The 1,153,433-nt window shown below is 36.2% G+C and overlaps 3 protein-coding genes, 4 long non-coding RNA genes and 1 other non-coding gene across 16 annotated transcripts; 3 read left to right on the top strand and 5 right to left on the bottom strand.

The window, feature by feature from the left end:
• Positions 1-216,222: 216,222 nt before the first annotated feature.
• LOC140843557 (uncharacterized) lies at positions 216,223-244,649 on the bottom strand. The gene is made up of 3 exons (XR_012121409.1): positions 244,233-244,649; positions 216,847-216,968; positions 216,223-216,680 (listed from the first exon to the last, which is right to left on the bottom strand). It is a non-coding gene; the product is annotated as an uncharacterized lncRNA (long non-coding RNA).
• A 27,459-nt stretch (positions 244,650-272,108) lies between these two features.
• On the bottom strand, positions 272,109-278,973 carry LOC118972863 (uncharacterized). The gene is made up of 4 exons (XR_012121408.1): positions 278,895-278,973; positions 278,642-278,811; positions 278,027-278,122; positions 272,109-272,523 (listed from the first exon to the last, which is right to left on the bottom strand). It is a non-coding gene; the product is annotated as an uncharacterized lncRNA (long non-coding RNA).
• Positions 278,974-295,223: 16,250 nt separating this feature from the next.
• LOC108390148 (uncharacterized) lies at positions 295,224-301,659 on the bottom strand. The gene is made up of 4 exons (XR_001851440.2): positions 301,364-301,659; positions 297,541-297,665; positions 295,866-295,917; positions 295,224-295,238 (listed from the first exon to the last, which is right to left on the bottom strand). It is a non-coding gene; the product is annotated as an uncharacterized lncRNA (long non-coding RNA).
• Positions 301,660-332,901: 31,242 nt separating this feature from the next.
• On the bottom strand, positions 332,902-952,933 carry LOC140843479 (uncharacterized). The gene is made up of 7 exons (XM_073213295.1): positions 952,153-952,933; positions 813,250-813,346; positions 726,997-727,067; positions 642,471-642,534; positions 539,628-539,696; positions 424,847-424,895; positions 332,902-333,043 (listed from the first exon to the last, which is right to left on the bottom strand). The coding sequence occupies exons 1-2, from the start codon at positions 952,931-952,933 to the stop codon at positions 813,333-813,335; spliced, it is 795 nt and encodes a 264-aa protein (XP_073069396.1). The 3' UTR covers positions 332,902-333,043; positions 424,847-424,895; positions 539,628-539,696; positions 642,471-642,534; positions 726,997-727,067; positions 813,250-813,332.
• DSEL (dermatan sulfate epimerase like) lies at positions 354,171-365,858 on the top strand. 2 transcript variants are annotated; one of them, XM_073213200.1, is made up of 3 exons: positions 354,171-354,596; positions 355,357-359,864; positions 365,096-365,858. In XM_073213200.1, exon 2 carries the CDS (start codon positions 356,217-356,219, stop codon positions 359,853-359,855), a length of 3,639 nt encoding a protein of 1,212 aa, XP_073069301.1. In that variant the 5' UTR covers positions 354,171-354,596; positions 355,357-356,216; the 3' UTR covers positions 359,856-359,864; positions 365,096-365,858. The 2 variants fall into 2 exon arrangements, with proteins under 2 accessions (XP_073069301.1, XP_036876717.2); XM_037020822.2 differs by lacking the exon at positions 365,096-365,858 and having other exon boundaries at positions 354,172-354,596; positions 355,357-359,937.
• Positions 522,788-527,217, bottom strand: LOC140843460 (uncharacterized). The gene is made up of 2 exons (XR_012121270.1): positions 523,805-527,217; positions 522,788-523,407 (listed from the first exon to the last, which is right to left on the bottom strand). It is a non-coding gene; the product is annotated as an uncharacterized lncRNA (long non-coding RNA).
• A 107,850-nt stretch (positions 952,934-1,060,783) lies between the features above and the next one.
• On the top strand, positions 1,060,784-1,060,891 carry LOC118969104 (U6 spliceosomal RNA). The gene has a single exon (XR_005057002.2). It is a non-coding gene; the product is annotated as a U6 spliceosomal RNA (small nuclear RNA).
• A 10,031-nt stretch (positions 1,060,892-1,070,922) lies between these two features.
• Positions 1,070,923-1,143,777, top strand: CDH19 (cadherin 19). Of its 8 annotated transcripts, none has more exons than XM_073213196.1 (13): positions 1,070,923-1,071,077; positions 1,089,805-1,090,103; positions 1,093,252-1,093,546; positions 1,103,258-1,103,377; positions 1,106,223-1,106,387; positions 1,109,911-1,110,095; positions 1,110,638-1,110,891; positions 1,115,352-1,115,473; positions 1,120,936-1,121,057; positions 1,132,992-1,133,109; positions 1,135,033-1,135,284; positions 1,137,584-1,137,816; positions 1,142,113-1,143,777. In XM_073213196.1, exons 2-13 carry the CDS (start codon positions 1,089,912-1,089,914, stop codon positions 1,142,146-1,142,148), a joined length of 2,094 nt encoding a protein of 697 aa, XP_073069297.1. In that variant the 5' UTR covers positions 1,070,923-1,071,077; positions 1,089,805-1,089,911; the 3' UTR covers positions 1,142,149-1,143,777. The 8 variants fall into 8 exon arrangements, with proteins under 8 accessions (XP_073069297.1, XP_073069294.1, XP_073069296.1 ...); XM_073213193.1 differs by adding an exon at positions 1,086,482-1,086,541 and having other exon boundaries at positions 1,137,584-1,143,777; XM_073213195.1 differs by having other exon boundaries at positions 1,109,962-1,110,095; positions 1,137,584-1,143,777.
• The last annotated feature ends 9,656 nt before the right edge of the window (positions 1,143,778-1,153,433 follow it).

The following is a 1,153,433-nucleotide window of genomic DNA, read 5'->3' as shown; positions in this document are numbered from 1 at the left end:
ATTGAGGCTCATATGGGAACCCAAACAAGACACAAGCATTGGAGGCAATCGTATGATATGCATTCCCATGGACGCACACTGTGCCAGAGGGCAAGATGGAGAGAAGCATGGCAACCCTTCCATGTAGGAGACTGATATTCTCTTCTTTGCTAAGTGCATATGAACTTTTCATATTTCAGAACTGTATTGTAGCAAGAACTGACTGTACCTACCAAGCAATTGGAGTTCCCTGGAACGAGTGACTGGAAAAGTCAGGTCAGAGACTAATCCTTTTCATAATGAAGCTGACTAGCCTTCATTAGGTCTCTGCTTTCAGCCAGGCATTATATTACGCACTTTACACATGTGATGCCATTTAATTCCTACAGCATCTATAATGTAACTTTTACAAGATACAACACTTGCTCAGGGAAGTGGCCACCTGACTAATTTTCAAAGCAAGGAAGTAGTAGAGCCCAGAGTTGAATGCGTGCTTTATTAATATACAGTTTTTACTACAAAACCCTGATGCCATATTATGCAGAAAAGAAAGAAAACTGAACAAAACAAAAGAAGAACCTGTTTCCTTCCAGGACTAGGACGGGAGGCTTGATAAGGAGGGCTCTCTGCCCTTAGGTGATCAGCCGTGACGAGCCCATTGCACACACGTTTGTAACAGAAGCATAAGCAATGCAAAGCCACTAAAAACTCCTCGAGATAAATCAGCAAAGATTACCCAGAGGACATCTCTCACTGGGTGTGCCAGTTCTCCATCCCCGTTCTCTGCTCCACAGGCATAGCTGGTAAGCCACTTGGGAAGAGATGGTGGATGAAGTGACAGACAAGATGTTCCCTTTCCTGTCTGAGAAGACGGAGTAGAAATATTGATTGAAGCTTCTTTAAGAAGAGTATGAATGATTTTGTTTTTACATTTAGGATCTCACTGGCAGCAGGTAGTACAAATATAATTATTGTGGATTACAGGGAAGAAACAAAGCCGGATGTAATAAGCAAATAATCATTGTGCACCAAACATAGGCAAAATGGCACTGCATCACAGAAATGGAGGTTTCACAATGGGTTAACCTGGAAAAGGTGGTAGGAAACTGGAGATAGGAGGGAGCCCTTAGTCAGGCCTTGACAAGCAGCCATGTCACTCTTAAACATCCATCAAACGCAAACAGTAAGTTAGCACAACTAAAATGAACTGCATTGTTTATGATTTTAAATTTAATTTGTAAACATGTTTTGACCCCATAATTGTACAAGCTTGAAAGTACATCACTTATGAATTTAGGCATATGTTTTTAATTATTTAAGTAGCAGTAAAAAATCATCATAACCAGAAGCCCTCAAGAAATTCCTAACTTTAAAATGAGTATATGTTATTCAAGTTTGAGAAAACCCTGGCCATAGCAAATGTATAGGGAAGTCCATGGTTCAGTAAATATTTAGGGGGTAATGATCAGCATAGGGGTCATCAAGGTGAATTGTGGGAGACCTGGATATTCATATTTTATTAAGTGATGGGTGATCTTCTACGTAGGCAAAAAAGGTCATATATATGTGTGTGTGTTTGTGTATGTATATATATGTATATACAAATATACACACATACAGGTTCATAATACTATTGTAATAATACCAGTGTGGGTTTTCTTATACAGAAAACACAAAATGGGAGCACATGTCAGTTGGACCGGGCAGCACCAAAACACAGATGGTTAGGAGGCTCCAGTGCTACGAGCCAGGGTAGAGGTGTTTACAGAGAAGATGCTGGATCAAAGCAAGGACATTATGTGTTATGTGACTGGCTAGAGCTCTAGCAGTTCTTTCTATGTGAAGCCCAGTTACTCTTTGTGTCTGGTTGTTCTTTAGTTTCACTTTCTGGGATTCGAGTGCACGGAGTCTGGCTTAGATTTGGGTTTGCTTTCGTACCTCTCCCAGTCTGATGGCCTCCTTGTTTAGTCACCAAAACACACATCATTTAGCCTTTACAATGTCATTGTCATTTATAAATTTTCATTTATAAATGTACATTTTCATTTATAAAATGAGGTGTTCTTTTTAATCTGTCTTAACATATTCAAGTCATTTTTTAAAAATTTTGATATCATTAATATACAGTTACTTGAACAACGTTATGGTTACTAGACTCCCCTATTATCAAGACCCCCCCACATATCCCATCACAGTCACTGTCCATCAGCATAGTAAGATGCTATAGAATCATTACTTATCTTCTCTGTATATACTGCCTTTCCCATGTCCCCCCCCACACACATTATATGTGTTAATCATAATGCCCCACTTTCCCCCTTATCCCTCCTTTCCACCACCCTCCCCAGTCCCTTTCCCTTTGGTAACTGTTAGTCCATTCTTGGGTTCTGTGATTCTGCTGCTGTTTTGTTCCTTCAGTTTTTTCTTTGTCCTTATACTCCACAGATGAGTGAAATCATTTGGTACTTGTCTTTCTCCGCCTGGCTTATTTCACTGAGCATAATACCCTCTAGTTTCATCCATGTTGTTGCAAATGGTAGGATTTGCCCTCTTCTTATGGCTGAATAATATTCCATTGTGTATATTATTCAGGTCATTTTTAAAGATAAGTTTTATATATCAGTGAATGTTGGAAAACTGAGAAAAGGGTAGAAATTGCCATGGCAGAATCAGTCAAATTGAACATCAGAGTTGGAGAAGAAATTTCTCTGTATTCAAAAGGGGGCTTTCTGATAAACTTTTTAGATTTGGGGTTTGAAGGAAAGACTTAAAGGATATGCTTAAATTAAAATAAACCACCCTTAATCTTTCTGATTGATGGTTCATGTTAGGCTTAGGAATTGAAATTAGAAGCAGCAGCATGATGTTCTAGAAAGAAAATAGGTTTTGAAATTAGTCAAACATAGGTTTTGAACCTTAGTGTGTTACTTAGTGTGTCTCTACAGTGTGGATTTGGAGTAATGTTTAAATGTGTATAGAAATATAATATAAAGGTGAAGTCCTGGCACAAAGCCTGGTCCATGATGAATGAAAGGACACTACTGAACGGATGAAGGCCTGGGCAGAATGCTGACCACCTTGTTGCTGGTCACTCAGTTTTAACGATTTTTCTTCTCTCAAGGAGTTCCGAACAACATCCTGGCGCGGGCATGCAGCCCTCTGTCTTTTTTATTAATTGGTAAACAAGAAAAAGATTGCTACTTGTGGTCGCTAATTTGCTCATTTTTTAATCCAATTCTAAATATAAGCTATTTTAAATATACCTTTTGTTTAAATAATTGATTTAACATGTAATTACATTTTTAGAGAAGAAACCGTCCTTACTATATTTTGATGATTAAATTACTTGCCTTTATTTGCTAATATAATACTAATGGACAATATCTGGAATTTCTCAATGAGTATACAAGGAATATGCAAAAAAAAGTTGTATCAATAAAATACGTCTGATAGGTGAGAACATCCTGAAGTGTGTATTTTGTTGAAGAAAGAATGTGTCTTCTTCACTTATGATCACCCATGACCCTCCCACACTTACCTCAAAACAAGGAAGGGGTGAAGGTCCCTGATTCTTTCTGCTTGTCCTGCAGAGAGAGGTGGCCATTTTTTTAGGATATAAAGATGGAGAAACTGCTGTGACTGAAATAAGTTCTAAGCTATAATAGTCAACAGGTCTCCTTAAACAGCGATTTTTCCTTCTTGTCTACAAAACTGTGGGAGATTGCAGTTAACCGCCACTCTCAGTCATCGTAAGAGATGTCAGAGTGTCTTCGTTATATATCATTCTAGTAAATTCACTGCAGTTGTATCTGCCACTACAAAGCTCATCCTTGGAGAAGAAAATGGTAGGTCACCCCTGCTTGCATTATATGTACACAATTGGTTTCTTTAAATACATGCTGCATGTCTAGAAGTAATGTGACACCCATCCTGTGGAATATGCAGTGACATGTGCCTCCGTTCCTCAGTGTTTCTCTTTGATATGAGAAATCACTTTTAGAATGAGGATGAGCACAGATTAGACCATTTGAGAGCAAAATGGTAGTGCTGTTAATCTCTTCAACACAACCCCAAAGATAATATAAAATATCAAATTGAATCTCTTATGCATGTGGTTCTTGACAGATATATTTATTTCCCTTTTATAAATTAACAAAAACAGATGGCTCCTTAATAGTCCAATGAGATAAGTATGTGTTTTCCCTCGGATGTTATGACTGTATTCCTACTATACAATAATACTTCTTCAAGAGAGTAGGCACCAAACACAATCAAACATAAAGTAAGCCTTAAGATATGCAGACCTATAATAAAGAATATGTATGATTGGTCTCAGTAAGAAATTTGCTTCCTCTTTCAGCCTGTTTCCAGCACTATGGGAATAAAAGCGGTAAATGTACTTTCTGCGCTCCTAGAGCACAGCAATGACTATAAACACTTAATTATTTTTAAACTGCATCTGCCTACTCCAGATGTTTGCTGCTTTCAAGTTTAAATTTTCACATAACTTGAATATGCCATTTTGTTTATATACATATATACCTTGACAGAATTTTTATAGATAATGAATGCATAGCTCTTCATCTATATAAAGTAAGCTTGCATGTAAGCATTGAGAAATCCTTGCAAAGGATGAAAATGTTTAAGGGTCAAATGGTCTAGCAACTTCAGCTGCACATCAGAAGAGGCAGAAATATCACAAAACTTGACATATGAATGTGAGTAAAATGTTAGAAAATCTGTGTACTTTTAAAACTTGGAGCTCTAATGTATGTTGGGAATTTCTGAATATCATTATGGGTTCCCTGTAGATAAGGAAAAGCTTAACTTTTTACAAAAATATCTATTTGAATCATAAATTGCTGATTATCAATTAAATAACCTATAGAAGCTGAACTGTAGGAGTGAATAGAGAGCCGAGATATTCTTAGGGTTCTGTGCCTTTAAGGCCTCTATGGGAGTGACAACACTGATTAAAAATGAGACTATTTGAGTTACAATTTTTCTTTTTTTCATATGGGAAGAATATATAAATAAACTGTGATAGATTACTTAGTCAAGTATTAATGTAAATGATGGACCACGAGATCACAGGACCACATAAGCTTTAATACTGTTTTTTTTTAAGGGTTATGGTGGAAAAACAAAGCAACAGATATTATAAATTTTTATTCTTTGAGATTTTTTAGGTCAGACCATTAATCCCTCAATTTATTTGTTTTAATTTAAAATGCACATGTTTGCAAGTTTGAAGATACTTTTTTGTATCAAAGAATATAAAGACAAAACAATCAACTTTAACATCCAGAAAGCTAACCAGTCTTTAGGAACCTGGACCTATTGATCTTAGATTTTTCATTTTTTTATCATAGATTTATAAACGGTTGACTGTCTTGATTCTCCAAATATACCTGTGATTCTAGAAATCTATGTTTTAAACTATTTCTGTTTGAAACCCTTAAAGTATCTAGAATGTCCAGCATTATGAATCTGATTACTTTTAGTCATAAAGTATAATATCAGGTTCATCACACTTATTTTATTACCTTCTTCCATGATGGAATGTATTTTCCTGGGTTTTATCTAGTGCTGGGCTAGCTCTAAATAAATACATATATTAATAAAAAAACCTGTTACTCTTAAAAAAAAGGAACATTCCTAAGAAAATAGGAAGCCACCACTATGTTTCAAATGGCTTACAACATCCATAATAGCATGCTGGAGAAATACAAGGAAACCATAGATTTCCTTTTTTCTTTAATTTTCCTTGCTGTGGACTCTCAGAAGGCTGATAGTAAATTTTACCCTACCATCTGTCTACATTCTAACTCAAAAATATTGTACTTGATCACCATCTTAAGTGGACTGAGGAAAAATGTATCTCATACTTACTTGAATAGACACAGAGAAAATCTTGCCCAGTTCTCCAACTAATGCACCAGAAAACATGAATACCTAATCAGTGGAGAGATGCACCATGTGTATAAATAGGAAAACTCAGTATAATTAGGTTGTGAGTTCCTTCCAAATTGATGTATCAGTTCAATGGTATCTAGCTGTAGGGACCAAGGGCAGGCTGACCAAGAGTTTCCATTGTGATGTGCAGATTATTTTGAGCTCAAAACCATCAAGGCTCAAAGACTCAGGAAGATACTTTGACCTCCTCACCTCCCCAAATGCATAATAAGAATTTAGATGGAGAAACTATCCTGGAAGCAGAGCTATCACCATACATAGCTACGTTATAAAGTAGGAGTGGTAGATGGGGCGGGATTTGAGGGGGCGGAGGTGACTGTTAAAATTTCTCTCTGTGCCCCACTGTTTCTGCGTGGGCCATCAAGAATTGTGTTCACCAGACATTTAATCTTTTCATATTCCTGTGAATTGCTTCCCTTTTCCTTTGAAGCCTCAGACCCCTACCCACCCTCTCCATGGCTCAGAATGGCATGCAGACCTCATTGTCCCCGACTGCCTTTGGGGCCCATGAGTATGGCTTCCCTGTACCTATCTAATTTAACTTTCTTTTTTTCCTCCTGTTAATTTATCACATGTCAATTTGATTCCTAGACCAGCTAGAAGAACTGTGAGGGATAGAGGAAATTTTCATCAACATAGTAAAAATTCCTTACAGAATTTAATCCTGATATTGACAAGCCTATTGTAAAACTCATGTGAGAGACCAAATGGTCGAGAACATCAGAAGCAGTTTTGTATAAAAACAAAGCAGAATGACAGCCTGGCGACTACCAAGATTACTTATAAAACTAGTTATTGAGACAGTATGTTGAAAAGTTTAAGAAGAAAGGAAGTGAATTTTTTATCAGTATTTCCATTGTGAAAGATGAAGAGCAACATCTGTGACTCTCAAAACAACAATACATTTTCTCCAAACCATCTGTCACTATTTAATGATTTGTTGTTTTAACTTTTTTTTTTTTGGCATGGATTCAAAATTGTAATTCCCTCCTCTGGTCATTACATATGTCACAGTAACATCTGGCTAAGTTGGTAAAGTCATAGAGTTGCCTTCATTTTCAATGACATGAAGTCAGACTTTATGTCTATTTTAACCCCTGCTCTGTACCTGTCACCTAACACATTATCTTTCAGATGCTTAAGCAAAATGCCTATTTCTGAATGTGTGTTTTTAATACTTTCCTAAGGAAAAAAGCATGTTCACTTTACTCAGTTCAGAGGTTGAAAAGTACAGATTACAAAAGGTAAAGTATTCTGCATGTTCTCATTAAGGAAGATATATCTGCACACACATAATAATTTTTCTGTGCATCCACTAATATTTCTGATTGTGGTAGAAAATATGAAAACAAAAAAGCTCCTTCCTATTACAGAGAATGTACTTATCTATGCATATATATTCTCCCTCTCTCCCATATATATTTTACATATATGTGTGTTTATGTGTGTGTGTATGTATAAAATACCTCATTGCAAACATGTTGCTTGCTTTATTTGCCTTAAAAGATAGTGGTTTATTTCCCTTAATGCATATTCATTTCAACACATTTTGAGTAACAAGATAAATAAAATAGTACTTGTAATTCCTTTATAGAAGGTATAATTTACCATAAAAAATTATTGTTTGCTCTTTCAACACCAAATTTATGAGTTACTATTTAGCCAGCATTTATGAGATATGTTTACTTTTCACTAAAGGGTGATTCTGAAGTTGCTTTGACTTGTTTCTGTGAAGAACTACCCCTTAAGAGCAGATTTGGGCTAAGATTGTTCAGTCTGATGCTGAAAGACTGCTTTTGGCCCCAGAACAGATTACTCTTGTGTTGCAGCCATACAGGCCCAAGAAACTAAGCAAAGGATTGTCGTTTGTGCACCACAGCCTAGATGAGCGCACCCCATGGTGGGAACGAGACATCTTGGTGTAGGTTTATGATGTGCAGGCCTTTGTATTTGTAACACATTTGTTACACCTGAGGGGCTTCATTTTCATGTCAATGGCCAATGTTTGTAGGAAAAAATTCTGTTGTGTAGAGTTTCAGAAAAATGAAAGAGAAAAGAAAAAGAAGACAGAAGAAAGGAGGAGTGGTAGGGAAAGAAGAAATAAAGACAGGAAAGGGAGAGAGAAAAAGAACAAGAAAACAACATGTGGTCAGATAAGGAGAAAGAAATAATTTGTTTCTTTAAATAGGGTATTTGCTAACCAATGAGTTATTAGAGAACATATATTGAGGTACGCACATGTACAACCCAAAGATCATTAATCAGACATAGAGTGCTGATTAACTTTGGTGCAGTCTGAAAAATCATATGTGATAGCCTGAAATATAAGTTTTACTGAAATGATAGAGGAAAATAACAGCCCTGCAAGTATGATTGGCAAGTGAATTCTCTCTTCGGATACGTAAAGAGTTGGCCATCTATATGAAACCTCTGCACCTTAGCACAATGCTTACATTCTTCCAAAAGACTAGTTTTCCATCATTTTGTACCTTTTACTACTGTCCATATTTTACTACAGGATATTTGTGGGCTTTTTAAGGAATGAAATTTAAATGAAAGTATATACTAGAGAAGAAATTGCATCATTCCTTTTGCTAATAAAATGCTATAAGATCCTTTTCTCTCTCTCTCTCTAAGCCACAAGCCAGCTTGAGAGGACCTGGTCTTATCATCAGGAACCTAGTATAATATCAAGAGTAAGAGGGTAATCATAAAAAATGCTTCTATTTCTTTTTCCAAGCTTACTTTTAGTAAGTGCAGAGAAAGAAAAGAAAATGCAGCATTTTGATTCACTAGTTCTATTCCTTCAGAAACAATTTAATACATTTGCTGTATTTTGCACCCACTTTTTTTCCAGGAGACAGCTCTTTTGAAATAGGTTATTTCCAAAGAAAAAAAGGTTTATTATTATTATTTTTAACTAGAATGCCTCTTTTATTATATGAGATCATCAGTAGTAAAAGGCACTCTGAAAGTGTGGTCTTGTGATAAAGAACAACATTTTTTGGTAGGAAATTAAATTGTCTTCTGGAACCACAATTGCTTCTCTTGCAGTTTTATATATTATAAATTCATTTTGATGTTTTTGTCAACTTGGAATTGAGGCAATGAATTTATTTTGAGGCTGCCTAATGCACTAGTCCAGAAATACATAAAGCATTTATGTAAGTTGCCAAGAAGGACAGAATGATGGTGAAAATCCCCTAAATTAGCTTTTCTCCCTATTAAGTATCAGGAAAACATTTATTCTTTGAATGTAGGAAAACATAGATGAGCAAGCAATTTACAATAATTTGTGATAAATAAATATACAAAATCCATTTTATTAGATTTGTATGCTGTGTTGCTAATTGTAAACCCAGAATTGTTTGTCTCATTATCTAGAAAAAGGAAAGTTTAATGAGCCAAGAGTTTCATTAAATTAATTGGCTTGTGCGTGTGAGTGCATGTGTGTGCGTGTGCGTGTGCATACATGTGTGCATGTGTGTGTGTGCGCACATGTGTCTGCATGTGAAATAGTATTGGAAGTGCACTAAGCTTCTCTTTCTCTCCAAGGATTTATATTTTATCATGTCTATATGATTTATATGATTGGATATAAAGGATGCCTTGAATATTCAATTAGACTCGATCCTTGAACGTGACTTGTAAAAGGTAAAATTCTCTTTTGAAAAATCTTTGAAAATTATTAGATTGAGAATAACTCATCATAATAGTATATAATTCCTTGGCTCAAATAATGCCTTAACAGTTGATAGAAGTTCCATGGCCAAGATCCTCGCCTGATCCTCATCTACCCACTATGTATGTACAATGATGTAATACATACCCTGCTGCACAGGCACATACTTGTATACCATCAGCGATAAGACATTATTGCCTGTGTTGCTAAATAAATTAAAAAAAATATATATATATATATATATATGGAATTCTATGACAGCAAGGAAAATCAATTGAAACAACATGCCAACATTTGGATGATTCTTTAAAAAATATTAAGAGAAACAATGCAGAAACAAAAGAGAATATACTAAATTCCATATATGCAATGTTCAAAACAGAAGTCAAGAGAGGGGTTTCACTTGGGAAACAGCTGGAGATGGGCATCTGAAATGATGCTAATATTCCATTTTTTGGAAGTAGTTACTTATATGTATTCAGATAGCAAAAAAAAAGAAAAAATTGAAAATGTGCCTACTGTACACTTATGTTTTATTCATTTTTCTGTATGTTTTAAAGAACTAACAGTAGAGAGCTCTTCTATTTGATTATTTAAATTTTATTATTAGTTAATTAATCCATTATTTAGCTTTTTAAATCATGCTAAATTCATTGAAAGCCATTAGTTGCCATCTTCTGAGGCAAATAAAGATATAGCAGTTTTAGGGGAAAACAATACATTTATTTGTAAGACAGATGACTACACCATTATAATAATGTCAGAAGATAGCTTTGGGAGGCAGAAATGGTGCTAAGAAATACTAATTGGAGCTGGAGAAATTAGTGGGAAAGCATTGAACAATTCCAAATTTTTCATGAAAATGTTCAGTATTCACACTACTGGTTCTCTAATCTACCACAGTTGTTTCTCTTTGGGTTTTGAGGAGTGTATATTTTCAAGGAGTGGTTACTTTCCATTATCTTTCATACCTATAAATTCTAAGAACTTGGGGAAAGATTTTGTATACTTACAGTATGTATTTCATTATAGCTATTAAATATTCATTTCCAATAGCATTTTCCATATCATTTGAACATATGTTAACAGATGTTTGTTTTCAGAAGAAATTGGGGGATTTATATATAAATACATCTGAGGTTTAAAGCAATACCACCCAAACTTGAATATTTTCAGTGCCATGAAAATCAGACATCTACGAGACAGGCTTTACCCAGTTGAGTGAAATTTGACCATTAACAAATTTCCCTTTGTACCTATTATTCAGTCCTGAACTTTGCTACTCCCAACATTTAAAAAAGGCTTTAAAATATTTGGAGACATTGTTCTTCTTTATCCTTATTAAATTTTTCTAGTGTATCACCATTTTTGTTTGGAGTTTTACAAGAGGTAAGCTCCATTACTTATCTCTGAATTCATTTTTACATGTAATGTAAGAAATGGTCCTGTAGTAGTCTTACATCGGCTGCATTTATGTGAGCTCTTTTCTCTACACTGAATATATTTCTCACTGAAAAACTCCTCTATCTTTGAGCGTCCAAGTCAAATATTACCTGAACTGTAAGTCCCTTCTGTATTTCCCCAGAGATCTGGTTGCTAGCTCTTTTCCCATTATTGTATTTACATAAGTTTAATGACTTTCATCAAATTACATGTAATTAATTTTGACATATTTTCCTCCTGTTTATAATGAAGTTGCCAGTGCTTTGCAAATATTAGATTCTCAATAAATATTTGTTTATGATTGCAATAATGACAGATGTTTATAAAGAAGACTCGTTCTTTTCTGAATGCAGATATAGAATAGTATCCATGGACTCAAACAATAAGAATTTAAAACTTAAGGATACATTTCAGGCCGTGCTGATTCTACCCGCACATAGAACTGAGGCATTTACTTTATTCACTGATTAATTGCTACCATAATCACTGAATAATAAGTCAAATTCTATATGAAAATGAATACAATGATAGCTTCAGTTTTTAATACCTTATTATACCAAACTAGATACTTTGGTATAAATTCAGTTTTGCTTTGCAGACAAAAAGCTAAAACTTTGATAATCTTGTAACACCTTCATGACATAAATAATTGAGTGGTAAGCTGTACCCTGGCCAGCACAAATTACTCCAAACCTCACCACATGCATTGTTATGTATAAATCTCTTGTTCACTTTCTTCTACTTCAGCCTGGCCACCAAAGCAGTAAAGCCCAGCTCTTGAACAGTTATATTTAGAGTTATAGTATTTGGTAACTTCTTTATCTTCTTTTTTTTTTTTTTACCAGGAAATATAAATAAAACAGTCATTAAATGATTAATTATGCCTAAATACAAAAAAAGTTATTAATAAAGTTTCCAAGTCCAGAGAGAATTGTTTTATAGAGGGACATATTTCTACCCAAAGCTGGCTTCCCAACTTATATACATTTGAGGAAAATATTCATTACATGGTCCTTTTCAGAAATCACATTTACTTAATGTCTTTACCTATATAATTTCCCTAAAAATTCTTAATTTTAAGCTACTGTATTTGAGTTATACTCTCTTAGCCATCAAATCATCAGTTAGGGTTTTTGTATCAATACCCTGTCTGAAAGCTATTTCAAGTAATTTCTTCTTTAGGCAAATAATCACCTTAACTTAGAAAAATTTTAAAAATTATAGGTATTTATCAAAATGATGGTGGTAATTTGTGGTCATAGCTAACAATTAAAAAAAAGAACACAACATAGAATGGAGTTGGACAATTTGCTGATTTATTCTTCTGAAAATAAATGCACTCTTTTGAAATAAAGCCGACCTACATCTTGAAATATTTAAACCTGAATTAAGCCCCCAAAATACAGAATAATGTGTAAAAAGAGACTAGATTTCTTAGGAGAAATAAATTGTTTATATTCATCATAAGAAATGTTATCTATTGACATAACCTTTTTAAACCTATATTAGCTAACTGTAAGATTATGTAATTTATTAGAATTTTAAATAACATACAAAAAGCTTATTTATTTATCATCAATATTGCACTATCTATGGCAGAACAGTATGATGTAAATAGAAAGTACACAAACACACAAGCAAACAAATGAGAGATCGTCTGTGGAGAGAACCCTAATCAGAATGTCATATTTTTGGTGCTTAAGTAAAAAATAAAGGACATCAACAAACTATTTAGGTGATATAAATATTCAGGTGGCTATCCACATTCAGTCATTTATTTTAGCAGATTCAGAAGAAAGGACCAAACATTTAAATGATTAATATATAATCAATAGAACCTGTCATAGAACAAGATTAGGTGATATATTAAAAATTGGACCCATCTAGAAAAATATCTGAAATGGCCAAGGATTAGGATGTCAGGAAAAATATATTTGCCCCATGTCTAAATGTGAGATGGCAGCATACTAAAAAATGGGCATTATTAAAATGGATTGGATTTTTAAAAAGAGTAGCTTAGTGAATTTTAACAGTTCAAAGTGAATAAAGGACATTAATCTTTCTTTTTTCAATAAATCCCAGCAACATGGCAGAGAAGGAATAAAATAAGTAGGGAGTAAGTCAAAAATTAAAGAAAAAGAAATAGAAGAGAAGACAAAAGTCAAGCAAAGTAAACAAAATTTTGAACATAGAAAGAGGATGGTTGTGTGTATCTGATTTAACAGAAAGAAGATAAAAATCTAAGCTAATAGAAAAGAAATTTTAGGAAGGAAGTCTCTTCCTATTTCAGATCCCTAAAGCATTTTAGGAGTTTGCAACAGACTTCTGTAATTTTTGGCTATGACAAGCTGAACTGACTAAATAAAGAAAAGAATGGTTTGAAAAGTGGCAAAAACACTCAGTTTTACATCACTCCAGGATTCTGCAGTCAATAAAATACACTTCCTTTCCTACCAGAAAACAAAGTTAGGTTGTTCTTTGGGGTGGACATCTTGGGATTTAAGAAACCAGCTGCGGGTTTGATGATGTACCTATTAAAAACAAGAATATTAGATTAAATGTGTAAACTCCAGGGCGAGATGCTTTGACCCTCTGCCCCTTCCTGCTCTCAGAGTGTCACCAGCTAGGTTTAAAATATCCACACTGGCACTCCATACAGAGGTACTCCGTTCCTGTCTTGGGAAACGCACAGCCCCACAAAGAAAATACTTCAGAGATGGATGACTGAAATTTACACAGTGAAAATACATGATGTCAATTAAAACCTTTGTTGAGACATGAAATGAAAACCTCAATGCATAAATGCATTTTTTGAATAAGTTATTTTTTAATGAATATACATAGAAAATAAACACACATGAACAGTTCAATTGATAATTCTAAAATTATCTCCTGGGCAATCTCCATTCTAGTTTGTATCCCAACTCCCATTGCTACCACTCAAAACAATGAGCTTCCCTCTCTTTAGTATTATTCATTTTCTTGTTTCTTTACACATTTTACCCTTAATAATATAGTCTAAGTTTCTGTTTTTGAACTTCAAAAAAAAAATGGAGTTATGTTTTCCACTCTCAACACTTTGTGCGCCTATGTGTGTGTACACATGTGTTCGTGTGTCCTATTCATTTGTTATTGCATGTAACTACTGTTTCATTTTCATTGCTGTACTATTTCATTGCATGAAAATATATTGTTTGATCTATTTTATTATTTGATTTCTTTGTTCTCAGTCATTCTATTTTAAAAGCTGCTACTACAAACAATTGTGTGTTTCCTAGTTCATTTGTGCAAAAATTTCCCTTCGATATATTTGTGTAAGAGGAAAAAATACTGTGCGATGGAGAAACACTTCTTCAAATTTACTAAATATTTAAAAAAATGTTTGTAAAGTCTTTGTACAAATACGAATTTTACCACAAGTGTGTATGAATGACATAAAAATTATTTTCCCTCTAAATATTGGCCAGTGCTTAGTTGACAGGCTTTTTCAGTTTTTACCCATCTGACATGTGCACAGTATTATCTCATGTCACTCTAACTTGCATTTAGCTAACTACTAATTAGGTTGAGTATATTTTTATACCTTTTAGTGGTTATTTGGATATTTTATTTTATGAAGCTCCTATTCAACTATTTTGAATATTTTTCTCTAGAGTTTTCTGATTTTTCTCACTGGTTAATGGAGTCCTTCATATATTTTGAATAAGAACTTATAACAGAGGTCAGCAAACTTTTACGTAAAGGTACAAGAAGTAAATATTTGAGGCTTTCTGGCCAAGAGGCACAGTCAAGGATAATATGTGGGTGCCTATGTTAAAGATTGAAAACAAATTCCCCCCCAAGTTTTTGTCGATGAAATTTAAATATAAATAACAATAATTGAGCACCATTACTTTTTATACTACGATTTACTAGTTAGAAGAATGACATTCTTTTCCTTGGGACATTTCACTTTGTATGTCAAAGTCTGAACTTGAGGATGTAGCATGTTAAAAAATCCCCAAAGCTTCTGTGACAAGATTTCTTAAAAATGAACAATGCATAGAAATTTTTACAGTTTGAAAGTGGACACCCATATGCTCATCTCAAATAATGAAATCTATTTTCCATTAATTAATTTCCCTCTCAGTAGTTGGAACCATCATTCTTCAATTAATCTTAGTTTGAAACTTGGCTGCCAACTTTGAAACCTACCTGTCACCTATCTCCCTCAGCCAGTCAATCTCTTAAGTTCTGCCAACTGTTCTCCCCAGGAATTTCTGAAAGCAGTTCTTCCTTCTTTATCCTTACTCCAAGTTGCCATCCTGGCCACTCAGCCAGTATACTACAATAATGACTTTGTGGGCTCCCCATCCTCTTCTCTTAGACCCTCTAATTTCACTCTCTGCATAGGATGCATAGTTACTTGGAATCAATTGTAAGTTTGACCATGCTGCGCTCTTGCTACTGTATTTATATGTGAAAAGCCATACTCCATGGCCCAGCATGCAGAGCAGACAGGGCCTGGCTCCTGACCACTTGTCCAAACGCAGCTCAGAAATATGTTCTAGCGTTACCAAGCTTCCTGAATACAACTCGCTTAGCTTAATCCTCTTTCTCAATTCTATGACTTTGCCCGTGTTACCTAGGATGCCAGGAATGGCTATTAACACCTATTCGTATAATTTGCCCATCTTCTAGTCGTGCTTTAGAATTCAGATCACATACTAAGACATCCAGGAAAGTTAACATAACTCCTTTTTCTCCAGTAGAAGTCCCACTGATGCCAGGGTTCTTGTTTGCAGAGTCGAAGAATGAACTTCGGAAACAGATAAGGCAGGAGATTTACAGAGAGTTTTTATTGAGACACAGAGAGAGAGCTTTCTTAAGAATAAGAGAAAATATGGAACTCCCCGCAGGGCAAGGCTGCCGCTTGGGGTCTGGGTGTCTAGGGTTTTATGCCTGCTGCACCGGGAGTTTTCTATAGATTCAGCCAGAATACTAGGTATATTTTAACCTATGTCTGTGAAGGTTTCCCAGATACCCTACTGTAAGCTAATGGGCCTACATGACTATGAGCAATGAGCTGTTTTATACCATTGGGTCCTGATGGGGAATGAATTGTTACACTGTTTCAATCTCAAGCACCCTGTTCTGGAAGGCTTTGTCATTTTCAGGGCTCCCACCTACTCTAACTGGGCAGGAGTTAAGCCCTGCTATCTCCCTGTCTCAACAATATGCCGCGTCTGTATGTATCTGATTTATGGTCTTCCTCCCACACGCACTGTGATTGATGTATGGACAGGATGATCTAATGCACGGCTGCATTTACAGAGCCCTTTATATCCTCTTAGAATAGTAAAGCTTAACAAATATTTACTGAACTAAGTGAACTGGTTCAAGCCTAAGAATAAGTGTTAAAATGATCCATAGATACAGTTTCAACCTGAACATTGTAAAACAGAGCTACTTTTTAATTTTTCACTATAAAAGAGATCTCAGCCATAACTCACATTATATGAAGTTTTTATTTCTTCAGTTTCCTAGATCTCCCAATACATTTTTTTTCCCTTATGAAATAAAAAAGAATTATTTCCTTTGTTAGGGCAGATAGGTTAAAGAACTGAAGACCTCAATTCAATAACTAGCTTTTTCTAAGGAAATCAGGTTTTTCAATGCATCAGCCTTCCCACCTTTCCTATCAAAGTGCTCCCAGACACTATGCAAAATTGTGTAATACTTTCCAAGCAATAAGCTTTGCCTGTAAAGGAGTACTGACTGAAGTCCTGTCCAAGTCAACATTGTTTCTACTAAAAAAACAGTGGGCAAAAAATCAAACTGAAGAACTTTCCGTCTGACATAGGTTGCTTGATCAATTCATTTGGTCAATTAAATTCAAACCATTTGATATTGATTCTTATTTACCTACATAAGCAGAAGAGCCAGACAATGGGACCAAATTTCCCCTAGGTGACTTGTTATGTTAAGAGGCTGGAAGACGTCTAACTCAATACTTTAAATGGAAACCTGTCTTATAAATAAATGTGCTGACATGAAATTCCCCCCAAAATGTTGTTTATTATAAAGTGAGTGCCTTTGTTTTCTCTTTCAGTTATTTATTTACTATTCATTATCAGCAACATCAATATTACACAAACAATAGTTGCAATAGCTAAATTCATTGAGCATTTGTTTAATTAATGCATTTAACACATGTTAATCCATTGCATCATCATTGAAATAAAAGAAAATAAGGGTTATTATGACCTAGCTTTAAAAAAGAAAACATATGCAAATATAGTAAATATCCAAAGCTTTCATGGTTAGCAGCAAATGTTTACTATTTTCTTTTGCCCATCAAGGTGGTTGGTGTCTTCTGGAAAAATAGATACTGCAGAGACCTCTCTAACCTGTTTTTATTTTATTCCTAAATCCTAGCAGAATACTAAGCACACAGTCATTCCTAAATAAATAGTTGTTCAATGGAGCTAACATTTGAAATTCTTTTTGAATGGGTCTTAGGCTTTAGGAGCTAGTTTAATGTGATAAATATGCTTGGAGTTAGGGCCAGGACAAAAATAATGCAAAAGAACTCTGGAAAACATAGGAAATGAATCAAGTATTTTAGTAGTGGCAGACATATGCTGAAAAGTTCCATTCAGTTCAACAAACATTTAATGAATGCTTGTTATGTGTCTGGCATTGTATTTAGTGCTTCGGATTAGGAGGAAGAAAGGCCCATAAAAGCTGACTTTCTACTAAGGAAGGCAAATATGAAAATGCATGAGTGTGATACAATATCGTTGCTGCTTTAATGGTGACTTAAAAATGCTATAGAGTTACAAGTGAAGTGCCCATTCATTTGGTTAGAATAGGTAAAATGATGTGCAAAGCTACAGAATTGAGGGACCACTGAGCAGGTTGTCATCAAATAGACAGGATGACTTGAAATAGTACTCCACTTAAAAGGGATAGCATGAGTTAGCTCCAAAAGATTTTGAAGTGCATGACTTAGCTGAACAGCATTGTGTGACAGGAGCAGATCGAATACCTTCTTTACATTGCAAATGGTACACCCTGGAGACAGTTTAAGACTTAAACGCGATGATTTGCGTATTAAAAGTCAACAGTGGCAGTGCTATGAAAGATGTATGGAAAAAGGGAAGAGATAAAAGGCCACTCATAATTGGTATCAGCAGTGCAGTGACACAGGAGAGGGGGTTGTAAAGATTGGCAAACCTGACAAACGTTTAGCTCGATTAACTAAGGAAGAAAGAGAGAAGATGCAAATAAAACTGGAAATGAAAGAGGAATCATTACAACTAGTGCCACAGAAATACAAAAGACCATAAGAGAATCACACTATACACAAAAAAACAGATGACCCAGAAGACATGTTCATTCATTTAGATTCATTTATAGATTGTTTATGGCTGCTTACATACTACAGTGTCATAGTTCAGTAATTGTACCATATGGCCCATAACGCTTAAAATATTTAATATCTGCCTCCTACTGAAAAGGAAGGCTGTCAATCCTTGTTAAAGAATTATTGTAACTCGAGAAAAGCGTGGATTTAATAAAGGCTTACTTTGGTTTTTATTTCTTCTTCAGTAGGTATTTTCTAAGACATACTAATGTACATGAGAATTGTTGCTCCAAATCTAAAATGTCAGTTGCAAAGAACTATGGCTGGTGTCAGACTTGCGCCTTACTTGCAAAGTGTAAAATTCGCCTACCACGGTTTCATGGAAGCTGGCAGAAAATGTGATGTTCTTGAGTCAGAGACAAAGGGCTTCATCTCACAGTACAGCGTGGTTGTTTGTGCTGGCCCCTCTTCTTCCCCCAAACTCCAAGGGACAATGTGGATTGCCTAGGTGGTCACTGTACGCACAGTGGGTTTGTATACAGCGGAAGAATACCCAGCTGAGGAAACCAAATCATTTAAAATAGGCTGCAACTTATCCAGACCCTCATCAAAATGACAGACATCTTTATTATCCTGAAAAGCAAAAATGACTCACTCTGTGACCTGGATAGATACACTATTTTCATCTTTCCAGGCTCTTTACTATACAAACACCCTCAAAAGATAGTCTGGAACAAAAGCTGATGGTGCCTCTGTTTTTAAGACATGCAAAAATGTGACAGACCATGGAAAACTGTCTTCTGACAGTAGTCAGGTAAAAATATTTTTAATCCCATCTCTGAACCATTTTAAGTATGCAAGTAATCACATTTTAAACTTTTCTCACAAATCTCTTTATTTCTTCTGTGCTGATGAGTGAGCTCTGGTGTATATACAACTTTACACACACATTGACACATTTCACTGAAGTCTTTCCTTTAATAGTTCTCGGTGGAAAGAACTTCCTGGAAGGTTGTTGAAGACAAAAATAGGTAAGTGGACATATCATAGAAGAAAAACCCATTGAAATAAAAGATACATTCTTATTTTATGAAAATAGTTTAAGAAAATTTCAGCCATAAAGAAGATCTAAGAGTCTCAATGGCTGAAAGATCTTGCCATCAATTGAATGACGAATGTCTCCAGACTAAACCACCTACACTGGCATCATCGATGCCCTGCTTGAGGCAGCTTGGCTAAGGCTAACTACCAACACAGCCTGCAGATTATTGCATCTACTTACTTTTATTTGTGCTTTTTTTCATCTGTAGATCCTGGAGAAAAAAATAAACTGTGACATCATGCCATTCTTCCTGATAAAAACATTACTTTTGAAACATAGATTTTGACATGACTAATAATCTTTTATGTTGCTTACAAGGCCTTAGTAACAAGTTCTGACAGCCAGACACTTAACGCCCATTCAGGGGAGATTTCCACTTTAGTTGCCATAGCAAATAGAGGTTTTGATATTCATGGCTATGCTGTGAATTTGTCATGCTTTTGATTCTTTTTTATTTTAGGCAATGCTTGTTATGTCTCAGGCATTCTACAGATGATACACAATTATCTTTAGCTGTGTGTAGGAGACAATAAAAACAAAAATAAAATAAAATGTCAAATAAATTCATCTGACTCTTTGGTTGAAAGAAACACATTTATCAGGTTATGGGAAAAGTTTATATCTGAGAGTCATGTCAGAATGAAGATTTCCCTGAATCCATTTCATCACTGAACCCAGTGACTAGAAAAATCCCTGCCATTTAGTAGACAATCAATAAGCATTTTTTAAAAAATTAAATGAATACAAAGAAGAATGTTTTCTAAGGTCTAGTACCCAGGCTTGATTAGCAATGGTTATTTATACTTTTTTTCTCTCTGAATTCTTTCCCAGTAAGATAGATTCTTTTTTAAAGGGGGTGAAGAAAATATATACAAATAGACTTACTCACAATGGTGTATATACAACACACATATGTTTATATTTAATATATAACAAAATTAATTTTCTTTAAACACACACACACATGCATAAATTCACAACAAAAAGCATCACCTATCCTCTTCAATTTGTGCTAAGAGGTCAGACTTGGTCTTCTTTTTCTTAAATTTATTTTGGTCTTTGAATAATCTTGTTATACTCTCACCCTCATTGATTGTTTAATAATGAGCTATTTAAATCAGTTTCCTAATTTATTAATTTGAATTAAATGTAATTTAACTTAATGTAAAGGTGTTGAATTTCATTTCCTTTGTTAATTTTTATACATTTCCACTAAAAATAAAGTTATTTTAAACTATAATTTAATTTCTGCTAAAAATTTACCCTGGATAAACAAAATGAATGATATAACAAGTGCACTTAATTGATAAGTGTTAGTGCAAAACTTATGTCTTAAAGTTTCATGATGTGTTATTTAAATATATATGTGTGTGTATATAAATAGATAGATAGATAGATAGATAGATAGATAGATAGATAGATAGAGAAAGAGTTAAAGGGGCCTGTGTTTCCTCCCTCAGATTTCTGTATTTCATTCTTAATATATAAAATTTAAAATATTTTAAAATTTAGCATGTATTTAAATCAAAATGCTATCTTTTTACACTTAAGGCTATTTTCATAATTTTAAAAAATTTTCTGTTATAAATAAAAAGCAGATGACTTGGAGAAACACATTTCATATCTCCATGTATTTTTTTCATGCTATCTCATGTAATGAACATCCTTATTTTCCTGCCTTTTTTATCTTGTCATTCAGTATTATTTATTTATTTATTTTTAATCTTAATCTTCTTGCCTAGAAAATTTTCTTGTATTGTTTTTGTGATGATTTTCTTTTCTCTATACCTCCTGAAAATTCTACCAAGATACTGAATATTCTAGTTATCCTTAACTTTCTTCTTATTTCACATTCTGACTTTTTTTCTAGTTCATAACATTTTGCCTTAAACAACCGCATCTCCCAATGAATTTTAGTATTTTTTTTGCTAGCAGCTTTCTATTTATAACACTTCTTTTTCTTTGAGTATTTTATCTTACAAAGAATCTAAAGTGTAATGTGTAGCTTGTTTATTTTTCTTTTAGAAGTTGTGCTTTAATCCTTTTTATTGCCTCAGTCTCTTGCAAATCCTCTTTTTTGGTTGCTTGTTTGTTTATTTGGGCCTTTGACTTTCATTAGTAATCTTCTCCAATGATCTTTGGCTTTCTGTTACTATGTAAGAGAGAACACTAGAATGTAGACTAGATCTTCTTTATGCATTTTTCATCTATTCATCTCCACTTAATGGCTTGTGTATTATATGGATCTAGATGCTTATTTAGAGAATTTTACATTGTCATTATCAATTAGTTATTCTTCTGAGTCATTTGTTTCCCAAGAGGAAAACCTCCAATATCCTACATTAGTGTTTATAAGCTAGCTACTATGATTCTGATAACTATGCTGAAGATGGGAGGTCCCACCAGCCAAGAAACACAGTTTGGGTTAATTCCTCTCAATCTACTGTGTTGAGTATTGAGAGTTTACATCCTAATAGCTTAAGTATTGATTTCATTCCAAACTTATTTTGTGATGAGGGAGAGGGAGTATGAGTTTTATGTCTGAGAAAAATCTAGATATCTATGTATTCATGCCATTTTGTTTATTGGGTTTCTATATATTCTGTCTTTTATTATTGTTTTCATAGGGCTTCAAAAAGATATCCAGATGTGTACATGTGTTCACTTCACTAAGTTTAACCAGAATATGCTTACTTTGCTGCATGAATACATTTAAATTGGTCCGACATAGTAAGAATCAAGAGAGAGTTATATGCATTGAATGATAAAAAATACCAACATTACAATAAATCTTGACAGTTATTGGTTTTAGGGCTACACACAATTTTCCTAGTCTTTCCTCCAGGCTTCCTTATCAATCCATAAGTAATCTAGAGGAAAGCCTTTTAAAGAATGCCTGAAACCTCTGCATAGAATAGTAGAAGTACCTGTTTCTATGCCAGTATCAAATGATGAAGTTTTAGGAGAAATTATTAATATAAAGTTAGTAGATTGTTTTCTTTAATATGTGTTCGGAATGTAGAAAGTAACTGTGCATTAGATAATCCACATAGAGTGATGAGATGTTTCTCAAAATTATTTGTTTCTCAAAAAACTAATAAAGAGAAGAACCAGAATAGATAGAATTAGAAAGAAACTGTGCCCAAGGTTTGCAAAAAATGAATATAAAGACAAAGAGACTATATAGTCTACAGAGTATTATATTGAGCTAGCAAAACTATTCCTTAGCAATTAAAAAAAAATCACTGCTCCAACAGGAGCTGGTAGATGGTTTGGAAAATGAAAAGTGTGCCTCCAGTTCAACATTTTAAAATTATTTCTGGTGTTAAATATGTATCTTCAAATTATTTTGCCAGCTGGTATGCTAGCGTAGATTGTGAATCCAGACCAAATAAAACTGAAGTTACTTGTCTGTGAGCAAAAATTTGATGGAAGTCAAAGTTTCCCTGGATTTTTATAAAATAGCAGATTTACATTTTTGGGACATGAAGTTTGACTTCCCTACTTACATGGTAGAGAAGTCACGTAATTATCAGGTTAGAGAGTAATGAAATGAGAATTTTATTTGATGAGAAGCAGACCACTTATGCCTAAATCCATGATATAAAATATGAAGTGATGATGTGTCTCAAGAGCAAAAAATAAAGCATTAAATGTATATAAGGCACTTCAGGGCCTCAACTCTACTATTTATGACATAGCTATTGGTAATAATAGATGACTTTGAAGTTGCTCTTGGTTATGGTTTATGAATTAAAAAACCAACTGTAATTGCACACTGCTCTACTGGCAGTGTGCCACAGCAGAACACACTGGGTGTGTGTGTTGTCCTTTGGCCTCTTTCCCGGGGAGAGAATTTAGCAATAGCTTCAAGGTATAGGTAGGATGGAAAAATGCTCAGGGTTGACTGGATAAACTTGTTCTAAGCACAAAAATAGATGTATTTTAACAACTCCCTAAAGTTCATGAACAGTTTTCAGCAACATAATCTCAAAAATGTTGTAATGGAATTCCTGTGCATAACAAATGTGGTTATTGGAGAGATTATTTAGAAAAATAAAGGTTATATGATCATATTTACACCTTGTGTTTGTAGATTATTTTATACTACTTATATTCAATAAAGCGAGATTCTGGATTCCCAAGACACATAAATGAATAGAAAATGGTTTCTAGCACAAGGAGATTACTTTCAGGGCTCTGCTGAAGTACATAATGAAGATATTAAAGAAATATATAAATATATATAAAATTTTTATAAATATATATGTGTATATATATTCTTATAGAAGCAGATTCTGATGCTCTAGGTATTTATAATAATCTCCAAGTAAATAAGATTGAAATTATCTAGAACATATTAGTGAACAATAATAATAATAAGTATTCTGCTATTATCAGGCACTATGCCATGCCCTCAAAATCTTCTTGATTCATTCTCCTAACATCCGTTGGAAAAGATACTATAATTATGCCTCATTTCCACTTTAGGGAAATGAGGCTTAAAGAGTCTCATGATTTGTTTGAGGTTATAAAACTATTGAGCGACAGACCTTTGATCTAAACTTGAGTTGATTAATTCCAAAACAAATGTAGGTGATGGTAAACTTTTACTAAAAAGGGCCAAATAGTAAATCTCAGGATCAACTGGCCATGGGGCATATGTTACAAGTACTCTGAAACTGTAACGAGAAAGTAGCCATAGACAGACAATATGCAAAGACTGATTGTATTCCTTTATGCAAAACGGTTATGGTTGGGGGTAGGGACAGACTTGACCCGATGGCCATAGTTTGCCAAACTTTGCTACATGTTATCATTATTTGCCTTCTGGTTCTAATTCATATCTGTACACAATGAAATATTCTTATACTACCTCTACCTAGAAAAGGGAAAGTAGAAAGTATTATCTGGTGACATTAAGATATGTAAAAAAGCAAGCTTGGCAATCTGAGACAAAAGAACATGGACTTTGGTATTTAAAACAACTAAACACAGACACACAAAGTTCCTTCATTTTACCTAAATTCTTTAAGCCTCAAATCCCCAATATATTGGAGACTATTTAACCTACCTTGGAGGATGGTTGTAAATAATGAATAATTCTGTAAAATTCATTTTCCATGTTAGTCATTCAAGAAATGTGACACATAGACCTATCTAATGGGTTATAGAATATATTATCACCATATTTGTCACAAATACCAATATATAGTAATTTATCATAGTAGGTTTGCCTTGTTTCAGTAAATATGCAAATTTATTTTCCCACCTAGAATAAAATGGTGGAAAAAAATCTATTTCAGATGTTACACATCAGTTACCATGTAAAAAATATCTGTGGTTAGTGATGGACTTGAAAATGTGCATATAGGATGCAAATTTTTAATTCATATTTAAATATCAGGATTCAGAAATCAAATCATAGGAATCTAGTGTTAGATGTTTTCATCACATATGGATAATAACACTCTTTACACAGGTGTCATTTCTACTATAGATGCAATATTAATACACTGTAGATGATTTGAAGAATTTGAAAAATTATAAAGAAAAACACTTCTGTAAGGCTACATCTAGAAATAATACTTAAATTTTTATAAGTTTGTTTCCAAAATTCCCATATAGGTATGTGTATATGTACACATGTGTGCAATGTATGAATATGTGTATTTGTATATAGTCAAACATATACATATAGATTTACTTAAAATAAGTTTATAGATACTGTTAAATTAATATTTTTTTCTGTGGCATCAATAGAGTTAGTAAAATATTTGGACATCTAAGTAACATCATCATAAACTAGAGTAACACGTTTAGTTTAACCAAAGAAAAAGTGAAGAACGATAGTTAAAATTCTCACTTTAAGATCAAGGCTGCAGAATAATTAAACCCGGACGTAAGTGACAAGGCGTTTTAAAACTAAGTGACGAAAACACCAGCTGCCTCTGTTAAAGGCTCTCACTCTGGGTGCTCCGAAGAAAACATATACATCTCTGAGTACAAAATGGCAAGGCACCGACTTCCACTGACTGTGGAAGTGTTTTGACTCCGTTGGGAACGAGATTAATGAGTCTGGGAAATCAAAGCATGCAGGAGAATGCGCTGGGCACCGACTCGGCTGATGAATGGCAGCTCTTAAGAAATGATGCCCAGTTGAGTTATGATTGCTTGCCTTCACGGCCATCAAAAACAACAAGAATAAATGCTCAACCCATACACCAATGAGGGGATTAGAGGTTAGAAAAAAAGGAGACCATGTATGAATCAAGCTTAGAAAATATTAAATGTTCATTGGCAAGACTACAGGTACTATGTGTGTGAGAGAGAGAGCACAGAGAATTTTGAGTGTCTGCATGTGGTGTTGGGTACACATGGACCAAATTTCTGTGAAAAAGGTTTCCTTCAATAGACATTCATTTTGCTCTAATCTATGACTGAATGTTAAGACACATAAAGAGACAAAATTTCAGAAAAATGTGTCACCCAGGGGGCATACATTGGTTAGATGTACCAGCCTTTCAAAATCATATTACTTCTAATGTGACCGAATTGGAATTACAGAAATAAAAAGATTCAGGGAATTCTTTATCCACAAAATAGAGTACATATTACTTGGCATTATATGATTTTCCATAGCTATTTCGGTTCCTTTTGGCAAAGGAGAGCATTGGTAGTGTACCTATAATTTGTTCATTTTTTCACTAGGATATTTGAAAAGAAGTGACCTAGTCAGATTTTCTTACATTCTTGTAACCAAACACCTAAATGCTATTCCCTGCCTACACTGTGCTATACATAAATGCTATAAACATCTATATACTCTACCAGAATGGTAATGGAGAGTTTTTATCAGTGAAGTGCCTTCAACAGTGTACATGGATTTTTGCAGGCATTGCTAGTTGAACAATGTTCAGTAAACTCCATAATTAATGACATATGAAATAGAAATCTTCTATAAATTGACTGATTCTGTGTCATATATCTTTATGCATTGCTTAAAATGAACCCTGCGTATTCAATCCTAACATGAGAGAAGAAAGACTTGATGGTCTCAAATAATGCCACAGGAAAAATACTTAGTGTGTACCACATGGTGGCTTTACCCTGTAAATCACTAGTAAAATCTGTTGCTGAATACAATTTCTAGTTTGTGTGACACAATTTGATAATTGAAACTTTATTGTTCCTACAAATTGGCACAATAAATGCAATGATTGTCTTTTCAACCCATGAATCCCAATTGCTAAGGTGATTTTTTGACAAGGAAATAGAGAAGATGGAGAAATGATGAAGAATCTGCGTCCTACCCATCCTTATCTGAAGTGGTAAAAGGAGACAAGTCTTATCAAAGGAATTTTAGGGAAAACTGAGTTTGACCCTGAAAACTGGCTATGTGGAGAGACACAGAGTGTGACACAGAAGAAAAGGAACAACAAAGCTGACCCTGTCTGTTGCTGGCAGCCCAGGTAAAAGCTTGAAGCTTGATCTCTAAATAGATGAAGTTGGGGTAATGAATGAGAAAAGAAGTAAGACATGTTTTTTCCAGTTAATGGACAAAATTCTCATGCTTCCTCAGCCACCTCGGAAGACAATATGTACAATATGTTCAATCACAAAGTTGGTCAATTAAAATCATTGATGACCTGAAAGAGTACACACAAGAGGGTTTTGGCCAGTCAACTAGAATAACGTAAAATGAAGTAAAAACAAACAAAAAAAGTATTCAGCTAAAATCTAGGACACTTTACAGAGAAATGCCCGTAGAAGCTCAGTGATGAGTTGCTGCACAGCATTGATCACAATACGGTTCTTGAATCAAATCTGAACCAGGAGCTTCACATGGAATATCTGGGAAAACAGCATGTTCTTATCCTATAGATTTCTTCAGCTGAAGGGAAAAATATGATTCCATGTTCCTCATGATTAACAAATTAGTGGGAAATGTTGCAAGCAAATATCTTGGAAATGATGGCTGAACATCAGGTGGAACTTGAGTTTGTTTGCAGGGCCTCAGAACCTTCTCAGAAAAGAGGAGCAAAGGATGTTCTCCAGCAAGATCAAGTGCAGAGGTAAATACCTGGGATAAAACCCTAGGGGATAAGGCTGGAAGTGTCCTGTGAGCTGAAGTAAAAAAACAGCCATATAACTTAGTCATTTCTGCTACATTTTGGAAAATGATTTCATGGAAATGGAAAGGTAGTCTGTGAGTTTGGCTTTTGTGTGTAAATTACTATAAACAGAGGGGTTTTTTGTTTTGTTTTAGGAATTGATGGCTGTTACATTTTTTTCTCATCTCTTCACTCTTGGGCCTAGACAGAGGATAGGTGGTCTTGTTCCCGTTGCTCCTTCCAAATCATTGACACTCCCCCTATACCCCTAAAGTATCTTTTCAGTTCATTCTCTCCAGAACCCTGAATCCCAAATTTTTCAAACCCACTGAGAAATACACTGTCATGTGTTCACTGCCCATGCTCTCCTTGGTAGACTTTCCTCTCATTATTCAACTTTTCTCTTTTTTCAACATATTGGCTTTGGGGCGGGGGGCGGGGGGCGGGAATAACACAAAACAAACAAACAAGAACATACCCATTTAAACTCTCTGCCTACTTTGCACCAGCAATTCTGCACTCACATGTGATGGAAGTAAAACTCACGTTTCCATTAATTGATGCTACTTAAAATTCTGGAAAACAAACCTCAGGGGATTCATTAATGCTGCCAGCCAACCGTAATGTAGTTGACTAGTCTGTTCACCCCTTGATATTCCTAGATGTTGTCATAGAAAAATATGCAGACAAGAAAGACTTTATTTAGGCCTATTTCAGTAGGGGAGAGAAATTGAACTCAACTCTACTGAAACAAAAATGAAAGAAACTTTCAGTGAAGGGGTGAGCTAGTGGGAGAGTACTGGAGGACCCTGAGGGTAGATGGTGGGTGTGATCAGGACGTCTGTTTGCTGATTGACTCTTGCTGAAGTTAGTCTCCTACTTTCCCCAGCAAGCAGGAGTACAGGAACTGACTTTTTTAGTGATTGCATTTCAAAAGAATGGCTCTCAGTCCTTGAAGATGACATTCTCATGTTCTCCTTAAGTTTTAAATGCTCTCTATCCCTTCCACAGTCTCAGCAATTGACTTGACTATGTCACTAAGAAGTTAAGACAAGCAGAAAAAGATAATCACCTTGGATTCCTACCACCCCATGTGTCTGTTAACATCACGGGCACCCATCCTTATAAACAAATCTTCATAAACAAATAGTGTCCATCTTTATAAACCATCTATCCAACTGCCCACGAAAGAGCTCTACTACACTGATTCCCATCCCCTCTCACTTATTCAAGTATATTGTGACATCAGTTTTGCTCTTATCCTTCATCATTATGTCTCCCTTCTCTGCTTGATTATTTCCATCAACTTACACATATGCTACTATTTCTTCTATCTTAAAAAAACATGTTAAAAATCCTTGTCAAGACTTCCAGTGCTTGCAATTTCCCCATTGTGCTTCTTTCCTTGGCAGAAAAACCCTTCAAAGTGAAATTTATGTTTGTTGCCTATCATTTCTCTTGTTCCATTCTGTCTGAAAGTTCCTCCCATAAGGCTTTGTCCTCACCACTCCACTAAAAATGTGCTTGTTAAGGTAATCAATAACTTCTCGATTGCTGATCCCAATGTTCCTGCTCAGTCCTAGTCACACTAACTAGGTGTATTCTAAGCAGTTAATCACTCTTTCCTCTGACACACTCTCTTCATTGGGATTCCAGGACATCGTTTTTTCTCGTGTTTCCTCCTGCCTTGCTAGTCGCTTCTGTCTCATCAGCCAATGGCTCTGATTTTCCCGGATCTGTAAGCACTGGAACAGCACAGTCTTTGGCCCTTCCCACTGCTCAGTCAGCTCGAACTGACCGACTCAGCCCGCATAATGGTTTTAACTGCCCTCCAAGTGAGGTTGGCTCCTAGAAATATATGTAGTCCAGATCTGAACATCAGGATTCCTTATACAGGTGGCCCTTCTGATATCGTTTTAATGGAAGATATTGAAATACAAATGTTGATCTTCCTCCAAAAATCTGTTCCCACTGGAGCATTCGTCATCAGAGTTCTTGGCAACCTCTTCTTTACAGACCACAGAGCCAAAGCTCTGAGATATCAATGGCTCCTCTCTTTCTTTTAAATTAGATATACTATATGCCAAAATATTGTTCTATACATAAAAATTTAGTGCAATTTCTTTCTTTTAAAGATGTCCTATATCTGACCACTGGTCACTGTCTCAATTGTTAACATTCTGATCTGAGCTGTTATCATCTCTCACTCGTGTCACCACAGTGATGTAATGTTCATGCCGTTCTTACCTTTGTTCCTGTCTTATCTATTCTCAACGCAGGAGGCAGAGAGTCAAGTTAAAACACAGTCTAGTGCTCAAAACCCTTGAGTGGCTCCCCATTCTTGTAACCCACTATATTACTTATTATTACATTTCTCTATCTCCACCTTACTGAAATATAAAGCATCAAAATAGGGTATTTTGGTCTGTTTAGTTTGCAGTTGTGTTTCAAATCATACTTGGAACATAGCACTTATGCAATATTTGCTGAATAAGTTTATATGTAAGTGAATGATGATTCAAGTTAGGATGTTTAGAATGAATTAGGTTAATGAAAGTACTACCAATAGTGAGGTGACTATAGTACCCTTATATAATGTAAATTCTTACAGATACATTGTTTGGTCTTATAATAAATTATTATATATTTAATAAGGCTTTGCAAAAATATTCCATTATCTGGGTATATGCTTAACCATTAGTATTATTTTTTAATATTTCAAAATAAATATTGCATTTATAAATAACATTAAAATATGTATATATGTAGCATTTAATCATACTAAATTATTAATTAAATGTTTAATATTTAATAACTTTTAAATAATAAAAGTATAACAATATTCTATGTACTTTAAATTACATCAATTGACTGACATATACAAGTATAATTTGCAAATTTTTTTACCTGTAATTAAAACAATCTGGGAATGATTTTACAATAGGTTTAATACCAAAGGGTTATTGGTTTTCTCAGCAGCATATTATTAAGTCTGAAGTTAATCATGATATGTTATACTAATTTATTTTAAGAAAAAGAGTCATAGCCCTGATTGTCTTGAAATTCAATCTGTTTACCATACAGTGAATATCTTCAGCATATTTTTCTCTGACTGTAATTCTCATATGGTCCATAGGGATGTATTAGTGGCAAAAAATTGAGTCAATTTGATTTTAGTCACAACTCTTCCGAAGACAGGTCCAGTATTAAATCAGTGTCCCTCTTGTCGCCGTCCCCTCCGTGACCCCCTGTTGGATGGGATGGAAGATCTCCACCACCCCACACCACATACACCACATGTAGGGTTTCAGAAAAGAGAAAAGACATGGTCTGAACACATCAGTCACACTCATTTCTAGGTTATATACTTTATGATGGACAGTTAAAGTTTTATTCTATTTAAACATACATGTCAGGACCACACTTCACATGAGGAGAGAAAGTGATGGAATAGGAATTCTTATGATTTAAAGTCTCCGTTTGCCTTCTGCCGTTTTGTACATTTATCCAGCAGGAACTATCGCCATTAATCCATTGCGGTCACTGGTCACTGATGAGTCCTCCACTTGCAGCTGCCTTAGCAAAACAGGGACAAAGAATCAGTTTCTGTTGCTCAGGCCTCCTCGTCTAGGGCACCGCGCCGCGGCCGTCGGAACAAAGACGCCAGCTCTCACTTGAGCCTTCTTTTTCCATTGTTTTTAATTTCTTTGTTCTGCTAGACTTGGCATCCATACTCAGAGCTACTCCCTCGCAAGTGCCTTTACCCTGGAAGGAATACTCTGTTTGTCATTTAGGAGAGTTCATGAGGCTGAGGTGGTACTAATCCTTTCTATTTATTCATGAATGGGAATGTGCAAAATTTTTTTTAAAACTTTAATGAAGAACACTGTCCACGTTTCAGCTGCTCTTCTTACATTGGTTGTGCGTGCTCGCTATGGAAGCAAGGGTGACTGAGGATTCTAGTCTTTGTGCCAGTTTTTCTATTAGCCTTTGGTCATAAACCAACAAGTTTCCTTAGAAATTTACCATGTCTAAGAAATGCATCACATATATGTAGAGGTTAGCATTGAAAAAGTCAGATTTAAAGCCTTGTTTGTTTGTTTTTTTTGTCAGGGAATCTTTGACTTACAAAATGAAGTCAGCTGTTGATGAGTTTACAGCAATAGTTCTGTACATAAATATATACTCCCAGGAGTAGAATTTTATGGGCTTCACAAATAGAGACGTTCTCCCAAGTGGAGCTACTTTAACGTGCCTAGACTATTGAACTTGCCTAATTATTTATAATATCCATTATAAGGAATTCCATGTGTTGATTCTCAGGTAGGAAAGTGAACTTTGATGCCATCCAGGAAATGCAAAAGATAGTATGAGTCCAAAGAGCATTTTGAATGATTTATTTTTTAGAACTTAGGTCCTAATTTTAAAGATTTTGAACCAATAAGAGAATTTTAAAAAAGAACTCTGGCTTTGGTATACATGAATTAGCCACAGACTTGACTATATCATTAAACAAACTATATTTTATAGTAATTGTAATAGAAGACTTAATAAATATTAGAAAATTTAGTTTATTTGGAAGTGAGGAGTTTCTTATTGTTCTGGTTTTCATTTTTCTTCATCATTGATTCAAGTGTTAGTAAAAAAGCACAGGCTATTAATGGGCTGTCTTGGGAAGGAACCTCTGCTATATGATACATACAATACATATATATATATATTATTAGAAATAAAGACATATTTTACTGCTTCTTATTAAGAGCAGACTGGGTAGTCTTAGAGCCATTTTCATCCAAAGTATTAATTCTTTCCTCTTTGCCATTTTTGAGATTGATTCAATACATTTAATATGCCCTTATGTATGTTTAAGAACACACTCAAACATATAGCTAGGTGACTATATCATTTAGTTTTCAACTTCAGCATTAAAATATAAATAAATGTATTAGCATATTATAAGTACTTCATATAACACAGTGAATACACCATCTTAATTAACTCACCCAATATTTAATTAGTCCATAAAAGGTCTTAGAAATGCTTTTTAGTTGACATTACAGAGCATCGCAGTTTTTGTTGATATTAGAATTGCATAATAGAAATGATATTCAAAAACATACTTAGAATGTTTGTTTAGTAATAAGTGAAAATTATTTGCAGCATTGTTGTCCAAAATAACCTATCCTTTATTATAATACAATGTTGTTGAGCACGCTTTTATATTATTGTAATTTTGAATATTTTGGAAAGACCCAGCATGTGGTCTTTCTTCTTTATTTTCAAAGAAAAGGACAGAGTTCATAAGTGTTAAGTGACTTGCCAGAGGCAGTCCCAGTAATAGGTGCCTCGTTTGGGATTCAAACCCCAAATAATGGCCACAGACCTGGAATTTCTTGTATTAGAAAGTGGCACTCCGGACATGTCTATCCTCTGGTCCTCTCTGTGTGACAGGCAAAAAAGCTGTGACAAGAATGTCTGTTTGCAGAGCACATTGGGTCAGAGGTCACTCAAGTAATGGTAGCTGTGGTAACAGTAACCAGGTCTGACTATTCATCACCTCCCAGGACTTCCAGGTAATTTACATGCATTCAGTAACTGAACACAGCAACCCCTAAACAGAGCCCTTACTTTCTTCGTTTTGTAGACAAAGACACCACGATAGAAAGCTACACATATTTCTTCATGTTGTATGATTAGTGAAGGACAGGAGTGGGTACAAACGCAATCAGGCTCTGAAGCATGTCTTTAACTGTTGTGTGCTGATACCCGACAAGCAATGAAGCCTATTCTAATTCTGCCAGTAATAAGCACTATAGTGGCGACCTGACTAGCCTTGTGACCTTGGTTAAGTATTTTCTCACCCTGGTAAATGTAAAATATTATAACATGTGAAATATTGCAACAGATAGGGTCTGAATGAGCTTCAGGGTCCCTTGTAGCTATATTATTCTGTATATGTTAAGCCCCTGTTCCTTTGTCTGTGGTCATGAATTCTTTAATTTGGACCTAACGGAAATAATATACCTTGAATATTTGGAATCATACCAATAAAGAAATGCTGAATAATTGAATGCCAAAGATATCGGGAACTGTTATCACTACTCATAATTCCTAACAGACCCACAAAGTTGCCAAGTAGCTCTAATTGCAAAAACAATGTAAAATCGTAACCAGACGAAAGGAGTTTCAGATGAAAACTGAAACTCTGTTGCCTGTTCTTTAGTGACGGAGGAGGAGGGTTCTGCCGCTTTTTCGTCTTTCTTGGCTCCTCCTCTTCCTGTCGTCTTCCCCTTTCGGCATCTAACGGAAGTTGTAGGGATATTTCTAGAACTGAGAGGCCAGGGCAGTATATCTGCCATTTGAGATGAGGAAACTCACCGGTAGATGGGCAGAAGACGAAAGGCAACCTAGGAGACTCACATTTAACCCATAGGCAGTAGTTGTCCCTTTAGCATCCCTGATGGTTGCTTGTAAGAAAGTTAACTTTCTAACACCTTCAAATTTTTGGTCAGTTACATCAGAGATTTGTTTATCTGTTCAATTATGCATTTATAATTTCCTATCATTTTTGCAAATTTGTAAATAATACATAAACTAAACTTTTTAAGTGCCTAGAAATAAAGTACAGTACATTTTTAAGAAAGATTGAAAAAAATATGTTCTAGAAATAAATATTTGGACCTAAGTTTTGTTCTCTTAATTGTGTACATAAGATTATAACAACTATGTGTAGGGAGTCTGCTGATTCACCTGACATTTGCACATAAACTATTTTGACCCACCTTTTGTTTTATGGAACTCACATCTATGGGGCATTTTCAAAGAAATACATAAATACAACTTTAGAATGTAGAAAATGTTTTCTTCTTCACAGCTGCATGAAATTAAAAGTTAATACATGTAAATGCTTAGTGCTGATAAATCCTAAATTAATATTATTTGACCATTAAAAATTTTGAGTATTTTGCACGTTATCCCAATGTTTTAATTCTGTTGTTTATTTACATTCTTTGAAATCCATTGCATAACAGATGTGCAATGAATAAGAAAATTGTGGATTGTTATCTAAACGACCATGGCATTATTTGGGATTTCCTAACAAGTATAAGCATTTTAATTGCAAAATAAATAATATGGCTTATCAATTCTATTTTCCATTTAGTTTCTGGAACCAAAATATGAGAAGAAATACTTTCATTAAATGAAAGTCATATAATGACTAAGAAGTACTTGCAGGATTTTAAAGCCATTTGTCAACCACTAAAATGTCCCTGAGCTGTTAATTATTGAAGACAGTTATTTCACAAGCAAAATATGCCTCGTTAGAATGACAAGAGATGAATGTTCTCATTAGGCACTTCCTTGGTGTTGTGAGCTACCTGCCAGCTTTGTCTCCTTTGCCAGAAATGTTAATGGCAAGGAGAAATGTTGTTCAGTGGGTTCTCTTTATGTTATGTTATTTAGAATTTAGGAAATCACCATTTAGAAATTAAAACTTATATCATCTTAAGAATTTTTCTTGGAAAATTCACACTGACTACAGAAGAAAAGGACAAATTGTTATATTATCTAAGGCTTTCAAAAAATCGCCTACATGTGATATTTTGTTGTTGTTAACAAAATTCTGAGTTTTCTTTGTCCTAGCCTCTTGCCTTCTTAAAACTCCTAGCTGAAGGTTCTAGGGGCAAATTTTATTATTGCCAGTGTCTTGCTGTTCAGTCGTCTAGTTTCTCAGGGAAAATAGGATTCCTTCTGGGAATCTGATAATATAGATGCTGGGTCTCTTGTTGTTTCTCACAGGTCTCTAAGGCTTTGTCCTTTTTTATTTCATGCAATTTTCTCCCTGTTCAGACTGGGGAGAATCTATTGATCTATCTTCAAAATATACTACTTCTATCCTGTCATCTCTTCTCTATTATTGAGTTTTTTTATTCCTGTTGTATTTTTGAGTTTCACAATTTTCATTGTTTTTCTTAGAACTCCTATTTCTTTGCTGAAAATTTGATATTTTTGTTTTTAGTAGAAATTATTGTTACAATAGTTGCTTTAAAGTCCTTTCCAGATAATTCCAACATCTCAGTGGTGTTACGAGTTGATTGTCTTTCCTCATACAAGTTGCAATGTTATTGGTTCCTCGCGTTGTGGTTTATTCAACAGGCTGTGGCACTGTTTAGGTTTGGCGTGCAGATCCCGACCCAGGGTTTGGAGCGTGGCTCCAATGTGTAACGATATTTTGGTCTGAATTTTCCTAATGCCACCTAAGCTCCCTGTTTCCTCCTGGTGATGCTGGAGGTAGAGAACCTTCCCCAGGCTGGACACCCGGTTCCTCCATGTGTTTGAAGGAGCTCTTGTGGGTGGAGATGAACCGCTTTCCAGGCTGGGTTCTTGTTCTGGAAGGATGCACCTTTTAAATAAAGATTTTGCCTGTTTTATACAAAATTACTCTTTTATTTTTTTTTAAGAGGGCATCCCTCATATTTATTGATCAAATGGTTGTTAACAACAATAAAATTCTGTATAGGGGAGTCAATGCTCAATGCACAATCATTAATCCACCCCCAGCCTAATTCTCATCAGTCTCCAATGTTCTGAAGCATAACGAACAAGTTCTTACATAGTGAATAAGTTCTTACATGGTGAACAGTGCAAGGGCAGTCATCACAGAAACTTTCGGTTTTGATCATGCATTATGAACTATAAACAATCAGGTCAAATATGAATATTCATTTGATTTTTATGCTTGATTTATATGTGAATCCCACATTTCTCTCTTTATTATTATTATTATTATTTTTTTTAAATAAAATGCTGAAGTGGTAGGTAGATGCAAGATAAAGGTAGAAAACATAGTTTAGTGTTGTAAGAGAGCAAATGTAGATGATCAGGTGTGTGCCTGTAGACTATGTGTTAATCCAAGCTAGACAAGGGCAATAAAACATCCACGGATGCAGAAGATTTCTCTCAAAACAGGGGGGGTGAGGTTCTAAGCTCACCTCTGTTAATCCCCAATTTCTCACCTGATGGCCCCCCTGCGACTGTGCCTGTCTTAGGTTGTTCCTCCCTTGAGGAATCTTACCCGTCTCTGGCTAACCAGTCACCTTCCGGGGCCATACAGGGAGATGTAAAGTTGGTAAGTGAGAGAGAAGCCTTATTGTTCGAAAAGCTTAGCTTTTTACTTCTTTGCAGATATATGCCCTGTGGCTTCTATGCCCAGCATTTGTCTTGAGGTATCTTTACCACTTGGAGGAGTTATGATACTCAGTGAATTCGATATGAGGCACTAATTCTATTTAAGGGTTGTAATTAGGAAGGAAGAAGAAAAGCTATAGAGGTAGCAGACGGAAGAAAACATGGGAAGATTGATTATTTCTTTGACATATCTTCTTGTAGAGTAACTTAACCATTTATAGGTTTTAAACTCCTAATTAAATTGCATGCACACATTAACATAATAGGAATACAGTTACATAACCAAAGCAGATCTATAATTACCAGCTATCTCCAGTGAAGCCAAGAAAACCAGTTAGGCACCCTAGGCATTTGTGAAAATTTGTCTATGATATAATGGATATTGTCCAACTGAACTTGAACAGTCTGGGAGAAATCAGACAAATTAAAACAACCCATTCCTGGGAACTGTTCACATCCTGTATGTTCTTTTAACAGTAGATAGTCTGTAGTTGTAAGATTTTGGAGCGCTACAACTTGCACTTCTCCTAATTCTTGGTTAGGTTCCGACAGTATAGATCCAGTCAAATTTGTTGTTTTACTGTATGCACAGGCCAGCTTAGATATCTCCTTCTTCATTCCAATGGCAAGTCCAGGAACCGATGGGATGAATGCAGCTACAACTGCAGCATCGCCTGGATCCTTGTTGAGTTTTTTTGATGATCATCTTCTGGTATGACTCTTCCAGAGAGTGCTGATGTTGGAAGTTCTTCTTCATATCGGATCTTAGTTCATTTTCTGGGTAGCCAAATTAGGCTTTGATCCTCTGTATAAACACAAACAGACCCTTTGCCCACACTTTGATATGCCCTTTATACCATTGTGTAGAACTCATTGGAGGTCACCACACAGGAACTCCTTTTTTTTTTTTTTTTAAGAGAAAGGAATATTATCAGAAAAGTGTACCTCCATAGCCGATCATCTGATACCCTTTAAGTGATCAAAATTAAGGATATTTAAAGCATGCATTAATCATTGATTTACAGTTAGTTTTATCCTATCAGGGAGTAATCCCCCTTCTCTTTCTTTTTTTTTTTTGTTATCTTTTATCTACACTTACATGAAGAATTTTATGTTTACTAGGCTCTCCCCTATACCAGGTCACCCCTATAAACCCCTTTACAGCCACTGTCCATCAGCATAGCAAAATGTTATAGAATCACTACTTGTCTTCTCTGTCTTGTACAGCCCTCCCCTTTCTCCCTCCCCCCCATGCATGCTAATCTTAATACCCCTCTTCTTCTTCCCCCACCTTATCCCTCCCTACCCACCCATCCTCCCCACCCACCCATCCTCCCCAGTCCCTTTCCCTTTGGTACCTGTTAGTCCATTCTTGGGTTCTGTAATTCTGCTGCTGTTTTGTTCCTTCAGTTTTTCCTTTGTTCTTATACTCCACAAATGAGTGAAATCATTTGGTATTTCTCTTTCTCCGCTTGGCTTATTTCACTGAGCATAATACCCTCCAGGTCCATCCATGTTGCTGCAAATGGTAGGATTTGCCCTCTTCTTATGGCTGAGTAGTATTCCATTGTGTATATGTACCACATCTGCTTTATCCATTCATCTACTGATGGACATTTAGGTTGCTTCCAATTCTTGGCTATTGTAAATACTGCTGTGATAAACATAGGGGTGCATCTGTCTTTCTTAAACTTGATTGCTGTGTTCTTAGGGTAAATTCCTAGGAGTGGAATTCCTGGATCAAATGGTAAATCTGTTTGGAGCATTTTGATGAACCTCCATACTGCTTTCCACAATGGTTGAACTAATTTACATTCCCACCAGCAGTGTAGGAGGGTTCCCCTTTCTCCACAGCCTCGCTAACATTTGTTGTTGTTTGTCTTTTGGATGGCAGCCATCCTTACTGGTGTGAGGTGATACCTCATTGTAGTTTTAATTTGCATTTCTCTGATAATTAGCGATGTGGAGCATCTTTTCATGTGTCTGTTGGCCATCTGTATTTCTTTTTTAGAGAACTGTCTGTTCAGTTCCTCTGCCCATTTTTTAATTGGATTACTTGATTTTTGTTTGTTGAGGCATGTGAGCTCTTTATATATTTTGGACGTCAAGCCTTTATCGGATGTGTCATTTACAAATATATTCTCCCATACTGTAGGGTTCCTTTTTGTTCTATTGATGGTGTCTTTCACTGTACAGAAGCTTTTCAGCTTAATATAGTCCCATTTGTTCATTTTTGCTGTTGTTTTCCTTGCCCGGGGAGATATGTTCAAGAAGAGGTCACTCATGTTTATGTCTAAGAGGTTTTTGCCTATGTTTTTTTCCAGGAGTTTAATGGTTTCATGACTTACATTCAGGTCTTTGATCCATTTTGAGTTTACTTTTGTATATGGGGTTAGACAATGGTCCAGTTTCATTCTCCTACATGTAGCTGTCCAGTTTTGCCAGCCCATCTGTTGAAGAGACTGTCATTTCGCCATTGTATGTCCATGGCTCCTTTATCAAATATTAATTGACCACATATGTTTGGGTTAATGTCTGGAGTCTCTAATCTGTTCCACTGATCTGTGGCTCTGTTCTTGTGCCAGTACCAAATTGTCTTGATTACTATGGTTTTATAGTAGAGCTTGAAGTTGGGGAGTGAGATTCCCCCTTGCTTTATTCTTCTTTCTCAGGATTGCTTTGGCTATTCGGGGTCTTTGGTGTTTCCATATGAATTTTTGAATTATTTGTTCCATTTCAACAAAATTACTCTTTTAAGCAAATGCTACACTTCACTGTACAGAGCAAAAATTTAATATCATGACATTTTTATAATTGGCATAGCATTTTAGGATGCCTAGATAAAAGTGGCTTGAAACCTACTGGTCCTTTGTAGCATTAATAGTTACTTGACAATTTTTAAGTTTTTGCTATGACACACTAGTATCATGAGCAGTGACTTTCCTATTTGTTCATTAACTAGGCAGTCAGGCTATAAGATGTGGAAAGGAGGAATAGGTCATAGCGCTGAGAACTTTACATTTATGACAATAGCTTGAAGGCCCCAAATAACAATGAGTTTTTTAAATGAAGCTGTAAGAAAAATATCCCTGAAACAATAAAAAACATCTTTTTTATAACCTAATCTTTAACACTTTTCACACAAGGGGGGCACAAAAGAGGTGTTTCTATGAGATGAGAAGCTTGTTGGCTTCCATATACGCTTGAAACTAAGATGACTTATTGAACAATATTAACACCTACAAACTGCATTATAATGAAAGAGTTATATATGTCAAATATGGGATACTATATTCAATAAAAGCTAAAAGAAATGAAAAATAGAGAAATCTCTGTAACCCAGAAATCTTTTTGGAAGATTTGTATTAAGCCTGCAGGTGGACATGAGAGCCATAGATGACCTCAGCTGTGAACTAAATGTACAAGATTTGAAATCATCTTGGTGGGTTTTCATGATATTGATGTGTCATTACTAAGGACATATGTTTATCTTTACTCCACACTCACGTTTTTCTTGTTTCTCTCTCTTTCAGAAAATAAACTAATTAAATAAATGCCCCATTCCTGTGAAAGCTAATCTATACACAAGTGATTAGGATTGCTCTTCCTTCCCCCCTTTGTAAAAAATGTATTTCCCATCATCTTATCCCTTATGATATTGTAGTGCATGTGTCCAGCCATTGTTACTTATTCCTTTTATAGACATGGAAACTGAAGGATAATATATCCGAAATGTATCACATTACACCAATGATTAATGCTTTCTGAATGTATTCCTGTCACCTGTGATCGTGGTTTCCAACTTTTTGACAATAGTCCACTCAATGCCAGATGTCCAGGGGTTCAATTTCACACATTTTCACTTTCTAATGGTGGGAAATAAGTAAAAATTAAGTATCACAGAATCATATATCAGACCTCTCAGACAATGTTATCTGAAAAATAGTAAATATTAATCAATAGAAAAACTAACCACATTTAAATAATTACCATAATTTAATGAAATTATCATTACTTTATTATTATACAGAAAAAATCACAAAAATTCAAAACCATGGCAAACCTGAGACAAAACTTACGCTGTACTAATAGCAAATCTTTCTGAAATTTGTGAGAATTACTGACATTCTTCCTGTTCGTGTTTGTGTCCGTACATAGTTTCGGAAATGGCTTCTCGATATTGCTGCACATTGCATGGCAACCAGCTATCTCTGTGTGAAAGAGTCCTCAATAAATCTAGGCGGTTTAGTAATTTTAATCTTGAGTGTCTAATGCTAATATTGTGTCCTATCAACTCACTGATAATACTGAGTGCTCTTTAGTTGTATTTGAGTTTAGAGAGAGCAGTTACATACATAGTCATTCATAATGACTGAAATAATCAAGCCTTATGCCATGACTCGATCGGCCATGCTATGCCCTTGGGTCTGTTTCATATGATACATTAAAGGTGAAGTTCATTACGGCATGGGCAGCTTTCCACGATTTGACCATTTGACTCCTACCTATTTTAACCTTCTTACTCTCTGCTCTATACCCTCATTTTACTCATGGGTTGGTTTCTTGTATGGATTATTTTATTTACACTTTTCAAGTTGCTTGTGCTATTTCCTGATCCCTGAATCTCTCTCCCAAGTTTCTTGTTATATAAATAACACAATCTTCAATACTTATATACCCAGTCTGTCTTGTCTAGGAGCCTTTTATGTCCTGTCCCTTTGAACTATACTTCTTCGCAATCCACCTAGCATTCCCATGGATGCCTTTGGGCTCTTACATATTCAAATAGCCTGATCACTCTGAAAATGAGGACACATTCCCCTTCATTTTAACTCTCCCTCGCCTCGTTCCACTTCTGTCCCTTCCAGTGCTTCTTAAAAATATTTTTTTGAACATCAAGGGTACATAGAATAATGAAAAGGAAATTCAAGGAAGTAGAGGCTGCATTCTTTTCCCCATTAGATAATTTTCTTGAATTGTAGTTCTGTAGTAAATTACAAATTATTTCATCTGCTCCAAGAAATAAGAAGCATTGTTGAAACCCTTTCCATTTTTGTTCTTACACTTGATGTTCAGTTTTTGAATCAATGCAAAGATTTTATTTATTTGTATTCATTTTCTACAATTTCATTATGTTTTATTACAGAAAAAGCTAAGGACTTAGCTTTAGCTTGTCTACACTGAATAACTTGAGATTTTATTCTTCAATAGAGAAGCAGTAGAGGGAAGATATTTGAGGAACTGAAAAGCAATCATTACAGTTTCAAAGATAGTCAAATTTCATTTCATTTAATGGTGTCCAAATGATTATTTTCTTACATAAATTATTTTAAAATGGTATTCCTTTTGATATATGAGACTACAATTTATATAAACCTTATTTTGCTGGGAAATCAAACACTGTACTCATTACTCTTTTATTAAGTTGCAGGTTTTTTTAACAGAAAACTAGAATGTAATCTTATATTAGGAAAAAGAGAATTATTTGTCTTCTCCCCTTATGAAACAATGCTTAAAGTGTTTTGGTAGCTCACTTGTTTTTGTGTAAGAGATTGAACGGATCCATTAACACGGTGTGTGAGGAGTTCAAGTTTGTGAACTGCTACCGAGACGGCAGACCAGAACACGGAGCACTGGGTCCCCAGGTAGGGTGGGGGGGTGGGGGGGGGCTGTAGGATTATAGTAGGTCTGTGGGCATGTTTGCTACAGTCTAGGAAAATATAATTTAAAGGAAATCATTTTTAGGTGGGCATAAAACTAGAAGGATTTTCATTGTTAACAGTAACTTGACTTTAACAGAATCAAGTAAATATACTTTCCCATCCAATCTGGGTGACATTTTCATTTAGGACACTTGTGACTCTTCAGTTCATGCAATAGAGAGGCAATTTAGTGACTGCAAAGAGCATTGCCATTATGGCCCAGATTGGTTTATTTCTGTTTTACATTTGAAATTAAAATAAAACTTCTAAATCTGAGTGTGGTCTATTACTGGAACAGCTTGAGAAGAAAAATCATCCTTCCATTGCGCTCTGCCCTCTGCCAGGGATCTTGATGGATCACCTTACGCAGAGATGGGTCAGCCTTCCGTCCAGGCATGGCAGTTTTACTCTACCACCTGCTTGACTTCTTGCTTTTAAAAATAAATACATAAATTCTTACTTCTAGAAAATGTTCAGCATTAACTGCTCCATGTGATCTTCCTTTCAGGATCATTATTTAGGATATGCTAACCAACAGAATCTCTTTAATTAGGAGGTAAGATCTGAACCATTATTAGTGTCGGAGGCAAGAGTATATTTTCCAATTACCGCTGTAAAATCAATAAAAATAGGGAATTTCTCTCAAAAATATACAAAGCTGGTTGGTTAAGTGTTAATGGTTTTATTATTTTTTTCCTCATTATATCTGTTTACTCTCTCATCTGCTTCCATGAACGTGGACTTTTCCTATTTAATTTCTGTAATTGTGCGTTTTAGCACCATTTGCTTTTGAGGCTGATTGAAAAGTTAAATGGAGACTATAGAGTTCTTGGCAGTGAAGGCCATGAAGATGTGTAGAACTGAAGCGAATTTCTGCTCAGTGTCACATGTTGGCCAGCTAGAGATAATTTTTCCTGCACAAGTTTCGCAAAGAAATGGGAAAAAAGAGAAAAATTTCATCATCATTAAGGAAAAACTGTACAGTTTCCTATCTTCTCTCTGACTCATTAAGAATGCCCTCCTCCCATTCATTTTTAAATTTTCCTAATTTAAATCCCTTAAAGGCTCTTCTGGGTTCACTATTAAAAACTAATAAATCCAGGTTACTTATTTAGTCAAGCTCGAGGGGATAATAGTAATTGCCTTCCTCAAGTCTATGCTACAGACCATTGAGAATTCTTTGTTCTCATGAGACACTCTATGGGTAGATCCAGGACATAGTATCAAGTGCCTACACACTGGACAGTCATATTTAAACCAGAAGAATAAGAATTTTTGTTTCAGAGATGATCTAGGTTATTTTCAAGATATATGAGTTTTAATCTATGGTAAAATAGCTACAAATCAACAATTTGATTAATTTATAATATTCTATTTATTTTAAATTATTTAAATTGCATTGTTTGCATGGCTTTATTACATAGAATTCAAAGTTTTTTTTTAAGTTGAACATTTCACACACTGGCATAACATTTCTAAATATTTTAAATGATTACATTTATTTTCATCATCATTAAGGAAAAACAGTATAGTTTCCTCTGAATCATTAAGAATGCCCTCCTCCCATTTATTTTTAGATTTTCCTAATTTAAATCCTTTAGAGGCTCTACTGAGTTCACTATTAAAAACTAATAAATCCAGGTTACTTATACTTATTATAAAAGAATTTATAGTATGTAGAAACTTCCTAAAATAGTGTTTATATTAATTCTATCTATTAAGGTAAATTGATTGATCAAGTGAGTATTAATTCCTATTAATCCCCATATTTCATATTCAATGTTAATCTTTATCAAGCTTTTATAGTTGAAAATCACTCATATTTCAAGGCAGCATTTATAGAAATAATGAATGCAAGAGTTCTCTGCATAATGAATGTTTTTGCCTCAGTCATATACAGATAGCAAAACTACAGTCAACTAAGGAACAGCAGAATTGGATACTTAACAAAACACAATATATTTTTACTGCAAAGCATAGAACCAATTAATTGTCAGGGAGTGTTTCTTAGGCTTTTTAGATTCTTATTTTTAAACAATGTTAGAAATGAGACCCCACTCATACAGCAACACATAAAATGTACTATTGAGCAGTGGTAATTGAATACATCTAGGATGAATATTAAGAAAGAATTTTAAATTATATTCAGATGTTTGTTAATGTATTTGAAGGTGAAACTTTTCCATGAGAGTCAATATTATCTGTAGGCAAAATATAAAGCAAACTGATTGAATTTGTGCATGTAGTTAATGAATTTGGGTAGGGTTTTCAATGGAGCAGCTTGCAATTTAAATACAGAGATGTTTTCCCTGACAGTGAAGTCATTTAGCATGGGTTAATTAAATAATCATAAAGGACTTGCTATTTTCAAGTCATGTTCGTGCCTGCGGATCCTGATACTTAATATGTGACTATTGTCTGTAAAATATAAGTCAACTAAGAGAGAGAGTTGGTGAAGATTATATTACATTGATTATACAACAACACTTAAACAGCACTTACTTATTATGTCACAGTTCTGAATCACAGATGTCTGGGCAGATTCTGATGGATGGTCCATATAAGATCACACAAGACACCTGTCAGGTGTCAGCCAGACTAGCCTCTTCTCTGACACTTTGGAGAAGAATCTGCTTCCAAGCTCCTCCAGTTGTTGGCAGTACCTGGCTCCTTGCAATTCTAAGGCTGAGGTTTCTATTCCCTTTCTGGCTGTTCGCCAGGCATCGCTCACAACTCCTGGAGGCTGGACTCCGGTTCTTGCACATGATCCCTCCATCTCCAGGTCAGCAGTGCTGTGCTGATTTTCCTTGTCTTTTTGAACATCTCTGACTTCCCTTATGAGGGCCAGTAGGAGAAAACTCTGTTTCTAAACAGTGCGTGTAATTGGATTAAGCCCACCTAGATAATCCCCCTTTGATTAGCTCAGTGTTAACTGAGTAGTAACTTTAATCACATCTGCAAAATCCCTTGGCCATGTTAAATCATCACAGGCGTCACATGTAGGATGAAGGTCGTGGGGGCTGCCTTCAGATTCTGCTTAACACACATGAGAAGCACAGAAAGTACAAAGAAAAAAAAGACTAACATCGCAATCTGCTTGGATAGCTATGAGTATTCGTTGCGCATCCCTCAGGATTTCTTTAGGAAGAGTCAATTAAGGTAGGGAGAGGCAGGAAAAACGTCTAAGCTTGGAAAGAAAGAAAGAGACAACTCGAAGGTTCCCCATACTTCAAGCAGAGCTTCCTGTCCGTCTGCAAATGGACCCCAACTACAAGACGACTGAGAGTATGGCTGACCAAGGCCCTACGCCAGCTGTGCTTTTGAAGGTAAATGATGCCAAGCTTAAGGATATCAAAGAGAAGCACTCAATTCCTCTTATTATTTATCTCTTCTAATCAAGTTTTAAAACACTGAATTAAGATTTAAAATAACCAAAATATTGGTTTAACTGAAGCAGCCAGTGATTTTGAAGAAATTAAACATTGGCAAAGCAATAGTATTGTCAGATGAATTCAGTAATAAATAAAAGCAAATAAATAAGTGAATTAAGCTAGGAAGAGCACAAATAACTAAGAAATGCTGAAATCATTAATAGTTCTGTACCCAAATTCATCCTATGGGTTTTTTTCCCTACCACCAAGGCATTCTGCAATACCAGCTGGCGGTCCTGCAGTTCGGCTTAGTTCTGACCCTGTCTACCTAGAGATGACATCAGGTACCTGATGACATCTGACCCTGTCTACCTAGAGATGACATCAGATCCCCCAGGCTAAGGACTGAGTGGTACAAGACCACCCTTCCTCCCACTTCAAACACCATTTACAAGGCCAGGCTGTCACAGGCGCTTGTGACCAACAGCTGTAGATAGAAGGTTCCAGTGATCTCCTCTTGGGCTCAATTAATTTGCTAGAGAGGCTCACAGAACTCAGAGGAATGTTTTACCTAATAGGTCACCAGGTTATTATAAAAGGGTGTAACTCAGGAACAGCCAGATAGAAGAGACCATGGGGCAAGGAGTGGGGGAAGGGCACTGAGTTTCCCTGACCTCTGAGTGTGCTGTTCTCCCAGAGCTCCATGTGTTTCGCAACCTGGAAACTTCCTAACTGAACCCTTTGGTTTTTACAGAAGCTTTGTTACATAGGCATTGTTGATTAAATTGTTAGCCAATAGCAGTTTATTCAAACTCCAGCTCCTCTGTCCTCCCCAGAGGTCATGGGTTCGGACTTAAAGTTCCAACCCTATAATCACCTGGTTGGCTTCTCTGCAACCAGCCCCCATCCTTGTATGTTTTCTAAAAACTTGCCTCATTAACATAACAAAAGACACCTTTGTAGCTCATATTATCATTCAGCAAATTCAAAGAAATTACAAACTCTATGCCAGAAACCATGGACAAAGATAAAATCTATATGTATTTTTTTCTTTAAATCATGATATAACAAGCAAGAAGAATGAAATGGTGACAGAGAGTAGAAAGAGAAAATTGATCAACTGTTTTGGAAGCAGGAGAGCTTATACACCTCCATTTATGTATTTGAACTTGGTATCAATGTGCAAACAAACTTCACTGAGAAAGACATTTATAGTTTTAGATACGTATGTGTCTGACCACTGAAAATCAGTAAAATTTAATAGATTATGACACCTGACTTTTTTCCTTTCTATTTTCTGAATGTAGTCTCTAGGCCGCTATATAGGAGTAAATGTTAAAATTGCAATTGATCCAAGCATTTGTTAAACTCACTCATTATATTCTTGTGAGAAATTAAAGACACATTTACTGAATAAAAACATAATTGGTATATGGAATTGGTTGGAGAGTTGAAACAAAGGATACTAATCATAGATTTCTTTAAACATAGACACAAAGTTGCAAACAAAGCTCTCATTGCATTACCAGGTGTTATAGTTTACATCAAATGTACAGCATCGATAGTTTTGATTTCATTAGAATAAGTATAATTTCTTTTAATACAGTGAACATTTTTGCTGACAGTCTTGATTAAAATTAATATATACAAATTAAAATTGTGGTCTCAATTGACTAAAAAATATTAATGGTAATAAATGTAAATTCCTCTTAAGAAATACTAATTTCACAATGAGTATAAAAAGAATATATGCAAGTTGAATCATTTGTTGAAAATTATGAAGAATTTGCTAGGTTTCCATGTCCCACTCCTTTAGCACCTTCAAGTTTTTTTAAATGACTCTCAAGGTATTATCTGCTCACCCTTTGCAAAATTGCAAAACTTTCCTTGCCCATTCTAACTCACTTCCCAACCATCTTCCCAACACTTAACCACATTCTAAAAAATTACAGTTATATATTAATTTTTTCACCCATCCCAACCCATACCAACACACCAGACATATTTTATGAGTGAAAATCTTTGTATTTTTGTTTATACTGACAGCATAGAATGGCAAATATTATTTGAGTGATAAACAATGGATTAATGAAAAAAAATCAAGTAGTTGGTTGCATTTGCCATTAAGTAAGACACTCATAAACTTGATATAACTAGGAAAAACAATCTGGAACTATTACCTAATGAACAACTAGAAGTAGTAATTCTGGTTATGTGTTAGATTGATTTGGTAGAAGACATATACTATACCTCTTTTAAGCACTTACTGAATTGAAATTTGGAAAAGCCATTAAATCACTGTAGTTTTAATTATGGAAGTTAGGTAGAAGTTGTTCACAAGGCATGATATCCCTTAAGACATAGATGACTTTGCCAGAAATTAGAAATTTTTGAAAATGGGAAGGATTGCTTTAGAAGCCTTCATATCCCTTTTACTGGAATTGTTTGGAAAACCATTTATTTGAGATTTTTCAATTGTTTCATGCACAGGTCGACCTGAGTTTTCAAACATTGAGATCCTTTAGGATGAAAAGACCTATAGCTAAGAATAACGTATAAAAATTGTGACTGGGCCTCAGAATACATAGTAAAAATGCCTGGTTAAACATTGCAGTGGAAGTGTTGTAATAACACTAAATTTGATTGTAATTTTCAAGTGCAAGAAATAACATTTAACAGTATAATAAAAATGAATAGCTACTCACCATAGATATTTTCTAAGGCAGCTTTGAGGCACTCTCATATCCAAGTTACTAAAAAAATATGAGCAGTGTACACACTGCTACACAATGATCCAAATGCAGAAAAGCAACAGTGTGCAACAGGTATTTTTTTTTTATAAAATGGCTTCCATCTTAGTGTGTGAAATACATGTATTTTACTTGAATTTGCTAAAATTTTGTAAAATTATGCTATATTCAATGAAAATGAGATATAGTAGAAACGGACATAAAGATGGGAATTAAGATAGTAAAGATTCTGTCTCCTACTGTAAGACCTTGGAAAATTAATAAAACTTCCTTGGAATTCATGTTGTTCCATTGTAAAGTAAAAAGTCTAACATTCCTCCCTCTCTAAGATTCTATTTCTTGTGGAATCTTTACACAATAAATATACTAAATTGAATATACAGCTATGCTATTGTGACTTATAAGAATATACATTGGTCATTCAGATAACCAAAATAAGTTTCTCATATAAATATGGTTTTCCTCCATGGTTTCTGGTTCACAGCTCTCAAAACCCCTAGAATTTCCTGAGCATTAGAGTAATGGGAACATTTTTTGTCATAATATATGTTCTCTTGTCCACAGTTTCTGAAATTACTTCGGAGCCATAATCATGGAACGGGCATCTCGTTATTCATAACCTTCCCACCACAAGTGGGTTTGTTAATGAGGTGATATGGATCACACCTAGGTATGGGAGCTGGCTGCCCAAGGAGACAGCCATGCGACCAGAGGGTTGGAACCTTCAGTCTCACCCAGACTTCCAGGGACCAACGAGGGGCCAGAGGTTGAATCAGTCACCAATGGGTAATGAATTAGTCAATCGTGCCTATGTAATTATGCTTCCATAAATACCCAAAATAAGAGTTTGGGGACTTCCCTTATTTATCTCTTCATCTGGTTATTGGTCTGTGTCCTTTAACATCCTCTGTAATAAACTGGTCTTCTAGTCAGTAAATGAGATTCCTAAACTCATTAAACTAATCAAACCTAACAAGGGAGATCATAGGAACCTCTGATCTTTGGCTAGTCAGTCCACCATACAAGTAACAACCAATGTTTCCAAGGCTTGCAATTGGCCTTGGAAGTGGAGATCAGTCTTGTTGGTCTGAACCCTTTACCTGTAGAGCCAGATGCCATCTCCAGTAGACAGTGTGAGAACTGAATTCTAGGACACCCAGCCATCGTTCCCAGCATTGCTTGGTAGTATGTGTGTGTGGGACCCCTGTGTACACTGGAATTGGGTGCAGAATCTGAAATAAGAGCTGACTTTTCTGAATCTCATTTTATACATTTGTAAATTGATGAGATTGGACAAAGATAACCCCTGAAGTATGTACCAATTCTGACATTGGGAAATCTCTTCCAATATTTAAATACTTTGTGTTTTGATGATAGATTATTAATCATTTTGAAGACTTTGATTTATAATTTAATTCTTACAAAATTACACAATTTTTTTACTGCTTATGGCAAATACAAAACTTCAGTATCATTTAATGCATATAATTTATATGGAAATAGTCTTAATAGAAGATGGAATCATTCAATAACAAATCATGCAAACCTGGGGAAACAATTTTTAGTTAATGTCTCCTACGGATAAAATTCTGCACTGAGCACCTTATATATCTGGTATTGTCTTCAGGACAGTGCAGTGAAATGGGTGTTCAAATGGCATGCTTATCAGATGAGGAAACCTAGAGATTTAATCACTTGTCTTACACAAATTGTGAGTATGTTGTTGATGAGAAATAAACCTAGATTTTAGATTCCAAAATCTCCTGAATATGATAGATTTAATCTGTCTTTAGAGAAGAGACAAAAGCTGATTTTAAATAAATGTCTAGTTATTTTCATTAGAAAACATATTTAAAAAATAATTTGTCTATTATTTTAAAAATAAGTCAATAATGTGCACATATGGTTGTATTTGAAGGATGGAGGGATAGAGGCACAAGTAATTCCTAGGCACTGTGTACAATAGCTCAAGAGGATGGTAAATTTGGAGTTAATTGGCCCAAATTCCATTTATGAAAAAATATTGACAACATATTTTTGAAATATGTTTGAAAAAATATATTGGACATATTATAAACCTGTCTATAAGGTACATATTTTTATAAGAGAAAGTGTTCTGTAATGTTATACATAGTTAATGCAGAAGTAAGCAAAATAAAGCAAAACTAATTTTCCTCTCATTTCATTCAAAACCAATAACAAATACATCCATTCAAGAAATATTTATGTGTACCCCTGTGTTGTTCATCAACAGCCAGCCAGAAATCTCAGTGCACTAACATGCTTTAAATCTCCTCTGGTGTCACATTTACTATGCTCTGTTGACTAACGCAATGCCCGTGTACAGCCTAGTAATCAGAGTACATGGTGGCTGCGGAGGGTGTGGATGCAGGGAGATAAAGATGGCGAGCAGTTTGCAAACAATCCCACTTGCCTATAAAACGTGTAGAGGACTACAGAACTCTGCCTCTTTATAAATCATAGAGGGTCTAAGGTGTTTTATGTGTACTTGAAGAAACCTCATTGATGTTGCAGCGTCTAAGAAACCAGGAGTTTAAATTCTTGCTTCACTAAGTCAGGATTCACACCATTTTCTGCTCTCCAGGTCAGATTAGTATGTCAACAACATGACGGATCAACATGATGTTTCATAAAATGGATCTATATTATAATAGAGAGCAGAGAAGGAGTAATTGTTGCCTTGAGGGAAGGCAGTGAGCTTTTGCTACCCTTACCCTGAAGTGGCAAAATTTCATTAATCCTCCAAACTGATGAAAGAAAACATTCACCAAATCATTGCCACACACGAAGGCTATTTTTCTGCACTGATTGTGAGGCCAAATTTCGTTCAGAATCTGCCACGATCCACTTGTTTGCTGCAGAGATAGGTGAGTAGAGCAGGTGTCCCTGGGATGTTTGGCCTCTTCCACACTTAGGTGAAACATAGGGGAGGCTCAACAATGCACCCTGAAGTTTAGGGGAATAACTCTCCTTGGAGTGGTCTTTGACCAATGACAAATAAAAGATTGCAGGTTGCTCACTGGGTAAATTCTGTCTCCCTTCTCCCACCTACAGCCTCCTCGGGGAGGTGATGTAGTCATAGAGCCCAGCTGAAGACACATGTCGAGGGAGGCAAGTAGGCACATCTGAACCATGTGTTTGCATCCTGCATGGCCATGGACACCAAGGCAACCAATCCCCTTGCGCTTCTTGTTCCATTCCTTTGTCCTCACTTGCAATGACCTGAATTTTCACCTCCCACATAAACCCTCAGCAATTTATCTTGGCCTCTGGCTGTGTTTTCCAGGATCCTTGGGATATTGTCAGTTTAAAAAATGTGAGCACTGAGAAGAGAGCAAAGGTTACCCGATAATTATGTCTGTACATCACAGGCATGGCATGTATTTGGTTCAGAATGGATTTGTTCTGTCTTTCGGAGTTCAGGAATTGACCATCTGTTTGGTGAGACACACTTTCCTTTGTACTCCAGATAGATTATTGGTATTCAATTCCTTAAGCCCATTTCTCCTATTCCTGCTCTGTGTCTAATCCTATATTATCATTCCCAAATTTCCTCTTCCTTATCCACAAAAATCTTATCCAAAAAATCTGCTTTCAAAAAACGTTCTGAGTGGAAGCAACAATTAACATGAATTAGCCAATATATTCATTTTCAAAATGAGTTTTGAACCAAAATGTGTTCAAAGCCCTTACAAGCAGTTGGAAACTGTTTGTAATACTAATATTTATTAATCAACAATGTCTATATATTATTAGGTGAATCAATATTTATTTAAATTATTTTAAATTGTGGTCCAAAATTGAATTTTTAATTTTCTGACTTATATGGTGTTTAACAGGATAGAGAATTTCTGTCATTAGCCACATGACTGGCAATAGAAAAAAAAGATTATTCAACCATAGAATATATTACTAGATCTGATTTTCATCCTAATTAATTAGTGGAACAATAGCTGTATACATTACCAGATTATCTCTTAGTCATAAATTATCAAACTATCTTTTTCTGTATACTTTAAAATCTTCCCTCCATCAATCTCACTGTTTGGAGTATAAATATTTCCTTCAATTAAAACCCAGAAATTACTCAGTATGGATGATAGATCTATATGTAAAACCTAAGCCTAAACACCGAAGATGGACCACATGTATCTCTGAACCAATTTGCTGGCAGAAGAAACACCTCAGACGGGCGGAAGGAGCTATTGCTGGAGATCGTACATGGCAATGTGTCGTTCAAGTTAACCAACAGCCAAAGTAGACTTGAGTCTTATGATTTAAGTATATAAGGTACACTGTTAAAAATGTATTACCTCAGTAGTGGGGCATACACAGGCTTAGCATATGGCCTGTACTGCTTATACATAGCATCATACACAGAAATTACTCAGTATGGATAATATACCTATATGTAATTTAAAATGTTACACTTTAAATACATGTAGTTTGTTGTATGTTAATTATTCATCAATGAGCTGCTTAAAATAAGTGAAGTAACCTGATATTAAATGAATTAAATCAACTTACTGAAATAAAACTTTTATAAGCTTTCGACAAAATGGTAGCATGTGTAACAGGGAGCACCGATATAATTTGGTTCACCAGCTTTTATCCACAGTTCACAGATACCTCTGTTACATTTGCAACACTCTATGTGGGGGATTGTTTTTTTTTTCTTTTTAAGTAGGGAGGACTTGAGGCCTCATTAGTACGCAGTATAAACCATCATTGTATCCCAGTGGAACAAAGGTTTTCCTGTTGTGAGTGGCGGCTGTGTTGATTCTCTCTTCTAATTCTATCTCCTCCCTCTGGGCAAACCTGTAACTCTGGTAAAAGTAAGAAGGAAGAACGGTTTAAGCAGGAGTGTGATGGCACTGCTCAGTCAGTGAGGAGAGTCACAGACAGTGATTAGGACCACCCGCTGCAGCCCGCTCCCTGTTTCCCTCTTGGACGGCAACGCCGGAGAATATATGAGAGAAAACAAATGAGGAGGCACCATTTTTATTACCTGCTCTGCTGTCAATGCACCTTGGGAACAGGGTGTGCTCCGTAAGCCCTCTGAAGCATGTGACCGTGGATTCATCCTTTCTTTACATTTGTCATTGTTTCCCTTTTGGATATTTGGGGGACAAATGACTCTAATTTCCTTCCATAATCTGCACCCAGTTGCGCTAGTTAGATATGAATAGCTCTGCTTTTAATAATAGTTTGATTTAACATTATTTTCCTTAAATTATGGGGTGCATTGTAGAGAGATCAAGAGGATTTTGTGTGCAATTTGAGCTTTCTTTAAAATTATAAAATCCTCTTAGACTACATTTTTCTTATACAATCTTTGTAAAAGAAAAAGAGTTCAATACTTTTCGTTTCTCCCTATATTAGACACATTATGAAAATTAAGAGCAAATGAGTACCATTGGTTCTTTCCTGCTCTTCAGGTTGCAGTTATCTGCCACATGATAATTGGAAAAAGTCACAGGGATTATGCCTGAAAAGCACTCAGTTGTTAAATCTAAGCAAAGGAAATGCCGTGGCCCCAGTAAAGGACAGATTCAGAGGAATTTATACATGAGCAGTTTTGGCAAAAACAAGGGGGACAGTTCTTTCCTTTCTAAAATGGCCATTTTAGGGCCTTCCACTGGCAGATTATTAGTTCTGACAAGGTTTTTCCTTCTCTCATTAGAGCCAGAATCTGACCTGCTGAAAGGCGTGCACACACACACACACGCACACACACATACACACACACACGTTTTTTTCTTCTCTGTGGGCAGAATATATATATAGAAGAAAAAGTATTTTCTATCCAGTTTCAGTTTCATGAAACTGCATGCCTACTGTTCGTAGACATTATAATAGCAGGACTCTGTACTACATTTGCTTTCCTTTAAATGAAAGTAGTCTGGCGAGGCAGAGATCTGAGTGTGCGTGAAATGTGTGTATGTGAGATGTGCGTACGGCCTGTGAAGGGACCTTACAGATGCATGGCCTTGGCCAACCTGGGGCCCTGAGGACCCATCTGCCTCCCCTGAGCTGCCTGCCACCGTGCATGGTGTTGGGGACCCTCATTCCCCTCAGCCCATGTACCAGTCTGCACTAAAATCTCTTGAGCATGCGCACACTTGGCACACATTTTTGCTCTTTGTTCCTACTGGATGCTTCCCTTCAAAGGGCCACTGATGCTTTGGTCGTGGAACATCAACTGTACTTTATGAAACGTCAAAGGTCAACGTTTGGATCCTTGAATGTCAGTGTTCCACGGTGAAGCAAACACCTTCTTGGTACTTTATTCTGATGGCTTATCTTGAGCTGAAGGTGGGTGGTTGTGGGAGGGAAAATGGAGGGGAGACAGGAGGGCATCAGTAAGGAAAGTAAATAATTTGGAGAAAATTGTACTTATTGAATAATTGTGAAGTAATTTAAGTAGTTCATCCTCTCGGTGCTTTTCCTTTAACCCACCCGCCCCTCGATGCGCCAGGCCTATGGCTGACGGGAGCCCTCACCGCTCACCTGCTCCCCAGAGCAGAGCAGCTACGTTCTCCACGGTCTACATTAAGCGCCTGCCATTATCCAAGCTAACTGGCCCCTCCCCTGCCTCCCAACCTCCAGAACTGAGGAAACGGTTGAGAACAGAATATACATTGTCGCCCCTCTGTTGCCGGGGGCCTCAGTCCCACTCTTTCTGCCTACCGCCGCAGTTCCGAGAGACCTGCTCTTGACACAGTGATTCCTGAGCTCCTCCACCTGTGCGGCATGAAGTACTGCGTAGCAGCAGCAGATCAGGCGAGTCTTAACCCGCTTAAGGAAACAAAAGTGGATTTGCTCAAATAAGATGCTGCAGATAGGTTTGGGGACCAGCTCTTGGTAATAGAAAAGTACTCACAGATGTGGTTTCTGTAGTACCCTAAATAGTCCGAAAGCTGGGAAGACTGACTCAATAAATCTTTGGCTGATGGCTAAATTATTTTGGACTTTTCCCCCCTCTGTCTTCACATGACCCTGTACTAGGGCCCAGACTCAGCGCACACTGGGGGCTTAGTGAGAATCGCACCCGCCGTGTTGCACAGAGTGGATCTCTAGCACAACACGGTATCTGGGTGCTACAAAGTAATAAAGTATAACTTCGGTTATGGAAAAATATTAAATACCATGATTTTTTTTTATGAGTTAAGAAGCAATTTCAAAGAACAATAGGAAAACTAGGAATACTTTTCAGTAAAATGTGTGACACACTATAGTTTATTTCTATGGAAGATATATGAAGGCGTCATATAAAATGAGAAAATGCCCAGCAACCTAATAGCAAAAGTGGTTAAAAAACATGAATGTAAAGTTTATAGAAAAATAAGTGCATATTTCAAAGCATACTCAGGACTGATAATAGGGAAAGTGCAAATTAAAATTTCAGGAAGATGAAAATTTTTCATGAACTAAATCAGCACACATATGACAAATGTGAGAGACAGACTTCCCAGCAGTCCTCACCATGCAGGGGCCACAATTCCTAAAAGTGAGAATTACAACGATAGAGAAATCTGACGTTCATAGCATTAAATCCCTACATATATTTTAAGCAATTAATTAATAAGCATGACTTTTCTTCAACAGTGCTTCGAACTCCCATTAAGTGTCAGGTGATAAAAGCGTAACGTTCAATGTGGCATAGTCTCTACTATAACGTAATTTAAATTCATCCCTTCAGAAGATGATGTATCACAAAAGACGCTGTGATATGGAGGGAGACTGACATTTCATTAAAAGCAGTGGGAATTTTTTTTAAAGCTTCCTCAGAAGGAAAAATCTTTTATAACAAAAATGACATTTTCATCTGAAATGCACAAAACTGTTAGCACTGAAACTGAATTAGGTAATAAGTCACTGTTTAAAATAAAGCCTCCCAACCTGTTTAATATAATTTTAACATTTATTCAGGCAGGTGGTGTTCATTTCACCCTGCTGACCCCCACCATTACAGGGTGATATCAAGTATTTCTTATTCCTGAAAACGTAAAGTTTACATTTTTTTCTCATGATTCTTTTCTCATGATTCATTAGCCTTTCAAATGATCATTTATATAATTATTTTACAACCAATAAATAGAAAATTGTTTCCTTTTACATCAGAACTAATTGTTTGCAAGTAAAGAAATTTCTGCAAAAATTTACCAAAAACCTCGTGCAGCTTGATAATAGTGACTTCTCATAGTACTTAAGACAGGAAGAAGTTAAAAAGAAGAAGAAGAAGAAGAAGAAGAAAACCTGGTTAATTAACAAAATTTTTAGTGAAGTCAAGTCAGAACAAAATTTTTCATGGTCCAGAAATTAGATGATTTGTAGGGGCAGGAAAGATGAGCCGAGATTATGTGTAAACAAAGATTCCAGCAGATGGTCATACCATGTCACCTTTGCAGAGGAGGAGAATAGAATAGTATAGAATGACATACCATGGTAGAGCTCAAATTGGTAGAGATTGGCTTTTAAGTATGGAAGTTTAGGGAAAAGGCTTGGGTACCTAGAATTCTCTGAAAGAGGAAAATGAGAATCAGGTTACAGGTGAGCCAGAGTCTAGACAGATAGCTAACCTAGGACCAGCAACTTCTCAAGAGTTTTTGAAAAGGTCTTGCTTAGTTCATGGGAAGAATCTAGTTTCTGGATGAAAAGACAAGGGCAACATTTACCTGGTAATGAAATGAATTTTCTGTGCTGAATAGACATTGGCCAAGAGTTTCCTGAGTTCCTCACTCTCTAGGGATAGTTTGGTCCTGAATCTCGCTGTATTTCTTCTTCGGAGCCAAAATTGCAATCGGATCCATATATTGGCCTTGTTTGCATCCCAGCTGACTGTGGAATTTGGAGAATTATGCTCAGATTTAAAGGAAATTTAAATTTAAGAACTTCATAGTGATTCACTATAAATTATTTCATACTAAATGTTATAACTTAGAAAACCTCTGATCTCAGACACACTTCCAATGTTTTATAGTCAAGTGGCCAGAATTTTAAAAGAGAGACAAGACCTTATTTCCTGTTTTTAGCATGAAAATTCAATCACAACAGTTTTTTTCAGTGGTGTCTTATGGATGCTATCTGATATTCTTGCCAATCAGCAGAGAATGGGAAATAAAGTTCTACTTTTATAAAGTACTTGGCAATCTTTGCATGACAGTTTGGAGGAGAATTATAAATATCATTAAAACTATCAAATTAAATGCTTCAATTTGCAGTTGTATTTAATTACTTTACATATTGACAAAATCATCACAGCTAGGTATTTTAAACATCACCCTTGATACACAGTACATATAATTTAATGTAGCAGATTAGCCTTTCAAAACAGTTTCTCCCTTATTAAGATTACTAATATTAGTTACAAATACTTAAAGCATATTTTAATTTTTACAGCATTAAGTTGTTAAAGAAAAAAACAGTTACAGTGTTTGGAGAGATCCAGTAAACTTTGGTTGATGTTGCTTTAGTCGCTCAAAAACACACAAATAAAACTTTCTGAGACTAAAAGTGACGATCCTAGGAATATTTTGTCTTGAAAAATCTTCAAATATATCAAATATAAATATTATATTTATTTATTTATGTGTGTGTATGCATGCTTTTCTCCTCTGTGTGGTGATCATTCATTATTTGCCATAATTATGATTATGATTGAGTCATAATAATCTAAAATAACCAGACTATTGCAAGATCATTCTGATGTTCTCATAGGTAGTGTCTTGTACGTACATTTGTAGAATTGTCATTATTTAACTACATACCCATGAATTGAGAACTGGAGATAGTTGTTACAGTGTGAATAATGTTTTATAACAAAGTAGGCTTACGGAACAAGATGGTGATATAAAGATATTTGTTCATGGGACCCAAAAGAAACAAACAAAAATTATGGAAAATTCTAAAGATGAATGTTTTTATATAAGATGTGCTGCTCTATATAACAGGTAATTGTTAAGACATGTAAAGGTTTAGGGACAAATCTAAAATATAGTTAACTTGTATTTCATACCTTGTTTTTTAACTGGGTCTGTTGAGTTTAGGTGTCTGAAAAATGGAGTCCAAAAGGTGTTGAGCTCACGGCAAAACCACTTTAAGTGTTTCTTTGATATGAGTAAATCTAAGAAGAAATTAACCATTTGTGTATAAAGTTACTGAAAATGCAATTTAAAATAGGGAACTGAAGGAGGTTTCAAGTTGGCTACCAAATGTTCAACCACTTGCAATTAAATGAAATTGTATGTTAACCATTAAAGGGAATCCTATACCCCCCAGCAGGGGAACAGGGACCTCCACAGCATGCGGCTGGGCTAGGAGGTGTAAAATTCAGTGTGTGAGGCTGGTAGCTGCAATTAGTTTTGAAAATGAAAATTCTGTCTAGCTGAGTGCCAAATATGATAAGAACCCAAGCATTTTTCACAAAGAAGCATTATTGCTCCGTATTTTACATATTTTGTAGGTCATAAGCCCATGAAATGAGTGCCTCTCATAGTTGGCAAAAATCTCTGCATAATTTGAAATTCTGCCTAGTAACCTGTTTACTTGAACTTGGTGACAAGGTTTTAGTCCATTTCTCTTTAACTTTACTGAAATCTCCATAGTACTTTTTCAGGGCCTTCTATTTCAACTTTATTTTTTGTTCAGTCTCTTCATTATTTTCAAAGCAATTGTTCTGTATTTAAGTTTCATCTATTTAACTAATTAACTGTCATCTATTTAACTAGTTAACTGTCATCTATGTAATTATTCTGATATTGGGTACCGTGTCCCCTACCTTGTGACTGGAAGCCTGGCAGGTTTTCTCTTCAGCCATGTAAGCAGGAAGTTTAATTCTGACATTCAAAGTTTTCAGTTTAGCTTTTAAGTTGTGCAGTCTTGAGGTTTCCGCACTGGCCAAAATGACTCGTGGGCATAAGGCAGGCCACTCTTACAGAGTTTGTTCCTAAGTTCCAAAAAAAGACTGCAACAGACTTTACTCCACCTTTTATAAACATGGGTATGGCATCAGAACTCAATCAATTAATGTCTCCTAAAAAAGAATGTCCCTGCATTTGGGGCCCTTTAATTCCAATTTGGAACTCCACACACTTCACAAGGTATCAGCCGGCTTCGCTCATGTCTCTTTACTCCAGCTGAGGGCTTCGCCACAGCTCAGAGTCGCTCCTCTTTAGGGGAAAATGGCAGGGAAATGCCTTAAAATAGTTTTGTCTTCTCAAATTTAAGTATACATTGTCCTCATTGTTGCCACAACTCTCTTGCTTTTAACACCAATGATTTTTGTAGTTTGTCCTGGTTACTTAAGACGATACGGTTGAACACAGGCCTTCGTCAACTCTGATATCCTTTTCTCTTCTGCTTTTCATTACAGCAGTACTATTTCAAATTTTAAAACATATATATATATATATATATATATATATATATATATATATATATATATTGGATATATGTATATCCAAAAGTTGCCTTTCTGTATGCCCTCAGGTAACATCAGACAGAAATTAAATCCATTCACAGACTAACATTGAAAGCACCACCCAAAAAATAGATAAATATGAAAACACTCAATGACTCCGGGTTGCCCTTACTTTAGAAGGACAGTGTCTTTAGATCAAAGAAAAGAGCCGACCATTTTTGCAAGGACTAGTCAAAGATCTGCCAATGGGCTGTCAGTTGTTCTGGAAACACCTGTGTGAACGTGCTTATCTCTACCACAAATGTGAAAAATATTATTTTAAAGACTAAGGAAATGAAAAAGCAAGTGTTTACTTTCACAGGTCATCTAAACACTAAGCATGACTGGGTAAACTAATTAGGAAATGAGAAGGCCTTAGGGAAGAGCATTTTGACAATTTCATATTAACTAATATCATGAAAATACATTCAATGAATATATGACAACTGTAAGGGAAGAGCATTGATTTTCCTACAAGCGTAAACCCACAGACTATGCCGGATAGTGCTGGTAAAAATACGTTGCCAATGCTTCATCAATGAACTAACAAGTATTTTCACTTTGGTTAAATAATCAGACTATTTTTAACATTCAGAAGTGTTACTCGTTTACTAGGTTACTGAAATAAAGATGTAAGAGAAAACCATGAATACAAGTACCTAGAGAAAAGATGCTACTCAGAAGGTACAGTTAAAAAGTAGCTACATTGAGTTTTCAGGTTGTGTCTGGTTTTAAGAGAAATAATTTTAAATAATATAAGCAAATTTATTTAGGTGATGTGTTTTCAAAGTGATGTTTGAATTACTTGAAATTCCAGATGCTTATTGATATTGAATATCTAGACAATTCAGCAAGACGAATTCCTTTAAAAAGCTGACCAACAAAGTAGCTAATTTACAGCTTCTCTGGAACATAAGGGACATGGTTGAAATAACCATTATTGACCTTGCATGATTTCTGGAATTCTCACACAAAAAAAACAAAAAAAACCCACAAAAAAACCCTGCTATTTTATGCTAGTTAATTTATTGGCTAACTCAAGGTCCTTAGCAAAAAGAAATAAATTATTGCCTAGGAGAATTAACACAATAATTTAATTTAATATAAATTCAAAGCAAATTCAACAACCTTTCATTTATGAAAAGATTTGTGCATCTATTATGCTTATGGCATTGAATTGATGCTGAGGTGACAATGAGAATAAAACACAGCTCCTGTCTAAATTCACAGCCCATCAAAATGATTCTGAGACAAATAGACAATTATAGAAAACTTCTGGTTTAAAATTGCATCTTGTACCTCTGACCTAAGTCCTCCCATTGTGCAAGTACAAGACTCATAAAAACATAGAAATGATGAAAACAGACAGAAAATTGGCTGTCCACTTAAATAGCTAGATTTTTGCCAATATCTAAGAAAACTTTTAACCAAGCGAAATAAAATCGAGTTGGACAGAAAAGGCATAATTTTGGTGTGAAACTTTTTCCTCAACTAGAAACAGGACAAATTTATGGGTATGAATGGAGACAGAAAGAGTCTCTGTCCTTTGTTAATGGCCTGTTCTTTGGGCCAGGTGCACAAGATTTCTAAAAAGGGAAACAGGACATTTATTCATGCTCTGTGCGGTGCATGCTGAATTTTCAGAGCAAATAGAGTACAGTCATAGAGTAGACAAAGGGAAATAGTTGTAGATTAGATGATGTCAACAGGTACCTCCTACAGGAGCATATTTTAATTACAATGGTAGGAAAACCTGATTTCCAAATTTTAATCAAAAGTGTAAGAGTCAAATGATAAATACTCAGAGTATACCTAGATTGCTAAGACAAATTTCCAAAATCATAATGGGAAAAATAAGTCACTTTTCCTTGAAGTTTGCAATGGCTGGCTTGACTATATCTGTCCACATACATAGATACATTTAGAAATGAATACGGTACATACAGGCAAAGAATTTGAAGAACCTTAAAAGAAAGAAAAAAAAATGACTCGAAAGACATTTCAAAGAATGAAGGAAATGAAACTGTAAACAAGCTGGAGAGGAACAGAATAGAATGGAGTGAAATATTGCCATTGTCGTAGCTGAATGCAAAATCAGTCATAGGAACTAGTGAGGATAAGGCTCGGAAGCCGGGGGAGCTGCTGAAGCGGTTACTCTCAAATGCAAGAACATTGACTTCATCAGTTGATAAAATCTGTGAATTACTGAGTAGAACCATTCAACAGACTGTTACAGATGATTTGCTAAAGCTTGAAGGAGATACGAGAGCCAGACATGTGTAGAGAAGGTTGATTCTAGTAAAATGGACCCATTCCAAGGAATAAAAGGAGAAACAAGAATGGCAGCAGAATGAGGAAATGGCCTTTTATGATGCTCACTGTCAGGGATGAGGAACCAGTGAAGGAGATTCAAAGAGAATAATCAGACAGTTAGACAAAAAGCCAGAGAAGTGGATCACGTCTTATGAGGTACTAAGATACAAAGCATTAGTTCAACTTTACTTTTCCCAAAGTACCCTTAGAAGCCCTTTGAAGACCACCATGTGAGGTCTTCGTATTTCTCTTCCTTCAGCACCGCAACAGACTTCCAGCAGCAGATGAGCACCTTCAGAGGTATTGATCTATGGCAATATTAACTTTTAACCCTTAGTTGATGAGATGCTCACCCTCTAAAAACCCAGAGGAACTGAAGGGACAGAACATTCCCATCTCTGCTGGTAATGTTGAATGTTGCCTAGTAAGGAAGGAAGAAGTGTGGTTGCCAGTAGGTTAGGGAGGAAAGAATGGGAATAGGCGAAGCAGATGTGTGTGTAGGATGGTGAGACTATTCTGTTCCACTCCAATGGAAGATGTATAATACTATACAATTGTCAAAATGTATTTAACTTTACGGCAAAAAGAGTGTGTCTTTTCGTGGGAAAATTTAAAAAAGTAATCATTCAGGGTTCTTGGGATCCCAAAATAGAATGTAAAATATGGCAAAAGTCTAACTATATTATGTATGGATGAACCCCAAGGAGGAGATGGGGGAGAATGTGCTGACCCAAATAATTCTGGAAATGAGTGAAGCCTTAAGTCTAAGGCAAAATGAATTGTAGATACACAGAGGACTCTAGTTGATAAAGTTGCCTCCAAAAGAGGTACTGGGTTAACTTAAATATCCATGTGTGCTCTGAAACTGATAATTTAAGTCAAGAATGGTGGGTTGTGGATGCAGGTTTCTCACTGTCATAGTGAGAGATTACAGATAAATAATGACTTGACTGATCCACAAGGTATTTGAGACATCAGCATGAACTCATGTTTAACTTAGTAGTAATGCAGATGGTCACATTTAGAAATGTTTATAAACACATACTTATACAATGGTTAGCAGACATACATTTATTTTCCTGCTGTGTTTGCTGAAAGGACCTAGAAGCAATGATACATCGGGAGCAATTACTATATTCTTTTGTAAACACTTTTTTGACTCTGTGCTTTTAGCCTTTTCTAACACTAGTGTTACTCTAAATACTACAGAAAGGATGAAAGTCCTTAGCATTTTAATCAAATCACCAGTAGCAATATTTATGGGTGTACCACTTTGGCAATAGTTATTAAAAGTCCTGAAGTTGGTCGCAACCAGAATTCTAAGACGGACTGTAAAATTCTCACTCCCTGGTGCACACATCCTGTTTCACCCCTCTCCCACTTGATGTGGGTGGGACCTGACTAATAGGCTGTCCCTTCTGAGATTTGGCTGCCTTATATGGCAAAGCTGGGGGAATTCATCAGGTGTAAGGAAAGCCCCAGATCAGTTCCTTTGAGTTATTCCTAAGGGAGGTTTTCCTGGGTGGGCCTCATGTAATCAGGTAAAGCCACAAGAGGGACTCAGCTCTGCCTAAGGAGAGCAGGATGGAAGGCAGCTCAGACTCTCTGGTCTGGCCCTGACGAGGCACCGAATTCTACAGTCACAAGGAAGTGATTCCTGCCATCCGTCCGCAGAAACCCGGAAGCAGATCATTCTCTAGTCAGGCTTTTGTGTAGTAAAGCAGTCCGGTTTTCACAACCCGAAGCGGGGTACCCTCAGTCACACCCCGTAGTAACTGTGAAACAATAGGGCGTTGTTTTAAGCCACTAAATTGGTGGTAATTTGTTAGGCACCACAAGAAAACTAATTCAAAGATAAAGTAATAGAAACTATAAATAGCATTTTCCTGTTAAGTTACATTGTCCAGATGTGCTATATCCAGAGGGTATTTATTTCTGCATTAAAATCACAGGAGAATGTTGTGATATTAAGTAACATTCCTATATGTTAAATGCCCTTCCCACAAACAAGACAGATTAGAACCATTTTAGCTGCTGTAATGAGGAAAAAATGGGAGTGGAGAGGTTGGTATGCGCTATAAATACATTACATGGCTCTTGAATTCTCTGGTTAACTGAAACACAAAATACTTCTAATTAATAATACGTACTCCATGACAGTGTTATTAGTTGAATAAGCAAAGATAGCTTTCTCACTTACGATTTCTATTTTTTGTTTGGTTTATGGGGCAAATAACTAATTTTTAAATTTTCATTCATTACAAAAATTACATATTTGAAAGGAGTAGTGTCCTTTTTTCCTAAAATTGTGACCACAATTTTTAGTTTTGAGCGTTTATGATTTTAAGCATTCTAGGAAAATATCTCCAATAAAGAAGAATATGTATATACTCAGAAAAAATATTCTAATATTACAGAGACTTTTGTATTTATATTCTGGTATTATCCTGGTTGGTGAATTTATAAAGCAATTGATCTTTAGACTTCTTATTGTCCTTCTCTGTGGGTCATTATCGTCCCTAATTCCTGATGCAGGATAATGACTCCAAACATACTCTTCTACTCAAACACAACTCAGCTTTTCAGGGGATATTTCCCTCTTGGCCTAGAAAGTAATTGCCTTCTTAATCTCTGCCAATCTCATGAAGATAAAATATTACTGGTTGAATAATTCATTTTCTTAAGATTATTTACAATTTTAAAAAGTGTTGTAGAAAATGTCTCTTTCCTCAAAGGAAAGAATCCTTACCAGTGGCAATGTTAGTACTGCAGGCGGGCTTTTAGGATTGACACTTCAAACCGCGTCTCTCAGGCTGATGTCTATCACGTTCTAGTCCTCAGAACACTAGTCCTTCCTCTCCTCAAGGAGGTATCCATTCAGCAGGGGGTTGCTTTTTTAAATTTCTAAATGTTCCTCCTTATAATTTTCATCATTGAATTCCACTGTCTTTCTTTGGAGTTCTTTCATTGCATTTTTAGTCCCTTTAACTCATTCATTCATTCACTCATTCATTCATTCATTCTCTAAGCTAAAAACCCCATTCCTTTAAATGTATTTCCTGAGTTCGATTTCCAATCCCTGAAGTTCTGATACTTTCCTGAAATTGGCCCTAAATGGTACATATGTTCTGATAGCAATGACTCATAAACTTTGACATGCAGATGTGAAATGAGATGATATTGCATTTAAGGAATTTTGCATATTAAATTGCAGTTTATATGTTAATTACTAACAAATGCCTGCCTCTAGTGAGGACCTTATCCTTCAACTCAATATCCTTATATCCCACTGTCTATTCAGCATCTGTTTAGACATTTACCACGCATGCCCCAACTTAAATCTTCCCTGCCGCACTCTTTCCTGCTTCTCCAGAGCCAGCAAACCCTCTTGCCACAGACAGGTCCTTACCAGGAAATGGAAATTCGGGCCTTACCGTCTCTCAGGCCATATGTCAGCATCTTTTCTATTTCCCTGACATCTCACAGTGAGCCAGCGAATCTTCATTTTTACGTTCAACATATATCCACATTCTGTTTGCTTCTTACGACATCTCCTACCTCCCCAGTCCAAATCAGCATCTTCTGCTCAGATGACTGAAATTACTTCCTAATTGCTCTCCGACATCTACTCTCACCGCATTTCCATCTCTTGGCGTGCAGCAACCAGATGGCCTTTTTAAACATTCCCCTGCTCAAAACCTTCCAATGGCTTCTCTTTAAAATAGCTGATGTAAAATGGCTTTGCCTATTAATTCTAGGATCTGCGTCATTTTAGGGTTTTTTTTCTATTGACTGATTTTTCTCTTTCTGTTGTGTGGCATTAACTTTTTAGTTTTTGCCCTATGCGAGTTTTAGTTTTTGCATCTGTTAGGTTTGTATTGCCTTACAGGCATTCTGACTTTTACTTTGTTGGTTGTTAGATTTTATTTTTTAATTCCTCTACCTAAACTGGGTTTTGCTCTAGGATATGATTAAGTTATTTGGAAACCGTTTGCTCATTTTGAGGTTTGCTTTTAGGCTTTGTTAAGTGGATTCAGAACAGCCTTTAATCTAGGGATAATTTTCACCGGCATCTGAGACTGCCTTTTCTCGTCCCCCTTCAGGCACTTTAGTTAATTCCCCTGCACTAAGATCTTTTTACCTTGGTGAAGGTACACAAACTATTCTGAGCACTGTATGACCTGCCAGAATTTTTCCTCCTGCGTCTTTCTGTCGGCTGGGTTTCTGGCCTCGGTCACTGAATTGCACAAAAGTGCTGTTACAGCCCCTGCTGGTCTCTGAGCCTACTCCACATTCCGTGTGGTGACTTCCAGACTGCTTGGACTCCCGGAACTCAGAACTCCAACCCCTGAACTTAGGAAGGTTCTGGGCTGTCTTTGGGGTTGTCTGCTCTAGTCCTGAAACTTTCCAAAAAGTAAGGAGGACAATTATGGGGGTCCACCTCATTTGGTTCCTTTGTTTTGGGGGTCACTGTCCTCTGTTGTTTATTGTTCAATCTAAAAATTGTTGCTACCATATATTCTGTCCAGTGTTTTAAAGATTATTTAAGGCAGGGGGGTAAATCTATTCCTTGTTGCTCAGTTCTGGTTGAAAGTGGACGTCTAGAGATGCTTCTGTGAAGTGAGTGTTTTGCAATCCTCTTCTTTTTCTCTTTTTTTCCAGGTAGATTTTGTGTCAGTAAGGTCAGAGTATAAACAAGACTTTCTAGAATTGATCTTGCTGCCCCAAGTCAATACTATATTACCTGATTTTAGAGAGTTTTAATATAATGACAATTAGCAAACTTTACCTTTATTTTGCTCACTTCCAAAAGATCCTGCATGTGTGTGTGATGTTTGTCTTTTTCCTGTGGTTGCTTTTAGGGAAATTGCCTGAACTGAATGGGGTTATATGTCAACCTGTACTGCTGCCACTCTTTGATCATGTTGTGTGTCACCTATTGTAATACTGCCCCTTCACATGACTTTTCTGCATGTTTTCAGCTACTTGGTTCAAGTCAGTTTCATTGGTCCACTTTAACTGTTGTGTATTAAATTACTGGTGACTCCAAGTGGTGCCAGTCTCATTGATATGTGACTTTTCTTTGTCCTGGTATTTGTCCTAGCACCAATCCACACACATTATGGTCATAGTACACAGCAACCCACGTCCATCTAAATTAGCATAAATATTAAACCAAAGCTAAGGCAGTCAAGTCTATAAAGAATGAGGCAAAATTAATACAAAATTTTATTTGGAAAATGAAGTTTTTGAAGTTTTTCCTATTTAATTATTTTCTAGGCATTTGTGGGACACTAAAGAGAAAATATTTGAGAAATATTAGTCTTTTAGCTTAAAGGAACTATTTTATAGTCAAGTAGAATTTTTCTACACAAGGCACATTAAAAAGAAATGCAATTTTGTTCATTTTGTTTTGTTTTGTTTTTAGATTCCACAAAGAAGTGAAATCATATGGTATTTGTTTTTCTCTGCTTGGCTTATTTCACTTAGCGTAATACCCTCTAGGACCATCCATGTGGGTGAGGACGGTGAAGGGGATAAAGGGCCAAACATTTCTCAATCATAATAAAAATTGGTCATGGGATGGTAGTACAGCATGGAGAATATAGCCAGCAATTCTGTAACATCTTCCAATGCTGACAGATAATAACTGCACTAGTGGGGGTGAGGATCTTAGAATATGGGTAACTACTAAACCACTGGGTTGTATGCTTGAAACCAATTTAAAATGGCACATCAACTACACTTCAGTTAAAAAAAGAAAAGCAATAATAATTGTTGTTAATGCTTAAAGTAGTAATCTATTAAAAAAACTCAGTGTTTATAATAATGTTTTCTCTATTCTTTTGGGAAAAACTAATTAATTAGCTTGTCAATGCACCAAAGCATTTTAAAATGATTTTAGGAAATAAAATATAAAATTGTTCATTTTTCAAAAAATCAGTATTTTTCATATAATTCTTTCATTTTTCTAACTGTACCCTTCTCAATGTGTACTCTTTGTTCTCTCTTCTGGTAATGTTCATGTTAGTCTTCACAAAGCTATTTCTGCAATCTAATATGATTTTTCTTCAGCCTTAAACATGTATGTGCCATAGAACATAGCTCTTTACCTACAGTTGAAGACATTTCTTCATTTCCCCATAAATTTTCAACTTTTGTATTTTTTAACATTTCACAAAGACATTCACATTTTAACTACATATTCCTCTTAAAATAGCAACAAAGAAGCAGAAATAATATTTCCAATATCTGTTCTTTATTGATGTGAAAAAATGTATTTTATTTCACCATAGCAACCTCATCTCTGTAGAATACAACAGGAACACACACACACACACAGAAACCTCCAAAATTTGTAAGGGAACTAAAATTACCTTCTGCCCTGAGACATTCCAGACAGTGACCTCGCTGGGCTCATTGTCTAAGTAAAGCAGGGTTTTTAGAAATTCTAGCATTTGTAGTTCTTTCTCATTAATAATAGGAAGGAAAAACATTAATACATGAATAGACCTCGGTGCTTTTCAGTTGTCAGCACAGAGTTGGGCGGAGTAATAACAGATTAAAGTTTTTTGCTATATTGAATATTGACTGAGAAGAGGATGTATTTTGCTCCTCTCCTCCTTGATAAAGTCTTGTTTGCTTGTTTGTTTTCTTCGACCAGGCAGCAGGGGAATTCCCTAGGCTGTGAGACCATATTGAATAAGAAGAAAGGTTCTGCAACAGTTATTTCCAAGTGATTCATCTGAAGAGAACCATGGTTCAGGAAGCAGAGCTTCTTCCCATAAGACAAGGTTGTAGCAGCCTGTCTCCCAGGTCAAAGTGCAAGACTCTGTGATTTCTCATTCACCCCAAATTCTTTGATTTCTCCTTGAAACCGTTCTCAGGAACAGGTTGGCTCCAGCTAGACACCTCAAGTCTGTGTTTGCTTTAAGGGAAACCACTAACATTTTTCACTAAAATTTCTCACCCACTAGGGATGAGGGTGTATCTGCGACCTGGATGCTAGCCCTGAGCATTTTGCTGTATTTTAAAGTGATTTTAGGAAATAAAACACCAAATTCCTGTATTTGATTCAGGGTTGCTGTTCAGGTCTCCAATTTTAACTGTGGTTGAGAATTTGTGTATACATGTTTAGTTCTACTTCAGGGAGATTTAACAGAAAGAAAAGGAGAAATGATCAGTTTCTTCACCTCAGTGTTTCTTCAACTATCCAAGCTGGTGCTCGCCCTTGGCTTCATCTCCCACTGCCCGTTAGGCTGCTCTCGTTGCCTCTCCCAGGAGAAATGTCACTGCTTCCTTCCTGAAATGTGTAGAGCTGGTTCCTGGTGACTCCTTTGTTCAAGCAGGATCGAAAATTGGCCAACAAAGATACCCTGAGATCAGCCTCTGGAATGCGGTTCTTTGGGACAGACATGCACATATCATTGTTCAAAAATACTTAGAGGAATGAGTCACTAGTTTAAAGGTCAAAGATGGCATTTCAGCAGGGTTTGGTCATATCTATACCAAGACATTTCTTTTTCTTTCTGCTTTACCTTTAATACAGTTAGTAAAATTAAAAGCCTGTTAGGCCCACATCATATCATCTTGGCATGTCTCTGTTATTTCTTTTTCATATTGAGCAGGAATGGAATGAACACAAAATACTCTATCCTTGAGGTTATTTGAGCTGAGCTTTTGACTTTTTCCCTTCATGAATTTGTGCATCTTGTTAGACAAAAAGGTTCAACTCTTGAAGCGATAAAACCTCAAAGTGAGCCCCACACAGCGAACGGCCGCCCTGCGGCCTCTCAGCTGCTGCCAACTTCTCCGAGATCCCATCTAATTATTCGGGGCCATTGGCTGACCTGCATGAGGACCGCCGCTCCTCTTCTCTCATCTAAGATCGTTTCTGATGCAGTCACAGAGGTGCCTGAGTTCACAGGCTGTGGACACCTGTCGGGGTTCCTTAGGAATCCAGTTTCTCTAACTGTGTCAGCTCACAATAACTCAAACGAGCACATTGCAACGAGGAGACATAGAATATAAATCTATTTCATATTTCTTCACAAGGCTGGCTGAGAGCCACCATAGTGTCATATATTTCTTTAGCTACCACTGTCCTGAAATACAATTTACCTTCTCACATATGCCATCTTTTCTTTGCTTCTAATATATTTTCTACTTAGTAATCATATCTCACTGCCTATTACAAAATCGTTCCATTAATTCCAGGTATAAGATGATTAAGTTCTGGGGATTTATGTACAGCATGCTGATTATAACTGATAATACTCTATTGAAGATTTAAAATTCGCTATGAGAGTAAATCTTAAGACTCTGAATGTCTCCCTGCCCCCCAGTGGTAACCATGTGAGGTGATTAACTTGTCTGTGGTGATCATTTCACAATGTATATACACACTAAATCATCATGCTGTATATCCTTAAAAAATTCATGTTGCATAAGCCAAATATACACAATTTTTATTTGTCAACCTACTTAATAAAGCTGGGGAAAATATATCTTCTAAATATTTAACAAATAAAAAACAATTTTGAAACAGCATATTACAGTTTGATAATTTCATCTGCATTATTTATATGTGGGCTTCCATTACAATTTGTCCCAAGAACACTGTCGAATGATGCATTAGATTGCAAGAGTGTACATCATTCTTTTTTGCTTTTAAAAGTCTTTAATAAATGTGACTGTTGCACAGAAAATGAAGACAGTATTGTTAATTTAAGATTCAATGTATCTTCACCAAATATTTAGGCAAAAGAGGAATTTAGAGGCTTTTCAAATTTATTATTGTTATTATTATTATTATTATTACTTTTACTACTATATTCCTAACTTTGAAGCAGTCATGCTGTTTCATTCGCTTAAGTGGTCTAGTTTCCCACCTGTTTCCCCCCTGCCTTCTACAGTAGGCTTTGTTCATTATTCCTGATTGCACCAGAATGTGTACACTTAATTTTCTGGATCAATACCACCTCTTTCTCCTCTTCTCTCTTTGTTTCTAGCCACTGACACAAGTACACGGAGCCAAGAGGCCAGCCAAATAGCTCTTTATCTTCTACCTTCTCCTGCTGGAGTCACAAAAGCAGGTCGGATAAGCGTAGAGCAACATAGACGATCATGACCGGTCATCTGGGTATAAAAGAAAACAGTATGTTTCCTAACTACAGATAATAGAGGAATAGGATTTGCCCAGGATGTAATGAAAACTCTTACAGGATTATTTAGAAGGAGGCTATTTTCTCACATGTCTTAAATAGTTTTGCTGAATCCTTAGTTGGAGGATGAGCTAGATGGTTCTTAACTACTCCCCTGAGCAGCATGACTGCATTAACTTTTACTCAATTGATACAAGAGAACTAATGGTATGGAGCAACTAGATTGTGATCATCTTGGTATTTCCCCAGTTTTTAATTTCTCTTGTAAGAAAAAAAAAATATATATATATATATATGTATGTATACATGTATGTGTGTGTGTAGATATATACACATATATACATATCTTAGTTTCTTCAGAGATGTTTTTTAACGATTACATGCTTTAATAAAATAAAGTACTTAGTATTTAAACTGTTTCTTCTCTGCACTAAATGATTTTTCCAGAGAAACTAGGAGTCATTTATAAAAAGAGGGCCACATACACCATGCATCTTAGAGTCCTAATACTTGAATTCCTGAGAATATCTAATAAATATACTGAACTGTCACAAAATAAAAAAGCTGTTTCAAGAGCTAGCTATATGTATAAAACTTTGAACAGTGCTATGTGAACTGTCAATTCAAAGAACATAAAGATAACAAAGTTTCAATCCTTACAAAAAGAAAATGATTGAAAAAGCTTCTGTTTACACTCAAAAGTTATTTTTTCCTTAGAATTTGAATATCTAAAATTTATTTAAAAATTATGGTGATTATTCCATAACAACCTGAATAGTTCAAAGTGGCATATCATAATTCTTTCACATATTTTAGTGAGAAATGTCTTAATAATAAAATAAAGAATGTAATTTTTATAAATGAGATCGAGATAGGTTGAGAACTTACAACAAATATTTTTTTCTGTAAGGCACTTTGCGATGTAGATTTGATTAAACTATCCATTTCCTTATTAGGACTTAACAGAGAAATACAGAATGAGTTAATTTTCTTAAACTACAGAATTGAAATGCTTATTATAACTATATGAGCATGATTATAATTTTATCCCAGGTGAACTGTTCAGTTCTTTTAGCTAGTAGCTATGTGCTTGAAATATGTTACAAAAATTCTTAACAGCTCCAGCATTTCTGCTACTTTTACTTATTTGTGGCCACAAAGGGCATGCCAGCCAATATTTAGACTGTTCTAATTTAATGACCAAGTCAAAAGCTCTGCTATCTGCTGCAGACAGACGGGACTATGGTTTTCAGTCAGAGTTCCCTGCTTATTAGTTCCCTTCATTTGGCAGCCGGGCATTTAAATGTCCAGAGATTTCACATCAGTTAGACCTGAAGCTCACCCACGCTGTGAACAGCACCTTTGCCCTTTCGCCTGATGGGTGAATACAGGCTGCAGTGAATCGGTCTGACTCATTAGCTTCGAGGAATAGGTTAGCCTTTTCACAGTTTTTCTGTCTGAAAATGGGATTTGAAACTTGACAAAATATGTATTATCGTCCAAATTTGTGTTGATAAGGATATCAACTGAGGATGCCCTGGCTTGACAATTACATATAAGAACTTTGTCCCAGGCCTCCTTGTTGACATCCTAGTTAATAGTGGGTTCACTTTCTAAAATTATAATATAAAAACCCCCAAATACACAAACTCTTTGCCCGTGTGCTTATGTTAATACCCAATTTAAAATTAGCATAAAGTGATATTAATTTTATTTCAATTTACTTTTATTTAAAATGCTGTTAGATTTGCGTGAGGTACCCAAACGTTACATAATACATACTATACCAATTACTCAAGTTTATGTTTACTACAGTCAGAAATATACAAATTTGAGTGTTGTGAATTTTTAAGTTAGCTTCTTACATGTTCTATAGTCATAGATATATAAGAAATGTTCTGTGAGCCTGCAGAAGCTCCTTCTTACTGTAAAATAAATCTACTCTGATATTTCTGTGATACATGATAGCACTCAAACTACAAAGCATTCATATATTGGAGGGGAAACCTTTTCTTTTTGTCAGCATATTATAATTGGGAAAAGAGTGATTTGTAGTATATTTTAAGTGGAACAAAACTAAGGCCAAATGCTAGTGTCCACATTGACTATCTTCTTGGGCTATGGTGGAGTGATGATTTAGGTTGTTAGGACCTCGCATCTAAAATATTACATATTTGCAGTTAGGGGACCAGGTAAGAGCTAACAGACTTGGTTGGTTCTCTTCTAGTGATTTTTCTGGAGCAGGTCACCAAACACCTCCCCTTCACTCTTAAGAATTCCTTGCTTAGAACATGTGTTCAAGACTAGAGGCTCTCAAACATGAGCATGCCTTTGCATCACCTGGGTGGGTACTTAAAAATGCAGATTACTGGGTCCACACCCAGTTTCCAGTGCAGCTAGTCTAGAATAGAGCCCTAGAATGTGCATTGTTATAGATCCCCAGGCCTTGTTGATGTTGCTGATCCAGGGACCACGCTTTGTAAAACACTGTCTAGAGAAGAAAGGGGACTCCACTGACCACAAGCATGGCTGCAGAAGCTGCGATGACCTGCAGTACAGTAGATGCTTGTGATGTACTGTTATTAAGTCAGTTAGTGACTCTGTTAGATATTTACTTCTAACAACTTGTCTGTGATGATATTTAGGCTTCCTGCTTCCTTTGTGATAACGGTGTTGGCAACATATTTTACTGTAACTACTTCTAATAATGCTTTTCTAATAAACATGTGAGACCCCTACTGTCAAATATACTAGTAAAATATTAATGTAAATGTTACATAAGCATCACACACAATTTAGGAAACAAAAACAAAGGAAAGGAAGTGAGAGAAATTAAGAGAGCAAAAAAAAGACTCCTAAAGTCTCACAATGAAACCCAGCCATTATAACCATGACTGATTTCCTATGACTTTTCTTACATTCTCTGTTCAGAACTCTCAAAATGCAGTATTTGGTGATGTGATGGTATCTCAAAATCTGTGGTGGTGGCAGTGTTCACAGCAGGGAAATTGGCAGGTGCTCCAAATGAGGTCCTCCTGCAGGGGGACTCGCTTTCCCAGCACACCACGGATTGTTACTGTGGCTTTTTTTGCTTTGTTTCTGTAAGTTTGATTTTATCACAGCCCCTCTATTCCCTTGGAAAACAGGAGGCAGGGGGAGAAAACTGGAGCTCCCAACCCTTTACTATACCTAAACTGTTCCCTTCCTCCAACAGCTGAGATGTGGTTATTGACCCACCGGGATGTTCAAACCTCCCCAGCCACACATGTGTCAGCACACAGGAAACCTCATCCTCTGTCAGCAATGTATGACGTTCAAAAATAACCGTGCCATGCCATAGTCTAAATAATGCTTCTGAGCCAAATAGGGAAGGCTCCAATCCCCATTTTGCCAGTGAGAACAGCAAACCCAACTTTGGGGCTATGCCTGGTGCACCCCTGGAACGGTGCTGCTTTCGGATCTTTCAAGCTGTCCAGTCTTCTTAGGAAACAGATGATCCTACTCTATAGTTTTAATCAGTGTGTTTACTTGCTTGATTCTCATCAATCTGTGAGCCTTAACATCGCAGAAATTTACCCACACGTGAAGCTGTTTACACTCAAATTAGATCCGGATTTTGATGTTTCTACGAAGCCAGTGTTGCAATACTACTTTGAGACTCAGGAATCTTGTTGTACTACCGCTGCTCTCAGTCTCAAGTGATAAAAAGACAAAAAAAAAAAAAATCCAACAAAAAACAAAGGCATAACAGAAAAAAATCTTGGTGTGGCAACTAGATGTACAAGCAGCTGTCCTGCCATAGCAAATAGTAAATAATTAATAGTCTTTCTTTTGCTAAAAATTCCCATCTTACATGAATCAGGATCTGCTGCATGGAGATTTTTCCATGTGCTGAGAGAAATAATATTGCAGAAATTCTTGAAATGGCAGAAAGTCAGCACTCCAACATCCATCCAGCAGGTCACGTGTCCTCTTCTGTAGGGGATATCTTTTCAAGATACTTCATCATGGTTTAGGGTCAGGAAATATTTGCTGCCAAAGTCCAGGTGTTCATGGAAGCAAATCTAAGTCCATGATGGTTCCTGTGGACAGTATAACACGTGGCTGCTGCAAAACTGATACTTGAAGAATACATAAAACTTATTTTTTAGACTTTCCCTGCCTCCAAATTTACATGTTGTATCCTCATGCAGGACTCATTCATTAATTACATAGAATAATAGACTCCTAAATTTCCTGTCTGAGACTTTACCTTTGAAAGGGCTTCTAATAATTTCTTTGAATCCATTTGAAAAAAAGATAGGCAAGAGCATTAAAAAGGCAGCTGAAAACCAATCTATTTATTTCATAGGTATTTTTAATTAGATCTTTTTTATGACTAGATCTGTAAGAAGTTACACACTTGGCCTTCAGTAATTCATTTTCTTTCTTTCCTTCTCCCACTTGAATAAATGATTCTTTCGAGTTTTAATTAATTTTCTACCTTGCAATTTTATTGAGCATTCAGTCATAAAGTTCCATGAATATATTAATAATGTTTTCTTTATTTGCTTCGTTGATAAGATAGTCTGTAATATTCTTATGTATCTTTGCTAAAAGTGGGTGTTAAACTACATTTAGAATTAGTAAAAGGAGAAGACATTTTCCTTTATGAACTTCCATAACTCTTTTCTATTTTACCTTTGTTTCCAGAAGTTTAATGATAAATTTAGTATCAATAGTAGTATTTATGTTAGTCAGATTTATTAAATTATTTAAATATTTGCCTCTTCCCTTCTCTCTTTTTTTGTCTCCTGAGATTACCTTTGGATATACATACATATATACTCTATTTGCATATACGTATTTATCATGAGTTTTATATAAATTTTTACCATAGGAGTTTTGTTGTATATGCATCTTAGTATTGTCCTGTTGCTTTATAAACAGTACTGATAAGTTAATTATGAATATAAAAGACTTTCGTTATATTTTTATCCTATACAATGGAAAGCCTAAAGGTATAACATATGTGCTTACATGTATTACTTGGAAGAAACTTTATTTAATTTTTGTTTGTTCTTTTCACCAAGCATCATGTCCTTTCCTTATAGAACAAATGTTATAACTTGCATTCTAATAAGGTAATAATAGTCCAGAAAGTTGGGTTAAGTCATTAGGCTACTTGATGGTGGATAAATCTTATGAACTTCAATTTTACTTAAGAGATACTACTGAGAAGAAAAGCTCTGAAAGATGAGAGCTAGCACGTATCTAAGAGCTAGGTGTTGGCTTTGCTAGCAGCTGGCTTCAATAGTTTCCTAATGAAATTAATGATTTCACTGAACACCAACCCAAGACAAGACCCCTATGTGACCATGAAGAGTAATATAAGCAAGACATCCCCTTCATTTGACTGATATGAGCGACTCTTGCTTCTTTGGTGCACCCGGCTTTAACTTTGCTTCATTCTTCCCCCATTCCAGATAAAGTTAGTGAAATAATCTGTCATGGAATTGCCTTAGTTTACTGAAAACATCCAATCCTCAGCAAAGCCCGACTTCCAATATATCTTCCCCCAAAGCGTCTGTCTAAATCCATTATCCAAAATGTGTCTTTCCTAAGATAACTTTTCAGAGATGCTCTCTGTGCTAATGTGTTTTGCTTGACACGAGGAGGTAAAAACCACCCTATTCAATGAGGACAGAAGGGAAGTTTCTGCAAGGGTAAGTCAGACCTCACTGACAGAGGCTGGGGTCCCCCGTTCAGTAACTGGCCAACATCGGCGATTTCCTTTGTCTCTGGCAATCGAACGTGCTCCGGTTGCCTGCGACTGGGTGGTGAGCTCTTCATTAATTGAGTTTGGGTATTTATTTGAGCCTCTTAATGTTTTGGTTTATTTTGTTTTGCTTGATATCCCAGGAATAGGGTCCCTTGGATTGGCCGTTATGATTACTGTCATCTAAACATATTTGTATTATTTTTTAGTGACACTGTCTTCTAACACTCCAACACCTCCTCCTACAGGCTGCTCACATGTTTAGTGTCTTGAGCGCTGCTTGTGAAGAGGATGCAAAGTCTCTCATGAAAGGATGGGAGCAGGCCAAACAGGTCTTTATTCAAGGCTGATCCCAGGGCTGAGGAATTCAGAAGATCTGTCTATGTCTTGCAAAAACATGCCTTACATCGCCATTTTAAAACTACATAAAAGCATTTGTTAATATAAATGGATTTTGGTTTTTTAATACTTTTCAAGATAAATGAGGCATAATGAAATGTAAGGGAAACAATTAGATATGTCTGTGCAAGTCTATTTGTTTCCATGGTTCTAGATTTCCAAAATATTTTCTATTTTTTTTTTCATGAAAGATGTGAATGAGCTCTTGTACTGATTCAAGTACACATAAGAGGACTCTTGTTGATTTTATTACACCCAGTCGCCAAGACATTTCCACGTTATTTAAGATATAGGGCAGTGATACCAAGATATCTGAATGTTTTAGCTAATTTGGTTCTGTGGTATTCACCAAGCTTAATGATTCCCCGAGCTGCACAGACTCTTCTATCCACAGCAAACCTTCGGCACCTCTCGGATAATTGCCTTACCTGCTCTGAAACACTGTAACCTTCTTTCCGTGAATCATTACTATGACGTCAACACTAAACCCGGCCACCCTCATTCCCTCCTCTGAGCAAGCCCACGCTTGCTCCCCTGTGACAGGGAATGTGCCATATCCCCCTCCCTCCCTCACATAATGGGCACAAGACGTTCAGCTGGGCACTCATTGAGTAAATATGCAAATACTTGAATTTGACCAGCACTGGAATATAGCTCAACGTGTACATCATGGGGGAGGTGACACAAAGAGTGAGGAGCATTTGACAGTGAATGCCTTCCATTAGCATGAACACTAGGTCAGGGCGGTACGGAAGGAAGGGACAAACCAGAGGGAGTGATGGTGTGAGAAATCCGGTGTGTGTCCAGGAGTTGGGATTCTTGACGCCGAACGGTAGCAGAGTAGACCTAACAAAATAAGCTGGAGGGAGAGCAGGCGGACTTTAGAGAAAGGAGTACGTGAAGTTGAGATTTTAGATATGATAGTGATTAGAGACGGCAAGACCAAATGTAAGTCTTTGGAAAAATGTGGGTAAAGTGTGGTAAATAAAACAAATGGTGATGAGTAGTTCAAGGGTCAAGAGGGCTCGATGTATCTTCTACAGAGAGTGGAAAATGAAGTTCTAGGAGAGGCATGCCCTCCTCGTGGGTCCAGACAGCTTCCATCTGAGCACGAGGGTGAACTCATGAGGCTGGGGCTGTAATCTCTCCATGACTAGAAGGTGGCACAGGGCATGAGATGGGAGGCAAGGGGAAGGAGAGGGAGTGCCAGGGTAGGGGGCAGAGAATATTGGGAATGATGGTTCTGATGGCTATGTGTATTGCAGATGATCATCGATAATCTGAGTAAGTGACCTGGTTATGTTTGAGGTAAAAAGGGATAATGGCATTTGTCCTGAGCCCTCTCAGGCTGGTATGTAATCAGTATGGTAAATCGCCATATTTAATTATAATTATGCGTTCACCAGATGACTGTGTTCCCTTGGGAAAGGCCAGTTTCCCTGGAACTTGAGGCTCTGTGGAGGTTTACAGGGGTCACTGATCATCACCCTCCAGCGGATTTGAAGGCTTTGGTGAACCATCCACTACGCAGAGGGACGGCTTCCTTAGGACTCAGGGCCTCCCAGGAAACCGTGTGGTACTCATACAATGGACCTGGCTTCTCTCTAGACCCCCAGTCATTATTAATCCTTGGCTTAGTTACTAAACTTCCCAGATCTCTTTTACTTATCTATATAATGACACTGTGATATACCAGGGTAATTCATATATGTTCTCAATTCTTCAGAATGTGGCCAAAATGAAAAATATATTTTTTAAAAGTGAAGAGACAAAGTTGATTATATCATGACTTTCTATTTTAGATAGAGATTCTTATATAATTTGATACACGGTGAAAGCCTAAATAATTTAGAACCATGGTTGCCAGGGAAATGAAGACATGTAGGTCAATGGTACAAAGCTTCAATCATATGGGATGTATAACTTCTGGAGATCTAATGCACAATATGGCAACTATAGGTAATAACACTGTATTACATTTGAAATTGACTAAGAGAGCTGATCTCAAGTTTTCTCACCACAAAGAAAATGTTGTAATTATGTGAGGTGATGGATATGTTAATTAGTTAGGTTGTAGTAATCATTTCACAATTTATAGGTATATCAAATCATCACATTGTACACCTTAAATATATACAACTTTTATTTGTGAGGTATACCTTAATAAAGCTGGAAAAAATAAAATACAAAAATGAAAGCCTATTTAATCTACTTGACATGCAGGTCTATCAAGCCTAGTATCATGCTTCCCATGCATAGTGTAATAAATAGAGCAGTGTGTTTTAAAAGAGGGCTCCTGGAGATATAAATGCTAACAGCACCACAAACTGAAATCTAAGTACAGTGAAGGAAAAGCTTGCAATGTGAACTCTTATATGTTAAATGACATTCAGAAGACATCTGGGGACTTGAAGAGACATGACAACATTTCATTTAAAAAGTTCCTATCACAGGGCTAAAACAAAGAGCTTAAATGCTGACTTAGGTTGATTTGATTTAAAAATTTATTTGAAAATACAGGCTTTCAATGTGTATCTGATTGTATAAGAATCTTTACCTAAAATAGAAAGTTATCATGTAACCTACTTTGTCTCCCCACTTTTAAAAAAAAAAATTTCTACTTTTTTGGCCACATTCTGAAGAATTGCGAACATACATGTAATGATCCACTCCTATAGATTTTAGGAAAGAAATGTTATAATATTTATTCTAAACCTTATTTTTTAAGAAAATAAAATACATAAATATACTAGTATTTAAAATCAGCTTACATGGACACAACTCATCTGAACCTACCAATAAAATTACTTATTGTGATAACTTTGTTATATTTTGTATATTTAAATATAAATCTGGTTTCTACCATCTGCTATGATATTTCATGTATAATTATCAAGCAAGTTGAGGGAAATATGCATTGAGACAGACCTACTTATTTTTCCAAAACTACATAGAGCAGATCACTTCTGTCGGTACATAGATTTTTCTAGATCATTTTCTCTCACTCTAAATAGTGTAAGAACATTTTTAGGGTTTCTAGAATGGAGTGTTAAAAATATCACCCAGTGTACCCTATACCCTAAAATTCTTTTCTGCAATTAATAAAATGAGAAATGCAATATAAGAGGATTAATATGAAGAAATAAGATAATTCATGCAAAGTACACTTACCGTGTATTCAATACATTCTAATTCCTGTAATTATGATATATATTCACTGTTATTACATAGCATCTGAAGGAAGAGAGATTAATTTACTAGTCAAATAAGTGGGATTTTATGAGATTGACAGAGTTAACAGCTAAAGTAGCTTAGAGAATTTGTGGACTCTCTTTAGATAAATTGTAAATATTGAAAAAAATCATCTTTTGATTGACCATTACTTGAAATTTCAATGTTGATGTAGGTAAGCTCCATAATAAAGTCATTTTTCAAACTTCTCTTAAAAGTTTTATGATTCCTAGAAGAGAAAAAGAACAGCAGAACGTCAGGTTGCCTTTAAATAAATTGAAACAGATTTTACGGGTCTGGTGAAAAAAATCAAGAAATGTCGTTTCCGGTCTATGTCCTTTCTCTCTGCTTTTGCAGAGACAGGATGGTAACTGGAATTGAAAGCAAAGACCTTCATTTTACATTGTTTCTACTTTGCATTTCACTCAGTTGTGAAATTGGACAAATCTTCCTCATATTTAGTTTCCCTTTTGTAAAAATAAGCCAGTAACTTAAGACTATCTCACAGTTGGTGTGCACGTTAAACAAGGCCTGTAGGAAAAGGGTCTGGAGCCATGTGAGTGTCCCAGACGTGCCTCCTTTGTTGCAGCAGAAAAGCCCGAATGTGATTTTTACATCATCAAGCACGTTGTAGAACCTATGTGTTTTTCATTAATTCTTATTGTTGTGTTCTAATATCTGGAAATGCACTCATATGCTATTATATCACAGTGTTGGCCATTTTTAATAGGTCTCTTTTAAATGGCAGCAACATCTAGTTTAAGTGCACATCTTTATGCAAATGTAATTCCATCACTGTACGTGGTTTGCACAAATTATTCAGGTTTTTAGATACACAGTTCTACCTAAGTTCTTCAGGATTTGGTATATCAATGTTATGGAATCCAGGTGTTTTAATGGCGACATGTGATAATGTTCTCACTTTTCAGAATAATACCAGATTACTTTATAACTAGGAAAATACAATCCTGTACTACTATTTCATTTACCATTTATGTAATCCAATATTCTTTAAATATAAAAACCTTTTCTTTATTTATCTCTACCTTCAAAAATACTTGAAAATAATGTTAAATCAAATCAGAACATTAACTTGTATAATTTGAATTAGAAAATTAGAAATGTAGAAAAAAATATTTCCCCAGTGTAATTTCCCAACAAATTTTAGAAATTCCTCAGTTAAATTTGTCAATAGAAAAAATTCCCATAGCAAATTCAAATTTTTCTCTATAATCAGGGCCCTCTATGAGTTTAGTTTCTTCTTACTATAGGTAAATGTATTTTGTTTCAATATATACTTTTATTTTCTGTTTGTTATTTAGTGTAAATGTTTGTCTAAAACCTGCTTACATCCAAGTTACTAAAACTAATAATGTTGTCTTCCTGAGTCTGCAGTGGCTTGTTCTTTTGAATTATGTGTCTGACAACAGATGTGTGAGTAGTCAATGCATAAAGAATGATTTAAATGCATTTCTACTATAAGAATTAAACTCCAGAATTACTTAATCACCATTTCACTTTGATTTAGCACGGATGATACAAATCATTCAGTGCCTCCTGACACTGGCCATAAATACTTTATGTTAATGATCATATTCTGGATTATTCCCACTGGTTTGGAGATAGGCAAGTTGGCTGAAAGTCACAAACTTATACCAAATAAGCTCATAAATTGATAATTTATGGAATAGAACATTATAAAACTGTGCCCCTTAATACATTTCCTCTGCCTTCTACTTTTATGGGAAGCTTCACATGAATGGCAAGATCTAAATAAATATTTGACAGATATTGTAAATAAACAAATAAATGATAATTGTGGAAGTCAGCAAATATTCACCCTCACTGTACTCTAAATTCTATACTTTAAAAGTGAACGCTGTTTTCCTTAATGTGTGTCCTTGAACCAAATGTCCCTCCAGTGTTAGGCTGTATTCCACTCTGAATGTCATCTTTCCTCAACATTCTACTGAAGCAAATTTTGCTACAGACCCTAAATCTTAGTGTTGGTAAGGCTTCCAAACATCCTGAGCCTTTGAGCTTGCAGCATTTGGGGGTGGGCACCATGTCATAGAGTCCTAGGTATCATAATAACATAAATATAAAACACCTGGTTTAAAGAACATGGAAATGCATCTTTCATTAAAAAACCAACACATTGGCTTAAGAAAAACTATAATCCAAAATATTCATTTTTATCATTACACTTGCCACCCTATCTTCTCTAAAGGAAAGACAAGAAAATGCTGCAAAGATTTATGTTGTGCATTGTTGCCAAAATCATAAGCATTCTCTTGTGCAAAGTAGAAGCATTATGTGAGAAAAATGATGAATTATTTGATTTGCCAAATCTTCACTCTCAGCATAAATCTCAAAGTTTATCCAAAAAAGACATTGTGATTTGTATTGCTGAGCAAATTTTACCTTTATTAAATTTCCAATTCATCCTTTGGGAGTTCCTACAAATTAATATGTTTTCACAACATTTGCAAGTAGTAGCTGAACAGTATTTGTTATGTTGAATAATTCATACTGCTCTGAAATCTGTGCTATATATACATTTAACTTAAGCATGAATTTAGATATTGCTCTAAGAGAGATGAAATAAAAATTTTATCATGTATTTACATGATTAATTGAAATTGTTTTATATTATATTTTCTTAATAAAGAATTTCATACATAATCCAATACAATATTTTAATATAATACATAAAATGATGATTCATTTTCACATCAAGTTGTCTTAAGAATTTCACTCTTTTAGTGGTTGCTAAAGACAAGTTTCTCCAAAATTAAAATTAATTTTGAAACCAACATAAGATCAGAAGATTGTATGTCACCAATACATTAATGAAAAAAAAAATTAACTCCAAAACTGAAGACTGATGACTCAAAAAACATTGCCTAAAAGGCATTACTCTCAACAGAATATGAATCATATGAAAATCTTCAATACAACATAATTATTGCTTTTGCTAAAATGAAAGAAGTTAAATATTTTTTGCATAAATATATAGAATTTATTTTTAAAAGTATATCTTAATTTCTTATCTAAACTTGCACATCAGCAAAATCCCCAATATGGACAGTAATAATTAATCACAACCATTATTTGCTCTTCTGCTAGTTTTCAGTCATATAAAAATCATATTTTTAGAGATGTTTATGAATGTTTTCATTCCAAAGGTATATTTACCATGTTAGAAGATAAAATATATTTTATGTAATAGTTCATTAGCTTGCTTTACAATACTTAATTGTTTAGACATATGGTTTGTGGGCATGTATTCATACCTTAATCTGGGGCCTTGCTCCTATAGGGACTGTCTGCCAACTTGCTTATCTTTATAGTAGCTAGCATACAACAGGATTGACCATCTTTTTTTCATGAAAAAATTGAGAAGTTACAGTGATTTCCCATACACACACACACAGCTTCCCCCCTTTATCAATATACCCCACTAGAGTGGGACATTGGCTAAAATCGATGAACCCACATTGATATATCATACTCACCCACAATTTGATTCATAGTTTATGTTATGGGTCAGTCTTGATGAAGTACATTCTACAGGTTTAAGAAAAATGTGTAATGACATGTATCCACCATTATAGTATCATACAGAGTATGACATTGCCTTACAAATTGGCCTCTTCACCCTTCTTCCAGCCTCTAACCCCTGGCAATCACTAATCTTTTTAAATGTCTCCTAGTTTTGTTTTTCCAGAATGTCCTATAGTTGGAATCTTATAGTATGTAGTCTTTTCAGATTGGCTTCTTTCACTTAGTTGTATGCATTTAAGATTCCTCTGCATCATTTCATGGTTTGATAGTTCGTTTTTTTGAAGTGCTGAATAATATTCCCCTGTCTGGATGTACTATGGTTTATTTATCCATTCACTTCCTAAAGGACATCTTGGCGGCTTCCAAGAGTTGGTGATTATAAATAGGACTGCTATAAACCTTGTGCAGATTTTTGTGTGGACATAAGTTTTCAGCTCATTTAGGTAAATCCCAAGGATCCGAATATTGAATCAAACATATTCTGTCCTCTACATAATATTCTCCCCATGTTTGCATTCTTTCAGTTCTTTGAAATGGAAAGCCCCCACCACAGGTTGCTCTTACCACTCCAATACCTCTTCTCCCTCCTGGAGGAGGAAGCACCCACTTTTCTTTAGATCTCAAATATGAATTCCCCAGAGAGCCTCCTTTGAACTCCTAAACTACAGATGTATAGATGTATGGTACATTTTTTGCTCTTAATTTGATACATAAGATATCTAACTCATAATTGCCTTGTAAACAAGACTTTTACCTCTATAGGTACTCTATTATGAGGCAAAATATTTCAAAAAAATCTGCAGTTAATTTAGTTAAATTTAATAACCTAGAAAACTCCAAGATTCAAACCTTCTGGTCATTCTAGGCTTTGTTATTTTGAAAGCAAATTTCACTAACACATCTCTTTCCTGTGATTTTATAATTAGAGTTTTCAGGTAACGATGTTAATAGTCTTGATTATGTGTTGTGCCATTGATTTAAGGAGTTGTTACAATAAAGACACTGCATCTAGAAATGAAAGTCTTCTCAGGTGCTATTTGCAGAGCATAGAGTTAGCATAGAACTGTTAAGTTTGATACTCTTATCAACATTCTTAGTCTTTATCTTTTTGATCATCCCTTTGTAAACACAACTGAGGATGCATAAAATATTAGCAAATGCATTCGTAGTGAAGTCAATGTTCACTAGTTTCCCATTATTTATTTCCTGTCCTCCAAGCTGTAAGCTCTATTGATCCTTACTCTTAGCCAGCATCTAATCTCATAACCTTTAGACACCAAAACTGGAGACACTCAAAATCTATATTGAATTTCAATTCCTTCCAAAAGCTTTTCTAAGGAGAACAGCATGATGTAGTACTTCTATCTCCAGGACTGATAATTGGTTTCTAGCCCCAGTTCCTAGCAACTGTGTGATCCTAAGTCATTCAATAACTCTGTTCTCTAATTTCCTCATGCACAAAATATAGAACTTAATTAATTGATCCTTTGTATGTCTTCTATTTTGAAAGTTCATAACTAGAGTCAGGGTAAAGGTCATTGCATTACTATTTTATTGCAAAAATTAAAATTATTATCTTATTAAAAATTAATCTAGGATTATAATATAAACATTCAACATATATATTCATAATTAATGCATATATGTATACAATGAATGATATATGTAACCAGAAGATAATTATTCCCATTCTCATCAAGTGTTAAAAGAAGAGAGAATTAGATATATCAGAAGACTGTTTCATCTGTAAATAATGCTAATGGTAAAACCATGCTTGACTGAATCATTTTGCTTGAATTATTTCACTGATACAACTCATTATTTGGATTTGAATTTTACTATGTTATATTTTCTTAGCATCATTTGAAGAATTAATTTCAATGTATCATTGGATCTAGAGAATCAACAATTTCTTATTGGATATGGCAGACAAGAGGAATTTTACAATATTCAAACAGTGAAATGAACTCAGCAGAGAAAAACCACATAGCCAATATTCTGCTTTGTTTTTAACTTCAGGATAATACTCTCTACTGTTATAGTTCCATATGCATATTTTCAACAAACTTGGGAATTAGAGTTAGTTTTCCCTGTTCTTAAAGATCTGAAATGGTCTCCCAGACAGGAAAAGAATCCTAAGGGCAAAACCAGCTACATAATTTGTGCGGCCCAGAGCAAGATCAAAATGCGGGACCTGGCAAGAATGAAATACATATGCAAGAAAAAGCTACAAAATACAGATTATGCAATTTTGGTGAGTCTGTATCCTAGTTAAATGTTTATATTTTCACTTGAAACTGGTCTTGGTCAATATAAAGGTGAACATAAAAAATGTATATTAATCATGAAAATTTTTTCTTTAGTAAATGGATTAAGTAACAATTTTTTAAAAACTGCTGGGATGATTCAGTTTTAAAATTTAAGAGTTGATTAAAAGACCATAAGACTAGTAAAGTATGACATAGAAACCTTGATAATGATACAAACCAAATGAAATCCTACGAACTGTTAAGAAAATCTTTACTCTTCTCACTTCCTCTCTGAATGAATTACTACAGCCTGCAAATTTACTGAGAATAATTGGATGGAAACATTTCTGTGCCTTTTCTGCGAAGAGCCATTCACCTTCACTGATTTTCTGGATAACAGAGCATCTCTTTGTCTGCAGAGTACAATGAAGCAGGACAATGTTTCTAAGATGATTTGTCAAGCCTGCAATACATACTGTCTCAATTTGTGGAACTAAATCTTTTGCTGTAGCAGAAAAGCAGTAGAGAGAGTCAAGTAGGCCAGATTTAAGGAGTACATGGAATTGAACTGTAGAGATTTAGTAGTTTCTAAATGTCAGGAGGCACTTTAGTATTTTGTGTTTCAGAAGGGAAATTGGATTAAATAGTGGTTGTGCTGGAGGCTTCGGATCTGTTCCCCATAAACTGTGGTCCTTGAACTACTTTAATCAAACCCTTTGGAGAAGTGTGAGATAAGGTTAAATGCCCAAGACCCTCAAGGGTCACTGGAAATCTCACTTCTGTGGGTAGGGAAGTTCTGCTAAATTATTCAAAAAATGTTATTCCAAAGGAGGCTGTGATACCAGGTCTCATGGGTGTTGGGTATTTTTTTCAACGTTAGACAGATTCTATTTCTTAAATATAAACTGATTTTTTTCTACTTGGATAAAGGAAACAAAATATTAGAATCATATATGCTTAGGGCTGAACATCAGTTTCAACAAATAGCGAGATTTTTGCTTTCTGATCTTAGTTAATAGGCAAAAATGGACTTTCTTTTCCAAATCTTTTACTCACTATTAAACCACCACCATCGTCACTATCACTATTGCTCCATATTATAGTTGGGAAAATTTAGAGAAGTCAAATACAAATAGCCTGGCACTAAGGGGTTTAACTTGAGTCCTACCCCTCTGAGAAGCATTTTTATTAATGCCTAACCTCCAGCTTTTTCTCCCCATTTCAAAAAGTCCTGGCATTTACCAAGCTTATTCTATTTGTTTTGCTGAATAGCTTGTAGAAATGCATTTCCCCAGAGAAAAGACATGCTTCAAGTGTAGTACAGGAACAAGGGAATGAACCTGAATATTAAAGAATCCAGAATATTATAGATGACCATGCAGTACTTATCTGTGTGTCCCACTCCTTCCATGAATAATGGCTGTGCTGACGTCATCTCTCTCATTCGTCTGTACGCTTCATGCTCAGTCAGTCCATCCTTGGATGGAAAACTAGACTGTTCCATGTGACAGAGGGAAAAATTCATTTTGCTTGAGCTATTACATATTGGGTATATTTTTACAGTAGCTTGGTCCATTCTTAATAGTATGTATTATTTTTCCAGGTAAAGAGGTTAATGTAGTTAATACAAGTTTACATAATTATTTGGTGACCATTTAATGACTTGAAGGTCAAGTCATTTAATTCCAGAAGAGTCTGATAAGGCCATTCAATTCCAGAAGTCTGACTTTCAAAATAATTTTAGAGTTATTTTTAACTTTTTGAGATAACCACTGACAGTTTTTTGTGACTTCCTTCTAGATTGACAGTTGGCACATTACAGTACAAAATTATAACTGAATTTAATGAAAGAAAAGAAATTTGCAATTGTAATATAGTTCTAAACATTTGCTATTTTTGATATTAAAATCTCCAGAAAGAAACTTTATATTTTTTAAGTTACTTATGCAACTGTAACTTTGCTGAATTTCTAATAATTGCTATTCTTTTGAATGTTTATTTCCATATGTTCACCTTTTCATATATAAAAGGGAGTATCTAATTGTTCATGTTAGTTTTTTTGTCATTTATGTGTACTAAAATCCTTAACCAATGGAAAAAGATTATTTATTTTCATTTTTTACATACTCAAATTGCTAAAACAAACTAAAATTCTAAAAACAAGAAGTGTTTATTGATTTTGTCCAATGATTTAAAAAGATTAGATAAAAAATGAGTTCCATCTTTGCTAATTTGAAATCTTTACTATCACTGATATTAAGAACATTATTTATAATTTTCTTGAGTTTTTGTTTTGTAACTGTTTTCAAAAATAAGCATACTTTTTCAAAAATTATTATTATTTTTATTAAGGTATCACTGATATACACTCTTGAAGAACATGTGGTTGTTACATTCACCCCTATTCTCAAGTCCCCCCATATACCATCACAGTCACTGTCCATCAGTGTAGTAAGATAAGCATACTTTTTTTTTTTTTCAGTTTCAATCAGCTTTAATTTCTTCTCACCGGCGGTGTTACAGAAAGAAGCATACTTTTTTAAAAGGTTGTTATGTTTGCCTTCTCCATATGTATATGTGGATCTGTGTATCTATCATCTACCTATCCATTTATCTCTCTGTTATACCATTTGAGAATATGTCTACACTTCACCCTTAGCACTTAAGCTGGCAACTGTGAAGAGCACAGTTTTAGAAAATAATAATGAAATAATGACACTCAGAAATTTAAAATTGGTAGACTTCTGATATTCTAAACAGGTCTCTCAGTTTGTTTTTCTTTCATGACATTGGCATGTTTGATCATCTTGCCAATGTTTTGCAAAATTTGATTTGCCTCGTTTTTGTTTCTCATGAATATAATCAGACTAAATAATTTTTTTCTTGGCTGTAATACTAGATAGGGGATGTGATATCCTCAGTTTATCTTTTCCACAGGAATAGAACGCCAACCCGATGATGTTAGGTTTGATCACCAAGCTATATATTAAGCTCTTGTCTACCACATTTCTCCCTCTTGAAGACGTTTCCTTTTCAGGTAGATAACTAAAGATTTTCATCAATTGATGTCTCTTGCTAAAATCGATGATTAAAATGATTTTGTGAACTGGATGATTTCTAGATCTTTCCAGCAGCATTCTGCAGTAATTAATTCTTCTATAAAATGAGTTTTCCTTTCGCTCCAACTCCTAGTCATTGGATTAAAGTGGCTCTCTCTCAAATAAATGTTTTACTTCTCAAAATTAAACTTGAAGCTTCTAAATCTGAAGATTTCACCTTGAACTATTTGCTATCCCTTCAAAAGCGATGGTCACAGTCGACAACAAAAAGGAATTTCTCACATCTCCCAATCATTTTTAGATTGGGGAATTGGTACCAGTATAATGCGATTTAGATTTTTGTGATTAATCTGAGATGCAAGGGCTTTCTGAGACAAACGATGTTTATTTGCATTTATATGGGACTAGATTGCCATCCCAGAAAACTCCACAGGGATTCTCTCAGGCTGAGAGCATCACAAACTGCATTTGAAAAATGAAATGCATAGAATATATTATTTTGCTATTATACATAGGAATTATTTGTGAAGACATAAATAAGGATGATAGGAAAATTCATATGATAATAATTGTGCCATGAGTTTCATATGTGTGCATACACAGTTTCTTTTTCTCAGGGAACTATGTACATTCACTGTCCTCACCTTTCTTAATGTATAGAAAATATCTCCCAAATTAAAAAACTGAACACCCTACAAAGATAAATGCAGTTTTAAGATGCTTAAATGCCTAAGAAATAAAGGGACAATGGTAGATAGTAAACATGGATCTTTATGAACATCAGTGTTTGTATATTTGAGCATGCAGAAAAATTATCAAAAGAATCTTCTGAGAGAATAACAAGAGCTTTCATACTGCAAATGACTATTGTATCAATGCCATAACTTCTGTGCTCATTATTCTTAATGGCCCCAGCCAAGCAAATTACCCACAGAACTGAGGTTGGAAATATGAGTGTGTCTGAAAGTGTCCATTTGGTGTAACTATGGATTAAAAAATAGTAACACTAATAATAATCATGGAATTTTTGTTATCATCTCTGTTGTTGATTGATGATTTCCATGATGGCTGGATGAAGGCTTTGAATAAAAATGTAATGCAACCATTCACCTCTTCCTGTGCCCAAGTAGTTTCTTTATATATGACTCAGTTTTAGCTTTGCTATTATAATTAAGAAATAAATATGATTATAGGTGTGTTCATTTCTATATCAGCCAACACAATTACTTTCTTTGATACACTGAGTTATAGTTTTCATTCAGTAAAACTCATACTTTTTAGGTGCACGGTTCAGGGAGTTTTAAGAAAGGTATATAGTTATGTAGCCATAACCATAATCGGATATAGAATAATTCCATCACCCCAAATAGTTTCCTTGTGCTCTTTGTAATCAGTCCTCGACCTCTAACCCTACTGTTTGGCAATCTCTGATACGATTTAGGTCTGTAGAAATGGAATCAGTATATAGGCTATTGTGTCTATCTTTCCTTATTCAGCAAAAAACTTTTGAGATTTATCTATGTTGTTACAAGAATCCGTAGACCAGTGGTTCATTTCTTTTTGTTTGCTGAGAACAATTCCTTTTTATGGATATACCAAAATTTATTTTTCTGTTCACTAGTTGCTGGTGTTTACCTGGCTTCCATTGTTCGAGTATTGTGCTGACATGCACAGTTATGGGCAAGAGTTGATTTCTCATGGGTAAACTCATAAGAGTAAGATTGCCGGGTCAGACTTTCAGCGCGTGTGTAACTTCACAAGAAACTGCCATTCCCCACACCCCCAGCCTCTAGTGGATTTTGCCTTCCTAAAAGCAATGTGTGAGCTCCAGTTCTTCCATAACCACTACATTGTAATGTCTGTTTGTATATATTTTACTTTTTTTTAGCCATTCTAATAGGAGTGCAGAGGGGTATAATTGTGGTTTTAATTTGCATTTATCTTACAAATAATGATGTTGAACATCTTTTTGTGCGCTTGTTTACCATCTGGATCTCTCCTTTCTCAATATCTTTATTTAACTTGTAATTTAAGAATTGGAATCCCTTTAGTACTCTTAAGCCAATTAATTTCCTCATCTTTAAAATGATACCACAGGATCTATCTTTAATTTCTGCTGGCTTTTTTTTTAAAGTGAACTTACAAACAGTCCAAGTCTTTCAAACCTGAAAAACATGACACACACAGACACAAAAGCCAGCAGAGAGCCTTTCACTGTCTCACACCTGCCTCCAGTCTTACCGTCACCGAATCCCCCACCCCCACCCCCCCGTGAACGTCCTAGAGGGTCTGCACTTCTGTCCTCCCACACGGGCCCCGCCACCCAGTGAAGATGGCACAGATAAACTCTCTCTCTCTTTTGCCACAACTTTACAAATTCCTTTCGTTTTCTCATCCATCAATCAAACGTTGGTTTTTCCTTGTTTCCATTGTCAAATGTGTCCCTGGGTGAGGACATCTACTCTCACACTTCACTTGTCACAGGAGCGTAACTCCGTGGGTTAGTGGGGCTGACAACGGCTGGTTCTGCTGAGCCCTGGGTCATTGCACCCTATTCCTTATCCTATAACCCTGCTCGTCCATTTTCAAAATCACTTTAATTCAGCATGTTTAAAATCGCTTTGTCGCTTATCTCTGCAAAGCCTCTCCCCGTCTGTGGGGACGGCACCGCTTCGTGGTATCAGCACCACAGAGATATGGAAGCACAGATGATTGCATTTGCTCTTCAGACTCCACATTTACACAGTCACAAAACTGTATCCGTTCTGCCCCCTATGCTCTTCTGTCCAACAGGTTTCCCTCTCCGGGCCACCCACCTGAGACCCACAGTCATCTGTGGCGTCTGAGCATTTTTTCTTTGCTACTGTCCACATTACGTTCTCAGGATGCTTCCAAAACACATACCTCATCAGTCCACCGCTCAAAGCCTACCCCTGGCTACTCACTGCCCTTGCAGGAAAGGGAAACCTCCTCTCGGTGTCCCATGGGTGCGCTGTGGCCTCACTCCTGGCCTCTCCCGTGTGGCTTCCCTGCCCTGGTCCTGCCGCACCATGTTTCACACACACACCAGAGTCCCCCTTTCTCCGGCGGCTTCCCGGGCTGCCTGCCTGGAATCCCCACTCCGCACGTGCCGCCTGCATGGCTGTCTGCAAAATATTCTATTTGCCCCACTCCCTAAATCTCTTGTCATTTCTCCTTATAACGTCTCCTAATATAATTCAACCCTTCTGTGTCAGCCTTATTTTTATTTATTCTAAGAGGATTCCTATCTAATACTCTAGATTATTGTTTTTTTAATTATGATCTTGTAGAGCATTCTGTACTTCACAATCAAATATTGAATTTATTTTTACAAACATTTTATTGTTTCTTTCAAATCAAATATAAACCGCATGAGAGCAGTGACCATTTCAGCCTGTTCTTAAATTCTTTGTGTAGCATTTGACATGAATGAGCTCTGTATATTATTACACAATAAATTAGTCAAACTATTGCTTGATAAACAGTGTATGAATTTAGTAGGTCATGGATCTAAAGTGAATAATACAGTGTGTGGGATTTAGCAGGTTACCTGGGAAATGGTTGCTCTTTTAACTGTGATTGTAACTTTCACATGATATAATTTAATGTAGTTAAAAGTATCTTTGAAACTCAGTGTTCAATAATACACCTGCAAAACTCAGTTACTTTCTTTCTTCTCATGAGGCATATATATCCTAAACGATTATCCTTTTACATTAAATATCATCTAATCAGAAAGTCTTTTGCTATTACACAGCACCCCCAGCTGGGCCACCCTCACAGGAATATACCAGCCGATGCCCTGTCAGAACCCATCAGTCCATCAGCCCTTCAGTGAGAAGCCTTCCTCTGCACCCTCCCTGGTGTCCTCACCGCTCAGGATGATGCCTGGTGTATATTCTACTCTTAAAAAAGAAGGAAAACCATTCCCTTGATAATAGTGACATTAACATGTACTGCAATGAATTTGCTCCTTTCTCAAGATTGTGGAGACAAAATATAAAGTGCCGCTAGCACAGTCCAGTAATGTTTTAGATATGCACGTGTGTGTAACCTGCAGACACTATAGAAAAACTAGCTAGAAATCATGTATCCCTCACTACCAATGAATATCCTCCTGTTACTTTAGAAAATTAGAAATAATGAGAAATACCATTTTTATTTATTTTTTATAGAACTATGTGAGTAAAGTCAATTGCAAATAATTTTCTAAGCAAAGCGCTAAACAATCTGGGACTAAAAAAATTGACTCACTAAAAATGACTCACTGTGTAAATTAGAATCATACTTAAGTTACAAGTAACTCAGGTGATTTTGCTATATACGGTAAGGAAAAAAAGACAGCATTAAAATGGTATATATAAAATATTAAACTTTACTGCATGTCAAATATATAGAACAAAATTTACTGCAGTACAAATGACCCATAAATGCTCATCTCTGCATTTAGAAAATCCAGTTGATTGCAAAGCCTCAAATCCCAGTCAGCCAATTTAAGTGAATTGACTTGAGATATTGCCACCAAGAATACCTGGGAACATAAAGTCATAAAAAAAAGAGATTATGCCAGCTTAAATCACCAAGCAATTGCACAGTAAATCAGGCCAAAGCTTAAAATTAATTTTTGCTTTATTTATGCATTTCCTTACATTTAGAAAATAAGAAAAATAGACTTGGATTTTCTTTTTTTTTTCTCATTTCATGAGTATAGTGATCCCTATCTTCTCTTTTCTGTTTAAACAGCAGATTTATTGAACATAAACCTTATATAATGGCCCTGTGGAATTAGGTATTACATGAAGATTTGTTCTGACATGCACATTAAGTTGACTGAGTATACCCGTCATACACACAAACGTTCATCACTGCCCAGTTAACCAAGGACTTTGAAGATCCATCTATGTTATTTGAGATCTGTATCATATTCTGTATCATTTAATTGTGCAGGAAATCCAGTTTTATTTCAATGAGCTACATTGGTCATATAAGCATGGGTCAGAAAGACAAAGATTTATTGGAAAATATAAGCAGTTTTCACTTGGATTCATTGGCTTTCTTTACACTAAAATGGAATTGTGCCACAACGGATTCCTTCCAGAACTTGCCTCATGTGGATGGATTTAGATCACATTATGCTCTCTGAGACATAACCATAAGCATTTTTTAAATTATTTGGTTTGTTTGTTGCTTGTTTGTTTCGAATGGTACCTGACAGGGTTGGTGCTGTGAAATCAGGCAAAAAAACAAAACAAAACTGGTCCTCAAGTCAGAAGAGTCTCTAAAAGCCTAAATCCCCAGGAATTGTTAAAAATTACAGGTAGGGCTTTGGACATGTATAGCCTATTGAATGGGAATTTGAACCAATGTTTCTAAATTTTCAACTAAATTCTTGCTGGCTCCTGGATTACATATAAAAGGATCACAGTTATACTCTCTCTTGAAAGTTAATTAAAATGCATATGCCTCTGCTAGGCTTTCTTAGTTACCATCTGCAGTATTTTTCCACACTCATCTCTTCTGAACAACACTGTAATTACTTCTCTAGTAATGATTTGTTTCATATTGCATCAATTCATGACTGTGTGTTCTCCTCTCTGTCTTCTGAATTCTGAAAAGCCCTAAAAAACATGCTCATATTCTCCTTCTAGGATAAGAATTGAATTGTTTATCTGTATTTCCAGACTTGTGATATTGATATGTTATGATATATCATAATGTACTAAGGATATTTATCTGCCGTATCATAGATAATCAATAAATGGTGTACTCAATGACTACAATGATGGATTGATGGGTGGGTAGATATTATATTTTTAATTATGGTAGCTTTGATGCTTAAATACTTGTATTTGAGCTATAAATGCTCACACTTGCTGAAATATGTTGAAGAGCATCTCAAAAACCACAACACAAATAACTAAGAGCAAAACAAAAGTAATTAACACATTTAGGTCTTATTTTATTGCTTTGGCAACAAGTCCTTTGCAAAATGCACGAAGACTGTCAGCTATGGTGTTATTTTTAAAGTTAAAATGAGTTTCTTCTCATGACATATATAATTTTCTGGAGGGAATTAAAAGAAACAATTATCTGAGTCATTTCAGAGCATTTTATTAACTCTTAAATTAGCCTATGTTGACTTTTAAGAAGCTAATGCAGAAATAAAAATGATGCAGTTTATATATATGTCAATGTCTGCCATATATAAATGGTATTCTGGGGGACCTGATATTGAGAGAATAGTAATTCCAACATTATTATTTAATATATTGAGTTCCGGCTATACTCTTCCAAATTATTTAAATAGTACATTTAAATAACATATCAATTCTTTGTGCTAAGCAGTACTATTAATGTCAGAGTCAAATTATTTTCAGGAAAATTAAATCAGTTTCTCAAGGTCTCTAACCTGGTGAGTTCCAGAGGAACAAGTGGTCACAGGCCTGTTGTCCACTCAGCCAGAAAATAGTGAACTTCACCTGCTACCTAGAGCAAAACACAGATAAGCAAAGACCAGTGCAGGGGCTTGTTCGTTTAGATTTGATGGATTAAATCAAACTAAATCATTTGTTTAGTCATTGCACTGAATATACTCTTGAAAAGCATTGCCAATAAAATTGATCTCATATGATATTGGGAAAAAGGAAAAAACATGCTAATAAAAATTATAGTTAGGAAAAAATTTTGAACTTTGAAAGATAAGGTTATCTCTTCTATGGAGAAGCTGTCCAAGCCCATCTCCTATCCTCCCATGACTATACTAGTAGACAGTCCACGAAAACACCCTTGAGCTCTCTCACCTCCAATAGAGGACTTGCTGTGCCCCTTGTGACTTAATACCTTTGCTAATCTATTATTACAGAGGTCTTACTGTTCTATTTTTCAGTAGTCTGTGGGTTTGCCGAGATTATGCATTATTACCACTGTGTCCCCAGTATAAGTACACATTTGGACACCTAGAAAGCTATTCTTAAATGTTTACTAGGTAGAAAGGGAAGAATAGACAGTTTGTATATGCAGCCAAATGGGTACCAGCTGCTGTTATTCATAAGTAGAAGAGTGGAAGGAGTCTCAGGTAATAACTATAAAGCTATCCTTTAAAGATCTGTAGCAGAATGTAACAAAGTAATTGAGGAAATCTATAGGAAATGTTTTATTAAGTAAGTGTTGGCCTATGACCATATGAATATGACCTTTGCAGCCAATCTTTTTGTTTGCTAAAATACCTATAATGGTGACAGTCATTGTGACATAATTTTAAGGAACTTTTAAAGTTTCGGAATCTGTATTGCAATGTCACCTTCTACTAATATGGCTGATATATGGAAATGTGTCGGTACCCTTATTTTAAGAAAAGGCATTACAAAAGTTTTTACTGTATGACTGTAGCCTGTAAAATATAATATTCATACATATGTAGATGTATTTCACATCTATAAACTTATGACCTTGCTCAAACTACTTTAGGTATTTGTGCACATTTTAATATGTAAAAATATAGATAAGGATAACATTTTAATTTCAAAGATTGAATCAGTTAAACAATAAAAAGGAATTAGAAGGTAACTAAACATGGTAAAACTTAAATAAATTTTAAATATTATGCATCTTAGTCATGTAAAGGAAACCTATCATTGGAGAATATTTATAGAAGAAAACTTAATCAAACATTATATTGGAATGTAAAAATCTGTGCTTGACTTTTAATTTGAGATTGTAATTAAAGACATACCAAACTATCATATGATTGATGAACTTTTGTGATTGGAAATTAGTTAAATAATAATAAGTATCTGATTAGTAATGTAACCATTCCCTAAGGCTCATTTCTCAGACTCAACCCGGCATTGAATTTGAACGCTGAATTAATTTATGAAAAATAAATACAAATGTAACACTGCCATCTGTGTATTCAGTTTTTGCATCGAAAGGGAAGCGTCCATTTGCGCAAACTACAAGTCTGAGAATTCTTGCCCGTGGCCATGGACGGATTCTTCAATCCTTAGTACATCAAAACGAATTCAAATCTGAAAGATGAATGTTAAATGCAGAGTGAAGAATTCCACTCTGTCTTTAGTACAAAGCCACAGGTAAAGGCATTGCAGTCATACGCACTGAACATTTCTACACGTCAAACCAACCAGAAGAAAATAACATATCCCTAGAATTCCAGCAACTTCTCACTTTAAGAATCCTGCATGAAGAATATCTCTCCCTACTTTCTATTCACAGATCACTGCAAGTGTAACGTGTCTGTCGGCAAAGTTGCTGAAGTCATGAAAGAATGGTCTGAAACAGAAAAAGAAAGATGTTCCTAAATGCTGCCTTTTGAAAGGATTAATCTTCCATGAGTGATTTATTCTATTAGAGTAGTTTAGTCAAGATAAGATAGCAGTTATTAAAAAGTGTTATACTGACTGAGGACACTTTCCCTCACAGACTTCCTCAGATAATTAAACGCTATCTTGCAAACACTACTTTCTCTTTTGCCTGTAAGCATGTATGAGTAAATTGCATTTTCAAGAAATTCTTGCGCCATCCATCTTCTTTTCAAAGTGCTGTTTTGTCACCCTGATCCCTGTCACATCGAACGCCTGGAAATACATCGTTTTCTCAAATAAAATCACTTGTGTGTTTTTCTGCACCTATGCAATACCTGTTAACCAACAACAAATAAGGCTCTTGAGGGTTGAAATGTAGTGCCCTTATTTTTCTTGGTCATCTATTCAGATGATTTCAAATTTCAAGGGTACCAGGATGACTTTGATTTATATGTCTAGACCTGACCGCTTGCCCTGTCTATCCTCATGTGTTACACAGCCTGCTGAACCTTTATTGATCATAAACAAGACCACATTTTGCCTTCCTTTCCCATTTCTCCCTTCTTTCCAATAATTTTTAAAAGAATTCTGACAACTCCAAAATCTCAGAAGCTGTGAATCATCTTTCACAATTCCCAGTCTCATGTTTACTGTGTGGAATCATGTACTAAAATGTATTTTATTATTTCTGAATCTAGGTTTTTCTTCTCTATTTTACCACCCAGCTCTTCATCCAGACACATGGGACTTGTGCAAACAGCATTAAAAGGTGCCAATGATGTCTTTGTTTGGAAATAATATTAGTAATAAAGATTAATATCTTACTGGGGCCATATTATCTCCTTTCCTCAAATTATTCCACTGGCTCCTTTTGACCTTTTTAAATAAAACTCATGAGATTTAAGAACATTCCACAAAGATTCTCCATTCCTGCTATATGCTCATTACCTGTTGAGTCATTTTATTCTGTTCAGACTTAAGAACCTTTCTTTTTTCCTTCTATCATAGGTTTCTTTTTTAGCTTAAGATAAATTGTTCACTCCATACTGTGTTTAGGGTCTAAGGTCTTCCAACTACCTAGCAAGGCACCAGGAATTAGAAATAAACAAGCTAAATTTAATACTTCCAAGGAATGTTGTTTTCCAAGGGGGAATACAGACAATTGGACGTTTAAGTTCTGCTCACTATGATAACTGTGGAAATAAGTGTATCTTCAAGGAAGTGTAGTGGAGAGGCAGAAAATAGATTAAGGTGTTTTGAAACCTATGATGATGTCAGTAATGCCAGAATCAAAGCCCTGAGGGGCAATCTTTAGACAATAAAGCTTTAGAATAATGCTTCAAATTTTTATTGGAGTGGGTCTTCATATAATCAAGATTTAATAATGATTATTTTCTCCAGTGAATCTGTAGGTTGCCACCTCTTCAATTATATTTATACTATTAAATGAGATTATTCACTGTTAAGCATACCTTTGTACAAGCCCGCATTTATGGGTAGATGCTTGTATTACCTTTATGATTAAAATGTTTTAAAGGGTCAAACTTTGTATTTCGAGTAAGCAAAGGGTTCAACAGTACAGACATTGGTTGTTTGGATTTCTAAGGGTTGGACAGAAAGGTTAGGTTGCTCATTGCTAAGAAAAGAGAAAGACAAGATGCGCGTCTGTGTTCGGTGTGGCACAGGCTCCATTGCTCTTCCTCTTAACTGACCGAACTCTTACTGCCCTATAAGTTTCGAGGTCACCGATAATCTCCTGAATGTATTTGTGAAGTTGTCTTTTGTTCTTTCTCTGTGACCTAAGATACATATTTTCATACCTGCATCATATTCTTTACTCAATAATCTGAAAACAATTTCTATCAAAATGTGCCTCCCATGGCTACGTTATATGATTCCTGCAGCGTTAGTTTACAAACATCTTTATGCTCAGAGTCCAAGCACATGGTCTGCTTTACAACTGGGTCACTTTACCTGTGAGTTGGTTGTATGTTCCCCAAAACCAGCGTTTCTGTAGTCATGCATTTCATAAATAACGCTAAACCGTCTGTAGAAGAGCTTCATGGAAATGAAAAGAAAGCATAATTAGTGGAAACAGCTGTCAGAGACCAAAAAAATTAAAAAAAAAAAACAAGTAAGGAGATTAAGGAGATTGATTTTCTGTAGGCCATTGAAATAGCCTACCCCAGGTCTACAGATGAGAGGGTCTCGGCAGGGTAGTTTTGCCTGGTTTACATGTGGGCTGTTTTTTCAACCAGGAAGAGTCTCAGTCAGTCATCTGAACAGCAAGTGTTTTTCTGTGCGGTTACCTAGTTTCAGGGGAATAAATGTTTCTAATCGCAGCTAATCACTCGTGAGACAGATTGGTGAATTGCAGAGTCTGTGTCTGGCCTTGACAAAAGGTTCAGGCAAGAGGAAGCTCTGAGACTTCCCGCAGGTAAATGTGGGGGCCACTAGCCGGTCTTAGGGGGGCCACAAGAGAGAGTGGACGAGGGTCTTACCAGAGCCATACGGGGAAAGGTTGCTCTTTGCAGGAAGCCATTCCCAGAAGACAAAAGGGTGGGATTTCGGGAAACAATACCGTGGGTGTTTTCCAAGCTGTCACTGCTCTCTGAAGGACAGAAATCAGGGATAGTTCCACACTGTGTTAAATTAATTAAATGAGGAGGCCATTAGTTTGAAGCGTCTCTGATGCTGTGGTGATCTATGTGAGCGACTCTAAGCCTGTTGTTCTAAAAGGGATTCCTCTTCCCGTCCTCTCCTGCCTACAAAAGTCTTTCGTTTTGCACATCATTCTGGAGCTACTTTCCATTTGTTAAATGGGATGCTGCCAGATTCATGAATTGTTGATGAGTAAAGTCAATTAGATCTTCACATTTTTTTCACTTGAATTTTATTTTTAAAATGCCTCCAGGTTGTGAAATCACGACACTAATGACATCCCATCACAAAAAGCCACTAGGCTTTAAGCTGTAGCCAATCAAGTAACTTCCTTTCTTAGTCTTGCCCCTAGTTCTCCTCCGAGGAGCCCTCCTACCCACTTCCGGTTGGTCACTGTCCTATTGAAGTTAGTATTTGGTCAGTGAACTCTTACAAATTTTAATATGCCTCAGTTCATCTTTGAACAATTGCCGTAGCTTACCAAATATTTGCAGTGAGATAGTTTCTGGTGTTTGTATTTCATACTCTTAATGATCAGTTGCTCCAGCTCACTTTAATTTTTTTTCAAACTTACTAACTTCTCTAAATATATTAGGGATATTTTTTTGCTGAAAGTGTTTTTTTTCCACAGAAACTGCTTCATGGGTTCTACTTCCACTCCCACCTTGATTTTTTTTGCCTCAGCATGCTTCCAAATTACACTGATACATCACTGCTTCCAACAGATGTGAGCTCACTTTGAGGGCCAGAAACGGGATTCCAAAAATGCTAATACAATAGAAAAAAGGGTTGATGCTTTTGTTTAACTTCATTAGTAAGCAAAATTTTTTTTCTTGTTCTACATCGAAACTAGGTTAACTTTAAAGTTTTAAAAGCCTTATAAAATGAAGGACCATGTGTTTGATTTCTATAGGGAATATAGAAACCATGTCCTTCAAAACAGAAGAAAAAAGGGATTGGGTTTTAGAGTAGGATGTATGCTTTATATTTGTTAGATGTGGGTCAAATTAATGGAATATTTCATTGATATTGTCCTGCCAGAATTCATAAGGATGCTATAATTTTTCACTGCTGTGACACATGGTGCTATAATATTGAGTGTTTATAGACTTTTTCTTTATCATGTGACCCTAGGGAGTTCTTCTTCTCTTCAAATGCATGATTCTTACCGGTTGGGCTATAGGAATTGAAAGGAAAGGAGCGACACATAGCAGCTCCGCTTTACTAGGGAAAGGTGCTGGGTTATATAGGAGGGGGCATGAATTGATTGAGGTGTCACTTCTACGGGGCTGGTGGCTGTTGGCTAGGTGCTGGGATTGGGAGGGGGGCGAGAGGTGATTGGGCTTCAGGTGGCGCCGGTGGGAACTGAGGACCCCAAAGAGAAGCCGGAAGTTTGCCATCTTACTGGTGGGGACCCTTCATTCCCCCCTTTCTCCTCTATGGGTTTGTGGACGTTGCTTTCTCTCTGGCTGCTTCCTGCTGAACAGGGGCGGAGAAGGGAGTGAGGGCTTGAGGATTGGGAGGAAAGGGTTGATAGGACTTCCCGCAGTAAGGATGAGTAGATGTGGACTTCTTCAGGTTTGGAAATCAATGAAGGTTCCCTGTAACCATAGGTTGGCCAAGAGGATATGGGTGTCAGGAGCCAGGCGTCTGCGGCTATTGTTTCCAGGAACAGTTTCCAGTGGAGAGAGGGGTCCATCTCAGCGTGTGGTGAGGAGGTCACGTGAGGGTGAGGGATCTTCTGTGGCCAGAAGCTGGTAGTTCCTGAGTAAAAGCTGGTTGAAAGCTTGATTAGAGATTTTTCTGACTTGGGATTTGATTAACTTTATTATACAGGGTAAGAATAGACAGGCGAGAAGAATGACTATAATGGGGCCTGCAATGGGCCAGAGCCAGGTGAGGAGGGGGTTTGTTAGTATTAACGAGAATGGGTTGGAATTGGAAGCAGAGTGGAGACTGGAGGCAAGGTCGGTGAGTTTGGTAATGTCAGTTTCTACAATGCCAGATTCGTTGATGTAATAGCAGCACTCTTCCCAGAGGAAGACGCAGGTGCCGCCCTTCTCGGCTGTAAGCAGATCTAGGGCCCGCCGGTTTTGAAGGGTGACTTTAGCTAGCGAAGTGACCTGTCTTTGGAGAGAGGCTAGAGAATCGGCAGTGGATGTCAGAGCTCCCTCAAGTTTGGCGTTGAGATCTCTAACTGCCTATAGAGAGTGACCCAAGGCTTCTCCCGAAAACCCTGCCCCAATGGCTGAGGTGATCAAAGAGCTACTGACCATGATGGGAAGGAAAGCAGCCCTTTTTGTGCGCGAGGGCAAGGGAGGTTGGAGCTCAAGGAATTCTGCCATGCTGTAAAGCGTTAACTGTGGGATTAGGGTGACGAGAATGCAGGGTGTATCGGAGTTGAGAGGCAGTGAGTTGAAAAGACTGCTATTACACTAAAAGAAGTGTCCCGGTTGCGTAAAAGTCTTAGAGCTGGAGGTAGGGGTGTAGATAGAGAGGCAGTGAAGTGCGCTGGAGGGGGGGGTGGAGTTGGGCTTACACAGTGGTGGATGGTGAGATTACCTGCGTATTCTGGTTCCCATAGGGGTATGTCTGCCAGGGGGCAGAGGGGTTGTCCTTCTGCATGGAAGGAGTAGTTGGAAATATTAAGGGGCACGGCGGCCAGCAGTGGGCGCTGTAGTGATGCGCACAAGAAACAATTGGCTGTGTTAAGGGTGTGGTTGAGAAAGATGGTGGTGTCCTGAATGAGCTGTAATGAAGAGTAGGAGAAATGGGAAGAGGGGTGGGGATAAGAAGATGAAGAGGCGCCGTCAAGAGTTTGGATAATGACTTTTTCGGAATGTCTGCTATCCGATGCAACTTGAGAGATCTGGGAATGAGAGGGAACATACTTTCGAGAGATATGAAGGGTACTGTGGGGGGTCGAGGACTCCCCGTAGTAAACTGAGGCTGTGACTCTGGCAGCCCATTGAGAGTCCCAGGGATCTGGGATTGATAAGGAGAATGAGCCGTTGGGATATTTCATGAAACGGTTGGAGGAGTAATACTGTGGGTACTGGAAGTTACTTATGTAGTGAATGGTGCAAGACTAGTAGGGACATCCCCTGTAGGTGTCTGGCCATCGCCTGCAATAGGCTTGTTTTTGGTCATAGAGGAAGCAGAGGTAGGGAGAATAAGGGTAGCTGCTAGTGAACACTTCAGTGGAGGGAGGAAAGTGGAGGTATAAAGGCTCAGAGCAGCTTTTCAGAGGGCAGTCTGGTGTGGCAATGAGGGCAGTAACTTTTGTTTGATGCTGTGTGTAAGTCTCTCTGACTTTGAATCGCCATACAAAGGAGGCTGGGGTGGTGGGGAAGACAATAGGAATGAGGAAAAAAAGGCAAGACAGCAGTAAAGGAGGAAAAAGTCATGATTCAGGTATGGATGGCAAAGGGGGTGAACGGGATTTTGGAGGAAAGAGGACAGTAAGATCAGGAGTCTGGAGGGAGGGAGATCCTGTAAACTTTTGTAGGTTAAGAGATCTTTTAGGTGATGTGGGGACAGAATGGTAAGGGGCGCCCTGAATGTCAGTCTATGAGCTGCCTTCTGCAAGAGCTGTCTAGCGGCTAATGCTCGTAGGCAGGGGGCCCATCTCTGAACTGTGGGGTCTAATTGCTTGGAGAGATAAGCTACTGGGGACAAAGGATGGGCCATAATATTGGCCTAGGACTCCTAGAGCTTGACTGGACCTTTCATGAATGTATAATGAGAAGGGCTTCGACAAATCAGGAAGATGGAGAGCTGGGGCTTCCACAAGGGCTTGATGGAGCTTAATGTAGGAGTGTCGGGGTGAGGAGGATAATGGTTTTTTAGGGGGGCTCTTGCTGAGGTTGTATAGGGGTCTTGCCAACAGGGTGCAGGGAGAAGTTAGGGATCTACGTTCTAAAATATCTAGCTAGGCTTAGAAAGGGCCTAGAAAGGAAAGGATTTTTGTCTTGGTTTTGGGAATGGGCAGGTCAGAGAGGAGCCATTTTCTGTCTAAGATAATGGACTTTCTTTGTTGAGATAGAAGGAATCTGAGGAAAGTGACTGGAGGGGAAGAGATTTGAGCTTTGATGGGGGATACTCGGTAACTTCTGGAAGCTAGAAGGTTAAGTAGGGAGGCAGTGTCAACTTGAGACTGTTCCCATGAGAGACTGCAGAGTAGAAGATTGTCTATGTATTATAAGGTGGACTTGGAGTGATCATGATGAAACTGTTTGAGGTCCTGAGCTAGGACCTGTCTAAAAATATGGGGACTATCTCGGAAGCTTTGTGTCAAAACTGACCAAGTGAGTTGTTTAGAATGTCCTGTGTATGGGTCCGTCCAGGTGAAGATGAAAAAATCTTGGGAGCAGGGGTCTAGAGGGATAGAAAAATGGGTCTTTGAGATCTAGGACTGAGAAGTGGGATGCTGAGGCTGTATGGATTTGGAACTAAGGGATGGATAGGGACAATGGCTATGTTGATGAGGCGAAGGTCTTGGACAAGGCGGAAAGATCCGTTGGTTTTTTTAACAGCTAATATGGGGGTATTAAATGGGGAGTGAGTGGGTCTGAGGTAATTTTTGTTTAAGAGATCTTGAATGATGGGTTGGAGGCCTATGAGGGCTGAAGTGGTTAGGGGGTATTGGGCCTGACAGATATACTGAGAGGGGTCACATAATTTGATAGAGGCAGGGGGACATAGGGCTACGGAGGGGCTTGTAATGTCCCAAACTTTGGGATTTACAGGGTGTATGAGGGCAGAACCTGAGCTTTCATTGGGTAGAGGGGGGTCGTCGGCTATGAGGGCCATCAGAAAGGGAGTACTGGGGGCTGTGGGAGTGGATATAGTTATGGAAACGTGGAGGAGGGAAAGGATGTCTCGTCCTAGTAAAGGGATGGGACACTGGGGCATAACCAGGAAGGAGTGGGAGAAAGGTATGGGATTGTCTTGGATTGTGCATAAAAGGGTGGGTGGGGGGTTTAATGGGAAAATCTGTTTACCTCCTACTCTGACTACAGGAGTAATGGCTGGCGTGGTAGGGCCCCGGTATTCTCGCAAGACTGAGAAGGTGGCTCCTGTATCTAGGAGGAAGGAGATGGGGCGACCGTCTACTGTTAAAGTAACCCTGGGCTCCTGTTTGGTGATGGAAATGGTCGGGCGAGAAGCCCCTGGGCCCCATCAATCTTCTGCCAGCCCTACTATGGCGGGCTTAGGATGGGGGTTGTTCGTCCAGCCTCCCTTTCGGGTGGTTGGGCAATCAGACCCCCAGTGGCCCTTTTTGTGGCATCTGGGGCATGGGGTGGTAGGAGATCTGGGGGAGGGGCACGCCCTTGACCAATGTCCCTCTTTTCTGCACTTGAAACAAGCTCCTGGGGGGGTTTGTTTGTAGAGGGGTGCCCAGGTTGTGGTTTTATCAGCTGGGCCAACATCTGGAAATTGGCCTGATCAGCCTTTTGTTTATGGCATTCTTTCTCCTCCTCCCGCTTATGGGAGACTTTAAAGGCTACTGTTAGGATCTCAGTCTGTGGGGTAGCGGGGCCCTGTTCTAACTTTTTGAGTTTAGCTTTAATGTCGGGGTAGCTTTGAGCTAGGAAGTATGTCATAAGGACATGTCTTCCTTCAGGTGTTTCTGGGTCTAGGCTGGTATACTGTAATAGGGCTTGAGTGAGTCTGTCTAAGAACTCGGAGGGGGTTTCGTCTCTCTTTTGAATTATGTCTTGGAGTTTTTGAAAATTGACTACTTTACAAGCTGCCTTTTTTAGACCTGCTATCAAGCAGGAGGCAAAAATATCTCAAGAGCTGAGACTCATGGCGGTGTTATAATTTCAGTGTGGGTCTTGTTCGGGAACAGCAGTGGGGCCAGGGGGATAGGTGGGGTCAGTCCTGTGGGTTTCAGTAGCCTGCATTTGGGTGAAGTCCTAAACTCATCTACACTCTTCAGGGAGGAGAGTATTGGCCAGGAGCATGAAAATGTCATGGTGTGTGAGGCTGTAAGACTGGAGGGTCTATTGAAACTCCCTGATGTATGTCATGGGATCAGTGGAAAAGGAACTTAGGCGTTTCTCTAGTTGGGCTAAATCTCTTAAGGAGAAAGGGACGTGAACGTGCACGCTGCCTTCGGATTGTGCTACCTCCCGGAGGGGGGCAATAATTTTGGGAGGCTCTCGGACTGAGTCTGAGGGGGACTGAAGGGTTCTGGCTCAGTCTGTGGGGGAGTGACGCGGTCTAGCCGTGCCTAGTCGAGCAGGTCCTGAAGTGCAGAAGAGGGGCAAAGAAAATAAAGAAAGATAGAATCGGACCCACATGTCGCCAGCTAGCAGCCCAGCTGCTTACTTCTGCCGCTCTAGTTGGGCTTGAACTCATGACTCTGAATTAAGAGTCCCATGCTCTACTGAGCTGCAGCAGGGCTCTAGTTAATTGCTTATGGAATACGTAAACAGAATGTTCTTTGTTCTCCATTCCTGCCACATCTGCAAGTGGGGGAAGGGCATATTTAGAAGCAGGGGTGGTGTTTCTACACATCTTCAAGGTCTCCCTATTTTCAGAGTGAGGAGTCTTGGCAAGATATGTTTTTGTGGACAGATAACTTCTAAGGACTGCACCGGTTGTTCTCTAGCTTGTGCTTTCCCATGCTGCGTTCAGACATGGGGGAAGGTGCTTTCCCATTCTCCCTACAAACATGTGAGAAGACAAAGGCGGTCCCTAACAGGGGAGAAACAGGTGATGAGGGCAAAGACGGAGGAGGCCCCTGGGACCTAGTTAAAGGGGGCTGAAAGGCTCAGGCTTAATCTGCAGGGAATGAAGGTGGAGGAGGTGAGATGGGGGAGGAGATGGTTGGGGAGGAAGGGAGAAGGGCTGTTGTAAGAGAAGAAGGGGAAGGGAGTGAACGGGAGGCTTCTGCGGGGGCGGCGGCTTGCAGGCTAGGAGAACTTGGGAGGGGGCGGGGAGAGGAGGAGGCGGAAAGCTTCGATATGGGGAATCTCCTTCCATTTTTTCAGGCGCTGGCAGTAGTTAAAAAGATCGCGAGTGATGTTAGGATCAAGAGTTCCCCCTGCAGGTCATTGGTTTTTATTGTCTAGGGGGTATGTCGGCCAATCTTGGGAGCAATATTTACGGAGAAGTTTTGGTTTTATATCAGGCATCAGGGAGAGGGTAGCCAGATGCTTAAGCAGGCATTCAAGAGGTGAACTTTCAGGGAGGGATGAGGAGGCTCCCATGGCTAAAGGAAAGAGAAGGAGACAAACAGGGGAAGACGAACGGAGATCCTCGGACTGGAAGCAGACCACAAGGAGACAAAGGGCGTCCCTGATGATCCTTGGTGGTCTGCGGAAACTCGTATACGAGTCAGAATTTCTTGGGAAGTGTGGATCGTCACCCAGACTTCCCTAAGAAGGCAGAGTGCCGGAGTCACGAGGTACCTAGCGATAGGTGTTTTCGGCGGACGGAGCAGAAGGAGGAGGGGGGGAAAGGGAGCGTTCTCATCCACAAAGGAGTCACCTCGTTTATGGCTGTTGGAGGGGGGTGCCTGAGAGTCGGCTGCAGCCGTGAAGGCCTGAGGCGGGGATTTATGACTGTCGGAGGAGGGGCCTGAGCGTCCGCCGCAGCCGTAAAGGCTTGAGGCGGGGATTTATGGCTGTTTGGGGAGGGGCCTGAGGGTCCGCCGCAGCCGTGAAGGCCTGAGGCGGGGAGCGTTCCCTCCTCATCCCCGAGCGTCAGGGCCTTGCCGGACGATCACGATCAATGGCACTGCAATAGCTCGGGGAAGAGCGGCCCACTCCGGGGGGAAAACTTACCTAAAGGCCAGAGAGGAGTGGTGAGTGTGATGAGTCAGCGCCGGAAAAAGAGGACGAGGGCAAGCTGCTGCTGGTGTCGGGGGAAGACGGGGCCCAGTTGGGGTGTCCCGTCTCCTGGGTTTCGGCACCAATGAAAGGAAAGGAGCGACACATAGCAGCAATTCACCAGAGAGTTCCGCTTTATTAGGGAAAGGTGCTGGGTTATATAGGAGGGGGCATGAATTGATTGAGGTGTCACTTCTACGGGGCTGGTGGCTGTTGGCTAGGTGCTGGGATTGGGAGGGGGCGAGAGGTGATTGGGCTTCAGGTGGCGCCGGCGGGAACTGAGGACCCCGAAGAGAAGCCGGAAGTTTGCCATCTTACTGGTGGGGACCCTTCAGGAATCAACACGAAACAATAGCAGGTTTCTTCTAAACCTTTCCATGCAATAAAGTGTAGCATTTGTAAGGAGACTCAGTTGAAATATAGAAAAAATAGCCATTTTTTTCTTTATAATTAAAAAATATGTATTGCTATCAATGTTAGATAGCTTGATACCTTTGAGATGCAGCCCTATTAAGAAAGAATGGGCACATGTAGATTTAAAAACTTGACATTTTGTGGGTAGGGTATTGCTTTCATTAGACATCTATTCAGCATCATAGAAAATGAGCTGTAGCACAGAAAGGTCTATGCTAAAGGAGGGAGGGAGGTAGGAAGGGAGGGAGGAAGGAAGGAAGGAATCCTATTTTCTTCTTGCTGCAGAAATACACTATAAGAGCTCCAGAATAAACACAAAACGAAAGGGTGCCTTTCAGGCCTTTTAACCCAGGTCATTCAAAGGCAGGCCTAGGTGAAGGAGATTTCACTCCGATCGTTGTGATGCATGGCAATTTTTCTAATCGACTACCCAAAAGAAATAGTCAATAAATACAACTCCTCAAAATGTAACCGGCTCCCTTTTCCCCCCGCAGCTCCAAAATGTAGAAGATTACTCATTAAAGAATTGTAGATCGCCAACAGAAATTTTAGAATTAAACTTCCATTACTATTGCCTGTCTTTGTTGAAACTCTTGTGTAAAATGAGGGGTGATGTTAATAATTATGAAATTGTTTAAAAAATGCCTGCCTCCCGGCCAGAGGAAGGTAAAAAGGGAAAAGTCACCTTTTAAAAATATGCCCTGAGCATTTTCCATGACAAAGGCCTACTCCCCAGGGGACGCCAAACCAGTTTTATCCCCTACAAGGGGGGCATTTACCCAGTTTCTTACCCTCTACCCTCCTGCCCCACCTAAGGGGAAAAGCAGAGCTAAGAAATATTTGCTCAAGTGTTGAAAGAAGGCAGAGGAGAAAAAAACAAACACAAAACTCACCTCTACAGGGGACCACGGGCAAGAATTAAGTTAAGGCTGCTCTTCACAAACCAGGCAAGCTAAAAGAGAGAGGAGTGGAAATATTTATAAAGTTTTGTAATAATAAAAACCACCAGCCTCGTTCCTTCACTGAAAGTTGCTACCAGGAAATGAAGACTTCACTGTTAAAAGGTATTTTCTTACAGTTGCCCTCAGATTCTTCTGAGATTATTTCTGGAAGCTGCAGAAACATTTTCAGCTTTTTCTCTGTGTCGCTGGCAAATTTTTCCCCATTGTAGTTAGTCATGTTCTTGAAAGTCCCTGGTCACAGGGGGCTCCTGGACTGACAGTAATTCTGATTCCTGACACCCAGACCTTCCCGTCCTCTCTATGCTTTGTGACTCTCCGTTAGCCCTTTTCATTTGATTTAGCAAATTAAAAGGTGCAAATTTGAAGTGTTTTCTCTTTTGTAGTTCAGCTGAAGATAAAGGTTGGGGATTTTTCTTTTGTTGCTAGTTTCTTCTTGAACTTAGAATGCTATTGTGGAAATTGGGGGATATCAATGAGACAGAGACCATGGCTTAGACAGAACAGGGTGAGGACCTCGGGAGAAAGCAAGGCAGGATATTTACACTCAGAGCAATGCAACTACATGCAAAGAAATCTGCCTACCAAAACTCTGTGTTAAACATTAAGGGTTAGAGTCATTCTTCAGTGAGATCAGTTCATATTCCCCAGATAAAGAAGAGGAGCACGTTTTTATTATGCTAATCATTTGTAATCATGTGTAAGATTCACCTTTGCATGCTAAAGGCCCAGGCCTATGTGCTGTCTTTCCTCCTTCAGATCTGATGAGGTCATTTTGCAAACTGGGCAACTAATTTAGCTGCAGACCCAGCTGTAAACAACATAGTAAAAGGCAGGAAGGATTCCACCTTAAAGATAAGATTGCATTTTAATACCCAGGAAGTAAAGAAGTAAGATTCTTAAACTTACTCTTTAGCAAACAGACAACACCTCAGCCCACCTTGGGCGCTGGGCAGGCAGTCTTTTGATATGCTCCTAGACCAAGACGCCAGTATCCCAGGGAGAAAGAGGAGCAGTAAATTTCCTGTGTTAAGTTAATTTTAATATTCTGGGACCACTTAACAAGTCCACAGCCCTAAACCTTTCATCACTTTCCCCAAAATCCTCAACTGCCGAAACTCCTAGACAATGCACCACCACGGGCTCTCTTGTCCCCACCTGGCTCACGCCAGGAGCTCCGTCTGTCTTCTAACTGTCCCTTTCAACAGAAGTCTCCGTGGCTCTCCTACCTTGACTGTTTGCTAAGTTCATTCTTTGATTCCACAAACAAGAACCCCGGCATCATCGAGACGTTTCTAGTGGGCCTTTAAGTTCTGTGTGGAAACCAGGAGGAACACCTCACAGTGGGTGCTGGGGGGCTCTCTGAGCCAGAGGACAGGCTAATTGGGATCACTACTTCCATCTTCCCCAAGAGTGGAGACCTGCACCTTCTCAGGTTCTTGACATTCTCTTCCCTCCAGGAATAGGGAATATGCTTGAATTCAGTTCCCATGGTAACAGTCTCCTGTTTTCCTGGTACTGGGCTGTAGTCATGTTCAAGGTGCAGCCTATTTTTGTCTGTGCTACAACATCACTCTTATGCATAAAGTGTTACTGGCATTGAGGACGGAGTTACCCTGTAAAAACCCAGCCCCGTAATTCATCCATCTAAGCACTAACCCACGCACACCTCTACAGAACCCTGAGAGAGCAGGCAATCATAGCGACACACACACTTCTGATTTCCAGAGTTTGCCAAGAGATACTGATGAAGTTTGCTACCATCTTCATGTGAAATTCCTCAAAAGTAATATTTTCATATTATATTAAGAAATTTTTAAAAGGTGTAGCAATCTAAACATAAACATTAAAGCAGCACTAATAAGGCAATAAATCCCAATAGAAATACATTTTGGGGCATCTTCAGCATAATTCCCAGATATTATAAAGGCACAAAACAAGGGTCCAAAAATCACCCTGAATGTCTCCTATTAATATAAACAGTCTTCTCTCAGGAAAGTTATGCACTTAATATTTCTTAGTCTTAAAGTTTGTTTCAGAGCTTAATCTTTTTCTGTGCTAGAAATCTCTAGATTCTAGGCAATAGAAAATCATATGCTTTAAAAAAAGTATTTATTTTCTCAAATGATAATCTTTCAGTCTTTATCTTATGTATGTCAATGTAACTTTTAATAAGACAATATCATTCAAATAAATCAGACAAGTCTAGCTGTGTACCTCAAGACTTAGGAATAGGTGGAGGTAGAGGAAGTCTAAGAGTAACAAAATCAGCAAGGGTGCCATGGCTTTGACAAAATGTATAATGTACTAAGGAGACTGACAGATGCTTTGAAAGCAAAGTGATAGCGTTTGATCAAGTTCCTTATCAAAGTCTTTTTAAACTTCACAGGGTATGAATTGCCTGAGAATTAGCCAAATACTTTAAACAGCTCTGTGTCGGAACAAGTAACAGATTCATTGGATTACTTGCAAAAAAAATTAACTTTGATGAGGGATTGTACTTCTCTGGGAGGTAAATTCTATCTAAACTTTATTTATTTTAATGACTATTTCTGGCAATAATAAAATTTGCAACTTTTGAAAAGGAGAGTGTTCTTGTTTTGTTTTGCTAGAAATATTCAGAGTCTAGAGAACTGCAGATTTTATATGAGAGCATTCCTCCTGTTTCGGCTTGGGACTATTTCTATATTCCATGGGTATTTGTCATGGAAGATCTTTAAAGAGACTTTTAATAATAGAGATGAAGAGTGTTTTCCTAAAAATCAACGATACCAGGTATTCCTAAAGTCAAACATACTGACCTCTCATTGTTACATATGTGATATTTGCAATACTGTAATAAATCTTTACTTTTGGGGGAACACATCGGGGGCAAAAGAGAATATAATTAACTTTCTTGCAAATTTGCAGGCTGCAGAGTTACAGGCATATATTTTAAGATCTGTGCAAGGCTTATCCATGGCACAAGCTCCAAAGAGCCCAGTTCTCACAGTGCACTGCCTGGCTGTGGGGTCCTTCCACGGTGTTTGCTCCTCCCAGATGCCTGGAGGAGGGATTTTAGCCCTTTGCTCTTTTTCTTCCTCTCTCACTCCAATAAGGCAATTGGAACAAACCACCTTCAGTCAGACCCCCATGCCGACCTCCTGATGCTGGTCCCATATAGCTCGCTGCATTTAGATTTGGTATCCTGAGCCATTGGAATGGGCTCTTACTACCAATCACTGCATGATGCTATTAGCAGCTTTGAGATCACATATGTTCCATTCTGAAGGTAGAACGTGTATCAGTGTTCAGAGCTGGGAAACCAGGTGCCAGTCTCTGAGATCACTGTGTGACTCACTAGGAGTGTGCCCTGGAGAGCCAGAGAGACGTCCTGTTCTCAGTAGCCTGTTCCCCCATTTTCTCTGCTATGATTGCTGGTCCGTTTGCTGAGCCTTTATGTAAGTTTCTTTGTTCCAGACCTCCACGATTGCCTTATTTTTCAATTTCTCCTTCTAGGAGAAACATTATAGCATCTGAATAATTCCCTAAGTCTTTCTCATACAAACACAAAGGTTACCTTATTAAAAAAAAACAAGGAACAAATTCATTTGACTTTTTCTCATATATATAAAATATGTACTACATAAACATTATAACTTGTATATGAAAATGGTAAATACATATGTGTATATATATGAAAAAGGTAAGTATATATACATGTATATATATATATTTCATAGTGTTTCACCTTTCAAGATTACAAAGATTTCATTATATATGTATTTGTTTCAATACTCATTACCATGTCACCATGGCAACATCTTATCTGTTTACTATCTAATTAGGCTACCTTTTTTTTTTATGGTACAGTGATACGAGCCTTTTAACAAAAGTAGTTTGACATTCTATCTTCCTATGTACAAATTACTCTCCTGTTACATCCATTCCCCAATAACTTACCCAATGACATGGATAAACCACATTTTACAACAGTAACGACTAAACGCACAACTCAGTATTCACCTGGAAACTAGAATCTTTCATCTCGAGATTATTTTTGGAATATCTCATGTACAAACCAGAACCTATTTAGCTTTCCAGTATGAACCTGGAAAGTGGCTTAACTGTGTCAAGATTTTTTTTTGCCATTTCTCCCTATACCATTGTTCTATTTCAACTGTGATTCCGACAGTAGAGGAAACCAAAAGATCTCAGTCCATCTTGTGTGTTGTCCATGTCATTTTGGTCTCTGTAAGACTTTATGTGACAAGTATCACAGAGCTCATTCTTAACTTCTATGCCAAATACTCTGGATAGTTTCTGTCATTGTTTTCTCTTCAAATGTATGGCAGCTTTGCTGATTTTCCAGCCCCATCTGTCTGTTTGCAGCTGCTCAGTTGCATTTTTATTCGCATTTTTGGCTCCCAAAATCAATAATTAAAAGGTTTTCTGTTGCTGTTAGAGAAAACTTCTTCAAGCCCAAAACTCTAATGATCCATCTCTTTCCATCTGCCCTGAGCCCAGATGTCTACCCTCAAAATAATCTCAGATACATAAAATTGTGATAACGTTTTTATACTCAGAATGTTAAAAGTTCATTACATTCATGCATTTATACATATTAAGGTAAATTTTTGGGTCTGTATATTTTAAAAATAAAATTAGTCTGTATGTACACCTTTACAATTCATTCAAGAATAACATACCTAATAAGTAAAAATATGTCACTATTATTTTTGTACATAATTATGACTCAATGAGGTTACAAAGGGAGTGTGGCATTTATTAAATTGATTTCCAATTATTCCAATCTCATAAATAATATGGGCAAATACACAACTTTTCAGTTCATTATCCACAGGGAAAATATTCCACTTGAAAGCGCAACAGAAAGTGATACATGACCTAATGTCCTAAATTCCTCAAAAGGGAAGTGGAATTTCAGGAGAAGCACAAATGTCTGTATACACCAATGAATATGAGTATCTCTGGAAATCCAAATTGCCTTTCAGACACCAGTGTATGTGCAAAGAGAATACCTTAAATGTGTCTGCTTGTGGGCACGTATCTGAGCAATGAGCACATCACTGGTTTGGAATTTTAACTGCCTTTTTTTTCTTGGTTGTAATTTTAACTGCAAATTCCAAATGCCTTGAGATATAACACCAGAGGTACCGGGCATGTGAAGTGATTTAGAGACTCTGTATGTGAGGAGAAGCTTCAGCCAAAAGCAAAAAGGAAAAATTAATTCAGAGCAAAAAAACCCAGTAAGAACTGTGACTACATGGGTCCAGTGGAAGGTCAGAGTAAGGGATCATCTTATGTCAGCTACTCAGCACACCTCCCACAGGCCGGCGAGGAGTGTTACCGGGGCTGCCAACCTGCACTACTGCTGGTGAATTCCCACTTCCTGTGATGTGCCAAGGTGACCCAAAGGAGCTCATGGCTGCAGGAAGGTGGGAAAAGCTTCATGAAACCCCCAGAGTTAGCACCACCTGAAATTGTGCCCAGATACAACACCCCACATGCAGTTGCTTTCATATATACAAGTAAGGTAAGATGGATTTAGCAGGTGGACAGAGATTTTCTTGCAATCAGGTGTATCTGTAGTTTATACAATTGGCAACATTTTCTGAAATTATTCAAATTGCTGCATTTTGTTTCTGTGAACTTTGGCTTTATTTTTACGAAGTATTATGAAGAATATTATTTTGGCTTTATTTTCTGTTATTGCTTAATTCATTTCAAGTGCCCTTGAAGGTTAAAGTCAACTTACATGTGTCATACAACACACTTGGATTACTGAGCTGGTGTTCCCTTTATATTGTTGCTCATATATATGTTGCTCATATAGAGTCAAAAACCTCAACTTTGATGCTATTTGGTATAAGTAACTATTGCACATTATACTTGAAAAGGTAGCATACTGAAAATTCATACAAAAAGATTCCTTTTCAGTATAAACATATCCACAGACACCTGGAAATTAGACCTCATGCAGGGATAATAGCATCTCAAACAATATCTGGCTGTCAGTATAGATATACCCATATGAGAACAGTTGGCCAATCTTTGCTGTTTGTATTACGGCATCTCGTGAGCACAAGAATAAAGAATTTTGTTTTAATAGATATTTACATTAATAGTGGCTTTCAGCCAACTAAGCTTTGTCAATGGTTTTCTAATTACTTCATTTTTTGGTGTTGGTTGTTTTCTTAGCGATTCTGAAATGCTAATAATCCCTCTTAAAGCTGCCAAATGGTGAAGGTCTTTTGTGTAATCATAAACAAATCCGTTTTAATATCATCAGTAAAATCATGCAAATAATTTTATCTTTTAGAAGATATACTCAGTGATGTTATCAAGATGGCAGTAAAAATCATTTTCTTAATTTAGGGTTCTTAAAATTTTCTTTTAAAGGAATAACTTTCTAAAAAGTCAGCTGAAGAATAAAATGTGAAATCATTAAATTTCAGCCTCAGAAAGTGTGCTCATAATGGCGATCATAGCATAGGTCTCGGAGGCTTTTCTGGAAACCAAGATTGTAAACTTACTGTCCTTTTGAAGCTCATGATCACAAGTAAGTAATTATCGTTCTATTGAATATTAATAAATGGAGTGACAGACTGAATCCAAGTCCTGGTTCTGGCCTGCTCACACGTGCCAGGGCAGATGAAGGGGATCTGCTCGCTTTTTTTTAAATCTGCCCTTTGCCTTTCTTAAACTTGGTTCCATCCTTAACACAAGTTCCACCTTGTCCTGTTTGCCCTTTTACCCATTTCTCTCCTCATCTGTTATCTTTTTTTCTCTGGGTGTAAGTGCAGAACTGATTTGGAAAAGAGCTTTAGTATGCAAGGTCAAGGCCAGTTTCGTTGGGCCAGCCCAGAGGAAGACACTTGCTCTGGGTGAGACACATAGACCCACCTGCCAATCAGTCCCCATTCGGGCTGCGGGGTCACTGTGCCAGCTGAATACTGCCACGCCAGCTGTCAGAAAGCGTTAGAGGAAATGCATTTGCAGCAATAAACGTGACATAAAATAAGACCCTGGAACAAAAGTTGAAAAGGGGAAAAACATTAATGTTGTTATTTGAAAACCTAGTGTTTTCACAGAGGGTAAAAAGGACAAAAATAACAAATTTCCACCACTAAGTGGCTGACTCTTTAGGCAATATGTTTAAGTACCTGAGAATGACTTAAAATCGAGATTTTTCTAAGTCCTTTCTGTATTATCTTTCAAAAAATATTAAATGTATTTTTTGGTTTGTTTCTCTAACAACTTAATTCACTGCTTCTAAGAGCCATTGATGTAACTTACATGACAACTCAATGATTTAATCCAGTGGAATATAAAAGAGATTAGAGATCAGAAAATGGGCAGGCCCATATTACCTAGAAGACACTAGGTTATCCCTGGTGGGAGATGGGGCAAAGCTCTTCATTACTTTAGCTGACTAGCATGTCTCCTGAATTCTAATTTGAAGTAAACATTCACTAATAATAAAAGAAATATTCATGTTCTGTCTTGATGACCCATTTTATATTTTATGGGGTTTGTTGTCTATGTTTAAATATACAAATGTTGCTATGACCTTTATATATTCCCAAGAGATCAGTCAGAAAAAATTTACCTGTCACAAGAACACTTGTATTAAAACAAATATACTCAAAGGACTAATATTAGGTTCAACTTCCTGTAAACCAAGCAGTGTTATTAAGTTTCATCTTTAAATTCAGTTTTGCTGCCTTACAAAGGCAATAAATCAGTCTTTAAATTTTATTCAGTGGAAGTAATCTAAGCTAGATCACACTATCCTGATAAAGAAGCTAAAATTCTTAAATACCCTGATTTCTGTTAAAAATACACACAAGCTTATCTTTCATAGGTCTTTTGTCAGTGTGAAATAGCATCAGCAAATTATGAAAAATATGATACAAGCAACAGTTAAGCATCAGATTTTCTCTCAATATTGAAATTGAATATGAATTTTTTTCTAGAGAATGAAAAGTATATTTAAAGTGGTTTTAAAATTCGGTTTATAAAAATTCATGGCTGATTTATTTCTTACTGTTTTGAGGCATACAATAAATATTGGAAAATCTTCAAGTTTCTTAGAGAAAGCATGCAATTTTTTAATGAAGCACTAAAACAAGTCAAGAAATACCCAGATTATACTCTATTTCTTAAACTATGAAATAACACTAAACATGTACTTACAATGTTAGATGTGTGAGCATCACCAGAAGATTTAACAACGAGTTTTAGTATATTCCATGGGCATAGTTTATGTAATGATTTCTCTCTATTTCAATGAGCATCGGTATTCAAGTCATCATAGTTCGCTGAAGTAATGATAATTTTTAAAATTATCCGGTGTATGTAAAATTGTTCAAAGGATTCACTTACACATATTCTTACATGTCATATCTTCCGATAATTTTATGTTCCTCTTCCCTTAATCATTCCTAATTTCCAACAATCTATTTTCTAACTCCTTCAATGGTATTTAAAACACATAGATAAGTGCAACAAATACACAAAAGACTCCCACCTCTCAGCTAACAGCATCATTCTTTTGCCAGGTGGGTGGTGATTTAAGTTCTTTGTGGATAGAAAAATGTGGAAGGGAGAGTCCCCTGGGGAGGAATCAGGGACTGTTAACAGTGTTGACACAGTTTTCACACAGTTCTAAACATTCTTACACTAAGTTACAAAAACTTATTTACAAATATTTTTGAAGACAGATGTTGACCTCTGGGCAGAAAGAGGAGCACAATGTATTGAGCATGAGTGAAGATGGAGTTTATTCATTCATTCTCCTATTCAGCAAAGTCAATACAGCTCTGACCCTGGGCCACACAGAGCTATAGGTGGTGCAGAGGATGCCATTGTGCCAAAAAAAAAAAAGGTGAGATTTTCCTTCAAGGAATTTATATTCCAGTGGGGGATGACAGAATAAAAATAAAAAATATCCATAAAGTTAGGTAAAGGAAATAAATGCCTGAACACATTGACTTGATGCTATAAATGGCATATGATCAGTCTTAACAATTTAAATCTATATATTGATTGAGAGCTGACTTTCAGTTGTGAAGTGCCATAGGTAAAGCAAAAGAATTTAGAATCTTGGGAAAATATGGCTCAAACACAGTTACCCCAAGTAATAGACCTGCTGTGAGGATCCGGAGGACGCATCAGGTTCCCATATAATATGAAAGAACTCAGATCCGTAGATAAACCACCGGGAGTGTGGGCTTAGAAAGAGGCATGTGTGCAACCAGTTAGTCTCTTACAAAGATGTATATTTCCAGACCTCAACTATGAGCTGTTTCATGTTGACTTTTATACACACAGTGCATCAAATTGAGAATGACTGATTGTAGTTCACTCAGTAAAAGTATTACTCACTGTCTTCAATGCTTAAGGTTTATGAATGTTTAGGAATTCAAATCCAACCTTTACTTTTGTATCCTTCACTTTAATTGAACAGTAAATAGGATATTAGCAAGAAGGTCACTGTCTTTGGAATAATTGCTGTATTTTTCTTTATGACAATGATACCAGTACTGTGAGGACATGGGCGAATTAGTTTCTATTAACTGTCATAAATGAAATAGGGTGTTAGAGCATTCATGACGAGCTTGAATAGTGAAGCACTAAATCAACCATATCCTAATTTCCATCAAAGACGGTAAAATAAAATAAACAACAACAAATCACAGCCAAAGGACAACCTAAGAGAGCTGTCAATATCCCACTGGATGTCCAAAAGACAGATTGCATACAAATTTCCTCTGAAGGGAAGCTGAGCTCTCCTTATACCAAGAGCACTGCAAGATTTAGATTTGACTAAATCATTTCCTTTTAGATATATTGTTTTAGAAGGTCCAAAATAGGCATGTGAGAATTAAGAATTCAGTAGAAACCAATGAGATCGGCTAGCTCCATGGATGCCATTTGTCATGTCTCCTTGGCCTTTTAGATGGGCCTCCAATATAAATACATCAGTTTTATGTAAAACTATTTTTTTATACTCTTGAAAAAGACATTTTCCCTAGTTATTGTCATCGGTCAGAGATGAAAACAGTGCATGGTATGTAGTAAATTCTGCTTGATACTGGCACATAAAATGCTTTAAAAATGTGATTGGACTTAGCAGTGCTAACAGTGATGGACTGTGTGAACTGAACCAAATAAACAGTGTCTTGCCTTGCACGGTTGGCCAAGATGCCTCATCCAGACTCTGTCTCTTTGTATTTCAGCTCTTGAATTCTTCAGCAAAGCACAGTAAAACTATCCAGTGTTAAACAGCAATAGGATTCCTCTGAAATATACACAAGCAGTCAGCTATAGAAACACAGTCATTTGGATACATTACTTGAGCATTGAGGAGTAGTAGATGCTGCTATCCCACTGATACTTCCTTACATTTTTACTGGAAGAAGAAAGAGAATTAGATTTCTTGTATTCTACTACTGAATTTTACATATACTCACAGTGTAATAAAACAATGCAAAATACAAATGACAGTAACAGCTCACATTTCTATAGAGGTTTTTATTTTCCAAAATGCTTGAATATGGCTATTTCACTTTAGATTTTAGTATCTTCTGCATAGCCTTTTTAAAACTAGTGATTGGAGAGTGCCTCTAACAATTCAGTTATAAAGAGAATATTTTCTTCAATCACTTCCAAAATGTATTTGTGTGCTTAGGGATGCCCACTTGTTATTGCTGTCTGATATTGGGGATGCTTGTTGTTTGTAGTTGAAGGGCCCCCACCAGTAAGATGGCAAACTTCCGGCTTCTCTTCGGGGTCCTCAGTTCCCGCTGGCGCCACCTGAAGCCCAATCACCTCTCGCCCCCCTCCCAATCCCAGCACCTAGCCAACAGCCACCAGCCCCGTAGAAGTGACACCTCAATCATTTCATGCCCCTTCCTATATAACCCAGCACCTTTCCTAATAAAGCGGAATTCTCTGATGAATTGCTGCTGTGTGTCGCTCCTTTCCTTTCAGTAGTACTGCTCATAACTCACCCACCATGGACAGAGTAGATGGGATTGTCATTTTTGGTACTGAAGCCATGTGAGGTTTAAGAAGGGTAGAAGACTTGTCTAACATAACTAGCTAAGTTGAGATAAGAACAGTATCTATGGTATTTCTTCTACACAATACCATCTGACCAAATCCAGTATCTGAACAGTGTTTTCCTGGCTCTTGATCTACTTAATTTGATAAATTCATGAAAAATGATAGAGACCTGGCTAGTCATGACAATCACTGAAATTGTATTATTACGATTAAATACTGGTATCCATATAGACAGAACTATATAGAGTGTGTGGTGGTAATAAACTGGGGAATCCACTGTTTTGCAATTAAGAAAACTGTTACTAACATTTTCTGGAGAAATGGCCCCAAATTATTGTGCATTTTACAGAGAAGGTCTTCTGCTTGATTTTATAATAGTACAGTTGCACATTTACAGTTTGATTCCCTTTTTAAGTTTTAATGAAACAAACCGGATAAAAAATTCTAAGAACAAGTAAAAGGTAATGCCATTATACAGTGTTAGAAAAACTTTCATTTGGTATTTAATAAACAAGGGAGAAAGCATAAGTGACAAACACTTATAATAATTATAACTAATAAGTAGAAGTATGTTAGGTGATGATCTATTTCAGTAGGTGTGGATCCATTTCTAATGGAATCTAAAATCTTTAGTTGTCAACTTGTATTTATGGTACTTTACAAGTGGTTACAAAGCCCTTTTTGAAGGATATTTAATATATTTGTAAATAAAGTTGTGCAAAGTAGCTTGAGTAAGGGAGAGAGAGAAAAATGGATAAAATATTACCTGATGACATGGTTGGAAAAGACATTAAAGTGTGCATTATTATCAGAAGAAAGGCTAATGTATGTGGGAAAAAAATTTTGTATATTCAGTTCAATTTCAGTGATTAGAGGACAAATTCGAGGCTATTTTTTGCTGTCCACTAACTCATTATAAGATGTCAAGTTTATAATTGTTAAGAAAAGGACAGTTACACAAACATATTGTGATTGCATTGGGAGGCTGAAAGGTCAGACTAAAATAGATGAGAAAATTCTAGGTTATCACTTTAGTCTTCTTAATGTATTCAAATCAATAGATTCAGGTGAATAGTTTGTAGAGACAGTTCAAATTAGCAAATGCTATTAGTGAGCTATCAGCATTATGTTAATAATTTAAAGAATGGAGACAATTATACCCTGAAATCTGAAATATATGTATCACCTGAAAGATTAATAAAAGGTGAAGCTGAGATGAAGGTGTTTGCTGTTGGTAATAATAAAAACATTAGCTATTGTGACAAGAAACCCTTCCTTTCTGTCTACTTTGCTCATGAAGTGGAAAGATACTCTACTCAAAATAATCTTATCACCTTTTCATATGCTTTTTGAACATTTGAGTTTTGGTTATAGCCAACCATTCTTTCAGAGAAGTAAATTATTTCTCGCCTATTTTAAAAACTTCTTTACAGAATTTACAGGCAAAAGAAATATAGTAGTGCAACATAACATATTTGATGTCTGAAAAAGAAGCATGTTTGTCTTCAAATTTTAACAATCAATTAGAAACGTATTGTTTAAATTCAGTGGCAGCCTACGTATGAGTGTTGTTGAGAGAAATATCCAATGTTGGAGCTTGGTACAGCCTGCAATGTCCCAGACGTGCAATGGTCTGGCATTAATGTCACCGACAGCAATGCTCAGTCAAAAGGTTTTAGGATGAATTATCAAAGATATGTTGCTCATCTTCTGCTCTTTGAAAATCCAACTTTAGGCATTATCAAAAAATGGCTGTTATACCATGGGAGGAGAACGTAAATCTCATCATTGCAACAACGCCAAGTTCATAGGTTATTTTAAAAAATGTGTAGAACTCAGCCCCTAAGTGAGAGTATCAAGCAATCATACTTTCTCCTTAATAGAAATATAGGAAGAGTATATATACATATATATATTTTTAGGCACAAAATAGCAGACATCAGCCTTTTACAAATAAACACTTCTGTGAAAAGTAAGTTGATAAACACTAGGTATTAAGTGAACTTTGATTAAATACATTAGAAGATGCTGATTATGAAACACTAACAAGAATAAAGAAAATGGCCAGAGTTCCATGTAGTATATACAACTGAGTGATTGGGTAAGATGTTCAAGAAGAAAAATTAGACTAATTCAGAAGAAAGACATTCTCTTGTCTGTAGTGCTGAAGTGTTTGGTTATCAGTCTTTAATAATGTCAAGAGAATTGAAAGTTTGAATCGAGACTAAGGCTACCTACTCTTTCAGGGAAAATGTATAAAATTAAGATTCATTATATATTAAAGATATTATTTTAAGTCTATAGTATGAGTTCCACTATGTGGCCCAGCATTTGAATAATAAAAAGCTATGGTTAATGTTTGCTAATGCCTTGCTAATGGCAATCATGCTACATGGTACTGTATATCCATTATTTTATTTCATAGTATTGTGAAACCTAACCTAAAGTATGTATGATTTCATGTGCCCATTGTACAAGTAACTTCTATCATTGATCATACCTGGCTGCATTTACACAGCTAGATAGTAGAATATTCAACATTTGAATCGATAACTCTTTGCACATCAATAAAAATGGAGCTATATATAATCTAGTTACCTATTATGGGTACCTCAAACGAAACCTGTTTTCTAGTTTGATTCTGTATCTCAAACATTTTAGGTCCACTTTAAATCCCACTTTTAGTAGTAATGCTGCATAACTTAGTGATGTATGTCTTCAATTTATTATCTAAAATTATAAACATACAGGTTCGAAAAACATCAAGTACTCTATATGCCTTTTCAGTCAAGGAACATACCTCTACTATCTTCCTGCCAAATAGCTGCCCAGTTTATCCTGAACGGGGACGGCAAATTATCTTCTGAGACAGCTCTTCCTGTCTTACAAAATTGTTACAATGACTGTGGTTATATTAAATTGAAATATTTCCCTGTGAACATCTCATACTGGTGCCCTTGTTCTATACTTGGAACATCATTTAAAAAATCTTATTTCTTTCACCGTAAGAGTATTTTAAATGCCTATAAAAATATTTTTCCAAAACAACATACTTATTTTAACTTCCTTTGTCTCAATGCTGTTTGATATTCTCTTACTTTGATCACTTGCTTCTTCTGTACTTTTTTCACAGCACGTCAGCACGGCGCAAAGAAGGGAACAAAGCGTTTGGACCCAGACAGGTGCCTTGATCTTAAAATACATTGCGCTCTCAAAAAAAGACATGAGTTTTATCTCCCATGTTGCCTGGCAGCATGGATTGTGAAATAAGTAGAGCTGCAGTCAGAAAATCTGATTCAAATTTCTCTCCACGACTTGCTAGATGTGTGACTGCACCAGTGATGGCTTCTCTGAGTGGTGTGATTTTTCTTAATGGATTGTTTTGAAATAATTTTATACATGAAATATTTCACATTGTTAATGTTATTTTTTTCAAACATTCATAAATAATATTTGAGCATAATATTTTGCATTCAATTTCTCTTTTGGCAAAAGGTTTGGGTGAGAGAGCATATCAAACTACACTTGGCAGGATGACCGTGTGATCTCTCCTTTATTTTTTTCTGCTATTATTTTAAAGTTCGACAGACTAACCCTCATGGACTTTCAAGAGCAATCTCACCATGAGTGTTCAAATCTTAACCGCTGTCAATGTCCTGCAGCCAGAGACTACAATGACCAGATGTGCTGTCCAACACATGTGAGTTTATTGATTTGGAACTGGGGGTGTCTTGGTCAGAGCCTTAGAAAATCTAACTACAGGATATGGGTGGGTCATGGGGATCCTAGGAAGTTTAAGGATACAGGGTCTTGTGTTGTCAGGAACTGCAGTTAATTCTGTGATTGGATGTCTTCATAATTTTACCTTAATGGCTGTAGAAGAAAAAGACATGAAACCCTCGATTGTTAAAAGAAACCACTTGTTACTCATATCAACAAGGAACTGGGGATATTTAGTCATTCTTACTACCTGGGAATATTCTTGTACTGCCGTGCACCAACATCGTTGTAGAAGTGGACTCATTTTGCCCCACCATGCTCTTAATTTGCCCCATCATGTTTACATAGTTGCCTTGACCGATGCTGATAGTCTGTGAAATTTTGTTCTACAGAAGAATACCAAGGTCTGGTTCTAAGTGTAAGGCCGGCTCTTGGCTGAAAGGCCTTTTCTCTGTTACCTTTTCAGGCCAAGCACAGACAGGTTAGGCTGGAGGGCCTTGGTCCATTATAAAATTTTGAAAGATGTTGCTCATCAGGAGAGTGTCCAGAGAATGCTTCTTAGAGTTGGATGAGATTCCTTCCCCATTTTTCCCCAAAATGTTGCAGAATCGTCGAATATGACAATGTCTGCACAAAACCATTTAAGATTTTGGAGACGGTAAACCAGCCAACTCAAATACAGTAATTACTGGAAACAAAATGATTATTCATCCATGAAATACACCCCAAAGCTAGGAGCTTAGATTCTCTAATTCAGGCAATGAAAATGTCCCATTTTCCAGCTGGGTCTTTTTAAGAGAATCAAGGTTTCTTGGTTGATTGGCTAGTTCGTTTTTGTTTTGTTTTGTTTACCTTGTTCGTGAGCTGTGCCATTTGACTTCCCGTTTTATATAGTTAAAACAAGAAATACTGCTAAAGGTCAAAGTCCCCTTTGGCTACTAAAATAAATCCAAGGCTTTTAAGAATGTTCAAGATCAACCGATAAGTTGAGCTTTGGAAGAAGTTGATTTTCTTATGAAATAGACACTTAAAGGGGCACAGAATCCCGTGGAAATGGAAGCATAACTTACCTCAATTGAAAGAAAAAGTAAGTCCCTTAAGGTGAGAAAAAGGTGTTTGAGTGGAGATAAGCAATTCCTGCAAAGCAGTGTCTTTGAATAGAACAGACCGTTTACTGTAGCAAGGAAAGCCCTTTCTGATTCCTGATGGACTAAATCTTGCTGATGGTGTTTCAAGGGCATCTGAAGCTGGAGCTTCTGGAATATTGCTAAGAATTCTCAGCTTTAGATCTCTTGATGGAGTGGATGTCCAGTAGTCAGGAGAAAGTTATGTATTTCTTTTTATTTGGAAAATAGGAATCTATGAATCAACTCTTTGAAGTTTCATTCTACCTGATAAGTAAGATTCAGTGCTGTTCTGTGAGAAAGTTGCTCTCAAATACCATTTCAGGAAGACCAATTACTCCAGCATCAGTTCATGTAAGTCTTACAAAAATGCAACTTGTACCTGTTAGTGATATTGTGGCATTTATCTCTTGTGGTATTTAGTTATATTAGCTCAGATAAAGTAGAACACAAGGTTCAGGTAATAAAATTTCCAAATGCCCAGGGAATCCTCTTACTACCTTGGAAGAAGATAACTTGTGGATCCTAAATGGGATTGATGTTAACATAATTTAATGCAATGATCATGGTTTAGGCCAGGGAGGCTAAGGGCTTCTGAAAGTTTTACATTTAATTGTAGTTCTACTATTTTCTTTTCTTTACTTTTTGCAATGTTCTTGGATAATAAGGCTGGTAGACTTTCTAGATACAGAATGCAACTTAGAGGACCTACTTGAAAATAGTTCCAGTTAGATCTGGGTCCCTGTTAACTGTGATTCTCTAATTTGGAAATTCAAACTCAAGCATGCATTTTCTCACCATTATGTCGTGGCTCTTCAAAATGGCAGTCGGAACCCATCCTGAAAATAAACTAACAAAAACTATAATATACTCCTGGATCATTTTGAGGGGTCCAATATGGCATCAAGTTTTAGATTTCTGTCCATGTCCGCCCTTTATAGCAGAAAGAGTATGAGTAGGGATATAAAATGAACATTAGTTGGATGAGTAAATAACTCATACTATGTAACTCAAAAGGGAGATTAAATATGGGCTACTGAATATGCCTGTATGTTCATGATCTCAAATTATATTTATTCATAAACTCTTCAGCAAAATTGAATACTTTTCCTATGAGAGATGTTTGGATGCCTAGTTCAGCTTTAGCATTTTCTGATCTTAGGAAAAGATTGATTGTGCTAGGAATCAAGGAGAGAGATGGGTCATTTGATGTTATATTTGATAGGAATGCTTCCAATGTTTCTATGGAGTTATTGTACTCCAGACAACATTTTTCCACTGAAAATCAGAAATATTAAATGGGAGCTTTCAAAGGTCATACAGTTCATTCTATTTTGTGTACTGCTGCCCACTCACACCCCCAAGGTTTATGTGAATACACTAAGCCTGTCATCTAGTGCTGTTATAAATCAATATTCTATGACTTTAGGATCTATGACTTTAAGGAAGAAATAAACTTGAAGAAAGTAAAATATCCATTTATACATATAAAATGTAAGTGTATTACTGAGAGACCACAGAAAAAGTAATTATTGTTTTTTTTACTTCAAATAAAAAAAGTCTTTTACTTAGAGAACAATGAAATAGCTTTTCAAACTAGACTTGGGATTTCTTAATTAGGTATTAAAAATACAGTAGGTATCTTTTTGCTGAATAGAGTAAATCCAAATAAAGTTGTTTTTTTGCTACTACAATCTTGAAGAATCCCAGTTAGTTTTAGGAGATAGCTGTATGGACTGAATTATGTCCTCTCATAATTTATATGTTGAAAATCCTAACTCCCAGTGTGACAGCCTTCACGGAAGACAGTGCGGTTAAATGAAGTTATTAGGAGGGAGGGCTGATCCAGTAGGATTGTTGTCCTTGTAAGAACAGGAATGAATACAAGGGATGTGTAGAGAGGAAAGGCCAGGTGAGCATTCAGTGATCAGATGACCGTCGACAAGCAGAGGACAGAATCCTCAGGAGACACCGGTCCTGCAACCACCTCGGTCTCGGTCTCCCACCCTCTACAACTGTGAGAAGTAAATGTTGTTGTCGTTGTAGCCACCCATTTCACTGTATTCTTTCATGGCATCCCTAGCAATTAATACTGTAATTTATATGTTACATTCCATAGAAATGATCTGTGTTATATGTCATAATATTGACTTTTATTTTCTTGCAATTATTAATTTTTTCTCATTTTGATTTTCTCATTTGTCAATATCATGAAGTTAAAAATAATGCAATATGCCCATTATTAGACTTTTGTAAATATGAATGAATACATATAGCCTTTCTAGTAATATAAATACTTTTGTCAAAATATTAATTATCTAGGTATTAGACATTTTTTGGAAGTGGAAAAAACATTGTAAAATGCACAAAATCACCAAAAGGTATTATTTAGACTCTACTTTTTCTGCCTTTGCTCCCCAAGAAGTATGCTAAAATTCTGTTTTAAAGAAGGCAACAACCTGCAGGATTCCCATAAATACAATCTGTGCTATTGCCGAATGGTTCAGCAATTACTCTCAGCCAGTTTAGCCAACTAGAACCTCTAGAAACCTCCTAACTATATGGTTTAACAGAATGAGCGGACTAAGTGTTATTAGAGGCTCCTTATCATTATGTAGTAGTTTGTACAACAGAGAGGTTCTGGGCACATTTAGATTTAATGTACTTTGTGCTCTAAGTTTTATGTGTTGGTGTGTTTTTACAGTGGCAGGATATGTGCTCCAGGGAGCAAAGTATGACAGTGCATTTGCTGCAAATACAGGCTTTAGTCCGAAATAGTTGAAGAAAGGCTTAAGGGCCTAGGACATTCCCAATTATCTGCTCAATGATCTTACGAACTTTTTTCCTTCAAATTCTAACAATTCTATAAAAATAAAATGTTGGGAGTTCAGCACTCAGCACCAAAATAGGATGGACACACACACACACACACACACACACACACACACACACACACACACACACACACACACAGACACTCTCACACACTCACCCACACATATTGGTATCTAGTGGGTATTACATTATATGAAGATTAGTTCCAGAAATTAAAGACATTTTCACCTTTAAAGAGAGGGGTGTTAGAAATGTGAATACAGTAGAATAGAAATTATTTCAATCACCATATAAGAATGAGAATAAAGAATGCCATACATAACTATGAGTCTATGGCCATGTTATATAGTAAGACTCTACAAAAAAGAGCTGTTAGTATGCTAGTGCATGGAGAAAATACCATTCATTTCCATGGACTTTTATACTAAAAAAGATGGAAAATATAAATATGTAACTTATTCATATTTGCACAAAGCTGGATAACTGACAGGTAAAATGTGATGTTAGAAAGAGCAAAGTGTAGAAAATGAAAAGATGCTAATACTTTCTAAAAATAATGATGCAATATTTAAACCACTTCCAGGAGAATGTGTTTTATTCCTAACATGTAGTCTTTACATAAAGATCCCACATGTTATTTTTAAGGCTTTCAAAGGCAGAAAAAAAATTGCAAATGAAGGTCCTATTTACAAACTGATAGGACCTAGCAAAGAATTTTAACGTTTATCAGCATCTTTCAGTGACTTACAGAAAACAAAGTGAAAGGCCAGACTGTGTAATATGACATTGAAGTTCTCTGGCCTGATTCAAGTTTAGTTATTTGTGCTTTTTGGGAAAAAAGAAGCACTCCTTCCTATTTATCTTAACAAGAAAGAACATTCCATGGCACATTTTTCACACCCTGAAGTGAAAATAGATCCAGATGGTTGTTTCACACACTTGCCAGGACCCAGCCTTGACTGGTTTGAATCGTGTTGGTGGGGTTTCACCAAGGTACACCTGGGTATGTTGGATCATAAACAAATACAGTTTCCTTTTCTCAACAGGCTATTTCGGTGCTTGGTAATTAACTGACTGAATCCAGCAGAGCTAATAGGCTAAATTATTGTTCATTGCTTTCTGCTGCTTTATTAATCACTGCTCATCAAATCTGATGAAGACACAGCTCTCTGATTTGTTAGGATAGATCTTGTTTGTATGAAAGGCCCAGTCCAAGCTAAATATCCTCAGTGATGGGGAGGGAAGACCTATTTCCTCTTGGCAGGGTCCTGTTCTGGAACATTCTCTGTGCCAAATTAAAAGGCCAAAGTTTTGGCCCCAAGATATAAACAGAGTGGCGAAGAACAAATTCATAAAAATAGAGCTATAAAAATAGGGCATTTTTGCCGTGAGAGCTGTCAGGGTGCACCTAAAGTAATAACCACACATTGTGCTTTCCCCGCCTCTGCAACATCATGGTAATAAACAGTAAGTTTGCATAAACCAAAAACGAGCAGAATTCACTGGCATTTTGACTGCAGGCAACGATTCTTCAATCTGACCCTATTCTTGGGCCTTTCACATATTTCTGCTCCTCGACTTAGCTTGATAAAACGTGTTCGGTCATTCATTAAAAATGTTTTTTGAGTTCTTGGTTTGAAATGATTCCTGCGGTCAAGTAGGTTACAATCTTCTGGGAAGAAAGACATCTCTACACATATTCATTACGAAACTAATAAAGGTTATGGAATAGTAAAGCTTAGGCATGCGATGAGGAGCCAAGCCAGGTGCAGAGCCCTCAGTCCTCTGGGTCTCGGGGTCTCCTGAGGTTGCTGGTTGCAACTACCTTGTACGAGATGAAGTACAAGGAGCGGCAGGACCGGGGGCAATGTGTGCAGTGATGCCTAGACTTTAACACGAAAAGCTACAGAATCAGGTAAGACCGTTCCTTCATTCAGTGGTTCAAACATACTTAGCCGCACATCAGCGTCATGCTAGAAACTGTAGTTTTTTCCAATGTGGTGGATATTACAATGAGGATTAGAAAAGGAAAACGGTTTGAGGCTACGGCATTTATAATTTGCACAGATTAATTGCTGCTGCTAGATTTTTTGTTGCATTGTCAAATGCCTTTCTTTTATTGCAGACACATACTATACCTTCCCAATTTGAGGTTCTCTCCTGCCTTCTTCCCATGCCTATACACTGCTTCACTGAAAATTATAAAATGTTAGAATTCTTACAAAGAGCCTTGGAGATAAGCTAATTCTTTTCATTTTTAAAAATTCTGTTTTTTTATTTTTATTTTATGATAAACTTCATTAAACGTTTCAAATATATTGGTGTCAGTTATCACATTATTCTTTTTTTATCTTTTAGTGTCTCTGGGATCACTATTATTTTGGCTATTATTTTGTTCATGATGCTTGTGGTCTCTACATCCCTCCACTTATTTATCTCAGCTTTAATATTGTCATACTAATTTTATTAATCTTGCAGGAGTGCCATTTGGTTTGTTGATCCTGTGTTGGATACTGCTTTCTATTTCATTAATTCTTAACATAGGACTTAAACTGATTTTCCCTTTCTGTCAGCTCAAGATTATTCTTTGCACTTTCCTAGCCTTTTTCTTCTCTACCACATATATTCAAGGCCATATATTTCCTTCTTAGCATGATTAAAATCGCACCCACACATTTTAATAGGTTATCAAATAATACAACACATACAAATTCGAGTCACTGGCAATTTGTTGAGAATGACATATTTCTAGTATCTGTAATGATATATTTTGACTTCTATTAATTTATATGACACATGTGTGAAAGTTTCCAGTGGTAATTAAGGCTTGGCTGCCTCTCCTCCTATTAGTTCTGCTGAATTCTAGTTTAATATCGTATAAGGCCATGTCGTTAGCTGCACACACATGCAGAATAGACTTTTCTTTTGAGCTTACTTCTTTGTTGGGGCGGCTCTATTTTTGGTTCATCTTTATGAGAATCCAGCTTTGATTCTAACATATTTACAGATTTATTTCTTCTTTAGTGGGTCCTGAATTCCAACTTGTCACCAGCTTTTTCAGCATTCCCTCCACAGATTTAGGATAAACATGATCCTTTAGTGGGAAAAGTGGTATCAAATGTGGCTCGCATTTCCCATCCTTCCTTTATCTCCATATCTTGACCCCTCACATCATCACTGCTTGCCAAGTTCACTGTTGCTTCACTCATTATTTTTCCATAATATTTGTTTGACTTGTATAGTTTCTTTTCCCCCAATCAGGAGGGTTTCCCAATCTGAATGACAATATAGTATAGTCATAAATATATTTTTGACAGAGTTTGATTTTAAGATTGCTTCACAGATTAAAGTGATCTTTTCTAAGGTCTGGAAAATAATTTAATACAAAACTATTATTTTTTTAAAGCCCAGATTTTCTTCTGTACTATTTAAAAATAATTTTGATATTTGCTATGTAGGACTTCTGGTTATTTGCATGCTTTATTAAAATAGTTAGGGGAAAGTGAAAATTTACCACTACAGTCTGCTGCAGTACATTTAAAGCAGTCTGTTTCAAATTTTTCTTTACCATAAAGTCTAAGAGTCTTTGCAAGTATTTGTAAGAATTGCTTTAACAGAGGCATTCAATCAAGATTGAGATCATTTTAAAAACGAGCTCATCTCATTCTGATACATAGGTTTGGAATACCTTATCCGAACAGGATTTTCATGTTAATGCTTTTATTGTAGCTGGACATAAACTATTTTCCCTCTTGCCTCATATTCTTGCAGCAACTGGCACAGCATATGTCACAGCGGTGAGAGACGGGCACCCTCCGGGCTTTCATATGTCAGGGTAAAGAAAATGAATGTGGATGCCAAAAATAAACATTAACAATGCACATGTTTTGAAATAGCGCTCTTCAGTACTTCATGGTTTAAAGTTGCCATTTTATGTTATTTATGGAACTCAGACCTGAATAATGTATGTTAATTTTTCCAGATTTTTGCAGGAAAAATGCAGGCCCCACTTTGTTAGAAATATTTGTTTTATTTACACATTCACTTATTCTACATATGATTTCAGTACCAAGAATGTATTAGCAGTTATGGAAATAGTGCAACATTTAGATAAAAATGCTAAGGCATTTATAGATTCAAAATCTAAAATCATTTAACAATTAAGCTAAAATTACTTTTAAAGGAATATTAGTCATTTGTACTTTCATTGTTAATCACACTACTGGTCATATAAACATTATGTGCTTTTGGTAAATGCTAATTGGAATAGAGAGATCTAGAGCAAAAATTTGCGAACAAGTTTAACGTATGTATCTGTACATATAAATTCTGCTACACTAGGTAGATTTCTGGAAAGTGGATACTTTCCTTAGTGATAAATCAATGGTATAAATGAAATATAGATAAATTATTGAAGCTATAGTTTAATGTGATATTTCAATAATGTCTCTGATAATTGAAAAACTACTATAGATAATACTTCATTTTAGTCATGAGAGAATTAGCACATTTATTTGTTCCAGCTGGGTAAAAAAAAAGCAACTCCACAAATGTAGATTGATTTGCATTCATAAAGTTGAGATATTGAAAAAATAAAGGAAGCACTATAGTTCTCAGAGAATTTTTTTAAAAAGGTAGTAAAAACTTTTTATAAAACATGCTTGGAGTAGAAGTAGCTTTGACAAGGTGTTACCAATTTTTAACAAAATAGTCTCATTTTATCTTCCATAAACAAATTCCTTGAGTCTACTCCTTGAGCATGTGGCCCAATCATTTAATTTCATATGAGTAAGGCAGACTAATTCAATAATTTGGACCGTGTATATGGCCATCAGCAATATAGAGATTTAAGGATAAAATATTTTTTTAATCCAAATACTTTAGTCATTTGCATTGAGATAGAGATAAGATTTAGATTTTTGTCCAGAAATTAAATGAATATATCATGAAACACATTTTAAACAGTGATCAGACAAGACCAGATTCCTAAGAGTTGGAAGAGTATTTAGAAATCTCTCTGCAGTTATGTCAGAAATGGTTCTCAATGTGTGTATGTTCTTGGGTATTAATATTCAATGCTGCCTATTCAGCTTCCTAATTTCATGTACACTCTCTTCCCTGGTTATTTTCTCCTCATTTGAATATTCAGTTCTGTAATTTTTTCTTGATTATTTATAGAATAATTCATTTGCCATGTACACAATTACATATTTAGAAATCACATTAAAATAAAAGCATGATTTTTTTCTATATTAATTAAATGAAAGTAATTGTCTTTCCTTTTTTGTAACCAACCATATGATATGGTGATTTGTTTAAATTTAGAGTTTCCTTTAGATAATTTCAGTTGGAATATATGTATTCGTACAGCTAAATAGAGGATGTATATTATTCTACACACTAAAATGTTTATGGATTTTTCTAGTTATAATTTTTATTATTTTACACTATATGAACATGACAAGCTGTACTAATTCGCTTTTATATTTAAGGGCCTAAGCAATACTAGAAGATTGCTGCTCAGGAAGCATTTTGTTTGCTTTTGATTTTGGAAGAATATATTATTGTTCACTGGAAATAACAAGTTTATCTTCTTATGCTGGAGGAAATCTGTGTTAGCAAAGCTTAATGCTTTTTCCTATTTTCTCCATCCAATTAAACATCATTAACATATTTAATAAGACTGCATTTGATCTTCTTAGATAACCCATAAATCTGGCAGTAATTTAGAAGTTAATACCTGTATAATACACTTACAATCTTTTAACTTCAGATATGAGTCATTAATATTATTATTGTCTTAGTAGTGAATCATACATGGTATTTATTTGGGTAATTTATTTGTGTTAAAGCTTAATGACAAAGTCAGTTTTCAGATGTTGTCCTACATTTTCATCCCATCCATGTCTTCTTAAGAAAAAGCAGACTTTAAAAACAATTGCAATGTAAGTGCAACCATTGAAACAAATTAAAAAGGTACAGGTTACTTTGCTGAATATTAATTGCATAGCTTATAATAATATGGGACAAATATGGAATTTGTTATTGTTAGGTATATAGTTTTTATGTATAGACTTACTTCCCAATATCTGTTATTGAAAATTTGTATTTTATTACCTTTTACTGTAATTAACCATTTATTCTTAAAATTCATATTTTCCTAAGATTTACACTCTGAGGCCACCCTACAGAACTTGTGTGGTTTCACAGTCTGATACCCCCTGGCCTCCCAGCCTCCTCGGATCTACTTTCCGTGACACATTCTTTTGCTCTTGGCACCCCAAACGGCCTTTGATTACTGAAGTGAGCTATATATATATATATATTTTAATAATTATTTTATTTTATTTTGTTATAATCTACAATTACATGAAGAACATTATGTTTACTAGACTCTCCCCTACCCCAAGTCCCCCCCGACAAACCCCATTACAGTCACTGTCCATCAGCAGAGTAAGAGGTTGTAGAATCAGTACTTGTCTTCTCTGTGTTACAAAGCCCTCCCCTTTCCCCCTCCCACATTATACATGCTAATCATAACACCCCCTTTCTTCTTCCCCACCCTTATCCCTCCCTACCCTCCCATTCTCCCCAGTCTCTTTCCCTTTGGTAACTGTTAGTCCATTTTTGGGTTCTGTGATTCTGCTGCTGTTTTGTTCCTTCAGTTTTTCTTTTGTTCTTATACTCCACAGATGAGTGAAATCATTTGGTATTTGTCTTTCTCTACTTGGCTTATTTCACTGAGCATAATACCCTCCAGCTCCATCCACGCTGTTGCAAATGGTAGGGTTTGTTTTCTTCTTATGGCTGAATAATATTCCATTGTGTATATGTACCACATCTTCTTTATCCATTCATCTACTGATGGTCACTTAGGTTGGTTCCATTTCTTGGCTATTGTAAATAGTGCTGCGATAAACATAGGGGTGCATCTGTCTTTTTCAAACTGGATTGCTGCATCCTTAGGGTAAATTCCTAGAAGTGGGATTCCTGGGTCAAATGGTAAGTCTATTTTGAGCATTTTGAGGAACCTGCATACTGCTTTCCACAATGGTTGAACTAATTTACGTTCCCACCAGCAGTGTAGGAGGGTTCCCCTTTCTCCACAACCTCGCCAACATTTGTTGTTGTTTGTCTTTTCGATGGTGGCCATCCTTACTGCTGTGGGGTGATATCTCATTGTGGATTTAATTTGCATTTCTCTGATAACTAGCAGTGTGGGGCATCTTTTCATGTGTCTGTTGGCCATCTGAATTTCTTCTTTGGAGAACTGTCTGTTCAGCTCCTCTGCCCATTTTTTAATTGGATTATTTGCTTTTTGTTTGTTGAGGTGCGTGAACTCTTTATATATTTTGGATGTCAACCCTTTATTGGATCTGTCATTTATGAATATATTCTCCCATACTGTAGGGTACCTTCTTGTTCTATTGATGGTGTCCTTTGCTGTACAGAAGCTTTTTAGCTTGATATAGTCCCACTTGTTCATTTTTGCTTTTGTTTCCTTGCCCGGGGAGATATATTCATGAAGAAGTCACTCATGTTTATGTCCAAGAGACTTTTGCCTATTTTTTTCTAAGAGTTTTATGGTTTCATGACTTACATTCAGGTCTTTGATCCATTTTGAGTTTACCTTTGTATATGGGGTTAGATGATCCAGCTTCATTCTCTTACATGTAGCTGTCCAGTTTTGCCAGCACCATCTGTTGAAGAGACTGTCATTTCCTCATTGTATGTCCATGGCTCCTTTATTGAATATTAATTGACCATATATGTTTGGGTTAATGTCTGGAGTCTCTAATCTGTTCCACTCGTCTGTGGCTCTGTTCTTGTGCCAGTACCAAATTGTCTTGATTACTATGGCTTTGTAGTAGACCTTGAAGTTGGGGAGTGAGATACCCCCCACTTTATTCTTCTTTCTCAGGATTGCTTTGGCTATTCGGGGTCTTTGGTGTTTCCATATGAATTTTTGAACTGTTTGGTCTAGTTCGTTGAGGAACGTCGTTGGTAATTTGATAGGGATTGCATCAAATCTGTATATTGCTTTGGGCAGGATGGCCATATTGACAATATTAATTCTTCCTAGCCAAGAGCTTGGGATAAGTTTCCATTTGTTAGTGTCCTATTTAAGTTCTCTTAAGAGTGTCCTATAGTTTTCAGGGTATAGGTCTTTCACTTCCTTGGTTAGGTTTATTCCTAGGTATTTTATTCTTTTTGATGCTATGTGAATGGAATTGTCTTCCTGATTTCTCTTTCTATTAGTTTATTGTTAGTGTATAGGAAAGCCACAGATTTCTGTGTGTTAATTTTGTATCCTGCAACTTTGCTGAATTCCGATATTAGCTCTAGTAGTTTCAGAGTGGAGTCTTTAGGGTTTTTTATGTACAATATCATGTCATCTACAAATAGCGACAGTTTAACTTCTTCTTTACCAATCTGGATTCCTTGTATTTCTTTGTTTTCTCTGATTGCCGTGGCGAGGACCTCCAGTACTATGTTGAATAACAGTGTGGAGAGTGGGCATCCCTGTCTAGTTCCCGATCTCAGAGGAAAAGCTTTCAGCTTCTCGCTGTTCAGTATGATATTGGCTGTGGGTTTATCATATATGGCCTTTATTATGTTGAAGTACTTGCCCTCTATTCCCGTTTCGTTGAGATTTTTTATCATGAATGGATGTTGAATTTTATTGAATGCTTTTTCAGCATCTATGGAGATGATCATGTGGTTTTTGTCTTTCTTTTTGTTGATGTGGTGGATGATGTTGATGCATTTTCGAATGTTGTACCATCCTTGCATCCCTGGGGTGAATCCTACTTGGTCGTGCTGTATGATCCTTTTGATATATTTTTTAATTTGGTTTGCTAATATTTTGTTGAGTATTTTTGCATCTATGTTCATCAGGGATATTGGTCTGTAACTTTCTTTTTTGGTAGGGTCTTTTCCTGGTTTTGGTATTAGGGTGATGTTGGCTTCATAGAATGAGTTTGGGAGTATTCCCTCCTCTTCTATTTTTTGGAAAATTTTAAGGAGAATGGATATTATATCTTCTCTGTATGTCTGATAAAATTTCGAGGTAAATCCATCTGGCCCAGGGGATTTGTTCTTTGGTAGTGTTTTGATTACCGCTTCAATTTCTTTGCTGGTAATTGGTTTGTTTAGATTTTGTGTTTCTTCCTTGGTGAGTTTTGGAAGGTTGTATTTTTCTAGGAAGTTGTCCATTTCTTCTAGGTTTCCCAGCTTGTTAGCATATAGGTTTTCATAGTATTCTCTAATAATTCTTTGTATTTCTGTGGGGTCCATCGTGATTTTTCCTTTCTCGTTTCTGATACTGTTGATTTGTGTTGACTCTCTTTTCCTCTTAATAAGTCTGGCTAGAGGCTTATCTATTTTGTTTATTTTCTCAAAGAACCAGCTCTTGGTTTCATTGATTTTTACTATTGTTTTATTCTTCTCAATTTTATTTATTTCTTCTCTGATCTTTATTACGTCCCTCCTTCTGCTGACCTTAGGCCTCATTTGTTCTTCTTTTTCCAATTTTGATAATTGTGACATTAGACCTCTTAAGATTGCTTTTGCTGTATCCCACAGTAGTTGGGGCTTTGTGTTGTTGTTGTCACTTGTTTCCATATATTGCTGGATCTCCATTTTGATTTGGTCATTGATCCATTGATTATTAGGAGCATGTTGTTAAGCCTCCATGTGTTTGTGAGCCTTTTTGCTTTCTTGGTACAATTTATTTCTAGTTTTATACCTTTGTGCTCTGAAAAGTTGGTTGGTAGGATTTCAATCTTTTTGAATTTACTGAGGCTCTTTTTGTGATCTAGTATGTGGTCTATTCTGGAGAATGTTCCATGTGCACTTGAGAAGAATGTGTATCCTGTTGCTTTTCGGTGTGGAGTTCTTCTATAGATGTCTATTAGGTCCATCTGTTCTAGTGTGTTGTTCAGTGCCTCTGTGTCCTTACTTATTTTCTGTCTGGTGGACCTGTCCTTTGGAGTGAATGGTGTGTTGAAGTCTCCTAAAATGAATGCATTGATGTCTATTTCCTCCTTTAGTTCTGTTAGTATTTGTTTCACATATGCTAGTGCTCCTGTGTTGGGTGCATATATATTTATAATGGTTATATCCTCTTGTTGGACTGAGCCCTTTATCATTATATAACGTTGTTCTTTATCTCTTGTTACTTTCTTTGATTTGAAGTCTATTTTGTCTGATACTAGTACTGCAACACCTCCTTTTTTCTCCCTATTGTTTGCATGAAATATCTTTTTCTATCCCTTGACTTTTAGTCTGTGCATGACTTTGGGTTTGAGGTGAATCTCTTTTAAGCATCATATAGATGGGTTTTGCTTTTTTATCCATTCAGTGACTCCATGTCTTTTGATTGGTTCATTCAGTCCATTTACATTTAGGGTGATTATCGATAGGTATGTACTTATTGCCATTTCAGGCTTTAGATTCGTGGTTACCAAAGGTTCCAGATTACTTTCCTTACTATCTAAGAGTCTAACTTAACTCACTTAGTATGCTGTTGCAAACACAATCTAAAGGTTCTTTTCTATTTCTCCTCCTTTTTCTTCCTTCTTCCTTCTTTATATATTAGGTATCAAATTCTGTACTTTTTGTCTATGCCTTGATTGACTTTGGGGATAGTCAATTTGATTTTGCATTTGCCTCTCAATCAGCTGTTCCACCCTCCCTACCATGATTTTACTACCTCTGGTGACAGCTATCCAACGTTAGGAACACTTCCATCTATAGCAGTCCCTCCAAAATAGATGGTTTGTGGGAGGTTAACTCTCACAGCTTTTGCTTATCTGGAAATTGTTTAATCCCTCCTTCAAATTTAAATGATAATCTTGCTGGATAAAGTAATCTTGGTTCCAGGCCCTTCTGCTTCATGGCATTTAATTCATCATGCCACTCCCTTCTGGCCTGTAAGATTTCTACTGAGAAGTCTGATGTTAGTCTGATGGGCTTTCCTTTGTATGTGATCTTATTTCTGCTTCTGGCTGCTTTTAACAGTCTGTCCTTATCCTTGATCTTTTCCATTTTAATTACTATGTGTCTTGCTGTTGTCTTCCTTGGGTCCCTTGTGTTGGGGGATCTGTGGATCTCCATGACCTGACAGACTATGTCCTTCCCCAGATTGGGGGAGTTTTCAGCAACTACCTCCTCAAAGACACTTTCTATCCCTTTCTCTCTCTCTTCTCCTTCTGGTATCCCTATAATGCGAATATTGTTCCGCTTGGATTGGTCACACAGTTCTCTCAATATTCTTTCATTTTTAGAGATCCTTTGTTCTCTCTGTGCCTCAGCTTCTTTGTATTCCTCTTCTCTAGTTTCTATTTCATTTATTGTCTCCTCCACTGTATCCAACCTGCTTTTAATACCCTCCATCGTGTTCTTTAATGATTGAATCTCTGACCTGAATTCATTCCTGAGTTCTTGGATGTCTTTCCGTACCTCCATTAGGATGTTGATGATTTTTATTTTGAACTCCCCTTTCAGGAAGAGTCATGAGGTCCATGTCATTTAAATCTTTCTTGGGAGTTGTATTAACAATTTTACTCTGGACAACGTTCCTTTGGCATTTCATGTTTGTATATGGTGCCCTCTAGTGTCAAGAAGCTCTATTCTGGAGCTGCTGAGCCCCTGAAGCAATGTTGGGGGTGGCAGGTGAGCGGTACTGGTGCCTTGGGGTAGGAAAGAGCTGTTCCCTGCCTCCTGTGCCTGTCTCCACTGTGTCAGCCAATGAGCCAGGCACACAGGTATAAGTTTTCATCCCAGAGCAGCCAGATATGGATCCCTGCTTTCCACAAGCAGCCGGGATCCCAGTCTCCCCAGGAACCCTGCCTGTATTAACTTTCCAACCCGGTAGTTATGCGAGTCTCATGAAAGCACCATAAAGTGTAGGTTTGTGCTCCCAGCGCAGATCTCCAGAGCTGGATATTCAGCAGTCCCAAGCCTTCCACTCCCTCCCTGCTCCGTTTGTCTTCCTCCCACCGTGAGCTGGGGTGGGGGAGGGGCTCGGGTCCCGTGGAGCCACAGCTCTGGTACGTTACCCCGTTCGCTGAGGTCTGCTCTTTTCTCCAGGTGTGTGCAGTCTGACGTGTCCTCTTTCCTGTTGCTTTCTCAGGATTAGTTGCGCCAATTAAATTTTCTAATTGTATCCAGTTTTAGGAGGAGGCCTCTGTCTCTCCTCTCATGCTACCATCTTTAATTGCGAGCTATATTTTTTATGATACATTGTCTCTGCTTGTACGCAAATTCCCTTCCTAATAGTGAAAGATTTCCTTCATCTTCTTAAATTGCAGTTCAAATACCATGTCCTTTCTGATCCTTTCCAGATCAACATATCCCTTCCCTACCCTTCCTAGGAAAATTAATGAAGCTTCCATGGTCTAGAAATGCTCTGTAATCATACCAATAATAGAACACCTATCACACTACATATATTCTTTTATTGATATGTCTGTCTGAGTAGCTTTCCCAAAGAGAAGAGACAATGTTATATATAACAGTGTAATAAAGGTATGGAACATAATAAAAATGGAGAAAATATCTTACCTGGATGCATGTGCACGCATGTGTACATGTATTTATCCTCTCAGTGTAGGATTCCAACAGTAAAATGTTAAATTAAACAATTAATTTAAATGGTAGGAAGTCAATAAACATAACATCTTTTATAAACCAAAGCTGTTCCTATTTCATTGCAATATTTTCAGGTGTAATATGCAGACCATGGAACTTAAAAAATGTTAATTTACTCAGTATGTGATGGTAAGTTTTTTCACTACCAGAAATATACAAGAGAGCAAAAACTACACAGAAGTCCCTGTTGTTTTTGAGTACCCCATGTAAATTTCCAAATATACTATTTTCTCTTTTTTTCCTGTTTTATTGAGATATAGTTAATATGTAGCATAATGTAAGTTTAAGGTATACAACATGATGATTTAGTACACGTACATTGTTAAATGATTTAGTGCAAAGAATGGTGACTATAGTTAACAATACCGTGTTATATATTAGATAGTTGCTAAAGAGTAGATCTTATATATTATCACCACACATAAAAAATAATTACATGAGGTGATAGAGATGTTAACTAACCTTATCATGGTAACCAACTGTCTATTTTCTTTATTCTGTATATTGGGAATGCACCCAGCCCTGCCCATTGAAATAAGATGCTAGTTGAAATATTCTACTTTGTCTTTATTATGAATATTTTTGTTTAGTCAAATGTGCATCTTTTCATTTCAAAATAGTAGTTCATTGGTTTCTTCTGTACACAACAGAAACACATCCAATTCTTCTTACATATAAAAGTATTCCATATATTCTTACAGAACTATTTATCATTTCTAGTGTCATTTTCTCTGTAACCAAAATATCCTCGGTTTCTTCTTCTATAAGAACTTTGATTCACCCAAATCATGACTATTCTCTGGATGTGTTCTAGAGTGTCTAAGTATCTCTTAAAATGCAATTCTCTGAATAAACATAAAGAATACTCTCAGTCTCATCTGAAGTGATCTAGAAGTCTGCTCCCCACTGATAGATCCTCGGCCCTCTCCCTGCGCTTCACTGGAAGTCATGTCCTTAGCATCCCCATCTAGTACGAAATCCAATGGGTTTTTCTCTGGAGCATCAATGGTCTTGGAGTTTTGCTTCCCCACCGTCGTGTTAGTGCCCCTCTCCTGGTCTGCCTGTAACTGTGTCGCGTCTCTCCTCGCAGGCTCTTGCTCCTTCCCTTGCCTTCTATCTTAATGACTACCTTCAGGGTTTCAGCTTATGTCCCGATGTTGATCATGTATCTACACACTCTCTTACAGTATTTCCCACAGGGAATTCAACCATTTCAGTGATTTCAGTTAAGATAATAACTCCCATGGACCTTTCTAGACTGGTCCTTTCCAACCATATTTTCAACCACTTATCAACTATCTCCTACTGATTCTTCAAAGACTGTACAATCATAAGTGCTCTGCCCCTGAATAATCATAACTTATTCCACAACAGAAAATGTGCATAGCCCTGAAGTAGAAAGAAGACTTGCCGAAATGGGAAGGTCAAAAGAAGGAAGATTTTTCTAGATACAGCATGTGAACAAATGTGAATCCCTTTAAATATGACCCAACATAAAGAAAGATTTTCTAAGCAATAAATAGATCATCTGTTTTCCTAATATCATTTTCAAAAATTATATCCTTAACAGACTATTAATATAAGCTTCATAATGCAATAAATTTATATATATGTTATAGTACTGTATATAAATAGATGTGTGTACACATATGGATGTGTGTATTGTACTATAAATATACAGTACCCTCAGTTTTATGATCTGTTTAATTGTACAGATTTCCATATGATCATGCAATCAAGGATCTTTCATTACCTTCTCTAGCATTCTTGACTGAAATACTAAAATGGGAATTTCATTCAGAATGGATACATTCATTATGCTTTACAATTCTCATAGGCATTAGCACCTGGAAGTCTGAACTATCGGACCTGAGATTTGATCTTCGGTTGGTTCTGCCTTTCACTACTGTTGTTCTGGACAGTCTAAATCTTTCTAAAAGAAGTAGTGATGGTTGAAACATGGGATTCCAAATTTAAATCTCCTCTTTTTTTAATTTTTGGATTTTCAGCATTGGTAGCCCAAGTTTAATCACTTCTCCATCATCTTGCTGAGCAAACATCAGCCAAAGGGAGTATTTGATCCATGTTATCGTGGTGAGAAGAAATGGCAAAATTTGTATGCCTCTAACTAGAATCCTTTCAAAGAAGGTAGTTTTTAGAAAATATTCCATAAAATATTGGGAATAATTTAATTTTTTTTTTCATTTTGAAACTCATCTGGTTTATCTATGGCTACAATAGCACTATTAGATTGGATTCAGGATGCATCTCCCTTCCTACTCACATCAATAAACTTTGAGCAAAGGAAGTCAGGGTATTGAGATGAGCACACAGACGCACTGTTAGTGGTAAAGGTAACTTCCAATTTTGATTGCAAACAGAAGACAGGAAAGAGAATAAAAATTAATTCTAAATATACAGTTCTGATACATGATCAATTGAATATATTTGAATTTAATTTTTCTTTTCTCTGAAGATCTCAATGAAATGAGAATGTGATAAAAAATTAATTCATAAAATCAAATTGGTTAAACTCTGTGTCTGTGTCAGGTTTAAGTTCTGATATCAGTTGAGTGACTCGAGTCAGATATCTGTTCATGAAACCTCTTTTTTTTTTCCACTTGAAAGTTTACAGTGAAAAGAAAAATGTTGGAGGTTTTTTGATTTTGTCAATGATAATTTACATCATTGCCGTAAGGATATGCTCTTATATACAGAAACAGCTTCTCTAGAGCAAGGAAAGAAAATTTTTATCCTTGAACTGGATATGATTCTGGTAACTGTCTCATAGGATTAGAAGCTACCCTTGTGGAAAGCAGTGGCATTTGCTGAGATGAAGGGGAGAATGTTAATCACAATTCAATGTTGGTCTCAGTGTACATAAAAGCTTTCCTTCTTCAAGACTCAAAATCAATGAGATTAAGAACAGAACAAATAGCCCATTTCTTTTCAACAGAAGTGCTAAATATTATTTTTATTAAAAATAAAATTTAATGGTCCCTTCTAATACATTTTATATCCTTTATTCTTTTCCTAATATTCAAGATGAAAAATATATCCTGGAGAATATAAACCAAAAATGTACTTGATATTAAATTATAATGGTCATCAAATTTTTATTTCCTCTTGTTACCAGATTTAAAAGTGTCTTACACTTATCTGTTAATGAAATAGTTGATTAATTTTATGCTTGATATTACTTGGATATATTACACTATTTTAGCAGAAAATTATGCAGAATATTGTCATGTAACATATTGTAATATTGTAATTTATTTTATACTACATTTCAGATTATAATTAAATTGCAGTCACTTTGATGTTGGCATTTGACACATTTAATACTATGTAAGTTAATATTCAAATTAAAGATAGGCATGTAAATATTTATAGAATGGAAGAAAATGAAAAAAAGGTCATAGAGTCTAATTGATACACTCCAGAGGAAAGAAAATCTACAAATTTGGATTCTCCAGCTCAATATTTTGTCAATGAGATTCATCCATGTTACTGTACATATCACTACTTTATTTTTTTATTTCAGTAATATTAAATTATATGAGCATATATTATCTATACTCTATTTTTATTTATTGTCCTTGACCTCTTGTTTGGCTATGGCCTCCAGTACCATGCTAAATAGAAAAGGTGATCTGATCATCACAGTTTTTCCAAACAAAAGGACAATATTCAATATGTTACACTGATTATAACTGTGAGCTATTTATGTGGAGATATCTTACTATCAGTTTAATAAAGTTTAGTTCCATTCTGTATTATTTGAAAAATTTTACTATAAACAGGTGTTGAGCATCAGTACATTGTTTTCCTGCTTTTGTTGAGATGATCATATACCTGTTCCTATATTCTATTAATTGGTGAGTTATGTTGAATAATTTTCTCTGTAAAAGCAACATTTCCGTCCTTGAAACAAACCTCATTGACCATAACAGAACTGTTTTATATACAGTGGATGTGACTTTTATTTCCTTAAAATTTCTGGAAAATTCTTAGAAATACTGTTTTAGAAATACTGACCCACAGGTTTTTTTTTCTTTATTTTCTGGTTATTGTGCTCAGGGCTTTTCCAGTATTGGTTTATTGAATCTGCTCAACTGTACTCAGAGGATAATACTCTTCTTAATAGTTATTTTTTTACTGTAATTTCTCTGGCAGATTTTGCTATCAACGTGGTGATACCTCTCTTATAAAATAAATGAGCAAGTCTTCTCTCTTTAACTACTCTCTGAAAATTTCTGGAATTATTATTTTTTTTTAAAGGTTAAGAAAAGTTCCTCAGTGAGATCATCTTGACACAGAATTCCTTCAAGAGCAAGAAAGAATTAAATCAATTTATGTAATATACATATATGCTATTAATATTTCACACATTTTCCCTTTCATTGTGTTCAGATATTCTCCCTTCAATTTGTTTTCTATTCGTCCCATCTGTCTTTTCTTTCTTTTATTTCTCCTTCAAAATACTTTTTTGAGATTGATCATATATATTTATTATTTCATAATTCTCTTGTATTATCACTTTAATTACACAGGCTCTGGTAAGCAGAATAATGACCCCTTTCAAGGTGCTCCCACCCTCAGCCCAGGAGCTGGTGATAATATTATCTTACATGGCAAAAGAGACTTTGATGATGTGATTGAGGTTCCAGACCTGGAGACAGGGAGAGCATCCTGAATTTTCCAGGTGGGCTCAATTGAATCACATGAATTCTTAAACACAGTAGAGGGAAGCAGTTAAGTTGTCCAGAGGGAAAACGAGAGAAGGACTCAGCCTATAGCTGCAAGCTTTGAAGAGAGAGGAAGGGGTGGGCATAAGCCAAGGTTTAGATTTATACCTATTTCTTTTTTGGGGTGTGGGTTAACATAAAAGATATTGTGTTTTTTATTTCAAATTCCATTTATACATTGTCAGTATACAAGAAAGCAGCTGACTTTTGCATATTCACCTTGTATGCAAACTTGCTATAATCCTGTTATATTAACTGATTAGAACAAACTTGCTATAATCTTTTATTAGTTCCAGGAGTTTTTTTGTTGAAATTCTATATATTCTATGCAAACAATTATGTTATCTGCAAACAAAGACAATTTTATATCTTCCTTCCCAACCTGTATGCCTTGATATATTTCTCTTGTCTTATTGCACTAGCAAGGACTTCCAGTACAGTGTTTGTAAGGAGAAGTGAGTGGGGGACACTTGCCTTGTATCTGACCTTAGCAAAAAGCTTTGAGTTTATCATTACAGCTATACATTCAAAGCTAAATATGGTTCAGTTACTTCATTCAAAATTAGGGAGGAGAGAATGGTAAACCAAACACTTGCATTGAATGATTATTGAAGTATAAATGAGGCTTAACCAATATTTTGGAGACCCTGAACCTATGAAGAAAAATTAATAAAAGAATAACTGAATATTGGGGTGCAGATTTAGGGCTGAAATCCTTAAAAAATAGTACTGCCATGATTATAAAGCTTCAAAATTAATAAAAGATAATTAAAAAGAGACTATTTTGCTTACCTAAAAGTATTACTACTTCTATTAATTTGAAAGACTCTGTATCTATTTTACGCTATCATCAGTTGACCAGAGTCAGCTTCATACTACAGTGATAGTCCCTATACTCTTGAGTTGACAGCACAGATTTGATTGCATGGTAAGGTCTGATAAATATCTCACTATAAAAATATTTTAAATTAAACCATAAATGAATGATACTGAGAGCATACATGTCTGTATATATACTTAGGAAATCTATAATGTTTTTGAGATAATGTTGAAAGAACCAGAAATTATTCCTTGTTAATAAATCATATTGAACATAATAAATCTGTTGTCCATTTGTAGAGTTCAACTTTTGGAAATTTCAAAAAAGTAAAAGTGGCTTTGATCATCTTAATATTGTGAAATGTTATGAAACCCATGCAATATGATAATTAAAAACAAGAATAAAGAAGGCTGAAATTTTTATGAAACCTGTGACATTTGAAATTTGTAGCACAAGTTTTAAGAAGATACAGTAAAAACTAAAGGCCAAACAAAATACGCACATATATTTGGAGGCAGGTAAACTGAGAAAAAGTTACTTATTCTGAATATCAATGTAACCGAGATAGACATATGAGAGAACTTTAAAATATGAGAACAAGTGTGAAGTAACCAGACCTGCAGGAGGCATTTAATGTGATGTAGAAAGTGTCATGATATGCATAACTTTACTGAGTGAGGGATGTCCTGGAGAAGGGCAGGCTCAATGTGAAAGATTCTCTTCTTAGGAAAAGGAGTGGATAGGAAGCTCCCCACCCTCCTGCAAAGAGAGCGCAGGCACAGCTGGGCTTCCTACAGGGAAGGCTTGACGTCAGGACACTGCAGGCAAGGCAGCCCCAGAGTAGGCATTTCCTGATTTTCTCTGGTAGACAGCGAGTGTTTAGCTGAGAACCTTGGAAAAATAATTACCCTACTGAAAAAAACTGAGAATGTCCTGGGATGAATGATCATGCCTGATTCTATCCGTAAGAAATAACGGAAAGGAGCAAATACTCTTCAAAATTTCACAAATAATGGATAATAAGAGAAAAAGATCCAGAACAAAGGCAGACCAGTGGCAAGTCCTTAATTACAGCTAAATGGAGCCTTTTTCCTTTTTAATTCTTATGAAATAAAAATTGGAAATAATCCAAACACCATAGATGGTTAATGATGCATGATCACAAGCAAAATGACCTAAATGAAAAAAACATGTATTTTACATTTCATTGTTTGAGTTAAATCATCCTCAACTAATCCTTCTGTTGATTTCATGAAGTCTAATTGTGGAAATAAGATCTCCTATTGAGATTGTTCTAGAAAAGTGGCCCTCAAACTGTGAACCAGAGTCCAAAGAGCCAACTCCTTGGGGGATGGAGGAAAGAAAACACCAGGTGTTTAGGCTTCCACTGCAGTTCAGCTGGAGTCGCATGCATTTAACCATCTTGGCAGTTGAAATTTGAGCAAGAATTTGTTTCTTCAGAAACCTCCAAATAAAAAGAATAAGTTGAAATCCACCATTATAATTCATATTTATGTTAGGTGAATCATATATGATTCTCATAGTGAAAGTTTGGGTTTCAGACTTGTCATAACAGAAATGTTAGCCTATTTGCTGTAGTTTTTATTTTTCCAAGGTCTCAACTACTTATTTTGAGATGCTACATAATAGACAAACAGAACGAACCAACTTAACTTATATGTAATGTATGTATTTAACCCTAAATTGGTACATATTAACATATATTCCATAATTTGTGCTAATATCTAAGTTGTATATGACTCCAACCCTCATAAGGCCAATTTTACCCTACTCTTTTGGCATGTACATGCATCATTTGTTGTGATAGTTATAGGGTTCCATAAGAATCCTACCAAGCTTTGTAATTACTGAAATTGACAAAAATGCTTTTTTTATGAATATCTACATTTTATTTCAGAATGATATAATAGGTAAGTTTTTAAAGGTGTGATCTTTGTATAAAAATGTTGCAAATCTACTTTTTAAAACTCATAGTTTTTATTTACATACAATCTACATATAATGATTTAACATTTAAGTTTACAATTTGTCAAGTTTGGGCAATATATAGGTATATGTAATAACAACAACAGAATTAGCATAAAAACATTCCCATCACTTTGAAAAGTTTTCTACACCCTTTTGTAGTTTTGTAGTCCACCCCTTTCCTCACCCACAGCTCAGGGTAATTACTGATCTGATTTCTACCACTCTAGCATTGGCTTTTCCAAAAGTATATAAACAGAATACATAGTACATTATCTTTTATGCCTGGCTTTTTATCCTTGGCATAATGCTCTGTGATTCATCCCTGTTGTATGTATCAGTGATTTGTCCTATTTTATTGCTGAGTAGCATTCCATCATATGGAGACGCCATAGTTTGTTTATCTACTGATACAGTAGACATCTGGACTATTTCCAGTTCTTAGCAGTGATGAATACAAGTACTGTGAACATTTGCATGCAAGTTTTGGGTCATATGCTTTCATTTATCTTGGTAAATACCTAGAAATACAATTACTGGGGCAGATGGTAAGTGAGTTTTAACTTCATAGAAACTGCCAAAATGTGTTCTAATGGGGGCTGTACTATTTTGCAATCCCATGAGCAGTCTTTGTTGGTCTTGCCATTTTATTCACATTCTTGTCTACCCTTGGTATTATCAGGGTTTTAAATTTAGTCATCCTGTTGGGCATATACTGGTATCTTGGTGTGGATTTTATTTGCATCGTTGTGATCACTCCCAATGTTAAGCATGATTTCCTATGCTTAATTGCAATTGATTCTTTTTTGATGAAGAATCTATGAAACTTTTCATCCAAGTTTTTCATTGGCTGGTTGTCTTATTATTGAATTGTATGAATTCTTTACATTCTGAATGAAAGCCATTCATCACATATCTATTTTGCAAAACAATTTCTCTCAGGCTGTGGTTTACCTTTATGTTTTCTAAATACTGTCATTCAAAATATTTTGTTGGGTTGGTAATTTTGATCTTTAATTTTTAATTTGGTCCTTAATTTTTAAAGAAATCTTTGCCTCATTCAAGGTCACAAATACTTGTTCTGGTGCTTAATTCTAGAGTGTTTAAAGTTTTAACTTTAAACTTTGGTGAAATTATATGCAAAGGTAAATGTAGTGACTAGAGTACAAACTCGAGATTGCTACTTGGGATAAGTCTTCTTTCGCCATACACATTGGTTTACGTTGTTGGACAAATGGCTCCACTTTCTAAATCTCAGTGTTTTCATTTGTAAAACAGGGATGATGCTATGTAGAATCGAAGATGTGTGATTATTTTCATAATTATTTAAAGTTGTCCAAAAAACTCCTAGGTGTGATGACTGAGTCATACCTTAGTACATTTCCAACATCATGTTATTATTTTTCATTATTAATATTATTTCCTTAATACTAAAATTTTCTTTAAAAATGTATCTTTGCAGGACATCAGAAAGGAAGGAATTAAGACTTCACCAAACATGTTATAGTAATTCCATCAATATCATCACATCCATACATCCCCTCCAAAAAGAAAAAAAGAAAAACAGAAGCAAATAAACAAAAGTGCTAATTCTATAATAATTGAAGTAGAGAAGGTGTTTTTCAAAGAAGTGTGAATCAACATTTATTCTATTCAGTCCACTTCACAGATTAAACATTTTTAAAGCCTAAACTGAAAGGCGACTTCGTAAGGGTGGGTATCTCTAATTTTCACTGTCAGTGTGATGCTGATTTGTAGAAAAAAATCTTGGCAGAGGGTCCATCTAGAATTATGCTGATCTGTGGTGCTGTACCCCTAACTACATGCATCATAGCCAGAGGGAGTATGTCCTCACTTCCCCTTGGAGAAATTTTCTAAACATAATCATCAAATAAAGTTGGAAGAGGAGTGCTGAAGCATAAGTTATAATGTACAGGGTCAAAAAATTCAGCATTACTTGCATTAGTGGAGCTGCTTTATACTCATGAATATGTCCTTGCCCATGACCCCAGTCTTTAAAATCAATCGACAAAGGGATAAAATATTATTGCTTTCCCAATGAACATCAAACAGAAACAGAATTGGTGTTCAAAAATAGTAAGCATACATTTATCACAACTGTGAAGTAAAGTGTTAAACTTTTACATCTAGTAAAAATTCCTAGGATGGGAAAGATACATCTGCAAATACCTGGTGTTTTGTATTTAAATCCTTTAACAAGATGAGTTGTATGCCATGGCTCTGAATTATGTTCCTTAACTGTAATACTAATCCTAACTTTAATAATACACAAAAGCCTGCTAAGTTTTATTCTCAATGAATGAAGACACTATCTTTTCACTGTAAAAACGTTCATTAATTCTGCTTTTGTTTTTAAATACACACTCTCCTTTCCTCAGGGTATTACTAATAATTTAAATGTGAGAAGGTGGCTATAAGAAAGGGCATTTTCTTTTTCAGCTTAAATTAGTGCATAGTTTGTTCACTGTTTTCCATTTCCCTTTTATCTCTCTATATAGATTGCAAATACCAGGGCTGGAAATGAATTGTAAAAATCATCTCACTTTATTTTTATACTATAAACTTTTCATTTGAAATGTATTGGCCCAATGAATTTAATAGTTATGTGCCAGCAGGTAGAATGTTTGTTTGAAAATGATTTCTAGTTTCTAATTCTCTGCTCGGCCAGGAGTAGCATATGAGGTGATGTTCTAAGCCTAAGTAGAAAGAGCACCAGCTTTCCTTTCATGAGTCGTTTGAAAGCACATTCATAGTATTCTCCATTTACACTAAAAAATGTCTCCCACCTGGGGTTTTTCAAGGGGCCTCAGGTGGGCACTTCTCACCTGCTCTCCTCTAATTGGTGTCTGGGGGCTATGATTGATAGGTTGGTAACGGGGTGTAGAAACCTGCTAGAGCTATCGCTTTATCCTGTCTGCGGTACACAGGGAAGCCGACTATAAATTATCCTGTGGTCTTTGTAAGAATCTATTAGATTTCTTCCCCTCTTGTTTTCCCTCACTTCTTTATCACTTTCTAATTCATGTTCTGCTTTTGCATTTATTTTACAAGTTAACTGAGAATATTCTCACTCCTTGAATACATCAGAACACTTTTTCATTCTCCTGAGGCATTGATTCTCACTGAACAAGGTTTCCTGTCCAGGGTCAAGAATTAGCCTGGAGAGATTAACTTTGAGCTGTGACCACATAGGATGACTCAGTCTTTATAAATTAAATTTAATCCGAATGACAGCACAATGCCCAATGAGGTCAGGGGACATGTTTGTAAGGGTACCAGGACTGACACTAATTTCTCGGGTTATATTCTTAGCTTTAAGTATACTCTGAATTATTTTTAAAAAGCAGGAAAGCAGTGGACTTACATTAAGTGTTCTTTTAATTCAAGACATTTTTAGAGTCCACACTTCAATTTGAATGCTCTCCTAAACGCAGAATCATGTTGCAATTCCCAGAGGAATGTATTTGGGTGGTCATTCTGAGGTTTAGGATGGTGATGGAGTTGGGGGTACATCTCACTGACCAGATAGGAGGCAAGGTGTCTCGAAACACTGGAATCCAGCAGTGGAGTTGATTTCCAGACATTTAGTTCTAACTGGCAAAGCCGCACTGATTTTTAAACTTCGACTATCTCACAATTTATGGTAAATGTGTTTCTGAAAAAATATTTAATGTGTATCAGATTTGGAGAACTTATATAGCATTTCAAATGCACTCATTTAATGGAAATGTGCAATGATTAGTTTTGAAAGTGAACATTCATTGCCTAGTTTACATTTTCAGTAAGTTCAGATTTAAATTTGTCATGATTTGAATAACTTTTTATCTTATTTAATATTCACAGTCGTTCATTCACTCACCTGTCCATTAGTGACTTATAAGCATTTTTTATTTGGTAGGCACTGAATTAGGCATAGGATAGATAACTGGCTATAAATTACAGCCCCTCTATTTCATGATACTTAATTCATTTCAGTAACTCATGTAATTTTAAACAAACAATAGTTTTGTAAAAACTATCTAAAAGTGAATTATAGAAGAATCTTTATTTACTCTTTGAACATTTATTAATGGTTGAAAATAAAATAGTTCATATATTCTTTAAAACTGCTCACCCAGACTTAGTGATCACTTTAAAAACCATTTATGTTACTGCTGGAAAAAAGTTTCCACTGCGATTTTCTGGATAAAACTGTATTTTCTAACAGAGTCACAGGTGAAATGAGAATTATCCCAGCTTGCTGAAGGCTGTACTTTTCAGACAATGGCCCCAAAGAATCACGGTAGGAAAAGTTTTTCATAACTTCCTTTCCGGTAGATTTGCAGAAGAAAGGAAAACATACAAGGTATCATTCAAGAACTCTTTTTATGTACTTGATATTTTGGCAGCTGGTAAAATATATGCTACATTGTCTGTCATATGTCAACACTTTTTCATTTCTTAAAATGGAGAAAATGTCCCTGATTTGTATAAAAATGTCAAAACTCCTTCCATATCTTTGGGTTGAAGCCTTAATAATGTTTTTCTCTCTTCAATAAGCTGGTAAGTACCTGTCATGGTGGGCACATTTTTGTTTTTTTGATAACATTAATTTACCAGTAAGGAAAAAAAACTGCTTTGACATACCAAAGGATGGATAAATAGATATGTAGGTAGGTAGAGAAACAGAGAGAGAAAGAGAGAGAGGAGGGGAGAGGGAGAGAAGAGAGAGGAGCTGTCTATAGGTATAGACATATTATAGTTGTATGTATTCTATCTTCCAAATATCAGAATATTTTGTAGCAGACAATATGTTGTAATCCTAGGCAATATCCAACATTATCAATATTGGAATAGTAATTTACTTATTTTTCAAATAGAGATGTCAGATATTTATCATTACACATAAATTAAATTTTTGTTATAGCAACAATTATCTTCAAAATATGCAGTAGCATTGTCTGGCGGATCATATGTTGCTCCTTTTTTAGGAAAATAGAGAACGTGAGCAGAATTGTTTTTCAACTATCAATTACTGAACTTGAATTTTACTGCACCCATTCTAAAATGATTGTTTATATTCTTGCATGCATAAACATGAATATTTGAAAACAGTAATACATTTGCACACATAATTTAAACTAGTCATTTCCATAAGAATATAGAAAGCGTGTTAGCAACTTGCTCTGATAATATATATGCAGCTCTAGTAAATATGAAAGCAAACACAGTAATTTTTTTTTCTTTATCCACTCCCAAAGTCCAGGCACTTGTTTTAGTGTGGTTAATTGAAGATACGAGATTAACTACTGTGTTAAATTTGGAAATTCTGCTAGAAACTAGAAGACATGCAAAAAATAGCTTAACACTTCAATATTATACATTAAAACTTAAAAGAACATTATAGTTGTTTTATAGCAATATTTATTTCTCTACCTACCCTCCAACTTCTGATTTTTTCTCCTTTATATTCCAGATATGATAATTATCTTTAAAAATCAATAATAAAACAATACTTCCAGATCATTTTTGCATTCAAAGGATAAACAGAAATACACATTCCATTATTTTTTAAACCTTTGCTTTATCTGTTGCAGATTAGTTGCTTATAGTCATTGGGAAAAAAAGACTTTTGGGGAAAAAATGTGTTTAAGACCTGTAGTTCAACTGTGTCTTTATATACAATATCCAAGCCACATACAGAAGAGAATATATTTTCTCTGATTTAAATCCAGTGATTTAAATTATTCTAGTGTTAATTATTCTAGGATAATTAAAATCAGCTTTCTTTACTAATAGTTCAACTTAATATAAATTGAAAGTTTAGATCCACTGATTATAGAAAGAGCCTAACAGAGACATTCATGTCATGTGCCAAGACTTTAATTTTACAACCATATCAGCAGATTTGCCCTGAAAGATGAAATACAGTGTTATCAGTTGTAATCATTGATTCAAAGTGATCTAGAACTGCAGGTAAGCTATTTTGTCTCCCAAGGGACAATATGATTTAAAATTCCATGCAAATGGAAAGATAAATATAAAACATTGCCCTATAGCAAGATTAATTATTATTCCTCCAGGATCTCGCAGCGCCCATGTTTCCACACTCCATTAACTTAGCTATAAAGATAAATATTTCAAGCTACTGAAAATTAGAATTAAAATTATGAAATGTCTTAAGACCAAAACATAAGGCAAGAACACAATGAGATAGGTAGATGTATTGTTTTGAAATGTAGCCACGGAGTTCCTGCATGGCCTTTCCCCTTCCCTGCCCACCTCTCCCTCCCCTCCTCTGATCTCTCTGCCCAAGTAAATGGAGCAGAAAATACTGCACTCACATGCAATTCTGGAAAAAACACACAAAAAGTAAACTTTTCTTTGGGTAGGTTCGTGTACTTATTTTTAATACGTATATTAATATAAAAGTCAAAATAGGCACTTGGCATCCAAATGTAATAATTTTGAATACTTCTTTAAATATGTACAATGAAATGTAATTGAAAATGTCTTAGAAATCAGTGAAAAGGGGCTTAATGATTTTCTCTAGTGTTATAAACATATATTGCATACATATTGAAGCTTCAGGGTTACAGCTAATAAAATTATATTATTATATTTAATCAGTGGATTGCACACGAAAGAGAGTATATTCTCTTCTTTACATGGCTTAGATATCACCTATAAAGATACATTTGAATTGCAGGCTTTAAAATACACATTATTCTTTAAAAGGTCTCTCTTCGTAACAGCTATAGACAGCTATGTAATGATCTGAAACCCTTCTCATGATTTTTTTCTGAAAAAATATTTAATGTACTCTTTTGTACAGGGGAAAATATCATATTAGGCTAAATATCATTTGCTTTACCTCATTAAATCTTTTGTAATTTAAGAAGGATTTATTGATCACCTATCTCATACCAAACATTAATCAAGGTTCTGGGGTTACCACAGGAAACAGAACAAAAATCTGCCTCTCACGTAATTTACATTCTAATGAAAAAAGAGACAATATACATAGTAAGGTAATCTTATAGTCCCAAGAGTGATAAGAGCTAAGGAGGAAATGAAGGTGATAAAAGAGTAATAGGAACATCTGGGGTGGCAGTGTTGTCGATACTTTAAAGAGCCCCCCCCGGAGTTGATCTCACTGGACAGGGGGCTGTCTGAGCACCTGGAGTGAGAAGCCACTTGGAGTTCTGGGGATATTTTCCTCCCCAGAGTCTGGGGACACAGGCTGGCACGTGCAAAGCTTTGAGGAGACAGCATGCCTGCCGCGCTCTCGGCAGAACGGACTGGGGGAGTGGCAGCTGTACAAGCTGGGGCAGGGATTTAGCTTTTACCCTGAAAGGGGGAGGAAGCCATTGACGGGGTAGAGGAAAGGCACGTCATCGTCATCTTTCTTGCCTTTTAATATGATCACACTGGCCGCTAGTTTAAGGCCATACCAAGGTGGTCAGTGGCTACAAAGTGGTCAGATTCTAAATACGTTGAAGGCTGAGCCAAGATCATTTATTGATCAAATAGATTTGGATGCAAAGAAGAAAAGCTAAGAATGACTTCATTTTGCTTTTTCTAAAGAGGAATGGGATGTCTGAAATATGCCAGGTGAGAGCAAGACCAGGAATTCAGCTTTGGATAGTGTTATGCTGCGATGCCAGTTAGATGAACCGTGGAGACATTGTATACGCAGGGGGCTTAGGAGACGGAGTTAACGGGACTGGTCCAGGTTGATATACAAACTTGGGACATATTTGAGGGCATCTTTCTGGATGAGATCTTCCAGGGGGTACATGTTGATAGAGAGCTAAGCCCAAGTTAGTTATTTAGGAAGAAGCTGCAAAGGAGAATGAGAATGGCCAGAGGAGAAATTACGGGGAACAAGGAAAGCTTGGTGTAGGAACATGTTATATGGAGAAGGAAATGACCAACTGTTCAGTAACACTGAGAAGTCATCTGATAATGAGTTATTCTCAGAGCCCTGTGTTGATCATCAGAGGACTTTACAAAAATAGTTTCAGTGCAGGAATGACAGCAGAAGCCTGAGTATGTAGTGTCACAGAGAAGTGGCTGACGCAGACAGCATAAAGGGAGGTCTAGAAAAGACCTGGCCCTGAAGTGAACGTGGAGTTCAAAAGAAGGTTCCTTTAGGCATGGAAGAGAGAACAGCATGTTTAAATGCTGATGAGAATAATGATCCAGAAGAGAGAGAAGGAAGGAGACAAGTGACAGGGGAAAATAGGTAGGGTGATGTCCTTAGGAGGAGAAAATAGGCAACATGTAGTGTATATGTGGGCCACGTGTTATATGTTCCTTGGAGGAAGATTCTGGATCCATAAATGCATTGAAAAGAATTTCCAAGCTGTTGAAGGAAAAAGTGCTTTGTGGATTTATACATGCATGTTAACTTGCTCAATAGCTGAAGTCTTTTACATGAAACAGTATTGATCACTTGTTATGTTGCATAGCTAAATAAGCTATTTTTTTTCCTGAAGGTACTTCTTTACAATAACAAGAGGGAAGATGTTTTAGGGGCTCGGGTAAGGGTAAGTGGGGTGTGGTGGGCTTGGGAGGTAGTGGAAGTTTTCATATGATAACTGGACTTTTCTTAGTAAAATAAGAAGCAAGGTTATCCCCTGAGTGAGAGGAAAAGAGAAGAGATGTGGGGAAACAGAGGAGCAAGGAGAAGCAACCCCTTGAAAAAATAGGAATGCAAATGCAACTGGGAATTGTAATATCAAAGCCGGTTCAGCAAGGAAGACTAACTTGATATTCATATTTCTGGGTTTTATTTTACTCCAGCCAACTAGAGGTACAGGTGCAGAATATGCACAGAATTGGAATATAATGAGGGCTTTTTTTCCCAACAAAGTAGGACACAGTTATGGAAGGACAAACCAATTAACTAGTGCTATGCAAATAAGTATCACATTTGTGTATTATGTTCATTTATTTTGAAAATATGCTTATTTGTGGGCTCAACATTTTAATAATATTACCTACAGGTTTATCTAAAAATGTTTTTATGTTTATGATCCTTCTCATAATGTAGAAGAAGGAATTTTTTGGAATATGGAAATAAAATTTTAAAGCATTTTGTTATTTAGGAAAAAATATATAGTCTTGATAAGCTGGTGTTTTATTTTAATCAAGATGAAGTTATTTACATTGAGTCAATCATAGTTTGGTATTTGGCCTTTTCATGTTTGTACATGCTAGTTTACTCAATTAGGTTTTGTCTTCTTTTTTTCTCAGCTGTTGAGAGAATACCAATTTGTGTAAGAGTAAATATAGTAAATCCCCCCCTTATAGTCATACCAACATTATAAGAAGCAGACTAAATAAATTATAATAAATGACTCCACATAGAAATATTTCTGGAGTAAGTTTCAGAAAGGCAGAGGTATTTAGATATAAAAACTAATGATATTTACTGAAAATAACCAGTTGGTTTTTGGGTACACAAGCAAGGAGAGGAACGGGTTCAAGGAGAGTACTGCTAGATTCATTTCCTGGAATTACTTGAGGACACAACTGGATTTGTGTCCTGTCCACATTTTAGTAGTATTCAAACATACATTGCATCCTTCTTGACCATTACTCTTTTCCTTTCAAATGCCCCAGGGCACACAGTTCCAATGTTTTCCAGCATGTAAGGTGATTTATTTATAAAAACTAAATATATCCTTCATTGGATTGCATTCACTTCATTTGTAGTAAGCAGGGAAAATGAGGTTACTTTGCTAAGCATCCTGGTGTCTGATGTTTCTTAAATTTTAAAAAGTGCTAATTTTAGTAATACTGAAAAAAAACATGTAAGACTGGAAAAAACCATAACTTCATCATCTTAAAGAAAAAATATGAAACATGTTAAATAGGAGTTGTTTAAAAACAAAAGGAAAATTGCCTCTAACACATTTTCCTTGTGAATTACCCAGCCCCGATTTATTTCTTAGATAACGCCTGTATGAAGAAATATTAGGACTTTATTTAAGGGAAAATGAACATATCAAATTTCAATGAATATTACTATAACAAAAATATTAACAGAACAGGGATGGTTTACTGTAGGTGAACCACTGGCATGATGTTCCACCTAATAATTAAAAGCAGCAACATGAAGTTATCCAACAATAATATTAATCTCAAAAATGTAATGATGGAATCATTCATATTCATTTCTTTACACAGAATTTACTGATATATACATTGTCTACATGCTAGTGACTCAAGCGTATTTCATAATTTAGCTTGCTTTTTATTTACTGCTGGACCAAATGTAGTATGTCTACATATACTTTGAGTTCTGCAGCTACTGCATGGATGCTATGGAACTTGACTCTCAAGTTTTTAGCTTGGTGGTATATTTTCTTGTTGTAATACATGCACCAATGTTGACTGATAAAAATATATTTGAACTATGCAATTTAAACTTATTTTCATAGTTAATAGACTTGCTCATTTATTATTCATGATTCTCTTTTGAGTTTCAGGATAAAATATGTCTGTTTAAAGTGTACAATTAATGTTTTCTCCCACAAAGAAAATTTAAATCACTTTTAATGCTAGTAGGATGAAAATCTTTTTAAAAAATGTTCTTTTAAAATATGGGTATCTTATGAACTTACATCTTGTAAACATTTCTGTGTTTCACATACCAGCATAGGCAACTCTTAGAAGATTTATACGTGAATCAATTTGTAGCAAATATTCTCTCTTTAGGCTATTTTTAAGACATCAGTGGTATGATACAGAATATTGACAAGTGAGAACAAGCTGAACGAACATTTGCTTTTCTTAAGGAGAAAGACACATTATCACTGTCGTAGGGATGTTTTAAACATGAAGTATTTCAGGAGCTGCCAAACTATTTTTATAAAAGAGAGAGAACATTTCACGGGGATAAGTATGGGTTGGGGTGAGGTTCATCATTATGTAATTGGCCAAGTGCTTAATGATCTGAAGGCTAATTATCAAAGTTTACATAAGCCATAGGTTTAATTTCACTGCAAAACACAAAATCACTGATTTCAAAGTCAATTGCCCTTTCCCCTGAGCTCCAATGAATTACGGTCAGGAAGTGATGATTTTAAAGGTGTTATTTTGATTAAAAATACAGGTACCATCTGCTATAATTTGAATGTTTGTGTGCCCCAAATTCATATGTTGAAACCTAATACCCAAGGGGATGTTTTCAGGAGGTGGGACCTTTCAGAAGTGATAAGGTCATAAGAATGGGGCCCTCGCGATGGGATTACTGCCCTTACGTAAGACACCCCTGGGAGATCCCTGGCTCCTTTCACCTTTTGAGAATGTATCAAGAATTTGAGGTCTGCAGTCTGCAACCAGGATGAGGGACTTCACCACAGCCCAGCCATTTCTGCATCCTGACCTTGGACCCCTCAGCCTCCTGAACTGTGAGCAATAAATTCTGTTGTCTTGCCATGCAGTCTGCAGTCCAAATGCAGTAACATACTGCCTTTGGGTTTGCTTGTCCGATCTCGTTTAGAGATTGATATTATCTACTAAGAATTTTTAATAATCTTTTCTAACACCCATGTAAAATCATCATTTCTATACTGTATACTTAAAAATCTACACTTCAAGATGTTTTGCTAATGTTATTACTGAGTAGTCTTATCTATATAAAAGATTTATATAATTGAGATGTTATAAATTAAAACACTACATTCATATATTTTCATTACTAATAATATTACCAAATATTAGTAAAAATGCAAACAAAAATTATGTTCAGATATGAATACGATTTAATTTTATGTAAGTTTACATGAAAATCTAAAATGACATGTATGTTTTTTTTCTATTTATATTCTTTGAAGAGAACAGTCAACTTTATAGCTTGTATATGTGCATGACAAAATCGTATATGACAATTTGTACCTCTCTTTCTCATAAAGATTGGGAAGGGAGCCTTTTTTAATTCACAGACATCAAACTTCTTTGTAACCTCTTACAGCTGTAGACTGGAGTCCATGTAATTGCTATAAGACAAGAGGAGAGACTCTTGAAATTCTGCAGCTCATGAATTTCTTTGTATTGTCATCAACATGGGTAGGAAAGGTTATTAAAGGGGGCACTGGCTGCTGACCCCTGATTGATACAGTGTGTCAGATTTTAAATTCTTTCCTATCCAGCCTTGTAATAAGTGCATTTCCCAGTCACTGGCTTGTGGGATTTTAGGTAAGTTATATTTCTCTAGTGCTATTTAGCATCTTTTAGAAGCACCATTTTTTACTTCTACTTTATCTTTGTATTTTTTTTGGAATCTCACATGTAAAACTAAACATTTCTAGTTATCATGAGGTATTAGTCACAGGTGTTTCCAATATGCCTTTATCAAAAGTGACTTTCAAGTAAGTACAGTTGAAAATATGTTTCTTAAATTATGTAAGGTCTTGATGTTGTTATAATTATTTAATTTAAAAAGGCTCCATTTTCTTAAAAATTTTAAAAATTTCTACTGTCTTTCTATAGGAATCAAAAAGTCACATTTTCAAGGTAGCTTCTAATATTATGGCTGTGTAGATACACATATATCTCATATATGTAAGTAGAGAAAGAAGATATTTCACATTCTAGAAGAAGTGAATGGCAGAGTTTCACAATACATATTTAGGGGGGTTTATTCCTAGAACATTCACTGTTAAATGGAATGTGCAATGTGAATTGACTGGAATACGCTTTCATTCAAAGGGCAAGTGCTCTCAAGATTGAAATAAACTGAATCAGTGTTGGTGTCCCTTCCCTAGTCTCTATTCTCTATCATGTTAACATATGCAAATAATTGGCCTCCAAAGTACCCACCCTCACACACACACCTGAGACACAGGTAGGATTCCCTGCCAGGTGATTGTAGAGGGCCATTTTCAAGACTTTAGAAAACATTTTGTGGTGAGGTGTGATTCATAGCAGGTTCCATACTACAAAAGCAGTTTTTCTCACTTTCAAACCTGACAACAGTTCCATTATGAATGCTTTTGAGAGAACACAGCAGGTAAACTGAAACAATTCATGAAAGACAACAGATTGCATATAAATAGAAAGGGAAAATCTTTATAGAATAGCTTTCGAAATATCTAAATACTTGGAAGTAACTGGGGTCAACCGGCAAGCAAGACAGCATTACCCAAACTAGATCAGATAAGCCATTTCAGAACTTGTCTTTCCACCTCACTGCTGGGGAAGGATTTAAACCCACTGTTTCTCCTTTGCTGCTAGAACTCCTCTGTGCTATTCCGTATTTCCTCTCTTGTCCCTCATCTCTCTGTTCTTTGCTATCTACTCATTGGAGAATTTGTTTGCACCAGGGATACACCTTGATTTCACAGCTTGATCTAAGTCAGCTCAGTTATTAATATACTGTAAGTTTAATTAAAGATGAGGTTATTTTTAAAAGTTAGATGTGCATTTACTGACATCACTATCTCTTTACCTTTGTTCTCCACTCTTCTTTCTCTCTCTCATATATATATATATGTACCACCAAATGTGTACATACATGTATGAATGTATTTGTACAAAACATATGAAAGAATGTCTTTCAGATGGTTGACAGTATATCTTGGGTCAATAGGTGTATTTGTTTTCTAGGCCTGCTGCAATAAATTACAGACGGTCCCCACTTCCAATGGTTTGACTCACAATTTTTCCTTTTAACTTTACAATGGTGGGAAAGCAATAATACATTCTGTAGAAACAGTACTTCAGATTTTGAATTTGGACATTTTTGTGTTAGTGCTGTGGGGTGCAGCACTATTGCGATGCTGGGCAGGTGGCTGCAGTTTCCAGTCACCCACACGGTCATGCGGGTCAGCAGCTGATACACCGACAGCCGTTCTGCACCAATAGGACTGTTCCGATTTTCACTGTCGTACAGTATTCAATAAGTCACATGAGATATTCAGCACTTTATTACAAAATAGGCTGTGAATTAGATGGTTTGGCCCAATTGTAGGCTAATGTAAGTGTTCTGATCACAGTCAAGGTAGGCTAAGCTATGAGGTTCAGTAGGTTAGGTGTATTAAGTGCATTTTTTGCTTATGATATTTCCAATTTACAACATGTCTACTGGAAATTGTAATTTCCTTTTATAAATTGAAGAAGATCTGACCAAAACTGGGTGGCTTAAAAACAATAGAACTGTATTTTCTCACAGTTCTGGGGGACAGATCTTCAAAATCAAGGCGTCAGCAGGGCCACACCTTGGAAGGTTCTAGGGAAGAACTCCTTCCTGTGCTTCCAGCTTGGGGTGACCCCTGGCATCCTAGGTGTACAGCAGTGGAAGCCCACCCTCTGCCTCATCTTCTCTCCCTATCTCTGTGTCCCCTCTAGTAATAAGGGCGCCCAGGATCAGATTTGGAGCCCACCTTATTCCAGGATGATTTCATCTAACAATCCATATCTTAATTATATCGCACAGACCCTATTTCGTAATAAGGTCACCTTCTGAAGGTCCTAATGGATGTAAATTTGGAGGAGACATTCATCAACTCACCAGAGTGGGATTACAGCTGACTTCTGCTTTCTTCTTGGTGTGGTAAAGTTTCTCTTTATTTCTATGCATATGTATTGTTTTTATAATCAGACATCTAAAGACCCATAATTTTGGAAATAAATATGTAATCAGTTATGGATATTAAAGGGGTATAAGGATGCCCGTGGACATGGGGACCAGAAGGTCCTATTGATATGAGTGCCTCCGAAGGGTTGAGCCTCTTCTCAGATACCCTTTTCCTTTTCCCTGAGCGCTGCTTTTTAGGACACTGAGTTCCGCTTGTCATCGGTCGTGAAGAGTGTTAGCTGTTCAGCTTACCTGCTCCTAGAAATCCCCTCAGTGATAACGTCTGCGAAGTCAGGGGTGTGATAGTGACTTGTTCACCATTTTGTTTGCAGGACCCAAGGCAATACTCAGGAGGCATACTGCACACATATTTAGCAAATAACATAATGAGTAAATGCCTTTCAGAGGCCATTCTGCCTAAACTTCTCTGAAGTTTCTTATCTCAGTCAGACAACTTCAGACGTTCCCGTCTTTGTGTTATCTTTTAGTTTCAGCTGCTCAGCTACTTCTTGCACACACTCTGTCATTTGGGATTTCTGATTTCTCCACGAGTAGTTCACACTCCTTTGAGGATTCTTAGTGTGGGAGCTTAGTAATTCCATAGAGCAATCTATTCTAGTTTCCTGTTGACATATCTTCAAAAATAATCTGTGTCAAATGCAATTAACAAATTCTATTTCTGTCCCACATCTGTGCTAGGGTGCACTGAAAAGTTTTGAAAACTTTACTGGTAAACCAAGGATGATATTAGAAAGAAGAATAGAAAAGGCTGGGAAAACAAGTAAGGCCATCTTAAAAGGCCACGTGTGGCCATCTCAGGCTTCTACGTTATTTCCTCAAAGGAAACTTAACGAGACAGAATTTTGATGTCAAAATTTCTGCTGGTCAACTGTGGTCTGATTACTAAATTTGAATTATTTCATCCTAGTCAAATTCCCAGTGTGACCACCTCTGTGGGTACTTTAAAAATTACTCTTATGCTTAGACACAAAGTAACCTTTCATCTTCTCAAAGAAACCAAAGGACTTGGAAGCTAGGAGCCAATAGAACATGTATGGAAATTAAGCAGAAATTTTCCTTGTCTGAAAATATGTTTTTAACCTGTAATTACTATCTGAAGCATCACTGTTCTTTTTCTAGTCACATAGGTTCAAATCTTAAATTAATCTTTGACTTCTTCCTCTGTCAACTTTCTATAGTTTTAAATGCTGAGACTTATTAAACTTTGAAATGTTTTTGTATCCAGGAAAACATAAGAAATGGGACCAAGTAGGTTCCTTGGAAGCTAATTTCAAAAGGTATTAAAATATTTCAGGAAAAGTGTGCATTAGGTTGAATTTGTTCAAATTCCTTAGAATTCTCTTCAGTTTTTTTGTTTGCTTTGTTTTGTTATTTGTAATAACTTTGCAAATTTTTGGCATAAGGGTTACTAAAGTCTCATAAAATACTTTGTTTTTCCTCCTCCATCTCCTGAAGGAGTTTATATAATACTGCTACCGTATTTAATGTCTGAACCTGGAATTTTCTTTGTGAGGAGAATTATATCATGGTGGTTAATCTACAGATTAAGACATACATCCTTAACTTTGCATAATCCACTTAAAGTTAATGTTGTGTCACTTCATGGGAAATGTAGAGACCTTACAACCATGCAAGGTTATCTGCTCCCCATTATTTCTATGATTATTTTCATATGTATGACATCTACATACTTTATCATCAAAAGACAATGCTACAATTTTTGTTTTAAACAATTTTAAGAATGTTGAGGTTCTTAAATGGTTTCCTTGGTAGCACCAGATAACCTTAAGTGGGTGATAATCATCTGCTCCATGGGAAGACTACACTCGGGAAAAGTTAGCTGCAATGCTGAGCTGACTGTGTTGGGGAAACTTTCCTCAGCTAGCAGTGCATTTTGTGGTCTTATGCCTCCCTTTTAAACAAAGTAATCCCAGGAACTCTGTAAAGATGAGCCACAGGGAATATGGGTGTTTAACAATTGCTTCCCACTACGGATTTTAATTATATACTAGTAACCGTATGTTTATTTTTGTTTGGTTTGAAGAATTCATCAGAATGTCATGGCCTTCTCAGAGTCTGAAAGCTGTAATTTTTTATTTTTCCTAACTGGGGCATTCCAATTTATCTTTCTGGTGATGGGAAAACCCAATCTATCAGGACAATTTTTCATGAATTATGCACAGACGAGGCTCCTTACTCAGAGACTCTGCTCTCCTTTAGCCACCTTGCTCAAACCCTGACGTAGGTCAGTGTGTTTGCATGGTTTGTTCTCAGCTGCCCAAGTCCAGAGAGAGTGCAAAGCAGACAAAGAGTTGGATTTAATGATGAGATTTCTTTTTCACAGCAAGAGAAAGACAGAGAGAGATGAAGAATCAAGAACAGAACACTTTACAGAAAATTTAGAAATGATATATTACACTAAGTAAATCATCTTGTGATAAATGGCATATATGGAGCTTGAGACATTAACCCTCCCACAATCTGAAAGTCAAATTAGATTTTCTTCCAAATTATTTGAGATGTCATTTTGAGTGTCTGCATATTTTAAGGCAATAAGATGTAAAATTACTTTACAAGCTCACATAGTTACCACACAGGAAGCTTAAACCAAACCTAATCTGTGGCTTACTGAAAGCTTAGCTTGCCTTCCCCACTTTAGCAGAGTTGCATTTTGTTTTGTTTTTCCATGAGAGATCCCACAAAATCTTGCGGGGCATTACAGGAAAACATTACGTGTTTTCTTGGAAAGGCCACCTCCCAAAATTGACCTCCTTATGATTCTGACAGGCGCCAATAGCTTGGCTAAGGTAATAAAGCCAACCCAGCATATTCCCTCTCCATTTTCTATGCAACCTGCTGAACTCCACCAGCCTTATGAAAATAAACTGTTTGGAACACCACATGCGTTCATGATTGCTCTAATAGAAGAGAAATTGTTAGATTAGTCCTATTACAGGGAGAATGTTGCTAAATGGATTCATTTTACAGCAGGTGGTTCAAATTGTAGCCATTCCATTAGCATATACAGAAACCATTCCTTCAGAAAATGAGCAAACATAAAAGACATAAATTTGATTGCCTTTAAGTTGTTAGATAATTGTAATTTTATTTTAAATAATCTACCAAAAGATAGGCCATCATATTTGGAGGATCTACTAAGAGGAAAATAATCTTGATAAAAAAAATGACTCATTGTTGCATTTCAACATTTACCAAGTGTTTATGCATCTCTTGAAAGTTTTATTCAATATTTATTAATTTAAATTCCAAAAAGAAGATTTTAAGGCAGTTTAATTATTCAATAATGAATTCCCTCACTCAATGAATATTTACTGTGTAACTTGGATAGGCAGGCACTGTGTTTGTGCTAAGGATACAATGGTCAACAACACATGTGCCCTTTGATATCAGTGAGTTATGTAAGCAATAAAGCAAAACAAAATAATCAATTAAAAGATTTCTACGGAGAAAAATATAATAGCATTTTTATGTAAAGCATGGCTAACTTTCATGAGGAGGCAAAACTGATACTAAAACTTATATTCAAATGAAACAGTGAGACCTGTCTACTTCTCATACTTACAAATAGCGATGTGTTCTTATGATAGGCAACAATGAAAAGGAAATAAAAATATTATAAGAAAAAAGTTATATGAAAAAATAAAAGTTCTTCTTGTGTTGCCCAATATGGTAGCAAAAACAAAATATATGTAGTATATAGTAACTACATATATTTAAATGTAACTTTAATTAATTAAAATTAAAATGAGTTAGAAATGTTCCTCAATTGCATTAGACACATTTCAAGAATTCAGATAAACATTTCCTATAACTCAGAATGCTCTGTGGCACTGTTCTGATCTAGGCCATCTATTCAAACATGTACCTAAAGGTTCAAAACATAAACAAATTAAAAATTTCCTAAGTGCAACATTTTGGAATTTTTCATGAATACCATTGTATCTATTTCTATTCCAGTCTGATTGTTTATTTTTGTGATTCTTTAATTTTTGCTGTTGCCTATATATTCATTTACTATTTTCCTTCATTTACATTTATGTAATTTTCCTCTCTTGAATCAAATTTAGTTATTTATTGCAACGAGAGTCTACATTTCTATATTGGACACTATTCTGTGGAGTTAAGATACACACACACACACACACAATCAATTTAATTAGATGTTGTACTTGTTTGACAATAATGTATCAATATCTGCTCATTAATTGTAACAAATGACTGTATAATGTAAAATGTTAGTAAGGAAAATGTGTGTGGGATATATGGGAAATCTCTGCCATCATTTTGTAAATTAAAAGTGTTTAAATTAGAAAGTTTATTAAAAAAATAACAGAGATATAGAAATTATGGTATTTTAGTGGGGTTGAGGGGTATAAGCTCTCTTCTCTACATGAATGATTCCAAGAATGTACTTGTATTTCCAGATTTGGCAAACCCCAAATTGGTCAAAGCTATGAAGATATATGAAGAAATACCACTAAGATAAATATTAAAATCACATTAGTTCTCAAGACAAATAGGGAGATCTTAGTTCTTCATAAACTGTACTTTAATCTAAAAAAAATCCTGTTAAAAAAGGTTCTAAGAAAAAACAAAAAGGAATTTAGTCCTTTGACCTTGCAATCCTATTCTTGTAAATACTCAAAAGAATGAACACGCTCACCTAAAGACTTATGCAAGAATATTTATAGCAGCATTAATTCATAAGCATCAAAATTAATACGACCCAGATTTTTCCAGTACTGACATGCATACTTAAAGTGTAATCCATTCATACAATGGGGCTCTGTCCTAGAAAAACTTACCAACGACATGCAAAGACATGGCTAAACTTCCTAGTCATTGAGTTAATTGAAAGAAGCCATCCTCTAAAAATGCCTGCCGAAGCATTCACACAGATAAGATTCAGAGCAGGCAGAGCTGACCCATGTATTAGAAGTCAGGATAATTGCCACATTTAGAAGGATGAAGTAGGAAAGTGAAAGGGACCCACACAAGACAGACGGGGTGTTAGTAACGTCTCAGTCCTTGACCTTGTGAATGGTCACTAAGATATATTCATAGTGAGATGATTCAGTGACACATCTTGTATCTCTGCATAATTCTTCAACTAAAGCCAATTTAAAAGGGATGGGAAAAAAATCTATGTCATTAGGTGGAAGGAACTAGAGACACGGAAATGAAAGACTTCAGGTAAATTTTTATCCATCATAGAAACATTCTCTACAAAGTGAAAAAGTCATAATTAAAAAGATTAACCATATGGAATTCATTGGAACTTTGGATATCTATCATCAGTGAATTGAATAAATGAAGTCACATTGAAACCTGTGGTCCTCTTTTCTGCAGAGATACAGGAGAATATTCAAAACTGTATGTGGACTGATGGCAGGCTCCTCCGTAAGGCGCACCAACCCTGAACTGCATTTCAACTCATTTGGGGAACTCCACTTTTGTAAATCCTTATTAGCATTTTAAAGAAGCAGATTATGTTGTCTTAAAGGTTAATAGAAAATAATGAAAGGAAAGTGATGATTTTCAGTCTAGCAGTTGAAGCATAGAGGCAAAAAACATCTGCTGGGCAGTAAAGAAAGGTGAGCAAGTATAGAGGCAGGGAAGTTGAAGTTCTTTGCTCTCAAGCAGTGGGCTCGATGGTTAGAAGAGAAATGTCCAGGTAGACTGATGCTGAAAGAGGTCTGGGGCTTCTGCTGAGTGTAGAAAGTAAACTTAGTTCAAGTTGTAAAATGCCATTCATTCGGTGCTATAAAATGTGTATGTTCTGTTCAGTTTTCTCCTGTCTGTGTTTAGCTGGTTAATTCTGATAAGAGAAATTAATTGCATCTGAGATAGTGAGATATATAAGCTGCTTCTGATTGGTTCCTATTTAAAAAGCAAAATGGATTGATTTGTAAAACTCTTCCAAACCACTGGTTTTAGAGAAACAAAGTATTCCTCCAAGTTAAATCTGATAATTATCACTTAACTAATAGAAGGAAATGGCACACGAGTCACCCACCTTCCCATCTGCTGCTGAAAAAAATGGATGAGTTATTTGTTGCTCCATGAGCCCAGTGGCATTTCTGCAGCGATGTCACATTTCAAAGAACCCAAGACACTTACATCAAATTTGCAGTTAGCGAAAATATGAGTCTTCCCCAGACAGTCCATTCCCAGAGAATACCAGGAAAATCATAAATGCTTTAACAAAGAGTTAGCATTTAAATCAAGGATGCATTTTATAGTGAAAGAAATGCTCAATTATTTGACTATCTTCATTAAAAAATATTAAATAACTAGGTTCAATGCAGTGATCTAGGAACACTGATTATTTACCATCAGTAACATTTAAGATCATAGGAAATGTCAAATGAAAAAACTAAAACAATTTAATAACAAGTGGGATGTTCTTTATCCAAAGTTGGACAGCCCATGGATGGGGAGCACAGTGCCTAGTGAGCAGTGATATGCTCTTCCTGAGGGATTTTTGGGAAACAGCATGTGTTACAGAGGAACAGAGAAACAGGGCATGATTGCCTAGGGTATCAGGGATGTCCTTGTGAGGGTGCAGGTCCTGGGTTCTGGGGTGAGGGGAGCCAGCGAGAGCTGAGTTGAAGACGGTGGTTAGTGTCAGGGTCCCTCACAGGTGGTACTGCTCTGCAGGCTGACTGTGACCTGGGCCACGCCTCTGGATCATTCTGGGGGGGGTGGGGTCCCAGCATCTACACATTATGTTTGGAGACAGAGCGCAATCACAGATGCCCTGGCCGGCACTGGTAACGTGGCCCTAGATTCTGAAGGCTTAAAAGGCAGAATATGTTTTCTGAAACACTTTTGCTCTTACTCTGACAGATATTTCCTATTTTAAGCATATGATTATTTTTGCAGAGCTCCCTCAGATATTGTAAGGAATAAATGTCTAGCATTGCATAGTTAAAATATGTAATGTTTGATGCTAACACTATTTCTATGCTTTAGCAGTACAACCTTATTTCCATTGAAAGGGAATAGGTTCTTCTTAATTCTACTGTAAATTAAATACATTAATCTAAACAATGCAGATTGCACGACAGTTTATGCCCTCACATGAGAAATTCTAGCACATCATTTCCTGAAATTTTTATATTTATCATGCTTCCTTTTGGTTTTCTCTGCTTCCTGCTCATAGAAATGAAAGGCTATTTATCCACTGATTTTTGTACACGAATCCTATATCATATTGTCCCAGGGTATAATGCTTGTGTTTGCTTCCATTACTTTGAACCTTCATTACAAGGGAGATTAAGTTTAATTTTATGAAACTTGTTTGTTTAATTTGTTCTCTGAATCAGATTCTGTGGGAACTTTTAACAAAACAAAATACTCATATTTCAGTAATCATCCCTAATTCCATGATGCATTGTTTTCAAATGAATAAAATTTACATTTTGATTCATAGTAATTATTAAAAACATGTTTGGTTTTTTCCACTTAGGGATGAAATTGTACTTCAACAGCTTTTTCTGGATGCCTGTTTGGATAGCCTACCTAAAATGGCTCTGTGGGAATAAATAATGACTATTTGGTTCTGAACAAAGAATAAACAAAAAGGCAAGATGAGGAAGACGAATTAATACTATGCCTTCATGGGACTTAATTCCAAATACATATTGTATTTTCTCCACAGTTTGCATACAAAACTAAGGAAACCGGTGTCAACTAAGTTTCTGTCAATCTGTGGTTGATTTGGTATATGAGGCAGAAATTTATTTTGAAGTTTTAAACAGATTAATTAAACAAATACAAAACAATTTTAATCAAGAGGTTTTTCTCAGTTATTCACTGATACAACATTTTAATTCAAATTAATTTTAGGAAAAAATAATTTTGGTTCATGTAACTGTTCGGTATCAGGCCAGGGACTTAACGGTCAGCATGAAGAGAGTTCCTTTCAGCACTGGCTCTGTTTTTCCTGGATTGGCTTTATTCTTGGTCATTTATCCCCTCAGTGATTACCAGCACACTAGTCTTACATAATTTTATAGTTAAGTATCTTAGAATATCGATGTATTCTTCAAGTATTATGTATGATGACATTAAAAAACAATTATTGTGTATATGTATTTAAAATCAGAGGACAAAGATGTCTATAATATTACCATTTTTGTTCCTTAGGTAAAGAGAGGGCGTTTTACCTCCCAAACCACCCAGAGCACTTTACAACATCCACCAGTGGTTAAGGAAATTCTGCATCAGCACTTGAAGAACTGCTGTAGTAATGTTAACAGCGATGCTCCCTTTTGAGCATTATAATTAAAATTCATACATGCTGCTGTCTCTGCTCATTAACATAACTTGAGCAATGGTCATAGACTGATCCCCAACCTCTGTCAACAGCAATCAAGCCATGACTGCCTCTAAGTCAAAGGTCCTAAGCTAAAGTGTTGGCGAGCAGCTCATGGCCATAATAGTCAGATATAGGTAAATAACAAAGTTAAATGGATCTCTTATTAGCATTTTAAAAAATAATGTAGTAGAAATGTATGTATGTAAAATATAATACACTGGAGATTCAAAACCAGTTCACTAAACTAACATTTATTGATAAACTGTGTGCTAAATATGTTACATATAATTCTGTGTATCCTTTGTCATTTTCAAAAGAATATGGGCTTTCATTTTGGTAAGAAATATTCGTGCAATTAAATTAATATTTATTTTAAACTCACAATTGAAAAAACTACCTTTAATAGGACCCCAATTCGTTTACACTTTTTCTTTCTCCAGTATAAAGAACCTACTTTATATGAATTCAGGGAAACTCTTAATTCAGTAGTAGACAATAGTTTTTGTTATTTATGCAATTTAGATCATGTAAAATCAATAATAAACCATATAAAGGTATAAAAATCATACTTGAGTGCTAATCAATTTTCAAGAAAATAGAGTATTTCAGTGAAAGTTATGCTTATCCAAATCATTTGCCCTCACGGAAGCAAATTCTATATGTAATAATATTGCAAATAGGGTATGTAACACAAAACACTGCAATAAAGCAGGAGAGCTGAAAGAAAATTACAGAAATATTAATAGTGTTTATTTTCAAGATACGTTGTTTTCTCCCTCAAGGCAAAGAACCTGGGCGCACATACATGCAGGCAGATGCTGAATGCGGTGAACTAGTTATGTGGGAAACTAGCAAACCATGGAGCGAGATCATCAGCTGAAAACAAGAATATCTAAAGTCACTGGAAGGGAGTCTGAGGAAAAGGAAGACAGGACAGAAATCAAGGGCAGTGACAGACGAAGGGCGAAGCAGAGGCACGCTTGTCCCCAGTTACCATGAGCTTGAAATGGGGGCATAAGCATAAGGATGTGTTTTTCTCCAGCCATTTTCAGCTGCAACGGTACAGGCATAAAATAATGTTCCTTCAGGGGTGGGGCTTCCCTAGCAGATAGTGAAAATGAAGAACAAGAGATTGAGTAAGTATACATTTTTACATGTATATAAAGTGGATATACATATATATATATTCCTCAATGAATTGGAGGAATCGAAAATGTGCAGACGAGGTATGAGGAATAAGCTAAAATGATAGGAAGTGATGGTGACAGCATAGAATGATTAAAAATGAAGCTATTGAGGTATTGAAATTATTATTAGTGAATCCCTCATTATCTTTCAAATGAGTAGTTATATCAGGGTCAATAACAAGGGCAATTGAATAAAGACACATGTATTGTATGGGGCCATTTGTGCCATCAGAAATTAAGATTAGAGGGATATTTAAGCAAACAAGGACTTGAACTTTCCCAGAAATGAGAAAGCCTGGAGATTGGGAAATGGATGGTATAGATTAAAAGGTGGCATAGTGCTATGACACAATATTCAAAATTACTATAACTTAATTGATTAATTAGAAAGGAGAATAGTCTGGAAGTAGCAATGAAGACGAGAAAGATTTATTGAACTTTAGGTCAAATAATATGGTACAGTATACACCACCTAAGATGGATACAGGTGAAGCATCTCTTCATGAGAGAGGCAGTTTCAGTTACGGCAGGAAGTGGAAGAGAACATTTAGTGATAAAAATTCAAACTGCAGAGAATTTGTGAATTTCAAAGGACATTATGAAAGGGTTTCAGAATTTGGAAATGCGTTGAAAAGAGGAATGTGCATACTTAAGGTACTCTACAAGAAGATATGTCAAAGAAATAATCAATCCTCCCAAGTTTTCTTCCATATGCTATTTCTATAGCTTTTCTTCTTCCTTCCTAATTACAACCCTTAAATAGAATTCGTGCCTCATATCGAATTTACCGAGTATCATAATTCCTCCAGGTGGTAAAGATACCTCGAGACAAGTGCTGGGCATAGAAGCCACAGGGCATAAATCTGCAAAGAAGTAAAAAGCTAACCTTTTCAAACAATATGGCTTCTCTCTCACTTACCAACTTTGCATTTCCCTGTATGGCCCCGGAAGATGACTGGTTAGCCAGAGACGGGTAAGATGCCTCAAGGGAGGAACAACCTAAGACAGGCACAGTCGCAGGGGGGCCATCAGGTGAGAAATTGGGGAACAACAGTGGTGAAGCTTAGAACCTCATCCCCCCCCGTTTTGAGAGAAAGCTTCTGCATCCGTGGATGTTTTATTGCCCTTGTCTAGCTCGGATTAGCACATAGTCTACAGGCACACACCTGATCATCTACAATTGCTCTCTTACAGCACTAAATTATGTTTTCTACCTTTATCTTGCATCTACCTACCACTTCAGCAGTTTATCAAAAATAAAAATAATAATAATAATAAAGGGAGAAATGTGGGATCCACATATAAATCAAGTATAAAAATCAAACGAATATTCATATTTGACCTGATTGTTTATAGTTCATAATGCGTGATCAGAACCGAAAGTTCCTGTGATGACTGCCCTTGCACTGTTCACCATGTAAGAACTTATTCACTATGTGAGAACTTGTTCACCGTGTAAGAACTTGTTCGTTATGCTTCAGAAGATCGGAGACTGACGAGAACTAGGCTTGAGATGGATTAATGATTGTGCATTGAGCATTGACTCCCCTATACAGAATTTTATTGTTGTTAACAACCATTTGATCAATAAATATGAGAGATGCCCTCTCAAAAAAAAAAAAAAAGAGGAATGTGCAAAGTCATACACTATTTGAGACTGAGACACAAAAACTGACTTGAGAGCTCAGGGCTTCATGTAGTAACTGTTGAAACAGGACTCAAAGACCTAATGAAATTTGTCCTAATGGTCTTCAGGAAAAGGGGCTGACTATGCTGTCAGTGTTTGTTGAGCACCTGCAGAGGACAGTTGGTGGGCAAGGTGGGAGAGAGTCAGGAGCATACAGAAGCTGGGGACGGCTGGTCTTTTCTGAAGGACCAGGTTCCCCAAGGCTTTGCTTCAATTTTCAGAGCTCTCAGAGTTCTGGAATTTTCTGTTAGCCCTGCAGTAGAGGAATGCATTGGCATGAATCTGTACCATCACCATGAGGAAGTGTGTGACTCTCTCTTCCCTGTAGCTGAAGGACAGTGGTCTTATCTGGCGTTTGCAGAGCTCCTTCCTCCCTCCAAAATTCCAAAGCACTTGGTTTCTGGGCTCTTTCTTAAGAGGAGAGACCTGAAATAGGAGACTTGGAGACCTCTTGTGGTTGATGCTAGAGGAAAGAGCAACACTGTCTTAACAAGTGCCTTTGTGTGGCTGTAACAAAGAACCACCAATTGGGTGACTTATAAACTGCAATTTGTTGTTCACAGTTCTGGAGGCTGGAAGTCCAAGATCTGGTGTCAGCATGGTCCGGCTCTGGTGAAATGCCCCTTCTGGGTTGCAGACTGTCTACTTTTCCTTACATGATGGAAGGGACTAGGGAGTTTTGTGGGGTCAATCTTGTAAGAGCATGAATCCCATTCAGGAAGGTGCCACTAATGATCTAAGCACTTCCTAAAGACCCCCACCTTCTAATGCCATCACATTGCACATTAGGATTTCACCATATGAATTTGGCGGGCACACAAACATGCAGACCATAGCAAATATCCTTTAATTTGTCTGTATCCAGTATTGTTTCTTGTAATTGTAGCACATAATTGTGCCTATTTTTGTCTAGTATGGATCACCGTATATTGATTTGGTCTGAAAATGGTAAACCCTTTGGTCAGTGTAATGTAGGTCTTCAAAGCTTAGAAATTGTGAAATATTTTATATATTAGAAATGACATATTTTCACTTCAGATTCTATTCCAGTACATCATTTTTCTCCAGGAACGTTAATTTTCCTTATTTTGGATATGCAGTGTCTTCTGTATCTCTTGTCTCCTTTGCATTGTTCCCTTCTCCTCGTGCATATAATCAGGGAGAGCTTCTCAAGTGGGGAACCCACTTAATTCAGTATTATCATTTCTGCTACCACTATTCCCAATGCAGATTTTTAATCCATGAATGCTATTTGTTGTTTTATTCAAAACTATTTCATTCCTCAATTTAGAGCTCATTTCACTGTCTTTTCAGATTATCGTGTTGTCCTTTCAACTCCACATTTTTGTTCTTCTGTGAGAGAGCATATTTTGTAATTTTTATGGAACCACTGAAGTTTATGTATGGACACTGCACTGGATACTCTTCAGACAATTTGCTTCCTTTGGATGTCATTCCCCTTGTCTTTGCAGAATTTTTTCCCATAAAGCCTTTGCTTCCTGTTAATGAAGCAACATTTGTACAGAGGTGTTGTCTTTCTTTCCTATTTCTGTCTAGTGGTAGGTGTCCCTCCTGAAATATGCCCCTGGAGATTGGGAAATGGATGGTATAGATTAAAAGGTGGCATAGTGCTATGACACAATATTCAAAATTACTATAACTTAATTAATTAATTAATTAGAAGGGAGAATAGTCTGGAAGTAGCAATGAAGACGAGAAAGATTTATTGAACTTTAGGTCAAATAATATGGTACAGTATACACCACCTAAGATGGATACAGGTGAGCTTCCAGCCGCAAAGCCATTTACTCTTAGGAGAATGTCTGTCTGTCTACACTACCAGCAGAACGACTGTCTTTGAATTGGTTTAACAAAAGTATCACATAGTTCAATATAAACACATTGCTATTAAATATACACTAATTATGTTATTAATGTTGGAGACCCCAACCTACTCAGAGTCCTGAGAATTAAGGAGATGAAGATGCCCTAGTCTTCCTCCTCCCCCTTTTCCCTTCTCCTTCTTTCTTTTATTTGTGGATTTCAAATTAAAAGCATACTGTGGGATGGCTGTGACCTCACTGAAACAACTACATCAGTACCTATAGAAGAAATCTCACATTCAATGACAAGATTGCAGGAAAAGAAACACAGGGCTCCCCACTATCCCCAAGTAGAATGTTTCCATGAGACCTGTCCTAAACTAAAATGGCATAAAGCGAAGAAGCAATTACCATTAATTTATATGGAAAATGTTTTGAGTGTTCCCACACCAAAAAGATCACCTTTCTTAGGCTCTTCTGATACCTTAGGACACATCTTGCCAACAGATGCACAAATAAATCAAGAAGATAAAGGGCAGGTGTTCCAGACGCGGTTCAAACTGATGTGGAGATGCTGAGTGTAGTTCCGGGGGAAGGAGCTTGGGGGCGCCACCCTTGCTCCTTGGGGGTGGGGGTGCACTAGCTCGCTGCAAGCAAATGCCGAATGCTGTTTTCACCTTTCTTCATGGAAGAGAATATCCTTTTTGGATTGCTTTTGGTTAACAAAAACACCTTCCGTAAAAGCAAAGGACAGAAGGTGAACATTTGAAAATCAGGAAATACCTGTATCAAAAAAAGTACTGTAGAAGGCAGATGGTGTTCTCTTCAGATTTACTGAAAATTCAGAGGGAAAAAAATATAGTCTCTAATGTCTGCGTTGCCTCTCTCCATTTGCTCTTTCTTGTGGGGGCTGATATCAGATCATATTCATATTTAGAAATCATTTTCTGTTGGTATGGGAAGTAAAAGTTAAACTAAGGTTTTCTCTAACTATAGCAATGAGATGCAAAACATGCTTAAATGAAGCAATTCTTACCTTTTATTCCTAAATTATCCAATCAGTGACTTACTCTAACCCAGTGTTGACTACCTATTAAAATATTTTCTACCTTTAAAGAGAAAATTTGTTACAAAAATATAAACACATTGCTATTAACTTATAAATGTAAGTGTAGAATGCACTTTTTAATAGCATCTTCAGTAGTGTGTATTTCAGTAATTATTTTTATTAAAATACAATCTGAGATGTAATATTTGACTGTTCAAACTGTAATTGAATGAAAGATGTCCGTATAGCCTTTTGGGATTGTGCAACTCATGCTATAGGCTTGCCTTATTCACATACATGAAGTCTATGAAGTGCAGAATTAATCTCAAAGGCATGTTAATGTGTTTCTTTGACAACTCTTATTAACTATAACAGGGTATTTAAATTGCAGATACCCTGCTGAGTGAATATTCAAAAGGTATTTGACAGTTCTACACCAGCACACCAGATGCTCCTTAACAGCACGGGACTTGTTTTAATTTGTAATTTATAGTAGATTGATTGAGTTTCGTGTTTTCCTGGCAGTAGAGAGAGGATAAGGAGGATAGGCCACTCTTCCATTTCCAGAGCCAATCACATGACAGGCACGTTTACAATCTTTTCCTCACCTACTGTTATTTAACACAGATCTGCAGGCCTCTTTCTCTCACCTCCTTTCTGCTGCCTTCACACATCTCTCTTCCTGGCCCCTCTCTACTCATCAATATGGAAATTTCTGACTTTTCAGACTTTGCATGGCACTATCTATTGAAATCATTTTAACTTGCCAGAATTTAAGTATATTTACCTGCTTTTATTTTACTTAATTTTAATATTAATTGATGGAGTTACTTGCCTTCTGTCTTTAAAAAAAAAACAACTGGTGTTTTTCTTTTCTCTTCTCAAAAAGGAATGATGTATACCCTTTGGCTTTTACGATACTCTTGAGGGTTAACTCTTATAAGGTGATCATTAATGTTTCTCATAAAGCAACAATAGAAATTTTAGAAATTGATTCTCCAGGGAGCTGGCAGGACTCAAAATTCTTCTATATATATCACCACAAACTCTAAACACAGGTCTATCCCTCCTTCCCATTACTGTACATTTCCTTGAACATGAAGCCACAGCAGAATACAAGGAAATAATCTTAAATGTCAGAGTCTGACAGATTTAGTTTTAGTCCCATTTCTAGCTTTTCTTGGTCTGCATCCTTTACATATGTTAAGCCTCAAATTTCTCTCTACAGAGCAATGTCTATTCTCAAGATTGATGTAGAAATTAAATTGCTAATATGACCCTTAAATGAGTTGGTATTACATAAAAAAATAAGCACAAAGAGGGCTTGGCATTTATCATTTAGTTAACATTTTATCATGATTACTTCAATTCTTCACAACTACAAGGAGGCTTGGAATAAAGTCTTACCATCATTACTTGGGGTCTATGTGTGGGGCAGTTTCTATAGAGATTTAGTAAGAACTAAGGTCAAACAGCGTGGGGAGAATTTGGAACCAGCCCTGCCTGACTCCAGAATGTAAACTCTTCACCTGTATGCCATCCTAGGTAAAGCAAATCCTTCCCGGTAAGGATGGCCTGGCAGATTGACTTGTGGATAGCACTACCAGCTGCTCTGGATATTGACACAATTTCCTTATGTGATACTAATAATTGTGTACACAGCGAGACATAAATAGTAGTTCCAGTTGTAACTGTATTGAGCTGCAAATCTACAGATCAGTATATTCTTGAAATATTTAGAATAAGGAAAATTAGAAAATGAAATAAAAATCACTTACAATAATGAAAATTCTTTAAAAATTGAGAGTAATTTTGTCTAATACATATCCCTTATTAATAGCATCGGCCATCCAAAAGTAGGGAAGGGATTAGAGAAAATGAAGTTTCTATATGTGACAATTATGTATTCAAATACTCTCAAATGGAGTGTAAAAATATGCAGTGAAAACATATTGGAATAAGAAACCCACTTTCTGAGTCAACAATGGATTCCTAAGGTGCAGCTTCTATGTGCTGAAATGAATGTGGGATATGGATGAGGCCCGTATTGCATCTCCTGACTAGAAATGAGATAAAGATCATTCTATATTTGATCTTTCTCTTTACAGAAAATTCGAGTCACAAAGAATCAAACATTAGGCTATTTTACATTTTTAGCTCATGTTTATCTCATGTTTACAGGTACATTTTCGGTGTCATGTTTTTGGCAGCTGTAATTAGTATAGATACTGTGTGTTTAATCATTTAAAAATACCATGTATCACAGATATACATCTAAATTCCAGCAGTCCAATTATTTACAGATATTTCAAAGACAGCTCACTCTAGAACTGTAAACTGTATCCCCAATAAACTTCCAAAGCATTATCCTCATTGGGAACATGGTGAATATTGATATAAAGTAGAGATGCTGCTTTGAAAATTCATGGAGTGAAAAAAAAAAGAAAATAGAGAAATCCTGGTCGCAGAAAAGCTGTGGGTCACTGTGTCCAGAAAGTAGGAGTTTTACAAAGGAAATAGCTCTAATTTTTTCATCAAGGTATCGTGAAACATCAAAACCAAAAATTTGAATTGCTCAAAACAAAAAAATCACAATAACCATTCCCATTTCTATTTTTACTGTTTGTGGAAGAGAAAAACCCAAATGTAGGAGAGCTTGAAGTTGCCTAAAATGTCTGGGTTAGTTTATTCCTTAATTTCACGTGGCTCTACTAAGGGCTTATTCCATGCATGGGTGTAAAACAGTGGGAAAAAAATGTAAAAACGAGCTCCATTATTAAGCCCAAATCCAGTTAGTGAACATTGAGAATAATGTTTAACATGTAATGCATAATAATAAATAGCTTGAAGCACATACAATGTATTGGCTGAGGATGGAGTTCTGTCATTTAGAAGATGCTGGATTTTATGTAAGTTATTATAGTTTCATTGCTGTTTTGCTCATTTTTTCCATAATTGATCCACACTTCCTCATGATCTCTCCCATTCATCTTCCTGGTAACTGTGGAAGGAAGCGGTACAACCTTAGAATCACCTCCTGATCGGATCTCAGTCCCTCTCCCTTCGACGTTCCTTCCTTTAGATGATCAGTTACTCCTGGGAAACATCCTTGTCTCCGATTCCCTCCCCACCGCCTGCCCCTCCCTAAGTTGGCACATCTCTATATCAAGGCATTCCCATGATTTAAGGAAAGAACGGCTGCATGTAGTGGAATCTGTATTTAGTGCAAACCCCACAGGATCGCTCATACGCTTCCTTGAATGAAACGTCGCAAAGAGAGCTTATTCCGTCATGGACAAGGCTGGCAGCCACACTGAGGTCCTCACACGCTGCAGAATCTTCATACCAAGTTCTTTCTCAGACCCCTGTATCTCTTGCACACGTGCTTTTCTTCACAAGCACATGGAAGAACTCCTGGGGACATAGCTGTGGGGACAAAATTAGGGTCTTGTATTCATGCCTGCCCCTGCCAAGTCATCTTACACCCCATCCTCAGTATTGGAACAGGCTTCTTCAGGTCAGAGTTCATTTTCTAGGATTCCAAATTCTAAAGGGGCAAAACCCCTCTGAATTAAAGATTTCCTTCCAACTCTCCAATACGACCTCCACAGAGTCAGTGTAGAGATGATCCACATGGCCGACATATTCTTTACCTACTTCTCCCACCTTGGACCTTCCCACAGCCCCCTGGGGAAAGACTGCATCTTGTAAGAGGGCAAGTCAGGAAGGAAAATGGTAAAAAGAAAATTTAAATATCCCACATATGTAATCAATTAATCTATGCTTAATCTCTTTACCTGAAAGATGTGTAATTGTAACAATGTAATTGAATGGGTTTTATGAGGATTAAATGACAATGCATGTTTAAAGCAAGTTAATGCTTTTTACTTTCATGTTCTGCTCAATACTAGTATTATTTTGATATCTTTAAAGGAGGAAGAGATACTGGCTTATGTGTAATACTTCGCTAGATTCATCTAACATTATTATTGCCTAATATGTATAAGATATTATCTCACATCATTTTATTGATTACCTTTAGGTCACTTTTATTCAACAGGACATTCTAAATGTCCCTCATGTAACGAAAATAATGGAAAGACAAATAATGTGGGCAAAAGTATATTAAATGTGATTGAAATTGAGAAATCAGCAGAAAACAAAATCTAGAAGTCATGGTAAATTGATTCCTTAAGTCCAATACCTCGGATATTCTGTTCAGAGACAAGTGTCATTATGGGAAGTATTACACACAGGACAGACTCAAAATACCAAATAGATGCCCACCTTTGTTCAATTCTGTCGTATTTTGCACATAGAATCAAGCCCAACACGTAAAGGTTGTAATAGTGCTTCAGAAGGTTCAAAAAAGGAAAAGGAAAATGATCAGTGGGTTCCAGGCTGGGTGCCAATGCAAACAAATGATCAGTACTGGAAAATCACAAATAGACAAGAAAGTGTGCTCACAGTACTGTATACTCTTTTTTTTAAATTTCAGTATGTGTGAAAGATCAACAAGCACATATTTTCAAGGATCGCGGAGACTGTGGGTTCTATCAGGAGCACATAACAGCCCTTGAGGGAAATTTTTGCAGCAATATAATTCATATTCGATAAAGAAACATGATTTGGGATGATTTAAATCATTGTTTTGATGGCAACGATGTTCAAGGAAACCTCAGCAAGATTTTTGAATCAGTCTAATTTTTGCCCAGAGTGGTAGGAATTTACTGACTAAAGTAACAGTGTAAACAGTATAACATTATTTAGCCTCTTCACATTTTCACGGGATTTTCTGAAGCAGCAGGTAGCTTTGGTCCTGTTTCTCTGCTCCACCTACTGTTGTATCACGACACACATGCCCTCCTATCCATCCCTTCTCACTTTAAACACATTTAGTTAAAGACTACAAACCTTAATAGGAAACTTGACCATGGGTTTAGAGATTGGGTGCTATCTCATTGAAACCTGAGATCTGCAGATACTTCAGTGAAACTGGTTGGTGGTAGAAAAGGCAAAATGGCCATCCTGCTGTCTGCACAGACGTGTTGCTGAAGGGCATGCAGGTGACACTTGGGGAATCGAGGATGTGGCAGGGAAGAAAAGGGGTGCGTGCAGATTTATCCAGCTGTCTGAGCCAAGGCGGGGAGAGGCCGGGATCCCAGGAGGGTAACTTCGCAGGAGCAGCAGCTGGACTTGAGTACTGGGGATGGAGACGGTACGTGTCTTTCCCCCCAAAAGGCACGGTTTGTAAGGAAGGCTATTTTAGCTGCCATGAGTGAGAAAACCATTCCTCGTTCCGTGGTTCTTCTGAAGTTAGATTCTAGAAGTTTCGATCTTCTTAATCAACGACTAAACGGGATGGATCATTTGGAGAAAACACTCTCAAAATAGAGATAAATGGATTAAGAGACAAAATGGATGGGAAAGAAGACAATAGAAATGAAGAAGTAGGGGGAGAGGTCAAATCTCCAGAATCGTGCCTCCCCTCAAAGTACAGAACATGGAAGAGAAGTGGGTAAGGGAAGCTGTCCGAGCTAAAAAGTAAAATGATCTAGAGATAAAGCAAGCTCCATGTTTTTAAATATATATATATATATACACATATTTATATACATATTTATATATATAAAAAGCCCTGATAACATACGGCGTATTTGCAATTCCAGGAAACCTATACACGTTTAAGTGAAAATGTCAGCTTACTTTTCAAAAGGTGCTGAAAGCAGGCTTGCCTCTGACTTTTTGCAGTGCGGAGCTAGGAGATATGGGAGGAATGTCCTCAGAGCTTTTAGAGAGATTCGGCTTGGCATCTGAAAATTCTGTGTCCAGTCAATTTGCTGAAATGCATCCCCAGGTATGTAGATACTCAGAAATTATACATTCACGGCTCTTAAAAAATATTACTGAAGATGTGCTCAGTTGGTAGAAAGAGAGGATAGTTTTTGGATTAATATCTGAATATTTCTTTGATTTCGCTCCAGATTTTTATGTTCTTTTAAAAATATATTATTATTAACAATTGTCTGTAATTTATTCATACTTTCTTAGTGTTTATTTATGTCCTTTTCCTTTCCCAGGATCCCATTCAGGATACCACACTGCATTTAGTTGTTATGTCTTCTTAACCTGCTGTTGTGTGTGACGTTTTCTTAGGCTTTCCTGGTTTTTGATCATCTTGATAGTTTTGAGGAGGAGCAGTCAGGTGTTTTGTAAGGTGCCCCTGTGGTGGAATTCATCTGTTTTTCTCACGATATTGTACTGAGGTGATAGGTTGCATTATACACTGAACCCTGTAAGTTTTGAAATGGAGTATTCCTATCCCTACTGATGTATTTTTAAAATAACATGACATTTCTTCCCCTTAGCCCTTGAACGGTATAGTGACCTGTTCAATCAAGATGCCTAGTCTATTTTGCAGTAACCAACAACATTAAATCTTATTATGTCAACAACAATGAACTTGTCAATGTATGAGAGATGTTTCATTGTTTGGCTGGGCTTTCCCCCTGCATATTTATCTCCACTCCAGGATGAGGCTGGTGCAGGTGTATTTCTCGTATCCAGAGCAGAGGAAAAAGAGCGATCAGGCTCTTAAATCTACACCCAGAAGGACCATATCACATCTCACATTTCACTGGCCAATGAAAACCACATAGTCAAGCCACACTTCAAGTAGCAGAATAATATAGTCATCAGAGAGGAAAAACAGATATTGGAGACAGTAATAAAAACTACCACATGGGTATTTTGTTTTGTTGAAGTGGAGGAAAGATGCATGACGCTATGAAAGTAATAAAAGAGACTTCATGAAGAGCAAGATGGAAATAATTGATGACTCAGATATACTTTCAAAAAGAGAAAAAAGAAATATAAATTAGAAAAATTCAAAGGGGTGAGATTGAAGGGAAAATAATTAGAAGATCTACAATATATCTAAGAACAAAAATGCACCAATTTTTAAACGAAGAAAAAGTAAATATGCCAATAAATGCAGAGACTTAAGAAATGATAGCTTGAAATTTTCTAAAGTAATAAATAAGAAAATCTTAGTAAAATTAAAATTTGTTAAAAAGCATAATTGATAAATTTATGGATGAAGGATTCAAAATGTGAAGAATTCAAAATGTGAATTCAATAATAGCCAAGAAATGGAAGTAGTCTAAGTGTTCATCAGCAGATGAATAGATAAAGAAGATGTGGTACATATACATAATGGAATATTATTCAGCCATAAGAAGAAAACAAATCCTACCATTTGCAACCACATAGATGGAGCTAGAGGGCATTATGCTCATTGAAATAAGGCGGAGAAAGACAAGTATCAAATGAATTTCACTCATCTGTGGAGTATAACAACAAAGCAAAAACTGAAGGAACAAAACAGCAGCAGACTCATAGAACCCAAGAATGGACTAACAGTTACCAAAGGGAAAGGGACTGGGGAGGGTGGGTGGGAAGGGAGGGATAAGGGTGGGAAAGGGGCATTATGATTAGCACACATAATGTAGGGGTGGGGCACGGGGAAGGCAGTATAAAACAGAGAAGACAAGAAGTGATTCTATAGCATCATACTATGCTGATGGACAGTGACTGTAACGGGGTATGTGGTGGGGACTTGTTAATGGGGGGAATCTAGTAACCATAATGTTGCTCATGTAATTATACATTAATGATACCAAAAAAACCCCCAAAATGTGAATTCAATGATCATAGAAGAAATTGAAAATCATCAGAGAATGATTATGCTTTCCTTTTCACACTTCTTGTGCAGTTGAGCCTATGATCTTTCCAGAATAAAACTAATTTAATTTTCAATGAAATTCTTTTTGCATAGTAAACTAAAGTTAAACAAAAGTCTGCTATAAAGGAGCAATTTTATCCTTTCTAATGAAATAAAAGACTGTACACTACCTCAAGCAATATTTATTACAAAGCTATGCAGTGCTAAATAGGTACTTTTTCAAAACAATCAAATGGCAAAGCCAATTTGTGTTGATGTATCTCGATAAGCAAAGCATTTCAGTGTTCTCAAAATAAAATATATTTCATACTTATTTAATGAGATCCACATATTCAAGGGCACAAACAGTGTTTATGCCTCTGCCGGCTAGTGATTTGCCAGTTCCTGAAAGCATTTTTTAAACCTGCTCAAAATAAAGCTGCGTACTATGACAAAGAAAAGAGGAATGTGTATAATACGCAGTAAAAAATACTAAGCACAAATCGATTCCAAGTGTAAGTCTTTGTGTCTCCAACTTCAAACAAGGTTGAATCTGTGTAGGACTGTATATAAAATTTTTTTCCCTTTTTCTCAAAGTGATGCATCTATAATGAATGCTAATCTTATCAAGGAGTCATTACAGGTTTTATATCACCCTTTCACCAGCATTTTTAAATAAATTAAATCAGATTTGGGACATCACTCTTCAACATGAAATCTTTAGATCTCAATCAAAATGAGAAGAAAAAGGCATTAAAAATTTAGATTAGAATTTATTCCCAAATAACGGTCTCTCGTTTGGCAAGGGCTGCAGGTAATTGCATCAGTCTTTTGTAGATCACACCTATGCACACACACACACACGCACACACACACACACCAATGTAGTTAAAGTCTGTGGTAGAGATACCATAAATACTCACCACAAGGTAAGTCATCTTATAAGTGGGTGCTAGAAGTTGATGGAGTATCTGATGACAGTATCACATACAGACTTTAAATGCTCACAATTTTAAACAGTTTAAATGGAAGGGACATAGTTGGACTCTGAGAAACTGAGTCAAATAACATAAAAAGTGCCTCTGGCAAAGACAGCTACACTGATCTTGAAGATACATTTGGAATGTTTAAATACATTTTTATGCAAAACACAAGAGGAAAAAACCTCCATACTTTCAAAATATATATAATCGTTATATACTTGACTGATGCATGTGCAATTAAGTACTTTATGTAAATATTTTTCACATCAGTACATATCTCAACTGCATCAAGTTACAAGAAACCACACGGTTTGTAGGTCTCAGTGGAAAATGGGACATTGCCTTCTATTTGGAGCCTGCCTCATATCAGAGCAAATGTACAGGTATGTTGTATTTAGCGTGATGATCATTGTCCATATTAATCTCAAATATCCATGCTTTATATGTATACAATGGACAAAACATGCATCACATTTCCAAGAGTGTTTTTTTTAGTTGAGGTAAAGTTCACAAAGCATAAAGTAAACCTTTGAAAGTGTAAAACTCGGTGGCATTTAACACATTCATGTTGCTGTGCAATCATCACCTTTACCACCAGAACATTTTTATCACCCAACCTATTAACCTGTTTCCTCCTAACCCTCCTTCCCCACCAGCCCCTGTCAACCACTAATTTGCCCTTTGTCTTTAGAGATTTACCTATTCTGGATATTTCATATAAATAGAATCATATTGTCTGAAACTTTTCATTTGTGGCTTATTTTACATAGCCTAATGTTCTCAAGATTCATCTATGTATCAGTACTTCACTCTTTTTAAGGATGAATAATATTAAATTGTCCATATGTACTGCATTTTGTTTATCTATTCATCTGTTGGTGGATATTTGGGTTGTTTCCACCTTTTGACTACTGTCAACAGTGCTGCTATTAAGCATCCATGTGCGAGTATTTGTTAGAACATGTTTCCAATTCTTACATGTATACACCCAGGAGTGGAATTGCTGAGTCATCTGGTAAATTCTATGCTTAGCTGGCTCGTTCTTCCCCAGTAAAATTGGAGCCTGTTACTAGAAATGAAGGAGAGCGGATATTGTCAGCAGTGCCTGCCCCAGCAGGTGGGCCCATCTTTTTCCTCTTGGGGCACCTGTTCACGAGTTCTTAATCTCTCGGTAGAGGTGGGATGTGGGGTTTCTTTTCCATTAATGGACAAAATGCTATCCATACATCCCTGACTTTTGTATTCAGAACTCTATGGCATATTGCCTTCCTGCCCTCTTGTTTATAACACAGTGTTTTGGTCCCAGACAACCATATCATTTTAAAACATTGCTGAATCATGAACTACTAAACGGTTGTAACTGCTTAGTTACAAAAAATAATGGCAAGGATCAGACACATTTCCCAATATCCTGCAATCAATATTGGCTAAAAGTTGCATTTTCGTTGACTCATAATCTAAATAGGTAAACCTTTCACAAATTGCAGAACATAACAGGAAACATTTAAAAACTTTATGGATGAATAATTTTTCTTAAAGATTGGGTTTTTAAAAATAAAGTGTCATCCATAAAATGTCTTAAGCCGTGTATACAATATAAGCTGTCTATAGTCACATATAAAAGAGGTCACATTATTCTTAATGGTTACAAGTAGATGCAAATAGGCAACCATTTTTACTTATGAGAAAATGAAAATGAGACAATGAGAAAATTCATCTTAATTCAACATGAAATATCAGAGAATAGCAATTAAACATGTTCACAGAAACTGTTCTCCACTCCCCTGCAGTGTGTTTTAAAAGCTTAAGCTCTGGAGTCACATTTATCTTTTGGTCCTTTTGCACAAAACATAAATTTCTAATCTGAGTAGTAGTACTGATTTTTAAGCAGTTCATGAATCCTCTGAAACTGTACACAGTGTGTGTGTGTGTGTGTGTGTGTGTGTGTGTGTGTGTGTGTGTAAACATTTGCATTTTTCCATTCAGGATACCCAAGTGGTCATTATCTACACCCTTCCCCATCTTGAGACATTGCTGTAAAATTTGTAAAATTTGTGCAATATTAGGGAACTTATTTAACTTCATAGCATTCCAGGAAATTGTGCTAAAATAGGAAAAATCCCTGGTGTTCAGAACGAAACAGATAAGACTACTCTCCTGAAATGAGTGCTTCGCAAAGGATTGAAAATAAGAAAGCATTCTTTCTTTCCTTTTCCTCCTTACACTTTACTTTCAAGTTTGAGGTCGAGATACACCTCCTTCCTGGAAGGTTTTAACACCACTCCAGTTATCATTGATGGAAGGCTTGAGGGAGGAAGTTCAGCCCTCTTCTCTGGATTCTTATAATCCTCAGAGTCAGAACCATACAAAAATGCCACTCAACTTTATTGCCTGGTATTTTTTCTTGCTCAGTAGACTGTAAGGTTGATAATAACCAGATAATTCATCTGTTCGTGTAGGTGTTTGTACTCCAAGAATCTAAGTTATTTGCTATCTTTTGTTAGATGCATGATAAATATTTTCTTGAAATTTGAAGACTAGTCTTATCTTCTGAGCCACCTTACCACATTTTTGGGGACAGAATTTCTGTTCATTCCCTATCTTGGTTCACTTGGTTGGTATCAATGTTTGCCTATAAATGTTTTAAATAATTAGATGTTTTTAAGAAAGATAGTGAAGCTAATTCCAAACCATAGCAGATGTTTCTATGGTGTTTGGAAATTAAGAAGATTTTGAAGAAATAGTAAAACTATGGCCATTAGGGAAGAAAAAATAAGAGAATCAACTTTAGATGTTTAATGTTTTGCTAAAAGGTGGCTATTCAGCTTGCCCAGAGGTCAAGAAACTACTAATCCAGACAAATACATGTTAAAAATGAGTGAAGATAATAAATGTGATCAATAAATCAAGGGAAAATATTGCTTTTTATTCCAGAGTTATGGTATCTAATCTACTTAAAAATTTGAATAACACCATGCAAACACACACATGCATGCACACACACACACACACACACACACACACACACACACACATTTCATTTAGGTAAAGCCAGATTTTGATTGTTTCCTCCACTGGCTAGTTATGTGAATCTATAGACATGTCAGTTCTCTTCCTCCAAGAATGGGATTAAATATCCTTATTTTCTCAGATTGTTGGGAAGATTGAACACTTCAAGTAATGTTGCTGTTCATTCAGTAAACGTTTGCAAGGCAACGTTTTTGTCTGGTCTACGTTCTTTGTCATGATTCGTTGATTCAATAACTCAAGTCAATACACTAGAGCGGAAGCCACTCTCCGTCCTCCTCCTGACATCCCTTATATTAGCCTTGATAATAACTGACGATTAGTCGTTATCAGTTAGACTAATGAGGACTCACACGTTTGACTGTGGTTCTGTGGTTGTATAAAGTGCTTTCATTCATTCTGGAGGCAGCAGTGTCTGCATGTTGCCTCTGCAAAGGAATTCTCTGAAATAAATGCAACCTCTAAAAAGAGAAGCAGTTGTGACAGGATTCCAATTACTGATACTTTCATCCACAAGGTGTCATTAACATCATCGATGTACATCCCACAGATAAATCCAGACTGAACAAATTTTAGTTTCACTGGAACCCATCTTGGACCTTCTGCTCCAAATACAGGAAATTTCAGTAGGCAGATAGTTTCACTCCTGAGGGGCCTGTAGGTATAACTCTCAGCCATTCAGGAAATACCAAACCAATGTTCATTTCTCCTATTCACATCATCTATGTTTTCTTCTCTTCCTCCCATTTTTCATTTATAGTTAATTTTTACATGAAACCTCTGGTTCAGCCAATGGGCCTTAACCCATATAACTGGCATCAATATGATTCTTGCCAGTGCTTCTCTGATTGTCCTTTTCTAGTCATACAGAGTGGCTTCAGATTATCACAAGTTTATAGCATGATCTTCTCTACTGTAGGAAAGAAACTGTAACGATTACATCAATATAGATTTGAGGAGCATAAACAACCACTTCTATTAAGAATTGGGACGGTTATTTTTAAAGGTATTTTTAAAGCCATTGCATCATATTAGATATCAATTCCTTCTCTAGAATTAATAAATGCAACCAGGTCCCAGAACTACTATAGGATGAGTCAGATAAAATGAAATATCATACACATCGGGAAGTGCATCAAAACCCCGCCCTCTCTTCCCTGTTTTCCCACAGTATCTCAACAGGTGATACTTTCTTTCTGTGCTTATTAAGCTTCAGCTTGCATCCATGCAGCCATTAAGTCACCCCTTTTGATACTTATGATTCCTCAATTTTGTAAGCACTTGTTTTAGCAATTCTTTCCATCTTTCAAACAATCCACTAGTTGATATATGATAAGGCATGCAATAACTTGTCCATGATGCTTTTCAGCCTGCTATTTTTCTGCACCTAAAATGAAATGGGTTCCTTAACCCTTAATTTGATGATATTTAAGCAGGCATTCTTAATTGCTATAAGTCAATAATGTAGCTTTACCATTATTATAATTTGCTTTTCTTGAAACTATAAGAACACCACTATTCATTCTGCCCATCAAGGGAATTTATCTTCTCTTTTTAAAATTTTGTCAGAATGTGACCATTAGTTGGACGCAACACACAGCCTTCCAGACAAGTGTCATCCGGCAACAACTGATAAAAGGGAAGGCTGATTTAGCTTTGGAATTAGCTCCTCAAGAGAGTCCAAATAGTGCCCAAGGGTATGTAAGGCAACTGCTTATTTATGTGATGATATCTACTATTGTTTCCACATCTCATAAAGTTAAATATACCATCTACATTAGATGAAGCAAGTTCTTTGTATATTTTCCTCTCTGAATGTTGCTTATACATTACTTGTATCATAATATTTTAAGACTCAAAAGCTCATACCCTTCAGTAGCAGAGACAGTTTGAATCAGTGTCCAATAATACAACTGCTGTCTTTCAAAGCTTCTATACTTAGTAACAGTCTCAGGTAACCTCCCCAAACCCCAGTGGCTATGCCTTGGAGCAGTCAAGGACTTCTGCCAAGTACTCAGTCAATGTGGGACAATTGCTAACAGTTCTAATAACACCTACACATTGTAATTGTGAGGGCCCAAAACGGTAGGCAACGGAGTTGCTACATAGCCTATTGTTCAGAACCTGAACTAGTTTCATAGGGCTTCTGTAGCATCATACCACAAACTGGATGACTTTAAACAATGTACATGTATTGTCTAGCAGTTTATAAATCTGAAACCAACCTTGCTATCCTCTTCCTACCTCTGATGGTTTGTCAGCTATTGCTGGCATTCCTGCGTGGATGCATAACTCCAGTCCTGCCTCTGTTGTCACATGGTGTTCTTGATGTGGGATCTCTGACATCACATGACCACCTTCTTGTAAAGACACGAGTCACAGCGGATGAGGGGCCTACCCTACTTCAGTATGGACACATCTTAACTAATTACATCTGCAGTGATTATTTCCAAATAAGGTCACACTCTGAGGTATTGGGGGTCAGCACTTCAACATATCTTTCTGTGGAGAATGGGAGGTACCATTCAACTAGCAACAGAGCCCCTTTCAAATTAAACATTCTTTCATGTAACTTTATGACTGGAGATAGTAGAAACTACCTAATGCAGCATATCATTCTTAAAAAATTACCACATAGCTCTTTTTAATATTTGGTGCTGGTAGAAATAACCATTCATTTTTCTTTGAGGAATGTCCCCATAGTGGCTCATGTCCAGGTGCTTCTAAGGATTTTACCATCTGCACCACCCCTGGTATTTAGCAAGGTTAAGCAGCCATCCTCAGTAGTCATATGACCACTCCATGTTTGTAATTCAGTCTTTCTCACTTTTAAGACTGAGATATCATCATTACATCATTGAAATAAATGCTAATGCTTCCCTTTCACCAAGTTATGACAATAAGCAGGAGAACACAAATATCTTTGTAGGAGCGCAGTGAGAATGTATTCTTGGCTGTCACATGAATGCAAAATTTCTGTGATTTTCTTCTGAACTAGGAGTCTAAAGACAGCATTAGCCAAGTGGATCTCAACTGAACACCAGCATTCTTCAGTTTGTGACATAACCCTATTTGTTAACATCATTTCTAGTGTAGCTGATGCTTTCGGAAGCATCACTTTGTTTAGTCATCTACAGTCCACTGTTACTCTCCAAGATCTGTCGACATTTTTTACAGGCTGTCCTGGACTAGTAAGTGAAATACTCAAGCACTCCACATCCTGAGTGAGAGCAGAACTTGCCTGCCTCATTCCACCCCAGGTAACCTGTATTGTTCCAAATTACCAAACCTTGGTAATTCTAAAGGTTCACATCAGAAATATCCAAGTAAAAGCATATAAATAGCATATCTGTGGGACATTTCCCAATGACTTGTATAGGTGAAGAGACACCCCCAGTCAGATATCATATGCTTTCAATGAGTTCAGGGAGAGGTCAAAACAATCCTATGCAGCTTTCTTTCACAAATTCTACCTTGAGCCATGCTTTCCCATTTAAGCCTTCCACAGTCAGACCACCGTGACTCTCAGACTTTGCCACATCACCCTTTAGACCCATGACACATTTAGGGAATTTTCATTATGCTCTGATGTAACGCCAGCAGGGTTTCTTTATTCACCCATGAAATGTTTCTGCATGAATGTGACTGGCCTTGGGTCCATAACTGCGTGTTGTACTGAGAAATGCTGACCACCCCATCACTCTAAATGGTCACCCTCTCCATCACCCCATATCATCTTCGCTGGTTTGGCTTCAAAGAAACCAGATTTTTGGTTTGCATTTTTCTCAGATTTCTTAACCATATCAAAGCTGGGTTCCGTAGGACGGATCAGCGGAAGCCCCTGCAGCTTCTGAAGACTTGATAAGGAGCTGTGCTGCGTGGGCACCTATCTCCGGGAGCGGAAATCGGCGCCTCGTTAGGCACACCGTCCGTGTCCTCTTTTTCATTCCATGTTCAATCAAACTTCCAAACATTCCCACTGGGTTTAGTCTTTCTGATTCTTTTCCTCCTCTTTTAATTCGAAATATTTTTAGTATCAACTCAAAAAATGTTTACCTCCGTCTCTAGATGTTGCTATATGTCCCTGGGGAGCACGGTCAGCCCCGTTTGAGAATTACTGACATAACCGATTCAAAGTAGCTGATAGTCTCAGCATATTTACATATTTAGGGAGCGTAAGGCAGTTTTCCTTTTCCTTCTCCTTTATTATAACTCCTTCTTTAATATAGATTAATAAATTAGAGGTAAGATTAAGGGAGTTTCCCATCACAGATGTGTAGTGGTGAATGTAGTTGCCTACTGAGAATCTTGTGTTAACTATAATTTCCCCCCCCACCTTTCAGTTGTGAGCAGAGCCAGTGAAATTCCCCCCAATTAATAACATGTAAAAGTCATTGTAATGAATCCTCTGTGAGCTGTTTATATCTGTCCATAAAACAAGCAAATTGCTGGATAGAATAACCACTGGTCTTTCAGGAATTGCCTGCTAGGAATGTCTTATCTTTACAGTATTTTGAATGAGGGATAGAATCAGTGACAGCTATTATGACCTGATATTTTTTACAATCTCCTATTTGAATAATATTTTTATTCCTAACTAGGGAGGGTCCATAACTTAGCCTCAGGGGGGAGGAGTCTAGCACTCTGGATAACTGGCACTTTTTTGACTTCCGCTAACAAAGCTAAAAACAGACAAGGAACCAAATTCTTTGACAATTTGCCCTTTCTTCGTATCATTCTTTATCCATTTTGCTGTTTTCCGCAACACTGGATTTGATCACTTGTACATTCCATTTTCCTTAATTGTTCAGGGGCCCCCCTGGCATCACAGAAGATTTACTCTCTCTTTCTTTTCTTTCTTCCTCCCAAACAAAGCCCTCACTGTATTTAAATTAAATCCTGCATTGTTTCGCTAATCCTACCACCTGTACTGGTTGCAACAATTATTCCTGCCTATACAGGCTTTAATGAAGGCAAAGGATTCAACACAGGTGAGTACATGCACTGACAAATGTCAGGGCAGTCAGAGACCCCAGCAACGCTCCCCGGATCCGCTCAGAGTCAGAAAGGGCATGACTCACCTCTGTTTGCCGCCTCAGGGAAACTATCCCCTCATCTGAGAGGTGGTCTTTTCTATCTCCTGAAGCAAAAGATTTACGTTTGAGGTGACTGTATTCCATGAGTCCCCAGTCGTGTCCAGAAATGTTTTAAAAATCTAGTTTTTAGAGGAACAGATAGTGTCTAGGAAAGCCTGAAGAAATAGTGGTGATGTATATGCGTCTAAGCTTGAGACATTGGACTGGGGATTCCCTTACAGATTATTTAAGAGAAATTACAGCGAGCTGACAATTCTGTTGCTTGTGTTCCTGAAGCATAGAATCTCTTGGACACAGTCTCACAACTAAATTTTCCTAAGCAACTACTCTGGCCTACGTATTGTGCTAGATGTGAGCGCCTCATTCAGGAATAGAACGTATTTCTTCTGTCGTACATGGAAATACAGGATATGTATAGATATGCAAAAATCTACATATCTATAAATAATAAGTATAAATATAAAAAAAATTACTTCATCTGTGGCTTTTCTCATCCTGACAAAGGAGGATGTTTTTATTCAAAAGATTGTTATCTAAGAAGAAGAAAGCCTTACAATTCAGAACACAAGGATACTCCTTGAGAAGGGCACCCCTAGGTGATAGAGGAGAGAAAATCCAGGGTGACAAAGGAGCAACAAGCCTCGGGCGAAGCCTGAGAAAGAGTAATTTAGAAAATGGACGTGAGAGAGAACCTGATTTTCTCAAACAAATTAGATTCTTGTGGCTCTGTCAGGTACGTGGGGGAAATGGCATATTGAAAGGAACACAGGAAAGGACAAGAAGAAAAATGAGATACTAATTAATTCTAGGGGCAATCGGAAAATTGTTCAAGATGGTTAATGCCAACATAGGATACACCACTTGGCTCAGCAACCAACCACATTTTCCTAACACATCCATATAAATACTAAAATAGGATGACCACTTATGATTACCTAGAAAACTGAAGTGTAGCAATTGCAGTTGTGAACAAAATCAATGACCACATACAAGGGGTCTGAGGTCAAGCTCAGAAATGCACAGCGCCTGGCACTTACTGGTTGTTGATGGATCAACTTGACACAATATCATCTGGATTTCAATGATTTAGAACTCACAAAGTTCAAACTTTAGAACTCACAAACTTCAAACACAATATCTACAATTTTATGTGGCCAAAAATATAAAAAGAGTAAAATGATTTTGTGTATATAACACTAGGCACCTATGTCCATAAAAGGACAAACAGAAACAGTTTAGGAACCCGCTATAAAACAGGCGATTCAGACTTAGGTCTCTTCTTGCTCCATTTATTCCTCAAAGGCAAAATCTCCTCACCTTCAGGCACCAGTGATTTATTGCTTCCGAATGCCTTTCCATTTGCAGGAAGGCATCTGATTTTGTCAAATGCATAGTAAATTAAGCTCCTATTTTATAGCATATTACCTTTTTCACAAATTTGCATATTGTGGGTTTTATCTCTAATTAGGGAATGACTTAGTCTATCATTTGACATTTCAAGCCAAGTGCAATTAGCGCAGGCAATTTTGAGAAAGGGTCCTGTGATTATCTTGTGCCTAAGGCGGGTATCCTGTAAGAGGGAAAATGACTAGGCTATTGGAGCTTGGAAATGAAGGAAGGGTGAGATGGGGGAGCAGGGCAGGAGAACTGATCTCTTAGCCATTCATTGCCTCTTTCTAAATCTGCACCCTTTCTCCATGGTAACGTGGCTCTTTACCTTAATAAAAGGGAGGGACATGCAATGATCTCTTAGAGATGTGACAGGTACAACAGGAGAGAACCATAATATGAAATGAACTCAGAGTAAAATGGGGTAGTATATCTACCCCAAAAGATGATAAAATTTCTGCTGTTGGTGTCAGCATCTGCCCTGCCTCACAAGGAGGTTGAGGAGAGGGAACTGTCTTAGTGAAAATGTCCATTAGAGATATCAAAGAATTAAATATGTGAGTTGGTTTCCAGTTAAATGAGTATAATCAGTATTATCTGGGAATGGCATTTCACTTATATCTACATTATTAGCATATAGCAAAAGACAATTGTGCATGCCATTAGAAATACATCCAATTAAATTTGCCCTGAGTTTTATTTGATTGAAGCAATAAGCTGAATATATGCATTTAGTACACACATTTTATTAGCCATGCAGCAAAGCTGACTGTTCAAATCAAGCCACTTAGGAGAATTATTGTGCATAATATAGGATAGGGAGTGCAAATTCACTAAAGGATTATGTGGATGCTTATTTACAAATACTGTTAATCATTATTCTCTTCAGGCATAAATGTGTTCAAACAAGATTCTTTCTGTCTTAGTTCCTTCATACCCAACCCTCTGCCAGGAGCACCCTTGATAGTTTCCATCAGCATTAGTTCTCCCTTCTTCCTTTAATAGTAATACTCCAAGAATTATTTGGGCCTTCATTGTGGCAGATGACTTTGTACTGGACAATGAGATGTAACAGATGCCTCTTGCACATCAAGCTCAAAAGCAATGTGCTTGCTCGCCATTTCCTCATTCCCACTGCCTAGGATAAAGACTGATGGCGGGATCTGGAGCAGCCACTTTGGACCCAGAGGTGGAAACTTTGTGATTAGAAGGGCAGAAAGGCCCTACCCGTGCTGACCCATTGATGCTTGGAGACTTATTAAGGAGAGAAACAAAGTTTCACCTTGCTTGAGTCAATGTATACCAGGGCCTCTGTGTTACTACTGCAAGTATACTGATAGCAAACTAAAATGCAAGTGTCCTGGATATCCCCCTGTGCCAGAAGATCGTCTCTAGTTTGCTTCATTCCCTGGGCAGTTGGCAATAATGGACAGCACTCTCTGTTTTAGTTGGAGTTCAGCCTATGAGAAACACCAGTTGGAGACTGGAGATGAAATGAGAGGGAGAATGTATCTTTGCACCCTTGGTCTCCTGATTGCTGAGCTAGGGGTAAAGTGGAAGCGCGCACTCCAGATTTTAAAAACTATTCCTCTCCTTTGCTCTCAGGCTGGCCACAGGGTATCTTTCATCACCCTTTGCTAATTTCACTTTCAATTTGTCCTTTCATTACACTTTCCTCAATTATTCTGTTGAGTATGTACATTTTCTCATTAAAACCTTAATCAATACAACCATTGGGCCTGCTGATTTCTACTCTTTATTCAGACCCTCACTTGAATGTCATAGCTGGTAAAGTGGAACTTTTAAGAGCTAAAATAAAAATTATCATGAAGCAGCATTTATCCCAAGTAGTTCTGCAGGTATTGAAAGATACACAAAAGTGGAATGCAAAGAATATCAACCACACGTTCACAGTTCTGGCAAGGAAACTATTAAAGAAGCACAGACGGATAACTATTTCGTTGTATGAAATGCCACAGAAACTGGTAGGAAGCAAATGTATTTGAGACATCTTGTGAGATATTATGAGGCATCAAAACTCGGTGTGAATTTTAAAGAATGAGCAGAATATAGAATGGATAAAAGGATAAGGAAGGATATTTCTGACAAAAAGATTCATACAATTAAATTTGTAGAAAACTGAATGATCAAATATACATGAAGGGACCATAAAACGTGGCTTTCTCAAGCTTCTTCATTTTTATTGAGTACCTGGTATGTGCTGGACACTGATAACACAAGTAGAAAGAAGTCCTTTTCTTACGGTGCTCACTTATACTCTTGTTAGGGGGAATATACTATAAATTTACAAGTACACAAGTAAATGCATTATTATAAATTATAATAATGATTCCTACCCAAGACAACTCACAGTATAATAAAGGGGCACTATTTGGACTGGGCAACGGGAAACAGTGTGCCAAATGTTTAAAAAGTGAAACCTGAAGGGTGAACATGCCTTTCCTAAGGAAAGAAGAGGAACGTGGTGGGGATATAGTTCTTCCATAGAATTAAAAGCCTGGGTCAGCTCCTGGGGATGGGAATAAGATTAGTGCATGTTAGAGAGTGAAAAATAGTGTGATCACAACCTCATGACCCGGGGGAGAAGGCGGACCTAAGGTCCCAAGGACATAATTCACGCAGGAGCAACTGGTCAAGGACATTGAAATCAAACATCTCTTCCTCTAAGAAAATTATAGGTTCTGTGGGTCAAACCTATCCAATTGTACGGATAGGGATGCAGAAGTGGCAGAGGAGGAAAAATTTAAATTAAAGATGAGTTTGTTATGTCAGTTTAGTCATTTAGACAAGAGACGATACATGAGATTTAGACCCTGGATAAGAATTTCAACAGTAGGAATATATGTGAAAAACATCATTTCCAGAAAGACAGAATTCTTGTTGCTTGATATCACAATTTCACTCTAAAGCCTTATCCTATTCAGTGCTCCATGAAAGGCATCACCATCCATGAAGTTAACTGTACAAGGAAAATACCAAGAGATCATTCTTCAGAACTCTCTCCATCTTATCCAACTAAACACATGCACACCCACACACACACGCGCACACACACACACACACACACACACACACACACTGTCTCCCACTGAATTCATTGAATTTTAGCCAGAGGTATTGTATGATACCTCCCATACTAAACCCTCTTTAAGATTTTTTGCCTTATTGCACAATTTTTATTTGAAGATCCCTTTATTGTGCTATTTAATATAAATGTAAATTTTGATTCCTAGCAATTGTTCTAAGTTTTAATTATGCAGCTATAAGTGAATTTACATGTTTAAAATCCATTTCTCCAATTACAGTATAGTAGGCTCCATGAAAGCAGGAATTTTGTCTGTCACATGCTATGAACCTAATCATTGCAAGAGTCATGCAACAGACTCAGTATTCATTTTTCATATTTCTTGCCACCTTAACCCATCCTGAAGTAATACAGAGATTTTTTGAAACAGTGTAGCTTTGACAAAGATTTAAAAAATGAATAGAAAAAAAATAGTACTGAGAAGGAAGAAAATGTGTTGGATCTGAAACATGCTGACTCAGAGACAACGGCCGGTTATCCAAGTGATGGGATGATTTGGAGACATGAATCTAAGAGTAGACCTGAAGCAAGACACCCAGATTAGAATGAAAGATAAGGGTGTCAAAGGCTCTAGGTGGAAATTGAAAACAATGGCATGGACAGAGTCTTTCAGAAGTAAGAGTATAAAGAGAGGGACAAGAGATAATTGTCTAGTTGTGGGAAATACTGTTCTGGGATATGGGAATTAATGAAGCAGCCATAGAAGTGGTGTGAAGCAATATTCAAGATCATAGTGTTTAGACATAGACTTGAGTTCTAACTCATACTGCATGAAGAGCTGTGCGCTTTGCCATATATTACAATCGCCTAATCTGCTAAAAAAAAAAAAAAACTGGGGTAGGGGAGGCAGTGTATTTATAATGTGTTAAACTGTGGAGCAAATATGGGCTGATAAGAAACACTCTATAAACATCCACCATTATTATTAGATAGTGAAGGACCTGCCCAAAGTAAAAAATCAGCCCTTTTCTCTAAATTACAGAATTACTCAACACTTGGTCTGAAATATACAGTGAATTATAGATGAGAAGGTTATATTACCAAAGAAGTCATTTGGAAAGGTACACAAAGATTGTAAAATAAAGCAGGTTGAACACTTCTAAAACCTAAATTATATCTGGGAGCTTATCTAAGTCTTGCTAAAAAATATTTGATAAATGATGGCAGTTTGTGGAATTAAACTTCCCTTTGTCCTGCCTTCTTTAGGTCATTTTCTGTTTTTCTCCAGGTTCTGGAAAACTAGCTAACATTAACTCAGTTAAAATTCTCGGCTCATCACACCCTTCACCATTACTCCATTATCTCTACCGAAAGAGCCTATGGCAAACTCAATATTGATCGAAATGACCCTCTAGAGGAAGCTATTTATATTTATATGTTTGAGAACAAATCAGTATTCGGTTAGGATAACATTTTAGCTCTTAAGCTAATAAAGTGACCCTATTAAAAATGATCTGCTTTTCCATGCGTATTGATTTCAGAAGCCACTAGAAGGCAAGCACGACAAAGAAACACATTCCACACTGCTGGAAAAAAGGAAATCGCTGGCTATAGCTTTATGGTTCCAAGATCCATTGACGTCTCAGGGTGTTTAGGCATGCAGATGTCATTAATGCACGTGGCGCATTATCAGTGCTTTCCAGACACAACGCGTCTGGTAGTGTCATTAGTCTGGCTCTCTTCTGAATCGGGAAGTCTTGCAGATTAGAGGGAAGAACTGCATGCAAACACAAGGGGCCAGGACTGCTAGGGTTGAAATGATAAAAGTAGGAAAATAATATTTCTATACCTGCAGTGTTTTGATAGAAATGATCTGCCAACTATATGTATATTTTTACAGAATTAAATTTAAAATACATTCTGTTTAAAATTTTGATAATTATATTTCTAATGTATAGAAATGACTAGGAAACAAAATACATGTTTATTTTAAAAGCACCCAAAATGGAAATAACATGTATTTTAAATGATTACCTTGTATTTAAAAAGTGAAACTGTATGTGTTAAGGAAGAATTTGTTATACAGTTATAACTATTGCAAACATTCCATGTTATACTGAGCATTTTTGAAGATGCCGACAAGTGGAAAGAGTAGCTAAAGCAAATCGAATTCTCAGAATTTATACTAGTCGAGGTATTGTCATATTTACTTTTGTGTTCTTTTAAATAAAAACAATGTACATTACAGAAGAGATTGGGTAACATTTTCCCAAAACTCCTCTGGAAGCCATTATTTTATAAGCAGAATAGCTACTAAATTCATTTAGTATTAGATTAATGGGTAATTATTGTAAGTGCTTCATCTGAAGCTGAGTTTCATTGTGGATGGTTAGAGAAGTGGTCACATGTGTTTTAGTGATATTTATTGAGACCGAAGTGTTTATTATTCCCTTTTAATTTCTCTCATTCAAAACAATGGGATATGGCTTGTATGATCTAAATCATGGAAAAGATGGAGCAGAAAGGATATGAGAAGAATTGAGGAAATGTGGGGAAATGTGATTTTTAGTCTCAACTCATTATAAAAAACCGTAAATCAGTGATCTAGTTCACATATACACATGCAGTTTTATATGCCAATGTATCAAAAAAATCCATATAATGCTAGTATTTCTGTAATCAGCTTAGTTTCTATATTCAAACCTTTTTCTTTCCAATGGCCTATTTTACCATTTTTGCACCTATCCTATTCTGGGATTTTATTAAGTAAATATTGTTTTTCATACATTATATAAAATATTTTTTCTCCTATTTCACTTGAGGAACTATATTTTAGTATTATGCATTGTTATTGTTATTTTTCAAACTATGTAGCCCTAGTTGCATTCAAATGATGTGTTTCAACGTTAAATCTTTAATTTTCAATATGGTATTTTCTAGATAGAAAATGATGAACTTAAGCTAAATAAAAATGTTTGTTATTAATAGTTTAGTATATTTGCAATACTTTCATAAAGAATGAACTGCTGCTTTGGCAAATTATAAAGTGTTTTATAAAAATGCACAAAATATATTCATTTATATTCTTTTGTTTTACACGTCCTCTCAGAAAATATCTTTTATGTAAAATGAATACATAATGAAAGAAAAAATTCAAATTGGCAGAACTGCAAGCGCCTTTTAGACTTTCTGCTGTTTCCACCTGGTAATGGTAACAGTTAAAATTAACACTTGTCCTTTGCTAGAATGCATATCCTCATTTCCTCCAATTTCCCTGCATTTTCCATTAATGCTACATTTCCAAGACTGAAGGTTGTCGTAACCCATTTGTTTCCGGAACTGAATAAATACTCTATCAATTTGACATTTTATACCAATATTTCTGCTTGTAGTATGTGTTTCTCTTTTTCAGTCTGGAGAGATGGGTAGCATACTTATGTGTTCTGGAGATAAAATATACTACCAACATGCTGGTTATTGAAACAAAGTAGAATTTTTACTTCCTTAATATGATTACATTTCAACCAGAGCAGAAAGTCCCAATATTTATTTAGAGAAAAAGAAAATTATTATCCTTATGTATTTCTTGTTGTTGTTTTTTCCTTTAGAGAAATAAATTCAATACCAATCTGAACTGAAGAGAACATACTCATAGTAATAACAGCTCAGAAGTCAGAAATGTTAAAACCAGAAAGCTGTAATTTTTTCAGAAATCAAAGGCACTTAGAAAGATCTAGAACTGGAATGTAAGAACAGTGGTGTCTAGTGACAATAGGAATATCTGTGATCTATTGAGATTTAGGTGCCTTATATTAATAGTGATATGTAAGCCTACAGGAACCTATGAAGTAAGTTGCTGCTTTACAAAAATAAAAATTAGGAATTGATTCCAAGTTTCAAGACCTGGAGCAGGAAGAAACAAATTCTTTAAAGTAATGACTAACGTATACATTGCTTATCCCTGGCCGAACACTGTTCTATGCATGTTGCATGAATTGTTTCGCTGAATCCTCAAGATGGTTCTAGAGTTTCCATGCTCTGCTCTTCCCCATCTTACCAGTGAGGAATCCTGAGCCAGGAAGCTGAATTCTACTAAAACTGTCTCCACAAGGGAGCTTCTGGCATCCTGGGCAAGCCAGTTTTTTTATCTAAGTATGTCAGTCTTTTCCTTTGTTTCAAGTCATGGGTCACTTCGGCCCCTGGCCTGGGACATCACCCCCAGGCACTGTAGGAACCCAGAACACTCCACACATTTTGAAATGCCTCTTGGTAATGAGCAAACAAAAATAAACAACAAGGGCTGCCTTGCAGTGATGGACAGGCCACGAAGTGTTTCCATCAAACATCTTTCTTTCAAAAGTTTAGGGGTCATTATGTTATATCTGGATATACATGTCATAGAAAAAAATTCAAGTTACACACCTAATTTTCATCAACTCTTCCAAGAAACTGGAGGGAATGGGCTAGGTGGGATGTGTGGAAAACCAAGATAATCAAGGCACTTCAACATTTTTTGAGGACACTGAGATGTTTTTGAGCAGACAGGTTAATCTTAAGCTTATTTGGGTGAAAGAAACTATCATTGTTCATTGGAAGGAAATGAAATTCAGACACAATGTCACATATGCTCTTTAGTAGTCATTACCACAGAGCTTTTTAATTTCCTTTAGAAAATATGTACATATCTGTTTGTGTCTATTTCAAATCCATGCAGTTGCTATTCTTATTTTCCTCTCAAATCTCCACTCATTTCTGTTTTGAGCTCTACAAAGCTTTCAAACTTTTGAAGTCCATGAATACTCAGAGCTCCAACAGTCGGTTTTGCGAATGTGCCATAAGAATTAAAAAACAGTACTACAAGAATTAGATCCAAAATATGAGGTCACCGATCCTTGTCTTAAAAATTCCAGATACATAAGATATGTAAACAACTAATATCACTTAATATGATTTTAGTAAATAAACTAGAAATATATTGATATATGCTTGCTGCAAAACATACTTGTATATTTGTGTATTTTACACTAGTATGGTCTAATACTATTAATTATTTTGAAAAAATAGAGATCATAAAAAGTTGTACAATACAAAGACTAGAATAATGTAGGTTTGAAAATCAAACATATTTAAGAACGTAGAATAGTGGATGAGTAATTCAACACTGTTATGGAGGAGACATCAGGGAAGGTCTGTGTATTCTGATCCTTTTGGCTCAGCAACTACCAGCCCATTTGCTCTGTCCATCTCTTGTTGGCCGTCATAAAGATTTACCTAAGGACAGGTGGGACCCTTCTGTCAGTTGCTGGCTGTCAGAGGTTAGCAAACTTTTTCTGAAAAAGATCAGATAGGCTTTGTGGGCTGTGAAAGTAGTCTCAGTACTGAACTCTGCTGAATTGATGTACAAGGACCTACAGACAATGAGCAAACAGATGAGCCTGGCCATGTTCCAATAAAACTTTATATCAAAAACAGATGGCAGGAGAGAAACTGAGCCCAGAGTCTGAGTTTGACAGCCCCTCAGTTAGACTGATGAATCAGGGACAGGTAATGAATGCAGGTATTTCATTTCATTATTCCTTAATAAGATGTTTGCACAAAATCACAGAAAAGTGTGAACAGTTAATCGGAAGATTCTTACTATTAACTTTGCTGCCTTGATTGACAATCCTATAGATGTTCTTTATATAATCTTAAATAACTCCCTCAAATATGGTTGTGCCTACTGAGTTTCACATTTTCATTTTTCTATACTGCAAAGTTGGAGCCATAATATATGTTCTAAATTTGTACTTAGGTTAATCAGTACAATAACGGAAGAGCATTTGGTTAAGAATATAATACATTTATTCTCTGGATATTGGAGGGGTGGGAAGAGGCAGAAGGCATCATTGTAATTAGAATTACTAGATAACTAGATTAAAAATTGAGAAGATAGAATATATAATGAATTGATCCTGCAGGAAAATTCACTTCAAAATAAAAGGAAATAAGTTGAATAACAGATTCTTAGGAGTAAGTAGCTCATATCTCACAGATAAGTTGCTTTGCCTTCAGCAATTTTTGTGATTTTTCTAAGATTCACTGCTTGTCACCCTCTTACCTCTCCCGCGTTTCTTCGTGCATCCATTTTCTTCCACTCCCTTACAGTGTCCAACCTTGTTTATTTTCTACCTGCCCTGCCGTCACCTCAGACTTTCCATCCTCCACCCTGTCTGCAAGCAAAACAGGCTAGCCTGTTCTCCCTTCCTTGTTTTGTCTTTAAAGTTTAGACAAAATCGGAAACTGCAAAGAATTTGGCTTTGTTTGATTGTAATAAAATGCAAATAACTACATGAAAGTTTCATCTTGAATTCAGAGACTTATTGTAAAGTTACATATTTTTGGGCCAGGTCTAAATCTTTCTTGTTTTCCTAAGTCTTTGAACTGAATTAATCATACTGAATTTATAAAGGAAATACAATATGCTCTGTACATATTCATTGATTGTTCCAATGTTTTTATATCTTCTAATATTTGTGTGTGCCTCTGAATGTGACACTGTGGCCGGTTTTTGCATCAGACTCTGATCCGGGCAGCTGCTTATGGAGCCAATAAGAGAGATCAAGAAACTGATTTCTAACAGTAGGTGATTAGAAACCCTGAGATGGTATTTGTACCTTCTCTTATTGCCATGCAACAACATCTAAGCAAAGCAGGAAGCCATTGTGTCCCTCTGACGTGAATCCTTCATGGTTTTCTTTATCCAATTCAGTTCAACACAAAGTCTTGAAGAGGAGAAAGTGTGGAAGAGTTGGAAAAAGGAATTTCTGATATTCAACCTTTCCAGTTAAAAGTCTCAAAATGTTTCCGAACTAGAAGTGACTTGAGACACCATTTTCAGCTTGTTCTACCAATGAAAACCTCAGCATGCGGAGGCTGTTTTGCTCCCAGCCATACAATTAGCTGATGAGCTGTGATGAGAACCAGACTTGCCAACCCTCACCCAGAAGACAGCTTTGCCCCGCTATCCAACAGTTCGCTTTACATCACTTTGCTTTTACAAAAGACCTCCATTATACGCGTTTTCACCAGCCAAGAGAAATTCGAAGAGGATTTTTGCTTTTTTGACATGGTATTTGCTTCTTTATTTTATGCCATTTAGGCTTACGATAGGTTTCGTCAGAACATTCTAGTTTTGGATAGCAGAGGAAACCTGTAGAGCAGAGAGGTGTTGAAAGCTGTCTGCATAGTGATGTGTCTATTTCTGCAGTAGACACACTGAAGGGAGGCATCCATTCAAACCTGGTTGCATGCTGTTAAAAAATCCCCATCTCACTTTTCAAGGGCTTAGGGCTGTCCAAACCATGTAATCGGTTTTCTTCATGAATACTAAGTCAACCGATCAGAAAGCCATGTTCATGTCACTCTTGGTATTAGTCTAGTTGGAAAATGGGAACCTTAAAAAACAAAGGTGGGCATTTCCATAATAATTTTAAGTTTGATCTGTTAGAGTCCAGGCATATTCTCAACAAACAAGCTCAAAGCTTTTCAGAATAGTGTTCAGGGGCATCTAGGAATAAAATTCCCTTGTTATGGGAAAATCCATGGTTAAATAATGAGGAATTATATTACCTAGATATTCTCAACATGGAAAACTACTTTTAAAATCTGTGTATATAAAAAGAGGAAGACAAAAATATAATGATAATATCGGTGAAAAAGAAACTGTATGTGAATACTGACTTATTGGGGGTTTGTTGTTAGAGTTAAAATTGCCATTTATTTCTTCCCAAGCTTTACTATTTTAGTGTTCTTACCGACCCCTGTTTTTTAAAACTATATTTAAAAATGAGCAAAATTAAACATACAACTGCTTTGTTAACAGCTGACATTTTCAGTAAAAGAGACAAATATCTAATTGTAACTATAATGTGTTGTTTTTTTTAAAAACATTTGCTTTATGGCAATTGCCTTTGTCAAAATGAAAAAAAATCATTGAATTAAAAACAGGCCCATTCAAATGGATAAATATTTTTCTAAGCAGCATTCACAAAATTTCTCCATCTTTCCTAAACACGGCACAAAAATGATTTGTACATTTCAGAAAGGTTTCTGTTTTCTCTCTTTGTTTGCATGCTTATTTTACCTTGGAATGGTGCAGAATGGCTCATTTCTTTACATTTTATTACAAAACAGAGAAGTATTTTGGAGTGAAAGGTAGATGCTTGGTAAATAAAAATTTCTAGTTCTATTTACTTACCATGGTCCTGGAGCTAGGTGGTGTAATCTTATTCTCTCAGATTACTTTTTCTCACACTTGCTTGGTTATGGCTCTAAGGCTCTGGCAATGAACTTGGTATTACTGACTGTGAGAGGGATGATAATTCCATTTGTTGGGCAAACAAACCATTATAGCAGTTGGGATAGAAGGGGATACATTTGAAATTGCTTCAATCACAGTTAAAATGGGCTATCTTCAGTTTTGCATAAAAACTTTATGCCTCTAAAGACTTTACTTGTTTTGTTTCATTTTGTTTTCCCTGACCTCATGTGCATTTAGGAAGAGAACATAAGCAATACAATTGCTCTCAAGGCATCCACTGAGCCTTAATGGGGAAGAGGTAGGTTATCCTCAGTTCTTAGAGGCTCCCTAACATTACAGTAAGAAAACCTGTAAGTGGTCTGTTCAGATGCAGGAGCCACGTTTCTTACTCCTCAGTGACCTTTACATCAGGTAGCTACATCAATGATGATTCTCATCTGATCATAGTATGCACCTAAAATATGTCAGGCACCACTTTATACACTGAATGCATTATATAATTTAATTCTTTAGTGCTGAGCAACAAGTTCGGTTTTATTAACTGGGGAGTTTGAATAGCCACCTTCCTTGTCGGGACCTGATCAAACAACGAAAAATTCTCTTACTCCAAAATGCCAATCCCATTACACTCCAGTGTTCTTTGCCGTGTTGATCACTCTCCTCCAAAGAATATAATAGCACTCTTTATTGGTTTGCTATTAAAGCCGTTTTCACAGGGCTGCGCACGAAGCAGGCTCTCGGGAGATTCTCGTTGGCTGAGTGATGCTGGGGGTCGTAGTAGCGATGATATCAGTGATTTTGTAGCCACCCAGACTCCTAAGTGTAGGAAGTGGAGGCACACGTACCCTGGGAATACTGAGGTCTCCTGAAAAACTGTATTCGGCATCCAGAGAGCCGACAAGATGCTGGAAGAGTAACAGATGATCCATCCCTTTATCACTCAGAGTTAGATGCAGAAAAGGAATCGCTGGCTTTAACGGCAATGAATCTTGGGAAGATCCAAATGGACCTTCAGGGTTTTTAACGCTGGGGTGTACCCACAGAACCGGATTGCACAGAGAGTGCTCCCTGAATGCTTTTTGTCATCAGTCTCACTATTATTAGGCTCATTCGTTCATTTTTTTTCTTAAGAACAGTGTTTAATATATATTTACTTTATTAATTACTTATAAAGGAATAATTAAAATGTAATTATTGAAGTTGGGCAATAGATAAAAAAGAGGGATTTTTAAAAGAGACCTGGAGACTAATGTCCTAAATACTTATACAAAGAATAAGTCTCCTAGGTGTTGCATGAGCTAAATAACCGGAAAGACCCTATTTCAATAAAACATTTCTAATTAATTACTTTTGAGAGAGATTTGAATTGCTATGTTTAGATTTAGTCCTTCACTTTCTTCAAATTCTACTTCATATTAGGCCAAGCACTTGGCCTCAAACGAGACTTTAATTGTTAAAATAGCTTGTTTCTTACATTCCTGGTTTTGAGCTTCCTTGGCAATTACATGAATCTTCAAAATGGTCTGCCTGCCAATTTCATTTTGAGGAACTTTGTTGTGATTTACTGATGCAAGAAATTGTATCCAGCTTTGCTCTTCAGTCGGAATTGCACCACTTTTTCATTCCATGACCTCATGAAAAATAATTGATAAAACCAGCTAAGAGTCATTGCTTTTCAATCGTTGATATAATACAGCCTTTTCATCACAATAAATATATCTCTAGGGTCTCTAGAGTCCCTGGAGTTCCTTTGGAGGCTGGCTTAGGATTTTGAATTTCTCTTGAACACCTGGTATTTATTTTTAATTTTGATTCTCATATCCAGGATCCTTGGTTTTCCTAATCAGTGTACTGCCTTTAGGATGTGATTTAGCTTTTGCAGTTCAGCAGAACATGTAACTATCTGATCCACACTTTTTCCAGTTTCTTGGGTACAGAAAGAAAGGGCTTCCCCTGGCAAAATTATTTTTTGTCTTACTCATCTTATAGTGTCATGATAAACATTTAATAATTGAGTCTCAAAAATTTTTTCCTATGTACAGATGTGATCTGTTTCCATGGTATAAACTGCATGGCAAATGATTTCAAACCACTAAACGGGGATTTGGAAAGAGATGTGCATAACGAGCACCATCCTACTGCCTTAACATCATTATTTAGTATAAATACAGTGTGGTTGGTGAATAGTGACATTATCACTCAAAGTCTACCTATATTCATATAAGAAACTTTTGCTTGGCGAATATGACAAATATCCTTGTTCCACATTTTACTGTATCTCTGAGCCATGGATTTAAAGGTGTCTTAGTCCCATACAAGTTCTGTTGAATTGTTCAGTCTCTGTCAGCTGTTGAAAACAACAAAGAACCTGGATAGAAAATATATTTTATAAAAATTCTAGGATGAGTGGTGTTCGCCATGACAGTATCAAAGGCTCAGATCCATGCCATCAATTATCGTTATGCTATTAGTCATGAACTTTCCCTTTGCAACGATTGTCTGCCATTTGTTATTTCATTAAGTATTAAATCTTTGTAACTGAGCAGCAAGCCAATTTGCCTTACTGACTTTATCAAAAAAATATTTTTAAGTTCCTTTTTTAAGAAAAGCATTTTTACATTCTTGAGGAATGTAACTGCTTAAACTCAGGGTTCTTTTAAATTCCAGAAAGAAAGTGTGAAGTACTCTGCAATCAAGATATTGAAGTCATTAGCTGTGTGGTCATGCAACCCCTTAAAAGGCTATACACACCTTAGACCCTACATTACCACAGTATGGGTCTGTTGCTAACTTTTCCCATTAAACCTGAGGATGTGCACATGACAACTAAGCAAGAGATATATTAAAAATTTCAGAAGGCAATAAGTTGCTATTTACATCTGTCTCTAAATGCCTTCAGATTATACTTTTCTTTCTTCTCATATATGCTTTGTCTGTAACTGATTCATCTGTATTACCATGGATCGGATCACTGAATTTGCATTCCCTCCTCGATTTCATAATCCAGATGAAGAACTACATAACCTGAAGTACACAGGGACATAATCTTGATAAGGCCATGACCACATGCAAGGCAAATAATATATATTGCATTAAATTCTTCTTAATGTGTTCATAGTTTCAATGAGGCATCATTGTTTACTCTGAGGAAAAGTTAATGAATAGCATCAACCTCACTTTCTGGTTAAGGACAGGATATTCTGAGCAAAGGTAATTCACAACGGAAGTTACCCCCCATAGGGTAGAGTGCCCAGGGGTTTACCTGAACTAATGGCCGTTCAGGCAGTGCGCCCTGCAGGGGTCCGAATCGGAACCCTCCATTTCAAATGAGCATGAAAAATGGTCATGGGAACTCAGGAATGTAAGGGTTTTAATTTCTAAGCCATTTATGGATAAAAATGTAATAACTGGTACTGCAGTCTGGCCATTATTACAAGTAAAGACAAAAAATGGAAAATGGCATGAGAAAGACAAAGAGTCATCCATGAAGAGGTATTGGTAGTTGAGATACACGTGACCTGAGGAACTTTGGCTGTGGGTCCAGAGTTAAAGAGAATATTTCTAAGAGGAACACATGGATTTGAAATCAGGCTTTGCAAATCAAATTCAGATAGTGGGGTGTTCATGATCAGCATGTAAGTTTTCAGGAGAATGAACAGAAAATTGGGAAACCAGCACAAAATCTCCATGTCAGCACTGAATACTGTCTAGCAGCAATCCAACAGAGAGGTCACCAAGTACCGGAGCAGCCCTCCAAGTCCGGGACAGAGCTTGGCTGAAAAAGTTCCCAGGAATGTTGTAACTATCTCCAGCGGCAACCTAGTGAGCGGTCTTGCACCTCGGGGCGGAGCTGAGGGTGTAAGGGTGCAAGTTGTGCACCTAGATAGTTGTTGCGGAAGCAAAGGCTGGGGGAATGGGGAAGGGTACTCTTCTAAATATACTAGCTTTCACTAGTGATTGTTGACTGTAGCATCTCATCTATCACATGTTCATTTCCATAAAAAATAATCCACTGGAAACCAACTTTCTTCTCTAGCTTTAGTTCCTAAATTCAAGTTCCTGGAACTAACATATTTTTTTCCCTTGCCTCTTGCAGAACTTGCTAAGATTACAGATTGTGAGGTCTCAAGCCAATCGGGGGGTATTATCTGGGAGTTCATATGTTTAAGATTCCTAGGTGTTTCTGATATACATCCAGGTTTGAAAACTAAAGAATCACAATGTTACTTAACAAGTAGTTAATAGGGAACATTTCAGGTAGATGAAAAGGGTAAAAAATGTGTCAACATCTGAGAAGTAAAGGCTCCATTTCCAAATAATGAAACATTTGATTTCAGCAGGTGACCCCTAGCAAGGGAAAGAAAAGGCAAGCAGTATAAAAGGGAGAAAGAAGAAAGTTAAGAGAGCTGTAAAACCAGAGCCCCGTTTGATTTATATTCACCTAAGGAGATGGAAAATGATTTCACTTTTCCCAGTCAGGGTAATCAGTCTGCAGTCTGGAGCTCTGGTGTCAGGGGATTTTAAGCCACATAATTATAAAAATGAGAACGAAAAGTTTTTAAAATATAAAGAGGTAAAGGAGACAGCTTCTCTGTAGGGTATATGCTACAATATATCTAATTAGAGCCAGACAATAAAAAGCAAAAAGCAGCCATAAACAAATGAAAGCCCTGTTTTATATGTACTCAGCACATCCAAGTCTGACATGTTGGGGGGAAATTCTTGAGTTTAATAGGAGTTAAGTTAAATGCCCAAGGTAGTGGGGAGACTTCATTCATTAATAAATGGTAGGGTAGGTAGGCAATGACATGAGACAATCATGGAAATAAATGTATGAATCATTTAGAAGGGTCATTGGGTCATTTTCTTGATTAGCAACAGAAATCATATTCTGAAGGGGTATAGGATGTGGGGTTTTTAGAGATAAGGAGAAATTATTATGGACTACTTCATTTTGAGGACTGTTCTCAATAGTTAAACAACACTGTTAGCAGGTGGTGTATGTGTGAATTTAATGGGATTCATTGTAAGGATCCCTTAACTCCCTCTGTTCTTCTAATAAAGCCTTTGGTACTTTGAGTATTTGAGATACCCTGAGGAGATAGGTTCATGCTGAGTGTCACAAAAATGCCTGCAACTCGCTTTTATGAGTTTCAGATTTGATTTCAAAAGTCCCCCAGGTGATTATCACATTTTGTTTTCCACCATATTCCTCATCAAGTGACGACCTCAATTGAAAAAGAACAACAAAACACTGCTCTCGATGGAGACACCATTTGGATGGGGCTAAAAATCCTAACAGAATTAAGCAATAGAGAAGTATTTTGGATACTCATTTATAAAGATCTGAAGCCCTTAAAAAATCATACTTTGGATGGTCTTTGGGAGAGGAAATAACAATTGAGGAAAAATGTATAACTGAGTACAAAGTTTTAAAGTAATTTTATAATTAAGCATTGGTGAGGGTTATTCAACTCAGAGAATCTCATCAGAGTCTGTAGGAAAGACTCTGGAACCAAATAATTGTGGACTAGGTGGGGAAAGCAAGCTTTTTGGGGAGGGTGGGTGCGCTACAGTTACCTGCTGCCTTTACAAAGAAAAAAATTGAAAAGGAAATTCAAGAAAAGCTTCTAGTGGTTTGGTGGCCAGAAGCGTCCAAGGGGTTACAGAGGCATTGAGTGTAGGGGCACAATATTGGGGAATGACTCATTGGGTCACTGAGTGGGAGCTGGAGAATGAACACAGAAGAATCAGGAGAAAGGTAGTTGTCGTGTAATGCTGAGAAAACAGTTTTCTTCATTGTCACCTATGCCTGTCGGGGACGCCATGTCAGGGAATATGATAAATGCCTTTCTAGCACCTACTCGTTATAATCAAGTGTGGAGCATCACCTTGAGCTGTAGATTAAGTTTAATACTCATTTCTTAATCTCCATGTCATGACTATGATCTCCCCACCCCCACACACACATACACACAGGTAGGTTTTGTTGCTCAGGATACTGAAAGCTTTGTGAGCTGTCTGTGAAGGAGGAATTGGGATGAAATCTTAGGAGCAGAGGGCTCTCTGGGGCACCTCGGAGCGACTGAGGGCAGCCATGAAGCTCCCATCTGCCCTGGCCTGATCTGTGATGGGACAGGGCCAGCTACACATGCGGGACAGGTGTACTGCAGAGTGGGGACCAACACCCTCTTCCTAGTGCTTGAAAACCCAGTAAGCTTTCAGAGCTTAGCACTGCACCCTACATTTATTCAGAATATGCATCTGAAAGGAAGGGCAGATGCTGATCACTTGCCTGTGTCCTCCATTGAAAGGAAGTGAGAATACAGTTCTTAACACTTCCCACTATAAGCATGTCTTCCTGAAGGACAAAGGACATCTGGGGTTTTTTCCCCCAATAAATGTCTCTTTGCCACATCCTCTGCCCATTTCTCCCCAGGGCTCAGCCTGCAGTTTCTGCAGCTCTGATTTCAAGGGGGAGTAAAGGCGATATGACAGGAAATAAACCACTTTCAAGTAATGTAATAATGCGACTCTTGCTGTAAGCCACAAAATTGACGCAAATGACCTTCAAAAAAGGGAGAGATGGTGTGTATGCAGCAGTCCTCGGCATGAAGGGCAGAGGCACTCAAGGAGACAAAAGAAAATGCTGCAAACATTTTTTTCATCATTTTTAAGACAGTGCCTTAACTTCTAATGCAAGAATGCATATGAATCTAAACGTGACTTTGGTAAAATGTCCTATTTTGCCATTCTTTGAGGGAACCTGGTGTGACCTAGAGATACAGTGATTTTTTAAAGTAATTTTTGGTTTAATTGGTTTAATTTTAGTACTTATATAAATTATCCCAATTTATCATATAATCATTAACCTTAACATTTTGCTTTGCCTCTACTAACATTTTCACTCTAAAATCAATACACATTTTCTTCAAGTCCAATAGGACTTGGGATAAATGAAACACAGGTTTTTATTTTATGAGTTGCATATTCTGAATAAATGGAGACTGTAGTATTATGCTCTGAAAGTTTACTTCTCACTTTCTTTTTAGAGGTCTGACCAAAAATCCCAACAAAACACAAAACCCTAAAACCAAATAATCAGGAAAATTCTTATGAAAAGTGAAAATCTCCCTTTTTCTTATATCCTTTCAGTAAATAAAAAGTCCTTTCATTAAGTAAAAAGTCAATACATCAAAATTTATTTAAATTAGGAAATAACAAGGTGTTTATTGTGTGTGTTTTTGATATAACAGAAGACTTTGAACCTTACTTGAAAACTTCAGATGTGTTTCCAAACTCCAGCTGGTATTTCATATTTAAAGGATGGCTTATAATTATTTTTATTGAAGCAACCCTATTTCCATTACTTCTGTATATCCTTTACTATACTATTGTGGGTTCTTCTGCCAGGCAGAGAGATGTGAGGAAGGACAATAGTATTTGCAATAACTTCATTCAAGACAAATTAGCTTAGGACAACTCAGAGTGGATACAGCCATACTCAATAAGAAAAAAGTACTTTCAAGTCTGTGGAGCAGCAGATTGCATGAAATCTCATGGAGACTATGAAAAATTGACCTTTTAAAATATTTAGAATTAGCAAGGAGAAACCAGCAGGTTATTATAGCCTATATTCTTTAGGAAACCTTGCTGTGTTATGTTTTCTTCAAGATTTCATTTTTTAAAATAATCTTAAGTGTGCTTAAGTGTTAATAATTTTACTCTGTGGTAAAGCATATACTTTATGTTATCATTTAGAGCACTATATCCTCTATATTAATATAAATTATTCATTTAAATTGGATACATTATTTAAACACTGTAAAAGTGTATTTTTAAAGTTTTATTTAAAATATAGCTTGATTTTATTTATGAGTTATAATCTGCTAATTACACTTAATAAATTTAGATATAATTACTATTAAAAAAGGATTGGATTTGGCTATATATACTCCTTAAAAACAAAATAAACCAAAATGCATTGATAAATGCAGAATGTTTATCAAGAATTTGTTTTTGAAAGTAAATTACATCAGGATTTCTTACTCTTTACCAAATCTACATATAGATAATTCATATTTCGTAACCATTGATATCAATCATGCATGTCTTCTACATATTTATCAAGATATATTGTTATTGGTATTCAAAGGCACTATAAATTCATGTCTTCTCTCCATGAAAGAAACATTTTATGGCAAATCCTCTCAACCACATTTATAATCAGCAAATATGACTGATTCAAATGTCTATTTCCCAATATTAGGACATTTCACTCTTATTTCCTCTTATATATGCCAGGTGCACACAAAGATGCACAAGACACATACATACCTTCTACATTTGTGTCTGGTTATGGGTATGTGTGCATAAATATGTATAAATAAAATTCCATGTGACCATGGAATGAGAGAATTCAAGGTTAGCTATTCTTGACAAACTTTTACAGGAAGTCAATTAAAAATAATATGTTAAATGCAATCTTCAAAACAAAAATAAACTAACAACATGAACAAAGAATTCCACATGGAAGAAAAATACATTTAAAAATTTAAAAACAAAAGAACATACTACTCCTAAAACTTACAAGAAGGTAACAGGAAAACCCTAGCATAATGATAGTCACAATAAATGTGGTTGAAGACTATGTCTTTATTAAAAGGTGAATATTGTAAGATTTAGGTTGAATAATAACAACACAATAATAATAAATCTCCTCCACCTCCTCTACCACTTCCTCCATCACCTCTGCCACCTCCTGCGCACCTGCACTTCCTCCCCCTCCCGGCTCTAAGCTGAGCTAATTCTGAGCCCCTAGTCAGCCTTCCCTGACCCACTTGGCGTGGGTTTTCCCCACAGCCTGGTACTGTCTGGAGAGAGCAGAGGTGTGGGGGGCTCTTGGCCTTTGTTTCAAGTTGGTGAGGTAGAGCCACCGTTTTATCTTTGGAGAATTCACTATCACGGTCATTTGACAAAAGTTTACTGTCTTGCAAGGCTGTGTCTTTCCTGGTTCTCCAGCTACAGAAAGAAATTTTTTGGGGGGCATTTGAAGTCTGAACCTTCTCACATTTCGGGTTGCTGCCTTTGTTAGTTCCATGTTCAGATTACACGGGACTAAAAGCAAATCCAGAGAAACCATCCCCCCAGTATTTTGAGGTCCCAGCATCCACAGCCACTTTGCTCTGCTACCTTTCAGAGTCTTATGTTTTATGTATGTCCAGCTTTCAATATAACATCCAGGGTTTTTCATTGTACTTAGAAGGAAGAAAAACAAATATTGTATCTACTCCATTTTCCACAAAGCAGAGGTCTTGATATATAATTGTGAAGACTTGTAAAGCAAAAAGACCACCAACCTGGACCAAAGGAACCAAGATTCATCAAATTTCAAAAAGATTTCCAAACCCTCCCATTTTTAGAGGCTGAAAGCAAGCAGAAAGAGCCATTCTAACTGCAACATGTGCCTGCTTATATTTTCTGTTGAAATTATCTTATTTCATTGACTTTTGCTCTTATACTTACACTGTATCCGGGTCCTACTTCCAAGGCTGAGAAACAGGGGTCTAATCAAGGGTTATTTCTTGTCCCCAGAGATGGCGAAGTCCTGTGGAGCCATAGAATGCTCTGTGCTTCCTGCTTTTTTCCTTTGGGAACAGAAGTATCTATTTTAGTCATCTTGATGCTTTATCACTATATGCATGGTGTGTATGACACAGGCAGATAACTCTTTAATAGTTGATATTTCTTAGATCAAGAGCAGTCATATCTGAGGAGCTATAGTCAAATTTAATACAGATTGAGAAATTCTGGACATTGAAACTTATGCCATAATGATGAGAATTTTGGGATCATGGATAAGGATGAGCATATTTTACGTGAGGTTAGAATGTAAATATCTAGGATCAGATGCAGACAGTGGTAGCTTGTAAAAATGGGATATATTTTTTCTCTCCCTGCATCTTTACCCGCTCAATGTGATATTGCATTCTGTCATCAATATGTGGAATCTGTTTTCCCTCCCCTTGAATCCAGGTTGGCCACATGACTTCATTTGGGCCAAACAGGGCTCTAGAAAATGTGAACCAAGAGAAAACTGAAGAACCACCCTTGAACATGGGGATTTGCCCTTTGTTCCCGCATTTGGAACCCTGCGACTGCCAAGTGAGTGGGTGAAGCCAGTCTGCTGGAGAACCAGAGGCCATGGGAAGATGAACCGGGGTAACAAACCACAGGGAGTCCCAAGCGTGCCGCCGACACATGTGTGAGCACAAGACCGCGTGAGCCTGCTGCAGTCCGGACCACCCAGCTGAGTCAGCCACAGATTGATGATAGGCTAAATTGATTATTGTTTTTTAAACTCCAAGATTTGGTGTCATTTGCATTAAGAGGCCACGAACTCACATGCCATTAACCCAAGAGGCAATATCACCGACAGAGAAGGTATTTGCATACACGTATCCACCAAGTTATCCCAGGTCCGGGTTATATATAGAATTGCTTAAAAAGTAGAAATAAGAAAGACAGCTCGAAAAGAAATAGTCCTAGACTAGAATATGCATTTTCCAAAGATCATCCAAATGTCTAATAACTATATTTTTATAGTCCTCAGCTTCATTGGTCATCAGATCAATACAGATTAAAGCCACCAAGCAACATCAGTATACATTTGCCCAATTTATGAAAATAAAAGAGTTGGAAAATATCAAACATTGGGGAGGATGTTGCTGGGCAACCACACTCCCATAAAGTGCTGGTAGGAGTGCAAACTGGTATTTTTAAAGACTACTTGTCAGCATCAACTAAAGCTGAAAATACACTTATCCTGTTACAAAGCAATGTCACTCCTAGGTATGGATCCAAAAAAATGTGTCCGCATGCTTACCATAAAACACGTCCTACCTGGTTCACAGCAACAGTATTCAAATGGCCCAGTTATTCCCAGTGGCCCCCAACTAGACACTGCACAAATGTCCATCAAGAGAGCAACAGATAAACTGTAATGCCCTGACCCAAATAGCATTGTACAGCAATGATGTAACTCATCTACAATTAATTGATAATGCAAAATATAACTGTGAACAAGGTAAGCCAAAAAGGCATACAATATAATTCCATTCAAATACAGGACAAAATTAGGAAAGTCAAACTGCAGCTGTTAGAAATCTAAAAAGTATTTTCCTTGGGGAAGGAATGACTATAAGAAATCATGAAGGAGACCTTTGTGGTCCCAGGAATATTCTATTTCTCGACCTGGGGTTAGTTACACAGGTAAGATCAATTTGGGAAAATACATATATATATTTATTAGAGGGTTTGTATCACTTTATTAAATGTTAATGAAATGATCAAAATTAACATTCATAGTTGACTTAATAAATTTAAATATTAATATATCCCTAAACAACAAAACCCCAAAATTATCTGAAAACATTTTATATCTAATTCCCATCCATCTTGCCTTACATCTTTCAAGCTATTTTGGCCTAGTACTTTAGTTTCATTTTACTTTAATATCCTTCCAAATTGACACTGTAATTAATTTCCTAGAATTGCACAGTCAATGCATTTTAGATTTATTCAGATGTTCAATAATTTCTTTGCTACTGTTTCCCTTGCATTTCACAATCTGTGTGGCTTTTGATTTCTCTCATTTTGAATATATAATTTAGTAGTTCTTCCCACAATAGTATTTTAGCAGTGGTTTCTATCTGAAGATAACTTTTTTTTAACTATCAGATATTGTAACAGCTTATTTCAGTAGAGGATTCAAAGTTCACAGTTGTTTTCTCACATCACATTGAGGATGTCTTTTATCTTCCCTACCTTCTATCTACTTTGTCCAGGTCAAAATGTCTGATTTTTTAATTTGTATATGATCTGGTTGTTTTTATGAGCTACTCTTTGTCTTCAGTATTCTGAAATTTCTCTATTCTAGGGATTTAAAAAAATTTCTCATGTTCAAGATTATATGCTTTCCAAATCTAAAAATGCATGTTAATCTTGGAAAATTCTCAGATGTTAGCTTTTTTAATAGTACCTTCCCCATTCTCTATTTTCTCTTCTCTGGGATTGCCAGTGCAGGTAAATTGGAATTTCTCACCTTTTTATACATATTTTAATTTGTCTTTTAAATTGTACTGTCATCTTTTAATCTCCCTTCATTGCATAGGGGTGAATTCCAGTATATCTGCTTTAATTCTTTCTTTCCTCAAATTCACATAATCTGCAGCAACATACATAATTCAATGCTTTCTTTTTATTATTTTAATTTCCAGTTTCTTTTACTTTCAAAAATGAATTTTCAGAATTTGTATATTTTTTGTCTTTATTCCCTGCTTTTATTTCTCTAATAATTTTACATTTATTTTTCTATGACTGCAATAATTATTTGGGGATTTAATTCTTCTGCTTGTGGTTTCTTCTGTCTCTTGCTTATGGTAGATTTTTTTCCTCCAGGGATTTTAAATTTTGGATTATGAGTTTATGTTCATTAAGACTTCATCTGTGGAACATCAGAAAATCTACTGAGTGTTATAATCCTCTACCTCATTTAGGGAGCATCACAATATTGTATCCATATTTTATGTTATTATTTAAGATAAGGGATTCCAAGACCACAAAGACAGTATAAACTTGAATGGCAAACTCGATTATGATTAAAGATCTTCAAAGGAGTTGGTTTTCTTTTTTTTTTCTCTTTTACAGGATGTATTAGATAACAAGGGCTACGAAGTACCCTTTATAACGAGATACCACAGACCGAGTGGCTCACAGGAGAGAGAGTACTGTCTCCCAGTCTGGTGGTGAAAGTCCAAACTGAAGGTCAGCCTGGTTGGTCCCCTCCGAGGCTGTAGGGAGGGATCTGTGCTGAGCCATTCTCTTGGTCTACAGAAGGCCATCTTCACGTTCCTATGGCATTGTGCCTGTGTATCTGCCTGGGTCCAAACATCTTCTTTTTATACTCGACTGACCAGATTAGGGCCCCACTCATGGTATGACTTTACTTTTATTGCTTTTGTACAGTTCATGTCTCCACATAAGGTCCCATTCTAAGTCACTGGATATTTGGATTCCAACACACTGGATTTAGGGGATACTATTCAACCCATTGCAACTACATATTTCTCACCCACTTTTTTAGTTTGCCATTTGAATGGTATAATTCTTCAAGCATCTGACTTTAATGAATGGGTGTCATTTCCTCCTGGTGCTCCCCGCAAACCTCAGATCCTCTCTCTCTGTGTGCATTAAACCCGAGCCTCCTATAGCACCAAGATCATAAATGATGTTCGTATGTGACAAAGGTTTTCATACCTGAGGTTTAGTCCCCTCTTTATTTTTAGATCATTGGAACTTCTCTGTTTGTTATGAGCTCAGTTATAAAATTCTGAGTTTTACATTGTATCCCTTCCTTTTAGTAAAAGGGAAAGAGGAAAGAAAGTTCCAGGGAAGCTTTTAACTGTCTGTTTGGCTATATAGTCCTACAACCAGAAAACTCAGAGATTTTAGTTATCATTTAGCATCTGTAAAGGAAGGCCACTTATTTAGAGTATACTTCATAACCTTTTGTGGGGTTTTGATTACTTCCAATGAAATTCAATGAGAAGAAAAAGATTGAAATGCTTTCTCCATCCTAAATTTTGATAGACTGGGTAATACTGGGCTAAGGTAACAAAAAAGTGAATTTTTCTGTTCTAAGATTATGATAGTTATAAATCTAATATGGGGAATTTACTGTAATTATATGTTAAGATTTATAATAATCTGACCAGACACCAATTACAGTATAAAAAATCAGGGCAGACAAAATAAAAAATTGTGTGTGTTTTAAAAAAAATTTCATGTTAAAATATTTCCTTCCCTTTTCAGATGATGCATAGCTAGCTAAAAATATGCATCTGCCTCTCATGTGTGCTATGTTGTCATATCAGGTATTTCCTTGGGCATTTATCAGGCCGCTCTGCTCTCCCAGGTGGTCTGTTCACATTTTCTCCTTTTATAGGAGTTGTGTTTATTCTCCTAAAGTCATTCACGCTACTCTGCTCTGAACCCCAGCAACCTTGTTTGCTCTAAATTCCCAGGTTTCAATTATGTTGCTTTCTATTATTTTTCTATATATTAACTTATCTTTAAAATCATATCACAAAGCATATAATGTGTGATTTATTTACTTAGTGCAATTAGTCCTTGTTATATATTAGGTACTCAATGTTTTAAGCAGAATTTGATTATTTTGATTATGCACATTCATCCGGAGTAATAGTACCATTGAATGGCTTGACGGCGCTCTAGGCAAATAGAATAAAAGCCTTGACTATCCAGAATATCATCTCAAAAAATCACCTAGAACATTGTACTTAACGAATTATACTGTATTCTAAAATGAACATAATTTTTAACAATCTTCACAACTGAAATCAAAGTTCCTCCAGAGAGATTATTTTGTATGGTTAAATTTTTGCACCTAATTAATGCTTAGTAATGCTCATGACTTTGCAGATATAGAAAAGTATTTTTCTTGTGTTTATCAATAAGTTAACTTCTCACCTAGAGGATGCTACGTGCACTTCCAACACTTTTGTATTATCAAAGCATATAGAATAATGCCTCATATTATGTGTTAGTATGAGTAAAGTCAAAACAGTGTATCATACATTGAATATGCTCTATATGTGTCTGCCATCATTGTTTAATTTCTATTTTTGTAACACCCAACTATATCTACTCCAACCCTCCTGTCAGTCAAATTAAAAATACCTACAGTTAACTATTTAAGAATTCACTGGACCTACAACTGAATTCTGGGGTAATCACATTGGGCCAAGGTTGCTAAGTAAACTTTGATTTCCTTTTGGGTTTAGCCCTGAGATCAGAGGAAATATGTGACAAATTATTTAATGTTGGCAGTATTAATTGTTTTTGACGTGTTTCCAACTTACCGCTTTTCTGAAGTAAACTGATCAGCAATATGTCACTTATTTTCCCAAATAATGTCCATATGCAGTGTTTCTTGCCATTAGTTATACGCTTCCTCTAAGATACAGGTAAGTGACTTGATTAAGGTGAGTAATACTGTAAATTGTGAATATTATATCCTTATATTGGTAACAAATTATTTTTCAAAGTTTCTTCAACATTTCTGATTACACTATTTTTAGAACCTGAAAAATGTTGTTGTATCTTAACTTAACTGGAAATACATAATCATTCATTTCCTAAGTAAAATCTATAGTTTGAAATAAATACAGTTGATATTCAACTACGGACAATTAAAAAAAAACATTCAGAAAACTAATTCAAGTTTATCTGGTGTTCACACATTCTCATCTTCTCCCTGAAGAATGAACTTCCATTTGCTAACAAATAATTTGGATGAAATCTATAAAATTTATAAGGTAAAAGATCTATCTAAATTTCAAATGATTATAAGAAGTATTGTGAAAATATTATCTTAAGTACATTATAATGAGGTTTTTTTCCTGCTTGGCAGATTTCCAAAGAATCATAAATTTCTTTGATTTTCTTAAACAAATTGAAATTTTTGTTCTAATTACCTTTAAATTTGAAGTTACATATAAATATAACATATAAAGTATATGTAGAGGGGCTTAAAAAAGAAGGTAAACTTTTGTGGTTGTGTTTTCATCAGCTAATATTTCAAAATCACTGGAAAAGTCTATTCTATGAGTCATAATTAGAATTAAAGTAATGTATTATGTCTCACCTTGAACTTTACCTTAAGAAGTTAATAAAATCCATTGAAAAATGGATTCAAATTTGGGGTATGGAAATATTTTAATATTAACACTTTGAAATCAAGTTTCATTCTATATATAACTACAACTGTTATACTCAAATTGTCAACCAGTATTATTTAGAAACACAAAGGAAATGGAACTCAGGTATGGAATTCTTATTAGGTCATGTAATTTCATCATTGTGGCAACATTTTAAACACCAAGATGAAATCTGGTTATATGATGGACATTTTCAAAATTCTGATGTCCTCATACATTTTATAATACTTCTTTCTATTCTAAATCAATTACAAATTCAATACTACTATAATCATCTTAGAATTACTATTTCAGACTACCATTAATGATTTAACCTATTTTAATAGAATTAAGATTCTTTGCACTGGTATGTATTTAATATATGTTTTATAGTCAGATCTTCTGTGTGTGGTCAAAATAACAATGCATCAGGCTTCACAATAATCTATTGAAATTAATTCTAGAAACAGGGCCTAGTAAAATAGAGCCCAGATAAAGCATGTGAAGGAAGGAGACATTTCATTTGCAGTAAGGATGATCTGCAATAAATATCAGTCCTATCACTGAGTAAAGTAAAATAAAATGTCTTTATCAGCAAGAAAGAGAGAAGAGGATTTCCAGTACAAAACCTGAGAGAAAGGCAAGGACCCCAAAAGTGTACACCCAGAAATCAAACCTCTGTATTCTGTCCCATTGATCTATTTGTGAATTTGTCACTGTCAATACCACACTATTTTGATATACCTGGTGTGTTCCTTTGTCTGTTTCCTGACAAACATCAGCTGGGATTTCGGGACAGCTGAGTAAAAATTTGAATTTGGAATTGGGGTCTGTTGATTTCCTGTGCAAGGTACCTGAGCGTATCTCACCTCTGCTCCATGAGATGAAAGAGTATCTTGAAGTTATTTTCATAAAGATCTGAGAAAAATAAAGTGCTATGTCCTGGGAATGGTGTGACCCAAGGTGTGTGTGTGTGTGTGTGTGTGTGTGTGTGTGTGTGTATGTACATGTGTCTTCAAAAATGGACCTATGCCCCAATGAAAGACAGAGACAACACATATAAATGGTCAGTATCCAAAGAAAGGGAAATCGTCAATCAGTCAAAATAAAAGAGATTGATGAATAGAAATGTTAAACAACTAAGGAGATTCCAGGTCAGCACAAAATTATTTTCTGAACCTAAATGAAACATGATATTCTAAATAAATAATTTAGTAAGTAAATGAAGCATAAGTTCAAAGATGAGACTGGAATCAGTGGCTTGGAAGAAAATTGTCAGAAGGAAACCGTAAGGGAAAAGATGAGGAATTTGAAGGGTACATCTAGAAGACCTAACATGCAAATAATAGGAATTCCAGAAGGAGAAAAGGGAACAGGCAGAGGTCCATTACAGATTAAATAAATCAAATAAATCGTAGGAGAATATTTCTCTTACCTGAAGAAACCTTAGTCTGCAGATTTGTGTTCAGGGAAAGATTTATGAGCAATGTCACATGCTTGTGCCTATTCTTATAAAATCTACAAAATCCAAGTAGTGTGTCCCAGGAATGGTGACAATTAGAAGGTAAAATAGAACATTTTATAAAATTAGAAAGAGAAAATACACTAGTTTTTTTTTCAGTTTTACTGAGAAATAATTGACATACACCACTCTGTAAGTTTAAAACATACAGCATGATGGTTTGATATACATATATTGTGAAATGATTACCACAATAATTTCATTCTACATCCATCTTTTCATATAGATACAATAAAAAGAAAATTGTGTGTGCAGTCACTGCTCTCCAACAACCTCCAACAACCTCAATACGTTCACCATCATGTCGTACATGACGCCAGGCTTGTGTATAGCGCCGAGACAGCAAAGACAGATCAATAACTTCCATAATCCACTATGAGTAAAGTACTGCAATCACACAGTACCACACAGAAACTAGTTAATGTTGTTTTGTTGAGAAGAAAAAAATACATCCATGGTGAAAAGTCACCTTGTTGATTCAATTTAAATGAAAGCAAGGAGATTGGCTTGGAATGGGGAATGTATGTTCAGCTATAAACTCTTAGAGCCAAAAGGGTATTTGCTGCTCATGCTGAGATACTAATTGATTTGAACCAAACTACCTGATGAGAACAACTAAGATGCTGAAAGAAAAAATTAGTGTGAGGGCAGCCAAATGGTACATGACCTAAACAAGAAGGAAACTCAAGGAGAAGCTACCTTTTGGATCCACTTTTCAAATAAAGGGAAAAAAAGCTGAGCAGATGAGGGATGAAGGAGATTATTTCCCACTTGGGATATGGAATGAACCAGGGAACAGGACCACCAAGGGCATAGTCACTGCTCTCCAACAACCTCAATTTTATTTAGAAGTCAAATGGTTAAACCTCGGGGTTAAGAGGTTACTTGAATGAGATCAGCTAGGACAGAAGTAAGTCAATATAATACCTGATGAATGAATGGTTGAGAATTTTTCAAAAGTTATGAAAATCAAAATCAAAAACAAAACCTAAAAACTAAGAAGAAAAAAAATACAAACAAAACCCCAGGTAAGTAGATGTCAGGAAAACTGCTTACAAGAAACAGTAACAAAAAGAAAATTGTAAATGCAGACAGAGGAGAAAGCAAAATTAGCTTTAGCAGACCAACGGTATGTTTCAGCATTTATCTCAAGAGAAACAACGGATTTCAAAAAGTAACGGAATGAAACCTTTACATTACAGAAGGAAAATGACTGTGGCCTCAAACTCCATAGCCAGAAAAAACAGCCCTTAGCACTGAAAATGAATGTCACCAAGACAAGGGTAACTCCTAGGCAGCGCATCCAGAGGACGTTCACCAGGAACGACTACAGATCAGAGCCAGCGGCAGGGCTGTGTCCCTCGTTGCCTCACCACCCTGGGGAAACAGACTCTCACAGAGCAGATGATAAAAGGCCATTCCAACCCTTGGTCTCGGGGCTTTGTGTTGCATGGTAAACGGAGCAGTGGCCCCGACCCTCGTCAGGATTCGACAGGAACATGTTACAGCAGAACCTTGCTTCCAGCTTCTCCCAGCAGCCTGGTGTTCTCCTGCGGGGCTGACCACAAGCCCCTCCCTGGCTAGCCTCAGGTGTTCGGGTTTCCCAGGCACGTGGATGCAGTTATGTCACATAACAGCATCAGGATTCCCATCAGCACCCACGGTTGATAAAGCACCCCTGGCAGGTTAGGGAAGCTTGGGTCTAAGACTGAGTTGGACAAAGATTGATGCCCTCACACTGGGCTTTATCCAGTTTCCACAGAGCTTTACTAAAGTTAACTCCTTCTCAGGGACTCTGGCCGCTCTGGAATCTGTGTTGGACAAAAAAACCCACATACCTCTCAGTGAAATAAGTGCATTTTCAGAAGCAAATACCCGAGAGAATATGTCACCAGCAGAATTGCAACAAAGAAGAAAAAAATAAATTACTAAAGGGTACTATTAGTAAAGAAGGGGGACTACTCAATATGGAAACTCAGAAATGCAGAGAGAAATAAAAGGTAATAAAGAAGCATTTAAAAAATTTGTGACTATTTTAACTTAATAAAATAGTCATAATTAATATTTTGTGAGGTCTTAAATGTACGTAAAATAGATGACAAAAAATCAAGACCGGGGCAGAGTGCAGTGGTAATACTTTCCTGAGAAGCACAGATCCATAAATTTGCTTGGAGATACAACGTATTAAAGAGTTTTAAATTAATAGATGATGTACATTATAGTATCTATGTTTATATCACTAAAGAAAATAATGTATGACTAATGAAGAAACAGATGCAAAAGTAGATAAAGTAATCAATGGTTAAAGTGGTAAGAAAGGTAAGGAAAAGAATATAAAAGAATGGGAGTGAATGGATAAGAGATAATAAGCAAATACTATCACTGGACGTGTAAACAATCCATTCTTTTAGTTAAAATACAAAAGTTGACAGACTCTTGTAGGAGCCAAAACCCAACTATACACTCAGAAGGAAAGTGGGGCTGTCTTAAAAAATGTTGAAAGTAAAAAGAGAAAATACCAGTTGAAAGGAAGGTAATGTAGCTTTAAAAATATCAGCCACATTACAGTATGAGAAGCATTATTAGTCATACACAGAAATATTTTTATGATACAATATTCAATTCAACAGGAAGATATAATATTCTTAATGTGTATGCACCTAATAATATAACCTCAAAATTTATAAGGCAAAAATTAAGGAACTAATTACAGAAATAGAATATCCACAATTATAACGGAGAGATTTAACATATCTATCTTATTAGTGAATAAAACAAAATCAATAATAAATTGTAAATTTGTAAAAGATTTAAAGCGTGAATGGCTTGGTCTTTACAGCATACTGAACTCAAGAGCCAGAGAACACAATGTTTTACATGTGCACATGGGAAGTTCATGAAAGCTGATCCTACATTAGACCACTGAAGCAGTCAGTGCCTTTTCATGTAGTGAAATCATGGAGTAATTTATCTATCTGCAGCGGAATTAGGCTATAACTCAATTTGAAACAAAAAAAGGGATAGTAAAAACCCCACTGGGGAATTAAGCAACCCATGGATCAAGAACAGGATGCATTCAGAATTCAAGCCTATATTAAAAGTGATTTACAAGGAAAACATGTAGAATGCAGCTATAACAGTGCTTAGGGGAATATATATGTATATATGTATGCTTAAGTATGTATATGTATATAAATACATATGTATATATATGTGTATACATAAGTATATATACATATATATGTATTAGTTCAGTATTATATTTATTAAGGAAAGTACCAAAATTTTTCAGAACAAGGTACTTCAGTCTGTGCAACACATAACCCTTCTTCAGAGACCAGATTGCAACCGTTTTAACAATTAGGTGGGTCCATGTTTCTTTTTCCGTTGTTGTTTTGTTTGGTTTTGTTTTCCCTAGAAGAATATTTTCATAACTGTTCAGAAACAGGTTGCCTATTGGCAATAAAAGTAAGCTAAATAAACATGAAGATTTTATGCATTTGCAGAAAGACAGGGACCAGGGAGATTCATAGAGGAACACATTAAAATGAGTTAATATTGGCAGGGCTTCCTCCCGGAGACAGTTGGACATTGCATATGACATATGGAGCACAGTGGCTGTCACCAAGAGAAACACTAAATACAGCACGAAAAATCCCCTCCCCTAGGGCGACCCTCTGAAATGATGGGGTTATTCTGAGAAGATGAATCTCTCACACCGAAGAGTTAGTCATTGGGTAGAAACTGCTGCACTTCACCTGAATTACAGAGAGCACCTGGCTTTTCCTACAAAATGACAGTGAACCAAGGCTTAGGGTCTGTGTTGGGAGTGGGGACAGCTGAGAGAGAAGGAGAGAGCATGGCATCCCTAATTTTGCTGGTTAAGAAAGTAGAAGAGTGTTGGAGCATTATTAAACAATAACCAAATCATCACACCTGTTTCCAGGAAAAAGAAGTATTTGAAAATGCAGAGATAAAAAAAGATAAATCCAGTTCAATGAGTGCCTAAGAAAGGAAAAATATCTAATAGTCAATTGTGAATGTCTAGAAATTTCTGTGAAATCAGTATTTACAGACCAATGTCATCCTACCTTGAGAAACTCGTACAGGAATGTTCATAGTGCCATTATTTAAAATAGCCAAAAAATGGGGAGAAATACAATGGCCATCCCCTGATGAATAGATAAATACAACATGTTACAGCCACACAGTGGAGTATCGCTCAGCAAGAAAAAGTAATAGAGTCCCGACACATGCGGCCACCTGGGTAAATCTCGAAATCATTTTCCAAGAATGACGCCAGTCACAAAGACCCCATATTGTATGATTCCATTTATATTTAAATATCCAGCACACGCAAGTAGGTAGAGACAGCAAATAACTTAATGGCTGCCAAGGACTGGGGGCAGAGGAGAATGAGTGTTGACTGCAAATGGGCGCAAAGTTTTAAGATTTGGGGTGGGAGGGGTTTGCCAGAAATGCTCAAATGAAATAGTGGTGATGGTTACATAATTCTATGAATATACTCAACCATTGAATTTTACATGTTAAAAGGATGAATTTTATGGTGCCTGAGTTCTATCCCACCAAAGCTGTTATCAAAAATAATGTAGGAGGGACTTAAAAGACATGTCACACAATAAACAGAAGAGTCAAGAAAAGTGTACGGTTCACTTATATGTTTAGTGTTATAGACAAAGTGAAGCAAATTTATAAAGGAAAATCAAGCAAACATGTATTTAAGCAGTTTAGGGTAGGATTGCTTCTGTCAAAAGAAAATTTGGAAAGCTTTAGTTGTCTTGGATAAACTAAACTATTCATAATTAGGAAAACTCATAACTAAAAGTGGTTAAAAATAAAGAGCTGGCTCTCCACAGCTCTAGCTCAGTCTGAAAGTGTGAATGAGGAAGTGCATTGCTTAGAGACTGGTCGCTAGAAACTTGTGTTGTTTTCAAGGGAGTAGCCCAGCCAGAGCTTATCTGTTTGTAGCTGACTGGCTAGGAAGCTGTGAGGTCTTGTTGACAGGAACAAAGCTTGTTTTGTTTTAAGGTCGAAATGACCATTTTGAGGAAATCAGAATGGTTTAAGTTTTAGTTACGTGGTTATGGGTGTTTAGCGGTCTGTTCTAACTGTTGCGCTTAGTTTGATTTCTCTTCAATCCGCCTTTAACAGAAGTCTAGACACATTCAGTGTTTTTACCTGCTTGGTGGATCATTAGTACTTGCTTTAATACTAATTAATAATGTGTGTGAAATTATGTACACAGTACTTATATTTACACACTTTTCTCTATATAGTATAATTTATGTTAAGAAAACAATTAATCAGTCAAATGATGCATCCCAGGTGGGACCTGGAGCAGTTGATTCAGCTCCGGGTTATTGTCTCAAGCAGATCCACTTGGAGATGGGAGTTTGGAGATGGGTCTTGTTAGCACCAGGTAAGTATGTAGTGGGGGAGGTGCATGAACTCTGATAAAAAAAATGAGGGTGTTACCTTGCACTTCACCTTTGCCTGAACAGGCTTTTCAGCTCTTACTTGTATTCTGGGAACCATCTTAGTCTCCACCAATCAGCTGCATACTTTTTTCATATACAAAAATGTTAAACGGAAGAACAGTCCACCAACCCTTCCCCCCAAAATCTTAATGGACCTGTATTTAGTGATTTTTTTAGACTTAAATGGTTTTACTGATTTACATGTCCTGCTATAGTGTGTGATTGTATTAGCCTTAGATGCTCCTCTTTTAGAATAAGTAACCAGTTAAGCAATTCCAATCATGCACTGACATGAAAAAAAATCCAAGTGTGATGTAGGCATTGCTTATTACATATTTATTATGATAATTTACTATGATAAACTTATGATAGTAAAAATTAATAAGCATGTATGTATAAAACACAAGTGTGCCAGACTTCTCTCCTTTATCTAAATAATGTCTATGTTACACAGGAGATTTAACATATTCATCATATTACTCTAGGATACTCAGCTTTCATATTCATGCTTCCATAAATTATCAGTAAATTTACGTAGTGTAATTTGGGAATTTGTTCAAACTAAATTTTATGCATCATTTTTAATCTAAATAGAAAATACTGAACTCATAATACAGAAGTCACTGTCAGAGCTGAACTATACCGGCCCAGAGTGTGTTGCTCATGGACCAAAAAGAGTCAAGGGCAAATAGTATGCTGACCCATAGTATTTAGTTGAATCATGTAGTTTAGTTTTCAAAGTGTTGCATTATTCAAGAGAATAGATTATACTACAGAAAATTATGAGTGACATGTTAGATTAAATTGTGATCACATAAATATTCCATGATGGTCAAGATGATGTGCAGTGCTTATAAGCAAAATATATGTTTTTAAATCTTATTAGTCAGAACTGATGACTTAACGAGTTGGAGTTGAGAGCAATTACAGTCAGTTCTGTTTCTGATGAATGTTCCAATGATCAAAAGTTATCTTAAATTTGCATTGTAAGAAATTCCATAGTATTTCCAGTATATTAAAGTGGCAGGTAAAACTGTTTGACTCACAGATTATTTGTCTTAGGACATAAAGCTCTATCCTTAATGCACATGCACATTATAATACATTTAATAAAATGTAGGGTTATCCACCAGTGTTGAAGACAAATAGACTACTAATTGGTAATACAGTCGTGAAGACTTCAACACTTTATTTTATTCAAAAATTACATCAGCAGATGCAAATTCTTCTTTTCTTTCCATGGGTTAATGCTAAATAGTGTCTCTCTAATCTCAATTAATACACTATGATCAAATTCTAAGACATTCCTTTAAATTGTTATGCAATTCATTTTTAGAAGAATGTTCTTTATATTTAATTAAAACATATATTCTCACAATTTCAAGTTTATACATATTTTGTTCTACTCCATTGAACTACATGGGAAAAATGCATTCTTTCATGCATGTGAGTTCTTCAATAGCTCTTTGAATTATTTTCTCACCTATTACATAGCCTCAGCCAATTTGTAAGTTTCTTCTATGCCTTTCTTTTTGATTCTCATTTTATCTTTAGCATCTTCACTGAATAGTCTTCAGTTTGCTAACATTGTTTATTTTCAATTTTTATTCCTTTACATTAATTTTTTTCCCACCTCCCTTTGTTATAGGAAAGTACAGAGAGCTTGATGTTACTGTGCGACCTATCCATAAGGAAAGGCCAGTTTTCCTAGGCTGTAGAAAATCCATCTAAACCTAATTCTTCCCCTTTAACTTCACTTTTCCTATACCACCTTGACAGGGTTATTCAATACCTCAAGCATTACGTATATAAAAGCCATGTGAGAAATGATAACATTCTGTTGATGCAGCATTCCCAATTCTGTAACACCCTCTTGACCTTCTGATTTGGGTTGTCACTCTCTGCATTGTTACTATCGCACTTACTCCATGGTTATGCTTTCAAATTTTTGGTGCCTTACCATCATGCTCTCCACCGGGTTTTGTGATATTTAGGAGATGCCACTATTTAGGTTGGCCACCCATCTTCTATTTCACCCTACAAATACCTGGACTCCTTAATTCTTAAGACATCTCCCTGAACTTGACCCTCATTATTCCCAAAACAGCACTACAGTTAGTAAAATAACACACAACCCATTTATCTAAAATATCTCAACTGGCACTCTTTCCTCTGTATCCACGATTTCTTCCCATTGAATTTTCTTGGACCTTCTCTACAGGTCCATTTGCTTTTTAACCTTATCTTTGGCCTAATCTCTTAATATGTCTTAGCTGCTCCCCAGTATCTATACAGCTTCTCCTTTCTCTTGCCTTCTTTTATCCTGGATGCTACATTATATTAATCTTAATTCTCTCTCATCACAGTCTTCGTACTACTATTATTGCAAAACCATAGCATTGATTTAATACTGGGGAATACTATCATCCAATTCTTTTTTGTTTTTACATTCAGATTCCTGAAAGCTACTGAGAACAGTTGGCAATGCAATTTTGGAGACTCCAAATTCAGCTCCATCATCTGCACTGCTGAACATCCTTTATTTTGTCTTTTGTTAGTGCTCCCAGAGAGCTGAGCTAACAGGGCAACCAAATAGGCTGATAGTAAAGACAGATGCATCTAATAAGAGATGGAGACATCAGTGTTGATTCACATGAGAACAAGTGTGGGAGGAAGAAGGACTGCCATTTAAACAACTAGGAAGAATTCATCTACTTAAAAAAAAATTGCCCAAAGTTGAGTGTGAGTGAGCACAAGAGCGCAACACCTCAGAAAATGGTGTTTGCACCTATTCATACACTTCTCCGTGGACCCGCACAGCATGCTCACAAGAGGCTGGAGAGAGCTTCCCTCAATGGGAAAAATCAAGAAGAGAAGTGTAGACACCATAGTGAGAAAAATTATATATCTCACTTGTTGTCTAGTTGCATGTGGATCAAAAGTGTTAATTTTCAGGGGCAAGAGAGACACACTTTATCACTCCCAGAACTAAAGAAAAGAATAGGAAAAAAATCCTCTACCTTTGCACGAGGGAAAGGACACCAACGCTGTATTACGCATACACCATCAGAGGTACCCAACCACTAACGGAGGATCAAGATCACTAAAGAAAATCCCGCCTCCTAAGCCTGAGGCTGGACCATGATGACAGAGCACCTCTCTGTCCCACTCCGCCACAGTGGGAGCACAGAGAAACCAGGAAAAATGTTTCACTGCAAGGAGAGGAGCAAGAGCGTGGGGACAAACTGGCTCTGAGCTGCAGACACAAAGGCATAGGTTAACACTGAGAGCAAAGGAGACAGTAGGAAAAATCCTGTGATAAATAGACCCCACCCTAAGAACAATGTAATGCTAGAAGAATTCAAAGCTGGTGGTCACAGGAAACTGTCATAACAACAAAACTCAAACCCAGTTCAACTCCTGATTAGACAGACTCAAATCTCCACTCTCATTCCCTTAAAAGCAGAGCAGAAAAAGAGACATGTTCATTTCCAGGAATAAATGCACACACTATCTGCGTTTCAATCAAACATTTTCAGAAGGACACAAAAGCAAGGAGGAAAACAAAAGAAAAAGAAAATCTACTGTCAAAAGACAAACTAATCAATAGGACCTGACCCTGATATGACTCAGATGTTGGAATTATCAGCCAGGGAATTTAAAATAACTATGCATGACTAACATGTTAAAGACACTATTAGAAAAGGTGGAAAATAGATGAACATACAGAAAACTTCACCAGAGAAATGGAAAGAGATAAGTAGAAGTGCTAGTTTAAATCCAAATTGCTAATAAAAATGAAGCATACTTTTGACAGGGTCATCAATAGACTCATAGTGGACTGAAAGCTTTTTTAGGTCAATAAAATCTTTTATTCATATTCAAGTCTAAACCTAGTAGCACAGTGCTTGATATGAAGCACATATTCAATAACATCAGTTTAATCAGTAATTTACTAATTTAAAAAAGTTTATATTTATTGCAAGATTTCAAGTGATTTTTTTCAAAACAGATTTATGGAGGAATAATTTGCATACCATAAAAGTCACCCATTTTAAGCATACACTAAGCCTTTTTGTAAATGTCCAGAGCTGTGAGAATATTACCAAAATCAGTTTTAGAGAATTTCTATCACCCTACAAAGATCCTTCCTACCTATTTGCAGTCAACCCCCATCTATCTACCTATCATTTCTGCCTATTTATCAATACAGCTATCCATTTTTCTGTGTACTTATATATCTATGCTTTACAAACTATTCATTTTTCTTTATTGTGCACAGACTATGTGAAAAATACTCAATATCTCATTCTTGACATACTGCCCTTTATTTTAATACAATTTCCCCATTTCTACTCTTGCTTTATATGTGAATACACACACACATTCATATACATTCCTAAATACATTACAAATAGAATCATATTGAAAGAGTTAATCAAGAAACAGTGTGTCTATACCCAAGGGTGATGTGGAAATAAGTAAAGAGACTAATGCAGATAAACTCAAATGACTACTATTTGAAGATTTAGGGGTAGAGGAGAAGGTGAATCTTAAAGAATAAAAGCTGAATTCATTTGAAGACTTTTATGTAGATCAGAAATCTTCAGAAACTATATCAAGGATGAAAAACTAAGCATAAACACAGTAAATATTAGACCAGTGAATAGCACCTAAATAATATAGTCATGTCACATGAGTCAATTCCAATCAAGGACATTACTTTCCTTGATTGGTGAGCATTCCAACTTATTTTTAGGCGTGACAGGTGGAGACAAGGATTCAGGATAAACAAACACATTTGTGATCACATTAACACTGTAAACCAGCAACAGATGTGCTCTGCTGGGGTTTGCTAACTCCACCAAAGACAAAACTTGTTGGCAGAAAAATTCTCATCTGCACAGCTTCCAACTGCTGTCCCACACTCGCCATTCCACAGAAGTACATTTGCTGTGAGGGGCAAATCTAAAAAGCATTAGTCATTTTCCCGAGTCTGCAATAACAGAAGCAGAAATGGGATCACAAAATCTCAGCCTACGCCTTGAATAGAGAAGAGACGTTGAATAAGCAAATGTGAAAATATTTGTCTCTGCTTAAGAAGTTTCAATGTAAAGAAAATTGCTTTCCGGGATATCCCATGGATGCCGGTTAGTCTTCCTCTCACTACTAATTGTCTAAACTAGCAATAAAGTTCACTTAATGCAGTCCTCAAATCTCATCTCTAAGGAATAAGATTCTTATACCATCTGTTAATAGTCTAAATAAAGCCATCATAATATAAATATGAGAAGTGTAGGCTGAAATATATTTGCAGCGGTTCAAAACAAAAAAATATGAAGCAAAGAAGTATCTGTGAAGTGCAAAATGGACAAAAATAACATTAAAGATAAAGCGCTTCTTTCTAAAATTACACTTACTTGTGAAAAATAAAACAAATTGCATGCAGTCTTTATAGGAGTGTCAAAGTAAATGGAAAGTGATTTTTAAATAGTGTGTGATTCAAAATTGAGATGGATAGAAAACAGTTGAAAGTACAATGAAGCTACCTATAAAAAAATAATACAGGAAATTTATAAATCTGTATCCAAATAGACATTTTTAGTAGCAGAAGAGACAGCTGATTTCAAGCAAGTCAATCACACACACCTCATTGGGCAGAATATCACAATATTCACACGGAGGGAAACAAAAAGATGAACAAAAACTCGATCCACAAAAACTTGGAGAAAAAACAAAGTTTATAAAATGAGGTGCACCTATCAACAACCGAAAGAACAGATCGCTAAGGAAAGAGTGCTTAGAGCCCACAGTCCCCTCTGAAACACTGCAGTTCCCTCCCAAACCCTGGCTGATGCCGCAGTAATGATACACAAACGGCCACCTCATGGCAGCGAACCACTGGGAACAAATGGGGAGATTCTCGAAGTCTCTGCATGTAGAGCACAGTCAATTCTCTCCAAATAAATTAACCAAAATAAACAAACCAAGAAGGTTTTGCAAGACAACCAGCCAATTACTTGCTCTCTATCTTCAGCAACCAGAAATACCATTTTAAGGGGACTCACATATCTAAATATGGAAGTTTAAATGGATGAAAATTAAAATTATAATATTTTCATAATTCTCAGGTTGAACTCTTCCTATTAAAGAGAAAAATCATTACATCTACAGAAAAAGATTTTCAGAATATGTATAAATACACAGAAAACTGATAAATATCAATAGACAAAAACACAATAGAATAGATTCAATAGTATTTCATGAAATATGAAATACAGTTAATCAACAGGGATGAAAAGGTGCTTAACTTCACTAATAATTAGGAAAGCACAAATTAAACATCAATTAAAATCACTTTCTGCCTACTGAATTGCAAATATTAAAATATATTAACCATGTTCATTATTAGTAAAATGAGAACTGATGTGATTTTGTGGGATTGTGAACTATGAATAACTTTTTAAAGAGAAATACAGGTGTATATGCTAAAATTGAAATATAAATACCATTGGAACCAGCAATTCTACTTCTACAAGTCTATCCTATAGAATGCACACTCTTGTGCACAAACATGAGTGTTAAAGATGTTAACTGGCAGCATCCAAAAAATGGAAGCAAACCTAATGTCCACCTTTGTGGGAGTGTTTAAATTAATTATGTTACACAGCATTGTATATAAACACACACACACACACACACACACACACACACACACATGCATTTTAAAAATAAAAATGTATTAACATGAAAGTGTCCCAATATATGTAAGGGAGAAAGTTGAATCACCAAGTTCAGCATATTTGTTTACAAAATGTATTATAAAAGCATTTGTTTACATAATTACATGTTTATAAAAATGTAACAAAATCAAAGATAGAGTTTCCCAAGCTTCCAGAGATGGGAAGTCCCCTGTGGACTTAACAGTTTTATCGGTCAGGGGCATGAAATAGAAGATGCATGTATCTCTGCAAAAAAGAATGAACTGCATTTACTGTGTGTAGGTGACTAAACATTGCTTGAAACAATTTAATGAAAAATGGTTCATATATATAATTTTGTAAATTAAAAAAGATGACCTATTAAATACAGTCTTCTATTTTACTATTAGTATAGAATAATAATTCAATAGTACAGAAGTCCATTTTATTTTCTATAGTATGCAGAGTTACATGAAGTACTTAAGAAATGTAATCATAAACATTAGACCAAAAGTGTACTTGTTTGACTTTTATGCCCTGAGACCAACAAGGCATGGACAGTACATTATTAAGGTCCACTGAGTTGCTGTGTTCCAGGAGGGGATGGTGAGCATTACTGAAGAATAAATGGATGAATAACTTCAGTTTTCAATATCTACCTTCTTTTCAAACATTTTTGTTTTATTTTATGCAGCTCTGTACTCTTGCTGCCTACCAATTTCACTTTCTACCCAGTAATCAAGAGCAATGTTTTAGTGTTCTACATGGACATATCTAGTTTCATTCTCTAAGGATTGTTTTAAACTCAACAATTTATCTTTCAGCCCTAATGGGTCACAGCTCTCTAACATGAGTCCCAACTCAGTTAAATAACTAATTTCTTGACAATCACCCAGAAAATACCTACTCTGATTAAATGTATTTTAAAGATTATATAAGTGTAAGAGGAAATTGTGAACTAGAAATAATGTGTGTAGTTAACATAATTCTCACAACGAACTAATAGTTGTGGCTATCTTATAGATGAGGGAACACATACCCAGAGATGTTAACCAACAGGGATGTGGTACTTAGTGATACAAATGTCATACATTTAAATCTAAGGTCTAATAATTTGGATGTAATGTATTAGCATAAATACATTACATGTTGGATGGTAAATAAGATTTTTGGAGTTAAGCAAAATTTCTTGCCTCACAAATTACATCTCACAGGCAGTGAAAAATTCACCTATCCTGAGAAGAAGAAAAACAGAAGAGTTAAAGAATTCAAGGGAAGGAAAAATCATTATTATTTCTTTAATATTAGGAATAATGCTATGTGTAATTGTGACTTGCCTCTCACTTTCCCAGATGAACTTACTCCTTTGAGTTGCTATGTGTTAATTATAAAATTAAAAACTTTCAAGCAATATATCCTATAAGTACTTGACAATGATTAAAATTTTATGGCATCAAGTTCATTAAGCAAATGCTATTGGACTGTGAGTTTATTGTCAATTTTAACTTGTTCAAGTGCTTCAATTACAATTCCATTTTGAACTGTAATAACGTGGCTGATAAATGACAATGGTTAACAACTACTATTAAAACTATGCAGGGCAGAACTCCATAAATGTAGAACAATTAGAGTAACAAATGAGAGTAGCAATATGCTATTATCTTTACATTATTCAGTTGATTTAGTGCAGTATGTTAATCGTTTGTCCAAAAAAATTGTTCCATTGTTTTCACTGGTTTTGACCATTGCTTTTTTTTAACTTTCTATATCCATTTTACTTACCAAGCAGAATACACAAAGGTAATATTTTGAGGAACAAAGGCCAAATAATGTGGAAATACAGTTGTGAGTCAGTGACTTTGCCATGCCTACTAGCACACAGAGGCAGAGATTTAAGGTAAATGGTTGTCTTTTTCAGGTAACTGTAAACAATTTGAATAACAATGATTTTGCTTTTTCCTTCCAACTTCCAAAATGTAAATTAAGAAAAGATTACTTATGTGCTTAGTTTCTCTTAAAATTACCTATTTTAATGTATATTTCACACTTAATGGAGAATAAAGATGTCTTGGTGTTTTCAATATCTCAGAACTACTATTTGTCACACGTTTTGCTCATCAGGGAATTAGGTAAAACATGAACAAACTTAAAATTTCTTGAATATTCATGATTTATAAAGAAAATGGCATTTAGCTAATGGAAATACGTTCATTTTGTTCCTAAAGTTCTCACCAACAATTCATTTATAAATATTTATAACTTGTTCAAAAACTCTTCAACATCCTAGCACAGTCGTATTTTCTGAGTACCAATCCAGTTGAATGACTAACACGGTTTGAATGAGTCCCAAGTTTTCATCAGAGAAATTGCTCACATTTTAATATATGTCTGCTGTGTTGAAGTACAACTTAAAATGTAGCCACTGCTAGAAGCCTCATTTTTAAAAGATGATAAAAATTCAAGAACGGCTTTCAAGAAACAATACTTGAAAAAGGAGAGAATACTGGGTATCAAATAATTGGTCTTTTAATGCAGAAAATCTCCTACATATCAACTCTGTTAAGAAAATTCTTCCGTGGTACTTAAGTTTCAAATGAAAACTTTAGAAGTTTTAAAAATATGTTGGTTTTATAGTTAATTTTCTAAAAAAGGTATATGTATTTTGAAGAATACTTTGTCACAAAGAATGCAATATTGAATTCTTTTTAAGATTTGACACAAAAAATACCTCTTACAATAATAGATGCATATTGAAGACGATTTTTAAGAATCTAAAAAAAAATTTTCCAATATATTTTCATATCATGGAGAATCTTCTGATAGTTGCTGAAGCTGGAGTAACACTTAAAATTACTCAAAACCTAACAGTTATTTTGTGGGATGAGGTTATAAAACTTTATTTACTTTAAATCATATTGTGGCTTTTAATGTTTTAAATAACTCCTGAGCTCAATACTTTTGTACCTCCACTCATAAACCAACTGAGAAGGCTGAAAGGTTTATGGAACTTAAATTGTTCAAGATTTATCGTCCTGAGATAAAATCCGAACAGCTTTGGTTTAAATTGTATACAAAGTCTTGCTTATCTGTGCGCTTTCTTTTGATTAATATTCTACACATGCATCTCTCCATGAAACTTCTAAGCGTCTCATGTAACGGCACTATCTGTACGCATTATATTAATGCTTACTCTGTATATTTACATCAAGAGAAGTGAAAAAAATACACATTAATTCTAACTTAAAGATGAGTAGCATCAGAATACAGACAAAATAAATGGAACATTATGAAGGCTATTTGCTAAAACTGTACAAAAGATGGCCTACCAAGTGATAAATTGTTAATTCCAATTTCATTAAAATTAAAAATAAAAACTCACTAGAGATTTTCAATATTATCTCTCAGTTCTATCTAATGCAGTACGGTAAGAAAATCAATGGTTAGCAAAATAATTTGAGTTGCATTTTGTGATTATAAATTTAGAAAAGACTGCTACAAACATATTATGATAAAGTAGATATTTTTAATGTGGTTGAAAACTAGATGCATATACAGAAATCAATAGTTTAATACTTTAGCAAGAACTGCATTGAATTTCAAGTGACAAGTACATTTTAATGAAAATGGAAAAATACAGGTATAATAGCCCTACATAAGTTAAATAAAAGATGTACTGACCCTATTATGAAGACTAAAACAACTATCAAATCTTATTTCAATGAGTAGACTAAGAAGACCTTAACAGAGAAATCAGTTATGATTTCGATGATTTAAGTGTCCATATAAATTTATTACAAATTCTAGTCAAAATGCTCTAAGAGTATTTAAATTTAAAAAAATCAGAGGGTACTTACCTTAAAGGACACAAAAGTATATTATGAGTGACTTTATTAAAAATGATATGATGCTAAGTAAAAAGTGGACAGATTAGTTGGAACAGGATAGAGAGTCTGGGAGCTGATCCAAATATACTATGCAGACGTTCTGTAGAATAAGGCATTGTTTCAATTCAGTGGCACATAAGAAGTCACTGAATATGGGATGTGGTTAAAAGTAGCTATTCAAGGAGAAGGAAGAGAAGGAGCCCTTCATCTTAAAAATATATAGAAAAACACTTTTCATGTAGATTATAGATGAAATATTAATTTATAAAAATTAAGCCACAAAAAAATACCTAGGAGAATATTTGTATAACATTGTAGGACTGGGAGTTTCTAAGTTAGTCAGTGAATAGAGTGGTTATAAAGGGGAAAAATATAACTTTAAATACAAATTACACTATAGTATATTTGCCTGGAGAAAAATAAAGTGAAAGAGAAAATACATATATAATGCATTAAATGTAAAAATGGTATGTATTCCTCTTCAGAGAGAGTATGTACAAATTTATACCTAAAAGAGACTAAAATGTAATTTCTAAAAACTAAGCCCATGGCCACGTAAATCTCAGAGGAGTTGATGTAAGTAGATAAGGCATATACAAATACGGGGTTAGCTCCACTAGATAATACAGAGATTCCAATTAAACTAACAATGATGTTACATTTTTACCCACCAGCTTGGCAAAAATTAAAAACAGTAATAACTGAGAGCTATTCTTAGAATATTCTACTTGGGGACTGTCCAAAAAGAAAAAGTATGCTAGCATGTAAAAATATGAGTAAAAGAATGTATATTGCAAACCAGTTATATTGAAGGAGATAAAAACAAGTAAAAAACATTTTTAGAGTAAAAAAAAAATATCTTTTCAATAGAGAAAAGACTACACAACTATGCAATGGGATATCATGCAGGGCTTACAAAAGGTAACATGTCTGTACCTTTTGATTCACAGGAATAGGCAGGTTACATTTTGATTTACAAAAATCATAGTCATTATCTATGTGAATAGAATAATCTTATTTAACTTATATATATATATACATCGAGGGATAATATTCAAAATATTCATCACCTAGCATGCTGAAATAAATATGTAATTAGATAAGCTCTTTTTTATTCTCCATATCTAAAATACATATTACAAAGTACTTACCAAATGTTAGGAGTACATTTTAACGCAAAGAATTCATAATCCATCCTAACGTATTTATAAAACTTAGTGAATTTTAGGAATTGTTGGTATCATTTTCCTTTGATGTGACTGTCAGTAGCTAAATGATTTGACATAGTGACCATCCCAAGCCTTTCAATAGTTTTCTTTTTAACCGTCGTAAGGTTTGTGGGGGTTCTGTGTTTCGTGGTCTCAGAACAGCTGGGCCTGCTGTCCCTGCATCCTGAGGGTCAACACACACCCACACACACACACACACACACACACACACACGCACACGAAATCTACTGTTCTCGTGTGTTAGCCCTGAGAGCCTGAGCTATTAACCCCCTGAGGGTGGCTGGGCCAGGGTCCACTCACAAGCCACCAGGGATGCCCACATCCAAGCAGGCATTTCTGCCAGTCCATCAGCTGCCCACTGAACCAACAATAGATGCCACCACAAGGTGATTCATGTTCTCAGAAAGGAAAAAAATGGGACTTAACATCAGCAGTACGATTTTTAGGTTTGTAGTGTCATATCATGTCTCCATTTCTGCTAAGCTAACTAATAGCAACCGTATTTGAAACATTTCTAATTGTTATAATCATGCCTGGGTCTCTATTGAGGTAGGAAGAAAATTAAGCAATGTTTACCATGTCATTTTATGACAATTAGTCTGAACTAACAAGTACATATTAGAATTTTAATTTATGATTTCATTGTATTGCTTACCAATTTTATAGTACCAACGGACAGAGAATTTTGAGTACAATTTTGAGTAAGATGCTCTCAGGACTAATTATGACCATACATATACATTCAACAAAGACAAATTGATCTATGTCAGTATAAAGGGTCTTTTTTTAAATCATGAAATAGCATCCAGGCTTCCTTGTGATGGAATCTATTTAGCATCACAATGATAAATATTTGGAGTCATTCTTTATAGCACAGAGATTCCCATCTAGGTTTCTCAAATGTTGGCTATGCAAACCACAGGGCAGCTAGGCCAGACTTACAGTGGACTTGAAAAGCCTTGCTATTTACACCAGGACATCATGAAAAGTATTATCTCTGTGTGCCACGTTGCAAGGTGAAAAGGAATTTCTTCCCTAGTCCCAATCACAGGACCTATTATAAAAATGAGGGAGTCAACTGCTCAGCAGACTTGCCTAGTCTTCTTTTCATGTCATTGCAGTTATTTCCGTTTCTTTTAATGACTAAATTGGTTCTGCTACATTGTGATTTAATCCTTTGTTAGCAATATAGCAGCAGAAATTAATATTTTAATCATGCAAACCCACCTTATGATATTAGAGGTAACTTCTAATACCACCAGAATCCACTTAAGTTCAGAACCACATCAAAGTATTATAAAGAGCTCTTAAATCACTGATTCTCTCTTTGAAATATAAAAATAAGAAGTTCTGGGTAATTCAGTTACATTTAGAGATTATTACTACATGCCTCAATCTTTGCCACTATGCATATAAAGAGGAAGAAATCCTCTTGCTTTCAAAAGCCTGGTAATTGAATTACGAAGAAAAGACATAAACTCAAGAAACATAATTATGTTGCTTTGTCTCTGGGTAAAATAAAAAAAGTAGTTATTAAAAATGCAATATTCACTAATTTTGTAAATCTCTAAAGAGACTCATCTCAAAAGTATAGAGTGAAGATGAAATGTACTGATTTTAATTTGGCATCCTTTTTTTGTCCTTTAAACTGGTTTATTCTTTCAGTTATGTAAAAAAAATATATTAAAGAAGCTAGTAAGATCTCAGAAATATTTGGAGACTGCCGTTTACCAAAAGTATTTTCTCCTCTTCCTTGAATGTATGCTTAGATCACACCACCCAGCCTTCCTAGCAGGTAGACATCAAAATCCACACAACTATGTTTTCAACAATAGCGATATCATTACTTCTGGACAAACTGCAAAAAAAAAGACACCCTCCACCATGCTCTTTCCTTGCTTTGTGTGGACTGGAACTGTGATGACGCTCAAAGCCTTAGAAGTAAACAGTTGGAAATGACAGAGATACCAGGGGCCTGGGTTCCGGAAAGACCAGGTGATGAGGACCCTCCGTCAATGAGCAGCGCCCAGCTGGGACTGGTACATGAACAAGAAATAACCTTCTGTTGTGTTTGAGCTTTTGGATTTTGAGTCTATTTTCTATAGCTATTTAGACTATCCTAACCAATATAGAAACCTACACAATCACCTGATAATTTTATCCAATACTTCAAATTATTGAGTTTAAACTCTGATGAGTGTAGTAAAACAGCTGCTGTTCAAATGGCCACCACGAGGGGCAGACTCGAGCTTAGAATTGATGGCTGGCGGTCTTAACACTCAGCCAGATGCTACTCACCCGGGATGGATACAGCTCTGGAGTGTGACTGTCAGCAGGGTAAAGGGGAGCTCCAAAACTTCCACTTCTGGTGGTCCACAAAATCACAGTCTCTCCAGTCTATCTTCTGTGGGAATGTTGGAGATATATGTTTAAATGCTCCTATCCACATTCACTTTAATTACCAAAAGGTTACCAGTACTCTAATCTTCCTGTGACCCTACACCACTTCTACTTGGAGCCCTTTGGCCCCACGCCCCTCTGGAAACCTTTCACTGTGTTCACTAGTGTAGGCGATGCTATGGCCCTAGCAAGACTCCCTCTGTGATTTTCCTGGTGTTTGAGGGATGTGAGGATCTCAGGGCAATTGATAAGCAGGAGAAGCCTGGTGGATTGTTAGTGGGAGTAGGAGACTGGAGAGCAGACTTGAGGGTCATCAGTCAGCAGCTGCAGAAAGAATATTTAAAAAGATCATTGGTATACGTGACATTTGTCTAGAAAAAAATTAATACCCGTATAGGAATTATAATACCTGCCCAGGGGGAAAATCAAGTCACCTAAAACGGAAGTATAGAATCACTGAGCAAGTCCAGCATGAAAAATGAGTACAGTGTAGCATCACTGAAAAAGTTTTTAGGATACATCATTGAACAAACAGACAATGAAATGTATCATTGGGGAACTTACTAAGTTTGTGAGGTTAAGAAACACATAAAAACTTATAATAATAATTATAATAAATTGATAATACATAAGTATTTAATAGAAGAAGAGGGGGCTGCATGACATTAGAGCAGTGGAGATGTTAACTTATGATTTATGACCAGAAGTGTGTGGGTGGTACTGGAGAAACAATGTTTGAAATACAGGACCCAGAGCTATTTTGTGGAAATTTATTACAATCAACAACCATATGAAATTTCAAGCAGAGTACCTGGTTTTTGTAGACACCTAGTCAAAACAGAAGGAATGTACTCCTGCTGGGAATGTACACAGTAATGCAGCATCTGCGGATATAAAAACACCTCAAGTGTTTGTTTCATTTTTGGATGCAACAATGCAAAATAGTTTATGAAAATTTTCACATTTGTAGGAAATAAGCATTTAGTATTCTTACAGACATCAAGTACTTCTGCTATTACATATTTTATGAATTTCAAGTAACATTAATAAACACATTTGATTCTATTATGCTAAAAATACTGTATTTTTTATCCTCCTTACATGAAATTACACTTTAAAAGTGATTCATGTAAAGAGACAATTGAAGAAAATGCAGTAAAAAGGAAAGAAAAACATGTTACAGAGATATATCCAATTAAATATGTATATATTCAGAATTCTGTAATGTTTGGGTTAGTAGTGTATTTTTATACACTTTTACTTTTTCTTAATTTCCTTTCTCTTTTAAGCATATGCTCACTTCTTAATCTAATTGTATCTCCATATGTTGCATTGTTTTTCTTAAAGAAAGCCTCTGATTCGTATGAGCTTCAGACCCAGCAAAATCTGAATCTATCCCTGGATTTATGCCTAAGTTTAGTGATGTTATAGTTTAACAATAATAATACGTTAACTTTTTTTTCTTTTCTCGTATCCAAATATAAATATTACTTCATGTCCATATTGCAAAAGTTGGAAAGTTCTGGTGAAACAAGAACAATCTGGAATCGCCATTTGGGAAATGAATCATTTCTCTTTATACTTCTTGAGTTTCAAAAGTAATGAGAAGCATGTTAGCACTCAACACATTTCTAACATTGGCTACACAGATATCTTGAGGTGAGGGCATATTGTTTTTCTTCAGGTAAAAGTGCATGGCCCAAAATGATTATTCTATTCACATTATATACAGTACATTTTATGGACACTGAGCTCTCCCCATAATAAGAAAACCATGAGCTTTTGCATTGGCTTTTTTTCTCTTATTCTTTTATTCACAAATTCTCACTAAACCACAGTTTCCATTCACTTGCTCTCTGTGGACCTGGCGACACACAGTTGTATTTTCCAGATGAACTTTTTCCTTTCTCATTGAAGATAAAAAGCTGGGTTTTTTTCATAGTAGGTTCAAATCATCATGCCTATTATTAAAAAAAAAATCTGCTTGAAAGTGTTAGTAATTCAATATTTATAACAGAAATGGGCCAACGTGGAAGCAGTGAATGTAGGAAGAAACGTTAAGGATCAAATGATCTGCATGCAGAGCAGAGAGGGGCTGCGGCGACGAACCGGATCGAGAGCAGGGCCCGCAGCGCGTTAAATACCGGGATCACAGAGGGTTTAAGATAAGGGAGAAAAATAGCCGCGCCTCTCATGAATGCACTTTCTATATAAAGTAAAGTAGGATAAGATTTCCTTTGTGCTTAGTTTTCCTAAAATATTTAAATGTGTGAAAAGAAAGTGAAAGGGAGGCAAGAAAAAAAAAAGGCTAGAAACACCTTTCTGTGTTACTTGGGTTTAGAATTTCAGTACGTATTTTTCCACTGAGTGAACTAGAAAAAAATTTTCATAGTCGAGTAAGAATGTATCTAAGACAAGTTATTCTTTCCATTTGCCATAAAAATCACAGGATCCTGCTCACACCACCACCACCACCACACACACACACACACACACACACACACACACACACACACACACACTTTTATAAAAGTAAGTTATTAAAACATATTAAGCTCAATTCCAAAACCACTGTGAAATGTTCAACGTGCTCAGCTACTGATTAAGGAATGAGGCTGCAAATATTTCACGAACATTTTCCTTTTTAAGTGTAATTTAGAGTCAGTCCTACCCACGGCTCACGCTGCTACCCTAGACAACACTGAAAGCGTTTTCTTTTGGAAACTGCCCAAGAACAACGGAAGAGGTGTCTAAGTTGTGATAGTGAAGACGGCATTTTTATATACTGAGAGGAGTTGACATTTAATTTAGTTTGCTGATAACCAATAGTAGAGCATCTCCCCAAACCTGGAAAACACGTCTTCCTTCTCTTTTTAATATTTTGCAATAATGAACTAGCTCCCCTCTACGACATAGGTACATTTTAGTGGTTTGGAAGATGTATATAATTTCTGACAGCTCTCAGACCTCTAAAACTGAAATGCATTTGCAAGGTGTATATATGTATTTAACTCTCGCTCATGGATGTTAATGGCATTAAAGTATTTTATTGATGAGATCCATAGTGAAACAACCAAAGCTCATTTAATCATTAGTTTCAACCACCTCCTCCTATACCTGAACTTCACAAGAACCAATAAAAACATGTATCATTTTATTGAGCAGTGGAGCACCCCACCTCTCTTCCCGACCTATTAGTGAGCAGTGGCAAACACCCCAGGTGAGCAACAGAATGTAGCAGCACAGAAACGACTGTTGATGAATCATTCAGACAGTAAACGGAGTAGTAATTTTTTCTACGGAGCATATCCAGTATAGAGACTATTTAAATGACTAGGAAGAGGCTTGATCTTTCAAGACAGACAGGATAAATTAGCAATGCCTTTAAAAATTAAATATTTTTGGATACTATCCATTTATTTCAAGGGTCCTTAATCAGGACCGGGTACCTCCTGATGCAATGTGTGAGAATGTGTGCGTATGGACTCCTGGCTGCCGTCACTGCTTGGTTTAGAATTAGTTTAGAATTAGTGGTGGTGCTGGTCAAAAATGTGTTAAGAGGTCTTGCCTTTGGTCATTATTCCAAAGCAAATTTCAGAGCCATGAAACAAAGTGTTGTAGTGTCTCATATTCAAACATTCTTGGACAAGAATATAATTTTCACTTGCCCAACTTCAGATTTTTTTTTCATGAGACATTACAGTGTAACAGAAAGAGAACTTTAGAGTCAGACTGGGTTTGAACCCCTCTTCGGCTTGTGAATTAGAGCATGCTATTTGAAAGCTCAGATCCTTGGTTTTATCATCTGAGAAAAAGTAAATAATATGTATATTAAAGGCCTGTCATGAGGAACATATTCGACTTAATATAATAGGAATGTACTTGGCACATAATAATCATCTCACAAAAATTAGTTTCCCTTATTCCTTTCCAACAATGAAATCCACATTTAAATAGAAAAGCCCTTGGTCACTAAATGTATTAAGTGAACATGAGGAAATAATCAAGAAAAATATTTGATGAAATGTCCTGAGGAATGGCAACATTTTTGGACAAAGTTTATATAGCAACACCCTTAAACCCCATAAATGATCAAGTTTAAAGAAGACACCCATTTTCTTGTATAAATTTAGGTAGGTTAGAGACTGTCTGGTTTCAAGGAACATTACAGTAACGCCATGCCAGGTAATCCCGTAGGCATTCACGTGCTGGTTCACGGGGATGACAAGGGGTTTGGCTTCTCTGTCTGTCATGGAAGGACGCAGGACTCACCACATCTTCCCTCACCTATGCTTTAGAGCCCCGTGGAAACAGAAAAGTGAGAGCTCCCAGTGGATTCGAGTGTTGGCTGAGAATATTACATATATTCACTAAAAGGAATTATAATACCATATTTTACAATATAATTTGTAGAACTTGCTTATCCAATCCTATGTACACGTACTGAATAATAAGCTAATGAGCTATCCATATGGGGGGAAAACAAGACGCAGATTTATCAAACTTTGAGAAAGTTCCTGAATTTAAATGTGACAACAATATGGTAAAGGAAAAAGAAAGCTTACACTGAGATCCATTCTCAGACATGGTTCAGAGGTACTGGGGGAATCTGAGTTTGAACCGCACAGAAAAGAAAGAAAGAAAGAAGGTAAGGCAGCAGCCAAAACGTAATGAGGGCCAGCTGGGAAAATCTTTCCCATACAACTCTTATACTGTTCTTTCTGTCTAAGCTTTGGGTTGTAGTTCTTATGATTTTTCATTCCACTTTTTTTTCTCTTTTCTTAAATCATCTTACTTTGGTAAAAAAGAATGTTTTAAAAGAAAGAACAAGTGAAATGAAAAATGAGGACCCTCCCTCTGTGCCCTCTGCACTGTAATTTGTTCTGGGATTTCACCATCCAAAAAATGCCCCTTTAGTCAATGATTCATTCCTTCTTCTTAGCTAACTTTAATTTTCTGAACTTCATGGCGACAGAACTGAAAATCTAAGTATTTCTTAGATACGTTGTAGAAGGACTTATTTGGGAAGATGCCACTTCTAGCACCTATGTCTTGTCAGATTCATGATTCGTGGCATTTCTCTGTGGCATTTCTCTCCACCCTTTAAATCTCCTGCTAAAAGTGAGACACTCAAGACCAGCCATTAGCAGCCCAGGTTTACTCTGCAGTACTGTACTCCATTATTGCCAGCTAATCAGATTAGGGGGACTAGAAAAAGAATGAATATTTTCAAAAGCTATCTTTTGATAATAAACTTTAAAGCCATTTTCTCATGATGTGGCCTACGATTTTTAAATTTCGGAGGTAATTTAGAGCTAAAAGTGTACAAACAAGGAATAAAATGTATTTTATGATGTACACCGTCTCTGTATATTCTTTGTCTGGTAGATGATCTACTCTATATGAGGTTCAGCTTTTATCTGAAAACTGAACTCCAGTAAGTGTTAAGAAAGATGAAAAAGTATTTGACCTCCTTCTTTGATCCCTTAAGATTTGAAACAAGTGTGTAGCCATCACAGAGAAATGCCACAAATCATAAATCAGACAAGAGAGTAGTGGTAGAAGTGGCATCTTCCGATATAAATCCTTCTACAGACGCAGACAGAGCAAATGTGTGGGTGTCTCGAGGGGGAGGGGCGGGTGGTGTCAAACTGCTACCAGCTGCGAAACCACAGCATTTTGGCAACTGTGTGACAAGAAGTGGAAAGCGGGCAAACAGGTTCCTGAATTGGGGGACTAAGAAATCAGAGTCAAGGCAAGGACCCCAAATTGAGGAGACCCCCCAATGCAGCCTGCAAGCACAGCAGGTAAAAGTGAGAGAGGATTTCACTGAGCTCCTGGCTGGGCATAGAGAGAACCCTGGCACATTCAAATGGTCTGGGTACAAGGTGCCCTCTAGGAATTCAAAATACTCAGAAGTCAAGCTTCCTTCCAAGGCAAACCCTGAAATGAAAGCACAAAGAAAAACAGAAAACATAAAATAGAGAGATTCCTTGCCCAGCGAAGTGAGTGTCCATCTAAAAATGGAGTGGAAAGCAAGCAGAGGCGTGCCTCAGAAAGCCTAAGTGCATTTCTTTGACACCTGATTGATGGCTGTGGTGGATCCCACATTTCTGCTCAGCATTCTAGGATGTTAGAGGACAACATGAGCAACCCTCCTGAGCAGCATTCGCCTGGGTGTCCCAATTGGAAAAAGTTGACAGTCTTACTTCTCGCTTTTTTTTTTTAATAACATTTTTATTTTGAGATAATTCACATACAGCTGGAGGAAATAACAAAGAGAGATTCTTTGTGCCCTTTTCCGGTTTTTCCCAATGGTAGTATCTTACAAATCTATAACAGCATCACAGACAAGACACTGGCATCTTTGCAATACTTTCGACTGCTGGAAGAAAGTGCTCCGTCTCCCACTATCAAGTATGTTAGCTGGAGGGTCTTTTTTATTTATTAACTTTATAAAGTTGAAGAGTTTCCCTTCCATTCCCATTTTTCTGAGAGTTTTCATAATAAATGGGTGTTAAATTTTGTCAGATGCTATTCATGCCTCAATTGATATGATTTTATGAAATTTTTTCTTGTTTAACCCAGTAATACGGTAGAGCACATTGATTGATTTTCAAATATTGAAGCAGCTGTGTATCCCTGGAATAAAATTAACTTGGTCACAGTGGAAACTTCTTTCATAATTACTGAATTCTGTTTACTGTTATTTTGTTGAGAACCTCTGTTTCATGAGAGCTATTGGTGAACAGTATCATTTGCTGTACTGTCTTTGTCTCATTTTTATGCCAGGTAATATAACCTTGATAAAATAAACTGGAAAAAGAATTGTTTCCTTTTATTTTTTCTGGAATAGAATGTGTGCAATTGGTGTTCAACCATGAACAATCAAAGGTAACACAGTACTGTAGACGCCAGCGAGTATATACCAGCCCACCCTCCTCTCTAACACTATAGGAAACCCAATTCAAGTAAAGTACAACAAGAGAAAAGATGGAGGTGGAGTCCTACAGACACCTGTTACATGAGAACAAACCCTGATAATAAACAGATTAATATTCCTCCTCTTATTATTAATATTCCTGTTATTAATAAACATAAAAATAAAGGTTGTTTATAATGCATATCAGAAAAACAAATTAAAATGCTATCTTAATATCCAAAAACAAGCAAAAATAATTTAAGAGGAAGAAACTTATAATTTGGAGTTAGAAAAAAATCATAAATAAGATTTTTGGACTTCATAAGTTTTGAATGGCAAAAGGTAGAAAGAATTTTCGATAAAATACTTAGTTTAGATATAAAAATTAAATGACTGAATGAATACCATACATAATGTTATAAAAGAAATTGAAGATAAAATGGGTTAAAAAAAAAGCAATGAAAAATAGATAGAAACTGAAAGTGACAGGCCAGAAAAAGGCAATAGGAGTCCCTGAAGAGAAAAACATTACAAAAATAAAGCAATGGAGCAGAGCAAAATCTAGAAATTATCATTCAAAAAATGTTTTGAAATTAAAGAATATTTGAACCTACACATTGCAAGGCTAGTAAATAATGGCTAACACTGTGACGTAGTCAAGTTAACTGTTTGACTTTAAAGGGGCTGAGGGGCCCTTCAGGCATCCACAGAAATGAACAGTCATTTATGAGGAGAGAAAATCAGACTCTCATCAACGTTTGACAGCGATGCTTTTTGCCAGAAAAATAATAGAAATGCATATTTAAAATATGCAAGGAAAGAAAGAGTAAGCCAAGGATTGTATATCCAAACTTACTTTTAATTGTGAAGGTCAGACAAGATGTGTTAGGAATATTAAAGAATATAGAACATATTTTCCTGCGTTTCCTGGGGAATGTGCCAGAAATGAGTCTGAGCCTTCCAAAATAGCTACAGAGACATCTGCAGAAGGATGCTGGTGATCGCTGAGTACATATTTACCTGTAAAATTAAAGTATGATTATGTCTGTAAGGGAGAGAGTGGAGTGCAAAAATGTCACATGTCTGACATTGTAGATGCAGTAGAACTATCAGAATAAGGAAAGGAGACTGAATGGAGTAAGGAGAGATTAATGTGCTCACTGCTCTGATGGCAATAACTGGGAGTAAAAGGCAATTACTTCACATCAGAGACTAGGTGATGGGGAGGGCAATGTGGGTGAAATTTATAAGTTAATTTTAATATTGCTCATAGAAGGGAACTGACAGATACTTAGATACTTCCCCCCATACACACACACAAAAAAAAAAAAAGGAAAAGAGAGGATAAACGGAGCTGTATAATGGTCTATTTACCTTAGATGAAAGAATGATTAATATCAAACACAGAAAGAGCATCAGAGACTTTTAGGAAACTGTCAGATGGTCGACAACTCATGTAACTGGAGTTCCACAAGGAGAGCGGACAGATTCATTATTTCATCTGCTGATGGCTGATATTTTTCCAAAGTTTGTGGCCTGCCAGAACTTGTCGGTGTTTTGTTCTCCACGGATGATATGAGCTGCCCATTGACCTGTGTGCTTGAGATCATCCCTCCTTTAGATTTTTACTGTACAAATGTTATTCCTTGATTAAAAAATTATAAATTGACAAAGAGAAACAGAAGGAGCTCTGAGAAAGCAACTGTCTTAGTTGGGTGTCCCAGAAGCAGGCCTTGAGGTGAGGACACTAGTGCCAGTGGCCTCTTTGGGAATTTCAGGTAGGAAAAGTTGAAGTGAGATAAAAAAGGAGAAGTCAATCAATTAACATTTTTAAGGTCCTCAACTACCATAAGCAAAAGGAGCTAAATGCCACTGGGGAAAGTCTGAAAGTTGGTAAAAAAAAAAAAAAAGTGTCTGTTAGTCTACTAAATCTCTGACTCTAATGGAGAGACAGTCTTCAGACGACTTCAATTCCCTGGCATCTCTGCCTTGCCGATAGCCATCATAAAGGACTCCAGCAGCAAGAAGAGGCCCCCAGGAAATGCAGGGCTGGGAGTTAGCTTTTAGGCTATTGTCCGCTGCATTGATGGGCATCGGTGGGGTCATTAACAGCATCTGATGCATCAAGTAGAATGTATGTGTACTATTTACACTTTGATTCAAACAATTAAGGAAATGTCAACTATGACTGGATATTTGATGACATTAATGAATTAATGTTAATTTCACGTGATGTAAGGTCTTGGGTCATGTAAAAACAATTATATTTAAGACATACCTGGTGAAATATTTGAAAATATAATTTGTAAGTGTGGTTCCACCTCAAAATACAGCAAAGTGATGGGGTAAGTTTGTAGAAGTATGGATGAAATAAATGCCATGAGTTGATCATTGCTTAAGCTGCATGATGTGTATATATATAGGTTTCTGATACAATTTTTTCTGCTTCTTACTTTTTCCACAATAAAATTTGCTATTTTGAATAAGGGAAATAAAGAGAGATAGTGGTGGCACACTAATATCTAGTTAGGGCAGCAAACTGTTAACTAGTTTTACTTTTGAAAACTTTCTAGCGCTTAACTCTAAGTGACTAAATCTGATTAATGTCCATATGAAAACATTTATAATGAAGGCAACAAATTTAAAGGAAATCTAGCTTTGAATATTAATAGTAATTAGCCAAAATTAATTCAAATTTCAGTAGAAATTAATGACTTCATAGCCTTTTTACGTTGTTTATAGAGGAACATTGGGAAGACATACATAAATCATATATAGGAATTATAAATTTCTGTGAACAGTAGGGGGTTCCCTTAAAAATACTAACATTTACCACATGACATATAACTGAATATTTGTCTCCTTACAGATTCTTGTTTCTAAGAACTTATTTTGAAGTTTTTTATGTATGATTCATGCAATAACTTGAAACTAGCATAGAATATAGTAACCTGATCATTTCAACTGTGATGCAAAGGGCAAGTTTTATTTCTCACTTGTCTAATAACTGGACATATTTTAATCCAGTCATTCAGAAACTGTCCCAAATATTTTTCATATTTCTTTTCATAAACATACAGCTAACTGAACACCCTATTAGTTCTGGCTAATTTACATGGTTCTGTAATTATCTTCACAAAGACGTGTGTTTTAAAGTGGAGACATATCTGACATGACTAAGTTTCCGAAGTCAGTGTATAATTCGAAATTGAATCAAAATCACACATAAAAATCTCTTAATCACCATAAGTTAAGAAACATATCTTAATAAGCTGAGTAGAATCAGATTTGCATTTATCAAGGTATGGGTATTTGCCATTGTTCAATTTTCTTAGATTATACATTTTTCAAAATTGAAATTTGGGGGAAAGGAGGGTTGGAGACAGTGATTCTAGGTAAGGAGATATCTCTTTCCATTGCTGTAGTCGCTCATATAGCATGCATACTTCAGAACGTCAGTTATCTTACAAAAGTGAAAACAAAGTATTCTCTGCTGGAAGAAAATAATTTTAAGAAAGGAATACATTTTATCTACATATGTTTGTAAAATAAAGGCCGTTCCTCTCCCAGAACAGTTCACTGTCTGGCGGTAACCTAGTAGCTGGCATTTTATAAGAAAAACAAAAAACAAAAAACTGGTTGGTGTACCTGTGTAGAAATAAAAGCAATACTCCTTATTTCTAACCTTACAGTTTTAAAAATCAGGTATCTCAGGATTTTCATTTCACTAAATAAACTAGTAAAGTTAATTAATGCCTCCTTTTAATAACATTAGCATATGAATGGAAACCGTGGATAACAAAAATGTTTGTTACAAGGTATTGGTTCCATCAAGATATTTAAAATATTTTACATCAGACTGTAAGATTCTTAGGATTAATATGTAAAAATTGGACATACATGTATTTGAAATAACCTGAATTGTATACATAGATTATGATGCAAATGCAAAAGACTTTTGAGATCAAATGCACACAATAAAAGACTCATGTTTTCAAAATGTTTAAAAGTAATTAAAAGCAGAAAAGTAAGCAGCTGCTTTGTTTACAGTGTGATGGAGAAGATTTTTGACTGAATGCTAAAATGTGAGATAAATATGGCACAACTCATTTAGTATCAGTTTAAAACACAACACAATTACCCAGAATTATGGCTACTATGGCACTGAGGAATTATTAAACATTAATTTGAAATTCTAAATAAGGTAAATGTTGGCACGCCTTGCCATCTTCCTATATCACTTATATGACTAGTAATCAGCAAGGGAATAAAGTCTGCAGAGGTACAGATGACCACTGAGGCGACGGGGGCTGAGAGGATTCAGGGTAGTCCGAATCGACCTTGAGGCAGCAGGCAGACACCATCAGACCAAATGAGCAAAACATGGAGCATTTCACCAGCCAACAAGGAGTTCTGCACAGTTAGTGACCTTAGACCTTACGGTCTAGAGTTGAGGCCATATACTTTCATTCCGTGCTCTTTGGGTTCAAATCCATCTGTGAGAATGATCAGGATTTAATTCATGCCCAGGATCCAACGCTTGGAAGCTGCAGATCACAGCACAGGCGGGTCCCCAAAGCTGGCTGTCCATCAGAATCTTCTCAGATTTACAGATACTGATTTCTCAGCTCCTTCTTAAACATCCTGAGTATCTGGAGGTGGATCCTGGAATCCATATTAAAATAAACAGCAAACCAAACTCTAGATGCTTTCCGTGCATAGCCAGTTTCAGAAACACTGGGCTGAAGTTGGCTTTCTTTTACAACGTGTGTGTAGCCACACTTGCATGTAGACTTCTGTGAGTGACTGCGTACAAATGAGGGGTGTCTCAGATTTAGGAATTAGGAGTTTCTAAAGTCTAATGGGAAATAATGATGATGAGAAGGAGGAAGATTCCATGACCATATTTTGCTCCTTTTTTTTGGCTTAAACAGTCGACTTTTGGAACATACTTCCTAGTAACATTGCCCAGCTGAAATAAATAGGAATGGTGCATAACTGTCAAATGGGCTACAACTGTTATTCTTTGATGTTTAATGTTTTATTCATTATTTACTACCTCACAGTATTTATAATTCCATTAGCATTGCTGAATTGAGAAATATAACATGATGGCTGGAAAAACCATTAATTCTTTTGAAAATACTGAAAGGGTAGGGACGGTTCAACATCATTTAAGACTATGGATGTTGAAAACTGCTCCCATCTGAAAAAAAACTCACGTTATTTTTAATTTGTTTCTGTCACTCAAGGTTTGCAACTTATTCATTGCATTTTGATCAGAACATTCATTTAAAAGGTTTTTGTTGACTGATAGCTTCTCTTTGCACTTGGAATGTTATAACATTAAAAGGCAAAGGTTGTCCCTGTAAGGCAAAGGTGTTAAATTCTCAGACCATATTACCTATGGGTAATACCTTTATTACTAAAAAGGAAGGCTAATAGCCAAATTAATTCCAAATGCAACAGAAAATGCTCATAAATGAATGACATTCATAATTCAAACATGGTTAATTGCTCTGAATTATGTCAAAGCTAAAATCCTGCCTTTGAGATGGTTCCTAGTTGATCAGATTCATCTGGCATGAATTCATAAGCTGCCCACCTTTTCAGAAAACGGACAGTCAGAATGTATATTCAGGCCAGGTCAGTAGTAAGAGTTAATCAAATTCTATTATCTCTGAGGAGACTAGGAACCCGGTGGGTACCCATGACTCAAGAAAATTCTGTAACACAGTGTTGACCTGCCAGAAAATCCATTTAGTACCCACATTTTACAGAATGTACCATGGTTCATACATCCCTCAGCAGTCAGATGCCGTCCGCACAGGCAGTGGGGATGCATATGCCACATTAACTGGAGCGTGGAGATGATGCAAGCTTCCCTCCTTCTCACCTCATAATGAGCTTTCTCTGTTTTTAGGATTGTTTTTAGGGGCTGTGTTTGTTATTCGTTCGTTAAATAGCCTAGGGTAATTGGGGCTATCTTTGTTCAGTTTGTAATTCACGCTCTTTTGAATTTATTAAATTTTAATTTTTTGAAACTGCAGAATATTTTCCCTTAGGATAAGAATTAGCTGCTAATAGAAAAAAGTATGAAGTTTTGGGCTACTAAACTGTTTTAGCTTTGAGGCACTATTTCAGCTGTTTTCCTTTTCTTTTAAAAATCATGTATCTATTCTGCTTACTTATCTCTATTCATCTTGGATGCTGTGGTAGCAGATTAAAAAACCAAAATCCCTGCCTTTGCAAAGCTTCTATTTTTGTAGAAACAGGCAGACAAACAAATAAATTGAGAGACTGAGGGAGAAGGTTAATTTTAAATAGGATGTTCAGGGAAGGTGGCACCTTAATCACGAACTTCCCAGCCTCCAGAACTGTTTGCTGTTTAAGCCACCCATCTATGGCATTTTTGTCATAGCAACCCAAATGGTCTAAGTATATATATTCCATATTCTTTTCATTTTTATTATTATGTACTCAAAATTAAATGTTGAAAGATGTGAGAACAATTTATTTTAATTTCCCAAAGATGGTTAACACAAATGAAATACAAAATGTGATAACTATATTGTATAATCAGAAAACTTTAAATAAGTCATAGAAATGTGTCCCCATTTAAGCAGAAAATCTTATGAAATTTCTTAAATAACACTAAAAATGTCCAGGAAGACAAATCCTATAATATATTTGCTGAACTTTTTGAAAAGATATTTTAAAGTGGCTTTAAGACATAGTCCTTTAGAACAGTTTGCAATCATTTAAAAATAAAACAGTTAAATATAGATCCTAAAATATTTTTCTAAAATCTTAGCATTAGAAGGAAGAATGCAGAAAGTCTAGCCCTCACTTTTTCATATTTTTTTTTCCTGGAGTTATAGTAATTTGCTTTCAACAAAAGTATTAACCTAAATCAATTTTGCCTTAATCTGGCCATTGCCCATTTGCCAAATGATCCCACACTCACTGGGTTTCACTGTAACCCTCACTAAAATGCCACTGGTCACCTGTGAGTATCTAAAATCTCCCTGGCACAGTTTGGAAGCTATGGAATCCAGGGCTCTTGTAAATGCTTGAATCCATGTTTAAGTCACAAATATGAAATAATCCATAATACAATACTATCAAGCTGGAAGAACGTGACAGGGCACCCCAAAAGTACAGTGTTAGACTCAAAACCAAAGCTCTCCAGAGGTGAGTTTATGGGCTTCCATCAGACTTCTGATTGAAGAGTATAGTGCAGCCTCTAGGAGACTAGGAGATGCAAAGCAGAGAGTGTGCAGTTTTATTGTGAATCTTATTCAATCTCATGGCTTTAATTTATATACCAACAACTGTCAAATGTTCGTGTAGTCCTTGGGTTTCTCCCCTGAACTTCAGGTGCAAATCTGCAAGAGAGAACTCAACCTCTCCACTGTGCAAGCCTAACAGTCATCTCAAAATATTTGAAATTGAATCCATCACCCTAGTCCTCTATCTCTCCAGTTAACAACATCTCTATAGCAGATGCTTCATCCAAAAGCAAAAGTAATCGCATTCTCATCTATACCATCAAACTATAACAACCGTGCCAATTCTCTCACCCTCTCCACTGTTACTACCCTGGACCAAGCTATAAATATTTCTTATCTATTTTATTTTAGTAGCTTTCTGGCTAATATCCAGGTTTCTTTCTTTACTTTCCTACAGTCTATTCTTAATACAGAAGCTAGAGTGATCTTTTTAAAATGTCAGACTAGGCAGCTCCTCTGCTCAAAACCCTCCTATGGTTTTCATCTCATTAAGAGTAAAAGTCAAGTATTTGTGATGTGCCCACACAGTCATATGTATCTGAACCTTCATATTCTCTGCGATTCCCCTGCTTGCCCCACTCCGGATCCACAGGGTTCTTTGCTCTTTCATGCCTGGGTACTTGTCCCCCAGGTGACCTGCATACCTGCTGCCTCATCTGCTTTAGGTCTTGGCCCACAGCTACCATTTCAGTGACACCTACTTTACCAACCTGTTTACAATGAAAAGACATGGCTCCTGCACTTCCTATATCCCCTCCTGCTTTGTTTCTCCATCAAATTTTTCATCCCCTGAAATATGTCATAATTACTTACTTACTTCATTAGCAACTCCCCCCGCCTCAACAGAACATAAGCTCCAAGAGCTCATAGAACATTTATTGGATGAACCCTAAGCAGTTGGCAAAATGACGGTACATTTTACAGTTGAGAGCCGTTCAGAGTGGAGGAAATACGGCAAATCTTACATTTTGAGTGTAGGATTTCAAGATTGTTTTGAACAGTGTAGGAACATAATGGCAAATATTCGCATTACAGTAAAAATGGGTCTTATTATAAATAACTGCCTCTAATCTCAGCTCAGCCCTCAAATATTTCTTATGATCTTGGTCATACTTTGATTATTTCTCTCAGAGAAACAATTCTTCATGCCAGTCCTGTTAATTCACTTCTATGCCTTTAATCACCTCACTCACTCTCAGTAGATGCTCTTGACTTTTACTTCAAAAAGGAAACAGTCATTAAAGGTGGAAATGCCCTGGCAGCCTGAAGCTCTGTCTCGTAAGGAAGCTGGTTTGATGCTAAAGTCAACAGCATGGGAGAGGAACAGGGTCAAGAGGCAGAGAGGGAGTTCTGGTTATGTTTTTGTTTTCTTTCTAGTTATACTCGAGGGAAGCACACCACCTGTCATCCTCACACAAGTTCTACCAATAAGGTCTTCCTTCATAGTATCAGTATTGATTCGTGGATATTTATTTTATACTTTGGGTTACAATCCAATTACACTTTTTTGTGTGTGTTCGAATTGCTCAGGCTTTGGCCATTGGCAACTTTTTATTTGTCTCCTGTGCCCAATGATATTATTGTGGACTTTTTTCTTTTTGAGCACTTCCTTATGTTTTGACGTTACAATGTGCTCTGGTTTATTTTCTTGTTTTTGTATATTCCTTTCCTGAGTCCTACGATCTGTTATATCCCTAGAGTCCTGATTCCTGTTCTGGGAAAGAAGTTTGACAACCACGATCTGGTTGATCTCAGCTGCCAGAACAAGGAAATGTATGTTTGTATACCCACCTGTATATGTACCATTACCTATAAAAGTGTCTATACCATCTGCATGTATATTAAACTAAACATAAGCTCATACTGATGTATCCAACTCTAATCCATAACCCTAGGGGCCGTTCCAGCCTCCTTCATGGCTTATCTGCTCCCTCACATTCCAACACTGAGAAATCTGGCTCCCACCATCCCCCAGTCACTAAACATAATAGTTCAGTCCCAGAGTCCATGGTAACAGTGGTTTAAGAACTGCTATCCAGGTCCCAGTGAGAAACAGCCTTGTCAATTAGAGTTACTGTGTGACCTACAGAAATATACTCTACGCCTCAAGTTTGTCCTCTATAAAATGGAACAGCGACCATATGTACCTCATACAATAATTGCAAGTGTTTCAGGATAAATACATGTAAATTGCTCAGTAGAGCACCCATCACATGTCAAGTGTCCTGTGGTTATTAGCCTTTGTTGCTTTGTTACTATTAAATATGAGCAGAACATGTGTTGTCCAGCTCTGGTCTGCTTAATATTAGCTGGGTGACCTTGACTAAGTCATTAACACTTTTTTAAGATACCAATACCTTCATTGTTAAAAATATGGACCGTATAAAAAAGGTCTCTTAAAGTTGATGTAAAAGGAAGCAAGAGCTTATTTATAAAACACTGTATGTCTATATATTCATTATGAAATTGTAGACATTAATCCCTATTTGTATCTACCCATCAATATGTCTATAGCTACACAACATTTTCCAGGTATTTTAGTAATTGGTAGAATTGCTGTATTTTGAGGGTTAATGAATTTAAAACCTATTTTATAGGATACTTTTGTTCATATTTAGTTAATGTCCAGTCAACTAAACATGCCATGTGTAGTTATGGGCCAATATGCCATCCTTCTGACTTAGTTTTCCTCTAGCTTTCCTATGTATTTTATCCATGTTATAGATGCCTCCGAACATTAAAGATGGGATATTTGGACTTCTGTGGGAAGGCACATTTTCGCCCCTCTCCTGATCTTCCTTGAGGAGGGCTGTTGCTGAAGCACTTCTAAACTCGTGTCTCAGCCTTTCTTCCTCGCACGGAGGAGGCGTGTGTTCACACCCAGAGGCCCTCCTCCTGGAGTGAGTGGAGCGCATTCTCCATATTTAACTTCCCAGGGGGATTGTCTGATCTGTTCCTCCATGTCCTTCCATGAGCACCACAACGTAAGTGGGCGAGACGTGCCGGCGCTGTCAACTTCCTCGGGCGGCTTGTCTGGTCTTGTGCCTTCGGGGGAGTGGGAGGGAGCCAGGTCGTCCTGACCGACCTGCTCGGGCTGATGTTGGGCAGGTGCGTCCTGGGCGGCCTTCGCCCTAATGCTTGGACGCTGCCACTCTGCACGAGCTAAGCCGTCGCCCTGGAGCCGCCAAGTATGTGGAGTATCAGCTCTGCCCTCCGTTGCATTCTCTGTCTCAGCCTTTAGAAGTTACGCGCGGTAATTTCCATTTTCTCTCTACGGACTAGTTTGTTTCTTATTAACAATTAGTTCATAACTCAGAAAAAAGAAGTCCAACATTTTGACTCCATTGTAAACCTCAAGGTTACCACGTTACACTAATCCAAGGATACCAATTCATTCTGTCTTCGGGAATACCTGTGTCCCCCGAGCACAAGTATGCAACATCCCAGCAAACATGTCCAATGAAAACGACCTGTCTTCCAGTACAAATGAATACACCGAATTCCTTTTTAGTGATTTAATAATTATTTCATGAATTAGTTCTGAACTAATTCATGTCATTCTCTTTGTCCATATTTTTGTCTCATGTTAAATAGAAATGAACGAAAAGTGCTCACATAAATCACACACGGACACACACAGACACACACACACACACACACACACACACATACTCTCTTTCTCTCTCTCTCTTCAAACCACAAGTATTCATTTTAAGGCAGCAGGTATTAAAGACACTGGAACATGATAAATTAGTCTATTGTTCTGTTTGCGGAGTTGTGTAGGTTTGAGTGGCTGGCATTTGAGAAAGGAAAGGACATAGATCTGGATCTTGCTTCTACTAAGCTTGCATCTGCTCTACCGCACAGACACTGCCCTTCTGGCTGAAAAAGGCAAGTGGCCCATGACCTTCACAGATGGCCTTTCCATCATGCCCCCTCTCCCAAACGTTTTAACTGGTTTTATTTGTCTTCAAAACTGTCACTGATGCCTGTTTTAGGGCAGTATAGTCTTTACAAAAATATCAGGAGTAATGAAGTCAGAGAGCATACAGTATGAATTTCCCCAGGTGTACACACCATAGGGAAGTCTCCTGCTATGGAAAGCACACACACACACACACACACACACACACACACACACACACACACACAGGGCCATCTTCATCCTCAAGAAATCCATTGTGCAGTTGGAATTACAGAACACACAAGCACCACGTGCTCAATAAGCCACATTGGATGGAGGAAGTAGAGAACTGAGAATCAATTACCTCTGAGAGATTTTCTCTTCTACTTTGCTAATTGTTTGTGTCCACTTTGTAGATCCACATGACCAGAGTGGGGATGACAAGCCTGTATGCCCAGAGGAAGGTTTACAACGTGATTGAGTCGTAAGAGTGCTTTAATAACCACGGTGTGAAATTTAGATTAAATACACACACACACACATGCACACAGACGCACAGATATTCGTGTCTGTGTATCCAATCAGTCAGTTTTTATCAGTTTATTCTTCATACAATTATTTCATTGATAACAATAAATTGATAGACACATAGGTAAATGAAACAAAATAAGTTAAAAACCTGGAAGTTTTTATAAAAGGGGGAAAAGAAACCTCCACAATTTCTTTTGTTTATGATATGAATGGATTGTAATTATACTCCAGCCAAGAGGATATAAAAGAAAACTGATCACTAACTTATGTGGTGAATCACATGTTCTAAAGATAAGTAAAGCCTCTGACGGTCCTGTGGCCAGCGGTGCAGGGCCTCACACAGGGAACCCGAGGATCAGACTATGGTTCACCTTCCCTTTGAGAATAAAGTGACATCTTCCATGCCCTGAGAGTAGTTCCAGGTTCTTCTGCAGGCAGTACCCAGTTTTCCTTGAGCTGTGCTTCTATTACCTGGATGGGAATCTCCTGACGATCTTGTTAGAGGGCAGATTCCGATTCAGCTCTGTCTAGGGAAGAGTCAGATAACTTCATTCCAGTAAAATCCCAGTAGATGCCAATGCCAGTTGTCCACAGCAAAGTCTGAGTAGCGTAGCGAGACTCTGGGAACTTTCTGCCTTGGGTAGGAGGATGGGTGTGTAACAAACAGATTGGCCCAATTCCCCTGCAGCTGGAGCCTTGGTAAGGGGACCAGTGAGGGGCTCTGCTGTCTCCATTCCAAGGGTATCCAAATCCAGATGAAAATCTTTACTGAAGGGGCAACCACACCCCAAAAGTGAAATATAGTTTAGAGGAAAAGAAGTTAAAAATTCCATTAATTTAGCAGTGTTCTGATTGGAGAGGAAATACGGACCTCATGCTTTTAGAAATGCCTCTCATGATCTGATCGTTCTCCTTGGATTCCCTTCCCCCCACTTCCTCTGCGCTTCCTCACTTTGAGGCCCCTATCTACTTACTCCCTCTGAGTCATCTCCAAGTACTTCAGCTTTTCTTATTTACATAATTTTTCTGTAAATTTGAAATTATCTCCAAACAAAAAGTTTAAAAAGGGTCTCATGCAAAACTGATAGAAAAAAACAAATTTATACAACCACAGCCCAAAACTATTTTTGTTGACAGAAATTACTCATTATCTGATTTTGCATGTCTTAAATGTATATGTGTATATATATATATATACATATATGTGTGTGTATATGCATATGTATGTGTACACATATATATATACACATCTAAGTCTACACATGCTTACACATTTTATATGTGTATATATACCTTTTATATATGTAGATATGCTTAGATTCACTTTTGGGGAGTGAAAACAGTTTTATATATGAAATTCACTCCTTTATTTGTGGTTGGCAAAAATTGCATGCAGTGAGCAACTCATTTAGGTATGATTTTAAGCATTATTGCTTTCATAGAAGAGTTTTGCCTATCTCCTTATTCTCAGAGACATGTTGACAACTATTAGTGCTGTATGTTTTTGGAAATACAAACAACTATATGTTTTTGGAAATGCATTAAATGTTAAAGTCATGCTTTACACATATCTGGAAGATGTAGTTTTTATAATATAGTATTTTCCTATCTTTGATCTTTTCAATGACTGCTCAATATTTTATGATGTAAAGAGGAAAGCAATTACTTCATTTATTCCACCTTTTCTTCCTTATTCTTTTTTCAATGTAAAGATAAGCCAACTAAAATTTTGAAAGGTCAGGTCATCCATTGACAGTATCTTTATCTTAAATGCCACCCTAGATTTAATCATATTCTTTTGGGTTTAGAACTAAACAGTTTCTGGTTTAATAATTGGGTTTTTCTAAAATTCTTCAACCTAGAAACGTATAAAGCAATCTTGGTTCTAATTATTTTAAAAGACTAGTCTTGGTGCCTTGCTGGCAATAAAGTTGCATGTAAAATATTTTTTTCCAAAGGAAGCATAAAAGTGAATCACTTTAGAGGGAGAAATTTGAAAGAATTGTTAATGGCTTTATAAACACCTCCAAAATGTTAGAAGAACTATGAGGAGTGTTTTTTAATAGTTGGGCTGGGAAAGAGAAAAACAGAAGGGATGTTACAATGCAAAAGGGAATTGTCAAATTTGTTTCCAAAGACAGTGCAAGTACTTCTTGAAAACAAGCAAATCAATCTATAGATGTCCCTGTGCTATGCCACAAAAATGGAGCTGGATTAGAAACTGGAATCAATTGTCTACAGAAGAAGCTTGTAGTTTTGTTAATTTATATTGGCTTTTTAAAAATAGGCACTTAAAAATTTCAAATTAATTCAGGTACATAATTTAGTTCCAGTGGCAATTGCCTATTTGTGTGTGTTTGTTGGCTTAAATGGCATTGATTGACAGTTCTAATCACTTCTTTTTCATATAAATAAAAATTATAATGACACTTAATTTCATGAAAACAATTAAATTATTTTATTCACATATTAGTAAAATGAGGGATTTGAATTCTTTAGCTTTACATAGGCTTTTAATTCATCTCTCTGTTTTTTGGAAGAATGTGAATCTAAGTTGGAAATGAGTTTACATCATTATTTTAATTAATTATATAGGAAGGATATGAAGTAGACTTATGTTGATTTATAGTTATGGTACTAAACAAACTGGGTTTGAATGATCATTGGTTATATAGATTTTTCCAATATTTTATTAGAAATTCTAGTTTACATACTGGCTTAGTGGCAATAGATTGTAATAATTACTGTATTACTTATTTTATCATGAGTTCTTTTATATGATAGATATTTTATATACATTATCTCTAGTCCTAAGAAGAACTGTAGAAGGCATTTCTCTTCATCCCAATATATTCTCATCTTTCTAAAAAATTCTGTACACCAACTGAACTGAGTATTTTCAGCCCTTTTTATATACCTCCAAGCTCTGACGTGTATTCCTCAGATTGAGACATCTTCTACTCACATTTCCAATCTCTTGATTATCTCTTTTTATCTATCAAAGTCTCAAATTTAACAACTATTTTTACAGAAATATTCCTTTTCTTCAATAAACTAGGTCACTTGTCCCTGCTCTCAGCTCCCACATTACTTTCTAAATTTCCCTTATAATGCTTATTTGGTTACCTGAATCTTGCTCTAATCCCGATTCTATGCAGACAAAGGCCTTAACTTTTCTGTTCATTAATGCATCCCAGGATTTAGTATGGTGTTTGGTGCATAGGTGTGGCTCACTAAGATTTTTTTTGTGTTCATGGTAGATTTCCCATTTACATTGAAGGAAATAGAAGTTCAAGATAAAAAAGTGAAGTTCTGAGTCAGTAAATGGCAGAAACAGGATTCTAAGAAAGGTTGTTTTCATTTCAATCCCATGTTATCTTCTACAAAGCACATTCCTTCAACATGGCTGTATGATGAGGTCATGACCAGTATCCTCTGGTCTAATTTCTGGGAGATAATTCAGAAGAATATTAACATCTGATTCCTTTAGATTCTCCTACCTAGGGCTAGGCACATGCTTTTTATCTGTAATAAGGGAAAGTGAAGGAGATTACAAGACTTCATTCGATGTTGGGTTGATGTGAACCACCTAACAGGGACATTTGAGAGTACATAGGATTGTTTCCACTTGATAAGTAAAATATAATAATAGCCAATACACAATAAAGAAAGAATGAAATAAAGTGTGCTAAGCATACTTAAAATGCACATGCCATGTATTGTCTTATTGACCTGTACTCCCTAGGTACTATATTCACTATCTTACTGCTTTTCCAAGGTGATTTTTGATTTTTACATCTAGAAAAAGATCCTGCAAAAATTTCAGGTTTTTGCCTATTGTCATGATAATTTCTTGGCCAAACCACTGTAAGAAGATACATATGGAATGATTTTAATGTCTCAGCTAATTTATCTGTTTTCCTGTTTCTTTAAAGCAGACTGCAATCAATTATAATAGAGTCTGCATTTATAGTCTCAAAATAATCAGAATAAGAGCTGTTTAAAAGAAAATTTTTAATCTTCCTCTATCTAGTTGCTTACTAAGATGAATTCATTTTTTTGCCTGGCAAACTTTGATTTCCCATATAGAATTTTAAAAAATGGACGAATAATATGGAAAGAACTCTAGAGCTCTTTCAATTGTCTTTTGTTGGAAACCAGTGGAAATGCTGACCACACTTCCATGTGCTTTGTGTTTTGTTATCTATTAAAGTTCAGAACCTCAATGTCTGTGAGTTCTATAGCCTATGAACGGTTATTTCCAGTTGTTATTTTTGATGAAGATGATGTTAAAGGCAAATTAAACACATGCATCCTCTAGTGACTGCATAAAAATCATAAATGTTGCAAACCTCTCTGACTACGAATATTTTTGGTACACGTGACCAGGCCATTCTCCTCGTGCTGGACTCTACCGCAGAGTCGTTTCTTGCAGGGAAACAAAATAAACTTGTTTTTTGAAAATTCACCAGAAATGCACTACTCAAACACTTATTGCCCAACTAGGATTTAACGTTGATTGCATATTACAGACTCTGGGAAAGAGCGTTTCAGAAATTCAATTAAATTCATTATTTCCTGCCCATTCCAGTCTCTTACATAACGCCTACTACCCCAAACCTCTCCCTTGATGTAATGACATTACAAGGATAGAGGGAACGAGCAGAAGGGATGCAGGTATTTGAGGTGAGAACAATATGGTTTGAAAAATGTTCCCAAAGTGAGCTTCTAATTCACTTGGAGGGTGATGTGGGGGTAGTCAGGGGAAACTGGCCAGTCCCATCCTGTGCTGAAATAAGAATCTTTGTTATTTCTGTGAATAGAGTTTAATAACAGTTGAAATGTACAGATGATCTCAGCAGCACCCATTTCTTCCTTGAATTCTTACAGGTTTTGTAATGAGTAGCAGTTCTTGGCTAAAGCATCAGTTGATAAACTATTTTTGGAAAAAAACCCCAAAATATTCAAATCTTTTGTTTCTCTTTTGTGTACCTAAGTTTGAGTTCTAAAATATAGTGGATCAAAAGTAGGAACATTTTTTTTATAAACTCATTATAGATTCATAACTACTGCTTCAAGAAAACACTCAAGACAAGGGGACTATAAATTTGAGCTCATTTATTTCTCTCCTCTCCCTCTGGGGCATATCTAGTAATGTTGACACTGAATTCCCAAGGGAAAATATCCCAACTCTTCAGAGAGCAGCCTTGTAGGCATGCTGAAGAAAGAGGTTTCTTTTTCCTATGCTTTGTTTCAATAATCCAATTCAATTGCATAAAAGCAATGTAGAAATTTTTAGTTAGCCATATTTAATAATTATTCTGCCTACTGATACATATGTGTGTGTGTATATATATATATTTCCAAATACTGTTTCTTCTTAAGTCACACACTGACTCATTTTACTCTTTCATGTTGCAGAAATTCTGTCATAAAAATATACATACTCTGATCTATTGTATTTGAGATCTTTCTAAGTAAACTGTATTGTATATCTCATAATTAACATAAAAGGTCAATTACTCATTGGCAAAAATACTGGCTTTAAGGTAGAAAAGATTATGCAGTCCAATCCTGCAATCTTTTTGTGATAAAATTGGGGTAAACCAGAAAAACTTACTGAGCTAGTCTTTGTAAACCCGGAGCTATAGTCCAGTCCTTTGTTACCAGATAGAATCTCTTTAGCAGTAATTTAGACCAAACAGTTAAGTCTAGCTGAAATTCTGATTTATTCCTCTACCTGGTTAGATAACTATGGTTTTGTTTGTCTTCCTGTATCAGAAGTTGTGTTCCTCCTGTTTCCTTGTGGGAACGTCTAATCCAAGTAACTCGGCTGCACCCTAAAATATTTTAATATATTATCATTCATCCAGCAGATGATATACAGTGAAGTAAGATGTAAACATAAAATTTTCTACTCCTCCCTCCCCAAATACTTCAGCCAGCGATTACTTCTAATCTTAAATATCCTGAGCTTTGTTCATTTACCAGCATCTGTCTCCCAAGCACCTTGGTGTGCTAGCTGAGTGCGAACTGCAAGGGGGCTGACAATCACACCCTATTCTCTTCGGCTGACTGGGGATGATTTGATATGCACTGTTATTAGACTATCTCTTCAACAGTGTGTCTGAATGATGAAAACCATCAATCTTCCTAGCAGAACTGGCTGGAGAGTATGATGTGCTGACCTCAAAGAAACAAAAGGCTTTGTTCTGATCACTAAAAGAAGTGGATCTGCAACTGCCTTTATAGTCATCTTAGCCCTGCACCTGGCAAATGCAAATAGTACAGAGAATTATTATTATTATTCAGCAAAGCAGAGTAAGAAAAAGCAATGTGATTTTTTCTTTTCATATTTTTCCTGAAAGACCCAGTAAAACTGAAGGCTGTGATTCAGAACTTGTTAATTTGCCCCATGCAATTCTCAAGTAGGACTATTCTCTTTCAGAACTGTAAGCTTTGTTGACTATGGAGGACTCCCTTTGAGTTTCAACAACTGTGCTTACTCGCAGGCACCATATGAATGAAAGCAGGAGTGGGTTTCACAGATCTTATTTTTTAAGCCAATCAAAAGTAGCAGTAAAAGCAGTAAAAGTCTTAGCAGTAGAACTGGATAGAGGGCCTGGAGAACTGGGTTTTTATGACTCGGCCATGCACTGCTAGGTACCCTTGAACAAGTCATTTCTGCTCTCTGGGTCTCTGGGTCTCCGTTTTTCCATTTGTGATATGACAACAAGCAGGGAAACTCATTTTGTTTGACTACGGATTTGACTATGATCAGAATCACTTGGGGATCATGTTAACAGTCCAGGCTCTGAGGCAAACCCACGGGGATTCTCACCAGTGACTCTGATGTGAGGCGAGAGTACGTGCTTGTTGAGTGTGCTTTCCAAAGTGATTCTGAGGCAAAAGTCCAGCATTTAAGCACCATTAGGGCTTTGACCTCTGAGATCCCTGTAAGCGCTGGATGAAATTCTTCTCCAGGATAGACCCTGGCTGTAGGTTAGAAATACCCAGTGCACTTCTGAAAGGGGACTGATGCTGGGAAGTGTCAATGGTCTGGGGTGGAGCCTGGGCAAAGACAGGCTTCCCATCCTCCCCCAGGTGACTTTAATGCCCAGCCAAGGAGAAGACCCACTGCTTCAATGGGGTTTCTTTGATTTTAGCTCCAAATTACTGAAGGCCTACTACATGCCCTGAGTGTGCCACGCGGTGCACACTCCCAGACAAGTGGTGTCACCTCCATTGTGCATAGCAGGGAACAGAGGCTTACAGAGGCTGAATAACTTGCTAAAGGTCAAACAGCTAATGGGAGGAAGAGAGAAGATTTGCAGTCATGCCCATCAGTCCCCTGTGTACCTTCCAGCACACACCACACTTCATTTCATTGGTTTCCTGAATGGCTTCAATGTACTGACATCAGAATTGAGCTAACTAATCACATCTGGCCAGATTTCCAGTTTTGTTGACACCTAGAATGATCAAAAGTGTTTCCTTATGGGAACTGAATCTACTACAGTCCATCAGGGGACTCAATTTCATAAACTATCTAGGGTCAAATTCAGCTGACATAATTAGGAAATAAGTTTCAGCACGTTTATTTAAACTACTTCCTATGACCCATGGCCAAATTTAGTACTAGTACAACATCCTTGGGTTTGAACTCAATCTTTGAGTCCCAAAGCAATTAAGAAATTACCAGAATTTTTGGGAATAAGTCATGCTGATTCTGTTTTAGGAAGTACCCTAGTTAGACATTTTAATTAACTCCAACTGTAGGTCAATGAGGCATTTGTAGAAAAGCCAACAATGGAGTTCTCAAAAATGCTAATTTTCTTTTTCTGGAATAAACATTTCTAGCCCAAAGGAATATAATATGAGCAGGTGGTAAAATCATAATGTTCGTGAGCAGTGTCTTCCATATGCAGAGTAAACATTTCACGTGTAGAGGTAGAATTATTGCCTAAGACTTATTACATAGCCACTGACAATATTCCAAGAAATTTGTTAAATACACCTCTTTGGATGCTTGTTCCATAGGTCTTCAGCTTACATGTTCAGCTGTGTGATCCGTGTCTGACACTGGATTTAGAGTATTGCACGTTTAAGATACAGATGGCCAGTGGTTCTGGTGCAATAGGCCTCTCATAGAGCTCACATGTCAGCAAGATGTCATTCATAATCTTTCACTGAATTTAAGAGTATGTTTACTACCTTTTTTTTTTTTTTACTTGTTTATTAGAATTTGTAACTGTTTGCTTCCAACTTTATATCCTGGCTTCTTGCTCATATCTGATTTGTTTTAGTGTGCCTCCGCCTTCCCGCCAGGCTCTGTCAATCCACCGACAGCTGCCTCAGGGTCTGTCCTCAGCTTGCTTTCAGATAGACTCTAAAAGAACTAAGTGGAAGTCACTATTCCACAGTATTTGTAAGACCCATGAAGACAGCACATGTGTGAGTGACCCAGAGCAGACGGGTTTAATTGTTGAACTGGTTCACAATCATTGATTCCTATGAAAGGTCCCCTAAGCCATCTCCCCATCAGGCTTTCACAAGCCTCGGTAGTCATAAGATGGGCTATGTCATGACTATGTGATTATGCTGATTCTTTTCATGGTTTCTTGATTCCTATTTTATTGACATTTCCCTTCTGCATCTATTTCATTGTGTTTTCATCAGGCATAGCCCATCATCTTTATTGCATTCTGGCTGACTGTCCTCTTGCTGCGTAGAGGTGGTCTGCTGTTCAGAGAATTAATGCAGAATGCTGAGTGTCAGCCTACTGTGTATCTTAAATTGTCCTCAAGGAATTTGGGTTTTATCTGGAATGTAAGTTCTGCAGAATGATCCTGTTTATTGACTGGAAAGAATATAAATGGAGTGAAATAAACGGGGTAATTTCATTTGTCAAAACAGACTGTCCTTTAAAACACAGATAATACTATCAGTGTCTTTGAAGTCAATTAACATTTTTCATATTTTTTTCTAATTTAATGGGACACAGGAAGGGAAAAGTTCTCTTAAGGATGAAGTTGTATTCAGAGTAGCTGCATCCCACAGATAAATAATTCTTAAATGTTTATTCTCAAATCCAAGGAAAAAAACAAAAGTGGTTAATAGGGTATTTTGCTTGATGGTAAGTTATCTTTACATTACATTATACATTATACTATATAGACTAGTGAAAGCTGAATAAAACATCTCTAGTTGACTAGTCTCAGGAATGTATGATGTAGCTCTTAAGACTGTTTCGTCAGAATGACACCCTCTATCAATGAAAAAACAAAAACAGAAACACCCACATAATTGGTTTGGTTTGACTTCAGTGGCTACTGATTGAGCTGATGCTTTTGATTCTGCTGTTCAACTGGGTACAACGGTGGTCCTTGGAGTTTGTTTAATAATGCAACATACATGGTAAAGTGTAAAATGAAGAAAAAGCATGTTGTTCATGAAGTCATCTTCCCACTCCAGGAATGGAAATGTGTGCCAGTTGTCAGTTGCTGTCCACTTTATTCACAGCAGAATATCCAGAAGATTCTTTAATATGGGGTTTAATAGAGGAAACAAAGAATACCTGGAATGATACTTTATACGAATGCATATCAATTTATGTAAACTATGTATATATATGTAAAACTATATACATATTTATGTAAAAATATATATATATATTTTAGCAGTCAATTAATTTATAAAATTATATATAAGCTAAGAAAATTATAGTCAAACTATTTTTTATTAGACTATATATTATATAATATAGATACATACACATAAAACACACAGTATGATTTAGATGTAAACATTTGTTATAAAGATGCTTGTATAACAGATAACCAGCAAGCAGGCTCTCACCAGACACCAAATATACCAGCACCTTTTATCTTGGACGTCCAGCCTCCAAAAGTACAAGGAATACATTTATGCTGTTTAGAAGCCACCTGGTCTATGGCGTTTTGCTACAGCGGCCAGAACAGACTGAGATGCTGCACAATTAAGGCAAACGGCACACACTCCAGATCAGATCGGCTAGGGCAGTGTCCTTGGCAGAAGCCCACGGAGAGTCCGGGCAGGCAATGGGCTAAGAGACTAGTGCCTTAAGCACTGGATCGCAGCAGCTTTCTGCCGAGATCCGTAGGAGGCCAGCTGTGTGCTGGGAAGTCAGCCTGTAGGAGTTCATCCTCAATCAAACTAACCCTTATCTTTCAGTGTTTAAAATTCATTTTTCTCTTTAAATCTTGCAATAACCTAGTGAGATAAATACTGCTCTTACAGTTATTGCTACAACTATACTAATAGATGTTTAAGGAGTTAAGATATTTTCAGGAGGTAATTCAGACATTCAAATATAAACTTGGATCTTGAGCCAAGTTCTCTGACACTACGACCCAAGAACCAAGCATCTTAAGACAATTATAATTTTGGTGGAAACCACATTTCTTAGCAAATATTCAGGAAACACAGTGTGAATTATTTGTAATTGGTTTCATTTGGCTTGAGATTTTGTTTACATGAATGGAACTCATCCTTTCTCCCACCTTTTCTTTTATAATGTAGCTGGACAATTATAGGTATAATTACACATATATAGATAGACATAGCCTATATATACCTGCAGCACATATAAGATACATTTGTTTCTGGGAGATGCTTAAATAGCAATTTGGTAATGTAAACCAATTTTTAGAGTAACAATAACTCCAGGCATAAGATATTATGAAAGAGTTTGCTGCTGGTCTCTCATCCCCTCCATCAGACTGGCATGCTCTGGCCTAGTGTCACACTGAGATATTTCTTCACAATGCATACAAAGTATGCCATTGTTTCTATGACAAATATTTTCTTTCAGGTGAGTTTCTCATGGAAGATATCTCTCTCAGTATTTCTGTGTGTGTGGCTTTTCCCTTCTTCTTTCTCCCTTTCTCTCTCTCCTCTCTCTTGATGAAATAGTGAAAAGCAGGGAGAAGATTTCAGCAGAATGAGGTTGAAATGCCTTGAAAAGCAACTCCTATTTTCTACATGAAAGTCTTCAGTGAGAAAAACTCATGGCTGAGGCCAAGAAATGGTTCCAGAGAAAGAATCTCCATCTCTGTTGTTAAATTCATAATTTTGGTGTAATCTTCTTATTGCTGCATCCATCCAAGGCTGTGGTACAGATTTCAAATACCCAAAGTAGATTTGAATCATACAGAATTAGGTGTGCCTTGTTCTAGTATGCTTTCAGCATTTTTCATTTATTTGTTTGCTTGTCTCATCAACATCAGGTTGCACCACAAATACCAACTTGGTTGACATTAAATGAACAAGGCGACTACCAAACCACATTCCAGGGCCACACTGGCTGCCGTGCCAGGACTGGCAGGAAAGGGCTGTTACCAATTTTCCTTCTGCATATTGGGTTTTGCTGATACTTTCCCGGGAACATAGTTAGCATAGATAAGATGAACCAACCAAGGAAAACTAGTAGAAAGTTCTCGCTCTCCCCTGTCCTCTGCTTATGAGATGGAAAAGTACAATGTCCACTTTCATGTTTCTGATATAAGGACACCTACACAGAGACTCCAAAGCAACCAAGCTTTCATGGTGAGGAAATAACTAAATTCCCCCTCATTGCCTGAAATTTCCAGAGATATCTGAAAATCATTTTGAGTTCACTTGGTCACAAACATCCCTCCTCACCTCAAGGCCCTCTTTCCAGGGCACACTCGTCCCCAGGCTGAGAACATGCAAGGTCCACTCCCCTGGGCCCCCTAGCCTGGGCCAGAGCCCCAGGATTGATAAGTGAGTCCTGGTCATGCCTTCCAGTGTAGTGGGCTCTTACTTCCTTCACGGAGTAACCTGTGGGTGCTTACAAGGTCATACAGGCCACGTGGGTCAGTTCTTCCATTTTACAGAAGAGGACACTGCCTGATGGTGACACAGCCCTCTGATGCCAAAGGACTGCAGAAGGAACCAGGCCATTTGCACTTTCAATGCACTATATTAAATATTAATTAATCTCCTTGAAATTGACTTCTTAGAAACCTGTATTTTAAGCCCAAAAGTATTCAGTGTCACTAAGAAGCCGTCAATTACAAAGGTACTTTGTGTTCTGGGTATTTGGATTTATTTTAAATGACTTGCATTACCTTTTCAGACTGATACCATTCTCTTCAAAAATCACTCTGAATATTGCATTTGCTCCTATTAATGCTAAATCTCTGCAACATCCATCATCGTTCAACTGAAACCGGCCTTTTCACAATGCCCTTCCCATTTTGACTGTCACTATGTCTTAGCTGGGTAATTCCAAACCACAGTCCTTATCTATTTGTTCAAGTTTTCTTTCTTTCTTTTTGGTCTTGTCAGATGAATGAGCTTCTTTGGCATAAATCTGTTCTCTATTTTACCTAATTGCAATGTATACTTTCTATCAGAGGCCATCAGCTTTCCAGCCAGTGTATCCTTTGCTGTCAACAGTGGGATTAAATACCATCCAGAACAATGTATTTATATCTTGTCAGGTTTTCTATTTTGTTCAGTGAGATTACCCAATGTTTCTGTATTAAAAAAAAACATCTTTATGAATGACACTGCTGGTTTTTCACATAAAATGTTTGATAGTACAAGTACTGTTCATGTTCTTAAATGTCGTAGTCTGTCACCATATAGTCAGCTTTTCAGTATTTTGATGTTTCAAATTTACAAGCCCTCTTGCTAAATACCTTAAATTATATATTGGTATCTTTTTCCAGAGGACACCCACATGTATTACTTTATTTGTTCATCACAACACCCCATGAGACAAGCAGACAGAGCAGGTGGAATTACAATAATCCTTTGTAGATACAAAATCTCTCACTAGGAGAGGTTATAAGGAATGAAGTCACACAGTTAGCTAACGAAAAGGTTAAAGGAGAGGGAACAATTTTTTTTATTAGTAACAAAATGATTTTTCTAATGTATCAAAGGCCATGCATATCAGGCCCATGAAATGCCTTGAATTTAAAGACTCCACTCCAAAACTACTAGATCTAATATCTGAATTCAGCAAAGTTATAGGATACAAAATTAATACACAGAAATCTGTGGCATTCCTATACACTAACAATGAACTAGCAGAGAGAGAAATCAGGAAAACAATTCCATTTATAATTGCATCAAAAAGAATAAAATACCTAGGAATAAATCTAACCAAGGAAGTGAAAGACCTATACTCTGAAAACTACAAGACACTCATGAGAGAAATTAATGAAGATACCAATATATGGAAACACATCCCGTGCTCATGGATAGGAAGAATTAATATTGTCAAAATGGCCATCCTGCCTAAAGCAATCTATAGATTCAATGCAATTGCTATCAAAATACCAACAGCATTCTTCAACGAACTACAGAAAATCATCCTCAAATTCATATGGAACCACAAAAGACCTTGAATAGCCAAAGCAATCCTGAGAAGGAAGAATAAAACAGGGGGAATTATACTCCCCAACTTCAAGCTCTACTACAAAGCCACAGTAATCAAGACAATTTGGTACTGGCACAAGAACAGACCCATAGACCAATGGAACAGACTAGAAAGCCCTGATATAAACCCAACCATATATGGTCAATTAATATATGATAAAGGAGCCATGGACATACAATGGGGAAATGACAGCCTCTTCAACAGCTGGTGGTGGCAAAACTGGACAGCTACATGCAAGAGAATGAAACTGGATTATTGTTTAACCCCATGCACAAAAGTAAACTCGAAATGGATTAAAGACTTGAATGTAAGTCATGAAACCATATAACTCTGAGAAGACAACATAGGCAAACATCTCCTGAATATAAGCATGAGCAACTTCTTCCAGAACGCATCTCCTCGAGAAAGGGAAACAAAAGCAAAAATGAACTCATGGGACTACATCAAACTAAAAAGTTTTTGCACGGCGAAGGACATCATCAACAAAACAAAAAGGCATCCTACAGTATGGGAGAATATATTTGTAAATGACATATCTGACAGGGGGTTAACATCCAAGACATATAAAGAACTTACATGCCTCAACACCCAAAAAGCAAATAACACAATTAAAAAATGGGCAGAGGATATGCAGAGACAGTTCTCCAAAGAAGAAATTCAGATGGCCAACAGACACATGAAAAAATGCTCCACATCACCAATCATCAGGGAAATGCAAATTATAACCACAATGAGATATCACCTCACACCAGTAAGGATGGCCAGAATTGAAAAGACTAAGAACAACAAATGTTGGTGAGGATGCAGAGAAAGGGGAACCTTCTTACACTGCTGGTGGGAATGTAAGCTAGTTCAACCATTGTGGAAAGCAGTATGGCGGTTCCTCAAAAAACTAAAAATACAAATACCACTTGACCCGGGAATCCCACTCCTTAGAATATACCCAAAGAATACAACTTTTCAGATTCAAAAAGACATATGCACCCCTTTGTTCATTGCAGCACTTTTACAATAGCCAAGATATGGAAGCAACCTAAGTGTCCACAAGTAGATGAATGGATAAAGAAGATGTGGTACATACACACAATAGAATACTATTCAGCCATAAGAAAGAAACAAATCCTACCATTTGCAACAACCTGGATGGAGCTAGAGGACATTATGCTCAGTGAAATAAGCCAGGCGGAGAAAGACAAATGCCAAATGATTTTCCTCATTTGTGGAGTATAACAATGAGGCAAAACTGAAGGAACAAAATGGCAGCAGACTCAGAGACTCCAAGAGTGAACTAGTGGTTACCAAAGGGGAGGGGTGTGGGAGGGCAGGTGGGGAGGGAGGGAGAAGGGGGCTGAGGGGTATTATGTTTAGTACACATGGTGTTGGGGATCACGGGGGGAACAGTGTAGCAAACAGAAGGGACATAGTGGATCTGCGGCAACTTGCTGCACTGATGGACAGTGACTGCATTGGGGTGTGGGTGGGGACTTGATAATATGAGTAAATGTAGTAACCACATTTTTTTTCATGGGAAACCTTCATAAGAGTATATATCAATCATACCTTAATAAAAATTTAAACAAAAAGAAATACCTTGAATTTCATTTTTAAGAATCGACTTTCATTATTCTATCTTCATTTATGCCTTCTTTTTCAAGAAATAGTGATCAACTTCTAAGTGCCCAGACTCTGGTAACATGTAGGTGAACAAAACACACAAGAACCTACGGTCATGGCACTGAACATTCTAGAAGGATAACAAAAATAAAATACATACTCCGTCAACAAATGCTAAGTGCTGAGAAAGAGGAAATGAGGCAGAGATGGGAAATGAAGTCTCTCTGAAAAGGTGGCATGTGAATAGAACCCTCAACACAGGAGGAGGAAGCCATGTGGCCGCCTGATGGGGGACCTTTAAGGGTTTCACTTCAACAACTCAACCACCTTCTCCCTGTTTGGAACACTGACAAAGGGTCACCCTTTCCCAAATCTGTCAATATGTTAAGAAGAGGTAGGGATTATGGCTTAAAGACCCCAGCGAGAATTCTTCATCGAGTTAGTAGCCTCTTCCTTGGCCACAGCTTGCATTCAGTGAGCATTTGTGGTTAAAAATCGAGTTATCCATACCCCTTTCAAGCCCCTAATGTGTGCCAAGAACATGATACATTTTCCCCAGTTAACCCTCAGCAAGCCACTTGAAAATATTACCTTATGGATGATGCAGGGCTGGCCCAGAGAGGGGCGGCAAGGTGCTCACGATCCCATGACTTGGACACTGACCTCCTGGATTATTGCACAGCTACATCCAGGTGTTGTCTGCTGTTAAAAATGCTGATATTTGAAGACTCAGTTTGCTTCAAGTTGTTTGTGCATAAACTCTAGAACAGAAGATTGCATGAATTTTCAGTTCTCCAAACCACAATCAATAAAACTGTGCTATTTAAAGGAATTTTTGAGGTACCTTTTCCAAGTTCCAGTCAGTGTGGGGAGTTCTGGAATCTGAGAACTTCAGTTCTGAGGTAATGGCTGCATTTAAGGAGCTGGTTTTATTGGTGGGTAATTTATGAATTTGTTAATGACCATAATGCCTAAAATGCTTGTTGTAAGAATTTCATATCTTTTTTTTACATTAATATTTAATGACCTTTGCAAAAATACTAATAAGCATGTAAGAAAGAAATTATAAATACTAAAATTATAATTTTACCAGCTAAAGTTAATTTCAGCAAAAAATTAAAGAATAAAATAACTAATATCCCTATGGGAAACTTTTTCTTGTGAAAACATATAAAATAGATAAATTTTTACAAAACTGAGTTGACTTTAATACATCACACTACTTGTATTGAGGCAGAGTTATTAATAAATATAGGCCTCTATTATTATTATTACTGATTACATTGGTTATAGTGTATTAACCTTATCTATCAAATAAGCAATTTCATATCATAGACATAAATTGCCTCCAATTTTTGTTAATAAAGAATATTGCTGTCCATTTTCATATGCAACATCTTTTACATATCAAATTAATTCTTTCAATTATATGTTTCCTTAAATATCATTGCAATCCATTCTTTTCTAGGGTTACATTCCATAACTCATAGAAAAAAACTTGCCAACTTCAGCAATACAAGGTACATATTTTACCTGGGGTGGGGTGGGGGTGGACACAGGTTTAGTAACAGTAGCTGTAGGAGTCGTCTTTTCTCTGCAAAGATAGTTACATTCACGTGTATAACACCTTTCTCACCATTTAAACAAAAATTCAGACTTCAAATTTCTAGCAAATATAATTGGAAAGTAAATGTGGATTTGTTCTTAAAACAGAAAATACTCATTTTTCTTTCTTTCATGTCTTTGTCTTGTGTATGGTGCCTTTCCTCCTGTTCTCTAAATGCCCCGCAAACCTTACTTGCACTGACTCCTGACTTCACTTCCCACCCATATCACCTTCAGTGTCTATTCACTTCATCACCATCGGTAAGTTTCACTCTCTTCCAATGTGATTCAATGCGAAGGTTGGGGACATGTCTCGTTTCTCTCCGTACACAGCCCAGACCCAGGAAACCAGGTGGTAAAGACAAGGTTCTTCTTAACTGATAAGGAGCCTAAGAGGTTGGCTGGCAATTTACATGTTAAAATGTTTCTCTTCCATGTAACATTTCAAATATCTTCATAATGCTAAGATGCTATGAAGGTTGGAATGTGTGAGATCATCTCAGGAAATACAGGAAAATCTAATGTAGAGGCCTGAGGTGTCTAACGGGAGGAAAAACTGTATACACATTGCAGACTTCCTTAAATGCACTCAAATAAAACCTAACAACTCACCAGGGCAATTTTGCAGTTGGAGAAACACCTTACATTAGATAAAGAACTAGAAAGTACTAGAGATAAAAAATTATGCATTTCATCCATATCATAGGTCCTTATTAGTAAAAAAAAAAGAAAGAAAAGAAAAGAAAAAGAATTCAATACAAAAGAAAACATGGAGAAAGTCACTGAGAAACAGATTTATCTCCCATATTCTCCTCTCTCCTCCGACTGCAATCTTTCTAAGAAATATTTTGCATAGGCAATCTGTTAAAGAGTCAATAATTAGGCAATTAAGTATCATTATGCAAGTCTGAGATTACTTAATTCAATTCATATTTGCATATCACTTAAAAGTACAAAATTGAACTAAATTCTTCAAAGAGTTAAAAATCATAGAACTGTACATTTCTAATAATGGTAGATTTGGAAAGATAAGACAAAAGTCAAAACAGGTTATAAAAAAATAATTTGAACCTATTTGAAATTTGGCTGTCCCGCAACCATATCTATCTTGGATTCAGCAAAATATCAGGAGGTAATTATCTATAGAGATCTTTCACAGAAAAGAAAATAATATGTTCTAACTATTAAGCATTAACTCTCAAGGACTTTGTATACTATATTCAATCTGAGCCTACTTCTATATATTATAGGCCAACATTTAATATATATGGTTATTACCAAGTTCCAGACAAATTAGTGGCCATGAGAGAGCTGCTATAAAGGGGAAAACTACAAACAGATATCTATAACGGAAACAACAAATAAAATTACAAAACAAATATTTCTCAGTGAGTATTGTACTTTTAAGAACCTATTAGTAATCTTAGAGCAGCCCTGTAATATAATGCTAGAAAAACATATCAATAGTGATTATGCTAAGCCACCAAGAAAATTAATAAATCGGCATTTTTTATTCCCAAAGTCACAGAACTATATTGTCTATTTCAGAAGTATTTCCATCCGCAATGATTAAAATAAATTTTTACAGCAAAAAGGAATATATCTCTAGTTAGCTTAGAAAGCTTAGCTTATGAGATAAATTATTTCCCAAAGGTTTTGAAAAGCAGATCTTTTATTCAATGGAAAGGAATCTGAATGACAATAACATAATCATATGCCACAAGGTAAAGCATGATTAGACCTTTGAATGAAATATATTGGAAACTGCTCTAGGAGCTCAAGAAGGCATCAGCGTGCCTGGAAGCTGATACTTCCCTGGAGAGCTGTCAGCGGGGAACTGAAGGAAAGAGATTTGAATAGGCAAATAAAAAAGGGAAAACTTGATAGGAGGTTAAGACTGCAGGTGCCTTATCGAGAGTGTCCATAAATGCATTGTATATTCAAGAGGAAAGGAGTGAAAGGAAAAGCTAACCCTGGGCATTCATATGCAGGACTGATGAAATCTAAGAACATTGCGCAAGACCTTTCGAAATGTAAGGGTGATAATACCCTTTGTGTTTCAACACTTGGGATTGAGAAGTTACTAAATGTTTTGTTTAGTTGGGAAATTATACAATGAAAATAGTACTGGAAGAAGGGAATGTGGCAACTCTTTCGGGATGAAATTTAATCAGGATGGAGTAAAGAGGGAAAAGAATTGCAAAGAAAAAGTGATTAATGAAGAGATTAAATGCAATCCAGGGATGAAGTTCAGAGTTTCAGAGGGAATGGAAGGCAAAGAACCCTTTCCAACGTGTCGGTGTTCAGAAGTGACCCCCCTTGTGTTACACAGGGGGTATCTCAGATGAGGGAAGATGGATAACTTGCCCACTGTCACACCTTTAAATTAAAGCTGTAACCAGAGCTAGAGTCCCAGTTCTCAGCCCAAGGATATTTCCTACTAAAATACCTATTTAAATTGTGTTTCTTTAATTTTTCTCTACAGACCATTAGCCTTCAGAAAGTGGACTAGAAGACAAGAATTTGGTATTTCATTTCCCAATCTACTCAGAATTGTTTTCTTATTGTCACTTAACCTGACCCTGCCTTTTTCCCACACCTCCTAAATCAAGATACAAAGAACAACATATCTACCAGATAATATCTGTTGAGGAGATATGCCATTCTTCTAAGAATGAGGCCACGGAATTGTGACTTGCAAATGCAGCCTGTTGTGAAATACAGCAGAAGTCAGTCTCGTGCTGTGATGGATTTGGGCACGAGTTTCATGAGGAGAGATGTGCAGTATTGACACGACTGCGTTCTTCCTATGTATCATCAACTTAATCTCGAGGGAAATTAAGGTTTCCATTGAGCAAGCAATAAGTTTTCACTAAAAAAAAAACTTTAGAAGAGGAAGATATATGCATAATTAGAACAAACAGGGCCTTTCTATGGACCATTTCCACCTGTTAACTGACCTGTGACTCCCACATCACGGCTCCTTCTTCTTGTGCTTGTTCCTTTCCATGGAAGCACAAGTGATCCTTTTCTTCTCTGAGTTAACATTTCTTTAACCTGCTATGGGACAGCACCAACATGTTTTATTCTTTTTAGCAATTTATTCGGTTTTGTATCTTCAGCCGGTTTCCCGTGTGCCGACCCAGCACATTCTTCTTGAGGCACAATCGTTTGTTGCCTTTCGGTTTAGCCTCGATTATTTCCAAGATCCTTTCCTGGGGTTCCCTGGTGGATTATACCCCATTCTATGTTTTGGCTCTCATTCGGTAATACGGTTAGGTTTTGTGATGATCATGTACCCCCAAATTCCCAAAGTCACTGGGCAAAGGGAATGTTTCATTTGTAGCCCTTGTATCAAGTGCGATGCTGACAACTGGAGAGGGGTCAGCAAGATGGGCCTCCATGGCCTTTTCTCTGTTCCTTTAAAGCCATGTTTTCCCTCAGGGGCTGTGTTTCTTTAATGGAGTTTTCCATTTATTTTATGCTTCTGTCTTTGCCATCTGGACACAGGGAGTATGAAGTAAGCAGAAGCAGAGATTCCCATTAGAGCCATGCTACAGGGCACTGCCGTCTGCACGCAACCCGCTACCATTCTGTGCTCTGACCTTTATGATTTTTGCCACATTTGTGGGGTTGGTACTTAATTATCTTGAAAAGTTCAATACAAGCAAAGGGATGACTTGACAGTCAGACAGAGCAGAGTGATGGAGCATCGCAGAGCAGGCTGAACCAGAGAGACAAGCCAGCAAGCACCTGCAGCCAGGTGATCCCCCAGCGGGTAGCAGGGCCCTGGGCATTTGTCTGGGGGCCTGAACAAGACCCAGAGTCCTGCAGAATAGCCACTAATGCAGACGCTTAGGCCCACGCACGACTGACCCAAGGAGAAGACAAACAACATGAGCCAAGGACCCAGTCACCGGAAGCAGAATGTAAGTTAGAACAGGTCTTATGAATATGAAGGTCTCCTAAGTATGGAATTTGGGTCTGATATTTTCGATGATTTGCAGCCATAGGAACCCAAAAATGAAGTCCTTTGTGTGAAACTGATCATCATTGCCTCTTCTGAGGTCAGGATTGGCCTAGGGTCTGGGGTCAGTTGAAGTCTTTTGACAAACTGAACGGTCCCAAATGTAGTTATAAAAGGATGGAGAAGTGACTACCTGGGCCTGGCTTGAGAGAAGCATTAAAAAATACCAAGTTAGAGAGAGGATGGAGGGGAATAAACTATAAAAGGAAATTAGAGCATAAACAGAGACCCATAGTCAAATTAAAGCATGGAAATGATTCTGGAGTTTCTCTGATGAAAAATTACAATCATTTTAATTTAAATCATTTTAGTCCCTATGTTGTAGAATCTATGTGTGGTTGGATAACCATTATGCCTTTCATTCCAACAGCACCTCAAGAACAGCTGGTCACAGCAGAGCTCCGTGGGCAGGGCACGAGGTGAGCAGTTGACTTGGAAATGGTTCGCTTCCCCTACTTCAAACCCGACTTTGGCATGTGACGCACATGGGGCCTTTGGGTCTTCCCAAATCCATGTCTGGGGAATGTGGCCCTCCGGTCCAAGCAGATTACCTCAGGAAAACCCCTGAGACTGAGGCAAATGGGTTTGGGCTCTGGGCATTCCCATAAAGCATGGGTTTAGTACCAAGATACTCCTTCTACTGGCCCTATGACCTTGACACTTGGAGCCTCAAGTTCCTAATCAATAAACTGAGAAGTGTGCCATCTGCCTTCTGAGGACTGAAAGAGAGGATGAAAGAAAAGGGCCTGCAGCATACTAGGCACAAAATCAAGTGTGGGTCTCCTGGCTCTAAGCTGCCTGGGAAATCCCACACAGTAACACCAGCCAAACCGAGACTGAAAGATGCTGCCACTAAAAATTCATCAACAGCCCCTTTTTTGGACATCTGATTGCAAACAAGCATTCCTTTGTGTTCTCTCAATGGCAGCATCTCCCAAAGGCGACAGGAGGTAAGCTTGGCAACAGATCTTAACACCTGCAAAAGCTGCCAGTGATGGCCCTTCCTTCTCTGTCAGTGGTGGTCCCCGTGACCACAGTGTCAGTGAGAGTGGGTTTTTGTGGCAGTCTGCATTCATGCTCACGCATTCATTTGCTGTTGAGCAGTTACTGTTAGCCTGGCACTGTGCTGGACTCTGAGCAAAGTGATAACAAAAACAAGCAGAGTTCTAACTACTCAGTCAAGCAAGGAAGACGGGTACCTGTCTATAGGGATATCCCTAAATTGTTACTTATTTATGAAATGGATAGTCAAGGAGAGAGTAGACTGGCCTCCCCTTCAGCTCCATCCTGTCATTAACTTCGCAGGTCACTCTGTCCTCCATCTGTGTCATCCTTACCCATGGGGTCTCATTTTCTTAAGTTGGCTCTTCCATCTTCAGTTTTCCTTCCACATTTCAAGTAGGAAGAAAAGAAGAAAAACAACGCAAAGAAGTTCAATGAGGAAAGCAGAACTTTCTGGAAAATGCCTATCATATAAATTTAATTCCTGTTGGCCAAAATGAGTCACATGGCACCCATGCTGCCAAGGAAGCTGGGAATAGAGAGCTTCTGCTGGGCACAGCGCTGCCCCAGAGAAAACTCGATGTGCTTTCTAAGATAGAAGGGACAGTGGCTGAGCAGCTAGCTGGTTCTGCCACACCATACGCTGCTTTGTGGAGATAAGCACCTTTCAAGAGCAGTTGGTCTAACCTGATAAAACAATTTTCAACATCAACTAACTCAATAAGTGGTGGTTAAAAGTGCAGATTCTAAAATCTGACTCAGGGGTTCAAATCCTAGATCTGCCACTTGCTCGCTGTGTGACTTACTGAGGTATGTAACCAGGCTACTGCATAACTTTCTCAGTTTTACGGTTATTAATAGTCCCTGCCTTATAGCATTGATGTGGGGATTGGGTAAATGGATATAGATTGAGCATGAAACACCTGAATGACACAAGTAAGCATTTACTATATTAGCTGAATTTTATGTTAATCAAGTAATCTTTCATCTTGCTTTGATTTCCCCCATATATTTCCCTGCTGGACAAAAATGAATGGCGCCTCGATTTGATTAATTCTGGTTGGCTTGGCAGCTGTGTCTCCATTGTACTTTAATCCACTTACTCTTCCGGCGAGTATCTGCTTTGTGTGAATGGGATAATGGTGCATTTGAGAAAACCAAATCAATCCTTGCTACATCAAGTCTCTGAACCTGGAGAGCTTGAAAACCACGCCTCCCCTCAGTGGGGCAGAAGCAGCCTGTGAGGTGCAGCCCCTTAAACGGCAGTGCATGATAATGTGCATATTGCTCCTCTCTTTTTCAACTCTGAGAATCTCGTATTCTTTTTATTACACATTTAAAAACTGATGAGGTCTTAGTTAACACTATTTTTGAAAGGCTCTCTAAGACCAAAGATTCACAATAAGCAAGATGGAGGGCCAGTTCTGGATTCTGAATTCGGTTCTACCACTGACCCGCTGTTGGGCCATCTACACTCTATTCTCCAGATCATTAACTTTCCTGACAGCTGCAGATACCTCATAGGAACACTTAGCTGCCAGGCACTTTGCTCATAGCTATTTCCTTATTGCATTACAGCTACGCAAGACTTAACCTATGTGTCCTCATAAGCCCAAATTACTACTGGCAACTGAGTTAGTGACTGAGAACAACATAGAAATGTGTGTGATTTTTTTTTCTCTTTGGGAACTGGCCTGAGATTTGGGATAATTGAGTCAATTAAGTGTCCTTTGGTTTGAAAAATCTCTGTTACTAATTCCTAAGCAAAGATCACTACGTGCAAACTATAAATTACCTAACTTACAGATTCAGGTGTGAGCTACTAACTGTCAAGGAAGCCCAATATGCCTCTTACCCTTCTTTCATAGATGGGAGTCTTTCAATATTTCTCATGGGTGTTAATTATAATAGATGGATAATTCTTCATCATTTGGAATACCTGGTCCCACCCACTAAGTGCTAGTTGCCCTTAGTATCAGGTAGCTATTACTGCAAAATAAAATGTCTCAAAATTCAATAGAGTAAAATTCCTACTTGTGAGGCATCCGAAGGTCGGTGCTGGTAGCTCAGCTGACCCCTTAGGTGGGCTCGCTCATCTGCCTCATAGTCGGACCGAGTCCCCCTCCAGGCAGTCTTGCTCGGGGCAGCTCTGCTACATGCGTACTTTATCCTCTTCCTGTAACCAGAGGACTGGACTTGGCCTGTCTTTCTCTTGAAAATGCAGAAGTAACTAAAGTAATCAAAAACAGGCAAGTTCTTGAAGTCCAAACTGTGAGGAGCTGGCACATCAAAATATCTGCCTCACTCTATGGACCGAAGTTACATTGTTGAGCTCAAATTCCAGGGCTGGGGAAACAGGCCCTATTTTTTCAGGAAGAGAATATGCTACCTGTCAGAAGCCTTTGGGTCAGTTTCCTTGCCTTCTGTAACAAACTGACACAAAGTTAGGCCTGAAACAATACACATTTATTCTTCCACAGTTTCTGGGGATCAGAAGTTCAAAATCAGTTTCCCTCTAGAGGTTATGGAATCTTTTTTTTGCCTTTTCCAGGTTCTAGAGATGCATTCATCGCCTCCCGTGGCCCCGGCCCTTCTGTCGCAGCGGCTTGCTCTGGCGGTCACATGCCCTCTTCTGCCTCAGGTCTCCCTTCGCCTCGCTCTTACCAGGACACCTGCGATTTCATCAGATGCCCACTCCGACGATCCTGGTTAATTCCCCAAAGTGACATTTGTAGGGTCCAGGAACGAACACCTGGCTCTCTCGGGGGCCATCATTCAGCTTGCAACAGACTTGGAGATCGACAGGGAGGGCGGAAGCACCCGGGCCACTCCTGCGGTCCATCCCACGGCTACTCACGTGCGTAGCCAAAACACCCTCCGGTATTTCTAAGTATTTTGAGGAAGGCAGTACCACCCCCAGAAGAAAGTAGTCTTGTTAAGTATTTAGTATGTTAAATGCGGGAGGGGGAAAAAGAAGGGAAAAAGAAATTAAAAATGCTACTAGTGTGGTAATGAAGGCACTAAAGATGCAGCATGCAAAATTCAAATTGTCAAGGAAGAAATAGCCTAGCAAAATACATTCATTTGCTGAGTTTTAAAAGTACAAATAAAATTTAAATGTAGCTGATAAAAATATATCTAGAGCACCTCCTAGGTAAAATTTCTAGAGTGTCATATTCAGAAGAAGCAGGAAAAAATGGTCTGCAAAAACATAGCATTAACTAATAAAATATCCTACAATTTATTATTTCAAAAGATCACAGTAATGCTAACGAAATAAATCATGCAATATCTATGTGCACAGTATTCTGGGTGGGCCGTGTAATCCTAACTCGCCAACACACATTCAGGACTCAGTTTACAAAACAAACACACATATTCACTACATACACAGCTTTTTGGGGGAAATAGTGTGTGTGGCAAAACCTCAGAGAACAAAGTCTTTCAGAGGAGAACAGAACAGAATTTCTCAGACTAGAATGAAGACACAGGAAGTGAATGACAAGTTCAGTGACCATCATATAATGAATTCTGTTACCTGAAGAAAAGATGCCGATGTGAAATGATCTTTGTGGGATCATAGGTAGGCATGGTAAGTACTAAATTAAGAGGGAAAAAAACCCCAGAAAATATAATTTCATTGCCTGAAAAAAATATATACTTTTCCCACATTGTCTGAAATTGCATCTACCCTTAATTGAATTGTATTGTTTTCCTCAAAATTATCAAGTTGCCAAATTACTATTTACTAACCCAGGGGAAGAGTTATGTTTCTTGGAGTGGAAAGAGTGAGAGGAAGAATGAGCAACTGTTTAAAAATGAAGCAAGAGTGTGGGGACCCCGAGGATTGTGGCCGCGGAGTTGGGCCAGTCCCGGAGGTAACACCAAGAGTCCCTGGGCATCCGTCCACGAGAGCAAGAGGTGGGAAGAAATGCAAAAGGTAAGTGAGCACATGTGATAAGTTCATGAAGTAAAATCTGATGCAGGTCTAGACATTTCTTCCCCTAACATGAGATTATAATTTTACCCCCTCCTGTGCCTTTTTGTGTATTGCTATTTCATGGTGCTCAGGTGTCATATACGTATTTAGGTGTATCCACATATACCCATTTATGTACATACACACACACCTTTACTCTGTTCTCTCTGAGTCTCCTTAATTACCTTTTTGATTCTGGAGTTCTCAGTTAAGGAGGGCCAACATCCATAATCTTGAAATATTTAATAATAAGTCAGAAAGACAACACAATAAGAGTGGCAGAAGTTTTCCATTTACATCAGTGAAAACATGATAATGATTTAGTCCTCACCTGAGTTGCCCTGAGCTCTTTAAATGGATAAAGTAGTGGAGAATAAAAATTTTGACTATCTGTTTGGCTCACAGATTCATTGCAGCACCAAAGAGACTCACAAAACATTTTCCAGCACAGAAATCCAACAAGCATGTATGAAAATAATGTGAGAAATTTCACAAGGGGCACAAGCTGGCCTGGGCCCGGGGATCCCTCCAGACTGGCCACCCCGCCAACCGCTTTCTTCCTCCATCCAAAACCATGACAGAAAAGTGGTCTTTTTTTTTCTTAAATGAAAAGATAGGACTTTAAATAACCCAGGATGGCTTGGTGCACATGTGTCAACACGAGTGTGGCAAAGCTCACCTCCAACAGAGGACCTGCTGCTGCGGATCAGCCTTCTGTCTTCAATGTGAGGCCATTTTTATTAGAGGAAAGAAAGTACTTGGTAAACCTGAGGTTTTTTTTCACCCTAGTCCAATAGACACTGTTAATGGTGATCTACTGTTGCTGAAAATATGATAAAACACAACTGAGAGAAAGGGAGAAAGATGAATCAAATTTCAATAAAGGATCCCTAAACTGGAGCAACGTCGAGATCAAAGGTGTGTGTGTGTGTGTGTGTGTGTGTGTGACTGAAATGCAAATCAGACCTTTCACCCTCCTGCCGCACATCAGGCAGTGGCCTCTCACTGCTCCTACGACTGCTCTTTTTTTTCTTTACTGCTATGGCCACAGAGCTCAATGCACCGACCTCCGCCATCTTCATCAGCCTTCTGAGCACAAGTCACGATTGCCTCCTTGTAATGCTCAGGGCCACTGGGCTCCTTATGACCTTCGTGCCTCTGGCTGGAATTCCCGCTGCTGGAATGCATTTTCTCCCATCCCCACCTGGTTAATTCCTAATTATCCTTCACAATGTATCCCACACGTCACTTTCTCAAGATCTTGAAGAACTTCCTAAATTTCCTGTCAGAGGTCCTTACCATCATGCTCCATTCTGCTGTGGCAGTAATATTTGAATTGCATTTGAACATTTGAATAATACATTGTGTAATTTCTGTTAAATGTCACACTTATCCTCTAAGAGTGTATTGCCGCAAGCACAAGGACTGGGCTTTTCTTGCTCATGGCTGCAACCTGGCTCCTACCACAATGCCTCATTCAGCGAGGGCAATCAGCAAGTGCATGTTAAGTTAATAAAAAAGACAACGGAACAAAGAGAAGAAGGCAACAAAATTCTGGCTATTAAGGGTGCATCTCATTCACAATCAACTGTCCAACCCAGAATAGAGAACACTATTTTCACAGTAGTAACTGTTAAGCTGACCTAGGGTTTTAGGAAACTAGAACGTGTTGTGTGTCTGGAGAAGAGTTCAATACCAGCAATCCAGCCCACAGTCCGTTGCCAAGTGTGCTGTGAATAGATACTGTACCTGGAATAGCATTTGTAGGAGAGGAATCATTTTCCTCCCCTTCTCTTTAGGTTCTTCGGCTGGACTAATAATTAAATTGACATAAGACAGAGTAACAGGAGAAAAATAATTAATTTCATACATAAAGGAACTCCATAAAATATGAAGCTCAAAGGCAGCCAGGCAATTTGGGCTTTCATACCATCCTGAGCTAAGGAGAAGTGGGTAGAGGGCTGGGCTTCAAAGGGACAAAGACAATTCACAGGAGAATGGGAGGAACAAATTTTTGGTAAAGAAATGTTTGCCATGCTGTGCACATAAATCTTTCAGACATAAAAAGTCCCCCTGGTAACAGCTCTGTTCTTGGTACAGGCAATCCTGCGTGAATTCCTACAGGCAATCAAGGGAAAGGTTAAACCTCTTCCTGAGCCACCTGTGTCTTGATTGCCTTCAGCTCCAAACAATCCACATGCCGAAGGGGCAAGTTCTGGGGTGTTGTATTCTCCTCCTCCTCGGCATTCAATTCTTAATCTCAGAATTTAAGAAACCATGAAAATACTGAAGCAGCACAGAGGGTGATGATTTATGTCACAGAAAAATAACAGGATAGTTTGGGGATATCAGAATAGCTACCCAAATATCTGAAAATCATGATAAGGGATTTAGATTTATTCTATATAGCTACAGAGAAAAAAATGGGCAAAATTTTGGTTCAGAGGAATAAAAATACAATAAAAATAAATGATCAAAAACATATGTAACCTTCTTGGGTATAGAATTCCTGTTGCAGGAAGCCTAAAAGCACAGGCTAGATGGCCAGCATGGGTGAAGAAACAAAGGTGGAAAGAATCCTGGAGGAGATGAGCTCTGAGGGCTTATTTTTTTTTGCCTGATGTCATTTTAATTTGACATGAGAAGTGCCAGTAATTCTTACAATTCTGAAGATCAGATAAAGGACTTAGTAGCAAACTAAATCACTGCGTATGTGGACTGTTTGCGCTCCCTGCTCCCTGCCATGGGCCATGAGGAAGAGCAAATTCAAACAAACACTGATATTAAAATTAGGTTTCAGAGAAAAGGTATTTGAATATCATCACAGGATTTGTACTATATTTGAAATAACATCATTTCAAAGTTGTATTTAAAAAAGAAAGGTTTCTATACCAGTTCCTCTTGAGCAGACATCTGGAAATGTTACTTTTATAGGAACATTATTTTGAACTCAGCGATTGGTTCCATAAACTCCTAGAGAATCACATGTAATTAGCATATGTTAATGTCTGGAAATTATTGTTGCAGCACCTAGATTTCTTGACAAATTTTCCAAAATGCTTCTGGGTCTGGATACCTGATTGGCTGATTTACTAATGTTCCACCGAAGTATTAATAGCCATATCTGAATTTGCACTTGTACTAAGGTGGGGCAGTGACATGGGACAAGCATCATGATTAATTTTCCCTGCCTAAGATGAAATATGCCAAGATATAAATAGTATAGAAAGAACAAGAGGGACTTCATCTTAAGGCTAAGATTCCACTTGAAAAACCAGGGCATTAGGAGATAAGATGCCTGACATATTCTTTGGTAATCAGCCAATAACTGATCCTATCTTAAGGCAGGGCAAGCAGAACTAACTGATGGGTTCCCAATACTTGAGGGTAACCACTAACTTGGAGAGGAACAGGATCAATAAATTCCTTGTGATAAGTCTATCTTACAGAATTATCTAGAGGACTGACTGTGGATAGTGATGTAAAGTCTCTCATCAAAGAGACATCATGAGACCACATGTCAAGCCTACACCGCCCTCCTGCCCCACTCTACGCCCTATTCTTGAAAGCCCTCGAAGAATCCTAAGCCTTTAAATGCACCTCTTCTCTGAGGCTGCCCACACTCCCCTTCCTTCGAGTGTGTACTTTTTGCCTTAAATAGAGTCTTCTCAATCCTCAAGTTACTGCATTTCATCTGTGTGCTCTCCCAGCGGTAAGCGTCTTTACTTCTTTTCTATTTCATTCAACTTTCTACATTTAGGCACAAGTCTTCAATCTCTGTCCTACTTAAGACAAGTAGAAAAAGGCTCATGAGGTCTCTGATCTGGGCCTGCAGGTTTGTCTGGGTGACCCGGACAGGACTGCAGCAGTATGAACATGCTCTTCCCTAGCCTGACCTAAAAATCTCCTTTCTACGCTTTGGGAAGTTCTCAGAACATAATCTCACTTCATCCAGTGATGGGGTTCCCCCAAATCCTAGGGTGGTAGGGACTTAGTTCCCACACCTGCAGATTCAAGTCGACACTGGTCGCCAGGTGACCCCAGGCTTCAGGAGTTGGCAAGGGATCTGTGCTATGCCAAGCAGGAGTTCAGTGTGCTTTCCTTTCCTCCCTCTGTTCTTCCTTGCTCTCTGCTGCCTGCAAGGCTGCTGCCATTCCCTGCTACTCTTGCTGTAATGAATTCCTTCCTTACCTACACTGGTCCGACATATTTGAGAATTCTTTCTGGTTCAGAGTCAAGAACCCTCCCCCGTCCAGGTTGACATTCCACCTGGTGCGCAGAGAGAGACCTTCCCAGATGCTGCTGTCTGACAAAACTGGCAAATTAAGTCATGCATATGTGTTTCTACAAATGTGTATATATGTACGATTTAACATGATAGAGGGTCAAATTTAAGACAAATCTGGGGTGGACATGAAATTTCCAATTTAGAAGAAACTTTAAATCATAACATGTCTTTTCTTTCTCATACATACAATTCTCCTGAGATCTCTGTCCATAATTTCCCAAAGTGGGCTGCTCTAACTAAAAGGGACATGAGTGCTGTAGTTCATTTTAAATGTTTATCTATGGGTATAAAGTCTGCAACCTCCACATGTTTTTATGTGGAATATGATCAGATTGTAAAGGACCTCCCAAACTGACATATCACAGGTTAGTGGATGTTCCTGTTATCTATTCTGCTGGTGTGTTTTGTGTAGATACTAATTCTGGTCTTTTTGTCTTCAGGAATCTATACAAATCTTTTAAAATTAAATCCACCTGCCAAATTGCTTTTTCCAAAATGAAGCATGGCTAAATTTAAATTTCATTTGGATTCTTTTTCATGTATTGTGGTAATTACTCCTCATATTAAAGTTCCATTCTTTTCATCCTGAAATCAATTGCTATATATTCATTCTTTGGAATGCTATTGGTATAAGGACAATTGCCATCATCATTAGCCATAAACCATATTATTATCTAATTATCTCAGATTTTTACTTGACATGTTTATGATTATCTGCCTGACAGCCCATATTCTTTTTTATTTTCTCAATCCAATGCCTCGATTAGTTGTATCAAGATAAACTTCTATGTGTGTGCGTGTGTGTGTGTGTGTGTGTGCGCGCGCGTGTGTGTGTGTGTGTGTGTGTGCGCGCGCGTGTGTGTGTGTGTGTGTGTGTGTGTGCATACTTCCCCTAGGATTTTTGAACAGCTGTACATCGTTTTCTCTTGGACTTCTTCCCTCTATGCTATTGTAGAGGAGGAAAAATAATTTGCCCTCGATCCTTCTAGCTTCTTGGCTGAGCACCCCCAGTAATAAAAGACAGATTAACAGGAGAAAAACAAACAAGTTCAGTGACATGTGTCCCTCTTGCATACATGAGAGAAACCCAGGACAGCTGAGTGCCTCCCTGAGATGGCAGAGCCACCACCTTAAATATTATCCCCGGCTAAAGACCAAAGAAGATTTGGGGGCAGAAAGCCAGGAATGCTTATTATGCAAATTTAAGTCTTTGTCTTTTCCATTGATGAGTTTCTAGATATTTAGACATCCTTCTCTTCCAGGTACAGAGGAGACACCCTCACAGATGGAGATTTGCCTTCTACATTTAAATGACTCTTACCAAAGAGTAACTTCTATTTAGGTGTCAGAGCTTCTCCCTTGTCTGCTGTTTTTTTTTTTTTTTTTAAAAAAAACAGCTTAAAATACTCCTTATGCCAAAAAAGCATATTTTTTGGATGGCATATTCTGCTCCCCTTCACCCTGGATTTATGGTCTGGGATAGCAAATCATGATAAGCATAACCCTTGAAGGATGTATTCATTTAGCAACTGTTTGATGGAACATCTGTATTATCAGGCATGGTTCCAAATGCTGGGGACACTGCAGAGAACAAAACTGACAATAGTTCTTTTCAAGAAGGAATTTATATTCCAGTGGGAATATAGGGAAACAGACAATGAACAAAATAAATACATAAAATACATTGTACATCAGATCATTTAAGGGGAGTAGAATTTATGACCAAAATATGCCTCTTCAGCATAAGAATTACCTTGAGCTGGTAGTTTTTAAGAAACAGCAGATGCAGGAGATACCCTATTGATTCTGATTTTGGGGACAAAAAGAAAATGCATTAACCCAAAGTGTAAATTTTTCTATTTGTACATCTGTGAGTGTTTAGAATTCTATGATTCTGATTTTGGGGACAAAAAGAAAATGCATTAACCCAAAGTGTAAATTTTTCTATTTGTACATCTATGAGTGTTTAGAATTCTATGTATATATGATTCAAAACAGCAAATCCATTGGGCACATATGATGTTCAAAGCACAGTACTTATGACTATAAATAAAGTGGACACAATCTCCTTATTAAAATCACAATCCAGTGAAAATGAAAGACATTGAAAATACAGACACATAAACAGATTTTAAACATTTTAAGTATCTGAATATGTTAAAACAAAATATATTGAAAATCTATAATGATTGTTCTCCCTTATAATTGGGGAAAATACAATGTTGACTTTCCTGTTTTTCTTCTTTTATTGCAAGGTTGGGTTGAATATGGGATCGTTTTTTGCATACTGAAAGGAAAATATTACTGAGTAAAAGAACTGTGTTTACAACCATTTGGACAGTATTTCACTGTGATATTTGGCAACGCTCCTACGGTTAACTGAATAGTCTTTGAGATAATATTCAATCTCAGTAATTTTATAATTCTAGGTGGTCTTTAAAAAATGAAATATTAACATTGTCATGTCATATTTAATGAAATATAAGAAAGGGATGTGAGTATACTTAATTTTTCAAAATAAATTTTTAAAACATGTGAACACAATGTAAGTATTAGAGTTAGTCAAAGTTTCTAATACTAGAAGATTCCAGGAGTATTTATTTAGAAATTTTATAATTATTCTAAAACAGGTGAAGGCAGAAATATGCAACTCCCATGACAAAGTAGAATTTTCCCTTGTCTGATCACTTTCATCATCATATAGCCTTAATCTGATAGACATTTTTGTCCTGAATATTCTAATATGGTTTCCAGAAATTAGAATCATAGAATTTTTAAAGCATGTAATTCATTTAAATCATATAATTTAAAGCAGCTATTGATATATAATATTGCAATATTTTTGCTTATACCTATGCAGTTTTTAAACTTTAAAAGAAATAATACTGCTGATCTTATCCAATCATAGAGGTACCTGTTGTTGTAAGTGAGATGTATGGCCCTCCAGCGTGCTTCCATGTAGATAACTACAAAAGAAAAAACATAAAATCACTTTATAAGCACAGCTCTTCGAATTTGTGCTAATTTTCTATTGCCTAATAAGGCTTCCTTTTTAGCCCTTTTATCTAAAAATGTGTCCCACTGATCATCCTTCATTAATACTCTTTTGCAATGAATTCCTTATATTCCTATTAATAACAGAGACTTACATTCCTCTCTAGGAATACATGTGAGCTTTGAGTTGCTTGACAATGCTTATTCCAATGCTGAAGCTCTATTATAGGCATTTCTGAATCTATCAGAGGTCAATGGGGAAAATATTTAACATTTGATAAAACCATCAACCCTTCTAATTTCACAGAATCAAAACAACACACTTAATAAGGCTATGCAAAGATAAGATCTCCAATTCTGTAAGGTCCAAAGTTATTTGAGCCCCACTTCTCTCTACTCCTGGAAAATGTGGGCATGCATATTCACACCCACTACAAGAAAAATGAAATCTGATCCTTTAGAGTAGAAAACTAGGAAGTTTTTATTCCATTTCCCCAAAAGTTGGTGTTCTCAATTATAGTTTAATCTATTACATTGATGTTTATTATGTTAAATTTAATTGACTTAAATTGAACTGGAAGTGGGACAGTGCCACATATAACACAGGGAGCATCCAAGCCTTTCTGAGCTCTGTTTGTCTGGCCTTGCAGAGAACCATCCTTAGGGTGTGGTTACGTGTGTCTTTCCCTGCCCGACGTAGGAGCCTGTTGAAGGTAAGAATTGCATAGTTTTCATCTTTAAATTCCCTCATTTTCAGCATAGATCCTGATACACAGGGGCTCAAAAAATGTTTGTTGAATGAAGTCCAATGGAAAACAAAACCACAATGTATTTTGGTTGGTCCCAGACTTTATAAATCTGAGTCTATAATTGCTACTATTCAGAAAGTCGAGGTATTTCCCATTATAGGAAATTCTTAAGCATAATTCTAAAGCATCTCATGTTCCATTTACTTTACTGCTCACCTAGAAAAAACAAATCAACCCATGCTACACTTTAAAGACAAATGCTTGAAATTGTAGTTTAAAACTTCTATATTTTAGGAATATTATAAGACAAATGGATGAAAATAAATACTTAATTGGCTTTACCAGAAGCTTGAGACTCCAAAAATATTTTTCAGTAGAGTCAAATGGTCTGTGGAATATTTTTGGTAACTACAGTTGTAATTAGCACTTTGTTACAAGGGAGCAATCTTTGATTTATATACAGTTAAAAAGGGAAGATTGGCTGTAGCTGAATTCACGAAGAAGATACTGTATGAGGTGGTTATCCTAGGTCTGGAGCGGATTTATGTGATATGGTAGTAATTAAATGTAGTGGAAATACCAGGTCAATTAAGGGAAAAGCTGGGGAAACAAAGAATAAAAGTTTAAGCGTAATATTTTTTCCAAAACTTATGCTAGTTTTAACAACTCTCTTCCACATTACAGAAAAATAACTTCGTAAGCCAAAGTTCATATATAGAGATTGAAGAATTATTTCCAAAAGAGACAGAAACAGAATAAGAAATTTAAGACTTTCCATAAAAACATTCTGACAAAGAGATTTAAAGGACAATGTAATAATTTAAAGGACAAAAATAATCATCTTACAAGTGTAACTCTTCCAAGATTGACATTGTTTAGATTCCTTCCTTCAAAGTCTGATGTCACACTTCTGTGTATTTATACCCACACTTATGTAGTTTTTGGTGTGTATAAATATGAATCTGAAGAACCTAGGAGGGAGGAACAGAAAAAGAAAGATGGGAGATCGGGACAGAATGACAGAGCAAGACACTCAGAGATTTTTGGTGTCTCAGCGGCCCAAATGCATGAGTCACTGGGATTGCCCGCGAACTGTGCCGCACCCAACAGGAGCACAGACTCAAGGGGCATTTTCCCTTCTTCACTGTCTGGAATTCTTAAAATGCAGGGTTATGTATCTATCCAAAATATTGCATTCTGATATAAACTTATGAAAGTGGAAGACAAGGCAGGATAATGTGATTAAAAGCTAAAGTAAAATTAGATGCAGAAGTCATAATACCAGTACATTTTCAGTTCTTCAATGATTTTCAAAGAAAGAAAAAAAATAGCGAAATTATCTCATTGTGCATTACTCTGAAATTTGCTGCCAGTCTGCAAAAGTAGTCATTTCTAAGGCTTACCAGACTTTTTCTTAACTACTTTTCCAAGTTTCTGGTGATAGTTAGCAGATAGACATGTAGAAGCTCTGTTTTCTACTAGAAACATAACTACTAAGGCACTTTAAGATTCCAGGCAGAAATTTTTCTCCAATAAATCACTAGGTCATATGCTCCCCAATTAAAGAGAAACAGACATAACCTCAGAATGGCAAGTGACAATAATGACAGGGGAATCTATGGTGTGATCCCCATATTAAATACAGAAGAATAAGTAGTAAATATAATAATGCTGTACATTGTAGGTTCTCCTCTCTGTTTATTTTATGAAAGCTTTAGCACAGTAATGTAAATAAAAATTTCAACTTCAACTTCTCCTAGAAATCCAAACATTTTCAACAAAGGAAGGACAGCTGTCCCACACCCTAATGCCTCATGAGGTTCACTGAAGGTCAGTGCAACCTGAAACCTCCCTGAAGGAAAACAATTTGGGGGATGCTCCCTGGAGATACTGTCCACAATGCATTAATATGTACTGTTTCATCGAACCTGTGGCTGTCTCTTCTGGGGTGGTTCCTTTAGTAATCCACCATTACACTCCACCTGGGCCCCAGCCACTGATTTATCTAAAATTCTTTCTAGTGTCTAAAGATTGGATAATACACACACACACACACACACACACACACACACACACACACACACACACACACAAAGCTAACCTGTAATTTTATTAGTAATACTATAAGTAGCAATAACAAGACATTGGGTGAAATGAGATACCAAAGCTTATATATTGAGGATGAGATGAGATTTGCACATGTGATACAAAACATCCATGGATCCTCTTGATAAAGTTTCCATCATTCTTAGGGATTGAGGTTAAATCAAATGGTGGAGGCTCTAATAATGAGACCACTGACAGGTTTTAAAAAGAAGTCCATTCTAGATGCTTTAACTGGCAGTTCAATCTCTTCTTCCTTGCCTTTTTGCAGAAGATGGCAGACCATTTATAGTGCTCCCAGTGTAGGCAGCTGGGAGAAAAATAGATTCTCTTGACTCACTGTAATGTAAGTCTATGGCCCATAAGGGCATTCCGGGCTGTCCAGGGAACTACTGATTTTTGGGTGTGCACCAAATCTCATTCACTGTTCATGTCACGGGAGCAGTCACACCTTGGTTGGTGGGGAGGATATAAAAACTCTGGAATTTAGGGGATAAAGGTTATATCTAACTATCTTTAACTCCACAAGAGTGTGTCAGGGCCCCCAAGAATTGCAAGGATGGAGGCCTGACCAGGGAGGGCCACGGAAGGCATGTGCTGCGACCAGTCCTCTCAGGCTCACCAAGCCCTGTAATATCTTATTGTGAAACTTTTAGCTATTGTTGGAATTATTTAGCAATTGTGTTTTTTTCCCTTCTTATGAATATAATCAATTGATCAATCAATTAGTCTATTTCTCAGTCTCCAAAGCCCTCCAAGTGACGTTATTTTAGAGTAAAGAAATACCAAGGAACAGATTCACTTTTCTTGGGAATTATTACTCATCAGGAATTATTTATAGAGCAGAGGTGAAGGTTATGTGAACATAGTGTAATACTGGAAATTCACCAAAGGCTACTTTATCCTGAATTTGTTTTAAACCTCAGAGGTATATGACTTAGCCACCTTTATCAAAATATTTTACAGAAGAAAAGAGTGATTTTTAAATTCACCAAGAATGAAAGGACTTTTTGTCCCTGAATGCTTTAGGAAATTTTGGCTGCCCCTTCTTTCTTTACTAGAAAAAAAAAGGAAAAATGATTTTTATGACTTTTCTAGAACTTTAGAGTAGTTCCTTCCATAACTGAGATCATTCCCTAGTGGTCTTTCCATTCAGAAAAACCACAAACATTTTTATGTCTTTTTCCTCATATGAATTTTAATGGAAAACAGTGTCAAAATAAAAAGAAGCTCATACGTAAGCTGTTTTGAAATTGCCATGAGCTCAGTTTCATGGTGTTTTTGACTAAGTTTTCAAAACTGCTCTCTGAATTTGGCCTCAGGGACACTAACATTTAATTAATAACTTTTATAGAGAGGAGTATAAAAATAAATCCCTTCTCCCCTAAGTACCCTGCAACCCACATGCCTCACATTACCTCAGATAACAGCCATATCTGGTTTTTGTGTCAGGAGACAGGACACTTGTGTTCTGGGACAGGAGAAGTGGGTAAAAGGAGTCTGTGCTCCTGTCACACTACACTTCTACGTCTTTCAAGGGCTTTTATCCCACCCCAGTGCTGCCCCTGAGACGAATATAATCTCATGACTTGTTCATGTCCCAGCTGAAACCTACACGGTTTTAAGATTTTTTTCAAACCTCGAACTATTGTAATCAACTTTCCCACTGCAGAGTTCGTTGGCTTAGTGGCTAAAGACATCAATGTTTTTTATTCTAAATGTGTTAAAACTCACAGTCCAAACCATTTATATGTTATACGCTTACTACTGGGTTTCACACATTCTTCTGTGCCTGCACTAAAACATGTTTCATTCGGAAATGCAAAATAAAACATTTTGTGCATTTATCAGCAAGTTAAGCCACCTCCACAGTTAATACTATGGTCAGATCAGATAGAGTCACAACTGATACGGTAGCTGGTTAACACACCTCCCACAGATTACAGCCATGGTAAGAGGGAGCCCCTCTTACACTTGTTTTCCTGAAAATGTGTAGCCCTGATGGTGCTGTAATTTTGAATATTACTTTATGACATCATTCACTTCCTAATATAAATAATAAAACAAATATATTATGCTTTAACAATGTGATATACATCTGGCAAGAATCAGAATTCAAGAATTTCTTTCATTCTGAGGTATTTTGAATGTACCATCTTTTCATGCCACATCAAAACGTAACTGGGATGGTGCTCCACGTGCCAAACTAGACATCTAAGATGTGGACATGCTCCCGGCTAAGTGCCCAGATAAGTATCATCAGAAGGACCTGTGTCAGAGGTCAGAACTGGGAACTCTGGGGCCAAGGTGGCTTTGCAGCCCACATTGAAACCAAGCTGACTACAGAGATAAACATAGGTCAAGCGCATATTCCATCACAGATTCGTAAATTAGAAGCCACTGAGTAAACTGTGAACTGAACAGGATGGCTTACCCACTGAAATTTGACTTTTCACTCAATACTCAGAATGCAACGGGGTGACATCCACCCAGTAAGTCTATGAGGCAGACTGGTGAACGTTTTGCTCTCTGTTAACTTTGTACTAGAAGAGAACAGAAAACTTACCTTGCAGATACTTGTCATAAATATTTCCAATGTCACAGCAGTAAGTTGTAAGATAGCCCATTTTCTAGTTATGGACTAATGCAAGTGTTTTCTTCCCATGAAAGAAGGAAAGATATCATTATCAGAAAATATTGGTATTTCAGAACTGTCAGGAAGTCATAGCCTCATCCAATCTTGCTTCATTTTTCCACACTTAAGTAGGGTTAGGGCCAAAACGTCCACGAGTCACTGCACAACAGAGACAGAAGTGTTAGAACAGAACGTGGAGCCGCAGATACTCACTTTTATGCTGATCCATCTTGCCTCTTAAGTCACTGATGGTCCTAATAGACTGGAAAAGATAACTTCCACTCAATGGATTAAGGCCTTAAGGGGTCTACAGAAAATCTGGACTTAAGAGGCAATAGAAACATTTTGAACTAAATGTCTGTGTTTCTCAAAATCCCTACGGTGAAGCCCTAACTCCCAATGTGATGACATTGGGCGGTGGAGCCTTAGGGAGGTAATTAGGTTTAGACGAAGGCATGAGGGTGGCACCCTCATGATGGGATGCGTGCCCTTCTAAATCAAGGACGCAACACCAGAGCTCTCCTTGTGTGAGGACATAGCCAGAAGACAGCCGCCTGCATGTCAGGAAGAGGGTCCTCACAAAGACCTGACCACACTGGCACTCTGGGCTCCGACTTCCAGCCTCCAGAACTGTGAGAACTGAATATCTGCTGTTCACACCACCCCCGGTCTACAGTCCTTTGCTAGAGCAGCCCAAGGAGACTAAGACCAGCAGTGTTCCCCGAAAAGCATGGGGACCTAAAAAGCAGCATGGGATGGCCTAAAAGCAGCATGAGAAGTCTCCTGCAGGTGTCTACTAAGGAGCATGCCCTCTGCTCCTGCCCTCCATGTCCCCAGAGGCTCCACTCAGACGGGCACTATTTGGCTGTGCATCTGATGACAGGGTTTGGCTGCATGCCCTACACACTGGGCTTGGCATGGCACAGCGTCCGGTGAGTACCGCAAAGCCTGCTGAGCACCAATACATCTCCGTCCTGAGAAGCGGCAAATCATGCCTCATAGCACCACGTCTTTTGGGCTACTTCTGGTAAGAAAATATTTTCAAACCAATTTTCTTACTCAAATACCGAAAGATTTTTTAAAAAACAAGTCAAGATCCTTTTATGTAACTTGGATTTGAAAATACTCTAGTTTTTAAATTACTTATGGTAAACAAATTCTCCTGATACAGAAATGTAAGACTATTCTATGCATTATAGCCTGTAGTTCAGTACCACTGGGATTTGGGGAGAAAAAAGAGTTTTGAATAGATACTAGTTAAATCCTGAGCTTAGCAGAAACAATTTAAAAATTGTCTTTTATTTGGCTTTCTTATTTCAGATCCCGATATATTTCCATATCACAAATGTTTCTGGAGAAAAGTATTTTGCCTGAAACACTGCAGTAGGCAAATTGGGAGAATTGAAATAAGAGATGGAGACAATGGAATTACATAACAGATGTGCAATCGAGTGCAAGGAGGCACATATATGATTTTAATTCAAAGGATGTTTGAATATATGCTATATAATGGGCACAAACTAATTTATGGGAATAAAGGGGGAAGTGAGAATATCTCTGAAGAATGCTTTGTTAGAGGAAATATTAGGAAATGTGCAGATTCTTTCATCTGACAATAAGAAAAAATGGAGGTAAGTTATAGAGAAAAATAGCAAAAGCCTGAAAAAGACCAGGTATGTTTGCAGACAGATGTATAAAAATGTGTGCACGCCAGTTACTGAAACAGAGGTAAGGCTGGAAATTAAACGTGTACTTACATATTTATAAAGTTGTTTTTTTTTCTAGTTGGAGGTGGGACCTTATTCTTAGTTGTTAGTAGGAGAGAAATTTGATCAGAGTGCTGATTGAAAAAAATTTCCAGTGGGAGAAAAAGGATAAGTCGAGTTTTAGGAATAATAGTGATGGGAAATAATTGTATCAATCCTTTTACTCATTTTTAAACAGTTATTTATTGTCAACTCCATTATATTAAACTATACTGAATACTATGGTATAAAGTAAATCAAGGAAGAAAACTGAGTTCTGGGCTAGAGGGGGGCAAACATGGGGTATATGAGAAGGAATGGTGTCAGAGACAAGCACAGGACTCGTCCTGAGCAGGTGGAAGGAGGGAATCGCCGTGAACTGAAACTGAGAAGTCTACAGTGAAAGCAGCTTTGAGGTACAGATATTAGGAACTGGCTTTGGCCATGGTATGTTTTATGTCTTTTAGAAATCCAGGTTGAGATGAGTAAGCAGTTTGTCTCTCTTTCCTCCTGAAAATGCCTTGCTTGCTTTCTTTCACCCTACGGGTGGGACACTTTTCTGGTTACTCCGGAATATGTGCTCTCTGAATGGCAATTTTGAGACCCAAAGTAAAGGCATTTGTTCTGGTTCAGTTTTGCCCCCTTTCCTCGGTTGGCAACATCCATAGACTGGGAACATAGCAGAAGAAAAGTGTTGGACAATTTTGTTTTTGAAGGTGTTTGCTGGCCGAAGGAGGTAAAGAAATAAATAGTGAAATTGTAACAGAAGGAAGACCTTTTTATCAGTGTATGAGCTACACCGATTGTTTTTTGGTTCCTGGACCCAATGCCAGGACATGTGGATGTGGGGGGTTTTCCCATGAGCGACACCAGGCAATCCTTGAACTCCAGCATGGTGTCCAAAGACTCAACACAATTCTGATGCCCTCTTTCTGGAGACAGCACCAGATTCTGCAGGCTAAGGGTTCTGTCCTTCAAGACTGACCTCCAGACGCCAGCAGCAAGCCCCTGGCTGTTCCCTGTGCTTCTGACTAACTGGCTCAGCTTGGAGGTTCTCACAACCTCCCCATTCAGTTTAATTAAATTGTTAGAGTGGCTCACAGAACTCAGGAAAACACTTACATTTACCAGTTTAATAAAGGATACTATGAAGGATAAGTTAACAGCCAGGTGAAGGGGTACAGGGGGCAAGGTCCCAAGCAAAGGACCTTCTCTCCTTGTGAAGCTCAGGAGTTTCTGGGAGGGCCTCACTGCATAGCTGTGACTGACTGAATCACTGGCCAATGGTGAATCAGCCTCCAGCCCCACCCTTGCCTGGGGCCCAGGAGTGTCATTAACAGGGAAAGACACCCATTTCAATTTAAGGCTCTGAAGTGTTTTCAGAACTGAGGTTAAAGACCAAATACACCTGAGAAATACATATTTGGTCATCTGACTCTCCAGTCTCTTTGGAGACCTTTAGTGGATGAATTATAAACATGGTTCTGTGAATAAAATAAGCAATTCAAATTATAGAAAAAGGCACATTATTCTAAATAAAGCTCCTACTAGATGTAATTTGAAAATGTTTCCAGTGATACAGGGATTATGCTATAAACCTTGTAAATGGAATATTAGACATTGTTATTTATAAATTAAAGTTTATGCAATTGCAAAAAATTAGGTTGCAATGGAATATTATGACATTATATAGTACATACTATGGTGATATATTTATAATGATATTCAAAATATATGTGTCTGTGACTGGAACGCAGGGATGGGCTGCAGGAGCAGAAGGGGCCGGGCGTGACTTCTCATCATGGGCACTTCTGAGGGCCCTTCGCCCAGGCCTGATGTGCCCGCTCTTCCCCGACAGACGGAGTTCATTTCCACGTCCTGCTAGAAGCCCAGCTCGGAGGGACACAAATGACTGAAAGAGCTTTAATTATACCCCTCAAAGCCTGAGTGGCTCTATAACCACAACTCAAGAAGAACATATTCTTTCATTCCACAAAGGCTTACTTAAGGCCTCACAGAGGGCAAGTCGGCTTTTGTGCAAATGCCTGCAATAGGCAAATTCTATTATTTTTTTTAAGCACAAGAGTCTTTGGTTCACCACACTTCACTTTGCCCCACTATGTTATTCCCAAGCTAATAAATAATGGAGATTTAGTCACCACTGCTTTTTCCTAAAACTACATAAGAACAGTAAGATTCTCCAGAAAAAGACATGGCCTATAGGCCTTTATGAAGTCATTTCTGGCTGTAAGCACCAGAGGCTTAGCTTTAAGAACTCCCCAGAGAGAAGGGAGACACTTCTACTGTACTATCCAAGCTCCCTGAGAAACTAAATCTCATCACTGAAATATTATCTAGGCCCCATCTGGTAGAGGGAAGGATCAGCTGCGTCCAGCATGTTGGCAAGTATTGTTTCTCAAAGTCATTTTTTTCTGCCCTTATCCTGCATATTGTGTGATTTTTTTTATCTCACCAGCACAAAAAAGGGAAATGTACTTTCAGTTTTGACTGTAAAAGATCAAAAGGCAAAACGGTGACAAAAAACACTTCTGTGATGTATTTTTTATATTTCTGAAGACAAAAAAAAAATAGTGAAGCTGAAATAGTTTACTTACTTTTCAGTCCTAATCTCTGACAGGCAGTCTTTTATAATAAAGCTCAAAAATGGAGGTAAAACAAAGATGGGATGCAGAGAGAGCATCGTAATAGTTTCTAGGATCTTAATCGTCCCTACTGATGTGGGAAGACCTGATTAACCTGCTCTCAACAGGTGCTGGTTGGCAGTGTTTGCTAACAGGCCTTGAAACAATAAAATACATCAAAGTGTAAATGGATTTTTAAGCAACTATTTTTTTAAATGTCAACAAACAAGAAACATTATCGCCAAAATGCAGTTTTAATCAAGGCTTATAAAGTCTATCTATGCCTTCTTGTGGCTTCTCAAACATGGAAGGAAAGAATCTAAGGTGTGGCACAGCTCAAAAATCTCTCTTTCTTTGTGTGCTATCAGGCCCAGCTCAAATGAACTCATCAAATGGGCATATGTCCTTAACCTTTGGTGCTTGGTTTACTTTAGAGGTGAAATATGCAATACCTAAAACACCTGTTTTCGGAAATGAACTGAGTTTCAAGTGAGCAGGGGTCAAAAGAATTCCCCTACCCCCTAAATCAAAACAAAATAAAAATGTACTTTTCTATGATCCAGAGTCAACAGGCCATTAGACCAGCCAGGAACCATCAGGGCAGAAAGCCAGCTAATGCATCAAGCAGCAGACGCCTCAGCATCTGAATTCCTCGGGATCCCTTTGCTGCAGTGCTGCAAAAGCCATGCTGGCGACTGAGAGTTTGGGCTCACTCTCCCTTTCCTTGGGCTTAATGGAGAGGTGCGCATAGGCTGGCAGTGGTAGTCCAGAGCAGGTGCTAACTGCCAGGGAAAAAGCATGTGAGGGCAAAGTCTAACAAGAAAGATGAAAAGATTAATTCACCAGAGAGCTAAATGTCCTTAAATAGTTAGGAATTCACTTAATTACATAATGAACCTCAGATGTTAGCACGGCAATGAAAAGAGAAAGTATATTAACAGCAGTATTATGGTAGACTATATGGCCCTTTCAAGACAGAGAAAAATCCCAATTTGATGTCCTTACTCATAATTAAGTACGGCAACTATAACATTTATTATTATTGCTAGTATTTTTTCTGAGCCAGGCATTGTGCTAAAGACATTTCATGAGTTATTTCATTTGATTATCAGAACAACTCTGAAATTAGGAACTATTATTATCTCCATGTTTTTGGACCTAATTTTACAGAGCTACAAGAATTCCCGATTAAGTAGCAGAATCAAGCTTTCAATTTGTACCAAAGTTAAGCAGGTACTTATCTTTAAGACTTTATTCAAGGCTATGGCAATAGGAGAGAGAGGTAAGAAAGAGTCTAAACAAAATTTCACTAAAACAAAAGGGCTGCAGGGCTTTTAAGTGCTGGGATAAGTAAAGTACCTTAGGCCACTGTGTTTGCTAATTGGCTTTTCCTGAAGGGAAAGAAAACTTTTTTCTATCTTCCTGACAAGTAGTTTTACAGCTTGAAGCTAGGTGCCTTCTGCAGTTAAGCTGCTTCCCCCACCTACTCCCACCCACAGACTAGAGAGAGGGATATTATCTTCTCTGATGATGGCTGTTCAGAAGGATGACTCCCAGGTCCTTGGAAAAGACATTCCTGGGGTATAAAACTGGCAAGAGGCTTTAAAAAGATTTACATCTAAGAGGGGCAGAGAGATTTACAATTAAGTTTTCTGAAGTAACTACTCTCAGGAAAGGGAGGTGGGAGGTCCCTCTAAAGTTTAGAGAGGAACTCTAAGGCTCTCATAGTCAGTGATCTGAGTAAAGTACCTTCCCTCCCCTAAGAACCCCATTTCCTGCCTATACGAGAATCTATGGCAGGAGAAAAGAAAGAGCAGCAAGGAAAAATATTTTTAAACTCTCTATTTCTTTGCTTCATTGAGTTTCATTTTTCTGAATGAGATTTCTTAGATCTGTGGATTGCACGTCACATCTCTTGAGACCTGGGTGGGTGCAGAGGGATTAAGAACGTCAGAGATGCCAAAGATTGGTGGGAAGTTACATGATGGGCAGGCAGATTCACAGGGCCCTAGTCTTACTTGAAGGAAGACAAATCTGTTTATCAGTTTTACAAAGTGGGCTTCTGCTTAAGGCTTAATTTGAGAAATAAAAACAGGGAAGGGGATTTTCTTGGCAAGATAAAGCATGATAAACACTAGATAACATTTCATATGCTTTCTATGTAGAACCAATCATGATTCTCTATACCATCACAGATTTCAGAGCATCCAAAGATTGTAAAGGTCAAAGGACTAATAAGAAAAATTAGCACTTTCTTCTATATCAACACTGTCGTGTATGAGTATATGGCTACTATCGTCACAGACTTCTCGTGGAGGCACCGTCCATTTCCAATCCTATGACTAGTATAAAAGCACTAATTACATAATACCTACCCTACCCCCTATGAAAGGTACAAGTAGGACTGTTTTGACTCATCACCAATTTCCTATCATGGGTCGCCTACATGAGTCACCTACAAAGTCATCTTCTAGAAGACGTTAGATCAGTAGTTAAACCCCATGGTTTAAGGTTAAGACAACACATTGCTGGGGTAGGTGTCTTCTCAGTGGGCTCCTTCCCCTGGTGTCGGTCTTTTAAGTGAGGTACCTCCACGAGGGTAATGACCCTACACGTTAGAGTTCAACACTGTTCTCCTGAGGGCCACCTCACCTCTCCTCTCAGAAAGTGTATGATTTATCTGACGGCGATGTATGGCTCAGCCTCCTCTCCCTGACTGCAGAGATGCTGTGCTCCTGGCTGCCCTCTAGGTGACCTGGGAAGTGTCCTGGAGTGAGTGTGTCATCTGTGGGAAGCCTGCCCTCTGGGTGTCCTGTCGAGCTGAAAGGAGACTGAGCAGAATCCTGCAGTTGGACCCCAAAGCCCTTGCTTCCCACATGGCTCATATTTTTTTCCATGAGAAAGCTGACCTCCATCCTGCAAACATCTCTAGGTGGTTCTGAGCTGCCATTGGCAAGAGGGAGAGATAAGGGTTCCTCCAACTCCCCAGCGGCAGGCTTTTTCCTTCCCCTTGTTCTATGGGATTGTCTCTGTTAGCCCCTCACTTTCCTTTCAGTGGAGTTTGAGGAGGAAGGGAAGCTGACAGCTTGTGTTCAGCCTTCAATGTTTAACCTGCTCCTTTTGTCACTGAGAATTTACTTACTTCTGGAACAAACACATTAATTGAAACTAGAGTTTGATCAAACATTGATGAGTAAGAGCTGGTTCAGCTGTAGCTGTATTCTTGGATTTTTTCAAACTGCACTCTACTAACTGCATGACTCAGCCTGAGGTGCAAAATGGCTTCACAGTCATCAGTTCAGGTGTTCCTGTTAAAGATTCCTATCTCCAGGCAGGAGCCAGGACTAATTCCTGTTAGTCAAGCATTCTAGGTTATTACTGTTTAATAAAATAAATTAGGGGAAATTGTTCACAATACATACATATATCAAATTATCACAATGTGTACTCTAAATACCTTACAGTTTTATTTGTCAATTACACCTCAATAAAGCTGAAAAAACTTAGAAGAAACAAGATATAGTCTGGGAATTAATGATGAATTGCTAAAGGGAAAGAGTACTTGCAGAATTCATAATTCTTGAAAACAAGATCAAAGTTATACCTCTGGAGAATTAGGTCAGCAAACTCATCTTCGTCTCCTTGCTTCCTCGCATCCGGTACGGTGGTTCTCAAGCATCAGCATACATCTGACTTCGGCAGAGGGCGTGTCACCACATGCATTGCTGTCCCAAGTCATGGAGTTTTTTGGATGCTGTCTGAGCATTTGCATTTCTAACAAGCTTCCTGGTGATACTTGTGAGCTGGTCACGGAGAACATGATCAGGAACGTGGCTCTAGCACGACCACCCCAATCCTAGCTTTTTTGGTCTAAGGACCTGAGAATTAGGAACACTGGACTTAGGAGAGGAAGTAATAAGGGAGATGAGGAGAAAGGCATTTCCATTAGCGGCCTCTGAGCCATTTGGTTGGAATGCAGTTTTCCCATTCATACATTCTCCGAACATGTTCCATATATTGTTATAAACCTAGCAACAAGCATTTGGTTTCCCTGTCATTACTTATATGCAAATATATACATATACATTTTTTTTCAGAGTGCATTTACACCCCTAAACTCATCTAATTCTCAAAGAATACTGTGAGGTGAAAAGCAAGTTACAATATTACCATTTAAAAATTTAAAAAAAACCTAAAAAATAAATGAGTCTATGGTTTCGTGGCTAAAAATGTCCAGAGACGGAACAATTTACCCAGGTTCTCTCACTCCTACTTCAGCATTCTTTCTACTACATCACTATGGCTTCTATATAAGATAAATGTCAGAAATTAGGGGCTAGTCATTTGCATAACTCAGCAAGTGTCAGGATATAAAAGCAAAGACCCCTCGTGGAAGGCAGAGAGAGGCAGAACTCATCTTATGCACAAAATTTTAGGGGTGCCAGAAAACACAGTAATGAAGAAAACCGTAATTCAGTGTAATATTTTTAAGACAAAATTAATGTGAAAATCAGTAATGAATAAAATATAAATGTTTAAAATTAAAAAAAAGTCACTTGTTTTACAATTGGCTTTATGGTGCAGTGGAAACCATCATTCCACCTTGTGTTGTGCAATCAGTCTGTGGTCCCGGATCCGTCCCTGCACGATGCAGGGGGACTTCCGGAGTTATTTATTTGGATCTGAACAACAAAGGGAAGGAGGATGGAAGAACTTATTTGTTTCTCAAGTGAAAGAAAGATGTTTGTTACATATACACTTTAATAATGTCAATCCTGGGCTACAAGTAATGGCTCTGAAAGCTGACGTGACTTCTCGATTTGGCTGTGGCGATTTGTCCATTCAAGTTCCCAACTGCTGAAGCTCACTGAAAAACCGGGGTGGCTAAGGTGAAACATTTCAGCCTTCAGGGATGTGAGTTACAAAATTTCTTTAAATGTTAATTTGATTCATATAATTGGTAATGGTTCAATATTTCATGGTCTGTAGATTTAAAATCTTTGTATCTGCAGTGGTGTTTATTCTTAATGGAGCTCACTTGTAGGCATTTTTCTATTTTAACATAAATTATTTTGACAGCGGAGCTTCCACACAGATTTTTAATTTTCTGAACACCTCTCCCCACCACTCCAACTATTCAATTTTGTATATAATCAAGGTAAGTATAATTGGCATTGTTAGTGTCACTTTGAGAAAAAAACTTTCTGGGGTACTTTTTAATAATGATGATTCTCAGCAGCCACCCCTAGATGTTCTAACTCAATAGGCCTGGGATACAGATGAACATTGGCATTTTTTAGTAAGTATGCGGATGACTGCGATATAGGTGTTGGCCCACAGGTCCCCGAGAAGCAGACTCTCAAAGATCTCTTTGCAGTTTGTTGGCAATTGCTCTTGGGATCAGTTCCTGTGGCGAAGGGGCAACGGGGCCCAGAGAGAAGGCCCACAGCGGCCGCGGCCATCCTACGGGGCTTTGGAGCTGTGCTGGCTCTCCAGAGAGAGCGAAATTACGGTCGGAGGCTGGGAATTTCTTCCGGCCAGAAGTCAGCTGGGGCCACGTGGTAAGTGCTGCTAACAGACTGTGGTCAACGGTGATGTGTTTACTTCTAAACTAGATAGTTTGAAGCAGACATGTGGTCCTTTAGCTATTTCTTTTGACCCACAAATAAAAAGACCACATATTTCAAAGTGTAGCTACAATATTGTGGGGTCTCCACAGTCCTGGGTTCCCCTGAGTGCCCTGAACCAACTTTTCAGAGCAATATAACATGAAATAGAAAAAAATCCAAGTGGTTTAAAGCTACTGGGGTTTCAGCACTAGTTTTATACTACAGCATTATCTAGACTAATGTTATTAAAACAATGGCCAAATTTTAGTTATACAGTAAATGGCATTGCTTCGGTATTATCTAGTGATATCTATGATTAGACTGAAACTACATCTTAAGGTTCTTAGCAAGTTCAGAGTTGGTAGATATTTATCTTGGGAAAGCAGATAACAATTCCCAGATGGCAGAGGGATTTTCCACCTATCTTATCTCTGACTGGATACCACTTTTGTTCTGTGTCCCCTCTGCCATTCCTTATGAAGAAGATAAAGCATCCCCTCTATTATACTTCTGTTATATTCAAGACATGGTAAAGAAAAAGTCTTATCACTGTGTTGCCCTTTGTAAGGGTATAAAAGCAATTTTTTAAAAAAAGAATTTTTCCTGGTGCCGAAAGCAAAAGAGACTTTTCAACCCTGCTTTTGCTTAGAGAATTTTAATTGGAAAATTCATAGCTGTAAATTCTTTCTCTGTCCCTGGGAGATGCATACAACCATTTTCCAAAAGCTACATAAACTTTTTTCCTGTTTTATAGCCCAGGAATGTCTTTTCATAAGGGCCTTGGAACCATCTCTCTGAAATGTAAGCATCAAAAAACCCAGCGGCCCATCCTGCCTTTCTCGGTGGGAGTTCAGCCTAGGCACCTGGCTCCAAGTTGTCACAACCTGCTTTCCATACAGAGTGGAGACCTTTTGTTTTTCCTTTGGCTAAAGGCAATTAGGTAACTCAGGGGGCCACCCCTATTACCAGGTGAACCTGGAAGGACCAAGTACAGAAAGGTGCCTTCAATTCTTCATACTTGATGACTGCATGATTTATCTCGAAAACATGTATGTAATGAGTTGTAGCTGTCTGACTATATAAAAGGGTGAAATTTCTTTCTGTCTTTGCAGTCTGTTTATTGGATTTCCTGTCATGTGTATCACAGTCTGGTTTAATGGCTATTCAATAATAAAACTGTTTAATTCACATCTACCTCTGTGAAGAGGATTCCTGGGGTTGACAAAATTTTTTATTTATTGTCCCCAACACCTATAATATAAATTGCTATAGGAAAAAAAATAGCTACTGATCAGTTATTCTAAATGAATTAATCATTGTTTTGTACATCCTCCAAAATTTACCTGGCAAAGCCAGCAACCCCATAAATCAAGTGATCACATTTAATCCCAAGGGGTTTGATGGGGCCCCTAGACTGCCTGGGGATGCTTCTCAGCCTGCTTGGTGGGCTTCAGTTCACGTAGACAACAAGCACTTCTCTGAGTTGATTTTTCTAGTTATGACAGACAATTACTACCAGCTCACATTGTATTTTCCAGATGAAATATTTTGTGCTTATGTTTCAGATACAGACATTTAAGACTGACCACCCAGCTCACATGTGTCGGTACCGTCCTGGAGCAGTGCCAGGGGAAGGAAAATGTCTTAGGATTATCTGTGAGCACGTGCTTCACTTCTTTGTGAACATAAGACGGCCTTCACTTCAGGCTTAAGTTTTCAAAAGCATTTAGAGGCTCAACTGTACGTCTGTTCTGATCATCTTCATGCACCTCACTGGGGAAGGTGTGATCCCGAACCTGAAACAGCACGAGAGGGCTGAACGTACGGCTTCAGACGCCACACGGATGGGCTGACGGTGGCTTACTTATCACGTGTGCTCACAGGCTAAGCAAGGAGGGCCCCACGTGCCATGCTGGGCCATACAGAGCTTGTTTTCTCATGCGCAGAATGACCAGCAGGCGCTGTGGGAGGCAGGCTTTGTAGTAACAAGCGGATGTGGTGAACTTCGGTTCCATCAGGAAGATGAAATTGATGTGTTTAAATAATTCTGTGGGCAGGAAGGGAAGTGAGACCCATTTGCTTGAGGGCCAGGTCGGGTGTAGCTGGCCCAGTTGCTAGGGGAACTAGGTGAGCAGGAGACTTTTCTGTTGGGTGGGGCGGCATGTCTAGTAAGATATGGGGCTCTGTGAGACTCAAAAATGTCAAGGCAGAGCTTAAAATTTTAGATTTTACAATATACAGTCCTAAATACAGAGTTTAGATTTGTCCTTAATAAGGGATTAAGGTATCTGAATATCTGGTGTACCTCAAAGAATATTGTTGAAATTATGGTTATGACACATACTGTTAACCAGGAACTGTTTTGATATTCTGGTGTTCATTTTGTCATATACATTAGTTAGGATAGTAAAATAAATAGATGCATGTACTTAGAGGTATGGATGTGTATGTAGTACCTACAGACATATGTAGAAAAATGAAACACCATTTTTAAACCCCCCAAGAAACAGAGTAAGATGACTTTATTGTCATTTAATTCTATTTTGGGGTCAAAACAAATTGTGATTACTTGATTCTTGGTTCAAGACTTTGAAAAGTTAGCTGGGCCAGTCAAATCTTGATTTCTTTTTCTCTGAGTATTCACAAAATTTCAGTACTACTGCAAAATAATTCAAGTGAAAATATATTGAAGAAGGCTAGTCAGGGAGATTAACATGAGAGAAGCATGTCTCAAATTTAACTGTCTTTAAGCCACACACATACTCAGCATTATATATAAAAGTGGTTTATGTTCAGTAGATCCCTATTTTGGTTTGGATGGCATTTTTAAATGCAATAATTACTGAAAAATCATTATGTTTATGCCAAGAGAAACCTGTGTTCAAATTTAAAATTTATTGTAAAATGTATATAATTTTGAAAAATAAATGTACAGTAATAGTACTTCTATTCAATGCAAATGTAATAATTTTGTTTTGCATTCAAAATGCTTAGGAACTTTTCAGAGTGAGAGATGAGTAAATATCATATGTTGGGTTTCCTGAAACAAAATTCCAATAACATTCCACCCAAAAAAAAGGGTAAATTAAATAAGGCAGCTTTTTGATAGAGATTGTCTTCTCTATACCAGTAATCATGGAAACATTTGTCCTATAATACACAAAATATAAATTGAGTTAACCAAGCTGACACCTATTTAGAAAGCAATATGTCAAATTTATAGCAAAATCTTAAGTTCAGTTAGAGGAAGAATTACATTCTTTTTCCTGATAATTAAAAAAGCATCTGCTTGAACAATTTAAGAAAACAAAAATGGAAGACTGAATATAAAACCATAAAAAAAATGGAAGACTGAATATAAAACCATAAAAGGAAATCATGTTATAAAAAGAAAGTAAAGATCTTGGCTATAGCAGCCAAATTCCAGCAAGATGATGAATTCATTTTGGCAAATCTAGCATCATTTGGTTACATATGTTAGGTTGGAGTCTCCTTGCTTATGCTTTCAAGAGCTAGAAAAAAAATTGGGAATTGAAACAAATTGAATTAGGAAATCTCATGTAATTGGTGTTTAATAAGACTAACAAAATCTTAAATATAAGAAAAGATATTAATATGAGTAACACGATAAAATATTAGCTATTGCAGCATTCAACTTATGAATTAAATATAAATTAGAATAAGGTAAAAAAAATCAAATTCAATAAAGATAATGCAGTGTACACCCCTGATTAAATAGTAGTCCTCCACTATTAGAGAATGTCATTTTACTTCACATACATCCCAGCTTGTGAGAAGCCTGTGGCTGACAAATGGAGAAAGATCAATTCATGTGGTCTAATAAATGCTAACGTTGATAGAGGGGGACAAATGATTCAGGCAGAATTGTCCCAAGTTCCTCTGATATGAAATGAGGATTCAGGGAGTATTTTTTCACTAAGAACCAAGAAAGACAAAGAAAGTTGAATTAGAATAGGAAGGGAAAAACATATTTAATTTTGTCCAGAGTGACCACCTTAAAAGTTACATTTATATAATCAATCTCCTTTAAAAAATTCATAGAAACTAACAGAGAAGCAGAGACTATTCAGAAGTCTTACTCATTATAGCATGAAATACTTCTAACTCAATACCAGTGTCAGCATCTGACCATTTCTAGAAATCAAAATACAGGATTCTAACATACACTTTCAATGGTTTGATTCCACCCAGGATCCTCTGCAATTTGAAATAAAGGGAATTGCTGTTACCAATAGCGACTCACATTTTTAAATGAGAAAACACTGATCACCATAGTTAATTTGTTATGACAACATGCTTTGCAAAGACATGACATTTTAAAATACAGTTGACCATAAGAGCACATATTGCAAATCCAGCTCTTATCCAATGGCATTAGTTAGCTAATTTACTTAGCTTGAAATATAGTTTGTATACACACCCATACACAAGTACACATACATGCAAAAAATCCACAAATGATATATACAATATGAAACCACAAGTACATGTAGAAGTATGTGCCCATATCTATATATATAATTTTCATATAAATTCCAAAGCATAATATGTATATATAGCCCAGAAAGCATAAAGATATGTATATATATCCTAAATAATCTTAAAAAACTAACCCCAACTGGAAAGATGATGTGGGCTCTGACATTCTCCCACTGTTCTCACTTGGCAAATAGACTCAGGCCCCTAGGGATTGTTTCTTAGACAACACCTCGTCGGAGATGCCAACAGCCTAATTGTAACTTATTTTTACCAGGTAATTACCTGGTAGGCTATTTTTTTCCCTCCACGCTGTCATTTGTTGAAAGGACTCAGTATTTAAAGAAGGGAACACCAATTTTAACTGACAGAGAGAAGGCAGGACAAGAGGAAAGGTGAAAAGACGGAAGCAGGCCAGAGCCTCTGGGTGACTTGCCTCCACCTGCCGGAGCCCTTGAGGTGGAGCCTCCACCAGTGCCTGGACGAGGACGGGACTCACCGTGAGGACAAAGAGCCGCAGAGCCCTGGGAAGCGCCCATTCATTCCAGAATTTTGTTCAGTCTCTCCTGACACAGCAGGAGAAGAAAGAAAACAATGACAGGGCGAATAGTTTCCTTTGCTGTTTAAAGAAGAACGTAAGCTATTTAGGAAACAATCTTCCTGAAGGGATACATCCCTACTCCACAATCCACATGTTCCCATTCACTTACTGATCTCCCACACCGCCCCCTCTCTTTATTCACAGTTCTCTCCTTACTGTGACTTGAGAGAACTGATGGTTTAATATGATACAAACCCCAAAACAAAAGCACACCAACTTTTCTAGCTCCATATGAGGAAAAGACCTCTCCGAGTACCTTAACACCTGCCTTCCTCAAGGGTGATCACTTATCTTCGTATTTAAAACAAACACACCAGAAAGCGGGTGCACGGGCTCCACGCCCAGCGCCAGTACGGGTCAGCGTGTGTAGTGTGCGTGGAAGAGGCAGACCTGACTAAGCCGTCGGGGGCAGCGGGTCAGGCCCAGGAACGTCGGACATCACCCTCACTCCCGCCAGCAGCGTGGCGCGGCCACTCTCTCAGGAGGGCTTCTGCCAGCCTGGGGATGCGGCCTTGCGCTTCGTCTGAGCAGCCCCAGCAGCAAAGGGCTGAGGAAAAACTCCTTGGTCCTTGTTTGATGTGACTATTCCTCCAGGGCCAATGATTGGAAGGCCTAGTGGAGAAAGCGTGGAACAAGAAACTTCGGTGTTTGCCTGGTGTATGAAAGCTGGTGCCAACCGGTTTCCTTTGCATTTAGTTGTTAGTTGATACACAGTGACCAGCGCAGTTACAAGGTGACGTGCCCCCTGCTAGATCAATTCACTGTCTCACCAAATTCTGATTGATTATATGTACCAGGACATGTTGTTGGGCATGCTAAGGGATACGTATAAGGCAAATATATAAATTGTATCTCTTCAAGCTCTCAGGATGTAATACATTAACATGAGAAATTATAACACATTTCTGAGTAATCTATACAGGAAATAGATACTAATTATAATACACACTGGATCTGTGTAATATAATGAGTCAGGATTAAAGCCCAAGGGCATTCAAAGGTTTCTGTACTTTCTAGTTTAGAAATACAAATTAAAGTGCATGTTAAATTTAAGTTAGAAGGAAGAGCTTGCATTACAGTTCAAGGGAGAAAAAAAAGAAAAAGACTTATTACAGACAAAGAGAACAGCAGGAAAAAAGCACACAGAGAAATCTCACTTCCTTTTCAAACTAGCTTGCAGTTCAGCATGACTTGTGTCTGTGCTATATACTGGCCAATCATGAGGAAATCATTTAAATAGTTTGTTGGGCTCAGAGCATGGAAGAATGACTAATAAAAACGGGCATGATTCTATAGGCAGTGGGGATATGGTAGGTATTTTTGAACAAGGGTGTGGTGCAGTGAGTTCTGGGCTTCAGGGAATCAGTCCGGCTGCCAGCTCTGGGAAAGGATAGTCAGAGGAGAGGGAGGCGAGAGCTGGAACTGAGCTGGACGCTACCGCAGTTTCCCAGAATTCCTGGAAGGGTGGAGGGAGTGGTTAATAGATGGATGAGAGGAAGCATTTGGATGTGGAAACGATATCTGCCAGGTGAACAGGGGTGAGACTAGAAGAGAAAAGAGTCAAAATGATGACTGACAAATGACTCACCCACTGTCCAAAAGGTTTATTTTTTAGCAGCAACAGATTCTGTCAAAAGAAATGCAGTGTTCCTGAGAGATAAAAGGGGTCCATTATGTCACTGAGAAACTTATTACAAGGGTTTTACTAGATTTTTTTGAAATTAGCTATTGCTTTTGAACAAGGAACCAGGGCTCTACTTGGAATATTTCTGTCTTTTGCCTTCCTGACATTGGAAAAATCGACATCATTTTGCACAAATTTCCTCAACATTGGTTGGAATGGGCAGGGGAAAGAAATCTCGGTTTCCCTTCTTCTTCATGTAGAACTCTTGAACCTCAGACATGTATCAAGGGACTCCTGGACAAAGATCCTCTCCAGTTGTTTTGTTTTTGTTTTTTGCATTTGGGTCAGTGAGTGAGAGGGGGAGGGAAGAATGAAGGCATGCAGACGTCTTGTCCTCTGTCACCCATGACCTCTTTCCTCCCACATGTTGGGGTCCAGCGTGCACCGACCCCATGTGCTCTAAGGCAGCCCTTCAGCCACCCAGGCCCCACCCCTACAGCGCTATCCTAGGAACTGTACACCCCTGGAAGCACCTGATCTTCTGGGCTTTTCCTAAGGACAGCTGTCCACCATTCTTCCAGACTTCCAGGGCCCAGCTTCTGGCATGGTGAGAGTTAGTTACTGGGAAACAAATCAACTCCACTTTCTGATTGAAATAATCAAACAAGCTAGTCTATGAAAATACAAATACTGCTTGAAAACCACAGGAAGGGGATGCAGTGATGAGGTACGATGCATTTCCAGGCTTCAGTTCCTAGGCTTGAGATTCCAAAGCCTGGGAACCCTGTTCTACTCCCTACTGACTGTGTGAAGTATGGCCAGTTACTTAAACTGAATTGTTCTGTTTCTTTATTCTCAACCTAGGTCAGATTGTAGTACTGATTCTCCTTTTATTTGGGAGGAGGCTTAAACTGGATAAGACACATTTTTTTTCTTGAAGAGATGGGCTGGCACATCTGAACAATTCCTGGCCATCAGCTTTTATTTTTCTCATGGTGGGTTGCCTTGAGATTCGTCTTTCTATTTCTCCATTCTCCTCCTTCTCTTCCTCAGCTCATGATTGGCTCATACAAGTCCTCCCTGTACCTAATGGTGGTGACATAGTCAGAACTGTCCCAGTCTTGCAGTGAAAGTTTCCACCACAGAACAGAGCCAAGCTAATTGGCCCCAAAGGGATTTTTTTCCACAGCTAAATTATCTGGCCAAGTATTGTGCTATTTACTTTTCCTAAGAAAATAATTCATTGTACATGCTCATTTGAAATCACCAAGATATAAGCATACATTTTATGCAACTTAATATTGTAAAATCATAGTCAAGTTCATGAACTAACAAGTTAATGATGTAGGGGAACATACATTCATTTCCAATGGTTGAGTAAAAAAATAACCACAAACTTAGAGTTCTTGAAACAGTACAAATATTCCCTTACAGGTCTGGAGGTCAGAAGCTCAGTCCTATGGGGCAAAAATCCAGGTGTCAGCAGGGCTACTTCCTTCGATAGGCCCTAGAGGAGAAATCTGTTCCGCGTCGCTTTCAGCTTTCAGAGGCCGCCTGCATGTTCCTTGGCCCATGGCCCCTTCTCTCCACTTCCACCTTTGGCTTCTGTTGTCATATCACATCTTTGACTACTGAATTTTTTGCTCTTAGAAGATTTGTGATTATATAGGATGCACGTGATGAACAGATTCATCCCATGAGCTCAAGATCTTTAACTTAATCATTTTTCAAAGCCCTCTCCACTATGTAAGGTAGCACATCACAGGTTCCAGGGATTAGGACACGAGCCTCTGTGGGGACCTTCATTCAGCCTATCTCAGAGACCAGAAGGAGAGAAACTTTCAAGCAAAAGGCATTTACTGATACAGATAAAAACATATAGCTCCACAAAAAGCTAGAAAAATTTGTTTCCAGTCTCTAGAATACAGAAAAACGTTCATACCTTGGTTGCCATTAAGTTGAAAAATTTATTGTATTTAAATCCCATTTAAATGCTTATTGGTTGTGTTACTTATAGGAAGTCACTGCTATATATATCAGATTCCAAAGCTTGAGTTCTTAATTTTACTTCCAATCACCTCTCTGATATAACTTAGTTTTTCTTAAGGCAAGCCATCATACGGCACACAGGTATATGACTCTAATCTGAATGTATGCAAAGGCCCAACCCGAATAAAAGTATATTTAACCAGCAAATGGATGGCACACATTCTGTGAGGAAGCACATGGGAAGCCTGATTCAGCCCTGCTCCGCTCCTCCACCCGAGCCCTCCCACGGTGAACGGCAGCCATCACGCTGGAACCAGGCATACTCCACATCTCCACATCCACCGCTTCCTCTCTTCTGATTCCCACTCCACCACCAAGTACTGTAAAATTTACTTCGTGGTTATTCCCAGAATGCATGTGTGTACATTTATGCAAATTACCTTCTAGGCAAATTGCCGTATTTTCCACCAGAAAGTGGAAAACACTCCAACATCTATGGTAGTTCAGTCAGGCGGAGCTTCTGCAAGTCCAGGTCTTACCCATCCCCCCGCCCCTAGTCACTTCCTCTGCTTGTAAATACACACATACTAAACATGTTCTACAAGAAACTCAGGGGTGTGGCCCTGCACTGCATTAGCAGCATCCTGATGTGCAAAACAGTCCTTATTCTCTGGGTTCCAACCTCACAAGGTATTTTCAAACCCTTAACTTTCTGGTACCACTTTGCCTTCCTGGAATGACTTCCCCCTCTTTCTCTAGTTAATTCCTTTTTTCCTTGAGAATTTAGCTCCATTATCACCCTTCAGGGATATAGTCCTTGGAGGTTACACAGTCTCAAAGTACTGCTCATCTCCTATTCATTGCATTATTGATGACTGCCCTTAAATAATCGTTCTGTAATTAATGATATAATTAACTACAAAAATATCTGGCTCTGAGCTCTATAACTGCACAAAATATTGCTATTACATTTTAGAATTTTGTCTCCAGTGCCTCAGATGTATTTGATGATTAGTAAATACTTTTTGAAAGAATAAATAGCTCAATGGATAATTACAACTTTTCTAAGTAGATAGACAAGTAAAAGGACATTTCTAGTCAGAGTAAGAACTGTCATTTGAAGCGTAAATATGAACAATCAAATAAATCTAGTTAGAAAAATTAAAGAACTGTTGTTCACAGGGAAGTATGGGGGAAGAAGAAAGGTTGGAGCATAGGTGGCTGGGGGCAAGTCCAGCTGGGAAATGACCTGAAGTGTCTATTAGCATAGGTGATTCTAGTGGGATCCTAGTGGATGGAAATGAGAAATAAAAATAAAACAAGTTGCTTGCATAATCTTTCATTTAGGGTAAGGGGATTGAGAACGAAAAAGAGAAAATGAAAGGCATTATTTGTTGAAGGAAAGTGGCCACGTCACCAAGTAAGTGGCAGAGATAGGATCAGACACAGCTAAATGCACTGTGAACACTTCTTTAAAATCTTTGAGCATCTTGTAAGTCTTGATTGAATTATAAAAGTAATGGTTTATACACTTATTATTGAGATAAATGGAACATCTACTAGCACATTTAAAGCACTCATTTCAGGTTTCTTCTGAGCTTATTAACCAAAGGGATAGTTGAATGAATTTCTAATCAACCACAAATTCAAATGTGGAATGATCATTTTGATTCATAAGAAAAAAAGTAGTGAACTCCCCATATATACCATTTTGTTACACTTAGATTGTAGCAAGGAAAATACTAGTAAGACTTGCTGCTAAGCTTCCTTCACTTATATTTTTAATGGTTATACTTAAAGGTAAAATATCAAATATACTTAAATGTTTCAAAGCGTTCCACCTTTGAAAAAAAGTAAGTTTCTTTAAATCTTTGCATGGTTAATAGATGGGAAAATTGAAGGCAAATTGCATTTCCACCCCCCCCCCAATTTTTTTTTCTAATAGATTTCCAGAGGCATAATTTGGAGGGAGTATTGAGTAGTATGTCAATTGTTATACACATTCTGCAAAGCATGTAGACCAATGCTTAAGAACACTTATAACAAAGATGTTTCTAAGTATGGTAAAAAATAGAGCCAATTGTTAGTAATTATTTTTGAGACTGCCTACAGTATCTACAAAGGGATCACTGAAAAAATAAAGGAAAAAATAACAAAAACATCTCCCAATATTTAAAGCTGTAGTTAGCATAAATTATGGAGTATTAAAAGTAACAAAAAATAATATATAATAATAGTATTCCTTTTAACACTGAAAGATTCAGAACAAAAGCTATAATTTTCTAATTTGAACTTCAATCTCAAATTGTGATTATAGATTTTATGATAATTATAACAATTATTAGTCTCTCTCATAATTTTATACAAAAATATTAACCCAAATTATTGTATAGTGAATAAATTACGATATTTTTATTGGCATGTTTCTAATATATAAATATATGAATATATAATATGAATACATTATATATAAATCAAGTATAAAAATAAAAATAAAAAGTGTAGATGAGAAGTAAATATATTAAACTAGTAAAAATGAAGAAAATTATTTTGTATTTTGTATTATACTAAATTTGTAATAAAGAGCCAAATGTTGACTAGCTGGTATGTGAAGTTGCTATTTCTTCTATAAACTCACAAACATATTTGTATATTGTAAATAAAATATACACATATAGTTGCAACTTACATTTTAAAACCAGCACATTTTGACATGAGAATGTGCATATTAAAATTGACAATGTATACTCACGACTGAGTCAAAAAAATTTCTGTTAAGCTGAAGAGATTTATCCCTATAGGAAGAAGCTACAATTCAACAATGATTAAAAAGGATAAATCATTTGAATAAGACATTCATTCAATATAATGTTCACTTTCAAAAAACAGAGATACTCTAATAAAACTATCCAAAGAAGCAGGCCTGGGAGGGCTGTTATCTTCAACTGTCTATGTTTCATGTGCTCATAATAACTAAATAGCAAGATCTGTGTTGAATATAATGAATGGAGGTGCTAATAGTGAGTTGATTTTAGAATTTTGGAATCATAAAACCGGTTCCATAGCACTTAATTTCATCCTTAAATAAGGCTGGCTTTGGCAATCTCTCTCTGTCTGTCTCTCCATGGAGATACAAATCCATATTGATAATGATTAGTTAAGAGACAAGTAGCTATCACCAAGTGTTGAAGTTTCCTATAGCCTAAGACCTTACATTCATGCCTGCCCTAGTATATAATACTTCCGTAATTTTTGCTTTGTTAGCTTTCCCACTACTCTGTGAGTCCTTCTTGAGCAGTAACTGTCCACCTCCAGAGCTAAGCACAAGCCTGGTGTGTGTTATATGCTTTAAAATGTATATTAAAATAATTGAATTAAATAAATTAATTCAATTTGAGTTGAATTACAAGTACTGGTAACTTTAAGGTGTTACCATCCTAACAGGAAAACTTCATGAAGGTCTAGGCATAGGCAATGGATGTAAAAAGCAGTTGGGTTTCAGAACTGGCACACAAAGTGGGCCAAGTGTGGGGAGAGTCTGTGCATTAGGGGAGGGCTTGTATCAGGAACATGGAAGAGAAAGCTGCGTACCAGAAAACGCGAGAAGCAAAGATGAAGTTGAGATTAAACTAGGAGGACTTGACACAGTGGTGAATTTCCTAAGTTTTCTTAAAGTAGACTTGATCCAATCTCTAAGCCCTGTGCAGAATCAACACCAAATTCTGTGGGTCCCGTTAAGTCTGAGATACAATCTGCATGGTTCCATCTTGATAAGGGACACAGAGTGGGATGGAATCAGGTAAGACATGTAAGGAAATGTGTCCTTCTAGCTTAGCCCTTTGGCTTCACTTCTGGCAGATGTAGCACGATCAGGGTATAAACAAGAAATTATACCTACTCCAAATTTTAAAGCAGAAAGACTTCATTATAAGGAATGGTTTACATAGGTCATAGAAGAGCTAAAACTGCAAATTAGAGGTGACCTAGAGATCAACAAAAGCAAGAAGTTGCTGCTGTCCCCGGGCTGGAAAGACAGCTATTCCTGGGACTAAGGGAGGGGTTCCAGTGTTACCAGAACCAAGAAAGGAAGTTGGAGTCAGGACACTTCTGTCCATCAAAACCTGGAATGTGAAGGGGATGTAACAGCTGCCAGGGAGTCTTTCCAGGATTGAGTGGGAGCTGGTCCCCTTCGACCATCTGAGGGTTTTCCATGGTTGCCTTTAACTGTACTTAGCCACAGAGCCTGGGCTCAGCCGTGCTGCAACAGAAAAAGATGCAGGAGACAGGAAAGGATGGATCTGGGAACAAAAAGGCCAAGATTGCTGCTTGGCTTCCTTCCTCACTATTCTCTACATACGAGCTTTTATGTAAGAGTCTCATACTTCCATCTATCTGATGCAATTGCCAATTCAATAAGGACTATGAATAACCTTTTAAAAAATAATGATGCAATAACAGGATACCCACATGCAGAAGAATTCAATTGGATCCCAACCTCATTATACATGAAATTAACTCAAAAGGGATTGTTGATTTTACCATGAGAGCTAAAATTGTATAATTCTTAGAAGAAAACAGAGAAGTAAATGGTTTCTTGGAAGCAATACCAAAATGTCCAAAGAAATTATACAAATAAGCACAATACTATGATAAGCATGGTATACATGTGGAATGATGCTCAATATCATTAGGAAATGCAAATTAAGACCACAGGAAATCCCACTTCATACCTACTAGAATGGCTAAAATCCAAAAGATAGTTAGTATGTGTTAGCAAGGTTATGGAGAAATTGGAACCCTCAGACATTGAGGTGAGACTATAAAATGTTGTAAAGGCTTTTGAAAAAAAAATTGGCATTTCCTCAAAAATTAACCTAAGGTATCATAGGCTCCAGCAGTGCTACTTTTAGTTACATGCCCAAGATAACTGACAACTATGTCTACACATAGGCTTTTATACTAATGTTCATAGTTGACTATTCACAATAGCCAAAAGTGTCCACCAGCTAGGGAATGGATAAACAAAATTTAGTTTATCCATACAGTGGAGGATTATTCAATCAAAAAAAATAAGTGAGGCCTTGATATATAACATGGATGAACCTTGAAAACAGTATGCTAAGAGAAAGAAGTTAGTCAAAAAATTGTGCATATTGTATGATTCCATTTATATGCCATTTCCAAAAATAGGCAAATCTGCAGAAAGGGAGACTATCTGATTGCTTGTCTAAAGCTGGGAGGGGAGAAGTATCGAGTGGGCATGTGTGCAGGAAGAGGCATTATGAATGGGAAGAAGGGTTCTTTGGGGTGTTGAAATGACAGTAATGATGGCTGCACAGCCCTGTGAATATAAAACCACTAAAAATCACTGAATTGAACACTTTAAATGGTGAATTTTATGGTATGTAAATTACATCTCAATAAAGCTGTTACAAAGAGCGTATTTGACCTTTCCAGATAAACAAAACAAAGATCTTTTGTGTCCTCTCCATCAAAAAGGTACTGTTCATGCTTCAGTGACTTAAAATAACTAAGATTATATTTTGAAAACTATGACAAAAGCAGATTAAAATGAAATATTTGATTTTCACAAATAAACACTATACATGATGATAGACACTCTCAGGACTGGTTTGTTTAAAGCCTTGCGTGTGATGTTGCTGTGATAATCAGCCAGACTGATGGGAAAAATGCACATTTGCTGTATCTGTCTCAATATGCTGCTATGCTCTGCCCCTTAATCAGATGCCTATCTCCATTTATTTTTATAACCCCTCTCTTCATTTTCTTCATGCTTAAATTTCATGATATGTGTTTTTCTGCTTCAGGAATAACCATCTGTTGTGTAATTATCACCAGGGGCTAAGCATTATCTCAAGGTGCAGAAATTCAGCATTATAGGTAATATGAATACATAATTTATTATGCCTATGCACCTAATTGAAAACTCACATGTATCCAGCTAGAACCTTATTTGAACAAAAATTCTGTGCTTCAAGAAATGGCATTTTTCTGTCAAGAAATGGCATTTTTCTCTCAAATTGTGAACAAATATGTTTTAAGTCTCAAAATTTACTGAGCAAATTTTCTGAAAAATAAAGGATTTCTTGGCTTTGAAACAATTGTTCTCAGAGAAATTAAAGGCATAAAAATAATATATATGGAAAACAAGGAAATACGTTCATTGGCACATTGCAATTATAAAATGTGACAAAGCCAATGAAGACCTGGGCAGTGATCTCAGCACTTTTTTTTTTGCTTTCTGAGTAAGATAGAAGGAAGAAAGAATAAAAAAACACAAAAGTTAAAAGCTGAAGGTATTTTCTGTTTTATCATATCTTCATTTTAGTTCCTAGACACAGATTTCTGTCTATTAGTCAAATTGCACGTTGGTATAAAGGTTTCATTTTCATTAGGGAATCTCAGAAAGATATGAGCTTTTATTTACAAAATATAAAAATGAAAATAGAACATATTCATTTCCATCTGGTATACTGTCTTTAAATATTCCTGCTCCCCCAATAACATGGCTTCCAAAATTCTTAAGATCTGTAAAATTAACACTTGGGCAAGCTGGCTCCAATTTCTTCTTTTATGAGTTACTAAAACCTACACTAAGTAACAAATTATTCCTAAGTTTTATACTGTGAGTAATGTACCCAATAGGAATACACACCTGGTCTGCTCTTGTTATGCTCCCGAATTCTAAGAGCTACTGTCAGTTTGGACGCATATGGTTCACATATATGCCATTTGCATTCCTTGAAGGAACTGTCTACCCCAGAATTCAGAGAGATAATTACAGGTTTAATTGAAAAATAGTACATCCTCTACATCATATGTCATCAAGAAAATGTTAATTAAAACAACAAGATGCCTCTAAATGCCTATTCGAATGGCCAAAATCTGGAACGCTGACAGCATCAAATACTGGCAAAGATGTAGAGCAACTGGGACTCTCATTCATTGTTGATGGGAATGTAAAAGGTGCAGCCACTTTGGGAGACAGCTTGGGGATTTCCTACAAGACTAAACACACCCTTACTCTATGGTCCATCAATCAGGTGCCTTGGTATTTACTCAAAGGGGCTTATGTCCATACAACATGTATGCCTACACCAAAACTTGCACATAGATGTTTACAGCAGCTTTATTCCTAAACCCCAAAACTTGGTAGCAACCAAGATGTCCTTCAATAGGACACTGGATAAATAAACTGTGGCACAGCCAGACACTGGCATATTATTCAGTTCCAAAAAAATGAACTATTGAGCCATAAACAACATGAAGGGCCTTTAAACGTGTATTGCTCAGGGAAAGAAGCCAATCCCAAAAGGTTACACAGTGTGTGACTCCAAGCATGTGACATTCTGGAAAAGGTGACACTATGGAGACAGTAAAGACATCAGTAGTTGTTGGGGTGAGGGTGGGAGGTGTGTGAATGACAGGTGAGCAAAGCATTTTTAGACAGTGAAATTACTCTGTGTGTTGCTGAACGATGGGTATGTGTCATTAAACATCTGTCTAAACCCACAGAATGCACATCAAGGGGGAACCCTAAGGCAAGCTACAGACTTTGGGTAGTAATGATGCATCAGTGTAAAAATTCAGAAACAACTGTCTATCAGTTGTAAAAAAAAATGTGCCACTCTGGTGTGGGATGTTGATAATGAGGGAGGCTTTGCACATTTGGAGGCAGTGGGTATATGGGAAACCTCTGTACCTTCCCCTCAATTTTGTGAATGTAGAACTGCTCTAAGTAAATCTCTTAGGAAAAAAAAGTGATTTTGAGTATATATATTTAAATACTATAAAATTACTAATAACTTACATCATGTTTTTCCCACTGATTTTCAATTAAACATCAAGACTGAATTTGTGAAAATGTTACCCAGCTGTTACGGAAGGACGTGAAAATGTTACCCAGCTGTTACGGAAGGACATATTTATGGTCTAGCTGTCCTGCAGTTCTCCGAGTGTGGTCTTGGAATGATCATCATAAAGTGCCTGAGAGTTTTTAAAACCGAAGACTCTCCCCTTGCAGGGCGCGCCTTCTGAATCCTTGACTGTGGGCTGGTGCTGAATGATCTGTGTTTGCATGCGCGGTCCGGGCGGTCTCCCTGCACACGAGTCTGAGGACCCCTGGTCCAGCGGGACTTCTCTCATGATTCACATCCCAGCTGCCTTCTGTCCCCTTGGTGGCCCTTTATGGACACCTGCCACAAGAACGGTTGTCTTGTGTCAAGAATTAGGTGGCCATCTGCTATATTTGACTGTTCAGCATTTTATGAACATTCCTTGGATATTTTGATAGCTTTATACATTGTATGTCCCACCCACCCAAAGTTGGTAACCAAACACTAGACATCCGTGCTTGCTTGTCGGAACGAGAGAGCGTGTCACGCAGATCAAACCAACGAGATGCACTCAACTGTGAACCGCACGTGGAGGGGGCATCATGAAGTGATACCACAAACAGGCAGACAGATCTTCAGGCAAATTCAGTGGTGCAATGGCTGGCACTTTGGGAACCGAGGCACAGCTTCGGTTCACTTCATCTTTGGGTGTGGCTCCTGGCTGTGTAGTTCCGGACTGAGTTAGCACCAAGCCTGGTTCTTTCCGCTCCAAGAAATTCTATGAATTCCCCAATTTCCTTTAAGAAAAACTTGCTTTGCAATCTTGCTAGTGTAGATTCTGCTGTTTCCAACTAAAAATACCAAAAGAAAAAAAATCTGTTGTTGATTATTGAACGTTCTTGATGTCTTTGACTGTAATTGGCAGATGCATGTTATAGTTGGGTCAGCCGTGTTAAGTTCCAAGTGCTTCTCTCCTTTAAAACTCACTGTACGTGGACTCCTCCTGTCCGCGCTGCTGCCAGTCACAATCAAGGAAGAGCTCTGTGCGCTTGCAGCGGGCTTCAAATGTGTGCTCTGCATATTGCTCAGCGGTCCGTCACCTCCCTGAATACCTCAGTTGGTTTCTTTGCATTGTTTACTGTCCTTGCTTCAGTTCCCTCAGAATTGTCTTTGAGGGGCGCTTTGTTGGTGCGACGATTTTGTGGTCCTTGATCTTTTTGTTAGAAGCAGCTTCCAGAATGGCCTGAGCTTGACGTGGGACAGAGCAGAAGCCCGTGAACTCTGAATTACTTCCTACATATCCAAACGGCTCGTTCCCCCTCCATCCTTGCCTGAAGCTACCCGGGATTTATTATTTAGCCATTGTAGACCCATCCTGAGGTAGTGGACCATTCCAGAGTTGAAACTTCTTTATTGAAAACTTGGAAAGATATGGCATTTGGCCAGACTGATTGTGAATTAAATTTTAGAAATGTTGAAGTTTATGTTACAAAATAATTGGTTGGTCTCTCTTAGACTCTGTTTTTGAGAACATGAAGAGGAAAATAAATTAATAAAAATCATAAAGTAAATAGGAGGATAGATAGGAGAAGATCAAGAGAGATGGCCTGATCATTTTACCCAAAAAAGACAAGAGAATTTAAATAACATAATTTAACAACACACTCAACAGAGTCATTTACTAAAGTGTTAGAAGATAAATTTATATTCCCAAAGCTTGATGCATAGGTGGAGGAAAATAGAGGAAGTGAACATGGAACAGTAATTTTAAGAATTTTTTTGTGAACTAATAAATTGAAATAAAATGATTCTGATAAGACAATTTAAACAAAATTCAAGACCTAAAAAAACAAATCTACATCTGACATTGAAACAGCCATTAATGTCATAAAAGATATTTTCTTCAAACTATATTGAAGTCATTATCTATAACAGAACTATTAATAGGGTCATAATTTATTAATCTGTTCATTATCTTCCTTTAGTGAATGCTAGCCATTTTTTGTCTTAACTACTGTACGTTATGGTGAAGATTCACAAAAGTAAGCATATTTTATTACCAAATAAATGGTCTGTCTATTAAATAAACAAACATTGTAGACTATAGAAAAATAAAAATAACAAAAATGTTGCTAGTTCCAAGGAGAAATTTCATTAAAATGTTTGGAAACACTGTGACCGACTAATGAAGAGTGCTATCACCATTCATGTTTGCCTCGTGGCTCAGTAAATAAACAATTAAAGTGGAATTGTTCCCAGAATCAGAATCTAGTCATTACGTTTCTTTTTACAAAATTACCTAGTAATAAAAGGTCATTAAACCTCATAATTCATTTTTTAAAATCCTGAAATTATAGATGTATAGGACCATATCTTCATTGTTTTACAACTTTTTTCTTTTACTAAATTATATATATATTAATTTACATATATTTTTATATTATATATATATATTACATAAATATATATATATAATATAATATAATTATATATTTATATATTTATATATAAATATATAAATATATATATTTATATATAATTAATAATATATATATAATATAATATAATATAATATAATATAATATATAATATAATATAATATAATAATAAATATATATATTAATTTTAGCACTTCTAAAAGAGTACTACTTTCATATACGTACTTCTATTCCAAGGCAGATGTGGCTGAGAATAGGTGAGTGACAATAAAAGCATGAATCAGGGCAGTGTCATAGAGGAGGGGACTGGTCCTAGAGATAGGTGGTAAGTTCAGTAAGACAGTGATACCTGGGTGAGGCCCGCAGGTATAAACTCTCTGTAAGCAGAGATGCCAGTGAAAGGAGCAACTTAAGGCAGTATCTGAACCAAAACAAAAAGCAATGAGAGACTGTTTGTCTGGTGGAAGAGGCTATGTTCACACGTTCAAGGTGCAGATGTGGTAGAGAGGGAGAGGTCAAAGACAGCATGACAGACGACATTTATCGAGGCTTCCTTCTAAGGGCTTCACAAGTATCTCCTTTCATATTCACCCAATGCCGTATCAGGGAAGCTATATTTCTATCAGTTTCCAGCTGAGGAGACAGAATTCTAAATAATCTGTCCAAGTTCACATAGCTAGCAGTGGTGTAGGCTGACTTTGAATCTGGGTTCTTAACAAACTCACTTCTGTGTCCCACTAGAGAGGGGAGCTCACTAATGAGGTCCCCGGGGAGGTGTGACTGAGCAAGAGCACAGCTAGTGGTTCATCCAGAAGGGAAGGTTCTCTGAGAGCAAAGCAAACGTCAGAAAGATGGGGGCAGCTGCAGACAGCGTTTAAGGGGTTAGACAAGAAGTTAAAGTACTCTTTGCTGCTAATTTCCTTTTACTTAATGAGGAGGAAAGCAGGGCTCTCCCCCAGTTCTAAAGCAAGATGAATATTGGGGAGTTACCCTTAAAACCCTTGCAGAAGGAATAGCCACTTGAATGAGTGAGGAAAGAACGGGGCCATTCCACATATAATGATTTCACTGTGCAAAAAACCTGAGAAAATCATTACAAAATGACCATAAGGTGATATTTCTCTAGATAAAAAGTAGGAAATGGGAGGACTCTTTTTTTTTTAATTTAGGCTAGCTCAGAATAACAGACTAGATGGATTACCTACTTCTAAGCTACATTGTTATGCAAACTTGATTTTTAAAGTCTCAAAAGACAAAAATCAGGTTTTAAAGAATACAAAACATAAGAATTTAATTATACTTTCATGTTCTAAGTTGTAAGTCCAAGTAACTATAGAGAAATACATTTTTATTATTAATCAATTTAATTCTATAAAGCCAAGAGACTTTGGTATCAGAGGACCCACATGTCTCACTTCTCAGAAGAGGAAATGAAGGGCCTGTGAGCATATGTCTTGCTCAAAATGACACAGTTCATAGATAGGAAACCCAGGATTTTAGCACAGTGTTGTCTTTTCCCTTCTCCGTGTGGTCAGAAGAAACACTACCTCTCATGTTCTTTTTTAGTCCAGTACTCTTTATGTTGCCCTATCAATTATGTCAATTTTAATCCACTCAATAGATGTATAAACAGCTACTAATTGATCCTAAGGGGTAAGATAAGGGAAGTAACATTTACAGAATGCACACTCTTTCCCGAGATCATTGTTAAGCACCTCTGATGGGCTTGACCATACATAATTACCTTAAGTATTTATTGATGGCTCCATTTATTTTCCTGGTTGAGAAAGCTGTAGCTGAGGAAGGTTAACTGACTCATACGAGGTCACATGTGGCCATTTTCTTCCCATTGCATTGTGAAATACCATGACATTTGCATCTTTTAAATATCTAAGATTTATTTCCCTGTGAGGCTTTAGACATTTTTTCACTTCTACATATTATCAGAGTGGTTCTTGAGAGTTTAATCTTTGATTTGCATAGCATGGACCACACAGAGTAGTTAGCATGCAACTGTTAAAAAGGCACGTGAGCTCAGCTGTTCTCGCCCTCAAATACGCCTGTCTGGAAGGGACAGTGACAGCAGACGCCAGGGGAAGGAAGCACATGATGGAAGGAGCTGGGGCCGCCATCAGCACAGGGACCAGCTGCCCTGAAACCACTCACACCAGAAGGATACCTCGTGGCCTCTTTCCGTATGAACTTGCTGACGATTCTAAGTTTCCTAAGGGAATGTTCAGTTGGAATAAACTCTGGTGGCAAGGGAAACTGGGAAATGTAGTTTAGTAGGTTCTTGCAGGAAACATCAGGAAACCTCAAAATACAAAGAAGGATTTCAACACACTTCAGGACACCCAAACTTAAAAATGTTTGCTACAATCCACCCGTAAATTTCCCAATATAGGCTAACACTGGGTTCTCTACTCAAACAATGGAAACAATAGGCTCCACTCTGCTATCCCAGGAAAATTTAATTTCACTTAAAAAACAAAAACGAGTTCATTTTCTTACCAACATGAAAAGTTCCACATCTTGTCAACCTCTAGGTCTGCTTCACGTCTAGAATCACCTCTTCTTCATGTAGTTCAGTCGTATTAGCACTTTGATATTCTGTAATGTGAAAAAAATGTGAAATTTTAACCACTCCACAAATGCCCTACAGAGCAATTAGGGGAAGAGAGGGGGGAGGATCTTAGTTAATGTGCATATGTCCATTATGACCCAGGAAAGAAATGAGAAAAAATGAGTAGGAAGTGCCACTATTATTTCTCCAGGTCAGGAAATCATAGCTGCCATTTGTAGTTTAATTCTTTCGCCAACCATTCCATGTTTCCACTTCCTGGACTCATTATCCCCCCTCTATCTGAGGGCATGGTTTTCCTGCCCGTAATGGTTACTATAGTCTTATATTAACTGTAAGCAACGGACATGGGAGAACTGAGTGGCACCCTGCAAACCAGCACGAAAGCTAGCCATTTGCAATACGGAAGCATCAGAAAACAATCAGTAATGCAGTATTCAGATTGACTAGTAGTTACAATGGGCAATTCAATAATAAGATAATATATATAACCTAATTTATATTGTTTGGTAAACATGATTGAACAATTAGAATTACTAACTCCAAAATCTGTTCCACTCAATAGTGAAAAAGTACTCAATCAGATTGGTAGTTTAAAATAATTAGTCAATTTAGTCAAAGTTAGTGAGGCTCATCTAGAATAAAATCAGAATATTAATTTTCCACGAAACTTTATGGGTGGTTTTATCAAGTGATTCAGCACTTCAAGTCCTATAACTTCCAACATGAGCCATTTTATGCTTCAGTCTTACACTGTGTCTTGTAGATGCTTAATAGATACTGATCGAAATGATTAATAAATCTACTTCTTACTTTGATATTCTCTAGAGAAAAGAAACTTCACAGAGCATCCACTATACTTAGCTAGTTTTTTATGGGTATAAAAAGTAAATATTTTGCAGAACTGTCATAAAACTCTTAAACAGATATAAGAATGATTCTTTAGAAAAACATGTTTCTTTAATATATGCATCTTCACTTACTCTTAGACATTAATGACAAGGAATCTCAAAGATCTATATGAACAAAAACAAGCCTTCTTTTAAATATATAAATAAGAATAAACATTAACATTTTTATATTTCCTTTCTATTTTAAATTTCTATGGGAATTACATATAGGAAAACACTCTGCCAGGAAAATTAAATTGGCAAACTGTGTTACAGTTAAAGAGAGACAAGGTAGAAAACTTATCTTTGGAGAGCAGCTGGCTACGCTGTGGTCCCTAGTCTCATTCTTCGCTTTGCAGATTCAGGGTACCAAGTGTCAGAAGACAGAATTCAGGAAATTGAATCACACGCTTTTAGGAATCTTTAGTGTAATACACTTATACACATGTGTGCCCACACACACACACACACACACATGAATGTACTCCACAATTCATTCAGCAATGGGTATGCAATCTAATTTTTAAAGGCTAGATGCTTAAGGTATTTAAAAAAACTATTTTATCAGCATTTTGATAAGCAATGACATTAACTATATTTTTAATTGCTTCAGAATCAATAACTTCTTACTGCTAACACACAACTGTGGGGAGGAAGGAGGAGGGAAGAGGAGAGGCAGGCTAGGGCTGTAGAAAGGAAACAGAGACAGAGATTCCTGAACAAGAACCTGTCTTGCTGCCAGGGTCACCAGGGGGCTGATCCCTGAATGTCCCCGCAGCTTGATATGCTCCCTGGGAGCAAGGAAGAGAGCTGCCGCCCAATAACCGCGTGAACAGGAGGAGCTGCTTTTGTTCGTCTTGTCCAGCAGCTGTTGGCAGTACCCACCTTCCCCCTTTACCCTACCCCCTTGATCTGCTTTTGCAGAACTGCCAGGAGGTCAGCCTTTATGTACACAAAATCGCACACCAGTGGTACCAAAGCTGTCTCTTACTGTGGGCTTTTTGTCTGCCAGACAGCCACGTTAGGGTTCCACAAAGTTCCTGGGTTCAGTAAAGTACTTTTTCCTCAAAAAATGTCTACCCGGTTTAGTTATCTTATATCAAAACACACTCAACATGTTATTCATAAAAAGTAAATTAAAAGAAAAAAAAGTATAGGTGATGTCTTTCTCATAATTATGAACACCAAATCTAGATATTTTGTACATTTGTTGAAGTTACAAAAGTATTTTGAATGAACATGTTATTTTTATAGATAGATGATAGATAGATCTTTTCATATATATACCACCAAACTGAACATTTATTTTTTCCCAGAAACCAACTCTTCCTCTAAAATTGCTTTCTTCAGTTAGTATGCATGACTTTTTGCTTGTTTATCTTCATCAGATCCTAGGATTTTTATTTGCGTCATCCCTCTCTCTTGGAAAGAGTCCCACATCTTCAATTTTAATTGAATATATACTATCCTCTTCATCACTAAAGACATGATATTAACTCCATATATATTTTGAGCTTCCTAAAATTCCCTATTATGTACATCTTTTTTCTCATCAACATGTATCTCCACCCTGAAGCCAGAGAGAAACACCTAAAACATTAATAGACTTAAAATCACTCAGTCTTACATCCTGTGTATGGCAAGCGTTCTCAAAGAATGTTTCTGAGATTATCAGTAAAGTATCAGCTAGGAACCTGTTAGAAATTACCCATCCCCATCCCAGATCAGAATGACATCCTGCAAGTTGGGTCCTGAGATGTGTTCTAAGAAGCCCACAGGCCGCAGTGCTGAATATCAAGTTTGAGAACCACATACCTATGGGAAAGGTCTCTGTTTCTTAGCATGATGTACAGTAAGTGGTGCCCACGGAAAGGCAGTGTCTGAGTCAACTGGCAACTTGCTAGAAATGCTGGTTCTTGGTATCTCCTCGGTCAACTGAAAAACAACTGATACAACATGCTGACTTGGAATTACATGTGATCTCAGGAAGCTGGGAACCTCTTTTAGCAAGTTCTTAAGGTGATGCGGATGCATACTTCAGTCTGAGAAGCACCAGGGACAAGACCCTGTGTGGCCTGGCCTCCTTCTACCTTGTCAGCCTCTGACTTTCTCTTCTCATGGCTGGAAATTCAGCCTCAGCAAACAATCTGTGCCTCCCCAAAACTGCAGGTGAGGCTCAGGAGCTTATGACAAGTCCCTCTGCTTTGCCCTCACAGTGTTACCAGGCTAATTCCTGGACATGTCTCCAGGTTTAGTGGTTGCCTCACCACCTCCAGGAAGCCCTCTTAGACTTCCCTACTTAACCTGTTTCTCATCTCAAGGGTTCTACTGCAATTGCCATAGTGAGTGGGTATCTCTCCACCAAAATCTAAGCATAAAAGGGCAAATATGAAAGATTTCTAGAAGAACAATATACTTTTTGCATGTGGAAAGAAAATGCAACACTCAATGTTTAAGAGAACAATATATCCCTTAATAGAAGTAGCGCAAAGAGTATTAGACAAGGCTCAGGACCAAGGCCCTGTCCTGATCATGGTGGGTGTGAGCTGCACAGCCCCTCAGCCCCCCAGGCTTAAGGTCTTCATCTGTGAGATGGGAGGAAAAGTTCCTGCTCTTTTTACCTTAAGGTATTATTGCTTGACTCAAATGAGGTACTTGATGTCAAAGTGTACTCAAAAGACTTTTCACATAGTGTTCTAATTAAACAAAAAGAGCCTTTCTCTTCATTTTGAAAGATAAAATTTCAGGTGAACCATGTAACTAATAGGTATTAGATTAATAAAACTTCAGAATCTTAGCATTTTTATCTTTAAAATTAAGACACGCTACATAAGCACACAGGAGTAGCAGAAAAACAGAGAATGCCTACTGAATACTTAAGTTTAATTTAATTTAAACTTTAACTACTTACTTAAATTACTCTACAACTGTGTGTTTTGTCATGAGGTATTTTCCTAGACAGCTCCTCCATATATAAACTGCACAGAGAGAATATATAAACACGTTCAGCTTCAGGCCCATAATTGTCTACAGAATACAAACCTCCGATCTGGGGTCTGAAAGCTTTTCTAATCATATGCCAATCTACCTTACATGGATGCAAAGGAAACCCATCCATAATCCAATCATTAGTAGATGTAAAGCTATAGAAACTTTACAAATTTTAACAGAGATAAAAGTAGTTTATACTTTTAGGAAGGTGTGCAACAGGAACATATTAAAATTTAAAACATTTTGTTTAAATCACATGAACTGTTGGGGGTTTTCACTGACTCCTTGCAGAGTTGCATTAACTGAGTCTGCTCTGCTCGGCCCACAGCTCCTGTTCTGAAGGCCCGTTCCACCTGGCGAAGGTAATTTGCTGAGCACAGATTTCAGCGAACCCTTTCTTCAGCAGCTGTTCAGCACCTTACACAACGAATCCCCTCATGCTGAAACCCTTACTCTCCTCTCTCCGGGACGCGGAGTCTCAGATTCCCGGTGTTCTTGGTGTTCTCGGGATGCTGCCGTGTGAGCACCGTGGGTCCACAGCTCTTCCTCCGCCTGCGAAGTGACTGCTGTGTCAGGTACTGGAGGTCATCTCTCCAGCTTCCAGATTCCAAAACTGCATTCTTATCTTTTCTTTAGTTCTCCTGATCTGATGTTTTTAAAACTTCCCGTTTGTAAATTTTAAAAGTACCAGGAAGGAGCAAGTTAGACATTTTATACTCTTCCCCATGACAGTTTCTAACACGCAATCTGGTGTCATAGTAAACATGCATTTGGACTCTTCAAATGTGAACTTTTTCTAAAACTCCTTTCGCTGACCACTAACAATGCCTTCTCTTTCTTTATTGTCATTGATAAAACTCAGCAGGATTTCTGCATAAGCTTTTATTAATTTCCCTTTTTAAACATTTATACAATTTAACCTTCTATATTCTGTATCAGAAAATGAAAATTGCCAGTCCAGTGGTCAACGATTACCTGCTCAGTTTGGCCACTAGAGTATTTGAAAAATAATAAAATTTTATGGTATGTGCACTCTTGTCACTTAGAACATTTAATATTTGTCTGATCCCTGAAAATATGAGGTCTCTAAAGCACTTTATCAACATAAAATGAACGAGAAATGAATAAGCAAGTGAATAAATCATGATAGTTCAATTTCTTTCTGCCCCTAAATAATAATTTTTTCCCTTTGTCTATCCATTTCTTTGACTGATCCACATTCTGTTCTTGAGAATGATTTTCAGTTTGGGACTGTGTTTCCCAAATTTCTCTGGCAGCAATTACATACTTCACCAGTGAATGTATCATTTGGTAGATGATCTTACTGGGTCTGTAAATGCTGAAAGGCTACTACTAATTTCGGTGTTTGCATTTACTGTCTTGGCATCCTTCTTCCTCAAGTATAATACTATACTCAATCCCAAAACATAATGGTTAAATCAGCAGTTTCGGTCTAGCTTTGTGACATTACACTATTTCCACATACTGTACCTATTTGTTTATATTTCTCTTTCTTGAATAAACAGACCTTTTCAAGGACAGTGACCAGGGATTATTCATTTTGGGAATCCCTGTCTCTACTGATAACATATCTGCTACATTGTTTGGAACATCAATAAATGTTTGTTAAATATAGCCATGCAATAAGTATTTGTTAAATATAGCTGTGCAATAAATATTTGTTAAATCAACTCAGTCACATGCTCTTTTGTCACCCCATCAGACAGCTGCAGGAACTATAGTTTTATGTGAAATGATATGACTAGAATATATATCGTTATGTGCATTTCTCCAGAATGAAACAAAACATCCAATTCGGTGAGAAAAAAAAACACAAGTTGACTTTGTTGATGCCGCATTGCCAATGTGTTTGTACTCCACTTTTTTTTTTTTCCTTTCAAATGGATGTTCTGGCATTTAAAACAAGAAAAGAAAGAAAAAGAAATACTGCTATGTAAATCAGATGGTAATTTATCTCCTTTCCCATTTCTTTTTTAATCTCAGTAAATTGATTTGCCTTGCTCAGAAATGGATCTGCTATAAAAAAATATTACCAACTTCACAATGATTCTAGAATCCCATAAATCCTATTAATCAGCATGACCTCCCTTTATAATTCAATTAGCTCCAAAGGAACAATTTCCTGTAATAGATTCACTTCCATTATCCCTAACAGTATCTCCCAGCCAAGGCCACAGATGCCATTATGAGCGAGTCCAGAGCTTTGCCCAGAAGCGCACTTGCCTTGAGCTCAATCTGATGTGTCCGGGGGTCCGAGTCCTTCATTCCTTTGCTGCTACTCTTACTCCAGGGCTAGCTGTCTTGTGGTGCTTACATCATGGAACGATTCTCCTAACAATTCTTTAGTTAAAAGTCTACTGCTGCTTTCATTCCTTAAGTTCTCTATTGATCATCATCTCTTTTGTTATCCTTTACATTTCTTAGCATTTTTGAGTTTTGCAAAATGGTAAAATCAGCAAGTGGAACAGTGACCATGTCCCTAGTACAAAATAAGGCCTTACCTTATATTATCATTAAAGTCCTTTTTTGTTCTAAAATTTTAGGACCAAGGGTCAGGAAAAGTGCTAGGGCTACTTACTGTATGACGTAAGTAACGCAAGAAGCTTGCATGCCAGGCCCCGTCCAACAAGTCATGGTTCTGACTACGGAACTCTGCCCACTTGCTCCCAGCTAACTGGCCAGGCTGGTTAGCATACGATTTCATGAGAGGACCAGCTGCGGGGGCCCCGTACAGAATGGCTCAGTGAGACCCAGTGGTTGTGGATTCATTTACTGTGGGCCATTACAGAGGGACTAAGTTAGTTGCTAGTGTCAAGGGCCATAAGAGAGTCCTCATAGAATAAAAGAACCAGGGCATGGAAGTCAGGACTGTCAGTACATCTAAGTTCCAGAACTTCACAGTACCTTGAACAAAATTCCAGTTCCTCTGTAACTCATAAAATACTTTTTGTACTTCTGTGATTTATATATACAATTAAGGTCTTAGCTTTTAACTTGAAAATATCAACCTTCCTGTAAAGTAAAAGATTAAAAAAATAGTGATTTTGTAGTATTTTCAAAATATCCTTATATTATTTAAAAATAGTTTGCATACAAAATATTTACTGGCATGTAATTTTATTTTTGATTGGGCAAAATGTAACATTTACATGACTCATATTTTGTAAATTTGTTTTTAGACTATTTTCAAGTTCATTATGTGTACAAAGTTTTTTGAAAGCAAGAGTCATTAATGCTAACTAGATAGTGGAATTATGTAGGAGCACTTTTAAAAAACAAAATGTATTTACACAAAGCTCTTTCTTTTAGCTTCTAAATAATTTATATGGTGGAAAAAGCTGATGGTCTTGAAAGTAAACAGTTTTGTTTAAATTTAGAAATAAAGTATGTCTGAGTGCCGTTTTCTTCAAGGTCTCTGAAGAATTATTTGATTTATTTCTAATTCACTTGACTTCTTTCAATCTATTTAATTACACAGATAGCCACTACTCTTAGATCCTCATAAGAGCAAAGTAATATAATTAAATCAATATAAAGGTCATGTGATTCAGTTAATATATGTGTAGAAAATGAGGAAACTATGTTTATTCCCTTTGCTACAGTCGTTTGATTATATAATATAAAAAGTTTTAAAATTTAAACAATTATTTAAACAATGAAATGAAATATTTAAAGCTACTGAACTCTACTAGGTTTCATGCTTTAAAAAGTAATACATACTCAAGTGAAAAATTAGTCCAAATTCAATGAACATTGAATAATATTATTCATAGCACAAGGACGGAATGCAAAGATCATGGCATCTGGAAAGGATAATAAAAACTAAGTTAACTAAATGAAAGGAGAAGACGGGACCTTTTGGAATCATTTTTAAATTCTCTTTCTTTTTAAAGTATGCTTTTAAATGTTTTAAATTCATGACTTTTAAACTAGTTTATAACACAAAGGAATAGTTCAGAGGTAGAAGGATAAGAATGCATTTTCAGTTCAAGAAGTGTGTTGCTGTTCATGAGACACAGGAATGCTGTACCAACAATTGTAAAGAAGTGCCTCCCTGTTAGCATCAGGTTTTTGTTACCGTAACTGTTCTTTATTCTTCCAAAAAAAAAAAAAGAGAGAGAAGTTTTTTAAGTTGCTAAAAAGTGGGATATAAACAAGAGATATGTGAAAAATTATTTCAAAACTTCGGATTCACACTTGACCTTCTGTTCCGTCCTGTTGACTGAAGCAAGGGGAGGCCTCCAGCGGCGCTCTCTCTGCATCAGGACGCAGGCTGCCTTGGCTCACGGGCGGCGCTGGCCGGTAAGAAACCTGCTCGCCCTGCCTTGCCCGTTCCTCCCCTGAGAAACCCTGGGAAAAGGCACGGCCTCCAGTTCTTCCTCCTCTGATCTGTGACCTGTCCTGCCCCCGACTGGCCCTGAGTAGCACCCTGTGTTCTCCCCAGAAAGCTGGGAGTAACAAAGATGTGCAAGTCTTTCCCTTACTTTTGATCAGAGTCCAGCCTCACCACACCTCACCCAGAGCGATGTGGTTAACGCACGGTCGTCTTGACCACAGACTCTTGATCCTGGCCAGAACCGTACTGATGAGCTGCTCCCAGCTGTTAATTCTCAGAAATTGCAAGAGAAAATAGATGTTTGTCTTGGCTGCCAAGTTTTAAAACTTGTTGTTATGCAGCAATAGATAACTAATATCCAAGCTAACATTCTTCAAAATTGGCATGATATTTGGGCTTTTTTCTCTTCTCTGCTAAACCAGTTTCCATTTGTCTAAAGGCTTATTTTCTCCCATCTCTCTTCACACACACACACACACACACACACACATTCTCCAGGACAAATATATCCGGCAAGAGAATTATGCTTTTAACTCAGATAAAAATTTTATAACTGATATCTTTGGAAATGATTCATCCATATATGTGCTTCACAGGTTTTTATATAATCAAAACATTTTACCATAATTTGATTCCACCACAATTCAATTCGATAAGAGTTAACTGAGTGAAAAGTATCTGCCTAAAGTTCTGGCTGGAAGTGACTGGAATACAAAAGAAGTAAAATACACAATTTCTGGGCTCAAGGACATAACAGTTTAATCAATTAGTTCTCAAACTTTAATTGGTAAACTTGATAGAAATGCAAATTCTAATGCTCCATTCAGTTTCTGATTCAAGAAAGATACCTAGTGAACACAGAAACTATGTTTTTAAAAGGAATCAGAAAGAATTTTTGGTATGAATATACAGCAGATAATTCCTTGAAAAACTGCCTTCTTTTCAGATGCCTACAGAATAGTTACTTAGGAGTTAATACATATTTTTTAATATCAGAAGAAACAAACCTAAAACATGTATCATCAGTTTACCTCATGATAAAGCACATCACCAACAAAGCAATAGCAAGGCTACATATCTGCATAAAAACCTGGGTTCTGGTCCCAGCTATTGGTCTGTTGCTCTCTCACATTGAACAAATTAGTTTACTTCACTGAACCTCAAATTCTTCACCTATACAATGAAGGAAATGGATTAGATATTTCCTTAAAATGTTCTCAGTCTTTAAAGTGACACAAATTTACTGGAGGTCCTAGTCACAGCAATCAGATAAGATAAAGAGATAAATGGCATTCAAATTGGTAAAGAAGACATTAAACTGTCACTGTTGCAGATGACATGATACTATACATAGAAAACCCTGAAGACTCTACCAAAAATCTATTAGAACTAATAACTGAATTCAGCAAAGTTGCAGGATACAAAATTAATACATAGAAATTTGCCACATTCCTAAATACTAACAACAAATGAGCAGAAAGAGAAATCAGGAAAACAACTCCATTTGCAATTGCATCAAAAAGAATAAAATACCTAGGAATAAACCTAAGGAGGTGAAAGACCTGTACTCTGAAAACTGTAAAACACTCATGAGAGAAATTAAAGAAGACATAAATAAGTGGAAATTTATCCTGTGCTCATGGATAGGAAGAATCAATATTGTCAAAATGGCCATCCTGCCCAAAGCAATTTACAGATTCAATGCAATCCCTATCAATATACTAACAGCATTCTTCAACAAACTGGAACAAATAGTTCTAAAATTCATATGGAACCATAAAAGACCCTGAATAGCCAAAGCAATCCTGAGAAGAACAAAGCTGGGGGTATCATGCTCCCTGACTTTAAGCTATACTACAAAGCTACAGTAACTGACAGTATGGTACTGGCACAAGAACAGACCCGCAGATCAGTGGAACACAATAGAGAGCCCAGATATATATTGTCATGTATATACGGTCAATTAATATACAATAAAGGAGCCATGAAAATACAATGGGGAAATGACAGACTCTTCAATAACTGGCATTGGGAAAAGTGGACAGACAATGCAAGAGAATGAAACTGGATACTGTTTAACTCCATATAAGTAAACGCAAAATGCATCAAAGACTTAAATGTAAGATACGAAACCACAAAACTCTTAGAAGAAAACATAGGCAAAAATCTCTTGAACATAAGCATGAGCAATTTTTTCCTGGACATATCCTCTAAGGCAAGGGAAACAAAACCAAAAATGAGCAAGTGGGATAATATCAAACTAAAACGTTCCTATACAGGAAGAACAAAAAGGCAGCCTACAGTATGGGAGAATATATTTGTAAATGATTCATATAATAAGGGGTTAATGTCCAAAATGTGTAAAGAACTCATATGCTTCAACACCAAAATAACAACCCAATTAAAAAATGGGTAGAGGATGTGAACATTTTTCCAAAGCAGAAATACAGATGGCCAACAGGCACATGACAAGATGCTTCACATCACTAATCATCCAGGACATGCAAATAAAAACCACGAGATACCACCTCAGTCAGAATGGCAACCATCTAAAGACAAGAAATAAGTACTGGTGTGGATGTGGAGAAAGGGAACCCTCCTACACTGTTGGTGGGAATGTATATTGCTGCAGCCACTGTGGAAAACAGTATGGAGGTTCCTCAAAAAATTAAAATAGAAATACCAAAACCAAGTAATTCCACTTCTAGGAATTCTCCCAAAGAAAACAAAATTCCCTGATTTGAAAAAATAGATGCACCTGTATATTTATTGCCACATTATCTACAATAGGCAAGTTATGGGAGCAACCAAAGTGTCCATCAATAAGTGAACAGAATAGGTGGTACATATACACAATGGAATATTATTCAGCCATAAAAAGGAAATCCTGCCATTTGTGACAACATGAATGGACCTCAAGGGTATTACATTAAATGAAATAAGCCAGGCAGAGACAAAAATTTCTAAAAACAAAACAAAAGAAAATGAACAAAATAGCAGTAGATTCACATACACTGAAAAGTACCTGGTGGTTACAATGGGGGAGGGGCTGGGGTGGGTGAATGGAAAAGGTGAAGGGGATATAGGGGCACAGAAATTCTCAATTATAATATAAGTTGGTCACAGGGATGGTAGTACAGCATGGAGAATATAGCCAATGATTCCGTAACATCTTTCTCTGTTGACAGATAGTAACTGCCCAAGTGGGGGTGAGGATTTAATAATATGGGTAACTATTAACCACTGTGTTGTATACTTGAAACAAAGATAACAAATATAAGATTGTATATTAATGAAAGTTTAGTAAAGAAGGTATAAAAACAGAAAAAACTTATACAAACTCTGAAAGCAGTTTGCTAGACACCAATGCACTGTTTTTGTCACATTATCCTAAGATATGGTATTTTCTATCCTGAATATCTCTTCCTCAGTTTTTGAGGATACAAAATTGAGTTAATTACACATCATTCACAATTGGTAAAAAGGTTAAGTGAGACAAAGTACATGAAATTGCCTTTTAACTGTAAGGAGCTTTCACTGAGCAATCCCCAAAGCTCTGGACTAAGGGCTTCACCTGCCTCGTCTCTGTGAAACCCCCTAGCTGCCCCAGGAAGCTAGTAGTATCACACCCCCATTCTCACAGATGAGGACATCTGTACTCAGAGACAACATGTAACTGGCCTGCCGTCTCACAGCACAGAACGTGGACCAAACTCAGGACCACCTCACTCCAAAGTCTACACATGTAACCGTAGCCTATAAACGCTGACCCACAGCAGGTGACTGGCGGTAACACCATCACAGAGAGAGAATTAGTCTTTTTCCTTCTACTCCAGTATTTTCTAAACTGCTCTAATGATAACAATTACTTGCCATACCTGCTAAGAAGACCACGTGCCTGATTTCACTCCAGCCTCTGAATCTCCATGTCCGGCGCAGGGAATTAAGTGTTCTTGGCGATTCTTATCATCAAGGACTTACGGAAAACATGCTTCTGTCCATCTCTTTTCTATTTATTATGTGTACAGTGATAACCAACAAGAAAGATGATTTTCATCTTGCATTTTGAGCTTGACTGAATCCTATGATAAAAAGGTCTGGTTGTGGGTGAGGCATATCTGGCCACAGCACTGCCTGCAACTTTCATACTGAGCCCTCTCAGTGGTCTGCCAGCGGCAGGCAAAATGGCTCAGTCTCATCCCAGTGGTCCCTAGATCAATAGTGAATAGAACTACCATGTTCGTCCTTGCTGAATTCCCTCATTGTCCATAGGAAGCCTCCAGGTAGCTGTGCTGCAGTCTGGAAGCAGGTCAGCAACAGGGGCTCCAGGAGTCTGTACTGCAGGAGTCAGCCGCCTTGCTTTGTGCCTGGCTGGGCTCCAGGTACAACAGAAGGGGTGCAGCTCTGCAAAACTGCAACTATGCTTGAGATTTCTTACAACATGTAGGTATTTAGCCATTTTCCCAGTTCCTGAGTCATTACTAATCTCCCATCCTCATCAATTTAAATGTGCTTTTGAAACTAATGGACAGCATGATTTAGAGGATCCTTGAAAGACATTTAAATCTCATGAAATAACAATTAAGTTACAGAAACCAGCTGAAGTAAACAGTTCATGCCTACTATGCCCTTTCATTATGCTTTTTTCTGTCCCTAAGATTAGATAAATTACATTTGGTTAGAAATTTTTACTGTAAAGGTTTCCCAGTGTCTGATGCTGAGTATTATTGAGCATTTAGTGAATATTTGTTGAACAAATAAAGAAAATAAAGTTTAACATATTTCTTTAGATATAAACGTAGTTATTTGAATATATAATCAGTCTTTGTATCAGACTGAGAGGGGCTGTAGTAGTAGATAAGAGAAAGAATGGTGATTTTTCTCTCCAGCATGAAGTTGAATTCCTGGGGCAGCGTTGGGCTAACAAAAGTAAAATCAGGAAATTACTTTTCAGTATATCCATCTAAATCAGAAGTCAAAATCTTGCAGTTTATGATTTGAATCCATCTGACATATTTTACTTGGCTTTCACAGCATTAAAAAAAAATTATGCCATTAAATAAATCAGGTTATTTCACATAAATATCCATATTACTGGCTTTCCTTGCAAAATCAGACTATCTGGTTACAAGGGCCCTAAATTCCACAGGACAACCACCAACCAGCTGGCTTCACCCACACATGCACTGCCTAGTGAGACAGTGTGGGCGCACGGTTACAGGGAAGGCCGCCTGGAAGATTACCAGAGGAAGTCTTCTGCATGCAATACACGTTCATTGTGGCCATTATTACCATTAGCATTAGTTCCTCAACATCAACTTGATCATTCTGATAATTGCCCACCAACTCTGCATAGAACTAAGACTGGGGACGCCTGAAATAAATATTACAGCATCTTTCTCTCCCCTTAGCTTCTTCCTCTATAGCATTATCCAATAGGACTTTTTTCCACAAATGCAGCACTCTAATCTATGCTATTCAGTATTTTTAAAAAAATTTTATTAAGGTATGATTGATATATACTCTTATGAAGGTTTCACATGAAAAAACAATGTGGTTACTACATTTACCATATTATCAAGTCCCCACCCACACCCCAATGCAGTCACTGTCCATCAGTGTAGTAAGATGCCACAGATCCACTATGTGCCTTCTCTGTGCTACACTGTTCTCCCCGTGATCCCCCACACCATGTGTACTAAACATAATACCCCTCAATCCCCTTCTCCCTCCCTCCCCACCCGCCCTCCCACACTAGTTCATTCTTGGAGTCTCTGAGTCTGCTGCTATTTTGTTCCTTCAGTTTTCCTTCACTATTATACTCCACAAATGAGGGAAATTATTTGGCACTTGTCTTTCTCTGCCTGGCTTATTTCACTGAACATAATAACCTCTAGCTCCATCCATGTTGTTGCAAATGGTAGGATTTGTTTCTTTCTTATGGCTGAATAGTATTCCATTGTGTATATATACCACATCTCTTTATCCATTCATCTACTGACAGACACTTAGGTTGCTTCCATATCTTGGCTATTGTAAATAGTGCTGTGATAAACATAGGGGTGCATCTGTCTTTTTGAATCTGAGAAGTTGTATTCTTTGGGTATATTCCAAGGAGTGGGATTCCCAGGTCAAGTGGTATTTGTATTTTTAGTTTTTTGAGGAACCTCCATACTGCTTTCTACAATGGTTGAACTAGCTTACATTCCCACCAGCAGTGTAGGAGGGTTCCCCTTTCTCTGCATCCTCGCCAACATTTGTTGTTCTTAGTCTTTTCGATGCTGGCCATCCTTACCGGTGTGAGATGATATCTCATTGTGGTTTTAATTTGCATTTCCCTGATGATTAGTGATGTGGAACATCTTTTCATGTGTCTGTTGGCCATCTGAATTTCTTCTTTGGAAAACTGTCTCTTCATATCCTCTGCTCATTTGTTAATCGGGTTATTTGCTTTTTGGGTGTTGAGGTGTGTAAGTTCTTCATATATTTTGGATGTTAACCCCTTGTTGGATATGTCATTTACAAATATATTCTCCCATATGCTATTCAGTATTATAGCTATTAATTACAAATGGCTATTGAACACTGGAAATGCAGATCATGCAAATAAGGAATTGAACATTTCACTTTATTTAATTTTAATTAATTCTAATTTCACTAGCCATGTGGCTAGTGGCTTCTGTACTAGGCAGACAGCTCTATGGCTTCGCTCAAGCACACCTTTTTTCCTGTCCTCCCTCCTTATCAAACTTGTTCTCTAGATCTGAAACTAATTTCTGTTCTCTTGCAAGTAGCTGGCAATATTTTAAAAAGGTTATTTCTCTAAAGGTAATTTGCACATTTAGCATGATCAAAATGGCATTAGGATCACCTTCCTCATCCTACCCCCATGATTCTATGGTAAGGCCTCAGGTCTCATGTTCTGTATTGTATTTTAAGCAAGCACTTCTAGATGATTCTTATAACCAGGTAAATAAATTCTACCAAAGTGGTAATTTTCAAGAGGAGTCAGCTTGCACTATGTGATTTGCGGGCATTTTTGAACAATGCATGCCCCCTTACCACTGTAGCTTCTGTTCACCCATGCCCACCTCAACCTCCACCACCTCAGCTGCAAACCTTCAAATCTCCTATTATCTCCACGCCTCTCAGGGGCAGCATGGCCCTCTGATCTGTCATTCCACAGTAGATGCTTTTCAGCTATGAGCCAGTTCTGTGCTCTTCAGATGTTTGATACCCCAGACCCGCAAATGTCAGTCCCCATAGCAATGTGTGAGCTGCTTGACCCTGAACTGCTTTCCATCACGGGGTGAGTCAGGTAGAACCCTGGCCATGCTGAGCAATCATCTTTTCTCTCCTGAGACTTTGTGTTTGGAGTTCAAAAAGGAGCGTTTATTTCTGCCTGATGGTCGAATCAAGGCAGTAGAAACTTGTGCTGAGTGGTAGCCACATTGAGTCATGTCCCCACGAGCAATGTGGTGAATCTGCTCCTCCGATGAGAAGAATGCAGCAAACGCTCAGGAGCAATGCGAAAGGTCTCCTGGCCTTGGGTGGATGCAGAGGGGAGACTTAGTTCCCAATGGCGTCCCCATGAGGATGTCTATCTACTAAGGAGCATGGTACCAGCTGGATCTAAGGTGACAGGAGGGGAGGGAGGCTGCTGTCCAACATGACACAAAGAGAGGCTGTACTGTCTGCTCACAGCTGAACCCTGGCCATGCTGAGCAATCATCCTTTCTCTCCTGAGACTTTGTATTTGGAGTTCAAAAAGGAGCATTTATTTCTGCCTGATGGTAGAATCAAGGCAGTAGAAACTTGTGCTGAGCGGTAGCCACATTGAGTCATGTCCCCACGAGGAATGTGGTAAGGCTGATCCTCCGATGAGAAGAATGCAGCAACTAGGACCTAGTGTGTCCGGTCTGCTCACAGCTGAACCCCTACTGTTTGCAGGGTGGAGCTGTAAATTCAATCAGCCACTCAAGGACTCAGGAGAAACTTCTCTGCTACCTCCCACTTAATTAGTTTGCCCAAAAATGTGCAATGCAACTTCCACTGTTCCCAGATTGTCTTAATTTTTCTCTCCTGTCTTACAAAATCTATTTATCTCACTATTTCATGTATGAATAAGCAATTAGCATGTGGAATAATTAAACTGGCTGCAAAATAGTTACCTGCATGCCTCTGGATTATTCTGCAACACCAACTCCCATCCCTAATTAGTCCCTGGGCTCCAGTCAGCCTATTTGTTACATATCCAAATAAACCCTCCATGACATACTGCAGGTGTATGAGGAAGAAAAGAATGGGAATCCTGGTCTTAGAACAGTCACTCTTAAAATGTAGTGCACACCTCAGCAGTGTAGGTTACTACATTATACATACAAAGTTCTTACACCTACGGCTGGGATACACTTGAGAAACTGACATTTTTAACAGCACCCTTATCTTTCTGAGACTGGGGGTTCAAGAATTTTACTTTGAAAAATACTGTCCTAGAGAGAAACAAATTCAGATAATATTTTTTTATCTGAAATTAGGTGCTTGGGGTATGCAAGTATGTGAGGATCAGAACGGCATTTCTGATAACCCTGAAGTCATATTCCTCTTATTCTTTTGTAGTAACTGATTTACAGTCAGTGTGTCCAGAAGCCTAGCCCAGGTTTTTATTTGAAGTGAGCTAGCCAGGTTTAGGAATGTCTTTGGTCAAGTGAAAAGAAATGGGCCCAGTATTTGGTAATCAGAAAGCCACATGTGAACAAATTAGGTCACAACTGGCTCTGGAACTAACTGCAAAGAGCTGACTGAAAGCCCAGAGGATAATTGAAGACTCAATCTGAACAGAATTCATAACAATAATTTCCATGTAAATTTTAGAGTCAGTGGGCTGGGGCAGGGTTTCTCTAACTCAGCAGTACTGACAGTCTGCTCTAGGCAATTCTTTGTTCGGGGCTGGGGGAGGGCTGGCCTGAGCACTGTGGGATGTTTAATGTCATCCCTGGCCTCTTCCCACCGGATGCCACCAGTCCACCCCCGCCAGCTGTGACAATCATAAATTTCTCCAGACATTGCCAAATGTCCCCAAGGGATAAAAATGCTCCATGTTGAGAAACACTGGCGTTAACACAGAGGAAGGGGGAAGAGCCCTGTGCGTGTGCGTGTGTGCGTGTGTGTGCGCATTGTAAGTTTCACCTTGTCTAAAATTTTTTCATAGTAACAGCAAAACTGTGTATGTAAGTAGATGTTCCACCAATAATGCTTCCCATTTACAAACACTATGTTTCAGTGGACTTACAGGGAAACTTCTTTCCTCAGAATCTGGCTTGGATATTTTTAAATTTTTATAAATCCAGTTACTGTCATACAGATTCTTACAGAGCCAGATAAAAAAACAAGGAACACTCTTAGCCACCATCTTCATTAGCATCTCTGCAGGCAAATCTCTGTCATTTGGAGATGTTTTGTCTTCATAGCAATTGCAGAAAGAGCATTTCTAGATTCTCCTGCCTGCTTTAAACCTGTGGTTCTGTCTTTATTATTGGTCTGGCCTATTACTGCTGGTAAAATGTGCAATAAAATTTGCAACTTGAGTTTGGGGTCTGTTTCTGTACAATCACAGCTGCTATCTCCCCAAACACTGGGGCAAACACTAGTGGGAACAGTGCTCATGGATCAGTTTCATAGGCATGTGCTCGTGGTAAATGGTCGAAGAAATCCACATCTGAGCTCTCACAGCCAAAACCAAGTCAAGGAAGGGCTCTGCTAAAAAAATAACAAAGCCCTCCCCCAATCCAAATGCCAGTGCCCTGGACAAGCCTGCGAACTGGAGATCTGCCGGTGGCCAAATGCTAAATGCATGGCAATTAGTTCTTGGATATCTTTACCCCAATTATTAAGAGTCCACCAGAATAACAGATCATGAACAAATAAGATTTCAGTCAAGGGTCTTTATGTAGTGTCCTGGCTTGTTTTATTGATTTTATTTTATCTTTCTGTAAGGTGATGTAGTATTTTCCTTATGTTCTAAGGCTCAGAGCTTGTATTTACCTATCTTAAGACATAAAATTCTTGCAGAAATTCTCCTTAAAGAATGGCCAACTTCCCAGTCTTAGGTTTCACTTGAATTAATCCACCCCAAGACAGAGCTCCAACTACCGATTGTGTGATAACAAGCTTCTCAGCACGGCTGGAAAAAAAGAGCTTCTGATTCAGCTCAGAACTCACAGCCCACTTCAGGCATTTATGCCTTTTCCCTCTTCTGCCATAAAATGAGGGTGATAATTCATGTTCAACATTCAACACACACTCAACACAAGGTGCCTTGCTCTGGTTAGGTGCTGAAGACTGAAAAGGAAGGGCAGGGAAGGGAAGGGCAGGGAAGGGCTCCTGCCTTGGGGAATCTAACCCAGAAAGCATCATGTCTGATGCAAACAGGGTGTCTGAGAGTAGGGGTGAAAGATGCCCAAATAGGGAAAACAGATCTTCATAAATGCTTTGAAATTATGAGTGAAATCTCATCTAGATTTTACTCATCGTGTAGATTTAAGATCTTTTTATATAGTGGGAAATCCCCAGAGCGATAGACTGCACTGTTTTTCAGTTATATTAAAATAAGCTACTGCTCCAGGATTCTGAATTTAGCAGCTGTTGGCATATGTGTCTCTTGCCACACTCATAAAGGTTTTTAATGTACAGTAACATAACATATAGCTCATTCCTTCTATGGCTGGATGCATTATTTATAATTAACTATGTACCATCTTTGTGTGTGGAAGGAGCAATAATTGGATCTATCCATTTTTAGTTCACAGGAGAAGAGACTCTCCTCATTTTTCATAATGCCGTTTACCTATCAGCCTCTCTGCCAATGGTTTGAATTGTTCAGCTGTAGCTCCTGTTTTATTTGAACACACTCACAAGTGGGAGACGATGCTTGCTCAAAGTGAATCAGCCTGAATGCTCACCTGAAAACGCCGAGAGGCTGGCTGTGCCCCACAGCTTTGGCACAGAGGCCTGGGGTAAAACAGAATTCAGCTGTGTAGCTGAATTCATTAATCTGTAAAGCGAAAATGATCATATTGATGTTAATAAATCTGAAAAAAAAAATATTGGATGGAAGTTAAAATACTCGCCCGGCAGATGTTAGAGCTCATAATAATTCTGCGTGATTCACTGTGCCCTGGCGTCGTGAGGCTCTTCAGACGTACAGCATGAAGGACGCCCACCTCCACATTTCGTTCTGAGAAATGGTTTGTGCGTTAACTCACTGGGTTTGCTAACACGAATCCTAGGCCCTTTCCAAAGCTGCTTTTCGGAAAACGAGGGGACTCTTTGCAGTTGGGCTGCCCTTTCCCCCAACGCCACTCAGTCCCACGGACGAAGGTTGGAAGCCCTGGGTCACCTCCCTCCGCTGAGGCCAACGCACTCGCTCCAAGTTCCGCCTCTGGAGGTCAGAACGAAGCTCGGGAGGAGACGGCGCTCTACGTGAGCCCAATGTCAAAGATCCAACTCATTGCAAACACAGACACAGCGCTTACAAAGGGGACTGGGTAAGTGCCATGACTTGAAGGTGCTTTGGATAGAACACGGGGTCAGCCAGCTGGAATATTAAGCATAAAACAAATGATCTAAAGGCTGAATATAGGTATAAACCACAGAGTTTTGGGGTAATTCATTCTGGCTAGGGAAACCTAGTAAGTATTTATAGAGGAATTCAAGCATCTGAGCTGACAGAAGGGTAAGAGAACTTCAGCAGTCAGGACTACGAACTGGCAAGCAAGGATGGCTGGGCAGAGGACTGTGTGAAGAGGCGGGTCATCATGGCTGCAGACGTGCACGTTTGGCCCTTCAGACTGAGGTAGGGGTACAAACAAGAAAAGTCGGGAGGAGGCGCAGGCCACATTTCATCTCCAAGGTAAATTATTTGAAATTTATTCTGCTGGCACTGGTCTACTGTTTGGTTTTACCAGGAAGTGATCTAAGCAGGACACTCATTTTTAATGGACACATCAGTCTATTTACCAAAATGGGTTGGAGTAAGGAGGAAACTGAAGGCGACCCCAAACCCAAAATGGCCTTGTTCGTTTCCAGCACTTCGTATTTCACTGCTTCCCTGTGGTCACTAAGTTATTTGTAGTGGCTGAGGTCAGACCGTGGCTCAGGCGGGCGTGCAATCTCAACTATCCGTGAGAAGCTCAATATGCCGGGCACAGCAGATTTCACAGCGGCTCCAGGATTTCCAAGCTGATGGCACACTGTCTTCTCCTGCCCGTGGGTCTGCGCTGAATTCCAGTTTCTGGTTCTTTAATAAGAAAGGTTCCTACCACCTGTTTGTCACACACCATCCCGTATTGACACTGCTGGAGAAATTATTTCAGTCAATAAAGCTGATTAGCTTTCCTTGTTTTCCCCCGATCTTTAGCTTGTGTGCTTCTTAAGTCACCCTCACATTAATCTCGGGCATTGATTTTGCTTTACTAAAGGACAGCACCCTCAGCCAGGCTGCCTCTCGTGCCTTCCCTCCCCAGCCCTGCTCCTCCTCCGGGAGATCCCCTACATCCCGCAGCGTCACCCCGTCCGCCCCCGCTTTCCCCACCGTTGTAATCCTGCTCAGAGCCGCCTCATCTTTCCCCCGCCCCAGCCCTGTTACAGCCATCCGCCCCCGGAACCAAAGGTAAATATCGGCAGGACTCGGCTAGCCCTCGAGGTCTTCGGACGCTCACCTTTCCAAACTCCCCCTCCTCCGGCGCCGCTGGTCCACTGCAGCCTTGAGCAGCACGCACCGAGCCCCTCCGCGTTAGGGTCCCCGGGACGCTCGGCCCCACCCCCCCCCCGCCCTCTCCCCGCCCCCGGCCGGCAGCCGGCCCCGCCGTCTCCCCAGTGAAGCCTCCCGAGGCTCCGCCCCTGCCCCGCCCCCGACCGGCAGCCCGCACGGCCGTCTCTCTTCCCAGTAAATCCTCCCGGAGGCCCCGCCCAGCAGCCCCTCGCCCTCCGCGGCCCCGCCCCCGGCCCGCGTTGGCGTCTCTCGCCCTACCCCGGCCGCGCGGCCGGAGCTGGCACGGAGGAGCGGCGTCCGCGGCTGCCTCGCGTCCTGGGGGCTCGGGCGCTGCCCTGGGCACGGCGGCCCCGAGGGTGCCCGCCGTGCGCGGATCTGCCTCCTGCGACCGGGGGCCGCCGGCGCTCCCAGCGGGCGGGCGTGTCCGCGCGCGGGCCGGCTAGGGGGGCCGCAGCCTGTGGAGGCGCGGGGGCCCGGCGCGGGGGCTCGCTGTGCACGGCAGTCCCCCGAACTCTCCGCCGCCGCCTCCGGGGACTGGGCGCCGCCGCGAGACCAGTTCGGATGTGCCCAAGGTAAGCGGACTTGGCCACCTGGGGGTCCCGGGGCCCCAGACCGCAGCAGAGGTCGAGGGCCGGGGACGGCACGATCGTAGGGAGCGGATGCAAAAATGCAACAGGCGGGGCGGAGCTGGAAACTCCTAGCGCTGTTTCCTACCGCGGAGACTTGTCCAAGACTGAAACTTGGTGAGGCTCTCAGACCCGAGGCAGACGGGCGGGCGGGCGTCTGGGTCCGAGCTCCCTCTGCTGGCTGCTCGTGGGATGGACGCGAAGGCCACAGGTGAGACGGCGGGGCCGCGGCCCCTGCTCCCCGTGGTCAGGATTTCTCCTTCCAGAGTCACCGGTCTGGGGGTTCCCCTTCCGAGCACTCCCGACCCCAGGAAAGCTAAACATTCAGCTGGAATCAAAAAAGGTCCTTTCAGCTTTTGCTTTTTTGTCCCTGAGACTTTGGGACCGAAACAACAGTAATGCTAGCGGAACTCATCTTTGTGTTACCTGCATTTGAATTAAAAAACGTTTTAAATGAGTAAAGCAAGCCACAGTTAAATACTGTTGGGAAAGTTCTCTCTGTTTGCCATTTGCCACAATTCGCTTTATCCTAATATGTGCAGGCAGAAGCATAATAAAAGAAGAGTCACTTGAACGAATTTATACTTCGTAGCAGATTTTGTGATTCCAGAATTTCTATAGATTGCAGAACATTGAAGTCATCCGTTTATGTCCATTCCCAGCATACCTGTAGCCTCAGGATTTCTTTGTTTTGTTTTTACCCCAGAAAGGAATGTCATGAAAAAGGAACAGAGAAGAGACACCAAGGCTGGTGAAAGGGGATCTGCCCTTCGCAGGTGGTGGTGACTTCCTGGTTGGAAGAGGAGGACCTAGGTGGCTGAAGAGATTAGATTTTTGTAGCTGTACAGATGAAGCTGGTAAAAGAAGACATGAAAATACTTTCTCTGGGTCACTAATAGGTAATGAGTAAGCCTGAAAAAGACAGATTTGAAATGAGGGCAGGAATTTCGAGGTTTGTGAAACCGAGTAGGACTTTGAACACTTGAGGATGTTTTTCTCCCAAAAATGGAAGAAGAAAAAATTCATGAAGCAAGAAGTGTAAGAAGTTGGAAGGACTAACAACTGAATGCACTCCAGGAATTTCAGCACTTCACCAGCCTCTGGGCAAACACATGCAGATGCACCGTACGTACATGGCGATTTCGTCACTGGAGATGGTTTCCTATGCTGGGAGGAACTTCTTGATTTGAATTTTGGAGTGCTTTTTTTTTTTTTAACAATGTGTATTTTGACTTTTCGTGTTAGATTTATGTAAAGGAAGTAAATCGTGAATTCACAGTATGTTTGGCTGTACCACTGTTTGCTGGGTAATATGGAAAAATTCGAGGTTTTAACATTCCTTGAAGTTTTATTGGAAGCAAAACTGTCAGGGACAGACACGCAGTGTAAGTTTTCTCTTTTTTTTGGCAACTGTATTTGCTTTGAATAAGCTGAATGTCAGATGGATTTCACTGCATTTCTAATTTACAGTCTGTTTTATCAAGGCCTTAAATGTATGTTTTCTACTAAGCAGATGGGAAACACATTTGACATATATGCCTAAGGAAAGGAACTCCCCAATGGATCATGGCGTTTATGTTTACAGGACATTTCTTGTTTTTAGGATTAGTGATGTTTGCTTGCTCTACTTTTGAGGAATCTGTGAGCAATTACTCTGATTGGGCAGTTTTCACAGATGATATAGATCAGTTTAAGACAGAGAGAGTCCAGGAGTTCAGACCCAACCCAAAGCTGAAGAAAAGTGTGCTCCATCCAAGTTTATATTTTGATGCTGGGGAAATCCAAGCAATGAGACAGAAGTCTCGCACAAGCCATTCGCATCTCTTTAGAGCTATCAGAGGTGCAGTGATAATTATGCTGTCTAACCCAACATACTACCTACCTCCACCCAAGCATGCTGATTTTGCTGCCAAGTGGAATGAGATTTATGGTAACAATTTGCCTCCTTTAGCACTGTACTGTCTGTTATGTCCAGAAGACAAAGTTGCCTTTGAATTTGTCTTGGAATATATGGACAGGATGGTTGGCTACAAAGACTGGCTAGTTGAGAATGCGCCAGGAGATGAGGTTCCAGTTGGCCATTCCTTAACAGGTTTTGCCACTGCCTTTGACTTTTTATATAATTTATTAGATGATCATCGAAGACAAAAATACCTGGAAAAAATATGGGTTATTACTGAAGAAATGTATGAGTATTCCAAGGTCCGCTCATGGGGCAAACAGCTTCTCCATAACCACCAAGCCACTAATATGGTAGCATTGCTCACTGGAGCCTTGGTGACTGGGGCGAATAAAGGATCTAAAGTAAATGTGTGGAAGCAGGTTGTAGTAGATGTGATGGAAAAGACGATGTTTCTCTTGAATCATATTGTTGATGGGTCTTTGGATGAAGGTGTGGCGTATGGGAGCTACACAGCTAAATCAGTCACTCAGTATGTTTTTCTGGCCCAGCGCCATTTTAATATCAACAACTTGGATAATAACTGGTTAAAAACGCACTTTTGGTTCTACTATGCCACCCTTTTACCTGGCTTCCAAAGAACAGTGGGTATAGCAGATTCCAATTACAATTGGTTTTATGGTCCAGAGAGCCAGTTAGTGTTTTTGGATAAGTTCATCTTAAAAAATGGAGCTGGAAATTGGTTAGCTCAGCAAATTAGAAGGCACCGACCTAAAGATGGACCGATGGTCCCATCCACTGCCCAGAGGTGGAGTACTCTTCACACTGAATATATCTGGTACGACCCTCAGCAAATCCCACAGCCTCCTGCTGAACATGGTACTGCAAAAATGCACATATTCCCTAACTGGGGTGTTGTCACTTACGGGGCTGGATTGCCAAATACACAGACCAATACCTTCGTGTCTTTTAAGTCTGGGAAGCTCGGAGGGCGAGCTGTGTATGACATTGTTCACTTTCAGCCGTACTCTTGGATTGATGGATGGAGAAGCTTTAACCCAGGACACGAACATCCAGATCAGAATTCATTTACTTTTGCTCCCAATGGGCAAGTATTTGTTTCCGAAGCCCTCTACGGACCCAAGCTGAGCCACCTGAACAACGTGCTGGTGTTTGCTCCATCACCCACCAGCCAGTGTAATAAGCCCTGGGAAGGTCAGCTGGGAGAATGTGCGCAGTGGCTCAAGTGGACTGGTGAGGAGGTTGGCGATGCAGCAGGGGAGATCATTACTGCCTCTCAACATGGGGAAATGATATTTGTGAGTGGGGAAGCAGTGTCTGCTTATTCTTCATCAATGAAGCTAAAGAGTGTGTATCGTGCTTTGCTTCTCTTAAATTCTCAAACATTGCTTGTTGTTGATCATGTGGAAAAGCAAGATGATTCCCCCATAACATCTGTCAGTGCCTTCTTTCACAATCTGGATATTGATTTTAAGTATATCCCATATAGGTTTATGAACAAGTATAATGGTGCCATGATGGACGTATGGGATGCACACTACAAAATGTTTTGGTTTGATCATCGTGGCAGTAGCCCTATTGCTAGTATCCAGGAAGCGGAACAAGCTGCCGAATTTAAGAAGCGGTGGACTCAGTTTGTTAATGTTACATTTCAGATGGAATCCACAATCACACGGATTGCCTATGTTTTTTATGGGCCATATGTCAATGTTTCCAGCTGCAGATTTATTGATAATTCCAATTCTGGGCTTCAAATTTCTGTCAATGTCAATAGTACTGAACATGTTGTTTCCATTGTAACGGACTACCACAATCTGAAGACAAGATTTGACTACCTAGGATTTGGTGGCTTTGCCAATGTGGCTGATCAGAGCCAAATAACTCGATTTGGTTTGGGCACTCAAGCAATACTAAAGCCTGTAAGACATGACAGAGGTATTTTCCCTTTTGGATTTAAATTCAATGTAGCAATTGGGTTGATTTTGTGCATTAGCTTGGTGATTTTAGCTTTCCAGTGGCGGTTTTACCTTTCCTTTAGGAAGCTAATGCGGTGCATCCTGATTCTTGTTATCGCTCTGTGGTTTATCGAGCTGCTGGATGTGTGGAGCACCTGCACTCAGCCCATCTGCGCAAAATGGGCCGGGACAGAGGCTGAGGCAAGCACCGAGTCTCTGTCTTCTGAAGGGCACCGGGTTGATCTTCCCGAGGTTGTCATTACCTCACTTCCTGGTTCAGGAGCTGAAATTCTCAAACAACTTTTTTTCAACAGTAGTGATTTTCTCTACATCAGGGTTCCTACAGCTTACATTGAGATCCCTGAAACTGAATTTGAAATCGACCCTTTTGTAGATGCTTGTGAGTGGAAGGCGTCAGACATCCACAGTGCGCATTTCCGTTTACTCCGAGGCTGGCTGCAATCCTTGGTCCAAGACACGAAGCTACATTTGCAAAACATCCATTTGCATGAACCCAGTAGGGGTAAACTGGCCCAATATTTTACCATGAATAAGGACAAAAAAAGAAAACTAAAAAGGAGAGAATCTTTGCCAGAACAGAGAAGTAGAATGAAAGGCACTTTTGATAGAGATGCTGAATATATTAGGGCTTTGAGAAGACACCTGGCCTCCTATCCCAGCGCACGTCCTGTGCTCAGTTTAAGCAGTGGGAGTTGGACCTTAAAGCTTCATTTTTTCCAAGAAGTTTTAGGAACTTCGATGAGGGCATTGTACATAGTAAGGGACCCTCGGGCATGGATTTATTCAATGCTGTACAGTAGTAAGCCAAGTCTTTACTCTTTGAAGAATGTACCAGAGCACTTAGCTAAACTGCTTAAAATTGAGGGCAGTAAAGGCAAATGTCACTTAAATCCGGGTTATGCTTCTGAGTATGAATCATTGAGGAAAGAATTATCAAAATCCAAGTCAAATCCGGTCTCCCTGTTGTCTCATTTGTGGCGGGCAAACACAGCAGCAGCCCTGAGAGTCAATACAGATTTGCTGCCTACCAGTTACCAGCTGATCAAGTTTGAAGATATTGTACATTTTCCTCAGAAAACCACTGAAGGGATTTTTGCCTTTCTTGGAATTCCTTTGTCTCCTGCTAGTTTAAACCAAATATTGTTTGCCACCTCCACAAACCTTTTCTATCTTCCCTACGAAGGGGAAATATCACCAACTAATACTAATGTTTGGAAACAGAACTTGCCTAGAGATGACATTAAACTGATTGAAAACATCTGCTGGACACTGATGGATCGTCTAGGATATCCAAAGTTTATGGACTAAATGCTGCAGGTCAGCAGAAATTTGCACTAATACTTTCCAACCCAGTTTATAGATATGAATTACAAGAGTTTGTTTATTCTTGTGTGCGTGTATGTGTTCAGTTTGTTACTTGCACAGAGAGATTGTTTTAAAAATAGGCACCGTATTTGGCCTAGCAGGATTTATTTTTATGTCACTAATTACCTTGCCTTTGTTTCTGAAAAAATTTTTTTGTTCCCTGCTGAATTTCCCATCTACCCACTGCAGAGGTGTAGATGCAGTTAAATAATGGTGGTCAGGGGAGATAGGAAGGTTTGAAAGGATTTTTGTCTAACTCCCCGTCATCTGTAGCTGCGCTGATCTATACTGGAACCTCAAACACTGCTCAAGGCCTTGAGACTGTTGCTTAACCCAGGCATCTCTTGCTTTCAAGAAGGACTGCAGAAGTTCCTTATCTTCTTTTAAAGGTCTTCTAGCACATTTATCTTGCACACACACACACACAAAATCCTTTTCCTGTGTATAATGTTCAGCGATACCACTGGGGAAATGGTGGAAGCCCCTATCAGAACTATCAGATTCCTTCTGGAAAATACCGATGGAAATACTGAATGAATTTTTTTTTTTTGAGGTCAGAAACAGTGATCCAAAAAGCCTCCTCAAAATTTCTTACTTTCTACAATAAGGAATCAGCCTTTGAACAGTCTGGGTGCCAAGGGCTGAAAGAGAGTTTTCTACCTGCTTGTCTGTTTAAAATTCTCCTTGCTCTTTGCCTCCTTGAAGCTACAGCTGTTCTCCATTACCCCACCCCCACTCTGTCCTTCCTGTCACTGTCATGCAAAATAATCAGTAGTTACTAATTGCTAAACTCCTGATATTTGTGGGGCTTTTTTTCCCCCTGATGATTAATTTTGCATTAAAGCCTGACACAGACTTAGAATCAATTTTGTGTGTGTGGAATTATCACCGCGTGACTCAAAGAAAACAGTGCCACCGCTGCCTGTGTTTTTTTAGACGAAACAGATTTGGAAAACTGCCTGACTTATCTCACATCCCTTTGAATGAGTTTACAGACTGCCAGTGTCTGCAAAAGTCGAAGGCAAATGGGAGATGATGTCAGAGGCATCTGGTTCCTTTACCATCTGCATCTTATTATAAAAGCAGTCGTCATAAAATGTGGTTCATTCTCTGCTGGTAGGTTTTGCAATCAAAGTGCTTTGCCACTGTAAGCCAGCGGAGTAATTACAGTGTCCTGGATAAAAACTATTAGGCAGTGTTGAGACTTGATGAAAATTCTGTACAGAATGCAGTCTTCCTGCTGTTTCGGACTGTAGTTGTTCCCCCAAGCTCCTAACACCTGGGAGTCTGTCATTCTGACCTAGATAAGGGTGGTTCTTACTCAATAGTTTGTGACTATGTCAAAATGTGCCTCCCGAGTGATGAAGCTGTGGGTGTGCTCCATTCCAGCCAAACCTAACTTGGCTGTCATTTTTCTTCCGTTACAGTGTGAGTGCGGACTGCCCCTCCTTCCCCCTGTACCTGCTGCCTTCTCATCACTCTCAGTGCTTTCTCTCTACAATGTCAAAAGGAATGAAAACCATATTGTATTAATATAGGTTGAGAGGGCGCCTGAAGGCCTGAATCTACGCTATTATTCTCAAGGAAGATTATTCCTCCTATCTCAGGGCTATCAGCAAGCAGGTAAAATTGCTACATGGATGGCAACACTATTTCAATGATTGGTCAGTCTCAGTGTTTGCTTTCAATTCCCAGGATGTGTGATCTTGAATCAGATCAAATAATAAGCCTTTAGTTAGCAGTAATATTAGGTCTGATCAAGGTAGGAATTACAAATGTGTGTAGGTAACAAAGAAGAAAGCAGAGGCTATATTACAGCCTTTCTTGTGACATTGTACAGAAACACACCCGCAGGCTGGGAAGAGCCAGGTGGGAAGAGAGGTGGGGACAATGAAAAAGGGATTCGTTCTGTGAATCAACAGGGGAACATGTTATTGATAACTAAAGAAAGGGATGCACTTACCAAAATAACGTCCCAGTTAACTTTCATCCGCACACTGTTTTGAGGTGCATTTCCCTGTCTCCTCAGCCATCCCCACCCCAAGGCATAGCTGGCTGGGGAGACTTCTCAGCGGAGTCCCCCTTACTTCTCAGTAAGGAAGGTAACACGCAGCCACTGGCTAGCTGTGTGTATGTTCACGCTTGGGACCTCCGACCTTACAATCCCATACTAAGGTGACTGGCTGACTCTCCCAAATACCTAGATCCCGCACTCTGAGGGGGTTATCCTAGAAAGAATTTAAAAAGCCTCTACACTTACTTTTTTCTTATCTTGAAAATAAAGGAAAGTTATCACTATGTGATGCTCCTAAAAGAAACACTTATAAAATGCCCTCTCTGTAAAATCAATTCCTTTTTACATTGACTTCCCCAAACTTAGGCCTAACTGGGATACAAGCTGTTATGAAAATAATAGCATTTAAATCTTAAAATTTTTAAAGATTCTATTAATTTTGCTAACAAAAGTAACAAATAAATGTAACAGTAATAGTTTACTCTGGTTTTCAAAAGTTTGAAATAATGCAAATTACTCGTAAGGTGAGATAGGCCATATCCAGAGTTCAATTTACTGTAATGAAAATTCTGGAGGGGATAGATAACGGGAGAATCTGTTCAGGAGAAAAAAGATAAATGTATGAATATGTTTAAGTTAGGGAGACCTAAAGAGGCACAAGGTGTAAGCAGATGACACAAGAATACACACAGAGCTAGACCCCAAATTTAGACATTTGAGTGGCTTTTTCTAAACAGAAGAATTAGTAAATGCCTGGCAAGAATGAGGTGTCAGATTCCCAAGCATAACAGAGGACCTGCCCCATCCCCCTCTCGGCAAATGTACTGAGAGAATCTCCTGTCCCCGCACCAGCAGGGCTCAACAGTTTCCCTTTTGTGGAAAGCTATCCACTCCTGTCTGTGTATGGTTTGCTATTCTCTCCTCCATTTGATTGGTGTTATCAGCAGAGCGTTGGGTGCATCGCCAAAGACCCTAGCCATTCTTAATATACAAAGTGCATCATATTCAATTACCTGTAAGTGAATAGACATTAACAATGGTTTTAGAATAGCTACGCTTGATTGGCTTGATTAGCACTGGTCATAATTACAAAAATATTCACATTAAATTATGTAAAAAATGTAAATAGCAGGCAATATGTAGTACTACTTTCAGAGGTAAGGATACCCAACATAAGATACGAAGGAATTCAATATGTGGCCACTTTCAGCTTATTTAAATGTTGACTAAAGTATGTCTAATATATGGAAAAATAGCTGCTAAAGCAATTTTCCCAGCCCTTGAGTAGTGTCATTATTTCCCTTGATGTTGGCAGAAAAATCCAAGTAATATTTTAAGAACTAAATGACTGAATTTGCATGTGAAGGATAATAGGAACTTCAACGATAGATTCTAACATTCTCTAACTTGTAGATGCTTGAGCTATAATTTACAAAAGCTTATGTTGTATTTACATATACATGTTTTTACATATACATGTATTTACATATACAAGTAACATATACATGTTTAATTGATTCTGTTCCCAAAGATAGTGAAGTTCAGCAAAGACTTCCAAATCAAGTGTTTTTTTTTTTGTTTTTGTTTTAAATTTCACACCTGTCCAGTTACGCAACAAGGAAAAAATAGACTGGAGCTCATAAACTAGTTTATTGGAACTACACATGAAATAAGACTCCTCCATTAATAAATAAAAAGCTAAAAGCAACTTGGCTATGGTTGGGATGATTTTGTAATAACTCTCTTTTTAGGTCTTTGGGTAACTGAGGGTTTTGTGTGGAGCTGAGAAGGCCGAGATTAGAAGTGCAGGACTGCTTGAGTTTTGACACCAGTCCCACCAGGGCGGCCACCGAACCTGCACCCTCGTAATGGGCAAGCCTCTGCTCCCCTAACTTGATCCCAAGTCCCGGCTCTGCCTTGGACTCAGACTATTTCTCTGTCTACATACATCATCCCAACGTATGGGACCCCAGCAAGAATGTCCCTGCACTGTGCCCCTGGGCCCTACATCTACCCCTCGTGCCCCAGCAAGATCTTCATTCCACCAGTGATGCTGAAAGCTGGAAAGGTTCTTGCAGGTTACTTGAGATATTCCAAGTCCATGGTGCACAGTATTGGCACAGGGAAGACATTATTAAAAAAGAGAGAGAAGGATCTATTGTGAATTAGTTTCTAATGAGCTACAGATTGAGCCACAAGGTTTTCAATATTCTATATTGTATTGACAGATAAATTTGAAACCCATATCTCTAAGGAAATAGTTTTTGTGAAATTTGCACTTATTCACCACACTTTTTGGGCATCTACTGTCACGGTATTGATTAGCATGAGGGAAGACCACAAAAACAGGTTGACTATCACCCTGCCCTGTGAGGAACTGGCAGTCTTTCCAGAGACCCCAAAATGAGCAGGTGTTCATCAAGAAGAGAGGAGCTTGCCAGGTAGTGATTCGTACCCAAGGAAAGTACTGAAAAGTGTTACTTGTTCTGTGGTAGGCATGGCTTGTTTGATTTCTGAAATGGTGGTTTGAGGAAAGGGAGTAAGTAGTTTATTGATCAATTTATCTAGGGGGTTATGGCTGGTAAATTTGGATAGAGATTACCACCTAGTTTTTCTTAGTTAGGTTTTGGCTTTGTAGAACATCCCTTCAGTGAGCAGCGTTTCCAAAAGAGAAGTGCACGTAGAACACGACCACCCCCACTTGCTCTCCCGTTCCCACTCAGCTACCCCAGTACATAACATAAATCTGGGCTGTGGTTGAATATCAGGGGATACTGTGAAGAGAGAATGTGTGAGCGTGGTCTGCCCCGTGTGCATGCAGCCCGTCGCTGGTAATGACAGTAAGAGTGAGGGCTCATTGTAACCCATCCTGACTCCAGTGGCCCAGGAACATCTTTCCCCCTACCTTCCTTCCTCCCCTCTCTGAGTGCTTCCAGGTCCCTGTTTCCAGGCACAGTTGTGAATACTGGGAATGCAGCAGTGAGCAGAACCTATGGAGCCGACAGTCTAGTGAGGACAATAAGGTCTGCATTTTCCACTGTCCCTCGCACAAGGGAGTCCACACCAAATGGAAGTGAACAGTCTTGTTAAATCTATGACCAACAATCAGATATATGCAAATAGAATTCATTTTTGGAAAAAAATATATGTTCTTTTCCTTGCCATGTAGATAATGCCAGAAGGAAGGAAGGGAGAAAGGGAAAGAAGGAGGGATGGAAGAAAAGAAAAAAAGTGAAAGACGGAAGGAAGGAACTCTGAAGCTAAATCAGAACATAGAAAGCGAAGTCCACAAGGAGAATCACGCCTATAACAATTGTGGTAGTTATCGTATAAACTATTTAAGAATCTCTTTGATTATTATTGTGGTTAAAACTTCAGAAAAAAATAAAGATATGTAATAATCTGAGCAAACCTTTTTCATAGCATATTGCAATTTCTCTTTCTGTTTCTTTAAACTATCACTCCATTGAGATGAAATGTAATTTTTTCTTTGAATTGTATTAATACATGTTGAATTTCACCTAAGTGTCTCAAGTTTTCAAATATCCTAGAAAGATGGTGGACTCTCACACGTCTTCCAAACTTGGGATATATAAATCGTTCTTCATGGTTCAAGGAAGCAAATATCTGCACACATGTGACACCCGCGGTGCCCCCATTCCCTTCAGCTTCCATCCCGATTGCATTTCTCATTTAGTAAATGAGCAACACAAACTCTAATTCCCGCCATGAACAATGCCTAAGATGTTTCTTCCCTTACTCCTTGAATGATGCAAATGATGCTCTACACCCTGTACTACAGTGAAAGATTACTGCCAATTTTGTTGTTTATTGTTTGAATTAACATATCCATTTATTCTTTCACTTTGTTCCAAAAGATTAATTTTGCTACAAGACAATTAATTTGTTTAAAATACATGGAATTTTAAAATATGGCTATTTTAACTCTATTGAGACATTTTAATTTGATGCCTTAATGTAATATTTCACAAAACTTTGAAAGATTTATATATATATATATACATATATATATATATATAATGTATAAAAACCCATAAAACAACCAAGAAGTGATGAAGTCACTTTCATAAGATACCCACAGAGAGATAAATGTGTATGAAGAATGCACTTAGTAAAAGCTAATCCCATACAAACTAAACGTGGTTTTTCACCCCTCAGACACTAATCTGGCCGCCCTAATTCAGCGCTGACTGGAGCACTGCATGTGTACAGTTGGCTTATGTGCATCGACAAACTTGTGGTTGTTCTCTCTAAATTCACCCAAAATAAACTGAAATATACACATTCAGTTATCACTTTATCTTTTATCCAACAAACTATCAAAAAATATCACATTGTTGAACACATGAGGAAAAAGGTGCATGTTTATATGCCTAAGTAACGATCAGCCAGCCCATGGCCACAGAGGCGTAGGGTTTTCTCTGTATGATCAACAGATTTTCACGAGCCTTGTTTGTACCTTTTCCCTGTTTCCCTGCTTAATTTGAAGAGGGGAAATTTCTATTAAAATATTACTTTGCAACACATTTATATATTATCTGAGCTTTGGAATTAGATAAAGCTGAATACAAATCCCTCGGGTCAGTAAATATTGACCAGCTGAGGTCTTGGGAAGGTCTTAATTTTAAATCTCCACTTCTCCATCTGTAAAACTCCCCCAGAGTTGATATAGACTGAATAAAATTCATGGAAAAGTAATTGTTTCCTCCCTGTAATCACCTCCAATTCCTAGTCTTACTTAAGCAGATTGTATATATATGGAGAGAGAAACAGATAGATGTTTACCTTGGTCCTGTTGTAGGTGCCCAAAGGCAAACTTACATATAATGTAATGTGCCATTTTCCCCATAAGAAGATATTAAAACTGTATTCAGATAATTTTAGCATATATAGCTAAGATATAGGTCAAACAGACATCTATTTTAATACCTAATATATCATTTGACTTGCACAAATGTGAAATCACAGTTATGCAATTAATATATTACTTAGAAATACTGCTTTTTTTCATATTCACTATTCGAGAAATGTATTCATACTTGCACTTCAATCTCAATATCTTCACCATTTCTAGAGACATAGTTCGAGCTTTTCCAGAGCATATCCTATTTTACTTCTGAGTTTTATTGAGCTATAGGCCTTTTTGAATTTATGTATGATGCTATTTCTTGAAATTTTATGCCATGATCTGTTACAAGTGCAACTTGTATAACATTAAGCATAACTTTATGTTCATACCTTTATTCAGCAGATGCACAATTGTGATCTACACTGTACCACTGTATAAACTACTTACAACACATTTATATATTACATGAGCTTTTTATTGCAATTTAAACATTTAAAAATATTTTCCTATTTAATTTTTTTCACTCATTTATAATGAAATTGCATAAAAGCTGGGGATGTCTAAGATTATGAGTGACCATTACATTTACTCCACAGGCTATGATAGAGTAAGTGGAAACCAATCAGAAGTTGCCAAGTTACGTATATAATGATTATTCCACTTAACACCATATATTAACAAAGGGCTACATCCATACAAAATGATCTAATCTTTATAGACTATTTTTTTCTGTCAGTCACACATATTCTTTGGTCTGGGGTACAATTGTACAGGACTTTATCCTCTGGTTGGTGATTTGTATGTTGGGATGTTTTTTCTCTTCCATGGCTGTAGATTGGGACTCAGGAACAAATTCCAAAGTGTCCAGCCAGAAACTCATCCTTTCAGTGAGGATTACAAGAGAGCATGCACGCCACCTCTGCATCAGGTTCAAGTGCCACACACCTGATAGTAGGGTTCATGCCATTCAAAGAGGAATTCCTTCTCTGTGATTGGTTTTCCTTGGGTACTGTTGGCCACACCCCTGCTATGCTGCACCGTATGCAGATGTGACAATGTTACTGTGTTGATCCCTGTGTAAGTCATCTGTACTGCCCCCCTGCTTATCAAACTGTAGGTATTATGGATATGCAAAATAGGTTACACAAATATGTTGACACTGAAAAGATGTGCTGGCTCTTAGGAAGTCAAAAGCATTCCTCTATGACACTGGTAAATTTCTTTTTGGCTAGAGTTGGAATTTAGCGTCACAAATCATGTACTCACACACTCTATAGTATGGTACAAATCACATATGATATAAACGATGCTGATAAAATGAATATAAAGATACCCACTATTTACTCTAAGAAATGCACAATACATACGAGCAATTAAGCCCTCCGTCTGACCTTCCATGATCACATCTTCTGCTCCCAGAAATGATCTCAGAGGTCATGTCTCTCCTGGATTTTATGTTCACCATTCCTTTGCTTGCTTTGCTTCTTATCTCCACCACGTACGTCTCTATCACTAGCAACATACCGGATATTTTTGCATGTTTTTAAACTGTATGTAAACAGTAGCATCCTGATTATATTCTTGTGCAACTTGCTTCTCTTTGCTCGAGATTGTCTCCTCCATGTCGATGTCTGTAGATGGGGAATTACTTATTTTCAACGTAGTAATGTTTTATTATATGAATAGGCCATTATCTGGACTACCATATTTTTTTGACCTTTTTACCTTGTTGATGGATTTGGGGAATATTTCTAGTTTTTGCAAATTGAAACATTGTATATAAAAATTCTTAAATATGTTTTGTAATGCACATATACAAGAATTTTGTCATTGGGTTTTGTTTGTACTTCCCACCCAACCCCCCTCCAGCCTTCTTCCTAGTGTATATCTAGGACTGAAAGCACATCTAGGTGATGCCAAATCATTATTTTTCCAGATCGCCTGCACAAACTGACACAACAGCCATTATCAAGAACTTTCTGTTGCTCTATGTTTTCTCCTGTACTTGACATTTCAGACTCTTTAAATATTTTCCTGCTTGGCAGGGTAAAAGGGTGTCACATTTTTGTTTTCAACTGCGGTCCTCTGATTATTGACATACAGCATATACCCAGTGGCACAAGCATACGCACGCACACACACAGTCCTTATTTTTCCATTTGTTTTTCTTATTTTATGAAATGAAATATATGTTCATATCTTTTATCCATTTTTCTATTTAATTTTATTTCTTAATGATTGAAGTTTACCACATATTAATAAAACTAATCTTTTTGGGCTACATGTGTTGTGAATAACTTTTTTGGCTTATATTTTCATGAGCTGTGTACAAGACTTTTGTGATATATTTTGATACACAGGTATTCTTAATTTGAATGTAAGCAAATATGTCAGTGTTTTTCTTTATTTATACTATTTTTTTTGCATCATATTAAGTAGTCTTTCCAAGGTCTTGATGCTGAAAATATTCTCTATTGTATTTTAAGCATTTTCATTTTTTAAATCTGTTCATGCAAAACAGTATAACCACAAATGTAGTGGCTTAAAACAACACACATTTGTTATCTCGTGCTTTCTGTGGGTCCGGAAATCAGGTATGGCTTAACTGTGTCCTCTGCTCAGGGGCTTTCACACAGCAGCAGCCAGTGACCGGCCAGGCCTGGGGTCTCGTCTGGGACTCCGGAGGGGAGCTGTCAGCCTCCGGACTCAGGCAGCCGGTGGCAAGACTCAGCTTCCTGTGGGTTGTTGGACCAAGAGCCTCAGTTCTTTTCTGTTTTTTATTGAGACCACCCTCAGTCACTTGCCATGAGGACTTCTCAAGGATGAGCCCTGTTACTATAGGGACAAGAGGAAAAGGAATGTTCGGAGAAGTTGAGGATAGAGGGGATTATACTGGCCGTGTTCCCCAGGGCACAGAACAAGGGGTTCAGGTGCTGGTGTTGGAGAAGAGTCAGGAAAAGCTTGGAACAGTGCCGTTTGGTTTCAGAGTGTGGACGAAGAGAATCCCATAGACGTGAGCTTGTTGGGGTGGATTGGGCCACAGTAAATGGGTGTTAAGAGCGCAATGAAATTGGTTATAAGGTCTCAAGGCAGGTGATGGTAAAGAAGTGTGAGCTTGAGAGGTGCAAGGCCGAGGCTACAGAAAATAGAACAGGGGAAATGGACACATGCCCCCTGATGATATTAAAGGTCCTTTCCAAAAGAAACCCAATAATTTCCACTATTTTGAACTACAATTTTGGTAGAAAAGAAAAAAAGCCCTGGAATTCTCTGAGGACATTTAAAAACATAGCAGCACAGAATTTTTAGCCTCCACAGATTCCTTTCTCCCTGGCCCAGGGTGGCCCAAAGCGTCTGCATCTTTAAAAATGCTGTCCCTCCGGGGACTCCTTTGTGCAGCCAGGCTTGAGATCTACTGCGTAAGTGGATAATATTCCAGCCAGTTACAGTCGTTTCTTGTTTTTCATGGTAGTTATGGTCTATAAACTCACTACAGACACCGAGTTAGTAAATACTGTCCCACTGTTTGTAGTGAAAACATGGGCTTAGGTTCTTTTGTGCATCTGATCATTACATTTTTATCAACCAATCAATGCATAACTTTGCTTAGGTATATATTTCTGTTTAAAGACACTTTATTTAATATATATTGATGATTCCTTACCAGCACTGAACTCAGGGCCATCCTCTATAACTCACGATTGAACAAAGCTTATGTAAACTTATTTTTTCCCTAAGGTACTTCTCAGCCTTCTCCTGCCTAGGAACACAAGGTAGCCGTTCATCATCATGATTCAGAATTTTAAACAGGGACATTTAAAAGCCCCCCAAAATGTGGAAAGTGTGGCACCAAATTGACCCTGAAAAGCATACTGGTTTATAGCAGGAGAGCTGACACAAGGCAGTCCTGCCTTATTGCACCTCAGCTGCACAGGCACATCAGGTGACTCAAATTTTTTGCACTCTATGCATATCTGCAAATGTCCATGCACCGTGATTATTGATTTTGGGGTAACAAATAAATTTTAGTAAGTAAGCAAATTTGCAAATACAGAATCTGCAAATAACAAGGATGCACGGTATTTCAGATTCCTGTTCTGCTCTAATCTCACTCTTTGATCTTTCAAACATCTCTGGCTTGAAAATTAGTCTCCACATTCATGTCCCCTTCTGTGTACGTACATAAATGCACTCTGGACTCACCTTAACAGCCAGCACGATTCTGTCTGTCCCTGCCTTTCAATAATCTGCAAAAATGCTTGCCTGTATCTTACCCCTTCCCTCATTTTCAGCACTTCTTAAGAATGATAGTTTTATTCTCAGTAAGGTATTTTGAAGGAGTGGGGTGGTCTGATTTTAAAAAGAGAAATGTATTCTTTGAAGAAAGTTTTGAAAACACAGAAAAATTTGAAGAACACCCAAAAATCCCTCTCTGAGAAACAACTACTACTAACATTTTACTGGGCTCTTTCATCTTCAGGTTTATAAAGATACTTGAATAAAGTGATCTGAACTGGGATCAAATTGTAATCTGATTTCCCATTAATAAGGTGAATATAGACTCAGTAATATTAATTCTAACTACTGACCTAATTACTAATTTCCTTAGATATATTTCAAGTTCATCCTTCACAACAGCTTTCCAAAGAGGTTATTTTTATTACCTTCAGTAATTACAGGGTGAGACATATTGCATAATAGGAACCAATCTAATTTTTTCCCAAGTACCCAGCATGTTTCGAATGTATTAATGATGTAAATGTAAACACAGACATTTCACATTATAATGAGGAAATAATTGTTCATATAATACTGAGGATAAAGAAGGAAGGATTAACTAAGCATTTTATGAAATCCAGAAACCACATAAGATCGAGAGATTTGCATGCATACTTTTAAATCTCTATTTCAACAAACTATTAAGAAAAACAGCATTAAAAAAGAGCGCCCAATGAGAAAATATTTCATTGTAAACAAGTAAAGATTTAATGTCTTTACTATAGAAACAAGTTTATTTATCTGTTAGCAGATGAATATTACAACTTTAAAAGAGAGAAAGAAACTAAACTCAACAAAATGTGCACAAAGCAAATAATCTGCTTCACAATGCAAAGTACAGTGTTACCGCCTTTTCTTCTTATACATCCTATCTTCAACTTCAAATTATTTCTCCGTTAGACCTGTCCCCCTACTACTAAATACATGGAGAAAAAAAGAAATGCAATAAAAAAAAAAACAGTCTAAAATTTCTCGGAATACAATAAAAAGGTTTCAGGAGCACTTCCAACATAAAATGAAGAAAGAGCTAAAATCCCTTGTGGCCAAACCTTTCACTGCTTCCCACTGGTATAAAGTATCGCTCTAGATGACTGGTCCTGCCCAGCTCAACAAATGACGCTTGTCTATCAGGCTCAAATCACACGCTTATGCTATTCCTGGCCAGTTCACATTGGCGACCATGCACAAAGGCCGGTTCGTTTTAGTTCACAGGTTTTTTCCCCTCGTTTCTTTCTTTCTTTCTTTTTTTTGCTTGCATTACTTTATTGTCAAAAATGCAACCTGCCGGACCATTGTTCCTGGATCTAGAAAAGCTGCCTATACTGGGTATAAACAATGCAGGTATCACCCATCCTCCACCCTCCAACCCCCACAGAAAACGTTAGGCACTTGTGTTGAGCCTGAATTACCAGCCTAAAATCTCCTCTCAAGGTAATTTTCTTTCAGATATTTTCTTGTCCTTTCCTGCACACGTAATTGTTTCCGGGGTCTGGTGAACCAACTTGGAAGGGCTCTCTACTCTCAAGTTTTGAAGAAGGATTGGTTACCCGTTACCTCACTCTCACAGATGTTCAGAGCTCCTTCCATCAGGAAATCGGCAGCCATCGAGGTGATTAGCTTTGTACCCGCAGCCGCAGGGGAGGGACTGACTTTCCCCAACCCACGGAAGTTTCCACCTTTCAAGCCAATAGGCACCAACTTGTGTTAATGCTAAGGTTGTGTTAAAACAGTTTCGTTTGTTTATTTCTTGGTTTACATGGTAAAGGAATAAAAAGCAACTCCTGCCTGGATAAAAATCAGTTTGGAAAGTAAAAACATTATAGTTGCCCAAGATACATGAACATCATTAATCTCCTTATTAGTTATACAAATTCAATTAAGAAGAAATTGGCATTGTATCTTAGTTTAAAAACCAACAAAAAGAAAACTAATTTTGGTGGATATAGCAAAATAAATTATTGATTATTGATATGATAATATAAGTATATATTAATTAAAAGTAAGGTGGATGCCTGAAGATATTTTAAAACTTCTCTCTTCTACCACAACAGCTGTCCTTTGGCTCAGAATTTCCATTTCAAGAACCTTATCCCACAGGAAAGAAAAAAAGAAAAAACATGGAAAGATGTATATATAAGGCTGTTCATTATAGCATTGTATGAAGACATGAAAACTTCTTCAAAGAGCAGAAAAATCAAGATGTGTAACAGCTTATTAGAAAAAATCTTGTGACAATCTTGTTAAATTAATTGATTGTAAAACGATTAAAAAACAATCTTATTTTTATATTGGTTAATTTATTTTATATCTTCCCATTAGGTTGAACTATGTAAAATGGTTGTTTTAATAGGTCAGCAGTGACCAATTATCAGTAATTCAAATTATTCAATCTAATGTTTACATTCATAGATAAATGAATTATCTACACATTCATGTTATGCTCACACACAAGCTTCTGGATTATTATGGATCAAATATTAACTGTGGTTATCTCTGGGTATTGAAATTTCAGGTGAGTACTTTCATTTCTCCTTATGCTTATCTGTACCATCCATTGTTAGAATAATTATTTTAAAATAATGGAAGAAACTAATTGAAAACTCAAAGAAAAATGTATCATGAAGTATTCTGAGGATTAAATACAAAATTTAGAAACTGAGTTAAAATGGTTATTGAGCAAATGAACAACTGTTTAATCTCAAAATTATGAAAACAACTTGAAATATATATTTTTTGCCAAAATACAAATTCTCTATCTTAAAAATAGGTGCTTTGAAATACTGTTCTTTGCAGAACTTTCATGAATAATAGTAAAAGCTTAAAAAATGTGAACAGCCTTTCACTGTGCACTTCCAGTTCAAATGAAGTTCCAAATAAAGCTCCTTCATTAATTTAAAACATATAATTCAGAGGAAGTAATTTAGAGCCTTGACAGACTTATTTTGTGTTTTCTTTTTACAAATTATAGAAGTAGGAACATACTCAATTTCTTTTTTTCTTCCTTCTTTTTCTCCCCTTCCTTTTTCTACTCTATACCTTCAAAGACCACTTATAAATGACAGTTAATGGCTTACATGAAAGATTGACAAGGAAGTTGATCCTGATAGTTTCAATAAATAGCTAGAAAAATAAAATGGCCTTAGAAATACCCAGCTCAATTTCTAGCCCATCCAATGGTCAAAATAAGAAAAGTTTTCTGCCCTAAACTGTGAAAATGAGCTGGGCTTGCTGCAGTTGTTTAAAGGGAACTGTGGATTTAAAAGGAAGTAGTGTATCAAGAATACAGTTGCCAACCACTGTCCCTCCTGATTTACTGTATCATCTTCTTTTCTTAGGACACGATTCTCCTACCGTCCTAGCCTCCCACTTAGGATGGATACCGATGGCAATGAATGGGCTGTGGGTTAATTCTCTTCATATACAGCTTTTTACATCTGGGTACTCTCTCTCAGCTGCTTTTAAGAGAGGTGCACTCCAGCTGACCCATGGCTAGGACTACATGCTATTGAGCTCTTAGATTTTATTTTTATTCTTTCCTGATTATTTATTATTTGACCATAGGACATTTAGAAGTGTACAGCTTTGAAATATTTAGATGTGTGCTTTCTATCCTTCATTTATTTTATGATTTTATTTCACTGTAGTTAGAGAAGGTGCATTGTGTAATTTCAATCTTTTTACACTTAATGGGGTTTGTTTTATGTCTAAAATATTGTATATCTTGATAAGTATATTCTGTGCACTTGGAAAACATGAATATGCTAATAGTCTTAGGTTAAATAATTTATAATTGTCAATTATATGTCACATTAGCTCGTAAATATGTTTATCATTACTAATTTCCTTTCAGTCTAAAGGTCTTCCTAAAAATTTCTTAGTACAGATCTGCTAACAGCATTCTCTCTCATTCACTCTCATTGGAAAATATATTCATTTTACTCTATTTTTGAAAGATATTTTCACTAAACATAAAAATCTAGGTTGAAATATTCAAGACTTTTGCTATTACACTGTCTTCTAGCTTCCATTGTTTGTTTGATTTTACTGAAGCACACAAAATAAAATGCACAAATCATAGTTTACAACTTGATAAATTTTGACGTGTGTACACTCATGTAACCATCCCCCAGATCAGCATAGGAAACATTCTCAATAATTTTTTTCCCCTTCACCTGCCATTGTTTTTGGTAAAAAGTCAACAAACATCTCCATCATTTTTCCCTTGTACTTTTAAAATAGTCTTTAAATCTCTACTCAGATTTTCTCTGTAAGTTTCCCAACAGTTTGATTATGTGCCTGTGGGTTGTTTACTTTGCATTTATTCTGCTTGAGATCAATGAACTTCTTGAATCTGTAAGTTTATTCCTTTCACCAAATCGAGAAAAATTTTGTCCATTAATTTTTCAAATGCATTTCCCCTCTGATTTTTCTAGGATTAAATGAAGTTAAATCATCTGAAGTTAAAATCATCTAACCTTTTGTTTTAAAAAGTTGACTTGGCTAAACTGAGACCGCAAACTCTGCCTCCCTATGGTCAAGAGCAGCTGAATACGTCCTCTAAGCCTCCGCGGAGGGCCTGGAGCCTGCTGCCAGTCTCCGCATCTGCCAGAACTTGGGCCAGGGCTCCTCGCACACGGGACTGGCCCTGCTCTGCTCTGGTTTCCTCTGCTCTGCTTTCCTCCCTCTGATCTTCTAACCAGGGGTGGCCAAGACATGTCTTCTTTTCTTCAAGAGAGTTAAGTATGCAGGTTCCTGGCTAAGCTTTAGACATATAAAGCTAACTTGCCTCAAGCCCCCATAACGTTTTCCAAAGATAAAGTAATATTTACTTTCTTAATGTGGGCGGTGAGAACATGTGTGCTCACTTTTTCATCTATAGTCTTTGGTGTGCATTCATTAGTTAGTACACCTTAAGGCTGCTTTATCTGGTTAGGAGTTTTCAATTCACTATTCAGCAGTAAATAGAGAACAGTCTTCAAATAGGAAGAATTTTAGAGTTTGAAGGGATCTTTATGATCACGTAGTCTGGCTATGCTGAAAATAATAACTAGGCAACACAAATGATTTTTCTAATTAATAAATTGTTCATGACAAAACTGGTATGTGAAAATATCCTGAAAGTTACCCCAATACTTACTATTAAACAAAATACATGAATGTCTTAAACAGTTTTGAATGTATTTTATCTTACATTATTTTATTTTAGACAAAAGATCTGCGTTAAGACTAAATACCTCTTAACATGAGAGCTTATAACTGCAAAATGTTGTGAACTGGAAGGTTACAAAGCTACAATTTATAGTTGAACTTGGATGAAAGAATTGTTGGTCTGGCAAAATATGTTTTTAGTCTCACTAACAATTAACTAGATTTAAAATGTTTCTTTTCTCAAGTTTCTTGAAACTATAGGGTATTATTGCTCGCGGTGGCCCTTGGATATTATTCATAGATTTTCCATCTGACTGCACACCTGTGATACTTCGGTACCTTGAAGTGAAACTCATATCCCAGGATACACTCCTTACCGGCCTCTTCCAGAGAAAACCAGCAGATAAAAGAAAACAAAAATCTTCCAAACACTTTGGAAGGTCTTTGATATGTTAATGAATGGTTCGCAGTATTCAGGGAATACTGGGCATGGAGTCTCATACCTACTCAAACAGACCCCAGTTAAACACGTCTCTTTGAAAGGACTCTTTCACCTACTGGGAAGAACTGAGACAAAATTCATGCAAAAGGAGGGGAGGAAGCCCAGGTCTCATCATTACCTTTACCACTTTTATTTCCTAATTCCTTTTTGTCTTTCATAGAAATGAAAAAGTTTAATCCCCAAACTGAATAATTTAGAGGCTTCATGATGTACATATCCCCTCCTGAGCACAGATTACTGACTGGGCAATATTTTGCCCAAATTTTTCAACAAACATGAACCTAGATTACTTGTTTTTGGTGATTATGAAACCTCTGAAAGTCACTGAAATATTATTTTATAGGGCATATTATAGTAGGCAACTTACTTTGCAGATGTTAAGGTGAGACTGTTAAAACCAGATTGAATTTTGCAACTAGCAGCAAAAGTATTTATGTTTTTTCTTAATTGGGTGAAACTGGTTTTGTACTAGAAGTTAATGAGAGAACACAGTGGCCTTTCATGGCAGCTGCAATGCCAGAACCACGGGCTCTTCTCTGGCTCAGCCAACAGAGCCACCACCAGCCTCAGCTTCAGGAATTTCAGTTCCTCAAGCTGGGCAGCGTCAGGCTGAAAGGCACAAGCTTCTTAGGACAGGAAGACCATCATCCGGATTTGCATCCAGAGCTTCAACCACAGGGCAGTCCTCAAGGCAGATGGCAACATAGGTCTTTTCCAGTTTCAGTCCCTCTCACAAGAATAACTAGCAATGATTTATAGATAAGGTGCTATTAGGGACGTCCCAGAACCGGAGGGTGAGGCTGCAGCGCCCCTCTGGACTCCAGAGACAGAGAAGGACACTATTAGGAGGGCAAAGGCTACACTCTGACCCCAGGGGCCTTCCCCAACACTGATACACTGTTGTACCAAGAGGGATCCTGGGCCTGTGGGTTACTCAGTGGGAAAAGAGAGCACAAAGTAGGTAAGATATCCAGCCTCCCATAACTGTGAGATGCTTCCTAGGAGACCCACTTGGGTCTTGCCTTATAGGGATTACTGGAAGAATCTGCAGGACTCAATAACTGGGGATCAGGTAGAGACAGAGAAGATTGCTGGAGCCTAAGAGCAACCAGTAGTCACATCTGGGTGGACCATATTCCTGCTGACAGCAGAATATAGACAACAGTTCTGTGATATCTATGGTAACAGGTAGTAACTGCACAGTTAATAATATGGGTAACTGTTGAACCACTGTGTTGTATACTTGAAACCAGTATTATACTGTATATCAACTATACTTCAATAAAAGAACAGAGAGGACTCAAATAAATAAAGCAGAAATGTTAGAGGAGAAACTCTGATATCACAGGTAGTATGAGGGTTCATAAGAGAGACTACCAAAAAAATTGGTAACCTGGAAGAAAGAAATATATTTCTAAAAATATACTTATGAAATAAGTTGAAGAAGACTTAAGTAAATGGTTTATGATTTTCATGTTTTGAAGAATTAATAGTTTTAAAATGTCCATACTACCCAAAAGCATTTATAGATTAAGTATAATCTCTATCAAAATTCCAATGGTGTATTTCACAAAAATAGAAAAAAAGTCCTAAAATTCATAGAGAATCACAAAAGACCCTAAATAGCTGAAGACATTATGAGAAAGAGGAACAAAGCTGGAGGGATCACACTTTCTGATTTCATACTATATTACAAAGGCATAGTAATGAAAAAAAATGTCATTACCTGCATATAAAAAGACACATAGATAAATGAGATAGAATTGAGAGCCCAGAAATAAATCCATGCATACAAGGTCAACTAATATTTGATGAGGGAGTGAAGACTACTCAATGGGGAAAAGATATTCTCTTCAATTAATAGCACTGAGAAAACTAGATATTTTCAATCAAAAGAATGAAGCTGAATCCTTATTTTATACCACTCCTCCAAATTAATTTGAAATGGATTAAAGACTTAAGTGCAATACCTGGAACTACAAAACTCCTAGAAGAGAAACATAAAACAGGGGAAGAAGCTCCTCGATACTGGTCTTGGCAAAGATACTTTCAGATGACAGTGAAAGTACAAGCAACAAAATAAAAAATAAGTAAGTGGGATGGTATATAAACCTAAAAAGCTTCTGCACAGCAAATGAAGTAATCAACAAAATGAAAAGTCAACTATAGAATGGAAGAAAATATTTGCAAATCATATATCTAATAAGAAGTTACTATCCAAAATATGTAAGGAATTCATACAACTCAGTAGCAACAAAACAACAAACCCCCCCCAAATAATCTGATATAAAAAATGGACAAAGGACCTGAATAGATATTTTTTTAAAGAAGACATACAAATGGCCAACAGATACATAAATATGTGGTCAATATCACTAATCATCAGGGAAATGCAAATCAAAACCACACACCCCACACCTGTTAGAATGGCTATTATCAAAAAGACAAGACATAAAATGTGCTGACAAAGATGTGGAGAAAAGGGACCCCTGTGCACTGTTTGGGGGAATGGAAATTGGTGCAGGCACTATGGAAAAGTGTAGGGAGGTTTCTTAAACACTTAGAAGTAGAACTATCAAAACATCCAGCATTTCCATTTCCAAAATCACTGTCTCTAAGAGACATCTTCACCCCCATGTTTATCACAGCATTATTTACAGCTACCAACACATAAAAACAATGTAAGTGTCCATCAAGGGAGGGATAAAATAACATGGTATGTACACAATGGAACATTATTTAGCCATAAAAATGAAGGAAATCCTGCCATTTTTGATAACACATTTGAACTTGAGGGCATTATGCTAAGGGACATTTTTAATCATCTTAGAACAAGGCTAATCCTGAGTCCCTGTGGGTCAAAGAAGACTCCCTCATTGTGTTGCACCACAAAGGGGCTTTGGAGACGCCTGAATGTTCCCTAAGAAGAAAGGAAGGGTAGTGTCACTGAGAGTCAGTCCACCTCGAGGGGCAGGCTCAGCTCAGAGACTCCTGAGCCCAGCTTCTCCTTTTCTCCCCAACACGCCTCAGGACAGTCGTGTTAAAGTCTCATCCAGGCTTCCGTTGTTCACTGGGGACCTAAGGAGGACCCGCCTGGCCTCTGGATGGAGTGACTGTTTGCTCTGCCTGAGGATGAAGTCGGGGGGCATGCAGGGGTCACACGTCACAGTGTCCCTATGGCCGGCTGACATCCCTCAAGCAGTCAGCTGCAGAGGCAGCCCTGGCAGGAAGAAAGTGAGGGACGAGGAATGAGAACACGGAGCTGCTGTCTTAGGAACTCCGGGCTTACTGGATTCTCTCTGAAGCAGAGATTAGTTGAGGATGTTTGAGCCAACAAATCCAGATGAAGCCATTGATATGGGTATAAAAAAGGGAGTGTGGCCCTGTTGTCTTCCTCATCTGGGAGGTCTGGGCATGGATGAATGCTAGGCGATCTACTGAAAACTCCAAATTTCTGTACATCCCACTTAAAAAGGAAAGAAATGTCATATACTCTTCCATATATAGACTGAGATGTTTTAGCAGTGAGATTATTAGATTATTATTAACCTCCGCATAGTTGTGAAATAATTTCTGTGCAAAACTTTTCAGTTAAAATTGCGAAGCCACGGATGTACCATCTGGTTGCGCGCTCTTCCTGCTGCCCTGCACTTTTCGGACAGCCACTGGCACTGTGGACACTGACGTGGCATGTGTTTACTGTTGTTTCTGTTTTTGTTTCTGACAGAAAGCAGAAAACAAAAGAAACAGAGAAGAGGGGTAAAATCAAGGGAGAAGAATGGAGGACTGAGCCCCAGGGTGAGGGAAGCTGAACTTCCATCAAACAGAGGGAGGGGGCAGAGGCTGAGCGGGCTCAGAGCCGTCATTCTCACTCTCCTCCTGGAGAGCAGCCAATATCCAGAGTCAGCCTGTCACCTGTTGAGTATCATGTTTACTGAGAGACTCATCTGTGCCAGAAACACGCTGCCCAGCTCTGCCTCGTGCACCTGCAGACCCACGGCCACCCTGAGTGGATGATGTACCACTGAACGTGTGGGGCACACCTAGGGCCCCAGGCCATGGGGTTTAGGACTTGGACAGATGGAGCGCTGTTTACATTGGAGAGAAATGTCCTTTACATCTGACAAAGGCAGAAATAAAAATATAGTTTGAAAAAATGCCCTTTGAGCCAGGAGAGCCATGGAATATACTACTCATGGAAACCTATTTTGCAAACCAAGTGTCTGTGTTAGAATTTTTAGGAGCCTTATCCTGCTAATCACAATGCACATATACATCCAATTAAATCTATAGATTGTTTTTTTTAAGGGACTACCACAAATAGGCTTTCTCTTTTCTGAAATTATACCACTGAGTTTTGTAAACTTCAGTTCGATTTCTGTAAAATTTTGTCTGAGTTTCTGCACAGTATACCAGATGGTCAAAACCATTTTTTCTCTTGATTTGTTTCTAATGTTTAGGAACTCCCAGCTTGCTGCCATCTACAAATCTTAAAGCCATGGCCTTTATCTGTCTTCCTTTTGGTTATTAGTTAAATTTTTAACAAGACAGCGCTAAGGGCCAACATACTATTGGACTTTGCTGAAGACGCCTCTACTTTGTACTTTGATATTCATTAAAATTCTTTGGGCATCTAGCTACAACTTGATTTTTCAGTGAAGAACTGTTCATCTTCTTTCGGTTTCTTTTCCTTATCTTTACTACGGGATGGAATTTACAACAGCATTTCTCAAACCATCTGTGGTAAGGGACAGTTTTGCTTTTTATTTTCCAGTTGTTTGTGATCTATGCTTCTGTAGAATACAATAAAAAAATGAAATGTAAAAAGTAAAACTTCCAGAAAAATAAAATGTAAAAGAGAATTGAGACGGGAACAATTTTATTAGCTTCAACAGACATGAAATTACTTGCAGTAATCAGATCAAACATATAACAGGAAAAACAATTGTAAAAGCGATATACAATATTCACTGAAATTCTGCACATAGGTAATCAGTATTGGAAATACTATTACAGTTATAACTTCTTATTGTTCCTCAACTTTAACTGAATAAAGGCTCTGAGGGAAATAACACTTCCTCACACTAAAATCCTTTATGCACATTTTGAATAAATTCTGTGTATATTAATGATGTTTTTAATGTGACAGATGAATTTTATTTGTTGACTTATCTAATTCAGCTCAGATAAACAACAATGCCACTCACAGAGGTTAATGTCAATCTTAGCCTCAGGGTTTTGATTTTAGAGCATTCATAGTGCAGAAGCCAGTCTGAGAGAGAAACGCGCAGACTAGACTAGAAGAAAAGAAACTGAAGTATATTTAGTAACCTTATGGAATTGACTTTTACCTAACATAAAATAGGTGATTTTTTATTTTTAAAATTTATCTTTAATCCTTCACCAGTAGTGACTTCTAACCATTAATCTTGTATATTTAGTTAGTCATATTTTGACATAAGACATGGATTTCACATTTTTCTGGTGTGGATCACTGTTGGGAAAATAAAATTAAAAATGTTCTCTCAATTTTGCATTTGGTGATAATTTTTCATAAATGTGCAAAATCAAGATTCATTAAAGTAGGTATGCTTGTGTGTTTTAGGCACAGAAATACTAAAATGATTTTAAAAATGCAAACATTCTGGTGCGAGGCAGGACTGTACTTGGTGCCCTGATCACTTGGCAATGCTGATAGGAGATTCAAAAGTATAACTAGCTTTCCTTATGATATTTTCATGCCAAATTTGAAAATGGGACTATCTGCTAGGAAATATTCCAGTATTTTATATGCAAACATTCAGGTTAACTCTCCCACAGACATATCATTAATTTCCTTAGTCTGCCTATGCACTTTAAAGAGAGGATCCCCAAGGAGCTACTGGGAGCAGTGGCGAGTCACTAATGTATTCCAACTTCACACTGGCAGAAACTGCTTCACATCTGGTATTAAAAAGTGTCCACATGTCTTGTTCCTTCTGACAGTTCTTGGTACACTTTGTTAAGTCATACTATTCATTTAAACGTTTTTTAAAAGATGTGTCCAAATTGCTTTTATTTTCATGAAGTTTATATGTAAAATCATCTCATCAGAAAGCTAGAGGATTCATGAGTTACACAAATTACCCATGTGTAAATTGTTGCCACTTGAATTTAAATCTTTTAATAATATGATGAGCAATGAGGGTTATAATTGTGGAAATCTTAATAAAATCATACCTAAAATGATAGCAAATACCTGCTCAGGAAGGACCTTTGATTGTGGCCAATACTAATAAAGCATCCAAGCAGAACTACGTTCTCCTTGTTCTGTGTACGATACGGACCATGTATGTATGTAGGTGGCTATTGCTGCTGTCACAAATTACCACAAACTTGGTGGCATAAAACAACATAAATTTATCATCTTTCAATTGTCGAGCTCAGAAGTCTGAAATGGGTCTCACTGGGCTAAAATACAGGTGGTGGCTGGTCTGTGTTTCTTCCTGGAGTCTGCAGGGGAGAATCCGTTACCTTGCCTTTTCAAGCTTCCAGAGGCCACCTTTCTTGTCTCATATCCCTGGTTTCTTCATCTTCAAAGACATCAAAACTAGGCCATATCCTCCTTACACTGCCACCTCTCTAATTCTCCCTCCTCTATCAGCCTCTGTCACTTTTAAGGATGCTTGTGTTTCCATCGCGCTCACCCCGATAATTCAGAATAATGCCCCCATCCCGAAGTCAGCTGATTAACAACACTAGTTCTATCTGAAACCTCAGTTCTCCTTTACCATGTAGCTGAAGATGTGGACAGGTTCTGGAGTCAGTATGTGGCCATTTCAGGCGGGCGCTCTCCTGCCTGTGACCATGCATTTCATCTTGCATGCAATGCCATTAATTATTGTCATCGCTGAAGAATTATTAGATTCTTGATAGTAGGGACTCTTCCACCATTTCATTCTGATAAATACAGCAACATGTAGCTTGGTAAATGCTTTTAAATGTTTGTTGATATGTCATGTCGTATTTTACATGCATGCATACATGTATATGTGTTTATAAACTATAATGAAAACTTTGAGGCTAAATCCACAAGGAGGCAACTTTACTGAGTAGACTGGTAGGTTTTGAGGAGGTAAATACATTGAACTTCTACTTCCCTACTTACGTTCTGATTCTATTGACAGAGACAGAGGAACTGGCAGCTAGAGAAGGAAATGGAAGCTTTGTTAGCGAGAACGAGCAGGTTGGAGGAGGGTGGCGAAATGGGCTCCCTAGTGCTTACGACCAGAGATGAGCAGTTTCCCATCCAGTCCCCGCAGTGCTGGAAACCTCCCATGGGCATCCATCCTAATAGTACTTTTGGCATGGAGGAAGGATCAGTGGGGTTACTCTTAGGGGCAACAGAGTGTGGGCTACACACTGGGTCCTCTCTCAGATTCACCCTGTGGTGACCTCACTCCCATGGGGAGAAGTCAGAGGAGAGCACGTGCCCAGTGCCCAGGGAAAGCCCTCCTCACGGAAACCACCCCTGTGGGTGGGAGACGTTCCTCTCCGCTACCTGACAGACTGGTCACTTCACTAGAAATACAACTCAGCCAGTTTGCTCAAAATGTTGAAACCAGTTGTGGATATAGACAAAAGAGCATTTATTTTGAATATAAATACAAATTCTTAGAAATCCATTAAAGTCAGTAATAAAACTTGGTAATATTATATAGTATTTTAACTCTCTTGAAATATGTCAGGAAATAGGCAGGACATATATCGGTTATTAACCTGTAAAAACCCATTTGCCAAATAATCTGCCCCACCACTTGTTCAAATAGTTTTTGGTTTCAAACTATTTTGATAAAAGTTGACACACTTTTTTTGAAATAAGTAAATAGAAAGTTGGTCTACACTATGCACAATAATGAGAGGAACACTTAAAAATAATTATCTGAATATTCATAAATATTAATAATATTTGTTTTCCTTTATACCAGAATCTATAAATTGCAAAGTAAGCTCCAAGTGAAACATGGCATCTACGTGGAAGCTGTGTGTTAGGCCTTTCCCTGCTGAAATGACGTGCTCTTTGAGGTTAGGGATGGGATCGTGCTAACCTTTGTAAAATGTATTGCCATGCATGTCTCAGAAACACAGCACAAGTTTGTTGAGGTAAAGAATACATGAACCTTCAGAAGATAAGCAGGAGTCATTTCCATTTGGTTGGAGCCAAACTTCCTGAGTTCAAATCCAGCCTCTGCAATGCATGATTTTAGGCCAGTCCATTAGTATCTCTGCACTTTAGTTTCCTTCAGCTGTAAAAGGACTATTACAATAGAGCCTACTGTGAGATCATTGCAAAGGTCTTAGGACAGCAGCCAGCACGTTCTGGGTGATAATGATGTGTGTTCATAGTAAAGGAAATAGAAGCTCAGAGATTTCTTCCATGTCACATGATTAGAAATGGCCAGGACTTGAACCCGCTATTCTGATTCTTAACTCTGGCTTTGTCTAATATGTCGTATCTTTGAGATACATGTATTCCTAGGGTTTAAACTTTTCATTTTGCCAGCTAGATGTTTGGGCCTGCGTCAGGAGGCTCCTACAGTGAACTGTTCTTATGATATCCAGCTTTATGGGCTTACTTTTTTTTTTAAGCTCAAATATGTAATTTGACCAATCAAGTCATGTAACATCTATGATCTCAATGATCGCCCAGAATTTATGATGATTTTCTCAGGACTTTCACAGGGTCACACTGGGATTCTTATCTACAATTTATTTTAATGAAGAAACAAGTTACTTATCTTTTTTTCTATATATGCACTTACTTTTTCTGTGAAACTCACTAAAGCAATTGCTATTATACTATTTTTTAAACATAATTTTGCTAATACTATTCCTCTTAGAGAAATGGCAGTCTCCCTGTATACATATTTGGGGAAATTATGAAGCATTGCCAGTCTAAGTTATGTAGAAAGTAATAAGTCTGTTTAACATTATCAATTTTAAGTATAGAGTCCTTACATATTTTTCAAAACTTAGTCTTTATTCAAAGACCAAGTCACTTTCCAACAACCAACATACCCATTCCCTCTCTCTCTACCATAAATATTCTCCTATTGATCTTACCCACTTCTGAATTTCCAAAAGTCTAGTGTAGGTTGTCTTCTAGTTCTTAATCAAATACACATTTAAGTATCATATTTGTGTTTTATTTTTTTTAAATGTGTGTTGATTATTTTTCTCTTCAATTAGAAGAATGGTAATTTCCCTCTAGGATAATGATGGTCACGGAGCAGGACAGTTTAGACTGACGCACAGAACATGACTCCTTCCATACTGATTGCATTTATGTAAAAGTGCTCACTTTCCCCACCTTAATCCACTCATTAGCTGTGATTTCCTTTGCTCCCCCAAATTTCCTTTTATCAGTATAGGAACACCATCTGGTACCACAAACAGTAAAATCAAAGTCCACATGCAAAAATCCTTCCTCTTCACATTCAACATCTGCTTTCCTCTGCTGTTAGGAGTCGCATTTTGAAGGGAAAAGTAGGAACCATAGCAGTAATTTGAAGTAGGTCAGGCAGCTCTGATGCTTGATGAAGACGTTTGTGATGAGGATTTCAAATCACCAGTGTAATCAGTATTTGTGTATGTTAAAATTCTATGTTTTAGGCATTCAATTTATATAGTCCTTGATTTATTATTTTTTTATGTTTTTCACTAGCTAAGTAAGTGCCTCTTCTTTACTGGTGGCAATATCACATTTTGGCTTTGTTGTTTTATTTGTAATCTTTGTTGTTTTATTGTCTCTGAAGAAGCTGGGTCTTCTGAGGTAGGGGGATTTGTTTATAATTTTATAATTAAGAGTTGTTTGTTTATAATTAAGAATACTCTTTAGCATGAGCAGTCACACACATCATCGAGTATCCAGTATATAATCACAAATTAATGTGGCAAACTTCTGTGCAATGAAATAATTATATTGCAATTCTCTTTATTTAACTGATATTAACTCCTGAAATGATAATTGTATTTCTCTTGAAATTTCAACTGCTATTTCTCTAGCTTAAGTATTAATTTTTCCAACTTCGTGGTTAAGCAAATAAAATAAAATGTAGTAGCAGCAATATATTAAGGCTGAAAGATCAGAATTTTTATGAAGGAATGTTCTTGAGATTCTAAGACAATTACATGTCTAGACTTGCAGGGCTGCATATCTGTGCATTTATATCTGTTGTGGAGATTTTGAGCTTATTGGTAATTGTTTGCAGTGAATTTCTATATATATATGGTGAGAGAATGAAGGACAGAGAAGGAGAGTTAATAGTTATGGAGACAGAGAGTGAGAGAACGAATATGACTGGGAAAGCAGGGATTCAAGCCAGAAAGCCAGATGGAAGCCTGCACTCATTTAGTTATGTCACCTTGATCCAGTCACCTAACTTTAATGAATTTAATTGCATTATCCTAAAATGAACCTCATTTTGCACTTTTGAGATTCAAAAAAGGTAAGAAGGTAAAATGGTTCTCCACAGTAGGTCAGAACAAAGACTGGGATATACCACTAGGCAGAGTTCAGTGACATGTCCTCTGATGCACTGAAATGAACTGAAATGAAGAACATGAACTCCAGGTAAATCATGAAAAACACATGCATTGCTCTCCACAACTAGGGCAGCAACAGGGCAGGCAAACATGTTTGGGGGCCTGAGGTGTGGGACTGGGGTGGAGAGGAGACGAAGTTGCTGACTGGAGCTGAATGACAGGAAAATAGGACAGACTGTAAGAGCAGGATCGACGTGGCCAGGGGGTGTCAGATACAGCAGGGAGAGAGAAACAGTAGTTGGGGGTACACCTTAGCCTGCAATAAAGCTTGCTTTTTCTGAGTTCCCTGAGGGGTAGTTTACCCATTCTGAGAAAAAAAGGGCTATGAGCAACTGTGTACTTATGGCCCCAAATATGTGGTCTGGGCTTTTCTCCACAGAAGAGTTGGGCACTGGGAGTGGAAAAATGCATCCTATCAGCAACAAAAAAGAAACACCCTAAAATCTGGATGCTGGAAGGTTTGAGAGAAATTGTCAATGTCAATTAGAGACAATACTGGTGAAACCAGCGAACCCACCGAAGGGTGTTACAGACCAGAGGAGGCCCAAGCGGCAGCACACTAGCGTGGCCAGGCGATTCTGGCTGCTGGCGGTCAGGGGGTAACAGACTGATGAGGGGGGTGGCCAAGAGGAAGTGGGAGAGCAGCGCACATCCCAGAGACAGGTGGGGCTTAGCAGGCAGCAGGAAGTATCTCTGCGGGACACCCAATGACACCTCAGAGGGAGGAACAGCCGAGGTCCTAACAGTTGTTTCTGGGAGTCAGTCTATGAAGGCAATTTGGAGATAAACATACAATTGGTTTACCTAAGATACATACTGATGGGCACTTGGAAATTTTTGAGTTTCATGTGTAAAGCGCCACTGGATAGCAGAAATCACAAGATAGTCAATTCACTATTTCTCAGAAACATTTTCATCATAAGTTAACTAAACTGTAGTTGTTGTTCTATTTGTGATTAAAGCGCTAAATACTCTGGAATTTACACCATCAAAATATCCAAAACCGCAGCGTTATGGGTGTGCATTTGTATAGGAAGACAAACAGGAAAATTAAAAGAATGTTTCTATTTTATTAAACATTTTTCCTAGAACCCCATGCCAATTCTCTCAACTTCCCAGGATCAGTCCTCAAGCCCACACTGTCTCTTTTTTCTGTAACCAGTGGGAGAACCAAGGGCATGGCTCCGAGTACATGAACTTCAGTAATGAGCTTTCCAGTTGCTAAGGATGCTCCCAGCTTCAAGCAATAGAAATTCCAAACAGTGGCTTTAACAAATATGAATGCACTTTTTCCAAGATAATAAGTCTTGAGGAAGGCGGATGCTAGTGTTGGTTCAGTGGTTCAGTGATGTCAGGGATGGCAGTTCTGACATTCTCATGGTAACAAAGTGGCTGCCGGTACTGAGACATTACACCCACACTCATGGCAGAGGAAAGGAAGTGATGGCAACAGATACTTCAATGGAAAATAAAAGCCTGTCCAAAAAATTCTTGTAGCGTTATCATATATCTTCATTGGACAGAACTGTAATACTCTGACCATCCTTACTTATGAGAGAGTGTGGAAATAGGAGAAGTTATCATTTTTATCTTTTTAGGGAGGTAGGCAAGGGATATATGGATTAGGAAAGGACATTAGTTAACCAGCCAAAAATAGTTACCCTAGCACCCACCCACCTCCACCTCAAGGCACAGCAAATTCTTTTAAGAAGTGTTTGTTGAATAAACACAAACACAAACTTCTGGCAGCTATTTCCATGCCACTTGTATATTCTAAGCCTTTCCAATATAAATCATGGAGGCACAGATGATCCTATTCTATTCACCCCATTGTCCAAATCCCTCTATAACTCTGTGTGTGTATGTATTTGTGTGTGTGTCCATGAAAGAAAAAGAGAAAGAGAAAATTTTTCCTTATCCTTTATTCAGGTGTGGTGGAGACTGGTTAGATGTTCACCAATTCTATTTCCTTTCCCTAACCAGGTCATATCTCCCAACATCCCAACTTCCCTTAGAATAATGTGTGATCAACGTAACAATGGCTGGCTCTTGGACTATAATATATGGAGAACTAATGGCCTGCTCCTAAAATAGCTTGCACACCCCTCATGTTCTCTCTCTCTTTCTTTTCTTTGTAACTATGAGTAAAGGACCTAAAAATGACAGAGCCACAGAATGGAAAAACACAGAATCCCTGTGACTTGGGGTTAGCCACAGACCTTCATTTGTCTGTGATGTGGGCTAGAAAAGCCATGATTTGGGGGACTGTTTGTTACCACAGCTGGTATTACTTATATTGTTTAAGACAGTAGGCACATTTTTATATTTTTAGTTTCTCTTGAATGTTGGGATAACTGCATGATTGCTTGTTCCATAATTATTTATTACCAGCAAAATGACAAGAAATACCTGATGTCATGAAATCACTGATGTAATGAAAATTGAATGCAACTTTTTATGACATAATTAACGACTTTGTAAGGACTCTTCAAGAGGTTACACCGTAACAGGGAGGCAACAAGCCACTTAAATAACTTGCTAACAGTCAAGATTAGACAGATTCTTTTAAATTATAGAAGAAAGTAAAAATCTCTCTAGCAAAAACCACTGGACACAATATACCAGAGTGTCAGGTATTTGCAAATAGATTTAGTAACACAGTCCTGATGAAGTCCAGAAGTAAATATTATTTAAAGACTGTTCATCAAATAAAAAGTCCATGTATCACCGGAGGCAGTCCAGTCCTAATGGAAGCTGAGCTCTTCCGCGGCCACTGATTCCGTCAGGGGTAGTTCACTCCTGATAAAGGGGGAATTCCTTCCATGGCAAACATTTTCTACCTTTAAGTTATATTTTGGCTTTCCAGGTTGCTTGGTTGTTCAGTTTTTCTTCTTTAATTTTGCTTAAAGGACTAGCGTTCTTTGCCCTCTTTCACCCCCTGGAGGTTTCCTAATTATCCTCCAAGCCCCATAGTCACTGCAATCTTCTGCAGGAAGCATATCTGATTCCCGATTTTCTCTAAGTGGTGCTGTCTACTCTCTCCAGTGTGCTGTTAAAACAAAATGTATATGCCTTCTCAGCACGTAACACTTCTTTCTATGCTTTATGCCTGCCTGTCAGCCAAAGGTGCCTCCATTTGTCTCTGAGACTTGGGATATAAAGGAAGTAAATGCATTCATTCAGTTTATTTGCCACCCAAATAAGGGTTTGGGTCCTTTTTAGACCCATGACAGCACAGGAATCACATTCAAAGTGTAGAAAGAAAAACAATTAAATATGTATATTCATTATTATATATATTAGTATCCATATATATTATGTATATATGATCTTCAAACCAACATTCATATTCTCCTCACCTAAAGTTTAAAAATGAAACCTTTGTTACATCCTTTTCTGAATTTTAAGATGTGAAATTTTGCAAACTAATATCTTTCTTACACATTACATCAGTTTTCACTTTCTAACTCTTACTCATTTTCCCAGAGGCAATTACAACAATGAGCTTATATATAATTCTCTCTTCTTTTTTCTCCTTTAAGTCAGTGTTAGGTTTCTGATATTATTTAGGTTCTGGACCCAATTTCCAGTGTGTGCTATGGGATCTCCCCCATACCACCAAGTGACTCAATGCATCTCAACTGGGACATTGTCTGCCCTGAGACAGATCAGATTCCTCAATAAAGGGCTCAGTTCCACCAGACCATTCCCTCATCAGTTGCCAATCGCAAGCTCAGGTTGTTACCTATATTTCTGACTGACGGGCTGTAAATCAGAGGTTCCCACAACCTACCCCTTGGGTTTGACTAACTTGCTAGAGCAGCTCACAGAAATCAGAAAACCAGTTTACTCACTAGACTACCAGTTTGTCATGAAGGATATTAAGGGATGTTAATGGACTGGAATCCACCCAAACCCAGGCACACACTGCTTTCTTTACTGTGGTCATAGTTTTGCCTTTTCCAGAGTGTCAGATAATCGGAATCTTACAATATCTGGCTTTTTCAGATTAGCTTCTTTCACCTATTAATATGCATCTAAGGTTCCATGTCTTTTCATGCCTTGGTAGCCCATGCTGTTGAATACTAAGCAATATTCCATTGTCTCGATGTATCGGTGTTTATCTAATCACATACTGGAGGGTAACCTGGTTGTGTCCTTCTAAGTTTTCACAATATGAATAAAGTTGCTATAAACATTGTGAACAGGTTTTGTGTGAACATATGTTTTTAGCTTCTTTGGTTGATACTAAGGAAATGTGATTTTCACCTTGAATGGTAAGAGTATTTCTAGGTTTTTTAAGAAACTGCCAGGTTATCTTGGAAAGCGGCTGTACCATTTCACATTCCCACACAAGGACTGAGAGATTCTGTCGGTCCACATTCTCATCAGCATTTGGTGTTTGTCACTATTTTGGACATTGGTGATTTTCATAGCTGTTTAGTGTTGATTAATTTCCATGTCCCTGATGACATACACTGCGGAGCACCTTTTCAAAGGCTTATTTGCCATCTGTATATATCTTCTTTGGTGAGGTGTCTCTTATGGTCTTTGACCCATTTTTAAATCAGCTGTTTTTTTACTTGGTGTTGAGTTCAAGACTTCTTTGTATATTTTGGATAATAGTTCTTTATAAGATGTGGTTTTTGCAAATATTTCATCCCAGTCTGTGGCTTGTCCTCTCATTCTCTTGATATTGTCTTTTAAAAAGCAGAAGTTTTTAATTTTAATGAAGTCCAGCTTATCAATTATTTCTTTCTGGACTGTGTCCTTTAAGGTATTTTTGAATATCTTAGAAATAGATGCAGATGGAAGGGGAAAGTCAGAGGAGAACATTAATTATATGATGGAATAGGCAATGTATTTTCAATGGCTATAGTCATACATAATTTGACTATATACACTCGAATTATTATTTTATTGGATTTTCTCATAAGATAATACACTACTGCTTAGATATATTGGTTTCACATATTTTCATCCTAATGTTGCAAAAGTAAGAAATAAGAAAATCTGTCCAGGAAGTTAGTGGTGGGAGAAGTGTTGCATGCGTATTTTTATAAATGAATAAAAAGGTATAAAAATATATACTGGTCTAAGGCAACTTTTGTTAGGATTCCAAGAGTTTTTAATGCATTTTATTTAGTGCACAGTTTAGGTCAACAAAACCTGTTTGGTTAATTAAAAATTAACTCAAAATAGACAAATTTATTTCATCAATGATGTGTATATCAAGACATAACTGTTGTGCTTGCTCTCTTATGAGGGTTTTGGGAATTAACTTTGACCTGGAGTTTTATAAAATCGCATGTTAAGAGATGTGACCTTTCTCTAATTTTCTCTCTGGATTTCCAGCCAAGACTGGATGCCTAAAATGACAAAATACTATAAAGGAAGTGTCTTGTAATTTTCTGGCAATTGCTCTGAATATAATATAGAAAGTAAGATTCAAAAGTATATTCCATGTGGAGCCATGGAAGTGATAATCTTCAGATATTTCTAAGTGGCTTGAAAGAAAGATGCAAGTTTAAGAAAAAAAGGAAAGAAAATACTCATGTGCATCCAGGGAGCAACTTACAACTGGTGCATCAGTTATAAAATACAGCAGAAAAACAACAAGTGATTTAATCTTTAGAACTAGAAAAGGAACTACAGGGTATTTGGAACAAGTATTTCAGGATTTTAGTCTTCCGTTACAAAAGTTCAAAAATGCATTTTACTAACATACATGTATTCTTACATATTATAGATACAACCATATTGCATAAAATTAATATTCATATTTCTATACTATTTTGCATGTTAGCCTACATCACAGAAGAAAATTTATTTCCAAATTATTTCCTACCTTCTGAATTTACATCAATTGTATATTTTGTATTCTTTAAATTTTGAAGTTTGGGACTTATATACTTCTTCCAGTTTCATTTTTCATAAAGAGTTACAGTACTAATTGGATATATTATGAAATTTCTGTTTTTAGGAAATGATTCACTTTTCACCACTTAATGATTTTTGCCTTGTATTTTATTTGCATTTGACTGATACAATTTGCCTATAACATATCTGCTAGTTGGTATCAGTCTGTTAGGTAGTGTCTCTTAGGGGTTGCATGATCTATAGTTTTCTGTTTGACCCCATCAGTCAGAGTTTCTTATTTGTTTGTTGTTTGATAACAAGGTCTTAGTTTATTTACAACTATTGTTATAACTGGGATATGTATGTTCCCTTTGTTTTTGTCCTTTAATGAACACACTTCTTTCCATTGTTTATTGTCTTCCTTCAATGTTTTACAGGGTATATATTGTGTTTTAAATTCTATTTAGGCTTATCTTACTTTTCCAATGTGATTCTTTTAAATTATTTATCAATTATCAGATTCAAGAGCAAGACTGTAACTCCCAGAAATTTATGATAAGCAGTATAGTAAATAACTTATGAAAAATTCTTAAAAAGTAACCTTCTTCTTATTTCTCCACCTTATTATAATTTCAAACTTAAAATCTTGATTACTGTTTTGAATTATTATTTGAATAGTAGAGGGTTTTTTTCAGAAAAAAACTTGATACTTTATTCAGTTTAGAAATCCTATTTTCCTGAAGTTAATTTTACTTACGCCTGTTTTTAACTGACTTCAAAGCCCGTGATACGTCCATTTGATAGGAATACGCTTTTAAGTATTTTTTAAAATATGAACATACTGTTGGTATATTTTCTTATCCCTATTAGTATCTAAATACTTAAAATTATGCAACCTGACATTCACCTTCACATAAGAATAATTTATTAGCTGTTTAAAATTTTCCGCTAGGTTGTCTTTTTCAGGCAAATTCAAGAGTTTGTTTCATTATTGTATTAACCAACTGTTTTCTTACTTGCTGACTTTCCACCCAATGTCTATTGACTCCTGTTTCCCCAGTTTTACCCAGAGACAATTTTGTATTTAAAACTATTTGTTTTCTCAGATATTAGTCTGGGTTTTCTCGGGAAACAAGTAGCACTCACAAAAGAAGTAACTGCGGAACTGCAGGAACTATTCAACGAGGTGTCGACTGGGCTGAGGTTAGCCACCAAGCTAAGCCAAAGGGGCCGAGGGGGGAAGAGACTCCACACTGACCCCACGAGAGCAGAAACTGCGGAGGGAGCCCCCTGACCTGCAAGGACTTCATCACTGCCACACTGCAGACCCTAAGAGAGGCAGGGGCGTAAGTACCCGGTCTCTCAATCTCCCCTGGAACTTGCCATTGCCCCACCCAAAAGATGAGAGACCCGCACCTTGCTGAAGCAGACACTGGGGTCCTAGTGGTCAGCAGCCAATGGTCACGTGATGCAGCTCTAACGAATGAGGGGGGAATCCACGGGGAAAATCTGAAAAGAGTCTGTGTAATTATTTTCCTTTCTAGATAAATGGCCCCAGTGCACCTTTTCCAGGTCTTTTCCCTTCCCTCTCCTTCCTGTCTGGGGAACCCTTGTGAACCTAGGTCCCTGGCAAGAACACAGAGTAACTGCCCAAGCCCCAGGTAGACTACACTTGAATTTTTTTTTAATACATGAAAGGAAAATAAACTGAAATTTTAAATTTAATATCTGTTGATATTTTTCATCTCAAATGCATGATAATTCTCCTAATCCCATGTTTTCTATCTTTGAAATACCTCTTCTCATTTCCACTCCTATCTGACTTTTTATTTTAATCTTAGAGAATAATAGTAATTAACTGACCTTTTGCTTTATGTACTCCGAACTCTAAACTATCTTAGCCATGGATTAAATTAATCTTCCAAAACACCATTTCCGCTACAGTGGTCCCCTGATAAAATCCCAGGAATTATTATTGTCCTATAGAATTAATTACAGTGCACCCCAAAGACATCTATCGTTTTATTCCGACTTACCTGGTTGTTGAATCTTCTCTCTTAATACTTCCTACGGCTATACAATATCTTGACACAGCCATTTTAACACCAAGCACATTTTGACATATTCACTTTAATGTTGCTATTATAATGAGCAGAATATTTGGTTTTGCCAGAAAATAAATTGCTATATTTGTATTCCATTCTCTCCTTTTTAAGGTACCAGTTAATGAGCAAAGGGGACGCTGTCACCCTGTTGTCAAACACACCCAGAACCTTATACCCAAATTTACCCCCTCTCCGATAGGGAAATAATTTATGAACAGAGTTGGTACCCATTGACATGGCTCTTTCAATTGTTAAAATGCTGAAATAAATCTATTCCTATGCTTAAATACATAGCATTAATCTATAGAATGCAGGAAAATTAAAGACCTACGTTCTCATATGAATGCTGCAGTGTGCAGTAACAGAGGGGGCGGGGTCCGTGCGTCACAGCCACGTCAGTGTTGGGTCCTGCAGTGTAGACGTGCCTCTAAGTGTCCCCACGGGCAGTGTTTACTGCTCCTTCTCTAGGGCACTGCTTTAGAGCTACTGGTGTGCTGCTATTCACAGAACAGGTCATTGTTTCCATTTCTAAACAGCTGGAAAAATTTTTTTTTCTGGTATATGTGATAACTCTTGTGTAAATACAATTTATGCATTCTTGTTATAAATTCAGGAATTCTAGGAAAATACTACAAACTAGAACAGAATAAAAAAATAAAGTTTGGATAAGATTGTTAGCATTTCTTTAAGGTATCATAAAAATAAATCTTTTGAATCTATGGAACAGAAACTGCATTTATTTTTATTTAAATCCCTGTGGCCCACACAGACAATAACCAAAATAATATATGTAATTGTATTGCTAGCACTTGAGAGAAATGTTCCAATATGAAGTATTCACATAAAAACCTAATTACATTTCTATAGATTGTGCTGAGGTAATGACAGAAGAGAGTTTGCAATTTTAGCCAACATTTTAGGGGAAATAAATGGATCTTAATTTGCCACTAAGTCCCATACCATGATCAGTTAATTATGGATCACTCAATAAAATATCTAAATCAAAAAAATTACATAAAATTTTGTCTTTATAAATTATACATTTTCCTATAACGTATCAAGTAAATACCAGAGATAATTAAATAATGAATCTGAAGAGCAGAGAACTAAAATAATGAAATCTGAAGATTATTTATACTTCAAAGAGAACTATGTACTGAAGAGATGCAAGAGCAGTTTGAAAATAATTTTTTTACCTTGCATTTTAATTGAAAATGTGATATCAGAGATAAGCTTTGCAGAAATATGTGATCATATATTATTACATTTGTTATATGTATTAAGAAAGTTTAACTTCTAAAATTACATAGTTTTAGAAATTATCTTTGGAACTGTCATTCAAAAAAAAGTTATCTATCTTGCTTAAAAACAGTAGTGTTTCAGTATTAAAAATCAGTTTGACCTAATAAGTGATTGAATATGTATACAACTGATAAAAAATAATAAGGAAAAGTGGAAGTTGTAAAAATGGCAAAATATGATGCTCATGAAAAAGAAGCAAGTGAAAAATTCCGAAGTAAAAAGCTACTAGATTGGTTAATCCATGAAGATGCATTCATGCTCTGATGAGAAACATGTACATTATAAATGTTTAGCTTCTTCATTTTACTTAATCCTGAAGCTAACAAAATGATGTTTATGAGGTTCTTTGGACAAATGTGAACAAATCTGTTAAAATTTAGACAATGATGTTAATGTTCCTTTACTAAGCAGTACATTTGGTTGATAAGCAATAGAATTTAGATGAAAGAGAACTGATAAACTTAGTAACTAGGTTTTTTGTAATTATAAAACTAACATCTTAATTAAGGCAAAAAAATTAAAATGAATTTTGTGGAAGCAAAAGTCTGCTGTAATGGGATGAGTTAGTGTGGAAAAAGGGTCAAAATGTCTTTTCACACATAACTGCATGAAAGATCCCCCAGTGACTTCACTATGCAGGGTCTTTTGGACCCAGCTGGGTCCAAACAGAAGCATCAACATTTCTGGGTTAAAATCCTCTGGTTCTCCTACTGCCGCTTGCTGACTCCGACTGACAACTGGTCCCTTTGTTGGGTCTTAAAACCTCTCCATTTGTTGCCCATATACCCAGTTCAATTGGCACATTCTCCTTCTTATCCTACCTTGACCACTAAATCAACTTGTATGAAAATAATACCATTTAGAATCCATACCATTAATTCTTGCATTTAATCCATATTAACTTCTATTGAAAAATTGGTCTATATATACACATTAAAAGGTAATGGGCACATTAAAATTTTGAAGAGTTTTTTTGAGCAGCCATCAAATCAGGGAGCACCACACTGAAGGTGGGGAAGTTTTGACAGAGCAAATCAAGGATATTATTTATTTGCAATAGTTTAGGCAGTTGCCTCTTCAGGAAAAGCCTAGTTGGCTGTTTCTGGTTGGTTCTTCTTAATTTTCACTTTCTTACATTCAAGGGCATGGACTCTGGCTTAGATTTTCGTAGGTTCCCCAAGCAGGCAAGACATGTAAGTCTAATAGCCTCCTTGTTTAGTTACTTTAACTCATATATTGTGTCTTCCAAGTAAGTTCTAAAAATCCTTGAGGGTCTTTTATTTTTTCATAGCTCTGAATGATTCAGGTAATTCCAACTTTTAATTTAGTATTCTTGCCCTCAATGAATTGGAAAACTTTGAGGAACTGTTTAATCACAATGCATACTTTTACAAAACAATACACATCCATAGCAATAATAAGAAATTATTAATAATATTTGATATACATATATGAAGTGTAATGAGTTCTGTTCCTGACATTAGCATATGCACAATGCACTTAAATTTGTACCTATAACATATTATAGAACACCGACCCCACTTTAATGAGTAACCATGTATTTTGCTGCAGATACATCAACATGTTTGATTGAAGGGAATTATCTCAGATTTCCCTGGAGTTGTGACAGAAAGCAATATATGCACTGGATTATTTTCCAAAAGGGTGAAACATGTGCACTTCTGAAATAAATCTGCCTCCAAGGGATTTGGACAGAATGTTACGTGATATTTGAACAGGTGCTAATGAGTGATGGATAATGAGAGGCTGTATGAATTTACTCCTTAAAACACATTTGAGGATATTAATTTCTTTCATGAAGAAAGTTACAAATAAATTACTTTATTAAAATTAGATTTTGTTAACTGGAAATACATATAGTTTCTAAGTAGAATACAGTCATGCATCCTACAAATATAGAAGGATCACCTGCTACGTGTAAGAAGTTACAAGTGCTTGGAGTGTGTTGGTTATCAAAGATTTCTGCCTTGCCTTCGTTCTGAGGTGGTGGAAGGGAGATAAGCAATAGACTGCGTAAGCAGATTTAATTGTATGTTAGGATGTAATGAAAAACAAGATAAGAGTGTTTGAAAGTATGAGTATGGAATTTGCTTCAAGCTTAAATAAAGAATGCTGTGCTAGTGTCATTCACTGACAGCACTGATGAATAGTTTCAACATATATAAATAATTGGTAATAGGAATGATGAAGGAAAAGAGGTAAACATATTTCTTTTCGATTTCATTCAATATTTATGAAAAAATAAAATTAATTTTAAGTTTAAATATCTCTAACCCCAGATGAGGACTGCATGGTGTTGCCTCAAGAGTGAATTCTGTCCTAAAGAGGATTCAGGTTAGGGAGAGTCTGAGAAGACACCATCATCTCTGGGTGAGTCCAGTAAACACTGACTGACATTCAGAGAAGGTTACTTTGAACTCGTCTCTTTAACTAATATTCCTCATGAGTTAGTCACACAAGGCAGAGTGATCCTCCATGAGGTGTGGGAATTTAGAAGTGATAAGAATAATATTATCTCAGCTGGAAGAGATCTTAAAAATGACCACTCCCCAGACCTCAAAGAGAAGTGGCTTGTCAGCTGTCATTACCCTCCAGGAAGCTCCTGCTGAGAGGCAGTCCGAGCGTGGAGAAGACAGACCCTTCTCTCTGCTGCCCTGGGCTCCTCTGTCCACCCTGCGCATCTGCTTTGACCCTACTGCATGTCTGCGTCTTGCTCTGCCCATCGCCCCCTCATCCTTTGCCTCTAAAATGTCCTCTCTTATGATCATTTCTTAATTTTATCTCGTGATGTTTGTCCCTCTGCTCTTGAATCTTCCAAACCTGAAGGAGTAGGAAGAATGGGAGAAGGAAGGAAGCAGACATGACTGAATGCTGATGCTCTAACGCTTGGTTAACTAGTGGGCTTCAGAAGTCCTTCATACTAATGTTAAGAATGAAAGAAAAGGAGACAGAAAGAAAGGAAGGAAGGAAGGAAAGGAAAGGAGGAAGGAAGGAAGAAACCATGCATGGACTAGTAATGATGGTGTGTCACGAAACAAGGATTATCATTAATTAATTATCTTTACTCTGCACCCAAGAGTATTTTAAAAGAAGGAGGAGAAGAATGTAGAAGAGAGAGAGGAGGCCAGTCTCCTGAAATGCAAGAGTAATTTTATCCAAAGAAAAAAGGCAGTAACAATACTGTTGGTGATAGTGAGTGATCAATAAAAATTTTGAAGTTCAATAGGAAATTTGGCAGGGTTAGAATAAAGAAGTCTGGATGATTTTACTTGAAAATTGTTCCGGTTTCTCATGTTGGTATGCAAATTTAGTGGTCAATTTTAAGAAGTAGCTACGGGGTTCAGAAAGCAGCTGAATAAATTTGAAAAGCTTTCAAAATCTTTTTGCTAACTGAATCATTTTTCTTAACTCCAATATGGACAAATCATTCTGTCAAATGAAATGGCTCTCATAACATTTCTGCTTAATTGTTGCATAAACCCAATAGACTAGACTGGTGAATGTCTTGATTTTAATTTAGTATTTTTTTTAAATTCAAAAAGCTAGTATTTGCATTGATTGTCCAAAGATGTTGTGTCTTGTCAATCATTTTCAGATTCTACATCAGCAAATTCACCTTAATTCGCAGAAGGTACAATTTAAAATGCTACCTCCCCATTTATTCTGTACCATTTATCATCTGCAGTTTAATGCAGAACCTTATTGATTGCAGATTATATATCTCATTTTTTAATTGTCTAATTTCATAATAAAATATTTAAATATCCCCTAGGCATTGGAGTTCATATACTCAGTTTCCTACATAAAGCATTTGATCATCTTCAAAATTCTCTCTGCTTTCCTTTTATCATGTCAATGAGAAGAACTAAAACAGCAAATTAAGTTTATCAGTTATACACTGACTTCAAGAAAGTTAAAGTGGTTATACGTAACACTCTGACCAGGGACATACTACAAATGCTAAAGTATATTACTGAGTTTCATTAAAGGACAAAATAAATTGCAAAGTGTACCAAAATTGTTTAAAGCATTTTCCATACAGACACATTTCCTTTTACATTTCTTTAACTTCTGTTTTACAGGTAATTATGATGTAGTCAATGGGTTCCAAGCCCTTATATCTAACTTATTCATATGCCCATGAAGCCCTACAGGGAATATTGTAATTAAACTTTTAACATTTATTGATGACTATGAATGATAGTAATGAAATGGTGACTTGTGTCCCTCCAAAGCTCTTTTCTGTTATAAAACATGTAGAAGGATATTATGATACTTTTTCCACTTTAAAAGTTTAACACTGCCTAAAGGAAACTTTCATGTGTAATTAGTAACTGGGAAATCCTTCCACAAGGATAACTGGACTTACTTTCACTAAATTGCGTTTTTCACACATAAAAATAATGATCAGCAAACTATGCCAGGAGAAAATTGAAGCATACTTTAAAATAGCATCTGCTATTTAAGTATTTAAATTACCAAATTTGATAGGAAAAAATTAAACAGTTGCCTTTTCCTAGTGAAATTATGACTCCTATAAAAGTAAAATTTGTGGGTTTTTATTTGTGATGACTCCACTTTTTCCACAAAATCAAATTGTGGAAGTCAACTACAACGCTAGAAGCAAGATTTTTTTTTTTATTTGGTACATCAGGAGCCCACCTGGATAACTATTACCAAAAAGAATAAATCCATTTCAGGGCAAATAATTGACCTTTTTAAAGAGTCTTGTATCAGTCAAGCAGGGTCTAGGACATAGCCATTTATTCTGATAGGTAAAAAGACTCAGTAGATAATTAGAAGTCAAGGGATCCCCATTTACTACAGACATGATCTCTGATAAGTGATACATGGTTTCTACAACCTAAACCCCAGAATCAGATCAGGTCCATTAAGATCTGAGTCTTAATATACTAATAATTTTTAGAAAAACAAATTCTTCTCTTTCATCTTCCGACATGTCTGGACATAAAAAAAGACCTCACTTTTCCTACTCATTCATAAATCCTCTTTCCCTTTTAAATGCTTGATGCCTTATATTTATTACTATGGATGGAATTGATATTCTTAGAAATCTGTTCTACCAATTATTTATTTCTCCAAAAACGTTGTACACCTTTGGATTCCTTTTGAGGGTGCTGGAGGGTCTACCTTTTAGCCCCACAAGACAATTATTCTTAATCCTGAGCTGTCACTGAAGGGCCTAATCTCTTATATAGATAATCCAAAAACTGTAATAGAGATGCAGTTAACTTTATTGGCATTGTAATAAACCAATTGTTTTTTGATATCATCATGACAGTCACTGTTACAACCCAAGAGTCAGTGTATCCCCCTTATGTACAAAAAGGACATTGCTTTATTTGTGTGTTAACTCAAAATACTATTAGCAAAGTAAGTGAAACATAACTTTATGTTGTTTTTAATACTGGTGCCTAGCAATTGCTTAGAAAAGTTAACTTAGTGATTTTATCCAGTAAAGCTTAAACCTAAGGAAAGTATTATTAATGAAATGGAAAAAAAAAGGCAAAGTCAGAAGCTTATAATCTTAAAACAGTAAAGAGGAAATGTATGTATGACCAAAGGAATAGTGTTTTTTTTTTTTTTTCAAGCATAGCAATACAGGTGTGACCTACAGAATTCCAATGGTCTTGGGCAGAACTCTGTGTTTTCCAAATATCTCATGTTTGTAGCTCATTTCTAGGCACCAATCACTTCTGGAAGCTCTCTGGAGATCAACAGTTTCAGATGTTTAATTGGAATAATTTCCAATTCTGGTTGTATATGTGGTCATTTTAGTTGAGAAATATGTATCCAAAGATTAATTCCTTGTCATTTAACGTCTTTATTAGAGATAAGAGCACCTGATAAGGTCTTTCCCCAGCAGGTTTGTGGGTAATCTTTCTCCAGGATAGTAAGGTCACCTGTTTTTAGGTCATGTGAGGGGCTCGTTAGGTGGTTTTTGTGGAAATGGAACTTATCCTCTTCGTGGTACGACTAATTATATTTTGTTATCTTTCTACAATGATTAGCTAGATCAAAATTTAAATTCTTGGAATCCAGTGAGAATGGAAATATTTGTAGTTGTAGGGGCCTGCTTGTGACTGATTCATAAAGAGATGATCTATGAATGTCTGAGAGGCAAGACCACAGGGCCTCAGGCGCTCAGGGTAGTACTTGAAGCCAGGGGAATTCAAAGGTATCTGAATGGTTAGCTGATTTAGTTTTAATGTTGTTTTTTTTTTTTTGTCATACTTTTTCAAAGTATTTGGGGTGATAAAGACAATAATGTTTTTGAGAAAGTGACAAATATTTACATAGTTTATAAACAACTGTCTCAGTATGATATTTTCCTGATCATCGGGTAGATAAATTTGAAGCTAGGAAACATAAAATCTGTTTTTGTTACAGCCATTGTGAGTATTGTAGTTCTACAGGAAAATGGCCCAACCTGTCCAGATAATAAACTATTATTAAGGCATTGCCATAACTGTAGAGGAAAGAAATGAAGATCCATTTGAGAGCCTGAAAGGATCCTTTAGAAGACGGTTGCCATTCAGCCTTACCTCTTCTTTCTCCCGAGTTACGTCAGTCACAGGAAAGTCATGAATTCCCTGTGCTCTGCTACCTTGGAAAAGTTCTATCCCACAATGTTCACTTGATGTTTATAATTAGTCTCTACTCAATTGCTTCAAGGAGGGTTTTGGACAGTGCCCATGTGAGGTTATTTCTGGGGCAAACAGATGGCTGTTCGAGCATTTCCAGATAGGTATCCCCATGGATTTTACAAGCCAATCATTTCCTGTGTTCATCTTTTGAATTGAGGGCCCCGAATTCACAAATCTATGATGGAATTTTTTATCCAGTCCCTGCATTTGTGTTTATGTTGTATAAACAGCTTCTTGCATAAAGATTAAGCTATGGCAGGCAGCCTAGTTAGCATGATAGTCTGCTAAAAATATTCCCCAGATTCTAAATTATCTTTTCTTTACCAACCTTTACATTATTGACAAAAAGCATGATTATTAGTCCATATATGTTTACTTTCAGTGTATGTACTTATCCTTTCATTTATGGCACCTTGGTATATTCTCGAGAAGGCCATCTTTTCACTGCTTGAACCTATTTTGCTCCTAGTTAGGAATGGGATCTACGAGAGGCTAACTATGGTTAACCAGGCTGGTAAAACTGTGTTTTCAAGAAAACTGTCATGAAAAAAAACCCAGAAAAACACTGCACCTCCTTTAAATATGGCAATGAACACAAATCTTTCCTGGGCACACATAGTTCCCTTATTACAAAATCACATTTATGAGATTCCTCATTGTGAAGCTTATAGAGTTGGCTGATTAAGAGCATTGCACAAGTGAATGGCAATTTGAGAATTAAAAATAATCATTTAGAATTAATTAATTAGAAAAAAAAGTTGTGTGTTTTTTAATACCCAAAGGGATTAAGTATAGTAGCACTGGATTTAAAGGTGATCCTAGTAAAAGATGAAGATGTTTTAACTAATTTACTTGAGGAGCCTAATTGCTCTGAGACAAGGATTAAGGTTTGGGTACCGGATCAGCTGGTCAGTTTTCATAGACAATGGATCTTTGATGTAGGTCCTAAGTTAATATCCTAATAGCATAATCTAAACTTCTTCATATTCTTACAAAAATAAAGATTTCTGAGAAGAATCTGGATTCTTACGGATTTCCATTTTTCTATCCATGCCCCATTTGTCTTCTAAGAGTAGCATTTCTGGGACCTTGGGTAATTCTTCATTTAATTCAAATTCTTCAAATTTCTCCATTTCTTGTCTCATACCTACATAATGCAAGTATTCTAATTTCTGAATCAGCTATAACCTGATTATGTGCAGATAAATTAAAGAGAGTTCTAATGTATTTTATTTGGCAGTTCTATCTGAGGAGTAAATCCTGCTTATTAAATTTTTATAGGTTACATCAAAAAGAAGAATGGAATATTCTTTTGATAATAGACCTCAAATTTATGATCCATGTTAGAAATTGAAAAGAATTTAGGATTTTTAGAAATTTTCATTACTTGAGTGGTTCCAGTAAATCAGAGAAAATAAAGTTAATTTCCTCCAAAGCTTTCTACAACTGACCATACACACAAGTTCGTCATTTGCTGTTTTTTAAAATATTTGTTGATATAACTAGATGTTTTACTTTCCCATAAAATTGCTTTCTTGTCTTCTTTATACTTAGTACAATTTGTCTTCATTCTTTGTTTCTCAGTCTTCACATTTTCTCTAAACTATACACAGTTATATGAAGCTCAAATTAATTGTGGGCATAAAATTATAAGAGCATATTGTCATTTAAGAGCATATGTATCTGTATATAGTGACACTTAGGAGTTCAGAAACATGACAGAAGTTTTTGGGTACTAATTTTTCCTTCAAAGGGACATAACTGAACAGTTTTTCATGGCTGTTCTCCTGTTTCCCTTCAATATGGTAATCTGGATCTTCCAAAAGCCTTTTGCTTGCAATAAGCTGACATGTGTCCTTATCTATTGGCTCTTAATTCTTAGACAACAGAGGAGATTTGGTCTTATATTTCTCCCATAAGCTGGTTGTTTCATTCTTTTATAAAGGATGTCTAAAATTTTGGTGATTTGCCAAATTGTAAATTTAATATTTCAATGTATATTTTTCTGACTAAATTTCTTCTTTCACATTTGAATCCATTTGTGAAAACAGAGAACATAACTCCTTTCATTTAAGCTGTTGAGTCCATCTAGATTTTGAGTCTATCTAAAGTCTGTTTCTCATCTTTATTTAGGTTATATTTTTGAATCATTGGTTGGTCTTTGCAAAAAAAGAAAAGCTTCTTAGATTGCATTTTATGTAGTGATTATTTTTGCCCTTTAAATGTGAAAAATAAATTTACACAATTAGATTTCTTAAATCTTAGTTTTAGCATGCTGCTTTTTAGACCTTTTTAACAGAGTCATTAACTAGACTAGTTGCTACATATCTATAATACAGGATAATAACACATCTAATAAAATCCTGAATTCTGCAGCAAAATTCTGTATTTCTTCCTGTGGCTTAGGGAAATTTGTAATTATAAACCTTAATTTGACTTGATCCCCTGAGTTCCAGTAGCCACTTTATACCCTGGGGTAACCTTTGGCTTCAGAGGCTAATACTAAATATATCAGAGGAGAAAAATGGAAAAATTCTTCGTTAATAACCTTACAGAGTTGGCTGTGATGCTGGTGTTTGACCGGCTACTTCTGGACTCCCTTTACTTCAAAGAAGAAATCTGATTTCTGCGATCACTATAGTTGGGTCCCATTCACTATCAAAGGCATCTGAATTCCAACTAACACAAAATTTTTAAGTGAACATAAAGTGAATATAAGCTAGAACGGTAGGTTGATAAATGGCAAGTGGATATGTTAAAAGCAAAACAAAACAGCAACAAGAACACAATAGAAATACTTTGGGCAGCATACATGGAAAAAAAGGGGAATTCTTCAAGATTGTTTCCTATCTAGTGGTGGAATTGCATGAGGAAATGAGGAAAAACCCATCCAAACAGAGGACATGAAAGGAATCTGAATCTGGGAGTAGCTCAGTGACGCCCCTCTTTCTGTGGGTGAGACCCCTGCTGTGAAGTGCAAGAAGAAGCAAAATATCTCTGCTCTTCCTCAGGAAATGAGGGCTTCTTTTCAATTTTTTTGAAGGTTATGAATGGAATATGTCTGAATATTTTTGAGAATCATTCAGTGTCCTGGTGTAATTGAAAAATTAATAAAACTTCACACGTTTTGCTCTTTGATTTGTAGTATGTAATCTCTACAGAAGAAAGATCGCAGTTTCCCCTCCTCCCTTTCTTCCTACTTCTTTCCCCCTCGTTCTTATTACTAATTTTCTTACCTTGGCTGTGTGATTGTGTCCTTGTAAGCCTGTGCTGTTTCCTAACTGTAAATTATAGATTTGAACAAGTTGATCCACCTTTGCGGACTCTTCTAGCTCTGACATTTTATAATTTTATGTGCCATAGCTAAAAATGTGAGAAAATATTAATATTCCCAAAAGGAATCACTATGAAACAAGCTTCACTAAGATACATAGGGCGCAATGGAGACTGTAACTCCTATGCATTCCTACTTTATGATGAGTGGTATGGAGGCACTTTTCAGATGGGCCAGTTCTTTCCAGACATTTTGACTTCAATTGAACTTAAAGACTGACATGCTATTTTAATACCATATACATATATAGTATATATGCTATAGAGTATTTTTGTAAGAAATTATATATATATATCAATAACATATACTGTATTTTGTGTGTAATTTACACTTACATGAATCATTTATTCATTCATTCACAAGTACAAACAAAACACATATTCCTATGTACTAGACACTCTTCTAAGCACATTAATTCTGTGAAAAGAAACATTTTATAATCTCTAGCTAATTTCATAATAGTTTTTGAAGAGCTCTCTGTACTTATCTCTAGTTGGAAAAAAGTTGAGAGCCTCCTATGTTCTCATTTCCCTCCCTCTTTCTGGACAGGTCACTGCTTTTCCGTCTGCTAAGGCACATCTCCATGACTTTGCAGCCACGTTCTGAAGCAACCCCTGTCCTCCTGTTCCAGTAAAGGAATACACCTTATCTTCCCTTCTGTAAAGAATGTCAGTCTGTTAAGGATAATCCTAATGGTCCCATCCACATCTTTTGATTAGCTCAGGTGCAAGAGCTGGTGTTCTGTTCAGTTAGAGTTTATTTTAATCGCCATGGACACATCATTAGTACACAGCTCTGTTAGTAAGACAATCTTACACCGTGAATAAAAAGAGCAAAGCATTGACAAGTCCCTGGTTACATATTTAGTATTTTATGGAAATTTACCGAAAATTAAAATAATTATTTTCTCTATTTAAATTTGTTCTTGAAATTGTTCTGTTCTCGGTTCTACTTCCTACCAAACTGCACAGACGGAAAATGAATGTCTGGGTTGACGTGTATATGTGTGCGTGTGCGTGCATCTCTATGGAAGTTGTACGAAAGCTTTTGTTTAATCTTTTTCATATACAAACTTTTCCAGTCTCCTTAGATGTACATGCTTTTACAGGGAGTTCCTATAATTCCTGACTTTCAAGATTTTAGAAAAGAACGGAAAACATGCTTTAAAAGTGGTTTATTTCTTTTTTAGAGACCTTTTTGATACTATGCTATGATACTATACTATGACCATATTTTTTTGCTAAGTTATAAAATTTCATAATTTATTCCTTTCAAAGTTGTAGGATTTATATAGTATTTTTCTCAAAATAAGAAGGATTATTAGATCACAAACTCACTAAGAGTGGATCTTCAGTTATGGAATTTTTCCTAGAAGATCCCATCTATCATTTTTTCTTTTTTCTTTCTAAAATAACAGGCTACTAAACTACTACTACAACTTATATACCAGAGTAACATAGATCAAACTTTGAAGCATTCTACACTTATGCTGCTATAATGCCTTTTTATTTCACAAAATCAATCTTGAGCTATTAATTTCTGAGGGGAAATCATTAATGTTTGGACTGAACATGTGGTTTTCTGCACTATTATCAATATGTCTGCACAAATACGCAGGCTTTACCAGTCTCCAGGAACAATGTAGCCCAATTAAAATTAATAAACAGATCATCCTGAATAACTGCAATTTTCAAGGTTCTCCATGCTGGTACTTCTGGGACTCCAATATGAGCTTTAGAATTAGAGTAGGCTATTCCCTACTGCTGCCAATCTGCTGCTTAATTTTTCACACCAGGTTATGCTTTGATTCCACAGCTCTGAGCAAAAAAGTATAAAATATAGGTTCAGATTTCTGCTGCTCATTATGCCTACCAAGACTTTCAATGCTGAGACTGACCAGAGCTGTGGCAAATTGGGGAGGAGAATAATCCTGCTTTCTTTGTGTCTCCCCACTGAAAGGGTGCACGGTGTCACTCTGCGGTGGGGCAGTTCTTCTAGATTTTCCTTCATCTGTTCTTCCCAAGACGCATACACACTCCTGAGGCTACAGCATTGGAAAGGGTTCACATGGCAGCAGCCAGATCGTCAAAATATCAGTGTGCCCTGTGTTCCACAGGCTCTACCGCTCGACTGTAGCCAATTTCTTGCTTCATAATGAAATCTTCCTGGAAACCCGGCTTCTGTCACTCCGCTTCTCCATTTTCATAAGTGTGTCCCAGTTACAGCTCTGGCCTTCCATTTGCTAATTGTTTATGTATCTGTCCCTCTGGTTTATCTGTGTGTGTGTTCTGCTCTTTTATTCTGGGAAAACATATATTTCTCTAAATGAAACCAACAATGATATATAGTAGGTTCACAAATTAGATGGTTGGAATATCTTTTTATTAAAACATCTATTATTGTTGGTTTACCTGTGTTCACATTGCATTTCAAGAGAAACTTGCAGTTTTACACATAGTTTCAGTTTCTAATTATTGCCCTAAAAAGTGTAAGTATGTTCCTTTCTGCAGAAAAACCTCATTGTTATTCTTGTGAGAATTAGGCACAAATTTAGTTTTTCTTAAATTTCTTCCAATAGCAGATTCTCCAAAGAATGTTAGGCATATTGTGTATATTTTAGCTTAAGAGCCACAGAAACCAAAATAAGTGAAGGGAAATTAAGAATTTTTTCTTATTCTTACTATTACATAGAAGCAGTATTTTCATTAAAACCATTTCTTTCTACAACCAAATCCTTCATTAGATTCTGAGTCTTTATGTAAGGTTAGTCAGTAACTACTTTGAGTGCAAAAAGTAGTAAAAGTGTTTGGTCCAAGGTGATTCCTCACAGTGAATCACATAGAGATGCTTCCTTGACACCCTAAAACTGTTACTGCGGAGCAGCCGTGAGTCCTCACACAAAGAAAAACATGCTCCCCAGATCAGTCTGGAAGGTCTGTGGGCTGGTGGGTGGAGGACAGTCACAGCCCTGAGAATGCATCGCGCTCGGCTCCTGGTTCCGGGCCGAAGCCGCCAGCTGGGGCGGCCTGGATGCAGGGGCGGCCTGGATGCAACCTTGCTTCAAGTACAGACCGTCAAACTTCTGGGGTCGAACATTAGAGCTCCCTATGCAATGACCAATGAAGCTGTAGGTTTGAATACATTAAGTGATTTAAAAAATATGAAATGGTATTAAAATAAGAAGAATATTATGTCTAAATACGAGAATTCCCTCCCAGGCAATCCCAATCATTCCTGTTTCTAATGATATCATGATGGCCATCAGGTCACGTGGAATCTCCTTCCTGGAAGTCACCCCCAGCCACTGCAGACCACTGCAGCTTGCTCAGAATGTTTTATTCTATATTTACAGGTCTTATGTTAGCGCATTTACTTCTGTGTGTTTTCCTCAGATAAATACTCAGAGTCAATCATGGCACATAAAATTATAGGAAATTAAGAGGAGCAAAAAAACTTAGTTATGGGCTGCATCACTTTATTTTCCTTCTTGTACCAAGACCATAGATTATCTTTTTTTAAAAAGAAGCCCACTTTAAGATAACCACTTTTCTGGATTCTGTCTTTCTTTATTGTGATGTGGGCATTGGGGCCGCCGGACTGGCCGTTCAGATCTGCCAGCAGGACATGCGGGAGGGAGACAGACAGGCGAGCAGAGGGGAAGGGCCGGCCCCGCACCCAGCGTGCTGTTTGTGCTGTTTCTCGCTCTCACCTCCGGCAGCTCCCTCCCCAGCGCCCTGCTCAGGAGCTCCAGTTGTGAGTGGCAAGGAGTTCCAGTGTCCGGGTTTTTACACACACCCCCAAAATTGTCGTATTTTCCTCTCTGAGGCACTAGCACCAGACAGATGGTGCCCTGTGCTTAGAGGTGTGAGTCTCAGCTCCGCTTGGCACTTCCCCTGAGCCTCTGAGATGCCAAAGCCATTAGGCTGCATCTGCCCTTAGAGAACTGAATTCTGACGCTTTTGGGTCCCTCATCATCAAAGCTTCCGGGTGGCGACCGTCCTCCCTGCAGCCCTCTCCTTCCTCCTCTCCCATTGCTGTGGTTCCTTCCTATAATTATCATCTCCTTTATTTTCAGGATCCCCTTTTTGCTTTTTCAGTCCTTCAATACCCATTCAAAGAATCCCATATATTCCATTTACGAGCTTTAAAAACTGATGTAGATTCTGTTTTCCTCTCTTGGTACTCAGTATCAGGACATGCCCGAGGAACTCGGTCCTAAAAGATGGGATTCTGGAATTGATGAGGTTATGCTTTTGGGCATGAACACCAGCAGCCCTGCTGAATGGAAATGGGTTGCTGGTAGTCTGTGGAATGAGCGGGCATCATGGTGAACACTTACCAGCTAATTCTCAAAAAGCATCTGCTGAATCAAATGCCCTGGGGAACCAAGTGGCTGCTGCACTTGGGCTGTATGACAGCGATGGTGATTATGACTGGGTGGGATGAACGCTTCCAACTGCATTAGAGAATTTACAGAAAGCAACTGACAAGGCCAAGGCTTTGGCCCTCAGCTCAGGTAATGGGAATATTCAATCAGCTAGCCATTTTCAACCTTTGTATTTTATTTCTTATCATTAAGCTACTGGTAATCTCAATAGAATACTGAACAGTGAAAAAAAAACACATATATATACCTGAACAAAAAGTAAGCTTTTATTGTGCATGTACTGCTAATACTCAGGATTCGATTTTCTAAAGCTTGAAAATCAGTGCAAAAGAATTGGTGGACACGATTCAAAATTGGACTAATACACTGATGGTGATTTTCTCTTACAAACAAGTGACTTAATTTGCTCTTACACTATTGGGAAAATGCTGAAAACTCTTGGACTTGGCAGTAACTTGGCTACTACCAATAGAGTTTTACAGTATAGAAACTGGGGTTCATTATCTTGTTCTTTCACTGAGGTATTTAAAAAAATAAATGATGTTCCTGACCGTCATCAAATCATTCAATATCTTAATATTTAATAAAATTTTGCAGAAATATCCTATTGTATACTTCGGTATCCCTGTGGGGCATTTCAAAGCATATATTCTTCTCTAAGACTTTGTTGTTTTTATTCACCTACTTTAAAAGACTGACTTTATATTATGAAACTTATCCAAGACTTGAAAAACCCTTGAAGACAACACCCTCTATGCATGCACTGTATGCTTCTTTGAAGTTGAATTTTGCCTTTGAAGACTTTTACCACTTTGAACGTAGCCTTCGCTAATATATTTGTAATTGAAAGAGATGGAAAGTGTTGGCTGTCTTTCATCACCAATGTCTTTCATTGGGAGACTTCCTACTAAAAGTTACTTTCATTGAGACTATACATAACTTAGAGTTTAAATTTCTTATTAGTGTCTCGGGTTTCTTTTTACAAAATCATTTCCCCCTTTGGAGGATGCAAGTTCATACATTGTTTTTCTGCCAAATGTTAATCCATTAATCATTTTTTAATTAGCTTGTTCAAAAATATTTACTAGGGCCACTACATTTGGGGCTTTTGCTGCAAATTAGGGGGTCAGACATGAGTGGTAGTTGCAGGTATCAAAACCAAAGAAACAGAAAATTACAGTCCAGGTTTACTTGACCAGGGTATGTGCCGGAGGCTATGTGGATAGAGAGGAGGGGCCCACTTTCAAGCCTGGAGAAGGCTGGGGGATTGGATCTTAGGAAACTATTCTCCGTGGGTGTCTTAAGTTTTTGCACATCTTGTTAACAGGCACCGATTGTCTTTATTTTGGATTACCTTCTCAATGATATTTGTAAAGCAAACAGGCTTGGAAATCAGAGGTAGTATCTCCCTTTGGAGTCAAGAGCAGGCTGTTTGATATCCACTATCATAAAGATACTTTTCCCGCCAGGGTGAAGAGCAGGCATGTTGACTGCTGCTTAGAAAAGATTTGGGTTCTCTAAGCTCAGGGTTCCTGCTGTGTATCACAACTCACTGTGTGTACAACCACTGTCTGGCTCTCTGCTTCACTTTGCTGAGGTGAAACTCAGGGAAGTAGTGCAAATGCTGATATTCTGGCTTCCTCTATCATCATGAGTACTTTACTGGCCTTTATCTCTGACCCTGGGCTCTCATGTCTGCTGGCAGCACCCATGGACCTGTGGTGGTCCAATCTATCGGCCTGCAGGTGGAGAAACGACTCAAACTTTCCGCAGCTTTTGGCAATGAGACCTTGATTCCTGAATCTTGATATTTTGAACCTGGATATATATAATGCCTGTTGAATCCCATCTACTATTATCAGTATTATATTAAACATGTTTAAAAAAAGAAATAAGTTGAATATGCATAACTTGTTTTTTTCCCTCACCTTAAGTATATAACTTAAATTTAAAATATTACACAAGAGATATGATTAAACAGTAAGCCTTAATTCTTATGTTTTAGGATATAACTCTTTAAAAAAATTTTTTTTATCACAGTGGGATGCATGTAACAGAGTTAAGACTGAATCTGGCTAAGTGGAAGGCAGTTATGTTGATTCCTTATTCTTATCTTGGGTAACACCTGTTTTTTTTTCTTGAATACTTTTTTTAAAAACATTTCTTTTCATTTTGGTAGAAATGCTGATCAGATTTATCTTTCTGGAATTTATATCATCAGATTAATGATTCAAGAACCAAACACCAGTTCACCTGCAGGGTGCAATCTTGAAGGAATTAAGTACCTATTGTTCCTTATGCCAAATGTAAACCTAGAATAATTCCTTCATTCCTGTACTTTCTGTGACCTGTCTGGTCAGCTCTCTCTTTCATTAAGTTAAATCTATTATTATTCCAATAAATACAGGAGTCCCTTCTACCCTTTTGTCCCTTAAGTTGACCACATTGATTTTAAATTGATTTTAACCAAAAATTCATAAATGATACATTGGGAATTTCTTAAAGTTCTGTTTGTGTTGTCTTACTCTAATAAGTAACAAGAGAAGAAGAAATTAGAATCTGAACATGGATTCCAATTATGACAGAAATGAATAGTAAAAGCTCAGTACAAATTATTTAGAAACTAATCACAAATTGTTTTGCTCTCAATGTTATTAAACTTCCTCTCCCTAGGATAGCCAACACTGTTGAGCCTAATTAGCATCATGTTTCTAAGATGAGGGATTCAGGAGTAAATAAGTCAAGGAGAATTTATACACCTGTTTCTGTTGTAAAACCACTTGGAGATGTAATAGGAAGGTGCAGCAGGTGCTTCTGAAAATAGCCGTGGGGTGCAGATGGGGATGAAGCCACATGCAGATGGAACTGTGATGACAACATGGTGACATTCGCCGCTGTGAACACTCTGCTTACTCGTATGAGACTGAGAACCGGTTAAACTATTTTTCTTCTCCATTTTTGAATAACCACCAATACCTTGGTTCTAGAGATATTACTAGCATTTTATCAAGTACCTGAAGAATAACACTTGAAACTGGAACCAAGGGTGGACAATTTAATGTTTAGATGATTGGTGTCATTAGTTCCTTCTTTGTTCTTTTATATAATAGGACATATTCCTTTAAAGATCTTGGGAGTGAAAATGTTCAATCAATATACAGATTGGTTGGGGGAAAATATATATATATTTTTCCTCCGGGTGATGTCTTCAGCCAACTTAGGGATGCAAGGCAAACCTAGGACACAGACCTGTCTCCTCAGATGCCCTGGGGGATCGCTCTTACACCTCAGTACATTAGCTCCACCTCTCTCTCCAATGGCTCAAAGGACTGGGTGGTGGCATGTGCTTGTATTTTTACAGGTATGTGTTTTAACTGTTGCAGAACTTGTATGAGATGCCCGAAGTTTGATTTCTTGTATAATGTTACCATCATAATTCCAGATATCATTTTACTGGACAATGTTGAGTGCCACAGAAATAATCAAATTTCCTTGTCAATTCCATTGTAATAAGCAATGGACATTTTTAAAACCTTTTTGTCATTTGCAGTTATTGTTTTACTCAGAAACCTTTGCAAAAACTTTCCCTGCAAAAGTGTTTCATCTTCAAGGCAAGCTATGGACAGGACTCTGGCAAACACAGGCTTCTGATAACTTTTAAGGTCTTAAAATAAACTAAGAATCTCCAGAACAAATGGAAAAAAAATGGATTCAAGCAATTAATAACATAAAACTAGATGAATTGAGAAAAATATAATTTTTATAATTTGAAACATTCTAGTTTTCGAGATCTTGGGAATGTATTGTTTTTCAAGATTGGAGGAAACATTTTCTCTTAAGCTATTTATGACCTATGACAATTTGGTAAAGTATACCTTTGTAAACAAGATGAAATATTTACATTTTCTCCCTGCTTCCTCCAGAATTTGGAGACTCTTGAGTATTCTTTTTATTGTAAGATAGTTAATTATTTACATAGTTTCTGTGAGAATCTGTTCTCCTTGGAACAGGACATAATTGGAAACACTGTTTATACCAAGAAGGCTTTACCAGAATGTTGTATTTGAGAGATGTGTGCACAGACTAGATAGAGCAGACAGTGTTAAAGAACTAACGTTGACTTTATGTAGCCAATTAAATAAAACCTTTGGGAAAACTGACCTGGTACCTTGCTTTCAAGTTTCCTGCAAGCATTCTTAAAAAAAAAAAAAGATTATATGGTCAGTCACTATTCTTCCTGCACTTATGTAAATAACAAGGTCAAGTTTAATGCAAAAAACTTAATTTTCTATAATTTTCTCTAGGAAAAAATGAGAAATGGAGGGAACAGTAGAGAGAAATACTATATTTATACCTTTATAAGTATTAGATTCTAATCCTGTTGTCTTCAGGGTTTTGTTAGATATCTGTAAAATGAACTTGATCCTGAATTCTAGTTTCCTCAAATATTTGACTATGACTCTCCAAACTGGCACTTCCAGTTTTCTCGTGGCCACCTTTCTGACTCGGAGTCACTAAGAACCAAGACTGCCCTTAACTCGCCTTGGAAAGGACTATATCAGGTCCTCCGCACCACCCAGACGGCAGCCAAACTTCAGAGACTAGAACCTTGGGTTCGTATTTCATGCTCTGGAAGCTCTGCCTTGTATCTATTCCTGTGTCAACACTGGAGACCTTCAAATCAAATTGAAGAAGAAGAGAAGTAGTTGACATCAATGTAGACTGCTCCCTGCCGAGACGCCAGACCAAGACCTCACCCTTTAAGCATGACCCTCTTCCCTTATCTCTTTCTTCCCTTCACACTGGCATTGGCCCGGGAAGACAGTGACATCAGCCAGGACTCTCAGGTCACTGCTAAAGGGCTGGGTTTGTCATCAAAAGCCCTGATATGTCCATGATGCTAGAGACCCACTGGTCCATTTCCCTGTCTTTGGTTAGCAACCCTAAACCCAGCGAATCTTTCATCCAGGCTGTGTACAGAGAGATATACAGGGCAAGGGTAATGGAAATAAAACCAGCAGTGTGGTCTACAGACCTTTACATTTTACTGCCATCCGTGGCTGTCATCTTCTGAGCCACAGACTCAGTTACCAGGAGGCATTACAATTAGCTTCCTTTAATGGGTCACTGCTCCCCTGGCTAGAAATAAATGTAAATGAAGTTATGATCAGCAATCTCTCCTTAACTCTTGGAAGTATTGTGTAATCCACTGCTACAATAGCTGCCCAACAAAAGTCCTTAGTCTCTGACTCAAGTTGGTCTTGATAATAAAACAGCCCTTAATTATCTTTTAGCTGAGAAAGGAGGTGTCTGTGGGCTGTGGCCAACACCACTTAGTGCACCTGGATTAACAATCCTGGGAAGTTGAAACTCAGTTATATAAAATCACTAAGCAAGCCACTTGGCTTATAAAGGTGACTCCTCCCCTGGGAGCGTTCCTTGACTTATTTGATTTTGATTGGTTGGGTCTTGGGGACCATGGCTACAGACTACACTCAAATGTTGGGAATTATCCTGCTTATAATAATCAGTCTCCCTGAAGCACTGTTTCCTATCAAAAGCTTTAAATACATGTTCACAGCTGCTAATCACCAAGCAAATGATCTCCCTAAGATTAGAACATCAAAAAAGGAACAAAGGGAATGGCCAATTTAAACTGTAAACTTGAATTGTGACCTATGACTATCACAGAGATTAAACAAAAATCATCATGATCTGTGCATACCAGAAGGAAAATCAATAAACACTGTGAGAACTTCAGAGGGTGGCTGGGATAGGCACTAATTCCTTAGACTTTGATCACATCTCTCAGTTAAGTTGTAAGTCTGATTAAAAGGGGAAATTGTTTAAAAAAATAAAAGAGAAAGAGAGAGGGAGAGAAAAGGCCCCAAATCAAGTCACTAGTGCTAAGCACCACATCAGCAAATCAAGACTTAACACCTAACTACAGTTCCAACCTTACCCAGGAATGTTAACTTAAACCATAAAACCTGAAATTTCCTGGTCAGCACCAGTGAGGTAATCGATGTGATAGGCCCCTTTTATCCACTAAAGACAAATGAGGTCTTCTGCCCCCTCCACCCTATAAAAGTCTCCCATATTGTTCAGCTCTTTGGAGCCCCTTTCTATTTGCTAGACAGGATGGTGCCCCATTCATGAATCATGGAATAAAGACAATTTGATCTTTACATTTATTCAGTTGAATTTTGTTTTTTAACAATAACCTATATTTTGAAAACACTTTTTGTTGCCTTTGTAAAGAAACACTCTAAAGGCTAAGATTATTTTGGGAATTGTCTCATAGTGGAAAATGATAAGATGGTGCCAAGTAAGCAGCTCTCTTAATAAGTATTGTATTATTTTTGAGTACAAGGCATGTTGCTTTTTTGTTCATGAAACATTCTTGGTGGGACCCTCTTCCATCGGCCTTTTCTATTTGTCTCTTCCTCTTTCAGGTATCAGATTAAACACATCCTGTGAGATGAGAGCCCCTCACTATGCTTAATCAGAGTACTGTGCTTATTCCCTTTGCTGTATTACTTACAATTACTCTTTTAATAATCATAAATTAATGCCACACACACACACACACACACACACACACACACACACACACACACACACACACACACACACACACACACACACACACACACACACACACAGTCTGAAATGCAAGCCCTAGGAGATAGGAACCAGCCCTGTCTTGTTCTTCATTCTCCCAGACTAGGGAGGTGCCTGAATGCCTATTAGGTGTTTGACACGTATTGACTGAATGTCTAAATCAATAAATGTCTTCAGAATATTTTCCTATTTTAACACCAGTTACTTTGTAAAGCAGTTTAGTACTCTGGTTCCCACACATATTAATCTAGCTGTTCCTATAATTGATTACTATTTTCAATACAAGAAGTTTTTTACCAATGAAGCCGTATTTCTTTTTTTCTTTTTTTGGCATTTCTGTTGCGTGCTGTCTGTCAAGACTCTTCTGCTATCTGGTGATTCTATAATGAATTATAAGAAAAAGTTCTGGTGGGGGGGACTTGGACCATAATAATCTCTCTCTACAGAATTTATCATCTCTGCCTCAGTGAATCAACAGGGGATTAGATCATGTCTAAATCTAATTATGCATTTTAGTAATTGGATATGTCTGAACACTTAGAGATTTACTAGGTCACTGCTGTTGGTACTACTATGGACTTGATCAAACATAGGATTAAGGTAATGCCTGAAAATTGAATGAATGGGAAAGACATCCTGTATTTTTTTCTATGGGCTTAGAAATAAGTTCCCAGAGTAAAACTAAGAAATATGGAGGAAAAAAATTCTTATCTTCTACCATGAACAAGAATACAGTTAATATTTCCCCAAGGTTGGAGCCCACTGAAATCCTTAAGAACATATATTTGTGCCATTCTCTTCTGTAACCAATCCACTGCTCAAACAGCACGTTTCACACAGTAGGCACCTAACAGCAGAGAATGCTGAGTCTATGCCGGGGGCCCGTCCAGGGACTAGACTGCCTTCTCGTCTGTCCATTAGGCAGGCGACCGCTCCATCTGCCTGATTCAGTAAGAAGGTTCAAGTATTATGTTTAAACAAAGGTAAAATAGAACCAGCTATCAAGCAAATCAAGTTTTTTTTCTTTTAATCATCACACAGGAAAATTTTAAAACAATAAAAGCAGTAGAGATGGGTTTTCAATCCACAGCATGGTGATTTAGTGAACAACGAAACTGAAATCTGACATGGTTGACTTTTTAGACTACTGGTCGTAGCTAGAGGGACAAAAACAATATGTAACATGTTTCCCTACCTGACTTATGTTTCTAGTTCCTGTAAAATGTCAGATTGAAGGTGACAAGGAGCACACGTCCTACTTCAAAATGCAACAAGAAAAGGCTCAGCTGTGTAGCTAGAAAGACTTGCAGAACATCATTTTTACTGACAGCAAAACAGAGACTTTTTCTTTTTTTCACAGAGGCAAATCCAAACAACTGAATTTTTTTTATCACATTTATGTTCAGAGTCAGGCTTACTGATATGTCTTTTGGGGATACAGCTGTTATTCCATATTAACATATATACGAAATATTTGCCTAGATATAGGAATCCATCTAATACTGATTTAATAGACTATAAGGGAACAGTATAATATAACTGTTCAAAATCATGTTGGCAAGTGATTTTTTTTCAAGTTGGTTTAAAATACAGTCTTCCTAAAATATCTATTTATTTACATATTCCTCCAGAAAAAAATAAATAGAAGAGTCACTTGCTATGTGTTAGGCTTTGAACAAATCTCTGGCAAAATATAATATGATAAAGTCCCTGCCTTTAAGAACCTGTTTAAGGAGAAATGCTGTCACAAAGCAGAATGACAAATTCTTGAGCAGGGGCATATGCGAGCATCAGGAAAGCATGGTACCTCACGGTGTGCAGGAGAAAGCTTCCCACTCTAAGTGACGGCAACACCCACAGCGGGATCCTGAGCTCCGCCAGCAGAGCCGCGACCTAAATAAATCATCCCCTGTGAGCCTAGACCTCCTTCTCATTACTTTACAATCACTGAATGTTTATTGATTGATCAGCTATTGTTGGACAACTTAATTGGCTATATTATGAACTAATGGAGAATTTGAAGATTTTTGTCATACAGCAGGTTTGAAGGATTGGCTTTTGGTTTTGTTTCTGAAAGAGATATATTTAGCTATTGAGCAAAGAAGTCCAGCCACTTAGTTAAGACAATTTGAATTAATCTGACTTGTTCAATTTTTATATTAAAACTGATGTATTATCAGCTGGAGAGTATGTATGTATACACAAGGTGGGTACAGTCGTAGTACTTCCAGAATGTCTCCCTGGCTTTGGTGCATCTCCATATCAACAGGTGTTCCTAAGGGGCGGAGAGAGGGAGGTAGTTCATCTCCATGTCAGTAGGTAAGTACCTGGGTGACAGAGGACTTACCTGAACCTGAGAGGTTGGGGAGAGGTCTCCCCTGCTTCCGCCACAGCAGGAGACGGTCAGCCCCCGGACCGCAGTTTGTAAGCGATAAATGGGTTTTAAACTTTATTTCTCTCTTTGACTGATTCCAGTTTTAGAGGTATTTTGCCCCAGGATTTCCTCTCCCTGGAGTTGCACATGTGTTTATATGACAGATGGTAGGACAGGTAGGACAATGACTCATATACTTATTTCCAAGAAAGAACTTGTTTCAGTTCTTCCCCTTCTCCTCAGTACTGCAGCTTAGGGGATGGATATATGGCCTTGTGTCCCTTGGGGGCACAGAGAGCCCTCGGACTCCCTTCCATCATCTTTGCCCTTTAAGACACTGTGGCAGGGGGTGCAGAGGTGGGATGAGTCCCTGGGCAATGAGGAGAGTGATGCTCTGTCCCAGAAGCAGTGCGGATTCGCTTTCGTTTGCAAGCAAAATGGTGAATGCTTGCCGCTCAGCTGGCGCCATTCTAATCCTCTTGTTGCTTCCAAAGCCAAGTATTGGGGCAGTGAGTGGTATTGTCATGATTCCAGTTATCATGTATTTCACCTGAGGAACCCTTGACTCAGCAGCCTCAGTCAAAGACAGTGGGATTCTAGACCATGGGATTTGCTCCCTCAGGTTATCCTGAGGTTGACTCTACCTTGTTCTCTGGGGAGCACATATTAGCACATTAATTTGCAGCATTTGCTGCCACCTTAGCATGAGCATATCTCTTAAATCAATGTCTGGATTCAATTTAAGGCTAGGGGAATTTCCCAGAGTAGTCAGGTTGACTGCAAGAATCTACATCGATTTTGGGGAGTTCAGTTTCTCATTTGCTATTGAGTCACCTTCATCAGCATTGTAAAGCCAATCCAGAACACTAAAAGCTGGAATAGTAGTCAGTGGCTAGTCACTGATGGTTTTACATTGGAATTTTTTTCTGGGGAATCATTCTGAGAGGGTTACAGTCTCCTTATAGCCCCAGAACTCACTTCAAAAAAATCCAGAGCATTTCACTGCAATGGGTGGATACATGCACGGCCAGCACGGTTGCAGGAGGCACTGAGCCAGTGGATAGCCTGTCCGTTGCCATGCTTCTGTAAGAACAACTACCTTGTTCACTCATCTTCCAGCTGAAGTAGCTGAAGCTCTAATAATGCACCAGTTTACGGCCCACTTTGGCTCCAAGTTTCCATCCATTCTCACTGAGTGCAGGTGCTCATCTGTTTCATGTTTATTGATGTTTATTTTTCTGGAAGGATTTGGAAACTTTCTGCCTCCCAGGGTAAGTATTAGTACTGTTATTAAAACTGGCAGAGCTGAGGTTCTCTGAGAGATTGGCCAGAAGTACCCTCACCTCAAAGGGAGCTGAAACAACTGGGGCAACATGCAGGCAATTGTTTTTGAGACTACTTCTTAGTAGGTACCCATTTCGGGGAAGAAAATTTATTACCTGATTCAATGTGTTTATTACCAATTCTCAGGGACTTGCCTCAAGCATGTTAATCAACCTGTAAGGTCCTCATCCTCCCTCTTCCAGAAACCGATGTTCCTCTCAGCATCCCATTTTCATCACCAAAACGGGTGAGAACTCAGAAGGGGCTGAAGTTCGACTCCACTGTAAGCTAGCACCTAGCACACCAGGCTGCTGCGGTGTCAGGAATGGGGGCAGGAGGCGAGAGACTCCTGGGTCAAAGACAAAGACTCCACCATACGAAAAGTGAGAGCATTTTACCATGCCTGGTCTAAGAGCTCTGATTCTCAAGGGGTACCACAGAGAGGGCCAGGTGACACATACGTGCACGGTGGGGTGCGTTACAGAACAGGAATCCTGGATCTTTTGTTACAGGCATTAAGCTTGACCGTCCTTTGCTCCAGGAGACGTTACCTTTCTTATACTGGTCAGTGGGTGCGCCTACCCTCTGCTTCAGAAGACGCTCCCTCTGCCTCCCAAGAGGGTCTCATTCTATCAGTTCAGCATGGCACAGAGCAATGCCCTTTTCTCCTCGATAATGTTACCACATTTCACCATGATCATCATTTAAGGTAAACTGTCATGTGTTGAATTCTCTATACAAGTTGAAGTTTTACTTGGTCATATTCTTTACCATTGGATCTCATCGCTTGAGACATGAAATTTTAAGGTGTCTCAACCTAATATGATGGTTACTATAAGCAAACACTGCTAGATCCTCTTCCTCTCCAAATAAAAAATGTAAAATGAGAGGTATGGAGAAAACATGAATCAATTGATAGTAGAAAAAGGAATAAATTACAAAGAATATGCAAAAACTCAATAAATCTGTGAGTGCATTTATGTCTAAAATTTAGTTTATAATAAAATAGTTTGTTATAAATTATAGTTAATATTATTACAAAGTAGCTTTCATTTACATTTTAATAAAAATTAAAATTGGAACATTTGCAGGGAGTATTTCAAAAAAAGTAAACACAATGTACTGAGTAGAATGAGAAAAATATTCCCTCATTCGTTCCATACATTTATAACAGGTAAAAATGAGTAAGACTGAATAGTAGATCTTGGGAAATATATTGATGCTGAGACTATTTTACAAAGACTTATTTGAACTATGAGAGGAAACCACAAGTTGGTGGGATTTCTCTCCTGGGAGAAATGTGTGTTATTACTGTTATAAAATAGTTCATGGGAAAAATTGAGTAATAAGAAAATGAAATATTGCTTCGGCTACTTATATGGTTCAATTGTCTTAACAACTGAATACCAGATATCAAAAAGGTAGGAAAAGTGATTTGGGTGTATGGGCAGAAAGGCGAATGGGAATGTATTACTGTCTTACCCCTACTTCTCTGTATTCTATTACAGAAAAATCTTACCATCTATGCAGACATACCCTCTTGGGCATAGCTTGTCTGTTCTGAGGGATAATTTTTTATTACTTGTCTAACTAGTGAAGAAAACAGGCTGCATTAAGGAAAGGCAGATTATTTACAGTAGCTGCCAACTTCTGGACTGAAGGCTAACCTCTGTGTTACTTGAGGTCTTGTGAGAAGGGGGTGTTAAGGTGAGAACAGGTGTAGAAATGCCTGGGATGGGTAAAGGCTGGGGGGTGGGCATACGGCCAAGCAGAGCCTCAGACCACCTCTCTATGAAAAGAATGAAGGGGGGAAGAATGGTCAGAAAGCTCCAGACCACAACACAGTTCCTAGAAAGTTCTTGCCAGGCCTCTAGGGAGTCTCACATTGGGAGGAAGTGGGCAGTAATGATACCCTGTCGTGATCTATCATTAGTTCAGAAGAGCCCAGACTTCATTTTTTAGCTTGAGACCATCAGTCAGTGCAGAGGCTGGTTCTTGAAACAGATATAAATGAGTGGAGCACCTATGACCACAGCCCACATCAAGAGTCTCCTCATCCCTGTCCCGTTTGCTGTATGAAAACTAAGTTTCCATTGTGTGATTTTCTAGCTTCCTCTGCTCCTTGATTTCTGGGAATATCTATTCTTGTCTCTAGCTACAGTGATACAATATGAATTTTATGCCTTAATCAACTTCAATGTCAGCTGCAAATATCACTTAAACCAAGCATTTTGGGATTTTATAGACTTTACAAAGCATTTTTAGTGACCTCAAAGAAGGTTCTCTTCTCATAGCAATATCTACAGGACCATCTCCCTGCCTGTATGACTATTCCATAACTCCCCGATTTTAATCCCTTCCTTCCAGGTAGGGGCTCTGTATTTTTATGTCTCTTTCACTGGCATAAGCCACAAAAGGACTGAGTCCTCAAATTTACCCCAAAGCCATTATTCAGTTATGCTTTCCAAGAAAAACATTTTTTTTCCTAAAAGGACCTCTGTCATACCTGCTAATATACTATCATGCTCCACCAGAGACTTGTAACTTGAGAATTTTAATCATACTAATAATTTTCACTCAATTTATTTGTTCACTAGCATAGCTAATTCAAGTTCTTTTTCAAAGTTCAGACAGTTTTGGGTCCTAGATGCACATGAAAACAGAGATAAGTGTACTTTTTGTTTCTCATTTCAACCTTGAAATAATTATTTTGCTAATTAAATTTTTATTTCCCGTTATAAACCCTGTTACTCTTTTCCAAATAGCATACATCCTACTCCCTCATGTGGAATATTAGCTGCTGCTGTTCCTACCTCAAATAACACAAAAAATAATAAGAACAGATGTAATCCTGTTAGTGCATCCTGGGGGACAGCGGCGGTTCACTCCAGCCACTGGAGATGTGTAAAACCTGAGTGCTGACCCAGTACTTCCACCCCTAGGAATTTACCCAAAGAAAACAAAATCCATGATTCAAAAAGACAGATGCACCCCTATGCTTATCGCAGCACTATTTACAATAGCCAAGATATGGAAGTAACCTAAGTGTCCATCAGTAGATGAATGGATAAAGAATATGTGGTACACATACACAATGGAATACTATTCAGCCATGAAGAGAAAAGCAATCCTGCCATTTACAACAACATGGATGGATCTAGAGCATATTATACTCAGTAAAGTAAGCCAGGCAAAGAGAGGCAAATACCATATGATTTCACTTATTTGTGGCATATAAAAATGAAGCAAAACAGAAGGAACAAAGCCGCATTAGACTTGTGTAGACACTGAGAAGTGACTGGTGGTTACCAAGGGGAAGGGGACTGGGCATGGGCAGGGGGGAGGAGGAGGGGGACTCTTGAACCACTATGATGCCCATTTGCTAAAAAACAGACAAACAAACAAAACTAAGTGTCCCTGATGGTTCTCAGTTGAGTGGCAACCATCTTGACATTGAAGTGCTGTGTATGTGGAACATTCATGTTTCAGAAATCCATAGTTTTTTTAACCCAAGTGAATTTTGAAAGAAAAAGCTTCTTACCTTTTTCTGTTGTTCTTCTTGAGAGACCGAGGACTGTTATGTCCTTACCCTGGAAAGTCAAAAGAAGCAGAGTCAGTGGCGGCCGTGGGATTGTCGTCTGGATGGCACGGCTGGCATGACTTCTCATGCTGTGCATGACAGACGAGATGGCCGGGCAGAGAGAGTGATTCGCACGTTCCTTAGCTGGTTTCTGTTTCCTAGAACCAAAGGTTCTTTTTAAGAGGAAAGGAGGAGAGAAGAGCTTGGTGGTGGAAGAGACCTTTCTAGTCCAGAAAGAAATAAACACATACTACACTGTCCTTTTACTATTTAAAAGGTAATAAAATAAAATAAAAAGAATATATTGGAACATTTAGTGTTGGAGACTTATTCCAAATTCCATTATTGTAATAGCAATGTTTCCTTTTTGTGTCATTATTAACTCTTCTCATATGAGCAAGATTACCAATAGTTTAAAAGAAAATTAAATACAATGAACAATTCCCTTAAAATTGAGATAGGATCATATAGTTAATATACATTCATGCCTTCATTACTTACTACAGAGTCACAATTTTGAAGCAGGAATTTGTTTTTAAAAACTTACTAATTGTTATAAGTGAATCTTGGTCATCAAATTATTTTTCACTTATGATAATGAATGATCTGGTACCACCAGTTAAGCAATATTTGGACATTTAGGAGATATTTGAATGTCTTCATGCTGTGCTGAAGTAATCTTTTTCTAGATCTATTTCCCCATTGACCTGGGGGTGAGTACAAGAAAGTTCACAGCTTCACGATTGTTTATCTCCTGGGGATGCTGATTTATTTTCAGGCATCTGACTCAACAGAGGAAAATTTATAAACGTCTATTTCACAGACTACTTCGTAATTTAGCAAATAAAACAAAACGTTAGTAAATTATCCACTGACTATAATAAAATGACATATCCTAAAATATGAGCTCTCATCTGCTACCTACATTTTAAGAAGACCTAAAGCCTAGTGGAAATTGCCCTCTGGGCACTGAGGTGGTGGTGTGAGACTGTACTTATGCAACTAAAGAGGGGTGAGCCCAGGAGGCAAAACTGATGCTCAGGACTCGATGTGCTATATTGGAATGAGAATAAATATTTCTGAACCATGGTTTTAGACAAGACACAACCTCAACTACAATGTGGTTTAACCATCCACATTAGAGGTGAGACATTGAGACAATCCAGAACTAAGTAATGAGTCCAAGGTCATTATAATCAGTTACTGACTAAAAGGAATACAATCAGACTCTTTGATTCCCACTGACAGGCAAAATTCTGAGGACTAGTACCTTTGTGCAGGTAGAAAACTGATCTATAATCTATATTTTCAATAAGTTATATTTAAAAATATGATTTAATTATTACCAATTCAACAGTACTTATGCAGTACAACTGAGTACAACTATATTATTTAGATTTCAAGAAGGATGGATAATCTCAACATTAAGGAACATAAAACTGGTTTTAAAGTCACTGATTTGGTGTAGGGGTAGCAGGTGAGGGTTGTAAGAGGAGCTGGAGTTTGGTAAAAAGGTAACAAATTTAGGGTAGGAAAGAAGAAGGAACAATATACATTCCTGAAATACTAGAACAGCAACATAATAGAAGTCCTGAGAAACCAAGATGAGAGGGAGGGAATGCATGTGTGGGGTCTGAACTTGAAGGAATAAGTAAAGAAAGATTTAAATTGAGTCCTTTTACCAGAGTGTGTTACAGAATTAAAAAAAAATTAAAATACATATTAACAGGTGAAAAAAAACAATAGCAATGATACAATAAGTGGGGAATGTTATTAATTATGATTTTTACTATGAAATATATTTATTAGATTTAGGAAAAGACTCAGATTACCAGCAATATGTAATTTACTATTTCTTTTTTGTAGAGTAACATATGCTAAAATAATAAACATTGTTCTCTTTGGGTAAAGATTAGATGCATGGAATTTTCTATATTATATTTCTTATTTGCAAGTTTTTTCCCTAAATATAACATGCATTGCTTATATATTAGAAATGATGTTATTTATAATTAAAAGTAGTCTATTTGGCTTATCTGTTGAGAAGCTAAGAGATACCACTTGAAAGGAAGTTTTAAGTACTCAGAAAAGAACTGATAGTAACTAAAAAGCCATATGACCCAGAGATGTGGCTTGTTACACCAAGTGAAAAAGCAAAAAAAAAAAAAAAAAGAATTATGGGAGTCTGACAAAAGCAGTAATATCAACCAAAAAAATTCATCATATCATTACTTTTACTCAGCATTTTTGTCAATAAAATCCTAGATATTACAGTTAACAGTAAAATTGTAAGTAATATAACATGTATAGTGAAAATTATTTCATATAAACAGGATAACAGTTAAAGATAAGTAACAATTTGTATTTAAGGAACATCATAGATACAGGTAAATACAATATTAGAATCTGACTAAATAAACCAATATGTCACTGAAAAGTCGATATATCATAAAGCTTTAATCAAGTATACATGGGTTAGAAACAAAGAAACAGCAGGGGGGTTCATAAAAAGCCAGGATTTCCACGCACTTAAAAGATAAGCGACTACTTCACCTTCTCACCGACGTCAGCTAAGTGCCAATTACTATGCTCATTCCCATTTCAGTGTAGGCTTCATTAAATGCTGACTTACGCCACCTGCCACCTAAAGCAAGCACTCTTCTGGCAGCAGTTAAGTTTCTTTTTAAATAGAAATCAATTGTTTCTGTGCTAGAAATGCCTATTTACTGTGGGCCAGGAATCGGGGGAGGCAAGGGAGGCAGTCACCTTGGGTACAAAACTTTTGGGAACACTGAAAAACTCGGTAATCAAAGTAAATGATATTTTAATGAAATTTTCAAAGAATCTAAAGTACTGCAAATCTCTCATAAATATCAAAGTTGTCAACTATTAGCTGATTGTAATTTATTGTAAAACAGATAACATACTTTCTCAATAAGTTTGATCGATAATTGATAGGCAAAATGATAAACTTGGTTATAATGTTTCCCATAGATCTACTGAAAATCTTCTGTAATAAAATTTTAAAAACCTGACTTTATAAAAGTTTTAGAACTAAAATGCAAATTCTTTGGAGGACAGGACTGAACCGTTATTTGGCTCACTGATCAGCAATACACAAATGAATCCTCTGACAAGGAAGGCAAGTTTCAAACTCCATCACAAACAGTAGCAATTTATTTGGCTGACCACTGCTTTGTCAACCAATTCACCAAGTGGCAATAGAGTCTGGTGAAACTAGTGAATGCTAGGAATATGGAAATAATCTTTGGGAACAGTAAATGAAAGAAAGTAAATGGACTTAAAGTTACACTAACTTTTGACCATTCTGAGAAACATGTGGTCTATCTACTGCCATCAAACATATATTTATTATCTACACTGTGGGAGGTTACAAACCTTGAATGTAGCCTGTAGTTTGGGATCCTCAGTGGAGTCAGGTCAGAACATGAGTCACTGGTGCTAGGGGGGCAGGAAGGACCCTCCCGCGTGGCGTAGTTGCTTTCACGCAGGTGTGTACTGGAATGCCAATGCGCAGTGAGGGACACAGTCTCCCCAACATGTGTATTTGTCACTATATAGAGAAATTCCTTGCAGTACCACAGTTGGATGCATCGTTTCCCATCTTTTACTGCATGATCAGGCCGATGGTAGGCTTCACTATGTCCCTACCTACATGGTTTCTAGCAAATTGATAAGCATATCAAACGGATGTAAAAATCTATGGACAATTTCACATACTTATGTACTCATGCATTAATATTATTTCTCACAAGACTTGTTAAAATAGAAAAAATTTAGCAGCGATCACACTGAAACTCAAAATCTGTCACATGGAGAGTATCCACATGAAATGAATTAGGATTATATCAAAGATGAAATATAACCAACTTCATGTAATAACCAACTTCATAAAATAACACTCAGAGAAAAAATTAGAAGAAACAAATGTATCCTTAGCTTTATTATTAAAATGGACATTAATTTAATTTTCCATCTAATTTTCATATGATTTCTAATAAATTGAAATTAATAAAATTATGTAGACATGAATTAGTTTTCAATATATGCATCAAAGGAAGTAATCAGTGATGCCAGCATTGCTTAAGACTAGGATAATGTTTAAACTACTTGGATGCTTTATTATTTGCAAGTAGTGATAATTCACTTATGTTTCTTCATGTACAAGTGATCTAGCAGAAAGTTACAATATTTAGCATAACAAATTCCGGTTATTGAGTTATTAAAGTATCAAAAAATACTCTGAAGAACAGATCAGCTCTCTTTACATTATCTGTATATATATATGTTTTTAAATCATTTTTCACAGATGCTTCCATTATGCTAAGAAACACTTACATATTAAGAAGCATTTGTTTGGTAAGACAGATTTCATTCTTTCTCTCAAAGTTTTTTTCAACAGTCTCCAGAAGCTCACTTAACAAGATTTTTCTCACTGATCAAATATAAAACACTTAATTCCATGAAAAATTATTTAATGAGCATCTGTAGATATATTGAATGACCTAATAGACACAAAAGAATAATGTTTTCAAATTACTGTGTGATACTCAGGGTGTTATTGCAGAATCCCAAAGTCATTCTGTCTTTTGAGAAGAAAACCTGTCATGAATGAAGACAGATGGGAAATTCTTTAACTTAATACTTTTATGTGATCATTTATGACAAATGACTCAGTTTAACCTGTGAGGCACTACCAGGTACTGCCTCTCTTGATCTACACCTTTGATCTTACAAAGGTAATAGACCTGGACCTCGATTGTTTATAGCTCCTATCTGCTCTTGCCTTGTAAAGAAATCTCTACCTTGGCTCTGTCTCTTGTTATGATTCTTGCTGTAAAATAAAATTGACACATTTGAAACTTTTCTTCCATTTCCTGGGAACTCCAGTGCGGGTTTGACCTCCCAGGACTCCCAGTTGGGGCAACCTTGGTGTGTGTCAAAACCTTGAGTTCACACTTCCATGAAGCAGTAGAAAATCACTAAAGCAGTTAGGCTTGAAATTGCCTCATTCAATTTCAGGTACAGGCCTTTTGGTTTTGGGGGCAGTCTTGGCGTGTATGTGTGGAAGTGTTTAGTTACAGTTGTAGAAAGATAAGATAGCCGATAGACAGGCAGGCAGATGGATGGCGGTGCAAATGTCAAAACATTTATTAACATTCAGTTTAAAAGTTTCACACCATGATATGCTGTACTTAGGGACTCAGTATTTACACTTGCAGTTATGTATACATATTCTCTCATCTCCCATAAAATATCAGTTAAGCATTTATATTTATTAAGCAAAGTAGTATATCAATCTAACACATAGAATTGATTTTCAAGAAGATTATAATTTACATTGGGAGACGTCTACTGGCAGTCAATAAACAGTCGGGGATGTATTTCTAAATTTAGTAAAACAAGTATATTAATAATTGCTCAGCTTCTCTCCAGTTAGCAGTCTCTCCCCCTTTTTCTCTGAGAATATCCATGTCTCATCATTCTAGAGTAGCTATGATTTTATGATTTACTTGTTATTTGGACATTTGGTTAATACTCAGGATATTTGAAAGCATGGGAGGTGCATACTGGTAAGAGTGTGCACAGAAAAGTCTGTCAAAGATTTCAGCAGCAGAGTGGACACTGGAGCTACGGAAAGAACCAGAGGGGCAGGAATGATGGAGGAGAGGTTTACTTATTTTTCTAGTGGACAAAGAATATTTAAAAGACAGTGAACTACAAGTAGATAATCAACTAAAATGAATTGCCACAGAACACAAAAAAGAAAAGAATGGATTCCTTTGTGTCAAGAAGGGGAGGGAGACCCGTGGGTGAAAATGACTGTCCATGTAGAAAATATTTGACAGGAAAGTGGGTCACAACTGATGCGGTTTGCAGCAAGGCAGAGAATGTTTGAGAAGGGTATCTTTGTTTTCGGTCTAAACCCAAACGGAGAATGGGAGAGAGGCCGGCTGGGAAACAGCAGGACTGGTGGGAGCACGGAGAGCTGAACTGAATTTGCTGTCTCTGTATTTATCTGATTCGTTGTTATTCTTCAGTAAAACTCAACAGATATGGAAATATTGAATAGTGCTGTTCACGCAGAGATGATGCATGTGGATATTAGGTCATGAGATTTGAGGTGGGCCATTACATAACCTTGGGAAGAAACAGTGTGAAGATATGAGAGCCCCTATTGAGAGAGTGTTCAAGCCAGAAGTGGACGATTTGATCTCTACGAGGCCTTCCCTTATGTAAGACTGGGCAGAGTCCTAGCAGACAGCAGTACCGAAGTCAGAGGAACCTAGAGAAAAGTGTAGAACAACAGCTACTGAGCACTGTAGATTTCCAACAATATGCTGCTGTGGGAATGAACCCATTTTTCCATTGTGTGGAAGGGACGTTTTTAATTACCTTTATGTGTTTTCGAAGAATAGATTAACTCAGTTGTATTGGCAAAAATGTGACATGACCTCTAATCATGCTATTTGCTTAATAACAACTTCTTTGCAAATATTGCTATTAAAGAGTTAATTAAAAATATCCTACAAAGGTAAAAAAAGGCAGTTATAATATTTAATTCAAAATTAATCTATTATCACTTCATAAACTATCAGCTGTTACACTGAAAATAAATCAAATCATACAGTTTTTAGAGTTATATTTAGAGCAATTTCATCATTTAGAAAAGGACTTTTGTTCTCTTGACATTTAACTATCCTATCAAACTGTAAAAATATTTATAAACTCAAAGTTAAAGACACATTATTTGGTCAGGATAGTCTTTTTCCAGTGTCAGCTCAGGTTTTACAGTGAGCCATGCAAGAACAGATCTTGCCTTGTTTCAAAGGGAATTTTTTGACATAAAAAAAACTGCCATGCTTTTATCAGTTTCTGTGTCATTCTTCCAAAACAGCTGTTTCAAGAAATATCAATGGGGTTCACATGAAATATTTTACCTTCTAGCTTGAGAAAGCACCAGGAGACTCTTTCTCTGTCAGGGTGCTTGACTGTGGAAGTATGAACTGGTGCCAGTACTCCAAGGAAAGAATAGCGTCCTAGGGATCAGTCAATATTCTCATCTTGGTGCTACTATTGAGAGAACAACTATGTTCCAGCCAAGTAATAGTGGGACGTTCAGTAGGCTAACTATTTTACCAAACACACATGGTGCATATATCATGACATAACGGTAGAAATATCTACATCTAGGTTCCCAGATTCTGATGGGGTTTGCCCTTGGGCATATGGTACTCCCTCCACAAGCTTTGAATTCTTGATTCTTGGTGTTCTACTATCATGTCCACTGTTGATTCCCAAGCCAACGAGAAGAAAAGGTTTCCAGAGCTCCGTTATGTGGAAAGGAAGCATGTACTTACACAGGGAAGGAGATTAAAGGTACTATGATAAAAACTAGAGAAAACTGACCATTTCACTTAAGCACTCTCTGGCTAATCAGTACAAAACAGTACAATATACCCAATTATATAAACCAGATGCAAACCTTCTCGGCAAGGCCTTCACAGATACAAAATATTTTTATCTGGTCAGAAGCCAAAAAATGCAAAACAAGTTGGGAAACTTGGTTCCAACATTCCAAAGGAAATGTTATATTTCTGTAATTCCAATTAACATCTTAAGTTTTTCTTGCTTGCACAATAAACCTACAAAGTATTTAAACCACCTCAGAAAATATAGCCACTCTTTAAATATCAGCAAAAATGCAGACACAATATACCTCTTCTTTCCAAAGGGAACAGTGACCCAAAGGCTCTCATATTTGTTGCATTTTTGTGATGTTGTCAATTAAATGTGTTCCGAAATCAGGGGTATTTATAGATAGTTTAGGGGTGAATCAATTCACTATAATTTTATTTAGTCTTTATATTTAAAAATCCTTGAATTAGAGTGCAGAATATCTATTTTGTGTATTTACCAGGGAAATAAATACATAATGGACTAACTGACCTCTACTCTACTTCCCTTTCCGATTATCTGGTAGTCAAGATTCCAGGTGTTGTTCTTTCAGGTCTGTATCTCCTGTTGGGACAGTAATTTAACTCGTTATATCATAATTTATATAATATATAATGTCAAAAAGATTAACTGCTACCAAATCTGTAACGGCAACTGCAACAGAGCTATTGAAGCATCTTGTGGCAATTACTACTTTAGCAGAAATTTTCTACCAGTTTTGAAAGGAGAAGGCATCTTACTTTCATGGTATGATTCTTGGTTTTAAGACAAAGATTCGCTTTATTGGTAAAGATGTGCAGAAACACATGTACAGACACACTGAGTAAAATCAGATTTTGGGGGATGGTTGCTTTATTTAAAAAAAACCCCAGAAACCTAAAGCCATTTATTTTGACCTTGTTATTGCATTAACATTTAAGAGCATCTGAGTGAAACAAAATTTCAGGCAATTTTAAGAGCCCACTTCACAGATATTAGTGGCACTCACTTAAAAAGGGGGAGGACATCTAAACTACAGGCTTATGTACTGTTATGGGCAGAAGTGGGGAGGGGTATGTTTACAGAGTTTAATTCCTTCAAAGTGGCCTTCCTGGAATTATCCTTCCAGAGAAGCAGGTAATGGGTTGTATTTTATGCATGAGTACCATAAATTGCCCCAATCTTGACTTCAGCTGCCTTACAAAAATTGCTGAAATCTGCTGCTCTTAGGTACCTCTTGTCAGTTAACCTCTGCTTAAAACAGGGTGCCTGCCAGTAACAATTTGATAGGGAAAGTTACTTTTCTTCAGGTTATCTGCCAATTTTCTTGCTAAAACTGTTCCCCTCTGCATTGCTACACAAAGTTCTATCACACTATCAGTGTTTGTCCATTGCACACATATAGAGGGCCTCCGAAGTGTCAAAAGCTGCAAGAAAATGCAAACTAAAATGTTGAGTGCAACAGCCACAGCCGTTGCCCTCATGGAACGAATGTCTGCCATCTCTTGTTCCAATCGCTTATGTCTGCCTTTCATTCACCATCTAGGTAGATAAATGAGCTTTTTTCCTGATCCCTTAAGAAGGATTCTTGGGAATTGAAATGTCAGAGAGCTTAGCATGCATCCTTTTAAAGGACTGACCGAACCACTGCTCCTTCCAAGTCCCAGACCTTCCATCTGTGTCTGGAAGTCATGCGACTTTGTCAGCCCAGTTTCTCTCTCTCCATCCACTTTAATAGGTTTGCCTATGTATGGCTTGACCAAAAATGGTCAAGGTTTGAGGAATTTACCAGGAACTCTCCCAACAACCATATGAGTCAACTGAATTTGATTTGCATTGTTATTATTGATGATATATTGATTAACACACATTAATATGTATATGTATATTAAGTTTATATTTCTGATGTGGATTCCTACCACAGTCAAGTGCATTTGCTTCTATATTAAGTGACTCATACTTGAATTCTACCCAGAACACATCTCATACAGACTGAGAGCAAAGGTCCAATACTGTTACTTTGGGTCTGATCAGAGATCAACAGGGCTCAGAAGTAACCGCCGTGGGAAGGGATGAGGGCCATGTTGGGGTTCTCAGTTACCACTCTAGGAACCAAGAAGGAACCAAGGCAGGAAAATGGGACTATTGCAGAAAAATAAAGAAAGTTAGTTATCCATGCATCTTATTATGTTAATAAAAACAAACTTTTCTTTCTCGGGCCTAAGCTATCATGGAGGATGATTACATTTTGGCATTTGGCCTCAGTAGGTATTTTTTAAGAAGATCATCTCTGTTAGCCTTTTGCACTGATAAATAAAATAATGCCAAAGGCTATGACTGGCTTTATGAATCACCTAAAGTCAAGCTTGGCTTTTACACTTTTATTTTTTAATGGTATATATACTCCTCATATCATAATGCAGTAAGGCATGCTATTTCTTGTGACTCAAGAAATATCTATGGAGACACGGAGGAAGAAGGGGAAAAGAGACTATATATGTAAAATTGTTAGATTAAGAAAACTGTAAGGAATCATATTAAGACGATGGCATGCTAGGAAATATGAGAATGGGTTCAAATGTGCTCTGGTAATACGTCTTTGAAAAAATCATTACTAAGAAGCTAATACCATATGAATTTTGGAGTGTTTTCTTTATGATTCTAAATCATTTACATCTAGTATACACATGTTCCTGAAGCTTCACGTAGAAAGCTTCTTTAGCTGCTACAAAGACTGACCCAGTAGTAGAACTGGGAGGGTTCTTTCCCCAGATTTATTGAGGTATAGTTGACAAATAAAAATTATATATATATATTTTTTATGGTGTATGATTCGATGTTTTGATATACAAATGTATGTGAATTCCTACCACAATCAAGTTAACATATTCATTATCTCACATAGTTACTTAATGTTTTAGCAAATTTCTAACCATACAGAATTGTTAGCTATAGTCATATTGCTATATATTAGATGCCTGGAACTTATTTATACTGTGTAACTGAAACATTGTACCTTTGACCAACATCTCCCCATCTTCCCCTTCCCCCAGCCCCTGGCCAACATCGCTCTATCCCTACTGCTAGGAGTTTGACTACTTTAGAATCCACAAAAAGTGAAATAATGTGGTATTTGTATTTATCTGTCATATTTCACTTAATATAATGTCCTCCAGGTTCATCTGTTGTTGCAAATGTCAAGATATTTTTATTATTATGGCTGAATAATATTCATATGTGTGTGTATACACACACACACACACACACACACACACACACACACACACACACACATATATATATATATATACACACATATACACCACATTTTCTCCATCCATTCATCACGGTCAGTGAACACTAAGCTTGCTTCTATGTCTTGGATATTGTGAATAATGCTGTAATGAAAACGGGAATGAATATGCTTCCTCAAGATCCTAATTCCATTGCCTTTGGATATACACACAGAAGTGGGATTGCTGGATTTTATGCTATCTCTATTTTAGATGTTTTTGTGGCATCTCCTTACTGTTTTCCATAATGGATGCTGCACCAATTTACATCCCCCCAGGAGTGTCCAAGGGTTCCTTTCTCAACATCTTCATCAACATTTATGTTTTATTTTTTTAATAATAGACATTCCAGCAGGTGTGAGCTGATAGCTCACTGTGGCTTTGATTTGCATTTCCCTGAAGATCAATGATGTTGAGCACCTTTTTATATCCCTGGCGGACATATGTATGTGTTCTTTTGAGGAATGGCTATTCAGGTCCTTTGCCCATTTTTAAGTTGGATTACTAGTTTTTATCCATTCAGTTGCATGAATTTCATATATATTTTGGATACTAACCACTTATCAGATATATGATTAGGAAATAATTTCTCCCATTTCATAGGTTACCTTTCCCTTCGTTGATTGTTTTCTTTGCTGTGTATAAGCCTTTTAGTTTGATGTGATCCCACTTATCTGTTTTTGCTGTTTCCTGTGCTTTCAGTGTCTTATAAAAAAGAATCCTTGCCAGACCAACATCAATAAGCCTTTCTCTATGCGTTCTTCTCATAGATCTATGCTTTCAGGTCTTCTGTTTAAGTCATTAATCCATTATGAGCTTATTTTTGTATATGGTGGGAGAGTAATCCTTTAAGTGATTCTCCCATAGCAATAAATTAACCCTTTCTTTTCATTTTCTTTCTTGCTTTTTTCCTCACTTGAATTTTCCATATGAGAATAAGTTGCTTACACTTCTGTCTAGAAGTTTTCAGAAAAATCTAAGTTAATTATCATAGTTTTGATAGCTTGGGTATTATTTCCTTACTCACAGTCAGTACTGTCAAAGGCCCTTACATCCTGGGGAATACAGTGGGTCTCTGATGAAATGTGGGTAATGACCTCACATGGTGACTCACTCATTCCTTTTTATCAGTAAAAATTATTTTCTTAGACCATGTGCAATAATTTCAAGTGTCCTTTACTCTCTGGTGAACTGATATAACACTCTAGATTATACCTATGACTATCATCTCTTGGGTTTTTAAAGACAGGACTTTTAAAAAACAGTCTTTGAGACAGTTTGACCATAATGATTGCACTATAGATGAAATGAAAAAAAAGTACAAATTCATTGGAGATATTTTTAGTCAGTGGATAAGATGACTATAGCCCATAATATAGTATAAATAACTGCATCTTTCATGCTTTCCAATGATATAGCAACAAGGCTTGCTGCTCTGAGTGACGTGCTAAGAATTAAGATGGGAGCTTCAGGAAAATAATACAGTTTGGAATAAGATATTAGTGAGACATAAGTGCTTGACCATAGATAGGTACAATTGGGAAGATACAGAGAAAAGAGGAAATGACACCAGAATGAAGAGAGGAGAGGAAGAAATGTTCAAAGACCTCTTCACATGCTAGTTACAAGTAATATATCCATATGGATACATTTATATGGAGTGAAGATGTATTTGTCCCTTTTTGAAGGTGGGTTGTTTGCAATATTTAACCACATATTAACAGAATATCTGGGATACATATATATATAATATATATGCATATACATTTATATACCTACTTAAATTGTCAAATAAAAGCATGATAAAATGCATTAATATTTACAAAACACTGACAAATATTTAAAACTACTCATTTCTCACAATTGTTCTTTTATGGACACAGATTCAGTTTCATGTAAGGATAATTTTTCTAACACAATGAAAAAAAATAACAGCCAAATGCTAAAGTGAGGTATTGCACAATTGAAAAGTCAAAATCCTCAAAATAAGTTGCATAGAACCAGAAAATGGTGTTTCGGAGATGATTCAAACATGACAGACAGCCTGACCTCAGAGACATCCTGTGCCTTGGAACACTGCTAGTCTCTAATTAGAAGAATAAAACCCTTTTCGTGGCCCCTTGGCTTTGCATGTATGTTTAAGCATTAAAATCACTAATTTCACTACATGCCAGATGGTATTCAGGGGATCATTTCATAATTAACCTGGTTCTTACATGGCATTCATTCATTTTTGGTTTTACTGACATTTTATCAGCTAAAACACACTTCATATTTAAACAGCTTATCAGCTGCATTTTAGTCAAACTGGTACAGGATAATGTCCATAAACTATAATGAAGGACTAATACATTTTTTTGTACTTCCATTTTAACCTACATAATTGCCACAACTATAAGATGAACATTCTGTTTAAAGCTTTTATAGTCTCAAATCTAGATGACTTAGCTCACTAGTTCTGAACATTTCATATTTAAAACAAATTATGATTGTTGACTTTTGTGATTACAACTCTTACAATAGCATGCACAATTTAAATCAGGTGAAATATAAAGGTGAATAAGGGATATAAATCTCTCAAAAAGAAATCAGTCCCCTCCTAGAAGACAGTATAGTTTAGTGTTCACAACCTTTACATACTACATGTCCTGAATCAAACTACAGAGCCTCTTTACTTTAGTTTTTCCCTTTGCAAATGAGGAATATCATAGTACTTTCCTCATTTAACTGTTGAGAGCATTAACCAAAATACTACAGTTTTAATATTTATTACAGTTTCAGAAACAGCAGCAATTACTCAATAAATGTTATTTGGGAAATGTCCTAGAAAAAAAATATAGAATCTTGTTGTTAATCTAGTTCTAAAGCTAGAATTGTCTTAATATATAGCTAGATCAGAACCAAACTGGGTTACTCAGACACAGGAGCCAGGCCATTTGCACGGCACAAATGCTACTGGGCCATACTCTACAGAGAAAACCTTGAAAGGGCATGTGAAGGCAGAGAGATTAGTGTTTCTTGAACACTGGGAGGAAGATTTGCCAAGCCAAGCACTACCATCTCTGATGCTAGCTCCCACCTCCCCAGATATTTTCTTAGAATTATGTAAGGTTTCTCTGAATGGTCAAAGGAACTGTTGGTGTGCTCTATAATACTCAATGTCTGAAAGCTCTCCACAGTGAACTTCGTGGAGAAAAATGTACAAAAGTGCATGCAAATGTTTACGAAGTGGGAATATAACACATCTGAAGTCAACGTCATTGAAATTCTCATGAATGACTTAACAGGTACCTGTATAAGGGTTGTGGACTCCATGGGCCTAACTATAGAATTGTAAAGACAATTTAATTGTATATTTATATCCAGGTAGAATATCTTTTACATATTTCACAGTGTATTTCCTTAAAAATGGCATGTTGCCAGGATGTAATTCATAATGAAGTAATCTACACTCTACTGAGAGTTTGAAATTGGTTATTAAGGGTCATAATTAACAATCCACAAAGACATAACTCTCATTTCTGCATTGTGGGAAGAGACAGATGATATATTAGAAACTCCAAGTTTTATAGATAGAATGAAATTATTCACTTGCAGTCAGCTATTTTAGAGCAGTGCTATTGCTCTAAATAGAGTTCAGTTTCATGTCTGTATGCTGACACTGTAATTTAGTAGCCATCAAAGTATTATAAATGCGAGTGTTTTTAATTTGATTTAAAAAATGATTATAGATTATTTTTACAGAAAGCAGACTAAGTAAAAGTGAATCATGTATGAACCATGGATCATTTGTGAGAATGTTAAGAATTCCTACTGAGCTTTGGCTAAAATAGTTCCATCATTCACTGCCAAATGTTGATCAACCAATTAAATGAGTCCTTACTCAGTGAGAAATATAAAATAAATATTTCTGTAAAAAAATGAATGTTCTTCAGAGTCAAGTGGTGTGCCAGCTTATAAATTAAATTCAACATGTTCCAACAAGTATCAGATATGTTGCTATGAACATGATTAATACATGGGCCAATCACTTTACTACAGTGTGAAGGGTATAGACTTCAAAGTCAGAAAAATTCAGTTTTTAAATTGCAGGCTCATTACTTTATTCTGTGACCTAGATATTTACCCTGATATTGAATTTTCTAATCTGTAAAATACAAAAAATAATTTTTATAATACCACTGAAATAATGGTCCAGGTACTCAACATACTATGAGAGATACTTAGCAGAATCTGAGCCTGAATCATAGGTCCAAGCGTACTGAGAATACAACTGGCACACTACCTGTGGTCTGGGAGACAATCCCCGAGGTCCAGTGCCATTCATTTATGTGATGCCATTCATGCCTGTGGCTCCTCTCCTCACCCGACCTGTTTGCTCCCCTTGTGTGTACAAATGTTTCCATCATTACGCCAATCCTGGTGATGTTTCAGAGCAGACTGCCTCTCAGTCACTGCTCACCATGCATAAGTATATCTCTTGTCATTCTTACCACCACGGTCCTGTCTCTTTCTGCACCATGCCTTCCCACACCGTTAGATGATAAAGGCAGAAATCCTAACCAAAGGCTTGGTACGTGTTAGCCTCTTGATCTAAAGCAGAAAATGTATAGCTGAAAAGAAGAGGCTAAGTCACTGTATGTTTTAGAGTCAGGATTTCAGGACTTGCTGACAGATTGGCTTTAAGAGACAGAAAATAATAAGATTAAGGAAGACTCTGGTTTTGGCCTCAAAACTATGAGGATGATGGAGCCATTTACTCAATGTAGGAAAACTAGAAGATAAACAGATTAGGGGATGGAATTATGACTCTTAGTTTATACAGAGTCTTGACACACTGAACATATACTGAACTGAAAAAAGGTATGTAGGAAAAACACTGACAGAATAAGTAAATGTAATTTATAATTAAGCCTAATGAAAATTCACTCATAATGAAACATTACTCAGCTTTCAAAGAAAGATATCTTGCCATCTGCAACATGGAAGAAACCTGGAGGGTATTATGCTAAGTGAGGTAAGACAGGAAAGAACAAATACTATATGGTATCATGTACACGTAAAATCGAAGGGAAAAAGAAAGGAAGGGGGACTTACAGAAGCACAATATAATGGTGGTTGCCAGGGCAGGTGGGCACGGGAAATGGGGAGAGGTTGGGGAAAGGGTACAAGCTTTCAGTTAGAAGATGAATAAAATCTGAGGATTTGATGTATAGTATGGTGATTACAGTTTATAATATAGTATTGTATAATTTAAATTTTTTAATGGAGTAGATTTTAAGGATTCTTACTGCCCTTAAGATAAATATATGAGGTGATGGGTGTGTTAATCAACTTGATGGTGGGTCACACTGTATAATTCAAACATACTACAATTTTGTCATCTATATCTCAATAAAACTAAAAATATTATGCAAATAATAGGTATACTTCACATATTTTTTGTTTAATTTAGATTTGTGCCTCTATGTATAAGATATTCTTAGCCTTAGTCACTATGTAATGTTTGCAATCATAGCTGAATTATCTTACTTCTTTTCACTACTCTCATTAAAAAAACCTTGTGCTCAGCAAAATAGATCTCTGTTGTTTACTTAAAAATAAGGTAATCAAGAACTTTCTTAACATCTTGTGCTAATAAATGGTTTTTTAAATTATGGTATTAGACAGAAAATGTGATTATGAGAAACTCAGTTCTAAAATTTAATTCAATTGAAGTTTAGAGTTTATTATTAGAATGCTTTTTTGGGACATGAATGTTCCATTCAGATTTAACAATGTGTATTTTTCCACTCCGTACACTCTGATGAAGGTAATCGTTTTCCCCGTTACAGATGACATGATACTCAAGGTACTGTTGTTCCTAAGGGTCTCTTCCTGATGCTAGTTTTAATTTAATAGTATCATTTATTAACTAAAACAAATGATCATATAAAGAATACACAGCTTTCTTTGAGTCTGACCATTTGCTTCAGTTTACTGACGACAATAAGAAGTACTATAAACCCAGGGAGGTGGGGCAGGATAATTAGAAGGATTTATATGAGGGAAGCCACAGGGACAAGGGTCCTAAAGAACATTGCTTTCCAACACTTTCTTAATCGATTGACCATTACATTGATATACTTTTAAGTATATAAACAAATATAGCAGGAGATATTCAGGGGATTTTTTTCATACAGTAAATCATAAAACTTACTAAGTGTAGTCCAGCAAATCAAAAGCATGAAATGATTAAGCAGTTCAGGCAACAGTTGCTAAGGAGGGAATGCGTGTTAGACCCAATGTGTCAAGGCGATGAAAAAGCTTAGTGATTAAAATTCAAGCTTTTAAGCCAGACTGCCTGGGCTTGGATCTTTGCGAGTGAGTTGATTTTGGACAAATTAATTAATATTCCCATATCTCAGTTCACTAATCTATAAAATAGAGGTAATAGAGAATACCTATTTTGTACAGTTGCTGAGAGGGTTAAAAAGTTTTAATATCTATTTGAAAAAATAAGAACTATATCTAGCAGGTGCTGTACATCTTTCAAGTAATCCTATTATTAATCAGCAAGTCCCTTCATCCCATCTACTTTATTCTGAATGTCCTCACACAGTGTCTTTGTGATGAATTCTACTTACTTTGTTGTCTGAATGGGTTTTGTTGATGAGAAGGATGATTTATTCCAGTATACTACTAGGGTGTTGCATAATTACAGTGACGGTGGGTATCATAATTATTCTTGACTTTAATGGAACTTCTAACATTCCATCATTAGGTATTTTGTTTACAGCAGTTGCTGGTAGATAATTTTCAGCAACTTGAGAAGATATCATTCCATTTATAGAAATTGAGAGTTCTTCCTTTGTTTACTCAGAAATGAACACACAGCTTTAATAATATCCTAGTAGTCGGTTCATCTTTGAGTGTCTTAAAGAGGATGGCATTCTGTTTTTATACGGCTGATTTGATATTCCAGAGACTATTTACCTCTCATATCAATCCACTTGATACTTTTCTCCACTTCCACCACAGAAATTCAGATCTATTAGGTTACACTCCTTTGAATTACAGCCCCTATTTTTTATCTTGCCAGCATGGTTCTATCATATTTTGTTTGTGCAGCAGGATCAACAATAGCTAGAGGGACTAAAGGAAATCTCTCTATAAAAACACCCATAACTTTACATATATAAACACACATTCACATTTTTTATCCAATCTAAACTTTGAAAATTATGAAGTGGATAATACATCTCCTGCTCTACTTTGTCCTGTACCCTTCACGCAGCCAAGCCTAAGCCTCCTTCTCACCTGAGAACACCTGCCCCTCCTTCTCTGATTTGAGGGCTGTAGAATTTAAAAAGAAGCAGTACAAAAAAAATAGCAAAAATAATTCAGAATTTTACTTTGCTTATCCCATCTTCATCACATTCGCGCTCTTTGCAGCACCACCATCCAATCTGTTCGTAAAATGGATTCGGTTGTAAAGTAAAAACCGTGAACATCAAAACTGAAGGGCATCCTTCCTCAAATCCTTGCACATGCCTGTCTCCACAGCGGTATATCAGGCAGCTGGGTGATTCGGCTCCAGCAGCGCCAGTCTGAGCGCTCACGTCTCCGTGCGCTGCAGCAATTCCATCTAGGCCCTCGTTTTCCTGGTTCCCTCCTACTCCCGCACTCCCCCTACACTACTGCAATGGTCCTATTCTGACCTTTTTTGTCCCTTTTCCATCCAGTCTACACAGCAACCCAAGTCATTAGTTTGAAATAGGAATCAGCTTATGTCTCTAGACTGCTTACAACTTCTCTTCTAGTTTATAAAGCCATGTACAATCTGCTCTCTGCATAAATCTTCAATTGCATCTCTTGCCACTCTCATTAATTTTGATCATAATTCTCTTTTATAGCAAATCATAGTCCATCTAATGATTTGCTTTGTTTTCTGTTTCATTTCCATTACCCCTTTCTTACTCTTGATGGCACGCCCAACACACATGCCCCTTATATATTGCACTTTGCACTGGTTTTCTCTTTTTTTTTCACTTGATAGTATATTTTTGAGATCGGCCCATGTTTATATTAGAATATTGACTTTGTTGCTTTTGTATGATATTTTTCTCATTTGCTTATGGCAAATTTTCTAGTGAGATATGCTTCTAGAACATATATTTGTTCCTGAGTTAGATCCTTTAAAGTTGCCTTTCTCTATCCCTAGAATCTAACCCGTTCAGAGAGACTAATCTGGTTAAGAAAAATATGGTCAGGACACTGATATCTACCATTAAGTCCAACCAGATGAACTGTTAAAGGATAGCCCTAAAAATGTTGAAAATGTGAACCTAATGCAAATACTTGGTGAAACCATGCCGACATTTCACATTAGATACTACTCAGGGTCACCAGGGTGACATTTGTAATAGTTTCTATTATACATATTATTTGTACATTCCAAGGTTAGAAAACCATAACCAAGGAATTCATCTTCACCCGGTTTTGCCTACAGAAATTTGATGAGGATGAATTATTCTCTCTGTGTTTCTGCAAATTGCTAAGGTTTCTGCTATGCCAGAAAATGACCTTTCTTACTGTGCATCCTTCAAATCACAGAAGAGATTCTACACCAGTTCCCCGGGAGGGCCTTACAGGCCCTGTACACAAAGGATTTACAATAATGTTGCATAATCATTAGCTTCTCAAATGAGGTTTATTTTCAAATACAATTGTCAAGATATGACCTTTGGTGTGCAATTTGTCTACTTGTAACCTGGTAAAAAAGAGGGCATATTCTTACTGAATGCACACAAAACCACATTATTATAAAAGTGAACTTACTTAGTAGAAGTCTTTCTACTTACCATTGTAAAATATTTCTACTTATTTCTAAAAGTAAGTATTCTACTTATTGCTATAAAAAAAGGCAAAGTTACTTAGTAAAAATGTTTCTTTGGAGTTAGTGGAGATATCAATCTAGCAGTGTTTCACTTCAGTTTATACACAGTCTACTAAAGTTGGAAAAGAGCAGGAAGAATATAAAAATTTCCTCATATGGCTATAGGAATACAGACAGTAGCACAACGACAGCAATCAAAATTATATTCTCTCATTATTTGTTTAGCCCACTGTTACTTATATCTCTGGAGGATCTTACATTCACAGTCACCTTTCATTAAGTCTTCTACTTTGAGATTTAAAAAGAATCATGGAAATCCTCACTCAGCCCCTGGAGGAATTCTGACCAACTGCTGGCATGATGAGTCTATACCCAGGAGTCTGTTCCTTGAAGTGTGATCATTATGAGCACTTTGCCATGTACACCATCTCCTGTGGTCCTTTCTCATTTGGCAGAAAATAGGCATCACATGGTAATGGAGACAGATGGTTCTAGTAAGTTTATCAGAGTGACTGGCAGTATCAGAATGGAAAACAGTGGAAGTGCTGCACGGAGGGAAGTGAACAAAAGGTGAGACAATAGAAGACCAGAGAAAACAAGTGGAAGACACTTGGCTGTGGGGGAGAGAAGGGTGACCCAAGGGTCACAACGGGAAGAGGAAGGGCTAAGGAAGGGAGGTAGATGCTCTGCGGCTCCCCCCCACCTTTAGTTGCAGGAAGTTTAATAACAGGTAGGAAAGACCTTGCAGGACTTAAACTCTGAGAGATAAGGGACATACTTTGGGTCAGCTTTATGAAAGAAAGAGAGATACAAGTTTCCGAGCAAAGGGATTAGTCTTTGATAGGAAGAAAAACTCCACCACCTTATCAGGTGAGGAGGAAAATAGGTTTCTATATTCGGTACCATAAAGTGAGGGCACTTTTGTCTGGGCCGTCTATTTTCTCTATGCACTGAGAAATGAGGTCATTTTTTTGTGAAAAATAGATGAGAAGGTTTAGAAATGTGAGGAGAATGGGAAAGGCTGGAAATGGTCCGTGCAGATGCTTGGTGAGTGCACTGTAAAAACAGATGTCAGCATCAGAGGCTAGAGTGGGAACTCAAGTGAGTTTTGTAATTTTGCATTTTCAAATGAAGATAGAACGTTCACATACACCACCATAGATAGAATGTAAGCTATGAAAAAAAGTCTCAATATATTTAAACATATTAATACTATTTAAAGAATGGTCTTTGGCAATAAATCACAGAATTCTATGTAAAAAGTAACTGAATACTTAAAATTAAATGGTATAACTTTAGATTACACATGAATAACGGCAGAAATCACTCAGCAGATTCAAAGTAATTTAATTCAATGAGAATAAAGCACAACACATGAAAATTCATAAGATGTAGGTAATCTGCATTTAAAGGAAAATTGGTTGATTCAATGTTATATTAGAAAGGAAGATATCTCAAAATTTTATTATCTAAATTTCGACCTTAAGATGCTAGGCAAACAAGATAAAACTAAAGTCTCCAAATACAGTATAAAATTATAAATAAAGGAGTAGAAATCAATAAAATAGGAGAGAGAAATATAATTAATGAACTCAAAAGCTATTGCTATACGAAGATCAATAAACGATAACTTGGATGAACTTTTTAAAAAAACAAGGATAAAATCACTATCAGGAGAGGAAAGAGGACATTTAAGTTATAAGGGAAAAATATGAATAGCTTTATGGCAATTAGTTCAACAACTGAGAGGAAATGGGTAAGTTACTTTTAAAAACCAAATGTTTAAAAATGACATAAGGAGAAATAGAAAAACTCTGTGTATCTCTATATGTCAAAGAAATGGCATTTCTAGTGAAAACTATCTCACTAAGAAAATTATAGGGCACAATGGCTTCACTGGAGAAATACATAAAATATTTAAAGAAGATACATGATGAAGCTTACATAAATGCATTAAAAAATTACATCTGCAAGAAACCTATTTTCAACTAAGTTCACATTATGAGGTACTGTGGGTTAGGACTTCAACATAGTTTTTAGCAGGGCAACTTCAACCCATGACAGGTAGGTACATTGATACTGTTCTGCAGAAAACAATGAAAATATAAAATCTGAAGGGTAAAATAAAAAATCCATCTTTTTATAAGACTGCAAAGAGTACTCAGACAAAAATCTAAATGGAAATGTAAAATCCGATGTAAGCCAGAAGCAGCTCTGGGCAGACTCAGCCGGCCTGTAGAGGCATCAGGTATCTGTCCCTTAACAGAGTGGCTGGGGCCACATGACCTGGGGTGGGCTCACTCTCACAGGTGGCCCTTGGTCACTATCCAGGGGTCTAGCCTGCCTTTCCAGAAGCAGCAGGGTTCCAAAGAAGCAAGTCCTCAAATGCACCGTTCAAGCCTCAGCTTGCATTGCATTTGCTATTATTCCTTGGCTGCGGCAGGTAAAGAGGATGGGGCCAGAATCAACCCGAAGGAGCAGATAAAGAGGTGAAAGCAAACCAGGAGTCTGTGGCAGACACACACGAAGGTGAGACCCAAAGAATCCCACTCTTGCGTCATCCACCCTGAACACATGACTTGCTTCTATCCAATAGTATGTGAGTGAGGTGCTGAATACCACTTTCTTGATTAGGTTACCTTATATGGCAATAGGGAGGGGATGTCACTGCGATGATTATGTTAAAGGAATCTGCCTATCTATCTGACTGGAGACAAATATTTTCCTGCTGTCCTGGAAAAATCAGTCATTCTGTGAACTGACTGTGATGATGGCCTCAGAGCAGGGAACTGTGGTCTACCTCAGGACCCGAGGCTGGTCCCCAGGAAGAAGCCAGGACACTCAGTCGTACGACGGCAAGCAGTGAATTTTTCCAACAATCTGAATAAACTTAGAAGTAGCTTCTTCCCTATGTGGAGATTCCAGAAAGAAACACAGCATAGCTGATACCTTGATTGCAGCCTTGTGAGACCCAAGGCAGAGGATGCAGATAACCCATGCCCAGACTTCTAATTAACAAAACTGGGAGATAATTAAAGTGTGTTGGTATAAGTCACTAAATGCATGGTAAGAGCAATAGAAAAGGAATACAGGTGCATTACTGCAAAATACCTACCACAGTCAGTTATCAGTGACATCCTCTATATACTGCACCTCTGTTCTTATCTAAATCTTCACCTTCTCTTTCTCACCTGGCTCTTCCTAAAAAGGCACTGCTTACCACGCAGGCCCTTCTGGTGAAGCCATTCTCTCCCTCACACTCAGTAAGTTCCATATGCATAATCCTGGATGGGTCTAAATGTATTATTCCATTCCTGCACATGCAGCTGGAGAGAAACAAAAAATGCCACACACTAACTGCCGTCATAATTAATTCATGAATATCTTCACCCAGAGGGTTCTCAAAGAAGCCTAGCAACAACGTTATGTTTCTATCATCCAGTTATGCCTCTGTCCTCTCAAGTCAACTATTTCATAATTTCTTTTTTTTTTCAACCAGCATCTCTCCATCTTGCTTCTCAACTGATGACTCTGTTTCCTATATCACTGAGCAAATAAAAGCAATGGAAAGTTCTTTGCAAGTTTGCATTAACAGAATCGGTGTATATATCTTCTACTTCAGAGAAACAGTTAACCCACACAGCTCATCTGTATGATTCATTTTTCATGTTAACAATTATAGTAAACATGAACTCATTATATCTAAATGATTTGAATTAAGTTATTAAGTACAAAAATAACAGAAATTCAAATTTTTAATCAACATTTTAATCCTAATATTTGATTCTGGAAATTCAAAGTCATTAGGATATACGAATTTTTTACAGAACATATTTATGGATGTTCGATTACCGATATGTTCTTAGGAAAAAAGTCATAAAATAGACCATGACTAAAATGATTTTTATTTGCCTTTTTTCAACATATGCTATAACCAGTAGTTACTTTTTTGTTATTTGCAGTAAATTTTTCATGCTACAGAAGAGGGACATTTATGAAGGCATCAAGGGCTGTGTGAGTACTGATATCTCAGAGGCCTGGTCTGAAACCTTTATGGTGGAAAATTCATTAGCAGTTGCTTAGCAACTGAGGTATTTAGATATATTAAAGACTTAAATGACATGTTTTCAGTAGAAAATATTGCCATAGGGAGTAAGATTTTGAAATTTGAGATTTATCACTAAAATTTGCAAAAGCATGAATTCATTAATTGTTCCTTACTAGTAAAAGATTACATCCAAAATTTAAGATTGAGTCTTATTGGAAAACAATACACAAACACAAAACCAAACAAGAAAAGTAACTGTCAAATAAAAGAAGAAAACACTTATTTGCTTATGAACCTCTGGAATCCAAATATAATACATCAGGTTATTTTTAAAGAAAATAATACCTTAAAATAAAATATATCATAGGGAAGAGCTACTGATTTACATAGATGACAGTTATTTCACATAAAATTAATGGCCACCTAAGCAGGGAAATCTCTTAGTCGATGTTACAAGGGAAGAAATATTATTGTCAGGAAATGCCAGACCTTGATTTAAAGTATTTTAAATATATGAATAAGTTAGGAACAAGCTAATTAGCATGGAAAATTAGAATTAAGACCCCCAACTTGGAAAAATATGTTGCAGAATTACATATTTGGGCTAATAAACAATAGATGTTATTTTGAAACATGCTTATCACTGACTTTTAACTGCTGTACTTGTCACAGTATATGCAGCATCAGAAGATACAGAAAATAAACAAGTTCAAATTACCTGTTAGTACAAAAACTAAATATCAGTTCCCAGGAGAGCTATCACTTAATCTCATACCATAAGCTTTTATAGAGTATGACAGGAAATCAAGATAACCTGAACAAAAGCAGGAGAGAACAGAGCTCCTGTGATTTAACTAAATCATCTCCAGAAAGAAAATGTCCACTCTAAGTATGAAAATACTGAAAAAAGTTCTAGTAGATCAGATCACTATTTGAAAAGCATTTAATAATACATGGGAATCAAAAAGGCAATTGTACAAAGACATCCATTCTTGGAAAGTAAAGGATATACAGGCATATTAAAAAGGAGAAAAGCAAAGAAGACACAACAGCCCTCCATGAAATGCCATGAATTAAGAAAACTGAATCTTACCAGAATATAGAAGAGAATATGTTTGAATTAGGAATCTTGTACTGCCCATACCTGTCCACAAAATGCAAACATAAAAATAAAGACACAAGAGCAGTCTTTATCTACATAAAGTGATTATGAGAAGAAAACAGAGTGAGAATCAAAGCATTTGAGACATAAAATTACCCTTTTCTCTCTCACCAAAATTTTTTGAAAAATCCGAAGGAGACTCTAACACAACACAAAAACTTTAAATAAATATCCTAAATAAGGGGTTGGGGACATGAAAGAAATCTTGAATCAGAATTTTTGAGAATAGAAATGGAAAACAAAAGGGAAAAATGAAACAAGAATTAAATGAACTAAGGAACTGTAAGGCAGAAAAGACAAACATAATTAAAAATAAAGATAATTTATAAAATGCCCAAGGGACAACAGCACTGACTGCAATTTAATAAGGGACAATGAAGAAAGCCAGAGAGGAAACACGGAAAGCAAGGAAATAGGCATGAAGAAAATAAAGAATTAAAATATTTGAGAAATGATTAAAGTAGAAGTAAAAGGATATATATCTAAATGGAGTGCTCAACAAAGCTGAAACAAACTCTACTAATATTCATAATTATAATCAAATAAAACTCTCAAAAATAAAGGACATCTGAACCTATAGACTGAAAGGACAATCAGAAACAATTCTCTGGACTATGTTCCAAGGAGGTTTGTATAGCATGCAGCTTTGGAAGCCAGATATGTGTGTCTCTACAGAGCAAGTTAGACATGCCTGCTGCTTATTAAACAACATTTTCTAATGTTCCTCTCCTGTAACAGACCCATTGAAATGCACAGGTGCCTCCTGGCCTCTCTGCAACTCCCTCTGGGATTTGTGGCTATGAGAAACTATTTACAAATGTTGATACTCTGTCTACTGCTATTCCTGTGAGTAACACATTGTCTTTCATATCTGACCCAGGAATTTTGTATCTTCTACAAGCATCCAAGAAACTAGCAGGCTAATTTGTCAGCAAGCATGTAAATAGGTAATATTTCAGAACATTTTGAGTTCTCAATATAATAATTGTATAACAATTAGGCTTTAAATATAAGGGAGAAATGTCCATGTCTTAAAAGATGAAATGAATTCCAGATATGAAAAATTGGTGTAAAGTTAGGAATTCTAATATACTGTACTATAAAATTTAAGAAAATAAAATATGTGATTTTTTCCATAGAAGAATTCCTTCCACTGAAGAATATCATAATGCTAGCATTTTTCTTAATGGAAAGAGTCAATGCATGTCCACCAAAATCAGGGACACCTAAAATATATTTCCATGATCTACTACAATTGAACATTTTTGAGCAGAGGTATTAGCAATGGATTTAGACAAGATAAAAAAATTAATGATAATGAAGTTTGAAAAGAAGAAATAAAATTTTTGTGGCCTTTGTGGATATATTTTACTTGAGAAATATTGATATGGCAAGATATAAATTAATATACAGAAACCAGTAGTCTTCATATACATAAGCAGCAACCAGTTAGAGGAGATGTCAACAGAAAACAGGAACAAAGGATATTAAATACTTAGGAATAAACTGAAGGAGAAATGTACAGAATCTATAGGAGAAAAACTTAAAGCTATTGACAGACAAAAAGCAGAGTTGAACAATTAGAAAGACAGGCTTGGTTCTTGAACAGGATGTCACGACATTATAAACAGGTCTGTCTCCCCAAGTTAGTTTATAAATTTAATATAATCCCAATAATCCATACCGACCAGGTGTTCCAGGTAGTTGGGAGGCAGTGCGAGAGGAATGTGGATCCCAGTCTGTTCTTGTGGGTCTGAACTCATCGTTCTATGTCCTCGGTGGCCTTTTTCCCACTTGAGAACCTTCCCTCTTTTTGACTGCCTGCCCTGGTCAACTTCAGTCTCGAGCTCAGAGGTAAAAGCAAACAGTCTGACACAAACTGTTTAATCAGTTCTCACAATCCCTTAAGCTCAAATCAGTGATAAACCCCTTCTTAGGTATCATTTTTAGTGATTCTGTTTCTCTAATCAGACCCTGACTGACACAGCCATAATCAAAGAAAAGTGAAAGAGGTCAGGTTAACTAAATGACTTCAGATCAACGTTGCCCTCAATGTTTACATGGTATGATGATTACTACCGGACGCGTTGGACGAGTCCATGGCAGGCATCTTTTTCTTGTTCAACTGTGTGCATGTTGTGGTGCAGATGGTGATAATTTTTTTCATATCACTTACTTTCATTCATATATCAAATGTACTTTCTGTCTAAGTCTTAGGGGTTTATATTTTAATTGGACCTGATATTTTCCTGTCTTCCCCAAGTAATATTTGTGAGGATTATTTATTTCATCATTACTTAGTAATCAGATGCTGGGACAAGAATTTTTAGATATATAACAATTAATATTTTATGATTTTTCTTCCTTGGGACTAATCTTTTTCCAGTATTTTATAGTAGACTGTCTAATGTTTTATTCTTTAATATTATCCTTAGCAAATAATAAATATGTAGCTGTAAATTATGAATAATAATGGGATTATAGTTGTTGAAATTCAGAGCACCCTTAAATTCATGTGTATGCATTAGTATACCATCTTAATATCAAAAGGGATAGAATAACAAAATTTCCCACATGCCAAACACTATCTTAAATTCTTTGGGTATCTCATCTCATTTAGCCATCCACACAGCTCTTCAGGCAGATATTGCTATATGTGCTACACAGATGACTGAAGTTTAGAGATTAGTAAATTGCCCAAGGTGAGAGAGCTAATATGTAGTAAGTTTGGCATTTGTTCGAAGGTCTGTCTGACTCTAAAACCTATGTACGCTCTTAACCTCTTCAGTATAATGCCTCCTTAAAAACAAACTCCAATCCTAACACCAGTATGCAATTCCTTTGACTCTAGCACTTCCAGTAATGTCGCTCTTCTGGTCAGTACCAATTTTTAGAAAACATTTGCACATACATATGCTTTCCTGAAACTTCCGCTTCCTGCCCTCTGAAGCATCGCACACAGCCCCTCTGCCTTACCCACGTGCAAGCATTCTGCAGGCCGGGGGTGTTCTCCACTTGAATCTCTTTATAAGTAAGTATTCTCACTTCCTCAGATGACCATGTTCACCTATAACCCTGGCCATCAGAGCTGCGGCATGCCATTACTCCTGTTAAAAAGGAGCCCACCAGTCTCAAAGAAAACTGACCAACTCCTCCAACAAATGAGTAATATAAGTACACAAAAACAACAACAGATGAATGCTCACTGGTTGTCCTTGAGGACAGCAACTGCCACTCTTTAACACTGCATCAGCCTGCTCATGAACACTATGATCATTATTCTGCTGTGATTACCAAGGAGGCATAGTGTCCCCAGTGCCCAGCTGAGAACCTGGATCATAGTAAATATGCATTAGTTAACATTACATGACAACACATTAGGTAAAAATAATTTTTGAAGAAGCCTTTTATTACAAGAGCTGTGTCTAATAGACTTTGCTTTCCCATTGTTTGGAACTCTCTCCTGGATGTCCATGGTATCTAGCCTGTAACTATTGCTTAGCACTAAAATAGGACTTTCTTCCTTAAAATACGATACTGTCTTTCAGTTGGCTCAGAGTACCACCCCAGGTACCATGACCTTTTCTCCACTTCAAGCACTTTATTTCTAGTGTATTGTGTGTGGTTTCTGCACAATTGTCTCATGATGGACTTTATTATTTTTTTCATAGCTCTGGAAAGCTATCTTTCAAATCATGCCTGATAAATACAGCAGAGCTTCAGAGATACTATTACCAAACACCTGCATTATCCTGAGCATCTGGCCCATTGAGATCAGGCATGAGTGTGATTCCCATTGGCTGGAGGAGTAAGTCTAACGTGCTCAACGCTGCCGTACTTCGGTATTCCTTCCGAATGCACTCCCCGCCTCCCGTGGTTTCTCAGGATTCACAGCATCCCAGGAAACAGTGAATGCAGTACCCTCCTCTGACCTGGCAAACAGACATTCTCATCAATACCTTATTCCTGAGATCCTCAGGATCAGGGGAAAGAGAGTCAGTCATTCTACCAAAGATACTTTAGAATCTTTGTGAGACCCTTTTACTTTATACATTTAGAGCAGAATTGTGTGTGATTGTTACCATCAGGAATCCTGGTGCTCCTGCCCGTCTCCCAGTTACACTTCACTTACTCCTTCTGTCGTCCATGGCTGCTGCCCAAGAACCCCTATGGAAGTCTTGTCCCTGACACACAGTTAATGCTTTAAATTCCAAATGCCCTTTGTAAAATCTGTTTCTCATATATTTGTGTTCCTCATGACTCTTTTTCCTGAAAAGTTTAGCTTTGTTCAAAGCTAATATACTGATTTAAAATAATATGTGAAATAATTATTTTACTGTGGTCAAACCACCTTAATCTAAAGGACTGAAAATGAATGTGGAAAATGGAGATTTCATAGGCCGAGAGAGGAGAGAGGCCTTGCTGGGCGGCCAGGGTCTCACCCAACCCTCCGGCCGTTCTCTGCAGCTGCGCAGCCTCGTCTCTGGACATACCTGAGTGTGTTAGTGCTGTCATCCTACATGGTTAGCAGTCACAATGGTGCTTTATTTAATATTCCAAAACTACTACTCTCTACATATAAACCATGCACTCATGTCCCATTATTTTAAGGTTAACTCAGTCCCTTGCTTGAAGAGTGTAGGGCATTTTTTAATTTAAATATCTCTTCTTTATGCCTTTCTACTTGCACATGAGAGTCTGAGGATTAAAAACTGCTGCCCAGTTTTATGCACCTGCATGAGGAGCAGTGGTCAGATTGTATAATGATGTTCTTTGCCTCTAATTGCCTGTTGTTGTTCCGCACACTAATCACCCTCCGCCTGAAGGCATTTTTCAGGAACTCCCCCGGCGCACTATCTTTTCATGGCTTTGGCTTCAGTTCATTGTCTCTTGCTTTTCAGTCCATTACCTCCTCAAATAATGTGTGGCTTATCACTTTCTCTGTCCTACAAAATTTTAAATGAATAAAACTTTATTTAAAATTTTATATTTATATTGGTTTGTATTAAGATCATTTTCTCATTTTATTTTATAGTTCTTATCTGTAGATATCATTAACTTTCATATTTTTTTCACTTCCATAACTTATGTTTGGTAGCCTCTACAATACCAGGATTACGCACTGATTCTCTGGCTTAGGTGTATTAAACAGGGATGTGAACAAGAATGAAATGCTGCAAACAGAATAAGCTAAGCAATTTCTAGTGTAAAAAGTCATTACCTTCTATCATGTTTTTGTTTTGTTTTAGGAGGTCAAAAGCTAGCGTTGTGGTAAAGACACACCACCTCTAGGACTGTAATTAAGTGGGGAAAACTCTGACTAGAATGTTTTGTAGCAGCAACAGGTTTAATTTTGTTGATTATGAAGTTGAATATCCACTTTGCTCATATAATCACAGCTGAATAGAAATTGTAGAATATCCTTTATCAGACCTTGGCAAAATGCATAAAAATAAAAAATTAGACAAATTTGGGAAGTCAGATGATAAAAATTCCTTCAATTAATTAATCACTAAATGACCCACATTATGCCTTATGCTTAAAACAAGAACTGGGATTCTGGGTGTTAACATGCAGTAAATACATACACAAGAGGAACAGCCCACATTCACCAGTTGGATTAAACAATTACCACTGATTTTCTTCAACAAGCAAAATGGCAACTGTAAGCAAGCAAGCTGGTAAGGAGAGAGGAAGGCCCAGGTTACCTACCAAGCACTTGCTCAGCCAGCATTCACTCCCAGCTGGCTTGCTTAGCGGTCTCCACTTGCAGATGTCTTCACTCCAATATGAACAAGGGGCTGGAATTCCCAGCATCACCCTGTGGCAGTCTGCAGACAGCTCAGCACACTCCGGGAGGACGCGCTGAGCTGATGCTTGATGTTTTCTGGCGGGCCAGGCCTCTGCACTGATGGCAGAAACCAGGCATACTTAGTGCTTCATACTTTACTGGCTCAAACTGTATGATGCATATTCTGATGACTCACACATGTATGTGTACATGCATGCATGTATGTATGCTACACTTGCTTACAGAGTTTGATGGTTTTCTAAGTGGTTTTTAGTTCACACCATTGCTTATCACTACATTCTAGAATTTTTTCAGTACTATCAAAACATTAACAACTTTAATTATAGTACTATTGAACTAACTATTAGGCAATGTATCCATTTGCTTGAAGGAAAAATAAATGTTTAGGGTGAGCTACATTCTAGGAAAACATGTTTATAAGCAAAGGAACATCTGTAGTGGGAAAACCTGTTTGTTACTTTCAAGTATAGCAAACATTAAAACCTGTTAAAATGTAGGAAGAGGCCACCTTCCCAAATTTCACTTCACCTATCATACATAGTATATTGTTACTTATTTTGTAATTAGTGTTATTTTATAATACAATTTTATAAAAGATCAATTCTAATAAGATACATTAATCATGGATTTTAGACTTGCCATTTTAAAATATGTTTGTGCTGTTATATGGTAAATTAAAAAATATCTCCATAAAAAATCCTGTTTTGAGAACCTAAAACCTCTAACTACAGGCCAATGTCTGAATATAACATTTAGGAATTTTTTACATGGAAGAGGAAAAACGTTTAGGTTGCAAAATATTTCTTTAAATGATTGGTACCAAAATGATTTGCAGTGAAGGATGTCAATCCGCAGGTGACTTAAAGTGGGAGAACATAGGAAAAGAAGAGGCCACAGAGTTTTTCTAAAGGGCTGTCAGTGAAACTGAATGGGAAGGCTCATCAAATTTCATAGACAAGCCTGGTGACTAGGTATCTCAATTTCACATTTAAGGAAAGAAAAACAAAAGAAATTGCCAACACCTCACATCCAAAAATAAAATATAAATAAAGGAAACCTTTTTTGATGTGCAATAAAATGTTATTACCAAGGATCATAAATACAGTTTAATTTTCAGCTGTGTAAAATCAGTATCAAAGGTTGGCTCATTAGAGAAAAGGTCTCCAAGCCAAAAAATAATTGGGTGTACAGAATAAGAAATGAGAAGGTATATATTCCTGGAGTTCAAGTGCATATCCAAAATAACCTAAAATAAAGTTGATCCTTGTGTCAATCAAAAATTATATTTCAAAAGGACCTCTACTATGTAACTGAACTTTCTTTGTGAAGCTAAAGTAAAATAGAAAGGCGTCTATATTGATCCATGGTTTTAAAAGTGACTAAGTGGAGGCACAACAAGGGCTATGAAAAAAGGTACAGAAATCACTAGTTAGGCTAATTGCCTGGCGTATCTCCCGTGCCCTTTACAAACAGCTTGCTACAGAATTATAAAGTTTAGAAAATGTTTTGATCTAAGAAAAAAAATTCCTGATCATTTTTACAATAGTGAAAAATCGCGTGAGAGCAGAAGTTGCCTTTTTCGTTCTAAGCAAACATCACTGAAAGTGCCTTAAAAAACTTCCTCTGGAAGTGACACTCGTCCCTTCTGCTCACAGGCCATTATTGGCCTGAGTGAGTCACAATGTGAAGTCCTCCAGGTGGAGACGGAAGTAGAATCTTCCCAAGGGCAAGGTGATCTAGCATGCTGTGTCTTGATTTACTCTTACATTCAATTTGCCAGACCTAACTTCCATTGGCTTTCTGATGATGTGGGCATGGGAGATCATTTTCTGAGAATTATAAACTTAAAATATCTTTATTCTGACACACCAATAGTGAGTTTGGTATATAATGCAAAAGTGAAATAATTTTCCCTCAGATACAAATGAATTGTTCTGATGTCTTCATACTTCCGTGGGTGTTATTTAGTACCAAGTTATCTGATCCACAATTATTTACAATGTCCTGTATTTTATGTGGGAGCTTTTAGGATTTATTTTTCATTTCAGGTCTCTTGCTATTTTAAAATAATGTCTTTTCTTATGGGTCTTTTTTCCTATCTCTGTTTAGGGTATGGGCTTGACCAGTTCATTAGAGGATCCCAGTGTCAGTGACTGGTGGGTCTTTTCTCTCAAACTGGTGGTTTTCCATAGGTGAATACGTGCCTCTTTTGCCAGGGCTCTGGAGGGGAGGGAGGCCCTGGGAGTGCTGGGGCTCACCATTCGTACGGTTACACGGTTACTTCAACTTTGCATCCCAGGAGTCTGTTCTCAGTATTTCATCTCCACCTGGGCCTTTGCTGTGATTCTTGTACTGAGTTCTGAGCCTCACAGCTTTCATCTCTCTGCAAAATAAACCTGTAATCTGCTGCAGGATTAAAACAGCTAGAGCTGCACGGCTTGGTGCTTACTCAGCGTGTGTATGTATGTTGGGGGGAAGGTTAGGGGGCAGTTCTAGTGATTTTATATGCATTTTGCATTTTTATCTGTTTCTTGTACAGACTTTCAACAAATCCTTCCATTCAGGCCTATCATATGGAACGTTAGAGGTGCATGCCACCATTTCTGGTTCATTTGACGATCGTTGACCTGGACCAGCTACTGGTGTCTCTTGTCCACTCTTGCTGTCACAGTACTGCTCAGTGCTCTCCAGTGAGCCAGATCACGGATCACCCTTCCTTCCTCTCCGTTCTCCTCTTCCCTTGCCGCTGCTATTTGCCTCATCTCATCATGCCTTTTATTTGTTTATGTTAGTTCCTGCAAGAAGTCCACTTCTGCTAACATCCTTCATTACCAGGACTCTTGTCTCCATAAGGCTCAAACGATACTTCATCAGAACTTTTTCTAGACAACACTTTTAAAAACTCCAAGCCCCCAGATGGCACTCATCCACTTTTCCTGCTTTATTTTTTTCATTTGCCTTTTTCTTCTTCTGGAGTAAACATTGCACTGGTTTATATGTTTATTTTCTGTCTTCCTCACTAAAATAGGAGCCTTGTGAGGGTACACATTTTGGTCTGTTTTAGTTACTGCTATAGTGCTAATACCTAAAAGGCACCTCAAGATGGTAGATGCTTAAGACATGTGAGTGGAATGAATGAATGGATGTATGAATGGGTAAAAACACTCATTTTAATAGCTGCAGTTGTTAATAATAGTAATTCCTATTTTTTCCCCTCAATTTTGAAAATAAGATTCTGTATTTACAGAACTATATCACTAATTGTTTGGTATTATCCCCCAGTTCATCACGACCTAAAGCAAACATCACACAAATCAAAGTTTTTTCCACTCACATCAACCCCAGTATCCTCTTGAGATTCCTCACTACCTCCTAAATATCCTTTGAATCTACCTTCTGTCCATCATTTCCCCCCCCATTGCTCACTTGAAACCTCACTCTCTGCTCTGCTGTATTGGCTTCTAAGCCCTTCTGCCCATTATTCATCCCCTATTTAATCCATTGTCTATGTTTGCAGAAGAATATTCATCTCATGAAGTCACCTGCTCATAACCCAGAAGTGGCTCCTTGGTGTCCATAACAGCCAATTTCAAATATGTGCAGTACAGGATGACTCTCCATGAAGTAGCTGCTCTGTCATTAAAGTCAGACAGGCTGCACATGACATGCCTTTCTAAACATTCAGAATATATCAAAATGATGTATGGATTATAGTTTGGCAAACCATTTCTGTAACAAACATTGCAAAAACAGGTAAAATAAACAAAGAGATAATCAGGCACATATAGTTAAACTCTGGAGAAGAGAGAGATATAAATGTGCCATATCGAGGGCAAAAGAAATTCAAAGTCACGATCATGGCTGAAGCCACTAGCCCTGGGTGAAGATGCAGACAGCGGCAGAGTCCACGTACTGGGCAATGCATCTTACTCCTCTAGAGAAGTGCAGTTAGAACTGGTTCATACCTGAAAGAGGAGGCTAGACTGGGGCTGAAGACAACTACTATTAATCCATTCCCTGGGACCCAGTTTTATAATTAGCCATGATTGTGTTGAGCAGAGAGAACAAACACTCCTACTCAGAAACCGAATCAAGCCATGTTTTCTTTGGCAACTGGGTTGCAGGATGTCTGGAATCATTTTGACACCTTTACAGAAGGGAGCTCAGGGCACTAAAGGAAGCAGCACTAACCCAGTAGGAAAGTGAACACATACAGGACATAAAAGTAACGGCCTTCCAAAGAACAATGATCCCAGAAGTAGAGGGAGGGATGAAAGGTGGGGCACAGAGGATTTCTGCGGACATGAAAGAACTGTATGATACTATAATGATGGGTGTGTTCATTACACATTTGTCTAAACCTATAAAATATACAATATCGAGTGAACCCTAATGTAAACTGCACTGTGAGCAATTATTCCGTGTCGTAGGTTCGTCATTTGTAACGAAAGCACCATTCTGGCGGGGGATGCTAATCAAGGGGGAGGCTATGCCCCTCTGATGGCAGGAGGTACAACAGAAATCTCTGTAGCTTTTCCTCAATTTTGTTGTGACCCTAAAACTTTTTTCATAAATAAAGTCTTAAAAAAATGACCCTGCAAACCAAAATTTCGGAACACAAGAAAAGATGGTTTAGGATGAAGGAAAATCAACAAAATCAATAACCAGCCATTACAATTATTTATTATGTATCTTAAAGTGCTGCAGATTGTTTCAGAAACTATAAATACAGAGTTAAAACATCAGACAAGGAATCAGCCTTCCTGAAAGTTTCATTTGAATGGACATGAAGGCAGTCCAGAAAATTACTTTTACAAGAAAAATAAAAATTATGTTTTTATAATAAGCATGATTAAGATGCTCAAAGAAAGGATATCCTTAATGAAAGGATAACTTCAATGAAGCCAAAATTTAAACACTTAGAGGGCAGAATTTTTGTTTTCTCTTTTATTTTAGTAAAACTGTGTATGTTGCATAAAAAGCACTCAATGAATATTTTTTGAACTAGGTGAAATTTGAAAAGGCAAGAGATCATGAAGGAAGAACAGAATACAGAAAATGAAGAATGATTTCTGAAATATTCTCCAAAGAGACTTACAAAAATGAGTTTTCTTATTGAAAGACTATTCCCTAGTATTGAGCATAAGCAATAAGTGAAAAAATAAAAACATCACAATAAAAGTATAGATACTTAGGGATAATGAAAATATTTTTTGAATGATTAGAGAAAAGACAAAATACCCATAAGAGTTGCAGGTAGACTGACAGTGAGTTCACTTCCATGACAGCACATGGAATATTTTCAAGAGAAGATCATTTTAATGAAGCCAAACTAGCATCAATAGTAAAGATGAAATAAAAGTATTTTAGATATAAACATATGTTTTACTACTCATAGATATTAAGCTATTGAAAGAGGACATTCAGGAAGTAATAATGAACACTTAGATAAAACATACAAGATGGAGTAATAAAGTTGTGAGTCAATTAAAGTTTGAATGATATCAAGGTTATTGGAAAAGGCAGCCCCTAACATGGCCCCCAGTGATCTTGTAGTATTTATACTTCTACCATAGTCCCTCCCCTTGAGTGTGGGCTGGGATGTGTAATTCATTTCTAATAGAGCATGACAGAAGTAATGGAATGTTGTTTCTGAGATTAGGCCACAAAAGTGACTACAGTTGCTCTTGGACATGTTCTCTCTCTTGCTCTCTGTCACATATCCCCCGGGAAAAAGCCAGCTGCTGTGTTAAGACAGCTCCATGTCTTAAGACGATCCAAGTGTCCAGGGACCAAGACCTGCCAGCTACCATGTGAGCAAGCCTGGAAGCAGGTAAGTCCCAATCACGTCTTCAGATGAGTCCACAGTGGGACTAACAGCTTGAAGGACCCTGAGCCAGGGGCCTGCCTAAGCTGCACCCACATTGTTGAGCTTTAGAAACTTTGAGGTAATAAATGTCATTTTAAGCTGCCAAGTTTTGGGGCATTTTTAATCACAGCATTGAATGATGAATACATTTATAATTATTGAAAATATAAAATGAAAACTTGGCAATGATAACAAAAAGGAGTAGTGGTTAAGGGGAGACTATATGATAAAATTCTTATTTTATCTCCCTCCATCAGGAGGAGAACACAACCTCTGAGTCCATTAAAACAATCTATAAGGAATTCATGTAAAAAAATTAAGGATTTTTTAATCTAATAAAAATACATTTTAACAAATGTGTAATGAGTGACACACCCATCATTACAGTATCATGCGAGTTTTCCGAAGTGTGCTCTCTCTCTTCAGCTCCGCCTAGTTATTAGTGCTTGCTAACAAATTCCTGTTCCTAGGAGTGAAAAGGAAAATAAGGAGATGCATTGCAAATTATCTTCAGAAGACTCATCACTCCTTTCCAAATTTCATTTTCTGCTCCAGCTACTTCCAAATATCCCCATCTCCTGAATTCTCAGTCTCAAAATTTATTGTCTGCTTCCTCTAAGTGGTGTCATATAAATTATCTGAAATTGCCAGTATTGCAAGATGGAGGAAACATTTCATATCTCAGGAGAATAAAACCCTGGCCACACTTTCATAAACACAGTGAAAGGTTTACTCTTTGAACAACTTGTTTCAAGTGATTTCTGTGCAATGGAAATCCCAAATACCACTCCAATTTTCAGGAATAAAATATTTTTGCACTCTGTAGATGCTATGCACCCCTCAGGTCCTTGTGTATTCTTTCAGAACAGTTCTGAAGCTCTTCAATTACACGGAAAAAGAGAATTCTGTTTTGATCTCAATGAGTCAGGGTGGAGTACTTAATCATTTTCTAAACGAGATGATCTCTCCAGCTTCCAGACCGTTTTTATGAGTCATTCTTTGAATAGACACACAGAGGTGTGGCTCTGCATCAGACATGAACCCCAGAACGTACTCAAGTCTCAATATCCAGGATGGAATATGGGCTTCCTGTTTGGACATACAACTTGTGAGGTCAAAATATGATCTTAGTAAATTGATGAAGAGCAACCATAAAGTAAGCAGGGTGCTTATGTATAATCCAAGGTTAACAGTGAATTCCAGCAGCAATGGCAGAATAAGTTATGATATCTATGAACGTCTTCTTCAACACATGTTAATAAGTTAAGTCAGATATTATCCCTAAAGCACCATTCCTGTATTTATTACAGCAAAATTAAACTAGATATGTAAGAATAGGCAATCTCAATCCTAGTTGATACTGGGCATGAAGAAAAGAGCTTAGGGGAACAACACTGTGTTGGAGAAAAAAAGTGCCAAAAATGCTGGGTTCTAGGTTCCAGATGGTCTTTTGACCCCAAGCTCACTTTGAGGAAAAATAATATACTATACAGACTTTTTATTTATGTGTAGAGTAGGTAGATTCTTACTGAGTACGGTCTGAAAAATGTCTGAAAAACAAAATTCCACAATAGGTCAAATTTGTATAAGGAAACTAAAATACCATTGGATCAAATAGATTTTTCCCTGTAACACACAACACAGACTTTTTTCACTGAAAAAACATACATGTTACAGACAGATTGCAGAATGGGTAAGCCCTACATTTATTACTTTTGGAAGTCTATTTGGTAAATAAGATGCCCATCTGGGTGGTCAGGCTGAATCAATAACGATCGACCTTTCCCTATAAACTCTACATGAAGTTTGAAGATCCACTTGCAACTTTTGGAAGTATAGTGAATTGTTTGGAAGGAGAAATACAGTCTGATCTAAGTGATTTGTTTAGTTATTGAAAATGCTTGATTAGAGTTCTCCAAATTGTAACTAAAATAGCAGTAAATGAGAGATAGTAATATCACACAGGCAGAAGAATTTTCCAATAGCAGTGATAAAGTATGTGTTCAATAATAAAATAGCCCTCCAGAAACTCATGTCAGTTTTAAGTATTATTAAAAGTATATCTGGATAGATTTTAAATGCCTATTCTACTTAATAAATATTGATTTTTTTAAATCCTTAATTTCTGTTAGCATTTTAAATTGTCTTATGAGTTAATACTTGTTAAACCTAGGGTGAATTCAAATTAAAATTACTGTAACTTCTATTAGCTTTTGTTTAAACAATCTTCATTTAGAAGAGAAAGAGAAATACTATCCTTTTACGTAAGTCTTAGAAGAATCAATACAGGATGTAAATAGTATCTTCCCAAATGATTTTGTCAGTGCAATCAGCTCATCTGGAATTTCACCTAACCAAAATTAATATCGTATCTATATAAGATTATACTGTATCATATATTACCAAGACACTTACTTTGATTAGGTAAGGTTACATAAAATAGAGTGTGAGTTAATTTGTTGCTGTGTTACTAAGTAAAAGAATAATCAAAACTGTGTACAATTTTTTATATATGTAAGTGTGGGGTATACGTGCAAAATTTCCAGAATCCCACACCTGGCTTTTACATATACTGCTGCTTCTTGCAGCCTCAGAGACAAGGGTCAATTACATATTGGGTAAATAACAGAAAGTAGCACATTCTGAGTGTATGCTTGAGTTTGATATTAGCATTCATTGCATCATTCACTGTAATATTTCAAATTCTTTTTATGAATTGTGCTACATGTTCCATTAAAAAATAAAATTAGAATATGAACAGTTATACTTGCTTATGTTCTAACTGTTAAACAAATCACTTTTTGAACAATAGAAAAAAATGAAATTAGTTTCAACAAATTATATAAAAAAGTTCTATCATCTTTTAATATTGTATTATTTACTGTTATTTCTAGATAGAATGTAATAATTATTACATTTAAGCAATAATATATACTTGTGTAAAGTTTAAAATGATAGATTACTATGTGCAAAATACTGTTACATTAATATAGATCCTTTGTGGATTAATATACTTTCTTTGATAAACTGTAATGGAAAAATAACCTGATAGATATGCATTTATAGGTTTAAGTTTTTGTGTTACTTTTTTTGTGTATCTTTTAATCTTTACAATTTTAGGTTTTGAGATGTTTTATTTTACAGCTGCATTATGATCTGCGGTACTGATTTTGGAACTTCTTTAAGAAAGTAAATTAAAATAATGTCAGTATATTAAAGAAATTTAATGAGTATTTCTAGATCATATGAATTAAAATCTGTCATAAAATACTGATTTATGATTGTAATATTTTAGAATAATCATTTTAGCTGGTATCATCAAATACATAGACCACTGCTGAGTAAGTAGTCTGATAGTTGGATAACTTGATACTAATTTTAAAAAATCATAAATTAGTCATTTAAGTCTCAGTGTGCGAGAACTATGTGATTGCTATTTATCTACACAGAATAGGAAAATATTGGTCCTTGCTTTATTGTGAATCTTTATTCCATCTAATTTTCTTAGTTCCAGTAACTAAAGATCAATTTTTTGCATATGTTTAGTTGATTTTTAAGTAAAATGCAGAATATCTTTAGAATATGGAATACGTGTAACATGGAATATTAAATTTCGCTGGCTATATAGCTTGTCGAGAAATAGAACCTGTGTTACAATTGGAATCACTATTTCCTCCTGTGGGTTCCTGAGGGACGAACCTCACCACTTTAATGATTGCTTCAATAACTAAATCTCTGTTGTTGAATGAACTTTGGAACACCAACATATAAACAAACAATTTTTTGTTTTTGTTATAAAAATGCTTTAATGGCCAGCTCATTGGCAATCATGGTATCTCTGAAATGAGGTAGGATTTTAATCAGAAAAGGATTATCTACCTTTACTGAAAGGAGATTGCAGCCATTTTGGCAACTGTACTTTCTTTAATCAGAGTGCTGTTCTAGCAGTGACTTTCAAGCGTTGGTGAAGATCAGAGTTTATCAGGAGAGGCCAAGGCATCTCACTTCTCTACCAACGAAAATGACAAAAGAAAACCGAAGGAGGGCATAGTTACCACAACTGCAAGGGAAAGTGGGATATGATACAGCAGCAAGAAATAATCTAAAAAGCCAGTTAGAATAAATATGACAAGGTGTGAGAGTAGTGCCGGTGCCAGACTCCCTGAAAAAGGGCTGCTGACTTGCTGTGTTGGACAGGCCGAGCCACAGCCCCCCCAGCAAGGGCCCGAACCTTCAGGGGCAACTCACTACTTCAAGCCATGGAGATCTAGAAGTTACAGGGGCCTGGAAGCATTCAGGCTTTTTCAGCCCAAGAAGTTTTATTAATGGGAACCTAAAGCAGTATTTAATCCAGTTTAGGGTGTACTGTGAGCAGAATATATGAAAATGATTGCTTATAAAATTTTGGTAACTATTTATAAAAGGAGTAAGAGGCTTTCAGTAAAATATAAAGGTGTAAACATGAAATAGGTAGAAAATTATAAGAGACTTCCATAAGTTTTATGTGTTTAAAGATGGAAACATATTCTGTCATTGCTTAAGAATAAATTGTTATGACTAACGATACATGGCTGAAAAAGTTAAGAAATACAAAATTACTGTGATTGACATAAAAATTACAGTAATCAAAGTATCAGTTCTTTTTATTTCCCAAAAAAGAAAATGTTATTCAGGAAAAATCGCATTTCAAGCTGTCCTTGTAAATGCTTTAATATTCCTTGACAGGACACAATGGGCACAACGAGCAAGTGCATTTCCAACAAAGCCCATTTTGAAGGACCTTGCTAAATCATTGCATGCAGGATGGGTGAGACTTTTGTTCATAAAATCTTCCTTAAAAATAAAATCTTCATCAGATTGTCCTTATTCTTTAAGTTTTACGCTGTACGTTAAAGGTGAGTGGATGCTCAGCAACTGCTGTTTACTAATTGACTGCCTTGTCTTGGCCTTATTAGTACTTTTGAATCCCAGTAAATGTATTAAATGAAAAAAAGAAAAGCGAGAATTTAAAACAGGGACAATGTTACATATTTTATAGTAGAAAAGGAAACTACTATTATTAGAGATGAAGAATTTTAGAAATAATTGCTTTGTCTCATTTTAATATGGAAAGCCTTATAAAATCAGAAGATATCTGTTTCCTTCCAGTAGTTTTCTACAGTTTTAGTTTTCGTGTTAATTCTGCATCAAATATATATTTACTTTACCTCATAAGCATTCTCCTGTAATATTAACATAACACTTAAGAATAATCCTTCTGATGTGTATGTTCTGGTCTGGAGCCTCATTAATTGCTGTCTTTGTGACAGAATGTCTGATGAAATGTCCTTAACCCACTGATCAAATTCCCGAATCCATTCTCTTATGAAGTATTTTTTTTCCCAAAAGTCCTCTTACATGTAAAGGTGTAATCATTATTTTTCACATCATAGGCTGTTGCAAATGGAATTACTAGTGACCACTTTTAAAGTTCACGCTATATATTGCCCAATTCCTTTCCATAATGTGGCAATCTATAATATTCTTTCTAGAATGTAAATACTTTATGGGAGCTAGTCTCGGTGTTTCCCAGGATCTACTATATGGAAGGAATTCAGTAAATACATAGGAAATTTATGAGAGAAGGAATGGAGTAATGAAATTGCAAAGCCAGGATTCTACCACCCTTGACATTCCCAAATATAAAACATATATCATCTGTTATAAAAAATGAAAGCATGCAATTATCTTTTAATTTAAATTCATTCTATTATTTGAAATAAATTTTATGTTGATTAGCTAGACAAATTTCCTGATATATGTACACCAATACACATGTCTGTACACATGACTGGGGATGTAGGCAGGAACACTGATGGGGAGGGGATCAGGGTTTGCTCCGTGGGCAGTATGAGCTAGACTCCCTGCGGGGAAGTGTGTGCGGAGGTGGGTCCCGCACCCAGCACCCAGTCTCTCACCCAGGAACCCCCCAGCGACCCGTAGCTCTCCCGGGGCACACAGTTTCCTCTGGGAAGGGTGGTCACGGCGGCAGCATCGTGGGCCTGATGCCGCCACCCACTGAACCGGCCCTGCCACTCAAGCAGCCCTGCGCATCCTCTCTCCGCTGGGCCTTCGGGACCCACACGGCTCCCCACAAGCCCTGAACCCCTGCGGGCTCCAGTTGTGTCCCGTCTGCTTTCCTGGGAACCCCCCACTCCACCACTGGGCCAGGGCCCCGAGTGTGAGGTGCCAGCCTTGGGCCTCGGCGGATGTGAGGCTGGACCCGCAGGGCCCTGTGCCAGCGTGGGCCCAGCTGCCCGGCCTCCCACCCCTGCGCAGCCCGGGGCCCCTGGCGCCGGCTGATACTCATACAAAAACAGTGTCCTGTGATACTGTGTGACTAACACCTTATAGTAGCATCTTTTCCATGGACCCCCCAGCCCATTTAACAATTTAAAAAATAGTCTTAAATAAATTATCTTAAATAACTATTGAGTTATATGAGTAGACCTGTAAACACATCCATTTATTTATTCAAGTATGCAGTTTTTTGGTCACTAAGCTCCACGTATAAATTAAGGTTCTCAATCACCTGCTGAGATTACACCATGCTAAACAGAAAACCCAGCCCCTGGTCTCTGAAACCAATAAACTAAGAGAAAGTATAGACTTTTTAAGATATATATAAAATTTGGTAATTAGGGAAAGAACAAAAAGTGTTAATGAATACAGAGTGAAGGGAGATTTTAGAATTCAAGACACTCTTAATAGAGCACCTAAATTAGACGGCATTGAGGGCGGGTCCCATTGAATGAAACTGATGATGAAACATGGAACTGAGTAGAACTGAGACAAGGAATATCCGTGAAAAATAATCTTCAAGGAGAAGAAACAGCATGTTCAGAAGCCATGAGGGTGGAGAAGTGAAGCCTCCTTAAGAAGCAGATGGGGATCCAGGGGGCTGATGGGCTGTGGGTTGCACAGTCGGACACCAGAGAGGCACAGTAGGCAGGACCCGGGGATACAGGACCCTGTCAACCACACGACCATTTTGCATTTTATTCTAAGGAAAAAGAGAAGTGATTGAAGGACTTTAAGAGGGGAATTTTATGGCTTATATTTTATATCAAAACTTTACTTTAGGGTCTTTGGGAGAACAGTTTAAGACAAAGGAGCAAAGGGGAGGCAAAGATAATGAGACTGAGAAACACCGGGAAAGTTACAGCCAACCGGGCAGATGCTGTTGGCTTACACAGGGTAATGCAGTAGACACAGATGAAAATGAAAAATTTCTGGTACACAGCCCAACTGTAACCACTTTTGGGTTTTTTGTGGATTAGATATTGGGGGTGGGAGAGTGCCAGTATGTGAGAATGAGAGAAGTTTGAAGGGAGATGAACACTTCAAAGGATCAAGGTGGAATATACTTTACCAGGCAAAATCAAAAGAGATTTCAGAAGAAAAATCAAGTGTTTGCTTCTGGCCATGTTAGCTCTGCATTACCTTTGAGATATACAAATGCAGTTATCCACTTGGCAGTCACATAAGGAAATACCAACTGGAAAATGGATGGCATATGAACAGAGAGAGGTAGGCCTGAGAAGAGAACAAAAACGTAGCTTTGAGAATTCCAGTATTATCACTAAGGAGAACAGGAGAGCTCAGCAATGCTGGGAAGGAGCTGAAAGAGCTAGAAAAGACAGGTACGTCATGACATGGAGACCAAGAACTCAAGTCACAAGGCCTAACGTGTGCTTACAGAATTGGCAACGTGGATGTAATTAGAAAAGCAAGAACAGTCCCAGTAAGGCCATGGGCCTAGAAGTGGAATGAAGCCGACTGAACAGTAAATGGGAAATTTAGAGGGAAAATAGGAGTTGGAGAGGAAGGGTGGTAGTTTAGGGGATTTGGAATCAATGGGAGGTCTTAGAACTATTTAGAGTTTTGAAAATTGCTGTAAATGTTCATCGGAAAAACCCAAGAGAAAGAGAATGCTGCTAATAAAGGAAAGAATCAGCAATAGAACGAGGTCACTGAAAAGACGGAATGGGCTGGACAGAGCACAGGGGGGGGTGAAACACTGATGAAGGGTCACTTTCTGTTGTACACAGGAAGAGAATAAACATTATTTTTGCAGGTTGGATGGTAAAATTAGAGTTCTTATCTTCTGAAATTGTTTATAAACATACACTATAAGTATATATGATATAAATGTATATAATAAGAGGTATATAGAAATAATGTACAGATATAATCAAAATAAAGTATGTAATATATCTTTTACTGCTGTCACTTTGCCTTCAAGTTTCCTGAAATTACTCACTGTATTTGAATAATACAGAGACCATGTAATCTATATATCAGTTAAAAAATGCCACTTAAAAAAATGTTTTAGGAGAATCTGGAATAAATAACAAGGGAGATTCAGCTTCTCCTAGGCACATCCCAAATTAATTATGAGTTTTTAAATACAATTTTTAAAAGATCAAAGAAAGGTTCAGAACCCCTAGTGGCAGATATCATTTCCAATAAAGTCCATGTTTTTCTACCCTTGATAAGTAACATCAGATAATATTAGGAAACAAAAAAAAAAGAATTAAATAGAAATGGCCATCCTGTGCTGATTAGATATTTGTCTTGGAACTGCTTAAAAGATCTGAGACACTCCCCCTTCTCCCTCCACGACCTCGTCCCAGCTAAGGAATGGTAAAAAAACAATCTGCCAATTATCCAGCCTCTGGGGCAAAGCTGAGTCTTTGCTTCTCTTCCTCTCTCTTTGACCAGCCTCTCTTTTATTTCTGTGAAGATTGGTATTTTACAATCTTCTCTTTCTTATCTGGGGCAGCTGAGAGGATGCCTACATTATTCCTTACATAAGGAAAATAATTTCCTTACATTATTTCCTACAAAACAATAAGCACACAAAAATTCTCATGACAAAATGTTTCAGAATTTCCTTTCTTTCCATTATAATGGAAGATTTCTCCAAAAATGAGGGTACCATTGTTCTTGATGCGCCATGTTTTCCTTGTTGTATTGCACCGATTCCACGTGTTCACAGATGATGGAATCCTGACATGTGGAAATGGCCAAGGATAAACAGACACTGAATTTAGTTTTCTCTCTCACTGTTCTTACTGTTTATACACCCTGCGGTCCTGCTCTAATTATGTATCAACTTCACTTTGCCTAATCTTCTCAGCCATGTGTTACTTCACCAGTGTCTGTGAAGTGTCAGTAATAAAAAGGGAATTGAGGCTTCTGCATGCAGCCTGAAGATGGTGATGACTCGGCCTCTGTAGCCCACATGTGTGACGTGAAACACACAGAATATTTCAATTACTTAAAACATTGGTTACCAGGCAACTTACAGTCTATCTTTTCATTTCCACCAGATGAGTCTACATTTATGATCAGAAAAAAAGTTTTCTTTTCAAGCAAATATATATTTTACTGTAAGTATATGCATTTCATAATTAAACTTAAGAAAGAGATGGGATTCAATAGTATAGTATGGTGCAGCATCATATTATATAGTATAGTGTAGAGCTGATACCCAGAAACCTAGGGGGAAAAAAAAGTGCCAATACTGTTAAAAAACACAGGGGGAAGAAATCCATGGGGGTAGATTTTTGGTTAAACTTCTCTTCTATATATACAATTCTCTTTGCATAAGGATGAGAAACAAAGCCCTCAGACACTAGGGCCAGATGAGGTGTGACAGGATTTAAAGGAAGTCAAGACTTGGAAGGGAACAGGTCTGTTGCAATGCCTGCAAGAAGAGTCAGTCTGGAATCTGGGGAAACCAAATGAGAACCTGAAGAGGAAAGTGAAGAACACTCTTCGGTGGAAAATTCTTGAAAAAAAATCATTATAAATACTTAAAAAAGGGGATGACTTATGGTAAAGAATAAAATCACATGACCTCATACATTTAATAGTAAAAGTCTAGTTAAAAAATTGAAAGCTATTTTTCATTAACTTAGGTATCATGCAGAGGTTTCTGGGTGCCTCAAATACTATCAAGATGATAACCTTTTTCTGGGAAAACATCAAACTATTATTTCTTAATTAATATCACTGATAAAGTCTATGTGTCCAGGTTATAAAAACCTAATACAAGTATTCATTTAAGGTTAAGATACAAAGGTATTTTATTTTTAAAGGAAGATATTTAAATATATGCTATATATTTATCATCAAAGAAGTTTGTCTTCAGACATAAATTGCCAATTAATAAACAGCAAATAAATCTTAGCAGTCTCATCTTTGATTAGAGCTAACTTTTTAAAGTGTGTCTTACATGAATCTCTCTATTTGGAATTTATGGCTCTTAGAATCTGACAGGTGATAAAATAAGTTTGAACATACTTTGTCACCTTAATAGTCTCAATATTTTTACTAAAAAAAAGGTTTCTGAAGAGAGATGTCAACAATGTTAAGTTGAAAGCCATTTTATTTTTTTAAATTTAAACAAAACTGAATTATATTTTTGGCTTCCACTTAGTAGAAGGTCATTAGTGTAATTGTCCCATTAGCGACAGTCTGAAAATGTAGGCATGAAGCCATAAACTAGAAATTCATTCTCTGATCTTTTGGGGTCTGTTGTAATTTCTTTTTGTCTGTCAGCTTCCTAACAATGTTGGCTATTGTAGACAAAGATGAATCAGTCTGTATTGTATGAAAAGCAGGGGTGACTGGCCATATTCACAGCAAATTAATTTCTTCATCTGGTTCCTGAGTGAATAATTAATACAAAGATGGCTGACAGAGTTTCCTGTTTAACATGTAAAGGTGACATTTTTTGTTCTTTTGTTTTGTTTTGTCTTGTTTTTTCTTTTCTCTTCAAAGTTATTTCTGCTACAGCCTGGTTGTGGTAATAATTTAGGGAAATGAATTAGAGGACAATTAATGAAATGATTTTTGCTAACAATCCTGAATATTATTTTATTTTTCTAGTGGATTTCTCACAAGGAAAATAATTGATAATATTAGAAGAATGTGAGAATTTTTTTAGGACTGTTGAGCACCAGAGCATGTTTCATCTGGAGAAGAAACTGAGGCACCTGGTGTGTGTAGTAGCCTCCCTGCTAAAAAGAGCCACTGCCAGGGATTATTTACACATAGGATGTTTTCTTTCAAGTTATATGTCTTGGATGCTTGGATCTTGGAAACAGACTACATACCCAGAACCTTTCCCTTAAATATCCTGAGACCAAAGGTGTGGATAGAAGAAAAGAGCATCTCAGTTTTTTCAAGAAGGAAGGACTGAATCTGAACCCTGAAAAAGAGAAATTGAGGAAAACACAAACAGCTCAAGCACACAGATTTGAAAATGTGAATGAGAAGATTCCATGCCACTAATTCTCATGCTCAGCACTTCCTCCAACAGTCCCGTCTTTTCTGTCCCTAGACCTCTTCCTCTTTGTTAGATCTGCCCAATGAACATGGAGAACATACTCATGTCTCTTCTATTCCAAAAATATATTTCCTCTGGATCTCATACATCTCAAGGTTTTAATGGCCAAGTTTTACAAAGCAATTTTCTCTATACTCTGGTTCCATTTTTTGACCACTTGAAACTAAACTCCTCAATCTGTAGTAGTTTAGCCTCACTATCAATCTAGTCCTGCTAATGTTAGAAAAGGGACAACAGACCCAAAATGGAGTCACTTGTGTCAAGCCCCATGTCAGCAATCCAAGACTTAATAGCTAACCTAACTGCTGTTTCAAGACTATAACCTTTAACTGGTCAATCGGGAATTACCTGGTCAGCACTAAGGTCGTCTGCCCAATAGATCCCATTTGTCCCCCACAGGAAGGTGACCTTGACTGAAACAATCTGCTCTTTCCTTGTCCCTGCCACTTCTGCCTATAAAAGTTTCCCATCTCATATGGCTGCTGCATGGGATGATGCCTGATTTATGAATCACTGAATAAAGCCAATTTGACCCTTAAATTTACTCCGTTAAATTATTTTTTTAACACTAAGATCACATGAAACTTCCTATTTCCATTGGCACTTTTGAAATCTCTTTTCTTTTTTATTTAACCTCTCTGATGTGTCAACAGAGTCAACCACACCCTCCTGGAAAAATTACTTTATGGGACATTGCATAATTTTCTCTTCCCTTCTAACTTTTCAGCTTCTATGTATCAGTTATTTTTCCTGTCTTCTTTTCTATAGGACCTTTTTAATCATTTGCATTACTCAAATTTGATCCTGGGTCTTTCATTTTTTTATCTTAAACTATATTGCAACCACAGACTGTTTTATTCTATCACTGTGGCTTCAAATATCATACTTTAACTCTCCAGATCTGCACATTGAAATATTTGACATTTACACTTTCAGTTTCTAACTGAATATATTAAAGCTCTACTTATGATTTGTCCATAATCTAAACTGTTAATTTCTAGACTTCCCATCTCAGTATTTTGCAATTTATTCATTCAGTGACTTACTTGTGCCAGTAATCTGGGGTAAGAACTGACATTTCATTCTTTTCAATTTGCATAGCTGATGAGTCATAACATTTTACTAGAAAAAACTAAAAGTAGATATATTTTACCGAACTCCTAATTTCTTGAGGAAATAAAATGATAGATGCAATTTAATTTGTTTTAGCGAAGGTCTCAGAGAAGGTGGCCCTTAAGCGGTGTTCCAAGTAAAGAGAAAGTCATAAAATAGATGTGGAAAGTATTTTATTTTGTTCAGCTGACCTTGATATAGTTCTATGTTGATGTAACAGTTAAAGAATAATACAAGATAACTGATATGAGCAATTGGTGAATTATAGTACCATTTACTAAAATATGAACCTGTGGGAGGGAGAACCTGAATCATTTCTTTGGACATGTTCGTTTGAATTACCTACTAGATGGTGAAATGCAGGTGACTTTTGGGCTGTCTGGGAGTCAGGGCAGAGGTCATGGCTCCAGGCACATCTTCCAGTGCAATTGTAATTCAGATGATACCTGCAGACAGGACACTGAAAGTCACCAAAGAGCACCAGTATTTACAGACGGAATCTGTGGGAGGATTAGACACCTCGGGGAAGTGGAACATTTAGTAGACTAAGCATAGATCCCTTGGGCCCCTGGTTCCTCTTCTTCAGCACAATCCAGATACCATCTCCTCTTTATCTAATATTTCAGGGCTCATTTTAAAAAGCACTTCCTCAGAAAGACCTCCCCAACTCCTCGCAGTAATTTAGCTCTCCCTACTGTGGAGCTTTACTGTACCTAGTAGCTCTCTGTCATCGCACTTACCTAATTTTAGCTAAAAAATTCAAATCGTTTTTTTTTTTTAAATACAGCTTTCCTCCAATGGACTATGAGCTTTTTAAATTCAGCAGCTGGACTGTTTTGCTCACTTCTCTTTCCCCACCACTTGGTACAGTGTGCAGCATATTTGTTGAATAAATGAGTTAAAAAATGGAAAAAAATATTAAACTATTCTGGCTTCTGCTGAACTGATTAAAGCAGCCATAGGCAACGAACGATCTTTCCAACTTGTTCCCATGCAAACTAAATGTACATCCTTTAAGGTCTAGAGGTTGTGAAAACAAACACAGGACCCCTCATTTGAGTTGGAAAGCCCTGAAAGGAGAGTTATGAGGCAAGGACCACTCATTGCAGCCTGCATGACCAGCAGGAAGAAGGCAGAAAGGAATTATTTTGATGATGGAGGACACTTTTCATATGGGAATTTCATCTTCTGCTTCAAAAAAAAAAAAATAGAAGGAAGATACTCCTGTACCGCAGCAGTGCCGCACTGACCAGCTTCACAGCCAGTGGGAAACCACCACCACCTGCACGTCTTGTTCTCGTCCGATGACCTCTGCTTCAAACAACCCTCTCCAAATTCCTCCTAAAAACTAGTAAAAGGTGACCTTCCCATTGCCTCTTCAGACTTGCCTACAATTTGTCAGTTTGCTGTCCCAAATTGCAATTCCTTTGCCATTTCCAAGTAAATTCATTTTTCTGGTAAAATAACTGGCTAGGCTATTTTCGGTCAGCAAGGTTAGGAAAATAATGAAGCCACTCCATTCAATTAAAAAAGAAAGGACTTTTTGCTTAAAAGAGTCATTATGCAAATGTGCCACATCAATCTGCTAGTAATAGCAAATGCCATGTGACAATTAAATTGACTTTAGCATCTCATTGATTAAAGTTAACATTGCTTTCACACATCATTGAGCTCTCATATCATAAACAGTAATTAAGATATTAATCATAGAGATTCTCAGATGGGGTAACTTGTTTCATTAGAGAAGTATTCTTTCACTCTTTCTTCTTCCTTTTTTTTTGTCAATCTCACCTTATTACATCCCTAGTGAGAATGATACCCAATATGATCTAGAGATTAAACACACCATATCATCATTTTCATAAAGCCTATTGTTAACTAGGAATTTCCCCCGTTTTCATGGAGGTAATTTACTTGCATAGTGCTGACTTGCAGTGTAAGCCATCGTAGCTCTTCTGAAACTAAATTAATTTTGTTATGGGATAGTCTCACTGCACAGAGTTATGTGATTGCTTCTTTAATTAAAATGATTTCTTATTTGCCAAGGAAAGACAAACAACAGTAACTGAAAAAGAAAACCAAAGCAAATTTGGACCTTGATAACTCTACTTCAGATAATACTGCATTCAAAGGCATGAATCTCAGGAGCTTTATCCCATTACTGATTCTCAGAGCAGTGACCAATTCTATTAAACAGTTTATTGGCTGCACAACTACGTGTAACATACAGAAACACAGGTTACTGCTGCAAAGCTAATTGGGCATCAATGCATGTGGATATGATTCATAGCTAGTAAAATGAACATTTTCCAGCTGCCATGAGTAGCTAATAAGTTCTATTGTTTAACTATAAAGAAAATATAATGTGAATAAGCAATTGTTACAAAGTAATGTTATTAATTGGGACAATTAAAGAGACTCTAAGGCAAGAATGTGCCATGAGCAAACTAAAGCAGTTTTGTATGGCAGTTGTTATTTCTTTCTTTAGCTCAATTTGTGTCTGGGTAAAATAGTATCTATCAATTAATTTATTATCAAATTAAAAATGCTTTTGTTTAGACCATTTAAAAAGTTTGAATGTAAAACCATCTGATGTATCACTTTGAGTACCATTGTCCAATAATCTACATAGTGAATTAAATGATCTACAGAAGTCCCTAAAAACACTTTATTTTAATATCCCCAAACTGGGGCTTTCTGTGCAGGAGTGAAAGATAGCTGAACCTGTTCTCAAACTGAGTGCGGACTCGGTGTGTATTTAGTGGGGAAGTGTTCCTGTCTTCATAGCAATCCCAAACTCTGTCTCCCTAATGGAGGGACAGTGAAGCAATATATTACAAGTTGAAGAAAATAGAGGCAAAAAGTAAAATAATTTTCTAAAGACTTCTATTAAATTAAAAGAAAATCTTTCAGTAACAGAGGCCACAACATTCTTATATTACTTAATGGCCTTTTCACCAAAATGCTTTTTTCCACTTGTGGTTAATTCCATCTTTCCCCTACTGTCTGTCTCCTGAGTCTATAGTCTAAGGAAACAGTTTGTAAGTTAGATGTCAGTGGCGCAGCTGCAGGCAAAGTTGATCCCTATAGAAAAACAAAACAAAATGAAAAGCCCAAATCAAAATCTCTTTAGCCACACACATTTACATTGATCTAAAGACCATGTTATGTCTTTCCCAAGGCGAAAAGAAGGAAGAATAAAGCAATGATAGAGTTTTGGTTTCATTTGGTGGATGGATATGTAGAATTAACGTGCTCTTACCCATTCACTCTTTATATCAACCTGATTTATTTGTGTGTGTGTGTGTGTGTGTGTGCACACAGTAAAATACAGAAAACCCATGAAACATAAAACTATATATGACCAAATAATCATAATGGGAACGCTTTTGAAATCATCACTCAATGAAAATGGGAAGCTGACCACACTCCAGAATTCCTCCTACAATATCTAACGGTTCCCTTGACAACCTTCCTTCACGCTGGAGAGAGCCGCTACATCCCAGAACTGCACCGGCCAATAGGTTCCACTAGCCGCATGTGTGTATTTCAATTTAAATTATATGAACTAAAATAAATTAAAACGTAGCTCTTCCATCACAGCAGCCACATTCCAAGTGCTCACGTGCGCCGAGTGGTGGCCGTGTTGGACAGTAAAGGGACTATTCCCTCATCATAGCAAGTTGTACTGGACAGGCTGCTCTGGAGACTAAAGACAGAAAACCTAAGGAGCAAAGTTTGGTTAGTGCAGACCTCATGAAAGAAAGGAGAGAAAAAAATGAGATGTGACTAAAAATGAGAAAAGATATTTGATTAGTATTCATTCTGAAAAGTATTTTGCCATATTTGAAGTTCATTTTGACTAATAGTTCTCTAATAGGCCTCTCTAATGATATCAGGATCTGTCTGTGTATCGATCATTTTTTTTCTGCAGTATTATAATACGTCTTAACTGATTGCTTGGTTTGCCCACTTGCGCTGTTATAAGATATATGGCAAAACCGGAGGTGAAGTTTCTAAGGCCTCCTCTCCTCCTCACCCCACAGCAGCAGCCCTTTTCATTCACAGTGGAAGCAAAGCCCCTCCGGGCCTGTGGCGCATCCCGCCCCCTCCCGCCTCGGCCGCCCCACCTTCTCCCCTTGCCCCTCCCCGCTGCCCCTCGCACCCCCTCCTGTTCGGTGAGCACACGCCGCCTGCCCTGCCTTGGCCGGTCAGGGCCTGCGTTGCTCCTCCCGGTAGGGCTTCTTCCCAGGGCACTGGTCTATCTTAGTGTCTTTTCCCTGCAAAGTCTTTTCTCACAGGTATCTTATAAGTGGGACATAGAAATGAAACTACCATGTATATATACTGAAATTTGTGTCTTCAGACCCAAAAATGTAATTTCCTTGATGGCAGGAATTGTATATTTTCTTCAAAGCTGTCTCTGTCCCTTTCATAATACTTGGCACATAGATGGTGTCCCATAAGTATTTATTGGATAACTTTTTGAAGATAAAATTATAATGATCCTAAACATGTTCCTGAATTATGCAGTTTCAGAAAAAAAAAAACAAATTTGTCTGTATGTTAAAAAAGATTCTTAGGGTGAAATTCAAAGAATATAGTGTGACAGGAGACTGTGATAGAGACGACAATGGCCAAACAATGAGTTATAATGACACATCACATTCAGTTGAACTAGATGCTTATGTTGGTGTAGACAACATGCTCTCTCCTTCAGAGTACCAACGAAAACCAAATATCAGACAAATGATTTCTGACACTGACATTAGAAAAAGCGCGCTGCATATGATCTGAGTCTTTTCTTTGTAATTCCTTGTCAGTTTTATATTGTCACCATTCATTAACAAACCGTTATATTTTCCTATTCTGAACTCTGTATTTGAAATGTAAATAAGCTATTTTTAGGCAGAACCATTTATCTAGACTTCCTGAAGTTTAGTATAAAGATACTTACCTTTACTCAATTATGACTGTAAAAATAAATATGAAATTTTTATGGAAGGGACATTTCAAAAATGCTGAAAAGCATTCCATCTGATATAATATACAACTTGAAGGTAAGTTCAAAGAAGAAAAAAAAAGAATGGTGTCTATCTCATTTACATAGCCTTAATTATTTGATATTCTTCTTTAAAATATATTTACTTTTACCCAGAATTATGTATGAGAGACCATAGTGTTTGGAAATGTATTTTAAGAAAAGAAAAGAGCGACCACGGTGCCTCCCACGCTGACACTGCCGATCCATTTTGGACTATTGGTCTGCTTTAGTACAATGAAAGGACGGGGCAATGTTCTATTTTGACAGTGATTTTCCATTTTTGGATCTTTCTGTTAGGGCACACAGAACACTCAATCCTGAACAACCACACACAGATTTCCGTAACTGAGAGATGCAACACAACCCATCTGAGAATACACACACACACACACACGCACACACACACACAAATACATTTTCTGAGAACTAAATATAACTTTTTTTCCTCTAGCAACAAGAGATGTTTTATCACTGTAATTGAATAAGAGTATTTTATTAGTATGCTAGCATTCTTAAAAAACTGCTGTTCATTATCAAATAAAACTTATTAATAGTTAAAAGGGAGTGAAGCAAGAATAAGGGCAAGTCATTAATAAAATCAGTGTTTTTTTTAATGTTGCTTTGTTTTAGAATTAGTATTGGCCTCTTTCTTATTAATTCCAAAATTGTATTATTTTAAATTTTTATTATTTAATTTCTTTCAGTTGACTTTGAAGTACTTTCAATTGACTTTAACATAAAGTATTGAAAAATATGGAATAAAAGAAAAAATGATAAAAGAAGTAATGACCTCAAAATATTTAATTAGAAAATTATGCATTATATTTCAGGTTAAGCAAATATTAACAATATGTTTGGTTAGTAAATGTGTGCAAATGACAATGTTCATCTTTAATGAGAAAATAGTGGCAGTGGTGTAAAATTCTCAAGACAATGATCATGTAATTGCTGAAATTATTATAATACCTAGATGAAAAGATAGATGGGATTATAGAAGGAAAAATATAAAGACCAACTAATTTGTATTAGACCTAAGTGGACTACTTAAGATTTGAGAAGACAAGAGTCATATTACTTTAATAAGTAGAGGCTAAAATAAACTTAGTCTCCATTGGTGAGATATGATGCCCAATTCAAACAAAATGTTACATGCTTTAAAAATTCAATGACTAATTGATTAGAATATTAAGAAGTTTTATTCCTAATGGAATGGAATAAAGTATGAGCCAAATATGTGTAAACAAACTTTTAACATTTACTGATAATTGTAGTGCATTCAAAGTACCCAAATTGGATCATGATGCAAAATGATACAAAGGTGCACTTGAATAAAAATTTAATAACACAACAAATTTTCATGATTTCTTGGACATCATATATTGGTAAACCTTATTTCTTATATTATCAGGTTTTTTGATCTCCATACAATTCTCTTTGATCTGTGTACACTAATGGAACTTTGAGTATATATAAAAGGCCATTGGACTTTAAATAGAGCTTTCTAAGTGTGATCCTAGTGTAGCTATGCTGTAGCTAGTCAATTTCTTTTAAAAGCTCTAACTTAATGCAAACTTAATAACCATCTGAAATATTCCAGCTTGCTATTAATAGTCTGCTAGACATATTTATATACCAAAGACTCATATTAACTTACAATAGGTACTATGAAATCAATGTTAGTGCATCTTGTGGTAACTATTAATCTTTAAGGAGTAAATAAAGTTGAACACAGTTAAATATGAATTTATATATGTTTAGAGTCCTAATTAAATTTATTAAAATCATTAAAAGGGAAGTTGAAAGTAGCATATCTCAGTGTGAGCTCAAATAACTTCGCAGCTATTGTTAGCCTGATTCTTTTTTCATAGCCTTATATAATGTACTGGTACCACAGCAAATGGCATTTGGGGATGAGTTTAGGAAGATTGGTAAAGCACCACAGATTATATTATGTGTAGCTAATAGAAATACCATTTCTGTTTAAAGTTGAATTAGATTTGTCAATGCTCTCCACACAGACTACCAGGTATACATCTGTAGATGAAGAAATTGGGTTTATAACTCCCTATAATGAAGGAAATCACTGTTGGGAATCTGTGGGCATCACAGTAGGAGGATATTAGGAAGCACTAACTGCAGGATTTGGGCTCATTCTAGGTAATTTTGGGGAGAGTTCAAGGAACCAGGATTTTGCATGATATTGGATGCTGTCAAGAAATGGGGACAGTTCTATGTTTCTGTATCTAAATAAATTCTACCCATAAAAATGATATAGATACACAAATCCTTAGCAAAGTTCTAGCAAACCAAATCCAGCAAAAAATAAAATGATGAACAAGTGCTATTTTTCCAGGAATACAAGGTTACTATAACATTTGCCAATCAATAAATATAATTCATCAAATAGAATGAAGAAAAATGATATTAATACTTCAATAGATATAAAAAAGGCATTTAAAAAGTAACTCATTCATGATAAAACCTAAGCATAGGAGACAACTTTCTCACTCTGATTAAAGGCATTTGCAGAAAGTTAAATTTATACTCAGTGAAAGATTCAAGTGTTTCTACCTAAGATCAGAACAAGGCAAGAATATCCACTCTGAGTACCTCAGTGCAACATGGTACCGGAGGATCTCACCAGCATTATGGAGCAAACTAAAAAAAAAAAAAAAAGACATGCATCTTGGAAAGGAAAAAGTAAAACTCTATATATTCAGGTGATATGTTTGTATACACAGAAATTCAAAATCAGTCAACAAAAGGTTACTAGAATTAATTAAATTTCCCAAGATCACAGTCAATAAACATGAAAAATAGACAATCTGTAAGTGAAACTTTAAACATTACTGAGAAAGAGCAGGGAAATGGGACAAGGGTTATGCAATTGTAAAATCTACTTAGTCTATGCAAAGGTCCTGGCTTATTCTTTAACTTAATCTATATGCTGTTCTTCCTCTTTTTTCAGCCCCTTATCAATTAAGTAAGTTTGTAACCAGGACAAGAGATAGACCTCTGAAGTATAAATATGGGTAAAGATTTCTGAGACCTGCATTGACACAGTCACCTAAATAACCCAATTCTTTAGACAAAACTTCAAAGGAATTATGAATCACCAGTATACATCATGCCTCATGCTGACCTCTATCCAAAAGCCCTATAAAACACTGAACCTTAAACAACTTTCTCACTCTGATTAAAGGCATTTGTTAAGCACACCTCCTCTTTGAGATCACCCACATTCCTGTCTGAGTGTGTACTGTCTTATATCAAATAAACTTTCTTGTTGCATAAGCTGATTGCACTTGTCTGAATTCTTTTCCATGATAAAGACAGGAACTCTCCAACCTCCACCTCCTGTTGAATGTGTTAGCTACCTTGCAATTTCATTCAGCTTATAGTCTTCACACAATCCTTTTCTCTCTCCCTGTTTTATTTCAGATGAGGAGGGAAGTGGAAGTTCTCAGAATATAAACTCACTCCATCTAGTACTCTGCAGTTTTTCCAAATTTTGGGGTGGTAGGGATATAACTCCCATGCTGTGCAGATCAAGTGGACACTGGATGCCAGGTGACCCTGGCTTTAGGAGTAGACGCGGGATTTGTCCTGTGCCAAGCAGGACTTCAATGAACTTCCCTTTCCTCCCTCTGTTCTTGTTCTCTACTCCCTGCATAGCTGCTGACATTTACTTCTACTCTTGCTTTAATGAATTCCTTTCTTGCTGGCATTTGTTTGATGTCATCAAGAATTCTTTCCCAGTCAGAGTCAAGAACCGTCACCCGTCGGGATTGAGATTTCACCTTGTACACGGGGACAGACCTCCCCAGAAGCAGATGCCTGGCATCATTACACTTACAATATCACAAAACACAAAATATATATATATATAAACATATTAAGAGAAATATCTAGGAGACCTACACTTCAAACTTAAAGTTGTTGTAAAACAGTTAAAGAAGACCTTAATGTATTCTTTTATTGTAACCTTTAATATTAAGATGGCCGTGTTCTCAAAATCACCATTAGATTTGATGTGATCGTCATCAAAACACTAGCAAGTTTTCTAAAAAGTACACTGACACACTGATCACAAAGTGTTTACTGAAAAGCAAGGGGCACAGAAGTCAAAAGCATACTATACATACGGTGTCATTCTGCTGTTATGTAATCCTGTTCAAAGCAAAGCAAAGTGACAGCTCAGTGGCTGCTGAGGATCAGGAACCCACGGCAGGAAGTCGTAAGGGAACTTTTTATGGTGACTGAGACATTGTATATCTTGACTCTGTTGTAACCACACAACTTTATATAACTGCCAAAATTCATCAAACTCTACATTTGAAATGTATGGATTGTATTAAATGTAAATTTAATAACACTTCAATAAAGCACAGCCCAGGGGGAATACATCTCAAAATCTGCATACTGCACCCTTCCATTGTAACTAACTCCCTTAGTTCAAATTAGAAGTTTCTCCTTCCTGAATTATGAGAGTGGGATTAGAAGTCTCCATTCTTTTTCTGCCTGCCTACGATAGATTTCCACTTAGCAACTCAGCTACGTTAGAACTAAAAAATGTTCAAAGCATTGCCTTTCTTAAACATTGTAACCGTTTTCCCATTTCACTAAGGATGAAATAAGGTAGCCTTAATTTCTTATAAGCCCAATAATGGAAGCTCATCTAACATTTCAGCCTTTTTTACTGACCTCACTTAAATTCTTGTCTTCTTCCCACTCTCCAAGAGAGCTAGCCTTTTCACCTCAAGAATGCAGACGTTTCCCATGTCCTGGAATGCTCTTCCTTCTCTTTTTAGTCCATCCAAGTCTTAAGGATTCTCCATATTTCATCTAAAATGTCACTTTCTCAGAAAAGCTTACTCGAAGTTCTCTGCAGTAAATCGGTCTCTCTGTTCAGAACACTCTCCCTTAGAACCCTCCTATTTTCTTCCGTAGGACTGACTACAGTTTTCAACATATGTCTGTGTTTTGGTTTACTCTGCCCTACCCTGGAGTGACACCTCCATGGGACAGGAAAACGCGCCTGTCTTGTTCACCATACAACAAACCCAAAGCACAGTGCAGACACTCGGTTGTTTAATGAATCTGCCAAGGGAATAAAATGGATAATTATTTGAAAGTTATAAATAACATATTATTTCAGGAAAAGCAACCTAAAATAGACAGATTGGATGATCAGAGTAACTTACATTTTATAAATGTGTGTGTTTTAAAATGTAATAAACAAAAACAAAAACAAAATGCTTGGAATGGAATGAGTCATCCCTCCACCTGACCAATTGTCAGTGTTGGTTTATTCCTCCAATATTGTAAAATATACTGCAAATTTTAGTTTTTGTGCCAAAATAAGCTGACAAAATAACCATGTGTCCACATGGCTGCTTTATTATCCCTATAACTGTATTATGCTGAGCCATTTTCTCTTTAAATGTTCTAATACTATGTGGGGACATTTAGAACTCACCAAGTTTTGCAAACCATAAAAATAAAATAGTATTTTTACTAGCAAATGTGTTTATTTAGTAATAGTAGAGGAATTGCAATTTGAGATGCAAATTATGGAAACCTTGGCAAGTCCAAAGAGACAAAGGGAAGGTCAGCTTTCATTAGGTTTTAGGAAGAAATTCGAGGATTGTTTTGAACGAAAGTTCATTGGAGAAGAACAAGAGTTTGAGGTGGCGGCGATTCCGCGTCAGCTGCAGGCGTGATTGGTATGTTGTTTCTGGGGCAGGAGGAGATCTTCTTTCTTTTTCTTAACAGCAGGAGATTAAATTCTGTACCAGAAAAGCATCCTCTTTTGCCAAGAATTCTCTTCCTTCTCCGGCCCGCGATGCAGGAGGAAGCAGTGGGCCACGGGAGAGCTCCCCTTGGGGCTTCCCCACTCCATTCTAAATGAGGTTCCTTTTACTCTTTTTCATAGTTTCCTTCTTTTTAAAAACTCTGTCTTCAAGAAAAGATAAATGGGCCTTTAATTGCTTCCAGAAGGCAGATATCTAGGAAAACATAGGCCAAGATTTTGGTATTTTTCCTTAAACTCTGTACAATCATATCATACATTTCCTTGCCTGCCTCCTGCCTACACCATTCTCAAGGGACAGCAGGTGGGACATGGAGAAACATGGCTGACGTCAGCTTCTCCCACGTGGTCTGGCACTCTTTCCTCCGAGGCTACTCTAGTTACAAAACTACAGGAGAACTGACATTTCTGCTTATTCCATTTCTGCTGGCATTTTTCTCTGTCTCCTAAGACTTTAAGGGCGATTTCAAGGTTAGGTTAAATAAAAGTAAATAGTCAAAATATTTGGAAATTGTTGAAGAAGGCTTTTCAGTTAGCCATGCTTCTCTTGGTCTTAAACAAGTTGACCCGGGTGAGAGCATTTTTTTCCTCATGGCACTTGCCTCCAAATCAGGTTTGTTTAACAGTGATTTGCAATCAACACGAAACTCCCTGTCAAAACGTATATGGAAAGATTAAGAAATAATTTTCCCTTGTATTCTTACTTGCTCTGATGATATTAATAGCTGTCTTCTTTTTAAAACAGTTTCTAATAACAGCTAGTATTTTGTGCTAAGCTCTATGTCAAGTCCTGGGTGTCAAGCAAGTGCTAAATCAAAGCTAAATGCTTTGCCTATTAAGCCCATCACTGAATAATCAAAATGCACACTGGAGAAATGCAATAAATGAGGCTAACTTCCTTATTAAGAATAAGCTAGATCTAATGGGGGTGAGAATTTAATAATGTATGTAACTGCTGAATCACTATGTTGTATATTTGAAACCAATATAATATTGTATATCAACTATAATTCAATAAAAAATTGAATTTCATGCTCCATATTCCCTTTCTTATGTAGAACTGCGCTTCTTGTTATATTACACTAATTCTGATGTATTGTTGAAGGGAGTACTGTCAATTATTTTTTTCTTAGATGATGTTGATGAAGACGAAGTGATTTGTATGGTCCTATTCTGAAAGCAAGAGAATGCCTGCTATACTGATGAAAACAGCTGTTAGGACTGCTTGAATAAAGAGCAAATAACACAGTTGAGTCATTCCTCAAGTATAGCTGAAGAACAGAGCAGAAATCAGGCTTTGTGCAGAAGAGAACGACTGCACTTATGTAATTCCTAATCCCACTGAAAACCCACAAAAATTGTTTGAAAATGACACATTAAAATAATTGGCTATTTACAAGGTTGGTTTCATTTGGTATGTGCAATGCAGAGGAGAAATTGATTTCATTGCAAGGCATGACACATTTGCATCTTAATAACACATTTATGGATTACTTTTCAAACCAGAATATGTTTTAAGACATCAGACTAAATACTTAGCATTTTAAGAAAGTACAGCAAGAGATATGTTTATTAATGTTCTGCTTTTTCTCGTAGAATATGTAAGGGCATATGAATATATTAGGGTTCTGCCTTGACATGTCGGTTGGTCTGAATGTTGCCACCCATGTTTAAATAAACCCCACACATTTAACGAGTATGTCTTTATTCCTTTAGTTAAAGTCTTTCCTTATTACTTAATCTGAGTATTCCCACTGTTTGGGTTCCTTATTTTGCCCTTTCCAATGTTTAAACAGGTAAGTAGGAGAACTTCTCATCTCTCACTGTGGAAGTAAAATGGGCAGTATGTCCTTGCTCTGCCTCGCAGTAGATATGTCATGGGCAAGAAATGGCACCATCCTGTCATGAAGGTGCCAGAAACACCAGGGTCCATTTCAGGCTGGTTGTAGCAGCATTTCCACTGCTGGGTCTTGGTCATACCTCCTGTAATTCCATGAGCATCCATTTAGATTTCTTATCATCGCAGGAGCTACTCAATAGCCTCCCAGAAAATTTCCTGCTTGAGTTAATCTGAATTGATTTCTACTGTGCTAATTTGGAACCAACCTGAGATTATTTCTTTTTAAAAACATTGTTCTTCATAAAAGTTTTCATAGATGGAGAAATTGAAAAAAATATGATACTAATCTTAAGTATGTATAACTAAGATCAAACACACTTATCACACTGACACTTCCACTTTAGAATTTATTTTTAAGAAATAAATTGTAACCGACATAGCTAAATTATCCACAGCTGCACTTCCTTCTCCATCACTAGAGGTAATTTCTCTTCTGAAATTGGTATATGTAATTCTTATGATTTAGAAAAAACTTTTGCTACCAAGACATATATGCATAAAAACATGAATTATAGGCTGGTATGTTATGTGTTTACATTAAAATATACATATAATACTACTTCCTATTAATTTTAGGCATTTGAAATTCATGCCAATATTACTTACAGAACAATTCAGTTATTTTTAATGTTGCAAAATTTGTTTTAAAAGTAATAAGCCACAGTTTGTTTATGTATTATAATAAGACTGGGTAATGGCTTATCAGATGCTGTTTACACATAAATTTTATGAGCAGTCTGGTAAATATTGTCTTGTCCATATTATCAGCAAGTGTGCTTGTACAGTAGACACCTACCTCCAAGTGAAATTGTTGATTTTGTACTGTGCACTATTTACAAATTGCTCTTCAAGGTAATTTTGTTCCAAATACACTCCCATGAACATTTTCATGTGCCAAGTTCCTTGCCAATATTTAGCACTATCAGACTGATTGTTCTTAATTTGATAGGTGTGAAGTTTTCATTTCCTTGATTATATTCCATTACTTTTTTCTTGAGGAGCCCTTAGTTTTATTCATTTGAGTGGATTTAATTTAGAGACTAATTGAATCATAACTGCTTTAGTAAATATAATGTTGTGACATTTCTGACACCAAATGAAATGGTGTATTTCTTTTTATGTATGACAGTAACAATATTATACACAGCAGTAATAGTAGTATGACTCCATTTGGGTTCTTGGACTGATTTGAATGTGTGTAAATATGTGGGAGGGGGTCTTCCCACATATATTAACACCACGCCATTCTCAAACACCAGCAGGGTGTTGGAGAACTCAACTCATTTCTGATGCTATCTGCTCAGAGGCAGCACCAGATTCCCAGATTGAGGGCTTCATCCTACAAGACTGCCCTCCACCTCCCATCCCCCACTCCAGACATGGGTTGCAGGCCCCAGGCAGTTACCTGTGCTTCTGACCTACCAGCTACAGACTGGAGGTTCCCACAACCTCCTCCTTGGGTTCAATTACTTTGCTAGAGTGGCTCACAGAACTCAGAAAACACTTAACATTTACCAGTTAAATAAAGGCTACCTTAAAGGATACAGGTCAACAGCCAGATGAAGACAGACACAGGGCACGGTCCCAAATAAAGGAGCTTCTGTTCTTGTGGAGGGGCCCTGGTGCGGTGGCACGTGGAGGCGTTCTGGTTCCCGAGCACAGAAGCTCTCCCGGCCTGAGAATAGGACCCAGTCAGGCAGAGCAGAGCTCAGAGAGGGAGAGAAAGCCCTTCTCAGGGGTTTTGTGAGGGCTTCATTGCATAGTCATGATTGACTGAAGCTCTTGGCTATTGGCTGATCCAGCCTCCAGCCCCTGCCCTTGGGTGGGTCCAAAAGTCTCTCATTAACATGACAAAACATCTGTTTCACCTTTAAGACTGCAGTGTTTTCAGGAACTGTGGATAAGAATGACCAAATATATATTTCTTGTAACTCATTACATCACAAATGTAAACTAAATCTTATTTTAAATCTTAATTAGAATGCTTCTAGCATGTTTTTGACTATCAGTTTAATATTTACAAATTGGGCATTTCTATCTAGAGATGCACAAATCTATATTAAATACTCTTTGAAACTCAAGGCAAACTCAAGCCCTTCCTTTATTTCTAAAGTTATATAAAATGAATTTTGCAAATAGTAGGAAGTAAATAGAAATAAAACAGAATTTTGTAACAAAACATGGATGTTGGGGTAGTTCTTATTAAAAAATCTCCCTTTTTAATTTAATATTAAATGTGTGATTTTATAGTAATATGAATGCTTTATTCATATTTTTCTTAATTAGAAGTTAATAATCCTTTTTTGTGTTCAAAGAGCATATCATTATTGTTAGATTATCATTATATGGTTAATAGACAAACAGCTTGAATCTAACAAAACAGAAAGAAACAATTAATATACAATAAAAGTCACTGAGGTGTTAAATATTTGGTTTAATAAGTGACTTGGCCCAACAAAATGTTATTATCAATTATTGATAAACAAAGACAATACCTGATGTTATCTCTTTCCCTCAATAAATGCAATCCCTTGGTTATTTTATTCTTTATTTGAGGCTGAGGGTAAGTTTTACATAAATGTACATTTTATTTTCAATTATTGTTTAGCTTGATTATGAAGAGCAAGATGATTTTAATGATTTTAAACTAATTAGGAAATTTTATTTTTATTAACAAGATTATTAGCAAACTATCAGTTTAATGTTAAATATGATTTAATGTATCTGTTATTCTACTTTTTAAAAATATTCTGAATGTTTTTGTGAATGGTGGTTTGATTATTTACTTTTGCTTATACCCTACCACATTACAGAAATAAGTAAAGTAACAAAATAGAAATGGCTTGATTAGACTGGATTCAGGCATGAACAGACCAAAGAAAAACAAATCTAAACTTCCAGTATAAATACTGAATCACTATTTTCTGCACTTGAAACTTACAATGCTGTATATCTATTATACTTCAATAAAATAACAAAACTTACAGTCAAGGAATAAGGCCAGGATCAATATCTAGTGTCCAAAATGGAGTAACAAAAATACAAAAATTGGAATGTGGTCTGAAACACATTAAGTGCATAAAAAATTAACATTCCCAAATGCAAAACAACGACCATAATAATTTTGTCTAAAAAATTGTGTCCATTATACTCTAGAATAGTCAATTCCAGATGCCTTTTTAAACTAGCAAGGAGGTGTGTTTTTAATCACATATGCATTTTCCAAATTCATGAATCACAGTAAAATTGTCTCATTTTTATAGTATTTAATGTCATGATTTTTGTACTTACATGAGCCAGACTTATTTTAAAAGTGTGAATAGATTCTTATTAATTATACATGAAACCAAAAATATATTTGAATAAGTGCCTCTTTGAGGCTAATATTTTAAAAAGTAGTAAAAATAAATATTTACATCAAAATACATTAAACTTCAAAATACCAATCTTAATTTTGGCCCACTCCTACGAATTGTATAAACATTACTAAAGGTGTAGAGCTTTAAAGATCAATAAATTTATTATCATATAAATATTCTCATGAATCGTAGCTTTTCTATGATATCTCAAAATTGTTTAAAATATCAGTTTGGTGAAGGATCACCACTCCTCATTATTTTAAGACCAACAAGACTGAATTCACTTTCTTTAGAGGGTTCATATATTTGTTACTTCTCTTTATTTTTCCTTTATGGTATAATCTTATAAATCTATTGTCACCTTAATCATGCCTTTTCAAATGAGCAATATCACTAAGATGTATGTAGTAAATGACTTCATTATTTAAATATTTTTTTAGAATATGAAACTCAAGCTTTTTATAAAAGTCAGTTTAAGATAAAAAAAAATCTGATATTTTGCATAATTATTTGTCTTCTTTTTAACTCATGATAAAAGTGGAACAAGAAAATTTTGTGAAAGTAAAAGAAAACTTGCTTCCTCGCGATGGAAGTGTATGATCATTGTCGTATTACACAAAATTTTAGTTTTTTTCTGCTCAAGCTGTTTTAGTTAATTTTCACCATTGCTTTAGCTGATTAAATTTCTTGCTTTATCAAGTCAATAATGGACACTACAATCAGTTACCATTTGTGGGGCAAATCACCAAATTTCCAGAATCTCCTGCCTGTCCTAAGTCTATTTACATATCAAAAGGTGTTTACTGCTGCAGCCACTCTCTCCTCCCCTCCAGTCCTGGTACATAACTGATCTAGTATCTGCCAGTCACCAAGGACCCGCCCACAGAGGTCCTCCCAGAAGGGGCGGGTGGGGAAGGGAATGCACCGTGGAGGCTGCAGTGACACACAGCACCAAGTGGGCTTGGCTGGTGGTGACTGGGGAAGAAGGCCGAGCAGGAGTGGTGGCCAGAGGAGACAGACAGGGCCAGGCCTCTAGGTAGAGAATTAGAGCAAATTGTGGGCAATAAAAATGGTTTTTCTCAACCTACCCTTTCCCTTGACTCATTTCGGCATCACCAATTTCTTATGGAATTCACCTCCGGCCAGGAACATCTTCCCCCAAGAGCTACACCAGTAAATGAACTGTACTCAAGACATCCAGGAGCTGCATGGTTGTCTCGGTCGCTCAGGCAGGCACAGGAAAGCGCTGCAGATCAGGCGGCTTATTGCTCACAGTTCCGTAAGAAGGCTGAGAAGCCCAAGAGAAAGGTGTCTGCAAGTCAGGAAGTGAGGCTACAATAAACACTGGTGAGCAGAATTATCCAGAGGATCTCAGATTTCAAGTCACCCCGAAAGTGAGAAAGGGAAGTCTAGGGTCCAGGGTTAGAGATTGTCCCGAAAGTTCAGAAAAAATAATTTCATGCAACAACAAGCAGCAAAAAAAGGATCAAGACCCAATTACATTTTCAAGTATCAATCAACAATAAGATAATTAGAAGGGCATCTCAACAGAAAGATGTGCTCACAAAATAAATCAGAACAGCAGCTATTTCAAAACTAAATACAATATATTAGGAAGATGAAAATGTGAAATAGCAACAAATAAAAATTAGTAGAAGTGAGGTGGTAGAACTCAAGAAAAAAGACAGAATGAAAGGGAATAAACCCTGTCAGAAATGAAGATTAAACTGGAAAGAAAATAGGAGCAAAAATATAATAGACAATGTCTTTAGAGAAATGGACAGTGAAAAGAAAGGTGGAAAATTCTAAAAATATAAAAGAAATGAAGTTATCTGCTTTGGCCAAGAGGGTACTCCTTTAAGACCAGATTGTCTCCCATTTAAACATTTTAAAATGAACAGAATACATTACAAATTGATTTTCAAGACTTTGAACGAGAGGAAATGAAGGGCAGTGATCCCACGCAAGAAGGAACAAAGGAGATGAGTCCTACACTTGGCCGCCTCACAGCCAAGAGTTTCCAGGTTGTACCACAAGGCAGGTGGAGCCAGAGAATATATAAATCATATTTAAAATGTGTGTGCTTTTCCTGTTAGGGAAACTATCCTCAAAAATACTGCCAACTGAAGAATAACCAACCTAGGATTGAGATATGAAAATAAAGGAATGTATTTATTACCTTAGGACAGAAACTAATGGTCAGAAATATTACATGAATAAAAATATCCATAACTTGTTTTCTGATAGGTAAACTCACTTGATAAGTAAACAGAGAATAATTATATAAGAATCAAGCTGTGGAAAATTTCTAGTGAAGGTAAATCATGGGAATATTTCTATGTGTTGAACAACTAGGTTTAAATTTTTTTAAGTATTAATGATCTCCTCTCTTGTCACATCGAGGTTAGATTAATGTAAGAACATAATATTTAATTTTTGAAGGTTTTGTTATTTTTAAATCTCTCATGAAACATACGATTATTTTTAAATTTCTATTTTTTCTGTATTTTCATGGGTCAAATGTATTGTATTTCTGTGAATTATTTAACATCATGAAAATGTTCCTGTAAGTTGAATTTTAATAACTGACATCTTTTAAAAGAACTGGCTCTTGCAAACCTCAGGGTCTGCCTCATGAATATCATTTGGATTAAAGCCTCCACCTATGCTTTTAGGGATGTAAGTTTTAAATATTATCTTTGACCATAGTGATTATGTCGCCCTGTAATGTAACACTAAATATGGCTTCCAAGATCCTTAATTGAATGTAAGTCCTTGGACTATAATAAAGTCAAATGAATTAATGAGTCACTTTGATTAACTGAGTAATTTCTGAAGAGGTTAAGGCAAATACATATGAAAGTACTGATTAATTTGCTATTCTGATCATATACAAATTATTTTCTCTGTAAATCTCCAATTAAGTCATAAAGTAGCAGACTCACTGTCTTAGAATAAAGTGATAAAATTAATATATGAGAAGTGGAAGGAAAGAAAGGGAAAAGGGAAAAATTTCAATTACATTGTCATTTCATCACACAGGTGATTGTATATGTTTAAGCACATGGATGTAAAGGTATTTTTAAATTTTAAAAGAAAAATTGAAAATGACAAGAAAAACAATAAATCAAAAGAAAATTTCTCTCCGACACAGAGCAAGTACTTAAGAAGCAGTAGTAGATCCCTTCAGTCACCAAAATCACTTCCTGAATTTCTATGTTTTTATGCTTTCTTGCTGACTTTTGTCATAGTATTAATATATTAAAAATTATATTTTCTAAAAATGCTAGAGTCCTAATTGTTACTTGTTCCTGTTTTCCTTAAATATTAGCACTGTGATTAATTAAAGGTATAACATGAATGATTTTGACTCTAGTTACCTGGCTCAAAGCCATCTATTTGTGCAATAAACAATCTCCTTGGAAAACAGATTTCTGATATAGACTCTTCCTAAAGTTGGGCTTCAAATTCTAAACCTGACAAGGATTCTTTCAAACCCAAACTGTCTTTAGTGTTTCCCAGACAAGTAGCTAAATAACAAAAAGACCTGCTCCCTCAGTTTATGACTAAAAATATAAAACTTATGAGAAGAGTGATACTTGAAATAAAAATATTTGGTTGATGTTTCATGTATTTTTAATTATAGCAATGCTATTGTAAGAGCTGCCCTACCTCAAGCCCATAATATTTTGGAAGACATTAATCTCAGAAGGGGAATCTTTACTCCTTTATGTCAATTCAGGCTAAGTATTATTAATATGAATTAAAATAAATTTTTCTTCCAGCAATGATGTATGTAATAATAAAATATTAGGCTATTCATTAAAAAAAATCTAAATGGTCATCTTTGGAAGATGCTAAATCCGCTGATTTTGTTTTTGTTATACATAGATTCATCATGTTCTATTTTCATTTTGGATTAAACATTTCTTTCTATATTGAGTGATGCACATTACTCTTTTCCATTCTGTCCTGTCCATTTTGTCTACCCTGTCTTATAATAGTGCTGCATGTTTGTACTTATTTCCAGTATCCATAACTCATTTTTATTCAACATTTCTTACTTATTTTCTTTTAAAAGTTCTTTGTATAGAGTCATTATAGTTGTATGATGTGATTTGTCAAAATAGGAATTCTAATTTTAATGACTAGATGGATGTCATCAGTTCCAACTGGATATTGGAGAGTTACTTGGAGGTGGTAGTAATGCTGACTTTACTTTTGAATACAATGTTTGGGGTAATTTGGGGGAATCTAATTGTTCTCAGACAGTTGGACATCAAAATCAGAAGTTCTTAGGCAAAGAGTGACCGCTGTGACTGAGAATGGAATCACAAGCAAATGTGTCCTTGATACCCTGCGAGGAGGATGGCACTTCACCTCCGTGGCTCCTCCCAATCTGATCAGGAGAAAAAAGGTCAGGAAACCACAATTAAGGGACAAAACAAATATCCTCAATTCCTATGTCCCTCGTTACTATGTGCCACCTATTATAATGCTAACAGGGGAAACTGGGGGGCAGGGTATATGGGATTCTCTGGAATATGATTGCAATTTTTCTGCAAGTCTAAAATGATTTTAAAACCGAAATCTTATTTGAAAATTCTCCATAATAAATAAATGGCCCAACAGAAAATGAGCAAAGGCCTTGAACAAACACTTCACAGGAAGATGGCAAGTGGATGACAAATGAGCACATGAAGAAATCATTAGCTATTGTTCATAAGCTCGATACTTATTAAAACCATAATGAGATGCTTCACATCTTTTAGAATGGCTCAAATTAAAAACTAACTGACCATACCAAGAGCTAGAGAGAATTTAGATGGACTGAACATCTCAGACACTGTAGGTGGGAAAATAAAATGTTCCAAAACTTTGAAAAGCAGTTTTGTGATGTCTTATAAAGTTAAATACATGCCTGCCATGTTATTCAGCTTTTCTCCTGTTAAGTATTTACCTAAGAGAAAATAAAGCATGTGCCCATACAAAGACTTCTACATGAATATACAAAGAGGCTATATTTTTAGTAGCTAAAAACTGGAAGAAATAATGCAAATGTCCATAAGTAGGTGACTGGAAAATCAGATAGTGGAATATATATACAATGAAACACCATTTTACAACAGTGCTTCAGAATCCCCTTATATACACATATGTAATCCCATGTATAGCACAATGGACATATACAGTATTTAATACTATTATAAGAGAATAAGTTCTTATTATACTGAAACTGACTATATAAAACAATTGTTATTCAAAGTAAAGAAAGCAAAACAAAAATGCGTACTATGATTTAATTTCTTTAAAACTCATAAAAAGTGAAACTGATTTATAGTGACAGGAGGTCAGTATCTGACTGAAGGGGAAGGAGAGGAAAGGGTCCTGAGGCCATATGGAGGGCGATGAACTGGTTCACTATTCCAGCTTCTTTCAGGGACTGTATATACATGTCAAAACTCCTTATATAGCCTATTTTAAAAATATATAGTATATTGTACATCAAGTATACCTTAATTTAAAACATCAAAAATTGTCAAATTTTTACAATAACACTAAGCTGATATCATTCTTCTGAAATCCATACATGCATTACCACTTTGGGGTGTCTATGTAGAAGTGGTCTATGATTCAAAGTTGTTAGATTAAACTTCAAACAATTGTAGGAAGTAATAATTCATATGTATTTCTGTTTTTCATATTCTTTTCTTAGTACAAGATACACTTAGTTATTTGGTTCATTTTTACTAATGAGGAGGTCTGATAAATAAAAACATTTTTCTTCTTGGAAATGTTCTTTAGAATAATTATCTACTATTCTGGTGTCTCGGTTTCCCTAGAAACTGACATAATGAAGCAGTTTTCAATGTAAGAGAAAGAAAATGAAGACATTATTTTACACCTTAAAAGTAAGCAGTCTCTCACGGATATGAGTTTTAGTGGCAAGCAAATTCAACATGTCCTCTCAGAATAAATTTTAAGGACTATTCTTCAGATTGTAATGCCATTAGGGAATGAAACTTATAAACTTTTATTAAAATAAATAAGATATTCCCTATTAAGATACTTCCTCAATCATTATCAGTTTTTTCACAAAACAGTGCTGAAAAATAGTTTTTAATTTGCTATATAAAGCAAAAAAACCAGCAATAGTTTTCTTTTCTTTGGAATAACCAACAACTGTACTGAGATACAGAACATTTTTATTCTCACAGAAATTTACCACGTGCCCCTTTCCTCTCAATCTCCTCTCTTCCCCAGATGCAAACACTTCCCTGATTTCCTTAATCAGAAATTAATTTATCTGGAAAACATTAATTTTTAAAAACATCTTAGCCATTTAATGCTATGAAAATGGGATTTCTCAGTAAATCTGAGGTTCTTTCTTCCTTGGTGAGTTCCACCTGCTTAACTGTTGTTTTTCATCATAGATAAGAATCATGAAATAGGGGGCAGAGCCAAGATGGCAGCATGAGTAGGACAGTGGGAATCTCCTCCCAAAAACATATGTTTTTGAAAATACAACAAATACAACTATCCCTAAAAGAGAGACCAGAAGACACAGGACAACAGCCAGACCACATCCACACCTGCGAGAACCCAGAGCCTGGTGAAAGGGGTAAGATACAAGCTGCAGCCCAGAAGGACCCGAGCGCCCCTCCACCCAGCGCCCCGCGGGAGGAGAGGAGTCAGAGCAGGGAGGGAGAGGGAGCCCAGGACTGCTAATCACCCAGCCCCAGCCATCTGCACCAGAGTGCAGACACAGTGCATGCATGGGGTGCTGGATACTAGGGAAACAGGACAGTAAGACCTTTGAGCGGATCCTGAAGCTGGTGCCGTGGAACAAAGAAAAGCGAGAGCTTTTTGAAAGTCTTAAAGGGACAGAGACCCAACAGCTGGACAGAAGCATCCCGGGTCACAGTAAAGCAGCTGGAAATTCCAGGGAACTCCGGGTGCATAACCCCCTGGGCAACAGCTCTGAGACTCCTCATGGAGGTAAATAGCCAAACAACCCCCCGTCCATTAGCCCTCCGGGGCCCCACCATAGAGCAGCAGCCTGAGGCTGGCCACACCTCAGCAAGGAAGCTTCCTCAATACCGGCCCTGCAAGATACAGAGACCCAGTCCACACGCAATTGCCCAACACAAGCCACTAGAGGTCACAGTTATCCTAGTAAAGAAACGCCAGGAGCCAAGTAGAAAGAGTCTTGGCTCTCCCAGCTGACAGACGAGTCAATAGCACTCCACTGCACCTATCAACATGAAAAGGCAAAAAAATTTGATTCAGACAAGACTAACCCAGACATCTTCGATATCTTCTACATCTTCCCCTGAGAAGGAATCTGGGAGACAGATTTAACCAACCTTCCTGAAAAAGATTTCAAAACAAAAGTCATAACCATGCTGATGGACTTTCAGAGAAATATTCAAGAACTAAGGAAGAAGAATACAGAAATAAAACAAGCTCTGGAAGACCTTCAAAGCAGAATGGATGACATGCAAGAGACCATTAATGGACTAGAAAACAGAGAAAAGGAACGCAGAGAAGCTGATGCAGAGAGATAAAAGGATCTCCAGGAATGAAGGAATATTAAGAGAACTGAGTGACCAATCGAAACGGAACAATATCCACATTATAGGGGTACCAGAAGAAGAAGAGAGAGAAAAAAGGGATAGAAAGAGTCTTTGAAGAAACAATTGCTGAAAACTTCCCCAAACTAGGGGAGGAAATGGCCTCTCAGACCACAGAGGTACACAGAACTCCCTTGACAAGGGATCCAAGGAGGGCAACACCAAGACACATAATAATTAAAATGGCAAAGATCAAAGACAAGGACAGAGCATGAAAGGCAGCCAGAGAGAAAAAAAGGTTACCTACAAAGAAAAACCCATCAGGCTATCATCAGACTTCTCAACAGAAAGAAACCTTACAGGCCAGAAGAGAATGACATGATATACTTAATGCAATGAAACAGAAGGGCCTTGAACCAAGAACACTGTATCCAGCACGATTATCATTTAAATATGAAGAAGGGATTAAACAATTCCCAGACAAGCAAAAGTTGAGGGAACTTGCCTCCCACAAACCACCTCTACAGGGCATCTTACAGGGACTACTCTAGATGGGAGCACTCCTAAAAAGAGCACAGAACAAAACACCCAACATATGAAGAAGGGAGGAGGAGGAATAAGAAGGGAGAGAAATAAAGAATCATCAGACCATGTCTATAATAGCTCAACAAGTGAGTTAAGTTAGACAGTAAGATAGTAAAGAAGGTAACCCTGAACCTTTGGTAACCACAAATTTAAAGCCTGCAATGGCAATAAGTACATACCTTTCAATAATCACCCTAAATGTAAATGGACTAAATGCACCAATCAAAAGACACAGAATAATAGAATGGATAAAAAAGCAAGACCCATCCATATGCTGCTTACAAGAGACTCACCTCAAACCCAAAGATATGCACAGACTTAAAGTCAAGGGATGGAAAAAGATATTTCATGCAAACAACAGGGAGAAAAAAGCAGGTGTTAAAATACTAGTATCAGAAAAAAGAGACTTCAAAATAAAGAAAGTAACAAAAGATAAAGAAGGACATTACATAATGATAAAGGGCTCAGTCCAACAAGAGGATATAACCATTATAAATAAATATGCACCCAATACAGGAGTACGAAACATATCTGAAACAAATACTAACAGAACTAAAGGAGGAAATAGAATGCAATGCATTCATTTTGGGAGACTTCAACACATCACTCACTCCAAAGGACAGATCCACCAGACAGAAAATAAGTAAGGACACAGAGGCACTGAACAACACACTAGAACAGATGGACCTAATAGACAACTATAGAACTCTACACCCAAAAGCAGCAGGATACATATTCTTCTCAAGTGCATATGGAACATTCTCCAAAATAGACCACATACTAGGCCACAAAAAGAGCCTCAGTAAATTCCAAAAGATTGAAATCCTACCAACCAACTTTTCAGACCTCAAAGGCATAAAACTAAAAATAAATTGTACAAAGAAAGCAAAAAGGCAAACACATGGAGGCTTAACAACATACTCCTAAATAATCAATGGATCAATGACCAAATTAAAATGGAGATCCAGCAATATATGGAAACAAATGACAACAACACAAAGCCCAAACTACTGTGGGACACAGCAAAAGCAGTCTTAAGCGGAAAGTATATAGCAATCCAGGCATATTTAAAGAAGGAAGGACAATCCCAAATGAATGGTCTAATGTCACAATTATCGAAATTGGAAAAAGAATAACAAATGAGGCCTAAGGTCAGCAGAAGGAGGGACATAATAAAGATCAGAGAAGAAATAAATAAAATTGAGAAGAATAAAACAATAGCAAAAATCAATGAAACCAAGAGTTGGTTCTTCGAGAAAATAAACAATATAGACAAGCTTCTAGCCAGACTTATTAAGAGGAAAAGAGATTCCACACACATCAACAGAATCTGAAATGAGAAAGGAAAAATCACGACGGACCCTACAGAAATAGAAAGAATTACTGGACACTACTATGAAAGCCTATATGCTAACAAGCTGGGAAACCTAGGAGAACTGGAAAACTTCCTAGAAAAATACAACCTTCCAAGACTGACCCAGAAAGAAACAGAAAATCTAAACAGACCAATTACCAGCAACGAAATTGAAGTGGTAATCAAAAAACGACCGAAGAACAAAACCCCCGGGCCAGATGGATTTACCTCGGAATTTTATCAGACACACAGAGAAGACATAATACCCATTCTCCTTAAAGTTTTCCAAAAACTAGAAGAGGAGGGAATACTCCCAAACTCATTCTATGAAGCAAACATCACCCTAATACCAAAACCAGGCAAAGACCCCACCAAAAAAGAAAACTACAGACCAATATCCCTGATGAACGTAGATGCAAATATACTCAACAAAATATTAGCAAAACGATTTCAAAAATACATCAAAAGGATCATACACCATGACCAAGTGGGATTCATCCCAGGGATGCAAGGATGGTACAACATTCGAAAATCCATCAACATCATCCACCACATCAACAAAAAGAAAGACAGAAACCACATGATCATCTCCATAGATGCTGAAAAAGCATTCGACAAAATTCAACATCCATTCATAATAAAAACTCTCAATAAAATGGGTATAGAGGGCAAGTACCTTAACATAACAAAGGCCATTTATCATAAACCCACAGCCAAGATCATATTGAACAGTGAGAAGCTGAAAGCTTTTCCTCTGAGATCGGGAACAAGACAGGGATGCCCACTCTCCCCACTGTTATTTAACATAGTACTGGAGGTCCTAGCCACGGCAATCAGACAAAACAAAGAAATACAAGGAATCCAGATTGGTAAAGAAGAAGTTACACTGTCACTATTTGCAGATGATATGACATTGTACATAAAAAACCCTAAAGACTCCACTCCGAAACCACTAGAGCTAATATCAGAATACAGCAAAGTTGCAGGATACAAAATTAACACACAGAAATCTGTGGCTTTCCTATACACTAACAATAAACTAATAGAAATAGACATCAGGAAGACAATTCCATTCACAATAGCATCAAAAAGAATAAAATACCTAGGAATAAACCTAACCAAGGAAGTGAAAGACCTATACCCTGAAAACTATAAGACACTCTTAAGAGAAATTAAAGAGGTCACTAACAAATGGAAACTCATCCCATGCTCCTGGATAGGAAGAATTACTATCATCAAAATGGTCATCCTGCCCAAAGCAATATACAGATTTGATGCAATTCTTATCAAATTACCAACAGCATTCCTCAATTAACTGGAACAAATAGTTCAAAAATTCATATGGAAACACCAAAGACCCCGAATAGCTAAAGCAACCCTGAGAAGGAAGAATAAAGTGGGGGGGATCTCACTCTCCAACTTCAAGCTCTACTACAAAGCCACAGTAATCAAGACAATTTGGTACTGGCACAAGAACAGAGCCACAGACCAATGGAACAGAATAGAGACTTCAAACATTAGCCCAACATATGTGTGTGGTCAACTAATATTTGATGAAGGGGCCATGGACATACAATGGGGAAATGACAGTCTCTTCAACAGATGGTGCTGGTAAAACTGGACAGCTACATGTAAGAGAATGAAACTGGATCACTGTCTAACCCCATACACAAAAGTAAGTTCAAAATGGATCAAAGACTTGAATGTAAGTCATGAAACCATAAAACTCTTAGAAAAAAACATAGGCAAAAATCTCTTAGACATAAACATGAGTGACCTCTTCTTGAACATATCTCCCTGGGCAAGGGAAACAAAAGCAAAAATGAACAAATGGGACTATATCAAGCTGTAAAGCTTCTGTACAGCAAAGGACACCATCAATAGGAAAAAAAGGTATCCTACAGTATGGGAGAATATATTCATAAATGACAGATCAGATAAAGGGTTGACATCCAAAATATATGAAGAGCTCACACACCTCAACAAACAAAAAGCAAATAATCCAATTAAAAAATGTGCAGAGGAGCTGAATAGATAGTTCTCTAAAGAAGAAATTCAGATGGCCAACAGACACATGAAAAGATGCTCCACATCGCTTGTCATCAGAGAAATGCAAATTAAAACCACAATGAGATATTACCTCACACCAGTAAGAATGGCTACCATCCAAAAGACAAACAACAACAAATATTGGTGAGGCTGTGGAGAAAGGGGAACCCTCCTGCACTGCTGGTGGGAATGTAAATTAGTTCAACCATTGTGGAAAGCAGTATGGAGGTTCCTCAAAATACTCAAAATAGAAATACCATTTGACCCAGGAATTCCACTTCTAGGAATTTACCCCAAGAATGCAGCACTCCAGTTTGAAAAAGACAGATGCACCCCTATGTTTATCGCTGCACTATTTACAATAGCCAAGATATGGAAGCAACCTAAGTGTCCATCAGTAGATGAATGGATAAAGAAGATGTGGTACATATACACAATGGAATACTACTCAGCTATAAGAAAAAAACAGATCCTACCATTTGCAACAACATGGATGGAGCTGGAGGATATTATGCTCAGTGAAATAAGCCAGGCGGAGGACAAGTACCAAATGATTTCACTCATATATGGAGTGTAAGAACAAAACAGCAGCAGAAACACAAAACCCAAGAATGGGCTAACAGTTACTAAAGGGAAAGGGACTGGGGAGGACGAGTGGGAAGGGTGGGATAAGGGCGGGAAAAAAGAAAGGGGGCATTAAGATTATCATGTATAGTGGGGGGACAAGGGGAGGGCTGTGCAACACAGAGAAGACAAGTAGTGATTTTACAGCATCTTACATTATTGATGGACAGTGACTGTGAATGGGTATCTGGGGGGGACTTGGTGAAGGGGGGAGCCTAGTAAACATAATAGCCTTCATGTAATTGTAGATTAATAATACCAAAATAAAATTTTTAAAAAAAAGAATCATGAAATAGCAGAAGCAATGAATAAAAAATATGTAGATTAAATTTGTAATTTAGAGTCTCACCCTCTTAATTTAAGGATAAGTAGAGAAAAATGATTGCAGATAGATAGCTTTACTTGGTAAGTAATCTAACATTCAGATTAAACATGCAAACATCAGTTTAAAAGAATCTAATCCTTTATGTCTGATGAATAGTGTTATAATTTTGTAATATGATGCTATATGATATTTGAAATTTTTAAGTTTCAGATAAAGACCTAGGCAGGGAACAATAGCAATGTCATTTCTGAGTAATGTTAAAAAACTATAAAATGAAGGAAAGGAGAGCAAAAGCAGGAAGAAATTTCATATTAATTCCCCAGACCCATGAAAGAAACAGATGTTTTAGATTTTATGAGGCTGTGTGTTACAGGGTATGTCTGTCTTCTGATATATAGTATCAGAGTTACTGTGTAGCTCTGGAACAGATAAAATTTCTGGGTAAGATGCCAGATACTCAAACTTGAGGTTCCCAAAGGGAAAGATCCATCTCAGAACCTATCGAAGACTTAGAAATTTTGTGGATAGTTTCCATGTATGGAATATATCTAAAATTAAGAAAATCTCATTACTCTTGAGATTTTCTTTAAGTTATTCAATACAAATAAATGGTACTATGTTACTGGAATACCAACACAGTATATATATACATGTTCTTACTCTGCTGTAATGAGATGAGGTACAAAAGATCAGAAAGGAAAGCTTGCAAAAAACTCTATAGAAAATATAATCAGTTTTTTCTAGGACCTACACTATTTTCAATTCAGATACCAGAAAAGCTCAAAGCTATTTTAATTGTATGTTTTTTTCCAGGTTGTTACTCATATATGTGTAAATGGAATAGAGATGCCTTGTTTGTGCTTTGGGTGGGGTCCCCAAGGCTGTAAACAATGCACTCAGCCCCCAAAGCCTGCCTCTCCCCAGGTAGGGAGGTAGGGATTGAAGTCCCATTTCACTGTTAGTCATCACCTGGTCAACTAAGTACGTTTGGAGGGAAGGATTTCTTTGAAAAAAGTTTTCCAGGTGTTTTATGCCCCCAAAGCCCTACTGATGTAGGGAATAAGACACCTTTCCTTTTGCCTTAGGCTAAGTGGATGTCTCTTCAAGGGAAATATTTATAAGACTGAAAGGTATTTCCTGAAATTTTGGCCTAAATTGACAAAGAGAAAACTTCATTTGTGAACCAGCTGCGGTATAAGATACGTGAGATTTCTTTGGCCAAAATACACCTGTAACAGGAAGTGTAATCCGGTAGTCTTGAATTGTAAGCAGAATAAGTACCTAAAGCAGTGGTTTTCAAGGTGTGGCCTATTGACCAGCAGCATCAGCATCTCTGGAATCTTGTAAAAATTACAAATTTTGGGACCACACCCCAGATTTTTCTTATCAGAAGCTTGTGATTAACAGACTTTCCAGGTAATTCTAATTCTTATTAATATGTCAGAACCCTGTATAGCTTAAAGAGATGATGCTAGGCCAGAAGGCGTGTGTGGGGAGGCCAACCTATGGCCTGGGCTGACAGGGGAGACTCGAGGCAGCACGGAGACCACAGATGTCAGGAATCCACAGTGGGAAGAGAACTCTCCCCGAAAGGAAGTGGGGACAGAAAGGTCCAGCAGCTCTGCCTCCCCACACTCCCAAGGATCCACTCTTATCACAGCTGCGTTTGCCTTGACCCTCATCTTCTCACCCTGAGCCCAACTCAGAACCTTGGCAATGCGGGTGCTCCTCTCTCCGGAGGGTCTACAGCCCAGGTCCTGAGGAGCTTTGGAAACACCTACACCTGATCAACTGAAGTGGAAACTGTGGGTGGGGGTCCTGTCAAGTCTGTTGCACTAGGAGCTGGGAGATGCCCTGGAGTAGCAAGAAGGTGGGGGTGGAGCTAGAATGGAAAGAAGGAATGGCCCTCCCTCCTTGCTGTCTTCACTGCAGTATCTAAGCCTAAAGACTCCCTAGCGATGAGGGGGATGAGAGGTGGAGGAGGGAGGTTTACTGAACAGAGAGAGCTTTTATATCACCAACTTTCCTTCACTCAACAAATATTTATGGAGAACCTATGATGTCACATGCACTCTTGTTGGGTGTTGGGGATATAAGAGTGAATAAAAAGCCAATATTCTTGTTCTCCTGGAGCTGGCAGTCTAGTTGAATAAGAGAGAGAGTAAACTGAAAAAATATAAAGGTGAACAAGGGAATAAAGATGGCATAGTCTTGCTATTACTCAGACTGCTCAGGACATACCTCTCTGGGCAAGAAGGCTGATACTGGAGAAGAAACTCAAATGATGTCAGGCCTAAATAAATCAGAATTTAATGGTGACGGTAAGAGTCTGACTTTTATGCTTTGTGAACACCTGGAAAATCAATGGGACTTATCCTGTGATTTCTTTCAAGGGCAGGGAGAAACTGACAAAATGATTTTAACAGGCTGTGTTGGGAAATAGTAAAGTTATTTTCTACTTACAATTTATACAGTATGGCTCATTCAATAGAGCTGCTACCTATATTTAACACACACTCATCATTATAAAAGAAGCCATTCTTTAAAAAACAGTTAAAAAATATTCTGCTGAGAGGCTTTTTAAATATTTTTATGCCATTTGTGAAATAAGTATATTTAATCATACTGCTCCAGTCAAGTTTGTAAATCCTGTGTACCTAACAGTGTGTTCTGCACCACGTTAGGGAAAATGGAAGTTTCAAGGCCAGAATCTTCACCTGATCCTGAGCTACTCCCCCTCTGTGTACGGGTGGTGGTGTACTACATAGGCTACTGCGCAGGCGCGTGCTTGCGTATCCCTCGGTGATAAGCCGCTATTGCCTGTGTTACTATAAAAAGAGTTCTGCCCAGTGCTGGAGGGAAAGCAGGGGAGCCAGGAAGGAGGAGAGCAGAGGCTGGGAGCAGAGACAGAGCCTAGAGCAGAGGCAGCCCCCGGGACGGAGGTGGAGACTTGCTACTTGCAGAGTGCCTGGTGCAGACATGGTTCTGCCACTAGACCTAGGGACTTGAGACTGAAGCTTGGTGTGAGCCCTTTTACCCCCAACATTCTGTTGTCATTTTTCTGTCTCATCGAATCCAGAGTGAACTTGCCCAGAGGTGAAACCCGCTTTGGCCCAGAGCTACTCCATGACAGGCACTATGGGCAAAAGCATATACCTGCTTTGGTCCTTGCCTTCAGCAAACTCATTTACAACCAGGGCCACATGTAATGGAAGCACTAGAAGCTTTCATTCATTCCACAATTACTTATTGAATGTCAAGTGTGTTCGAGAGTAAAGTGACAGGAAATTAGAGAAAGCAATGCTTTATTTCATTTTCTCCACCTTCTAGCAGTTAGCAGATGATGTATATGTTATTGGCACTTTGGTAATATCTGAAAAAGATCAATAAATTGTAATAAGAGGCAAAATTGGAGATTAACAGATGTAAGTTTCTGAAAAGAGATGGTGTAAGAGTTTATCAAGTAAAGGAAAAAGTACCAGATCTGCAACTTTGTTATGTGAGGATTCTGTTTTTAACCCTTTATGTGGCTACTGTACAATGCCAGAGATACACACAGTCAGTCTTCATGAATCTTACCATATTAGAATTAAGGAGGAAATGCTGCATAATGTCATTTGTAATATGAAACTGTGCTCTAAGACCAGATTTCCTTGATTAAATCCCAGGCACTCCATCTACTGATTTTATGACTCAGTTTTCTCATCTGTAAAGTGGTTGTTTATAACAATTTTTATATCTTAGTATTATTCTTAAGATACATGCAAAGTCCTTGAAAATATGTAGAAAGCATAGTCAATGTTCATTAAGTATTAACTGGCATAATATAATTAAGCAGGGAATTTAAAAGTTTGAGATGATAAATTTTAATTTTAATAATATAAATAACTTTTAATTCTGAGAACTGCTCTAGCTGAAATGATTCATGATGAAAAGTTCATAAAATCTAGGCAGCAAAGTTTCCTTCATAAACATATAGGAAGAAAACCTAGAAGCTAACCTACCTTGTTGGAATGAAATAATAAATAACAATAACAATCCTAGTTGCTATGGACTGAGACTTGTCCCCCACAAATTCATATGTTGTAGCACTAATCCCCACTACATCAAAATGTGGCTGTATTTGGAGATGGGACCTTTAAAAGACAATAAGTTAAAGTGAAGCCCTTAGGAGGGGCCCTAATCCAGTCTGACACTAGTACATATCCCCTTTCATTCCTGATGAGAAAGGGACATTGAGGCAGAGAAACACACCAGGGCTTCCCACACGAAGAAAAAGCAGCTGTTGGAAGGCCAAGAGAGCGACCTCAGGAGAAACCAAGCATGCCGGCCCCTCAACCTTGGACTTCCCGCCTCCAGGAATGTGAGAAGTTAAGCCACCCAGTCTGGTACTGTATGCAAATCACAATGGGGAAAAAAAAATTAAGCCAGTTAGTTACAAATGGATTTCATACAAACAAAATAAAGGGGGTCTTAAGTATATCCTATACATAATCTGTGTATATTTCAACCAAAGAAATCAGACTTAAAATAGATATATATGATTTAACTATTTTTAAAATTATTGAAAATCATAAAGAGCAAAGATCTACTACTGCACTTTTCCACCACTCATCTCTCTTTCTCTCATTCTTATTTCACTGCTTTATGCTTTCTTTGCCTAATGCTTGTGCAAATGATTTTGGGACCTTTAATGTAGAAGTGGGGAAGGATAGATGCAAACATTACAGCCCAAATAGCAAACTTAGTTCACTGAAATTATGCAATGTGGAATGTGCCAGACTATGAAGAATAATTGACACATGATGTCATGTAGAGTGGGTAGGCCAGGGGTCCATAGGCAGCTCCCATGTGTTCAGATCTGACTTCCCTGCCGTTAGGGAATATCTCTGCAATTTTAGGTGGGTTGATTTTCCTGTCTGGTAATTTATTCCCTTCCCATCTCCTCCCTTCTTTCTCTTTTTCTATCTGTTCTTTCTCCTCTGAAATATCCATCTTGCTGAGTTGCTGAAGTAATTATATAAACACCAGGTCCTTGACAAATGGTCATCATTCATCATATGACAGGGTTTCAATAACTAAAAAGTCACAGGAACATTTTATTTTTTTAAAAAGTCTGTAAAATGTAAATGTCAAGACAAAGAAAGCATTACTATTTTTTCTTTAAAATATTAGCCATAGATTATGTAACTATCATAATATTTTAAAAAACATCTATTTTGGGAGTTTTTTTTTTTAATATCAACCTTTCTTCCTCAAAGGAAACATACTGATGACTCATGTAGCAGAAATTTATTTTAACAGCACAATTCATACACAAAGCATTGATTAGAAGATTTTCTAGCCATACCTACATTTTTATATAAGAAATAAAACATAAAATCTAGTTAAATGTACTGCTAAAGTGCTGCAGCATTTCACTGAATTCTGAGTAATACAGCATTAGAATTGGAACTAATATTACATTATAACTAAGTTAATTACAAGGTCCACAAGAATAAAAATCATGGATTATAATAAAAATTATGCACTGAGAATATCTGTTTTAGTTTTACTCTTTTGCTTTGAACAGGATTCTAAATTTCATAATTATGTGGACAGTATTTTGTCAAAAACAGTACGAAGTTTGTTTTTATTCCTTGGAATACAAGCAATGAAAACATATACTTGAATAGATTTTAAACAATGTCTGCATATATATTTTCAATACATAAGAAAATTAGGGGAAGAATCTGAAAATGAAAACAAGAAAAAATTTAATTTTGATGAAATCATATAAAATGAAGTTGAAACATAATGTATCTTCATTTTACTGAAAATTCTAAATCAATTATCATGAATTCGTAGATAATTAAGCCATATAATATAAACTGCAAAGACAAGGCAGAAAAAAAGCCATGTCTCACTTCACTGCGAAGTTATCTGTAGCACAGGGTCTGGGTTCTGAGAGGCTGGAACAGAGGAAGTTGGGGGAGTGCCATGGACGTCCTTCTGCTGGAGCATCTACTCTCCTTTGAGAACAGGACTCTTCAGTGTGACAGTTTTCAAAGCTTCTAATTGTCTCATCACATACATCGATTAATTGCCATACTTAGGAGCATAACTCCATTGTATCTAGAGAAGATGACACTTGATTTTGAAGCAATGATTGCTTGTGGTAAAGCTGGCATTTGATCCCATGTGGTTTGATCCCAGGTTGAGAATTATATTCACTACAGTGATAATTTCCATATGGTTGGCATATTTTAATTGAATGTGCTGTGTAATCAGACTCTTCTATGGTACAGTATATTAAAGAAAAGCACAGTAATCTGTCAAAGAATAACCTGAGGAACATTAAAAGTTTCAAGAGTTTATCTGGGCATACTTTGGCTCCAATCTGGCAATGCCAAACTGAAAGTGGTTAGGAGCTCTGGGGAAAGGCTTTTATAGGGCTGATGGGGCTGCAAGGCAGGTAAAGTGAGGCTCACCACAGCTTTCACGGTCGCTTTACCTGGGAAAGTCTGGTAGGCTGTTTGTCATCGGCTGTCCTTGGCTTGGTTTTCTCCAGAGCAAATGCATTCACAGGAACTGCCAATGGCGAGGCTCCTATGTGCTCATATTCAGGTTATTAAGGTATTAGAGCCATCTCAATGGCCTCACTTAATTACTGCAACTAATCTTCCAAATAAGACAGTATATTTTCCATCACTGATGTCTCATTTTCAGTTATTAAAATGTTTTCCTTAGTTCCCCTTTGAAAAGTAGAAATTAAGGCTGTATTTCTTGGTACTGGACTTTCTGATTTGTCTGAGGAGATCCATTCAGCAGATGTTTATATAGTATTCCTAATATAGACATGTGAACTTTATGATTTATATGATTTAGAAATAAAACAAATGACCCATTTTACTTATTATTCCCTTACCCCTTTATATTCAGTGATTATTGGTGTATTTAGGAGTAAAATGAACTTAAAAATCTAAAGTATTCCATTTATAGGGTTAGATAGAAGTGCAAATGAAAGATTGAAAACAAAGAAACAAAAATTCTTTGTTGCTGAAAACTGACATGTTACAAGAACAGAGAGAGAGTTTTGTGAAGGTAACTGTGGGATGTCCGGTCTTAGAAGCCACCAGTGGTGTCTGGCTATAAAAAAGTGGTGGCCCATTGGTTGTGTTCTGTCTGGTTATTTTCAACCCCTGTCCACCTTGTTCAGAGAGAATGACTGGCTTCTGGGCTTATTTCAAGCGCCTTCAAATTCTGGAAGTGATGACATTCTGTAATTACTACCTCATTTCAGTCCAGTGATACTTAAATTTTTCGTTCTTCTGAGCTTCATTCCAAGTCTAGTTTTCATGACTTTTGGAAAAGAGGGAAGGGAATTCTCATAGCACAAAGGTAGCATTGCTTGACTCATAGTGTGATGGCCATGTTTCAGGGCTGTGATTATTAATTTCAGAGAGTTTTCAGTTCCTCATTCTGTCTTCTTTCTTAAGGTTCAAAATATTTATGCCATGTAATTAAAAAATACCAGTTTCCCTTGTGTCTAGCAGCTACTCTGCAGATCCATTCACATGTAAATCGTAGCCCTTCAGAATGTCCTTTCTCATTTGTCCTTTTACTTTTCAAGGAAAAAAAAGCAGGTTTCAGAGCAGTGCTAGCTTTTGCTCCATTGTTCTTCCCTTCTGATGCCACTTTAAGTGATTTGGAAGTAATATATCCCACTTTCTCTTTTGGCCAGGAAGCAGTTTTCAGATAGACAACAGCTTGAAAAACGTTCACCATTACACAGAAACCACGTCTCAGTGATACCCTCTGTGTAAGGATATTAGATTTTCTCTCTGTGCCTGGAGAGAACAGCCCAGACGACCTGGGTAATCATTTCATGCCCATTAATACGTTAGCCACACATATACTGTCTTCTTTCCCACATTTCACATCCCAGATCAACCCTCAACCCCTGAAATCCCTCCACATCACATTACTCTCTCCCCTCTCTAAATTCCTGTAGCACTTATGGCTGGTGGCATTCGCTTTACAGTCAGTGACATACTTACAGGTGTGTACGATGTCTCTGTGAATGATACCCCAAGACCTCTGGGCTAAGTGCTGTGTCTTAAAGATCAATATTTCCCTTAGAGCCAAGCTATTTGTAAAGTATTTTTCACAGTGTCACTTACTAGATTTTAAATTGAATTTAATTGTACCCAGGAAGCATAGTGTTTTTGATATCACTCACCAAGAAGTAAACTTTAGAATTAGGTTAATAAATGAAACACCTAAGGCAGGATTAATTTCCCTTCCTGCAGGCAATGTGCAAACCTTGCTCTTAGTTGTATCTTATTGTGCTGCCCATTTATGCTTTTGTTTTCCCTGATGCACAATTTCTTGAGGACATGGCACTGTGGGCTTTCTTTCTTTCTCTCTTTTTCTCTTTCTTTCTTCATATTTTTATTACACACACGGGCACACTGCTTCTATATATTTGGTGTTCAGTGCTTCTTAAATGATCAATTAATTTAGATTTTAAGCTTGCCTCTAAGTATTTACATTCTCACTGGGCATCTCACCTGTCATGCCTTCGTCTGCAGCTGAGAGAAAAGCCAGCCGTAGCGCAGTCTTTATTAATAAACAGAGCGTGTCTTTGCTTCCCTCCTCACCACGATAACCTGAGTTGTAAAACCTGGCAAATGATACATAGGCAACACAGTGGTCCTCTGTCTTTCTCTTGAGATTGAGATTATGGATTCTAGAGATAGTCACTGGAATTTGGGAACTTCTATTTGTGATTCTCCTCTACTCCGCTTGAGTGTCTTAATGTCTTTCTAGAGAGAACAGATTGTCAGTCACCCCACTTTATTCCTTCATTCGCATAACAAATGCTTATAGACTCTTACTATAGAAGAGCTCCTCTGTGAGGTGTGGGAGCAACAGGTGGTTCATCAACAAGAGAATGACGTCCTCTGCTGTCATGGAGAGCTTGGGCAGTGATGACCCAGACAGTAAGAGGCTCTGTGTAACAGATCATTGCTTTACATCAACAAATACCAGCTCTTTGAGCAGTTAATAATACCTCTATTTCACAGATGAAGAAACTGACTCCAAAAGAATTTCTAAGACTGAATCATCACAAAATACCCATTTCCTCTGATTTGACTTTTAACTAGTGGAGATTGTTTTATTTCATTGTACAATGTTACCTCCAGTTTCATGACTGTTTTCTTTGTAGGCTTTTCCAGTCTTGCACCATTTTTAGTTCCCTAATGTTGGGCTAGTTTATATTTATGAGTTGGCTCTTGCTTTACCAGATTTCCTTTTCTTTCTCATGCATGTTCTGAACGCCCACCATAATAAATGCTTGATTTTTGACATACTGAACCATTAGACTCTCCTTGAAGCTAAATCTACCGTTTTTACTGTTCTATATATATATATTTTTAAACACTGAATCCCTTCACAAAAATCATTTTCAGTCAGAATAGTATTTCATATTTTGTCAGGTACTTTGCCACACTGTGACAAACACCCATAATTCCTCAAAAAATTTTTAGACCAAACAATCAAACAAGCTTCCCACAGCATCTCTACTTAAATTCTCCACATCTGTTTAGAAATGACACCAAACAGCTGCTGCCCCAGCTAGAAATAACCGGTTATTTCTTCTAAAACAAATCCACATTTTTTCCATAGATTTTAGCTACTACTTATCAGTTCTTTTATAACTTGGATCTAAGTAAAAATAACCAAGTATTCTATTTCACATTCTATGTGAAAATTCTTTATCTAAGTGGCATGGTGAGAGAAGAAAATCTTTATCATAATAGATCTTATTTGAGAATTCCATAATTAGGAAGAAAACAAAACTTGTTACAAGAAAGTATCAAAGAACTAGTTTTGCTTATATGTTTCCTCCTGTCCTCTCATCTTTTTCCCCATTTTTCCTCAGATTTGAATTTTCCCACAGTAAAAAGCACCCAGACCACACTGAGATGATTCAGTGACTGAATGTGGTTCCTGACCCCTGTCCGCGGTCACTCCAAAAATCCCTTTCATCTGTCCCTTGCATTCCACTGCCTCACTCTAACTTAAAGATTTCCTTAACCCAAACACATGGCTATCTTTATTGCCTCTCAAATGAAGTCCAAATGACTTTAGTTTCTATTCAAACAGCTCTTGAATTTACATGAGCCTGTATTTCCGGTCTAAAGGCATCTTTTACTCAAACTATACTGTTCTGTTTTCTTCATCTTTTACAATTTGGCATTATTGCTTTTCTTTCTTTCTAAATTGAATAATCTCCACATTTACATTTTTATTTCTTTGCATATCTTTCCCTTCCATCTATGTTGCAGGAGTTTGGACAGATAACGGTCTTCATCATCTGTTGACCTCGCAGGAGGTCTTTACCTCATTCCAGTAAGGACAGTCGCGCTGTCCTTACCAGATGCAGCATCTGTGTAAATAAAACTTGAGGTTGTAGAACAGAAAACAGAACCAGCTACTGAAAAGGTTTTGCACCAGTTTCAGTGAGTAGGTTGGGGGCTCTTTTCCGCCACCAAGTGATGCTCCAAACACCAACCTGGTGTCCCACAGTTCCACTCAACTCCAAAATACAGTGTCAGATCCCACAGGTTAAAGGATCAGTCCTACAAGCCTGATCCCCTCCTCAGATGCCGCGAGCCCAGGTTGTTGCCTGTGTGCAGGTCAGAGGTTCAAACACCCTCCCCCTCTGGCTTTGGTGTTTGTTTTGCTAGAGCAACTCACAGAACTCAGAGCGACATTCACTTCCTGGATCACTGGTTTATTGCAAAGGATGTCAGAGAATACAGATCGACAGCCAGGGGGAGAGACACACAGGGTGTATGGGGAGGGGTAAGGGACTCACAGCTCGCATGCTCTCTCCCACACCCCTCTTCATTCATTTCCCTGTGATCAACAACCAAGAAGCCTACTTTTTGGGTTTTTATGGAGGCTTCATAGGCATGGCTGATTAAATCACTGGCCACTGGTGATTGATTCGACCGCCAGCCCCTCTCCCAAACCTGGAGGTCAAGGGGTAATCCTGGAAGTCCCAGCTCTCCAACAGGAAGGCTGGCTCCCCTAGCAACCTGCCCCATCTCTGGGTGTACTACAAGTCACCTCCTTAAGAACATAAGAAAATACACCATGCCTCTCATAACTTAGGGAATTCCAAGGATTTTAGGAACTCTGTTCCAGAAACAGGGAAGAAGACCAAATATATATTTTTTATTATAAATCACAATATCACAATTTCTTGAATGAGGGACAGAAATTTTTTATAGGTTACACACTGTTTATGTTATCCAACATTAAGGTTGAGTAATGGAATACCATGTTAAAAGAGGAAGAAGATATTCTCCCAAAAGCTAAAAATTAATCATATTTTAATTTCCTACGCATTCCTTATCAATCAGAACTGATTATCAGTGATTATTGCTAGCTTTTGATATTGTTTCTCTAAAAGGGTAATATTTGACTGCAAGTAACACAAATTCTATCAATTCCACTAACTGATCAGAAGCCCTTGTTTATTTTTTTTTTCCCCTCAAGAAGCCAGAAGTCTACAAGTGGGCAAAGCTGAGGACCCTGAGGCAGTCCTGGCCCTTTCTTCAGGCTTGCAATAAGCCTGCTGTATCTGCCATGACTGGCCACCATGTCCATGACTCAGCAAGAAAAATAAGAAAAAGGGGTGGCAGAGACCTCACAAACGGTAACAGAAATTCACAGCTAACTTCCACTTATTTCTCATGATCATATTTATGAAATATGAACATCCTGAATTACAAAGAAGGCTGAGGAAGTCACTTTTCAGTGGATACATTGATGTACTGAACAAAATTAAGTTTTCTTAGTAAAGGAAAAAAAGGTGAATTGCATATTTTTAGGGATATTTTAGTATAAGCCACATAATCTATTTTTGTCCTTTTTCTCTGTAATTAAATGTACAATCAAATGGATTAACACCAATGTACAAAAGTCAAAGAGGGTCCTAAACCTTATTAGAGTTAACCAAAGTAATGAATCAACTTAGAAGTATATCATATTATTATAGACACTATTTCCTTAAAAGCAGATTTAGGTTTATAGCAAATTGAGCAGAAAGTACAGAGTCCCCATCTCCTTTCCCCCAAAAAAATCCTACAACATGCACCAAAGTGATACACTTCTTACAACTGATGGACCTACACTAACACACTGTTATCAACCAAAGTCCATAGTTTACATCAGTGTTCATTCTTGGTTTCATGTATTCTATGGGTTTTCACAAGTGAATAATGACATGAATCCATCATTATATGAAACAAAATAGTTTCATTGCCCTAAAGATCCCCTGAATTCCTCTTATATATCCCTTCTTCCCACTAAAGTCCTGGAAATCTGTGATATTTTTACTGTCTCCCTATTTTTGTCTTTTCCAGAATATCATATAGGTAGATTCATACCATATGTAGCATTTTCACTTAGTAATGTGCATGTAGCTTCTTCCTTTCATGTATACGTAAAAAGGTCATGTCTTTTCATGGCTTGATAGCTCATTTCCTTTTGGCACTGAAAAATATTCCACTGTATGGATGTACCAGGGTTTTATTATTCATGAACCTACTGAAAGACAACTAGTTTTTTCCAAGGTTTGACACTTATGAATAAAGCTACTTTAAACATCCATGTACAGGTTTTTGTGTAAGCATGAGTTTTCACTCACTTGGTTCATAGACACCAAGGAGTACAATTACTGGACCTTATGGCAAGAGTATATTTAGTTTTGTAAGAAATTGCTGAACTACTGTATTCTAAGTAAAACTTTAGGGTACTATGAGAGTTATCTGATATTCACATAGGGATTAAAGAAAATTTCCTATCCAAACACTGGATGAAAATGTCCTGAGTTATATAAAAATCCAAATTGACTTGTTTCAGTTTAAGCTAGTCTTATGACTCAGGAACTGTCTAAGTATTTCCATGTATTTTGAGTAGCGAGTGAGATGTATCACCTCAACATATCACATACAGGGAAGTCACACTGAGACACAATTTTGCTATGACTTGTTCTACCTCCCATATTTAAATAATATTGCTATACAATATCTAATATATATTCCTTAGTGGTATCTTAGTTTTCTATCACCCTGAATTTTTGCATCATAAAATATTTTATTGAATTATGTGAATAAAGGAAAACATTGCTTCACTAAGGAAATTATGTGAAATAAAATGCACACATGTGAAGGTTATATGGAATATTCTCACTGTTGTTAGAACAGAATAAAATACATTTGACTTCATGAAGCCAGAGTATATTGTCATGGAGGTACAATGCATAGTTACCAGCAATAAGCGGAGATATCTGTGGCTTCTTCAGCTGCATAGTCCTGTCTCCCTGCAGTGCTGTCATGTGTAGAATTATGAAACTTCAATGACTTTTTAAAATACTAAAATACTTGGTTTCGTTACAAGACCAACATTTTTAATGTTCTTCATTGGAAGTTGAAAGACAGGATTTCTTTCTCAGTACCAATTTGGGAAATTTTATTGTTTTTCAATTACTTTTCTAGGTTTAATGCACTCTCATATTAACAATTAAGATGATATTTCATATCTACCCCAATTCAACCTCACTGGTGGAAATAAGCACTCTTAGAAGTTCATCGTGTATTGTACCATTATTTTCTGTACATCTATATAGACATATATACATATACATACTCAAATGCCTTTGAGTTTGTAAGTTTATTTTTTACATGAATTGAGTCACAGTGTTTATAGCATTCTGTTACTTAAAATTCTGGATTAAAAATGTATTGTGGAGATCTTTCCATTTTATTGCCAACGTAATTTCCACATATATATATGAATATATTGTGATTTATGCAAGTGTTCTATATAAATGGACATGGCATTGATACCAATTAAACTAAATATCCTAATATTCTGAGATGCTTACATTCTGAGATGCTCAGAATTTTAATTAATCAAACATACACGTTTTAAAATTTGATAGATCAAAACAAATTATCCTGTACAATAATTACCTTCTAGAAAATAAGAATAGACTTTCCATACAGCCTCTCTTCTCTCTAGGTTGACTGGATATTGTCAAAATTGTTTTATTTGTTATTTTTGTAGACAGAATATCATCTCTACATTCTATTTCAATTTCCATTTTCATGATTATTATTGATTTTGAGCACCTTTATTTCTGTATTCACTTTTGTTTTTCTGTGACTTGCCTACTCATTTCTTTACACATTGCACGGTGGATTATTTAGTTGTTCATACTGCTATTATCATGTGAAGTAATCATTATCTGAGTCAGTGGTTTGTCATGTAAACTTGTATATGGTGTCTTTTCATAAACAATACACTGTGATTTATATTACAGCTTAATAATAGCATGCTACAAAAAAGATCAGATACTATAACTGAATGTGTGTTTTCAAGTAATTCATTCACATAGCAACTGTTCACCAGGATTTTTATGCAACATACATAGTCCTGTGGGCTGTAGATAACAATGAAAAAGGCATGGCTCTTAATTTCAAGGAGACCTTGATACGGCAGGGAAAACAGAGAATCAAACCAACATATACCCGACAGATGTCAGGTGGAGGATAGATAGACAGTAAAAAGAATACATAGGGAAGACACTTACTGTATCTGAGAGGGTGGAAGACAAAGATAATTCAGAAAGGCACCTTAAAGGAAATATTTTAATAGAAATATGATTAACATTATTTGTGGTTCAGTGATATTTTAACAATTCGAAAGCATTTGGCTCCTCGCAATTCTTGTTAACAACTGTTAGATTTTTGTAATTATGCGTAAAATAATTTTTATTATTGGAATGCTCAGTTGTTTTCAGAAAAATAAATTACATGAAATAAAGTTACTTTCAGATTATAACAAAATTATTAAAAATGAGTTTTACAACTGAACTGTTTTTAAGCAACACAAAAAAGTAGGAAAAATTACTCTGATGAAAGAGTCACAGTTTCTTTTTTTTAATACTTGAGGATTTTCTAAGTGGGCAAGTAAAATATGCATATGACTAATGGGAAGAAGAGATTGAAAGCATACATAAGTGAGTGAAAAAGAAACGTGTAATTTTAAATAACTTCAGTTATCTATTTCACAGTTATTTTCTGATAAAAAGATTTTTAAAAGGTATCATTTAGAACAAATAACCTTTATTAGAACAAAAGGCTCCTTATTCAAAGTCTTAATATTACAAAGCCACCTCATCACACCCTTGTCAGAATCCACACTTATAAGTCCTCTGAGTTACTACTGATAAGGCGTCTAACATTTTGGATCCTTAGAACAAAAATAAATAAATAGAAGAAATTATTAGAGAACAGGAAATGGACTCGTGACATCATGTAAATTACATGACATCATGTAAATGTAAGTGTACATTCCTTAGTTTGTGAATATATTTAAATGAATCTATATAAACAACTTTTCAAATCTGTAAGTCAGGTATGCCAGAGAAGCACTGAACTTCACCCACCTTGTGTACTTGGTGGGGGGCTATGGCATTATTTTATGTTCTTCTGATGCCAAGTTTTAATAGGCAACTCAATTCAGAATGATGCTTTTCACATTTATAGTACAGATAAATTAGTACTGAAGGAAATAATTTTATCTTTAATTAGTTTAAAAAATAAGAACAAACCAAATAAAAAGTTCCAAGACTCTTTCACTCCCTAGGAAGCTAAAATCCGAGGGCCTATCTCCAATGCAAATGAAACAGACTTGCATGAAAAGATGGTGACAAAGGACTGGAAAGTCAATTGAATCAGGTGTTCAGACTATGTGTGCATTACTCATATTTCTTTTTCTGAGAAAATATGACATTTTTGGCAAGACATGGAATAATCTGCTTGCTCCATATGGTCCTATACTAAACTGAACAATAAATGACTTAAATGTGCTGTCCCTGTTTATTAGAATTTAGAGGAGTAAAACTAGCTCAATTCAGGGAACTTATTAAGCACAGCATCATAATTTCTGAAGAAGGAATAAATTTGAATTAGAGATAAATTTAGATGAACTCCATCTCAACACACCATCTTTATAAACAAGCATTTGAAACCTTTGGGGGATTGTAATTTATGTAACAATCATAAAACAGACTTGGGTTCCTCTTAAAATGTCTTTGAAGATAGAAATCTGAATTAACTAACTAGGTAAAAGTATGACTCAAATAACACTTGAATCAGCTCCTCTATCTTGCACAAAAGTTTGATTTAATAATTTTTCTCCCTGTGCTTGAAAGATTAACCATGCTTAATATTTCCTGACAAATTAGTCATTGCACTTCTGGTGGATTTGGGTTTTATTTTTGTCTTTCAGGTGCATAAATCACACAGCTTATTAGCTGGAGAAGCCTTTCATGTCTTTAATCAACTCTGAGTTTGAAAACTATGAAAATGAATCAGATTGGCAGGTCTACTTCTGAAGATTCTTAATAATTCTCTCTCAAGGAGGCTAAGTTGAAAAGATGGTCACTGAGCAATGCTGCCTTCAGAGAAATATGTCTTGCAGAAAATGTGTGTCTTAGTTCTGGAAATGAGTGTGATAAATAGCCTGCCTTCATCAAAGGTGTTTACGTCTGCTGCCATGTGTAGGATTTGCAAGCAAAAAAGACTTACGGCATTGCCAAACATGTCATCATTTGTGTATTAACATGTATTTATTTCTTAAGATGGCATTAAATAGCTATAATTGAATTTATCTAATTTATTTACATACGTAAAATACTGATAGCCACCTCTTGTGATGTTTAAGTCATCTTGATAAAACTTTGAGTTAAGTAAAATCTTAAAAATACAAGAAATGTCGGTCACTTCAGGTCTCTTTAAAATCAGGATGAGAATATTATGTTTGTCTCTCACATGTTTTTTAAGCTGTTTTTGTTTTTTTTAAATGAAGGTTAAAAATCCTAGAAGACGAACATTTAACAAAAGACCCATAGCAATCTCGCATGACTTCTGAACAACCTCTGTGGAGCTCTGGGAAGTAGACCTAAGTGGCCCCACGGCATAGAGAGTGTGAGCTCAGCCAAGAAGACAAGTAGCCTGGCTTTAATCACAGAAGTGGCTCCTACTGTATGAAGCGTTTCCAAAACAAATACCAAGCTAACAAACGAAGAAAGAAACAAAGCTTGAAAAGCTGGCATAGACCCAGTCCAGCGCTTCTCAATCTGGCTGTGCGGTCGACTTGGGCAGGGGGATTTTTAAAGTACTTGTGCCTGGCCCCCCCACCCAAGACGTTCAGATTGGGGTGGTCTTGGCTGGAGCCTAGACACTAATTTGTTTTTCAGTTTTCCAGGATGTGTATAGTAGGTAGCCAGGATTAAGAAATGATTTCACCTGAATTGTATTTTTCAAGTAGCACCAGAGGTCTCAATAGATAATAAAACGTCACATACATAACACATGCAGCAAAATATACACATACACACACTGATGGAAATAAAATGGGTTAAAAAAAAAGAATTCAAACTTGACATTTTACAAAGAGGAAAATGGGATCAGATATTATAAAGGGTTTAGCCAGTACTAAATTTGACAGAAATCAGGAAAAAGATATGTAATAATAACCACATGGGGTCATTTCACACACACTAATTCATGGCCATCTCCTTTATATTAAGTTTATTGTATTATCTCTTCATCTTTTCTTCACTGGTGCTCCTGGGATGCAAAGGCTGCCAGAAATTGTTTATAACTATTGCAGCTCTATCTTTAATGTGAAGACGCGTAGGGCCTATTAGAGCAAAGAGGTTTCAGTTCTCTCCAGATTGGATGGAACGGAGTTGTGCAGATGCTCAGGAGCCGCCCTCAGACTTTGTAAGTACTCAGTCTGTGTACCACCCTCCTCTCTCAGTCACTCACAGGGAGCCCGGGTGCTTGGGAGCATGGCAAGTTGCCCTCCCTGTACAGGGTTCTCCCTCTTTCAAGCCTAAATGAAATAGGGCAATGAGGGAAATGTGCCCGTAGACATGGAAGGTTCAGGTGGATGCATGTTTGAATTGCTCTGGGCCCTGGTGTGGCCCGAGGCTCCAAGGATAAACTTCAGGACCAAAGGAACAAATTGGGGGTTGCCACAGTAACCTTACGGACTGGGGCTTGAGCTGAAGCAGTGCTGGGCCTGGAGGCCAGGGGATGAAACTCAGCACAGGCATCAGGGAAGGCACACAGGGGCAGAGGCTGAGAACATATGCACGATACCCAGGCTTTGACAGGATCAGTTACAGCCACTGCTCAATGGGGAGGGTAGTGGCTGCGGTCACGTCACGGCTGCTCTCCTTCCTGGGCTGTGGTGAGGCGGCTCCAGGGACTCAGCCTCCGTCCGCACCCAGCTGAGGTGATGGACAACACGCAGCAAAGGGGAGACTGGGAGGATCCCCGAGAGAACAGCCCCCAGGTGGGCCCAGCCAGGCGATGAGGGGAAACCGAGGGTAAGGGTGGTCCCCGCCCACTCTCAGTCACCCAGGACCACCGGGGTGCTCTGGGACCGAGGACTGGGGTGGGGAAAGGAGTGGGGTCCTCCAGGCCCCAGAAACAACATGCTTTGCTGTGACAGCTTGCACACTGTAGGTCAGCTTTCAGGGCCCGCAGGCCCACTCTGCACCTCCCCAGGGCGCTCGTCAGGACAGCACTACCACTGCCTAGCGATGCCCTCCGTACCACACCTTCACCCCAAGGCGTCTTCCCAAGGACAGGGCGCTGGGAGGAGGAAGCCCGAGGCCCCCCTCTCGTGGAGGAACAGCTTAACCCTGTCATGTACCTTTCTGATTTAGAACCTAGATGAGTCAAAGGTTGAATATATTAATAACTTTTAACTTAATTCCAAAGGAAGACTTCAGGAAAACAGGGATCAGCTATCTGGTGAGTAAATAAAACTGCCACTTTGTAATCCTTTTTACTTCAAAATATATGGGATATTTATCATGCAAATTGCCTCTGAAGAAGACCTTAATGAGTTCAGACCCTACGGTTTCCTCTGTGGGACATTAGAGGAAAATGACCTTGTTCATTTCACATCAAATAAAAATGTTAACAGACTATATGCCAACTGCCAATAAACTGCAGATGTCCTTTATCTATGCCTTTCTTTCTCTTCTTTTAAGAGATTCTAGCGATTTCATATCAGTCTTGGAGGATCTATATTTGGAAATCTTGCAGTGTGACCTTGCCAGGAAGTCCTAAATCGCTGGTGAGGGGCAAAAGCAGCAGATTAGAAGCCGAATATTAACCATTAACCCTTGAGGATTTGTCTCCGAGGACTGAGAGTTACTACTTCAAGGTTCTTTGGACACTAACAGATAGTGTTGGATTCCCCTGAGGAAGGCGCCGCCCCAAATCACTCACCAAAGACGTTTCTTGATGCAACAAGCAAGAGGAATTTATTCAGAAGCCAACTAGTTGGGGTCCAAGTCAGCCCGTCGCAGCGGGTCTCAACGAGGACCCAGAGCACACAAAGCCAGAAGGTTTTATAGCATTTTCAAAAGGGGTAAAATTTTCCATAATTACAATACAGGGTTTTTTCTATAGGCTCATAAATCTTTTGCTGGCGCCACATCCTGGGGTCTGGTTAGATGAGATCACTTTCGGAATGTCTAGGGTGGTTCTAGCAAGATAAGCTAGGCATGTATGATTAACTGATTTACGGTTGGCTAACTAAAGGTCACTACAATTGACACAGGCTAACTAACTTGTTTTTCAAGATTCTAATGATTTTCCTTCTTCTGGGTTAGGGGGTGGTATTTAGGCCTTAAGATGGCTGTACTTATGCTAACTTTTGATTCTTCAGATCCTACATTTCCCCACTTCTCTTTTTGGGGCATTCCAATCATGGAATGTTTGTATCTTCTTGTGAGGTGAGTGAGTGGTATTGTTGCTTCAACATTAGTACATGAACAGCACTCACTCTTTCTCTAACAAAAGTTATCAACCGGTTTAATATGCAGGGTCTCAAAGTTAGGAGCAACACAAGGATGAGTAGGGGCCTAGCCAGAGTGGATATCAGGGTTGTAAACTACGGGGACCTAGTGAACTAAGATTCAAACAGTCTTTGGCCTGCTTCTCGCTCTCTCTTCCTCTGATCTAGCCTTTCTCTAAGTTTTGACATTGAATCTCTTACTATCCCGGAATGATCTGCATAAAAGCAGCATTCTTCTCTTAAAGCTGCACACAGTCCTCCTCCTTTTAGGAACAGCAGATCTAGCCCTCGTCTATTCTGTAAGACTACCTCAGAGAGGGAAGTCAGAGATTCTTCAAGTTTTGTAATGGATTGCTCTATGGTTTTTAGGTCTTCATCAATAGCAGTCCTTAGTCTTTCATAATGCTGGTTCCCTTGAACAATAGCGGCTGCCCCCGTTCCCACTCCGGCTGCGACTCTTATCTCTAACAACACGGCTAAGGTCAGCGAGACCGGCTCTCTCTTATATCTATGCTTAGGTTCAAATTCAGCTACGAATGAGAGATCATCATGATACATCAACCTGGGCACCAGCTGGACCATGATACAGAAATCACGGGAGGAGTTGAAGGCAGAAGTAGAGACACATGGGGTCACTCCAGTGTTACAAGCCCACTATCCCTCGGGAGGAGGGATTAAATACCTGTTTTTACCAGGGAAGGCTATGGGTATGGTCTCATTCTTTCTTCTACAGATAGAGACTCTAGCTGCTGCTAGGGAAGAGGGGTGATGACCGCTCTGGCTGCTTCATGCTGAGAAGGGGGCGCAGTAAAGGGTGCAGCTAGGTCTCCATCACCGGTCAGTTGAGAGGGCTTCAGAAGGCTGGCGCTTCTATTCTGGGTTTCATTTTTATTACTATTTGCAGTTTTGTGGCTTCTAGGCAAGATAAAACAAATTGTGTTATTAGGTTATGTAGCAACATCTGGAGTTGGATTTTTTATTCTGGAAGGAGGCTGCATTATTGAAACGATACTTCTCTCTAAAATCACTCTCATTTTTACTAGAAGTAACTAGGTTAAGAAAATAATTAACAGCTGGCTTGATTATTTGCACAGGTGCAGCAAGAAGAGCAATTGATTACACAGGCTCTTTTAAATATGCTTTGCTGGAACTTTTTGTAAGGAATTTCAGATTGAACTTTTAAAGGCCTCTTGAGGCCAGACAGCCAAGCCAGACTTGCCATCAGGCTTTGCCTGCAGTACCTGTAGATTTGGATGAATTCTTCTCTTCTCGAGGTCTCTGCACCTGCCAGGAAGTGACCTTCTTTACTCACCTGGTAAGGCTGCTGGGAACTCTGTAAGCAAGGTACCAGGCCAGTTCTTCCAAGGGGCTTTGTTGGCTTTATAAAGTCAATCTTAGTTCTTTAAAGTTGTTCACATCTGAGTTTATACACATGTCTCTCAGGTACGACATTCCAGTCAAAGCCTTGGCAGTATAACCAGTGTTCTTAAGTAGTCTTCTCACAAGGAAAGCAGATTCTTATTGAACTCATGCAAATAAACATACTGCCATGGAATACAAAAACAGTCACTGAAAGTTTTTAAACTCTGGAGGGATCAAGTAGAGAGAAGGATGTTTCAATTCTGCTCTAAAGATAGTCATTTACTAAACTGTTGTCAGTTTAAGAGAACAAGGTTAAAACACTTTACCAGCAACATTTGAAACAAAAAGACACAAAATCATTTTCTTTAGTTTATGTAATCTTATGTAACTAATACCTGTTCTGCTGAAATCTAGTTCTTTACCAGTTTAGGGATAATACTATAAATGACAAAAGACTTACAAATGACAATGGTTAAAGATCTGATGAGAGCTTACTGTAAAACAGTTGACATAAGGAAATTCTGATATTTCTGTAATACAAAACATTCAGTAACAAAGTTTAGCATCATTCTCTTTGACAGTGCTTTCCTAGTAAATAAATATATATATATCAGATAAATAAGCCAAATTAGTCAAATACTTTCTCTAGTGAGAAAAAATTCTTCTGACATGTTCCAAGGGCCCTCTGGAAAATATCAGAGTTAACTAGAGGTAAAAGCACCTTTTTGCATTTAATTTTTTTAGAACTATCATTACACATTTATTGTCTATATACTCAGCACAGTAAACGAGATATCTTAAAAAGTGGGGCAGCAGGGGAGACTGCTGCTGTCAATTTTTAAAGACAACATACAGAAAGTCAAACTAATTCTAGGTTACTAAGCATTCTTGAGAGAATGGTAGCAGATGGTAGATTCTTCTGCTTTGATCTTCAGGAGGGGAAAAAAGCTACAATAAGAATTCATATTTAGCTGAAAGAACTGTCTAAACTCAAGGCAGAGTATAATATCACCAGGCATACAAAAGACTTGTTAGAGATACATACAAAGAATGAATATGGCTATAGTCAAATTCAACTTAAAAGTTTAAGCAGAATCTCAAATTTAAATGTCTCTTTCTTTCACACAGATATTCAAATATGACCAGAAATATGATTTGAGATGAAAGAGATCAGGCATTTTACTTCTTCATTTAGGGACTGAGAAATGATGACCTTTGGCTTACAATCAATAGCTTACAAACAGTGAAAATAATAAGAACATAACTCAGCATAAGTGTCTAAGACCAGATACAAAAAAGCAGAGAAAGTGCTTAAGTTTACAGGTCTTCCCTGAAAGCTTCAAGAATGTTTTACTCTTTAATAGTAGATATAAGCTGCTATGCAAATTCTATTAAAAGCTCTAAGATTATTTGCATTAAAAAATATGGAGAGTCCCCCATGTTTGTTTTTTTTTTTTAAAACATACAGCATATAAATTAAACAAGAAGACCTGGTGGTTCTCAAAAAAATCTATTACAACTTTTCTCAAAAGTGGTCACACGTTCGTCTATCTAAACCTTTACAGTGAAACCTGTTTTTCTGGGAGAAACATAATCTTGTCCAGATTCTACAGTTTAATAAATTTTGGTTTGTTAACTAAGTGCATTTAATCAGCTGAAAAAAACTTTGTTACTATTCTGCTTAGGAATTCAATTTTTCAGGCCATGCAATCATTTTTAATAACAAAATATTTCAAAGGCAAATAAAGGTTATACAGTTGTTAACAAACTTTAGCTTTTAGTCCCTTTAACATTACGATTTCATGGCAACTCACTGAGACTTTAAGCATGAGAAACTGCTGTGATCTTTCAACATTAAGAGCAGACTAACAGTTAAAGAAAACTGTTTAACTGGAAACGAGATTTTAATTTTGCTGTGCACTTGATATCAAGACTCACTTGCTTTAATTTCACTAGGCATGACTATATCTGTAAGAATATAGTAATTTATTCTTTATTTGCCCCATGGTCCCAAGCACATAAGCCGGTGAGAATTATGCCTGGGCTTGCCTGCGCCTTGACTGGGTTTATCTCACTTTATCTCTAAACATCTTAACCCTCCCCCCAAAGCAACAGGCTGAGCAGATCTTCTACAACAAAAGGCACCACGCTGTTTTCTCTCTTTGTCTCTCTTTAAATAAATAGCTGTACTTTAGAACAAAGTTACTTTCTTTTATTACAAAACACATTCTTTAGCATGCAGAAGAGTTTTCATTTTTTATACTTTTTCTTATTAAAACATACATCTTTTAGCATAGAGAAATGTTTTTCTTTATTACTTTAAGTGGTTTTAATTAGAACTTAAAACCATTAGAAACTTTAACTTCTAGTGAACACTGAGAAGCAGGACACTGCAAACTGTCAAACTAACATTTTCTAGACCAACAAACTCACGAACACATTCTACAATTTCTGCAACCATGAGCTTCACAGCACAATCTCCCAGCAAACACAGAGCACATCTTCTCAACTTAACAAAACTCTAAGGCTTTAAGTTACTACAAAGATTCTCAGGCTGCAGGTAGGCATACACACTGCAACACACAATTTAAAAGGTGTTCACTTGCCACACTTATCCAGTTCACCTACCTGCAACAACTATGCTAGCCTACTCACAAGACCCCCACTGAACACTAGACAAAGCCAAGCTTCTAAGCATTCTATTCTTAAAAGATTTAGCAGATAACATGACTCAAATGACTCTAGGTAAACTCAGGCAGCGACAACTACCAGGACATGCCCGCCTCAGGCAAACTCAAATTAGCATTAATGCTTAACACTTTTTTATCAGGTTTTCTGGAAGTTTTAGAACACTCAATTTTCACAAGCGCTTGTCTTTAAATCAATTTCATTAATACCATCCGGAGGTAGAAAGATATATTCATTTACACACTTAGGGGGTTGTCTGAGTCTGTCCCATTGTCAGTATAACAATTATTAGGCACATGAAAGACACAAAAAACAGAGACACACACAGATTAGACACACAGCGGCCGCTTTTTGTTTTTTCTCAGATTTTCAAACAGAAACCGAAAGGAATCAGAGGGTTGATATTCCTGGCGCCTGAAAATCAACCCTATCTCATCAGATTCACCTTGCCAGAAAAACAGACGGGAGGCTACCAGGCGTCCCTGGCCTCCCAACCTCCCCGAGGCGTCCCCCAGGGTTGCAGCCTGCGGTGCTCCTAGTACGTCTACCGACCGCAGTCTCGACCCCTTTACGGGATCAGGACAGCTGCCAGACAGTGGGTACCCCTTTTCAGAATTCTGACCGGTCTCACTGAAAAACAGAAGACAGAACACAGACAACTCAAGGCGCCACTAATCTTACCTCTTCCTCCAAGAGCGACTTTGGGAGTGAAGCGGGGTGAACGCATGATCCCGGACGAGCCCCCAAATGTTGGATTCCCCTGAGGAAGGCGCCGCCCCAAATCACTCACCAAAGACGTTTCTTGATGCAACAAGCAAGAGGAATTTATTCAGAAGCCAACTAGTTGGGGTCCAAGTCAGCCCGTCGCAGCGGGTCTCAACGAGGACCCAGAGCACACAAAGCCAGAAGGTTTTATAGCATTTTCAAAAGGGGTAAAATTTTCCATAATTACAATACAGGGTTTTTTCTATAGGCTCATAAATCTTTTGCTGGCGCCACATCCTGGGGTCTGGTTAGATGAGATCACTTTCGGAATGTCTAGGGTGGTTCTAGCAAGATAAGCTAGGCATGTATGATTAACTGATTTACGGTTGGCTAACTAAAGGTCACTACAATTGACACAGGCTAACTAACTTGTTTTTCAAGATTCTAATGATTTTCCTTCTTCTGGGTTAGGGGGTGGTATTTAGGCCTTAAGATGGCTGTACTTATGCTAACTTTTGATTCTTCAGATCCTACAATAGCAAACCTTGGTTTTCTATAAATTTAAATAAGTCCCCCAAATACAGTGTAGTACATGGCTCTTGTGCATTTTTATTGCTATTCTTGAAAGTTTTCAACTTTCTAAATGAAGTATTCTTCCTAAAACCTTTAAGGGACTTCAAATTATTATCTATGCATGATAATAATAGTCCTCATTCATAAGGATTTACATTTAAATGTATTGCTTTTATGTTCTTTGTCATGTATATTTATTTTTTATAACCATAATAATTCACCCTGGGAATTTTTTATGGTTGATAATGACAAAGCAGAGTTGTTAAGGGCAGCTAACACTTATTCACATTCTTAACAACCACCACGGTTGTCCTTATTAGACTCTAATGCTAACAATGTTGTGCTTTATTACCCAAGTAGTGAAGTAAAAAATTAGTGTATAACACACTGGGGGTCTCCACTGCTGTGATGCAGTGAATTGCTCTGAAGATGAGCATTATGAAGCTCAGGAATTTCTTATTTTGTTTTCAGAAAGAAAAATGTTCACAAAGAGACAAATACCAATTTAGTGACTAAATGAGAAGAAAACATTCTGAAAGCAAAAATAGAGTGAATGAATTACTGGCTCCATACCATCTTCCAGTTCTGTGACATCTCACATTGGTGATGGGGTGAATGCAACAGTTGATAAGAAGATGGATAATCCACAGAAATAAAGGTTTGAAAATGAGTATTGCCTCCCCTCCATGCATTAAATAAATAAATATTTGTGGGGGTTGACTAGGTTTGTAGTAGGTCAGAGTGGCACTAAGGACACAAGAATACAAGAGTTATTTCCTAATTAAAAAGAGTCGAGTCAAATGGTTAGTCTTGCTGCAGCAACCACACTATTACAGGATCCTTTCTATGCAGGATGTCCAAACTATGGTATGACAAGAAAAGGTTCACTGTGCCAGGCAAGATGAGGGGTGGTACTGAGGCTATGGACAGCAAGTGGTATTGGAGCAGAAGTCGGGAGGCTGTGCACGCATTTCTGACGGTGCGCATAACAGTGATGTGTTCTGTGCGGGAGGAGCCACGCGTGCAGAGCTCTTGAACTCTGACACCAATCATGCACGTTCTCCTATGGCAATTAAGTGATAGGATTTTGTTTTATCCTGTTGCAGGTCAGTATGCTTTGTCTGAAAATGGCCAAATAGGAAACATTGAGGCTTTGTGAGTTACACATGGTCCCCCCCATTGGTAAATTCCATTTGTAAATTCCCCTCATTTTCTTGTTTCCTTTTTCCTTTAAGACTATAAAAACATTCGTAGCTCATAGACAGCACAACAGTTCACAGGTTCCCTGCGGCCTGAGAGCTGTGGTTCACCAAGGGCAGCCTGGGAGAATTTTGAGGTAAGGAAAGAGGAGATACCAGTTACTTGCTACATATACACGTACAGCTAGAATACAGAGGATATATTATAAGTGGTCATGAATCTCTTGCAAGATGGTAAGCAGGCTACATAAACTGTCCTAGTCAGACACTGTGAGGACAGGAGTAGTGATAATGAAGAGAATGTGAAATCAAGGGTACTAAACAGTTCATTATTTGCAGGGACATATGTAAATTAACAGGGGAAAAGTAGTATCAGTCATAAATTTTTGGGCTGGACACATGGGTATATGAAGAGTGAAGATGTCAGAATTAGCTTTTCTCCAGATACTCCAATCCCTGTCTTTAAAGTCTTGTGAATAATGCACAAAGAATGAATGAGTGAATGCTTTTATTCCCCTAAGGGGGGCGGAGGGGGGAAATTAAATTATTATTCTGAAAAAAAAACCTGCTATCATAAATGAAGACTACAAAATATGGGGTTATTATGTAGATGTCCTTTATCTAACTCACGCTCTAGGTCTTCAGTGAAAAAATGAACTTAGATATAAAAAAGAAAACTGCACTTGAGTTTAGATCAAAATGATGATTAAATTGGAGAAGTACTTAGATGAGTACTGTATGGCCTTTTCCAGACCACACTGACATCAGTTGAAAGCTAATTCAAGAGCATAGGGGATAGCAGATTCCAAGAGAGTTAGGAAATATCAGTAATTGGGTGGGAAGACTGCACGTGACTACCTAACCTCCTTCGGGTTGGTCAGACAGGTGGGAAGAGATCTGAATGAACATGCATTTCCTGATCAAAAATCATTTCAATATTTTAATGAATTGTACAAATATTCTTCATATTAACCTGTCATATATAAACATAAAGTTTAGAAATTTATTGAAACTTGTGTCAGCCTTTAAGATTTTAAAAAAAATCAAATGATTTTTTTTTTAAAGTGAAATTCTCCCGGTTTGGGATAGTATACATTTTTATTTTTCATCATGTCCATGGATGTGGGAGTCAATTGATTATGCTTAATATTCAGATTCTGTAATAGTTCTATATAGTCATGATTTAAATATGAAATTCTTAAAAACGTGGTTGTCCTTGTTATAGATTTTTGAGGCCAGTTGCTTTAATTTCCAAATCTGTTCAGTTAATTTTTCCATGTTTTAGATTTGACACATAATGACTAATTTTCTGGATTCAGGTACCACAAATTGAGATCCTACCAATCGCCAGGCACTCTTCTAGTGTGGGGGTGTTGCAACCATAGGGAAGACAAGAGCTTTGATTTCATGGATTTTATATGCTACAGCCATTCTGTCCCATATGGTAGCAGTGAACCACATGTAGCTGTTTACATTTAAACCAAGTAAAGTTAAAAACTCAGTTCCTCAGTCATACCATATTTCAAGTGTTCAATAGCTGCAGGTAGCAGGTGGCTATCCTATTAGAGAATGAAGACATAAAAGATTTTGTTCATAATAGAAGATTCTCTACAGGGAAATGCTGTTCTAGGGTATGTATACAAAGGAAATCTGTTTGAAATCTTATTTCATTTTAAACTATATACCATAAGGGAATTGTTCTCAAAAGTTTGTGAAAGTTGAGTAAGGATAAATCAATCAAATTGACAAGGATTCACTTTCAAATTACCAGTTTTTTCAATTATTTAGCCTAGACATAAATCTTAGCTCTACAGTGTACTGGGAAACTCCCTTAATTTTACTATGCTTTAGTTCTTGTAGGTTTATAATGAGGATGGAGTAAGATTACATAGGGAGTGTTTAGGATACTAATCAACAACTTAGTTATTGTTATATACTCACTCCTTATTTTATCAAATTGATCTAGAATTGATTAACTTTACTTTTCTTCCTGAATCTTTTATCTTTCAATTTTAAAATATTTTCTAAATCTAGGATCTGTGGATATAAAAAATAGAAATGTTATTCCATCTATTAAAACCTATATAAAAATTTGAATCCCTATCATTTTTATGAATTAAAGATTTTTAATAGAAATTCAATAGAAGATAGTTATAAATTATCATTCAGTTATAATAAACAATACAGAAATACCTTCTACTCTTTACCCAGTTTCCCCAATGGCAACATCTTGCTAACCTAGAGTATTAAACCACAACCGGGACATATCAATACTCAAGATACAGAATAATTCTATCCCCACAAAGATCCCTCATGTTGCCCTTTTATAGCCACATCTATTACCCGTCTTCCAGACACTACCATTAACCACTTTTAACCACTAATCTATTCTATATTTCTCTAGTTTTTTTATATTACGAATGTTATATGAAGGGAATCATAGAGTATGTAACACTTTGGATTTGGCTTGCTAATTCAGCAAAATTCTCCAGAGATTCATCTAAGTTGTTGGGTGTAACAACAGTCTATTTCTTTTTATAGCTGAGGAGGATTCCATGATGAATATCCCACAATTTGTTAAAACATCCACACAGTGAAGGACACCTTGGCTATATTGGAATTTCAGTTATCATTAATAAAGCAAATATATATATCCATGTACATGTTTTTGTGCAAACATGTCTTCATTTCTCTAGGTTAAATGCTCAGAGTTGCTTTTACTGTTTGCTAGTTGCATGATTATTTACTTAAAAAAAACTGCCATACTATCTCCCAGAGTGACTATATACTTAATATACCCACTGATAATATATGAAGGGTCTAGTTTCTCTATATTCTCATGATTATTTAGCATTGTCACATATATATATGACATATATATATATATATATATATATATATATATATATATATATATATTAACCATTCTGATAATTATGTAGGTGTAATCTAAACAGAGTCTTAAAAATTCTCCTAGTGCTCAAATGAGATACCTGAAGCTTTAGAAATCAACCATACATCTACACTGCTGATGTTTTCTCAGTTGACTTCTACAACAACAGAGGGAAATACTTTCCTACACCAAATAACAACAATACTGCATTAATACTGGCAATATATTAACAACATATTAGCTAAATTCTTAAGCAACAAAATGTAGTTGTTATATTAGTTATTTTTAATAGGAATTAATATGAGTTGTTTCCCTAAAAGATGCTTGAGCATAAACTGTAGTACATTTAGGCCACACACAGCTCAATTTCTAAATTTCTGGTAATGCCTGGATTAGAAGTGGGAGTAGGCAGAAAATGGCTGAGAATTGCTGCCTCAGAAAAAATGGAAGAAATTAAGTTTTCTCTGATCTATTATGTAAAAATAATGAAAATCTTTCCAACTTGATAGGTAATAATGAAGCAGAGTATAAACAGATAAAAACTGGGTTATGAGAGGCATATTCTTTACAGTCTAAGGTCTACTAGAAATTTGTTGTATGACGAAGACATTATTCTCTAAAACTCATATACTTATTTGTTAAAATTTAAAAATTGAATTAAATCTCAAAAATATTTGTCATGAAATTCTTTATTAAATATGAGACACATCTAAGCACATAAGGATATAACTGAAATAATTTAGTGATCTATCTGTGTGCTTTTGTTTTAGGTATTGCATATTAAGCAACTCTTTAATAGGATACTTCATAAGAATTTTATTGGTGGTGAACCATGATTTTTCTCAGATCTACCATAATTCCTTATTCTTAAAATCATTTATTTAAAAAATATCTTGCTTTGTAGTCCATTTAAACCATATTGTCACTGTGGTTAAACTATCAGATTACATGCAACTTTGAAAAATTGACTTAAATATATCTGTGTCAAAGAGAAAACACTCAAAAATTTTTTTACTAAATGAATATTTGTCATTAAATTTGATTTATTTGCCAATTAGTAAAGCAAAGGTAAGTGCGTGTATTTATTTTTATTGTGGGCTCACTGTCAGCATATACATATTATCTCACTTAGCAGTGTTCATAACTGATTTCAAAGTGGGGATGACATATGTGTTTCAGCCAAGTTGCTTTCTTGAACTGTTACGTCAGTAGATTTCATATATATGTACAAATGGATTTTGATTCTCTTCTTTGTGTCTGTTTTTATCTCTTCCTTAAAAACTATTGGTTGAAACAATTAGTCATCTGATGCCATTAGGTTTCAAAACATTCACATTAAGCTCTTGTAAACCTTTACAGAGCACAAAATCAATGTTGAGACTTTGTCAGGATTACTTTGTCTGCTTCTTTCAAGTGAGCTATCGAATGCACCTCAAATAATTCCAGTGCATGTGTGAAGAGAAGAAACTAAATCAAAGCCTGAGCATAGCGAGATGAGGGTGATCATTAGCAAACCCAAAACAGGAAGCTGAGATAAAAGGGTAAGTAATTTGAAAAGCAGACAAGCATGGAGATCTAAAGATAAACATTCTGAGAATGTAAACAACTTGGTTAGAAAAGAAAGAAAAGGCACATGCCAAAACTTAAAAAGCCCAGAAGCACAGACAGATTAATTGGATTCACAGAGAAAAAGGAATCACACAGCTGTCATATTCAGTCAAGATATAAAAATGTTGTTTGGATCTATGATAGAAAGAAAGGGATTAGAGCAACAGAAAGGGTCTGCGCATGTCAGCACCATCCTTTCAAATCACATGGCTTAGACATAATCACACCAATTTAAAGCAAGTGCCAGTACAGCTTTGGAAAGTGACTATTTGGCAATCTCCATCACCCTTAGGTGACATATTCACAGCTTGTAGATAGGACATTATGTTGAGGGACATATAAATTAGAACAGCACTCCAACATGACTCAGATAATTCAATAGCATACACCTACACATGAAGGACGAATTGTTCCCACTCCGGCAGGATACCGAATAATGGGGGCAAAGAGAATGAAAGTTACAGGGAGACCATCTTATGAAAGTGAAACATACTCCAATTTGTGGAAGGCAATGTGACCACATATGCAAGTCAGACTGGCAGCACCAAGAACAGTTTCTCTTCCTGCTCCAACCTGCTGAGAGAGGCGCTTGGCTGCGCCGGGACACAGGCCTGGATGGTGAGACCCAGGAGCACACACTCACCTCTCTCTTTGTCCTCATATTAGCCTTGCTCAGCATAATATTATGTTCCTTTTATTTTCTTTCCCAGGCCTCAAAATGTACTCACTCCTTTGTAAAATATTGATACATTCTTCACATTTAAGAAATATTGTAAAATAATTAACTTAATGGGGTGCAGGGAGTTAGATAACCTGTGTGTCCTGGCCTAGTTTGATGTATCCCTGTGACTCTAGTTTCCACTCTTCAGCCCCCAAATCCTTCCAAATGCTTGTTCTGCACATTACATACAAATCCAGTGATGGACCAAAACCTACCCATTCATCCTCATCCACTGAAAATGACATTCTTTCTCCCTGTAGATAATCTCAAGTGAGAGTTGTTTAGTCTCTATTTGCACTAGTCAGAATACTAGCCTTCAAAAAAGGTCACATTTTAATCACCAGAACCTGTGAATATATTATGTTACAAAAAGAGGGGCTTTCCCGGAAGATGACTGGTTAGCCAGAGACGGGTAAGATTCCTCGAGGGAGGAACAACCTAAGACAGGCACAGTCCCAGGGGGGCCATCAGGTGAGAATTTGGGGATCAACAGAGGTGAGGCTCAGAACCTCACCCCCCCTGCTTTGAGAGAAATCTTCTGCATCCGTGGATGTCTTGCTGCCCTTGTCTAGCCTGGATTAATACTTAGTCCATAGGCACACACCTGATCATCTGATCATCTACATTTGCCCTCTTACAGCACTAAACTATGTTTTCTACCTTTATCTTGCATCTACCTACCACTTCAGCATTTTATTAAAAATAAAAATAATAATAATAATAAAGGGAGAAATGTGGGATCAACATATAAATCAAGTACAAAAATCAAACGAATATTCATATTTGACCTGATTGTTTATAGGTTATAATGCATGATCAAAACCGAAAGTTTCTGTGATGAATGCCCTTGTACTGTTCATCATGTAAGAATTTATTCACTATGTAAGAATTCATTCACCATGTAAGAACTTGTTCGTTATGCTTCAGAAGATTGGAGACTGACGAGAATTAGACTTGAGATGGATTAATGATTGTACATTGAGCATTGACCCCCCTATACTGAATTTTATTGTTGTTAACCATTTGATCAATAAATATGAGAGATGCCCTCTCAAAAAAAAAAAAAAAAAAGAGGGGCTTTGTAGATGAAGTTAAGGTTGGGGTCTTAAAACAGATTATCTTAGATTATCTGGTGGGTCTTGGTCTAATCATGAGCCCCTAACTCAGAGTATTTTCAGCTGGACTCAGGGAGACTCAGCTGAAAGGGGTGGTCTGAAGTGCACCCAGAGGACCAGCCGCGGAGGGGGTGTGAGCAGCTCCTAGGGGCGAAGACTGGTGCAGCTGACAACTCGCAGAGCAACAGAGACCTCGGTTCCACAAGGGCCGCAGGTCTGTGAAGGCAAGGACCGAATCTGGCCCACAGGCTGGGTGAGCTCGGACAGATTCACCTCCAGAAGGGAGTCCCGCCCTGCACTAGCTTGATTTCAGCCTTGTAAGAACCGCTGCAGGGAACTCAGAGCCATGCTGCACCCAGGCTTCTGAGCTACAGAACAGTGGGAAAAGAAATGGGAGTTAGCGGCAGTGATGTGTCATGGCAACAATGGAAAGCACATACACACGTTCACCTACAGATCTAGAACCGGGGTGGATGTCCTCAAATTACTCTATTGCTTCAAGTTCATTCCAGGGGCATCCAGAAATGCCAAACCTTAAATCTTCTTTTTGGGGTCATTTTTTATTTTTTACTTTCCCATAAGTCCCCCTTATTAAATGCAGGCTTTGGAACCAATTCCTAGTCTAATCGTCACTTTGCCAACAGCATGAAAGTTCTCAAGAGCGGCATGCATGCCAACCAAGTGGAATGTCCCCGCCTCTCAACTTTCTTTCTCCTTCTATCCAGCTGCCGTCACTCCATTCCCCCTCAGTCACTCACTCCATCGCCAGGCCCCAGAATCTAGCATTGCAGAAAGCTGTTGAACTTTGAAATACTTAAATAGAAAAATCTTCTCTCTAGCCATGTTTTCACATCTTTCTCGTAGGAAAACAATTATTCATAGGCCTCGCATGTTTCTGTGTGTGTTTGACAATTTTTGTTCCAGATTTTGTTTTTAAGGATGTTTGTATGACAGTGGGGGACAGAAACAGTGTTTCCCTTGGGGCAGAAGATAAGTTTTTTTTGTCCTTCAGAATAGTAAAAATAATGTCTTTCTCCAAGTTTCTTTCTAACAGCCTTTTATAATTGGAAGTTTCTTAAACTTGGAGTTCCGAGCAATAACACGGGTCTGCTGTGGGGGCAGCATCACCTAGGAAGCCGCGCACCACTCCCCGAGACTTGGAGGGGGAGACAAGCAGCACAACCAGGAAGCCCAGGCTATTATCTGTGCAGTATGTAAAAAGTAATAAGTAATATGTTTTTGTCATGGTCTCTGACCCAGAACCCTTGAATCTTCTGCCACCAACCATGAAACGAGGCAGGCTAACTTATTCACTTGTGTGCAGAGCAAATTCGCAGACCTTTTTCAGTTTTTGACATCTTCTCATTCTCTTACAATTTTTGGATACTTAGCTTTCTCCCTCTCTAATACCCTCCTCTTATCTTAGACTATTTCCCTACCAGGGGTGTAAGAATAAGGCCAACTTCCAGCTCGTCTAGGGAGCAGAATGTGCATCTGCAGGGACCTGTGGAAGTTATTGTGTTGACACTTGACCTACATCGATGAAATGTGCTATCGAGGGATTTTTAATGTACTGTTTAATGTTCAAACTACTCTAGAAGCTCCTGGTGCTAGTTTGTCTACATTTTCCAGTAAAAATGTATGGACTGATGGTTTGAACCTGCTTAACTTGTTAGACTGTATGATATTAGCCATGTGACTAGTGGGATAGAAAATATTCTTATGTAAATTTGTGCCTCAGCTTCCCTAAAACAAAGATACATCTTTATTTCTTGGCAATTCATAATCTGAAGACACAGCATGCCTTGTGTGTGTGAGAGAGGATGGGAGGCTGCCTTTACACACAGCGGGGGCTTGCTGTGACTGCCCATGCTTTATTTCTTCTGCTAAAATGATCATGCACCTTTACTAAAGCCTACGTGACCGTGGGGTCTTGTGAATGCTTTCAATTACCTAAGCCTGGGATCAATGATTTCAATCACCTTATTGCCAGGACTGTCACTTTTATATCTCATTTTTCTTTGTTCTCACCAATTTGGTAAATATTAAGATAGGTAAATTTAGCTGTACATGTTCTACCTGCCTATGTCACACACACACCAACATATGTAATTGGCCTCTAAATGACACTCAACTCTGAACACTACCTTTACATTTGTAAAGTCATTATTTTCTCCCTGATAGCATTTAGGTTTAATAAATGGAGGTCACATTCAGTCATTACATTTGAAACACTCAAAGGCACCACCTCCCTAGTATTTGCAAAAATGTTGCTTATCCACCCAATGGAGTTCAAAGACTTCCTTACATACTGAGAATAAAAGTTCCCCCAATTCTTACTACAATAGAATAGTTATTTAGTAGAACCCTTCTGTACTTAAGTATGAGGCATTTCTTATGGTGAAGGTTTTCAGTGAAGAGTATATATATATATATATTTATGTTTATCTGTTAATTCCTCAGAAAGGCCCCACAATGTCTGCCCTACATTGTACCTTTTAGTATTTAGATATGTTTTGTTGTGAATTCTTTCCCCAGAGGCAGAATTTCTTTCCCCAGAATTTTTTCAAAGGAGGTAGTTTATATGTTATTCAATCTGGTTAAACATACATATTGTTTGATTATGCATTTATGTGCTGGACATAATACTAATTGCATATAAACTTATACAAAGGTGAATTCTCATAAATTCCTCAAGTACAGTACATTGTTAGTTTCTCCAATTATCAATAATATAATGGGAAAGGTAGCATGCTAGTGGTATAAACAAGGTGTTTTCAGGTGAGGAGACAGCTTGTTGCAGTATCATATTTGAGAGTAATAAGCCTGAGTGAGTATGGGTGGGCACTGGTAACATCTGCTAATTCACATAAAAATTAATGATTTCGAGGTGTTTAATCCATGATTTTTAAAGTGTTTTTGTTACCAGAGAATATGTCTTGTTGCTGGTTACAGGGACCATGAATAGCTAAGGAAAATTTAAGAAGAATAGTTCAGAGGATAAATAGTTGCATTGTGGTAATCATATGTACATACTGTTCAGTGGAGTGGCTGAGTCATAGGTAAGCCAAAGTCCCCATCTTAAAGATACTGCCAGAGTCTTACAAAGTGGTTATTTCAATTTGCAGTGGCCTATACTCTGTTAGCTTCCAGTTGGTCCACATCCTTGACAACACCTGGTGTTTTCCAGCCTATAATAGGGCTCTTTGGATGGGAGTATGCTGAAATCCAAGTGCAGTTGTAATCCTGAGGCCTAATGAAATTGAGCACCTTTTCATAAGTTTATTGGCCATTTGGATTTCCTATTTGGGAAATAGTTGTCTAAGACAACAGCCATTCTTCTATTTTCCTACTCATTTGTAGTTTTTTTTTTTAAACAGTTGTATTTTATGGTATACTTAAAATTATTTCTTACACATAATGAAAAGGGACTTTCAGAGTTGAAGACAGAGTTCAAGAATCAAAAACACAATTTGGAGACAATACATGTAGCATAATAAGCAAGAAAATAAGCAAATATGAGTGAAAAACTACTGAAAATGGAATATCTTGTAATAATTAACTGAATACAGAGGTATATGACAAATTTTACAACTATTAATGACCACTGATGTAAAAAATGTTTCAAAAATTGAGCATAAAGGTATTTTATGGCCCCTATGTGCAGAATCAACAAATGGAAAAGAAAATATATTCAAAGGCATGATTTATAAAAAATTCCCTGGAATGTAGAAATAACTGACTTCTCAGAAAATATATACACATTCCAGGAAATTTTGATACAGAACAATTATAACAACCATGTTACAGTTACTTCCCCTCGAGGAAAAAGATCTTCAGTGATTCAAACAAAAAAAGCAAGAGTTCTTGAAGTCAGACTCACCTCAAACTAACCACTGTAATTAGTCACAATAACCCCAGTGCTAAAAGAAGGCAGAGCAATATAAAGATTCTAAAGGAAACAATGTGTGATCCAGTAAATTTACAGCCAGCAAGTTACTCCCTTGCATGTAAAAGCAATAGCTGTTATTGTCAATTGCCTGAGTGCTTAGAAATATGACACTTGTGATCTCTTCTCTTAAAAATAAATTACTGATAATAAATTCAGCTCACAATAAAAATAATTCATTAATAGAGAAGATATTTACATATAAAATATAATGAGCATTGTATCTATTAATTAGAGAAATAAGAATAACAACCAAGTGGATTATTGTGACAGATTATAAATATCATAAAGCTTTACAGAATATGAATAATGATACACTCACCCAGACGGTGAGAGGATGTGACATGCTGTGTCGGAGTGCAGCCTTCTTCAGCAGGCATGACAAGAAATCCTAAAATTGAAGCATATATTTGCAAATTCATGTTATTCCAGCCTCCTAACAGTTTTGCATACATATTGTTTATTCAAAGGGAAACTTTAGAAACAAAAATTTCTTATATCAGTAAAACATATAACTGTTCAGCAATTCTTTTAGCTTTAAAGGAACTTTTTTATTTTTACTGACTTCTAAGTAAAAATAATATAAATACCATGCTTTTAACTTTACATATGTATATTTATATGGACATAAATATATAAATATACAAATATATTTTTATACTTTCTATGTACAAATATTAGATTTATATATTTTATTTAATATATATATATTTCTAATAAAAGTTAAAAGCATGGTATTTACATAATTACATATTTATATTTATTTACACATTTATATAATGACTTCAAATGGTGATGCTGTATCTGTATCTATGTTATCTATACCTAATCTGACTTTGAGATTATTTATTGTAATTTATTTAGGAATATTTACTGATGTAGCTTTATAGTAATACCAGAAAGCAGGAATTGGGCAATGAGAAGTGGGAAATAAATCTTAGAAATTGCACAGCTGCAAAAAATGGAGGTACATGAGTTAAAGTGAATAAAGTAATGCATCAAAAAATAATGTCTGAAAGCCTCCATATATTAAACCAGAACATGCATACACTTCTCTTTCATTTACTTGGTACAAACAGTGATGTATTCCTTTAAATTATGCTTACACATTTCAAACTATGTTCTTGTACAAAGGATAATCATGAGTGGTCATACTCCCAATTTGTATTAAAATAAGTTTCCTTTGCTAAAAATTCAGTTGCTAAATGTCCACATGACTGGAAACGGATTTTCACCTCATACCAGGCAACACTGATAAATGTTGTTTGGGAAACTTGCCTGTGGGAGGCAGAGTCAGAGGGGCACACCTGTCACCAAGTACTAGCAGCATCAGCAAAGGTGAATTTGCTGAAGCTTGTGGGACACAAGAGACGTGAAGCCAAGACCCTGGGAAAGCGGCGGGGGGCAGGCAGTGGCACAGTGGGCTGTGAGGTGAACAAAACTGCAGAATATGAATAAATGCCTGAGGGTCAGGAAACAGCTGCGAAACAAGGTAAGTCATCAAAGTTCATGTGACAGATAACATTCTTAGCCTCTGTAAAGTACTTAAAGTTTATATTCTATGTATGTAGAAGGAAGAGGAGTTGTGAAAAAAGTATGATTTTAGTACTTGAGCAGGTAAATGATTATGCTGCAATCAACTGTGATAAACTCAGTGGCTTCAAAGAACGTAAACTTATCTCATGATTCGGGATGTCGCAAGTCTGGAACATGTTTCCATGGTAAAACCAGGCGACTGCAGAGCTGGGTGTCTTCTTTGAGGCTTTTGGGGAGAATCCCTTTCCTTGCCTTGTCCAACTTTTTGGTGCTACCTGCATTCCTTGGCTCATTTCTCCTGATTTCATCTGCAAAGTGAAGCCTTTAGCATCCTTACACTTCTCTCAGTGATGTCCTTTTCTGCTTTCCTTCCTATTTTAAAACACCCTTGTGATTGCATCGGGCGCCCACAGATAGTCTAGAATGGCTTCTTTAAGTTTGGTTCTTTATCAACCTAATTCCATCAGCAACCACAAATCCCTGTTGCCACTTAACACAATACATTTATAGGCTCCAGGGATTTGGACGTGGGCTTCTTTGCAGGGCCATTATTCTGCCTACCACAGTGGGTTGGAGACTGCCTAACACAGTGGGTCATGTTTTGTTAGGAGAAATTCTGTGTTGTCTCCCCAACTCTTTTAATTAAACTTTTTAAAACCTAACTTTTATAACTTAATACAGATATGAAGCCATGAGACTGGACGAGAACATCAAACATATGAGTGTAGACCCCAGTGAGAAAAGGATGAAGGACTGAGTCCTGGCACAGGAATATATGAAGAGGTCATGTAGAGAGAGTTAAATGGACAAAGGAAGCTGAAAAAGGGAGCCACCGATGCGTGAGGAGGGAAGTGGAGTCAACAGAGGACTGACTGGGCGTCAAGAGGAGACTGTGTGTCACTGAGGAGGCAGACACCCATGACGCCACACGCTGACAGGCCCGCTGAAATGAAGTCTCGTAACTGAGTATCGCATATGTCAGGGAGCACGTAGGGATCCAAGAATGTGGCTCTGGGAACTTGTGAAGAGAGTTCTGGTTACCAAACAGCACTCAGAAGTAGTGTTGCCATAATAAATTCTCTTTCCTGTTAGTGTTTCAAACTTCCACAGTTTGCATAGGTGGATCTATCACAGCCGGTACTTGGCAGCCTCTTTTGTTCCCTGTTGGAGAGGCATTTAATAAGAACTCGGCTAGTTGCTGAGTGAATAAGTGCTCCTTGAGTGTGAAATGAAGAGGATCCGAGGACTTCCCAGGGTCTGCCGGCACCTACTGTCCTATCCCGAGTCACTGGATCCCAGGGTGCCAGGCCCAGGGCAGGCAAGTGGCAACGTTGTGGCTGGGTGATCTCCTCTCCAAACCACTGAAACTTTCTCCTCATCAGCAGTAAGGCTGTTTCACTCTCTTCCTTGTGGGCTCCCTGGAGGAGCACCTTCAGTTTCCTTCATGAACTGTCCTTCTCGGTCACAGCTGGGCTGGTTGGCATAAGAGGTCTAGCTTTTTGCGTCTCGGCTCTCAACGCGCCCTGCTCACGGAGCTCAGTCACTTGCAGATTTGACTCAAAGTGAGAGACGCGTGACTGCCTTCCACCTGGACCCTAGAGGCCACTGTAGGATTATTAATTGACCTGATTTCTATACTGTTGTGTCTCAGGGCACAGGGAGGCCTGGGGAGAGGGGGCGAGATGGGGGAACTGCTGGGGGGGTGGGGAGGGCGGCCACAACTCACAACACTTACTGCTTAAGTTCCGTCTCTCACAGAGACTCGGATTGTGGTCGCCCAAAATAATTACAAGAGTAACATCAAAGAGCACTGATCACAGGTCAGCATACCAGAGACCATAACAACGGCAAAGTTTGAAATGTGAGTTTCCAGAATGTGACACAGAGACGTGAGGTGAGCAAGCGCTGCTGGAGAGACGGTGCCCGCAGACGCGCCCGAGGTCCCGGACCTTCCATCAGCGAGAAGCACCGCACCTGCGAGGCGCAGCGAGGGCGGCGCAGTGCCGCGGGGCGCGCCTGTCGCCAGGGATGAGAGGATCTTCTTAAATACCTGGCTGTGCACTATTAGGCCCGAAATGAATAGGGGAGAATATCTAAGCCGCCTCCCTCATTTTAAAAAGGAAGCAAGTGAGCCTGCAGAGGTGTTTTTCTTTTAAGATTCTGACTACTTTGTACTGAGATACAGAGAGGAAATGAAGCTGATTGCGTTTTGACTGTAGTAGTCCAGGTAGAGGGAGGGAGGCCAGCTTTAAGGCTCTGGGAAGTTTGGCAGCAGACAGATGCTGAAGCGCCGGGCACAGCCTCCAGAGTGAACCGTAACGTCTCCACCAGTCTGGGGCCCTTTTTGTTATTTACGGCTTTGGTTGATGACTCTTGCCTTTAAAATAAATGACAGCCCCGTGAATTGTGCTTAGCAACATCTCACACGCTGCATTCTCCTGTTCCTTGCGGTTTACAATGCAGAGCCTGACACCCAGTGGGAACTTAATAAATGTCAAGTCAGTGACAAATGACTAGGTTTATGAAATCAGCAACATAATACAGACAGGATGAGAAGAAAGTTCCTCAACTGCAGATTATTTCTATAAATGATGATTTGAATATAAAAGTCAAAACTCTAATACATATAATCATTAAGAATTGTGGCAGCTATATATGTATCAGTAGTTTAATACCAGTTAATTCATAAGCTATATACTGATAGTGCAGCAAAGAGCCTAATTGCACTTCCAAACACCAATGGCTCTGTGCCCATGGGCAGTAATGACGTGTCCATCTGTGTAGTATTAACCCACTGCCTTGTTATAAGCCCACAAAAATCAGCTCTGCTAATGGGGAAATAAAGGAGCTATCATGTGCTACAAAATCATTACTGGTGTCCATCTCTGTGTTTACTTGCTTCCAGGCTTTACTTAAAAAGATTTTTCAAATGCAAAAATGACCTTCATATATCTTCCGACTATGGGGTTTTAAGTAAAAATTCATTGATTGATTAGCCAATTAGCACTAAGTCCTAGTGCTTATATATCTGTACATTAAAAAGTCTGTTAATAGACCCTGGTAGAATTAAAGACCTATAAATGAATCAATATAAAAAAGTTTGTCAAAAGAAAACGGAGCATTTTCAGAGGTAACCAAGTGAAGCAGGATAAAAGTGGTCGTAGACATACAGTGAGTGCAGGAGACTGGAAAGTGCACCAGGGTTGGGCGTCAGCGGACTCAGCCGGGGTCAGTAACTTAAAGCCCCCCTCTGCCGCAGCTCCATCACCAGTAACGCGCAGCTGAAGGCAGGAGAATGCCAAACCCTGCACTTTGGTTTGCTCTGCAGTAGTCCTTAGCGGTGGCTTTGGTAGAAAGACTTAATTTTCTCTCGGACTCTATTCACGCTGCTATCATTTCATCAGTCTCAGTATGTTTTTGTCTACATTGGGTTCTTTTATTTACTCTCTTTAATATGGAATTAAACATGGGATAGTGAATTCTTCACAGTTCCTACTCCCAGAGTCTTTATTGATTCACTTAGTGCAGTTTCCGCACTTTTTTTAAACATACTTTTCGCCTATGGAATTCAGAATTAATCTCTTATCATAAGCCTCGGTTCACTCTAATTCTGAGCCTATCCCGATGATCTTGTTCTCACAGCAAAGCCCAAGCAGAAGTCACCAGTTGGATCTTGGGGACAGGAAGACAGAGAAGAAAGCCTCAGTTTACACAGTTTATAGAATTAAGTGAGTTGCCTACCTCACCATTTGGCATCATTCATAAACATTTTCAGTAGATATTATTCAAACGTAGAACATTCCACTGGATAGCACCTAGGATTTCCACATAAATCATTTCTATCATAATTGTTATTCACGAAGCCTGGATCTACATACTATTAAAAATTATATAATGTATATAGAGATAACTAGTAGGCACCAGAAAGGACCATTAGGACTGCAAATGACTTGCCTCCTGCCGAAAGTAACCACACTAGTGCCATGAAGTGTGGGGCACGGGAGCGAAACAGCTCCTTACCAACACTTAAGAGGGTACTCATGCCATGTAGAAAAGACTGATAAATCATTTGTCTTAGCTTTAATTTCTTAAATGATAGAAAAATTTACATGTGGATTTTATTTTGACACATTTACTGAAGTTAAGATGGGATCAAAATTTAAGCATTAGAAAAAGTCTGCTTGGCCTCTCAAACATCTGAACTTGTAGTGAGATTCAAGCTCTTCTCTCTAATAATAAAATATAAGTTTATATATGTAGGTAGCTAATGCTAATACTATATTAACTCACAAATTTACATATTAGAGAATAAAAAATTTAAAATAAGAGAAGAGGGAAGAGGGATCCTGCAATTTTGAAGCTACCTGAAAAATACAGAATACAAGGATTGGAAGAACATAGAAGTCAGGATGACAACTATTAAGAAAACAAGGTATTTTGGAATGGAATGAATTCGAATTGGGTAAGATGTATGTGATTGAATCGCCTTCTTTAAATGGAAATCAAATGGCAAACATTTGGAAAATTGTCTAGGTTTCTTAGGGGTGAAAATATAGATTGTCATTAGGACAATTCAATGTTCAAAGAAAATATGATTAATGGAGAACATTTATTTTTAAAAAAAGCTATTGGATAAATGGTAGGTAAAATAAACAGCACACTCCAGAAATTTAAAAGGAATTGTACTCCTACTTTATAGAAAATTACAAGAAAAGGAAGATAAGACGATTGAAATTTCAGAATAAAAAACGTTACACGTCAGTGCAGAGGAATGAACTCTGGCCATACGCTTGTGGTTCTGCCACTTGCCAGTCTTTTAACCTTTCCGATCTCCCTGTGCTATGTTAATCGGGAACCCAGTCACGTGTAGTGGGCCTCAAGCAACAGGACAACCAAAAGAATGAGACGGAGCTTTTCAAATAAATTTTGGTCTTATAAATATATGTGGTCATAATGGGAAATGTAATTTAATTAACTAGTGTTGCTTTCACTTGTTTAATAGCTTAGTATTTCTTTTCAATTGTATGTGCAAGTAAACACAAAATCCTTTTAGTGCTTAGAGCTTCTGAATACCTTAATTCTCTTTTGTGACCTTCAGTGACTTCACGTAGAATACTGGAAAAATAGTGTCTACCTTTGATATTTGAAATAAATAAATAAACCAAATAATTTGCACTGGGTTTAGCCTATAGTATATACCCATCAATTTATAGTTTCCCAGATGTCTTGGGCTACAGAAGATCACGGAGAGTATTTATCAAGAGTGGACTAAGTCTGGTTCAAATTGTAGTTTAGGGAAGTATTGCAGTTTTTAGGGTTTAAACCCAACATCCATCCTCCCCTCTGAGTTCTTGAGAATTGAGAAACTGATTGAGAAACAGGGATGGCAATCAGGCTTATGAGCTTGGTTTTTAATTTATTAATACAAAATGTGGATTGCAGTGTACAGCCACTTTTGCTCCACTATATGCTGCTACCGAACTGGAGCCACCTGCCAAACCACAGGTGTCTCCTTACAGCGTTAGGGTCTTCCTTGGGAGTGTACCAGAAGGAAAAGTAGAGAAATTTTCCCCTCTGAGCCCTGTACTTAGATTGCGGGAGACAGAGAGACCAGCAAACACAGGGGGTCTGCATGAGGAGATGCTTCTTAGGTCAAAAAAAGCTATCATCACACTGTTGGGTTTCACAATGGACTTAAAATTAAGCTTGTTTTTGGAAAACAATATTGTATATGAATTCATGCTTGCAGTATTAGAAAATATTATATGGTTTCTTCTAATGATTTCCTTATGTAATTTTTTTCAGTGATTAACATTGTTTAAATTATTTTTATGTCAATTTCTGTCACTATAATTTGAATACAATGTAAAATGGAAAACAATGGATGATAGTCAAAAGCAATAATCCTTGATGCTCGGGTGAATTATAGATGCATTTGGATTGCGTAAGGGGTTTTTGAATTTTAATCTTCTCAAATATATTCTAGAAACTTCTTCAAGAATATGACTCTCAAAGACAGGTTTCGAGAATTATTTTCTTATAAATGCCTTATTTTAGCTTATAGATATAGCAAGATGTCTTGTTTGAATCTAGTTTTAGGTCCTGCTGATATTATTTGCAACTAAAGAGTATCATTTATTGCATGTTAAATCAAGGAGAATTTGTAAAACTCTCAAGTCAAACCAATCTGTCTTACAAATGATTCAACACTTGGTTCATGAATGCTGACTTGCAAAAAATCAAATACCTGCCCCTGTATGGCAAGATAGCTGAGGATTGATTCAAGCAGTTTCTGCTTTTGTCTTATCCCTTATCATTCCTTCCCATTATATGGAAATTATGTGTGTGTGTATGTATATATATTTACTGACTAAATATATATTTATAAATATATGTAATATTTACATATTCATAAGTATATATATATTTATATATATACTTATAAATATTTATTTATTTATTTATTTATTTACAGAAATGAGAGGTTTTTGTACATTAAATTTCCATGGAAAAGAAGGTCAGAGTTTGTTTTCAACCTTAAAAAGGAAAATGCATTGTTAAGTAGTAAGCGCAATTTTCTAGTAGTAAAGACAATGGGAGCTATCAAACAATCCTACAGTGGAAATTACTATTTTTTTCTTATCATTAGCTTTCACTCTTAACTTATCATGTACCATGTAAGTGGTAAGGTCTAGGATTCAGTAATGGACTTCTAGAGAAATAGTTAAAGGGGTTAATTCACTCTTTTGTACCTAAGTCTCAAGTCACTGCAGCTTAAGCTTGGCCATCCCCAAGTGGGCTTACCAGCCTTTTATGTAGACTAATTTGGGACTTGGTAGTTTATCTTCACATGACAATAATATAATCTTCAGAGAAGAGCATTTACTGGGACTTTAATTTCCTTATATTAAAGAGGAGAGGAAAGGTTACTTGGGGAACTTTAATTTCCCCATAGTTCAAGGCTTAATGATGCTTGGCTATTTCTTTGTTCAGGTTTATAGTACAGTAGCTGATTATGGATATTTAACAGGGGGTGTATCATGTAAGCTATGCTATCAGGAGTTGCATATTAAGTAATATGATACAATTGTTAAAACAAGTTTCACTTAGAGAACAAAAAATGGAATTATTTATTTTCCTGGTGTATTATGTGAAAGATTATTTTATATAAATTTTAGTTTCATCCAGATGGAAATCAGAGCTTCTTTGTCCAGGATCAATGTGACATTTATAAAATATTAAGGGGCTGGACTTCCCATTTTATTGTTCTCAGAAAGTTACATGACAGCAGTAAGGAAATTGTATAAATGATTCCATTAAAGTAAGGAGGCATCCCTTACGTATCTCCTCAGAGACATCAGTATCTCTGCTCTCTGTTTGTTTCTTAAACTCACTGCATTCAAAAAAGAAAATCATAGGAGTAAATGTGGGTTGTGTGTGGAGGTACACAGAAAAGATTTACAGTGCTTACAGCCTCTAAACATCTTAATGCTTTTAAGATCTATTACTCTCTCTCTGTGCTTCCCATGCTCGCCCTCATGTAAGAGGAATTTTTGGTCAGAATGGTTATAGTCAAACTATTAATGAGGTCACTGATGTTAGGAATGGAACCTTTGCACAAATTATACATATTAGCATATGTTTAAAAATAGTCTGATTTTCTGTTCCATGAATGTGGTGTAAGATGGTGTTTGGGAGATTTGCTTGATTGTTAAGGGGTCCATGTGGCCACTTCATTATAAATCTATGAATTAAGGCCAGGATAAGGTTTAGTTAATTAGTGTGAAAGGAAACCAGAACCAGAGGCCCTGCTTCTGCAGGGAGTCCTGCCCTGCTCATCAGAAGTGAAGTTCTGTGCTGGAGTTCAGGGCCAAAGAGACAACTGGGAAGGAGAGGCTTCTTTGTCTAACCATGTCCTGAATGTAAATACCCTACTTGAGATTCCTGTGGATTAGTAGGTGGCTGATAAAAGACAAGATATAGATTTGGATGGGTCCAGTTTCAAATGCAAAATCCTTCTCACCTTTGGACACTCTGCTTATGATTTCAAATAAAGCTCTTAAACTTTCCTTTGCCCAATCTGGTAAGGAGTTCTTAACCCTGGCATTCATAGATCTTTTGATCAACAGTGGACTGTCTTTAGAGGGTTGGTGGATTCTTGAAAATAATATGTAAATATATTTTTCATGCATTTTCTAAGAAAGAAAATTGAGCCTCCATAAGAGCATCAATAGGGTTTGTGACTTGCCACTCTTAAATATAAGAAAGATTTACTAACAATAAATATAAACAGAATCAATTGTTAAAGAGAATCCACAAAAATGTGTTGACTACTTGAAAGACTCCAGGCAGTAAGTGATGCTTAGGGCTTGCAATCTTTAGGCTGCCTGTCCCGCTAATCATTCAGTGACTATTATTGCTAAACAGCAAATAGCATCAAGGTATTACATGTTTGGGGAGGCTAGGGAGCAATCAACCTGTTGTCAAAAATTCATAGGTTGGTAATAGATGTACTGGTAATAGTAGTTATATAAATGTGATCATTTTAAATGATTAATCTGTATAATCTCAAGGTCACTTATATATACTTGTCATATATTGAAACATACATGCAGATATTGCATTATTAAAACATATAATAGGTGTTTCTAGTATTTTGACCTCCAAAGTTTGGTTTCCTTATCTTTAAGATATCGCAAATAATACATATTTAAAGGATTGCTAATAGGCTAAATTAGAAAATCAAGGTAATTTGTACAGTTTTGGTACCAAGGTTTTGACTGTAGACATTCTAAAGTTCATAGTATTGGGGAATAGAATTTACTTTGTTATGAAAAGAAATCATTCTATTAAGCACTGTTTTTCCTAATAACTTAATTTACTAAGTACACTAGGCTCAGCTTATAGTATTCTCATGTTAAGACTGCACCCAAAATATATTATGAAATTTGAAAGATGAATTCATAAAACAGAAATGACACAAAGCTTTACTATGAATTATGTAATATAAGGAGAGCCACCAGTTATTTTTCTTTTTAATACCATTTAAATTGTTTGATGGTAGAAGTGAATATAGTTGCAAAGACCTAGGAGGGTGAGGGAGCAGTGGTATAGTTCTGCATTTCAAGCATTAATTTACCTAATTAAGAAGAAAAAAGATTAATGGAATGATTTAGAATTCTATTCATAATTACATTAATGATAAAAAGTATTTGCAGTAAGCATCTCATACATAAATCCAATGCCAACATGTCTCAAATGATAAATTATGAGAAAGCTTCCATTTGTGATTAAAGATAGGGTCCTTTTCTAAGAACATAAAGTCAATCAGTTATGCCACGCTAATTCCAAAAGTAGTATTTATTTCTGTCTCAATTTCATTGTTGAAAAGCTAAATTCCTATTCAACGCAAAGATGTGCACATATGTACACCACACTTCCATGCATCATGAGTAATTTTCACTACAGGCACTTCATATATCAGTCTGTTTTCAAGAATGTGTTTTAGTAATGCACCATATAGGAAAGAAATATTAGTAGAATTTAATCATGAGAGATTCTTGGTTGAATGATAGAAGATGTGAAGGAAGTTACAGATGTCAGAGCAAGGGACTTTGACAGAGAAAAGAGCTGATTGTCATTGGAAGTCAAGTTATCTTCAATGGAAATTCATCAAAGCTTCAAGTAATAAGAGAATGTCAGATCAAAGGAAAACTGGGCATAAGTTTATAGAAAACTTTCTATAATCTGGGGATCCTCATAATATTTGTAGTAAAATAAATCTATCTCTAGTCCTCAGAGAAGGTAAAGGAAAGTTAGTAGTTTAGTTGGAATATATTTGAAAGAAATTTCCTGCACATTTATAAGTTTCTATGTAAACTGTACTTTTAGCTAACAATAATAGTGGAGTAATCCATATAATTCTATAAAAACGTATCCAGCATAAACCTAATGAAAGCAAATACATATGGTTGAGTCTTGGGAAAGCTGAGAGGATGTGTACTTGAAGCATGGACACAAGCAAAGCCGGAGGGCTAACAGTGTGGGTGCATTCTCTCTCTCTCTCTCTCTCTCTCTCTCTCTCTCATATAGATAGATAGATAGATAGATAGATAGATAGACAGACAGACAGATACACACACATATAGTGTATGTGTGTATATATATATATATATATATATACACACACACACACATATTCTGCATACCAGTAAAACACTGTGTGTGTGTGTGTTTGTGTGTGGTGGTTGGTGGGTAAGAGAGATTTATATACTTTGGGGCATAAGTTCATCATGACCCAAAGAGAGAGAAATGGATAAATGAATGACACTGAATCTCAGGAGATTTAATTTCCTTCCTGTCATAATGTGAATGCTGCTGTCTATAAATATTGTTTTAAGTACAACTCTGTATGTACAATATGTCTTTTAAAGCCAAGTCAATTATATCATTTAGGGTCTAATTAAAGGCATAACAATCTGTTCTGGAGAAAAATGTGACTCTACAGTACCTGGAATTATTGCTGAGTAATGTATTTTATGACATGCATTTTGAGTGATTTAATAGGCCTGCACGGTGTCTTCCTTTATATATTGACTTTAAAAAATACTACTGTCACCACACTCTCCACATTAAGATCTAAACTCATCAGTAAAACTAAGTAGTAAAATGAAAGTTTCTTAAAGACTGAAATTATTGGGGAAGTTGCATGCCTGTGAACAATCTCTCACATAGTTCTGGATATATGTGATACACTATATGCTTTGTTAATTCATTGCCTAACTCTCTGTCTTTAGTAAGTATGCTTATTTTTAGAATATTTCCAAGGGTCTAGGGAAACACAGGGATAGGTATGCTCACCTAGAAACTTCCATGAAATCAATTAGTTGTAATAATTTCTACACAAGCATATTCATATTGTTTACAAGCAAAGGCCATGTTATTAATGATGTGTGTTAATATGGAGATAATTAATATATTTAGGTTAATGGTCCCATTAGCATATCAAAACTCTCCTTGACAAAACTCTTCTCAATCAACTCCCCAAGGAAAATTTAAACAAAAAAGAAAAAGCTAAGAAACACTTTAATGCTAGCTGGGTATTTTAGTGAGTAAGATCAGTTGAGATGGCAGGCAGTGAGAAATCTATTTTGACCCTGGGTACAAGTAGAGTTATCTGATCTATTTTAAACAGCGACCAAGATGGTATTTAAAACTCTATATGACTCTTGCATTTTTTCTCAATTGGTTTGGAGCTCAAAGGGAAAACTGTAAGTGGCTTTCTACTCGAGTGTGCAGAACTACAGTAAAACAGGCTGTATCACATCAAATAGGCTCTTTGTATTGTCTGTGGTGTAAGATCAAGTAACATTGAATTAAGATGAGCCAAAGGTGGATGATTTTTATCTTCAATGTAATATAAAAAGGAATGTGCAGAATCTTGCTACTAAAAAGGGACACAAGCACATATACCAATGTCGGGAGAAACAGGACAGAAAAGTATTTGTCCAATAGTGTAGAGCAAATCTGTCTATCCTACATAGTGAATCCAGAAGTTTGCTCAAGGTTGGGGGTGTTGAAGTTTCTAATTCAATCTCCATTTGCCATAGAAAAGAGAAGACAAAAAAAAGGGAAATTATAAGAAAAACAGGCAGAGAACCATCTCTTGTGAGGGGCACTTCCTGTCCTGCTTAATTCTTTGAAAAGGAAGATCTCTGTACATGCAGATATCATCTCCTTGGTCATGAGTGTCAAGAAGAAGCAAATATAAAAATGTTTCTCTCCATATTCTGACTACCCAGAACTTACCAAAGTGCACAACCCCAGTGCATGACAACCTAAAGAAAAATGTCCAGATCCTGAAGAAGTGAAAGGGGGTTAAGCACCCGTAAGCTGCTCCTCAAGCAAGGAATGGGTGTGCTGACTGGGAAATACTTGAGCAGGGCTGGTACATAATAATTTGAAATGGCTTATTCTAGCATTTGTACCCGTTTCTTGGATTTTGAAACATAACTGTACTTAAATAGGAATCATATTTCCTTACTCTGTAGAAGCAGTGATATTGGAAAATTAGGACTCTCAATTAAGCAATGGGAAAGAGTCAAAATGAGTATTTTGATGAAGCTAATCCTTAAGTATACAAAAAAGGCAATTTGAATGGCAAGTTGTTCGATAATCTAAGGATTTCTGTTTTAATTTATTCTTTCCACAAATAAATTTTCATCTAAAATAGAATACTAAAGCTATGCTTTGAATATTTATAATCATTGGTAAGAACAACAAATTCCCAAAACAATCACTTACACAATGCGTTTACAAAATGAGAAACACACCGCTGTCAGTTACGTAGGAAAGGAAAGAGTTGTGACACAGCAGACACACTTGTTATCTATGCTTTCAAAATAGATGGGCGCTCAGGGTAACATTCCCCAGGCATGGCTGGATGGTTTCAGGGAGTTGGCTATGGTGCTCATATGATCAATAGTTAAAAAAAAAAAAAAGGAGGCAGAGCCAAGATGGCAGCGTGAGTAGGAAAGTGTGAATCTCCTCCCAAAAACATATTTATTTTTAAAAATACAACAAATACAACTATCCCTAAAAGAGAGACCAGAAGATAAAGGACAACAGCCAGACTATATCCACACTTGCAAGAACCCAGCACCTGGTGAAAGGGGTAAGATACAAGCCGCAGCCAGGCGGGACCCAAGGCCCCTCACCCCAGTTCCCAGCAGGACGAGAGGAGTTGGAGCGGGGAGGGAGAGGGAACCCAGGACTGCTGAACACCCAGCCCTAGCCATCTGAACCAGAGTGCAGACACAGTGCATGCGTGGGGTGCCGGAAACTAAGGAAGCAGGACAGTAAGACCTGTGAGCGGGTCCCGCAGCTGGCGCTCCTGGGACAAAGAAAAGCGAGTGATTTTTGAAAGTCTTAAAGGGACAGGGACCCCACAACTGGAAGGAAGCATCCCGGGTCACAGTCCGGGAGCTGGAAATTCCAGGGAACTCTGGGCACACTAACCCCTGAGCAACAGGTCTGAGACCCCTCACAGAGATAAACAGCCAAACAGCCCCCCATCCAATACCCCTCCTGGGCCCTGCCATAGCAGAGCAGCGGCCTGAGGCTGGCCACACCCACAGCAAAGGAACTTCCTCCATACCGGCCAGGCAAGATATAGAGACACAGTCTACACGCAATTGCCCAACACAAGCCACTAGGGGTCCCAGTTGTCCCAGTAAAGAAAGGCCAGGAGTGTGTGGAAAAATTCTAGGCTCTCCAGCTGACAGAGGCAGCAATAGCATACAACTGCACCTGTCAACATGAAAAGGCAAAAAAATTTGATCCAGACAAGACTAACCCAGACAGCTTCGATATCTGCTACATCTTCCACTGAGAAAGAACCTGGGGAGATAGATTTAACCAGTCTTCCTGAAAAAGAATTCAAAACAAAACTCATAACCATGCTGATGGACTTGCAGAGAAATATGCAAGAACAAAGGAGGGAGAATACAGAAATAAAGCAATCTCTGGAAGGACTTCAAAGCAGAATGGATGAGATGCAAGAGACCATTAATGGACTAGAAAACAGAGAACAGGAACGCAGAGAAGCTGATGCAGAGAGAGATAAAAGGATCTCCAGGAATAAAAGAATTTTAAGAGAACTGTGTGACCAATCAAAATGGAACAATATCCGCATTATACGGGTACCAGAAGAAGAAGAGAGAGAAAAATGGATAGAAAGTGTCTTTGAAGAAATAATTGCTAAAAACTTACCCAAACTAGGGGAGGAAATGGCCTCTCAGATCACAGAGGTACACAGAACTCCCATGACAATGGATCCAAGGAGGGCAACACCAAGAGACATAATAATTAAAATGGCAAAGATCAAAGACAAGGACAAAGTATTAAAGGTAGCCAGAGAGAAAAAAAGGTCACCTACAAAGGAAAACCCATCAGGCTATCATCAGAATTCTCAACAGAAAGAAACCTTACAGGCCAGAAGAGAATGGCATGATATACTTAATGCAATGAAACAGAAGGGCCTTGAACCAAGAACACTGTATCCAGCACGATTGTCATTTAAATATGAAGAAGGGATTAAACAATTCTCAGACAAGCAAAAGTTAAGGGAATTTGCCTCCCACAAACCACTTCTACAGGGCATCCTACAGGGACTGCTCTAGATGGGAGCACTCCTAAAAAGAGCACAGAACAAAACACCCAACATATGAAGAAGGGAGGAGGAGGAATAAGAAGGGAGAGAAGAAAAGAATCTCCAGACAGTGTATATAACAGCTCAATAAGTGAGCTAAGTTAGGCAGTAAGATACTAAAGAGGCTAACCTTGAACCTTTGGTAACCACGAATTTAAAGCTTGCAATGGCAATAAGTACATATCTGTCAATAGTAACCCTAAATGTAAATGGACTTAATGCACCAATCAAAAGACACAGAGTAACAGAATGGATAAAAAAGCAAGACCCATCTATATGCTGCTTACAAGAAACTCACCTCAAACCCAAAGACATGAACAGATTAAAAGTCCAGGGATGGAAAAACATATTTCAGGCAAACAACAGAGAGAAGAAAGCAGGGGTTGCAGTACTAATATAAGACAAAATAGACTTCAAAACAAAGAAAGTAAGAAGAGATAAAGAAGGACACTACATAATGATAAAGGGCTCAGTCCAACAAGAGGATATAACCATTCTAAATATATATGCACCCAACACAGGAGCACCAGCATATGTGAAACAAATACTAACAGAACTAAAGGGGGAAATAGACTGCAATGCATTCATTTTAGGAGACTTCAACACGCCACTCACCCCAAAGGGTAGATCCACCGGACAGAAAATAAGTAAGGACATGGAGGCACTGAACAACACAGTAGAACAGATGGAACCTAATAGACATCTATAGAACTCTACATCCAAGAGCAATAGGATATACATTCTCCTCAAGTGCACATGGAACATTCTCCAGAATAGACCACATACTAGCCCACAGAAAGAGCCTCAGTAAATTCCAAAATATTGAAATTCTACCAACCAACATTTCAGACCACAAAGGCATAAAACTAGAAATAAATTCTACAAAGAAAAAAAAAGGCTCACAAACACATGGAGGCTTAACAACATGCTCCTAAATAATCAATGGATCAACGAACAAATTAAAATAGAGATCAAGGAATATATGGAAACAAATGACAACAACAACACAAAGCCCCAACTTCTGTGGGATGCAGCGAAAGCAGTCTTAAGAGGAACGTATATAGTGATGCAGGCACACTTGAAGAAGGAAGAAAAATCCCAAATGAATAGTCTAACATCACAATTATCGAAACTGGAAAAAGAAGAACAAATGAGGTGTAAAGTCAGCAGAAGGAGGCACATAGTAAAGATCAGAGAAGAAATAAACAAAATTGAGAAGAATAAAACAATAGCAAAAATCAATGAAACCAAGAGCTGGTTCTTTGAGAAAATAAACAAAATAGATAAGCCTCTAGCTAAACTTATTAAGAGAAAAAGAGAATCAACACAAATCAACAGAATCAGAAATGAGAACGGAAAAATCACGACAGACTCCACAGAAATACAAAGAATTATTAGAGAGTCCTATGAAAACCTATCTGCCAACAAGCTGGAAAACCTAGAAGAAATGGACAACTTCATAGAAAAATACAACCTTCCAAGACTGACCAAGGACGAAACACAAAAGTTAAACAAACCAATTACGAGCAAAGAAATTGAAACGGTAATCAAAAACTACCCAAGAACAAAACGCCCAGGCTGGACGGATTTACCTTGGAATTTTATCAGACACACAGAGAAGACATAATACCCATTCCCCTTAAAGTTTTCCAAAAAATAGAAGAGGAGGGAATACTCCCAAACTCATTCAATGAAGCAAACATCACCCTAATACCAAAACCAGGCAAAGACCCCACCAAAAAAGAAAACTACAGACCAATATCCCTGATGAATGTAGATGCAAAAATACTCAATAAAATATTAGCAAACCGAATTCAAAAATATATCAAAAGCATCATACACCATGACCAAATGGGATTCATCCCAGGGATGCAAGGATGGCAAAACATTTGAAAATCCATCAACATCATCCACCACATCAACAAAAAGAAAGACAAAAACCACATGATCATCTCCATAGATGCTGAAAAAGCATTTGACAAAATTCAACATCCATTCATGATAAAAACTCTCAACAAAATGGGTATAGAGGGCAAGTACCTCAACATGATAAAGGCCATATATGATAAACCCACAGCCAACATCATACTGAACAGCGAGAAGCTGAAAGCTTTTCCTCTAAGATCGGGAACAAGACAGAGATGCCCACTCTCCCCACTGTTATTCAACATAGTACTGGAGGTCCTAGACATGGCAATTAGACAAAACAAAAAATTACAAGGAATCCAGATTAGTAAAGAAGAAGTTAAACTGTCACTATTTGCAGATGACAAGATATTGTACATAAAAAAACTCTAAAGACTCCACCCCAAACTACTAGAGCTAATATCAGAATTCAGCAAAGTTGCAGGATACAAAATTAACACACAGAAATCTGTGGCTTTCCTATACACTAACAATGAGCCAATGGAAAGAGGAAATCAGGAAAACAACTCTATTCACAATTGCATCAAAAAGAATAAAATACCTAGGAATAAACCTAACCAAAGAAGTGAAAGACCTATACCCTGAAAACTACAAGTCACTTTTAAGAGAAATTAAAGGGGACACTAACAAATGGAAACTCATCCCATGCTCATGGCTAGGAAGAATTAATATCATCAAAATGGCCATCCTGTCCTAAGCAATATACAGGTTTGATGCAATCCCTATCAAATTACCAGCAACATTCTTCAATGAACTGGAACAAATAATTCAAAAATTCATATGGAAACACCAAAAACCCCTAATATCCAAAGCAATCCTGAGAAAGAAGAATAAAGTAGGGGGGATCTCACTCCCCAACTTCAAGCTCTACTACAAAGCCATAGTAATCAAGACAAATTGGTACTGGCAGAGTAACAGAGTCACAGACCAGTGTAATAGATTAGAGACACCAAACATTAACCCAAACATATATGGTCAATTAATATTTGATAAAGGAGCCATGGACATACAATGGCGAAATGACCGTCTCTTCAACAGATGATGCTGGCAAAACTGGACAGCTACATGTAGGAGAATGAAACTGGACCATTGTATAACCCCATACACAAAAGTAAATTCAAAATGGATCAAAGACCTGAATGTAAGTCATGAAACCATAAAAAAATATAGGCAAAAACCTCTTAGACATAAACATGAGTAACCTCTTCTTGAACATATCTCCCCGGGCTAGGAAAACAACAGCAAAAATGAAAAAGTGGGAGTATATTAAGCTGAAAAGCTTCTATATGGCAAAAGACACCAACAATAGAACAAAAAGGTACCTACAGTATGGGAGAATATATTTGTAAATGACAGATCCAATAAATGCTTGACGTCCAAAATATATAATGAGCTCACCCACCTCAACAAACAAAAACCAAATAATCCAATTAAAGAATGGGCAGAGGAACTGAACAGACAGTTCTCCAATAAAGAAATATAGATGGCAAACAGACACATGAAAAGATGCACCACATCGCTAATTATCAGAGAAATGCAAATTAAAACCACAATGAGATATCACCTCACACCAGTAAGGATGGCTACCATCCAAAAGACAAACAACAACAGTTGGCACCCTCCTACACTGCTGGTGGGAATGTAAATTAGAGGAGGTTCCTCGAAATGCTCATAAGAACGCAGCACTCAAGTTTGAAAAAGACAGATGCACCCCTATGTTTATCGCAGCACTATTTACAATAGCCAAGAATTGGAAGCAACCTAAGTGTCCATCAGTAGATGAATGGATAAAGAAGATGTGGTACATATACACAATGGAATATTACTCAGCCATAAGAAGAAAACAAATGCTACCATTTGCAAAAACATGGATGGAGCTAGAGGGTATTATGCTCAGTGAAATAAGCCAAGCAGAGAAAGAGATATACCTAATGATTTCACTCATCTGTGGAGTATAAGAGCAAAGGAAAAACTGAAGGAACAAAACAGCAGCAGAATCACAGAACCCAAGAAAGGATTAACAGGTACCAAAGGGAAAGGGATTGCTGAGGTTGTGTGGGTAGGGAGGGATAAGGGGGGTAAGAAGAAAGGGGGTATTATGACTAGCATGTATAAAGGGGGGGTGGGACAACACAGAGAAGACAAGTAGTGATTCTAAAGCATTTTGCTATGCTGATGGACAGTGACTGTAAATGGGTTTGTGGGGGGGGACCTGGTATAGGGGAGAGCCTAGTAAACATAATATTCTTCATGTAATTGTAGATTAATGATACCAAAAAAAAAAAAGAAGAAAGAAAAAGCAGTTCCTATGTGGTGATCTCCAATAAGTTCTTCACAATGGTATAAAGGGCATATCAAAATGAGGGCAAAGGGTTTGTTTGTGTTTGTACAGAGGATTAAAGCCTAATTTGGCTACCCAGAAAATGAATTAAGATACGATATGAAGAAGAACTTCCAACATCAACATTCTCTGGAAGAGTCATTCCAGAAGATGATCATCAAAATACTTCAACAAAGATCCTGGTGCTGTTGCAGTTGTAGCTGCATCCATCCCACCAGTTCCTGGACTTGCCATTGGAATGAAGGAGATATCTAAGCTGGCCTGTGCATACAGTCAAACAACAAATTTGACTGGATCTATACTGTCAGATCTCAATCAAGAATTAGGAGAAGTGCAAGTTGCAGTGCTCCAAAATCTTGCGACTATAGACTATGTACTGTTAAAAGAACATACAGGATGTGAAGAGTTCCCAGGAATGTGTTGTTTTAATTTGTCTGATTTTTCTCAAACTATTCAAATTCACTTAGACAATATCCATCATATCACTGATAAGTTTTCACAAATGCCTAGGGTGCCTAACTGGTTTTTTGGTTTCACTGAAGATGGCTGATAATTGTAGGTCTGCTTTGGTTATGTATCTGTATTCCTATTATATTAATGTGTGTATGCAATTTAATTAGTAGTTTAAAACCTGTACATGCTTATGTTACTCTACAAGAAGATATGTCAAAGCAACAATCAATCTTCCCATGTTTTCTTCCATCTGCTACCTCTATAGCTTTTCTTCTTCCTTCCTCATTACAACCCTTAAGTAGAATTCGTGCCTCATATTGAATTTACCGAGTATCATAATTCCTCCAAGTGGTAAAGACACCTCAAGACAAATGCTGGGCATAGAAGCCACAGGGCATAAATCTGCATAAGAAGTAAAAAGCTGACCTTATCAAACAATATGGCTTCTCTCTCACTTACCAACTTTACATCTCCCTGTATGGCCCCGGAAGATGACTGGCTAGCCAGAGACGGGTAAGATTCCTCAAGGGAGGAACAATGTAAGACAGGCACAGTCGCAGATGAGAAATTGGGGATCAACAGAGGTGAGGCTTAGAACCTCACCCCGCCCCCCTGTTCTGAGAGAAATCTTCTGCATCCGTGGATGTTTTGTTGCCCTTGTCTAGCTTGGATTAACACATAGTCTACAGGCACACACCTGATCATCTACATTTGCCGTCTTACAGCACTAAACTATGTTTTCTACCTTTATCTCACATCTACCTACCACTTCAGCATTTTATTAACAATAATAATAATAATAATAATAATAATAATGGAGAAATGTGGGATTCACATATAAATCAAGTATAAAAATTGAACGAATATTCATATTTGACCTGATTGTTTATAGTTCATGATGCGTGATCAAAACCGAAAGTTTCTGTGATGACTGCCCTTGCACTGTTCACCATGTGAGAACTTATTCACTATTTAAGAATTTGTTCACCATGTAAGAACTTGTTTGTTATGGTTCAGAAGATTGAAGACTGTTGAGAGTTGGGCTTGGGGTTGATTAATGATTGTGCATTGAGTCCCCTATACAGAATTTTATTGTTGTTAACAACAATTTGATCAATAAATATGAGAGATGACCTCTCAAAAAAAAAAAAAAGCACGAGCCATCCATATGCTGCTTACAAGAGACTCACCTCAAACCCAAAGACATGCACAGACTTAAAGTCAAGGGATGGAAAAAGATATTTCATGCAAACAATAGAGAGAAAAAAGCAGGTGTTGCAATACTAGTATCAGACAAAACAGACTTCAAAATAAAGAAAGTAACAAAACAAAGAAGGACATTACATAATGATAAAGGGCTCAGTCCAACAAGAGGATATAACCATTCTAAATATATATGCACCCAACACAGGAGCACCAGCATATGTGAAACAAATACTAACAGAACTAAAGAGGGAAATAGACACCTCACACCAGTAAGGATGGCTACCATCCAAAAGACAAACAACAACAGTTGGCAAGGTTGTGGAGAAAGGGGAACCCTCCTACACTGCTGGTGGGAATGTAAATTAGTTCAACCATGTGGAAAGCAGTATGGAGGTTCCTCTAAGATCGGGAAAATGCCCACTCAAAACAGACTTACCATTTGAATCCAGATTGGTAAAGAAGAAGTTAAATTGTCACTATTTGCACATGACATGATATTGTACATAAAAACACCCTAAAGACTCCACTCCGAAACTACTAGAGCTAATATCGAATTCAGCAAAGTTGCAGGATACAAAATTAACACACAGAAATCTGTCTCTTTTCTATACACTAACAATAAACTAATAGAGAAATCAGGAAGACAATTCCATTCACATTAGCATCAAAAAGAATAAAATACCTAGGAATAAACCTAACCAAGGAAGTGAAAGACCTATACCCTGAAAACTATAAGACACTCTTAAGAGAAATTAAAGAGGTCACTAACAAATGGAAACTCATCCCATACTCGTGGCTAGGGAGAATTAATATCGTCAAAATGGCCATCCTGCCTAAAGCAATATACAGATTCGATGCAATCCCTATCAAACTACCAACAGCATTCTTGAATGACTGGAACAAACAGTTAAAAAATTCATATGGAAACACCGAAGACCTCGAATAGCTAAAGCAATCCTGAGAAAGAAGAGTAAAGTTGGGGGCATCTCACTCCCCAACTTCAAGCTCTACTATAAAGCCACAGTAATCAAGACAATTTGGTACTGGCACAAGAACAGAGCCACAGACCAATGGAACAGAATAGAGACTCCAAACATTAACCCAAACATATATGGTCAACTAATATTAGATAAAGGGGCCATGGACATACAATGGGGAAATGACAGTCTCTTCAACAGATGGTGCTGGTAAAACTGGACAGCTACATGTAAGAGAATGAAACTGGATCACTGTCTAACCCCATACACAAAAGTAAGTTCAAAATGGATCAAAGACTTGAATGTAAGTCATGAAACCATAAAACTCTTAGAAAAAAACATAGGCAAAAATCTCTTAGACATAAACATGAGTGACCTCTTCTTGAACATATCTCCCTGGGCAAGGGAAACAAAAGCAAAAATGAACAAATGGGACTATATCAAGCTGTAAAGCTTCTGTACAGCAAAGGACACCATCAATAGAACAAAAAGGTATCCTACAGTATGGGAGAATATATTCATAAATGACAGATCAGATAAAGGGTTGACATCCAAAATATATAAAGAGCTCACGTATGTCAACAAACAGAAAGCAAATAATCCAATTAAAAATGGGCAGAGGAGCTGATTAGACAGTTCTCTAGAGAAGAAATTCAGATGGCCAACAGACATATGAAAAGATGCTCCACATTGCTTGTCATCAGCGAAATGCAAATTAAAACCACAATGAGATATCGCCTCACACCAGTAAGAATGGATACCATCCAAAAGACAAACAACAACAAATATTGGCGAGGCTGTGGAGAAAGGGGAGGCCTCCTACACTGCTGGTGGGAATGTAAATTAGTTCAACCATTGTGGAAAGCAGTATGGAGGTTCCTCAAAATAGAAATACCATTTGACCCAGGAATTCCACTTCTAGGAATTTACCACAAGGATGCAGCACTCCAGTTTGAAAAAGACAGATGCACCCCTATGTTTATCGCTGCACTATTTACAATGGCCAAGATATGGAAGCAACCTAAATGTCCATCAGTAGATGAATGGATAAAGAAGAGGTGGTACATATACACAATGGAATATTACTCAGCTATAAAAAAAAACACAGATCCTACCATTTGCAACAACATGGATGGAGCTAGAGGGTATTATGCTCAGTGAAATAAGCCAGGTGGAGAAAGACAAGTACCAAATGATTTCACTCACCTGTGGAGTATAAGAAGAAAAGAAAACTGAAGGAACAAAACAGCAGCAGAAGCATAGAACCCAAGAATGGACTAACAGTTACCAAAGGGAAAGGGACTGGGGAGGATGGGTGGGAAGGGAGGGATAAGGGCGGGGAAAAAAGAAAGGGGGCATTATGATTAGCATGTATAGTGTGGGGGTGGGGCACAGGGAGGGCTGTGCAACACAGAGAAGACAAGTAGTGATTTTACAGCATCTTACCATATTGATGGACAGTGACTTACAACGGGTATGTGGGGGGGACTTGGTGAAGGGGGGAACCTAGTAAACATAATGTCCTTCATGTAATTGTAATTGTACATTAATGATACCAAAATAAAATTAATAATAAAAAGAAGAATCAGCTATCTAATTATGAATGTTAAGAAACAGAAAAAAAAATTTTATAAGTGCAAGGCATATAATGTGACAATACCTTAAAATACAGGTTTATATAATGTAAAATAATTAAGGACATACTAAGTCTGAATCTTATGTTAAAACAATAAAATCATTCCTTTTAAATGATTCTAAATGCACAAAACAGTATTAGCAATGTTTAATATATATATGATGAATTTGTAAAAATTTGGTATTAAATAAATAAAAAGCTAAATTAACATAGATATTTTGGTGGAAAGCCATAATAAGTTTTCTTATGAGTTCTACTTTAAATATATTTGTTGAAGATGACTAATTACATAAAATTTTATGAATGTTTTATGATTTTCCTTCAAGTAAAAAGAGTTTAAAGATCAAATGTTCCTCAGATATGAAACTAATTCAAGCCTTTTGTTCCATGCAATACAACAAACTGTTTAACTGAACTATTAAAAAAAGTGTTTGCAATAGTAATACTTTTCAATGAAAATAAAAGACTTGTTTCACAAAATGTTACAAAATGTTAAATTAGACCATGTTTAGATTTTTTATTGCTAAAACTGTTTTTTCCAAATTATATAAAGTCACTGGATACCTAAACTCAACTGGTATTTCAGGTAATTCTAAAGAGTAAAATCAAATACTATTCAGACCACGACCACGTATTTCCAACCTGTTCTCTGCGGAGGGCATGATGTCTTAGGATTATGTACACTCTTCTGAGTTTTCACATATATAAGCATTAATAGAAACGAAGCATTACTTTTGCTTTAGAAGGCTGATGGAAAGTCCCTAATTTGGTCATGTTGAGCAGGTTCTGACTTTCGGCTGGTCCATTAGTTTGATTTCTAATGAAAATAGTAAAGATAGAGGGGGGGAAAAAGACACTTTTTGAAGGGAGGCACTGTATTTCCCTCTTGTGCTTCATGGAAAAGGAAAACAAGTCTAACACTGATTCTGCGGTTTCCAGCTTTACACACAGTCAGAGTGGCCATACAAAGCTCGTTGCTGTAGTTCACACTGGCATTACCTGAATAGCATGACAAAAGCATTTAGAGACATGCTGAAGAGTTTGTAGTTCACTTGGTTGTTTGTATCCTGAGATATTTGGAAACTAATAAGCAAGAAAAATGGTATTGACTCTTTGTTCTGCTCCTGTTGTCACTAAGCTCACTTGTCAGACAAAATCTGTTAACATGCCAGAAATGTCTTATTAGTAAAACAGATTGAAAGCTTTACTGGTTTACGTCATGCTGCAGTACAAATGGTAGGACTTACTACAAAGAAATTTTAAGTATATATTACTTTTCATTGAAGACCATAACGGGGAAAATAGCGGCCCCATATTAGCATAATAAAACTACTTCTGATGAATCCAAAATGAATTACCTGACTTAATAAACATACAACTGGTTCTATCAACTTAAGTGTCAGTTCTTTGTCATAAAGAACTTTAGTAGATGGATCGTTTTTTAAGACTATTTTAAAGATGGAAGCTCAATATTTTATTAACTTCTCACCAAAATACACTTAGTTCTGAAAGGAAAGAGATGAATTTAAACATTAGTTAATATTTTAAAATAAGACTGAATAAATGCAAGCACATACATTATTCATGCAATCGCAATCTGAACATTGAGACTTGCTGTGGAATCGAGGGACATTATAAATTGGCATGTACACTGCTGAACCAAAAAGAAGGTAGCTCACTACCTGGTAATCCTTCCGTATATTTGTAATCAACTAATATTATTCATAGGCGTTCATTGTTCCAAGGTAGTGTTCAGAAAGTCTACCAGTCAAGTTTTCTTTATGATGAATTATCCCCAAAATCAACAGCTGATAGGAACAGGAATAGCCATATTTCTTGTTCTTGTGTCTGTAGGTCAGCTGGAGCTCAATGCAGCTTCTCTGCTTTGAGCTCTGGTCCAGAGCTTGGTTTCTTGCTGAAGTTTGGGCTCTGGTCTGCTCATGTGTCTTTACTGGAGCTCAGACTGAAGAGGCGGGGTCTGCGGGGAAGGCTCTTCTCCTGGCGATGGCTAAGGCTCAAGGCAACGATCTCCACCACATAAGCACCCTCTGGGCTTCTGCTTTCATTAACAGATAATGGAATATCTATTAAACTTCCATTGGTTAAAGTCGCATGAGCAAGCCTACAGCCGAGGGGTGGGGATTTGCCTCAAGTAGAAGGAGTTTCAAAGTCACACAGCAAAGGACATGGGTGCAGGGGTGGTGGAGAATTTGGACCAACACTTTTTTCTGTGAGAAACAGTGTGTTTAATAACGAAGTAGATCATCTTTGAACGACTAACAGCATATTAAAGACTCTATAAGAGAAATGAGAACTCTCCTCACGTAAGCGTATAACTAACTGTAAAATATACTTTAAACACTGTTTCAGCTGCATTTCTCAAGACTTGATGTGTTGTATCTTCATTTCTATTCAGTTGAAAATAATTTTATAATTCCTTTCTCATTTTTTTTTTCTTTGAATGATTATTTAGGACTTTATTACTTAATGTTTAAACAGGTATTTTCTATTTATATTTTTATTATAATATCCAGCATAATTATTCAGTTGTTGATAATACATTATATTTCCAGCTCTCTCAAATGTACTGATACCTGCTTTATGCACCAACATACGTTAGACAAGGGTATATATTCCATGTGCATTTAACACCCTTGTGTGTTAACATCAATATGTGAAGCACGTCTTGTCTTGCTTCTATACTGTAGTTCTCTCTTGATTTTTATCCATATGACGCTGTTTTTCAGCATTCGCAGTACCTCCTATGCACGCTCTACAGTCGGGTTTACACAGCAGGGGCCCGGAAGCTGCGGTTTTCCAGCCAGCAGGAGAGGGGAGCGGGGCCAGTGCTGCCTCTGAGGGTTCCGCTGGTCCCTGGGCCTGAGGCTCTGCAGGGCTCTTGGCTCAGAAGCCGGCAGGGCCTGCAGGCCGCCGCACGGCCAGGCGGCAGGGCTCCCGCTCGGGCCCCCGGAGGGTCCTGCTCCAGGGCTCCTGCTCTTGGCTCTGCACGGCTTCCGAGTTCAACAAGCGTCTGCAGAGGGTATTTGCGGGTCTTCAGATTCTGCGATGAGCCAAACCTCTGCTCATGGGAAAGTGGTAAAGTCATCCAGGGACAAGCCCTGGAAGGTCAGGCCCCGTCTGCTCCCACACGGCTCCTGGGGACGGACGGCACCACACAGTCCTTGGCTGGCCTTTCCTGCCAGGGCCCTCCGCTCTGAGCGGCTGTTTCTCTGGGGTTCCTCTCTCCGGCCAACACTTACCGCCAAAGCATTAAGTGAATTCAGGGGGTTTCAGGCCTTTGGTCTCTGACCTGATCCAAATGCGGATTTTGGCAAAGGATTTCAGTGGAAACTGGCCTTGTGTTTGTGGCACCTGAGGTTTCCAGAATTTTACTGCAGCCCCGTGAAGCTGCTAAAGATTTGCTGGGTATTTTTAATCCTTCAGGACAGGGCCCTTTCTGGTTCAAGCCTAGCTTCTCAGCCTTTAGACCAGGCCAGGAAGCAACAATTTTCTCTGAAGGAGAAGAAAACGAGTTTGCCATACCTTCGTCGTACATAAAAAAGTCTTGTCTATTAAAAATCTTTCTCTCTTTAACCTTCGTTGCTTCCTCAGCCATCTGGCATGTAGACACATACGGACTGTGTACGCTGTTCACCTTTCCGTTTGTTCTGTCTGGGAAAACAGCCGGAAGGAAGAAAACTACTCTATCCTATCCAGACGCAAGGACTAATTTGGTCCTAACAGCTTCACGGTAATTTGGCCAAGTCTTAGGTTCACACAATTTTATTTTCCCCAATATTAGGACATTAGCTGCAGTATGTCCGCAAGTGTGTTAAAACCAAACACATAACAAGTCCTTTGGCCCCCTCTGCATTCGCAGCAGCGAGCTGTGTCGTCTGTTCTGGAGTCTGGGGGCTGGGGTGGGGGCCATACTTGCACGTGCAGATCATTATAAACCTTTTTGTCCTCACTCAAACCTCCAGTTTCCTATATTCTGATGCTTCCTCCAACACTGGCCTGTTCCCATCTGCAATTCTTCTTAAGAATTTAAAGTCCTCCCACCACCCTCTAGCAATGTAGAAACTTCTCTTTCTTTCTCAAACGATCCCACCTAGAACCCATCTACCTAGAAATCCCCCTCCATTTAGGCTGGGCTTGCATGGAATTGGATGTGGCTGGAAGCAGAGCGTTACTCAGATGTTCTCAGTATGTTCTTCAGGCTATATTGGTTTCCATAGAATTGTCCCGCCCCCCTGCTCATCCCTGAGACCATGGGTCAGGGGGCCATGGGAACAGGGTCCCCCTGCTCACCCCTGAGACCGTGGTAACAGGGTCCCTGAGAAGGACATCAACCCATTTCTGTACTCTTAAAAATCTCTTCTGTACCCAGGCCCTTTCCTCTTGCTGTCATTGGGAATATCCCCCACACTGTATGGTGACGTAGATTATAAACTTTATGGTTTGAGACTTATTTAGTTTTTGACAGATAAAGATACCATGAGTTAATCAAATTTCATCTTTCTAAAAGAAGCTTGGTTAATGGAACTACTGTCGCTATACAAACAAAAATGTCAAAATTTAGACTTAGCTGAAATAAACTCTCATATAACACTCTATTCATGTTTATCATGCAACAATCTAGCACAAATTTGAACTGAAATATTTGAATACTTTGGCCTAGGTAAAGTAGGGCAAATATTAGAGAGTGCATATGTATTATGTAAAAAATACTTCTGTTTGGGGACAGACTTGTAAATATGAGGATAATTATTGTGAACTTCATTTACACACTGAAATAATTTCCAGAACTGGAAGAGAGCATAAAGATCTCTTGCTCTGCCATTTTTTTGTGGATAGGAACACTGAAACACTACATTTTTAGGTGATTTTCCATCTCAGTTTTGTTCTCCTTTTCAAGAACTGCTTTTCGCATTTGGAAATATATACTTGGTATGGTTTGTAAATCTTACCTCTTAAAGCTTCTTACCAATTTGCCAATGTGTTTTTTTTAAAGGATTGTAATATAATCTTCAAAATTTAATGGTATATCTTATCCAATTTTCATTTCAATAACAAATCTACAGTAAGAAAACTTCCTGGATTTCAAAATGTTAAGTGAATTTTGTGGAAATGGTGGAACATGCTATATTTAGTGCCCTTATATTGATGCATAAAATAAAGTAGTAGGAACAAAAATATTTTTAATAATATATAGTATGACCCCCATATGTACATAAAAGTACTAAAGAAGAACATAAATTTCATAAACCGCTAATACTCACCCAACAGTAAGTGTTACATACTTTTCCTAGGGCATAAACCTATGTTAAGGCATGTAGTCTAACTGGTAGACAGGTTATCTTCATTTTTTTTTCAGATGGTGACATTTACGGATATACAAGAAATTTGTCTAAGATCATGCATAGAGTATCTCTTTGAGTTCTATTCTTCATATGGAAATATATTGCTTTATACAAGTTCTAATGGTGAATATGATGAAGAACAAGAGAGGATTTCTGGATCAAACAACTGCTAAATTTGGGGGTAGAGAAGGGTAGAAGGCTGTGAGTAATGATTCTAGGAGAGTAAGTCACCTGGATAGGAAACTTTAAAACATGAAGAATAATCTGCTCTTTCCCTTTTCCCACCACCGTGGACCATAATCTCATTTGCCAATGTACTCATGTGCTCTGTAAATATATACACATTTTTTGCCCAGTATCTTGGCTGACTTCATTTGGATGTCATAAAACTGCACGATAGATTTACACTTTACCCTTTCATGTAGATGACAGCAGAAACTTTACAGATGGAGGCTTTAAAGATAATTTCATCTGAAGTAATCTCCTGTTTACATTTTTACGTAAGTATCTCAGGACGTTTCTACAGCGTATGTCCTAAGAACGCAGGCAACGGGCTGGAAGGGGAACGAGCTCGGGCTGCTGAGCGCCAGCACTGCCTGGCGCAAAACACTTCCACTTACATGTCGGGCTGCCGGCACGAAGCAGCACAAACTGGATGCTTTAGGGTAAGGGAAGTGTGTTCCCTCCCCGCTGAGGCGGCGACAAGCCTGAAGTCAGCCGCAGCAGAGCCGGTCCCGCGGAGGGCGGCGAGAGAACCAGCGCGCGTTCCCCAGCCGCGGGCGGCTTGTCTGCACCCCGGCGTCCCGGGCGCGGGGAGGCGGCGCTCGATCCCGCCCTTCACGCCCCAGGTTCGCGGGATCACTTGGGTGCCGAGCAGCTCCTTGTTTTAACGTCAGTTGATTTGGGACTTGAAGTACACCTGCCAAATCCCTTCCCGGCAATACCTAAATTTGGCACAACAGGGGGCAGGTGTGTGCACACGAGTTGCTGGACTCTAAGGGACCTCATTAGTTCCCTAGGGCTGCAGTAACAAACTTGTCTTGGAGCAACAGGAATTTACTGTCTCATAAATCTGGAGGCCATTAGTCCCAAATCAAGGTTTCGGTAGGGCCGTGCCCCCTCGGGAACTTGCCAGGGGTTCCTTCCTTGCCTCTTCCCAGTTTCGGTGGTCTGCCCTCACTCGTGTTGAAGTGTCACTGCACGGTCTGTCCCGACATGGCATTCAGCCTGCGTCTCTTCACGTCTTCTCTCTGGGCATGTCCGCCTCCACGTCCGAATTTCCCCTTTTTATAAGGACACCACTGATATTTGATTAGGGCCTACCCTACTGACCTCATTTTAGTTTGATTATGGCTGTAAAGGCCTATTTCCAAATAAGGCCACATTCTGAGTTACTAGGGGTCAGGACCTGAACATATCTCTTTGGGGGACACAACTTACCCCATAACATTTAGTTTATATGTTGGACTTCCATCTGTATTTAGTTTAAAGGAAGAAATTAATGCCTAAACTAAAACAACCTCATTGGCAAAATTTTAAGTTTCTTAACCAGGTGACTGCAAGTAATAAAAGCACCTGTCTCAGAAAAACGCTGGGATATACACTGAAGAGAAAATGTACTTAACCTTTCAACTAGAAATTATACTTCTAAATATTTACCCAGAAAAAGAAAAAACACAAAAACCAAAAGAAAGCAACCACAAATTCTTACATATGTTCACAAGTAAATATTCACAGCAACATGATTTGCTGCATATTTGTAAAACAGAAATCAGGTGAAATAACCATTAACAAGAACATCCGCATTTGTGGTATAGGTGTAAAAGGAAAATTTCCAATTTCCTAAAAAGAAGAAACAGAAGTATATGTATCACCTTGAATGAAATTCAGCCTGCTTATGAAAATGCAAATGAAAGTTGCAGAACCATACAAATAGCATGATATTAAAGCAAAATCCATACATTTTATTAATGCTGAAGTATTAAGTTATAAAACTTACTGTCTTGCCTGAGAATTTCAGCCCTGGGCAAGTTCAGAGAGACCAAGATGTGACCACGGGTATGTTCTTGGGTAAAAGGATTCATGCCCCGCTTTATTCTCACAGTGGTAGGTCGAGCACTGGAATCCTGTCTGCACCCAGCAGTTTGCAGGTCCGTAATCCACCTTGTCTCTGCCTCCACCCAGAGCCCTGGGCAGAGCTCTTTACCCAAGGACTCAGTCAACAACAGCTCATTGCCTATGGCTGGGGAAGCAGTAGCCTAGCAGCAGGCCAGTTACATCATTAAGTAGTTTAGGGTCAGGTGTGATCCTGGCCATAGGAACTTCCATTCTCCCCATATTTACACAGAAAAATAAATATTTGATATAGGATGGTGATTACTTTCAGGATATTGCCACTGGAATGGGAGGGAAGGGAACTGGTTTTAGAAGGAATAATTAGGCTTCAATTCTTTGTGTAATCCTCATTTAAAAAAAAACAAACCTGAAGCAAATATGGCAGTTGTTGAGATTTGATAAAGCTACATACTGGTGACTATTGCTTTGTTTTCTACATTTTATTTTCTGCACTTTCAGTATTTTATTTTTTAATCTAAAATAACTAAAAAAAAGCAAATTATTCAAAAATTGAATCCTGCAGATTCTAATTCTGGAAGCAAATACTACAAGCAAGTCATGCAAACCCCTCCTGGTGGCTCCTTTTTCTCATTAAAACAGCAGTATTTTCTTCTAAGGAGTATAATGAGGGGAACACGTGGGGGGAATTGTTTTGAAAACTTGACAGCCCTATTTAAAGCTAAAGTATTCGTGGAAGCACAGAAACGATTTGGCCAGATTTTTGTAAAATTAAGTGATGTAGACCAGTGATCTGAAGTATAGAGAATTATAGTGGGACTGAGGTAATGTTTTGAAGTTATTATTCATATTTTAATGATGATCTATTAATTAGTTATTAGCTCAAGAGAAATTAAATACAAATTAGACAAAATAATGCTCTTTTTGTAAAACAGCGAAGATATTTAAGAATAATTTTACTTGTTTTAATGTAATTAGTGCTATAACGTGCTCTTTCACAGAAGTTTTTTATTGATGGGATCGTTTTAATCAAGTGTCCATATTAAGTTCTGGAATATAGTTGACTGATTAATTGTGAAAGCCTGCCATCTGGCGGACAGACTAAAAACGGCAGTCTCCATCAGAAAATGTCTCATCAATGTCCTTGGGGTAAAGCACTTGCTTTCTGCATATTTGTATCTAGTAGCTGATACAAATACTGTTCACCTAGATACATACACTCATACACACTTACACACAAATATACACACCCAACAGCCCTCATGGATTCTAGTTCGTTTTCAAACAATAAATGACGTGACATGCTGCCATGAGGACAACACAGATTAATTTTTGCGCAAGATGTGATTTTCCTTGAGATCTACTGTCTCATCAAATCTGTGCAGACACTGCTTTTGAAATAATTCAAAGAACTTTACTTCATAGTCCTTTGCAAATAAATGTGTCACATATTTCTCATTCTTCTTTTGGTGCACCCTTCCTTTTTGACTTCTGAATAATTCGTCTAAATGTTATATACCCACCCCCATCCACTCCGGACAAACTCACATACATACATTAACCATAAAAGTGAGTAAATAGGGTGAACTCTATCTTGTCCTCTAGACTAGATTATTTCAGAGGGATTCTTAATTCCACAAACTTTCTCTAAGGGAAGATTATGATTTAAAAAACAACACTCTGTTTTTGTGCCTCATGCCCAGGGTGACCGAGTACTAGCCCTTCTGTTAGCGGCCTCTCTGTACTTACAGACGTGCACACCTCTGCCACGTTTCCTTGCGTGAGTCCAGCCTCAGCCTTCAGACAGGGACAGACACGCCCGCTGAGAGACTGTGAGGGCTGTACTGGGCAGAGGAGAGATTACAGGCTGGGCAACATTGGCTTCTTCCTGCATTAACCACACTTTTGAATACTTTTTAAGGGACAAATGAGGTCTTCGAATGTAAAATTAGGGGAGGTTTTACAGCCAAAAAAACAGACATTTTTATCGGTTGCCATTGAGCTGCCACCTCTTGGTCATTTTGTTCCATTGTATGACTTGCAAATATAGATTGTATGAGTCAGAGGTGAATTGTATTGGACATGTTTAACTTTTTTGTTTTTACAGTTTTCTCATTTAGTTATTTACTATTTCCTTCTGTTTATGTTTTCTTAGGAGTTGTGCTTTTGCAAACGTGTGATTGTAAAACGTGGTGATTTTTAAGACAAGATGTGACCTGCAAGAGGATATTACAGGCCTCAGTCAGTGGACAATTCTAATGCAGGTAGTGATGCAGTGTTGCTACCATCTGCGGCATTTCATTTCATGAGTGTGACAGGGGACACAAGAGAACGCCAGGCACACAGACAGAGCTACTGAGCAGTGAAGTTTACAAGGGCTAGTGATGCATGCTGCCCTTTTGCATCATGAATTACCCATGAAAAATAGGCCACAAAGACAATAATGGCTTCTGGAAACCAAGAAAGGCTAACTACAATCAGAGCTATTGAACAAGTAAAGGTGCCAATTATTTTAAGTGTCTATTGGGATCTTAGAGTAAAGATTCTCTTAAACAAAAAAGTCATATTCCTTGAAAAGGCTTAGAAAGCAAGTTAGTAGTAGAAATTTTTTCCCAGAAGAGAAAAATACCCACTGTTGGAGAGGCCCAAATAACATTCACATGTAAAGTAAATGCTAGGACCCAAGCAGGGTGAAAACTTGAAAAGACCCCACTCTCAGACAGTAGGACAAACATAAGTGTTGAAGGCATGATACCAAAGAAGGTTTGTGTAAAAACTGAAAAACATTAATTTCTCTATCTGAATTGATTATATCAGTGTCATGTGTAGCATTTGTAAATTTGCAAATAATGGTGAAGTTCAACACTTTTTTTTTCTTCTACTATGCTACTCCAAACAAGCAGAGGCATAATTATATTTCCTATTTTGTCCATCAGGAAACAAGAAGTGTATCTTGTAGGAACTTTGCTATTGTCTGTACTGTCGGTGCCCATCAATGTTTGGGTTTGTGATGTTTCGCCTCTCTGGTTGCAGAAGAAAAACTGAAGTCCTGGTGTTTCCCGACACGCTGCCTTCCTCAGTGGGGGAACCACTGCCACAGTGCTTGGATGTGCAATGAAAAATAATTCCTGAAGGCGATGGTTAATGTATAAGGCTAGTTCAACGGAGGATGTTCAAAATTCTGTGGAAGCTAACAGGTGCAGTTCTCCTGCAACGGGGAATAATCTAATGGCTTAACAGAGGAAGATTTTTCGCCAGGGTATTTGAAGTGGAAGGTGAACTGCAGAAGCACTCCTAAAAAAATCGTAGGCCATGTATTTCATTTGTTTTGAAGAGAGAGGATAGCCAATGAATATAGCCTACTTAGAAGAAGAGCCTCATCATGTGAAACAGTTGGATGTGTCTTTTCATGACCCTAGAGAAAACGTTTTGTCTTCAAGTGGATCTGGAAGGAAACCCAATCCTTGCAAAGACCACAATGCAAAAGGAATATATGAAATATGAAACATCACAAACCCAAAGTGAGGAAGGTGATAGCACATCTCAAGTCTAATTGTAAACCACCTGGACAAACTGCAAAACCAAAACTGAAAAAACAGTTTCCTTCCCTTTTAACACAAGTGTGGGGCCAGATGGCAGACTTGGCCAGGAGTGTGTTTGTTCAGCCTCAGAAATTGCTTTTGTGAGAAGGGGAAGAATTGTGTGTGTGAGCTAAAGGCTGGTTATGGGTCCAGACGAGAAATATTGATCTGTCGCTGGACCAGGTTTGGATTTCAGTGAAAATGATAAACATTTTGCTGCAGTGAAGCCTCTTATACATGAGCAGGCTTCTTCTTGTCTAATAAGCACTGGGCGCCAGGACAGATATTGACTCATTTCATTTGAAAATGAAATCTCTGTGAGATGCTCTCAACTTGTACCAAGAATTCAATATTCATTTAGCCATAAGCAAGAACAAGTTTCATATTAAATAAAATGAAAACTTCATTATTAGTTTAAGTTCCAACAGGAAATTGATGACCCATTGGATTTTCTTTCTGAAGGACATTATTTACAAAGATGAGGGTCTGGGGTCACCGGCGACAGTGTGTAACTTCCAGATTAGGAGCAGCTGGTGGTCAGTGTCCGCCAGTCTGAAGAATCATGGCAGGGACCTGCAAGGAGAGGCTTACACAGCAGGGCTTCTCAACTATCTGTGCTAAAGGGTCAGGCCCAGTTTTCGTGTGCTTGTTTTTTTAAATTTCCAGTCTACTGAAGATCAATACTTGAAAATTAAAGTAAATTAAGAAGAAAATAAATTACTAGAAATTTGGAAAACGAAGATAAATCACTAGAAAAAGGAAATAAAAAAGATTGTCTACATAGAAGTCTAGTTTGGTATTATTAGATTTGACAGATACAATTTTACCCTAAGAAATTCCTATAACATTTTTCTAAACTCTATTGATGGGTTTTGTTCTTGTTCATTGCAGGCCTGTAACAATAACTAAAAATACTTCTCAGCAAACTGCAGTTTGACCAATCTGAGTAGTAAGCCACATAGTGGACACCATGGCACCGGATGCTGAGAGGGGACGGGGGAATGAACACAGTGACCACACCCCCCAACCTGCACCCAATCTTTCTGGGACAGCCTTGGCCTAACCCAATTGAAAGCTACATGGCAGGGGAAACTGCAGCAAAACAGGGCTAAGATGGAGGAGGTTCCATAGTGGAGAGAGAAAGAAAACTGATACAAAGTGTACTTTCTTTAGAGATAAATGACTGCTAAGTGTCTTGACACCAAGGGAATTTCTTGGTAACTTTTCTCATAGAGTAAAATTTTGCCTTCTTCACCTTTATTAATTTCTCATTTTCTGCTTTCCATTAACCACTGCGTTTTTAATAACTGTATCCACAAAAAATACAAAAAGAATACATATGTAGATTTGGAGTATATCAGTTCAGGACATGTCCATCAAGTCATCTTCTTAAATATTTGTGTTGGACGGAAGTGAGAGAGAAACAACACTGCAGGTTGCTTTGTTTTAATCTCTGTGTTGTTCACAGAACAGTACGCAGACGTGTCCTATTACTGTCCCTTATTTTCTATACCTACATAAACTTAAACCAAATGCAATCTTCCCTTTTATCATTATTTTTTCACTGATGCCAGATATTTCAAATTGTCAGTCACTTTGTTTGCACCTCTCCCATGCCCATCCAGCAAGCTTCTTGAAGGCCTTGGCTACACTTGTCTCTAAATCTTTTCTCCGATTCATATTTGAAATCAAGCCCATCAAATCTTGTGTCAAGTCTACCAATGACCTCCACGCTGAAATACCAAAGGTCCCTTCTCAGTATTTCTGTAACTGACCCAGTAGTGAAGCATGTGATAAAGAAGGTCTCTCCTGCGAATGACACTCTTCACAGTTTGTTTCAGAAAACCTTCATTCATTTGCCTCTATTTTATGGCTGCTCCTTCTCGGTCTCCAGTATCTTGAAGTTGAGCCTAAGGGCTCAGACATGTTTTTCTTCCCTATCTTCATTCATTCCTTTGGTGATTTCATTCACTCTCGTGTGTGTATATGCCATATACATGCCTGCAACTCCAAAATTTACATTCCTGGATGTCTAATGAGAATCACAGGTTGACGCATTTAAGCTTGGATCCTGACCATACTTTGGAAGCCTAATTGTGCCATCTGTCTCATGCACTGACAATATGCATTTCAGGTGCTCAGGGAAAAAATAGAATCATTCTCAATATTCCTATTTTTCTTAAAGCTCATTTTTCTCAATCAAGAAATCCTACTAGCTCTACCCTCAGGATATGTATATCCAGTGTCTATGCGATTTTAGTGATCAATAGAGGTATTTCCTGGGTAAAGACACCATCTTTTTAGCTGAATAATTTGATCCTTGTCCACAGTTGTGCCCTCTTTTGGTCTGTATTCTCATAACCAGGTCCTGTGAAATGTAGTTTATTTCCCTTCCTAAGAACCATCTCTGTCACAGTAAAAGTGAAGGATTTACAATGACCAGTAAGACCTGTTATCCATTCCCAATATTTTTCTTCTAATGGTGCCCCCTGCTTATTCCCTTCACCTGCACCAGTCTCCCCGATGTGGCGTGATCTCAGGACTGTCCCCTTTGAGGGCACATGCACCTGCTGTTCCTTCTCGATTGTTCTGTCCTGTGAGGTTCTTGCATCTCGCTCCTTCACATTCTTCAGGTCTTTTCTCCAATGTCACTGCTGCATCTTCCCTAAACCATCCTTTTCAAGTTACAAGTTTCTCCAATACATCTTCTCCTTCTGCATTTTATTTTTCTCTGACTCCCATTATTATTTTCTATAATATCACATAAATAAAGGCTGTTTCCCCAAGCTAGTATCTAAATTCAATAAATGCTTAAGGCTCCTGCATGCTTAGTGAAAAGATGTATCTCCAGTTTTCAGAATCAGTCCTGGCAAGTAGTAGGTGGTTAATAAATTTTTGTTGAGTTTTAAAAAAATTATTTTCCTGTTCAATATCACAATGTTTTCAATATGGAGCAATGATCCATATTACGACTTCTTGCTTGATTTACTCACAACAAAATTGGGTGTTACGAATTTTATAGAACTTTTTCTAACATGCAAATATATTAAAAAATCACCAGTATTATTCCAAATTAAACATTTAACAATTATAGGGGAATACAAACGCTAATTTTCCATGGGAGTTAAACCATTCTATTAAAAAAGGAGTAGAATTAATTCTGCCATCTGGTTTTCACGTGCTGGAAAATGGCAAGAACTCCTAATTTTGTTTTACTCCCAATCTTTTAGATATAAGACTTTTTAGAAATTTTGAGATATTTTTTCTCTTCTGCTTCCAAAACTATAACTCAAAGGATTAGGAAAATATGAGAAGCTACCTAGGTCTTATTCAATGCAATACTGTATTTTTGGTTTACAAAATTTTGACAACCATGCTCCATTCAACTTTTTTTCACAAATCCTTTCGCTTCATCTTAGCCAAGTGTATGGTCCAATCACTTAAAGTGAACACTAAAATTAAGTACTTAGACAACAAGTCAGATTTTTCTGGGTCATGAAGATATATTCATTCATGTATGTTCCAAGCATTTTAATTAACTGTGAAATCCATACTGTAGCCAATTCCCTCCAGCATTAAATTTAATCAAAATATCCATTATAAAAATAATTTATTAAAAGTAACATTATATAATTTATTCAATATAATTATCCATAAATGTAACTAAACATGAGTAGTATCTATATGAGTTAACTTGTTGATTTAGACTGTGAGTGTGCTTTGTTATTCTCCCTCCTAACCCACCCCTCCTGCCAAATTTCATATATTTAAACTTGGGAAATTATGGGAAAAGAATCATGAAAATTTGATGAATTTGATGATATTATGCAATAATATTGAAAACAAGGAATCAAATAATTTCTTAGGGTGGTCCCTGCTCTCTGTACTTTTGTAATTGATTTACTACAGTTACGTGGAAAGGACGAAGTCAAACTTAAATGAGCAAAGCAGAGCCCAGAGCAGTGGTCAGAGGACCAAGCCGGCCTCCAGAACTGCTCCGCCAGGGCAATGCAGTTCGTAGTACGTGAGCACAGAACTGCACTGAGCGCCAGCGTGAGGGAGTCAGACCGCAGTTACCGGGCAGGGCTTGGAAGACACGGGGTAATCTTCTCCATATTTCTCTGGGAAACAGGTATTCACTTTAGCCATGGGTGTTTCCCAGGAGCAAGGCACAACAAACAGCAAGTTTTCGATATATTTCTGTTCAATTGTTGAATGGTTCTTTGAGTGACATAATTTACTAGTTAAAGGACAGGTTGATTGTAGAGGTTATATAAATACACACAACTTAATTGACATGCTATGGAAGTTGAATATATATATATATACACATATATATATATGCATATATATATATGTATATATTTTAGTCTTTTGCTCTTGTGACATCATCAAATTATTAAAAAATGACCTGATTGTTTGGGATGGTGAACAAGTGCTGCAAAACCCATAGAGAAAACTACCAGCTTCCTTAAGCATCCATCAATGAGAAAGACCCTGGAATATCTTAGGTGTCCATCTCGTGTCATGAATGGAACCTTGGAATGGCCCATGAAGTGGAAAAATGTGACTCAAATCTGAGTCTCAACAACTGCCACCTTCCAAAACCTGCTACATGGAATGCTAGTACCTTTGAAAGTCAGTTACTGGGCACTTGCTATGCCTTAGTCAGAGAAATGATTTTAACCACCACCACCACTATTGCTGCCACAACAATAATACAAAGGCTCATCGAGGGGCCTTGGGTCCATCCAAAATCCAAGCTTCCTGTATCAGATCACTTCCAGCTTAGCACTGGCCATGGAAGCAGTGCCTCGTGCTTGCATAATGGCTGGCTCCGGAAGTGTTTCTCTCGCCTTTCTGTGGGGGTAGTTGCTACACTTCGGGAGGCAAGCCAAGACGAGAAGTGATGACATTAATGCCCTACAGACCCTATGCATGTGCAGGGACCTTTTCTCCTCTGTGCCACTGTCTTCTGACTTTAGATCTGCTCTTAATTTTGAACAGCTCAATAACCACAGCGCTTGGAAAGGAACAATTAGCAGAAATCTTTCTTCACCTAATGTGGAAGGAAAACTGCCATTTCTGATTGCTCTCACCTCTTCAGCCATCTGCGTCCATGCATCCGTTGGGTTTTGGTTTCTCTTTCTTCTTGCTTTTTTTTTTTTTAATAAACCTAATTATGTTTTCATTTAATCTACTTTGACAATTCCTAAAATTGTAAAATGTACTCTAAGATATTTTTCCAGTCATATTGCATTCTTACTGATTGATCAAAATTCCATTTTCATTATTTGATGATATTTTTGTCTGAAGAAGAGATAAATGCTGATGCTGACACTGATCTGCTCTTTTCATCGTGATTTTAATCATGGGGTTGCTCCTTTGGGCGAGGAACATAACTTATTCATCTTTCTACTTCATCAGGCCTCTAGAAGTTGATCTTGCATATTGCATAGTTCTAATAACAATGTTCATGATAACAGGAGGCACCTTTACCGAACATTTACCGTATACCAGAGTCTTGCTAAGACCTCAATTAATCCTCACGACAGCACTGTGAGCTGTGAGGTGGGTGCTGAGAGTATTCCTGTCTTATACGTAAGGGAACAGAGGCACAGAGAGGAGAAATAACTTGCTCAAGATTGAAAATATACTGGGTATTTGGTTCAAAATTTATCCCTAATATTCTGACTCCAGAGACTTTGCAATAAAAAATGCTAAAGTATGTGTTATTTTCCAAGACAGGCTTCTATTTTCATCCTTCTCACTTTTCTGATAAATCTCAGAATGTCTCTCCTACTCCTACCAAAGTATGATCTCAGAATATAATGATCCATTATTTATTTTTGTTTGCTAATTATTTAATGGAATCCTTTGCCCACAACTGTATAAGACTAATACCTCATTCTGGAATTAAAGACTAATAGTCCTTAACCTAACCTCAAAAAAGGGAATCCATGCAATGAGATGCAATAAACAAATTTATCCAATTTAATCATCCTGATCTAGTTTTCACACATCATACAGTCACAGAATAAACATATAAACAAATAATAATCCCAGAGAGGGAATATATACATATTAATGGCAATCTACACCCTTCATTTGGTAAGTAAAGTTATATTACACTCAAATATAGCAAAACAAAGCTCAGGAAACTTCTATTGGACCATTCTCATGATTATCAGTTAAATACAACTCAAACTTTTGAAGACAAAACATTTTATTTTACTAAAGCATTCATATTTATGGTAACTCTATATAAAATATTTTAAATTGTCACACTCCAAGCCTAATCATTTACTGGTCTACAGATTAATAGCATTGGTTTCATGTCATACTTTCCTGGCATAAGGAAGCAATTTACCATCTCACTAGGAATCCAAAAGTAATTCTCAGAAACATAATTCGCATCCCATTATATTTTAATGCAACATATTTCAACACGTACATGAACTTGTCTGCATCTTCATCTCCCTAAGTCACAATTAAAATGAGTTAATGAAATCATTATCCAATTTGTTCATTCTATCATTTACATATGACACAACTTGTTATTTATGATATTATTGATCTTCTATTATACACCGTAAGAATATTCTTCTGTTTGAAGGGTTGCAGTGGTGAAAATTTGGTTTTTTCATAACTGCTACATGTACCTAAAAATAAAATGAGTTGGTTTATGTGAAATTCACTTCAAAGATGGAGCTAATTTGGTAATATAGAAATATCATTTCTTTTTCATTTAAGCAAAGTTTTCAGTTCCTTATTTTATTTGTTAAGTACACTAAGGAGAACCATCATATTATGAATAATTTCCCATGACTGGCCCAAGAAGATAACCTTAAATTATTCTAAAAATGTAAATAAATAGATGAATTTCATGACACTTGAAATGTGTGAAAAAATAAAATATTTCTATAGTAAAAAATAATATGTAAGAAAATAAAATTATATTAAAATATGAATTAGATCAAATATATTTCTAAGGAAATATTTGAGCTTAGTTGACAAACTATGAGACCTTAAGACTCAAGAATAATCTTTAGTTTAATGCTCTGCCTCTGGGCCCATTGGGATGGTGGTCCTGTGCCTAAGACTCAATAGAGCAGACAGAATATTAATCAAAAGAGATAACAAGAAGCAGAAAAGAGACATAGGCTAGACCCTAAGAAGATTTGTAAGTATATCATATAGACGTACAGAAACAGATATGACTATGGCATATGAAGATCCAAATAATTCCAGTTAAATTATAATTTTACAGCCTTTGATGCAATTTATTTTTGAGTTCTTTTTATTCTGACACCAAACCCATATAATCATATAAATCAATCCCATTCCTTCCAAACTGTTTAGTAATGTGAATTTTATATTACAGAAAATGGGCAAATAAGTCAGTATTTTTAGCAGTAAATTATCATCATATTCTGAGTTTAAAAACAGAGAAATTAAGGCAATATTTGACATAGTCATGTGCAATATATCTAAAATAACTTTGAGCATTTATGTGATGATACATGCTTATTGAAAAAGCTCATTGAAAAGCAAAAATATTTTCTTATCACTGTATTAAAAACAATTAAACTGAAATGACCTCAGAAGAAACAGACTTTGTTTAACAATTTTCTAAAAATTACTCAATTCTTAGCATGTACCACTCTGAATATCAGAATTAAGATCAATTAGTGCCTAAAACAGACATCTACCTTAAAAAATACCCTGACATATTTATTAATTTGTGCTATCTATAACTGTTCAAACTTCAAATTGCTTACTTCTCCCATGGATAAGATGCCAGTTATATTAATGAAAAAAAAAAGCTTTATTTTATTTAATGGTAGAATTGTTCATATTATAAATAATGAGGAATGTTGAATAATTAACACAAAAAAGTTTCACTTAACACATGATGACAAGAATTTATTGGCATTTGTCTAGAAAAGACACCAAGTTACGCCTCAGCACATGTGCATTTTTATCTGCATTTATAAAATTTCTATTTAGCTAAGGAACGATTTCTTCTGTTACATCATTTTTTATTTCTTCTAGGTCACCATTCAAGTTAATCATTTAGTTTTTGGCTCTTCCTTGTCTAACTTCCATATCTATGTTTATTTCCAACTCATAATTTCATTTAAAAAGTGTCCTTTTTTTCAGTGAAGATTGCTTTTTATTTCAGGCATCCAATAATATGTGTTTTTTTATTCTTACACAATTAAGTCTGTGGATTACAATGCCCACTGCATTTCTACCAAAGCTGTTCTTATTTATGTTGTTACATAAAATGTTTCCAGGGAGACTTTAACTCCTTATAAATCATATTGCAGCAATCAGATTGTTCTCAATTTCTTTCAACTTTTTGATCTGTAGGTTTCTTATTTGCCATCTGCATAGGTAAATACAGAAACCGATGGGGAGAGTTATATAGTTTTGTCACTCGCAGGGCAGCCCCAGAAGGAGAAGAGGGCATGGTTTCCTGGTTCTTCAACTGCTCATACCCAGATCTATGACTTAGGGATTGATGGTGAAGGCACATGATGTCTTCTTTTTGTTTTCCTTTCTGTATTTATTTCATTAAAATATAAGAATTTGGTGCTCTAAGGCCTGGGGATTTTTCTCAGTCTACCTCATAGTTACATCAGCTCATCAAAGAAGTAGATAAACATTTGTCAGTCTTCATTTTTAATCTGTGAACCTCAACTTTGTCTGAATCTGATTTGAAATTTACAGAGAAGCAGAGCGCTCCTAAGTTTACCATGCTAGCCCAATACTATTATCAAATAAAAAACTGACATATGTGATAATAAATATATATTTTTATACATAATTGTACATTATGTATAGGTATAACTACATCAATATAATTGATTTTTTCCTTTAAAATATCAATTACAATTATGATAATGATAGGATATATAACTAAACTAACACTGTTAAAATATAGCATAAATTAAAATCGTATTTTCATTCTGGAACTTAATGTGACCTTGGGCATGTCATTTACCTCTCACTGAGCCCCACTCAGCCTTTGTAAAATTAAAACTCACTTCATAGGGTAGCATGAGATTTACAGTTTACACTTACTAGTATTCAATTAATGGAATTATAGTAATTGTTGCTAATCACATAGTGTTTTATTCACTTTTATTATTTTTGAAGAGTTTTAGACTGTCTTAGACAAATTATTCTCAATAATTTTTAAAGTTGCATTTATGAAATGACATAACATACCAATGATTTATCTAATAGGAAAAGTATGTTATTTTATGCTTATTCACAGAGATTTAGTTATGTATGAATTCCTTAAAACTTAGTATTGAAGTTGTGTTTAAATGTATTTAAGTTGCTTCATATTATTTTGAACATTTCCTTAGTATATTTTTATTCATTATGTACCACATATTATAAAAAATTAAATTTGATGGATTTATAATTGCCAATTTCTGTTTGATGTAAATTTTATTTGATGTAAATTAATTCACCCAACATATTAAGTGAATGTATGTAATTCATCTAATAAATGCATATAGAATTTTTATCAAATAAATTTCTTTATAATAATTATAATGGTAATAATTATGATTATTATACATAAAATATAAAAATAAATGATAACTAAAATAATAATAATTATTATTATTGAATATTCACCATTTGAAATATTTCTACTCCCGAAGCATGGACATATTCTAGGTCAAATAAGAGCTTACTTAATATTGCTTTAAAAAATTACACAGAAATGGAAAACTCTGAATTCCACAAAAAGTAACTTGTCGTATGCTTTATTGTTTAAAATTGAACCTCATTGTAGATGCTACTAATGCATTTCTTGGTGCATGGAGTAGTGATCAAACAATGACTTGTTTTTCCTATTTAATAACAATAAACAATGGTACAGCATTTATGACTGATAAACCAATATGAACCTTTCCATGGTGAGATTAAGTATTTAGAAATACCACTAGATGTCTCCATAGTACAGTTTTTTGGAAGAATCTACCACGGAATTACTGTTGGATGGATAAATGGAGAACACTATTGACAGTGCACCAAAATAAGTACAAACGAAAATAAAAAACTTTTTTTTAGAAAAAAATTTAAGGCATTTGATAATAGGGATGTATTTATGTGGATTTTATTTTCTCCAACCAAATGTATCTATGATAAGAAGTGTTTAAGGCTCTGCCATTACCATTATGAATACTGGCCTCCATCAGTAGTGATTGGACGGTCACCCCCCAGGGGAGGGGTCCATCGGAGGGGGCTGCATCCTGTCACAATCAAGACTCCGTATGTGACCACAGAGGTAGGCCTGAAGCCCAGACATGGGAAAGCAGCCTGATGTTCTGGAGGCAGCTGCAGACGCAGAGGGCTTTGGTAGGAGGTCAAAGGTCCACTTGGGAGCACAGAGAGGGTGCCGATTCCTCACTGATACGAGAACAAACACACACACATACTCTGGCGGGAGACCAGGCAGGGAAGAGGAGAAACAGGCCCACGTCTGGGGAACAGAGCTAGAGAATCAGCCAGGAGATAAAACCATGTCAAGCTACCTGGGCACAGTAGAAATCTCCACAACCACCTTCGCCTTCACAGGAGATGGGACCATTGTGACTGCCATTCAAGAAGAGGGTTATGGGGGTGTTAGACCTGATGTGAATAGCCTAGCTAGGAAGTCCAGGAGAGGGCAGAGCCCAGGGACATGGGGCAGACATCTGAGCGGAAGCACAGCATCCCGTGGTTGTACCTCACCGTAGGCAACGGTCCAATGAGAATCTGTTGCAGAGAGAACTGTTTAAACTTGTAATATTGATTTACAAGAGAATTCAAAAAAATATATAATTAGTGGTACTTCTGTTGGCTGCATATTTAGCACTGCTCACTATTCTCTCCGTATTTCACACAGACCCTGGGAACTATGTGTGTCTCATGCTCAGTACTCCAGCTGTTTTTTTCTTGCCACATCATTCTTTTTTATTTTACTAAGATATCATTATTATACATCCATTCCCCCCCAGACGGTAAAGGCTCATGAGCTTTTCCTTTATTTTCTTTATTAATTTTTTTTCGAAAATATTGAGAAACAAAAAAAGATCAGCCTGGATTACATTTTCACAGAACTGGGAGGACAAAATGATCAATACCATCAGATCTATGAGGTCAGGGACACTGAGAGTCAGAGGAGCAAACGAAGGAGTGAAGAAAAGGCCGGTGAGAGTGCGCCACGCAGCAGAGGGCGGGTGCCCCGGACACAGACAAGCCCAACCGGAATCTGGTTTTTCTCCTTTTTGTTTAGCCTGGTGTAAATCTCTTCTCTCTTCTCCCACCTTGTTATCCTCTTTAAAAACACAGGAAGGACAATATTTACTTTGCTAGCTTGTTGTGAGATTGAAACATATGTGTAAAGCTTTTACCTACACTTCTCCGTCGGGGCACTGGAGAGCAAATCCCTTTCTCCCGTGCTCGCCCGCTCTCACACTCCCTCCCTCCTTCTCTGCCTCTGGCCTTCCTTCCTTTGTCCCCCCTTCTATTTCCATTACCCCTCTCTGCTTTTCTTTCAGACAGCCTGCATACTGCAATAATTTCTTCAGAAAAAGGGATGAGTATCAGAATCCACATGAAGTTCGCATGAAGTTTGAAACATTTATTTGGTGGCACTAAGTTTTGCTAGTGCGTTTCTTGTCCGTGTGATATAGCCTCAGAATGTAGTGTTCTTCAGGACAACAGGGTACAAACTTTCAGATATAGGTTGAATGGATCTAATGTACAGCATAGTGATTATATGTTAATTATGCTGTATGTGAACCTCACATTTGCTAAGAGAACAGATCTCCAGTGTTCTCACCACAAAAAGAGACAAAAAATATATAGTTCCTATGTGAAGTGATGGATGTGTTAATTAACTTGATTGTGGCAATCATTTCAAAATGTATACCTATATTAAATTGGTCACATTGTACAATGTAAATTATGCGATTTTTGTCAGTCATGTATGAATAAAATTGGAAAAAATAAAATTTTATGTTCATGCAAAAAAACCAAAAAAAAAACAAATGAACATCCAAAAGACAGTGTTTTGAACACTAATACATCTGTCAGTGAACACTGATCAGGAATGTTAGGAACAGTCACATGTTATCAGTGCTTCCAGTCTGACGCGTCTCCAGCCTGTCTCAGTTACTAGGCTGCACAATAAGCATCATCGTACTGATGACAGCTTGAGGGTCACTGTCCTAAATGCTGAAGATTCCATCCCTTGGTGGTCCTACTGCTGTTCGCTAGGACTGCTTTCTAAGTTCACTTTTACACCTGGTTTCTGTCTAGCTATTCCAGCTCTGATAGAGAACCACATTCTCATGTCTGGCTCTCACATGTAGTCTCAGTCCTGATGCCATCGTTTAGGGGACTTCTTTAGGCTTGTGCCTTGAAATGAAACTCAGAAGTAATGACTGCATGTTCCTTCTTTATTTGTGGGTTCACAGGAAAAAGCCTAGTCAAGGGCCCAGATCATAGTATACTCATAAATGCTGAGCTATTGAACATCTAGAATAAAATATACCTGCTTGAATTATAAGGAATTCAAAAAGCTTTACAAGGATGAACAGTGATAATTCTTCAAAAAGAAGAGTGAAATTAATTTTTCCTATTGTAGCTTTATTGTCAAGAATTTTTATTCCAAACATCTTAGGGAGCAAGAATAGGAGTTTACATCAAATAAAAACAGGAATGAAATCAAAGTTATTTGTTTTCTTAATGTCATTTAACCATATAATTTCAAAGAAAATACTTGTTTAAATCTCTATTAAATTTGAATATATTTTTCAAAATCAAAGCCTTTGAGCTGATCTGTAAGATGTAGTTCACTTGATTTATAAGACATAGTGCAAATACTGTATTCAGATAACTAAATAATTCCAGATGTAGTTGTCTCTCTTTATTCATTATTTTAATCACTCCTAGGTATGTGAGGAATGATGCAAAGGGAATAAATATAAAATTAATAAAAATAAATGATCTAATGGCATTTTTGACATAAATAAGATATGAAAATATGGTGAAATCACTTTTATAGCAATTAAAAGTTGAGAGCTAAGATAATTTCTCCCATGATGAATTAACATTTTTAAGAAATACGAATGTGTCAATAATTTAAAATAATTAGGGCAGTGACGTTCAAGAATTCTTATGTTTTAGAAAAGAACAAAACTTCATTTGAAACTATTATTTCACTTTTTATATCTTCCGATGCTCTATTAACCTTTAAAAATTATACAAAAAGAAATATATATTTTTATTTTACTGAAGTGGGCCTATTTTACCTTCTCTTTTATGAAAAACATTGCTATTATCTTTAAATGGTTTTAACCCACAAATATATTTAAAATAATGAGAAAGGATCACCTGCTTTTCAGATTGATAAAATATTTCAGTGTCTCCTCAAAACATCTAGACTATTCAGTGTCCTTCATAAAATATACTACAGCAGTTGACTCGTGATCTATGCATTTTTTAAGAAAGCAAAATGATGCAGCTGTTTATAAACCTGAAAACTACTTCAGCTGGATTATATCTTTAATATGAATCCTACAACAGTGTGTTTCAGATGAAGTAATATTGATAACTTCCTTTTCTTCTTTGCTTTTTATTAAAGAGCAAACTTCATTTTTTAAAATTGCAGTAGCTTTGAGGATTAAAGATGGTGGCATGAGAGGTGAGACAGAGGCCTCCTCCTAAATCTGCATATAATATGAAAATATAATTAATATACAACTAATCCTGAAAGAGCAACAGGAAAGAGGGCTGCTCCAGACTGCATACAGCTGGAGAAAAGAAAGACCCCACAGAACAGGGTAACGTACCAAAGCTGTAGCCCAGTGGGACCAAAGCTCTCATCCCACCCCAGTTCACGGGCAGGAGGAAGAGAAATGGAGAAAGGAGGGAGTGGAGGCCTGGGACTGCTGAACGCCTAGCTCTGGAGATCTGCTCTGGGAGCACAAAACTACATTGCTCTGGTGATTAGGGGTGTTGGAAAGCTAAGATAGGCAGAATATCTGGAGAGACTGATTCCAGCCGCTTGTGGTAAACAGGGATCCATATCCCGCTGCTCTGAAACAAAAGAAAGGCAGGAAGTCTGAGAGACTTCCTAAGAGCAAGAGGGCTGCTAAAGGGGCAAGGATTGCACAGAGCTTACTACTCAGGAGAAAGGAAAGGTAGACAAAGTTGTCCAGGTGCACTCTGCCCAGCAGGATGGGAACTTTCATGATATTCAGGCACTCCATCTCCCTGGGTGGCTATGCAGCCCCAAGGCCCCCTCTGTGATACACAGCCTACTGTGCCTTCCTCCTGGCAAGCCCGCATCTGGCTCACAAACCGGCAAATCCCGCCCTGGCTTCAGGCGAGTCAGAGGGAAGCCTTGCCTTCAGCAGCTACAAATGCAAAGCAGAGAGGCTTATACCTGTGTGCTTGGCTCACTGGTTCTCACAGTGGAGACAGGCATAGCAGCTGGGAAGTAGGAAATGGCTCTTTCCCACTGCTGTCCTGTGACCCCCAACATTGCTCCAGAGAGTAGAGCTTCTGGGCACTAGACGGTGCCACATACAAATATGAAACATCAAAGGAATCTGGTTCAAAGCAAAATCATACATACACCAAAGAAAGAGTCAAAGGAAACTGAAATCATGAATCTTCCTGAAAGAGATTTCAAAATAAAAATCATACATGGTTATGGAGGTACAGAAAAATATTCAAGAACTCAGGAATGAATTCTGGTTGGCGATCCAATCATTATGGAACACCGTATAAGACATGAAACATTCAATGGAAGGTTTTAAAAGCAGATTAGATATGGTGGAGGAGACAATAAATGAAATAGAAATTAGAGAAGAGGAATACAAAGAAGCTGAGGCACAGAGAGAAAAAAGGATCTCTAAGAATGAAAAAATACCGAGAGAACTGTCTGACCAATCCAAATGGAACAATATTCATATTACAGGGATACCAGAAAAAGAGAGAGAAAATGGGATACAAAGTGTCTTTGAGAGGTAATTGCTGAAAACTTCCCCAATCTGGGGAAGGAGATAGTCTCTCAGGCCATGGAGATCCACAGATCTCCCAACACAAGAGACCCAAGGAAGACAACACCAAGACATATAGTAATTAAAATGGCAAAGATCAAGCATAAGGACAGACTATTAAAAGCAGAGAGAGAAATAAGATCACATACAAAGGAAAACCCATCAGGCTATCATCAGACTTTTTAGCAGAAACCTTACAGGCCAGAAGGGAGTCACATGATATATTTAATGAAAGAAGCAGAAGGGCCTGGAACCAACAATACTTTATCCGACATGATTATCATTTAAATTTGAAGGAGGGATTAAACAATTTTCAGATAAGCAAAAGCTGAGAGAATTTACCTCCCACGAACTGTCTCTACAGTCTATTTTGGAGGGACTGCTATAGATGGAAGTGGTTCTAAGGTTTAATACCTGTCACGAGAGGTAATAAAACCACAGTAAAGAAAGTAAAACAGTTAATTACTAAGCAAATGCAAAATTAAATCAACTACCCCCAAAGTCAGTCAAGAGATAGACAAAAAGTACAGAATATGATATCTAATATATAAAGAATGGAGGAGGAAGAAAAAGTAGGATAAAAAAAGAACCTTTAGATTGTGTTTGTAACAGCATACTTAAGTCAGTTAAGTTAGACTCTTAGATAGTAAGGAAGTTAACCTTAAATCTTTGGTAACCACAAATCTAAAGCCTGCAGTGGCAATTAGTACATATCTATCGATAATCACCCTAAATGAAAATGGTCTGAATGCACCAATCAAAAGACATAGAGTTACTGAATGGATAAAAAAAACAAGACCCATCTACATGCTGCCTACAAAGAGACTCACTTTAAACTCAAAGACATACAAAGACTAAAAGTGAAAGAATGGGAAAAAGATATTCCATGCAAATAATAGGGAGAAAAAAACAGGAGTTGCATTATTTGTACCAGACAAAATAGACTTCAAAACAAAGAAAGTCACAAGAGACAAAGAAGGACATTACATAATGATAAAGGGGTCAATCCAACAAGAAGATATAACCATTATAAATACCTATGCATCCAACACAGGAGCACCTACATATGTGAAACAAATACTAACAGAAAAAAAAGCAGAAATAGAATGCAATGCATTAATTCTAGGAGACTTCAACACTCTACTCACTCCAAAGGACAGATCCACCAGAAAGAAAATAAGTAAGAAGTCAGAGGCACTGAACAACACATTAGAACAGATGGACCTAACAGACATCTACAGAACTCCACACCCAGAAGCAGCACAATACACATTCTTCTCAAGTGCACATGGAACATTTTCAAGAATAGACCAAATACTAGGCCACAAAAAGAGCCTTGCTACATTAAAAAGACTGAAATTGTATCAACCAGTTTCTCAGACTACAAAGGTATGAAACTAGAAATAAATTATGCAAAGAAAATGAAAAATCCCACAAACACATGGAGGCTTAATAACATGCTCCTTATAACCAATGGATCAATGACCAAATAAAAACAGAGATCAGCAATATATGGAGACAAATGACAACAATAATTCAACAATGCAAAATCTGTGGGATGCAGCAAAGGCTGTGCTAAGAAGAAAGTATATTGCAATACAGGCCTAATTTAGGAAAGAAGAACAATCCCATTTGAACAGTCTAAAATTACAATTAATGAAACTAGAAAAAGAACGACAAAAGAGGCCCAAAGTCAGTAGAAGGAAGGACATAATAAAGATCAGAGTATAAATAAATAAAATTGAGAATAATAAAACAATAGAAACAGTGAAAGCAAGCATTAATTGTTCAAGAAAATAAACAAAATAGATAAACCCCTAGCCAGATTTATCAAGAAAAAAGGAGTCTACACATATAAACAGAATCAGAAATGAGAAAGGAAAATTCACTATGGACACTACAGAAATACAAAGAATTATTAGAGAATACCATGAAAAATGATATACGCTAACAAACTGGATATCCTAGAAGAAATGGACAACTTTCTCGAAAAATACAACTTTCCAAGGCTGACCCAGGAAGAAACAGAAAATCTGAACAGACCAATTATCGGCAACAAAATTGAATTGGTAATCAAAAAACTATGTAAGAGTAAAATCCCTGGACCAGATGGCTTCACCTCTGAATTTTATCAAACATTTACTGAAGATCTAATACCCATTCTCCTTAAAGTTTTCCAAGGAGTAGAATAAGAGGGAATACTCCAAAACTCATTCTATGAAGCCAACATCACTCTAATACCAAAACCAGGCAAAGACACCACAAAAAAAGAAAATTAAACACCAGTATCCCTGATTAACATAGATGCAAAAATATGCAACAAACCATTTGCAAACCAAATTCAAAAATATATGAAAAAGATCACCTGCCATGATCAAGTAGGATATATTCCAGGAATGCAAGGATGGTACAATATTATAAAATCCATCAACATTATCCACCACATCAACAAAAAGAAGGACAAAAACTACAGGATCATCTCCATAGATGCTGAAAAAGCATTTGACAATATTCAACACCCATTCATGATAAAAACTCTCAAGAAAATGGGTATAGAGGGTATGTACTTCAACATAATAAAGGTCATATATGACAAACCCACAGCCAACAATTATACTTAACAGCGAGAAGCTGAAAGTCTTTCCTTTAAGTTGGGAACAAGACAAAGTTGCCCACTCTCTCCACTTTTATTCAACATAGTTCTGGAAGTCCTAGCCACAGCAATCAGACAACACAAAGAAATAATAGGCATCCAGATTGGTAAAGAAGAAGTTAAACTGTCACTGCTTGCAGATGACATGATATGTACATAAAAACCCTAAGGAATCCACTCCAAATCTACTAGATCTAATACCTGAATTCAGCAAAGATGCAGGATACAAAATTAATACACAGAAATCTGTTGCATTATTATACACTAATGATGAACTAGCGTAAAGAGAAATCAGGAAAACAATTCCATTCACAATCACATCAAAAAGAATAAAATACCTAGGAATAAACCTAACCAAGGAAGTGAAGACCTATATTTTGAAAACTACAAGACACTCATGAGAGAAATTAAAGAAGATACCAATAAATGGAAACAGATCCCGTGCTCATGGATAGGAAGAATTAATATTGTCAAAATGGCCATTCTGCCTAAAGCAATCTACAGATTCAATGCAATTCCTATCAAAATACCAACAGCATTCTTCAACAAACTAGAGAAAATATTTCTAAAATTTATATGGAACCACAAAAGACCCTGAGTAGCCAAAGAAATCCTGAGAAGGAAGAATAAAGCAGGGGGAATTATGCTCTCCAATTTCAAGCTCTACTACAAAGCCACAGTAATCAAGACAATTTGGTACTGGCACAAGAACAGACACATAGATCAATGGTACAGACTAGAGAGTCCAGATATAAACACAACCATATATGGTCAATTAAGACACAATAAAGGAGCCATGGATATACATTGGGGAAATGACAGCCTCTTCAACAACTGGTGTTGGCGAAACTGGACAGCTACATGCAAGAGAATGAAACTGGATTATTGTCTAACCACATTTACAAAAGTAAACTCCAAATGGATCAAAGACCTGAATGTAAGTCATGGAACCATAAGTCTCTTAGAAGATGACATAGGCAAAAAATCTCCTGAATATAAATATGAACAACTTCTTCCTGAACACATCTCCTCAAGCAAGGGAAACAAAAATAAAAATGAACATATGGGACTACATCAAACTCAAAAGCTTCTGTATGGCAAAGGACACCATCAGCATAACAAAAAAGCATCCTACAGTAGGAGAGAACACATTTTTAAAAGACATATCCGACAAGGGATTAACATCCAAATATTTATAAAGAACTCACACGCCCCAAGAACCAAAAGGCCAATAACCTGTTTAAAAAATATGCAGCAGATATGAAGAGACAATTTTCCAACTAAGAAATTCAGATGGCCAACAGACATATGAAAAGATGCTCCACATCACTAATCATCAGAAAAATGCAAATTAAAACCACAATGAGATATCACATCACACCAGTAAGGATGGCCAGCATTGAAAAGACTGGGAACAACAAATGCTGGCAAGGATGCGGAGAAAGGGGAACCCTCCTACACTGCTGGTGGGAATGTAAGCTAGTTCAACCATTGTGGAAAGCAATATGAAGGTTCCTCAAAAAACTAAAGATAGAAATACCATTTGACCCAGGAATCCCACTCCTTGGAATTTACCCAAAGAATACAACGTCTCAGATTCAAAAAGACATATGCACCCCTATGTTTATCACAGCACTATTTACAATAGCCAAGATATGAAAGCAATCTAATTGTCCATCAGTAGATGAATAAAGAAGAGGTGGTACATGTACACAATGGAATATTATTCAGCCATAAGAAAGAAACAAATCCTACCATTTGAAGCAACATGGATGGAACTGGAGGACATTATGCTCAGTGAAATAAGCAAGGTGAAAAGAGACAGGTGCCAAATGATTTCCCTCATTTGTGGAGTATAACAATGAAACTAAACTGAAAGAACAAAACAGCAGCAGACTCACAGACTGCAAGAAGGAACTAGTGGTTATCAAAGGGGAGGGGTGGGGGAGGGTGGGTGGGGAGGGAGGGAGAAGGGGATTGAGGGGGATTGAGGGGTATTATGTTTAGTACACATGTTGTGAGGGGACAGGGGGCAGACAGTGTAGCACAGAGAAGGCAAGTAGTGACTCTGTGGCATCTTTCTACACTGATGGACAGTGACTTCAGTGGGGTATGGGTGGGGACTGGATAATGTGGGTAAATGTAGTAACCACACTGTTTTTTCATGTGAAACCTTCATAAGAGTGTATGTCAATAATACCTTAATAAAAATAAATAAACAAATAAATAAATAAATAAATAAATTGCAATGGCTTTGTCAGTCGTAATCTTTTTCTACTGAATTCTTATACCCCCACTTTCAATAAGGAGATGTTCACAGAAAATGATGCTAAATTTGATGTACACTAACTAGACCAAACTGGTGATGGGATTCCTGTTCTATTCATCTGATAGAGGAGAAAAACGTAAAAAAAATCTCAACCTTCTACTTTCATGCTCTGTAGAAAAACATTTCTCTTTAGAATAATAGCTAAAGAAGAATTATGTAATAAATAACAGAACAATTACAGAGCCTTACATTTTTCTTTCTCCCTAGGCAGACATAGCTTCTTCTTTTCTAGGCTTTCAGCTGAAATATTTCCTTTTTCTGTACTATGCACATTTTTGGACCTGAATCCTGAGAGATTCTCTGTTTTAACACTAGTCTCAAGCTATCTAATTCAGTCATGGCTTCTCTTATGCACGAGTCTTCTATTTCTCTAATCTGGTCAAATCAACATATAGGTACTAGCATAGAGATATACTCACATATATCTTAACTATAGCTTTTTACTTTTGAAAGCAAAAAGGAGGTTATTATATTTTTCACTATTAACAAAAAGTTGGATTTGCAATCTCAATCAGACTTGAAATTGAAACCCTTAAAAATTCATAATTAACTTGGTTACAAGAAAGAATATGAGATTCACATTAAACAAATCACAACTGCATATTTGGATATGGTGTCATTTATCTATGTCGCTGGATTGTCTATAGTTAATTTGGCATCATCCCCACCTCGCTTCTAAATTTTCCTTTGCATTTCAGAAATAATCTGGAACTTCGTTTTTCAGACTCCTTCTCTATTTGTTCCATGTTACAATTTGACAATATAAGAAACTGACATGATATTCAGAAGGTGCAGAAAAAAGAGAGGTCATTGTTCTGGAAGGGATGGAATTACAGCCAGACTGCAGGGTGAGATTCCCAGCAGCTTCTTGGTGAGCACTTGGGAAACTCTCATTTTGATGTTGCAAGATGAGAGAGATGGTGGAAATTTTAGACATTCCTGAAAACTGGAGTGGCTTTCTGGTGGTCTATACATTTTAAGTATGATATTTGTATAGGAAGTTAGGATTTCTTTACTGAGGGCCTACAGCTGTCAGTTTTATTTGGATCCAAGGCAAGAGGGGCTCTTCAACTGTCTCTGACTGCCATGTAACTCATTTGCCAGCTGGACCACAACGTACATCCAAGAAACGGTGACTATAGAAAGGAAGGGTGTGTGGCAGACAGTCATCCCATATGGAGGCCTTGGCAGAGTTTCTAAGAAACTCTCCTGTCATTGAATTGCTAGGCTAGGGGAACCCCCAAACCATCCCCGAAACCATCCCCATATTCAATGCTTCACTGCAAGGACTCATAGTACTTAGCATATAGTTGTACTCACAGCTAAGATTTACTACACTGCCACCAGTTAGGAAAAAGGACACATTCAAGTGGAGTTGGGAGAAATCCATGCATTGGCTTCCTGTACTTTCTCCCACTCATTTGTAGGAGTCACACAGAGCATGATCTCTTTTTGAGCAGCAACATGCATCAATTCATGTATGAATTCTGCCCAGCAGAATTCCAGGCTCCCAGAAAGAAACCAAACATTCACACTGTTTGTAGAAACACTCTGGACAGGCTGGCACTACCCTGTAAAGTAAGCCTTATGAGAAATCATGCCCTCATGCTCTTCCCTGCAGGAACTTGCAAGCATATGCAAACATCTGCAAATATCTATTATCCTATTGAAAAATGGTTTCTGGCTGGCTTTTGATCCCTGATAGAGACTGAACAGTTGAACACAGGGTACCAAGTTAACTACGCCATCTGAGCTGGCCGTCATGAAGCTGATGTGGAGCTGTAAATTTGTAGCTATGAATTTGTAAATCCATCACCACAATTTAAAAAGTGAGCATATCTATCACACTTAAAAGTTTTCAGGTGACCTTTTGTAATCTCCTTTCCCCATTTCTCCTCAAATGTCTCTCCTAGCCATCCACTGATCTGTTATCTGCCACTATAAATAAGTTTTCATTTTAAAAAGTTTCCTGTAAATAGAATCACATAATATTAATGACATTTTTTCATGTATATATGATATGACATGTTTCAATAATTAATTCCATATTTTTCTGAGTAGTATCCTATTGTTTGTACATGCTACAATTTATTATTTTACTGAGTAATGCATATTACATTATTTCTATATTTTTATAATTACAAATATAACTGCTATGGACATTCATTTATAAAACTTTGTATAGATGTATGATATCCTTTCCCTTGTGGTAAGCGCTTGGAAGTAGAATGGGTGAGTCATATGGTAAGAGATTGTTTAATGTTTGTGATAGTCTTATGTGTCAACTTGAATGGATCACAGAATGCCAAGATTATCTGGTTAAATATTATTTCTGGATGTTCCTGTGAGGGTATTTCTGGAGGACATTAGCACTTGGATCAGTAGACGAAGTGGAGCAGACTACCCTGCCAATGTCATTGGCCAGCGTACAATCTCTTGAGGGCCTGAATAGAACAGGGTTCCAATGTGAAAGTGACTATAATAATGGAAGATATTCAGTTATTTTTCAAATACATTTTTTTCTAAAATATTTAAAGTGGACATTTTTGTAGTTTTGGGTCCTTGCTAAAGCAATTTCTTTTCATTAAGATCATGTGGAAGATAATGCTTCATGTAATTCTTTTAGTATTGTTAGTTATATGATTGTGGAATGATGAATTTATTTTGGGGGAGGGCATGAAGGGTAAGAGCCAACTGAGAGATCATGGTGCTCAGGTTCTCAGGACCCTCATGAGCGTACAGAGAAAGAGCATGTGCTTGGAATCTGAATCTATGAGGAATGAATTTGAAGCTGACCTTTCTAGTGACAAACTTTAGAGAAACTACACACAGTCCTAGGGTTCATGGAATGGGGGTATTATGTAGAGGGAATTGAATCAGCCTTAAGAGAATGTAGCAGTTGGAAAAGTAGTTAAAGGAGATACATTGATTTATTTTCACTTTGTGCTATAGTTTGATTTGTTGTAGCTTTTTATACTGGTATTATTTCACCCCGTTCAGTTTAATGGGTTGCGCTTAAAATGCTGGGCTTTCCTAACAGATGTAACCTGTGTATGGCTATCAGCCCCTCTAATAGCAGTTTCTCTGCTAATTGTTTAACAACAATAATGTGTTGGGTCAATTACAAAATATAAACACAAGACTGAAACAGCAAACTCAGACACATTTTCAAGAGACATGAAGCTCATTTTAACAAAAGATTTCATACATTCTCAAAAGAGCAGCCACGAAAGGAATCTGCTATTGCAGCTCATCTTCTATCTTTCAAACCAAATTATTTTTGTTATTTAGAAAACACGCACAATATGAAGACACTATCTCTGCAAACTGATATCAACAGGATTTTTTTTCAGCATATCCAGTACCCTTGATAAACAATTAAATTTTAAGACAAACCAAATTTACAAAGTACTTTGAGTGTATGTGTTGTCAAATAACTGTGACAAGCACCTACCACCCCTAACACATCTCGAATGGGCAAAAAGTTTTGTGAGTAGCATATCTTCATAAGAAGTTTTGCTTTTTCAATCTGAGAAAGGTTAATATGCAAAATATATAAAGAACTCATAAAACTTGATAGCCAAAAAACCAAATAACCCAATTCAAAAATGGACAAAGAACTTAAACAGAAATATCTCCAAAGAAGACATATGTATGGCCAACAGATATATGAAAAGATACTGAGCATCAATAATTACCAATAAAATGCACATCAAAAATACAATGAGATATCACTTCACACTTGTCAGGATAGCTATTCTCATGAAAAGAAAAATAAGTGTTGGTGAGGATGTGAAGAAGTTGGAACCCCTGTACACTGTTGGTGGAAATAGTGAAGCAACTGTGGAAAAAAACCAGTATGGGGGTACCTCAAAAAATTAAAAATACAACTACCATATGATCCAGCAATCCCACATCCAGGTACACATATATACAAAAGAATTGAAATCAGGATCTCAAAGAGATCGCTGCCCTCCCATGGGTATCCCCGCATTATCACAACAACCAAGATATGGAAACCGCCTAAATATCCATTGGCAGATGAATGGATAAAGAAAATGTGATATGTACATATTATTGTGACAACGTGGATGGATTTGGAGGATAGTATACTAAGTGAAATAAGCCAGTCTCCGAAAATGAGCATTCTGAAAGGCATCTAACAGGCGAACGCACAGAATCAGAGAATACAATTGTGGTGTTCAGGGGCTGGAGGCTGGGGAAATGGGGAGCTGCTCAGTGGGTATATCATTTCAGGTATGATAGATGAGTAAGTTCTAGAGACGTGCTGTGTCATGTAGTACCTGTCACAACATGGTCCTGGGAACTTCTTGGTTGAAGAGGGTAGATTTCATGCTAAGTGCTTTGCCACAAAACAAAACAAAACAAAACAAAACAAAACAAAAAACTCCAAAACACAAAGGAACAAAAAGGGACTCTGGGAGGTGTTGGATATGTTCATTACTCTTGTGGAGACGGTATCAAGGGTGTGCCCATAGTCCAAACTCACCAGACTACATACTAAATTAAGTCCAGTTCTGGGTGTATCAATTAGATCTAAATAAGCTTGGGGACAAATTATTAGAAAACTCAAAACCTGCCTATTAGGGAACCAAATATGAGCATTCTGTCTTGCCTTCTTACTCATTTTCTTACACTGTATTTTCCCTATTTCTTCTCCTCCTTTAGTTATTACGTAAGCAAAGGTGTTACTGAATTCTATAAAGGAGTTGCTACTTTTAGCTTCATTCACAACTGAAGTGAGTCTGCTGCTAAACACCCTAGGCAAAGAGTAATGTTTTGGAAAACAGAGCCGTATGAAAACTTCCCGATTGGGAGATTCACACATATAAAGGTTAATTTCATTTTAGAATAATTTCTGGATATAGTTTTCATGTGTATCCCTTAACAGTGAATTTAAGGTCTTTCATCAACATTTTAATAATATTTTTCGTGTGTGAAAACATTCAGTAATGTTTTATATTTGAGGCTTTCTGAGTGAAGAGAGTTCTTTATCCACTGTAAGCACAGACCTGTCCAGGCTTTTTTAAAGAGTTGGTGGGCAAAGTACTGGAGGTTATATTAAAAAAGAAATATGTTTCTAAGGATCCTGTCGGCATTACCTCTTAATCCTGTGGTAAACAATTATATATGAAATGTGTTATTAAATAGTCTTCTTTTTATCTACAAAATTAAGAAAATGGAAGTGGCTTTGTATTTCCACATGGTTAGGAAACTATGTCTTGTGAAACATTAAGTCTTAGGTTTTGTTTTTGTTTTTTTTTTCCATATATATATATATGCACCCTCTTTTTGCATCACTTTGTTTATATTTTTTCTGTATACATATATATGTTGAAATAATTGGGTTTTTTTTGCTCTAAAGGATGTCCTTTGAATCAAATTCAACTCTAATCATGAAGATTATTTAAATCAAACTACTTCAGAGATGAAGAAAACTAATGCCCAGAACACCAAGTTGCATAAAATCATAGTTTGTTACTGGCATAGGAGAGATTAAGGTCTTGGGTCGCCACCGCCCTCTCGCCCCACGGTGCTGCTGCACTTACATGAGATGAGCAGATTTTAATATCTGACTAATTAATTATTTAACGATCCCTGGAAGTACTTCCTCCACAATCTTATTAAGTAGCATGGTCAGAAGAGAAGTTAAAACACATCAAAATGCTTTTAAAGCCAGGGCACATGCCACATCTTAAATTAGCCCGCCATGAGTGAGACAGGATCCTTGACTAGACCATACGCTCCGGGCAGGCCCTGGGTCTCTGCACAGTGAAACCGGTCATTCCGCCACATCTTTCTGCTATGCCTGTCCTGTGACTTCCATCTGTCACTGTCATCTTTAAGTAATCTCAACTCACCAAGCCTTCTACTAAGTACTTAGAATAAAGTTTTCAAAAATTAATCTTTTAAAATATTACTTAGATGGAAAGTCTAGCTTTCACCTTTCACTCTGCGGATTATAAATCACACTTAAACATTTAAGCAGTGACAGCAGATTAATGATCTGTTGCAGAGGCAAGTAATCAGTGCAGTATTTTCTTAATAAGGCATCTCAGGTCCTCAACATCAGGGCTTTACAGAGGCATTACATCGGGGGTGGTTTTCACTACCCTGTCTGTGCAACCGCACACCACTCTAATGATAGGCATGCCGATAAATCACTTGCTGCCACTTTAATATAGAGGATTAACTACCTCCTATGAGGTAGCGGAAGAAATGGCTTGTTTCTCTTCTATTGCTTATTATCATTGGCGGTGAAACTCACTAGACGCCTGCGTGCAGCAGAGGTATGGCGGGACTGCGGCCCCAGAAGGAGAGGTCCTGGTGCTTTACAGACTTTGTCTTTGATTTGAACTATAACTTTGGAGGAAAGGAATTCCCAGGGGAAATCATGTAGTCTGTATTTCCAAAAGGAAACAACTGTTTAACATACTTTTAAGAAATATAAGAATATTTCATGCATTTTGGGTAGATGTGCAAGCAACCTTTGAAAAAAGGTAAGAGGAAAAACCTTTCAAATAAATGTAATTGGCTTTTATTTCCCAGCTTCCTTTTGCACTGATGCAGCCTCTTTTTGCGTCACCTTGTCTACCCATCCATCACTGAAACTGCATCTTTGAAATTGTGAAGAAATACAAAAATTTTATACAAAATTTTAGAAACCAGAATTTTGATAGACATATTCAACATTACCAATAATGGAATTGCTTTTTACTTCAAATACTTATATTCTTAATTAATGAACTTTAAGTCAGTATAGTGATGAAATGCTTAATTAAATTACATTAAAATACATTTATATTTTGGGAAGATTATTTCTCAAATCATGTTTTATAAAAGTAACGATTGAAATGTTTTAATTGTGAGATTGGGAAAAACCAATACAGATATGAGGACATCTTGTTGGAAATGGAAAGAAATTTCACAGAATGTAGCTTCAGTCAGCTTCATATCAGGATAAGGGCTAGGTTTTTTATGTCATTTAGATGCATTAGGATTCATTGGGTGCAGGGTAGGACTGCAGAGTTTTAGGGTGGGTGGAATTGAGTTTAAGGGCTTAAGGAAGGATGGAGACCTGTATCTAAGGAAAACATGTTTGGGCAAGCTAACTTTGCGGTGAGGGCCTATGTGGTTGTATGATAAGAACATGGTATACATAATATCATGTCTACATAGGTTTGATGCAGATGGGACCAGGCCTGTGGGCACTAGATTTCATTGGTGGAGTTTCTAACTTCCATAGGCAATGTCTGAGGTTCATGTGAACATTAAAACAAACATAGGAGGAGAGAAGATTGGAGTCTTTGGACCATGAGATGCCAGCAAAGCAGTTTCAGCTTCAATGAAGATTGGACCTTATTTTCAGGAAAAGTTCTCTGGATAATGCAGAGAAGTCCTGATTCTCAGCGCAGTGTAGATTTCTAGTCAAACTAGGTTTTCTTAATAATATCTGTTTCTTTTTCTTGTTTCCTTTATTTTTATTTTTGAAAATTACCTCTGGACAGTGGTGTGACATTATATACAATCTATAGTTTAAAGATAATATATTTTTAAAAGACTTGAAATGCGGTATGGATATTATAGTCTGAAGATGAGGAGTGGATAATCTATCATCACCGTGTTTCAATGTTATTTCATAAGTTTGTGAAGGAAAATGTGAGGATAGATGCCAAATCTCTTTTAACTATATATTGGCCATATACTGAAAACTAAAAAAAAAATTGCCTCATGTCTAAGAAATTGTAGAGCAGGCTACCTTCACAATGGTACTTTATGCTGACTACTTTGTGTAACAAGTTCTACCAGAGATACTTTTTAGCCCAGAGATTAAAGGCAGTAGAGTTGAATGACCTGCATGAAAGACTCTGGTTTGAGGCTGAGTTGTGTGCCTTAGGAAATATTTCTTCACTTACTTCCATAACATACTTTTTAAAAGAGCTTTAAGTTATAAATAGAATACAATAAATTGTGATTCTTACTCATATTCTTGGAAAACTGTTTGTCAAATAAACATGATGAACCCTAAATAGAATTCGTGCCTCATATCGAATTTACCATGTATCACAATTCTTCCAAGTGGTAAATATACCTCAAAACAAATGCTGGGCATAGAAGCCACAGGGCATAAATATGCAAAGAAGTAAAAAACTAACCTTTTCAAACAATACGGCTTCTCTCTCACTTACCAACTTTACATTTCCCTGTATGGCCCCGGAAGATGACTGGTTAGCCAGACACGGGTTAAGATTCCTCAAGGGAGGAACAACATAAGACAGGCACAGTCGCAGGGGGGCCATCAGGTGAGAAATTGGGGATCAACAGAGGTGAGGCTTAGAACCTCTCGCCCCCTGTTCTGAGAGAAATCTGCTGCATCCGTGGATGTTTTGTTGCCCTTGTCTAGCTTGGATTAACACTTAGTCTACAGGCACACACCTGATCATCTATATCTGCTCTCTTACAACACTAAACTGTTTTCTACCTTTATCTCGCATCTACCTACCACTTCAGCATTTTATTAAAAATAATAATAATAAAGAGAGAAATGTGGTATCCACATATAAATCAAGTATAAAAATCAAATGAATATTCATATTTGAACTGATTGTTTATAGTTCATAATGCGTGATCAAAACCGAAAGTTTCTGTGATGACTGCCCTTGTACTGTTCACCATGTAACTTATTCACTATGTAAGAATTTGTTCTCCATGTAAGAACTTGTTTCTTGTGCTTCAGAAGATTGGAGACTGATGAAAATTAGGCTTGGGGTGGATTAATGATTGTGCATTGAGCATTGACTCCCCTATACAGAATTTTATTGTTGTTAACAACCATTTGATCAATAAATATGAGAGACGCTCTCTCCAAAAAAAAAAAAAGTACACACTTCCAATTGTAAAATAAATAAGTAACCGGGATGTAATGTATAGCATAAGGAATATAGTCAAAATATTGTAACAACTTGGTATGGTGATAGCTGGTAGCTAGAATTATCATGTATATAAATGTTGAATCACTGTGTTGTACACCTGAAACTAATGTAATACTGTGTGTCAACTACCCTTTAATAAAAAATAATTATCTAAAAAAAAAACAAAAAACTAAAACTAGGAAAAAATAAAATGAAATAAATAAATATGATGAAATTTCAAAAGAAAACCTAAGAAACATTTCATTTGTTGCAAAATGAAACATTTTAAAAACACATTAGAGTATCATGTATACATGTATACATATATATCTCAGTGATTTTTTAAAACATGTATGTTTCATTAATGGATCAAGAATTCCTGAGTGTATACTACTCATGACATAGTTTGTATAGAAATTGCTAGTCCTTTCATCTCTTTAAGTCTTTGACTAGACTGCTCTTACATTTCTATAAAAATAAGATGGCAGGCAAAAATTTTGAAAATTCAAAAATGACTGAAAACAAATTTTAAAAGCAACTTATTGCCAGATCTAAGAGAAATTTCCACTAAATGAAATACTGGAGCAATCCACTGATGAGACATTAAATGAATTTGATAAGAATTTAAAAAATCATAGAAAAATGGAGTTTTATCCCAAGGAAGTGAGATTGGCTTAATATTTAATAATTGATTGGTATATTTCACCATATAAACAAAAATGGAAGAAAAGTCCCATAGAAGCACCTAGGGTAGGTGGATGGGAAAAAATGATAAAATCTAACATTCATATTGACTTTTAGCAAACTAGAGATAGAATGCAGCTGTTTATTCTAAGAGGACCTACAAAAATGTTACAGAAAAAATATTTTGCTCCGTGATATCAAATGAATGTTAAGAGTGTCCATTAATAAATGGCTTTAATTTAATATTGTATTGGAAGCCCTAATCAGTCCAATAAGGCAATAGAAATAAAAAAATAACAATGGAAAAATGGAAAAGGAAGTAATAGAGGTTCATCATAAACACTGACAAAATTGTGGACTAGAAAAATCAACAAATATGCAGAAGGTTATATGAGACAAAAATGAGACTAAAATCTCAACATAATTCTGAAACAAAAATTAGAATTAGTCTTGATGTATTAACAAAAATTAGAAAGTATAATAAAACATTTTAAATGACTTTAAAAAACTTCAAATATTTACATGTAAACATAGTGGAAAATATACAACAATATGTCCCAGAAAACTGCAAATAATATTGAAGAAATTATAGGTTTGTGGATACGAGGTTTGTGGATACGAGGATTGTGAAGAAACTACTTTTCTTCAATTTGATCTCTATGTAATGTACTCTCAATTAAAATATCAATCAGAATTATTGTGTAGAAACTGAGAATCTTATTCCATAATTTATATGAAAATCCAGGAAGTGAAGAATTGGAGGACATATGCAGTAATATGCCAAGCATTATAAAGTTCAATATTTTGAAGAATGGCAATGGCACAAAAATAAATAAATAGACAAATGGAACAAAATCCTTAGCCAGAATCACAGATATATGACTGAATATAAATATTCATACACATACAATATATATGACATATTTTTAATTATTTTTATTAAATTTCTTACATGTTTTATTGTCCAGATGTGATGTATTTCGATAAATGTTCCATGTGACCTTGAGCTGAATATATATTTAGCTGTTGTTAAATGGAATATCATATAAATTTCTATAGTATCAAGATGATTGAAAATGCTGTTGAGGTCAGTTATATCACAACTGATTTTCTGCCTATGTGATACCTTTATGAAGAAGCTGGCATTATTTTCATTTTTATAAAAAATTCTGAAATGTATACCCCTAAAATCATGTAATAAGAAAGTGTCAAAAGTCTTGGGTTTTGCATGGATATACTCACAATCCCTAAAACCATTTTCTAGCCAAAATTGCCTCTCACTATTCAGAAATACATAATCCTTAAATAAAATAGGAAGAACAGTCAAAATTCAGACAGTGATAGACAAATATTGCATGAGATCAGTTATACATGGAATCTATAAAAAAAAACGTGTAAAAACAGAGGAGAATGGTGTTACCAGAGAAGGCAGGGTATGGAAATATGGGAGATGTTGTTGAAGGATACAAACTTGCAACTAGTAGATAAGTCCTGGAAATCTAATGCACAGCATAGTGATTATAGTCAAAAACTGTATTGTAAACCCCTAAGTTGCCAAGAGACTAGATCTTATTTGTTTTCAACATAAAAAAGAAATTATAATTATATGAAGTGATAAAGGTGTTAGTTAACACTATGGTGCCAATCCCTCTGCAACATATCAGTGTATCAAATCAACATGTTGTACACCTTAAACTAACAGGATATTATACATCAATTATATCTCAATTTAAAAAGACCTGCAAAGTTACAGAACTGTCTCACAATTTTATGTAGACCTACAAACAAATCTACTTAAAAGTATTACTGAATTTATGGAAAAAGCTTGTCACTGTGATTTTTTTTTTGCTTTTGATACCAAAAGTTCAACTATCATACATGTTGTGGGGATCCACACAATTACTTGAAGTGTATACAGAATCTTCATGCCTGAGATAATTGGATATTTCAGCTTTAGATTATGGTAGAATTTAAAGGACAATCCCAAGTCTTTCCTAAAGACGTAATGGTATATTTGTAACAGATATTTTAAAATAACCATTTCAGGGTTTTTGGTGACTTTGGAAATACTCTTGTCTGTAACTACATTTTTTCACTGATGCACATTTGAAATGTGGTAGGATGTTATATTTTCTTATCCAGTTCACCTGGTTTTCCAATTGCTTTTCATGTCTTGTTCCCTGCAGCTTTTCATTTTTCTCCAATTGAGCCTGAGAATGTCTCAGCATGAGAGATGGCTGCTTATTTGCAAGTTCAGCTATTTTCTCCAGCAAATGTGGTTTTCACTTTGGTGTTTGGCTCCCCTGGCCATGATCTGTTGGACTGAGGAATGATGAGAGGCAAAAGGCTAACGTGTGTCATGCTTTATATAACATATTATTGTACCTTAACTTATTTAACACGATTTAAATATTCTAATAGCAGGTTTGATTAACAACTTGTATAATCACTTCAGGGATCAGAGTAAAAATATAATTTAGATTGGCTTGGTATCATTGCATTTTCTGAGAACTCAGAATATTGTTTTTGGATCACTTGCTTTGCCTTCATGCATCATAAATAGCTGGATATAGTGGGCTTATTTCACTTAATGCAGAGATCTTTGAGTACGCATTCTGATTTATATTTGTGTTACAACGTAAAGCATATTGATTGGCACACTGAAGGGTCTTGACTGAAAATGTACATACACATACATATGAATGAGACTTAACTATATATTGCATATTAGAAGCTTACTTCATATATAAAGACAGAAAAAGATCAAAATATAGAGGATAGACTAAGATATACTAATACTAATCAGAAGAAAACTAGAGCAGCTAAGTAATATCAGACAAAGTGGGTCTCAGAATAAAGAATGCTATCAAGTCTAAAGAAGAGGTTTCCAGATGTTAAAGGAGTTTATTCATCAAGAGTATATAACTAACATCAGCATTTATGTACCTAGAATCAAAAGCCTTGTACAATTTATTTCTAGTTATATACCTTTGTGGTCTGAAAAGCTGGTTGGTAGGGTTTCAATCTTTTGGACTTTACTGAGGCTCTTTTTGTGGCCTAGTATGTGGTCTTTTCTGGAGAATGTTCCATGTTCACTTGAGAAGAATGTGTATCCTGTTGCTTTTGGATGTAGAGTTCTGTAGATGTCTATTAGGTCCATCTGTTCTAGTGTGTTGTTCAGTGCCTCTGTGTTCTTACTTATTTTCTGTCTGGTGGATCTGTCCTTTGGAGTGAGTGGTGTGTTGAAGTCTCCTAAAATGAGTGCATTGCATTCTATTTCTTCCTTTAATTCTGTTAGTATTGGAGCTAGAGGGTATTATGCTCAGTGAAAAAAGCCAGGCGGAGAAAGACAAGTACCAAATGATTTCACTCATATGTGGAGTATAAGAACAAAGAAAAACTGAAAGAACAAAACAGCAGCAGAATCACAGAACCTAAGAATGGACTAACAGTTACCAAAGGGAAAGGGACTGGAGACGATGGGTGGGAAGGGAGGGATAAGGGCTTGGAAAAAGAAAGGGGGCATTACAATTAGCATGTATAATGTGGGGTGGGTATGGGGAGGGCTGTACAACACAGTGAAGACAAGTAATGATTCTACAGCATCTTACTACGCTGATGAACAGTGACTGTAATAGGATTTGTGGGGGGGACTTGGTGAAGGGGGGAGCCTAGTAAACAATATTCTTCATGTAATTGTAGATTAATAACAAAATTAAAAAAAGAAATGAAAAACAATCAAAACCCTCAATTTATATGAAACAAAGGATTATAGAATTTCAAGGAAAAAAAATAACACCAGAAAAATCCACACACAGAAATTTTAACACTTCTTTATCTCCCACAGTAATTGATAGGGCAGTTAGTCAGAAAATCCATGAGAAAATATAAGACTTGAACAATGCTATCAAACAACTTGACTAAAGTAATATAAATAGAACTCTCTTAACATCAGTAGAAAGTACATTCTTTCTAAGAGCTTATGGAGTATTTATCAAGACGGATCATATCCTGGCCCATATGACTGAGTCTAAAGAGTCAATTCATATGAAGTAGGATCTCTGACAACAATGAAATTAACAAAAACATAATGATATTAGTCAGCACTAAGAAGAAATCAGCTATCAAGCCATGAAAAGACATGGAGGAAGCTTTAATGCATATCTCTAAGTGAAAGAAGCCGACTAGGAAAGGCTCCACACGGTATGACTCCAGCTGTCTATTCTGGGAAAGGCAAAGCCCTGAGGCAGTGATGAGATCGGTGGTTGGCAGGGCCGAGTGGGAGGGAGGGATGAGCAGGTGAGCCTGGACTTTCTGGACAATGAAACTACTCCGTACAATACTACAATGATGAATATAGGCATTTGTCCAAACCCACAGAATGTGCAACACCAAGAGTGAAAAGTAATGTAAACTATAGTCTTTGAGCGATTAGGTGGTTATTATTTGTCAAATTAGGTTCATCAGATGTAACAAATGTGCCCTGTGACTGGGATGCTGATAATGGGAGATGCTGTGCATGTGTGTGGGGGGGTGGGGGGTCTGGGAAATCTCTGTACTTTTCCTTCACTTTTGCTGTGGACCTAAAATGGCTCTAAAAAGATAAATTCTTAATAAGAAAAGAATATATTCAAAATATGACCATGTGTTTATGTATAAACATACATGATATTTGGAAGTATTATCTTCTTAATTTTTAAAAATATTATTGAAATTTTCAAAGAAATACTTCACTTTTTTAATTTATAAATGATCTTATCATTGATATATGCATATATTTATATATTTGCTTTTCTACATTTTCTAAAATAAATTCACTTTATTTTCCTTATCTGAACAAATTTGAGTAATAAAAAAACCCTTCTAATATTATATCCAAACCTAGAAGCATGCAAATAGAAAGTTAATGATAATATGGTAAAAAAATTGTTGAATAAATTATAGTACTGGATAAAAGATAGGATTATATGTCCACTATAATTTTCAACTTTTCTTTCTATCTTCACTAATCCTAAAAACACTTCTTTTCATTACCCACAAGGTGATTTAACACATTGTTTAGTATAGTTGAAGTAAGCATGGTGTTTGGAGATAATTTTTAGAATGAGTGTGGAATCTAAAAAAATACAAATATCTTTGCACTTGAGGAAGGACATTAGAGAGAATATAAATACTGGTCAACACGTGTGAGTCAGTTTTGAAAATATTTAGCAGCATTATTATACATCTGTAATATTTTAATACATAGAAACTAATTGTAACTAATTTCCTAAAGTTCAATATTAGCATCAAAAATCAAAAGTTGAAATAAGCCATCTGGACAAAATTAGTTCTACAAGAAGGCTTTTAATGAAAAACAATTGTTCTCTCATTCAAAACAAAGAGTAGTTCTACATACAATGGCCCACATAAGTGAAAATGGCAGATAGCTTTCTGGTCTAAATAAAATAATGATTCCTTCACAGGTCTGATGAATCATATCACGTTTTCCCATTGCCAGTCTATGAGTTCACAGAATGGAAACTGGCATACCAATACAGGAAGCCAGGAAACCAGACATTTTTCTTTTTCTTTTCTTTTTTTTTTTTACTCTCAAGATCCAGAGCCACATTTTTCACTACGCCACTAAGAAGCTGAGTCTCTTGTGTTTCTTAGAAAATGAACAAGCTAAATTTCACCATCTGTTATACTGTTAATATATCTGCTTTTGAATGCAGTAGGTAGTTTTTAGTCAAACACCTCTGTGACATACCATAAAACAAACAAGGGAAAAATAAAAGAGCTCTGTGAATGAATTACAGAGCAATTGGGTGGTCAGGATGGAATGGCCAAGATCCTTGGAGAAGGCAACCTCGCTCAGGCAAGTCCGTCCCTCCCACTAATTTCCATTTGAGACACTGGCAATCCACATGCAATAAGGGGCCCGGGTTCACACTTTCTGCAGTCTCACAAAAACCAAAGAATGCTACAGAGTTCCAAAGGACGGCTGAGCTTGAGTAGCCAAGACGGAGGAGAAAGACCACAGCCAAGTACGCCTGATGCTCTGCAACGCGCGTTGTCTCAAAGCATCTGCCGGAACCTTGGGTGCATGGAACAAGACACCAAGGAGAGAGCGTCCCCTAAGGGGCCAAAGAGAACACTGAGCAATCCCTCAGTGCTGAGGGGGGGAGGGAAGGCTGGGCCTGCAAGGAAGAGGCGGCCTGGCTATTAGCCAGATCACTTAAGGCCAAGACTTAGTAGCAGGAGCCAGCTAGCCTCACATCATCGCAAACAGCGGATAACGCTGATTTGACCCTAGACTTACAAATTGCTAAAGTCAATTTTATGCTTAAAGGAAGAAAATGACATTACATAGAAACTCTGTAATTTTTCATACAACGTGAAATTTTCATACGACATATTAAGCAATTTTCACATCTCCCACAGCCAGACAGCATTAAAGCTCTTTCTAAACCCAACTAAAAGAAAAGTATAGAGAAGAACAGTAGAAATTGAAGTAAATGATATTTACATCTTTCCCTGACATGCTGCTAACAGGGGTTAAGCTAATCTGTTAGAGCAGGAAGTAGCTTGACTGACACAGGCCCTACTACATACAGCACATGCTAGCCTTTGCCCCCTCCGTAGCCTCCCTCCCGTAGATACAGAGGCATCTAGCTTTTTCTCTACAACTAAGAAAAAAAAAACCTTATCTTTATTCTGCCTCTAAGAAGGCACATAGTATTGCGCGTAATCTATAGTTATTTGGTTTAGAACATAATTTTCTAAAGAAACAGGTATAACAGTATAGCTGAAGTTGAAAAAATTCTCAGAGTGAAAAGTTTAAATAATGCTAAAAAAAAGTCAAGACATTTCCATTTATAGCATGACTTACTTTTGGTTATTTTATAAGTTGGCATGCTATGTACCTCTGTTCCATGAAAGAAAAAAACCCAGCTTAACTGAAGTATTAAGAGAGAGAAAGAGTGGAAAAGAAGAAAGAAGAACACTGCTTTGGAAAAGCATTTTGTGACAGGAAACATTACGGTACAGTGCCAGCAATGGTCAGAATTATTTTGTGTCATTGTGGCAGTTAAAATGAGTGTTCTGACTTCTGAGTAGAAAATTATTTCCTTATCCTCAACTAAACAGCAAAATATAGGGGAAGTGTTGAAAAAATTGTAAGGTAAAAATAATCTGTTACAGAGAATTATATTTTACCATTTCGGTTCCTATGTCAGATCAACAAGAGAGACTGATGACTGATTAGGAGATAATAGTACAGAAACATGACCTAATATCAAAGACAGATGTTTGCTTGATGAAGGATTTTTCTCCCACTAATGCTGACTTATTACAAGTGGAGGTTCCTCTGCGAATCACTTCACAATGTCGCCAATTACACTGACTTTTCAAATATCATTTATAAATAAAAATTTGACCTTAATATCAAGTTGTATTAATGAGACTAAATCAAAGATAATACCATTTCAAGAAAGGCTATACAGCAGGGAACGTCAGAATGCAGAACTTTTCCCTGACATATGCTGATTAGAAAGAGAAAGGGATAAGGAGTTGAACAAAGTAAAAGAATATTTGCCCCTTCCTCTTCACAGAGTCTCGAAGGTAACTGGAAAAACACAGACTTACCTCAAATTATTTAAATTATTTGTTTATTAATTTAAATGTATTCTGTCCATCTGTACATGATTTTTTTTCTTAATACAAGATTATAATATTTCTGGTTTCTATCATTTACTCAACTAAATGCTACATATTGACTTGGTGTTCATGGCAATACCTCAAAAGAAAGGGTATTGCATCTTTATTTCTCCCACTCTCAGCAATGAACAAATGAAAAGGATCCCATCTGAGAAAACACCTATACGAGGAGTCCTGTCCATCTGCATTTTTCAATGCATGTGACCCCTTTCCTCTATACGCTGATAGCTTAGAGTCCATCTCCTTTTTGTCTCAGATGTAGTCATTTAAAATAATTTACTGTAATTTAGGTCTTCTAGATGCTATTGTTGTATGTTATATTTGTGCTCATGTAGTGATTTTGGTAAAACGTGCAAAGTTAACCAGATAAAACAACATTGATTTTTAGTGCATGCAATCTCCTCTTTCCTACATTTGGGGATCCTTGTTACACACATGCGTATTTAACTCCCAACTCAGCATCTTAGGACCAACCACAAATAAGGCTGGTGTACAATTCTAATTCACGACTTTTACCCTTCTCCAATCTTTGCTTGTAACTATATATATATATATATACACATATATGAAAATTATATACATATATATATATTCAATATCTGAACACTGAAGTAATTAACCCATGATCACATTTGCCACCTTTCACTTAAGACATATCATCCCAAATCTGAACACAAAGCACTGGTTTATTATTATTTCTTTATTATTTCCCTTTTTGGAAAACCAAACATAAATAGTAAAATAATACATTAAAAGTGAATTAATTTCAATAAATTGGGTTAATGGAAAGTCTTAATTAAAATTAATTAAAGAGGGAAAAGAGAAAAAATAATAATACAGCTCTATTAAAGGGGAACTAAATACAGTTTTAAACTCAAATGTACCAGTGATTTTTAATAAATGGAAAGCCTTAGTCATTCCATTGGAAAGACTAAACTTGTCAGGCTAGATTCTGAAAACAGAATTAAACTAAAAACTCTACATTCATTGTGGAAAACGCCTTTCAACAACTGATAGAATTAGTAGAAAAATGTCAGAAAAAATATAGAAGACCTGAACCAATCTTGCTGCACATTCGTGTGTGTGTGTGCGTGCAAAAGTAAATGAAAGAGAATATAAAGGCAACAGAAAAAGTTTTAAATCAAACATCTGGTTCTTTTAAAATACTAGATTTTATAAGCCCTAGTAAGACTAGAGTGGAGGAAACACAAACCAGCAATATGAGGCATAAAATGGGAGGCTTACACCAGATCTTATTGATATTGAAATGATAATAAGAGTTACCTAGAACTTTACGCCAATAACTAAAAATTTAGAAGATGTGTAAAAACTCTGGATATAAAACTCACCAAAAGTCACATAAGAAGAAATTTTTAAAAATCTGACTAGCTTATTGTGGAGATAGATACGACTTAGAGTGTTCAGACAACAGCTGTCTCGAAGAATGCCTGATGTCTAGGTTTTGACTCTCATCCAAGCTACTCAGTGGAACTTATGACGTGCTGTTTAAATTCAAAACAGCCCTGTGACCTGTGCTGGAAGGGGTCACGAGAAGACATGACCACAGGAGCCTGGTCCTGGTCATCAGAGGCTCCGCCCCCTCGCTTGTCCTGGGAATGTGCTGTCAGCACACCTCACTAGAAGCTGACCAAGAACACAGCCTTAAGAGAGTAAGGTGGTGTGGAGACCATCTGGACTGAGTATGTGATGAACCCAGTGGAGGCCCTTCTATAGAATCTTAAGATTTGGCAGGCCAGTGTGGAGATGCTTGCCTTACAGCTGCCCAGGAGCTTGTGTGTAAGTTCCCTTGCTTCTGAAACCTTCCACTTACCCATCTGTAGCCACCTGCCTCCTTCTTTGGTCTCCTTGCCCTCCGGACACTGGGATGGTTGTTCTATTTCACCCACAAGCTCTCAAGTATGTCAACTAACAATTTACATTGCTAATCTCTTTCCTTCTGGTTTGCAATGGCCTAACCAGTTTGACAAGGCTGACTCGATTACCTAAATGGATGCTGAGAGCTTTTTTGGTGAGCTCTCCCAAGTCAAGGTTCCTCACACAGGTTTGGAGGTTCGGGCTAGGGACACAGTGTGACCCACATGAGCGGGGGATCCTAGCATAGCTTATGTATGGGATGTCCATCAGAGCTGCAACGCTTGCCTGCATTCTGTTTCTCTTGATGCATTGCATCCCCTGCCTGTAAATCTCTGTGAAGTCTTGTACATCCTTTCAAATATCTAAACTTGGGAAAAAATACATCTAGATATTATAAAGAATAATTAAACCTTTTCAAAAATATCCAAAATGACCCAAAAATAAATGAACCATGACTCCAGATCCAGGCAGATTTGCTCATATATTCTTCCAAATATTTAAGGAAGATACAATCTCAATCTTAACTAATCCATTTAGAAAAGAGAACAAGAGGGAAAACTTCTCAAGTTGTTTTATGGATTTAGAATAAGTATTGTACTAAAACCTGGTAAAGATACCAGGGTGGGGGGAACTACAGATGTAATTCCTAAATAAAAATGTCAGCAAATCAAATCTACCATGTTTATGTTTGAAATTGAAAAGTGATTTAGCATTTAAATATCAACAATGTGATTTTTCACATTAGCAGTACAAGTAGAAAAAATATATGAACACCCCTCAATGGATGCTGAGAAAGCATCATTTGATATGAAACAGACTTTCTTAATATAGTGAAGTGTCTAACATAAATATAGGTAACATCATTCATAATGGAAAATAATTAAGAACTTTTCTTTTGAGCTCTTTAAAAAATTCTCCATTTGTATCAAGCATTTTGCAGCGTTAGAAGCAGTGTCTACCACATGGTGTAAGGTCAATAACTGTTAGCTCCTCAGCTATTATTTTTGATGGAATGAAGTTATTTTTATTACATTTTGGTTAAAATGTTCCATTTCATGTCATTAGGCCCACTGCTTCACGTCAGACTTTAATTTTCAGACATAATGTTCTATCCTTACAGCTTTTCCTATTTACCAACATTATCTTATCCAGAAACATCTTATGAAATATGATATCCTCTTTTTTAAAAAAGATTTAGCCTGGATTTGGCATTCTTAACAAACTTCACAATAAGTCTTACAAATTCTCTTGTGCTAATTTCCTTCATGAACATTCAAATCAATTTATATTATTGCTATATTCCCCACCCTCCTCCAAACCCCTACAAATCCTCGATCTTTAATAATGTCTCATGATGTCTACCTAGAAATGTGTTCCTAGTCTCCTGTTGGATTCTTACAAATTATTGAATTCACTCCATCAAACTCCATTTACACGATAATATCCTCTTTAACTCCTCTGATATATTCAGATACTGCCATTGTCAGAGCAAGAAAGCAAATTACCTTTGTTTTGCACTGCCAGATGCTCTTCCATATTGTGCATTTGCATACTAATGGTTTATGGACACAACTTCACTGAAAGCTTCTAAAGGCTAAGACCATGACTCTGATTTTTATTATCTCCCAAGGTGCCTATCCTATCTTGACCTAGTAGATATTGACTGACTGATTTTTACAGGGTTTTCTAGTAACAAACACCCTTCTTATTTATATGGCTGGGATTAGGATGAGGTGAATGAGGTAACTGCTTTGAGCACAAAATTAAGAAGGACACCAAAAGAAAAAAATCCTCAATAATCAAGATACAGGATAAATACAATCACATTTCTAAAACTCAATTAATACAAAAAAATCAATGATATAGGAAATTTTAAATAAATATAGGATCAGTTATTATTGATTTTTGCCTATGTTTCAGGCTCCAGCACTGCTTAGTATATAGCAATACTTACTGGCAAGCAAGAAAAAATTACATATCTGGGGTGTTTTCATCATTCTTTTAGTCTATTAGAAACTATAAGCTCAAAACTGAAATGACAGAATAATACCAGAAATCCTATGGAACATCGAGGTGAATTTAATTTTTAAATGCTTTATACTGTTAGGAAATGAGCTGTAGTAGTGGTCAGAGCTCAGATACTGATATTACACAGCCTTAATTCAGAGTTGTGGCCCTTTATTATTATTATTAACCAGAAACTCGAGAAAACATCTAACATTTAAGATATAGTTTCCTGATTTATAAAAGGATAAAGATTTTTTTGTCTTTGTAAGGCTATTAGGAAGATTAAGGGAAAGAGGTAAAACATGTAAAACAATTGCTGAAAGCATTATAATAATCTCTAAATTACAGATATTAGGGTTATTACAAGTCATTTGTAAAGATAAACTTAAAAGAGTTCCTTTCCAATCTGCAGTGAATCTAAAAATACAGATGACTCCTGAGGAGTGGAAGAAAAATTGATCTATGTTTTTGGAAATTATGAACATCTCCAAGTAAACAGGAAGTCAGAATGAGTCAAGAGCCCTAGGGTTCTCTAAAAGGGTCAGGGACATCAGGAAGATTCCTTTGTCCCTTCTGACAAAACCCTTCAAGCTAAAAGACCCACTCCAAAAGCAACGAGCTCCAGTTAGGATAAAACAGGTAGAAGGTGCCAGAAAGACATCACTGCCTATATGTATTGTAGAGCAGGTCTAGTATGAGGAAATTAAATATTACTCTCTGTACACTTGGAGAAAAAGGACACAACATTTTAGAATCCTTGAAGAATAGTGTGAACTCTTGGGAAATAAACTTTATTTACTATTTTCCTCAACAAGGATTCAGTAAGTACTTACTATGTGTCAAAAATAAGGTAAAATGATTAATCAACTTAAAAAAATTAAAAGGTATAAAAGGCTGATAAAACATGATTTCTGCATCCAGGAACTCACAATTCAATGGAAGAACAAGCAAACATTAATAACTATAACTCAACACTGGAAATTACTAAAATTATTACAGAAGTACAAAGAAATAGTCTAAAAAAGATAGAGGGTTCTTTTCTTTATACTGATAAGCAGAGCTCAGAACAACCACTTAATATAGCAAATTTGTATTTTAAAAACAAAGAAGAAAGAGGTGGTATATTTTACAGTCAGGATGTTAGGTAGAAAGACAAGAGCAGAATGAAAAGAGGGTGGGGCCCACCAAGCACTCAGGGAGTTAATCAGATAAAGCCAGAGAGCCAGAAAGGACTCAGATTCAACACCCTTTGCAATGTGGGTCAATCCACATGCTGTGAATCGGGGCTGACCTTGAGACTGGCTCTAGCTAGTGCAGGTGAGGTAGAGCTGAGACATGGGACAAGCACTACAGTTAACTTTTCCTGCCTGTGATGAAAAAATGCAGAGATGTGAATAGCAATAGTGGGAATGAGAAAGACTTATCTTGAGGCTAAGAGCAGAGAGAAGGGGCTTTAAATTCCTCACATATTCTTTGGTAATCAGCCAGTGACTTATCCTAAGGCAAGGCAAGCAGTCTTAACTGATGTGCTCCCAGGGCCCAGGTGATCTTGGAGAGGGACAAAAGGATTATTCTACAGAACTATCAGTGTACTGGCTAGACAATGACATACTGTCTCTCAGCAGAGATAGTGATATCATAGGACTGCCTGACAAGCTGATGCCCCTCTGACCCTTTACCTATATCCCATTCTTGAAACTCCTTAAAAGACAGACTCCTAGCTTTTGGGTGCACCTCCTTCTCTCTGAGGTTGCCCATAATTGCCATTCTTTGAGTGCATCACTCTCTCTGTGCTACTCCAGAAAAGTAAGGAGGGGCTACTGAAAACTGATTTGGGCTTGCAAGTTCCTGTCGCCTGGGTGGCCCTAACAGAACTGTGGCTATACAATTATGCTCCACGCCTGTCTGAAAATCTCTTTTCTTTGCCTTCAGGAAGTCCTCAGAACATAACCTCACTCTACCCGGTGCTCTGCAGCTCCCCTAAATCTGGGGTGGTAGGAACTTAGTTCCCACACTGTGCGGATCCAAGTGGGCGCTGGACAGCAGATGACACTGGCTTCAGGAGTTGGCAAGGGATTATGCTCTATGCTGAGCAGCAGCTCAATGAGCTTGTCTTTCCTCTATTTTTCCTTCCTCTCTGTTTTATTCAAGTAAACCTGCCTTTACCTACCTTGACTCTATCTAGCCATCTCCTCCTTTGGGGTGTATTTGAATAAAACTTTCATTCTGCTTCATTACTGTGTCTCTGCCCTTCAATTCTTTGTTGAGGTGGGACAAGAACCGAGAAGAATAAACTCAACCCCTTAACAAGAGTACATAAATGTATTTGTTTTACACTCACAAGAAAAACACAATGACCCTATCATATAACCAAGAAACCATTATCATTAGTTATTACCTTTATTAGGTGAGAAGTTATATGGTCACAAGTTCAGGGGAAAGGTAAGATAAAATTTCCATATAACTTTTGCCTTCCAGTTGAGTAAATACACTCCAAATTCAAACATTTAACTACAAAAACCTTCTAAGTTTTAAAAGAAAACCCTAAAAATGAATACAAATGAAAACAAATCAACCTAATCTTATGTCAGTTTCATAATACTAACACAGGAAGAAATCATTTATGTCAAGTAATTAAAGGAAAAGGTATTGAATGCGCTTTAATATTAAAGTTTGGTTAGATGCATTTGAAAGCAAAAGAAAAGTATGAGGAAATTTAAAATTTCACACTGTTATTTTTAGTAGTAAAACTGATATATTTTTGAAACTACTCTTTTATATTGAAAGATAAAATGAGCAATTAATTATGTCAATCATGTTCCAAATCAAGATTTTTGTGTTAGGAGAAAATATATAAGATTATAGAACATAAAAACACTATATTCTAATTAAATTGTAACTTTCAATATGAATTTACAGATTTAAGATATATATATATATATGCTTTTAACATGTAAATGCATGTTTATAATGCATATTGTATGCCATATATAAATGCATATAAATAAACAAATGTATTTTAATATTATTTAAATATAAACATGTTTAAATACATGTATGCATATATGTGTACAGTTTTTTTAGCTTTGTCTACTGAAATGTCTTAGAAGCAATTTTACCACAGTAATAATACATAGCCCTAATGCAGTCTACATTAAATACAATCAGGGCTCCTTGGAGAATGGCTGATTCCAGGAGTAAAGAAAGTAAGACACAAAATTAGCCTGGGATATAATATTGTGCAGGAAAAAGGCAACATATTAATAAAGTGAGACTGTATAGCAGGACATAGAAATCCACTTGAAGGGAATTCCACTACTAGTTGCCAAATAATAATTATTTTACTAGATAAACAATCATTGAATTATTAAAATATTCATTAGCTCCAAATACTGCTTACAAAGGGAAAACTAGATAAAATCTATATGTCATCATTAGATAATAGCTATAATATCTAGAGGTAGCTATTAAATTTGTTTCTTCCTTGAAAATAAGGTAATTAAACAGACAAAATTAAACATTGATTCACACTTCATAGTAGAAACTGTGTCAGACAACCAAAGGGCATTAGTCAATAAGGGGATAAAATAATTTGAATATCAAAATTTTATAATTTATATATATATATGTGTGTGTGCACATATACATATATATGTGTACATGTATATGCACATATATTTATTTCAAATGTCAGTAACTGCTTTCAAGGCTGTTTAGAGAATGGTTTGGTTGATGAAGAATCAGATATTTGTATGATGCCACAGAGATACTATGTGTATTACTAGCTGCTTAGAAAGGGAAAAACCGCTAGTATCCGTGCTAAAGCATTGATATTTACAAGAAACAGTATGACTGTGCATCTAGGATGACTAAGGATTATGAAATGTGAGGCATCACAAAGTAAACAATCACAAAAATGCATTTTAGCCAATAACCTGAATCTACATTTTTTTACAACTAATTTTCATTTTATAGAAAATATTGAATATCGAGAGGGAAGATAATATCTCAAGCAAGTGTTGAGAAATATTGAGAAGTTAGAATAATCTGGCAATAATTCCAGTGACTTGTTTTTTTTCATAAAAATAGAAAAAACATTTCTAAAATTCATTTGGAACCACAGAAGAATCCAAATAGCCAAAGTGATCTGGAGAAAGATAAGCAAATCTAGAAGTATCTTTCTTCCTGATTTCAAACTATACTACAAAGTTATAGTGTTCAAAACAGTAAGATACTGGCATAAAAACAGACATGTAGAGCAGTAGAAGAGATTTAAGAATCTGGAAGTAAACTGCTGCATATACAGCCAGCAATTTGACAAAGGAGTCAAGAATATCCATTGGGGAAAAGAAAGCATTTCAATAAATGGTATTGGGAAAACTAGACATTCACATACAAAAGAATGAGACTGGACTCCTATTTTTACCACTCATAAAAATTAACAAGAAATGGATTCAAACTTATAAGATGTAAAAATGTAAAATTCCCATAAGAAAATATGGGTTAAAAACTCCTTGACCTTGGCATTGGCAATGATATTTTGCATATGACACCAAAAACACAAGCAACAAAACAAACAAGTGAGGCTATTTCAAATGAAAAAAGCTTCTGCACCAAAAGAAGCAATCAACAGAATGAACAGGCAAATTACAGAATGGGAGAAAACATCCGCAAAGCATATACCAAGTAAGGGGTTAACATAAAAATATACAAGAACTCATACAACTCAAAAGCAAAAAAAACTCCACAAATAATCTTACTAAAATATGGACAAAAGACTTGAATAGACATTTTTAGAAGGAAGACTTAGACATAGCCAGTATGAAAAGGTACATGAAAAGATGGTCAACATAACTAACCTTCAGGAAAATGCAAATCAAAGCCATGAGATACAACTTCACACCTGTTGGAATGTTTATTATCAACAAGACATGAGAAAACAAATGTTGGAGAGGCCTGTGGAGGAAAGGGAACCCCTGCACACTGTCGGTGGGAATGGAAATCTGTGCAGCCACTATAGAGAACAGTATGGAAGTTCCTCAAACAATTAAAAGCAGAATTACTGTAAGATCCATCAGTGCAGGTCTGGGTATATATACAAAGGGAATGAAATCACTATCTCAAAAAGATATTTGAACCCCTAGGTTCATTGCAATGTTATTTACAATAACCAAGACATAGAAACAATCTAAGTGTCCATCAATGAATTTATGGATAAAGAAGATGTGATACACACATATACAAACACACAGAATATTATTCAGTCATAAAAAATGAAGGAAATTCTGCCATTTGCAACAACATGGATGGACTTTGAAGGCATAGCTAAGTGAAGTCAGACAGAAAATGACAAATACTGTTATCATCTCACATAGTGGAATCTAAAAAAATCTGAACTCAGAGAAACAGAGTAGAATGGTGGTTGCCAGGGGCTAGGGTGGGGCTTGGAGGAAATGTACAGATCTTGGTCAAAGGATACAAACTTCCGTTTATAAGATGAATAAACTCTTGGGATTTAATATTTTGCATGGTGACTACAGTAAACAATGTTGTATTGAATACCTCAAAAGATAAAATTTTAGTGTTCTCACCACACACACACACACAAAAATCGTAATTATGTGGGGTGATGCATGTGTTAACTAACTGTAATGTGATAATCTTTTCACAGTATATATGTGCAAGAAATCACATGAAACTTACAAAATGTTATAAATCAGTTTTATATCTCAATAAAGCTGAAGAAAAACCCAACAAGGAATATATTTCTGCTTTGAGACCAACCCTAACCCCTCCAAGCAGATGAAATCCCTGCAAACCCAAATCTGGGGCCGCCTTTTCATATTTTCATGGTTTTGCTTCTCACGGTGTGTTGTCGTTGATGGCTTACATACTTGACTCATCTATGAGCTTGTCTCTTTCAGAGACTGTTACTTGTCTTTACACTGTTGATTCCTGTGTGCCTAACGCAGTATCTATCTCATAAAAGGGGTTCATTTTTTCCAGATTGCACTCAATGATTTTGTAAATAAGCTCCCAGCAGAAGAGATACAGTCTGTGGTGATAAAATGATTGATAAGCTGAGCAGATGTAGAAAATATAAAGACGCTAGAATCACCATCACACAAAATACAATACCACATTATTTCCTCATGTCTATCTTTTTAAAAGAATTATTGAGGTTATTATTGACATACAACATTATATTAGTTTAAGGTGTACAACGTAATGATTTGGTATATGAATATAGTGCCAAATGATAACCACACTAAGTCTAGTTTAGCATCTGTCACTCCTATCTTGACTAGCTGGGTTATGTAGAAGGCTATTTTAGTTGGTTACAAAGCATTGATATTTTATCCAACCTAGTTTCTCTAAGAATACACATTCTGATTAACTTTTAGGTGTTAAAAGAATACAAAACAGTCCAAAACAAATCAACCTTAACTTAGGAGCTCTGATTCACTTCAGAGTAGTATTGCACCTTCAGAGAAAGCATGCAGGAAGAAATGAAAACAATTCAGAAAACAACAGAATACTCCCTTCTACTTTCTTATCTTGCTTCTTTCCACCTTCTGTATTCATTGTGCATCTCCTGTGATTCCAAGTATCACACCTCTTCAAACAAACCTCTACTTGTTTTTCCACAGTAATATTAAGTTTAGTTCTAAATTTTTGCATATGTGCTAGATGTTTGAATTAAGTTTAAAAAGGGGAACTGTTTTTTCTCCTTTTACATATGCAAGTCTCTTGACAGTGCCATACCCACTCATCGCAAATTCAAAGCATCCACTCTACACTGTAAATTATTTTGATGAATTTCTTAAATTCCCTATTTCATCTCTACATTTGGGGGCTTTATTTAATCTCTTAATTGGAAAAGTAAATGAAAAGACATCAATTCATAATGCTGATCAGTATTATCACAGATATTTCAGCCGATTTCACAAGGTGCATTTTCTTTTATCATATGCTCTTTTGTGACTACGATCTGAGAGATCCTGAATGAAGTGTGTAAGACAGAACAAAGGTGTACATCTTAAGTGCACTTTTGAAGTAGCAGTAGAGAAGATTCTGCAAGTGCCATGTGCGTAGAAATAGTAAAGGCCTCAATATGTTCAGAGCTACTTCATCAAGCAAACGCATTTACAAAGCATCGGAGCCAGCGGGTTGGCGCTTCCTCTATGAGGTGCCTGAATTTTGTTGACAATCTAATAATGCGGCTCAGTAGCTAAAGGCTGATGCAGGCCTTCAGGAGTTAGTAATGTTGCTGCAACATTTTACAACATTAATGGTATCATGGAGATAAATGAGACTAATATAGTTTGAAAATGATCGTCTCTCTTGTTTTAAGGAAAGATTTAAAATGTATAAATATTATATATTTATATGCTTATGCCTCATCACTCACATTCTATGTCTCAGCACACTGAGCATGCATATAAAGTGCAAGAAACCAATAGTGCTATAAAGTCTTTGTGGAATTCAACTCAACATTTTCTTAAAAGCCTAATTAAAGTATAATAAAAAAGACTGATTTCAAATTCTAATATGATTTTTAAAAGAGAAGAGAATGCACAGATATTTTTTTCTTTTTCCAGACAATGGCTCTATCCTTGGAAGAATCCATAAAATAATATATGAAAAAGTAATGAAGTGTGGGTGAACATGTCAACTGAGATGATATACAAATAAGATGCTTTATAACTATATGTGATGGTCATTTAAATATGGTCAAAATAGTGCTCATTATAGCACTTCAAATGGTTGATGAGTTTATTTCATTCCTCATGAATAGGAGTGACTTATATTAAACTGAAGGAGAATTGGTAAAACAGAATTAAAGGCTTTTTATTATGAAGTGCTTTGTATTCTATATAATTTTCTTAACATTTAAACAATCTTAATACATATTAAGAAAAAAATTTAGTTAGACAGTAACATGATGTCACTGAATCCTTTTTAACTAGTTGCTCATATATTCATTGAAGAAACATAGACATTTGGCCTGAATAATTACTTGAACAATACACTGTCTGCTAGTGAAACACCCTAGGATATTAAATATAGAAAAACATTGTCATGGCATGAGTCAAAAAGCAAGATTTTTGTCTTTCAGCTGATAATAAAGAAAAGGCTAATGTGACCATTCATTTCAGCTTCTCTTATTTCTTTCTTTCGGAGGCAGAAAAATACATGTTCTAGGAAAAGTTAAAAGGTAAATTAATAAGCCCCTGGGGATAGCACCAAGGTGATTTGATGCTGATGTAAGAAGTCTGCAGAGAAAAGGAGGGATCATACGAGAACGTCAGCTCTGAAAAATGCACACCGCAAGAGTGAGAGAGCTGTCTGCAGCACCTATTACTCCTTGGATGTTCCGTGCAAACTTGCCAAAGCAGTAAGAACATTATAATTTATTCAGGGACAAAGAGAAGGCCACTGACGAAAATCTGCTTCAGCAAGCACTGTCTTACTATCCATGTATTCATCCATGCAACAATAGTCATCGTGTATCTTTTATCTGGAAAACACCGGTCAGAAGCAATGGGGAATGCAGAGATGAATGAGACGAAGTTCATGTGCAGATGGCCACGGGGACATCTCCCGTTTCTTCACATCCGGCCAACCCACCCACCTCAGGTCATTTCATAAAAATGAATCAAGCCAAAACTAGTGATTTTTTTTTCAAATTCATTCATTCCTCCCTTGGCTTCTGATTCACATATTCTTGGCCTCGTTTCCTAGGTTCTTTTTATATCTACTGACCATGTGGCTATCCTTCTGTTTTCCCCACCTTCCTCTGGAAGACAGCATCCCCGCATGGTTTCTGACTTGGCACAAGTCTCTGCAGGCGGCGTCCTCTGCTGTTTCACTGGCAAAGCCCAATTTGCACTCTTCGCACTGCAACCAGCCCGCCCCCAGTTAGTTAAAATACCACCCTATCAACTACTTGTGTCATAATATAGGGAGTTTGGATATTTTATTTCTGAGGGAGTGAATGTGGATTAAAATACAGTATAACATAAAAAAAAAAATGAAAGAAAACCACAATTGAATATGCACTGAAAAAACTGAAAGGGAGCAACCAAACCATAAAATATGTTCATCTATTTCCACTGGAAATGCATGTATTTGTTATGCTCTGAATTTTTTGTTCTTTATCTTTACATTTCCTAAACCCTGGTCAATCTATGTTAACTTGGTTATGTGAGGAAATTTCGTATTTCATATGGAATATAAAATCAGCATGAGGAGTAAGCGCTGATTAAAACAGAGCTGAAAGTGTTGTTGGGAAGGAAGAAATTTCCTCTACCCTTGGGGGTTCTGCAACCTGGTTTAAGAATCAAATTAATGTGAGACAGATAAACAGTTGAAAAAAAAATTAAGTACTGATGGAGAAGCCATAGACACAGGTTCCAAAGACAGTCAGGACCAATGAGGTATACATACCAGCCTGAACCAAGGAGAAGGTGCGTAGGGATTTGAGACTTCAAAGGAAAAGGGAAGCAATTCACAGGAATATGAAAAGAGTAAATTTCTGGTGAACAAAATACTTGACAGGCCACACAGAAACAGTGGGGCACAGGGACAAATTCTAACAAATAGGCCATGTCACATTCTTTTTGTCTATCAGCCCTAGCTTGCATTATAATTATAATACAGATCTCTATGGAGATAGCTTTCCTTCTGGAAGGGCCCCTCTGTCTAGACTCTTGAGGCACTGGGGATAGGCAGAGACAGTCAAAGGATCTTCCTGAGTCTTTGAGGCCTTGATGGTTTTCAGCCCTAAATAATCAGCCCAAAGTAGCAAATCTTTGGTCCTGCACTTCGTGTCCCTGTGGTGTTTTGGGACATGTCTTTGAGGATTGACACTAAAATGTCCAGAAATTTTTGGCAAGTATCTAATAGCTGTAGGCAAAATGTTTGGTTTCCTGGCATCACTGTGAATATGGCTTTGCATCTGCAGCAGATTTTTATGGTGACTTAAAACATCTAAAAGGTCATTGCTCTTTATTATTTCCTGTGTAATTTTAAATTAGCATTTTGAAGTTTATGCTGATACAAAGAAAAACTTGGCATGTTGCATGAGTCATATAATAATCAACTATTTAATTATTGAATAATATGACTCATCTGGAAAAATATATATATATTAATGTTTAAATATATGCTCTTTGTTTATGAGAGCACATTGGCTGGTCCCATCTATTCTTGGTAGAAAAATGTGACATAGTGCAGCCATTTATCTCAGTTATAAAACCAACCTCTCTAGCTATACCTTATCCCTTTTGTTATGCATCCTGAAAACTGGCCTTAAGCAAAATTAAGGCCTGTACATTTCCCACTTGGCCCCCGGGCTCCAACTGGCTTCCAGCCACATAGTAGATGCTTCTTCCAAAAGTGAACAAGTTTTCCTCTTCCCATGAAAATATACACTGAAGGTTTTTAAAAAACTGATCAATTAAATTATTGAAGTATTATTGACATACAATATTTTATTAGTTTCAGGTGTTCAATATAGTGATTCAACATTTATGTACGTTAGGAAGTGATTACCACAATAAATCTAGCTACCATCTGTCACCTTAGAAAGTTGTTACATTCAAGATTTTTAGTGTTGCAGCCCAAAAAAACAGTATAGTTGCCTCAATTGTATTTCCCAGTTATTGTCATGGGTTCAAGCACAAAGTATCTAAAGGATAGAAGAAGAAAATAACAATCCAGGAAGGATTTAATCTCTTTAGAGTTCAGGCATGTCTACATTTCATGTCTACCCTTCACTTCGCCACTCACATTTGAATTCTCTTATTACCAGTGTATCTGTTGACACAGTACACGCAAAGTCTGTTAAGAACTATTTTTGTATGAAATCTAGGAAGAATTTCTTCCCTGGCTTATTTGTTGGATATAAAGAATATTTCAAGATGAAAGGGTTAGAATGTTACTGTAGTGCTGCCCTTCAGACTGGCACCAAGTTTCACATGGTGTGAGATACGCTCATTCCCTCTATTTGGGAAAGGAAAAGAGGAAATATCTAGCAATTATAGGAAGATGAGCAAAAAATAATTTATATATATGGTTTGAGATACAAGCAAAAGGTATATTGTAAGTATAAATTTTAATAGTTGTATAAATCATTTTTAACTTTTGATTATTTTAGTAGTTAGAGATGCTTGATCTGGAATTTTTTGAGTTTTGAATTTCACAAAATCACATCCTAGACATATTATGTATTCTATTAACTACCTATTCTTTTTTAGTTTTATAAAGTAATAAAGGAAGGAAGGAAGAAAGGAAAGTAGGAAAAAAAGGATGAAAGAAAATGGTAGTGTTTTTCCATTCCTTTTTAAAATCATATTTCTACTTATAACTCAGTAGGATTTACATTATTCAAGAGAACTATCAGCTATTTCTGCAATGATGCTATACAGTATGCAGCAAGTCTCATTGTCTTTCAGTAACAAGTATTATGATTGATACGATTCATTTTAACTGCTCAGTCATACTCCATGCTTGGGTGGTGTTCAGGTTTATGCCAAATATCTTCTGGATCTGGGATAAGATATCCCCACATACTTCAGGATACTAGAGAATTAGCAAAAACAGATAATGTCTCTTAATATCTCCACTGAGGTCCTACCTACACTGATATTTCTGTCCTCATTTTCTTGGCAAAAGCCAGTCATCTAGCAGGTCAACATAATGGGAAGAGGGAGGAACATTCCATCTATATTGGGAAAAGATACAAAGCCAAACGTAAATGAGCACAGATGTAGAATTCCGTCAGAGGGAGAGTGAAAAATTGGGATCAGTAATCCATTTCACCACGGCTTTCTCGTAACATCAGAAAAGCCATCCTTACAGTGAGGTAAATTGAAGCCAAACTTCATTCAGCAATTATTAATCAATAAACTTTCCTAATACACATAATGTGAATTAAGGGTTCTGTAATATATTAAAAGTTATGAAGATAAATACACCTAAATTTAATTTTGAAAGGCTTATTTTGAGTTGCTTTTGAAACTAATTTGATGTTCAGTTCCTTTCTAGGGAAACTCTCAATGCTTTATAGAGTCAACATTCAAATCAAAATCTTGGACTGAGGAACAAGAACTAAATTGTTTGTGTGTTGAAAAGAGTGCTTTGCTAATCATCTATTTGCTCTGACATACCAGATGCATAAATGTCCTTTTAAGGAAAATAATTATGTTCTGGTTCTTTTGTGTGCATAATTTATATAATGAATGCCTTATACATAGTAGGCACTAAATAAGTCCCAACAATTCTGTAGCTATTTTCTTAACAGCATGTTAATTTATATTGAAAGATGTATTATAGTATATTTGATTAAAATATCATGTAAAAATTTAAGTATATTTCATTTTTAAATTATTTTAGGGCATAAAATTATATTTATGGATCATTATATATGTACTTTTACTTTGAAGAAATTTATATATATTATACATAAGTATAGATCTAATATATCATATATTAAGTATATATCTTGTATCTAGATAGATACCTTTTGCTGTGAAGAATAAATAAAGCTTGACTTGTTTTCTAATAATAATCAACTGCAAAATAATATAGAATATTAATTATAAGAGAAAGAGAAATATTTATCTGTGTGTTTCCATTTCTGAATATCATGATGAAAATGACTTAAGTTTATTAAATTGTATGCTTCAGTATTTGTAATATTTTATAGTTACATGGAACAATATATAATTAAACCTTATATTTAAATGTGATTGCATTCATGCAAAGAGCAGTTGCTATTTTAGCCTGAAGTCTAACTTAACAGGATAACAAAAATGACTACATTATAACTGAAACACTGTCCTGTACATCAATAAAATTATTCTTTAGTTTTTAAATACTGTCCACAAACTGCTAAAGATTTTAGAGTGCATAAAAAAGTAAAAATTTGAATACTATCATTTTTGTACACCATGTTAATTTGGTGACGACATGAATAGCCAGCAGTGAACTTCATAGAAGACAAAACATTTGGCTATGTGGTAGAGTAAGACTTGTAATCAATTCTAGAGTGACATATTTCAATATGTCTTTTATAAAAATGGTAATGTCCTACTAGTCAAGTAAAGACACATGGCCAAACTATACTTAAGGGTCAAAAAATATACCCACTTTTGATGAAAGGGGAAGGACATAGAGTTAATTTTGCAATCTACTCTAGTCTTTGCCCTGTTCCACTCTAGTCTCTGCCCTGTTTTATAATAGCCATATAATTTTCATGTACAAAATATAATCACTTCCATCTGAAGACTACCCAGATTGTCATCTAATTATGACAAAAAAACTACAGATCATGATTTGCCCTGTACCCATCTGGACTTGACATAGATGATGATATTCCATTGCAGCAGTGCAGCTTCTCAAAGATCTTTGTTTTACACTTGTAAATATCACGATGAGATAATTTGAGGATAATCCTTACCTTCTGAGAAATGAAAAATGAGATGTACATAGCAGTCACTGAAAAGTCCACTGGGCCCATGATGCCAGGCCCACTTAAGCAGTAATGCGCACTGCTTCCACTAGTTCTCATGCAGGAACAGGTCCCTGACCCCAGCATATGGCATCTTTACTCTGTCTCCTGAGATGTTCCATTTCTTCCTTAAGAAGTTGCCAGTATAGTGTAATAGCTTTCTCTACAAACTTCTCATCTGTAGATACTTGGCAACCCCAAGGGCATTTTGAAATTTGAACAACCTCAATTCCTTTTAGTCAAAACCACTACTTTTCCCTTAAAAACATTTGTCAGGATATTATCTTTAAGTTAATAATCCATTTATTAGAAGAAAAAAGTCTATAGGTCTTTCTGAGACAGACCTCTCTCTGTACTGTAAATTTTAACTTTATAAAATGCCCCTTACTCTAGCTGAGAGGGTATATTTGGCATCATATTAAATCTTTTGAAGGTATTAACACAGGACTCTATGGCCATGCCTTACATTAATCATGGTGTTAGGACTCCTTTTACTTCAAGAATCCTGTACTGGCTGGGAGACTAGCGGTTAAGTAAGGGTTACTTTCCGATGCAATAATTTACAGCTCCTCTGTAAGCTGTTTAAATTATCCTTACAGTCTTAGCAGTTTCTTCCATAGCTCATCTTCCTCTCAAAATTCTTTATCATATGCAGCTAGGAACCTAACTGACACTTTCAACATTCTGTCTAGAGATCTCTTTGGAAAAATTCATGTTTATTAGGTACATTTTCTATCTGCCAAGTCATTTCAGGTTACAGTTCTGCCAATTGTTTCACAACTACATAAATAAGTTGTTGTTTTTTCCACTCCTCAGTAATGATTTCCGCACTGTTTCCTCAGCCTTTTCCAACAGCGTATTTGTTGATTTTTCATTTTCTGACTATTATCCAATTCCAAATCCAATGCCATATGTTTTAGGATTTATAAAGACAGCACCTATTTCTAGATAATGTTTCTGTATCAGGCAGCTTTTTTTTATTTAACCATCACCAAAAGTAGTCACTTACAAGAGCTGTGCTGTATGAATATTTATTTAGGAACAACCTGGCTTCCCCTGGCTTGGTCGGCTTTGTCACTCTTTGCTGGGCCTGCTGGTGCCTCCAGAGGAGTGAGTGAGTCAGCTGGAAGCTGCTGTCTGGTGTCTGGCTGCTTGTTAGCTGCTCCGCATGCTCTCCGTGTCTGGAAGCCTCATCTGACCTTATTCATGCATCCCACTTCTGGTTCAACAGAGTGGTGACTGAGAAAGCTTGCGTCTCCAAACACTGTGCATTGCAGGTGGTGATGCTCTAATGACCCCTGAAAGGCACTGCACGCATGTCAGTGCATATCCGACCTAGATTCAAGGAGTGGAGATAGAGCTGACATACTCTGATGGGATGGGAAGAATTTATGACCGTCTTTAACTCTAACAATATACACTTCTGCTTGCTCTCTTGTACTTCTGCCATCAGGAGCAGAAAACTTCTCCCGGGGAGTGGCTGGCCTTTCAGGCCAGTAGCAGTGCACGGTTCCCCAGGCTCAGCTTTGAGAGAGATTGTCCACTTCCATTTGTCTTCTTGCACTTCTTTTATCACCAAAATAAAAGCTTTCTCCAGAGAGTTTCTAACCCTGTCTCTTGGATGACAGGACGGAGACATGTGGAGCATTGCTTATCCAACACGTAGTGGGAATCAGTGTATCTGGTTATGCAACTTGAAGCCCAACCCATTTGACATCAGACACACATATGTGTGAGTGAAAATAAGTGATTGTTACTCTAAGTCATGGCGTCTGGGATGTTTTTTGAAGAACCGATAGATGACTAATACATGCACTTTGGTGGCCAGAGAGAGAAACGGAAGACTTGACCTACGCTAACTGGGTTCGTCCCCTTAGACGAACTAAGAATGCTCATAATGTTTACCTAATTATTTATCTATATAAACCAATACATTTTCTCTTTCGTGCTTCAATGATAAGAACTGTATGTTACATTAGGAACAAATGGAATCAGTCTGTTTTCATTGCCCTAACTCTTCATGACAAACAAAGAACCTGTGGCCAAATCTTTTTTTTTCTTTCTTTGATGAGTGGGTATCACCATTTAATTCTAAAAACACTAGCTTAGCATTTGCGCAATCAGATATACCTTTTAATGAAGGCAAAGTCACATCTAAATAGCAAATGGGGCAGTTTGGGTTCAATTTTAAAAAGCTTTTTTAAAAAGAAATTCAGTTTGTATTTGTAAGTGACGATTTTATCGGAATAGTTGCTTTGGTCTTCTTGTTTCAGTATTTGTTACCCATACTTTATAGTAATCCTTGAATCTGGATGTTTTGATACAACAAAAGTTTTGTTGAGAAAAATTTAATGGGAACTATGGAATGAACAATGATGGCTTTAAAAATTACCTTCAAAAACACTGAACAACCCCTTCCACACACACATCCGCACATGCACTGTGCACTCACACACCAGTGTACTTCTCCCTGGGGCCGTAGGAATTAGTAAAGGCACAAGCCTCTACCTCAGTTCTCATATTAGCTTTACAATCAATTGATTTTTCTACAGGACATGATTTCTCATTTACTTTTTTTATGTCAAGCACACAGGTCTGCTTACTTCCTGGGTTCAGTTGTTCTTTTTACTCAGCACTCCCATCTTTGAGTCTACTTTTTCTCAAGATAAGTCCATTAAAATGTAGGGAATCTCTCATTTGAAATAATTATCTCCTTATTTCTTACCACAAGGACTAGTTTGATGCAAAGGTAGTGAAGTACATGTTTTTCCTAGTTTAAATGGAATTCACCACCAAATACTACAGTGTCTATGTGTAAACTATATTGACTGCATTGTGTAATGTGGGATAGCGATTATACAAATTGATAGCTTTAGGAGCAGAAATGATTCTTTTGGGTTTTGAAAACTGCTGAAAGAATTATCCACTTTCTCAGAATCAAGCCCTTCAGCCTGATTATAGTTAAGCCATATCACAGTTAGGAAAAAAACTGTAAAATGATCCTCAGTTCCTAGGAACAGGATAAATACTACGTTCGGCTATTGGCTTTAGTAGGAAATCCAGAGATTAATAAGGCACTGGGTAAATTTTATTTTTCTTTGCGTGTCTTATTTCTATTTCTAATTTTATTCTGAAGATCTTGCTCAGGCTTGAAGGGCAAGTCTCTGAAGTTCTCTAGACACAGTCCAGCATCTCTCCCTGAGGCATCTTGTTTTCCTGGCCATGGTGCAAATGCACGCAAGTTGCCTTTGACAGAGTAATCAGTTCAGGAAACTCTCAGGCATGAACATACAATTGCTTCTTTTTTTTTTTCTTTTTTGCTCCTCTGGCCCTACAAATGACATCTGGCTCAACTTCATCAATAGGAATAAAGAGAAGCAAATTGAACAATTAATTCAAATTTTTAAATTTCTTACAAATTTTCTTTTCCACAAAGAAGAAATACAGGTATCTGATTTTGACAGCCCTTCCAAGACGTAACAGGGCACCTAAAATAAAGCATGTAACCATTCAAAACAACAATTTTAATGCTCAAAGTAAAATGGTTACACACTATCGTAAGACATGAACTGGCACTTTAGTTTTTGTGATCAACATTGAACAGAGAAATATCCAAAAGTTAGATGAAATACTGAAGAATAATCATAAGGTCATAGGTGCTTTTTTTTTCTTTTTTTCCAAAATTGTTGTTAAAGCTTCTATATCAACAGTATGCCATCTTAAAAATAAAAATAAATTCTAAAGATAACCACTATTTTGAGGTTTGTTGAATTTTGTATACTAATACCAGTTTTAAAATACAACTAAATGAGGTGGTAGATTATATTTTTCTGACACTGTCAAATATTCTATTTTTATCATTAAAATGGCACTTTTAAATGTGATATGTAACAATTAATATCAACAGATGAAAAACCATGTTTATTTTTCAACCGGTTACTACGATGGATTGTAATCACACATGTCACATAAAGCCATTTAAATATTGAATATAATTTCCATGCTCTGAAATAAGCATTTGATAAATGTTTACATGACTGGCTATCATGCAGCAGGTCACACGTGTATTTTATTGCTTTCTAGTGACATGATTCCAACGATCTTTTTTTTGAAGCTTTTTAAGCATCACAATGCCTTCCCAACTTCACTCCTGTTGTGTGACACACCCATTTGAACAATACTATCTACTTGGACTTTTAGATGGTAGTTTAGAATATTAACAAACAAGGAATAAGATGATAAAGGGATGAAAAGCAGTATTTTGATATCCTGCATTATGCAGCTCATTTTTCAATCTAACCTCAGGTAAAATATAATGGTTAATTCAGGAGGACTCTAAGGGTTGAGAAATTACACATAATATAGCTAGATGAAAAACTAAGAGCAAGAGTATTATTACTATAAAGTCAAAGTGAAAATTTAGTTTTAAGTATAATACTTAAAAAAGTGCACACATGCTCCCCACATACACACATATGACTAGTCTCACAGTTAGATGGAACTATTTGTCATGAAGAGAAACTGTTAGAGATTGCAGCATTCTGTCTGCCATTGCGGTGAGATGAATGATGAACCAGACGCATGGCAGGATTCCTTAATAATTTATTGGGTCATGAGTTATGGCTTTGTTCAATTGAAAATTATAAGATGGGTTTGCCTCAGGCAAAGAGAGCAGTGTATAGAGGAGGAAAATAGATTAAGCAAACATTCCATGAGTTTAATCATTTCAAACAGCGTACTGCATAAAGGCCGTGATGCATTTGTCATTAATTCAGAGACAATTTTACGTTCACACAACATAATCATGAGATAGGAGTTGTCAGGAAGGCCCTGCAAATGAGATGTTCATAATGAACAGGCAGTATGTCATTACTTTCATCCAAAGTTTTCCTTTTTGAATGACGATAAGAAACAGTACAGAAGCCAAAACTTGTAATTATTTTTACTTTTATGGAAAGTTAATATTTTTCTATCTTTAGTCATCTGTTTATACATTAACTTTCCTATTGATCCAACATACATTTATTGAGCACCACCTCTGGGCCAGCTGTGCTGTACAGAGCTCATTACAAAGAGCCACTTTAAAGTAAATTCCTGCTGGTGGGCACTTGCGAAGTGAAAGTCCTGTTTGCATAGTCCTTCTTAGACTAAGATGCTAGTAATGTTGCCCAGATTTGGTCAAAATAATGAAACCAATATATAGATAAAATTACAACCTCAATCTTTTTTTAATAAATGCTCTTTTATGTTTTCCTGAGAATCTGCTGTATATGTGTGTTTATATATAATACAACAATGCTCTGTTAAGCAACTTGGTACAAATAAAATTTAGCTACAGGGTTTATTTAAGTCAATGTTAAATCAATATCTACTCAATATATATTTAGTTTCAGGATTTTGGAGTTTGTTTTGGGAGGTTTTTCGTGATGCTCTAAGTTGTTCTTTACCTGGTACTCCTCATAAAACGTATTTTTTTCTGGCAAAAAAAAAGAAACCCCACAGTAATAAAATCATAGTAGTCACATTAGTTTTATGTCCCTCCCTGATACATCTCCAACCTAGGTCTCGATATATTGGGATGCAGGAATCTCAGAGGAGGGATAGTATGTCATATATTTTGAATGCAATGTTTCTCTGGCAGTGAGTTGTCCGAGAAATGTGGCTCTTGAGAACTGAAGGTCAGCATTCTACTGGCTTCAGAAGAGACAAAGCAAACATTTCAGCCACCTGTCAGACAACCTGGCGAGTGACTATCCCGAATTAGTTACATACAGGTGCCTCTATGAATGGAATCTGGGATCACTGATTGTCTCAACTAGGAAGTATCTGTTCGTTTCTACTAGAGCATTGTGGAGGAAACCTACAAATGTTCTGACATATTAAATACATATTTTGTGAAAAAATAATTCAATTACTTGGCATATTTAAAAATAATCCAGATCCTCTCTTCCTTTAAAATATTTATCACATATTTTGGGCAAGAGCCTTTATGAGTTGCTGTTATACTGTAACTGAACAAAATTCTAAATAGTTTCTACCATAATGGATATTATATTCTGGTGAAATAAAAGATAAAGAAATAGATAAAATAAGTTATATAGTAGATTGATAAACAGAAAACGGTTAAAAGGAATAGTGAGTCATGAGTAAAAGTTGTAAGTTTAGATTAAAAAGATTAATTATATGAATATTAAAGTGTAAAGGTGGCATTTGAATAAAGAACTAAGAGAGGCAAAAGTATGGAGCTCTCTCTTTCCGAAAGGTGTTCCAGCAGAGGGAACAAATATCGTGTCTGACTCTGAAATTAGAGGTTCTGGTGGGGGTGTAATCACCCGCCCATGAGAAGAAGGGTCTTTAAAGATACTGGAAAATATTTTGGTGTTTCTCTCAGTAAAATGGGATTATAGCATGGGGTTGACATGATCTGAAATAGATATTAAGTTGATAAATCAGAGTTTCAAAATTAAATTGAGGAACAAGGACAGAAGGAGAGATTATTGTAAAAGAAGATTGTTTTCATAGTTTAAAAAAGACAATGGAAGTGACTTGATCTAGGCTGATTGTTGTGGAGATGAAAAGAAGTCAGATTTTAGATATACTCATTTTTTCTGCAGTAAAAATGAGGGGAAGGTACAGAGATTTCCCACAGACCCCTGCTCCCAAAGCCACGCCAAACTCTCCCATTACTAACACCCCCGGCACTCTTCGAAGTGGTACTTTTTTTTTTTTAACCAAGGATGAACCTACATTGATACATCATTATCACCCGAAGTCCATAGCTTACTTTAGGGTTTATTCTTGGTGATGTACATTCTGTGGGTTTGGACAAAGGCACAATGACACATATCCATCATTACAGCCTCACAGCAAATAGTTTCACTGTCCTAAGAATGGTCTGTGCCCCACTTAGTCACCCCCCTCCTAATTCAACCAAGCAACCACTGGCCTTTTTAATGTCTCCACAGTTTTGCCTTTTCCGGAATGTCAGGGTTGAAATCATACAGTAGGTAGCTTTTCCATATTGGCTACTTTCACTTAATAATAAACATTTAAGATTCCTCCATGTCATTTTTATGGTTTTATAGCTCATTTCTTTTTGGTGCTGAATAATATGCCATGGTCTGGATATACCAATGTTTACTTATATATTCACCTGCTGAATAACATCCTGATTGTTTCCAAATATTAGCAATCATGAATAAAATAGAATGATTGTGAATCTTAAAAATATTTTGTTTAAAGAGGGAATGTAACTTATTTGATTATTTGTTATCTGTATTTTGTATTTAAGACTTTCGCATGGAAATACAGTATTGATTTAGTATTTTTTTTCTACAATGCCTGAGTCATTTATTTCGATCACTTCAGAAAAAGATTTATTTCCCAAGAAACATGAATATATATAATTTTATCCAAAGTTATGTATTTTCATTCAGATAAAACAAAAATTATTTATTTATTTGTGGCCCAATAGCTTTTTCTTAAAATAGTCATTATGACATGTTTTTATATCTTCTATGTATTGTTTTCAGCTCTATGATCTTCAATAAAGGAAAAATTACAGGAGAAAGCCATCCATCATGTCTAGATTATATCCAAAACTGAAAGTACTTTATTTGAAAATATTATATTGGTATGTCCTTTGTCATGCATATATGATAGAGTCATATTTAGCCAATAAATGTTGAGTGTATATAGTACTTTTGATTCTAGTATATATCATATGGCTCATTAAGAATTCAGTAAAATACTAAAATGTTAGATTAACTTGTTAAGAAACTGGTATATTGGTAAGAGTCAGACTTTATTTCCTATGATGTATTCATACCATTAATTTGCTTTGCTTTGTTATACACTGGGGAGAAATAGTTCAAAAATAAAAACATTAAAGGAGACATATTTTGATTCCAATGATCACAGAAGCCAGTTCCCTGGATTCTGAGGTGTAGGCAGAGATGATGCTGTTGGTGGTAATAAAAGTTGCACGCTGCACAATCCAGAAGGCGTTATGCATAACCATGTTTCTGAGCCTCGGTCTGGTTGTGAGACTTTATTTGTGTGCCAGAACCATGTCATTTTTTATCTTGGACTGCAGTGTTTGATCTTGAAGAACATGATAACAAAGATTGCATTTTGAAGGAAAGTCAAATAAAAATGTTAGGCAAACTTTTAAAGCAGCCACTAGATATAAGGGACAAAATATAGAGAGAGTGAAAAACTTCTGCTCAATAAGGAAAACCTACAAAGCAGGTGAAGGTATGAAGCTGACTTTAGAAAAGTTGAGTGTGGGGAAACAGCCTCTGGTCCAGAGGTATTTTATTTTAAAGTTATTTGTATCTGTGTAAGTGGGGAGGAAAAAAGCCAATGAAATTGTAAAGTAGAATTGACATTTTCCTCAAAAAGTAAACACAAGCAAGACAGAATTTAAATAAACATTTGATTTTATATAGGTGATCAATGGTATATACAGTCAATGTTGATGTTGGAGAAAATGCACTAAAATGCCAGGTGCATGCAAGTTATAACTCTTTTTTTTTCTTGATGTGAAAAATCCTTAACTTTAGACACAGCATCATAGAAAGTGCCATTGGGATTCTTAATTAGATGTAACACTGAACAGAACACAGTGGGTAAATCAGGGAAGAACATCGCAAGAACAAAGCGCTGTATGAACATATTCCCAGCAACTAAATCTATTTTTCTACTCTTGTAGCCTTAAAGTCTCTTTAGTGTCTAGAACATAGTCACTGTGAATGGCTGAACGAACCAGTAAATATCCACTGACTGAGAAGTGGGAAAGGCACCTGGCAGGACGGCATATGGGTGTTGAGCTGGCTGCTTGGCTCAGTGGTTTGTAACTTGGCAACAGGGAAAAAACAGAGAAAATTGAACCTGGTTGTAGAGGTAGGGCATTTTAGTTGGCTAAGGTTCACAGAAAATACTATGAAAGAGAAATTTGATTTAATATTTTTATCTGATGAGATCTATAAAAACAGAGTTTGCTGCACATCTACCAAATCAGAGGCTTAAAAACATGTTGGAAAATGCTCTTTGAAATAAATCTTGCACAGAAAATTGACAAACAGAAGCTGCTCTCATTAAAGTGGATGTGGGAACTCCAGAATGCACACGGGGCTCTTGTTTCTTCCTCACAAGTAGTGAGGATGCATCAGAATCTCATTTAGAAAGTTCTAGAATCGTTTTGAGCACAGTTGTAATATTAGCAATTTCATATGAACAAATTTAATCCTCCATCAAAAAGAATTCTCTTATCTTACCAAATAACAAAAGTCACAGATGTAGAAAATATGTTTGAAATTCTGAGCTCTTTAGAACTCACTATTTTGTATCTGTAGAGACAGCAGACATTCACTGGTTTACCTGTATTTATTTTACAGTCAACCAAGTGTGAATCACAGTCAGCATTTGAGTAATTAATCACAAGCAAAAGTACACTGTCTCAAGACTTTAACATCTGTGCGCACTTTGTGTAAATTACACTTTCATACAACCTTGGTGTTCACTGACATGATTCTGTGCCACGGTAAGGAATCCAGATGGTGTGAATTCTAGGTTTTTGTATTGTCATGACTGATGAAAAGCAAACTATATGTAGTTTATGAAGATTATAGAAACATTTCTTACAATCTGAGGCCATAATTCAGAGACTTAATAGCCTATTGCTACATATTAAAATTACACATATAGCATTAATGTAACATTATTAAAAGGCCTGCCATATAGCCATGAAGTTAAGGGTGAAAGTTCATTTATGTTTTAATTTTAGCTTTAAAAATACAACTCTGGAATATTATTCAATCTATATTAACTAAGATAGATAATCAATGCCTTCATTTAAACTTACACACTAATGCATGCAGCAGAATTAAATTCAATGACTTTGATTTTCTTTTCCTGGAGCTATTTGAAAGTATTTGATCCATCTTCCTTAATGTCCCAAATCTGGTCCATTAAGACTTTGATAAGGCAAAGAAATGCTGCATTAAAATTAAAAGCTCATATTCTTAGAAGCAGCTAGCTAAGCTTTAAGATGACATATATGTAATATTTTAGTTGTATATGAAAAAAAATAAACTGTTACTGCTTTTGACCTTCAGAAGTTGGGTTTTTTGTTGTACAGTTAAAATAAGTTTCTTTTTCGGTGATCAATAAACAAGGCTATTTTTTGTAGTCAGTAGAAATAATTGTGTTTATATGTGAAATTGTAGAAAGGTCTAAATTTTGTACCCTACAACTATTCAGCTCTATTTGTTACTCCACTATAGACAATTACTCATGTATATCTATCCATCTAAACTCATTAATTTCTACCCTGTTTTTAGCTACAGGTTTGTTTGGCCAGTGGGAGAAAAAAAGCTGTTGCTTCAGGTACTAGAGAAGTATTTTCTTTATTAAAACAAAAATATTTGATGCAGATATATTTGTGGCTTTTCTCAGGGTTCTGTACCTTCTATTTTAATGATTATCTTTATAAACTTTAACATATCATGTCGATGGTCCTCCCAGAGGTGTCATTTTCAGTCTGGAATTTTAGGCTATGATGATGCTTGACTACATTGACTTGTAACGAGCACCCGGAAATAGATTCCCACTCCACTTCCGCGGCCTTTGCCAGCCAGTTAGAATGAAAAGACAGAAAGCTGGTTGGAATTAGTGAACCTATGCTTTGGCTAAGCCATTCCAACACACCTTTTATGAAATTATCATTATTCCTCTTCATGCATTAAGGTGGGTTATTTCAATGAACAATGAAGAAAGTTGAGTGAGTTTAATTAGTAACTGTAAGTGCTTCTTTTAATAATATGGAAAACCATAAAAATTAATTTCCTAATTTAATAAACAAATACACTCTACCATGCCATCTCATTTGAAAAGGTTTCTTTCCTCAGCAATTCTAAATTTATTATTACAGTTTAAGGAAAATATACCAGGAAGATAATGGTTCAAATGTAACTGTAACTTAATTTGTAATTTTAGAAGTTCTCATTGGTTTGGGAATTTCTCTGAAGACTCACAAAAGTATCTTAGATGTTTAATATTATGTAAATATTAAGTAATGATTCTGGATAAATATGGTGTTTTCTACATGAAGAATATCAAGCTTAGTCATTGACAGTTATTCTGAAAACATAACCAAAAGAGAAGAAAGGATAATCAACATAGTAAAATTATACACACATATCATTTTAGACCCACACATAATGAAAAGAGATAAAACTGAATATAAAGGTTTCACCCTTCTCCTTCAGAGTAGGAATTTGTAATCAGGTTTTTAACATTTATTTCATGAATCAAATGTGTATTATAGCCAATAATGGGTTTTCATGAGGCTGGACGCACATTTTGTTTATAAGTAACTGTTAAGCCATGAATTTATTTGAGGCCCACGAATTCCAAGATTAGATTGTTCACATTTTATGAAGAAGAAACTGCTGTCTAGGATCACACAAGCTATAAATTTGAGCTAGAGTGGTCTGCCATTTCTTTGTTCTCCTACAACTAACCCATCCCCAAAATACAGCTATAATCAGGGTGGTTTGCCACAATCTATATGGAAAAGATATAAAAGAATGTGTTCTGGAACCACATTGCTAAAATCTGAGTCCTGGATTTGTGACCTTAGGCATTTAGCCTGTGTGATCTGTTTCTTCCAGTTAAAAAGGGGTAACGGTTATTGTACCTGTTGTGTTGTGAGTTCTCAATGAGTTACAGTGGAAAAAGCTCGCAGAACTCTATCTCATGCATAAAAATGATCTCTTGTTAATATTATCCAAATTCAGTAATATATTTAGATGGAATTTCACATTGAAGTTCTTCCAGAGGCAGTTTTCACTACTTCTATCAGAAGTTAACATAGAAATAATGTGCCAGTCCTTACAGATTTCATATACAATTCACACACTCTATGCTCCATGGTAACACATATATCACAAGATCTTTCCCATCCATTTTATTTTTAGTATCTCTCGTCAGGTGTTTTTCACTGTATACTATAGATTGGGAAGAAAATTTTCATGAAATCTACAAACTGATTGCATATTGATAACATTCTTGTTTCTAGTCAAATAATTCCAAAGAGGTCCAACATTAACTTAATTTCCTCTCACACCTACAACTGTGCTATATTCTCTTACTTTATATATATAAGGTCACTGATTGCAAATAAATAGAAAAACTGCCAAATAATCTTACTCTATTTTTATGGAAAATTCCTTTTCTTTCTTCAGAGAGATTTATTTTCTTTATTGCCAAACTTTCCATGCTACCTACAGATTTTTAATGCACGACACTCCCTCATGTTTAACTTAGAAAATAAAGGTGGTTGGGGGAACCTGATTGATCTTTCCATGCAAAAAACACACATCCGCAAAGATCTGTGCCCAGACACTCAGCCTTTTCTGCAGTTTCAATTAAGGACTTGTGTTCTGTTCTATATTTCTTCCTTCCTTTGGTATTATGCATCCCATATTCTCTCAACTTTTCAGACACCTCTCTAAAAATTATATTCTAACTCTGCATTATTGACTTCACACTTACAGCTAATTCTTTGGGGAAGTGAAATACTGCTCAAAATATGAGCTCTGCAACAGAGTTCTCTCTGTGAACATTCTCCAAAAATTCTGATTCTGTAAGAGGATCATGTTCTTCTGACACATGCACTCATCTATTAGCATTCACCATGTGCCCCTTCAACAAGTGGTATGACAGTGAAAATGACGTGTGCTATCTCTTAGCAAGTGGCTTAGGGCTATTGTATGGTTTTTCTACTGTTGCTTTCTTCTAATACGAAGGAAGTGATGCCTCGAGACGGGATGCTATTTCAGCCAGGGGTACATACAACAGAACCAAATTACACAAATTGACACTAGTGAAGAAAGTAAAAAATATATATATGTATAAGCTTTAAGCTAGTAAGACCCTTCAATCATGGACAGTCCTCAGTCTAGATCCTGTGTTCTTAACTGTCTGCCTGTGGATCTTCTGCCATGAAGATGTACATGTGCTTGTATTGTCCGTAATGTCTTTAGAACTCAATATTGAAAGATAAAAAATCTGTATCATTACCTGAAAATGTACCATAAACTTTGATGAAATGAGTAGTTTTCAAACTCTGTCACTTCTGGGAGATCTGTTAATAAAAACATGAATCAATCATTTATGTATTCATTCATTCAGCACTTACTAACTTCTTACCAAGTGATATATTCTGAGACATGTGATAGGAACAGAAATATATAGAAGACAGTCTTTGCCACTGATCAGCTCTTATACAAAGAAATAAAAATTAATTAGGATAATAAAGTGATACAGCATCATTATTGATTGATACACAGGATAGGACATTAAAGAGTGTGTAATTAATTCTACAAAAGGAAAGAAGCCATATATAAACAGAGTGCTGATTTTAGAACCTACTGATGATAAAGATGGAGAGCCATCCAGTGCCAGAGATGTGACACTATAAGCAAAGTCAAGGAAGCACTAAGCATCCTGGACTGTTCTGGGAATCACAAGCATTCAGAATGGCTAGGATTTCTGGCCATGTGTGTGAAAGGAGCGGTGAGTAGGGTAGACTTCAGTTAAAACTCCTTTCCTTTCTAAGTAATAAATAGATTGAAAGCACTAGATTGAATATGCTGTTTCAACTGTCTATATGTATGAGAAACTAATTACACCATGAATCCAAATAAAACATGCCATTGCCTTTAGAAGCAGATTTCACCAATGCATCTCAATGCCTAGAATACAAGTGTCTTTAAGGTGTTACATTGTAGGCATAAGTCTTTAAACTGAGAGTAAAAGTTTTAACTGCATCCTAAAATTGATTCAAGTCATTGTACTAGGGAATTGAATGACCCATGACACTGAGATTTCATGAACGGAAGTATAGTGTAGGAATAAAGCTACAGCAAATCAGGTTCAGGATGGGCTCAGAGGGCCGTTAGACCAAAATCAGAAAACAACTCCACCCATCCTGGAATGACTTCTACATTGACTATTAGACACATTAATTAGAGTGAAGAAAAAGAGATTCGGATCATTACTGTGAAGATAAAGCAAAAATGAGTTTTTAAAGTTATGTAAAATATTAAGATAGAATACATTTTGCCCAGAGAAGGATTTATTTGTTTTTGACATTGTAAATAGTTGAGTATAATTGCAAATTAAGTTTATTATTGCTTTTATGTCACTGTTTGTTTTTCTGAACTTCTCACTGGGAAAACTGATGAATAAAAAATTAAAAATGGGTGTGCATCATTTTAGAAATACATCAAATGTTACTGCACTATAGAAAGCTATTCCATAAAGTAAAATGAGCATCTGTGTTTTGAGAAATTTTTTTAACTAATCCCAATGTCTTCTGCCTGAGTTATGTTTTTCTTTTCTTTTGTTCTGATTTCCTTTTAAAGAAACAATGAGGAAACACTCTGAAACATGCAGGGAAGCTATTCTGTAAAAAATACTGAGTTTATACAGGTATGTCCAGTCAAATGCCATTTTGCATGCTTTTACTCTCCTATATTTTTCTGCCAAAGTCAACATATATATAAACCCTTATTCTAGGGTGTGACTTTACATCAGTGAATCAGGTCCATATGGTTTTTATCCACAGCATGTTACTTCACTTAAATCTTACTTGAATTTTAAAAAATCTATTGAAAATAAGGGTTTCAAGTCCCATTTTCTGATGAGGAAACTGTGTGTCTAAACACAATGGTATAAACCTGTCCAAGTTTACATAGCTGACAATCTTTACCCTAAATTTCTTTACTGTCTCTCCATGATAAAATAATTTTCTGGGCAAACATTTCAAAACATTTACACATTCTTTTAAACTTATCCTTCATTTTTTAAATCAGTTCAGTGGTTAATATTATATCATTTAATTCTTACCAACAAGTTCTTAAAAAAATAAATTTATTGTCATTCCCATGTAATCACCTTGGTGCATAGTTTTTATTTGTAGGATGGCATGGCTGGACTCATATAAGAACTCCTTCTTAAACTCCCTGAACTACTTTTTAGTCCATTTCACTCAGCCTGGAACAGTGAATCAGACAGAAGATGTGTGGAGTGTTTGGTTCCCAAGCTGTAAGTTGCATGTTTAAGGTTTTAAGGTCAATAGTTCATCGAAAGAAGTTTGGGAGAAAAGAATACAAGAAAAGAAATTATTCTAGAAAATATCTATGGTGTAACATCATGTGGAAATTACCCTGGGTCAAAATGACATTTTGCCTCACACTTCCTGATTGTTTCTATGTTTCTGGGATAAAAGGAAATGTTATTTTGACACCAGCAGTTAACATCATAATATAATTGTCAGAAAGAAAACCTGAATGTAGAAATGCAATCTTGCTATAAAAAAACTGATGCCACACAAGAGCTTGGCAACACACAGCTCTCAAGGTGCAAAACTATATGTAAAGTGAATGTTAGGCAGAATTCAAGTAGTGATACAGAATGTACTGAGAAAGATTATGAATTCCTATCATATTTTCTCTTTTCCTCTAAAAGTATCCAATATCCTAGTTAATTATTTCAATTGACAAATTAGGCCTGATTGGAATAAAAGTAAGTTTAACTTGAGAAAGACAGGTGTTTGTACAGTACCATGTATGGAAATGTAGTTGCCAAAATACCAATGTTGAACAGCAGCATTAGTCAAGCAACAGTTAACATCGATTTATCTCCCACATTTTGATTCTGCATAGTTTCTATTGATTTACTTAGTATTCACGCAGAGACCCTGAAAAATGATTCAATTTTGCTGATGGGGTGGAACTGCATCATTGCACAGAAAGTGCATTAGCTGATAGGATAACATACTCATAAATGTAATAGAATTCATTACTACCAAGAAATAATTCTGGGATGCCTACAAACTTTTTCTGTTTTTTAAAAATGTGTATTAAATAGAAATTTCACCAAGATGTCAAACTTAAAAGGATTTACATTATAGTCAATAAATAAGCTGAAATTAATCATCTCAAAAGGCAAATAACTTATTTGTTATGCTGTACATGATATCTTTTCTATTTTTTTGTATGATTAAAATGTAAAACAAAGAAAGAGTGTATATGTGTATAAACACATACATCTATTACTACCTATAGCAAACATCTATATAATATTTTGTTTGACTCACATCTGGAAATATTCCATTGGAAAACTCTGACCTACATTAAGAAATTATTATCTAGCTGCGTTAGTTAGGGTTCTCCAGAGAAACAGATGTGAAAAGATATGTGTATATATTGTATACATTTATGACGAGGAACCATCACATGTAATCACAGAGGCTGAGAAGTCCTACGATCTGCCATTTATAAGCCAGTGGTATGATTCAGTGCTGATATGGAAGCCTGAGAACCAGGACAGCCAACAGTGTGAATCCCAGCGTGGCAGCCGGAGCTGAGCGGAGATGCCCCAGCTCCATCAGTAAGCCGCGATAAAGGTGTGTGTGTGGGGGGGGGTTTCTCGTTCCTCCATCTTTTTTCCTAGTCAGACACTCACTGATTGAGGTCCATTGGGAAAGGCAATCTACTACTGAGTCCACTGATTCAAATACTAATCCTGTCCAGAAAAACTCTCACAGATGCACCCCAAAATAATGCTTAATCTGAGCACTCCAAGGCCAGACTGACTGATATAAAATTAATCAATTAACCATCATACCAGCTATACTAACCATAGAAGATCCAAGAATGCATAAGCTTTCCCACTCTTTGACTTTATGGCTTGGCTTACATGTGGCTTCCACCATACAGGTTTCCCTGTTTCCTTGAAGTTTTATTATTTTTCCATCAGTCCTATATAATCCTATAGGCTTTACTCAATAGTAGCATTGATTTTACTCTATTTCGATTCCCCGCTTGTTCATTGATGGAAATGGTGCAAATGACATTGATGATAGCTAAGAGATTACTATGTGCGGAGCATCATTTAATAATCTTACACTAAAATACATTTAAAAAGGACAGTAATTTAGATTTCTACTCAGATCTTACATTTCCTTAGACTTCAAGGGATTCCGATTTCATACACGTTAAGGTTTGTAATATCTACTTGATAAGGCCTCTATCCCCTCCTACATGTGATAATCTTACCAGACCCCAAAAGAAAATATCATTTCAACGTACTTCAGGAATTACCTCCAATTCTTCATCAGGTCAGAAGACCTTTTTATATATAGTCTTAAGTGAGTCAAATGTAAGCCTCTAGACAGTTGGATGACTTGCTTTTTATTTAATTTAAAACAAATTATATTGTAAGTCTCTTTAAAATTATAGTCTTAATTACTTGCGTTAGAAATTTTTTTTGTACTTGATGTTCAGACTTTCCTGCTGCAATTATTTCCAAGTTTTCCTGCATTATATTTGTTACTCATTATAATGAGTCTATGGGGGTTAAATTCAGTTTATGTTTTCGTGTGAATTTTCACCTCTGACTTAAAAGTTTTTCTGGCATGCAATTCAGAGAGGACATTCAATCTATCTCAGCACTTTGAAGATATTACGCTACCATCTTCAGGCTTTAATGTTTCCTGTTAAGAAAACTACTTTTGTAATGGTCTTGACTTTGTAATTGTTCTCTTTTCCCTCCAGTGACTTTTAAGCTTTTAAAGCATCGCCTTCAGTGGTTGCAGTATAAATAAAATGTGTCTAGTTGTATGTTTTCTCTATCGTAATTCCAACAATGTGTGCCTTCTGGATTTGTGCAATCTTGTCTTCTCCAGTTCAGAAAATTCTTATTCATTTCCTTCTCCCATATTGTCTCTCTCCAGTTCTCTCTCCCTAAATCCTTTTTTCTTTTAATTTGCATACTAGAATTTAATTTCCTTGCCCTGCCTTTTGGTCTGGCAGTCTCCTCTGGGAGTTATACCTGTCAGAACTGTCTCGGGATCAATTCACCCACGCTGCAGATCTCAGCAGTGGGTCCTTAGCTTTTTGTCTCAAGCAAATTCCCAAACGTGATTGCTTCCTGTTGCCAATAGCTGTGGATTTTCCTTTTACTGACTGTGTAGTTACATTTTTCACGCGCGCGTGTGTGTAAGAAGCAGTTCTTTTGCAGATTTCTCTTTTCTTCTCTTTGAACTTCAAACTCATAGAAAAGAATCTTTAATGTAATTTATCCACCAGGAGATGTTTCAGAGGGTGGCAGCAGGAGGACATTTCTGGAATTTTAATTCCCATCCTGTCAGAATCAGTATTCAGCTAGAGAATTCTGTCTTTGTTGTGAGTTGTGATTGTCCTTTTTTCAACTTTTAAACCCAGTTACAGACAGTTCCTGCTTCGTGTAAGCATTTAAAACATTGTTTGAGATGAATGAATAAATGAATGAATGAGCAAGAAAACACGTCTCCTTCTAGTAATATTGTTGCATACATACATATGTTGTTTACATATGGCGGGAAAGTGACTCATTGACTTTATGTAAGACATGTTAAGTTTGTAGGCAACAACATCTGGTCCTTTTACTTGTTTATTGGTGATAATTCATATTTTCCTTGATACACCAGCTTTAAAACCCACCATAGACATTCTAATTGTTGGCATTTTAAGTGAATAATGTGAAAACTCCGAACTTATCTTAGTTCAAATGAAACATGACCAAAAACAATAAAGAAAATACTAAGATGATATTCCATAATTCTCTGAAACTTATTTTTTATTGTCTGTAATTGCTGTCATGCAAAGTCTTAAAATGCCTCTTTATGAAGAATCCCTGGTACTTTCTCTGTAGTTTTGCACAGTATGTAATTTTTGATTATTTTAGGTTGTTTGGGCATTGCTGGACTCGTGCACAAATCATTTGCTCTTACGTTGTCTAATAATTTTTATTAGTACAAGACCTGGCTTTTTCCTTTCACTAGGGGCTACTGATACTACAATCAGTGTGTCTCCATGCATTTCAGATTGAGTTTCTGGTTAAGGAGCAATATTGCTAATTACTCTCTGCTAGGGTATCTGAACATAGATGGGCACCTGGTATGACACAATAGATACTTTTATTTAAGTCAAAGTGGAGAAAAACCTACTGAGAAAACCAAAATATTTCCCTCATATACTCTTCAAAGAACACAAAAAGAGATTAATTTAATTTGTAACTGCCTTTGTGAAATTCATTTTAAATTATTCATCCATACTTGTACATGAGCTTATTTTCACTGGCTATCTTGTTTCATTCATTGGAAAAACACATACACACCTAAGTATAATAGAATTGGCAATTTTTCTCCTGTCAGATATTTGCCATGTATTACTGAAATTGCACTTATGTGTGTGGTCTGCCTGGTTATAAGTCAGACGGCATATGTATGTTGCTTAAATTCCATAATATACAATCAGGAAATTTTCAATTTGGAAATGGATTAGCCATTACCTCATTTAATCTTCCATTAGTTGAAATAGTTGCTCCTTTAAAATTCTTTTCCAAGCTGTCATTCAACCAATGCTTCAAGTTTAGTGAAAATTATTATCTTCTATGGCAATATATCTTTCAACAAATGCTCTGACAAAATATTTACCTCATATTTTTTATTTGTACTTAACCAAATTAAGCAGTGAATGGGCATATTTTGTCAGTAAATTATTTTAAAGAATATAAATTCTTCTCCATCTTTAAGTATTTAAAAGACATAAAATCAGAACATTACATATTACTGTCAAGGAAAAATGTTTTTATGAATTTATTATGAAAGCATATTATTCCTTTTCTAGATATTTTGAAAGAAATAGATACGCATCATTTGATTTAATCATCTTTACAGCAAATTGGTCATTTAGTCACATTAAAACATTTAAATTATAGCACTACATTTATTCTTTTTCTTCTGGTGATCAATTCTCTCTCTCTTGCAAAAATGCAGTATACTTGTATTTCAGCCAAATTTATTCTCAACATAGAAGGGCAAAACTATTAGTTTACTTACCAATTTACATTAATAAATGCCTTGATTTGTGTTTTTCATAGGAATTCTATTTTCATTATTTTGGCCTATGTGTAAATTACACATAGCTATTAATCAATAAGCATGTACTAAAGGTCCACTAAAGTTGCTGAATCCTTACTAGACAAATATCTTAACAAAAAGCCCATTCCTGCTTATCCAGGAGTATTGCTTTGCCACTCTACAATGTTTGGCACTTTAACGTAGACAGAATTTGAGTGAATTGAGAAGTATATGGATTCTAACTATGGTAAATGACAATTAAGTATTTTTCAGGTACGAGATCAGTAGTACATTTAATAACTTATATGTGTATTGTTCTTCTTTAAAAAATATTTCCGGAAATTCTCTTTAACGATAGTGGAAGAAAAGATTTACAACCAAACTTACTTTTATGTTCATCTGTGTTAACTGAGTTCTGATGCAGCATTTGAGACTAGAATTGCTTCTCTCTTTGAAAGTTCACATTAGAAAATTATCTACCGTGATGTGCTTATCCCCTAACATATACTGACGTCAAATGGAAAGAGAGAATTGTTGAACTATCAAATGCTTTTTGAATCTAATATTAGTTGAAGGAATTCATCAGAGAAAAAATTACATATAGTAATCTTTTTTTAAACTTCATTAATAGCAGGAGTAGAATATACCATCTGTTCTGCCCTTTCAAAAAGAAAGAAAAAAAAAGAAAAGAAAGAAATATAATAACTAATAGAAGAAAGGTAAAACAACAACAAATGAATGTATGTTGATATTGGAAAATCTTGAATAGAATCATGAACAGAACAGGAATGTGATAAATATATAGAATATGTAAAGCAAGATAGATGACATGGACAGAAAAATTAAATAGAGTTAAGGATTATTCCATTCCAGAAAAGCAGAACAGGTTATCTCCAAAAAAGGGAATTAAAAAAAAAAACCCTGTAATAATCTGTAAATTGAGGACAAGAGCCTCAAGGAAGAATGCTAGGAGATATCCAGCTGGATAATAATTTTAGGAAAACAAAGCAACAGGATAATGTCTCTGCATGGTATCTAATTCAGAACCACTGGCTTCTGCAATTTGACCCAGGATAATATTATAAATACCACTCCCTAATGTAGAAAGTTTTAAAAGTAAGATTTCAGTGTTAACACTGGATCTGGAGAAATGGAGTTTCTCCCCGGTAACCAGATTTCTGGTGGAATATGGGGACCATTACAGGAGAGAGAGACCACTGACACCTATTGAGGGGAAATCCATCCATCAGCAAATGCCTTCCCTTCTTTCCCGCATAATTTCCAGGATCAGAATTGATCGGAATTCTGCATTTTGAGATGACTCAGGGGTAGAAATTAAATGTTTATATGGAGTGAGGAAGCTAACTCAAATGACCAAGTGTTACTAACCTAGCCATTTATTCTTAAATTTGACAACAAAATTTTAAATTTTACCAAATAAAGAATAATAAAGGATGACTTTAGGAAACAAATCCACAAAACCTAACCATTCATATGAAATAAAAGTTGACACAGAAAAGAGAAGGAGTATTTTAAGTACAATTAGTCATTTCTGAGACATTTGAGAATGTGGCTAGTTGGAGAAGAGCAGGCTGCTAGGAAGAAATAATATTTATATCCTTGAATATTAAAAGTAAAAATAATTAACACAAATTGAAAAAAATCATTATCACATGTGAAGGAAACATTTTTGTCTGGTGGGGTGTTACAGCTTCTAATATTGAATTAACCTCATTATTTTTCCAGTGACATTTTTATGTACTGCAACCTCTAGGTTAGTGGTACATAGCCACAGGCTTGGGGATCACATATTTTGCCAAAAGGTAATTGGGTATAATTATCTGACGTGTAACACCTCATTTCAGTTGCAGAAACCATGTTCAGTGACTTTGAGGGAGATAATGTACATGAGCAGTGAGTTCAGATCATGCACAGCAACCTGTAGGTCAACATAACACTCAGACTGTAATTGAGCCTTTCATCACCAGTTTCTCCTTCTAGAAGTGGGGCTGGTTTTATTTTGCAGCATGCGTATTTAAAGGAGAGACATCTGAACAGTCCATTCACTGCCTAGTAATTTGTCCATGAAGTAAGTTCTCTAATTTTGTGTGAACAGCTATGAGGCTGGAGAAGGCCATCAGTGGGTCTCTGATTGGTGGAACTGTCCGAGTCACAGCGGCAGTGAAATTATATCCAAATGTGGAATAAACAACTATGCTGGAGATAATGAAAAATAAATATTGCATTTACTATACAATTAATAGGCAATTATAGGACTCTCTTGTTTGATGCCCAGGAGGTGAACCGCTTTTTTGGTTCACGGAATATTCCAGGAACAGCACTGCCCACAACTTTGTGCCATGACAGACGTGTTTCTACCTGTGTAGTTCAACAGCAGCCAGGAGGCAAATGTGGGTTTTAAGCATTTGAAATAAAAGAGTAGTCCTAAAAGTTCTCATCACAAGAAAAAAAAAAAGCTTGTTTGTAACTTTGAATGGTAAGCGTTGTTAACTAAATTTATTGTGATCATTTGCTGTGTCTACAAATACAAAATCGTTACATGGTACACCTGAATGCAATAGAATGTTTTATGTCATTATACCTCAATAAAAAAAGAAATGTCTAGTGCAATGAAGTGACTGATTTTGAAGTAGTTTTTTCATTTTTAATTAATTGATATCAACTGTAATTAGCCACACTCCGCTCCAAGGTACAGCTGGGCTCCCAGAAGCTGGAAGACGCGAGGAAGAGCCGTCTCAGAATCCTCTGCGGGCAGTGCGGCCCCATGAGCACCTTGAATTTAGACTCTGGCTTACAGAACGGTGAGATGATAAATCGCTGTTGTTTCAGCCATCAACCTTGTAATTGTTTACAGCAGCCTCGATTAATTAATTAATAGAGATGGCTTCACTGAGAAATGTGAACCTGGAGTAAGGGGCAAAAGAGGCCAGAAACAAGGCAGCCTTCCTCCGTGACGAGGGCCAGGCGCATCACCGATCCGGGTCTCTGGTGGCGGCAGTCACCCTCCCAGGCTGGCCCTGCGTGGCCATGTCCCAGCCTTTCTGGGCGCTCGTCTCCGCAGTCACTGTCATCACTCTGAGCCTGTTTCTTCAGCCTTCCCTTCAGTGTGAGTTAGCCCGTATCATCATCATCTGGTTTAGAATCTCTTCTGCTCATCTACAACCAAGAACTGAGGACCTCAGGCTTTGAACAATTTTCCAAAATAATACTCACTGAGTAAAGCTGTGTATGTCCTATACTCTTCCATATATATATTTGCTTTTATCTCTCAAAACTTGAGGACATATAAATAATGGGCCTCTCTTAAGTATGAAGCCCACCTCAAAATAAAACACATGATGAGTTTTCGCTGTTGTTTAGGGAAAAGCAGAGACATACCTTTCTCCACATTGAGAGTTATGACCGCTCTCAGCCAGCCAGGGGTGAGAAGATAAAAGCTGCCACAATAGAAATGTAATGGAGCTGAAATATTTCTTTCGGTAGCAACTCAATTTTAAAATTATAAACACAGTAATTGCAGAAATGTCAGATATATTAGTATTCTTATTTAACAATACCTGTAATCTTAAAAGCTTATTGTATTAGAGAGAAAAGTCATGCCTCACAGCATAAAAATTTAGCATACCAATAAGCTGTAAAGTGTGACTTCATGTTTTTTGTGGATAAGTCATATATTTTAAATGTATTTTTGTTTTAACTATTGAGAATTCAGAAACTGACAGTTTCAAGTGCCCGTTTTCATTATTTTTCTAGTCTAATATTTTAAAATCCATTTTCATTAAATGAAATGATTTGATGAACTAAATTCCCCTGAGATATCCAAAGACGTATGTAACGTGATCTGGTGTAGAGACCATAGATGAACATACAGGTATGGTTTGACTTATTGTACTGTTTCTGCTTTTCTTAGTATAGAATTTTCTGTCCATATAATTAGAGCTCTGGTAATACAGTAAAAGGTATTTTAATGAATTTCTATGATATGTGTTTTTCATTCTCAAAATTAAGGACCTGGGACTAGGATTTCCTTCTACACTTTGTGTTTCTTGCATGGTCCATGGCTTATGTTCTCTATCCTCTACCATTATCTAGATCTACCTCCCCCTGTGCCGTGACCTATAATTGGCCTTGCCCTGAAATGATGGGAGATGTTACATTTACTATTTGATATCTGTAGGGTATGGATCTGTTTTCCATTTTTTTTGTTTCTATGCAGATGACTGTGTCCTGGTGAGATGGTCTTGTCTTTCATCTCAGTGTGGCCACAGGAGGATCTCATCTGATGCTGATGTTCTGTGAAATCACCTGGTTTGCATATGGAACACCTTGGTGCAGCTGTGAGTGCCACACCACCACAGCCCAACAGTTGCCAGGGTTACTTTATCTTTCTATTTCCTTAACTTCCATTAGCTACATCCTCTACAAAGGGAGGGGAGGATACTTATATGTGAAGGTTGTCATGGAAATGTCTATCTGTTTTTTATACTCATTGCATTTAAATAATATTTTCCATGAAATGTGTATGACCAACCGCTTCAGTTGTGGCCACTCTCGATTGCTGAGGTTGAGGGCAGGAGGCCTCAACACGTAACAGCATGCGGTATTGTATTATGTATATGTAAGGGGATGTATTTTTTAGGCATATGTTCCGAATACCTGGGAGAATTTCTGGGGGAAGAAGCAGTCTTTGGAATATATGACATTTTGGATATGCATCTGCGCATTCTGTTCATGTATTTATTTGCTTCTTTTTATATAAGAGGTAAGAGTTTTGCATTGTTACTTTGGATAAGCTGTGATAGTATTGGTAGCTTCTGTCAGGACATTTAGGTCATGGTACCTCTGGGTATGAGATTCCCCCTTTAAATAGGATATCCCACCAGAATAAAGGAAATTCCAGTGGTAGAAGTCTGTGGGCTTCCAACCCTCCCAATGACCTGAGGAAAAAGATCCATGTGACTTCTCTGCCTTTATACTTATGTCCCCACCTCGATAAAAAGTGCCACTTCCTCCAAGGGAGAGCCTTCAGGGGAAGCGACAATGAGCGTGCCAATGTCATTCTTTCAGTGACATAAGGAACTTGAATCAAGTCATCCTCCTTCTACTTTTTGCTATGGGATCATAATGATTCTGCTGATGGATATTTAAAAAAAACACAAAAAAGGAAAGGCAGGTAGGATATTCAATACAGAGAAAGAAAATAAGATTTACCAATGCAATTATACATTCAGGCACTTGAATAATTCATACCTACTTAAGGATAATTGTTCCTACTGGATCTTTAGAAAGGTAAACAGTTTGTCACTGAGCTGTACTATGAGCCTAAGTCTGAGCATTTTCCCTCAAAGAAACGGGCAGATTACCTACAAGTTATCTAAGAGTACAAAGTCATTTCAACTGAGAAAAGAAAGAATCTAAAAGGTTTGACTCCTGATATGACAAAATTAACTGGATGTATGTTGAAAGTTATAAAGTCAGAGACACTGAAATTGCACTTGAGAATGAAAAAATGAAGCTAAAAATTAAAGAAATAGGAAAATCATGGTAATAAAACTACATTTCACAGACATTGTTAATATTGGATTTGAGAAGGGGCTAAAATTCATCCTTATGTTTGTGTGCCTAACTTGGGAACAGATTTAAGGCATTTGAGATAATCTAATATTTGTGATATATGAAGAGCTGGACTTGTGGAAAGCTTAGTTTATTAAGTGTACACTAAATTTTAAATGCTTTGGGAGATCTAATTCATCATATACATACATTTTTTATTTATTAGTTTGTGTAAAGAATATTTGAATTATCAGAGGTTATGTCTAAATAGTAATACCTTTAACATTTGGCAAATTATTAAAAAGAACACATATTTCTATTTATTCATGGTATTTTTTTCAGAGAATGTATTTTCATTTCACATTAGAGCTTCTGATCCCTGACCCTAATTTGGGGTCCGCTGATTACACTATTCCTTTTACTTATACTGCTGTACAAATCAAAGAACCACCAAGAATATCCTCTTAGGCACAGGGCAATACATTTCAGGACATTCTAAATTCCTTCTAGTTTCTGTATCCACCACTCTTTGTCTTTCTATTGGCATAAACTCTACTCCCTGATGTGGGCAATTTTTTTTTTAACTGTGCTTGGACTACCTCAAAAGGAAAAAGGGGAATTGTCTGAAAACCAGTTTTAAAATCAATTGCAAAAAGGATAAATCTTTAAAAAAAATCAAAACTTAAAAAAATTTATTGGGTAATTACTGGAGAAAATTTAGGAGATTTTAAGTGCTAAAAAGGGGAAAATCATTCTAAGTTAATTAAGCACTGAAAAATATCAGTTGGGATAAGACAGCACTAGTCCTGTGTACACACATTGGTTAAAACAATTTCTTTGTTCACTGGATAGGAAAGAGCCCTAATTAAATGCAGTAAGTGTCTGACAGCTTGTTACCTGAAGTCCATGGTCCTTGTTAGCTTCATTTTATTAGAAGCCGTTGTGAAGAAACATGTCAGTTTTGATATCTTGAAGATAAGAGCTGATGTAATTGGAAATATTCACTTACGGTGCCCAGTCTTTGAAAAATTTAAAAAAAGTAAAAGAAAACTAAAGCTATTGCATCAGTTACTCTGGTCTTTAATATATTTATTTCACCAAGGAAAATGAGTGAGCTCTGATTTGGGCTTGGAAAGTTGTTATGTACTTTGAGTGAGAAAAAATTAAGTGATTGGAAGGAAGCACATGGATATTCCCGACGGTGATGTTCATGATGGCGATGGTGGTGCCCTGGGCACATGCCGAGTGATAAGCCCTGAGCTCAGATCTCTGCATATGTTGATTCATATTTTGTCCTTGGAGCAACCTTGTGAATTTAGCGTTGTTATTTTCTCCATTTTGTGGATCATTAAACAAAACATAACAATGCTGGGTGGCTCCCGTCGGTGTGTACAGCTGGTGAATGGCAAAGACTATTCATTAAATCTAATTATATCAAAACAAGAAAATGGAACCTGAATCCAGAGCTTGCAGTTTATTAAGGAAAAAGAAATCATCCAAGTTTTCATAATACTAATGATATCAATAGTACATGTGTCTGCAACAATAATACTGAAAACATATTTAAGCTGTATTAAAATATAGTATCTATGCTGGATCCTAATATTACCTTTAACTGAGTATATTTTCTTTAAACTATGTCCCTGTTTTTGTTTTACAGACAAATCATGCCTAGAAGTGTTATCATTTGTATAATGAATAAAGTTAAAATAATCAAAAAGGATATTTAAAGACTAAGAAATGTTTCTCTACTTAAGGTAATACCTCTTCAAGAGAAAAATCAATAGTATTAAATTGGGAACTCCATTTATTGAAAAAGGGTAGAGAAATAAATTCTTCAGAAAAAAATTTCGCTGTTATCTGGACTGTCAGGCAGGTCACTCTGAATTAAATGTGTATAAAAAGTGAATACTAAAAATACCTGTTTTTTCAGAATGAACAGATCTTTAATATAATAATTAAAAATTTGCTTGTGGTAATTTAACAAATGGGATGACTTTCCTAATTCATGTACTTATTGTTTAATCAAAAATGATCTTAGCTGAAAAAAGCAAATTCAACTTCATTCTCAGAGTTGAAAACACTTCAGGACTTAAAGGAAAAATAGTTAAGGGCAATTTGGTATCTAGCTGGTGGCTCTGTGTTCTGTCCTTCTTAAACTGAGATGGGATGAAAGCGTAAACGGAAGTATGCTACTCCTTATATCTTGGTAAAATAGATTCTTAATGTACACGAATAATCAGACAAATTATAGTCACAAATTTATGCAAATGCTATCAGGATTCTGGGTGAGATGCAGGAGAAAGCGAGGTTCCTCCTGGTGCAGAACAGGTGAGGGACTGAATCCTGCCATGGTACACGTCTACTGTTCCTGCTCTCGCGCACCCAGACCCGGCCAAGCTACCAAGGGCATCAGAAAGAGGAAAAGCCTGAGAAAGTCTGATGAACACCCACCTGAAGGAGGCAATTAAAGCCTAGAGAGGGACTCAGGAAGGGTCTGGCAAGATAACAGTGGTGTCCCCAAACAACTGGAGCATTACCAGGCTCAGGGGACAATTGCTTAAAATGAGCGCATAGAGTCATGGCGCAGGGAACCTGTGCCCACAGCTTTAAGGATAAGACCAAAGTGTTTCTGCCTTTTCATTAGGATAGGAGAGCAGCCCTTCCCGGAATTAAAAACGATAATGCCTCCCTAGACATCATAGAAAGCTCACGTAGGATCCCATACAGTACGTAGTTGGTGTTCTGTTGTTGTTGTTTTTAACCCTAAAAATAGTTGCTTATTCCACAAGTAATGTGAAAACACTTGGGATTCTGTGTCCAAAGAAACTAACATGAAATTGCTTGGATGAGATTCCATCTAAATAAAAATAAAGCAATGGTCCCTCTTCTGGTTTTATTTCAAAATGTGGGTTTTAGAAAGCTATGTACCGTATTTAAGGATTACATGGGTTCCTATAGGCAGGGTAACTCAAAGTGATTCTGTGCTCCTTTTCTGGGTTAATTGTGCAGCCACAGCAAGATGGGAATTGTGGGAGCATGATGACTTTAAACTACTGTTAAAATGACTATTTCCAATAAATTTTCTATACCAATGTTACTAAAGTCTTCATTTATTTCATGTTAATGTTAACGTGTCTGTTCAGTGGCTGAATATCTGAACACCATTTGTAAATACATTAAAAGATACTTAAACAATTTAAGTGGAAACTGAAAGAAAATGTTAGTTAAAATTGTTAGATAGTTAAAATATCTTTTAGGAGTTGGTCCTTTTGGAGTTGAGAAAATGGTCTAAAAATATTGCCCTTCAATATTGCCCCCTTAAAATTTTAGGTGTTTTCCTTCTTTAGAAATGGCTTTCTTTGAACATCTAATGTCAATATCCATGAATATTGTAGGACAATTTTTTGTCAAGTTATATAGAAGCTTATCTCTTCTTTCAAGACAATTAAATTGAAGTTAATGGGACACTTTTCAATGGCTTGATTCTCTGTTACAGTTTGTATATTTCTATTGTCATTGTCTAAAGAAAATATTTCACTGTTTGGGTAGTAAAACAAATTTGTAAAATGTACTAAACGACAGACATCCTTTAATGTTTTTCTCATCTCTACAATGCAAGAGTAGTTGAATAAATAAATAGTATTTTAAACAACAAATTGACTAGGCTTTGTGTATTGACAATCAGTGTTTTCCAGACAAACAGAACCAATAGGCTGCATATGTAGGAAGAGATTCACTGTAAGGAATCTGCTCACACAACTGTGGAGGCTGAGAAGTCCTATGATCTGCCGTTTGCAAGCTAGAGGCCTAGGAAAGCTGAGGGTGTGACCCAGTCCAGTCCAGAAGCCTGGTAACTAGGAGCGCCTAGCACAGTACATGATCAACGTCTCAGCTTAAGTAATCAGGCAGGAAGAAAAAGGGGCCAATTCCTCCTTCCTCTATTGTTGTTACACTCAAGCTTTCAAGTGATTGGATGATGCCTGCATTGAGAAAGGTAATTCACTGAGTTCACCAGTTCAATGATAATTTCATCCAAAGCGCCCCCTCAGATACACCGGACGGGGCTTCCCTGGGGCAGCCAAAGGCCAGGCCAGGCGATGCACACAGTTAACCATCACACCTGTGACAATACAAATTCAACCCGGACAAGCCCCATCATTTATGCTAACAGTTGGGGTAGAGGCGTCACACCGGGGAGGCCAGCTCTGGGTGGAATACCATCAGTCCTCGCCCTGCATCCAGCCTTCTCTATTGCTATGTTTGCACTTGAGCTTCTGTTCACCTCTAAACACTTCCCAAGGACATTATGCTCTTCTATGCCTTCACCATAGTAAGTCTGAAAGACAATTTCCTTCTGCTGAAATGTGCTTTATCATTATCTCCTGGACTAAATACTAGGCATTTCACAACTCAGCAAATGTATCCTTGCCTTGGTGAGGCTGTTCCTGAATCCTTCAGGTAGGACTAACTGTTCCACCCTCTGTGGTTCTGCAGCACCTGTAAGCACCGGTGAAGACATGTACATTGCTTACACCTTTGGTCTCTTTTTATTTCATTTTTATCCATGTCTCTTTTCCAGCGAATCTCTCAAAGAGTGATGTTTTTTTTTTCAGTTTTGGATATTCACCATCTAATATAAAATTAATTCTTAGTGAATGTATAAGTAGATGAATAAATGGAGAAAGGAAAATAATGACTAAATTGATACAAATGGAAATAGAATCAATCAAACCAGCAAATGACAGTAAGGGTAAATTGGGAGAAACAGGAATGATTTTACCCAAAGAAATACTAGGGAATTCACATTTGAAGGAAAAAATTAAAAGAGGAAAATGAAGCATTGGCAAATGTGGCAAAGAGGGAGAATCAGAAACAGACATCTCAGAACATTTATGGATCGGTATAAATACTACTAAGTGAAGAAGCGCAGAGTAGGCGTCAGAAAACACCAGCATTTACACGGATAAAGGAGGTCGTTTAGGTGAGCATTTGTGGTAAATGGAATGGATGCTACTATAAGTTTGTTCAGGAAAATTTTGTAGAAAGAACAAAACTGCTCCTCAATTGCTAATTAAAACTCAGGAGAATAGTTTGAAAGAAACTCTTTATCTTAGTAGGAGAGTTTTAAAGGCTATACAAATTATGAATGGTCTCTTCTACTATATGAGATCAATGAAAGAGGTAACTGGTGATGGTGAATCAGAACCATCCACTTAATGTTTCCCAGGAGACATCTGAGCTCTATTAACTGTATTAACTCTATTAACCTGTATAAACTGTTTTTGGGCAAGGGGTACAGGTGGGAAGCCAAAGGAAATTCTTAAGGTTAAAAATAGCTAAGAACACTTTCAGTATATGGAAAATAAAATGCATTTGGGGAAAATTGTCCATAACAGTAGGTCGAGCTCCATTAAGAATATAATGGCCAGTTCCCACACACTAACATGTACCTCTCTGCTCATGTATCACATCCATAAGGTACACATACACATGAACACACGCATACAGAATTTAGATGTATAGAGCCATATAGACCTAAACTGAGTTCTGAAACTTAGTCCCTGAACAACTGTATCATATTCTTCATTCTGTTATCATATCTGTGAAAATGCAACATTAGGGAATATTTTGTAAGGTTGTGGTGAAAATTAAGTGAAATACTGTATGGAGAATGTTTACTAAGCACTGTGAAATAATGCAAGTAAAATTTATCATAGAAAACTAGCAAATATTGAGGCATATTAAATGAATTCTCCTTCTGCTGCCATTTTTATTGACCTGGGAGAGAAGCTAATCTGTCTAGCTCTTTAGTGCCTTTCCACACTTATAAACCTGAATCCAGAGAAAGAATACAAATTTTATAGCAATAGCAGCATTTTAATTTTTAAATTCAGTTTATGATGAACTGTTAGCATATTGTAAATACATATAAAAAGGAGCAACATGTAAATTGCTCTTCAATGAGTCCAAAACCTCCAAACTTTAATTATTTCATGGACATTTTTGTGACAAGTAGAACCTTAAAAAAGAATTTATGGAAATTAAGAAAAGCTTGCATTATTATTATAATAAAAGACTCTTGATCAGTTTTTTAGTTCTGAGAGGATTACAGATGAAATAAAGATAAAGAACCTGTAAAACATGATTAAACTTCAGAACCTTCTAATGCTGAGCTATTATTTTCACTTAAACTAATAGGCAAGAGGAAGCTTAGATATGATACATATACACACTTCAACATTCTAATGAACTTGAAATGATTTTCATTGTTTCAATGTCATCTGTCAGACAGGCTACAGTAAAATGAAGGAACTAACTGCTAAAAGTTTTGTCACTTATAGCAGATCTTTGTGATTTAAATTGAAAAGAAAAAAGCAGAATTTGCTGTATTATTACGATAATACAAGAGATTTTTATCAGCTAAATTTAATTAGATGATCTATTTTAGGCAAATGTCCTAAAATACCAGGAGAGCCTTTGGCACCAGATACCCGACTTAATTTCCTTTTTGACTGTGCTATTTTCTGTCATTAATTTTGTTTTCATGTCAAGAATAAGTAATCTTGCACCCAATTCAATCCTATTATTTCCACAGTAGTACTTCCACAGCAGTTTGAAAGGATTATTCCTTAATATGAGTATTCATTATTTAAAAATACATTTTAATATTTTAATGAAATATATTTAATATAATTAAGATTAAATTCCCTAAAAATGCCATCAAATTATTTGTTCTGAATACATAATTTTTACAACACAAAATGTGATAAATAAACATATTAACAAAATATTAAAAATCCAAAGCCATATGTAGCAGTAAAGAAAAATCAGCTCTCTATTGTTCTTTTTTTTTAATTCCTCAAGTCATACATGTAACATTTTAAAACTTCTGAAATTTGAATACATCCTAAATAAATTTCTAGGTCTATTAGAGGTAGCGTCCCCCCAAAAGCTACTGTATGACTAACATATGACATAATCAGAAGCAATTACTACGTTTTAGTGGAGTGTGTCCGTATGACATCTGGGTGGCCGTCAGCATTCTGGGGGTGCCCTTACCTAGAATATCCTAAGATGATGGCCTGAACACTGCTTTACATACTGTAGAGATTTCTAAGAAGAAGGGTTTTTTAGGGGAAACAGATGGGAAATAAGTTTTAGGGTTTAACTTTCTCATAATCAGCAAGGCTACAGGTTACTCTCCTGTGTTACCCGCCGTTCATTGCTGGTCTGGGTTTTCGGTCCTCATGGCCTCTTCACTGGCACCTTGGCTGCACATTCGTGTCATCCCTTTCCCTGAGGCCCCTAATATTTGACTTGTAGAATATATTTCTATTGAAATTTATGGGTGTATTGGAATGGCTTCTTACTCCAGCCAAGAAACAATTCTGAATTTAACGTAGCCTATAAAATCTGGTTGCCATTATTTGGGCACAGTCTTGCTTGCTCTGGTTCCCCCATATTTCCTAGAATCATGGCAAGCTTCTAGCTGCTCAGCATCTTCCTTCTTCCTGTTGTTACTGTGTTCCTTGTACTTTCCTTCTTCTATGCATCCCCTAGATTTCAGAATTACCTATGTTAATTTATTCCCTAATCATCCTCTTCTTACACATAATTCAGACAGGATGAAAGAGCAAATTCTGCTAAGATACTGTCTGTCTGAGAAAGGCAAAAGACACCAGTAGGCTGAAGGCAAAGAGATGAACAGGATATGTCATGCAGACAGGAATCTTACAGCTGGAAGGGATAAATTAATATCAGGCAAAATAGACTGTAAGATAAGAAACATGACTAGAAACAAACATATACCTCACAGTGATAAAAGCCAAAGCGGTAAGCAAAATGCAAAAATTACAAATGTATATTCATCTTATAACAGAACTTAAAAATACATGCAACTAAAATTGACAAAACTGAAAGGAGACTTACACAGTTCCACAAATATACTCAGATATTTCAACATGCCAATATCAATAACTGAGGGGTGGGGGGGAACAGACAGATAACCAGTAATTTCACAGAAGGCTCAAATAACACTATCACCCAACTTGAACCAGCACTGACATGAAACACTTTATCCAGCCGCAGCCAAATGCACACTTTTTTCAAGTACCCATACAACAGTCTACAGAAGAGAACATAGCCGGCATCACAAAAATAAATCCCACTGAGTGTTAAAAGGATTGAAATCATGCACAGTACTTTACCTGACCATAAGGTAATTTAATTAGGGATCAATAATAAAAAAAAGTCTGAAATCTCCAAATATTTGGAAAGTAAATATACAATGTATATTTAAATAACTTATGGATCAAAGAAAAAAACAACAAAAATTAGAAAATATGATTAAGTTCAACATATTGGAACTTTGTAATGCAGCAGAGAAATTTTGTAGTTTTAGAAGCTAATACTAGAAAGGAAGTAAAATTTCAAGTTAGTAATTTAAACACAGAGACATCTTATTAAGCTGTAAGATATCAAATACACTGTAAATCTTTAAGGAATCATAAGAGGCTAAAGATCAAGTGACATGAATACAAAAGGAACTACACTAGTGTCACATTTTTTTTTTGAGAGGGCATCTCTCATATTTATTGATCAAATGGTTGTTAACAACAATAAAATTCAGTATAGGGGGGTCAATGCTCAAAGTACAATCATTAATCCATCTCAAGCCTAATTCTCGTCAGTCTCCAATCTTCTGAAGCATAACGAACAAGTTCTTACATGGTGAACAAATTCTCACATAGTGAATAAGTTACATGGTGAACAGTACAAGGGCAGTCATCACAGAAACTTTTGGTTTTGATCACACATTATGAACTATAAACAATCAGGTCAAATATGAATATTCGTTTGATTTATATGTCGATCCACATTTCTCCCTTTATTATTATTATTATTTTTATTTTTAATAAAATGCTGAAGAGGTAGGTAGAAAACATAGTTTAGTGCTGTAAGAGGGCAAATGTAGATGATCAGGTGTGTGCCTATGGACTAAGTATTAATCCAAGCTAGACAAGGGCAGCAAAACATCCACGGATGCAGAAGATTTCTCTCAAAGCAGGGGGGGTGAGGTTCTGAGCCTCACCTCTGTTGATCCCCAATTTCTCACCTGATGGCCCCCCTGCGACTGTGCCTGTCTTAGGTTGTTCCTTCCTTGAGGAATCTTACCCGTCTCTGGCTAACCAGTCATCTTCCGGGGCCATACAGGGAAATGTAAAGTTGGTAAGTGAGAGAGAAGCCATATTGTTTGAAAAGGTTAGCTTTTTACTTCTTTGCAGATTTATGCCCTGTGGCTTCTATGCCCAGCACTTGTCTCGAGGTACCTTTACCACCTGGAAGTGTCACACTTTTGAAAACCAACACATATACCAAACAAGGCAAAATAGAGCTGTAGTTAAAAAAAAATCAAAGTAAATGTGAACCAAAATTTTTATATCTAGTCAGTCTTTCATGCACCAATTAACAGAACAACCACCTTTAGGAATTCAAGACTACAGAAAATATAAAAAGACATAGAAAGAAGTAACACTATTAACTAGTAACAAATATTGTAACACAAAATTCTCAGTACAAGACAAACGATAAATAAGGAAACAGAAAATCTAAAAACACAGGCAGATTGATCTTCTTGATTCCATGTAAATGAAACTTTATATATGGTACTACAGAATGTATGCTTATCAATGGCCTATACGATATTCAAATAGACATATATGCCCCACATGAGATCAAACATCTGAAAACCTGCCAAGTCATGTACAACCAAGACATGATTACAATAGTTCCAATTAAATAAAAAGGCTTTTGTGTTTCCTGTAATAGCTTCTTCCTCTACTCCAACCAGAAGGGAGCTGAGTGAAGGAGGAGGAAAGAGGAATCCATGCTTTCCACTCCCCACCGGTGTCTCCAGTTACAGATTAACCCTTCCCTAGAGGGAGGTTAGGAGAGTTAATTGAAAGAGTAAACTAAGGTAGATTGAACTATCATTTTTAGTGCTTAAAAATTATTGGAAAGTTAAAGAATATGCATAAAATGGCTTGTGCAAACAGTTTTTTGAGGGAAAAGAAATAATGCACATATCCCACTGATGTTTAAATGTTTTGTACACTGGCTACACATGAAAACATTTCATATAAGGAAGTAGGAAGATCATTTTAATTTTAGTAATGAAATTCCTGGTTACAATGGTCATAATGTCAAAGTTGGGACTGATGATAAATCAGAAATCTGCCCCTATAGTATATATGTACTAGAGATGATTGAGTTGTAAATTAAATAATCAAATGAATGTGCTATGAATAGAGGACTGATATTTAATAAGTCAGGATGACTGCAAAGTGTGAAAATAAAAACAGTAAGTGAGAAATTTTTTAAAATCCCTTCTGATTAGGCGACTTGTTCCATGGCGGTACGACTGGCTTTGGATATGTCGCTTCAAGGTGCTGGGTCTTATCTAAGAGGAGATATGAAGGAGTTGAATACATGTGTCTGGACGCTGAGGAACATGCAGGCTGAAGATAAAGGTGAGGGGCCCATGATTTCACAAGTCATAATTAAAATGCAGTGGTTTAATTTAATTCATACAGGAAGAGTGCATGGAAGCAGAAGAGAAGAGGGTTGTGGAGAAAACCCAAATTATACTCTGTAAGTGTTCAGTGCTTAACAGTAATCTATTTAATTTTGAGTAAAATAAAAAAATCCTTGTCTCCTAAGATTCTCTTCATAATGTATCAGCATACACTTCCATGCATTAATAATTTTTGTTTTCTCTTTTTGATATTTGTCACCATCTTTTTTCAGCCTCTATAGTTACTTTAAGTAACTTCTGCACATTTCAGATGAAATGCATTTCCCAAGTAATATTTATTTGCTTTATTTTTATTTTTAACTAGCTCACATTTTACTTTTTGAAACTATGATTAAATTTTAATTTTTCTATTTTGTTTCCTTCCTCCATCTATAGAAAATATGTCTACAGTTTATTCTGGGAATCTGGTAAAATACAGTTTTCTGATGAGATCTTGGTTTTTAAATTAGTGTTCTTATAATTGAGCATCTACTTAGGGTTGGACAGTAGGCTGTACACTGTTAACTATATCTCAACTTGGAAGTAAGCAGAAAATGTATTTTTAAATGAGTCAAGAGAGTTCTACACAGTTTTCAATATATTATTACACATGGTTCCTATTCAAGTCGACAGGTCACACTGAGGTGGTTTAAACAACCTAGGATCTCGGAATATGGTTAAACTCCTGCCATCAGGGCACTCACATTTTGGAATGCAAGGAGACAGTGTAACAACTGAACTTCTTTTCACTGAATAATTTGCTAGAGCTATGAAAATACAAATTTAAGAGTGTCCAGATACTTGAGTCTTTTATCTTATGTTGTAGAGAGAAGTCCAGTAACAAATGTTAATTATCATAGAGAAAACACAAAGCTTTTAATGCTCAGTTTTTTTCTTGGAGTGGAGAGTAATGAGGTGGTGATATGTGGGGGAGGGGGAGGAGTATAAAACACTTAGGAAAGATTTTATAATGGAGATAAAATGTGTGCTAGCTTTTTTAGGTGAAAAATTTTCCTGCAGATGTTGAATACGGCTGAGATTTACAGAGTAAAATCTTTCCAGATAAAAACAACTCTTGATTCCTGCCTGCAAGACTTACTACTCTCCAGAGATGAAGGTATCTTGGATATTTCAGACTGTGAAATCTTCAGTTAATTTTGTTAATATACATATTCCAGCAAAGCTAACAGGTGTCCTGGTGAGGCAGTCTGGCTGCCCACACTTTGTGGTACCCAGATATGTTTATGACATTGACTATTTCCGTGATACTCCACAGTTGTAGACCATCAGAATTGAGAAGGCACAGCACTACCTCTAGTTCTATTTAACAGCTCCTCCATCAATGCAGCTTCTTTCCACAAACAGGGAGACATGCAGAGACAAAGGGCAAGTACATTTGGCCTGGGCTTCTTGTATTTATTCAAGACCAAATTGCAATATAGATAGATAGATAGACAGATAGATAGATAGATGGAATACATATAAGTAATGTATATTTATTTATATTTCATACTTATATAATGTAAATGTATGTATTCCCACACTGTGGATCAGCCTTTGACCTTCATTTCTTTCTATTAATATCCTCTGTTTCTAATAATCATCAATAGAGACAGAAAACATGTAAACAAACTATGATGGAATCACATGGTTAGGCAGCACTTATGTACAAAATCCAAGAGAACTGAGAAACGGTAGAAAGAAAGAGTAGAGAATGAGGTTCAGTCTTATCTGAGGAGCCTGTGCTTGACACCACGGAGCTTGTCCTCAATCCTACAAGCCACTGAAAAGTTCGGAGTAGATTTGCATTTTACCATTTTGTGTGAAGTATGAAGGATATAGTAGGAATGAGGATGAAAAATATAAACCTATTACTTTGTGCAAATTTATCTCTTAAGACCAGACAATTCAAATATAAGGAAATCAACATTGCATATGATTAAGAGAAACATGCATTATTTTTATAAATAGAACAAACTAACATTAATGTGTAACTTGAAATAAATGATACTTCAGAATATTTTGCCTTCTTTCACATCACAAGTACATTTAAGTCTGGCAAAGTTTGATGCTATTTAGGCTTTTAATTTAAAACCAGTTACTATTATTAATCAAAATGAGTTTATACCAGTTTCAGAAATCCAAATATTTTACTTCTTTTGGGCAAATATTTGCTAAATGGTCTAAATTATCCTCGAATTCAAAGAAGAAAAACCAGCATACCTCACAATTTATTATTATTAGCCAGAGGAATTTACATGGCATGCAAACGAACTAATAAAAAGACTAGGGAGTTAACTGTGAGCCCTAGTATCATATCCTTGAAATATCTCTCCGTGCACATGGACAGCGGCACCACACTGTGTTTCTAACACTGCTGATATATTCTCTCCATTCTTTAGCTCTAAACCACTTCATCAATTTTATTTATATTAATAAGGAAAGCTCTCTTGAAAGTCAACTCTGCTTAGAATTTTGATCTGACAGAAGCTTTCTGTGCAGTGGATTTTGGATTAACTGATTTATAGTCTTCAATTTTCAGCTTCATTATCTACAAAAGATATAATTTCAATAGAAAATTCTAAAATTAAGCCAGAAAATGATTGTGTATACTGAATCTGAAAATATCGTTCAGAGAGTTACCAAGTTGACACTATGATTGTTTGCAGAATTTTACTGTTTTTAGGGGATGAGAGGTGGGAAATTATCTATCATTGATTTATCCCTGTAATGGAAACCAATTTGTGGATTAGTGAGAAGAATTCATGTATTATTAAAATTTTAGAATTCCATGAGTGATTAATTCAAGAAAAAAGTTCCTAGCTCCTTCTCCTCAGTACAGAGGAAACATTAGACTTCGGGGTGTTTACATTGAGTTGACACTCTAGCACAGTCTACTACTTTATAAATTTACTTATTACCTATAGTTCATCTGAACAACAGCTGTTCATATAGCTAAAGACTTGCTCCTGTTCTCCCCACAAAAAGTAGGCAGATCACATTTAACTGTATCATTCTGTGGGTTTTATTCATTATTTATTAGGTGCCTCACAACTCCTTTTGACATTGTGAAATTAAATAATAAATATTCATTATATAACTATATAAATTATAATTACATAAATATAACTAAGTACTAAATTTCATATAATTTATAGGCACTTTTAACACAAATTGCATTAGATAGGATAGTAAAGAGAAAGGAAAAATATGGTTAATATTTATCATTATATACATCTAAACATGGCAAAAAATGCAGAGCTTTTCATTTCCCATTTCAGTGGCTGGCCGCACGGAGGTATTTGCTATTTACAACTTGTTTCTCTACAACCAAGCTCTAAGCTCTCTTCATCCTCACTCAGCACTTCAACTTGTTTTGGTTATTTTCCTGGACACATGACCCATTATTTTATTCATGAAGGATCTGTGCAATTCATGTTTCCCATCCATAGAGCTGTGATAGACTTATATTAACTTCTATCATTAGACCTGGGATACTCAGAGGCACTCAGATAATTCTCTGATTTCAGATATAGTCCTCCTGCCCTCGCTCTGCACACTGCTCTATTTTCCCTACATAAACTGGGTTAGTCAACCCAGCCACTCAGACTTCCTTTGCCTACTGGTTCATTGGCACAGAGCCCAGAGGAGTGTGATGACTATCTCAGCTACCAGCTCAGGAGAAGGTCATTGTACCTCCTGGGGATTCTGTAGGCATCAAAACATCTCAGCCAGCAAAATGAGAGTTGCTGGGAGAAAGTCAAAATTTTGTGGTGTATAAAAGGAAATAGAAAGAAAAAACACTGAGATTGAATGCTTGATTCCCAGACACATGTATTTCGGTTATATATTGATTTCCTTTTCTGAAAATATTGCAATGTATAGGAAAGGACCTCAGTCCCACAAGGTGTTGTTGCATAGCTAGTGCCATAATTAGATTTTGAATAAGCCATCCCACCCTCTATCAGGACAGATACCAGATACTTCAGGGTGATAGAGTGAATATATATATATATATACATATAGATAGATAGATAGATAGATAGATAGATAGATAGATAGATAAATAGATAGATAGATAGATAGACAGATAGATGATAGACAGAATGAATATGTATATAAATATAATATATAATATATATTCAGTGAATCCCATAGGTATGAGACCATTCATTCCTCATTTCTTTTGCTGTGAAAACAGCTCCTATATGGAAGCAATGTTGTATAAAATAGCATAAAAATGACTAATATATTTTTTATGTTCACAGGTGGTGCTGGCAGAAGCAAATTAATATAAAAAGTAACTGATAGTCCAGGGATGAAAAAATCATGGCTCCTGCCTGAAGGGATCCATTATAGTCCACATGCCACCAGGTGCTTGACTATTCCTCTGGGAATAGCGCCATTTGGAAAACTCAGTGCTTGTTACCACTGCTGTCGAGTTGGCTGTTCAGCAGGTGCCATAGCCAAGTCAGCCCCAAGGAGGTGAAGTCCATTTTCTTGAGCACATCCTGCAGCCATAACTTCTTTCTCATTACCTCATTGAACTTCACAGTCCAGCTGGCAAAGGCTGACTGACGTTCACAAACCAAACTGATTTACTTAAATTGTTCTATCCAGCCGAGCATTCTCCAGACACTCAAATTTAAGCATATCCTGTGCTCATTGTCCTGGGATAATGCTGCAAGTCCTTCCTACTCTTGATTCATAATTCCTGGATATCTTCCTTGAAAATCTCCCTTCCACCATACCTTTAGCCTTCAATGTCTCCTCATTCTTGCATATAAATTTTTAAATAATTTATCAAGTTCTTTGGAAAAACTCAGGAGTTTTATTTCTTCTTTAACAGCTAAAATTGCAAATAATTTTTTATTTATATTAATTATTACATATTGATGTGCTTTGATACAATTATAAAATGTATACAGATCTTTAAGCTCTGGGTTCCTAAACTATTCCTATTTCCTTAGAGCCCACTCATGTACTTTGTAGTTACATCTTCTGAAATAATCCCTCTTCAAATATAACAAATTATAAATAGCCATGAAGGTATTCATAGTATTGTCTTAATGTTATATTCTCTATTTTATCTGTTTATGTTGTCATTGTTATTCATAAATTATTTGTATCTTTTCTCCTGATTCTTCATCAGTCTTTCCAAATATTTATCTCTTTTGTTAATATTTTCAAAGAATCAATATTTTCCATTGGTAGTTTTTTTTTAACCTTAACTTCTGCTCTCAAATTAATTACCTCTTTTCCTGGTTTATCTGGTATTTCTTGTCGAAAATTTTCTAATCTGAAAAATAGAGCATTTAACTTGTTACTTGAGAACATTTATTTTTTCTAATATACTAATTTAAATCTAGAAATTGCTCTTAAAGTACTAATTTTGCTGTATCCAATACATTTTATATATAATGTTTACATTGTCCAGTTCTTTTTATAATACAGCTTAAGTTTTACTTTACATACATTGTATTTTAAAATTTACATTTTATTTTTCAATTTTCCCTATATAGTTAAAAATATGTATTCTCAATTTGATGAATGGAGATTTCTGGATAACTTCCTTATGTTCATCTTTTTAACTATATTTTTCATATATCATTTATTCTTTTTGATTCTCAGCATTTTTGATTATCAATTATCAAGGGAATGTGTTAAATAATAAATTATACATTTTACCATATTGGCCTATCAAAACTGTTTAAAGCTGTGATAATTTTCAATAAAGGTCTGTATCTTTTATGATATTTCATACCTTAAACCTATATTTTCTTTGTTTTCAATCTAGCTACTCCATACATAGTACTCTTTCTCTAGAAGCATTTATTTTCTGGTCAGAAGTCAAGGGTTAAGGGCTGATCATTTCAACTAAATCAGGAGTAGCTCTGATCAGGGCTGGGTTATAGCTTTGATTTTAGTTCAACTTTGGTTTTTCATGTCTTGAGGAAGAGATTTGTCCCAATATTACTGATTCTTCTCATTAGCAGAGCTTTGGAATCAAGGGATTTGAAAGAAATGTTTCTATACTCCTGAGAAAAGACCGATTTTTCCAGTCATCGTAACAATTAGCCACCACTTTGAAATTCATTTACTTAATTAATGGCAGCATCTCAACAGGACAGTTTTCCATCAGTACATAGTTCACTTACGATGGTCTACTCTCTAGGGAGAGATTCAAACTTTTGAAAGTCAGCCGGTGGTAAAAATCAAACTTCATTGTCGAAGCTCCAGAAATTCAGCCATTCATCAACAGCCACAATCTGGTAACATTTCCATAGCAAAGGGTTAACCAATCTGTGAAATATTCCATCCTCAAACACCTCTATTTTAACTTTCAAGTCTAACTTTCAGAACACACCTTTGCTGAAGTAAGAAATAAATTCAGCTTTTGTTTCATCTGTCTCTTCCTACAACATTTGCTAATGTCTCTTCTTCCAAAATTTCTACAAAGCACCATGAGAATACAAAGATATTTTTGCAGACCAGCCACCAGCCTTCTATGCTGCTATGCACTTTGCAAAGGCCCTTTAACGAAGCTTTAATGGATAGGAATGTCTCTAGAGATGGGGCTTGTACAGAAGTACAGAAGAATAGCCAGGACAGCTATTAAAAGCTCCTTGTTTTCTTGTGGCTTCATTAGAAACCATTTGTGTGTGGCAGACCTAATCATCTGCCCACCTGTGCCCAGCTTTGGCAATTTAGCTATAAGGAGGAAAGTGAACATTAGTTTCTGTTCCCCTAAGAGAGGCTTTTGTCTTACAGAATTTAATTCTCTTACATTTCTTTGCATCCCTAGATAAAAAATGGCTTACCCATTTTGTCTAGTAATTACTGGAGGAGCAGTGGTCTGTAGCCTACCTAGGTAAGAGGTATCTGTCTTTTAACCAGTGAGGTTTTAAAATTTAATTTTTCAAAATTATTGCTAGTTTGGACGTCTTTTTCACAACTAAATGTATTATTTCAGTTTGACCTATAGTAACATCCTTACAACTCTTTCTACTCTGTTTTTCAATGACCTATCTCCTCCCTAGTAAGAAAATAATTTTAAAGTTTCTCGTTGCTCCACACAATTTCATCATTATATAGACTTCATCTAAATAATAAATGGATGGTTATGACTAATTTCCTCCCACCCTTTTTTTTCATCTAAGGTACTCTTTAAAAGACAATAAACTCTTTATGAAGGTGTTGCCATCTTTGCTTGATACACATCTTGCAGCATGTTTCATATGCTGTCTTTGACTGCCTTTCCCCTAGAGCATGTCGTCCAGAGAAGTTCTCAGTGTGGTTGTTGGTGGCAAATTTTTGGAGATTTCTAATCTGGCTAGACGTTTTAAGCTTTTAGTGCAGTAATATGCATTTTCTAGAATGCATATTTTGTACAAAATGCACAAATTTGTGATTCAGAAATGTTAATTCAAGTACTCTTTCATGAATACCAAATTTTGGTAGGACTTGCTAGAGAAGTAGGAACTCTGACATTGCTTTTGTTTAATTGTATTAGCCATAAGATATCTATTTTTGTTAGCCATAGTGTATTTCCAAACAAGTAATGGAGATAAGAAGGGTATACTAAAACAAAACAAAATAAAAACAAAAACTTCTATCATTCTAATAAGAGAGAGGAAGGAAATGGAAAAATGCAACACCAAAAATCAGGATGTAAAAAGAGCATTCAGACACTGCAGAGGCAAATTAAAAAATAATTGCTTACTTTAGTTATAAACACTTTTTTTCAAATTAGAAAGATGTAAATTATAAGAGATTACAGTTTGATAAAGTCATATAAAACAGAAGCATAAGAGAGGGATGAATCTTAAGTGAGAGAAAAAAAATTGTGAGGCAAAATATCAACTGAAAGTTCTTACACTTGTATATTATAAACTAAGTAAAAATTCAGGAAGTTATGTGATAGTAATGAATGGCCATAATAACAGAGAACCATAATGCCACTTGAGGAAGGTCAATTTCGTATCAGCTTTGGACGTGACATACGTGTATAAGATCGTGAGCACGGGCTCTCAGCCATACTGTCCAATCTAGAATCTAACCTCCAACACTTTGACAAGAGACTTAATTAAACTCTCTGATACCGTTTCCTCTTGGAGATTCTCCTTGGAATCAGATATATACGGCAAATCTTGAGAAAGTAGAACACCACAACCCTTAAAGATGAACTAAAAAGTTCCACATATATTTTAGTCAAGAATTAAAAGCTAAATTTTATAGTAGAGGTGAATAGGGATTTAAGACATCTGGGTAAGTTTTGCTTCAAATATATGACTTTGAATTAGGCATTTAAGTGTTCTGGGAACTAATTTTCTTATCCTTAAGGTGGTTTTGATGATTTCTAAAGCCTGCAATACATATTACTGAGCATAAAAAAAGCCCTTAAAATGTCAGCAATTATTATTTATTTATTGTATTAATCACGGTCCAAACAGTACATTGAACAGAGATAATGTAGTAATAATTATTACCTCTAAGAGGGAGGATACCATAATGGTGTAAAGAGAACATGAATGGCTGCTGGTAGTAAGGAGGAAATACTCTCAAAGAAGCCTCTCCCTCCCCAGAACGGGGATTCAGGCTTCACAGGAGAAGCTGCAGCTGTGCCCCGAGTGGCCGTGTAATCTTCTGTGTTTCGCAGGCGAGAGTCTGTCCACAATTGTTGGGCAACCCCGGGTGCAGACGAGCCAGGGCTGGTGGGTGGGCATGCGCAGTCAGAGAGCCTGGCGCTCTCTTGCCAGCCAGGTGGTTGGAGGCCCTGCAGCACAGCACTTGCGTGCGGAGGTGCGAGAATGAGGCTGGCGGAGGCTGGCAGGCAGTGCGAAGAGGGAGTCAGCGTGTTGAAAGTCTGCTTTTTGCAACCCAAAGCCTAGGAGTCCTGGCGCCTGTGTCAGAGGTTTGTAGCAAGGTGGAACCCTGAGACACAGCTTCCGATTTCCCTTGGTGCCAACTCTACAGGGTGAGTATCATCCCACTTCTCTAGTAATAATCCTTGCTAGAATCCTCCCTAATAGAAACTATCTCACTTCCTCATCCTCTATTTCTATGAAGTTATTGCTTACAACTAGACACTGTATATTGCTAGAGATCACAGACTTCGCTGACATCTTTTATATTAGTTTAATGGTGGAAACTCACTTTTCAATTGTGTTGTCAAAAATAACGTGGCTATTGTAAATGTGCTATGAAGATCTATCATATTTCATTCTAAATGATAAAACTTGACAAAAGATGCTATGTTGCAACACCCTGCCAAGTCTTCCTGACAGCACCTTTACAATAGTACAAGGAACAAAGGCTGTTGCAGCTATGTGAACAAGGGGGTAAAATACGCCCTTTCTATTTTCTTCAAACATGAAACATGTTTGCACTAACGTCTAAAAGGGAGGCAGAAAATACCTGAAGCATATTGATATTCTGTGTTTATGATTTCTGCACTCTTGAAATCATTAATGTTATAGCACTAGGCGATTCCCCTTGGAATGAGCTACATAAGGCAGATCTTAAGAAAGTAAAACACTATGACTCTTAAAGATGAACTAAAAAGTTTCACATATATTTTAGCCAAGACTTACAAGCTAAATCTTAAAGAAGAGGTGAATAGGGATTTAAGACATCTGGGTTAATTGTGCTTCAAATATATGACTTAGAATTAGTCACTAAAGTACTCTGAGAACTAATTTTCTCATCCTTAAATTGGGTTCAATGATTTCTAAAGCTCACAAAATACAAATTTTAATAACCCTATGAAACATTTTATATAAATATTGGTAGGAAGGAGAAGTCAATTAGGAGATTTAAGAAATAAAGATTCACTACCATGAGTATATGAGTTCAACATCTTTTATTTCCTTGAAAGTTACAGTGAGACATTTATCAAGATTTAGGTATAAATGCATATGTTCTTTTAACTATGCTAAACCAATTAATAGAACAGAAGCTATGTCAAGCTGAATTGCTGACAGCAAAGTTGAGAAAAGAAGAGAGAAAAACTTAATATTCAAGTCACTGGTGACTTCAAGGTCAACTGCCTATCAATTTATGGCAATGCTGCGGGCTGTGGTTGTCATCTCCTAGAGTCATTCTGGCCTTTGCTGAAAAATATTCTGAACTGTTAAAGCATTTGCATTTTAATAATAACAAATTTTACTAATACAGTGATTGAGTTGAAAACTATATTCACAGTTTATTCTGTGTTTTGTTTATTATTTGTATATTCTTGTCTTTATGACTACCTTTTTCCTATTATAAGCAGGTTGGTGACTATTATGCTCATTTAACAGAAAGATAATGAGCACAAAGATATTAATGCACCACATTTATACAACTAAGTGACTTAAAAATATTCATGATAGCATGATGTATTTGGAGCTCAGGCCTTTGAGAAAACTGGGGTTTAAACTCTGACTCTGCAATAAGATGTACAATGAGGTAGTTACTTAAATTTAAGCTCCAGAATTTTCATCTAAAAAAAACAGTATCCACCAGTCACCTCTCAGTGTTCATGAGTCTATTTCTGTTTTGTTCTTTGGAGGGTTGAGTGGGATAAAGAGGCACAAAACTCTCAATCAGTAAAATCAGTCATGGGGATGAAATTACAGCATAGAGATTAGAGTCAGTAGCTCTGTAACAACTTTCTATGTTGACAGACAGTAACTATACTAGGTGGATGAGCATCTAATAATGTAGATAACTGCCAAATCACTAAGTTGTATACTTGAAACCAATATAATATTGTGTATCAAATATACTTTAATAAAAAATAAAGGTAAAATAAAATATCATTTAATGTGTAAGCAGTATAGAAAAAATGGGTGTAATAGAACCTTCTATCATAAAGTCACTGTGAGGATTAAGTTAGAGATTGGATTGGGGTGCCACTTGCAGTAGCAATAAATATTTGGATATACTTACTACAATCACTAAAAATTTTTATGTACTCATCTATTTAACAAAGTTTCCCAGGTACTCCACTGAGTTTCAAAACACAGTCTGTTTTGCATTGGAAGAGTGTCATCAGCAATTCAAATGGGAGGAAGTGGCGCAGCTGCCTGTTTGGTGTTCCTGAAGGCATTCTCCTCCAGTTAAATGAATCCACAGAAGAGGACCAAGCAAAGATGGTTGAATGTACATGATTAGCTATAAGATTTGGACAAGTCAGTAACTTCTTTGAACCTCATGTTTTTATAATTTAATGGGATAATGATGCTTGCTCCCTGCTCACATATTAGGATCAAAGGAATACTGTATTTGTCAGTTCCTTCAAAATGTGAAGGGCAATAAAGTGTGTCGATAATGAACTTAAAGAGAAAAGACAAATATTGAGGTGATTTGATCAGATGTCTTGTTAGAGATACATAAAGTATTATTTTAAAACTTACTTTTATAGTCATTTCGTTATAGTTTATAGCCAAATCCACCCAAGCATTAAGAAGAGGGTGATAGAGCAATCCCAAAAGCTTAAGTAAATGTCATGTAAGATTTTCTATTTACTAGCAGTACTTAAATCAACCTATAAGAGCATTAGATATCAGGGATTTATCTTAGTATCCTATTTATTTCCTCCTTTATCCTTATCCAGATATGTAACTATGTGGTTTCTTAATTTGATTACTTGTTTATTATCATGAAATTAAAATCTTATGGGGGCAGAGACCTTCTTTTCTTTTCTCCCCTTTGGTTTGGTTCATTTATGTATCTCTAGCCAATTTGTATATGAAACATTGTAAGCATCCAATAGCTACTTAAGGAAATAAAGCAAGAGAGAGAGACAGGAAGAGATAGAGACAGAGAAACATAGAAAGATGATACTGGCATTAAAACGATGTTTTAGAAGAATATTTAAGAATATAAAGACAATAATATAATGTTAGATGTAAAAGTAAAACACAGACCTATTTACACATATATAATGGTTCTGTGTTGCAAACCTGTATGTACTTGTATGCTAAAGTATGCATATAGGTATAGAATGAAATTGAAGTTTAATACAACAACCATAAGGATTTATTTTGTCATTCGTGTTTTAGAAGTGATTAAATTACATATATATGCATAGCATCATACTTTGTAGCTAGGTATTCTAAACTTTCTATAATTAGGAAGTCCTACCTCTATAAATAAAAATTGGAAGCCATCTAAATTTGTATTAGTATAGAGCTAGTTTTACTTAAAGTCCATCTGTATACTCTCATTTTATCTAATAGGTATAATGATCATTACAGTTCCTACTGTTCAAATTAATACACAGAGTGTTAAAGTAATTTTTTTAATATAAGAAGTAAAATGGCACTTAGAAGCCTTTCGTTTTTTTTCTGTTTTTGTTTCATTTTATTTTATTTTTAGTGAGTCAGCATAGCACAGTATTGACGAGCACAGATTCTAGAACCCAATTTCCTGGATTGGTAAACAAGTTCTATCATTTCCTCGTAATGCAACTAGGGAATTATTTAAGCCTTTCCGTGCCTGCATTTCCTCTCGGGCCTCACAGCACTGTCTTGAGCATATGTGAGGCGGCAGATAGAGCGCTGAGAGCTGCGCCCGTCCTACAGTGAGTGCCAAGCAAGTGAAGTCAGACTGACAGAATAATTTTTTCCAACAGCAATGAATATGCCCAAATCTCAAAGAATAAAGTACCTTCTTTCCTTATTTCTATTTCCAATTTAAACATTTCTCGATTCACAATGCTTGTGTCAACTTTCCACTGTGTATAATCAAACTGCAAGTTTCTGCGAGAAATACAGACATCAGGCTACAACCTGCTCTTCGTCAAAGTTATTGGGGATCTCTAGGTTGTACTAACAAATCCCAAACTTCTGCAGGATATTTAAATCTTTTAAAAATCGGGATTCAAATATTATCTAATTTATTTTTTATTATATAATCTTATGTATTCTTCCAACTGAAGTCAACATGACACACTTTGATAGTTACATGCATTCTACATTCTTGGTATTTCTTTCAGAAGTATCTCCTGCCACCAGCAACTGGGGGATGTCCTCTAATAGGAATTAGACACTTTGTTGGCACTTCATATTTTTTCTAATCAGAGTAAATATGTCTTTCACCTTTGTCCCATTACACATTGTCTGAAATAGCATGATAACATCTATCTTTTACTTTATCTGGTATTCTAGTTACTTGTTTGTGAGGGTTTCTTCTCTACTAGATTATATGTTACTATAGACACCACATCTTACTCACATTTTCACATAGCACAATAATCAGAACTTTGTTTTACACATAGCATTGATAACTCCATTAATGTGGTTGAATAACCGAAAGGCTAAATTAACAAAGGTTCATACATACTGACTCAGTCTATGGATTAGAGTTTGAGTCTACTAACGGTTCAAAATACACCCATTACATCATCTGTAAATACGATCTTAGAATTTCTGGCAGGGGTAATAGATACTAGGTAAACAAATATTGTACACCAAGATAATGAGAAAGATGATACAGAATATGAAAAAATGGAAAATTTAACAATGTTAAGGAAAACAACTGTGACATAAAAATTGCTAAAATAATCTGTCCTGTGTGCATGAATGTGGATGGTGGCATAGCCATCATCCAGTAATTAAACACAGTTGCTAATTTAAAACTGACAACACTAAATAATTTATTATAAAGAATTAAAAGGCTTTCCCTGTAATAGTTATTTACATCATAATGAGCCAATTATTCTTTGCTATATAAATTTACTGAACCTCAATGGCAAGCAAGCAGAGAGGACATTTGAAATTATAGTCACAATAAAGTTAGCATGGTGCTTTCCCTTTGTAATTTTTCACAATATAGTTTGTAAATTATTCAGATTTTTATACAGCTATAATAATATTAATGGTTGACGATTACATTTTAGAAGGTTAATAAAAAGCCATATATAAAATGCATATAGTGAAGACACTAGAGTGTAGTAGTTAAGCTGTGGATTCTGGTGTAATTCCATACAGTTTATAACTTAGTCGTGTAACTTATTGCTCTGAAACTTGGGAAGTAACACCACTTCTTCCCTTTAGCTTTCTCAGCTATAAAATGGGAAAATAATTTTAAGTCCCTGATGGGGCCCTTGTGAGGACAAAAATCTATAACATGCAGAGTTTCTACCACATGGTCTGACGTCAATCAAGCATTGACTAAACACTGAATAAACAGCGATCATTATCATTATTACAATGGCTATTTTATAAGCTCACTCAAGAGAAAATAAAATAAAACATAGGGATATCCAATTCCAAGATAATATGGAATTACACATTTATTCAGACTTTTCCAATACATCACAATAAAAAATGAAAAAGAAAAGAAATTTAGAAAGAACGAATATAAAAGGAAAGATACTTTTAGCAACCAGAAACTTTCAAAACTGTTCTTTAGTATTCCTCAAAAGCATTCCTTTGAAGACAAAGGGGTGAAAAAAAAAAGAGTACAACTTAGAATTATGTGAAGGAACATTTTAAGGAAGCCAAAGAAAATCCTGCTGCAGTCTTAGCGGAAGGGGCTGGTAGCAAGGATGATATCATGGGACAGGGGATGGGTAGTGCACTTATTTTGTTGTGCAATGTATTTCAGGGTCCTACATGTAGAGTGTCATGGTAACAGATGCCAGTGCACCACTTTACTTTTCTTGTATTGATCAACAGTTTGGTATTAAGCATATGCAAACAATCAAATAGAAGAAAACCAACACTGGAATGACTTATTTTTTCATTGCACACATGGCAAATAATTCTGGTTGCAATTATATGGACTGGAATAAAAATCCCAAAATAGGATCTGTTTTTCTATTCCATCTTCTTCCCTAGATATTATTAGTAACCAAGTTCTAACCAATCACAGCAATGTCTCTATACCCCATAAAAGATAAAACATTATTAATAAAATTTCTAATTAATTAAAAAAAACTTTAATTAAAAAATAAGCAGAATATATTTTAGAATGTATACATAAAGATCATGGTAAATGTGGCTGGGTCTTTGCTTCTCTAACAATCCCAAATGTATGCATGGAAGTACTGTTCTGTGAACACTGAGGAAAGTATCAGCCTGTTTGTCTTCTCCTTTGTTCCTAGGAGAGTCTTCTCATATGCTCCTCTTATAATGTGTCTCATTCCATGAGTTTGCTGTGAGTGTGCTGGGAGAATATGGAGAGAGAGGGGAGGCTTGCTAAAAATGGAATTAGTGCCTAGGATAACTGGTGGAATTTCAGCAATTATTCATCAGCCTTGTATAGTGTTCCTTAATTCCACACTCTACTGGGAAGCTTTTGAGATCCAACAGAAACAAAATATATTTTAATAAATATTATTGAAATAAGATTTCTAATTTGCATATGTTATGTATTAAATTCTCATGTGTAAACCATTATCACAGAATTACTTTTACACTTGTAACTTTCCGTAAATTACAATTTTCTACATTGAATGCCTGTGCACATACTAGAATGAACAACTTATATATCATTTTTTACAGTTCTGAATGTGAGAGTTTTCTAGCTCCTTCATTACTAATCTGCCTCATCTACATTGGATTGATGATGTCAGTACTCAAAGGGAAAAGAGTATAGTTAAAATGTTCTTGGGTTTTGCTTTTGTAACACTAATAGTGAAATTGGTCTCATAAAGATCTGATGATGGGAATGAAAGAACCAATTTTACAACAATTTCAGCAAGCTCAGATACTTATTTTTAACCTTTATTGAAAATGAAACCAATGATCTGGTATTATCAAAGGTCATCTTCCAACTGTCATCAGGACTTGAGAAATGCTATGTACCCTCTATCCAGTTTCCCCCAATGGTAACATCTTTAAATCTATCACTACCATTATACTGATATTGATATCTCCTGATCCCATTAAAATTCCCTCAGTTTGTTGCAGGAATGTAGATATGTTTTGTGTGTGTGTGTGTGTGTTGTTTAAAGTTACTATGTTTGTGGTCATTTGTAACTGCAGCAACTAGAAACTAATATAATGAATCAATCTGATCCTTATATAGAAATTTTTGTGAACATAAATTTTAATTTCTCTGGGATAGTAATTTCTAGGTGATGTGGAAATTGACATGAAGTTTTATAAGAAGCAGCCAAAATTTTCCAAATGGCTATAGCATTTTACATTCTCATCAGCAATGTATGGGTGGATTCAGTTTCTCTCCCTCCTTGCCAGTATATAAGACTATCACTATTTTTAAATTTTATTCTCTGTGATAAGTGTAGAGTTATATCTCATTGTAGTTTTAATTAGCATTTTCCTAATAGGTAGTGATATTGAACATGTTTTCAAGCGCTTATTTACCATCTGCAGCTCCTCTTCACTGAAATGTGTATGTTGTTTGCCCATTTCCTAATTAGACCATTTATTTAATCTTAGGAGAGTTACTTAGACATTTAGATACTGGTCCTTTTTTCAGTCATGTGGTTTACAAATATTTTCTCCTAGTCTGTAGCTTCCGTTCATTCTCTAAAAAATGGTGACTTTCACACAGCATGGTCTTCATTTTGATGAAGTACAATTTATCAATGTTCCCTTTTATTGATACAGTTTTTGTTGTCAAGTCTAAGAGCTCTTTTCCTAATATTTTGTCTGAATTGCTTTTTCATATTTGTCAAAAATCAGTTGATCATATATGTGTGGGTCTCTGGGTTATCAATTTTGTACTATTAGCCTATGTATTTATCTGTATCAATACCGCACTGCTTTGATTTCTGTAGATCTGTAATTAACATCAGGTTGACTGATTCCTCCTACTTTATACATATTTCTCAAGATTGTTCTAGCTGTTTCACAGCTTGTTCTTTTCCATATAAATTTTAGAATGACCTTGTCTGTGTATGCAAAAATCCTTTCTGGGATTTTAGCAGCAAGTGCACTAAACCTATGGATAAATTTTACTATGTTGAGTCTTCCATTCCATGAACACAGTATATCTCTTTATTTTTTAGTATTTTTTTTATTCCTTTTATCAGCATATTGTAATTTTCAGTATACAGATCCTATATATGCTTTATCATGTTTCTACTTAAGTGCTGGTTCATCAATTGTAACAAAAGTACTCCACTAATGCAAGATGCTAATAATAGAGGAATCTGCAGGTGGAGGGAGGAGGGTGGGAAAGGTACAGGGAACACTGTGTTCTTGCTTTTCAAATTTTCTGTAAACCTAAAACTGCTCTAAGAAATAAAACCTATTAATTAAAAATATGAGGAATGGAATATAGTATGAGTATAATTTAGGTATCCAAAATCAGACAATGGCACTAAAGAAAAATAGTAATAATAATTATCACCATTATCATCACCGAATTTCATTTCTGCAAGGACACATGTTTAAGAGCCAGTGAATCAATGACACCAAAATATTAATGGGGAGGTCTATGATCTTAAGTGTCTGTGCATAGGCAATTATCATGCATGTATATGGGTAAAAGGAATATATTCTTAGACATGGAAGAAATCTTACCATGTCTACTTTGTGAGGGAATAGTAACTTGAAATAATAAAATTGCCCATACATATTTGGGGAGAAAGAGAAAGAAATGTTCAGTTCAGTATTTCCCAAAAAATGATTTAAGTAAAATCAAATAATTGAAGCTTGAGCTTCTGTCTAAATATTTGTTATTAGAAGGTAGAGAGTTTAATAAAATTTCCAAATTTTCTTAAAACATAAATATATGGAGTAAATATGGTAATAAAACTTGGGACTTACGTTCTAGAATTTTTCTATTTTAATTTGAATCTTGGACTAAGAGAAGAACATAACTACATTGAGAGAGTTCTCATTTTTTTCTGAGTATTTTGAAAGAGAACATTTAATAATTTCACTTTTTCATATTGGTTTAAAAAATGTTCAAATGTGTTTGCCAAACACATAAAATAAACCACTACTGGAAAGCCAATAAGTTACATATTTTTAAAACCAATAGAGAAAATGAAACAAACTCAAAAAAGCACAGGATGGTTCCTAAGGGTTTGCAGTGAACAGAGGGACCATTCCCATCTCTTCATCACACTCCTTGGTTAACTGTTTTATTCCCCTTCCTCTTCTCTGTTAAGATTAACTACTACACTTATATCTGCTTTCAGTTACCCCAAATTCATTGCTACCTTTCTAGTTTATTTGTCCATGTGTGGTTACGAATTTTTAAAATCATTTGTCTAATTGTATCATTTACTATCATTTCATATATTACAGTTAAAATCCAAAATTATTAAATGGACTAGATAGGCAAATTATTGACACAATGACTATAGTAAATAGCTATAAATCCTTTATAATAAAATTTTGCAAATATTTCCATCTATATATATTAAGAAGCCACAATAAGTAGTGTGTCTACATACTATCAGAGGAAAAATAAGTATTAAAACTTCGATAGCAACCCCTTACCCCAGACCTCTTTATGTGGTTGCAGTTAATGAAGAGCAACACTAAAGGTCTACGACAAGTCAGCGACTATGACATGAGTGGTGGCCTTTGGAACTGTGCAATACACAGCCCACAGGGACAGAAGTGGAGGCCCCATTCTGAATCACGAGTTCCCTATTGGTGCTTAACCCGTAAAAATATCTTAATGGAAGTAAAAATTTAAATGACAGAGTATTAAATTGAGGTAAGAAATAAATATCTCTTATAAATATGGTTAGTAAAATTGCTACCTGGTTATTTAATTGTCATAAGTTATAAAAATTATTTTCTTTATGGAATTTTATGCAATACATTGAAAGTATAAAATAATAAAAGGAACACAGGCATTGAAATGCAAAAACAAGAATCTAACTTATGTTATAAAAATGACATACATATCTCACTGTTAAAATAACAGTAGTAAAACTAACAACAATAATTGTTATCTTATATAATAAAAAGAGTACCATACACTTAGGAAATACTTCTTATTACAGGACGATGTTCTAAGTGAATTTACACACACACAGAAAATCTCACATGTACACATTGAATCCTCAAAAAACGGCGATAGGAATTTTGTCTTTAACTTACTTTTTGTTGTCTCTCCTTTTTCCAACTTATGAGCAAAATTTCATGGTACTATATTTTAAAGCCACTTTTAACTAGTAGTGCAGACCAGAAGTTAGTAGGTTTATTACAATTATTGTGCACTATATTTTAGAATTTGTAAAGGTATCTTGTTAAGCTTCAATAATTCATAAACAAATCACCAGATTAAAATTACTCGAATAGCACTTACATACAACAGGAACTATTTCTACTTATTTGTCAACTGTGATTACTTTAATGATTGAAAAAGTGAAAAATGACCAATGGAAGCCAACTAAATTTATCTTTATCAACTGTTAATAATAATATGCTGATTTGGTAAACAAAGACTACAAGTGGAGTTTCTTTATAATTATACCACCTAAATTAAAATTATTTCGAAACAAGTCCTGTGGTAATTGATTGTTGGCATTGAGAAAGCTGTTGCATTTGAGGAGAAATCTACTTTGGCAGTTACTGTGATTTTCTTCTCTAGTTAGGCTAGTCAGATACAAAGACTCAAAGGGAAATTTTGTGTGGTCAGATTGCTAGAAATTAGTAGCTCTTGATGGAAAATCCCTATTTCTTCAGCAAGTCTACTGTGTTTTTAAAACTAGAAAACACATTATTATATTCCTAAACCTGAGTTTATACAGGTTGAGTTTATGACTGTATGAGTGGAATACAGTCTCAAAGATGAAATACCTAAGTATAGCTCTGATAACAAAATCAATCTTCTCCATGTAATTCCTACCAAGTCTTTTATTTCGTGCACCCCATTTTCAATTTCCCTTCTGGTGTCATTTTTTGCCAGATTTTCAAAGCCCTTTTGATAATCAAATCACTAAACACCATTCACTCAGTGCACTTCTGGGAGTCAGATCTGCTGCTGACTTACGTACTTTTTTGCTCAGCACTGATTTTGATTCATGCCTGACAATGTCAGAGCCTGAAAGGGCCATTCTACTTTCACTTTTCAGAGCCAGTTTCAATATCAACTCTAATTGAGTAGGTGGTATTTAATATAGTTCTCCTGCAGCAGGCAATAATCTTTTACCCCAAGGTTTTCGGTCTTAAACAAAAGAATGCTGACTCAAAGGTTTTTGTTTTGTTTTGTTTTTACTGCTGCTACCACTTTAACTTGGTTTGAGAAAAAGAGTTTTGCAAGTTGAATCTCCATACTAGCCAGAAAGTACAGACTTTTAAAAAAGACATTTTTTGTTTCAAAGGTATTGAGCTTAATTTTCAAACTGCTATTTTTTTAAGCCATAAGGATATAAGTGGTATCAGTAATAGTGCAATGTAGTGAATGTTTGTTTCCCCCCAAAATTCATATGTCGCAACCTAATCCCTAATGTGATGTTATTGGGAGGAGGGGCTGTTGGGAGGTGATTAGGTCTGAGAGTTGAGCCCTGATGAATAGGATTGGTGCCCTTGTAAAATAGACCCTAGAGAGCTCCCTTGTCCCTCTGCAAGGTGAGGATGCAATGAGATGTCACCATACATGTATTGATCTTAGACTCCAGAACTTCAAGAAATTAATTTAATTGTTTATAAGCCACCGAATCTATGGAATCATACAATAGAAACCTGAACAGACTAAGATATATAGAATAATGCATAATAAATTAAAACAAATATATATTCACAATTAAAATATTGACAAGATATTTACAAATTATGTGATTAGCTTTACATGATTACTATAGGGCAAATTTTGTTGTCAACTTTAAATACCAAGTTACAAATATTTATAAAATAAGTACATTTCTTACTCTTATATTTACTCTGCTTTATAAATATTAGCCAGTAGTTGGTGTATGACAATTTAACTAACATAATCCCCACATAGGAATTCTGAAAAATGTATTATTCCTAAATGGCAAAATTTCCCCAGCTTCTCTTCAACTCTTCCAAACCAGCTGTCCACCAGTTTTGCGTATATGTTCATAAGCAATAGTAAAGTGAGCCTAAAATTTAAGGGAAAAAAATTACTAAAAATAAAATTAAGATTTCTGATTTCCAGTTTCACATGTAAGGAGCTTGGAAGTTACCACTCTGTCCTAACAATGAGTAAAAAGCTGAACAGACTGAAGAAACTACAAGTCTTCTTGGATCCATGGAGTGGAAAGACACAGGGCAAATCCTTGCTGCTAAGATTGGGGAGACAGACAGGAAAATACAGGGAGTCACAGCTTACCGGGGCCGACTCATAGCATAAACCACCGGGGCACCAGCGCTAGGTAGGAAAACCTGAATTGTACTGGCAAACTGTTGGCTGATCAGTGTGGACAAGTCTAAGAGTTAAAAACTTCAGGGGGCCACTCCTGCAAGTCGCCCCAATACTGTGAGGTTTACCTGTAGGAATTCCACCAGGTTTCCACAGAAATATCCAAGAAATATCCCATGGGTTTTGGAGGAGGAGAGGAAAAGGAACTTTTCTGAACTATGAAAGAGCACTATGCTGTTCTTAACAAGGCCGCCCTCAGAGAGTCAGTTAACTAGTGCTTAACCTGCTGGTTTATTAGGAGCACTTACCTTTCTTGGGAGGAAAGTAAATACCCAATTGCAGGCAGCTAGAGTCTTCCACATAAAAGAAGGGTAAAACTCAACTCCAGCCCCCTCTAGCCATCCTTCTCACCTAAGGTGGGAGAAGAAAACTGAGAAACATTCTTGAAGTTCACAGTCCTGACACAAAGTCTTGCTAAATGACTGAGACTTAATACAGGAGTATAGAATGCTTCTCTCCTCCCATAACTCACCATCACATTACTAAGGGCCAGTTCACAGGAGCTCCTGCTAACCAGTACATCATGTCTGCTATCAGGAAAAAATTCAGGGCATACCAAAGGCAAAACATACAATTAGAAAAAAGAAAGAAAGAAAACAAACAAGCATCAGAACCGAATGTGTAAGGGATACTGGAATTAACAGACCAGGAATTTGAAACAGCTATGATTAATATGACAAGAGCTTTAACAGATATAGTAGACAGCATGCAAGAGCAGGTGGGGCCATTGTAAACAAGGAGATGGCGATGCCAAGAAAGAACCAAAAAGTAATGTTAGAGATAAAAGACACCATAACATAAATGAATAATGCCTTTGATGGGTTTAGTGATTAGACACTGTGAAGAAAGAATATCTGAACTAAAGGACATATCAACAGATACTTCAAAACCTGAAAATCAAAACGAACAAAGATTGTAAAAAATTAACAAACCAAAAAGAGACCAGAATATACATGGACATTGGGAACTAAAAAAGCTGTAAACATAAATGCAATGGGGATACCAGAGGAAGAAGGATTAGAAGAAATATTTGAGACAATAATGACTGAGAATTTCCCCAAACTGATGTCAGATACCAATCCACAGAACCATGAAATTCAGGCAACACCAAGAAGGATAAATGCCAAAAAACTACACCAAGGAATATTATTTTCAAATTTCAGATCAAAGATAAAGGAAAAATCCAGAAAGAAGCTGGAGAGAAAAACATCCTTTGATAGAGGTGTAAAAACTCATTCAACTTCTCAGAAATAGTGAAAGCACAAAAACAAGAATTATATTCAACTTCTCGTCAGAAACCATGCAAGCAAGAGGGAAGTAGATGAAATATTTAAAGAGTTGAGAGAAAAAAATGAACACCAAGTTAGAATTCTGAACCTTCAAAATTATTGTTCAAAAGGGAAGGAGAATGACTTTCTCAAATAAACTAAAATTGAGGTATTTTGTTTGTAGAACTGTACTGCAAAAAAAGTTAAAAGAAGTTCTTTAGAAAGAAAAATATAATAATATTGCTAAGAAACTTGGATCTACATAAAGTAAGGAAGTACATCCAAAAAAGTAATAAGTGAAAATAAAATAAAAACCTATTTTTCCTTTTCTTAATTGATCTTACAAATAACAGTTTCTCTACAATACCAATAATGTCCATTATGTACGCTTATTTACATATATGTATATATGTATGGCTATTATATACATAAATACACACACACACACACACCTATACTTATATATGAGTGAAAATGAATAACATCAATGACACAAAGAATAGGAGGGAGGAAGGATTTAGGATTATTCTATAATAAAATGGTGCCCTACACTACCACTGAAGTGGTATAGTGTTATTTGAAAGTGGATTTAGATTAGCTATGAATGTATACTGTAATTTCTAGGACAACCACTTAGAAAAGGAAAAACAATTAATATGCTAAGAAAGGATAGAAAATGGAATCATATGAAACACTTAATTGAAACCACAAAAGGCAGGAAAAAAGTGGAAGACAAAAAATATGAACATAGAACTAGGCAACAAATAGAACATAGTAACAAATATGGTAGCTATTAATCCAGCTTTTATATCAGTATCACTTTGAATCTCAATGGTCTAAATGCACAAATTAAAAGTCAGAGATTGTTGAATGGATCAAAAAACAATACCCAATTATGTTTTCTATAAGAATTCCATGTTATATAAAGGCACATATATATTAAAAGTAAAAGAATGGAAGAAAATATATGATAATAACACTAATCAAAAGAAAGCAGTAGTACTTACATTAATTTCAGACAGAGCAGACTTCAAAGGAAGGGAAATTAGAAGGGATGAAGAAGGACATTATACAATGATAAAGGATCAATTCTCTAGGAGACATAACAATCCTTAACATATAGGGACCTAACAACACAGCATCAAACTAAGTGAAGCAAAAAATAATAGAAATGCACAGAGAAATAGATGAGCCCATACATATAGTTGTATATTCCAATACCACTTATTAAAAATGGACAGATCTATCCAGCAGAAAGTCAGCAAGAGCAAAGTTGAACTCAGTAACACCATCAACCAACTGTATATAATTACAATCTATAGATTACATCAGGCAATGACAGAATGTACATTCTTCTCATGCTCACATGGAACATTCACCAAGACAGACCTATTTCTGGGCATAACATACACCTTTAAAATTTAATATTACTGAACCACACAATGTCTGCTCTTAGATAGTAGTAGAATTAAACTAGAAATCAGTAACAGAAAAATAACTAGAAAATCCCAAAATATACAGACATTAAACAACACAATTTTAAATAATACATGGGTCAAAGAAGAAAGACAAGAGAAATTAAAAACTATTCTGAACTAAATAAAAGTTAAAATACAACATGAAAATTTGTATGGAATGCAGTGAAAGCAGTGCTCAGTGGGAAATTAAGGGCACTGAATAGATATTAGGAAAGAATATGATCTAAAATCAATTATAAATTTCCACTAAGAAGCTAGACAATGAATAATATATTAAATAAGCAGAAGAAAATTTTTAAAAAAAGAATTAGAACAGAAACCATGGAAACTGAGAATAGAAAATCGATACAGAAAAAATAAATCAATGGAATCTAAAGCTGTTCCTTTGAGAAAAACCAATAAAATTAATGAGCCTCTAGCCAGGATAAGAAAAAAGAAAAAGGACATAAATAATATCAGAAATGAAAGAGAGATTACTGCAGATCCCATGGACCTTAAAAAGATAATAAATGAATACTATAAACAATTTTATACCCACATATCTGAAAACCTACAGGAAATGGACCAATTAATTGAAAATATATCATCTCCCAAAATCATACAAAAAATTAACAACCTGAGGAGGTTTATATCTATAATATAAATAGAATCAATAATGAATAATTTTCCAAAATAGAAAGCATCAGGTCCAGATCAGATTGCTGGTAAACTCTACCAAACATTCAAGGAAGATATTATGCCAATTATCTGCAATCTCCTTCAGAGAACAGAAACAAAAGGAATACTCCTAACTTGTTTTATGAGGCCAGAATTATTCTAACACCAAAACCAGACAGACATTACAAGAAAACTATAGACCTGTATCTCTCAAAAATACAGATGCAAAATCCTCAACAAAATATTAGCAAATTGAATCCAACAAGGTATAGAAAGTGAGACTTTTCAGAGGTATGAAAATCCATTTCAACACTTAAAAATCAATTTATGTAATATATCATATCCACAAAAGAAAAATCACAAGATCATATCAAGATGTAGAAAAAGCATTTAACAAAAACCAAAACCCATGAATAATAAAAACTCTCAGCAAAGTAAGGATAGAGGGTAAATGCTTCGATGTGAAGAGTATGTACAAAAATCCTACAGTCAACCTCATATTTATTAGTGAAAAATTCAAAGCTTCCCCACTAAGAGCAGATACAAAGCAAGTATGTTTCCCCTTAACACTATGCAATGTCATACTGGAAATTTTAGCTAATACAAGAAGGCAAGGAAAGGACATTAAAGGTATACAAAACTTTGATGAATGAAATCAAAGAACAACTAAATCAATTAAAAGATATTCATGTTCACGGATAGGAACACTCAGGTGTTGTCAAGATGTCAGTTTTCCCATCTTGATCAACAGATTCAATGCAATCCCAACCAAAATTACAGTGAGTTATTTTGTGATATAGATAATCTGATTATAAAGTTTATATTGCAAGGCAAAACACCCATAATGGCCAACATTATGGTGAAGAACAAAAAAGTTGGAGGACTGGTGCTTCCCAACTTCAAGACTTACTATGAAGCTACAGTAGTCAAGACAGTGTGATGCCTGTGAAATAATAGACAAATATATTGGTAGCAGAATAGAGAGCTCAGATGTAGACTCATAAATATAGTCAACTGATTTTTGACAAAGGAGCAAAGGCCATACAACAGAGAAAAGATAATCTCTTCAATAAACGGTACTTATACAATTAGGCATCCTTATGCAAACAAATAAAAAGAATCTAGATACAAATTTTATACCCTTCACAAAAATTAACCCAAATGGATCCTGGAACTAAATGTAAAACAAAAATATAGGACTCCTAGAACATAACATTGGAAAAATCCTAAATACACTTGTATATGGTGATTACTTTTTAGATAAAACACCAAAGATATGATCCATAAAGAAATAATTGATAAGCTGATTTCATTAAAATTTAAAACTTCTGTTCTGTGAAATACAATGTTAAAAGAATTAGAAGACCAGTGACAGAATGGGTAAAAATATTCACAAGACACATGTGATAAAGGACTGCGATCCAATATATGCCAAGAACTCTTAAAACTCAACAATAAGAAAACAAATAACTGGATTAAAAAATAGGTCAAAATCTAACAGAAACTTCACCAAAGATGATATACAGATGTCAAAGTATATGAAAAGTTGTTTCATGTGATATATCATCAAGGAAATTAAAATTAAAATAACAGTGAGATACCACATACACCTATTAGAATAGCCTAGATTCAGAACACCTGACATCATCAATTGTTGCTGAGGATGTGATGCAACAGGAACACTTACTCATTGCTGGTGGGAATTCAAAATGTTGCAGTTGCTTTGGAAAGGCAATTTGGTTGTTTCTTACAGTATTCAACATACTCTTCCAAAAAATCACATACTTTGTTATTTACCCAAGGGAGTTATGTCCACATAGAAACTTACACAAGGATATATATAAAGCTTTATTCACAACTGCTTAAACTTGAAAAAAACCAAAATGTACCTCAGGAGATGAATGGTAAATAAGGCCTGGTAGATCCAGACAATGGAATATTGTTCAGTGTGGAAGATAACTGACTTATCAAGCAACAAAGACATGGAGGAATCTTAAGTGCATATTACTAAGTTAAAGAAGCCAATCTGAAAAGGTTACATACTGTATGATTCCAAGTATATGACATTATGGAAAAGGCAAAACTATGGACATGGCAAAAATGATCAGTGGCAGGCAAGGGGTTTGGGTAGTGGGAGGGCAGAGCACAGTAGATTTCGGGGCAATGGAAACACTCTGTATGTTACCATTATGGTGATACTATGATGATACATATCATTTACATTTGCCCAAACTATACAGTGTATGACACCAAGAGTGAATCCTAAGATAAACTATGGTTTCTGGGTGATTATGATGTATTAATTCAGACTCATCAAATGTAACAAATGTACCACTCTGTGTGATATTTTGATGACAGAAGGTTATGCACATGTGGGGTGTGGGAAATCTCTGTAGCTACCCCTCAATTTTGCTGTGAACTTGAAACTGCTCTAAAAAATCAAAGTCTTCATCTAAAAAAATACAATCAAAATATAAAGTTTTAAGTGACTCACTCTTGATTATATCCAATTGTTGTTTATATAAACATTAATTTTGATCATTGGTTTGATTATTGTAATTATTTTATTTTAAACTGGTTATCAGAAATCATTTTTCTCTACTTTTTGACTTCCTTTTGCCCAGCATTTTCATTATTAACCCCTTGAAATTCAAAGGTCATGGGACTTCAACTCATGAAACTTATGGCATCATTTAGGCTCAAACAGACCTGCATTAAAATATTTGTTGTATTACTTACTAGATTTTGGAACCATCAAATGTACTAAATTTTTATGAGTTTATTCATAATACATATTTTCTCATTCAGTTTTTACATATTGAATGTCCTAGTTTATTTCATAGAGGAGTTTTTATTAATTTAATAAAATTCAATGTCAATTTTTCTTTTGTGAGTCATGATTTTTGCATTTTACCAAGAACTAATTATCTCATCCAAAGTAACTTAGATTTTCTTTTGTTTTCTGCAGACTATTTATAGTTTTATACTTTACATTTATATCTGTGATTCATTTTAAGTTATTTTTTATATAAAATGTAAGGTCTGTTAATAGATATTTTTTTGTACACAGATGTACAATTCTGGCACCACTTATTACAAGGACTTTTTTCTCCTTTGTATTACCTTTCCTTCTTCATCAAACACATATTGCCCATATTTGTGTGAATCTAATTTTAGGCGATCTGTTCCATTCAGTTCACCTATGTGTTTAATCTCTCACAATATCACACTGTCTTGATCATAATAGTTGTAGAGAAAGTCTTGAAATCAGGCAGTGTGAAACCTGTGAGTTTGCACTTCTTCATTGTGTTGTGTATTCTAGAATTTTAGCCTTAACAGCTATTCAATATTTACAAAACAGTTTGCTAGGATTTTGATTAAGATTACATGGTATTTGTAGATTAAGTTAGTAAGAACTCACATCTTAACAATACTGAGTCACCAACCCATGGGCATGGAATACCCCCCCGCCATTGATTTATATCCATTTTAATTTATTTCATCACAATTTTGCAGTTTTCCATATACAAATTGTGTACTTTGTGGATATATCTTTAGAGTTTGGGTATTTAGCTAAAACAGAGGTGTGTATGAAATTCAACATCTCAAAATGTAACATCCAGAATGTACAGGTGTCAATTGAAAAATTAAATTTTGTGCCAATAAACAGTAAGATCAATAAACTGAATGAGAAAAGGAAAATCAATAGATGTGAACAGTAAGAAGGTAAGTATGTTAGAATTATGCCATAAACATTTAAAACAGTATCATCAGAATGATTCAATGAACAATTATGAACATACTCAAAGCAAATGAAAATTACTGCGAGCCTTAGCAAAGAACTAGGAAGTCTCAGTAAAAAAAAGAAAAAGAAAAAGAAAATTCATCATGAATATTGTTAGAAGAAAAATGGAGAAAATCTTCAGAATCTAGAGTTAGGTAAATAAAAATAATGATTTTAAAATTCTTATGATTTGACACCAAAAGCATAATTCATAAAAAGAGAAATTAATATATTGGACTTCATCAAAATTTTTAAAAATTGCTTTGCAAAATATGCCTTTAAGAGAGTGAAAAGATTAGTTATAAACAGAAAATATTAGCAAAGCACATATCTGAGAAAAGGACTAGTGTCTAGAATGTACAAAGAACTCTCAAAGTCAATGGGAAAAAAATAAACAATCCAATTAGAAAATGAGAAAAATAAATGAAGTTTTTCATAGAATATGATATACATATGGCAATAACAACAAGAAAATATGTTCAATATCATTACCCATTAGGAGATGCAAATTAAATTCACAATGAGGTATCACAACATATCTATCAGAATGGCTTTTTTTCTTAAACGACAATACTAAATGCTGGCAAGGATGATTTCATATATTGTGGGTAAGAGTTACACTTGAAAATGGTTAGATAATTCCTTATAAAACTAAATATTTAAATATACTACAATCCAGCAATTGCTAAGCAAAAATTATGAATGAAAAAGAGTCCTTAAACTTTATACACTGCATGATCCAATTTATGAATTTTAGGAATTATAAATTTATAGAAATGGGATATAAATTAGAGGTTTTCAGGAGTTCAGTAGGAGGTGGGAAGACAGGAAAATGGATGCGACTTTTAAACGGCAACATGAGAAATTCTCCTGGTGATAGGAATGTTCTGTATCATGAATGTGTCAGTGTCACCCTGGCTATGGTATTGCACCACACCTCAAGATGTTATAATCAGGAAATACTGGGTTAAGAGGGCACCGAATCTCTGCTTTACTTCTTACAAAGTATATGTGAATCTACAATTATGACAATTTAAAAAGTTTAATACAAAATATTAGCTGTATTGACCTGTACCTATTATTTCCATTTGTTTCCATTGCTACTGTAACAAATTACATGGTTAGTGGTTTAAACAACACCCACTTATTGTCTGGAGGCCAAAGTCCAAAACAGGCTTCACTTATCTAAAGCCAAGGTGTCCGGGTTGGCAGGCCTTCTCTCTGTGGAGTTTCTGGGGTAGAATCTAGGAGGATCTAGGGTTGCCTTCCTCACTGTCCTTGACTCACAGCCCTTTCCCTATCTTCAAAGCCAGCAGTGCAGCATCTGAAAACCTCAGTCTCTCTCTCTCTCTCTCTCTCTCTCTCTGTCCCTCTGCTTTTGTTATCACACTGCCTTCTGTCTTTCTGATCTTTGACCCTCTTACAAGGACACCTATGATTACATCAGACCTATCTGGAGAATCCAGGGTAATCATATTTACAATGTCCATTTTACCAGACAAGATAACATCCACATGCTGTGGGGATTAAGACATGGACATCTTGGGGTGGGGTGGGGGGGCAATATTTAGCTTCCTGCACTAGTTGGTGATAAATTTTCCAAAATATTATACATGAGGCCATGACTTGCATTGTCAAAGGTTAGCAGAAACTTACTTCAAAGGGTAAAATGATTAAAAATGTGCATATTTCTCTAACAGTGAACCACAGCCTAGAAAATGAGAAAAATCATTAATCTTCGGAAAAGTTAAAGGTGACTTCTAAGTATTTAAAGTCATCAATAATATGTTTTAGAATCTATTATAGTGTTGTAAGTTAAAACCAGGGTTAACACACATGACACCAATGAAATGCCACTTTACTATGAGGAAAATAATGACTATGTTCTTGAGGAAAAACTGAAAAGCATATCTCATTAGATGTGCTAATATATTTTCAATTACATAGTTTAATTATCAGTGGGGTTTCAACATAACAAAGAAGTTTGCAGGCTTGAAAGATAAAGCTTGTTTATTATACTTTAACCTTCACTTACGGAAAAAGAAAACACTAGAAATTCTCCAAGGAAAACATAATTACTTTGATAAACAAGCTTTATTGAAAATATTTGGAGGGATTTTTCTTCAGGGTACATTGCATTTGAAGTACAATTTAATGGAACTAATTAAAGCTCTGTTTGAGGAACCTAAACTGATTCACTGACTTTTTTTTTTGGCTACAGCTATATTTAATAGAATGTAAACCAGAATCAATTTGTCTTTAAAATTAGCTGAAAAATACTTTTATTTGTTTTTATTAGATGACAAATACAATAGGTTTTTAAGTCATGTATGAGTTATAAGTTAAAAAGTTAGAAATCCCCTAGTTCCTGTGAACAACATCTGATGTTTCCTAGAATTTCTGGGATTTTTTTTTAGTTAATTTTACATTCCATGTTATAGATTGAAGTATTTTTTTTTACATTTTTTCCTTTCATCAGGTAAGATTGGCAATGTAACAGCAACACAGATATCTAATAGATGGGCATAATATCTGCTTTCAGGAAATGGGTCTTATTTCTCCGATTTTTTTCCACAATGAGGTCAATATTATTTCATCAAATTTGAGCCTTATTGAATCCTTTGTTTTCCTCTTTCTGCTGTATGCCCCATGTTGAGCCAGTTCGGTAAAATCTGTCAATAGAAAAACAATTGTCCCATGCTCACAGATTAGAAGAATTAATGTTAAAATGTACATATTGGGGCAGAGCCCACATGGCGGCGTGAGTAGGACAGTGGGAATCTCCTGCCAAAAACATATATATTTTTGAAAGTACAACAAATACAACTAATGCTAAAAGAGAGACCAGAAGACACAGGACAACAGCCAGACTACATCCATACATGCGAGAGCCCAGCGCCTGGTGAAAGGGGTAAGATACAAGCCCTGGCCTGGCGGGACCCAAGCGCCCTCACCCCAGCTCCCAGCGGGAGGAGAGGAGTCGAGCACGGAGTGGGAGGGAGCCCAGGACTGCTAAACACCCAGCTCTAGCCATCCGCACCAGAGTGCAGACACAGTGCATGTGTGGGATCCTGGATACTAGGGAAACAGGGCAGCAAGACTTCTGAGCAGGTTCCAAAGCTGATGATGCCCCTGAGACAAAGAAAAGTGAGTGCTTTTTGAAAGTCTTAAAGGGACAGGGATGCAATAGCTGGACGGAAACAACACAGATCACAGACCAGCAGCTGAAAATTACAGGGAAAACCGGGCACACTAACCCCTTGGGCAATAGCTCTGAGACCCCTCACGGAAGTAAAGAGCAAAACACCCCCCATCCATTGCCCCTCCAGAGCCCCACCATAGCAGAGAAGCAGCCTAAGGCTAGCCACACTCTCAGTAAAGGGAGCTTCCTCCATACTGTTGGGGCAAGACATAAAGACCCAGACTACACAAAATTATGCAAAACAAGTCAGTAGGGGTCGCAGATGTCCCAGTAAAGAAAGGAGAGTAGCAAGAGGAAAGTTGGCCCTCCCAGCTAACAGTCAATAGCACCTATCAACATGAAAAGGCAAAAAAATATGATCCAGACAAGACTAACCCAGACAGCTTCAGCATCTGCTACATCTTCCCCTGAGAAGGAACCTGGGGAGATAGATTTAACCAGTCTTCCTGAAACAGAATTCAAAACAAAAGTCATAACCATCCTGATGGACTTGCAGAGAAATATGCAAGAACTAAGGAAGGAGAATACAGAAATAAAACAAGAACTGGAAGGACTTCAGAACAGAATGGAAGAGATGCAAGAGACCATTAATGGACTAGAAAACAGAGAACAGGAACGCAGAGAAGCTGATGCAGAGAGAGATCTAAGGATCTCCAGGAATGAAAGAATTCTAAGAGAGCTGAGTGACCAATTGAATGGAACAATATCCGCATTATAGGGGTACAAGAAGAAGAAGAGAAAGAAAAAGGGATACAAAGTGTCTTTGAAGAAATAATTGCTGAAAACTTCCCCAACTAGTGGAGGAAATGGCCTCTCAGACCACAGAGGTACACAGAACTCCAATGACAAGGGATCCAAGGAGGGCAACACCAAGACAAATAATAATTAAAATGGCAAAGATCAAAGACAAGGACAGAGTATTAAAGGCAGCCAGAGAGAAAAAAAAGGTTAACTACAAAGGAAAACCCATCAGGCTATCATCAGACTTCTCAACAGAAACCCTACGGGCCAGAAGAGAATGGCATGATATACTTAATGCAAAGAAACAGAAGGGCCTCGAACCAAGACTACTGTATGCAGCACAATTATCATTTAAATCTGAAGGAGGGATTAAACAATTCCCAGACAAGCAAAAATTGAAGGTATTTGCCTCCCACAAACCACCTCTACAGGGCATCATACAGGGACTGCTCTAGATGGGAGCACTCCTAAAAAGAGCACAGAACAAAACACCCAACATATAAGAAGGGAGGAGGAGGAATAAGAAGGGAGAGAAATAAAGAATCATCAGACCGTGTTTATAATAGCTCAACAAGCGAGTTAAGTTAGTCAGTAAGATAGTAAAGAAGCGAACCCTGAACCTTTGGTAACCACAAACTTAAAGCCTGCAATGGCAATAAGTTCATACCTTTCAATAATCACCCTCAATGTAAATGGACTGAATGCACCAATCAAAAGACACAGAGTAACAGAATGGATAAAAAAGCAAGATTCGTCCATATGCTGCTTACAAGAGACTCAACTCAAACCCAAAGACATGCACAGACTTAAAGTCAAGGGATGGTAAAAGATGTTTCATGCAAACAACAGAGAGAAAAAAGCAGGTGTTGCAATTCTGGTATCAGACAAAACACACTTCAAAATAAAGAAAGTAACAAAAAATAAAGAAGGACATTACATAATGATAAAGGGCTCAGTCCAACAAGAGGATATAATCATTAAAAATATATATGCACCCAATACAGCAGCTCGAAACATCTGAAACAAATACTAACAGAACTAAAGGAGGAAATAGAATGCAATGCATTCATTCTGGGAGACTTCAACACACCACTCACTCCAAAGGACAGATCCTCCAGACAGAAAATAAATAACGACAGAGAGGCACTGAACAACACACTAGAACAGATGGACCTAATAGACATCTACAGAACTTTACATCCAAAAGCAATAGGATACACATTTTCTCAAGTGCACATGGAACATTCTCCAGAATAGACCACATACTAGGCCACAAAAAGAGCATCAGTAAATTCCAAAAGATTGAAATCCTACCAACCGACTTTTCAGACCACAAAGGCATAAAACTAGAAATAAACTGTACAGCGAAAGCAAAAAGGCTCACAAACACACGGAGGCTTAACAACAAGCTCCTAAATAATCAATGGATCAATGACCAAATCAAAATGGAGATCCAGCAATATATGGAAACAAACGACAACAACAACACTAAGCCCCAACTACTGTGGGATAGAGCAAAAGCAGTCCTAAGAGGAAAGTATATAGCAATCCAGGCATATTTAAAGAAGGAAGAACAATCCCAAATGAATGGTCTAATGTCACAATTATCAAAATTGGAAAAAGAAGAACAAATGAGGCCTAAGGTCAGCAGAAGGAGGGACATAATAAAGATCAGAGAAGAAATAAATAAAATTGAGAAGACTAAAACAATTGCAAAAATCAATGAAACAAAGAGCTGGGTCTTTGAGAAAATAAACAAAAAAGATAAGCCTCTAGCCAGACTTATTAAGAGGAAAAGAGAGTCAACACAAATCAACAAAATCAGAAACGAGAAAGGAAAGATAACGACGAACCCCACAGAAATACATAGAATTATTAGAGGGTACTATGAAAACCTATATGCTAACAAGCTAGGAAACCTAGGGGAAATGGACAACTTCCTAGAAAAATACAACCTTCCAAGACTGACCCAGAAAGAAACAGAAAATATAAACAGACCAATTACCAGTAACAAAATTGAAGTGGTAATCAAAAAACTACCAAAGAACAAAACCCCTGGGCCAGATGGATTCACCTAGGAATTTTATCAGACATACAGGGAAGACATAATACCCATTCTCCTTAAAGTTTTCCAAAAAAATAGAAGAGGAGGGAATACACCCAAACTCATTCTATGAAGCTAACATCACCCTAACACCAAAACCAGGCAAAGATCCCACCAAAAAAGAAAACTACAGACCAATATCCCTGATGAACGTAGATGCAAAAATTCTCAACAAAGTATTAGCAAACCGAATTCAAAAATACATGAAAAGGATCATACACCATGACCAAGTGGGATTCATCCCAGGGATGCAAGGACGGTACATCATTCGAAAATCCATCAACATCATCCACCACATCAACAAAAAGAAAGACAAAAAACCACATGATCATCTCCATAGATGCTGAAAAGCATTTGACAAAATTCAACATCCATTCATTATAAAAACTCTCAGCAAAATGGGAATAGAGGGCAAATACCTCAACATAATAAAGGCCATATATGATAAACCCACAGCCAGCATTATATTGAACAGCGAGAAGCTGAAAGCTTTTCCTCTGAGATCGGGAACCAGATAGGGATGCCCACTCTCCCCACTGTTATTTAACATAGTACTGGAGGTCCTAGCCACGGCAATCAGACAAAACAAAGAAAACAAGGAATCCAGATTGGTAAAGAAGAAGTGAAACTGTCACTATTTGCAGATGACATGATATTCTACATAAAAAACCCTAAAGACTCCACCCCAAAATTACAAGAACTGATATCGGAATGCAGCAAAGTTGCAGGATACAAAATTAACACACAGAAATCTGTGGCTTTCCTATACACTAACAATGAACCAACAGAAAGAGAAATTAGGAAAACAACTCCATTCACAATTGCATCAAAAAGAATAAAATATCTAGGAATAAACCTAACCAAAGAAGTGAAAGACCTATACCCTGAAAACTACAAGTCACTCTTAAGAGAAATTAAAGGGGACACTAACAGATGGAAACTCATCCCATGCTCATGGCTAGGAAGAATTAATATCAAAATGGCCTTTATGCCCAAAGCAATATACAGATGTGATGTAATCCCTATCAAATTACCAGCAACATTCTTCAAGGAACTGGAACAAATAATTCGAAAATTCATATGGAAACACCAAAGACCCCGAATCGCCAAAGCAATCCTGAGAAAGAAGAATAAAGTAGGGGGGATCTCACTCCCCAACTTCAAGCTCTACTACAAAACCATAGTAATCAAGACAATTTGGTACTGGCACAAGAACAGAGCCACAGACCTGTGGAACAGACTAGAGACTCCAGACATTAACCCAGACATATATGGTCAATTAATATTTGATAAAGGAGCCATGGACATACAATGGCAAAATGACAGTCTCTTCAACAGATGGTGCTGGCAAAACTGGACAGCTACATGTAGGAGAATGAAACTGGACCATTGTCTAAACCCATATACAAAAGTAAACTCAAAATGGATCAAACACCTGAATGTAAGTCATGAAACCATTAAACTCTTGGAAAAATACAAAGGCAAAAACCTCTTAGACATAAACACGAGTGACCTCTTCTTGAACATATCTCCCCAGGCAAGGAAAACAACAGCAAAAATGAACAAGTGGGTCTATATTAAGCTGAAAAGCTTCTGTACAGCAAAAGCCACCATCAATAGAACAAAGAGGAACCCGGCAGTATGGGAGAATATATTTGTAAATGACACATCTGATAAAGGCTTGACATCCAAAATATATAAAGAGCTCACATGCCTCACCAAACAAAAACCAAATAACCCAAATAAAAAATGGGCAGAGGAACTGAACAGATGGTTCTCCAAAAAAGAAATACAGATGGCCAACAGACACATGAAAAGATGCTCCACATCGCTACTTATCAGAGAAATGCAAATTAAAACTACAATGAGGTATCACCTCACACCACTAAGGATGGCTGCCATCCAAAAGACAAACAACAACAAATGTTGGCGAGGCTGTGGAGAAAGGGGAACCCTCCTGCACTGCTGGTGGGAATGTAAATTAGTTCAACCATTGTGGAAAGCAGTATGGAGGTTCATCAAAATGATCAAAACAGACTTACCATTTGACCCTGGAATTCCACTCCTAGGAATTTACCCTAAGAATGCAGCAATCAAGTTTGAGAAAGACAGATGAACCCCTATGTTTATTGCAGCACTATTTACAATAGCCAAGAATTGGAAGCAACCTAAATGTCCATCGGTAGATGAGTGGATAAAGAAGATGTGGTACATATACACAATGGAATACTACTCAGCCATAAGAAGAGGGCAAATCCTACCATTTGCAGCAACATGGATGGAGCTGGAGGGTATTATGCTCAGTGAAATCAGCCAAGGAGAGAAAGAGAAATACCAAATGATTTCACTCATCTGTGCAGTATAAGAACAAAGGAAAAACTGAAGGAACAAAAGAGCAGTGGAATCACAGAACCCAAGAATGGACTAACAGGTACCAAAGGGAAAGGGACTAGGGAGGATGGGTGGGCAGGGAGGGATAACATGGGGGGAAGAAGAATGGGGTTATTAAGATTAGCACGCATAAAGGGAGGGTGGGAGAAAGGGGAGGGCTGTACAACACAGAGAAGACAAGTAGTGATTCTACAATATTTTGCTATGCTGATGGACAGTGACTGTAAAGGGGTTTGTGGGGGGGACCTGGTATAGGGGATAGCCTAGTAAACATAATATTCTTCATATAAGTGTAGATTAATGATAACAAAAAATAAAAAAAGAAAGAAAAGGGGGATTACTCCCTGATTGGATAAAACTAACTGTAAATCAAAGATTAATGCATGCTTTAAATATCCTTAATTTTGTTCACTTAAAGGGTGTCAGATGGTCGGCTATGGAGGTAGATTTTTCTGATAATATTCCTTTCTCTTAAAAGAGAAAAAAAAAAAGCAGTTCCTTTGTGATGACCTCCAATGAGTTCTACACAATGGTATAAAGGGCATATCAAAGTGTGGGCAAAGGGTCTGTTTGTGTTTATACAGAGGATCAAAGCCTAATTTGGCTACCCAGAAAATGAACTAAGATACGATATGAAGAAGAACTTCCAACATCAGCACTCTCGGGAAGAGTCATTCCAGAAGATGATCATCAAAAAACCTCAACAAAGATCCATGCACTGCTGCAGGTGTAGATGCACTCATCCCACCGGTTCCTGGACTTGCCATGGGAATGAAGAAGGAGATATCTAAGCTGGCCTGTGCTTTCAGTAAAACAACAAATTTGACTAGATCTATACTGTTGGACCTCAACCAAGAATTAGGAGAAGTGCAAGTTGTAGCACTCCAAAATCTTACGTCTACTGTTAAAAGAACATATGGGATGTGAACAGTCCCCAGGAATGGGTTGTTTTAATTTGTCTGATTTCTGTCAGACTGTTCAAGTTCAGTTGGACAATATCCACCATATTATAGATAAGTTTTCACAAATGCCTAGGGTGCCTAACTGGTTTTCTTGGTTTCACTGGAGATGGCTGGTAATTACAGGTCTGCTTTGGTTATGTAACTGTATTCCTATTATGTTAATATGTGTACGCAATTTAATTAGTAGTTTAAAACCTATCCATGCTTAAGTTACTCTACAAGAAGATATGTCAAAGAAATAATCAATCTTCCCATGTTTTCTTCTGTCTGGTACTCCTATAGCTTTTCTTCTTCCTTCCTAATTACAACCCTTAAATAGAATTTGTGCCTCATGTTGAATTTACTGAGTATCATAATTCTTCCAAGTGGTAAAGATACCTCAAGACAAATGCTGGGGATAAAAGCCACAGGGCATAAATCTGCAAAGAGGTAAAAAGCTAACCTTTTCATACAATATTGCCTCTCTCTCACTTACCAACATCACATTTCTCTGTACGGCCCCGGAAGATGACTGGTTAGCCAGAGATGGGTAAGATTCCTCAAGGGAGGAACAACCTAAGACAGGCACAGTCGCAGGGGGGCCATCAGGTGAGAAATTGTGGATCAAGAGAGGTGAGGCTTAGAACCTCACCCCCCCCTATTTTGAGAGAAATCTTCTACATTCGTGGATTTTTTATTGCCCTTGTCTAGCTTGGATTAACACTTAGTCTACAGGCACACACCTGATCATCTACATTTGCTCTCTCACAGCACTAAACTATGTTTTCTACCTTTATCTTGCATCTACGTAACACTTCAGCATTTTATTAAAAAATAATAATAATGATAATAATAAGGGAGAAATGTGGGATTCACATATAAATCAAGTATATAAATCAAATGAATATTCATATTTGACCTTACTGTTTATAGTTTATAATGTGTGATCAAAACCGAAAGTTTCTGTGATGAACGCCCTTGTACTGTTCACCATGTAACTTATTCACTATGTAAGAACTTGTTCGTTATGCTTCAGAAGATTGGAGAGTGACGAGAATTAGGCTTGGGGTGGATTAATGATTGTGCATTGAGCATTGACTCCCCTATACAGAATTTTCTTGTTGTTAACAACCATTTGATCAATAAATATGAGAGATGCCCTCTCAAAAAAAAAAAAAAACTGTCCATATTACCCAAAGAAATTTGCAGATTCAACAAAATTCCTATCAAAATTCCAATGTGATTTTTCACAGAAATAGAACAAACAATCCTAAATTTTGTGTGGAACCACAAATATCCCAAATACTCAAAGCAAGCTTGAGAAGGAAGGATAAAGCCAGAGGAAGCGCACGCCCTGATTTCAAAGCATGTTAGAAAGCTACAGGAGTCAAAGCTGTATGAGACTCACATAAAAGGACTCATAGATCAATGGACTAAAGAGCCCACACATACACATACACATACGCGGTCAATGAATTTATGACAAAGGATCCAACAATATATAATGGGGAAACTAAAGTCTCTTCAATAAATGGTTTTGGAAAAACTAAACAGCTACATGCAAATGAGTGTGAGTGAAACTGGACCACTGTTTTGCACCATACCTAAAAATTAACTCAAAGTGGATCGAAGAATTGAATATAAGACTAACATCAAAAACTACTAGAAGAAAACAGAGGAGGTAAGCTCCTTGATGTAGGTCTTGAAGACAGTTTTTGGATTTGACACCAAAAGCAAAGGCAACAAAAGCAAAAAGAAACAAGTGGACGACTTCAAACGAAAACTTCTGCCCAGCAAGGGAACCATCAACCAAGTTAAATGGCAACATTCCTAATAGGAAGAAATATTTAACCTTATATCTGATAAGAGGTTAATAATTAAAACATATAAAGAACTTATAAACTCAATAGAAAAAACGATCTTCTTAGAACATGGGAAAAGGATCTGAATAGACATTTTTTTCCGAGAAGACATACAGATTACCAACAGGTACACAGTAAGATATTCAACATTACTCATCAGGGAAATGCAAATCAAAACCACAATGAGTCATCACCTCACACCTGTTAGAATGGCTACTATCAAAAAAACAAGAAATTACAAAGTGTTGATGAGGATGTGGAGAAAGAGAACCAATCTTTGTGCACTGCTGGTGGGAATAAAAATACGTGCAGACTCTATGGAAAATTTTAATTTCTTACCCAAGAAATCAAAAATAGAACTACCATATGATCTAGCAATCCCACTTCTGAGTATTTACCTGAAGAAAATGGAAACACTAACTCAAGAAAGATATATGCATCCCATGCTTATTGCAATATTATTTATAATAATCAAGATATGGAAACAAAAAACTGCCCATTGATGAATGAATGGATAAATACATATAAATAAATTTATATCAATAAATAGTTTATATACATATAATTATATCAATAAATGTTATACAAACACACACACACATATAAATGTTATAGAGCCATAAAAAGGAATGAAATCTTGCCATTTGTGACAAAATGGATGGGCATTGAGTGCATTATGCTAACTGAAACAGCTCAGGCAAAGACAAATACCAAATGATCTCACTTATGAGGAAACTTAAAAAAAAAAGAAAGAAAAAGAAACACAAGCTCATACATACATAGATACAGAGACCGTGTTTGCCAGAAATAGCAGTCAAGGCGTTTGGTGAAATGGCTGAAGGGGTCAAAAGGTACAAACTTCCAGTTATAGAATAAGTAAGTCATGGGGATGTAATGCGCAGCATGGTAATTAAAGTTAGCAACACTGGAAGTTGAAAGTTGCTGACAGAGGAGATCTTAAAAGCTGTAACTATATATAATGGTGGATATTAGCTAGTGTGAGTTAATTTGTTCCAAGAAAAGGGGAACAATTTAATTTTTAACAGTAAATTAGCTAAGAAAATATGAGATCCCTATCATTTTAGGTAAAATAAGATAATTTATAAGAAAATAATATAAATGGCAAGTAAAAAATGAGAAATGTCTTACTATAATCACAAGCATCAAACAAAATATGGGAACAGGGAACACAGATTACTAATAATTATCTCAAAATCATTGTGTCACAAACTAAGCTGTTTATATTTTCTTGCAAACTTGCTTCTCTCCTTGACCTCCTCTGCCACAGCAACTAAAGAATTCCCCGTGCACTGGCCACAAGCCTTGGAATCATCCTTCACAAGTACTGATTTCCCCTCACAGTCTACGACTAATCAGACATCAACCCCTGGTGACTGTACCTTCAGAGGACATCCAGAGTGGTGCCCACTTATACCTCAACGGCTACGTCGTTTGGTCCAAGCCACCACCATCTTTGCCCTCGTTTATTGTAACCATTGATTGCATCAATGTCAAGTACCAAAAATCAGAAATCACACCGGGTATTATTTCAAACACAGAGTATGTCTTACACACAAACTGGAAGGCCAATGGGCAAAAACAGGACACTGAAGTAATTCCGACGTCAGTGTCTGTAGGGCTCAGGAGCTCCCCTAAGGCTGGGGAAGCAAGAGGTCTGGTAGTACGAGACAGTAGGAGGCTGGAACAAGGGCCCCCGTGAGGCTGGTGTTAGAAACGGGAATACATCACACTCTGTATTTAGATCCTCTGAGGGGGAGTCAAGACAGCAGGTGTCGGGGTTATCTTCCTGAGGGGTGGTGTGGTGCTGTCTGAGTGAGGGCGGCACCTGCAGCGGGGTCACTAAAGCCAGCGTCACAGGGAGTAACTGTCTGATCATGCAGATGATATACACCAAAGCTGAAGAAGGTGCTGGGGTTTCAGTCTCCTACTAGAGCTTCTCGTTGCATAGCTAAAATGGAGCCAGATGAGAAATGTTGGTAGAAGACTGGGGTGCCAGGCTTAGAAAGTAAAAATAAAAACGACTCATTTAATTTGAACACCAGGAAAAAATAAATCTGTAGTGCAACTTATTCCCAAAAATGCACAGGACCCATTTTAGCTGCTTAACTCTCTGCACTTAAAAGAATGTCTAGTGAATAGTAAGAGATTAGTAGTTTTGAAAAAACAGTGAATAAATAAGATTCTACAATATCAAATCATCTAGTGTGACTGAAATTGATGGCTCTTATGATTATTAGCTATTTGATATTCAGTGTAGAGGAAATCATGTTTTTTTAACAGTCACTGAGTTTTTATTTACTGACCACAAGAATTTATACATACATGTTTGAAATGAGAAAGAATTAGAATTTTTTTGTATCAGTAATGTACAATTACTTGAACATTATGGTTACTAGACTCCTCCTATTGTCAAGCCCCCCCACATACCCCATTACATCACTGTCCATCAGCATAGTGATGGGATCAGGAAACCATCCTGCTATAGAATCAGGAAATCATGTTTTTTTAAATGATCTCCTCCATTGTAATTTTAGTCTGCATTTAATGACAACACAATTCTTCTTAGTGTAGTTAGTTGCATATGTCACAACTGATACAATAAATGGAAAGCCATACTTTAATTACTAATCTAATTATCAGTAACTTACAATGTTTTATGAGTGATATGCATTCAGTCAGAAGTAGATGATTCTAACCAGAGTTGTTAACATACTGAACAGCCATATTCCTGATGGACCAAAGTACGATACGTAGAAAGTAAAATCTACAGTTGGAAGTATAGAAGCGAGACTCCTTTTTCCTCTTCATTTTAATAGTTCAAAGAATTTTTAGTTCTGTGTGAAATAATAAGCAAACTAAGAGTAGGGAGATTACTCTGCATAACATATAACAGAATGAGATCACTGAAATCAGTTCCCATTTGCAGGAAAGAGATTTAAATGGAACTGGATGTCATTGTCTTAACTAATCCCACGATTGAACACAATGGATCTTTGAGAAATGCAGAGAATCTACTTATCCAAGGTCTACATGCCTGCCCTAAAACAGAACAAAATGTGAGTGATGGAAGGTGAAATACATCTGGTAACATGGCATGGCTTCTTAATGTCTACACTTTTGGCATTCACTTGATATTTAATATATGCAACGTAATATTTTTTACTTATTAAACTTTTTATTCGAATTTTTTTTGCAAATTTACTGAGACATAGTTGACTAGCAAAATACTGCATGTTTAAAATGTACAATATGCTGAATTTTGACTCATGCATATATGCCGGTAACTGTCACTACGATTGAGATAATGAACGTACACACATAAACCCAAGTGTCCTCACTCTGCTTTGGATCGTGCTGTTAGCACACACCTCCTCCCAGACTTAGACAGTTAGGCACCTGCTTCTGTCACTGTGGATTATTTTCATATTTTAGATTTATATATAAATGGAGAGAGACATTATGTGACTTTTTGTCTGCCTTCTTCCACTCAGCATGATTGTTTTGACATGTATTAATGTGTGTGTATTGGTGGTTCTTTGGGGCTTTCGCAAATATAAGTGCCATAAAAATTGTGGACAAGACTTTAAATGGATATATGCTTTTAATCTCTGGTGTAACACCTCAAAGAATGGCTGAATCATATGAAAGCATATGTTTAACTTTGTAAGGAAATTGCCAAATTGCTTTCTAAAGTGGTTGTACCACTTGACATTCCCATCGATAATAAGTTTCTCTACTACTATATCCTCGGCAATATTTTATATACTCTGTTTTTCAACCAACCTAATTTTCAGCCTTTATAATAGTTATAATAGAGGTATCTTCCTGTGTGTTAATTTTCATTTCTTCAATGATTACTAATTCTGACATTCCTTTAGTGAGTTTATTTGAATCTTTTATCCATATTGTTTTTAGGCTATTTGTCTTATTATTGAAAAAGTAAAGCTACTTCAGAAAGACCTCTATCATTTCTTCAAAATCAGTGTGTCAAATTTCTAATATAGAAAGTTAACTGATAAAAAACTATCAAGTTGTAAAATATCTTTACTTCAGGAAAACACTGAGAGGACTACTACGTATATCATACAAATGTCACTGGTTTGAGCCTTGCTTGGAAGGTCAGCTGGTCCTTAATTTGAAACTTAACAGTCATTAAATCATTTTAACCTGTTAATATGTCAGTTATGCGTGAATTAGACAATGTCCTATTTAATTACCCTGAGAAACCTTAGATAAAATCAAGCACTGGTCACAACATGTTGCACCATCTTATTCCTAGAATTGAAGGTGACAATGGTCCTATTCCTTTCATTTTCCTAAATACTGGCACATAATTGTTTAGACTTTGTGTTCCATATAAATTATATATTTTCATATATGTTTCAGCAATCATCTCTTCTTTCCTCTCCACTTACTCATTGTTAACCCCAGTGCAGTATTTTTAATACAATTTTAAATTAGCCATAATTTGCTGGGTTCAATTTAGATGTATAAAATCATAAATATAGAAATAAATTATAATCATATTGTACCTATCATTTTTGAGATTATTGGAAAATATTGGACATGATATATTTTATTCCATTAACCATTATCAGTTGTAGTCTGAAAGTGGCTTTCATCAGATAAACATATGACAAATATCTTTAGCTGAGTTAAAATCAGATACAATTTCTGGCAGTATTTTCGCAGAAGCATGTGGTAATGACAAAAGATTCCTACCTAAATGAACAGAACAGAGACACAGGTCAGTGGGAAGATTTACAATTGGAAAGGAAGTTTTAGGTTGCCTGAGGAATATTTAATAATAAACTATTGATAAAATATATGAAATAAGTTCAAGTGAGTATAATGTTTTCCTCTACACTCTATTGAAAATTATCATGTTGAAGCATGTTATATAAGATACATGATTATTCAAATATTTTCTTTAGAATGTACACATTTTACCCCTACATGTACTAAAGGAGGTAAGAATGGGACTATTTTCATCAACTTTTCTTATTAATAGACACAAAAAGAGAAAGAGTAATTGATCCAAATTGGAAATGACTTTTGTTTCAAAATCTATCTTAGGAAGACACCTCAATGCAGAAAAGGTAAACACTCGCTTTTTATCTTTACAATGTAACTGAAACTGTTAGTACACCAGAGCAACAACGTAGGGTCGAGAGCCTCGCTCTACAGGGGTGCCTTCTGCAGGGAAAGCGCTTTGCACCTGCAGACAAAAGCAGTATTTTTTCTTTAAAATGTCATAACGTGAAATGATAATAGTGATGTTTAAATGAGTGAACAACAGCAATATTTCAATAGCGTTTGACATGTTGAATTCTCACTCGATACACTGTACTCTCTGTCCAATTTTTGCAATATTGAATACATTAGCCATGAGGAAAGGACTTCTGAGTTACTGACAGTGTGTATTAAAACGGAACTTTAGGCATCATTGCATGGCGTCTAAAATTTTATTATTTTCTTTCTTTCCACCGAACAGTTCACATGGAAGGTTAGTCCTTAGTTTAAAAGTCTATGGTGTGATATTTCAGTATGGAACCCCGATCATAATTTTTTAAAATTTTGTGTCATATCTGTCCCTACATGTAAAGCTTGGGTTCAAATCTTTAACTTTTACATAATCCCTGGATATTATGCATACATCATGTCAACTATAACTTACCGAGATTTATCAAAACAGGGCTCCCGCTGATTTTTCAATGCTAAATAATTCACTTTTAACTGTTTTTATTATAATATTACTTTTGCTTATATTTTCAATGTAGCTGGGAACAAATCAACACAACAAGAATATATTTTTATCTGCACTTAACCTTCTTCTGGAATAAAATTCCCAGTTGCAAATAAAATTATTAGTCTCATGGAATTTGTATGCACAGAATGCATACTTCAAACGATAAAATGTACTGAGAGTTGCATGATTTAAAATTAATAATACAAAATAGCAGGACTCGGTACATTGTCCATGCATTTAAAGAAACAAATGACATTGCTATAGTCTTCAATGTATGCCCCTCATGGTAATACAGCTGGCCATTTGCTCGTGTTGCACTCACCAAGCACATGTATGAAATTATCTATATAAAGCTTTCCCCAAAGCATTCAAGGATGCAAGTTCAATAGCTAACATTAAATCTGAAGGAACATATGTAAAATGTTAAAGCATTTTTAACTTATGGAAATTAGTTTACAAGATCAAATTCAGAGTTTATTTTTCTCATTTAAATTTCTGTAAATTAGTGACTGTTGCTGATCTATAATAATGCCAGAGGACAACTTCATGGCCTTTAGATTTGTTGGGGCTATTTGCTGTACAATACTTATTTTTGTTATATCATATTACTTGGCAAGGAGAATAAGGACCCATACTTTTGAAAAAAGTGGTTTCAATAGGTACCTATCTGGGTGAAAATTAACCTTTGCTATAAGCCACATCTCTGAGGATGATTACACACTTAATCATTTTTTAATGTGCTTATTTTTAAGTTGTTTTGACTATGAAGAGTTCATATATCATTGTAGCACTATATTTCAATACAAAATCTTTGCACACACACACACACTAAAATAGTGATTGGATGAAGAAGAAAGATACAAAGTTTAAGGAAACATGTTATTGGTGTTAGATAATTTAATAATGCTCCCTGCTCAAATCTTATCTTAGGAAATTTTATTAAGACCAAGTAGAACCATATCCAGACACCTATTCTCTTGAAAGTAGGTGGGGGAACTATGTCTAATAACAATTTCTTTATTACTTAAATAGAAAAGGACTCTTTTACTTGATATTGACTTTTCTGCAAATTAGAGTCAGAATATGCCTAATATCATCTCATTAATACCTAGTTTTACCATTCTTAGATATATCTGGATTCTTACAGCACAGCAAAGAAAAATTCTAAATAAAATCTTTTAGAAAAATTGCACCCAAAGCTGCTGCTGTTACTTAATGAAGTGGCTCCTAGCAGATGTGATTGTCTTTTTCAGGATACAATTATGCATTTGTGAAACAAGACATTTATTAAAGTTGTAGATGTGGAAGTTTCTGAATCCCAATAAAAATTCTTTAATAAAGAATATAATTGGTATCTTGAAATCAGTTTGGCATAGGTTAGACATGAGTTAGCAAGTAGATAAATACAATTTAAAAGATAAGTACTGAACATTTTTCTGATAATATTCCTTTCTCTTAAAAAAAAAAAAGCAGTTCCTGAGTGGCGATCTCCAATAAGTTCTTCACAATGATATAAAGGGCATATCAAAGTGTGGGCAAAGGGTTTGTTTGTGTTTATACAGAGGATCAAAGCCTAATTTGGCTACCCAGAAAACGAATTAAGATACGATATGAAGAAGAACTTCCAACATCAACATCCTCTGGAAGAGTCATTCCAGAAGATGATCATCAAAAAACTTCAACAAAGATCCTGGCACTGTTGCAGTTGTAGCTGCATTCATCCCACCGGTTCCTGGACTTGCCATTGGAATGAAGAAGGGGATATCTAAGCTGGCCTGTGCATACAGCAAAACAACAAATTTGACTGGATCTATACTGTCAGAACTCAACCAAGAATTAGGAGAAGTGCAAGTTGCAGTGCTCCAAAATCTTGAGACTACAGACTATCTACTGTTAAAAGAACATATGGTATATGAACAGTTCCCAGGAATGTGTTGTTTTAATTTGTCTGATTTTTATCAAACTATTTAAATTCATTAGACAATATCCATCATATCATTGATAAGTTTTCACAAATGCGTAGGGTGCCTAACTGGTTCTCTTGGTTTCACTGGAGATGGCTGGTAATTGTAGGTCTGCTTTGGTTATGTAGCTGTATTCCTATTATGTTAATATGTGTGCATAATTTAATTAGTAGTTTAAAACCTATCCACGCTTAAGTTACTCTACAGGAAGATATGTCAAAGAAATAACCAATCTTCCCATGTTTTCTTCCGTCTGCTACTTCTATAGCTTTTCTTCTTCCTTCCTAATTACAACCCTTAAGTAGAATTCATGCCTCATAATGAAATTACCGAATATCATAATTCTTCCAAGTGGTAAAGATACCTCAAGACAAATGCTGGGCATAAAAGCAACAGGGCATAAATCTGCAAAGAAGTTAAAAGCTAATCTTTTCAAACAATATTGCTTCTCTCTCACTTACCAAATTTACATTTCCCTATATGGCCCCGGAAGATGACTGGTTAGTCAGAGACGGGTAAGATTCCTCAAGTGAGGAACAACCTAAGACAGGCACAGGTGGAGGGGGGCCATCAGGTAAGAAATTGAGGATCAACAGAGGTGAGGCTTAGAACCTCACCCCCCCTGTTTTGAGAGAAATCTTCTGCATCCGTGGATGTTTTGTTGCTCTTGTCTAGCTTGGATTAGTACTTAGTCTATAGGCACACACCTGATCATCTACATTTGCCCTCTTACAGCACTAAACTATGTTTTCTACCTTTATCTCGCATCTACCTACCACTTCAGCATTTTATTAAAAATAGTAATAATAATAATAATAATAATGGAGAAATGTGGGATTCACATATAAATCAAGTATAAAAATCAAATGAATATTCATACTTGACCTGATTGTTTGTAGTTCATAATGCGTGAGCAAAACTGAAAGTTTCTGTGATGACTGCCCTTGCACTGTTCACCATGTAAGAACTTATTCACTATGTAAGAATTTGTTCACCATGTAAGAACTTGTTCGTTATGCTTCAGAAGATTGGAGACTGTTGAGAATTAGGCTTGGGGTTGATTAGTGATTGTACATTGACTCCCCTATACAGAATTTTATTGTTGTTAACAACCATTTGATCAATAAATATAAGAGATGCCCTTTCCAAAAAAAATATAAAAAAATAAAAAAATAAAAGATAAGTACTGAATCATCCATATTATCTACTTCTATTTCTGTGAAAAATTAATGAATTTTCTCCTATTGGTTCAGATTTTGAAATTACAAATTTTAATTGCCCTTCATGTCGATAGCTATTAAAATTGTCTTAGTATGTCTGACATAAGAGAAGAAATAATTCCCAAAGCAGCAATATAATATTCTCGAAAGCAATGATACACCTTTGACTTGAAGCAGAAAGTATCTAAATGATACTTGACGCCAAACAAACTAAAAAACATGAATATTAATAGGGCAGCATTCCAGTTTAAAATGTTTTATAAAAGCATCATCTCTCCCATGAAGAATGGAATGCTGACCAGTATGATGTCAGTCAAGAATACATATTCCTCAAATCCTAAGAACACAATGCAAAACACCTGCATGAAATAAAGGATGAAATTTCACGTGAACTGAAGTTTCTTTTCTCTGATTAATATCATGCATTTTCCTTTCACTCTGTAAGTGGGATTTCACAAAGTGATTCTGGATGCCTAAATGTGTGTGCAGTGTAACACCCAGTTAATAACTGCTGTAGTGATAAACTAATAATTCAGTAGTTTGATCCACTTTCATTAACAATGTTTTTGTTTTTCTGACTTATTGTAGATCAGCCTATGATTTCAAACATACACATTTTAGTTTTCCCATTCCTTGGAACTTTGTCTTATATTTTTAGTCAGTTTCTTTTTACTAGGACATTGTTGGGCAAGTTAAAAGCTTCATTGATTTAAAAAATAAAGGCTTTTGCTTTCTTTGTTACAAACCCTAATTCATTGCAATACTTAGTATAATAGGCATTTCTTTTAAAATGCTGAAATACATTGCACTCTCTAACAAACTATGCTCTGTTTTTCAATTCTAAATGTGGCTAAACCTATAACATGTTTCAGAAATTAAGTATATTTCATGTATCTTCTTATATATATATCCTTATGACTTCAAATGTACTTATAATGTAAATACAATGAGTAGGAAATTACATAGTATAAACACTTTCATAATCAACACATTTTCAAATTAGCTTTACTTGAAGATAATAAAATAGTCATCAAAATTACAACAAAACCTACCTTTATGATGAGTACATAAATGAAGTATTGAGCCATAATCATTAAGATTAAGTACAGTAAGAAGACTATGTGTTGACATTATCACAGAGAACAAACATGGTCCATTGACGATGGAAACAATGTAATGTTGGATCAAGTTTACATAATTGTTTGTTGTTTTTTGCTATTACTATTTTCAAATTTCATTTTTATTCCTCTATTATTTGGTTTATTGCAAAAGTTGCCTTATACCCATTCCACCTAATTGATGTCATATGTTACAGTTAACACTACTTGAGGATTTTCTTTTGCTTATTTTTGCACATATTGTCCAGTCACTTTTCAGCCTTATCAATCTTTTAGAGCTATAGAAACTATTTTTTAGACACAGTATGGCATTCATTGTTTTTTATACCAGAACCTATTTTTTTCTGTCTCCCTGCATTTCATTGGATTATATCCTGCATATTCAATAACTCTCTACTATAAAAATAAAATAAAATTGTAAGATAGTAATACTTAAAATAATTTGAGAACAAATGGACCCAGATTATGAGGTCTTTTGATTTTTGAAATATCAGTGCACTCTTCTTACAATTCTCCAAGATTTTCTACTACTAATTTATTCAAGTTACATTTTAGAGTGTCATATTTCATACTGAGAAAACCTCAGTATGAAAATATTGTGTACACACACACACATACTTCTTGGTGATCAGTGGGGTTGGTTGATTTTTTTTTTTTGAAGAACATTATGTTTACTAGGCCCTCCCCTACCCCAAGACCCCCCCCAACAAACCCCATTACAGTCACTGTCCATCAGCATAGTAAGATGCTGTAGAATCACTACTTGTCTTCTCTGTGTTGCACAGCCCTCCCCTTTCCCCCACCCCCCACATTATACATGCTGATCATAATACCCCCTTTCTTCTTCCCCACCCTTATCCCTCCCTACCCTCCCATTCTCCCCAGTCTCTTTCCCTTTGGTAACTGTTAGTCCATTCTTGGGTTCTGTGATTCTGCTGCTGTTTTGTTCCTTCAGTTTTTCTTTTGTTCTTATACTCCACAGATGAGTGAAATCATTTGATATTTGTTTTTCTCTGCTTGGCTTATTTCACTGAGCATAATCCCCTCTAGCTCCATCCATGTTGTTGCAAATGGTAGGATTTGTTTTCTTCCTATGGCTGAATAATATTCCATTGTGTATATGTACCACATCTTCTTTATCCATTCATCTACAGATGGACACTTAGGTTGCTTCCATTTCTTGGCTATTGTAAATAGTGCTGCAATAAACATAGGGGTGCATCTGTCTTTTTCAAACTGGAGTGCTGCATCCTTAGGGTAAATTCCTAGAAGTAGAATTCCTGGGTCAAATCGTATGTCTATTTTGAGCATTTTGAGGAACCTCCATATTACTTTCCACAATGGTTGAACTAATTTAGATTCCCACCAGCATTGTAGGAGGGTTCCCCTTTCTCCCCAACCTCGGCAATATTTGTTGTTGTTTGTCTTTTGGATGGTGGCCATCCCTACTGGTGTGAGGTGATATGTCATTGTCGTTTTAATTTGTATTTCTCTGATGACTAGCGATGTGGAGCATCTTTTCATGTATCTATAGGCCATCTGAATTTCTTCTTTGGAGAACTGTCTGTTCGGCTCCTCTGCCCATTTTTTAATTGAATTATTTGCTTTTTGTTATTTGAAGAATGTGAGCTCTTTATATATTTTGGATATCAAGCCTTTATCAGATCTGTTATTTACGAAAATATTCTCCCATACTGTAGGGTCCCTTTTTGTTCTATTGATGGTGTCCTTTGCTGTACAGAAGCTTTTCAGCTTGATATAGTCCCACTTGATCATTTTTGCTTTTGTTTTCCTTGCCCAGGGAGATATATTCATGAAGAAGTCACTAATGTTCACATCCAAGAGATTTTTGCCTATGTTTTTTTCTAAGAGTTTTATGGTTTCATGACTTACATTCAGGTCTTTAATCCATTTTGAATTTACTTTTGTGTATGGGGTTAGACAGTGATCCAGTTTCATTCTCTTACATGTAGCTGTCCAGTTCTGCCAGCACAATCTGTTGAAGAGACTGTCATTTCCCCATTGTATGTCCATGGTTCCTTTATCGAATATTAATTGACCATATATGTTTGGGTTAATGTCTGGAGTCTCTAAACTGTTCCACTGGTCTGTGGCTCTGTTCTTGTGCCAGTACCAAATTGTCTTGATTACTATGGCTTTATAATAGAGCTTGAAGTTGGGGAGTGAGATCCCCCCTACTTTATTCTTCTTTCTCAGGACTTCTTTGGCTATTCAGGGTCTTTGGTGTTTCCATATGAATTTTTGAACTATTTGTTCCAGTTCGTTGAAGAATCTTGTTGGTAATTTGAAAGGGATTGCATCAAATCTGCATATTGCCTAGGGCAGAATGGCCATTTTGACGATATTAATTCTTCCTAGCAAAGAGCATGGGATGAGTTTCTATTTGTTAGTGTCCTCTTTCACTTCTCTTAAGAGTGTCTTACAGTTTTCACGGTATAGGTCTTTCACTTATTTGGTTAGGTTTATTTCTAGGTATTTTATTATTTTTGATGCAATTCTGAATGGAATTGTTTTCCTGATTTCTCTTTCTATTGGCTCATTGTTAGTGTATAGGAAAGAGACAGATTTCTGTGTGTTAATTTTGTATCCTGAAACTTTGCTGTATTCTGATATCAGGTCTAGTAGTTTTGGAGTGGAGTCTTTAGGGTTTTTTATGTACAATATCATGTCATCTGCAAATAGTGACAGTTTAACTTCTTCTTTACCAATCTGGAGTCCTTGTATTTCTTTGTTTTGTCTGATTGCCATGGCTAGGACCTCCAGTACTATGTTAAATAACAGTGGGGAGAGTGGGCATCCCTATCTTGTTCCCGATTCAGAGGAAAAGCTTTCAGCTTCTCGCTGTTCAGTATGATATTGACTGTGGGTTTATTATATATGGCCTGTATTATGTTGAGGTACTTGCCCTCTCTACCCATTTTGCTGAGAGTTTTTATCATGAATGGATGTTGAATTTTGTTGAATGCTTTTTCAGCATCTATGGAGATGATCATATAGCTTTTGTCTTTCTTTTTGTTTATGTGGTGGATGATGTTGATGGATTTTCGAATGTTGTACCATCCTTGCATCCCTGGGATGAATCCCACTTGATCGTGGTATAAGATACTTTTGATATATTTTTGAATTTGTTTTGCTAATATTTTATTGAGTATTTTTGCATCTGCATTCATCAGGGATATTGGTCAGTAATTTTCTTTTTTGTTGGAATATTTGCCTGGTTTTGTTATTACAGTGATGTTAGCTTCATAGAATGAGTTTGCGAGTATTCCCCCCTCTTCTATTTTTTGGAAAACTTTAAGGAGAATGGGTATTATATCTTCTCTGTATGTCTGATAAAATTCTGAGGTAAATCCATCTGGCTAAGGGTTTTTTCTTGGGTAGTTTTTTGATTACCACTTCAATTTCTTTGCTGGTAATTGGTTTGTTTAGATTTTGTGTTTCTTCCTTGGTCAGTCTTTGGAGGTTGTATTTTTCTAGGAAGTTGTCCATTTCCTGTAGGTTTTCCAGCTTCTTAGCATATAGGTTTTCATAGTAATCTCTAATAATTCTTTCTATTTCTGTGGGGTCCGTTGTGATGTTTCCTTTTCTCATTTCTGATTCTATTGATGTGTGTTCATTCTCTTTTTCTCTTAATAAGTCTGGCGAGAGGTATATCTATTTTGTTTATTTTCTCAAAGTACCAGCTCTTGGTTTTATTTATTTTTTTCCATTGTTTTATTCTTCTCAATTTTATTTCTTCTCTGATCTTTATTGTGTCCCTCCTTTTACTGAGTTTAGGCCTCATTTTCTCTTCTTTTTCCAATTTTAATAACTGTGATGTTAGACTATTCATTTGGGTTTGTTCTTCCTTCTTTAAATATGCCTGGATTGCTGTATACTTTCCTCTTAATACTGCTTTCGCTTCATCCCACAGAAGTTGGGGCTTTGTGTTTTTATTGTCATTTATTTTTATATATTGCTGGATCTCCATTTTAGTTTGATCATTGATCCATTGACTATTTAGAAGCATGTTGTTAAGCCTCCATGTGTTTGTTAGCCTTTTTGCTTTCTTTGTACAATTTATTCCTAGTTTTATACCTTTCTGGTCTGAAAATTTGGTTGGTAGGATTTCAATCTTTTTGAATTTACTGAGGCTCTTGTTGTGGCCTAGTATGTGGTCTATTCTGGAGAATGTTCCATGTGCACTTAAGAAGAATGTGTATCCTGTTGTTTTTGGGTGTAGAGTTCTATAGATGTCTATTACGTCCATCTGTTATAGTGTGTTGTTCAGTTCCTCTGTGTCCTTACTTATTTTCTGTCTGGTGGATCTGTCCTTTGGAGTGAGTGGTGTGTTGAAGTCTCCTAAAATGAATGCATTGCATTCTATTTCCTCCTATAGTTCTGTTAGTATTTGTTTCACATATGCTGGTGCTCCTGTATCGGGTGCATATATATTCATAATGGTTATATCCTCTTGTTGGACTGAGCCCTTTATCATTATGTAATGTCCTTCTTTATCTCTTGTTACTTTCTTTGTTTTGAAGTCTATTTTGTCTGATACCAGAATTGCAACAACTGCTTTCTTCTCTTTGTTGTTTGCCTGAAATATCTTTTTCCACCCCTTGATTTTAAGTTTGTGCATGTCTTTGGGTTTCAGGTGAGTCTCTTGTAAGCAGCATATGGATGGATCTTGCTTTTTTATCCATTCTATTACTCTGTGTCTTTTGATTGGTGCATTCAGTCCATTTACATTTAGGGTGTTTATCGATAGGTATGTACTTATTGCCATTTCAGGCTTTAGATTCGTGGTTACCAAAGCTTCCAGGTTACTTTCCTTACTATCTAAGAGTCTAACTTAACTCACATAGTATGCTGTTACAAACACAATCTCAAGGTTCTTTTCTATTTCTCCACCTTTTTCCTCCTCCTTCATTCTTTATATATTAGGTATCAGATTCTATACTTTTTCTCTATCCTTTGATTGGCTTTGGGGATAGTCAATTTAAATTTGCATTTGCCTCGCAGTCAGCTGCTCCACTCTCTGTACCATGATTTTACTACCTCTAGTGACAGCTATCCAACCCTAGGAACACTTCCATCCATAGCAGTTGCTCCAAAATAGACTGAAGAGATGGTTTGTGGGAGGTAACCTCTCTCAGCTTTTGCTTATCTGGAAATTGTCTAATCCCTCCTTCAAATTTAAATGATAATCTTGCTGGATAAAGTAATCTTGGTTCCAGGCCCTTCTGCTTCGTGGCATTAAATACATCATGCCACTCCCTTCTGGCCTGTAAGGTTTCTGCTGAGAAGTCTGTTGTTAGTCTGATGGGCTTTCCTTTGTATGTGATCTTATTTCTGCCTCTGGCTGCTTTTAACAGTCTGTCCTTATCCTTGCTCTTTCCCATTTTAATTAGTATGTATCTTGGTGTTGTCTTCCTTGGGTCCCTTGTGTTGGGGGATCTGTGGATCTCCACAGCCTGAGAGACTATCTCCTTCTCCAGTTTGGGAAGTTTTCAGCAACTTCCTTCTCAAAGACACTTTCTATCCCTTTTTCTCTCTCTTCTTCTTCTGGTATCCCTATAATGTGAGTATTGTTCTGCTTGGATTGGTCACACAGTTCTCTTAATATTCTTTCATTTTTAGAGATCCTATTTATGCTCTGTGCCTCAGCTTCTTTCTACTACTCTTCTGTAGTTTCTATTTCATTTATTGTCTCCTCCACTGTATCCAATCTGCTTTTAATACCCTCCATTGTGTTCTTTAACAATTGGATCTCTGACCTGAATTCATTCCTGAGTTCTTGGATGTCTTTCTGTACCTCCATTAGGATGTTGATGATTTTTATTTTGAACTCCCTTTCAGGAAGAGGCACGAGGTCCATATCATTTAAATCTTTCTGGGGAGCTGTATTAACAATTTTACTCTGGACAAGGTTTCTTTGGCATTTCATGTTTGTATATGGTGCCCTCTAGTGTCCAGAAGCTCTATTCTGGAGCTGCTGAGCCCCTGAAGCAATGTCAGGGGTTGCAGGGGAGCGGTACTGGGGGTAGGAAAGAGCTGTTCCCTGCCTCCTGGCTCCTGTGCCTGTCTCCACTGGGTGAGCCAGTGGGCCAGGCACACAGGTATAACTTTTTGTCCCAGAGCAGCAAGATATGGATCCCTGCTTTCCACAAGCAGCCAGAATCCCAGTGTATCCAGGAACTCTGCCTGTATTAACTTTCCAACCCAGTAGTCATGCGAGTCTCATGAAAGCACCATGAAGTGCAGGTTTGTGCTCCCAGCACAGATCTACAGAGCTAGGTGTTCAGCAATCCCAGGCCTTTCACTCCCTCCCTGCTCCTTTTCTCTTCCTCCCGCCGGTGAGCTGGGGTGAGGGAGGGGCTCGGGTCCCACGGAGCCACAGCTCTGGTACGTTACCCTGTTTGCTGAGGTCTGCTCTTTTCTCCAGGTGTGTGCAGTCTGACACGTCCTCTTTCCTGTTGCTCTCTCATGATTAGTTGCGCCAATTAAATTTTCTAATTGTATCCAGTTTTAGGAGGAAGCCTCTGTCTCTCCTCTCACACCACCATCTTTAATTCGGGGTTGGTTGATTTTAACTAAGCAAAGTACAATCTACTAATTCTCCATGATTTATAGGGAAACAGGAGGTATTCTTTAATAACAAAAATCCTATTATATTTGATAGTTTTATATTGCTTTTATTAATGTTAACATAATCATATAACAAATCAATATATGTAATGGTCGTTAAACATGGTGGCTTCTTTTTCTAGAAAGTCTAGAAACATGATAAAGTAGATAAATGATTATATTTTTGCACTTGGTATTTTGACTGTTAATGCCCTTAAAAATTAGCATCAAATATGATTCATCCTAAAATGTAAATTTTAGCATTTTGGGGATCCTTTGAAATTTTAAGACTTAATGCAAACGTCATCCTATCTATAAAGTATCTGAAGGTATTCCCACTTAGCGAAATAATTTTGAACATCTGAAAGGATGTAGCCTACTTTACTTTAAATATGCTTTACGTCATTTGTGTCATAGCTGATTGTACATTGTTATAAGCTTTAATTCAGATAGCATCTCCTCCAGGAGGCCTGGCACAGATTTGGCTAAATGCCAGCCCTCTCTGTTTCTTTAGACGCGAGTGCCAAATGCTCGTAAAAACTCACTGCATCACATGGAAAATATCTGTTAATGAGTGTATCTCTCTAAAAGATGTATGCATTTGAGGGATGTTTTATTCAGCTACCTATTCCCCATACATAACAAGGAGTTTGGCACAAGGCAGACAATAAATAAATGTTTGCTGATTGACGTGATCCTTGAATTATATTCTATCTAGTTTCTGACTTCCAGGACTGCATTAGGTTAAGAAGATATCATAAAATGTCTTAATTTGCCTTATGTATTAAGTGATAATAGAAATATACACAATACTGACAGGGTATTATACAAATTGTTTATTTTTTACACTAGACTATCAACTACTTAGTGATAGAGATTGTTTCTTCTTTTAAAGTGCCCGACACATATTATTACCAAATAAACTTTTCTTAAATGAAATTAAGTATGTATTAATGAGATGACTCAACTATATCTCCCATAATGAACTATAGGCACTTTCATAGCAATGCTGTTCATCTTTGCATTGTCCATGCAAAACATAAGAACAACAATTATATGTTGAAACAGTAAATTAACTCTGTTTTTGTATGTTCCCATAAATGTGAAACAACATCCAAAAGTCAGAATTTGGGTGTAGACAGCAAGAAATTAAAGTTTAAAGGAATTCAGTGTCTGGGCTAGGAGTCGTAAGGATTTCTACTTAAGAGATAAAAACTGAGGCAAAAGAAGGAATCCCAAAATAAAAAAAAAAAAAAGAAAGAAAGAAAATTTTATGTACTGTATACCTTTGAGTTCTTAAATAGCATTATTTATAATGCACACATAATTTATAGTTTATGCATTATTTACCTCATAAAAGGAAAATACCTTTGATATCCTTAAGCTTATATGTCTTGCTTGATATTTTTTTTTACAAAATAAAAGCTCAAATCCATTTGTTCTGAGGACAGAGTGGGAGTCATATCAGTTTATGCATTTAGCAACACTAAGCCAACCACAATAAGGATCAACATGCCTCATTCTGTGTAAGAACCTGTCTAGTTGAGTATGTTGCTTAAAGTGAATATTTTCTACAATTAATAGTGGGAGGGTTTTGTAAAATGTCAAGCATAAATTTGATGTTGTTTTTTCTTGCTAGGTCCAAAAGAAGTCTGACTGCACCCACAGCAATAACCTATTGTGTCTCCTAATCTCATAAAACAGTAACATGAAATGAGACATTGATATCTTTATAATGACAGATGGAAGACAATTTATGGAGAATGTACTTGAAAATTTTGGGGAATTGGGACTGTTTTTTTTAAGTGACCCCATGTCTGGCAGCAAATCCATAAAACTGACATTTTTGTGACACAGTTGTGGCTTCTTGACCTTTAAATTCCAGCATTAGTACAGTGGATCAATAAATCTTAATAATGTCTTCAATTAAAATCATTATGTCCTTATTATGCTTATAAAAGAGCTACCACAAATAGTTTGCTATAAAAGCTGTTTGAATGAATGGAAGCATTTTGCTCTATGCATAATGTGGTCATTTGTGCCAGAAGTTATTGGAAGTCAGGTTAATGACTTAAACCAAGTTAGAAAACAAATACCCCATATAAAGATGCAAACTTGATGGTCCAGAGTATTTCCAACTGCCAACATATATGGTAAAATTTTATTTAATTTTTCACAGAGTTAACAGTAAGTAAATATCATACCAATAATGCATGTATTTATGAAATAATCAAATCAAACTTTTTTATATTTCTCTAAGATTCATTCAACAAATATATAATTGATTCAAACTATTTGATCAGCAAGTTTAGCTTGGTGGGAATAAAGAATAAACAAGTCTCACCACCTTAAGAAACACAAGGAATCCTAAACTAACTATTTTAGAAACTATTTATACAATGATATATGTCATAAGATATTGTTAAATAACTGTAAATTCACAGAGGAAGAAAGGATTTTGCCAAATTTTAGTGGTCTATGAAGGCTTCACAGAGGAAATAACTCAAAGAAGATACTTAGAAACATATTTAAACTAGTTTCAAGGAACTCAGGATGGAGTATAGAGAAGATATTCATATTTGAATATATTTCTTGGAAACTGCAAGTAGTTTTGAGGGTTGTGAAAAGTGGCAAAGCATTAGGCTGAAGAGACAGACTGGATGTATGTGGATGTGATATTGGTCTGCTGGGTAATATTTAAAAAAAATATGCATAGATTTTATAGAAAACTGTCTGTAGCTTCTAGAATATGGACTCTGACATCAGACAGACTAGAAACTTTGCCTATAATTAAAAGAAGCATGACCTAGTGGTTCAAATTCATGCTCTTCAGCTAAACTTCCTGGGTTCAAATCTAGGCTCTACCATTCCTCAGAAGTGTGAGAGCTTGAGCTGGGAACACCTGTACCTGCTAGGCATACATTTTCTCCTTCCCCATATACCAAACAGAGATAGTAGTAAGAGCATTGTGGGTGACTATGCTATTGTTCCCTAGATTCTTTCCCTTTTCTGTGTGAGAAGAAAAGGATCCTTGCCCACAGACAGGGATCCTTCAGGGTCACTGGGAGGTGAACAAATGTCATGTGTATCACATCCAAGGAGAAACTTTAGGAGACTTGGCTTATTCCCAGCTGCCCTGTTTCCCTACTGCCCTGAGAGTAGCTCTTCTTCCTTCTAAAATATGCAAAACAGAATTATAGCCGGGACAGAGCCACTGCAATTACACAACAGACAGGTAACCTGAGGGGAAAAGACTGACCCCAGAGTCCTGGAAAACTGAAACTTTTTGGTTAAGAAGGTGCTCATAATGATATTAGAGTCAATAACCTTACATTTCATCAGTTTTCATTGATTATAACTGCTGCTCTTAGGTGAGTTGGCATTTAGACTAACTGGTCATTTTGTTTTCACTCTGGCTATTATTATATTAATCATATCTGATAAAACTCATATTTAAGTAATTCATTTTTTTTGGCTCAACTTCCTGTTTCTGCCTTTAGAATTACCAGAAAGACTTTTTGTATTCCTCCTAATATTTTGGCAAGAAAAGCAGACATTTTGGAAAGTGTCTGAGAAAAACTATTTATATGCAATAATAGATCTCAAACAAAACCAGTGCTGTACATTGACAAGTACAAACTTAATGAGTGGGTAAAACTGTATGTTATTTGGAAGTTTGAGAATTCTTCTAAGTCACATAAAATGAATTAAAATGTTCATATAAACTATCTCAGAAAGTCAAGTATAATCACCTGAAAAAACAGGCAAGAATATAATTATAACTATTTTAATCATATTACAATATGCACATAAGCAACCACAGAGCATTTAGATGAAACATGTACAGAGATAAGATTTGCATATTAAACTGTTATTATGCTTCTGCAAATAAAATGACATTAAAACTTTTTCAGTATAAGGAACCTGAAGTTGCTTTGCTTTTTAAATATATACTTAAATAATGAAATTCACTTCACCTATTTTGATTCCTCTTCAAATTCTTTGATGTTCAGAATACAGTTCACTTTCTTTACAAAAATCAAATTAACTTCCTATCATGTGCTGATTGAGATGCTTACTTGTTCATAAGCAGCATGCAAATTCAAACTTCCGTAATAAGATTCAGGAGAAACATGACCCAATGGTCTATTCATACACAATGAAGTAGATTCTTAAAATACACTAGTTTTATCTTGCCAGTATGGTTCCTCATCAGTAAAGCCGAGTACCACAGTTGCAAACTCAGTGGTCAGATTATGTTTGTACAATCAGTGTTGGATTATAATGTTATTGAGGTTTTCCCAGAGTTCTCTGACACAACCCAAAAATTGCAAAGCTGATAGAAGCATTCGGAAAACTCGATTTTTCAATACATGGGAGATACAGTAGCAAGAAACTTTTATTGAAATAAGCTTAAGTAAACTGACTTGATTTAGTGCAAAATAATAATTCATACAACTCAATGCCTGTAGTCAATATATTATATATCTTTCTTGAGGTCATGCAATGTATTTAACAAAAGACATTTAAAAGTTACCTGTAATAATATAAAAAATAAGGGGACCCTTAAAGTTATATTCCTTGACTGAAAAGAATAGTATCAGTTTATTATAGCTCTTCTTTTTTAATTTTAAAGGCATTTTATAGTATCAAGATACAATACGCCATTATACATAACACTGAAAGTGATAAACTACCATATATGCTATTGGTTTTTCCAAATAATACTAAGAGCGCTGAGTTGTTTAAGCAATCAGTTTTGTCCTCATGAGTTATTAAGTCAATTATTGGAAATACTATATAGTAAGAAATGTATTTTGGAATACAGTGAACCTTTGCCTCTTTACGTTTTTAAGATTATTATGAATGTTATGTCACAAACTTTCTATAGGTGTGATTACCTGAGCCTATTATTAATAGACAATTATAAATTACCTAAATATGAATTATAAATAATAATGGTGGCTTTTATTTCTCAGTAACTGGAAATAAAATTCTTAATTTTCAGAAATTAGTATCAAGTTATCTTGATGGAAAAGATCACCCACCTACTAACATCTGGATAATGTCCAAAACAGCTCCACGAACTGATTTGCCAGCAATGACTTCCCAAAGCAATCTGATGAAATTGAAGAGAGAAGAATTAAAATGAATGAAGGAAGAGTTGAAATATCTGTGTTTAATCTCCAGTTTCATCAGAAATCGATTACCTAGCTGACTCTGGGTCCAAAAGAATTAATTATACTCAGTCTCCAGTATAATTAACAACACTATGGCCATCTCCCAAAATATTCATTAAACAGTCAGGAACAATATGAAATTCAAATTCAAATTGAAAAAGAGATTAAATAGCAGTACTCATCTCTAAAAAGAATCATACTACATCTGAGAGGAAATCATCTGAGCAATACAAAATATGGAAATACATTTTGTGTTACATTTAATTATCATTAATTCCAACACTGCAAGCTGGCAGCTATTTTAGGCTCATTACAAGGACTAAAATGGGCTAGAATGTTAATATGAATCTATCCTCATTGGAATAATGGGAATATGCTTCAAAGTTAAAGAAACTTTAGAAATAAAGTTCAGTTTCAGTTCATTCCTTACATTTTCAATTAGAAATATGCATTACACATACATTGTTGATACTATAGTGATTACAAAACTGTAATAGAAAATACAGCAACATTTTCTTTCTCATAAAGAAATTTTAAAATACATACACTCATTGTGTTTTTTTTAAAGATAGATTTTGCTTTTGTGTTTGTGGATTTAAATTAAGTCTCATGGTATAAAATACTTATTTTTTAGTTAATGACTAAAATTTGAAGGTTGCATCCAAACTTCTGGAGAAACATTATTAGTATATTTTGTAAAATTATAGCTTATTATACTATTTGGCCCTTACTGGTTACGATTTTCCTATCTGGCCGCAGGCATGCTATTATCAGATAAATAGTACAATAGCGATGATGAATGTGCTTATGAAGCTATATGTGCATTAATGGCAAGATAATTCAATCACAACTAGTTAGAATAGTTTGTAGTTAAACTGTAAAATTGCAACGTATGAAAGAATACTGACTACAATATATGTCTTATAATTTAATATAATATGTTTATCTCTATTACCAACCTAGTTTATTTTATCTCAACCTAGTTTCTAATATGGAACGGGCTGTTCATTACAAGAAAAACAACCATACTATAATGTATTTCATATGAATATATTTTAATCATGAAAAGTATATGTGATATCATAATTAACAAAACATTTAAAAATGTTATTGTTGTTCTTTTATAAAAATATTAAGCCACGCTCTCTTCAAGTATATGACTAAAGTTAGGTTCTGCAGTTTGAGAGCTGCAGTTCTGAAATATATGTAATTTGAATAAACCTTGTAAAATACTTAAAAATGTCTATTAGCTTCATTTTTAAATTCAATATATGTATGAAGGGTACTAAAAGAGATTACATTTTTTAAAATCTGGGAGAACAAAATCCTAAAACAGCTGCTTTTTAAAACAGGCAAACTGCAATCTATCTTAGAAAGGTTGACTGATATGCTGCAATTAGTTCACATAATTGGTAGCATTACACAGAGTGAAACGGTAACTAACCTCTGTAAGCAGGCATGCGGAAAGAGGAATACAAATATAAAAGCACTTTGATGGTCCTTGAATGTACCTGCATCATAAGTAGTGTCAGTGTAATCTGGAGTTTATGGAGCAAACCTTTAGGTTTTTTGTTCCCTGACTAGTAAAGGAAAATATTAAGCTATTCTTCAGGTCACCAGGAACATGGCTTCAAAAATATTTCAGATTTGAATTTCAAATAAAGAGGAAGTAATCTGAAATGAAGTTAGCTGAAAAATATCACAGAAAAACTTGGGAGTTTCAAATTGGGGTTTTAAAGCAAAGACTAACACAAAATCTAGGAGAAAAATTAAAGGAGTTTTGAAACATCAAGAAAAAACAGATAAATGTAAGAAGACTTCAACGAAACATACTATTTAGAAAAATGTACAATTACTAAACTGAACTGAATAGATAATAAAAAAACTAAATAAATGGAAATTAAATGTCTATAGACCAAAGTAGGAAAAATGTATTGTAACTAATCCTGTATTCTAAAAAGAAGAAAATAAGAGACCCCATCTTAAATTTTAACCATTACATTGTGTTTCATGTGGGATCCTAGAACAATCTCAAAGATTCCATTAGTTCTTCAAAACAAAGGCTTATTTTTCTATCAGAGTTCTGATTAGACAGGCTTAAGAATATTATACCCTGTTTAAACAGGGCAGATAGAGCATATTTTCAGACAGCATCCTAAAATATTGTGTAATTTAAAGATTGTATTTTGCTTTTCTTTAGTTATTCAATCACTTGTTTGCTTTGTCTTTCCAAAAGGAAACCCTAAAAGCAATCTAATTTTAACGTATTTCTTGGGGATATATGGAAAAATAGATGGAAAATTATATCATTTTCCTGTCTCCATCTTTTATACCCTAAGATCCAGGTATCATAGCAATCCAAAGCACATATGGTCCTATTTTAAAAAATAAACCATGTGTGCCAGAGTTTTTAATGAAGAATGCATGTTTTCATCTAGTATGGTGGCTAAATGCATATGCTGGCACCAGCTACTGTTGCCAGGAAAATTGTTAAAATTTTAATTTAAGAATTGGTTTCCACACTGAAACAAATCTATTACGCTGCAGAGTTGCTGAATTCTCAATTTTAAAAATTTTAACCAGTGATATTATTTAAACCACATAGTAGCTGAAGTTATAGAATATATAAAGTATGTAAATTCAGTTCTTTTATATAATCACACTTTAACTTTTCAGTCATACACAAATACAAATGCATGCTTTATTGTACATTGAAACTAGAAGAAATTTTATAAGATATTGCCGGTATACAAGAGGGCAATTTTTTTTACTATGATGTAGTGTCTGAATAGATCTGCTTTTGATCAAGCCTATAATCAGCAAGTGATAACCAAATGAAGATGAAAATAATTTTGATAGCATAAAAGCAATAAAAGATACATTCCAATCTGGAGTTAAAAGCAAGTTTATGGGTTTTCTTCTATATTATACAAAGGAACCACTAGTTGATTTAACTATTATGCATTTATAAACACCTTTGAAATCAACAAAGCATTGGTATCTCAGGAAACTATGCTCTATAATTAAGAAATATTTTCTTCATGTCATACTTTGCAGATTCTACCTAAATTTTGACTGAATCCTTTCTTAGATGGCCAACTTATAGTACACAGATAATTCTTATTGCCAAAAAATGATTCATGGATGGATACAATACATTTATTTTAAGAATTGGTAAAGAAATTTAAAGTGTATCAAGTAAAATGCTGAAAAAGATTACTGAGGTAATCATGAGAACATCAATACAGATCTAATACAGGAAAGTGAAAATTATTATAAATTGAATTCTTGGTCTTGTCAGAATATTATAAACAATTCAGACAAGTCGGTCTCAATAGTAGAAAATGAATCTGAGTCAAATGCCCAAATACCAGAATCAGGGCATCAATCTATTGTACTAGGAGAGCAGATTTTATGAGCTGAAAGGAGAGCAAGTAGAAGGCAGAGGAGCAAAACCAGAGGTCGAAATAAATCTGCAGTTCAGTCTCCAGTTGCTGCATCAACTGGGCTTTACCTTTTTAAAGTCACCGCACAAGTTCTAACAGGAGGTGAGGACAGCAGGCAGCCATTTCCCAGGCCCTGACTGAATGAATCATATTCTCAGTGCACCACAAGTATCATCGTCCGGCAGGACCAGAGGGGATTTCCGTGGAGTCGCCTCAACACGTCACTGACTCAGCAAATAGTGAGCTGGCTGCAAAAAACTTTGGGGGAATCACACCTCTCTTTTGCCTCAGAAAAGACAGGGGAGACTTCGTATTATGAAAGTAACAATAACAACTACAACATCAAATTCAATAAGATACTTTCATTCACATTTGAAATCCAGTTTTGCATCTTTTCTGTTATTCTCAATTGGCCTTAGCCCCTAAGGGTTTCTTGTATTTTTCAATCAAGAAGTATTTCTTCTCATGATACTTGAGGCAGTAAATAAACCCAATGTTGCTAGAGACAGAGCATAATGTTCATCAGGAGTTAGCAAACTACAACTGGGGGGCCTAAATTTTTAAATAAAGCTTTGTTGGAACACAGCTATGTCATGTGTTTACATACTGTGTCGGTCCATTTTCATGCCAATAATGGCAGAGTAGTTGTGACAGGAAACATGGAGCCCCGAAGGTGGAAATATTTACTAACTGAGTTCTATGAGAACAAGTTTACCAACTTTTAGAATAGACGAAGAAAAAAATTAAATTTAGAAACCAGACTTGAAAGTAAGGCTCAGTTTCACCTATAAGTTATTTCACCTCGTGAAGCCTTATTTAGAACATACACAGAATATAAAGAATAACCATTTCTGTATCTCTCTCAAACAGAGATAAATGTTGAAAGTTACTTATAAAATATAAAACACTATATGTGCAAGTTATGATCATATATACTAGGAGATACTATTTTTTTTTCTTGATTTCCTATTGGTCATCCAAAAAATTATCATTGAGCACATGTATGAGGTATTCTATTAGCTACCAGACATACAAGGGCAAGTGCAATAGGCAGAGTTTCCGATCTTAAGGGATTTAAAATCTTGCATATCCTGAGATGATTTAGGATGGGCTAAATATAGAGTTTAGTATAACCTACAAAAGGACTTCTAAATGGCCAATTTTCTCCTAACAATGTTCCATTACCTCCCCAAACACAGCATGATCCTTCAGTGCACACTGATACAGCTTTCCTTTTCTTATTATTTTTAAAATACAATCTAGGTTGCTCATTGTAAGCTAAATGGACCACAATATTTTCCTAGACCTTTTCCAACAATTTTTGGTATCAATTCTATGATATTGTAACAGCTTGTGTTCTTTAGGGAAAAAAAAAATGAAGAAATAGAAAATAGGATGTTTAGACAAGAAAAGTTTGGCAAACTTGAAGTACAGCAAAATTCATAATATAATTGATAACAGCTAATTGATTATCCTAAAATATGAAATCAAAATACTGAATCTTTAGATTGTGACAGCCGTCTCAGGGACAGTGTTCAGAAGACAAAGTGAAGCTATAGAAAGTGTTTTTTTTCTTAGATGGGAATAAAATAGCACACCATACAGGTCCAAGATATATGAAATTATCATACATCTAATGAGAAAGCATTCCTTCTATACTTCTTAATTTTGGAACATATAAAAACAAAGAAAAGTACAAAAAACAGAGAAAAATGCCCTTTTTCTGTTCCAGAGTTCCAACCAGTTTGCTGTCATGTCTCCTGAGAATCCTCTTGGCTCTTGCAGTTTTTCACATTCTTTGTTTGTGATGACCTTGACAGTTTGGGGGTAGTATGCCCTGCTATTAGGATTTGTCTGGTTTTCCCATCATTAGACCAGGCTTATGGGTTTTGGGGGGTTAGACTACAGAGATACAATGTTGTTTTCATTATATCAATGGTACTTCCCATCGGCATCACTTATGACTGTTGATGTTGACCTTGATCACCTGGCTGAGGTCGGACTGTCAGTTTTAAAACGGAAAGTTAGTTTTCTTTTCCCCTTTTCCATAGTATACTCTCTGGAAGGAAGTGACTATACACAGTCCACCCTTAGAAACTGGGGAGTCATGTTCACTCTCCTTGAGGGTGGGACATTTACATAAACCACTTGGGAGTTCTGCACAGAAGATTTATTATTATCCTTCATTATTTATTTGCTCAATCATTTGTACTTATCAGTAAGGAGTCATGGCTATTTGTTTAGTACTCTTACCTATAATCCACTAATTCCTTCATCTTTGTGGTCAAATTATTACACCACTTGCCATTGAGAGGTCACTCAGTTCGCTCCTGTTTAGCCTTTTCTTACTTCTGGGAACTCTAAGATACTTCAACCTCATTTTGTATATGTCTCAAGACTGTATATGTCTCTTATGTCCCAGACTCAGCCACTTCTTGAAGGAACCTTTTCCTTTTATTAGAGAATAGTATTTAGGGGGAAAAAAAACAAGATCTGGGACAAAAATGTGATTTTTTTTTTTACTGAAGTTTTACTTCTTTTAGACTCAGTTGACAGAGCGAGTAAATACATGTGTGAACACTCAAATATATATACATAGAGACATTTATAAATTTTAAAACTTGTAAGCAACTATAAAGATGCTCCAGGGTCATTTTATATATATATATGTCTCAGAATAAGCCATTTCTCCAAGGAGCCCTGTTTCCTTACCTAAGTGATATCTAATATTTTAACTTTTTCTTTTCATGCAAAACGTATGGATTGATTCAACAATAAACCCCCTCTCCTATGGATTTTTTGTGGCCTAGTTTGTCGGCTGTGTCTAATAATAAATACTATATTTCCTTTTTGCATGTGACAATGGGATAACTGGATTGGGACTAATTTTATGACATTTTCTGGACACATCCTTGTGTCACATATGTCACAGAATTTCCAGTTTCTCAGTAATTACATTTTTCCCTACCAGTACCACATACATTTTTCTCAAAGGTACATTGGTTACATTCATTTCACGGTTCACAATAGCACAGAATATCAGCCTTGCTGTCTTTTATAAAGTTTGTACTTCGTTTTAGGGGAGGAAAGCCAGAGCCAGCCTTATTACTATACAAAGGAGAGTTTTCCTGATCCTCAGTTATACACTTCTGCACATTTTATTTCTTGGAGTACCATTTGGCCTATTGTCAATGATAAGGTACAGAAATGTGTTTTCCATCAGCCTGCCTACATGAATTCCCTGTTATCTGACCTTTACATGCATTTTCCTTTTTATTATTGTACTATTCACATTTGATCTTCTCAGTATAATTACCGATCCCCCAGGAAAACTTTTGTCCCTTTCTTTAATTTTCCATCAAAATCGCTCAATACATAAGCAGACATCAAGGTATATTGTAGTCATCAACTGAGTTCTCTGGCTGTGGGAGAGAAGGGCATTGAATCCAGAGATACAACGCATGTCGGCAACCGCATGAGGGGTGGGACAGACAAACAGAGCGAAGTCAGAAGGCCGGATTCAGATTGCCAAGTAGGTCTTAATGAGAAAAATGTAACAAATAAGCAATATAATCAGGAAAAAAACAGAAAAAAAACTTCCTGCTCTAGAGGATGACACCTTGTATTAGAAAATTAAAAATAAATTATTTGTGGGTTAAGGAGGGTAAATACATTCAGTATTGGAAGAAATGTGTGAAAACACATTAGGCTTGGAATTCTGGTATACAGAGGACTTAACCTTTTTTTCTGTACAGGGAGACTAGAGATGCATTTTACTGAAACAATAAATCAAAGATAACAATAATAGCAACAACAAAATGTGGGGGCAGAATTCAGACTTCATGGTTAGTCTCTCAGGTATTTCTAAGTACCACTGTAGTCATATCAAACAGTCTTTATACTATTATACCTTAATTTCAATTGTTTGTAAGACAGCAGTGATCTTTCAGTCATTCAATGCAATCTCTAAGTTACAGAAAGAAAGACATGAAAAATAAAAACGCCTGCTTACTTGTGTGATGCCATATGACTATTAATTCCCTTTTAAGTTCTGTACCACTCGATAGAAAGAAAGTTACATTTACATTTTTAAGATTCATACATAGCAATTTATATTATGGGATAATCTCAGCAGGAAGATTACAGATTGTTAGTAAAAAATAAGAGATGCAAATATTTTTTTGGCTTTTTAAAAAAGTTAACTCTTGAAGGTCAAAAGGATAATTCTGTTATAGTTAGCCTCAGTCAATTTTCATTACTTATTGCATGAATTTTATCAGGTACCACAGACTGTCCTGAATTAAGGCAGAAGTGTCATTGGCTGAAGTTCAATAATTTTTACTAACTTTATACAACTGGTCCCAGCCTGAAAAATAAAAAAATCAGTGAGAAAAAAAAAGAGACTAAACTCAACAATTCATCATTTCCAACTCTACCTATGAAATTTTATGAATCATCTGAGAATTTCTGAACAATACTACTTTACCATGTTTGAAATATTTTGGATTATACATTAAAAAGAATTACTAAAATTGTGCATTGAAATCATTTATTCAAGTTAAGGCAAAAAGGAAAGCTGAAGAGAAAATTTGGGATATTGGTTTGGTTTTAATCAGCCTGGCACTAGACCTCAGATCAATATCAAACAGTAGTATCATTATTCTTCAATATATCTGCTTAAAAACGTCAATAGGCAAAGTAAATAAGCTTAATGTTTTTTAAACTTTGCTGTATAGGACATATTTCATTGTCCTAAAAGTTATGCAAGGCCACAACCACATGTGATTTCACTAACAATTATATTAATTACCAGAACTGGTGCTTTTGACTCATAAGACTCATAAATTTGGTCATTACCAACATTGGGCTTTAAAGCATTGGAAACTGGATGCCATGTGTAGACAAACTACATAAAAAAGGGACAGAGGATCCAATAGTGACCACTGGAAAAAAATACACCTGTCCAATGTTCAGGCTGTATTGCAGGTAGAAAGTTTTGCTGTGATGGGAAACTCAGTGCCACAGTTTCTTACGCATTGGTTTTACAATAGACAGTTCTGTGTCTGAGTCCAGCTTTGCCATTACCTGTCTAGAAACATGGAAATTCTACTTAACCTGTCTTAACATGTTCAATTGCAATATGGAGATACAAAGGGTATCTACCCCACAGTTTGTTAGTAAATGGCATAACATGGAAAACACCTGGCACAGTGCCTAGGACATAGGAGACTAAATAAATATGTAGCAGTAGCTAATGTTCTATTTAATTTCTCTACTTTTATAAAAATGCAGCAAATGGTGAGTTGAATAACTGAAGTTTAAAATCTATGTTTCTCAAGCACATACAGGATTAGAGGCACATGCCTCTGATTAGTTGATAACAAAACTTGTATAGAGTTGTAAGGGGCTACTTAGTAGTCTAAGAGAGTCTGGGATTTAGGGAAGATAGTTCATTTTTAAGGAGGATAAATTAAACTTTGGACCTTTCTATCAAACACTGTCCTTGGAAAACTCATCAGGTAAGTAGTTTTGAAAGGAATTAAAGCTAGAGCCTGAATTATAGTGATTTTGTGACCAATGATGCACTTTCCAGGGGTTCTTATTATTTCCTAATTTTATATTTTATGCCAGTAGGAGTTGCAAAATCCTACTGAGGAAGAGGTATGTGATCTATAAATAGTGAGACTATTTCCAAATTTGGAACTGTTGAGAATGCCAATGATGTGATGCAAATTAAAGTCAAACAACTTTGACATATTCATGTATTAACTGACAAATTGATTTTATTATATTTGTAGTTCTATAAATTAACTATATTCAAAAGTATTTAAATAACATTCTGTTTAAAATATTAAATAAAATTTGTTTGAATTGAAGAAAAAAACTGAGCCCAAGATTTCTTCAGATTCATTTTATTAAAAAATTTAAAGTTTTGACAACTTCAATTAAAACTTCCTGTGGACCATCATTTTTAACTGAGAAAAATACTCTTTTACTGGCAAATGGAATCCTCTCCGATTCGCCCCCTTCCACTAAGATAGTATATAAAAAGCAATGCCAAAATCTAGGAGGAATGGTAGAAATCAGTCCCACCTTTAAAAACCTAAGGGAGGCAGGCATGAGACCCATTGCAGAGACTTAACTAATAAATGACATAGCACACAGAAAACAGCACAGGACCTGAGCCACAATAGGAACAAATGAATGTTAAGCATATTAATAACAGTTTTCTATTCAATACTTCTAATTGTATAATATGTCAACAAATGGTTGAATTCATATCTACAATCACACCAATAAACTCACAACAAAACCAGTATGTCAACAAAGGTGGCAGATGATGCAACTCCATAAACACAACCAAGATGTGGCTTCAGCTGCGGGTGCTGTGCTCTGGTATCTTTGGTAGAGAAAATTAACCTAGTGTTTGGTGTGTTCTATGCAGTCATCTCCATAACTCTATCCTCTGCAGATTTATAGGACCTGGTTTCTCAAAGGCAAAAATCTTTCAAAGGGAAAAAAATATTCAAAAAAAAGTAAATTGTAATGTAAGCTTAAAAATACAAGCTGGTAACCTAAGAAAGAGTTGAACAGCATATCACGTTCACCACAGTCCATGTCTTGGTCACATCTTCATACATGTTCTTAGAGTTGTTCCTCATATCCATTCTAGAATCCCTACACCCCTAATAAACATTTCTCCTTTTCTTAGTGGCTTTATCAGTGGCGTGACCCTGAATCTCATGCTAGGTCACTTCCAGGTCAGGATTATTGCACTTGTCTTTCACCATCCAAGTTGGACAACTGAGTATCCAGAATGTCCAAGTAGACCAAATGTTATCTAACATACCCTTGCATGCCTCCAATGTGTAACAGCAGCCCTAACTCTCATTAATTACTGATATCAGCTAAACCTCCCAAGATGATGCTTCACCTTACTGCCTGCTGATTCCTTGACATGAATGGTCCAAAATGTCCAATGGTTACCTGTAGCATGTGGTGAAAATGAGGGGTTAAGATGCTAGACTCAGTAAGCTGTGCATTTCCACCACCTTTCCGTCTTTGTCTTTGCCAGGGAGCTTTCCACAGAGATGCTTCCCCAACCTGCTTGAGCCCCACATTATACACACTGGAGTGGTCCTGAGCCCAGACCCAACAAAGAGCCAAGCCCAGAGGGATGCCTAGCTTGAAGCAGTATCTTCAAGCTCGGCTCATCTTCGATCATCTGACCCCAGTTAATCCAAGGTTACATTAGGCATTTAAAGCCATTATGTGTTTAAAGCCACATAATTTTGACTTGGTTTGTTACACAGAAAAAGCTAACCACTACAGGAACTGGTGTCATGTAACCTACACTTGCGGCAACGTTTTTGAAACTATGTGGAAAGAGGTGAGCAAACAAATACAAGGCTAGAAAATGGTGGTGAAATTGTTCAAAGTGTTTGGAAAATGGCTAACCAAACATTTGGGGAAACTGCCATATGCAGATTTTTGAAGATAAAAATTTACTTATTGTACTTTTAGACAAGATAGATATAATTTATAGGCAGAAGAATGTGAGTGTGAGCAAATGTGGACCATACCCGAACATCAATTTCTGTGAGGATCCCAGCCCAGCTACATCCAAGGTCTGAGGGGCTGCTATCAACTAAATCCAGGCAAGTGAGCCCTTTACAAGCCAGACATTTATCCCAGTAAAATATGATGTTCTCACATAGCACTGAATTTGGGGTAGTTTGTTATGCAGCAAAAGCTAAACCCTATTGCAGGAAAAATAAGACAGTTGAACCTATTCTCAATGCTTCTTGTTATTTCTTAAATAATGTTTCATAAAAAAAAAAGTCATTATAGTAGAGTTACAAGAGAGACATGGGAATCACTTTTTTAAAAACAACTTCTAAAAAAATGGAAAAAGGCAGAAAATTAGCAAAAATTGCTTAAAGATAAGGAATAGGATAGTTTGAGGAGCATGAACGTTATTCAATGAGAGAAGCAGCATGGGCTCTGGGGAAAAGAGGATTCAAGGAACAAAAAAGCTGTGTAAAGGATACTGGGGGAGAGGAAAGTGTGGCAGAAAGGTGAGGAGAACAATGATTGATATTAGTGAACATTCTATGAATTTGGGGCTGAATTGATTCATTTAATCATATTCTAGAGCACCATAGGGAATTTATATGGGTACAAACAAGGATTGGGGTAAGTAAATTTTCAGAGCACTTAGATTTTTGTAAAACACTGGGAGCCAACATGGTGGCATGAGTAGGACAGTGGGAATCTCCTCCCAAAAACATATATATTTTTGAAAATACAACAAATACAACTAATCCTAAAAGAGAGACAAGAAGACACAGGACAACAGCCTGACTACATCGACACATGTGAGAGCTCAGCGCCTGGTGAAAGGGGTAAGATACAAGTCACGGCCGGCGGGACCCCAGCACACCTCCCCCCAGCTCCCGGAGGGAGGAAGAGGGAGCCCAGGACTGCTAAACACCCAGCCCCAGCCACCCGCACCAGAGCACAGACACAGTGCATGTGTGGAGGGCTGAAAACTAGGGAAATAGGGCAGCAAGACCTCTGAGCAGGTGCCGAAGCTGATGCCCCTGTGGCAAAGAAAAGCCAGTGCTCTTTGAAAGTCTTAAAGGGACAGGGATTTAACAGCTAGATAGAAACAACACAGGTCACAGCCCACTGGCTGGAAATTACAGGGAAAACTGGACGCACTAACCCCCTGGGCAACAGCTCTGAGACCCCTCACGGAGGTAAACAGCCAAACAGCCCCCACCCCAGTCCATTACCCCTCCTGGCGCTGCAAAAGCAGAGAAACAGCCTAAGGCAAAACACGCCCACAGAAAGGCAGAAAGGAAAATTCCTACACTTCGGCCAGGCAAGACACAAAGACCCAGCCTACAGGCAATTACCCGACACAAGCAATTAGAGGTTGCAGTTGTCCCAGTAAAGAAAGGCCAGTAGCAAGTGAAAAGTTTGGCCCTCCCCGCTGACAGTCAATAGCACCTGTCAACATGAAAAGGCAAAAAAATAGGATCCAGACAAGACTAACCCAGACAGCTTCGGCATCTGCTATATCTTCCCCTGAGAAGGAACGTGGGGAGATAGATTTAGCCAGTCTTCCTGAAAAAGAATTCAAAACAAAAGTCATAACCATGCTGATGGACTTGCAGAGAAATATGCAAGAAATAAGGAAGGAGAATACAGAAATAAAACAAGCTCTGGAGGGACTTCAGAACAGAATTGATGATATGCAAGAGACCATTAATGGTCTAGAAAACAGAGAACATGAAAGCACAGAAGCTGATGCAGAGAGAGATAAAAGGATCTCCAGGAATGAAAGAATTCTAAGAGAGCTGAGTGACCAAACAAAAAGGAACAATATACGCATTATAGGAATACCAGAAGAAGAAGAGAGAGAAAAAGGGATAGAAAGTGTCTTTGAAGAAATAATTGCCGAAAACTTCCCCAAACTAGGGGAAGAAATGGCCTCTCAGACCACAGAGGTACACAGAACTCCCATGACAAGGGATCCAAGGAGGACAACATCAAGACACATAATAATTAAAATGGCAAAGATCAAAGACAAGGACAAAGTATTAAAGGCAGCCAGAGAGAAAAAAAAGGTTACCTACAAAGGAAAACCCATCAGGCTATCATCAGACTTCTCAACAGAAACCCTACAGGCCAGAAGAGAATCGCATGATATACTTAATGCAATGAAACAGAAGGGCCTCGAACCAAGACTACTGTATCCAGCACGAATATCATTTAAATATGAAGGAGGGATTAAACAATTCCCAGACAAGCAAAAGTGGAGGGAATTTGCCTCCCACAAACCACCTCTTCAGGGCATCTTACAGGGACTGCTCTAGATGGGAGCACTCCTAAAAAGAGCACAGAACAAAACACCCAGCATATGAAGAAGGGAGGAGGAGGAATGAAAAGGGAGAGAAATAAAGAATCATCAGCCCGCATTTATAATAGCTCAACAAGCGAGTTAAGTTAGACAATAAGATAGTAAAGAAGCGAACCCTGAACCTTTCGTAACCACAAACTTAAAGCCTGCAATGGCAATAAGTTCATACCTTTCAATAATCACCCACAATGTAAATGGACTGAATGCACCAATCAAAAGACACAGAGTCACTGAATGGATAAAAAAACAAGAACCATCCATATACTGCTTACAAGAGACTCACCTCTAACCCAAAGACATGCACAGACTTAAAGTCAAGGGATGGAAAAAGATATTTCAGGCAAACAACAAAGAGAAGAAAGGTGATGCAATTCTGGTATCAGACCAAACACACTTCAAAATAAAGAAAGTAACAAAAGACAAAGAAGGACATTACATAATAATAAAGGGCTCAGTCCAACAAGAGGATATAACCATTATAAACATATACGCACCCAATACAGGAGCACCAGCATACGTGAAACAAATACTAACAGAACTAAAGGAGGAAATAGAATGCAATGCATTCATTCCGGGAGACTTCAACACACCACTCACTCCAAAGGACAGATCCTCCAGACAGAAAATAAATAACGACAGAGAGGCACTGAACAACACACTAGAACAGATGGACCTAATAGACATCTACAGAACTTTACATCCAAAAGCAATAGGATACACATTTTCTCAAGTGCACATGGAACATTCTCCAGAATAGACCACATACTAGGCCACAAAAAGAGCCTCAGTAAAGTCCAAAAGATTGAAATCCTACCAACCAACTTTTCAGACCACAAACGCATAAAACTAGAAATAAACTGTACAAAGAAAGCAAAAAGCCTCACAAACACATGGAGGCTTAACAACACGCTCTTAAATAATCAATGGATCAATGACCAAATCAAAATGGAGATCCAGCAATGTATGGAAACAAACGACAACAACACTAAGCCACAACTTCTGTGGGACACAGCAAAAGCAGTCTTAAGAGGAAAGTATATAGCAATCCAAGCATATTTAAAAAAGGAAGAACAATCCCAAATGAAAGGTCTAATGTCACAATTATTGAAATTGGAAAAAGAAGAACAAATGAGGCCTAAGGTCAGCAGAAGGAGGGACATAATAAAGATCAGAGAAGAAACAAATAAAATTGAGAAGAATAACAATAGCAAACATCAATGAAACCAAGAGCTGGTCCTTCGAGAATATAAACAAAATAGACAAGCCTCTAGCCAGACTTATTAAGAGGAAAAGAGAGTCAACATAAATCAACAGTATCAGAAATGAGAAAGGAAAAATCACAACGGACCCCACAGAAATACAAAGAATTACTGGAGAATACTACGAAAACCTATATGCTAACAAGCTGGGAAACCCAGGAGAAATGGACAACTTCCGAGAAAAATACAACCTTCCAAGACTGACCCAGAAAGAAACAGAAAATCTAAACAGACCAATTACCAGCAATGAAATTGAAGCGGTAATCAAAAAACTACCAAAGAACAAAACCTCCGGGCCACATGGATTTACCTCGGAATTTTATCAGACATACAGGGAAGACATGATACCCATTCTCCTTAAAGTTTTCCAAAAAATAGAAGAGGAGGGGATACTCCCAAACTCATTCTATGAAGCTAACATCACCCTAATACCAAAACCAGGCAAAGACCCCACCAAAATAGAAAACTACAGACCAATATCCCTGATGAACGTAGATGCAATAATACTCAACAAAATATTAGCAAACCGTATTCAAAAATACACCAAAAGGATTGTACACCATGACCAAGTGGGATTCATCCCAGGGATGCAAGGATGGCACAACATTCGAAAGTATATCAACATCATCCACCACATCAACAAAAAGAAAGACAAAAACCACATGATCATCTCCATAGATGCTGAAAAAGCATTTGACAGAGTTCAATATCCATTCATGATAAAAACTCTCAGCAAAATGGGAATAGAGGGCAAATACCTCAACATAATAAAGGCCATCTATGAAAAACCCACAGCCAACATTATATTGAACAGCGAGAAGCTGAAAGCTTTTCCTCTGAGATCGGGAACTAGACAGGGATGCCCACTCTCCCCACTGTTATTTAACATAGTACTGGAGGTCCTAGCCATGGCAATCAGACAAAACAAAAAAATACACGGAATCCAGATTGGTAAAGAAGAAGTTAAACTGTCACTATTTGCAGATGACATGATACTGAATGTAAAAAACCTTAAAGACTCCACCCCAAAACTACTAGAACTGATATCGGAATACAGCAAAGTTGCAGGATACAAAATTAACACACAGAAATCTGTGGCTTTCCTATACACTAACAATGAACCAACATAAAGAGAAATCAGGAAAACAACTCCATTCACAATTGCATCAAAAAGAATAAAATACCTAGGAATAAACCTAATCAAAGAAGTGAAAGACTTATACTCTGAAAACTGCAAGTCACTCTTAAGAGAAATTAAAGGGGACACTAACAGATGGAAACGCATCCCATGCTCGTGGCTAGGAAGAATTAATATCGTCAAAATGGCCATCCTGCCCAAAGCAATATACAGATTTTATGCAATCCCTGTGAAACTACCAGCAACATTCTTCAATGAACTGGAACAAATAATTCAAAAATTCATATGGAACCACCAAAGACCCCGAATAGCCAAAGCAATCCTGAGAAAGAAAAATAAAGTAGGGGGGAATCTCACTCCCCAACTTCAAGCTCTATTACAAAGCCATAGTAATCAAGACAATTTGGTACTGGCACAAGAACACAACCACAGACCAATGAAACAGAGTAGAGAATCCAGACATTAACTCAGACATATACGGTCAATTAATATTTGATAAAGGAGCTACGGACATACAATGAGGAAATGACAGTCTCTTCAACAGATGGTGCTGGCAAAACTGGACAGCTACATGTAGGAGAATGAAACTGGACCATTGTCTAACCCTATATACAAAAGTAAACTCAAAATGGATCAAAGACCTTAATGTAAGTCATGAAACCATTAAACTCTTGGAAAAAAACATAGGCAAAAACCTCTTAGACATAAACATGAGTGACCTCTTCTTGAACATATCTCCCCGGGCAAGGAAAACAACAGCAAAAATGAACAAGTGGGACTATATTAAGATGAAAAGCTTCTGTACAGCAAAAGACACCATCAATAGAACAAAAAGAAACCCTACAGTATGGGAGAATATATTTGAAAATGACACATCTGATAAAGGCTTGACATCCAGAATATATAAAGAGCTCACATGCCTCAACATACAAAAAACAAATAACCCAATTAAAGAATGGGCAGAGGAACTGAACAGACGGTTCTACAAAAAAGAAATACACATGGCCAACAGACACATGAAAAGATGCTCCACATCGCTAATTATCAGAGAAATGCAAATTAAAACTACAATGAGGTATCACCTCACACCAGTAAGGATGGCTGCCATCCAAAAGACAAAGAACAACAAATGTTGGTGAGGCTGTGGAGAAAGGGGAACCCTCCTGCACTGCTGGTGGGAATGTAAATTAGTTCAGCCATTGTGGAAAGTGGTATGGAGGTACATCAAAATGCTCAAAATAGACTTACCATTTGACCCAGGAATTGCACTCCTAGGAATTTACCCTAAGAATGCAGCAATCAAGTATGAGAAAGACCAATGCACCCCTATGTTTATCGCAGCACTATTTACAATAGCCAAGAATTGGAGGTAACCTAAATGTCCATGGATAGATGAATGGATAAAGAAGATGTGGTACATATACACAATGGAATACTACTCAGTCATAAGAAAAGGGCAAATCCTACCATTTGCAGCAACATGGATCGAGCTGGAGGGTATTATGCTCAGTGAAACAAGCCAAGCGGAGAAAGAGAAATACCAAATGATTTCACTCATCTGTGGAGTATAAGAACAAAGGAAAAACTGAAGGAACAAAACAGCAGCAGAATCACAGAACTCAAGAATGGACTAACAGGTACCAAAGGGAAAGGGACTTGGGAGGAAGGGTGGGTAGGGAGGGATAAGGGAGGGGAGATAAAGGTGGGTATTAAGATTAACATGCATGGGGTGTGGGAGAAAGGGGAGGGCTGTACAACACAGAGAAGACAAGTAGTGATTCTACAACATTTTGCTATGCTGATGGACAGTGACTGTAAAGGGGTATATAGGGGGGAGCTGGTATAGGGGAGAGCCTAGTAAACAAAATATTCATCATTTAAGTGTAGATTAATGATAAAAAAAAAAGCAGTTCCTGTGTGGTGACCTCCAATGTGTTCTACCCAATGATATAAAGGGCATATAAAAGTGTAGGCAAAGGGTCTGTTTGTGTTTATACAGAGGATCAAAGCCTAATTTGGCTACCCTGAAAATGAACTAAGATACGATATGAAAAAGAACTTCCAACATCAGCACTCTCGGGAAGACTCATGCCAGAAGATGACCATCAAAAAACCCCAACAAAGATCCATGCGCTGCTACAGGTGTAGATGCACTCATCCCACCAGTTCCTGGACTTGCCATGGGAATGAAGAAGGAGATATCTAAGCTGGCCTGTGCATACAGCAAAACAACAAATTTGACTGGATCTAAACTGTTGGAACTCAACCAAGAATTAGGAGAAGTGCAAGTTGTAGCGCTCCAAAATCTTACGTCTACAGACTATCTACTGTTAAAAGAACATATGGGATGTGAACAGTCCCCAGGAATGGGTTGTTTTAATTTGTCTGATTTCTGTCAGACTGTTCAAGTTCAGTTGGACAATATCCACCATATTATTGATAAGTTTTCACAAATGCCTAAGGTGCCTAACTGGTTTTCTTGGTTTCACTGGAGATGGCTGGTAATTACAGGTCTGCTTTGGTTACGTAACTGTACTCCTATTATGTTAATGTGTGTGTGCAATTTAATTAGTAGTTTAAAACCTATACATGCTGAAGTTACTCTACAAGAAGATGTGTCAAAGAAATAATCAATCTTCCCAGGTTTTCTTCCATCTGCTACTTCTATAGCTTTTCTTCTTCCTTCCTAATTATAACCCTTAAGTAGAATTCGTGCGTCATGTCGAATTTCCCGAGTATCATAATTCTTCCAAGTGGTAAAGATACCTCAAGACAAATGCTGGGCATAGAAGCCACAGGGCATAAATCTCTAAAGAAGTAAAAAGCTAACCTTTTCAAACAATATGGCTTCTCTCTCACTTACCAACTTTACATTTCCCTGTATGGCCCTGGAAGATGACTGGTTAGCCAGAGACGGGTAAGATTCCTCAAGGGAGGAACAACCTAAGACAGGCACAGTTGCAGGGGGGACATCAGGTGAGAAAATGGGGATCAACAGAGGTGAGGCTTAGAACCTCTCACCCGCTGTTCTGAGAGAAATCTGCTTCATCCATTGATGTCTTATTGCCCTTGTCTAGCTTGGATTAACACATAGCCTACAGGCACACACCTGATCAACTACATTTGCTCTCTTACAGCACTAAAGTGTGTTTTCTACCTTTATCTTGTATCTACCTACCACTTCAGCATTTTATTAAAAATAATAATAATAAAGAGAGAAATGTGGTATCCACATATAAATGCAGAATAAAAGTCAAATGAATATTCATATTTGAACTGTTTATGGTTCATAATGCATGAGCAAAACCATAAGCTTCTGTGATCACTGCCCTTGTACTGTTCACCATGTAACTTATTCACTATGTAAGAATTTGTTCTCCATGTAAGAACTTGCTCATTATGCTTCAGAAGATTGGAGACTGATGACAATTAGGCTTGGGGTGGATTAATGATTGTGCATTGAGCATTGACCCCTTATACAGAATTTTATTGTGGTTAACCACCAGTTGACCAATAAATATGAGAGATGCCCTCACAAAAAAAAAAAAAAAGTACACACTTCCAATTGTAAAATAAATAAGTAACCGGGATGTAATGTATAGGATAAGGAATATAGTCAAAATATTGTAACAACTTGGTATGGTGATAGCTGGTACCTAGAATTATCATGTATATAAATGTTGAATCACTGTGTTGTACACCTGAAACTAATGTAATACTGTGTGTCAACTACCCTTCAATAAAAAATACTTATCTAAAAAAGAAAAAATACTATGCCAACTCCTAAGAAATGCAAAACTTTCTCTCTTTGAGTATAAAACCTAAGTTCACAAAGGCACATCCCAAATATTAAATTAATGTAAACACTACATACAATAGGCAGTTGCATGCAAAATAAATACATATTTCCACCAATGTTGTTCTTATTCCCAAATATTTTTTTCCAATGTAGTAAACTCTACAATCATACAATTTCTACTATGGCTGGAAAAAGAAGATGACTTTATTTTCCTGTCCTTTGTCAGAGGCCCCCTCCCCCCCTCCCCCTCTGCCTCTCGCCCATATACCTGTTGTTGTATGTGTTTTAAAAGTATCTGGATTAAACATTGGCATGTAGCCTTGATTGTTCTTTTTTTAAAGTTGTTTAAATGACTGACTATGGATGTACTGTCAGTATCTTGCTTTCTGAGGACTCTGATGTTTTCCAGTGAAGTTTAAAAATACATAAATAACACGGAAACTTTAAAAAATGCATTGTCCTATAGCTTTGGGGTTTGGAGTAATCATAGCAGAATGCTTTGCTGGCTGATTTCATGTTATGGACTGGGCTGTTTTCTCCAAGCACGGTCATAAAATTGCTTTGCCATTTTTTTCAATTACCAATAAAAACTGTCAGAGCGCCACGCTCAAAAGTGAGTCGTTAGCTGAAGTCAGCTCTTTTATTTATATTTAGTGGACCCACAGAACCTCTGGCATTTAATATTCCAACCAAGATGGAAGCATCCAAACAATTATCTACTACCCTAGTGCCACATAATGCTTTAAATATTTTTATTCATCTGCTCCCAATATAATCCATTTAGAAAATTCTAAAAAGAGAAATACTGATCATTTTCAATCACAGATGTTATTGTAGGGAAAATACCTGTGATGCAACAAATTACCATAATATCTGAAGCATAGCATATAATGTAAGCATTTGTCAGTGTAATAAAACTGTGTTTATTAAGACGCTTAAAAGACTTTTTAGTTGATTCTTGGAGTGAGGTAGGATATGTGCTGCTACATTAGATAATATAAAAGTTTTCTGATGACAAATATGAGCACATACAACATCTGTTCTTAATCATTAGTGTTGGTACCAAAAAAGTTGTCATCCATGACTTGCAGCATTTTCAGCGTCAAAAAATGATGTGATAAACAGGGAAGAACAGCGCTAAATAAACAATGTCTTCAGAAAGGAAGGAAAAAACTGATGTGTCATTTAGAGGATGAAAAGGTACAAGTGACGATGGCACAGAGCCTAAAAGAAAGAAGAGTGTCCTTGTCTATTCAGCATATTCTGCACTATACCTTGATGTCAAAGAGTGTCTTCTACTTCCCTACAATCTCAAAGAATCATAGATGACTAGATGAGGGGAGAGACTTCACACCAATTCAACCTCCATATTTTTTCTTTTTTTTTGAAGTATACTGGATATACAATTTTATACTGGTTTCACGCATACAACACAGTGGTTCAACGGTTATATGTTATTAATTCCTCAATCTCCCTATTGTGAATATGGAGGTAAAGTAACAGGTATTGTTAAGCCATCAGTCTTACTCATCTGTAATGTGATCTCTGATTATATAAAAGCAAGGAAATTCAAGAGGCCAAAATATGTAGTGTAAAACGACATTTAAGAGCAAAAGCAGGCTTCCATTGTGAATGACTGTGCCTCCGTCTGCACTCCGCACAATGGAACTTCTGTGCTCCATCCACACAAATCAGAGAGAACACAGTGGCTTAGTGGAAAGAGTAGGGGCTTTGAAACGAAGCAGAACACAGTGCCAATGACTGGCCGTTGTCAGGCTGTGCAACTTTTTCCACATCACTGAAATAAAGCTAACGATGCATATTTTAAAGGACTCTTGAGTGCAAGGAAAAACAATGTGGAAATTCCTTCCAAAAAATTCACTTCATCCCAGTCCTCCATATCTGTTGCTCTTCTAGTCCTTCCCATTCATAAATTACATAAATATCCAACCAGGTACTTCGGCTAGCCATTCCAGGCTAATCATTATTTTCTCTCTTATCCTCATACCACATTCAATTCATTGAAAAATGTTCTTAGCTCTACCACCAAAAAAGATCCTATTCCAAATATTTATCTCTGTTTGAACCATAACTACCACAGAACAAAGCAAGTTCTTCCAATAAAGTCTTCTACAATAGTCCACTAAACCCCAAGTAATTCATTCCTACATAGTAGGTAAGGTGTTCTTTTGAAAATAAATATTAGATAATATCACTCCCTGATTTGTTCACCCTGATCACGTGTCCCTTCTTTCTGCAAACACGTCAACCTTGTTCCTAAACACGTCCAACCTTGTTTATTCATGTTGTTTCCTCTTCCTTCAATGACATTCCTCCAGAATGTGGCTTGAATGGCTCTTTTTCAACATTAATTCTCAAATAAAATAACGACTTGCTCAGAGAGGATTCTCCTAGAACACAGTGTCTTATGTGCCCTCCCAAAGATATCATATGACCTCGTTCTATTATGCACAGGAATTTGTGACTGTCTGAAACAGTCATATGTCTTTCTTTACTGGATGCAAACTCTTAGAAAGCAAAGTATTTATAACTCTTGCTTGTTGTGTCTGGATGTTAGCCTGTTGCTCTTTTGTAGATACTGGGAACAGACTTCTGGGACAGAAATAAAGGATTTTATCAACTGTGACACAGGAAGCACCATGCGTTTATTATTGAGCCAATTCCTCATGCTCCCTCACCCTTCAAGTCCAAAAACTAGGCAGAAAAGTACAGATGAATGCTTACGAGCAGTGGGTTTGCATGACCCATAAGGGATTATGAGCTTGGGAAGCCCAGCATTTTTATAGCAAGCCATTAGCATGCCTGCTCTTTGCATTTTGCAAATAAAACCCTGAGAAATGGCTGGATAAGGAACAGTTAGGAGCTCTTTCTCAGCATTCCCACCAGGAAGATGCAGGTACACCGAAGGCCCATAGCAGATTGACTCTCCCAAAATACATCTCTTAGCCTGACAGATTCTTGAATGAACTTGAATTTCAAAATGAATATGTCATTCTATCAACCACTCTCATTACCCTGGCCAACAAATGAAGAAGCTGGCACTAAGTCCACTGCATTTGTCTTATATATCTAAATAATGATACCTACTATCAATACAACTCCAAAATGAGCAAAAAGAAGAGAGCTAACTGAGGCCAAACTGAAGTGCTGAACTCACAATACCCTCCCCTCCACTCCCACCAGTTCCAAGACACAGCTAACTGTGAATAAGTCCAAAACTGAACCAAAACTAAGTTTCAATATTCGTTCAATGTGTTCTGAATGCTTGTGTCCTCCCACGATTCATACATTGAAATCCGAATCCCCAAAGATGCTATTAGGAGGTGGAGGTGCTTAGTCATGGGGGTAAAGCCCTCATGAATGAGATCATTGTCACATCAAACATGCCCTTTTGCCGCGTGAGAACAGAGTGAGATGTCTACAGTCTGCAGCCTGGAAGAGGACCCTCACCCAACCACATTGACACCCTGATCTCAAAGTCCAAGCCTTTGGAACTGTGACAAATATACATCTGTTGTTTGGAAGCCACCCAGTCCATGGAATTTTGTTAGAGTGGCCCCAGTGGGCTAAGACAAATCCCCTATGCTTCTTTGGGACAGGCTGTGACACCCATGAGGTTATGTCTGCCTGGTTGGCCTGAGATTGCTTTTAGGGAAATAAATAATAAATTTTAAAAAATCTAAGATTGAATTTTAAAAAGATTACTTAAACATTTAACCAAAATTTGACCTGAGCAAAAGCAATTGGGTCCTAAAAATATTTAATACTTGAAGGACATTTTTCTAAGATAGATTATATCATAGTTTTAGCTGACACTATCCAGATATTTACCAAGAGGCTATAAGTTAGGGTTAGAAATCCAATCACTATATTTGAATTTGTATTAAAGACTCTGAAAGTTACACTTTGGGGAAATCATTTAATACATACTACCAAGAAAGTTAAAAGTAATTTTACTTCTCTACAGTTAGAGCACATTACCCTGAATGTATCATGACAATTCTGTATCATGCATGGGAGAGAAACAGGAAGGAACAAAGAGAAAATATGAACATACATGCTTTCTGAAAAAATAAATCTCATGGAATTCCACATCCACTAAATTTACTTTAAGTCTTTCTTCAAAGGGTTTACATTTATAAAAATGATAATTGCTTATTCATTTAGCAATAAGAGGCATGAAAATTGTTTAATTAATTTTGTTAGATCTCATATAAATAAGGACACTGTTAAATACAGTGCATGTATAGTACGAGGATAGAATTAGAAGTATGCAGGTAAATAAATAACAGCTGACTTTGATAAGGAGAGTATGCATATGTTTACATACCTTGTTTTATTAAAAATTTACTAATGTAAAGGAAGCATACCATAAAATTTACAAATGATAGTAAGACACTTAACTGCTTAAATATAAATTCATGTCATTTGAATGTCAAAGGATACTTTCACTGATTTTTTATGAACACTGTGCCCAGGTCCAAGCAAGAGCTGCAACTGGCAAATAAGTTTAGCAGTAACATGAATGTTGTTTGGTAATTTCCTTTATACTAAGGAGTAATAAGTAAATAAAAATAAATACAGATGTTGAAATGTATCTTGTCTGTTAATGATGTGAACGACTTTCAAACAGAGAATATTTCCTTGTTTATGCTAATCACAATGTAATGGCTAGAGATACACACATTTTCAAGTGTAAGTTTAATTAAACATTGCTTCTTAACATTTTCTCAATCACATTTTAAGTGTGGGTAATTAGCAAAAGAATAAATCAAGTCTGGTTTATAGTGTTGGTCAATTTCTGGGTTTGTCGCTGAAATTCACACTGTAATTGATTTTCAGATACCCAGTTGATGTTACTGAATGGTAAGTTTAGAAGAAATACACATTATCACATCATTTTATAACATTCTACCATGCAGATGGAAAAGAATAACCTCAAGGGCATAAATAACGCTAAAATGCAACAAAGCGATTAAGAAGTGATGAGTCTTGAGTATTTATTAGCTTTCATTTTAACAAAATTTATACAATGTTAAGTTTATATTATTTAATTTTTAATAATGGCTGTGTTTAACAATCAGCTCACAAAAATTCCTGAAAATTTAACAATCATTTTGCCCAAACTGGTGCAAGCCAGTGATGGCACACCACTGGACACAATAAAGACAAATAGGAACAAGCATCATGAAAAATTTAAGAATAATAGCTGTGATGTGGGGGGCGAGTGGCGGGGTGATTAGGGAGAACACATGCATAGCTTTCAACCAAAAATTAGAAAGCATGCCAAAAGGCAAGAAAAAACTGCCTTAATAAAGAAAGGCAGCATTAGAACTAGGCTAAGATACAATGCAACTGGCAGAATTATCCACAGGGGTTTAAATAACTAGGATTGATATGTTAAGTTAAAGGCTCTAATGCATGTAAACCACCTTCAGTAACAAATGGAGAGTGTAAGCATAGACTAGTGAAGAAGCAAAAGAAAATGCTAGAAATCAAAAACTGCCACAGAATGTAAAATGCTTTTAAAGAGCTTACAAAGAATTTTACACCCTGTCCAACTGATTTTTTTCCAGGAATACAAGGCTAGTTCAACACTCAGAATTGGACCAATGTAATCTACCACATTAATAGGTTAAAGCAGAAAAAGCATATGATAATATCAATTGATGTAGAAGAAACATCTGACAAAATCCAAGTCCCTTTAAAATAAAAGCTCTCAGCAAACTAAAAATAGGTGGTAACTTCAAAATTTTACAATGAAATTTAGAAAAACTTCTAACTAACATCATATATAATGAAGAGAACTGGATATGGTTCCCCAAAGATACCAAAGAAAAAAAGAGACCCTTTCATCAATCTTACTCAGCATAATACTGAAAGTGCTCTCTAGTGCAAGAAGACAAGAAAAGGAAAGAAGTATGCAGACTGAAAGAAAGATATGAAACTTAAAAAAAAATCCACAGGTGACATACTTATCTATGTGGGAAATTCCTATTAATTGACAAAAAATACTGATGGAACTAAATAACAAGGTCACAAGAAACAAAGTTAATATAAAACATCAATTAATTTCCTAAACAAACAACTGGAATTTGAAATATTAGAAAACAATGTCATTTACAACAGCATCAAGAAAAGTGAATCATTAAATATAAATCAGTATGTATAAACTATATATATGAAAAAAGCAAAATTCTGACTAAGAAAGCCTTAAAACTACCTAAATAAATAGGTTGTCCATATTTATGGATTGAAAGATTTAACATTATCAAAAAGCTAATTCTCTCCAACCTCATCTATAGTTTCAATGTAAATACAAATCAAAATTCTTGAAAGATCGTTTGTAGATATTGGCCAACTGATCCTACGTTTATAAGGAAAGTCAAATGACCTAGAATAGCCAACACAATGCTGAAGAACAAAGTTGGAGGAATCAACACGATCTGACTTAAAGACTTACACTAGTGATGCGATCAACACAGTGTACTTGGGACCGAACAGACACCTATATTAATGGAACACTACGGAAGCCCAGAGAGAGCCTTACATAAATGTGGACAATTAAACTTTGAAAAAAGAGCAAAGGCAACTTGATGGATAATGAATATTCTTTTCAACAAATGGTGATAGGAAAATTAGATGAACATGGACACAGATATTACGCTTTTCAAAAAAGAAAAAAACTTAAAATGGATCAAAGGCCTAATTTTAAAATGCAAAATTATAAGTCTCCTAGGATAAAACATAGCATCATATCTGTATGACATCAGGTTAGGTAATAACACCAAATGAGCAAGCCATGCAAAACGAATTGGTATTTTTAAGTTTATTAAAAATAAATATTCTGCTCTGCCAATGATTCTATTAAAGACAAACCACAGATTAAGGAAATAAATATGCAAAACATGTATCTGAATGAGAAAATGTATTGAAAATATACAAAAAAAAATTTTAAACCCACAATAACAAATTTTAAAAAAACTAAAATGGATAAAAATCTGAACACACACCTACCTCATCAAAGAAGATAAAGAGGGCAAGTAAGCATGGATAAAGGTACTCAACATTATTCGCCATAAGAGTTTTAAATATTTAAACAACAATGAGATACCACTGCACAATTATTAGAGTGATTAATATCCAAATGCCTAACAATATCAAATGCTATTGAAAATGCAGAGTAAGAGAAATCTCACTTATCGCTAATGGGAATGCAAAACGCTACAGCAGCTTTGGAAGACAAACTGGCAGTTTCTTACAAAGCTAAAAATAATTTTGTCATATGATCCAGCAATTGTACTCCTACATATTTACCCAACTAATTTTTAAATTTATGTTCATACAAAAACCCACAATGTTTACATATCTTTTCATAATTAACAAAACCCAGAAGCAACCAAGATGTTTTTCAATACCAGAATTGCTAAACAAACTAGTACAACTGTACAGTGTATTTTTACTGGACTGTTATTTTTATTGTACAATGAATTGTTATTCAGCAAAAATAATGAGCTATCAAGCTGTGAGAAGATATGGATGATTCCTACACACCTACTGCAAAGTAAAATAAGCCAGTCTAGAAAGGCAATGAACTGCATGATTTCAATTATATTCTGTAAACAGAAAACTATAGATCCCATAAAAGCAGGGATTGTCAGTTCGGGGGTGTTAAAGAGGTAAAACATAGGGAATTTTAAGAACCAATTGTCTTTAACTTAACATAACGTAACGTGTTTTTTAAAACCCATAGGAATTTTCAGCACAAAGAATGGACCTTGATATATCATTTAGGAATTTAGGGGATTCCAGGATGGAATTCAGAATGTGACAAAACAATTCAACTGTCTTATTACAAATACATGAAACAACCTCACCAAATTGGGCAGCAGAAAGTTGAAGTGCTGATCTAAATAACCTTGGAAATAAGTGGAGTCTGTGAAATTAAAGGCAAAGAAACTGTATAAAAGTGCTGCACTGTAATTGGCAAAGTATAATTTTCTTCTGTGAATGAGGGCTAACGATTTTGATACCACTATACAAGTATACTGGAATTGAACAATCAGGAAAATGGAAGAGGCTGAGGCTTCATTTCTTATTATTGGAGTCAAAATTTACAAATGAGTAAAAGAGTCAGAGGTTAGAATGATCCATGTGGTCATAGATAAGTATGACATCAACATGAACTCACCTTAAGCTTAACATAAATATAAGTGGTTACCTATAGAATATTAATATTCTTATTTTTATACACAGGTTATTAAAAAAAGCATGTTTTCCTTGCTTTGTCAGCTGAGAGGACCTAGAAACAGGGATGCCCAAGTAACAACGAACATACCAAACACACAGACCTTGGTTTCTAATATCCTTGCTTCATGAAAGGAAGCAGGGCTCCTTGTGAAAATAGGTGATCTAGCACAGGGCCGCAAGATGTATGAGACGACCCTGGAGTGCATGCAGCAGCAAAAAGAAAGGAAGTGATAAAGACACACACTGACTCACACCCTTACACATACATACACACTCACACGCTCACACTGATGAGGGTATGTCACAGGGACAAAGAAATCAACTGAAGTATGGCTAACAATGGAATAATTTGAACAACAGAGTAACAAAAGAGCATTAGGTTACAACCTAAAGCATGAAATAAATATTTATAAGTTCATATTGACACAAATGATTGAATGAATAAATGATTAAATGAAGGACAACAGACAAATCTCCCATGCAGAATTACAAAAAACATATATGATACTCTACTTTCAAAGAGTTGGAATATAACTCTCCACCCCTTAGGTATGGCCTGCACACAGCAACTTACTTTACAGTATAGAAATGCGAAGAATGACTTAACAGTGGAGAAGCCTGAAAATTACCACTGAGTCCACTGATCAAAATAACATATACAGTGATAAGTCATGTCAATGGAATGTATCTTTGATATGATATGATAAGAAATGGCATTTACCTCTATAGTGTTCCCTCAAAAACAACATTATCCTTTTTGAATCATAAGAAAAATGTCCAACAAATCCCAACTGAGGGACCTTCTGCAAAATATCTTACCAGTAATTCTCAAAACTGTCAAGGTCATCAAACAGGCTAAAAACTATCATAGCCAAGAGGATCCTCAGGAGACATGACAAGTGTGTGATTTACTATTCTATATAGGATCTTGAGACAGAAAAAGGTCATTAGGGTATAAACAAATGAAGTTTAAAGAAACTATGGACTTTAGTTAATAATACTGTACCACTATTGCTTCACCAGCTGTAACCCATTATACTAATGTAAGATGTTAACAGGGGAAGCGTCATGTGGAATATACAGGAAGTCCTTGTACTAGCTTCACAATTTTTCTGTGAAGCTAAAATGGTCGTAAAATAGAAAAGCACTAAAAACAAAACACTTTACTTTTAAATTCCCCAATATTGATTGTAGATTGGACAATTTCCTGAAATTAATGCAAGCTTGGATTAATTCCCTCATATAAAATGTTTTTTATTGTATTATAAAGGTCCACCTTTCATATAGTACCACAATGAAACTCTGGTTTAATTGACTCAGTGCATAAAACGCTGACAAAGTCTATGTCCTTGGGTCTTCTAGGAACTCACAATATAGAAAAAGAAAGATAAGACATTTAATGAAATTTCACTAGAACTTTAACACCCATGATAGGAGCATGCTAAAGTTACAACATAAGCAGGGAATGGAGAACTTAGACCAGCTTCCAGAGGTCAGGGAAGCTTTCTGGAGGAAATGGTTCCTGTTTTGACTCCTGAAATTTGGTTGTGATTATTCAGACCAAAAAGGGGAAAAGGTGATCCAGAAAAGAAATAGGAGGGCAAAAATAGATCAGTGAAAGCATTCAAGCAGCCAAAAGCCATGTATTGATAGGATTATTATATTTGCTGATGGTTCTGAAGCATCGGGCAGAGGTCAGTCTATGGTAGGCTCTATCTGCTGTGTGAAATAACTTGCATTTTACCTCCATATTCAAACTCATCTGCTCTTTAAGTGTATGTGTTAACTCCTCCTGTCCTCCAGTATAAATTACTTTTACTTCAACAGTCTTCATAAAAAAAATAAAGTTGTCAAAAAAATAAGTATTTTCCCCTGTTCTGCTTTGATGCAATTGTTTAGCATGAACATTTTAGGTTACAGTTTGACTAACATCTGGATAGTATTGCAAATTTGCCTTCTGGGATGTATTTCAGAATGGCTGCTATGAAGAATAAACACATAACTTTTCTCATTTGAGAGAACACACTACACTTGGTTTCTCCCAAACAGAAAAGTATCAGGACACAATGGAATTAGGTAGATGTCACTCATTCATTTAACATTGTCTCAACCACTTCTTCTAAGAAAGGAATGTGAAAAGTTGTTTATCATACATTTATTCGTATCTCTTTAAAACTCTTAAAGTGACTGCATTTATGCATAGATATTTTTAGAATCTTTCAGTAATTGAGTTGTGCTTATGCGCACAGAATACTAAAGAGAATAAGAAAGTCTTTGAACAATAACCAAAGTACCAGCTGCTGATTTTGTAAATCCAGAAAGGTTTACATCGACAATAGGTTCTCATCCCACATGCTTGCTTCCCATTACATTTCTCCCTGTGTTTAGATAAATGTTGGATGCACAGCTCTTTTTCTAACTGTAATTTTTAATTGACTTAATAGAGACAAACCCTGTGTATGTACAACTCATGATGTGAAAAAAAATATCACCACCAAGTAACACATCCCCTACTGAGGTGATTAAATTGACAGAACTGTAATTAAGTGAACAGGAACTGGTGGTTTCAGAAGGTCCCTCTTGCACGGTATTACCTAAAGTGATTAAAAGCCCTCTAAAGAAGAGACTTGTCTTTAATACTAAAGTACTGCTTTAGTATTGAATAAACTCTACAATAAGGTTACCTTGTCAAGGTTTACTTACATAGTGGTAATTACTATAGAAACTTCTTAGAAAACACCTAAGATATATACTCAAAAATAAAGTATTTTCAACAATGTGAAAGTAAAAGCACATTTATATCAGCCGGCAGTGATAGCTGCACTATGATCTGTGTAAAACTTTTTGAGGTTCTTCAATATTTGATAATAAATATATTTTCCAAAATGACTGTCTTTCATAGTTTTACCAAATACTGCTTTTTGATATTAGTTCATTGAGGGGAAATTATAGAGTTGTATATATAGGAATTTACAGAGTTTGTGGAACTGATTAAGTCTTAAGTTTTTTCAGTTTTGACAGCATAGATTATTGTCAAAAAAGTCTGGGTTCAAATATTGGCTCTGATTAGTTTTTACCATATGTAGGTACACAGAGAATCTCTTCTGTTGAGACCCCATTGAATATGAGCATTTATAAGGAATCCCCAGTGTGTTTTTCAGGTGATACAGTCTTAGATATGCTGGCCTAGACCCTTGATTAGATTTAAGAAGTTGGCCCTAGTTGCCCCTCACTGGGAGCAGCCAATGGGAGTGAGGTCTCTGCATGTGCAGTTCGTACACCTGCTGTTCCATGCCTCTCCCTGGCCTTCGGGAGCTGTGGTAATGCTATTAGTTAGGAGTATATGGGATTTGCCATTATTCAATGAGACACACTTCACTAAATCTCCTTGAACCTGTGTTCTCTACTGTAAAACTGGGGAACAGTTATGTCTTAATTTGGGGCCACTCAAAAGAATCTTAAAGGGATTTTGAGCAGGAATTGTATTTAGGAGGAGATGACAGGACATGAGATTGAGGGAGAAAGAAGATAAAGTAAGCAAAGAAAAACCACCAATAGAAAATGTCATAAGCAAAGGGAGGTCAACTTCACAAGACTGAGAAACTTACCTGAGCCTCCTGGAACTGTCCATTTGGGGAATGGGGAAGTGGAAATTTATCTACTAGATATGCAACCTTCGTTAGTTAAATCCCACTAAGTTGAAAGAGCTGAGAGACACTCAGTGTTGTGTGAAGGGAGAAGCTGTGTGCATCTGAGCTCCAGAAGCACCCCTGTGCCGTCGGTCCGAGGGAACACAGGCACTAAAAACAACTGTTAACCACTTCCACCTTACAGGATTATTCTGAAGATTAAATGTAAACCCACATAGTGTTAGAAGAATCCTGGGGACATGTAGCCATCACGTAATCCTTACTAGGGGTCATTTTTCTTCTCATTATTATGATGATGCTCGTTTTTATTCTTCTGAGATGAATTACATACATTGAGACAGACCATCTCACATAAATTGAACGTAAAAGACCTGTAATCTGCTAGTTTATAACCTATCTCACATATAGACTACTCAGAATGTGAATGAATGGATAGAGTATATATCAATTTTATCTCACTGCTAATGGTCATTAAAAAAAACTAACATTCTTACTTAAATTCTCACTTCTGATTGGCTGTGGCCTGAACAAAATTAGTCTCGTTAAATTTGAACAGCATCATATATTCTGGTTGTCAAAATACTTACATGAAGCCCTCTTCTTATAAAGGGCCCCGTCCCTCTCCTCCTCTCTCTCTCTATGTCCCTCCCTCCTTCTGCCACCTCCCCATGCCAAGCGCTTGCTCTGTGTGCTCGGGTCTAATTCCTAACTGTGCAATCACTGCATGCTGTTCCCTGTATTCTCACCTTTCCTACTCTCAGCCTTGGGCTGTATCACTCTTCTGCCTTTTACCTCCTGCCTAGTTACATGTCACATGTTATTTTGTGTCTCTGTTCCTCTAATTTCTTTCTTCCTTTAATTAATCTTTCATTCAACTGTATTCCACATATTTTGTGAGATGCAGTTTTATCCATCAAATATGGCAGACTTGATCTCTTTTATATTCTTTTTCCATTTTTTATAGTTTTGGACAAGTAGGAGCTTATTTGCTAACCAATTTTTTTTTAATGTCTAGTACACTCTTAGAAACTTTGCAACACAATTTCAAAGTCCATTATTGGCATTTCATCCAAGATAATTTTTGGTCTGGTCCTCAAAATAGACATTTTGTTTTCTTGAAATGTTGTAGTCTAACGCATGCATCCACCTTTTCAACCAAAAGAGATATTCTTTAGTTTTTAGCATAACCTATGTTTTAGGCTTTACATATGTTTACATTTCATTTGCTGCTCCTTTGGTCAGAAATACAGCTATCTCTCTCTTTTGATTTTTTTTTCTCTGCCTTAATGTATGATCTAGCCTAAAGGTTACACTACCTATGAAACCATCTTTAGACAGACAGTTCAATGAATCTGCCACTTTTGTCTGAGCACCTTTGTAATACAGCACCTGCCTCAACTAAACATGTCTAATATTAAGTTACAATAATTTATCTACTTGTCATTTGTAAGAGAATATGAGACAACCAAGAGGTGGTGCAAGTGTCCTATTCATCTGCATATTCCCAGATGTTGGAATGCGGTATGTTGGCTGAACAGGAGAACATGTGAATACTTCCCTGGGTATTAGTGATTGAGGATGATGTTTCCCAGTGTTGTATTTTAGGCAGAATTTTCTAAATGGAATGTGTATTTTCTTCTTGATTCTCCATGTAATTTTGAACACAATGACTACTTAACCATGAAATTGTGACCCAATAAATACCTTAATCTAAAGTAGGTCATAATAATCTCAATATTTCAAGGATGAAAACAGCAGATTGGAGCTGCAGTACTTCTTGAATAACATTCACTTGTTATTTTTTTCTAAGTATTTGAAATAATACATAATGTCCCAAATGATACGAGATTAGGTTCTCTGCATTAGCTAATCCTTTGTGAACTAATAGCATGCCCAAATGTCATTTAGTTCAAATCAAAGACTTCAGACATTTGGTGAAATACAGCAAAAGGAAAGCTGCTTTGATATGCTAATGATTCAATGTGTTATTCATGAAGTGTTGCTCACCCTGGACACTGATACCAACTCTGGTAGAGAAAACAATTATTATACTTTGTTTCATTTAATTTCCATGCTTTACTTGGAAAGTGAATATGAATGAAGAGGATGTTCATCTTTGTTTTTGGAAAATCAAATCTTCAGAAAAGTAATAGATCTTTTCTTCTCCCTTGGACCCATTTCAAATTTCTAAAGGTTATATCACTTTCCATAGAAGTATGTGTTTCCATTGCTAGCATGATCTTTGGCTCCCACACACTAGCCATTTTTATTAAATGAATTAGTTCAATGCTATACTATAGACCAATTTCTGCTAATAATATACATAATTTATTGAATGTGTTCTATATTAGGTGTTTTGTGGAAATGATCTTGAATAACAAGATCAAATCTTACAAAAATGAGTATACACAATTTCCTACAGTCACACACATGAAAATGTGTGCATAAAGGGGATAAAAATCAGGTTTCCCTTGTTCAAATGGCCATGATCTATCAACACCATGTTAGTTGGGATGGGCTAACTTGTACTGTAGAATCGAACAACTGCCCCATCTCGGGGACAAAGCAAAAAAAAATCTTCACCTCTTGTTCATGGTCTATGTCCTGCACGGCCACCAGGGACTTGGGTAGGCGGTAGGACTGATCTGCGGCATCGCCACAATGGACAGAGATTATGGTAAAAGGCACTCTGATCTTTCAGCTTTTTGTCTGTAAGAGGAATATTTTTATTTACATGACAGTGACCAAGGCAATTCCCACGGATGCCACAAACTCTCAAGGGTGTTGGAGAGTTCAATTTTTCCATTAGCCTGGAAACCAGAGCTGTAAATATTTGTTATACCATATTGATGATAGCTGCACCAGGTTACCTCCCTAATGTGTTCAGAAATCGTGTTGTACTGGTAGAATAAATAGTTCAATAGCCACATATAAGGTAGTGTGTATATATATGTACACTTACAAACTTGAAATAAATAAAACATGTGATAAGAAATAATGTGTGAAGAGAAAGTATATGTAACATAATTTGCTACATTTCCTAGTAGTGGTTTTTGAATGTTTTGTTCCAGTTTTCCTTTTAATCCCTCTTTTCCTTTTTTCCCATTTTGAAAGGGAAGATTACTTCTTTTTTTTTTGTTCATTATATTTCTGTTCACAGCTTTATTGAGATATATTTCACATGCCATAAAATTCACCCAATTCAAGTACACAGTTAAGTGGTTTTTGGTGTATTCACAGAGTTTCAACAAAAAAAAAAAAGAAAGAAAGAGAAGGGGGATTAGTCCATGATAGGATAAAACTAACTGTAAATCAACGATTAATGCATGCTTTAAATATCCTTAATTTTGATCACTTAAAGGGTGTCAGATGACTGGCTATGGAGGTACACTTTTCTGATAATATTCCTTTCTCTTAAAAAAAAAAGCAGTTCCTGTGTGCTGACCTCCAATGAGTTCTACACAATGGTATAAAGGGCATATCAAAGTGTGGGCAAAGGGTCTTTTGTGTTTATACAGAGGATCAAAGCCTAATTTGGCTACCCAGAAAATGAACTAAGACACGATATGAAGAAGAACTTCCAACATCAGCACTCTCTGGAAGACTCATACCAGAAGATGATCATCAAAAAACCTCAACAAAGATCCAGGCAATGCTGCAGTTGTAGCTGCATTCATCCCGCCGGTTCCTGGACTTGTCAGTGGAATGAAGAAGGAGATATCTAAGAAGATTACTTCTTATTTAATTGTCTCCACATTCCAAATGCTGAAAATGTGCTACCACATTAACAGCTCTAAAGCTCTGCCTATTCATTTCACACCTATGTGTGAAGGCTTCAAAAGGGTCTCATTCATAATATGATTATTTGAGTGGGGACAAACCAGGCACATGCTGAGTACTTTCTAATTTCTATCAGTTGGCACTAGCACTCCTTTATATGGTTGGTAAATATATTTCCTGACATCCTAACCCCCTATGGTTTCCCAGTGAGGGAAGCTCACATGCAATTCTCAAGTTAGAAGTAAAGAAGTGATATTCTGGAAAGTTTTCAGTAGTCACACACAGTGGCTTATCAGCCATAGGTGCCTCCATTCATTTGTCCCTGGAATCTTGCCATAGCCAAGGCAGATTTCACAAAAACTCACCCATATTCTAGCTTGCTGTCCCAGTTCGGTTGTCAGATTAACAGACATTCTCACACTTTTCCATCTGCACTCTTATTTGAGGCTGGAATGTTTTGTGGTTATATCTATGGTAACTCTACCTACCTCTTTGCTAATCTCTCTCTCACAGCTTCTTCCACATTCCTGTGGATCCCTCATTCCCTTATCAGCACCTGGAATACTTGTTTTGCAAGCCCATCACAACTTGGTATAAACAGCCACAACTCTTCAGCCTTACCTGCATGGTCTTCCATACTCGGTGTCACTATGCTCTGTACTTCATTCTTATACCTCTCCTTAAATGGGTTACACACTAAAGGGAATATTTACTGTACAAAAATCATATCTTCTACATTACATCACAGTTCGTGTTATTGGTTCCTTCTCTGGTGATGATTTTCCTCACTTCCACTTCTACTTATAGAAGTCTGACTAATTTTTCATGAGCTATTTTAAGTGCTACCTCATTCTTAATATTTCCATAATCAGTTCAGGAAGAGGTTATGGCTCTCTTAAGATATTCATCAGGCATCTTCTTCATCTTTGCATTATCACAATTAACCTAGTCCTTAAACTAATCTTATAGGTATCTAGAAGGAATTAAAAAGCAAACATAATCAGCATGGATAAAGCAAGCAAGATCCAGCTATAGGTTTTCTACTAAAAGGTACTTCAAATATAATACACAGCTCAGTTTAAAGTAACTAGATTGAAAAAATACACCCTGTAAACTATAAGCATGAGAAAGTCAAGGTGACTATTTTAACACCAATTATAGTGGACTCAAGACAATTATTGCCAGAAATATAGAGGACATGCCAGATGATGAAAGAGCCCATTTATCAGGAAAACAGGTTCTAAATGTGTAAACACCTAATAACAAGGCTTCAAAACACATTAAGCAAAAATTGTTAAAACTGAGCAGAAAAATAGAGAACTCTATAGTCTAAATAGCAAATTTCAATGCAACTCCTGAAGCATCTTATAACAACTAAACAGAAATAATCAATATATTTGGAAAAGATCTGCACATTATTGACCATCTTGATCATTTTATATTTGTAGAGTTCCACAACCAAAAAGAGAATAGTACATATTTATTTTCTACTTTACATGTTAAGTTCCCAAAAGACAGGTCATATTCTGGAAGGACCATTAAAAATCTTGTTTAATTTAAAAGGATTAAAATCATATAATGCATGATCTTTGACCACATCAAAATTAAGTCACAAATTGATAACTAAGATATATGCAGAAAAACTGCAAATATACTGAAATTATATAACACATTTCTTTATAATCCATAGGTGAAAGACTAAATCACAAAGGGTATATTACAAACTGAATACAAGTACATAAACATAAAAGTTACTGGGATGGAGCTAAAACAGTTCCTTTGAAAGAAAGGTGTATTGTTACAAACCGATATTTGAAAATAAGGTCTAAAACTAATGACCTAAGTTCCACCTCAAGCATATAGAAAAAGGTAGTTTAGAAACATAAAGGGATGATACATTATAATCAAATAGGATTTAAACCAGCAATCAAATGATATTTTAACATTCAAATGTAAATCAAGTTGTTCAGATCTACAAAAAGGCTTGCTAGCATTTTGAATAGGATGGCATAAAATTAGGGAGAACTGACATGTTAAATATATCAAATCTTCCATGCATGAACATGACTCATCTTTCCACATAATCAAATACTTTATTTCCTCAGTGTTTTTAGTTTCTACATACAGATTTTATACCAAAGCTACCAGATTTATAACTTTTTTTCATTTTTTGATGCTTTTGTATTTTTCTTTTTAATTTCAGATTCCAGTTGTTAATTAACAATTATTAACAATGGCTTATAAGATACAATTGAATACTTTATATTGACCTTTTAACCCATGAGATAGTTTAACCTCTGTGTTCCCGGAGTTGTTTTTGTTGTTGTTTTGTAGATTCTTTGTCATTTACTATATAGACACCATATCATTTTCAAATAAAGACAGTTTTTTTATTCCTTTTTAATCTGTATTCCACTTATTTATTTATACTTTGTTGTACTGGCTGGGCTTCCCGTTACGATGTCGCACAGGAGTGGTGGAAGGGGACATCTTTGTCTTATTCCAGATCTTAGATGGAAAGTATTTAGTCCCTAATAGTTAAGTATAATGTTAGCTGTAGATATTTTGTATTTATACTTTATGAGATTGAGGAAGTTTCCTTCTATTCCAATTTTGCTGAGATGTTTAAGCATAAATGTGTATTTTATTTTATATAAAGCTTAATAGATAATCAAGTCTTTTTGGTCTTTGCAGCCTGTTTGGGAATAAAAAAAGGGTAAAAATATATTTTGGGGATAATTGAGGACATTTAAATATTTACTGAGTAATGTTGGAAGTTGTTTTTAAATTGTTAAGTGGGGCTTCAGCGATCCATCATGACTTTCTGGTGATTCATGCTCATATATATTATGATGAATGTTCTTACTATCTATAAATCGTTTAGGGGAAATTACAGAAGAATATTAAAAATGGGTTACTAAATCTGTGTGTATATGGGTGTTTGTTGCATTTTCGTCTTTACTTTTATGAATACTTGGTCATTTTCATTAGAAAAAAGTAACTAAATATGTATGTTAGCCAGAGTATCATAATTGTACCCCAAACTACCTTGGACATATTTTTTATGTTAGGAGTCTCCACACACTCTCATGGGACTTTTACTGAGGTGGCTCTATTTTCGCTATGTGAAACACTGCGCCTTATATCCCTCTATACTTCCTTACAAATAGATTATGCTGCCAATCTCTGAAGAAAGCTTTGTAAGGAATATTTGTATTTTTAAATATAAACATTAACTTCTAAACATGTTACTTTAAGTTTTTAAATTTTTGTATATATGTATATGTATATATATTTGTGTGTGTATGTACGTATATACAAATATATACTACTAATAATAATTCTATTTGCCTTCTTTATGTGAAAAACAGGGAGAGTAAACAACTAATTGTTGAGTTAAGGTTCACCATGAGGGTTTAAATTAGACGTGACATGAGATCCCGTACTTGATAAGAAGAAACCCTGGAAGCAGGGAACTAGTTCATGAGATGTGAGGCCGGAAGCAAAAGTCAAAAACTCAGTGTTTGTCATATCAAGAATCACTTTCTATCAAAAATGTGTTCAAATTACATCCTGGAGATTGTTACAGGGTTAAAGAACTTCTAGGCAGAGGAGATGGTATTTACACAACAAATACACATCCTTGCTCAACCTAGTTTTATTATATCGTACCTTTCATCCTGAAGTGCTTCACAAATTGATTTACAAACTCTGCGTACTGCAATCATTGTCATTTTTGAAATGCACTTCATCTGTTATGCATACATATATTTCATTTTATGAATTCAGGATATGGCATAGTAATCCCCAAATATCACTTTGAATTTGAAACACTGTTTTATGCCTTCATGAAAACAACATGACAAATTACTTACTCTGGTTTCTGTGACAAATCTATCTTTTCAGTAAGTGGAGCTCTAATTGAAATGTACATTTCAACTTTCAGGAAGCAAAAGACAAAAAGTATCAACTGGGGGCTCATGAATGAACGATGCATTAGTTAGCACAAAATTTATTGGGTTAGGACTGTGTATAGAAAACCTATTTAGGTGTTATATGGGAAAATGAAAAGTGCAGCCTCTGGCCTTGATCATCATACAAACTAATTTGCACAGGGAAAACATATCCACATTTAGACTTCAGTATTTCTTTAAGAAGCTTACCAACAGACATGAGCAAACACGATTCGAGCCCAATTCAGAAGCATTGAGTTAGTGCAGTGTGTATAGAATAATCAGAGCAGGACTGACTCAGATTCCTGGAGGAAGCAAATTTGAACTAGATTTTTACTGGTAGAAAGGCTAAAACACTCCTAACAGTAACGGATTTATTAATGCACCGTAAATATAGTATTCAGTACATTTATTATACCAGCCCTATAAAACTAGCACAATTCCTGTGTTTTTCATTTGTTAGATCATGTGGTGACTCATTTATTCATTCATCCATATATTATACACTGAGCCATACATTCAACCAACACCTCACGTGTCAGAAAAACTGACAAAAGTCAGTGACAAATCAGGGAACAAAACATAATCTGTGTACTATTATCAATATATGTTTTTCACTAATAACAGTCACAGTTTAAAATAAATAGTATATATTTAAAATCATAATGGTTAAGGTTGGGACAATGTCTATTTCCATTTACAAATGTAGATGTTAGGGGATGAGTTATTTTTCAACAATTTGTATGCTGAAGTGATAACCTCCTTTGCCTCAGACTGTGATTGTATTTGGAGATAGGGCCTTTAAAAGCTTTTAAGGAAAAAATGAATCATATGGGTGGGCCCTAATCCAATATTACTGGTGTCCTTATATGAGGAGATTAGGACAGACAACACACTGAGCATAGGAGAACACAGACAGATATGGCCATCTGCAAGCCAAGGAAAGAGGTCTCAGAAGAAACCCAACCTACAAACACTTTAACTTGGGCTTCCAGCCTCCAGAATTCTGAGAAAATAAATTTATGTTGTTTAAGGCACCTACTCTGTGATATTCTGCTTTGGTAGCCCTAGCAAACTAATAAAGTACATTAGATAAAAGTCCAGTAGGTTTGCTTTTTCCTGATCCCTATGCATTAGATTGTTTCTTCAACAGCTGACAAAATTTTAGAATGATTAAATTTTCTAACTGCATTTCTGAAAATTGTCTTAGTAACAATTCTTTCAATATCATGATAATATTAGTAGAAATATTTTTTTAAGTAACTCGAGAGGAAATTTAAACATACTATGCTACATTTTCAAATTGATTTTCATTATGAAACTGGATATAGTGCTAAAAAAAGTCTTGCCCTCAAGATACAATAAGTCACATTTTAAAATGCAAAGAAAGAAAGAAAGGAAATCCAGAGCATAAAGGAAACCTAAGAAATGGGAGAAATAACGGATATGGAATGAGAGAAAAAATTTGTAAAATAAATATGCAAAGAAAACATGAATATAGTTTTTTATATTAAACTTATGATTACTATTTCTAAAATAACTATAGAGAAATAAGTGATAGGGACAACAAAAACATAAATTTCTCTACATGTGTTTTACTCCCCACACTCTTTCTTCTTTGATTCTTTTCCTGTCTTTAAGTTTATGTTTATCTTTGGAACTTATCTCCTTTTCGTCACAATTTCCTGAGTATATACAAAGTTCTTCACTTCTACATGAAAAAGACATGGTTTCAGGTATTATGAGAAAATAATACATCTGTCATCAATGTATAACAGAAAGTTGGTTTATTATTTTATATATCTTCATGAACAAAATGTATTTATATAATATAATCATACTTATACATATACTTAGATGAATTTTGCACATTATTGAACCACACATACACACAGCATTTCATTCTGGGTGACAGAGTAATTATATTTTTCATATCACAAAATAAAATACAAAATATGACAAGAACTTTGTACTTTCGAATAGTTCCTACCATTAAGATATTTATATCTAAGTATATTTAGAAATGAGCATTGATTTCAGAGATGAAAAGTCAGGAAAACTTGAAGTTGGCAGCATTTTTCACAGCAATATATCCAGGTAAAAAATGCTAGGTATTCCAAGAAAAAAGAAGTGCTTGTATCACAGGAAAGAAATCAAGGTAATATATGATTAACTGATATTTTATTTTTGGAAAATTGATTTTTATCTTTGAACACCACTACCCACAAATTATTTTTCTTTTCCTTAGTATCTTACAGAGAGCATGTTATTAAAACAATATTTTCTATCTCATTCTTGAAACATATTTATTAACAGAAACTACTGTGTCCCAGAGTTGTTTCACATGTATCTTAAAATTTTTACTAATAGCACTGAATATAATGCCAAATGCAGACTTGGAAATTACAATGCTGAAATAATGAAAAAGGGACATACTAAGGCAAAATATCTAAGTTTGAAAGTGAAATCATGTCAATAATTATAATAATACTAAAATAGCCAATTCTATTGAGTAATTACTGAGTTTCATTAATGTACTGAGCCTTAAATAGATTATGCATGTAATCCCCATTATCATGCTATTAAGAATATGCCCTTTTTTTTTTGAGAGGGCATCTCTCATATTTATTGATCAAATGGTTGTTAACAACAATAAAATTCTGTATAGGGGACTCAATGCACAATCATTAATCAACCCCAAGCCTACTTCTCAACAGTCTCCAATCGTCTGAAACATAATGAACAAGTTCTTACATGGTGAACAAATTCTTACATAGTGAATAAGTTCTTACATGGTGAACAGTGCAAGGGCAGTCATCACAGAAACTTTTGGTTTTGATCACGCATTATGTTAATTTTTATACTTGATTTATATGTGAATCCCACATTTCTCCCTTATTATTATTGTTATTATTATTATTATTATTTTTAATAAAATGCTGAAGTGGTAGGTAGATGCAAGATAAAGGTAGAAAACATAGTTTAGTGCTGTAAGAGGGCAAATGTAGATGATCAGGTGTGTGCCTATGGACTAAGTATTAATCCAAGCTAGACAAGGGCAACAAAACATCCACGGATGCAGAAGATTTCTCTCAAAACAGCGGGGGTGGGGTTCTAAGCCTCACCTCTGTTGATCCCCAATTTCTCACCTGATGGCCCCCCTCCAACTGTGCCTGTCTTAGGTTATTCCTCCCTTGAGGAATCTTACCTGTCTCTGGCTAACCAGTCATCTTCCGGGGCCATACAGGAAAATGTAAAGTTGGGAACTGAGAGAGAAGCAATATTGTTTGAAAAGGTTAGCTTTTTACTTCTTTGCAGATTTATGCCCTGTGGCTTCTATGCCCAGCATTTGTCTTGAGGTATCTTTACCACGTGGAAGAATTTTGATACTTGGTAATTTCATTATGAGGCATGAATTCTACTTAAGGGTTGTAATTAGGAAGGAAGAAGAAAAGCTATAGAAGTAGCAGAAGGAAGAAAACATGGGAAGATTGGTTATTTTTTTGACATATCTTCTTGTAGAGTAAGATAAGCATGTATAGGTTTTAAATTACTAATTAAATTGTGTGCACACATTAACATAATAGGAATACAGCTACATAACCAAAGCAGACCTACAATTACCAGCCATCTCCAGTGAAACCAAGAAAACCAGTTAGGCACCATAAGCATTTGTGAAAACTTATCAATGATATGATGGATATTGTCTAACTGAATTTGAATAGTTTGAGAAAAATCAGACAAATTAAAACAACACATTCACATGCCATATGTTCTTTTAACAGTAGATAGTCTGTAGTCGCAAGATTTTGGAGCACTGCAACTTGCACTTCTCCTAATTCTTGGTTGAGTTCCAACAATATAGAGCCAGTCAAATTTGTTGTTTTACTGTATGCACAGGCCAGCTTAGATATCTCCTTCTTCATTCCAATGGCAAGTCCAGGAACCAGTGGGATGAATGCAGCTACAACTGCAGCAGCACCAGGATCTTTGTTGAAGTTTTTTGATGATCATCTTCTGGTATGACTCTTCCAGAGGATGTTGATGCTGGACCCTTTTTGACTATGTGAAGATCTTGCAACTTTCAGAGAAAATTTGCTGGTCATAAAAATAGTAACAGAGCCAAAACTTAAATAAAAAAGTTGGATAGATAAATGGATACAGAGATACAGTAATGTAGATCTAGAGGTATACATATCTAGATGTATACCTCTAAATATATGTTACTTCATGTATACTGAGTTCTACCTATCTTACTGCTTTTCAGTAAATACAAAGGATGATTCACTCACATTCAGAGACAATGGATCAGTATTAGGTAAGACGGCTTCCACTGATTTTCAAAAGTTCATGCCATATATTTAGTCTTCCATAATGGATAGCTACAAATGAGCAGAACTATTAAAGTAAATGTTATATTTCTAAATTGTGTTTAGAACTTTTCATTACTAAGAACATATTGTGAATAATATATATATATATCTTTATTGAGATTTTAAAAAATATTTTGTAATAAATGTCCTCAATAGGAAGAGATTATGTACATGAATAATGTGAAGAGTTTATGTGCATGAACAAAAAACATATATTAGTCATGCTACTCTGTTAGAAAAATTAGCTAAAGATTCAATTAAGCAGAATGTTGGCTTTAAAAATTATGAAATATTTGTGGTTACAATGAGATGTCTTAATTATTGAGTGTTTTCATGAAGACAGATGATAAAAGTAATTCTTCTAAGCTCCCAAGGGGTCTTTATCCATATAATTGTATATGCAAGCCTAAAAAGTTTTCAGTACTTCAAAAATCTTATGATTTTTTACTATTATCAATGTTATTAGATGTGTTTTGTGAAAATTATGTAATTGTAGGAGAAAGAGGTATATCCTATTATATATTCAATATATATTTGTGTACTAAATAGAGATCAAATTTTAAATTTCTTAGCTAGGAAAATTCTGCATTTCGAAAGGTGGTACCCACAAAACACATCTGATTTGTAGTTTTATTTATGGATTTACTGTCACCTAATCCACAAAAGTAACTATACTTTCTGTAATGAGCGATACCAGGCCAGAATGCCTAGGACACAGCTAGCATATTTGTGTCCAAAGTGGAACTTTGGGCCATTTAGTGCTCTGCCATGAGCTAACAGTCGGTTCCCGAGGGAGGCTAATCTGGGGCGCTACACAAAAGCAAAGATACATGACCTCATGTCAGAGTATTAAACCATGATGAGATAAATGAGAAGCGGACCAAATGCTCCTTCTCTGAGGTCAGAAAAGGAGAGGTACTGCATGAGCAAGGGTCAAATATGTAATAGGAGAAAACTCTGAAGGTTGATTTGCATCGAGCTTCATATAATTTCTGAAGGTTTTAACAGCTGTTCTGTTAGTTCCTTGACTTCTGTAGCTACAGAAGTTAAGACACTGAGAGGTACAAAATATATATGCTGTTTTCTTAGTGGATTCCTCTTTGTAGTCATGCATAGTCTTCAAGTAATAATGTTAGATTATTTTCAAGAATATGTTTTCAAGTGTAATTTCAATTTGAATTTAAGAGTATAAAAATATAATACTTGGTGCTTATGAATGGGAAGTGTCCTTGAATTCAGGTCTGGTGACTGAACTGTATTATATCAAAAAAAGCCATACCAGCTGGTTAGAGCCAGAGTCAATTCAGGTTCTGAACTGACTATTGTACATACTCTACCAACCAAAGGATTTGTGCCTACTGTAGACAAATTTTAATAATAAATTGATACAGAGATACAGAAATGTAGATCTAGAGGTACAGATATCTAGATATATACTTCTAAATGTATGTTAGCTCATGCGTACTGAGTTCTACCTGTACTTCTAAATATATGTTACTTTATGTCTACTGAGTTCTACCTATGCAGATACCATTTAGCTATCTGCAACTATATATACGCTCAGTAAAAATTATTGGAAACAACATCCATTTTTGAACTTGCTTAAATAGTAATGTCTAAATTTATATAGTATTTTCTCCAGTTCATATATAGTTTTCTTTCATATCCAATATTGTACATGTTTATGATAGTAGTGATATAAGGTATAACAGGCACCAACTGCTTTCTTTTATAGAACAGACTCTAAGACATGAGGGGGGAAGAAACAGAAATACTGGTGTTCCATTTTTGAGCACATGATGTTTTTTGAAGTCAGTCATAAGTGGCTAATGAAATGCTACAAATTCCCTGATAAAAGTCTTGAAATCTGAGTCAGACTCAGATGCAATCAAATTTAGTCAAGATGAAAGACTTTATAGTTCATAAATATAATGTGTTTATAAGTACTTTATAAGTTAAATTATGCCTTAGTTTGTGAATAAAGATGTACAATGAATTAAACATCAAATTAATCTAATAATCATGCTCCCATTTTCAATGAATAATCTGTATATTTCTTTTGAGGAATTCTACTTGTTAATCAGTTATTCAGAAGGATTTCTCATCTTTCTTGGAAGATTACATTATAGAGGTAGTGAACTAACAATGAATATACTAAATAATATATCTGAACCTTACATGTAAAGAGATCCTATATTGTTGTGAACACTGTATACACCCATAAAAATGCATATGAAAAATATTTACCATAGAAAATAATTTATTTTCAAAAAGTTAGCTTGTACCAAATTAATTTCTTTTTAAGAGAAAAGTACTTTCAACAAGAAAGACAAGTTATATTCATTCAGATAATACAAGAAAATTTATCTCAGTTATAAGTCAGTGAGTCTAAAAGTTTTTTTTAGGTTGTAAAAAATTACTAGTTTCCTCAATTTCCTGACAGGCTTATATAATGAATGTCAATTAAAGGGTCACTGAATGAATGCAAAGGATAATAGAAAATTTAGGTGACTCGAAGAGGAAATTGAAGAGAAATGGAATTGCAGAGAAATAAAAAAGTAAGGAAAGAAGAGTGGATAATTAGAGAAGGCAAGTAGCAAGAATTCAGCCAAGAAAGGGAGATGGTATATAAATTTAGACAAAAATTGCTTAGAGTATCCTCTCAATATTGAAGAGAAGACTCATTATTAATATGAATTTTGTCACTGAGTCTTCTCTGTTCAAATCTAAGCAAGTGGTATTTCTGATATATTATTTCATTTATGACATTTAAATTATTAAATAAATTATGTAACACCATGAAAATTTAGCTAAAATCATGTTTATACTGCTTGTTTTAAGATGTTTAATTTTTACTGTTTGTTTACATTAGTCTTTTGATGTCAGTCTTCATGTGTGTCAAGTTGCTTATCACTAGCTGGTCAATATGACAGTGTGGAAAATAAGGCAGAGCAGAAGCCAGAGGCATTCATATTTCAAGCTTTGTCAAATGTTTTGTCTTCATAGCTAGAAATGGACAAATGAACTCCATCACAGAGTGTAACTGAAAATAAAGAAATAATGATCCATACAATCTATGGACTCTTTTTGGAATAAGCAAAAAGATATTATAAATCGTAATTTTTCCAAAGTACTTTCAAAGAAGTTATACTTGAAACCTAAAGCAAAGAAATCCTAAAACTTTTCTATGAGGGATTTTCACAAAGACATCACAGCACAAGCCTACAAATAGGATTTTCAGTCGACACAGGAAACATTGACTTAACTCATCCTGCTGACAAAATAGATGAGAGCTGAGTTTTCCTTCAAATAATTCTCAAGAACCTGGTGCTTGAATGCTTCATCAATTTGACAAAGCAAACAGACACTTTTAGAACCAATTTGCAACATCAGTAATGGGTTTGCTATAAATACTTGAAGTATTTCACACAGAAGAGTGATATAGGTGTTCCCCTCCTAAAGTTTCTAGATCATTGTAGTCAAAACTTCTAATATATTCTTCATCTATATCAGGCAGGTTCTCTTGAAAGATAATTTTTTAAAGTATCATACAATCATTTCCTAGTTATTCCAAAACCAGGTAAACTTCTCGCTTAAACTCATAAACCTATCCAACTAAATTTACTTTAGACATTGAAAATCCAAACGGAGAACAGGAAAAGTAAAAACTAGTGTTTTAACATTTTAGTCTAAGCCAAAAGCCATACCTAATTTGTATTGTATTTCCTAAAAAATTAGACAATCAGACAAAGCATATCATTTATCTTTAATCATACAGTCAGTAGTGATGACACAGCTCTTCTTAGAAACAGATGATTTTTTTCACCATTTTTGTGAATCATCTTAACCGTGAGTCCAAGTTTAAAAGGTACTGCTTAGTTAAGACTTTTTAAGTCAAACATCTCACAATATAAAAACCGCCATTCTTCCTTTGACTTACAATTTGTCTAAGTTTGTGCTTTGTTACCAGTAAGTGACCAAAGAAAAAATGAACTAAATGTGTTGAATACTTTCTTAAATATTTCCGTCAGCCCTGTTAGGCAGGTAATGAATCTAAAGAGCAGAAACGAACAAGGAGTAAATGCAAAGTCAGGTTAAAATCCAACTTTCTGTCCTTGACATTTATATTCTATTATTTCGACCCATTATATAGTTCCCTTCTCTGATAAGAACAATCATAATTAGATATATGCTGCAACTTTTGTTAACCTTTATAAATCTCATTCATATAGCTATTAAATGCAACTAAAAACACATAATGCTATGTTAACGGCATAATTTTTTGAAGTTAAAGACAATGTGTTTCATATTTGGATATGTACATCAGCATAGGACTTGAAACATATTTTTGTCAACTGTTGGCTAATTATGTCCTTTTACCACCTGTTCTTGATGCAGAGGCTTTCTTTTTTATTGTTTGAATACTTAGCCAACTTACATTTACTTTATATTATTGGACACTTTAATGTTTTATCAGTACCTCCAAAATATCTGCTGCAAGTAAAATGTGAAAGTTATTTTTTATCTAGGCCACTAGTTATCAACCCTATTTAGTAGCATAATTACATTTTTTAATCAAATTTTGCTTTATATAGATAATATAGTATTTAATATTTTTAATTGTAAGGTGATGAATATTTGCCTACTATAAGTACCATATTTGAAAACTATGAGCTCTTTGCATCAAATATATTATTTGAAATAAGAGATGGCAAATGTCATGATTAATACCTAAATCTATTTTTTGTTTTCTTTCAGTTGAGTAGTATCACAGCTTAAAAATGTATTCACATAAACATTTGAGAATAATAAGATATAATGACTTTTCTTAAACCTCATACACATTTCATTAAAAACTGATGCAAAAACTTGGAAGAAATAGGATGATTCACTCTTGTTTGCTTAAAAATTGTATCACTAAACAAATTACTGTTTTATTATAAATGTTCATTTTAAGATAGAACTTAAGTATATTATTCAGCCAATTTGAATTTTCAGTATTAATCAGAGTATTTCCTAAAATATTAGAGGATATTCAAAAATGTTTTCAAAATCTATCATTACTTAATTGACTATATTTATCACTCACGTTTAAAAACTATATATAGTTTTATGCTGTCATGAACCATTGTACAGAGAGCACAGTGAGGCTCTGCTGACCTACTTAAGCCCTTCAAGTTATTGAACATCATCAAAGGCACCTCAAAAATAAAATAAAAATGGAGAAGTTATCTACTGAAAATACCATCTTATAATGATGAAACTTTGATCCTAACATTAGTCCCCTTATAAACAGCAGGTATGATAACTCATGTCCATGTTCTGCTAAAATAACCTGGCTGTACTCCATATGTTTCAAGATGCATAATGCATATTTACAACATGCAAAATGACTAATATGTTTTAATAACAGTATTATGGAGATATGATTGTCATACCATATATACACACATATATGTAACTTATATGTAACATGTATGCATATATGCATGTTACTGGTGGAGGGGAGGAGAAAACAATTCAAGCAATAAAGAACCTACTACTAATATTTTTTGTCTACTTGCTTGTCGCATATCTGGGTATCTGAGACTCTAATTTTGTGGATGTCTAGTAAAACATGGTAAGACACCTCAAAAAATAATTAGGCCCTAATTATGTGCATCCTCAAAAAGAATGACGGGGAAACTCAAATAACAGAGAATAAAGTGAATTTATACTTTCATTCAGGTTGCATGGGAATCTCCTATTTCATGAGATAGACTTCTGAAGACCACAATTTTTCAGTTCAGTACTATTGACCAAAAAATTTATATGCCTTCCATATTCTAGAAGTAGCTTGACTGTCAGGGTTAGTTTGTAGTATGCTATAAATAACATTTTCATATGAAACATATAAATAATACCTAATCTAATCATATGTGTATATACACAGATACACACACTCTAAACGTATGTATGTTTTAGTTAGAACACAGAAGATTGTACTTCTTAAGACTTGTTTGGTTCCACTTTCAAAGAGAAGCCTCCTTTTGAAATTTCATAAGATGAAATTGTGCTACTGTGAAAATAGTTGAGAGAAATAGCTTTGTTAACTGCACCTTCCCTGGAAGTATTTTTTTTTTTTTTTCCAGTCAGTGTGGTTGAATTTGAAGGCAAAATTAAGACCATGTATTCCAAGTCCATTTATCTACATCATATATGCAAAGAACATTGGACTTCAACTTCATGAAGATTACATTTAATTTAATTAAGAAAGAAAGCTCTCTCATCTAGGATGAGAAGAATATATATTTTATTCCAACACTAGGTTAGGCAAAATCATATGCAACCAATAAGAAGTTATATTATAGTTAAATGTTCCTACCCCAAGCCTCATTTTGGTATTTCTGTACATTATGAATCATACATTCCCAAGGTTCAATCAAAGAATGACATTTCCCAGCATGTCTTGCCACAATAAAAAGCCAAATAGCAGTGTCTCCGTCCAAAGATTTGAAAACAGTAGTGAAGGCAGAGTGTGTGCTAAGCTCTCTTAGCCATATTCACTGTGTTCTCTTAGCCATATTCACTGTGTTGGTTATTAATTACTTTTCTGTAGCATCTTTGGCAGAGATGCTGGCTGGCTGGTATCTGGCCCCTGGCTTTTTGAGTGTGTAGGGGTGGGCAGTGGATCATATTATTTCTGTAAAAAAAATTGTGTTAAATTTGGACAAAAATAGGTCCTGGATGTGTATCACAAAGTTTTATTTCCTGGCTCTTCCAAAAACAGTCAGCCAACAAATAGCCTATAATAAGACCCTTTCTATTTAGGCTAGATGAAGGACATTCTGCAAATGAATCTTGGCAAATACATAATAGTCACATCCATTCACTGATGAGCAATTGGCAAAAATACTTCTTGTGGCAAAGGTGATCGCTTTTGCCTGGTGTGACTCTGTATGCTGTCTCCAGAGAATCAGTGCTGCCGACTCCTGCCGGCACATCTGAACCATTCTTGGCCTCCGTTCGTACCAGAATGACCCTTTCTTCTATTTTCCCTTGAGTTTGTTCACATTCGCTTTAAATGCCAAGTCTTCATTAACTATATTCCTCAGCTTATCTGCTCTGTAAAATATTTGTCACCGAACGTTTGACTTGTTGAGGGGGTTCCCCATGTGCGGCAGCTCACGTCTCAGGATCAGTTGTTCTCTGAACAAGAAGCAAGTGGATGCCATGTTCTTGGTCAATTGTCTTTGTGTTAAATGCTGTGTTGGTGATGGCAGGAGTATTTTGAACAGTACTTCTTTCAGAAGAGCATCTTTCTGAGTTAGTTGGGGGTTAAATTTAAGACTAATTCTTCATTGGGGAGAAATATTTATATCACGATGTTTAATTCTTTACCCATGCAGTCCTTAGCATGATGCCTCCTCAGCTAAACATTTCTATTTACAGAGATCAAGAAATGAGTAAAGAGCCGAGGCCAAAGTGCAGGCTGCAGGACAGTGCTCAGAATCGCCAGGACTGAGCATATGACAGGCCTCCGGGTTCTTCCGGAGGTGCACTCAGCAGGCTATTTTCAGGATTCTAATGTCATTTTTTAAATTTATTTTTATTGAGATATAATTGACATTAATATTGTATAAGTTTAATGTGTATAATGTGTTGCCTTGGTCATTTATATGTTGAAATATGATTGCCACTGTACCATTAGCCAGCACCTCTATCACAGCACCTAACTACAATTTCTTATTCTGTGGTGGGAACAATTCAAATCTATTCTCTTAGCAACTTTGAAGTTTATAATACAGTATCATTGGCTATAATCATTATGCCATGTAACAGATCTCCAGGACTAATTTATCTACTGGTTCTAAGTTTATACCTTTAAATATCATTTCTCCTATTTCCCCCACCAATGTTTGGAAACCACCATTCTTTTTCTTATGAATTTGGCTTTTTTAGATTCCACATATAAGTGATATCATCATACATTATCTGTCATTGTCTTACTTATCTCACTTAAGATAATGTCCTCAACTTCCATCTATGTTGATACATACATACACACACACACACACACACACACACACATACACACACACACACACACACACACACACACATATATATATATATATATATATATATATATATATATAAAACTCATCTTGAAAAAATTCAAGAACTACTAAACAGGAGTAAAGTCACAGAGCCAACAGCAGTGCAGGAAGCAATTTAGAAGTAGTTGTGGGGCGGGAGAGGTGTTGAATTTTCCATGCTTCTGAATTCTTGGACTGAATAAGTAACTCAATAAATTATTTTTACAAATAAATAAGTAAAAACTTCCTGCTATGTGTTGCTTCCTCTATTTTTTTAAATTAGAAAAGATATGAGGATACATATATAGATAATTAAGTTATGCAAAAGTCTGCATTACTGATTTACCTATAATTAGTGGAGAAACTTAGTGTCCCAGAATATTCCTCTGTGAAGGTAAAGCATACTTTCTGAGTTAAAGAAATTGTTTCATAAAAGCTCAGTGATATGGTAACAGTGAGAAGGGAATATGGCATATTTTATAAATATATTATATAAACAAATATATAACTATAAATACATATTTCAATACATTAAGTATTTAAAAGAGAAGGCATACAGTAAAAGTTATATGATGATTAGTTATTATTTCTCTGATGTCTCAAGCTGGATAAAGTCACTTGTGGATTGTAACTGATGTTCTTATCATTTTTAAACAGAAAAATGCCACATATCTCTTTATTGAAAACATGAGCTTATAAAGGTACTATATAGTCAGTATACGAAGGGAAGGTGTACACACATACACAAACACACACCCTCACACATGTCCCTGTGTATAGTACAGATGCATCACAATTGGGTTATCTAGTCACCAACTGATGGGCATTTCTGTTTGTTTTCATGTTAGGACCTAATGAGTAAAGTTACTATAAACATTTTCCATAAAGTTATTTTGTGACAAACTTATGTTTTACATATTTTTGTAGGAATATTTAAGAATGGGATAGCCCCTATTATGGTAAGTGTATGTTTAACTTCATAAAAATTGCCAATTTTAATTGAAGTTACTGCTAGATATGTGATCTGATGAGTAAAGTATGAATTTCAGTTGCTCAATATCCATTATGGGCACTTTTAATTGTCTGTGTTTTTGTTGTATTTTTAAAATTTGGGATGTTCTACTAGGTTATATGGTGGTATCTCAGTGTGGTTTAAAATTGATTTCCCTTAATGACTAATTCTATTGAACATTTTTTTTCTCATGGTTATTTTTCTCCCATATATCTGCTTTAGTGAAGTTGTCCAATTTTTATTATGGGTCATCTTATTGAGTTGTAAGAATTCATACCAGCTTTGTGTTCTTACAGACTGTGACTAGCATTTTCATTTTATGAACATTCTATTTCAAAGAACATGTGTTTTTAATTTTTATGAAATTTTATTAAAATGTTTATTATACATCATAATTTGTATGCCCAAAGTAATTGTTGCCTAACTTTTCAAAGTCATGGGGACTTATCCTATATTTTCTACTAGACATTTTATAAATTTTGTTAATAGACTTACTTTCATAGTTCATGTTGCAAAATATGTGTGAAGGTTCAGGGTCTTTTTCATGTAAAAACTGAACAATTATTTCAGAACCACCTGTTGAAAAGACTATAATTCTCCCACTGAGTTTTCTTGGAGGCATGGCCAAAAATCAGTTAGCTAGCTATGCCCTCATGTCTATTTCTGGACTTCATGCATAGATCAACATAGCTGCCATAAATATGTCTATTATTTGTTCTATCTGCAAGGCCATCCTCATTGGAAATCAGTCAAATAATTTAATTATGTGCATTTCAGAGTTACAGGGTAATTCATTATGTCTCTCATGTGATTGCTAAGGCTCATGTGAATATGACCCTGAAACTATAACTTAAAATTATAAAAGTCTACCACATATTAGAGCTGAAAACTTACTCTCTGCACAGAGAGGAAAACTAAAAGCAGGAGGTGTGTTTTTTCCATTGACTTAAAATATCAAACATAGGTAACAAGATAAACAGGCATATCACAAAAAAAAAAAAAGAGTGGTGAATTGATTGTCGACTCTTTACTCTATCTGGAATAGGATCCTGACTTTGATGTCATTAGACTCATTCCCAACATAAGGGGCTTGCTTATTTATCAAGGCTGAAAGTCAGTCATATATAAGTCTAGCAAATACATAGTTCAAAGAATGATGAAGAGAAAAGCTAGGTATCTTCTAGAAAGAGCATAGAGCTGAGAAAACCCAGAGAGCTGAAATTTTATGCCTGATTTGGGATGATTTTTCTGTCCCAACTGCAGAACTAAAATATACTCAAAAGATTTGATCACTATATGAAATACCTTTGATACCACTACACTATAAAATCTTATCAATGTGACCCACTTAAAGAAGAAAAAAATACCCCAAATGTAAGGAAAAATTAGTCATGAATAGCAAGAGAGCTATAATTTTACGTATGCCAATAGGTTTAACAAGAAAGACAACTCAGTAGCAGAGTTTGATCTAGGTTCAAGATTGCTTTTCTTTTATTTCTGAAACTGCTAATAATCAATGCAAAATACATGCAATGTAAAGATGCAGGAGTGTGCATGATATGCACCACTGATTACCTTTTTTCTAATTGAGGGGCACCCAACAATGCACTACGCTGAAAGAGAGGAAATAACTATGCCCTTTCAGAAGCTCCAGCACCTGATTTAATGTGTATTTTCTAAGCTTTAAGTTTTCTATTAAATTTTTGTTGTTGTTGTTAGCACTGGGGTAAGTTCCCTTTACTTATACATGTGATGCAGGGTCTATGAGATTTTCATTTTTGTCAGCTTAGGGTATTTGTTGAGCATGCCTACCAATAACCTACCATAAAGCAATGGTAGAGATGGTAACTGACTAGTGAAGAAGTGATGAGAAGAACAGAAAACTAATTATTCTGTTGAAGGTCAGGAATCATTCAACCTATAATCTCAGAAAAGAGAACTTTTATCTTTTCATCCACCCTAAAATAAATAATTTTAATAGCTAAAGCCAAAGAAAAAGTAGACATTAAGGCTTCTGAATTATAAACAAATCTTGATGTAATTTGACAATTTTGACAGAGTGCATAATAATTGTTCCCAATAAACTTTTCAAATCTGATATCTGATAATATGCAAAATCCTAAAAATATGTTCTATTTCCTCTGGTGATAGTGCAATTACACAATAGAAAGTCAAATCTGAAGTGATTGCATTGTTTTAAGGAGTACAATTTCTACTGCATGTCATGACATTGTTTCTTTGTGTAAAAGGTGAGAGGAGTAATTATCTTAGATTAATTTGAATGCATGTTGGTTCAATTAACCAGAGAATATACGAATTGTAATGTTAATAACCATGGGAAAAGAAAAAGTAGAAAACAAACAGTCTTACTGTTGAAAAACCAAAGGAATACCTCTTTGTGACAATACAGGTGCTATAATACTGCATACAATAAAATTTTTACTATACAGCATTTTGGAACAAAACTGAATTCTGTCACATATGGTAGCTCATTGTATTATGATCTGCAACTCTCTAAGGTGTAAACCACATTTCCAGATGGCAGAAGTAAATATGGACTCCCCATGATAAAAAAAACACTAGGCAATTTTAGTTTTGGCATGCCACATAATTACTGCACAGCAAACAAAGATGAGAACAAAGAGAAATTTGGGGGAAGTTTACTGATTGTTTTTATTATTCCCTGACTCAATAAGTAACACATTTCCATGTGGAATATTTTGGAAAGTGGAAACATTGGGAATTCTTGGAAACATAGTAGACATGAAAGAGAAAATAATAGTAACTTCTAATCATACAATAAAGAATATATTGTAAGTGCATGCTCATGTCTGTGTTCCTGTGTGGTGTCTATGTATTATATGTAACTAATGTGTATGTATTTATCATAAATTTGTAACTTAATTAATTGTAAATGTTTCCAAATCATGTTTTTTTGTTAGTAAAACACTGTAATATCCTAAACAACTCAATAATATAGGTAAAATTATCTTTATTTTATAGATGACAAAACCAGAAAAATGATGTATAAAATGTCACACAGTTAAATGGTGAGAGTCTCTTTCCAGAACTAGTTTCCTTAATAACTATGCTACAAGGTATCTTAAATAAAGTTTATATTACTAGGTCAAACAATATAAAAATTGCTGAAGTAGGTACCACAGAGATTGCAAAATTGAACATTCTGTGTCACAACAAGAAAGTTTAAAATATTGTTAAAAATGTTTAGTTCGGGAGGAGCCAACATGGCAGCATGAGTAGGACAGTGGGAATCTCCTCCCAAAAATATATATATTTTTGAAAATACAACAAATAAAACTAATCCTAAAAGAGAGACCAGAAGACAAAGGACAACAGCCTGACTACATCGACTAGTGCAAGAGCCCAGTGCCTGGTGAAAGGGGTAAGATACAAGCCCCGGCCGGCGGGACCCCATCACACCTCCCCCCAGCTCCCGGAGGGAGGAAGAGGGAGCCCAGGACGGCTAAACACCCAGCCCCAGCCACCCGCACCAGAGTGCAGACACAGTGCATGCGTGGAGGGCTGGAAACTAGGAAAAAATAGGGGAGCAAGACCTCTGAGCGGGTGCCGAAGCTGATGCCCCTGTGACAAAGAAAAGCCAGTGCTCTTTGAAAGTCTTAAAGGGACAGGGATTTAACAGCTAGATGGAAACAACACAGGTCACAGCCCATTGGCTAGAAATTACAGGGAAAACTGGGTGCACTAAACCCTGCGCAACAGTTCTGAGACCCCTCACGGAGGTAACCAGCCAAACAGCCACCGCCCCCAGTCCATTACCCCTCCCGGTGCTGTGAAAGCAGAGAAACAGCCTAAGGCAAAACATGCCCACAGAAAGGCAGAAAGGAAAATTCTTACACTTCGGCTGGGCAAGACACAAAGACCCAGCCTACATGCAATTATCCAACACAAGCCACTAGGGGTCGCAGTTGTCCCAGTAAAGAAAGGCCAGTAGCAAGTGAAAAGTTTGGCCCTCCCAGCAGACAGTCAATAGCACCTGTCAAGATGAAAAGGCAAAAAAATAGGATCCAGACAAGACTAACACAGACAGCTTCGGCATCTGCTACATCTTCCCCTGAGAACGAACCTGGGGAGACAGATTTAGCCAGTCTTCCTGAAAAAGAATTCAAAACAAAAGTCATAACCATGCTGATGGACTTGCAGAGAAATATGCAAGAACTAAGGAAGGAGATACAGAAATAAAACAAGCTCTGAAAGGACTTCAAAACAGAATGGACTAGATGCAAGAGACCATTAATGGTCTAGAAAACAGAGAACATGAAAGCATAGAAGCTGATGCAGAGAGAGATAAAAGGATCTCCAGGAATGAAAGAATTCTAAGAGAGCTGAGTGACCAAACAAAAAGGAACAATATACGCATTATAGGGGTACCAGAAGAAGAAGAGAGAGAAAAAGGGATAGAAAGTGTCTTTGAAGAAATAATTGCCGAAAACTTCCCCAAACTAGGGGAAGAAATGGCCTCTCAGACCACAGAGGTACACAGAACTCCCCGGACAAGGGATCCAAGGAGGGCAACACCAAGACACATAATAATTAAAATGGCAAAGATCAAAGACAAGAACAAAATATTAAAGGCAGCCAGAGAGAAAAAAAGGTTACCTACAAAGGAAAACCCATCAGGCTATCATCAGACTTCTCAACAGAAACCCAACGGGCCAGAAGAGAATCGCATGATATACTTAACGCAATGAAACAGAAGGGCCTTGAACCAAGAACACTGTATCCAGCACGAATATCATTTAAATACGAAGGAGGGATTAAACAATTCCCAGACAAGCAAAAGTTGAGGGAATTTGCCTCCCACAAACCACCTCTACAGGGCATCCTACAGGGACTGCTCTAGATGGGAGCACTCCTAAAAAGAGCACAGAACAAAACACCCAACATATGAAGAAGGGAAGAGGAGGAATAAAAAGGAAGAGAAATAAAGAATCATCAGACCGCGTTTATAATAGCTCAACAAGTGAGTAAAGTTAGACAATTAGATAGTAAAGAAGCGAACACTGAACCTTTGGTAACCACAAACTTAAAGCCTGCAATGGCAATAAGTTCATACCTTTCAATAATCACCCTCAATGTATATGGACTGAATGCACCAATCAAAAGACACAGAGTAATAGAATGGATCAAAAAGCAAGATCCATCCATATGCTGCTTACAAGAGACTCACCTCAAACCCAAAGACATGCACAGACTTAAAGTAAAGGGAGGGAAAAAGATATTTCAGGCAAACAACAAAGAGAAGAAAGCAGGTGTTGCAATTCTGGTATCAGACAAGACAGACTTCAAAATAAAGAAAGTAAGAAAAGACAAAGAAGGACATTACATAATGATAAAGGGCTCAGTCCAACAAGAGGATATAACCATTATGAATATATATGCACCCAATACAGGAGCACCAACATACCTGAAACAAACATTAACAGAACTAAAGGAGGAAATAGAATGCAATGCATTCATTCTAGGAGACTTCAACACACCACTCACACCAAAGGACAGATCCTCCAGACAGAAAAAAGTAAGGACACAGAGGCAGTGAACAACACACTAGAACAGATGGACCTAATAGACATTTACAGAACTCTACACCCAAAAGCAACAGGATACACATTCTTCTCAAGTGCACATGGAACATTCTCCAGAATAGACCACATACGAGGCCAGTCGTCTCCTTAACGACTCAGTAAATTCCAAAAGATTGAAATGCTACCAACCAACTTTTCAGACCACAAAGGCACAAAACTAGAAATAAACTGTACAAAGAAAGCAAAATGGCTCACAAACACATGGAGGCTTAACAACACACTCTTAAATAATCAATGGATCAATGACCAAATCAAAATGGAGATCCAGCAATATATGGAAACAAACGACAACAACAACACTAAGCCCCAACTTCTGTGGGACACAGCAAAAGCAGTCTTAAGAGGAAAGTATATAGCAATCCAAGCATATTTAAAAAAGGAAGAACAAACCCAAATGAAAGGTCTACTGTCACAATTAACGAAATTGGAAAAAGAAGAACAAATGAGGACTAAGGTCAGCAGAAGGAGGGACATAATAAAGATCAGAGAAGAAATAAATAAAATTGAGAAGAATAAAACAATAGCAAAAATCAATGAAACCAAGAGCTGGTTCTTCGAGAAAATAAACAAAATAGACAAGCCTCTAGCCAGACTTATTAAGAGGAAAAGAGAGTCAACACAAATCAACAGAATCAGAAACGAGAAAGGAACAATCACGACGGACCCCACAGAAATACAAAGAATTATTAGAGAATACTATGAAAACATATATGCTAACAAGCTGGGAAACCTAGGAGAAATGGACAACTTCCTAGAAAAATATAACCTTCCAAGACTGACCCAGAAAGAAACAGAAAATCTAAACAGACCAATTACCAGAAACGAAATGGAAGCGGTAATCAAAAAAATACCAAAGAACAAAACCCCCAGGCCAGATCGATTTACCTCAGAATTTTATCAGTCATACAGGGAAGACATAATACCCATTCTCCTTAAAGTTTTCCAAAAAATAGAAGAGGAGGGGATACTCCCAAACTCATTCTATGAAGCTAACATCACCCTAATACCAAAACCAGGCAAAGACCCCACCAAAATAGAAAACTACAGACCAATATCCCTGATGAACGTAGATGCAAAAACACTCAACAAAATATTAGCAAACCGAATTCAAAAATACATCAAAAGGATCGTACACCATGACCAAGTGGGATTCACCCCAGGGATGCAAGGATGGCACAACATTCGAAATCCATCAACATCATCCACCACATCAACAAAAGGAAAGACAAAAACCACATGATCATCTCCATAGATGCTGAAAAAGCATTAGACAAAGTTTAACATCCATTCATGATAAAAACTCTCAGCAAAATGGGAATAGAGGGCAAGTACCTCAACATAATAAAGGCCATCTATGAAAAACCCACAGCCAACATTATATTGAACAGCGAGAAGCTGAAAACTTTTCCTCTGAGATCGGGAACTAGACAGGGATGCCCACTCTCCCCACTGTTATTTAACATAGTACTGGAGGTCCTAGCCACGGCAATCAGACAAAGCAAAAAAATACAAGGAATCCGGATAGGTAAAGAAGAAGTTAAACTGTCACTATTTGCAGATGACATGACACTGTACATAAAAAACCCTAAAGACTCCACCCCAAAACTACTAGAACTGATATCGGAATACAGCAAAGTTGCAGGATACAAAATCAACACACAGAAATCTGTGGCTTTCCTATACACTAACAATGAACCAACAGAAAGAGAAATCAGGAAAACAACTCCATTCACAATTGCATCAAAAAGAATAAAACACCTAGGAATAAACCTAACCAAAGAAGTGAAAGACTTATACTCTGAAAACTACAAGTCACTCTTAAGAGAAATTAAAGGGGACACTAACAGATGGAAACACATCCCATGCTCATGGCTAGGAAGAATTAATATCGTCAAAATGGCCATCCTGCCCAAAGCAATATACAGATTTTATGCAATCCCTGTGAAACTACCAGCAACATTCTTCAATGAACTGGAACAAATAATTCAAAAATTCATATGGAACCATCAAAGACCCTGAATAGTCAAAGCAATCCTGAGAATGAAGAATAAAGTAGGGGGATCTCACTCCCCAACTTCAAGCTCTATTATAAAGCCACAGTAATCAAGACAATTTGGTACTGGCACAAGAACAGAGCCACAGACCAATGGAACACACTAGAGAATCCAGACATTAACCCAAACATATATGGTCAATTAATATTTGATAAAGGAGCCATGGACATACAATGGCGAAATGACAGTCTCTTCAACAGATGGTGCTGGCAAAACTGGACAGCTACATGTAGGAGAATGAAACTGGACCATTGTCTAACCCCATACACAAAGGTAAACTCAAAATGGATCAAAGACCTGAATGTAAGTCATGAAACCATTAAACTCTTGGAAAAAAACATAGGCAAAAACCTCTTAGACATAAACATGAGTGACCTCCTCTTGAACATATCTCCCCGGACAAGGAAAACAACAGCAAAAATGAGCAAGTGGGACTATATTAAGCTGAAAAGCTTCTGTACAGCAAAAGACACCATCAATAGAACAAAAAGGAACCCTACAGTATGGGAGAATATATTTGAAAATGACACATCCGATAAAGGCTTGACGTCCAGAATATATAAAGAGCTCACATGCCTCAACAAACAAAAAACAAATAACCTGATTAAAAAATGGGCAGAGGAACTGAACAGACAGTTCTACAAAAAAGAAATACAGATGGCAAACAGACACATGAAAAGATGCTCCACATCGCTAATTATCAGAGAAATGCAAATTAAAACTACAATGAGGTATCACCTCATACCAGTAAGGATGCCTGCCATCCAAAAGACAAATAACAACAAATGTTGGCGAGGCTGTGGAGAAAGGGGAACCCTCCTACACTGCTGGTGGGAATGTAAATTAGTTCAACCATTGTGGAAAGCAGTATGGAGGTACATCAAAATGCTCAAAACAGACTTACCATTTGACCCAGGAATTCCACTCCTAGGAATTTACCCTAAGAATGCAGCACTCAAGTATGAGAAAGACCAATGCACCCCTATGTTTATCACAGCACTATTTAAAATAGCCAAGAATTGGAAGCAACCTAAATGTCCGTGGATAGATGAATGGATAAAGAAGATGTGGTACATATACACAATGGAATACTACTCAGCCATAAGAAAAGGGCAAATCCTACCATTTGCAGCAACATGGATGGAGCTGGAGGATATTATGCTCAGTGAAATAAGCCAAGCGGAGAAAGAGAAATACCAAATGATTTCACTCATCTGTGGAGTATAAGTACAAAGGAAAAACTGAAGGAACAAAATAGCAGCAGAATCACAGAACTCAAGAATGGACTAACAGGTACCAAAGGGAAAGGGACTGGGGAGGATGGGTGGGTAGGGAGGGATAAGGGACTGCGGAGGATGGGTGGGTAGGGTGGCATAAGGGAGGGGGAGAAAAAGGGGGGTATTAAGATTAGCATGCATGGGGGGGTGGGAGAAAGGGGAGGGCTGTACAACTCAGAGAAGATAAGTAGTTATTCTACAACATTTTGCTATGCTGATGGACAGTGACTGTAAAGGGGTATATAAGGGGGACCTGGTATAGAGGAGAGCCTAGTAAACAAAATATTCGTCATGTAAGTGTAGATTAGTGATAAAAAAAAAAGCAGTTCCTGTGTGGTGACCTCCAATGAGTTCTACACAATGATATAAAGGGCATATAAAAGTGTAGGCACAGGGTCTGTTTGTGTTTATACAGAGGATCAAAGCCTAATTTGGCTACCCCGAAAATGCACTAAGATATGATATGAAAAAGAACTTCCAACATCAGCACTCTCGGGAAGACTCATGCCAGAATATGAGCATCAAAAAACCCCAACAAAGATCCATGTACTGCTACAGGTGTAGATGCACTCATCCACCAGTTCCTGGACTTGCCATGGGAATGAAGAAGGAGATGTCTATGCTGGCCGGTGCATACAGCAAAAGAACAAATTTGACTGGATCTAAACTGTTGGAACTCAACCAAGAATTAGGAGAAGTGCAAATTGTAGCGCTCCAAAATCTTACAACTACAGACTATTTACTGTTAAAAGAATATATGGGATGTGAACAGTCCCCAGGAATGGGTTGTTTTAATTTGTGTGATTTCTCTCAGACTGTTCAAGTTCATTTGGACAATATTCACCATATTATAGATAAGTTTTCACAAATGCAAAAAAAATGTTTAGTTCATGTAGCTAGCTTAGTTTTTATACTTCTTTCATAGAAAAAAAACTCTTATTTACTCAGTTATGCACTACATGCGTATATGTTTTTATCCTTTTAGGAGCTACTTATATAATAGAAATATTCCTTTTTTCTGTTAGGCTTGCCATCAGCATTTAATCTTAATATGTCCTTTAAGTATAAATTTTATTTTATGTACTTCACATAAGAATATTTTACTTTTTTATTTGGAAAAACTACCAGTTGTCCTATTGTTTTTTATTTCATATTTTATATTTCAAGACATTTAAAAAATCTCCTCAATTTTGCACTAGTTTTTCATATTCATAGTTAAACACTATATATCTCAGAAGTATTTATCTCTGACGCAAAGCCAATCAATTGTTTTAACGTAATTAATTGAACAATAAGTTTTATCCAGTAGTTTCTCATATTAAAATTATTTTTTTTCAAATATAAAGAACATTTTTTTGAGCTACCGTATTGTATTCTTTGTCTGCTATTTAATCTTCAGAAATAGGCCTTTATATATCTTACCCTAATATTGATTAAAGCCACTTACTCTTTTATTGTCCCCATTTCATTACTATTTATTTATATACTGTATATAGCATGTTCATTTCAAGCAAATGAATTTTCTATATACAAATACCCATGAGAGAAACATAAAATAATATTAAAATACAAAAAAGAGAAAAAATAATCACTCTCTGTCCATAAGAGGTATCAGCAAAAAAAAAAAAAATTGTGCTTCAGGATTTGTGATCAATATCAGAGTCTAGCATATATGTATTTGGAGTCCAAGAATGAGGCAGGAGAGAATATGCAAAAATATTTTAAGTATCATTTGAAAATTATTTGAATTGGATAAAAATTGGAGCCAACAGACACAAGAAGTTCAATGAACACCAATCAGAAGGACTTACTCTCTGGATTATCAAAATGAAATTGCTGTTCTTGGTACCACGCAAGGAAGTAGACATTAGACATATGTCTTTCTAATTCCTGTCTCTGTGGATAGCCAAAAATCCTGCATATATTATAAATATTTAAACGCTCTATAGGCTAATAACATAAAAACATCTCTATAAATGGAAAAAAAAAGCTATCATGGCTTAGAAAACTGGCAACCCAAAACACCAGGACAGGCAGTTCCCCGGGCTTTCTATATGCTTCATATACCTCAGACTTGGAGCTAACAAAGCCAGCAATCCAGACATGCCACTGAGCACAAACAAAAAATTTCAAATTTAAAAATGAAATAAAAACCTGCTTTCTTTAGGACCAGGAAAATGGAAGTCTAGAAAGGTGGAAAATCTTTAGATAATAATCGCCCTACTGCAGCAAACACCATGAAAACCATGTGCCACATGCCCATACCTGCCATCAAGGACTCAGAGGAGAACATAGACTGCCATTGCCCGGCTGTAATGAGGCATACCTCATTGGTGTGATAACAGACTAGTCTAAATGGGAACTGGAAGCTTCTTCCTGCCCTATTAAGACTCCCCCTGCACACCTACACACACACACACACACACACACACACACACACACACACATGGTGCTACCAGAGACCATCTGAAGAGCCTGGCTTTCACACCATCAGCAGCAACAAGAAAACTCCACCCACCTCCCCTATGTAGTATCAGGATGCTGAGTGGAAGTTGGCATTTTCACAACTGCCCAGAGGTAACTAAATGCTCAACGTCCCTGTAATTAGTGGAAGTACATGGGGATTGGCAACAAGGTAACCTTCCTACTCACAGCAATCTTGTAGCAGTAGTAACTTAAGTGAAAAACACAATTGTACCCATCTGACAGCAGTGAGGAAGTGTCCCTTTCCCCTACTAGTTCATTATAAGAGAAAACCTTCTGAAACAGAAGATTCAGGTAAGAGGCTGAGTCACAGAGGGCAACACTGAGATTTTCCAGGATACAATACAAAAATCATTCATTATGCCAAGATCCAGAAAAATATGAACTTGAATGAGAAAAGAAAATCAGCATATGCTAACTCCAAGATGACACAGATGTGGGAATTATCTGACCAAGATTTTACAACAGCCACAATAAAATGCTTCAATGCCTAAGTTTAAACGTACCTGAAACAAAAGAAAACTAGAAAGTCTTAGCAAATAAATAAGTATAAATAAGAACCAAATGGAAATTTTAGAAGTGAGAAATACAATTAAAGAGGGGAAAAAAATCATCAAATGGGCTAATCAACACAAAAGAGATACAGAGGAAAGACTCATTGAACAGAAAAGTAGAAAAAAATATAGAAATTACTCAATTTGAATAGGATCAATAATATTATAATATCTGCATGATGACAAATGGTAATTTCACTTATTGTGGTGAGTATTACGAATACATGTAATTGTTGAATAACTACGTTGTACACCTGAAACCAATATAATATTGTATATAAACCATACTTCTATAGAAGAAAATTACCTAACTCACAAAGCTGAGAAAAAATAACTGATAAAATAAAAAGGAACCTCAAAGACTTAAGATTAAAAAAATGATCCAGTATTCACATTTTTAAGTCTCTGAAGGAAAAAAAAAGAGTAAGGTTAAAAAGATTTGAGGAAATAAAGATTCTAATTTTCTTAAGTTTGGCAAATAACATAAACCTACATGATCATGAAACTGAATGAAATTCAAACAGAATAAACCAAAGAAATCCACACTAAAACACATCCTAATCAAAGTACTGGTAACTACAAGAGAAAAACAAAGTAACAGGTATTGGATTTCTCCTCAGAAAACATGGAAGACAGAAGGAAGTGACATTTTTTGTAAGTGTAGTTGAAAAGAAGAAGAAATCAACACATTCTCAGATGAAACATAATCAAGATAAAGCATGTTTTCTAAAAAAAATATGTAATAAAAAAAGAATCTTGGAAGACTATGAAGAAACTGTTCAAAAGAGTAAAACTCTGAGTGCATATGATAGAGTTTCATTTTCTTGTGTTTCCCAAATTATGCTCAACACTTCTTAAAGGAAAAATCATAACACTGTCTGATGTGTTTCTTAGTAAATGTAGAGGAAATATTACAGAAAATATTATAAATGGGGGGAAGGGTAAAGAAACCTAACATGAGGTAAGTTTTCTGTATTTCTCTAGTAAAATGTTGATACCAGTAGACTATGATACGTATACAAACCACTAGAAAAGTTATACAAAGAGATACACTAAAAAACACTATTGATACTTCAAACTAGAATTATAGACATATTCAGGGAACCTAAAGGGAGGCAAAAACAAAGTAAGCAGAGAAACAAACAAAAAGAGGGTACAAACAGAGAATAACAAGCAAAATGCCAGCTAGATGTAAGCTTTAACATATTAATAAAATTGAAGGCAAACATTCTAAATATATTTTTATGAGATAAATAAAAGAAAAACCTGTCCCAGTTACATTCTGTCTACAAGAAGCATTTAAAATATTAAAATAGAGGTATATTTAGCAAACAAACTGAAAGAGTTAACATGTATTTATTAATTTTTAAAAGCAGGAGTAGCTACATTAGCACCAGATAACATTCAAAACAAAGAAAGTGACTGCAAAGAAGGACATTAGAAAATGATAAAAACTGAGTAAGAAGATGTAATAATCCTAAATGCATATGTATCAGACAATAGACTTGTTATATGCAAGAGCAAAACTTTTAGAAAGAAAATTAAATAAATACACAATTACCATTGAGAATTTCTCAGCCTGTTTCTCAACAATTGGTAGAATGATTAGGCAATTGATAGAATACAGATAAAAATCAACAAGAAAGAGAAAAACTCAAAATTATCGACTAACAGTATCTAATTCTTAATTATAACTTTTCACTTAACAATAGCAGAATACACATTCTTTTCAATTTTTCAGAGACCATAACTTGTACTTTAGAAAGCATATCAACAAATGTAAAATGATTGAAACCACACAAAGAGAGTTCTTTGATCACAATGGAAAACAAACAAACTAGAAATCAATAATAAAAGGATAACAGAAAAAATTTCCTGGAAATTAAACACACATTTCTAACAATTCATTATCAATGAGGAAGCCTTTAGGGAAATTTAAAAATATAATAGATTGAATAAAAATGAGAAAGCAACATACTAGATGCAGCTAATGCAGTGTTAGAAGATAAATTAATAGCACTAAATAAATACATTAGAAAAATGAAAAAGTCACAAAACAAGATAAGCCATCATCTCAGGAAACTAGAAAAAGGAAAGGAAAGTAAACACAAAACAAGGAGAGGGTAGGAAATAGTAAGTAAAGGAGCAGAAATCAATGAAACCAAAAACAGAAAAACAACAGAGAAAATAAATGAAATATAAAGCTGCTTCTTTGAAAAGATCAATAAAATTGATAGATCTCTATCAAACCTGACAAAGACAGTAAAAATAGGGAGAAAAGAAACAAATTATTAATATCAGCAACGAAATAGGGGATATCTTGCTGACTCTGAAGATATCAAAACTTTAATAAGAGGATATTCTGACCAAAGTATTGAAATACATTTGACATCTGAGATAAAATCCGCCAATTCCTCAAAAAATAGTAGCGCAAAATACAGTAGCACAAGCTACTATAACTCACTCAATATTTTGAATAGCCCTATTACTATTAAATAAACTGAATTTGAAATTTAAAAAATTCTCAAACATGAAATTCATGTTTCCATAACTAGACAAAGGAACAAAAAAGTCCTCAGAATATACTTCACAAACAGACACAAATATCTTAAAAAGTATACTAGTAAATCAAATTCAGTAATATGCAAAAATAATTATCCACCACAGCCATTTGGAATTTATTCTGGAGATTCAATACTGGTTCAATATTAAAAAGCCAGTCAATGTAATCTACCATAATAGCAGGCAAAATAAAAAATATACTATCATCATATCAATTGATGTAGAAATATAATTGACAAAATTCAACATATGTTCATTGATACAAACTCTCAAAAAGGCAGAAATCAAAAGAATAACCTCATAAACATCTACATAAAGCCTACAGCTCTGATTATACTTAATGGTGAATATCTGAATGCTTTTCTCTCCAATATTAGGAATAAGAGAAGGATAATCATTTTCACCACTGAAATTCAGGGCAGCATTGGAAGTTTCTAACTGGACAATAAGATAAGAAAAGGAAGAGCATAAAGATTGCAAAGGAGAAAGAAAACTGTTCCTATTTGTAGATAATAATTATAAAGCTTTTAGAAAGAAATATAGGAGAAAATCTTCAAGAACTAGTAGTTGGAGAAATTTTAGACATTAAACCAAAAACACCAATCCATAAAAGAAAAAAAATGGGACTTCATTGTGAATAAAAACTGTTATTGCTATGAGGTTGTATTGTGAGAATGAAGTAAAACAAACTACAGAGTAGGAAATAATATTTGCAAACCATGTACTGACATATGACTCATATCTAGAATACATATTCTCAAAACTCAACATTAAAAAAATTAGAAAATGGGCAAAAGCCAGGCAGAGACATTTCACCTAGGAGGATAAATGCTTGGCAAGTAAGTACATGAAAAGATATCAGTATCACTCTTTTTTAGGAAAATGAAAATTTAAGCCGTGATATATAATGTGAATGTAAAATGGTACAGCCACTCTGGAAAATAATCTGTCAGTTTCTTTGAAATTTAAATATGCACTTATCTTACAGCTCATCCTTCATACCCTTGGGCATTTATTTTAGGGACAGGAAACTGATATCTACATAAAAAGCCTGAGCTAATTGATGGAGATGAAATGATTTAAAATTGTTTTTCCTTTACGCATTTTTAGATGTGGTAAGGCAATTTATTAATAACTTTTATTGTAGGATATTATGTGAACAAGAAACATATGACCCATGAAGTGACACAACAGGATGAACTGACAAAACCCAGAAAGAAGGAGAAGTTCCTGAGTAACTGATGATTAAATTGACATTGGAAGGAATGATCAGTTAAAGAGGCAAAGAGAAACTGTCAGAGCAAAATGAGGCTGGTGTAGATGAAGAGGAGAGAGATTTCTTCTTTATAACAAAAGTGTTAAAGCAGGAAGTATGTGTGTGTGTGCTATATCATACATATTCACATGATTAACTTAAGAGGCTAATTCAGATAAGAAATGATGGCACCCTGGACTAGGTGAGGATGGTGGGAATTAATAAGAAAAATAGATGTATTTCAGAAGGTAAGAGATGGAGAGGAAGGCTGTGACTCAAAATTGAAAATTCTCAGTGGGTGAGTGTGGTGATGGTGTGGATTTCTTAACATTTAGGATATTTTCTGTTTCCAGTGAAGAAAAGAACAAAATCATTGAAAGTGTTGGGTATTTTGCAGTTCAGAACAAATAAAGTAGAAAGGATTTGGGAGGGCTACAAAATAAACCTGAGAACTGTTAATAAAGCAACTCATACTTAATTTTACTTTGTCTTTTAGCTTCTGCCATTCATCACATTCTAAAAATGAGGCAAAAATGAGTAGAAATGTAACAAAGAGTGTACTCCTTTCTGCTTAAATTTCTCCCTAAGAATTCAGGGTATTACATATATATTATTCTATCAATCTTCATTACATATATATTATTCTATCAATCTTCATAACACTGCAAATAAGAATCCTGACATTCCAGGGACACCAGGAAAGAAGAATAAATACTCTAAGTGTGATAATGACCAATTGAAATTTTAGATTAGTTCTAGTAGCTCAGTGATAAGTCATTAGGCAAAAGTTGGTTTAGGAACAATATTCTACTAATTTTGTTATGAAAGTGGAACATTCCTATCAATCGAATTCTCTCTAGTTTCCCTCTCTCACTAGTGATTTTAAGATAAGGTCTCTGATATAAGACAGGGCATATATTAAAGGATGCAGGTTTCTTGGAGAAGAAAAAAAGTAATGAAGTGATTATTTTCCATGTGTTATTTTCTGCATTTTTGATTAATTCTTAAAGGCACCTTAGATAGAATATTAAGATTACACTGGTGCTCTTTATTCTTGTGGAGAAGTTCCAAATATTTGGGATGCCCAGCATGACAAGGGAAGCTATCACAGAAAAGACCAAAAATTGGAAAAATTTAAGCTCATTTTCTTCTCTTGGATTTGTCTTTTCATATCTTACTATTTTTCATGGAAAAATAATCCACATAATATGTATTGAAATGTGGTCCACAAGAGTAGTAAAGATTTTAAAGTCTAAAAGTCTCTCAAAATTTCTGCATATACCCAAGATACATATGTGTACAGTTAGCGATTGAATGCCTTGTGTTTCAGAAGTAGAATGTCAGTTGGTCACAGAATGTAGGAGGAAGGTAAGTACCATCTACAGAAGTGAGCTCACGATTGGTTCCTGGAGGCATGCACAGTCTATGCATGCAGTTCATTAACTGCTAGATAGCAGGCTGGAGCATCTCTAAGGAGAAGAAGATAACTAAGAAAGTTGCAGATGATACAGATGAAGTTTTTGCATAATAAGAAGAAAATCCTCTACTGATGTATAACACAAGATGATTTAGTCAATAATTAATCTGAAAGTAAAAACACAGTATCAAAACTAAGGATATTGCCAAGTCTCCAATCCTTTATGTTATTTTTACAACATTATTATGAACATGACCAATTGACAAGAGTACCTAAACATAGAGACAGACATTTATCAAATAAATTGTCATGTGATGTCAACTGCAGGACTTCTGTTTGACCTTATTGCCTTTCCTGCACTTGGATGGAAAGTTCCTATGTTATGTGTCAAAGTTCCCGTGTGGATTAAATGGGCAAGAAGATCTTGATGCTGTATGTTACAGTGCATGGCTCTTATCAATGACTCATAAAATCAGAGCCTGCGCAAATTCATTTACATAGAAATAGTACTAAGTTCAAGGATAAAGTCAAGCTGTACTCTTAGGAAAACAAGGGTAAACTGCAGATAAAAAAGGTATATGTTAGTTTACTTACTTATTATTTTGCTGCTGATGTTAATGAATACTTTTTAACACAATTTCAATTGTTTTGGTTTCTATAATCGTCATGGATTTGTAAATATATTTTCTTTTTCTTATATCCTTTCCTAGCTTGTGGTTACTGTTGCAAATTTATTGTTATTTCTCTTTTAAGAGAAAAATCGTTATTAATACAGACATATTTTATAAATTGATAAAAATTTTGAAACTTTACTTCCATGTATTTGAAAGAGATTAAAAGCAGAAGGTTACAGACTTTCAGCTAAATACCACAATATGTATATTTTATCCCAGTTATTACCATATGAAACAATTTTTCAAGCTTTTGAAATTACTTGATTTGATTTCTGTTTATGGTGTTTTTAATATTTATTATATACTTTTGTCAATTATTTTACCAGTAATTTTACTCTATTCCAGTTTCATTTTTCATTACAGCTAAACATGAAAAAAAAAACAAAAAAGGACACTGAAGTTTGATAGATAATAAGAACTATACACCTATCAGAAAAGCATTAAGGTTCAGTTCGGAATCTTTAATCTCTGTTGGCTGAGAGTGGATGCCTTTTTTGGTATTTGAGATAAAAATAAATACCTTTTGAAAAAGGAAAAGTTACAGGTTTTAAATGGCACTTTCTTTCTGATGATTTTATCCATATATGTCTACAGGAGACTTAAGATAGAATATTTTTCTTGGTGGACAGCATGTTAAATGGCAGACCAATATACGGGAGGCTTTTAACACTTGTTATCATTAGGAGTCAGTTCTAGATGATGAAAAATGTGGCTAAAAAGTTTTATTAATTTAACTCAAAATAGTTATTCCTAGTGCTCTATTATATATTTAAGTCATTAGGAATAATACTCTTTCTAAAATGTATATGAATATGTCAACCTTCTTAATGAAACAGATTACCACAGTTTACTTAAATATTAATGTTTCATTCTGCTTTTTCAGTAAAAACATAAGAAGATAATTAAGGATTATTCTACTTGCTGACAGTTTTGAAAAGGTATTTTAAATATGTTAATATAAGATATTCCTTATTGCTTATAAAGAACAAGTCTGAAAAATGTGTAAGAGTAGATAACATATATTCAGCTATATTTATAAACATATGAATATGCATGTAGATGTAATTGGAACAGTGTAGTAGCCATCCGGATTGACAAGCCAAAATGCATTGCACACCAGTCCAAACCATGGGTCTCATTTGGTTTAAGCAAATCATGATGATCATGTCATATGCATACATAATTGGTTCAGGATGTCAGGCTTAATATTTGGCTACTTGCATTATTAGAGGGACATGTGATCCTATTTAGATCAAGGTAGAGTTTTATGAGGGTTACAGGAAAATTTTCTTTGCTTCTCTTAAGTAAGGTCATCAAAATTAAAATTAATTTACTTATTGTTGAATTTTACAAGTTCCTTGTATGTTTTAGATAGCAGTCCTTTAAAAGATGTGTCTTTTGCAAATATTCTCTCGCAATCTGTGGCTTGTCTTCTCATTGTCTTCACAGCATCCTTCTCAGAGCAGAAGTTTTTAATGTTAATGATGTCTAGCTTATCACTTCTTTCTTTCTTGCATTGTGCATTTGATGTTGTACCTGAAAAGTCATCACCAACCCCAAGGTCATCTACATTTTCTTGTATGATATCTTGTAGAAGTTTAATAGTTTTGCATTTTTTTTCCAGGTCTATTATACATTTTGCATCAATTTTGGTGACACGTGTAAGGTCTTTGTCTACATTCTTTCTCTTTATTTTTATTTTCTTTTAAATGGAAGCCCAATGTTGCTAGGACAATTTGTTAAAAAAGAGTGTGTTTGTTCCATTGTATTGCCTTTGCTTCTTTTCAAAGATCAATAGACTTCGTTTGTACAGGTCTATTTCTGGACTCTGTTGGGTTACAGTGATCTCTTTCTCTGTTCTTTCTCCAAACCACACTGTCTTGATTATTGTAGGTTAACAATAATTCCTGCAATTGAGTAGCATCAATATGCCAACTTTGTTTTCCTCCTTCAATATTATGTTGGCTATTCTGGATCTTTTGCTCTCAATATAAACTTTAGAATTCCACAGCTTTGTTTGGGAGGTAGAGACATTCGTTGTCTTTTCAATGAACATGGGAAAATGTGCTCGATTGCATTTGCAATCAGAGAAATTAAAGTCATAATTAAAACCACAGTGTGTAGATAGTATGTTATTTCACACCCATCAAAATAGCTTTTTTTTTAAGACAGTAAAAAAATGCCAATGTTTGGCATGGATATGGAGATGGTGAGATTTTAAATCAGTAAAATCACCTTCAGAAAATTGTTTGGCACAATCTGTGAAAGCTAAACAAACACACTTTATCTAACACATTATCCCATCATAGAATTTTTCTTTTTGTACTATATTTGGCAGTAAAAACAAACAGAAGTTATTTTTTATGTATTTATACAAAGGATACCAAAACAGTAGTCTATATTTTTACTTTAAAATACACTGAAAATTAGGAAATAAGATAGTAGATTTTCTTACATGCAATTCTTATTATTCTCTAAAATTTATTTTCTGAATATTACCTTTTGACTATTGTTTCTTTTGCCTTCCTAAGACTTTCTATTCTCTCATTTTAAGAGTATAAACCTGTCTTATTTTATAGCAATGAAGCCTAATGATTTACCTGATTCTTTTATTACAGGGAAATTCATTCATTGATTATAGAGATACTATGTTTCATTTTACTAAATACATATAATCAGGGTATCAGCTATTGAGAGCTTCAGGTACAGGGTTTAAGATGTTACTGATGACTAATGATTGCATTTTTAGAAAACATGCCTTATTCAAACAGCTTTTGATCATGCAGAAAAACAGAATCTTCAGAATTCTGATTGAACATGTTCATGCATACATGCATATAAGATTAAATAGGTGTATACATACATATAAGAAGTGCATTTAAGGTGTATATATATGCACACAAGTATTGCATATGCATGCATGTGTACGCATTTCCCTTATGAACATGCAGAAACAATTTTAAGTAAAACTATCTACCCTTACTTTTTATGAAATGAAAATATTGGACAGATATTTCACCTGAGGAAATACAGAGTGATTAAACATTAAAACATTTACTAATTCAATATTCTGCATTATTGGATAAAGGAAAAGTGGCATGGCTATTTCAATAAATGTGGAGAATGCTTTCAATAAAATCCAACACTCAATGTTTCAGCAATCTAACAAAATGGAGGCCTTTCTATATTGTTATGAAATATTTACCACAAATGTCAGTGCTTTATTGACTGTAACATCAAGTAATGAAACTTGGAAACTTCAACAAAAGAACTTTTGTTGAATATACAAAATTTTAATAAAAAATGTCATTATTTGGGACTATGTACAGCTGTACAAATATGAATCCCAAATTAATTTTTAATAAATAACAAGACTAAATTGGATACTAATTGTATAAAATGTAGGGGGCACATAAAAATTGAATTTGTGGTTCCTTTTAGGAGGATGTGGGCTCAGAAGTCTGCGAGATAAGAAAGAAAAAAAAATACTTTACAGGGTAACTTAAGGGAGATTTATAGATGGTAGTACTATCAGTCAGCTTCTTAAAAACTGGCAGTTGATGCAGATGGAATTTTATGATGATCTCTGGCATTACAGAAGGAGGCATGAATTTTGCCTATATCACCATTAAGAAAGCCTCAGAAATGTGCACTTACATATATTATAAGGCCAAAATGTAATTCCTTTCCAAATGCCTCATGCATATATTACACTATTGCTATTCTATCAAATTTAATCATGTATTTTCTTGCATTTTTGCTAGTGTATGAACACGATTGGGTACAAAGTAGTTCAGTAAACGTAATTATAGCAACTAGTCTACTTTGCTTTCAAGTTCTTGATTATTGTCATTCACAATGCTTTCAGTTCCTTTTATAAACTTCATGGATGGATTGCCATCATGCTTAATAAAGAACTGATTCTTGTGTCCGAGGTGTACTGTAAGTAGAATTCATAAAAGCATTCTTAAGAACATGACTTTTATAGATAAGTATTCTCTAAAATTACTTCATGGTATCCTACTGGATATTTGCCTTTAATTATTACTTTTATCTCAATTCTCTTACATATTTATAAACAAATACACCACTTAGACTGTATGTATGTAACATATATTAGTTATCCAATTCACGATTTTACACTTATTTGCCACCAATTTTTAAAATCTCATTTTTTAAATTTGTATCAATAAATCATATAAACGTATATATTTGCTCACTTGGATGAATAATGAGTAGTTTTTATTAGTCTTCTTTCAGCATCTTTTTTATATCAAGAATCAAATAAAAAATAGGTGTCTTTTAATCTGGTAGTTTATTTATAAAAGCAATTCCCTAATTCACACACAAAAAATCTCATTTCATTTCTTATCCTATGAACTATTTGGAATTGACTTCAAATGGTTTGAAAATCATCAGATCAGTCTGTATCTGTTTTGACTGGCCACAGAAACCATAGCCACCCAATTACTGGGTGATTTATTCATTCAGCAAATAACCACAGTCCTCGCAGTGTTCTGGGGAATATAGTGGGAAACAAAACAAGATTGTCCTTACTGAACTTAAATTTTGGTGGGTTAGAGAGCCAAAAAATAGGTTTAAAATATATTAAATATTAAAAGTTATGATAAAAAATAGAGACATGACAGATAAACTCAACCAAATTCTTTTTTTTTAAGCTGAGATCATTGGAGGAGATGACATTTGAACAGAGGAGACAACTAAGTGAAGAGGGAGGTATACAAACACCTGGAAGCTAAAAGTCCTGAAGCAGTGTCACTGTTGAAAGTTAGAAAAAACCACAGTAGAAAGATAAACTAGATTAAGAACAATCATATTTCCATATATCACTAACATGGAAGAAAATGACATGTGAATATGTATCATCTATGTACAAACTATGCTTGGACATACTTTTTACTGAAGCCTGGCATTGTTAATTTCACCCTACTTGGTGCTGCATAGTTTTGTGTGTCTCCTAATATTTTGTAAATTTGTTCTAAGGTACAGTTAAGGTATGTGGATATAGTTGATCCTTCCAATGCTTGCTTTTAAATTTTGTAAATGGGAAAAGAATGGCTCTAGTTTCTGTCTTATTTCTCATTACTGTGGCAGTGCCATTCCTAACATTCTGCTCAGTGCCCTGTGAATCACTGGTCTTCTTCCCCAGCTGATGGGACAAAGACTGTTCCAGGTGCCTTGTGAGCACTGAGGACTGGTTCCTCTGCCCTCAGGTGGCTTTTTCCCTATAAGGCTTCTCCTAGCCTTAGGTACTTTCCTCCTCTGTATACACTGATCTGAGGACTTGAGAAGAACATCTTTCAGGTGTCCAATTCTATCTTCCTCTGCAGCCCTCTCTTCACCAAGACCGTGACGTGCAAATTCTAGATGTAGTTTGCCTGCACACACCAAGTTCAACTCCTCACATCAGGAACACCGCCGGGATTTCTGGTTTTCCCTTGCCTGCACTGTAGTCTGAAAGTTCCCATACATTATACTGGGGCAATCCTAAGGCACACCACATTTTTCCCCTTTCAGTGTCAATATCCTTGACTGGGAGGCTAAAACTGGTCTCTGTAGAAGTAAAAATAACTCATTTTTTTAAAAAGAATATATCTAACTTAATGATAGTATCTAAACTGACGACTCATTAACCTTTCTCTAAAGAAAATATAAAATATCAGAGGATATCTTCCATCGATGATTTTTGGATGGGTGTCAGTTGAGAGAATCCACTAACTACCTGTAAGGAATGCAATCAAGTTAAATGAACAGATTGAGATGTTATGAACCTGGTTGCCTTTGACTTTGGGAACTACTATTGTCCAGGTGACATGACCTTGTATAGGTCACATAAGCATATCAATAGACAGTTTTCTTATCTTAAAACTGATATCAATGGAATGACTAGACTCTATAATCTACTGTGTATCTTTCATTTCAATTTGGTGACTAAAGGAAAAAAAATATATTGGTATTAGAGACATTAGAATTCATCTTAACTCCCACAATCAAGTTAAGTTATAATTAACTTATATAACAGTATATATGTATTTTTACAAAAATATCCCAGGTAATCATTTGGGAGGAGGGTAAATCTATTTCCTTCTTTCTCATAATATGTGTTTTAAAAAAACCTGAGTGTTTAAATGAGTAGTAGGTATCTGTAATGAAAAATAAAAGATACATCAGTTCCCTTCACACTACCACAGTGCCAATTTTGCGATTCTCATAATACCAAGTAAAACTATGAACCTGTGGGTTTCCTTTATGTCACAAAATTATTTCTGAATACCAAATTGTCTTACTTTCTGCCTTTCTAGAGTCCTTAGGGGATATAATCACTAGCGGTCTCAACTAAAATATTGATTAAGTCGATGTGACACACAGTCCAGCAGTATTTACTACAGAGTATATTCACCAAGATATGTTACATAAAGTGATAGGTCATTCTATAAACAAAGAAAAGATCATTTTGGTTTGATGATTCCCTATTTAGAAAGGGTTAGATTATGTAAATATATATATATATATATATATATATATATATATATATATATATATATCTGTGAACCAAAACATACCTGGTGAATTGAATCTTTGTTGGTTATAATGGACTGAATTTTGACCCCCCTGAAACTCAAATGTTAAACCCCAACTCCCAAGGTGACTATATTTGGAGAGGACTTTTATGTAGGTAATTTAAGTTAAATGAGGTCACTGGTGTGAAGCCCTAATCCTACAGAACTGGTGTCATAAGAAGAGATTTCAGAGCCCTCCATCTGTACACACAAAGAAGAGGCCATGTGAAGTCACAGTGAAAAGGTGGCCATCTATAAACCAGGGAGAGAGCAATTACCGGAAACCAAATTTGCCACAGCAACTTGATCACGGACTTCCAGCCTCCAGAAATGAGAGAAAATAAATGTCTGCTGTTTAAGCCAACTGGCATGTAGTATTTCGTTATGGCAGCCCACACTGACTGATAAATTGATGAATGAATTGATTTACATAAAAATATTAGATATAGATATAAATGATTCATCTTTTATAGCTAATTATTCAATGAGTTCTGTTGAAAAAGACACCATGAATCCACTGTTGCTTTGAAAAATAGAATTTGGTAAATCTTGTCAAATAACACGGCAAAAAAAAAGGGCTGGGAACTAACACACTGCAGGAGTTTAAAGGTGAGTGATAGAGCTTCTTGATGAAGACGTAAAGAAGGACTCCAAGGACTGGCAGGGATTTGCTTTCGACATTGATGAATAAGAAGCATTTGACACTTGGATATTGTGGTAGGAGGATTCTGACAGACGGAACAGGATAAACAAAAGCTTGGCTGTGAGCTAACAGAAAATATGTTCAAAAACAGCAAGGAACCTAATTGGGCTACCTTGTGTTCACTCTCTTTCACAGCAGTGGACAAGCGCTTATGTACTTGGCATTTGGCCCCACTTTTCTGTGTTTTAACAAGAACAACCAGTTAGTGCTCACATTCACAGAAACACTAAATATTTCAAAACCAGACTTCATGAGTGGATAGGTATTCCAAAACTAACCTAATCGTAAATGTGAGTTTTTGTTGTACTTGTTACTTTAATGCATCCTAAATTTTTATACAGACTTAGATATCTTAGCTTTAGATATGCCTGATTAATAAAACATTTACAATTCTGTAAGTCCCAAAGAGAGAGATAGATAAGTAAAATAAAAATGGATTTTTTTGTTGTATTTGAATTATACCTCAAAAAGCTGGGGGAAAAAACATGAAAAAGTACAGATCGAATAATACATATGTCAAAAGATTTTAGAAATGACTATGATGCAAATAAGTAATTTTAAATTACAATCACATAATCAATAAAATAAATAAATAATGGTAGTTAATATTGTTTTAACCTACTGGTATTGAATACATTTTCTATATTGCTAATTAAAAATATAATTCAAAAAAAGAGGCATGAATAATTTGACCTCCAAATTATGATGAATCCAGATAAAAAAAATTAAAATTTGTGAAAAAAAATAGGTAAAATGTAAATTGTAGAAATTTGCTTAAATGAGGAACCTAGAAAAATATAGTTAATTTACATAAGCAATAAGAATAACAGAAAAATAACACATGGCCCACACAAGATTTGGTGCACTTTCCTGGTAGGATAAATGGAAGATTTTGTTCACTCTGTATATCTGCTTTTTGCTATTTTCAAATTCATGCATATGCTCAAATATGTAGTACCACAAACTCCACATACTTAAATTCATGCATGAACTTATGAGTGTACTATAAGAGTTACCCATGTTCAAGTCAGCATTTTTCTTAGTTTGTTAATAAAAAGAAAAGCATGAAGTCTCTAGTAAGCAAGATAAGATTCTCTCCTATAATAGTTTATTTTTGTGTTAGAGAAGAGAGATGTAGCAAACTAAATTGTGAGAACTCATTATCTGCACAAAGTCAAGTTGGAGCTCAGAAGAGAGTGAAAATTATCTGGCAAAATGATCAGGAGAAGAAACATGTAGTTTCTTTTTATATTGTCAGTGTCTCAAAATACAGAAATAAAAAGTCAGCTAATTGAGCATTAATACCATAAATAAGATGCAGTTAGAACGACATGTATCTGAGTCATAGATGAATGCTCACCTTTGTTTGGCATGTTAGCTTGAGAAAGAACAATGAGAGACAATTTTTAGAGACTGGGTTAGTGGTAGACTGGTAAGCTGTTAATGGCTCCACTGAGATAAATGTATTTAAATTTAAGGACAGGAAAATTTATGGAAGAGTTTTGAATAGGGAATATACATGACTATACTTTTAGGAAGACTAATCTGCTGTGCTTTTGATTTTATTTTTGCAGGATGGACTAAAAGGGTAATATTTGAAGGAAGAAAAAACAGGCTTTTAAGGTATTTGTAAAAGTACAGCTGAGAGCTTCTACTAGGGTAGTAAGTATATGGATTCAGAACTCAAGAGAATCAGATGTGTAAATGTATATAATTCATTATGCAAGAAATGCTAGTGAAATTCTGGGTGTGTGAAATATTACAAAAAAAGTAAATCTATAAGAAACAGAGAAAAATTAGATGCAAAATTTTCCAATGTAATGATGCCCAGGAAGAATATGGAAGAAGAGGTAGCAGAAATGAACGATTAATACAGAAGCCAACATGATCCCACCAGCATCCATAGTCCCCGTGTTAAATTTAACATTAGGTAATATCATACAGAATAATAACTTGCTTACTCTTTCCTTAATAAAAGATTAAGAACCTTAATAAGTCTCAGATTGCAGGAATTTTATATGCCTTCAGCCCATAATGTACATTCCTGATTTATAATATACTATTCATGTTTATAAAACTATACTGCTATACAACAAAATAAAACACAATTACCATGCTTAACTGTAGCTAAATACAAATCATTAAAGGCATTTAAACTGTCCTCTGAGACTAGTAAATTTGAAGAAGTCATTGTTATAATATTAACCTTTATGCATCTTAATAAATGATCTTCCAACAAATGAATGTATGATGAAGAAAGATCATTTTGAAGGAGATAGTAAAATAAATACTGTTATCAAAGAATAAAACAGAAAGAGTAATTGACCTAAAACATGGTTGGCTACTACTAGCAGTATTTTGATTCAAGTTTTACTGATTTTTTAAATTTAAAATTGAATCAAATTTGGTTTAGGTTAAAATTTACTCACTTCTGTTTTAGGTATTCTAGTCTAATAATGATGCAAATTAAATATCTTGGTCATGCAAATTAATTTTGCATTTTGATGATTGCTCCAGATATTTCTGTTTGTAAAAATTTAGTGTTGCCAGTTATTTTCAGTAGACAGGAAAAATAACAAGAATTATTCACTATTCATTAAAACAAACTGGAAAATGTTGGTATGATTATGTAATAATTAAATGGTAACTAATTCCATGATTCTTGGATTTTTTATTATTCTCCTAGGAATTTTTGAAGCTAATACTTGTTAAATTAAGATATTTAACTATACATAAATATTAACTCTAAAGCTACAATGTATGAACTGACAATTTCAATTGAATTATTCCATATATGTATATCACAAAAATCCAAAAAATTTAAGAACTTATCTGTAGTTAGAAAATTAAAATAAAGAAAAATAATAAGAAAAAAATGAAGGAAAAAGGAACATGGTTCAGTAAGTTAGTAACTGAGCACTTGTTTTCCTCTTACTTGTGGACAGCTGAAGTCTAGGGCATTCTCAAGCCATTGCTGATATCTACTTGAGTTTGCCTAACTAAACAGTAATTTTATTTTTTGTTTTTAAATCTTTCTGCTACTTTCTTTTCTCAAATTTTGAGCAAAGTTATTTTTTCTTTAGACAACACAGAGAACAAATGTAAAAATTTGATTTCTATATAGTGGTTGAACTGTACAAATGAAAATTTTTATTGAATTATTTCTAAATGATGTTTTTTTAGAGAAAAATGATTCTTCCAATCAATGCAATCCTCCTATTTTCCATTCCAAGAAGATGTTCTTAATTATGCCAATTGCAACATTTAAATATCAGCTCAAATTCATCGAGTAACCACTTTGGAGAATTTAGAGTTAAGCTTGATATCCATTCACTTTTCTCTACATCTTCCCTTTCTTCACTTTTTAGTCTCTTTCTCATTCCCTTTACTCTGTGAGTGATTTTCAACTTTGTCTTCCATTTCACTCTTCTGATTCCCCCACTGAAATTGGCAATATTATTCTTCATGTTATCCAATGTTGTCAATTTTACTATTACAATTTATTCACTTATGTTTTCTATTTATTTTAAACAATACCTTTATCTGTGCTTCCTTAGTATTGCCTTTAAACCCCATTTCATTTTATTTTCAGCTCACCAAAGCCTCTCCTTTTCCCTATAGGCCAGACCTCTTCCATCTTATTAAGATTAATATAAAGGACTATTTCTATTTTTAGGAAACATGCTGAAGTAGTTAAGTTTATTATTGAGATTTAAAAAATGATTCTAAATTATATTTCTATCACTGATAATGTAACAACAGAGGTATACATCTCCTCTCAATTACTGGGATACATTTTTTTTTCTTTAGAGTAATGTTTCCTAAGTGCTATTTATTTTATATCTATTTATCTTAATTCTTAAATATGTAAAATTATATAAAAATCAATTTTTGTTGAAGACTAAGTATATGGTTTCTCTTGCTTCTAAATATTATTCAGTTGGAATCTTAAAGAATTGCCTCCTAAATCTACAGATCACAGGGCAGTTTTGATGTCTAAAGTTGTTAATTCCCCAATTTCCCAAAATAGACTCTTTCCTCTCGTTGGAGGAGAATCAGCACTCTTTGCCTCTTGACCACATAATCTCACTTGAAGTAGTCGCCCTGTAAATGAGCTTTGTTCTCCTCAAAATCCATCAGCTTCCTTCCCTGGCTGCTACAAGCCAGCACTTGCAGTTCAGTTTAGCCAGATGCTTTGGGAAGTAATGACTTAGTCACCAAAGAAATTTCTGGATATACCTAGTATAAATAGGTAGGATCTGGGGAAACATATGTGGGAGAACTTAGACAGAAAATAAGGGGTACACTATTGGTAAGAAAGGCACACACTCAAGTATATTTTGGCAAGGACACCTGCAACTAGTATCAATGGTTTACTAACTGGTAAGTCAAAACATAGACTCAATGAAGGTCCTTATCAAATTAAGTGGAGAAACCAGAACAGCCTTATATCAGTGTTGAATGAAGGGTTTTGTTAAGTCCAGGAAGTGGGAATGGTAGGCTTGATTTGTATGTAGCCTGAGAACCCAACCATCTGACATACTTATTTGGATGGTCCAGGGAACCCTACTTTCATTAAAGCCAAAACCAATGCATGTGTGAGGCAGGCACTGGGATTCCTGAGAAGCCCAGGAATGGCTTTCCTCTAGAGGCCACATATTCTGCCACAAATGTAGGCTCTCAAAGACCAATGAGGAAATGTCATTTTCCCACCCCAGAATGACAGGGGGTAAATGGCAGTATTTAACACAGACCAGGGTGGACGTAAATTCAAAATGAGCAGCAAGGCCTGAGTGGGAAGCAGGATCTCTTCACTTCACAACAATTTATGGTAGTAGCTAATAGATTTTTATGTCACTAGTTTGAGATGGATAATGACAGTAATGCTTGATTTATATAAGAAAACAAAACTGAAAGTTGGCAAACAGAAGGTTAATAAGTCAGTCACAACAATGAAAAATTGTGACCTCTTACCTAGGTTCCAGATTTAAGTCAGTTCACTGAGCCAGAATGAAAATAAGCTCAGATAACCTTGAGGTGCGATGTTACTAAACCCAGCATAAATATATTCAGTACACATCGCTTGCCAAAGAAATTTTGAAGCTATCCAAGGTAAATGTCACCGACGAAGGGAGAACCCCGAGATTTTCAAGTTCTATTGAATACAGGGACTCATGTGGGGCTGATATGAGGGGACTTAAAATTTCACTTTGGTTTTATAATGAGAGTAGAAGTGAAAAACCCAGGTGATAAGTGGAATTTGGGCACAAATCAGTGAACCCAATGGATCCAATGATTACTGTGGTACGTAGGATATTTCTCTCCCCAAGCCCACATCCTAATCTCTGGAACCTGTGTCTTTATTACCATGTGTGGCAGAAGGGATTTGTCTGATGTGGTTAATTAAGGAGTTTGGATAGCGAGACTGTTCTGGACTGTTAGTGGGGCTCAATGTGATGCAAAAGTCCGTTTAAGATAAAGATGAAGCAGGAGAGTAAAAGTTAAAGAAATAGATGTGACACTATGAAGTAGAGGTAAACCTGATACATGGGCCACTAGCAAAGGAATGAAGGAAGCATCTAGAAGTTGGAAAGGTAAGAAAAGAGATTTTCCCATAGATTCTCAGAAAAAACTCACCTTGATGTCAACACCCTAATTTTGGTCTTATAAGACATAATTTCAATTTCTGACCTCCAGAAATATAAGACACTAATTTTGTTGTTTTAAACCACAAATTAAGTTACAGTAGCAATAAGAAACTAATAGAACTAAATTGCAGTTCTTACATTTTTTAAAGTATGATGGAATAGACATACTTAGCAGCTGGAAGAAGGCTCACAGCGATCCCCTAGCCTGTTAAATAAGGGCTATTATCTTACAAAACAGCAAGTGAAAACCCATGAAATTGCTGCATGTGTCTCCACTACACACACACCAGTAATCATAAATCAAAAGTAATGTCACAGGAATTAGTTCGCCTTCAAATATCTGAAAAATGCAGTGACAGAGCTTTTTACCATACCCCTCTCTGGACCCTGCAGAAACAGATGGATCCTGCTCTACGGTTGAGGACAGTGGTAAACATAAACAGGACATACCTCAATTGTAGCTGCAGTCCTGGATACTGCATACTTATCAGAGTAGGTATGTATGGCTTCAGACACCTGGCATACAGCTTCTGTTTTAATACAATTTTTCTTCCCAGTACACAAGAATAGGACAGAGCAAAGGAAAGATGCCATGATATGGCAAGAAAAGAAGACTATCTTTGGTGTCTGGACTCAAGAGTATCTTAATTTAATGGTTCCACTAGGTGCAGTAGTATGATATATATAAAGGGATCTTAATCAAGCTGACTTTCCAAAGAACATCATGCTAGTTCATCTTTATGACAATGAACTAATCACACTAAGTAGACATGAATGGGCAAGTAAGACACACGTATAGGAGAGGGTATAAGACCTGTATTTGATGAAGTGTTCAGGATTCCGGTTTACAAAGGCATGCTAATGCATCACTTATACATAAACGTTAAGATGCTGCACCTCTACAAATAATAATGAAGTACTGAGTCTGGTGAAACTTTCTGTATTTTGGAGGCAGCACAAGTTATACTTGGGAATATAGCTTTGATTTGCTCATTTCATAGACTAAAGACACTGCCAGTTTCAAATAGATCCTAGGGAAAGCAGTGCAACAGCTCCAAGCTGTGGTACTAGCTTTGCAACTCCCTGGGGTATGTGATCCTGGATACAGAATGATGCTAACTGCATTTAGCATATGGAAGTTATGGAAGCACGCAACTGGAGAATCAACACAGACCCCCTAGGATTCTGTTTAATGGTCATGTCTTCCAAAGAGAAAACTGTTCTGCTTGAAAAAACAACTCAAGACTTCTAATTTCAGCAACAACATGTAAAGATATGGGAAATCATCTCTCCATAATTACAAGAAACAGTTGGACAAACTGGAAATCAATAAGTATTCTTACACCCATCAAATGAATGAGTTTGCAAGGCAGACTGTCACCTTGAAATCTGGGGAGGCAGGTATACTATCAGAGATCCAAGGACTGAAACTGGCTTATCTGAATTGGAAGCCACTGGAGCAATAAGCTGGTAGGAACACTTAAATTGTAAGTTTAACAAATTGATGGAGGCTGAACGTGGACAAGCATGAAGGTAAGAAACTTGTACAGATCATAATTTTAGGGAAGCCCCCAGATTCTCCTGGGCTTTTCCTCCAGGAACTGCAGGCAAAGAGGAAAAATAATTATGAAACATGCCAAGAACCTTCTCCATAGCAAAAACTTGTAGTCCAGGGGAAAATAATTCACCGTATTCAGCAAAGCATACTTCTGAAACCTCATCCCAGACGGCTGAAGGGAATGTCTCCCTGCTCCAGCCTCTTACAGCCTTCTCATCTCCTCTAAGTGTATGTGTGGAGGAACAATAACACAAACATATTTAGCAGGGGTGAGACACTAAGAAAATAAATTAGGAATACTGCAACCACCTAAAAGAGTAGGAAAGAAGTGACACAAACCACTACGAGTGAAGAAAGTACCTCAAGACCTGCAGAGTCCCTAATACTGAGACACAAACCCAATAAAAGACTGATAGTGAATCAGTCTGAGAGAGAATACTATAAGTATAGAATTACATATGTACAATATATATAATTACAGAATTATATGGCTATAGAATACTATACTTCCCTCACACCTTACTACGATACCACAAGGCTCCAGTTTAATAACAGTGGATTAATAGTAAAAAGAGCTGTAATACACAGATGCTTTTCTAGAAACAATATTAGAAAGGACCAAAATGAAAGGCGTAAAAAAAAAACAAAAAAGAAACGCAGTAGAATATTACAGGAGTTTGGAGTCTCTGGTCCCTATGCCTACAACGCTGAACACCAACCAGTTCCTGAATCCTCACACAGAGTCCTGCTTAGTCAGTTTCGATTAGCTGGTGTAACACGCCCACTTTCAACAAAAAATTACCAGGCATAACAAGGACAAGGGGAACTGAGCATGAGGACACAGAGTGAACTTCAGAGTCGGACCCCGATACGACACAGGTGTTAGAATAATCAGACTGAGAATTTAAATAACTGTGGTTTAATATGTTAAGTAGTCTAAAGAAAAAAGCAAACAACATACAAGAACATATACAAAACAGATGTAGAAAGACTGAAGCTTTAGGGAAAAATCAGAAGATTGCTAAAAATCAAAGACACTGTACCTGAAATGAAGGCTGTCCTCAACGTGCCCATGGGCAGACACGGCGCGAGTGGGCAGAGAATCAGTGAGGAGCTTGACGATATGTCAAAGATGAATATCTGAAATTGAAATGAAAAAGGAAAAAAAGAGTGAATTAAAAGAGACTTCAAATTTTGGAAAATGTCAAAAGGTCCAACATGCATATAGGGAATATTAGAAGGGGAAAAGAGGGGGAGAGAATGGAACGAAGAACTATTTGAAGTAGCAATGGCCAAGAACAATCCAAATTTTGTTAAAGTATGCATCTAAAAGTTTGAGAATATTAAGCAGAAAAAATATCAAATGCACAGACATACCAATGCTTATCCATCATTCAACAACCACATAAAACATGTTATTCTCCAGCATACATGAAATTCAGGGAGACTGATCATATTCTGGCCCACAATATACATCTTAACATTTTTTTAAAATCATATGAAGTATATTCTTAGGCCACAATGCAATTACTCTAGAAATCAGTAACAGAAAGATAGCTAGGGAGAAAACCTCATATATTTGGAAATTAAACAATACATTTACAAAACACATGGTCTCCAATGGCATTTAAAAAAAATTGAACTGAATTAAAATAAAAATGCAACTTATCAAAATTTGTGCGATGCAGGGAATTGCATATAAAGAATAAAAAGAATGAAGTAGAGCTATAATCTAAGCTTCCATCTTATGAAACTATATAAAGAACAATTCAACATAAAGTGAGCAGGAAAAAAGGGAAGAATAAACATCATGGATGTAGAAATAAGCTAGACAGAAGAAGATATATACTATAGGTGTCATTTACATGTAGAACCTAAGAAACAGTCTAACTCACAGAAACAGAGTATAATGGTAGTTGCAAGAGGCTGAAGGGTGGGGGAAATGACAGAGGCTGGTCAAAGCCTCCTTTCAGTCAAAAGATGGGTAAGTTTTTAGGATCTAATGTACAGCATGGTGACTGTTTGAAATTTGTTAAGAAAGTAGATCTTAAGCATTCTCACACATGCAGGAAGGTTCACTATGTGAGGTGATGGATGTGTTAATTAGCTTATTGTGGAAGTCATTTCACAATGTATCTGTATTTCAAATCATCACATTGCTACTTTCAATGTATTACACCTTTTTGTCAGTTATAACTCAATAAAACTAAGTAAAATAAAATTGTTCTGATACTTAAAAAAACAGAATCGATAGAGGAAAATGACAAAAAAGAAAAACTGGTTTTTTGAACTATCAATAAAATTGGTTAAACTCTAACCAGACCAACAAGGAAAATAATTTTAAAAAGTACCAAAATCAGAAATGAAAGAGAAGTCATCACTACTAATCATATGGACATTAAAAGATTAAAGGGATAGTATAAATAACTCAAGGCCTACACATTTGGTATTTAGGTGAAATGGATGGATCTCTTGTAAGACAGAAACTACCAAAAGCCACCAAGAAGAAACAGGCAATATGAAAAATATTCTTTGTACCATAGAAACAGAAATAATAATGGATTCCTTCCAGCAACACTGTGAGCTCCCATTAGCATATGGCAATTCTCCAAGGAAGGGGATAGTCATGTGAGCCATCAGCAGTCAACACCGACACCAGGTGGGGGAGAGGCCCCCAGGCTGTCAGAATGGATCTGAGCAGGGCAGGTGCTCTGTCTCCTGCATTTGTGCAGGGGGGTTGTGATGCCCACAGGGCTGATGTTCAGTCGTCTGACATTGTGGTTGTTTGCAGCGATGTCTGCTCTCACTGTTGAGAGCCCAGATCACATTAAAATTTGAAAATCTCCCCTATAGCTATAAAGTGAATACATCAAGGAGATAGTGGGATACACAAATCTGGAGCTTGGATACATTCAAGAGTAGAAAAGAACAATGAAAACCACCACACGTGTAAGGTGGAAATTAGGCTAGATCAAATCCCTCTTGGGAGTAATTTAACAGCATGTTCTTTCTCACACACACACAAAAAAATAATAATTTTGCATATGTATTTTCATTTTAAAATTCCTGTGACAACTCTTATTTTCTAACAAAGTATGCAATAATTCTGAATGTCATGCATAGATGACAGAACTGAGGCAATCAACTATTTAAGTGACAGCATATTTAAAATCAGTCGGATAGGGAAGATATATGCTTTATCTGAAATGGCAGGGATTTCTGATGGAAGAAAGATGCCATTAAACAAAATTAAAAAAAAATAAAAACAGAAACAGAGTCTTTTATAGTAATGCCAAAATTACAACTCATGCTTAAAACGAAAACACAAGAGATGTATAATGCAAAGGATTTTGGTAGGATTTTGGAAACTGACACAGAAAGCAACAAATGTATATTCATAAAAACTAACTGTAATGCAATACCAGTTAAAATTAAAATTCCGATTAATTCTGGGTTAATCTAGTTTATGTCTCTTAACAAGACACTGCTTTCAAAACTCCAAGAAATGTGTCTGCTTCACTAAAGTTAGAGGTATCTGTGACTAAAGACTAAAAGTGTGTTCTTTGAAATAGGTGAGGGGGGAAATACAGTGAGGATGCTTGATATCTTGGTGTGGGCAATGTTACATGAGTGTATACGCATGTCAAAATTCATCGAGCTGTAAACTAATATTTGTACAATTTAATTGCGTGTACCTCAATACAAAAAAATTTAAATAAAAAATTAAAATGAATCATAATAAATGTATCTTGGATACATCAAAAAGAAAATAAATAAATGATAAATAAAAATGGAAGTGTGTACTCTGAGAGAGAAAAAAGTTGAGAACATTAATTCCGGAGCTGAGAGATGATAGCTCTTTATGTGTGGTACTACAGTGACTAACTTCATCTCCTTGACTTTTCTATGATACCATTAATTAAAATAATGTAGATGGAATAGGAAACTTTTCTATTCCATCTAATTGTTGCTAAGAGGAGCAACAATTAAAAAGCTAGATGAAACATAGAAGACTATTTTTGTTATTTTAAAAGATTATATTATTATAATTATTATAATTTTATAATATAATACTGTAATTATTAACAATAGTGCATTATTTATATTAATAAATTTTAGTATATTTCTGTACGTTTGACTCATTTCCGTGATATGGACCTAGGGACAAAGAAGGTACGAACCTGTGAGAGTTTTGCAGAAGATATAAACTTGATGCTTTTCTTCACCTTCATCAGCTACCAACTAGCTTCAGGTTTCTAAATTAACTGGAGGTCATATTATTTATTCCTCTACCACTTTTCAAACTCTTTATTAGTTTTAATTAGCTACTTTTTTCTTGCTTACTTAATGCAGGCTTACTTTCATTCAGAACTACAGAGCTTTCTTCAAAGATGGCAAATTAATTTTACAGCAATCTTCCTACTAAAGAATATGAAATCTCAAGTTGTTTCTAACCATGAATGCACTCATCCAATAGGAGAATAGATAACAATGGAACTCTTACTTACATCGTGCACAGCTAGGAAAGCAACCACATGACACTATCATAAAAGAGAAGGGTTTGTGAGTTGTGTCATCAAGTATCCAGTGATCACATACACATCCCAGTAGACTTGGGGTTCTTAAAAAATTAAAGAACTTCAGTCTTTTATTCCAGATGAGAGGAGAAGTATGGATTTGCCTTCAGTGAAATTTTAGTCAAAAATAGCTATTGACAACCTACTGCATTTCTCAGAGAGTAGGGATTATTTTTTAAACTGCAGTTTTACTCAAAACCACATAATACAAATTTGCTGAAAAAAGTGAACTCTTCAACACTTTAACTACAGACAAGTTACCCTAATTTACATCAACATTACTCTTAAACACTTTATATATAAATATAAATGCAAATATTTGATCATGTTTGAATGAAACAAAGCATTTATCCATGAATAACAAGGGAGAAGGTTGAACAAAATCCATATTTTCAATTCTTCAGTATGTTGTGTATGTGTGCTATTTCTGTGTGTTTGAGAGTAATTTTGTGTTTACTATTTTGCCCTAAAATTGTTGCCTGCATTATATAATTTGATGTGTGAGGGCACTCCATGTAAAAGATAATAAAAGCCCCACAATGTTAAGAGAAATATGTCATAAATACTAAAATAGAATGAGAAAGCTTTATCCTTTGAGGAAAAGAAAAATGTAAGAGATGGAAAATAAATCATACTGAACTATCTTTTGGCTTAGTTGTACTGAATATGTGCTCTCTCTTGTTTTAAAAATGAAATCAGATAAAAACAAGTTCTAAATCAGTTACACTTTCTATGAAATTGTATTTTGTTATGCAAAGTCTTGCAAGGAAATGTATTAATTTAACCTTAGAGAAGACAAAACCCACTTTGCATTTTTTTGACCCAAAGAATCTACCTTATCTATAGTTATCCCAAAACTTTCTGCATCAAAATTCTTGCTGAAGGGTCAAGATTTCAACAAAAAGAAAACTATAAAGCTTGGTGATTCTGATGTGGAATGTCTGAAAATTCATCACATCTTCCACAGAATGAAACTCACCCTCTCTTCTATGAACTCTTTAAGTCTTTTCCCCACTTTGCCTAAACATTAAATTGTTCATTATATTTATCTTCACATGCAAATCTCTATTTACTTTTAAATTAGTGCATCTTACTTATTTGTATAATACAGTGAATAATTGTGAACATTTTGGGTATCATAGGACTGTCATAGAAACCAACACATTTTTCCCTTTAAAATTAATGAGCTTTTCCTTTCACTAAAGGCCTTTTCATTCTGCATTAGAATTTTGAGGAATGGACTAAAGTCTTTAAGTGAAAGAGAGGTGTATAAATTACTCAGCAGTGATCCAAAAATGGACAAAAACTGAGACCAGCAGGTAAATATGGTTATCATGTTGAGTAGAGAGTAGTGAAACATGTCTGAGTACAAAGGTCAAAGATCAAGAACTGCAGAGAAAAGAAAGGACAAAAAGGGGAAATAACTGGGGTAAGCTGGATGATGCCAGTATCCCCACGTGCCAAATGAAAGGTGAGAGCCGAGTGCTGTCACACAGACCCGCACCACAGACCACCAGGAGGAAGTTCAGAGGTGAAGTGTTCTCAGCCTTTTACACGTTGTCTGCTCAGTGTCATCAAGGAAAAATAGAGGGTTATGTGCTAAGAACCAGGGTTCAATTTGAAACTTTTCGGCCAGAGTGATTTTAACATGCTGACCTTAGCAGCTCCTCTGGGCTTACCTAAACCATCATATTTTAGAAAATTATGATATTCTACAGGGTCAAACTTCATGGGCTTTATTATTTTATAGGCAACTAATTTTTTATGGTTTTACTTCTTAGGTTGTATTTATTTTAAAAATTCTTCCACCAAAACACATACAAGCATTTTTTTTTAAACTGCATTTTAAATTTAAAAATTTTTCCAAGGTGATCCAGACTATGGATTTTTATGGTTATTCTGCTTTGTGTCTGGTATTTTAACTGGGAATATATGTTATGCTATTCCTGGGGGTTGATCATATTCTCTCCCATTCCAAACCACATAACCTTCTATAATTAGCATCACTATAATTTCCATGAATAAAAATGGTATGCATATTACATACGGACGTATGTGTATACACACTCTTGAATATATAAATCCAAACAGCACTGACCTAGCCACTGTTCACAAACCCTTCTTCTCCTTGTCCCCTCGCTGCCTTCTTCATGATGTGAAATATTTTCTGTTTCCCAAGCCTCTCTCTAAGAGAGATTTATCTTTGGGGCTCTCTTGACCTTATATAAATCTCCTTGCCGCTCAAGAATCACCAGATGCATTTAGATATTTGACTTCCATTTTGTAAGGGTGAATTACTCATGGCACACCAGGAAACTCAGTCTCATTTTCTCCCTCTTATCCATTCCCTTTTTCCCTTCCTTCCAGCATATATTAAAGTCATTTTTATCTAGTTAGAAGTATTTTTATCTAATTCACTTTTATTTAATAGCATTATTTTATTTATTTAATACAATGAAATGTCACATTCCTGATCCCCTAATGGAAAAGAAGCCCTTGCTGTCTCAGGTAGTTCTTCATTCTCTGTTTATGCTTGATTGCATAAATAATGAAATCTCTAAAAGAGAACAGGTGATTTTCATAATAGCAGAGGAATACCTACTCTAACATTTGTAGGGAGAATGTTCTTAGAAAAAAGCCTCATTTCAGTCTCTCACACGTACGTGTCACCCAGACATCAAGCCTAAAACATATGAGGTTTTTATTCACAACCATACTTATTCATACTTATACCAAGAATTCATTTAAAAATCTGTTTTAGGTATAGCATTACATACTGGGGATTCAAAGCTGAAAAAGAGAGGCTATAGAAGAGGCTGTTAAATTAATAGGAAGGCAGAGTATGAAAGGGGCCTTATAGAGTTTTCCACAGTCAATACAGAGACACCCAGTAAGTAAAAAAGTGTCAGCATCAGAGTGTTTCAGAGAAAAGTTTACTACTAAAAGATTGTATCATGTCTGGGGAATGGGAAAAGAGTTCATAAAAACAGCCCTAGTGAAAAATGATGGATACCTGGTTTTTGACACTGACAGTGGGTTAATGAAAGAGCAGATCTGACAAATATGTTGGTAACATGTTGTAGACAAGTGTAGGGGTTCCAGGAATTTGAGGGCTAGTCTAGGAAAACCTGACAAGAAGGCAGCAACACACATGCACTGCTGGGCATGCCACTGGGCTGTCCCTGCATCTGAGAGCCCCAAACCGCAGATGCAGCTCAGAGCCTTGGAACTGCACAGTCGTATTTTATCAACAGGTCACAGATGCTGGGTGAAGTTTCCCATTATGCTAAAAGCAGACCGGGTCTGTGTCTGAACATTGTTTGTTTGGGCTATTTTCAAAATAAATTGGATGTATAAAAATTGGAGTTTCTCCATGGTGGGCTTTTGAGCTAATGAGTCTTGGACAGCAGTGAAAAAATAACCTAGGGGCCAATGCACAGAGTGGTCATTGGCTCACACACGTAACAACGATGAACACTTGTTGGTGATTTGTTAGATAAATAACCATGTGTTATCTAAACATATTGTGTTTGTTTTTTTTTAGATAATTATTTTTTATTGAAGCGTAGATGACACACAGTATTACATTAGTTTCAGGTGTACAACACAGTGATTTAAGATTTATATACATGATAATTCTAGGTACCAGCTATCACCACACCAAGTTGTTACAATATTTTGACTATATTCCTTATGCCATACATTACATCCTGGTTACTTATTTATTTTAGAATTGGAAGTGTGTACTTTTTTTTTTTTTTTTTTGGTGAGGGCATCTCTCCTATTTATTTATCAAATCGTTGTTAACAACAATAAAATTCTGTATAGGGGACTCAATGCTCAATGTATAAATCATTAATCCACCCCAAGCCTAATTTCCGTCAGTCTCCAATCTTCTGAAGCATAACAAACAAGTTCTTACAATGGAGAACAAATTCTTACATAGTGAATAAGTTACATGGTGAACAGTACAAGGGAATTCATCACAGAAACTTTGGGTTTTGATCACGCATTATGAACTATAAACAATCAGGTCAAATATGAATATTCATTTGATTTTTATACCTGATTTATATGTGGATCCCACATTTCTCACTTTATTATTATTATTATTTTTATTTTTAATAAAATGCTGAAGTGGTAGGTAGATGCAAGATAAAGGTAGAGAACATAGTTTAGTGTTGTAAGAGAGCAATTGTAGATGATCAGGTGTGTGCCTGTAGACTATGTGCTAATCCGAGCTAGACAAGGGCAATAAAACATCCATGGATGAAGAAGATTTCTCTCAAAACAGGAGGGGTGAGGTTCTAAGCTTCACCACGGTTGATCCCCAATTTCTCACCTGTTGGTCCCCTTGTGACTGTGCCTGTCTTAGGTTGTGCCTCCCTTGAGGAATCTTACCCATCTCTGGCTAGCCAGTCATCTTCCGGGGCCATACAGGGAAATGTAAAGTTGGTAAGTGAGAGAGAAGCCTTATTGTTTGAAAAGGTTAGCTTTTTACTTCTTTGCATATTTATGCCCTGTGACTTCTATGCCCAGCATCTGTCTTGAGGTATCTATACCACTTGGAAGAATTGTGATACATGGTAAATTCAATTTGAGGCATGAATTCTATTTAGGGGTTGTAATTAGGAAGGAGGAAGAAAAGGTATAGAAGTAGCAGGCAGAAGAAAACATGGGCAGATTGATTATTTCTTTGACATATCTTCTTGTAGAGTAACTTCAGCATGTATAGGTTTTAAACTACTAATTAAATTGCACACACACAAAAACATAATAGGAATACAGTTATATAACGAAAGCATAATTATAATTACCAGGAATCTCCAGTGAAACCAAGAAAACCAGTTAGGCACCTTAGGCATTTGTGAAAATTTATCTATGATATTGTAGATATTGTCCAACTGAACTTGAATACTCAGAGAAATCACACAAATTAAAACAACCCATTCCTGGGGACTGTTCACATCCCATATGTTCTTTTCACAGTAAATAGTCTGTAGTTTTAAGATTTTGGAGTGCTACAATTTGCACTTCTCCTAATTCTTGGTTGAGTTCCAACAGTTCAGATCCAGTCAAATTTGTTGTTTTACTGTATGCACAGGCCAGCTTAGATATCTCCGTCTTCATTCCCATGGCAAGTCCAAGAACTGGTGGAATGAGTGCATCTACACCTGTAGCAGCGCGTGGATCTTTGTTGGGGTTTTTTGATGATCATCTTCTGGCATGAGTCTTCCAGAGAGTGCTGATGTTGGAAGTTCTTTATCATATCATATCTTAGTTCATTTTCGGGTAGCCAAATTAGGCTTTGATCCTCTGTATAAGCACAAACAAACCCTTTGCCTACACTTTTATATGCTCTTTATACCATTGTGTGGAACTCATTGGAGGTCACCACACAGGAACTGCTTTTTTTTTTTATATCTTTAATCTACACTTATATGATGAATATTATGTTTACTAGGCTCTCCCCTATACCAGGTCACCACTATAAACCCCTTTACAGTCACTGTCCATCAGCATAGCAAAGTGTTGTAGAGTCACTACTTCTCTTCTCTGTGTTGTACAGCCCTCCCCTTTCTCCCACCCCCCCATGCATGCTAATCTTAATACCCCCATTCTGCTACACCCCCCTCACCCCTCCCTACCCACCCGTCCTCCCAAGTACCTTTCCCTTTGGTACCTGTTAGTCCATTCTTGAGTTCTGTGATTCTGCTGCTGTTTTGTTCCTTCAGTTTTTCCTTTGTTCTTATACTCCACAGATGAGTGAAATCATTTGGTATTTCTCTTTCTCCGCTTGGCTTGTTTCACTGAGCATAATACCCTCCAGCTCCATCCATGTTGCTGCAAATGGTAGGATTTGCCCTTTTCTTACGGCTGAGTAGTATTCCATTGTGTATATGTACCACATCTTCTTTATCCATTCATCTATCGATAGACATTTAGGTTGCTTCCAATTCTTGGCTATTGTAAATAGTGCTGCGATAAACATAGGGGTGCATCTGTCTTTCTCAAACTTATTTGCTGCATTCTTAGGGTAAATTCCTAGGAGTGGAATTCCTGGGTCAAATGGTAAGTCTGTTTTGAGCATTTTGATGTACCTCCATACTGCTTTCCACAATGGTTGAACTAATTTACATTCCCACCAGCAGTGTAGGAGGGTTCCCCTTTCTCCACAGCCTCGCCGACATTTGTTGTTATTTGTCTTTTGGATGGCAGCCATCCTTACTGGTGTGAGGTGATACCTCATTGTAGTTTTAATTTGCATTTCTCTGATAATTAGCGATGTGGAGCATCTTTTCATGTGTCTGTTGGCCATCTGTATATCTTTTTTAGAGAACTGTCTGTTCAGTTCCTCTGCCCATTTTTTAATTGGGTTATTTGTTTTTTGTTTGTTGAGGCATGTGAGCTCTTTATATATTCTGGACATCAAGCCTTTATCGGATGTGTCATTTTCAAATATATTCTCCCATACTGTAGGGTTCCTTTTTGTTCTATTGATGGTGTCTTTTGCTGTACAGAAGCTTTTCAGATTAATATAGTCCCACTTGTTCATTTTTGCTGTTGTTTTCCTTGCCCAGGGAGATATGTTCAAGAAGAGGTCACTCATGTTTATGTCTAAGAGGTTTTTGCCTATGTTTTTTTCCAAGAGTTTAATGGTTTCATGACTTACATTCAGATCTTTGATCCATTTTGAGTTTACTTTTGTATATGGGGTTAGGCAATGGTCCAGTTCCATTCCCTTGCATGTAGCTGTCCAATTTTGCCAGCACCATCTGTTGAAAAGACTGTCATTTTGCCATTGTATGTCCATAGCTCCTTTATCAAATATTAATTGACCATATATGTCTGGGTTAATGTCTGGATTCTCTAGTCTGTTCCATTGGTCTGTGGCTCTGTTCTTGTGCCAGTATCAAATTGTCTTGATTACTGTGGCTTTATAGTAGAGCTTGAAGTTGGGGAGTGAGATCCCCCCTACTTTATTCTTCTTTCTCAGGATTGCTTTGGCTATTCGGGGTCTTTGGTGATTCGATATGAATTTTTGAATTATTTGTTCCAGTTCATTGAAGAATGCTGCTGGTAGTTTTATAGGTGCATCAAATCTGTATATTGCTTTGGGCAAGATGGCCATTTTGATTATATTATTTCTTCCTAGCCATGAGCATGGGATGAGTTTCCATCTGTTAGTGTCCCCTTCAATTTGTCTTAAGAGTGACTTGTAGTTTTCAGGGTATAGGTCTTTCACTTCTTTGGTTAGGTTTATTCCTAGGTATTTTATTCTTTTTGATGCAATTGTGAATGGAGTTGTTTTCCTGATTTCTCTTTCTGTTGGTTCATTGTTAGTGTATAGGAAAGCCACAGATTTCTGTGTGTTGATTTTGTATCCTGCAACTTTGCTGTATTCTGATATCAGTTCTAGTAGTTTTGGGGTGGAGTCTTTAGGGTTTTTTATGTATAGTTCCATGTCATCTGCAAATAGTGACAGTTTAACTTCTTCTTTACCAATCTGGATTCCTTGTATTTCTTTGTTTTGTCAGATTGCCGTGGCTAGGACCTCCAGTACTATGTTAAATAACAGTGGGGAGAGTGGGCATCCCTGTCTAGTTCCCGATCTCAGAGGAAAAGCTTTCAGCTTCTCGCTGTTCAATATAATGTTGGCTGCGGGTTTATCATAGATGGCCTTTATTATGTAGAGGTTCTTGCCCTCTATTCCCATTTTTCTGAGAGTTTTTTTTATGAATGGATGTTGAACTTTGTCAAATGCTTTTTCAGCATCTATGGAGATGATCATGTGGTTTTTGTCTTTCTTTTTGTTGATGTGGTGGATGATGTTGTTAGACTTTCGAATGTTGTGCCATTCTTGCATCCCTGGGATGAATCCCACTCGTTCATGGTCTATGATCCTTTTGATGTATTTTTGAATTTGGTTTGCTAATATTTTGTTGAGTATTTTGGCATCTACTTTCATCAGGGATATTGGTCTGTAGTTTTCTTTTTTGGTGGGGTCTTTGCCTGGTTTTGGTATTAGTGTGATGTTAGCTTCATAGAATGAGTTTGGGAGTATTCCCTCCTCTTCTATATTTTGGAAAACTTTAAGGAGAATGGGTAGTATGTCTTCCCAGTATGTCTGATAAAATTCTGAGGTGAATCCATCTGGCCCGGGGATTTGTTCTTTGGTAGTTTTTTGATTACCGCTTCAATTTCGTTGCTGGTAATTGGTCTGTTTAGATTTTCTGTTTCTATCTGGGTCAGTCTTGGAAGGTTATATTTTTCTAGGAAGTTGTCCATTTCTCCTAGGTTTCCCAGCTTGTTAGCATCTGGGTTTTCATAGTACTCTAATAATTTTTTGTATTTCTGTGGGGTGTGTCGTGATTGTTCCTTTCTCGTTTCTGATTCTGTTGATGTGTGTTGACTCTCTTTTCCTCTTAATAAGTCTGGCTAGAGGCTTATCTATTTTGTTTATTTTCTCAAAGAAGCAGCTCTTGGTTTCATTGATTTTTTCAATTGTTTTATTCTTCTCAATTTTATTTATTTCTTCTCTGATCTTTATTATGTCCCTCCTTCTGCTGACCTTAGGCCTCATTTGTTTTCTTTTTCCAGTTTCAATAATTGTGACATTAGCCCATTTATTTGGGATTGTTCTTCCTTCTTTAAATATGCCTGGATTGCTATATACTTTCCTCTTAAGACTGCTTTTGCTGTGTCCCACAGAAGTTGGGGCTTAGTGTTGTTGTCGTTTGTTTCCATATATTGCTGCATCTCCATTTTGATTTGGTCATTGATCCATTGATTATTTAGGAGCGTGTTGTTAAGCCTCCATGTGTTTGTGAGCCTTTTTGCTTTCTTTGTACAGTTTATTTCTAGTTTTAGGCCTTTGTCGTCTGAAAAGTGGTTGGTAGGATTTTTATCTTTTGGAATTTACTGAGGCTCTTTTTGTGGCCTAGTATGTGGTCTATTCTGGAGAATGTTCCATGTGCACTTGAGAAGAATGTGTATCCTGTTGCTTTTGGGTGTAGAGTACTGTAGATGTCTATTAGGTCCATGTGTTCTAGTGTGTTGTTCAGTGCCTCTAAGTCCTTACTTATTTTCTGTCTGGTGGATCTGTCCTTTGGAGTGAGTGGTGTGTTGAAGTCTCCTAAAATGAATACATTGCATTCTATTTCCTCCTTTATTTCTGTTAGTATTTGTTTCAGGTATGTTGGTGCTCCTGTATTGGGTGCATATATATTTATAATGGTTATATCCTCTTGTTGGACTGAGCCCTTTATCATTATGTAATGTCCTTCTTTGTCTTTTGTTACTTTCTTTATTTTTAAGTCTCTTTTGTCTGATACCAGAATGGCAACACCTGCTTTCTTCTCTCTGATGTTTGCCTGAAATATCTTTTTCAATCCCTTGACTTTAAGTCTGTGCATGTCTTTGGGTTTGAGGTGAGTCTCTTGTAAGCAGCATATGGATTGATCTTGCTTTTTTATCCATTCTATTACTCTGTGTCTTTTGATTGGTACATTCAGTCCATTTACATTGAGGGTGATTATTGAGAGGTATGAACTTATTGCCATTGTAGCTTTAAGTTTGTGGTTACCAAAGGTTCAAGGTTAGCTTCTTTACTATCTTACTGTCTAATTTAACTTGCTTGTTGAGCTATTATAAACGCAGTCTGATGATTCTTTATTTCTCTCCCTTCTTATTCCTCCTCCTCCCTTCTTCATATGTTGGGTGTTCTGTTCTGTGCTCTTTTTAGGAGTGCTTCCATCTAGAGCAGTCTCTGTAGGATTCCCTGTAGAGGTGGTTTGTGGGAGGAAAATTCCCTCAACTTTTGCTTGTCTGGGAATTGTTTAATCCCTCCTTCATATTTAAATATTCGTGCTGGATACAGTAGTCTTGGTTTGAGGCCCTTCTGTTTCATTGCATTAAGCATATCATGGCATTCTCTTCTGGCCTATAGGTTTTCTGTTGAGAAGCCTGATGACAGCCTGATGGGTTTTCCTTTGTAGGTAACCTTTTTTTTTTCTCTCTGGTTGCCTTTAATACTTTGTCCTTGTCTTTGATCTTTGCCATTTTAATTATTATGTGTCTTGGTGTTGCCCTCCTTGGATCCCTTGTCATGGGAGTTCTGTGTACCTCTGTGGTCTGAGAGGCCATTTCTTCCCCTATTTTGGGGAAGTTTTCACCAATCATTTCTTCAAAGACACTTTCTATCCCTTTTATCTCTCTCTTCTTCTTCTGGTACCCCTATAATGCGTATATTGTTCCTTTTCTATTGGTCACTCAGGTCTCTTAGAATTCTTTCATTCCTGGAGATCCTTTTATCTCTCTGCATCAGCTTCTCTGCATTCCTGTTCTCTGTTTTCTAGTCCATTAATGGTCTCTTGCATCTCATCCATTCTGTTTTGAAGTCCTTCCAGAGCTTGTTTTATTTCTGTATTCTCCTTCCTTAGTTCTTGCATATTTCCCTGCAAGTCCATCAGCATGGTTATGACTTTTGTTTTGAATTCTTTTTCAGGAAGACTGGTTAAATCTATCTCCCCAGGTTCCTTCTCAGGGGAAGATGTGGCAGCTGCCGAGGCTGTCTGGGTTAGTCTTGTCTGGATCATATTTTTTTGCCTTTTCATGGTGACAGGTGCTATTGACTGTCAGCTGGGTGGGCCAAACTTTTCACTTGCTACTGGCCTTTCCTTACTGGGACAACTGCGACCCCTAGTGGCTTTTGTTTGGTAATTGCATGTAGACTGGGTCTTCATATCTTGCCCAGACGATATGGAGAAAACTCCCTCTCTGAGGGCGGGACTTGCCTTAGGTTGCTTCTCTGCTTTCACAGAGCCCGGAGGGGTAATGGACGGGTTGGGGGGGGTTGTTTGGTTGTTTACCTCCATGAGGGGTCTCAGAGCTGTTGCCCGGGGGGTTAGTGCGCCCGGTTTTCCCTGTAATTTTCAGCCACTGGGCTGTGACCTTTGTTGTTTCTGTTCAGCTGTTATGTCCCTGTCCCTTTAAGACTTTCAAAGAGCACTCACTGGCTTTTCTTTGTCACAGGGGCATCAGCTTCAGCACCCGCTCAGAGGTCTTGCTGCCCTGTTTCACTAGTTTCCAGCCTTCCATGCATGCACTGTGTCTGCGCTCTGGTGCGGGTGGCTGGGGCTGGGTGTTTAGCAGTCCTGGGCTCTCTCTCCCTCCCACTGGGAGCTGGGGGAAGGTGTGCTCGGGTTCTGCTGTGCCGGGGCTTGTATCTTACCCCTTTCCCCAAGCGCTGGGCTCTCGCATGAGTGGATGTAGTCTGGCTGTTGTATTTTCAAAAATATATATGTTTTTGGGAGGAGATTCCCACTGTCCTACTCACGTTGCCATGTTGGCTCCACCTCTAAACATAGTGTGTTTTAAAAGTAGGATTTTAGTTAATGCCAATTTTCTGGTGGTATTATTTTATCTGCTTTTATTTGTTGGCCTTCTGTTTTTCAATATGCTATCTCTATTTGCACATGATGCTTTTTAGTTAAAAAGTACCACTACTATCCAAAATATGCCAATATTTTTGATATTAAGTATTTATAAAATGCAATTTATCTATAATAAAAATAAATTATCAGTATTACATGGTCAAAGTCAGTTTTCCATACAAGACCTTTTATACATGCACACACACACATACATATATGTATACATATTTATTTCATATATGAGAGAGAGAGGATAGAGATGTATATACATGAAACACACACACATACATAAAGCTATATAAAACAGCTATAACTTTCAAGTTTGTTTGGGGCTTATTTTGCTTGTATGTTTTCTTCAGAAAATAAAAACAAAATTTAGTAATTGTATCACTTTGGAAAATAAGTGATTTGATACAGATCTGAGTTCTGTTTTAATACCATGGCAGAATATAAACACTAAGAAACAGCAGAAGATGAAATTTTAGTACATATCAAGAAAATTTACATTTTAAGATTTGCAATTCCAGAAAATCCAAGGAACAAGTTCTTCTACTCTGAGAATGTGTCCATCAATGAACAAATAAATGGATAAACAAGATTTTAAAACAGAAGTAGATTTAATTGTCATTATGTTGCTTGATTCTGCCTTTCCATTTGTTCTTCAAGTAACATGTATCCTCACAGTCTTGTTGATTTCACAAAATTTTGCTTTAAATATTTATAGAAAGTCAGTTCTTTCACTTACTAGTAAAATGTTGGAAATCTTGCTGTGAATGTCATTTAACAGAGTAAAACATATCCGAAATAGAATATTGGGTATGGACAAATGTTCAAAGAAACGTCTTATTTCCATTGAAATTTTTCTGTCAGAAACAAAATATTTGGTCTCTTTCTCATTTAAGATAAATCATAGCCCTTAATATGCAATTTCCTATTTCCACAAGATAGGGAATGAGCTATAATAATCAATATTTCGATCTTAGTCAAACATAATTTTCCCAGAAAGGACCCAGTTATTTTTGTAATAGAAATCCAAGCTACCAATTAGCTCATTGGATGATTTCCTCCTTCAATTAATATTTAGACATTTTGAGTTTGTTTTCAAGATTGTGATTTAAAAGGAAGGGTTGTGTATGTCAAATAGACCATACAAATAAAGATGATGTTTACAAATAGTCAAACCAGTACTTGGAGAATCCAGAATTTACAAAGGCATGTTACTATTGATTAACATCCAACAATGAAATTAAAATAGAAATAAAATAAGATTATAAATATTTAATTTCTGACATATAAAAATGTTTTCATTTACCAAACTTAAGAACTAATGAGGTATCAACAAAGCAATATTTTTAATGCAATTTGAATAAAAACTCAATAAACAGAAAATATTTATCAGGGTTCCAAAGGGCTGACAGAAGAATAAGTGTTAAGAATGACTTTAAGAATTAAAGAATGATTTTAGAAACTAAAGAATGATTTTAACAATTATATGTTAAGAAAGAGTGAAAGACATAGTTTTCTTAAGCCATTTCCAAATGCCATATTATAACTTACCACTCATCAAGTAGATGATTAATTCCTATAGCTTCTCAGAGAAAAGAATGCCAGTGGTCATTGACTGGGTTTCCCAATCACAAATATGACTGTCAATTTACCTCACATCTGCACTTTTCTGTTTGTAAAACACTATGGTATTCTACAAATATAACTACAAAACAAATAAATATTTAGGGTGGTAATGCCTTACATATATTGCTAATTTTCAAGAAACTGCCCTTACATTGCTTAAAGTCAAGAATGCTGAAACTTCTAAAATATTTGACAGGTTTGGAATTTCAAACTAATAGAGATTTTATATGTTTAAGGTTACCTCCATCAACTCACAGAACAGATTAATGTATAGTGATTAACTTACTATTACAGGGGGTCAGTATTTTCAATTTTGTAAATGGAATTCAAAGGTTATTTTCAAAATTAAAGAAGTTACATTTTTAATATGTTTGGCATTCTCAAGTCTTCTAAAATTACTCATGTGATTTATAGCTGTAAATATCATATTATCAATGTTTTCATGCTTAAAGTCACAGATATTGAATGACTTATTTTCTACATGACCTGAAGACTAATTACATAGTGAATACTTTTGGAAAATATTCATGTTAATAGGCCTATTTAATTGATTACTGAAAGAGTGTTGTAGTATTATAACTCAGAAAATGGCTATCAGCCACTACTATACTACAATATTATGAGTATTTTAGTAAAGTGAGTATTAAAATAGTTTGATAATAATATAAGCAATATTTTCTTTATTGAGATATCAAATCTGTTGAAAACTATATTATATACATTCTTTTAAAAAGAAAATATTTACAAATTAAATATATGTATTTTTCTATACAAATAAAAATAATCTGAATATTTGTGGCTTCCAGACAATGTGGAAGATATACATCTTTATAAGAACAATATTACAAAGGAATTATAAATTACAAACTATTAAAATGAATTGCATGTTGTCATCATAGAATTTATCTCCTCCTTGCCTTTTTTTTTAATTAGTAGTGTCAAAGATATTTTTTTCAAGTTTTCCATAAAACAGCTTCATGTTTTGGTGTATAGTCTCAACATTGCATTGACTGAAATGTTACACATGATAAATTTTGAGAAGGTACTTTATCAACATCATAGTTACTACTACTATAACAATTTTCACCAAATATGTGCAGATATGACTGAGTCATAGTCACAAATCAATTACCACAAACTTAGTGGCATAAGCAATATAAATTTATTATCTTACAGTGCTGGAGGTCAGAAGCAGCACTGGTCTCAACTGGGCTACAATCAGCATGTTGGCAAGACGATATTTCTAGGTGTTTAGAGAGAACCCATTTCCTTGCTTTTTCCAGTTTCTAGAAGCTGCCTGCTTTCCTGGACTCAAGGCCCCTTTCCTCCATCTTCAAAGCCAGTCCTTTTCACACTGCCATCCCCATGGTCCTCCTCTTCTTCCACTTAACAGGACCCTTGTGATCACAATAGATTCAACCAGATCATCCAGGACAATGTTTCTATTTAAGGTGAGCTGTTTATACTCTTAACTCCATCTGCTATTTTAATTCTCTTTTGTTATGTAACCTAACATAAGTTCTGGAGGTTAAAACATGGACATCTTTGGGATCTCCATTATTTTGTCCAACATATGATGAACTGTTTGGTTATGATGAGTTTTCATATTTTCTACCATCATGCCAACTAAACTAATTCTCATAGTTTTTCTTTTTTCTTTCAAATTAAATATCCCTGTCCAGCACTATGAAATAAAAATGATCCTCTGAAACAGAAAATAATTGGGTAAAGGTAGAAACAAATGCTAGTTTTCAGATGATTTACACTGAGCATAAGCCAAATCATAAAATACAATTTTTTAATAGTAGCACTTGATTTATCAAAATCTGACCTTTAAGACTGAAGAAATTTTTTGTTGCCCTGCAGCATTAAGTAAGACACATTCTTTAACTAAATATATGTAAAATCACACTATTGTGTCTGGTAGGTATTGGCATGTTTTAAAAACACTTAAACTTCATACTAACGTGGATTAGGGATTGCCATATATGTTACTGGTGTTTTCATGATAGTACCTAATATTTCATTTCAGTAATTATCCAATTGAATAAACCCTACGTATTAAAACCAAGGAGTACTGATTTCTAGTAGAAAGTATGAACAGGATAATAAATTATCTTTTTAATAAAGATATTTACTATTTCTAATATTAAGTAGCTTAATATCGTTGCTGAGTTGATTAATTCATAGCTCAGCATCACATCAAAGAGCCACCACAGATGGAAGCCTTCACCGCAGGTTGGCTACAGCAGCTTAGGCATCAATCATCTCTCCATTCACATACATCCAGAGCTCATGTCTTAGATGCTTCTACTGACATTTCTTAGAGTAATTAGTATTTGTCCTGTGAACCTAAGGATGGGCCAGCCTTCGCCAAGACAGAGCACATGGAAGGACAGAAGCTTGAACAAAGTTTTAGTTCTGTCAGCAAAGATGAAGGAAGGGGATGGCTTTGCTGATGCAGCCAGCAGTGTCCGTGACAACCAGGGTCAGTGGGCACCACATGAAAATATCCTCATGTGTTAGTTTCAACAGTTACATCTGTTTATGTTTTAAGGTCTTACTCTGTAACATTTCTAAATTCACTGTGCCTAGTTTCATGGATTTAATTAATTATTGGAATTACATGACCTTTATGGCATGGTGCTTTTCTCAAGAAAAATTTACTTTGTAAAGAAGCAGACAGAAACAGAATTACTGATTTTGCACTTGTAACATTAGGTTTATACTCTTCAAAACAAATGGATTATTGCTAAAACATCTGAATTATTTGGATATGGCTTTGACTAAGGCTAAGTGTTCAGGCACAATTTTGCTTTATATATAAGCATATGTATATACACTTATATGTATACTTAGCATATATAAACATATAAAAAAACAAAAGCATAAGTTCCAAATGTCCTCACTCACCTAGTCATTTCTAAAGTAAACTATTACATTAAATATATTTATAGAAAATCAGCTGTAATATAACTTCCAGCACTATCCCCTGTAAGCACTTTCAAACTGAGTGCAGGCATTAGATGATCTGTAATATTGAGAGGTTAAACAGCTTAGAATGGACAGGACACAATGGACTTAACGGTCCTCTCTATGTAAAGTTCCCAGAATTTAGTTCCACTGGAAAGTCCTCAGACAGCCTATCATACAGTCTCTTATACAAATCAAAAGCCAAACCAATTGGTTTCTACTCAATCACACAAATTCAGAAACAAATTTTAGTTTAATTATAGGAAATTAAATGTGAATGAAATGTTAATTCATTAAATATGCTAATTAAATTAATTAAAGCCCTGTTTTGCTGTAAATAAAAGTGTTTAGTCTACATCTTGTACACATTAACTCTATTAATTCCCTAAACTATTCTGAGAAGCACTGACATTTGACTAAAGTGAGGTTTGACACATCTTGGTCAATGTCACACATCAACTGAGTTTCAGAAGTTAAATATGATCCTAGGTGGTTTGGATCCCAAGAATAAGGTCCTCAATATCATTGCTTTGGTTTGACTTCTCAGTTCTGCCTTTGTAATAATTTCTGGGATTTTTGAGTCCCTAGTACCATAGGGTAAACAAAGTTCTCAGCTACGGTCTTTGAGAGAAAAAGCTCACAGTTAAGTATCCTGTAAGATGAAGCCATGGAAAGCCATAAGTGGATGGACAGCTGAGAGAGGAGTTAGGAAAATAAATTCAATGATAGTTTTAAAAAATGGTTTACGGACTTAATTATTGGGATTATATGAGCTCTACAACACTATATTTTATATATATATAAAACTTTATTTATATTTTATAAAAATATATATATACACTAAACATATATGTGCATGTGTACATATATATACACACACACACACATACACACACACATACACACATATATATATAAAACTCTATCCTACATCTACTTAATTTGTTTAATCTCCAGTTTATTAATCTCAAAGTCTACATACTTTGAGAAACACTGCTGTATTTATTTCATTGGTTTGTCTATGGTTTGTTCACTGAACAAATTCAGTGAAATCTGGCATCAGTTCTACTTCACCTGAGAGCCATATGATCAACAATATAATTATTGTCATCAGCTTTGGGGAAAAAATGGCCAGACACCATAGTTACCGTAAGCTACCAGTTTCTCCCCAGGGAGACATTCCAATGCTCACTGCCATTTTTTTCATTTTCAGAGTCCAAATCAGATTATTGGAAAGAAACAAAACCTAAGAGGAGAGGGGTGCAAACTAGATGAATTCTATGGGCAGCCATTAAAAAAACACATATATTAGATGTATCTTTGAGTATATGGAGATGGATGAAAAAAAATTTGAGAAGTGAGCAGGGCTTATGAACAAGAGTAGCTGTGCTTACAAAGTCCTGAAAGACAACAGAATTTTAAAATACTACACCTGTTCTTCTAAACAACATGATTTAATTGTGTACCTATATCCAATATTCATTGGCACATGAATTAAATACACCGCTTGTTTATTTTTTAATATTTCATTAAGAATGTCGGTTGCAAACTGTACAATATATACATCAAATAAATTAAAATTATATTGGACTAGTAGCTGAAAATTTTTAAATAGTGATGAGTGTCAACAGAGTCATTCTCAGCAATATAATGTATCTTTTTAAAATAAAACATATATTAGGGAAGGGTGGAGCCAAGATGGCAGTATGAGTAGAGCAGCGGAAATCACACAAAACCACATATATTTATGAAAATATAACAAAAGCAACTCTTCCTAGAATAGAGACCAGAGGACACAGGACAACATTCAGACCACATCCACACCTGCGAGAACCCAGCACCTCGCAAAGGGGGTAAGATACAAGCCCTGGACCGGCGGGACCCGAGCGCCCCTTCCCCCAGCTCCCAGCGGGAGGAGAAGAGTCAGCAGGGAGGGAGAGGGACCCCAGGACTGCTGAACACCCAGGCCCAGTCATCCGGACCAGAGTGCAGACACACTAAATGCGTGAGGTGCTGGATACTAGGGAAACAGGGCAGCAAGACTGGAGAGCGGGGTCCCTGAGGCTGGTGCCCTAGGACAAAGAAAAGCGAGCGGCTTTTCTAAATTTATTTATTTATTTAATTTTTTTTTTTGGCGAGTGCTTTTTGGAAATCTTAAACGGACAGGGAACACAAAACCAGATGGAAGTGTCCTGGGGCACTTAGTCCAGATGCAGGGAATCTGTGGATCTCTGGGCACTCTAACCCCCTGGGCAGCACGGAGCACAGAGGCCCCTCACGGAGATAAATAGCCTACCGGTCCGCTACCCCTCCAAGGTGGCTCCACCATTTTGGAGCAGCGGCCAGAGACAGGCCACACCCACAGCACCAGTGAAGATAAACTACATAGCAGCCGGGCAGGAATCAGAAGCCCTGTCTGCACACAACTGCCCAGCACAAGCCACTAGAGGTTGCTGTTCTCCCAGGAGAGGAAGGCCACAAACCAACAAGAAGGGAACCAGCCCTCACTTGTTCCAGCTCTGCAAACTATTTCTATCACCATGAAAAGGCAAAATTACAGGCAAACCAAGATCACAGAGACAACACCAGAGAAGGAGACAGACCTAACCAGACTCCCTGAAAAAGAATTCGAAATAAAAATCATAAACATGCTGATGGAGATGCAGAGAAATATACAAGACCTAAGGGATGAAGTCTGGATGGAGATCACAGATGCCAGGAAGGAGATTACAGAAGTGAAACAAACTCAGGAAGAATTTATAAGCCGAATGGATAAGATGCAGGAGGCCATTGATGGAAGAGACACCAGAGAACAGGAAGGCATAGAAGCTGACATAGAGAGAGATAAAAGGATCTCCAGGAATGAAACAATATTAAGAGAACTGTGGGACCAATCCAAAAGGAACAATATCCATATTAAAGGGGTAACAGAAGAAGAAGAGACACAAAAAGGGATAGAAATTGTCTTTGAAGAAATAATTGCTGAAAACTTCCCCAAACTTGGGGAGGAAATGATCGAACAGACCAAGGAAATACACAAAACGCCCAACAGTAAGGTCAAAAGGAGGACAACACCAAGACACATAATAATTAAAATGGCAAGGATCAAGGACAAGAAAAGAGTTGTAAAGGAAGCTAGAGAGAAAAGGGACATCTATAAAGGAAAACTCATCGGGCTACCACCAAACTTCTAGACAGAAACCCTACAGGCCAGAAGAGAATGGCATGATATATTTAATGCAATGAAACAGAAGGGCCTTCAACCAAGCATACTGTATCCAGCATAATTATCATTTAAATATGATGGAGGGATTAAAAAATTCCCAGACAAGCAAAAGTTGAGGGAATTTGCTCCCACAAACCACCTCTAAAGGGCATCTTACAGGGACTGCTCTAGATGGGAGCACTCCTAAAAGGAGCACAGAAAAAAACACACAACATATGAAGAAGGGAGGAGGAGGAATAAGAAGGGAGAGAAGAAAAGAATCTTCAGACAGTGTGTATAATAGCTCAATAAGTGAGCTAAGTGAGGCAGTAAGATACTAAAGAGACTAACCTTGAACCTTTGGTAACCATGAATATAAAGCCTGCAATGGCGCTAAGTACATATCTTTCAATAGTCACCATAAATATAAATGGACTTAATGCACCAATCAAAAGACACAGAGTAATAGAATGGATGAAAAAGCAAGATCCATCTATATGCTGCTTACAAGAAACTCATCTCAAACCCAAAGACATGCACAGACTAAAAGTCAAGGGATGGAAAAACATATTTCAGGCAAACAACAGAGAGAAGAAAGCGGGGTTGCAACACTAATATTAGACAAAATAGACTTCAAAACAAAGAAAGTAACAAGAGATAAAGAAGGACACTACATAATGATAGAGGGCTCAGTCCAACAAGAGGATATAACCATTCTAAAAATATATGCACCCAACACAGGAGCACCAGCATATGTGAAACAAATACTAACAGAAATAAAGGGGAAAATGGACTGCGATTCATTCATTTTAGGAGACATCAACACGCCACTCACTCCAAAGGATAGATCCACTGGGCAGAAAATAAGTAAGGACATGGAGGCACTGAACAACACAGTAGAACAGATGGACCTAATAGACATCTATAGAACTCTACATCCAAAAGCAACAGGATATACATTCTTCTCAAGTGCACATGGTACATTCTCCAGAATAAACCACATACTAGCCCACAAAAAGAGCCTCAGTAAATTCCAAAATATTGAAATTCTACCAACCAATTTTTCAGACTACAAAGGCATAAAACTAGAAATAAATTCTACAAAGAAAACAAAAACGCTCACAAACACATGGAGGCTGAACAACATGCTCGTAAATAATCAATGGATCAATGAACAAATTAAAATAGAGATCAAGGCATATATGGAAACAAATGACAACAAGAACACAAAGCCCCAACTTCTGTGGGATGCAGTGAAAGCAGTCTTAAGAGGAAAGTATATAGCGATCCAGGCACACTTGAAGAAGGAAGAACAATCCCAAATGAATAGTCTAACATCACAATTATCGAAACTGGAAAAAGAAGAACAAATGAGGCCTAAAGTCAGCAGAAGGAAGGAAATAATAAAGATAAGAGAAGAAATAAACAAAACTCAGAAGAATAAAACAATAGCAAAAATCAACGAAACCAAGAGCAGTTTCTCTGAGAAAATAAATAGATAAGCCTCTAGCCAAATTTATTAAGAGAAAAAGAGAATCAACAAAAATCAACAGAATCAGAAACAAGAATGGAAAAATCACGACAGACTCCACAGAAATACAAAGAATTATTAAAGACTACTATGAAAACCTATATGCCAACAAGCTGGAAAACCTAGAAGAAATGGACAACTTCCTAGAAAAATACAACCTTCCAAGGCTGACCAAGGAAGAAACACAAAAGTTAAACAAACCAATTATAAGCAAAGAAATTGAAATGGTAATCAAAAAACTACCCAAGAACAAAACCCCCAGACCGGACAGATTTTCCTCAGAATATTATCAGACACACAGACAAGACATAATACCCATTCTCCTTAAAGTTTTCGAAAAAATAGAAGAGGAGGGAATACTCCAAAACTCATTCTATGAAGTCAACATCACCCTAATACCAAAATCAGGCAAAGACCCCACCAAAAAAGAAAATTACATACCAATATCCCTGATGAATGTAGATGCAAAAATACTCAATAAAATATTAACAAACTGAGTTCAAAAACATACCAAAAGGATCATACACCATGACCAAGTGGCATTCATACCAGGGATGCAAGGATGGTACAACATTCTGTAATCCTTCAAAATCATCCACCACATCAACAAAAAGAAAGACAAAAACCACATGATCATCTCCACAGGTACTGAAAAAGCATTTGACAAAATTCAAGATCCATTCATGATAAAAACTCTCAGCAAAATGGGTATAGAGGGCAAGTACCTCAACATAATAAAGGTCATTTATGATAAACCCACAGCCAACATTATACTGAACAGCAAGAAGCTGAAAGCATTTCCTCTGAGATCGGGAACAAGACAGGGATGCCCACTCTCCCCACTGTTATTTATCATAGTACTGGAGGTCCTAGCCACAGCAATCAGACCAAAGAAATAGAAGATATCCAGATTGGTAAAGAAAAAGTTAAACTGTCACTATTTGCAGATGACATGATATTGTACATAAAAAACCCCAAAGACTCCACTCCAAAACTACTAGAACTGTTATCAGAATACAGCAAAGTTGCAGGATCCAAATTAACACACAGAAATCTGTGGCTTTTCAGTATACTAAAAATGAACCAATAGAAAGAGAAATCAGGAAAACAACTCCATTCAAAATTGTATAAAAAATAATAAAATACCTAGGAATAAACCTAATCAAAGAAGTGAAAGGCCTATACCCTGAAAACTACTAGTCACTCTTAAGAGAAATTAAAGGGGACACTAACAAATGGAAACTCATCCCATGCTCGTGGCTAGGAAGAATTAATATCGTCAAAATGGCCATCCGGCCCAAAGCAATATAAAGATTTGATGCAATCACTATCAAATTACCAGAAACATTCTTCAACGAACTGGAACAAATAGTTCAAAAATTCATATGGAAACACCAAAGACCCCAAATAGCTAAAGCAATCCTGAGAAAGAAGAATAAAGTGGCGGGGATCTCACTCCCCAACTTCAAGCTCTACTACAAAGCCATAGTAATCAAGACAATTTGGTACTGGCCCAAGAACAGAGCCACAGACGAGTGGAACAGATTAGAGACTCCAGACATTAACAAAAACATATATGGTCAATTAATATTCTATAAAGGAGTCATGGACATACAATGGCAAAATGACAGTCTCTTCAACAGATGGTGCTGGCAAAACTGGACAGCTGCATGTAGGAGAATGAAACTGGACGATTGTCTAACCCCATACACAAAAGTAAATTCAAAATGGATTAAAGACCTGAATGTAAGTCATGAGACCATAAAACTCTTAGAAAAAAACATAGGCAAAATCCTCTTAGACATAAACATGAGAGACCTCTTCTTGAACATATCTCACTGGGCAAGGAAAACAATGGCAAAAATGAACAGGTGGGACTATATTAAGCTGAAAAGCTTCTGTACAGCAAAAGACACCATCAATAGAACAAAAAGGTACCCTACAGTATGGGAGAGTATATTTGTAAATGACAGATCCAATAAAGGCTTGACGTCCAAAATATATAAAGAACTCACCCACCTCAACAAGCAAAAAACAAATAATCCAATTAAAAAATGGGCAGAGGAACTGAACAGTCAGTTCTCTAAAAAAGAAATACAGATGGCCAACAGACACATGAAAATATGCTCCACATCGCTAATTATCAGAGAAATGCAAATTAAAACCACAATAAGATATCACCTCACACCACTAAGGATGGCTACCATCCAAAAGACAAACAACAAATGTTGGTGAGGTTGTGGGGAAAGGGGAAACCTCCTACACTGCTGATGGGAATTTACATTAGTTCAACCATTGTGGGAAGCAGTATGGAGGTTCATCAAAATGCTCAAAATAGACTTCCCGTTTGACCCAGGAATTCCACTCCTAGGAATTTACCCTAAGAACACAGCACTCAAGTTTGAAAAACAGAGATGCACCCCTATGTTTATCGTAGCACTATTTACAATGGCCAAGAATTGGAAACAACCTAAGTGGCCATCAGTAGATGAATGGATAAAGAAGATGTGGTACATATACACAATGGAATATTACTCAGCCATAAGAAGAAAACAAATCCTACCATTTGCAACAACATGGATTGAGCTAGAGGGGATTAATCTCAGTGAAATAAGCCAAGCAAAAAGGGAAATAACAAATGATTTCACTCATCTGTGGAGTGTAAGAACAAAGGAAAAACTGAGGGAACAAAAGCAGCAGTAGAATCACAGAACCCAAGAATGGACTAACAGGTACCAAAGGGAAAGGTACTGGGGAGGATGGGTGGGTAGGGAGGGATAAGGGTAGGGAAGAAGAAAGGGGGTATTATGATTACTATGCATAATGGGGGTGTGGGAGAAAGGGGAGGGCTGGGCAACACAGAGAAGACAAGTAGTGATTCTACATTTTGCTATACTGATGGACAGTGACTGTAAAGGGGTTTGTGGGGGGGACCTGGTATAGGGGAGAGTCTAGTAAACATAATAGTCTTCATGTAATTGGAGATTAATGATAACAAAAAAAAGAGAAAGAAATGGGTGATTACTCCCTGATAAGATAAAACTGTAAATCAACTATTAATGCATGCTTTAAATATACTTAATTTTGATCATTTAAAGGGTGTCTGATGATCAGCTATGGAAATACATTTTTCTGATATTATTCCTTTCTCTTAAAAAAATAAAAAAGCAGTTCCTGTATGGTGATCTCCAATAAATTCTTCACAATGGTATAAAGGGCATATCAATGTGTGGGCAAAGGGTTTGTTTGTGCTTATACAGAGGATCAAAGCCTAATTTGGCTACCCAGAAAACGAATTAAGATACGATATGAAGAAGAACTTCCAACATCAACATTCTCTGGAAGAGTCATTCCAGAAGATAATCATCAAAAAACTTCAACAAAGATCCTGGCGCTGTTGCAGTTGTAGCTGCATTCATCCCACTGGTTCTTGGACTTGCCATTGGAATGAAGAAGGAGATACCTAAGCTGGACTGTGCATACAGTAAAACAACAAATTTGACTGGATCTATACTGTCAGAACTCAACCAAGAATTAGGAGAAGTGCAAGTTGCAGAGCTCCAAAATCTTGTGACTACAGACTATCTGTTAAAAGAACATATAGGATGTGAACAGTTCCCAGGAACATGTTGTTTTAATTTGTCTGATTTTTCTCAAACTATTCAAATTCAGTTAGCCAACATCCATCATATCATTGATAAGTTTTCACAAATGCCTAGGGTGCCTAACTGGTGTTCTTGGTTTCACTGGAGATGGCTGGTAATTGTAGGTCTGCTTTGGTTATGTAGCTCTATTCCTATTATGTTAATGTGTGTATGCAATTTAATTAATAGTTTAAAACCAATACGTGCTTATGTTACTCTACAAGAAGATATGTCAAAGAAATAATCAATCTTCCCATGTTTTCTTCCGTCTGCTACTTCTATAGCTTTTCTTCTTCCTTCCTAATTACAACCCTTAAGTAGAATTCGTGCCTCATATTGAAATTACCGAGTATCATAATTCTTCCAAGTGGTAGAGATACCTCAAGACAAATGCTGGGCATAAAAGCCACAGGGCATAAATCTGCAAAGAAGTAAAAAGCTAACCTTTTCAAACAATATGGCTTCTCTCTCACTTACTAACTTTACATCTCCCTGTATGGCCCTGGAAGATGACTGGTTAGCCAGAGACGGGTAAGATTCCTCAAGTGAAGAACAACCTAAGACAGGCACAGTCGCAGGGGGGCCATCAGGTGAGAAATTGGGGATCAACAGAGGTGTGGCTTAGAACCTCACCCCCCCTGTTTTGAGAGAAATCTGCATCCGTGGATGTTTTGTTGCCCTTGTCTACCTTGGATTGATACTTAGTCTATAGGCACACACCTGATCATCTACATTTGCCCTCTTACAGCACTAAACTATGTTTTCTACCTTTATCTTGCATTTACCTACCACTTTAGTATTTTATTAAAAATAATAATAATAATAATAATGGAGAAATGTAGGAATAATGGAGAAATAATAATGGAGAATATTCATATTTGACCTGATTGTTTATAGTTCATAATGCATGATCAAAACCAAAAGTTTCTGTGATGACTGCCCTTGCACTGTTCACCATGTAAGAACTTATTCACTATGTAAGAATTTGTTCACCACGTAAGAATTTGTTCGTTATGCTTCAGAAGATTGGAGATCGTTGAGAATTAGGCTTGGGGTTAATAAATGATTGTGCGTTGAGTCACCTATACAGAATTTTATTGTTGTTAACAACCATTTGATCAATAAATATGAGTGATGCCCTCTCAAAAATAAATAAATAAATAAATAAAATAAAACATATACCTGAAATATTTGCTGAGGTCTTTTTCAATATATAAAGTCACACAATAAATCTTGTAATTTGAGTTATTGCTTAATAATTGAAAAATCCTCACAATTTCCTGGGAATTATATAAAATATGTATAAGAAATTTTGCAAGCTGAGTCTTTTAAAATGGAATAGCTAAGAAAAAGATGACACAATAATTAAAATAAGAGATGAGTCAGGGGGTGGCACTGAATAAAGATAGAAGAAAGGGGACTATCAAACTCTGGTTCCACCCCATAGTGTTGATGGTATTTTTATCCTCAAGGTCATAGTTTTGTTTCTTGTATGTCTACATGGCTTCTAATTTCACATGTATTATCATTTTGTGATTCAGTGTCACTATGGTAAAAAATAATAGTAATTTAAGTATACAGTATATATTTATTATTCAATCACTAGATGGCAGTAAATGTGCAACTCTGAGGTGTCTGCACTCTTGTGCATAGCTGGGGAGAGCTCACAGCACAAGTAAGACTATCGCTGTTTGGCAGCTTGCCTTCATAGGTTACCTAGAAGCAGAATATATCCTATCATAAGAAATCACTACAGAGTATAAGGAGAATAAAATGTCATTGCTCAATAATATAGTAAGAAATATCTTCAAACAGTAATTTAAAACACTTTATCTGAGGTAAACAGAGTTGCTACCTTCCCATTTAAAACTACACAGAGGAAATAAATAAAAGCTATATATCTGGACTTGTAAAAGAGGGATGAAAAGCATATATCTTACCACACACGTCATGTTTCTGGTCTATATACAGTAAATTATATTAAAAATATGTAGCAGGAACTACCAAGAATGGTATATCCATTTACCAAGTAAAATTGAATTATCCCATTGAAAGTAATGGTACAAGGAATCCCATTCCATTACTTGTAATGTGATTTTGTCTGTATGTTCCATACCAATACATTTTTTTTATAAATGAAACCAGCTTCCCAGCATATCCACATAATGAATGAGGAAAGGAAATGAGAGTCCAGGTAAATGGATATCTAATCCTACTTCTTGTAAATTCTGCTTATCATCAGTCACTTATCACTTAAGCCATAAATACATTACTTCAGCAATATAATCAAAACAATTTGGTCCCCCCACCTAAAGATCATCGGCAAAGGGGTGATAATTATTATTTGTAGATTTCCAAAGTTGAATAAATTTAAAAGCATTTTGAAATAAATACGCACGTTATTTTAAAAATATATTTAAAAATCTATAGACAGACACTTAAATCTTTTATAGGGACCGATACATATCACATGCTGATTGAGTGTTATTGACAAAGGTAGGTTTTAGATAATAAATTGCATTCCCCACAAGAATTGTGTGTTTATGACAAGCAAAATATGTGTAGAAGAGGGATCACAGTGACATAGACTACATTAAGCAGAGTATTTGCCTAGAAGAGACTGGTTGACCAGTTCTCTGTTATTTATATAAACCCTAACAATAGAAAGAGGGATCACCAGGTTCGCTAATTTTCATTACTTCAATAAAAACTGACACTTGTGTGTACACGAGAGAAACAAGTTGAATGCCTCAATCATGAAAATTCCAACATGATTCACAAAATTGTTTTTTCTTCTAAGTAGAAATCAATAGCCTCCTCTAATATTACTTAAGATCTGAGCAGTTTCGAAGGATGATTTTATGAACTATTTCAATCACCTGGTGAGTTTTTTCAAAATGTCTAACCCACATTCCCCAAAAATATTTTCGAAGCTTCCTGGGTGGGAAAATAAGGAAGGGAAAACAAAGGGGATAGTACAATGTGTGGTTTAAAGGGCTTTAGCTTTCAATCGCTGCTCTTCCTAGAACAGAGACCTGAGTAAAAATCATCTTCTCTGATTCTGAATTTATTTTAATACGTTTCTATAAATATGTTATACATGACTGTTGTGAGGACTAAATGAGATGTTTATAAAATATATCTACAGTAACTGAAACAGAAATGTTAAATAACAGAATCAGAATATCAAACCAGTGTTCCCACAGTGACCATTTCTGGTTGGCAATAGCTAATGATTGGGGAAAGGAATTTCCTCTGGATTAGTAAAGCACATGGAGTTGATTTGGAAATTCCATTCTGGGACTTAGACTGTGTTCAATGAAGAAACAGAACTGATTCTCTGCAGACAGGAACTCAAAGGGTTTCTTAATGACCAGAAAGGAACAGGAAGGAATTTAGCTCAATAATGAAAAGTGGTGAACTAACTCACTGAGAATTCATTCATTCACCATGTATTCATGCCCAAGTATTTATTGATCCCTTAGGATAAACCAGACTCTGTGATGCCTTACATAGGTTATGTAATCCTCACAATAGCCATATACATTTTGAGTGGTTACTCTTACCATATTCATTTGGAAGAGAATACTGAGAATTACAACATTTAAGCGACTTGACCAAAGTCATTCTAAAGCTAATTCAGTGACTCAGCCAGTTTTATCAGTTTTAATAACTACCAAACAATGTGTTCAAAACAATGGGTAGGAGTTGTGCCCAAATTTGTAGAGGAATATTTATTGGGCAGAGTAAGAAAAGCTTCCTGGAAGGAGTGATTTACAGCCTAAGACTTGAAAAATAAGTAGGAGTAGGTCAAATGAGGATACCACAGACATGGGATACAGTGGAAGGTAGCTCATAACCAAAAAGACAGAGAAACGAAACAAGAATATAAAAAAAAAAACCTACATGACAAATTGTGTTGGAGTGCAAAGCAGAAATCAGACAGTAGCTGAAGGAGAATGGGAAGTGAAGGGCCCAGATGATGTGCCCTTCAGACATTTTTAGTTGGAGTCAAGAAGTTATCAGAAGATTTTACATAGAAAACAACATGGATAGAAGTTTCAAAGGACACATTTAGAGGGAAAAACTGTAAGGAGGAAGAAACAAATTTTTGGCTTATTGTTATAATTCAAGTAAGAGATTATGAAGTTCCCCTTATTTTACATGGAAGAAGGGGCAGATAACATTGATAGTTTTTATATGTTCCTAAAATTTAGATCAAACATGAGTATTATACCTGTTTATAGGCTCAAGTGGTTTTTCTCTTAGGGTTAGTTAATATGACTCAAAGAACAATGTCCAGGGCCGTCACTTCCTCTAGGTAGGATTTGCTGAAGGTAGTTTCCCTTGACCAGGTTTTCCCAATGACAGAAAATATGTTTTGCTTCTAGTGCAGAGTTGCTTTTGTATTAGTAATTAAAAAACCTGTAATCAACATAACCTTCTTATTTTGTACCATTAACCAGGATTGAGGATATTAGAAAATGCCATGGTCTCTATGTAGCAGGATGAAATATTTAGTGTTATCAAAGAGCACTTGCCATGTGGTGAGGCTGACAAATCCAAAGCAAACACAAATTACTGAAAAGGCTGCATCCCTTGGGTGCACACTTAATTACTACCTTTCCTGACTAGATTAATAAAGGCTTCCAGGTGGGAAGAAAAACTATTGCCTTATTGAAGCCGTGTTCTCTTAGGATTGTGGGTTCAAAACCATTGCGTGTTTAAAGACATGTTAGGCTGAACATCACATCCCTAAAAAGAGAGTCCCTTAATAATATCATGTAATTATACAAATATTAGGAGTGTTGTGTCACAGGTTTTATTAAATCATTTGTGATGCTAAGATCTCATGGTATTGAGAATTTCTAGTTCCCTAGGGATAGATTCATGCCCTACCTTCTTTTCAATGTGCCATTTCTATTTGAAGTTCAAGATGAAAGACTTCTTTAATGTTGCTATCAATCATATTTGATAACTTTTAGATAATGCTATCTAGTTAAACCAACTTTAAATCACATGCAATTTTAAAACTTGGAAAATAATCTCTAAACCTAGTTTTGATTCCTTGTTTTCTCTGCTGAGTTAATATAATTTTAGGAAGCATTTTAAAAAATGTAACTTTTTCATGATAAGTATATTATATAATTGTAATTTTTTCTAATGCATTAAGAATAATAACTAGATAATGAGAAAAATATCTTTCTTTATTTAAACTCTTCTCTTATTTAAAAAAGAATCAAATTGATTTGATATGTCCATTCATAATTAACTCATAATGTCAACTACAGGAAATTCTTTCCCAAATTAATTGCTGTATACATTGGTTCAGGAAATCAGATCACAGAACTGTTCGTGTTTTCTATAGATAAACCTTGATTTACTTTAAAAAAGGATAAAGTATTAATATTTACTCAACACTTAGTTTTTGCTAATAGCCACATCAAACATTTTCACGTGTAATAATTTTTATTTCTCCTAACAACCTTTTGAGTTAAATAACATCTTAGTTTACTTTTTGGAAAACAAAAGCATAAGTTTTAACTAACTTTAATGTAAAATATAATAATAATGTATAAATCAGAATTCAACTCATCTCTTCCAGATTCCATATAATTTGACATTTATATAAATAGAGTGATTTACATAGATAGATTATAATTATGTAACTTCTAAAATCAAGAGAGAATTTTAGCAATATAGACTCTTGACGAGAGCCCTTGAATTTGTTAAATCTGTGTGTTTATGCCACACAAAACCACAAATATGTGGGCATGAGTATAAAATGAAACATGTTAGTACATTCCAGATTTCCTCTGGCTGTAGTTGGTGTACTTGGACTGGGAACCACAAGGCCTCAGTCTGAACAGACAAGGAGAGTTCAGGATTTATGCAAAACGTGGATACTCAGGTTATGTGAATAGGGGTGCATATCTCCACAAGCAGTGACTGTTCCTCTGTAATAATACTGTCAAATAGAAGTCTACAAAGGGAATTTAAAGACCCAGCTGTTGAATGTGTTGAAGAACCCCTAAATAATAAGAACAGTTTCTGTGAAAACTATAATTTTACATCACTCAGAAGTAACAACAACTGCTATCCTTACATGTCAGAAAACTATCTCCCAAAAGAGTGCACCAAAGTCAGTCAAACTTTGATGCACTCAAGAGTTGCAATAATTCACATCATAGTGAGTATGAAGCTTGTGATCATAGTATTAAAAAATAAGCAAGTCAAAAATACAGCAGGACTCAGCCATGACATGAGTATTCTCTGTCTAGACAAGGCATGGACTTCTCTGCTGAACCATACTTGCATTTTATCCTTTTCTATGAAAACGATAGTTTATATTAAATTGAATGAAGATTTCCTTTAAAAGGAAATTGGGGAAAAAAAGAAGATCATAAGGTTCATCAGTATATTGCTTTGTCCTTAAGAGCTATAGCTACTCGATGAGTTTCATAAACCCACAGTTATGTGAGGAGATAAACCATTCCCAGAAGAGGGAGTGAGAAAACTGAGTACATCTGCACATACTCATTAAAGTACTGACTTCAATTAATTCTTTTCTAAAGTCAAGTTGTACAAAAGGACTGGAGATAAACATTTAATTCTAAGTGGTGGGTTTGAAGAGACACAGTCCCTATTTTGCTATTCCTTCATTTAATTACTCCTTACTGTGCCAAGGGATTACGGTACACCTAAAAGGTGGCAGGGTAATAGGTATTCCATTAGCTATTGCACATGCAGTGAGAGTGAATGAGCTACTTTCTATTACCTAAAGCAGGATTGGTGCTCAACACACTACTAGTTATTGTACAAATTACTGTTATACAATGCAGCAAATCCTGGTATCAAAAGAACAGTGCCTGTAAATACAGGAAATGCATATAAAAGGTATCCAGGGAGCCTTAAGGTAGCAGAAACTCACTCCTATAACAAGTTCAGGGTAAATGGAAGTAGAGAGAAGAAAAGTTAAAGAAGCATTTCAGGTTGGGTTTAATATTGTGCTGAAAGCCAAGATATTTTTCTTAATAAAAGATGTTTGTTGATTTTCAATCATATGTAAGCACATCATTTGAAGATCCCTAAAAAATCATTTCTCCACTTTTTTCACTTTCTTATATTTTCCCTATGACCTTCTCACTCTGAATGCAAAAATAAAACACATCCAAGTAGCAAAATAATAAAACAAAAGAAACTCCAGGGGATATGTGGCTGGTATGGGAGGTGATGCATCATTTGTCAATTAGTGCCAAGAAGACTTTCACTCTATCCTTGAAAATATATTTAAAGGCCTTTCTCCTCACCAAAGCAGCAATCTGCCAAGATTTCCCGAAGCCTTTCATTATGCTAATGTCATCATGATGATGCATTTGATATTGAAAGGAACTTAATGACAAAGAAGTCTGATAGTAATTCTGTATATAACAATTTAAACTTTATAAAACATTTCTCTTGAAAAATTCCCCATGGTAAACATTTAGGAGCAGGCTAATACATGTAGTATATATGTTTTGGAACTTGACATTTTTGGAAAGGCCAAACATATTTCACTTATTTTAAAGTTCAGGCTACATACTCTGGTCTGGTGACTCTCAAACATTAGAGTAGAGTAGTACCTTAGTGAAATCATGAGAAACCATATTCTAGGTGCTACTCCCAGAGATAAGACTTTCAATTGAACTAATGGAAAGTGAGGAATCCTAATAAAATATATCATGTAATTTTGAGCAGTTGGTCCATGTACCACTTTTTTGAGAAAGGGTTGATAATCAATTACATAGAATGTGAAAAATACAAGACAGGTTATTAGTAGAATGCACCTAAGAAGCAAGTTCTTTCCTAGATCAAATGCAGAAAGAGCAGAACTTAGAAACCTGATGATATTTTATCAATATTTAAAACCAAACTGTAATTTCATAATGATATGGAATTTAATAAAGAATCAAGATACAAAAGGGTATATGTAGCTAAAGAAAATACAAGTCAGAGAAAAACAAGTCTGTCAGTATCTTTGTTGAGGGATGAAGGTTTATCATGAGCTTCTCTTATTGTTGGTCTAGATTTCATATTAAATTGATAAGTTAGCATTTTGATTGCCACATCAGCATCTTGTAAATACCACTAAAGTGAGTTAGGTATGTAAACCCAAACAACAACAGATGCAATAACAAACTTTACTTTCTGCTTGGCAAACCTCTGAACCAGCCCTGGGATTTTCATGGTCCCAAGAAGTCTTGTAAACTAAGTGGTAAATTACATACTCCAGCTCATATTTCTAAATCAATTTTTAACACTTCAAATTCTCATTTATATAATTCTCAAATAGCTTATTTTCCTATCATTTGATTTTTACTTGTGTTTGATAATACAAAAGCATGCTATCTCATCTTTTTAAATCAGACTAAATGTTTGGAACCATTTCAAATAATCTGATCAATTTAGAGATGGCTTTGCTTACCCTACACCTACCAACAATGTGGAATTGTTCTGTATTCTCTGAAATTATCTGATGCCCTTTGTTCAATGAAGTTTAAATTGCTAAAGGGATCTCAAGATTTAGTCCTACAGTTTAAACTAATTTTTCGACAAATGATAGCATTCATCATGGTGGCAAATAGCAGCCTCCAGTATTAAAGAAGAAAGGCAAGGAAATTACGTGATCTTTCTGATTCTACAAAACACTGTGGCTCAGTTAGTCCCTGATGCAGAGCACTACGCTCAGGGGAATAACCTATGACTCCAGGCTTTCTGAGCGTCATCTACTTGCTGAAGCTCTGACAGGGACAAGGTGCTATTTCCACGCTTGTCTGAATGTTTCATCTCAATGTCCATTTGTGCAAGGATTGATGGTTCTGTAAGCAAGTGGAAAGATCAAGCTGCTATATAACGCTGTGTCAGTCAAATCTCAAACTTCAGAAACATTTTAATGTGAGATTTTTGCCCTTGGATGTGTGCCCCTTATCAAATACAAGGCAGAGGAAAATGTAGTTCAACATGCAGGGCTTACAGTTCTAGGAGTGCAAAAGAAAAAGACATAGGACCTTAAAATACAGGGCAAATGCACTGATGATCATTGAACAACTGAGACATTTAAAGATGACATAACTCTTGAAACATTAGATTAGTTGAAAAGATTTGTTCCATTAATTCTTAGACAGTTAACATTTCATATAGAAAAAGGGGTAATTAGCACCAAAATAGCTTCAATCCCATGAGAAGTTGTTGGCCTTAATACCATCTAAAGCTGTGCTACACAAAGGTTACTATTATTTATTGCCATGCTTACATCTTTAACAGGAATCTATTCAATAAAAATTACCAAGAAGACTTTTCTGCTACTTTCTTCTACATCCTAAAATCAATGACTTGAAATAAGTCCATCTGTTAAAGGCTAAATGTCTTTTTCACAGATACACTTTTGCCCAAGATATAAATTGCATATTTTTTTTTTAAATAACAGTGGTGAATAATGAATTCATTTTAAGGGAAAAAAAGTGTTTAAGAACTAAGGGTGGGATAATTATAGTGAGTTCAACCTATTTAGAATAAAAATGATACATACTAAATAATTGAAACAATTGGGATTCTTAACATTCTATAAATTTTGTGAACAAAAATAACAAAGTTTACTTAGCAGTACATTCAGCTTTCATTTGCGTGCCTAGAGACTACTAATGACCCACAAGTAAACATTCAAATTTAAATCATGTTGTATTAAGTAATTATGTCTATGCCTTCTCTCCACTGATTTTGAAATACCTGGAGATAAAAGCATATTTGCCATTTCATCGCTAGCTCTATTATGAATAATTTGGATCATTAATTCTACAAATTATTTTTAAGTACCTTACCAGGTGCCAAACATGCCACAGTAAAAATGTAATAACTTTTAACTTCCATAAATTTTGAATAGGGTACACAGACAAAACTAAAAATAGTAAGAAATCAGTAATGCTGAATACAATAACAGAATTTGTATAGATTTTTTAGAAAATAAGTATACCAAATTCTTCCACAAAAAATCAAAGTTATGTCATTTTCAGTTCAATATTTGACAAGGAAATGTAATGTGAAGTAATGACAACTATGCTACAAATACTTACAGTTTTTGTTCTTCAACAATATTATGTAATTTTCAGGTTTTTAGATCATTCTAACAGTTTGTTTTACTTTATTTTATTTTTGGGTAATGTCAAGATAAGTGGTTAATAGTGTTCCTTAAAAGGGAATTTAATTTTATCTGTAAAAAAAATTAAATTGTTTCACCATATTACATTGGTTTCTGACAAAGTTTTCTTTAACAATGAGCAAGTACTCATTCTTTTCTACCCAACACAACTAAGGAAAATGATCAACTTCAATCTCTAATAGGTGGTTACTACAATAGTCATTCAATAATCAAAGGTTGACTTTAAAGTAAATGTTGTTATGAAGAATAAGCCTCTTAGAACTGATATTGGAACACAGCAAAGTGGCAGGATACAAAATTAACACACACAAATCTGTGGCTTTCCTATACACTAACAATGAGCCAATAGAAAGAGAAATCAGGAAAACAATTCCATTCACAATTGCATCAAAAAGAATAAAATACCTAGGAATAAACCTAACCAAAGAAGTGAAAGACCTATACACTGAAAACTATAAGACACTCTTAAGAGAAGTTAAAGAGGCACTAACAAATGGAAACTCATCCCATGCTCTTGGCTAGGAAGAATTAACATCATCAAATGGCCATCCTGACCAAAGCAATATACAGATTTGATGCAATCCCTATCAAATTACCAACAACATTCTTCAATGAACTGGAGCAAATAATTCAAAAATTCATATGGAAACACCAAAGACCCCGAGTAGCCAAAGCAATCCTGAGAAAGAATAATAAAGTGGTGGGGATCTCACTCCCCAACTTCAAGCTATACTACAAAGCCATAGTAATCAAGACAATTTGGTACTGGCACAAGAACAGAGCCACAGACGAGTGGAACAGATTAGAGACTCCAGACATTAACCCAAACATATGTGGTCAATTAATATTCGATAAAGGAGCCATGGACATACAATGGCAAAATGACAGTCTCTTCAACAGATGGTGCTGGCAAAACTGGACAGCTACATGTAAGAGAATGAAACTGGATGACTGTCCAACCCCATACACAAAAATAAATTCAAAATGGATCAAAGACCTGAATGTAAGTCATGAAACCATAAAACTCTTAGAAAAAAACATAGGCAAAAATCTCTTAGATGTGAACATTAGCGACTTCTTTATGAATATATCTCCCCGGGCAAGGAAAACAAATGTAAAAATGAACAAATGGAACTATATCAAGCTGAAAAGCTTCTGTACAGCAAAGGACACCATCAATAGAAGAAAAAGGTACCCTACAGTATGGGAGAATATATTTGAAAATGACAGATCTGATAAAGGCTTGACATCCAAAATATATAAAGAACTCACGCTCCTCAACAAACAAAAAGTAAATAATCCAATTAAAAAATGGGCAGAGGAGCTGAACAGACAGTTCTCCAAAGAAGAAATTCAGATGGCCAACAGACACATGAAAAGATGCTCCACATTGCTAGTTATCAGAGAAATGCAAATTAAAACCACAATGAGATATCACCCCACACCAGTAAGGATGGCCCCCATCCAAAAGACAAACAACAAATGTTGGCGAGGTTGTGGAGAAAGGGGAACCCTCCTGCACTGCTGATGGGAATGTAAATTACTTCAACCATTGTGGAAAACAATATGGAGGTTCCTCAAAACGCTCAAAATAGACTTACCATTTGACCCAGGAATTCCACTTCTAGGAATTTACCCTAAGGATGCAGCACTCCAGTTTGAAAAAGACAGATGCACCCCTATGTTTACTGCAGCACTATTTACAATAGCCAAGAAATGGAAGCAACCTAAGTGGTCATCAGTAGATGAATGGATAAAGAAGACGTGGTACATATACACAATGGAATATTTCTCAGCTATATGAAAAAAACAGATCCTACCATTTGCAGCAACACGGATGGAGCTGGAGGGTATTATGCTCAGCAAAATAAGCCAAGCAGAGAAAGAGAAATACCAAATGATTTCACTCATCTGTGGAGTATAAGAACAAAGGAAAAACTGAAGGAACAAAACAGCAGCGGAATCACAGAACCCAAGAATGGACTAACAGTTACCAAAGGGAAAGAGACTGGGGAGAATGGGAGGGTAGGGAGGGATAAGGGCAGGGAAGAAGAAAGGTTGTATTATGATTAGCATGTATAATATAGGGGGTGGGGGTAAGGGGAGGGCTTTGCAACACAGAGAAGACAAGTAGTGATTCTACAACATCTTAGTATGCTGATAGACAGTGACTGTAATGGGGTTTGTGGGGGGGAATTGGGGTAGGGGAGAGCCTAGTAAATATAATGTTCTTCAAAAAAATAAAAATAAATAAATAAATTAAAAGAAAAAAACAACAAGCCTCTTGATTTATGGATTAAAGTTCGAGATACTTTATACACTATTAACCAAAATCCTTCCACTGCTCATCTTATTAAACTGCAGACCAAATGGCTTATGAAATTTGCTCATCATCACTTATAAGGAAGCTCCTTTCCCTTGTATAATGTTTTGAGATTCATCAATGTTTTCATGCATTTGCTCATTGTTGTTTTTGCTGAATAGTATTCCACCGTGCATATATAACAGTCTGCTTATCCTATCAATTGTGGATGAGCATTTTGATTGTTTCCAGTTTGGGGCTTTATTCATAGCTTTGATGTGTTAGTTTACCAGGGCAGCTGTAACAATGTATCACAAACTATGTGGATAAAACCACAGATATTAGAGTTCAGAAGTCTAAAATTAAGATGTTGGCAGTTCCACGCTCCATCTGCAGCCTCTGGGAGGAGGATTCCAGTGTCTGGTGTCTTCAGCAATTTCTTGGCTTGCAGATACATCACTCTAATCTCTGCCTCTGACTTTACATGGCATTCTCCTGGTGTATCTGTGTCCTCACATGATGTTTTCCTCTTCTTGTAAATTTATCAGTCATATTGGATTAGATCCACCCTAATGATCTCATCTTACTTTGATTATATCTGCAAAGACTATTTCCAAGTGATGTCACATTCATGGGTACCAGAGGTCAGGAATTAAATAAATCTTTAAGACACAAAGCAACCTGTAACAGTTGCAGAAACCATCAGGTACAAGTCTTTATATGACATTTGCTTTCATTTTTCTTATTTAAACCACCAGCAGTAGAATTGCTTACTTTAAATACAAGTATATATTAAAAGTGTTTTTACCATTATACATTGTCCCTATTAAAGTAGGTGAGTTTCAGTTATCCTGTCCCCTTGAAAGCACTTCACATTACCAGTCTATTAAAGTTTTTAGACACTTTAGTGAGTAGATAGTGGTATCTTGCTGGCTTTTCAGAAGAGTGATGCTGAACAATTTGGCATATGTTTAAATGCCATTCATATGTTTTCCTGTATGAAATTTCTGTTGAAAGCATTGATCATTCTAATTGTTTTATCTTATTAAATTGTAGAGGTATTTACATTGTGGAGTTTATTTATTATTAATATTTCTCTTAGTCTGCTTCTTAACTATTTATTTTCTTAATATTTTCTATCAGACTAGGGTTATTTCATGTCAATGAAGTTTAATTTATCAAATGTTTCCTTTACTGTTTATGAATTTTGTTTCTTAAGAAGATTTTGCACACCCCATCTGTAAAAGTTCCCATTTTTTTACCTTTGAAATTTTTTACAGTTTTAGATTACATGGTTCATTTTATTTGCATATGTGAAGTAAGAGGCAATGTTCATCCTTTTTCTCTATAATCTGCTTTTCTAGTATACTTATTGTAAATTTCTTTTCTATTTGGATTATCAGATACCTTTATCAGCAAATATTTTGCTATGTGTTTGTTGGTGTCGCTGCTGCACAACACATTCTGTTCAACTAATTTATGCTATACCATCATAATTATAGCTTTGAATTAAAGTACTGAAGTGCTGAAAAGAGACATATATGTGTTCTGATGATTTTGTTCTTCTTTTTCAAAATTATTTTTTCTACCCAAAGCCAATTGCTTTGATTTTATCAGACTTGCCTTGAATCTGTAAAACAATATGGAAAGCATGATAGTCTTAACAGTGTTGACTGTTTTGATTCATTAAAATGGAGTATTTCTTCATTTTTTGCCTTCTGTGATATTCTATAATTTTCAATGTATAGGCCTTGCAACATGATTGTTAAATAAGTAACTAATGTTTTATGATATTGTATGATTTCTGTTTGCATTTTACTGAAGTAAAATTTACATAATATAAAATTCATCATTTTAAAATATGCAATTCTCTGGATTTTAGTACACTCATAATATTCCAAAACCCTTAACACTATCCAGTTACAGAAAAATGTTATCACCTCAAAAGGAAATTCCCTACTCATCAAGTAGTTAGTACCCACTTGCCCCTCCCTAAAGCTAGTGATATATACACTTAACTCTGGACCTATAGATTTATAGATGCTAGGCATTTCATATAAGTGGAATCATACAATATCTGGCTTTCATTATCTGGCTATTTTCACATAACAGAGTATTTTCAAAGTCTGTTCACAAGGTAGCATGTATGACTAACTCATTCCCTATTAAGACTAAATAATGTTCTATTGTATGTATTATATTGGTTATCCATTATTTTGTTGATAGACATAAAAGTTGTTTCCACATTTTGATGATTATGAATCCCAATATACTTGGGAATTAACTAATGTAATTCAAAATAACCTACAAATCCAAGATTACAGGGAAAATAAGAAGGCATTCTGAATTGAATTTAAGTGATTATAGACATATTTTAAATAGAATGGGAGAAAAATAAAAGTGTAAATGGAAAAGGAAGGGAAAATGAGAATTCAGGAGACAGATTACATTAAGCATTTTGATTACTGGGCAATATGTTAGTTACTTTCACGTTACATTAAGCTACTGTTATTCCCAACTCAGCTTGGTTTTTAGTATAAAGTATGTGGTCAGAAAATTTATTTAATCAACTAGTTCTCTATACCATTTCACTTAGTTGTATTTATTCAAAAGATGTTAAAAACACAGAGATATTTTATTTCTGCCAACATTTCCTAGCATTTCCCAACATATATACTTTATAAATTTTAACACTGTACATTTAACATTGTATATTTATGTAGATAATGTACCATACTGGCTATAATCTGCATTGAGGCTACTCTCTTGGTAATCATAGTCTAACTTCAATACATTTTGTAGTGTTTAAAAAATACTTTTCCATTGAAATCAGGATGGGATTAAAGATGGCGGCATGAGAGGAGAGACAGAGGCTTCCTCCTAAAACTGGATACAATTAGAAAATTTAATTGGTGTAACTAATGCTGAGAGAGCAACAGGAAAGAGGACGCGTCAGACTGCACACACCTGGAGAAAAGAGCAGACCTCAGCTAACGGGGTAAGTACCAGAGCTGTGGCTCCATGGGACCTGAGCCCCTCCCCCACCCCAGCTCTCTGGCGAGAGGAAAATAAACAGAACAGAGAGGGAGTGGAAGGCTTGGGACTGCTGAATACCTAGCTCCAGCGATCTGCTCTGGGAACACAAACCTACATTTCATGGTGCTTTGATGAGACTTGCATGACTGCTGGGTTGGAAAGTTAATACAGACAGAGATCCTGGGGAGACTGGGATTCCAGCTGTTTGTGGAAAGCAGGGATCCATATCTGGCTGCTCTGGGACAAAAACTTATACCTGTGTGACCGGCCCACTGGCTCAGGAGTGCAGATAGGCACAGCAGCCAGGAGGCAGGAAAGAGCTCTTTCCTCCCCCCAGGCACCAGTACCGCTCCCCTGCAAACCCCGACATTGCTTCAGGGGCTGAGAAGCTCCAGAAGAGAGCTTCTGGACACTAGAGGGCACCATATACAGACATGAAACACCAAAGGAACCTTGTTCAGAGTAAAATTGTTAATACAACTCCCAAGAAAGATGTAAATGATATGGACCTCGTGACTCTTCCTGAAAGAGAGTTCAAAATAAACATCATCAACATCCTAATGGAGGTATGGAAAGACATCCAAGAACTCAGGAATGAATTCAGGTCAGAGATCCAATCTTTTAAGAACACGATGGAGGGTATTAAAAGCAGGTTAGATATGGTGGAGGAGACAATAAATGAAATAGAAACTAGAGAAGAGGAATACAAAGAAGGAGAGGCACAGAGAGAAAGAAGGATCTCTAAAAATGAAAGAATACTGAGAGAACTGTGTGACCAATCCAAGTGGAACAATGTTTGCATTATAGGGATACCAGAAGAAGAAGAGAGAGAAAGGAATAGAAAGTGTCCTTGAGGAGGTAGTTGCTGAAAACTTCCCCAATCTGGGAAAGGACATAGTCTGTCAGGCCATGGAGAGCCACAGATCCCCCAACACAAGAAACCCAAGGAAGACAACAGCAAGACACATAGTAATTAAAATGGGAAAGATCAAGGATAAGGACAGACTGTTAAAAGCAGCGAGAGGCAGAAATAAGATCACATACAAAGGAAAGTCCATCAGACTAACATTAGACTTCTCAGGAGAAACCATACAGGCCACAATGGAGTGGCATGATGTATTAAATGCCACGAAGCAGAAGAGCCTGGAAACAAAGTTACTTTATCCAGAAAGATTATCATTTAAATTTGAAGGAGGGATTAAACAATTTCCAGATAAGCAAAAGCTGAGAGAGTTTACCTCCCATAAAACATCTCTGCAGTATATTTTGGAGGGACTGCTATAGATGGAAGTGTTCCTAACGTTGGATAGCTGTCACCAGAGGTAGTAAAATCACGGTAGGGAGGGTGCAGCAGTTCATTGAGAGGCAAATGCAAAATTAAATTGACTATCCCCAAAGTCAATCAAGAGATAGACAAAAAGTACAGAATGTGATACCTAATATATAAAGAATGAAGGAGGAAGAAAAAGGAGGAGAAATAGAAAAGAACCTTGAGATTGTGTTTGTAACAGAATACTAAGTGAGTTAAGTTAGACTCTTAAACAGTAAGGAAAGTAATCTGGAACACTTGGTAACCACAAATCTAAAGCCTTTAATGGCAATAAGTACATACCTATAGATAATCACCCTAAATGTAAATGGACTGAATGCACAAATCAAAAGACATAGAGTCACTGAATGGATAAAAAAACAAGAACCATCTATATGCTGCTTACAAGAGACTCACCTCAAACCCAGATATGCACAGACAAAAGGTCAAGGGATGGAAAAAGATATTTCATGCAAACAATAGGGAGAAAAAAGCAGGTGTTGCAGTACTAGTATCAGACAAAATAGACTTCAAAACAAAGAAAGTAACAAGAGATAAAGAAGGACATTACATAATGATAAAGGGCTCCGTCCAGCAAGAGGATATAACCATTATAAATATATATGCACCTAAGACAGGAGCACCAGCATATGTGAAACAAATACTAACAGAATTAAAGGAGGAAATAGAATGCAATGCATTCATTCTGGGAGACTTCAACACACCACTCACTCCAAAGGACAGATCCACCAGAAGGAAAATAAGTAAGGACACAGAGGCACTGAACAACACACTAGAATAGATGGACCTAATAGACATCTGTAGAATTCTACATTAAAAAATCAACAGGATACACATTCTTCTCAAGTGCACATGGAACATTCTCCAGAATAGACAACATACTAGGCCACAAATAGAGCCTCAGTAAATTCAAAAAGACTGAAATCCTACCAACCACTTTTCAGACCACAAAGGTATAAAACTAGAAATAAATTGTACAAAGAAAGCAAAAATGCTAACAAATACATGTAGGCTTAACAAAATGCTTCTAAATAGTTAATGGATCAGTGACAAAGTAAAATGAAGATCCAGCAATATATAGAAACAAATGAAAACAACAACACAAAGCCCCAACTTCTTTGGGATGCAGCAAAAGCCGTCTTAAGAGGAAAGAATACAGCAATCCAGGCATATTTAAAGAAGGAAGAAAAAACCAAAATGAATAGTCTAATGTCACGATAATCAAAATTGGAAAAGGAAGAACAAATGAGGCCTAAAGTCAGCAGAAAGAGGGACAAGATAAAAATTAGAGAAGAAATAAACAACATTGAAAAGAATTAAACAATAGAAAAAATCAATGAAACCAAGAGCAGGTCCTTTGAGAAAATAGACAAAATAGATAAGCCTCTAGCTGGACTTATTAAGAGGAAAAGAGAATCAACACACATCAACAGAATCAGAAATGAGAAAGGAAACATCACGACGGACCCCACAGAAATAGAAAGAATTATTAGAGATTACTATGAAAACCTATATGCTAAGAAGCTGGAAAACCTAGAAGAAATGAAAAACTTCCTAGAAAAATACAACTTTCCAAAGCTGACCAAGGAAGAAACACAAAATCTAAAAAAACCAATTATGAGCAAAGAAATTGAAGCACTAATCAAAAACTACCCAGGAACAAAACACCTGGGCCAGATGGATTTACCACAGATATTTATCAGACATACAGAGAACATATAATACCCATTCTCCTTAAAGTTTTCCAAAAAATAGAAGAGGAGGGAATACTCCCAAACTCATTCTATGAAGCCAACATCACCCTAATACCAAAACCAAGCAAAGACCCCACCATAAAAGAAAATTACAGACCAATATCCCTGATGAATGGAGATGCAAAAATACTCCATAAAATATTAGCAAACCGAATTCAAAAATATATCGAAAGGATAACACACCATGACCAAGTGAGATTCATCCCAGGGATGCAAGGATGGTACAACATTTGAAAATCCATCAACATTATCCACCACATAAACAAAAAGAAAGACAAAAACCACATGATCATCTCCATAGATGCTGAAAAAGCATTCGACAAAATTCAACATCCATTCATGATAAAACCTCTCAGCAAAATGGGTATAGAGGGCAAGTACCTCAACATAATAAAGGCCATATATGATAAACCCACAGCCAACATCATACTGAACAGCGAGAAGCTGAAAGCTTTTCCTCTGAGATCGGGAACAAGATAGGGATGCCCACTCTTCCCACTGTTATTTAACATAGTACTGGAGGTCCTAGCAATGGCAATAAGAAAAAAAACAAAGAAATAGAAGGAATCCAGATTGGTAAAGAAGAAGTTAAACTGTCACTATTTGCAGATGACATGATATTGTACATAAAAAAACCTAAAGACTACACACCAAAACTACTAGAACTGATATCGGAATACAGTAAAGTTGCAGGATACAAAATTAACACACACAAATCTGTGGCTTTCCTATACACTAACAATGTATCAATAGAAAGAAAAATTAGGAAAACAATTCCATTCACAATTGCATCAAAAACAATAAAATACCTAGGAATAAACCTAAACAAAGAAGTGAAAGACCTATACCCTGAAAACTATAAGACACTCTTAAGAGAAGTTAAAGAGGCACTAACAAATGGAAACTCATCCCATTCCCTTGGCTCGGAAGCATTAATAATGTCAAAATGGCAATCCTGACCAAAGCAATATACAGATTTGATACAATCCCTATCAAATTACCAACAACATTCTTCAACGAACTGGAACAAATAGTTTAAAAATTCATATGGAAAAACCAAAGACCCCGAATAGCCAAAGCAATCCTGAAAAAGAAGAATAAAGTGGCGGGGATCTCACTCCCCAACTTCAAGCTCTACTACAAAGCCACAGTAATCAAGACAATTTGGTACTGGCACAAGAACAGAGCCACAGACCAGTGGAACAGATTAGACACTCCAGACATTAACCGAAACATATATGGCCAATTAATATTTGATAAAGGAGCCATGGAAATACAATGAGGAAATGACAGTCTCTTCAACATATGGTGCTGGCAAAACTGGACAGCCATATGTAAGAGAATGAAACTGGATGACTGTCCAACCCCATACACAAAAGTAAATTCAAAATGGATCAAAGACCTGAATGTAAGTCATGAAACCATAAAACTCTTAGAAAAAAACATAGGCAAAAATCTCTTAGATGTGAACATTAATGAATATATCTCCCCGGGCAAGGAAAACAAAAGTAAAAATGAACAAGTGGAACTATATCAAGCTGAAAAGCTTCTGTACAGCAAAGGACACCATCAATAGAACAAAAAGGTACCCTACAGTATGGGAGAATATATTCGTAAATGACAGTTCCGATAAAGGCTTGACATCCAAAATATATAAAGAGCTCACGCAACTCAACAAACAAAAAGCAAATAATCCAATTAAAAAATGGGCAGAGGAGCTGAACAGACAGTTCTCCAAAGAAGAAATTCAGATGGCCAACAGACACATGAAAAGATGCTCCACATTGCTAGTTATCAGAGAAATGCAAATTAAAACCACAATGAGATATCACCTCACACCAGTAAGGATGGCCACCATCCAAAGACAAACACCAACAAATGTTGGCGAGGTTGTGGAGAAAGGGGAACCCTCCTACACTGCCGATGGGAATGTAAATTAGTTCAACCATTTTGGAAAACAATATGGAGGTTCCTCAAAATGCTCAAAATAGACTTACCATTTGACCCAGGAATTCCAATTCTAGGAATTTACCCTAAGGATGCAGCACTCCAGTTTGAAAAAGACAGATGCACCCCTATGTTTATTGCAGCACTATTTACAATAGCCAAGAAATGGAAGCAACCTAAGTGGTCATCAGTAGATGAATGGATAAAGATGTGGTACATATACACAATGGAATATTATTCAGCCATAAGAAGAAAACAAATCCTACCATTTGCAACAACATGGATGGAACTATAGGGGATTATGCTCAGTGAAATAAGCCAAGCAAAGAAAAACAAATACCAAATGATTTCACTCATCTGTGGAGTATAAGAACAAAAGAAAAACTGAAGGAACAAAACCGCAGCAGAATCACAGAACCCAAGAATGGACTAACAGTTACCAAAGGGAAAGAGACTGGGGCGAATGGGAGGGTAGGGAGGGATAAGGTGGGGAAGAAGGAAGGGGGTATTATGATTAGCATGTATAATATAGGGGGTGGGGGAAAGGGGAGGGCTTAGCAACACAGAAGACAAGTAGTGATTCTACAACATGTTACTATGCTGATGGACAGTGACTGTAATGGAAAAAAAAAACTTTTAAACTCCTTTACTTCATTCATGGGAGAGTTTATCTTACTTCCTTGGTTTAATTCTACTTACCTGTAGCTGATATCCCATTCAGTACTTCATTTAGCATTAATCTCATTCCATTCCATTATTTTCCCTCATTCTTTTAATGTCTATTCATTAAAAGTCTACTAAGATATTGTTCACAAGAAAACATTTTCCTATTAAAAATTTTTCTACAGCAGAATTATTGTGAATATCAAGCAATTAATGATAATGTTCAAAATACAATACCAGCTTCTCTATAACCAGTGGTGCCTTACGATTCTTTAGATCTGATACGGCCCCATAGCTTTCAATCACATCTATTTCTTTGACATGAAGCTTCATTCTAAACCTTCCAATTCTTTCTCATTCCTCCAAAAGACAGCTTAAAAGAAATATCAGTACCATGGTTATCTGCTCAGTCTCTTACATTTGACATTTTGACTAGCAGACAAAAACTATTAAAAGGTTTGAATCTCTCACTTTCAAAACTTCCATTTTCTATTCATTTCTTAAATGAAACGATCATAAAAATCAACATGTGGTAATTATGAAAGATGTCCTTCATATATAAAAAATGAATTTTTTATTTCTAGTTTTAGGTCAGTTGTTATATTACATACATATTTTGCTAAGGGCATCTCTTCCTATACCTGTTAAAACAAATTAGCAACTCATAATGTCCTGTTTGCCAGGGATTTTTTTTATAGCTACACTATAAAACACATAGCAAAAATGATTTAATCCTGCTTACTAATGTTAAGCATTAAGCCATTCTAAAATTAAAAGTCAAATCATCATGCTATCATGAAATGCATAAATTCTTAAATATCAGTTTTCATACAGTATAACTTCTGAAGAGATTCAAATTTATATTTGAATAACATGTGTGTGTTCTCATTTTTCTAACCCAAAAGATATACAGCTGTTACACTGTTGTTTCTTTATAAAGTCCTTTTCCTGAAATAAAGTTATATAGAAGCAACAAAGATCTTTCCCAGACAGACTAACTTTTCACCAATCCCTACTAGGATAGAAAATGGTAACATCTGCATTTAAATTACTTATTTATTCAACTCATTTATATAGAATAGTACTAAACCTAAAATTTGGTTCTGGAACACTGCTCTGAACCTAGAGGACATCCCATTTCATATAGTTTCACCAACAACTTGTCTCTAGTAACTGTCGAAGCAATAATCTATATAGTGTTGCATAGCAGCCATCATTCAAATGCAGCATCTTGGAAAGCCTAATAAGAAACTAGACCATAAAGTAGGCCTTTTTAAAATGAAAATAAAAAATCCTATTACTATTTGAGTCTATCTGCCATCGTTACAAAACATCATAGCTCAACTGGCTCCCTCTGGCTCCACTGTTTATTTCAGACCATCTGTTCATTAAAAAAGGTACTAATCATTAACATTTAGTAGCCACTTTGGAAATAATTTCAAAATATATTTTACACAAGTTCAAGCACATTCAATCACACTTATTCATTTGGGCAGCTTCTGTACCCCTGTAATAAATATACCATAATCTCCATGTATAAAAAGAATTACTAATTACCAATTTAGTTACATTGAGGAAATGTTGGAAGGCTACTAAATGTGCAGAACTCTGCTACTCTGTGAGAGATACAAATACAAATAAGATGAGTATCTTTATTTTAAAAAACTTGCAAAACATAGATTACTGAGAGACAGAATTACAATCAACAAGAAGGAAGAATGTCCTAACTAGCTTGTCAAGACTACTAAGTTACTGCACTATTCTAAAGAAAAAGTGGCTTTATTATTATTCAGGCAATCAAAGAAAACTTCATTGAGGAAAGAGTATTTCAAATGATATGGAATCAAAATTATTTTAGTAGTTAATTTATAAGAAATAGATATGTAAATTTTAGAATACAGCAATGGTACCAATATGGATATATAAAAAATGAGTTTAGAAAATAAGTCATCTTTCTGTGTGAATAAAGAATTTTGGAGTAATGTGAAAAAGTTTGAACAGGTTACATATATTAAATAATAGGGGGATGTGAAAACCACATTAAAGAAACACCTGTATTATGTAGAAAGTGGGTAGACACCACAGGTCACTGAGGTTATCTAGCCATATTTTAAATAGGTGAGAGAAAATATGACTAAAAAAAGATAACAGAGGCGGGAAGACCATAGTGCTAGTGAGATAAAATGAAAGCCTGAGATTGTGATGAAAATAGGCAGACATATTATAGGCATTCCATTTATACGTGTGTGCATGTATATGTTTGTGTCTGTGCATGTAAATGAAATGGTAATTTTAAGAAGCATCTATTTATACCATAAGTACCCCCATTTAACCAAAAGTGGTATATGAATACCAAGAAAGTTATTATTTTTTTCTCCTGTAGGAAGTTTTTATTCTTTTATGTCTAAAAGTTAGGAAACACTTGGAGTGTTTAACATCTTTATGATTTGGTCCCATACATCTTTGGATCATACCGCTTACCACTTAAAAGTCAATATTTCCAGAATTGTAATTATCTCTCTCTTATTCAACTATACCAAGAGGTTTATATCTTATAATCATATAATCATCCTTTCCTCTTCCTCTCCCATTCACTAAATCTTTGCAATTTATTGCAAGTTCCAATCAATTTTTCTTTCAAAATATCTCACAAATATAATACTTCTTTTCTTGCTTTTTTTACTGCAGCACCCTAAATCATCAGTCCACAGTAGTTTGATATTTTTCTCATTTATTTGCTCTACTTCCACAAAAGTATATATTATTCAATGTTATCATATCAATCTTCCAAAGGGGAAGGTATATGTGGAGGGGGAAATGTGAGGCCCTGTGGCATTGTGATTGACATCCATGAACTTAGATGTCAGAGGGAGCAATCTAGCTTTAAGTTCAAGTTCTGCTACATTCTAACTACAACATTCTGACATTGCAACATTGCTTTAGTTGGTTAACTTCTTTTACCTTAGTTTCTTTTTCATTAGCAGGAAAATAATGATAGTTTATCTTTGTATCAGTCAACTTCAGACTGCCATTAAAATGCTGTCTAATAAATGACACTACCTCAGTGTTATGACTTAGATGGAGTTACTTCATATTCATGTGTCTCCAGAACAGCAGTATTTCAGCTATCTTGAACTGGAAGTGCCTTCAAACTGCACTATTTGATACAGACCTGCTTTATGTGTCTCATGTATTAGTTTTCTATTGGTAAAAAACAATTTCAATAAACTTAGTTGCTTAAAACAACACAGTTATTATCTTACAGTTCTGTAATTTTAAGTTTTGTACTGGTCTTTTAGGACTAAAATTGAGGTGTTGAGAGGCTGCATTTCTCTCTGGAGGGAGAATTTGATTCTTGATAATTCAGATTACTGAGAAAACTACAATTCCTTGTAGTTGCAGGACTGAGATCCCCATTTCCTTCCTGGCTAAAAGCTGATGACCATTTCAAGCCCAACATTGATAGAGAAAGCTATACTTTCCCCATAAAGATATTGAGGGAAGACAGTGAATATTCACTAACCAATTATAATTATATATATATATGTTTGGTATATATATATATATAATTATAAATCTTTTACTGTTTGGAATATACAGGAGATAGTCTATGTTAAGAGCTTAGCATTTTACATGATGTATAGGTAGCACTTGATTGGTGTATTAGAGTTCTCACAGAGAAAGACAACCAATACAATGTATATGCATTATATATATACTGTGAAGAAAAACTTGGAGGAAAAAAGATGGCTGAGTAGGAAGGGAAGGTGGAAACATGCTCCCACACACACCAGCAAAGCAACTATGGCAAATACAACTAACCTGAAGACTGCAGAAGAGACCACATACACCTGTTGAAAAAGAGAAGACCACACAGACTAAAATGGCAGAACCAAGTTCAGTCAGGAGCACAGTCTTCCCCTATCCCAGCCCACAAGCAGGAGGAAGAGGTCTGGAGTGGGGAGGGGATAAGCACTCAGAAACTCTTCACACCTGGCCCTGCAGATCCTGCTCTGCGAACATGGGTTTTGGTGATTAGCTGGCTGGATATCAGGGAGAGTTGAAGCATTCTGGGAGGCTGAGACTCCTGCAGCTTGTCAAGGACAGACATGCTCTAGCAGTCTTGCTGAGACCCAAAACAAAGGTAGCAGTTTGAAATATTTACCAGCAGTGGGAAGAGTGCCAGAGGGGTGAAAGTTGGATGAAGCTGTGTCTGCAGAAGAAAGGGTAGGTAGATGACACTTCCCAGTTCTCCCTCGGCAAAACAGGTCAGGCACTCACGGGAGCCTCAAATGCTCCATCGGCAAAACAGGTCAGGCACTCACGGGAGCCTCAAATGCTCCATCCCATTACTGGTGGCTCAGCCCTGAGGCAATTCCCTGTACACTCAACCACCCACCCACCTGACCATTTGAAATAAAGAGATCTTCAAAGTAATATAGACTGTTATATAATTAGGAAGCTATCTTTGAACGTTTTGGTAACCATAAACCAAAGTCTATAACAGATACACAAAAATTTAAAAAGAGAAATCCAATCACAACACTAAAGAAAACCTTTAATAACAAGAATATAAGAGAAAAAGAAAGAAAGGGAGAGGAACTATAAAAACAACCAGAAAACGATTAATAACATGCAATAAGTATATACCTATTAATAATTATCTCAAATGTACATGTAATGAATGCACCAGTCAAAAGACATAGAGTGGCAGAATGGAAAAGAAACAAGACACATCTCTATGCTGCCTACAAGAGATTCATTTCAGACCCAAAGACATACACAGACTGCAAGTGAAGGAATAGAAAAAGATATTTTATGCAAATAATAGGTACAAAAAAGCAGGAGTAGCAGTACTTACAAAAGACAAAATATATTTCAAAACAAAGAAAGTAAAAAGAGACAAAGAATGATACTGCATAATGATAAAGGGATCAATTGAACAAGAGGATATAAACATTATAAATATCTGTGCATCCAATATAGGAGCACCTAATTATATATAACAAGTACTAACAGAATTAACGGAGAAATAGATTGGAACTTCTTCATACTAGAAGACTTTAAAACACTACTTACATAAATAGATCAAACAGGCAGAAAATAAATAAGAAAAGAGAGGCACTGAACAGCCCAAAATCAGAGGGACTTAACAGATATCTCTAGAAAATTTCACCAAAAGCAGGAGGATACACATTTTCTCAAGTGTGCATGGAACATTCTACAGAACTGATCATATACTATGCCATAAAAAGAGTCTCAATAAATTCAAAAAATTGGAAATTGTACCAAGCAACTGCTCAGACAAAAATAATATGAAACTAGAAATAAATTATGGAAAGAAAACAAAAAAAAAGCACACAAACACAAGGAGACTAAACAATGTGTTTCTGAATAATCAATGTATCAATGAACAAATCAAAACAGAAATCACACAATACATGGAGACAAATGAAAACAAAAATTCAATAGTCCAAAATTTGTGGGACACTGCAAAAGTAGCTCTGAGGAGGGAGCCAAGATGGCGGCGTGAGTAGAGCAGCAGAAATCACCTCCCAAAACCACATATATCTATGAAAATATAACAAAGACAACTCTTCCTAAAATAGAGACCAGAGGACACAGGACAACATCCAGACCACATCCACACCTGTGAGAACCCAGGAACTCGCAAAGGGGGTAAGATACAAGCCCCAGCCTGGCGGGACACAAGCGCCCCTTCCCCAGGCTCCCAGTGGGTGGAAAGGAGTTAGCAAGGAGGGCTAGGGAGCCCAGGACTGCTGAACAGCCAGCCCCAGGATTCTGGACAAGAGCGCAGACACAGAGCATGCGCAGGGTCCTGGATACTAGGGAAACAGGGTGGCAGGACTGGTGACCGGGTGCCTGAGGACGACGCTGGAGAACAAAGAAATGGGAGCGGCTTTTTTTTTTTTTTTTGGCGAGTGCTTTTTAGAAGCCTTAAAGGGACAGGGAACCCAATACTAGGGAAACAGGGAAGCAAGACCGATCAGCAGGTGCCTGAGACCGGCACCTGAGGACAAAGAAAATCGTGTGTTTTTACAATTACCTTTTTTAAAAAAAATATTAATTTAATTTTTTTTTCTATTGATGCTGCTGTTATTGTTTTGGTTTGGAGAGTGCTTTTTGGAAGTCTTACAGGGGCAGGACAGGACACGTAGCCCAGAGGCAGGGAATCTGGGGATCTCTGGGCACTCTAACCCCCTGGGCAGCAGGGAGCACAGAGGCCCCTTACAGAGATAAACAGCCTCCCGGCCGCTCCCCCTCCAACCGGGCTCCACATTTTGGAGGAGCAACCCCAGCCAGGCCATACCCACAGCAACAGCGGAGATAAACTCCATAGCAGCTGGGCAGAAAGCAGAAGCCCTGTCTGCGCACAGATGCCAAGCACAAGCCACTAGAGGTAGCTATACTCCCAGGAGAGGAAGGCCACAAACCAACAAGAAGGAAAGCTTTTCCAGGTGTCACTCATATCACCTCTGCAAACTATCTCTATCACCATGGAAAGGCAAAACTACAGGCAGACAAAGATCACAGAGACAACACCTGAGAAGGAGATAGACCTAACAGTGTTCCTGAAAAAGATTTCAAAATAAAAATCATGAACATGCTGACGGAGAAGCAGAGAAAAATGCAAGAGCAATGGGATGAGATGCAGAGAAAAATGCAAGAGCAATGGGATGAAGTCCGGAGGGAGATCACAGATGTCAGGAAGGAGATCACAGAAGTGAAACAAACCCTAGAAGAATTTATAACCAGAATGGATAAGATGCAAGAGGCCACTGAAGGAATAGAAACCAGAGAACAGGAATGTATAGAAGATGACATAGAGAGAGATAAAGGATCTCCAGGAATGAAACAATACTAAGAGAACTATGTGACCAATTCAGAAGGAATAATATCCATATTATAGAGGTACCAGAAGAAGAAGAGAGAGGAAAAGGGATAGAAAGACTCTTTGAAGAAATAATTGCTGAAAACTTCCCCAAACTGGGGGAGGAAATAATCGAACAGACCACGGAAATACACAGAACCCCCAACAGAAAGGATCCAAGGAGGATAACACCAAGACACATAATAATTAACATGGCAAGGATCAAAGACAAGGAAATAGTTTTCAAGGCAGCTAGAGAGAAAAAGGTCACCTATAAAGGAAAACCCATCAGGCTAACATCAGACTACTCGACAGAAACCCTACAGGCCAGAAGAGAATGGCATGATATATTTAATACAATGAAACAGAAGGGCCTGGAATCAAGGATACTGTATCCAGCACGACTATCATTTAAATATGATGGTAGGATTAAACAATTCCCAGACAAGCAAAAGCTGAGGGAATTTGCTTCCCACAAACCACCTCTACAGGGAATCTTACAGGGACTGCTCTAGATGGGAGCACTCCTAAAATGAGCACAGAACAAAACACACAACATATGAAGAATGGAGGAGGAGGAATAAGAAGGGAGAAAAGAAAAGAATTTCCAGACAGGGTATATGAGAGCTCAATAATCGAGCTAAGTTATGCAGTAAGATACGAAAGAGGCAAACCTTGAACCTTTGGTAACCATGAATCTAAAGCCTGCAATGGCAATAAGTACATGTCTCTCAATAGTCACCCTAAATGTAAATGGACTTAATGCTCCAATCAAAAGAAACAGAGAAATAGAATGGATAAAAAAGCAAGACCCATCTATATGCTGCTTACAAGAAACTCACCTCAAACCCAAAGACATGCACAGACTAAAAGTCAAGGGATAGAAAAACATACTGCAGGCAAACAACAGTGAGAAGAAAGCAGGGGATGCAGTACTAATATCACACAAAATAGACTTCAAAACAAAGAAAGTAACAAGAGATAAAGAAGGACACTACATAATGATAAAGGGCTCAGTCCAACAAGAGGATATAACCATTCTAAATATATATGCACCCAACACAGGAGCACCAGCATATGTGAAACAAATACTAACAGAACTAAAGAGGGAAATAGACTGCAATGCATTCATTTTAGGAGACTTCAACACACCACTCACCCCAAAGGATAGGTCCAATGGACAGAAAATAAGTAAGGACACAGAGGCACTGAACAACACACTAGAACAGATGGACCTAATAGACATCTATAGAACTCTACATCCAAAAGCAACAGGATATACATTCTTCTCAAGTGCACATGGAACATTCCCCAGAATAGACCATATGCTAGCTCACCAAAAGAGCCTCGGTAAATTCCAAAATATTGAAATTCCACCAACCAATTCTTCAGACCACAAAGGTATAAAACTAGAAATAAATTCTACAAATAAAACAAAAAGGCTCACAAACACATGGAGGCTTAACAACATGCTTCTAAATAATCAATGGATCAACGAACAAATCAAAATAGAGATCAAGGAATATATAGAAACAAATGACAACAAAAACACAAAGCCCCAACTTCTGTGGAACGCAGTGAAAGCAGTCTTAAGAGGAAAGTATAGAGCCATCCACGCACACTTGAAGAAGGAAGAACAATGCCAAATGAATAGTCTAACATCACAATTATCGAAACAGGAAAAAGAAGAACAAATGAGGCCTAAAGTCAGCAGAAGGAGGGATATAATAAAGATCAAAGAAGAAATAAACAAAATTGAGAAGAATAAAACAATAGCAAAGATCAATGAAACCAAGAGCTGGTTCTTTGAGAAAATAAACAAAATAGAGAAGCCTCTAGCCAAACTTACTAAGAGAAAAGGAGAATCAACACAAATCAACAGAATCAGAAATGAGAATGGAATAATCACCACAGACTCCACAGAAATACAAAGAATTATTAAAGACTACTAGGAAAACCTATATGCCAACAAGCTGGAAAACCTAGAAGAAATGGAGAACTTCTTAGAAAAATACAACCTCCCAAGACTGACCAAGGAAGAAACACAAAAGTTTAACAAACCAATTACGAGCAAAGAAATTGAAATGGTAATCAAAAAACTACCCAAGAAACAAACCCCGGGGCCGAACGGATTTACCTCAGAATTTTATCAGACACACAGAGAAGAATAATACCTATTCTCCTTAAAGTGTTCCACAAAATAGAAGAGGAGGGAATACTCCCAAACTCATTCTATGAAGCCAACATCACCCTAATACCAAAACCAGGCAAAGAACCCACCAAAAAAGAAAATTACAGACCAATATCCCTGATGAATGTAGATGCAAAAATACTCAATAAAATATTAGCAAACAGAATTCAACAGTATATCAAAAGGATCATACACCATGACCAAGTGGGATTCATCAAAGGGATGCAAGGATGGTACAACATTCGAAAACCCATCAACATCATCCACCACATCAACAAAAAGAAAGACAAAAACCACATGATAATCTCCATAGATGCTGAAAAAGCATTTGACAAAATTCAACATCCATTCATGTTAAAAACTCTCAGTAAAATCGGAATAGAGGGCAATTTCCTCAACATAATAAAGGCCATATATGATAAACCCACAGCCAACATTATACTGAACAGCGAGAAGCTGAAAGTATTTCCTCTGAGATCGGTAATTAGACAGGGATGCCCACTCTTCCCACTGTTATTTAACATAGTACTGGAGGTCCTAGCCACGACAATTAGACAAAACAAAGAAATACAAGGAATCCAAATTGGTAAAGAAGAAGTTAAACTGTCACTATTTGCAGATGATATGATACTGTACATAAAAAACCCTAAAGACTCCACTCCAAAAGTACTAGAACTAATCTTGGAATTTAACAAAGTTGCAGCATACAAAATTAACACACAGAAATCAGTAGCTTTCCTATACACTAACAATGAACCAATAGAAAGAGAAATCAGGAAAACAACTCCATTCAAAATTGCATCAAAAACAATAAAATACCTAGGAATAAACCTAACCAAAGAAGTGAAAGACCTATGCACTGAAATCTACTAGTCACTCTTAAGAGAAATTAAAGAGGACACTAATAAATGGAAACTCATCCCATGCTCATGGCTAAGAAGAATTAATATCGTCAAAATGGCCATCCTGACCAAAGTAATATACAGATTTGATGCAATCCCTATCAAATTACCAGCAACATTCTTCAATGGACTGGAGCAAATTATTCAAAAATTCATATGGAAACACCAAAGATCCTGAATAGCCAAAGCAAACCTGAAAAAGAAGAATAAATTAGGGGGGATCTCACTCCCCAATTTCAAGCTCTACTACAAAGCCATAGTAACCAGACAATTTGGTACTGGCACAAGAACAGAGCCACAGACCAGTGGAACAGATTAGAGACTCCAGAAATTAACCCAAACATATATGGTTAATTAATATTTGATAAAGGAGCCATGGACATACAATGGTGAAATGACAGTCTCTTCAACAGATGGTGCTGGCAAAACTGGACAGCTACATGTAGGAGAATGAAACTGGATCATTGTCTAACCCCATATAAAAAAGTAATCTCAAAATGGATCAAAGACCTGAATGTAAGTCATGAAGCCATTAAACTCTTGGAAAAAAACATAGGCAAAAACCTCTTAGACATAAACATGAGTGACCTCTTCTTGAACATATCTCCCAGGGCAAGGAAAACAACAGCAAAAATGAGCAAGTGGGACTATATTAAGCTGAAAAGCTTCTGTACAGCAAAAGACACCATCAATAGAACAAAAAGGAACCTTACAGTATGGGAGAATATATTTGAAAACGACACATCCGATAAAGGCTTGACGTCCAGAATATATAAAGAGCTCACATGCCTCAACAAACAAAAAACAAAGATCCCAATTAAAAAATGGGCAGAGGAACTGAACAGACAGTTCTCTAAAAAAGAAATACAGATGCCCAACAGACACATGAAAAGATGCTCCACATCACTAATTATCAGAGAAATGAAAATTAAAACTACAATAAGGTATCACCTCACACCAGTAAGGATGGCTGCCATCCAAAAGACAAACACCAACAAATGTCGGCGAGGCTGTGGAGAAAGGGGAACCCTCCTACACTGCTGGTGGGAATGTAAATTAGTTCAACCATTGTGGAAAGCAGTATGGAGGTTCATCAAAATGCTCAAAACAGACTTACCATTTGACACAGGAATTCCATTCCTAGGAATTTACCCTAAGAACGCAGTAATCAAGTTTGAGAAAGACAGATGCACCCCTATGTTTATTGCAGCACTATTTACAATAGCCAAGAATTGGAAGCAACCTAAATGTCCATCGGTATATGAATGGATAAAGAAGATGTGGAACATATACACAATGGAATATTACTCAGCCATAAGAAGAGGGAAAACCTACCATTTGCAGCAACATGGATGGAGCTGGAGGGTATTATGCTCACTGTAATAAGCCAAGCCGAGAAAGAGAAATACCAAATGATTTCACTCATCTGAGGAGTATGAGAACAAAGGAAAAACTGAAGGAACAAAACAGCAGCAGAATTACAGAACCCATAAATGGACTAAAAGGTACCAAAGGGAAATGGACTGGGAGGATCGGTGGGCAGGGAGGGATGGGGGGGAGAAAAAAGGGGGTATTAAGATTAGCATGCATGGTGGGGAGGGAGAAAGGGGAGGGCTGTACAACACAGAGAATACAAGTAGTGATTCGACAGCATTTTGCTATGCTGATGGACAGTGACTGTAAAGTGGTATATAAGGGGGACCTGGTATAGGGGAGAGCCTAGTAAATATAATATTCTTCATGTAAGTGTAGATTAAAGATTAAAAAAAAAAGAAAGAAAGTAAAGGGGGATTACTCTTTGATAGGATAAAACTAATGGTAAATCCAAGATTAACGCATGCTTCAAATATCCTTAATTTTGATCACTTAAAGGGTGTCAGATGATTGACTATGGAGGTACACTTTTCTGATAATATTCCTTTCTCTTAATAAAAAAAAAAAAAGCAGTTCCTGTGTGGTGACCCTCAATGAGTGTCTACACAATGGTATTAAGGGCATATTAAAGTGTGGGCAAAGGGTCTGGTTGTTTTTATACAGAAGATCAAAGCCTAATTTTGTTACTCAGAAAATGAACTAAGATACGATATGAAGAAGCACTTCCAACATCAGCACTCTCTGGAAGACTCATACCAGAAGATGATCATCAAAAAATCTCCACAAAGATCCAGGCAATGCGGCAGTTGTAGCTGCATCCATCCCACCATTTCCTGGACTTGCCATTGGAATGAAGGAGATATCTAAACTGGCCTGTGCATACAGTAAAACAACAAATTTGACTGGATCTATAGTGTTGGAACTCAACCAAGAATTAGGAGAAGTGCAAGTTGTAGCGCTCCAAAAATCTTACGACTACAGATATCTACAGTTAAAAGAACATATGGGATGTGAACAGTTCCCAGAAATGGTTTGCTTTAATTGTCTGATTTCTCTCAGACTGTTCAAGTACAGTTGGACAATATCCATCATATCATAGACAAATTTTCACAAATGCCTAGGGTGCCTAACTGGTTTTCTTGGCTTCACTGGAGATGGCTGGTAATTACAGATCTGCTTTGTTTATGTAACTATATTCCTATTATGTTAATATGTGTGCACAATTTAGTTAGTACTTTAAAACCTATACATGCTTAAGTTACTCTACAAGAAGATATGTCAAAGAAATAATCAATCTTCCCATGTTTTCTTCCATCTGCTACCTCTATAGCATTTATTCTTCCTTCCTAAGTACAACCCTTAAATAGAATTCGTGCCTTATATTGAATTTACCGAGTATCATAATTCCTCCAAGTGGTAAAGATACCTCAAGACAAATGCTGGGCATAGAAGCCACAGGGCATAAATCTGCAAAGAAGTAAAAAGCTAACCTTTTCAAAGAATATGGCTTCTCTCTCACTTACCAACTTTACATCTCCCTGTATGGCCCCGGAAGATGACTGGTTAGCCAGAGACGGGTAAGATTCCTCAAGGGTGGAACAACCTAAGACAGGCACAGTCACAGGGGGGCCATCAGGTGAGAAATTGGGGATCAACCGTGGTGAAGCTTAGAACCTCACCCCTCCTGTTTTGAGAGAAATCTTCTTCATCCATGGATGTTTTATTGCCCTTGTCTAGCTCGGATTAACACATAGTCTACAGGCAGACACCTGATCATCTACAATTGCTCTCTTACAACACTAAACTATGTTTTCTACCTTTATCTTGCATCTACCTACCACTTCAGCATTTTATTAAAAATAAAAATAATAATAATAATAAAGTGAGAAATGTGGGATCCACATATAAATCAGGTATAAAAATCAAACGAATATTCATATTTGACCTGATTGTTTATAGTTCATAATGCGTGATCAAAACCCAAAGTTTCTGTGATGTCTGCCCTTGTACTGTTCACCATGTAAGAACTTATTCACTATGTAAGAATTCGTTCACCATGTAAGAACTTGTTCGTTATGCTTCAGAAGATTGGAGACTGACGAGAATTAGGCTTGAGATGGATTAATGATTGTGCATTGAGCATTGACTCCCCTATACAGAATTTTATTGTTGTTAACAACCATTTGATCAATAAATATGAGAGATGCCCTCTGAAAAAAAAAAAATTTTTCCAAAGGTACTTGTAATGATAGTAGCACATCTGATATCTTCATTCAAGGAACTGTGTAGCTATGAAGTGATTTGGTTATTGGTTATGGGTGGGGCAACCAAAGCTTTAAGTAGCTTAACTTTAAATTCTTTTTGATTGGTGTATAGTTGACATACAATACTACATTAGTTGCAGGTGTATGTCATAGTAATTCAACAAATATATAGATTATAAAATGAAAAAAACAGTCTAAATGCATAAGAAAATGCCATTCTTTGAACTCATAATCCATCTCTATGTCAAATGGACTAAGAAGCTTATTCGGTATGGAAATGTTCTCAATTTTAAACCGTCTTCTATACTCTTGAGGTAAACTGGCCCCACAGATGTAAATGCCGTTGCTGAGCTCTATGTTTATACACACTCTCAAATTTTCATTTGTGTATTTGCTTTTGATGTTTTTCTTATTTTTTGCTTCCTCTGTAACTCTTAGGAGCAATTCTTAGAACTTGGTGTTTCAAACCAGGTAAAATAAAACGTTTTTATTATGGTGAAAAAAAAAAAAGTAGCTCTAAGAGGGAAGTACACAGCAATACAGACTTACCTCAAGAAGCAAAAACAATCCTAAATAAACAGTCTAAAGTCACAACTAAAGAAACTAGAAAAAGAAGAACAAATGAAACCCAAAGTTATTAGAAGAAGGGACATAATAAAGATCAGAACAAAAATAAATAAAATATAAAATAAAACAACAGAAAAAATCAACAAAAACAAGAGCTGGTTCTTTTAGAAAATAAATACAGTAGGAAAACCCTTAGCCAGTCTTATCAAGAAAAAAAGAGACAGTACACAAATAATCAAAATCAGAAATGAAAAAGGAATAGTCACAACACATACCACAAAAATATAAAGAAATATGAGAGAATTCCATGAAAAATTATATGCTGATAAACTGGACAACCTAGAAGAAATGGACAAATTTCTGGAAAAATACCACTTCCTAAGATGGACCAGGAAGAAACAGAAAATCTGAACAGACCAATTACCAGTAAGGAAATTGAATAGGTAAAAAATCCCAAGAAACAAAAGTCCATATCCAGATGCTTCACAGCTGAATTCTACCACACATTTGAAGAAGAAGTAATGCCCATTCTTTTTAAAGTATTCCAAAAATGTAGAAGTGGAGGTAATACTTCCAAACTCATTCTTTGAGGCCAGCATCATTCTAATACAAAACCAGGAAAAGACACTACAGAAAAAAAATTACAGATGCAAAAATCATCAACAAAATATTAGCACACTGAATTCAAAAATACAGCAAATGGATCAACTATCACAACCAAGTGATTTATTCCTGGGATAAAAGGAAAGGGTGGTATAATATTCATGAATCAAGCAATATCATACATCATACATCATATCAACAAAAAGAATGATAAAAACCACATGATCATCTCAGTAGATGCTGGAAAAACATCTGACAAAATTCAACATCCATTTATGATAAAAACACTCAACAAAATTGGTACAGAAGGTATGTAACAACATAATATAGGTCATATACAACAAACCCACAGCTCACATCATTCTCTATGTTGAAAAACTGAAAGCTTTTCCTCTAAGATTGGGAAGACAAGGATGCCTACCCTCATCACTTTTATTCAGTGTAGTAGTGGAGATCTTAGCCTTGGCAATAAGACAAGACAAATTGATAAAAGGCATCCAAATTAGTAAGGAAGAAGTTAAACTGCCACTTGCAGATGGCATGATAGTATATATAGAAAACCCTAAAGACTTCACCAAAAAACTATTTGAATGAATAAATGGATTCAGCAAAGTTGTAGGATACAAAATTAATACAGAGAAATCTGTTGTGTTCCTATATACTAAAAACAAACTAGCAGACAAAGAAATCAGGAAAACATGTCCATTTATAATTGCATCAGAAAGAATGAAATACCTAGGAATAAATGAAACAAGTAGGTGAAAGACCTGTACTCTGAAAACTAAAATACTCATGTGAGAAATTAAAGAAGACCATAAATGGACAAATAAATGGAAATCTACCCCATGCTCAGGGATAGGAAGAATTAGTATTATCAAAATGGCTATTCTTCCCAAAACAATTTACAGATTCAATCCAAGCCCTATCAAAAATACCAATGGCATTTTTCAATGAACTAGAGCAAATAACCCTAAAATACATATGGAACCACAAAAGGTTCTGAAATATCCAAAGCAATCCTGAGAAAGAACAACAAGCAGGGGGAATTAAACTCCCTGACTTCAAGTTATACTACAAAGGTATCGTAATCCAAACAGTATGGTACTGGCACAGTTCTATAGAACAGAATAGAGAACCCAGATATAAAGGCACACATATGTGTCAACAAATATACAATAAAACACACATGAATTTACACTGGAGAGAAGACAGTCTATTCAGTAATTGGTGTTGGGAGAACTGGACAGCTGCATGCAAGAGAATAGAACTGGATCACTACCTAACTCCATACACAAAAGTAAACTTGAAATTGATTAAAGACCATGTAAGACATGAAACCATAAAATTCCTAGAAGAAAACATAAGCAAAAATCTCCTGAACAGAAGCACAAGCAATTTTTTTCTAGACACATCTCCTTGGGCATGGGAAACAAAATAAAAAAGGAACAAATGGGACTACATCAAACTAAAACGCTTCTGTACAGCAAAGGACACCTTCAGAAGAACAGAAAAGGAACTCTACAGAATGGTAGAATGTATTTGTAAATGACTTTTCCAATAAGGGATTAATATCCAAAACATATAAAGAACTCATACACCTCAACACCAAAGAAACAACCTGATTAAAAAATGGGCAGAACACCTGAACAGACATTTACCAAAGAAGAAATACAGATGGACAACAGGCATATGAAAAGAAGCTCTGCATCGTTAATCATCATGGAAATGAAAATCAAAACCACAATGAGACCTCACCTCAGACCAGTTAAAATGGCCACTATCCAAAAGACAAGAAATAACAGGTATTGGTGAAAATGTGTAGAAAAGGGAACCTTCCTACACTGCTGGTGGGAATGTAAATTGGTTCAGTCACTGTGGAAAGCAGTCGGAAGGTTCCTCAAAGAACTAAAAATAGAAAAACCAAAACCCAATTATTCCATTTCTAGGAATTTACCCAAAGAAAACAAAATCCCTGATTAGAAAAGATATATGCACCCTTATGTTTATCGCTGCACTATTTGCAATAGCCAAGATATGGAAGCAACCTAAGTGTCCATCAATAGATGAGTGGATAAAGAAAATGTGGTACATACACAATAGGATATTATTTAGCTATAAAAAAAAAGGAAATCCTGCCATTTGCAACAACATGGATGTACCTAGAGGGTATTATACTTAGTGAAATAAGCCAGGTGGAAAAAAACAAATACCATATGATTTTACTTATTTGTGGAATATAAAAACAAAGCAAAACAAAACAAACAAAACAGCAGTAGACTCATAGACCCTGAGAAGTGACTAGTGTTTACCATGGGGGAGGGTTTGGGAGGTGGAAGAAAAGGGTGAGGGGGATTTCAGGGCACAAATATTCTCAATTACAGTACAAGTTGGACACAACGATCGTAATACAGCATGGAGAATATAGAAAATGAGTCTGTAACATCTTCCTATTTTGACAGGTAGTAACTGCACTAGTCGGGTTGAAGATTTAATAATATGGGTAACTGCTGAACCAGTGTGTTGTATACTTGAAACCAATATAAGATTGTATATATCAATGATTCTTCAATAAGAAAAAAAAACACAAAAAAGAAAAATTCTTCTATTTCTCCTCTACTGTCAACATTTGACATCTGACACCAGATGTTGGGGGAGTTCCTACACCAAGCAATTAATTCTCAGACACCAACTTGGTGTCTTGCATTTAAACTCAATTCTGACACTACCTATGTGTAGATATAATCAGATTCCATAGGTTAAGGGCTCAATCCCACAGGAGGGCCTTCACTTCAGATACTAATCCCAAATCCAGGCTGTCACCTGTGCTTCTGACTGGATCCAAATCAGAGTTTCCCACATCCTCCATCCTCAGGTTACATCATTTGTTAAAACAGCTCACAGAACTAAGGAAAATAGTTTACTTATTAGATTACTGGTTATTACAAAGGGTAAAAATCAACAGCCAGATGAAGAGATATGTAGCGTGAGGTCCAGAAGGGCCCTGAGCACAGGAGCCCCTGTCCCCACAGAGTCTGAGGTTTGCCACCCTCCCAGAACACGCATACATTCCTGTTCAACTCTGAAACTCTCCAAGCCCTGTTATTTGGGGATTTTAATGGAGGCTCCATTACACAGGCAAGTTTGATTAAATCATTGGCTGTTGGTGATTAAATCAAACCCTAGCCCTCTCCTCTCCTGGAGGTAGGAGAGTGGGGCTGAAAAATCCAATCCTCCAATCACATGGTGGGTTTAACCATACTGTGGTTATCTAGAGACTTTCCAAAAATCACCTCATCAACATAAATTCAGGTACGTTTAAAGGAGTTGTTAAAACAGACGCCTAGTTCACCTTTATCACTCAGAAGCTATTTCAAAGATACTATTGTTTCTATAGAATCAGTACTACTTATTGGATATTTGATTCTATATAGAGAGTGAGGTAATTCAAACCAAAGTTTGTCTTGGAAATAACTCACAGTCTAGTACCAAGCAAATTGTGGATATTTAATATAAAGGTTTCACAAATTTGTTTGTGTTTCTACCATGAGAAGACTATCCACAAAAGGCCACTATCAGTCTTACAAACCTTGCTTAGTATGCTCAAATAGCAAAGTCTTCATCATTCTTTCATCCAGAACAATTCTCAGGACCATTTATGACACTGGAAATTTTGTAAGTAAGATAACAGTCCTGATAGGGCATACAGGTTTCTGCCTGTACCTGGTTGCCCTCTTGGTAAATAAAAGGTGCCCTTACCACTTGGGATAGAATGTAAAGTACTTAGTCTTTAGGTTCCTCAGTGTGATACCCCACACTGGATCTAGGTGGATGCCACATGCATAGGTGGCATCCACCTAGATCCATCACATTCGCAGAGGAATCAAGCATAAACATTCTGGTGTTCCTGCTGCTGGTAATGCTGTGCCACATAGTTTTCACCTCTGCCAGGAATTTATCTTTTGTCAGTATACATGTAACTGTAGCAGGTTAACTTATTAGAATGTATGATTATTTTGGTGACTGTTCTATTGCTTCTAGAATCCTTCCATACTGCCAAATTTATATCAGTAAGGTAACATCCCCTTAGCAGGCCATATGGATAACACATTGTTATAACATATTTTTGAAAAATTAATCTACCTTGTTTCATAAAATAGTATTTGGGTAACTGAACAAACTGACAGTAAAGAAACCAGAATTCTTGTCCCTGTGTTGCCAATGATTAGCTATTAGACCTCAAGTAAAAGGAAAAGTGGTTAATGTTCATCGAGTATTTACTATGAGTATTTCATCCTGATAATATTCATATATTATACCCAATTGAAAGACGTAGAAACTAAGGCAGAGGGTTAAGAGAACTTGTTAGGCAGTTCTCTCTAGTTAAAGGGCTAAGAAGAAGCAGATAAGATTGGGACTCAGGTAGTTCAGCTCCAGAGCTATACTCTTACCCAATGTTCTTCATATAATGAAAAAATTATGAATATTGAAAACAGATATACCTGTGTGTACATTTGGGTCTCACTATTCTATTTGTAGATCTAGGAAAATTACATAAGCTTTTAAGCCTCATTTCCTACAATGGTGGAATACTGACCCTACTGCAAAAGGTGTATATGCGAGTTAAGCAGATCACAGAGGTGGTGCGTCTTTGTACAGTGCGTGGCATATTATTGGCTTTCAGTAAATTTTAATGTCCTTCTTTCTCCAAGTGCTTCTAAAATATGTATGTTCCTTTAACTGTTTTATGTTTAACCTTGTAGATTTTTCTTTAAAGTGTTAAGTTTATGTTCTCATTTTGAATAACAGCTTTTTCAAAATTATTTTGCATTTCAAAAACTCATTTTTTCCCTACTACCTAGTTCAATGATAAAAGTGAAAACGTCTTGTATTACCACATTCTGTGGTTTTTGAATTAACTCTCGAAATAGAGGATACAATGAAAATTCCCTGGCTCTCAAATGTACCTAAAAATAAATGGTAGATGTGGTTATATAATTTAATGCTTGAAAAATGACATTTTGTGCAATCATTTACTTAGGGGGTGAACTAATTCTTAGAAGATAGGTATTACAACTCTTCATTACCAGTGATTATAAATTCTATTTTATTACATGTATATAAAATCCTGACTTCATAATGTTTTTTTCCATCAGTTAACAATGTGTTGGTAGTAAAAGAAGCTATAACGCCTTGATGAAAATACTGAATAGTTCATAAAATCTATGCAGCTTGAATTGGTCTCATAATCGCTTTGCAGTTAGAGAACAAAGTGGTTTATGTTATTGCATGTATTATTACTAATTCTGATCATTTAATTATCAGCTATGTTTAATCCAAATATTAACTTTGAGAGTTCATACATATTTTAGAACAAATATAAACAAAAAGACACCTTGGGGAGTGGTTTGTTATATTGATATAATTAAACTACAGGCTGCCAATTAAGAACACATGTATTATTGTGAATTCCTAAGCTTAAAGACACAGAAAATTATAAAAATTCAAAGAAAACTGCCTAATTGAAAATTGAAATAAATAACTCCAAAGTTATGGCTTACAAGCAAACAGCATGACTGAATTTTTTTCCTATATGGAGAAAATGTCATTATAGACCATCACAAGATAAACAATTTAATTACTTAATTAATTATTAAATAATAAAGTGTTGTATTTTATAATTTGGATTAATTTTTAAACAGCAAAATATAAACTTGAGAATACTAAGCACATATATGAACTTTCGACTTTTTTTGTAAGTATTAGAGGCATATTTCAGACAGACTTCTTTCTCACAGGCTGCCCCATATCACAGAAATTGTGGAAGGACATGATAGCAGAAGTTCAGGGCACACTATGAGAGGATAGATCATCTTATTTTCTTTCTTTATGACAAACTTCGAAATTGTAGGTTGTCCACCAGAATTCCATTATTTAGCACAGAGGATTCTTTTAATGAAAGGACTTGCTTTTTCCATTTTTAGTATTACCTGAATTGTATTACTAAATGTTATTCCTATCTTAACAATTTCCTCCGTATTTAATTTTGTCTGCATCTTGTTAAAGTTTAGCTTTCTTACAAATTTGTCTCTCTAGGCTGAATATCTTTACAATGCAGTTTTTTCCTTTACTTTATCATGGAGGTGAATACAATAGCCACAGAGACCTGGGATTGAAAATTTACCTACCTATTGTCTGTATTACATTTTTAAGTTGCTTAAACTTCACTGAGATAGTTTCCTTATGGGTTAATTTCGCAAGATTGTGTGGTGTGAAATTAAATTATTACATGATGTATTTGGCATAGTGATTAATCAAATGATAAACCTCAACTTAAATGGTGCTTGTTTATATTAGTTCTTGCAGTATTTAGCAAAGCCTGACCATCATCTGGCAGAGTTGGCATTTTCCTTAACAATGGTATTTACCAGAGGCCAAAGGTTGTGCAGATTTGTTCTAATGAGCACGTTAGGATGACTATTTGTGTGATTCCAAACATCATGTAACTATTGCACTGTTGTAACTTCAGATAAATCATTATTTTTCATTGGCCAGCAGGCTTTTATGGTGAAAGAATAGAAATACTCACCTCTAATATTTAGAAGTAATATGTAACATTTCCTCGTGGGTGTTACTTAGATTTTTATTTTACTAGTAAATGAGAATTGCAAAGACTTCTACTTGAATTGTCCAACCACTAAGGCCCTCATTTAGTGAAACAGGAAGAAAACACAACTGTTCAACAAGTTGCTGAATCTGACTTCAACTGTGCTTCCAGAACCTAGAATATAACTTCAGGTATATTCACACACCTCCACTGCCCATTGTGAGATGGATTTGGGCTAAAATTTTACATATCCTTTATCACTGCATCCTGTATTTTCACTAGAAATTTAGAACAATCATTGAGTTATGACCCCCCCTACTCCACATATTTCCACTCATCTCCATGTCATGTGCTTTTCTAGAGAGATTCCACACAATGTACTACTCATTGCTAGATGGCAGATGGACACATCAAAAGGCAATTCTTGTTCTCATTTTTATTGGTCAATATTTGGTATTTCATTTTCTTATGAATTAACCAGCTTCACTTTAATTGTTGAATACTGTCAGCCTCTCCTCCCTACTCCACGGCCTTTATTGAGATGTTTGCTGTCAGCCAGGGTCTCTGGTCACCAGGCTCCTCACTAAGCAATCCTCTCATCTTGACTCCTAAGACTATTTACTTCTACATTATCTTATATTTAATTTGCCATTCTCATGAGATAAGGAATTCACAGCCTGAGATTTGAGACTATTAGTGGCATCTGTATTCCACTCCCCATGTGATCTGCTGACTAGCAGAGTTCAGGGTGGGTTAGCCTCACTACCAGGCTTTTTTTTTGGGGGGGGGGCTTGGTCTGTGTATGTGCTTGTACTTATTCTAAACATTCTTATTTTCCTCTAAACATTTTTATTCTCTTCTGCTTACTCTTTTTCAAAATCTTATCCTTTTGTCCAGCTCAGAGCATTTTATCTAGTATAAAGGAAGAAGCAAGGGTGACAATACCTATTCCCCATTTGTTCCCATTTCAAATCTATTCTGTCTGACCACCAGATGCTTGCCTGTTGAACTCAGACTTAAAATGAGGCATCTTTGTCCTCTAACGTGGATTCTCACTGGCTTTACCCACCCATTTGCACTAATGGAAGGATGTTCAAATGGAAGGAAAGAACACATTAATTAATATTTTGATATACTACTGTAGCTTTGGGCAGAGGGGGTTCCCAACTGCAAGCAAGTTCACTATGGATTCAGTGAAACCAAATGATGACAATGGAACGTTGGGGCTTAAAAGGGGCTCATACCAAGCTTTATTCTCAGGACGGACATCCGGCTGTCTGCAAGTGGCAAACTCATCTCCATCTCTGCCCCCAGCTCCAGCCTCAGCTCAGGCGCTGCCTCCATTCTAGGCTCCCCAGTTTCTGCTCTCTTCTCTAGGTTCTGCTCCCCTGCCGCCCTCTGCCACAGCACCAGGTGGAACTCTTCTTATATCAACACCAGAAGTAATAGGTTATCTCCAATGGGTATACAAGTATGTGCCTGTGAAGTAGGCTAAGTATTACCTCATCACTCAGATACAATGAGGGAGATTATGATCTGGTGAGACTCCTAGCCATAAAATTTCCATTTTCCCTACATCTATGACCCAAAAATCAATACTTTACTTACCATCCCTCTACATATAATTTGAATTTTTAAAACTATGGTTTCTGAAAACATTTTTTTTCCTGATTTACGATTGTATGACTAGAACTTCAATGAGAAGGGTTGTCAGTAAAAAGTATTCTAGCTACCACTTCATTCTGACAATTTACATTGGTATTCAGTTCTCAAGAGTATTATAATCTTGTGTTTTTTCTGTCAGATAGACATTATATATTTTGAGTGGGGGGAAAATGTTTATTACCACAAACCCATGATGAAATTTTTCTTATAAGTTTTTCTTACATATTTCCAAATTAAAATACATTTTGATCTTATTAAATGTTATGATTTAATCACAGTAATAGACTGAAGGAGTTTGATGTCAAAAGTACCCATGTAATTCTCTTTTTTTCACACGTTTATTTTTCACTGTATTTTTACAACTCTGGAAGTGACTGTGCTCTTGAGGAAATTAAATCATGTTATGAAAAAAAGCACTGAGCTCTAATCATAAGACCTTAGTGTTAATACTTGTTCTGCTATGTCTCTGTCATATAATATTGCACAAGTCATTAACTCATCTGAGTAATTTACTTATGTTCGAAAAAAGTATAAAATTATCAAGTACTATATTTGTGAATTATTTTCTAGAAAATGACTCTGACACAATGGCAGATAATGTATGATTTAAACTATATCCAGATATACATGATATATACAAAGAAATGGCATTAGTAATACATTAAAAACCACCTGTGGTGTTGAATTTATAATGTATGTATTATAATGGGTATATTTGCTTATCATATGAAAAATATTTCATTAAAAGTTTTAAAAGTAGAATGATCAGAGTTAATAAGTCAACATTAAAAAAATGAATATATTTTGTAGGTTTTAAAGATTGATAATAAATATATGGCATTAGAGGAAGCAAATAAATAATAAGCTCACCAGTAAACAGGCTTAACAAAATAAATCAGAAACTCCATCTTATGGCAAAAAAATTGGGGATTTAAGTTGCTAATATTATATTGTTCACAAAATAAAAGTTTTTGTATTTTTAGTATGACTTCGTAGACGAATTTTTATTTTATTTTACTTAATTTTTTATTTTTTTACTTTGGCATCATTAATCAACAATTACATGAAGAACATTATGTTTACTAGGCTCTCCCCTTCACCAAGTCCCCCCCACATACCCCTACGCAGTCACTGTCCATCTGTGTAGTAAGATTCTATAAAATCACTACTTGTCTTCTCTGTGTTGTGCAGCCCTCCCCGTGCCCCCATGCACTATACATGCTAATCGTAATGCCCTATTTCTTTTTCCCCGCCCACATCCCTCCCTTCGCACCCATTCTCCCCAGTCCCTTTCCCTTTGGTAACTGTTAGTCTATTCTTGGGTTCTGTGATTCTGCTACTGTTTTGTTCCATCAGTTTTCCTTTGTTCCTATACTCCACATATGGGTGAAATCATTTGGTACTTGTCTTTCTACATATGGCTTATTTCACTGAGCATAATACTCTCTAGCTCCATCCATGTTGTTGCAAATGGTAGGATTTGTTTTTTTCTTATGGCTGAATAATATTCCATTGTGTGTATGTGCCACATCTTCTTTATCCATTCATCTACTGATGGACACTTAGGTTGCTTCCATATCTTGGCTATTGTAAATAGTACTGCAATAAACATAGGGATGCATCTGTCTTTTTCAAACTGGAGTGCTGCATTCTTAGGGTAAATTCCTAGAAGTGGAATTCCTGGGTCAAATGGTATTTCTATGTTGAGCATTCTGAGGAACCTCCATACTGCTTTCCACAATGGTTGAACTAATTTACATTCTCACCAGCAGTGTAGGAGGGTTCCCCTTTCTCCACAACCTTGCCAACATTTATTATTGTCTTTTGGATGGCAGCTATCCTTACTGGTGTGAGGTGATATCTCATTGTGGTTTTAATTTGCATTTTTCTGATGATTAGTGATGTGGAGCATCTTTAGATGTGTCTGTTGGCCATCTGGATTTCTTCTTTAGAGAAATGTCTATTCAGCTTCTCTGCCCATTTTTTAATTGGATTATTTGCTTTTTGTTTGTTGAGATGTGTGACCTCTTTATACATTTTGTATGTCAACCCTTTATCAGATCTGTCATTTATGAATATATTCTCCCCTACTGTAGGGTACCTTTTTGTTCTATTGATGGTGTCTTTTGCTGTACAGAAGCTTTTCAGCTTAATATAGTCCCACTTGTTCATTTTTGCTGTTGTTTTCCTTGCCCGGGTAGATATGTTCAAGAAGAGGTCACTCATATTTATGTCTAAGAGGTTTTTGCCTATGTTTTTTTCCAAGAGTTTAATGGCTTCATGACTTAAATTCAGGTCTTTGATCCATTTTGAGATCACTTTTTTATATGGGGTTAGACAATGATCCAGTTTCATTCTCCTACATGTAGCTGTCCAGTTTTGCCAGCACCATCTGTTGAAGAGACTGTCATTTCACCATTGTATGTCCATGGCTCCTTTATCAAATATTAATTGACCATATATGTTTGGGTTAATGTCTGGAGTCTCTAATCTGTTCCACTGGTCTGTGGCTCTGTTCTTGTGCCAGTACCAAATTGTCTTGATTACTATGGCTTTGTAGTAGAGCTTGAAGTTGGGGAGTGAGATCCCCCCCCACTTTATTCTTCCTTCTCAGGATTGCTTTGGCTATTCGGTGTCTTTGGCGATTCCAAATGAATTTTTGAACTATTTGTTCCAGTTCATTGAAGAATGCTGTTGGTAATTTGATAGGGATTGCATCGAATCTGTATACTGCTTTGGGCAGGATGGCCATTTTGACAATATTAATTCTTCCTAGCCAGGAGCATGGGATGAGTTTCCATTTGTTAGTAAACTCTTTATTTCTCTTAAGAGTGTCTTGCAGTTTTCAGGGTATAGGTCTTTCACTTCCTTGGTTAGGTTTATTCCTAGGTATTTTATTCTTTTTGATGCTATTGTGAATGGAATTGTTTTCCTTATTTCTCTTTCTATTGGCTCATTGTTAGTGTATAGGAAAGAGACAAATTTCTGTGTGTTAATTTTGTATGCTGCAACTTTGTTAAATTCCAATATTAGTTCTACTAGTTTTTCAGTAGAGTCTTTAGGGTGTTTTATGTACAATAGCATGTCATCTGCAAATACTGACAGTTTGACTTCTTCTTTACCAATCTGGATTCCTTGTATTTCTTTGTTTTGTCTGATTGCCGTACCTAGGACTTCCAGTACTATGTTGAATAACAGTGGGGAGAGTGGGCATCCCTGTCTTGTTTCCCGATCTCAGAGGAAAAGCTTTCAGCCTCTTGCTGTTAAGTATGGTGTTAGGTGTGGGTTTATCATATATGGCCTTTATTATGTTGAGGTACTTGCCTTCTATGCCAATTTTGTTGAGAGTTTTTATCATGAATGGATGTTGAATTTTTCCGAATGCTTTTGCAGCATCTATGGAGATGATCATGTGGTTTTTGTCCTTCTTCTTTTTTGTTGATGTGGTGGATGATGCTGATGGATTTCGAATGTTGTACCATCCTTGTATCTCTGGGAGGAATCCCACTTGGTCATGGTGTATGATCCTTTTGATGTATTTTTGAATTCAGTTTGCTAATATTTTGTTGAGTATTTTTGCATCTACGTTCATCAGGGATATTGGTCTGTAGTTTTCTTTTTTGATGGGATCTTTGCCTGGTTTTGGTATTTGGGTGATGTTGGCTTCATAGAATGAGTTTCAGAGTATTCCCTCCTCTTCTATTTTTTGGAAAACTTTAAGGAGAATGGGTGTTCTGTCTTCTCTGTATGTCTGATAAAATTCCGAGGTAAATCCATCTGGCCCAGGGGTTTTGTTCTTGGGTAGTTTTTTGATTACCGCTTCAATTTCGTTGCTGGTAATTGGTCTGTTTATATTTCCTGTTTCTTTCTCGGTCAGTCTTGGAAGGTTGTATTTTTCTAGGAAGTTGTCCATTTCTCCTAGGTTTTCCAGCTTGTTAGCATATAGGTTTTCATAGTATTCTCTAATAATTCTTTCTATTTCTGTGGGGTCCATTGTGATTTTTCCTTTCTCATTTCTGATTTTGTTGATGTGTGTTGATTCTCTTTTTCTCTTAATAAGTGTGGCTAGAGGCTTATCTATTTTGTTTATTTTCTCAAAGGACCAGCTCTTGGTTTCATTGATTTTTTCAATTGTTTTATTCTTCTCAATTTTATTTATTATTATGTCCCTCCATCTGCTGACCTTAGGCCTCATTTGTTCTTCCTTTTCCAATTTCGATAATTGTGACATTAGACTATTCATTTGGGATTGTTCTTCCTTCTTCAAATATGCCTGGATTGCTGTATACTTTCCTCTTAAGACTGCTTTCACTGTGTCCCACAGAAGTTGGGGCTTTGTGTTGTTGTTGTCATTTGTTTCCATATATTGCTGGATCTTCATTTTAATTTTGGTCGTTGATCCATTGATTATTTAGGAGCATGTTGTTAAGCCTCCATGTGTTTGTGAGCCTTTTTGCTTTCTTTGTACAATTTATTTCTAGTTTTATGCCTTTGTGGTCTGAAAAGTTGGTTGGTAGGATTTCAATCTTTTTGAATTTACTGAGTCTCTTTTTGTGGCCTAGTATGTGGTCTATTCTGGAGAATGTTCCATGTGCACTTGAGAAGAATGTGTATACTGTTGCATTTGGATGTAGAGTTCTATAGATGTCTATTAGGTCCATCTGTTCTACTGTGTTGTTCAGTGCCTCTGTGACCTTACTTATTTTCTGTCTGGTGGATCTGTCCTTTGGAGTGAGTGGTGTGTTAAAGTCTCCCAAAATGAATGCATTGCATTCTATTTCATCCTTTAATTCTGTTAGTATTTGTTTCACATATATTGGTGCTCCTGCATTGGGTGCATATATGTTTATGATGGTTATATCCTCTTGTTGGACTGAGCCCTTTACCATTATATAATGTCCTACTTTATCTCTTGTTACTTTCTTTATTTTGAAGTCTATTTTGTCTGATACTAATATTCAACACCTGCTTTTTTATCTCTGTTGTTTGCATGAAATATCTTTTTCCATCCTTTGACTTTTAATCTGTACATGTCTTTGGGTTTGATGTGAGTCTCTTGTAAGCAAATATAGATGGGTCTTGCTTTTTCATCCATTCTATTACTCTGTGTCTTTTGATTGATGCACTCAGTCCATTTACATTTAGGGTGATATCGAAAGATATGTACTTATTGCCATTGCAGGCTTTAGATTCATGGTTACCAAAGGTTCAAGGGTAGCTTGTTTACTACCTTACTGTCTAACTTAACTCATTTATTGAGCTATTGTGAACACAGTGTGATGATTATTTCTCTCCCTTCTTAGTCCTCCTCCTCCATTCTTCATATGTTGGGTGTTTTGTTCTGTGTTCTTTTTAGGAGAGCTCCCATCTAGAGCTGTCCCTCTAAGATACCCTGTAGAGGTCATTTGTGGGAAGCAAATTCCCTCAACTTTTGCTTGTCTGGGAATTACTTAATCCCTCCTTCATATTTAAATGATAATTGTGCTGGATACAGTGTCTTTGGTTCAAGGCCCTTCTGTTTCATTGCATTAAATATATCTTGCCATTCTCTTCTGGCCTGTAAGGTTACTTTTGAGAAATCTGATGATAGCCTGATGGGTTTTCCTTTGTAGGTGATGTTTTTTCTCTCTCTGGCTGCCTTTCATACCCATATAATGTGGATATTGTTCCTTTTGGATTGGTCACACAGTTCTCTTAATATTGTTTCATTCCTGGAGATCCTTTTATCTCTCTCTGGGTCAGCATCTATGTCTTCCTGTTCTCTGGTTTCTATTCCATCAATGGCCTCTTGCATCTTATCCATTCTGCTTATAAATCCTTCCAGAGTTTGTTTGACTTCTGTAATCTCCCTCTGGACATCTGTAGTCTCCCTCCGGACCTCATCCCTTAGCTCTTGCATATTTCCCTTAGCTCTGCATCTCCATCAGCGTGTTTATGATTTTTATTTTGAATTCTTTTTCAGGGAGATTGGTTAGGTCTGTCTCTGTAGATCTTCTTCATGTGTTGTCTGAACTATCTTGGACTGGACTAAATTTTTTGCCTTTTCATGGTGATAGTGGTGGCTGTCGGCAGGTTGCAGGTATGTCAGGTGGGAGAAGAAAGTCCTTTCCTGCTTGCTGGATGCCTTGTCCTTCTCCACTGCCTGTGTCAGTTACCCGCACTCCTGCTCCCAGTGCCTTCCAGTACTGCTGCCCCTGGCACGTGCTGCCACTCTCCCGCTACTGGGCCGGTGTGTTGGGGTCCGCACCAGTTGGAGGAACAACTGGCAGGTTGCTTAGTGCCATGAGGGGCTTCAGAGCTCCACTACCTTCCCGGGGTTTAGGGCGCCTAAGATTCCCCGGGATTCCAGCTGCTGGCTAAGTGTACTGGGAAGACTTTGCCCAGCTGTGGAGTCCCATCTCTTTAAGACTTGCAGAAAGCACTCGCTTTTCTTTTGTCTCAGGGGCACCGGTTGCAGCAACCTGCCCACAGGTTTTGCTTTTCTGTTTCTCTAATATCCAGCACCCTGTGCACCCTGTGTCTCTGTTCCGGGTGCAGATTTCTAGAGCTGGTTGTTTAGCAGTCCTGGGCTTTCACTCCCTCCCTGTTCCGACCCCTTTCTTCCCACCGGGTCCCAGAATGGGGGAGCGTTTAGGTCCCGCCTGGCCGCAGTTTGTATCTTACCCCCTTCCTGTGATGTTGAGTTCTCACAGATGTAGATGTATCCTGGCTGTTGAACTGCATCCACTGGTGTCTCTTTTAGGAATAGTTGTATTTATTGTATTTTCATAAATATATGTGTTTTGGGGAGGAGATTTCCTCTGAACTACTCATGCCACCATCTTCCCATTATCCTCTGTAGATGAATTTTATGTGCATTTTGTACCTATCAAAACTGTTTCATTATTACTTTCTTCATTTTTACTATTATAAATGTATTGTCAAAGAAAATTTGAAATTAAGAAAACAATGAAATGTTCAAATTCTATGGAGATATTTGAGGAGAAGGATCATTTTAATGGAAACAATATGAGAAAGACACTATGAAGCTCTAGTTCCTTTAAAACAGATCTTGGTATATTTTTTAATGATTTAAATACATTGACTTACATTAACATTATATCATATTATAATAAAGTAGTTATTAAGCTAAAATGTTATTCTACATATGTGGCATTAATTTCTTCTATAAAATGTTTGACTGAGTCAATAGGTCATTTTATCACAGCTTTATGAATATATAAACTGTTTACATTTTATTACTTTTCTTTTACTTATTATGTTTAAATATACTTTTCCGGATTTAGAGAGCACATATTAGTCCCCAGCTGTCATTTATCAAAAGGAAAAATAAAAAGCAACAAGCAGACTGTGGTCATGAGTATGATAGCTGAATCAATTTTGAATTAATTAGGAAGCCACTGCAAATTGTGCAGGTAGTGCACAAGGAAATTCTACAAATTAAAAAAATAAAATCCTGTTCACTTTCCAGTTCTTAAAATGGAACCCATGAGGAATTAATTTTAAAAAGGCTGTATCTCTATCTGTATATAGACCATGTGAATTACATTTTTGTTATATTCTCAAAATTTAGGTCTGGTGCTATACTGGATCTAAAATTCATCTCACAGTATCTTTGAAACAGTGATCATGGAACCCAATAGAATTGCTTATTATTCAGAGTTTTACAACATCTGAATTTAGAACAAAAATTTTAGTTTTGAACTGTTTGTATATCAAGTATTACAGTACAACTAAGCTAAACATTTTATAATTTATTTTCAAATGGTAAAATTCTAAATTTTGTGTAATAATTCTAAAACATTAGATCTTAAATTTTTTTAAGTGTCAACTATAAACAGTTCTCCTGGAAGAACTTAATTGGTTACAAAACTAGGTAACTTCAGGTTTAATTTGCATACTTTGATCTAAGCCCTCCAAATTCTGTAGCCATTACACAGTGATAGACTAAGTATGAATGTAACTAATTGATAAATATATGTTAATTAACAGAGGTATTTGTTCAAACAGATGCAAAAACAAAGGTCAGTGTGTCCAGCTGCGTAAAAGATATTAATCCATGATATTGGCAAATACAAAGTGCAAGGGAGAATTAAAGGACCAAAGACAGGTGTAGAAGGAAAAGGCAGAGTCTGAAAGCATGACCTAAAGGTGTGCTCAGGGTGTCCTAGAAAACTATTTCCATGACAATGCTAGAATGCTAAAAACATGCTTTAAAAAAGTGACGATAAATTGTCAAGTAGACTAGATCAGATTTGTGGTGTCAAAATCTGCCCTTGCTGATGGGATTTAGATATTTATGGTGAGAAAGTTTCCTAAATAAAGCTAAGAAAAGTTTTTTGTTTCATTTTGTTTTTTGTAATCAGACATGTCTGAAATGCACTAATGGATATTCAAACTGATCCTTGCGAGGAGCAAAACTGTACACACACATTCACTAAACTCACACAAACCACATGCAATAAGTACATTATCACACACACACATCACAAACTCAGCTCATGATAACCTTTTTGCTATTTAAAGAGGCCTTTATTTTTACATGGAGTAGTAGAATAAAGGAAAATGAAGCAGATAATGCAGTAACCTGATAGAAATATTTAATTTGCAGGTTCTGATAATATAATTATTTTTTCTAAATTTTACCAAATTAAACTTCGACATTGGAGAAAAGTATGTTTTTTGATTGGAGGTTTACATTTTAGAAGGTTCTAAAGTGAAACTTATTTTTTATTTCATAGAGTAGATGGTTCAAGGGGAAGAGAACTTAAAAAGTAGTCACTGTGCAGTCCCATCTACATGTCAACCTGATTTACATGACAAGATCCTGGCTTCACACCAATGCAGTAATCGGAAATTCTTTTTCAAGGCTTTGGAGAGGATGACTGTATGTATTCTGCATGTAGAAGTAATGTTAATTAATCTGTGGCCAGGGAGCAAACTGTGGCAGATTAAACAAATCCACCAATTTTTGCTACTCATCTCACTGAGTGTTGAAATCAGATTCTACTCAGCCTGAACCTGGGCTGACCTGAGGGACTTCTTCACCAATAGAATGGTGTGCAGTGACAAATAAGATTCCTGAGGCTAAGTTATAAGACTTTTAGCTTTCACTCCGGCTTCTCAGAATGCTCATCCTTAGAACCCAGCTACCATCAACTGGAGGAAGTCCAAGTCCAAGCAGCTCCAGAAGGAAAGGAAATGAATCATCTGGCTGATAGGCCCAGGTGAGCCATCAGTCAAGGACCAACATCCATGTGCCATTGGGAGCCACACTGACAGTGGATCCTGTAGCCCCACTGGAGCCACCTCAGTTGACACTATATGGAGTGAAGAAGAGATGCCACCTCAGCCCTTCCCAAGTTGCAGATTTGTGGACAGAATGAACAATTAATGCTTTTTCAAGATGCAACTTTGTCAAAAACCACAGATAATTATCCCAACAGTCATGTATCATGCTCCAATCCACCAGGAAATACAGGGCCTTATATTCTCAGTACACATAGCCCAAACATTCACTTAATTTTCTCTCAATCTTGTCTGCAAAGTTTATCCAGGTCTCCTGGTACATTTGCAGATCCATTCATCTTCCTATTGAGAGTCCAGGAAACTCTGAGAACCCTTTAAGTCCATTATTTACAATCTCACCTCAATCACTGCTGTTGCTGGGCATGTGGATCTCTCTGGGACACTGGTGATCTTCCTGGAGGCTATCTCAGAAGCTAGTCGATGATTCTACCATTCTGGGATTCCCGGACATAAATGAGTGACTGTTCTTTTTTCCTTCTCCCTCCAGACTCAGAAGCTAAAAACTTCATACCCGTATTTACATTCAGGTTAAGTTCCATCCAATTTTCTTTGACTGAATTAAATTTAATCTTTTAGGATGGGATTTCTTTCATTCTACATTATCACTTTTTCTATATTCTGAATTTCTTCATATGATTTTTTTCAAAATACTAACCCCATGGGATTCAAAAAACATTTACTAAAATTAGATTTTGGATTGAATCCCTTCTTTAGGTAGAGTTTTTCTTTCATGCATTGCAAAACCCTCTTTTAGAACTCAGTCTTAAACAATAGATTATTTGTTTTCAACTGTTATTCTTCTCTAGACAGTATATATAGAAAATCTTGGATGCTGAATCAATAATGGGGGCAGTGTCATGAGCACAGGGAAATTAAAGTAGATAAACCTTGATTTTCATTCAAAATAGATTTATTAACAAAAACAATAATAATAACAAAAACCTGCCTCCATAGACTAGCTTGTCACAGAAAGGCTTATTTTTTTCAAACAGGAAACAATGTCTTACTTTAATCTTATCAACCTAACTATCAAATCACCAGGAATACTTAGAGCTTTTATCTACTTAATTCTCACCCTTACCCCCAAATGTCACTAGTTTTTGTTCAAGTGCAATTACAGGAAATTGCTCTAGCAGAAAGATTTTTGGCAACCACAGTAAAAACTGATCAATAGTGTATCAGGCTCATGGTGGTGTAAACTTTAATGGAAGGAGTGAACATGTTTGCTATAAATGCATCTCATCAGAAATGTTGGCAATTATACAAAATATTTAAACCTAAGTTGTCAGTTGAGCAGCAATGGGGCAAGTTTATGAGAAGTAAGGCTAATAGATTTTATTCCTAGAATCTAAAAGTAGCAATATTCAGAATATTTTGTGAAAATAAACTATTTCTATAGTCTATATGTTCTATATAATCTCTCCTTTCTTAAATTTTTCAAAAGTCTCTTCCCCCAAGTAAATAAGAACACTGAAACCTAAATTTTCTTATATAACTTGGGAGGCATTTGACAAATGGGGGCAGTATTTCTGGACTTCTTTCAGGGGTGATGATTAACCAAGACAGGTAAGGTGAAGATCACCTGGAAGATGAGAGCTCATCCATACAGACGTATTTTAGATTTCCCTTACTTTCCCCTATTTATGTCTGTCCTGACTTGTCCCTAATCCTTATACTTTTGTAGCCCTTTTTAAGATATCTAATCTCTGATGCTGATATAATTAAGCATTTATTAATTTAAAATCTGACATTTCAGTATGAATTACCATTTGTCTTGTATCCTAGTATAAATTGGTTCCTAAAAAAAGCAACTCTAATATATGTGCTGCATTTGTGTTTTGGTGAATTTCCTTCTCATTGACCACTAACAGCCATGATAGGGGAAAAACAAAAAAATGTATGAATGTCCTGATAATCAGATGTTTGAATTTTAGAACATGTTTTCTTATTATTATCCATAGATTTTTGAAAGCCCATAATATGTTCTTAGTTTGACAGGAGGAGTGTTTAATATTGCTGTTGGACCAGAGATTTCTAAGCACCAAATAGCAGAGTGCCTTTGAAACAATGGACAGACACTTGACTATAATAGATTAAAGGTCTTAACTAACAAGAAATAGAAGATGTTTTCAGAAAACTTTTTTTAAAATACATATTTTCAAATCAAAAGCCAGCATGATGCTCACTGATAAAGTCTACTAAAATGATAATTCATAAATATAATTTCCATTACTATTATTTTTGAAAGCCTGATTATTTTTACAAGCTGGAAGGAGATACCTCATTTTTTTAAAGAATATTTACTGGTAACCTGCTAAGTGTCAATATATTCTAGAAACTAGAAATGCTATGGTGAACGGTGAAGAAATGAAATCTGCCCTTGTAATAGATACACTTCAGCTGGACACCAACAGTAAAGACAGATAATTTCAGATTTAGACAGGAAATGTCTCCCTGGAAAATGATAAATACCCTGGACATTCAATGCGGAGAGACACCATCCATGTAAATATGTTGAAAATGATATTCCAGAAAGAATGAACATCTTGCTTGTATAAGGGTGTTCATTCAGGAATAAGCTTGATATGTTCAAGGATAAAAAGAAAGAGTTTCTGGGATACAATGAAAAAGAGTATACAGGGTGCAAGATGACATTAATAGGAAAGGTCTAAATCATGCCAGTCTTGAATGTCTCTGTAAGCAGTCTGGCTTTTAATCTAAATACAGTCATTGCTAGATTTTAAAAGATTCCCTTTATTAAAAGGCAAGATGGCTAAATGGAAATTCATTGCAATAGTCATGAGGACTAAGAAAACTGCAAAATAAAAGGCAACTGTCCCTGAATCTACAGCTTTGATATACTGTTGACTTCGAGCAACATGAATATGAACTACTGCAGGTCCAATTATACCCAATTTTTAAATAAATACATTGGAAAATTTAATAGAGAAGTGGGACAATTTGAAAAATTTCTCTACCTTTCTTGTAAGAATACAGTATATGATACTGATAACATATGAAATATGTGTTAATTGCTTATGCTACTGGTTATTGGATTCCAGTCAACAATAGGGTACGAGTAGCTAAGTTTTTGGGAAGTCAAAAGTTATACACAGATATTCTACTACATTGGGGGTTTGGCACATGTTCTTCAAAGGTGAACTGTGTATCTGTTAAATGATTTAGAGAACAAAAAGTCCAATCAAAAGTCAACAATAATATTAGGCTTGTTATGAAATGGAAAAACAAGATATATCATTTACATATGATATATAATACATAATATAGCATCATTCATCATGAACAGCTTTATACTCAAACACAATGAAATGTGTTAAAGCAAAAAAGTCAAGACCTTAGCATGGGCATGGTAATTATTAATATCAAGAATATGACCCCAAGTTAGAACTAAAGAAATTTCAATAATTTTCTCATACAATTGAATATATTATAGTAGACTGCTTTACAATGTCATGTCAGGTGTCTTAGTCATCGGATAGTCAGAACTTTTTTGTGTGTTTCTTTTGTTTTATAGTTTATGAATGAAATAAACCTATTTGTGTCATTCAAGAAAAAATTTCCAAGTCAGTTCACCAGTAAACCTTTTTCTTAATGAAATTATGGCTCATTTAAATTGTTGAATATTTTCATACAGTAAAACAATTATGGCTTTATTAATTCATACTAGTAAAATAGACTTTAGGAAACTCATTCCATTGGCATTGTCCTCCATATTTAAACACCTTTCCAGAAATGAAATGGATGGCCTGATTCACTTTTCTAAAAAGGGCCGATTTAAAGACTGCATGATTAAAGAAAATCATCTAATTTCAACCTTTATAATTTAACATTGTCTAGTTCAGTTTTCTCAATATTATGGAGTGTGAATGAAAAACTACTAGAGGAAACTATTAAAACAGTGCAAAGGATACTAAAAACTGAGTAGATTTGTATTTCAGCTCAGAGAAAGAGACCTGGAAAGATGTCACTTCCACTCTTTTAAAAAAAGAAGTTGGAAAGACTACAAACTTTAGATTTATTGTGAACCCATAAGAAACTTGAGATTCAAGAGCAAAAATAAGCCATGCCATAGTCAAGAGCTGGACCTGAGACTTCAGTGAGACACAAAAATTGGGCATTTGATTACTTGGGTAAAAGTACCAAAGGCCATATTAACCTAGAGGGATGCTACAGAAAAATTGGCAAGTAGTCTTGACAAAATGACCAAGGTACAGTGTGGGCAAGCATGAGTGTGTGATATTCCCAGGGAACACAGATATAGGGAAGTCTGTAACCTTACTTAGGAGCCCCATCTGGTTCTCAGTGGGAAATCCTAAAGAATCAGGAGAAGATCCCACCCACCACTCCACCCTCTCCATCTACTCTCTCCCATGGTACAAGCTGGTGGATAGGAAGAACATCACTATTAAAACCACCCAGGAATGCTGACTTTATTTCCTTAGGGCAGTAAATTTAAAAGTCAGTAAATTTAAATGAAGAGAACTGCATAATATACTTCCTCATAATGGAGTTAAATTTGACATTAATAATTGAAAGATATCTGGAATATCTGCAAATATTTGGAAATATAAAAATACACTTGTAAACTACTATGGAACAGAAAGAAAGTCTCAGGTCGGTTTTTTTTTCATTGTACTAAATTTTAAAAAATTTATCAAAATTGGTAGGATGCAGCTTAAAGGGAATGATTTTTCACAAATGCAGAGAGTAAAAAAGAAATACCTAAAATGAATAACCTAAGCTCTCACCTTAGAAAACTAATGAAAAACATATATGAACACACATGTGCACATATACATACATGCACACACGTGCACATATATAAACATGCATACACACATATAGCTAGGTTGATAGAGAAATAATTATAAATATGTGCACATAAATGGATTGGTATCTGTATACCAGATATGCTCTCTGGTTCTTTCTGCTTAGGACATCTAGAAGCAATGAACCTCAGTAGCAAATAGCACTCCCAACAATTAGATGTTAATATCTAAATATCAATCTCCAATAAAATAAAGCTGGGCTCACTGGAGAAATGGTTGATTCTAGGCTATGGAAAGAAAAACACAGGATAATCCTGGAACGTCTTGTAGTATGAGAAAGTAAGGAAGTGCTCAAAAATAAAAGGATAGGGCTATGTCAAAGAGACACAGGAGGCAGTGAAAAAGCTCCCAGTGGCCAAATCTGGAACAATCTTACAGGCCTTGGCAATGTGATGGAAAAGGGTATATCGCCTCTGTGGTATTCCTTCCAAAGACCCACATAACCTAGTCTGATCTGAAGTTTCTAATGTCAAGAGATCAAAATTAGGTCACATTGAGGGACATCCTGTGAAAAACTTGCCAAGTAGTCCAAAAAACCATCAAAACAACCAAAAACAAGGAAAAAAATCTGAAACTGGCATAAACAACAATAGACTAAGTAGATGTGATTACTAGATTCAATACTGTATCCTGGATGGGTCCTGGAATGGGGAGAGTATATTCATGGAAAAACTGGTGAAACCTAAGTAAAATATGGATTTAAGTTAATAGTAATGTAACAATGATAGTTTCTTTCATTTACAAAGGTATCATAGTAATGTAAGATGATAACCTTAGGGGAAACAAATTCTCTAAAGAGTGTACTGAAATTCTCTGTGCCATTTTTGCAAATTTTCTATAAATCCCAAATATATCAAAAAATGTATTTTAAAAGAACAAGAACCTATATTTCCACATGTTAACTATTAAAACACCTGGAAATGCTGCCTATTTTTTATTGATATTGGTATTATAAAATTTAATAAAAATGACAATATACAAAGGTTAATGTCTAAATTCCATAATGTATAATGCAATATTAAATGTAAGAAATAAAATTGGTCTATGCCAGTAGAACAAAGGTGCTAGCTTTTTAGTTACAAATCAGAAGTTTATAAAAAAAGTGTATTTTTTTCAATTTTGAACTTAAAAATATTATTGCCAAAAAATCATATTTGTATCACTGCACTTTATTTATATGGGTAACACTGCAATTTCTAATAATACATATGTCTTCGTCCTCATTTATGGCACAGAACTAAAAACCATCAGAATTTCCTAAGTGAGAATGATAAAGGAATCTATGTCAATAAGATGGATTTTGGACCCTGCCAAGGATGAGGGCTGGTTGCCAGTGGAACGAACATATTCTAGGTTGACCCTTATAGTCCTATCACCCTGACCACAGGGGAGGGAAAAGGGTCGGGAGGTTGGATCAGTCACCAGTGGCTGATGGTTTAAACAACCATGCCTACGTAATTAAGCCTCCCTAAAAACCCAAAAGATGGATGCAGAGAGCTTTCAGACTGGTGAATACAGGGAGATTTGGGAAAGTTGCACGACCAGAGTGAGCATGGAAGCTCTGAGCCTTCCCTGCATGCCTTGTCCTTTGCATCTCTTTCACCTGGCTGTTCCTGAGTTACACTCTTTCATAATAAACTGATGATCTAGTAGGTAAAATTGAGGCAGGAGTTAGTAGGATGTAGGTAGCCTTAGAATTTGTGGTCCCAGTAAGGGCAAGTCAAGAGGGGACTAGGGTCAAGGCTTTGTAGTAAACAAGGATCCACATCCTGGGCATCTAGAGAATTCAGCTTGAAAAACAAAGGGGTCTTCCTAGCAACAAGTCTCTGACAATTCCATAAACTTCCTTCTTTTGGCTTATAAACCCTAGACACTGATGCCCAGTGGCCTCCTCTCTTGGAGCCCCTCCCCTTTTAGACGGAGTCTTTTTCTTTCCTTTTCACTCTTCATAAAAACTTTGCTGGTTGCTCCATACTCTAGTCTGCTGGCTTCATCTTCGTTGTCTCCCAAGACACTCATCTTTGTTGCCTCCCAAGACACGATCCTGAGAAAAACAGCATCTCAGCCAGTAACAAAATGTTTCTCTGAGTTGTATGAGTCACTGTATAGCAAATTAAACAAACTCAATTTGACTGGCACATGAAGTTGATGGAGGGATGTCTTGTAGGACCTGAGACCTTAAACTATGGAATGTATTGCTAACTCAAGGTAAACAGTGTCACCACTGAGCTGAATTATAGGACACCCTGCAGGGATTGCAGAGGCTTGTCTGGCATTGTGGGGAACAAATGATGGAACTGAGTTTCAGAACCCCTATAGTATGGGACATAGTTTAATTTAAAAAAATAAACTGTTTCCTGTTTGTACAATAATTACAAATTATTGTAAGCTTTGGAACTGTGCAAACCTAACCTAGGCTCACTAGAAATTATACTGGTGTTTTTTGCTTTGTTTTTTACAGAATAGGGAAGCAGCAGAGAGGATGTAGGTATTCTAGAAGACTCTTTGGTACACTTCTGCAATATTGGATAAGTCACTGGGTTGTTTACTAAGCTGGTCAAGAAATCAATGGTGTCAGCAGCCTAGATCCTCAAACAGACAGAATGGTGGCAACTGAACAAATGTGATACCCAGCACTCAGGCTCCCAATACTGGTAAATGTCTCTTCGTAAAGTTTTGTATCAAAAAAGCGCTAGACTTGTTCTCATGAAGAGAAAGCTGACATCATTATACCTGAGATGGCCCAAGGAGATGGAAACAAGAGAATATGCCCTATAAAAAAGAAAAGTAAGGAAGACTGGGGATGCAGGTAATTTTGACGAAAAACTGAAGGTTGTTACTGAGAACGAGGTATGTGGTTAGGAGGTAAGGATCTTGGGAAGGTAAAGCTATGCAGAAAATAAGTTTGTGCTATTTAGAGGATAAAATTATCTTTTTAATTTAATAAAATAGAAAAAATATATTTCTCTTCTGGAAATAAGTGAGAAATACAGGATGACTGTAACTTTTTACAAGTCTGTCTACATTGTACTTTAGGATCTCAGTTTTGCTGTTTTTATTTGTTTTTTGCTATTCTAAGTTCCCACAGTAACCACCTAACTATTTATTTATGTTTTGCAGTAAGACTGTGGAAACCAAACACCAAAGTCAAAGCTGAAATAGCCATAGAAAACTACTACTCCAAGATCACTGACTTTTCAAAGGCTTAGCCAAGCAGTCCTGCCCCACAACCAACCATAAAAATGCTCAAGATTGATGGCCTTAATTATGCAAGCAGTACAAAGGTCCTTGGAGCAATAAAAAATGCCAGAGTGTTTTTCAAGTGAAGCAAAAGGGTATCTTGTAATCAATTTCATTCAACTTATCATTTAAGAAGTTTCCTCCAGACCAGCAAAAAATCATGAAAGGACACCTTTATAATTTTTGACACATATTGTAAAAAATACATATTATGAGCCAGCACTGATATTTTATTTTATAAAATGTGTTTATGGGACAGTATCAAGATGTTGAATGCTGAACTGTAGTAATATTTGACCTTGAATAGCTCAAATTGTGACCACTGAAATTAACACTTTCCAAAGTGTGGTGCATACACATATGTGCAGATACAAGACCACAGATTAGAGAAAGATACTATGTTATATATGTGTGTGTGTATGTATATTCTTTATAGATGATACAATAAATAGATAAATGTATATATACATACAATTTACAAAGAAATATTAAGCCTTACTTACATGTAACACAGAGAGTCCATCTCATACCATCATTTGTCTTTATATATCAGGGTTTGACAACAACTCATGTATTTGAGATGTCCAGTGGAAATCCATGTATGGAGAGGGTGAACACAGTCTTAGGGGCTATTTCAGTTTAAGTGTTGTGAGCTCTATTTTAATTAATTATATCTAATTAAGTGGAATGTCATCTAACTTAGAGTCAACCATGACAAAAATATGTGATTTTAAACAAGCCTTACTAGGAAACTATGGATTGGAAAAAATACTAGAAGTATAAATGAGAAAGTATTAGAACTGACATGTTTCTACTTATGCTATACATCTATATTTTTTCAAATATTTGCTTATAGAATATGAAATATTTTAAATAAAATCACAGGTTTTATGTTATTTTACATTCATGCTAATCTCCCATTGATGATCAAATTTCCCTCATTTCCCCAAATTATATTTTTATAATTAATTTTATTCAAATTCTATCTAAAACAATTCCACACATGGTTTTTAAGTCAAGTGCAGTCTAAGGCTTGGTGTTTGTAACATTCTTGAACTGTGATTTAGTATTTCATCACCTTTGGAAAATTCTTAGTAAATACTCTTTTAATGTGGCATCTTCCCCATTCTCTCTACCCGTTCCATCTTGAATCTCAATTAATAATATATGCAACATTTCTCTGTGTCACCTTTTTTCTTTCTCTTTTTATTTTATTCCTTTTAACTTGCTGTTGTGAAAAGATAAACTGTGGCATATTAAAAATTTTATAAGTTTATTTGAGCAAAAATTGATTCAAATTGGGCAGCTTGAAACTGGAAGTGGATAGGAGTTGTCCACTGGCAACAGTTTAGGGAGGGACTTTCATAGAGAAAAGGTGGAAGCAAAGGAAGGAAATAATTGACTGCCTTGAGCTAAAAGCCTAGCTGGCTGTTTGTGACTGGCTATCCTCAGCTTCAATTTCCTAGCCTTGAGGCATTTACAAGCTTGGATTTTGATTTGCTTATTTAGGTCATCATGGTACTTGAGCCCCCTCAGTCTAATGGCCTCCTTGTTTAATTAATTTAACTGTTTCAACCTAGATTTCTTGTTGATCAGTTCATTAATCCTTTGTTCTGCTGTGCTAATCTACTATAAAACCCAGTTTTGATTCTTAATTTTACTTCCAAAATTTCTGTTGTATTCATTTACGTACACTTCAGTCATCTTTTGAAAATCTCTTGCAACATATTAATCGTACTTGTTTTAAAGTCCCTGTATAATAATGGCAGTGTATTAGTTACTTAGCTCTTTAAACTATTTTCTATTATTTTCTTACAGATATCAGGTTTTCAGGTTTTAGGGCCTCTGTTTGTCCATGTGTCATCAAATGACTGACACTGTGTTTGACAATCTGCGAAGGCCCAGGTTAACGTTAGCTTCTTCCAAAAAACAGGAAACATTTTTCCTGCTGTAAAGGTGCTGGGCAAACAGATCATCTTCATCCTGTTAAAGGTTGATTTTGGCTTGCTAACACTGGTTTATTTCAGTTTTATTAAGTTCTTATACCTGGAGAGTAGCCATTCTGTAATCTTAACCCACATTCTGACTTCTCTGTTATTAGTATTGTATAGCGAGTGAAATCTCTCCTTGGCCTTTTAGGTTAAGAACTGCTGCTTTTTGCAGGCTTTCAATTATGACCTGTGCATGCATATCTTGAGAGTTTGCAAGAACCTTCAAGTGATTATTCGTGGGGATGGTTGGGCTTCTTTTCAGCCCCTTCATTGTGTGGATTGGCCCTCATTATCCAGCAGTTTAGGCTGCCATGAACTCCAACCTATTTAGCCCTGAGAACTGCAGCTTTCTTCATGGCCACATATGGGTAAGCACCCGCAGGGAGAAAGCCTGAGAGTGTGGAGTGCTCACAAGACTTCTTTTTACAGGGAGAGTAGCTCTTCAATTTCTGCCTCTGTCTGTTGTACCCCAGTGTTTCAAAAAAGCCTTTCCATCTTTGTGGGGAAGTTGGGGTTCCTATGGGCAGGATCCTCACTGAACTTAAACCACCTGATGATGTAACTGGCCTGTTGCTAGGCTACTGCTTCCACACCTTTAGGCAATAAGCTATCATTGCGCTATATAGAGTGCTCGGCCCAGTGCTCTGAGCGGAGGCAGAGATGCTAGTGCTCGACCTACCGCCTGGAGAACAAACCATGTAATAAACCCTTTCACCCCAAAGAACGTTTTGCTGTCAATTTCTTTGGTCACATTGAATCCAGAGCGAACTTGCCCAGGGCTGAAACCCATTGGCAAGACACTCTTTCATATGTTTTATTCAGAGAAAGGATTTATCAATATATGTATTGTACCATGGCTAGAACCAAAATTTACCATTTGTTGTGTTATATTATTTCTGCATTATAAGAATATGTAACAATTGCATAGTATATTTTCTTCATCACTCTCATCTTTAATTCTTTGTTCTATATATAAACATATCAATGCACAAGCTTATGAAATGTATCCAATCATTCCAAGGTAATCCAAAATCCACTTTCTGGTAGATACCCCTGAAAGGCTCATGGGTTAAATATCTCTGAGCACTGAATGTTCCTAAGAGGTGGCCTATAGTATGTATATTTGAAGATGATATATACCTAGATACAAACACAACCTTGTATTGCAATTTCTTTCATTGAAATTCTTAAAATATTTCTAGCATGAAACGTTGCTATTTTGTTCTAGTATAAAATAATGCTATCAAATATCTGATAAGCTTTTTTTTCTCTAGTACACTTCTAGATTTTTGACCTTATAATTTTTCCTTATATTTTAAGTCTAGTAGCTTCACTGGGCTATGTCCTGGTGTTGATTATTCTAGATCTATTTTCATAGGTGCAAGTTATATTTTGTACTTTTAATACATAGAAACAATATGTTTGTTTATTTTAGGAATGTTTTCCTGATGATTTTAGGTATGTTTCTTTTCTCTAATTTCTTAGTGTTAATCAAAGATCTTGCAATACAGGTACTTATTTTATTACTGTTAATAGGAAGGCTGCTTGCTTTTAATATTTAAAAAGAAAGAACATTGCCGTTTTTTAAGATTTGTTTTCAATGTCATGGAAATGGAAAACTGAAACACTTAAAAAATATAATTGCTGATAAAAGAAATTTCTGAAAAGTATCTGGAAGCTCTATTTACCAGTCTCTTGTCCCCAATTAGACTAGTAATTGAGATCAAAGAGTACCCTGAAGCTCATATAAGGTTTTCTGAATGCATCTACTGAGCTATAATTGTAATAATTTTATGTACATAGAATAACACTGTATCATTTATATATGACAACATAGAATGATGGTCAGTGTTCAATCATGGTTTTAATAAAGAAGGACTGAAGACCATATAAACTAATTAAAGTATTCTGGGGACCTCCCAAGGGGTAGGGACACAAACTTTTTGGCATTGTTGGATGCAGATGCCCAAGTCACCACCCTCCCCATGAAAGAAAAATTATATTTAAAATTGAACTGGTTTTCACAAATATTTAATCTTGCTCAAACATGTTTAAATGAGATACATCTAGACAACAGTCACCATCTAGAAATCATTATGCTTTCCCCTAACTTCATAGAGACAGGCCCAGATCTTTAACAGAATATCTGAATTTCTTTCTTTTTTTTATTTTTGGGTTATCAGTTTTGCCAATATACTAAAATTCTGACGGGCATTTGGAAAAAATCAGGAAATTCAATTCATTATATAATTTGGAATAACAGATGTCTGTTTTCACCCAATGAAGAGAAATTAATTATGTCGTAAAAGCGTATCTACAGAACTACCCCAAATACATTTCATTTGCAATGTGGTATAGAAAGAACATGAACCTAAATTTAGAATAAAGTTTCTCTACTGTGTATGTGACCAAAACAAATAAAATAACAAAGAAACAAAATTACCAGAAAAAGTTCAATGTAACTTATTTCTTTATTTTTTGAAATAATTTTTTTAATTTTGTTATCATTAATCTGCAATAACATGAAGAACATTATGTTTACTAGGCTCTCCCCTACCCCAAGTTCCCACTACAAACCCCATTACAGTCACTGTCCATCAGCATAGCAAGATGTTGTAGAATCAGTACTTGTCTTCTCTGTGTTGCACAGCCCTCCCCTTTTCCCCACACCCCACATTATACATGCTAATCATAATACAACCTTTCTTCTTCCCCACCTTTATCCCTCCCTACCCTCCCATTCTCCTCAGTCTCTTTCCCTTTGGAAACTGTTAGTCCATTCTTGGGTTCTCTGATTCTGCTGCTGTTTTGTTCCTTCAGTTTTTCCTTTGTTCTTATACTCCACAGATGAGTGAAATCATTTGGTATTTGTCTTTCTCCACTTGGCTTATTTCACTGAGCATAATACCCTCTAGCTCCATCCATGTTGTTGCAAATTTTAGGATTTCTTTCTTCTTCTTATGGCTGAATAATATTACATTGTGTATATGTACCACATTTTCTTTATCCATTCATCTATCGATGGACACTTAGGCTGCTTCCATTTCTTGGCTATTGTAAATAGTGCTGCAATAAACATAGGGGTGCATCTGTCTTTTTCAAACTGGAGTGCTGCATTCTTAGGGTAAATTTCTGGAAGTGGAATTCCTGGGTCAAATGGTAAGTCTGTTTTGAGCATTTTGAGGAACCTCCATACTGCTTTCCACAATGGTTGAACTAATTTACATTCCCACAAGCAGTATAGGAGGGTTCCCCTTTCTCCACAACCTCGCCAACATTTGTTGGTGTTTGTCTTTTGGATGGTAGCCATCCTTACTAGTGTGTGGTGATATCTTATTGTGGTTTTAATTTGCATTTCTCTGATAACTAGCGATGTGGAGCATCTTTTCATGTGTCTGTTGGCCATCTGAATTTCTTCTTTGGAGAACTGTCTGTTCAGCTCTTTTGCCCATTTTTTAATTGGATTATTTGCTTTTTGTTTGTTGAGGTGTGTGAGCTCCTTATATATATTGGATGTCAACTCTTTATCGGATTTATCATTTACGAATATATTCTCCCCTACTGTAGGGTACCTTTTTGTTCTATTGATGGTGTCCTTTGCTGTACAGAAGCTTTTCAGCTTGATATAGTCCCACTTGTTCATTATTGCTTTTGTTTCCCTTGCCCACGGAGATACGTTCATGAAGAAGTCGCTCATGTTTATGTCCAAGAGATTTTTGCCTATGTTTTTTTCTAAGAGTTTTATAGTTTCATGACTTACATTCAGGTCTCTGATCCATTTTGAATTTACATTTGTGTATGGGGTTAGACAGTGATCCAGTTTCATTCTCTTAGATGTAGCTGTCCACTTTTGCCAGCACCATCTGTTGAAGAGACTGTCCTTTCCCCATTGTACATCCATGGTTCCTTTATCAAATATTAATTGACCATATATATTTGGGTTAATGTCTGGAGTCTCTAGTCTGTTCCACTGGTCTGTGGCTCTGTTCTTGTGCCAGTACCAAATTTTCTTGATTACAATGGCTTTGTAGTAGAGCTTGAAGTTGGGGAGTGAGATCCCCCCCACCCCCACTTTATTCTTCTTTCTCAGGATTGCTTTGGCTATTCGGGGTCTTTGGTGGTTCCATATGAATTTTTGAAGTTATTTGTTCTAGTTCGTTGAAGACTGTTGTTGGTAGTTTGATAGGGATTGCATCAAATCTGTATATTGCTTTGGGCAGGATGGCCATTTTGATGATATTAATTCTTCCTAGCCATGAGCGTGGGATGAGGTATCATTTGTTAGTGTCCTCTTTAATATCTCTTAAGAGTGTCTTATAGTTTTCAGGGTATAGGTCTTTCACTTCTTTGGTTAGGTTTATTCCTAGGTATTTTATTCTTTTTGATGCCATTGTAAATGGAATTGTTTTCCTAATTTTTCTTTCTATTGATTCATTGTTAGTGTATAGGAAAGCCACAGATTTCTGTGTGTTAATTTTGTATCCAGCAACTTTGCTGTATTCTGATATCAGTTCTAGTAGTTTTGGAGTGGAGTCTTTAGGGTTTTTTATGTACAATATCATGTCATCTGCAAATAGTGACAGTGTAAGTTCTTCTTTACCAATCTGGATTCCTTGTATTTCTTTGTTTGGTCTAATTGCCATGGCTAGAACCTCCAATAATATATTAAATAACAGTGGGGAGAGTGGGCATCCCTGTCTTGTTCCCAATCTCAGAGGAAAAGCTTTCAGCTTCTTGCTGTTCAGTATGATGTTGGCTGTGGGTTTATCATATATGACCTTTATTATGTTGACGTACTTGCCCTCTATACCCATTTTGCTGAGAGTTTTTATCATGAATGGATGTTGAATTTTGTCGAATGCTTTTTCAGCATCTATGGAGATGATCCTGCGGTTCTTGTCTTTCTTTTTGTTGATGTGGTGGATGATGTTGATGGATTTTTGAATGTTGTACCATCCTTGCATCCCTGGGATGAATCTCACTTGGTCGTGGTGTATGATCCTTTTGATAAATTTTTGAATTCGGTTTGCTAATATTTTATTGAGTATTTTTGCATCTACATTCATCAGGGATATTGGTATGTAATTTTCTTTTTTGGTGGGGTCTTTGCCTGGTTTTGGTATTAGGGTGATGTTGGCTTCATAGAATGAGTTTGGGAGTATTCCCTCCTCTTCTATTTATTAGAAAACTTTAAGGAGAATGGATATTATATCTTCTCTGTATGTCTGACAAAATTCCGAGGTAAATCCATCTGGCCCCAGGGGTTTTTTTATAGGGTAGTTTTTGATTACTGCTTCAATTTCTTTGCTGGTAATTGGTTTGTTTAGATTTTGTGTTTCTTCCTTGGTCAGTCTTGGAAGGTTGTATTTTTCGAGAAAGTTGTCCATTTCTTCTAGGTTTTCCAGCTTCTTAGCATATTGGTTTTCATAGTAGTCTCCAATAATTCTTTGTATTTCTGTTGGGTCCATCATGATGTTTCCTTTCTCGTTTCTGATTCTGTTGATGTGTGTTGACTCTCTTTTTCTCTTAATAAGTCTGGCTAGAGGCTTTATTTTCTCAAAGAACCAGCTCTTGGTTTCATTGATTTTTTCTATTGTTTTATTCTTCTCAATTTTGTTTATTTCTTCTCTGATCTTTATAATGTTCCTCCATCTGCTTACTTTAGGCCTCATTTGTTCTTTTTCCAATTTTGGTAATTGTGACATTAGGCTATTCATTTGGGATTGTTCTTCCTTCTTTAAATATGCCTAGATTGCTATATACTTTCCTCTTAAGACTGCTTTCACTGCATCCCACAGAAGTTGGGGCTTTGTGTTGTTGTTGTCATTTATTTCCATGTATTGCTGGATCTCCATTTTAATTTGTTCGTTGATCCATTGACTATTTAGAAGGTGTTTTTAAACCTCCATGTGTTTGTGAGCGTTTTTGCTTTCTTTGTACAATTTATTTTTAGTTTTATACCTTTGTGGTCTGAAAAGTTGGTTGGTAGCATTTCAATCTTTTGGAATTTACTGAGGGTCTTTTTGTGGCCTAGTATGCAGTCTATTCTGGAGAATGTTCCATGTGCACTTGAGAAGAATGTGTACCCTGTTGCTTTTGAGTGCAGAGTTGTACATATGACTATTAGGTCCATCTGTTCTACTGTGTTGTTCAGTGCCTCGGTGTCCTTACTTATTTTGTCTTGTAGATCTGTCCTTAAGATTGAATGCTGTGTTGATGTCTCCTAAAATCAATGCATTGCATTCTATTTCCTCCTTTAATTCTGTTAGTATTTGTTCCACATATGCTGGTGCTCCTGTGTTGGGTGCATATATATTTATAGTGGTTATATCCTCTTGTTGGATTGAGCCCTTTATCATTATGTAATGTTCTTCTTTATCTCCTGTTACTTTCTTTGTTTTGAAGTCTATTTTGTCTGATACTAGTACTGCAACACCTGCTTTTGTTTCCCTATTGTTTGCATGAAGTATCTTTTTCCATCCCTTGACTTTTAGTCTGTGCATGTCTTTGGGTATGAGGTGAGTCTCTTATAAGCAGCATATAGATGGGTCTTGTTTTTTTATCCATTCAGTGACTCTATGTCTTTTGATTGGTGCATTCAGCCAATTTACATTTAGGGTTATTATCGATAGGTGTGTACTTATAGGCATTTCAGACTTTAGATTCATTGTTACCAAAGGTTCCAGGTTACTTTCCTTACAATCTAAAAGTCTAACTTAACTCACTTAATATGCTGTTACAAACACAATCTAAAGGTTCTTTTCTATTTCTCCTCCTTTTTCTTCCTCCTTCATTCTTTATATATTAGGTATCAAATTCTGTACTTTTTTTCTATCCCTTGATTGACTTTGGGGATAGTCAATTTAATTTTGCATTTGCCTCACAATCAGCTGCTCCACTCTCCCTACCGTGGTTTTACTACCTCTGGTGACAGCTATCCAACCCTAGGAACACTTCCATCTATAGCAGTCCCTCCAAAATAGACTGCAGAGATGGTTTGTGGGAGGTAAACTCTCTCAGCTTTTGTTTATGTGGAAATTGTTTAATCCCTCCTTCAAATTTAAATGATAATCTTGCCAGATAAAGTAATATTCGTTCCAGGCCCTCCTGCTTTATGGCATTAAATACATCATGCCACTCCCTTCTGGCCTGTAAGATTTCTACTGAGAAGTCTGATGTTAACCTGATGAGCTTTCCTTTGTATGTGATCTTATTTCTGCCTCTGGCTGCTTTTAACAGTCTGTCCTTATCCTTAAACTTTCCCATTTTAATTACTATGTATCTTGGTGTTGTCTTCCTTGGGTCCCTTGTGTTGGGAGATCTGTGGATCTCCATGGCCTGAGAGACTGTCTCCTTCCCCAGCTTGGGGAAGTTTTCAGCAACTACCTCTTCAAAGACATTTTCTATCCCTTTCTCTCTCTTCTTCTTCTTCTGGTATCCCTATAATGCAAATATTGTTCCACTTGGGTGGTCACACATTTCTCTCAATATTCTTTCATTCTTAGAGATCCTTTTTTCTCTCTGTGCCTCAGCTTCTTTGTATTCCTCTTCTCTAGTTTCTATATCATTTATTGTCTCCTCCACCATATCCAACCTGCTTTTAATACCCTCCATCGGGCTCTTCAATGATTGGATCTTCGACCTGAATTCATTCCTGAGATCTTGGATGTCTTTCCGTACCTCCATTAGGATGTTGATGATTTTTATTTTGAACTCCCTTTTAGGAAGAGTCACAAGGTCCATATCATTTAAATCTTTCTCCAGAGTTGAATTAATAATTTTACTCTGGACAAGGTTCGTTTTATGTTTCATGTTTGTATATGGTACCCTCTAGTGTCCAGAAGCACTATTCTGGAGCTGCTCAGCCCCTGAAGCAATGTTGGGGGTCGCAGAGGAGCGGTATTGGTGCCTGGGGGGAGGAAAGAGCTGTTTCCTGCCTCCTGGCTGCTGTGCCTGTCCCCACTGCCTGAGCCATTGGGCCGGTCACACAGGTATGTTTTTTTCCCAGAGCAGAAAGATATGGATCCCTGCTTTCCACAAGCAGCCGGAATCCCAGTCTCCCCAGGATCTCTGCTTGTATTAACTTTCCAACCCGGTAGTCATCCAAGTCTCATGAAAGCACCATGAAATGTAGTTTTGTGCTCCCAGAGCAGATCTTCAGAGCTAAGTATTCAGCAGTCCCAAGCCTTCCACTCCTTCCCTGTTCCGTTTCTCTTCCTCCCACTGGTGAGTTGGGGTGGGGTAAGGGCTTGGGTCCCAGGGAGCCACAGCTCTGGTACGTTACCCCATTCGGTGACGTTCTGCTCTTTTCTCCAGGTGTGTGCAGTCTGAAGCCATCCTCTTTCCTGCTGCTGTCTCATGATTAGTTGCGCCAATTAAATTTTCTAATTGTATCCAGTTTTAGGAGGAAGCCTCTGTCTCTCCTCTCATGCCGCCATCTTTAATCCCCTCATCTTTATTTTTATATTACTGTATGTAATATTATGCATCACATCTATTCCCTGGCATATTTTCCATTCAAAATATAGAGATTTAACTTGATAATAATTAAAACTTTTCTCTCTGCAAGACTTATAAACACAATTTTATAATCATCCTAACAATGGTTTAAAATAATTATTTGCTTTCTGGCAATGACAATAATATAGTGCTTTCATCATACACAGTTCTTCCCATAATGATCATGTAGGAATGGAGAAAACAACTTTGCTTTGTTGTTATGTATAATCAAAGTTGGCACATTTTACTTCCACATCATTCTGCTATAATTATCTTTCTGGGTGTATCAACTCTTAAATTTAAAGAGTACTTTTTTTAATGAATCAGGATGAAACAAATAAAAAAATATCAAACATCCAGAAAAATTCTAAATTATCTGAATTATCTAAGGGTTTTAACTATTTAGTCCCTGACTCAGGCTTAAGTTCTTAATTAAAGATTTTAAAGATTAAAGCTATGTTGGTCATATTTTAAGACATTTGATGAAATTTTAAATTATTTATGCAGATATTTCAGTAGAATGTATAAAGCCATCATACTTTTTTTATTTACCTCTTAAATTTTCATTATGAGATGATTTCAGATTTACAGGAAAGCTACAAAAATAGTACAAAGAATTGCTGTGTATTCTTCGCCTAGATTTTTCAAATGTAACCACTAAATTACATTTGTTTTATCATTATACGTGTATTGATCTGTCATCTATCTGTAGGTTTATATGCATACACCTATGTTAACATATATAGATTAATTAATAAAACATATTTTTAACACATATGCATTTTTGTGAAATTTTTTAGAGTGAGTTGTTGATATAATGTCACTTTCCTTCTGATCTTTTTAGGGTATATTTCCCTAAAATGTGAAATTATCTCATGAAATCACAGCACCATTATAAACTTTAAGAACTTAGTATTGATCCAGTATAATTCCCTCATTTACTTAGTATGTTATTTCACCTAGTTCTCTGATGTACTTTACAGAACAAACACTTCTTGTCCAGAAACAGACCCACTACTGCAGGTGCATTTGGCTATCATGTCTCTACTCGCCTCTAACATGAGATAGTCCATCCATTGTTCTTTGTCTTTTGTGACTAGGGAATTTTTATGACTACAGGCCATTTACTTTATGAAATATCCCTCAATTTGGTTTTGTCTGATACAGGTTATGAATTTGGGGCAAGAGTAAAACAAAATCGCTTGTGTTCTTCTCAGTCTTTCAGAAGGTTCAGATGCCTATTTGTCTAATACATGAGATGCTTTGATCATTTAAAGTGGTGTCAGTCAGGTTTCTCAATGGGCAAAGTAAATCCAGTGCAAAATTACTGTTTTTGTCTTAGTTATGCTCAAAAATCTGAGACCAAATAAATATCCTATTTCCCATCTTATATTCACCACAGAATTTTAATATCCATTAGTGATTCTTGCCTGAAACGAGTACTACAGTGGTTGTTAAATGGTGATTTCTAGTTCCATTAATGCTCCATAATTATTGGTAAAAATTCTACTTTAAGGGAGAATTTTCCCATATGAACTTACCTATGTATTCATTAATTTAAGTATATCTATAGGCTTCATAATTTCCTGTTGTAATCAATGTGTTCAATCTATTACTCTTATCATATTCTTCAATGTCCATTTTGTCCCACATTTGGCCATAGGGAGTTCCTTTCAGCTAATTCCTGTGTTCTTTGATGCTCCAGCAACATTGTTTGAATACTATTTCAGAACAAGATGCTCAAGGCCACTTTCCCTGCCAAAGGTTTGTAATCAGGCATTTCTCTAAGGAACTCTGGTTATTATTGCAGAGTAGTACTTGGAAACTAAGGTGTGGATGCTCAATGTGTTCATTTCTACTGGAGCATAATTGTTACTTGACCCACCCAGCTTGGAGAGAAAACCAAGTGCACCTTTGTCTATAGAGACAAAATGAAATGTATGTCTATAATACACATACACAAATATGCACAAACATGTAAATACACTAATACTCATCTATGTCTGTTTCTACATCAGTCTCTCTCTATATATTAAACCCTATGCACTCAGTCTGATACCTACTATTCCAGTTCAACACCACAGGATTCATTCTAGCCTCTTCTATTTCAATATTAGTAGTTCCTTTTTCTGCCACTGCAAAACTGGGCATTCATTATCAAAAATATATTTATTTATTTGCTCAAGTTTAGAATATAAAGAATTGTGAACCCATATCGCTGTGAAAAATAAAAGGCCCAGTAACTATAATGTAATATTGTTTACAGTTATTTTTCATCTTTAATCCAAAGATTATATTGTCAAACTAGTATGTTTAAAAATACTTGGGTCAGCTCTTCCCCACATACTTTATCAATATTTTTATGTTTCTGATTCAGTTAGGTTATTAATTTTTGCAATTTGGGATCCTCTACATCCTTACTCATTTTTGTTTACTTATTTGTTAAGGATGTAAAACAATGTAATCCCCAAATTAAAAAGTTTACAGAAGGTATACTCAGCATTATGTTTCTCCTACTATCCTTTCTATTTTGTTCCCAACCACCATCCTGAAGGTAAACAAACTCAGTACCTTCTGGTTCATTCCTCCTTTGCTTTTAGGTGCCCCCAGAAACAGGAAAATGTATGTATATGTATTTTTATTTCCCAATTTTTCTGACACAAAAGCTAGCATACTACAGAGACTCTTTCTCACATTTTTTCCTTCATTTAACAATGTACCATGGGAATCATTCCATCTCTAGTCACAGACATTGTCGTCATTTTTGCATCTGCAGGCTAGTCCATTGTGTGGATGTGCCATAGTCTATTCAGCTACTCTCCTATGTATATGCATTTATGACATGTCCAATATTTTACAATTACAAACTATGCTGCAATAACCATACACAAGTGAATTTTATATTGTTGAAGGATTATATTCAAAGTAAATATCTAGAAGTATCCTTGCTGTATGAAAGTTAAATGTATATGTAGTTTTACTAGTGATTTCCACAATTCTCCTAATGGTATTTTAAAATAAAATACACAATTCCCTTATCAGCTGGGTAGCTTTCTAGAACACAAAGGAATATTCCATGCTCTCGGTAGAGGCTTAAAATATATACCACTCTTTTAGCCTATCTTCTTTTTCAAATTTTGTGCAAACTATGTCTCTTGGTAGTGGATGCTATATCTTATTCCTTGTGTTTAATCTCTAACAGGCATAGCACAGTATACTCAAAATAAAGAAATTTCTAAATAAGATGATCCAATGAGGAAGACATTATTTAAATTGGTACATTTTCCTTCAGGCTTTTTGATCATCTGGGGGAAAAGAAAAATATGTCAACTTCTGACTGTTTCTAAATCATAATGGAATTACAAATATTCACAAAAGAGTGCAAATACAAACATCATCTAAACTTGAAAGTCTTACATTACCCAATTTGAAGTCTACTATAAAAGCGACCCTAATCAAGATAGTGATACTAGCATGTGAACACAGAGAACAACAGAGCAGAACATAGTAGTCAGAAATACAAACTCACACTGATGTCCAGTTGGTTTCATCTTTGAAAACATAGCAATTATTTAGGAAACATAACAATTAAATAGTAGGTATCAGACTGAGTGCATAGGGTTTAATATATAGAGAGAGACTGATGTAGAAACAGACATAGATGAGTATTAGTGTATTTACATGTTTGTGCATATTTGTGTATGTGTATTATAGACATACACTTCATTCTGTCTCTATAGACAAATAAAAAGGCAGTTTTAAAATGATGCTTGGACAACTGCGTATCTATATACAAATTTTAATTAATTAATTAATTTAAAACTTGACTCCTCATACCACACCAAATATAGTTCAAAATAAATCATAAACTTAATATATTAAAATTCTGGATGAAGATATAGGATATACTATTTCTGACATAGATTTAGGTAAAGATTTATAGATATGACATCAAGAATACAATACATATTAGAAGAACTGAAAAGTTGGACTTAATAGAAATTAACTAATTTGCTCCCTTAAAAAAGCAACGATTAAAAATTGAACAGAAAAGGCACAGGAGAGAAAATTTTTTAAAATGATATTGGATAAAGGATTTTTATTCAGAATATATATGTATATGGAACACAAACTCTATATAGTAAGATAAAGAACACATAAAAATGCACTGAAGAGTTGAAAACAGTTCTAAAAGGAATATACATGAATAGCTATTGAATAGAAGGAAGATTGTCATCATCAGTTATTTAATGATTCATTGATTTACCAATATCCATAAGGATAAGAAAAATTTTAGTAGCTTTCACTAACAGCAAATACATTCAGTAGAATTGTAAAGCAGGAAAATAGATTTGAGTGGGGTGGAAAGAGAATAAGGTCAGTAAAGCCCACTAGAAAGGACTCAGTTAACCAGTTAAAACTAGAAAGCCAGAAAAGACTCAGAGTTAATGCGTTAATTAACTTAAAGCTCAAAAGGTCAGGAGCAACTTGGCCTTAATGTTTGAATATTCCCTATATAAAGAGAAGTATCTCAGCATAACCCATGTCTTCATTGTGTCAATTAGATCATTCCACTGTAAAATTTATTTTACCTGCTAAAAGGCCCAGCTATAAACAGCATAATAAAGACAAGAAGATCCCACCTTAAAGCCAAAATTGCATTTAAAAAAAAAATCCAGTAAGTTAAAAAGTGGGATTCTTAATATACTGTTTAGCAAGCAAACAATAACCTGGCTCACCCTGGGGGGCAGGGCAAGTGGTCTTAACTGATATGCCCCCAGACCAAAAAGCTACTATTCTGGGAAGAAATCAGTAATGAATTTCTTATGTTAATTTTGCAGAATTACCTGAAGAACTAACAAAAAGAAGAAGTAATGACTCATCAGGGATAAACACTTAAGAAGTCCACACCCCTAGTGCTTTGAAAATCCTCAACCACATATAAAACCCCAGACCCTAAAACTTTAGGGGCGCCTCTTCTCTAAGGTAGCCCATACTCCCCTTCTCTGAGTGTGAACCATTTTGCTTTAAATAAACCTCACTGCTTGACTTACGTTTTTGTCTCTGCACTTTTCCAGCGGTGTCTTTATTACTTTGCTTTTCCATTCTAATCACCTTGTACTCTAACTTTCCTGCATCTCCGAACCACTTTCCCCAACAGAATAACAGACATGAACTTTGTACCTTCTCCTAACACACACTTTTCCAGAATGCTGTATTTTTTGAAGGATTCTGTGCCATTGACATATAGCATGTAGAATATGAAAATAAATCTTGTTATTTGGTTAACTAATGGGCTTTAGGGCTATAATTTTTTTTCTTGGATTAAATAAAAATTCTTATGGAAAGTAACATAATTTGTTAAAAAATGATCCATTTCAATGTAGCTCATATAAATTTTCCAAATTATTAGGCTGCAGCAATGTCTTAGAGAATTATTTAGGTTTTTTGTTTATTTTATTTGGTTTCATATATTAATGAGAGGACAAAATGCCAATTACTTTTCCATGTAAGTACAACAAAAAGGGCACAAATATCTGTAGGGCTCGATCTTCCCCTTTTATCTCTACAATCTTTAATGTTTTCAATCATAGCTTGTTTACTTATAACATGAAAGGCAGTAACAATACCAATATGGGTAATATTGTAATATTTACTGAATATCTCTGGCTTTAGTGCATCTGCATATCAACAGGCGTTTGTCAGGAGTGGAAAGTGGTTCATCTCTGTATCAATGGGTAATTACCCTGGGCAATTGAGGGCTTATCTGAACCTGAGAGGTTAAGGGGAAGGTTGGTTGGCTTCTGCTGGAGCAGGAGAGAGAAACAACCCAGACTGAAATTTGTAAGCAATAAATGGGTTTTAAACTTTATTTCTCCCTTTGATTTCAGTTTTAGAGGTATTTTGCCCTGGGATTTCCTCTCCCTGGACTTAAACCAACAATACACATTTCTTTTAACAAAGATTATGGGTAAGATATTGCATTTCAAAATTATACAAATTCACTTAATTGCATATAATAATGGTAAAAATGTTTACTGACCTATCTCAGTGCTCAATATTAAAGATTTAACTATTTAAATTGTCACTGACAATTGAATTCAGATAACCTCTGCATTTGTATCAGTGGTTTTTTCATTCTTCACTTCCAATAAAATTTATGCTACAAGAAGAGCCTTACTCTCCAGAAGCACATTCTTTTTTGTTGTAGAAGGTAATGATGGAGGGCAGAGACAGGGGACAAGCATAATAGTTAAGTTATCCTGCCTATGATGAAAAAAGCTGAGATATAAACAGTATACTAAAGAAGAGGAAAGATTCCATCTTAAGGCTAAGATTCCATTTTAAAAGCTAGGAAGTTAGGAGGTAAGATTCCTAGCATATTCTTCAGCAAACAGACAATAACTCAGCCCACATTGGGGGCAGGGCATGAGGTCTTGATTAATATGCTCCCAGAGAGAAGCTGCTATCCTGGAGCAACCAAATCAGTAAATGTCTTGTATAAATTTTCCAGAATTACCTGGAGGACTGATAATAGAAGAGAAGAGACTTAATCTACTCACCCGAGATAAGCATTTTGAGACCACTTCATAAATTTATACCACGTGGTCCTTTGAAAAATCCTTTAAAGAGGGAACCCCAACCTTTTAGAGCACCTCCTCTCTGAGGACACCTGCAGTTTTTCTCTCTTTAAGTGTGTACTTTTAAATAAAGCTTTCTCACTGCTCAACTTACTGTTTTGTATTTTTTGCTATTTCGTTCTATTTCTAAGTCTTCACTTAAGTCTTTGCTTTACTTCTGATAAGTAGGGAGGGGCTGCTGAGAGTCTGATTTGAGCCTGCAAGTTCCCATTGCCTGGGTGACCTGGATGGAACTGCAGCTGCAGGAGCCTGCTTGAAAATCTCCCTTCTTTGGGAAGTTCTCAGAACATAATCTCACTCGATTCTGCAGTCTGTGCCTCCCCAAATCCCAGGGTGGTAGGGACTAGTCCCCACGCGGTGCAGATCCAAGCAGACATGGGATGCCAAGTGACCCTGGCTCTAAGAGATGGAATCTGCCCTATACCAAGAAAATGTTTAGCAGACTTTCCCTCTGCACCTCTGCATTTCCTGCTCTCAGCTGCCTGCAAAGCCACTGCCATTCATTCCTACTCACGCTTTAATAAATTCCTTCCTTACCTACACTCTTCTGGCCTGCTCAAGAATTCTTTCTTGTTCAGAGTTAACTCCCCCAGGCTAGGCTGAGTTTCACCTGGTGAACAGGCAGACCTCCCAGACACAGTTGCCTGGCAACAGTAACACACACACACACAAATGTTTGGAGATTCATAGGTCTCCCATACTGCGGAAGTGTGTGGGTGTTGAGTAGGACTTCTAAAAAGGTTGAATGATAACAGATTACCTCAAAAAACAAGGATAAAACTAGATAAAATTATTGAAATCAACTACTTCTGGAAACTGATTAGAACCATACCTCACAATGAGGACTTTTCATTCAAAAAGACTACTGAAACCCAATAAGCACCATGGAAATCTGTGACGTTTTGGCCAGGAAATGCTCTAATTTCAACCTCATCTTCCAAGTCTACTGCAGTAATTATTTTACAGGGATGGTCATCTGATTTGATGTAGAACTGAAATACAACACACAGAAAAAACACACTCCGAGGCACTATCAAAAACACAAACAAGAATCCAGAAAGATAGCACACTATTTGAGAAGGTCATCACGCAGTCAGCCTGAGGTGGTGATACTGGTTGAGGCAAGTTAAAACACTGGAAGTGATCGGGAAAAATTTACAAGGACAGCAATCTAGTCCCGGTGGCTCCCTTCTGCTTCTCTAGTTAGCACAGACGGCAGAAATTCCAGTTTGCCCCCTCCCCTTCACTTCGCGCTCTGCCAGGCCCTCACTCCCTAAACTCACTCCCTAAACTTACTCCTCCTCCCTTGCTTGCTTGCTTGCTTGCTGTGCACATTGAAATGTTGCAGATACGGAAGCAGAAAGATACATATTACTCCCCTTGCCTTTGTTCGGGGCTCAGACCTTGGGAGCTTACTTCCCTCTGAGCCCACGGGTGGAAAAAATGAAACCTCAACACTCCAAGACCTCAGAGTGCTGCTTGGTTCTCCTGTCAGCGATCCAGTCCAGGTTTTTTCCATAACAGAAGAAAAGCAAGACATTTTGCAAAGATCTCAGAGAGTAAAATAGTCATAATGGGCCTTAAAGAGATTTCATATCCTTGGTGATCTGGAAGGCAGCTTGCTTTGGATATATGTGAGCAGGCGCAGGAGACAGTATTTTTGTATCTACTCATCCCTAAGGAATATGAGGCCTTGATTAGGCAAAGAGTAAAAGTTGCAGCAGACTTGCTAACTGTCCAAACTTTGAATGTGGCCCCTAAACCACAAAAAGGTGCAACCACAAAGAACTAACCTTGATTGGCTCCGTATGTAAGCCTAACATATGCTCCTATTTTTACTGGAGAGCACATTTGATGAACAGTAGTATCTCAAAAAGGTGGAAGAAGATTGGGGCTTCATTATAACACTAAAGCTTACTTTTCCAATTTTGTTTAATCCACAAGTCCAAAAGAAAATTAAAGAGGGATACATTCATATCCTAAAATTATTAGCAATATGAATTAGGAAGTGTTCACGGATATGTGTGTATATATATATATATAAAGTATATATATTTCTGGACTAAAAAGGAAAGTTCTGAACCACAATCAATTAGCTTCATAATAGGCTTCAGTCAATCACCATTCACTGAAGTCAGTTAATTCTTCACTTGGGTAGAAAGTAATGACAATTGGGAGACTGAAAACACCCTTAGCATGGGTACTTTGACACAGACAGACTTCTCCATATTTCCAGTAAGGGAAAAAGAGCTTGCCAGATAATTAGCTAGCTAAAGTTATGAAAACTTTTCTCATAATAAATGATATCCACTAGTAAAGTTAGTTTAACCTATATGAAACTAATGTAATTAGAGATATAAATAGGACCAAAAGAAATCAAACAAGCAGTTGTTGGGGAAACCTAAGAAAATTCTCTGAAGTTAGTAATATGCTTTGTGTGTATTCCACTTTTACGCAACCTCTGTGCCCTGTGGCATAATTAATAAAATATAATCATAAATAAATGTTCATTATGTTATGATTTGCTGCACATTCTTCTGTCTGCCTTTCTTCTCTTGCCTGCCAATAAATTCCTATTTCTCTCAAAGAACAGCAGGCATTGTGTCAAATTTTCATTGGGTAAGGCACAGTGGAATGTGGGAATAAAAATAAAAGCTAATCAAAGTGCTTATAAGATTATTTTAAAAGTATCTATAATGGAATTCAACTTTCTGAACTCATTACTGATCAGAGTTTTCATAAAATTTATCTAGGAAAATGGGCAAGAAAATGTATAAGATCTCCTAGGCTTATAGACAACTAAATAACAAAATACATCCTAGGTAACTGTTCATCCATATTATTTTAGAGTTAGACTTTTCTACCATCCTTCCCTATGCAAAATTTTCTTTTGCTCAATGCCATTAAAGCATGAGGGGCAAAGTTTGTGTTAGTATTTTGGTATATTTAACCAGGTAAAAATAAAAATACTTGCTTTCAGTTTAGGATCTCCCACCATTTATTCACATTTGTCTATAAGTCTTTCATATTTGTGAAAAATCAGTTGTTCAATTGTAAAATAAGCAAAATAATACCTGCCAATCACTTTCATAAATGTACTATATTAATATGCAGAGACAATGAATGAATCAATCATAATAGCACTTTGTATATCTTAAGGAGTTGTATAAATAGAAGCTATTTTAACTCCATGGAAATTAAGGCTATACCAACTTTTATAAACAAATAAGTAAAACACCTAAATTTTTTAAAGCTTTGTCTCTGAGAAGACTGCAAAATGTTTTATGCAATTTCTTATATTACATGTTCACAATCATCCATGTAAATACATGTACTAAAGTGACCCTCATTTATGCATAGAGTTACTAAGGATAAAAGATGCTATTTCATGCTAAAAATGAAGCAAATAAGAAGTGGTAAAGGTAGGATTCAGGAAGTTTGACCCAACAGACCAAACTCTTTAGATCCTTGAGTAATCACCTCCCTGATACATAATTTTAGAGCAACAATAATATCAACCCATTATTTCATCAAGATATTAATTTGAAGTCTATGTTTTGGTTTTCAGCAAAATAATCAGGGTAAGTTTTATTTGATGTGAAAGTGAATGATTTGTGTTTATTTTATCCATAAAATATGTTTTCTATTCATCTCCATGCAGAAATCACAATGTGAGGTATCACAATGTGGTTCAGATTTTAAGGATTTAAAGGTACATGCATATATACATTTAGAACTAAACAGAGTAGGAAGTCCAGAAATAGGCACATACATATATGGCCTTTTGATTTGCAGCAAAGAGGCAAATGCCTTCCAATGTTGAATTAATAGTTACTAAAAAAAAATGCTGCTGAAAAAACAGAATGATCTTTATTTAAAAAAATACTCCATTATGAGCTATAAAACTATGTTGCTATCAATCATAGATGTAAATTTAAGAGCTTGTTGGGGAAAAGCTTTTTTATACTATATAAAAAATATAGTATAGCTCAGTCTTGGAGGGAGCCAAGATGGCGGCGTGAGTAGAGCAGTGGAAATCTCCTCCCAAAAACACATAGAGCTATGAAAATATAACAAAGAAAAATCTTCCTAAAATAGAGACCACAGGACACAGGACAACATCCAGACCACATCCACACCTGCAAGAACCCAGCGCCTTGTGAAGGGGGTAAGATACAAGCCCCGGCCCGGCGGGACCCGAGCGCCCCTCCCCCCGGCTCCCGGCGGGTGGAGAGAAACCGGAGCAGTTTTTTTTTTGGCGAGCGCTTTTTGGAAGCCTTAGAGGGACGGGCCCCCGTTGCTGGGGAGGCAGGGTGGCGGGACCGGTGAGGAGGTGCCTGGGAACGGCGCCGGAGGACAAAGAATATCCCGCGTTTCTCCCTGTGAGACCTGGGGGCGGGTGCCTGAGACCGGTGCCTGAGGACGGAGGAGGTCGCGCGTTTTTCCCCTTTTTTTTTTTTCTCTTTTTGGCAAGCGCTTTTTGGAAGCCTTGAAGGGACGGGGACCCCAGTGCTAGGGAGGCACGGTGGCGGGACTGGTGAGCGGGTGGCTGGGACCGGCGCCTGAGGACAAAGAATATCCCCCGTTTTTCCCTGCGGGACCGGTGGGCGGGTGCCTGAGACCGGCACTTGAGGACAGAGGAAATCGCGCGTTTTTCCCCTTTTTTTTTTCTCTTTTCTGCGAGTGCTTTTTGGAAGCCTTAAAGGGACAGGGACCCCGGTGCTAGGGAGGCAGGGCGGCGGGACTGGTGAGCGGGTGCCTGGGACCGGCACCTGAGGACAAAGAATATCCCGCATTTTTCCCTGTGGGACCGGTGGGTGGGTGCCTGAGACCAGCACCTGAGGACGGAAGAAATCGCGCGTTTTTCCCCTTTTTTTTTTCTCTCTTTTTACCAAGTGCTTTTTGGAAGCCTTGAAGGGACAGGGACCCCGGTGCTAGGGAGGCAGGGCGGCGGGACTGGTGAGCGGGTGCGTGGGACCAGTGCCTGAGGACCAAGAATATTGAGCGTTCCTTCCCTGCGGGACCGGTGGGTGGGTGCTTTTTGGAAGCCTTGAAAGGACAGGGACCCTGGTGCTAGGGAGACAGGGCAGCAGGACCAGTGCGCGGGTGCCTGGGACCGGCACCTGAGGAAAAAAAAAAAAAATCGCGTGTTTTTTCTTTTTTTTTTTCCTTTCTGTTCCCTCTCTCATTGTTGCTGTTGTTGTTTTGGTTTGGAGAGTGCTTTTTGGAAATCTTAAAGGGGCAGGACAGGTCACTTAGACCAGAAGCAGGGAATCTGGGGATCTCTGGGCACTCTAACCCCCTGGGCAGCAGGGAGCACAGAGGCCCCTTACGGAGATAAATAGTCTCCTGGCTGCTCCCCCTCCAACGGGGCTCCACCATTTTGGAGGAACAGCCCCAGCCAGGCCAAGCCCACAGCAACAGTGGAGATAAACCCCAAAGCAACTGGGCAGGAAGCAGAAGCCCTGTCTGCGCACAGCTGCCCAGCACAAGCCACTAGAGGTCGCTATTCTCCCAGGAAAAGGCTACAAACCAACAAGAAGGGAAGCTCTTCCAGCGGTCACTTGTACCAGCTCTGCAGACTATCTCTATCACCATGAAAAGGCAAAACTACAGGCAGACAAAGATCACAGAGACAACACCTGAGAAGGAGACAGACCTAACTAGTCCTCCTGAAAAAGAATTCAAAATAAAAATCATGAACATGCTGACAGAGATGCAGAAAAAAATGCAAGAGCAATGGGATGAGATGCAGAGAAAAATGCAAGAGCAGTGGGATGAGATGCAGAGAAAAATGCAAGAGCAGTGGGATGAAGTCCGGAAGGAGATCACAGATGTCAGGAAAGAGATCACAGAAGTGAAACAATCCCTGGAAGGATTTATAAGCAGAATGGATAAGATGCAAGAGGCCATTGAAGGAATAGAAGCCAGAGAACAGGAACGTATAGAAGCTGACATAGAGAGAGATAAAAGGATCTCCAGGAATGAAACAACACTAAGAGAAATATGTGACCAATACAAAAGGAAAAACATTCGTATTATAGGGATACCAGAAGAGGAAGAAAGAGGAAAAGGGATAGAAAGTGTCTTTGAAGAAATAATTGCTGAAAACTTCCCCAAACTGGGGGAGGAAATAATCGAACAGACCATGGAATTATACAGAACCCCCAACAGAAAGGATCCAAGGAGGACAACACCAAGACACATAATAATTAAAATGGCAAGGATCAAGGACAAGGAAAGAGTTTTAAAGGCAGCTAGAGAGAAAAAGGTCACCTATAAAGGAAAACCAATCAGGCTAACATCAGACTTCTCAACAGAAACCCTACAGGCCAGAAGAGAATGGCATGATATACTTAATGCAATGAAACAGAAGGGCCTTGAACCAAGGATACTGTATCCAGCACGACTATCATTTAAATATGATGGTGGGATCAAACAATTCCCAGACAAGCAAAAGCTGAGGGAATTTGCTTCCCACAAACCACCTCTACAGGGCATCCTACAGGGACTGCTCTAGATGGGAGCACCCCTAAAAAGAGCACAGAACAAAACACACAACATATGAAGAAGGGAGGAGGAGGAATAAGAAGGGAGAGAAGAAAAGACTCTCCAGACAGTGTATATAACAGCTCAATAAGCGAGCTAAGTTAGGCAGTAAGATACTAAAGAAGCTAACCTTGAACCTTTGGTAACCACGAATCTAAAGCCTGCAATGGCAATAAGTACATATCTTTCAATAGTCACCCTAAATGTAAATGGACTTAATGCACCAATCAAAAGACATAGAGTAATAGAATGGATAAAAAAGCAAGACCCATCTATATGCTGCTTACAAGAAACTCACCTTAAACCCAAAGATAAGCATAGACTAAAAGTCAAGGGATGGAAAAACATATTTCAGGCAAACAACAGTGAGAAGAAAGCAGGGGTTGCAGTACTAATATCAGACAAAATAGACTTCAAAACAAAGAAAGTAACAAGAGATAAAGAAGGCCACTACATAATGATAAAGGGCTTAGTCCAACAAGAGGATATAACCATTCTAAATATATATGCACCCAATACAGGAGCACCAGCATATGTGAAGCAAATACTAACAGAACTAAAGAGGGAAATAGACTGCAATGCATTCATTGTAGGAGACTTCAACACACCACTCACCCCAAAGGATAGATCCACCGGGCAGAAAATAAGTAAAGACACACAGGCACTGAACAACACACTAGAACAGATGGACCTAATAGACATCTATAGAACTTTACATCCAAAAGCAACAGGATATACATTCTTCTCAAGTGCACATGGAACATTCTCCAGAATAGACCACATACTAGCTCACAAAAAGAGCCTCAGTAAATTCCACAATATTGAAATTCTACCAACCAATTTTTCAGACCACAAAGGTATGAAAGTAGAAATAAATTCTACAAAGAAAACAAAAAGGCTCACAAACACATGGAGGCTTAACAACATGCTACTAAATAATCAATGGATCAATGAACAAATCAAAATAGAGATCAAGGAATATATAGAAACAAATGACAACAACAACACTAAGCCCCAACTTCTGTGGGATGCAGCGAAAGCAGTCTTAAGAGGAAAGTATATAGCAATCCAGGCACACTTGAAGAAGGAAGAACAATCCCAAATGAATAGTCTAACATCACAATTATTAAAACTGGAAAAAGAAGAACAAATGAGGCCTAAAGTCAGCAGAAGGAGGGACATAATAAAGATCAGAGAAGAAATAAACAAAATTGAGAAGAATAAAACAATAGCAAAAATCAACGAAACCAAGAGCTGGTTCTTTGAGAAAATAAACAAAATAGATAAGCCTCTAGCCCAACTTATTAAGAGAAAAAGAGAGTCAACACAAATCAACATAATCAGAAATGAGAATGGAAAAATCACGACAGACTCCACAGAAATACAAAGAATTATTAAAGACTACTATGAAAACCTATATGCCAACAAGCTGGAAAACCTAGAAGAAATGGACAACTTCCTAGAAAAATACAACCTCCCAAGACTGACCAAGGAAGAAACACAAAAGTTAAACAAACCAATTACAAGCAAAGAAATTGAAACAGTAATCAAAAAACTACCCAAGAACAAAACCCCGGGGCCGGACGGATTTACCTCGGAATTTTATCAGACACACAGAGAAGACATAATACCCATTCTCCTTAAAGTGTTCCACAAAATAGAAGAAGAGGGAATACTCCCAAACTCATTCTATGAAGCCAACATCACCCTAATACCAAAACCAGGCAAAGACCCCACCAAAAAAGAAAATTACAGACCAATATCCCTGATGAACGTAGATGCAAAAATACTCAATAAAATATTAGCAAACAGAATTCAACAGTATATCAAAAGGATCATACACCATGACCAAGTGGGGTTCATCCCAGGGATGCAAGGATGGTACAACATTCGAAAATCCATCAACATCATCCACCACATCAACAAAAAGAAAGACAAAAACCACATGATCATCTCCATAGATGCTGAAAAAGCATTTGACAAAATTCAACATCCATTCATGATAAAAACTCTCAGCAAAATGGGAATAGAGGGCAAGTACCTCAACATAATAAAGGCCATATATGATAAACCCACAGCCAGCATTATACTGAACAGCGAGAAGCTGAAAGCATTTCCACTGAGATCGGGAACCAGACAGGGATGCCCACTCTCCCCACTGTTATTTAACATAGTACTGGAGGTCCTAGCCACGGCAATCAGACAAAACAAAGAAATACAAGGAATCCAGATTGGTAAAGAAGAAGTTAAACTGTCACTATTTGCAGATGATATGATACTGTACATAAAAAACCCTAAAGACTCCACTCCAAAACTACTAGAACTGATATCGGAATACAGCAAAGTTGCAGGATACAAAATCAACACACAGAAATCTGTAGCTTTCCTATACACTAACAACGAATCAATAGAAAGAGAAATCAGGAAAACAATTCCATTCACCATTGCATCAAAAAGAATAAAATACCTAGGAATAAACCTAACCAAGGAAGTGAAAGACTTATACTCTGAAAACTACAAGTCACTCTTAAGAGAAATTAAAGGGGACACTAATAAATGGAAACTCATCCCATGCTCATGGCTAGGAAGAATTAATATCGTCAAAATGGCCATCCTGCCGAAAGCAATATACAAATTTGATGCAATCCCTCTCAAATTACCAGCAACATTCTTCAATGAATTGGAACAAATAATTCAAAAATTCATATGGAAACACCAAAGACCCCGAATAGCCAAAGCAATCCTGAAAAAGAAGAATAAAGTAGGGGGGATCTCACTCCCCAACTTCAAGCTCTACTACAAAGCCATAGTAATCAAGACAATTTGGTACTGGCACAAGAACAGAGCCACAGACCAGTGGAACAGATTAGAGACCCCAGAAATTAACCCAAACATATATGGTCAATTAATATTTGATAAAGGAGCCATGGACATACAATGGCAAAATGACAGTCTCTTCAACAGATGGTGCTGGCAAAACTGGACAGCTACATGTAGGAGAATGAAACTGGACCATTGTCTAACCCCATATACAAAGGTAAACTCAAAATGGATCAAAGACCTGAATGTAAGTCACGAAACCATTAAACTCTTGGAAAAAAACATAGGCAAAAACCTCTTAGACATAAACATGAGTGATCTCTTCTTGAACATATCTCCCCGGGCAAGGAAAACAACAGCAAAAATGAGCAAGTGGGACTACATTAAGCTGAAAAGCTTCTGTACAGCGAAAGACACCATCAATAGAACAAAAAGGAACCCTACAGTATGGGAGAATATATTTGAAAATGACAGATCTGATAAAGGCTTGACGTCCAGAATATATAAAGAGCTCACACGCCTCAACAAACAAAAAACAAATAACCCAATTAAAAAATGGGCAGAGGAACTGAACAGACAGTTCTCCAAAAAAGAAATACAGATGGCCAAGAGACACATGAAAAGATGCTCCACATCGCTAATTATCAGAGAAATGCAAATTAAAACTACAATGAGGTATCACCTCACACCAGTAAGGATAGCTGCCATCCAAAAGACAAACAACAACAAATGTTGGCGAGGCTGTGGAGAAAGGGGAACCCTCCTACACTGCTGGTGGGAATGTAAATTAGTTCAACCATTGTGGAAAGCAGTATGGAGGTGCATCAAAATGCTCAAAACAGACCTACCATTTGACCCAGGAATTCCACTCCTAGGAATTTACCCTAAGAACGCAGCAATCAAGTTTGAGAAAGACAGATGCACTCCTATGTTTATCGCAGCACTATTTACAATAGCCAAGAATTGGAAGCAACCTAAATGTCCATCAGTAGATGAATGGATAAAGAAGATGTGGTACATATACACAATGGAATACTACTCAGCCATAAGAAGTGGAAAAATCCAACCATTTGCAGCAACATGGATGGAGCTGGAGAGTATTATGCTCAGTGAAATAAGCCAAGCGGAGAAAGAGAAATACCAAATGATTTCACTCATCTGAGGAGTATAGGAACAAAGGAAAAACTGAAGGAACAAAACAGGAGTGGAATTACAGAACCCCAAAATGGACTAACAGGTACCAAAGGGAAAGGAACTGGGGAGGATGGGTGGGCAGGGAGGGATAAGGGGGGGGAAGAAGAAAGGGGGTATTAAGATTAGCATGCATGGGGAGAGGGAGAAAGGGGAGGGTGGGCTGCACAACACAGAGAGGACAAGTAGTGACTCTACAACATTTTGCTAAGCTGATGGACAGTAACCGTAATGTGGTTGTTAGGGGGGACCTGATATAGGGGAGAGCATAGTAAACATAGTATTCTTCAGGTAAGTGTAGATTAAAAATTTAAAAAAAAAAAAAGAAAGAAAGAAAAGGGGGATTACTCCTTAACAGGATAAAACTATTGGTAAATCAAAGATCAACGCATGCTTTAAATATCCTTAATGTTGATCACTTAAAGGGTGTCAGATGATCAGCTATGGAGGTACTCTTTTCTGATAATATTCCTTTCTCTTAATTAAAAAAAAAAAAAAAAAAAAAAAAAAAAAAGCAGTTACTGTGTGCTGACCTCCAATGAGTTCTGCACAGTGGTATAGAGGGCATGTCAAAGGGTGGGCAAAGGGTCTGTTTGTTTCTACGCAGAAGATCAAGGCCTAGCTTGGATACCCAGAAAATGAACTAAGATACGATATGAGGAGGAGCTTCCGGCATCAGCACTCTCTGGAGGACTCGTGCCGGGGGATGATCATCAAAAAGCCTCCACAGGGATCCGGACGATGCTGAGGTTGTGGCTGCATCCAGCCCACCGTCTCCTGGACTTGCCATAAGAAGGAGGAGGGAGATGTCTAGGCTGGCATGTGCATACAGTGAGACAACGAATTTGACTGGATCTGTACTGTTGGAACTCAACCAGGAGTTGGGAGGGGTGCAAGTTGTAGCACCCCAAAATCTCATGACTATAGACTATCTATGGTTAAAAGAACATATGGGATGTGAACAGATCCCAGAAATGGGCTGCTTTAATTTGTCTGATGGTTCAAGTACAGTTGGAAAATATCCATCATATCATAGATAAATTTTCACAAATGCCTAGGGTGCCTAAATGGTTTTCTTGGCTTCACTGGAGATGGCTGGTAATTATAGATTTGCTTTGTTTATGTCACCGTATTCCTATTATGTCAATATGTGTGTGCAAATTAGTTAGTAGTTTAAAACCTATACATACTTAAGGTACTATACAAGAAGATATGTCAAAGAAATAATCAATCCTCCCAAGTTTCCTTCATATGCTACATCTATAGCTTTTCTTCTTCCTTCCTAATTACAAACTTTAAATAGAATTCGTGCCTCATATCGAATTTACCGAGTATCATAATTCCTCCAGGTGGTAAAGATACCTCGAGACAAGTGCTGGGCATAGAAGCCACAGGGCATAAATCTGCAAAGAAGTAAAAAGCTAACCTTTGCAAACAATATGGCTTCTCTCTCACTTACCAACTTTACATTTCCCTGTATGGCCCCGGAAGATGACTGGTTAGCCAGAGACGGGTAAGATTCCTCAAGGGAGGAACAACCTAAGACAGGCACAGTCGCAGGGGGGCCATCAGGTGAGAATTTGGGGATCAACAGAGGTGAGGCTCAGAACCTCACCCCCCCTGCTTTGAGAGAAATCTTCTGCATCCGTGGATGTCTTGCTGCCCTTGTCTAGCCTGGATTAATACTTAGTCCATAGGCACACACCTGATCATCTGATCATCTACATTTGCCTTCTTACAGCACTAAACTATGTTTTCTACCTTTATCTTGCATCTACCTACCACTTCAGCATTTTATTAAAAATAAAAATAATAATAATAATAGGAGAAATGTGGGATCAACATATAAATCAAGTACAAAAATCAAATGAATATTCATATTTGACCTGATGGTTTATAGGTCATATTGCATGATCAAAACCGAAAGTTTCTGTGATGACTGCCCTTGTACTGTTCACCATGTAAGAATTTATTCACTCTGTAAGAATTCGTTCACCATGTAAGAACTTGTTCGTTATGCTTCAGAAGATTGGAGACTGACGAGAATTAGGCTTGAGATGGATTAATGATTGTACATTGAGCATTGACCCCCCTATACTGAATTTTATTGTTGTTAACAACCATTTGATCAATAAATATGAGAGATGCCCTCTCAAAAAAAAAAAAAAAAAAAAAATATAGTATAAAAACTTTTGACCTTGGATTAGACAATACTTCCTCATTTACCAAATGAACAAAGCATAAATAAAAATGCTAAATTTGACTTCATAAAAACTTAAAACTTTTGATAGTTTTAAGTTATAAGATGAATAATTTGGGGAGATAACAATAAATAGCATGGTGACTAACAATGTATACTTGAAAATTTTAAGACAGTAAATTTAGCCCTTTTGGATTAAGGGGAAGAAATTTTGCTAATGTAAACACCTGTTAAAAAATCAATTGGAAAGTGACAGGCTAGGAGAAAACATCTGCAAGATATAGATCTGTCAAAAGTCTTGTATTTGCAATGTATGATAGCTCTCTTTTATCAATTATAAGACAACTTAATTTAAGATGAGCAGAAAATAAGCAGGCCATAAAAATAAAACAAATCACCAATAAACATATGAAAAGTTGTTTGCCACCATCATCACAGAAATGCAAATTAAAACCTCAGTGAAATAAAAAAAGAAAAACACAAAAAAATAAAATCAAAAGCAAAACAAACTCACAGAAAAAGAGATCAGATATATGTGGTTACCAGACGCAGATGGTCAGAGGAAGGTGAATTGCAGGAAGCTGGTCAAAAGGTACATACTTCAAGTTATAAAATAAATAAGTACTAAGAAAGTATAACTCCAGGGGGAAAATACGTTCTCAGCCCAGGCCAAATTACCTTTGAGGCCTTAATCAGTCAAAGGGAGAAATAAAGTAGGAGAAACCCATTTATTGCTTACAAGTAGTCATCCACTTCTGTGCACCCATGTCACTCATGACCCAACACCAAAAAGGGACCCCACGCAACCTCTCCAGTCCAGATATGCCTTTCTCCCATGCATTCACCTATTGATATGGAGATAGCTACTTCTCTCCACCCCTTATTGATAGGAAACACTTATTGATAGGAAGATGCACTAAGGCCAGCTGAGAGATTATGGAAATACTGCAATTTTACCTACAGCATGTAATGCACATCATGAAGACTATAGCTAACACTGATGCATGTTACACAGTATTATTATAAAGAGATTAAATCCTGAGTTCTCAACACTAGAAGAATTTTTTTCCTTTTTTCTTTTCTTTCCTTTTCATTGTATGTATGTGAGAATGTGGATTTTAGTTAAACCTATTGTAATCATTTCACAATATATGTAAATCAAACCATCATGCTGTATGCTTCAAGCTTATATAGAAATGTATGCCAATAATTTCTCAATAAAACTGAAAAAGAAAACCCTTAATGATACTGATATGGCTAAAATTTTAAGTCATGCAACACCAATTTTAGCAAGGATATGGAGCAATTAGGCACCCACACACTTGGTGAAATAAACATTTTATAGCCACCTGAAAAAACAGTTCAGCAATTTTTTAAAAGCTTGAATAAACACTTTCCCACATTACCATACTCATCCTATTTCATCTTAACAAAAGAAATAAAAACGTATATTCACCCAAGACTCTTACACAATTGCTCATTGAAACTTTATTGAAAATAACCCAAACTAGAAGCATCCCTATTACATGCCATTTATCTATTCAAAGGATAAACTAATGATAGTATATGTACATAATAATGAATTACTCAGCAGTAAAAAGAAAACAAAACTAATGATGCACAAACCCACTCCGATAATTCTCACAAAGATTGTGGTGAGGAAAAGAAATGAGACACAAAAGACTATATCTGGTAGTTTCATTTATACAGCATTCCACAAAAAGCAAGACAAGTATAGGAAAAAATCATGAGTGGTTGCTATGGTTAGGGCTTGCTGCTTCCTCCACTCACTTGCACCAGTTATTAGGTAACTAACTACCTGCTTGACTCACTACCACTGCCGGGAAGGTACTCTTCTGGCTTGGAATCAAGAGAAGCATTATTGTTAATAATGTCCTTTCTGTCCAAAAGACAGAAGTCCTCTCTCCATTGTTAGGTATGACCAGGGATGTACATTAGGAGAGGAATACAAAATTAACACATCAAATTTTTCTGTATCTATAAAATAGTGGCTTTTAGAAAAATATTTCTCAAGATCTTGTTATGTGAATTGAGTAGCAAAAGCAGTGGTTTAGGCTATTAGATGCTGTTACCCAAATGACCAGATTCAAATTTTAACTCTGCCACTTCTTAGAAGTATTTCCTCAGAGTAACTCATTCATCTTCGATAAACCTCTGCTTCATCTATAATGTGGAGCTTAAAATAGACTGACAATCATAGGATTGTAATATATTTCAAAAATCCTCTTAAAATGGTTAGCATAATGCCTGAGACATAGTAACACTTAATAAAAATTAGGTGTTATTAATACCATGGAAGACAGTACATGTCAGATGGTAGGCATGCAAAAATCTATTTAATGTTATTAGAATAATTTAAAAAATCTGAACAACAGAATTATAGAAATAAATGTAATTATATTGGCCAAATACACATTAAATGCATGTCTTACATGAAAATTACCACATTCTATGTCTTTTATGGCCGTGTTACTATGACAGTACAACACTATCCAGATCAAATAAATAAATAAATAAACAAAAAATAAAATCTTTATTGTGAAGGACTTAGCATTAATGAAAGATTAAAGAAAAATTAATGTAAATAAAGATACTATAAAGAATTATGCAGGAATTGACTTTTTATAGTAATTCTACTTGCATGTAAATATACCTGTAATACAGAAACATTCTGTATTCTATGCAGAACATTTTCTAAAACATTTAATATTTACAGAAGATATTAAACTTCTTGGTGTATATTCACCCAGTATGTATGGCTTATAGTCCAAATAATTCTTTCTGTAGTTTAGATAAAAATAGCAATTTGACAGCAACTGATGCTTTATTTTTTTAGAATTTTTAGCTAAATTCTTGGGCCCCAGAAGTATTGTGGGACACGCCAGAGGTAATGATCTGAACAAATTGAAAAGTGTGCTAGTGATTAGACAAATAAAGATAGATATGACTACTCCGGATGAATGAATCATTACCAAGCCATTTGATAATGTTCTCAAGCATTATCCACTGAGAGACTTTTATTACACTCATCACATTTAATTAGCACAATACAAATAAATAAACAGAGCTTCTAATTGGACCAATAATTTATTTTCAGAAGAAAAGAGGTATGAAAATATTTTAGGAGATTGAAAATATGCATGTACATATTTTTAACAATAAAGATACTTTTGTGGAATGTCACAAGAACTTAGAAAAGTCTGTAACATTTTTTAACCTTTTTTTCCTTCTTTATTTCTTTCTTTCTTTATTATTAAGGTATGATTGATATATACTCTTATAAAGGTTTCACATGAAAAAGCAATGTGGTTACTACATTTACCAATATTATCAAGTCCCCACCCATACCCCAATGCAGTCACTGTCCATCAGTGTAGCAAGATGCCAGAAGATGTCCCTTCTCTGTGATACACTGTGCTCCCCATGATCCATCACACCATGTGTACTAAACATAATACCCTTCAGTCCCCTTCTCACTCCCTCCCCACCTACCCTCTCATACCCCTCCCCTTTGGTAACCACTAGTTCATTCTTGGAGTCTCTGAGTCGGCTGCCATTTTGTTCCTTCAGTTTTACTTCATTGTTATACTCCACAAATGAGGGAAATCATTTGACATTTGTCTTTCTCTGCCTGGCTTATTTCACTGAGCATAATGTCCTCCAGCTCCATTCATGTTGTTGCATATGGTAGGATTTGTTTCTTTCTTATGGCTGAATAGTATTCCATTGTATATATGTACCACCTTTTCTTTATTCATTCATCTACAGATGGACACTTAGGTTGCTTCCGTATCTTGGCTATTGTAAAAAGTGCTGCAATAAACATAGGGGTGCATATGTCTTTTTGAATCTGAGAAGTTGTATTCATTGGGTATATTCCAAGGAATGGGATTCTGGGGTCAAATGGTATTTCTATTTTTAGTTTTTTGAGGAACCTCCATCTTGCTTACCAGAATGGTTGAACTAGCTTACCTGCCCACCAGCACTGTAGAAGGGTTCCCCTTTCTCCGCATCCTTGCCAGCATTTGTACTTCTTAGTCTTTTCAATGCTGGCCCTCCTTACTGGTGTGAGGTGATATCTCATTGTGGTTTTAATTTGCATTTCCCTGATGATTAGTGATGTGAAGCATCTTTTCATGCGTGTGTTGCCCATCTGAATTTCTTCTTTGGAGAACTCTCCTTATATCTTCTGCCCGTTTGTTAATTGGGTTATTTGCTTTTTGCGTGTTGAGGTGTGTAAGTTCTTCATATATTTTGGATGTTAACCCCTTGTCGAATATGTCACTTACAAACATATTCTCCCACACTGTAAGATGCCTTTTTGTTTTGTTGATGATGTCCTTTGCCATACAGAAGCTTTTTTAGTTTGATGTAGAACCATGAGTTCATTTTTGCTTTTGTTTCCCTTTCTCGAGGAGATAGATTCAGGAAGAAGTTGCTCATGCTTATATTCAGAAGGTGTTTGCCTATGCTGTCTTCAAAGAGTTTTATGGTTTCATGATTTACATTCAAATCTTTAATCCATTTCAAGTTTACTTTTTTTTTCTTTAGAGTAACTTAAGCATGTATAGGTTTTAAACTACTAATTAAATTGCGTACACACATTAACATAATAGGAATACAGTTATATAACCAAAGCAGACCTGTAATTACCAGCCATCTCCAGGGAACCAAGAAAACCAGTGAGGCACCCTAGGCATTTGTGAAAACTTATCTATGATATGGTGGATATTGTCCAACTGAACTTGGAACAGTCTGAGAGAAATCAGACAGATTAAAACAACCCATTCCTGGGGACTGTTCACATCCCATATGTTCTTTTAACAGTAGATATTCTGTAGTCATAAGATTTTGGAGCACTAAAACCTTCACTTCTCCTAATTCTTGGTTGAGTTCCAAAAGTATAGATCCAGTCAAATTTGTTCTTTTACTGTATGCACAGGCCAGCATAGATATCTCCTTCTTCATTCCAATGGCAAGTCCAGGAATTGGTGGGATGAATGCAGCTACAACTGCAGCATCGTCTGGATCTTTGTTGAGATTTTTGGATGATCATTTTCTGGAATGACTCTTCCAGAGAGTGCTGATGTTGGAAGTTCTTCTTCATATTGCATCTTAGTTCATTTTCTGGGTAGCCAAATTAGGCTTTGATCCTCTGTATAAACACAAACAGACCCTTTGCCCACACTCTGATATGCCCTTTATACCATTCTGTAGAACTCATTGGAGGTCACCAAACAGGAACTGCTTTTTTTTTTAAGAGAAAGGAATATTATCAGAAAAATGTACCTCCATATCCGATTATCTGACACCCTTTAAGTGATCAAACTTAAGGATATTTAAAGCATGCAATAATCATTGATTTACAGTTAGTTTTATCCTATCAGGGAGTAATCCCCATTTTTAAACTGTATTTCTTTTATTTTATTTTTATTTTTTATCATTAATCTACACTTACATGAAGAATATTATGTTTAGTAGGCTCTCCCCTATAGCAGGTCCCCCCTATAAACCACTTTACAGTCACTGGCCATCAGCATAGCAAAATGTTGTAGAATCACTACCTGTCTTCTATGTGTTGTACAGCCCTCCCCTTTTTTCCACCCCCCCATTATGCATGCTAATCTTAATACCCCGCTTCTTCTCCCCCTACTTATCCCTCCCTACCCACCCATCCTCCCCAGTCCCTTTCCCTTTGGTACCTGTTAGTCCATTCTTCAGTTCTGTGATTCCACTGCTGTTTTGTTCCTTCAGTTTTTCCTTTGTTCTTATACTCCACAGATAAGTGAAATCATTTGGTATTTCTCTTTCTCCGCTTGGCTTATTTCACTAAGCATAATACCCTCCAGCTCCATCCATGTTGCTGCAAATGGTAGGAATTGCCCTCTTCTTATGGCTGAGTAGTATTCCATTGTGTATATGTACCACATCTTCTTTATCCATTCATCTACCGATGGACATTTAGGTTGCTTCCAATTCTTGGCTATTGTAAATAGTGCTGTGATAAACATGGGGTGCATCTGTCTTTCTCAAACTAGATTGCTGCGTTCTTAGGGTAAATTCCTAGGAGTGGAATTCCTGGGTTAAATGGTAAGTCTGTATTGAGCATTTTGATGAACCTCCATACTGCTTTCCACAATGGCTGAACTAATTTACATTCCCACCAGCACTGTAGGAGGGTTCCCCTTTCTCCACAGCCTCGCCAACATTTGTTGTTGTTTGTCTTTTGGATGACAGCCATCCTTACTGGTGTGAAGTGATACCTCATTGTAGTTTTAATTTACATTTCTCTGATAATTAACAATGTGGAACATCTTTTCAGGTGTCTGTTGGCCATCTGTAATTCTTTTTTGGAGAACTGTCTGTTCAGTTCCTCTGCCCATTTTTTCATTCGATTATTTGTTTTTTGTTTGTTGAGGCATGTGAGCTCTTTTTATATTTTGGATGCAAAGCCTTTATCGGATCTGTCATTTACAAATATATTCTCCCATACTGCAGGGTTCCTTTTTGGTCTATTGATGGTGTCTTTTACTGTACAGAAGCTTTTCAGCTTAATATAGTCCCACTTGTTCATTTTTGCTGTTGTTTTCCTTGCCCAGGGAGATATATTCATGAAGAAGTCGCTAATGTTCACAACTAAGAGATTTTTGCCTATGTTTTTTTCCAAGAGTTTTATGGTTTCATGACTTACATTCAGGTCTTTGATCCATTTTGAATTTACTTTTGTGTATGGGGTTACACAGTGATCCAGTTTCATTCTCTTACATGTAGCTGTCCAGTTTTGCCAGCACCATCTGTTGAAGAGACTGTCATTTTGCCATTGTATGTCCATGGCTCCTTTATCAAATTCTAATTGACCATATATGTTTGGGTTAATGTCTGGAGTCTCTAATCTGTTCCATTGGACTCTGGCTCTGTTCTTGTGCCGGTACCAAATTGTCTTGATTACTATGGCTTTGTAGTAGAGCTTCATGTTGGGGAGTGAGATCCCCCCTACTTTATTCTTCTTTTTCAGGATTCCTTTGGCTATTCGGGGTCTTTGGTGTTTCCATATGAATTTTTGAATTATTTGTTACAGTTCATTGAAGAATGTTGCCGGTAATTTGATAGGGATTGCTTCAAATCTGTTTATTACTTTGGGCAGGATGGCCATTTTGACGATATTAATTCTTCCTAGCCATGAGCGTGGGATGAGTTTCCATTTTTTAGTGTCCTCTTTAATTTATCTTAAGAGTGACTTGTAGTTTTCAGGGTATAGGTCTTTCACTTCTTTGTTAGGTTTATTCCTAGGTATTTTATTCTTTTTGATGCAATTGTGAATGGAATTGTTTTCCTGATTTCTCTTTCTATTAGTTCACTGTTAGTGTATAGGAAAGCTACAGATTTCTGTGTGTTAATTTTGTATCCTGCAACTTTGCTGTATTCCGGTATCAGTTCTAGTAGTTTTGGAGTGGCGTCTTTAGGGTTTTTTGTTTACAATATCATGTCATTTGCAATTAGTGACAGTGTAAGTTCTTCTTTACCAATCTGGATTCCTTGTATTTCTTTGTTTTGTCTGATTGCTGTGGCTAGGACCTCCAGTATTCTGTTAAATAAAGTGGGGAGAGTGGGCATCCCTGTCTAGTTCCCGATCTCAGAGGAAAAACTTTCAGCCTCTCGCTGTTCAGTACAATGTTGGCTGTGGGTTTATCATATATGGTCTTTTTTTATGTTGAGGTACTTGCCCTCTATTCCCATTTTGCTGACAGTTTTTATCATGAATGGATGTTGAATTTTGTCAAATGCTTTTTCAACATCTATGGAGATGATCATGTGGTTTTTGTCTTTCTTTTTGTTGATGTGGTGGATGATGTTGATGGATTTTCGAATGTTGTATCATCTTTGCATCCCTGGGATGAATGCCACTTGGTCATGGTGTATGATCCTTTTGGTATGTTTTTGAATTCGGTTTGCTAATATTTTATTGAGTATTTTTGCAACTATGTTCATCAGGGATATTGGTCTGTAATTTTCTTTTTTGGTGGGGTCTTTGCCTGGTTTTGGTATTAGGGTGATGCTGACTTCATAGAATGAGTTTGGGAGTATCCCCTCCTCTTCTATTTTTCGGAAAACTTTAAGGAGATTGGGTATTATGTCTTCTCTGTGTGTATGATAAAATTCTGAGGTAAATCCGTATGGCCTGGGGTTTTTGTTCTTGGGTAGTTTTTTGATTACCATTTCAATTTCTTTGCTCATAATTGGTTTGTTTAACTTTTGTGTTTCTTCCTTGGTCAGCCTTGGAAGGTTGTATTTTTCTAGGAAGTTGTCCATTTCTTCTAGGTTTTCCAGCTTGTTGGCATATAGGTTTTCATAGTAGTCTTTAATAATTCTTTGTATTTCTGTGGAGTCTGTCATGGTTTTTCCGTAATCGTTTCTGATTCTGTTGATTTGTGTTAATTCCCTTTTCTCTTAATAAGTTTGGCTAGAGGCTTCTCTATTTTGTTTATTTTCTCAAAGAAACAGCTCTTGGTTTCATTGATTTTTGCTATTGTTTTATTCTTCTCAATTTTGTTTATTTCTTTTCTGATCTTTATTATGTCCCTCCTTCTGCTGACTTTAGGCCTCATTTGTTCTTCTTTTTCCAGTTTTGATAATTGTGATGTTAGACTATTCATTTGGGATTATTCTTCCGTCTTCAAGTGTGCCTGGATCGCTATATACATTCCTCTTAAGACTGCTTTTGCTGCTTCCAACAGCAGTTGGGGCTTTGTGTTGTTGTTGTCATTTGTTTCTATATATTCCTTGATCTCTATTTTGATTTGTTCATTGATCCATTGATTATTTAGAAGCATGTTCTTAAGCCTCCATGTGTTTGTGAGCTTTTCTCTTTTCTTTGTAGAATTTATTTCTAGTTTTATACCTTTGTGGTCTGAAAAATTGGTTGGTAGAATTTCAATATTTTGGAATTTACTGAGGCTCTTTTTGTGGGCTAGTATGTGGTCTATTCTGGAGAATGTACCATGTGCACTTGAGAAGAATGTATATCCTGTTGCTTTTGGATGTAGAGTTCTATAGATGTCTATTAGGTCCATCTGTTCTACTGTGTTGTTCAGTGCCTCTGTGTCCTTACTTATTTTCTGCCCGGTGGATCTATCCTTTGGGGTGAGTGGTGTGTTGAAGTCTCCTAAAATGAATGCATTGCATTATATTTTCCCCTTTAGTTCTGTTAGTATTTGTTTCACATATGCTGGTGCTCCTGTGTTGTGTGCATATATATTAGAATGGTTATATCCTCTTGTTGGACTGAGCCTTTTATCATTATGTAGTGTCCTTCTTTATCTCGTTACTTTCTTTGTTTTGAAGTCTATTTTGTCTGATATTAGTACTGCAACCCCTGCTTTCTTCTTGCTGTTTTTTGCCTGAAATATGTTTTTCCATCCCTTGACTTTTAGTCTGTGCATGTCTTTGGGTTTGAGGTGAGTCTCTTGTAAGCAGCATATAGATGGGTCTTGCTTTTTTATTCAGCCTGTTACTCTGTGTCTTTTGATTGGTGCATTAAGTCCATTTACATTTAGGGTGACTATTGAGAGATATGTACTTATTGCCATTGCAGGCTTTAAATTCATGGTTACCAAATGTTCAAGGTTAGCCTCTTTAGTATCTTACTGCCTAACTTAGCTCGCTTATTGAGCTGTTATATACACTGTCTGGAGATTCTTTTCTTCTCTCCCTTCTTATTCCTCCTCCTCATTTCTTCATATGTTGGGTGTTTTGTTCTGTGCTCCTTCTAGGAGTGCTCCCATCTAGAGCAGTCCCTGTAAGATGCCCTGTAGAGGTGGTTTGTGGGAAGCAAATTCCCTCAGCTTTTGCTTGTCTGGGAATTGTTTAATCCCACCATCATATTTAAATGATAGTTGTGCTGGATACAGTAACCTTGGTTCAAGGCCCTTCTGTTTCATTGTATTAAATATATCATGCCATTCTCTTCTGGCCTGAGGGTTTCTGTTGAGAAGTCTGATGATAGCCTGATCGGTTTTCCTTTATAGGTGACCTTTTTCTCTCTAGCTGCCTTGAAAACTCTTTCCTTGTCCTTGATCCTTGCCATGTTATTATGTGCCTTGGTGTTATCCTCCTTGGATCCTTTCTGTTGGGGGTTCTGTGTATTTCCGTGGTCTGTTCGATTATTTCCTCCCCCAGTTAGGGAAAGTTTTCAACAATTATTTCTTCAAAGAGACTTTCTATCCCTTTTCCTCTCTCTTCTTCTTCTGGTACCCCTATCATACTGATATTGTTCCTTTTGGATTGGTCACACAGTTCTCTTAGTATTGTTTTGTTCCTGGAGATCCTTTTATCTCTCTCTATGTCAGCTTCTATACATTCCTGTTCTCTGATTTCTATTCCTTTAATAGCCTCTTGCATCTTATCCATTCTGCTTATAAATCCTTCCAGGGTTTGTTTCACTTCTGTAATCTCCTTCCTGGCATATGTGATCTCCCTCCGGACTTCATCCCATTGCTCTTGCATTTTTCTCTGCATCTCCATCAGCATGTTCATGATTTTTATTTTGACTCCTTTTTCAGACAGACTGGTTAGGTCTGTCTCCTTCTCACGTGTTGACTCTGTGATCTTTGTCTGCCTGTAGTTTTGCCTTTTCATGGTGATAGAGATAGTTTGCAGAGCTGGTACAAGTTACAGCTGGAAGAGCTTTCCTTCTTGTTGGTTTGTGGCCTTCCTCTCCCCCTTCGCGATGTGCTGGTTTCTCGCAGGTGTGGATGTGGTCTGGATGTTGTCCTGTGTCGTCTGGTCTCTATTTTAGGAATAGTTGTCTTTGTTATATTTTCATAGATATATGTGGTTTTGGGAAGAGATTTCTGCTGCTCTACTCATGCCACCATCTCGGCTCCAATATCTCAAGTTTACTTTTTAGTATGTGGTTAAACAATAATCTGGTTTCATTCTTTTGCATGTAGCTGTCCAGTTTTGTCAACACCAGCTGTTGAAGAGGCTGTCATTTCCCCATTGCATGTCCATGGCTCCTTTATCATATATTAATTGACTATATATGGTTAGGTTTATATCAGGGCTCTCTAGTGTGTTCCATTAGTCTATGGGTCTGTTCTTGTGCCAGTACCAAATTGTCTTGATTACTGTGTCTTTGTAGTAGAGCTTGAAGTCAGGGAGCATAATTCCCCCTGCTTTATTCTTTCTTTTCAGGTTTTGCTTTGGCTATTCGGGTATTTGGGGTCTTTTGTGGTTCCATATGAATTTTAGGACAATTTTCTCTCGTTTGTTGAAGAATGCTGTTGGTATTTTGTAACTTCAGGATTTGAAACAAGAATTATCATTGTTGGCTCATCTTTCATATATGCCCTTGTTCACTGCACAGCTGTACTATATAACCTGACTATCATCGTCACATTTATTGTCCATAGGAGAAATAATAGCCATAGTCTTTTTTCCCTAGTCTTTAATCAGTAAGCTGTACAATAACAGGAGAAATAGGGACCAAGGTATAGAAAAATGCACACTGGTGAAAATTAAATATTAGCGTTTCTGAAATAACGAATGGGATTATTATTTTAATATTTATTTGATTTCTTGAAAAGGTTAATGCTACAAAGTGATCTTTCTAGACCACTTTTCAGAGACCATCTAATGTCAACTAAATCTGAATTTTAGAGATTAAGGTTATCAAACTCTCAAGTTAGTCAGTATGCATTTGTCATGACAATTGTGTTTGTAAAAATATCTGTCATTATATTTACAGCCTTCCTCTTTTCCAGCTTCAGCTGTGGATAAAGTAGAGACAAAAATTCCTCTTATACCTTTCGAAAACTTCAAATGCCTAGACATAGAACAAATATAACAGAACAAAATCACAATAGGAAATAGAAAAATAAATAAAACAAAGAAATAAAGAGAAGACAGAAGAAAACATTAATAAGTCATTATGTAAAACTCTGGGCTGTTTCAAAAAGAACTGATGAAGCTGATAAATTTCTCAGAAGAGAAAATGCTAAAAGTCATTCAATCAGAAATAGATAACCTGAAGAATCCTATATTTATTAAGTAAATTAAATTAATAGATAAAATCCTCCTCACTAAGAAAACTCCACTGTCAAATAGCTTGCCATTAAATATCTGAGTATTATGAAGAAATAATACCAATTCCATTCAAATTCTTTCAATAAATAGAAAAAAAATTAGATAGCAGAAGAGAATGGAAGACATCCCAACTGATTTTATGAAGCAAATAATGTTCTGATACAAAATGATGTATGTGGAGGTCTTTCATTATATTTTATGAGACTGGGAAAACCTTTTGTCTATATATCAGATGTGGTATGTGAAAGATGATAAATCAACATAATAAAATAGTTTGTAATCATACAAATAAAATGAGAACCTTCCTATATACTATATAAACTGCACAACTGTGGAATTTTAAAAGCCCCACGCTTGTTAATGCAAAAAGCAAAGTATAGACAATGAAAATATTTGTGTAACAGAATAGAAAAAACTATGAATAGGTACCCAATTTGCTTGCCTTTGATTGTCTTTCTTAACAGAAACACTGGAACAAATGACAAGTCTTTGATTATCTTTCTTAACAGAAACACTGGAACAAAGGACAAGAAACCAATAAAATTAGTTTATTCCATGGAGAAGGGGTAAGATAATGTTGTGTTATTCAGAATAAACTTAACATGAGCAAGTGATATTCAAGCTAGGATCTCAAGAATTTATAAAAATGTGTCAACTGGCAGGAAACAGGGAGAATTCTTCCAGGATGAGGTTATAGCATTTCCAGGGGGTATGAAGGTGAAAGCTGATAAAAGCCTACTACTGCAGGTACTCAGAGATCCAGAAAAGAAAGTCAAGACGTGGCCAGGAAATCAGACCTGCATAAAACTAAAAACCGGTTATCAGCTGTGGCATATCCATAATTACCTTGAAAAATGACATGATTCCTTACCTAAATATGAAATCGTAGCATTGTGATTAATCTTATGGTATTATGCCAGATATCTTGCTGATTTTTATTAACCTTTTGAAGTTTTAAGAAGAGCAAGTGAGCAATATTTTTATAGGCATTGAAAAGTCCTGAAACAAGGCAAGAATCATGGGCTTCCACAGATAAAACAAAAATATCTTAACATTTTTTTGAAAGGAGGAAACAAATCTTAGTTTTTAGAGAATGCTCACACTGGTGGGTACCTGAGCATCCATCTGGCTCTGTAATCTTACCTCATGAGTAAAGATACTAAACAAAGAGGCAATAATTTGCTTAAGTTCTAGCTTCAGACCTGAAACAAGAACATACCATTCATAATATTAGATTCTTTGCTCTAGAAATTCTTTGCCTTAGAAGATTCCTAATTTCAAGAAAGTGGTTGGAAAGTTTATAAAACATGCAGTTAAAAAACATAAAGTCAACATGTAGAGTCAAATAAGCAAAAAAGGTTTTGCAAAAAAAATTCAGCTATTTTAAATTAAATGAAAATCAGATCTATGTTTAGATAGAGCTTTATTCTTTAGCAAGTGCAAATTGTCTCACCAAAGAACACGTGGTTGGACAACCACATTCCTTCCCATGCACTGACTTGTAATGAGGAATCATTATTTTTTCTGGCATGAGTGGGTTTCATAAGAATTTCAAAAGAGAAAAATGGAGATTTGTTTTTCAGTAGTAGAAAGAATGTGAAATATGAAAATTTAAGAGTAGCTTTTAGAAAATACTGGGTTTTTAAATAGTGGAATAAATGGTGTGAAGCTTGAGATTTAACTTGATGCACTATACACTAATTAGAGAAAAAAACACAATAAAACAAAATCCAATTATACCTGGAGTAAGTTAATAAAGCTTTTTGTTTTAAAAAGTATATTTAGATTTCTAAAATGTTTTAAGGTACATTGTAAAGATTCTTAAAAATATCTAGTTTAAAAGTTTTACAAATATGTAATAGACAATCATACCTCTGTATTTATTGATGCTTGAGCAAAATAATGAAGATCTCACTAAGATGCTGAAGTTTTATCATTGATTACAATATTATACAATAAAAGTTAGGTCACTTTTAAGGGCAATTATCCCAATATGTACATCGTGTTCCAAATGGCACATGATGATGTGAATTACAAAAGCTTCATATTCAAAATATTTTCAATCTGATCTCCTAATATTCCTTTTATGTTTATAATAAGAAAACAAGGGTAAAAGCATATTTATGACTCCTCTCCGTTCACTTTTTTGCCCCAGCTTTACTGATCCATAATTGACATCAACAAATAAATTGTAACTATGGGACATGATGGAGGTTTTAGCTCTCCATTCACTTTTCTCAAAAATAATGCCTTTCTAAAACTTAAAATAATAATCTTTTATGTCAATTAGAAAACCCTTTCTTAACTACACTTATTATGAAATGAAACCATTACATTATAATCTCACAAATGGACGATGATCCTTTCACAACATGTAGATTAAAAAATATACCCCAAATTTTTCTTCACATATATAGTCAAATTTCTTTACATATATAGCCAATACTGTAAAAACTAAGTTATATGTTTTTTCAAAAATGAAATCATATTACTTAGAATAATAGCAGTTCCAGAACAATTCTAACCTTAAGTCATATTTTAGTGACTAAAGAAGATATTTTCATAATTACCACATCAAAGAGCAGCCTAAATCTCACAGAAGTTATTTACTGCTACATCTGGAACATCCCTTAGAGTCAGAGCACATTGTCTCAAACATCAGTTAATGCAAACATCTAAATTTAGAGAGCACTCAACCGCACAGTATACAAGGGTCACAGAATTCTTCTGCTTCTTAGTCATCAAGAATCAATTATTATCAAAAATTTTTATAAGTGGGATCAAATTACAACTTTTAGAAAGATTGTCAATATTAAGTTGTGTTCTTTTTTGTTGTTGGTAGTGGTGGTAGTTTGTTATGGCTTGTGTGTGTGTGTGTGTGTGTGTGTGTGTTGTACCTGTGTGGGTGTGGGTGTGTATAACAGAGTTTGTCCTATCAGAGATTTTGATTCAAAGATACCTAATGAGACCGTGGAAGAGCTGTGTGCATTTAACAAGTTACTCAAGTAATTAACATTGTCACGAAAGACTGGAAATTTTACTGTATATCAAGACGATCAGTATTTGTATTTTCCAAATGTTCATCTTAATTGAATTTATATTTGAACCTTTCTTTTGTGAACAAATCATCCGATTTGCTGAAAAAGCACTTTTTCTTTACAAAAGAAACTTCATTTTCCTGCCTTGTTTATTTGTTCAGCATACCTCCTTTAGCTTGGGCAACCCAAATTATCCTTCAGATAATTCCATGCCTCAGTGAAGAAAAATTTAGTTTTGCATGAATAAATTGGTGAGATCTTTTTGTAGGGATTTATCTATTTTCACTGGCAAACTTTTGAAGTCTTGAAATATAAGTTATGTGGGAAACTGATTTTTATTTTAAATTGATTTCTATAACCTATCTGCATTATCAAGACTAAAACCTAGAGGAAATAGAGAATATCTGGATACACTTCCATCATGTTTTACTGTTAAGGACTGGGGCAACCAAGCAAGAATACAATTTCTACTACTTTTATATGCAATCTGACCCTGAAATGGTTACTATTATTGTTATCATTTGAAGGACAAATGATACGTTATCATTTAAATTAAATCTAGTAATAAAAATTATAATCCTATCATTTAAAAATAAGCTAACATTTATTGTATTAAAATGGACTAACTAACAAAAGCCCAACTCATGGCTTTATTGTGGAGGCTCTATGACATAGTGCATTTGGGGGTTATCACAGTGCCAGGAAAATAGTAAATCCTCACCAAGCATTTACTAAGAACCAAGAAACAGTCACTGAATCAAACGAAATTAAAGATAAATAAAATATGGCTTGTTTTATAAGAAAAGCACAAGAACATAAATACAAATGCATTCAAATTGCTATTATTGCCCAGCTATCTGAAGATAAAATATAAACCATACTATCCAAACAATTCCTCAATTCATCTTTTTTCATTATTCTAGAAAAAGAAAAAAAGGAATCATTAAGGCAAAGCTAGCAAAATGTCTGATGAGAGAATAAGTATAAGAGATGACATGAAAACCACTGTCAAAGCTAATTACAGTATCAGTTGACCCAGACAAAGAACAGCTCAAAAAGAGGAGAGAAATAAAAGAAAATATTAATTAATTTCCAGTACACAAGTTTTAGAGGGGAAGAGAAAGGGACATAGGGAAAGCAGGGTAGATATTGTGGTATAGGACACTCTCAATAAACTATCAGGCTATCATGACGGCAACATTTATTTGACATATGCTCCTGGAATGTGGGAATTTGGATAGGTATTTTCAACATCTTTTGTTGTATAAAGTCAATTATATTTTGTATTATGTGTATTTGCATGGCACTCAGGAATTTTCACAAAAATATAACACATCATTGAAGTATTAGTAACCATAATTGCCTACAAAATGGAAAGGGCTGAGATGCCATTTCTGTGCTCCTGATTAAGAACATAACTGTTCTCTCCTTTGTGTGCTTTATTTCTTTTTTGCTAAAGAAAAGATTAAATACTGCTTTTAGCAGGAAATATTCACCATATCTGCCAAAATTACTCTTGGTAGACAGCAACTCAAGTAGTAAATATATTTTTATGGATAATTAGTTGATTGAATGTCTGTGTGAATTAGAGGCTTTTTAATATTCATGGATAATTTATATTTGAGTATTTTATTAATTTCTGTTTTGTTGGAAATGGTGCTACAATAACAGAGTGCAAATACTTAACATTAATAAACTCTAAATAATTAGTCAGTGGCAATTCTATGATTAAGTATCACCCAAAGCTTCCCTGACAGAGTAATATAACATGCAAAATACAAATACTGTGGCTCAGGTATAGACACATGCAATCCATTATTTTCCTTGTAAATTAGAAAATCTACATGTAGTGCCACCTTCATTACTTTCAGTTCTTTTTATAGAATCACTTGGTTATAGGAAATCAAGTCTGGTTTTTGGTGGCATAATCCTGATCCACAGAAGAGATCATCACAGGCCTGAGACTGATACACATTTCTGAGGTGGACTTTCACTTTTTGGATTCACATATATTGCCCTACTTAGATTTGTATTTAAATACTTATGCAAAATATCATAATTGCTTACTTCTGTTTTTCTTTCACTAATCTAAAAAGCATTTAAGACAGACATAGTGTATTGTATTTTGTTTGTCTATGCCTTCATTTCCTAACTCTAACAGAATAAACATTTCATATGAATAAAAATATAAGCAATTTGCTTTGAAATTATAAATGTTTTTCCAACGAGTCAGAGGTGAAAAAATTGGTATTTAATTCTGAATGTCAAAGTATGGGATGATGAAATATTATAATTACTCAACTTCTTCCTCAGTCCTGCAAAATAAGTTTGTACTATGACCTATCTTTCAGATCCATGCATCCCTTATATCTGGTTATAGTCACACCTTCACTGCCACCAACTACTGCATCTTTTTCACTGCCACCCAACTCTGAAACATCCATACCAAAAATTCAAGCACATACATTCAGTTATCCCCCATGAACACTGAATTCTAGTCTGCTGAACAATCAGAAACAAATTTTTGAAAAGACTGAAGCTGCAAATATCAGCTCCAGAAGAAAACTTTGTTCTGTGTATGTCACCTTTCCTATTCTTGCCAGTATCTACAGCAGGAATATTCTGTAATGGAAAGCCTAAACTATAAAACCTAAAACAGACTAACCATTTAAATTAATGTTTTAAGTGGTCTTACCAATTTTTGGACCTCACTGGAGCTATATGAAAGTTACGTATTTCTCAAAACCTCCTCTTATATTTCTCCATTTTGTCTTCCCCTAATAACTAACCTACTCATTACCATAGGGCACTGATCTATCCTCCAGATAGACAATCAAGTGGTGAAAACAAGCATAATGGGAAAATCCCAACATTAACCAAAGACTTTGTGTCTTATACTTTGTAAAGCAGAGTAGACCCTTCTTTGAGATCTGTAATTAGTCACTTTTTGAAATCGTTGCTATTACAAATGTATTCATGAAGAATAGAAATGCCCTGTTACTCAAGTCAAACTCAATATCCATCCCATATGGTTTGTTTTGGGAAGGTTTACATACAAATGTAGTAAATAAAAATAATACAGGACCTCTTGTAGTCACCCTTTATTAATACAGAATTCTACCCGAATGCTTAGAACCTTAGTTATTCAAATTTCTAAGATGTTTTCATGGTAAATTATAGAATGTTATCATTTAAGAAATGGATAAAATACCTCAGTTTGAGCCCCTACTATTCCATATGTTAGTACGGAAACATGCTAGCTATAGTCATCAAAACAGTATGATTCTGGCATAAGAACGGACACAAAGGCCAGTGAAACAGAATAAAGCGGTCAGAAATAAACCTACATATATATATACAGTAAATTATCTTTAGTAAGAGCACCAAGAATACCCAATGCAGAAAGGATATTCTCTTCAGTAGTGTTAGAAAAACTAAATCGTGTTCAGCAAAAGACTGAAATTGGACCTTTATCTTACACCATACACAAAAATTAACTCAAGATTAATTAAAAACTTAAATCTAAAACCTAAAACTCGTACCAGAAAATGTAGTTTCTCAAGATCAGTCTTAACAATGATTTTTTTTGGATTCGACACCAAAAGCATGGCAGTGAGAGTAAAAATAAACAAGCGGGGCTATAGCAAACTAAAAAGCTTCTGTACAGAAAAGGAAACAAAATGAAAAGGCAACCTATAGAAAGGGAGAAAACAGTTGCGAATCATCTCTGATAAAGGGCTAACATCCAAAATATACAACTCACACAACTGTTCAATTAATTACCAAAGGGGCCATTAGACTGATGGGGCTCTAATGCCTTGGGGCCTCTGTAAGCAAACCAAAATCCTGTAAAGCCTCAAGGTTACAAGCAGCTGTTTTCTTTCTTTTCTCCAACAATTTCCTCCCTCTGCTTGCGCCTGTTCTCTGCAAAAGCCTCCCTGAAGCTCCCGTGGGTGGAGCACACTGTCTGATTCAAATCTATTTTTGCTCAAATAAACTCTTAAAGTGGTTAATATGCCTCAGTTTATCTTTTAACAGTTTGGTTCCAGAAAAACAACCTGAAGGAAACCCCCAGCAGCCCCCAGGGGAGAGAAGAAGCGGGGCGTGGGTACCTGCGCGGCCCCCTGGGCTCGCCGCCCGCCTGCCGCCTCTCGGGGTCGTGGGTCAGGCCCGCCCGCCCCGGACCCCCGCGCGGAAGCCTTCCCGCCTTGAGCGCTCAGGTCTTACCGGGGCATCTCTCTCCCTCGACCTGGTCCAGCAACCGGCTGAGGTGAGACGGGGTCCGGCCTAGAAACGGGTCCGGGTCCGGCTGCGATGAGAGAAATTGGTCCGCGTCCCGGGTCCGTAGTTGAACTGTGTCCGACGTAGAAACCAGACAGGTTCCAGAGTCGGACTGGGCCTGACTGACGTGCCCGACGGGTCCCGGGCCCTGCTTACACCGCCGGCGTGCGTGTGAGGCCTGCGGGGAGCGCGGCGGGGTTTGAAGGCCGAGCAGCAGGCTGGGGACCCGGGCGACCGTGCGGGGCCGCGGCCGCAGGGGAGAACCCGGAGCCCCCTTAGACGGGCTGGTCCCTGGGGCGGGGCCATGCCGGGCCCGGGGAGAGCCGCTCTCCTCCGCCCCCGGTCCCGGCGGCCGGGACGGACCTCCGGGGGCTCCCACCCGCCCCAGGGCCTGCGGGCGGCACCCCGGGGAACCCGACGGAAGACGGCAGAAAGGTAGGAATTGGCTCCCAGAGGCAGCGCTCCGGCTCCCCATCTGCAGGGCCTGGTCGAGGGAAGAAGGTGACCTTTCACGTCGTGCCTTCTTGCCAAATCCACGTTGGCAGGGAGAAGCGTTGGCCGCGGGTCCTTTCTCTCCCCGGCACAGTTGTCTCACTTTGTGTCCGGAACTTGGCTTGGCAGCTGGCAGTCGTGGGCGCCCAACATATGGCCGGAAATGAAGGTGGGTTGTGCTCTCTCCCTGACTAGGTAAAGCTGCACAGAAATCTGGGTTATCCTCCACCCACATCTGCGGTCCTACCAACTGTGCCAGCTCTCAGGGGAATTGTCTGACTTTGGTTATCTTTGGGAGTGGCACTGGCTCTTGGAAAGATAGTATCTTTTTCAGCCTTCCCAGGACCCCTCTTGTGTCCATGGGTTTGTTTGTACTGCCAGGAATGCTCGCTGTTTGTCCCAGCTGAAACCTGACAAAGTATTCAAAAGGATTTTTTTTTAAGTAGCTTTATGGCCGGAAGTTGACTAAATTGGAAGGTGATAGAGCCTAATAGAAACTTCATTAGTATTTTTTTATTGAGGTATAATTGACATATAACAATTTAATTTTAAGTGTACAACATAATGATTTGATACTTGAATACACTCAAAATGATCACCACAATAAGTCTACTTACCATCCCTCACCATATAAAGTTAAAAATTTTTCCCTGTAATGAGAACTTTTACTCTCTTAACAGCTTTCAAATAAACAATATTATTGATTATACCCACCAGGCTGTACATTCCATCCCTATGAATTATTTGTTTTATAACTGGAAGCTTGTACTTCTTGACCCCCTTCACCCATTTGCTCCACCCCACCCCCGCCAAACCGCAGTGTGGTCTCTGTACATATGAGTTTGATTTTGTTTTGTTTGTTCATTTGTTTTGTTTTTAGATACTGGATATAGTTAAATTCATTTGTCTTTCTCTGTCTGACGTACTTCACTTAGCATGATACCCTCAAGGTCCATCCATGTTGTCACAAATGGCAAGATTTTATTTTTTTATGACTAAGTAGTTTTCCATTGTATCCTTATACCACATCTTCTTTATCCATTCATTCATGGATAGACATATAGGTTGTTTCCGTATCTTGGCTATTGTGAATAATGCTGCAATGAAATAGGGGTATATATATCTTTGAATTAGTGTTTTTATTTTCTTTGGATAAATACCCAGAAGTGGAACTGCTAGATTAAATAGTAGTTTTATTTTTAAATAAGGGAAATAAAGTGATTTAAAAAATAGATAAAACAAAAGCTAGTTTGCTTACTGATTGAATTAAAACAGTCCTGTCTTTACAGTTATAAGCATTAGATACACTACTTTTATTCCACCTAGGTTTACTTTATGTCAAATAAGCACATGTTATTGGTACAACCCTTATGGAAAATATTATGTAGGTTTCTCAGCAATTATAAAAGAGCTTCCATGGTCCAGCAATTCGATTTCTGGGTGTATATATATCCAAAGGAAATATATCTTGAAAAGATACCTGCACTCCTGTGTTCATTGCAGAAGTACATGCTTAGCTGACTATCTCAACATGTAATTTTAACTATTTGAATTTGTCTGGTCAGTTGCTGTTGGGTATGGTATCGAGGAACCTTATAGCCAGTAATGACAAGATGGTTCTGTACTGATTTGAATCCAGGTTTTCCTTCATCATCAAATCAGACCTAGTGGTATCTCTTAAATCTTTGTCCTGCATGCGCCCACATGGTCCACGTCAGTGTGTTGCCTTTCTTTTATCAGAGCTTAACCAAAAATTGAAAATTATTCCAATTTTCTGCCTGCCATTCTCACAGCACAAAGTGTTTATTATAAAGGTGAGTTTAATCCTTCATTTTTCTATTTTTATTTTGTATAACATTAATCCATGCAAATGCTGATATTTCACAAGACAAAACTCTCCTATAATTATGCTTTGTGAAATACTGGGGAGAAAACATCTCCATTTGGTCAGAAGTAAGGGCCTAGTCTGTTATGAAGTGCTACTGGAGGTGTTCTCAGTTTCTCAAAAATCTTTCCCTCTACATTTTTTTTTTCACCACCAAGTACCTCTCTCTGAAGCTGCAGTTGAATTTTAAGAGTTTTCAATTTATTGCCAATTTAAATGCTTATTAAAATCCTCAGATTGAACCAATCTCAAGTTAACTCCAGTAGTAACATTATTTTTAGTACCAAAATTTATGTATGCTCCACTGCAAATTTTCTCTCCACCCTTCTGGAAGAAGACATCTGTAATCTCTTTGATTTTTTTAAATTTTATTTTGGTATCCTTAATATACAATTACATGAGCAACATTGTAGTTACTAGATTCCCCCCATTATCAAGTCCCCACCACATACCCCATTACAGTCACTGTTCCTCAGCGTAGGATGCTATAGAATCACTACCTGTCTTCTCTGTGCTATACTGCCTTCCCCGTGGATTGACATCCAAAATATACAAAGAGCTCATGCACCTCAACAAACAAAAAGCAAATAATCCAATTAAAAAAATGGGCAGAGGATCTGAACAGATACTTCTCCAAAGAAGAAATTGAGATGGCCAACAGGCACATGAAAAGATGCTCCACATCACTATTCATCAGAGAAACGCAAATTAAAGTCACAATGAGATGTCACCTTACACCAGTCAGGATGGCCACCATCCAAAAGACAAACCTCTTTGATTTTTATATTCTAGTACAAAGTGAAAAATTAGGGTCAAATCTTCCAAATCAACAGCATAGTTGCTCTAGAACTTGTGGGACATTGTCTTTTTGAAAATAGTAGTCATTGTATTTTAGTAATACATTCATAATACTCTTAAATAGCTCTATGCTATTTGTAATTGTATATTACAAATTGGAAATTAGAAATAGAATAAATTTTTTTGTTGAGATAATTTAGACTGTGAATATGTGAGCCTAACTGTGTGTCCACATATGGTTATATGATTTTATATTCGTGACAAATAAACTGGTCAGGATATTGCTTCCAGAATTATCTTATTTCAGGATTACTTTGGGAATAATGTATATCTAATTAATTACACTCAGTATCTTTATCATTTATAACTGGTTTCCTTTGGCCATTGATTATAGATACCTACAAAAAAAGAGAATGCTACACTTATAAATTTTTCTTCCTTTAGTATTGTCAGTTGCTATTGAAAGACATTTTTCCCACATAATAATGATTGTTTACCACATCGGAACAGATTTCCATGATTATTTTAGCAAGAATTGCATGTTTTGCTCAGTTCTAATTATTGTTTAAGAAGGTTGATTTAGTTAACATATCTTTTGTTATTGTTTTTTTAAGTATTTATTTGAAAATGAAATGTACTCTAGGAAATTGATTTCACTTTCAAGGGAAGAAAAGTACCTGGTAGATATGCAGACCGAAAAAAAGAAAATTAAATTAAAATCCATTTTGAAGACAAAGCTCTAATTTTTGAATTCCCATTCATAATCCTTTAATTTTATAACCCTACACCTCTTTAATGATTCTGAGTAACAGGCTGTGAATTTTGCCTGAAATCTGGTTCAAGTGCTTTTCACATGTGAGACATATTTTACAACTATAGGACTCAGTTAAACATATTTAACCTCTAATCTATATGACAGTGTACACTGACCATTAAATAGATCTTAGATAAAAATCTAGCGTTGATTTTACTTTAATCAGAAATCCTCTAAAGCCAGGAAGTAAGTAAAATTGTATTAAACAAAACTGGTTATTAATAAAGAGTGAGAATGAGGGAAAAAATAAATTAGAGAAAGAGAGACAGAAACAGAGTTCTTTTACATTCCGAAGAAAGAGTCTGAATTTCAATAAAGGTGAGTGAAGTGTAATTTAGCAAGAATTCTTCACAGACTTTTTAACATTCAAATTATGGCACACATGCTGCATGGTGCAATTTTACAAGCCTGCAAAATAGTAATATTAATGGCCCAGCATCTTTAAAAATCATAAGTCTGCAAAATGATTCACTTGCCATGCATATTGAACATTAATATTATCAAGTAGTTGCGTTTATTAACCTTTTGTGTTAATGGTCATAAATGAAACATGCTGAGAACAATTGCGTAACAGAAGGGGAAAATGTTCCTGACGACTATTGGGTTTCATTGGACAGTTAATAAAAACCATCAAGTACATATTATGTTAGATTAGCTGAGGTCTAGATTCCATATGACAAGTCATTATTATTAAAGGCAAATGGAGGGTATTTTCAAATGCACCCTGGAGTGAGGTAGACTGAAATATGATGGTGCACTCTTGAATGTCAAGGACATTTTGTGCAGTGCGTAATGAAGAGCTACATGTAATGTGCAGTCTGGGAACTATTTCATGTTCCTCTCTGAAGACCTCAGAGCATCACACTGAATATTTTATTGGAATCCGTTACACTCAGCTATAGGTTCAAATGCATGACAGATATTTATAGACAATCATTTTGATGACAGAGAATGTGTCAAAGCTAACTATATCGTTAAAGTTAGCATGTGAATAAGTGTATAATATCTTGCTCTTTTCCATTTCCTCTTCATTTTCTTTTATTTAATAATAATCAGACAAGTTTTACATAATCTGTAAGTCACTCCCTATTAGAAAATTAGAACATGAGTGCCTGGGTGGTTTTTCAAAAATGTAATAGGTGATCAGTTGTTATTCTGACGAATTATGCTGTCCTAAATGTCAGCTACTCTCATTAGGAAGTATGAAGCCCATCAGTATAGTAGGACAATTTTAGTTTAAAATATTAAAGTATTTTAAAGTATGCAACTATTGGTAACCTCAGGAATAAATCCTTTGTAATGATACAGAAAATCTAAAATTTGACAAAAAAAATTTATTATTCAGTGTAAGAATTTTTGTATGTAATAAATGCAAACAATTTGGAATATCAGAAGACCTGAATTGAAGGTATTCTCTACCTGCTATTTAATATGTGATCAACCCTAAGTAAGGGACTTAAACTTTCTGAACCTCAGTTTTCTCAGCTAATCCTAATCCAACCCATGTCACAGTTTGTGTTTAGATTTACATAGGAGTGATGAATTTTTTAAACTATAAAAAGTTAATTAAATGAAGCAAATTGTTACTAATATTTGCAGTTTAAATAGTAACAGAGAACTGACCATTAATTGCCTGGGGATGGGATTAGAGGCTTCAGGATGAGATGAACAGGAAGAATTACAAAGGGGCCTGAAGAAACTTTTAGGGATTTTGTACATGTTTATTATCTTGAATGTACTGATGGTTTCATGGGTGTGTGTGTGTGTGTATGTATATATATATGTGTGTGTCAAAGCTTATAGTATATTTTAAATATTTGTATTTATTATATGTCAATTATATCACAATAATCCTGGTTTTTTTATTGCAATTGACAATATTATATTGGTTTCAGATGTACAACATAGTAATTTGACGATTATATACATTACCAAATCCCATAAGTGTAGTGACAATCTGTCACCATACAAAGATACTACAGTATTATTGACTATATTTCCAATGTTGTACTTTTCATCCCTGTGATTTTGTTTTTTATAATACTGTTTTTAAAAATACTGGGATTATTACCATTACAAGAAAAAAATGTGTATGGCTTCATAAATGCCTGACAGAAGACTCTGGTCAGAAAAGAATATACAATATACTTTGATTCATGTAAAGTTTAAAAACAGGGAAAAATATATAGTTTCAGAAATCAGGGTAATGGATACTGTTAAGAAAAAGGGAAGAAGTAGTAATCAAGCAGGAACAAAAAGAAAGATAATGAGGTACTGAAAATATTCCATGTCCTTAACTGGGTTGTAGTTGTATGAGTTATGTTCATGATTACTTATTTAGATATAAATGATCATTTCTGCATATTTATTTATGTGTACTGTAATTCAATTTAAAAGTTCAATAAAGAAAGGAATGATTTCCAAGCAGGAGGGGTCACCTGAGTCACAACCCCTTGGCCACCAGTTGCACACTTTACCAACTCAGTGAACTGATTTATTTGACTGGATAAATAAAGGCACCTATTCCCATACAAATATATCCAAGAATTTCAGTTTTGCAATTCTGCTAAGGCACTAATAAGGGCCTTAGTGCCCCTCCAAGAGCAAATTTAGAACAAATCAGGATGTTATCTGCTAAGTGTATCCCTGGGTTCTCCACAGCAGAAGAACCAATATGGCATGCACATATAGATTTATTATAAGCAGTTGGATCACATATTTATGGAGGCTGAAAAGTCTTAAAGATCTACAATAGCAAGCTAGGGACTCAGGAGTGTCAGTGTGTGTATAGTTCCAGTCAGAGTTCAAAGAGCTGAGAACCAAGAGAGGCAATGGCATACATTCCAGTCCAAAAGCAGCAGAAAACAGATATCTTAGCTTTTACTCAAAGATAATCAGTCAAATTTTCCATTGTCTGTAAGTTACCCCCTATTAGACTTTTCACCCAGCCAGGCAAAGAAAGCTGAGTCTCTCTCACTTGGCTTTTTTTGATCTATGTAGGCCTTAAGGAATTGGATGAGAACCACACACTGGGAAGGGCAATCTGCTTTGCTCCTTGTACCATTTCAAATGTTAATCTCATACAGAAACACCCTCAGAGATACACACAGAAATAATGTTTAACCAGATTTCTGAGCACGCAGATATCTGGGCACCAACTCTCTGGGCTAAAGCCCAGTCAAATTAACACAAAAATTAACCATTCCAGTTCATAGAGGTCAGTGAGCCTCACAGTAAGCAAATGTTAGAGGAATTTGGCAAACAACATGAAGGATAACATGAAAGACAATTCAGGGCTAAGGAAAACACCCAGAATGATCAAAACAGAATCAAACCAACAGGTGTGTGCTTCAATGTCTCCAGTTGTGAACTCCAAAGACTTGGGGTCTTTCTTAATCTCTCATTTGGAGCCAAACCAATTTCACCACCAGGCCTGCCCATACTACTTAAATATTGCCAAATTCCTTCTGATTTTATTTGTGCTACCAAGACTCTTATTTCAGTCTGCCATCATCCATCATTGGATCTGATGCTTGTACCTCTGACCTAGTTTTCCTGTGTGACTCTAGCTGCTGCAATCCATTTTCTAACTAGCAGCCAGGTAGATTTTTGTACATACATTTGGATCAGTCAACCAAGGTAATGAGTGCAGGTTTTCCATCATACTTAAAATAAAATTCTATAGACCTGAGATCACTTACCGAGTCCTGCATGAACTGGTTGATCCTTAGGTTCCTCTCTGTACTATGCTTGGTAGCCCACTCTCTCCATTACAGTATTAGCTTTCTCTCTGGGGATTTCTACAAATTAATCCTTGCCTCAAGGTCACATTTTTGTGTTCTTCCATAGAATGTGCTTGCCTCATTCATCCCTTAGCTAACTCCTTCATGTCATTTAAGGCTCCACTTTAATGTTGCCTTTTCAGAGAGATGGTCTATGCCCACCTTTTCTCAAGGAAACTTATAGCTTACAGTTTTGCTCATTATGAGTTGGACACTGTTCAGAGTATTAATTGTCCCAAATTATCACTTCCACTGTCAGTTTCTGCATACTTAGAACCAATTTGGGCAGTTAGAAATAGATGGAAAAAATAAGGGATACCTGTGCTCTATATCATCTCTGCTCTCTCTGTACTAAGCCAGCACTAACTCTCACTAACTCTATTAGCAAGTATAACATTTCATTATTACCATGAATATGTTGACATGATACCATGGTCCTGAATAAAATGTTGATTTTCCATTTTATTTATTGCATAAGATTCAAAATTTGATAAATATTTTACTGTTCACCAAGTGCATTTATTGATGTCATTTTTGTTTCATAATTGAACAGCTATGAACAGACTTTGTTATATGTCGTTCTAGTAATTTCTGATGAAATAAAATCCAAGTGGGAGAAAATAACTGAAAAATGAAAGCAAAGATCTATGCTGAATCCATAATTATTCTTTATGCGTCTAATGGAGCCACACATTGAAAGTGCCTCTCTGGAGCTGTTTCTTCACAAATATGTAGAAATGAGCAGGAGATGAATGTTCACTGAGACATCAAACTCCCACTATTAAAACCTCATCTACTCACACTGCAAATTCAGGGTTTTCCTTCATTCTCTACACAAAACTACGCACACATATGGGGCTGACTAGTAGAAAGTGTGAATTAGGAACATAAGCAGATTTGTTTAGTTAAAGGGCACATGAAGACAAGAATAATATACATTGGGATAATTGTTTTTATGGCTCAGTTATTCAAGGTGAAAGAGAAAAATGAGTCCTTGGAAGAAGCAAGTAAAGGTAAAAAAAGTATATGTATGTATGTGTGTGTGTGTATATATACACACACACGCACACACACACACACACACACATATATATATATATATATAGAGAGAGAGAGAGAGAGAGAGAGATACATAGACACACACATGCATGTAGAGTGAAACTCATTCTGACACTGATTATATCTCATTGGAAGAACTTGATCGATCGCCTTTAATCTTATATTTCAGTCTTCATCAAATTATATAGAAAAGGGTAGGGAGTGTATTCCAGTTTTTAATGACAATATATAAATGATTAGCACTGAAACATGAGGAGACACAGAAGCTGGATTACATTAGAGAATAGGAATACTCCCAAGAAGTAAGTGAAACTTCTGAGGCATAAGACATGTTGCTTTGTTTCCCCATGTCAGAAGGAGAAAATTCATTAGTTTAGTTATAAAAAAAGTTCAGTCATTTAGAGCATAACAGCCTTTTATAATATTTATCTCAGTGTGTACAGAAACTATTTGGGTTTTTGATTTCACAATGCCCATGTAGTTTTATATATTGCTGTTGCAAGTCATTTATTTTGCAACATTCTGTATAAATAATAATTGTAGCTTTAAATTCATTGTTTCCCATACTTGAGTCACAAGTTCTTTTAATTTGTTGATGAAAACTGATGGATCAAAATGGAATTTTGATGGTAAAGCCTCAGGTCATAAAATGCTTAATTTACATAGCACATAGAATAGCACTTTCAATTTTTGCATTATTCTAAAATGTAACTGAGTTTATAACAACATTATTCTTTGCTGCAATGAAAGTAGCACAGTACATTAGCATGATTGTGGACTGATTAGATTTCAATCTACATTGATGAGTCAAAGGAAACAAGCAAAGGAAACTGTGCTGACTCTGAATTTATGAAATGGCAAGTGAAACACTGTTAACCAAGCAGCAGTTAAAAGTTATTTCCTATTTCCTGAAACTCCATTCCAAACTCTGCATTATAAATACTGTAAGATGGTGAACCCTGAGTAAAACAATAAAACTTGTATATCTCAACTACAGTGATTTGGAGGGGGTGGGGGAAGGTTACCTCAAAGAAAACAATGTTATTTATCTCAAGGAAAAAAAGATATGTCACCTTACCATATTACAAACTTCACCAGGTATGATACGGAAATCGAAACAGCAGGCTTATAATTGCTATTTTGGTGATATCCATGTATCTGTACAAATACCCAGCTACTTTAATTTCCATTTATGGATTCACCAGCAAATCTTTCCATACTAACATTTTCTAGGCACTGTGTTAGGCTCCAAAGATACAGTGGGAGAGCAACAGTTTTTTTTGTAACATTTTGTCATAGTTCAATGACTTAATTTCTCAGCCACAGTTGTGAATTTGGATTTTTTTACTATGCCCTTTTTCTACTTTGGTTTCAAGGTCATATCAGTATCTTACTTTTCTTTCTAACCTTTCTGACTTTTCTGTTACTGCCTCAGTAAATATTTTCTTTATTGTCCTTTTTTCCTAATTTTAGACTTTTCCAAAGGTTCTACCACAGAATAGCTCCCAACAGTCATATAAAGAGAGATGAATCCTGATCTATGTCTCAGGCTCTGATTTACTCTTGGTATCTTTGCCCAGGGGTATGACTTAATGGCATTCCCCCAAAATAAATATTATTTTCCTCACCAAAAACTTGTCCTTTTTAGTTCTATAACTGGCACCAAGAATTCTTACTCAGTTTCATATCTTTGAATCAACTTTGAAACATTTTCCCCCTTTTTACTTAACTTATAATTGATTATCATGCATGATAAAGACCATCTAATTTTCATTCTCAAGGACTCTATTCTATTCAGGTCTTAAATATTCTTGCTTCAATATATAATGCAATAAAATGTTGGCACTTATTTACATGCATTTTCTCTTCCCAGTTGAATCCAGTCATCTCAGCTTTTCACTTTTAAAACCCAGCTCTAGTCATGTCACTTCCACATACTTCTGAAATACATTTAAGAAAATAAACTCTTAATGGTGCCTATCTCCCAAAATAAATGCAATTTTCATTTTACATTTAAGACCTTCTGTTTTATAATTACCAAATATTTCCAACTCATGTTATTGAGAACTATGGCGGGTCTGAAATTTACCCTGATTTCAAGTAGCAAGTTAGCCTTCCACACTCGCATGGATGCTGGATCAGAGACAAAGAGAACTTCATTACTAATGGCACATCAGGTTGTGAGAGATTCATGTTCCTCTTACCCTCCAAGTCCCAGGCAGTGTTGAACAGCTCAGTTGGATGTTGTACACATGGGGCACTTGCATTACAACTGAGAAACTGAGTTTACAGAAACCTTGAACTTTTAATGGGAGGATGCTAGTAAACCTGCACAGACTTGACCTCAGAGGTAGTCTTTCATATACTAGACAAAAGGCAATTCTGCTCTCTGCCCCCAGAGGGAGACAATATTCCTGTCTTCTAAGGCTGCTTGTTATCTAAATATCTTTGAAGAGATAGTCCAGAAAAGAGGTTATAAGGCACAAAGAGATGCAAGTAGCTGCTTAAAATCATTTCCCAACACACACATTCTACTCCATTATCTTCCTCACTCTGAACTCTGGTTTTACACTATCAGGGAAGCTTGTGGAGGCAGATTAAATGTAGTGACCATTGAAGGTGGTGAATTGTTGGTGTGACAAACGTAAATTTAGCAGCTAGTTTTGTTTTCCTGTAGTCATTTGTTACATATTTCTATTTTCCTTAAATTACTTTTTAAAACTCAAACAGCCTATTGACAATAAATATGTCATTCATATTTAAAATTACATACAGATGACACACACATTATCCTTTTGTAGTCATTTGTTACATACTTCTATTTTCCTTAAGTTACTTTTTAAAACTCAAACAGCCTATTGATGATAAATATGTCATTCATATTTAAAATTACATACAGATGACACACACATTATCCTTTATTTAATTATGAAGGTGTGGCAGGAATAAGTTAAGAAGAAGATAAAATGCAGAAGCCTAGGGGTACCACCACCCCTGCCATTATCACCATCAAAAAGCGATGTGAGTTTTATTCTGGAAAGAGATTTAAGTCAACCCAGAAGACTTCCTTAAGAAGAGCATTAATCTTTAGTCAAGCTTGAGGAAGTCTCTACAATGGGGGAAAATAAATACAAAATCCTCTTTATTTACTCTTCCTAGCTCTATCCAGCTGTGGATTCCTATAAGCCAAATCTAACCAGAAGCCAGAGGATATGGGAGCCTGTTGATGTATGCCACATAGATCAGTCTCTGAACAAATACATAAATGGTAGTGTTGGGATAGCAGTGCAGGGAATCCATATACAAAAATATTTTCCTGCTGCCATCCCAATGACAAGCTCATGCACTTAGGAGATGGTGCATTATTGATAGCTCAGCTTCTAGCATTAGGAGTAGAGATCCATACTGGCAAGAAGACCAATTTGGAGTCCATTCATGACCACACATAGTCCCTGTCTGTGCTGCTGTTGCCATTGTGTAAGTGGATCCACTGGGTAAGTGTTAGGGTTATAGGGCAAAATTGCTGACTTAAATTCACAGAGAAGGTTACTATTTTCCTGATTACTGTGAGCATCTGCTGCTATAGATGCCCTCCAGCTGGTATTTAAGTGAAACGTGAGTATTTTTCTCATTCTGTGTTGTTCTAGTAAGTTCACCCATGTAACCGAACTCCCACCTCCAATCACCAATTTTCCCAGTCCCTTACTTTGCTGCCAGTCATTAGCCATTATCCATTAGTCAGTCTGCTGTTGACCTGTCACTTAGGTTGCCCTTACATGTAAAGTGCATTATCAAAATCCTGTTTGGGAGAATATCCCTACATCACTGTTTTTCAAGGCTGCTCCTCATTAAAGTTATATTCAGTGCGTTCTAGTTTAGGCCTGCCAACATGTAATGCAGATCCCTGTGAGGCAGGTCGATGTTTTTTTTCCTTCTATGTTACCTTGTTATAAGTACTTGAAATAGGGTTATATACCTGGATGAATAAAAATTATGTTGAAGTGGTAAAAGACAGTATCATCCAACTCATATAATTTGTGGGCTTCTTATCGGTGTAGTCAACCTTTTCTGTTTATATAACATTTGTGTTTTGTAATAAAATACTGGTACTGAGCATTTCTAACTTAGAGTTTAGTGGATCAGCTAATAGCCAATACATGATTGACGGTTTAGATTACAGAGTTATATTTTGTTCCATGATCAAATGTTCAGTCTCCACTAGGGCTCAGCAACAGGGCAAGAATTGCTTTAAAACTGAATATTAATCAGCAAAGTAAGGGATAGACTAAAAAGCCTTATATATATTTTGTGGTTCTCCTACTGGAACTGCTTGCCGGAATTTCTTTCTGTATTTTATCTGCCCCTATACTGGTGGAACTGATAGGTCATAAGTTCCAAGTAAACCTGTAGAGCCTATTCATGTTTTGGTTCTCATTTGAAACTGGCAGCCTTGCACATTATCCCGCTGGTGACTTCTAAGACCAAGTTAAATGCAGTATATTTTCCCTCCCAAATCCAAAGCCATCCCTTCACAGTTGTGCCTTTCATCCTGGGAGTAGATGCAGCAACTTGTTACTCAGTTTAAGGGGTTTTCCTAATAGTCACCTTAACAGTAGACTCCCTAGAAATTTCATTGGGTTCATTTTCTACCTTTGGCAAACGTATGTATTGATAAGGTTTCTAATGTACTTGCTACTGTTTGCTTATGAGGTTTAAGAAGCATAATGTTATGGACCAGTTAAACTTTTTGTGCTGTCTCAGAAGGATAGCAGCTCCTTCTATGAACTGTACTATGATGGGGAACAGGAGGTTTGAACGAGCACTGAACTAAAATATTAAAAGTGTACTTTTGTCCCTGCCATGAAAATGAAAATGGTTTTTGATCTTATTATTTGGGATAGAAAAGACAATAGCAGGTCAAAGACTTTAGGCCAGTTGTCAGGAATTATGTTGATTTGCTCCAGTAAAGATGTCATGTCTGAAACGAAAGTTGTGATGGCCAATGCTGTAACTGGGCAGTGGGCTGTGGAACTTCTCGGTTCTTGTCTTCTTGAAGGAAAGAATTCGGTCAAGAGACCCAATAGAGAGTTAAAGTTGCAAAGGTTTTTTATGTAGCAAAGTGAAAGGGTGCTGTGCTCCAGAGGCAGAGGAGCGGGATGACCCTGAGGGTGGGTAGCTGCCCGCAGGGCTTTACACTGTGTCCTTTATGGGGTTTATTTGGTTTCTTCCCTCCCATTTTGTCATTTTCACTGTATCTTTAGGATCTGTCTTGTTTCTTCCCCTTCAGTCTCTTTGTGCAATTTTGTGTTTGTCATTTTTCCTATGAGCGTCTATTAAAACCCACAGTGGAGCCAAACCTTAATGTAAATGATAAAATTATGATATTATAGCCTCAGGGTTACAAGCAACAAGGTCTTCCTTAAGTGCATATGCTCCAAAATTAGGAAGGTCCCAGTGACCCATATCTTTTGCTTGTCAGTTTGTGCTGAGCCTCAGAGTGGATTGGTCTGAGGGGAGAGGGCTGTCTCTGCAGTGACTGGGTGGAGACTGGATGGTCTGCCAGCCTCCTTTTTCTCCTTCTGCTCATACCTACTCTAAAAATACCACTTGATTAAGCTTATAACAGACTTGTCATTTTCCATAATCCTTCTGAATTTGCACATCTAAATAAAGAAGGTAAATGGAGATGTGGTAGGAATCACTAGTCTTGAATTTGTTAGGTCTTTTCCAGTTTTACTCATCTCTATAGTTAATCCAGGGGTTCAGAATTGCTTTTTGCTGATTATTTGTCTGGAATGGCCAATTCCTAGAACTTCCACTTAGCCCTTTCCACATTAACACAGCTCATTTTGTAATCAGTAAGATGATTCTTACAGCTATAAAATGTATCTACTCTCACTGTCTGTTCTCTTCCAGAGGAAACCACCATTGAATAGGTCTACAGTCCCACCAAACCTGCTGTTAGATTCATTTGGCCAAGACACAGTCAGACCCTTGACCTCCTCCTCATTCATTTGCCTCCGTTAATTGTCCCTGACTCAGAGAGATGATTTTAAGTCTCAGTACCAATATATTTATATATTTCAGTACCAATATATAGCTATCCTCAGAAAGTTTGTATATTTCTGGTTTTATAGCAGTCACTCCTTTTGAAAACTTTAGAGGAGGTTCATGTTATGTATCTTTCTTCCAAGGAACCCAGCCTTCCAATCAATAAAGAGTCTAGTGATCTCCAGAGTGCTTACATTTAATCATTAAGAGGAGATATATCCCCATTACAATGGCTTTAGTTGCATGTGCTCAGCAATCTTAGAGTTTTTCCTTGTAAGTATGTCATGGAAAACCTTAGGAAGCTATCCAATCATTTAATTTCTAAGTGACCCATAGATGAATTAGCCACAGTGGCCCCCATGCATGCCAATGTCTCTAACTGCTATTTTAATCATGTAGTTATTGTGGCAATGTTGTTTCTGATACTTAACTGTCATCACCTATCTTCAACCACTATGGGGATGCCTTCCTTTCTGCTGAGACCAGGAAACCTAATTTCACTGCAGCATCCCTCATCTTCGGCCTATGAAATTTAGCCATGAAAGAATGCTTCATGTTGAACACAGATGACGTTCATTTTCATTAAAACTTTGTAATGCATACAGTCAGAATCTATGCTTGTCATCATACTTGTCTTATGACTTCCAAAGAGAAATTCTCAACAAACTGTATTTTTCTTTAACACCTTTCCTTAATAAACTCATTTCCCTGTATCTGCTCCCTGCGCCTCAAAGAGAAACATGAGTGTTGCCATAAAAACAGTACCGTCATCACCTGATGTCGCACTGCCTTGACTTCCACCTGCTCCTCATTCCATTTTATAACTAGTGATAGTCTGAGTAATTTTGTTGGCATTGTATGGAATGGATTACATATGTCTGATTTATCAAAGCACAGAGATTTAATCTTTTTATGCCTATTTCTTAGAACATTTATTTTAGAAAACTTTATCATTTCTCTGTTTCTTTGAAATGTATTTAAATATTTTAAAACCTAAAACTTTATCATTTCTCTGTTTCTTTGAAATGTATGTAAATATTTTAAAACCTAAATAAACCCCTTGCCAAGTCGAAGACTCAGGAATACCTTTCTTAAGGACCTGGGAGTCACCTCTGTGAAATATATTCATCACGGATGATGCTGCAACTCTTCTTTTCCAGTTTAAATGGGAGGGTAGGAGGCTAACTTCAGGGGGCCACTTGCTCCAAAACTACCTCCTAAAGATATGAGTTTACTTTTTGGGGGTAAAGCCATTTAGCTAGCACATTTGGTAACCCCAGTTACCATGAAAATGGAGGCAAAACTGTGTGACAAATGATGCTATTAAATCCCTGTGCTTGGGGACTAGTTATTGTTTATCTTGAGAGCATAATCTGCTTGGCTATGTAAAAGGTGAGATTTCTTTCTGTTTTTGCAGTCTCTTAGCAAATTGCCTGTGATGTACATCACTTCCTGGTTTAATGAGTACTAAATAATACAAATTGTCTTTATCTTCTACCTTTGTGGAGCCATGCTATGGGCTGGGAGATTTTGTTTTTTATTTACATTTCCCCCAAAACCCACCACACTGAGGTGGTTCTTTGGAGAATAACTGCCTGACAATAATGGTGTAAACTAAAGAGGGGAAACTTTGAGAAGCAAGGTGGGAAACACCTGTGGCCAAACCGAGCAGTGAGAAGGTTTGATTCATTTCTGTGAAGAACCACTCTGCCCTTACAGGACTCTGCGCCTAAGACCCCATCACAACTCTTTCTCACAGGTACAGCTACAGTTTAGAAGGAACACCACGGCAGTGGTAGAGAAACAGACTGTGGAATACTCTGTGAGTAGTTAGTTATCTTTGGCACTGGGGCATAAAGAAAAAGAATTCCATCAGGCTGAATAAGACAACTCTTGGGCAATTATGGATTGGGAGGTTTCAAGACAGAAACACGACTGCTTCCTGCTAATAGGTGGCTGCTCCAAGGAGTCATTAATAATTGGGAAAATAAAAGAGACACGGATTTATCTGTGCACAAATTTGGCAAAACGATTCATACTGGCTAAACCTAAAATTATTGCATTTTTTCATTTTGGGCCTTTGGTTATATTTGTTCTCTACCTTGATTGCCCTTATCTCCAGCTTTTCATAATATTGACATTCTTTTATTAATCTCTGTCTTAAGTAATCACAACCCTGTGAAGCTTTCTCTGGTTGCCTAGAAAGATGTTATCTTTCTACAGGATCTAATCATGTCTCACAAAAAAATGATCTAAGGCTGCCTTTCATAGTTGAATAAAGTTGAGTTTATTTAACTAGCTGCAGAGTGGGAGAAGGTGTCCCGAGAGGAGCTTTGATAATGTCACAGGAAGCAGAGTAAGGAGGGACTTACACTAGAGGTTCGGGTTTGTGGTAGGAGATTCTAAGGAAACAGAAAAGCAGGAGCCAGTTCCAGATTGGGAAGTGCAAGAGGTAAGAGCAATTTATGGTTATATATGCTAGTGGTTATTTGGAAGACAAGAGGATTCAAGTGGCACTAGTTCAGAAGAGGGGTGTATATGGTCATTTCGTGCCATCAGTGCAGCCTTGTCTGTATGCTGTTCTGAGCCTTGCCTGTCTTCTGTAGGACTATCAGGGTCTAGTAGCCAACAAAGTTGACTTTCAATTGCTTTGTTGTCAACAGGACGTATTTAACTTAAAAATTTGTTTTTAAAATAAGGCACCAAAAGTCTTAGAAAAAATAATTAAATCAAGCTCCTACAGTTAAAATTTGCAATTTTAGTATAGACTCCAGAGTTCTGGATCTTCACCGTTCCTCCCTTGAGTACGAAATTCTGCACCCACATGTTTCCGTGGGCTTGTGTAACTCTGGGGGAAAATCCTGGGGCAAAATACCTTTGAAACTGAAATCAGTCAAAGGTAGGAATAAAGTGGGAGAAACCCATTTATTTCTTGCAAGCAGTCGTCCACTTCTGCTTTCCCCTGTCTCTTGCCACCCAGCTGCAGAAGAAGAGACCCCACCCAACCTCTCAGGTCCAGATAAGCCCTTGCTCATCCTTGTAATTACCTATTGATATAGAGATGCACTAAGGCCAGGTGAGAGATTCTGGAAATATTGCAGTTTTACCCACAGCTTGCTTTACACTCACCTGCTTAAGCCAACTGTCCCTATTTTGACGTGGTGAAGCTGTCCAGATACTTTAAGAAATCAAGGCTCTGTAAATAAAAATATATGAAAATTGTCCTTAGTGCTTGCATAATTATTTACCTTTGTCATAATTATACAGGTATTTTACACAGAGGATTTACTACAGCTGACATATAATATACTCATTACAGCTCTCTTAATACCTACTGTAGACAAGGAAAAAAGATACATGTTCTGTTTTTCTGCTGTTATCTCCAACATCTTGATCAGTACAATGGTTCTGGGTGGTTGACAACTTGATTAAATGGAGCAGTCTCTGATTAGAAACACACACAAACTCTTTTTACTCTGAAGGATTTTCTGTCTCCTTTGTGGATAAGATCAATCAAAACCAGGATAAATTGAGTAGCTTTATAGTGAAAGAGCTGTATCTTGGTCCTGAAAAATGCTCTGTCTTTTCTGTCTCACTTTAGATAGCTTTTCTCATAGAATGAAAGGTAATAAAATATACCCCTTAAAATACCCAAGTTGTGGATCTATATTCTATCATTTCATATAATCAACAAGGAAATCTGGAATAGTTCTGGTCCATTTCTTAGAACTTATATGTCAAAGACTAGCTCAATAAATATTACATTTTTATCAGTTCTTCCTTTTATAGAATTTGTTTTATCCCTTTTGTCCCAAACTCTCCCCTAACCACTACATCCAATCAACCATGAATTGCTGATTGTTTGTTGCCAGGTATGCTCTAGAATTCATCATTTTCCCAAGCACATGTCTCCTTATAGTCTCACTGACTTAACTTCTCAGCCTTCTTTCCACCAGTTCATCAGTCCATCCTTTTCATTCCTTCTAAAGAAATGAATTCCCTAAGTAAAACAATATGATGATTCAGTATCACCCTTCTCCCTTCAGGTTAAGATCTAAAGTTACCTAGGTCCCATCCCACAGAGTGTCATGACCTCCAAGACTTTGTTCCCACTCAAATCCACTTTCTTTTTGTACATCACATTCTCAAAATACAAAATTGTGATCATTTCCTGACCACACCATACCATCTTACACCTCTGTATCTCTCTCATCATTAATTCCTCTGTCTAGAGAGCCCCTTTTTTTCCATTGTTTATTAGCCACCTTCTACCTGTCTTTGGAGATTCAGGTCTGCTATCCTTTCAAATGCACAGTCCATGGATACATCTGGAGGTGGCTCATCTCCTAATACTGTGAATGTATTCGTAATATTGCCCTGACATGTTTTGCTGGCATGTCTATTGCCATGTTACATATCATGTAGTATGTCTGATTTATTAATTTGTGCAATCTCTAGGGAGAAACACGTGCAAGAGAGGAGGTACTCAGATATTTATGAACTTAACTGAAATCAACCATTGTCATAGTGTATATTGCATGCTTTATGTGTACTTATAATTTTCACTATTTAAATATATTCATGTCATTGTGTTTCATAATAGAATCTACTTTTTTTTTAAGTTGGGGCCATTTCTCAGCGTAATGCCTGCGTATAGAATGTACTTATGAATACATTTTACATAAACTAATGAGGAAGAGATTAACAATGCCAGAATCATTGAAATAATATGCAGTTATATAATTGAAGGCTAGTTGAACTGTTTTAAGAATTCAGAGCCAACACATATAGTGCAGGAAAGAGCCAACACTTAGGATTAGGGAAATAATCTTCATTGAGAAAAATCATAAAGAACCACATTTTTGTTTTTTATTGTTACATTCATAGTTTTTCTATTTCATTTCTTGTTAGTTTTCCCTTTTATTAAAAATAATGAAACTACGGGAGACACTCAGGCATCCAGCTGTTTGAGTTCAAACAGGAATTTTGAATGAAGCAATAGAAAGAGATTTTGTAGAGTCCCAGCTGCTCAAACCTTCTTCTGCATGTCTTCATTCCACTCCAACTCAGTAGTAACTTTGGTTAACTGCCAAGAGGGTGTTCTTATGGGATAAAGGAAAAAAGACACATAAAAACTTTACCAAAAGAGTTTGGGAAAAAAATAGGGGAAGACACAAATATTTGTCTAGGTTTACTTGCAATTAATGTACTTAATGATCAAATCTGCACATTACCTTTTTCTTGATAATACAAACCTTCATAGCAATGTTCAAGCACTTCATTCACTGAAACCAACTAGGATATCTCTTTTAAACTAATGATCATAAATTATCTGGTGAATGTTTTTCCTACCCAAAATATATACCCCAAATTTGCATCAAATTGAAAGGATACAAATTTTGGTATGAGTACTAAAGTGAACATGCTCATTAGCTTTGACTGCATCAACATTATCACTTAGTCAAAAATAGGAAAAATTATTTTTAAGTGACATAATCTTTCAAATACCTTTAGTTTGTTCTATCTAGTTATGCAGATAAAGGCAGCTTTTATTCACCTGTTCATACATATCACTTAAGGGTATGGGGAAAGATTTTGCCAGTGTATTGAGGATGTGGAGGACTGTTACCCAAGTCATCAGTCGACTGTAATCTGGTTGAAGTGCTCTCTCAGGCTCTGTCTTACTTAATGAAAAGGAAAGCGGATATCTTTCATGTTATTTATTTCAGTGCCAATGTCCATGACTTCTCAATATTGAGGGAAAATGGAGGTGAAGCTTCTCATCAGAAGTAGGTAAGGATGGTAAATGGAAGAGGAATAGGAACTTGTCTAAAAGCCTGCAGCTCCTCCTGAGGTGTGGGGTGGTATTTTCCCTCCTGTTGGGGTACAAGCAGCATTTCTGATGGTTTGTCCCAGAAGTGGTAGCTAAAGCTTAACTAGAGACAGTAGTCTCTGTTATGCCAAGCAGGGGTGCAGCCAGTTCAATCTTCATTTATACTCAGCTTAGTTCACTTTTCCGTTCCTTCCCCATCAATCAGTTACACTTACTCAAATTTGAAACCATTGCCACTATTGGTATAACATAAGGTGTTGTCCTAAATTTGCTAATAATCTTAGTGGTTATATAATGCAGATGTATAATAGGTAAAGGAAATCAGGCTCTTAAAGAGTCCCATTCTCACCACACCCTAGAACTTCCTTCCAGTCTATACCAAGAAAAAACATAATACTATCAACAAAATAGCCTGATACCATGGAGACTACTGAGCCCTTCTCAGGAGAAAGGGATTTTAGCTCCCAGACAATACAGTATTGGAAATATAGGTATATATTCTTGCAAATGAGTGATGGGAATCCTAGCTTTGGATCCAGAAAAAAAGAAATAAAAATTGGTTTAACAATAATGGGTGTGGTTTTGATTTTTTTAAATATACTCATTTCATCTATGGTGCCATTGATAAACACCAGGTCTGTGCATATTTTGTGCTGTGACTGAAGATGACACAATTTGGGGGAACTTACACACAGAAAGTGGATACAATGGTGAAGAGATCTTTGTATATTTTGTTCACATACTTTATTTCAAATTGAATAATGGTTCTGTTTACTCTTAGGCTATTTTCTAACCTTTCTCAGCCTCTGTTTCCTCATCAGCAATATGAGGATTACAATGACAATCTTATTGGAAAAGTATGAATTTTAAATAAAAAAGAATGTAATTGTGGAATGTTAAGAGATCAAAAAGTCTTAGTTTTCTTTTTCTTGATCCTGTAAAATAAGTTTTGTGTTCACTAATGGTGATTTCCTTGAAAGACAGTCAGGAGGGTAAGGGAAAGCACAGTTTTAGAGAAGAAAGTCATGGTTCTAATTCTTACATTGCTACTAGCTCTCGTTGCTTAGTTACTTTATCACAGGATTCTTTTTCTACCTTGGCTCAAAAATGGGTAAAAATATTGTGAGTCATTTGACAAGAAATGATTAAAGGATTAGAGTAAAACCATGTGCTATATCCCCCAAAAAGTAATTCAAAGAGCATGAACAACCAATATGACTGAACACCTTACTTAAAAAGAACTGCATGTCTTTCTTGCTTACTAAATGTATTGCTTCCATGAATACCTATTAATTTAGGGCATTCTATTTATTATTGAAATAGTCCAATACAGGTAAACGATTTTGATTTTTGATGTCAAAATTCTTCCATGTGTAAATATTAACATACTCTTAAGGCAAGAGTTCAAAATTAACTGCAATAAAGATATACAGTAATATCCAACACATTAATATAGAATTCATATAATGAATTTCATCATGCTAATTCTTATAATTATCACATGCACACTTAACTGATAAATTTATATAAAATTGTAATTTTGTGGATGAATAAAAAGTTGGTGTTATATAAAATGCATGGAAACATTTTCTATGAAATAATCAGAAGCACCTATTTCTCATATGCTATTTGTGGAAGAGCTTTCTTTTTCTTTCTTCCTTTTTAATGTACCTACATAAAAATCTGCCTAGTTACTGATGAGAAAGTATAATAAAATTTTATTAAGACCATGTATGGAATCATATCAGTTATATTTTGAAAATGATCACATTTGGTTGAATTCAGAGGCATCTTTATGAAGCACAGCAGTAGAACAGAAGATTACATATCTCGGAGAGTCTGCTTCCTAAAGTTGTCCTTCAAATAACCCTCACTACCTTCCTCATTTGTAGATTTTACTGATTACTTTCCTCTTTCTGCAAAATCTATAAAATCCATGGTATTCTTTTAGAGTGGCCTTTGTAATAAAACTCTTAGAGAGATCTCTATCTGACTGTTATCAGTATGCTTTATTCATTATACATTGCGTATTCTATATTAAGAATATAGGTTATAAACTTATAAATATGATTTTAGATTATTCTGTATTGAACATTACTAAGGTTATACCAGTAAGCTTAGAAAGCAGTAAAACATGTTTTATCTACTTTGTTTATAAGCTCAGGAGGGAGAATTCCTTGATCTTCTGTTAAATAGGTATAAGTTAAGTAATCACTGAAAAGAAAAATAAAATTCCTATTCAAAATTAGGCATATGATTTACCTAATAATAAATATAAGAGTACAATTTAAGATACCCTTCATTATTTCTTTTAATTTATCTCAAAAGAGTGGTGTAAAATGGTTATTAATGTCTATACTAATAACAAATTCCATGCAATTTATTGTTGATTTTTTCTCTAAATATATATACCTAGACATCAACTGATAATATTGCTCCTGCATTTTTCCCATTCTTTAAAAATAGCCTGTACAATGAACACTCTGAATACTGTAATCAGTATCTTTAAGTGATGTAGAATTTCAAAAATATATAAAATGAAAAAAAAGCCAACACCAAGATAATTTGGACCGAGTAATAACTTTTAAACACTATCTTCTATATTTTTCAAATGTCTATTTTTATGTAACTCAAAGCTAGATCTTTATAATCCCGTGTTCTGATTGCCTAATTTTTCTTATCAAATTAGTCCAATATTTAGTGTCTTAAGATAACAAACATTTTATTATATCTCATGGTGTTTGTTTTTTGTTTTGTTTCGTTTGATCAGAGTTTTGGACAGGACTCATTGGCTTTTCTTTTGCTCCATGCGGCATCGGCTGAGGTCACTTACTGGTGTGCACTTGGCCGATGGGCAGGCCTGGAGAGTCCGTTTGGCTCTGTTCGTATCTCGGGTGTCTTGGCAGGACTAGCAGGAGAACTGAACTCAAGTCGGACTGCTGATCGCCATAGCCACACATGGCCTCTCTTCCATGGCAGTCTCAGGGTGGTTGGACTTCTTACTGGCAGTTTTTTATTTTTATTTTTTGCTTTGAGCTAGTGTTCCAAGAGACAATAAAAGAAATTTGCCAAATACTTAAGGCCTCACCCAGGAAATTGACAGTGTCATATCTATAGTGGTTTATTCGCAGAAAAGTGACAGAACAAGCCAAATTCATGGAGATTAAAATTGAAGTCTCTCTCTCACTTGAAGAAATATCAAAAATATTGTGGTCATTTTCATATACTAGAGTCTGCCCACTGGTTACAAATTATCCTTCCCACATGCAAAATCAGTTCATTGGTCTCAGCCCCCAAAGCGTCATTGCATCATGTCATTGGTTCAAAAGGTCATCTGGATCACTTCTAGGTGCACACTAGCCTGCTCAGGTTGTTTTCTAAGTGCTCTTCAACTTGATCAATCTATTATAATAATTGAAAAAATTAATTTAAAAGCTTTAATTTGCTATGCTTCAGTTACATAACATATATACTGTTTCATAAATCACAAATTCAGAATAGCTTGGCACAAGTTCTTGAATGATATCTGTAACAATTCCAGGTTTCTACTAGGTCCCTTCTGTGTGTTTTCTTAGGTTCAATCGGAGAACAGTTTCACTCCAGCTGAGACCTGTGAACTATAGAGACCTGTTGCCTGTCTCCTCAACCCCCATACAACCAATATACTATAAGAGAGGCATAGGGTGACTATAATAGAGATTTCCATTCAAAAGGTAAAAAACAAAGGACATACAGTTATTAATAGTTCATAGTAATTTTGAAATCTATTGGGTACATGTTGCCAGTTTCTTGTATAGGGTCCAGGTCTACTGCCTGGAAAATACTTGCTGTGCGTCTTGACTTTACTATAGAGACCCTTGATTCTACCCTCTCATTTGAATTTAAAACTGAGTAGCTTTCTCAGCCTGCATCTTATTAATAGTTTGAGGGTACAAAAACCTCTTTTTTTTTAACATTATGTAATCTCTGTCTTTTCCATGCAAAGTGTTTACAATTTACTTTAAGAACTGTGGAATTGCTGTGAACTGAACTATCATTTAATTCATTAGGTAAAAATCACATTCATTTTAGTCTAGACTTATTTACACTTTATGCTGAAAGTCAGTGTACTATGTGAACTATACATTTAGATTCTTAGAAGACTTTTTGACTTTAAGTTGTTCTAACATGCATGTCCTTAGGATTCTTAGAAACCCAACTATGCCTACTTTTACATCTTGAAATACCTGTAAAAATTCTTCAAGCTACAGAGTTAAGACCTTACCCTTTAGTCCATGTTTCATTGGAGTACTATGGATTTGACCTCTGCCTTGCAGCCATTTCTTACTTAAGGAGCTTCTCAAGGGAGAGACTGGGCATGCAAAACAGCTTTAATTTGACCCCAGTAATCCCTGGTTCCTTTATCTCTTTTCTAAATTCTGCTTAAAACTGAACAGTTACCTTTTTTGGCACAAGTTTCTCTAAACACACCTCTCATGTGTGCCTAAAATAACTACTTAGCGTTTTTCAACATGGAAATCTTAGCCAAATACAACAGGTCATTAGATACATTAACAAACCTGCTGCCCATTTATCTAGCCCCCAGAAATAATTTCATTATTGTCTTTTTAACTATCACCAAGAATTTCCTGAGGCCTTATATTTCTTCTGGCTTCTGCTTGCCTCATAGTCCCAAAGCCAGCGCCTTATGCTTCAGTTTTAGTTAAAGCAGCACCATATTTCCAGGTAAAGTATATGGTATTAGTTATCTATTGATGAGTCATCATAAATTATTCCAAAACACGGAGACTTAAAGAATAGTCATTTCATAATATCTCAAAAAAAAGTTGGTTGAAAACACAAATTGGGCAAGTGTTTGACTCTAGGGGCATTGGCAACTGTCACTCTGTGGTGTAAGTCCAGCAGATGGGTTGGTTTGGAGGTACCTTCAGGGCTCTGCTGCCACATCTTGCACCTTGGCTGGGATATCTGGAGATTCAGCCATCTTTAATCAAAGAAATCTTAATGTTGGTAACACATTTTAATTTTGTATTAGTACTCCATCATGGAACTGGCACAACATATTTTAATTGTCTCTTGTTTGTATCCATCTTAGATCGTAAGTTTTGTGAAACTGGGCCTATCTTCATTCAGCATTAAAAAGCATGTTCCTGCAGATTAGTGGAGTGTTATTAGATCCAAGTAATTATGTGCTGAATGAATGAATAAGTGACTTTGACTTAACCTCAATGTATTTTAGTAATTATTTTCCAATAATTGGTCACAGTATTTACATAATTCATTTCTCTTTTTAAAGACATAGTTGTAGGAAGAAATATCAATATTTTAAAGATTCTATTAATGTATGCAGTGAACATCAAGAGAGAAACATGAAGAGTAACTCAAATCCATGACTTAGAACTCTGGTTTATATATAGCGTCTTCAACAAAGAATAGTGCATTTGTAGAGAAATGACAGGACAAAGAATAGCAGTTTTAAGTGTCCAAGTGTGGCAAACTGTGGGAAAATAAATATATGTTAGGAAACTAACATAGTAAGTTCTGTTTGCAAATGGGCTGAAAAGAGTCTGCCTCCAGTACAAGAATGTATAGCCCTGCCTTTAGGCAGAAAAGGCAGAAGATAGAGAAAGCTTGTCCTGCATTTGCTGCTTTTTAATTGGTTCAGCTGAAAATAATTTTAATACCAAAGTAGCAATTTTTGGGGTGGCATATTTTGCTACCTTTCTGTAAGTCCAGGGAGAGGAAATCCCGGGGCAAGATATTTCTATAAACCTAATCACTCAAAGGGAGAAATAAAGTTTAAAACCCATTTATTGCTTACAAAGTACAGTTCAGGGCCTGCTCTCCTCTGCTCCTGAAGAAGCAAGCAAGCAAGCAAGCCCCTCCCTTCAAACTCTCAGGTTCAGACATGCCCTCCCTTGCCCAGGTGATTACCCTTTGATGTGGAGATGAACTTCTCTCCACCCCTGAAGATATGCAAATACACTAAAGCCAGGTGAGATACTCTGGAAATGTTACAATTTTACCTACACCTTCATTTGTTTTTTAGCTAGTCATAACTTTTATACAATTGATACCTTTTGGAAATAGGTTTTATCCATGGGAACAAATGAGGCTCTGCTTTGTCTGTTCCAGAATTTCTTTATAGGAGGGGCTCATTCTCATTACTGTGTTTGGAATGAAGCTGTAGTTCTTGTTCTGACACTTTGCTTTCAGTGTAAGCCTTGGTCTTTTTACTTAGATCATATGTTACATATTTGTATGATTTTTGGCAGAAACCTATAGAGACTGTGGAATGGCAGGTTGAATAAAAGAAGGAAACAAACAAAAAATAACAGTGGTAACTACACTGCTGTTTGAACTCTAGGGTACATAAACTACAAGCAATGACAGGTTTATGCTGTTAAGTAGGCATAATACGCATCTTGTGGTTAGATTTTCTTTTGTATATGGCTGGAAGCATAGTTATGCAAATAATGTGAGTCTCAGTTATTTTCTTGATAACAGATAGATTGAGTTGGAATATGCATGAAAGTTATCCCCCTATCATAGACCCTGCTGTGTCCTTCCCTCTTATAAAAGCACAGAAGGAAGTCTAAAGCTTGAAGGCAGTGCAGGTTTGTTTTATAAATGGAAATTAGCATCATCTGTACCATGAAACTTATGTATTTTGGAGTTAAAAGGGTACCATGATCTAATATAGAGGGCTAAAATTAAGCCCTATTTAAAAAGGAGTTAGGTATGCAAATTTGAGATGCTGCCACAAGCGTGAACAGATGTTTGAAAGTTTAGCTGAGTGTGTTTATTCATTCTAAATATGTTTATGTAATGTATACTATTTTCTCAAGCCTATTTGCATGGAAATGTATGTATGGCCCTGATTCTGCCATCTTTAATCATGCAAAACTGCCACTGGCTTCTGGTGGAATTATGCACATGTCAGTTGTGACAGAATCAGGCCCATGGGGACGGTCCTACAATCAGGGGAGCAAATGTGCCTGTTACCACTGCATGTTCAGCTCCACAGCAGGGCTTGCAGGCAAAGACTGGCAGGGACTTCCTAGGTCTGGAAAGGAGATTTGTAGAGTCCTGTGAGTTACTCAGGGAAATTTCATTATTAATTAATATTCACTTGAATTGTTCCAGGTAATTAATGACATGCTAATTTTTTTCTAAGTCTATTTCTAATGTTAAATTCTCTCTCACTCTCCTTATACACATCCACACTCATACCTCCCGTATGTCTCTGTTAATGAGTTGAGTAGTAGAGGAAACCGATTCAGAGGAGGTCTAAATTCTTAAATGGTTATCACCCTCATATTAGATCCAGAGCACTTACAGCAAAGAAATTAAGGCATTGTTTCATTTAGGTTTTTTTTTTTTCCTCAAATTTCAACAGACTCTCAGTCTGGTAGGTTAAAACTTTGTAGATCTCCATATCCATTTCTTCGAAGGCTGGATAATCTGTGCTCTGCAGTATAGATTTTAAATAATCATATTTTTTTAATTTTGACAAATATATTTTGCTCTGTGAAAAATATCTGGTACCATCTATGTAGTAGACATTTTTTTCCCACACTGGTGAATGAAACAGAAAAAAGTCTGCATTCAAGAAGTTTATAATCTTTTGAAGAAGAGTAAACAGACAAAAGCAAATTGAGATCGAGAAGTTATTATGATAAATTCCATGAAAGAAGAGTACAGGTGACCTTGAAAAGGATCACTTGGGAGACTAATTTGTGCTGGGGCATCAGTGTGATCTTCCCTGAGTTGGCAGACTTTAGGCGGAGACCTAAGGATAAATGTAGATTTAGACATATGGGGAATAGGTCCAGGCTTCTAGGCAGAATGACATATGTAAAAGTTCCAAGGTGAGGAAATGCTTGAAAAATTTGAGGAACTAAGAAAGCAGATGTGAATTCTGAGTCCCCTGGCATGGCTAGAATGGCTGACTTTGGATTTGTAGACAGGAGCCTGAGTGCACAGCTTTATGATCCTGTTTTTTTTTTTAGGATAGTCTGAGTTTTACCTGAAGGCAACATTAAACCCACTAAGAAGATTTTACATAGAAATCTGGCACAATTGTATTTTCATTTTCAAAAGATATATGTGGCTGCTGTGTTGGAATCAATTTGTGTTTCACAGGAGTAGAAGTAGGAAAACCAGTTCTGTAGATACTCTTGTAATGACGATAACTTAAGCCAGTATAGTGGAAATGGCCATAAAATGAAGTAAATTGATTTTAGAAAAACATTGAAGTGATGGAGAGCAGACACAGTGATGTAATGAATGGGTAGGATAAGGAATTCAGAAGGGTTTATACTATCAGGCAATAATACTGGCTTAAGCAACTTGGTAAATAAATAGAGGCTTTATTTAGTGAGAAGAGGGGATGAAGAGTTCAAACTGAACCATCATTTGAGAAGTCTGTGCTGATGTATCCAAGCAAAAATATTAAACAGAGGCTGGGTATACAGGTTTGGCGCATAGAAAGGATGTCTAATTGGAGATGTCAGTGTTAGAGTCCCTGGCACATAGTGATTGAAAATCACCCAGAGAGAAAGGACAGAGAAGCATAATGGGCTATTTTGGACTAAATGTTTGTTTCCCCAAGAATTCGTGTTAAAGTCTTAAACCCCAGTGTGATGGTATTTAGGCATGGGGCTTTGGGAGGTAATTAGGTCTAGATGAGGTCATGAAGGTGGGTTCCTCTTGATAGGATTAGTGACCTTCTAAGAGACCATAGAGCCACTTTCTTCCTCCCCTCCACTGAGGACACAGCAAGAAAATGCCATCTGCAAGCCAGGAAGAGAGCCCTCACCAGGATTAATGGGCTAGCACCTTGATCTTGGACTTCCAGAACTCTGAGAAATAAATGTGTGTTGTTTAAACCATCCAATTAATGTCATTAAGTTATATCACTCTCAGTTGACTAATACATGGGCTCAGCACTTATTCTTGGGAATTCCAGCTCAAAGTGATGTTTTTCTTTTCATAGAGCACTTCTAAAACCAATGCAAATCCCATTAGCTGCATCTTTCGTAATGTGCACTTACCAGTTCTTATCAGACTGTTGTATTTGTCATTCACCTGAATTTTCACATTATTCTTTAGTATGGTAAAGCTCATTCCTTTTCTAAAATACCAAAATTCAGGGGCTTTCTTCATTCTGACAATTATTTTTTCATAATGAAGTTCTAGGTCGATATTTATGATACCATTTCAGTCATTCTCTTAATTTGCCCTTTTAAGCATTTTGTGTTGATGTGTCTTTTCAATAATTTTCTCTATTTATTTTTGTTGTCCATATAGATATTTTCCAACCCCTTCATTCAAAACCTAAGTTCTCAGAAGGCAAACTCATCTTTCTTTAAATTTCTTTCTTTTTTTAAATTTTTTATTTTGGTATCATTAATATACAATTACATGAGCAACATTGTGGTTGCTAGACTTCCCCCATTATCAAGTCCCCACCACATACCCCATTACAGTCACTGTCCATCAGCGTAGTCAGATGCTATAGAGTCACTACTTATCTTCTTTATGCTATACTGCCTTCCCCATGTCCCCCCTACATTATGTGTGCTAATCACAATGCCCCTTATTCCCCTTCTCCCTCCCTTCCCACCCCTCTCCAGTCCCTTTCCCTTTGGTAACTGTTAGTCCATTCTTGGAGTCTGTGATTCTGCTGCTGTTTTGTCCCTTCAGTTTTCCTTTGTTCTTATACTCCACATATGAGTGAAATAATCTGGTACTCGTCTTTCTCCGTCTGGCTTATTTCACTGAGCATAATACCCTCTAGCTCCATCCATGTTGTTGCAAATGGTAGGATTTGTTTCTTTCTTATGGCTGAATAATATTCCATTGTGTATATGTACCACATCTTCTTTATCTATTCATCTACTGATGGACACTTAGGTTGCTTCCATTTCTTGGCTATTTTAAATAGTGTGGTGATAAACATAGGAATGCATATATCTTTTTAAAACCAGGATCCTACATTTTTAGGGTAAATTCCTACAAGTGGAATTCCTGAGTCAAATGGTATTTCTATTTTTAGTTTTTTGGAGGAACCTCCATACTTCCACAATGGTTGAACTACTGCCAACTTAGAAAAGACTTCTTTTAGATGATCTTTACTTAGGTTATATTTACCATATAAAAGTGGTTTCCTTACATTGTAGTTTAATTTAGAAGTATGTGTTCAGTTTTACCAAAATGCCTTTCCTGCTTCAGTTGAAATAATCATATAATTTCTCTCACTACTTGCCCAGAGGCTGTATACATACACACTTACTGAGCCATTCCAGGACCTTCACCTGCATCTCATTTTCCCTTTTCTCTAACAATTAGGACTGTATTCTCCCATGTTCTCTCAAATTTTGTTTCAGCTCTACTTATATTTTACTCAAGACCTTTTGAGTGTGTGTGTGTGTGTACATGTACACACAAACCACCGTGCTGTATACTGCCTCATCTTCTTTCTAAAACCCCATCTCCCTTTTTATGCAGCATAACTATTGTGAATTACTTGAATATTGGGGTCGAGAGCAGCATACTGACTCATCTCATATAATCCCCTCACTAAACTGTGGACAGGGCCTGCATCATGCGTCTATCCAATAGACTATGGCAGAGTTGAAGGGTTTCTGCAGCTCTCATTCCTCACTTTGTCCCAGGCTTGGTCAGCTCAGGATTTCCTCAAGTTGGCACAGGCCATGAAAATAAGTGGCTTTGCCATCAAATGGGGTTTACTGATTTGGAATAGAACATGGGAAGCTCCTTGCCCATACACATTGGCAATTAGAGGAGCAATCTCAGCGTGGGGAAAAAAGGAGATAGTTAATATCTCGGTCAGCCTGAGGTTGTAACCTTGGATGGGCAAACAATAATCCTGTAGACTGGACAGAAATTTAACAGCAAGAGCCGGGAAATGAGTCAGCCATGTAAGGCTATGATAATCCCTGAAAACACCTCTTTGACTGAAAGCTGCATTCACATTCCTGGAGAACACATGGCCCCACTGCATTTCCACAGATGATTGTGAGACTGCGTGGACACAGGATAAGTGAGAGGGGCCACCAGAAGGTAAAACTGGACCACCTGGTCTTTGAAAATACTCCCAAACCCCATTCACATTGCCTCAGGCAATGGAAGAATTACTTGCTCAGATGTTTGAACACAGACTGATCCCAAAACTAAGCAGACATAGGAGAGACTCCAGGAGAACATGATTAAAATAATACTTAAAAACAATGAACGAATGGCATAAGTGGTTTATGCACCAAGGGGAGGACATATTTCACTGATTTATTCCAGGCACCTTACTAAATGAGCAGTCAACCAACCAAACATACAAACAGCAATGGCAACAATAATTAAGAAGGAAAAAGGAATCCAGAGTTATACTCATATAGTATTTAAAGTGCATAGCTTCCTACCAAAAAATTATGAAGCTAACTCTCTGAAGAATTTTTTTAAAGTTACCATCAATGCTATGAAGTTGAAATTAGTAATGATTTTTTCAGATTTGTAGATGGTAGTATGACAGAAGTAGGGAGAGAGTAACTGAAGTGAAACTGTACCAGGGACTTTCCTGTTAAAGGCAATATATACACATGTGATAATTTATGTATTAACAAAAAAATTAACATTCTCATAGAGGTTTTAATAAATAAATGGTAACTACTAGAAATTAAATGTAAACTTTATAATTTTTAACCTATACAGTAAAAATTATGAAACACAGGACTTTCAACCAATCCAAAGGCAGGAAGTTGAAAAACAGTCATGATAAAACAGTATAAAGAATTGGCCCATAAAAATCAGTAATTAAAATAAGAATTTATTAAATACTGATAATCAAATACAAAATTTTTATATTCATAGTTTAAAAACAAAAACCATGTATGATTTTATGAGATAAAATTGTAAATACAAAGATGAGATACCATATGTATATTTTTCTACATACATACATGCATATATACATAAACCAGGTAAGTGCTAAAATAACATGCTGGGTAGCATGATTAGTATGATTGGAATGTATAAATGCACATTAAACAAGACAGTAATACATGAGTTTAACAGAAGCACAATTCTGCTATTGAATATTGACTCCCAGAGGATCACCAATAAAAACATGTTGATGAGGTAAAGTAGGCTTGTTACTTACTACAATATGAAAGAAAACCAACCTGACATGGTCTCAGTAGTGTTTCCAAATAGGGAAATTACAGAAGAGTTATTACAGGATTTTAGAGCCCATGTTGGATGACTCTAAGGCAAGTCTTGCAAGTCAGGGGGTTGCTCAGGATTGGATAGTGTTTATAACATACCATTTTTGGAATTGACACATGTCTTAAAAGTAAGATGAGCAAGGTGCTTTAATCAAATCAATTATCTGGCAAAGTATTTCTTGGAGAAAAAGGTATCCCCAGACTTTGTACAGATTATCATATGGATATAAAAGTTTGCCTTAAGTCCCTATTGTGTAATAAAGGAATACTGATTTCATTACTCACCTCTGTGAAGCTAATCGGTATTATTAATTTTTTAATTCAACCAACAGATTATATATTCCATTGAAAACTCAAAAATGTTCATCTTGGTTCAGAAGGAAAATTGCCATAAATGAAACAAATTCTGATCATTTTATTGATACTGATTTATAACACATTAAAAACTAGAACAAGCAAATCTCTTGCCTAGTGAATATTTAAATATAAGAGCCCCCATAAATAAATAACTCTTTGATTAAGAGGAAATTAACTTTAAGAACATTTTAAATAGAAGTAAAAAGCAGTATGAACACTGCTAATGGAAACATGGGAGCGCTGATGAAATCCCCAGAAAACATGCATTATCTTAATATGTTAGAAAAATTCAGAATATTTATCTCTTCTATCTTTCTATTCCTGGAAAAGAGTGTAATATTTAACACAACAGTTATCAATTAAAATTATTTAATGGTAGTAAAGATTCAAGGTAACTTTAGAAGCATTTTAAAGATATAGATTATCTATCCACCATTGTGTGTATCCTTTGCCAATATTAGTCTCTGTAGCCAAGTCAGCATTTTAACAATTAAATGTCAAGAGATTCTGTAAATCATTTAAAATAGTCCATCGACTTAATGAGACCTTTAGTGTCTATTTGGTGTTCTGAGACAAATTCCAGTGTGTGTCACACATCACCTGGGTATCCCACATAGACACTGTCTATGAGGCGGGGCAGGGGCAGGGGACAAGCATCATGATTGACTTCTCCTCACTATGATGAAAAATGCTGAGATATAAACAGTATAGTAAAAACAAGAGGTATTCCATCTTAAAGCCAAGATTCCATTCTAAAAGGAGAGAGTTAAGAAGTAAGAATCCATAGGGAGGGCTGTGCAACACAGAGAAGACAAGTAGTGACTCTACAGCATCTTACTACGCTGATGGACAGTGACTGTAATGGGTTTGTGGGAGGGACTTGTTGAAGGGGGGAGTCTAGTAACCATAATGTTCTTCATGTAATTGTAGATTAATGATAATAAAATGAATAAAAAAAAGAAGTAAGAATTCCAACATATTCTTTAGTAATCAGGCAACAGCTTACCATAAGGGCAGGGCAGGCAGTCTTAAATGATAGGTCCCAACTGTTTGAAGGTAACCACCGTTTGAAGAAGAACAGAAACAATAAATCCTTTGTTTAAGTTTATTTAGCAGAATTAACTGGAGGACTAATAATAGAGGAAAGGAGATATGGTGTCTCTCACCAAAGAAAAGCATCTTGAAACTACAAGTCAAGCCTACACCTAACACCCTGCCCCGCCCTTTGCTCCATTCTTGAAAGCCTTAAAAAGACAGAATCCCTAGCCTTTCAGCATGCTTCCTTTCTGAGGACACCCTCACTTTTTCTCTGTTTAAGTGCATACTTTTAAATACAGCTTTCTCACTGCTCAACTTCCTGCATTTTGTCTTTTTGCTATTTCATTCTATTTCCAAGTCTCCATTTTACACCTGATAGGTAAGGAGGGGCTGCTGAGAACTCAGATTTAGGCCTGCCAGTTCCTGTGGCCTGGGTGACTCAGACGGAACTGCAGCTGTACAGTCTGCTCTTAGTAGCCTGGCTGAAAATCTCCCTTCTTTGGGAAGTTCTCAGAACATAATCGCACTTACTCCTGTGCTCTGCGTTTCCCCCAAATCCTGGGGTGGCAGGGACTAGTCTCCATGCCATGAAGCTCCAAGGGGACACGGGGCAGGTGACCCTGGCTTTAGAAGTTGGCAAGGGACTTTCCCCTAGGCCGAGAACTTGCCCTCTCTCCCTCTGCACTTCCCTGTTCTCTGCTGCCACTCCTATTTTAGTGAATTCCTTCCTTGCCTACACTTGAACTCTTTCTCAGTCAGAGTCAGGAACAGCCCCCTTCTCCCCATCCAGGTTGAGATTTCACCTGGTGTGCAGGGAGAGACCTCCCCAGATGCAGCTGCCCGGCAACATCTACCTAGAGGTAGCATCAGATCCCACAGGTAGAGGGCTGGGTTGCAGAAGACTGCCCCTCCTCCAGATTCCCATCCTCAGAATCCAGTCACAAGTCCAGGTTATTGCCTGGACTTCTGACCAACTGGCTATAAACTGGAGGTTCCCACAACCCCCTCATGCAGCTCACAACTCAGAAACATTTTACTTACTCGATTACCAGTTTACTACAAAGGATGTGACTCAGAAAACAGCCAGATGAAGACATGCATAGGGCAAGACACGAGGAAAGGGTATGGAGCTAACATGCTCCCTCTCCCCAAATCTTCACATGCTCAGCAATCCAGAAGCTCTCACAAACCCAATGCTTTTGGATTTTAATGGAAGCTTCAGTACATTGGCATTTCCATTAAAACATTGGCCATTGGTGATTGATTCATTTTCCAGTCCCTCAGGAGGAGGGACTGAAAATTCCAACCTCCTTGTCACATGGTTGGTTCTCACCGGCAAGCATCCCCATCCTCAGTAGCAGTACAAAACTTACCCTCTTAATATAACAAAAGACACCTAAATGGCTCTTTCCACTTAGGAAATTGCTGGAGTTTTAGGAGCTTGAGCCAGAGACAATGGATGAAAACAAAATACATTTCTTCTTATAAATCACAATATCACAGTATCCTGGTATGTTCATAGGATAAGAAATAGTAGTTGTTTAGTGAATCTTTTAAAATAAGGAAAGCATATGGTTAAATAATAATATGAACACCTCTCTGAAACGCTTAGAACAGTAAATTGTGAATGGTGTTTAATACTATTTTTTTTTTCAAACATTTTTTTTCTAATAACAGCTCTACATTATATTGAATTTTAACTAAACAGTAAGTATACTATGGAATTATTTTATGAGACAATACTTCTACTCCAGATAGATATATTAGGAAGCCGAAGACAAGTAACCATCCTGGTTGAGGAAAAAAATATATTTCCTCATTAAGTTGTACAGACAAAATACTACTATGCTTTCAAAGTGGAAGATTAAATAGTTACATGGCAAATAACTGAAATACCTATATCCACTATTAATAAAGAAGTAGAATATAAAATATAGCTGTATCTGTTACATATTGAATCCTCAAAATAACACAGGTATGTCCATTGTATATCTAGTATATGCCCCATCTATGCCCTCTGAAGACTAGATCAGATTAGACCAAAATGGGCACAATCTAACAATTATCTGCAGTTTCTTACTTCCCAAAGATGGACAAGCTAAGCAATGGTAAGCAGATAATTTAGGAGTTGAAAACTACAACAGAGAGTAAAGTCAAAAGATAATGCCGAGTCAAATAGACTGAATCCAATTTATTCTTGGCTTTTTGTGTGTGAAGAGTTTATGGGAAAGAAATTAGTCTGTTACCCTTGGCAGCTGCTAAATTCCCTATTGCTCAAATAAGGGATATTTATGTTAATTTTACTTTCCCTCAGCTATTTCATGGGACAACTACATTTCTCCCTTTGCTTTCAGAAATTTTTGAAAACTCATTAATGCTGAAGAATGGGTGCCCTTTAGACATTTTAAGGATTTAGTTTAACAAGGGACACTGAAAAGCATAGAAATAGAAAAGAATAAAAATGTGTTGAATATTTAGGGAGAAATGGAACAGAATATAAAGAAAGAAAATATTGAAAAGGTAATATATGAAAGGTTACGATGTGAAGTGAGATTAAACAAGAAGGGACAGGAAGGCACATTATTCTTTCACACTTTGTATTATAATATAATACGATAAAGTGCAGTTTACATTTCAGAGATTAAACTTGCTTCTCCAAATAGTCAAAATTCTGAAATCTGGTATCTTCTTCCCCATTCACTTTCCCTCATTTCTTTTTCTAATTTTTAAAAGGTGACATTTTTAAAAAGTAAAATTGTTACATTTTGTGAACTCGTAAGTGTGCTCTGAATGAAGGTGGCATTGTTAGAATAGATCAACTCTTTGGCTGATCCCCTGTAAAATATTTGGCATGCCAGCCCAAAGTGCTGGTGGGAAAATTTTGCTCTGGATCCCTACAGAATTCATTTTGGTGTCTACTCTCTGGGCTTTACAGAACATATTTTTAGGAGCAGAGCAGTTTGGTTACTTTTCTTTCTAAGGCAGTGGAATTACATCTCATGACTTAAATCAGATTCCTTGGGCTAGGATTTGATTAATTTTAGATTAAGAATCTTGTGACACATAAGGTTTTCAACTTTTTATTGTGATAATCAAAGACTACACATTTGCCAACTTCATTTTTAAAGCAATTGTATTTTTGAGAACTAATTTTTAAATGAAAGGAATGAAATGGAAGTCAGAGTATTTAAAGTTAATTCATTTTTGAATACATATTAAAATTGAGGAATGATAAACTTATAAAATTAAGGAGTTCTTTAAACTGAATGGCTCTTGTCCTTGTATTGGGGTTAGAATTGCTAGATATAAGATGGGACTCCACTTAAATTTGAATTTGTGTTTGATATGTGGGACATACTTATACAAAATACTGTTTATCTAAAATTTAAAATTATCTGAGCATCATTTCTTTTTTTTTTTGCTAATTGTGGCAACTCTAACTGGAGTGTAACTTAGTGATGTTATCTACCAACCTTTACTTATGGTTAAGCATCATAGAACGTAAAGCAGAACTGGACATTTTAGAAGCTATCTGGCCCCCAAGGGACATTCGGCAATGTCTGGATGTACTTCTGGTTGTCACAACTTAGGTCAGGGATTTCTCTTGGCATCTGATGAGACGTACATAGAAAAGCCCCCTATAACCAAGGCTTATGCAGCCCAAATTGCCAACAGTGATAGTTTTGAGAAATCCTGCTGTAAGATGCTCATGTGCCTGTCCTTTCCAAACATAACAAGGAGGCTAGTAGGGCTAGATCAGTGTGAAAGATGAGAAAGGCAAGTGGTGAAATAGGAGCTTGGCGAAATGACATTGGCGGGAAGAAGGAGCACATCACAAAGGCCGAAAGGCTACCGGGAAGACTGTTTTCTCTGTGAAAAGAGGGCAAGCGCCGAAGAGTTTTCAGCAGAGCAGTTGCACGAGCCTGCATGTAGTCTAACAAATCACTCTGCACTGTGAGGATACCATGCAGCCATGTGGTGGCAAGGGAAGAGGCCGGCAGCCTAGTTAAGAGGCTATTTACATGACGCCCGGCAAGCGACGGTTCTCTTGGATCCATGTCGTAGCAATGGGGTAGGTGAGAGGTGGCCAAAATCTGGAATACAAAATTGGATTCGGAAAAAAAAAAAAAATACCTACACATTAAATTTGGAGAGTGAAAGAGGGCAACAGTAAAAATCAGATTGCCATTAACAGGGGTGGGGAAGCCTCTAGTGGAAGGGAAGGCTCTGTCTTTCAGAGGCTCTGTTCTCTGTATTAGTTAGTTTTGCAATGTATTTCTATATAAATGTATTTGAAATTTCTGTTATCAAGTTGTGTTTTCCAAACTCACAAACATCTAAGAAACAAATTTGCTGTTTGAGATAGAGTTCAAATGCCTAATTTTTATGTTATAAACGCAACAGTTGAGGAGATCGGAGATATTTAAATAGTGGAATTAAAGCCATAGGATGGGAATGGCAGCTTCCAGATTTTCGTGACCTGCTATTTGAAAAAGGTACTACAATTATTCAGAAGTGTCCCAAAAGTCAGACTGAAAGACAATGAGAAGGACTTATAAGAATGCAGATTTTTGACTCAAAATAATGAGAAAAAAAAAGTAAAGGAGAATAGCTCCAAAACAATAGAACAGCCAGCTAGTGAGCCCTCTGTTTGCTATTACTAGTTCATGCTGCATGTGAATGATTGTCCTCAGGAATATTCTTGGATTCGAAGAGATGTGGGATCTTTAATATCCTATTCACTATGAGTATGAAATAGAAAATACCTATTCTTGCCAGTCACTGTGTGTTCTTGAGTCAGTAATGCTACACAGTCATATCCTTGGCTGTCCGTGAATATGCAAAAATACCAGATCCAGATTATTTTCAGCAATTTCTAGCTACAATGGGAACTATTACATGCTAGTATGAGTTCTAGTTTGATCAAATGACTCACATTCAATAAACAACATTGAACTTTCTTTGCTTGATTCTTAGTGTGTTAACATAGACTGTTTTTCATAAATCTGAATGAAAGTATGATAATTTTCACCCAAATAAATTTACTCATGCAGTTCTTTTCCCAGGTGCTGTTGTTTAAGGTTGTGCCTTCTAGACTCAGAACTGTCTGAAGAAACCTGTTTTGTTAGTTTTCTTTAGTCAGCACTATTTAACAATTTGGATAAAAGACAAATATTACCTGGAGGGCATTGTATACTTTGTTCTCCATTGTAAAATGTGCAAATATGAGAAGCTAGTGTCTATATTTTGCAATTATTAACTTTTTTTTTATTGAGAAGGAAGATGACAGCTAAATTCTGTAACACTTGACAGGAATTCAAGAATGCCTGAAGCAATCAGAAACTACCTGAGCTGCTTTTGCCTATTTTGGAAAATAATTTGATATATTTTTTTGTTTATTCCAGAGGGGTATGACCCTTTTCCTTAATGTCTGAAGCTCTATTCTTGCATGAATACTCTAGTATGGAATTTGGCATGAAGTATGAAAGAATATATGAAGAAATGGATAATTAATCAGCAGCAGCAGCATTCTGATGTCCTTTCATTTTCTTTTAATTATCAGAGCTTTTTTATAAAATGGATATAGATGTAAAAAGTTACTGCTTCCATTATTTTCAGGATGCTTATCATTATATGCCTTCTGAGCATCTTGCTCTGCACTTAGTTTTCCTTCTTTCAAATCAGGATTACAGTTGGCTGATAAGGGAGGATTCCAGGCATTTCTATCAGCCTCACTGTCAGGACAGACTGCTGTGACACTTAAAAAGATACCCCCTAAATGCTGATCCTGCTTGCACAACAGGGTCGTCATTTTGACAGATAAATCAACCCAAAAGGCAAAAAAAACTATTTTTTGATGGTGCTAACTTTTTTTTTTTTTTTGACAGCACATATTGTCACTATTGTCAAAATTGGTTGGAAACAGACACAGACCTATTGTCTACTTTTGTTTTATTTAGCAGAATAAGAATAACTGCTGTTATATAGAAGTATATACACCTAGCATACTCTATTATCATTCTCACAACACACAGGAAGAATTCACTTAAATAATAATTCCCTAATAAGGAGTTAAAATTCTAGCCTTTTTTTCAAATACAGAATTCCAGTTGAAAAGCAGCAAGTAAAGAATTGAGTTATACAAGTTACCCACTAAACACAGATGTTTTTTAAATATGTGGGCTTGAACAAGGTAACTTACCTCTCTGTGCCTGTTTTCTCATTTGTGAAATAGGGGCAATAATAACACACTCCTGATGTCAGTCACAGGGGTGGAGCACACAAATACCATGTGTGAAACTGCTGAAAAATGGAACCCATCATTGTGAATATAAGTTCATTTCTGTTATCATCATATTACTCCATTGTATCACTCCTTTTAGAAATTCTAGACGTAGTTCAGGACAGAAGAGTCTTTCTCACTGAGTCAGTCATTGGGCCCTCCTTTCTTTTGCATAATACAGTCGAGAGGATTCAGAAAAGTATAGAAACCTGGAAGGACAAGGTATTATCCCAAGCAACTAATACCCGTCGAAGAATGGAGAATGAAAGAGCTAACTTAGGTGTGGACCGGAGGGAGAAGTGGTGTGTGAGAGATACTGTAGTGCAGTGAGCATAGAGAGTAAGACTTTGAAGTGTGTGTCACCAGCATGTGTGAGAGAGGAACGTGGTGCTACAAACAGGGCCAGGGCCAGATGAGTTGTGTAAGTACAAAGTTGGGTCCTTAGGTAAAATTTCAATATTTTGTACATGGATTTTTTTCCATTCACTTTAATTTTTCAGTAGTGCACTGAAATCAGTATTATTTAAGCTTATTATTGAAATATTTTGTGCCTACCTAAATAAGGTACCTAAGGTTCATGCCTCATTTACCTCACCCGAGACTCTACTCTGACGTGGTAGCAGAGATCACCACGCATCTTCCCTCTTTGGTCAGAACTTCATCTGACCTATTTTCTCAATTTTGAGATGGTAGCCTATACAAGGTTTAATTTTAAAAATCTCTCCTAAATCTTTACAAAATCTATTTCTTTGAAAAATTTTAGAGTTAGACCACAATATTTTAATTTTCATTTTAGAATTTGAATCACGCTGCTTTTTATTTCCATTGAAACATCAGATGGTTGAAACAGACCACAAGCAAAAAAAATATTTGTTAAATTACATGTCCAAAATTAGTACTAACTGAAAAATTACACAATTGCATGGTGACAGGTCATAACCCATCCATCTCATTCTATGAGTTTCATAAAATGTTGAGTGATTTAATTCATATTAAGAACATATTGAGAGGTTTACTTGAGGTTCTGAAACTAGACTCTTAATGGTCTAGTCTCAGATAAATATTAAAGATTAAACAAAAAATTACTAGAAGAAACTTTCTTTTATCAAAGATAATTTATTCTTGTCTAAAAGACTGAAAATATAAAGAATACAGCAGTAGACTAAAGGGAAAGAGTTTGACAGAGGCTTTTATTTGCAGTGGGGTTGAAGAATGATGAATGGACGTGCAAGTTTTAGACAGTCCTTTGCAGATGTTCCATTCTTCATTCTGTCATATGGACAAGAGAGGTCTGTAAGCCTCGGACTCATCCAAGACCCTTGCAACTTCACTTTGCACATCCTCTGACCTGTGAGTAGCCCTGCTCCTGTCTTGGCACCATTGACAAAAACAATGCATTAACAGTCATTTCTCAAATAAAAGGTGAGATTTAGAAATGCTCTTTGGTAGACTTATTGATTTCCTAAAGGAAAGATTGAGAAAAGAAGGATAGAGAATAGGAGGAAGCTGGGGAGAAGGAACAGTACTGGAGGAAGACTGAGGGGAAAAAACGTGTAATGCAGAAGAGCAAGGGATGGAGGAGGAACTGGAAAGAAAAATCAGTTTCCTGCAGCCATCTGGGACATTTCTTATGTCACTGTAGAGTCAATTTTACTCTTAGCAAAAGGGAAAATTCACTAAAATTTTCAGAAAGAAAGCAGGGCATGGGGAAAGAAGGAAGGACAAAAAGAAAGGAGGAAGGAAGGGAGGGAGGAAATTCTTCTGTAGAATCTCATCAAAATTAGATTTAAAACTTCAAAAGTACTTAACATACCTAATCCTGAGTTGAAAAGAGAAAAAAAATTAGGTAAAAGAAGTCAAGCAATTCTGGATCCAGGCTCTTCATTATTGATACAGGAGTTGAAGTATGAAATTTGAAATGGTAGCAGCTTATAGGTTGAACTCAATTTCTTATGAAGTCCTGTGTATGTTTCTTTGTGAGATGTTTGATAGCAGTCTAATGGATAGCTAAAATCTATCCATGAACTTACATGGTTCAAGCTGCTTCCATTTATTCTTCACTCTTTAGCTTCAAGAAGAAGGTAGGGATATTATCCCCAAAGTCAGGCTTGAAAAAGGTTAAGTAACTTGTTCATAGTAACAGTGCTAGAAACTATAAAACCAGGCTTTTAAGTCTAGACCTTTCTGATCCCAAAGGCAGAGCGTTTTTAGCTCTGCTGCACGGTTACATTTTCATTCCTCTAGCCAAAGGGGTCCTTTTGCTTATTAGCTGACATCATCATGTTCTTCAACAGGTGAAACATTTCCTGCTTCATGAAATCCTCATTTCCCACGATTGGCTTACATCATTCTCTCCTCTGAACATTTTTTCCTCCTTTCTAGAGGAAACCTTTGTTTATTATTTATTATAACAACCCCAGATTCTTTTTAAGCTATTTCCTTTTTTCTCTACACACAGTGTTACTTGGTGGAGCACATATTCAGTCCCACAATACATATAGCCATGCACTTACTACTTTCTGCAGAGACTCCTGATTATCTAATTATAGGCAACTTACCTCTCCTAAGTTCTGTATACCCATCAGTATGCTAAAGTTGTTAAATTTGCTTCTTGGTCATCTGTAATGCAAACCTCAAACTGAGTTGTTCTGTCCAAACCTTTTATTGGAACTATATTCTCTATATATTGATGAATATTAGCTCACAACCAAATGTAGGAACTTGGACATTCCTATTTCTGAATCTTCCATCCTAGCAATTTCTTTGCTGACTTTATTCCTTTGGAGCATTAAAATTAGTGCTTCTTTTGAAAGGCCCAAGTAACCTCTTCTAATTCCTGTGCGGACCAAAACTAATATTTCCCAAATATTTAAACTATATCATCATAGCCAAATAAGGCTACATTTTTTTCCTTTATGGGTTTTTTGCAACATAAATGAAGCCCAGACTGTATTTCAGTGAGTGACCTTTGTTACAGTTGGAATACTCAGTAACTCAGGAGAAGAGCCATCTCACCTCTGCTTGCCACAGGCTGCTATTTGTTGCTTGGATACATAAACATCTTTGTTCCTAACTGTGCTCTCAGTGTGGGGTTCATGTTTAACACCAAGCACGGATCCAAGAAGGTGAAAGGCTACGCTAGCATTCAGTGGTGCGCTGATACATGGAACTAGGGTTTTCAGTTTTTTAATTCCAACTAATTTCTTTGTTGAAGGAAGCTGTAGGTTTTATACAGCCTGAAAACTGCTATTCAAAAATAATGTCCCTTAAGGCACTTACTCTGACACCAGTCCTCTTGGCTTAGGGTCCCACCCACCCAGGGTCCCACCCACCCTTATGACCTCATTTAATCCTAAATACCTTTAAAGACCCCATCTCCAAGTACAGTGCCATTAAGGATTAGGTATGAATCCTAAGTAGGATAAGCATATGAATTTGGGGAGAACACAATTCAGTCCATCACAAACAGAATGATATATTGCTCTTTGTTTCAGATGTATTTTTATTACTTCATCCAGATTCAGATCATTTAAAAATGAAATATTTTATACCTCTCTATATTTTAAAATATGATTTATAAACTTTTCCATCTGAAGACATTGTTGCTGCTAGCTTTTCAGTTTACAACAAATATGTTTAAACATATTTAGTCATAAGGTATATATGACATCCTACATTGAATGTAATTACCCAATATCTATATTCAGTAGAGGAGCTGCAAGCAAAAGGCTGTTACATTTTAAATCCAATGTATTCTTTTGTTAAATAAGCTTTGTATCACTTCTCATAACATACTCTCTTGACAAAAAATTAAATAGCTTTATCCTTGCTCTGAGAGTTCCATGTATAAGAAAGCTTCACTGTGGTATCTTCAGATGAAACTCATGCTATTACTTTGTGATGTCAGTGATATGTGACATGTTAAATTGCATAACACTCAAAGTAAGTTTATCTTGACACTTCTGAGTACTGACATTTACAAAGAATAAAAAAACTAAAATGGCTTATTGTTTTGTTTTCTCAAATTTCAGAAACATTAATACAGGCTTCTGAATCAATATAAAACTGGGAAACAGACATTTAGATGTTGCAAAGGTGAAATTGATTTAATATGCTTATACTTCCAAAACACTGATTGTATCCTAGATATTATATAAACAAATTAATTGTGGCTTTTTAAAAAACATACAAGGAACAAATGTACAAATGGAAGATCCTGTAAAAGCTTTAATTTATGATAATTTTCACTAGCAATGTCTGATTTTAAATGTCATACAGAAGCAGCCATATCTAAGTGTTGGTTTTTCAGATTGTCTATTATATGTCTCTTAATCCATTAGAAGAATGGTGATTTTCTTTAAAACTAAATGAAAGTGTGCCTGAGTGAGCCAGTTTGCAAGAGGTACAGAGAACTGATTTTATCAGCAGCTAAACAGTTCTCTAGATGTGAATTAGGTCACTTTGGAAATAGTTAACTCTTGTGTACATACATAAAATAACTAGACCCTTACATTTATAATATAGGTTAAAATTAGATAAATCTATAATAAACAAAATTCTAAATCAATGCAGCTGTTAGTGTATACTCTATAGAATCATTTCCATAAAATGAAAAGACATTTTTGTTTGTGTTTGCCAATATTGCATATAGTATTTTCTATCCCAGCAACAACCCTTTAATATAAAATATAACACATATCATTTTAATGATAAGACATCAGGGTAGATCTGTTCCTTAAATATCACTTATATAACTTGTGAAAAGGTGAGTTAAGATTCAAGCTCATCAGACTGCAAAGTCAGTGTACTTTGTATTTGGTTTAATACTTTTGTTTATGATTTAAGCCGCTAAGGTTGATTCAGGAGCAGTATAGTACGGCACAGGGCATGCCAGTGGACACCTTGTTTATTTCATAGGTACTGTCTGGGGAAGAACTGACTTCTTGACCAACAGCCCAAAGCTTCTCAGTTGGAGTAGAAACCGGATTTCCCAGGAGAAAGAAAACAAATGTGTGCAAAACAAACAAAATAAATATTCTTGACTAAATAGTTTTGTTAAATTGAGATGTTCTTCTAAGTTTGATTTCTATATTAAGAATACTTAGAATTTATAGACAATATATGCACTACTTCCATTTCTATGTTTTTTCCTTTAAATGCACTTACCTCTTCCTTGTTCTACTACTCCTTTGTATCCAAAACATCTACCAGTATTAATAGTTTTTTTTTTAAGTCAACTTTCTTGCTTTATAACTTAAGTTCAATAAACACAATCTTCCTATTAAATTTGAGCCTTTAAGTTAAGGACATAATGCTCTTATCTTACTGGCTCAAGACTGTTATGAAGTCAATCATTGAATTATTAGTCTTCATAAATAACAACCAGAAAATTGTCTATTTTAGGAAACTGATTCATAATTATTCTTTTTTTTATATTTCATAATAAGATGAACTTGATTCTTGCCACTGCTGAATGGTAAATGTACAATAACCTTCCTGAGAAATCAGAATCCTATTCAACAAGTTTCCCAGGTTTCACGTTATGAATTTAAGAAATATGCTCAATCTGGCTTTTGTGTAGTTTTATTCTTTAAGGAACATTGATTCCTCTTTAACTTAAAGTTAGTAATTGCTGTCTGAACAGGCAAGAAAAAATTGCATTTTATTTTTTGTTAGGAGAATTCTATAGATTGAAACTGAAGTTTGACAGCATAAATATAGTTTAAGAGTTTGGAGAAGGTAATATTACTAAGCAAGTAATTCAGAAAAGCAGAGCACAATGCAGCCTTTGAAGAGGCTGACTTTTGTGAACTGAACCTGAATAGCCCTAATGTTCCAACTTGCTGATTTGGAAACATAAAGGTTTAGATCATAAAAATGGCATTTTCAGACAAATTTGCCTTTATACTCTGTGGTCATAGCCTTAGGATATGAATCATTTTCCAAGCAACATTCCAAAATAAGGAAAATGTTCATCACAAGATGGAAAACAAAATAAACAATGAGTGGAGTGATAGGAAAACGTGCATAAAAACAGCATTGCATTGTTTATAGAAGCTTTTCCATCAGTGTAAAATATAAATATATGGATTGAAAAAATTCCCTAAAATGTTAATAACTCTGTGTTACTTTATGGAGAAACCTGAAGCAGAACTGATGATTGAGGAATAATGCAGCAAAAGCAAGAAGAAAAGAAATCACAAGTTGAGTAGGATGCTTGTGGGAGGGTCTCCCAGTGATTTTTCTAAGCTATGCATTTACCACCTCTGAGTTACAAGCCTCTGCTTTTTGTCCATCCTTATTAGTTGCCCTGGCTATTTTCTTTTAATTCAGGGCTGAACATCTGGTATGAAATACTGGGTTATAAAGGCAACATAGGAAGGCCATAAAGTGGGAAAATGTAAATCTCATAGAGAATAAAATGATAAACTAGGAAAAATTGTAGTAGATTATTTCTTTATTGACTAATTGATGGTTTAACTTAAAATATATGGGTCTTATTTCTGGTTATGATGCTAACTAACTGTTGGGCAAATTGCATAACCCCCAGCATCGTTTTTTCATCTGTAAATAGAAGAAGAAGCTTATGGTCCCTGAGTTTAGATCTAGAGAAATATTTTATAAAGTTTCAAGTAACTCTGTGGATTGTCATTGGTGTGAAGTATGATTTATTAAAAACACAAATTATTAAATATTCCAATAAAAATATTAAAGAATGTCTAAAATGATAAACTATTAGATAAATATTTCTCCTGAGTTCCATATTAAAATATTATTCAGAGGAAAACAGGCATGAAAATTTAAATTGTACTCTCAAGACAATACATTTTAATCAGAAATTATCTAACTGAAATAATAGTCTCACAACAGTCCACCTACAGAGCCCAGACAAGTGGACTAGAAATAAACAAAAGAAGGAATGATCCAAGAAAAAGTAACCCTGCTGACATACATTTCCCCAACAAAACATTTTGCTCAAAAATTATACAGACTGATAGGTGTTTGGGGATAAGAATCTTATAAATAATTGTAGAACTGAACATAATGAGAAAGTATATCACTGATTAAACATTTTCTGAAAGTGAAGGTTGTGTGCATTAGCTATACTTTAATTTCTTGACCAAGAGAAATACTTACGGTACATCGAGTCTGCATATATTTGAACATAATATATATCATAAAATTGTTCAATTTTGAAATACTAATTCATTTATAAAGATGTCAACACCAACTACATGTTCATTAGTTTTTCTCCATGAAATAGTATCCAACTACTTCAAGAAAATAGGTGTGGAAAACAATTGATATAAGAATATAAACTTGAATATAATGAAAACACAGAAGGTGTTTCATCATAAGCTCCGTCGGCAGTGTATATTAAAATTTGCAAAGGCAAGAACCACTGGCACATACTATCCTATTGCTCAGCCCGCCTATGTTCCTTCCTTTTTATATCCAATTCCTGCTCTGGAACAGAACCTAGAAACCATCATATAGATGGAAAGCCACTGCCAGCTTCTGCAGGTGAACAACTACATGATCCACACTTGACCACTACACTAGGGAAAGTCAGAGCCCCTTTTGTTGCTAAGAGTCTTTAATTCTGAGTATGCTTTGGTGTTATTTTTGGTCAGCAGTATGAGCTGCAAATCCAGATGATTCTTGGTCACTGGCACTATAATATATGAGAAATCTGTGAAATTTGCTGCACACTTTTCAAGATTAATCCTTATTTTCTCCATTGTCATTGTAGTCCCTGCACTTCATTGTCATCTTTTTTATTCATTTGGTTACATATACTATATATTTTCTTTTCCTCTAGTATAAAGGGTAATATATACAAACATAAGACATACACACATGAAATATTTTTTGCTAAATTTCTCATGTGTTTATCTTACTTGCCAAATCTGCGTGTAAGCTTTGAAACTTGTGTTTTCATCCTCACAAGCATATAGTGAAATACCTCTATTTACAACTCAGTACAACAATTGTAACAGTCAAGATTATCGTATCTTGACTTGTGTGAGGGTGTGTGCTAAGTGACATCATTTCCAGTTGTCAGGTAAAGTAACTGAAGCTCTGGTTGAGTAAGTGGCTGCACCTCAGATGGCTGGTAGACTTCAAGCCAGTACTTGTCACTGATTTGCAAGTACAAATCTATTGCTTAAATCCTGCATATAGATATTTATATCAAATAAGGACCAGACCACATTTAACTTTTCAATGTTTTGTCTTGCTTTTTTCCTCAATCATTGTGAATGTGTGCTTCAGGATTTATGGTGTGTTCTTTGAGTTGTGTCTCTGAATTTGAGCAACAGTGGACAGTCTGTGCGCTCTGTGAATGGCTATAACCCACGTACTGAATTTATGAGTGCTCATTTACCTGCAGTGTTAAACTGACCAAGATTTGCTCCAGTCAGGCATGGAAGCCTTTGCGTCTCACCTATCTTATCAGATACCCCCACTGCCTACTTGTCTAGGAAAAGCCAGACAAGTCAGAAGATGACCTTGACTCCCAGGAACTCAAACCTAGTAGGAAAGAAAAGACAAGGTGTTTGTAGATGAAGGAATAAAAAGTGCAGTAGAATGGTGCAGCAAATGCCCTGGGGAAGAAAAGATCCCCAGTGCCAGCCCCTTGTCCATCACACCCTTGCCCTGGTTATCTTACCTCTGAGGTGTTTGACACACTGCTGCTCTATTCCCTCATAAACCTCCTGCATTTCCTATTTCTAGGTGCAGGAACTGCCACAGAAGATGCTCAGGAGGGTGCTTCTGAATCGCCTGAGGCAATATGCCCAACCACCTGCTTTAGTCCATCACCTGAGTCACAGGGCCACCTATGTTGTTTCATTCCACCTATGAACCTCCATCCTAAAATAAACCCATTAATTAAATCAAACGACCACAGTCTATCATTGCCAGGCACCTTTGCTTTGCCAAGCTGCCTGGGAGTGTCTATCCAGCCATGATCTACTCATCCTGAGATAATGGGTCAGATGTGGCCATAGGCGATCTGGGAATCAGGTCGGTGAATGAGCTCCAGAAGCCTTCAAACACATCAGTTCACTTTATCCCACTCTGACACGGGCCTCACCCCTATTCCCTACTGTCGTCAGAATGTTTTTGCATGGCAATGTTTAATTTTATTATTATACCTGAAAGTACACACCTTTATCATGCCTATGTAGCAAAATGTTACACTGGGGGCAGCCCTCAAAGCTCTCCCACTAGTTAGACATAACAGGTTCTCTGCTCTGTGTTCCTCCCACAGGACCCTGAGCCTGTGCCAACCTTGCCATTTAAGAAAATGTATTGAGGTCTTAACTGACTTGCGTTTCTTCATTTTAAAAAGTGGGCTATTTGAAAACAAGAGCTAGTTTCATTCATCCTTGCATTTTTAACACCAAGTTACCCTATTGGGTAACTTAAAAAGCTTTAACTATGTTTGGAATGAATTTAGAATAATCACTCTATCTTAATGGTACTTCAGAGGGTCCTCTCAGTTTTAAATGTTTGCTGTGATTTCTATGCAGTACTTCCTAAATCTGTGACTTCTGTGCTTCAGTGAGAAAAATTCTAGTGTAAAATGCTCAAGTTCTCTAATAAACCGCTGTTCAAAAGGGCAGATCTTTGAGCCTAGCGAATGAGCTGCTCCTGCGCTTCGCTTCAGAGCTGCCTGCCTTTAGTATTACCGCCTGTGTTTCCTCTCCACTTCAGGCTGAGATGTGCCAGCACCAACTATCTCCTCTTATTGATTCCCAGCAGTTAACAATTACGCTGCGTAGCTTGATCTTGTTTTTCAGTCTTCTGTAAAGCTTGCAAACTTTAGGACAGTCCAGGCTGAAATTGATTCAGTGACATAAACAGCTTCATTCACAAGAAATACCAGTATATGCTTTTTTCTGACTTCTGGAATTGTGTTTCTTTTTCACTTGGTTTTTAATGCCATGGTTAAACTCACTCTGAAAAAAAAATACACAAGCAATTGTATTGAGTATATACTGTTTTCTGTAAGACATTGCTTATCTCATATAATAATACATTTCAAGGGAGAAGGGGAAATCTTCAATGATACTATTATCAGTTTTTTAAATAAAGTCTTTTGAATAAAATGACATCAGAAAAAATGGCTCCTCCATAAAGATTCTGACCATCTATTGCCAATATAAGGCTGAGAAAATAATTAATAGGATAAAGAAAGCAGAGTTACTCCTTCATATATCAGATACCTAGCTAATTTTTTTGTAACTGTGCTAGTTTAAGTATGTAATGCACAGATGCAATGTATTCATATTTCCATTTCCATTTCAATTTATAGATACAGTGTAAAAGATTTCCACAGGTTCTAGAGAACCCTCCAAAACTCCTCCTAACTTACTGCCCTCTATCCCCCATACTTTCTAGTTGCTGCTAGAATCCCACTCTTTCTGAATTATACATGATAATACTTTCTTGGACTCTCACAACTTTCAATTTTCTCCAGTGTAATTTACCTTTCAAACCAGATCTCCTACTATCTCAAAATGCTAAGGTAAATCCATCCTCCTTGCCATCTAAAGCATCAACTTGAGTCACCATTAATTTGCTTAAAACTGTGAAAGATTTGTTAAAGGCAACACTCTTTTTCAGGTTTAAACTCAGAAAAAGCTCTTTCTGAATGCTAATGTTCCATATATTGAGCAGATTGAAGGAACAAACTAGTGAAACTAACAACGTTGAACAGGAATGACTTGTGGAGCAAAATAAAAATGCAGATTTGTTTGTCTCCCATTTTTACTTTAAAGCTAATTTAGTGGAGGAAACATTTATCCTGTCTCGGATGGAACCTCGGCAAGCCTGTGGATTCACAGCTCAGTTCCAGTATAACCACACGGGATATGTAGCCCCCTTTAGCGACTCCAGTGTGGATTTTGGTCAGTGAAGGGAGTGCGGTTGCAGGCAGCTCTCTTTCTCCTGTCTTTTCCCCCATGTGCAAGCTGCCGTGTCAGCCTGTGGTAGCGTGGAGACAGGGCACAGCATGGAAAATGTCCAAGTGTCCTTTTCTTTGGCATATGGACTGTCAGCTCTAAGAAAGATGATTTAAAATTTAAATCATTTGTTTATAATACTTTTTTGAAGGATGTTTAATACTGGCTGGATAAAAAAATTCAATATATTATTTCAGAGAATTAATTGTGCCAAACATTTCATTCATTCAACAAAAAAAGAAAAGAAACACTTTTTAGAAATGTATTTTTCTTTTACATTTAACAAATTATTCCTTTGTTTTACTTTCTTCCATTCAACCATTGTTTCCATTTATGTTCTCATCCTTTAATTCTGTTCCTAACCTCAGCTGCTTTCGTTGCTCTGGCCTTTGTTCCTTTAATTGGAAAATCACTCTCTTTCTCTGATACTCTCTACCCATGTGAAAACTTGCTGGCACGTGGCCTGTGAGGAGGCTGAGAGATGACCTGTCTGGTTGAAGCAACAGACAGGACAGGGTGAGCCTAGACTGTCCACTAGGGTGGGTCTAGACCGGGGAATGTCTCAGAAACATGAAAACAGGTCAGATTCAAAAGACAGGCAGTAAGAAGCCATTCTACATTCTAAAGGAAGAAGTTTTCTTAAATATTAAACAGAACTCATTTTTGAGCACTTACTCCTTTCATACTTAGAAAAATGTACTCTCAGTAATGATGTCAAAGTTCCATTAAAACAAAGACTTCGCAGCATTAAGAAAGTACTGAAAGGAAACCAAAAATCTTATTAATTATCTTGTATGATGTCCAGTGAAAATATTAAGAGATGTTATGTTATGAATAAATATATAAAAAGTAAACACAATTCCCTGATGTTGATTATAAAACGTATGAATTATAAAATCTAATTTCTTTTCCATTTTACTGACACTTTAAAGACAAGGCATATTTACAAGTTATGAGGAGTAATTCTGACTATGTTCCAATAATTAAATAAGTTCCTCTTAGCTCCTGTTTTTTAGTGACTATAATCCACATATAACCATTAATTGCACCCACAAAAATTCACACATACACATGTACACTTTTATGTAATTAATTTGAAACATATCATGTTGTACTTGTTTTCTTTCCCGAATCTTACCCGTGGTAAGCTTATTCATTTTTCTTATAATCTATAGGAATTTTGAAAGGATTTAATCCTTCAGATTTAAAGATTTCCCTTCATTCTTTCTGTGACCTGTTAGAAGGAAGTAAAACTCTATATTTAAATAGGAATTCTGAGACCTAATAAAATAGCATTATTTTAATTGAGCTAGATTCTTTGAAGTTCATAATACTGGCCATTTGTTTTTTAATTGGTTTACATTATTATAATTGCTTACCTTTGGAGTAATAAATATACTGTGTGGTCTTAGAATTCCTTAGGTGCTGATATTTACATTTAGAAATAAATTTGCTTTAGAGGAAAATCCAGCAAGGAGTATAAGAAGGAGCAGCCAGGGAGAAGGAAGAGGGGAGCATCAGATGAAAAAAAAATGCGTGCATGCATTTGAAAAATAGAGCAGTTCCACCTCCTTCAAGTTGTGCTGACACATCAAATAGGATGAAGACATCAAATTTCCCTTTGGATGTGGCAACATGGATGTAACGGGCAGAGCTGTCAGGAAGGGAGTGAGTAGGGGGAGATCCTGACTGGTTCCTGTTCAGGGGAGAATTGGGTATAACTGCACAGAAAGTAAAAGCAGCTTTGCCAGGACATACTCACATGAAGAGGACAGAGAACTTGGGTAGTCAGTGCATGGATAGGTGACGTCAAGGGATGATTTTCATATCACATTGAGATATAGCATCTTTGTGTGCTGATATGAATGTCATAACAAACAATAAAGGAAGAATTGTGGGGCATTTCCAGAATAACTTTTCCAGAGAGATGAGAATCATTTGAGATCCATTGCAAAATGGAGTACTTTGTCCTATATAAGCAGGGCACTTATTCCATTTTAACAAGAAGAAAGACAAAGTATATGGGTATAGTTATGGTTCCAGGAAGAATGGGAGATTTAATGAACCATTTAAGATTAACCATTGGGAAGATGAACCATTCCCTTGGGTTGCTTCTCTTTCCCTAGTGAAATAAATCAAGGACATCATCTGTAAGTCTGAAGGAAGAGGCTGTAATGGAGAGTGTTTTGACTAGAGAAAATTAGTGAGCTTATTCACCCATGCTGAGCCATTGTAGTGATAAATTTATAGTGAGATAAGTCAGAATGGTTAACATTCCACTTTGAACTGCTCAAGTACAGACATTGAATAAGTGGAGGTAATTTTCAAGGTAAATGTAACAGAGAAAGAGGGAGACGATGAAGTTGAAGAATGTGTGCAAAGAAATGATTAATTTTAGAAGCCTTGGAATCCTAAATGAAAAGGAATGTGGATATATGAGGAAGAGATGGGCAGTGAATAATTGATTGGCTCAATAGATTGGAGGTCCTTGTAAGGAAAAAGAAGTTTTAGGAATTTGTTATTTGGATTTTAGCATTTCATTTTAGTTTTCTATTGACTTTAGCTATGACTAGCTAAACTTATTTATTTTATTTTATTTTTGTTAGGGATTGTTCTAGGGGTTTTATTATGTGTTCTTATCTGATTATAGACAAAAAAAAAGTTACTCTAAGATTTTGTTTGCTAAATCTAAAATCTGGATCATCTTGGAGCTGGCTTCCATTGAAAGTCATCTATCTCACTTCCAGAAATTACACTGTGAGAAATGCTAGAAATACACAACTACCACTCTAAAAGTCCTTCTGGAAAGCAGTGTCCTAGGACATTTGCTGATAAAGATCATAATTTACACTCATGTTGAAGAGCTGAATTAGAGGATTTGAATCGACAGAGAAGAGTAGGATTTTTGAGGGTCTGTAGGGGAAGCTTTGATTAGTTCTGATGGTATTGGGGAGAAAGCTAGATAATCAAGACTAATTATAGTTTCCTTCTCTTGACTGCATTTTATCTAATATTTGTAATTTAGAAGATGTACTGTTGCAGTTTTCAATGACTAACTGACTTCATGGCATGGGAACTATGACCACATTGGCTGACTAAATAGCTAAAGCATTTGAGTTCTTGAGCAACAAAGACCTCACATTGATGTAATTGCCCTTAGTAGAGAAGAATAGGGGGCTTTGTAGAAGTATTGTTTTCTAATAAAACCAAAGTATTTTGCTTTGAGAAAGTTATATACTGACATATATATACTGAATGGCTTCAAAAGTACATTCAGAACACATATTTTGATGAGAAAGACTGATGTTTTTTGATGTTTTAAATGAAGTTCAAATCATATACTTAATTTGGCTGCTGTCATTTTCCTTGGGAGCTTTGCATCTTGTCTTTAAAATAAAGAGGAAAGATAGCTTTCTATTATTTTTTAATTCCAGCTCATATTCTGAAAAATACATTGTGAAAATTATATATAGAGATAGAGAGTACATTTCAACTCATGAATAGTATTGTATTATAATTAAAATGCTAAATATATTGAACAACTTGCAGTCATAATTTTATAATCTGGAAGTTAATTTAATGATTTAGGAATTATTCTCCAGTACATTTGGAGAATAACATTAATGTTTGATGCAAATATATCAAACTTTATAAAGTTTGAAAATGTGAAACTACAAACAACATACAAATATGTGTATAGTTGTTAACTTTTAACAGGCCATATGTTGGCTGATAAATATATGATAAAAATATAAAATTTTCCATATAAATGTCTGCAAAGTAAAACAATTACTTATATTAGAGAATAGAAACATGAAATTTTAAGCTAACATTGCTTAATTTATGAAATAAAAAACATTTTTTTAAATATTAAAATCATTTTCTAGCATTGTATTTCTATTATATATATATGCATGCCTGAATATAATATTATCAATTCTATATATTTTTATGACTAAATATTTATGGCTTAAATTATAACCCAATGAATTTTCCCTTATCTGAAAAATGTTGGCCCTATATTTTTCAATATTTTCCTTCAAAACTAAACTATAATAAATCAAGTTAAACACCCCAAAAACTTTAGATTTATGTAATAAATCTACTCTAAATCACTGTGAAAATGATAGGAGAATTGGATGAGGATGCTGTGAAAGTGGGCAAAGTCAACTGTTAACATTTCAAATGAAAAACTAAATGGTGTTATTTATGTGCTTTAATGTCCTTCAGAGCTGGAGAAATACTGAAAATATTTAACAACTGGCCATCCAGTGACACTAAATAAGAATCTATCCATCATCCAATCAATTAGGATCCATGAACCAATCAGAGAAGGTGCTGACTGGCAACAACAGGTCAGGGTGTACTGGTGTATCCGGTGGAAATGTCAGTCCAATATGTACTGTAAGATACAGGTACTCTGTAGGAAAAACTGAAGAAGACCAGGGAGCATAGCCAGAAAAGTAATTCCCTTTGAGTAACTTCTTTTATGTATATAGAGATAGATGCATATGTTTAATGGGAATAATCATTTCTAATACTTCATACTGAAAGCTTAAGGTTTGGCTTATAGGAGTCTCTGATTATCAGGTCCACTCACATATATATGAATGGCCAAAAACAAAGGGCTTGCTGCAAATAACTGGGACATCAGTTTTAGTATTTACTTACTGGTATTACCCTAGTGCATATAGGTGCTTTCACTCATGTCATGTGTACATCAAGCAAGTAAAACACATGAAATAGCACTGTGTTATTCAGAGAATTATGGTGGAGTGGTGTGACAGGAAGTGATTTAATGGCTACATGAAGTCAAGTGGTCAGAGAGGATCTCAAGTACAGTATATTTTACAGAATGTTTTGCTCACATTTAAAGACAGTTCTTTTGGCATCAGTTACTGAGGTTAGCAAAACCATCATCTGTGACCTCACTAAAGTATCTTTGTCTTCATTTCTGAGCTTTTCTTTTTGTGAGTTATTATGACTTCCTTTTTTTTTTTTAGATAATTATTGTTTATTGAAGAGTAGTTGACACACAGTATTACATTAGTTTCAGGTGTACAACACAGTGATTGAATATTTATGTACATGATAATTCTAGGTACCAGCTGTCACCATACCAAGTTGTTACAATATTTTGACTATATTCCTTATGCTATACATTACATCCCGGTTACTTATTTATTTTACAATTGGAAGTGTGTACTTTTTTTTGTGTGTGTGTGAGGGCATCTCTCCTATTTATTGATCAAATGGTTGTTAACAACAATAAAATTCTGTATAGGGGACTCAATGCTCAATGTATAATCATTAATCCACCCCAAGCCTAATTTTCGTATGACTTCCATTTTTGTAATTGCTTTTAACTCTCACCATCGTCACCTTACTACCAACCTCAAAGGTGGACCTTCTTGTATGATGTCAGGCAGGTTTATACTTGTACCTTGATCAAGTATTCATGATCAGAATCTCTTACCTAATCTCTTATATATCCTGAAGCATGTATCTGTGAAAAAACAGGGTTCATAAGTTGATTTCTTTTTTATACTGTATGGAGGAATAACTGCTTTTCACTCTGAGGCATTATTTGTAGAAACTAAATATATTCCCAGTTCTACATGAGGCACACAGTGACTCAACTACCTTGTGCAGCAAAATGAAGTATTTATAAACACTGTTTATTGACATTCTATTTTAGTGTATGTCTTCTTATAAAACCGATAATTTTGGCTTTGATAGGAAACACTTATTTTGCAGTCTCCTTTTAAAGTTGCTATCTTGCTGAAAGAGTTCCACTCATTATTCAAAACTATGCAAATGTAACTTCCAGTCTGATGCTGTCAATTCCATCCTTAGTCATACCAAAGTGCTTCTTATTCTGTGTTTTCCTGGTGATTTGTAGCTCTCTATGTCCTCCTTTACTTGTTTCATTCTCACAAATGTTTGTTCACGTCTATCTCTTCCACTATAGCGTGCTACCCTAGATGGAAGCTTGTACTGCCTGTTTTTCCTTGCATGCCCCTGCCTGCTGCTGTATGAATTAGGAAAATCAAGACCATTATTCCTCTCCTTAAGCCTCACATGGAAGTACATTTTGAGAGGGGGGATAAAACAGTAATTTTTATATTTATGGAAGAAGCTTTTAGCAACATATGGAAACATATATACTGAATCATCCCAATATTTACAATTGAAATTTCATGACTATCTCTTATTCCAATGGTATGACAATTTACAAAGGTATTTTTAGTTGTTCAAAGAGTAATCTATACCACATTGGAAAAATATGGCAAGTAAAACAAAACAAAACACATCTAGTACAGAAACCCAGAGAATGTAGAATAATTGGTTGTCAGTGTGTACATAAAACAGACTTGTCTTTATTATAATAATGCAGGAAACAGCAAGCTGAAGTAAAACAGTCCTGTCACATGGTTTGGTTACTTTGATCATTTATTATTTGACTCCCCAAATTATTGTTTGCTTAGAGGGGATTTAAAACTAATTACTTCAAATTCAAATTTAAAGAATAAAATAGAAATAATACTGTGCCCAAGTACTATTAATGTAGTAGGTATTCATTATATAGGTTATGTTTAATTAGTAATGCTTTTAAACTTTATAATAGGTAAGATATTTAATGACATGTAAGCTTTTAGAAAATTGAGTGTTTTCTGAATATTCTTGATAAGAAAAGAGGAAGATGAAAGAGTGATAGTTTTAACTGTAATTTTATCACCATGGTCCAGGTTTATTAATGGTTTATCAAGATAGTTATGTTCTTTTCTTATTTAACACTAAAAAGTGCATTATAAGAAAAATAGTAGATTCCAAAGATTAGCTATTTTTAAGAGAGGCAATAATATTTAATATTATAGAAGATATGACAGATAATAGGTAGTATATTTTTCTTTAACAGTTGGTGTAATGCTAGTCTTTCTGGTAGTGAACATCACTGTGTTAGTAATTAAGGTCATTACAGGGTCTCATTACTATTACATAATGAACTTCACTAGGTATATATGTCACATTTTATACATTTTTATATACATACATATAATTACTTTAAAAACAATTAACAATTTCTTGTCTCTCTAAAGTACTAGGAGACTTCAGTAGTGGAAAAGTGGTAGTGATTCCTTAAGTCCTTTTAACCAGGACAATGAAGAAGTTCAGCCTTGGTGAGAGAGGAAGGTACTGTGATTTTCTACAAGAATCTGACTGGGTGATGTGGATTCAGTGGATTCATTAAGTCTGAGGCTTATAATATTTGGGAGCACAAGCATAATTAACTTCTAGAAAATCTTACTAAACTAAAGTAGCATGAAATATTTTTAAAAAACAGAAAACCGGCCAAGATGGCAGCAAGAGTAGAGCAGCAGAAATCTCCTCCCAAAACCACATATATCTATGAAAATATAACAAAGACAACTCTTCCTAAAATACGGACGAGACAACACAGGACAACATCCAGACCACATCCACACCTGCCAGAAACCAGCGCCTCGTGAAGGAGGGCTCCACCATTTTGGAGCAGCAGCCCGTACCAGGCTACACCCACAGCAACAGCGGAGATAAACTCCATAGCACCCAGGCAGGAAGCAGAAGCCCTGTCTTCACACAGATGCCCAGCACAAGGCACTAGAGGTCGCTATTCTCCGAGGAGAGGAAGGCCACATACCAACAAGAAGGAAAGCTCTTCCAGGTGTCACTCGTACCAGCTCTGCAAACTATCTCCATCACCATGAAAAGGCAAAACTACAGGCAGACAAAGATCACAGAGACAACACCTGAGAAGAGGACAGACCTAACCAGTCTTCCTGAAAAAGGAGTCAAAATAAAAATCATGAACATGCTGACAGAGATGCAGAGAAATATACAAGAGCTAAGGGACGAAGTCCAGAGGGAGATCACAGATGCCAGGAAGGAGATCACAGAAGTGAAACAAACCCTGGGAGGATTTATAAGCAGAATGGATAAGATGTAAGAGGCCATTGAAGGAATAGAAACCAGAGAACAGGAAAGTATAGAAGCTGATATAGAGAGAGATAAAAGGATATCCAGGAACAAAACAATACTAAGAGAACTATGTGACCAATCCAAAAGGAACAATATCCATATTATAGGGGTACCAGAAGAAGAAGAGAGAGGAAAAGGGATAGAAAGTCTCTTTGAAGAAATAATTGCTGAAAACTTCCCCAAACTGGGGGAGGAAATAATCGAACAGACCACGGAAATACACAGAACCCCCAACAGAAAGGATCCAAGGAGGATAACACCAAGACACATAATAATTAAAATGGCAAGGATCAAGGACAAGGAAAGAGTTTTAAACAGAGCTGAAGAGAAAAAGGTCACCTATAAAGGAAAACCCATCAGGCTAACATCAGACTTCTCGACAGAAACCCTACAGCCCAGAAGAGAATGGCATGATATATTTAATGCAATGAAATAGAAGGGCCTTCAACCAAGCATACTGTATCCAGCACGACTATCATTTAAATATGATGGCAGGATTAAACAATTTCCAGACAAGCAAAAGCTGAGGGAATTTGCTTCCCACAAACCACCTCTACAGGGCATCTTACAGGGACTGCTCTAGATGGGAGCACTCCTGAAAAGAGCACAGAACAAAACACCCAACATATGAAGAAAGGAGGAGGAGGAATAAGAAGGGAGAGAAGAAAAGAATCTCCAGACAGTGTGTATAAAAGCTCAATAAGCGAGCTAAGTTAGGCAGTAAGATACTAAAGAGGCTAACCTTGAACCTTTGGTAACCACGAATTTAAAGCCTGCAATGGCAATAAGTACATATCTCTCAATAGTCACCCTAAATGTAAATGGACTTAATGCACCAATCAAAAGACACAGTAATAGGCTGGATAAAAAAGCAAGACCCATCTATATGCTGCTTACAAGAAACTCACCTCAAACCCAAAGACATGCACAGACTATAAGTCAAGGGATGCAAAAACATATTTCAGGCAAAAAACAGCAAGAAGAAAGCAGGGGTTGCAGTACTAATATCAGACAAAATAGGCTTCAAAACAAAAAAAGTAACAAGAGATAAAGAAGGACACTACATAATGATAAAAGGCTCAGTCCAACAAGAGGATATAACCATTCTAATATATATGGACCCAACACAGGAGCACCAGCATATGTGAAACAAATACTAACAGACCTAAAGGAGGAAATATAATGCAATGCATTCATTTTAGGAGACTTCAACACACTACTCACCCTAAAGGATAGATCCACCGGGCAGAAAATAAGTAAGGACACAGAGGCACTGAACAACACAGTAGAACAGATGGACCTAATAGACATCTATAGAACTCTACATCCAAAAGCAACAGGATATACATTCTTCTCAAGTGCACATGGAACATTCTCCAGAATAGACCACATACTAGCTCACAAAAAGAGCCTCAGTAAATTCCAAAATATTGATATTCTACCAACCAATTTTTCAGGCCACAAAGGTATAAAACTAGAAATAAATTCTACAAAGAAAACAAAAAGGATCACAAAAACATGGAGGCTGAACAACATGCTCATAAATAATCAATGGATCAATGAATAAATTAAAATAGAGATCAAGGCATATATGGAAACAAATGACAACAATAACACAAAGCCCCAACTTCTGTGGGACGCAGCAAAAGCAGTCTTAAGAGGAAAGTATATAGCAATCCAGGCACACTTGACAAAGGAAGAACAATCCCAAATGAATAGTCTAACATCACAATTATCGAAACTGGAAAAAGAACAAATGAGGCCTAAAGTCAGCAGAAGGAGGGACATAATAAAGATCAGAGAAGAAATAAACAAAATTGAGAAGAATAAAACAATAGCAAAAATTAACAAAACCAAGAGCTGGTTCTTTGAGAAAATAAACAAAATAGATAAACCTCTGGCCAAACTTATTAAGAGAAAAAGAGAGTCAACACAAATCAACAGAATCAGAAATGAGAATGGAAAAATCATGACAGACTCCACAGAAACACAAAGAATTATTAAAGACTACTATGAAAACCTATATGCCAACAAGCTGGAAAACCTAGAAGAAATGGACAACTTCCTTGAAAAATACAACCTTCCAAGGCTGACCAAGGACGAAACACAAAAGTTAAACAAACCAATTACGAGCAAAGAAATTGAAACAGTAATCAAAAAACTACCCAAGAACAAACCCCGGGGCCGGAAGAATTTACCTCAGAATTGTATCAGACACACAGAGAAGACATAATACCCATTCTCCTTAAAGTTTTCCAAAAAATAGAAGAGGAGAGAATACTCCCAAACTCATTCTATGAAGTCAACATCACCCTAATACCAAAACCAGGTAAAGACCCCACCAAAAAAGAAAATTTCAGACCAATATACCTGATGAATGTAGATGCAAAAATACTCAATAAAATATTAGCAAACCGAATTCAACAGCATATCAAAAGGATCATACAACATGACCAAGTGGGATTCATCCCAGGGATGCAAGGATGGTACAACATTTGAAAATCCATCAACATCATCCACCACATCAACAAAAAGAAAGACAAAAACCACATGATCATCTCCATAGATGCTGAAAAAGCATTTGACAAACTTCAACATCCATTCATGATAAAAACTCTCAGCAAAATGGGAATAGAGGGCAAGTACCTCAACATAATAAAGGCCATTTATGATAAACCCACAGCCAACATTATACTGAACAGTGAAAAGCTGAAAGCTTTTCCTCTGAGATCGGGAACTAGACAGGGATGCCCACTCTCCCCACTGTTATTTAACATAGTACTGAAGGTCCTAGCCATGGCAATTAGACAAAACAAAGAAATACAAGGAATCCAGATAGGTAAAGAAGAAGTTAAACTGTCACTATTTGCAGATGACATGATATTGTACATAAAAAACCCTAAAGACTTCACCCCAAAACTACGAGAACTGATACTGGAATAAAGCAAAGTTTCAGGATACAAAATTAACACACAGAAATCTGTGGCTTTCCTATACACGAACAGTGAACCAACAGAAAGAGAAATCAGGAAAACAATTCCATTCACAATTGCATCAAAAGGAATAAAATACCTAGGAATAAAACTAACCAAAGAAGAGCACACATGCCTCAACAAACAAAAAACAAATAACCCAATTAAAAAATGGGCAGAGGAACTGAACAGACGGTTCTCCAAAGAAGAAATTCAGATGGCCAACAGACTCATGAAAAGATGCTCCACATCGCTAATTATCAGAGAAATGCAAATTAAAACTACAATGAGGTATCACCTCACACCAGTAAGGATGGCTGCCATCCAAAAGACAAACAACAACAAATGTTGACGAGGCTGTGGAGAAAGGGGAACCCTCCTACACTGCTGGTGGGAATGTAAATTAGTTCAACCATTGTGGAAAGCAGTATGGAGGTACATCAAAATGCTCAAAATAGACTTACCATTTGACCCAGGAATTGCACTCCTAGGAATTTACCCTAAGAACACAGCAATCAAGTATGAGAAAGACCAATGCACCCCTATGTTTATCGCACCACTATTTACAATAGCCAAGAAGTGGAAGCAACCTAATTGTCCATCAATAGATGAATGGTTAAAGAAGATGTGGTACATATACACAATGGAATACTACTCAGCCATAAGAAGAGGGCAAATCGTACCATTTGCAGCAACATGGATGGAGCTGGAGGGTATTATGCTCAGTGAAACAAGCCAAGCGGAGAAAGAAATACCAAATGATTTCACTCATCTGTGGAGTATAAGAACAAAGGAAAAACTGAAGGAACAAAATAGCAACAGAATCACAAAACTCAAGAATGGACTAACAGGTACCAAAGGGAAAGGGACTGGCGAGGATGGGTGGGTAGGGAGGGATAAGGGAGGGTGAGAAAAAGGGGGGTATTAAGATTAGCATGCATGGGGGGGTGGGAGAAAGGGGAGGGCTGTACAACACAGAGAAGACAAGTAGTGATTCTACAACACTTTGCTATGCTGATGGACAGTGACTGTAAAGGGGTATATAGGGGGGACCTGGTATAGGGGAGAGCCTAGTAAACAAAATATGCGTCATGTAAGTGTAGATTAATGATAAAAAAAAAAGAAAAGCAGTTCCTGTGTGGTGATCTCCAATGAGTTCTACACAATGATATAAAGGGCATATAAAAGTGTAGGCAAAGGTCCTGTTTGTGTTTATACAGAGGATCAAAGCCTAATCTGGCTACCCCAAAAATGAACTAAGATACGATATGAAAAAGAACTTCCAACATCAGCACTCTCTGGAAGACTCATGCCAGAAGATGACCATCAAAAAACCCCAACAAAGATCCATGTACTGCTACAGGTGTAGATGCACTCATCCCACCAGTTCCTGGACTTGCCATGGGAATGAAGAAGGAGATGTCTACGCTGGCCTGTGCATACAGCAAAACAACAAATTTGACTGGATCTACACTGTTGAAACTCAACCAAGAATTAGGAGAAGTGCAAATTGTAGCACTCCAAAATCTTACAACTACAGACTATTTACTGTTAAAAGAATATATGGGATGTGAACAGTCCCCAGGATTGGGTTGTTTTAATTTGTCTGATTTCTCTCAGACTGTTCAAGTTCAGATGGACAATATTCACCATATTATAGATAAGTTTTCACAAATGCCTAAGGTGCCTAACTGGTTTTCTTGGTTTCACTGGAGATGGCTGGTAATTACAGGTATGCTTTGGTTACGTAACTGTACTCCTATTATGTTAATGTGTGTGTGCAATTTAATTAGTAGTTTAAAACCTATACATGCTGAAGCTACTCTACAAGAAGATATGTCAAAGAAATAATCTACCTTCCCAGGTTTTCTTCCACCTGCTACTTCTATAGCTTTTCTTATTCCTTCCTAATTATAACCCTTAAGTAGAATTCGTGCCTCATATCGTATCTACTGAGCATCATAATTCTTCCAAGTGGTAAAGACACCTCAAGACAAATGCTGGGCATAGAAGCCACAGGGCATAAAATATGAAAAGAAATAAAAAGCTAACCTTTTCAAACAATATGGCTTCTCTCTTACTTACCAGCTTAACATTTCCCTGTATAGCCCCGGAAGATGACTGGTTAGCCAGAGATGGGTAAGATTCCTCAAGGGAGGAACAACCTAAGACAGGCACAGTCCCAGGGGAGCCATCAGGTGAGAAAATGGGGATCAACAGAGGTGACGCTTAGAACCTCACCCCTCCCCCCCCATTCTGAGAGAAATCTTCTGCATATGTGGATGTTTTATTGCCCTTGTCTACCTTGGCTTAACACAGTCTACAGGCACACACCTGATCATCTACATTTGCTCTCTTACAACACTAAACTATGTTTTCTACCTTTATCTTGTATCTACCTACTACTTCAGCATTTTATTAAAAATAATAATAATAAAGAGAGAAATGTGGTATCCCCATATAAATCAAGTATAAAAATCAAATGAATATTCATATTTGAACTGACTGTTTATAGTTCATAATGCGTGATCAAAACCAAAAACCTCTGTGATGACTGCCCTTGTAATGTTCACCATGTAACTTATTCATTATGTAAGAATTTGTTCTCCATGTAAGAACTTGTTCGTTATGCTTCAGAAGATTGGAGACTGACGAGAATTAGGCTTGGGGTGGATTAATGATTGTTCATTGGGCATTGACTCCTCTATACAGAATTTTATTGTGGTTAACAACCATTTGATCAATAAATATGAGAGATGCCCCCACAAAAAAAAAAGTACACACTTTCAATTGTAAAATAAATAATAACCAGGATGTAATGTATAGTATAAGGAATATAGTCAAAATATTGTAACAACTTTGTATGGTGATAGCTGGTAGCTAGAATTATCATGTATATAAATGTTAAATCACTGTGTTGTACACCTGAAACTGATGTAATACTGTGTGTCAACTAGCATTCAATAAAAAAAAATAAAAATAAAAATAAAAATAAAATAAAAACAGAAAAAGAAAAAAAAAACTAACCAAAGAAGTAAAAGACCTATACCCTGAAAACTACAAGTCACTCAAGAGAAATTAAAGGGGACACTAAGAAATGGAAACTCATCCCATGCTTGTGGCTAGGAAGAGTTAATATCATCAAAATGGCCATCCTGCCCAAAGCAATATACAGATTTGATTTGATGCAATCCCTATCAAATGACCAGCAACATTCTTCAATGAACTGGAGCAAATAATTCAAAAACTCATATGGAAACACCAAAGACCCCGAATAGCCAAAGCAATCCTGAAAAAGAAGAATAAAGTAGGGGGGATCTCACTCCCCAACTTCAAGCTCTACTACAAAGCCATAGTAATAAAGACAATTTGGTACTGGCACAAGAACAGAGCCACAGACCAGTGGAACAGATTAGAGACTCCAGACATTAACCCAAACATATATGGTCAATTAATATTTGATAAAGGAGCCATGGACATACAATGGCAAAATGACAGTCTCTTCAAGAGATGGTGCTGGCAAAACTGGACAGCTACATGTAGAATGAAACTGGACCATTGTCTAACCCCATACACAAAAGTAAATTCAAAGTGAATCAAACACCTGAATGTAATTCATGAAACCATAAACTCTTAGAAAAAAACATAGGCAAAAACATTTTAGACATAAACATGAGTGACGTCTTCTTGAATATATCTCCCCGGGCAAGGAAAACAACAGCAAAAATGAACAAGTGGGACTATATTAAGCTGAAAAGCTTCTGTACAGCAAAAGACACCATCAATAGAACAAAAAAGAACCCTACAGTATGGGAGAATATATTTGTAAATGACAGATCCGATAAAGGCTTGACATCCAGAATATATAAAGAGCTCACACACCTCAACAAACAAAAAACAAATAATCCAATTAAAAAATGGGCAGAGGAACTGAACAGACAGTTCTCCAAAAAAGAAATACAGATGGCCAACAGACACATGAAAAGATGCTCCACATCACTAATTATCAGAGAAATGAAAATTAAAACTACAATGAGGTATCACCTCACACCAGTAAGGATGGCTGCCATCCAAAAGACAAACAACAACAAATGTTGTCGAGGCTGTGGAGAAAGGGGAACCCTCCTACACTGCTGGTGGGAATGTAAATTAGTTCAGCTTTTGTGGAAAGCAGTATGGATGTTCATCAAGATGCTCAAAACAGACTTACCATTTGACCCAGGAATCCCACTCCTAGGAATTTACCCTAAGAACGCAGCAATCAAGTTTGAGAAAGACAGATGCACCCCTATGTTTATCGCAGCACTATTTACAATAGCCAAGAATTGGAAGCAACCTAAATGTCCATTGGTAGATGAATGGATAAAGAAGATGTGGTACATATACACAACGGAATATTACTCAGCCATAAGAGGGCAAATTGTACCATTTGCAGCAACATGGATGGAGCTGGAGGGTATTATGCTCAGTGAAATAAGCCAAGCGGAGAAAGAGAAATACCAAATGATATCACTCATCTGTGGAGTATAAGAACAAAGGAAAAACTGAAGGAACAAAACATCAGCAGAATTACAGAACCCAAAAATGGACTAACAGGTACCAAAGGGAGAGGGACTGGGGAAGATGGGTGGGTAGGGAGGGATAAGGGGGTGGAAGAAGAAAGGGGGTATTAAGATTAGTATGCATGGGGGGGAGTAAGAAAGGGGAGGGCTGTACAACACAGAGAAGACAAGTAGTGATTCGACAACATTTTGCTATGCTGATGGACAGTGACTGTAAAGTGGTTTATTGGGGGGGACCTGGTATATGGGAGAGCCTAGTAAACATAATATTCTTCATCTAAGTGTAGATTAAAGAATTAAAAAAAAAAGAGAAAAAAAGAAAAGGGGGATTACTCCTTGATAGGATAAAACTAATGGTAAATCAACGATTAACGCATGCTTTAAATATTCTTAATTTTGATCACTTAAAGGGTGTCAGATGATCGGCTATGGAGGTACACTCTTCTTATAATATTCCTTTCTCTTAAAAAAAAATCAGTTCCTGTGTCGTGACCTCCAATGAGTTCTACACAATGGTATAAAGGGCATATCAAAGTGTGGGCAAAGGGTCTGGTTGTGTTTATACAGAGGAGCAAAGCCTAATTTGGCTACCCAGAAAATGAACTAAGATACGATATGAAGAAGAACTTCCAACATCAGCACTCTCTGGAGGACTCATACCAGAAGATGAGCATTCAAAAACGTCAACAAAGATCCAGGCGATGCTGCAGTTGTAGCTGCATCCATCCCACCGGTTCCTGAACTTGCCATTGGAATGAAGAAGGAGATATCTAAGCTGGCCTGTGCATACAGTAAAATAACAAATTTGACTGGATCTATACTGTTGCAACTCAACCAAGAATTAGGAGAAGTGAAAGTTGTAGCGCTCCAAAATCTTATGACTACAGACTATCTAGTTAAAAGAACCTATGGGATGTGAACAGTTCCAAGGAATGGGTTGTTTTAATTTGTCTGATTTCTCTCATATTGTTCAAGTACAGTTAGACAATATCCATTATATCATAGACAAATTTTCACAAATGCCTAGGGTGCCTAACTGGTTTTCTTAGCTTCACTGGAGATGGCTGGTAATTATAGATCTGCTTTGGTTATGTAACTGTATTCCTATTATGTTAACGTGTGTGTGCAAATTAGTTAGTAGTTTTAAACCTATACATGCTTATGTTACTCTACAAGAAGATATGTCCAAGAAATAATCAATCTTCCCAGGTTTTCTTCCCTCTACTACCTCTGTAGCTTTTCTTCTTCCTTCCTAATTACAACCCTTAAATAGAATTCGTGCCTCATATCGAATTTACCAAGTATCATAATTCCTCCAAGTGGTAAAGATACCTCGAGACAAGTGCTGGGCATAGAAGCCACAGAGCATAAATCTACAAAGAAGTAAAAAGCTAACCTTTTCAAACAATATGGCTTCTCTCTCACTTACCAACTTTACGTCTCCCTGTATGGCCCTGGAAGATGGCTGGTTAGCCAGAGTCGGGTAAGATTCCTCAAGGGAGGAACAACCTAAGACAGGCACCATCACAGGGGGGCCATCAGGTGAGAAATTGGGGATCAACAGTGGTGAGGCTTAGAACCTCACCCCCCCCTGTTTTGAGAGAAAGCTTCTGCATCCATGAATGTTTTAATGCCCTTGTCTAGCTTGGATTAGCACATAGTCTACAGGCACACGCGTGATCATCTACAATTGCTCTCTAACAACACTAAACTATGTTTTCTACCTTTATCTTGCATCTACCTACCACTTCAGCATTTTATTAAAAATAAAAATAATAATAATAAAGGGAGAAATGTGGGATCCACATATAAATCAAGTATAAAAATCAAACAAATATTCATATTTGACCTGATTGTTTATAGTTCATAATGCATGATCAAAACCAAAAGCCTCTGTGATGACTGCCCTTGTACTGTTCACCATGTAACTTATTCATTATGTAAGAATTTGTTCACCATGGAAGAACTTGTTCGTTATGCTTCAGAAGGTTGGAGACTGACGAGAATTAGGCTTGGGGTGGATTAATGATTGTGCTTTGAGCATTGACTCCCCTATACAGAATTTTATTGTTGTTAACAACCATTTGATCAATAAATATGAGACATGCTCTCTCAAAAAAATAAAAAAGTACAGACTTTCAATTGTAAAATAAATATGTAACCGGGATGTAATGTATAGCAAAAGGAATATAGTCAAAATATTCTAACAACTTTGTATAGTGATAGCTGGTAGCTAGAATTATCATGTATATAAATGTTGAATCACTGTGTTGTACACCTGAAACTGATGTAATACTGTGTGTCAAGTACCCCTCAATAAAAAAAACAAACAGAAAACCATATCCTATGAAAAAATGTTATTTTCAATTTATAATACTTAAATGCACATTTGGAGTAATCTTCTTTTTCCTGTTATGAAAAAGAAAGGATTAAAAACGGTACTAGATAGGAATCAAGCTCTCAAGCCATGAGAAGTCATGAAGGAGTCTTAAATGCATATCACTAAGTGAAAGAAGCCAGTCTGAAAATGTTACTCACTGTATGGTTCCACCTATATGACATTCTGGAATAGAGAAAGCCATTGAGAGAGTAAAAAGATTAGTGGCTGCCAGATAGACGTTAATGGATAGAAAGGGATGCAGAGATGGAGCATAGAAGATTTTTATGGCAATGAATCTACTCTGTGTTTGTAATAGTAGATACACGTAATAGTAGATACATAGAATCCTAATGTGAACTGTGGACTTTGGGTGATAGTGATATGTCAGTGTACATATTTATGAACAGATGTGTATGTTTATAAACATAATTATAATATACCATTTTGGTGTGGGATCTTGAAGGTGGAGGATGCTGTGGGTGTGTGGAGGCAGACAGTAGACAGAAACTCTTTACACTCAAATTTACTGCAAACCTAAAACTTCTCTAAAAAAGGTGGGATAGGGGAACAGGGAGGAATTTCCAGAATGGTAAGAGTAAGGAGCCTTATTGTCCTTCTCCCCCTCCCCCTCAGTGCTCTTTTAGGCAAGTGCAGCCAAGAAGAGGGAGTCTCATTCTCTTCCCAGCTTTTAGTCTGACACTGTTTTACTTTGTGAAGACGGGCTTCCTGCTCTCTCATCCCACATTGCAGAACTCTATGTCAGTCAGGTACAATTGAAAAGATTGTTCCCATTTTTCCACCAACCCCACAAAATAAGACTTTAAAACAAAACTTTTACTAAAGGACATTTCATAATGGTAAATGTGTCATTGCATCAAGAAGTTGCAGTTGTAAATAAACATGTACCTTCCTTATTTCTTATGACTACTTAGGGAAACTACATGTAAAAATGTAATTTTTCATCATTGATAAATTCCACTTCTAATTTTCTGCAATGACCCACATCCCATCTGCTCCCTCTGTGGACTCATTGCCAAGCTCATATGCACTAATTGTTGCTAGAGAGACTTAAAGTAGGGTAAATATGTAATTTGTCACTGAAACTAGGGCATTTGGGGATGTAAAAAATAGTTGCTTTTAAAAATATGTGGATACTACGTATTGACTATGTAGGGATACTTGTTGGTCCTGCAAAATGACAGTCCCAAGCACAAATATCAGCAAGGGTGTCAAAGCAGTGAATATATGACCACTGGTTAGCAAAGGTGATGAACATATTTCTCTAGGTAGATTTTCTGATGATAGCTAATATTTTTGAGTACCTTCTCCAGTAGACCTTAATCCAACTTAACCTCCCTCTTTTCAAGGAGGAGTAAATTATTCCAGCAAGCCCGTACTCTCTGCTGAGTAAGAAATAACTGTATTAATCCTTTATGAAACTAAGAGTAATTTCTGTATTTTGAGCATATAAAACACTAAAATAGCACCTAGTCATCTCCTCTACTTGGACCAGAGTCATGAATTTAGAATCTATCAGACTCATAGTATATATCTTATAGACCTTTATTTTTCAAAATTGGTTAAAGCCCCAAAGTGTTTTCTTAGCTTTAGCTTCACATAAAAGTGCCTTCTATCTACTAAATGCCAGGAATTTTTGAAATTCCTGGAAAGGCCAGAAGGTCTTTCAAGCCTCTGTAAAATAATACTATCCTTTTCAGAAATCATTCTTCACGGTCCCAAATTCCTGGTGAGCTGTTTTCTTTAGGTAAAAGTTTTTACTTTTTTTCCCATTTTCTAATGATATTTTTTTTATTTTAAAATTAGCTTCTTTTGACTAAATTTTCTTTAACTAACTGTACCAAAGGGCTGATGAGGACAAAAGTAGACCATGCAGAGTCATCTACGGCCTCATATTCAATGTGAGAACATTGGATACTTTTCTTAGTTATTTTATAAGAGGTGCTGGCACTGCTCTGGCAAACCAGAAAAGTCAACAATATAAGAACCAAAATGTATTAGGAAAAACAACGTCTTTAAAGGTGGAAACAACTGAGTTTTATGTTGTTACTGTGTTTACTATTCAGGATTTAAAAGGTGGTGCAGAATTTTTTAGCATAATGTCCATCTAAGACTGGCTATAGGGAAGTGGAATGTACAAAATTAAAAATGTGTTTATTACCGGAAATCAACAGACATGAACAATATCCCTCAAAAGTAGAGAGAGGCAGGATAGACCAGAGTTGGTGGAAATAAGTATCTGTACAGAGTATTAATTTTTGTTATTACTTCTTATGCTGTATGTTTAGCAATACTATTTATTTTACTTAATATTTATTTGCTTGATATTTATTTTTTACATAATTGATCACAGGAACGTTAATTGAGAAAATATATTTTCAATATTCTTTGGAAAGTAAGTTGTTTATAATAGATGTCTTGACTAAAAAAGAAAGAAAAAGTGTGCCATTAAATAGATATTAATCTTTCAAGAAATCATAGAAGAAGAACAAGCGTCTCCACTTTTTTCTTGCTTGTTTATCTTGCTTGTTTACTAGATTTAAATTTACACTTCAGTGTTGGTCTTCAGAACTATGATGATAATGTTGACTAAACATCTTCACAAGACATTCAACTTTGTAAGTGGAGGCATGTTAGAGCAAAGTGATGCCATGCTAATTCAAAACTAGTGAGTTTGGAAAGGAGAGAGAAGGAAAACTTTGCAAATTATAAGGTAAAGGAATTGAGATAGCTGCACATACCACAATTGGTCGCCTTCATTTCTATCCTCATCATAGATTATGCTTCTCAAATGTCTAAAATGTGTTTAGTGACGTATCTAAAATGAAAATCCTAATGAAACACAAAGCAAGAAAAAGAAAAGCTAAAATAAAAAGCACATACACCTCTCATTTTACTAACAAAAATTCAGCCTTTCTTTACAAAAGTTTGTAAGTTGCCACTGAGATCTAAAGGCAGAATATACACACAGGGATACTACAGTCAGAAATTTGACCTAACTGTCATTTTCATGTGAATAAATGGCTAATAAAATGTTGATAGTTTTTGGTGTTTTACATGTGAACAATTCTATAGCAGAATTATATGAACATTGAATGATTCTGTAGCAGAACTGTAGTAGACTTTAATATCTGTCACTAATCTATATATTGCACTCTTTAAATTGTTTGCCTAATAGCATTGTTATACTTGTACTTCAGTTTAAAGAGAAATTAAAACATTCATCTCCCAACTTCAGGAAATAATCCAGTGTCAATAAACAATACTCAATTGTAATAATTTTCATATGTATACTGACTACTTCACAGAAATTATTTAAGATAATTGGATATGCAGCAGCATTATTGAAACTGAATGTGATATGTGGAAGAGAAATAATACTTTTTAAAATAGCTTAGAGTTAATTTTATACTTCCTGGTTAAAAATGTTTGCAAACTATTTAGGTTTTCTGACAGGTAATAGGTGCTTAATAAATGTTAGTCCCTTCAATATTACTTGCTAAGTTAGCATGAATCTCAAATTTTATGATATGTCTCCTTCAGCCTTATGCCGTTACACTCTATTTACCAAGTCTGAAATACTGAGCTTCTTGCATCCATTCCTTTGTGTATTTATTCAGTAACAATTATGGAACCATTCATGTGTCTGAGACAATGCAAGGTTTAGAATGTAATATAAAATAAGTTACCCTCTTTGAAAATAACTTACCCTCTTTGTCTTAAAGCTTTCATGACCTGATAAAAACCTGATGGAAATTATTATTATTGTTTAATTTATTTATATACTTATTATTATTTATTTTAAAAAGGAGAAGCTCAGATCACATGTTGAAATTAAGGAGGCAGCAGCCAAATAAATGGATCAAAGAGAGTGATGCCAGTTTGTGGTGGCATTTCTGAGGAGTGAAAGGGGACTGAAAATTAAAGAATTTTTCCTAACAATGTAGATCCACTTAGGATAAAAAAATAATTTCTTCAACATAGTAATTTGCATGTATTGGATTACTAGTGTCAGATTGGTATGGTATCAGTTAGTTTATGTATGATTGATTGGTAAATATGGGAACCATATCAGATTAACAGTAGAGCATGTTAACTGTCAAGCAGTTTTCCCCAGACAGAATTAGTCAGCACTGGGCCAAAAGAATTAGAAAGCTCACCAAGACAGAAACTGCACAGGCAGCAAAAGCATTTTAGCACTATTTTATGAAAAATAATACCTGTACCTGTAAATGAACTCTTCCCTCCAAATTAGGTGCCCAAGCTACATTCGTCTGAGCTGTGCATCCTTCAACGTCCTGCCTTAATTGCAGCCCCCAGTTTAGAGCTTCATTTCATTTGCTTTGTCTTAGGACTCCAGGGAAAGTGGTGCCTAGTTTTCCACTTTATTCTTTGTTTAGTTTTAATATCTTCTCTAGATTCTCTAGCATTCTCCAAATCCATAGCACTGAACTTGGAGAAGAAATTCAAGTTACTTCCCCAGATACCCATTGCTGTTGTTGGTAGTGTTTTTTTTGAAGTATCAATACACAATCTTATATTGGTTCAAATATACGACACAGTGGTTCAATAGTTACCCAATTATTAAACCCTCATCCCCTCTGGTGAGGTTACTATCTGTCAACATAGGAAGATGTTACAGAATCATTGGCTAAATTCTTCATACTGTAGTAGTTTTACTTGGAAATTTTCTTAAGTTTTGAGAGTTCCAAGTTTTTCATACCAGTTCAATTTTCTGCATAAGCTTTGTGCACTGAATAACAGCAAGCTAAGTTTGAATTGCAAACATCAGTGACTCAATCAATGTTTTGGGCCCTTCTGGTACACACTCAGATATGACTTGGAAGTATCTGCCACTCATACTCATACAGATTGAAGATTATGACAAAAACCCTGTGAATGTTACCTCTCAGCACAGATAATTAGGATTTTAGACCAGAAAATTTCCAGGCACAGTGGCATTGTCCATTCCATTTGAAGGACAGTTATTGAACTGTTATTGATCACTAATTGAAACTGCTTGTGTGAATGAAAGACATAAAATCTTGAAACCTGAAATATGCACAGACTCTCCGGTAATGTTAAAGAAACACTCTGATGAGAAAGACAGCGCCGCTGAGAGCTCCATAATGAAGCGGAAATGGTCTCCACAGCAATGTGCTGCAGGAGGAGGGCGAGGGAGTGCTCACGGACACACACACACGCAGGCAGCTGATGGGACCACCTGCACCGATCCTGTTGCCACAGTGGATGTCAGTTCTCAATTTTCAGTCTGAGACTTTTTTTCAATAATTTACTTAACAGCAAGCAGGCAGTATCTTTAATGTGGAATTAAAAAAAAAACATTAAAATATTTTTGAAATGACATGACAATATATTATATAAACTTAACATTATAATATATTGCTCTTTATTGTACTTCAGAATATGCCTTCTCAAAAGATATCTTTTTATCATCTCCATTTTAACCCTCAATTCTGTCCTTTACAATGACTTACTATTATATTTCTCTTTAGCTTATTAACAATAATGGGATACCAGGCAGGGGGAAAGACAGTAAGTTCAGTATCTCCCAATGGAGCTCATAATACTACCTGCAGCAATTGACATTCACTTGAAAAAAAATATTTTGTTCCATCCACAATACCCCTGTGCATTCATTGTACTCCTATGCTGTTCCATGTGTCACACTGTTCACCTGCCACACTAACCAGTCTCTAAATTGTTCAATATGAAATATAGGGACCTCAAATAAGTGGGACATCAAACCATCTGTCAGCTCATTCATTAAATATTTTCTGCCTTAGGTGATGGGAATACTCACAGGTTAAAGAAAAAGGAAGAAAACCCCTCATTGACCATAAATATTGGCATAGTGTTACAAATATAATGTGAATTGTGAGCATTCAGACCAGGTTCACTTGCTTGAGTAATCTAACATTCTATGCCTTACAAACTCTAATAAATGAGCCATTTATTTTTCTCAAGCTGCCACATGCATATGGACAAATAGTATTTATTATTCTTTGATTTCTTAAATTTTTTCTTTGCACACAAAATATTGAAGGAGATACCAAACTTAGACCAAGGGTTCATTGTTTTCTTTCAGTGAATAGAGCTTTTCTTATAATTAATATAAGTACTAATTGAACTGCTTTGATATAGTTGGGCAGAGAAACAGTGACCCTAACAGAATTACGAGAATGGTAAAAATAGTATAATATGCCAGTGGTGATCCAGCACATCCTGCTGCACTGAGAAGGGGGAGGTATTTGGGGGAAAAGGATTCTTCAAATGTTAGACAAACTCTTAGCTGGACAAAGAGCAAACTCATTTGTATGTAATATTCATGAGTTTTTCCAGAGAACTTAATAGGACAAATCAATATGTTTATTTTCCAATTAGACACACATTTTCAAATACCAATTATCTTACCTGCAAAAGAAATGTATGTCCTTTGTTATGATTCATTTGCTATAGCAAACCTCCTAAGGTAGTGTAACTTGAAAGTCATTTTATCCTAAGACTAAGATCTCAGGACATTAGCTACCAAAGAGACATTTCTGTTGGAGTCCTGATTTACTGATGTTAATGCTGTTCACAGCACCCAGGTGGCTGATCTTTATATCTAGTTCTGTTTTAATGAGATACAAAAATGTTGCATCAAAATATGCATCTTTAAAGCATCCACAATTTGCCCACTTGGAGTATGTCTAATATATCTTAGGAAAATTTGACCAGTAAAATGGAAAGCAGCATTTTAATGATTGTCCAAAATATTATGCTAATATTACACAGAATTTCTAGAAGACAGTTAAATCTGGTTAATGCCATTAAGTAACTTGACAAATGATTTGTATGAACTTTAATTCTTTCTTTCTTATGCATGGTGACACAGTAAAATCCCATCAATGTTGATTATATAATAATGTAGTATTGCAGTAAAACCTTACTAATATGGATCATATTATATATATATTAATGTGAATTAAACTGAAGTTTATTTTCTGGACTTTAAAAAATAATTGGGAATCAAGACCTCATAAATATTGACTTAAACATTTTAAAAAGGTTTCTGGCACATTTTTTCCCCACTTTTTTAATTTCTTAAAGACTTGGTTAAAGATTGAAAGTAGTTAATTTTCCTTTAATAACAGTTTCATTGGGTTATTACACAAACACCATACAATTTACCTATTTTAAGCGTATAATTAATTCAAAGACTTTTTTAGTAAATTCACAGGGTTGAGCCACCGTCCCCTAACTCAAACTTCAGAACAGCTTTGTTGGTCTGAAATGGAACACCGTGACCATTACAGTAACTCCCCATCCCCTACCATCACAGCCCATTCTAGGCAGCAATAATTTCTGAAGATTTGCATAGTTTAAAGATTTTTTATAAATGGAGCCACACACTAAACAGTCTGGTGTCTTCCTTCTCTCACTTAACATAATGTTTTCAAGCTTTCTCCATGTTGTGTTTCATTAATTTTTATTGCCGAATAATAGTCCATTGCATGAACATACCACATTTTATTTATCCGTTCTTCAAGTTGGCTGTTACAAAATACACTGTGATCATCATGTCTACACACATTTTTGTGTAGATATATGTCATCCTTCTCCTGGATATATACCTCAATGTGGATTCCCTGGGCCATAGGGTAGACCCCGTGTTTAACACTATTATTCACCCTATTGGTTTTGAGAAACTATTCCCAAAGCAGCTGCACAATTTCACCAGCAATGAAAAAGGGTCCCAGTTCTCCATGTCCTTAACAACACTTGCTATTGTCTGTCTTTTCTCTCACCACCATGGTTGAGGATGTGCAGTAGTATCTCACTGCTGTTTTGATGTGCATGTCCCTAATGACTAACCATGTTGAGCATCCTTTAATATGCTTCCTGGCCATTTGCGTATCTTATTTCAAAAAGTATCTGTTCGTATTCTTTGCCAGTTTGTTTGAATTGGATATTTGTCTTTATTATTGAACTATTAGAGGTGTTTTAAATATCTTTTAGAAAAAAGACCCTTTTCAGATATATGATTTGCTAATATTTTCACTATTCTACAGATTGTTTTTTCACTTTCTTGGTGATGTCCTTTGAAACATAAAAGTTTTGGATTTCCATGCAATACAGTTAATCTCCTTTTTCCTTTATTGTTTGTGCTTTTGGTGGTGTATCTAATAAACAATAACTTAACCACAAATCACAAAAATTTGCTCCTATATTTTCTTCCATTAGCACTACAGCTTTAGCTGTCATGTTTGGATTGTTTATCCAATCTGAGTGAACTTTTGCATATGGTGTTAGGAAGGGGCCTCTCTCTTTTTTTCCTTTGCATGTGGATGACCAGTTGTCTCAGTACCCTTTATTCAAAAGACTGTTTTCCCCCCACATTGAACTGTCCAGCAGGTTTACCAAAAATTACTTGGCTGGACATAAATACAGGGTTTATGTGTGGACTATCAATTTTATTCCATTGATTAATATGTCTATCTTTGTGTCATTATCCTACATTCTTGATTATTGTAGCTTTGCAGTGAATTTGGAAATAGAGTTGTGAGACTTCCATTTATGTTCATCTTTTCAGGAATGCTTTAGCTATTCTAGGTGTTTACATTTCACTATGAACTTAAGGATCAGCTGCATTTCTGAAAAAAAATGCTGAGATTTTGATAGGAATTGTGTTGAATTTGTTGATCAAAAAGGGGAGTATTGCCATCTTAACATTATTCAATATTTCCATCTTGATTCTGGGTATACTTCTGTTTATTTAAGTTTTCTGTCATCTATTTTAACAATAACTTATAGTTATCAATAGACAGCAGTTAATTTGTTAAATTTACGAATATTTAGTATAAGTATTTAATTCTTTCTGGTGCTCTTTTAAGTGGAAGAGTTTTAATTCTGCTTTTGGAATATTTATTGTTAATACACAGAAATGAACTATGTGAAGTTTGAAGAATGCTTTCACGTGGGACCTGTGTTTGTCACTGGTTGCTTTTCAGTATCTGGAGCCTGACACGGGCAGCCTCCAGACCCCCAGAATTATCTATCTGTGCTTAAAGAAGGGCAGTTCGTTGCTGACTTTTCCTCTGGTTCTCTCTATTAAACTTCTAGGTGCTGGCCTTCACTTGTATCGTGAGGCTGCCAATCTCTCTTAACTCCTCTCCACAGTAATCATTGTTGCCAACAGCACTGTTAAGCAAGGAGTTCTTCCTGCTGTGTGCCAAGTAGTCCTGTCAGGCACAGCTTCAGGCGTCTGCTCTCCTGCCTTTTCCCGTCCCTGCATAGGGGTGGAGGTGCGATTAGTCCTGTGGTAATCTTGGCCTGCCCTTCCTGACATAGAGGTTCCACCCTATGATTGGAGGCTGGGTAGAGAAAGTGAGACCGGGTCCTCTTGGCCACACCTGCCTAGCATAGAGCATCTGCAACTCAGAGCTCAGGGGAATGATAAACACTAGCAGCTGGCCTTTCTCTGAGTAAAACCATGGCCTCTGAGTGGACACCACAGGGAGAAGAACACATGTTCCCTACCCTCATCCTCTCAGCTGCAGGTGCCGAGAGAAGAGTGTTCTAGGAATGGCTTTAATAGCACCAATGTGTGTAGAGGTGGTGACACAGCATGTTCTGACTCAGACTGAACCTTACTTCACAAAAAGGGAAAACAGAATGGTAATGAGCCTCTGGATTTTTTCTCCTCCAATCCTGTCCCTTCATATAAGGAAACTGCCACTGGAACAATCTCATTATTTAAATCAGTGGGACAGACTTACTTAGAAAGGCTTGTTGATATCCCACACTTCCTATCCTGGGAGGCAGCTCCCTGCCCACACACGTGAGGGCACTGAGAAAGCCACTGCCATCGATTTTGTGCAGTTATCAGCAACATCCTAGGAAGCACTGTGGTTTGTACCCATCAGTGAAATGGAGTTGATGGTGTTGAATTCCGTGGGGAAAAAGGGGTTGAAGTCAGAAAGGGCACTGAAAAAAGAGGTGAAGATCAAATGGAGGAATCGTGGGAGTTATTGATTTTGTTTCAGAGGATAAATGAACGCTTCACTGATGGGTTTGGCCAAGTGCCTGAAGGACAGATGATAGAGTTGAACCAACTCAAGGTCTGAAATCCTCTGAAGGTTCCCTTTAATTTTCTGGGCCTTGACCTGTTCCATCAGACTTTGGAAGTTATAGATGGCTCTGTCACGTAGGAAGCTGTGGACTGTACAACCCTAGATGTTACCTGAAAAATCACTGACCTCTGAAGGACCAACATTTGATGAAAACTGACTGTTTTTATGAAGTGGAACATGGCTCTCAGACACCCAGGCTTCCTTCCTCTTTACTTGGGACAATCCCTGGGCAAGCATAGGGTCTTGGGAAGGCTTACTTACAAGCCAGGGAGCCCATGGTGGAGGGGTTTTGCTTACCTTATTCTCCCGCAAGGCATAGCAAAACTGTGGGTGTACCCAGTTATTTGGCATTCAGTATAATTTTACATAAAAATGATTTATTCAGAATCAATCTTTGAAAGCATATGTATTTTGCCATATTTGGATAATTGAGCTAAAAAAGAAATATTTCATTACATAACTATCAGCAAAAGTCTATTAGAGGTGTAGAAAATATTTGTCACTTTCTCTGATCTGTACTTATTATATGGAACAAGATGAGATTTTAAAAGTATTAACATGGGAATATTCACAAATTAGCAATTGCTGTTTATTTTTTATTCAAAAATATTTCAACTGTATTTTCCCATACACTCAAAATGAAATAATTGCTTATTTCAATAATATGATTTAGTAATGTTTACAGTTATGACTGTTTTATCAAATTGTTACTGTAAAACTAAATACCAGTCCGATTTTCTTGGTTAATTATAAGTTAACATTTCTTGGCAACTTAAAGAATTTTTTTCTAAGTTTTAATTATAAATAATTTAATAAAAGTTTTTCTAATTTTTTTAACTTTTCCATAAGAAGTGTTAAAACTTAATTTATAATCTATAGACAAATTTGTAGCATGTGTGAATCAATGACATAGGTGAAATATTGGTGTAACTAATAATGCATACAGTTATATAGTAAAATAAAATAAAAATTAGTCACATAATTTATTCTCAAAGATCAGTCTCAGTATATAAATTTTAACATTTATCTACTACAGATTAATAAATTCTACAGTAGATCTAGATAAAATGTAATAAAATTGTTTTAATAATAAAAACTTCACATAATGAGAAAACATTACATGGGATATTTGAAAAATTAATGGAGATAACCTGATAATTTTTCCCATCTTAAAATATAATTTTTTCCTCTAAATAAGTTAATGTATTTCTTATTCTAGGAGAGTTTTTTTTTCATTTTATTTGTGGATTATGTGGAAAAATCATAGAAGCATACAAAAGGAATTTTCCATGTTCCTGCTGTGGCAGACCTAACTAGTCAAGCATTTAATAGACAGATACAAACAACAAAAGGAGATGAAATGATCCTTTAAAACTACCAGAAACAAATAGACTCTGGGAAGACAATGCAGAGCAGCCAAAGCCTCAGCTCCTCAGTCACTGTGCAGACATGTCACCCGTCCAATACAGTCTCCGTGAGGTTACAGCAAACGCAGTAGCCAAACTGCTTGCCATTCTTCCACATGCAGAGATCATTCTCCATTAAGCCAACAGACTGATAATGCTACATTAAAAAGTAATGTTAAAGAAAAATCACTGGTGACATATTCAAGCCTCCCCAGATTTTTCTGTCTGTTGTATCATGAGGCTTTCACTTAAGTATAGGTATAATATCAGTAGATTCCTACATGTAAATTTTAAAACAGTATGTAAATAGCTGCTGGATTTACCATGAAGTTTGTACTAAATAAGCCTAGCTGATCATAGTGTTTGAATAGGGGAGACAGATAGTTTGTCATTTAATATTTAATGAATTCCCATCTTAATATATAGAGCACACATATGGAAAAACACTGATATCATAAAATTATGTAAATAATAACATAAATCAATATATAATGAAGAAGAGAGGGAAGAAGAAAGCTGTATAGAAAAGAAGCGGAAGTTGTAATAATAAATAAGGAATATGTATATATATCATGCATATACACGTGTATTTATTTACAAACATTTGTCGCATATAAAATCAATAATGAAAATTTAAGGTTCAGAGAATATATTTCATTCTGTCCAGTAGAGTAAAACCTATCCTTGTATTTTAAAACATAATTCAAATACACTGTCAATAGTTATATAAATATATTTTATTTTCAACAAATCACAAAATCATTTTATTAGACAATGCTCCATCCAAAGCCACCATTTAGCGACTCAGGTCTGTGATTTGTATACTTGCTATCACAAAATTTCAGATGAAAACGTAGCATGAGCACTGAATTACCCAGAAATGTAGATTCTATATTCTGTTTGAACAATAATATTGCTTGCTCCTTTCCTGTGTACAATTCTCTAGAAGTGTTGGTTTTGGAGATTTCTTTAATAAAAAATTTTTTAAGGGATACCAAATATTATTTTGATAGAGAAAAAAACAAATATTAAAGGAGGTTAGCTAGTCCCAGTGAGATATTTTGGCATGCAAAATCTGAGGGGGATATTGGGAAGACAGCCAATATATGTGATAAGGAAAATAGAAGTAATTAAGTATGAGAAAGACCCATTAAATGATGAACTTTATGAATGACCAACAGAAATACACTCTAGCATTCTAAAAGCATAAGTTAAATTGCTGGGTTTTACAATATTTTTGTTGTCTTCTCTCTTGATAACAGAACAAACAAAACCTGATTATATAATTATGTTTTGATTTTGAGAGTGGGATTCCACATAGTTGTGTTTCATGTTACCATAAGATGAAAATTTAGTGGAATCTCATCAATGTATTTGCAACTCTGTGATAGCATGCGTCTTCTCCTTAATTGCACTTTACCACGGGCTGTGCTGTCAAACTGCAAAGCAAGTGTCACAAATCTATTTCTATGGCTGCATTGTTTTGAGCCTCAGTTCCTGTGTTCACACTGACTGTGCCGAGAACAGGAAGTCCTTTTCCTCTGCTGCTGCTTGGAATTGCTCTAATTTGTTCTGGTAATGGGCGCCAGATGTCAGAGTATAAAAGGAAGTTGGACCAGGCAAAAAGGTTGCCATTCTGACCTTCTATTGAATTCCAGAGCTCTTGTCCTTTTTGTCTTCTGTGAAAATCAAATATTCACAAACAAAATGGGACAAGCGGCTTTCCTCCTGTGGAAGCAGTCACAGCAGAAGAGAGATGGCTGCTTGGCGCAGCCCCTGCAAGGAGGCAAAAAGAACCTGTGACCTCCACATCCACAGAATCATCTCCTGTGTAATGTCTGCTACTTCTTCAAAATTGCGTTCTCCCCACCTGGGTTTTTGGCATCTCCTTTTAGTAAAGATGAAAAATAGGTCTGACGTTTTATTTTCCTTTGCCTTTTATTTTTCAGTAACTACAGAGAAAAAATTCTTTGCTTATGTAGTGCATACCTAATTTATTGCCTTTGTTGCCCCATTTGTCTTGGTAAAATAGATTTAAAGCTGAAAAAATCTCTGCCGAGTAAATCAAAGGAAATATAGTCAGATGCCTGCTGCTGTTGATAAGAGTACTAACTGGTGATAAAGTTAATCAACTAGTGCAGGATTTACACATCTGAGCATTTAAATCTCATCTTCGTTAAGATTTTTCTACAGCTTCACAGGGCTCCATGCAACTCATTTTGTATTTATAATGAAGTTTATATTCCAAAATTTTTCAAATGGTTGTTTTCTTGGTGTGAAAGGGAGATTTCTCTTTCTAAGTAGTGTCCCTATAGCAGGCATCTTTGTTTTCTTTTGTGAAAATGTGCTTGGAGGATAGAAATGCCATCCTTTACTGAGGGAAAAAAAAATACATTTGCTCTCCTCAGGAAAAGAAGGTAATGACAGGAAAAATGATTTACCTATTCTGTTTATCAACACTTTGTTATCGAAACAGCGCTTAATAAAATTTTTAAATTCAGATAAAGATCTAACATTATTTTACATTTGTAATTATCCAGTTTGCCTGATAATGCTGAGAATTACAGAACTTAAGATCTGTAGGAAACATGAGGCTTATTCAAGGGTCACTGTCCATATAAAACATTGCTGACTGGCACTGCACACTACTTTATAATTAGTTTTTCTTGAGGTTTTCAATAATTCTATAATATGGTTTTATTCTTTTTCTGTAGTAATTTGTTGATTTAGGATTTCTTTGAGAATAACAAATAGTAAGTAAACACTAAATAAAGACACTAAAAGCCTCTGGAAAATGCCTTTATCCTTGTTGGTATTCCTAATTCTGCTCATAGATAATGTATATGCAAATATTAATTTATTTACTCCGTGTAACTCCATGGTATCGAGCAGCACCTTCTGAAGTTTCAACTATTGTGAAAAATTGACCCACATTCTGAGCAACATGAGGGAGTGACAGAGCCCTGGCAGGACAGGGATAGAAGCAAAAGGAATTCTCAACGCTGGTGGTTCTTCCCTGTGCTAGTGCGCCTTTCTTAACCCCTTTCACAGTCGAGTGTCCACACCTTTAACACAGGATTAATATTTCTTACTTGATAAACAAATGTTCAATATGACATTCTTGAACAGGCACGTGGAACATAGGAGACATTCTAATGCATTTTAATGGAAAAAAATTGTTGTATTTCGATACAATTAGATTAGCAATCTAGACACTTAACTGGATTTGTATTACTGGTTTTAAAAATTTTATGAAAGTTTTACTTTTATGAAATTGTCACATATGCAATTACTTATTAACAGTTACTCAGCTTTACATTTCTTGATGTCTTTTAAGTCATGTTAAAGGATTACTTTTAAATTTCCATACCCAGACTCCACATTGCCTCTTTGGAATGCAATTGGGCAAAAATGACTATGATATTCCTTCAAATTTAATACCAGATAGAGCTTCCTAGACCCAAATATTATAAATCATTTTAGCACTAAGGGAACATCAGCTGGCGTGAAGTTAGCTGTGGTGTTTATAGGCTCTGCCTGATTCGTCTGCTCCCCACCTATTCCTTCCAAGCACCACAGCCCTCATGGAGCTGACCATTCCCCATTCCATGGTTTTCGTATCTTGCCAGTATTAGCTATTGAGTGGGCAACTGGTGCTCATTACCCTATCCTTTAGACTAATTTTTTTTTTTTTAGCTTTACTCTCAGTTGATGATTCATCATTTTCTCCCCTTTAGATGTCTTCCTGTTTGAGGATTCTCTAACTGCAACAAATAAGCCAACTTCAAATAGCCCTGTTTGTTTTTATAAATAGAATATCTATATATCAAGTATGCTTTTACTATTTTCTTAATTTTTTTTTCCATGAAAAATCACTTTGGCTGGGAGCAAGAGAACCAGGGGAAAAGAACTGTTTCAATAATAAAGTTATTAGAACTTAATAAATATAAATATATGTATTACAAGTGAATATATAAATAAATTAGCACATAGATCTTTAGGGATGACCTAAACATGGTGTGATACACCAATTTACACAAATACCAAAGATAGTCATTTCGCTTGATATAGTATCTTGGGAAAGTTTGGTCATTATGGTAGGAAAGCATCTGGGAGACGGCAAGAGGTCTAGAGTGTTTCCTGCTTCACTCTCCTAGTACCGTTCAGCTCAAATAGCAATCGTGAGATGAAAATTTGGACTAAAAAATATTAACCATTGTTTCTCTTCCCTGTCTCCTTATAATCCTTTACCTCTGAGTTAACTGAACAACAGAGAGCAAAACTGGAAGAACAGTAAAAACAGTTGTTATGGGGAATTAATCTAACGCGCCAAAAAAACAGCAGTTTCTCCTGCTTCAACTTCCTCTGGCTAAACCCAAAAAGATCAGTCAGTAACATTGATTCCTGAATACTAAAAATACTTCTAAAAATATAATCACTCATTAAAATTGGAAAAGCTAGTATAGTATATGCCTTGGTGTTGTCTGATTCAGGAATTCTGTCCTTATAAATAATTTACATACCAGAAGGCATTGGTACAGATAAATAATGTGATGAAAATTAACAGTTCTTTCACAAAATCCTAAGTAGTAGAATGAACAGTGAGCTTTGGATTCTAGATTTATTGTTAAAAACCACTAAGCATATGCTCTTGAACACATTGAAATCTCTGGTCAAAGTTTCTTCATATGAAAAATGGGAAAGTTAATGACCATCCTACTCTTCCCGAAGAATTTGTTAGTATCAATTTACATAACCAATGCTGTAACTTTTTAGTTTTTTAATAATTTGTTTAGTTCCTATAGCAGTACTAGTTTTATATAGGGGGATATTTTACTTGTGGATGAGATAGAGAGAATACACTTATTTATCAGCTAATTTGCAATTAGACATGCCAAACATACAATTAAACACAATTAAACTTATGTCAGAAAATCAGTAGATAAAGAAAATCATTTTTTCTATTTTCAGTAGAAAAAAGTATTCCCCAGCTAACCTGTACTTGTTACCATTCTTTTACATAATACTTCTTTGTGCAAACCATGTTCTTTATTGCCCTTGAATGTTTTCCTTCTGTCATTCGTTTAATTTTGTGAAGGCAGCATTGGGTAGAGATTTTGTTTCCATTTCAGAAGGTTTAGTTATAGTGGATTTGTATCATTATGAAGAGTTCCAATAATCTATTAACATTTACTAATAATAGTTTTATAATCAACTTAGATAAGGCATTAATATATAACCAAGAAACTATTCAGTACTGCATTTTGGCAACCATTTTGACTCTAAAACAAATGCATGGTTTTTGTTGTAGGATATGAATCATAATAGCCCTCTGCTTTGTAAGATAGGTGATGAAGAGTAGGCTAATAGTAATACCTCTCTCCCTTAATCACCAGGGCATTAAAGTAGGAATGGATGTGGAGGAGTTGCATTCCCTTCTCAGAATTTTCTGATATGAGTTCCCTGTAAAAATGTAATTTTAACTTTATTGCAAAAACATTGTAAAGTTACTGTGGAAGTTGTTTGTGGCAATATTTGCTCACCCTATCATACACCCACCTACACAAAAAACATAAGCCTACCTGCAGCAAATGAAAATGGAGCCAGCACCCATGGAAACAGAAATAAAATAAAGACTTCTAACTTGATTCATAAAGTAAAGCTAACTGCACCTCTGACCTTCGCTCACAAAGAAATAAATTACTTAATCTTGTCCTAGTTGCCTTTCAGTCACCAGCAAAGGAAATCCTGAGTAGCACATTTCTACTGAAAGAGCTTTGCTACATGTTTGTATAAGTAATTATAAAGTATAAGGCCTGACTTCTAAGTGTTCTGTACTCATTGGAGAGATTATTTTACAAAGATATTTGTAAAATGTGTAAAATATCTTTGACATATTTAATTGGCCATTATATGTCTTTGTATAAGAAATAAAAGGAGTAATATACATAGAGGTTCGAGGAATTAGAGGAAGTATTGAGACAGTCAGGAGCCTCCATGGAAGATGTGGGACTCAATTCAAGCTGAAATTACTTCAAGTCTTAGGACTGGATAAAAAGGAGAGGCATCTTCCTCCTGTAGTCAGGACACTACGGAGTACGACTTCTTCATCTCACAATAACATTATATCAAAACCTCTGGTATATTACCTAATAATGATATGGAAGGATTAGGGGCACTTGACAACAGAGCAGTGGCAGCCCTGGCATCTGCTAGAAGGAAAGCCTGAGGGAAGAAACCAAATATTCTTGTGCAAGTTTGAGGTCACAGGACACCTCCTTAGAAAAGCTGGGCCTCTGTGGAGTCCTGAGGCTCTCTGCACAGCCAGGTGGCTGTGGGCATTCACTTTAATCTGGAAAGAAATGGGAAAGAGGACTGTCTCTGGATGGGTAGTAATCTTTAAGGCGTTGGACAGTCTCAGCTGCCCTTGATGTGAATATGTAGCCCAAGTTCGCTTTAATGAAGGGCATTCAGGATCACCACAGTGCAAAGCCAGAGTGTAGGCAGAAGGTACATACGGTCATTAGAATAAGCTAATCAAGGCAGAAGAATCCAGATGGGACCAGGCATGTGGTGCTCCAGCTGTGGAAATTGAACCCCAGAATGAGATTAGTCAATCTTTTGGTTAGTCAAACTATAGTAGTCATGGTTACTCTGCTAAATTAATGAGTATTAAAAAATCACTTAAATTTGCCTCCCTCATTTCAAATGGGAGATTACGAACTTTGTATTATCTCAAGGAGGTTACAGTTGTAATATTTAAAATACTAAACTGTTTCACAGTTATTCTGATTTGTATATATGTAAATATGCACTTGTTGACTGGATATACACACATACATTAGGTGTGTAACTGCATGGACAAAATCTGGAAGTCTATACAAATCTATTAAAGTAGTTATCAATGAGTGCTGAGATTAGGAAATATTAGCACAGTATTCTTCATACTTTTTTGTATAATGTAAATGTTTATAATAAGTATAGTTTATGTTTATAATGAGTAAATATGTTCTTTTCCTAAAGCGGGAAGTAAAATTAACTTCTTCATAAGCGTAACTATAAAAAATGCTGTGTACTCTGACATCTTGAGTTTGCCTTCATCCATAGCTGTTTTTTTAATAACTTCAGAGTAGGGGCTCTTCATCTCATAGTAGTACTACATCTAAAACTCCAGTATGTTACCTAGCACTTAGTAGGTTCTCAATGAATAGCAGTTGAATCTAATTTCAAATGAAACTCTATTTCTAGATACAAGTTGCTTTTTTCCCAACTTTAGGTTCCTAGCTTGAAATTGCATTATCAAAATTGATATGTCCAAAATACATGGAGTCCATTTATCTCTTCTGTTACTTCACACAAAATGATCACTCCCAGTCTCTGCATCAGTGACTAACATCTGGAACAGACTTTATCTTTCTGCATTATTGGAGCTGTCATTTCAAATCCCATCTAAAACTATATCTTTTCTTTTTCCTTCTGATATTGCACTCCATAATTGCATTATTTAACTCTGTCAAATGTACTGGGATACAGTTCTATGAAAATGGCTTTCACGGAAATACAGTGCAGTAACATGCTATTTGGAAATTAATTTCCTAGAAATGACTGCCCCCAGGTTAGAAACTGTCTTCTGTTTATTTGTATGCAGCAAAATAGTTATCTACAAAAAGGCAAAATGTTTTAAAAGATGGACAGATTTTTTTTAAATGCTGGCAGCATGAAAACAAAAGTTACATTCCTTAATTCTTGAATGTTTTTAATATAGGTAGTATGTTGATGGGTCTGTGCTCTGGCCACGTACACCAAACATTGATTTGGTACCTAAAGATAGAAAATCTAATTGGACTGAGAGTTCTTAGTTTTGAGAGAAAAATACAGAGAATAATAGAATCTCCTCGTATTCCTTTTATTTTTATTTCTACCACAGTGTACGAAATCTATCAGAGATAAATTCTTTCCAATCATTAAGAAAGAAATGTGGGAATAATCAAAGATGATCCAAATTTGAAAGCGAAAACAAAGACTATTCAGAGTTTGCCACAGCAAGGAAGTCAGCCACCATCGTTTGCTGTGGGCAGGGTCTCGGAGGCAAGCAGGCAAGTGGAGAAGCTTTGTGGTAGAACAAAGGGAAGGCTCCAGGTACGCTCTGATTAGGAGTTGTGACGAAGCTGGAGGCAGGCTAACTGGAGGCAGGACATCTCTGTCATTGGAAGCGGAAACACATTTGGAAGTGAACAGCCCTTGGAAAGGCTGCAGAACGAAACAGCATGGAACGTGGGCCAACGGAGGCGCCGCAGAGTCACATTCGCAGCGCTTCAGGTTTGTCCACGACAGTTGGCTGAGGTGTGCTGGGACCACAGTCACACTTGGCTTCTTGGTTACAGGAAGAATCACGTACGTTTAAGTGTGAGGGTTTTCCTGTGAGCACTGAGATGCCTTTGAAAGGATCGAACAATTTAGTTTCCTTTCCTTTAAAAAGAGAGCTCCTCCTATTCTTTGAAGAATGGATTGAAGGGATGCATGAATAGAAGGCACTTACACTCTTGCAGAGCCTAACTTACCTAAAAAACAAACAGACATAAAGAACCAAAGTGTTAGCAGCAGCAAAGGCAGGGACTAGATGGATTGACCTAGTGCTTCTTGGTGTGAATATGAATGTACCGCAGATGTTAAAATGCATATTCTGATGGGTGGGGTCCTGAGGGCGCGCATATAGATATATAGGTAATAAACCTGTCTAACCAGACCCCAAATGATGCTGATGTGTTAGTCCTACAATAAATGCTGACGTTTGAGCAGCAAACAATAAGAGAAATACTTCTCTCCATGATGTTCAACTATTTAAGCAAAATTTTTGTGACCCGTTTGTATCCTGAAACAAAATTCAGTGATAAAAATCTATCAAAGCATGCACAAAATGTAAATATATCAATAAAGTATCCTCCTAGTAATTATAAAGTGGAGAAATACAGGGAAATTTAATTGTAGTAAAATAATATGTATCTTAATGTGAAAATATTTGGATATGATTGAACTAGAAGACGTAATCATTTTGCACCAGTATTTAAACTCAGTTTTATTGTCAGCTACGAATACATACAGAAATAAACATGCTGTTTTTTTCAGTAATGAAACCTGCAGAGATTCCATTGTTGACCTAGCTCTGAAAAAAGTCTAAAAATGTTTGAAAATGTTCTAAAGGGAACAAATTAACATCTTCCCTGGTTACAGGATTTGTATTTCTAAAGCATGTATATTCCATGTGTTTAAAATCAGGCACAAATTTATTTGTGTTTGCATGCAAAATGGAGTAAATTTGAAAACCAAAAAATATATATATGTCCTATGGGGCATTCTATATATTATATAGGGCAGCAGAAAACTTTCCCTTCTGTGCATTGCAGACGTGGAATATAACAGTTGCCCAAGCTGATTATTCCTTTATACCACATTCCATCCATAGACTTATTTGTGGATACTTAGTTTTCAGGAATGCTACAAGGAAAATTTTAAGCACATACTTGCCTATAGCAAAAATTGTTCTGTGAATGTGACATTTTCAAAGTATTCCCACAAAATTGTACCAATTCTTATTTCCAATATCAAGCACTTTATATTTAGAGGACATCCTTTATAGTGTTTCTTCATATGTTCCCTGCTACTATAACAACTCTGATGGTGAGACAAGTGAACTCTGAGAAACGACTTGGGGCACTGAAGAGACTGAGCCATGTGACTATCCAGAGCAAGAACATTCCAACAGATTAAAATAACGATGAAAGGCTCTGACTTGGAAACACTCTGGGCATGTCTGGGAAGTGGCAAGAAGACGAAGGCTGGGGCTGGAGCTCTGAGTGAAGCAGGGGGAGGAGGGGTTGTGAATCAGGCTGGGCCAGATCTCTAAGGTCTTTATAGGGTTTGAAAAGGACTTTGGACTTTGTATGTAGTGGGAACCAAGTGGAGGCCTAAGATTTCACTTTGAATGCTCATCATGGACCTAAGAACCTAATGCCACTCTCAGCATTTTTTTCTAAAGTCAAGACCCTCTTCAGAATTAGGGTTTTAATTATGAAGTTACATATCTATCTTTTCACATTCATATTTTTTCTTTATGGTTATAAAATCTCATGTTTTATTATTAAAACAAATATGCCTTAACAAAGAAACTTTTTGTCAACACCAGGTAACCTCTAATTCACCCAGAAAATGTAAGGACTCCTGACAATTTAAAGTTACATATTTTCAGATTTGTTTTCTCTTTTTCCCCTTAGGCATTTGTGTAACAAGCACTCTGTTTAGTTTAAACAGAGTTCACATAAAACTATGCAAACTATTATGAACATTATTCTTAATTTTTAAAATGGATATTTGATACATGTGACAATGCATATTATTCTTATAATTTCTGGAAAATGATACTAAATAAACACCCATTAATTTACCATAGAAATTAAGAAAGTCTATTATATTACTAATAGTCACTCAGAGCCCTTTCTTTTGCTCACCACATTTTCATTCCTTGCTTTCCTCATAGTTCTACAACAAATGTTTTATCTATGATAAATACACTTTTTATTATAATTCACATTGAACTTTCTGGTATGCTATCATTCTGCATCTTGTTTTTCCAACTTAATATTAAATACCTAAGGATTAGCAACATTATGCCATGAGTTAACATACTGTCAGTTTGGTTTCCACCAACAGGAAAAGTTCTACACATGCATCAGTGAATATAAGTTCTGAAAAGTTAGACCACTGTCAATAAGTTTTCTGCACCTTTTGTGTGTTTTAGATGTTCCATAAATACCCTATCAATCAGAAAGCTCCTTTGTAATGGCTTATTAAAATGAAGGGAGCCATATTGGCATATGTGAGGGGGGCTGCAATTTTAACTTTCATTCAATGTCAATTTAATTTCAGTATCCTTCTCACACCCAGTTTATGGTTTGTACAAATTACAGCATTGATGTGTTTGCTAGGGTAATGGTGATGATATGTCATTAATTCCCCAGAGCGTATCATATTTTCTGAACACATGCTATAGAGAAGGTCACATTGAATTCATCTACTTTGCTAAAAATAAGCCATCACCACTAAGCTGCTGTAATAGAGGAAGGATACAGAGCAAAACTGAGTGCACTGTCATGATGAAATTGTTTATGTCTTCTATAACTTTTCACAATCAGTTTGCCCTTAGAAGGTAACTTCATAAAATGTGGTTCTATTAGATGTTAATAATTAAAGGTAGGGGAAAGGACAAAAAAAATATTTGGTAATAAAGTTTTCTTAGTGTGTTAGAATATCTCTTTACTTTAGTAAGAAAATGACATAGCGGCCACTTGTCCCTTGGGCCCCCGATCCCAACCACAGATTTCCTGCTATTTTCATACGACTGCTGAGATTCTCTTCTGGTCAGCGTCTACATATCATATGCATTAGAAGTCTCATATATTTCAACTCAGGAACTTAGGATTTCCTTGTCAGCTTAAACATAGATTTGGTCTAAGCTCAATAAAGAGACTCTAACATCAAGAGGTCCCAAGGACATGAGTCAGTGCAGTTCTTGCCAGGGGTCAGAATGTGGCCCTGCTCTCCCTAGAGGTTAAGCAGGAAGATTCTTGTTCGTATTTCTGCTTGGGATTGAGGTGTGAGGGACTACACTGTTTCTCACATTAGAAACTTCAGTCTTGCCCTCCCAAGTTGTTCCTTCCTCATTCAACTTCAGACTTCAAGGATTTTCCAAAATGAAAAATTAATTCCAACCCCAATTTTTGAGAAAATGGAGTTGATTAGATGCAAGCAAATAAAGACACAATGGGAGACCCATTTTAGGTGTTTTAGGAGACTTTAATTTTAGGAGACCTATTTTAGGTGAGGAATGTTGCTTAAAGCTGTACTTTGCGACTGGGATATGATGAAGTGGGTGTCGGTGTGGCGATAGTGTCTCTAATAGTCCTCTTGCTGTCGTACATCTTTGCTCATCGTTACCTGCCCAGGTGTTCTTTAATATACGAAAGCAGAGAGTTAAGTGAATCCAGCCCTCTTCTGGTGTGTGTGACATGTCTCCAGGGATAGCTGGTTTTGAGGACGCTAAGGCTTTTGCTAGGTCAGGGGCGCTGTTGACATGAACAATCCATGGACTCTTGCTCTGTGATGGCCAAGTTTTAGTTTGGCACTCAGAGTGTCCTTTCTCTATCGGCATTGCTTTGGATGTTCAGCCAAAGGAAGCCTACCATTTACAGATAGACATGCTTGTCGTGATGTTCTCTGAACACCAAGGAGAGCTCCAAGATAATGCAAAAGGGAAAGCAAAGTATGAACTGAACTAGGTGATACAGCAAGGACCAGGCAGAGAAAAAGAAATAATTGAAGTAGGGCCTGGTATTTGGTAGATAAATAAAGTGACTCGGGTAGAAATACAGTTTATCTCAGAAGACCCTAGGGAGTAAGTTTAGGTCCATACTTGAGAACCTAGTTTTGACCTGCAGTCAGGTGTGGAGATTCAGGTTCCAGAAGGCATGGTTAGAGCAAATTAGTGCTTGCTTTTAGGTGTTTTGGACAGGATCAAAGAAGCTTTTAGTAAAGGGATACATGCTAGTAAGAAGGCAATACCCTTCTGAGTATTCTACCCATGTCCCATTAATTACAAGTTTCCTAGTCTGACTACTTGGAACACTGTATTCCTGTCCTTGTGTGAGTCCTGTACTCCTTGTTGGTAACTATTTCTCTAGCATTAGGAAGTTCACTCACATATACTCTCATCAGTCCCTGCTGAACATGTATAAGATGCTCCAGTCATAAAATTGGGACAGTGATAGGGTTCATCTATTTTAATCATTTTCTCAGGGATCACTTACTGTATTGTCTGGTATCAAATATTTGAAAGCCTTTGTTTAACAGATTTGTCCTTTTTTTAAAAATATTGTTTCAGATGTTACACCCAAACCAGCTCCTGTTACTTTGTCTTTGAGAATGTCCTGTAACACAGCTTAACATATTGCTATTTTGGCTTTAAAGCATTCAAACCTTGCATTTTTCCAGATTTTAATAATTACATTATAAATATTTCTAAGAGCAAGACATGCCACAACTTTGGAAAAGAAATGGAAAATGTTATCTAAAAAGTAATTAATCTATAACACCTGCTTATCAACATTCATTTCCAGTCCCTTCATGTTCATTTTAGGTTAATTCATTCTCATTTTTTAATGAAATATGTGAATACTTATATTTAATTTTTTATGCATTTAATTTTTGATTAATATTATTTCCTTCTTTGTATTGCACACCATATACTTTAAATTTTCAAGATAACTAATCAAAATTTAAATTTTTTTGATGTAAACAATCCATATATCTAAATTAAATTGGTAAATAAAGCAATAAGATAGTCAAGAACTTACATTTATAGACTTCTTATCTATAGACTAGACTATCAATAAATGGTGCCCAATATAATATGTTATTTATATGCATCTTAATTCCAGATTCATCACTCTAATATGTCTGCATCAATTTGCAAGTAAATAAAACATGTGGTAAAACTATGTTGTCATTTTAGTTGCATAAACTTAGAGTTTATTTTTCTGTATGTTTAGTATCCTTCATTTTCTTTCTTGATTGTATTCCTCAGTAATATTACATCTTCCTCTAAACACTCCATCTTATTCTTGAACAAAGTCTATTAATGTATTGCACATGCATGTATTTTCAAAGTTCATTCTAAGGACCAATAGAATAATAGTGCTAATTGTTCAAATTTTTAACTCCTAATCTTTCTCAGAAAAATAAGTAACCATTTTATCCTTAGCATGTTATATGAATGTTATTCCTTTTATAAAAGGTCATTTAATGCCAATTATATTTAGAATGGAAATTACTTTGTAAACTGTACTTCAGTGGTCAACTTGCTTTTATATTGAACTTTCTGTTTATTTAACAAGTGGAGTTAAATGGAATAATAATATATTTCTTATCTATTTAAGAAATAATATATCCACTGCATTATGAGGGAGATGTTATATCTCATCCTTTAGCTTGGAGCAGTGGTTCTTTACCAAGAGTGATTTTTGTACTGCAGAGGATATTTTCAGTGTTTGGAGACATTTTGTTTTCATAACTGGGGGAAAGAAGGTACTTCTGACATCTGGTAGGGGCCAAAGTTTCTGCTAAGCATTTGATAATGCCCAGGATACCCCCACATTAGAGAATTATACAACCCCAAATGTCAATAGTGCCAAAGTTGAGAACCTTGCTTAGAACAAATAATTCTTAGTGTCCAGTTAGATATATACCAGATGATTAGGATAAGTACTGTTTGTATGGAATTTACAGTTTAATAAATGCACTTAATATCCATTAATTTATCAGTGTATCTTAGCCTTCTGAAGTAAATATTATCTTGTACTTGTGTACTGAGGAAATATTAGGAGAAACTGTATGCCAATAAATTAAGCACTTAGTTAAAAAGGAACAAGTCTTTGAATAACACAAACTACAAAAATCACCTGAATAATGAATAATTAGAATAGTTCTGTATCTGTTAAAGAAATCTAATTCCCAGTTTAACTATATCCAAGAACAAAATTCTAGTACTATGTAATTACAGAAATTCTGATAATCAATTAAACCAGAAATAAATTAATTCTACACAATATTGTGCTAATTTTGAAGAGGAGAAACACTACTCATTTTATCTGATCATTTTACCATTACTATAATCAAACTGCAGTTTTTTGTACCTCTTCTCAGCTTTTAAAAAAATCTCTCTTTGAATTTTTTTTAAACAGAGAGAGAGCAGTTTTAATCTTTTAAATAAATTGTGATGCCTATTTAATTATTGGAAAGCATCTAGATACAAGGTTTTAGAAACTCAAATAATATAACTGACAAGCTTAAACTCACAATTTGATAAAACCTAAAAGAACATAATAAGTGATGAAAACATTTACATAAATGTAAAATATATATATTTAATGAATATTTTCACTATGTTTATTCTCATGTTTATTTTATTTTTATTATATTTATTATAATGTTTATTATTATTATAGCCTTTTAGCATCTGGCTTGATTTATCAACATAGTTCTTGTGTGAAAACATAGTAAAAAATTCTCTGCCTTTCCAATTTTTATTATAATTGGCAGCAATAATGTTAAAGGCAAAATATTGTAATCCAAAACCATAAAAATCTCTGGTTTAAAATTGTAAAAACTAATTGAAGAAAATCCCTTACTAGGGAGTTATTTGCTTATACAACCTGAAGCAACCATGATAACAATATTAATGAAAACATAAACAAGATGAACAATTCCCCCTTCATGGTTGTGAAAATGTACATCTTCCTGGCTACATTTGGAAAAATCTAAGTAATCTTCAGATTTTTATTTGGTTTTTATAGGCAAAATCGACTTTGACTGCCCATTTATATATAGTGATGATGTCACCCAATACAGGTATTTTTATATGCATTCAATTTCAATCAACCTCTGAAAAAAATATTTTTAGAATCTACCTACGATATGCACCCATCATGGTTGGGGTGAGATGAGAAAATAAAAATACACGACAAATTCATAAGGTGGATCTAAGTACTACAAGTGTACCTATTAGAATGTGTATATGACTTAGAATCAGCATTAAATACAGCAGAGGCCAACTGTTTTGATAGAGTTGTAATGTCAAAATATCCCCCACCACCACTCCCAAACTTGTATAAACTGTGACTGTTAGGAGCTAAAATTTCCCTTCGATTTCTAGGTGACTAAGGGCAAGAAATAGGCTGAGAAAGCTGCTTAGTCCCAGTGACGATATTTTCTCCCATCTGATTTAGGCATGGTCTAGAGGAAATAACAGATAAAAAGAAATTGCCAGAATGTGATACCAACATCTACAGAGAAAAACTGACTGGTGACCCCTGCTTACTTACTTAGCAGCGGAATTAAGCCTAATGCTGAAGCCCGTCTCCAGGGTAAGGACCCTTGGCATGCTTGCATGGATTGTTGCGTGGCAGTGACTGCTCTACCTAGTATTCTTTTCAAATCCAAGAGTATGTAGTGGAATCTGTCCCTATTCTATCATTGCATGGTGTTTCTTCGAGTTTTAAGAAAACTTGTCTTTCTAAAATGTAGGTCTGCAAACCAAGAGGAGTCATGCTTGGACATGATGAAAAGCAATATATCAGGTATCACTCAGATATCCTGGAATTTGAGCTGGAGCATAGTAACTGGATCGGACTATTTCGGTGTTCCCTAAAGAACTGAGTGAGTGTGTCTTCCTATTGTAAGAGGACTGCGATATTTGGAGTTCAGGTGGACAGCCTGTTGAAGTCGTTAGGGCTGTCCATCTAACATGGTTTGCTCTCCCTCTAGGACCCTAACGTGATATCACTGCCGTGCTCTATTGAAGGCACATAAAATGTGAGCAGAAGGGATTATTTGTCAGGTCCAGATGGGAACTTAAAGGACCAGTACACAACCCATTAGTCTTTCTTTATCCCATTCTGACAACAAACATCAATTCAGTATAGTCTCTGCCCTGATAACTTGAGGTCTGGAGCAAATATGTGCAAAGCCGTGTCCCAGCTACCTTTTCTAAATGTAGATTTAAGAGAAAGAATCATTTATTTTAAAGCCACTAAGGTTTTATGATTCTTTTTAAACCACAGCCCAATTTAGTCCATCCCAATAGATATAACCATTTACCAAAAATTACTTACATTTTAAAAATGCATGTTTTTATTCAACACTATTTCCCATATTATTTAGCTTACATTAGTCATAGTCAGATAGTAACTTTTTATACTGAACATACCTCTTTAATCAGATAGAAGAAACTGTTAACATAGTACATATTTTTTTCTGAAGTCTGTATTAAGGGAAATATTTGTCATAAAGAGACAAAACATAGAACACTGTGGACTCAGGTACGGACAGGTATCCCTAGTTTTATGTGTAGCAGTACAGCTTTGCAAAAATGTTGAAGTAATACATTTTGCACACTTTTTTTTCCCAGTGACAGTGTTGTTTTTAGACACAAAAACTACCTAGATAGAGCATTTTCATTTAAGTGTGTTTCCCAGTGAGAAGCAATCAGTGAAGCAATTGTTATCTTGTTGCAAAAATACCTACCAAGAGAGTACAGAGCAAAAAATATAGCATGCATTGTAGCTATCAATTTTATTGATGAAGAAAACAACTACTATTCATTGGTTTAGGTCAGAAATTCTTTTGCTACAGATTTCCTTAACATGAAAATGTTCTTGGGATTTTCTAAAAGATGCATTGAAATAGTAAAAAGTAAGTGCTTAGACATAAATCAGTCTCTTCAAGTAAGTCGAATACATAGTGAAAGCAAAAATTTAGCAAAACAAATCAAACCATTTTTAAGCAGTGAAGTTAAATTTAGTTTATCAAGGGACCATCAGCTTTTTAATTAAAATAATTTTATATATGTTTTTCTACTAAAATGATATACTAAATAACATATGAACTGACCAGATATTTAACCTTAAAAACTCTTCAAATGCCCTTTGATTTAAAATATATTTATAATGCTTACATATGAATGAAGTTAAGATTCTGTAGCTTTATATAAATTCGTTAATTATATCTCAAATTTCAGTTTTGCATAAACTAAGAATCTGTTGTATTTGAACATGAATGAAGTGTGTGCTATAATATTTTTTTCTCCACACCTTTGAGAGAGTTTTCTGGAGAGTAATTTTAATTTTGATCTTAAATATTCACATTAAATATAATGTTAATACAGAAATACTTGAAAACAACCCCAGACTGTTAGAAAGCCTCAGGATGCATTATGTTGGATAACCCTGTAATGTTTCCCAGTGGGAATGCTTACATGGCCCACTGAAACATTGTAAAGAGTAGTGAAATGGCTTGTTACACAGAACTGCCTTTATCTTGTCTTATAAGCTTTCATATTTTTGATACTTTATCATATGTAAAATATCCAACTTAAGTAAAGTGCCTTATTAAGTTGTAGAATTCAAGTACAAACACCCAAACTAGTGAATTAAGACATTCATTCTCATACACATAACCTTTTTTTGTTTACCTCTGTGAAGTACATTGTATTCATTTTTTTATACAGATTTCTTTTTTTGGTATCATTAATATACAATTACATGAGCAACATTGGGGTTACTAGATTCCCCCCATTATCAGGTCCCCACCACATACCCCATTACAGTCCACACAATGGAATATTATTCAGCCACAAGAAGAAAACAAATCCTACCGTTTATAGCAACATGGATGGAGCTAGAGGGTATTATGCTCAGTAAAATAAGCCAAGCGGAGAAAGACAAGCATTGTATTCATTTTAATATGAAGTGCAAGTTAAGTTGGTAGAAGTACCATTGAATAGCGAGTGCTTCTGCAAATACTTGCTTTCAAACAGAATTACAATAAATATCCAATTGCAGCATAGGAAAAAACTTGGAAATAAAAGACTGAGATCAGGGTAGAAGCAACATAGGATACCCTATTTAGGAAAATTGAAGTGTTCATTTTCCTAAGGTTCAAGAAAAATTCCAAGATTTTTAGATTCTTTGTTTTTATTCCAAATTCTAATTTAATTCCAAAATGTCAAGTCCATAGTAAAATTTCCGTTTAAGTAAAGCATGTTTATAACTTATGCATCTTTTATTTTAATCTTAAAGCAGGCTTAAGAGGAAATAGCCTTTATTGCCTAATTTCTGTCATGCTTCAGCAGAAAAAGAGTGTCAACTTGGTTGATACATTAGAGTTTTGGATGGGAAGTGGTGCTCAGTAGTAGCAGACAGCAAGGACAATAATGGGAAGTCCCACTCCTGGTGGAACTTTCAGGTGAAGACGAATAATGATGAGAATGTGTTCCAATTACCCTTTTTCTAGCCCATGCCGCTTATATGAAAAGTCAAATGGCACTCAAGTACATGACTTGATTTTACAAATACTACCAAAAGTAATACTTGACATTTAATTTTTCATTTATGAGCCTATACATTTTTGTTAGGGAAAAAAAAAGATCGTTCTATACACTCTAAGTGTGGTCATTGTGGTGCCCATGAAAATCCCCCATATGATCTCCTGCTACGGGGAGCATAGTTAGTTGACTAACAGTCCCCACTTGATACCCTGAAGACCACCAGGCTGCTCCCAGCGAGTGACTGACAGTGACAGAACCAGGAGTACAATTTCTGTAGGACTATTTACAGGCTGTTACAAGTCAAAGATCTCCCATGAGCTCAGCCAACTTCACCAGAATGGTGCTGCAGTCATAAATCTCTCCTATTAGGGTGAAGAGGATAAAGAGGCACAAAAATAACAGTCGTAATGTAAATTGGTCACTGGGATGGTAGCACAGCACAGAGAATACAGTCAGTGGCTCTGTAACATCTTCCTATGTTGACAGATAGTAACTGCACCAGTGCGGGTGAGGATTTAATAATATGGGTAACTGTTGAACCACTGTGTTGCGTAATTGAAATCAATGTAAGATTGTATATCAACTATCCTCCAATTAAAATATATATATATATATATATATATATATATATATATATATATATATATATACACACACACACACAGAGAGAGAGAGAGAGAGAGAGAGAGAGAGAAAGGCATATATAAATTAGCTCAAAATTAAAAAAAAAAGTCTTTGTCTTTAGTTCTGTTACTGGAGGCACAGTTTCTAGGGTAGGAGTAGTATTATCCATGTATTCTGCACCTCTTCTCACTGAAGGACATTTATAAAAAATGAAGTTTTAAAACAAATTAGTTTGAATCAATTTGCACCATCAATCTTTCATAGTGTTGGAAGGCAAAGTACTTGCTTTTAGCAGAGAAAAAAGTGATGCTTTGTAAACATGAGCAAGCTACATATGACTTTATATTATACTGTTGAATGTCTGTGGCAGTTCTATTTTACAGATAAAAACAGTGTGTTGTTGCCCTTAATTATGTATCTTAAATGTGGAACAGCCACAGTTGAAATCTAGTCATAACTTTTCCAATGTTTTTCTTCTCTATCACACGACATTTCAGAAATTGGTTAACCTAACATTAGTCAGTTCTTTAGCTGTAGTTCTGCATGCTGACTTAGTCTTTAAATAGACAAAAAGCTGCTTTCATGATCTCAGTCATCAAAAAAGGCATGAAAACATTCTTGAGGTCTTTGAGCTACTTGCTTGGCAGTAGGCTATTTGTGAAAACTATTACTGAAACTTTTCCTTCATAAGTATGGCAGTGATAAATGGCTTGCTTTTTTTTAATGAAGAAAATATCCTAAAGAGAAATATTAAAAAGAGAAAATCATGGGAGCTCATAATGAGTTTCCTTGAACCAGTTTAGTATGTTCACAGGCTTTCACAGAATTACCAAAAATGATTTCCATGAAATAGTTGTTGCAGGAAGCCCTGATTTGTCATGTATTTGTCAGTGCCCCGAGGACAAAGTTCCTGTGTTATCTTGGGAAGTCTCCTTCAAAGGTTCACATTTATTATGTGAAAGTTCTGAGTTTTAACTTCTGGAACTAAACTTAAATATTTAAACTGAAATAACCTTTGTTGCACTTAGCAACATTTTCTTCTAGATCCTAATCTATATCCCACTCCATATATTTTTTTTCTTAAGGTTAATTTGGGAAACACTAGGAAAATCTTAAATTAAAGACTACTCTTAGAGTACATCTTGCTCAAAAAACACTCTCAGTTGTTTTTTGTGGCAGACCTTTAGCAGTGACTCCTTCAAGTCTGACTACTGACTCCCACTAGCTGTGCTGATGTATAACTTGGTCATATGATAAGAACCCAAAAAGACAAAGGACAAAGTACCTTCTGGAAGTGAAATACTTTACATTAAATATACAGTCAGTAAATATTTAGAGTAAAAATAATATATAGGGTCACTGACATACAAGGTTAACTAACGGTCTAATAATATACAGAAATGGGATACATTTAAAATGAATTAAATGCATTTCTTCTCAGGTTTATCATAGATGCTTTAACAGCAATGTGACAATAATACACCAATAAGTGTCATAAGTGCAGCTGATTCCATGTGTTAAATTTAAAGTTTTATGTCATTAGTTGGTATATTAAGGGACACAGGATTCCAAGACTGTTACTTAGTTTTTTTTTTATTGCACAATTCATTACCCTATAAACTGGTGGCTCAAAATAAAACATTTCTGTGGGTCAGGAATCCAAGCATGATTTAGCTGAGTTCCCTGCTTTAAGATCTTTTAAAGGCTCTGTAGTTGAGGAGTTCACTGGATCTGTGAGCTCACCTGAAGGCTAGACTAGGTAAGAGGTCCCTTCCAAGAGGACCTAGTCCTTGAATTGGTTGGTAGGATTCTAGTCCTTGAAGACTGCAGGACTGAGGGCTTCAGGTTTCCTTGTCAATTGTACAAAGGTTTCTCTCAAATCTGCCCACATGAATCTGGTAGCATGTTTCGTCTCAGCAAGCACACAAGAAGAGCCAGAGAGAGTACAAGTGAAAAAATGAGCGCTAGCAGGAAGAAAATCAGTCTTCTGAAAGTGGTATTCAATTGCTTTTATCTTATCCTGTTCTGGTCATGGTGTCCAGCCCATACCCAATGGGAGGGGAGTACAAACAAGTGTGAATACTGAAGTGTGTGGCTCATTTGAAAGCTGTTTGCACCAGTTGCCACCAAGGCACAGTTATATACTCAGCGGAGTTCACTGTGTTAGGTGTTGTACTGGATTCCAGACCCACCCAAAATGTAGGATCTAGTTACATACATATTAAAAGATAAGCTGTAATGAAGTATATCTAGTGATAATGTCAGAGTGATACAAATAATAATTCCATTACTTCCAAAATGCTTCTATTGGAAAAACAAATGAGAGGGGCCAGGTGCAGTGATTACAATGAAAATATGATGCTGCTTTTTAGCTAGGGAGTATAAGAATATAATTTACCAAGGAAGTAGAAGTCCCACGTGAAGCCAACATCCTAAGTTGCAGTACTGGGGAGCCAGAAATGGAGGATGCTCCAACCAGTCCAGATGTGGGGGTCAATCTAAATGAAAGAGAATGCCTGCTGGTCAAATGTTATTCTAGACAAGTTCTCCAGCACCAACCTGCCTAACTAAAAAACATACTTCCTTATCTAAACCTTTTTGTAGTTTAAAGTTTCCACAAACTCTGAAACCAGTTCAGAACCAATGAGCAGTTCAGTCTGGTAGAGCCCCTAAAGTGTTGCAGGTAATGAAAGAAATATTTGTAGGCTCCGATTTTCCTGCCTACATGCATTCTCAGTTTAGAAGTATCCATGTATGTGTTTGTGGCAGTATGAAATTTTTGCCTCTGTATTGCCATCTTCAGCACAGAATGAATTGATTTTTGTGCAATGTATGAACTGTAGATTCTGCTGCCAGGACAGATCCTACAGTTCTTTTGAGATCTGGGGCGAGTTTTCGGTTGGAGCTGTAAGAATACTGAAATTAGAAGACTTAGCAAGGTCAAATCTTCCCAGTAGAGGATGTCATAGAAGCATGATTTATTGTAAAAATTTTCCAGGTTTCAAAAGTAGTTTTGACTACCTGTTTCAAGTAGAACTCATTGCCTTTCCTATAGCATGGCCTGTCCAGGAGCTTGGTGCAGGTGTACATGGGACCAGTGTAGAATTTGTGAATAAAGGCAAATTATTTACCATGGGCAGTTTACCTGAGCCAGAGCAATTTATCTATCACAACGTTCCCCTTTTCCTAAAATTTTTATTACTGACTTTAAGTATGATGTAAGAAGAGCTATGAATATTTAATGAAATGATTCATTGGTTATAAAGGACTTAATGTGGAGTCAGGCATATATTAAGTGTTTGATAGGTCATTTATAATTAGCATTGTTTTTGTCATTTCTGTTAAACCTTTTGAATGTGCACATGACAGCAGGATTTTCTCCCACTTTACATTCTTTGTAAACACTGTGATGTTGTAGGACTTTAACACTCCTCCAATCAAGACTGAACAAGTCAATGTTCCATGTCTTTGAGCAAGTTTTTGCCTTAGCAGAAGTTATGCTATGAACCGATGCCAGTTCATAAAAAAGTGGTAGAGCTTCTGCCTTGTTCTTTTTGAATGCTTGTTCTTGGGACTCACTGTCGTGCTGTGAGCTAGCCCAAGCTGCAGCATACAGAAAAACACAAGGAGAGGCCATGTGTAAGTGTTACAGCCAACAGTCCACATGTTTTGACATGAGAGCCAGCCCCAGGAATCAGATATGTGAGTGAGTTAGGATTGGAGTAATTCCAGCCTTCAGCTCTCCAGTAATTCCCAGCCTTCCCCATCATGCCCATTCTGAATTCCTGATCCAAATTATCTGTAAACATAATTTTAAAAAGTTATTTTCAAACAACCTTTTAATCAATGGAAAATAAATTCATGACTTGAATGTGAGACCTGAAATCACACAATTCCTAGAAGAAAACATGGACGGTAAGCTCCTTGACATGTGTCTTGGCTATGATTTTTTTTTGTATTTTACAACAACAAAAAAAAAAAGGCAAAAATAAGTAAATGGGGCTATATAAAACTAAAACTAAAAAGCTTCTGCACAGCAAAGGAAACCATCAAAATTAAAAGACAACCTACAGAATGGGAGAAAATATTTCTAAAACATATCTGATAAGCGGTTAATATTTGAAGTACATAAGAATTCGTACAACTCAATAGCAAACAATAAAGTAAAATAAGGAGGATTGAAGAATGTGCAAAGAACTGAATAGACATTTTTTCAAAAGAAAACTTACAAATTACCAAAAGATACATGAAAAGATACTCAACATAATTAATCATCAGGGAACTGTTAATCCAAACCACAAGGAGGGATTACCTCCCTTGTTAGAATGGCTGTTATCAGAAGGACGGGAGGCAAGAAGCTGGCGAGGATGTGGAGGACAGGGAGCCCCTGTGAGCTCTCGGTGGGAATGCGCAGTGGCACAGCCACTACGGAAAACAGTACGGAGGGTCCTCAGAAAAGTGAAAGGAGAAATGCCATATGACCCAGCAATTCCAGTTCTGGATATATATACAAGAAATCAAAGTCATTATCCCTAAGAGATAGCTGCACCCCCATGTTCACTGCAGCATTATTTACAATAGCCATGATATGGAAACAACATAAATGTCCACTGATGGGTAAATGGATAAACAAAATATTATATATAAAAAAATTGTGTGTGTGTGTGTGTGTGTGTGTGTGTGTGTGTGTGAATAGATAAATAGGTAGATGGATACATCCCGTTTCCTCATCTATAAATTCGTCCATGAAAAAGAAGGAAATCCTATCATTGGAGACAACATGATAGACCGTGAGGGCTTTAGGATAAGTGAAGTCAGACAGAGAAAGACAAATACTGTATGATCTCACTTAAATGTGGAGTCTGGAAAAAAATATAAATTCATAGATACAGTTAATAGATTGGTGTTTGCCAGAGGCAGCAGGTAGGAGTGGGTAAAATGGATGAAGGTAGTCAAAAGATACAAAATTATAGTTATAAGATAAAAAAGTTCTGGTGCTCTGGGGATGTAATGTACAAAATGGTCACTACAGTTAACAATGCTGTATTGCATATTTGAAGGTTGGTAAGGGAGTAGATCTTAAAATTTCTCATCACAAGAAAAAAAATTGAAATTATTTAAGGAAATAAATGTTAACTAAATTTATTGTGGCCATTATTTCACAATATATACATATGTATCAATCATTATGTTGTACTTCTTAAACTAATATAGTGTTATGTGTCAATTATATATCAATAAAACTGGAAGAACATTTCAAAAAATCCTCTTCCCTCTAAGCTATTCATCAGGGCTACGCTGTTCTGTTGACAAATTAGGAATCCTGTTGGGTTTCCCAGATTTCTATTGCCCATTGGCTGTTGGAAAGAACAACCAGGTCATACTTTCATAGTTTTAATGAAGCCAGGTCTGCCCCGCCCTCTTCTCCCTCCCACCCCTCTTGTGGTATCTTTAACACGGCTACACAGCTAGGCGACGGTGGAAGGACCCTGCGTAGAATCTAAGTATAAACTTTCTGGACAGAGACCAAGAAAGCATCCAGAGTGTCATGTGAGACACAACAGCAAAATGGCAAAGAGAGAAGAGCACAGTGGAGACATGGGTCTCCATTCCTCGCCCAGACGCTGATCTGCTGTGGAACATCAGAGACGTCATTTAACCTAGCCGGGCCTCCGTTTCCTCGTCTGTAAGTAACAGTGGAGATCAAATCATAACAGCCGAGGGATATCAACACACAATGAAGGTTTGCAAGCATTATTTTAGTGTGAAATGTTTTATCATCAAATAAGGATACAGATTACTTATCATCATCCCTACAGCCTTGCAAAAGCTGGCCCCTGAATTTCAAAACTCACCTGGAGCCACTCTCGAGCTACTTCTGTATTAGTTCCTTGGACACACATGTTGTTTCCTGCCTCGGAACCTCTTTCCTCTACCAGGAATAGTTTTCCCTCCCAAAATTTACCATGTTTACATGCTTTCCCTTTAGGTCTCAGTTTAACTACTGCTTTCTAAGAGAAGCTCTTCTTATCCGTGAGAAGCTCTCCTTATCCGTCCTATGTGAAATGGACCTCCCCCATATGCTCACTCTCAATCTGACGTGACTTCTTCATAGCATTTATTTCCTACCATTCATTCTGCTCTTGTCTGTCCACCTCACAACCTCACAGGACCATGTGTCCCACACTCCTTATCCCCACTGCCCAGCACAGTGCATGTGGGCCACGACAGTGGTTCAATGAATATTAAAGAGCACAAGTAGCATAATGTAAGACCATGGACAGTTGAAAATAATACAAAAATCTGACCTGAGGGGAAGGCTAAGGAACTAAAGGTACAAAATACAGAACTTAATAAAATGCTCTAGAGCCATTTAAATTTTTCACTAAGAAGACTGTGTAATAGCAGAAATATTTAGGATATACTATTAGGTTAGAAAATTCTATTTAAACTTGGATTGCAATTTTAAATACAATGCCATATGGCTGGAAACCAGAATTAAACAAAAAAAAAAATTGGGAAGTTGCTGGAGTGGTGGGGACTCTAGGTGTTTTTGTCTTTTCCTCTTAAAAAAAAAGGTTGTTTTCTCTCACTGAGTTTGGAGTGTTTTCTATGCAGCAAAAAAAAAAAAAAGGAACTGTACAGTAATATTTCATTTATCCCCCTGCCTATGTTGAGTGAACCAGAAGAGATTAATAGAAACTGGTAGTTAAAAGAATTTTTTATCTCCTACTCTCCCCAGTGGGTGTTGTTTCCAGTGGTAATTAAAAATGGAGAAACAAAGATACTTTTGTACTTTGAGGGATTCACAAAAGCCTGTAAGACAATGTGAAAAGGGGAAGGCCTCCATCTGGGCAGTGCAGAGCCCCTTGGGGCATTACTTTGGGTCTGGAGTGACGAGTCACCAGATATGTTAACTTACCAGTTCACATAGCCTAACTGATTTCATGTAAAGTTTTAAATTGAAGTTATGGCACAGAAGCTGATATGTAGAAGGCTGTCAGGAATCAAATGCAACCATGAGGGAGAGCAATGTTTGCTCAAGGACAAAATATTGTCTTTCAGCATATTGTCTTAAAAATATTTAAGATGAGTAGAGTAACTTCAATTGTTTCTTGCACATAATGACCCTGTGAACTTGCTAGAGAAGAACCGAGGGTGGGTTTAGGCTGGACGCAGCCGGACTGCACAGCCCTCTAGTAGGGAGAGCGGCCATCCCTCTGTTAGGGAAAGAGCCCGCCTCCGTAGTGCACTGCGTATTAATAGGGAACTTCCATGTGACTGTGCAACATGGGAAGTTCAAGACTGAGGACGTGATCTTGTTAGAGATCTCCCGCTATAAGGAGCGGGTATCTGCCTTTCCTTTAGCGATATAATTCAGACCTGCTGAGTCAGAACTATGTTAAATGATAATTATGGGAAAGAAAATGAGCCTTTGTGGATATGTTCCTCTTCAACTCAGAAGCCCTGTTCCCACATACAGAGCTGATTTTTAAGAGAAGGCCCTACAATGTAATGGATGTCCTTCATCTCTCCATGGATGGTTTCTGCAAAACCATCTATTTTCTCTTCTTCTGCTACAAACTTACTAAGTTTAAGTTTTCCAGAAAGCAGAAGTACAAGGTGGCAGTCGGTGATTTCACACAGAGCAGTCAGTCACAAACTCTTCCATTGTACGAATACCTGCAGATGGCAAGTCATGACGAACCTCACCCTGCGTCCAGTCTGTTCTATTCTTTTACTAATGTCAGCTGGTTACCGCCCTCCTTTGGCTTCACAGTCCCTTCAGGCTGCCACCCTATTTCTCCATGATTTCCTCGGAAGACATATTTCTCTTTCCTATCCTTCTGCTCACTTCAGTCAGGCTGTCAGCACCACGATGCCATGGAAATACCTCTTGACAACATCAGAAATGCTTCTGAGTGCTTGCTTCGGCAGCACATATAGTAAAAACTGGAAGGATACAGAGAAGTTTAGCATGGCCCCTGCACAAGGATGGCATGCAAATTCATGACATGTTCCATATTTTTTAAGTAGTAGATATTTGAAATGCAAAAAAAAATGCTTTTGATGTATTTTATCTAATAACACTTGACACACGGTTTTGTTTTTCACTTGACACTCAAGATCTCAGTCTTTCTCAACTTCTTGAAATTCACATGACCTTAGTATTTTTTGCCACTTCTACAGAACTTCCCAAACTATGCTTTGAGAGCTCCAAATCTCCTGGTTCTCTTTTCCCTACATTAATTTTAAAGTGTATCTAAAACTAAAGAAATGGGTCAGGTCAGGATAGGTAGCAAGTGGGGTAGAAGGACCACATTACTGTAATCCTGGTTTATACAATATCCATAAGTTATGTTCTCTTTCTCCCCTTCTCCTTCTGTTCCATGTCAGATTGCTTCCTGGCACTGCAGTTAAGAGACAGATTTGAGTATTGAAATGCTGAAAGGTGTCTGGGGCTAACATATATACTCTGTACTTTCTTCATCAGAAAGATGCAGGGACATGCACACCTGGCCCTAATGGAAGATGCCAAATAGCTTATATTTTATTTTTTTTTCTTGAGTAGAAGACAATTCCAGCAAAAAAATAAATACCACCAATAGGTGGCTGATTTAAAACACCAAGCATTTGGAGTGACTCATGTAGTTCATATATAAGGAGGACATCATGAATATTGAGGTCTCTGGTATCTCAGATACACTTAGTGTATGATCATAGAATCTTACTCATCTTTTCATCTCTTTATACCTATGTTCAGCATACATTCATGCTGTACTTACTTTAGCCTACCAGGTTTAAAGTTATTACTATACCATATCTTACATCTTCTACAGATTATTCCAGTAACACAAAAGCTATATGCTTTACTTATTCTCCTCTATCCTTATTTTTTTGTCTTCTAAAGAACTGAATATTATCACATATTAAATCTAGTTTACATTTCTCAAATGCAAGCAAAATACAACTCTGATACAATGTTTCTTCTTTCTCCTTTCAACTCTTTTTCTATTTCTTTCATGAAACTTTCTAAGGTGGAAGCAATAAAAATTATTGTTTTGAAGTCCTGTTGCTGTATTTCAGGCTATGAGTTTGGCTAGATAAGCATACATGATGAGATTTTCAGGACTCTTCAGGGAAGTTAGCACTCTAGATAACACTGAATCATCCAGTCAACAAATACTGGCATAAGTCCTACAATCCAGATTTGGCTGAGACATTATGGAAGAGAAAAAGTGAATTAGATATATTCTCTCTATTCACGTTTGGCAGAAGTAATGTGGGCTGAGTTAACTGCTTCCTCTTCTTAAGAAAACAGGTAGGCTACATTTCCCAAACAGTCCTTCAGTTATACTGGGAACAAATAACAAGAGTACTGACCAATGAATTGTGAGTGAAAGTGATCGAAGCCACTTCCAGGCTTTAAACTTAAAAATATTCTGCAAAACCATCTATTTTCTCTTCTTCTGCTACAAACTTACTAAGTTTAAGTTTTCTAGAAAGCAGAAGTGCAAGACAGAAGCACCTGAATTCTTGAGATAATGCTTGGAGAGAGCTGCTTGGGGAGTTGTGTGAGAAGAAACAAGACCTCCTATGTTTAGAAAAGCCTTGTATTAAATACAGCTACCAGAAGGTATTCTAATGCAGTGAACATTGAGAGTGAAGAGATAGCTCTTCAACATGGGGATCAGATAAAGAGACATGGAGAAGATGGCCTTTATAAAGGAGTGTATTTGGCAGATGTGAACAACAGAATGGGAATAAAAAGCATTGCAGGCAAGTATTAGTATGAATAAAAACAGTGTGCTGGAAAACATGATACTTTTATTGAAGCTTCCAGAAGCCCAATAAGGCAATTTCAAGGGGGTATGTGTAGAAGTTTCAGATGTAGTATTGAATTCCACAGTATATTTTTATATGTACTTTAGGATTTTCTAAACATGAATGTGGTGGTACTGAGAATTTCTGAGCAAGGAAGTGAAGATACCAGAATTACAGTTAGTAAAAATAATACAATACCATAAGGATAAGATACATAATTTGTGGGCCAAGTGGAAAATAAAGATACGGGGCCTTTTACTCAAAGAGGATTGAGAATTCAGAGAGGCCTAGAAAAGAGCATTATAGCAAGTGTGGGGTCTTTCGAAGGAAATGCCCCAGAGACTACTACACAGATCACATGTTCATGAAGCCATGTCTGGATACCTTAGCCATGTCAGCTTTGGTCAGGAGGAGAAACATACATTTAGGTAGAGTTGTATCTAAAGGCACCATGTATACATAGAAACTTTCACAATTCTCAGAGAACAGTAATTTGTTAGTAAGAACTTATTTGATAAGCCACTAAGCATGGAAGTTGTGGCCACCAATATGAAAGCCATTCATTCTAACCATGAATGTTTCTACTGGTGCAAAGAAAAACCATTATTGATCCATACCTATATGTTCTCTGTACAGTGAAAATAAAATTCATGGCTTTACAATGGGGAAGGTAAGAAAAACCATATGCTGCAAGTATGAAATAGAACCTGTAATTTCAATGTGTTTGGATTTTTACATTGACTTACTTAGTTGATTTGCTGACTACTGAAATCCATTTCACTACTATTTCCCATGAGCCTCTCCTCTGTGTTCTAGTAAACTGGAAATTCTATAACATTTATCAACAGGTCAGAACTGGTGAGAGGATTTAGTTTTTCTCCTATGGGATGTCCCAAGCATAATCCTATAGGACCTTGGATGAAAGCTTCCATTATTATCCCAATGGGGATCCATCTGTGGGGTCAGTCATTTTAACAGACACAGTGTACCTCCATGAAGAAAATAAAGAATTAGATGTTAACATACATATCTGTAGAGTTTCTTTTGTGCTTTACAGGTGAATCTATAATTCACTTTTTGTTTCTTTCTATATTAGTCTTGCAAAATTATGTTAGGTGTGAATAATGCAAGAAGTTAAAAATGTAGTGAGGTAAAATAAGCATATAGTTTCTCCCTATGTCCTCAATAAATCATGAAAACAAATATAAGGTTGGTCACATAAACTGCCAAATGAACAAATCAGTGCAGAGGAAGTATGCTTTGGGCAGTGCAAAAGCATTATAAATATTAATATTTGCTACTGCTGTATTGAAAAGTCTTATGCTAGCATATGGTGCCTTCTTTTTACATTTTAATTCAAAACAGAATAGGCTTCTCTGGTTGTCAAGACATCTTTCATTTCTGTCTCAATCATTAATAAACTCTCATTTTTTTATCATGTCATGGTAGAATGCACATAAAAAAATACAGAAGCCCAAGGGCAGAATGATTTCCCTGTTTTCCCCCAATGCAAAACTTTATGACATGTAAAAATTAAAGTCCCCGAAGTCTTGCATTATATTAGAATAGATCCAGAGAAACAATAACTGTGACATCTTTTTCTAGTATCTTGCAACATTTTTTAATATGACTTAATAAAATTATCATAATAAACAAAATGGTGGCCTTTTAGGATTTTTATTCCTAAATAGAATACGGCTTACACACAGAAGCACTTTTAAGTGATACAGGTTTGTTTCTGTCCAGCAGCCTCTGATACAGGATGTTTATTTAATCAGGATTGGCAACATAGTATTTTGTTTTCATCGATGTTGAAGATTTGTTTGCTTCCTTTTTCTTAAGAGCAGTTTTAGGTCAGAGCAAAACTGGGAGGAAGAAACAGATATTTCCCATAAGCCGACTCCCCCCACACGTGCAGTCTCCTCCATTATCAACATTCCCTACCGGACATGCACATTTGTTATAATTGATGAACCTACACTGGCACACCATTATCACCCAACATCCGCTCACAATTTTAATTTGTTTGATCCAGTTTCATTTGCTTTTTGTTATATCACATATTATTTATTTATTGTAGTATCATATAGAGTATCTTCCCCGCCTTAATATTTTATTTGATTTCATCATGTGAATTTAAAGAAATTCTGGAACAGAGCATGAAAAGCACAATATGAAAATAACACTATATGGCATTAGCATAGAATGTCCATTCTTACAACTTATATTCCACTTGTACTGAGACTCTGGCCCAGTGCAATAAGGCATGAAAACAGAAGTATTCACAGATTTGAAAGGAAAAGGCAAAACTCTTTTAACTCACAAATTAATCATTTAATTAATTAAATTAATCCTAAAAAATCTACCAAAAAAGCTACTATGCCTAATAAGTGAATTTAGCAAGGTTCTAAGAGAAATATCAGAATTGCGTAATCATTATAGATAAATCTAAGAAAACACATACAAAACCAAATTACAAAACATTGCTGAGATAAAGAAGTCCAAGAAAAGGGGACTTATACCATGTTCCCAGACTGGAAGATTCAGTGATATGTGTATTTTCAGTTATTCCCATATTGATTATAGATTTAATGACATCCTTTCCCTAAAAGACAATTTTCTTCTCTCCCTCTCTCTTCTATTTGATTTTCTTCTCTCACCATACTCCAAATTTATTAGCCCCAATTGTCCTACTTCATTCCATTTATTTTGTCACTCTTCTCACAACCGGTCAGTCTAGAAATCTGTGGGAAAATATTCTTCATCCTCTTAGTTACCTACAATTAGCAAATCTTGAAGGGCTTAAATAATAATTGTCTTGACAAGGCACTTTCATCTCTTTTACCACTGTCTTTGCCCATGCCTTTATATTTTATCCATTTTGTGTAAAAATTACTACAATAGACTCATAGTTGGATATCCTGCCTTCACTCTTGAGCATTACTCCATTTTACTATTGCTAAAATTACTTTCCTAAAATTCAGGTCTAGTCAAATTATCCTTCCCCAAAAGACTAATGGATTCAGAACTAAATCAAACACGTATATATATTCTATACTACTTATATTTTCATACTTAACTCCTGACATTTCTCCACATTTACCTTTTTAAAATCCAAGAATGCCAATTTTTTTAGCATTTCATTCAGATGACATTCTTTGTCATGGTTTGCACAAATGGTTATGTTTTTTTATGTGAAAAGGCCCACTAGTTCGCCATGCTCAATATGAGCACCATCGCTTAGGGAAGCTTTCCAGATTGCCTTCACACTTCCATCTGCAAAACCTCGTGAGACTTGGCCACATCACCCTGTGCTCTTGTAGTGCCTGTGTCGTAGCACTTAATCAGAATACAAAAATGCAGGTCTCTTTAACTAAGAGGTGTTGTGATTCTTGCAGGGAAAGGCCATAGTAGGATTTTTTATTTGGTTATTTTTGTCTACATCTAGCATAGTAGATCATGCATGGTGACGCTCAATAAACATTCTTTGAATGAATGTATTTTGCATATTCAGTTGCATTCCTAAATATAAGACAGTATGATAGAGTGGGAACTGTATCATTTCTGGCATTGGATAGACAATTCTGGAAATCCAGCTGCAACAATCCTCACTTCATGACATTATCTGAGTTTTAGTTTCCTCATGCCTTAAATGATGAAAATGACATCAACCAACATGTCTCATGATGCCTAGTTCCTAACACCTAAAAGGTGGCAGAAATGTATGCAAGATTAAATAAAACTGAGTAATTTATACTGTTGTATAGCCATTCCATATGTACTATAAAATGGACTAACTGAAGCTTTCTATTTCTTCTGCAGAACAGGCCACTGTGAACCTGCCATAATACTCTCTAGTTCATGAGCATACTTTTGCTCTCAACCATGCAAACATGTCTCCAAAGGGTAAGCTATGTTTGTTTGAAAAACTATTTATGACAGGGCTTATTATTATTGAAAATATAGAGTTACAAAATTAACACATGAAAAATGTATGAAAAGTACAAGCCATTATTTTTCTATTGAACCTAAGATGGATTTTGTAAAAATGTTTATTAGAAGCAAGGTGTTAAAATGCTGTTGAAGGGTATGAATAAAAACATTTAGAATAGATACAAAAAAATCATTAAAAACAAATAGAGAAAATTTATGTCCACACAAAAAACTGTACGCAGATGTTTATTTCGTAATTGCTTGAACTTGGAAGCAACCAATATGTCCTTCCATAGGTGAATGAATAAATGAACTGTGGCAGATCCAGACAGTGGAATATTCTTTAGGAATGAAAAGAAATCAGCTGTCTGGCCATGAAAAGACGTAGGAGAATCTTAAATCCATATTACTATGTGAAAGAAGCCAGTTAAAAAGGCTGCATACTATATGATTTCAACTCTATGATATCCTGAGAAAGGCAAAACTAGGGACTAAAATGATCAGTGGGCTGCAAGGGGCTGAGGAGCAAGGAGGGACGAATAGGCAGAGCACAGAGGGTTTTCAGGGCATCAAAACTACTCTGTATGACACGCCAACAGTGGGTACCGGCCATTATACATTTCTTCGAACCCATAGACTGTACAACACCAAGAACAAACCTTAACATTAGCTGCGGGTTTGGAAGATCATGATGTGTCTGTGCAGGCCATTCTAGCAACGTCCCCCTCTGCTGGGAGACTGGGACACTAGGAGAGACCGTGCATTTGTGGGAGCAGGAAGGATATGAGAATTAGCTGTACTTGCTGCTCAATTTTGCTGTGAACCAAAAACAGCCTTAAAAAAGTGGTCTTAAAAAGATTTTGCACCTATATATCTCCATGTTATATTAAATTATTTCTGCATTTATAAGATACAAACTGGAAAATGTAGACAGTGAATGTGTTTTATGGAAAAATACACTGTAGAGACCCATTCTGAGGATAGTATCTCAAAGAAAATGCCTCAATACTGTACATCTAAAAATATATATTAAACTAATCTGCATGTGTATATTTAAAGTATGTAAGCTATCTTTACACTAATGTTTTATTCAACCGTATCAATTCACTGACCCTCTGATAGACAAAATAATGTAAACTAAGATTATTTCTGCTGTGTAGATTTTTGTATATTTATGTGTGTACATACATTTATCTATTGATCAAATAAATGTAATTTAACTTTTGGGTAAATTATGCTATAAATATTAACTAAAGGTCACTACATCACATGAATATAAGGCCGAAGTTGGTAAACTTTTCCTAGATAGTAAATATTTCCTTGGCTAGATAGTAAATATTTTAAGTTTTTTAGGTCAAGAGTCTCTATTGCAACTACTCAACTCCACCATTATAGCATGAAAGCAACCACAATTTTAGATATTATATAAAAAAATATATGAAAGTATCTATAAAATTATATATAAAATATATATAAAATTTAGATATTAATAAGAATGGCTGCATTTCAATTGAACTTTTTTAAATAAAAACAGAAAGCTGAGTGGATTTGATATGATGTGAGCTTTTTAGTTTGCAGACCTGATGTGAAGAAAGTTACTTCATTAGTATTAAAATGCTGCTCATTTCAATGACTAGTTTTCATTAATTTAGATACATATCATTTAAGCAGGATTTTTCTTTTCATAGATGTATGCTTTCATAAAATCTTTCATGAAATGCAGAAATGTTTTAAAGATATCATTATATTTCAGGGAACTTAAGTTATACAGAGGACATCTAGATGTATAGTACAGCTCAGTCTACAAACAAGTTATGTTCTAAAATCCTCCCAAATAATTGAAGGCACCAAGATAGTCTATATGGGGAAGTAGGTTTATCTTCGATGGATGGGTCAGAATCTGAATATTTGGCTTTTGTCTTCTGCCTGCTGTTAGAACTGAACTTCATTAGCTGCTCCAGTCTGCAGGTAGGAGACTTACATTCCTTAGTTACCTGGTTTAAAAAAGAAATCGATGGCTCTTCAGAGCACTGATGAATTATGGCATTTTAATTCAAATATTTATTTAGATTAGGTCAGTACAATTCTGGCTAAATGCTTCTGAAACTTCAAGCTCTACTCCTCAAGCCTGTTGGCAGATGATGTCTGTAGACATCTACATGTCTGTAGATTTTCTACATAAAAGCCAGATTGCATATGAAAGCTGATGATTGTTTTCCAAAATGTTTTTGTGTAGTTATGAAACAGCATTGTGTCTCAGTAACTGTCCACTGCCCCTTATGTTTATTCTATGGTACAGAGACCTCCAATAACCCTTTGTGTAATGAATGACTCTCATAAGGAGAACGGTGTACTTAATTCTGAGATTCTTCCGTACACAGTCAGTCATGTTCCACTCACTATTCAAAATTTCTTTTTCCTCACATTCCTAGAAAAGACTGAATGTACTTTTCTTCCTGATATGAGGAAAATGCATTAGAAATACTCTGTAAGCCTATTTGATGACTAGGCCCTTCAGTCCACCCAAGTCTCCATTCTTGGCTGGGCCGTTGTAGTGGAGACTTAATGGATTCCAGCCCGGCTGTAACTCAGTTGTCCTCCAAGGAAGACACACATTCCTCAAGTAATTTAAAGAACTTCCTGCCTATATATTGAAATCAAATTTAGTTGGGCACTTTGCATAGGTGGGTTATAACAGATCTTATATTTGTTAAAATCACAAGTTGCTGTTAAAGATTCTCTACATAAAATATACAGTTCCAAACTGTACATACTTTGGGAAATTTAATCCTGTCTCAGTGTAATTTCTACAGTCTGATTGTCCTTTTGGTGGCATTATAACAATCAGTTAGCAAATGCTGACCCCCACTTGCTCCCTTACACTATAAGATGAGCCCTCCAAACATGTTGAACATGCATTCTTAGGTTGGAAAGTATAATTGCCGTCCCAAGCGGAGCTGGATATTATATTAAGGCAGGAAACAGTATCCCATAAAATATGACATTCTTGTATACACTGGAACATGAGGACATCGTGCAGTGAAATAGCTCATTCATAGAAGGATAAATACTGCACGATGCCAGTTACATAAGGAGTCCAAATTAGTTAAGTTTATAGAAGCAGTGAGTGCAGTGGTGGCTGACAGGGCATGGGGTAGGGGAAATGGGGAGTTGTTCATAAAGTTTCAGTTAGGCATAATGAGGAAGTTCTGGAGATCTCCTGTACAGCATTGTGCTTATAGTTCACAGTACTGTATTATGCACCTTAAAATTTGTTAAGAGGTTACATCTCCTGTTAAGTGTTTACCTTGATTTAAAAAAAGTAGTTTATGAGGCGAAGCTTTTTTTCATTTGTTTTTCCCAGGTTACAGGGACATCTGACACTTATTTAGCAAACCGTAACTAATAAAATCTGTTTCTTATGAATTCAAAAATAAACTAAGCATAAATCAGACATCACAATGCATTTGGTTCTCACTCCATTGGTTGTAATCCCTTTCCTAATATCTTTCCCTTGTTATGACAAAAGGTGCATGCAGTCCCGATATCGCAGGACTCAAGTATTTACCTGAAATTTAAGGCTGTCTCCTCACATTAATTGCATATGTAAACCTTAAAAATATTAAGTTTTATAGAAATCAGTCATAGTATTAGACACTGTCATATTTTCTAAGCTTTCTCTGATTTGGTTAAGAAATGACTTTCAACTAAAAACAGCCTGAGTAAACAACAGAGAGCTTATTATGTATTTCAGAATAAATGATAATTATTTATAACCAAATCTAATAATAAATTCATTAAAATAAGTATATTTAGGTAATAAACCAAGGGAAAAGATTGTAACTTAGACATTGCCCTCTCTTTCTGTATTTTGCTAGATTCTTGAACAGAAAGACTGAATTAAGCACCAGCCAGAAGGCATTGGAATACAGTGGAAAAGATCTCTTTTTAGTAACTTTTGTGCCTGCTTTAAATTGATCATTGTTTCATCAGCTAATCCCCAAGCAGGAGGGCATGTCCTTTCCACTTGCAGAATTCTCTTACATAAATTGAATTCTCTCCTTATCACCTCAAGCCAATAAGCACTTTATTTTCTTTTTGCTTGTTGTTTAGGAAAAATGAAAAAAATATAATCAGCTTCATACTACTTACTGGAGCTGTCTGCATTTTAACCCCAGACCATGAATGGACATCAGAGTGCCCTTATGATATTCTGCACAAAAGGCTCAGTGTTCATGGCTCCACGCAGAGAACCCAAAATAGCATTCAATAAGCAGTGACATGCAAGTGTGGTACTAAAAGCACAAGCATCTGTAACTCCGAGCAATGTGGCACATGCGGGGTTTGATGAGAAGCCTGAGAAGTCAAGTGAGAATCATCTCCCTTACTATTCCTTACATTTAACATGAATTTTGAATTTCAATTTCCACAGAACTCCTAGAACTTGAAGATACACAGGTAAGAATGTGATAATCAGGTACATATTGGATTATATACATTATCTCTTAATGAATAGGGCCAAAAAGTAGTTGAAAGCTTTTTGCTAGAGCATGCTTCTTAAAGAAAAAAATTCTAAAAATTTTAAAACTATGACCATGTATGTTGGATTTTCTCTAAAACAAATTATTGTGAGAACAATTTGCCACGTCTGCAATTCAGATTGAGAAAAGTAAAAGTTACTCATATATAGGGCATTTAAAATGGTGCTTATTGGTAGGAATGTATCAGTGCTCCATTTTCCTTTCTCTAGGATTTTTTATAATTTATCATATATTTATTTACCTCTCTACTGTTAGATGCTATGAACAATAAAGTTGTCAACCATAAAGATGTGAGAAAAATATTTATTGAATAAATATTTTAATATAATAAATTTTGTCTTAGTAAGCAGTATTCAGTCTGCAATTTTCTGCAGACAAATAAAACAAAATGTTTCTTTGAAGGACAATCTGTTATGTTTGATAACATATAATTATTTTATTTCCTTCCTCCTTGTGAGATTTTGGCTATCCAACTTTCTATTGACATACGAATTCTTAAAGCAAAAGAATTTACCTACTTAAGAATGTTATAATACTAATGAAAGTAAGCTATTGAGCATATTATGAATGCAAACATGAATTTGAACATGTGCACATATTAATTTGCAATATATTATTTACATTGCATGTGGTAAAAAGGTTAAATATGAAAGACACAAATTATAAGTTAAGAAAATGCAAAATTTGAAATACATTTAATAGTTCTTCAATTCTAATTTGTTACAAGTAATTTTAGTTAGAAATTTTAAACAAAAATGTCAATGTAAGCTTGCCAAAATTACTAAATTACTTATTTAGTAAATCTGTAACTACATATTTAAAAAAATGAAGAAGTTAGCATCAAAAGGATCTAGATAGAATGACAGATGTTTTCTTTAGCTTATATAATTTATACTTTATAAATTGATTTTTTGAATAAATATATCTGTAGATAAGACATATAAAATATTTGCAAATTTAGCAATATATATTTATATTTTGGATGTATTTGCAATATTAAGTATTATAATGAAATAATATACATTTATATAATATTCTTTATTCCAAATTTTAAATACTCTACATGTTTAAGTATCATAGGTATGCAAATAGGCACTTACAATTTTTAACTTGAAAATACTTAAATTTCTATATCATGTGAACATTTGTTTGCCAGATGTCATAACCAGTAAAAGTATTTGCAAATGTAATTAGCATTACAAAATTAAAAGTCTAGAATTATTCAATTTTTAAAAACTAGCTGCTTTTGAAATCTAGAAATCATCTGATCCTTAAACTTCATATGTAAACACATTCTACTATATGAAGGCTTTTTAACAATGACTGAAATGTATCAGATCATTAAGTAATTTATATCTGCATTTTACAGTCTCAATTTTAGTAAGTTCTTTATCTGTGACCAAATAAAATATTTATACTTTTATGCTTAGACACACACACATGCACACACTCTTTCACACAATTTGTAGAAGTCTTAAAGCACATGTTATCTACTTATATTTTTTGTTTTGTTATGTTTTCCCTTTTGGAGTCTTTCCAGAGTACTTATCCCCAGAAACTGTTGGGGTTTTTTTGTTTTTTGGGTTTTTTTATTTCAATTAAATTATCATAAATTGAAAAGGCTTTAAAATGATGTGCACAAATGCCTGCCAGCCATTCTTAAGAAACCTGGCCCATCTTTCAGGAATTTGTCATAATAGAGCTACATATAATTTGATAAATGATAATCTATAAATAGATATTGAATTTTTTGTCCCTCATGCTCTTAACACCACCACCTGTAAATACTATGTTATATTTAAAGTTTTATAGAATACGATTTCCCATGTTGAGTAGTAAGACAATAGAAATAAATGTGTTACACAGTTTAAAAGGACGTGTTGACTTTTCCATATACCTTTCTTTATTGGGGTTTATTGCTACTGTTTTAAAATAAAGCTTGAGAATCATGCTGATGAACATGAGAAAGTGGGACTTTTCTACTCTGTTGTCACAACAATTTCCTTTAATGTACATGATTTTCCAATACATGTATCTTTGCTTTAGCATAACAGATTGAGGATGAAACATAAACAAATACGGAATTCAATAACTCCAAGTGAATCCTTTCTTTTAGCAATGCTGCTCGTAGCTGATAGATTTGAGAAATGAGTTATTCTTGTCAAATGACTGGAAAAATATTTGACACTTTAAAAAAAGAGTACCATGAGATAGTTTGTTACCAACTCTACTCACTACTCAGCTGAGAGAATCCTGGCTCTAAAAACCTGCCTTTCACAATTTTACAATGTCTTTTTGAAGTGATGCGCGCCCTCTTGATGGTTCTGATGTCATCCAGTAAGAGTTTTTGTGTCTCACTTCAAAAACTGCTCTAGAGTTAGCAAAGCAGATATGTTTTTGTCAGAAATTTGTCTCATTAATCATCAGTAAAAGACATTCAGAATCATCAATGAATGTGAATTAAAACAAAACATATAATTTTCAGAGACTCTGCTTTGGCATACCAAGACAAATGTGAAATGTTATTATAGAACAGTGACTAATCAACATACAGGATCAGTACATCTACATTTTATCTGTTCCTTCATTCTAAGAACTTGTGTGATAAATGAGCTTTGTAAATCCGCAGAATAGCATTTTAAAGCGGGAATAATTTAGGCACATCAGTTAAGGCTTAAAATAACCTAGGTAATTTTCTCTAAGAACAAAATTTAGAAATGTCATTCTCGTGGAAATGAGCAAATTATACATATATCATTAGGAAAGGAAAATGCCACCATTTTTCTGCCCATAAGTTGGATTATAGCTAAATTATTTCAGAGAGTTTGCCATATTTTTATTCTTAAAAATCTCTAGTGGAAAATCTATTACTTCCTTTGATTTCAAGACAATACTGCCAAATTCAGAGTCAAACATATAACTAGAATGCTGAAAATAAAGAGAAAAAGGATATAGATGCATCTTTTGCTTGAATTTTTAATGGTATCCTTGTTTATCATCAAGCACATACTTCCTGATAGCGATTGAAATTGCTCATGGGCCAGGAAAGCGGAAAAACATGATCCTCTCCCCATAGTGTTAGATGAAAAATAAAAGGGCCATAACATCACTTCTCAGTTGGCTATAAATCCCCTCCTTTTAAATAAGATTTTTGTCTTTTGGGTATTTGAGACATTGGTTTCTCTTTAGTTATTTATTTCCTCTCTGTTATCCAATGTCAATAGAATATGCCAATTCTATAGGCCTACCAGGATTTGACTCCACATTTATTGGCTAATAATAAATGAGTACATACATGAGCACACACACACACATACACATATGTTTCTATATTTATAGACTAATTTTTAATTTGTATATACATAAATATACTGTTTAATAATTTTAAGACTACATATACATATACAGTGATAAAGGCATTCCATTTTATAGAGTGTGATTTAACAGTGACTTATGACATTAAATTTTAACTATTTTAAAGATAGGAAGCAATGTCATTGTGTATGCACATACATATATATATGAAATATTAGACTAGTGTTTAAAATACACTGGTATTAAGTATATTTTATTACATATATATTATAAATTTTTTATTATAATGATACTAAGTTTCTCTTTTGTAGGGAAAATAGAAACAAGAAATACACATTTAAGGCTGCCTGTATATGAGTTAAATATTAAAAATCTTAGTAAGATATTAACTACTCTCTACATATTATGAAACAAAGTGATGTTAGTATTGCCAGATTAAAAAAAACTTCAAGCTGAGGAATTATTTTATAGAGAATCATCACCACTTCCCACAGGATACTTTCACACTCCCTGCTCATTAACAAGTTAGAGTGGCTCAATAGGAAAAAAAAGACATTTATTCACTCAATACTTCATTCAGTCGTCATCCAGATTATAAGAGATGCTTCTGTATTTAAGCACTAAAAGAACATATGACTATCCTCTCTGGCATCAATTATGAAAGAATCAAAAAATTAAAATACCTACCTTACTTTTTTGATCCATTTTGTGTCTCAGATTAACAATATTCCTGATGGTTTTACTTCCTCGAATCTATATGTCTTTAAGCCATGGCATCTTTTGGAGGTACCCTTTTACTGTTTTCTAGATTTTATAAATCTCTGGTTTAGTTTTTCTTATAAACATTTTATTTGGAATTAAAGTGATTTACCTAATTTTCTTATTTTGGTAATTATAGGGCAAAAATTTACTGTTTATACTCTATAAGCATGTCATTCATGTTAAAGGGATTAAAAGCTTCTCTTATGAGATGTTTCCAATAATTTACCTAAAGTACACTACGCAGTCATTCTTTATACATAGCTAATACAGATAACCATAAAATGATATCCCCAAAATGTGAAATCATTGTATTGAACACTCTGCCTAAGGAGCACATCTGGTTTCAAATTTTATCTTCAAAATATTTTTTCATGATGACATACTGAATAAATTCAACAAAATAAACATTAAAAAGGAGCATATTCATTTTTTAAATTTTAATTTAGTATTCAGAAAAAACCAAAACAAATGATGCAGATACCTTGCTTTACCTGCTTTATGTAAAGAGACTAAGGAAAGATTTTTATATTATCTAGTTTAAAACTAAAACAATGCTTATCTTGAAGTGTTTATTCAAAAATATTTTGTGCCAAAGTAATGATATATTCTCACTTTTTAATACATATCCTTTGAAATATATGTTTCATATTAGGATCCAAAATTTGTGTTGTTTACTTCAAAATATTTGTGAGTAAATACTGTGATAGTAAACTCTATGAATCCCCTTTTTTTAGTTTTGAAATTAATTTGTCATCTTAACACATGGAATATTCTGAAAGATTATTAATTTGAATTTCCTAAATTTACTTTTTAATTCTCAAGCCATAGGTAATGATGGTTATTAAATTATTATTACTTTTATATTATTATTTGTAGTAATAAAAAGAATCTATTGAGTGGTTACTTTGGTGCTTGGTTTATGAATTTCTTTGCAGCAACATTTTTGCTTATTATTGCTCATTTAATTGTCCTGCAAATGAGCTCTCAAACACTTTATTTTTCTTCTTTAAAAATTCCTCATTAATTTTAATACCCCAAGTACAGAAATCTCCCATCTCTTCTTTCCCCCTGTTGGCCACTACTTTGAATGACTCATCTGCTCTTGGAATTCAGTTATCGACTCCAGCCTCTCTTCAATCCACTCTTCTCTAATTCCTGAGAATCATTCTTAAAACTTCTTTTCAGCTATTCACCAAAATATACCAGTTTTGATTTTTGTTCTTATTTGTATTGATGGATGGTGTAAGAAACCAAATCTTGGTACTTGCACATTTGTGTTGCTAATAGGTAAATGATTGCTGATGTTGTGTTGACATATGTTTAGTGACAAAAAAGATATCAATTTTTTTTCATTTGCTAACACTGATTTTGCTAATTAAATACAACTCCTTATAGAAAACTCTGCTTTCCTGATTGCCTGAGGCTTGTAACTACTAAATCTTTTTACTACGCAGCTATCCAACTATCATTGTCATTATCCTCTCCAGCCTCTTTAAACTTTTATTTGAGTGTATGTGTCAAAAATTGCTCAATTAAGTTCAACTATTAGGTTTCTATTTTTTTACACAATAAATTATGCATTGGTAAATCCATTTGTACCAGAATTTTCTAAATATCAATTTATTTCTTTAGGATAAAATTTCATGTATAAGTTTAGTAGATAAAATGATATGAATTCTTTAATGCCCCTGAATCCTATTTTCTGACTTCAAAATATCACTCCAATTTACTTTGCTGGTATGAGAAACAGTTCATGTCAAAAAGTTATGGATTAAGAACTTAGAGGTTATAGGAGGTCAGTATATATATTTTAGAGATTTCAGAAGTAGACTGGACCATAGATGAAGCTTGAATACATGTGTTTGGGAGGTAAAGTGAAGAAAACATTAATGGAGGGCTCCTTATTCAAGTGAGAGTGTTACAGTGTGTTCAGCTCCAGCATAAAATAATAATAGTTCTGTCATGTTTGCTCATACCATAAAATAATAATTATTGCTACAAAGTCAGAAAAGTGCTTTTGCATGTGGTTGGAATGCTTTTAATACTTAACCCAATTCATCTAAATCAGACACTATGAGGATCTGTGATACTATTTCATGAATTTAAATTTTGCACTGATTCTATATATATAAGCAAAATAGCAGAATGTATAACATTAAAAATTTTTCCATTCACTAAGATTTGGGTCTTTAAAAAAATCATGTTTATATTTTGCTTTTTTCAATAACAAATTTATATTTTCCACACCATTTGGTAGTGATGCTTACTAAGCATTGACATTTATAGACATTATAATAAATTATAGACATTATAATTTTATAAAGAAGATGTACTGAAAACAATAGATAATTGGACAAAGGTGCATTTGGATGATATATTTGACTAAGTATTACATAATCTGAAATGTAGGTAGTACTATCTGAAATACATACTAATACATCAGCAGAAATTGTCAAATAGAGTACAAGTATGTATTTACTATACAGTGGCTAAAGCGATTTTCAACAAGTGAAAAACAAAACAATATCTTCTTAATAGAAATTGAAAACAAAATAAATGTTGCAATAAATTCTTGGGACAGTAGAATACATTGTAGGTAAGAAGAAAAATTATTTTCCTTTACCTTGTCTCTATGGTGATATATAAGTTTATTATTTATGTGATGAAATAATTAACTGATAATGTTTTCTACATATCCAAAACAATGTTTTAGGGGAAAAATTGCTTGACTATATGGAATTTCACACTCTTTACATATATGATAACTGATGTTTTTTTTCTAGCTGACAAGATTTATTTCATGATTCATGAAATCTTCAAAAGTGTAACTTATTCATCAATCTCTGTTTAACATTTTTACGTTCCTAAATTTGTTTTTCAGTTATTGTAAATTTTTAAAGTCATTAGTCGTTCTATACTATCTCAAAACTCTGAACTCACTAGAATTAGAGTAGATAATAAAGGAAAACATGCGATATATATTGTTTTCTAATCAGTGGTCAGTGATATATCCACATGAATTATACTTTAGTTTCAACCTGTATGAATTTCGTACTCACATAAACAGACACAGTACATGAGCCTAAAAATAAATACAAAATTCTCTTTGTTTAGGCACAATTTCCATTTGTGTATGTAATATAACTTTGATTAATTCTATTCATAGAAATTAATTATGAATCTTATCCTACTAATTGTAAAGATAAAATCTAATGGGGCCAATTAACAAATAAGTCCACTCTCAGACAGCATAATACAAGGATGTAAATCATGACAGTTCCTCAATTCAACTTAGATAGGCAGGATAGTCCCCTGCCTAACAAGAGTAGTGTGGGGAAGAAATAGGATAATTTTATGTGTGATAGTATCTGAAAGTCATCATATGCTGTATAACTTATGTATTAATGTATTTTGTGGTGTATATTTTGATAACATTTATACTATCTTCAATATATCATATAGGTCATATATTACATAGGTTATACTTTATTGAACTATTAAGTTTTATTATGTATTAAATATATCCATATGTTATACATTATGGATTCAAGAATGCCTCAGAATATTGATTGAATATTAATTACTCAATTGATCAGGACTGGTTTGAACTAGAAAAAACAATGCCTGACCCATATACAAGAAGGAATTAGCTGAATTACACAAGCTATGGAGATTTTTAGCCTATTTAACTACCCTTAATATCTTAACTTGGACATAGCTTAACTTGGGCTGCTGTCTAAAATGATGTTTTTGGAATTAATATGCAAATGTGTCCCCCAGCACATCTTATTTCTCCCCAGCTCTGACCCTGTTCAACCTCTTGTATTCTTTTAGGAGAGGCATTTTTATCACCTCTATTGCTCTGACAAGTCTTTATTCCAGCTATTATCTACAGCTGACCTTTGTGACTCCCTTTCTCTCCTTAGTTTATATAAGCTCAGTTTGATCTTCTATTTTGCAGTGGAGGCTAATAATTAGTATCTATTTGAAATACAAGAAAGAGTAATAAGAAAATAACAGGAAGTACCTATTGTGGAACCAAGAATACAGTCGGTGATTTAACTAGGAGGCTAGACTATGCAACCAAGGAACCACCCAACTCGCAGAAACCTCTTACCACGAAGGATTAATGAGAGTCGGTGGGGGTGCAGTGTGCAGCTCCTCACAGTCACTCAGTGACCCAAGCTGGATGGAGGCTCCACATCTCCTAACCACAGCATCTGATCGCCGAGGAAGGGAGAGGTGGGGAGGAAAGAATTGCTCAGAGGCTTTTCACTGCTTCAGTTTTGAAATGAAGTAACATCATTTTACTTACATTTCATTAGTAAAACTAGTCGCATCACCCTGCCATGTAAGAGGGACACTGGTAAACAGTAATATGTCTACCACAGTGACCGAAATGAAAGATTTTAGTTCCTTTTTTTACTTTTTACTTCATATCCCATTCACAGCCTTTTCAGCTTACCAATCACCCAGAGGTTAGAGGCAGTTTATGGATCCTACAGAATTAAAGCTAGGCTCTTTTTAGAGCAGTGGGGTGAAAGGAAGTTTATCATGACGACAAACGCAGACCTCTCTGAGGCTGGTATCACCAAGTGCCCACTTAGAATCTTGGCCTGTAATTTTTGCATGTTTCTTAACCTAAGTTCTTCCAAACCTTTGACACTCCCTACATAAGCAGTACATTCTGAAATCCAGTTGGCCATCAAGTTTTGTCAGTCTATTTCCACGTTATTCATTGATTCTCTTACTCATATTATCCCTCCCTGGAGACCATGGTTAGTCTGATCATTGGGCTGCATCTATACCTTCAAGCGGGTGGTTAACTAGGCATCCAGGGTGGGAGAAGGGAGAAAGAACACCCATTTCAATGCCCTGGAATTGCAGGTGCTTTTAAGCACTGATGAAAAGATTCATATTATTTCATTGAAATCTAATATCATATAGAAAGTAAAAATAAATATAAATTAAATATAATAATAGACAATGAATGGGAAATAAGACAATAGGTAATACAGATTTCCCAAGATATTTCAGGTGGAAAAGTTCAACAATGTAACATTTTTCCAGTATTAATATCCTTGTTTTCTGTATGTAAGTAAATAGGTAAGATATTAAATAGTTTCACACAAATTTAGAGTGCCTTTTTTTAAATGGAATGTTGAGACAGTGTCTATAACATAAAAGTCAATTTTTAGAAATTAGAAAGGTGCTTATGTAATAAAGGTAAACTGTTAATAGACATTTCAAAACCTCCATTTTTTACTTTCATAATAAATAATTCATTAAATTAAAAGAAAGGACAAGAGTATCTACTGCTTTCCCTCTAATAATTTAGCTATTTGCAGCACACTTTACTATCTTTTTCAGACTGAGGTTTTATAGAGTTTGCTTGTCACACATTTAGACCTTAACACAAGACATTAGACATACTTCTTCAAATTGATGAAGAGAAATGTTTTATGTTATTTTTAAGTAGCACTTTACAAATCAGAGTTTCAAGTTTTCAGTTTTTTTAGGTTTTGAGCTTCCTGACCATGATAAAGTATAAGTCTTTTGACATATCATTTTGGCCAAGCCTACTTATTGGTTTTCTAAAGATGGAGACATTATATTAATTGCCATCTGCTTTTCTCTATGAGAAGCTAGCTTATTTGAGCTTAGTTTTAGCTTTCCACAAGACTTCCAGAATACATTATATTTTTATAAGTTTTCACAGATGGAATAATTATCTTTATATAACCAAGAAGAGGTCATAGAAAAGACAATTTCTAATTAGATTCAGTTATAAACTGTATAAGTGCATAGATTATATTATTTTCATCCCTTAAGTCATAATTAGTCTTCTTTGAAAATGTAATTGTTCTGAGTCACACTGGGATCATTTTTAGCCTATATATATGCCCGTGCGGTATCACACATTGTTTCAAGCATGAAAGTGTTTATTTGTCACAGTCACTTACCCATGCTTCGGAAAATAAAAATGACATTTAAGGCATTGGAAAATATATATAGAACACATACATTAGGAACTATAAAGCTTATACTCTTTTTGCAATATCATTTACAGAGTTTTTATATGTGTGTGTATGCTTTCCAGAAATAACAATAGCTGAATGTCTCAAAGGTTAGAAATAAAGAAGCCATTGGATGTTTACCATCCACTTATAAATGTCTATTTGTATGCAGTTAGTTTTAAACACATAGCACTTACATGTGTCAGACAACATTCTGAGTACATAAGCTTATTTAATCAAGATAACAACCCAAAGAAATATGCACTGTTATCCTCATTTTTCACATGAGACAAGTAGGGCACCCAGAGGTTAAGCCATTTGTCCAGCCATCTGGGGAGTGGACGGTGGGGCTGGGCTGGTCATACTTGCTCCACAGGCAGAGCTCTTCTCTCCACCAAGCTGTCTTTGGACTTTTTTTTAACCTATTTGAGAAGATAACCCAGAATCAGTAGTGATCTCTTGATCTTCACTATGGTGCCAACTAACCTTTCTTTGCGTAAAATAGTTTTATAACTTACTATAACATTTTATGTATATATATGTATTAAATATTAAAACATATAAATACACAAGAGGGAAATTGTAACCCATTTATAATTCCTCCATTCAGAGGTGATTTCTGTCTTCATTTGATGGCATAGTCCTCCAGGCTTTCTTCTCTGAATTTGTCTACATTTATTTTCTTAAATTGACAGAATGATTTTCTGAGTATTTAATTTATTCTTTCACCTAACAAACTGTCACAGCTATACATCCCTATCATTAGATGATTTTACAGCACCGTGTTTAATGGCTGAATAACATGTTAACATGAGTATTGAAATCTCTTTCCATTCACTAGTTTCTTCGTCAAACGTGTGGTCACCTTTACGTATCATCTCCAGATGAATAGGTTTAGATTATTCAGGGACTTCCCAGTGCTTATATAGACAAATATATGTGGATTTACCTCCTAAAATAGTGTAATATTAGAATACTGTTTTAGATATCAGAAAAGCAGTGCTTTATTTTTCCATCTTATGTATTTCACAAGAACATTAATAGAAAAAAAGTTTTCAAAAATGAAAATATTTTACAGATGTGACTGCAGTCATACAGGAAAATAGGTGTAGGAAATAGCCTATGGACATACAATGGCTAAACTAGTATCAAATTAGAAATATGGTGAAGACATAATTAAGTCTGTACAGATGAACTGCACTGGCAAAAAAAAAATAATGAGGAATATGGCCCAAAAGGAGTTTTAGGCAAATCTTCAGTACAAACACATACAGAGATTTAACCTTGAAATAATGAGAAATCATGTTTTGGTAGCTTATGGAAGGGGAAAAAAAAAGTGGGATACCAGCTTTTAAAAAATGAGATTTTGCCCATTTTAGATTTTGCCATATGTATTTCATCAGCTGGAATCTGTCCTCTTAGATTAGTTTGCAGTCAGGCTCAATTTTGTTGATGCTTAGTTTTTCCGATACAGTGCTCATTAATGCACAGCCCTCCTACCACACTGCTCAAGGATAGAGTTCACAGTAGCCACCCCAGAGATGGAATGGAACTTGTTGCTCCTTATCTTAGGACATCACACAAATGTTGAATGGGGAAGGCTGTATGGTCAGAGAGAGCTCAGGAGGTCCTTATATAGGCATTCTGACTTTCGGTGGCTTCATCTATAGCAAATGGCTTTTATTTGTGACTATACATATGCAAAATATGTTTAATGAGAGCTCATGAATGAGACCAAGAAAGGTCTTTTACATTCTAGGGCTATGGAGAAAGAGTTGGCACATGGTTTATGACAAATTTTGGGTCAGAAGTATTGCTTCCTCACACTTATGTATGAAAACTATATCCACTCACATTTATTTCTGTATTTCCTATTAGCAATTCTGAGAAAGCCATTAAAAGCCTTTATGTGTAGTGTCACTCTGTAAGGCTGCCAAGTTTCACTTGATTTTTAAAAGATCACAAATAGGATTGAGTTTCTATGTTTATCCCATACACTTTTCCCTTAGCTCCAACTTTTATCTTCCCTCACACAGACACCAAATGCATCATTCTGACTTCCTTTTTTTTTTTTAACCTCAACAATTGTTAGAACAAGGAAGGAAAAGGTGTCCTAAAGGAGATTAATAGAAAACATTTTATTATGTCTAGTTTCAAGACTGGTCCAGATGTTAAAATGCAATTAATGGGTCTTTATTCATTTTAAATAAGGTGAACTATCAGTGACAGATGCCATGTAGGATGTTAAATATCCACGCATTTTCTTTCTTCCATTGAGTAAAGCACAGTGTATACTGAGCATTCTATACACTTAAGATTAGGTTTCCAGCTGTACCTCTACTATTGAATAACTATTTGTTACTGGGTAGGTCACTTAAAATTTCTCGGTATAAATTCCTTCATATGTGAATGTAACACATGAAATGAAATACACTTTTCAATACTCAAATTATATGATTCTACTTGCACATAATATGTTGACACTTAAAATAATAGTGTTATGTATATATTGATATAAACATTTTATTATATAATACTGTTAATGCCACTTAACTTTTGAAATATGCTGCATCCTAAATTTTATTTATTTAATATTTATAAATATACATAGGGACTGGCAATGAAATTAAATCTAAGTACACTAACATGAGACACAGTATTAGCATATTTTTTCCATGTTGAAATATTATGCACATTTTTATCCATGTGTTCACCTGATTGGAAAATATAACCAGGATTGCAGATGAAGGGTGGAAATGTCACTGCTTGTTTCTCTAGGGCCCATTTCAGACCTACTAATTGATAGCTTTTTTCCTTATTACCCTGGACTAAGCCCTGAATATTTCTCAGTCTGGCACCACTGACAGCTGCCAACACTCTTCAATCAAGACTAGACCATTGTTTGAAACGTTTTTCCCTTCTCCTGAAATGAATGAGCATTATAGAAAATTTGGAATCTAGAAGAGTATAAACAAAGCTACAGTATTTCATCATTCAGACATACCTACTTCTATCATTTCTTTCTTTTATGTTTATATTAAGAGATTCAAGTGAAAGGGTATTCACATCTGTTTTGTTATGATTTAAAATTATAAAATGATTATATTTTAACTATTAATTTTAAATTTAATTGTGAAATATTTCAATCATATGCTTAACCTGAAAAAAAAACATGTAATAGAAAAACACCCAGATTTAATGAGTATTATTATTTGACATTTAATTGATTTAGAGGGAGGAAAATGTGACATATTTGTTTCTAAACCTCAGCCTTTAAACCGATTTCTCTTCCTGCTATGATGATAATTACCATAATAAATTTGTGTGTCATTTTTCCTTTCCTACACTTGTTTTACTATTTATGACAGTAGTCTCTGGGGTACCATCTAATAAATTTGAAGCACTTCTGTAATTGATATCATATAGTAACCTAATTTGAACTTTTTTTTCATATATTTTTTTCTAATCAATCCAGATGATATTTGCCTCCCAGTGAAATATACATTGAAAGTTTCTTTAAGTATAAAGCAATAAAAAAATAGCTGTAAGTTACAGATTAAACTAACTTTTAAATATACTAGATTTGGCCAAATTATTCTCTAAACTCTCCAAATTTTCAATTTCATGAGCATTATATAGGAGTTCTGTTTTCTGTACATTCTCATCAATAACTTGCATTAAAATATTTAATGATTTTTAAAATACACAATGAATATTTATTTTGTTGTTTTAATAATGTATAACTTAAAAATGGAAATAAAATAGTATTTATGCAAATACCCATAACCCAATTTCAAATTATTATCAAGCTTATTATTTCTGAAATGTTTCAAAGAAAATTCTAAATAGCATGTTATTTCCAAAAAAAAACATGTTTCATTTCACATGACTAAAAACAGGGTATATCTTCTATGTAACAACAAAGAAACTTACATAACTAACAAAATTAACAGTATTTCCTCTTTATCATCTAATTCCCAATTTATATTTAAATTTTTACAGATTCATAAAAATGTAAATATAAAAAAAGTTTGTACAAATCAGGGTCCAAACATGTCATTTTGCACTTGTTCCTGTTTCTCTGAATTGTCTTTTAATCTAGAACAACATCTTCCAGAGCCCTTCACTTCTTTTTCTCAAACCGACGATATGTTGAAGAAACTGTGTCAATTATCTGATGGAGAAGTACTGTTTAAAACTCAGTGTGTATACAGATTTCATGCGGTGCCATAAAATGCAGACTCAGTGTCACTATATTTGGAAAAGCTCAAGATGCAGCATTTTTACCAAATGCCACTATTCCACAGATCACAGTGTGGGTAGAAAATCTGTAGAAAGGTTCACAATTTTAAGTTGTTTATTTCAGTTTCATTTGCTTTTTGTTGTATTACAGATTAATTAGTTGTTACCTGGAATTTAGTTTTCAACCTTTTTTGATAGAAATACTTCATAGATTGTATTCTTTACAGCCTTTTATAGCACATCATGACACATCTATTAACTGTGTGCCACAAATGGGTAATTCGGTCTTCTTAGTTTTGACTTACCAAGTTTTTTTAATAACATTAATGAGGTATATTTGACAGAATAAACTGCACATACTCGAACTGAATTGAATTTTTATACTCCTTTGAGACCAAAATCACAATCAAGCAGATAATGAATATAGACACCAACTTCAAATATTCCCTAGTGCCCCTTGGTAATCCGTACTTTTTATCACTCTCAAATTTCCATTCTTTCTCAACTGCTAATCTACTTTCCTTTCTGTCACTGTGATAGGTTTAAGTTTTCTAGAATTATATGTAAATGGAAACATACAATCTAAATTTGTTTTTGTTAAGCTTCTTTGACTCAGCATAATTGCTTTCAAAGTTATTGTGGACATCAATAGTTCTTTTTTTTTAATTTCACCCATCCCACACCCCACACACCCCCTCCTATGGCAAGTAACAGTCTGTTCTCTGTGTCTAGTCTGTTTCTAGTTTGGTTTTTCATTCGTTTTGTTTTTTAGATTCCACATGTAAGTGAAATCATATGGTATTTGTTTTTCTCTGTCATTGCACTTAGCATAATACCCTCTACATCCATCCATATTGCAAATGGCAAATTTTATTCTTTTTGTGGCTGAATAATATTCCAGTGTGTATATATGTGTATACCACATAGCTCATTCTGTCTATTACAAATAAAGTTACTCTAAGTATTCATGTAAATGTCTTTCTAGGGACATACAATTTTATTTATCTGGAGTAAATATCTAGGAATGGAATGGCTGCATCACATGGTAAGTATGTTAAAATTTTTAACAAACTGCCATCAATTTGTTTTCTACAGTGGTTGTTCCATGTTACATCCCTGGCAGCAGTACCAGAAAAGAAACTATATTTCATTCCATTTCATTTTGTCCTGTTGGTATTTCAGTAGGAAAACAGTGTTAACTACTCCACAAATACGATTTTGTTTACTTCTCCCTAACTGTTGATTTTTGCTTCATGTATTTTAAAGCTCTCATGTGAAGTCATTCACATTAGGACTTTGAAGCCTTTTTGGTGAATTTACTTTTTTATCCTTATAAAATGCCCTTCTTCTTCTTCTTTCAGGTAATACTTCTTGTCTTTTTTTTTTTGAGAGGGCATCTCTCATATTTATTGATCAAATGGTTGTTAACAACAATAAAATTCAGTATAGGGGGGTCAATGCTCAATGTACAATCATTAATCCATCTCAAGCCTAATTCTCGTCAGTCTCCAATCTTCTGAAGCATAACGAACAAGTTCTTACATGGTGAACGAATTCTTACATAGTGAATAAATTCTTACATGGTGAACAGTACAAGAGCAGTCATCACAGAAACATTCGGTTTTGATCACGCATTATGAACTATAAACAATCAGGTCAAATATGAATATTCGTTTGATTTTTATACTTGATTTATATGTTGATCCCACATTTCTCCCTTTATTATTATTATTTTTTTATTTTTAATAAAATGCTGAAGTGGTAGGTAGATGCAAGATAAAGGTAGAAAACATAGTTTAGTGCTGTAAGAGGGCAAATGTAGATGATCAGGTGTGTGCCTATAGACTTAGTATTAATCCAAGCTAGACAAGGGCAGCAAAACATCCACGGATGCAGAAGATTTCTCTCAAAGCAGGGGGAATGAGGTTCTGAGCCTCACCTCTGTTGATCTCCAAATTCTCACCTGATGGCCCCCCTGCGACTTCTTGTCTTTTTTGATGTCTTGTTTATGAGGCCATTTCAGTTAACTTATGATTATTAATTTTATGGTATCTTAACCTATCTATATTTACAATTAAAGTGTTTATCTTATGAAGAGGACATTGTTGGGTTAAGTTTTCAGAACTAAAACTGACAAACTCTTTTATTTGTAGTGTTTTATTAATTTATTTTTGATGAGTTGATTCAGTTGGTTGAATTTGCTATGCAATCATGATTTTACTTCTTTCCCTCTATTTTCCTGTTTATTATTATTATTATAGAACTAATAAAAAAATTTTTTGGAATCCTGTTTTTCCTTTCTTTGTCACTTAATGTAGCACTTTGTTTTTCATCATTGATCTAGTGATTTTGATGTTCATCCATCACTTGGCCCCACAGTCTACTTGAATTACTGTTTTATACTTTATCTATAATGTAATAAATTAAATACCAGATACTTTCATTTCTCACATCCCATTATTTGTGCTGTTATCATCATGAATTTTACTTTTACATATGTTACATATCCTATAATACATTGTTATTAAAGGATAGACAGTAAACTATTTTAAATAATTAATAAAAACTAAACAATCACCTGTAATATTTACCTATACATTTACTGTTTCCATCTTATTGTTCATTTGGAACAAATGCAATTTTCTTTTATGCAACGGTATTACATAAACTTAGTAAAACCATCAAAATGTACTTGTAATGTTGGTTAAACAACATTTTTGTTAATTTTACATTATGACATTTCATACATCTAAAAATAGAGAATATAGTATTGTGTACACTTATATACTATTAGCCAGCTTCAGAACTATCAAGATATAGGTACCCTTGTTTCATCTATGTACATGCCCACTTTCTGACTTAAAACAAATTTAAATGTCACATAATTTTAACCATTCATTAGACACAAAGACACACACACACACACACACACACACACACACACTTGGGCACGTAAACTATATGTGTGTATGTACCCTTTAAAAATTAAAATTGAATATTAAAATATAAGAATAAGTCTTTAATCAAAAGTATATATTTTAGAAATTTATAAACAGGCATTATTTGAATTTCAGATATTCGATGTAAGGATGAAATTCATCCTTAATTTTCATCTCAGCTGAATTTTTCATGATGTTCATTAAATACATGTATAACAAATAATACATCTGCTTAAAGAAACTGTGGAAGGACCACAGAATCCCCATTTGTAACAATGTATTCTTTAATTAGGTGTTTTTTTAACCACTCTTCCTGACAAGAGACAAAGTCCTAAAAAATCCTCCCAGGAGATGTTAAAAAATGTATGGAGGAGATTCAAAATGAGACCATGTAGAAAACTCCTAACAAATAGGGACTCTGGCTTTTCTGTTGTTTATGTAGTATTAAAATTCATTGTAGATCTAAGAAAACTACATTTCTTCATGAGTCACGACAAATCCCATGTGGTTGTATAGAGGTGCTGTGTAGATGTAGGAGGAAGCAAAGCTATTCAGTTTCATTTAAAAGTGAGAAAAATTAGCAGTCATTTCAAAGAGAGTTCGTGTGATCAATATGAGGTAAATGAAAAGTTATAAATGTAGAATTCAGTACTTAAAATTGTTGTTTTAATATTTAAATACTAGAATACATCCTTCATCTCCATCTTACATATTATAAACATTTAGCCATTTTTACCCAAGATACTTTTGTATTTCCTAAAAAATGGCATTATTTCTTTAAGATGAAAAACATTTCCTTTCATAACTTCAATAATATAAAATGGTATCTGTTCACAGTGTTTTGTAACCTCAACATAACTTGTCAGTAAGTCCCCCAGATTTTATGCTGAACTGTCATTTTGCCTATTTAACGCTGTGTAAAATACCGTAATTTGGGATATTGAATGAGGAAACTGATTTCTATTGAAAAAAGAGGTGAAATATCTTTCCCTTCACTCAACTATTTATTGTTTTAATGGGATAGTTTGAGTTTTACTGAGATAGAGTGGAAGAAGGAAGCACATTAAATTAAAAAAATAAAATCTATCTCAATGTCACCTATCAATCAAGGAGATGGCCAAAGAGGCTTTTCAACCTTCAGGGAGATTCATGACTACAGCTTAGAATGGAGAGTGCGTGAGCAGATATTTATGATTATTCCATTCAAATTATTGTTGGGCTCAAAGTATAATTAACTAGCTTAATTTTAAGATAAATTAGATGTATATATTTGTTCCATTTTTATGGATGCAAAATTGTATCCTTTCTTTAACAATTATGTGAGAAAATGTTAATTTTAAAACGTCAAATTTTGTCTCTTCTTCTTTAGGAATATAAAAGATACTCTGAGTTAAAAAGGATATAAAAGAGCATAAGATTTTTGTTTGCAACATACTGTTCCCTCTGAAGAACACCAGTTGGAATCAGAAGAGCAGAATGAATTGTTTATTGCTACCCTTTATGTTGGGACTTCTTCTCCTATGGCCTTGCCTTACAGCAATAGAAAACTCTGAAGTAGAGAAAGTTAAGCACGCAATGAGATCTCACTTGAGAGTGAAGCGTGGCTGGATGTGGAACCAGTTTTTTGTACCAGAGGAAATGAATAAGACTAGTCATCACATTGGGCAGGTACTGATTTTCTAAAAGTGTTACAGGAAATAAAGTTGTGTAAATCTAAGTGAATGAGTTGAGGAAGTGTTGGTATTTGATGAGTTCTGTATGTTCTCAGTGGAACCATTAGAAAGCTTTAAGCACCAGCATAATTAATTGTTTCAGACTTGTAAGCATCTAAAATAGACACAGAAACTTGATCAAAAAGGAAAGCTCTGATTTTCAGATTTCACCTTTTTCTCCCATATGAAAATGCAACCCTCGTTTTTCAACATCTGGAATTTTGATTGTGTTATTTTTGGTAGAGGATCAAAATAACCACACTGAGAACTGTTAAGTTTACCAACAGTATTAAGCCTGATTTTCTATTATGCTAAGTAGGTGTTGATTTACCCCTTATTAATTTTTAATGAAGCAGATTAATACCAAATCCTTTTACAGTTAAGTAGCTTCAAGAACCTATGTACTTCATTTGATTAATGAAGTTTAAGTACAAAGAGTAATTATTTTCACTTTCTTACAAGAATGTATTTTCAGAATATTTCCTTAATGAGACAAAACATTTCCTATTTATATTTTCTGGTTTTTATTATTATTTGACTTTCTTTAAACAGAGGTAATTACAGTTTTATGTCCTTTTCTGTAAGGCTCTTTCTCTAGATGAATGAACTGAAATAAGTTTAACCACTAATTAACTGGTTCTAAAATTTAATTGGGCCCAAAGGGTGAGGCATTCAGAATTCATTAACTCTCTTTTCCTAGCCCTTTCAGAGAGCTGCACTGTTAATGTGATGTCCAGATTCCCTAGGAGGTCATCTGTCCCTTCAGTCAAATGTGTATGGATACATTCAACCAGTGGCTTAGATTAGGACTGTAAGCAACCAATTTCAAACGTGTGGGCCTGCTATAGGTAGTATTTCTTATGCCTTTTTATTTTCTGAGATGACTGCAGATAAGTCACAGGCAGGATGGCATGCTGAGGTCCATAATTAAGTGTCTGCTAGTTAACTGACTAACCTCTTCTGATGACTTGCAGTGAATAGGATCTGCAGGGAAGTGCATCACTACAGTCAGAACAGAGACTACCTCCCTAGCTAACTGGCACACTCTTAATTTTTGTTTTTATGCAGCCTTCACAACCTCCCATTTCCTCCTTTCACATAATCATTAGTTTCACCTATTTTTTCCATTCTGTGAAAAATTTTTGCAAATACTCCAACAGATACTTTCCCTCTTAACAAACTTATTAGGTTGAAATGACATACAGAAAAGTGGTTTAAAAGGGAGTAATAATGAATGTTTAGGTGCTTGTAATTAAAGAGCTGGTAAAAGTAAAATGTAGATGATATGTCTGAGATAACTTTCATTTTGATCTATGTGTTAAATGAGATTAAGTTTGGAAAGCCATATTGATTTGCCAAATAGATAGTAACTGCCTGGTTGAAAAAGTATGTTGAATGGAAATACAGAAAATTTTGTAATACTAGGATCTATAAAATCGGAATGTGTTTAACTTATGTATATCTTGACATTTAGAGGCAGACTGTTCATATAACTTTGTTTTTTGTTTTTTGCTTTAATTAGTGCCCTATAAAGATCAAGTTTACTAATCTATGAAAATTGCACGCTATGAATATACCTGAAATACATTGATTCATTACTAAATTTGACTTATCTTCATTCTACTATTGAATCAAATTTTCAAACTATATTGAAATGATATTTGAAAACCATGGGCCATGCATTATTTTCATGTGATGTAGTGATTGGAGAGGACATTAGTTTTCCTTAATTATTTAACACTGGAGCATGGAGTCTTCCTTTTTACCTTCTGAGTAATGATAGACTTTCAAAAGAGCTGTAACTCTTTTGTTATCTTTTCATTATTATTCCAGTTTGTTTCTGTCTTTGAATAGCAATGATATTCAATACATTATTAAAATTATTATAATTATTTGTCTTAGATAACTTAAGTTATTCTCCCCAATCACACAGAAAAATTTTAGCCCAGAATAATACATTGTACCTTAAACTATCAGCAAAGTTATGAATTTATTTAAGCTTATGTTTCCTGTTTAACTTTGTAAATTTTCAGGAAAGCTTTTACTTTGAATAAGGACATATTTATAAATGATGAATCAAGAAATGCATGGATTCACAGTGACTAGAGAATTATGACATGTTTATTCTCTTCATGTAAAAATAATTTAGATATGAAAAATCATACAACTAACGTTATCTATACCATAATAACCCTTCTTTTATACATAAAATTCAAAATTCCATTCACAACATGAATGAACAAATTTACTTTGCTTTTAAAAAATGACAATAATAAAGGCATAAGAAGAAAATCTGTATTTGAGAACTGAGTAGAACATGTTAAGAAGAAAGAGATCTAATTTGGCTAAAACTCAAGGGCTAAAAGGTCATCATACATAGTGATTTGAGGGGAAGATATGGAATCAGATAAGCCTGTGGCTAAATTTGTAAATCTACACAAAAACTATGTGATTCTGTGTAAGTTAAAAAACTATTCTGTCTCACTTTTCTTCTCTGTAGAGTTTAGTATATCAATAATATGTACCTCATAATGTTATGAGGATTAATTGAGAAAACTATTATAAAGCAATTTGTAGATTTTATGGCATGTAATTAATACCCAATGGATGGCTGAAGTTATTATCTTCTCAGCATGCTTCCTAATTTTCTTACTAATATTTCCATATTTTCTATGTGTTTTTAGCCTAGAGATAGAACATCACTGTTTAAATTTATCTAGATCATTATCTTCCTGTATGTCACTAGGTCCCAATCTAATATAAATATTTGAAAGTATGGTTTAGTGACTAAGAATGTAATTATAGAGTAAATATGAACCAACTTTGTTTTGCATAATTTATGAAAAGGGGCTTCTTTTCCAATTATTATAGATTCTAATTAGAATAATTATTTAAAGTAACAAAGTTTGTATAGTGCCTCACACTGAAAATTCAAAGACTACTATGACTAGTAATAGATTTTAATCATATTAATATAATAGGGGAATTACATGGAATTTTATTAAGTTGGGGAATCATTAACAGACACAAAAATAAAATCATTACAGTTGATTTGACCATTTTAACATGTCTGGAGACTAAATTATGCCTCTTTGCACTTGCAGCTAAGATCTGATTTAGACAATGGAAACAACTCTTTCCAGTACAAACTTTTGGGAGCTGGAGCTGGGAGTATTTTTGTCATCGATGAAAGAACAGGTGACCTCTATGCAGTACAGAAGCTTGACCGGGAGGAGCGCTCCCTCTACACCCTCAGAGCCCAGGTGACGGACGCCACAACGGGAAGGGCTGTGGAGCCTGAGTCGGAGTTTGTCATCCGAGTCTCGGACATCAATGACAACGAGCCACAATTCCTAGACGGACCTTACGAGGCCATTGTCCCAGAGCTGTCTCCAGAAGGTACTGCATATTAATTTACATCAAAGATATGTTAACAATGAAAGATTCCAATTTCAAGCATATGTTTTGGAAGTGAATTATTTCAAGTTCTGTACTTGTACTTCCTGATGGGAAATGTGTTTAGTAATATTTTTGAGAAATGAGACAATTCATCAAAATTTTGTAAAAATGGTACTGTTAATAAGTTATTTGTGTTGTTAAAATATATCATCTCAGTCTTCAATAGAAAAACGGTTAAACCTGTTTGTTTGAGTGGTTTGTAAAATGCTTTATCTTGTTCACTTATGAGTTTCTTTAATACAAGAATTTATTTCCTCTCAAAAATCTACTTTTGTATACTAAAAAAACACATATGGTCATGAAAAATATGCATGTAAAACTAAGAGGAGCTAGTTTATAAGACAACAGTACTGTATGCATCAAAATTGTGGAACATAAAGACTAAAACAAAACAGTGGTTGAACACCTCTTTATAGCTGTATTCATATTCAAGTTTCTTTCCAAACAATGTAATTTTTATAAATATCTTAAATATAATACATATAGAAGAGAGGGTTTTCCATAAGATATCAGACTATAATATATTGACTGCATTAGGAATAAGAAATATCTTCCCAATAGGGGAAAAATTATTGTATGGCTGTGTAAAATTTGTCCACTCATTCATTCAGTCAGAAAATTTTGATAGTACAATATATAGACAAATTTAATTGGTAAAATTTACCGAAGTGTGATAAACTTAAATATGATCCAATAATGGTCATTTTAAATTATGCTAATGTGCTTTAAACCTACTTTACCTAGACATTTGATTCATTAGTCAGTGAGTCTAAAATTGTATATTCCATTGTATATTGTCCTGAATTTGTTGCTTACATTCCAGATAGCAATTAAAAGACCTCTTTCTATATGTGTTGAGAATATAGGTCTTTAACTACAGCATAAACAATTGTAGCTTTGTAGTATGTAACAAGATCAACTATTTTTAGAAGTAAATGACACATTAATGGTGTTCTCTTTGGAAGCTAGGCAAGGAAACCGTTCTTCCCCCTCCTTCCTCTTTGTGCTCCACCTCTCTCTCCTTCCACAAATATATATTGTGAACCTAACATGGTCTAGGAACTTTTCTTTGAAACCAGGGGTTCAACTTTAAAGGAGATATGTGAGGTGATTGCCAGAGCAGAATTTATATTTTAGTTATAATGCATAAATGATGAATAACTTTTTTAAATAAACAAGCTAATATTTGATGCTGTATGTTACAAAAGTGTTAAGTATTGGTGAAGTATGATAATGATTAATTGACTGGAGGAAGCAGGGACATTTCAGGAGGTGATATTTGAAAACAGTGATGCAGAGAGGCCAGTCATTCCATGTTCTAGGAAGAAATTCCTATAGGACAGTGATGAGGGTTGCATGTGTAGATACAGGAGTTACTGACGTACATGGCATACATGTCAGGCATGGCAGTGAGATCTCCTTGGCAGAAAAGAGCTAGAGAAGACTTGACTGTTAATTTAAGGGGGTTGGCTGATAAATTAGAGTGAATGGGGTTAACCAGTGATGGAGAAAGAAGAGAAAGACAGGAAGAGATGTTGCAGAAAAAGATACCTTCTGATTGTGTGGAATGCTGCTGTGAGACTTGGATGAGATCAAGACAGACTAGTGACTTTTGATTTGAAAAGTTGAAGGCTCCCAGTGATTCTGGAAGGAGAAATTTGCTTGAACTTGTCCAATTACTGTATGTTCTGGATTATTCTGTTACATAAATGGATGGAGAAGAGGATGTGACAATGATGCTATGTTATAGGAAGAAAATATAGTTGTGAGGAATGATTTGGAGATAAAGGTGAAGGGGATTTTTGAATCATTAATTGTTCATTAAATGGGAAACCTAATGGCACAGTTACAGATTGTAGGGAATGATCCAAAAGAATGATCCAAATGATCTTGTTTTGAAGCAAAACAAGAGGTATGTAACTGCTGGAAAACTGTCTTGAGAAGAGAAAGAACTGTGGAATTCAGGGCAGTAGCAGAGTGGGCATAAGTCAGAGGTTCAGGTAAGTTAAAACATTTGTTGATGATAAACCAGTTCACAAGTGATTGTTTATGTCAATGAAGTATGAGACAAAGGCAGTAATTGAAGGGCAAATTGGAATTTTACCTAGAGAAGAGGATGTGCAAAACAACCATTTTGCAGAGCTAAGAGAGTGAGCCCATGAGGGAATTACAGTGTGTATGATACAGTATTTGTATCATGCATTTATCTAACCAGACTTTGGTTGATTTGATAGAGTTCACAAAATATTGATCTGTGGGATCATAAAACATTGATCCTTGGGAGTGCCAGGCAGGGTTCAGGCTTTGTATGAAATCATGCTAAAATCAAGGAGCACTTTTTATGCCTTCCCATGGAAGTAAGGGGCCAACAAAATGATGGTCAGCTGCTATCAGAAATGTTGCCTAATATGGAAATAGGGGAGCATCCCTATTGCTCTATCAACCATTTTGTAGACAGTTTCTCTCTGAAACATCCCTACAAGTTTTTACTTTGCTTTGAAGAAACCAATTAATGTTGTATGTGATTTCTGTGTTTCCCTTAATGAATGTGGATTCTTTTACCTAAACATATTTTAGATTCTTTATCTTCTTTCAATATCTGTTGCCATTTAATAGGTTCTTGAATATTGATCTTGTTTCCAGATTTCCTGCCTATTTTATCCTTTACAAAGCAACCAACCAGTGCAAACATTTTATTCTCAGCTGTTTTAAATATGTTTCTGTGTATTAGAACAACTACCAGTTATTATATTTGAATCTGTACTTGGGGTTGATTGCTCTTTGTATTGTCTCTGAATATATCATTGTCTGAGTTCTTAAACCCAGTCCAATTTATTTGACTTAAATTCTTCCAGATTATGAAAAGCAAAGGTGTCAAAAATACACAATAACAATAATAAAAATGACCTAATTTTTAGGTGATTGTGGACAGAAAAACAAAAATATTTGAAGAATGTTGCATATTTAAGGTGAAAAGTGGGATATCATCTTTTTTCTTGAGTTTCACTTGGAGGTTCTAGGTTGTAAAGTAATTGCATCTCAAATATAAACACAAGACTGGTAGACCCATCAGTACTTCTAAACAAATAATGACCTTCATACTAATAAAGTAAGTTCTCAGTGTGAAAGTCTGAGCAGATGCACTGATTAAACCATATTTCATTCTGAATTTGATTTTGGAAGTTGTAATTTTACTAGATTATCTAATATTTTATATCTGAATTTTTACCAAAATCACAGATTCAAAGCATAGGTCAAAATAACATTATTTAATCTGTGCTGCTTTAAATTTGGCCATCATATACCTCAATATCCTGTCAATAAATTTGTTCCAGGTTAATTAAAATGTACTCATACTAAAACTACATGTAAAAATAGCTTTCCTATTAGACAATTTATATATTCATTCTAAGAAAAGTGTGTTAATCTTTTTGCTACTGAACTTAACACAAGAAAAATTACATACTAAAATAAATCACTCACTTTAAAATCTACAGTTCAAATCTTGGCATTCAAACACTGTATTAAACTATGGCATGCTATTTATTTAATATTCTATAATAAATGTAAACTTCACATATAAAATGTCCATGCCAAAGTTGCTGACTTCTCTGTTAGTTACATGATATATAAATTAGTCTGCATCTCGAAGTTTTTCACTCATACATTTTTATGGATGTCTCTTGTAATCTCAAGAAGATAAAGCATTCTGTATGAAATATGAGACATCATGTAATAAAGTTTTGTTACTAGTATTAAACTTAACATTTGAGTGAGAATCATTCAGTTCCCTGGAATACTTCTGATTAATATTAAAATCCATATAAATCAGTATTGACATAATCACACTACTCTTACATTAAGTTTTACTCTTGATGGGAAATTAAATATAATGCATTAGAAATCAAATTATTCATGCTGTCAATATGCTTTCAATATTCAATAATTTTGTGTAGTTTTATAGGATTGCACTTACTAATGTTGCCACAGAACATGTAATTTCTTATATACAACAAATATTTTTTTTATATTGATATACCATTATCTCACTATGATTTTCTGTGTGTCATAACAAATGAAAAAGTATATCAGAAAATGCAGATTCCAGAGACTAGTGAACGATTTTCCTTTCAAGCCCTTGGTTTACATCCTGTGCCACCTAATAATAATAAGTTTTTGGAGTACAGGGAGTCAAATATCATCTCCAGTTTTTCACAAAGTCCTTTTGTAAAAAATAGCAGCTGGCTAGGAAGGCAAAACTGGTTTAAATTTAGACTTATGAAAAAGTTTCTCAAGAGTAATACAGGCAAGCAATATCAACTGTCAATGTAATCACAATCATTTTTTTGTGGTTAAACTTTTGTTAACCTAACAGGATAAATACAAATTGATTTAAGAACATCTTTATGAATCCATTTATCAGCTCTTTGCATTTGCAAACACCGTAACCATCTCTGATCAAGCTATAGTGACTCAACTCAGAGAAGCATGCTGACCTTTCAACCCTTCAGTAACCAAGAGAGTGTTGATTGCCCCTGGCAGTCAAGGAGATGCCCTAGTTTGGTTACAAGCCTTAGCAACAGACCCTTTAGTAGCAGAGCAAACTAAGTGCATCAAAGGTGGGATGGCATATTGCAAAGGCTGCCAGATTGCCCTTGAAGTACAATGACTTGGTTAATACAGTAACATCATGTCCTGTATATTCTAACAATGCCCCAGGCAATTGCCAAAGGAGTCTGAAGCCAACCATTGCAATTCCTAACCCATGAGGAACTGGCAAATTGATCATATTGGCCCTCTTTCTTTGATGAATGTTCTAAATGTGCCCTGGTTTGTGTGGACACTGCTTCTGGCCTCCCCAAGCTTTCTTTTGTCACTGTGCAAACCAGGCTGCCATTACTAAGAGATTAGGGAAGCTGAGCATCATCTACAGGTGCCCTTCTTGAATAGACAGTAATAGCAGTGGGTAAGGGGTGTCACATCTCAAAGATCATGATATGCAAGACTGGGCAAGAAAACACGACATAGAATGGAGGTTCCATCTCCGCTGAAACCCACAAGCAGAGGGTTGGTAAAAAGGAAAAAATATGCCACATTAAAATAGGCTAAATCATTTACAAATAAAACCATCTTGGCTGGGTGGACTAAAGTACTATCCCAGGCTTTAATACATTTCAGTGAACAGCCAGTAGGGCCTGTTGTCCCATATGCCACGCTGGGGACCCCTGCCAAGGCATCCATTATGCTCAAGGTGTGTCAGTAACAGGAAACAGCCATTGCCCCAACTCTCACCATGGATCAACATACTGTGCTGTAGAGGACACCAAGTCCCATGACACCTGGGAAAGGAATTAACTGGAATTTGTAATGAGATGTCCTGCTGAGATGGGTGAGTTACCCTGTCCCCTGGGTGAGGAGAACCTGCTCAGTCTTTGCCATTGAGAGGGGAGAAAGTGGGGTACTGGTCTGACATATCCCATCCCCAGTCCGTCTTCTCATGCTGTACAGTGCTGCCCCCCTGGCCAACATATATGGCATGCACAACCAGGCCAAGTTCCTAAAGCTGCCCACTTCCCTCTCCTCAAGGCTAGACGGTCACATGCTGTTTCCCACTAGTGTGATTATTTGGCCACTGTCTTGTTCCCTCCATAGCCTGGATGACATCAGAGCACACATAGAAGCCTTCTTTAAATTCACCCAGGAACCTTGAATGATAACCAGCAAAGTCTGTCCTTACCGAACACTGAAATGTCTCTAATGAAAAATCTGCCCTCCAAAAAAATTAAATGGCTTTAGACATTATTACTGCCTCCCTAGGAGGCACCTGTGCCAGAGTGCTATCCGTGCCTCCTGATGTCGCCTGAGGACACAAGTGAATGCCAAGAGTGATCCAACCCCAGCCTAGAGGACATGTTTATTTTTCAATATCTATCAATCATCTATTGATCACCCATCTGTCATCATCGTCTGTTTGTCATTTATTTATATTTACATGGTATGGCCTCATTGCATTGTCTAGGAGGTTCAGTACAATGCTGAAAAAATAGCAGCAATAGTAAACATTTCAAGGAGAAAGTTTTTACTTAGTCCCAATGAAATATGATTGCTGTCAAAGTTTAAAAAACGCCCTTTGTCAGATTTAGAAAGTTGCCTTTTATTCCTAAAAAGAAGTTGAATATTTTCTGATGTGTTTTACATATCTAATGAGAATTTTTTAAATATTTTTCTTTGTTAATGCCACAAATTATATCAGTTCATCTTCTAATTTTAAAACAACCTTAAATTAGAATGAACCTAACTAGTCATACCCTATTATAACTTTACATTGTTCAATTGAATTATCCCTTTATGTGAAGTAATACTTGCAAATTTTTAGAATCCTAGCTAGGACCCCTTTCAATGGCTATTCTCAACTATTTCTCTTAGGGATTTACATAGAATCCATCATATATGTATATAAATAATATCCCACCTGTCAGAGCACTTCTGACAGTAAACTGTGACCATGCCATTAACAGAAGTTATGTAAGCCTAGAAAGAGCATTGCTGTAGTTTTGTTTTGATTCAACCATGAGTAATGCAGCTCAAATAGATTTTGCAGACAAATAGAAGGAAGGGCTACATGTATTTGTATAAAAATGAGTGGGAATTAAACTATTATTTGTCATAGCACCCAAGTGTCATTTTACCTATATTTAACTGGCAATTTAAGGAAGGGAAACTGAAACTGTTCTTGTTTTTCAATTGAAAGGTTGGTGTCAGAGTGCTTCTGTTTTCAGTTTTGTGTGTACTATATAGCTGACCCCTAACTGCAAGTGATGTACAGATGGAATCTCTTACAAACGACAAGTCAAAATGGAAACATCAATATAAAGAAATTTATCAAATGCTTTTCTGTTTTTTGTTTCTCTAATATTTATTTATTATTACTGTTTATTTATGTTACTTGATTATTTCTTGACTTTTATTGCAGTGTTTAAATTACTGATTAGGAAAATACATAGGCTTACTTCTCTCCATTGACATTTTTTAGAAAAACCTTAGAAAATAGATCTAAGAGAGTTTAAAGTTACTTACTCTAATGAGTCATGATGTCGTTAAAAACTGAAATATGGATAAAGCAAGAAAAAATTGAAGAACTAAAAAAAAAGTCAGATAACTAAAATGATGTAAGAATTGAACGTTGATTCATTTTGCAACAAATACTAAGTAAGAATTAAAAGCAAAACTATATGAAATGAATTCTTGGCAATTCTGCTGCATATTTTTTGTCATGCCCATTTATTTTATATTTGTTTTTATAGTAATTTTTAATAGTATATGCATGCACATGCTCATATGCCGACACAAATATAAAAAGTGAATCACTGAGTAGTCATTGATGGTTCGTAATCAAGCAATGGGTTGCCATTGAAACATTGTAGAATTATCCTAATTCTCTAGATTTGGTCTTTCAATTTAAAAGTGCCATGAGTCTTACAAAAAAGAATAATAAATATTTCCCCAGAAACTGAACTCCCTAAATTCACATGGGAGAGTTATTCTAGATATTTATGATATCATATTGTTTCTATCCACTAAATTTCCTAAGTGTTTGATTTTTTTGTATTTTCCACACAGAGAATTATTTTGTGTAACCCAATTTTTCACATTAGGTTTTCCATTTACTAGAGAGCTTGGGACTGACATATTAGGACACTGAAGAAATATGTTTGGGTTATAAGTCGACAAAGCATCAATTAAACATGTGCTTTAAAAAACTGAATGGGGAAAAGCAACCTAACTCCATAACTTGTGTTTCTATGAATGGACGGCAGGGGTGATCTGTGAATCCATGCATGTTTCCTAAGTCTCCCTAATCTTCTTTCATATAGTGCTAGGAAGGCTAATGCCTTAACACCAAGCATTTCTTTTGGTCAACCACTAACCATACAATAATTTTGGCTATTTCTCCTGAATCTAAATGCAGGTAGTCCAATTCTGGAAACTAGGGATGTGACACCTCTATAGAAAGAAATGAAATACAGACATAATGAGGAAATATAGGAGAAGTAAATGGATGTGTCCACATAAAGAACCAATGTCCAAGACAAACTGATGGACCTGATGGTCCCAAAGAAGACTTTTTGTTGGCCTAACTCTTCACAATTACACAGAAATGTCTTTTATTATTTATTTATTATTTTATTGAAATAGAATTGACATATGACATTATGTAAGTTTGAAGTGTACAGTGTGTTGATTTGATATGCTTATATATTGCAATATAATTACCACCATAGCATTAGCTGGCACCTCCATCATGTCACATAATTATCAATTCTTTTTTGTGGTAAGAGCATTTAAGATCTAGTCTTTTAGGAACCTTGAAGTATATAATACAATATTGTTGACTATTGTTACTGTATTGTGCACTAACTCTTCAGAACTTACTCATCTTATTCATCAATTTCGTATCCTTTGATCAACATTTCCCCAATTTCCCCAGCCCCCATTGACCAGCAGTCTATTCTGTTTCTGAGTTCAGTGTTTCAGATTCCATATGTAAGAGATGTTGTACAGGGTTTATCTTTTTTGTCTGATTACCTTATTTAGCTTAATCTTCTTAAGGTCATCCCTGTTGTTACAAAGAGCGGGAATGTATTTTTAAACACCTGAAACTAATGTGTCTACATTTCAGTGATTGTACAAGTGTTAAATAAGTAACATACTAAGACAAAACAACAAATACTATATACAGTTGAGGACCATGGTAAGACTTTCAAGGATTTTGTTACAACATAGAATGGAAGGGCTTCCCATTAGAGTGTCTTGGTTATAAAATTAGATTGAAACAATTAGTAATGCAAAAATTCATGATAGCATTCATAAAGAAAAAACATAGGGTCTTTGATTTTGTGCCATTGATACTGTCATTCTAATTTACACAAAATACAGTGGTTCAGAAGTGCCGATTTTCAACAAGACCCATAATGCTATTCCATGTTCTATATAGATAATTGAAAGTTCAGTATTTTTAAAGATATATTTTTTTAATTTGAGCATTACTTTTAAATGTACACATATTTATTTCTATTATTTTTATTGATTGTTACTGAATTGTAATAAGAATGCTTACCTTAAAAGTATCTGGGATTTTGCTTTGCACTTTAAAAAATATATGCTTCAAAGAGAGTAAGTATTTTATAGAAGGGAATTAAATAAGCAAAATAATTATGCTCATCCTAAACTTGATACTATTTCAAGCTCATTTCAGTAATCCTAATTAATTTTTTACCAACATTCTGTAGTTTTTTTGAGATACTTACCACAATGATTTTTGAAGAACACTGTTTCCAGTGTCCTTTTGATTCTTTCACTAATAGCACACCTTTGAAAGATCATGAATTACATATTATAATGGATTGTTTAATAGTTATATTTCATAATATCATAGATGTACATATTTAAAATTCCACATTGTATATATGGGCCTTAGGGCTAATTTGTATGAGGCAAAGTCTTATCAGAAAGGTGTTAGTTTTGTAACTCAGAACAAGGAGGACTCATCTATCATCTTACTTGCCAAAGAAAGAATGCCTTATAGAACTGAATTCACTGTTCAATAAGACCACAGTCTTAATTTCTTGTTACTGTTTGTTTTCTCTTCAGGAACTTTAGTCATCAGGGTCACAGCAACTGATGCTGACGATCCTTCAAGTGGCCATAATGCTCGCCTCCTGTACTGCCTACTACAAGGCCAGCCGTATTTCTCTGTTGAATCAACAACAGGTATTTCTGAATGAAATAAAGTGCAATTCAACATGATTCTAAGTAGGCAAAAGTCAGAGCAAAATTTCTCTGCTTACAAACATGTTGTTCAATAAATAAATGGGTTGTAATTTTGAATATTCAATTCTTTTTAGTCTTTTAGTTGATTTTTTTTTAATTTGGAGAGATTTGATTTTCCACATCCATAGCACAAATGATTTGTGTATGGGATGTAAAACAAAATCAATTGGAAAAAGAGACAATCCAATTTAAAAATATGGGGAAAAGACATTTACAAGCAATTAACAAAAAGATGGTATATAAAAATACTGCAAGCATATTAAAATGCTCAACCTCATTAGTCATCATGGAAGTGCAAACTAGAAGCACAATGATACACACCTGCACATCCAGCCACAACTGAGAATAAGGTTGAGTTTAGGGCAGGATATAGGAACTGCAATGGGGAATTCACTCTTGGAAGAGTAATTCTGTAGTTTATGTTATTTTTTATTTAATATAATATTTGATTTTCTATCCTTCTCCAATTTCCACTAACCAGTTGAACACTTTAAATAAATAGAACGAAAAATTCTATCTTTTCTTTTAAATGTGTCTATTGCCTACCCAAGAATTATATGATGCTAATTAATTTAACAAATATTGATTGTTGTGTCCAAAACAAAGATTAAGCCCATATGAATCCTGCCTTTGAGAGTTTATAGTTTCTAAAGATGAAAACACACATACACACATACTAATCCACAACTAATACCCAAGAATGTGGTAAAGATCAGAAGAAGTAAGAGTCTATTCTATGGTTGATAAGTGGCAAATATTATTGCCATCTTGGTGAGATAAAAAGGTTTAAAAAATTAAAGTGTTCCATTGAATCTTTAAGTATTTCTTATTGATTCATTAGTAAATATGTAATGTTTCAGCTGTCCTCAATCAGGGTCTCTAGAGATCACATTCTGAGAAGTATGATTTGAGTTACTATAATCTTAACTCTATGGTAGCTATCTTCTGTTATTTTAGATGCACAGGACAGAAGTTATACCCACCTGCTACAGATGTCTTAAGACATTAGGCTTTAATTCCCTCAACAGTCTTGGTTGGGAAGGGCTGAGTATGTAACAGGCCATTTTGTACCGCTGAGTATGTTGACCAGCAGTACAAAATTACAACATTTAGTAAATAACAAAAACAAACAAACAAAACAACTTGGACTTCTCTCTTGGAACTTACAAATAGCTATTAAACATGTGAATATTAAATACATACATTCAGCTTATGAATATTATGAAGTAAAACAAACAAGGTCCAGTAGGAGAAAGTGAGGACTTGATGTCGTATGGTCTAGGCAGAAGGCACTTGAAAGCAGAATGCACAGCTAGCCACTGCCAAGGTGGAGAGGGAATGGAGAGCATTCCAGGTTACGGGAAGAACATATGGAAATTCCAGAGGTGGGAGAGCACAGAAGCCATTAGACTGACAAGAGGCCAGTGTAGACAAGTACAGAGGAGGAGAGTAGAAAGCGGGATATCTGAGGACTAGACATGTATTGGGTCATTCTGGACTTTTTTGACCATTTTAATTGCTGCCTTTCCCCCCAGTGCTCACTGGCCTTTTAAATATATTGAGCAAGTTAGCTAAAGATATTGGTTGTACTATCGGAGGAGAAGCCGGGTGAGCAGCAAGACAAGTGAGGCCAAAACATGGAAGTGGTAAGATTTTGGGGTGTATATGAGGATCTAAGAATATATGTCCTTTGTTCATTGTGTCAGTGAGAAAAAAAGTTAAAAACAAAGTAGGCAAAGTTAATTGAAGCCCCCGGGGACACATGGGTGCCAAAGCCACTCACTGCCTGACTAATACCTATACCTATGGATGTATCATCCCATAAGCTCCAGTACTGTTTTCCTTGGCTACTCTGAAACACAGTTCCCTCTTGAGTCAAACACGGAGGTACCAACAGCATCTGTTTAATGCATTCCATTCTTTACATACCCATTGATTTAACAGATTATTGATGTGGAACACTTTAGTCTACAATTAAAATGCCATCATAATATGGTCAGTTTATCACCTTTTTCCAGTATCATAAATTTATTGATGAACATGTTTTCCCAGACACGTATGAAGAATGGTCATTGCCATTCTCTTTCTTGTATTTGGGTTATGTGTTCCCAGAATCTTTAGGTTTGTACCTCCTTATCCTATGTACCATTTTAAAATTTTCCTTCTTTTTTTAGTGGTAATTAATTTTTTTACTAAATAACTTTATAGAAAATGGACATTTATCACAACATATATCATGGTTCATCTTCAGTTTGAATATTTATGTATATATTTATCACTATTGGTAGATTATAAATAACTGTGGGTCAAAAACCAGCCCTTCTTCATATACCATGATTCAAAATAAACTTGAACATCACAGATGCACAATATTTTTGCGTGAGTTTTGTGTTGTAGTTTATACATTTACCTATAATTAACTTCTTCCAATTTTAGGGAAAAAGTTAATTATAGCACACTAACACTATGTTAGAAAAGATTTAAGAAAATAGGTTGAGGTAAAAACGAGACATACCTCTTTTCTGCCTATGGATTATCTTAACATAGTATTTTATTAAGTGTCTAGTAGTGTTCTTAGTATTGTGATGGCCATCTGTTTATAGACAGAATTGGTCTTTAATTTATTATTATTATATTTTTTCCTCTATGGCAGTGCCCAGCACATAGGACTATTTCAAAATATGTCAAAAGAATGATTATATAGTTGAATTCTTAAGAAGTTAACTAGAAAGATACCATGCTTAAGAATGAAATAACAATTTAAGTTTTATTATATTTTTTAAAGGAGTCATAAGAATATCATCTACTATGGATAGAGAACTACAAGATGAGTACTGGGTAATTATTCAAGCCAAAGATATGATTGGTCTTCCTGGAGCACTGTCAGGAACAACAAGTGTGTTAATTAAACTTTCTGATGTTAATGACAATAAGCCTATGTTTAAAGAAAGTAAGTAGAAGCATCCTGGATTTTCATTATAATGTAATCATAAATATATTGAATATATGCAGATGTCAGGGTTTGCCTCCTAAAAACATGGCAACAGCACTAGAATTATATAAAATAAATTTGTTTATTCTTCTGAGGTGTGCTCATTTTCATTAGTGTGAAAAGTCAAATACAAATGAAAGAGTAATTGTCATTTTTCAATTGCTTCTGTAACAAATTACCACAAAACTTCATGTCTTAAAATAGACTTATTATCTTAAAGAAGTGTGGCATAGGTGTCGCCAGGCTGAGGTCACGGTGTCTCCAGGACTAGAGTCCTTTCTGGAGACTCTAGGGGAGAATCCATTTCCTTGGATTTGGGTGTTGGCGGAATTCAGTTCTTTGCAGTTACAGCATGAAGGTCTCTGTTTCCTTAGTGGCTGTGAGCTGGGGGACACTGTTAGCTCCCCGAGACCTCTTTCAGGCCCTGTGAATAGCCCTTCTCTCTCAGGAGCAGTGAAGGGTGTCACCCCGTTCTCACACCGCCGTGTCTCTGACCCTCACTCTGCGTCTTCCTGCACTTTCAAGTATACCTGTGCTTAGCGTGGGCCCAGTTGGATAAACCAGGACAGTCTCCACATCTGAAGGGCAGCTGACTAGCACTCTTAATTCTGTCTGCAACCTTAATTCCCTTTTGCCACTTTAGGTAACATATTCATGAGTTCTGGGGTATTAGGACATGGATATCTTTGAGGAGTTATTCTTCTATGTACTACAAGTAATGATTTTAAATGACTATATGTTATTTATTTTATTTAAACTAAAAACAAAAGTAATTTATCCATTTCATTGCCCTGCCCTGAACCTCTGGCAACTACCAGTCTTCTCTTTGTATCTATGAGCTTGGTTTTCTAAACCAATTAATCAGTTATGAGTTAGAATGCACATGTAAGAGATTATATGATATTTGTCTTTTTCTGTCATACTTATTTCACTTGGCATAATGCCCTCAAGGTCCATCCAGTGTGTCACAAATGGGAATATTTCATTCTTTTTATGACTGAATTATATATATATACACATATATACACATATGTAGTCTGCATCTAGTGTACATTTTATTCAGATGAAGACGAAATAACAAGTTGAAGACTGTAGAAGACAGAAATCCCAAGGAAGAAGCTTGTTGGGACAAAATGTCCTTGAAACTTCTGCTGCCTTTATTTTCTTCTGATTTTTCACAACTTTATATATTTCACTATATATATATTTGTATATATATTTCACATTATATCAATGTATAAATATAATATTTGCATAAGTATTAATGCAAAATATATTGCATACATATTGTTTTATATACATACATGTTATAAATACAAATTGTTATGTGTATTACATGCATGTACATATGTTGTTTAAATATGTACATATATATTTTAATATATATTTGATATGTATTATTTAATACATATTGTTTATATATGCTTTTATATTGTTATATATGTTTAACTTTATGCATATAAATATATATTTCTATATGTATAAATAGATATACATTGATAGGCACACATATTTGAATGACCTAGAACATTTTGAATGGTATCAAAATTCTTTTAGATACCCAGAATTCTCATGTAAGGTGATAGCACTGCCACCTTCAGTCATATTTGAGTGTGGGTGAACATGATTCTAGCAGCACAAAGTTACCTCATTCTTCTGTATGGTTTTCTTTATTCCCTTTCCACACCATAATCATACAAAAATATATGTATTATGTATTCTTCCATAAGAAAAACATGCTTACCTCCTTTCTCTTTTTCAAACTGCTTTCCCTTATTTTCAAATCCCATTGACCTTCTCTCAATTCAGATATGCAGTATGTTGTATACAACTTCCCCTGACTTCTCAATCAAGGCATCACTCAGGTGACCCTTCCCTCTCCCTGGTGTTGTCAGTTTTCCTCTCTGCTCATTCATTACTATTAGTATTCCAACATGGAGCGGTGTCCTTTTTCATCTCAAAAACAAAAGAAAATAAAAGAAACTCAGTTTTAACTTCACTTCCATATCCAGCTAATGACGCTTCATTTTCCTCTCTTTCCCTTTAGAGAAGAAAAACATGTAAGTGTTCTCAAGCTCGTTACACTGTTTACTGCCCTTAAACTCCTTGGAACCCGTTCCAGTTAGGTTTCATCCTCACTAGTTGGCCGAACTCATCTGGCCAATTCTATCAATAACCTATAGACAAATAAATCCAATCAATTCTCAGTTCTCATGTAGTTTGATGGTCCAGCAGAATTTGACAGGGATCACTTCATCCTCACCTGCTTTTTCTTTGGCCTCACTGGTCACTGTTCAGTAGTCTTCTTTGCTTCTTCCTCATCTGTATTTCTAAACATTAGCATATTTCTGGTATCAAACCTTATCCCTCATCTCTTACTTCTACACTCATTCTTTGTGTTCTCATCCAGCCACATGACTTTAAATACAACGTTGTATGCTGACAACTTCCAAATATATATATATATACCTCTAGTCTGAACCTGTCACATGAATTCTACATGTGTATATTCAACTGTCTACTCAGTATCTTCATTAACGTAGCATATAGTTAAGCTTAATATACAATTAATTGAGTTCCTGATCTTGCACGCCTCTCCTCCTAACCTCATTTTCCTACAGATTTTCCCAACTTAATTACTAACAAATGCAGTCTTCATATTGCTCAGGCCAAAATCTCACCCATTCAGTTCATGTTCAAGGCAACTCAAATGATCAGACTCAGATGGCACTGAGCCAAGTCCAGGTGAATTCTAATTTCTAACCCAGACTGAATGGACAATCAGTTTTGTACAATTCCAGCTAATTCCTGATTTTCAATATTCTGTGAGCAAATACACATAAACACAAGCACACATGCACACACACACACTTCTCCTGATAATTGACAATAATTTTGTTGAAAGGTTTTCATGTCATGTTTCCCTGTGTTCTTTCTCTCATATCTACATGCAATCATCTGCGGATCCTGTTGGCCCCACCTTTTAAAAATATCCATAATCAGAACATTTCTCACCACCTCCATTCCACAACCTTGGTTCGTGCCACCCTCTTACTGTGTCTCTATTACTGCCATAGGCTCTCGTCCATTCTCCCTGCTTCTACTATGTTCTCCTTTGGTCTATATCCAACTCACCTTTAATGATCTTATGAAAATGTAAGGCACATCGATTACTTAAGTGTCTTATCATCTTACTCAGAGGAAATGTCAAAGGCCTTAGTATTACCTCCATGGTCCTAAATGATTTGCCATCATCCAGTCCTGGCCCATTACCTCTTGAACCTCATGTACTAGCATTCTGCCATTTACATTATATATATGTATATAATTATATATGTAATAGTGAGAGTTTAATTTAAAACAAGTAACTGGTGAAAAGGGTGGGTATGGATTTTCATACAATCCACAAATAAAAGGTGCTATAATTGGAAATTTGTTACAGTAACTATTGTGCAAAATACCTTGAATTTTGTTTTTAAAGGTTTATACCGCTTAACTGTCTCTGAATATGCACCCATTGGGACTTCTATAGGAAAAATCATGGCATATGACAATGACATAGGAGAGAATGCAGAAATGGATTACAGCATTGAAGAAGGTCATTCACAACCATTTGACATCATTACTAATAATGAAACCCAAGAAGGAATAGTTATATTAAAAAAGGTAGATGTGTTAAAGTGATTTGCTTTGCAGAAACATGCAAAATCAAATAATAAATACATACAATTATTTTGTGTAGCCTACTAGTTTTTGCTTGACTAAGTAATTGAAATAAGAACCCATGCTTTCTGGCTGAGGGAGAAAAGGAGTTTAGAGAGAAGAGAGTGTCATTACGGAGCTCCTCAGATTATTTGTAGAACATTTTTTTTAAGGTTTTCAAATAGAGGGCAAAGTTTCTGAAAAGATCTTAAATAACAAGAAATTAATTTTTAATTCCATAAGATATTTATGCCCAGAAAAGTATAATTTTAATCCTGAATAAAAAAATATAGTTGCTATCTAAAACATTTCATAATAGATTTAAGTACAAAATACACATAGGGGTTTGCTATGCAACTGCTTAATGATAGTATGAGTGGGATCATATATGTAAATAGTGAAACCTAACTGAAAAGCAACAGTGACTTAACAACCAAAACTGTTTTTCTAAGAGTGCCTTGGATTACTGAAGCTATTTCTATCGTTTACACTGTATTTCTTTGTAGAAAGTGGATTTTGAGCACCAGAACCACTATCGTATTAGAGCAAAAGTTAAAAACCACCATGTTGATGAGCAGCTCATGAAATATCATTTGGAAGCTGCCACCACTCTAATTAGAGTCCAAGTGGAAGATGAGGATGAGCCTCCTGCTTTTCTCCTCCCATATTACATATTTGAAGTCTTTGAAGGAAGCCCACGTGGATCATCTGTAGGCGTGGTCTCTGCCATGGATCCAGATCAGAGGAAATCTCCTATCGGGTATGTCTGAAAGGCCAGCTTTGCATGAACATAGATAAGCTTAAAAATAAAATGTCATACAAATGCAACAAGGATATATCTGTTTTTTTTTATATGGTACTTACAAAATTTGCACCAGTTGAAACAATTTCAAATAGGGAGCCTCAAGTATTGGTTTAAATGCAATGCAATAAGCAATTGCAAACATGAGTAAGAAACAGGCAACCACCAACTAAAATGTGGTGCAATAAACTGTATTATTGGGGTAAGGAAGTGAGGAAAAAGGAGCACTGATTACACCAAGTCAGAGCAGACAGAGCTGATGAAAATGTGGTTCATTTAAATACTATAACTAAAATGATATTCACAAACTGAGAAAGCTTTTGCAGGGTATCACTTTAAAAAATAAAAATGATGTAAGTCTGGTCAAAAATAAATTTCTGTATTACAGTTAACCATTATTTGCGATCTATTTAGCCAATATATTTTATTGAGCTGCTATTTTTTTTTCAGTATTCAAATTGTAGGTCTGGTTAGACATAACAGCAAATCCTCTTACATGTTTCCACCACCTTCCCTTACTCATCTGTGTTCCTCACTTCACAGTCCAGAGAATCACACCAACTTCCATGTACTTACTAAGAGGCCGGCTACTGCTTTGCTCTTTAGAGGGGCTTCTTTAAAAAAGGAGCTTCTTTAAATTTCTGAAGCAGAGAGATGCTCCACTTTTCTACTGTAATTCCTCATCACAAAATGCTGCCGTCTAATACGTAGATAGTGTTCCTATTTAGTAATAGATATATGTCTAATGTATTATATCATATATATATATGTACATATGTTATATATATAATTATAACCCAGTTAAATTGTTTAAACTTTGAAGTAGTATATGTATTTACTATTTATTCTTCTGAGAATACTAAAGAATATACAGTTCTAAAAATTGCTTTAAAGAATAAGATGTTCATTATACTATCATAATAACAAAGTGTGAGAGACAATTATATCTAATCTTAGTGATATAATTAAGGCAATGAGTGATTAACACTTTACAATGATCCTGATGAATATAGCTAAAAACATGACATGATTTTTAAAATAATACAAACTTATTAGAGTTGTATGTTTACTATAAGTAAAAATATTATATATATATGAAACAAGTAAGTGAACTACATCCAAATATTAACAGACATTATATGGTTTGTAGTATCACTACTGGTGATAATGTATCTTCTACCAAAAACATAGCTAATAATTTTCACCTTTATACTGAAACTAATTTCTTTTAAAAATGGTTTGTGAGTGCCCATTAGAAGAATATCTTTCCCTTTTAGGGACATTCCTTCATTTAGAATTGCACTTCAAATAAGATTGCTTTTCATATATTTGTTAGGATCACAGATTTTTTTTTCTCGTGGTATAGTTTGATTTAGCGAATGTTCAAAAATATATCATGAAAACAAAATTAAATGTATGTGAAAATCACCACATGAATGTATTTCAGGAAGCTTCCTTTTTGTTTTGGAGGCAAAAGGTCCAGTTTGAAATCAAAATGCTAAATGATTCCACTTTGAGTTTTAATTGATATCTCTTCCTTCATACCCACTCCATGGTAAGACACATGGAAACTAAAGGAAATGATAGGGCATTGCTACATGGAACAGAGGGATGTTCCATTGTTTGGGGGAAGAGATTAACATACAGTAAACAAAACAAATTATACGTAATGCAGATAACTCATTATGTAGCTTTTCCTTCTGAGTAAAATCACCTGATGTTTCTGTTATGTATGAAGATTCTCAGGCTCAGTTTCAGCAAGCCTTGGGTGGAATAAACAGATTTAACAAAATATTGTTATCATTGTTAAGAGCAGAAAATGTAAGTAAAATATGCTTTGATATGAACTATAACAATGAACTATATGGTAAATGCTTGAGAAAAACCAGGGCTCAGGGATGAAGGAAGAATGCATTACTTAGACCTGAAAGTGAGGTGATACAGTTGTAAGGAGCCTTCCTACTGCAAGTAAGAGCCCAGAATTTCTCAGTAATAAAAATTCCATCATGCCATTATGAGGAACTTCGTAAGGAATACCCCTTAAGATTTTAATTTTGACCCCCAAAACTAGTATCTATCATGTTGTTTAGATTCTAGATATAGGGAATATACTCTTTTGCCCTACTGTGCATGATTCATTCTTTGGATATTATTGATGTTTCTTTTAAACAAAACCTATTTTGAAGTATTTTGTAGATATGAGAAAAACAGTATATTCTTTTCTGTTAGAAAAAAATAGAGCAAGTTAAACTCAAAGCCAGCAGGGGGAAAAAAAAGGGAAATACAAAAGCATTACAGCAAAAGCAATGAAATTGAAAACAATAGAGACATACCATGAAGCCAAAAGCTGATACTTGCAAAATACCAGTAAAATTGATCGATCTTTGCCAGACAACTAAGAGGAAAAAAACAGACAAAAATATTATAAATGAAAGAGGGCATGTGACTGTTTAGCCCATGGACATTAAGGACTATTATCGGGAAATCATAGGAACAACACTATGCCCATGGATTCAGACCGACCCTTGAGATGCCCTGAAAGAGAGAAGCTACAAGCGTTCCCATGAAAAGATAACCCGAGTGGTCACATAGGTGAGAAACTGCCCACGTTGTGAGCAGGAAGCAGCTTCATGGGTAGTTGGAGAAAAGAAAAGAAAAAAAAGAATGACAACGATGTCTTTCCCAGGAGGAAGAGACAATTTTTAAACATCTTTCACCCATGCTTAAAAATCCTCCAAAGACCCAGTGGAGCTGCACCCTGTTTGGAAAGATCGAGCCTGTGTTTATGGGCTTGGCTTTTACGTGTCTCCGTTTCCTCTTCTGTGAAGTGGGAATAGTCCTCTCCCAGAGGCATATTAGGACGAAGAACGAGAGAGAACAGCATCTGGAGAAGCACACATGGCAGTTGTTTGTTCACAGCTTCCTAGCCAGAGTGGTGGAGCAATGAGAAAATATTGCACACTCACATTGTATTCATTCAGCATTTTTAGAGGAATGAAGAGTTCCATGAAAAGGAATTTTGAAGTGAACCACAGATTGATCTTTTAAACATCAACACTTCACATTTTAAGCTTTTTACCCCAAACTCCTTCTAAAATGTATTGTACACATCTTTCCTAAATGGCGTGCTATTGACTATTATTTAAAATGTTACCAATGACTCAAGGTCATAAATTTTGTAAACATTTATTTGGAAATGATCTCAAACTATGGACTGGTTTTCTGTCATACACCATTGGAATGGTGTATTATAGAAACAGAATATTCTAAAAGTTAAATACAAAATATTAACTGTTAAACTACTGCTTCATATTGTCAACAAATCTCAAGTCGGAAATGTGACTACTTGTGGATATGTAAGTAAATTGCTTATAAAGGTTTAAAATGAGTAGAGTTAAAACTAAATTACTCTAAAGCTTAATTCTCAGTGATTTCTATTTTAATTCTCCCCTGAATACCAAGCTACACATTAGTGTGATATTTTTAGAGACCTATCAATTCAAGATTAAAATATTCTCATCCTTTGCCACATAATTATGGCAAACCTCATTGATGTCTCATCAAAGTCTAAGGGAATATACAGGCAATGAGAAGCCATCACTGAACTCTAGTTATTACTCTTTTTTAATTCTTATTATTAATCATTTGCAAGCAGATAAGACATGCTGAATACTTCAAAGGCTTCTTTCATTGTGAAGTTTGAGATCATTTTCTAGGCTTTTGCATGAGGGAATTTTATTATCTCTCTTCCTCCCATGCATGCTCTAACAGCACAGAGATCTGCTAGCTTTCCTTTTTGGGGGGCAGGGAGGGAAGGGTGTGTATGTTTATGTATATACATATATGATATAAAGTATATATGATAAAATATATGCCTTATTTTTTATTAAATAATATCAAATTGTTTCCTTTAAACAAACAAAAACATTTCTTTTATGTCAGCAACAGATCATTGGAATACAATGCACAGCTTTAGCAGCCGTGTGGTGTGGGAAAACAAAACGACTCATAGTCTAGGCAGAGGCTATGTTTTACATTACTTCAAAGGAAAAAAAAAAAGATTCATGAGCATTAATCTTTGCCCCCGCCCATTTGTTTGTATGTCTCTTCATTTTACAAATGACATTTTGCCATTTTTTTTAACCATGTCATTCACTTACTAAAATTCTCTCTTGCATATGAGAATGAGTGATGTGTGTTTAGATTTAGTGTACATCAATTTAAATCTGAGGCCACTTTAGTTACTTTTTTTCCCTCTCTCTACCCTGAGTTGAATCCTAAGTATAAGAATGTACCTTTCTGAAATTGTTCAACATTACATGTATAGGGAGCATGCATTTAATAATCTTTATTGCTTAAAAGGGGTGTATATATCAATGTCATACAAAGAAAGTAAGGAATACTTTTTTTGTGTGTAGATATTCTATCAGCAGAAGCCAACTATTCAGAATTGATGACAATGGTACGATCATCACAACTAACCCTCTCGATCGAGAGCATAGCGCTTGGTACAACCTAACTATTACGGCCACAGAAAAATGTAAGTACTCATTTGGAAACAACACATTAGTTCACCATACATTTTAAACCATTCAGTAATCTCTAAACACAGGATCAAAAAGCTAGCTTAAAATGTTGGAATTAGAGTTAAATGTATTTTATATGTCAACTCATGCATGTGTATTTTTCATTATTTTAAGTGAGAAATATCTGTTTATCCCTATTAGCTTCTTTATATATACCATTAAATAATTTCATATTTGTTATGATAATGAATACTTTTAACATAATAAATAAATCATGGAAAATTCATAAAACACCAAGGAATGAAACAAAAATCACCTGAAATTCTAAAAGCTTTTTATTATGTAGTTTTGTATCCATTTTATTAGGTAGTTACGTAGTTCTATGTTTAATGGATATATTTAATTATCAGTTTATATAAAAATTGAATATAAATTTTGCAAGTATTTTTTCAAACTGGACAATTTTTTTCTGCTTTATTCAGTGTTGTGTTCTATCTTTATTAAATTTTATTTTATTTTGATGCACATACAATAAAATGCACAAACTGGATAGTATTTTATATATGTATTCTCTATGGGTTCTTTTTTAAGTCATAAGTAAAATGAAAAAAGAAAGTCTTGTGTACATTACCAAAAAAAAAAAATCTACCCTTAACAGTAGGTAAGAGTGGAAAGAACTTTAAATAATTATTTTATAGGAATCTTTCCCTTAGAGCAAAATTTTAATTTAGGGAAATGTTTAATTAATGTTCCACATTGAGTGGTAATTAAAGTTTTAACCTTTAAATAACTCAAAACTGACTAGCAATGTTGTACCCTTTCACCACAATCAGGTGAGACTGTCACTTCATGAGACGACTATTCTAGACATCAAACACAGAATGCCTGTGCCTTCCTCTATTTCTAGGATAAAATGTTAGCCATACTCTTGGACACTAGAGACAAGGTAACACATCAAGGCAGCCTTTAAAACTTGAGTATTTTAAAATGACGGTGTTTCAATGAAATTATGGAGAAGAATATGAAGGATTTGAGCAATAAGCACTCATCACCAAAGCAATAATAAATACATTTTCAAATTCATGTCAGTTGTGCTGATTGTTACATCTTCAATAATCAGTGGTGACCAATTTTTTTTCAGAGATAGGTTATAAATAGTAGATAAAATCATTCTGATTGACTGCTTGGGTATCTTCAAAAGTATCAATTAGTTATTAAATTAATCATATCAATTCAAGTTCAAGGAAATATGTATAACACAAGATAAAAGAGTATAAGATCATTGCCATTATTTAGTCAGTGGATTGAATACTGTACTATAAAGGATTAACTTTATGAATATGAAGTGCTCTAGAGTGCATCATTTCATAACTGACCTTGCATAGCATTTTAATAATCTTGATTATGTTCTTGGCTTTTTTTTTAAGCTTTTAAACATATCTCATTCCTCACTTTACTGAGCACCTGGCAGGTGATACGGTAGAGGGAAAGCAGCCCTTACGTATTTTTTGTCATGCATTGAACGGCTCTATGGAAACACAGCAGGAGGGCCGGATCTGGGTTTTGAATTTTCTGTTTAAACTATGAAGGACAGGGAGCAAGTATTGCAAGGGAGTAAATGTCTGCCGCCACAGACACAGTGCCGTAATGCCAAGGCTGTTGGTGGCAGAAAACACCAAGATGTTTATTCTGAAGGAAAGAAGCTTTTTCTCATTGGCTATTTCAGAGAATAATTTATTTTAATGTCACTATTTACAAAACAATTAAGAAAGTTCATATCAATTCAAGGGAATACTGGACATGTTTGAAAAATGTGTTTTTCTGTAAAATAGTTTCAGCTATTACAGAAGTAGAGCATGTTTTAATACATTGTATAAATAATTACATACTGTAAGCTTATTTTATACATAAGGGGGCTTTTTGTAAGAATATGTCACTTTTTGTTAAATTAGAAGTACTATAATGTAAATAAAAAGCAGAACCTTTAAAATTTATTACGTATATTCCAAGACATGTAACACTCTCTTTCATGAGTGAATAGGAAAAAGGGATGAATGAATGGTATAAAAAGTTTGCAAGATAATTTAATTATATTTGATCCCACTAATCAAACAATTACTTTTTATTGGAGGGATATCATGAAGCTCTCTAGAGAAACGTTGAGGTATTTTTAGCTGTCTTTTCTTTGCTGTCCATAAAAATTATTATTTCAACATATATATGTATATTTACATATGTACCATGAACAAAGTCTATGAATGGATAAATACTATAATTAAGACATATACTGTCTTCAAAGGTGAATTCCAAATATTTAGTAACCAGCACAACACAAGTAATCAAAGTAGACCTAGTTTGTAAGCCATACTGCCTGCTTTCTGGCTGAATAACAGGCATTCACGGTATTAAGGAAAAGTGTGGCTCCAAATGCTATACATAACATACAGATATGTGTGTGTGTGTGTGTGTGTGTATTTGTACACATACACTCTTCAGGCAGAACTGTTTCAATTCATGGTTTACAAGACTGCTTATTACTACTTTTACTCCTAAAAGTAGGGTTACATTGATATTACAAGACGTATGTCAGGGAAAATAAACATGCAACAACATTGACAATAAAAATAGGGCATCATTTGTAATTCAGGTAAAAGGGTCCATCCCTGCTTTGTCATTTCTTAATTGTCTTTTGAGGTATTTATTTTGCAACGTGGTTGCAAGTATTGGTTACATTTGAAGGATTATTTTATTAAATAGAGAGTTTTTACTATAAAAGGCAAGCGTGATTCCTGTATCATATCTGATTTCAAAACCAATGTCTTTAATCCTATGCCACATTGTTTTCCATGGAGAATACAAAAAATAATACTTTCTCACTTAGTGCTTTCTGATTTAAATATACACACAATCTTAACCAAGTTTCATTTTTCTACTTTTAATCCTAAAAGACACTGGAGTTTAATTACAGAGTTATTTCAATTCATGACTCAAATGTAGAGTTTTAATAAATTCACTCCGTATTACTTCCTTGGGGTCAAACGACTGGTGCTCCCCATAAGTATGTCAGCTAAAGTCCTCTTTGAACCTTATCATGACTCTGCCCTGGGGTGTGCTCATCTCATTCTGAAGCTGTTGCTGCATCTATGCTCATTTGTCAATGAAAGCACGTGTGGCTGGTAAATCTATGGTGATTCAAGAGTTCAAGAGATGATTAAATTTTTTAATCAGTTTCTAAAGAATATGGTCCTGTTATGTTGAAGTATGTGAAAGACAAGGGTTTTTTTTAGAATAAATTTGCTATTGAAACAATAAAGCCAGAACATACTTCTAATTATTTTATATTTAAACATAGCAAAACAAAATACATGTAACATTTTTAAAAATTAATGCTTGAGGAAAAGCAAGTAAATAAGGTTTTAAAGTGAATTCAGAGGGATAAATAGAATAAAACATGAAATTTAGTAAAGTACATATGTAATTTTAGAGAGAGGGTTTCATGATATATAGTTAGATCAACATTTAAATTGATCACTTGAAGCAAAAACATACCAACTTAGTAAAAATTTGGTGAATTATAGAATACTGTATGAAAGCAATTTATAAATAAAACATCAAGCATACAGTCAAGGAAAAAATGTAAATGTGCAGAGCAAACAATCTAAACTGAATATATTTATTTAACATAGAATTTAATACTTAGATGTTAACCTCTGTATCAAAAGTAAGCAAGTAGAAATGGTACTAAATACAAGAATTACACAATGCATCCTCCTCATTCTATAAGACCAGTTTTCATAGAATAAAAAAACCAGATATGGAGAGATTTGAGATTCCCGTTATTTTTATATAAAGCTAATAAGTTATAGGATGGGGAATGAAACTCTAAAATAAAATATAATTAGGTAAATCTTCTCAGAAACTCACAAAGTTAATGCTTATGTAGCTCAACTTTGAAGATACACTTTTGAAAATTTTTGTTTCATTTTAAGGGAAACTGGTTAGAAAGAACTTTTACAACACCGAGTAATCAATTTTCATGTATTTTTTTTTCTTTTTCTTGAATTCTTTTAACATCCACATGCCTAAACTCATTTTAGAACAGTTTTGGGGCAAGTATTGGTAAATGCTTATTGTAGGTATTGCCATGCATCAATATAAAAAATAATTGCTTGACTTTTTTTAAGTCTCAATAGTAACATAAACAAACTACCTGAGTACAAAAAAAAGAGCAACACATAAATTGTTATAAAACACACTTGCTGCTGTGTTAACAACCTTAAAGTTTGCAACATAACAGGTTTGCTAATTATAGGAAAGAGATGTTCTAGTTCCACATTTGTTTTCCCGGCAAATGACTTTCGCTGTGCTTAGTCTCTTCCTGGAAAGCGTCCCAAATTAAGCACCAGGCTATTCATCAGCTTGCCAGCTAAGTGATTAAAACTGCTAACTACTTTAAAATGAAGCTGTAAGTGTATATGTATGTTTAATAATATCCTGCTAAACATTTAATTTGAACTTAATTTCAAACAAATTCTTCTGGAAAAAGATAAAAAAAGCTTTAAATGTATTTCTTACTAAATTTTCCTAGAATTTATTTGTACCTGAAATACTTTTCCATTTTACTTACTTGAGCAAAATTTGTTCTATGGTGATGTATTATATGTTTAAGCCATAAAAACATATGAACATCTAGAAATGTCTTTAAATATTTTAATGTTTTATTCATCTATTTTTATCCTGAATGTAACAGAACAGAGTCTCAAAATGATAATTCTTAATGATTTATGTATTTCCTAAAGGCCATGGGATTTTTGTAAGTAATACACCTTGCAAATTTTAATTTGTAATTAATTGAAAATTATAATTTCTATCATAATTAAACTGTTATTCATTGAGGAAAATAATTACAAACAAAATTTCATCCCAACCCCTAAAAAGCTTTCCATAATGGTGGAACAGAGAAAACAGTTTTATAACTGAGAACCATTAAACCAGAGTTTGATGGGCATTACAGGAAATCTGCTAAGACTGCCCAACCAGAAAGAAATCTCTCCCTTTTGTATAGCTCCACAGATACAACCCAACACATGAATGTTGTCAAGATAAACAACTACTAGCCTTCAAGTACAACTTAACAACACCATGTGTCAAACAGTTCATCCTCAATTCACTAGGTAGTTGGAGGGACCATCTGTGTTTGCTAAATGACTTTGCTATTTTCCTGACCATCTCCTGCCGTCAATGGCAGTACAAGACCCTTGAGAAATATTGGTTGAGGCAAATGTGTTGAGAACATTTTTTTGAAGGCCGTGTTGATAAATATATGAATTATATAAAGATCTTGTCCTCAGATGGCTTTAATTCAAGTAAAATAAAAATACACTATATTGCTTCTAACATAATTTTCATGACCCCATTTTTTCCCTAAGGACGGCATTAACATTCTTTATTTTCATTCTGTTATTTCAATTTGCAGACAATACACAACAGACTTCTTCAGTCCCTGTGTATGTGCAAGTTCTTAATATTAATGATCATGCTCCTGAGTTCTCTGAATACTATGAGACTTACGTTTGTGAAAATGCAGGCTCTGGTCAGGTAAGAACTCCTAATAAATTGCTGACATCTAAACATCGCCAGGTGTTAGATACAGTAACTTTGTGCTATGTAATCCTCCCATTTTGAAATGATAAAATAAGTTCTATTTATTACATGGTTTTATGTTGTGAGTTCTGTATAATTTAAATTTCTTAAAAAAACAAACATGTAAACTTCCAAGTTCTCCACTTCCAAATTCCTCCAATGTTTGAAACATCTGCTAACACTGGGGAGTCAATAGTATATCCTTTACACTTTATCAGAACAATAAAGAACATTTTTGTTATTCTATAGAATAGTTATACTTTAAATGATTTTTAATTTTTTTATTATGAAATGATAAATAAGCATAGACACATGAAGGGAAAGAGCTCGAATTTTTTCTATAGTTTCTAACTACTATGTCAGGCACATTAACAGAAATAAAATTCCATTTCAAATGAATTACTAGATATGTAAAGACTATGAAAGCCTACTCATTTTGATATATATCACCATTACTTCACAATTTATTTCACACATTTTCTCATGTGGAGCTCACTTTTTTCATTTGTAAGATGTAGAATTTAAATTAGATTGTTCTCTGAATGTTTCCAGTTTCAGTACATAATAACTTTACATTTTGCTTAGATATCATTTGAGAATGTAGAAACTTATTAAATATCATAGAACCTTTCAAAAAATTATAAACTAGTTTTCAGCATTCTTGATAAATATATATATATACTTATATATATACACATTTTAATTTGTAATTAATTGAAAATTTTAATTTTTGTCATAATTGCAACTAATACACACTATGAAATCAATTATTCTAAGTCGACTTTATCAATGACACTATTTGGAAACAATTAGGATTTTACAGAAGTGGTTATTTTAATTTTCTACCAATAAATAATAGTGGCTAACATTATACTTTATTTTTAATTTCCTATTTTGGTAAGAAACAAGCATATTTTAAGAATTAATTATACCTTACTAGTTACTCAACTGTAACACATTGGAAGTAATCAGTGGTTCTTAAAAATGTGTTACGAAGTTTATTCAACTATGTTTATGCTAGAAAATATCTTATTCTGAAAATAATTCTCAAATTTGCCTATAAGCATTTCCAAAAAATATTTTTGAAAATAATTATTTATCCTTTTAGAATTATAAATTATTAATATACAAGTGGATTTACAAATACATAAGTATACAAATGATTTTAAATTTAAACTACTTATTACAAATGGGCTAGGACCCAGGGAATTTGATAAAATGAAAGGCGATTATGAAACTTTCGGAGACTCTCCACCGCCTGACCCTGTCACCTCGATCCAAAGTCTGATTTAGAAGCCTGTGGATATACAGTGTAGTGTAAAAAGAATCGTGGAAACAGAGTGCAAATGAACTGGATCCATGGCTCCTATAGAAACTGGGCTTAGACGTTTTTTGAACTTGGTGTTATAAGTAGATTATATTCTTCAAAATTCAACAGATCTGATTTTCTCAAACTGTTCAAACACTTGACTACCTAGACACAGGTATTATCAACAAGTATAATAAATATCTTTTAAAAAATCACTAAAGTAATTCATGTAAATCTAATGATACTTTAAGTGTAGTAAACCAGCTTCATTGAAATTCAAATAATTTTGGAAATAATTTATCTTATAATTTTCTAATCGATGAATGTTATATTTGCCTATTTAAAATGACCTACATTTTTATAATTATATGTATAATTACATTTTATAGTTGCTATAATTTTATATGTTAAATATAAAGTATAAAACTAGTGTGGTCTATTATCTTATATAGTATATATAAATGCAGAAGTATTCAGAATATCCCACTAATTAGACAACCTATTTCCAAAATTTTTTTAAAGAGGTTTAATTTGCTTCATATTCTATACTCTTATTTCAACAAATGTTCTGGATGTTAGTTTACTTACTCAACAGAATTTCATATTTGGGAGGGCAACACAATTTGTGCAATAAGAGACTTAAAGCCCGAACTCTAACCCTGTGTGATAAATACTTCTAAAATGATGCTACCCAACTCTTCTTATTTACCACACTGGAATTGTTATTTATAGTAACAATGGAATTAACAATGTTTGTAATAACCTTTTCAACCTTGGCATCCTGTGAAAAGGTGGAAATATACAGTCCTGGTAGGAATAGCTCCCTTCAGTGTTGCATAGAGGCCCACTGAGCAGATCATTCATTCGTTCACAAATCCTAGCTAATAGACAAAACTCAGAAGTCAGTGTATATATAATATTGTGGAATACTCACCTTTTTTAAAAGTGAGTATTTGTTTTTTCTACTCACTGCTCACAGACTGTGACACCATGATCATATGAGACTTTGAGTATTAGGCACAGGTGAATTAATAGCAGAACAGTACAGATGGAATTCCCCACAGCAGTTTTCTGACTTCAGTACTCAAAACCTTCAATAGTTTTTCCATTGTGCAGGCACATAAAAATGCAAAATTCCCTACCTGGTATTTAATACTCTCTTTGATTTGGGGGTTTGGGGGTCACAATTTTTTCTATTTTGCTTTTAAAAAAATCATCTCCTCATTCACACTCTGAACTACTCATTTTTCAAAACATAGGTTACACTTTCTACTTTATAGTTTTGTTCCTATCCATCCTTCTTTCTGAAATTCCTGCCAGTTCTTACTGAAATTTTTAACTATATTGCAAAACTGAACTCAAGTGTCACATAAATAATCAAACCATTTTTAAGTGAGTATGTAATATTTATAATGTCCCAGACATGATCCTGGAGGCATTATAAACAACACATTTAATTCTCAAAAAATATGTGAGGAAATTATGTTACATGCCTCATTTTCCAGGGGAAAAAACTGAGATCTTGAGAAGTTGTTATGTAAGAAAGGATAGAAATATTTCATCCCGAGAGCTGGCATCAGAATCCATCCATGTAACCATTACTTTGATGCCTCTCTCTCCCTAGTTTGAAAATAGATCTTTCATGTTTGTCAAATGAGTCATCTCTAGATTTTCATGTTTTCTAGATTATAAGATACTTATAAACAATGAGTGAATTTATTTTGATATTCCTGATAACATGCAGTGTAGTTCTCAATAATAACTAGTTGAATAAATGCGCACTATTTTTCAAAACAATGATGGAGTAGTTTTACATAATTCTCTGGAGATACACGTTTGAATCTATCAGCTTTATATATGATATTTCAAACCTTGCAGTGTGGTCAGATCCCTTAAATGTCTAAGGAGCAAACCAGGAGACTCTGGTAACCTCGAAAACAAATAAAATTGTTCAAATGAGTAGGAAGTTATTACCTGTTTTATTTGCTGCTTACAGGTCAGTTAAAAGCAGAAAAGAAAAGGTTACACTGAATTTAATAATAGAGATTTTGGACTTAGGGATAGAATGTTTGTAGTTAACAAAGTACATGATGTCACCTAAGAAGAAAATATAAAGTGAGAATATGAAAGGACAAAGGACAAAGCCTTTGGGAGCAGTAATATGTAGGGATTTGGCAAAGAAGAGAACCCTATAAAGGAGACTGAGTAGGTGTGACCAGGAAGAAAGGAAGAGAACAAGATTTTTCACATGGATGTGCAGGGAGGCGATAGCTTTTAAAGGAGAAAGTGTCAATAGCCTTAAATCTCACTATACGCAAAATAAAAAAAAATAGTGTCACAATTTACTAGATGGTCAGATTTGCTCTTTAAAAATATGTAGTTTTGTAAATAATTCACAGCTATATAAATAAAGTGACAGTGACAAACAACTTTATTAAAAAGTGGCAAAGAAATTTGCACTGGACGCTTGTTAAGAATGACAAGGAAGATGTTATTCAAGATTATTGCAGTAGAGGTCAAGGCTTCCGCAGTCGGGGAGAGGGAGAAACTTACTTCTTTTGAAACAAAACGCAGGAGAGTTTCAAGCCCTGGGGTGAGCTGGGGAAGAAATACGGGAGGCCACATCGGGGGACGTCGCTCAGAGCGATTGGATCATCTGTTTGCTGATTGGCTGTCAGCGTAGTTAAGGCCCCACCCTCTCACAGAGACTGGGAGGTAGGTGCCCAGGCTTTCTCGATGATGATTACATTTTAAGGTATGGTTCCCAGGTCCTTGAGAAAGACTGTCTTGGGTTGTAAACGGGAAGAGGCTGAGATATTTACTGACATTACAAAGAGGCAGGTAACGAATTTATAATTACAAGGTTTTCCAGTGTAACTACTCTAAGGAAATGGAATTCAGGAACCTCTCATCAAGAAGAAACTTGTCTGAAATTGAGTCAAAGTGAGACGAATGTTTTAGCTTTCTTGGTCAAATGTTAATAAAATGTAAATATGACAAATACATATTTGCCAATATGTAATACTTCCAGAAGCTTAAAAAATCTTGTGAAACTCATCTTTTTGTTGAAGAAAGAATGTCTGTCTTCTTTGCTCCATTATGGTAATGAATTTAATCTTTAGATTTATGAGCAGCAAATAGAATAGTCAATCTGTTTAAAAAGAAAAGAATTCTATTGCATCCCTTTCCTTCCAGTTACATTTGTATTCATTCTGGCTTCAGCAGTTTTCTATGTACAAGATAAATAAATCAACTAGGTTAGGTATTAAGCCCTGGTGTGGTGTCTTGGGCTAGCATAAGTGATTCCATTTGAGGCCTGTGGTTTTCTCTTTGACAGGAGTAAAAATTTTTATAAAAGGTGAAAAAAATACCGTCACATTTATTTTCAACAAAACAGAACAGCCCAGGTTCTTATCACAAAATACTGTGTGATGAAATCTTTCCTGTTGAATGACTAAATGGATGATTACTGTATTTTTTCTTTATACTTAGAATCATATTGTTCACTCCCTGATTCTTGATTTTGAGAAAATTCACCTTTTCTGTCTTCATCTGAAGACTTGTAGTCTGAAACTTTGCCCACATGGTCACTGTACCATCATCTTGAGTCTCTAGTGCTGGTTTCTGCTTTGATATTCATCTTCTAATTCCCCTGAAAACTGTGAAATACATCCCTTTGTTAAATACATCCCTACTTCCTCTGTCCTTACTGATGTGAAATGAACAAGTTTGAATTTTCCAACTGTTTTCAGTGACAAATAAAATGAGAGTAAAGAGGGTACCCGTTCTTTCAAACCTTTCAGAAAGATGATGTAATACTCTGAATAATACCTTTCAAAAGAAGAGGAAGAAAAGAATGATGCAATGGGGATGATTTACTTCATTATTATGTCATCCTCCCAGGCTGTTCATCATACAAATTTTATTTAAGTTTTTCAAAAGCATATTGGGAAAAAATTTATGAGCAATGATGAAGTAATTTCTAGGATGATGAAACTGAGTGTTCAAGGCATGAAAAGAATCATATCACTAAGTTCTCATAGTGTATCCTAGGTTTATAGAAGTGTCCAAGGTGCCCATTCAGTAATTGAAGGCAGGTTGGTTTATTTATTTAAATATAAGTTAATATGTCTTTATAATTTGAAGCAGATCTAAGAATAAAAAAGATGAAATACCAATCTTTACAAATTGGTAGAACTGTTCAAAAAGAAACTCAAATATATAATACTAATTTTTGATGCACTAAGAGTTAAACTCTACTGAGGAAGAAGAATGGATGTTGGAAGTAGTGGCATAGAGCTCTCTTGTGAGCTGCTAACAGTTTAAAGCTGTATGGAAAATCTGTGGAGTAATATGATTTTTATAATTTTATAGATGTGTGTGAAAGTTGAGGTAACTTTTTCAACAGATACAATTTATAAGCAGTTGAGCCAAGATTACAATTTGTATCCATCTCCAAGAATGGTGCTGATTTTAACTATGCCCTGCTAATTACAAAGACTAGCTAACCTTATATTATTTGCATAATCCAAAAAAAGAAGAACAAGAATTTTCTCTGTACTCATAAATAATTATGTTTAATTTTAGGGCAAATTGATTTTGAGGGCAAAAATAAAAATAAGGTCAATATGACTGGTCCTCATCTCCTGTCTTGGATATACACTGCTCAAAATCAGAATAATCACATCAGTCATTATTTCACAATCAGCTTCCTTTAAGCCCTTAAGAAGGGAGTCCAGAAAGCATCAGCTAATTCTTAGGGGTCTCATACATGTCACTCTCAAATCCAGAAGTCTGTCTAAATTCTGTAAGTACTTGAAAGAATGATAAATAACATGGTTACCCATCATGTCCCTCTGTTCTAATCCAAGGGGATCTTTAATTGCTTCTCACCCTACATGCACTCTCATTTATGAATTATAATCAATGGACGGATGTTTTGAGTGCTGCCAATATATCGAACATTACCATAAATACTTTCTTCCTAAAACACAGCTATGCCGCACTTCAATAATGAGGGCATGGAAGCTGCCAGGGCTTCTGGATTGTCACTGCTTCCACAGCGGTTCCTCAGATGTTAGATGTGGAATCCGACTGACTGGGGCTCCAATTACTGGGTTGGCTTCCTTCAAGTACAAGTAAAAAAGCACTTAATATGAATATACACCTCTTAAAGTGTCATTGAGAATTTTCCAAAATGCTGTTAATCTCTCACTCATTCACAAAAATTAGATAGTAATGTGTGAGCATTAAAAAGTAATAATGGAGTAAGCTCACAAAAAATATTTGCTTAAAGTTAATAAAGCATATCTCGTGTAACTGAAATGGTTTTTAAGCAGAAAACATAATTATTTTAACACCTATATAAATGAGTTTTATTAAAAAATTAAGGGTCATAATGGTACTGATAAGCAAAATATTGTTAAGAGCATCCTGTTTAGAAGTTTTCAGAGGAAATGCATATTACTCTGTTGAAAGAATAAATAGTCCATAAAATATGGAAGTGGCTACATGTTAGGAAATACATCAAAACATGTTAGGAACTATACGTATCATGTAGTTTAATTCTTGACTAAGCCAAGAGAAGACCCAGAAACAGCATAATGTAAACGGGAAATTTGGGTGGTGAAAGCAGAGAAGAGGAAATCTCACCTCTCAGCTGCATAATGGGAAAAAAAATCCACAAAGGAGTAGCCTTCTATGGTGTACCTTCAGCCTGAGGTCCCCCAAAGTAAATTGCTGAGAAGAGGGATGGAGAAGAATAAAATGTAGAGAAGATGTTATTTAGAAAATGTTGAGGTAAGAAATATAAAATTTCTTAAGAGCAAATTCTGAGAAGAGACTCTGTGCCAAGGACGATAGACCAGGTGCGAATTTGTATTTGGATGCGGAATTCCAGTGTGAAGTGCGTGCTCTCCTCCACACCACTCTTGAGAATTTTCCAAAGTGCTGTTAAGAAAGAGCAGGATTTTTTGATGCACAAAAACACAACACTGCAATATTTTTGAAATGCACAAATGTGCACATTCATATGCACACACACATACGCACAAAAACAAAGGAATGTAAGCAATCAGCAGCACAAAAAGAATTATAAATCAATGAAGAAGGTAAAGAAAAATCAGTTTTCAGACATTCGTATCAGTTTTAGACACGGCCTAGTAGTCTTTGATTGCTTTCATTGATTTTGGGGCAGCAGTGTGTTCTAGGTCCTGCCACCTACCACTTTATTGCTTCCTCGCTGCACGCTCATCCTGTACCTGCCTAAAAAGTGCCCGTGCTGATACTGGGATAATGGATTGTTCCCCATGGGAGCATTTCTCTTACTGTAAATGTGAGGTTGAGCCTTGTCAATAGAGGGCGCTGAATGATCATTGCAGGAGAAAAAGGGCTTTTCTAGTTCTAAGTGTGTGGCCTTTTTGTTTTTCCCTTTCTCATGATGCACAGTTGACTGGAGGTGTGGAGATACACGGGATATTTTGCGCACCTACAAGTACAATCTCAAACTTCCCAAATACACAGTCCCTCAGTAACCATGCAATTCCAACCCAGACCAGATGACGTCTTGCTGCCCTCTCAGTGTGACACTCGGTGCTCCAGGCCTACACCTGCAGTGGCCTCCCAGCTCCCTCTGCTTCCCATCCACCAGCCCACTTGGCCCCTGAGGGTTCTTCATGTTTGCGTAGGAATGTGGACCCAGGCAACCCCATGAACTCTGCGCAGAATACAAGGTGCTGCAGCCACACCTTTTCCAAGACCTGAAGCTTGTCTTGGGAAGAGGGTCTCCCTTCCATATTTGTCCTCATAATTTCACTGAGCCCTGGAGAACCCTTTGAAGTTCTCATTTCATTTTTTTAATAGTTACTCTCCTATTGTAGCTTAATAATTCTTTATATTAAATTTCCTCCTTTTAAATTACTGTGTGGTTCCTGTCCCTCAATTAGACCCAGACTGATATACAGGCTTATCCCTTTTATATTTTCTGCCCCAGATCTGGAAGCAGTCATTTTTCCAAGATTCTGTGATATTTTTAGTGGAGAACTAAAGAAAATACAGATGGAATCAGCAAAAATAGAACTGGGATACCTGACCCAGAAAGCCTGGAAAAATCTTGTTCTCTCTTTTCCCTCTTGCTCTGTCTGGCTTTTCTCCTCTCTTTTATTTTTAATAATGTGGAAGATCATTCTAAGGAAACCTCCATCTCATCTTGTTATTTTTATTGAGTCTATTTATTTTCCTCAGTTATTTATAATTAATGTATTTTAGGAAGAGACAGAAATGATAAATTTTCAGAGGGCTTCCTTTAGTTAGAACTATTATAAATATTTAAAAGTAAATACTTTTCCCTTCAAATCGCAAAAGGCAATACCACTTAAAGGTCAACTAGTTGGGATAGTTCTGGCATATATATGTGTACGTATGTGTAAAATTATGGCAAATAATGTTTTTTTTTTTACAGTCAGTTTTTACAGCAGGTCAGTGGTCAGAAAAATATATATTGGGGGCCTTTGAAAATGGTGAAATGCTACTTTGGTGACATCAGCATGCCTTTCAGGAAATTTGGTTTTGGGAAGACCTGTCTTCACCTGGGAGCATGTTGTACTATCTGCAGTTTATCTAAACACTTTGGTAACTTCCATATAATTTCTCATTAAAAATAACTTCCATCCTGTAACTGTGATTGTTGTCTCTTTGTGTGTCACATCAGGAAGTTTTGAAGACTAACTAGTTGCTCCTTGGATCATAGTAATAGCTTCTTAATTAGGTTCTCTATTTCCAGACCCACACTAAGGATGTCCTCAGAATATGCTTTCTAAAATGAAAATCTTTCCTATTGATTTGGACCATTAATTATCTATCATTTGACTAAATAAAATTAATTATTCAGCTGAAGTAAAAGATAAAACATGTCTTTCCCATTTTAGAACTTGTGAGTGGACCCCAACACAAAGTCTAAACTCTGTAATATGCCCTTCTTAAACATTCCTGATATGGCCACTGCCCACCTCTGCAGTGTAATCTTCTCATTTTAGTCCAGACGCCAGGTCCTCTGACCTCCAGTGTTTAAGAATTGCGTACTTCAAGTGTTTTATTGTGTACTTTTATTCTGTTCTTTAGGTATTATCTATTTCTTCAACACTCTTTAAGTTTGAAATTCTGCTTATCGCTCCATTCACTACAGTGCAAACAGTGGTGACAGAAACACCCATCGTCCTAACCACCATTGCACCCCCAGGGCCCATGATGGCCTGGCCTGGTCTAAGTGCCAGTGAAATGCTTGCTAAACAGATACTTACAGGACATCAATCAGATATTTTTATAACTTAATATTTTTTCATTTGTACATGATAATTTTATATGAATTTCTATAAATTGTGTTTAAAAAATTAATTTAACAAATGAAAATCAGAAAATAAACATTGAACTAGCACGATACTAACATTTTACACCAGCTGTACATCAGCTTGTGTTCAGATTCTGACGCAGCCATTTTACCTACCTGAGATACTTAGTCAACTTGAAACTTAATATAAGTACATGTAAAATGGAGAAAATGATAGGATTTATTCCATAGGATAATTGTAAAGATTAACTTTGTTAATACATAGAATAATCCCTGGCCTTTAACTAAGCTCCCATTGAAAGGTGGTTATATTTAGGTTCCCTAGGCTGACACAACATATTTCCATCATAGATTTCAAAGTACTATAAACAGAAAATCACACGTATTGGGTCAGACGGAAATCAGACAAAATTATAATGGAGAACAAAGAGAAATTAAAAATATTAGTTATTAGAATTAGAACAAGGCTGTTCTGTGATTATTCTCTTCTGATTTGTCTTTGCCCTTCCTTCTCTATAAGCATAATGCCAGTGATAGGCCCAGGTAATAAACATTTAGTGATTAAACAATAAACAATTAAACAATAAGTAAATTGTTTAGAAATCCAGCCAATGCACCAAACAGGATTTTCTTATAATTTTATTTGAAAATTAAAACAAAAATCTTTCCATTATTACATTAAAAGGAAAAATGGACATCCCCAGTCAAGACTGTGGGCTTCCTATTTAGTAAAGTGGTGGAATACAATAAAAAATATGGAAGCCCAGTTTACAAAGCAAATGTAAGTGGGGGTATGTTCAAGGCAGAGTGTTGAAACCTGTACATCCTTGGTTTACCTATGCATGTGTATTGGGTAGTTTGATTAATTCAGATTATTTCAAAATATTACATCAAAATTTCTGCAGTGTTCTTGAGCCTTCATACTTGAATGGGAGACATTTTCAACATTAAGTCAGGTGCAAGTGTTCAAAACAGTAAGTCAGGTAGGAAGTTGAACGATTCCTTGTCCAAAAAAGTCAGGACTGCACATGACAACAAAATAAACATGAATTTTTACCATTTGCTATCAATCTTAATTAAACAAATATACATATAACAAGAATACACATAATATTCAGGACACCATCCCATACAAATCTCAACAAGACCATGTTTTCAAGAAGAAAACATGTACTGGTTGTGTGACAAGCACATTGACAAGACAAAACATAGAATCCTAAAACCAATCCTAAAAGTTAACTATTAGTATCTTCATTTTTTAAGCTTAGGGAAGTAGTAAATAGAAAAGCTGGAATTCAGAATATCAGACTTCTAAGCCCCACCCCTTCATCCTGGCTATACAAAAATCTTATGATAATCTAAAATAAAAGCATTACCTTGATACAGTGCACATTTGTTATTGTAAGCATGGATTGAGTGAAAATATGTTTTCTTTTATTGTCATTTAATTAATACTGTATGATTATGATTTGATTAAGAATGTTTGAGGAAAAAGAAAGTACAGAGAAAATTTGAAACAATAACTTCTATAATCAATTTAATTTCTAAAATTAATCACAATCTCACTCTGTGGTGTTGACAGCATATCTTTTTTTGACAGTAATGAACTATTTGACTGACTCATGTCCTGAAAGACAAGAATTAATTGTAAACTAATTTGTTCATAACTGCACTGCTTCATTTTTTTAATGATCTAAGATAGAGAAACTTGTGGATGTGGAATGCCCATAATCTTTAAGTACATTATTTCCTCACATCAGTTAAAAAACTCTTTACTTCAGCTAAGACTTTAATAATACAATAAGTTTACCACAATATAAGCAGGAAATACGTAACTTCAGGAAATCATTATGGGTGGTATTCAGATAAGGAATGGAGAAGGAAAGAAGGAAGGAAGAGAAAAATCTAGTCAGGGAGGAAGGGCGGAAGTCTTGATTTATAGCAGGGGTGTTTTGTGAAATTCTAACAAACTTAGCTTATGGAAATCATTTCAACCATCAAGAATTTATTATGTAATATCAAAACACTCTTTTGAAAGGGACAAGTAAACCTGTTTTTAGCCTAAGAAAATATGTTCTTATTCTCCACCAATCTAAGATTATGCTTTATACATCTATGAAAAATTGGGGGAAAGCAATTTAAATAAAAGCTAATAATGATATCAATAGTAATAATGACAACAATGAACATTTTCCAAAATCAAAACAAAAACATAAACATCCCTATTTTTTCCTAGGTAATTCAGACCATCAGTGCAGTGGACAGAGATGAATCCATAGAAGATCATCATTTTTACTTTAATCTGTCTGTGGAAGACACAAAGAACTTAAGTTTTACAGTCATAGATAATCAAGGTAATGCCTTTCACTCGTAATGGCTTTGAGTCCATTCTTTGAGCGTCATGTCTGGTTTTAAGGGAATCTGTAGCATTGCTTTCTTATACCGGCCCTGCAGTGTGACAACGCTGAGAAATAGAGCAAGAAGTGCCAATGATGTAAATGGGAAACAAAACCCAAATTCTGAAAACACTAGCCCCATTACCCCTGGATTTCTGTAAATTAGAGGCACTTTTTTCAAGTCATTAGTGGCTATAAGCCCTTGTAAAGCCTGAATTACCCCCACAAATACAGTAGCAGTTCTGGCACAATGGTTCTTTTCATGTCCTCATATAAATCAAGCTCCAATCTATGTCTGGGAAAGAAAATGATACTATGGTCATTTTCACTTGGCTAATTCAAAGATACTTGGAGTCATTAATTAGCAGATATAAATACATGAAATTGATTTACTATTCTTTTTCCTCAAAATGAATTGACTGTATCAATCTAAGGACAGAGTGTTCTAAAGAATTTTGTGTGGAGAGACAGAATTTATTTTCCTTTCCTAGAAAAGTAGGTTATACAAAGCCGCTATTCATTTTTCACCCATAATGGTGAAAGATTTTTGGGGTCATCAGATAGCTTCCTATTTTAATTTTGCTTTATATTTCAAAGATATCAAACTCCAAAGGATTTATTCCTCAAGCTTCTGTAACCAAATACCTGCAGCTGTCCTTCCTTATAACTGAATTTACACCTGAATCTAAGATCTTTTGCGGGAAAATCAATTCCCTTCCTTTGTCCTTGTCAAATTCACTAGTGAAGGCAACTCCAGTAGACTTAGGACAAAAAACACAAATATCAATGTAAGAGATGAGCTATAGCTTAGATTTGTTTAAATTAATATAAGTAAGCTACTGGGGTAATACAAATATATTGAAACATAAACTAATTGATGTGGTTTAATATTTTTGGTTACAAGTAATTTAATAAAATATCTATTGAAAAAAATGTTAACTTTCTCACCTCTTCAGTCTGCCTGGTAATAAAATCACAAGAGTTTTGTAGACTTCAAAAAAGCATGATGAAGAATTTGTTTTAAAAAGATGATTTGGGAAAAATCAAAAGTAGGCATGTATTTCAAAAGACTTCCATTTATTGGCATTTCCCCATTTGTGTCTTCCAAAGTTTGATTGGTACAGAAAATATTGCAAGGGGATGGCAATATAAAGGTAAAACAGTACTGAGCCACAAGAAATTGCACTGGTAAAGGTTATTTAGAATATTTTGAGATTCAGGAAAAACAATTCCAAGTGTCTTGAAATATATATTGATAATTTTTGTTAATTTTTTTAACTTTTCTGTCTGGATGAATGAATCAGTATTGGCAAGTACTGAATTTTAAATAGAAAATGTGTTAATAATGTCAAAGTGAAATGAAATATCCTAAGCATCTTTCCTACGAAATGAAATCAATCCCTTCATCTCATTTGTAAATACATTATTTGAGATCACTTGCTGCAGTAGGTAGATGACTTTGAATATCTTGAGTATTTATAGTATTTTTGAAAATGATGGTTCCTGTTAGAGCACTGTGTCATGAGTAAATAACCCAACTGAAACTGGTAACTGTCATCATAAATTTAATGCTAGTAGCCCCTATACATTATTGATACCTGATTAAAAAGCGGTTTTTTTCTACGTTCCACATACATGCTTCCTATCTGTACCAGAAGACATTTTGGAACTGACTCATACAGCTCATCTAATTATGTAATTCGAGCATAGGCAATGTCAAAATCAATGATGACTTTTTGAGCAGATCGTTATCTTACCAGAAATTTCCTCTTCCTTACTTGAACTTCTTTGATATCTCTGATTTTTGCATCTAGTACATATGACTAGTGTGAATTTTTTTTGTATTATTGAAAAAATTATGCACATGGATTTTTGTTTTAGATAACACAGCTGTAATTTTGACTAATAGAACTGGTTTTAGCCTTCAAGAAGAGCCTGTCTTCTATATATCCATCCTAATTGCTGACAATGGAATCCCGTCACTTACAAGTACAAACACCCTTACCATACATGTCTGCGACTGTGAGGACAGTGGGAGTATACAGACCTGCAGCAATAAGCATCTTATGCTGTCCATGGGATTCAGGACAGAAGTCCTACTTGCTATTCTGATATGCATTATCATAATATTTGGTAAGTACTGCTTAACTGAACCTTCCTTCATTTATTGAAAATAACATGATAAATATAGAAAATAGTAAATTCCACTATCACACTATGGTATGAGTTTGTGTGTTTCTGTGTTTGTGTTTAATTGCTCTTCTGAATGTATTACAATTCTCAAGCCAGGCAGAGTAAATGAAAAATAGAGTGAATATGTATGTCAAGCTGAAAATCAAGTATTTTTTTAATCTCTGAGTATATGAGTATGTGTTTGCACATTTGTTTAGGAATGCAGCACATAAAGTTATGTAAAAATTAGTAATAATAATGGTGAGCTTCTGCTGAGTGCTTGTTACTCTCCTGTAACAAGTACTGTACATGCATTACACAATTTGATCCTCGCAATAACCTTATGAAGTAATGACTATAATCATATGTGTTGTATAGATGAGAAAGTGAAACTCAGTTATGTCTTTACAAAGGGTCATGCGGCCAGCAAATGATGTGCTGAGATTCCACAACCATAGAATGTCCCTTCAACGCTGCTGCAACTCACTAGAGTACTAGGAGCATTAGGAAACAGTGTTCCTGTTAGGACGGAAAATGTATAAGAGACAGTCTTACTTAATCAAAATGCTCAACACAGAAGAAATCTCAGTGAGATAGCCCCATTTGTTTGTGTTTGTTTGTTTGTTTGTTTCCCCAAGCAGATACATCCTACTCATTTTTCGGATGGGGCAAGTAAAACCTAAAACGTTTCGGTCAGGCTTTCAAGAGTACAAATGAGTCATCTCACATGACCTCTTCCCTTCCTTTAACGTACCAGTGTACATGATCTAAGCCCTTCTCCTGTTTCCCTCGTAACTTTTTATAAAAACCAACACAACTTTAAAGAGCGTTGAGAGCAATCGTGGGATCCCAAACTCACTGCTCAAAAGGTCATAGGATATATTTCAGGATTTGCTTTGCCTTCCCTTCCCTCATCTTTTTCAAAGCTTCAAAAACCACGCATTCCTCTTTTACCACCCAACATCATCATTCTCTTCTACCTAGCTGTTTGCCAAATTATCTTTAATGATCATTGATCATAAAGCTGAATTTAGTGCTCGATAGCTGAATATAAGAAGCAAGAAGCAGTAATAATCGTGCAGTGTTTGGAGGGTGGCAAGTACTGAATTACTCACGGGACCAGACCTAAGTCACATAAACTAAGGGCAGTCTCACTGTCAAGGGCATAAGTAATATTTACAAGGTGGAAAGTATGGGTCAGCCAATAGTTAGTTTCCTTTGAAAGTTTCATGAATACTCTTTCCAGTTCACAGACTGAAAAATTATTTACTAGATCACTTTCTGAACCATCTATCTCAGCTGAGTTCTAAAGTATAATTCTGGATTCAAACACAATGACCTTCTTTCAAGAGCACTATTTCAATTTTTTAAATGTAACATTTATATTAAATATTGCCTAATGCATTTCTCTTTATGGTAATATTAATAACATCACCTTATGTTAGTTTCAATTCCTGTAGATGAAATTCTGATGAGCTACATAAGATCCAAGGTTGTGTCAGGTTGGCTGTCCTTGACATGCACACACATATATACATGCAGTTTTCCTTAACTTTTCTTTTGAAAGTGTTCTGAAATTATTCTATTTCTACATGATGTTAAGATCATCTGATGTAATAAATATTTTTTGTGGACATACCACTATATTTATCAGCAGACATACTCTGGTCTGATAGGTTAGAATTTCTGAAACACACCTGATACCACAAAGCATAAGTTCTGCACCAACTAGCTGATGGCACCTCCTTTGTAGTCAGTAACTATTAAGTTAGAAAATAATCATGCCACAGAATTTGCCTCTATGGGGAATATCAAAGTGGTCTGTTGTGTGTAACTTCTGTTAACAATTTGGTTGCCAAAATTACAAATGTATATGGATTGGAAATTGTTCCTGTATTCTACTTTGTTTTGTTTTCAAATATAAGGAAAAAACAAAAACTTAAGTTTTAACTTGATCATCATATCTGAAACAGTTCGCTATGTTTTTATGAGGCTTTTCTATTCTAAGCCTTCAGTGAGAAAGGCGTTATACTTCCTTCTGTCACTCCACAAGACCCTTGTATTATTTCAACAGCAAATGTATCTTCTGGTCTTACAATCATAAAATCTAAGCTTATGTCTTGATCTCATAACAAAAGCATGGATCTGAAAGTTTATTTTAATAATGTAATATTTTGTTATATAAATATGTAATAGTATTTATATGTAACATTATGTCACATACGTGTTAGTTACTATTCTGGTATGCTTTCTTTGTTAGGGTTTATTTTTTTGATCCTAGGTCTGAAACAACGGAGAAAGCAGAATCCGTTTCCTGACAAATGTGAAGAGTTCAGAGAGAACATATTCAGATATGACGACGAAGGAGGAGGAGAAGAGGACACTGAAGCCTTTGACCTTGGGGAGCTGAGGGGCAGCGCCGTGAGGCGGGAGCGCAAGGCACGCAAAACCGCGTCCGCGGAGATCAGGAGCCGGTACCGGCAGTCTTTGCAGGTTGGCCCAGATAGCGCCATATTCAGGAAGTTTATTCTAGAAAAGCTTGAAGAAGCTAATACTGACCCTTGTGCCCCTCCTTTCGATTCCCTCCAGACCTATGCTTTTGAGGGAACAGGATCATTAGCTGGATCCCTGAGCTCCTTAGGATCAGAAGTCTCTGATCAAGATGAAAATTATGATTACCTTCATGAATTGGGACCTCGCTTTAAAAGATTAGCATGCATGTTTGGTTCTGCTATGCAGTCAAATAATTAGGGCTTTTTTATTATTAAAATGTTTAAAATGCTAATGGGCATTTGGGCAAACTGGTAGCCTCTTGGTTAAGAGTTGTGTGCTTCAGTTCTCTGGGGGAAAAAAAACCCAGGTAATTTATAGTTTTCTCATTTCTTTGGAGTAAATACCCCGTGGTTATTTCAAGCTACCGAGGCATTGTCACTGGATCCAAATATGAAGAGAACGTGGTGATATCAGCTCTCCGTGCAAATATGAAGAGAAGATAGGGATCAGCTCTTAGTACCAAGGCCAGTCAACTCAGGTGGACCGCTGAAATATTACCCTAGCATTCTTTCAATATCGTTCATAACAAATTCTTATAATTTTTGAATATTTAATGTGAGAATGACACTGAACTAGATCATCTCAGCATTATTTCATTTATAGGTATTTTAAGTCTTACAAAGTAAACTATGTTAAGTTCTTGATACTATAAACTTAAACACCCAAGAAAATCTAGATTACATAAAACTTTTAAAGACTATTATAAAACTTTTTTTAATGAATAAGCAAGTTTTGACTGCAGTCGTACAATTCATTACAGTTTGATATTTTAAAATTGTCAAGACCACACTTGAAAAATTATTTCAAATTTAGGCAGTTATTTGGTACATGTTAATCAACCAAAGATAGTATGTAAATTTTTATTGTCTTTAATATTACACCTTTGTATAAAAAAGGGGGATTAAATATGTTTAGAAGTTCTTCATAAATTACTTTCATATGTAGCCAAAATACAACTTTATCATGTCACAATTTAACAACAAGTATATAATAAACATTTACTCAGCATTAAACTTAAGCTTAATGAAAATGGTAGAAAGTGTGACACAATTTTAAGTAAATTTGTATTGCTGCCAGAAGTGACAGCAATAAATAGAAGGAATGTTGGACTCACACATCGATTAATATTCATCCTAAAAATTATAATCAACTCACTGACTCTTACTTACCATGCCTGGAATAAAAGTGATAAATTTTGAGCATTTCCTTCTTTTATTAAGAGCATAGACTATAACTGATTCTTCAGTCATTTTTTTATTATAGAATATAAAATAAGGGGCAGTAGTTATTTTTATGGTAACATTATGAAGGAAGTATGCTAAGCTGTTGAACATAAAGCTTTATGGTAACATTAGACAATAAAATAATAAAACACTAATTTTAATCAGCCTTTTAAGAGTGATCCTTATTATTCTATCCAAATCAAGGTGGAATTCAAAATTCATAGGCTGAACAGAAAGAAAGTAGTGAATGCAGTGTCCTCAAAATTCCTTTATGTGTTCATTTTTTATTAATAGTATGTGAAAGTGAGCTAAACCCAATCTGACCTTATATGTTTAAATCAAATACTGCAAATAATTTTGAGTTAGAGTAGTTGAATTGCCACAATATTTTTCTCTGTGCTTTGAAATATAAATACTCATACCAAATATTAGAAGAGAGTTTTTCATCAACATCAATCAGGGGCTGTTATGTCAGATATCATCACTTTACAAAAGCCTGAGAAAATCAGGCTTGAAATACAATTAGGGAAGATATTAAAAGTAGGTGAGAGGACAAAAGCTGTACTAAATCCTTATGCATTCATATCGTTATTTACTTAGGGAAAACTAAGAGTACTAAACACAAGAACATTTAAAAAGAATGAAAACTTCCTAGTAAAATAGAAATGTATGTTGAGAGAACATTTATATTTCTATGATATTGACATAAAAATTGAAAAAGCATAGTTAGGGAAATTTTCATGAATTATTACATGGATCATTGTTCCCTGTATTTAAATAATAATGCTAAGTTATCTTGGTTGAAAAATTGGAAGGTATGATCAACAATCGATGAAGAAATCCATGGAAAAGTAAATGAGGAAAAAAAATGAGATTGCAGCAGGATCTGTCATAGATGAAAACCTCATAAACAACTTACCACCTTGGATCACACCTTGTAAAAATGCACATTTATGCAATCTCTGCATTAACAGGGTGTACTGTTTGAGTCCAGTGGCATTAAGCATATTTGTTAAATTCTGATTTGGTGAATGATATGTCAATCATAGCATATATAGGGAAAGAGCATACATGATACTATATCTCTGCTTGTCTAAAAAGTGTCTTTTAAACTACATCAGAAATACTGATTCCAGTAGAGAAGTTACAATGTCCTAGAAATTATCCTTGGTGATATTTCAATAACTATTTTAACCTTTTTCTAGTCACATGGATGTTGCAAGAATACAGTTAGCTGGATCCTAAGCTAAAGACATGACATTAAGATCTCATTTTTGTAAATTTTAATAAAGGCCAAAGCAATGCAGATATTTATGAAAATTGCACGGCATCCCATTAATACCTGCAGTGCTTGTATATCACCCTTAGTTAACTCACAGGTTTTTTGTGTAAGTCTTAAATTACTAATGGTTGAAATGGGAAAATATTTTTAAGTCTTTATAGAGTCAGAAAATGTTAGCAGTAATAGTTGTTTCTCAGGCAGGTGGGCTTGAGCCGACTAGATCTGTGTGTGAATTAGTTCCCTTTTATTTAAAGAACTGTGTGAACTTTGTCAAAATGCCCAATTATCTGAGATCTGAGTTGGTAATCCGTAAAATGAGGTCCAATCTACCTATTCCATATGATTGCTGTGAAGATTAAGTGAAATAACAAGCACAAAAAGCACCTGACAAAATGTAAGGGCTCAGCGAACAAGGGCATCATGGGAACAGCTCATGCTACTCGGCTGGAACGCACACCCCTTTCCTTCCTAGCATTCGGGGAGCCCCACGGCTGAACAGCGCATTTGAGGTACAAATTAGCTTCCTGACCTGACATTAAAGGACATGTGTTCCCCTGTCCGCACTATCTCTGTGTTCTCTTCTCTCTCCCAATCTCACGTTCTAGGCCTGACACGATCTTCCTCTAAACATTGGTTTTTCACTCCCTTACTTCATTCGGGTCTTTGATCAATTGCAACTTCCTCAGGAGGGCCTGTATAACCAGTTCCCCCCACTGCCACCCCTATGTGCCTTTGCTCGGTCCTGCTTTTCATCAGATCACTTAGCCACCTGATATTACATTATATATATAGATTATTTGTTACTGTCTTTTTCCCTCAATAGAATGTAAACGTGAAGTGGGCAAGGAATTGTCTGTCTTGTTCATTTGTTCTTGTCCGAAATTGTTTCTAGCACATAGTAAGAGACCAATAAATATTTCTTAAGTGAATGTAATAATGAATCCCAAACTATTTTACTTGATCATGTATAGAAGCTGTGACTTTTGTCAAATATTAATATGGTTTCAATGTATTAATTATCAAATTTATTAATTATCAAAACAGTTTAGTTTTGGGTAGTTCTTGGGTACAATAGGAATTTTCAAAATCTTTCCAGAAATTATATAGATTAGGCATTTTAACTTGTTTGGACTGTTGATATAATTCCCCTGGGGAAAAAGGTAATGGTATGATATTGTTTAGTCAAAACTGGTTCTTTGTTGTGTAAATTATCATATGAATAAGTTCCCTTCAAACGTGATGCATGTGAAAATGTATGGGATGAATGCGAATTCTCCTTCACATTTTAGAATGTAACTTGGTAACAAATGCATTGTCAATCTTACAGGCCACTCAAAACCTTCTTACGAGGTAGCTTCATGTTCTTTTATATGATATAAAAGGACATTGCATATCAAATACATTAAAGGTGGGGCGACAAATTCTAGAGAAAAATGGAGGGAAGGAGTAGAGGAATTGGCTATCTACATATCCAATTACATCTATCTTTTCTATCAATATCTATTTATCGATTATCTACTTAGTGAGAGAAATTGTGATATCCTGAAGGAGAAGAGCATCTCAGTCACAAAGTAGGTCCGCAGGACCAGTTAGAATCGTTGCTACCTTTCTTTCAGGATGTTCTCTCTTGAGGATGGCAGGCTGACCGACTGGCCTGAAATGGCAGGGAAAGAGAGAGGGCCACAGGTGGGCAGAGATTCATGACTTGACCTATGTATGAATTTCTCATAGGTTAAGAGGTTGCAGCTGTCAAAATTCTGCACATGAGCTAGGAGGTGAGAGGAAGCTTCAATCAGTCATTCAAAGAATATGTCACACAGGCTAAGGAAAAACAGGGACCTGTTTCCGAGTGCCCCATGCAGGAGCCCCGGGTTAGGGAGCCGGCAGTCAGAGGCTGTCCGCACACAGGACTGCGGCTGTGGTCACCAGCGCCACCAGCCCTGTGTACTGTGCTCCTCACTCCATCCTCACCCAGACGCCAAGGACCAGAAGCAGCAGTGTGAGAGGGAGAAGAGTGGGAGGTGGAACTGACTGCACATTGGACGTGGTTCAAGTCTTCTGATACTCGGAAATGGATTTTTAAGAAAATATTTGACAGTAACCAGAAGCTGTGCAAACGGCCTGAGATTTGCCTAAGATAGGCATCAGAAAGATCAATGCAATTGTATGTAACATCTGAATAGAACAAAATACTTTCATGTTTTTTTTCAAGTTACAAATGAATCGAGCACCTGGATAGATTAGCATATCAAATCAATTTGGCATTTCATATAGTTCAACTAAGGTTCAATTTTCTAATAGAAACCATAAACAAAAAACAAAGAAGTAAATATAATTTGTAGGGTTCTTAAAACATTGGAGAGCATATTAAAATAATGTATACAACTGTATTTCATGCCATTCTTCTGTGTTTATTCATTTTAATATTTAAAATTTGTTAGTTCTGCAGTTCTAAGTGATTTATCTCACTTACAAATAAGGCTAAACTTGGAAACTACTGTATATTCAGGATTACTTAGGAGTATAGATCTGTAGAATGTTTTGTCTAGAAAATGGAATGTAGATTATATATATATTTACATGTTTCCATAGAATTAAGTCATTTATGTGCTAATAAGAATAAGTAGTCTTCGAGGTACATTTACAGTTATTTTCTGGTTGCTAACATTTCTTTGTTGTGTAAACTTTGCAAGTTATTTAAAACCTTCTCTTTTGGTAGCTTCATCTGCACAATGGGGATATTAAGAATAGATAATAAGACTTGTGGGAATTAACTGAAATAACATATAAACACTAAACTGTACCTAATGTAATATAGCAAACATAACATTTTTACCTATTATTGTTAACATAATCATTATTAAGTTTATCTTTAGAAATGCTCGTTAGAATGATCTCCTTACTGTAGAATTAATATGGACAAGAAGAAAATGAATTAATTCAGGACAGTAATTAGCTTGCTGTTATTTACAGCCTCCCTACCCCAGCCCTTTTGGGGATAATGTTCCATTATTACCAAGGAAAAAATCAATTGCTCAAATTATACATTATATATAAAACATTCTGATTGGATGTCACTCCCCTATTTTGTTGAGTAACCACACTTTGTTGCAACTTTTTCTAGATATACATATTTTAGAAAAAAAAACTCTATCAAAGAAAGGAATGATTTTGCTTATTCTGTAACTCATGGATAAGTGAAATTATTTCTACGTTATATTAGAATGACATGAAAGAAACACAGGAACATGAATGGTTCCAAAGAAAGCTTTCAAACTTTTGTTAATATCTAACAGATGATACCCTTAGTTCTCACTTTATATTTGGAATTTAAAATTAAATTACAAAGCAGATTGTTCTCGTCAGCCTAATAAAAGTAAAAAGTTGTACCTCTGCCTTCTATCTACATTCTGCTGTCTTCTGTCTTCTTAAAAACAAAAATTAAGGACACGCCGCCATTTGTTCTCTGATGAGTACGGTCCTATCATCTCCTTCGTTCACCCAGTCTGAGGGTGCAGGCAGTTCTACAAAACTGTCCAACTCATACTGACATGTCAGTTTCAGAAACTTCATTCTTACCCCTTGTGACCTCTATATTATTCTGGAAGCTTCCTCTGCAAAACGAATCATCTAATTTTAACTCTCTGTAAATAACATTATACATGCACTTGACATATTCAGTTTACATAGAATTTCTATGATTGATTGGAAATGTTGTAAGTCTTACTAATTGTATAAATAAAATTAGAAGTTGATAAATTATATAATATATTCATATAACTTACCATTACCATGCTTTGTTAAAATAATTTGTCATAATAACACAGTTTTTAAGAGCAAAAATGTGTGCCTTTTTATAAAATATGGTCTATAGTGATGTAACTTTACTTTTTTTACATAGGTAGTTGAAAATGAAATCTGTACCAAAGTGCATGCTAGGAAAATTAGGAAACTGAAAATTCTAGGTATGTTCACTCATCTTCAGTAAGTTAATATAAACATTGAAGATTTTACTCACTAATAACATCTACTGAGCATCTCCAAGTTGTGTGCTCTGTAATAAACCCTGAACAGAATCTTAACAAAAAAACTATCTGTGTCCTAGGCTGAAAAACAATGGTGAAGAACAGTTGGAGGTAAATTGAGCGAGTGTGGACAGAATGAAAGGCTGGTGCTAAGGTGAGACTCCGAGCTGAGCGGAGCTGAGCCCCACTCCACTCCACACAAAGGAAGGGCTGCCTCACACAGCTCTTTACTGAGTTATGCTAATGGCCCAAGAAGAGGACAATATGCATCATGAGAGAATTTGTACTTCTGATGGTTTCTGAACATAACAAGCAAAGCTGTTCCCTAAATCTCTCTCAGTGCTTTTTTTAAGCAATTGTATTTCCAGGTCCTATTCTGAGTCTTTTAAAAATGTTATCTCACTTAATCCTCTATTATATGAGGAAAGTACTGATGTTATTCCCAGGCTATTAACAAGTAACTGGGACAAAGACTGAGTAATTCTCCAAAAGTCATGCACATAAAAAGCAGTGATCATGTGAACCCAGGCAAACTAGTTCTCTAATCCTGGCTTTTCCCCACTTTACCGTATGCTGGCTGTCTGTCCACATACCCTCTTGAGGTTCTTAACCTGGGGCTTTAATCATTCATGAATGCCAGTGATTTTTTTACATGTTTGGCTTCATATATATTATATGTACACGTAAATAGGACAAAGAGTTGATTAGCATTCCTCTTCCAAAACATACTCGTCCATTTTTATGTTAATAGTACTAATACTGACTTTCTGTCAAAATTAAATGCCATTTTTCTTTTCCTACTATTACTAAATATTCATTATTGCTACTAGTCAACCAAAGAAATGACACACTCAAAATATATGTGGGTACAGAGAGAACTTCCATTATTCCAGGACATGCATTCTTAAATACTGCTCTATCAGGCAATGATACACAAACCTAGTATGTTAATTTACTTAGTATGACTTATATTTTTCCTTTACCATAATAACAGTCCTCCCATAAAGTGCATACAGGTAAATACTTGTGCGTGACTTTTATGTCATCGTGAATAGTATATAGATGATGAGCAAAAGAAACAAGACAAGAATATGAAAAAATACACTAACTTCGCATTAGAGAATTCAGAGCCACTACTATTCATTTATATTGCTTTTGCCACATCCCCCTGCATCTTCCTTTGTTTTTCATTCTATTTGTGTATTTTCTGCATCGAATATCACTTATTCTAGAGTGTACCTGATTTTTTTTCTTTTTCCCATAATTTAATCCTCACTAGAGACGGGGATTAGCTATTTTTAAGCAATGACTTTGAGACTCATAGACATGAAGATCTGAGCACTACAACTCACGTGATGAGTGAATTATTCTTACGTGGTTGGGTACCAGAGAGTAAGCTCACATAAACAAACAGATCTGGTTCCCTGACTTACGTGTCAGCAATGATCCGAGCCCTAGAAACAAGAGCAAGGTAATAAACCCAACTCGCTCCCTTAAATTTCCCTTTATATTATCAGACTGCTTGGTCTTTATCAACAAATGTAGCTCTCCCTGGTTAAAGAAGACAGCACCTGACCAAAAGACTCCCCCAAATACTGAGATAATAGGCCCAATCGCCAGTGAACCCGAGGTCACGTCTACTGATTGCTGTAGCACACGTCCATTTCACTCAGGATCAAAGCCAAGCAGAAGATTTCCATTTTGTTCACAGAGATGTATAGTTGTATATTAGGATGGTCATGGTATAAAATTAACTCACTGGGAAGCATATTATGCACCCAGTTTCTTGCACATCTGACTTGTAATTGATTTTAGTTTTGACCTTCTTACTTAAGTATCCAAATGTGATACCAGTTTTTAAGGTGGCCAACATAGAAAGATATGTCCATCTCATTTGCATTTTTAACTTGAAATTCCCTAATTAAAAATGTCTTCTGCTCAATCTTATGGCCCAGAATATGCAAATCATTAAAACAATAAACTGGAAAGGGTGAAACAAGAAAGAGCAAAGATCAGGAGCTGCATTTCTTGACCTATTTTAAAAGGGCAAATGTGCTTAAGTGACGGCTCTCCGTGCTTTCTCCCTACTTTCCACAGCAGAAAACAAATTATCTAAAATTGTCCCTCTGTAATATTTTTTGAGAAAATAGAACATGGAGCGGTTACAACCCCTGAATCATTACTTTAATTAAAATGCCTTATTCCTACTGCTGAAATGAAGCCTGACTCCGATCTGGCAAAGGCAGGGTTGACCAGCCCACCACATGATTTGACCCCGCAGGGTGTGTATTCTACTTGTTTTTTACTCAGATGGAAGGATATGGGCCTTTCTGTACTTTGTGCTAAGACAAACATTAACTTATCAGCTCAGAGGAGGAGAGTACAGGATAACTGTAGGAAGTAACACAAACCCACACAATTTCATACTACTTTAAAATCCTAAATTTCTTATGATTTCCGGTTTTCCTTATTATCAGTTTCCAACATTAAAAAAAATGAATAGATTTACTGAAACACAACAATAACTAGAACCCAAAGTCACTACTTCGGCTTCTATGAGTGAATCATCTAACATTCCAGATTGCAGAAGGATTCCTGTCCTTATAAATCATTTGCTACTTTATAATGTGCCCTCTTTTCTAATTAAATTATTTGCACAAAACTTGTGGAAACTGGGATTTGAACTCAAAGAGCATTGTGGGGGCAGAGCTATTCATTTCCGAGCTAACTCGTGTTTTGCCACATGCCATACAGTTCTAAAAGCCAAATGCTACTTTCTGTGGCATGTACGCTATTCCCTGAGGCAGATTTCAGTCCCCAAATTTCCCTTCTCTAATCACTTCCATTTATTTTTACACATATATGACATTAAGTAAATCAGTTTTTCATTATGACCTGCAGGTGCTTTTCTGAAAGGTAGGATACCTAAATATGTTAAATTTGTTAAACATGGCAACAGTCCCACGGAGAGATACAGGCTTCTCAACAACGTCATCGTCTTTAACACAGCAATTCAAGATGGGTCTCTTCTTCTACAGGGTTCCCTAATTCAAGTAAAAATGGTATGAAATGTGACTTTTATAATTAGCCCTTGCCTTAAGACATTTCTCCAGATAAGAGAAGATCAGAATAATAATTTTCAAATAAGATACTTATACAGCTTTGCATAATAATAAAAGAGACAAGGGATATTGGTCAGAACACTCAGTAGATATCCTTTGGGGAAATAGAGTGTTATAGTTAGCATTGTTAATCTTCTCGAAAGTCCCATATTTCATGCAGTTAAACCATTGTTAAACTACTTGTAAATGATTAATGCCCCTAACGTGTCCCTCAGTTACTGAAAGTAGAAAGAAGTGAAGATGCAAATTTTAGAACTTTTGTTACCTCAGCATTTTCATTAAAACATCAATTTGAATGATACTATTAAATATCTTTAAATTTGATTAATCTACATTGCCTCTCTATTGTTTCATTTTTTAGGATGTTGGTTCTAGTACACTGTTTACTTAATTGTTCGATTCTATTATGTATCTCCAGCTGTCAGGATTATTAACCAGTACCCTTTGGGTCAAAATCGCCTAGATTATAGTATTTAAGTAAATCGATCTTATCTTCAGTTTTACAGGCTCTAGTTATTTCCAGTTACTAAAGTCAGCACCTTTCCCCCTACATCTTTCAGTTAGGTTGTTCCATGAATCTCCAATACACTCATATAGTTTTGTCACATTCTGCATTCTCTTCTGAGATTCCTCTAACCTCTGAAATGTTTATTTGTATATATTAAAAGTCATTCTGTTATAAATTTATTGGGTTTTGACAAATGCATAGTGTTATATATCTTAATTACATTAATATACAGAATAGTTTCATTCTCCATCATTACATATGATTAGCTGTGGGATTTTTGTAGATATTTTTTATCAAGTTAATGAATTTATCCTCTAAGTTTGCTGAGTTTTTTATTTTTTATTATGAATGGATATTGGATTTTGCCAATTATTTTTTGACAGTAATTTATATGCTCATTTGATTTTCCTTCTTTAACTTGTTGATATACTGGGTTGCATTTATTTATTTTTAAGCATTGAGCCAGGCTTGCATTCTTGGAATAAGTCCTACATGGTCATGGTGTACAATTATTTTTATTCACTATTTTACTAATGTTTGCTTAGACACATTGGTTTGCTAATACTATGTTTAAGGAATCTTGCATTCATGTTCATGAGCAAAATTGGTTGGTAGCTTTCCTGCAATGTTCTACTTTGGTTTTGATTTTAGGGTTGTATTTGCCTCATAGAACAAGCAAAGAATGAGTTAAGAAGTGTTCCTATTCTACTTTTACAAGAGATAGTAGATAACTGGTTTCAATTCTTCCTTAAACAGTTGGTAAAATTTACCAGGAAACCATCAGGGCGTGGTGTTTTTTTCCTTTTTGTTAGATTATTAATTACTGATTCAATTCCTTTAATAGCCATACACCTTCACAAATGATCTATTTTTCCTTGTATGAGTTTGGTAGTTGCTATTTTCAATGACTTGTTCTATTTTATCTTATTTGTCCAAGCTGTGTTCAAAGAATTCAGAGTATTCACTTATCCTTTTAATGTTCATGAATGAATACCAATCACCCCTCTTTCATTTCTAGTACTAATATGTGTGGTTTTTTCCCTTGATTCCCTGCCTAGAGATTTATTAATTGTATTAATCTTTTCAAGAAATGACACTATAGTCTTATTGATTGATTTTACCTATTGTTTTTATGTTTTTCAAATTCATCAATTTTTATCTGATTTTTATGATTTCCTCTGCTTGCTTTAGTCTTAAATTATCCCTTCTCTACTTTCCTAGAGTGGAAACTTAGGTAATTGGGTGTAGATCATCCTTTTTTATAATATATTAATTTAATGCTATACATTTTATTCTAAGCACTACTTTTGTGCATCCCACACATTTTATTTCACTTGCTTCAGAATTTTTTAGTTCTTTGAGAATTTATTCTTTGTCCCTTGTGTTATTTAGAAGCATGTTCTTTGTTCCCCAAATATTTGGGAATTTTCCAGGTATCTTTCATATAGACATCTCTCTTCCATTTTGGTAAGAGATAGACATTGGAGAATTTCTATTCCTTAAATCTGTCAAAGTGTTTTGATGCCCAAGAATATTGCCTATCTTAGTGAATGTTCCATGAGAGCTTGAGAGGAATATGCATTGTGCTGTTGTTACTTAAATGTCAATTCAGTAGCATGCAATTCTGGCCAAGTCACCTATATCAACTCTGCATTGAACTGTCAGTAATGAGAGAGGGTGTTGAAGTCTCAAACTAAACAGTAAGTTTGTCTATTTATCCTTTAAGTTGTAGAAGATTTTTCTTCATGTGTTACATACACTTTAAGGACTGTTACATTTCCAAGAAGAATTGATGCCTTTATTTACTATCTATCCATAATATCCCTTTTTATGGCTGATACTTTTTCCTATTTTGATATCAACTATTCTACGAATTACATACAGATTCCAATTTTTTTAATTTACATAAACATGGTACATTTTCCCCATCCCTTTACTTCTAACTTATTTGAATCTTTACATTGAAAGTGGGTTTCATATATATAACATAGTTGGTTATTTTCATATTCACTGTTATTAACTCTGTTTTTAATGATTATGTTTATGCCATTCACATTTAAAGTGATTCCTGGTATATTGGATTAGTATCTGTCGTGCTAACAGCTGTTCTCTGTTCAAACTTTACATCCCTCTACTGTTCTTTTTGTCTCCTTACATAAAGTCATGCCTGGGGTTAATTTCATCCATAATCCACCTTATTTACTGGAGCTCTGATGACGTGGGGAAGCATTCTATACTATGAAGATTAAATCTGTTTGCAGTTCATCTCTCGGTGGCCTGCATCCCTGTGCCGTGATCCTCCGGGCATTTCTTAGCCCCCCTCTCCCTTCAGGTGAGACGGAGAGCCAGCTGGAGCTCGGCTTAGATGAATGCCCTTGCCCCCGGGGGTATGTCTCTAGTGAGGTGCTTCCCCCTGAAAGGGTAAGACATGAAGACGTGAGGGCCTTTCTGAGGCCCGTGGAGAGCATTCTGGGCAGGTTTTCATATGGTCACTCCCCTTCTCACGGTGCCAAAACACAAGAAACCTTTCTTGCCTTCTTTCTTCTCTCCCTTCTCCCCTCTCTTTTTTGGCTCTTGTCCTTGAGAACTTGTTGGAGTTCCAGACAGGAGATGCACAGATGGGCACTGAGGAGTGTTTTGCGCTCCTGCTAATCCTCACGTGTCTCCAGTAATCCTCCCCAAGTACCAGTTAAGGCTCCAGGCGCGAGCCTGCCGCGTGATCCGGGCCCGCGGGGGCCGATCAGACTCACCTGTCCTTCCCAGGGTCAGCGTGGCGGCCCTGCGGGGTCCGCGGCAGTGTCTGTTCTCTGATATTGAAGAAAGTTAATTGATTTTAGTTGTTGCTCTTATGGTAAGAATGGGAGCAACACTTTGCAAGCACTTTACCCCTTGTGGCTTGTGCCCGAGGCCCCTCCCAAACCTTACAGCGAGGCACGGAGACGCGCCGCTGGAAAGAAGGAAAGAACAGGCGCCAACGCCAGGCAGGCCCCGGACCCTCGGGCCCAGCTCTGAGGTCAGCAAATGAGCTGCTTTCTCACTAAGTCTGGGTGCTTTGCAAAGGGCTGCTTCTGCCGTGAGCCCTGTGGAGGGTTCTCAGCTTGCCGCGGTCTTGAGGGGCTCCTTGTTACAAGCCAGCTTGATTTTCAAAGCTAGATGTTTTGGGACTCCTCTCGCAGGTGGTCTTAAAAGTTGGGGTGCTCGACGCAGGGTCCCAACCATCCACTCCTTCCAGATTGTGGGGTGTTTCAAAAACAGTTTGAAATTGTGGCCCTTGTGAATTCCATGCAGCGGTCAGCAAATCTTTCCTTAAAGGATCAGATAGTATTTCAGGCTTGTTGTGCATGCATATGGTCTCTATTGCAACTTTTAATTAGCTTTTATGGTAGAAAACAGCCATAGTCAATACATAAATTAGTGGACATGGCTGTGTTTCAATAGAGCATGATTTGTAAAATCAGGTAGCTGGGCCATAGGGCATAGCTTTCCAACCCTTGTTCTAGGATATTCTTTGGAAATCCAGTACACCTAAGCTGTATTTTAGTATTGGAGTGCTTTAACTAGTGACCCCTTTTCAATGTTCAAGGAGTTAAATAGTATATGGAATTTTCCTGGGTTGTGCTTGGAGAGCAGCTTCTAGTATGGATTCTATCAGACATGGGCAGGTAATTTAAATTCCCTATTTCAGTTTACTCTGTGTAAAAACAAATGCAGTAATATCTATGTGAGAGAGGAGAACAGAGTTGAGGAAGACAAATTCAATTCTGATAACTTCCTTATTCAATTCTGATAACTTCACAAGAGTTCATTAAACATGCCTGCTTTATATCCTATTGTGAGATCAAACTAGAAAATCTGCAAATATATTGTAAATAATAAGATACTTGATACTTAAAGTTTATTATAATTAGAACTAGTAAGCATATTCTGTCCTTTATGTCTGGTAAATATTATCTAAGCTTGTAATTGGACATATTCCAGTGGATTGATGTACTGTTCAACCCATTCATAAATTGACCAATAATTACTTTTTCCATTATTCCTGGTTCTCTGGTATTTTCACCCCCTAACAGAGATGCTTTCATAGTACTACTTGGGCTGTGGGCTCTGCTTTAACTTGGCTTAGTTCAAAGAAGATCCTTTGACTTTGAAATAACCTAGATTTTCAGCATACAACTCCACATTTCATCTATAATTTCTCCCAATGCAGCCATTTTTTTTGAATGGACACTTTTGGTAGAGTGATTATCATATACAGTACTTCTTATAAGATACAGATCTTCCTTAAGTAGTGGCCATCCCTGTCATTTCTTTAAAGCAAAACCCTGTAGATCATTTTGTTCTTATATAATTTAACAGTGAAGTGGGTTTAATGCTTTACTAAAGAATTATGGAAACTTTTCTAAAACATGAATTTGTCAGGATAGCCCTACTGTATATTTATGGGCAATTTTATTTTGAAACATAGTCCAGTGTGAATCAGCCTTCTTGATTTCAAAATTAACACCAGTGGAGCATATTCTGATAGAATTAGAAAGCACTGTCTTCCTCCACATTCACTTTTTGAGAAACTTGTAAATGTATAGTGAAGTACATTTAGAAAAGGAATTAAATGCAAGTCACTTCATTTGCAAAGTCCCATAGCGACACTTTATAGGACATAGGAAGATATAGTAGCTCCTTACCTTTATATTTCTAGTTAGCTTAGATTTTTTTATTCATATCTGTTACTCCTTTCTGAATTGATCCTAATTTATCATGCCAAAAAGTTATCTCTTTAATAATCACAGGGCATAGTACAGACTTGAGCATTTAATAGGTCATCAATGAAGTCATAAATTAGGCTCTTAGGATAGGTATAAATTGTCCTTACAAAACTCACTTATCCAAAGAAAGGAATGGTTAAAGTTGGGCTAAGAGAGATGATTGGTCTTTTTGGGTCATAGATACCTCCTATTTCAAGTTAATAAGACTCAAATGTATTTAACTGCTGAAGCCTGAATACTCTCATGCATTTATATTATATAACTTTACACCAACATTATTTTTATATAGTTTTATGTCAAACCTGGAAAAAAGTGCCACACAGGTGAAAGAGCTCCTATGACTTCTTATAAATCAAAGATCTGAATTTAACAAATGTCAAAGTAAACTGAAGTAGTGAACTGGCTAGAATCACAAGGTACAGAGGATTTTTAATGGTATACAATTATTCCTTTAATCTCTCCACTTTATTACATCCAATGATATGATAAAATGTCTTCTGCTTTTTAATCAGTCTTGGACAAGCACTTCAAAAGCTTAACTTTCAACGGTAATATCCCATGAAAGATTATCAGCTTCACACCGTAAGGTTTCAACTGGTAAACTCCAGTTAGATACTCTCATTAACATGTATAT

This window comes from Manis javanica, chromosome 9, assembly GCF_040802235.1.
Source record: "Manis javanica isolate MJ-LG chromosome 9, MJ_LKY, whole genome shotgun sequence".
Taxonomy (NCBI): Eukaryota; Metazoa; Chordata; class Mammalia; order Pholidota; family Manidae; genus Manis; species Manis javanica.
The sequence above is the reverse complement of the archived record's forward strand: the minus strand, read 5'-3'. Positions and strand labels throughout refer to the sequence as shown.

Bases quoted from the DNA above. Each gene is read 5' to 3' on its own strand.
- DSEL (XM_073213200.1), top strand. From the start codon at position 356,217: ATGGCGTTTATGTTTACAGGACATTTCTTGTTTTTAGGATTAGTGATG.
- LOC140843479 (XM_073213295.1), bottom strand. From the start codon at position 952,933: ATGTGGGTGGAGGATAACCCAGATTTCTGTGCAGCTTTACCTAGTCAG.
- CDH19 (XM_073213192.1), top strand. From the start codon at position 1,089,912: ATGAATTGTTTATTGCTACCCTTTATGTTGGGACTTCTTCTCCTATGG. The intron at 1,093,547-1,103,257 runs GTACTGCATATT...TTTTCTCTTCAG, and splicing joins CCCAGAGCTGTCTCCAGAAG to GAACTTTAGTCATCAGGGTC. The intron at 1,115,474-1,120,935 runs GTAAGTACTCAT...TTCAATTTGCAG, and splicing joins TATTACGGCCACAGAAAAAT to ACAATACACAACAGACTTCT.